General features: G+C 41.0%; 4 protein-coding genes across 7 annotated transcripts; 2 read left to right on the forward strand and 2 right to left on the reverse strand.

Annotated features, from left to right (window-relative positions):
• The first annotated feature begins 35,430 nt into the window (after window positions 1-35,430).
• On the forward strand, window positions 35,431-247,140 carry dnah5 (dynein, axonemal, heavy chain 5). Of its 2 annotated transcripts, XM_072283263.1 has the most exons (79): window positions 35,431-35,508; window positions 36,615-36,699; window positions 39,659-39,822; window positions 44,494-44,712; window positions 46,226-46,363; window positions 51,436-51,612; window positions 53,784-53,897; window positions 57,444-57,521; window positions 60,797-60,904; window positions 61,364-61,486; window positions 63,335-63,550; window positions 64,715-64,822; window positions 65,705-65,790; window positions 70,739-71,060; window positions 75,991-76,197; window positions 78,902-79,073; window positions 81,775-81,920; window positions 89,558-89,729; window positions 90,006-90,248; window positions 92,311-92,501; window positions 92,602-92,701; window positions 94,210-94,352; window positions 96,585-96,786; window positions 100,053-100,288; window positions 100,647-100,865; window positions 101,200-101,262; window positions 107,453-107,691; window positions 109,683-109,923; window positions 111,765-111,964; window positions 112,186-112,339; window positions 116,277-116,440; window positions 116,835-116,991; window positions 117,427-117,639; window positions 118,145-118,369; window positions 120,308-120,480; window positions 121,636-121,814; window positions 125,525-125,712; window positions 127,789-127,983; window positions 128,710-128,844; window positions 129,657-129,764; window positions 140,685-140,838; window positions 145,471-145,617; window positions 157,414-157,655; window positions 160,125-160,301; window positions 164,288-164,492; window positions 166,552-166,694; window positions 169,800-169,934; window positions 173,436-173,558; window positions 174,767-174,980; window positions 175,088-175,311; window positions 176,785-176,983; window positions 179,921-180,093; window positions 182,896-183,026; window positions 185,420-185,573; window positions 185,925-186,192; window positions 187,420-187,651; window positions 188,835-188,949; window positions 190,627-190,803; window positions 193,435-193,638; window positions 194,344-194,523; window positions 196,681-196,818; window positions 198,024-198,159; window positions 200,061-200,377; window positions 201,310-201,465; window positions 202,312-202,494; window positions 207,311-207,554; window positions 211,260-211,374; window positions 218,708-218,898; window positions 219,353-219,474; window positions 220,387-220,536; window positions 229,227-229,472; window positions 230,009-230,228; window positions 232,001-232,206; window positions 236,712-236,915; window positions 237,336-237,551; window positions 239,180-239,392; window positions 243,271-243,423; window positions 245,255-245,489; window positions 246,648-247,140. In XM_072283263.1, exons 2-79 carry the CDS (start codon window positions 36,663-36,665, stop codon window positions 246,797-246,799), a joined length of 13,749 nt encoding a protein of 4,582 aa, XP_072139364.1. In that variant the 5' UTR covers window positions 35,431-35,508; window positions 36,615-36,662; the 3' UTR covers window positions 246,800-247,140. The 2 variants fall into 2 exon arrangements, with proteins under 2 accessions (XP_072139364.1, XP_072139365.1); XM_072283264.1 differs by lacking the exon at window positions 57,444-57,521.
• Window positions 247,141-277,052: 29,912 nt separating this feature from the next.
• cfap90 (cilia and flagella associated protein 90) lies at window positions 277,053-285,540 on the forward strand. The gene is made up of 3 exons (XM_072283014.1): window positions 277,053-277,230; window positions 281,448-281,564; window positions 285,203-285,540. The coding sequence occupies exons 1-3, from the start codon at window positions 277,111-277,113 to the stop codon at window positions 285,359-285,361; spliced, it is 396 nt and encodes a 131-aa protein (XP_072139115.1). The 5' UTR covers window positions 277,053-277,110; the 3' UTR covers window positions 285,362-285,540.
• A 9,411-nt stretch (window positions 285,541-294,951) lies between these two features.
• On the reverse strand, window positions 294,952-802,131 carry LOC140212452 (adenylate cyclase type 2-like). Its single transcript, XM_072283265.1, has 26 exons — window positions 801,875-802,131; window positions 598,287-598,800; window positions 587,349-587,546; window positions 552,896-553,057; window positions 471,828-471,977; window positions 446,215-446,369; window positions 441,225-441,336; window positions 441,006-441,133; window positions 429,334-429,492; window positions 414,259-414,391; window positions 404,133-404,309; window positions 393,681-393,724; window positions 391,466-391,546; window positions 376,096-376,165; window positions 367,789-367,886; window positions 362,941-363,025; window positions 352,148-352,285; window positions 344,774-344,890; window positions 334,233-334,417; window positions 332,817-332,901; window positions 327,115-327,273; window positions 319,707-319,853; window positions 311,950-312,057; window positions 301,463-301,577; window positions 299,936-300,060; window positions 294,952-295,575 (listed from the first exon to the last, which is right to left on the reverse strand). Exons 2-26 carry the CDS (start codon window positions 598,482-598,484, stop codon window positions 295,423-295,425), a joined length of 3,282 nt encoding a protein of 1,093 aa, XP_072139366.1. The 5' UTR covers window positions 598,485-598,800; window positions 801,875-802,131; the 3' UTR covers window positions 294,952-295,422.
• Window positions 802,132-849,932: 47,801 nt separating this feature from the next.
• Window positions 849,933-889,120, reverse strand: tent4a (terminal nucleotidyltransferase 4A). 3 transcript variants are annotated; one of them, XM_072283267.1, is made up of 12 exons: window positions 889,002-889,120; window positions 887,524-887,570; window positions 885,279-885,399; window positions 885,084-885,191; window positions 881,120-881,248; window positions 876,547-876,760; window positions 870,721-870,847; window positions 867,476-867,579; window positions 857,398-857,576; window positions 857,020-857,178; window positions 854,819-854,884; window positions 849,933-853,622 (listed from the first exon to the last, which is right to left on the reverse strand). In XM_072283267.1, exons 1-12 carry the CDS (start codon window positions 889,089-889,091, stop codon window positions 853,446-853,448), a joined length of 1,521 nt encoding a protein of 506 aa, XP_072139368.1. In that variant the 5' UTR covers window positions 889,092-889,120; the 3' UTR covers window positions 849,933-853,445. The 3 variants fall into 3 exon arrangements, with proteins under 3 accessions (XP_072139368.1, XP_072139367.1, XP_072139369.1); XM_072283266.1 differs by having other exon boundaries at window positions 854,717-854,884; XM_072283268.1 differs by lacking the exon at window positions 857,020-857,178.
• Between the last annotated feature and the right edge of the window lie 41,528 nt (window positions 889,121-930,648).

Below are 930,648 nucleotides of genomic sequence, written 5' to 3' on the forward strand. Positions count from 1 at the left end.
TCTGCCATAATTCATTTAACTCAAGTGGATGTTAAACAGTCTTGCTCACTGATTTCTAGGTATGCCAATGCCTCAATGAATTTTACACACGGACACTGCTGTATGACCCGAACTTGTTCATCTGCTTATATGCTGATTTTAACGATATTAATGTTAGATGCTAAACTCTGCCAATGTTCTCTCTGCTACCCGGTGACCGGCTTTTGCATGTAGATGATTCGGTACGATTGCCGTAGGTAAAACCTTCAAAGAATCACTTGTTTTCAGAAACTCTAGAAAACTGCAAATACTTGAAAGCTGAAATTAAAATAATAGAAAACGGGCAGCAACCAACACACCTAAAATGCTGGAGGAATTCAGCAGGTCAGGCAGCATTTATGGAAAGGAATAAAGAGCTGATGTTTTGCCAAGACCCTTCAGTTCTAGTGCTCAGAAATGAGGACAACTTTGAGCAGGTTAGGCAGCATCTGTGGAAGAAGAAGCAGTGATGACTCTAAGTCCTTCCTCAGATCGGGATCTTATTTTTATTTTCCATTATTATGGCCTGACCTGTTGAATGTTTCCATCTTTTTCTGTTTGTGAGACCATAAGACGTAAACATAGGAGCAGAATTTTAGCTCGCTAAGTCTGCTCTGCCATTTCATCATGGCTAGTCCAATTTTCTTTTCAGCCTCAATCTCATGCCTTCTCCCCGTATCCCTTCATGCCCTGACCAATCTAGAATCTAGCAAACTCTGCCTTAAATGTACATAAAGGCTTGGCTTCCACAACTGTCTGTGGCAAAGAATTCCACAGATTTATCACTCTCTGGCTAGAGAAATTCCTCCTCCTCTCCACTCTAAAAGGAGATGTTTGGTCAGCAATTTAAGCTCTGGGTGGAATTAGAAGGGCCAGGTGCAGGCTGAGTTGAGGCTGTGGGGTCCAGTCCCCAGAATGTATCGAAGTGACTAAACCTGATGTTTGGTCAGTAGTTTAAGCTCTGGCAGAATCAGAAGGGTTGGGTGCAGGCTGAGTTGAGGCTGTGGGGTGCAGGCCCTAGAGCGTGTTGAAGTAATGGAACCCGATGTTTAGACGATGACTTAAATGCCTGGCTGAATCGGAAAGGTTGGGTACAGGCTGAAACGTGGCAGCGGGGTTCAGCTCCACAGCCAGAGCACATTGAAGTGACTGAACCTGAAGTTTGGATGACAATTTAGTCACTGGGCCAGATTGAAAGGACAGGGTGTCGGGGCCAGAGAGATGGTTTGCTGCTCTGCTTTGCACTAAAATCAGGGTCTGTGGATGGACTCTCTGTGGACTCACTGTGGCTCAGCAGAGGTTGTATTTCCTACATCAACTCAGGAAGTACAACCTGCCTCGGGAGCTGCTGATTCAATTCTATTCAGGAATTCTGTTCTCTCTTCATCCATCACTGTCTGGTTTGGATCAGCGACCAAACAAGACAAGAATAGACTCCAAAGAACCGTCAGGGCTGCGGAAAGGATTATTGGTGTGAAGCTGCCCTCGATCCAGGACTTATATGCATCTGGAGTCAGGAAGCGAGCAAGCAGCATCATTGTAGACCCATCACACCCTGGACATCACCTGTTCCAACTCCTTCCTTCTGGTAGGTGCTTTAGATCACTATATGCCAGGACAAATAGGTACAAGAACAGTTTCTTTCCGTATGCTGTCGGTCTTATGAACACTTGAATTTTAGTCTATTATAAACCAAGTCCACCTGTACATACACAGGTATACCTCATTGTATATAGAAACATAGAAAATAGGTGCAGGAGTAGGCCATTCGGCCCTTCGAGCCTGCACCGCCATTTATTATGATCATGGCTGATCATCCAACTCAGAACCCCGCCCCAGCCTTCCCTCCATACCCCCTGACCCCCGTAGCCGCAAGGGCCATATCTAACTCCCTCTTAAATATAGCCAATGAACTGGGCTCAACTGTTTCCTGTGGCAGAGAATTCCACAGGTTCACCACTCTCTGTGTGAAGAAGTTTTTCCTAATCTCCGTCCTAAAAGGCTTCCCCTCTATCCTCAAACTGTGGCCCCTCGTCCTGGACTTCCCCAACATCGGGAACAATCTTCCTGCATCTAGCCTGTCCAATTCCTTTAGGATCTTATACGTTTCAATCAGATCCCCCTTCAATCTTCTAAATTCCAATGAGTACAAGCCCAGTTCATCCAGTCTTTCTTCATATGAAAGTCCTGCCATCCCAGGAATCAATCTGGTGAACCTTCTTTGTACTCCCTCTATGACAAGGATGTCTTTCCTCAGATTAGGGGACCAAAACTGCACACAATACTCCAGGTGTGGTCTCACCACGGCCTTGTACAACTGCAGTAGTACCTCCCTGCTCCTGTATTCGAATCCTCTCGCTATAAATGCCAGCATACTATTCGCCTTTTTCACCGCCTGCTGTACCTGCATGCCCACTTTCAATGACTGGTGTATAATGACACCCAGGTCTCGTTGCATCTCCCCTTTTCCTAATCAGCCACCATTCAGATAATAATCTGTTTTCCTATTTTTGCCACCAAAGTGGATAACTTCACATTTATCCACATTAAATTCCATCTGCCATGAATTTGCCCACTCACCCAACCTATCCAAGTCACCCTGCATCCTCTTAGCATCCTCCTCACAGCTAACACTGCCACCCAGCTTCGTGTCATCTGCAAACTTGGAGATGCTGCATTTAATTCCCTCATCCAAGTCATTAATATATATTGTAAACAACTGGGGTCCCAGCACTGAGCCTTGCGGTACCCCACTAGTCACCGCCTGCCATTCTGAAAAGGTCCCGTTTATTCCCACTCTTTGCTTCCTGTCTGCTAACCAATTCTCCACCCACACCAATACCTTACCCCCAATACCGTGTGCTTTAAGTTTGCACACTAATCTCCTGTGTGGGACCTTGTCAAAAGCCTTTTGAAAATCCAAATATACCACATCCACTGGTTCTCCCCTATCCACTTACTAGTTACATCCTCAAAAAATTCTATGAGATTCGTCAGACATGATTTTTCTTTCACAAGTCCATGCTGACTTTGTCCGATCATTTCACCGCTTTCCAAATGTGCTGTTATCACATCCTTGATAACTGACTCCAGCAGTTTCCCCACCACCGACGTTAGGCTAACCGGTCTATAATTCCCCGGTTTCTCTCTCCCTCCTTTTTTAAAAAGTGGAGTTACATTAGCCACCCTCCAATCCTCAGGAACTAGTCCAGAATCTAACGAGTTTTGAAAAATTATCACTATTGCATCCACTATTTCTTGGGCTACTTCCTTAAGCACTCTAGGAAGCAGACCATCTGGCCCTGGGGATTTATCTGCCTTCAATCCCTTCAATTTACCTAACACCACTTCCCTACTAACATGTATTTCGCTCAGTTCCTCCATCTCACTGGACCCTCTGTCCCCTACTATTTCTGGAAGATTATTTATGTCCTCCTTAGTGAAGACAGAACCAAAGTAATTATTCAATTGGTCTGCCATGTCCTTGCTCCCCATAATCAATTCACCTGTTTCTGTCTGCAGGGGACCTACATTTGCCTTTACCAGTCTTTTCCTCTTTACATATCTATAAAAGCTTTTACAGTCCGTTTTTATGTTCCCTGCCAGTTTTCTCTCATAATCTTTTTTCTCCTTCCTAATTAAGCCCTTTGTCCTCCTCTGCTGAACTCTGAATTTCTCCCAGTCCTCAGGTGAGCCACTTTCTCTGGCTAATTTGTATGCTTCTTCCTTGGAATTGATACTATCCCTAATTTCTCTTGTCAGCCACGGGTGCACTACTTTCCTTGATTTATTCTTTTGCCAAACTGGGATGAACAATTGTTGTAGTTCATCCATGCAACCTTTAAATGCTTGCCATTGCATATCCACCGTCAATCCTTTAAGTGTCATTTGCCAGTCTATCTTAGCTAATTCACGTCTCATACCTTCAAAGTTACCCCTCTTTAAGTTCAGAACCTTTGTTTCTGAATTAACTATGTCACTCTCCATCTTAATGAAGAATTCCACCATATTATGGTCACTCTTACCCAAGGGGCCTCTCACGACAAGATTGCTAATTAACCCTTCCTCATTGCTCAAAACCCAGTCCAGAATAGCCTGCTCTCTAGTTGGTTCTTCGACATGTTGGTTCAAAAAACCATGCCACATACATTCCAAGAAATCCTCTTCCTCAGCACCTTTACCAATTTGGTTCACCCAATCTACATGTAGATTGAAATCACCCATTATAACTGCTGTTCCTTTATTGCACACATTTCTAATTTCCTGTTTAATACCATCTCCGACCTCACTACTACTGTTAGGTGGCCTGTACACAACTCCCACCAGCGTCTTCTGCCCCTTAGTGTTACGCAGCTCTACCCATATCGATTCCACATCTTCCCGGCTTATGTCCTTCCTTTCTATTGCGTTAATCTCTTCTTTAACCAGCAACGCCACCCCACCTCCCCTTCCTTCATGTCTATCCCTCCTGAATATTGAATATCCCTGAACGTTGAGCTCCCATCCCTGGTCACCCTGGAGCCATGTCTCTGTGATCCCAACTATATCATAATCATTAATAACAATCTGCATATAGTTCACGATTATTTGCACTATTGTTTTGTTTGCTTTTTGATTCTGTACAGCGAGAGCTCAGGGAAACCGGCATCAAATTCCCTGTATGTGTCACATACTTGGCGATAATAAAGGATTCTGATTCTGATTCTGACTTCAGTTCAGAATGATACTTGCTTGCATTTATTGTTTGCATGATTTGTTTTTTCTCTGCATATTTTTGGGTTTGTTTGGTTCGTGGCTGCCTGTTAGGAGACGAATCCCAAGGTTGTGTAAAGTATACATACTCTGATAATAAATGTACTTTGAACTTTGCTGCCACACAAAATAAAACACTTTTCATGATGTATGTGAGTGATGATAAACCATATTCTGATCTGGGTCTCTGTGGACTGAGAGTGGGAAGGGGCATGGAGAGGAGAATCATAGTTGGGAAAAGGGGAGATAGGAGGGAGTAGGAAGCACCAGAGCGACATTCTGTAATAATCAATAAACAAGTTGTTTGGAAAAACAAATGACCTTGCCTGGTGTCTCAGGGTAGGGTGTGTCTGCACATGATTCCAAAAGCCTATTTGACTATTTTTTCAAAATGTCTTGTTATTTTCAATGATTACTACATGGTTAATACATGTACAACCCTAGTCATTGTACATTCTTGTGCTTCTGTTAGAATTTTCTCCTCTATTAATATTTTTTCTCCAAAATGTTTCTGTATTAAGCTTCACTTGCCATATCTCCTTGTGCAGAACACCTTGAAAGTTAACTTGCAGGTTGAGTCAGTGGTGAGGAAGGCACATGCAATCTTAGCATTCATTTCAAGAAGTCTAGAATCCAAGAGCAGCAATATGATGTTGAGGCACTGCTGATGCCCACCTTGAGGATTGTGAACAGTTTGGGTCTCCCCTCTAAGAAAAGATGTACTGGCATTGGAAAAGGTTCTGAGGAGGTTCACAAGGATGATTCCAGGAATGAAAGGGTTATCATACAAGAAACGTTTGATGGCTCTGGTTCTGTACTCACTGGAATTTAGAAGGATGCTGGGGGGATCTCATTAAAACCTTTCGAATGTTGAAAGGCCTAGACAGAGTAGATGTGGAAAGGATGTTTCCCATGGTGGGGAGTTTCGGACAAGAGAGCACAGCCTCAGGATAGAGGGGTGTCCATTTAAAACAGAGATGTGGTGAAATTTCTTTAGTTGAAGGGTGGTGAATTTGTGGAATTTGTAACCACAGGCTATGGAGGCCAGGTTGTTGGGTGTATTTCAGGCAGAGATTGACAGGTTCTTGATTGGACACGGCATTAAAGTTTATGGGGAGAAGGCTGGGGAGTAAGGCTGAGGAGGGAAAAAAAGGCTCAGCCATGACTGAATGGTGGAGTAGACTCGATGGGCCAAATGGCCTAATTCTGCTCCTATGTCTTACGGTATTATGACCTCCACCCTTTCTGCAGTCTGATTCTTTCTGCCCATGTGGTTCTTCCTTCTGAGAACATTACAATATTTATCTTCCATTCATTCATTTCTGGTGCAGTTTTCAAACATTGGGGATGTACAGAGAATAGAATTGGTTTATTGTTGTCACATGTACCAGAATGCAGTGAAAAGCTTGTCTTGCATGCTGTTTATACAGATCCAATGATTACACGGTGTATTGAGCTGGAATCAGGTAAAGCAATAACCATGCGGAATAAAATGTAAAAGCTACCAAAAAAGAACAGTGCAGGTAAGCAAAGTGCAAGATCATAACAGGGTAGATTGTGAGGCCAAGAGTCAATTTTATCATACAAGAGGTTGCTTCAAGAGTCTGATAACAGTGGGTTGGAAGCTGTCCTTGGCCTGGTGGTACATGCTTTCAGGTGTTTGTATTTTCTGCCCGACAGGAAAGGGAAGAGAGAATATTCAGTGTGATAGGATCTTTATGCTCGTTGCATTTCTGAGGCAGTGAAATTGATTCGTGTGTGTATCTAGGGAGAGGAGGCTAAAGAGATATAAATAGATTAGATTATGAGGACACGCAGTTCTCTTTTATTGTCATTTAGTAATGCATGCCTTAAGAAATGATACAATATTCCTCCGGTGCGATATCACAAAACACAGGACAGACCAAGACTGAAAAAACTAACAAAACCACATAATTATAACATATAGTTACAACAGTGCAACAATACCATAACTTGATGAAGAACAGGCCATGGGCACAGTAAAAAGAGTTCAAAGTCTCTCGAAAGTCCCACATCTCACGCAGACGGGTGAAGGAAGAAAACTCTCCCTGCCATGCGTGACCACAGTCCGACTCTGAGCCGTCTGAAAACTTTGAGCCTCCGACACCGAGTACCGAGCACCATCTCTATCCGAACGATTTGACCTCAGTCTCAGTCGCCAGCAGCAGGCAAAGCCGGGGATATTGGGGCCTTCCCTCCGGAAGATTCTCGATCGCTCAGTAACAGCGGCAGTGAACCAGCGTTTCAGAAATTTCTCCAGATGTTCCTTTGTGCTTTCACGTCTGTTTCCATCAAATCAGAATTGTCCACGGCCCCTATTTAACGGATACAATATCATTTTCACCGGAGAGTTGCGCGCGCATGGCGTGCTGCTATCTTCTCCTCCTGCCTGGATATGATAATATTTACAAGGGGTTACTCTTGTGGATCCCATCGGCAGAGAAAAAAAGTCAGTTAAGCTTGTTCATGGGTATGTGGTGCAATATACTTAGTTTTATGAGACTGCATGCAGTCTCCTGTGTCGGGATACAGAGCCAGGAATTGGGCAGCAAGGTAGTGCAGTGGTTAGTGCAATGCTTTACAGTTACAGCGACCCTGGTTCAACTTCTGCGGCTGCCTGTAAGGAGTGTGTACATGTGTGGGTTTCCTCTGGGTGTTCTGGTTTCTCCCCACAGTCCAAAGACATAACAGTTGGTAGGTTGATTGGTCAGTGTAAATTGTCCCTGATTAGGCTAGGATTTAAATCAGGGAATTGCTGGGTGGCATGGCTTGAAGGGCCTATTTTGCACTGTATTTCAATAAATAAATTAATAAATCTCAAATTAATTACAATCCATTATATAATTATTATATTATTCAACATTGCACCCAATATTAACAAAAATTAAAAATGCCAGTAACCCTCAAGTCAGGTGGCACTTTTGAAGCAAATTAAAGATGACATTTCAGGTGTTTGTCGGAATGATGATTAGATAACAAATTATCATTACTTGAAAAGAAACAAGACAAGGGGAAAGAATAAAAATTACTTGACCGCGCATACAGGAAAAGAACCAGGAAGTTGTGCAAGAAGTGATCAAGAAGAAAAAGAAAGGTCCCGTAACAACACAGGTGAAAATCAAAGAAATGGAACTTCCAAATCACTTCGTGCAGCAGTTGTTCAGATAATTATGCATAATAGCAATGCTAATCTGGGTGTGCGGTGAGTTTGGCTGTGGAGTTACCAAAAATGAGAGAAACTGTGGTTAATCTTTAATTGATCCTGTTATAGTTACTATTCTATAGATTTGCTGAGTGTGCCCACAAGAAAATGAATCTCAGGGTGGTATATGGTGACATATATGTACCTTGATAATAAAATTTACTCTGTACTCTGAACTTTGAGTTGGCCTGAGGAATTCTCAAGGTACGGAATTTGTCTGTGACTCCTGTGTTGGACACCCAGCCCTTTTTATCGTCAGCCAAGTGAATTTTAACTTGCCAAACCCACTGATGCCTCATGCAATTAAAATGTGGGGGAGGGGGGAAAACTTTCTGCCAGAAATGAAAAGTGCAGAAATATTCATAGAAGTATTTACCTCTGGAGGAACAAATCATGATTGAATATGTAATGTCCCTGCGGAAACTTTAGTCGAAGCTTCTAGATTCCTAAATGAATTTGGCAAAAGTGATTATAGATTGTCAACAACAGGCAGGAGGTTCATTTTTTTAGAAAGAGTGACTGGTGCCCAGATAAGTTTTGTAGTGAGAATAGAGCTAGTAGGTATTGTAGATCTCAACCCATGAACCCGGAGAAAGGAAAATAAATAGATTACCTTACCAGGGCTGTCAAGGAAAGAATCACCTTTATATTGTCCAACTTCCATGCATGACACTGAAGTCCAGCTGATGTTGAAAATAAAGTAAAAGTTCACTGCACTTTATTTGGATTAATGTGATTTGGCAGGCTATTTCCTTTTAATCCAGGTGTAGAACTGCATGAAATTGCACGCATTTCTGTTACAAAAATCTTTACATGCAGTTAATCGTAATTGACAGTTTAAGGCTGTTGAAGAAATAGTGAGACCAGTTTAAATAAAGGTGTTCTCAGAATACACATTGCACTGGTGAGTAAAGTTGCACTTGTTATCCCTTCTATTGCAATTGCAGGTTTTTGCCAAAAACAAATAATTGCCACAGATCTTAAATTGCAATGGTGACTTCACTCCAAAAACATGTGCAAATCTCCCCATCCACTTATATTCCCTCTCACCTGGTTTTATCTATCACCTTATAGCTTGTATTTCTTCTTTCCCCCCCCCCAACCCCACTGCCACCACTTAATTCTACTTCCTTCCCAGTTCCGCTGAAGCGTTGTGATCCAAAGCATCAGCTCTTATTCCTACCTGACCTGCTGTTCCTCCAGCATTTTCCGTGTGTTACAGTGCAAATCTCTCTCTTCTTCCAGAATTAGCTGTAGTGATTATGTTCTACATGATTCATGCTTGCCAAATTGCATATATCATCTTTTTTATACCCTCTCATACTTTCATTCATGTATAGTTTCTCCCCTTTTGCCTGAACAATGTGTTAACAATATCTTCATTCTCGCGATTTTCAGGAAATAGATTCCTCAGAAGTTCTTTTAATTTTAGATCTACTTTATGTTTGGCACACATTTTTAACTATTTTCTCTCCTCCAACTCCTCAGCGCTTCAACCCTCTACTGTTCTAATCCCCAAACCAGAATGATCTCTTTGACCTTTATATAAAATCTCTTCATAATTTTATTTTTTTCCATATACAGTGGATTTCGGTTAATTAAGAGACAACTCTTTAAAAAAACAGAAACAAATGGAGAAAATAGCTGGGATTCCATTCATTTATTTGGACATCATGCAGCTTGTGGTAGGAGATGTTGCCGGACAATTTCTAATGATTGTCAGTTGTGTGCGTGATGCATTGTCATTAGGCACTACACTGTGCTTAGAGTGAACAGTTTTTAAATAGTGTCGCACGTGTTTGTGTTCAAAAAGCAGTGATTTTTTTTGTCGAGCTGTTGGCGAGTAATAAGCAGTGAGACGATTCAGAATTGTTTTGCTCACTGTAGTTTCAAGTATGCCAGAAATGGCCAGGAGTGAGAATGAAATGATTTCACTACTTCAACATTACTACATCACTACTACAACACAACACTACTACAAAAAATTTGAAAGTTTCAACAATCATCTTGAATGTTACAATGAAAATGAAGATTTGGAGGATGCAATCGTTGAAGATTTGGAGGATGCAATCGTTGAAAGCGTTGCTTGAAGGTAATCCATTATTTGCACTAGGTATCTGCACTGATTTTGTTCAATTTTAGTCAGTTTGTCTTTTTTTTGATACCTTTTTAACCATTTCTATGAAACTTCAGCTAATTGGGGTAGCCATTTAATTGGGTCAAAATGATCCTGATATGTCCCAATTGTAGTTGAAGCCTCTGAGAAACGAATTGATGTAATGTTTTAAAGATTTTTGCAGTACTTCTATTCAGTTATCAAGCCAATACAATTATTACTAAGAGTGCAGAGAAGTACATAGATTAAGATGCCATTTGAAAGTCAAATTAGCTGTTGCTTCTCATCAAGTGATTACCAGTTGTGATCAATTCTTTTCCAGCGAGGTTGTTGAATATCAGATGGTTTGGTACATTAAGCTAGATTACATTTATGTCTGCCTCATTGGGAGGCATTATGAAATGCCCAGATTAGCAATAATTGCTAGTCTGATTTAGTCACTAGTTCTTAGCTCCTGTTTCGCCGTGGTTTCAACATCATGGAAGAAATAATTTCCAGCGCTATGTTTTAATAAAGTTTTCTTAAAGCAGGAGCACAACTTTTGCAATCCCACAATATCCCAAAACCCTTTTCAGTTAATGAAATAATTAAGAAACAGGGCTCAGTGTTCTGAAATGGAGATTCTACAAACTTGCGGATATGGCCCAGTCCATCACGGATAAAGCCCTCCCCATCCTTTAGCACATCTACACAAAACTGTTGCAGGAAAGCAGCATCCATCATCAGGGGCTCTCAGCATTCAAGACGTGCTCTCTTCTTGCTGCTGACATCAGGAAGAAGATACAGGAACCTTAGGACTTGCACCGCAAAGTTCAGGAACAGTTAATACCCCTCAACCATCAGGATTATGAACCAAAGGGATTAACTTCACTCAATTTCACTTGCTTCATCATTAAAATGTTCCCACAGCCTTTGGACTGACTTTCAAGGAATCTTCATCTCATGTTCTTGTTAATTATTGCATATAGTTTTATTAAGTATGCCTGAAAGACACTGAATCTCAGGGTTGTATATGGTGACATATATGCACTTAGATAATAAATTTACTTTGAACATTGCTAATGAAAGATGATCTGTTCTTATGAAACTAAGAAAATCTGTAGCACAGAGGAGACTTGGTACATCACACCCAATTTAGTGAAGTAATTTTGGTAAACTTATAAATCATATTTTGTTATATTTTTGAAAAAGGTGACACTACATCCATTATCTATACCTGTGTGGGCAGACGGGGCACCCTTCTAATGTCAAACCGCAAAATTCACTCAGTTTTTTTGCCAAGTGTCAGCCTGGATTTGAATTCACCTCGGAGATGGACTTGAATCCAAGTTCCACTCCAGAGACTTGAGTAAGCGAGTAGAACATCTCTGGTTATAGCTGGGTTAGAGTTCAACCAGTAAATGATGGGTTCTATAGTGCAGTCACCTATGGACATGCTGCACAAAGTTATCAGATTTGCAAGTAGATGCTTTTGGATATGAAATGAGTCAAAGAGCCAACATGAATTCTCAACTCATGAACATTTTCATTATGCTTATGAGATCAAGCGTTTTAGAGAATTTATCCACAGTATTCAAATGCTTCAGGTACCCTTGACTCAAGATATGGTACTCAAAACTTTTGAAAGTAAAGCTTTATTTACTAAAGAGTTCTAATACAGGAAATTTGAAATGAGCAGCAAATGTAAGAGAGAATTGCAGATCCCCTAGTAAGTGAAAACAAAAGATAAATGAAAATTTACATTGAACTTTTCAATGGAATTTAATTTGCATGTTAACTTTAGTGCTGGAAATGCACTGTGTAATGGTCAAAAAGATTCTTCAAGCAAGATTATTTCACAGACACTTCACCACAAACAACATGTACTTTCACTGTTTGAAAAGACTGTTCTCAACCTATACTGTAGCTACATACAGGTGCTTCCAGCAGAGGGCACCAGATGCTAATGAAAGTCGAACAACTATGACACAGATCAAGATTATTTGCTGCATTCCGCTGGTTTGTTTTAATTTGATTTATCTTTTGGATCTGTGCTTCAGTGGCAAGACCAGAATTGCCCTTGAGAAGTTTGTAGTGAGCTACTGACTTGAACTGTTGCCATAATTCCTGTGGGGGTATTTTTACTGCACTGCTTTTTTTTTGGAAAACTCCTGGGAAAAGAGCCAGTGAAGTTGAACTATGGCAATACAAGAATTTAGAAAAGTGCAGCTGTCACTGGCCACTTCACCCATTTATCCTGCCCCACCATTCAAAATGATTATGGCTGATCTGCCCAGGGCATCACTCCTCTTCTGAACCAGCTCTGAGAGTCCTCGGTTCCCTGATCTTTCAAGAAAATAGTCGCTTCCTCTGTAAATGCCTCAATGATACAGCCTCCACAACCTTATGGGGTAAAGAATTCTGGAGATTCATCACTCTCCAAGAAGTTCATATGAACCTTAGTTTTAAATGACCATCTGTAACCTTGAACCATGTACTTCTATTTGAGCTTCTCCCACTAGTGATAACATTTGCAAATAGACAGGTTGTGTATGAATTTTAGAGGGAGATCCTGAATCTGGTATTCCCATATGCAAAGCCCTTTTGCTGGTGATTGAATTTGTGTTTGGAAGCTTTTCTTGGAGCAGTCTAGCAGAGCAACTACAATGTATGTTATAGACATTACACCCTGTAGCTGTTGTGTGTTGTTGGTACAGGAAATGAGTTTTCAGGGTGACTGGGGTGGATTAGTCAAGTGAGCTACTTTGTTCTGGATGGGGATTTGATCTTCTTGAGAACCGTTGGTGCTGCAGACAATGGAGAGTACACCAGCATGCTCCTGACTTCTACCTTTTAGAACATCTGGAACAAGGACTAGTTCAGGGACTTTTTACAAGAGAAATCTTTCTGATTCTCTTGTTCATTCATGCAGACTCTGACCACCCTCTGTGTGAAAATGTTTTTATTCATCCCCCTGCTACACCTTCTATCCAATTACTTTATATTGATGCTCCTCCCCCCGCTCCCAGTTTTTGATCCTTCAGTTGAGGGAAATGGGCCTCTTGTAATACCTTATTCTTCAACTAACTCTGCTCTCAGTTTATCTGATTCCTTTCAGCTATACGTTTCCAGTCTAGGTAATTCTGCACCCTGTCCTGTGCGAACAACATAACCTGTCGTGTGGTCATCAGTATGGTTCACATTACTGAGAGCAGCAGATTGGCTCAGCAATTAGCACTACTACTGCTGATGACCTGTAGAACATAATCTGTACCTGTACAAAATAACCAGTCAAGTGATTATCAGAACTGTTCACTGAACTTGAGGGCAGCATAGTAGTTCAGCAGTTAGCATTAATGCCATTAAGTTCCAGCAGTCTGAGTTTGACTCTCTCCTTAGATACCAATTCTGTGAAGTTTGTACGTTCCTCCTGAGTTTTCCACAGTTTCTTCCCACGTCCCAAAGGTGTTCTTGTAAGCTAATTGCCTCTTGTAAGTTACTACAAGGTGAAGGTTAATGGCAAAAAGAATCAAAGGGGAGTTGGTAAGCATATATGTGAGAGGAAAGAAGTCGAAGAAGCATTCTCTGGGTTCTCCACTTACTTTCCATGCCTAAAAGGTGTACTGCGAGATAAATTGACCCAAGTGTGTGGATGGGTAGCTGGAAAATCAGTGACTTTGATGGTCATGTTACAGGAAAATATATGAGGGAACAGGACTAATGAGATTGTTGTGATGGCCAGCATGGATTCGATGTGCAGAATGGCCCCCTCATCTGATGCTTCAGAACACGGAATTGAGTTGTTGCGTAACCAGAATTGTAAAAATTGTAATTTATTCAGGAATAACACCACTACTTTTATGTTTTAGTGAATAAAGACACCCTGTATAATTTGTAACCAGCTAATATACCTATTCTGCTAGTTTTGACAACATGTATACATATACACCAGCGATTTCATTTTCTTGTGAACAGTGAATTTTTACTTCTATAAATATGAAAAAGTAGAGGCATAGAGCACTACAGCTCAGAAACATGCCATTTGGCCCATCTAGTTTGTGGCAGCCTGGTATTCTGCCTAGCCCCATCTACTGCACCCAGAACACAGCCCTTCATAACCCTTCCAAACTTCTCTTAAATGTTGCAATTGAACCCACATCTACCACTTCCACTGGCAGTTCATTTCACATTTTCACCACCCTCTGTGAAGAAGTCCCCCTCAGATTCCCCTTGAATATTTCATCTTTCACCCTAACCCTATGACTTATAGTTCTAGTCGCACCCTACCTGTGGGGGAGAAGCCTGTAACCATTCATCCTATCCAAATCTGTATACCTCTGTAAGATCTCCCCTTATTCCTCTTCACTCTAGTGAATAAAGTCCTAACCTATTCATCCTTTCCCTATAACTCAGGTTTGTATTTACTTGTGTTCTTCAGTCGCAGCCATACCCCAAGGGTATAGAATCAAAGTTTTCCTGGTGCTTAATCAAAATCCTTTTATGGTGACCTTGTGTTCTAACAACAATTTCTAACTCAGTTGGTCAAATTTAACACTTGTCATCAGTAAGGCAACTTGAATTAATTAGCAATTTTTTTTTGCTTCAATAACCATTTGCAATTGGTGGAGATTCCTAATTAACCTTTGATTACGATAATGTTTACTGCACATACAATAAAGTCATAAAATGCTGGAAATACTAAAGCAGCTTCTTTGAGAAGATAAATATTTTAATTGGAGATTCTTTGTCAGAATAAATTATTGCTTATGATATTTTGATGCAGACGTTAGCCTTTTAATTTGAAAGCTGAGCCTTTTAGGCAGGTGGACACATTTGGAGAACCAGCCTTCTGTGTATCCCTATTTTGTGGTGGTTATCTGTGGTTTGAGGGCTTTTAAGGTAACTACCAGGAAAGGAGGCAAGAACTGGAGGGCAGTTGGTAGGCAGAGGTCCACAGAATTTCTTCTCTTGGCCATGTTTGACATGAAGCTGTGATGAAGAAGAAGAAAGCCCTTAACTCCGAGTGGAGTCATCGGGACGCTGTCATGACGGCATTTTTTTAGCAGGCTTTCTTATTTTTACGAAGCTGAGTTGCTAGCTCGACGCTCAACCCAGCACAGATGGAAAGCTTGCAAGGGAGCCGGCTGGATTCAAACTCAGGAGCCTTCACTCCGAAGTCCGGCGCTGATGCCACTACGCCAGCTGGCTCTGTGATATCCACTGTCAAATATTAAAGAATCCTATGTCCACTCCTATCTGTCTGCCAGCATTTCTCCACTTGTGATGGATCTGTCTTCCTGACTCTGCATATATGGGCTTAGCTAAAAGATACGAATTGGTTTTACCAAAAAGATGTTTAGCTTACCTGAGGAACAGTTTTCCATATTTAGAAGTAATTGCCAATTGTTTTCCACTGTTTCTGTTCTTGTGGAGAAATCTCTGTCCAGGTGAAAGAAACAAGTATAGGAACACTTTGTTCCTTAGTCTTGTGTCAGCAAACCTGAAGTGGAGCTTTAATTTGAACTCTTCTGTTTTTTGGTTCCATTTGCGAAAGCTGCAGAGTTGAATTTTATTCATCTTATAATTTATTGTTTAGTTTAATTACATTCACAATTGACATGAATTCTAATTCTAATTGGTTCTCTGGGGAATATAAGTAATGAGACCATACTGGTGCATATTGTAGATTTAAATGGGGAAAAAAATCCATTTTGCTTAATTTTGATGACATATTTGTTGCTTCTTATACAGATAGTCTAATCGCATACTGCAGTTTAGGTCATTTGCAGCCACAAATATTAATTGAACATCATGTTTTCAAATATAAATTATTGAAAGTACTACATTTTAAAATTTTATTTTATTTAGAGATGCACATTACACCATGTAACTAACTAACCTACTAAAGTGTACATCTTTGGGATGTGAGAGAAAATTGGAGCTCCCAGAGGAAACCCACGTGGTCATGGGAGAACGTACAAACTCCTTTCAGACAACAGCGGGAATTGAGCCCGGGTCGCTGGCATTGTAACGCATTATGCATTTTGCTTGATTGCTTAATGTAAGAATAGAAGTGGTAGAGGATAGAGATAATGAGGGTTATAAAAGAGGAGACATTTCTGTGCAACTTATAAAAAAAATTATACAGGTTTCCCCACCATCTGAAGATAGAGCGTTCCAATGAAATCAGAGGCAAAGGAATAGGCCATCGCTCATGATATCCTGATATGCGCTGACATTTACGTGCCGGGCGGCACCTAATTAATTAGCTTGTTTATTTCGGCTTTTTTCTTAAAGATGTGCTGGGTGCGTCCTGGCTACCGCTGCACTGCTGCATTCTTCGTGGCCCGGTATCGGTCCACGACCCGGATGTTGGAGTGGTGAGACACTGTGGTGTCATCTCATCGTCGTCTTGTTTCCATCAGGGCAGGCAGATCATCTTCTATGTCTGCCTGCCTCGATGTCGAAGGTTGAGGTTCATCGTCTGCTGTGGCTGATGTGGAAGGCTTGAAAAATTCTGACCAGTTTGTTTTTGATAAGTGCAACACTACCATTTTGAGAATACTGCAGATATATTAAAAATAATTTCCATAATAACTTCTGGAAATACTCAGCAAGTCGGGCGGCATCTGTTGAAAAGAAACAGATAATATTTTGGGTCAAAGATCTTTCATCAGAAGGGGAAAAGTGGAAAGGGGTCTGGAGGATGGATAGGAGTTTGAAAGAATGATGCTTGAGTGGTTGAGGTGATTCCAATATTGAAATTATGTTGATAGACTACTGAGAACAATAGGAAAGAGGGAAAACAAACCGAGGGAGACGTGAAAACTGGAATGCAGGTCAGAGGGGCTGGTGAGACCTAAAACCGAGGAAAGGTTGTAAATTCCAAGTAGGTCAAGCAGTGTTAGTGGAAAGAGAAAAATATATTACATATATATGTAAATAAAAATATATATCTGCTGAACGGATCCTGACCCGGATCTGGGCTATACCCTCCAAATATCCGGACCTGCCTCTCGGTTTTTTTGCACTACCTTACTTACCGTTTTTCTATTTTCTATTTATGAATTATAATTAAAATTTTTATTATTTACTATTTTGAACTATTTCTAATATTTTAAATATTTAATATTTGTAATCCAGGGAGTGTGAAGCGCAGAATCAAATATCGCTGTGATGATTTTACGTTGTAGTACCAATTGATTAGCGACAATAAAGTATAAAGTATTATCGATGAACTTATAGGAGAGAAAAAAACTGTCCAGCTTTTATTTTGTTTATTTAGAGATATATTTCTGAATAGGTCTTTCTGGCCCCTTAAGTCACACTGCTCAGCAACCCACTTACTTAACACTAGCCTAATCACAGGATAATTTATTCCAAATACAGATTGGCTGCTTGCTTTGTAGAGACTCCATTCAATGTGCCGTGCAGATCTTGATCTTCCACTTGCTTGCTAACCAGCCTGCCCATGGCCTCCTGTTCTCATTCACTGGGGCCCAATGTGAGCTTAAGGAACACCATGTGATCTTCTTCTTGGGCACTTTGTTGTCGTAAGAACTCCATACTGAATTCAACAATTTTGGGTAAATCTCTTTTCTTGATTTGTATCAGAATTGGCCAGATCTGCTGTAAGGTTATCCATCTGCAATATCAACTTGGGTTTTTCTCTCTTCAGGAATGCTGCCTGATCTGTTGGCATTTTCAATATCCTTTTGGTTGGAGTTTCAGCAGTGGCTTTTGTAGCTTTAATATATCTCTGTTTACTCTTTCTCTCTCACTGCTGTTATTAATCTGATCATCAGACAGCTGCGTAAAATTTGGCACCACCTGACCAACCATGGTGTCCTGTTGGAGCTATTCTTCATCACAGTTCTAGGAATCCAAAATGTTATCTGTTTCTAATTAACTGCTAAAAAATTTCTAGTTCAGTAATTTTATAAGCTTTTATTTTTTTGTTTTTTTAAAATAAGAGACTTTGAAATTGCACTTCAATATTTTTTCATTCAAATCTTCCATATAAATAATGAACTGATCCTTGGGTAAAACTGCTTATCTCTAATTTGTTGCGGTCTTAGTAATGTTGTTTTCTGTTTCTGAATTAGCATATCCTGGCTAATTTTTTTCCTTCTGGCATCAGTAACACTCAAACTGATTAGCATGGTGAAAATATAAAATAAATACTAATTTAACTGAAGTCATTGATGAAATATAAAGTTATGCATATATTTCTTCCTTTGTTTAAAGGAAACTTTTTTTTCAGCTAAGGGTATTGTAAATTATGACTAATTTTTAATCCAGTGAAACATCATTAGAAAATCACTTTTCAGCAATTGGAAATGAAGGGAGGGAGGTATTTATAGTTTGTTGCCATCATAAACATAACTAAACAATTTATTATGAAATGTTTGACAGCTTGGAGTTTGGAGCAGTGTGCATTGCCATGTCTGAATATAAAGCACTGGAAATAACTAATGTCTTTGAAAGCCATTGTTCTTGTTAGGCTTTGTTATGTTGATTGAAGAGCTACCATACTACATGATTCAGAATCTGAAAAAGGTAGTTTGAATTTTAAGGCATGGCCAGGTATGACTTCAGTTTTGGTGAGTCTGTGGCCATTGTCCTCAACTGATGGGGAATTTCATTATATATGGCATGAAACACTGAATGAAGTCTCAGAATGATGTTGAGAGCAGGTAGAAAACACCTCTGGAGACAGAGTATTACACGAGTGCTGAAGGTAGGTAAACTTCTTTCATTTGCCAAAACATTAGCATTTGACTGAAGTTTTTTTAAAGTTTACATTGTTGGGAAATGGATTTAAAATATAAGGATTCTAGGAAATAAGTTCGTACTGTATCTGTAGCCAGAATTTTAAAAAAATCTCCAATCACTTTATAACTAGATGTAAGAACAGTGCTTAAAGGTTAACAGCTTCATATTATTTAACTTCACTCTGGTGGGGGTGGGGTAGGGTGGGAGTTAAAATCGTAAAAAGAACAGATACCTTTGCTAAATTGCTGTAGAGCAGTGCAACTGTTTTTTCTTATTCTCGGGCTGGAGAGAGATTTTTAAACCTGCATTTTTAAGTGATTCTAATTATGGAATCTCATTGTGATTATGTGTGGTGAGTGCACTAAATTTAAGTCACATTAATTTAATTACCATCTACCTCCATGGAGTAGTTTTCAAATGGGTCTTTCTCTTTAAATAGTGTGGCTCAATTTGCTGACCTAACCCTAGATGACAGTTCTCACGCCCAAAAACATGTAAGTTGGTCGATGAATTGGCCACTGCAATTTCCCCTGGAAAATGGGAAGGTGGTAGAATATGGGATAACCAATGGGAATAAGGGGAGAACATGTTAGAGGGAAAATGGGATTTGCTCTGGGGAATGGGATATGTTTCAGAATCAGAATTAGGTTTATTATCACTGGCATGTGTCATGAAATTTGTTAACTTAGCAGCAGTGCAATGCAATACATAATATAGAAGAAAATAAATAAATCAATTACATTATATGTATATGGAATAGATTAAAATCATGCAAAAACTGAAATGATATATATTAAAAAAGTGAGGTAGTGTCCAAAACTTCCATGTCCATTTAGGAATCAGATGGCAGAGGGGAAGAAGCTGTTTTGGAATCGCTGAGTGTGTGCCTTCAGGCTTCTATACCTCCTACCTGAAGGTAACAGTGAGAAACGGGCATGCCCTGGATATTGGAAGCCCTTAATAATAGACGAAACCTTTCTGAAACATGGCTCCTTGAAGATGTCCTGGTTACTTTGTAGGCTAGTACCCAAGATGGAGCCGACTAAATTTACAACCCTCTACAGTTTCTTTCAGACCTGTGCAGTACCCCCCCTCCCTCCGCCATAACAGACAGTAATGATGTCTGTCAGAGTGCCCTCCACGGTACATCTTGGTGGCCTGAATGCCCTCCTGCTATGTTGTAAAGAAATATGAAAGGTGATGACTTGTTATTGCCACCCAATTTGTTGCCATTCCAGATCCTGTAATTGAACACTATTGATTCCCACTCTTGTTCACTTTATTGTAGCTTCAAATCTTATTCCCATCCCTCTAACTTCTTTAAATCCCCACCTGCATAGGTCAGACGCAAATCTGTTCACCCCTGCTCTGACTGCAGTGCAGAACGATCTGTATGTCACCTGCCCACTGGGAACTTCCTGTCCCTCTGCCTAGTTTGTATTGTCTGTATGTATGAACATATTTTTATAATTACTACTTATTAATGTTAATTCAGGACAAATTGACACAGTGACCAGGGATTTCCAAAGGTTTTCACCTTTTGCTGTTATTGCTTCTTGCCATGCATGGAAATCTACCACTCACATCTGTCATTTCTAACGAGACGATCTAATTTTGACATGTGGATTTATATTTGAATCAGTCAACATTTTGGGCAGAGTCCTGTTATCAGGACACTAGTCCAGTTCAGTAACCCAAATTGTTTTCTTTTTTAAAGAGAGAACTGTAGTTTCATGATTGCTAGTATTGGTGTTAGCATTTTCTTTAAATTCTAGATTTATACAACTACATGTTAAATTCCCATTTGAGGTTTGATTTGAACACACAATGCTCAATCAACAGTCCAGGCTTCTGGTTATTAGTCGAGTAATTTAACATCAATACTATTGTACTCATCAATAAGCCATCAAGACTCCTTAGTTCTATATTTTTATGTTTTTTATTTTCATTGTGATTTATTTGTGTGTGCAGCAGTTTAGCATTAACAACTAACTCAAAAGAGTGAACGGAGAGTGAATGATTTCTATGGGTAAATGTGGTACCCACATTCAAATTCAGATTCACTTGGTCTTATTTCAATGTTTGTTAAAAAGGATGATCTAATCAAATTGCCTCTATTTCTTTAAGCAACCAACAAATAGAATTGGCTATGCTAAACTGGAGTCTAATCACTAACATTTCCAAATAGTATCTGACATCTTTTCATGGAAGAGATTACTATTTTGTCTCAAATTTATGAGGCAGAAGTCAAAAGTTGGAAATAGTGCATGGGTTGACTCAAGGAAAGAAAATAATGGGTCACAGTATGATCTCACTTATTCATGTAAGAATACATAAAGACCTGCATGCACTTTTATTTGGTGTCCTTAATTTAAAGACCATTTTCTCTTTAGCTTGCTTTATCTACAAATTTACTTCCTGTACTTCATGTTCAAAGACACTCATGATACAGAAAGCAGGCATAGATTTGTACACTCAGTGGCCACTTGGTTAGTTACAGGAGTGGAACCCCATTTGGTCTTCTGCTGCTGTAGCCCATCCCCTCCAAGGTTCAATGTGCTGTGTGTTCGGAGATGCTCTTCTGCACATCACTTGTAACGTGTGGTTATTTGAGTTACTCTTGTCTTCCTGTCAATTTATTTAACAAGGTGTTTTGCCCACAGAATTGCTCACTAGAGGCTGTTGTGTGTGAAAATCCCTGAGATACACAACCATCCCATCTGGCACCAACAATCATTTCATGGTCAAAGTCACTTAGATCACATTAATTCTCCATTCTGATGTCTGGTTTGAAAAACAACTGAATTTCTCATCCATGTCTGCTTACTTGCATGTCCTGAGATGCTGCCACATGATTGGTTGATTAGATATTTGCATTAATATACAGGTGTACCTAATAAAGTGGCCATTGAGAGTTCACTGTGTTATTACCCTTGTTGCTCTATTATTATGTAGGAAAAATTTTGCTTTTCTATTTTCCCCATGAAAATAAGAAAAATTTGATCACTGTGTTCCAACACTGGACTCTTTATGCAGTTCATCTCTGGATTGGGATGTAAAATAAAAAATCTGGCTTTATAATAATGTCCTCACCTAATTTTTTCCTCAGTTAACAATTGTCCAACAGATTATCAATTAAATAATAGATTGCTGTTATAGGAGCCTATTATGGGCCGATCCCCTTTTGAATATCCTACCTTGCAACATTGACTTGACTTCAGAAATGCATCACTGACTCTGCAACACTTTGAGATGTTTTGAATGTGAGTTGAAAATATGCTAAATAAAATCGTCTGAAATGTTTATTCTTTTACTTTCATTTCCCCCAAAATCATTTCTCTGGTCATTCCCTCTAAAGACTCAAAAGAGTGAACGGAGAGTGAATGATTTCTATGGGTAAATGGGGTACCCACATTCAAATTCAGATTCACTTGGACTTATTTCAATTTTTGTTAAACAGGATGATCTAATCAAATTACCTCTACTGAGTCATAGAAGGATACAACACAGAAGCAGTACTTTTGCCATTGTGTCTGTTCACCATAAAGTGCAGTTTAAATATACATTGTACATGTATATTATACATGTGAGGCACACAGTAATGTAGTGGTTAGCACAACTCTTTACAGTACAAGTGACCCAGTTTCATTTCCCACTGCTGCCTGTAAGGAGATTGTATGTGACCGTGTGGGTTTTCCCTGGGTGCTCTGGTTTCCTCCCACTGTCCAAAGATGTACCGCTTGGTAGGTTAATTGGTCATTGTAAAAATTGACCCATGATTAGGCTAGGGTTAAATCGGGGGATTGCTGGGTGGCGTGGCTCGAAGGGCTGGAAGGACTTATTCTGCGCTGGATCTCAATAAACAAATGAAACTCAGTGCATTTTACTTTATTCTTGTTTGAGAGGGATTTTTTTCCCCTTTTTCCCTTATGAATACTTCAAAGCAGTACTTATTTTGAATACTTATTTAGTGCTATGTTTGTATATTTACTGCTTCACTAAACTGACAGCTGCAGCATAATGTACTTAGACAATATATTCTAAACTTGGACATGTACAATGTATGGTTAAAATGTGCATTATTTCTGTGCATCATTTATTCATGAGAAGCTTCTCAAGTATTTAGTGATTTGGTCTTTATTCAGAATATTTATCATTTAAATTCATAAAGATCTTTGTAGAGGATTAGTGAGTACTGTGGAATGTCTGTTTATGATGCATTGCTTTGTCCTCGAGTAACCTTAACAGCATTTCATTATAAACTGTTCAATGTTACAGTGGAATTAGAAATATCTAAAATGACAATGCAGCAAGGAAATTCAAAACGTCTTATTTCTTTATACCTTCTCTGAGGTAACCCTTTTAAACTAGATCACATTGCCAATTTTTAAATCTACATTCAAAGCGCAGATGACCTGTGCTACATTTTCTTTTGTCACAGTTACTGCACTCAGCAAGTCCAGGCTTGTTTGAGGTTTTGTGTATTTTGTCATTGTTGCCAAGCCTGTTTCAATGGTGATTAAAATGCTTATCACTAACAGGAGCAGAGGGCATGTTGTTCTCTGTGATGGGGGTTAAGACTGCATTTGCCCTTGGGACGTAGGAACTCTGTAGTTACTTTTTGTTGTGGATTCATACACATGTCTCAATGTTTTAGGTCAGGCAGCCCAATGTCAATGGTGGGGCAACACTGAAAGATACTAATACAAGACAAAAGTAATTGTTGCTTGGGAAAATATGGGTTAGTACATGTTAGCCTGTTGTACAAGCTGTTTAAAAGCAGATCATGGTGTAACTGCTGCTACAAAACAGCAATTTAATGACATATATCAGTGATAATAAACCTGATTCTGGTTCTGAACAGAGAGGGTAAAGCCTCTATGGGAAGAGAGGGCCATGATTAGAGGTTAGATGGTTAATATTAGGAACCATTGATATAAGAAACAATCAGCCTTCAAACTACTTCAGGAAAAGAAAATACTAAAAAATCTGCAGTTAATGGAAATATGAAATAAAAAATAAAATACTGGAATACTCAGCATCTGTGGAAAGAGAAAGATACTTAATGTTTTGAGTCTAGGGTCTTTCATTCTGAGAAATTTTTTGGTGTTTTCTGTTTTCTTTCACATGATTGGCCTTTACTAACCTGCTGGAATTTTTTTCTGATGATAAGAACCCTTGATGAGACACTGTGATATGAAGACCACTTTGCATGTCTCACGAGCCATCATTTTAACATCTTTCATTTCCCTGGTTCCCACTACCTCATCTTTGGAAGTCCAGGCCCAAGCACTTGCATTGTGCATCAAGAAGGCCTTCGGGCTCTCTGTTGCTTTGTAGAACATCATCCAGCCAGTTCCCCTCTAATTTCTCCGCTTCGCTTTGCAGAACTTGTTCTCACTCTGGACAACTTTTTCATTCCTTTTCCTTTCAGTAAATCACAGGGCACTCTCATGGACACTAGGTGCACCTGCTTTTTGTTGGCTACGTGGAGCAGCCTTTGTTCCAAACCTACTCTCGTATTAGTCCCTAAATCTTTCTGTGCTTCATCAACGACTGCATTGGCATGTTACCACCTGTACCTGTGTGGCACTTGTCAAACTCTTTTACTCCCCTGCTTAGTTCCATCCTGCCTTCAAATTCACTTGAGCTATTTGTGACACCTCTCTCCCTTTTCTTAATCTTTGTGACCATCTCAGGAGGCAAACTGATGCCACTGACTCCTGCAGCTACCTCAACTATATCTCCTCCTATATTTTCTCTTGTAAGGACACAATCCCTTTCTGTTAATTGCTCAATCTCAGTCAATATCTTCTTGAGATTAAGCTTTCTTTCCTCTCCTGAAAATTTAAGATTTCCTCCTTTTACAAGAAACATGGCTTCCTGACATCTGGCCTGACAAATCTGTCCAGAGTTCTTCGAGGAAGAACAAGCAAGGTGGACAAAACAGAGGCTGTGGATGTCATTTAGTTGGATTTTCAGAAGGCATTTGATAAGGTGCCACACATGAGCTGCTTAACAAGATAAAATCCTATGGCGTTACAGGAAAGATATAGCAGAATGGCTGACAAGCAGGGGGCGAGTGGGAATAAAAGGGGCCTTTTCTGGTTGGCTGTCAGTGGTAATGTGTTGTTCACTAGTCAGTATTGGTCAGTATTTCTCACATTGTTAGTGATTTGGATAATGGAATTGATGGCTTTGTGGTAAAGCTTGCAGATGATATAAAGATAGGTGGAGGGGTAGATAGTGTTGAGGAAGCAATGTGATTGCAGCAAGACTTAGAATAATTGGAAGAATGGACAAAAAGGTGGCAGATGAAATGCTGTGTTGGGAAATGTATGATAATGCATTTTGGGAAAAGGAACAATAGCGTGGACCATTATCGAAATGGGGAGAAGGTTCAAAGGTGCAGGGGGACTTGGGAATCCTTGTGCAAGACTTCCAGAAGGTTAATTTACATGTTGAGTCTATGGTAAAGAAGGCAAATGTAATGCTGGCATTTATTTAGAACATAAGAACATAAGAAATAGGAGCAGGAGTAGGCCATTTGCCCTGTCAAGCCTGCTTTGCCATTGAATAAGATCATGGCTGATCTGGCCATGGACTCATCCCCACCTACCTGCCTTTTCCCCCTAACCCTTAATTCCCCTACTATGCAAAAATATGTCCAACCTTGTCTTAAATATATTTACTGAGGTAGCCTCCACTGCTTCATTGGGCAGAGAATTCCACAGATTCACCACCTTCTGGGAAAAGCAGTTCCCCCTCATCTCCGCCCTAAATCTACTCCACCGAATCTTCAGGCTATTTCAAGGGGAATAGAATATAAAAAAAACAAGGAGATAAGACACTAGTCAGACACTTGGAGTATTGTCAACAGTTTTGGGCCCCATATCTCAGAAAGGATGTGTTGTCAGTGGAGAGAGTCCAGAGGAGGTTCACGATGATGATTCGGGGAATGAAGAGGTTAATACATGAGCATTTGGTAGCTTTGTGCCTGTACTCACTGGAATTTAGAAGAATACAGGGAGATATCATTGAAACCAACCAAATATTGAAAGAACCAGATAGGGTGGACGTGGAGAGGATGTTTCCTTTGGTGGGGGTATCCAAAACTAGAGGGCACAGCCTCAAAATTAAGGGGTGACCTTTTAGAACCGAGGTAAAGAGGATTTTTCTTAGCCAGAGAGCAGTGAATCTGCCACAGACTGTGGTGGAGACCAAGTCTGTGCATATATTTAAGGTGGAAGTTGATCGCTTCCTGATTGGTCATGGCATCAAAGGATATGGCGAGAAAGCAGGTGTATGGGGTTGAGTGGGATCTGGCATCAGCCATGATGGAATTGTGGAGCAGACTCAATGGGCTAAATGGCCTAATTCTGCTCCTATGTCTTATGGTCATATGGCCTTTCAGCCCCATAGTTGATGGAGCCTTTACCCCATTTCCTCCATTCCCTGCACTTCTACTCTCACCCCATTTACTCCCAGGTAGAATAGCAATAGAATGCCCTCAGTCCTTAACTTTCATCCCATCAGCCTCTGCATCCAGCACATTTTTTGACATTTCCATCAGCTTCAACATGATCCCATCACCTGTCACATCTTTCCCTCCCCACCTCTTTCTGATTTCCACAGAAACTTCTCTTCTCTGTGACTTGCAGGTTCACCCATCTTTCCCCTTCCTAAAGCACTTTCCCCTGCAACAGAAGGAGCTGTAACACCTTTCCCACCTCCATCCAGGTACCCTAAACAGCCCTTCCAAGTGAAGTGATTCACATGCACTTTCTCTGACCTTGTTGGTTGCATTCATTGCTCACGATGTGAGACCAAGTGCAGATGGGTTGCCTGCTCTGCAGAGCACGCGCACTCTGCAGTAGCTGTCTGGAATTCCCAGTTACAAGACGTTTAAATTTCCCTTTGCCATCGATCAAAAGCCTAACGGTCCTTAGCCTCCCCCACTAATGGGCAGAGGCAAACTGCAAACCAAATGTGTCTCATATTCTGACTGATGGTCTAACCCAACAGTGTTGTGAACATCTGAAATTGCCAATTTAAGATAACTCATTTCTCCTTTCTCCCTCTCTCTCTCCTTTTGATCTAAGTTTTCTCTCTCTCATACGCACACTTCTTTCCACTTGCCCCCAGTGCCCTCTATTGCCCAATTTCTTTCCTGTTACCAACACTTTCCTCCCCAGTTCCCTCTCCCTAATGTTCCCATCCATTCACCTTTCTTTCCTTATTTGGTTTCAGTCTTCACCTCATTTTTTATGATTCAATAATCTGCAGCCCTTTGTTGTCCCTGTCTATCAGCTCCCAATCTCTGTCACTCTTTCCAACCTTTCCTCTCCCACCTGACTCCATGTTCAGATTCAGAATTATTTATCATATGTACATGTTAGCATACAGTGAGATGTGCCAACCACCAACACACCTAAGAGTGTGCTGGGGACAGCCTTCAGGTATTGTCACGCATACTGGTGTCAACGTAGCATGACAGCAGTCTTCAGCAGACCAACAGAGAACACAACAAGCAACAAAACAACAACAGCAAAATAGGCCCCTTTCCTTCCTCCCACCCAGTGAAACACATAGACAGTCCTTCGACTCCAGCATAGGCCTCCAGGCCTTTGATCTCCGTGTGTAAATCAATCGCTCCTCACTTGATCCACCTATCAAGCTCTTGGCCCATACTTCCACTTGACCTATTTTATACTGGCTATTTCCCTTTTCATCTTTGCTGAATGTCTGTCCACAGATTTGAGTCTGGAGATCAAGAACGCTTCAAGAGGTGCAGGTATGATCTCCAGAAAGCCATCTCATGGGTGAAGTGGAGAATGTGGACTAGAATGGAATCAACAAGGGATGCTCAACAGCTGTGGCAGGGTTTGAATGCTGTAACCTCCGACAAAGTTAAATCTAGTGACATGGGGGACAGCTTCCAGATGAGCTCATTGCCTTCTATGCTGGCTTTGACCAGGAGGAACCATTGCGCACCCCCATGTCTCCTGATGATCCTTTGGTCTTGGTATCTAAAGATGACGTGAGGGTTGCCTTCAAGAGAGTGAAGCCAAGTAAAGCAGCTGGTCTGGATGGAGTACCTGGCCGAGCATCGAAGACCGATGCTGACCAACTGGCTGGTGTGTTTGTGGATATCTTCTACCTCTTGCTTGGTTAGTGTGTAGTACCCACCTGTTTCAAGCAGGTTTCAAACATACTGGTGCCCAAGCAGAGAGTGATAACCTGCCTGAATGACTATCGCGCAATGGTATTTACATCCACAGTGATGAAGTGTTTTGAGAGGCTGGTGTTGAAGCATATCAGCTCCTGTCTGAGTGGTGACTTGGATCCGGTCCAATTTGCCTACTAGTCCACAGCAGATGCTTATCTCATTGAATCTTCTCACAACCCTGGAATAGTTGGACAGCAATGTCAGTTATCGATTACAGCTCAGCATCTAATACCATTATTCCCTCAATAGTAATCAGTAAACTCCAAGACCTGGCCCTCAATACTCCCTTGTAAAATTGGATCCTTGATTTCCTAACTTGCAGACCACAGTCAGTTCAGATTGGCAAAAACATCTCCTCCACAATCTCCATCAGCACAGGTTCACCACAGGGCTGTGTGCTTCTCCCCCTACTCTACTTGCTTTACACCTATGACTGTGTGGCTAAGTATGGCTCCAACACCATATTCAACTTCACTGGTGACACCATTGTTGTGGGCCATATCAAAGGTGGAGATGACTCAGCATACAGGAGGATTGAAAATTTGGTGGAGTGGTGTCCTAACAACAACTTCTCACTCAATGTCAGCAAGACCAAGGAACTGATTGTAGATGTTAGGAGAGGGAATCCAGAGGTCCATGAGCCAGTACTCATCGGAGCATCAGAGGTGAAGAGGGTCTGTAACTTTAAATTCCTGGGTGTCACTGTCTCTGCGGACCTATCATAGACCCATCATATAAATGTAATTGCAAAGAAAGTGCCTCTACTTCCTTAGGAGTCTGTGGAAATTCGGCATGACATCAAAAACCTTGACAAATTTCTATAGATGTGTAGTGGAAAGTGTATCGACTGGCTGTATTACAGCCTGGTATGGGAACACCAATGCCTTTGAGCGGAAAATCCTACAAAAGTTAGTGGATTTGGCCCAGTACAGCATGGGTAAAGCCCTCCCAACCATTGAGGACATCTGCATGAAATGCTGTTGTAGGAAAGCAGCATCCATCATCAAAGTTCCTCACCACTTAGGCCATGCTCTTTTCTCTCAGCTGCTATCAGGTAGAAGGTACAAGTGCCTCAGAACTTGCACCACCAGGTTCAAGAACACTTCATACCCCTCAACCATTAGGCTCTTGAAAAAAGAGGATAACTGCACTCGTCCAAAATGCTGGAGGAACTCAGCAGACTAGGCAGCATCTAGGAAAAGAGTACTGTCAACCTTTCAGCTCGAAAAGTCAACTGTACTTTTCTCCTAGATGCTGCCTGATCTGCTGAGTTCCTCTAGCATTTTGTGTGTGTGTGTGTGTGTGTTGCTCAGGTTTCCAGCATCTGCAGATTTTCTCTTGTTTGTAACTGCACTCATCTGTTGAGATATTCTCACAACCAGTGATCTCACTTTAAGGACTCTTCATCCTGTTACTTCATACTCTCATTTTTATTGCTATTTATTTGGATTTGCATTTACACATTTTGTTGTCTTCTATGCTCTTACTCTTTTATTGATCTTGTTTACAGTTACTGTTCAGTAGATTTGGTGAATATGCCCACAGGAAGAAGAATCTCAGGGTTGTATGTACGTATGTACTGTGGTAATAAGTTTTTCTTTGAATGTTGAGATGCTGCCTGACCTGCGGAGTTTCTCCAGTAGCTTGTTTTTAGCTCAAGTTCAAGTTTATAATAATTGAATATTAGACATTGATGTTGAAATTTATCATCAACTTCTATGTGCCAAGACAGGCACATTCTATATCAGCAGAAATGCTTTTGAAGATCTCGAGCTCAAAATCAGTACTTCCATTGAATGTCTGGATATTGGGTTCAGGAATCATTAGGTGCAGCCTTGCAAACAAGGGTTGCTGTCTATAAGAGCAGCAGCTGCAGTATGATGTGGTAGGTAGCCTCAAAAGACCATGCTATTTATGCAAAGTATATTTAGTTCCACAATGTGTATACGTACTGTATATAGAGTTATCTATTCAATATTGGAACAGAGCAAATATGAACACCTTAAAGCACTCTGGTGAAATGTACAGGAAACGTCATTAGATCGATAGGGATTAAGTAAAATAGTTGGTAAGTTTTGCTTCAATGATGCCAGGCATCACAGTTGAAGTATTGCAGTTTTGAACACCTAATTTAAGGAGAAATACACTTGGATTGGTGGTAGTTTAGAGAAGGTTCCCTTGTTTTAATCCCAAGATAAAGGAGTTAACCGTGGTGAACAGTTGAATAGTTTGGAAGAGGCATGATGTCACTGAATTATGAATTATTTGTTTACTCAATTATTTATTATTAGTTTTATTTGCACAGTTTGTCTTCTGCAATTTGGCAGTCAGTCTTTGTGTGTAGTTTTTCATATTTCTTTGTTCTACTGTGTCTGCAAGAAAATGCATCTTTGGGTAGTATTTGGTGACATATATACTTGAATAATAAATTTTATTTTGCACTTTGAAATATATAAAACTTTGGCTTTGATAACATACAAACAATTATAGATTTCCCTCTGTGTATAATTTTTTCTGTATTTTAAAGGCTAGATTACTGTTTGCAGTGGTTATTTCTTTGGACAAAACTACGTAGTTGTGCTTGAAGTTCCACTTCATTGTTGTGGGTTTTTCCTGACTATTGTTTCTTATGGACAACACAAATACCAACAATGAGCAGTACTTGAGAAGTAAAGGTTAAACAATCAAAGCTTTGTTCTGACAACTTGTTAGTTTCTCTTTGTTACCAAGCACCAGTGTTATTACAACATACTTGCCTGCTCTTGTGAAAGGTTTAATGATGTACTGTTAATTTGTGAATCAGTGAACTGCTTAAGTGATCATTCTGGTTTATCTAAATCCACTTCCTGAATTCTAATTACATTATTGTTATTTCTGAGTGGTTCTGTTTGAAACTGAAAGGACCATAATTTGACCTGGTCATACAGTTAGGAGTGGTTCTTTTTATTTCTGCTGTTATTGGAAAACTTCTATTGAACAAAGAAAAAGAGAATTAAATTTGAACAAAGAATTAATGTAAAGTGTCAACCATTTGATATCTGTTATTAATTTACTGTGGTCCAAAAAGAAGGATTGATTTGATTAGTAAAAGTGCAAATTCAGTCCTGTAATAGTGTTAAATTCAGAGTGGTAAAAAGATGTAAGGTGGGCTTTGGCCCATTGAGGCCATACCTGTTCTTTGAAAGGGCAATCTGGCAAGTCTCAGTCCTCCATCCTTTCTGAAAGCCTTGACATTTATTTCCTTTTAGGTATTTACCCAACCACTACCTCCCCTCCCCCACCCCACACTTTTGAATGTTATTTTGAAGCTTCCTCAAATGTGTCGTTATTAATACATTCCAGACCTCAAGCACTCAACTGTTTATTCCCCTGATAATTTACAATGAGGAATATAAAAATAATATAATGGTGCAAAGAGAGAGCAAAATGGTGAGGTGGGGTTAATGGATTCATGGGTGATTCAGTAATCTGATAGTGGAGAGGAAGAAGCTGTTCCTGCACCATTGGATGTGTGCCTGCAAGCTCCAGTACCTTCTCTTGATAGTGGTACTTCATGTCCTGGATGGTGAGGGTCCTTAATGATGAAGATGCCTCAGTGGGCAGGCTAGTGCCCACAATAGAGTTGGCTGAGTTTACAACCCTCTGTAGCTTTTCCCGATCCTGTCCTTTGGCACCCCCGTAACCGACGGTGATGTTCTCTCCACCTCACATCTATAAAATCATATTGTGTCCCAGCATTCTTCCTCTCAATACTTCATATTTTCACACAATAAATTAAATCTGTTTCCTATTCACCCTTTCCACCAGTTTATCACACTTTTCTGAAGGAACTCTCCTACCTATTTGCACTCCCTTAACAGCAGAGCTCAACGTGGCAGATAAAATGGAATGCGATCTTTATGAAAATCTTCAGGAAAATGTAACCACTTTAATTAGCATCTCTTTTAATAATTTCATTATCTTCAAAACTAACAAATGAGCATTCTTCATGTAATAATTCCTGTTCTAAATAATGCTTGGTTAATTTTAGTGTAATTCATAAAACATATTTTCTAATTTTTATAATTCCAATTTTTAATTTTACTACATAAACAGCAAAATTGCTTGCAAATACTTTGGCATTCATGTAATTATCAGCATTCATATTATGCATGGATGTATTTAATGTATGTATAATATCTACACTTAATGCTGGCTGTTAGTGTAATGGTGACAGCACCAGACAAGAGGCACGGGTTTGAACCCGGCCGGCTCCTTGCACACTTTCCATTTGTGCTGAGTTGAGGGTCAAGCTAACAACTCAGCTTTGTCAAAACAGACAAATAGTATGGAAACAGCAAAAAATGCCACTCGATGCGCCACAAGGCATGAAAAAGGAACAACAAAATATATACACTTAGTGGTCACTATATTAGGTACAGCTGTACACCTGCTTGTTAATGCAAATATCTAATCTGTCAATCATGTGCATAAAAGCATGCAGACATGGGTCAAGAGGTTCAGTTGTTGTTCAGACCAAACATCAGAATGGGGAAGAAATGTGATCTGAGTGACATTGACCATAGAATGATTGTGGTGGCAGACCGGGTGGTTTGAGTATCTTAGAAACTGCTGATTTCCTGGAATTTTCATACACAACAGTCTCTAGAGTTTACAGAAAATGGTGTGGAAAACAAAAAAACATTCAATGAGAGAGGTCAGAGGAGAATTGCCAGACTTGGTCTCTGTCACCCCCTCTCTGTCACCCTCTCTCTGTCCCCACTATCACCCCTGACTATAACAACTTAAGGAACCCATTTGGTGATTATGCTGATGCTTGAACTGTTAATTTAGTCCTTAACATGACAGCAACTATGTATAAATTTTGTATATTTGGCAGTTAATATAAGGGCTGTATAATCACAACATAATTTGCTTTCTGTAAAACTTGCTATCTTAAAGAGATGATTCTGAGTTAATTAAATTAAGAGACACTTTATCTGTACTTTTGAACTGTTAGATCCATGTGTTTGGGGCATGCATTACAACAGCAGTCCCCAACCACCGGGCCACGGACCGGTACCGGAACGCAGAGCATGCGCTACCAGGCTGCGAGGAAACAATATGATTTGGCGATACGAGTCAGCTGCACCTTTCCTCATTCCCTGTCACGCCCACTGTTGAGCCATTACGCATGCGAGGTCATTACCCGCGCGTGATCCATTTCAGCGCGGGAAGGAGATCAACTCCTTGAGCTTGCAAATGACGGCGGGCTGAAAAGTATGTTTGACATAACATCTCTGCCGGCATTCTGGATCAAAGACAAGGCTAAATATCCTGAGATAGCCACGAAAGCACTGAAAATGTTGCTTCCATTTCCAACATATCTCTGCAGTGAATGCAACGAAAACTAAATTGCGGAATAGACTGGGCATAAGGAACCCCCTTCGAGTATCGCTGTCTCTCGTCACCCTTCTATAGGACCGTCTTGTTGCAGGAAAACAATCCCAGGGCTCCCACTGTTTCAGCGATATTGGTGTGTTGCAATGATTTTATATGTTCATACGGGGAAAATATGTGCTGCGTGTTTAATATCCAAACAATACTTAAAATGTTATGATGCTATTGACTGATATAACTATATAACAATTACAGCACGGAAACAGGCCATCATTGCCCTTCTAGTCCGTGCTGAACGCTACTCTCACCTAGTCTCACCGACCTGCACTCAGCCCATAACCCGCCATTCCTTTCCTGTCCATATACCAATCCAATTTTTCTTTAAATGATAATATCAAACCCGCCTCTACCACTTCTACTGGAAATTCGTTCAACACTTACTTCAAGCTCCCCTGTCCTCCCCTGATAATTGACTTATCACTATATTCACGCGAGGAAAATATGCGCTGTGTGTTTAATATTAAATTCGTTAGATAAACGCTTTTAGAAACGAAATTGAGTGTATTAGCTAATTATCATCTGTATTCCGGTCGTGATTAACACCCACCGCCCCCCCGAAAAGAATCGCCAAAAACGATTTGTGGAAAAAAATTGTACACGCATGTGCAAGTTACGCATGCGCACTGGTGCCCGCGCAAGGCTTCATAGTCATTGTAGTCTTTCTCGGGGTAAACCCAGCGTATTTGGCTGCTACTCTTGTCCGTTGGCATCCCCCCCACCCCGGTCGGCTGGTCCGCAAGAATATTGTCAATATGAAACCGGTCCGCAGTGCAAGAAAGGTTGGGGACCCCTGCATTACAATATGAGTAGATATCTGAACAATCAAGTCAAGTCAAGTCACTTTTTATTGTCATTTTGACCATAACTGCTGTTACAGTACACAGTAAAAACGAGACAACGTTTTTCAGGACCAGGGTGCTACATGAGACAATACAAAAACTACACTGAACTACGTAAAACAACACAAAAACTACACTAGACTACAGACCTATCCAGGACTGCATAAAGTGCACAAAACGGTGCAGGCATTACCATAAATAATAAACAAGACAATAGGCACAGTAGAGGGCAGTAGGTTGATGTCAGTCCAGGCTCTGAGTATTGAGGAGTCTGATGGCTTGGGGGAAAAAGCTGTTACATAGCCTGGTTGTAAGAGCCCGAATGCTTCGGTGCCTTTTGCCAGATGGCAGGAAGGAGAAGAGTTTGAATGAGGGGTGCATGGCATCTTTCACAATGGATGCAGCGTGTGGTGTAAATGTCTGTAATGGCGGGAAGAGAGATCCCACTGATCTTCTCAGCTGACCTCACTATCTGCTGCAGGGTCTTGCGATCCGAGATGGTGCAATTTCCAAACCAGGCAGTGATGCAGCTGCTCAGGATGCTCTCAATACAATCTCGGTAGAATGTGGTGAGGATCAAATTGCTGTAATCAAATAATTTAAATAATAATAACTTTAGAGCAGTTTTCTTACAGTAGTTCAAAGTTCTTTACAATAGGAAATGGCGCAAACATGAAAATAAAAAAGCCAAAATAAAAATAAACAGGAAAATTAAAGACAAAAAGATGTTAGTTAAATGTAGGGTTAAGTGAATTGGTTTTGAGGTGATGTTAACAGTGTCAACTGAGTCTGTATCCCTTATAGTTTTAGGTATTGAATTCCACTGTTTAGGAGTGTAATTCAAAAAAGCTGATCTGTCACATTTTGAGGGAAGTATAAAAAGACCTGAGAGTTCAAGCAGGATTATAAACAAAATAAGGAATAATATGATTGGATTAAAAGTGCATAATTCTTCATTGTTTGCTTTCAATTTCTCTAACTATAAAATGGCTTATCTTTGCAGCAAAAACTAAAAGAGGAAAGAGAAGCCAAACGGGCCCATCTGGATGGTAGACATGACTACGTATTGGGGGTTGTGTCCTTGTGCACTGGAATAGAGAAAGTTGAGGTGGAAGATGCCATTCTTGAGGGTTCCCAGGTGAGTGTATTACTAAAATTATGTCAACAAAAAATAGTTTTCAAGAAATTGCATTTAATTTTGCAGCAAAACTTGAAGCTAAAATGAAACAAGATACTGAAGGAATAGAAAGAAAGCAGGATAGAACTCAAGTCAGGTAAAATTAGGAGGGCCCAAAGGGGCCAGGAATTATCCTGGGCAAGTAGGTTAAAGAACATCCCAAGGCATTTTATGCTTGCATTAAAAAAATAGTTGAAGACAATAAGGAAAGTGTAGGGCCACTCGAGGATAAATGAGGGAACTTATGCTTGGAGCCAGAAAATGTGGACAAGGTACTAAATGAGTCCCTTCTATCAGTATTCACCAAGAATGCAGAGGTTAGTCTGGTGCATGCAAATGTGCTAGCTAGGGCGTTTTAAAATCAATATAATGACACTTCAAAAGTAATGTACAGTACTATGGAAAAGTTTTAGGTACATGTAAACAAAAATTCAGTGAAGATTCTTTCAAAAATAATGAAAGGAAACATTTCTAAATATCAAAAAATTACTATAAAGAGCAGTAAACAGTAAAAAAAAACTAAATTGTATTAATATTTGGTGTGACCATTCTTTGCCTTTAAAACTGCATCAATTCTCTTAGGTACACTGTCGTGCAGTTTTATAAGAAAATCATCAGGTAGGTTGCTCAAAGCATCTTGGGGAACTTGCCACAGTTCTTCTGCAGACTTTGTCTGTCTCACTTGCTTCTGTCTCTCTAGGTAATCCCAGACAGCCTTGACGATGTTGAGATCAGGGCTCTGTGGATACCATACCATAAAAAAAATCTAGGGTGCCTTGGATTTTTGCACAGTACTGTTCTGGTATTGAAGTGACATAGGCAGGGCAGTCATTTGAGGATATAAATACCAGTGCTTGCTTGTTTTTTTTTGATATGAATGAGACAAAGTGGATAGTTTACTGTGCTCTCTCTTACTAATGGAAATAAATATTGCTTTCAATTTAAAGTGTGCTCTTTATGAATTACTGAATATTTCCATGCATTAAAATTAAATGTGAGACAATTTTGTCCTCTACACTTCCATTTATAAATTTCGTCAATTATAATGATTCATTTTTATTTTGAAGATTGATCGTATAGATTCATTTTTTGCCATTGGAGGGCTTGCACACCTTATGTTTTATTATCAAGAAATGGAACCAAATGAAACAGGTAAGCAAAATGAGTAACTGAGTAAGTGAACTGATTGTACTTTTTTTTTTGTGCAGTTTATTCAAAGGCCATTGGTGAACAATTTGGATTTAATCAAAGTTCAAAGTATATTTTATTATCAAAGTACATGTTTGTCACCATATACATATCTGAGATTCTTTTCCTGTGGGCATACTCGGCAAATCTATAGAATAATAACTATAACAGGATCAATGAAAGATCAACCAGAGTGCTGTAGACAACAAACTGTGCAAATGCAAATATAAATAAATAGCAATAACTAATGAGAATATGAGATTATGAGATAAATAGTCCTTAAAGTGAGATCATTGGTTGTAGGGACATTTCAATGATGGGGCAAGTAATCAATTTTCTTTCATGTTAATGACGCTGTTTAAGACGTGTCACAGTTTCTTCCCCCAAGCCATTAGACTCCTCAATTCTCAGAGTCTAGTCTCACACACGCACACACGCACACACGCACACACTCTCCCTCTCCCTCTCCCTCTCCCTCTCCCTCTCCCTCTCCCTCTCCCTCTCCCTCTCCCTCTCCCTCTCCCTCTCCCTCTCCCTCTCCCTCTCCCTCTCCCTCTCCCTCTCCCTCTCCCTCTCCCTCTCCCTCTCCCTCTCCCTCTCCCTCTCCCTCTCCCTCTCCCTCTCCCTCTCCCTCTCCCTCTCCCTCTCCCTCTCCCTCTCCCTCTCCCTCTCCCTCTCCCTCTCCCTCTCCCTCTCCCTCTCCCTCTCCCTCTCCCTCTCCCTCTCCCTCTCCCTCTCCCTCTCCCTCTCCCTCTCCCTCTCCCTCTCCCTCTCCCTCTCCCCCCTCTCCCCCCTCTCCCCCCTCTCCCCCCTCTCCCCCCTCTCCCCCCTCTCCCCCCTCTCCCCCCTCTCCCCCCTCTCCCCCCTCTCCCCCCTCTCCCCCCTCTCCCCCCTCTCCCCCCTCTCCCCCCTCTCCCCCCTCTCCCCCCTCTCCCCCCTCTCCCCCCTCTCCCCCCTCTCCCCCCTCTCCCCCCTCTCCCCCCTCTCCCCCCTCTCCCCCCTCTCCCCCCTCTCCCCCCTCTCCCCCCTCTCCCCCCTCTCCCAACTGAACACCACTCCCTTTGCAATTTTTGCTCATTTCTTTCTCAATTCATGCTAAAACATTGTTTACATCTACATCATTTATTATTATATTATAATTTGTCCTTTACTGTGCTTATTGTCTTGTTTATTAATTATTGTACTGTCTTGCACTGTTTTGGGCACTTTATGTAGCTCCGTGTAGCTCTGAAGTCTAATGTAGTTTTGTGTTGTTTCATGTAGCACCATAGTCCTGGAGGAACGTTGTTTCGTTTTTACTGTGTACTGTGTCAGCAGTTATGGTTGAAATGACAATAAAAGCAACTTGAACTTGATAATTTTAAAAGGTCATGTAAATGATACTTTCTCAGGCTGATGCCTGTCACTTGGAATTGATTTCTCATGCCTTGCAATGGCTCTGATAGCACAGTTTTACACGTGCTTAATTAATTAACAGAAATTCTCCTAAATGGTGTGATGGAAATCTCCATTGCTGCCTATTGTAATGAGTGACCCCTTACATGAACTGCAGTCCACGTGCACTGATATTCCTGTGACGCCTTTGAGTACATGACCATTTTTCATTTGAAAGTCTTAATTGCCATATCAACAGACTATTTAACCAATAGAGAATTATTACGACAGCTCCAACCCAATTCATTCCTTACCTACCTTCTACAAACTTGTAGTTGTACGAACATACACATGTTAACTGCAGCCAAATGCATCAGCTTATGCCAATTCATGCCTTTTCAAGGCTGAAGCTGCTATGGCCAGTTGTATCACAAGAACACTGCTGCTGAAACAAACTAGTTTGCAAAGGTTAGAAATCAGACTTAAATTCTCAGTCATTGTGGCTTATCAAGTGGCATGATGAATGTGCTGAGTAATGAGAGTATTTTAAGAATTTCTAAAAATATTATATTTGTTATGTTAGCATATCTCATTAAACTATTCTTCTATTTTCTGTTTTGTTGCTCAGTATTTCATTCCAATTTTTATTACTAATCTGTGAAACTGAGTATGTATTATTTTAAATTATGTTATTGTGCTGGAGCAGCAATCTAAGAGTGCAAGTTGCAATATTTTGTTTAAACATCAAACTGAATCGTCACCAGAAAATGTGCGCGTGGATATTCCTAGATTTTCGTTGTCCATCTGAGAAAATAACCTGAGCTGGTATGGAACAGTCTGGATTTCACAGTTAGACAAGTTTTTAAAGGTTGTGTTATCATCCTGAGAGTCAGCAGAGAATCCTCAAAATTGTACTCAAGTCATACTGTTTCTTGCAGATTTTTTTTGTTGGGCAAACCAGAACACTGGCTCACATTGGAACTTTTTAAAAAAAAAAAATCCTAGAAATGTCACTTTTTCATTTGATAATGAATTTGCTTCACAAACATTAATGCATCATATCAATGGAATTACAATATTGGGATCAATGGGAATGAATTTTACCTCCAACTGCAAAGCATTAGCCCATTTTACATTCCAGTTTTATTTATTTCTTCGAGTTCAGTCCTAGTATCATTTTTAAAAGATAATTATTAGCCTAGGGAAGTTAATTGTATGGTCATCTTGAAATCAAAACAGCTTATTGGCAGTGCTTCCAAGTAGAGTTTGAGAGCTCCAGCCCTGACTTTCAATCTCATCTGATGTTCAAACTGCCCTCAGCTTTGGGGTAACAAACTGTATTGGAGATTTAATCACAGGGTAAATAATCAAATCCAAAGCAATATTACAAAAGCATTCTGAATTGAGATTCCGTACTAAATACTGAATAATAAAATTTTCAATCAGGGTCCAAATTTCCTGCTAATATGCAAACAGAACACGCACACTAAAATATGTTAAAATGTTGTGAATGAATGCACTTATTTTGCAAACTATATTTTTTTTGCAGTGCAAATGAACCTCTTTGGAGCAGGGACCAATCCTAATAAAGGGCGAAGCAAGAAACCAAAAATATTTGTAACGGAAGGGAAAGATGTGGCACTTACTGGTGTTTGTGTAATTTTTTTACGAGCTACTGCATCCAAAGCAATCACTATAGACAATGTACATAAGGTGAGCAGCTGAATTTATTCTGAAAGCACTTTGTTCAGATTTTATTATGCAACATTTTCACCGTTCCAGACCTTCATCCCATCCTGTTTCGGATCCATGTGCTATCCCTTACTCATGGGACAGACAAACAGTTCACCAATTTCAATCATCACTGCCCACTAGCCAGCTAACCAGAGGTTTTCAGAAGCTCTTTTGATTTTTTTTTTGCTGCTTTCTTGTGAAGATGTTGAATAATTCTACATAGTGCCTTCATGTGAAATAGCAGTGACTGATAACTCTGCACTGACATTAGTTTAAATGCAACTGTTTTTGTTTAGGATAAATTAGTACTTGCTTTCAAAACAAATGGGCGTAAACAGCAATATTTACTGTAGCCCAAGTCAAACATTTGAGAACTCCAGAGATTCCAGTATTGCTGCTGATGCCAGGCTGTTTGGCTAAACATAACTTTCTATTTACTAATCATACACTGTGAGAAGTATTCTTTAGGAGTCAATAAAAGTTACATTTGACAGCAATTAAACTGAGAATACAGGTTTCCCCCGCCATCCGAAGGTAGAGCGTTCCGATGAAACGGTTCGTAAGCCGGAATGTTGTAAAGCGAAGAAGCAATTACCATTTATTTATATGGGAAAATTTTGTGAGCTTTCACAGACCCAAAAATAACCTACCAAATCATGCCAAATAACACATAAAACCTAAAATAACAGTAACATATAGTAAAAGCAGGAATGGTATGATGAATACACAGCCTATATAAAGTAGAATTACTTTTCCACAATCATTGCCGGCACTGTTCTCCGTAGCGAAAATCTCACACAAGCTCTGTTGGCAAAAATACTCTCTCCAGTAACCTTTAAGCTATGAGGCTGCCAAATCATACCAAATAACACGTAAAAATACACTGCCGATATAAAGTAGAAATGATGTATGTACAGTGTAGTATCACTTACGGGAATCAGGTAGACAGCTTGCCGAGCACACTGATGATGGTGTGTTAGACTGAGTCATCAGAGTTTGGGTGGTGCAGTGGTCCCCACCCTCTGGGCCGCCGACCGATACTGATCCATGAAGCATGCAGGGGTACAGTGGTAGCTGGGAGGCACACAGCATATCTTTAAGAAAAAAGCTGAAATAAGCAAGCTAATTAATTAGGTGCCGCCTGGCACGTAAATGTCGGCCCAGATCAGAGGCGACGTAATCGGCAATCGCCTCTGATCTGGGCTGACAATTACATGCCGGGTGGCATCTAATTAATTAGCTTGCTTATTTCGGCTTTTTTCTTAAAGATGTGCTGTGTGCCTCCCGGCTACTGCTGCATTCTCTGCTAATCGGTATCTGTCCGCGGCCTGGGGGTTGGGGTGGTGGGACACTGAGGTGTCATCTCATTGTCGTCTGTTTCCATTAGGGCAGGCAGCTCATCTTCTCCTATGACTGCCCGCTTCGATGTCGAAGGTCCAGGTTTGTCGCCTGCTGTGGCTGATGTGGAAGGCTTGCTTGACTGCTTAGCCTTGCGCATTTTTCTATCGTACAGTTCTTTGTAAGCACTCAAACCATTTTGCAAATACTGTATGCCCTAAACCGATGTACCCTTTCAAAATTAAAGTCATACTTTATCATTGCAGCGAAAATCTCACGCAGTTGCTTCACGTTCAGTTCCTGGACGACTTCACTTTTGCTACTGAATTCGGTTTCAATTGTTATCCTTTCCTCTTCCAATTGTATCAGCTCTTCATCTATCAGTTCTTGGTCATGGGATGCCAAAACCTCTTCAACATCATGTTCGTCAGCTTCCACAAGCCAAACTCACTTTGTCCTTACTTCGTTTATCACGATCGAAACGCTTAATTATGTCTAGTTTTACGCCAAGTGTAACACCCTTATGAGCTCTTTTAGGCTTTTTCAATACCTTAGAACTCATCTTGCTAACGGATGCTCACAGGCACGTGTTTAAGCAATGCCGGCGAGAATGCAGTGCCGAATCCAGGGGAGGAGTGGCTGCTCGGGGCGTGTGCTGCCTTTTATTGCGCGCTGCCTTTCTTCGTAACAGTGAAAACACCTTCTGTTAGTGAAAACAGGGAACTAATGTAGGTCTTTCGTAACAGTGAGGTTTTGTAAAGTGAAAGTGGGGGACACCTGTACATTAAATACCCACACTATAATCAAAATAGAAAGAAGCTGAATTATTAAATCATTTGGTCTGAACTTAACAAATTTGTTTTTTTTTTTAATTCTTTTTTTTTTCCAAGTGAAAGGTAGTGAAATATGCTGAGGTGTTGCTGTGTAGTTGGGGTCACCCTATCCATAATCGAGGCAAAATTAGGATACTTAATCCAATAGTAGCGCTGTCATATCTGAAACTTGAGATTGAATGTCCAAGCCTCATCCAGATACTTGCCTACAGAGAAATGAATAAACAGTCAATGTTTCAGGCCTTCTTCAGGACGGAAAGGAAGGGGGAAGATGCCAGAATAAAAGGGGGAAGGAGGATAGCTAGAAGGTGATGGTGAAGCCAAGTAGGTGGGAAAGATAAAGGGCTGGAAATGAAGGAATGTGATAGGAGAGGAAGGAGAATGGGACCCAGGGGAAAGTTATAGGCAGGTGAGAAGAGGTAAGAGGCCATAGTGGGGAAGTAGAAGAAAAGGGAGGGATTTTTTTTTCCACTGGAAGGAGAAATCAATATTTATGCCATCAGGTTGGATGCTATGCAGATGGAATATAAGGTGTTGCTCCTCCGCCCTGAGTGAGGCCTCATCATGGCATGTGGAGGCCAAAGTCCAACATGTCAGAATGGGAATGGGAATCAGAATTAAAATATTGGGCCATCAGGAAGTTCTGGTTTTGGTGGATGGAGTGGAGATGCTCGACGTAGTGGTCCCCCAAAGCTCGAAGATGGGGTGAGCGCAGATGTCCGGGGAATGGAAGAGATGCAGGTGAGGACAGCATCAATGACATCCCCTCCATTTCCTGGGCATTGGCATTCACCCCATCTTCCTGTCGACTTAACAGTGACAGAGTTTCTCTTGTCTTTGCCTACCACCCCATGAGTCTCAGCATCCAACACATCATTCTTGGCAACTTCTGCAGTCCAAAGGGATCCTACCACCAAACACATCTTTCCCGCCACCCCTCACCCCCCCTCACAATTCTTGTCTTTCTGCAGGGATCACTCTCTCTGCAATTTCCTGTCTATTTGTCCCTCACCACTAATCCTCCAGGAACTTACCTCTGCAAGCAGCATGTGCTGCACCTGCCCATTCACCTCCATTCAGTGCCCGAAACAGTTCTTCTAGGTGACCTAACACTTCACTTGTGAACCTGTTGGGGTAATCTATTGTATCTGGTGCTCCCAGTGCGACCTCCTCTACATTGGTGAGACTTGTCATAAATTGGGGGGGGGGGGTGGGCGCCGCTTCTTCGAGCAGCTCCGCTCCGTCCCCCAAAAGTGGAAGTTCCTGGTGGCCCAGCATTTTAATTTCAATTCCCATTCCTGTTCCGACATGTCAGTTCATGGCCTCATCTTGTGCCACGGTGAGGACACCCTCAGGATGAAGGAGAAGCACCGTACACTCTTCTGGGTACCCTTCAACCTGATGGCATGAATATCAGTTTCTCTTTCCACTTTAAAAAAAAAAAAAAATTCCCTCCTCGTCCCATCTTCTATTCCCCACTTTGTCCTCTTACTACTTCTCATCTGCCTACCACCTCCCCTTGGTGCTGCTCCTCCGTCCTTTTCTCCCATGGTCCACTCTTCTCCGCTATCAGATTCCTTCCTCTCCAGCCCTTTACCTTTCCGACCCACTTGGCTTCACTTATCATCTAGCTATCCTTCTTCCCCTCACCCATCCCCTTTTTATTGTGATGTCTTCTTCCTCCCTTTTTCTGTCTCAATCTCGGCCTTTCATTTCCATGGATGCTGCTTGACCTGCTGAATTCTTTCAGCATTTTGTGTGTGTCACCATGGATTTCCAGTATCTGCGGAATCTCTTGTGTTTAAGACCTGATCAGGTTGACACTTTAGAAGCATTGCCTCTTGAGTCTCACATCCACTGGCTCAAATGGAATTAGAAGATCACAGTGCATAATTTGAAACATATTGCAGTACATCTGTCAATATTTATATATCCACTGCCTGATATCACTGCCAGATTTATCAACAAAGTATTCCAATCTCTGCTTTCAAGAGGTGCAATCTTTCTACCTCAGGTGTCATTCACCAGTTAAGATTTGTTTTCCTACATGGGGGTCATACAGGTTGCACAGTAGTGCAGCAGTGCTTCTGCCCTGTGAAACTTGGGACCCTAGTTCAGTCCTGATCTTTAGTGCTGTCTGTGTTTGCATCTTCCTGCATGGGTTTCCTTTGGGCACTCACCTCCTCCCATAACCCAAGGATCAGCTGGTAGGCTAATTAAAACTACCACTCGGTGTAGGTTAATGGGAAAAATGAATCAATGGAAGTTAATGAGCAAATGTGAGAGAAAAGATCTTGGAGGAATTCTGGGAAACAGGAGAGGGGAAATGGAACGAATAAGATTGCTTGGACTTGATAGGTTGAATGGTCTCCCATTTTGTTATAAACGTAATCAAAAACAATTACTCGGTAATATGTGGAAATAAAATGCAGACTGATATTAAACATATGATGCAATTGTTTTATTTTTAAAAATGCAGGAAGTAAATTTCAATGTTCTTGATGCTACTCATGTTGGGCTGTTGAAAGCTGTAGAACATCTCCTCTCAGAAGTATTTGTTCCTGCTTTGAAGAAAATGAATGGTGGCTGGGGAGAGCTAAGCAGTCCTCAGGCAAGCGGTGTACGTCAAGACTTCTTTAGTTCATTGGAAGGGTTTGTGAGTGCTTTGGCAAGTGCCCAGGAGAGCCTGATGGAAAAAGTAAGCTGTTACTGCAAAATTCCATTTCATTTTTTGATGTTACAAATTTCAATAAATCTTTATCCATATATTTTGACAGTTATATCATATCTGTACAAATCTGAATATACTTTAGGGAGGATACTTATTCTTTCCAAATTCACTCTATTATATTTCTAAAGTATCCCGCCAAGTGAATTTATCAGTTATAAAGACTGAAGTAAAAGTAGGAAAATTGAAGAGGAGGAAGAGTAATGTAGTTATGACGGATGAAATCACCTCAGTAATGAGATACTATTACAGGAGGTAAGCATCTAGTGATGACTTCATGGTAGAATTAAGAAGCAAAATAAAAATTAAATTAAAACTATAGTCGGTGTTGCACAGAGGTGCTTTGGTAAATGCCATAAAGTGATAAAATATTTCAATGTAGACATTAGGCTGGCATGTAACAAGGTAATTTAACATGAAACTAAGTTTAAATTTTACTTAGGTTATTGGAACTTTAATGTGGGTGGAACAATCAGACCAATCATGTCAGAAAAGTAGAGAATTCTTTAATGTGTTTGAGGTAATTTGGTTCAGTAATATGCCCTGGTGTTAATGATGGACTGGCCATTTTACATTTAATAATTTATTAAATCTCATTTAGTTATCCATCCAAAAGTATATGAATGTTTGTCTGGCAACTGAAATAATCTGAACATGCTGTATGTTGTGTTTGATTACTTTTCTTGAGTCACATGCAGATGACAAAGCTTCATGTTATGGAAAATTGAGATATGGATTATTTTCTAGAAGTGCAAACCCCTCCCCTCTATACACATGCACACCCAACCCTACAACACAGGGTTTGCCTCTAAGTTGTCTGTTTGCCACTTATTTTTTACAGTGGAGGAGGATAGCTTGCTGGCCTTGCCATTGAGAGTAAAATTGAGTTGGGAATGAAGAATTTGTATAATCAAATGTTACTACTTTTAAAATAATGCCGCTAAAGAATGAAAATGATAGTAGCTTCAATCTTTGGATTTTACAAAGAGAAGTTTTTGTTAATGACTACCCTATAATCATCTGAAGTTCCCTCAGACTGAAGACTGCACTGGTCATTTGACTGTTCAAGAAACTTGAGAAACAGAAATTAGGAATTACGTACAAACTTGGTAGAAATTATTAGTCTATGATTAATTATACAGTGACTGAACATCTTAAGATGTCAGTAGATCAGTGAGAGTGTGCGTAAATTTAGGAAACTTGTGTCATAGTCAAAGAGCTTTAATGAATTTTTTCAAGGAAGTTGAGAAAAGTGAGATTAACAATTAGATGATTGGCAAAAATTAGTCGAGATTTTGCATATCAAAAGTGCCAAATTGAGCTTCAGGAGCTTTACTAAAAAATAATTAAATTATTACTGGTAAGATAATGGGCAAAAGAATTTAATTTTGTTTTCATCTTTGACTGAGCATGTGTTAATCAATATTTATGCAATTAATTTCAATTGAATCTTATATATGTCACTATAAAATTATAATTACAGGTGAACTTGAAGGAATGTGAAACTTTTGACCTGAGGCTTCTCAAAGGCCCGATGGATTATTTGTCTGTAGTCAATAATACTGAAGCATTAGAAAAAATTGAATCCTGCATTAAAGTGTGGATCAAGCAAACTGAACAGGTAATATTAACTAGTTTTGTGTATACTTAAGAAAACTCTTGACATATTGGACAAAACTAACTGATCTCACGGGGGTTGTAAAATGGTGCACAATTATCATTTCAGTCAAAATACCAAGAGAGATGAATGACAAATGGGGAGTGTTGCCCAAAGTAGTTGTCACAGACAGAAGAACTGATGAAGATTTTGAACTTACTAAAAGTTTAAAGTAAATTTATTATCTAAGTACATGGTATGTGTAACCATATACTTAAGATTCACTTTCTTGTACATGAAGAGTAATGCAATGGGTGCAAATATATGCATAATTCACAACCACTGACATTTAGTTGGTATTCCCTTTAAGAGGTTGATCTGATATCATGTAACGACGTTAAGTTTTTTTCCCGTGCTTTATGTTATGTGTTTGAAGGATGTTAAAGGTGTTGTTACAGTTTCTTTAAAACTGAAAATACCTCTGCCATTTATTTGCAAAAACCTATAATGATAACCCCAATGCTCCAAGATGATTCCAGTATTATTCACCATGTCGGCCAACGCAGTTACTTTGAAATTGTTATAGTTTTGGACCAAAATGCCATTGCCTGGTTTGTACAAGTTGGGGCCTAATTCGTGCTGCAAGAAGTTTCCATGGGCAACACCTGATATTGCTACGTAATAGCAGTGCTCAGTAGTTCCATGACAGCAAGAGTGCTGAGTCTGATTGAACACCTGCCTGAACACGATAAATATTGGATGCTAAAAACTCACCTTTTACAGAATTTTGGACTATTGGAATTTGAGCGTGCCAAACAGTTGCTCTCCTTGCCTGGCCTAGGGGATGCCAGGCCTGCAGAGCTAATGGACCACATGCTGTCTCTCTTGGGAAATCACCATCCTTGTTTTGTTTTTAAAAAGCTCTTCATGCAGCAAATGCCTGATCAAGTTCACATAGCCCTCACTAATGCACCGGTGAAGGACTTTCAGGGGCTTGCTAAAATGGCTGATAGTCTACACTCAGCCAGGCAGAGATGCATAATTCCTCCTCCTTTCCCTGCCTCAGTAAGCCCCTTTGGCAGGGCCACCAACACGTGCACACCTGTAGCTGCAAAACAGACAACGCTAAGTCTCTGCTTTTACCACATTCGCTTTGGTACACTCCAAGAAGTGCTGACTGCCTTGCAGCTTCAATAATGCTGGTGCACCAGGGCATCAGAGGTCTGTGAACATTGTGGGTTCCAGCTGCCAGGGTTGTCTACTGTTTGTTAGAGACACTCTTTCAGGTGATGCATCTTGTGTGACACAGGTGCTTAAGTGAGTGTGCTGCCAGCATTGCCTATTGATCAGAAGTCAAAGAGCGATGAAACCTCACTGGAGGCTGCCAATGGCAGAAAGTCCATACTTGCGGGACATGATAGGTGATGCTCTGTTTCTGTGGATGATGTTAAACATAGAATTTCATCCTGGCTAAAGTAGCTAGACCTCTGCTCGGCGCAGATTTCCTATGTGCCCAAGGACGGGTAGTTAGTATTAATAACTGCCAGCTTCTGGATATCAAGGACTTTGGGTCATTACCCTGCTCACCCAGTAAGTTCCCCACAACGAAGCTGCCAAGCACATGCACCACAGCATGTCAGTTCACTCGACGGTTGGGCAAATTCCCAGACCTCACCAAGTCCACATTCTCCACGACATTCACAAGACATGGGGTCAAGCACCACATTTCCACAACTGGCCTATTGGTCCATGCCTGCACTTGGATCCAGAAAAGCTGGCAACTGCAAAGACGGAGTTAACCAACGTGGAAAGACTTGGCATTGTATGCAGGTCAAATAGCCTCTGGGCTTTGCCCCTCCACATGCTCCCCAGGTCTGATGGTTGTAGCTCATGTGGTGATTACTGACACCTTAACAAGGTTACCATCCCCCAATCATTACCTGGCCCCACACATCCAAGATCTTTTGGCACATTTAGCCGTAAAGTTAATTTTTTCTAAAGTTGACTTAGTTAGGGGCTACCATTAGGTGTCTGTGTGCTCGGAGGACATTCCCAAAATGGCTGTGATAACCCCGTTTGGCCTCCTTGAGCTTCTGCCATTTGGGCTGTAAAATATTCTTAGACCTTCCAAAGGGTGATGAACTCTGTAGTAAAAGATTTAGATTTTATTTTCTTCTGGAAAGTACTGCGTGATTGGAGAGCAGCCTGTGTTGAGTGCCAGTGGGTGAAAATTAGCTGTCATGTTCGGGCACCACTGGCACCTTTTGAGATCCCTGAGCGATGGTTTGACCATGTCAATGTGGACCTGGCTGGTCCTCTTCTCCCCTCCCATGGTTTAACACACCTTCTTACCATGGTGGGCCGCACTACCAGGTAGCCAGAGGTCGTTCCTCTAGCATCAATGATGGTCGCGAACATGACTTGGGCGTTCGTCAGCACTTGAGTTGTTTGGTTTGGCACCCTATCTAATATTTCTTCTGACCACGGTCCTCAATTCCGGATGAGCGTTTGGCATGATCATCTGCCGTGGGTCCTACTGCGGCCCAGAACTGCTCCAAAAGAGGACCTGCAGTTATCCGTGGCTGAGTTGGTGTGTGGTCAGCTGCTATGAGTGCCAAATGATTTTATTCCTGACACCGTGACAGCCAGGTTGGCCTCTCAACAGACATGACCATAAGTGTATCAACACACCCCTGGATGAGCCAGAGGCACTTGCTGTTATTCCACCCATGGAACACAGGACCTGAGCCAGGCGGCTCACCTGATCTCCGGACAGGCCCTCAATGCCAGTTTTGCTGAATTCTTGGGAGGGCTTGTGTAGGGTAATGTAATACGTGGAAAGGTATGTGTAATTCACAACCACCCATATTGAATTGGGGATCACTTTATCGTGATGACTTAATGACATGGTTTTTTACCGCTATGTTCCGTGTTTGGAGGACAATAAAGGAGTTGTTATGGTTTCTCTTAAAAATTAAAATGCCTCAGCAGTTTTATTTTTGAAAACCTACATAGGCATTCACAGTAGAGCAAAGAGATAATAGAATCAGTAAAAAAACTATGCACAAAGACTGACAAGCAACCAATGTGCAAAAGAAAACACACTGCAAATTCAAAAACCAAAATAATAATAATAATAAATAAGTAAATATATATGATCAAGATGATGAGATGTAGAACCCTTGAAAGTGAGTACGTAGGTTGTGTTCAGTGATCGGGTGAAATGAGTAGGTCACTCCCCTCACCCCTGATTCATTGGTTTAATGGGCATCAATACCGTAGATGCCTTCATGTGGCTTTTCTGCAGGGAATTGCAAGCCATCAGACACTGTTGTCAGTATATTTCAGATATTGACATAAGCATATTGCCTGATATCAGGTACATAAACATGTTGCAACATAGAAGTTAAAGGCAAGCTGGAGATCATTGCTTCTGAACTCCAGTGACTTCAGCAATGGTGGACTGATGCTCTGAATGGTGTGCAGGTGGATTTGAATCAGAATCACATGTTTGAAATTTGTTGTTTAGCAACTATAATGCAGTGCATTGCATAAAAATGTACTATGAGTTGCAATAAGAAATATGAAATATACAATCAGTGCAAAAAGAGAGCAAAATATTGAATGAGTGTTCATAGGTTCATGGACTGTTCAGAAATTTGATGGTGGAATGGAAGAATCTGTTCGTAAAACATTGAATGTGTGTCTCCAGGCTTCTGTACCTTCTCTCTGATGGTAGCAATGAGAAGGTGGCATGTCCTGGGTATTTGGGATCCTTAATGATGGATGCTGCCTTCTTAAGGCACTGCCTTTTGAAGATGTTCTTGATGGTGAGGAGGCTAGCACCCATGATGGAGCAGACTGAGTTTATGACCCTCTGCGGCTTTTACTAATCCTGTGCATTGGTGCCTCCATACGAGTCAGTGATGTAGCCCATTAGAATACTTTCCATGATACAGCTGTAGAAATTTGCTAGAGTCTTTGGTGACATACCAAATCCCCTCAAACTTCTAATGAAAAAGAGCTGCTGGCATGCCTTCTCTATAGTTGCGTTATTATGTCGGGTCCACGATAGATCTACAGAGATGTCGACATTCAGGAACTTGAAACTGTTCACCTTTTCACATCAAAGTTGCTGGTGAACGCAGCAGGCCAGGCAGCATCTCTAGGAAGAGGTGCAGTCGACGTTTCAGGCCGAGACCCTTCGTCAGGACTAACTGAAGGAGAACTGAACGTCGACTGCACCTCTTCCTAGAGATGCTGCCTGGCCTGCTGCGTTCACCAGCAACTTTGATGTGTGTTGCTTGAATTTCCAGCATCTGCAGAATTCCTGTTGTTCACCTTTTCACCTTTGCTTTTCCTCCTCCCACTCCCTCCAAAAAAAGCTTTCAACTAGTGTGGGTTGGCCACTGAATTACTTCACTTGACTGATGCTACTGATACTATGGGAAAAAGTGCAACGAGCAAGTTCTTCAGTTACTTTACATTAATGTGTGTTTTAGTTCATTTTTAAAATTATTTTAATCAACTTTAGTAGTTTTCTGACACTTCTGTTATAATATTCCTTTTTTAAAAAAAGTTTAGGAGTCTTTAATGATAGCAAGCTGTAAAGCCATCAGGGGCTTCCAGGGCATAGCTTTGAGGTGTGAAACATAACACTTCATTGTTCCTTCTGAAGTATGCTTCTCAGGTGTGCAGGAAATACCAGGCAAGATCCTGTTGGGAAGCATGGGACTGGTGTATACATCATAAGACATAGGAGCAGAATTGGTCCGTTCAGTCCATCGAGCCTGCACCATCTTTCTATCATGGCTGATTTATTTTCCCTCAACCCCATTCCCTTCCTTCTCCCCGTAAACTTTGTCATACTTGCTAATCAAAAACCTATCAACCCCCACTTTAAATATACCCATTAACTTCTCCTCCACAGCTGTCTATGACAATGAATTCCACAGATTCGCCACCCTCTGGCTAAAGAAATTCCTCCTCATCTCTGTTCTGTACTTTGGGCAAGATGCTGGCAAAGTGAAGATGATAAGCATTTTTAATAGAATATTGAATTTGCACTTTTCCATTCAACAATTCTGCAATGTTAGGTCCTTGCTGAAGGTGAACAACTGCGTAAGGAAGCTGATGACCTCGGGCCACGTGCTGAACTGGATCACTGGAGAAAGCGAATGTCAAAGTTCAATTATCTGCTGGACCAGCTAAAGGGTCAGAATGTCAAAGCAGTACTTGGAGTTCTTACAACAGCAAAATCTAAATTTCTTAAGGTGATGTACTCGTCTTTCATTTTGTTTAACTTTAATAAGAAATCACAGATTGAAAAGGTCGATAATAAATTCAGCGGAGGCCGTTGTAATGAAACTGAAATGAAGGGGACTCTCAATGAATTGGATTTAAGCCACTTCAGTCAGCTTCGCCACCAACAAATTGCAACACATCTGTACTTAGGAATCTCCATGCAAGAGACCAATAAGTTACCCTTTCTGCAATTTTTCTTAGAAAATGATTGATATTTTCTTACCTTTCTAATCAATCGCTGTTTCACAGTGTTGCTGCTAATGTGGAGGTACCACTGTTTAATAACAATGATAGAACATAGAACAGTACTGAACACGAACAGGCCCTATGGCCCATGTTGTTCTGAACTAATTAAATTAATAGTTAAATGCCTGACTAAAATATTTCCTTCTGCCTACACAAGACCATATCCCACCATTCCCCATTTATTCATATGCCTATTTAAGAGCCTTTTAAAAATGTCTCTATTGTATTTGCCTCCACAACCATCCCTGGCAGTGCAAGCCATGTACCCTCAACTCTCTGAAATTAAATTTTGCCCTGCACATCTTTATTGAACTTAATCCCTCGCACCTTAAGTGCGTGACTCTAGCATTAAATATTTCAACCCTGGGAATAGCATACTGGCTGTCTAGCTATTCCTTTCATAATCTTATAAGCTTCTATCAAGTCTCCCCATATCTCTGTGGCTTAATCAGAGTTTTATAGCACTGCAACATAACTTCCTGACTCCTGAACACAGTGCTTCGGCTGATAAAGGCAAGCATGCCATATGCCTTCATTACAACCCTATCAACTTGTGCAGCCACTGTCAAGGAGTTTTAAAATTGGAACCCAAGATCCCTTTGCATTTCAACACTGTTAAGGGTCTTTCCGTTAGTAGTATATTGCTCCTTTATATTTGATCCCCCAAAGTGCATCTCCTCACACTTGGCTGGATTAAACTCAATCTGAAATTTCTCCACCCATATCTTCAATTAATCTATATCTCCTCGCGTCCATTTATTTACTTACTTATTTAGAGATACAGTATGAAACAGGCAGTTCTGAACCACCAAGCCACACTGCTCAGCGACCCACTGATTTTAATCCTAGCCTAATCACAAGACAATTTACCATGACCAATTAACCCTACTGTGGTAGGAATCCAGAGCACCTGGAGGAAACCCACGCACACTTGAAAAGAAACGTATAAATTTGTTAAGAGGGCACCAGAATTGAACTTTGAACTCTGCCCCCGAGTTGTAAAAGCGTTGTGCTAATTTCTACAGTACTGTGGCACCTCCTGCTCAGCAATTATCTATCAATGTCACCGATCTTTGGATTGTCTGCAAATTTACTAAACTATCGATCAGCATCTTCATCCAATCACATACAGTATATACACAAAGAGGTCCCAATACAGATCCCTGCAGAATATCAGCCAGAATAAGTTCCATTGATCACTATCCTCTGTCTTCTACGGGCAAGCCAATTCCAAATCTAAACTGTGGATCCAATGCCTCTCCGTCTTCTGGATGAGCCCACAGTGTGTGGGACCTTGCCAAGGTGAATGATGCTATCCACTGCTAAATAAGTAACTTAAGAAGATGCAAGAATTTTCTTTTGAAGATCTTTCAATCTTTTGGTTAAAGATTAACTGAATTAGTTTGGCACAGCATTGCGGGTTGAAGGGCCTGTTCTTATTCTTTACTGTTCTAGGTTATATTTTCTGTTTTTGAGTGGTCCCCAATAATTTTAAAATGTGCTGTGTTGATTATTTGGTATGAGGCTTGAAAGAATTTGAAATGTCTGTGGCCCTAGAGCTGGGACCAAATTCTGTTTTTGTTATGTGTACGGTCTATTGTTAGAAACAGCTTACTGGCCTTATCCATTTGCAGGACTGAATGAAAACTGAACATTTTAATATTTTACAAATGTGACATACTGAGTTGGGACCCAGTATCCTCGAAATCACTGCTTTCTGTTCCTCTGCTTTTTTATCTATAGTCACATCTTGTGTTTCTGTTTATTTATCATTAAATGTTGCCAAGTTGCATTACATTTTCCTTCTTTTAATCATGATTTAATGACTTAACTCATCAGTGAATGATTTATCATTGTGGTTTTCATAATTGAAATCTGTGCATTATATTTATAGACGTGGCGAGATCTGGATACTCGCATCACTAATGCAGCTAATGAGGCTAAGGACAATGTGAAGTACCTTTACACACTAGAGAAATTCTGTGATCCATTATACAACAGTGATCCTGTAAGTAACAATGTTGGTTAAAGTCATGATTTATGTTGGTATACATCAAAAAAAAATCTACTTTTGTTTCTTCTGTCATCTAAGAGCCTGAACTGCCAAGATTGCACATCACTTTAATAGTAATAAACTTATTGTGTATTTGATTACAGTCAAAGGAAGCTGGGGAAAAAAACCATGTTTATTCACTGCTGAGATGCAATTCTGTTGCTTTGATGATTTCCCTTGTAACTTAGCTGAAGAGGAATTGATTTTCCGTAATCACTGTCGTTAAGTAGCAAGTGGCCACAGATTTCAAGTTTCATTTGTTGGTTGAGTTGTTCTTTTAGCATGAATGTCCTTTTGATGTAATAGCAGATTCCACCTATATTCATCCTGCCATTACCCCATTGCAGTGCATACAGTATTTATGTCACATCTGCTGAATGGTTGGTAATTTGGAAAAGCAGGCCAGATCTTGCTGGATCAGGATCAGCTCACGTCATATTATCTGATGATCTCTAAAACTTAATTCTTCTTTGCAGCGCAATGAACTTGAGGGAAAGTGGAGTAAAACGGGGGGAAAAAGCAGTACCAGTAATTTTAAAGAATTAGGAGACATAGGGAGAGTGGGTGAATTAGAGTCAAATCATGTATAGAAAGCAAAAAACAACACATTTCACTATGTTTTAATGTACATGCGACAAATAAAGCTCATCCTTAACCTCTCTTTAATTTTTAGTCAAAATAATGAGCAAAGCTGGACTGTGTGCTGTTAGTAGAACGAAATTAGATCAAGAGCAATGAGAAAAAGGGGCAAAAGAAGTTTTTAAAATTTTATAAACTTAAATCTTAACATTTCCTAAAACTCTCAAAAGTAATTTAGTGCAGTGGACTCCTGTTAGTCAGGACTAGTACATGTTGGCCCAATTAAGCAGCTGGCCCAATTAGCTGAAGTTTCATGGAAATAGTTAAAAAGGTATTTAAAAAAAAAAGGCAAACTGCCTTTTAACTGAGTAACCAATCATGTATTTAAATGAAATACAGTACAAATTAGAGCACAACCAATACCACAGCAGTACTATAGATCTGTGTATTAGCTCCTAATAGTTATCGATGGAGGAATTCATCTAGTGTACGCTGATGTGTTTCTTTAGAATAGAATAGAATAGAGTAGAATAGAATAGACTATCTTTATTGTCATTGTTGTGGAGCAATGAAACACAGTTTAGCAGCTCAACGTTTTGACTGTAAATGAACAAATCAGCGCAGATACCTGGTGGAGATAATGTCCTCATACAATGCTTTTGACGATTGCATTCTCGAAATCTTCATTTTCATTGTAAAATTCAGAAGGGTTGACAGGAGGATGAATACAGGACCCTGGTGGAGGACTTTGTCAAATGGTGCAAGCTGAATCATCTGCAGCTTAACATTAGTACGACAAAGGAGACAGTGATCGACTTTAGGAAGACTGAGCCTGCATTGCTCCCTGTTACTATTGATCAGTGGTCCCCAACCTCCGGGCCGCGGACTGTAGTAGTAGTAGTCATACTTTATTGATCCCGGGGGAAATTTGTTTTCGTTACAGTTGCACCATAAATAATAAATAGTAATAAAACCATAAGTAGTTAAATAGTAATATGTAAATTATGCCAGTAAATTATGAAATAAGTCCAGGACCAGCCTATCGGCTCAGGGTGTCTGACCCTCCAAGGGAGGAGTTGTAAAGTTTGATGGTCACAGGCAGGAATGACTTCCTATGATGCTCTGTGTTGCATCTTGGTGGAATGAGTCTCTGGCTGAATGTACTCCTTACATTGCCGCAAAGAATGCAGTGTATCAGGTGCCGCCCAGCACCTAATTAATCAGCTTGTTTATTTCAGCTTTTTTCTTAAACGTGTGCTGGGTGCGTTCCGGCTACTGCTGTACCGCTGCATTCTTCACGGCAATGTATCGGTCTGCAGCCCGGAGTTTGGGGACCACTGCGTATTGATGATGAGGACGTGGATGTGATGAGAACCTACAAGTATCTGGGGGAGCACCTGGGTGACAGACTTGAGTGGAGCACTAACACAGAGGCTGTGTAGAAGAAGGGCCAGAGTTGCCTGTACTTCCTGAGGAGACCAAGGTCCTTCAGGGTATGCAGGGATCTCCTTAACATGTTCTACCAGTCTGTTGTTGCCAGTACAATCTTCTGTGCGGTGGTGTGCTGGGGCAATGGCATCAACACGGGTGATGACAACAGGCTTAATAAACTGATTAGAAAGACTGGTTCTGTTTAGGAGTCAAGCTGGACACACGGGAGGCTGTGGTAGAACAAAGGACCCTATGGAAAATCCTGGCAATTCTGGACAATGTTTCTCTACCCTCTGCATGCCACCTTGGCTGAACAGAGGAGCACTCTTAGTAATAGACGAAGACAACTGTTAGTAATAGACAAGTGCTGTCTATTACTCTTAGTGTTAGACAAGTGCTGCTCCAAAGAGCACTATGAGGTCATTTTCAAGATTCAAGATACAAAAAACTTTATTGTCATTCTAACCATACATCAGTTCTGCAGGGCAGAATGAGACAGCGTTTCTCAGGGGCAGTGCAATCATAACATAACAAACGCAACACTAAATAATAAACATAACAATAAATAGTAAAACACAACAGCCACATGTCAGTTAAAATCAGTTATAAGTGTCCAGTGCAAGTTAAAAGTGTCCAAAGCAGAGTCAGGTGGAGCAGCTATTTAGCAGTCTGACTGCCTGTGGGAGGAAGCTGTTTAGTAGCCTTGTGGTTTTAGTTTTGATGCTCCTGTAACATTTGCCTGATGGCAGAAGAACAAACAGATCATGGAGGGGGTGTGAGGGGTCTTTAATGATGTACCGTGTCTTCTGGAGGCATTGACTCTGAAAGAGGTCTTGGACAGAAGGTAGGAAGACCCCAATAACCTTCTCTGCTCCCCTAACCACCCTCTGCAAGGCTTTTTTGTGAACAGCACTGCAGCTGGAGTACCAGGTTGTGATGCAAAAGGTCAGCACACTCTCAACCACGCCTCTGTAGAATGTAATTAAGATGTTAGTGGGGAGTGATGCTTGTTTAAGCTTCCTCAGAAAGTGCAATCTCTGCTGGACCCATTTCACAATCCCAGTGGTGTTCCTGGACCAGGTAAGATCGTCCGAGATCTGCACCCCAAGGAACTTGATGTTTTCCATTCTCTCCACTGTGGAGCCGCTGATGCTGAGGGATGTGTGCTCAGACTGAGACTGTCTGAAATCGACGATCATTTCCTTGGTTTTGGTGACATTAAGCATCAAGTTGTTATCCCTGCACCAGCTCTCTAGGTGTTTGACCTCCTCCCTGTACATAGTTTCATCATTTTTGCTGATGAGCCCCACCACTGTGGTATCACCTGCAAATTTAATGATCAGGTTCTCCTTGAATCTGGCTGCACAGTCATGTGTTAGCATTGTAAACAGCAATGGGCTAAGCACACAGCCTTGTGGGGACCTAGTGCTCAGTGTGATGGAGTCAGAGATGTTCCTGCCAACACGGACTGACTGTGGTCTCTCTGTCAAGAAATCCAGAACCCAGCGACACGTGGCAGTGCTAAGGCCAAGCAGCGACAGTTTCTCCACTAGTCTCTGCGGGATGAAGGTATTGAACGCTGAACTGAAATCAATGTACAAGATTCTGGCATAAGTGTCTTTGTTGTCCAAGTGAGAGAGAACTTTTACCCTTGGCCATTAGGCTCTATAATGAGTCAACCTACAGTTGTGCTAGAAAGTTTGTGAACCATGTAGGATTTTTTCTATTTCTGCATTCATGTGACCTAAAATGTGATCAGATCTTCATGCAAGTCCTAAAACTAGAACCCAATTAAATACGTAACACAAAAAAACATAATACTTTATTTATTGAGGAAAATTATCCAATATTACATGTATTTGTTGGAAAAAGTATGTGAACCTCTGGGGTAATGCCTTATACAAAAGCTACTTGGAGTCAGGTGCCCCAATCAATGAGATGAGGTTGGAGGTGTGGATTGTAGAGGTGCCTTGCTTCATAAAAAGGCGCACAAAGTCAGGTTACTGACAGAGACTGCTCTTCTTAAGAAAGATCTGTTTATGTGCACCATACCTTGATCAAAGAACCTTAGAAGAAGAATTGTAGAGATGCATGAAGCTGGAAAAGGCCACAAGAGCATTTCTAAGGACCTGAGTGTTCATCAGTCCACAGTAAGAGAAATTATCTACAAATGGAGGAAACTCAGTACTGTTGCTACTCTCCCTAGGAATGGGCATCCTGCAAAGATCACACCAAGAGCACAATGTGTAAAGCTGAAAGGAGGTGAAAAAGAACTCAAGGGTACAGCAAAAGGCCTCTCTTGAACTTGCTAAAGTCTCTGTTCATGTGTCCACTATAAGAAAAACACTGAAAAAGAATGGTGTTCATGGAAGGATACCACAGAGGAAACTACTGCTCTCTTTTTAAAAAAAACATTGCTGCACGTCTTAAGTTCACAAAATAACACCTGGATGTTCTACAACACTCTGGCACAATTTTCTATGGACAGATGAGACAGAAGTTGAACTTTTTGGCAGAAATACACATTGCTATGTTTGGAGGACAAAGGGCACTGCACACCAACACAAAATCCTCATCCCAACTGTGAAGCATGATGGAAGGAGCATCATGGTTTGGGGCTGCTTTGCTGCCTCGGAGCCTGGGCAGGTTGCAATTATTGAGGGAAAGATGAATTTAGAATTGTATCAAGACATTTTACGAGAGAATGTCAGGGTAGCTTAATAGAAGTTAGATAATGCAACAAGACAACGATCCAAAAGACAAGAGTAAATCAACAACAGAATAGATTAAAAAGAAGAAAATTTGTGTTTTAGAATGGACAAGTATTTTGAAAATCCTGACCTTAAATCTATAGAAATCTATAGAAATGTTGTGGAAAGACCTGAAGCAAGCAGTTTATGCAAGGGAGCCCACCAACATCCCAGAGTTACAGCAGTTCTGTAAGGAGGAATGGCCTAAAATTCCTCCAAGCCGATGTGCAGGACTGATCAACAGTTACCAGAAACGTTTGGTTGAAGTTATTGCTGTACAAGGGGGTCACACCAGTTACTGAAAGCAAAGGTTCACATACTTTTTCTGACAAATACATGTAATATTGGATCATTTTTCTCAATAAATGTAAAAGTATAATGTTTTTTGTGTTATGTAGTTAATTGTGTTCTCTTTATCTAATTTTAGGACTTGTGTGAAGATCTGATCACATTTTAGATTTTATTTATTTAGAAATAGAGAAAATTCTATAGGGTTCACAAACATTTTAGCACCACTGTATAACCGGGGAAGTGATGACCCCCTTCTGTTAGACTATTTGAGGTAACTTAATTTTATTCTTTCTTACTCCTAATATTTATATATCTGTGCACTTGTAATGCAACTGTAACACTGTAATTTCCTTTGGGATCAATAAAGTATCTCTTTGTTTATCTTTACCTTTCCCACTCACATGGCTTCACCTATCAGCTTCTAGCTAGCCACCTTCTCCTCCCCCCAACTTTTTATTCTGATGTCTTTCCCTTTCCATTTCAGTCCTGAAGGTCTCTGCTCAAAATGCCGACTGTTTCTTTAGATGTTGCCTGACCTGCTGAGTTCCTCCAGCATTTTGTGTGTGTTCTAATTTGTTTGACTGCGTATTTCTCACCAACGATCAGTGACACAAATAACTGCTTTTTGAACAGAAGTACATGCGACAGATGCTATTTAAAAACGTTCACTCTGAGTATGGTATAGCGTCTAGAGGTAACACAAGTACACACAACTAATGTTAGTTAGAAATTGTTCGGCAACAGCCTCCTGTCTCAAATAAACGACGGGAGTCCTGGCTGTTTTCTCAATCAGTTTTTGTTCTTTAAGAGTTGTTCCAGATAAGTAGCTGCCACAATTAACTGATAGTCCAATTAGCCAAAATCCACTGTGCATTTTTTCTGTTCTGTCACATGGATATTGATTGACATTACATTAACAGTTCTAATATTCAACTAATGCCTCGTGTATATGTTATAGTCCTAATTCTCATTGGGACAGTTAATAGGCAATTAGTGGGCAAGTTCTTAAAACTGATTTACAAATTTGAAATCTCATTTGTTTTAAGCCAATTATCAGGACAGGATGAGTTAAGCATGAACCTCTGAAGAGTTAGAACTTAAGATGTATTTTTTAAGATCCCAGATGATTTCCTGGCTTGTTGTGTATTTAATATTTCAGTAGTATTTGAATAATCTTGTAAATAAATTGTTTGATTAATCATTCTTTATATAATTCATTGTGGTTATATGCAAAAATGCATGAATTGCATACATCATGACACTACTACGTGACATGTGCATACCTCACTTAAAGTAAAAACGAAGATGGACGCACATTTTGGACTCCTGTGTTGTCATTTGAATTAGTTTAATGCTTTGAAGTTACAAAATTTAACAGGCTGACTTGCACAATAGAGCACCATAGCACAGCAACAGGCTCTTCAGCCCATCTAGTCTTTGCTGAACTGTTATTCTAACTAGTCCCATTACCTGTATCTGGACCATAGCCCTCCCATCCACGTGCTTATCTGAACTTCTGAATGTTGCTATTGAACTTGCATCCACCACTTCCACCAGTAGCTTGTTCCACATACACACACCGCCCTTTGAGTGAACCCTTTTGGTTTTTAAAGCTTTTTGGATTTAAAAAAAGATTATAGAATTCATTTCTTGAGGAAGTTTTGAGCTAATATTGGGAAAATGAGAGGAATTCTGATATGCCTGATATGTATTTTCAAATGATGATAATCTTACCAGTTGAGAAAATTGTTATTGCACTCTTTTCAGGACTTAAATTGACTTGTATTTTAAACTTTAATGTAGGTTTCCATGGTGGAAGCAATTCCAGGCTTGATCAATGCAATTCGAATGATTCATAGCATCTCCCGCTACTACAATACTTCAGAAAAGATTACCTCTTTATTTGTAAAGGTATTGTACTAAAATTATATTCTAGTCTGTTTTTGGTCTATTATTAATCCACCACAATGACTTTATCATTTCCTCTTGGAGTCAACTTCTGTACATACAATCGGTCTATGTACCGTATATAAACTAATCTTATGTATTTATATTAATTGCACTTGTATTGTCTTCCTTATGCTTAGTGTGTTTTTATACTGCGTCGGATCTGGAGTAACAATCATTTTATTCTCCTTTATACTTGTGTACTGATGAATGACACTAAACAATCTTAAATCTTGAATTAAGATTCTGTCAAATGAAAATGCAGAAAGAAGCCAACACTGATCACATATTCTCCAGTGGGCACATTACATATTTTTGTTTTCTATTAACTTGCATTTTGTACGTTACATCAAGACAATGAAACCTTGAAGAAAGTGAAAATTTTTCTTCTTGAGTTAAGATATTTTTGTTGCTGATTTTCAGGTGACCAATCAGATGATAACTGCCTGCAAAACATACATAACAAATAATGGAACTGTTACAATTTGGGATCAACCACAGGAAGTGGTAGTTAAAAAACTAAAGTCTGCAATTCACTTAAACCAGGTAACAACACTGTCCTAAAACAGCTGATTCTTTTAAAACTACTTTTTTTTTATGTATTATTGGATCAATGTAAGTTTGCACACAAGAGCTTTTTATTTTAACAAATTTGCTTTTTGAGCATGGGACTTTTGCCACTAGGTGTGCATAGCATGTCACTTAACAGTTTGGTGACAGTGTCTTTCTAGGCAGGTGATTCTGCAGGCTTGTATGATGCTAATGAAGAAGCCTATTTGAAGAACTATGACGTGCATGTATTGTAGATGGTATAATAATCATGTTGATTTGGTTGGTGGTGGGAATGCCAGTCAGGCAGGAGTTTTTATTTTGCCCTCAATAATATTGTTGGAACTGCACTCTTCCAGATAATGGTATGAGAACACCTCATCATGCTCTTACACTACAGACTTTATCTTAATAAATGTTCTTTTTAAGTTGCTGCATTAATATTTTTGCTGCAGTTTTGGTTCCTCTTTTCCAGTGGGGCTTATCAAGTGCAAATGTTTATGAATCATTTAAATATTTTAATCTGTCTTGTATTTAAATACATGTCATGTGTTAGGTATTTTTTATAAGTTGACTTTGTGTTCACATCAATTATTCTGAAGCGTTGCATGACGATTGCCATTTAAGTATGCCTAACTGTGCTTACTTTCAGTCGATGTTACTCTGGCACAAACTAGTGCGCTGACTGGCATGGAGAGCAGTATGTTTCACACAGTAAATGGGACAAACCTGCATTGGTTGCCATTGTTGAAACTGGTTTGGTATCTTGCAGGATCCAAACAGCTGGAGCTATGAAGTCTAATTCTGAGGCTATTAAATCCCCTGTGTTAACCTTTTCTGCTTTCATTTATATCCATGAATTCAATGAGATTACTTCAAATGAAAGCATTATATGCTGACTATCATGCTTGTTTGTCCTAATCCCACCTACCTGCATTAATTCCATACCCCACTAGGCTTTGCAGGTTCAAATACTACTCCAGATGTTTCTTAAATATTGTTACTGTTCTTGACTCCTTCATTTTTTCAATTTAAGTTTTAGCAAGGATTTCTCTTTTTAAGGTCATGTTATTATGGTGCATCCATTGCTTGTAGCAGTAGTAGTAGTAATAGTAGTCATACTTTATTGATCCCGGGGGAAATTGGTTTTCGTTACATTTGCACCATGAATAATATATAGTAATAGAACCATAAATAGTTAAATAGTAATATGTAAATTATGCCAGTAAATTATGAAATAAGTCCAGGACCAGCCTATTGGCTCAGGGTGTCTGACCCTCCGAGGGAGGAGTTGTAAAGTTTGATGGCCACAGGCAGGAATGACTTCCTATGATGCTCCGTGCTGCATCTCAGCTTATCTTTACTTTCTTCAATGGAAGTAGTCAAAGCTTCAGATGTTGAATTAAAGTACAGCAGTTAGGGTGACTCCTTAATCCCAGTAAGGCAACATACTCAGAGTGTGAGTTGAAAGTTTTAAACTTTGCAGTTTTCAGACATATTTCAAAACAGTAATTCCATTCCTAATAAAATAAAAAAAAGTGTTACCATAGTGCTTAATGCCATGAGTATTGTCTAGTGTGTGCTGTATCTATGAAAGTAAAATATTGGAGTTAACAAGGTCAAGGTCATAGTGAAAGAAGAGCTAGACATCCATGAATTGAGTACAAAAGCAATATTTTCTAAGTAGAAACTTCTGTTCAAGCACTGCATAGCCCAGATATTTGGATTTTGCTTATGTCACAGATTGCCAGATTGTAACAGGTACAGAATGATTTCCAAGCATGCTGATATAGTGCAGAAATCTAAGTTTCTGCCTTTCAAGATGGTGTATTTCATATTTTGCAGGAATATCAGCGCTGTTTTCATAAAATAAAACAAAAACTTGAAGAAAGCCCAGCAGAGCGACAGTTTGATTTCAGTGAAATGTACATCTTTGGCAAATTTGATACATTTCAAAGGCGCCTGAATAAGATTATCGGTATATTCAGGACTATATCTGCATACTCTGCTCTCCAGGATTCTAAGATTGAAGGACTGGAAGCTCTGTCCCACCAATTTCAGGTACTTTCTTGAAGCATTGTTTAGTGTAAAGAAATGCTTCCAGTCAATTTTTTTGCTGTGATAATTAATTATTTTCATTCTCAAATTGCAGTGAAAGGTGCAGTGCCTCTAGTTCATTATTGTTTTTAATCATACTGCCTAGAAAGTGGTTTGGGGAGTTGGGGGTAAAGTTTTATTTTGTCAAAGTTGATCAGGTTTTTCCCAGAATTGGAAGGTTGATAACCACCCACTTGAGGGCCAATGTTACAAGGAATCAAATCTGGTTGATTCTTTCAAACCAATGAATAATACATTGCCATGTTATAGAAGATAGAAGAGTACAGCACAGGAGCAGGCCATTCAGCTCACAATGTTGTGTCGATCTAGCTAAAAAGCAAATCAAAACCACCCAAGAACTGATCCCTCCTACCTACACCATGTCCATATCCCCCCATCTTCCTTACATCCATGTGCTTATTCAAACATCTCTTAATGGCCTCTAATGTATTTGCCTCCACCACCATACCAGGTAGTGCATTCCGGGCATTCCTGATATTCTGAATAAAAAAAATAAATACCCCTTACATCCCCCTTGAACCTACCTTCAATGCATGCCCTGTGTTATTAGACATTTCAACCCTGGGAAACAGATTCTCTCTGTCCACTCTTTTGATGCCTCTCCTAATCTTGTAAACCTCTGTCAGCTCCAGAGAAAACAGCCTAACTTTATCCAGCCTCTTGTGATAGCACATGCCCTCTAAACCAGGCAGCATCCTAGAAGAGGAAAACATATATAATTTGACTTTCTAAAAGAATCAGAAAGATTTCTAGAATATCTTTTTATACTTTAATCTTTGTGCACCTGTTTATTTGTCGAAATGGGGAGAGCACGGTTTTAATATGTTTTGTGTATCTTTAAAGATTTTAGCATTTGTAACTTGTTAAAATTGTGAAGCAGACTTCTTTATATGGATCTATTGAAGCATAGTTAGCTGATGGGAATGAATGGTAAGTATCTTTCGTTGTCTCAAAAGCGAGAGACTCTGTGAAAAATATAACTGATTGAGTCTTAAGTTCAAATGAAAAAATAGGGAAGTTACAGAATCCGGATATTAAAATTATATATTGGGGAATTTATTGACTTTGCAAACATGACCAATCCAGTAATGAGTGCTGTTTTTTCAGAGCATTGTTATGGTTTTGAAGAAAAAGCAATACAACTTCCTAGACCAGAGGAAAACTGATTTTGATCAAGATTATGATGATTTTTGTAAGCAAACTGATGATGTGCATGTAAGTATCGAAGGTGCTGTGAGGGAAGAAATAACCAACTGCTTTATAGAATGCCTGGCTATATATAGTAATCTAAAAATGAATTGCATAGTTTCTTCCAACATCTCTCAGGTCAGACAGACGTTTCTCAGACTGATTGTCTAGATTTTTGTATTTTTCTTTTCTAAGCCTAGTAAATATCATTTGTCATTTAATTTGAAATTAATCTTGAGGTTTGAAATGTTTAACTGCACTGTTACAATCTGAAGCACTCTCTGGAGTAATACACTTTATGGAGCATTACATCTTTTAAACTTCATTCAGTAATATTCATGTATCAGGTAGCAGCAGTTTTAATGGAATATTTATGAATATCTTTGACATTTGTTTTATAGAATGCTTGATCATGAAAGTACAGTATTTAGAAATTCACTCAGGATATCTGCTGAAAAAAAGTTAAAATGATTTAAAATAACTTTCAGAAGATTAAAAAAGCACAAATGTGTGCATTTAAACATGCACTTAAAACACAAACTAATCAAGCAAAAGTATATTTGTATATTTCTCCTGATAGCTAATTTTTCCCCTTTGATTTCACTGGGTCAAGCACATGAATATGACAGATCTTCAGTTGTTATATTTTCCATTCTGAAAGCTTGGAAATCAATATGATCCCTGTGAATTCCATAAAGAGTCTATCTGAACAGTGCGGAGGATTGACTGAATAGTGCAGCTCTCAATCTGGAATTGTCTAATTATGGGCTATCTGCTAGGATATCTGAAGTACCTTATTGTGATTGATTAAGTGCATTGTATATTGTTTTAAGACTAAAGTAAAAGTTTGGTTTTCAAATTGTCCACATCCATTATTGCAATCTGAATTTAAATGTTCTCCTTGCACAGAGCCAGCTCAAGGTATTTATAGAAAGCACAGTTGAAAAAATTAAGGGCACAGGACGAGCTCTGATACTACTGAAGAAGTTTGAAAGGTAATATAATTAGTTTTAAAGGTTGACTTGTTTCATGCCATCTTGGTTAAGAAAACACCAGTTTGCCTTCTATTTTGGTCTGAAAAGGGTGCCATGCATGGCCCAAAATATAGCTTTGAGTTTTATTAGTACTATTTGGAGAACTATTATGCCTAATTGGCATCTCGACCATTGTAAGAAAGTGAATTTTATACTTTGTATCTGGAGAGGAGCGTTTATGAGAAGGATGGCTCGAGCACATTGTATTAGGAATATTCCCTGAGCCACAGAAAAAATTAAAGCAAAAATATTTTTGAAAAGCACAACTAAACACATTCATTCCTGTGTATTTGCAACAAGGAATTTGATTATTTTTCCCCTATTTAGAACATTGAAAAAAATAGAACACTAAAATCAGAATTAGAATCAGGTTTAATATCATCGGCATATGTCATGAAATTTGTTAACAGCAGCAGCAGTACATGCAGTACATAATATAGAGAAAATTAATTAATCATTTACACACACACACACACACACATATATATATATATATATATATATATAAAATAGTTAAATCAGAAATAGTGCAAGGACAAATAGTAAAAATGAGGTAGTGTTCATGGATACAAAGTCCATTTAGGAATCAAATATCAAATGACAGAGGGACTAGATAGGGTGGATGTGGAGAGGATGTTTCCTTTGGTGGGCTATCCAGAACTGGAGGGCACAGCTTCAAAACTGAGGGATGATCTTTTAGAACAGAGGTAAGAAGGAATTTTTTTAGCCAGGCAGTAGTGAATCTGTGGAATGCTCTGCCACAGACTGTGGTGGATGCCAAGTCTGTGGGTGTATTTAAGGCAGAAGTTGATAGTTTCCTGATCGGTCAGGGCATCAAAGGATATGGCGAGAAGGCAAGTGTATGGCTTTGAGTAGAATCCGGGATCAGCCATGATGGAATGGCAGAGCAGAATTGATTGGCTGAATGGCCTCATTCTGCTCGTATGTCTTATGGGAAGAAACTGTTCCTGAATGCTGAGTGTGTGCCTTCAGGCTTCTGTATCATCTTCCTGATGGTAACAGTGAGAAAAGAGCAAGCCCGGGTGATGGGGGTCCTAAATGATGGACACCACCTTTCTGAGACACCACTCCTTGAGGATCTCTTGGATAAAACAGAGACTAGTACTCAAGCTGGAGCTAACTAATTTTATAACTTTCTGTAGGTTCTTTTGTTCCTGTGCAGTAGTACCCCCCCCCCCCCACCAGACAGTGATGCAGCCTGTCAGAATGCTCTCCACGGTACCTCTGTAGGAGTTTTTGAGTGTCTTAGGTGACAAACTAAATCTCCCCAAACTCTGAATGAAAACTAGCTGCTGTCTTGCCTTCTTTATAGCTGCATCGATATGTTGGGAGCTGGTTAGATCCTCAGAGATATTGACACCCAGGAGCTGAAATTGCTCACTTTCTCCACATCTGATTCCTCTGTGAGGGTTGGCTTGTGTTCCCTTGTCTTACCCTTTCTGAAGTTCACAGTCAACTCTTTGGTTTACTGACATTGAGTGCAAGGTTTTGCTGCAACACCATTCAACTAGCTGGTATATCTCCCTCCTGTACACCCTCTCATCTCTATCTGAGATTCTGTCAACAATGGTTGTATTGTCAGCAAATTTATAGATGGCATTTGAGCTATGCCTAGCCACACAGTCATGGGTCTAGAGAGAGCAGAGCAGTGGGCTAAGCACACATCCCTGAGATGCACCAGTGTTGATTGTCAGCGAGGAGTTTTTAATACTAATCCGCACAGACTGTGATTTCCCAGTTAGGAAGTTGAAGATCCAATTGCAGAGGGAGGTACAGAGGCCCAGGTTCCATAGCTTATTGATCAGGACTGTAGGAACAATGGTGTTAAATGCTGAGTTACAGTCAACGACCAGGATCCTGGACATAGGTGTTTGCATTGTCCAGGTGATCTAAGGCTGTGTGATGAACCATTGAGATTGCATCTGCCATAGACCTATTGTAGCAATAGGCAAATTACAGTGGGTCCAGGTCCTTGCTGAGGTAGGAGTTTATTTTGGCCATGACCAACCTCTCAAAGCATTTCATCACCGTTGATGTGAGTGCTACTGGATTATATTCATTAAGGCAGCTCACACTTCTCTTCTTGGGCACTGGCATAATTGTTGCCCTTTTGAAGCAGGTGGGAACTTCTGACCATGGCAATGAGAGGTTGAAAATGTCCTCAAATACACCCGCCAGTTGGTTGGCACAGGTGTTCAGGGCCTTACCAGGTACTCCATTGGGGCCTGCCGCCTTACCAGGACTGAAAGACAGCCTGACATCGGCCTCCGAGACAGATCACAGGGTCTCTGTGGCCACGTGAGTTTCCTCCCGCATTCCAAAGATGTATGGGGTATTAGTAGGTTATTGGTCACATGGGTGTAATTGTGTGGCTGGGCTCATTGAGTCAGAAAGGCCTGATAACCAAGTTGTATCTCTAAATAAATAAGACTTTGGTACCATAACGCTGTGTAAAGATTAAATTTATTTGTGACATGCACATGAAAACATACAGTGGAATGCACCATTTGTATCAATAACCAACACAGTCCGAGGAGGTGCTGGAGTCAGCCATGCTTCCAGCTCCAAAATAACATGCCCACAATTTACTAATCCTAACTCCACTTCAGATGAGGTGGAGTTCGTGAGGTGGAGTTCGTTAGGTGTGTTCAGGAAGACTTCCTGATGCAAAATGTAGATAAGCGAACTAGAGGAGAGGCTGTTCATGATCTGGTATTGGGAAATGAACCTGGTCAGGTGTCAGATCTCTCGGTGGGAGACCGTTTCAGAGGTAGTGATCACAACTCTGTCTCCTTTACCATAGTGCTGGAGAGGGACAGGAGCAGACAATTTGGGAAACATTTAATTGGGGTAGGGGGAAATATGAAGCTTTTAGGCAGGAACTTGGGAGATAAATTGGGAGCAAATGTTCACAGGGAAATGCATGGCAGAAATGTGGCAAATGTTCAGGGAACATTCGCATGGCATTCTGCATAGGTATGTTCCATTGAGGCAGGGAAAGGATGGTAGGGTGAAAGAACCATGTGTACAATGGATGTAGAAAATCTAGTTAGGAAGAAAAGAAAAGCTTATGAAAGCTTCAAGAAACTAAGTACTGTTCGAGCTCTAGAAAATTACAAGGGTGCCAGAAAGCAGCTCAGGAATGAAATTAGGAGAGCTAGAAGGGGCCATGAGAAGTCCTTGGTGAGCAAGATTAAAGAAAACCCCAAGGCATTTTACGAGTATGTGAAGAGCTAGAGGATGAGCCGTGTGAGAATAGGACCAAGAGAGTGAGAGTGGAAACATGTGCATGGAGCCAGAGGAGGTAGTGGAGATACTTAATGAATACTTTGCTTCAGTACTCACCAGTGAAAAGGACCTTGGCAAGTAATGAGACATGGGATCCAAGGAGACCTTGCTTTGTGGATCCAGAACTGGCTTGTCCACAGAAGGCAAAAGGTGGTTGTGCATGGTTCGTATTCTGCATGGAGGACAGTGACGAGTGGTGTTCTGCAGGGATCTGTTCTGGGACTCCTCCTCTTTGTGATTTTTATAAATGACCTGGATGAGTAAGTGGAAAGGTGGGTTAGTAAGTTTGCTGATGACACCAAAATTGAGGGTGTTGTGGATAGTCTGGAGGGTTGTCAGAGGTTACAGCTTGACATCGATAGGATGCAGAACTAGGCTAAGAAGTGGCAGATGGAGTTCAACCCAGTTAACTGTGAAGTGGTTCATTTCAGTAGGTAAAATTTGAAGACCGAATATAATATTAATGGTAAGACTCTTGGTAGTGTGGAGGATCAGCAAGATCTGGGGTCCACATCCATCGGGCACTTAAAGCTGCTGCACAGGTTGACTGTGTGTTTAAGAAGGCATATGGTGTGTTGGCATTCATCAACCATGGGATTGAGTTCAAGAGTTGTGAGGTAAAGTTACAGCTATATAAGGGCTTAGTTAGACCCCACTTGGAGTACTGTGTTCAGTTCTGGTCACCTCTTTACAGGAAGGATGTGGATACTATAGAGAGAGTGCAGAGGAGATTTACAAGGATGTTGCCTGGCGTACCTTATGACAATAGGTTGTATGAACTTGGCCTTTTCTCCTTGGAGCAACGGAAGATGAGAGGTGACCTGATAGAGCTATATAAAATGATGAGGGGCATTGATCGTGTGGATAGCCGGAGGCTTTTTCCCAGGGCTAAAATGGCTAACACGAGGGGCATAGTTTTAAGGTGCTTGGAAGTAGGTACAAGGGGGATGTCAGAGGTACGTTTTTCACACAGAGAGCAGTGGGTGCGTGGAATGCATTGCCAGCAAAGGTGGTAGAGGCAGATACAATAGGGTCTTTTGAGAGACTCTTAGGTACATGGAGCTTTGAAAAATAGAGGGCTATGTGGTAGGAAAATTCTAGGCGGTTTCTAGAGTAGGTTACATGGTTGGCAAACATTATGGGCTGAAGGGCCTGTAATATGCTATAGATTTTTATGTTTCTATATTTCTAACTAACCGTTATGTTTTTGGAGGAAACTGGAGCACCTGGAGGAAACCCACGTAGTGACAGGGAGAACATATAAACTTCTTACAGATAGCGATGGGAATTGAACCCCAATCACTGATCGCTGGCACTGGGTAAAGTCTTGCTCTAACTGCTACATTTGAGTGCTGCATAAGCTGTCAGAAGACCATGGGAGTGTTCCTGCTATCTGAGGCTTAGTTACGTACGGTATTCTAGAATGTTTTCTCTTCATGGATCAGCTATCAAGGCCTTGGGGGTTTTGGGGGGCCCGAAAGTTTCACATGGGTATGAATATAATCAGGGAAGGAAGGTTTGTGGGTTATGTGGACTTATTCAAGTTAGGGAACATGAATATCATTTTACTGGTTGATTTTTTTTTATGCCTTTTGTCTAGACTTGAAATATCAGATCTTGCTGTGGATGAAAAATACCAGAAGGTTCTCCAAAAATATGGACATGACATTGAGATGGTGTCTAAGTTGTACACCAGACAAAAAAATGATCCCCCTATTGCACGAGACATGCCACCTGTAGCAGGCAGGATTCTGTGGGCCCGACAGCTTTTCCACAAGATTCACGAACCGATGGAACTTTTTCAACAACAGCCAAGCATCCTGCAGACAGCAGATGCCAAGCGCGTTGTTCGCAACTATAACAAAGTGGCAAAAGTTTTGCTGGAGTTTGAGGTGCTGTATCATCGAGGCTGGCTGAGGCAGGTAATGAATGCTAGCGAGCAACAAAAGAAGCATATCTATTCTTTGAAAGTAATACTGATGTCTTCCTGAGCGATGTGGAAAATATGCTGTTTTAAATCTGCACATTTGCACATTGCTGAATACCATGCCTTGTGTGAGTTATATTGAAATGTAATTTCTGCAGTTGCTGGATATACATTGTGAAATCAAGGCATGGGATAAAGTCAAAATGGAAATGCTATTCTGTTCTGCAGGTGAACCTCTTCCACTTTATTTCCTAAGAAGGTTGAACAATAATTATAAATAAGAAGAGCAAAGTGCAATTTATTAGTTTATTTTCACTGTAGAACAGAGGTCCCCAACCTTTTTCGCACTGCGGACCGGTTTCATAGTGACAATATTCTTGTGGACTGGCTGACCGGTGGGGGGAGGGGGTGGTGTGGTAGGGTTGCCAACGAGCAAGAGTAGCAGTCAAATAAGTTGGGTTTACCCCGAGAAAGACTACAATGGCCATGAAGCCTTGCACGGGCACCAGTGCGCATGCGTGTACGTGCCGATTTTTTTCTACAAATTGTTTCTGGCGATTCTGTTCGGGGGGGGGTGTTAATCACAAACGCAATTTAGGTGGTAAGTGGCTAATACACTCAATTTGGTTTCTAAAAGGCTTTATCTAACGAATTTAATATTAAACACACAGCGCATATTTTCCTCGCATGAATATAGCAATAAGTCAATTATCAGGGGAGCTTGAAGTAAGTGTTGAACAAACTTCCAGTAGAAGTGGTAGAGGCAGGTTCGGTATTATCACTTAAAGAAAAATTGGATAGGTATATAGACAGGAAAGGAATGGAGGGTTACGGGCTGAGTGCAGGTCAGTGGGACTAGGTGAGAGTAGCGTTCGGCACAGACTAGAAGGGCAGAGATCGCCTGTTTCCGTGCTGTAATTGTTATATGGTTATATAAGTCAATAGCATCATAACATTTTAAGTAACTTTTGGATATTAAACACACAGCACATATTTTCCCCGTATGAACATATAAAATCATTGCAACACACCAATATCGCTGAATCAGTGGAAGCCCTGGACTTGTTTCCCTGCAACAAGACGGTCCTATCGAGGGGTGATGGGAGACAGCGATACTCGAAGGAAGTTCCTTATGTTCAGTCTATTCCGCAATTTAGTTTTCGTTGCATTCATTGCAGAGATATATTGGAAATGGAAGCAACGTTTTCAGTGCTTTCATGGCTATCTCAGGATATTTAGCCTTGACTTTGATCCAGAATGCTGGCAGAGATGTTACGTCAAACATGCTTTTCAGCCCGCCGTCATTTGCAAGCTCGAGGAGTTGATCTTCCCGCGCCGACAGGGATGACATATGTGTAATGACCTCGCATGTGTTCAAGCTCAACAGTGGGCGTGACAGGGAATGAGGAAAGGTGCAGCTGACTCATATCACCAAATCATATCATTTCCTCGTGGCCCGGTAGCGCATGCTTTGCTGCCTGGTACCGGTCCGTGGCCTGGTGGTTGGGGACCGCTGCTGTAGAATATGTTGTTGATTTCTTTGTGCCTTCTCCCTTTGTTCCTTCACCATCCTTGTTTTCCTGTCTCCACCTTTTCTGCAAGCATTGATCAGCGTTATAGGTCCCACATGCCTTCAGGCACCTCTTTTACAAACAGGGGGAAGTCTGCAGATGGTGGAAATCTGAAGCAACACACACGAAATGCCAGAGGAACTTGGTAGGTCAGGCAGTGTCAATGGAAAAGTGTAAACAGTCGACGTTTCGGGTCAAGACCCTTCTTTCGGACACAAGAGAGGGAAGATGCCAGAATAAAAAGGTAGGGGGAGGGGAAGGTGGAATAGCTCGAAGATGATAGGTGAAGCCAGGAGAGTAGGAAAAGTTAAAGAGCTGGAGAGGAAGGAATCTGATAGGTGAGGAAAGTGGACCATAGGAGAAAGGGGAGGAGAAGGGACCCAGTGGGAAGTGATAGTCAGGCTAGAAGAGGTAAAAGTCTAGAGTAGGGAATAGAAGAAGGGGGGGGATATTTTCATGGAAGGAGAAATCGATATTCATGACATCAGGTTGGGGGCTGCCCAGGTGAATTTACAAAAAACATTTTCAGAAAGCAAAATACTGCAGAGGTTAAAATAAAAAGAGAAAATGCTGGTCGTACAAACCAGCCACATCTGTGGACAGAGAAACAAGGTCAACATTTCAGGTGGATGACTTCTTGACTTTCATTTCGGTTGATTGACTGCATTATACACACTACTTAAAGCAAGGTGATGAATTCAGCCCAGTTGTTTATAATGAAACATCATCAATGAATAATGCTAAATGTTGCTGGACTTACTGAGTGATTCCAGCATTTTCTGGTCTTGTATTTAAAACTGTGTTTTGGCAATGAGTATGAAAAGAGGTCTTATTTGCCAAGTATTTCATTGGCTGACTTAATGCCCTTGAATGGAAAATCCTACAAAAAGTAGTGGATATGGCCCAGTATATCAGGGGTAAAGCCTTTCCCACTATTGAGCACATTTACATGAAACGCTGCTGCAGAAGAGCAGCTTCCATCATCAGGGATCCCTACCTTTGTTCCCTCTAAGCTGTGCACGTATGCGCGCGCACGTTTTTCAACCAGAGCACCAAGGAAATTAATGTGCGCACAAAAAGTTAGTTACCTAAGATAATGTAGTAATTAATAATTATACTTATTGAAAATAGTCTTTTAGCTAAATGTTTCTGTTAACTAGTTAGTCGGTTTTTCAAATACCACAACGCACGTCACTAATTTACGTCACCTCACCTTTTCTGTTCCAGTTTTTACAACTGCATCACGGCAGCAGCCATCTTTGGCGGACAGTGTTCATATCGTAAAGTTTACGAAGATCTGTTTCAAATCCTGTAGATAGTTTACTAAGTTTTTATTGAAAAAGATCAGTCAAATGACCCTGTGGCTAAATACTGTCACAAGAAATTGATAAACATCACATACAAAATAGGTTCACAGGTTTTATGTGATGTCTTTGATGAACTGGCTGCACTGTGCAAGATTCTGCAAAAGAGTGGCCTGACACTGATTGATTCACTTCAGTTTGCACGAGGCAAAATTAACAAGATGAGAAAGCAGTATCTGGGAGACAACGTTTCGTGGAGTGACAAAGTTAAAGTTTTGCTAAGCCAACAACATGAAGAAAACGTCACAGTAGATACAGGTTCACTGTTGACTTTCATAAATAGTCTTTGTGTTCATTTAGAAGAAAAGTTTCCTGAAGATGAGGTACAAGAATGGTCAGCTTTTGATTTCTCCACATTTCCAGATTGTGACTTCATTTGGCGATGAACAAGTTAATGCCTTATGTCTAAAATATCATGATTTTCTAACTGAAAATACTGTAATAGTTAGACAGTTTAATGATTTCAAATTTTCCGTGCAAGAAGAAATTAAATCCAAACTGATTTCAAACTTTGCTCAAATGGTGGCACTTGTACTTCAAAATGAACAGTTTTGCAACCTTGCACAGTTGATGGACATTGGGGGAACCTTTCTTGCGTCTAGTGCGGACTGTGAGCGAGATTTTAGCCTAATGAATCAACTCAAAAACAAGCTGAGAAACCATTTAGGTGAATGTTATTTGGTATGTTAATGAGAATCAAAAGCCCTCAATTGGATGGAAGTTCTATTAGTCTAGATAAGAGTTTATAAAGAATGGGTAAATGCCAAAGACAGGAGAGAGAAAAAAATAACTGAGTGACTTAAATATGTACGTTATTTTGTTGTTATTCTGTGCAGTTTTATGTCAAATATTTTTTAAACCTACGTAAACTGTCACAGGAAAAAAATTGGCACAACATAAGATTTTTGCGCATACTGACAACTAAAAATTAGAGGGAACATTGATCCCTGCCACCCAGGTCATGCTGTCTTCTCACTGCTGCTGTCAGGAAGAAAGTACGTGAGCCTCAGGACCCACACTACCGGAATCAGGAGCAGTTATTACCCCTCAACCATCAGGCTCTTGAACTAAAGTGGATCACTTCATGAGCCCCATCATTGAAATGTTCGCACAACTTATGGGCTCACTTTCAAGGACTCCATCCCACGTTGTTGATATTTATTGTTTGCTTATTTATTTATTATTATTATTTCTTTCTTTTAGTACTTGCACAGTTTGTTGTCTTCACACTGGCTAAATGCTCAAGTTGGTGTGGTCTTTCATTGATTCTGTTATGGTTACTATTGTTGATTTATTGATTATGCCTGTAAGAAAATTGATCTCAGGATTGTATATGATGACATATATGTACTTTGATAATAAATTTACTTTGAACTTTGAAAAACTTCTATGCTCATACTGTAATTCTCACAATATTCTTAGATACGGTAAAGAACTCAGTGGTATTCATAAATGAAAATGTAAAAAAAATGGGGATGTTGGAAGTCTGAAATAAAAATAAAATGTGCTGGAAACACTCAGCATATCAAGGAAAATCTTTGACCTGAAAAGTTAACTCTGTTTCTCTTTCTGCAGATGCTGCTTGACTCACTTGAGTATTTCAGTGATACTGGTAGCAGTTGTAGTGCTAGTCCTAACTTCTCTGATTAATGTTTGCTAATTTGACACTATAAATTGGGACTGCTAACCTTTAAGGTTCAGGCATTCGTTGGATAATCTCACTGCACCATTATGGAAAATTTGTAATTGTTATGGTAGCTCAACATGAAAAAACTACTTTCACAGTGAAAAGAATTAAACTCTTTGCCTGATGATTCAATGTAGCATTGGCTCAAAAAGGAAATATATCTAAATGAATTTGATTCCAGATCTAAAACACTGACAATTATATCTTGAAGGCTTTGCTTTGATAGAGTGAATGTTGAATTCTCCCAATGAGCAAAATGGCCTCTTCTTTAATTAATTACTTTTATTTGATTTCTTTCCTTAGATTGAAGTAGCAAAGGCGGGTTTGCAGGCATCATTGTTGGTGAAAGCCCCAGAGACAGGAGAACTGTTTGTGAACTTTGATTCTCAAATCCTAATTTTAATACGTGAAACAGAATGTATGGCCAAGATGGGCCTTGAAATTCCCCCCTTTGCCAGAGTTTTTCAGCAGAAACAAGATGTGCTTAAAAAGAACTATAACAGACTCCAGGTAATGTTTTGAAAGATTAGCTTTATTATTTGTCAGATACATCGAAATATACAGTGAAATGTGCTGTTTGCATCAATGACCAACACAGTCCAAGTTGTCTACAAGTGTTTCCATGTTCCAGCGCTAGCACAGCATGCCAACAACTTACTAGCCCAATGTGGGAGGAAGCTGGAGCACCCAGAGGAAACTCATGCTTTCATAGGGAGAAAGTACAAACTCCTTACAGACAGCGGGCGAGAACTGAACCTCAATCGTGGACCCTGCAAAGCTTTATGGTAGCTGCTACACTACCGTGTCACAGTAATGAGGTGTAGTAGAGAAATGGTTATCCTTAGCATTTACTCTGTTAAATCTATTTTCTGCGGGTAGTGAGAGACTTAAGAGGTGCACTGCACATGAGGAACTACCTTTTCTGCCCTTTTTCTTTATCCTAAATTAACAGATAGTGGATCCCAAACTGCAGATCCACTCTTTGGTTGGTTATGTGCTTCAGGTTTTTTTTTAAAAAAGGGAAGCATTGCAAGCACGAAAGAAGGACTGTAGCTTCTACTGCTTTGGAGTGAATAAGGGGAGGAGGGAAATTACAGTCTGTATCAGATTATTAAATGGAAAAATAAGTTCCTTCATATGTTTGAATTAAACATATCTGTGCATGCAAAAATATAATACTGCAGATATTAGAAATAGAGGGTCAGGGAGCATTTGTGGGGAAAGAAACAGTCAATGTTATTGACCTGAAATGCTAGTCCCTTTTCATATTTCTTTTGTCTCCTTCACATCTGTTCCCAGGATGCAGCTCTCCTTTCCTGGACATCAGAGATGTCCTCCTCTTCCAAAGAATGGGGTTTTCCTTCCTCCACCGTAGACACTGCCCTCACTTGCATCTCTTTCACTCCCTGGATCTGCTCTCACCCCACCTTCCTGCCACCCTAACAGTGATAGAGTTTCTCTTGTCCTTGGCTACCACTCCATGAGCCTCCACATCCAACACATCATCCTCTGCAACTTCCGCCATCTCCACAGGAATCCTACCACCAAGCACATCTTTGCCTCCCCCACACCGTCCACTTTCTGCAGGCATGCTCGCTCCATGATTCCCCTATCCATTCATTCCTCCCCACTCGTCTCTCACCCAGCACTTATCCCTGCAAGTGGCCAAGGTGCTACACCTGCACATTCATCTCCTCTCCCACCTCCATTCAGGGCCACAGGGAGTCCTTACAGGTGAGGCAACACTTCACCTGCAAATCTGCTGGAGCCATCTATTGCGTCCGGCGCTCCTGATGTGGCCTCTTCTACATTGGAAAGACCTGCCATAAATTGGGGGACGGCTTTGTTGAGAATCGCTGCTCCGTTTGCCTCAAACGGAACTTCTCAGTAACCAACTTTAATTCGGATTTCCATTCCCATTCCGACATTTCAGTCCATGGCCTCCTCTTGTGACAAGATGAGGCTGCCCTTGGGGTGGAGGAGCAACACCTTGTATTCCATCTGGGTATCCTCCAACCTGATGGCATGAATATCGATTTCTCCTTCCAGGTAAAAAAAAAAAGTTACACCCTCCCTCCCTTCTTCTTCTATTCCACTCTCTGCCCTCTTAATCTTCTTGCTTGCCTGTCATCTCCTCATGTTGCCGCTCCTCCTTCCCTTTCTCCTATGGTCCACACTCCTCTCCTATCAGAAGCCTTCCTCTCCAGACTTTACCTTTCTTATCCACCGAGCTTCACCTCCCAGCTGTCTTCCTTTCCCTCCCTTCACATTTTTATTCTTCCCCCCTCCCTCCCGGTTGTGAAGAATGCTCTCGGCCTGTAGCATCAACTGTTTATTCATTTCCATAGATGCTGCCTGACTTGTTAAGTTCCTCCAGCGTTTTGTGTGTTGCTAATTAAATACCTCTTCCCACAAATGCTGCCTTACCTCTTAGTTCCACCAGATATTTTTTATTCTAATTGCTTGCATGTGTTGGCAGGTTTCTTGTATACCTTATAGTTTACTGTTTAACTATTGTACTGGGTTTCCTTAGATTCCTAATATTTAGGTCTCAAAATGTCCCAGGGACTCAGTAATGCTCTTATCACACCAACATTGTACATTTAATTGCTACAACATCATACTCATTTACATAAATTAAGAGATTTCCCAGAAGATTTCTAAATTGTATATTATCCTAGTATAAGCAGGAGGAAGATTTCTTTGTTTTAGAATTTTCACTCAACATCATACCACCAACTTTAGTAAATCTAGGAAGAATAGACTCTAGATATTCTGAATAACAACTAAAGGCAGAAAGAAGGAGAATAAAATTAATTATTATGTACACTTTTCATTAATGATCATAGAATCTATCAAGTATAACTTTAGAATGTTGCGATTCAGCAGATGCTGGAAATCCTGAGCAACATGTACATAATGTTGGAGGAACTCAGCAGGTCAGGCAGCATCTTTGGAAGTGAATAAATAGTTGACATTTTGGGCAGAGACCCTTCTTCAGGACAGGAGGGGAAGGGGGAAGACCTGAGAATAAAAAGTTGGGGGTGAGGGGAAGGTGGACTAGCTAAAAGGTGATAGGTGAAACTAGGCTTCAATCGGTCAAAAATATCTTGCTTTGTAGATTGACTTTGTGTTTTGCTTGTACTAAATTGTAAATGTTCAAATTATTTACAATTTGCAAGATAAATCATGCTATTCTTTTGCATTTATTTAGATGATTTTATCAGAAAACAGAAGAATAAGATCAAAAATTCAAAGTTCTTTTGAGCGACTGATGGGTCCTCATTTAATCAAAGTGGATAATGCATTGCAGTCTGGCTTGACTTCTCTGAATTGGACTTCTCTGAATGTTGATAAATTCCTGAGCAGAGTTTCTGAAGCTTTAGGTAAGTTTATCTAGTATGTATGGGATTAGCAGATAGAAGCATGACTGATTTCCCAAATCTGTTTGCACAGTGGAATTTTCAATTATTTGATAAAAGGCAGGTTAATTATTTTATGATAGTCCTCAGAGCAATCATAATCTCCTTTAACTTAATTGGTCGGTCTCTCTTCACAATGTCCACCAGTCGCTCTCAACATCCATCGGAAATTCTCAGACAAACTGTAGTTGCTTAGCAGAAGTTGTAATGTTTCATGGCAACATTAGAACTTCCTTTTTCTTTTGCTGATTGTTCTGAAAGTGAGCCTGTGCAAAAGGTTGTCAGGAAGTACAATTGGATCAAGAAAATACAATAGGTTTAATTTTCATTTTAGATTCAACTCTTTGAAAAGATTATTTTTTATTTTAAAAAATTGTAAAGAATGTTTTGATTATCATTTGGGAAGTCTTAACTTTTTGTTCAGCTTGCTCAAATAAGGGATTTAGCTTATTAAAGTCAAAAGTGTAGTTGGGTAATGAAATTGCATTACACCTTAAGACGTGTTCTGAGGAACTTCAAAAGATACCAGCTTGATAGATTGTGCAATCTAAATAGAATGTGATCCAAAAAATATGTTCTTTGTCAATCAGTTTGCAAATTTGTTTTCTTAAACTTCCAAGTTCATGATCCACAGTTTAGAAGTAAACTCTAGAAAATGGGTTAATTGTAGTCCATGTGTATTGCTCCTTTCATTTTCTTATCACAAATTTGCCACTTAACAGGTATCACTTCCGAAATCGGCAAGGTGGAGCCCAGCTACAACCTCTGTTTTATTTGTTTTTATAGTGCTTTTCTTAGGATCATAGTGACATTTTGGGATACAGAGTGGAGAGCTAAGCGTCTGGTTTTGGTTTAGGGACAAGGTTGTGGGGGAATTGGAGGATAGGCTGGATTCTAAGTTTCTGCTCCATGTTTGAAGACCAGTAATGTGGACGTTGGATGTCTGCGAACTGAGCTGGGATGTCCAGCTGGATGTTGGGCTGGCAGACCAGCATTGACAAAGGCTGGTGGCCCCCCGGGATCAGCAAGTTGTCGACTATTTCTGGAGTTGAAATTCTGTGCCGGCAGGAGGAATGAAGTCCGACGACCCCCTGGGTTCATGAATTGGTGAGACCGCAGTTCGAGGCCTCCTGTTTGGTGACCAGCAGGTCCTGGGTTGATGCCAAAGATCGAGGCTAGAGGGACAAATCAGAAATCTGGAGGTTGAGGCCCATTGGCTGGAGCCCCAAATCTGTGAATCTCTGCGAGAAGGCCCAATGTCATTGAGTCTAAATCCTAGCCTGCTGGAAGCTGAAGAAGACATCCTACCCTGGAGTTAGACGTCTGCATATTTGCATGGATGGAGGGAGGAACAGGGCTTATTTGCTATTGTTGTTTTGTTGTTTGTTATGTTCTGTGTGTTCTGCGAGCATTATGGGCACGCTATGTTGGCACTGGAATGTGTAATGACACTTCTGGGCTGCCCCAGGTCTGTTGGTTGTTAACACAAGTGATGCATTTCTGTGTATGGGTTCGATAAATAAACTTAAATCTCGAATCTTGAAATATTCAGTTAATAGTACAGACGTCTCCAAACCTACTGTGAAACACCTGGATTAAAATATTTAAAAAATGATAATGTACCCACAAGGGTTTTCTTTATTTGTTTATTCCTGAATGTGGGTATCAGTGGCAATGCTGAAATCTTTAATTACTCCTGAACTAGAAGGCAATTAAGAGTCAACCATATTAGTGGGCATGGAGTCAGGTGTACTCCAGTTTAAATAAGGATGCCAAATTTCCTTCCAGGAATGACGTTAGTGAACTGGATAGGGTTTTTAAAAATTGGCTATTACTTACTTGAATTTCACCTCCTTAGCTGCCGTGGTATGTGTCGTGTTCCAGAAATCTGGCTGCTGGCTAGATAATTTAATAGCAACAACTACTGTACCCAGATGGAAATTCCCAGTTATGACAGATGGTTTTCATGTTTGAAAATACAACCCTTACAAATTCTGAAAAACTCAATATGTCCGATGATAATTGTGGAATAGTCGTTTCTTCACTTTATAACTTCAACTATATCTAAAACTTAGCATAAGTTGGTTAATGTATTAATAGATTGTGATGAAAGAATCACCATACATAGGGTACTTATTGGCTGGCTCTTGACATTTACATGATGTATATTAGTAAACTGCAAATAAAATATTCTAAACTCTTAATTATTTTCCTTCACACTTCTGTATACATGTATAATAAACTTTCCATTCTGAACATCAGTTAAAGAGTTTTTATTTTCATGCTCCCTCTGGACTTTATTTCACCAGAGCTGTCTAACAAGTCAATCACAGACATCAGTAGGAAAGTGGTTATTCCAGCTCGCTTGCTGATTTTCTTCCAAATAAGAAAACAACAGACGTGTATGTTAATGACAATAGAGATGAAGTATTTGAGCGCAAGGGAAGTGTTTCAGATTATGTGGCAGCAGGGATTCAGAACAGGTCTGAGAGCATCTCACTAAGGATTAAAATTAGCCTGTTAACTTGCATCAGTGGCAAGTTGGAGAACCAGTAAATTGAGGCATACACTGTATTAATAATGTTTGCTTTATTATAATCATCATTTATAGAATCTTTTGATAAGAACCACTTTTGTTTTCAATTTTGTGCTTGACATCCTGCAGAAGAACTTGAACTCTTACTGAATCGTGCAAATGATTTGATAGAATTTCGCATTGATGCAGTGCTTCAAGATATGAGCACCATACAGTTATGTAAATTACCTGAGGAAGATCCTATTACATGTGATGAATTTGTAGAGAAAACTAAGGTATGTGAAATACACTTATGAACACTCTTATCTTCAAATTCAAATTGAAGGTGGATTTAGTTGATAAATTTTTAAAAAATCGTGAATAATTACATGATTATGAAAATTGATTCTAGTTAATTCTGATCACATTATTATTAGATTATTAAATGATTACTTTTGGATGTTTCTCCAGATTTTATTTGAGGCATTGTTGACTTCTCTGCTGTTAAATTGGTTATTTGCTCTAGCTAGCTTGGTAATTTTTATGAAACCTAGTCAAGTCAGCTAATCATAGAGAAAGTGAGTGGTTCCTGACACAAAAGCGACTTTAACAATAGATTTCTCTCATTATCATTCTTTTTCCTATTATCAGGCTGTCCAAGAATCTGAAAATCCAGTTGAACCAGTTTATCAAAACTAGCTACTCAATGTTGCATTATGACGCATTAGATTCTAATTATTTTCAGCATAAAGTGGAGCAAAAAGGTTAAACAATAAAGAATATACTGTTGGATTGTCTATAGAATTGTTATTTTTCTTGTGGTTTAACTTTCTTATGCTTATTTATAATAATACCTATGTATATAGGTATTTTTATATAATCATCTAATACCTATATACATGTAATCAGCAATTTTTCTGGTGGTTACAATTGCCTCTATTTTTCTGGAAACTATTTGGTTTGAGTGGCAGGTATCATATTACTCGAATCTGTATATCTGATTAGTTAAGATTATCAACAGAATTTAATGTTATCAGTAATCTTACCTGATACAAGAAGACTTCCCCCCCCCCCCGTTCCCCCCCCTTTGTTCTTGCAATGCTTAACAAAATGATCGTAGCTACAAACTTTATGCCTCACTCTTGACTTCTAAAGAACCTTTTGGATCACAAAAGTATCAGGATCCAACAATACCTTCATTTCATCATTTTTTCAGAAATTTTAAAGAGTTCTTATTAATTGTTCTTAATTATTAAAAACCAAACAATGTCAGGTGCAAAAATCTGAAATTAAAGTAAATGCTGGAGATGTTTAGCAAATTGTCAGCATCTCTGCAGAAGGAACAAGTTTTAAAGTTGAGGTTAATGATCTGTTATCCGAAGATCAGACAATTAAACATTAAGTTCTTTTGTGTGTGTGTATATGTGTATATATATATATATATATATATATATATATATATACATACACATACACATACACATACACACACACACACACATACATACACACACACATACACACACACACACAGTAGCATGCAAAAGAAAAGTTTGGGCACCCCTGGTCAAAATTTCTGTTACTGTCAATAGCTAAGCGAGTAAAAGATGAACTGATTTCCAAAAGGCATAAACTTAAAGATGACACATTTCTTTAATATTTTAAGCAAGATTACTTTTTTATTTCCATTTTTTACAGTTTCAAAATAACAAAAAAGAAAAGGGCCCGAAGCAAGGGTTTGGGCATCCTGCATGGCAGTACTTAGTAACACCCCCTTTGGCAAGTATCACAGCTTGTAAGCGCTTTTTGTAGCTAGCTAAGAGTCTTTCATTTCTTGTTTGGGGGATTTTCGCCCATCCTTCCTTGCAAAAGGCTTCTAGTTCTGTGAAATTCTTGGGCCGTCTTGCATGCACTGCTCTTTTGAGGTCTATCCACAGATTCTCGATGATGTTTTGGTCAGTGGACAGTGAGGGCCATGGCAAAACCTTCAGCTTGCGCTTCTTGAGGTAGTCCATTGTGGATTTTGAGGTGGGTTTAGGTTCATTATCCTGTTGCAGAAGCCATCCTTTTTTCATCTCCAGCTTTTTAACAGACGGTGTGATGTTCTATTCAAAGGTTCAAAGGAACATCTAAATAAGTCTGATACATTTTGGAAACAAGTCCTGTGGACTGATGAAGTTAAAATAGAACTTTTTAGCTGCAATGAGTAAAGGTATGTTTGGAGAAAAAGGCTGCAGAATTTCATGAAAAGAACCCCTCTTCAACTGTTAAGCACGGGATGGATCGATCATGCTTTGGGCTTGTGTTGCAGCCAGTGGCACAGGGAACATTTACTGGTAGAGGGAAGAATGAATTCAATTAAATATCAGCAAATTCTGGAAGCAAACATCACACCGTCTGTAAAAAAAAAAGCTGAAGATGAAAAGAGGATGGCTTCTACAACAGAATAATGATCCTAAACACACCTCAAAATCCACAATGGACTACCTCAAGAAGTTGAGGAAAAGCTTTTTCACCCAGTGGAGGATATGTGGAATGCTCTGCCCCAGAAGGCAGTGGAGGCCAAGTCTCTGGATGTTTTCAAGAAAGAGATGGATAGAGCTCTTAAAGATAGCGGAATCAAAGGTTATGGGGATAAGGCAGGAACTGGATACTGATTGTGGATGATCAGCCATGATCACAGTGAATGGCAGTGCTGGCTTGAAGGGCCGAATGGCCTATTCCTGCACCTATTGTCTATTGAAGCGCAAGCTGAAGGTTTAGCCATGGCTCTCACAGTCCCCTGACCTAAACATCATCGAGAATCTGTGGATAGACCTCAAAAGAGCAGTGCATGCAAGACAGCCCAAGAATCTCACAGAACTGGAAGCCTTTTGCAAGGAAGGATGGGCGAAAATCCCCCAAACAAGAATTGAAAGACTCTTAGCTGGCTACAAAAAGCATTTACGAGCTGTGATACTTGCCAAGGGAGGTGTTACTAAATACTGACTAGCAGGGTGCCCAAACTTTTGCTTTGGGCCCTTTTCCTTTTTTGTTATTTTGAAACTGTAAAAGATGAAAATTAAAAAAATAAAAACTGCGCACCAAGGGTTGTCGCCCTCTACCTGGTTAACATATTAAGTATATTTCATGATCATACACAATCACATTTCCTTTTCTGGTTTCTAATGTGGACTGTGTTGACAACATGGAGTTTGTTATGGTTTGTCTGCAGATTTTAGAAATATTTTTATTGAAGAAATTATTGATTCACCATGTCGAGTTCCAAAGAAACAAAAGGCGTGAAGTGGAAAAGAACTACTAGTTATTTAAAGCACACTGAAAGCTTATGAGTGCAGGGTGTGCAGCTACAAGAAATATTTATGTGCAATACAGAAACTGGTGTTACCTGCATATACTGTCGCGATGCAAAAGTTGCTGGAAAATTTGCAAGTGGGAAGAAGTGGAGTGATATTTAGACAATTGACTTTTTAAAGAGTCATTTAGCAAGCAAATCACATATGGACTGTGTGCAAAAGTTCCAGTGAGAAAATCCTTTATTACCCGCTATGGGCTTGCAATGTTATGTTTTGTGACAGTGCAGATGAACGAGTGTAAAAACTTTCAAACCCAGAGGAGATCAAAGTTCTTATTGACAGTGTTTTGCTAGGTGTTAAAATGAATACCTCTATAAAAAATTCATTCTGTACATGTTGTTGTCACTGGGCAAAACACTGCACAGCACAAGATTTTTGCACACACTGGTCATTACAAATTAGAGGGAACATTGTTGGTGGGTTCACCATTGCAATCCCCAATCCTGGAAACAGTGCAGTGATGCTATTGACCTGTACTTAATTTTACTTTGTTTTAATGTTTTAAATTATTTGTTAGTATGTGAATTTGTTTTGTAAAATGCATTTATTTTAAAAATGTATCAAACCTGTTTGAATAATATATGAAAAATGTCTACCAGATTCATTTTACCTCATTTACTTTGAGCACACAGTTGATTAGGTTACTACATATTCGGTTCCACGCTGTCATTCGCATTAGAGAGGCTTAGCTGATAAAGAAGATGACAACAGTTAGTAAATAGTAGATTTGATGCAGCAAAATTCCCTTTTGCTAACTCGGTTATTCAAGCTTTTCATAGGGTACAAATCAGGGAACTATGTATCCCAGGAAAAAATATAGATAATATTAACTCTATTTCCTTGTATTTTGTGTTTTCCAAACTTGGGTCTTGGCCCGAAACGTCGACTGTGCTTCTTCCTATAGATGCTGTCTGGCCTGCTGCATTCTACCGGCATTTTGTGTGTGTTGCTTGAATTTCCAGCATCTGCAGATTTCCTCATGTTTGCGATAGTGAATAATGGTATTGTTAGAATTTAGTTTGTGTCGCGCTCATTCAGTGCAGAGTATTAATGGTTTGCCAGTTTAGAACTTTGAACAATAGAGCACTGGAATAGGTCCTATGCCCCACAATGTCTAGGGCGAGGGAGCTTGCCTTGAATCTCCTTTGACCTTTCCCCCTCTTGCCTTAAATCTATGTCCATCAGTATTAGATATTTACACACTGGGAAGAGTACTCTGACTATTTTAAACATTCTGTCAGGTCACCCCTAAGGTTAAGAGAAAATAATCCAGGTTTATCCAACCACTTCTTGTAGCTAATACCCTTTAATTCTGCCAACAACATGGTGTACATCTTCTGCACTCTCTCCAAGGCCTCCACAACCTTCTTGTAGTGTAGCACATAGTACTCCAAATGTGGTCTTCCTGAAGTTCCTGATGTCACGCTGCAACATGACTTGCCAACTTGTATACCTGTTGCTCCAACCAATAAAGCAAAGTCTGTTTTTGTGTTTTTGTTTTTTTTAGACGATTGTATCTATTTGTGTTGATACTTTCAGGGAAATATGGACTTGTACCCCAAGATCATCATTGCTTGTAAGGGTCCTGAAATCTACCATTTACTGCATTCAATCGCACAAAGTAAAACACCTCTCACTCATCTGGATTTATGCTCCATTTTCTCATTCTTCATCCATACTTCCAACTGACTTGTATTTCACTGTACCCTTTGACTACCTTCCTCACTGTTCAGAACTCTACCAATTGTATTATCTGCAGACTTACTGATGAACCAATTTACATTCAACTCATTTAGTCAAACAGAATTAAACTCTGACATCACTACACATTGCTTTCTATGGCCAGGTCAATTTTGAAATCAGTCTAGTAAGTCTCCATGGATTCCATGTATCTTAACCTTTTGGGCGTGAAGCGGTGAGTGAGTTTGTAAATCTGGCGAGAGCAGAGGATGTTGGGAATGGTGAGGGTGGTGGACCGTGGGAGGGGTGTGAGACAGGTGACAAAGAAGGAGTGCCGGGAGTGGGGGAGTGGCCTTTCATGAGTGATTTTGTGGGAAGCTTTATTCAAGTCCATGTAAACAAATCCACTGCCCTATCCTAATCAATCATTTTTCTCAGCTCCTCAAAAGAAAACTCAAATCAAGTTTTAAAGACGTGACCTGCCCTGCATGTCTATCCCTATCAAGTCTATGTTTTTCCATTTGTTACTAAAATCCTATCCCTAAGAATCTTCTCTAATAAATTCCCTAACACCAATGTAAGGCTCACCAGCCTATAATATCCTGGTTTGTCCCTATTGCCCTTAAACAAAGGAACAATATTTGCTACTTTCCAGACCTCTGGGATCTCCCTTGTGGTGAATGAAAATACAAAGATGTCTGTCAATCTTCTCTGCTCTGTCAAGGACTCTCACAACAACCTGGGGTAGTTCCACCAGGCCCTGGTGATAAATGCATCTTAATGTTCCACAAAAGACTGAACTCCTCCACTATGCTCTAGAATATCAATATACCTCTCTCTGCTCTCACTCTCCTATAAATTATTTAGTTTCTCTTCCATTTGCTCTGGCTTCAGGCATAACTGCTCTCTTTTGAGTGCTTCTAGTCCCTCCTTAGCAACCTTAAAAATGTTTTCAAAGGTTTCAAAGGTACATTTAATGTCAGAGAAATGTATACAATATACATCCTGAAATGATCTATCTTTGCAACTATCCACGAAAACAGAGGAGTGCCCCCAAAGAATTAAATGTTAGAACCCCAATATCCCCCTCAGCTCCTTTTCCTCCCATGCGTAAGCAACGATCCCCCTCCCCCCACCAGCAGGGAAAAAAAGCATCAGCACCCATCACTGAGCATTCAAGCATGCAGCAAAGACACAGACTTGCAGTACCCCAAAGACTACTTGATCACCCAGTATTCGACATACCACAGGCTCTCTCTTCCCCTAAGAAGGGAGAAGGAGATGTCTCCGCTTCACAGCAAGAGGGGAGACATAACAAACAACTAGCTGGTTTACAATGTTAAAAGACCATTGCATCACTTTTTCTGAGCTCTGTCCAAAGATCTCAGGTCTCTGGGTACACGGCCAGTGATCTTCCGACTCCCACGACACACCGATCTCCTGCTGGGACACCAACCTTCGATCCGCCCATCTCCAGAGCCATGAGATCTCGGACCTCCGAAGGCGAGCTAAGCTCTTAGGCTGCGTCCTTGGCATGTACAGTACCATACAGAAGTCTTAGACATGTACATATAGCTAGGATGCTTACTGTAAGACTTTTGCACAGTACTGTATTTGTCAATGTTAAGTGGAGAGCAAGGTTGTAAATCTGGTGGGAGCAAAGGATGTTGGGAATGGTGAGGATGTAGCAGGGGTGTGAGACAGGTGGCAAAAAAGGAGTTCTGGGGCAGAGGGGGTGGATGACATAGACGCAGGCAAACCCAGCCCTAGACACCAGGCAAGGGCATTTGATTCTAAACAATTACAGAATGTCACTCGGGTGCTTCCTGCTCCCTTCCCTCTCCGTTCTTCCCCTTTTGCCAACCTCTCCCTGTCCTTTTCCCATTCTCAGTCCACAATAGAGATCCATATCAGAATCAGGTTTATCAGCACTCACATATGTCATGAAATTTGCTTTTTTTGCGGCCACAGTACAGTGCAATCCATAAAATTACTACTGTACTGTGAAAAGTCTTAGGTACCCTAGCTTTATACTGACCGAGAACATTTGTGTCTTAAATATGTGGATCATGTCTAAAGACACATTTTAATAATATATTAAGATTTTTTGATGATATCTCTGTAACATTTCAGCTCAATGACTCCTCATCAGAATTAGAAGAGTCAGAAAACAAATAGGCATCTCAGAGAGGAAGAGTGAACAGAGGGAAACAGAATGTGTTTGGGTGGGGATCAAGGTTGGACAAGTGACACAATGATTTTGGTGCTTTCTGGTTAATAAAATAATGTGAGGAAAATAACAATAGCACAGATGGGAATTATGAAAGGCAGAACAGCCTTTGCAAACAGGAGAGATTGCAGATCCTGGAATCTGGAACAAAACAGAAAATGTTAGAAAGGTAACATCTGTGAAAAGAAAATCAGTTGTTATTTTAGGTCAAAGAACCTTTGTCTACGAAAGAAAAATAACTTGGATAAAATGAATTGGACAAAGGGAATATCTACAGTAAGTCAGGGCTAGAGCTGAAGGTACGAGTTGTTAATAGCGCACTTAGAGGGTGAAAAAGAAGTATGGTGAATTGCGGATAGCAGGGCAGGGAGTGCTAATGGAGAGGGGGAATAGAAACTGAGCCAATGTCACAGATAGATTACTCAGAGCAAAATTGGCTGGTTCTGATATTGATAAGAGTAAGCACATAATTGTAAGTTGGAGGATTCAATATTGAAGCTGCAAGGCTGTGACATGCAGCTTCATTTGATTTTTATGAATGCTCAGCAGATTTCCAGCAACTGCTGTGTTCTAGTAACATACAATTGGATATAGTACTATGAATGCTAGATTCCCAATTAAATACCTTTCACATGTTAGGTAACTTGGATGTATTTTGTTTTTCCAGGAACTGTGTGTGAAGGCTGCACAAGTGCTGCACAGTAAAAGTTCTTTAGTTGAGGAAGCAGCCAATGAACTTATAAACATGTTACTTGCTATTGAGTCTAGTAAAGAAGAGGAGCAAAAGTTCAAAGGGAGCAGTAGAAATGAACAGCGAAAAGAACTATGTGACTCTGAAGGTAAAAAACTGACATAACAGTGACATTGAATGTTGAAGACTTGCAAGTGGCGTCTTTTGCTTCTTTGACAATAATTGTGTCAGAATAGCGAAAGTTGATATATTTATTGTTATTCATATGCTGTATGAATATGGTTTATTGTAAGGCATATTTCAATATATAATTTTTCCTGCATTAACAAGGCATGAAATAGATAACACTCTTTTTATTTCAAATTTGCCTAATGTAAACCAGTGGGGAAGTAAAACTGTAGTAATCTATGTAATATCCTTCTAGCCAAAGAAAGGAACTGTGAGAAACATTCCTTCTCTCAGAATGGAAGCCACCAGGTGAGCAGCGATCTCCCATCTCCATTAACAAGAAGGAAAAAGAAAGACTTGGAGTCAATGGAAGAAGAAGCACAAGAATTGCTTTCTTATTTCAGCCACCGGAATGTTGACGCATTGCTGAAGGTCACCCGCAACACACTCGAGACAATTCGTAAACGCATTCATTCATCTTTTCTCCTATATTTCATGGGTATGAGTCAGTGCAATGCAAACATTGTGCAATTAGTATGATAAACAGTGCGCTGTTGATTTAATAGATGCTTGCATAGCAAGAAGGATTTCAGGCAGATTTTAAATGTGTGCTGATGTATTTCTGCAGAGCATTAATTACCGGCATATGTGAATTCAATGATTTAAAAAAAATGCTGATAGAATTTCAATAGAATTGTTGTGTTGATGCAAGGCAGAGAGTATTATTAAATTTCCTTATATGTTCTTGTAGTGGCTACTTGAAAAACAAACCCACTGAGAGACTGAATGAGGGAATTAACACTATATGACGCGCTTCCAAATAACTGAGTTCCAAGTTGATAAAACTACGTTCGATCCTTTATTATGAAATCAGCAAAGAAAAGCAATCAAAAATAGCGATAATGAAATTAACAACATTAATGAAGTTTGTGGAATTAGTGATATAATCTTAATAAGAGAAGTTAGTGGTCAATAAAAAAATATTCATCCCCTGCTCTGTCTATCTTTAACTAAACTAATGGCACAAAGGGTGAATATGTGATGATGCTCATTTACTTCACCCAGTCTGTGTCCTCTGAGAGGAGGACCCCCACAAAAGCCACAATGAATCTAAGGGAAAGATATCCCCGGGGTGCCCGAGAGGGGGGGAGGATGAGCACCCCAGTTGGATGGACACAACGTCATCAGACCCAGGCAATGAACAAACGACGATGAGGAAGCAGTGTGCATTTGGCAAAATCTGCAAGAACAATCGCGGCTTGAAGATCCACCAAGCGAGGATGAAGTGTTTGGCGGGAGCAGGAGCAGCACAATGTGCAGGTGTCCAACCTGATGAGACGAAGGAGGGGCCAGGCCCGGAGTCATCCCATAGTGCCCGGAACCTCCAAGTGTTGCAAACTAATCCCTCTAACAGGAGGCGGATTAAATGGCCTGCAGCTAACATGACTTCATTGTGGAAGCAGTTTGATGAAGATGTTAACCAAATTCTGGAGGCAATGGCGAAGGAAGGGGTTGATAGGAAGCTGATTCATAGCCCATTCTTTAGTTAGAGCCTTCAGCATTTTGGGCATCGAGGGAGAGAGGAAGAGGAGAGCCATCCGCAGTACCACCGATGCGGCAGAGAGGGCCTCAAGATGGCTGTGGCTCAAAAGAGGGGAGCCATGGAGTTGCAAGTAGCTAGCCATCTGGACACAAGCTGGGGTCTGATCAGCCCCGGCTGGGTCACCTGGAGGAGGTGGTATGATGTTGCAAGACCCGAAACACCCGATGATTCCAGGAACATCACTGAAGATGTGTCCAGAAGCATCAATAGATGTATGTACACAGCTACCATGCCCAATCCCATGTGACATTTTAAAACGCAAACAACAGAAATTCTGCAGATGCCCCACCTCCCCCTCGTACCCCATCGGTTATTTATTTTTACACACACATTCTTTCTCTCACTCTCCTTTTTCTCCCTCTGTCCCTCTGACTATACCCCTTGCTCATCCTCTAGGTTCCCCCCACTTGTCTTTCTACCCGGGCCTCCTGTCCCATGATCCTCTCATATCCCCTTTGCCAATCACCTGTCCAGCTCTTGGCTTCATCCCTCCCCCTCCTGTCTTCTCCTATCATTTTGGATCTCCCCCTCCCCCTTCCACTTTCAAATCTCTTACTAACTCTTCCTTCAGTTAGTCCTGACGAAGGGTCTTGGCCTGAAACGTCGACTGTACCTCTTCCTAGAGATGCTGCCTGGCCTGCTGCGTTCACCAGCAACTTTGATGTGTGTTCCATGTGACATTTTACTGTGATCCAAAATAAAACACACAACACAAATGCATTACAGGCAGGTAGAAAATAGATGATTGGCCCCTACACATTCATAATGTGCCAATTTAAAGACTGACGTAACAATTTTTCTGTCTTCACTCTCAGCTTGCAGCATCAATTGCAGAGTCATAGTGCAATTGTAGAAATAAAGTTAAATACCATTCAAAGGAGTTTATCAAATCTTAGGGAAGGGAAGGCTTTCTTAACAGTTCATCTTTTAAGTGTATTCTTGCATTTTTAATTTACAGAAAACGACCATTCCAGTAAGCAGAAGCAGTCGAGCCACCCAATCTTCAGAACTAATATTACACTGTCAATTCCTACTATAACCATGATACCTGCACTGGATGAGGTACAACAGGCTCTGACCAAAGCAGTGGAGTATATTGTTAGTGTCTCAAGAGGGGTTGGCCAATGGAGTAAGGAAAGAATTCCAAAGGTTTACTTTGATTATTAATTATTTTATGTTCTGCTAATTGAGCATTTTCTAAATTCCTTCATCATTTTATATTAATAACTGCCTCTTCTTACATGTGCAGAGAAAAATGAGTGAAAGGAAGATTCTAGTGGTAAGGCGTAGAAGCAGAGAGAGTGATTGGGAAGATGGAGTCCCAGAAACTGCAATCAGGAGTGTTCTTGGTAACGTTACAAATGCTCCAAATTATTCCTAAATGCATGCACTTATTTTAAAACACAGCATTTTCTCATATGTTTTTGAAGTAATTAACCAAGTCTGGCCCATAGCCTTTCACCCTATATTGTTTTGGTAAGCACTGGAGAATATCTGGATTTCTGTGAAGCACCAATATTTAAGTGAAAACTTAAGTCCTCAGTTTGGTCCATGTCAGATCCCGCAGTCGTCAGCTGCACTGAAATTAAAGGTTTTGGTGCATTTTCGATAATGTATTTGTTCACATTCTCCTTGAAAGCTAGTTTGGTGGTAGGGGAGGGTTGATTTTCAGGTTGGAAGCCCGTGGCCAATGATGTGCTGCAGGAATTGGTGCTGGGTCCACTGTTGTTTGACACCTATATTAACGACTTGGATGAGAACAGAGGTGGGATGATTAGTAAGGCTGCTGATGACACCAAAATTGGTGGTGGACTGGACAGTGGAGAAGGTTGTGTGAGGGTACAAAGGAATATACATCAATCAGCTGGGAAAGTGGACCAAGGAATGACAGATGAAATTTAACTCAGATGAGTGTAAAGTGATGCGTTTAGGGATGTTATACTAGGGCAGGAGATATGCAATTAACAACAGTACCCTGGGAGTGTTGTTGAACAGAGGACCTATGGGTACAAGTTGATAAATCCATGAAAATGTGAACACAGGTAGACAGGGTGGTGTGGTAGGCAAATGACATGCTTGTCTTTATTGGCCAAAGAATGGAGTTTAGGAGTTGGGATGTCGTGTTACAGTTGTACGTTTGGAGTATTGTGTGGATGTGATTAAGCTGGAGAGGGCACAGAAAAGTTTCACAAGGATGTTACCTAGGATGGATCGCTTGAGTTAACAGAAGTTGCTGTACAGGCAATGCCTGTTTTTTCCGGAGTAAAGAAGGCTGAGGAGTGACAAAATGGAAGTCTGTTAAAATTATAAGAGGCAGATAGAGTATACAGCTAATGTCTGAAAATAGTAGGCATAGGTTTAAGGTGAGAGGGAGAAGATTTAAAAGAAATGAGGTGTAGATTTTTCATTTAAGGAGTAGTTGGTGTCTGGAATGAGCTGCCAGAGGAGGTTGTGGAGACAGCATTTAGAGGCATTTTGACTGGAACTTGAATGAGAAAAGTATAGAGATACGTGAAATTAATACAGGCAAGTGGGTTTAGTATAGAAAGGTGCAACGAGTCAGCATAGATGCAGAGGGTCAATTGGCCTGTTTCTATATTGTTCTCTGTAACAACTAGTGCAACGAAATGTTGCTTTCTCAGCGTTCTTTGGTTAGAAATCAAGATGCTGCTGGGAAATGAGATTCTTTCCAAGCTGTAATATGGCTCATTATTAGATTTGAATCATCTTGTGTTATCTAAAACTCATAACTAGTAAACATATAGCCAACAGGAGTTTCCTCTTGGGTTATCTAAAAGTGGCAAAGAGAGCAGTTTCTTATACTGTATTCCTTCTGAGTCGTTGTCTTTTCTTTTAGACGGCAGCACCTCTGATATTTCTGCATCTTTGAACTCTTTACTTGCTTTACAACCGAAGAACTACCACAAATGTGTTTCTGAGAACAAGGAGATTATTAAACTTGGATCCGTGCTTAGTACAGCTATTAATTCTACTAAAAAGGTAACTTTGCTTGTAGAGGTGGCCAAAGTAGATAATTTAACACCATGCTTAATGTGTATCTTTGTAGAAAGTGGTACATCTTGTAACCTGGCTTAATATTAGATGTTCAGGTCAAAATACCAGATTTATTATTTTTGACTCTTCATTTCCTTTTGTGACCACTGGGAGGGTTAGAAAATAGATCATAGAACAGTACAGTGCTAAACAGGTCATTTGGCCCACTATGATGTGCCAAACCAGCTAAAAAGAAAATCAAAAGCACCCAAACACTAATCTCTCCTACCTACACCATGTCCATTTCCCTTCATCTTCCTTACATCCATGTGCCTATGCAAAAGTCTCTTAAAAGCCTCTAATGTATTTGCCTTTACCACCATACCAGGCAACACATTCCGGGCAACCACCACTCTTAGAGTAAAAAATCTTACCCCTCACATCCCCTTTGAACCTAACCCTTCTCCCTTTGGTATTAGACATTTCAACCCAGGGGAACAGATACTCTATGTCTATTCTATCTATGCCTCTCATAATCTTTTAAACCTCTGTCAAATCTCCCCTCAGCCTCTGGCCCTCTAAAGACAGCAACAGTTATTCATAGAATTAAATGTTCCTGGAGGAGAAATTATACAAGATTTAAAACATGACAGCAAATATTCAAAAAAATGCGTTGTTTTCATTATAAAGTTAGAAAATTCTTTGAATTATTTCTTCCAGATCTAATCCAGAGATTTAGGTGATTTTTAATGATTTTGGAATAGTGGGACAGTTTATCTAGCACAAATTTGTGTGATTAATGTGTTTTTGAAACTATTCAGGAAATGAACGCAGATGTTTCCAGTGTACTTAATTGATTCTGGCTCTGTGTTTGGGTGATATTTCACATGATGCATGAGGGAATAGTTTCTGGAGTGCATATTTCAGGTCAAACTACACACAGAGAGGAGTAAAGCAGATAAAAGGAATTAAATCAGAATACGCTGACTGGGAAAATGATGATGAGTGGGGAGACGTTTCTGAGGTTATTTAATAATCCCAGTCATGTGTTGCAATTTATCGTGAACTCACTTGATTTCCTTAAAGAGTTTAACAAAAAAGTGCCAGGAATTTTTTGAAAGTGAGCACAATTTTCTTTGTTTTTTTTTAGAAGGCAATGGTGGTTTGCACATTTTAACTAATGAAGGGCCTAAATCTTACCTTTTTTTCATTTTCTGGAAACTTATTTTTGTCTCATACAATTATTTATTCTAATTTAACATGCCAGTTATATAATTGCACATGAAGGAGAATATTGTGTGCTGGGTGATCACATTAATCAAACAAATTTTTAGAGGATTTGACAGGATAAATGTTGAGATGTTGCCTCCCTCAAGCTGGAGTGTCAAGAACTAGGCTGTTAAACATAAGGCAAATGTTTGACCCTTCAGAATCAGATGACAACAAATTTCAGTGAGAAAGTTGAGTTTTCAGAAATGTGAATTGTGGGAAGCTGTGGAATACTAAGTGTTATGAGACTGAAATCAATAGATATTTGTGATGATACCCAGCTTCACCAGTGCTTCTATCACGCAACAGAAATTTTGTCCAATTTAAAATTAGGATCAGCATAAAAAATGTATCACTGACATTTGTTATGAAATTTGTTATTTTGTGGCAGCGGCACAGTGTAAGACATAAAAATTACTATAAGTTACAATAAATAGATAAACAGTGCAAAAAAGGAACAGAGTGCATCAGTTCACGGACCTTTCAGAAATCTGATGACGGTGGGGAAAAGACTGTTCCTTTAAGTGTTGTGTGTGGGTCTTCAAGCTCCTGTACCTCCTCCGATGGTAATAATGAGAAGAGGGCATGTTCTGGATACCCTCTTTTTGATTCGACGACCATCTGGGACACATTTATGTTCTATTTGTCCCTGTGTAGACAATGAAGCTAAACTTAAAGTTTGAATTTGACCCCATATACACTCCATTACAAAAGTCCTACTTATACATATTTGCAAATGTACTGCTATGTAAGAAATTTTATTGATATCTTAGATGTATCTTTGGTAGCAGGCATAGAGATACACTGATGCAAAATTATTTAACTGCTTGGTATTTTACATCATTGCAAAAGCATAACTTGTAGAGTAACAATCTACAAAGGATTATGGTCTTCTTGTGATATTTTTTCATTATCTTAAACTTATTATTGAAAATGGCATGTTTGCTCTCTTTCTTGCCTTTTCTTTAGGAGGTTCTTACAGCTTTAGAAAAATTCAAGTGTTACCACCACATTTGGAAGAGAGAGAGGGAAGAAACAATTCAAGAGTTTGTGAAAAGAAGTCCCCTGCTGTCTGAGTTTGAGTCACAAATTCTTTACTACAGAGATTTGGAGTCAAAGATCAATTCTGAGCCAGAATACATTTGTGTTGGAGCATTGGCTCTTTACACTGGTAAAGTCATCAAAACTTAAAAAACCTATTCAATTGCACTAAATTTTATCATATTCTTTTTAAAAGGAAATGTTTTCTGATTATTTTATGTCTTATTTCATGTGATAAATTGAGAAGTAATGATCCTCAGTATATGAGGCGTTCTACCATGCTCCATTTTGTCTGTCCGTTTACTGGGAATGTGGCTTTACACATTTAGTTGGTTTCTGTGCATTGTGTCAAACTTATTACTGCTCAAAAGCTTTCTTATATTCGTTCGTTATGTGCTATGCCATACGATGTAGGTGATCATGGTCTTTCCATGACCATGATTGTTCTTGGCAAATTTTTCTTCAAGAGTGGTTTGCCATTGCCTTCTGGGCAGTGACTTTACAAGACAGGTGTCCCCAGCCATTACCAATACTCCTCAGAGATAGTCTGACGTCAGTGGTCGCATAACCAGGACTTATGATATGCGCAGCTGCTCATATGAGCATCCACCATCTCCTCCCAGGGCTTCATGTTACCCTGATTGGAGGGCTAAGCAGGTGTTACATCTAGCCCAGGGGTGACCTGCAGGCTAGCGGAGGGAAGGAGCATCTTACACCTTCTTTGGTAGAGACGTTTCTCCACCCCGCTACCCGCTCTTACATTACCCAGTGGCAAACATTCAACTGCGTGATTTACGATTGGGCCTCAAGCAGCCTGGAACATATGAATCAGTGCATCGGAAAATGTTTTACGGTCCATAACTCATATCTGTTCTCATGAAGAAGTTTGTAGATTGGCTTCCAGGAAAAAAATAGCTGCAATTTCTGAAGTTATTCTTGCTAAAATGGGTTTGCATCCTGTGATCAAATTAAAGTCTTTAAATTATTGGAACTCAAGCAAGGTGGAATGGAGAGCTTATGCAGTTAATGAGTTGAAAAAGATACCACACTCAAAGATTCTCTGCAGCTTATAAACTTCTGGAGCCAGTGACTCACTAACATCCTACTGAACTATGGTGCATAAAATCTGGCCTGCTGGTTGAATCCATCCGGCCCAGGCAATACAAGATGGGTTGATAAAGAAGATGTACAGAATGCTTGCCTTGTCAGTGAGGGCAATGCGTCTAAACGTTGGGAAGACGTGTTGCAGCTGAATTAAGCTTTGGTTAGACCACATTTGGAGTTTGTTGTGCAGTTCTGGTTGCAGTGTTATAGGATGGGTGTGGATGATTAGGATGGACAGAACCACTTCTACTCCGGGATGTTGCCTGGATAAGAGTATTATAAGGAGAGGTTGGACAGAGTTGTATTGTTTTCCCTTGGAGTAGTGGAGACTGAGGGACAATCTGATACAAATACCTAAAATCGTGAGAGGCATACATGGGGAAGATAGAGTCCTTTTCCCAGAATAGAGATGTCAAGCACTAGAGATGAGAGAGAGGTAGTTCAAAGGAGACGTGCGGGGCAATTTCTTTATATGGAGTTATTGGTGCTTGTAATGCATATTTAGAGGGGGAAGGACAATAGTGGAAGTAAAAGTTGGCATGATGCTATTACAGCTTGGGTCATTCGGAGCTTAGTTCTGGTGCTGTCTGTAAGGATTTGTATGTTCTCACCATAAACTGTGTGTGTTTCCTCCAGATGCTCTCACATTCTAAGGACGTACCAGTTAGTAGGTTAATAGGACATCGTAAGTTGCCTTGTGATTAGGCTAGTGTTAAATAGGTGGGTTGCTGGGCAATGCAGCTTGTTGGGTTCAGGAGGGCCTGTTCTGTGCTGTATCTCTAATTAAATAAAACAAAATGAAATAAATATGGTAGTGATCAAGAGGCATTTAGACAAGCACATGAACATTCAGGGAATGAAAGAGTAAGGGTCATGTTCAGGCTGATGGGATTAATTCAATTCTGCATTATGATTCATATAGACATGTGCTGAAAGGCTTGTTCCTCTGATATGCTGTTATATGCTTGGTGTATGAGCACTTAACTTCCCTGCAGTCCCATGAGGATTGCTTCTGTCTCATTTAGCCACAGTGGATGTCTAAGCAGTTTCTAGACATCGCCAGAACAGCCTCAGCTTCTCACATGAAGTACCAGGCATGAAGTACCAGAATGACTTGTGGACGGACTGGACTAGTAGATGGACCGTGGAGTCCGTAGCTGTAAGCTAAAAGTAGGACTCCACTCCTACACCATGCTGTCTGCTGAGAGTACACCTAATTTTGGGCCCAGGGCCTGAACCCAGATTTCATTTCATATCCAGATCAAAATACATATCATAAGGTATCCTTGAGATGTTGCCTGCTCATGCACCAACATTTTTAACAATTAACCACAAGAATAGCCTACAAATAATTGACAATGCATCCCTTTAGGCACCACTTTCAGGCTGGTGAGGTTTTCTCTGACGCTTTCCTTTGGTAATGACTGTGCAGCAGGTTAAAATTATTTATGAGGTTGCACATCTATTCAACGGCTTTTAGTAACATTGGATTGTAGAATGCTAAGCGATCATCAAAGGATTGTTTAGAAGAAAAGTTCTTGATGTGAATCACTGCTGGGCTTTCACTCATTTTGCAAATGTAGTAAGTGGTCACATTTTCCTTTGTAGTTGAATGGTTCAAAGTTGACCAGGTATTTTCAGGATGGTTAAAATCCGGGACCCTTCCTGTTGACCACTTACGATGACGTGGATGGTAATTTTGGCACTTATGCAAAGGCTGGGTCATCAAAAGGAGGTTTGTTTTGTGTTTGAAGAGTTTTATACATCTGTCATAATAGCTCTACGGTACTAAAGATTTTCGCTAATGAATTCTAGGTCAAATCAATATTGCACGTGGATTAGCATTCTGAGATCCTAACACTGTATAATCCTATACTACTGCCACTGAAACTAAATATAGTTCCACAATTAGTGAAGAAAAATTATTGGTATCTTCTGCCTGAAATTCCAGCCAAATCATGCCCTTTGTGGCTATAAAATGGGTGTTAGTGAGATCTTCCATGATCTTAGATTTCAAAATGTTTTAAAACATATTTTAGTGGTAATACATACACTAGGAAAAATAAAGGTAATACTTAAAAATGGTTTCTTGTTCCATATAGGGAGTAGCCTTTGAAGCTGCTCCATGAATATGTAGTGGGGGTAGGGACAAATGGGATGGAATTAGTTTTTGATTTTGGGGGGGTGATCTTTGACGAGTACAAATATAGGAAAACATATTCAATTTATCAGTGAAATATCAAAGTAATAGCAGCCTTTCCTAACAGGCTTAAAATTTGTCGTATTTTTCAGCTGATCTTAAATTGGCATTAACTTCAGAAACCAAAGCATGGATGTCTGCTTTTGGTCAACACTGCAGTACAAAGTATCGGACTGAGATGGAGAATATATTTGCATTCATAGAGGAAGCTGGCAAAAAACTGAATCGACCTATCATGGACTTGGATGATATCAGAATAGCCATGGCTGCACTCAAGGAGATAAGGGAGCAGCAGATTTCCATTGATTTCCAAGTGGGACCCATTGAGGTATCTTTTTTTTCTGGTTGCTTGGTTTCCATCATCGGTCTCTTTGCCTCAGCAACATGTGAAAGATGGTGCAAAATTAAAGATGTTAGGGAATATAAAATACGCAGAAGGATTTTCATGCAACAGTTACTTTTCCTTTGTTGGGAAACCATACTCTACAGCTGAAGTGAATTACGTAAATGTTCTGGTTTAGGCCAGTAGTTTGATAACTGGTGTATGGGCAACAATCCTGATACATACACTGGCCACTTTATTTGACACACCTGCTCCTTAATGCAAATATCTAATCAGCTAATCATATGGCTCTCCGTAACATAATTCAGCTGTGCCTTGAAATTCATTCTTGTTATTATCGTAGGAATCTTACGCATTGTTAAATAAACATGAGTTGCTTGTCGCCAAGGAAGAGATAGAGAAGGTGGACACTTTACGATACATTTGGGAAAAACTGTTGGTGCGTGCAAATGAGATTCAGAATGAACTAGTAGCCTTGCAACCAAATTTCAGAGGAGAGCTGATCAGCAATGTGAAGACATTCATTGAAGATTGTCATCAATTTTATGAAGATTATGAAAAGGTAGTAAACAAATCATTAGTGTGAGTAAATCACCACCAACTGTACTTAAATGATGGAGATATTGCTTCTGTGTTTAAATCTTACTTTAGTTTTACTTTCAAGTAATCTATTTTAAAAACTATTCAAGGTTAAACCAAATTAAATCATTAGAAATGTGGAGTAAAAAGAAGTATTATTCTTTGACAATAATTCTTAATATGTATGTGTTCTGTAAGGATTTCTTGTTTGCAAGCCTTTTGAAACTCTATCTACTATTGATTTTGTGAATATTTGATCCTTAGACTGTGAGTAAATTGAACCGTTAGTGTGTTTTTTTTCATTTACTGTGCTGCAGGAAGGTCCAATGGTCATGGGCTTGGCACCACAGGATGCCAGTGATAGGCTCATAATCTTTCAGGTACGTTCTCTGTGCGTGGCCACAAAGTCCTTGCTTCTGTGCAATTTTATATTCTGGTTCATTCTGATCTCTTCCTAAAGATTGTAGATCACAGTTAGTATCACAATTTAAACAATTTTCCTTTTTATCTAAAGAAATGCGGGACTTGCCGTTGAGAGATGCGAAGTGAGAGGTATTTGGTAAGGTGAACAGATCAGAGAATCAACACGTTTATCAGTGGTATCAGAAGCAGGTTTAATATCACTGGCATATGTCGTGAAATTTGTTGTTTTGCTATGGCAGTACATTGCAATACATAGTAATAAAAACTATAAATTACAATAAGTATATATAAAAGTAAATTAAGTAGTGCAAAAATAGAAGGGAAAAATACTGAGGTAGTTTTTATGCGTTCAATGTCCATTCAGAAATCTGATAGCAGAGAGGGAGAAATATTCGTGAAATGTTGAGTGTGTTTCTTCAGGCTCCTGTATTACCTCCTTAGTGTCAGCAATGAGTAGATGGTATGTCCTGGGTGACTGGTGTCCTTAATGATGTGGCCTTTTTGAGGCATCACCTTTTGCCCATGATGGAGCTGGCTGAGTTGACAACTTTCTGCAGCTTTTTCTGATCCTGTGCAGTGGTCCCTCCATAGCAGACGGTGATACAGCCAGTTGGATTGCTGGTTAGGGATAGATCCTCAGAGATGTTGAAACTGCTCATGCTTTCCACTTTTGATCCCTCATTGAGGACTGATGTGTGTTCCCTCGACTTGCCCTTTTTGTAGCACACAGTCAATACTTTGGTTTTACTGACGTTGAGTTTAAGGTTATTGCTGTGAAACCACTCAACCAGCTGATCTATCTTGCTCCTGCATGCCGCCTTGTCACCATCTGAAATTCTGCCAGCAAAAGTTGGGTTGTCACCAAATTTATAGATAGCTGAGCTGAGCTGTGCTTAACCACGCAGTCGTGGTTGTAGAGAAAGTAGAGCAGTGGGCTTGAGGTGTGGCAGTCTTGATTGTCAGTGAGGAGGAGATGTCATTTCTGATCCACACAGACTGTGGTCTCCCAGTGAGCCAAGTCAAGGATCCAGTTGCAGAGGAAGATTAAGAAGGCCCAGGTTTTGGAGCTTTTTATTAGAACTGAGGGTACGATTGTGCTGAATGCTGAGCTGTAGTCAATAAACTGCAGCCTGACGCAAGTCTTACTATTGTCCAGGTGATCTGAGGCCGGGCGGAGGGCCAGTGAGATTGCATCCACTGTAGACTTATTATGGCGATGGGCAAACCGCAGCGGATCAGAATCCTTGCTTTGGCAGAAGGTGATTTTAGCTATGACCAGCCTCTTGAAGCACTTCATCACAGTAGATGTGAGTGCCACTGGGTGATGGTCGTTGAGGCAGCTCACCCTGCCCTTCTTGGGCACTGGTATGATTGTCACTCTTTTGAAGCAGCTGGGAAAAATTAAGTGCAGCAGTGAGCGATGAAGATGCCTTGAATGCTCCTGCCAGTTTGTTGGCTTATTTTTCAGAGCCATAGCAGGTACACCATTAGGGCCTGGTGCCTTGTGAGGGTTTGCCCTCTTGAAAGATGTTGGCTTCTGAGACAGAGATCACAGGGTCACCGGATGCTGCAGGGATTTGCATAGATGTAGCTTTATTCTCCCGTTCAAAGTGAGCATAAAAGGCGTTGAGCTTATCTGGGAGCAAAGCAGTACTGCTATTTATGATGTTCAGTTTCACTTTGTAGGAAGTAATGGATTGCAGACCCTCCCAGAGCTGACGTGCGTCCAATTCTGTCTCTAGCTTCAATCAGACTTGGTTTTTCGCTCTAAAGATGCCCTTCTGTAGGTTGTACCTGTACTACTTATATAGTTCTGGATCTGATGCCACGGATCTGGCCATCAGCAGACTATGAATCTTCTGGTTCATTCACGGCTTTTAGTTTGGGTATGTCAGGTATCAACCCGCCTCAGAGTACTGAAATGTTACATTTATCCAGTTATGTTATATGGCTCAGAATGTTGGACAATATCTAGTAACATGAGGAAACAAATTGTAGCAGCAGAGATGTGGTTTTTGAGGAGGATGCAAAGAATATCATGGACGAAACTAATATCTAACGAGGATGTCATGAACAGAGCAAACACAAAAAGAGAAGTAATGTATGAGATCATGAAAAGGCAACGTAACTTCATTGGATATATGATTAGGAAAGAGGAGTTAGAATGCATGGTAATTATGGGAAAGACTGAAGGGAAGAAAGCAAGAGGAAGACAAAGACAAATGATGATGGAGACAGCAGCCAGAGAACTGGAAATGAATACCAATGAATTGATCCACTTGACCCGAAACAGGAGCGTGTGGGCCATGGCAGTCAAAGCTCAAACTGGGTGTGACACCTGATGATGTCAGGTATGTTCTTGAAGGGACACTCTTCTCCACACAGATTTTGATGAAGTCGGTGACAACTGTGGCGTATTCATTCAGACTTGAAGATGAATCCCTGAATGTTGTCCAGCCCACTGACTCAAAGCAATCTTGTAAGCGCTCCTCGCCTCCTTTGATTATACCACCTTGGTCCTCACCAGTGCTGTGATCTTTAGTCTCTGTCTATATGCTGGAAGTAGAAGTAAGGCCAGGTGATTGGACTTTCCAAAGCATGGCATGGGATGGCACAGTAAGCGTTCCAGATCATGGTATAACAGTGGTCATTTGTGTTGCCTGCTCTGGTTCCACTGGTGATATGTTGGTGGTATTTGTTCAGAGACTTCTTCACGCTGGCCTGGTTGAAATCTCCATAATGATAGGGAAGGCATCAGGGCGTGTAGTTTTGTGCCTGCTGATTACAGAGCTTAGCTCCTCCAGGGCCTGCCTGACACTGGCCTGAGGTGGAAGGTACACCACTACCATGATGAAGGCATAAAAACTCCCTCGGTAGATAAAATGGACGACATTTGACTATTTGATGTTTCAGGTCGGGTGAGCAGGATTGAGACCTGTTCTCCAATGAGTCCAACCTACTTAATCTTTCTTGTTAAGTTGACCTCTTTATCTCAGTATTCAACCCAGTGAACCTCCGCATTAGATCAGATCAGATTTAATTTATTTATTTATCACATGTACATCGCAACATGCCATGAAATGCGTTATTTACTTTAACAAACAACAAAGCCTAGGAATGTGTTGCTACGCATTCGAGCTCCAACACAGCATGCCCAGAATGCTTAGCAGAGAGACGCAGAACATAACAAAACGGAATACAACAAGCAACAAAGCAACAAGAACAAATCAAGCTCCTTTTACCCTCTCACCTCTTGTCTCTCCCTGCCTCTCCCCTTCAGTCTTTGGCCATTGGGCTTTGACTTCCAGACTAACCGATAACAGGACTCAGAACTCCAGACTCAAGCTCCAATGCAGACATATTCTTCATTAAGAATGCAGATCAAATCTGTATGCAGTATTCCAGCTAGAAACATAGAAACATAGAAAATAGGTGCAGGAGTAGGCCATTCGGCCCTTCGAGCCTGCACCACCATTCAGTATGATCATGGCTGATCATCTAACTCAGAACCCTGTACCAGCCTTCCCTCCATACCCCCTGATCCCTTTAGCCTCAAGGGCCATATCTAACTCCCTCTTAAATATAGCCAATGAACTGGCCTCAACTGTTTCCTGTGGCAGAGAATTCCACAGATTCACCACTCTCTGTGTGAAGAAGTTTTTCCTAATCTCGGTCCTAAAAGGCTTCCCCTTTATCCTCAAACTGTGACCCCTCGTTCTGGACTTCCCCAACATCGGGAACAATCTTCCTGCATCTAGCCTGTCCAATCCCTTTAGGATTTTATACGTTTCAATCAGATCCCTCCTCAATCTTCTAAATTCCAACGAGTATAAGCCTCGTTCATCCAGTCTTTCTTCATATGAAAGTCCTGCCATCCCAGGAATCAATCTGGTGAACCTTCTTTGTACTCCCGCTATGGCAAGGATGTCTTTCCTCAGATTAGGGGACCAAAACTGCACACAATACTCCAGGTGTGATCTCACCAAGGCCTTGTACAACTGCAGTAGTACCTCCCTGCTCCTGTACTTGAATCCTCTTGCTATAAATGCCAGCATACTATTTGCCTTTTTCACCGCCTGCTGTACCTGCATGCCCACTTTCAATGACTGGTGTATAATGACACCCAGGTCTCATTGCACCTCCCCTTCTCCTAATCGGCCACCATTCAGATAATAATCTGTTTTCCTGTTTTTGCCTCCAAAGTGGATAACTTCACATTTATCCACATTAAATTGCATCTGCCATGAATTTGCCCACTCACCTAACCTATCCAAGTCACCCTGCATTCACTTAGCATCCTCTTCACAGCTAACACTGCCGCCCAGCTTCGTGTCATCCGCAAACTTGGAGATGCTGCATTTAATTCCCTCATCCAAGTCATTAATATATATTGTAAACAACTGGGGTCCCAGCACTGAGCCTTGCGGTACCCCACTAGTCACTGCCTGCCTTTCTGTAAAAGGTCCTGTTTATTCCCACTCTTTGCTTCCTGTCTGCCAACTGATTCTCTATCCACATCAATACCTTACCCCCAATACCGTGTGCTTTAAGTTTGCACACTAACCTCCTGTGTGGGACCTTGTCAAAAGCCTTTTGAAAATCCAAATATACCACATCCGCTGGTTCTCCCCTATCCACTCTACTAGTTACATCCTCAAAAAATTCTGAGATTCGTCAGACATGATTTTCTTTTCACAAATCCATGCTGACTTTGTCCGATGATTTCACCGCTTTCCAAATGTGCTGTTATCACATCTTTGATAACTGACTCTAGCAGTTTCCCCACCAGCGATGTTAGGCTAACCGGTCTATAATTCCCTGGTTTCTCTCTTCCTTCTTTTTTAAAAAGTGGGGTTACATTAGCCACCCTCCAATCCTCAGGAACTAGTCCAGAATCTAAAGAGTGTTGAAAAATTATCACTAATGCATCCACTATTTCTTGGGCTACTTCCTTAAGCACTCTGGGATGCAGACCATCTGGCCCTGGGGATTTATCCGCCTTTAATCCCTTCAATTTTCCTAACACCACTTCCCTACTAACATATATTTCCCTCAGTTCCTCCATCTCACTGGACCCTCTGTCCCCTACTATTTCTGGAAGATTATTTATGTCCTCCTTAGTGAAGACAGAACCAAAGTAATTATTCAATTGGTCTGCCATAATCCTTTTTCCCCTTCCTAATTAAGCCGTTTGTCCTCCTCTGCTGAACTCTGAATTTCTCCCAGTCCTCAGGTGAGCCACTTTTTCTGGCTAATTTGTATGCTTCTTCTTTGGAATTGATACTATCCCTAATTTCCCTTGTCAGCCACGGGTGCACTACCTTCCTTGATTTATTCTTTTGCCAAACTGGGATGAACAATTGTTGTAGTTCATCCATGCGATCTTTAAATGCTTGCCATTGCATATCCACCGTCAACCCTTTAAGTGTCATTTGCCAGTCTATCTTAGCTAATTCACGTCTCATACCTTCAAAGTTACCCTTCTTTAAGTTCAGAACCTTTGTTTCTGAATTAACTATGTCACTCTCCATCTTAATGAAGGATTCCACCATATTATGGTCACTCTTACCCAAGGGGCCTCTCACGAAAAGATTGCTAATTAACCCTACCTCATTGCTCAATACCCAGGGTTCTCATAGCCTTGTAAACTTACCTTCATTTGTACTCCATATCCCTTGTACAAAAAAAAAATGTTCTGACTGCCTTCCTAATTACATGTTGGCCATGCATACTAACTTTTGTTTTTGGTGCTTTGCACTGAAATGAATTGTTATGGATTAAGCAGGATAAATAATAAAGTTAAAGGTTTATTGAAAACATACCCAAGTTGTTTATTAAAATACCACTTACCTAAGTGATAAATCTCATAGAGGTGAATGCACTTGAGTAAAATAGGAAAGTTAGTATGTTGGAACCAGCCTCACATAATAGACAAATTGTCTGGTTTAGAGCTGTCAATCCATGTTAAAGTTCAGCCTAAAATTTTCACAGCCCATTACGACTTTGGGTCTTGTTGACTCATAGTGAATTTCGGGTGCATTCTTTATTATTTTATGGCTTCGCTGCACAATCTATAATTTATACTTAATACTTGTGAGATTTATGTGCAGGTATGTACTTATGCATATGAATTAATTTTGCTGTCAGAATCAATTCGACAACCTATTTCGGAAGTACATCACGTACACAGGCGGTGAAGAGCTATTTGGTCTGCCTGTCACTGAATACCCTCAGTTGTTGGAAATAATGAAGCAACTGACTTTACTCCAGAAACTCTACAGCTTGTACAATAATGTGATCAATACCGTCAACGGTTACTATGACATCTTGTGGTCAGAGGTCAACATAGAGAAAATCAATAGTGAACTTATGGAATTTCAGATAAGGTAATGATTAAATCTTGAGGAGTTATTCTTTGTTAACATTAGTGATTGAAAAATGTCATTTTTATTTTAAATCTGGATGTGAAAATGGATGAAACTAGAATAATTCTATGGCCTTTAATACTCTGTATCCTTTATCTTCCAGAACTAATTATGCCCTGGGTTGTTTATTTTCACCTCCACAGTGTTGGCTAGCTGTACTTCAAACTCATGCCATTTGCTGCTGAAGCCCCCCTCCTTGCTTCAATCATTCCAGATAATTAAACCCCTGTTGTTTCAATTCTGGTGGCCTTACACCTTTTAAAATATTCAGTTGTCTTCTGTCAATGGTGTTTCTCATTCATCCCAGCCTTGTTGATTAAAATAGTTTCCACCCCTCCTGGGTTCATAGCCTTTATCCTTGTTTTGAAATAACAATATCCTTCCTTACTTAACTCCTCAATTTTTATCAACTCTTGCAGCTCCTCCTCCGTCCAAGTTCCTTGGTACTTTTTATTTTCCACCCTCCCAACCCTTTCCCTGCAGTCCTACACAACTGAATTCCTTTAAAAAATCTCCACCCTTTCCATCTTTACTTCTCCACTTTTTATTCTTGAAGACGGTCACAAAAGGAAATTTTGCGGGAAGAAGATGCCACTTTTATTAATTTTTCTTGGCTTGCCTCTCTTGACATGTAGACTATAAAATGCCTTGAGAGGTCATAAAGATATGAAGTGGCTATTGAATTATTGCAGGATCTACTAATATGTATGATGGAATTTATTTTGAGAATAAATCTGGAATACATGGAAAATTACTGGCAATTATATCACTACGTATTGGTAGCTTGTGTAGTGTGGAAGATGGATTCTCAGGAATGAGCACAAAAAGACCTTTTGTGGTAATTGTAGCATGATATACAAGGAGGTATGTAGCTCTGTCAGTGTGAATCCAGTGAAGCATTGATTCAGCACTCTGTGTGGCAAGACTGTCAGGTAAGCTTGTTACCATTGAGGTATCTCCTTGCTGGCGAGAGCTGTGCAGCCAATCAGAATCAGATTTATTATCACTAACATAAGTTATGAAGTTTGTTGTTTTGTGGCAGTAGTACAGTGCAATTACTCTAAGTTACAATAAATGATTAAGTAAATAAACGCTGCAAAAGATCTACATGAACATACATTATACCAATTATTATTCTGGATAGGAAGCTTTTTTTAACCTATTTCACTATGCAGTACTGTGCAAAAGTCTGAGACACATGTAACACAAAAGTAATGAAAAAAGTTTCCAAATATCAGAAAACTTGCTATAAAGAGCAGTAAACAGTAAAAAAAACACTAATTAATATTTGGTGTGACCACCCTTTGCTTTTAAGACTGCACGAATTCTCTTAGGTACGCTGTTGTGCAGTTTTATAAGAAAATCGGCTGGTAGGTTGTTGCAAGCATCTTGGAAAACTTGTCATAGTTTTTCTGCAGACTTTGGCTGTCTCATTTGCTTCTGTCTCTTCAGGTAATTCCAGGCAGCCTCAATGAAGTTGAGATCAGGGCTCTGTGGAGGCCATACCAACTGAAACCATGTTAACAATCTCAGGTGCCTAAGACTTTTGCGCAGTACTGTACATATTCTGAGGAAACTTTAGTGAGGTTTTCTCAGATTTTGATTGTTGCATGCTATTTTGCATTTCCCAGTTTGGGGTGAGTTGAGACAGATGGATGCACAAAAATCTGAGACAGGCTTCTAAGAAAGTTAAAATGTGCAATTCCACCCCCGCCCCACCTTCGTTAATTGCCTGATAAATGCACATCATTGACTCCAGAAAGACTGCCCAAAGAGAAAAGCACTCTATCCACCAAAGTTTGTGTCCATTGTTTGAATCATCAGTAAAAATATGAGGTACAGTACATATAGCATCACAGACGTTGGATGTAAGAAATAGGTTTATAATTATCACTTATCTCTGTATGTTGCATACCTTTTTAAAATGTGCATTGCAATTATTTCTTCTTCAGATGTCGGAAACTTCCTCGTGCTTTGAAAGAATGGCAAGCATTCCTGGATTTGAAGCAAACTATTGATGATTTTAGTGAATGCTGCCCACTGTTAGAGCACATGTCTAACAAAGCTATGATGCTACGGCATTGGAAGCGAATTGCAGAAACCACAGGGCATAACTTTGATATAGAAACTGAATCATTCAAGTTAAGAAATATTATGGAAGCATCAATACTGAAGTATAAAGAAGAAGTAGAGGTATTTGCTTATGTTAAACCGTGGAATGTTTTTGCTTGATGCATAGCCTTAAAATGAATAACTAATCACAATAATGTATTGCTTTCTTCAGATATAAACATTATTGATACTTAGCTAATTTATAGATTATAAACACAAAAAGGCCAGCTGGTGGCACAGTGACATCAGCACCGGACTCCGGAGCGAAGGTTCCAGAATCCAGTCGGGCCGCTCCCGGGCACGCTTTCCATCTGTGCCGAGTTGAGAGTCGAACTTGCAACTCGGCCTCGTAAAAAAAACTGCGCTGTGAGAAGGACGTGGGGGACCTCTCACAGAATCTTTCCTCCAAGACAACCACTTGAAAAAGTGGTCGCCGAGGCTCTGGCAGAGTATGGCACACAAAAAAAAACACAAAAGAATTTGCTGATGCTGGGAATCCAAAGCAACACACACGAAATGCTGGAGAAACTCCACAGGTCATACATCATCTATGGAAATGAATAAATAATTGTTGTTTTGGGCAGAGACCCTTCATCAGGACTGGAAAGGAATAGGGGAAGATGCCAGAATAAAAAGGTGGGGGGAGGGAAGGAGTACAGCTAGAAAGTGATGGGTGAAGCCATGTGGTTAGGAAAGGTAAAGGGCTGGAGAGGAAGGAATCTGATAGGAGAGAAGAGTGGACCGTGGGAGAAAGGGAAGAAGGAGGGGATGTAATTTATAGGTGTTTAAGATCTTGAATTGGAATTAGCTTTTAATATGCAAACAATATTGGGAAGTTGTATATTTGTTCAGTGGAAGTCTGTTTTCTCAATTTACATAATTATTTACTTCATTATCTTTTTTTATTGAGCCTTCAAGTTTTACAAAGGGAAAATGAATGTGTGCAATAATTATGGTTCTAGTCTAAAATTAATTAGAACTGGACTTTGCAATGTCAGTTCTTTAGCTTACATTAAACAAAGAATAAACTATTGTGCCAAAATTCTGAGAGCAGTGTCAGAGACATCAGAGAGACTGCAGATGCTGGAAATCATCAACAAAATACACAAAATTCTGGAGGAACTCAGCAAGCCAGGCAGCATCCATGGAGGGAACACAATAGTCAACATTCTGGGCCGAGACCTTTCATCAGGATCTCTGCTTAATGACGGGTCTCTGCTGGCAATGTTGTTTATTACCCTCCAGAGATGCTGCCTGACCGAATAAGTTCCTCCAGAATTTGTGTGTTGCTGTTCAGCTTGGATTGTGCCATGCCTTCCAAAACCTAAATGTTGCCTTGCACTCTTGGGCTTTCATTATGTGGCACAAGTGTCACTCATATATATTTAAAAAAATAACAGTGTCGGAAACACTGAGCAGTTCAGCCAATGTCCGTAGAAAAACAAACTGTTGGTATTTAAGGTTCAAGACCATTTATTACAGCCAGCAAAAGAGAAAATAAGGCAATTTTAACTTGCAGAGAGGTGGGGGAAATGGATAAACCAAAAGGAATCTCTTGAATTGAGTTGAGATTTCCTGGTAAGATGCTAAAGATACCATCTTGTTAATGAGGGAAGAAAGAAAGAGAAGAAAGGGATATGCTTTGTGACCTGCTGATTGTTTCCAGAATTTCTGCTTTTATTTCAGAATTCTGGCACCTGTGGTTCTTGGATTTTCATCACCATGATTAGAATTGTATCTGATATTTAAGCCATATCTGAACACTAAAACATTCATCATGTCATTATACATATTTGAATAAGAAGTTTTGGTTTCATGATCAATATTCTGTATAGAGTCTGCACTTATACCTTGCACACAGACACAGACCTTATTGTGAATATTATGATGGGGCAGTCTTTTGATTCCTTTGTTTATTGCAGGATATTTGCATCAGCGCAGTGAAAGAGAAAGATATTGAGCAGAAATTAAAACAGATTATAGCAGAATGGGATGGCAAAACATTCACTTTTGCCAGTTTCAAATCACGTGGTGAGCTTCTGCTGAGAGGGGACAGTACATCGGAAATTATTGCCAGTATGGAGGACAGTTTGATGGTCCTGGGTTCACTGATGAATAACAGGTTAGTTATGCACTTGTATCATAATTTCATTTGAGTTAATTACAGAGATATATTTTTACCAAATGATGTCACTTTCTTTAAAACGATGTATAATGAAGGCAAATCTTCCTGTTTAAATACAGTATTATTTAAAAAATCTGCAAAGGCCCATGTATGAATAGAATTGTACAAATGTAGTTCATTATGGGTAAACATTGTATTTTACTCTTGTTTCATGGCAGGTACAATACCCCTTTCAGGGCACAGATTCAGAAATGGGTTCACAATCTATCTAATTCAACTGATATTATTGAGAACTGGATGACTGTACAGAATCTGTGGATTTATTTGGAGGCAGTTTTTGTAGGTGGAGATATTGCTAAGCAACTCCCAAAGGTATGAAAGTAGCTGGTCTTAAATCCTAAAATATTTTTGGTTGAAGGCAATTGTTCGGATTTCTCTTTTCAATATGCAACACTACCTTTGTAAGCTGCCAAGTTAATGAAAGTATTTGATCTGATCTCCAAGGACTATTGGTCCTGGAATGTGGGTAAAAGATCAGAAACACAAGAAAATCTGCAGTTGCTGGAAATTCAAAGTAACACACAGAAAATGCTGTGAAGTCCTGCTGAAGGGTCTCGGCCCGAAACGCCGACTATTTACTCTTTTCCATAGTTGCTGCCTGGCCTGCTTGAGTTCCTCCAGCACTTTGTGTGTGTTTCTACAGGTAAAATATATCTGTTTTAATATAGATATAGATAGTATCAAAATGGGTAACTTATTTCAGTATTCCAGTACAGGTTTCCCCCGCCATCCGAAGGTAGAGCATTCCTATGAAACGGTAAGCCGAAATGTCGTAAAGCGAAGAAGCAATTACCGTTTATTTATATGGGAAAATTTTGTGAGCGTTCGCAGACCCAAAAATAACCTACCAAATCATGCCAAATAACACATAAAACCTAAAATAACAGTAACATATAGTAAAAGCAGGAATGATTTGATAAATACACAGCCTATATAAAGTAGAAGTACTTTTCCACAATCATTACTGAACTGTTCTCTGTAGTGAAAATCTCATGCAAGCGCCGTCGGCAGAATATCTCACGCAAGCGCTGTTGGCAAGAACACTCTCCCCGGTAACCTTTAAGCTATGAAGCTGCCAAATCATACCAAATAACATGTAAAAATACACAGCCTATATAAAAGTAGAAATAATGTATGTACAGTGTAGTATCACTTATGGGAATCGGGAAGACAGCTTGCCGAGCACACTGATGATGGTGTGTTAGACTGAGTCGTCGCAGGTTGGGTGGTGCAGTGGCCCCCACCCTCCAGGCCGCCGAACGATACATTGCCGCGAAGCATGCAGGAATGCAGCGGTAGCCGGGAGGTACACAGCACATCTTTAAGAAAAAAGCCGAAATAAACAAGCTAGTTAATTAGGTGCCGCCCGACACGTAATTGTCGGCCCAGATCAGTGCCGATTTCCGATTGTGTCGTCTCTGATCTGGGCCGACAATTACATGTCGGTGGCACCTAATTAATTAGCATGTTTATTTCGGCTTTTTTCTTAAAGATGTGCTGTGTGCCTCCCGGCTACCGTTGCATTCTCCGCGAATCAGTATCTGTCCGTGGCCTGGGGGTTGGGGTGGTGGGACACTGGGGTGTCATCTCGTTGTCTGTTTCCATTAGAACAGGCAGCTCAGCTTCTTCTATCTCTTCCTGCCTCGATGTCGAAGGTCGAGGTTCATCGTCTGCTGTGGCTGCTGTGGAAGACTCGCTTGACTGCTGAGCCTCGCGCATTTTTTCTATCACACAGTTCTTTAATAAGGACTCAAACCATCCTGCAAGTATCTCCTAAACCGACGTACCCTTTCAAAATTAAAGTCGTACTTTATCATTACTCATTCGGTTTCGATTGTTATCCTTTTCTCTTCCAATTGCATCTGCTCTTCATCTGTCAGTTCTTGGTGTTGGGATGCCAAAACCTCTTCAACATAATGTTCGTCAGCTTCCACAAGCCAAACTCATGTTGTCCTTACTTCATTCACCACGATCAAAACGCTTAATTATGTCTAGTTTTACCGTAAGTGTAACACCCTTACGAGCTCTTTCAGGCTTTTCCGATACCACAGAACTCATCTTGCAAACGGCTGCTCACAGGCACGTGTTAAAGCAATACAGTTCTGAATCCGGGGGAGAGCGGCTGCTCAGGGCGCACATTGCCTTTTATCGCGCTGAATTTTTTTTCGTAACAGTGAAAACACTTTCTGAAAGCGAAAATAGGGTACTAATGTAGGTCTTTTGTAACAGTGAGGTTTCGTAAAGCAAACGGTCGAAAAGCGGGGGACACCTGTACTTGTATACAAGAAGCATCTGATGGTCTTGTCAAGGAAAATAGTTTATTTGTCTATTGGCCTCTACTTTGTTTTTCTGCCGCTCTAGTTCACCTTCCCATTCCCATTTTGTCCTTTCCCTCTGAGCTATCATCGCACTTTTGTAAGCTTCAGGAGTAAGGTACCATCTCCAACTGGGCATGTTATCGTCAACAGGACTCATTTTTGAACTGTACATTTTCAGCTAGTTCACTCTTTCTGTTTGTCTCAGAACTGGCCCTTTTAGCTCGGCTGTTTATTTGTGTAGTTTGGACTGTGATCATGTCCCATATTAGCAACACATAATGCAGACAAAAAACCTAATCTGACTTCAACTGTGACATTAGCTTATCTGGTCTCACTTTATCAGAGATATGCCCTTCATTCTACCTATCCCACTGTTTTGTCTGCTACCTAAAAATAATCTATTCTTGAAGTTTGAAGTAAATTTTTTTTTTATCAAAGTATATGTATGAAACCATATACCAGGGGTGGCTAACCTTTTACATTCCATGCGTCAATTTTTTCATGCACGAGTTCAGATGCGCCATACAACTCTTGTACCCCCACAATTCTTGTAAAAATACGTTAATATAGAACTCATGCGTGAAATAATTGACGCATGGAATGTAAAAGGTTGGCCACCCCTGCCATATACAAACCAGAGATTTATTTTATTGCGGCCAGTAATGGTAAATAGAATCAATGAAAAACCACACCCAGCAGGGCAGACCACAACCAATGTGCAAAGTAAAAAAACAACAAATTGTGAAAATACAAAAAAGAAAGAGGAAAAAAATAGAAACAATAATATTAAATAAAATTGAGCCTGTAGGTTGTAGGAACATTTCAGTGATGGGGCAAATGAAATTATCTCCTTTGGTTCAAGAGCCTGATAGTTGAGGAAGTGTATCATAACTGAAATGTTAACTGTCTTGCTCTTGACAGATGCTGTCTGACCTGATGAATGTTAATACTAGCTTCCATTTTTGTTTATGCTTTCTAATGTCTGCATTTTAAAAATTTTTTTTCTCCTCAGGCTGTTCTTTGAGGAGAATTTATAATTGATCACTCGTGATCTTTAGTTATTCTCTGTGGCAGAGTAGGTCTCTACTCTGTCACGTTAATGTGCTACTTGATTGTCCTGGGTTCACTGATAAGTAACAAATTATGCACTCCTATCATAATGTAATTTCAAATGAGTTGGTTGTTAATTACAGAGAATTTTTTATCAGTTGATGTCGATTTCTTTCAAAGTGCAGTATAATGAAGATAAATCTTTCTGTTCAAATATAATTTATTTTTATAAAGACATCTGCAAAGGGCAGAAATTGATCTATGAGGTTGATGTCTACCATACTGATGGAAATTGAAAATGGTTGTTCTGTTTATGTGAGTTTAATCTGGACATGAAGCATTTTAATTTACCATTGGTGTGCACCACAGAGTGGTGCTGATACTTTTGCAAACATTCAGATGACTGTCTAAAGGTAGCTTAGGATGTTCTCAAAATATAGATGATCTCCCTTTGAAGAACCTCTAGAACTATATTGCTCACGTCCTGCTTACCTGTCACACAAAACAAAATTTTTCACTGTACCCTAGTACGTGACAGTGAGAAACCAAATTATCAATTTAATTTATCTAAGCTGCTTCATCATTTTTGGTAAGTAATAAGAGGCAGAAATAAAGTGTGTATAAAGCTTTAAAATCAGATGAGAAATAAGCAGCACTGAACTATGGTGTCAAGCATAGAAAGATCAAAAATGTTAAATTGCAATAATAAATATGAAGGGAGTACATTGGACAATTAGAAGGTTAGTTTCAATGATTTTATCTATCATGAACAAGAGAAGATAATGGAGATATACCAGTGACAGGGATAACGAGGCAGCAGATTTACTAGCTTGCTATTTTGTCATTGATTTTTTTCCATTGTCATTCTACTTTGACTCAAGGAAGCCAAACGTTTTTCAAACATTGATAAATCTTGGGTGAAGATCATGACTCTGGCTCATGAAACCCCAAATGTGGTGTATTGCTGTGTAGGTGATGAAACCATGGGGCAACTTTTACCACATTTACTGGAACAACTGGAAATCTGTCAGAAGTCTTTGACAGGGTAAGTCTTTAACATACTGAGCTACCATCGTCTAAGCTGTTATAGGCAGAACTGTTTCCATGATACTGATTCAGGCCAGATTTTTAATATTAAAGCCTGACTTAGTTCTTTAAAATGTCTGAAACACTTAAATTATGGTGCTTAGTTGTAATTTTTCAAGCTTAGTTTGGTTAGTGTGTCCATAGCTTTTGCTCTATGACACCAGTAACGTTATTTCACTTAAATTTTTGTTTTTAAAATCAAAACGCTTGCAAAGCGTTTCTATTGCTTTTCTGTGGTTGAGCTAAAATTTATTCAATTTTGATCCGCACATTTGGGCAAAGCAGTTGAAATGTTTTAGTTCTGGTTTCGTGTCACTTTGCTTATTGGTAATTGCTTTATCTTCCACTTACAGGTATCTTGAAAAGAAAAGGCTGCTTTTTCCTCGGTTCTTTTTTGTATCTGATCCAGCGCTCCTTGAAATCCTAGGTCAGGCTTCAGATTCCCACACCATTCAAGCACACCTGCTGAACGTCTTTGATAACATCAAAACAGTCCACTTCCATGACCGGGTAAGGTGAAAAATCAAGGAGCTAAAATTATATGTTCATGATTCAATGTAAAAAGAAATATTAAAGCTTAATTTCCTTTTTTTTGGTCATATTTGAGACAGTGTACATGGGAAGGTCAAGGAGCCTTATATCAAGTGTTCAATGGAGGCTCTTGAAGTCCTGTTTATTCGTCCAAATGAACTGAAAATTTAGCAGCCTCCAATTTGCATATGCATTCAGGTCTTAAGAAATTAGATCTTACACCTCACTGAGAAATGGAATTGAGCCTTAGGACAGTAGCTAAGCTCCAGTGATCAACACAATTTGAAATCCATTATTTCTGAACCATTACCTTACTAAGCTAATAGGACTTGTTGAGTTGAATTTAAATTAAGGCTTGGCATAGGATTATCTAGCAAGCTGGACATGATAGAGTCAGTTTGTCTTTATTAACAGGTCTATGACCATATTTTGGCTGTCTCTTCGCGTGAGGGGGAAATGATTGAACTGGACAAACCTGTTATGGCAGAAGGAAATGTAGAAATCTGGCTAAATGCTTTACTGTTGGAATCTCAGAAATCTCTCCATCTGGTCATCCGTTCTGCATCTATAAGCATTCAGGACACTGCCTTCCAACTGATTGAGTTCCTTAATTATTATCCAGCACAGGTATAGTGTACTTTTAATTAAAACATTGCACAATATTCTTTGTTTATTGCATTTGGAATATAGACTTGGTACCTGCACCATTTCAAGACATTTGTTAGTTTTTCCTTTCCTGCAGAATTTGCATTGGAAAAGTAATTTAAGCAAGAACCCATTGATATTTTGTAAGGATTTATTCCAATGTATTTGTTTTTATGTTGCGTTTTTACAATTCCCTTTTGGAAGTATTATTAGAAATTGGACACTATTTCTAAATATACAGGTTGAACAGCAAATTTACACTAAGTGCAGGCCGAATTTTGAGTCTCATAAGTTAGTTTTGTTATACATGAAAACAGGGTTTTACTCAAGGTAAGATTTTCTGTTGTTCTAAGAACAGTGGCTCATATTTAAATGTACGCTTAAAAGTAAGCTTACTGGCATATTTCTGACTTTAGAATTTTATATTATATAAAAATACTGTTGATGTCTGATTACAGCAATCTACAGATTTTATTTTTTTGTGAAGGTTGGGTTGCTTGGAATTCAAATGATTTGGACACGAGATTCCGAAGAAGCATTAACCAATGCCAAGTATGACCGAAAGATCATGCAACAGACCAACCAATCATTCTTAGAATTGCTGAATACCTTAATTGACATGACAACGAAGGACTTGAGCATTGTAGAGCGTGTGAAATATGAGACACTTATCACCGTACATGTGCACCAGCGAGATATCTTTGATGACCTGGTAGGAAATATGTTAAACGATGTGCCTCTCTATTAACTCATAATAATTACTCTTGTTTGGTTAAAGGTTTTGAAAAATGTGGAGTCATCAAAATCTTATGTGATGAGTCTTTAGACAGTGAAGGAGAACAAAAGAAATCAGCAGTGGTTGTCCAGTTTAATCTATTGTTTATTCTTTATTTTGGAAAGTGCATGCATTTGGAAATTGAATTATTTTGAGTATCAAAGCAATATAACTACGGTTTAAAACACTTTATTTCCCTCCATAGATGCTGCCTGACTTGCTGAGTTTCTCCAGTACTTCGCATATGATGCTCAAGATTTCCTGCATCTGCAGAATCTCTTGTGTTCAGAACAATTTGAAATAATATTCATAATATCTTACAATATATTTTTATAATCCAGCATATTACTAATTTATGAAGACAATGTTTTCTTGGGATCTGAAATGTTATTTTTATTGAAACATTAATCTGCATGTTTGATTCGTCATTCACTGGAAAATAATATAAATTCATCGTAGATGGTCTTGACCTCTTTGGCTCGATGGTGAAAATTGTACAAACAGAAATTGGTTATTAAGCTGTTTGAGTCTGCTTTGCTTATCCATAAGATATTGGCTGATGTACAATACAGCTCCCTATCTACTTCTTATCAACATTATAAGCACCATTATTAAACAACAATCAATTTAACTCACCCTTGAAGTTTTTGATTGCAATAGTATATACAGCTTATTCCTGTCCATTTGTCCAGTTTTAAATTACCCTTTCTATGGAAACATTGCTTGCAGTTGTTCCTTGTTTAATTGAATGCTTAAAAAAGAAGTTAAATTTTTCAAGATTTGAAAGCTTATAATATCCTCCACTAAATCTTTCTTGGAGTTTACGTCAAGAAGCTTTTAAACTGTTACTCGATTATTCTTAATAGAAAATCATTTGTATACTTTGAATGTTATTGAATGGCGGAGCAGGATTGACGAGCCAGATGGGCTGCTCCTGCTCCGATTTTTTGTATCCTTAAGTTCTTAAAAGTCCAAATTTGGTACTTTGTGAACTTTATTTGGTCACTTTGTGCATGTTGAGCCCCCACCGGAAATTTCAGTCCTGATGTAACACTCAGCTGAAGGAGTCCCTTGTCTGATTGAAAAGTTGAAGTTTATTGTCATCAGCTGTACGCATGTATACCGCTAGACAAAACAATGTTCCTTAGGGACCAATGTGCCAAACACAGTACATATATTACATATAGCACATAAAATAATATTAACTGATAAAAAAGGAATGCTGTAGATGTACAAGTTGACATAATACAGATATCTTATTAAATTTATTGTGACCAATACAGAAGAAAGCAGATCCTTGCAACAGGAATATGTCTTGCAGTTGGATTATTTAAGGATAACCATATGTCTGGGAGTTTGTTGGATAGTTACATGTTGACTGTTGAACTTAAGTTGCAGGACTGTGACAATATTGAAAGAACTCAATTGCGGAGTTGGTAAAAATACAATTTGAGGGTAATTACCTAAAAGTAGGAAGAATTGAGGGGCTTAGGAACATGGTGATTCATCTCAGGAGCCTTAGAGGAGGAAAGGAGGAACTAATCAGGCAGTCCAACCATAAGAGTCTTTGGGGAAGGATGTTCCAGTTCTTTGACGAGACTGCTAGTTGACTACAGCAGATGTGAAATACTCATGAACTGCCTCTCTTTCTTCATGTATATTTCTGGGGAAATCAGTGTAATTCATAGCTAATGCACACAGATAGTTCTTTCCTGAAAACTCTGTTCCAAATGTACTGAAGCAATCAAGAATGGCCCCATCATAGAGCATCATTTTAACACTATTTCAGTGACCCTTATTATTTTCTTCATTTAAGAGTTAAAGCTGCAGTAGTTAAGATCAATTTGTGGTTTCTGAAATATCTTTGTTTTGCAGTGTCGCCTGCACGTCAGAAGTTGTACCGATTTTGAATGGCTGAAACAATGCAGGTTTTATTTTAATGAGGACTCTGATAAAATGCTGATCGATATTACAGACGTTGGATTTGTATATCAGAATGAGTTCCTGGGCTGCACAGACAGATTGGTTATAACACCACTTACTGACAGGTGGGAAACTGGAAAGCTTCACACTGCTATGTTTATTAAGCTTATTTAATTCTTGACAGGTGGATGTTGTTGACAATATTTGCCTCCCTAATTCCCGTGGATAATGTGCTGGTAAGCTACTGACAGTCTGTTGGGCAAGAAGGTCCTAGATTTGGATTTAGTGACACTGAATCAACTGAGAAATTATTTTGGAATCATCAGGGAATTGGACTTGGTTGTTCTTGTGTTTGCTGTTCCCTTGTATCCTAATGGCAAATGATTCATGTCATGGAGGTCTGAAATAAAAGCGAGAAACCTTGGAGGTTAGATATCATTAGTGGAAAGAGAAACAGAGTTCTGCATTTAAGTCTGTTACCCTTTCACAGAATAAGAACCCTTCTTTAGGTTTCACCTTTTGGAGGTAGTGTCAGATGAACCTTGGTGAATTGTTGGACTGTTGGATAAACAGTCTGTCATCAATTGGCTTTACATATTGTAGATTTTCTTTAGTGATGTTTGATTTGTACTTTTCCTGCTGAGTACTTCCAGGTCTTTGTTTAATTTTAAAGATTCAAAGTACATCTACTATCGAAGTATGTATGCAGTATACAACCCTGAGATTCGCCTTCCCCATAGACAGCCATGTAACAAAGAAAACCACGGAACTTGTCCAAAGAATAAGCATCAACTCACCCCTCATGAGTATTCAGATGACACTTCATCCGTTTCAAAATAATGTTTCATAGCACACAGCAGCTTACTTTTAAGAACAATCATCTTTCACGTGGACATATGAAGTACTAATTAGGAAAAGTTATTGATTTCTGTTACTGTGCAAATGTTGCTAGATTTGCTGAATATTTGTGTTTTCATTTCAGATTTCCAACATCATCACTTTTTTTGCTTTACATGTAACTAATTTTGCGCCGAATAGGATCCCATAAGACAAGGAGCACTGTTGAATAGAACACTTTTAGTGGTGTCATGCTGAATTTTTGTCAATAAAACAGTATCTCAGTAGCTCATTGGATTGTAAATTGAGGTCATTTATTCAGCTCTTGATGAGAGATTGGATTTCACAAATCTCTGACTATTGTGTTCTTGTTAAGTTTCTGATGTGCTATTAAACAAGTTAATTCCTTTTATCACACACTTGTGTTATTTTGTTTCATTTAGATGTTACATAACTCTAGCTCAGGCACTTGGAATGAACATGGGAGGAGCACCTGCTGGACCAGCAGGGACAGGCAAGACTGAAACTACCAAAGACATGGGAAGGTGCCTTGGAAAATACGTGGTGGTCTTCAACTGCTCGGATCAAATGGATTTTAGGGGACTCGGCAGAATCTTTAAAGGTGGCAGAATAAATATAAATATTTACTTATATTATACGTATGCAATATTTGTTTATATTTATATGTTTATTTTTTGAATAGTCAACTTCTAAATGTTTCTCTTTTCCACCTGCTCCATCTTCACGTTTGTCCAAGGGCAGACAGGTGCTGTTCTCTAATTCGCCACTAGATGGTAGTCAAGCTACAAAATTTAGGTGTCAAGCTTCTCGGAAAGCCGACAGAATACAAGATCTCTAATTCATGCTCCAATCTGATGCCACATCTCCATTAACTATTGAGAATCCCTGCCCATGAATATTCAATGTGGAGAAGGAGCGTTCAGTTTGGTATTGAGAAGCTTGAGTCCATTCACCAGAAGCTCAGTGAATGCTCACCATCTCACCAGCTCACAGATGTGTCAGTCATCTCTAGCCACACCTTTTGGAAGAGCTTGGAATAACCTACATAACCATCCTTCATCCAAAAAATACTGATTAAGACGTAGAAAATCTTGCTATTTAATCTAGTCATTTACAAAGTAGAATGTTGCTGGTTCTGGATATCTGAAATAAAATCAGCAACAAAGACTGGAAATGCACGGCAAGTCAGGCAGCATATGTGGAGGGGCAATCATCAAGACAGTGACCTTTCTTCAGATGAAAGGTCGTTAACCTGAAACCTTTGTTGCTTTCTTCACAGCTGCTGTCTGATCTACTAAGTTTCTGTTTGTATGTTGGCCATTATTTATTGTTTTGGTCTTGATGCAGACAAGCATTTCTCTATTTTTGGGGCTTACTTACTGTTTTGAATAAAATTCAAGATGGTTTAATGTCATTTCCTGTACACAAGCGTAAGAAAAACGAAATATTGTTATTCCGGATCTGATGCCACACAAAAACAAACACAGAAGATAAAGAGCATGATAATAATAATAAAATCATACACAATACATAATGAATACATAAAATAGCTTATATACATAGATTGATGGTGTGTCCATAAAGTGACACTAGTGTTGATCAGCCTTACTGCTTGGCAAATGTAGCTGTTTTTGAGTCTGGCTGCCCTGGTGTGGATGCTATGTGACCTCCTCTCTGATGGAAGTGAGACAAGCAGTCCATGAGCAAGGTGTGGGGGATCCTTCATGATGTTACTGGATCTTTTCTAGCACCTTTCTGTATGTATATCCTTGTTGAAGGTAGGCTGGTACCAGTGATGCGTTGGGCAGTTTTGACTACTCATTAAAAAGCCTTCCTGACCACTGTAGTGCAGTTTCCGTACCAAACAGTGATGCAGATTGTTAGGATGCTCTCTACTATGCAACTGTAGAATGACTTGAGTATGGATGTGCAAAGATCAGCTCTTTTTAGCCGCCTCAGAAAGTAGAGGTGTTGGTGAGCTTTCTTGACTGTGTAAGATGTGTTCTGGGGCCATGAGAGGTTGTGTGTGATGTATATTCCCAGGAGTTTGAAACCGCTTGGAACTGGTGCGAGTTCTTCCAAAGTCATTGACCATCTCGTTTGTCTTGTCAACATTAAGGAATTGCTGATAAACCCCACCACTACTCTGTTATCGGCAGTCTTGACGATTTGATTGCTCAGGTAGTTGACAGTGCAATCATATGTGAGCAGGGTTTACAGCAACGGGCTTACCACAGGGTCCTGAGGGGTACCTGTATTGAGGTTGATGGGGAGGAGAGCAGTTGTGCATCCTGACTATCTTTTTTTAGGAAGTCCAACACCCAGTAGTGTGTTTAGACCGAGGAGTAGGAGTTTGTTCACCAAGGTCTGTGGGACAATAGTGTTGAATGCTGAACTGAAATCCTGAAACAACATTCTGGCATGTGTCCTTGTTTTCTAGTTATGTTAGGGCTAGGTGCCTGATTGATGCTGTGGCATCTGTTATAGAGTGGTTTTGTCAGTAAGCATATTGATGAATGTCCAATGTGGTAGGAATGGAGTTTTTGATACAGTATTTGCCATTACCAGTTGTTCAAAACACTTCATGATGATTGGTGTCACTACTACTGCAGGGGCGGGGTGGGGGTAGTCATTTAGTTCTGAAGGTGTAGAGTTCTTTGGGGATGGGGAAGATGGAGGCTGATTTAAAGCATGTGGGGACAGCAGCCTGGATGAGTGAAGTGTTGAAGATGGCCATGCACAAAAGTTGTTTTGAGCATCAGGGAAGAAGGCATAATTGGTATCATCAACGCTGTTTGACACTGTTTTTCCTTGCACAGTCAGTAATGCTGTTGTTGTTGCCCAGCCACTTATACCAGGGATCGTTATCAGACAGGAGTCTCTGAGTTTTTTCTGTGTATGCAGTCTTTGCCCTCTTGATGCTTAAGATGAAGTTTCATAATGGTGATAGGTGTCATACTATTACCTGAGGGAAAAAGAAGTTGATTTTGAATTTTATTTTTAGCATAAAGCATGCTGGAGTCTGCAAACGCTTAAATGTTATGCAAGCAACTTCTGAACAGTAAGCAGTCAATTTGAAAGCTTAAGATGTATTTTTCCTGTGCAAGTGAAATTGTGCAAACAGATTTTCCTTGGAACATTAGAGCAATAATGTGCATATGCTTGGAGCATGCATTGTGCCTTTAGGAAAGCGGTACGTATGATATTTATCTTGTATGTTAACTTGTCGTGTATTTTGTTTGCACCTGTTTTCAGGTGTAAAAAGAAATCTGCATTTGCATTCGTAGCCTGTAACTAGGTTAACAATTTTCACTGTGAGGTATTATACTAGATTAGATTATGAGGACACTCAGTCCTCGTTTATTGTCATTTAGAAATGCATGCATTAAGAAATGATACAATGTTCCTCCAGTATGATATCACAGAAACACAGGACAGACCAGACTAAAACTGACAAAAACCACATAATTATAACGTATAGTTACAACAGTGCAAAGCAGTACCGTAATTTGATAAAGAGCAGACCATGGGCATGGTAAAAAAAAAAGTCTCAAAGTCCTGATAGCCCCAACATCTCATGCAGACGGTAGAAGGGAGAAACTCTCCCTACCATGAGCCTCCAGCGCCGCAAACTTGCCGCTGCAGCATCCTGGAAGCACCCAACCATAGCCGACTCTGAGTCCGTCCGAAAACTTCAAGCCTCTGACACAGAGCACCATCTCTGCCGAGCGCTTCGACCCCGCCCCGGCCACCGAGCAACAAGCAAAGCCGAGGACTTGGGGCCTTCCCCCTGGAGTTTTCGGATCGCACAGTAGCAGCGGCAGCGAAACAGGCATTTCAGAAGTTTCACTAGATGTTCCTCCGTGCTCTCATGTCTGCCTCCATCAAATCAGAATTGTGCACGGCACCCTACTTGACAAATGACAGATATCATTCACCGGAGTGGCCACGCGTGCTGTGTCGTGCCGCCATCTTCTCTTCTCCTCCGTATAAATGGCCTTGTGAAAGGAAATGAATAATTTCATCTGTTGAGAAAGTGCATTAGCTATATTCAACACCTACTTGTGAATAGATTCCACAACCTATAAACTTATTTTCAAGAATTCTACAATTCAGGACCTCACTATTATTTATTTATTTATTTGCATAATTTGTCTTCTCTTGCAATTGTTAGTTTATCATTCTTTGTTTAAGTATAATTTTTTTCATAAATTCTATTCTATTTCTTTATTTTCCCATAAATGCCTGCAAGAAGATTAATGTCAAGGTGGTATGTGTACCTTTGACTACAATGAGTTGTTACTTTCATAGGCCTAGCACAGTCTGGATCCTGGGGTTGCTTTGATGAGTTTAACCGTATTGACCTACCAGTTCTGTCAGTGGCTGCGCAGCAGATCGCAATAGTTTTGATGTGCAAGAAGGAACGCAAGAAAAACTTCATATTTGCAGATGGAGATTCTGTGGAAATGAATCCTGAATTTGGCATATTCCTCACGATGGTAAGTGAAATTCAGTTTGTGAACAGCAAGAGTATGATAAAATGGTTTTTAAAAGCACTTGAGCAAGCAGTGCAATTAACGTAAACCAAAGTGTGCTTGCTCATTGCCTCATGATTCTAATTGAATATATTCAATACACAGTAATTAATCCATGTATGCAAGTGTGGCAGTCAAGGCCAGTCTTTGACCTGATGAAGGCTGTTGGCCCAAAATGTTGACTGTTTATTCCTTTCCGCAGATGCTGCCTGACCTGCTGAGTTTTTCCAGCATTTTGCTCTCACTGCTAGTATATCTCATTTTAACTAAAAGAGGACCAAAACTGTGCGTGATAACCCTGGGGTGGCTTCACCAATACCCCATGTAATTGTAACAATACTTCCTTATTTTGGATTTAAGCTCCTTGCCGTAAAGGCCAGTATGCCACTTGGCTACATAACTTTTTGAGTTATATGTCTGCTAAAATTTTGTACTTCGTGCACAAAACCCTCTGTACTTGAGACATAGCAAGCCTATGTCTTTGAAAATTTTCTGTTAGCAGTATTTTATTCATAATGTCCATTGAAAAAAAATCAGACCTTCAAACTAAGGAGCACTGCAAAAACATTCAGTCAGTGATGAAAAAGATTCTGGATGAATGTCTGTGGTGTAGTGTTTACTTGTGCTTGTTTTATTATTATTTTCATGAATCTCTGATCCAATATCACAAAAAGAATGTCTTGACCTGCGGTTGCCATGGCAGTTCTCTCCTGGGTCAGTTTCTTATATAGGCTTAATCTGTCGAAGACTGCTGTTTTACAGAAATAATGGTGTTATCAACCTTTTCTTTCAGGTTTCTCTGACTCTTAGCCCCCGAGTAACAAGCTTAAGCTCATCCTAATGCATCATGCTTCCATACTAACCTGAGGTTTTTTTTAATCTAACTGATCTCAGTCTGTGTATGTAAATTCATCTTTCCTGCTTGTTCTGGTTTGGTTTTAACCTTCACTTACACCCTTCAGTATGATATTATGTTACTGCTTTGGCCTGAATTACCTTCCAAAAGCTTTTGTCTCGGTATCAGTCTGGAATATCCAACCATTCATGCTGCTAACCTGATATTAACTCGTTCCTTCCTCTTCCCTGATTTCCAACCCTTTATTTGCTGTAGAACAATATGACTTTTTGGAGGATAGTAATGTATGATTTGACCTGAACAATATACTGTTAATAGTTGTATTTTAATTAGTGAATCTTTTAATAATAGTGGATTCAACTAATTGATCTAATTACTAAGGCAGTGGTAAGGTTTTTTGGCCAGCAGTACGTGTGCGTATTCATTTCCATAGATGCTGCCTGACTTTCCAAGTTCCTCTAACATTTTGTGTGTATTGGTGAGACCGTCATAAATTGGTGGACCGCTTCATTGAGTACCTCCACTTCATTTTGCCAAAAGCGGAACTTCCCAGTGGCCAAACATTTTAATTCCCATACCTGTTCATGTTCTAACATGTTGGTCTATGGCCTCCTCTAATGCTAAGATGAGGCCACCCTCAGGGTGGAGGAGCAACACCTTATATTCCATCAGGGTAGCGTCCAAGCTGATGGCATCAATATCAATTTCTCCTTCCAGTAAAAAAAAAGCCTCTCCTCCCTTTTTCTTCTATTCCCACTCTGGCCTCTTACCTTTTCTCATCAGCTTATCACCTCCCCCTGGATCCCCCCCCCCTTCCCTCTCTCCTATGGTCCATTCTCCCCTCCAATCAGATTTCTTCCTCTCCAACACTTTTATGTCCCCCTCCCCCCCACCTGGCTTTACCTATTGCCTCCTAGCTATGCTCTTTCCCCTCCCTCTATCTTTTTGTTCTGACATCTTTTCCCTGCCTTTCCAGTCCTGAAGAAGGGTCTTGGCCTGAAACATTGATGTTTATTCATTTCCATAGATGCTGCCTAATTTGCTGAGTTCATCCAGCATTTTGTATATGTTGCTTTGGCCATATAAATACTGGATAAGAATAATGAAAAGTATGTTTCTTGTTTGGATTGATCTAATATCAAGAGAGATTCTTGTGTTTCTGAAATATACTTTAAAATTTTTAGAACCCTGGTTATGCTGGGCGCCAAGAACTGCCTGAGAACCTGAAGATTAACTTCCGCTCTGTTGCAATGATGGTTCCAGATCGTCAGATAATTATTCGTGTCAAGCTTGCTAGTTGTGGATTTATTGACAACATAACTCTTGCCAGGAAGTTCTTCACCCTATACAAATTATGCGAGGAGCAACTCTCAAAACAGGTTTATGCACATCTGATCATATGCATGCACTTGTCAATAATATCCTCAATCAAAACAAAATTAAAGGGTTAAATTGCAGTTTATCACATTGTCCAATGACATTGTGTCTGTTTATGTGTACTACATTCTAATTTATTAACCACCGAGCAGCATCTGTTATAACGGCTGTGTATAACTTAACTTCAGCCTTCCACATCAGAATTGCTCATTAAAAACCTTGAGAGATTTTCAAGATGGATTTTCTTCTATTTCTGCCATCATCTACAAGATGATAGATGTGTATTGTTCAGTATTTACACTGCTGGAGCAATTACTCACAAAAAGTTGAATAAAATATTTTATTCTGTAGCTATAGTTTTAACTTAATCTATGATATATCTAGCATCTAAAAGCTGCAAGAATTGTTTTAAAGATGATATGATGGGTTTTGAAATCTGTGAAAAGTGTTTTTATTAACAGTTCTGGGAAAGCTTTTGAGTAGTTGCATAATTTAAATTCAGATTTTTATAATTTTAAAACTTACAAGAGTGAATTTCCGAATTCCAGGCACACAGCAGGGAATTGCTGCTGAAATGAGTGCAGACCAAGTAATATACAGTTTTGTAACTTTCTTATTGATCTACATTTCGTCAGCAAGCAGACTTTTGTTATAACACTGAATTAGTGAAGTTACTTTTTAAAAATAATATAACGTAAATAAATCTTTGCATAATTCACCCTTGCTAGGTACATTATGATTTTGGCCTACGTAACGTCCTGTCTGTGTTGCGAACACTCGGAGCGGCAAAACGAGCCAATCCCAAAGATACAGAGTCTACCATTGTTATGCGTGTACTTCGTGATATGAACCTGTCTAAACTTGTAAGTTTCAATTCGGTTTTGGTTTGTGAGAAAACAGATTAACTTCAACACACAACTTAAAGCTGACTTAGGATTTGTCTTGGTTAGAATTATATGATTTTCAGGAAATGTCAGTTCAAAAGAAATGCACAATTATTAAAGTGTTCTTAGATTTTGTTTATATACTGAATATTTGGATGGCAGAGTGGAGATGTGTCTCTACCAAAGGGGGAGTCAGGCGCTCCCTCCCTCCACTAGCCTACAGCTTAACCTTGTGCAGGGTGTAGCACCTGCTGAGCCCCCCAATCAGGGTGTCGTGAAACCATGGGAACAGATGGTAGATAGTTGTAGTGTATGAGCAACTGGAGCGTATCTCACAAGTCATGGTCATGTGACTACTGACGCCAGGCAGACAATATCTGAAGAGTACTGATAATGACTGGGGTCACCCATCTTGTGAAGACACTGCCCAGAAGAAGACAATGGCAAACCACTTCTCTAGAAAGGTTTGTCAATGATTGCCCATGTCATATAATATGGCACAGAAAGATGAGGATGACTGAATATTAAGATCTTAAATCTATTAATGCATTAAATTATATCACTTTCTAATATGGACATGATTACACAATATGTTTATAAATCCTCAATTAATTCAGATCAATAAATCTTAGTGCCAGCAATGTTTTCTTTTTAAAATTCCTTTATGACAGTAGTGAAGTTCTACATTGAAAAAAAATATATAGTTTGCTCTAAGTTACAACTATTTAATAGTTTACTCATTTCTTACATCCTTTAAATATGATTAAAGTGAAGAAATCATTATTTCTTAGATTGATGAAGATGAGCCGCTTTTCCTCAGTCTGATTGAGGATCTATTTCCTGGTATCCAGTTGGATAAAGCAGGATTACCAGAACTGGAGGCTGCCATTGACAAAAGGGTAAACTTTACAAACTCCTCATTATTTGGCTCATATTCAATGAGATGTGCCTTTATAATCATTACTTTTGAAAACGATGCATACCATTGACAGAACATCTGATTCTGCTGTGTCTGTGAATATGAAGTGTAAAAGACAAGAATATAAAGTGTAAAAGACAAGAATATAAAGATGAAAAAGATCGATTAGATGCGTATTTGAAGGTTGCCATCTCCAAAACAAAAGGATTTCATACCCATCCGAACCTCGTGACATTAGTATTTAAGAAAGGAAGGGAGGAGAGATGGTATAACAATCACTAATTTCTTCATAAATTAGTCATTCTGATGGCATGTCTAAAAATTCACTTTAATCAGTCATAGGTAGAACTCTCTTCTTGCATATTCCCAAGGCATCTCCACCATCTGCATAGCACAGCCAGGATTTGATAGATTGTTCTCCATTTGCGTACATGAGTATAGCTGTAACAATCAAGAATCTCAACACCACCCACAAGACAGCTTTCTTGCTCGCTAGGCAATACATCATCTTGAGCAGACTCGCTCTCCAGCACTGTCACATGGTGATTATAATCATAATTCGATGGAGCAGCTTACCCAGGTTTCTTCAACAGCAAGTATTAAGACAGCCATATCAGCTCTCTTGAACAACTAAATCTATGACACACATAGTGAAAATCGGAGCCCAAGCACTAATCCTTACACAACCCACATCTTTATAATCGTTACTTTTGAAAACAGTGCATACCATTGAAAGAATATCCGATTCTGCTGCGTCTATGAATATAAAATGTAAAAGAGAAGAATGTAAAGATGAAAAGATATAAAGGTCAAAGCTCAACACTTTGAGAAAGATCTTTTTACCCTGCTCATTGCCGTGTCCAGTTCTCAATCCATATCAGTATTTTTCTCCCAATTCTTTGGGTATTCTCACCTTCTTGACTCACATTTAACCTGTGCTAAATCTTGCTGAAAAACCCTGAAAATGTGTAAACAGCACATTCACTCATTCTCTCCACCTCATATTTATTTTGCTAGTCATATCCTCAAAGAATTCCAACAGATTAATAAAATTCATTTTCTTTACACAAACCTGTGCTGATTCCGTTCAATCCAATGATTCCTTTCTGGACATTCTATTATTACTAGAGAGTCCACTGTTTCCCCACCACTAATATTAAACTAATATAAGGAGAGGTTAGTATTCTCTCCCCTCTTTTTCAAATACCAAGAACATATTTTTTTTACTCTAATGCACAAGCCTTGAATCTACATAATTTTGAAAGATGAATACCACAGCATCCACTTTCTGTTGCTGCACCTTTCGAAACACTAGGATGTAAGAAATATTCACTTCCCTTGAAAGCTTTCATGTTTTATTGTTTGACAACATTGAAACACAGTGGATTTAATTTGGCTTTTTTAACACTGATCAACAAAGACTCTTTCTTGTCAAAATGAAAACAGATCTCTACAAAGTGATCTAAATTAATTACCAATATAAAACACAAAATAATTTATTGAATAAGTATTCACCACCTTCAAGTCAATATTTAGTAGATGCACCTTTGGCAGCAATTACAGCCTTGAGTCTGTGTGGATAGGTCTCTATCAGCTTTTCCCATCTGGACACTGCAATTTTTCCCCATTCTTCACAAAACTGCTCAAACTCTGTCAGATTGCATGGGGATCGTGAGTGAGCAGCCCTTTTGAAGTCCAGCCACAAATTCTCAATTAGATTGAGGTCTGGACTCTGACTTGGCCTGGCCACTCCAGGACATTAACTTTGTTGTTTTTAAGCCACTCCTGGGTAGTTTTGGCTTTATGACTGGGGTCATTGTCTTGCTGAAAAACAAATCTCCCAAGTTGCAGTCTCTTGCAGACTCCATCAGGTTTTCCTCCAGAATTTTGCTGCATTCATTTTACCCTCATTTTACAAGCCTTCCAGGTCCTGCTGCAGTGAAGCATCTCCACAGTATGATGCAGCCACCACCATGCTTCATGGTAGGGATGGTGTGTTTTTGATGATGTGCCGTGTTTGGCTTATGCCAAACATAGCACTTAATCTGATGGCCTAAAAGCTCAAACTTGGTTTCATCATACCATAGAACCTTCTTCCAGCTGACTTCAGAGTCTTCCACATGCCTTCTGGCAAACTCTATTTGAGATTTCATGTGAGTTTTTTTCAATTGTGGCTTTCTCTTTGCCACTGCCCCATAATAAATACTATGACTGGTGAAGCACCCGGACAACAGTTGTTATATGTGTAGTCTCTCCAATCTCAGCCACTGAAGCTTATAACACCTTCAGAGTTATTATAGGTGTCTTGGTAACCTCCCTCACTAGTCCCCTTCTTGCGCGGTCACTCAGTTTTTGAGGATGGTCTTCTATAGGCAGATTTACAGCTGTGCCATATTCTTTCCATTTCTTGATGATTGACTTAACTGTACTAAGGATATTCAGTGACTCGGAAATTTTCTTGAATCCATCTCCTAACTTGTGCTTTTCAATAACCTTTTCGCGGAGTCGCTTGGAGTGCCTTCATGGTGTAGCTTTTGCCAGGATACTGACTCACCAGCAGATGGGCCTTTCAGATACTGGTGTATTTTTACTGCAATCAATTGAAACACCTTCCCTGCACACAGTAATCTTCATTTAGCTAATTATGTGACTTCTAAAACCAATTGGAGCACCAGTGATGATTTGGTGTGTCATATTAAAGGAGGTGAATACTTATGCAATTAATTATTTTGTGTTTTGTATTTGAAATTAATTTAGATCACTTTATAGAGATCTGTTTTCACTTGAGCACAAAGAGTTTTTCTGTTGATCAGTGTCAAAAAAAGCCAAATTAAGTCCACTGTGATTTAATGTTGTAAAACAAGAAAACATGAAAATCTCCAAGGGGGGTTGAATACTTTTTATAGGCACTGTAGGTCAGCCTTCCCTAGGATTTATCAAAAGCAAAGCAAAAGCTTCTGGTACTAGTTTTTTAAAATTTATACTTATTACCATTTCTTCAATCTTGCAAGACCCTTGTTTCTATCATGGTTCTGATCATTTCTCTGAGGAAAGACAAAGTAATTGCTTAATGTCTCTGCTGCCATTTCCACATTTGTCCCCTCTAGTCTTTTATACATTTTTGTATGCTCCTGAACTTGTTCTTTTATGATTCTCGCTTATCTCTTCTCAAATTTTGTCTTGCGCTTTTACTGATTTCTTGGTCATTTCATGGTAAATAGTAGAATTCTTCTATACCTCATACCTATTGATTTTTCTGACAATTTTCAAACTTCTTCCTTTGATTTAATTCTGTCTTTAATTTCTCTTGTCTTCCGCCAATGAATTAATTTTCCTCTGGCATTTTTATGCCTGAGAGGATATCTTTACAATAATTTACACATTTCTTTTATACTCAAAGCCTGTTTGCCATAAGACTTTTCACTTTATTTTTTCTCTAATAAACCACAGACAAGCCTCCCCTCACATCTGCATACTTCCCTTTGTTAAGGTTTAGGATCATAGTTTCAGATTAACTGTAAACATGAGAAAATCTGCAGATGCTGGAAATCTGAAGTGGCACACACAAAATGCTGGGGGAGCTCAGCAGGTCAGGCAGCATCCATGGAAATAAATAAACAGTCGATATTTTGGGCCAAGGCCCTTCTTCAGGACTGGAAAGGAAGGAGAAGATGCCGGAATGAAAAAAGATGGGGGGGGGGATTGGACAGGAAGGAGGATAACTTGAAGGTGATAGGTGAAGTTGGGTGGGTGGAAAAGGTAAAGGGCTAGAGAGCAAGGAATTTGATAGGAGAGGAGAGTGGACCATAGGAGAAAGGAAAGGAGGAGGAATTCGGGGGATGTGATAGGCAGGTGAAGAAGAATCAGAATCAGATTTATTATCACCGACATGTGACGTGAAATTTGTTAACTTAGCAGCAGCAGTTCAATGCAATACATAATCTAGCAGAGAGAGAAAAAAAATAAAATAAAACATAATAAATAAACAAGTAAATCAATTACATATATTGAATTGATAATTAAAAAATGTGCAAAAACAGAAATACTGTATATTAAAAAAGTGAGGTGGTGTCCAAAGTTTCAAAGTCCATTTAGGAATCGGATGACAGAGGGGAAGAAGCTGAGTGTGTGCCTTCAGGCTTCTGTACCTCCTAGCTGATGGTAACAGTGAGAAAAGGGCATGCCCTGGGTGCTGGAGCTGTTTAATAATGGACACTGCCTTTCTGAGACACCACTCCCTAAAGATGTCCTGGGTACTTTGTAGGCTCATGCCCAAGATGGAGCTGACTTCTGCAGTTTCTTTCGGTGCTGTGCAGTAACCCCTTCATACCAGACAGTGATGCAGCCTGTCAGAATGCTCTCCACAGTACAACTATAGAAGTTTTTGAGTGTATTTGTTGACATGCCAAATCGCATCAAACTCTTAATAAAGTATAGCCGCTGTCTTGACTTCTTTATGACTGCATCAATATGTTGGGACCAGTTCAGATCCTTAGAGATCTTGACACCCAGGAACTTGAAATGCTCACTCTCTCCACTTCTGATCCCTCTGTGAGGATTGGTATGTGTTCCTTCGTCTTACCCTTCCTGAAGTCCACAATCAGCTCTTTCGTCTTACTGACGTTGAGTGCCAGGTTGTTGCTGCGACACCACTCCACTAGTTGGCATATCTCACTCCTGTATGCCCTCTCATCACCACCTGAGGTATAGATAGGGTGAGTGCATACAGTCTTTTCACCACAGATTGCTAGCTGTCATTAGTTTAGGGTGAAAGCTGAAATATCTAATGGGAATCTGAGGGATCCTGCTTCATTCAGAGGGTAGCGGAATGAGCTGCCAGTGGAAATGTTAGATGTAAGTTCAATTTTAACATTTTAATGATGCTTGGATGGGGTGTGGATGGCGATGATCTAGGTGCAGGTAGGTGTGGCTAGACTGAAGACCAGGCTAGCATGGATTAGATGGGCCAAAGGGCCTGTTTCTGTGCTGTAGTGCTTGATGACTATATGTCTGTATGCACTCCAGCCTATCTGTAAGATAGAACTGCATGTTTAAAAGCGATTTGAGAAACAGGTCATTAACAGGTGATGTGAATTAAAGTATTTTGTATGATTAAACTGATTTTAATCTACATTAATATTTTTTCCAAATTTTAAGGAAAAATTACAAAAGTGTGTTTAAAAATGCTATATATAGGCCTTTAAACTGAAAATAAAAACTAAATAAAGTAGAATAGGTTCAGTAAGAGGAAACAAAGGAAAAGACCAGGTGAGAGGTAATACTGTGGATAATGATAAGCCACCTATAAGAAGTGTGTGTGTAAAATGATAAGGGTTTATGGCAACTCATTTCAAAGTAGCCACTTAATCTGAATGCACAAAGCATTCATAACAAAATCGATTAATGGATGGCATGAACAGAGATAAATAGATATAATCTTACAGTCATTACAGGAACATAATGGGAAAATGACCAAAGCCGGAAAATGCATTTTCTATGGTATTTGACTGTTCGGAAAGATTAAGGAAATGGATAAAGAGCTGACTTAGCTTTGATAAGTCTGAAATGAGAAATAACCGAAAAAAGAATCACTGCTGGGATGGTGATTATACAGTTGGTCAGGGTATCAATGAATGCAGAGCTTGTAATAAAGGTATTGCTAAAAGCATGAGCAATGTTAATTTTAGTTTGAACAGTTAGCAAAGTTGTCTGAAGGACACCCCTAATGCCATGTTCCAGATCCAATGGAAGAATAAACAATTTTTACAAATGATCATATTTAACGGTACAGGATTAATTAGTAGAAGATTGTTGGGAGAGGTATGGTGGGCTCTGCTCCAGGTGCAGGTCAATGAGACTTGGCAGAATGCCCATTTGGCATGGACTAGTCAGGCTGAAAGGTCTGTTTCTATGCTGTAGTGCTCTATGACTTTCAGATCAGCTTGGAAAGAGTGATCATAACACAATAGAATTTAAAATTCAGTGTCAGAATGACCAAACCAAAATTGGGGCCTTACTCAAAATGTGATTTGACCAGAGTGAATTGAATTAAATTGACTTTATTACTTACATCCTTCATATACATGAGGAGTAAAAATCTTTACATCACGTCTCCATCTAGCTGTGCAATATGCAATTTATAGTAATCTATAATAAATAGTATGTACAACAGGACAGTCAATATAACATAGAAAAACAATTGTATCAGCATGAATTAATCAGTCTGATGGCCTGGTAGAAGAAGCTGTCCTGGCTTTTATGCTGTGGTACCGTTTCTCAGATGGTAGCAGCTGGAACAGTTTGTGGTTGGGGTGACTCAGACCCAGTGATCCTTCGAGCCCTTTTTACACACCTGCCTTGGTAAATGTCCTGAATAGTGGGAAGTTCACATACCAGGCAGTGATACAGCTAGTCAGGATGCTCTCAATTGTGCCCCTGTAGGAAGTTCTTAGGACTTGAGAACTTTTTCAACCATCTGAGGTGAAAGAGGCGCTGTTGTGCTTTTTTCACCACACAGTCGGTATGTGCAGACCACGTGAGATCCTTGGTGATGTGTATGCTGAGGAACTTAAAGCTGTTCACCTTCTCAATCCCAGATCCAATGATGTCAATAGGGGTTAGCCTGTCTCCAGTCCTCTTGTAGTCCACCACCAGCTCCTTTGCTTTTGCGACACTGAGGGACAGGTTGTTTTCATGACACCACTGTGTCAGGGTGATGACTTCTTCTCTGTAGGCTGCCTCGATATTGTTTGAGATTAGGCCAATCAATGTAGTATCAGTTGCAAATTTAATTAGCACATTGGAGCTGTGGGTGGTGACACAGTCATTGGTGTACAGAGAGTAAAGGAGGGAGCTTAGGACACAGCCCTGAGAGTCAGAGGGGAAGAGATGACGAAGCCCACTCTTACCACCTGCCAGCGATCTGACAGGAAGTCCAGGATCGAGCTGGACAAGGCAGGGTGAAGGCCGAGGTCTCTGAGCTTCTTGTCAAGCCTGGAGGGTATTATGGTGTTGAATGCTGAACTGTAGTTCAAGAACAGCATCCTCACATAAGCATCCTCCTTCTCCAGATGTGTTCTAGGACGGTGTGTAGAGCTGTGGCTATTGCATCATCTGTTGATTGGTTCTGTCGGTAGGCGAATTGTAAGGGGTCCAGTGTGGGTGACAGCATGCTGTAGATGTAGTCCTTGACCAGTCATTTGCATTTGCTTACTATTGAGGTGAGTGCAACAGGACGCCGGTCGTTTAGACATGTGACCTTGGATTGAAGATAAGCAATTGCAATATTTAAAGAAATATTTAATTATATATAAAGCGGAATACCATTGAGGAATAAAGACTGTCTAGGAAAGGGAATGCATCAGTGGCTAACTGAAGCACTTCTGGATAGTATTAGATTGAAAGGAAATGTTTCAATTGTTGCAATGAAAATTAGTAAGCTTGAGTAGAAAAAAAGTCTTGGATATTAGCGAAGAATGACCAAAAATTCTTTGAGGGAGAAAAAGATTATAACATTAGAAAAGCACTATTATTAAAGAAGGAAAAAAACCCATAAAATCATGGGCCAGTTGAACTGCCATCAGGAAGAAGGTACAGGAGCCTCAGGACTCACACCACCAGGTTAAGGAATGGTTATTACACTCACCCATCAGGCTCCTGCACCAGAGGGAACAACTTCACTCAATTTCACTTGCCCCGTCATTGAACTGTTCCCTCAACTCATGGACTCACTTTCAAGGGTCTTCATCTCATATTCTCAATATTCATTGTTTGTTTGTTTGTTTATGTATTTATTTCTCTTTTGTGTGCGCACAGTTTGTTGTCTTCTACACATTTGTTTTTGTCTGTCCTTTTGAGTGCGATCTTTCATTGGTTCCGTTGTGTCTTTTTGATGTATTGTGTTTGCCCGCAAGAAAACAAATCTAGGTGACATAGATGTACTTAGATCATTAATTTACTTTGAACTTAACTGTCATGGAGAAAATGCTGAAATTTATCATTGAGACAGTAGGAATAGGACATTTAAAATGTTTACATAGTGTCAAACAGTTTCACATTCATAAAACCATTAATTCTCATTGAGGATGTGACTTACATTTGGGTGGCATGGTAGATTAGAGGTTCACATGATGCTATTAGAGCAGTGACCCGGGTTAACTTCCATTGCTGTCTGTAAGGGGTTTGTATGTTCTCCCCAGGACCACATAGATTTTCTCTGGGTGCTCTGGTTTCCTCACACATTCTAAAGATTTATGGGTTACTCTGTTAACATGGGTATAATGGAGGGTATGGACTCATCGGTATGGAAGGGCCTGTTACTTTGCTGTATCTCTAAATAAAAATAAAAAATAAATATCAGGGTAGATAAAAAGGAACCAGTAGATATTATGCATTTGGAATAAGGGATCTGATATGGTGCTAAATCAATTCCCTACAATGTAAGGATTCATAGTATTGAGGATCATATAGTAATATGATTAGAAGATCGACTGACAGAAAAGGAAATTAATTTTGTTGTTTGGGGTTGGCTATCAATATGCATATCTGAGGCTGTGGCTGAAAGCTTCATGGATCATATGAGGAAATTGAAGGTTATGACAATTCAGAGGAAAATGGATTTTGCACAAGGATCAGGTCATCATTGGTTTTATTGAATAATCAATTCAGATTTATTTATTTATCTCATCTGTATTGAGACGTATAGTGAAATGCTTTGTTTGTATTAAAAACAACACGATCTAAAGATGTTTTTTTTTGGGGGGGGGCAGCCCACAAGTGTCGCCACAGATTCTCGTGACAACATAACAGCAGAACAACAAAAGCAACAACACCATAACAACAACAAAACAAAACAGCAAAACAAGCCCCTTTCCTCCCTCCCATCCAGGGCATCACTCACTCACCCAGACAGGCTTTCAAGGCCTTTGACCTTCCCAATAGACTTATAGAATTAGGGCTACGGTTATCAGGCTTTGACACCTGGACTTGCCTACTTTGCTTTCAAACTTCGGGCTTTGATCTTCGATATTAACCAAAGGGCTCTTTGATGACAGCATCCCATCATTTGTATCCGAATCTATCATCATCATAGGTGGGAAAGCAACTTCTGAAGAGGACATTGGAAATAGAAGGAGGGATATGACAGGTTGAGTGAGTAGACAAAAAGATGGCAGATGGGGTATAATATGAGGAATTGTGAAGGTAATCATTTTGATAGGAATAATTGAAAAAACAGATTTAAGAAAACAACATTTTTTTAGAGCAACACACACAAAGTGCTGGAGAAACTCAGCAGGCCAGGCAGCATCTATGGAAAAGAGCATAGATTCATTTATATTCATAATCAGAACCAGAATCCGGTTTATTATCGCCAGCATGTGTCCTGAAATTTTTTTAACTTGGCATCGGCAGTTCAATGCAATACATAATATAGAAGAAGAGAAAAAAAAATAAGTAAGTAAATCAATTATGGTATACGTATATTGAATAGATTAAAACTTGTGCAAAAACAGAAATAATATATATTAAAAAAGTGAGGTAGTGTTCACGGGTTCAATGTCCACTTAGGAATTGGATGGCAGAGGGGAAGAAGCTGTTCCTGAATCGCTGAGTGTGTGCCTTCAGGCTTCTATACCTCCTACCTGATTGTAACAGTGAGAAAAGAGCATTCCCTGGGTGCTGGATGTGCAGTAGCCCTCCCATACCAGACAGTGATGCAGCCTGTCAGAATGCTCTCCACGGTTCATCTATAGAAGTTTTTGAGTGTATTTGTTGACATGCCAAATCTCTTCTAACTCCTAATGAAGTATAGCTGCTGTCTTGCTTTCTTCATAACTGCATCGATACGTTGGAACTAGGTTAGATCCTCAGAGATCTTGACATCCAGGAACTTGAAGCTGGTCACTCTCTCCACTTCTGTTCCCTCTATGAGGATTGGTATGTGTTCCTTTGTCTTACCTTTCTGAAATCCACCATCAGCTCTCTTGTCTTACTGACATTGAGTGCCAGGTTGTTGCTGCGACACCACTTCACTAGTTGGCATATCTCACTCCTGTACACCCGTTCACCTCCATCTGAGATTCTACCAACAATGGTTGTATCATCAGCAAATTTATAGATGTAAACATAACACCATTAGCGTTTAAGAAATAAAGCAGTTATAGCAAGCAATTGAGATGGTATAAAGAATATTGTACCTTAAGGCACTTCCTCTTAAACATCCATTAAACATAAACAGCTGCCCAGGGCCTTGGTAAGATCAGATCTGGAGTATTACATAAAGTTTGGAATCCTAATTTTGGAAAGGATACACCTGGAGTGAGGGTATTTCTTCTCCATGGATGGAGAATTTAGATCTAGAAGGCATAGGATCAGCATGAAAGAAATAGAATGAGAACTTTTTCTTTAAGTCCCGTGAACATTTGAAACTCATTCCAAAATACAGTGGCCATTAAGCAAATGCAGGTCTGAGATTTTAGAATTATGGGTCAGTGGCCAAGACCACTGTTTAATAGTGGATCAGGTTAAAGGGGCCAAACGGTGTTATGCTGCTTAAATTTCTTATATTTTCATAAGCAGCTTGATTGAGCTGGTTCATGGCTGTTTTCAAACTTGGTGATATACAAATTAGCTGGAGCAGACAATTGTATTGACTTTATGGCAAAAAACACTTAAAGTTGAGCATACCTTTTTGATTGTTTTTGGCAACTCTACCCAATTGTGTAAATGTATTAATCTATATGGTTGCAGTGTTGGATTATTCACAATATTTCCACTCTTTATTATAACTTTAAAATAACTAAGTTGTTTTAAGTCTTCTGATCACAAAATTAAAAATGAAAGCTGTATATGTACTATTGTAAATTTTCAGTATCCTGAAATTATACTTGGTTGTATTTAGATTGAAGAAGGTGGACTTGTCCGTCATCCTCCATGGAAACTGAAAGTTATCCAGCTGTTTGAGACTCAGAGAGTAAGACATGGAATGATGACTTTAGGACCCAGTGGAGCTGGAAAAACCACTTGCATCCACACATTGATGAAAGCTATGACTGGTAAAGTGGAAACGTTTAATGTGTCAATTAAATCTTTGAGTGATTCTTAATTCTAGATAAAATGTATTTTACATATGCACTAAAATATTGGACTTGCTGAGGAGACTACTTTTGGACTGAAATATAAGATAAGAATCCTAAATTGTACCTGGTATAAACTTGTAAGAACTGCATTACATCAAAGATGTAAAATGGGCAGAATTACAAAGGGAACCATCTCAATGATACTCTGACTATTGCAATCAAGGTATTCTAACCTTGTAAAGATCTTTCATTAGTTCATTTATTAATTACTTCCAGCATTTATGGAAACGTTGGCTTCATAGTGGAGTCAGCAGTTAAGGCCCATTCCCAATTTTCCAAGAAAAGATCCTCCCACAATGCTGCCAGTTGAAAATTTTAGGATTTTGACCCAGTCAAAATGTAAGAGTCGTAATATACTTCCATTTGAGGAAAGACATAATTCTTGATAAGGAATTTGTAGTCTGGGGTGGTGAAACATGCCCAGGATGGCACACACAAATATTTTGTTGGCATATGGCATTCAGTGCTTCCCTTCGATTTTAAAAACCCCACCCATAATAAAAAGATACATAATGATTTTCTTTACTGCCAAATGAAACAGTGAATGATTTTTTACAACCTGAAGGCAGTGAGATATTTTCACAGGAAACTTCTCACGCCAACTTATTAGCAGCTGGACAGTTGCAAGAACATGTGTTTTTGGGTGATACGTTTTGATATCCTTGCAGACTTGGTGTACACATCACTATTTGAACACAGACCATAGAAATTTACAGCACATTACAGGCCCTTCGGCCCACAATGTTGTGCCGACCATGTAACCTACTCTAGAAACTGCCCAGAATTTTCCTAGTGCATAGTTCTCTATTTTTCTCAGCTCCATATACCCAAAAGGCTCTTAAAAGACCCTATTGTATCCACTTCCACCACTGCCACTGACAGTGCATTCCACGCACCCACGACTCTCTGAGTGAAAAACTTATCCCTGACATCCCCTCGGTACCTATTTCCAAGCACCTTAAAACTATGCCCCCTTGTGTCAACCATTTCAGTCCTGGCAAACAGCCCCTGGCTATCCACATGATCAATGCTCTTCATCATCTTGTACACCTCTATCAGATCACCTCTCATCCTCCATCCCTCCAAGGAGTAAAGGCCAGATACACTCAACCTATTCTCATAAGGTACGCCCTCCAAGCCAGGCAACATCCTTGTAAATCTCCTCTGCACTCTCTCTATAGTATCCACATCCTTCCTGTAGTGAAGTGACCAGAACTGAACACAGTAAGTGGGGTCTGACGAAGGTCTTGTATAGCTGTAACATGATCACATGGCTCTTGAACTCAATCCCATGGTTAATGAATGCCAACTCACCATATCCACAACACCCTCAACCTTTGTGTCATCAGCAAACTTACTAACCCACCCTTCTACTTCTTCATCCAGGTCATTTATAAAAATCACAAAGAGGAGGGGTCCCAGAACAGATCCCTGTGGAACACCACTGGTCACTGACCTCCATGCAGAATATGAACCATCGACAACCACCCTTTGCCTTCAGTGATCCACAAAGCAAGGTCTCCTTGGATCCCATGCCTCCTTACTTTCTGAATGAGCCTTGCATAAGGAATCTTATCAAATTCCTTACTGAAATCCATATACACTACATCCATTGCTCTACCTTCATCAATTTGTTTTGTTACATCCTCGAAAAATTCAACCAGGTTTGTAAAGCATGACCTGCCCTTGACAAAGCCATGCTGACTATCCCTAATCAGATTATATCTCTCCAAATGCTCATAAATCCTGCCTCTCAGGATCTTCTCCAACAACTTACCCACCACTGAAGTCAGATCCACTGGTCTATAATTTTCTAGGTTATCTCTACTCCCTTTCTTGAACAAGGGAACAACGTTTGCAACCCTCCAATCCTCCAGTACTTCTTCCGTCCCTATAGATGATTCAAAGATCATCACAAGAGGCTCAGCGATCTCCTCCATTGCTTCCCACACAGGCCTGGGGTATACCTCATCTGGTTCTGGTGACTTATTTAACTTAATGCTTTTCAAAGCTCCAGCACATCCTCTTTCTTTCAAAAGCTCCAGCACATCCTCTTCTTGGTTAGTAAACAATTAAAATCACAGTACAATTTAGTAATGATGTGATTTTTCTATTACCTGTTTAAAAGATTAATAATAATTTTAACAGGTTTTCTAAAGTGCTTCAGTTATTTTAATCTGTCTCTGTTATACTTCTACTAATACCAAAACAATAAGTACACGTAAATACGCAGCAGGGCTCATCCTTTTTCCTTAAGAAAAAGTCCATAATTATTGTTACTAGTTCATTAATCAGAGATAATCTCTGCACAAAATTACCATGACATGCAAGATAACTTTTTAGAAGATTATTGTCAATTCGGGCAAATTTCAAAAAGGTTCACCAGCCTTTTGTAGTCCATGGCGTTCTGAGGCACTTGCTCTCCTTGGCCTTCTGGGAGATACCTCTAGGTACGAGAGTACTACAGTTCTTGTTGAAAATGGCATAAGCTGCAATAACTGTGCCAGTAGAGGAATGAGAACTTTGGCTGGTAGAATGTTTTTATCCTGGCTGATGTCAAGCTGCTTGAATGCAGTTAGACCTGCACATTTCCAGGCATATAGAGTGCAACATATTCCTGATTGGTGTTTTGTAGATTATGGAAAGGCTTTGAGGCAACAGGACGTGTGCTTTCTCTGTCTTTCTGTAATAATTGGCAGAACTGATCTGGGCTCTACTTCTAAAATCCTGCCAGTTCTCAATAAACCTTTTCTCCCTTTTAATCTCAAACAAGTTCAATGATCCAGCCACAGCAGAGAATGGAACAAAGATTCATGACATCTTGGAGAAGCAATTTAAATTGCCCGTGCCTTGTTATGGTACTGTGCTCCCGATTTTAGATTCTACCATTAAAGAAAACACTTTCACAGTAACCTACCTTGTTAAGTCTCAGACATTCACGTTTATCAGTACGATGATGTTATACCTCTAAACTCCAAAAGCCACAAGTTGTTAACCTTGTTGTCTTAAATCAAATCACTGAATCCCAGGAATCACCCCTATGTATTATCTTTGAGTTGCCCCTAGTGAAAGTATCTCTTGTTAGATAGAGACTAAGAATGTACTCCAGGTATTGTGTTGTCAACAAACTGTGCAGTTCTGGAAGGCATCTTTGCAAGAAAAGCCTCCATTCCATTTGCTATCTTAGGTACTTGCACCTGCATGCTGAATCATGCATGACAGTCTGCAATTACATTATGTTGTTTCTGTCCATTCAAACAGTATTCTACTTTTCTATTCTTGATAATCTGCCTTGTATGCTTCTACATTATACACTATCTTCCAATTTTTTTTTCAATATTCTTTTGGAGACATTTTCCATCCTTGATTTTGTGTTTGTGTGTGAGTCTTGATCACCCTGGCACTTTACTGAATAAACCGCCAGTAGCTCATTGTGGAGCTGCAAGTGTTTTCTGGCAATTTCTAGCCCTCTGCAAACAACTACATTGAATCTCATAGCAAAAATAAATTGCAAATGCTATAAAAATGAAACAAAAGCACATAGAAAATTTATGTTCAATCCCTTCATCTCCCACTTCAAGCACTTTATAGTTTCCACATTCAATGGATCATTATCAGTAAATGGACAGGAAGCCCTGGGAATTTCAGAAGATAATACTTTTTTTCCTATTATGCAACATGTTTAAATTTTTGTGAGAATTTCAGAAGTCAGTCAGAATGAGGGATCAAATGCATGTTACTCCTTTTAATTATAAGCAATAGATTTTGAATTATGACCATACTAATGTAAGATATTACTTTTCCATTTGGTTGGAACATTTAAATGAAATTGACACTTTGATGTTGATGAGCCCTGCATGAGTTTTAATCCAAAAATATTAATGGAAGGGAAATGATATATGCAGCAGTATGAGCACAGCACAAATTGTTCATGTTTTGATTGCACAAAATTCTGCAATATGAGAATTATTTGTAAAATGAATGGCAAATGGAAGAATCCCTCTATCTCTCTTTGTGAGAGTGAGTGAGAGCATGTCGGCCCCCGAGATGGGGGGCTTAGAGGATCAACGCAGAACATTGTAAGATCAGAACTATGAGTCCACTCTCGTTATTGCAGGCACTCTCTCTCCTTCGCTGGTGAGAGGGAGCCTGTCTGAGATACCAAAGTGCTGGGTCATGGACTGTAATTTTGATGGACTCCAGATCAAGGTCTCTTTGGTGGGGGGTTTGCTATTGCTTACACGGTGGGGGATGGGGCGGTCAGTGCTTCTGCTGGCGCAAGTAGGGGGAGGGTACAGGTCAATACACCTACTACTGCTTATGTCATGGGACAAGAAGGGGGCTTTGGGGTTCTGATGTTTCCATCATTCATTCATTCATTCTTTTCTTGTTTCGTGGATGTCTGTGAAAAGTAAAAATTTCAGTTTGTATACTGTATACATTCTCTGATATTAAATTGAAGCATTTGAACTCTTAAAAAAAAGTGTACCCTGAATACTAGAATAGGAGTGTTATTTATGTTTGATCACTAATCGTCTCCTTTTACAGATTGTGGTCAACCACACCGCGAGATGAGAATGAATCCAAAAGCCATCACTGCATCACAGATGTTTGGTCGGCTGGATGTAGCTACAAATGACTGGACAGATGGTATATTTTCAACTTTATGGAGAAAAACTCTGAGAGCAAAGAAGGGTAAGAAAGCAATGATAGTACAGTAAGTGCAGGAGACAAAAACATTAATTCTTTTAAGCTCATGCACTTGTAATTCTCTGTGTCACTTGGTTCCTTGACAGCCCATTAATGGAAATAGCAGCTTACCTAACTCACAATATTACACATGATCAAATCTATGTATTTTTCATTTAGAAACTTGTTTTAAAATGTGGCCAGCAGTATGGATTGTCAACAAGCAATAGATACTTGTGGATTCGGAACCAAGATGTATCCGTATTATCCTCAGATGAGGGAGTATTATCAAAGAGACAAGAAATCCAGTTGTCCAGGCAGTCAAACACATATTTGATATCTCTGCATAGCTAAAATTTAAGAAGTCTTTGTGTTCTTGGAATTTTTTAAACTGCAAATTATGGGGCGGCATGGTAGCAAAGCAGTAACATATCACTTTGCAGCGCCAGTGATCACTGATCAGGGTTCAATTACACCCACTGCCTGTAAGGAGTTTGTAAGTTCTCCCCATGACAGTGTGGTTTTCTCCCCCATTGTCCAAAGATGTATGTTGAGAATCGATAAGATATGGGCGTGTTATATTGGCACTGGAAGTGTGGTGACATTTGCATGCTGCCCCCAGCTCAATCCTCACTGATTTGATTTGACACAAATGACGTATTTCACATATTTAATGTGCTTGTGACAAATAAAGCTAATTTTTATCTTCAAAGGAGAGGCAGGCAGAAGAGCTAAGCTACACCACATGGAGCTCGCTTGCTCAGAGAGATCCGTATTATGTTGCCTGAAGAGAAGCTTTGTTAGCTTGCCGATAGGAGATAGCTAGTGTGACCATGAGTGGTGCAGGCAGCCCACGGCTTTCTCTGCATGCAGTTTGGTGTATGTGATAATATGTTTGCATTGTCTGTGCAAATGTTTGGGCGCATTTAAAGTTTTAGACATACCTTATCATTCACACACACTCTGGAACTGGAGTTAACCTGAGCATGCCAAAGGAACAAAGGGATGTGCATGTCTGGGAGAGGCTTCTGTAGATTCTGAAGAGCTGCAGGATTCACAGAAAAAGGAGCATGTCTACTCGTTGGCCATTCTCCATAGAATATATTTATGCGATGAATTGCTTTTAATACTAGGTTTGTTAAAGAATATCCTATTCACACCTTTTAAAAGGATTCTGAATTATTGGTGATGAAGGTGTTGTGGTGTTGGCATTAATGTTTATTGCAAGCAGCATGAACAAAATTCAATTAATGTGAAGTGTTTCTGTAATTTTAAAAGCAGAGATGTATACTGAGGTTGGGTTCGATTGAGAGTGCTGCAAGGCAGCGAGGCAGTAAGAAACGTGGTATGGTGGATAAGTAGGCGATAATAGATAAAGATTATCTTGTTTGTGTCAAACCAGGCAGCCAGCTGAAAGTGTGGCATTTCTTTACTTTGCTCTATTAAACTAAGATAAGTTACACTTTCTGAATTAAGTGAGTCGAATCTTAACTGCTGTTTGAAATGTTGATTTTGCTGTGAAATAAAGATTATTGATTAGTTATCCTGTTTTCCTGTACTTAAGTGCTCCCTCTAAGTACAAATTAGAGATTGACGAAGTGCAAATGTAAAAGACATGAGTATCTTGATTAGGTTACGTGACAATTTCATAATAACCCTCCTCAGTAAACATAGTATTGCAATAAACATCATTCTGGATCAGTGCTTGTGAAATCAGTCAGTCCAGAGTTCAAGGAAGTTTCCATTGTTGATTTGAAATTGGAAAGCAACTAGTATTATTATCCATCATAGTGTGTCCTTTAAGGTGCTTGGGAGCGGGCCACAAATCATATTTGACAAACTTCCAAGATCTGCCACCTTCACCAGCTTGGACAATGGAAGCACCACTATCTTGTTTTACCTCAAAGAAGTGCACCATTCGGATGTACATTGCGGTTCTATCATTGTTGCTGGGTTAGAATTCTGCCACTCCCTATGTACTCCTGTAGAAGTATCACTATTTCACGTGGATTCAATTGATCAAGAAGAATTTCTCTCTGTCGCTTACCAGCCCCTCCCCTTCCTTTCTTCACTGCCAACTTGCTTCTTTAAGGGTAGCTATGAAAGTACAAAAAATGTTGGTCATGCACTCATATTCTAAAGTATAATTTTTAAATTCCATTTTTTCTGGATCAAAAAGAGAAGGTAGGCTAATTGGACGACTCTAGGATCACATAGTGTGGATACACCACAGACATGGATGGTCTTCTGACTAGTATAATTGGTTTCCTTGACACTATATCAAATTAAAATGAATGAAAACATGGTAGAAATCACAACAATAAATGCTGGATGGTTTCTCCAGTATGCAGTATAGAGTATACTTAATTGATTGATTCCAAGATTGAAAGTACATTTATTATCAAAGTACGTATACAGTACTCAACCCTGGGGTTTGTCCTTCTGCAGGCATCCACAAAACAAAGAAACACCATGGAACCCATTCAAAGAAAACATCAAACACCCAATGTGCAAATAAAACCAAATCACACAAACAGCAAAAAGCAAGCGAATAACACACAAAATATTAAACGTCAAACTGTAGAGTCCTGGAAACTCTAGGAGTGCTCAGTTTAGTTCAGCTTAGCACTGTGTAGAGTGCAGGCTGTGGAGCCAGCCCGTGCCAAAGCACCCCAATCAGATTGTGCAAAAGTAGCAAAAATAAACAGAAACGCAGGACCTTCGAAAATGGGTCCACAGCCATGAGCCGTGCCAATCAAACCTTGCAGTGTGAGGAAGACTCCTGTAACTTCCTCCAACAGCAGTGAGGGAGAGGGAGAGCAATCGTATGAGGCAGACAGCATGGAACACCTGCTCACCTTCCACTCTCATCCTCGACAATTTCAATCTTGCTCGACATCTTAATTGGTGAGGAATAGTGGACCCCATCATGGGTTTGCACTCCGCCTTTAGGCTGCACTTTCTGCTCTCAACCTTGCTGAATTTCTCCAGAGACAGCAAAAGCACCGGATCATTCAGTCGGCCCAAAAACACATAATCAGAATGTAAATTACAGGCTTCAATCACGCGCATTTTAGTAGTAGAAGCAAATTTAATGGAAGAAGTAGTTTTGTGAACTCTCCAGAATATTGCTATTGGTTGCTGGTGCTGTAAATAAAATCAGTCAGTAATTTATAGCAATGTGTTAACCTGGTTTGATAGGTGGTGGAATTACCTACTCATCTCCACTATTTATGGGAGTGACCACATGCAGTCTAGATTATCTCACTTCTATGAGAGGAATATTATTCTTTCATCTATAAGCTGTCATAATATTTTTATCTTGCTATATATTGATTTTTAAAGGTCAATTACTGGTATTTTGAAATATTGGAATCAAATTTCTGTATCATACTTTCAAACATCTTGTGTAAATGAAGGGAATGGAAATATCTTATATTGAGTCACCCTTTGCTCATTGATATTTCTTAAGTCTCGGAAGCCATGATGCTGTTGCCTTCTATGCACCAACACAGCTTTTCATTGATTGAGAGAAAGAGCATTTGCACATCAACACCTCCGGCCTAGCACAAAAACGTGGGCTATCAGGCAGCAATTATTCTTGTCCTCCTCTTTGTTTCTGAGATCTGGACTGCCTATAGACTGCCACCACCAAAGCGCTCATCATAAAATGCTCCAAATTCACTGGGAGAATATGCAAACCATTGTCGGTGTCTTTTCCCAGCCAACATCCCTAGCACTGGGGCTCTAGTTACACTCATTTGGCTTTGTTGGGAAAGCTACGTTTGTGTGCCCAATGCCATATGCCTGGAACACACGCTATTTTGAGTTCCAAAAATAGATGCCCTAGCACCATGCCATATGGACAGTGGAAATGTTCAAAGCTTCCTCTGAAGAAGTGCAGCATCTCAATTGACTCCTGTGAATCTTTACTCATGGCCACTGGGGAAAAAAGAGACAGAGCAAACAGGATGATGTTGGAAGTTTTGAGTTCATGCATAGGATGCACATATCAGCTGCAGAAGGAGTGCTCCACCTCAAACTACCCATCCGCTCCACAGGCACCCTCTGCCCATTTGTGGAAGAGACTATAATTCTCATATTAGCCTCATAATCAAAAAAAATGAGGTCAAAGCATCTCTCACCCCAATCATTGACATTAAAACAGCTAAACTGACCCTTTACTTGATCAATATTTTGTGGAACCTGCAAAACCAGCTCATTGTCATTTGCGTGTGCCGTGTCATATGACACAGGTGATCATGGTCTTCCGTCTGTCTTTAATATCTCCTTCATGCTGTTGTTCGTATTCTTTTCTCTATCCTTGGCCATGATTGTTCTTGGCAATTTTTTCTACAAAAGTGGTTTGCCATTGCCTTCTTCTGGACAATGTCTGTACAAGACGGGAGACCTAGCCATTATCAATATTCTCTAGAGATTGCCTGGTGTCAGTGGTTGCATAATCAGGACTTGTGATGTGCACCAGCTGCTCATATGACCACCCACCTCCTGCACCATGGCTTCACTTGATCATGATTGGGGGGCTAAGCAGGTGCTGCACCTTGCCCCAGGGTGACCTGCAGACTAGCGGAGGGAAGGAGGCCTTACACTTCCTTTGGTAGAGACATATCTCCACCCCACCACCCAGCAAAAGGAACTACAGTTCAAAAACTTTGTGGCAATATGGATATTGCGGGACATTCCGTAGAATTAAAAAAGTTCAATTTCTTTTGAACTTTAGGGCTAGTAATCAACTTTTGTCAATTCAAATCAATTTTTGAAGTGTATGTAATTGAAAAGAGTCATAGGACAGTACAGCACAGAAGCAGACCATTTGGCCCATCTAGTATGTGCTGAACCATTTAAGCTGCCTACTCCCATCAATCTGCACCCTGACCATAGCCCTTCATATGCCTACATGTACCTATCAATACTTCTCTTAAATGTTGAAATCGAGCTCGCATACACCACTTGTGCTGGCAGCTTGTTCCACACTCTCTCAACCCCCTGAATGAAGGAGTTTGCCCTTATGTTCCCCTTAAACTTTTCACATTTCACCCTTAACCTATGATATCTTTTTATAGTCCTACCCAACCTCAGTGGAAAAAGCCTGCTTGCATTTACCCTATCTATACCCCTCATAATTTTGTATATCTCCATCAAATGTCCCCTCAATCTTCTATGTTCCAAGGAATAGATACATTACAGTGTCACTGCAGCATTACAAGTACACAGATATACAAATATTACCTCAAACAGTCTAACAGGAGGGGGTCATCACTTCCTCGGCTATAGGTTGATTCATCATAGAGCCTAATGGCCAAGGGTAAGAATGACCTCATATAGTGCTGTTTGGAGCAGCACAATTATCTTGGTCTATACTAAAAGTGCTCCTCTGTTCAGCTAAGGTGGCATGCAGAAGGTGAGAAACATTGTCCAGAGTTCCCAGGATCTTCCGTGGAGTCCTTTGTTCTACCACAGCTTCCAGTTTGACTCCTATAACAGAGGCAGCCTTTCTAATCAGTTTATTGAGCCTATTGGCATCACCCGTGTTGATGTCATTGCCTTAGCACATACCGTAAATTCCGGTGTATAAGCTGAGAATTTGGCCCTAAATTTTGGTCCTAAAATTAGAGGGTGGGCTTATACAGAGGGTGCCAACTTTGGGAAAACGAATACACGGAAGACCGTCGTATTTATTGGCTGTTTTTGAGTTAAGTACAAAAGAAAATACAAACGCTTATGAAATCTACACAAAAGATCTACAAAACACGTTCTGTTTCTCAATTTACTTGTAAACACTGTTGTCGTCAAATGTTCAGAGCTTGAAGCTCTCACACTCTTCATTACCTGAATCTCCGAAAATCGCGTCCCATTCTTCGGCAGTCACCATATCACCATAAGGATTGTCAATTTCTTCTTCGATATTGTCATTTGCAGCTTTACTGGCTGCCAAATCTCCATCGTCTTCTTCCCAAAGCAAATGATTTTCAGTGCCATCCAAAGCATTGCTGATGCTGCACTTCTTGAAGGCCTTCACAACGCACTCGGCCTTCATTTCCTCCCACGATTGCACTACCCACTCGCAAACTGTAGCTAGAGATGCGGCCCTCATATTTCCCGCTGGAGTGAATGACTGATTTCCAGACATCATCCATTCATTTCACTGTCGCCGCATGAATTCTTTCAATGGTTTGTTTAAACTCACATCTAGTGGCTGGAGCACGGATGTCAAATCACCGGGGATGACTGCAATGTCTGTATTTTCAGCTTTCAGTGCTGTTTTTGTCTCACCTGACAAGTGCACTTTGAACATGTCCCAGACAAGTAGCCACTTTTCCTTCCTGAAACCTTCGGGACATCGACGCCACACCTCTTTAACCCGCTTCGTCCATCCAGCTGCGTTCTTGAACGTAAACAACAACACCCTGCGGGAATTTTTCTTTCTTTGAGAATGTTTTCCTCTTAAAAATCACAATTGGTGGTAGTTTGGTCCCATCAGCCATACATGTTAACACAACAGTAAAATGTTGCTTCTCGTGTTCAGTTGTTTTGACAAGGATTGTTTTCTCCCCCTTCTGATTGACAGTGTGGTTGCCAGCAAAATCAAAGAATATTGGTGTCTCGTCCATGTTACCAATCAGTGAGAGTGGGTAAGAATGTGCCTTTCGATGCTTGATTACAAACGATTGGAAGGCCGTAATCTTATTCTCAAGGTCGCTGGGCAACTTCTGAGCAATCTTTGTTTTTTGTTTCAACACAAGATCACGCCTATTCATAAATTGGGTGCACCAACTTTGCGTGGCTTTGCAATTTTCTCTGACCTCACGGTGTTTTACAGCCCATTTCAACGCTTGAACTCAAATAATTTCTCTGGTAAAAATGTATCTAGATGATCGCTGGTGATTCACCCACTCTCAAACTTTTTCTTCTAGTTCTGGCCACTGGCATGTTTTCCGGAGGTTTGCACATTTCGTCTTTGGCATTTCCCTCAGCGTGTCCTCTGCCTTTCTCTACTCTCTCACTTGTTTCTCGTTTACACTAAACTTCTTAGCAGCTGCAGAATTATTCGTTCCTTTAGCAAAATCAACAACCTTCAGCTTGAAGCCCGCATCATATCGCATTTGTTTTAATCTTGCATGGGGATCACAAACTCAATACTGAGTACACGTACTGATCCCACCACTCCGTGTTATGTTTTAATGAGATTACGATGGGCGCTAAATGGTTTCACAGGGGTTACATTTCAGAGGATTCTTTACCATTGGGAACCTAATCCAAAACTTCCCTCCCTGACTTATTTATTAAGAGTTCGCTTATAATGCTCTGCAATGTGTAGGCCTATTTTCTTAGCAGGTACTAGTTCACAAAATTTCCAGGTTCCGGATCCGGCAAAGCTGAGTACCGGCATGTGAGATCTTGTGTTCTTTTCTGATTAAATCAAAAACCTCTACAAAAGGGGTTGTCTTATACTCCGAGTCGGCTTATACACCGGAACTTACGGTAGAAGGTGTAGTGGCAACTACAGACTGGTAGAACATGTGAAGGAGAGGCCTGCATACTCCAAAGGACCTCAGTCGCCTCAGGAAGCAAGGGCGACTCTGGCCTGTCTTGTACCCAGCCTCTGTCTTGGTGCTCTACTCAAGTCTGTCATCCAGGTGTACCCCCAGGTACTTGTAGGTCCTCACCACATCCATGTCCTCACCAATAATAGTAACAGGGAGCAATGCAGGCTTAGTCTTCCTAAAGTCAATCACCATCTCTTTTGTCTTACTGATGTTGAACTGAAGATAATTCAGCTTGCACCATTTGACAAAGTCCTCTACCAGGACCCTGTATTCAACTTCCCATTCACCCAACTATTGCCAAGTCATCAGGGAATTTCTGCAGATGGCATGACTCAGTGTTGTATCTGAAGTCCAAGGTTTACAGGATAAAGAAGAAGGTAGCCAATACAGTCCCCTGCAGGGCCCCAGTGCTGCTCATAGCCATGTCTAACACACAGCTCTGAGCTGCACAAACTGTGGTCTGCCAGTCGGGTAATGCATTGTCCAGGGTACAGTGGAAGTGCCGTCCTGCATCGAACGGAGCTTTTCCCCCAGCAATGAGGTCTGTATGGTTTTGAGGGCGCTTGAGAAATCAAGAAACATGATCCTCACAGTGCTGCCCTGCTTATCCAAATGGGAGTAGGCTCTGTTCAGTAGGTAGATGACAGCATCGTTGACTGCAGTGTGCTCCTGGTAGGAAAACTGCAGGGATTGAGGGCTGATATGACTAGGGGTCAGAGGTGAGCCAGGAACAGCCTCTCTAGGGTCTTCATGATGTGTGAGGACGGGACCACAGGACGCTAATCATTCAAGACTTTCTGCTTACCCTTCTTGGGTACTGGAACCACACATAATGTTTTCCACACAGCTGAGATGCTTTCCAGGCTGAGACTCAGATTGAAAGTGCTCTGGAGATCGCCACACAGCTGCTCAGCACACTCTTTCAGGACTTTGGGATTCACACCATCCAGTCCCAATGCTCTGCCACGTCTGAGTTTCCCCAGTGCCCTCCTCACCTTCCCAGTAGTGAAGTAGGTAATAAAGTCCTAACCTATTCAATCTTTTCTTATAACTCAGGTCCTCCAGTTAGGATAGTCTGCAAGCAATTGGAAACAGCAGAATTCTGAGCAGAAAGACTCCTGTGAACATCAGGACAAATTGTATTGTGGAGCGGATAACCTCTGACTTCAGTGGGAGAAAGCTGTTGTTCACAGTAACTACTTGGAATTGTAGCTAGCTTTTTATCATTTAAATGTGATTCTTCTTCCGCACCTACCATGGAGAAATAATTATGCTTGTGATTTCTATTACTTTATAATCCTTAATTTGCTTCCATTTAATTGTTGGTTAAGAAATCTGTTTGGCAACTTAAACCTTCATCTGTGGTTAGGGGAAACATTTATTTGTAGCATCTTCCCATTAAGAGTATGATGAAGGCAAATTACACAGCCCTTTAGTTGAAATGTTCTTTGTTTAATTACTGGATTATTAACTAAATATTTGTCTTAAAGAAATAAAACCATTGAGTGTGCATCTTTAGCTTGCTGAAAATAGGAAAAATATATTGAGCCAGCATTATGCAATCCACCATTCTACAACAATTTATAAAATTAAATGTCTTTTCTGTCAGCATTATTACGAAGCTTTGTACTCAACACCTGCCCTGCCCATACCCCCCCACAACTCCTACATCTGTCCATGCTCCTCACCATTGTCTCTCAGTAAAATTAACCATATGGTAATTCTTACAAAAAAAATGGGCAATCTTGAAAGCCATGCATGATGATGCAAATTGCATCTTATCAGCATAGAAAATTGAGTAATCTCTGAGGTGTCCCTGTCTTTGACTGTTGCTAAATTTTTGTACTTTTGTTTCCTTTGTTACACTGTATAACATGCAAAATAAAGAGGAGAGAAGGGGACTTAGTTGTCAAGAGCTGTATGAGAGTAAGGGAAGAGGGTTTGTGGCTTGTCCGAAGGCTGGAAACAGTGTTTGCTAGCATTGTAATTTCAGAAATTGGGGAGGTTGTGTGAGGCATACTAGTTCCCACAGAAAGGAGAAAGTGGGGTGAGCTACTTGAGCGCTTACTTGGGTCAAGTTCCCAGAACAGAATATCGTCATCATAAGTTTGACTGATGCACCTATTGACGAGGCATGACCAGAAATGCCTCATTGAGTGTCCAGAGTGGTTATAATAACCATACAAGAAAGCAGTGAATTTTAGTTGAAGAGGCAAACAATGCCCGGCACCCATTTGTTGGACTGTTAAGTTTAATTATTGTGAATAGCTGTGAATCATGTTAGCATTGAAGCTAAAGATTATATCATAATTATAATTGTTACTGATGGTAGAAATAAATGTTGAGCTAAGCTAACTGTTTCATTTCGTGCAGGGATGAAAATGGGCAAAGCAAATTAATGAGTGTCTGATTCAAATGAGGAAAATAGAAACAGAAACTGCAGTAGATACTCAGCAGGTCTGATGGCACCCATGGAGAAGGAAGCAAAATTAAAGTTTCAGGTTCATAACTTTTCAGCAGATACCAGTCCATTTGCTACTTGCTCTCTCCGCAGGAGACAGCTAGCTTGCTGTTTAATCACAGTATTCTCTAGTTTTTGTTTTGAATGTCCAGCAAAGGTAGTATTTCACATTTATACAATGAGTGTGTGCTGAGCTGCTTGGTCTCACTGCATTTGACCTTGCTTGTATGGTGATTCTTCAGTATGTACTGAGAAACTGTATTCCTGTAATGCCGGAGCTGGGCATTAATTCAAGACCTGATTATCTGCTTTAATGGTTCAGGTGGAACCTTGTCAGAATGCAAAGGGCAAGGAATTCTGAGGCATCAGCAAACATTGTGCTATTACTGAATGAACAATATTTCGGGTTACTGGTAATTGGTTTTATGCTGTGGGTGTTACTTTGCAAGGTAGAAGAAATTTCTACTTTCTTGCCCATGAAGAAGTAGTTCTTTCCATATATGGAAATAGGAGACCTTTCTGAGAGCTAGGATACAATGCAATAGAAATACATGGGATCAGCATGTAAGTGCCATTACAAACTTTCTTAGAAGTTTGCACAGATTAAGCATGTCATTTGAAACTCTGACAAACTTATCGATCACAGTAGTTTCACCATGGCCTGGTATGGAAACACCAGTGCCAAAGAATGGAAAAGCTTACAAAAAGTAGTGGATACAGCCCAGTCTATCAAAGGAATAGCCCTCCCCACAACTGAGCACATCTACAAGGACTGCTGCAGTAAGAAAGATGGCAACCAACATCAAGGATCCCCACCATCCAAGCCATTCTTTCCTTGTGCTGCGATCGGGAAAGAGGTGCAGGAGCATTAGGTCCCAGTCTGTCAGGTTCAGGAGCAGTCATTACCCTTCAATCATTAGGCTCCTGCGCCAATGTGATAATTTCATTCATTTCAACACTGAACTGATCACTAAACACAACCTATGGACTCATTTTCAGGTGATCTACAGCCCATGTTCTAAGTATTATTTAAATATTATTATTTGCTTTTTTGTGTATTTGCAGTTCATTTTTTGCACATTGTTTGTTTGTTTGTCTTTGTTGTGGGAGTCTTTCTTGATTCCATGGCAGCTCAGAAAAGGAGACAACAGGCAAAGTGAAAGTCACAATTTCCAATCTCTCCATGGCTGCTTTCTTGGGCACCAGGTGGAAGCGGGACGGTCACCTTTTTCTCCTCTGGAGATGGCAATTAAATTCAACCAGAGGAACCAAACTTCAAGGACCTGCGTGTAGTTTCAAAAGCTGTTTAATGATCTAGTGTGTGGTAAAGGTCATTGAATATATTATCAAACCCCATCGCTCACTAATTGCACCACTAGTGTCCAGTCCACAAACTGCATTGATTAAACCCTGCTCAAGACTAAAGATTCCGGCACACCATTATTGCATTTCCAGCATCCATGAGTGACCTGCATGGAATATGACAGATGTCTTCAGATTCTAAAAATGACTTGTGCAAGCAATGTGCATAATCTGATCAAATCAGCTCCTGTAGCATCCATTCACTAATTGTAGCCCAATTCTGTAGCCTTGTGAAATAATTGTTAATTTAGAGAGCTTTGGAACTTTGGATTCATGGAAAGATTCATATAATCAAGGGGAGATCATAGTTCTGGTCTTTATTTTGGAAGTATACAGGATAATAAGCTATATTTTACTAAAATAGTACTGACCCACTGATCTTTATGTGTTAAATCCTATCTTGGACTTCAGGAGAACATATCTGGATTGTTTTGGATGGACCCGTTGATGCCATTTGGATTGAAAATTTAAACTCAGTGCTTGACGACAACAGAACTCTTACCCTGGCAAATGGTGATCGCATTCCCATGGCCGCACACTGTAAAATTGTATTTGAGCCACACAACATTGACAATGCATCACCTGCAACAGTTTCACGCAATGGCATGGTCTTCATGAGTTCATCCGTCTTGAACTTCACCCCTGTTCTTGAGGTATACAAATCATTTCCATTTTATTTTCTTTGACTGCAATTGAATTACAAAGTGTTATTTAATCATTAATTTTGTTGAAACTATTTTAGTCAGATATTTTCAGTATATTGAATTTTGCTATTGCTAATGTTGTTGGAAGATTTAGAGAAAAACATGAATGCTTTCTTCCATAGTTCCTAAAGATCTCCTGTCAAAGTTAATGCATTCCAGTGGGCTGTCCCCCACAGAAAGTCAATAATTCTACTTCGAACAAAGCTAATGTTCCAAGTTAAAATTGGTTGCATAACTGAAAATAAAGTTTGTATTTCTGTACAGGAATAACTTGAATTTTCAACCAACAAGGGATAAAAAAAAAAGGGGAAATTTAACACCATGTCCAGCTGAAGTTAATGGAAAGGTAAACCAGTGGCATGGATTGTACATTAGTGAGTGTACCGTACAGTGGCATGCAAAAGTTTGGGCACCTCTGGTCAAAATTTCTGTTACTGTGAATAGTTAAGTGAGTAGAAGATGAACTGATCTCCAAAAGGCATAAAATCAAAGATGAAACATTCTTTTCACCATCTTAAGCAAGATTAGTGTATTATTTTTGCTTTGTACAATTTTAGAGTGAAAAAAAGGAAAGGAGCCCCATGCAAAAGTTTGGGCACCCCAAAAGATTTGAGCTCTCAGATAACTTTTACTAAGGTCCCAGACCTTAATTAGCTTGTTAGGGCTATGGCTTGTTCACAGTCATCGTTAGGAAAGGCCAGGTAATGCAAATTTCAAAGCTTTATAAATACCCTGACTCCTCAAACCTTGTCCCAACAATCAGCAGCCATGGGCTCCTCTAAGCAGCTGTCCAGCACTCTGAAAATTAAAATAAATTACGCCCACAAAGCAGGAGAAGGCTATAAGAAGATAGCAAAGTGTTTTCAGGTAGCCGTTTCCTCAGTTCATAATGTAATTAAGAAATGGCAGTTAACAGGAATGGTGGAGGTCAAGTTGAGGTCTGGAAGACCAAGGAAACTTTGCGAGAGAACTGTTCGTAGGATTGCTAGAAAGGCAAATCAAAACCCCTGTTTGACTGCAAAAGACCTTCAGGAAGATTTAGCAGACTCTGGAGTGGTGGTGCACTGTTCTACTGTGCAGCGACACCTGCACAGTTATAACCTTCATGGAAGAGTCATCAGAAGAAAACCCTTCCTGCATCGTCACCACAAAATTCAGCATCAGAAGTTTGGAAAGGAACATCTAAACAAGCCTGATGCATTTTGGAAACAAGTCCTGTGGACTGATGAAGTTAAAATAGAACTTTTTGGCCGCAATGAGCAATGGTATGTTTGGAGGAAAAAAAAGGGTGCAGAATTTCATGAAAAGAACACCTCTCCAACTGTTAAGCACAGGGTGGATCAATCATGCTTTGGGCTTGTGTTGCAGCCAGTGGCATGGGGAACATTTCACTGGTAGAGGGAAGAATGAATTCAATTAAATACCAGCAAATTCTGGAAGCAAACATCACACCGTCTGTAAAAAAGCTGAAGGTGAAAAGAAGATGGCTTCTACAACAGGATAATGATCTAAACACACCTCAAAATCCACAATAGACTACCTCAAGAGGTACAAGCTGAAGGTTTTGCCATGGCCCTCACAGTCCCCTGACCTAAACATAATTGAAAATCTGTGGATAGACCTCAAAAGAGCAGTGCATGCAAGACGGCCCAAAAATCTCACAGAACTAGAAGCCTTTTGAAGGGAAGAATGAGCGAAAATCCCCCAAACAAGAATTGAAAGACGTAGCTGGCTACAGAAAGCGTTTATAAGCTGTGATACTTGCCAAAGGGGGTGTTACTAAGTACTGACCATGCAGGGTGCCCAAACTTTTGCTTCAGGTCCTTTTCCTTTTTTGTTATTTTGAAACTGTAAAAGATGGAAGTAAAAAAGTTTTCTTAAAATATTAAAGAAATGTGTCATCTTTAACTTTATGCTTTTTTGGAAATCAGTTCATCTTTTACTTGCTTAACTATTCACAGTAGCAGAAATTTTGACCGGGGTGCCCAAACTTCTGCATGCCACTATATAGCCTCCAGTATAATAAGGGACTACTTTATGTTTTAGTAACACGTTGTTGAATGCGCTATTAGGTGCATATTGAGCATGCGCTATTTGGTGCGTGTTGATCTGTACGTATGTGCCGAGTTCGGTTTCTGCCAGTAAAGAACCATGAAACTTAGCTTCCGTCTCCAGCGTTTTTTATTAATAGCATTGTTTTGTAACCAGACCACATACACAACACTGAAGAAATAGTTGATTAACTTTTCTGTAACTGCAGAAGTTCGAAGTTTCATTCAATGTGTCTCCATATGAATTTTGTGTCTGACTTCATAAAATAACTATGATGTGTTATGTTTACTTTTCCCACATATAATGTAGTTCATTTCTCAGTTGAGTGTAGCCTGATAAATTGCTTATATGGTTTGTTTGGCTTAGGGTTGGCTGAAGAAATGGTCTTTGCAGGCAGCTGAGATTCTACGAAAGTTATTTGCAGAATCCTTTGCAGAGCTCTATCGTTTTAGTATCCAGTCACTGGAATACAAGATGGAAATGCTAGAGGCTTTTGTCATTATGCAATGCATTAACATGCTTGACGGCCTTATTCCCCCAAAAGTGAGTAAATGATTCAAACTTTGCCGTAAGGCTCTATAAAATGCTACAAAAATTATATTCAGTGGTGATTCTTATTCTTGTTGATGATTATGTGTTTGAAGTGTGCATAAAGCATAGAAATTCAACCGTATATATTAATAACACTTTCTGCTGGGTTGGATTAATATGGCTGATACATTGCAAACTATTTGATAAACTTTGATAAACTTAAATCCTCCAGCTAATTCCCTGGTGGATTATTTGCCAAGTGGTTTCTGATCCATCCCAATAACATTACAAAACCCTACTGACTTTTTAAAAATCTTATCCTCACTTTATCTGCAGCCTTTGATGCAATTTATCACATTATCATCAACTAGCTCCTTTCCATTGTTCAGTGGGGTAGAATTTATCATACCACGGTCTATTTTCTGTCTATTACTTGAGAATAACTTGCAAGGGCTTTTTCCTTTTGCTGCTTTATTACATCTGAAGTCTACCACCAACCTATCCTAGGCCTGAAGGTCTCAGCTTAAAATGTTGACTGTTTTTTCCTCTCCATAGATGCTGTCTGACTTGCTGAGTTCCTCCACAATTTTTTGTTTGTTGCTTTGGAGTTCCAGGATCTGCAGAATTTCTTGTGTTTATTATTTTGTGTGTGTGTTGCTCTAGATTTCTAGCATCTGCAAAATCTCTTGTGCAAAATCTCTTGTGTTTATCCTAGGCCCTATTTTCTTAGGCTACGTCCACACTAAGCCAGATAATTTTGAAAATGCCGGTTTCAAGTAAAAACGACAGGTGTCCACACCAAGTGTTTTTCAAAATATCTCCATCCACATTGGAACAGATATTTGGGTGAAGTTCCTCCTACTGGGCATGCGCAGGACGCACAGAAAACAAGCGAAGAGGAAACGATATACTTGGTGCACGTTTGTCCAGTTACAGACTAGAAAAACTTTAAAGGAGTTGCTGTTGGCTCTCGCGCAGGAGGACTTAAAACTAAAAAGCAACAAATACTGGAGCGTATGGAGGCAACCGACAGGGAGTTCACGGACAGTATGACCCGGCTGACGACGAACATTGAAAAACTGGCTAACTCTGTTGCCTTAATAAAGCGCCTTGTTAAATGTATAAAACATATCTGCATCAGTGTTATCTTGTATTTCCAAGCAACGTTACATTAGGCTGTTACACATCATTTGTCAGAGCAGTACTTGCATAAATAGGTAAACCATCTTCATACAAGCAAGGACAGAAAACAGGGCAAAGTGAGTATACTTATTTATTCAGTAAGCTATGGGTCAAAGTATTTGGTGAGTACATTTCTAGCTCTTCTGGCTTCAGTCTTGTTACTGTCTGTTCTGAAATTGTTAGATTGTGTGGGAGGTTGTGTTCAAGAAAACAATGAAATGCCGCGCTGCCGCCATCTGTTCCGGCACGTCATCACAGCGTTTTTAAATAGTCAAAAAAGCTCACTTTACAATTTAACTCTCACGCCGTTCACACTGACTGTGCGTTATAACAGCAGTCTGGCAGTGCTTGCACAGTACCAAGCAGAAGCAGAAAAAACATTGTTGTTGTGGTGTTGTCATGACTATGTTTTTAAATATCTCAGTTTACCCCGTCCACACTACAACACGCAACAGTCGTTTTCAAATTTACACACTCTGGAGAGTGTTTTAGAAAAGCTCCATTTTCACGGGATGAAAACACTGTTTCAATGTGGACGGAGGGTCAAAACGAAGAGAAAAGGCTTCGTTTTCAAAATTATCTGGCGTAGTGTGGACGTAGCCTTAATCTGTTTGCTGTAGCCACTTCCTGGCACCATCATCTGTACACACACAGGTTCCACATTGTATGTTGACATTGACCAGTTCTACCTCACCAATAATGCCTGTGAGTTCTTACACTGATTCATCTCATTCCAGTTTTGGATGAGCAAGATTTTTCTCCAAATAGGCATCAAGAAGACTGAAGTACTTGACCTTGATCTCTATTACAAATTTGTTTTCTGAGACCCAATTCTATCACTCACTCTAGCAAATGTTTGTCGTACCTTTTGTTAGACCATAAGACACAGGAACAGAATTAGGCCATTTGGTCCATTGAGTCCACTTTGCAGTATTTGACTCTATGATATAAACAACCACGTTACTTTCAGTCACCAACACTGCCTGCTCTTGTTTCCTTGCCTCAGCTCAGGTGGTGCTGAAATTCTTATCTATGTCTTTACAATCTTTACTCAAATCCCTCTCCAAATGTATGAGCATATGAATCTAGTGTGGCACAGCAATGAGGAGAGGTGGCAATGCCTGATATGCTGCCTTTAAGATGAGCTGTTGAACTGATGCACTGTCTCCATTTAAGTGGATGTAAAATCTCCTGGTACCATTTCAAAGAAGAGCAGAGGACTTGCTGTCAACACCCTGTTATCCTGACTAGAATTTACTCCTCAATCTGTATGTCTGAAGACCCATTACATGGCCATTAACACACTATATGTGTTTTGGTTAGGTTTCATTACATTAATGCTTCTGCCTTAAAAGGACGTTGCTGTCAGATGTTTTTAAGAGCAGGTAGAAGATGAAACAAGCCATGAATATAAATGCAACACACATCAAAGTTGCTGGTGAACGCAGCAGGCCAGGCAGCATCTCTAGGAAGAGGGACAGTCGACGTTTCGGGCTGAGACCCTTCGTCAGGACAAAGTTGCTGGTGAACGCAGCAGGCCAGGTAGCAACTTTGATGTGTGTTGCTTGAATTTCCAGCATCTGCAGAATTCCTCGTGTTTACATGAATATAAATATTTTGATTCTTTTCTGGACTTGACTTTCTTCAACACTTTCACATCTTCTTAGTAAATTTGAGCTCAACCAAAACTCTTACCTGTTTCATAATTTGCACCAAATCACATTCACCTGGTAGTTCATTGATTGTTGATTTGATTGTTGATCTGGTCTGGTAAAACATTGATTTCAGATTTTCAACAATGGTTTCAAGTATGGCCTTTGTTTGTAAAATTTGAGCGACAAAAGTTAATCATAAACTAAGGAGAAACCCCAAAACAAGGTGTCTTCTTTTGTGTTATTTATCAGCTGTCTATTATTGTCCTTAGTACATTACAGTTTGATTGGAATCTTTCCAAATAGAGTGGAACTGATGTATTAATTAGACTGGATAATATTTGGAAATGAATCATGTGACCTGCTAGATCTAAGAAACCAGGGTTTTATTATGTCACGTCTCATTGGGAACTTGTACTGGACATTTGAGGCATTTGATACTAAGCATGAAGTGAAATTAACGCATTCAATTTACAAACTTCTAAGGTAATTGTTCTCCTGATTTAGGGTTTCAACTTGCACTTTCTGCCTCTGCAGATGCTGCCTGATCCGCTGAGTTCATCTGGTGTTCTGTTTTTGTTTTAGATTCCAGAATCTATAGGCTTTTTTTGTCTTTATTGTCCTGAGAAAATTGTCATGCCCAGGCTGAAGATGCAAATGAGATTGTGACAGAGGCAGGAATACTGTTTCCCTCTTTCAATGACTGTTTTGCACTAAATGAATGTACTGAATCATCTTGACTCAACAGGCAGTTAGTCAGTATGTGGTGTGAGCCAGATAAATAGCTTTGTGATTGCATTCACAGTCTGCATAAGACAGCTACTGCTGGAAGTATATTTATCACACCAAGAAAATTAATTTATTGGTTTATGGACTCATCTGAAGACTGAATCTCATTTTAATATGGCTGCTACAGATAAGAAAGCTATATAATATCATGTACTATACTCTACCAATACTATATCTATGTATAAAATCGTCAAGAAAAATTATGAAATAGTAGGTGAAAGGTGAGCATATCATTCTGAAGTTATGGTTGTGGAATGCCATTAAATCAAAATTGTAAATGTTTCTTTCGTAGCTGATGAGGTATAGACTTCACTATTTTATATACTGTAGAAGATGTTTTGTCTTAATATAGTTCCTAATTAAGATTTTTTTTAGGAGCAAGGTGGGGAAGTAACTCATGAACATTTGGAGAGATTATATGTCTTCTCTCTCATGTGGAGTGTTGGGGCCTTACTTGAACTAGAGGACAGAAGGAAAATGGAGCACTGGCTGCGAACTCACGAGACTATTCATTTAGATCTGCCGTCCATTCCGCCAGGGAGTGAGGACACAATGTTTGACTATGTTGTGGATTTTAATGGTTAGTATCAAAATAATCCAACAAGCAATAATTCCATTTAGAATGGCACACCATCTTGCAGTATTTTTCGTTTACTTTCATAGCAAGTTAACGTAGCTTAATCTTTAGTACATTTTTAAAAATCTAGGTAAATACATCAATAAATTTAAATATGCTTTTCTATTAAGCATCTTTTTTGAATAGTCCACTGTTGTTTGATTGCATTTCATTTGATAATCTGAGAAATAAGTTTTGGAGATCAAATCATGGATACGAGGACCAAAAATGTATGAAAGTTTTTGGTCCTCATGGTATGAAAACACAGATAGAAATTGCTTAAGAAATGCAAAGTACAAATGTGTCTTAAGCTCCAGTTTTTAACAGTGTGAACCAGACATCTTAACAATTTTAACTCTTGGGCCCCATTATAATGTAGTGTAACCCGTATCCAAACTTGCATTGAATTTTGAGATGACCAATGGGTGAGAGAAGGATTTATCAAGGCAAGGTATGTTTTTAAGAAGCCAAAGAAAAGATTAATAGCAGAAGACAAAAAAAAAAATGATGGTTGTTTCTGAAACATATAACCTGTATTCCAATCTCGTTCCATCCTGAACTGTATCGCAGAGCACATCTTAGATCAAGATTGAAATTGCGAAGATAGGGTCTAGATTTTAATCTGCTGATTATGACCCAATCACGGTTGAATTGGAAGTGGTTTATTATTGTCACATGTACAGATCTACAGTGAAAGTTTAACTTGCATATTATTTGTGCAGGTCAAATGCAAAAAAAAACAATGTGAAATAAATATTCTGAGCTAAAGATATAACTCAAAACATATAAGCCACTATACTGGCAATTGTACTGATTTATTACAGAAGTTCCCAACCTTTATTATGCTGTGGATCCCCACCATTTATGGTGGGTCTGTGGACCCCAGGTTGGGAATCCCTAGTTTATTGGTTAATTATTGTCATATGTTCAAGATACAGGGAAAAGCTTGTCTTGTATACTGTTCAAAAAGTTCAGACCATTACACAGTGCATTGAGGTATGCAAGGTAAAACAATAAAGAGCAAAAGCTACAGAGAAAGTGCAGTGCAGATTGACAGTAAGGTGCAAGATTATTTTCTTATATCTGGGTCTTGAGTTAAAATTACTGAATTGAATTCAGTCTGGCTTCATCCATAATTTAATGACAAAGCTTGTTAAGTCTGTTATGTTTGATTCACAGAGTTTGTTTGCTGATCATTAAACAATATAGGGAAAAAAAATTCTAATTATTCTTCCCAATGGTTCACAAAATATATTGTCCGTAATCTTAAAAGAGAAGAAACAATTTTGGAAGTTTAATTACCATTCCTGATGTTGTTTGTGAGAAAACTGGAAAAAATGACTACGATTTTGTTGTCACCTTGTGTTTCTGTGGTCATGAGTATGGACTTTACAATCTTTCAACAATATATAATAAGTACTATTATGTTCATTCTGGTATATGGCAGCTATAAATAAGTAATTAATCTTTGAAAAGCAGCAGAGATCAGATACAGTAGTTCATTTCTAATGTCTAATTGGACACCTTTTCAACAACTGAGCTTCTGTGTGTTATGATCCAAGTTGTGGATGAACAGTAGAAAATTTTGGAGATGGGTCTGAAGTTTACTGATCATTAGTTGCTGTGCAAGATATGAATAAATTAAAATTGTCTAGACTGCTAATTTCAAAGAATTGTTGTGCAGCATCCATTACCCCCTGCATCCAAGACATGCCCTCTTCTCACGACTACTATCAGGAAAAAGGTACAAGAGCTTGAAGACCCATACCTGACATTTGAGGAACAGCCTCTTCCCCCTTTGTCATCCAATTTATGAACGGTCCATGGACACTACTTCTCTATTTTGCTCTCTTTATGCACCACTTACTTTTTATTTCTTTAATATTCCTTATTTTAACTGATTTTTAAATTATATATTGCTTTGTACTGCTGTCATGAAGGAACAAATGTTGTGAAATATGTTAGTGATAATAAACCTGATTCTGATTCTCAATAACTAATGGGCTGTGTGTATGTTAAATAGGAAAATGGCTGCATTGGAATACAAGCATAGAAGAATACATTTATCCAACTGATTGCAGTCCACAATATTGCTCCATTCTTGTGCCTAATGTTGACAATGTGAGGACAGATTTTCTCATACACACAATTGCTAAGCAAGGAAAGGTAAGACAATTGCTCTTGACTTAATGCTTACTATTCCACAGAATTCGTAGAAAAGCAGCATTCATCATCAAAAATCAAAGATCCTCACCATGACCTTTTCTCGCCCCTGCCATCAGGTAGAAGGTGCCACAGGACTCTCACCACCAGGTTCAAAAATAGTTACTATCCCTCAACCATCAGGCTCTTGAACGAAAGAGGGTAACTACACTCATTCTATTTCTGGTGTTCCCACAACCAAGAATCTCACTTTAAGGACTCTATCTTGTTATTTCATGCTCTCGTTAGTTATTGCTATTTATTTATATTTGCATTTGCACAATTTATTGTTCTTTGATCCTGTTTACAGTCACTGTTCTATAGATTTGCTGAGTATGACCATGGGAAAAAGAATCTCAGGGTTGTATATGGTGACATGTATGATAATAAATTCTACTTTGAAGTTTGAACTTTCAGAATTTGATTGATGGCCTTTGAGGATGAACTTTGATTTGATTGATAACCAGAACCTGCTGTTTGTGGTCCCCATCCAGCCTTACCAATTTGTTCTGGATGTGGAGAGCTAAATGAGCTCACCCTCCATTACCTGAGAGGTGTCTTGCAGAGCAGGTTGGTCTTTGTAATGTGATCAGTTCTCAGATGTCATAACCAATGAATGGTTTACACCAGCCAGGATATGGGATCATAGTGCTCATATATTTGACATCATAGTGCTCCACCTTTGGGCTCAGTAATGTAGAGTAGTAGAGGGGGAAAATAGATGTATCAGCTTCTCTCAGCCTTTGATGTTGGCTACACGTATACAGAATTCCTGGAGGCACAAGTGACCACAGATGCTGGAAGCTGGAACAGCAAATAATGTGCTGGAGGAACTTAGCAGGTTAAGCAGTAGCTGTGGGAGGAAGGGAATTGTCAGGTTTTAGGTGGAAACCCTGCACCAGGTTTTGAACTGAAGCATCCATGATTCCACCCACCTCAAGAAGGTACAGCTTGACTTGTTGAGTTCCTCAGCCCTCCAGCTGATTGTTCATTGCAGAAATCCAGTTGTGGGCTGCAGATAACTGATAGTTCCTAGTGAAGCACGTCAAAGTCAAATAAAATTTACTAATTAAGTATGTGTTATACTGTATATAGAAGTACATATACTTCCTTGAGATTCATTTCCTTGCAGGCATTTACAGGAAAATAAAGCATTACAATAGAATTTATGAATAACTATGCATAACCAAGAAAGACTGACAAACTATCAATGTGCAAATGAAGGCAAATTGTGTAAATACAAAAATAAATAATACTGAGACCCCATGGGTTGTAGAGTCCTGGTTGTGGAATCAGTTCAGAGTTGTGGTGATTCAAATTAACCATGCTGGTTCAGGAGCCTAATGGTTGTAGGGTGATAGCTATTCCTGAACCTGGTGGTATGGGACCCAAGTTTCCTGTACCTCCTGCCCAATGATATTAGTGAGAAGAGAGCATAGCCTGGATCGTGGAGGTCCTTGATATGATAGGTGCTGCTTTCTTGTGGCAGCGCTCCATGTAAGTGTAGTCAATAGTGGGGAGGCTTTTCCTGTGATGGACCGAGCTATATCCACCACTTTCTGTAGACTAAGTTATTGGTGTTTCCATACTGGGCTAAAAGTGTACCATACTAGCTTAATCTGGCACTGCATTTTATACTGGGGAAATGCATTTGTAGCTGCTGTGTATATAAAAGTTTGCTTTCTCATTCCCAAGCTTGTAATTTGCGGCAAATTGCTTATATACATTAGTTGTGATTTTAAAACCGTATAACAATGTGATAGGGTGAAGCTACATCTCTACCAAAAGAGATGTAAGACACTTCTTCCCGCTGCCTTTCCAAGCCTACTGATCACCTTTGGGCAGGTGTAACACCTGCTTAATCATCTCACCAAACCCCCTCCCCCCCATCCATCCACCAATCAGTCATGTGAAGCCATGGGAACAGGTGGTGGATGGTCATATGAGCAACTGGTGCATATTGCATCCTAATTATGTGACCACTGACACCAGGCAGACAGCTCTCTGAAGATTATTCATAATTGCCGGGGTCACCCGTCTTGTAAAGATGGCATTGGCAAATCACTTCTGCAGAAAGGTTTGCCAAGAACAATCATGGTCATGAAGACCATGATCGCTCACATCATACGACACAACACATAATGGTGATGATGAGCAATGTGATGGTATTGGAAAGACCAGCATTTATTTCTGATCCTTAGCTGCTTTAAGATCAAAAGCCAATTTAATCAGCAGGCAAGGTTTGTTTGCGTTATAGAGAAAACAAAATGTACACCAATTTCTCCCAACAAAAGTACATGATTCTCCCAAAGGTGACAAGTGAATCCAATGAACCCTAATAGGGTGAGTCTTTTTTCTAGATTCACTGTTGATCTTGTGTTGAAAGTACGTCCCCAGAATTTTTGATTATAAGATATCAAAATTTCAATGCTTCAATGATGGAGAAAGAGTGCTTTTTGTTTCAGTAAGATTGTGTGTGTCTTGGGAACTGGAAGTAATTGTGTTTGCATGTACCTGATGTCCTTGCTGTCTCAGTGGTTGCTGTGTTAACTAACTTGAAGGTTACAATCACTTGCGACTGTGCTGGAGAGCGAATCTGTTTAAGATGCCGTTTGGCTTGATGACCAAACAAGCTGTCTGGTGGGCGATGTTGAGATTCTTGATTATAGCAACTGTACTCATCCATCCAAGTGCAGCATAATATATCAATGTTCTGACTTCACATTACAGATGGTGGAGGTACCTATAGAAGTTGTAAGACTGACAAATTTCTGATATGCTCCACAGGGTTAATTAAGATGAATTTTTATTCATTTTGCCACCAGAATGTTAAATTTTGAGAAGATTAGTGATTTATTGTGTACATCTACTGTTGTGAGGTTTGAAATGGTGTGCGTGTAGAATCCCATTGTTTTGCAGATGATAACTGTCTAACGCTTGCTGTAAATTTATGTAGACTGGGATGAAATCCAGGTCTTGCAAAAAGCAAACAAGGACTACTAATGTGTTTAAAAACATTGCTGACAATCTTACCAGATCTTCAGCTAAGTCTGCTTTCCTTTATCATAGGCTGTGTTGTTGATTGGTGAGCAAGGAACAGCTAAAACTGTGATCATCAAAAGCTACATGTCAAAATATGACCCTGAGTCCCACCTTGGCAAGAGTCTGAACTTCTCATCAGCAACTACTCCCTTAATGTTTCAGGTGAGATTTTATTTCAGATTTTATTACTTGGTGATGTAAGTAAAAAGTCAAATGGTTCTGTTGGTAGCTAAAGTGAAATAATCAGTAAACAGGTTATTGGGTGTAGTTTTGTATTTGTAATTGTAAACAAATGTACCACACAGAGTAATTTTTAACTTGTGTTGATATTATTAAATTCCTTTCAATAAATTATTCCAAGTTAGTCCTTTTCTTCATTGTCCCTTCTGTGCTCATTGTCTATATGTATAGAAATATGATCAGATAATAAGCCTACAAATCTCCGAAAGTATACTAGAAAGTGTGACAGGGTATAGCTCAAAGTAGCATTTATTTTTTTTGTCATATTCAAATAGAGGGCATCTTTGAGTTTGATATGAATCATTTTGGAACTTTAACTTTGCTGGGAGCTCGGTATAATCAGCTGTGGAAATCAAGGCAACAGATATAAAATGCTGAAGGAACTCAGCAGGCCAAGGCAGCATGATGAAAGGTCTTGGCCCAAAACGTCAACTGTTTACTCTTTTCCATCGATGCTGTCTGACCTCCTGAGTTCCTCCAGCATTTTGTGTGTGTGTATTGCTTTGGATTTCCAGCATCTGCTGATTTTCTCATGTTTGCGATTACTTTATTTGCGCCATCATTGAAATGTTACCAAAACCTACGGACTCGTTTTCACCTCACATTCTCGATATTTATTGCTTATTTATTTGTTATTATTTCTTTCTTTTCGTATTTGTACAGTTTGTTATCTTTTGGTGCAGACTTTCATTGATTTTGTTATGATTTTTATTCCAGTATGGTTTTATTGAGTATGCCCATAAGAACATGAATGCAGGGTCATATTTGGTGACATATATGTACTGTACTTTGATAATAAATTTACTTTGAACTTTGAAGGGATTAGGAGTTGCTTATCTCATGGAGAAGTATGATGATGAGATTTTAAGGAAGTGGGATAGTTCATGCCACAGAATGGAGAAAACATCTGAAAGTTAGATAACTTAAGAGCCAGAAAAGTTGTATGGACAACATTTTAATGGAGAAAGCTTGAGGAAATAGGAGTTAAGTTTCTCAGAACAATGAGAGAGCTCTTATGGAGATGAAAGAAAAACTGGAGAAGGATGTAAGTTCAAGCATATGGCAAGGGAACATTTGGAATCGTTATATTATTGTTACATGTACCGAGACAGAGTGAAATGCTTGTCTTGTGTACTGTTTATACAAATCAAATCATTACATGGGACATTGAGGCTGAATAAGTTAAATCACAATTACAGTACGTTATAGAGTGTAACAGCTATAGAGAACGTGCAGTGCAGGTATCGACAAGGTGCAAGATCATAATGAGCCAGATTGTGAATAGTAAGGTAGATTGTAAAGTCAAGAATCCATCTTGCTGTACTCGGAACAATGGAGAAGGTGAGACAAAGGGAATGCAAGCAGCAGATGCTGCTGAATGGACAGACTAAGTCTTGGTGACAAAGAACTGAACCTTCTACTGGAGGTGAGAATGGAAAACAGCATAAGAAAATAGCTAACGGTAGAGAAAGAAAACTCAGGGATATTTTTGCATTTCAATACTATACTGAAATTGTGAACAGTTTTGTCAAAAAGGATCCAGCTCTACTAACATTTGAAGAAATCCTGACAGTGAATGGCTAATTTCCATCATATTTTTTAAAAATCTCAATTCCTTATATTTCCTGGAACAGAGATGAAGTCCATTTGAGGGGCGAGTAATGGGGTCTTGGCATCTATGATAGAAACGAGAGCATGGCTGCACTTGTTGGTTGTTGCAGAAATATTTGTGATAAATGCAGAGTAAATGGCAGATTAGGGAATTGAAACTTTGAAAGAGCAGCTGTAAGTGGCTACACAATTTTGACATGTCCTCTCATTCTCTGTTCTTCACATCTCTGCAACCTGAACACATTATCCTCTCCGATATACCTCCATCACAGCTTAATGAACACCTACTGACTTGGTTCCACTCTTATCTGTCAACCCATTGGGAACAAATCACCTACAATAGTTTTCCTTCCTGCTGTTCAATCTTTATCTTGGTTTTTTGCTTGAGGATCTATCCTCATTCCCTTCATATTTTTCATCTAAATGCTGTTTTACTCATCCATATGACATATATTAATGGTTGGACAAAACTTCCTCTGGCAAAATATTGGTAAAGTTGAAATCATTATTCTTGGCCCATGTCATGAACTTTGTTCTGTAGTTTCAGTAGCTATCTGAGAATGAAACAGCTCATTTATAACCTTTGGGCACAAGGTGAATTTTCAGCCATATATCTGTGCCCAAAGGCTGCCTGTTTCCATCTAAATCTTCTTAGTAGGCCCTATCCAGACAGCAGATTATCTGCTGAGACATTTGTCCTTGTCTTTCCAGAATGACTAACTGCATAATTTGCTGGTGGTCATTCCATGTTTTTCTGTTTTGTAAACTTCTGGCCACCCAAAGGTGCGTTCCCCATGTTCAACTCATGACCCATTCACCATCCCTTCTGCTCGTCGCACACCTCATAACAATTTATGGCAGCTATTTGCTACTCATTCTGCTGGACTGAGTCCCTTGCATGAAAGGTAGGTGATACTCAGTCAGGTAATAAAGTGTATGCACATTTATTTTGAAAAGCGGCTCAAGCATCATGCTGCTGCAATTTGAAAGCGATGAATGTGTCTATGAGAAGAGATGTAAGAACTGCTATTGGATTACAGATAGTAGATTGCATACAGTATTACAAATAGAACTGCTATTCGATTACAAATATTAGATGGCATACAGTATTCTGTCAAAAAAAAATCTCATGGAAGTATCAAAAAACTAGAGAGAAGCTGCAGATGCTGGAAATCCAAGCACAAAACACACACACACACACACACACACACACACACACACACACACACCACATCCCCCCACCCCACCACCGGGGAACTCAGCAGGCCAGTCGATGTTTCAGCCCAAGACCCTTCGGCAGCACTGGAGAAAAAAGATGAGTAGATTTAAAAGATTGAGGAGGGGAGAGAGAAACACAAGGTGATAGGTGAAACCAGGAGCTGGGGGGAGGAATGGAGTAAAGAGCTGGGAGGTTGATTGGTGTAAGAGATATAAGGCTTGGAGAATGGGGAGTCTGGTAAGTGGGAACAGAGGCCATGGAAGAAAGAAAAATGGGGAGGAGCACCAGAGGGAGGTGATGGGCAGGCAAGGAGATGAGGTGAGTGAGGGAAAAGAGGATGGGGAAAGGTGAAGGAGAGGGCAAGGGTAGGGTGGGGGTGGAACCATACCTTTTAAATCTACTCCTCATTTTTTAATCTCCAGTCCTGCCAAAACGTCTCTGCCCAAAACGTCGATTGTACTTTTTTCCATGGATGTATCTTGACCTGCTGAGTTTCTCCAGCATTTTGTGTGTGTTACATGAAAGTATCTATTATAATTGCATAAAACATGTTAGAATTGCATGAATGAATCTCTATTAATTGTGTTATATAGCGCACAATTGAAAGTTATGTTGATAAACGAATGGGATCCACCTATGGTCCACCTGCTGGGAAGAAGATGACTGTCTTCATTGATGATATTAATATGCCTGTGATTAATGCCTGGGGAGATCAGGTAACTACTTAGAATTTCTTGCTGCTTAACCCTAACATAGTAAATTATGGTTAATCATCAATCTACAGAGTTGATGAGCCCAGGATTGCAGCCAGGAAGCATGAAAATGGTATCACCTGCTGAATTTAATTGCTGATAATGATATCTAGAAATGGGGAACAAGCAGGTGCGGTTGAAGAATCTTGGAATATACCAGCAAGGAGGGAGATGATTTTGGCATCTTTGTACTCTGAGGAGTTGTCACTAGATAATGTGGATGAAGTAAAGATCATAGAAATGATGAAGAGGTCCATAGAGACACTGCAGGTTAGGCAGCAACTATGGCTGTTCATTTCTCTGTGGAGTTCTTCCAGCATTTTGTGTGCATTGCATGAAAATGTCAGCAGTAGGTTTATCTGAAAGTATTCAAGCAGAATAGTAAAATGATCATTGGCTTTTTAATGAGGAGAAGTTACTGGATAGCATTAGAACACTTAACACATCAGTACCATTGACATGAGTATTTTTGTTACTTTAATGAAAATATTGTTGAATGTTTGGACTAATGAACATTTTGGGATAAATATGTGAAATGGATAGGCTATTTGGTTGTGGCTCCCACCACAATTCAAATTCTTGTCTCTCTCTAAAATTGCCAGTTATGTTTGCTTCATTGAATTCTCCTCTAACACTGATAGCCCTGTGATGATGGAGGCTGAAATTCATTACCTGAGTCTCTTTGGGCTTCATTAGTACAGGATGGGTATTCCTGAGGTTAGCCAATTAATTTAACAACTCTATTAAAATATGTCAGTGTTTCATTGCTTGGCAAGAAAAGTAATAGGCAACTTTCCTCAGGCACATTCGCATTGTGGAGCTTTACTGATGGGAGGGCCCATTGGGAGCTCGAGCACTGAGATCAATGCCTTGAAATGAGTAGATGCAAATCATGAAGGATTCAGACAGTGAACAGGTAAAGCTATCTGCAAATTTATAAACTCACTCTCATGCTTGAGAGGTGAATAAACCCGATGAGATAGAACTACTACAAGCCAAATCAAGTTGTTTGATAGTGAGTGTCTAAAAGTATTCATTTCCCTTGAATTTACATTCCTTAGCCTGAATGTACATGGTATCATAAGAAAAGACAACTCCAATATGTAATCTGCATTCCAGAAAGACTTTGCATTGAAGGGACTTCGATTCGCTTAGCATTTTTCTTATTTCAGGTCACCAATGAAATAGTGCGACAGCTAATGGAACAGGGTGGTTTTTACAACCTTGAAAAACCAGGTGAATTCACAAACATTCTGGATGTCCAGTTCCTTGCTGCAATGATCCACCCAGGAGGAGGCAGAAATGACATTCCCCAGCGCTTGAAGAGACATTTTTCAGTTTTTAATTGCACGTTGCCATCTAACTCCTCGATTGATAAGATTTTTGGTAAGAAAAATAGTTGGTGATTTATAAAGTACATTTCAAAGTCTGAAACATTGTTATGAAACCTAATAGCAGGAAATTTAAGTTTCTGATGTTCATCTTTTCTTCAGGTGTTATTGGAACTGGTCATTTCTGCCCTGAGCGGGGCTTCTGTGCTGAAGTGAGAGCTTTGGTAGCCAAGCTGGTACCAATGACTCGTAAACTCTGGCAGATGACAAAGGCGAAAATGTTGCCTACGCCAGCCAAGTTTCACTATATTTTTAACCTGAGAGACCTTTCACGAATTTGGCAGGGAATGTTGAATACCTGTTCTGAGGTTGTAAATGATGGAAGTGTGAGTACTGTTTCAAAGATATTTTTATTTAGCTGTGCTTATTAGAAAATTATGTGCCTGTACTCCTTGAAACCATAATGCATAATCAGAATCGGATTTGATATCACTGGCATATGTCGTAAAATTTGCTGTTTTGTGGCAGCAGAACATTGCAATGCATAATAAAAACTGTATTATACGGTAAGAAATAAATATATTAAGAGTTAAATGAAGTAAGTAGTGCAAAAGGAGGAAAAAAAAGTAGCAGTTCTGATGAAGGGTCTTGGCCCGAAATGTCGACTGTTTACTCTTTTCTGTAGATGCTGCTTGACCTGATGAGTTCCACCAGCATTTTGTGTGTTGCTTGGATATCCAGCACCTGCAGATTTTCACTTGTTTGTGAGACAGTGTTCATGGGTTCAACGTCCATTCAGAAATCTGATAGCAGAGGGGAAGAAGCTACCCTGATTGTTGAATGTGTGCGCTTACGCTCCAATACCTCCTCTCTAATAGTAACAATGAGAAAGGGGCATGTCCTGGGTGATGGGGGTCCTTTAATGATCAATGCTGCCTTTACTCAAGAAGTTAGCTACAGTACACTTTAAGTTCTGACAATCATTTTGGAAGGAGCCATCTTTGACCTTACAATTGAATGAACACATTTAAAACAGAACAAGGGGAGCGTTTTAAATCTATTCTCAAGCACGTTGTTTGTAGTCTCCTTAAACAAATCCGAATTACAAGATTATTGTACTTTTGTTTCAGAACTTCATTGATCAGGAGCGATTAAGGATTGTACACTAAGCAGTGTTATAAAGAAAATGGGATAGAGAGTGTTTAGACAGATGAGCTTTATTTGTCACATATATATTGAAACAGTGAAGTATGTCTTTTGCATCAACAACCAACACAGTCCGAGGATGTGATGGGGGCAGCCTACAAGTGTCGCCATGCTTCTGGCACCAACATAGCAGGCTCATGAGTTATTAACTCTGGCTTTAATCCATACTGTTTTGGACTGTGGGAGGAAGCCAGAGCATCCAGAGGAAACCCACGCGGTCACAGGGAGAATGTACTAAACTCCTTACAGACAGTGGCAGGGATTGAACCCCGATTGGTGATTGTTGGCGGTCTGAAGCATTGTGCAAACCACTACGGTACGTTGCTGCCCTAACTGTGCCTGACGCTGTCTGAAGCTATACTGAGGTATCACAAGTTGCAGACCTTTATGCCAGTGGCAATTCAGATTGCAGTGGGTGCTATTAAACCTCTTTTGCTCCAATGTAACATTCCGCCATACTGCCTTATTCTTGTACAACAAACATTGGAATTATGTAAATACAGAATGCGCTGTTTACATTTCCTTATTTTGAAATCATAGACTGTGTTCTTTGACTTCAGAAGTACTAATTCACAACCAAACCCTGCTAAGTTATTATTAAAAATCTATATTTTGAATAACTAATAAAATATTTGTTTCTACTCAATGTTCAGGTGGCACTAAAGTTGTGGAAGCATGAATGTAGATGTGTTATAGCTGATCGATTTACCACCTCAGAAGATGTAGCTTGGTTTGACAATGCATTAGCTAAAGTAGCTGAGATGGAGCTAAAAGAGAAAGCCCTAGCAACAGTTGGGGTTGGTGTCGATGCTTACTTTGTGGACTTCTTACGAGATCCACCAGAAGCCACAGGTAACCTATTCAATTCAAATAACCCATTGATTTGGACCAAATCCAGATGTGTTAATGGTTTGAAGAATCTGTTAAATTTCCTTGAATTTTTATTTTGCTGTTGTAAAATAATTCAACTTTTAACCCTATTATGGTATCAGTATGATGCTCTGGATTTTTTTCCCAAAGTCTCTATCATCTGTCATGTGAAGGACTCACAGTTGGAGTCTGAGGTAAAAACGGAATTTTCTTTTACCTTCAAGATATTACCAAAAATATACATTTGCAGTAATAGAAAAATCTGTTTCATGTTGAAGAAAAATGATTCAGGAAGTCTGCATCTGCTCCAATTTTGCTTCAGCAGAAGTCCAGAATCCAACTTTGCCATTCCCCAGACTTGTTCTCTTCTAGAGACCAGGGTTTTTCAACACTTGAAGCAAAGCTATCTTTGTAAAGATTTGGTATGTCAGGGCAGGTAAATTGCCTGATCACAGCTGAAGATACCAAAAAGAAAAATAAGTAAAATTAACATCTTCCCCCACCCACATACCAAAAAAAAATTGCATACAAAGATTCAACAGGGCAACAAAGTAAATAATTTGGAAGTCTTCAGGAGGTAAGGGCTCTTCTGTCAGACTTTCCATCTGTCAGTGGTAAACACAATGAATGACATGTCCACCAGATGCTCAAGGTAAGTCAAACTTCACTTGGCTTTAAATGCTCCTTATTGCATGTGTGCTTATCAGTTCATATCAACTTCAAGGTAAAGTCCCTCCTCTCCCAACTGTTCTCCACAAACCATGGCTGAGGTAAAAGAAAGAAAAAAAACAACTGCTAACGCCTGAAGCACCAGGTCAGAATCAAAATCAGGTTTACTATCATTGACATATGTCAGGAAATTTGTTGTTTTGCAGCAGTACCATAAAAATTACTATAGGTTACAAAAGAAATATACAAAAGGTGCAAAAAGTGAGCAAAATAGCGAGGTAGTGTTCATGGGTTCAGAAATCTGATGATGGAGCAGAAGAAATTGTTTCTAAAATGTTGACTGTGTGTCTTTAGGCTCCTGTACTTTCTTCCTGATAGTAGTTAATGAGAAGAAGCCATGTAATGGATGCTGATGGTCCTTAATGGTGGATGCTGCCTTCTTGAGGCACTGCTTCCTGAAGTTGTCATCCAATGGCAGGGAAGCTGGTGGCTGTGATGGAGCTGGCTGTGTCTTCAACCCTCGGCAGCTTTTATCAATCCCGTGCGTTGGAGCCTCCATACCAGGCTGTAATGCAACCAGTCAGAATGTTCTCCATGGTATATCTGTAGAAATTGTCGACCTGCTGAACCGTGTCTATGCCCACCTGGACAAGCCAGCGAGCACTGTGAGGGTCATGTTTTTTGACTTCTCCAGTGCGTTCAACACCAACCACCCTGCTCTGCTGGGGGAGAAGCTGACAGCGATGCAGGTGGATGCTTCCCTGGTGTCATGGATTCTCGATTACCTGACTAGCAGACCACAGTACGTGTGCTTGCAACACTGTGTGTCCGACAGAGTGATCAGCAGCACTGGGGCTCCACAGGGGACTGCCTTGTCTCCCTTTCTCTTCACCATTTACACCTCGGACTTCAACTACTGCACAGAGTCTTGTCATCTTCAGAAGTTTTCTGATGACTCTGCCATAGTTGGATGCATCAGCAAGGGAGATGAGGCTGAGTACAGGCTACGGTAGGAAACTTTGTCACATGGTGTGAGCAGAATTATCTGCAGCTTAGTATGAAAAAGACTAAGGAGCTGGTGGTAGACCTGAGGAGAGCTAAGATACCGGTGACCCCTGTTTCCATCCAGGAGGTCAGTGTGGACATGGTGGAGGATTACAAGTACCTGGGGATACGAATTGACAATAAACTGGACGGGTCAAAGAACACTGAGGCTGTCTACAAGAAGGGTCAGAGCCGTCCCTATTTCCTGAGGAGATTGAAGTCCTTTAACATCTGCCGGATGATGCTGAGGATGTTCTACGAGTCTGTGGTGGCCAGTGCTATCATGTTTGCTGTTGTGTGTGACACCAGCAGAATCAACAAACTCATTCGTAAGGCTAGTGATCTTGTGGGGATGGAACTGGACTCTCTCACAGTGGTGTCTGAAAAGAGGATGCTGTTTAAGTTGCATGCCATCTTGGACAATGTCTCCCATCCACTACATAATGTACTGGGTGGGCACAGGAGTACATTCAGCCAGAGACTCATTCCACCGAGATGCAACACAGGGCGTCATAGGAAGTCATTCCTGCCTGTGGCCATCAAACTTTGCAACTCCTCCCTTGGAGGGTCAGACACCCTGAGCCAATAGGCTGGTCCTGGACTTATTTCCTAATTTACTGGCATAATTTACATATTACTATTTAACTATTTATGGTTTTATTACTATTTATTGTTTATGGTGCAACTGTAACGAAAACCAATTTCCTCCAAGATCAATAAAGTATGACTATGACTCTGAAATTTGTTTGAGTCTCTGGTGACGTATCAAGTTTCCTCAAACTCTTAATGAAACAAAGCCAGTGACATGCCTTCTTCATGAGTACATCAATATGTTGGGCCCAGGATAGATCCTTTCAGGCAGCATCTGTGAAGAGAGAAACAAAATTAATGGTTCTTAGATAATATCATTGGCCTGAAATGTTAATTCCATTTTTTTCTGTGCACAGATGCGATCTAATCTGCCAAGTTCTTTCTGCCTTTTCTGTCTTTATACTGAGGCAGAGATGATAAAGGTCAGCCATTGAAGTTGTGGGACAATGTACCTCAGCACTTTGCACTCTCCAATGGTGTTAGGGGGCTAGCATGAGTTAAAAACATCAGATGAAACTTAATTTTTGTAGCTTAATGAGAAACAGTTCTATGATGTGAAATGGAAGATTGTATTTATGGATATGCATTAATGAAAACTAAATCTCTATGTTGAAGGAGATGAACCAGAAGATGCTGACTTTGATGTGCCAAAAGTCTATGAACTTGTTGGCAGTTTTGATGATTTAAAGATTCGGCTAAATATGTTTTTACAGCGGTACAATGAAAGCATCCGAGGAATGGGATTGGACATGGTTTTCTTTAAGGACGCCATAACTCACTTAGTTAAGGTAAAAAAAATCATTTGTGTGTAATTTTAATTCTCCATCCTATTCTCTGGCGGTTTCCCTCTCTACTTGGCCACAATTTTTTTTTTCAGTATTTTCTTTTCATAATTCAAACTATTTTACAATATTTTGCTTGTAGGTGGCTTTGTTTTGTGCCATTCTTAAAGAAACTAACCATACTTTGTAATTAGTGGAATTACTTCACCTCGCTTCACATCACTAGTGTAGCCAGCTGTCAGTCCATCATCAATCAGTATCAGAATAAAGTTTAATATCACTGGCATATGTTGTTTAATTTGTTGTCATGCGGCAGCAGTACACTGCAATACTTAATGATTAAAAACTGTAATTACAAGAAGTATATATTAAAGGAGTTAAATTAAATAAGTTGCACAAAAAGAGATAAGTGTTCATGGGCTCAGTGTCCATTCAGAAATCTGATGGCAGAGGGGAGGAAGTTATTCCTGAATCATTGAGTATATGCCTTCAGGCTCCTGTACCACCTTCCCAATGGTAGCAATGAGAAGAGGACATGCCTAGGTGATGTGGATCCATAAAGATGGATGCTGCCTCTTTGAGGCATCGCTCCTTGAAGATGTTCTGGATGCTGGGGAGGCTAGTGCCCACGATGGAGCTGACTGAGTTCACAACTTTCTGCAGAATCCCACTTATTTAGATCTTATCTTCTCAAGAATTACTTGCTAGATAAATTGTGTACTCCATGTAAAAACCCAATTGTCTGCATTTCAATGATAATATGCAAATTAATGCTAAAACTAATTTTTCTTTTGCTTATTTTGGGGACATTATTAGCAGTACTGTCTCTATTGTGTAGTGCAAAGTTGTAGTACAATTTCCTGAACCTTTTAAATATTTTCACTGCTCAAATGTTTATATATAGTAAATATATGTATATGATTAATCAACTATTGAAACACGTAGATAGAATTGAGGATGTTCCTAATAGTGGAGCATCTCGGACCAGAGGGCAAAACCTCAGATGAGGAGGAATTTCTATAGTTAGTAGGTGGTGAATCTGGAGTTGATTGCCACAGACAACCATGGTGGCCAAGTCATTTATATTTAAAATGTAGGTTGATAGGTTCTTGATTAGTTAAGGTGTCAAAGGTTATGGAGAGAAAACAGGAGAATGGGGTTGAGAGGGATAATAAATCAGCTGTGATCAAATAGCAAAGCAGACTTGATGGATTGAATGGCCTAATTCTGCTCCTATGTCTTGTGGTCTAATCAACTATGGATACTTATGCCTTAGGAACACAAGAATGTTCTGCCACAACTAACAGAGATCACCCAATTGTAAGTAGCTAAAAAATTATTCTCCAAAGTCCTGCTGAACCACTTCGTGCAAATGTTGTAAAGGGTTTCTGCCTAAGAATGGGAGTTCTTCAGGAAAGAATGTGGGGTCAAAGACATGGTATATGCATTAAGTCAACTTCAGAAAACAGTCCAAACTTAACATGACTTAGATTAATCTGAGAGGTACTTAATACAGCCAGCCAGCATACTTTTGAGCAGTAAAAAAGATGGTTCAGGAACAATGGTTTAGTAAATTTAGTAATTTAGTTCACTGTTGGAATAGTTGCTCGCATTGTGGATAACGCTGACTCACATGAATTGATCCCAGTTACTGATGCAGTCAAGCAAAGCTGTGGGTTATCCACATATCTCTTCGATATTATGGTTTCTGCCAAATTTGCTGTTTGTTCTGGCTCTGGCACCAGATTAATATACAACAACAGACTGAATGGCAGCATTATTATGTGCCGTATTGTATGACGTGGATAATCATATTCGTTCATGACCATGATTGTTCTTGGATATTTTTCAACAGTTTTGCCATTGCCTTCTTTTGGGAGTGTCTTTACAAGACTCTTTAATTTGGGGAGATCACAGGCGAAGCCAAGTTGCAGGAAGATAACTGAATTTTCAGTGACATCTGAGTGTAACGTTGACGTGGATTGGTTACAGTTTTATATCACTTCTGATTTCACTTTCCAGTCTTGTCTCAGTAATAAGACATTATTTTCATATTAAGGACAGATCCCTAATATGAGGATTAGGCTTACTTTGTCTTCCATTCAGTGCAGTGCTGTGCAAGATATTGGTACTTAAGTTAAATATTGAATCAAATACTCAAGTCAGTTGGATATAAATCATAACGTACACTCCTCTTAAATATCAAGGAAGTCCTTAAAAAGAGATTTCTGGCTGGTATTTTGTGAATGTAGTGGAATTAGATTATTTGAACAATAATCAATTGCCATTTAGAAACTGCTGCATGTGAGTTGGATTCCATTTTTCCCTGTAGTACTGCATTGCTTACAAAATATTTGGGATCATCCTGCAATGATGCAAATAATGCCTGAAATGGAAAACATTGGGTTTTCCCACGCTGACCTGTTGATCTATTTCTCCACTCCTTATGCCCATTCATAGAATCATTAAGTGTATCACGTAGAAAAGTGCTGCTTAACCCATCGAGCCAGTATGGCTCTTTTAAAACAATGTTCAGATTAGTATTCCTTCCCCTTCTTCTCTCACAGCCCTGAAATTCGGTCCTTTTAATGGTCAGTTGCCTTTGGGAATTATTGTAAAATTTACACCTTATTTGCAATAATGCGTATAAAGTACTTCATCGAGTACAATACAATTAGGGTTATTCGGTGGCTTTGTAAGCAATTCCTAAAAATATTGAGTTTACTATGTGCAGAAGTTCATCTAATACTTTTCTATCCATGATAAATATATTGGCTTATTAGCAAAATAACTTATTTTTATCACTAGATCTCGCGTATTATTTGTACACCTCGTGGGAACGCATTACTGGTTGGTGTAGGTGGATCTGGCAAGCAAAGTCTGACTAAACTGGCATCCTTCATTGCTGGATACAAGACATTCCAAATCACATTAACAAGGTAAGGCTTGACCATTTTTCATTTCTTTTTCAACGAGGATTAGTAAATTTACAATTTTAGGAGATAAGGCTTTGGTGACAATTTTTAAAAAATTTGCAAGTCTGTAACATTCTTTGATTTCTGCTCTCATTTTCAAGTCAAAAGACTGTAATGTATTTTGAATCATAAAAGGTAAAATGACACAACACCCCAACTCTTTTCGTTTTAAAGTAAATATTGGCACTCCTCGTCTTGTAAAAATTGAGAAGAATGTAATTTAAAATTGAATGAGACGACCTTCCACACTTGTACATCAAAAAGCAAATGTAATGTGAGCTACTGAAGGCTTCTGTTCCAACCTGGCAGTTACTTCATTGATCTATTTTGATTAAAAGCCATCAACCAGAAACATTAATTCAATTTTTTTCTCCACAATTGCTGCCTGAGCTGAGTATATTCAGTATTTTTTTTTGTTTTATTTAAGATGTTTCATCAACACAAGGTAATGTTCTGATGGCCAGATGGGAGTAAAAAGAGCTATGGCCTCCTGCCTCCTATCTATAACTTATAAATTGTAATGCAATTCTAATATCAGGTGTAGCCCCCTGGTAAGCCTCAGACTCGCTCAACTCGCTTTCGTCTAGAAGGAGCAGCCTTCGGCCCCGCCAAACTGGGTAATCAAGTTTGCGCAGATGCTGTGTGATGTACCCCACCACGCCAAATAACAGACAATACACCATATGCAATTAAATGATTACACTTTATAGATCTTACTGGAACTATGTAATTAATAGAGATAAAGTATAAAAGGCGCCAAACTTATCAAAGTTCAACCACTTCATGCACAACAGTTGGAGCTCAATTAACGGAGTATTCTTTCCACCATTTGATCCCCTCCGACCCCCTCGACCCACCGTCTGGGACCAACCACGGTGGCCGACCAGACGCTTCACACGAGTCTGTCTTCGTCTCCTCTCCTCGCCGAAAACCCTGGACCTTGGACTCCCGCTCGGGGTCCGTTCCACCGCCCAGCTTACAGCATCGTGTCTCCTCTCTTTGCCCCAATCTGCCTTCTCCCTCAAAGCCCACGAAAAACAATAGCTTACAGACACACAAGAAAGAATAACATCTATTCCAATTGGTTCACTCTTTCTCTTATCAATAATATAACCCAAACAAGCTGCGAAAAAGAAGCACTTTCTCAGCAGTTAACATAACAAAGAAGCCATTTTATTCTAACTTAACAAAGAAGCCATTTTCATTAGCCTTAACAGTAACATAAAAGAAGAAACCCCTTACACAAGTGTAAACATAAAAGTTATTTTAATATCCACTATACTCCACTGCATATATTAGAAACATAGAAACAGAAAACCTAGAGCACAGTACAGGTCCCTCAGCCCACAAAGCTGTGCAGAACATGTCCTTACCTGAGAAATTACCTAGGGTTACCCATAGCCCACTATTTTTCTGAACTCCATATACCTGTCCAGGAGTTTCTTAAAAGACCCTATCGTATCTGCCTCCACCACCATTGCCAGCAGCCCATTCCACGCACTCACCACTCTCTGTGTATAAAAAAAAAACTTACCCCAACATCTCTTCTGTACCTACTTCCAAGCACCTTAAAATTGTTCCCTCTCGTGCCAGCCATTTCAACCCTGGGAAAAAGCCTCTGACTATCCACACGATCAATGCCTCTCATCATCTTATACACCTCTATCAGGTCACCCCTCATCCTCTGTCGCTCCAAGGAGAAAAGGCCGACTGAACATTAAAGGTTCTGTCATGTATTCCTTTCTATGACTTAATAGATTTCCTTTGAATAAGCTAAATACATTCAGTACATACTCTAATTAGAGGAGATAAGTAAAAAATGGCCCCTAAATGTATTTCTGTATGTTCTTGGTCTTCTGTTGCTGTAACACATCAGTTTCAAAGTTCGATGTTCTGTGCACACAAAGATGCTTTGCTGCACACCACTGCTGTAATGAGTGGTTATTTGGTTACTGTTGCCTTCCTGTCAATTTGAACCAGTCTGGCCATTGTCCTCTGACCTCTCTCATTAACAAGTGTTTTCACCCTCAGAACTGCCACTCACTGGATTTTTTTTTTGTATTTTGCACCATTCACTGTAAGTTCTGGAGACTGTTGTGCGTGAAAATCCCAGATCAGCAGTTTCTGAGGTACTCAAACCACCCCATCTGGCACCAACAATCATTTCACGATCAAAGTAATTTAGATCACATTTCTTCCCCAGTTGGTTTGAACAAGAACTGAACCTCTTGACCACGTTGGCATGATTTTTTGCAGTGAGTTGCTGCCACATGATTGGCTGATTAGATATTTGCATTAATGAGTGTGTGTACCTAATAAAGTGGCCACTAAGTGTACTTTCTCCTTCCTTTTCTCAGGTCATATAACAGCTCTAACCTGATGGAGGATCTGAAGATTTTGTATAAATCAGCAGGTCATCAAGGGAAGGGAATCACCTTCATCCTTACAGATAATGAGATCAAAGATGAGTCTTTCCTTGAATATTTGAACAACGTTCTGTCATCTGGTGAGGTAAGTTAATCAGTTAGTGCTATCAACGCCTTGCCATATTTTTCAGGTCTGTAGAACTCTTATGATTATTTTTATTACCACTGTCGCAGTCCTTCTGGCGAAAAAACTTGTCATGTTTAAAATAAAATCTAGAAAGAAGCACCAGTTTCTTCCATCTGTGGTTCATAGGCTCTTTCATTAACTGGGCAGGGTAGGAATAGCTGACAGCATTCCCAATTCTTATCAACTTGGTGTGGGAATGAATCTTGGGTCTAACTGTTGGCAGATTGCATGCTCCACCACACTAACTTCCTGTTATTATTAGTTGCTGTCATGTTAACATTAGGTTTTCAAATGTTATTTTGATCTTAGATTTCTAACCTCTTTGCACGGGATGAACTAGATGAAGTTATATGTAATCTGATACCAGTAATGAAGAAGGAGTATCCTCGCAGGCCCCCAACTGTTGAAAACTTGTATGAATACTTCATGACTAGAGTTCGTCAGAATCTTCATGTAGTACTGTGCTTTTCACCAGTGGGAGAGAAATTCCGTAATCGAGCACTCAAGTTTCCAGCACTCATTTCAGGCTGCACCATTGACTGGTTCAGTCGTTGGCCCAAAGATGCCCTTGTTGCTGGTAGGTTGAAGCACATAATATCAGATTGACAAAGTTTCTAATGTTGCAGAATGCTGTTTGTTTAAAATTGCGAAGAATATATCAATCAAATATTTGATGAATAATATGGAACTGTGAAGGGAATTTTCTGATGGTTAACTTTTGGTTTGAGCACTGAAGGTGCTCAAGGTATTTTAAAGCAGATATTTAAATGTGCTAAAATCAGCCTTAAAGCAATTCAAAGAGGAGTTTGAGTAATACTCTCAGTGGTGTTTGTACAAATTGATATCTAACAGGCGACAATAACATTTGTCTATTTAAGTTGTAGATTTGTTTAATGAATTTTATCATTCTTGCTGTGTGTTGCTGCAGTAAATATATACAGTAATTATAGAATAAGCATGAGTACCAGTAACTCTGTGAGTGTTTTCATGCTCTCTGTAGTGATGTTTTTATCCTGGGGATTCCTCTTGTATTTAATGAATGATATCAAACATGGGACCGTGAGATAGTTGCTTTTGGTTAAGTGTTCTGAGGAATTTACTGGATAACTAAAGTCTTACTTTCTTGTTGTGTTAAAAATAATGTGTTCTGAAATAAACAAGTGGGTTTAAGATGAACCAAGTTAGTTTTAATCTAAAATAATCACAGTTTATATTTCTATGATGATAGCTATCAACAGCCAAATGTCTCAGGGAGATTCAAAAGAGCATCATTGGATACCTTTATTTCTTATAAAGATATACAATAAGATTTTGAAGGAATCTAGTGTGTAATCAACTTTTATATGTACTTGTTTATATTGTTTCACTTTTATAGTAAAATGATTCTTGAAGAACTGATTTTTCCTTTTTGTTAGTGTTGTGGTAGTTAATAGAGTATTTCTGTGTCACTCAGTTAACCACTCCCACATGGAAGGTGTTCACATATTGTACAAGCGAGGCTATCAATAAAGTTCAGTTGAATATTCTGCAAGGCTGGTGTGCTCTGCACTATCCCTCTATAATGAACACAACAGTTAGGTTTTACTATTAAATTAAATATTTATAGTAAAGTAAACTTTAATATTGAGAAGCCAGTACGTAGATATTGCAATTTTAATTCCTCGGCAGTAACCGAAGATTAAAGTGAAAATATGGCTACTTTCTTTTATGCAGAACAATTGTTCACTTTGTTTGTAGTATAAGTACAAACAATTTAATTCATTTCCCTTTTTATACATTAAATTGGTTGTTTTTTTTTCAACAGTTTCTGAGCACTTCCTATCTTCTTTTGAAATTGACTGCACCACTGAGGTCAAAAGGGAGGTGGTGCAATGCATGGGATTCTTCCAAGATGGAGTGGCTGAGAAATGTGTGGACTATTTCCAAAGATATCGCCGATCCACTCACGTGACACCAAAATCCTATCTCTCATTCATCCAGGGATACAAAGCAATCTACAAAGAGAAGCACACTGAGTTCCAAACGTTAGCAAATCGGTAGGAATTTAATGCAAACAACTTTTTTTACAGAAGTGAATTTACTCTTGCCAAAGGAAGTTACTAGTTAAACTGACATTTATTCTGACTTCCCTAAGTGCATCATTAGTCATTTCGCGGGTAATAGACAGAGGGGTAAACAGGATTGAGGATCAAGATGGGGAAGAGAGCTAAGTTCCATACTGTACCACAGTAAAGATATTGTATGGGCAGATGCATTTGTACCCTTTTTGCTGAAGAGAATAGCATGGATATCGTGTCAAGCTGTTGGATGGAGGTACAAAAGACCTTTTGTTTTAAGAATCAGAGTCAGGTTTATTATCACTGATGAATGACATAAAATTAGTTATTTTGCAATAGCAGTACAGGGCAATACATTTTAAACTATAAGCTGCAATAAGATGTATATAAAGAGTAGAGGAGAGCAAAAAGTGAGTTAGTGTTCATGGGTTCATAGTCCATTCAGAAATCCGATGCCTTTTATATAATGTTGAGTGTGGGTCCTTGGGCTCTCGTACCTCCTCCTCAATGGTAATGATGAAAAGAGGCCATGTTCTGGATGGTGAAAGCCCTTAAAGATGGATGCCACTTTCTTGCGGTACCACTTTTTGAAAATGTCCTCAATGGTGGGGAAGTCACTGCCCATAAAGGAACTGACTGAATTACAACCCTATGCAGCTTTTGATGATCCTGCACATTGGTGCCGCCGTACCAGGCGGTGATTTAAACAGAGTGCTCTCCATGGTGCGTCTGTACAAATTTGCTGAAGTCTTCAGTGACATACCATTTTTATAAGCATTGACTTAGCAAATCATGTGTAATCTTGGCTAAAACAACCTTTTTTTTCCCCCCCTGACTTATCTCCTGTCACTACCATATTAATTGCATACACGAAAATACCACTAATCCATAACCTATTACTCCTTCACCCTGACATCATTTCATATTTCACCATTAAATTATTAACCTTAAAGTAAAAGAAGCTGTATTGTTATACAATGAATATAGAATTATTAACATGATAAATTTACTATGTTACTTAGTAAAGCTTGGAAAAAGTGCAAAATGGGAAAGCATAATTAATTGAAACTTGGTGCTGAAATGGATTTACCTGATTTCATATTGTTTTCAGATAGCTACTCTGCCAAAGAATTTGTTGAACCGAAATTTATCTGTTCCACAGATTGAATACAGGCCTTCAGAAATTGAAGGAGGCATCAGAATCAGTGGCTGCTCTGAGTAAAGAACTGGAAGTGAAAGAGAGAGAGCTACAGGTAGCCAATGAAAAGGCCGATATGGTGTGTATTTTAACAAAATAATATTTCAGAAATCTTTTTGTTCTTAACTTGTTTACATAGTTAAAACTTTAGTCGTACATATTTAAAAGATTACATTTCCTTGTGACCAATTTAAAAAAATCTGGCTTTGAGAGATGTTGGCACAAATATTCCATAAAATGTGGGCAATTCTCTGGGTTTTGTGAGTTGCAGGAAGAAAAATTACTGGACACAGGTTTAGACGACGAGTCCATTTTCTCTTTTCCCCGATCCCCCCATCATCCAAATCCACTGAATTGTTCGGAAAGTGTAACCAGATAAAAATATGCTGAGTTTTCCCACACTGAATGAAACATTTTCAAAATAGGAACATATGTCAAACCTTAAAACACCAGTCTGTTGACATTGTTACAGACCTTAGCCTAAACCCACTAGTGAATCCTGACGAAGGGTCTTGGCCAGAAATGTCGACTGTACCTCTTCCTAGAGATGCTGCCTGGCCTGCTGCGTTCACCAGCAACTTCGATGTGTGTTGCTTGAATTTCCAGCATCTGCAGAATTCCTCGTGTCTACCTTTTAATAGTAGCACAGACATAAACCGTGTACCAGTGATGAGTTGAAACACATCCTGATTTATATTTTACATACATTCGAACTCTACATCGAATCTAACCCCTACTTTTACAGATGGTTTAGGAAGGGGTGTGTAGATCCTGTGTACTGTATGGATCACCTTGGAAATTATGATGTTAAACTAGAAATAAGATACAATCCCAGTAAAATGACATCGATTGTTCACTTGATTGTTTAATCATTTGTTTAAGTTCCTATATGTTAACCAATTAAGTGCAAATTGACCAGTGAAATACAGCTGCTTTTGCTTAACTAGTAGGTAAGAAGCATATATATCAAACACTGATTTTAAAACTAACCATTCAAACTGGTGAATGTTTTCAAAGCCTTCATGATTAAATCTGCAAAATGGACCAACCAAATTGATCTTGTCATTTAAAAAAAAGTCTGTGTTATTTACACATATTTCACACTTGCACAGATAAATACTGTATATCACAGAATACATTAAATATTTGCATAACTATTAAAATACATTTTCAAAGTGTTTAAGTATGCTTGTAAGAAACTTGTTGTTCACTGTCTTGTAGAGCTCTGTGTCAAAATGTGTCATGAGGTTTGTAACCTCCAATCTTCTTATGTACTGTAGAACTTCAGGACCTGAAATAGGAAGTTGTTTGCGATCTTGCAAGAGAAATGGAAAAATATCTCTTTAATTTATCCATGTTGCTGCACATAATCATCCGAGAACACTGTTGCTGCATGCACCATTTCTTCTGTAGGAAGAGGTACAGTCGCCGTTTCAGGCCGAGACCCTTCGTTAGTCCTGACGAAGGGTCTCGGCCTGAAACGTCGACTGTCCCTCTTCCTAGAGATGCTGCCTGGCCTGCTGCGTTCACCAGCAACTTTGATGTGAGTTGCTTGAATTTCCAGCATCTGCAGAATTCCCCGTGTTTGCACCATTTCTTCACCTGTTTGTATATTGTATGAAATGATCATGCAGAGATCAGCCATTGTCAAGCTGATCTAAACCAGAATTCATTCCCATTTTCAATATAGAGATTCAGTGTTTGTTTTGAGACTAGAATTGATAGCTTATGAATTTTTGTTTTGTGTGTTTTTCAGGTTTTAAAGGAGGTTACTGTGAAAGCTCAAGCTTCTGAGAAGGTAAAGGTAGAAGTTCAAAAGGTCAAGGATAAAGCTCAGGCCATAGTTGATAGTATATCAGCAGACAAGGCCATTGCAGAAGAGAAGCTGGAAGCTGCAAAACCTGCTCTGGAGGAGGCTGAGGCAGCTCTACAGGTAAATTAAGTCATTTATTTCTGCTGTCCTGATTTTTGAACCTTAATAAAGTGTCTTGACCTGAAACATCCACTGACTATTTCCCTCCATTGATGCTGCCTGACCCTCTGTGTTCCTTCTGTGGTTTGTGTATCGTTCCTTATTTCAAGCATCTAGACTCTTGCATCCTCGCTTATTTTCTTCTATTTTTGTTATCCTGGATCTCTGGGAAAGAGCATTTGCCTGATTAATGAACAGTTGAACAAAAATAGTTAAATAGTTGTACTTAAAAAGCATTGAAATTCATGGTGTTACTGAAGCAATCGGACTGTCATCTGAAAAAGTAGAGGTTATTTTGTCTATTTGCATCATTGGATGAAAACTGGGAACAAAGCACCAAAGGCTTTCTGCTAAGTTGTCCATTAGCAGTAAATGGCTGCCCATTTGAAATACAATCTGCAGGCTCAGTTTATAGCTCTTGGTGAAATTATATGTTGCTGGTGGGTAAAACATTGAGTTAACAAATGCACATAAATTTAGCAAAATCAGTATCTCTGTCTAGCAGTGGTCAAAGGCATTGTATACAGTATTCAATCCTTTGACTCTGCTCAACCAGTCAATAAGATGATGAATGATCTCTCACTGCCCCATATTCTTTGATTCCCTTGACAACCAAAAATCAATACTCTTGTTCTTGAGTTACTTAATGGATCAATAAAACAGTCCTTGGGTGATGGGGAATCATAAACTTGATTAAAGAGATTTCTCTTCTCAGTCTGAGATGACTGACCCTTTAATTCTGAAACATTTGTCCCTGGTTTTGGACTATCAGTTCAGGGAAAATGGTTAGACCAATCTTGCTAACTCTATATGTTGCACTGTGATCGTCACTCATTCTTTAAATTGGTAGGACAATAGAGCCAAACACTGAAGATTACAGTTATCCCTTGAGCTGCAATCTCAGAAAACAGTGGATGTGTGAAGCACATTTTTCTTTCCATATTCACTGGATACATTGCCTGGATTTGGGGGAAGTTCAGTAGTTCCATCTGTAGCTGTTCATTGCTGTTTCGTTTCCTGTACAGTATTTGCTGTTGGACTCTGCCTGAGGCTCACCACTGCTTATGGAGGGAATTCACTCAAAAAATCTGCACCACTTTTAACCTGGTGCAGTAAGTTCTTCAGCGGACCTGGGCCCCAGAGCATATCGCTGCGGCAGGGCCCGAGTCCTAGGGGGGACAATGACCCGCTGTTCAACTGCAGGCCCACAGAGATTGAAAAGGCAGGGGATTGAGACTGGAGACGAGAGTCGGGCTGATTCTGCTCGCTCTTCTGCGATGTTAACTCCTCTCTCCGCAGTGCTGAGACTGTCAGACTGCTCTGGCTGCTCCAGGCTTCATATCTGCGAGCTTCGTGGATGTTTGCCCTGCTATGTGATGAATTGATTTTCAGCATCTGCCGAATTTCTTGAGTTTATAGTGTTCAGCTCCGCAGAAGCCCTGTTGCAGCTGGAGGAACACTGAGTGCCAGGAACTCATGGGCCTGCTCTGGCTGCTCCGGGCTTTGTGTCTATGGATTCATTTCATTTGGAATGCTGTTGCTTGCTTTTATTGTTGGCATGATTTGTGTGTATTTCTCCTCTCTCTACGCATTGGGTGTCGGTCTCTAATCAAATTGAGTTCCTTCAGGTTTCTTGTTTTGTGGCTGCCTGTAAGCAAACAAATCTCAAGGTTGTATAATTTCTACATACTTTGATAATGTACTTTGAACTTTGAATTTTGACTGGAGCGAAGATAAATGATTGTATTTCAGGACAATTCTCATTTATATGTTTTTAAATTGTTTTTATTTTAATACTTTAGTTTTTAAAAATACTTCTATAGATGGAGTAGTTATATAATTCCATTTTTAGAATTTACATGGATCAGTTAACAATTCAGAGGTTGTGGATCTATGATTTTCCATGCATCAGTTCCAAACCCAGTTCTTCAAAATCTCTCAGTAGAGGCTAATCTTAATAGTTCCTACCTGGAACATGTACCCTATCACTCAGTGTTCCTCCTGCTGCAACAGGGCTTCTGCTGAGCTGAACGCTATAAACTCAAGAAATCCTACAGATGCTGAAAATCCAGAGCAACACGCACAAAATGCTGGAGGAACTCAGCAGGTCAGGCAGCATCCAGGGAAAGAAATAAACAGTTGGTGTTTCAAGCCGAGAACTTTCATCAAGACCAGAACATAATGAGCAAAACACTGCAGGGATGACTGACTTTGGAATTTGAAGACAATTTGATTACCCAGCAAATCCAATGAGTTCTTTAGCCGGAAGATATTGAATCTGTTAAATTTTGCTTTATTACTACATGCAGTTCCTGACATACTCTATACATTTTTTAACATTATCAGCAGTGCTAAATTTGAAAGAAATAGTTGGAAGATTGGTAAAACACAAATAATTTGCATCAATCTCAAGACACTGAGGAGCTTGTCTATCCATACTCCTTCAGATTGCATTGATTTATGATAAATAAGCAGTAAAATTTCAGACACAGCCTACAATGGCTCAGTAGTTCCAGAGTAGATTAAGTGCATTAGATGAAAATAATTTACGTTTTATGACGCCTGCTTTTGTTCTTGTGTTTACCTGCATAGACTATTAAGCCAGCTGATATCGCTACAGTGCGCACGCTGGGTAGACCACCTCATCTCATCATGCGCATCATGGACTGCGTACTGTTGCTCTTCCAGCGAAGAGTGAACACCGTCAAAATTGACGTCGAGAGGGCTTGCACAATACCTTCATGGCAAGAGTCTTTGAAGCTCATGACTGCAGGAAACTTTCTGCAAAATCTTCAGGTCAGCAAACTATTCAGAGTTATTTTCTTTCTTAGCTGAATAAAGCATACTATTTGTTTTCGAATTTTGTCAAAATAAAAAGTGCACGTAATTGATATGATTTTTTCAGAGCTACACTCATATGAGCATTCAATATCTATTTAGAAAATTGTAGGTTTAATTTTAGAAATTGCTAACTTAAGAGAGTATGTTTTGGCAATAGTTTTATTTAGAGTTTAATTACCTCTTTTGTTTAAAGTATGTGTTCTTAAAGCTAAATTGTTCTGCAGGTAGGAAGGCAGGGTAACTAGCATGTAAGCATTATCTTAAGTATTGCTGAATTCATATTAAGTGGATCAACAGAAACTATATTTTAACACTATACTTGCTCCATGCTTCAATACTTCTGTTACGGTTTCAAGTATCTAGTTAAAATATGTTAGCTGCCAAAACAGAAACTTGCATAAAAATGAGGCTAACTATACCAGTTTGAAGTTTTTGATGGCCCCTTTGTAATTTAAACTTTGCTAGTTCTTAAATGCATTTTTTACAAGAACATACAGTACAATGCAATATTACTCCCAAAGCATGTGACCAAACAGCAAAACTTGGTTTATAATTATGTAAAAAGATCATAGTAATGGTCTTTTAATAGATAGAATTAGACTTTTTCGCAGTTAACAGTGAACCTTGCTAATGTTTGTTTATGTTATTTTACCATCCTAGCAATTTCCTAAAGATACGATTAATGAGGAAGTCATTGATTTACTTCAGCCTTACTTTGAAATGACTGACTACAATATTGAAACAGCCAGGAGAGTCTGTGGCAACGTAGCAGGAATTTGCTCCTGGACAAAGGCTATGGCGTCCTTCTTTTCCATTAACAAAGAAGTTTTACCACTAAAGGTACTGTACATTAAGGTGAAAGTATTTAACATTATGCTAAACATTTCTGAAAGTTAGTTTCAAAGAAAAACTTTGCAGTAAAAGATTGCAGAAGCAGGATGAGAAAAACAAATGTATGATCCATGGGTACCTGCTGAATAGATTTAAGGTCAAACAGAACATTTCTGTCACATGTATCTATAATCTATCCCCATCAAATCTACTTAACCTATTCACAATATATCTTTGTATGGACTGAAGGTAGTAGGATCATCGTAGATCAGGATTATCAGTCAGCCTGAAAAAGGAAATGAACTGTAAACATGGTTATAGAAGAATATCTGGACCTCTTTTAGGTGGATGTAAACTTTAACACTGAATCATACGAGAGGTATTAGGAAATCTGACTTGAATGAAAATATGGCCCTTTGAAGAATTTTTGTGTGACAAGAATACACATAGATAAGATGTTAGCTGTCCTGTGTGATCAGCAGTTGGTCTGCCACCTGTCTTCAAGAGAGAGATAAGGAACACAATGAAACAGCATCCGGAGATGTGTAATGAAGGGACGGGAGAGAGAGCTGTCTGGAGCGGCTCCCCCTTTGAACCCTGAACTGTTTGAAGTGATGGACAGGCGATACCCCAGCAGGGGGATAAAAAGGGACAGGTTCGCTAAGGCAGGACACACACGACACCCGAGGTAACGAGACCCTGGAAGCGGTGCGCCTCTCACGAGTCGGTGGGAAGTACCGGACCTTAAACGCACAGGGTGGAAAGGTACGATCAGCGGGAACCCGGTGTGTGTCCGCCCTTGCTTGGGTGCCGGGTTCACTGCAGAGGATCGACTGCATCTGGGGGAGGGGTCACAGTCGGTGACCTCAGGTGACATCATAAAGGACCCGCCTGGGAGCTGCTGCTTGTGAGCAATATCGCCGGTCTGTGAGTGGAAGCTGTTTCCGAATGATCAGCCGTTCTCTCTCTCTCTCTCTCTCTCCCTCCCCCCACGTTGCCCATCGCCATGGCAACGATTACTGCGAACTGAACTAAGTTGGACTGAACTTTTGTGTCACTTTGAAATTTGGTCATTTACCCCTAGACAACGATAGAGCTTGATTGATGCTGTTATCTTAATTCTGTGCACATGTGTGTTTATCATTGCTGAACTGTTGCATTTATTATCCTTTCGATTACTGTGTTGCTTGTTTCTTTAATAAAACTTTCTTAGTTCTAGTAATCCAGACTCCAACTGAGTGATCCATTTCTGCTGGTTTGGCAACCCAGTTACGGGGTACGTAACATTTGATAAATGGAGAAGGAATTGGAAAGGGAGAGTAGCCTAGAGTGCAAAAGACAAAAAAAAATAGAACTTCTAAAATCTCTTCTGACAGTGATAAATGAAAAATTAGGAGCTTGGTGAAATGTGGGACAACAGTAAGGTGAGAAGGTGGTGGAGGTAAATCGCAGGAGGAGAACAAGGAGTGGAAGGAAGGTATCAGAAGACTTAAATTGTTGGAAAAAGTAAAGGACTTGGGGGAGTTTGTTTGGGAAGGTTTTGCAGAGAACATCTATGTTAAATTTAATACATCGAAGGACAAGAAATTGATATGAGTATGAGATTGAAGGTCGCAATGAAGTTTGTTGCAAAACAAGCTATAATAGGTGAGTTTAGATTATTTATTGTAGAAACAGCAGGAAGAGTTAAGTTGTTTGTAGTTATGCCAAAGGGCTGTTTCACAAGCAGAGGGAAGGTTAATCATGCTGCAGTAAATAAAGATGACTTCTAGAGCTAGCTCCAGGATTGTTCACCATGACAAAATTGTGATCTGTCTGTCTGATTGACTTGAGACTCTAACACAGATAGGGGCAAAAGACAAATTTTGTTGAGTCAAAAATCATCCCTTCTTTTATGCTGCAAGAAGTTGTGGCTATTAGTTAAGTAACAAAAGTATATAGATGCTTCTTTCTGTTATCAGTAAATAAGCAGAAGCTGTCCCTGCATCCTTGGATGATGCCATGCTGCAGACCCACTTATTTTGCAGATAAAATGCGGGCATTTATAATTTGCAGTTTGAAGCCATAGTTTAAGAATGTGTGTGTATATATATATATATATATATATATATATATATATATATATATATATATATTTTTTTTTTTTTTTTTTTTTTTTTGTCTTAGGCTAACTTGGCAATCCAGGAAAATCGGCTGGCTATAGCCATGTTAGATCTCCAGAAGGCACAAGCAGAGCTGGATGCCAAACAAGCAGAGCTGGATATTGTACAAGCAGCATACGACAAGGCCATGACAGAGAAGCAAGTGAGTGTTAAATGATAATAGCTTTTTTTTATTTTAACATACACTTAGTGTATTCCTTCAATTACAAGGAATAACTTCTCATCCCTAACTATATGTGAAAATATATAATGCTTTTAGGACTACTGATTAGACTGTACAAATTCTTTAAGCAGTATGAATCTACAGATGAAAGATTCTTATTATGCATGTCACAAAGCAACTAATTGAGAAAAAAATATGTTATCTATTGGCCAGTTTGGCTGTCTTGGGTAGATACCACATACACAGACAATAATCAATGTGGCAATAACACGAAAGTTAAGTACTCCTCATAGCCCACTATGTGAAGTATATTTTCAATTCTATTAAAGAAGGTTCTAGCAATGAATCTTGCCTATGTTCTCATCTAGTGAAAACTAACACCCAAGCTGAGAGCTTCCTATCACTGTCCAGTGCAAGGTAAACTGATATTCAGGAATAAATACTTACTTCAAAATTCAAACATAGGGAACAAAGTGGTGGATTCACCAAAAAATAACCCAGTTCTTGGTTGAAACTTGCACCCCATTCAGATGTTGCTAGGGTTGTAAAGGTACTCCACAAAGACCTAAATGTAACAACCTAACTTTATTGTGCTCATGTTGTCAAAAGATGTGCTGAATTCAGTGCAAATGTCTAGGAGATCTATTCAAACCTAAGGAATCAGTACCACTCCTTATTGAATGTTACTTAGACAAAGTGCAAAAGAAAGTCAGGGTAAAGAGTGTTTTTCAGATGGGACTTCAAGGTTAACAAGATGGCGCTGGTGATCATCGGTGACGTTCTGTGGATTGTGCCCACAAGAAAATGAATCTCAGGGTTGTATATGGTGACATATATGTTTTTTGATAATAAATTTACTTCGAATCTTGAAGGTCCACCACTGAGAATACCTCAGATGTACCATCTTTCTCTGTGTCCTGAAAGACATAGCTGTCACTCAGGCGTGCATCAAGTGAATATGAAGACATTATCTATTTTGACTTTACATAATAAGAATAATTTCACAATTCGGAGATTTGACAGATGAGATCTGAGGCACAATTTCAGATGAGTTTCTGGCTTTGAGCTTTAGTTGCACCTGAAAGTTACACGGTAATTAGTCTGTTTACAGGAGTCATATGCTATTTCATGATCATGTGTCCCTGATGTCCATTAAGTCTAGTTGAAATGCTTCTCCTTGTTAGGCACTGCTGGAGGATGCTGAACGATGCCGATGTAAGATGCAGACTGCTTCCAGTCTCATCAGTGGACTGGCAGGTGAAAAGGAACGGTGGACCGAGCAATGCAAGGAGTTTTCAGCACAAACCAAGCGGCTCGTGGGTAATTACAGTCTCTATTACTGAGTTCAGCAAGCCATTCCTGCCAGTGAGTTGTGTGATAACACAAGAGAATAGAATTGGCTGTTGCAGCATTGGAAATATTTTTATTACATTTCAATATTATGATTTAATTTAATTTACATGAATATAGGGTAATGTGATTGCAAGTGTGATTCTAATATGTATTTGGTATTATTTTATCTTTTTTTTGATTTATAATATATATCTTGTACTCTGTATTCTTATATGTAGAAACTAATAAAAATATTGAAAGAGGAAAATATTGAAAGGAAATATTTTAAAATTAGTAAAATGGATAAAGATATGAATGTTAAATAACAATAATTCTGAAATGTGGATGCAACGTGGATGATAGAATCATGAAAGGTTATTCATCATTAATATTTTTCTGACAAAAGAATTAAAGCAAGGAAATGTATTTTAATAATATGTGGAAGCTTTTATTTCAGTTGAATAGTAAAGTAATAGTTGCTTCAAATTCAGGCTTTATTTACATCAGTGTCACAGTTTTAAGACACATAACTGCATCTATGATTGGGTTTCACAACCATGCACCGATTTCTTTGGGGAAACTGGTTAACTAGAGTAAAAGAGGGGAAAAAAAAGTATTTAAGCAGCATTGATTTCCCACTTGCTTGTTGTGACTGCCTTTGATTTTCCTGGCTTTGAGCTTTTTTGTGGTCCAGGAATATTTCAATGCAGGCTAAGCCTTTGGCTGGTGTGTGGCAGGGCAGGGCTTTTGTTGCCTTTCTTTCAAGGACATGAATAACTCTGAACTAGGGAGGATTGGTGAGAGTGCAAAGAACTACTGAAGAAGCTTGATACTTGTACCTTTTAATTTGTGTGCTACATGAAGAACTCAGCAAACCTTTCCGTTATTGAAGGGTCTTTATACAAGCCGTACCTCCAGAGATTATCCTTCAGAATCAGGTTATTCATCACAATCTTAAACGAAGTGAAATCTGTGTTGCAGCAGCAGCACAACAATGACATAAAATTATTATAAATTATGAAATAGATAAATAGTTCAAAATCAAAGGAACAATGAAGTAATGATCATGGGCAGAGATCTTGCATGGGAGGCTAATAATAAGACTTTTGATCGAATTAACAGCCTATATCTACTCCAGATACAGGATTGTGTACATCATTTCAGATGCAGGAACAGTTGGTTCTGAAAATTAGCCACTGCACTTTAAAAATTCTTCATTGAATGTAAAGTACTTTGAGGATCCCCATGACCCAAATAGTCTCTAATAATGGAACCCTTCCTTCTTTTTCTATGAAGTACTTTAATCATTCTCAATTACTAATTCCAGAACTGTAATTTGCCTTCACCTCTAGGCTTTTGCAACTGTAATTCCTTTCACAGAAGCATTCAATAGCTGTTGCTTCCTTTACCTCTAATTGTATCCTCTATTACTGTATTACTAACTTAATTTGAGGCATTAAATAATTAAATTATAATTGAAAGCAACACACACAAAACGTTGAGGGATCTCAGAAAGTCAGGCAGCATCTATGGAAATGAATAAACGGTTGATCTTTCAAGCCGAGACCCTTCGCCGGGGCTGGAAAGGAAGGGGAGTAGACACCAGAATAAAAAGGCTGGGGGGTGGGAGGGGGGGGAAGGAGGATAGTTTGAAGGTGATAGGCGAAGCCAGATGGGTAGGAAAGATAAAGGGTTGGAGAGGAAGAGGAAGGAATCTGATAGGAGAGGAGACTGGACCATAGGAGAAAGGAAAGGAAGAGGGGTACCAGGGCAGGTGATAGGCAGGTGAGAAAAGGTAAGAGACTAGAGTGGGGAACAGAAGAGGGGAGGGGAGGGAATTTTAGTTTCAATTAAAATTGAACTGCTAATAACTAAGTTATTTTTTTTAGGTGATGTTTTATTGGCCACTGCATTTCTGTCATATTCTGGCCCCTTCAACCAAGAGTTCCGAAATTTATTACTGAAAGATTGGGAGAGAGAAATGAAAGCTCGCGGAATTCCCTTTGCCAACAACCTCAGTCTTACGGACATGCTAATTGACATCCCAACAATTGGAGAATGGAACTTGCAAGGTCTACCAAATGACGAGCTCTCGATACAGAATGGGATCATTGTTACTAAAGCAGCTCGTTATCCTTTACTGATTGATCCACAAAACCAGGGCAAGATATGGATAAAAAACAAAGAGATTACAAATGAACTTCAGGTACCAGATTGTTCCTTCAATTTCTTCAAACAGTTCACGTATCGTACAAGCTTTATCTTTCCATATCATTGAAAGGCATGTATTCTATATGTGTTTAGTGAATTGAGGCTTTAGAATATGTTATTTAACTTCAATTTAACAAATGTGCTAAGAGAAACAAACAGAGTAAAACATCACTGATTTTCTTTCAAAAACATTCTATTTTCCATAATGTGAACTATGTATATTTTTAGATGAGGATTTCAAAGTTATTTGAGTAGTCACGTTGATTACCCTCTTATTCCATTAAATTTAGCACATAAACAAAATGCATAAATATAATCAATAGGGTGATCTTGACCTTGTAATTAGTGATGGAACGTCAAAGACAACATAATTAAAATGATGTTGCAGTTGCATAAAACTTTGGTTAAGCTATATTGTGTTCATTACTGGTTACTGCACAGTAGGTAGATGTGGAGGATTTGGAGAGGGTGCAGAAGAGGTTCACCAGGATGTTGCCTGGAATGGAATGTATTAGCTATAAGGAGAGGTTGGATAAACTCAGATTGTTTTCTTGAGGGAGTATATAAAATTCTGAGCAGCATAGTTCGGATAAACAGTCTATTCTCCTGATTGGAAACATCAAATACAAGAGGGTATAGGTTTAAGGTGAGAGGAGGAAAGTTTAAAGGGAATGTGCACAGTAATCTTATTTTTACACAGTGTGATAGGTGCCTGGAAATCTCTGCCAGGGGAGGTGGTGGAAGGAGATATGGCAGCAATACTTACACAGGCATGTGATTGGGGTGGGAGTCAGTGTGGAATCGAGGGGTTCAGATTACGTTGGGATTAGTTTTGATTCCCATCATGTTCTGCAGACAATTCATATGCTTACTGTTCTATGTTAAAATATACCAGGTGTATTCTGAAGATTTTTAATACTTTTCCAGATCACTTCTCTAAATCACAAATACTTCCGAAATCACATGGAGGATGGGCTTTCTCTTGGAAGACCAGTGCTTATTGAAGATGTAGGAGAGGAATTGGACCCAGCACTTGACAATATCTTAGAGAAAAACTTCATTAAAACAGGCTCCACATACAAGGTAAAGTGATACTGATCGTTCAACTTTGCTATGTTAAGTAGAGCTGAATGGCGAAAATGTAGATTCAGAGTTGAATTGAATTCACTTCAACATTTTTTGGAATAAAGTTTAGATTTTCGTGAAACAGGTCTAAATAATATATGTGTACTTTTATGTTCTTCTTTTACTCCTTCTTTCAGCTGTACTTTTCAAAGCCATATGGACTCAATATGCCAAATAGCCTCTTTTTTTGGGAAGAGAATGTCAGAAATAAGAAAATGTTTTGTTTACCCTTGCTGTTTTTACTTTGTATTTTTACCCTTGCTGTTTTATACGGTGAATGTATCCCATGTCATTATGGTTGGTTGTGGATTTGAAAAACTGATCTATTCTGGTGCTTCCCAAGCCTTTCTTTCTTCCTAGTCTATTCGTGGAAATCTCCTTGTAGGATTCCTGCTAACAAATGCAAGCCTTTTTTGTCTCAGAAAAGTGAAGGTTGTGTCTTAGTAAAACAATAATCCCAGGTTTTTAAAAAATAATAGCTAACTCAGAGTGAAATAGACAGTTATTGCATGAGGTTGAGGGAAAGAGCAGCTTGTATGATGAAGGGAATTCCAACTTTGTGTTCATGTTTTCCAAGGTCATGTTTTATCTTCTCATTGTACTCACTGGATAACACAGAAGTTTACTCACTGAAAGCTGTCTCTAAGCCTCTCTCTGTGTGAAGCAGAAAGGCAGAGGGACACAGGAACAAGTTGAAAACCTGGCAGGTTTGTGCCCGCCCTTATTATCAGCCTGATAGCCACACTTGTTTGCTTGCTGTGTAATTCAAAACTTCACATTAAAGATCAATTTCTCTCTCATCAGGTGAAATTGGGTGATAAAGAAATTGATGTAATGAATGGATTTAGGCTCTACATCACCACACAGCTTCCAAATCCAGCGTACACACCTGAGATCAGCGCTTGCACCTCCATCATTGACTTTACCGTCACCATGAAGGGACTGGAGGACCAGTTACTGGGGAGGGTCATTCTAACTGAAAAACAGGTATATCTGTACGGCTCTGTTTTATTGCCCTAGGTTTCAGCATCTACAATCTCTTGTCAATTAAGAATTTGCACTGTTTATACTTGTTGGATCCTGTGTAACAGTGTTTTGAATGTATTCCTCCATTAATTATACATAAACTATATAATTATACTTAGACTATATTATTTTGATTTTATTTTTCACCGTTAATGTCAAATAATCATAATGTTGTTAAAATTTCAATTGCTTTAAATGATAGTTGTGAATGAGCCCAGGTTCTTGGCTTTCATGGCTTTGCTTTTAGATTATTTGGTCTAATAAGGAAAAGGGGGGAAAATATGATGAGACCACACATGGAGTATTGTGTTCGGTTCTGGTTGCCTTATTATAGGTGTAGAAGCTTTAGAGAGGGTGCAGAGGAAATTTACCAAGATGCTGCCTGGATTGGGGAGCATGTCTTGTGAAGAAAGATTGAGCGAGCTGGGGGTTTTCTCTTTGGAGTGAATGAGTTTGACAGATGGCTTGATAAAGGTGTACAAGATGATAAGAGGCACAGATAGCGTGGCAGCCAGTGCCTTTTTCCCAGGGTGGCAGTCCTTAATATGCAAGAGCATAATCTTAAATTGATTGGAGGAAAGTATTGAAGGGTGCTGAAGGTGGTATTTTTTTACTCAGATCTCTGATTGGACATTACCTCATTACTTTTTTGCATTACTTATTAATTTAACTATATATGTAATGCTCTGCTTCATATTTTACTGTTATGCTGTATGTATTTCATTTTGGCAGTTCTGTAAGAGCAGCTTGTTTTCAGCTTGCTCCATTTTCAGCCTGTTTGGGTTATTGTTGAAGATAAGAGTTGAGAAATGTGTACCATCCAATTAGGATGGTTGAATTAAGGGGAGGTTTCTCTGTTGAGGGATACCAAGGTTGGGCTTGGGGTTTTTAATCATCAGGAGATGAAGAAAGAAGACGCTGGAGAGAACTGGTCATAGCATACGATCTGGTGGGAGACCCGTTTGTTTGAGAGGGATTGCGAGTGACGTTCGGAAGGTGGTGTGGGCATTCACACTGACCAAGGGCCCAGGGCGTGAGTGACAGAGAAGTTCAAGATGAGCTCCAACTTCTGCACATTTGACTGTTTAATTAGAATGGGCCCTTTTCCTTCTGTTATTCTTTACGAACCCTTCAGTTAAGATTCATAGATATAATTCCTTTAATCGTATGCAGGGTGCTGTCTGTTATTTTGTGGCATTAATTTGTAACAGGGTAGCAAATTACACAGCATCCACACAAATCAGAGTCTCAATCTCACGTGTTTGGCGGGACTTGAGAGTGTCTTCTCTAGACTTGTGCAGCCAAGGAAACCGGGGTATTTCCTGTTTATATATATATATATATATATATATATATATATATATATATATATATTTACTGTAATTAGTTGACACGTGGCCAGGTGGTTAAGGCATTCGTCTAGTGATCTGAAGGTCGCTAGTTTGAATCTTGGCTGAGGCAGCGTGTTGTGTCCTTGAGCAAGACACTTAACCACACATTACTCTACGACGACACCAGTGCCAAGCCAATGCCCTTCCCTTGAACAACATCGGTGACGTGGAGAGGGAAGACTTGCAGCATGGGCAACAGCCGGTCTTCCATACAACCTCCTGGAAACCTTCCAAGATGAAAATCCATGGTCTCACGAGACTAATGGATGCCTATTACTGTAATTCACAATTTTTATTGTTATGTATTGCAATTCCACTGCTGCTGCGTAACAACAAATTTCATGACATATGCTGGTGATGTTAAACCTGTTTCTGATTCCTGATTTACATTAGGGACATTTAAGAGAGACTTCGATAGGTACATGGATGAAAGAAAAATGGAGGGCTATATAGGAGGGAAGGGTTAGCTTGATCTTGAGTGGTTATAAGGTCAGCACAACATGCTGTACTGTGTTGTATTGATCTACTGCCTGTTCTGTTTAAAATAGCCAATAATAAAAAATGGGTTTGAGAGCATAGTATGCAATGCATTGGTACTGATAGCTCTTTCACATAGCCTTTGCAGATATATTGTGCTCTAGTTTGTGAAGAGGATGAAAGGAGACCAGATTGATCGTAGCTAGTTGAGGGAGTGAGCAAGTAATAGAGATGTAGTTGTACCTGGATAACGGCGACGTTATTAACTTCATCGAAAACAAACAGAGGGCAGGGTATAATTTTAATGATAATAGATTAGAAATGCATTGTACACTAGAGCAAAGAATTCCAGTTATATAGGCCTTGGTGATACTTCATGGAGCAGATAGTGTGCAGTTTTAGTATCCTTACTAAGGATACTAAAGGAAAGGAAAAAGAGGGCAGCGAAGGTTCACCAGATTTGCTCTAGGAGTGACAGATTTGCTCTACATGAAGCAGTTGTGTCAAATAAGCCTATGTTCACCAGAGTTTTGAAGAATAAAGGTGATCTTACTAAAACATACAAACAAGGGGACACAGTCTCAGGAAGAGGGGTAAGATGTATAGGGCTGGGATCAGGAGAAATGATGCGCTTGTGGAATTGTCCATCTTTGGGGGTCAAGTCACTTTGGACACAGAAAGCGTTAGGGAATATGGAGAGAGTATACATATACAGTATGCCTTTTTGGTCATATTGAATGGCAGAACAAGTTCAGGTTGACCGGTTTGTTTTTCTCTGCTCTGCAATCACTTGACTGCAAATATTTGCAGGCACTCTAGTTTCACTGATGGCCGGTGCTACTTAAAAGAACTTTGCATCTCTTGTATGGCAGCAGAACTGTGACAGTTTTCAATTTGGGCTTAGAGCTATTGTATGGCTAGAAATCTAAGAGAGTACCCATAAAAGACTTTGGATAGTGTGCTTAACGTTTGATAGAAAAATGAAAAGGAAAGGAAATGTCTTCTTTCTTCAGGGAGGCATTATTCTCATTTGAATAATTTTAATGGTCTTGCATTCTTGACAGCTCTATGAATCTTATTTTAAGGAGGGACGTAACGAGAGGTGCCACATAGAATTTCTCATTTGCAGGAAGATGAAGCACCTATTGCCCATTACTAATTATTTTCCGAAATTGATGGTCAGCTACCTTCTTGAATTACAGCGGTCATGAAGATCATCTGTAGGATTGCTGGGTAGTATTCCAGGATTTTGTGCTGGTGAAGATGGAGGAATAGTGATTTACTGTATTCCCAAGTTGGAAGGTTTGTGACTTGGAGAGATATTTGCAGAGGAGGAAAAATTTTGCAAAGTAGGGTGATATTCCTTGTCACTTAGAAGCAGTGGGTTAAGTTGATGGGAGTTTTTAGAATATTAAGAAGCGATGTGGTAATATCCCTTGGTTGGGGAGTCAAAGATTTGGGATATCCTTTGAATAAGGGGTCCATGGACCCCAGGTTGGGAACACCTGCTTTAAGTATTAAAGCTGGCTTTACCTGGGGAGATATGGCTGGCTTTAAGCTGGAGGAAGCACTTCTACAAAGTGTAAATTCTCTTCTGTAATGTCAATTTGGTGATGGATCAGGTGTCAATTAAAAATGGAATTTTAGGAACCAATGGTCCCATGTAAAATGAAGTAATGATATGTAGAATTCAAATACAGGTCATCTCACTGAATGTTGGGTAGGATCAAATGGTTTACTTCTGTTCCAGTGTAACACTGATGAAAAGATGTGTAGCAGTTTTGGCTTTGCTGTCATTAATGGCACAAAGGAAGTATACTGAAAAAAATAGAAGTAAGAGAAAAGCGTATCATCCGTCTCTCATTCAAGTTATCAACAGCCTGAAACATGCAACTTTTTTCATGAAAATGATCAGCTACAGATAAAATTTCCAGATTAAAATAGCAATTTCTCTCTGGGATCCTAAAGTATCTTACATAACACATGTTCATCAGTATTAGATTGCAAATTTCAACAATGCATTCATAACTCAGTATCTTGTCTTGCAGCTCATCACCATATTATATAGGTTGTCTTCCGGTTTAATTGTTATACCTTTGAAGATTCTTCAAGTATTTTTCAAATTTTAAATAATTGTTTTGGAGCGACTTAATGAGTTTGCAATCTTAAATCAGCAGGAGATTCCTGCAACCCTTTACCAATTGGACCAAATTTGGCATTGTTTGATTGGAAGCAATGAATTGCTAACATCAAGGATCTCTTCATATGACTCCCGACTAGTCAGTTCTGACATGGTGCCTCCTCCTCCAGGTGTTGTTATGTGTGACTGACAGAGGTGCGCAGGACATTGCTGCTTTTTTTTCCAATTTCAATAATTAGTTCTATTTCTTGCCAAAACTCCAGACCAGATTAGTTTTGCAGATTACCTGTATTTTTATAGGATGGGAATGCGTAAACATGAGCTATGTTGTGTAGAAAGGTACAGTTACCATTTCCATCTCTGAATGAAGAACTTGCCGCACACGATTAATTTTTCTATTCAGTCCTGAGGTTAAATTAGTTACTACTTCTGTTTATCAGTGGTCATAAAAAAAGAGGCAGCTTATGAAGGTTTCATATTTAATCAGCGCTTCTTAAATCATTGGTCTACTTTCTACTGCAGGGGTTTCCAACCTGAGGTCCACAGACCCCTTGCTTAAAGGTATTGGTCTGTGGCATAAAAAAGGTTGGGAACCTCTGGTCTACTGTAACCACCATGAAAAATGGCTGAGAACTGCATTGTTGGCAAGCTGAATGAAAATGCATCTGTACTATTTGAGACATGTTCAGTTTTGAATGCTTTAGAGATTCCAGTTAATGCACATTATAATTGCGCAGTTTCAAGTATTGTATGATGTGATTAAAAACAGGAACTGGAAAAAGAACGAACAGATTTAATGGAAGATGTGACATTAAACAAGAGGAAAATGAAAGAATTGGAAGACAATCTATTGCATCGTTTGACGAGTATAAAAGGTTCCCTTGTGGAGGACCAAAGTCTTGTCACGGTCCTAAGCAGCACCAAAAAGACAGCCGAGGAGGTCACTCAAAAGCTACAGATAGCTGCGGATACAGAGATACAGATTAATGCTGCCCGTGAGGAATACAGACCAGGTGAGAACAGATGGTGATGGAGAAAGAATATTGGGCTGGGCTTTGATCTGAGTAGAGAATAAATGATGCCAGACGTTTGTTAACAGGCACTTGCATATTGACCCACTGTGTTGGCTTTTGCACTGTAATTTTTTTTTAGATTATGAAAACACTCAGTCCTCTTTTATTGTCATTTAGAAATGCATCCGTGCATTAAGAAATGATACAATGTTTCTCCGGAGTGCTATCACAGAAAACAAGACAGACCAAAGACTAACACATAATTATGACATATAGTTACAGCAGTGCAAAGCAATACCATAATTTGATAAAGAACAGACCATAGACACAGTAAAAAAAAGTCTCAAAGTCCCGAGTCGATCGACTCCTGAGTCCCCAACAGCAGGCGGCAAAAGGGAGAAACTCCCTGCCATAAACCTCCAGGCACCGTCAACTTGCCGATACTTGGAAGCAGCCGACCACAGCTGACCCTGAGTCCATCCATCTGAAAACTCCGAGCTTCCGAGCAGCCTCTCCGATACCGCCTCCCGAGCGCCATCCTCTGCTGAGTGCCTTCGACCTCTCCCTGGCTGCTGAAACACGCAACGCTGAGAATTTCGGGGCCTTCAGCTTCGGAGATTCTGGTTACCACACAGTAGCAGCCGCAGCAAAGCAGGCATTCCAATTGCAACCCAGCAGGAAACTGCAGTACCTTCACCTGAAAGTCAGGTACCTGTGTGAACAGTATAATTACAGCATGATCTGGAGTACAAAATCAAGAAAAAAATTGGATAAATCTAGAGGAAGAGAAAGGAAAATATCTTTCAGTTTAAATATACACTCTTTGGCCACTTTATTAGGTTTGCCTGTACACCTTGTTAATGCAAATACCTAATCAGCTCAGTGCCTAAGAGACATGGTCAAGAGGTTCAGTTGTTGTTCAGACCAAATATCAGAATGGGGAAGAAATTTGATCTAAGTGACTTTGACTGTGGAATTATTGTTGGTGCAAGACAAGATGGTTTGAGTATCACAGAACCCGGTGATCTCCTGGGATTTTCATGCATGACAGTCTCTGGAGTTTACAGAGAATGGTGAGAGAAACAAACAACATTAAGTCAGTGGCAGTTCTGAGTGAAAATATCTTACTAATGAAAGAAGTCTGTGGAGAATGGACAGACTGGTTCAGGCTGACAGAAAGGTAACCGTGACTCAAATAATTATGCATTGCAACAGTGGTGTGCAGAAGAGCATCTCTGAATGCACAACACAATGAACCTCGAAGTGGATAGGCTACAGCCACAGAAGATCACACCAGGTTCCACTTCTGTACTCAATAACGTGGCCACCGATAATGTGTAGCAAAGATGATGAATTTTTCAGCAGTGTGCAATTGAAGCTGCACAGTACGATCTTGGTATCCTTCCTTTATGAGAAACAGCAAGTAAACATGTAACTAGTGTGTTAGCATTTATGGCATTGAAATCGAAGTACAAATGTAAGGAAGTCTTGAGGGGATTTACAGGATTTTGTACAGTTTTGGTCTCTGTATGTAAAGAAGGATTAATCTGCCCTGGAGTCAGTCTTGAGATTGATTGCCAGAATGAGTGGTTTGGACTATGAAGAGAAACGTGATCCAGTGTACTAATGTTCACAATTTGGTGGAGAACTGCCTGTGAGCTGGTCTTTGTGAGTTAGTATGTATTTGATTTCAATATTTCTGTACACCGTTTCTGCCTGGCACCTTTAACCTTTTTCTTCATCATTGGACTCAACTAAATCCAGGAACTGTGCTCAATTATACTGCTCTGAGAGTCTGTGCATCCAGCCCCTCGGCTGAATGCCTTTCTTGATTGGTATACAAATGAAATTCTGACATGGATTGTAAAGGTTCTTATACGTAGTTTCCTTATTTTACAGAAAGTTAATATTTTCAAATAGTTTCAAGGTTCATTTATTATCAAAGTATTCAACTCTGAAATTCCTCAGTTCTCTTGGTAACCATGAAATCAAGAAAGAAAAGAAAGACAGCACAATCATCAACACACAAATCCCAATTCCCCACAAAAAAACGAATAAAAATGGAATAGGCACATCAATCCCCAGATCCCTCCTCCCGCACAAAACAGATTAGGTACATAGGCCCCCAAGATCCTCCTCCCGCACAAAAAAAAACAAATGGATCAGGTACATCGACCCCCAAATCCCTTTTCCTGCACAAAAAAAAACCCAAGAAGATCAGGCGAAAAAACACAGAATATAAAAGCTATAAGACTGAAAAAGTCTATAGTCCAAGTCCACGTCCAAGATGCAGAAAAAACCTGGGCAATACTCTTGGGGACGCAGCGGCACGCTCTCCCCTCTCCCCTCTCCAGTACAGAGCAACTGATCAAAAGGCAAACAGCTGGTGCTCACCCTCTGCACTCGCTTCGATGCTTCAATCTCCCTTGTTGCTTTAGTCGACAAACAATGGAAGCTATAATTGGTAAAACGGAGCCAAAGGTCGTTTGCGCTCCCGTCCTGCAGCCTGCCCGCCACGAAGTTCTCTCATGCTGCATTTGCCTCCCAGAATCCTCTGAGGCTTGCATTAAGATCACAGGTATCCTGTAAGTCAACTTATTATTTTTAAATATAAAAGTAATAATCCCTTTGAAGTATTTTTACATCTCTAATCATCTGTGGCATTAAACCCAGTTCAATGATCTTTGACAGCAGCAAGCTTGAAACAAAGGATAGGATTTGCCACTTTTGAATCTCTCCTTATAGATACTCAAAGTACATTTATTATCAAAGTATATATGCTGTATACAACCCTGAGATTGTATACTGATGCTCCAGCTCGGGACCTGGTTCCTTGAGGAAGCCTGACCAATTGTCCTGAGTTTCAAATAGGTCGAGACGAACTTGTGGGAGAGATTGACGAGGCAGATGTCGACAATCAGTTTCCGTTCTCTAAGGAGCTCTCGGATATAGGAAGAAGAATTGTTATTTTCTAGTATTTTCCTTGTAGTTTAACTTCCTTATGCTTGTAGTTTATATTGTCACCTACTGTATATACATGTAATTGTTCAGTAAAATTTCCAGTAATTTTAGTATAGCTGATTCTGTATTTTTATAGAAGCTTCTCAGTTTTTCTGCAGAAGGTGTTATGCCACTTAACCTGACTATCATATTGGTTGATTGTCATTGTTCCAGTCAAGATGGTGCTGAGCTGCGGTTTGTGTTGAAGTTGTGGCTCAGTTACTTTTAAGGACAATGGGAGTTAAGCTTAGATTAGGTTTTAGGGAAAGGATTGAGCTATGGTTTTGTATCCCAAGGTGTCTGTGCTTTTCAGCGCTCCTAAGGTCTCTGCCATTTACTCTACTGTCTATGTCCTAGTGGAATTTGACTTCCCAATGTGTATCATTTCATGGATTAAGTTCCAATTGGCATCATTCTGTCCAACTTTTCAACTGATCTACATCCCATGATATTAAATTAACTAGTTCTAATTTCCGAACCATTTTATCATTACTTCTCTATTCTTAAATAGTTTTGTGGGTAGATTTTGCAGGAACCAGCAAGTAAATAGTGTAAATGTTATTTGTCATATGTTTGCCTTGTCCTTGTGCATATTATTTCCATGACTTTTTGAACTGGAAATGTTCATAGTTGAGAGATCAAACTAGTGTGGTGACATCCAAGACCCATATTTAATAGAAGTGACTTTATTTTGTATTCTCCTAGTGGCGACCAGAGGAAGTATCCTGTATTTCTTGATTACAGAGATGAGCATGGTGAATGTTATGTATCAAACCTCTTTACGCCAGTTCCTGGGGCGCTTTGACCTGTCATTAGCCAGGTAATGAAACACTTGGAAAGAGATATTTTAAGTTGTACTGAAGTGTATTTCCTTTATATGTAAAGTTACAAATTTAAAAATAACATTTATTAAATATAATTTTATCAGTCAGTATTAATGAACTAAACACACAAAATGCTATGTTGTGCCATGCATATCCTTGGACTATGTCAGACTGCGTGATACAAATGGCACATTTCTCTCTGTTTTCAAGTCAAGTCAAGTCTCTTTTTATTGTCATTTCAACCATAACTGCTGGTACAGTACACAGTAAAAACGAGACAACATTTTTCAGGACCATGGTGCTACATGAAACAATACAAAAACTACGCTGAGCTACGTAAAACAACCCAAAAACTACACTAGACTACAAACCTACCCAGGAACTGCATGAAGTGCACAAAACAGTGCAGGCATTACAATAAATAATAAACAAGACAATAGGCACAGTAGAGGGCAGTAGGTTGGTGTCAGTCCGGGCTCTGGGTATTGAGGAGTCTGATGGCTTGGGGGAAGAAACTGTTAAATAGTCTGGTCGTGAGAGCCTGAATGCTTCAGTGTCTTTTGTCAGATTGCAGGAGGGAGAAGAGTTTGTAGGAGGGGTGTGCGGGATTCTTCATACTGCTGTTTGCTTTGCGGATGCAGCATGTGGTGTAAATGTCTGTAATGGCGGGAAGAGAGACCCCGATGATCTTCTCAGCTGACCTCACCATCCACTGCAGGGTCTTGCGATCCGAGACAGTACAATTTCCGAACCAGGCAGTGATGCAGCTGCTCAGGATGCTCTCAGTACAACCTCTAGAATATGGTGAGGATGGGGGGGGTGGGAGATAGACTTTTCTCAGGCATCGCAGAAAGTAGAGACACTGCTGGGCTTTCTTTGAATTGGAGCTGGTGTGGAGGGACCAGGTGAGATTCTCCGCCAGGTGAATACCAAGAAATTTGGTATACATGTGATATACATGTGACAAGTAAAGCTAATTTTTCTTTAAAATATTTAATCTAAATATCAGTGACTTGATTTATAAAAGAGTAGGATTTCTTATTGTGGAAGAAAAATACTGCTAATCTTGAAATGTGAAAATTCAATTATTTGGATTGGTTTGGATAGCAAAGAAGCAATCCTGTTCTTTGCTAAATGATCACTGTTGATAACAATAAAAGCATCATTTACTTTTTTGGAGCCTGAGAATTACTGTAATGTTATTTAGAAGAAAGCACTTTTATTAAATTACTTTATTAATACTTGCCAATTATTCTAAGGTAGATTATTCTGTCCATCAATATAGTATACAAAAGAACCTGACTATCAGCATGTATATTTAAACAAAAACCAAGCTTGTTCTAGTTTCCAGTTTTCATAAATTATAACTTTCCATTATTTGGATCCCATGGGGAAAACTACCTGCATATTATCAGATGTCATTCATCATTGGTTGATCGAGTGAAATGGTACGTGTCCTGTGGACAGATACAAAGGGTATTAATTGTGAGTATCTCTAATGATGTGATATAGGCTTAATTTCATTTTTACTGAGGCCGCCTCTGTCACCCAGAGCGCTTCATATTATCTTCATAGTCAAGATCAATAAACCTGTGCACATATCTTCAATTTGCTGATTAAATATGTCTGAAAGCCAACAGTTGTGACATTTTCCTCTGGAAATTCAATTGTTTCTGGCCGTCCCAGAGGACAAAATGAAATAGATTCAAAGGGTGATTTATTGTGACTGCATGGAGCCCTAAGCAAATGCATGGCGCTCTCATCAATGGTAATGAGAATTTTAAGACGTTTTAAATTTAAATCTCAAATACAGTGGATTCCGGTTAATTGGGGCAGCCATTTATCTGGGACAACTCTTAAAGAGTGAAAAACAATTGAGAAAATAGCTGGGATTCGTTTTGGTTATTAGGCACTCTGTGCTGTTTAATTGGGCCAGGAGACTGTTGCTGAACAGTTTCTAACTAGTGTCTTACGCATGCATTTCCTTGGTATTAGACACCATGCAAATAGTTTTTTAAATAGCGACAGTTGTGTGGGGTTTGCGTTCAAAAAGCGGTGATTTTCGTCACTAATAGTTGGCGCAAAATAGCAATAAGACAATTCAGAACTGTTTTGCTCACCATGGTTTCAAGAATTCAGGCTTGGAAATGCTAGGAATGGCCTGGAGTGAAAATGAAACAACTTCACTACTTTGACAAGTTAGGAACTATGGAGAATTTGAAGGTATTCATCTTGAATTTTATAATGAAAATGAAGATTTGGAGGATGAAGTTGTCGATATCATTGTATGAAGGCAGTCCATTGTCTACACTAGGTGCCTGCACTGATTTTGTCCATTTACAATCAATCAAAAGAATGTGGCAGTTAAATTCCTCTATCGATAGCTATTAGGAATGAATACACAGTTTTATAGTATAAAGTAGTATTGATAGTGTTCTAATTTGTTCAGTATTTCATTTAAATATATAATTTGTTACTCAGTTAAATGGTAGTTTAATCACAAATAAGAGAAAATCTGCAGATGTTGGAATCCAAAACAACACACACAAAATGCTGGAGGAACACAGCAGGCCAGTTGGCATCTATGGAAAAGAGTACAGTTGACATTTCAGGCCCGAAACCCGTCATCAGGTCTAGAAAAAAAGATGATTCAGAGTAAGAAAGTGGAGAGAGGGGAGGAAGAACCACAAGGTGATAGGTGAAACAGAGAGGGGGAGGGATGAAGTAAAGAGCAGGGAAAGTTGATTGATGAAAGATATACAGGGCTGGGGAATGGGGAGTCCGGCAGGAGAGGACAGAAGGCTATGGAAGAAAGAAAATGGAGGAGCACCAGAGGGAGGTGATAGGCAGATAAAGATATGAAGTGAGAGGGGGAAATGGGAATGAGGAATGTTGTAGGAGAAGGTGGGGGGCATTACCAGAAGTTAGAGACATCGGGGGGCACTACCAGAAGTTAGGGACATCGATGTTCATGCCATCAGGTTGGAGGCTACCCAATAGGAATATAAGGTGTTGCTTCTGCAACCCGAGTGAGGCTTCATTGCAACAGTAGAGGAGGCCATGGACTGACATGTTGGAATGAGAATGTGAAATGGAATTGAAATGGTTGGCCACTGGGAGATCCCGCTTTTTCTGGCAGATGGAGCATAGGTACTTGGCGAAGCGGTCTCCCAATCTGCGTCAGGTCTCACCGATATACAGGAGGCCACACTTCATAGATCCCTCACCCCGCACTTCCGATTTCAATCTCCTGCCTGAGATCCACAAACATGCCTGTCCAGGTCAACCCATTGTTTCCTCTTGCTTCTGTCCCACTGAACTTGTATCTGCATACCTCAACTCAGTTTTATTCCCCCTGGTTCAGTCCCTTCCTACCTACATGTGACACTTCACATGCTCTTGATCTTTTCAATGATTTAATTTTCCCTGGCCCCGATCATCTTATATTCACTATGGATGTCCAGTCCCTATGCACCTCCATTCCCCACTAGAAAGGCCTCAAAGCTCTCCGTTTCTTTCTGGGCACCAGACCCAACCAGTTCCCCTCTACCACCACTCTCCACTGTCTGGTGGAACTTGGCCTCACTCTTAATAATTTCTCCTTCGGCTCCTCCCACTTCCTTCTAACAAAAGGTGTAGCCATGGCACTCACATAGATCCCAGCTATGCCTGCCTGTTTGTTGGCTATGTAGAGCAGTCTATGTTTCAAGTCTACAATGGTATCACTCCCCAACTTTTTCTGCACTACATTGATGTCTACATTGGTGCTGCTTCCTGCACCCGTGCAGAGTTCATCGACTTCACCAATTTTGCCTCCAACTTCCATCCTGCCCTCAAATTTACCTGGTCCATTTCTGACACCTCCTTCCCGTTTCTCGATCTCACTGCCTCTGTCTCTGGAGACAGGTTATCTAATGATGTCTATTATAAACCCACTGACTCTCACAGACTCTATCTCTTTCACCCTGTTACTTGTAGAAACGCCAACCCCTTCTTTCAATTCTTCTCCCTCCGTCACATCTGCTCTCAGGATGAGGCTTTTCATTTCAGAATGAGGGAGGTGTCCTCCTCCTTCAAAGAAAGAGGCTTCCCTTCCTCCACCATCAACACTGGTCTCAACCACATCTCTCCATTACGCTCACTTCTGCCCTCACCCTGTCCTCCTGCCACCCTACCAGGGGTAGAGTTCCTCTTGTCCTCACCTATCACCCCACCACCTCTGCGTCCAGCACATAATTCTCCATAACTTTTGCCATCTCCAGTGGGATCCCACCACCAAACACATTTTTCCCTCCCCCAACCCCATTTTCTGCTTTCCACAGGGATTGTTCCCTACCCGACTCCCTTGTCCATTTGTCCCTCCCCACTGATCTCCCTCCTGGCACTTACTCTTGCAGGCAGAACAAGTGTTGCACCTGCCCCTACGCTTCCTCACTACCATTCAGGGCCCCATATAGTCCTTCTAGGCGAGGTGACACTTCACCTGTGAGTCTGTTGGGGTCATCTACTGTATCTGGTGCTTCCAGTGTGGCCTCCTGTATATCGGTGAGACCTGACATAGATTGGGAACCACTTCACCGAGCACCTATACTCTGTCCGGCAGAAAAAGTGGGATCTCCTGGTGGCCACCTATTTTAGTAACACTTACTATTCCTATTCTGACATATCTGTCCATGGCCTCATCTACTGTCGCAATGAGGCCTCACTCAGGTGGGAGAAGCAACACCTTATCTGTGTGGGTAGCTTCCAGCCTAATGGCACGAACATCGATTTCTTGAAGTTCCAGTAATGCCCTACTCTCTCCTTCACCATTCCCCATTCCTATTTCCCTCTCCTTATCTGCCTATCACCTTCCTTCGGTGCTCCTCCCCCTTTTCTTTCTTCCAAGGCCTTCTGTCCTCTTCTAACAGATTCCCCCTTCTCCAACCCTGTATCTCTTTCACCAGTCAACTTCCCAGCTCTTTATTTCATCCCTCCCCCTCCCGGTTTCACCTTTCACCTTGTGTTTCTCTCACCCCTACCCTCACCTTTTAAATCTACTCCTCAGCTTGTTTTCTCCAGTCCTGCCGAAGGGTCTCAGCCTGAAACATTAACTGTACTTTTAACCATAGATGCTGCCTGGCCTGCTGAGTTCCTCCAGCATTTTGTGTGTGTTAAATGGTAGTTTGGCTTTTTTACACTTTTTAACTATTTATATGGAACTCTGGGTAATTAGGGTAGCTGCTTAATTGGGTCAAAATGTACTGGTCCGGATGTGTCCCAATTAACCAGAATCCACTGTATATGATTTTAATATGTACAAATGTATGAGGAACTGAGCCAATAATACAGACAGGTGACTGACAGCAGAAGTGTCCAGTTCTGTTGCAGAGCAAGTGAGCTGCCTACAGTAATAGAACTTGCAATTGGGTTTCGAAAGCTGCCACACCACGCCCAAGCAGAACATAAGGGGCAGTTAATCAAGTGTACATGAGACCTCGATATAATAAGGGCAACAGGCCTTCCCTACCCCTGTCAGCATTTTGAAAAGACTGCTCCCTTCATGATTCCCTTGTCGGTTCTTACATCTGCAGCAACCACTCTTTGTCTTGTGGCACTTGCTGTGAGACTGCAGGAGATGCAAGGCCTTCTTTCTTACCTCTTTTCCCTCAATTCAATGCCCAGGACGGTCCTTTCAATTCACTTGCACTTGCACCACAGGGAGAAACTGGATGCCGACTGGGTGAGTACTTCACAGTGCACCTGTGTCCGGTCTGCAGATGCAGCACAGCGATTCCATTTGCCTGCCACTGCCTTTCTCTTCCACTCCCATGCCAATATATCTGATTATAACCTCCTGCACTGTCAGGAACCCAGCGTAAGCTTGAGGAGCTCGTCATATTGTAGCCTTTAAATTCTACAAATCAACATCACTTAATTTCTCAGTATTGCAATGACCAATTTCTGCAGTAAGCCATCCATCTGAGATATTGGCTCAGCCTTTCCCTGTCATCAACTCGCACAGCTGACTCTCATCTCATAGTTGTTGAATTCTCACTTTGTGGTTCCTCTTATTTTCACAGTGTCTGTTTCATCCTACTCCCTCAGTCTGTGTGTCTCTGTTTCACTCTGACTGTCTGTACTGTGTGTGTGTGTCTCTCCCTCTCTCTCTCATCAGAGATGTTAGATCATAGAACTTATGACCGTATGGGCCCTTTGGCCTATGATGATGTGTTGACATTTTAACCTTCTCCATTATCAATATAATAATACTTTATTGATCTCGAGAGGGAAATTCTTTCCAAATAACCATCCATTTTCTTTCATCCATAATCCTATCTAAAAGTCCCTTAAACCTTCTTAATATAACTGCCTCTACCACCAGCTCTAACAGCACTCCAGCCACTTATCACTATGTTTTTTAAAAAAAAACTACTTGTGGCATCTCCCCTAAACTGTCCTCCATTCACCTTAGCCACTGTCATTCACTCTATCTATGCCCCTTATCATCTTATACACCTTCATCAAGTCAATATTGCCTTTGTTCTTTCCATTCCTCCCAAGCCCTCACTGCAGGTTAAAACCAAATTTGACAACCAGAAGTATTAACTCTTTCCACAGAAGCTGATAGACCCGCTGAGTATTTTATGCATTTTCTGTTTTTATTTCACACTTTCAATATCTGCAGTTATTTATTTTTCAGTTTTTTTAAAGTTGTGATGTCATTTGGGTTGATCAGCAGTTCATGATTCCACAGACAAGAAATGGATTGATTGGTAATGTCTTTGAAGGAGGCCACCGGCCTTCATTATTTTAACTTCCTTCTCATTTACTTTGGGTTTTTTGAGCCTTAGCCCAGTAAGAAAGCAAATAAGGAAGACCGGTCCAGGTCAGTCATTCTACTTGCAGATACGACCTTCTTGTGGTAGCAATCCCTCTAGGGCTAATAAGCCTGCTTTTCCCTCCTAAATCCCTCTCGCACTGCAGCAATCATCCACCCTCCGTGATCTTCATCTGTTTGGAAATTCCCAATACCACCCACTCTCTCCCTTTCCGCTGGCCACACTCTCTTGCCATACACAAATCAGCTTCACACCCACTATCACACCCATACTTTGTGTGTGTGTGACCTGTTATCTCTCTCCCTGCTTCTCTTTCGATGCAGGACTCTCTCCACCTGTGATTCTGACTGTTGTATAAATATATTTGGAGAATAACTTTTGGTTTCTTCATTTCATGATAGGTTTTTTTGCATACAGAATTCTGAATGATTTGCATACATAATTACAGCATTGTAAGTGCATAAACAAAACTGAATGTTACTTTTTCAATTGAATATGTATCTTGCAGGTCTGTCAAGAATCCTATTACCAGTAAGAGAATAGCAAATATCATTGAGCATATGACCTATGAAATATATAAGTACGCAGCCCGTGGTCTATATGAGGAACACAAGTTTTTGTTCATTCTGCTGCTTACACTTAAGATTGACATGCAACGTCACAGACTGAAGCACGAAGAGTTCCTCACCCTTATTAAAGGTCAGAACATGAAACTTTCATTGCCTCACTATAAAAAGTAAAAGTAAACACTACCCACTGGGGCAGCCTACCAACCAACACCTTTTAACTTGCATTTGTTTTATCCAGTTTTGCTATGGGTATTCAATCTGTGACTATTACAACATGTTAATGATTTTCAGAAACAAATTGAACTAGCCAATTAAGAATAAGTGCTTTAGTGACAACTGAACTCAGTACTGACATGTTTTAGTTCAATGTAATGGTACAAATCATTTTTTAAAATGTACGGTTAATAGCTACATATCCCAGAGCAATAAGGTGCCAAAGCTATTAACATGTGTCAATTCCAGAATTGATTTAGTGCATAAAGTAAAATATATCCTAAACCTAAATTTATTTCATTATAAAGAGAGAAAAAATCATTTATTGATGGTATATTTGTTTAACCTGAATTTTGATTAATCTTACACAGGTGGTGCTTCATTGGACCTTAAGGCTTGCCCTCCAAAACCTGCAAGGTGGATTTTGGATATGACCTGGTTAAATCTGGTGGAACTGAGTAAACTTGGGCAATTTGCAGATATCTTAGACAAAGTATGTTAAGAACTGATAAAACTATGTGGAACTAGTTATCTTGTATGATAAAGCTGGGTTGAAGCAGACCTTCCTAACACTACAGTTGGATTACTCCACAGTGATTATGCTTTTGTGCACTGTAGTTCGCTCAGACGGGCTATGTCAAACTGACCGGTTGGTCTGTTTAGTGAATGTATGTGCTAAAATGCTAGTAGCAGATGCACAGATAAAGAACAACATGGGAAAGGTATCGGTCTTAAAGATTTTATTTTAAAGATAATAATCCATTTAGCTGAAAGAGCTAAATATCACTGAAGATGCATCAAGAAACTAAGGTAAAAAATGATTTAAAAATAAAAATTACTATCTATGCAAGACCTTTTCTATATCAAGATAAATAGCACTAATATATATTAGGAACCTATTGAAGATGAATGCAAACAATTATAATATGTACAAATGTGTACATTAAATAAATTATTTGCATCTATTTTAATGGTGGAGGCATTGAATACCAATAGTGTAAGAGGATTCATAAATAAAGTTGGAGTGAAAACATAGAGAGGGTAACGTATCCGGCTGCACACATTTTCTGATCTACTAAGGCCAGCTATTAAAACAAAAACTGCTTTTTGATAACAACAAGTGCAAAAACCAATGGAAACACATTATCTGGACATATCTGTTGATTGTGATCATCAGTGCAAATTGATTAAAATAGCAAAAGCAATTATCAATGCAAAAGATCACACAAACTTGAATAAAACTGCCAGTGTAATCATTCAGATTATCATGGTCAGTAGTGAGTGAAGGAAAATATGACTTGGATGTGCACTGGTGAGTTCAATAATCCTTTGTTTTGCAGTACAATTGATTTTTTTTTCCTGATTGCTTAACCTTATAATTTTATTTATCCACCAATCCTTGTAGATTGGGAGGAATGAGAAACAGTGGAAGAACTGGTTTGATAAAGAAGCCCCTGAAGAAGTTGTTCTGCCAAATGCTTATGACCAGTGCTTGGATTGCTTTCAACGTCTTCTCCTGATCAGATCTTGGTGTCCTGATAGAACCATTGCTCAGGTATACACTTGGATGCACTTGAACTGCAGGACTTAAAAGAAAAGAACTGCAAAGTTTAGAGATGACTTTTTAAAAAGCAAATAGTAGATAGTAAATAATGAACAGAAAATCAATTACATGAATTTAGAATTAACTGCATTTCTTGGTGTGCAAATAAGCTGATTAATTTTAACTTACTCTGAAACTGAAAATAATTTTAAGAAGTGTATAATATGATCAGCAATATGAAAAGATTATTCACTAGTTTCAGCTAAGAAAAACAGAACACGTAGTAATAGTGCTGCTTTGATATGTATCAGCTTTGATCCACATCAGCACTGAAGTTTTAATTATCAGAAGATTCCACATGCACTCCAGTGCTACTGTGTACATACATCTACTGATGCTTCTGGACACATCTTCAGTGATGTTCCTGGAATCATCGGGTGTTTTGGGTCTTTCAACATCATACACCCTCCTCCAGGTGACCCAGCCGGGGCTGATCAGACCCCAGCTTGTGTCCAGATGGCTAGCTACTTACGACTCCATGGCTCCCCTCTTTTGAGCCACAGCCATCTTGAGGCCCTCTCTGCCGCATCGGTGGTACTGCGGATGGCTTTCCTCTTCCTCTCTCCCTCGATGCTGAAATTGCTGAAGGCTCTAACTAAGGAACGGGCTGCAAATCCCCTACATCCAGCCTCCACTGGGAGACACCTCGCTCTCCATCCAGCCTGCTGACAGTTGCTGACCAGTCCTGCGTACTTGGAGAGCTTCCTTTCAAAGGCCTCTTCCAAGTGATCTTCCCATGGGACTGTCAGCTCCAGCAGCACCACTTGCTTAGTAGACTCAGACTTAGAATTAGCAGCAACCAATTGTGTGACTTAACCGAACCCAGTTAGCTGATGCGCCTTCCTGATTTCACTTTCTTAAAATCCACCTCTAATGCTTTATCAAAGTAAAGTTTGAAAGATAAATAGAAAGTTTGGACATGACTTTGAACATCCCTCATAATGCAACACTGGTCTTCATATCACTAAATCAAATATTAATAAAGGCATCCGTTAGTCTTGCGAGACCACGGATCTGCGCCTGGAAAGTCTTCACTCTCCAGGGCGCAGGCCTGGGCAAGGTTCTATGGAAGACCAGCAGTTGCCTATGCTGCAAGTCTCCCTTCTCCACGACACCAATGCTGTCCAAGGGAAGGGCATTAGGACCCATACAGCTTGGCACCAGTGTCATACCAGAACAATGTGTGATTAAGTGCCTTGCTCAAGGATACAACACGTTCCCTCGGCTGGGGCTCAAACTCACAACTTTCAGGTCGCTAGTCCAATGCCTTAACCACTTGGCCACGTGTCCAAAGCAAATATTAGGTTTACAATGTAATGAATTTCAAGTTCAGTTTATTGTCATTCAAACATACACACATTATACCGCCAACAAAACAATGTTCCTCCGGACCAAGGTGCACAACAGAGTACATATAAATCACACACACACAATATATAATGTAATATTACCACAAGTAAATGAACAAATAATAAGGTGCATTTACAAGTTACAAAGTTATAATGCTACGGGCACCTTATGTGTGATGAGACATTGGTGGTGGCAGGTAGTTCAGCAATCGCATGGTTTAGGTGATGAAGCTGTTTCCCGTCCTAACAGTTCTTGTCCTAATGCTATGCTATTTCCTGCCTAATGGTAGGGGGTCAAAGACATTGTTGGACAGACAGGAATGATCATTGAGCATGTTTGGGGTCTTCCATACGCAGCATTCTTAATAAATGTGGGTGGAAGAGAGACCCTAATGATCCTCATAGCAGTCGCCACAGTCCTTTGTATGGACTTGCAGTCAGATGCTTTGTATTTCCCCTTTTGGACGGCAATACTGTACAGCTGGTCAGAATACTTTTGATGATGCTCCTGTAAAGATTGGTTAGAATGGGGGAGGGTAGTTTCACTCACCTCAAACTCCTGAGGTCATGAAGACACTGCTGTTTTTTTTTTTGACAAAAGAGGTGGTGTTGAGGGACGAGGTGAGATTGCTATATTCACTCCCAGAAACTTGGTGCTCCAAACTCTCTCATGTATGTGCACAAATTTATTTCAAAGATGCAAAGAAAATAATGATGTATTAGGCTAACATTGGCAAAGCAAATTTGAGACATATGACAGGCGCCACAGTAGCACAGTGACTAGCATGAGCTATTACCAGTCATGGTGTTCTGGAGTTTGGAGTTCAATTCCAGCAGCATGCATAATGAGTTTATATCTTCTCCCTTTGAACTGCGTGGGTCGACTCTGGGTGCTCCAGTTTCCTCACAAGGACCAAAGATATACTAGTTAGCAAGTGATATGGTCATTGTATATTGTCCTGTGACTAAGCTGGGGTTAAACAAGTGGGTTGCTGGGTGGTGCAACTTGTAGGGCTGAGTGGGCCTGTTCCGCGCTGTATCTCTAAATAAATAAATGAAGTTCAATTATAGTGTCATTGTTCTATTTAGATTGTTCTGCCACTGTATTTGATTAATTGTACTTTATGAAGCATGTTTATGGATAAATAATATTCATTAAACACTGGAATTTAATTTGAAGTGTCTACTTCCATCGGGTGGGAGAAGGCCACAGCAAGCCTGCTGACCATGGGATTTAAGTAGCCAGAGATCCATTATCTTTGGGTTGTAATCTTTTTGAAGCAGCTCATTAATTGTGGAAACTTCAGGAACTCACCATTCTTCTGCATTTATGTTGAGCTGCCAGTTATGTATGTCCACTGATGAGAACAATTCAGTGCCAACAAGTTGGCTTCAGTTTCCACAATTCAGACACTGTCCTTAAACATGGTCTACATACTGCAAGGTGTCAGCTCTGCATGAGCATCTTTATTTTGTTGTGTCTGTCCTAGGGGAGACTTCCAGTGGTTTACTGTTGTTAAATTACCCTGATGCCTATATTAAAAATGGCTCCAAGTCACAGTTGTTACATTTCATCACAGCTGACCGTGGATGCACTCTCTCTCATCTTCCTGCCATGAGGTAGCTTCCATAAGGCTTAGGAGTAGAATTGGGCCATTTAGCCCATTGAGACTGTCCACTAACCGCTTGTGGGTGATGTATTTTCCCCCTCAACCCCAATTCTTCTGCTGTCTCACTGTAACTTTTGACACCTTTACTAATCAATCAAACTCCATTTTAAATATACCCAGTGACTTGGCCTTCACAGCCTTCTGAGGTGACATATTCCACAGATTCACCACCCTCTGGCTGAAAATATGCCTCCTCATCTCTGTTGTAAAGGTTCATACTTCTATTCTGAGGCTGTTCCTTCTGGTCCTGGATTCCTTCACTATTGGAAACATCCTCTCCACATTCACTCTATCTAGGTCTTTCAATGTTTGATAGGTTTCAATGAGATCCCTCCTCTTTCATCTACACTCCAGCAAATACTGTGACTTCAGCCTTTCGGTTGCAGTGGAGTGACCATGCAATGACTGGGCCAGTATCCTCTGCCAACTCCTCGTTGCTTGAGTTACTTTGACATTGTAGATGTCAACTGGCATTGGTTCAGTGGTTATATAAAGGTTTTTAATACTGGATCAGAATCAGATCACTGGCATGTGATGTGAAATTTGTTAACTTAGCAGCAGCAGTTCAATGCAATATATAATCTAGCAGAGAGAAAAAAATAAAATAATAATAATAATAATAAATAAAAAGTAAATCAATTACGTATATTGAATAGAAAAAAAGTGCAAAAACACAAATACTGTATATTTTTTTTAAAAAGTGAGGTGGTGTCCAAGGATTTAATGTCCATTTAGGAATCGGATGGCAGAAGGGAAGAAGCTGTTCCTGAATCACTGAGTGTGTGCCTTCAGGCTTCTGTACCTCCTACCTGAAGCAAGTGGGAATTTCCGCCTGTAGCACGCACTGCAGGGATTCACTCTCTTTAAAGACAGCCTAACATTGGCCTCTGAGACAGAGATCACAGGGTTATCAGGTGCAGCAGAGATCTTCAGAGCTGTAATTATATCCTCCCTTTCAAAGCATGCATAGAAGGCATTGAGTTCATCAGGTCGTGAAACATCGCTGCCATTCATGCAATTGGGTTTTGCTTTGTAGACCCTGCCAGAGATGACGTGCATCCGATATCGCCTCAAACCTCATTCGAAATTGTCTCTTCACCCTTGAAATAGCCCTCTACAAATCATACCTGGTGTTCTGGTACAGGCCTGGGTCGCCAGACTTGAATGCCACAGATCTAGCCTTCAGCAGATGACATACCTCCTGGTTCATCCACGGCTTTTGGTTTGGGAATGTACAGTAAGCCTTTGTGGGCACACACTCATCCACACAGGTTTTAATGAAGTCAGCAAGTTTAATCTATCATCTCATTATGTGCTATCATATGCCGTTGGCGATCATGATCTTTCCATGACCATAAGTGTTTTTGGTAAGTTTTTCTACAGGAGTGATTTACCATTCCCACCTTCTGGGCAGTGTCTTTACAGGGCAGGTGACCCCAACCATTAACAATACTCTTCAGAGATTGATCTACCTGACGTCGGTGGTTGCATAACCAGGACTTGTGATATGCACCCCTGTTCACATGGCCATCTACCACCTGCTCCCATGGCTTCACATGACCCTGATCAGGGGACTAAGCAAGTGTTACACCTTGCAAAATGTTGTCCTGCAGGTGTCCTTTGGTAGAGAGGTATTTCCACCCCAACACCCATTAATTCATCACCAGGTCAATTTTTCTTGCTTGAGCAGTAGACTCTCTTTGGAGAAAAAATAAATAGTGCTGAAGCTTTCTATGACAAAACAGTTGTGCAAATAAAAGAGACTAATCTTTTTTCTTGGTTGGGTTTGTGTAAACTTAGTCAGCAACTTAGTGCTTAGACAGCCTGGCAAATACTTTAGCATAATGTGCTTGATCTGGTGACAGTTCCTTTCTTGCGCTGCAATTGTTCAGTTGTCAGTGGAGATGAGTTGAAGGTGTTTAGATATTCACAGCAGTGTTAAAAATGATAGATGCCAAAATACAACTTTATTGCAGGATCCAGCAATTGTATTTATCTCTGATTTTTGAAATTGTATTCAAACTGCATCAATCATTTGGGCTGATTTGTAGTCCTTTAGACTTTCACTCAGCATTTGACGATTGTCAGTGTCGCATGTCTTAGAGATCAATAAAATTGACACTGATAATTTAGTTTCTTCTGCTATACTGGGTGAAATTTAGAGTCAGGCCATTTCCAAATGTCCTTCGTTGGAACCCAGCTGCTTTAGTGATGCAAGCATGTTGCCAGGAGGATCTGGGTTATAAGGAAAGGTTAAATAGGTTAGGAGAATGAGGGAAGATTTGACAGAGATATGTAAAATTATGAGGGGTGTAGGGAAATGCAAGTAGGCTTTTTTTTCCTCCCCCACTGAGGTTGGGTGAGATTAGAAATAGAGGTAATAGATTAGGGTTGAAAGGTAAAATATCTAAGGGGAACCTTTTCACTCAGAGGGTGGTGAAAGTGTGGAACAAGCTACCAGAGCAAACGGTGGATGTGGGTTTAATTTCAACTTTCAAGAGAAATTTGGATAAGTACAAGGATGAGAGGAGTATGGAGGGCTATGATCCAGATGACAGTTGCTGTGACTAGGTGGAGTTACAGTTCAGCATGGACTAGATAGGCCAAAGGTCCTGTTTCTATGCTGTAGTGCTTATGACTCACCTATTCTTCCAAAACTGAATGGAATTAATTTAGGATGGGAGTTGGTAAAACAATAGAAGGTGAATTGAAAGTGTTCAGAGAATGACAATGCTGCTGCGTCTCCTAATCCTGGGTATACAGGCTCTCATGAAGGAGTTGAATAGTTTCCGAAGGCAATGCTCATTGCTCTTCAGAATTTCCTTGAATGTTCAATGCATAATTTAAACCAAGCCTGTGGGCCATGCATGGCTTGATGTGCTTATTGACTTTTCCAACTGCAGACTGCTTTTCCACCTAATAATTCACAAAGATAACCCTTAATGTTTTTGTTGCATTTTTCATTTGAGCAAAGGGATTTCTTGAGCAAGCATCTAGCATTAAAATTATTGTAGGCTAATGTCAGATCCCTGAGGGCTGAGGAGTCCTGAAGTTGAGGTGTATAAAAATCATGAGTATGGTCTGTCTTTTTCCTCAGGAGAGTCTAAAATTAGAGAACATAACTTTTAGATGAGAGGGGAAAGATTTAAAAGGAATCCGAGAGGCAAGCTTTTCCACACAGTGGATATGTGGAATCAGATTCCAGAAGAAACTGTAGAGAAGGTCCCAATGACAATGTTTAAAAGATATTGAGACAGCTATGTGGATATAAAAGTTTTAGAGGAATGTGGGCCAAACACGGGGAAATGGAATAAGCTCAGGTGGACAACTTGGTCTTGATGGACAAATTGAGTCAAAGGGCCTGTTTCTGTGCTGTATGACTGATCATCAGAAAAAAGAATCATCAACTTTTATTCTAATGAAGCATCATTGATCTAGAATTTTAAACCTTTTTCTCTCCCCATAGATGCTGGCTTACCTGTTTTTCCTTGTTTTGTCATTGTCAGTGACAAACCTGCACCTTTTGCGTGGATTGGTTGGTACTCCAATCCTTTTTCCAGCTTTCCAAATCCTCCCTCTCCACTTACTGATCTTTACCATAGACCTCCTCTTTGCAAAAACATCAAATTTAAGTACTAGCAACACACATCAAAGTTGCTGGTGAACGCAGCAGGCCAGGCAGCATCTGTAGGAAGAGGTGCAGTCGACGTTTCAGGCCGAGATCCTTCGTCAGGACTAACTAAAGGAAGAGTGAGTAAGGGATTTGAAAGTTGGAGGGGGAGGGGGAGATCCAAAATGATAGGAGAAGACAGGAGGGGGAGGGATAGAGCCAAGAGCTGGACAGGTGATAGGCAAAAGGGGATACGAGAGGATCATGGGACAGGAGGTCCGGGAAGAAAGACAAGGATGGGGGGGGGGGACCCAGAGGATGGGCAAGGGGTATATTCAGAGGGACAGAGGGAGAAAAAGGAGAGTGAGAGAAAGAATGTGTGCATAAAAATAAGTAACAGATGGGGTACGAGGGGGAGGTGGGGCCTTAGCGGAAGTTAGAGAAGTCGATGTTCATGCCATCAGGTTGGAGGCTACCCAGACGGAATATAAAGTGTTGTTCCTCCAACCTGAGTGTGGCTTCATCTTTACAGTAGAGGAGGCCGTGGATAGACATGTCAGAATGGGAATGGGATGTGGAATTAAAATGTGTGGCCACTGGGAGATCCTGCTTTCTCTGGCGGACAGAGTGTAGATGTTCAGCAAAGCGGTCTCCCAGTCTGCGTCGGGTCTTGCCAATATATAAAAGGCCACATCGAGAGCACCGGACGCAGTATATCACCCCAGTCAACTCACAGGTGAAGTATTGCCTCACCTGGAAGGACTGTTTGGGGCCCTGAATGGTGGCCACACTCAGGCTGGAGGAACAACACCTTATATTCTGTCTGGGTAGCCTCCAACCTGATGGCATGAACATCGACTTCTCTAACTTCCGCTAAGGCCCCACCTCCCCCTCGTACCCCATCTGTTACTTATTTTTATGCACACATTCTTTCTCTCACTCTCCTTTTTCTCCCTCTGTCCCTCTGAATATACCTCTTGCCCATCCTCTGGGTCCCCCCCCCCTCTTGTCTTTCTTCCCGGACCTCCTGTCCCATGATCCTCTCGTATCCCCTTTTTCCAATCACCTGTCCAGCTCTTGGCTCTATCCCTCCCCCTCCTGTCTTCTCCTATCATTTTGGATCTCCCCCTCCCCCTCCCACTTTCAAATCCTTTACTCACTCTTCCTTCAGTTAGTCCTGACGAAGGGTCTCGGCCTGAAACGTCGACTGCACCTCTTCCTAGAGATGCTGCCTGGCCTGCTGCGTTCACCAGCAACTTTGATGTGTGTTGCTTGAATTTCCAGCATCTGCAGATTTCCTGTTGTTTGCATTTAAATTTAAGTACTATTACACCTGATGTATGTTCATCAATGTGATGTAAAATTCAGCCACAAAGTATTTAAGATGGTTGGGAATTGAATACTCCAAGTCCAAGTTCAAGTTTATTATAATCTGAATGTACAACCAAAAGAAACAGTGTTCCTCTGGACCACAGCACACCCGCAATGCATTTATCACACACAGCACATAAAACAAAATATTCCCACAAAAACATTGATAAAATATAATCCAAAAGGCATGTTAAGTGCACTGCATTGATAAACAGTTCTGTAAATACTCGGCCTAGTGATAAGACAGGACTCTCTCGATGGTTCTCCTGTAGAAAGTTTCAAAAATGACACCCTTGCCAGCATAATAAGTTATCTTCCCGGATGTAGCCTGAGCCATGTAAATGCCAGAATATTAACTGTTTACAGACAAAATGCAGCTCATAGACAAACACTTATACAATTATTGCTTATTGGCTTGGAAATTTTTTCCTTAAATGAAATTATGCAATTAAAAGCATTAACTCTAATAGCGAAAAGTTAAAATGCAATTATCAGGGCAAAACCAAATTATAGTTATTAGTTCAGATGAAGTGAAATGATTCAATAGCTTTATATCTATTTTCATTTATTTAATGAATGCTTTGTTATACTTGTAGCAAAAATTAAAATCAAAGAATCTTAATTTCCCCCTATGTTTTATAGGCTCGAAAGTACATCGTGGATGCAATGGGAGAAAAATATGCAGAAGGAGTCGTCCTGGACATGGAAGAGACTTGGGAGGAATCAGATAGATACACTCCACTAATCTGTTTTCTGTCAATGGGCTCAGATCCCACGGATTCCATTATAGCTTTGGGCAAAAGGGTCAAGATAGAGACTCGCTGTGTTTCAATGGGTCAGGGACAAGAAGTCCATGCTCGGAAACTACTTCATCAGTCCATGACCAATGTAAGAGGAAATTCCATGAGATAATTCTAAGTCTGAGTTATTGCACATAATTAGGAAAACAATTCCTTCCTTTCTCTCCTTGATCCCACCAATCCTCTCTCCAGTCCTTCTGATCATCCCTGTACCCAATCTCTCAACTGTCCCTCTAGCCTTGCTGATGCTCTCCATCAAGTATTCACTGAGTATCTCACAAAACTTGGAGGTTATAGTAACATAACTGTAAGCATTCTCCAGCAAATCACTGCTCCAAAAATTATTGGAAAAGTAACTTTGCCCTTGCTGACAGAATGGTCCAAGTTGACATTTCCATTAATACAGGTGTTCCCAATCTTTTTTTATGCCATGGACCCCTACTGTTAACCCGGGGGTCCATAGACCCCAGTTTGGGAACCTCTGCATTAAACATTTAACTAATTTCATAACAGCTTTGTTTCACCTGTCCATTGTACCTAGGTTTGTTTATCTTTTATTATTAACTGTCTATTTGTACATTTTTCTTTTAGGAGATATTAAAATATCATTGTTCTTTTATTTAGGGTGGTTGGGTTTTGCTCCAGAATTGTCACTTGGGTCTCGATTTCCTGGATGAGTTAATGGTCATCATGACTGAAACCAAAAATATCCATGAAACCTTCCAACTATGGATGACTACAGAGGCTCATAAGTTATTCCCAATTGCACTTCTTCAAATGTCAATTAAATTTACCAATGAGCCTCCACAGGGTCTACGAGCAGGTTTAAAAAGGACCTACTGTGGTAAGTCACCAAAATTAGTAGATGCATTTTAAAGCATGATCTACAATGATTTAAAATGTCCGTTGTGCCAGGTTTAAACTGTGAGTGGGTCCTGATGGGACTTGTCTGTGGAGCAGGAGATTGCTTGAGTTAATAGTAACAGCAAGGGCCAATAAAAAGAAGTAAGGTTTAAGCGGAGTGGCCATTGTTGGAGCAGGCTTGTGTTAGAGTGGTCAGGCTTTGGCTCAACAGGTTTGGGTGAGAACAGATAGGGGCTAGAAAAGCTTGAGAAGTTAGAGGTATAACAAGTGTAGGCAAAGTGGTAACTCAGCAGTGGAATGCTCCTCCTGCGAGATGTGGGATTTCAGGGTGCCTAATGGTGCCCCTGATGATTACATCTTCAGGAAGTGCACCCAACTTCAACTCCTGACTGACAAGGTCAAGGAACTGCAGCTGGAGCTGGATGCCTTGAGGATCATCTAGGAGGCTGAAAACTTCACTGCTGAGACTTTTACTGAGGTGGTCACACTCAGAGTGCAGGCTTCTGACAGTAGATGATGACCACCAAGAGAAGGTAAGGAAGTAAGCAGTCAGTGCAGGGTTCCCCTCTGGCCATTACCCTCAACAACAAGTATACCTCTTTGGATATGCTGCGGGAGGATGACCTATCGGGGCACAGCAACAGCAGCCAGACCAGTGGCACTGTGGCTGACTTTGAGGCTCAGTGGGGAAGGGTAGTCGGACCGAGGGTTAGTGATAGGAGATTCATTAGTTAGAGGAGTGGACAGTAGATTCTGTGGCCACGAAGGAGAAGCCAGGATGGTGTGTTGCCTCCCAGGTGCTGTGGTCCAGGATGTCTCAGAGTGGCTGCAGAAGATTCTCAAGAGGGAAGGTGAACAATGAGTAGCTGCAAGGGGGTAAGGTTTCATATTTAAGGATCATTGGGATCTCTTCTGGGCAAAATATGACATGCACGGAAGGATGGGTTACACCTGAATCCTTGTGGGTAGATTTGCTAGAGATGTTGGGGAGGTTTTAAACTTACTTGGCAGGGGGAGAGGAACTGGAGTGATAGGGCTGAGGAAGGGATAGCTGGTATACAATACAACTCAATGCAAACGAGGGAGTCCTTGTGCAGGATTCCTTAGAGGTTAACTTGTGGATTGAGTCAGTAGTAAGGAAGGCAAATGCAATGTTAACATTCAATTTGAGAGGACTAGAATTTAAGAGCGAGGATATTATGCTGAGGCTTTATAAGGCATTCGTCAGATGGCACTTGCAGTACAGTGAGCAGTTTTGGACCCTTTATCTAAGAAAAGATTTGCTGGCTTTGGAGAGAGTCCAGAAGACATACATGAGAGTGATTCCAGGAATGAAAGGATTAATATATGAGGACTGTTTAATGGCTCTGGGCCTGTACTCACTGGAGTTTAGAAGAATGAGGTGGATCACATTGGAACCTATCAGATATTGAAAGGCCTGAATAGAGTGGAAGTGGAGAGGATGCTTCCTATAATGGAGATTCTAGGACCAGAGGGTACAGTCTCAGAATAGAGGGATGTCACATTTGGGGTTGGCAGACTTCTTTTATTTATTGACTAACCTGCAGTCTATCTTTTGTGTTTGTTGCAATCACACAATATAAATGAATTTTCTAACTAAAATGGGCAAATTCACTTTGAATGACATCCACATTCTCTGTACCACTGTAGCCATACAAGCTCAGATTTGAATCACTGTTAGGGAATTATGTAGTTAATATTAAATCTCTTATCTGAGATATTAATTTACAGGAATTAGTCAGGATTTGCTGGATGTTAGCAGCATGACTCAGTGGAAGCCTTTGCTCTATGCAGTGGCTTTTTTACACTCAACCGTGCAAGAACGACGCAAGTATGGACCTTTGGGTTGGAATATTCCATATGAATTTAACCAGGCTGACTTTAATGCTACTGTGCAATTTGTTCAAAACCACCTGGATGACATGGATATCAAGAAGGTACAGGTGACAATTTTTATTTCTCAGTTGTGTTCTTATAATACAAAAAAGAACAAACTATTGCAAATTCCAAAAGATGAAAACTGACTTTGAATCTTTGTAACATACTTGCAGCAGTGAAATTACTGAAAAATAGTAGTATTAAAGAAAACTTGTATTGTTAATATTTCCCAAGCAAGGATTCTCATATGACTGCTTAATTAATACTCAAGTATACTTCAGGGTAGCGATTGGCATTGAATTGAAGCTTTACGCCCAAATCTGCCAAGAAGTCTTTGGGGAGGATGCAGCACACGTCTAGTGACCGAGAATTTCAACAGGGGTTTTTCCATGAAGTATCTGCAGAACCAATTGGTGAAAATGCTTTAATTTTGAAAATATTATCATACAACATTTTGTAGGAGGATCTGCAGTCATCTGCATGTATTAATGTCAGAATATTTGAAGATCCTCACAGAAATTTCTAGCCTACCTTATTTAGCTACCCATTTCATGCTATATTTCATTGATTTATTTGTAGTCACATTGAATATCATGGTATCACAGTGGATTCTGGTTAGTTGGGTGATCAGTTAATCAGGGCAGCTGCTTATTTGGGACAACTCTCAAAGAACAAAAACTAAATCACGAAAATAGCTGGGATTCCCTTTCTTTATTTAGGAAACTCTGCTGCTTAACCTTGGCAGGAGACTGTTGCCGAACAGTTTCTAACTAGCATCAGACACGTGAACTTTTTGGCTGTTAGACACTACACCATGCTCAGGGTGAACAGTTTTTAAATAGCGTCAGTTGCCTGTACTTCTGCTTTTTTTAAAAAAAAAGTGATTTTTGTCACTGATAGTTCATGAGAAATAAGCAGCCAGAGAATTCAGAACTGTTTCACTCACTGCAGTTTCATACATCAGGCTTGGAGATGCCAAAGATGGCTGGGCATGAAAATGAAATGATTTCACTACTTCAGCAAGTTAGGAACTATGAGGAATTTGAGGGATCGATAATCATCTTGAATGTTACAACATAAATTAAGATTAGGAGGATGCAATTGTTGAAAATTGTATGAAGACGGTCCATTTTCTAGGCATTTGCACTGATTTTTGTTCATTTACAGTCAATCAAAAAAACACTCTGCTCTCAGCTGTGGCTCCAAGGAGCTATTTGCATATGACAACAGACACACCCTGGTACACCGCTTCGGCAGGCAGGCTAAACCAGGTGAGGGTAGTCGACTGGCCTCGTACCCCTGTCCTAGCACATGAAGTCAGTTTTGGTGGACCGGTGGATGAGATCCAATGGCCAGGAAGGTGGTTCTGCCATGCTCTGTGGAGATGGAAGTGTATGATGTGTTACGTAACCGGCAACAATGAATATCAATCCAGACAGGTTATATAAAAAGAACCAAACCTTTATTAAACATGGATAAACAACAAAAAATGAAAACCTTAACCGGAAGTTAACTGCTATGCAGTCGTTCAACAAATTGTCACTCGGCACTGGTTCTGAAAGCGTTAAATGCGAAAACAGTTCTTAAAGCAGTTAAGTCAGATATAGTTCTTAAAATGGTAAATTCGAAAGTCCACCAGATTTATATGTTCAATTGGGAGAGACTTCTCTGGAGAAGGATTTCTTCACAGACGCGACTTTCCTGCTGGTTCTGTCAACAGGATTCACGATGCCGAAAATAAACAGTTTAATACAACTGACCTTAAATTCTTCTAGAGAGCAAATCCTGCATGAACTCCCTGCTCTTTTGGCAAGAGTTATCTTCGATGCAGGTCACTACTCCTCCAACGAAGACTCAATAAGGTCGATCCTTTGTTAAACTGCCGAACGATACCGACTCTTCTCAATCCTTCGGGTCCTGTACTTCGATAAAGTCTTCACTCTCCCGTACTACTGCTGGAATAAGGTACATCAACACATCTAGCAAAAATTGCCAATCCAGCACTATTGTACCTTGCAACAGAACATAACAACCATTTTAAAAATGAAACTGCGTCATAAAAACAAATACGCAACAGAAACGGAGACACAGTACATTCTAGCTGGAAATCTAAAAACTAACTGCGTCATCTGGGGTCTTCCCTTATATACCCGTGGTGCACATGTCATCATGTAACCTCACATTGGCGGGAAAATTACATCAGGTGACCTCCAAAAGACCATTACATCATTCTCACAAAAAAAAATCACAGATCTCCTTGAGGCATGTAACAGATGATACACAGAAAAAATCATGGCCAACCACTGCAACCAAAGAAGACCCCAGTTGTGATGATCTTTGTATTACTGGATCTGGGCTTTGAAGATCGGGAGAGTGGAACTGAATGAGTGCAACAGCGTTTTCACTTTAAAAACTGTCTCGCACAGTTTCCTGTCATAGTCTAATATGATGGACAACTACCAAACGAAATATTAGAAACTAATACAAAGTTTTATAGTACTCTAATAGTATAGATAGTGTTCTAATTTGTTCTGTATTCTATTTACATATATAATTCGTTACTCAGGTGGTAGATTGTCTTTTTTAAATACCTTTTTAACTATTTAATTATGCTAAAATGTACTTGTCTTGATGTGTCCCAATTAACTGGAATCCACTGTATATGTAAGGCATTTGGTAAGAGAATTTCCAAACCAATTAAGGCTTGAAAGGGTATAAAAATATTTGTGTAATACCTAGGACAATTTGAGAAAATTCCATAGAGAAAAGGAGAGTAAACCATATGCCTACATGTTCAAACATCATATGATCCAAGTAGTCTCTTGTTGGTTGCAAATGCCAATTGGATCTGATGGAGCAATGTGATATCTCAATAAATAAAGTATGCCCAACAGAAATCAGTTAATCAGTGTTTTTATGCTATTATCATGATCAAAAGTAAAGTTGTTGGATCCATATAATAAAGTGGCCATTTTATTAACTACCTCCTCTACCTAATAAAGTGGTAAATGAGTGTATGTTTTTGGTCTTCTGCTGCTGTAGCCTACCCGTTTCAAGGTTCGATGTGTTGGTCATTCAGTGATGCTCTTCTGCACACCACTGTTGTAACGCATAGTTATTTGAGTTACTGTCGCCTTCCTGTCAGATTGAACCAGTCTGGCCATTCCCCTCTGACCTCGCTTAGCAGCAACATTTTTGACTACCAAACTGCTATTCACCGCAACACACATCAAAGTTGCTGGTGAACGCAGCAGGCCAGGCAACATCTCTAGGAAGAGGTACAGTCGATGTTTCGGGCTGAGACCCTTCGTCAGGACTAACTGAAAGAAGAGCTGGTAAGAGATTTGGGAGGGGGAGGGGAGATCCAAAATGATAGGAGAAGACAGGAGGGGGAGGGATGGAGCCAAGAGCTGAACAGGTGATTGGCAAAATGGATATGAGAGGATCATGGGACAGGAGGCCTACGGAGAAAGAAAAGGGGGGGGGGAACCAGAGGAAGGGCAAGGGGTATAGTGAGAGGGACAGAGGGAGAAAAAGGAGAGAGAGAAAAAGAATGTGTGTATAAAAATAAATAACGGATAGGGTACGAGGGGGAGGCGGGGCATTAGAGGAAGTTTGAGAAGTCAGTGTTCATGCCATCAGGTTGGAGGCTACCCAGACAGAATATAAGGTGTTGTTCCTCCAACCTGAGCGTGGCTTCATCTTTATAGTAGAGGAGGCCGTAGATAGACATATCAGAATGGGAATGGGATCTGGAATTAAAATGTGTGGCCACTGGGAGATCCTGCTTTCTTGGCTGACAGAGCGTAGGTGTTCAGTGAAACGATCTCCCAGTCTGTGTCGGGTCTCGCCAATATATAGAAGGCCACATCGGGAGCACCGGACGCAGTATATCACCCCAGCCGACTCACAGGTGAAGTGTTGCCTCACCTGGAAGGACTGTCTAGGGCCCTGAATGGTGGTAAGGGAGGAAGTGTAAGGGCATGTGTAGCACTTGTTCTGCTTACAAGGATAAGTGCCAGGAGGGAGATCAGTGGGGAGGGATGGGGGGGGGGGAATGAATGGACAAGGGAGTCGTGTAGGGACGCTGCGGAAAGCAGAGGTGGGGGAGGGAAAGATGTGCTTAGTGGTGGGATCCTGTTGGAGGTGGCCTTGTGTTTGCTATTCACTGGATGTTTTTTGATTTTTGTACCGTTCTGTGTAAACCCTGGAGACTGTTATAAGTGAAAATCCCAGATAAGCAGTTTCCGAGATATTTAAACCACCTTGTCTGGCATCAACAATTATTCCATGGTCAAAGTCACTTAGATCGCATTTCCTCCCAATTCTGATGTTTGGTCTGGACAGCAACTGAACCTCTTGGCCATGTCTGCATGCTTTTCTGCATTGAGTTGCTGCCAGGCACAAGGGTTGATAAGATTTTTGCATTAGTGAGCAGGTGTACACGTATTCTTAATAAAGTGGCCACTGAGTGTATATTAGATTAAGTATAAAATTATATTGTGAAATTTACTTTTCATCGCTTGCTTCTTCTTCCCCTTCCATCCACCCACCAAACTACAAGGGTGTTTCGTGGACTACAGTGCGATATATGATTGGGGAGATCCAGTATGGTGGGAGAGTCACAGATGATTATGATAAACGACTGCTGAACACATTTGCCAAGGTCTGGTTCAGTGAAAATATCTTCACTTCAGACTTCTGCTTCTACAAGAGTTACAGTATTCCAAAGTGCACTTCAGTGGATCAATATCTACAGTATATTCAGGTTTGTAAACACACAATCCGTGCAAAGCTAAATGTAATCAGTAGTAAAGAAAGTAGTAGTTAGATAAAGCAGCTTTTCTGATTAATTCTTTTTTCTTTCTTAATCTTGTTTTAATTTTTTTTGAGTTCCAGATTTTTAGTATAGAGTAATTAATGCAGTACTGTCATCATACATTTGGAGATATTCTTTTTTATTGTAGCATTCTGACCATCATATGCAGACACTGGAACATGAGCCTTAACCAACTGGCTATTTCATGTCATATTTGCACTAATTAGTTCTCTGTTTGGAGATTTCCATTAAAGTTCTTAAACTGTGATCTTCTTGTACAACAATCTGCACTTACACTGCTGCAGTATATTACGTTATATGAGAAATTTATTTATTGAGGAATAATATCAAACCTATTGTACATTCCAGAGTCTGCCTACATATGACACACCTGAAGTGTTTGGTCTACATACCAATGCTGATATTACTTACCAGAGCAAACTTGCCAAGGGTGTCTTGGATACTATATTAAGCATCCAGCCAAAGGACAGCTCAAGTGGAGGGAGAGAAACAAGGGAAGCTGTGGTAGCCCGGTTGGCTGACGACATGCTGGAGAAGCTTCCTGTAGACTATGTACCATTTGAGGTAGGTAATAACCAGGTAAAGGGGGGGACACAGTTTATGGATTGATTTAAATCTGCTCACTTTAAGCTAATGCAAAAGCCATTAACTATTAACCTTGGATGTGAAACTTGGAATTCAGCAGTTCTGTTGTCACAAACTGCAAACAAGAGCATGGTTATTTAAAGAGTTTCCTCTGTTAAAAGTAGTTGTGGTTGGAAAAGTTGGGTGCAAGGCTGTATTGGTCTGATACTTGAGGACAGAGACCTAAAGCATTTGTACAGAAAGCACACTTTGGACTTCGTGCCCATAAGATCCGGAGCAGGGATGGTAAGAGTTGAGGATGGGTGGGGTGAAGATGATCCAGAGTAGATGAATGGATTACAGCAGAGAGCAGAGTTGCCATGAGGAGAAGACAGCAGATGGGTTGATAAATCTAGCTGATAAGGGAGCAGATGAGTTGAAAATCGAAAGGAGCTTAAAGGAATTTTGCAAATGAGCAGGAGACTAAAAAGGTGAGGAATACTTTATGGAGGATTCTGGGAGGAAAGAGAAAATCAGAACTAGCAGCAAGATGATAGGTGTATAATCAAAGTTTAGCTAGTTAAAAGTAAAAGACAGCTGTTAGGGTGATGACATTGTTAATAATAACGTGTTAAACCCACCTGCTAGAATCTTCTAAAAGCAAAAACTGCAGATGCTGTAAATCCGAACCAAAAATAGAAAACACTGGAAGTTCTCAGCAGATTGGGCTGCATCTCTACAGAAAGAACTAGAGTTAATTTATTAGGTTAGTGATCTTTCACCCGGACTGAACAAACCTTCTGTTTTGGACTTCTGACAATCAAGAACATGCCCTTAAAATAATACAAAAGTAGGTGTTAACTGGTGTCTAGGTTGCATTGCACCTATTTGTAAACGGCTTGCACAAGGTAAAAGACTGCCTAAGAGTCACTTTGTAAGATACTGAGCCTCAGGTCTACCTTTACACCCTATCACTATATGCTCTGATTCCTTCATTGTCTGAAAACTTATCAGTCCACGATTTGACTATACTCTTTGATTAAAACATCACTGGACGTCTGAGGTTGAGTATTCTAAAGACCTACATACTTTACATAATGAAGTCCCACTTTAGCTCAGTTCTAGTTATTACAGTTAAATGTATTTTGTGACTACGCCCCTAATAGTACTCTGTTAATCTGTATTTGGATTTTGCATGCCTCACTGGAAAAATACTTCTCATTTTTTCTAAATCCAGTGAATCTTTGTCAATCTTATTTTATAGAGCAAGGCTTCCCCCTTCACACACCTTCAATATAAATTTATAATGTACATACGGTATATGTTATCATATACTACCCTGAGATTCTCTTGCTGGCATTCACAATAGAACAAAAAATGCAATAGAATCAATGAGAAACTACACACAAAGACTGACCAACAAACTGCAGATACAAACAAGTAAATAATACTGAGAATACTGCTCATTCTATGCCAGAGTGATGACAAAACGGTACAGAATTGGCCAGGCACAGGGAGCACGAAGCACACGCTTCTCCAGATGTGATCTGGCAAAAGCCAGACCTTGTTAATTTTGACTATTGTACACACTTGATTTTGGCGATCTAACATATTGGGTTATTTGCCAGGTGAAAGAAAAACTGCAGAAGATGGGACCACTGCAACCAATGAATATCTTCCTTCGTCAAGAAATTGATAGAATGCAACGGGTAATTGCTTTGGTGCAAAGTACTTTAACTGACTTGAACCTTGCAATTGATGGAACGATCATTATGAGTGAAAATCTTCGAGATGCTTTAGACTGCATGTATGATGCTAGAATTCCAGCCCGATGGATGAAGGTAACAATGGGATGTTTTCATTAGAATACTGATATACAGAAAGTTTATTTATAATGTAATATTCTATAAAACTTAAAAGCCAATGCATTACTAGCGACTGTAATGTGCCAGACAATGTAGTGGCCAATTTTAACACAGCAATGTTCCACAAGAAAAATGATTAATAGAAAACATAAAACAGTACAGTATGGCTTCTTTGGCCCCTGATGTTGTGCCAACCTAATGTTTTAATGGAAGTCAAAGCTAAAGTAAAAGCAAAAGAGAGGATGTACAGCAATTTAAAAGTTAATGGTTAAGATAGAGGATTGGGAAGCTTTTAAAAACCTACAGAGAGCAACTAAAGGAATCATTAGGAGGCAAAAGATGAAATATGAAAGCAAGCTAATAAACAGTATCAAAGTGGATAGTAAAAGCTTTTCAAGTATGTAAACAATAAAAGAGAGATGAGAGTGGATACAGGACCGCTAGAAAATAACGCTGAAGAAATCATAATGTGGGACAAGGAGACGGCAGATGAACTAATTGAGTATTTTGCATCAGTCTTCACTGCGGAAGACACTAGCAGTGTGCCAGGTGTTCAAGGGTGTGAGGGAAGAGAAGTGAGTGCAGTTACTATTATAAGGGAGAAGGTGCTTAAAAAGCAGAATGACCCAAGGATACATAAGTCACCCAGACCAGATGAATTGCACCCTAGGGTTCTGAAAGAGGTAGCGGGAGAGAGTGTGGAGGCATTAGTAATGATCTTTCAAGAATCATTGGACTTTGGCAAGGGTCCAGAGGACTGGAAAATTGCAAATGTCACTCCAATCTTTAAGAAAGGAGGAAGGCAATTATAGAGCAGTTAGCCTGACTTTTGTGGTTGGGAAGATGTTGGAGTCAATTATTAAGGATGAGGTTATGGAGTACTTGGTGACAGAGGGCAAGATAGGACAAAGTCAGCATGGTTTCCTTAAGGGAAAATCTTGCCTGACAAACAAGTAGGATAGATGAAAGGAATGCAGTGAATGTTATATATTTGAACTTTCAGAAGGCTTTTGACAAGGTGCCACACATGAGGCTGCCTACCAAGTTAAGAGCCCATGGTATTACAGGAAAGTTATTGGCATAGTTAGAGTATTGACTGATTGGTATGAGGCAGCGAGTGGGAATAAAAGGATCCTTTTCTGGTTGGTTTCCAGTGGCTAGGTGTACTCTACAGCGGTCGGTGTTGGGACCGCTTCTTTTTATGCTGTATATCAATGATTTAGATGATGGAATAAATGGCTTTGTTGCCAAGTTTGCAGATGATACAAAGATTGGTGGAGGGGCAGATAGTGTTGAGGAAATAGGTAGGATGCAGAAGGTCTTAGACAAATTAGGAGAATGGGCAAGAAAGTGGCAAATGAAATACAATGTTGGAAAATGCATGGTCATGCACTTTGGTAGTAGAAATAAATATGCAGAGTATTTTCTAAACAAGGAGAAAATCCAAAAATCTGAAATGCAAAGTGACTTGGGAGACCTTGTGCAGAACACCCTAGAAGGTTAACTTGCAGTAGAGTCGATGGTGAGGAAGGTAAATGCAATATTAGCATTCATTTCAAGAGATCAAGAATACAAGAGCAGGGATGTGATGCTGAGGCTTTATAAGGCACTGGTGAGACCTCACCTTGAGTATTGTGAACAGTTCTGGGCTCCTCATATTAGAAAAGATGTCTTGGCATTGGTGAGGGTTCAGAGGAGGTTCACAAAGATGATTCCAGGAATGAAAAAGTTACCATGCAAGGAACATTAGGTAGCTCTGGGTCAGTACTCGCTGGAACTTAGAAGGATGGGGGTGATCTCATTGAAACCTTTTGAATGTTGAAAGGCCTGGACAGAATAGATGCAGAAAGAATGTTTTCCATGGTTGGTGAGTCTTAGACAAGAAGGCACAGCCTCTGGACAGAGGGACATTAATTTAAAACAGAGATGCGGAGAAATTTCTTTAGCCAGAGAGTGATGAATTTGTGGAATTTATTACCACAGGCAGCTGTGGAGGCCAGGTTGTTGGGTGCATTTAAAGCAGAGCTGAATAGGTTCTTGATTGGACACGGCATTGAAATTTACGGGGAAAAGGCTGGTGAAAGGGGCTGAGGAGAGGAAAAAAGGATCAGCCATGATTGAATGGCAGAGCAGACTCAATGGGCCAAATGGCCTGATTCTACTCCTTTGTCTTATGTTCTTATGAAAAGAGGCCCTACACACTGTCCAGGCCAGTCCCCAAGGAAACCTATATAAACCTACTTAACAATCAAACTAACCCTTCCCTCTTCCTCCATTTTTCTTACATGCATATGTCTATCTGAAAGTCTCTTAAATGTCCCTTTTGTATCAGACGCTACAACCAACTCCAGCAATGCATCCCAGGTACCTAGCATTTTCTATGTGGAAAAAAAACACGACCTCTGACATTTCCTTTCAACTTTCCTCCATTTACCTTAAATTAATGTTCTCTGGTATTGGTCATTGCAGTCCTGGGAAAACGGTGCCAGCTGAACACACAATTCCTCATAATTCTGAGAGACTCTTGAAAGCCAGCTTGCATCATCCTTTGCTCCAATGAGCAAAGCCATAGCTCACTCAAAAAGGCATGTTCTCCAATCTAGGCAGTCTCTGCATGGTCTCTAAAATTTCCACATCCTTCCTAGATTAAGGTCACCAGAACCAAATGCAGTATTCCTAGTGTGGTATAACCAGAGTTTATTGAGATGTAACATCTCATAGCTGTTGATCTCAAATCCCTTAACTAATGAAGGCCAATGCACCATATACATTCTAAACCACCCTATCAATCAGTGTGGCAACTTTGAAGGATCTATGGAAGTGGACCCGAAGTTCCCTGTGTTCCTCCACACTAAGAATTCTTCCATTAACCTTGTACTCTGTCTTCAAGTTTGATCCTTCAAAGATTATCACCTCACACTTTTCTGATTATACTCAATCAGCCATTTTCCTGCCCATTCCTGCATCCTGTCAATGTCCCATTGTAACATACAGCAACCTCCTACACTATCAACAACAGCACGAACCTCCCTGCTGTCTAAAAACTTAGTAACTCACCCTTCCACTTCCTCATCCAAGTCATTTATAAAGATCACAAAGAGCAGAGGTCCCAGAACAGATCCCTGCAGAATACCACTAATCATGGATCTCCAAACAGAATATACTCCTACTGTCACTCTCTGCCTTCTTCGGACAAGCCAATTCTAAGTCCGTGCAGCCAAGTTTCCCTGATACATTTTCTGCCTACTCTATTTATTGAGGCTGCCGTTCTGAGTTTTGTATATCTAGTCTCAGGCAATATTGATACCATTGAATCCCTTTAACTATTTACACAAGGGACTCTACAGATGCTGGAAATCCAGAGTGACACATACAGAATACTGTAGGAACTCCGTAAAGTCATACAGCATCTATGGAAACGAACAGAGAGTCAACATTTCTGGCTGAGACCCTTCATCAGCACCTTTAACTATTTAGCTGTCTTACATCAATCCTCATTGCTGGATATTTTCTCAGTGAAGCTGATGTTAAAAGACTTGGTGGTATTAATATTGTTTGAGATTACTTGCAGTGATTTCAAACTTGGAAAACTAACAGGTGCCCCTATTATTGGAATACTTGGAAAAATCATGTCATTCGGGTAGTTTTAAACTGGCTAAAGCTCTAACCCCAACCAGCTACATTTTTTTTCATACTACTATGATTTATTACAGGGATACTTCAGCAAAAATAAACTCCCTTTTAATTGTGCAACAGAATTTTTCAAATGCCAGACTACGCATAGTATACTATGCATATTTCATGAGAACAAGCTTTCATTGATGTAATTATGAAAATATTGTCTTGTTCTCCAGACATCCTGGGAATCGAGCACACTTGGTTTCTGGTTTACAGAATTATTGGAGAGAAATCGTCAGTTCCATTCCTGGATCTTTGAAGGACGACCAAACTGTTTTTGGATGACTGGCTTTTTTAATCCTCAGGGATTTTTAACAGCAATGAGACAGGTAATGCTTAGTAGCCATAGTAGATTACAGGTGGGGTTTTGTACAATTACCATCAACCACTAATTTGTTTCCATGATGTAATTTACATTCAGCTAAACTTTTCAATTGTTGTATAAAATGCTGGAGGAACTCAGCAGGCCAGGTAGCATCTATGGTAAAAAGTACAGTAGACCTTTAAGGCCCAGACCCTTTGGGTTTGAAAGGATGTTAACTTATTACTTAGTCAAAAGCCATCCTCCCATTTTCCCATCTACCACAACCTAGTTTATCGAGAACCTTGTTTCCCCTTTACTAAAGACAAAGTTCCAGTGTCTAAACCATTGGAATGACAGCAATGGTTCATTTATTTTCAATGCAAATAGAATAGTGACCCCTCCTCAACTATCACTCTCAAATTCTCTCTGATCAAATTAAGAACCTGGCCACAAAAGTTGTTGTCAGAAGTGGCTAGCCATAGTCATCAGCCGCAGAAGTCCTGTGTACCTTCTTTCTGACCCAAATCCGTTCAAGACTGAATGGCCTCAAGCCTTTCTCTATTTTGATTTCATTGTTGAATCAACTGAAAGTAGCAACCTTTGGCTCTACTAAATGAAGTTCCCACAGTGGCCAGTCACTTAAAAGTTTCACTTACTCAGTGATGCTAACAAGGTTGAACTTGCTCAAAATTGGACTCAACACAATCGCAGACTTGGTTGTCCTTCAGGCACTCTGCCCAATTTCATTGCCAAAGTGTTATTACAAAATTTAATACGATAAGGCTAATACTTCACAGTGCGCTTTGCTAAAGGATTGAAGATTGATTCTTAATGGCACGTATGTCCCAGAACAGTTAGTTAGGCACAATGTGTGTTTGCTTTCAGAGGCTGCTTCCTTTTGAGAAACAATTGGCAATGTATTTGATGAAAATGTACAAATAAATTGCTCATCAACTCTTTTTACCTCCAAAAAGGGAATACAGTGATGTACAATACAGACACTAGGATCAGTAAAAACACTTGCATAGAATTTCAGACTCAAAGGAATTATATTTTATTAAAGTCATTCAACCCTCCTGAAGCTATCACTGCTATACAGTCAGATTCCCTTTGATAGAGTACGTCCGTGCACACTTACATAAATGATTTGATTTATTAAAGAATCCAGAAGACTAGTACATGGTTGGATGATTAAGTTGCAGAAGAGGGTGTAACTAGAAATAGGATATCATTAAGAGCTTATGACCTCCTCTCAGATGGTAATAGTGAGGTGGGATTACATCTTAATAAGGGGTAAAAGATTGAAATTCAAGAGAATTTAATTTCGAATATGTAGTCACAGGTACATCAAAATATACAATGAAATGCATCATTTGTGTCAACGACCACAGTCTAAGGATGTCCTAGGGTCAGCCTGCCAGTGTTACCACAGTTCTGGTACCAACACAGCATGTCCACAACTTACACCCATACTTCTTTGGACTGTGGGAGGAAACCAGAGCACCCTGAGGAAACCCACGCAGTCATGGGGAAGATGTGCAAACTCCTTATGGATAATGGCAGAATTGAACCCAAGTCTCTGGCAGTATTGTGCTAATCAAATGCTAAATTATCCACCTACAGTATTTCTCTATTCATTTGCATTTACTGTTTTCCAAGTAACAGTGTAAATTATTCCTATTAATGACAGGAATAGGTAATATTGTATGCTTGTTTTATACTTTACTTTTCAACAATTTTGATATTAAAAGCAGGGTAAAATTCTTTGAGGATATTTGAAATAAAAAGTTTACTGATGTCATAAAAAGCAGTGATGAAATATTGACAGCAATTCTTCACTAAATTTTAACTAACAGGAAGTAACTCGTGCTCACAAGGGCTGGGCACTGGATAGCGTCGTTCTGTGCAATGAAGTCAGCAAATGGATGAAAGACGACATTACTACACCCCCTGCAGAGGGAGTTTACGTGTATGGGCTGTACCTGGAAGGAGCTGGATGGGACAGACGCAATTCAAAGCTCATTGAGTCCAAACCTAAAGTACTATTTGAGTTGATGCCAGTCATACATCTATCTGCTCAAAATAACCTAAGTAAGTACTACTGTAAATGATTGATATTTTAACCTTGGCTGTTACATCAGTGTTTAACTGATAGCTATGCATAGTCTAATTTTCTTTACCAGTGTGCAATTTGAAATTTTACGGTGACTTGTACTCACCTAGGGATGAATTGAAGGGAAAAGGTATCTTTGATCCTCTTTAGTGAGGTTCATGGTTTCTAAATGCAAGATGTGTAAGAAACAGATTTTGACCTAAGCAGATTAATGAGAACAGAGATAGCACCAAATCACAAACACAAGAGATGATAGAATAAAGGGGGCGGGCAGGGGGGAGCAGAAGGAGAATAGCTAGAAGATGATAGGTGAAGCCAGATATGTGGGAGAGGTAAAGGGCTGGCGCGAAAGGGCAAGTTCCTAGGAAGGATACGTGGCTGTGGTAGCAAGTCGAGATGGTTGGAAGAGTCAGAGGGCAGAAGTCGTCACAGGGGGAGCAGTGAGAAGGTGTCACGTGTTTGCAGCTTTATTGCATGCATATTTAAACCATCCCAATCCTACATTTTTAAAACTGCCCACCAAAAATCTTGCATCTCTTTGTTCTTCTCATTTGTTAATGCTTTATCATAAGACACTCATTTCCTTTACACTAAAGAGGAATATGTTTTTATAAATAGCCCATGTAATCACCAAGTAAAATGATTTGTTGATTTTGGATTTACAAAGGGGATACAAATGGATTTCACATACTAGGAATTTCTTTCTAGCATATGATAAAAAGCATTTGAGTCTGGACATTGGGCACCACGATAGCATTGCAGAGCTTGGAGTTCAATCAATTCCGTAAGGAGTCTCTGTACGTCCTCCCGGCAGAATGCTTGGGTTTTCCCGGAGTGCTCCAGCTCCCCCCCACAGCCCAGGGACACACCAAGTAGGTTAATTGGTCATTGTACATTGTCCCTTGAGCAGGTTAAGGTTTATCAAGTTAGTTTGGGGTGGCATGACAGGAAGGCCTACTGCACTCTATATCGCTAAAAAAAAATAAAATTTACACTTAAAATCTTCATTGATGTTGGAAATGGGGAGCACAGATATTTAAAAAAATTTCATGTAAGCAAGCAATAATACTATGAATATTCCAAGGCTGTGTTTGCCTTCGGCTTATCCAATTTGTACTATTTGTCTTGTCCTCAAGATCCAAAGGACCCCCGATTATATTCATGCCCAATCTACAAGAAGCCAGTAAGAACAGATATAAACTACACAGCTGTGGTAAATCTCCGAACGGTTCAACCCCCTGAAAATTGGATCTTACGTGGTGTAGCGCTCCTTTGTGATATCCAGTAAGACTGTTCCATGACTTAGCACACCAGCATTAGCATTTGATGTTGAAAGTGTTTCTGATTGGAAATGGATAATGTAATTTCTAGGCCACAGTGGAAGATTTTTTAACTTTTATCATGTATAATGGATGTTTATCTATTCAGATTTCTACTTTTATTTTGATTTAAAATGAATCTTTATTATCTGGTGCATTTTAAATTTTTTTAGCTTATTTACCTCTTCATGCATATAGATTTTAGAGGCTCCAATGAAGAAAAAGAATCAAGTCAAATTCTGTAATAAGCTAAAAAGTACCGGTTTTATAGAATAAGTAGTCTATTTTTATATGTTCTTAAGTCACAACTTCAATAAATGTCAAAAATATTATTTCACTATTTATGGCAAGAAGTTAGTTATTTGGTACTGTTTCTCTCACATTACAATTCCGCATTAATGTCAACTATGCATACTTACAATTTCTGGGTCCTTGCTGTGGCTGGAATGAGGCAAGATGTCTAAAATCATTTCTGTAAGCTACAAAGGGGAAAAAAAATGAAGAATGAAGCTGACTAATTCACTAACTCACATACATTCTGTTACTTCTCCATGCTAGGAAGTTGATCTTGCCTGAGAGCATCCAGTGACACCTACTCCCAAAACAATGTGATCTAAATTCTCCTGCAGTGCCCCGTTGCAATAGAACACTGCATGTGCAATACTGATGGAAATCACATCAGGGGCACAATGCCAATTCACACCTGGAAGGGTTCCATGGAACTTCTGGAGAATGGAAAACATGTTATAAATAATTATCACCTGACTGAGGGAATGAAAAAGCAATTTTCAGCTTCAAAGCACCAGAGGAAAGGAAAGCAATATAAATACAGTTTCTTTACAGGGATACAATTCAGAGGTGGCTTGGGGGTCAGAGTTGTTAATTCAAGTTATTTTGCAGACACCCAAGTAGAGCAAGCTTGGATGACAGCTGCAACTACATTGTTCACGGTGGCTCTTGTTGAATACGATTTTAAAATATTATCTCTTTACTCTTGTGGATGGAAAAGTTGCAATGGACGGAGTCCTTGTACCTAAACTGATATTTATCTTCTAATTAACATTTTAATTGGAGACAATTAATATTAGCATTTTTCTCCAAAATGCAATGAGAAATTAATTGAATTTCCCTGAGTAGAAATGCAATTATGACCAACTGCTGGTCAATTATCACCATGTGAAAATTCTGCTCAGTACTTCCAATTGTAAATCATTCATCAGTATCTAATGCAATTTCCAAGTCAGGCATAGATATATTGGTGTTTTAAAAAATGAAACATTACTAAAGTGAAAAATTAACCATGTACTGTTAAAGTTATGAGCTATTTCATTTGTTTCAAATACTACCTGGAAACAGTAAGCATTTGGTCCAAATTGAAGCATGAAAAATTTGCTAAAAATCCAAGAGTTTCAATTCTGCAAAAGAACAGCAAGCAAGAAGAAAAAACAAGGAAGAAGACTAGAACAGAAGAGAAAGGAGGCAAGTAAAGAGAAAGACGACAAAGTATTAGAGACCAGGAGCTCCCTCTTTATACTGCAAATTAGATAGGGCAGTCTTTCTGTGATCAGAGCAGTCCTGAAACAATGAAGACTGTCTTGATTTGTGCTGCCATGTCAGACTTACAGACAAAAACTACAGTACAGAACCAGCTGTACTACAGATTACTGAAAATTCACTGCACAGTTAAAAACAAGTGATTATACAAACATAAAAGCAAGCAATAAGTTAAACTAGAATAAAAACAATGATTTAAATAGCAATCTAGACCCTAATTCAGCAATTGCTAAGACAATAAATGCAAGAAAATCTGGAATAGAATAGAAATAAAATAATTAACTGACTGAATTTATGGTAAAAGATTTAAAAGATGGAGAAAATAGTTTATTAATTTTAAACAATTACTGTATATTATGCTGATTCTGTATTAATCTAGAACTGGCATGATTGTATTAGGAGCAATACCAAGGAATATTAATCTTTACATGCATTTATGATGTCAACACATCAGTAAAAACAAGCAAGTTTCTTTTATGGTGGATGACAAATACACCTTGGATCATGAAACTCTGAATTTAATCAGTTCTGTTTTCATAATCATTGACATATAATTAATGCAGCATTATTATTGTCACTGTATTAGTGTTTTTATTTTTTTTATTTAGAGATACTGCATGGTAACAGGCCCAATCAGCCTGTGCTGCCCAATATGAACCATGTGACCAATTAACCAACCAATTCATCTTTGGAACGTGGGAGGAAACTGGAAGAAATCCATACAGTTACAGGGACAACATGCAAACTCCTTACAGATAGTGAGAGAATTGAACCTGGGTCACTGGTGCTGTAATAGCATTATGCTAACCACTACACTCCTGTGCCATGCCACATTGAAATGGATCTCTTCTAGTTTCACTGCTGCACAAGATTAAAAGGACCATAATTTTTACCTTTGCACCTTCAAAGCTTGGCTTTATATAACAAAAAAGGAATTACTTATTTTGCATTTAAAAGTTCCGTACAATTTAATAGACGAATGGACGAGTTGCTTGGTAATCTTCTGGCAAGTTACTCACCCTTCTGAAACCACAATCATTTCCACCACCCATAAAGGCACAAGTCAGTAAGTGCAGTATTTGCTCATGCAGTTTGCATAAATGCCACTCTAACAACATTAAAGAAGCCACAGCTTTTAAACTTTGCAGATGACAAAACTTGGCAGGACTGTGAACTGCAAAGGAGATCAGTGGTAAATTACTGCAGAGCATAAACATGCTGCAAGGCAGTTGAAGATAAATGCTGAGGGAAATGAAAGGTGATACATTTTAGTGGCAGAAGTGAAGGAAAGGTGATGTGGAAAAGGGGTACTGTTCCAAAAATGGTGCAGGAGCAGAGAGAACATAGGTGCAGAAGCGGTCAAGGTAGCGGCAAAACCAAAATCAAAACAATTGTTGCTGCCGGTGACTGTACAAACTTGTTATATTTGTATGACCTGCCCAACACCCCCGCCCCAGCTTCTGTAATGGTTGCTCCAAAAGTCAAGGATATGTATTTCGATCCTTTATTCGCAAACCTACAATCCTGAAGCAATGAAACTTAAAGTGTACCCGAGTATAATTAAGCATTATTGAGTGGTCAGCAAAAGATGTGACCTCTGTCACATCCCAGATTCCAAACTGCCCAGAACAAAGTATGAAGACACAACTTATTCCATTTGCTTTTACCACATCCCCACTTGTGCAACTAGTAAACACACAACACAGAATATAATGCAGAGAATAGAACCATGGCTCCTAGAGTTGATAAGGCATGCACAGTTTTGGACTTTAAGTATAGAAACAAGCTCCTTACACTGAACCTTTGCAAAACACTGGTCCGGTCTCAGACAGAGTACTGTGTTCAATTCTGATCGTCTCATTATAGCAAGGATATGAAGGGATTAGAGAATGATAATGAAAAGATTTAGGAGAATAATTCCCGGGAGGATGGATTACTGTTTCATCTATAATTAGTGAGGCTGGGACCACAATTTTCTTTTTCAAGACAGGAAAGATATGACTGAGGTGAAAGCTGATGGAAATAAAATTAAGGCAACACACATCAAAGTTGCTGGTGAACGCAGCAGGCCAGGCAGCATCTGTAGGAAGAGGTGCAGTCGACGTTTCAGGCCGAGACCCTTCGTCAGGACCTGAATTTCCAGCATCTGCAGAATTCCTGTTGCTTGGAAATAAAATTGAAATGGTTATAATCTGTACAACTCTGTAGGAGTTCCTATGGTATATTCCCAAGAAAATTGTACAGACCATCACCATTTTATGGTGGAAATGTATTTATTTATTGAGATACAGTGTGGAATAAGCCTTTCCGGCCCTTTGAACCCTGCCATCAGCAATCCCTCAATTTAATCCTAATCACGGGAGAATTTACAATGACCAGCTAAACTGCCAATTGGTGCATCTTTGGATTGTGGGAGGAAACCAGAGCACCTGGAGGAAATACATACGGTTACGGGGAGAATGTACAAAACTCCTTACGGGCTGCAGTGGGAATTGAACCCAGGTCCCCTGTATTATAAAGCAACGTGCTAACCACTACACTACCTTGCCACCCTAAATTTGTTATTATTGGTGGAGGGTGTCAACTAGAGATTACAGGTAATACAATCAAGAGGATTAACTGTAAAATGAAGGGAACCTTCTTCAGCAGCATGCGGGTGGGATCAGGAATGGACAGCTGATAGATAGATAGATATGGCAAATGCATTTTCAATGTGGCCTTCTAAAGCAAACTGAATAAAAAAGCATTAGAAAGCCACAGGAAAGAGGCCATTAGGAGTTGGAGCTAATGCACTGCTCTGGTAGAGAGCAAGCACAAGCCAAGTGGGTTGAATGGATTCCTGTAAATATTCTCTGATTCCATGACTTAGTTGGCACCATTTCACCATAAGACCATAAGATATAGGAGCAGAATTAGGCCACTCGGCCCTTCGAGTAAACTCCGCCATTTCATCATGGCTGATCCATTTTTCCTTTCAGCCCCAATCTCCTGCCTTCTCCCCATATCCCTTCATGCCCTGACCAATCAAGAATCTATCAACCTCTGCCTTAAATAAGTAGGCTTTACATAAAGTCTTGGCCTCCACAGCTGTCTGTGGCAAAAGATTCCACAGATTCATAACTCTCTGGCTAAAGAAATTCCCCCTCATCTCTGTTCTAAAAGGACGCCCTTCTATTCTGAGGCCGTGTTCTCTGATCTTAGACTCTCCTATCATAGGAAACATCCTCTCCACATCCACCTTCTCAAGGCCTTTCACCATTTGATAGGTTTCATTCCTCAGACTTCCAGTGAATACAGGCCTTCAAATGCTCTTCATATGACCAGCCTTTCAAACATGGAATCATTTTTGTGAGCCTCCTTTGAACACTCTCCAGTACCAGCACATCCTTTCCAAGATGAGGAGCCCAAAAATGCTCATAATACAAGTGAGGCCTCACCAGTGCTTTATAAAGTCTCAACATTACATCCTTGCTTTTATATTCTATTCCTCTTGAAATGAATGCAAATATTGCATTTGCCTTACTCACCACAGACTCAACCTGCAAATTAACCTTTAGGGAATCCTGCACAAGGGCTCCTTCTCAAATTTCAGTGTGAATTCGTATTATTATTTTCCCCTAAGAATTCTTTTATCTTTAGCTCTCTAATCAATTCTGGTTCATTGCACAACACCAAATTTAGAATAGCTGAACTCCTAGTGGGCTCAACCACGAGCTGCTCTAAAAAGCTATCTTGTAGGCATTCTAGAAATTTCCCCTCTTGGAATCCAGCATCCACCTGATTTTCCCAATCTACCTGCATATTGAAATCCCCCATGACTATTGTAACACTGCCCTCTTGGCATGTATTTTCTATCTCCCATTGTAATTTGTAGACCACATCCTTACTTCTGTTTGGGGGTCTGTATACAACCCCCATTAGGGTATTTCTACCTTTGCAGTTCCTTAGCTCTATTCACAATGATTCAACACCTTCTGGCCCTATGCCATTTCTTTATAATGATTTGATTTCAGTTTTACCAATAGAGTGATGCTATCCCCTCTGCCTTCCTGCCAGTCCTTTCAATTCAATGGGTATCCTTGGACATTAAGCTCCCAAATATTCACTCCACTGCCAGACACACTGTGGTTACAGCAAATTATATCTACAAACCATTCTATAGTTATTTACCAAAGGTGGTCTAGCAGTACTGTGCAAGTGTAGTCTTGACCATTACATACAGTGCCTATAAAAAAAAATTCAACCCCCTTGGAAGTTTTCATGTTTTATAGTTTTACAACATTGAATCACAGTGAATTTAATTTGTCTTTTTTGACACTGATCAACAGAAAAAAAAAACATGTCTAAGTGAAAACAGATCTCTACCAAGTGATCTAATTTAATTACAAATATAAAACATAAAATAGTTGATTGGATAAGTATTCATGCCCTTCAAGTCAGTATTTAGTAGTCGCATCTTTGGCAGCAATTACAGCCTTGAACCTATAGGTCTTTATCAGATTTGCACATCTGGACACTGCAATTTTTCCACATTCTTCCTTACAAAACTACTTAAGTTCTGTCAGATTGCTTGGGGATCGTGAGTGAATAGCCCTTTTCAAGTCCAGCCACAAATTCTCAATTACATTGAGGTCTGGACTCTGACTTGACCACTCCAGGACATTAATTTTGTTGTTTTTAAGCCATTCGTGTGTTGCTTTGGCTTTATGCTTGAGATCATCGTCTTGCAGGAAAACAAATCTTCTCCCAAGTCACAGTTCTCTTGCAGACTACATCAGGTTTTCCTCCATGATTTCCCTGTATTTTGCTGCATTGATTTTACCATCTACCTTCACAAGCCTTCCAGGGCCTGCTGCAGTGAAGTATCCCCACAGCATGATGCAGCCACCACCATGTTACACGGCAGGGATGGTGTGTTTTTGATGAGGTACAGTGTTTGGCTTACACCAAACACAGCATTTAGACTGATGGCCGAGCCAAAATGCTCAGTTTTGGTTTCATCAGTCCATAGAACTTTCTTCCAGTTGACTTCCGAGTCTCCCACATGCTCTGGAAAACTAGATAAGATTTCATATGAGTTTTCTCTCAACAGTGGCTTTCTCTTTGCCACTCTCCCATAAAGCTGTAACTGGTGAAACACCCAGCAACAGTTGTTATATGTGCAGTCTCTCCTTTTCAGCCACTGAAGCTTGTAACTCCTCCAGAGTTCTCAAAGGTCTCTCGGTGGCCTCCCTCACTCATCCGCTTCTTGCATGGTCACTCAGTTTTTGATGTCGACCTGGTCTAGGCAGATTTACAGCTGTGCTATATTCTTTCCATTTCTTGATGATTGACTTAACTGCACTCCAAGGGAGTCAGTGACTTGGAAATTTTCTTGTATCCATCTCCTAACTTGTGCTTTTCAATAACCTTTTTGTGGAGTTGCTCGGAGTGTTCGTTTGTCTTCCTGGTGTAGTTTTAGACAGGATACTGACTCACCAGCAGTTGGACCTTCCAGATACAGGTAGATTCTTACTACAATCAATTGAAACACCTTGGCTGCACACAGGAATCCATAAACAGACATCTGTTGAACTAATTACGTAACTTCTAAAACCAATTGGTTGCACCCGTGATGATTTGGTGCATCATATTAAAGGGGGGTGAATACTTATGCAATCAATTATTTTATGTCTTATATTTATAATTAATTTAGATCACTTTGTAGAGATCTGTTGTCACTTTGACACGAAAGAGTCTTTTTCGGTGTCAAAAAAGCCAAATTAAATCCACTGGGATTCAATGTTGTAAAACAATAAAACGTGAAAACTTCCCGGGGGGGTGGGGGGTGAATACTTTTTATGGGCATTGTACATGTTTAACTTATGCAGTTTTGCATATAGCCAAGAGAGAGTTAAAAGTGAAAGTAGATGAATGCAATACAAAATAAATTCTAAGTAAATTTCTTATTAAAGTACATATATATCGTACACTATGCTAAGATTCATTATTTTGCAGGCATTCATAGTAAAACAAAGAAATGCAATGGAATCAGTGGAAAAACTACACAGAAAGACTGACAAGCAAAGAATATGAAAAACATGATAAACTGCAAATACACAAAAAACACTAAATAAGTCAGAGTCATAGAAAAATAGCACAGAAACAGGCCTTATGTAGTCTGTGCCAAACCATTTAATCTGCCTATTCCCTTTGACCTGCAACCAGACCATAGCCCTCCATACCCCTACCATCAAACTTCGCTTGAACATTGAAATCGAGCTCGCATGCACTTGTGCTGGCAGCTCATTCCACACTCATCAACTCTGAGTGAGGAAGCTTCCCCCATGTTCCCATTGAACCCTGAACCTTTCACCTTTCACCCTTGATTGGCAGTTGTAGTCCCATTCAACCTCAGCAGAAAAAGCCTGCTGTCATTTATCCCATCTATACCCCTCATAATTTTGTATCTGTATCAAATCTTCTCTCAATCTTCTACGCTCCAAGGTATAAACTCCTAAACTATTCAGTCTTTCCTTGTACCCAGACCAGGCAACATCCTAGTGAATTTTCTCGTTAACTTCATCAACTTTGCCTCTAACTTTCACCCTGCCCTCAAATTTATCTGGTCCATTTCCGGCACCTCCCTCCTCTTTCTCGAATTCTCTGTCTCTGGAGACAGCTCATCTACTGATGTCTATTATAAACCCACTGACTCACACAGTCTATACCTCTTCCTACCCTGTTACTAGTAAAAATGCCACCCCATTCTCTCAATTCCTCCATCTCTGCTGCATCTGCTCTTAGGATGAGGCTTTTCATTCCAAAACAAAGGAGATGTTTTCCTTCTTCAAAGAAAGGGGCTTTCTTTCCTCCACCATCAATGCTGCCTTCAACTGCATCTCTTCCATTTCATGCAGTCTGCTCTCACCCCATCCTCCCGCCACTCTACCAGGGATAGCATTCCTCTTATTCTCACCTACCACACCACCAGCCTCACCGTCCCTCACATAATTCTCCGTAACTTCCACCATCTCTAGTGAGATCCCACCAACAAGCACATCTTTCCCTCTCCCCCCACTACTTACTGCTTTCCGCTGTGATCCACTTTCCTATGTGATTCCCTTGTCCATTTGTTCCTCCCTCTGATCTCCCTCCTGGCACTTATCCTTGCAAGTGGAACAAGTGCTACACCTGCCCCTACACCTCCTTCATTACCATCCAGGGCCCCAAACAGTCCTTCCAGGTGAGGCAGCACTTCACCTGTGAGTCTGTTGGGGTCATCTACTCTTTCCAATGCTCCCAGTGTGGCCTCCTGTATAACGGTGAGACCCAACACAGATTGGGAGACCACTTTGCCGAGCATCTACGCTCCGTCTGCTAGAAAAAGCGGGGTCTCCCAGTGGCCACCCATCTTAATTCCGCTTCCCATTCCCATATGTCAATCCATGGCCTCCTCTATTATTGTGATGAGGCCACACTCAGGTTGGCATAAAAACACCTTGTATTCCGTCCGGGTAGCCTCCAATCTGATGGCATGAACAACAATTTCTTGAACTTCTAGTAATGGCCCCCTCCTTCACCATTCCCCATCCCCTTTTCCCCCCTCACCTTATCTCCTTGGCCTCCCATCGCTCCTCTCTGGTACTCCTTCCCCCTTTTCTTTCTTCCATGGCCTTCTGTCCTCTTCTATCAGACTCCTCCTTCTCCAACCATGTATCTCTTTCACCAATTAACTTCCCAGCTCTTTACTTCATCCCTCCCCCTCCTGGTTTCACCTTTCACCTTGTGTTTCTCTCCCCCTCCCCTCCACCACCTTTTAAATCTACTCCTCAGCTTTTCTCTCCAGTCCTGCTGAAGAGTCTCGGCCCAAAACGTTGACTATAATTTTTTCCCCATAGATGCTGCCTGGCCTGCTGAGTTCCTCCAGCATTTTGTGTGTGTGTTGTGATACTGAGAAGATGAGCTGTACAGTCCTTGAAAGTGCGTCTATAGGTTGGGTTCAGTGATCATGTGTTGTGACAAGTGAAGTTCAGTGTTGAGCTGAGTGGAGTTATCTGGTTCGGCAGCTTGACTGGAGAAGGGTAATCGTGCCTGAGCATGCTGGTGTGGGACCTAAGGTTCCTATAACTTCCTCCTGATGGCAGTAGTGAGAAGAGAGCATGGTCTAGATGGTGCTGCTCTTTGGTGGCGGATCAGTTATGTTAATACAGCTATAATATAGGAGACAAATGCCATAAATTGATAAAGCAAAGAAGTCATCAAGTGTTAATGACTTAGAACAAATGGAACTCTGCTTAATTCATGACAAGGAAAATATCCTGTCATTTGGGCACTGAAGCAAAGAAACTTTTACAAAATTTCAGTTACTATTGCTTTGATCTATTTATCAACCCTCAGGCAACAAGTGAAGAGATACACCACTGGCCTGAACTCTGAAATACTTGCCCTTCCGACTCAGTGAAATCCAACTCACTTCACTCAGTGGCCACTTTATTGGGTACCTCCTCTACCTAATAAAGTGGCCACTGCATGCATATTCGTGACCTTCTGCTGCTAGAACCCATCCACCTCAAGGTTCAATGTGTTATGCACCCAGAGATGCTCTTCTGCACACCACTGTTGTAACGCGTGGTTATTTGAGTTATTTTTACCTTCCTGTCAGTTTGAACCAGTCTGGCCATTCTCCTCTGACTTCTCTCATTAACAAGTTTTTTTCATCTCAGAACTGCCACTCACTGGATGTTTTGGTTTTTTTTTGCACCATTCTCTGTAAATTCTAGACATCGTTTTGTGTGAAAATCCCAGGAGATCAGCAGTTTCTGAGATACTCAAACCACCTTGTCTGGCATCAACAATCATCCCACCGTCAAAGTCACTCAGATCACGTTTCTTCCCCATTCTGCTGTTTGGTCTGAACAACAACCGATCCTCTTGACCATGTCTGTGCATGCTTCTATGCACTGAGCTGCTACGATATAATTGACTGACTAGATATTTGCATTAATGAGCAGGTATACCTGACAAGCTGAATGTATGTTCAAATATGAATGTAATGGTAAAGTTCCAAAATTTCACCACTGCAAATTCTCATTTGTTCTATGATGCTGTTTATTATATTCAGACTGATCAGTTCAATATTAAAAACTATATTTTGAATTATACAGATCAATTTGAAAGAAATATAATATTTGACCATTATTAAATCAATTAAGATTCTGTACATCCACTGAGCTATTGAAAAAAATTGACTCAAGAAAATGGAACTTGTCGATCATTGCCCATTATGCCACTGAGGAACTATGGGTGAATTTCAATGATCTTTACGTGGGTTTGCCATCAGGTACACAACTACAGCTGGCGAACTTGACAGGCTGTCTGGAAGTGAGCTACACCTTCCGATACAACACAGAACAGTACAGCAGGCCTTCAACTCACACTGACTGGACTAAACTATGCCAAATTAAACTAAACTCTTTGGCCTGCCTGCCATTCCTAACCCTGCATATTCCTGTATCTACCTGAAGGCCTCTCTCTGTATGGTGTACTACTATATCTGTTTCCACCATCTCTTCACCAGCTTATTTCATGCACCTACCACTGTGTAAAAATCTCTGCACAGCGCTCCTTTACACTTGCCCCTCTCTCATGTTAAATATATATCTTCTAGTGTTTGACATTTCTACTCCAGGAAAAAGATTGACTGACAACTCTATGTTTCTCATATTTTTAAAAATTAACTCCCACCAGGTCTACCTCACATCCTGACATTCCAGAGAAAACAATATCAATTTGTCTGAGCTCTCCTTATAAGCTCATGCTCTCTTATCCAGGTAGCATCCTGGTGAAACTCTCCTGTACACTTTTCAAGGTCTGCACATCCTGTAGTGGAGGAGCCCAAATTGCAAGCAATACTCCAAGTAAGCATAAACAATATTTTGTATACCTGGAAGATGACTTTCTTAGGCTACGACCACACTAGACCGGATAATTTTGAAAACGCTGGTTTCGAGTAAAAAACACAGGTGTCCACACAACACGTTTTTCAAAATATCTCTGTCTGCACCAGAACGGATACTTGGGCGAATCTACTCCTACTGGGCACGTGCCGACACAGCTACAGAAAACAAGCGAAGAGGAAACGGCGTAATATTTATGTTTCCTCGGCGGCGTTGTGCTATTTCCATAGAATAAAACTAGAGTACCAACAACAACAACACTGAAAGAAAGTTTTCAACAATGTCTTCAAGGAATACAAAAAAAGCCTCCGCTGGAAAAATCAGACCGGACTTCCTTATTTAGACAGACAATGAAGTTGAGCTGTTTCTGCGTATTACAAATGACTACAAAGTCAGCAAAGCAGTGGAGATGTTTAATTCCAAACAAACTATTAACGTAGACAATAAAGTAAATGACACACGCATGAAGCCGTCCTCTACCCAAGATCAACAAGAGAGTGGAATCTTCTGCAGCCAGAACTGCGCAGTATTTCTGACATTAATATTTTTAAAGATAGACTCAATCAAATCAAATTAGGAGATCTAGTCAAAAAAGCTCACTTTACAATTTAACTCTCACGCCATTCACACCGACTGTGTGTTATAACAGTCGTCTGGCAGTGCTTGCGCAGTACCAAGCAGAAGCAGAAAAAGCATTGTTGTTGTGGTGTTGTCATGACATTTTTAAATCTCTCCATTTACCCAGTCCACACTACAACGCGAAACAATCGTTTTCAAATTTACACACTCTGGAGAGTGTTTTCGAAAATCTCCATTTTCGGGGGATGAAAACGCCGTTTCAGTATGGACGAAGGGTCTAAATGAAGAGAAAAAGCTTCGTTTTCAAAATTATCCGGTGTAGTGTGGATGTAGACTTACTCCAAACAGAACAGCTCAATCAATGAAGGCAAGCATGTTCAACAGCATGCCTTCATTATCGCCATATCAGGGAGCTATGGACTTGGACTTCAAGATCCCTCTGTACATCAGTGCTGATAAGGATCCTGCCATTATCTGCATACTCGCCCCTTCAAAAGCAGTTTAGTATAATGCTTTACAGTGCCAACTGTAAGGTTTGGGTTCAATTCCGACCACTGTCTGTAAAGTGCTTGTGTGTTCTCCCCCATGACTGTGTGGATTTTCTCCAGGTGCTCACATTCCAAAAGACGTATGGGTTAGAGTTAGCAAGTTGTGGGCATGCTATACTGGCACTGGTAGCATGGTGAAATTTGTGGTCTGCTCCCAGCACATATGTGGACTATGTCGATCGTTGATGCATTTCACTGTATGTTTCAAAGTTCAAGTTCCAAGCACATTTATTATCAAAGTATGTATACTATATACAACCTTGAGATTCATCTCCTTCCAGGGAGCCACAAAACCAAGAAACCCAATAGAACCCACTCAAACAAAAGAGACCGTCAAACACCCAATGTGCAGAAGGAAAATCGTGCAAACAACAAAATCAAGTTATAAACGGAAGTTCACGAAAGTCAGCCCAGAGCCGTGAAGCCAGTTATCACAGCAGCCGATCCAGTAGTCCACTGGTTGCAGGCCACAGTTTCAGTTCAGTACAGAGTCGAGTTAACCTTGGGGAGCAGCGAGCTGAACTGACTTGTCCCTCACCTCCAGCCCGATACCCTTTCAATCTGGCCTGGCACTTAAATTGTCCAAACCTCGGGTTATTGCTTGCTTTTGGACCCACTTCACTACATTCTTGGGCTCGGGTCCCAATGCCTCGACTGGGCTGGTACCCAACCTTTCCAATTCGGCCCAGCACTTAAATCAATCAAACCTATATATTTTGATGTAGCTGTTACAAGTAAAGCTAATCTTTAATCAAATTGCAGCTTCTCACATGTGCCTAGATTAATCTTCATTTGCCATTTCCCTGCTGATTAGTATCTGTAGTTGATCTATTTCCTGAAGTATATCATTTGACAGTCCTCTTCTACATCTCCAACAATCTGCAAAATTACTGATATACCCATTTACATTTTCATCCCAATTTCAATCTGGTATATTTGGCTGTATGTTCATAACCCCTCAGGAGAAATGGGTTGACAATTAATTACTAGTTAGTTTCTTCCAGATACAACTGAATAACAGCTCATAGTATAACTAGATCCCACAGGCCTATCTCCCACATATAATGCAATTTTCCACCTTCTGTCCAACACTCCCTCTCTGCACGCTTCTCACCCAAGCTTCTGACATATCAAATTGTTGAAGTTTTCAGTTTTTCTAAGTATGAACAGCCAGAGCTAGGCAAGGCAGATAATTGCAAGAAACACATCATTTTGACTTTAATTTTTTTTTAATCCTTAACATCAAATAGTCATAATGTTGATAAGATTTCAATTTACTCAAAATAATAGTTGTGGATGAGCCCAGATTCTTGGCTTTTGTGACTTTGCTTTTTACATAGATCATTTGGTACAAGGAGAAAAATTGGTGGGGGGAGGGTGAAAATGTGGTTAGACCACTCTTGCTTGGAGCATTGTGTTGCGTTCTGGTTACCTCATAATAGGAAGGATGTGGAAGCTTTGGGGAGGATGCAGAAGAGATTTAGAAAGGATAAAAAATAAGTTACCTCAAACAGTCTAACAGGAGGGGGGATCATCACTTCCCCTGCTATAGTTTTGATTCATTATAGAGCCTAATGGCTGAGGGTAAGAATGACCTCGTACGTCTTATGAGGCTAGCTAGGGCCTTTCTCATTATACGGGAGGTGACTTGATACAGGTGTACAAGATGTTAAGAGGCATGGATAGAATGGACAGCCAGAAACTTTTTCTCAGGATGAAAATGGCCAATCAAGGACGGGCATAACTTTAAGGTGTTTGGAGGAAAGTGTAGGATGGATATCAGAGAGAAGTTTTTTTTTTTAAAAAAAACAGAGAGTGGAGGTGAGAGGATCACCGTCCATCTAACAATCTCTTTGATTCCCATACTATCAGGCAGGAGGTACATAGCATTAGAGCAAGGACTGAGGGCCGTTAGGATGAGAAACAGCTTCTTCCCCCATGCCACGGGACTACTCAACTCCCTGCCATCACTCAGGTCTCCTCACGTACGAAGTTCCAGTGGCATTATACTGTTTATTTTTTTAAACTTGTGATGCAAATGCACCTCATTGTTTGATAAAGTAATATTACCACAAATAAATTAAGTGTTGTGTGTGAGAGTTATATACACTTTGGTCTGGAAGAATGTTATTTCGTTTAGTTATGTATATGGTTTTTTTTGTCTTCTCCACTTCTTGTGGTGCATTGGTCAGCAAACTTGCTGTTTCTTTAGTATTTGTCTTTTTTTTTAAAAAATTAGGCCAGGTTACCAGCTCAACGCTCAACCCAGACGTGTGCAAGGAGCCGGCCAGATTCGAACGCGGGACCACTCACCTCAAAGTCCAGTGCAGAAGCTACTAGATCACTGGCCTGCCAATGTATACTGCTGAAATGAGAATAAACTTGAACCTGTGGGCTGAAGGGCCTGTACGGTGCTATGACTGAACAGTGGAACCGAATAGTATCAAAGATAAAAATGACAAGCTGTCAATTTTTTTTTTCCTGTAATTCACTTGAAGATTCAGGGTTGGCTTGATTATCACCAGACACCAAACTAACACAGATTGCCCATTTCTCCGTGACATCCTCTCACCTCTCTGATCCTGCATTCATACACGGCTAAGGCTATTGTTCTTTCAGAAACACTAAGAAAGGTCTAGAACACATGAGCAAGCATGTGATGCTGAGGCTTTATAAGGCACTGGTGAGACCTCACCTTGAGTATTGTGAACAGTTTTGGGCTCCTCATCTAAGAAAAGATGTGCTGGCATTGGAGAGGGTTCAGAGGAGGCTCACAAGGATGATTCCAGGAATGAAAAGGTTATCATACAAGAAACGTTGGATGGCTCTGGGTCTGTACTTACTGGAATTTAGAAGGATGAGGGATGATCTCATTGAAACTTTTCTAATGATAAAAGGCCTAGGTATGGGATGTGGAATGGGATGTTTCCCATGGTGGAGGAAGTCTAGGACAAGAGGGCACAGCCTCTGAATAGAGGGGGGGAAGGGTCCATTTAAAACAGATGCGGAGAAATTTCTTTAGCCAGAGGGTGGTGAACTTGTTACCACAGGCAGGCATGGAGGCCAGATCGCTGGGTGTATTTAAGGCAGAGCTTGATAGGTTCATGATTGAACATGGCATCAAAGGTTATGGGGAGTAGGCCAGGGAATGGAGTTGAGGAGGGGAAAAAAGGATTAGCCCTGATTGAATGGCGGAGCAGACTCGATGGGCCAAATGGCCTAATTCTGCTCCTATGTCTTACTTTAGAGCAAAGCTCCCCACCTTTTTATGCTACGGACCCTTACTGTTAATTGAGGGGTTCGTGGACCCCTGTTTGAAAGGTTGTTTGTCCCTGCAGCTCTTCAAGGAAAATAGATATCATTGAAGAATATCTAATTTCAATCAATTTAACCAATCTTCATCGTGGTTTGTATTCAACCGAGTTGTCAACCTGACTCTTCAACAGAGATCCAGCAGCTGAACTCAAAATAAATTATCTAACATATGCCCAGATATCCCACAGGCCATCTTCATGATGTACTATTAGTGTGATTAATCTCAACGGCTGTTGTCAGGGAATGGTTTTCATCTCCAAGTGAAGCACCCCGTGACTCAACCCTCTACCCTACCACATCAATCACCTGTAAGCACATTTGGCAGGCTGGCTCTGAACTTGGGGCAATGACACGCTCAACAAACCACTTTGCAAAAACAAACTTCCAGCATGCTCATTATTAATGCGTCTTTCCTTGTTATGCCAGTTGAACTGTATCAGAAGTTTCTCAAATTTCAAAGTATCCAAGCAAAGTGCAGCAGTACCCCCACAATCTCACCGCATCCTGTCTCTTCAAGGATTTTCAACCAATTATTGGCAAGGAGATTTGCCCATAACTTACTCCCCAGATCATCGATGCTGCTTTTCATCATCTCCAAGATATTCAATTGCAATTAGATGAGCTTATATTAACTACTTTGCCAGAGGCAAGTAAAACAATGCAAGGACAATATTAAAATATTTAAAAATTACTATTGTTGGAAACATGTCTGCAAAATTTTAATGATTAAATTCTATTATAACAATGTTCCAGAAAAGGGCCTCTTTTTTCCCCTCACTTTTGTCCTTCAAGTGACAGGAATTCATTCCATGGTGTAAAGGAGCAAAAAAGTAACAGGAACGTATTACCCCAGGGCATCATCTCCCTTGCATTGTTTTTCGAAGGTGTGGGCTATGATTGCTATTGCAAACTGATGCAGACATTGAAGCGACAGTACTACTACTCAGATCGTGCCCCGTGGTCAGCTCCAGTTGTTAGCCTGACATTGCATTGAGATGTCCGTGGAGGAATGCTGCCGACTGCCACATTCGTGGCTGCAGGAGCGTGAGTTGAGGGACGCGCTGAGGCTTGGCGCAGCCACCGTAATGGCTCAGTGGAGAAGGACCACAGAACTAGGCCCCCTCTGCTACTGGAGAGGGAGAGGCTGGGTTAATAATACCAGTATACCACCCCACAGGGCTACATGAGTGGCAGCCATGCTGTTGCTGTGTAGAATGTAATAGGATAGTATTAAAATAATTGACTAAGAATGTAAACAATGAAAAGACATTCATTGCAGTTTATTCTTGTAAATATTTTGCTATTATAAAGTTTATTTTGTTTAAAAATTAATCATAGAGTATTACTGCGCAATTACAGGCCATTTAAGTTGTGCTACTCTAAGATCAAACAAACCCTTCCCTCCTACACAGCCCTCCATTTTCCTATCATCCATGTGGCTATCTGAGTGTTTCTTAAATGTCTCCAATGTATCAGCCTGTCAGTGTTCCAGTGAATAAATAAAAGGTTCTGGTAAATGGTAGGCTCTCTTTGGATAGGAATTTGAGAAGTACCTGGCGATGCTGTGTGGATTCAGGTCAGGCCAGAGAGAGGCATGTACACAAAAAGTTTTCAGAAAAGTGAAAATATACTAAACGCACATCTGTTCTCTCTCTGTACTGTGTTGTGCTGCACTTTTATTATGTTTAGTATGGTAACTGGTCACGAGTGGGGGGGCGTGGTAAAAACAAAGGGCATATTCATGCTTTTTCAATGCATTACGTAGCTGGGGACGTACAGATGCCATGCCTTCTGCTGATTGATCAATTACACTCAACTTACAACTTGGTACTCTCAAGTTTCACTGCTACAAGATGGTATGCTTGCTAATTGCTAATAAAGGATCAAATACATATCCGACTTTGGAACCATCACTACTGGAGCAGAGGGCACAACATGCAAGTTGAACAAATCATGGGGCTGCCAGCTGCTGCAATTGTTGTGGTTAATATTGGCCACTACACCATATAAACAGTTTCCTTCCAAGATTATTAATTACATCAAACAATAAATATCAAGAAATGTACGTTGGCACATTACAGAAAACGACAGGCTCCCAATGCCTGTGGCTATGACATATTTTTGTTCACAGGTAAGAAGCATGCTGAAAGAAATATGGGTTGTGGTATAGAGGCTGGTTCAGAGTATGGCCAGGAGAGGACTGGGCCACCACGGTCCGACTGTGGACAAGAGTTACTGAATATCAAGTCACTGGCTGGGTCCAGGGGCTTGGAGGAGGGTTTATTTGGAGATGCCCTTGGAAGAGAGGGCAGAAATTGGGATGCTTAGGTTTGGGGGTGTAGGAACAGGAAGGCTGACGGATAGATGTAAAGCAACTCTAGTACATTGGTCAAACCTAGTTGTGGAACTGTTCAACAGCACATCCTCCAGGCTGAAAAAAAATGAACCCATTTCCCTAAACATGGAACATAGAACATTACAGCACAGTAGAGACCCTTTGGCCCAAGATGTTGTGCTGACCTTTTAACTTACTCCAAGATTAATCTAACTCTTCCTTCCCACACAGCCCTCCATTTTACTTTTATCCATGTGCCTCGGAATCTTAAATGTCCCTAATGTATCAGCCTCTACCACAAGCATGCTTCATGCACTACCACTCTGTTAAACCTGCTTCTGACATCCCTCCGATACTTTCCTCCAATCACCTTGAAATTATGCCCTGTCATATTAGCCATTTCTGCCTGCGAATTAGAAACAGAGATAGCTGGAAAAGTTTTGAAAAAGCGCAAGAAACGCTTTTTGTTGGGAATCTGACCAGGAAAATACTGGAAATGAGGCTAGAGTTGAAGGAAGAATTCACGAGGGTTTCCCTGGAAGAATCAAGGCAGGCAGGAATTAGTCAATACCACAGGGCTCCCTTGCATTCAAAGTACAAAACAGCACCCTTGGCATAATCTGTAGAAACAATGATGGGAAGATGTCTGTCACTGGCAGAGCCTTAACATTACTGGGCCAACTTCTTAATCTTGTGCATTCTGGAGAACAGGAACTCACATATTAGGCCGCTGTTCATCAACTAAACCTGTGTACATCCCATCCAAACTCATATCAATCTTCAAGACCTGGGCCTCTGGGCCTCCTTACCTCCCTCTATAGCTGGATACTTCAAATCAATGAGGCTTGGTAACATCTCCACCTTGCTGATCATCAATATAGGTGCCCTTCAAGGGCCCTGCCCTACTATACACGACTCTGTGGCTATGCAGAGTGCCAATGCAATATGTAAATTTGCCAAAGACCACTGTTATTGGATGAATCACAGGTAGTAATGCATCAGGTTTTCCCAATAAATTGCAATTAACTTGATTTTGATTAGCATGTAAATCAAATTCAAGGGCTCAGGTGCATGTTATATAACTAACAGGCTGACGAAATTGCTCCAAGTTCAAGTTCATGTTCATTGTCATTTAACCATATGCATGTATACTGCCAAACGAAATAACAATCCTCCAGACCAAGGTATACAACACAGTACATACAACTCACACATACCACAAAAGGCAATATTACCACGAATAAGCTAACAAATAAAATATATTCCAGAAGATTGCCATTTAGCATAAGGTGCATTTATGACACAAGTTAAAAAGTGAACAGTATAAAGCTACTGGCACTTCATACGGGATAAAGAGCTGGCTGGTGGCAGGGAGTTCAGTAGCCTCACGGCTGGGGGAAGAAGCTGTTTCCCATCCTAACTGTCCTTGTCCTAATGCTACAGTATCTCCTGCCCCATGTCAGGGGGTCAAAGAGATTGTTGGGATCACTGACAATGCTAAGGGCCCCTTTACCTAATTCTACCTTGTAAGTTATATATAAAAAACACAGAAACAAACTATTACTACTTTCAAAGGCAGTAATATAGTGACAACACCAGGGTGCTCCGAAGGAGCCATGTCAATGAATCAATGAGAGGTCAATATTCAGCCAAATCTGATCTGGAACAAATAGCAAAATAATCTTAGCTCCTTCATAGGAACACAGAGCAAGTTCCCACTCTGCCACTCTGGTCAATGACACAGACATGTGGGTTTAAGCCGACGACCATATACTTGACAAATTTAGTAATACACCTTTTGACCCGGACTGAAAGCCCACATTATTGTCGTCAGTTCAAACTACAACACTGAACGGACATCCTGACTTTTGCAATCAGGGACAAAACAACAGCCTCCACCCCCACCTCCCACAGGTGACATCAAAAGGAAGCTTCTCCCAAAGATTTATGGAAAGCAGGGTTGATTTCACATTTCCAAAATCATTTGCCTTGAGTATCTATTCAATGTCCCCTTAGTTTTCAGTCACTTCAATGTGATCTAACTGGCTGAGTAACTAATTGCAATAAAGAATTCTCACAGATACCAAGCCACAAAGGTGGCAATGTCATTTTTAACTAACATTTCAAGTGCTGTGTAGGTGTAGTGATGTACTGATGCTTATTAAGTGACCTTTATAACAAAATGGGCTTGCGTCAGAACTTTTCACTGATTTAGTTACTTTGCTATTTAGTCAGGGTGTAATTGGCTAATACCAGCGGACATAACTTTAAGGTGATTGGAGGAAAGTATGGGGTGGGGGGATGTCAGAGGTAAGTTTTTATACAGAGAGTGGTGGGTGTGTAGAACACCGTGCAAGGGGCGCTGGTAGAGGCAGACACATCGGGGCATTTAAAAGATTCACATGGATGAGAGAAAAATGGGGGGGCTATGCAGAAGGGAAGGGTTGGATTGATCTTAGGTTAAATGGTTGGCACAACATTATGGACCAAAGGGTCTGTACTGTGCTGTGATGTTCTATGGATTCTAGATACTGATATTCCAAAAGAACTATCTTTAGCTCAAGGTGATGGAAAATGGGGATTGTAAAAAACATGAAGAGGCTAAGCTGGAAGTTTTTACAGCTAGGTATAACTAAAAGCGATCTTGCCTGAAAGATCTCACACTCAAAAGACAAAAAAGCTGAAAAATCATCAAAGCTGAAGTCAGCCGTTTGCAGAAATGGGAAGCTAACATTTCAGGTCAAAGACCTACCGTCAGAACTTAGAAGTGTTAAACGTCAACCGTGAAAGGAAAGGGAATGCCTGTGACAGACTGCAGACCAAGAGTTGTAGAACTGCCAACTGAGATTGTTGTATGACAGGCCTTATGATGGTGTAGATGCGGATACTAAACATGGAACCATGGAGACTTCAAGCAGTGCAGATGCTGGAAATCTGAAATACAAATACAGAACACGGGAAACACTTGGGTCAGGCAGCATCTACAATGAGAGAGAAACAGATGAGAGAAAATCTGCAGATGCTGGAAATCCAAGCAACACACAAGTAAACGATGTCAGGAAGTCAAAACAACTGACAGGCATGATGGCAAAAGTAAAATGCTTTGACTAGATGGCGTCAGTGTTCATTGGTTGGCAGTTTATTAATAATGAGCTACCGACTTCCATTCTGTGTTTATTGTTATAATTTGTAACAGTGTTGTAACTTGGAACACTGACGAAGTAAATATGTTGAAAGCCCAAAATATTTCAAAGTAAAAGTTGTGGTATGTTTATTATTTAGAAAAATGATGAATTATATTCATGAACAATTAATTACAGGGTATTTCACAATTATATTAGCATGATTTCAAAATGATATTAGCATAATATAAAAGAAAATACCAGCTGGTTGGCAATAAAGGCTACGTGCACAAGAGCATCTCAGTTACTACAGGGCTGCGTACCTACACAGCTTAGAGGGAACTGTGACTACTGGTAAACTAATTTCTCCACAAGTCAGAAATGTCTGTTCTCTATGGCCACCCATATTGTATCACTCCATTACACTTGCCATAATTATTTATTTCCTCAAGTTAATCATGCTAACACTACTTATAATTAAGCTACAGGATATATACTGTATACAGTCATTAAAAACCATAAAACAACTTAATAAGTGTGTTAAAATGTGAGAATTTGCATGAAATCACAATTCTGCAAATCATATTTTCCATAACCCCAGGAGCCCTGTAATATATTTACAAACTTTATAGACTATAAAAATGCAATACTAGAAAATTAATAATGTTGTGAGCACAGTGCAAAATTTTTTGACTACTTACTTTTTAAAGGATTTTTATAAATTCAAACCATTTTGTTGTGCATTTTTGTAACAGTTTAAGTAACACAGAAAGCTTGCAGTATCGAATCAAAGTTCAAAGTAAATTTATTATCAATGTACGTGTATATCACCAGATGTAGGCTGAGTATCTCTTATCCAAAATTCCAAAATCTGAAGACCTCCGTAATCCAAATTTTTTTTGAGCACGACATGACATCATAAATAGAAAATTCCACAATATGCTGGATAGATCCCCAGGTGAAGCGCAGGTTTCTGCACAACACAGACAGTTCTGAGAAGTGATCCGACATATGTAATGAGCAAAAGTTAATGAAAAATAGAAAACCTTGTGTAAAGTGAAAAGTGAAGCTCTTGATCGTGACACAGTGACCGCATGCTGATCATGAAACAAGCAAAGGTCTATCATGATGGATTGAAAATTAAAGGTAATTGTGAGTATTCAGCAGGCTGGTTGCAGAAATATAAGACCAGGCTCAGCATTAAATTTTTAAAGCATCTGCTGATCACGAAAATCTAGCACCTGAACAAGTCTACAATGCTGATTGTTTTTATACCTTAAGTAAAACTTAAAAAATGTAAAATACAAATACAGTGTACTATAACCTTTTAATTAAAACATGGCATCATAGGTGGAGAATAAAAGCCTGCTCTGGTTTATTGTTGTTCAACAGCTGATTCGGGTGATTGTGGTTTAATTCCGGATGATGCTGTGTTGCTTTTGTTACCCTGCACACATTATATTTATGGTATGTAATAATTTTCACTAAGTATATACGTGTGATGAACAAGGCAAGAGAAAGACTGCTTCCCAGTAGCACATAAATTCAGAGCCAGATATATTGGCGATCCCAAGCTATCTTATTATATATTCCAAAATCAAAAAAAAATCTGAATTCTACAACACTTCCAGCCCCAAGCATTTTGAATAAGGTATTTTAAGATCTATTTTCCTGTAGGCATTCACAGTGGAACAAAGAGATATAATTTAATCAATGAAAATCTACACACAATGACGGACAATAGACAATAGGTGCAGGAGACCATTCAGCCCTTCAAGCCAGCACTGCCATTAACTGTGATCATGGCTGATCATCCACAATCAGTACCCCGTTCCTGCCTTCTCCCCATATCCCTTGACTCCGCTATCATTAAGAGCTCTATCTAACTCTATCTTGAAAGCATCCAGAGATTTGGCCTCCACTGCCTTCTGAAGCAGAGCATTCCACAGATCCACAACTCTCTGGGTGAAAACGTTTTTTCTCAACTCCGATCTAAATGGCCTACCCCTTATTCTCAAATCGTGGCCTATGGTTCTGGACTCCCCCAACATCGGGAACATGCTTCCTGCCTCTAGTGTATCCAATCCCGTAATAATCTTACATGCTTCAATTACATCCCCTCTCATTCTTCTAAATTCCAGTGTATACAAGCCCAGTCACTCCAATCTTTCAACATATGACAGTCCCGCCATCCCGGGAATTAACCGCTAGAATGTCCTTCCTCAAATTTGGAGAACAAAACTAGATAATACTCCAGGTATGGTCTCACCAGGGCCCTGTACAACTGCAGAAGGACCTCTTTGCTCCTATACTCAACTCCCCTTGTTATGAAGGCCAACATGCCATTAGCTTTCTTCACTGCCTGCTGTACCAGCATGCCTACTTTTAGTGACTAAAGAACAAGGACATCTAGATCTTGTTGTACTTCCCCTTTTCCTAACTTGACACCATTCAAATAGCAATCTGCCTTCCTGTTCATGCCACCAAAGTGGATAACCTCACATTTATCCACATTAAACTGCATCTGCCATGCATCTGTCCACTCACCCAACCTGTTCAAGACATCCTGCATTATCTCAACATCCTCCGCATATTTCACACTGCCACCCAGCTTTGTGTCATCTGCAAATTTGCTAATGTTACTTTTAATCCCTTCATCTAAATAATTAATGTATATTATAAATAGCTGCAGTCCCAGCACCGAGCCTTGCAGTACCCCAATAGTCACCGCCTGCCATTCTGAAAGGGACCCGTTAATTCCTACTCTTTGTTTCCTGTCTGCCAACTAATTTTCTATCCACGTCAGTACCCTACCGCCAATACCACATGCTCTAATTTTGCCCACTAATCTCCTATGTGGGACCTTATCAAGGGCTTTCTGAAAGTCCAGGTACACTACATCCACCAGCTCTCCCTTGTCCATTTTCAAAGTTACATCCTCAAAAAATTCCAGAGCATTCATGTCCAAAAGAAGACAATCTGTGCAAATACACAAAAATATAATTAATAAGTAAATATGTAATACTGAAGAACATGAACTGTGGAGTCCTTGAAATGGGTCCATAGTTTGTGGAATCAGTTCAGAGTTGAAGTGAGTGAAGTTTTCCACATTAGCACCTAATCAATGAAAATATAAGGGATAATAAAAATAGATTTTTCAAAATAAAGGAAGTTCATTTTATTCCAACACAATAGAATATCGAGGCTCCAAAAACATTAGCGATTTCCTATCCATATACATATTCTTCTAGTTACCTTCCACTTAGCAGCATAGGATCTTTGCAATCCAGCTGAGCAGACTGAGCGGTCACCAGCTTATCTGAAAAACAACACCTCCAAAGAAAAGAAAATTGCTCATTCAGTACGGGGCTACGTCCAGAACATGTACTGCACATCTCCCTCATTCTCTGCCTCTCTGTGTCAAGCTGAGAAACATAATCTTCAGGTCTCAAGTGCAAGATTGTAGGTTGACATTTAGTATTGAGACAGTGGCAATCATAAGGTTTGAAGATTCAGAAATTAATTTAAAATTATAGTCCTGCGTAATCGATGGCATAAATAGGCATTAAGGAACTATTAAGGGAATACACCAAATAAAATTATTCAGTTAATTTCACCATTAGCAACACAAAATACTAAGCAACTATTTGTACCTAAATTTTAATTGCAGCTGGGCTTTTAATTGCCTCTGACATTAATTAGTCTTTCCCTTACAAGTTTAGGTTTCTAATTGCATGAATATTGCTGAAATGGCAGGCTAATCATGTCACAGCTGGTAAAACAGAGCAACTGGGAACAGAAAGAACAGGGAAACTGGCAATATATCCTTCACTAATCAGACTGAAGGATTGTGAAATTAACAGGGCGAGGACCACAAATCAAGTTCGATGGAGTGTAAATTAAACTGGGTCAATTCAATCAGGTTAGCAGCGGGGCGGGGGGTGGTGGTGTGGTTGAGTTGAAAGAGAGACAAAGGGAAAATGATAATACATTGGATAAATGTTGAAATTTTAAGGAATAACACATGCAATTGATCATTTTTGGTGCGACTGAGACCAACTATCAGTAATTAATGCAGATCATACGTTTGTTATGTACAGTGTTATATGACTCTGTACGGGTGATGATAGTCTTTCCATGAACATGATTGTTCTTGGCAAATTTTTCTGCAGCCATTGCCATTGCCTTCTTCTGGGCAGTGTCTTTACAAGACGGGTGACGCCAGCCATGATCAATACTCTTCAGAGTTTGTCCGCCTGGTGTCAGTGGTCGCATAACCAGGACTTGAGATATGTACCAGCTGCCCATACGACCAACCAGCACCTGTTCTCATTACTTTATGTGATCCTAATCCGGTTGGTGGGGGACGAAGTAGGTGCTACACCTTGCTCAAGGGTGACCCGCAGGCTAGCAGAGGGAAGGAGTGCCTTACACCTCCTTTGGTAGAGACACATCTCCACCCCACCACCCATATTCCATATCAAATACTGAAAACAACACTTAGATGATAATGAGGGTGGCATGGGAACGCAGTGGTTAGTGAAACATGCCAGTGATCTGTGATTGCAGTCAAGTCCCACCCTGTCTGTAAGGAATCTGTACGTTCTCCCTATGTTTCCTCCAAGTTCCACAGACCTACGGGTAGGTGTTAGTAAGTTGTGGGCACACTATGTTGGCACCATAAGCACAGCAACACTTGCAAGCTGCCCCCTGCACATATTCGGACTAGGTTAGTCATTGACACAAACAACGTATTTCACTATACGTTTCCATGCACATGCGACAAATACAGTTAATCTTTATGAACAAGAACCATCTTTCGACTGCAAGTTTATGTTGTATCAATATACAAAAATGGCAACTTCATGTATGATGGCAAGGCAGCCCTTTGAGTAGTTTGTAGAATAAAATTTTGTTTTCAGATTGTAACAACTCGCGCAGTATTGAGATTTCAGTTGAACAGCCCTGGACACAAACGTGGGCACAATGGTACACAATCGACTTGAGCTATATATAAAACTCATGTTGCTTATTCATAACCAATTTGCCTTGGTGCTGAATAATGACAGCAGCTGGTACATATTATTGCACTGTGACCACATTGATTGGCAGAACAGAGAGACAAGAGGAGAACTCCCTTCTGCCTGCTCCATCAGGAAATCCGATGGGAGCAAGTCCTTTGTGTGGGTGGTCCTCAGACCCATGCTGAAAGGGCAGTGGGGAGATGGAAATGGACAGGTACATTGCACTTGCTCACAATGCTGCAAAAATAGTTCAATAACCTTAATTGTAACCAGATAAGTTATCTTCAAACCCACATTAACTGCACACTGCCAGCCTCAACACTGTTCATTGCATCACAGCCCATCACTCACTTACCACCAACTTTTAAAATCAGGGTTGAGTGCCAACATTCAGAAAGAACCGTAAAATTATATGCTTCTCAACACCACAACCTTGCGGAAGAGAGGGAGGAATATAAATTATAGTTAGGAAGATGCAGGCAGCTATTAATGAGGAATGGGGACATCAGAAGGGGTTTAGATTTTCTGTTGCAAAGACTCCAAGTTATTTGTTTTTCTAAAAGAAACATTGCACCCACAATTGATCTCAAGTATATCAGCAAGAGATTTACAACCACAAAATGCTGGAGGAACTCAGCAGGTCAGACAGTCTTCATTGAAATGAATAAACAGTTGACATTTCAGGCCGAGACCCCTTCAGGACTTGAGAGGAGGCTCAGCCTGAAACGGCGACTGTTTATTCATTTGCATAGAGGTTACCTGACCTGCAGAGTTCCTCCAGCATTCTGTGTGTTTCGCTTTGGATTCCTAGCATCTGCACTATCTCTTGTATTTATGGCAGTGGTAAAGTTTCTAGGTATGTGGATGAACACAAGGCTAACCTGGAAGGTGCATCTGAATACAATTCAAGAGAAGTGTAAAAAAGCTTAGCTGGGTGCGACTGGGGTGCAAGTAGGAGGTCACTTAAATGCATATTGCTCCAATCAGTTCTGCCTTTGTTTATGTATGTGTGGGTTATGGGTCAGCCTCACCAGCAGTCTTAAAGCCTCTAGATCAGGGATTCCCAGCCTGGGGTCTGTGGACCCCCCCCCCCCCAACCCCTTGGTTCTTGGTATAAAAGAGGTTGGGAACCCCTGCCCTAGACAGAGTTCAAGTTTGAGCATTGAGATGCTGTTGCGGTGCTATGAAATCATCCCCAATTTTGGCATTACTGATAGAAATGGGTGACATACAGTTACATTCATTCAGCTCACAGTTAGGAATGGTTCATTGTGTTCAGAGGACATAAAGGTGGTCATCTAATATTGGCAACATTGGAAGTGTGTTGAGTGAGTGCATTTGTAAGGTCTTCAGTTTTAGGTGGATGGGAGATGAATGGGCATAAAACCTTGGGTTGTCTGAGGGGGAATATGGTTTCAATGTACCTCTTCCTGTTGCTCGTCCATGCTTTTTCCCTTTGCTTATGGTTGATTTCCTCCAAAGGGGCCACAATGTTGTCGCTGGGTTTGGAGGCTTGCATGCCTTAATGACCTGGAGAACTATGTTGGCTGGAGTCAGGGCTTTATGCTTGGTAGGGTTACCCATGCCAACAGGTAGAGGCCACACTAAGAGATGTCCACTGGTCCTCTGGGTTCAGGGGTTCAGCTCTGTGCCAACAACATTCACTGGTGAAACAAAGTTGTTGCGGAAACAGCAATGAAGAATCCTTCTACACCTGATGTGCGACAGAATTCCTGAGATTTCACCTGGAACGTGCATGACCAACAGTAGTGAAAACTGAGAGGAAGCTACTGACACGATGAAGGAAGCCCTGAGCACCACCAGAGATGGAGGACCTTCATTGCTGCCCTAAACACCAGTGGCATAATGGACAGTAAGTAAGTGTGGCTGCTTTAAGCCTTCAAGAAAAGATGAAGTTGAAGATTGATTGTATATCAGTGGCACAGGAAGCTCAGCAATATATGCAAGCTAGATATTATGGTTTCTTACATATCTACAAAGATGGTTCAAGAGGATCAGTGAAAGGCCATTCAGATGTTTCTGTTTATCTTCCAAAGTTTCAGGTGATTATTAAGAAAAGATTATCAAAGTATTAGTATTCACATCTGAGATGGTTGCTATCATCTTAGCCTTGGAACAGGCTACAAATGTACTTCTGAAGATGTAACCCTGAAAATGTACTTCTATGCTTTGATTTATTCTCGATTTTGACATTTATAAAAACAGATACTTCAAACTGCAAACCAGGGATTCTTCTTGAGATTGGACAGCATCTGCTGAGGCTGCAGGGTCCAAGCTGTGTACACATTTCTTATCCTAACCCTGCCTATCTTGGGATTGAAGAAAACCAAGTGGCAGACATTCTAGTCTAGCAATCACTTAAAATGAAGGATGCAGTGCTGCCTTTGTTTTAAGGTGAAGTGAAAGCTATAAATAAAAAATCTATTTGATCACTGTGGCAACAAAGTTGGGACAAGGAAAGGAAGGGACAGCTTTTATACAAATGCAGAGGATGTTGGGAACTCTAGGAGATGGGTATAAAAAAGAAGAAAGATGTTATACTTGCACGTTTATGTATTGGATACACTAGGTGAATAATTTCTTGTTTAGTATTAGGATGCATGATAGGGCATTTGTAAAGAGTGAACTTATCATGAAACAGTGCAGCATATATTGTTTGAATGCAGTTACTAGGAGATGCAAAGGAAACATCCAATTGCAAAATTGAGGTCTTTGGATCAAATACAGTTTAACATGGAAAGTTTGCTAGGATATCACTGTCATTATAATGTATCTAATTGTGTATTTGACTTTCTAAACAGCTTCATGTTTTGATATTTTTTTTGGAAGGGGAAGGGGGAATTTCTCTCTTTGCTCCACACTGCACCTCGGTAGATGGCGGTAATGTGCCTTATATTCGTCTGCCAACCATGGAAGTTCAAAGTAAATTTATTAGGAAAGTACATACATATACAACCCTGAGATTCATTTTCCTGCGGGCATCCTCAATAAATCCACAATAGAATAATAACCATAATAGAATCTATGAAAGACCGCACAAACTTGGGTGTTCAACCAGCGTGTAAAAGACACCTTTAATTTTACAAGAAGATGATGAGGATGAATTTTTGTGTGCTTCATCTTTAAGCGCCCCCCACCCCCGCGCTGTTGCCATTAGTAAGGAGTTACAGGAGCCTCAGGTCCCATACATCAGGTTCGGGGACGATTATTACTTTCCCCACCAGGGTTCTGAACCAGCGTGGACAGCTTCACTCACCTCAACTCTGAAATGGTTCAAGGACTCCACAACGCACGCTCTCGGTATTTGTTTGTAGTTTGTCTTCTTCTGCACATTGGTTGTTTGTCAGTCTTCGGGTTTTTTTCACTGATTCTGTCCTGTTTCTCTGTTCTACTATGAACGCCTTTTCATATTTTACTCTGGAAGAACTTTGAAGAAAGTTTTAGATTCCCATTTATCCCCCCATGAGCAAAGGCCCCTTTCTGCAAGATAAACGCCACTGGGAAGTACATACACGTGGCTGCCGTGAACGTAAGATACAACACCCAGGTGGGGTCCCCGCTCCTAAAGGACCCATTGTGACGCCAGCGGGGGGAACGAGAGCCCCAGCCCAGTCACTGCGGGCTCAGCGCCGCGGCACGGCAGCTGCAGGCTCGGGAGGAGGAGGAGGAGGAGGAGGAGGAGGAGGAGGAGGAGGAGGAGGAGGAGGAGGAGGAGGGGGGGGGGGCGGAGGCAGGTGATCTGAGCGGCGCTGGGCCGCAAGTGGGTGCAGCTTGGTAACTTAGCAACGAGAAGACGCCGGAAACCGGGGCACGAAGCCTGCTTCCAGCCGGTAAATTGGAGGACATGACCGAAATCAGCAGACGCATCGGCAAGAACACACCGCTCTCTGCACTGTCCGCCTTCAGCTTCATCCCCGAGAGACGAGACCCCAATGAGATCACTTACTTTGGTAATCAGAAGAAAGTGAGTGCTAGTTCCGCTTCTATCTCTTACTAGACTTTTCTCAATGATCTCAACATTGGTCGACTGCTAACGATAAAGTACGAGTTTAGTAAGACACCCCAATTGCCCCTCCACCTCTCAATTTATCCCATTTCTGTCCGTAAGTTATTATTAAATCTACTTTCACCTCTGGAAATTCGTTCCGAATGTTACATTTCGTATGGTCTTGAGGCACAAGGGCAGCTGGGCACTCTTCCTCTCCCTCAGCGAATTCTTTCTTTTTAGATACTTATCCAGTGCGATACTAGAGTTGAATTTGCCTTCATTATTACCCTCTGGCAGTACATTTTCAGACCCTACTTGCTCATTGCAAGTTTAAAAAATTGCCTTTGTGCTTGTTCCGGCCAGTTACTTAAACATAAAACAGTACAGCAACAGGAATAGGCCATTCGGCCCAAAATGTCTGTGCTGACCACAATGCCGAGTTAAATAATTCCATCTGCCTGCACATGGTATATACCCCTCCACCTCTGCCTATTCATATCGTTCTTAATGTTCTGTGTCGTATGGTGTGGGCAATAATGGCCCTTCCATGACCATGATTGTTCCTGGCAATTTTTTTTACACAGAGGCGGTTTGCCATTGCCGCCTTCTGGGCAGTGTCTTTACAAGACTGGTGACCCCGGCCATTATCAATACTCTTCGGAGATTGTCAGCCTGGTGGTCAGCGGTCGCCTAATCAGGATTTGTGATATGCACTAGCTGCTCATACGACCATCCACCACCTGCTCCCGTGGCTTCATGTGACCCCGATCACCCGGCTAAACAGGTAGAACACTTTGCAAAATGGTGTCCTGCAGGCTGGCGGAGGGAAGCAGTGCCTCGCCCCTCCTTCAGTGAAGACACATTTCCACCCTGCCTCCTAACCTATTCATATGCCCATCTTAAATATCATTGTCCTATCTGCTTCCATCAATCCCCCACCCCCCCACCCCGGCAGGGCATCTTAAGATTGTATATACTTGTATTCAATGTTTTTGAGTTCTTGATCCTTCAGCTACAGGGAACAATTTCTTGGCATCCACTTTCTGCGCTCTTAATAATTATAACTGCCTGCATCAAATCCCCTTCTTTTGCAAGGAGAATCAATTCTATTTCTTTCAGTCTCTCCACTTAACCAAAGTCCCTCATCTCTGAAAGAACTGAAGTAAATTTCTTTTGCACCCTCTTCAAAACCATTATATCTTTCCTGAAACCTGAGATTCAGCTGGGAAATTGTGGTCCAGTTCTGGCTGAGCAAGTGTTTAATGAAAATTTATTGCGATTTCCTTGTGGTATTCTACACCTTTACCTAACCACTTTCTTGACATGCCTGCAACTTTGGAAAAAGAACTTTGCACATATATTCTTGAATTCTGTTTTTGAACACCTTTTCAAATTTTACCATCTACTTTATATTGATTTTTAAAAATATATTTGTTTTAAAATGTAATCATATTATTTATCACCTCTCTGCCCATTCTGCAAGCCTCAGTATCACAGATAGAAGCAGAGTCAGGCCATTTGGCCCATTGAGTCTGCTTCACCATTTCATCATGGCTGATCTATTTTGCATTTCAACACCATTCTCCTGCCTCCTCCCTGCAACCTTCCACGCCCTGTCTAATCAAGAACCTAATGACCTCCACCTTCAATATGTCTCCTTCAACTTGACCATTCTGTACTTTACAGTTCACGATATTTCAAGTTTGTGAATTCTGTTTATTTGGAGAGCACAAATCATTAGTGTTTGATTTTATACCTACTCTCTGGGGAACTCGTCTGTGCACTAAGCAAGCTTTTACTACTACTCTTGTTTTCTGTTATGTAGCCAATTATCCATCTTTCCAGTGACAGCCCCCTTTTAATCCATGAATTTATTAACAAATACATATATGTCACAATTTACTATTTTGAGATTCATTTTCTTGTGGGACTTCACAGTAAGTACAAAGAAACACAGTAGAGTCGGTGAAAACCGCACTGAACAAAGACGGGCAATGTGCAGAAGACAACAACCTGTGTAAATACTAAAAGAAAGGGGAAAAACAGAATCATAATAATAAATAAGCAATAGATTTTGAGAACATCAGTTGTCGGGTCTCTGAAAGGGAGTCCATAGATGGTGGGAACAATTCAATGTTGGGGTGAGTGAAGCTGAGTAAAGTTATCCCTTCTGGTTTAAGAGTCTGATAGTTGAGGGGTAATTACTGTTCCTAAACCTGGTGCTGTGGGTCTTGAGGCTCCTGTACCACCTCTGACAATGTTCCTTGTAGATGTGCTCAATGGTGGGAAGGGATGGACTGGACTGTATCCAGTACATTTTGTAATCTTAATGCGGCACCTTTACACCTTCTCTCGTGAACTTAGTTATTGGGTATATTTAAGTTGGTAGGTTCTTGATTAATCAGGGTGTCAGAAGTACAGGCAGGAGAATGGGGTTGAGAAGGACAATAGGTCAGCCATGAAGCAGACTTGATGGGCCAAATGGCTCAATTCTGCTCCTGAATCTTATGGAAATGTCTTTACCCCTGTATCATCAGAAAATAACTCTATGCTGGCTTTCTCCAAGCTATCACATTTGACCAAGTGACTGCTAATCCTGTCTCTGATCATTGCTCTGGAACTTTTCCCTGCTCTGAGGTTGAAGTAAACAGTGTATAGGTGTTGGGTTTATCCCTGCATCTTTCTTCATTAAACAATGGTCTAAAATTGGAAATTTTCAGTCCTTGGACACCACCACTAAATCTAGATGTTTGGAATATTGTGCCCAGAATTTCTGCCATTTCCTTCCTTACTTATCTCTTTTTTGGACCTGGCTGGTGGCGTAGTGGCATCAGTGCAGGACTGCGGGGTGGGAGGTCGCGAGATCGAAGCCAGCCGGTTCCCCTGCACACTTTCCATCCGTGCTGGGTTAAGAGCTGGTGATCTCTTTGAAAAACTCACCCGGCAGAAGGCAATGGCAAACCACCGCTGTAACTTGCCTCGTGTGCGATTCCCAACTGCGTCAGAGTGGCGTGGGAGGAAGTCGTCGGCTAACTGGAAAAATTCTGGATGCGACCTACCTTTCTTTTACTCATTTCCTTAACACTGCCTTCGTCATGAACTGAATCTCCCACATCAGAGAGCGGATGGAAGCACTTGGTCAATATGTTGAACTACTTTAGTGAAAATTCACCTTGGACCTACTAAACCAAAATGTTGACAGTCTAATCAACCTAAAGTACTGGCTAGCGAGGAGGATGAAATCACTTAAGGAGATACGGAGATTGTGGTGACTTTGGAGTTCCCAATATTTCGCTGGAGAAAGTTATACACCATATTGCGGTGGATCTGGAGTCTTGTGGGCCTTATTGGCTCTGTGCTTTCTTAAAATATATTAACGAAGTAGGTAGTTTTTACAGCTGTGGTTTCATTGTTCATAAGACATAGGACCACTCGGCCCATCAATTCTGCCCCACCATTCTATCACCCCTCTCAACCCCATTCTCCTGCCTTCTCCCTATAATCTTTGATGACCCAATTAATCATGAACCTATCAACCTCTGCTTTAAATATACCCAATAACTTGGCCTCCACAATTGTCTGTGACAATGAATTTCACAGACTCACTGTCGAAAGAAATTTCTCCTCATCTGTTCTAAAGGGATGTTGTATTCTGAAATTCTGCACTATGGTCCTAGACTCCTCCACTATAGGAAACATCCTCTTCACATACACTCTATATTCAATAGGTAATTATAACAGATGCTACTGTTTTCATTTCATTCTGTAATTGACTGAATTTAAATTTCCCAGCTATAATAGTGTGATATAATCTTTATTTTAGATCAGCGGTCCTGGTTTCTGAATTACCAGATTATTAATCAAACCCGGCATCAGATATCCCAAATTTCATTGAACATGTGGAAGCCTTGTCTGCTGCGTTCACCAGCAAATTTGATGTGTGTTTCATGTGAATCTTTTAGGTTTCAGCTGCACTTTTGATGGAGCTACGATAACACACAGCAGCAGCAGCAGCTTCGAGGGAATTCCAGCCCACATAAAGGCAGTTTATAGTGGAAGGGAGTAAGAAAACAAATACTTCCCTTCAACACCACAGCGACAAAGTCAGAGTATAAAGTAAATTGAAGTTCTTCTCTATTTATGACTGAACAAGGTCTTTCTATAGTTGTTAAGGTATTTTGTTTTCCTTTTAGGAAGTGTCGGTGCTGATTTATGATCAGGTTTTTAAAGTGCAACAAGGATATAATAATAAGATTCATCGCGATGACCGAGAATACAGCCACAGCCAAGGTCTTGATGTGAATGCAGAGGTGTGTTAAAGTTTTGCTCTGTTAAAATGGACACCACTATCACTGTGTTATTGTCCCTGGGTGAATTGGTGTTATCCAACCTTCAGGAAAATGGGCTTTCCAAATGATAGTGCCCAGAAGGAATGTTGTAAACAAGCATTTCTTTTCCCATTCTTTAATATTGTTATGGTAAACAATTGGTTGTTTAAAGAATCACAGCATTGTGCAGCACAGGAACAGGCTCTTTGAATCACTACCAAGTACTCTTCTGTACTAATTCCATTGACCAGTGCTCGATCATTAGTCTTCAAGTGTTCCCCTACGATGCTGTGCAAAAGTGTTAGGCACATACAGTATATGCAGCTAGTGTGCCTATATCGTTTGCACAGTACTGTATTTGGTTCCACCACTGTCTGTGAGGAATTTGTATGTTCTCCTCATGACTGCATGGGTTTCCTCCGGGTCCTCCAGTTTCCTCCCACATTCCAAAAGACGTACTGGTTGGTAGGTTAATTGGTCATTGTAAAAGGTCCCGTGACTAGGCTGGGATTAAATCGGGGGTTGCTGGCCAGTGTGGCTCAAAGAGCCAGAAAGGCCTATTACACACTGTATCTCAATAAAAATTTGTCAACTTGGAGTGCTAGGGGAGGGGTGTGGGACAGGTGGCAGAGATGGACTGCCAGGGGCAGGAGTTGCTGTGGGTGCAGACATACTCAGCCCTGAGACACCGGACGGTGTCATTTGATTCCAAACAAATGGTTTATTGATCATTACAGAATGCCTCCCTGGTGGTCTCCACTCCCTCCCCCCTCCCTTCCCCTTTCCCAACCGTGATTCCCCTCTTCCTGCTCTTTTCCACTATAGAGACCCATATCAGAATCAGGTTTATCATCACCCACATATGCTGCGAAATTTGTCTTTTTTTCACAGCAGCAGTACAGTTACTGTAAATTTACTACAGTATTGTGCAAAAGTCTTAGGCACTATATATATATATATATATATATATATATATATATATATATATATATCTAAGACTTTTGCTCAGAACTGAACTTACTTGAAAGTTTTCAGTCCCTGTCTTCACCAGCTACTGTGGCACAGTTATTCAGAATCTAACACTCGCAGGAAAAACACCCTCAGATCCCCTGTAAACCTCCTGCACTCTCCTACAGAACCTATGTCCAATGAGGAAGCGTTTCTTACCAACCACCTTACCATTGCCCCTCCTGTTTAATCGCATCAGCAACAACAATGAATACAAACAAAAATGCTCAATACTTAATAAAGTACTTATGCCAAATGGCTTGTAATAATTTTGGAAAATTCTTGTTAAATGTTTCCCTATCTAAACTATTCAAAATCAGGTGAGCGAGTGGCAGAATGGAGAAGAATTATGGAATCACTTTTAGACACCAACATGATTCTCCTATCACTACCCATTCTGAGTTTTTTTTATTAGTCTGGAATCCCTCGTTTTAGCACAGTAGCCCCTTGTTTGACCACTCTCCGAGAATGCCTGAATCCTCAGTGTTAATTGGGCCGGGTGAGTCACAATAAAATAAAAGCTCCAATGGTTGGGATCACCCATCTTGTAATGACACTGCCCAGAAGAAGGCAATGGCAAAGAACTCTCGATAGAAAAATTTGTCAAGAACAATCACGGTCACCAGGATAGCCTACAGCACATAATGATGATGACCATGGTTCTTGAAAATACTTAGCAAATCTATTTGTAGTTGTCAGTTCCTGTTAGGATAGTGCTTTTTTATTGAAGCACATGTTGCTCTTCAGTGAAGTTAAAATAGAAATAGCCCATGAGCACTATTCAAATATGGGTTCTTGTTGAGAGCCTTTCTTCTTTTCTTCCTCCCCCATCTCTGGGCTGTGAAGGAGGGAAGGGTTAGAGCAACACATCATGGGTCACAGGGTACTGTGCTGTACTGTTCTACGTCCTGTCTCCATCCTCCTTTGGAGCCGTCTTCATCCCTGGTGCTTTCTATTCTCACCACCATGGTCATGCCCATGAGCAGCTGCATTTTATTTTAGTTAGAGATACAGCCCAAAGGGACCACGCCGCCCAATTATACCCATATGACCAACTAACCTACTAACTCCTGCATCTCTGAAATGGTGAAGGAAACCAGAACACTCTGAAGAAGCCCACAGGTCATGGGGAGAACATATAAACTTCTTACTGCCAGTAGAGGAATTGAATCTGGATGCTGTAACTGTAATAGCCTTACTTAATCTGCTACACTGATGTGCTGCCCCTGGAAATTTTAAACTTTGGGCAAACCCACAACAGCTGGCCTGGAGAGACACACTCAATGAATCAGGAACAGCTTTTTCCCCTTTGCCATCAGACTTTTGAATGGATATTGAATCTACAAACACTACCTCACTTTTTTTTGTTAAATTGAATAATTAGTGCTTTATATATCTATTTCTTGCTGTAATTCACAATGTTTATTTTTGTATGTTAGAATGTACAAATTTCACAACATATGCTGTTGATAGTAAAACTGATTCTGATATCGCTGTTGTAGATTTTTAACGACCTCGAATTATTTTCAGGAAAGCATCTAGTATCACAGAAATAGCCTGTAACAGGAATTCAGCATTTGTTATTAATGTACTAGATTATTCGAATAAATAGCACTGGTGGTGTGTTTTTTTAAAGTGGCAGAATGGCAGCACTAAGTTAAAGTTAGTTTTGTTTTTGATGTATTGACTTGTTTATTTATCTTATGTACATCCAGCCATTTTTGCACTATTGTCAAGTGGCCATCAAGTCAAAATTTTCAAGCATAAAATTGGCAGCTCTGGAGGCCAAGTAATTGGACATATTTAAGGCAGAGGTTGATAGATTCTTGATTAGTCAGGGAAGGCAGGAGATTGTGGCTGAGAGGAAAATGGATCAGTCATGATGAAATGGTGGAACAGTCTCAATGGGCCAAATGGCCTCATGCTGCTCCTGTATCTTATGGCCACTAAATTATTAAAATACTTTAGAATAAACGATTGGCTATTTTGGACTTACATGATGCAAGTTTTTCACAAGCAAATTTCCAGGGCGATGAGTGGGAAGGGAAGTTGAGGGGTCAGGGTTGAAGTAGGAAGGTGGTGGCGATCCAAAATTTAAAAAGAGTGGGATACACGTGAAAGTATAAGGTAGCAGCATCTGGTTCAGTTTTTACTCCTGTCTCAGTGGTTGATCTTTCAGAATTGGAATGAATAGAATTGCTTCTACAAATAGAGGGATGATAACAGTTTGTTGTTCAGGTAGCGAGGATGAAACTTTCTTTTAATATACAGTTCAGAAAATAAATACATACTATCCTTTGTGAAATTTAGTCAGCCATGATAGATGTAGCAGTGATGTTCTTGTATTTCCCATCTTTCAGAGAAAATAATTTTATTTTGAGGAACTGTGTAATCTTTAAACAATGAGATAGGTTTACTGAGGCAACAAAGGGAATTAGATAAGAAATCAATGTTTCTGAATAAAATATGTAAATTGGGAGAAAATCTGAAATTGCATGAAATGACTAAACTTTCCCTTTTATTCTGCTTCACTGAACTATTCTAAGCACTTTTTGTTTAGGTGTCACAGTTTCAAACACTTTTCAGCAACATCTGCTTTGTGTGTCACGCAGGAGAAAGCTCGAACAGTTCCAGTCTTATCATCATCACTCTACGGTAAACATCCCCAACTCGAGCAAACCAGTCGTACTTTTGTCAGAGTTGCCCGAGTGCAAACAGAATTTTACAGAAGAAATGGCATTGCGAACAATCTGGAAGAAAATCAGGAATAAAAAGAAACACGGGAGTAACATCAGACTGATTATTGCTTCAGTGCAGCTGGAATTTTAAATAAATGTACATCTCTCTTTTTCATTGTAGAGAATTCCTAACTAAAAATTGGAACTTTACACTTGATTGGGAATGTTCTTCATGTATATTATTTGCATCTAATCTACATGGTGAAAAATGCTTTTTGCACTTTATCTGTTAATTGATCTGTAAGAAATTAGTCTCCCTGGTTATTAGCACTAAACATGGAGAGTAGTGTATGTAAGTGAATTTACTAAGCAGACTATATAATATATTACATAGTACTCATAATCAAAGGTAAAATTCTCCTCAATCGCTTTGGTTCCTTCTCAGCCCAGTTCAGGAAAACTGATAATCCGACATCTTTTGACTTTGGTTCTATTGTTGGATGATATTCAAGACCATTCAATGTTACTCTAATTGATAACCAAATGCACTTTTAATTGACTTTTTTTGAACATATTACATATGGGAATAATAGTCAGTGGCCACTTTATTAGATACAAATATCTAATTATGTGGCAGCAACTCAATGCATAAAAGCATGCAGACATGGTCAAGAGATTCACTCGTTGTTCAAACCAAACATCAGAATGGGGAAGAAATGTGATCTAAGTGACTTTGACCGTGGAATGAATGTTGGTGCCAGGTGGGGTGATTTGAGTATCTCAGAAACTGCAGATCTCCTCGCTTTTTTTGCGCACAACAGTCTCTAGAGTTTACAGAAAATGGTGCAATGTTTAAAAAACCCAGTGAGTGACAGTTCTATTTGTGAAATCACCTTGTTAATGACACAGGTTAGAGGAGAATGGTTGGACAAGTTCAGGTTGACAGGAAGGCAACAGTAAATCAAATAGACATGGGTTACAACAGTGCTGTGCAGAAGAACATTTCTGAATGTACGATGTGTTGAACCTCAACGTGGATAGGCTACAGCAGCACCAGGCCACGAGCCTAAACTCAGTGGCCATTTTATTAGGCACAGGGGGTACCTACTAAAGTGACCACTCAGTGTATGTCTTCCGGTGAGCGTGTTTTGGCTGCACCCCTGGCCCACGCTCCAGACCGTGGCCCCAGTTCTGGGCACGTGCTTGGACTCTGGACTTCCCCCTCACATTCTGGACTAGGGGCCAAACTCTCATGATTTGTGAGCAATCGGATGCCAGGTTATTAAAGTTTTCCTATATTCAAAATGGGCATCATCACTATGAAAAGACACAGGGAGCCACACACTGAGAGATGCAATTTAACCATTCTTCAAGCAAGAGAAAATCTGCAAATCCATGCAACACCTGCACAGTGCTGGTGGAACTCAGCAGGTCAGACAGCATTCACGGAAAAGAGTTATCAGTCAACGTTTTGAACCGAGCCCTTTCATCTATTTTTTCCATAGATCCTGCCTGAGCTGCTGAGTTCTTGCAGCATTTGGTGTGTGTTGCAGAGAGAAGAGGGGGGAAAGAGAGAGATATTGAGATTCCCTTTGGTGGTTTACCTTGCTTCTGCACTTAAGTTCTTCTCTCAGCACTTGACAGTTTCAGCAAGACAGCACTTCAGTACTGCACCAGAGTGCCAGTATTAATATTCAAATTTGTAAATGGTACACTGAATCTAGTCTGTTCTTTTGAAGGGTGCATATATTTTTAAAAACTTGTGTAATTATTCCAAAGAGAAACAGTAATTTCTCTGCAGTGCCAGTATTTATCCCTTAATTTAACCAGTGCCACTATTAGTGGTTTAAGGTGTGTCATCATCCCATTGAATGCAATATCTCACCTTGAAGAAATTGACTGGCAATTTTTCTGACTGTCAATTGTCTCGTGGCCTGGGGATTGTACCGTCACAAGGATTCGTGAGATTGGAGCCTCACAACTCTTTAGTCAAGGGAAGTCTTGAGCACAGAGGCCTCAGGATTCTAGGCACATTATCATCATCTTTTGCTCTTTTGACCTTTTTGCTTTCTAATCATCTAGTGTTACGACTTTAATAGAGTAAGAGACGTAGCAGGTGCTGTTCTAACAACATGGAGCAAACAACCCTAGTGACTCTCTACCTTCACTTTCTCAAAGTCACTGATGACATTGCCGTGTAGGATAAAGACTGAGCTAAGAATAACCATGCAAAGGTTGAAGGGACAGTGAGTTGCTCCTCTAGATTGCGCTGACATTCTAGGTTAGCTTGCACTAACCAACAATTCACACAGTGCTCTGGTAATCATTGTCAATATAAACTATCTCCATATGACTAAAGACACATTAAAAAAAACTAATTGAACTGGCCTCTAGAACAGGGGGTCCCTGCACCCCTTGCTTAATGGCATTGGTCCATGGCATAAGAAGGTTGGGAACCCCTGTTTTAGAACATTGAACAGTTTCTTTCCTTTGTTATACCTGAACGTTAAACATGAATTTTCCATCTTCCTTTCTCAAGGTGAATACTTACCTCCCCTTCGCCAATTCCTGAAAATATTTTTAGTAATTATCTAATAAAGTAACTGAAATTTAAAATGAAAATTAAGATACTAAAACTGTCAGTCTTGTATGCTGCTTCCTCCAGTCTACAGATGCTGATTTTAGTTGTTGAATTTAAATCTAGAGGCTCTTTATACCCCTCTGTACTCTCAGTGATTCATTAGCAGGTCAAATCTGCTCGCACGAACAAGGGCAATGATTTGAGGATTTCTGCCAATTCCACTCAGAAAAAATGAATGACTGAGTTGCAACCTTGGGGCCTCTTAATTAATATTCCATTGGACATTAACTGTTCTCTCACAATAGAATCAGGAAGGAAGAATATTTGCTCTTGTCATCATTGCATTCAAAAACAGAACCATGCTTGCTGGGTGACCTCACCTAAGCCCATTTGCTTGACATATTGCTTGGCAGTGAAGAAGATATTGAGGACTGGCCAGATTAGGGAAATGAGATGTAGAAGCAGTGTCTGAAAGACTGGGAGGTGGTGAACACTTTGCAAGAAAACTATATAAGTAGAAAGGGTTGTTGGAAAATGCTGACAAAAATGAAAACACTGCTTTGTGAATGTGATCCCTCAATTTTGTTTGGATTATTAGTTTAAATTTTATTCAACCCTACATGAATGGCCATGAATACAACCAAATGAGACAATAGACAATAGGTGCAGGAGTAGTCCATTCAGCCCTTCGAGCCAGCACCACCATTCACTGTGATCATGGCTGATCATCCACAATCAGTACCCTTTTCCTGCCTTCTCCCCATATCCCTTCACTCCGCTATCTTTAAGAGCTCTATCTAACTCTTTCTTGAAAGAATCCAGAGAATTGGCCTCCACTGCCTTCTGAGGCAGAGCATTCCACAGAACCACAACCCTCTGTGTGAAAAAGTTTTTCCTCAACTCCGTTCCAAATGGTCTACCCCTTATTCTTAAACTGTGGCCTCTGGTTCTGGACTCCCCCAACATCGGGAACACGTTTCCTGCCTCTAGTCTGTCCAATCTCTTAATAATCTTATATGTTTTAATCAGATCCCCTCTCATCCTTCTATATTTCAGTGTATACAAGCCCAGTCGCTCCAATCTTTCAACATATGACAGTCCCGCCATCCTGGGAATTAACCTCGTGAACCTACGCTGCACTCCCTCAATAGCAAGAATGTCCTTCCTCAAATTTGGAGACCAAAACTGCACACAGTACTCTGGGGTCAAGGTGCTAAACACAATACCGACAGTCACACAGCACATACAAGGTAGCGAGCACGTAAAAATATCAGTAAGATACAGCCATGGAAAAAAAAGTCCTCATCTGGGCCGTGAATGCCACAAAAATCTGCAGTAGACCACAGTAAGCTTGTCTTCTCCTGAGCGAATACTGGGGACGGGGGGGACGGGGGGGGGTAGCAGCATTCAACACCACCCCCAGTCAAGTGGACTGGTTCTAATGCCTCTCCCCTGGCAAGCTGTAAACAGGCACCGCCATGGCTTAAGGTCTGGTCCTCACACATACACGATAGCAAGTACAATATATCAGTAAAATACAACCATGCAAAAAATATATAATTGATGTGTATTTGAAATTATTGAAGTATAAAGAAAATGTTTACTCATTCTTCATACCTGATATATTCCAGTTTCTGCTCCTGATTATTAACCTTTAGTGGACAAATGAAATGGCAGAAATTTGGAGTTTTTTAATTGGTAAACTTCTGCGTAGCAATGAATTAAAAATGGTTCCATTCAGTTCTGGTAGGATGTATCGCAGGACTGGTAAAGATGGTGAGGTAGAATCAAAATCACCAGGAGGTCAGGTATCCCATCATGCAGTTCAACACTGTGTACTATGCAAAGCCCAAGATGGCAGCCGCAGCATTTTGGCGTTTCATCCTATGTTTGTTTCCTTTCTTCAATAATAGCAACTGATGATCCTCTCTAGATTACATATCTACTGGATGTGCTCTCCTGTATTTGACAAACAGTAGCATGCTATTGATGTCTGGGCATCTTTATGGAATTCTGACATTTACTTACAATTCAGCCCATCTGCACGCCGTGTGTTTTCTAAGAAACAGAGCAGCAGCTGGTGATGAGGCAGGCAGGCTGGTGCATTAGTCAGAGTCAGGAAAAGAGGAATATGCTCATTGCTCCCTGAAATACTTCTTTCTAATGTTCTAACATCGATAATTCTCATGGTTTTAAAATTCATTCACATTTTATGCTCTGCCATAAAATTATATCATGCAGGAATTGCCCAGCTCTTCTTAACTGGATGATGAAGGCTTGCTAACGGGGAACCTCAAGTAGTTAGAAGCGCTTGTCTGCACCCAACCATCTAAGTTTGTAACCTGGACAATGCAATTTCTTCCACTGGGATCCAGGCTGTAGTTCTACACCTGGTACAGCAGATGGAGGGCAACATGGGGCCTGGTGCAGTATATGAGGCCAGCAGTAGAGAAACGAACAATACTGGGGACCTGACTCACTGGCGGCCAAACCTGTTGTCCTTTGACATTCCCAATCACACAGAATCTGACAAAAATCAATAAATTTATATCTTTTAAACATTGTTAATCTTTTTTTAAAGTTACAAGTGAAAATAACATAGAATCATAAAGCCATTTAAAATAATTTAATTAAATAAAAAGATTTACTTACTTTTCTTCCAGCAGCTGATTATTTTTTTTCTACTGTGTAGTCATGCCTCACTCTACTTACACTAGGAGAATTAAGCATAGCTCAAAAGACAGATATACATAGCTTTATCCTGTATCTCATTAAGTGGCCACTGAGTGTATGTTTATGGTTAAGGCTGTTGTAGCCGTTCCACTTCAATGTTTGATGTGTTGTGCATCCAGAGATGCTCTTCTCCACACCATTGCTGAAACTCGTGATTATTTGAGCTACTGTCCTCTTCCTGTCAGATTGAACCAGCCTGGCCATTCTCCTCTGATCTCTCTCATTAACAAGGTATATTTGCCCACAGATCTAGCAAACATTGGATTTTTTTTTGCTTAGCACACTATTCTCTGTAAACTCTAGAGACTGTTGTGCATGAAAGTCCCACGAGATCAGCAGTTTCTTAGATCCTCCAAACATCCCATCTGGCACCAACAATCATTCCACGGTCAAAATCACTTAGATCAAATTTCTTCCCCATACTGATATTTGGTCTGAACTCTTGATAACTCCTGACTAGATGCATAAGAGCATAAGACATAGGAGCAGAATTAGGCTAGCCCATCAAGTCTGCTCCGCCATTCAATCATGGCTGATCCTTTTTTATAAAATCTCCTCCTCAACCCCAGTCCCTAGCCTTCTCCCCATATCCAATCAAGAACCTATGAAACTTTGCCTTCAATACACCCAACAAACTAGCTTCCACAGCTGTAAATTCCACAAATTCACCACCCTTTGGTTAAAGAAATTTCTCCGCATCTCTGTTTTGAAAGGGTGTCCCTCTACCCGAAGGCTGTGCCCTCTTGTCCTAGACTCTCCCACCTTGGGGAACGTCCTATCCACATCTACCCTGAGATCTACAAACAGATACCCCCTCATCTTTCTGAATTCCAGCGAGTACAGACCCAGAGCCATCAAACATTCCTCATATGATAACCCTTTCATTCCTGCAACCATCCTTATGAATGTCTTCTGGACCCTCTCCAATGCCAGCACATCCTTTCTAAGATGAGGGGCCCAAAACTGTTCACAATATTCAAGGTCAGGCCTTACCAGTGCCTTATAACACCTCAGCATCACATCCTTCCTCTTGTATTGTAGACCTCTTAAAATGAATGCCAACATGGCATTTGCCTTCCTCACCACTGACTCGAACCACAAGCCTGAACTGGTGCATACCTTAATGCATTGAGTTACTGCCACCACATGATTGGCTGATTAGGTACTTGCACTAATGAGCAAGAGTACAGGTGACCCTAATAAAGTGGCCACTTTAAAGTGGATAAGCAGATTTCCCAGCCCAGAGTGTAAACTTGCAGCCAGGCAGTCTTGTGCCCAGTGTCCTAGAAGGTGAACGTTGTGCTTGGGAATTACTGAGCTATGGGCATATCCATCTGCAGAACTGTACTGGAGCAAATTCCCTGCCAAGATCCAGTGTTTTATTCAAAGAGCCCAGATGGATGATGGCTGCTACTGGGAAACATAGTAAAGTTACAGGTAATTGAGAAGCAATCTTCATTAATGATACAAGTCTGCAGAAGAAAGCCATCTGCTGTGGGTTTCTAAGGCAAGAGCTATGGTACTGTGTCTGATGCCTTAGTCCTTGTACTTGACAGAGTATAATTCCTCAGGGGACCTCAAGCACAACCTCTATGTACTCCCAAAGGTAGCATATTATATTTTCTAAGCTGGAGACTTCATGTTCACTCTGTAAATACATAAATTTCCAATGGCAGATGTAAGATCAGCAGGCACTAGATCACAGTTAATTAGATATGAGTTCTGTTACTTACACCAGGAACTGCAAGGTAACTGAAGCTGAAGGATTGTTTATGATATCAGTTCAAAGAGCCACAGTTCACTGTTCATTGCTTTTACTGGAAGAATTCACAATGCTTACAATGAAGGGTCAGTTATTTTACTGAGAGAGTCTTCCATGATGAGGAAGCCCATAAGGTGAGGATTAGGCGAACACAGAGTTCTCCCAGTCCATGATCTTTCACCTATGATCCTCCACATCCAACCTATAAATCTCTGGTTGGACCACACTTAGAGTATTGTAGCAACACACATCAAAGATGCTGGTGAACGTAGCAGGCCCAGCAGCATCTCTAGGAAGAGGTACAGTCGACATTTCGGGCCGAGACCCTTTGTCAGGACTAACTGAAGGAAGAGTTAGTAAGAGATGTGTTCAATTCTGGTTGCCTCACTGTAGGAAGGATGTGTAAGTTTTAAAGAGAGTGCTGAGGAGAATAGATCAGCTGCACACTATGCCTGAGGAGCAGGTCAGAAGTTGGACATCCAACAGAAATTGACAGTCCGGACCCTCTCCACTGACAAATAAGGCACCAGTCAGGAATGTGTTGGACTATCTCGATTTGCCTAGATGGGTGCAGCAAGATAAACACTCCACCCTTTCCAGGACAAAGCAGCCTGCCATTCACAGTCATTCCTTCCATCACCAGCACACAGTGGCTCTATTATATACCGTCTACAAAATACACTACAGTTATCCAGCCAGGCTACACCGACAAACCCACAACCTCTACTACCAAGAAAGATAAAGACATTAGGAATATGTCACCAGCAGGCTCTGCTTGAAGTTGCACACCATCTTGACATAGAAATACACTCAGTGGCCATTTTTCTGGGTACCTCCTGGACCTAAGGAAGTGGCCAATCAGTGTACGTTTGTGGTCGTCTGTCGCTGTAGCCCATCCACTTCAAGGTGCGATGTGGTTTGCATTCAGAGGCGTACTTCTGCACACCACTGTTGTAACTGTAGTTATTTGAATTACTGTCACCTTCCCGTCAGCTTGAACCAGTTTAGCTATTTTCCTCTGACCTCTCTCATTAACAAGGCATTCTCACACATAGAACTGGATGTTTTTTTTTTGTTTTTTGTATCATTCTCTGTAAAACTCTAGAGACTATTGTGCGTGAAAATCCCAGGAGATCAGCAGTTTCTGAGGTACTCAAGCCACCCATCTGGTACCAACAATCATTCCATGGTCAAAGTCACTTCAAACACATTTCTTCCCCATTCTGATACCCGGTCTGAACAACAACCGAACCTCCTGACCACATCTGCATGCTTTTATGGAGTTGCTGCCATGTGATTGGCTGACCAGAAATTTGCATTTATGCATAGGTGTTCAGGTGTACCTAATAAAGTGGCCACTGAGTGAACAATGCTGTCTTTTCCTCATCCTTTCTTTGTTGGAAATACTGGAACTTCCTGACCACTGGAATTTGGGAGCAGATTCATCAGAAGGACTGCAATAATTCTCAAAGATGGTTGTCCAGTAAGTTCTCAAGGACAGTTAGGAATGGGCAATAAATGCCTGTCTCGCTGTGATGCCCAGATCCAAGCTGGATGAATTTAGATATTAATAGCTCTACATTTCCAAAACATAGGGAAATGATGTGCAACGAAGGATAGATCCCCACAAAAAACATAAATATACAGGGTGAGGGTTTGATAAACTGAGGAAACAATAAGTATATTTAGTAGTTCTTAAACGTGCAGAGATATTTATTTAGAGATACAACATGGAACAGGCCTTTCTGGCCAATGACCACACCACTCAGCAACCCTACTCTTTACTCTAGCCTGATCTCTGGACAATTTACAATGACCAATTAACCTTCTAACCAGTACTTCTTTGTACTGTGGTAGGAAACTGGAGCACCCAGAGGAAATCCAAATGATTCACGGGCAAAACATACTAATTTCTACAGACAGCGGCGGAATTGAACTCAAAACTCTGAAATGCCCTGAGCTGTAAAAGCCTTGTGCTAATGACTACACTATCAAGGCACAATGGTAAACCAAAGAAAAATTAAAAATGCAAACCTAAAAGTTAGTTAAAACACATAAGTGCATGTAAAAATTAAGAATTAAAATTTTAAAGAAAAATAATTTTAATTATAACTTACTCTGCCCCTGATCCATAGGTCTACAATCCTCCTTGTGGTCCTGCACCTTGCCAATGGCCTGAACTGCCTCAGGGTTTAAGCAATGATTTTTCCCAGTATAATGCTGGGAAGTCCCTGCAAGACTGGGCTCCAGTGCAGGAATCCGTAGGGATAGTTACCCACCGATGATTGATTTACTTTGACCCTCTCACTGGCATCACTCGTTTTGAGTTCCAATCCATCAGTGATCAGGTCTTGATTCCTCTGTATTGGTTCTAAGGTAACTTAGGGATACAGAGACCATTTACATACAGTTTGACATGCTGAGAGTGTTTACAGAAAGCAAGAACCAGTAATGAAAACCTGGTCACTAGCGGCCGAAGCTGTCGTCTACAGAGCAGGTAAATGAGGTCAACCTGAAAGCATCAGAGCACTTGTTTATTTTTCCATAGAGCAACAACAAATGACAGATTCTGGAAATAGAAGAACATACAAACGTTTAATAAGTTCTTATAAAACAATGTAACAATGCAAGACACATTTTAGAAACAGGTCCGTGTTAAGTAATTCATTTCCAAAAGCAAAAACCTGTAGATGCTGGAAATCCGAAATAAAAACCGAGAATATTAGAGCTGCTCAAGCAGCATGGATGGACAGAGAATCAGTTCATTGATTTGAACCATTAACTGATTCTCTCCTCACATATGCTGCCCGACCGGCTGAGTATTTCTAGCATTCTGTAAGTAATTCAATTAGTTTGCTCAGTTGAGGCGAATAAGCTATCCACAGCACACATGAATATTCTAAGTTGGATGAATTTAGATATTAATAGCTCTACATTTCCAAAACATAGGCAACTGATGTGCAGCTAAGGATAGAATCAAACCTATGTACAAGTGTTATTACTTGAGATCTCTCCTTCAAAGGCTTGTCTTACTCAGCTGCTTAACCTTTATCTTTTTGATGTCGAGTGTTCAGTATTTCAGGTCACCATATTTCCTTGCGATAGTGATCGAGTCATTTCCGTGTTTACAAAGTATGTTTTAAGTTCTCCTTTCCCTTTGACATTTATAATTCCCCTGCAGGTACAGTTGTAGCCGAGTGTTTGTAAGATGTTACTTGTTTCTTCTGTGGTCTGGGAATAGATAAAAATAGCGATGGAGACCAGTCATTACTGCAGTAATTTTCACTTTTTATTTATTTATCTGTTTGTTTTGTATTTAGAGATACAGTGGGGAATAAACCCTACCAGCCCTTTGAGCCGTGCTGCCACCAACACCCGATTTAACCCCAGCCTCGTTACAGGACAATTTACAATGACCAATTAACCGACCAATCAGTACATCTTCGGACTGTTGGGGGAGTCCGGAGCACCTGGAGAAAACCTACACATTCCACGGGAGGATGTACAGAGGAAGCCAGCATTGAACTCCAGACACCAACACCCTGAGCTGTAATAACATTGCACTAACCGCTACACTATCATATTGTGTAATGGTATTTTCTTGAGACTTCAGTCTCTAACACGGTATTGTCAAATATGTCAACAGAAATGGCATTTTATTCTTTAGGTTTCCTACCTAATTGTTTTTCACTTCCAGACAATTTTGGGCGATAAAAAGAGCTAAATGCAAAAACAAGTTAACTACCAGCTTTTAACCCAAGAGAATTACATTAAATTTGATCTGTTAATGTTTGCCTAGAGCCCACAATTAAATTGCAGAAGAGATGTATTTGCACCTGTGTGCAGTCCGCCACAAAAGGCAGGATTTCTCGTTGGCTGCCCTCTCAATTTGGCTTCCCATTCCCATTTTGACATGTTTGTCCAGAGCCTCCTCTACAATTACGATGAGGCCACACTCAGGTTGGAGGAGCAGCGAGTCATATTCTGTCTGGATAGCCTCCAACCTGATGGCATGTACATCAATTTCTGTAACTTTTGATAATTTATCCCCCCCTCCCCCATCTCTCTTTCCATTCCCCATTCTCATTCCACTCTTATCTCTTCTCTTCTCCTCAGTTGCCCATCATCTCCCTCTCGTGCCTCTCCTCCTTCCCTTTCTTCCATGGTCCACTGTCCTGTTCTATCAGATTCCTTCCTCTTCAGCCCTTCACCTCTTCTATCACCTCCCAGTTTCTTACTTCATCCTCGCTCACCCAACCTATCCACCTACCCAATCAGATTTCACCTATCACCTGCCAGCTTGTACTCGTTCCCCTCCTCCAACTTCCATAGTCTGGCTTCGTCCTTCTTCCCTCCCGGTTGTCGGCTCAAAACGTCGACTGTTTCTTCCCCTCCCTGGACCTGCTATGTAGCTCCAGCATTGTGAGTGAGTTTCTCGAGATTTCCAGCATCTGTAGGATTTCTTGTGTTTAGGTATCATAGAACCATAGAAATTTACAGCACATTACAGGCCCTTCGGCCCACAATGTTGTGCCGACCATGTAACCTACTCTAGAATTACCCTACCACGTAGCCCTCTATTTTTTTAAGCTTCATGTACCTATCTAAGACCCTATTGTATCCGCCTCTACCACTGTCACTGGCAGTGCATTCCACACACCCACCACTCTCCGTGTAAAAAAACTTACCTCTGACCTTTCCTTCAACTTTTGCAACATGTTTGATCGTAAGTGCAGCACATCAGCAATAATAGTTCTATTCTTGCCACTGAGGATATTCAGAAAGCCACTGTGTTTGCTGAGGCTGCCTCTCCATTTCATCTGTTCGCTGGTTCTAACAATAGTCTTCCTGCCCCATGGATACTAAGACCTCACAATTTAATATTATATTTCCAGAGTAATGTGTATATGGGACAGATACATTTATGAGGCAGTCCGCAGAAGGCATTTGTTTGCTTGACATTTTACATTCTGCCAGACCCAGCGGGTGAAATTGAATTACTTCCCATAATTGGCATTGAGATCCTGATTCACCACACCAGATGACTGGAGACATAGAGAAATCTGCGGCAACAAGTTCAGTGACGAGTGCTTTGGATAGTTGACGCTGACACCACTCATGAACGAGGAGCCCAAAATTTTAGAGACACAAAGTTATTTGAGCTCATCCTCAAAGGTCACCAGCCACATTGCAAGAGTTCAATGCCAAAGATACACTGACTTCAAGTACTAGAAGGAAGGCACAAGGAGAAAATAAATTCTCCAACTTAAATCTTTAAGTCAGAGCACACTGTATTCTATCCCACTGTTATCAGACTTTCGAATGGACCTCTTGTACGATAAGATGGACTCTTGACCTCATAATCAACCTTGTTATGATCGTAGAACATAGATAGTACAGGCCCTTCAGCCTATGATACTGTGCCAAACTTTTCACCCACTCTTAGATCAACCTAACCTTTCCCTCCAACACAGTCATCAATTTTCTTAATCATCTACATACCTATCAAAAAGTTTCTTAAGTGTCCCTAAAGTACCTGCCTCTACCACCAACCCTGGCAGTGCATTCCACAGACCGACCACTCTGTGTAAAAATAACCTACTTCTGACATCCCCACCACCCCCCCCCCCAAACTTTTCTCCACTCACCTTAAAATTATGCCACTGGTATTAGCCACTGCCACCCTGGGAAAAGGGGTGCCTGCTGCCTCTTATTGTGTTATGCTCCTCTCATCCTCTTTCGCTCCACAGAGAAAAGGCCTAGTTCGCTCAAACTTTCCACTATCTATCTTGAACTTTGTCCACCTGCACTGTACTTTATTCTGCATTGTCAATGTTTTACCTTGTTCTATCTCAATGCCTCGTGTAGTGAGTTGATCTGTATGAACAGAAAGCAAGATAAGCTTATCATTGTATCTTGGAACTTGTGACAGTAATACACCAGTACCGACATGGTGGTTGTCTTGTTTGGATTTATGTCTTTAGCTTGGAATGTATACTTCACATATGGTTTGTTTCTTTTTAAATTTGGCTTAGCGGCAACAGAAGCAAGGTAAGATCTGGGTCCGACGGTACTTGGGGAAATGGAGTGATGTTTACGGGCATCAGAGTTGAATGAATGATGTAAAGTCAGTCTGAGCAGGAAGGACCAATCTAGTTTGCCTCACCATTCTACCTTCTCCTCGTCATCCTGCTCTCCAGCAAATAAAAGCCACACAAAATGCTGGAGGAACTCAGCAGCCTCGGAGGAAAATGAACAGTCGATGATTCAGGCTGAGACCCTTCATCACACCCTTGTGGGGAAACTGCTGATGGTGATATTGCTGAACATTTGGAGCAATACAGTGTTAAATTCATTCAAAATGCTCATTACATCCCTTATATTCAGTTTCATCTTCATGAAATAGAAAACATTAAATTTCCTCTAACCCACTTGGAAGATCTAAGAACAAACAAAGGCAGACTGGTGGCAAAAAGCAAAAATAGTTCTGGGAATCGACATTCACGTACAGGTATGTCAGAATGACCTGGAAGCCTGAAAATAGATGGTGACTGTGCCTAATACATTTAATTTTACTTTGCAAGAACAGGAAGGTTGACAAACTTCAAGCTGTCACTTGGAGAATTCTCTGCCACTCTGAAGGCACATGCTGTCATGTAAAAGAGGGAACGTCGACTCAGACCATGAGAGGCCTGCGTCGGGCATTTTCATGCCTTACAAGGCGCAGATTGGAAGTCTGTGTGGGGTGCCACTCCTCGCACAGACTAGAGCAATGTGTGATTAAGTGCCTTGCTCAAGGGCACAAACACGCTGTCACAGCTGTCATTTAACTGGTGTAAAATACTGAAACATTTATTTATATATTGAGATACAGCGTGGAATAGGCCCTTTGGCCCTTCGAGCCACGCCGCCCAGCCATCCCCCAATTTTTAATCCTAGCCTAATCACAGGATAATTTACAATGACTAACTAACTGTACACCTTTGGACTGTGGGAGGAAACTGGAGCACCCAGAGGAAACCCACGTGGTCATGGGGAGAACGTACAAACTCCTTACAGACAGCAGCGGGAACTGAACCACGTCCTGTACTTTAAGGCATTGAGCTAATCACTACGCTAGTGTGCCATCAAACAGTTTGTGATTAAATTATCCAATAGACAATTAAATCGTCTGTATCTTCAGTTGTCATTATTGACCATGCCATTAGTATCTTTATCTCTATCTTAACTCAAGTTGATTTCATAGACCTACTATTTCCTGATAAACACTAGGGCACCATTATCAAGTACAATTTCCCACTTAGGGTATGACGTTAATGTACTTATTCCTTCCAGAAATATTACACGGAACAAATTTAAATAACTTTCTATTGTAGCCAACAATCAGTCTTCATGCCAGTATGGTTTGGTTATTTTTCTTATTTGAAACATTACATATATAGCTGGTTTCTGTTGTACTTTGAGGTTTAAAATTAGTTGCCACACCGATTTGTACAGCATGTACTGTTACACTAAATAGCAGCTATGAAAGAAATCACATTCATTCATCATACGTCTAGAAAAGAACCGGAAAGGGTTTTGATAAAGCTACCTGAATCTTGCCGAGAACTCCTGTGCTGTCCATCCTGCTGGCCACATTGACACTATTACCCCAAATATCATACTGTGGTTTCTGAGCTCCAATTACTCCAGCAATAACAGGACCATGGTTAATACCTGACAGAAAATTACACCATACAAAAATATTTTTAATCATTTTTACAAAAATTATGCAGCAAAGGTGTGGCAAGAGCAGAAAATGATCAGTTCACAAAAAAAATATTATACCATTATGGATGTCAGGATGAAGAGGATTTTTTTAAACTGCTCTGTAATTATATCACCAAAATAACATTGCTAGGTGATTTGGTAATATGATTCAACTTTTAGTGAATAAAAAAAGAAACTTGCTATTGCTTAAATTGATATTTTAAATTAAAAGTAGGTTAACCGGATAAAAATCAGAAATGCAATATATTCTGCAGCTGCTGGAAATCCAGAGTGGCACATACAAATTACTGGAGGAAATCAGTAGGTCAGGCAGCATTGATGGAAATGAATAAACAGTCAACATTTCAGACTGAGACCCCTCATCAGGACTGAAATGTCTTGGTCAAAACATCGACTGTTTATGTCTTTCTATAGATGCTGCCTGACCTGTTGAGTTCCTCTGGCATTTTGTATCTGTAAACTGGATAAAAATAAAACTTTTATCAACTTGGTAATATACTTCTTATAAAACACTGTCTTAAGGCAGTGCTGGACATTGGGAAGATCATTCTAATTCAAACAGGAAAAGTCTCCTGCACTGTCATTGGCAGAGATCAGAGCTTGGTTATTTCCCAAGCTGCTGGATTCAAATAATGATTATGCTGCAAGTTTTTGCTGCTCCTTCAGAACTAAATTATAATCAGATTGTCACCATTATAATCAGATTGTTACTGATTTCTATAACAAAAAAAAATGGCATTCAAGAAGGAGGTCCAAACTAGCTAGACCACTACTCCCTCTTTTGATGGTGACTTACAACTCAGATGTCTGTTTAAAATTCAGCAGGTCCTCTGAAACTATTAATACTTTTCAATATTTTCCTGCATTGTGATGCTGGCCTTTCTTTGCGGCAGATTAATAAAAACGTTCCAACACAAGAAAATGGGAAGACCTTTCCTAACCCATTTCCTGTGGTATTACCTTTCCAAGTGAGAACTGAAGTCTATACACCAGTGCTTACCTGACATAGTAAGTCACCAAAGTCCTAGCATTAGCAATTTCTTTATCTGATTAACTGGAGTTGAATTGTTACTTACGTAATATGAATGCAATATTTAAAACAGGTGGTGTAAGTATAGGCAACAACCAAATAGAGGCAGCATCATCTACAAATCCACAAAGATGAACAGGTTTGCATCAACGTTACAGCTTCAACTAATCGGATAGACCCATAAAATGCAAGTCCAAATTCTCTGTTACTGGATCTGCTCCCTTTTCAGCTGCCAAAGGTCTCAAATTAAATCTGCTGCACCGAAGAAGTAGGTTACACAGGGCATATCATGAAGAAAAGACTTTTTAAACTACGTACCAATGCGGAGCTTAAAGTCGTTGAAAGAATGCTTGTTTATCACATCAAGCTTTATCATGAGTGCAAAAGCAAACTCTAGCATGGTTCCAATATGTGTGTACTGTCTATCTGCCTCCTGCAAATTAAGAAAAACCATGCATCAGATCAAATTATATTGTATATTTCAAAATCATAGTATAACTGAAAAAATGAATTATTTTTAAAATGCTGAAAACATGAGAAAGCAACATGTTTGCTTAAAGACTAAAAATATGCACCAATGCATGTAACAAAGGGCTGCACAGTCCGCATAATCAATAATATCTGTACTGCTATGTTAAGGATCTACCAAAGCACATTGATTTACACAGTTTTTAAACTCAATTTAAAGTAGACTCTGTGGCCACTTTATTAGGTCGACCTATATGCCTGCTCATTAATGCAAATAACTAATCAGCCAATCATGTGGCAGCATCTCAATGCATAAAAACATGCAGACATAGTCCAGAGGTTCAGTTGTTGATCAGACCAAACATCAGAATGGGGAAGAAATGTCATATAAGTGACTTTGACCATAGAATGATCGTTGGTGCCAGATGGGGTAGTTTAAGGATCTCAAAAACTGCTGATATCCTGGGATTTTCATGCACAGAATTCTCTAGAGTTTACAGAAAATGGTGTGAAAAACAAAAGAAAATCCATTGAGCAGTAGTTCGGTGAGTGAAAAAGCTTTGTTATTGAAAGAAGTCAGAGGAGGATAGCTAGACCGGTTCAAGCTGACAGGAGGGTGACAGTAACTCAAGTAGCCATGCATTACAACAGTGGCATGCAGAGGAGCACCTTGGAATGTCCAGCAATTTGACGTGGATGGGCTTTAGTCGCAGAAGACGCCCAACGTACACTCTGTGGCCACTTTATTAGATACAGGACATCCCCGATAAAGTAGCCACAGAGTGTAATATAAATATGACAAAAATTTATTTAATTAAATTGATTTTCTTCTAAAAATGCTATTGCAGCAAGGAGAGGGGTTCCAATGAGTCCTTAATGACCACTGAATTCTTTGAAGCAGAACTGTAGACTTTAAATTTAGAAAGGTAAACACTTCCAAATATTTGCCCTTAAATTTATGCTTTAAAATTGATGTGATTGTGCTGCACGATTCTTAGCTCATTGAGTCACCACTTCACAGATCAAGAGCCCTGGGTTCATTCCCGATCCCCAGTGCTATCGGTTCCATAGCCTTTTGAAGGAGTCCTTGATGCTGGGGTTTACAACTTCCTGCAGCTTTTTTCCGATCCTGTGCGGCGGTGGCTCCGTACTAGTTGCCTCACTGTCTTGCACGGATGGGCCATTGCACAGGACTGGAGAAAGCTTCAGAGGGTTGCAAACGCAGCCAGTTGCATCATGGACACTGGCCTCCCCAGCATCCAGGACATCTTCCAAAGACGATGCTTCAAAAAAGCCGGCATTCATCATAATGACCTCCCTCGTCCAGGACATGCCCTCTTCTCATTGCTGCTATCAAGCAGGAGGGACAGGAACTTGAAGACAACATTTCCAGAACAGCTTCTGCCCTCCTGCCATCAGATTTCTGAATAGGCAATTAACACTTCCTCAATTCCTTCTCCCCTCTCTCTTTGCACTATTTAATTTATTTTTATACGTACTTCTCATTGTAATTTATAGTTTTTATTGTTATATATTGCAATGTACTTCTGTTGCAAAACAACAAATTTCATGACATATGCCAGTGATATTAAACCTGATTCTGGCTCTGACCTGTGCAGGGTCTGTGCAGACTCCCTGTGGCCATGTAGGTCTCCACTGGTGCTTCAGTTTCCTGGTACTCCACATCCCAAAGATGTGCGATTGGGTAGGTTTATTGGTCACCGTGAATTGTCCCTGGTGTGACGCAGGGCGTGGTGTGGAGGGTAAGAGGGAAAATTGATGTGAGTGCAGGAGGGTTGTATAAATGGATATTTGATGATCAGCATGGACTCAGTGGGTTAAAAGGCTTATTTCCATACAAAATGATTCCATATAAGAAATTAGATTAGATTATGAGGACACGCAGACCTCTTTTATTGTCATTTAGTAATGCTACAAAGAAATGATACAATGTTTTTCCAGAATGATATCACAGAAACACAAGACAAACCGACTGAAAAACTAACGAAAGCCACATAATTATAACATATAGTTACAACCGTGCAAAGTAATACCATAATTTGATGAAGAACAGACTATGGGCACGGTAAAAAGTCTCAAAGTCTCTTGAAAGTCCCAGCATCTCACGCAGATGGTAGAAGGAAGAAAAAAAACTCTTCCTGCCATAAGCTTCCAGTGCTGCAAACTTGCCGATGCAGCACCCTGGAAGCACCCGACCACAGCCGACTGTTGAGCCCATCCGAAAACTCCGAGCCTCCGACCAGCCCTCCAACACTGAGCACCATCTCTGCCGGGAGCTTCGACCCCGGCCCTGGCAACAGGCAATAGGCAAAGCCAAGGATTTGGGGCCTTCCCCTCTGGAGATTCTTGATCAAGTATGATCTATATAACAAAAGCTGCCCCCTCCCCCCAAAATAAATAGCTTTTCTGACTCCAGATAAAATGAGTGTACTGGTTCACACTGTTCGCTGGGTGAATAGCTGAATGGTGTGGTGGGCAATACTTCCTTATTCAGAACGTCTTGCAGAGATGATTTTAGAGAGCTTGTACTCATTCTGGCACCTATTCACTTCCTCCCACCGGTCCAACATTAATGTCCAGGGATGCTGTACGTTCTTTGTATCATGACAATTTCACCAGGGATATCAGTCCGACTTCTCTCAAGAAAATCTGCATTTTAGAAGAGTGCAGAAGTCCAACTCCAACATAACTCCTCCTTTGAAAATAGAAGAATCTGGCCAAGTCCCTGCTTCCCAAGCACTCCCATCTGCTCAACACTGACACCTACTTCTCAATGTTTTATAGTGTCAGCTGTAAAATCAGGGATCGATACCTACCGCTGTCTGTAAGGAGTTTATACATTCTCCCTGCAGCCACATGTGTAGGGATGGCACAGTACCACAGCACAACGCTTTACAGTACCGGTGACCCAGGTTCAACTCCCGCCACTGCCTGTAAAGAATTAGTCCGTTCTCCCTGTGATTGCCTGGGTTTCTTCCGGGTGCTCCGGTTTCCTCCCACAGTCCAAAGACGTATCAGTTGGTAGATTAATCACTCATTATAAATTGTTCCGTGTTTAGTCTGGGGTTAAGTGGGTCGATTGCTGGGCTGCACGGCTTCAGGGGCCGGAAGGGCCTATTCCACAATGTATCTCAATAAATACATAAATAAACAAACAAAAAAAACAAATAAATAATGTATTAGTATTTGCAAGTTGTGGGCTCTGTAAGCACGGTGACACTTGTGGGCAGTCCCCAGCACATCTCAGACTGTGTTAGTCGTTGACAATGCATTTCACGGTACGCTTTAATGATTCGATTAACATGTGACAGATAAAGTGAATCTTTATCTTAAACATGATCTTCCTCCTCTGGCACAAAAGCCCAGTCTTTATAAAAGCTCCACAATTGTTTATCTTCCTCCACTTTTCAGAGCAATTTAGAAAGGGTAATGAACGTGGCCTTGCTGGATCCTGAAAAGTGAGGACACTTTTTCAAATTTCCTCCCTTTATACAATTCCATTAACCACCATTATTCTGTGAACAGATAGCCTGTTGCAGGTGTGCAAAGATACCAAACTTGAACTACGAATCTAACCAATAATGGCTGATTGCTATCATTGTGAAGATGGTATAGGAGATATTGTGCATGGTTGTCCAAGTTGTATTGGGGGTTGAGTGCTCAAGCTTTGAGATTCCACATGTCGAAGTTAAAACAAGAATGAAATTCTCTGGGTAGAGCCTTGTCTACAATCAATGAAATAAATCTGCAAACTGATTAAAATAAAAACTCGTAGGAGTGAATCTCAGACTGGTCGGTATCATGGCTTAATTTTTCAGTTAGAATTGCATGGTGATTAAAAGGGTTAGCTTTATTTGTGACACGTACATTGTTTGCATCGAATCAAATCAGCGGGGATAATGCTGGCAGCCCGCAAGTGTCGCTCCACATCAGGCCCCACATTGCAGTAACCCTAACCCTACGTCCTTTTGGAATGTGGGAGAAAAGCAGAACACCCGGTGGAAACCCACATAGTCACAGTAAGAACGTACAAACTCCTTGCAGGAAGAGGTTGGAATTGGACACTGATCTTACAGCTAACACTATAAACTGATGTGCTAAGCTATATGGAATATTACCCCAACAACTTTGTGGTGCTCACTCATCACTTATGTCCTACACAATAAACTTTTGAGTCTTTAATTCAATTTCCTAATTAGGGACAGTGAAAATAAACCAATATTTCTTTACTGTAATAGCATTAATAATTGAATGCCTCTCCTACTATATTAAATCAATATTTCAAAACTTATTAATTAGGTTTGTAATAAAATATTAGGCTCTTAGTGGCTTCTCCCACCTACTAAAAATTCTCATTACAGTCATTGACAATGAATCTTAATACAGCTGCTGTTTGATTGAATGGCAAATATTTTTAGACCATAAAGCAGGGAAATATAAATTAGTAAACATCAACACTCATCCACAACTTATGAGTTAAAGTGGTGTTTCAGGAACACTTACTGGCTAGTACTGCAAAAAAAAAACCCAGGAAAACTGCTAATATGACATGCAAAATTTGACAAGAAACTTAAATAAGCTAACACCATTTTGATCTGTGAAGTGTTAGCTACAGCATCAATGCCACAACAATAGAAAAGTAGTATCATCTGTGATATGTTTCACAGCAAAAGCTTTTTGAAATGTTACTTTATGTGGCAAATCAAGGCAGGTATTAGAAAATCGTGATATTTACAGTCAGTGACCACTTTATTAGGGGGAAGAGTGTCTTCTGCTGACATAGCCATCCACTTCAAGGTTTGACATCTTGTACGTTCTGAGATGCTCTTCTGCACACCACTGTTGTAACACGTGATTATCTGAGTTACTTCTTCCCTGACAGCTTGAACCACTCTGGCCATTCTCTTCTGACTTCTCTCATTAACGAAGTGCTATCGCCTACAGAACTGCCACTCACTAGATGCTTAACAAGCAGGTGTACTGCTGCACCTAATGAAGTTGCCATTGAGTGCTGTTACTGAGAAAAGCTTTTATGAGTAAAGAATATTAATTACCTGCCAGATGCAAAGTAACCTCCAATAAATTTGAGGATTTTTTTTACAATATTAAATACAACGCACATTAGAAATAGAATTTCTACAAAGTAAAACTGTACAACCTTAAGTATTGAAAGTATGGCTTACACCCCTGTCAACATAGAAAAAAATGATGAGACAGTATATATTTGACTCATATATTTGATGCTTAAGGATGGTGTAAGGAGGACAGGTGGCCTAAAGCATGGTCGAATCTGTTTTGTGGAGAGTTTTCAATGAAGAAACGAAGTACAGTGAAGAATTAAAATGGCTATCAGTGAACAAGCAGGCGAGAGACCACCACAGCAGAATTAAGTCTGAAAAAGTGAATGTGGGGAAAGAGGAGGTTCAGATCAGGCGAACAGAGTCTTTTGGATGAGTGAGTGGGCTGGCAAAGGCACATCTTCCCAATCTCTGTATTCATTACACACATTAAAGATATGGGTGTACGATTGCATGGTTTATGTATTCGTATAACATTCACTATGGAAAACGGACATATTGAAATTGTATTTGATTTTATTTAGAGATTAAATATACTAATTCATCTATTAACCTACTAAGCTATACGTCTTAGGAATGTACACATTTCTGAGAATAAGAATTATAGATGTGTGTCAAAGCCACTCTCTGGTAAGGGCAGCTGGACCCAAATTAGATTGGTGCAGGAAACCAAATTTTAGAAGGACAGATGCTTATGGAGAATGGAAAATGATATTTTTTCCAGAATTTTTGTGGAAGATGACAGTATGTCAATCTGCTGGATTGCCATAGAGTGGTGTGTGTGTGTGTGTGTGTGTGTGCGTGGGGTGGGGGGGGGGGGTCCCAGGCTCTTTTATGCCACGGAGCCTTACTGTTATCTGAGGGGTCTGTGGAGCCCAGGTTGGGAACCCCTGCCATACAGTAACCCGTAAGTGAGGAAGAAGAAGGAACCAGACTGGGTTTGGAGGGGCTGACCTGGGTGCAGATCGTTTTGCTGCTTGCTACTCAAAGAGACTGGAGTTGGTGTGCGAAGGAGGCGTGCAGTGTAACAGTGACTGAATGCCTTGGACTTCTCTCTTGCGATCGCAAGACCCTGTTGGACATTGATAATGTAAAATGCCACAGGCCTGCTTCCCTTGTTGACAGCTGGCAAGGCAGCAGAATGACCTCGCTTGCAGAGAGGACTCAGCCTCAAGGCGCAGGCTTGCCTGCTACTGCAGTCCAAGTGAGGAGATACTGGAGGTGGTGTAACATGGCGTCCGTGCTCGGTTTGGGGCTGGCCTCTCCTGTCAGTGCTGTCCTCCAGTGGAATGACAGGCTGGATTGCCAGGAACTGTACCATCAATTTGTAGGACATGTCGCTCAGGGTCCTGGACTATATATGTGTCTATTTGCGTGACTTTTTTTTTCTCTCGCTATTCTGAAAGTGCTGTGTGTGTTTTACACCTTAGCCCCAGGGGAAGACTGTCTTGTTCATCTGTATCCATATATGGTTGAATGATAATTAAACTTGATTTGAAGGAGAATGTTTCCAATTAGATTCTTGAAAATTTTCAGTGGTAGTGTTCAAAGGCAAGAAGAGAAGCTACCATTTGGGATGTAGCAAGTGTGTGAGAGGATGTAGGGCAATATTGCCCCATATCCCATTTTCCCCAAAATCATTTGCTCTCAGCATCCACATTATTCCTTGTATTTATTCATTCTTTCAGAAAGCAAACAGATGTTTGGCAAAACATCAGTTTAAGATGAAAATCATGCATAAATATGTCACCTCTAATCAACCTAGCCTAAACAATGTTGTTATAAGTCAGGTTGAAAGGGAATGGCTATGTTCACTTATCTAATCATCGAATTCTCTGGGAATAATCTTTATTCACAGTGGATGATGTACAGCCATACCAATGAAAAACAAAATGGCAAGTCATGTCTGGCAAAGAGATCACTGTGGGGAAAACTATAAGCAGATATATCCGTTGACTGTATTTTTGAGATATATTAATCAACGGAAGAAAAATGAATAAAGCACCACATTAATTGCATTCAACTAGCTACAATGGCTGGTTTTAATTGGGAGCCTTTCACAAACACGATCAATCATATTCTATATTCCTAGTCTTACTTGTAATCAACATTTTAAATTGCTGCTGCAATTATCAAATTAATTCTCATCTACTGGATCTGAAAAGGCTCACTCTGAAAAATTTAGATGCTAAAGTGGTGTCCCTGTGCCCATTATCATTTTGTGTAATGGGCACAAGAACACCACTTCCAGTGTCACCATGGCGATGCATTTAATAACTAATACAGAACACAATAAACAGGTCTCATTCAACCTGTTCTGTAAATTCAAATTAACAGCATGTTACGCTAACAATGCTTTGGTTTGGGAAAAAAATCCAGAGATTCTAAAATGCTTTATAAGTTAGCTCTATCAGGATATTTGCAACTTTTGCAGTGCATTTAGCATAAAAACGATAACTTGCATGCTGGGTCGACAGCGGTTGGTAGTCAGTTCGGCGGCGTTCAGAAGACCGCTGATCGGTTGCTCTTCGTGGAAGGTCTGAGTTCAAGTGGCCGCTCTCCTTGGTTGTAGCGGGAGCATGTTTTCTAAATTCTGAGATATACGTGATTATTGGAGTACAGTTTATATCGCTCTCCTTGAGTTTTCCGTGTTTTCCTTGTTGTTGCTGATTGGCGGGTTGGGATCCAGGTGGGTGATGCGTCAGTGTTCTTGGGCAAGGGGAGGGGTGGGGAATTTGGGGTCTGATGTTCTTGCTTTTTTCTGTGTGGGGGTGGAGGTTCGGTGTTTTGGTGCTGTTGCCGCTGCTCTTTTTTGCAGAGGAGGAGGGGTTGGGGTTTGATGTCGTTATCACTGTTTCTTTTTGAGAGAGCGGGGTTGGGGACTTGGGGTTTCGGTGTTCTAGCTGCCGTTTTCTGGATGGGCAACCAGTTGGCTTTTGTGTGAGAGAGAGGGTCTGGTGCTCTGGCTGTGTCGCTTTTCGTGTGGGTGATTAGGTGATCTGTCAGTTTTTATATGTGAGGGAGTGGTTGGGGGCGGGGGGCTGGAGTTTGTGACTTTTGTTTCTTTTTCTTTTTTTTGTGGGGAGGGAGGTTGATGTCTTTTCTTTCAGCAATACCCATGGTTTTTTCTGTATTTCATGGCTATCTAAAGTAGACAAATATCAGAGTTGTATTGTACATGCATAACTTTACAATAAGATGCACCTTTGAATGGACTCCTTATATATTCTCACTTGGCATAAAGGGAAAAAGGATGTCGAGAGGTCTGTGCACAATATCTAGATAAACATCATGAGATATTAATAAAGGTCATATTTGCTTATAAAGTGCTTGAAAAGATCCTCTGACACAATTCTAAAACTACAGCAGGGGAGTTCTCTGCTTTACCCTCTCCAATATGTATTTTACCATTAACATGACCAAAAATGTTACGTTATCTAATTATTATCACTTGCTTGCCTCATTTCTTAATGTAATCAACTAGCCGTACACATAATTTTAGTACTTGGAACATCTTGGGATTGAATGCAAATTCAATTCAGGGAGTTGAGGTGGAAGGTTATAGGAATTTGCCTGAAAGTCATCCATGCATTTGATAAATAATGTGGCAGATTTATCTTACAACCATATTTCTGTTAAATTTCATACATTTATATTAATTTAAAATTGAATATTCCTTCATTCTAATGTGTGCCATTATATCGATCATAGTTGGAGTATCAGTAAATATAGCTGTGTGCAGACCCCAGTCAATTCAGATTGGCAACAACATCTCCTCCACAATCTCCATCAGCACAGGTGAACCACAAGGTTAGCCCCCTGCTCTACTCACTTTACACTTATGACTGTGAGGTTAAGCGCAGTTCCAAAGCCATATTTAAATTTGCTGATGACGCCACTGCCGTTAGCCAAATCTAAGGTGGTGATGAATCAGCATATAGGAGGGAGATTGAAACTCTGGCTGAGTGGTGCCACAACAACAACCTCTCACTCAATGCCAGCAAGACCAAGGAGCTGACTATTGACTTCATGAGGAAGAAACCGGAGGTCGATGAGCCAGCCCTCATCAGTGGATCAGAGATAGATAGGGTCAGCACCTTTAAGTTCCTTGGCGATGTCATTTCAAAGGATCTGTCCTGGGTTCAGTACGTAAGTGCCACTACAAAGCAGGCACGGCAGTGCCTCCAGTTTCTTAGAAGTTTGCAAAGATTTAGTATGTCATCTAAAATTTTGACAAGCTTCTATGGATGTATGGGGAAGAGTAGGCTGACTGGAAACACCGATGCCCTTGAACAGATAAGCCTACAAAAAGTAGTGGATACAGCCCAGTCTAACACAGGTAAAGCCCTCCCCACCATTGAGCACATTGACAAGGAGCAGTGTCGCAGGAAATCAGCATCCCTCAATAGGGACCCCCACCACCGAGGCCCTGCTCTCTTCTCACTGCTGCCATCTGGAAGGATATACAGGAGCCTCAGGACCCACGCCATCAGATTCAGGAACAGTTATTACCCCTAAACCATCAGCTCTTGGACCAGAGGGGACAACTACACTCAACTTTACTTTCACCAACACTGAAGTGTTCCCACAACCTATGGATCACTTTCAAGGACTCTTCATCTCATGTTCTCAAATTTATTGCTCAGTTATTTATTGTCATTTCCTTTTTTTCCTCTCTTTTTGTACTTGTACAGCCTTTTGTCCCTTAGTTGTTTGTCGGTCCTTTGTGTGAAATTTTTCATTGATTCTATTGTGTCTCTCTGTATTTACCGTTAATGACAGAAGTCAAAGGAAAATGGGCAGGCTGGTCAGGCTGACAAGAAGGCGACGGTAACTTAATTATCCATGCGTCACAACAGTAGTGTGCAGAAGAGGATCTCTGAACGTATGACACGTCGAGCCCTGAAATGGATAGGCTAAAACAGCAGAAAATCATAAACATATACTCAATAGCCATTTTATTATGTAGAGGAGGTACCTAATAATGTGGCCACTGAGTGTCAAACAGCCGTTATTGAATGGTAGAGCGGCCCCAATAGGCTGAATGGCCTAAACCTGCTCCTATATCTTACGGTCTCTCCCAAAACCAAATGCAAATGCATAAAACATTGAAATATTCTGTGCATGCTTTGTTTCTAAAACACGGAAATGCCCTTGTAAACCTGAAGCAGAACATTGACGGCTCAAAAAGTGTGTCACTAGAAAATAAATTTTAAGAAAGGGGAAAAATTGACTTACTTGGCTGTACTCCTGAACTGTTGCAGCACTTAAACCTGTTGCAGCCATATAGGTGCTCCCAATAGTTTTAATTTTCTCTACTCCACTGAACTTAGGCTTGGACAACAACTAGGAAGCAACAATATATACATTTTTGTGAAAGAGTTAAACGGTAAAATGTTTCCTCGCACAATCTGATCAACCATTCTAGATAGCACCCCCACCCCCTCTATCTATTACCCAATTAATGCACTGACCTGTGAACAATTTAAACTACCTTTTTATATAGCTGCTTACATTGTAAATGCAAGCTGCTATTTATGTATTCATACACAGCTTATTCCAAATCTATCTTTATATTTTGTAAATACTGTACTGTGCAAAAGTTTTAAGCACATATTATATATATCCAGGGTGTCTAAGACATTTCCACAGTACTGTATTTGACAACATGGAGCGGAGAACGAGTTTCTAAAACTGGCGAGAGCAGAGGATGTTGGGAATGGTGAGGGTAGAGCGCCATGGAAGGGATATGAGACAGGTAGCAGAGAAGGCGTGCTGGGGCAGTGGGGGGTTGGCACGGGTGGGGGGTTGGCACATCCAGCCCTGAGACACCAGGCAAGGTCACTTGATTCCAAACAATTGGTTTATTGATCATTACAGAATGTCTCTCTGGTTCTTCCTGCTCCCTCCCCTCTCCCTTCCCCTTTTCCCAAACATGATTCCACTCTCCCTGTCCCTGTCCCACTCTCAGTCCACAATAGAGACCCATATCAGAATCAGGTTTATCATCACTCACATATGATGATAGTGTGGGCACGTGGCCAAATGGTTAAGGCATTGGACTATTGACCTGAAGGTTGTGAGTTTGAGCCCCAGCCAAGGCAACGTGTTCTGTCCTTGAGCAAGGTACTTAATCACACATTGCTCTTCGACGACACTGGTGCCAAGCTGTATAGGTCCTAACGCCCTTCCCTTGGACAACATTGGTGTCGAGGAGAGGGGGGACTTGCAGCATGGGCAACTGCCAGTCTTCCATATAACCTTGCCCAGGCCCGTGCCCTGGAGAGTGAAGACTTTCCAGGTGCAGATCCATGGTCTCGCAAGACTAACAGATGACTAACTTTAGTTAGTCTAAAGTTAGTCAGAAGACTAACTTTACTTTATATGTCATAAAATTTCTTTTTATTTGCGGCAACAGCTCAGTGCAATACATGAAATTACTATGGTACTACGCAAAAGTTGGGCACACTAGCTATATATATGTACCTCAGACTTTTGCACAGTACAGTATTTATTCTTTACAATTGTTGAAAGTTGCTTTTTGTTGTATATCACATTAACACGCCACTGCAAATTCCTGATACCTGTAAGTGTATATAGCGAATAAAGTCAATCCTTGTGTATGACGAATAAAGTTAGTCAACCTTTGTTACAAAAGCTATCTCCCACTGTCAGTTAACTTTTAATTAACCTTTGCATGGACAAAACAAATGGAAAGCATTTGAAATGGGAAGCTGACTGAATGGTTGTAATTTGGGTTAGCTTGAAAAGATGTTCAAATACAGTATTTCTTTTGCAACACACACAAAATGCTGGAGGAGCTCAGTAGGTTAAGCTGCATCTATGAAAATGAATAAACAGTCGACATTTAGTGCTGAAATCCTTCTTCAGGACTGGAAAGGAAGGGGGAAGAAGCTGAATAAGAAGATGGGGGGAGGGGAGCATGATCTACAAGGTGGCAGGTGATAGCTGAAACTGGGACCAGGGAGGGGGCTGAAGTAAAGAGCTGGGAAGTTGATTGGTTGAAGGGCTGGAGAAAGGGGAATCTGATCTTTTTATTTGTTTTATTGCACAAGGTAATTGAACAGAGTTGTGTCAAACTGAGTGAATTTTAAGAAGAATGTAAGGTTTAAAATTGGGTGTTGAGTGGGAAGGTGGCACTGAGCATAATGTAGATTAAGGTACAGTATGTAAAGCATTATAGGTTAAAATGGAGTTTGTGGGCTGCAAGTGAGAACAGATTGAAGGAGATATCTCCATCTTGATTTTTAATGTGTGCTGTTGAGCTGAAGTGTAAGTTAGAAACCAATCCATGTGAGTGTGTGTAAAGTGGACTAAACTGAGCAAGCAGGAGCTGAGGAACTTTGTTCCGGATCTCATTTACACCTCACAGATAACGTGCAAGGTGGTAGCAGAGAGGTGCAGCTTGTAGAGCCATTGCCTCACAGGACCAGGAAGCATCTTGACCCTGGGTGCTGTGCGTTTGGGGTTTACACATTCTTCCTGTAATTGTGTGAGTTTCCTCTGGGTGCTCTGGTTTCCTCCCATGTTCCAAAGACATGTACGCCGGTGGGTTAGTTCTCTACAGTAAATTGCACCTAGCAAGTAGGACAGTGGTATAATCTGGAAGTTGCGTAGGAAAATGTGAGAATAAAAATAGGATTAATGTAACACTGATGTCAATGGGTAGATGACAGTCATCACAGACGTGGTGGAGTAAAGGGTCTGTTTCTGTGTTTTATCTGCCTTTGACTCTAGAACGAAGTTGGCATGCACAGAATCTGTTGCCCAGCTTCATTTGAGAATTATTGCAAGGATTAGTCTCCGCTGAACTTCCTTCTGATTCACCCGAGGTACCCAGGCAGGAAATTCAGCCGAATCTGATCTTATGCAATACATTTGTTAAATGAAGTGTTCACATTTAAACCTGGGGGAAGCAGCTAAAATGCAGACCATGGCACCGTGGAGCACAAGGTTGTCCAAGGGTAGGAGGGGAAGTAAGAATGTGATATTAAGTCATTAGGGGAAAGGATAGCATCCTTTGTAAAGAGAATCAAAAATCCCATACATTGTGAGTAATAGAGCGGTACTCTACAGAGCTGAATGGAGTTGGTGGACTGTTGGTGTGCTGGGAGAGAGGAAAGGGGCTTGCTTTGTTGTTTTTGTTGCTTATTGAGTTCCATTTTGTTGTGTTCTGTGTTGTTCTGCCAAACATTGTGGGCATGCTATGTCGGTGTTGGAATGTGTGGTGACACTTGTGGGCTACCCACAGCACTTCCTTAGGTTGGTTAACCCAAACACAACACATTTCACTCTATGTTTTAATATATGTATGTGTGATAATTAAATACGAATCTGACCCTGAAATAAGCCCTTCAGCCCACAATGGCCTTGCTGATATTTTGGCCTAGCTACACTAATGTCATTTGCCCTCATTAGGTCTGAATTGGTCTGCGATTTGCCTATTACACTGAATGCTTAAATGAGCCTTAAATGTAGTGATCGTATCTGATTCCATCTCCTCCTCTGGCAGCGTGGTCCAGTTATCAAATTACTGTTCTGGGAATGAAGGGGTTAACATGTGACAGGCGTTTTGGCCGCTTTGGGCCTGTGCTCACTGGAATTTAGAAGAATGTGGGGGGGATCTCATTGAAACCTGCCGAATGTTGAAAGAACTATATAGTGTGGATATGGAGAGGATGTTTCCTATGGTGGGGGTATCCAGAACTAGAGGGCACAGCCTCAAAATTGAGGGGTGACCTTTTAGAACAGAGGTAAGGAGGGATTTTTTTTTTAGCCAGAGGGTAGTGAATTTGTGGAATGCTCTGCCACAGACTGCGGTGAAGGCCAAGTATGTGGGTATATTTAAGGCGGAAGTTGATAGTTTCCTGATCAGTCAGGGCATCAAAGAATATGAAGAGAAGGCAGGTGTATGGGTTGAGTGCGATCCAGAATCAGCCACGTTGGAATGGCGGAGCAGAGTCGATGGGCTGAATGACCTATTCCGCTCCTACGTTTTATGGTTCTATGGTCCTACTATGCTTGGTATTATTACCCCCCAGATTACTTTTAAAATTCTCACTTTAAACCTTTGCCCTCCTGTTTTTGATACCCCTGTTATAGAGCTAAAGGTTTTACTATGGACCCTATTGACGTCAAGGCAACTACGACCCAAACCTTCAGTTTATTAATTTTGTATTAGTGCGAGTTTCTGCTTGAAGGAATATTGGAGGGTGAAGATCTAATTGTTATGTTCCAGAAGGCCTTTTTGTGGGCAACTCTTGGTTGGAGCCAATGAAGTGGAAGCTTTGATGTTTTCCTGAGTATGAGACCCAATTTTCCATGTAGGGTAGAATTCTCTCTTTTGGAAGTTTCAGAGGAATCTGGAAGAAGGAAGGGCAGGGGGATGGGGTGGGATTTGTCGGTGATTGAGATACACATTACTGGGGGTTGGTGTGAGTAGTAGGGATTGGGAAGAGTGATAGCAGTGGGTGTAATGTGAACTTTGATGAAGACCTTTACATAGGAACATGTCTGGTAACGGTAGAAATGTAAGAAACATCCTGGAAAAATCAGTGACTATGTTGCCACTTCAGCACAGCCCAGATGAGATGTGGCTATTCATTAAAACCAAAGTGCACCTCAACTTTCCTTTTTAAGGTCTGCTTCAGCCTTCTTTGCATGGTAGAATTTTGGGTGCGACCTCAAATGAGCATTGTACGCCATTTGATATCATTATACATTATGCATAAGCTGCTGTGGATGAATGAAGAGTTGTTGAAGTCTTTGGAATGCAGGAGGCTGAGGGGCTGCTCTGACAGACGTGTACAAGATTATGAGGGACATACATACGGTAACACCACAACCTTGCGGCACCAGCGCATGGACGTGCTGCCAATAATTGCAACACGCAGCCTTCTGCTCTGACCTGAAAATGCTTATCAAATCCAAAGGTTTGTCAAGTTCCATGCTGTGACCAACAACATTGGAAAGAGTGGGCAATTTATTAAAGGATGAGGTCTACATTAGCATCAATTATGTATAAAATATGAGATATAGGGGTCAATTTGAATGAATTTCAGGCACAGGCCCCACATGCAGAACTATACAGTAGCTTTCATGGCTGCAAGGCAATTAGTACTGAATACTATATATTCCAGGTTATTGGGAATATAGGAAAGATAAGAAACGTAGTAGAGGAAGAGGAGCAATGTTTGCAACGTGGAGATTTGGACACCCTCCTGAAAGAAGAGGATATAATGCAAGGTAGGTCAGCCACAGGGAACTGATGGGCATAACTAAGAAAAAAAGATTTAAGCAGGATGCTAAAATGAATGTGTTATGGCAGTTTTTAAATGATATTATGTAGTAAAGTATAAAATGGAACAGAATGAGTTCAATGGAGGATTTTTAATTTTATGTAGAGTGGGATAAGCAGAATAGTTCATGTCTGAGGGTGAATCCCTCATGTGGTCTGCATAGTTTCGTGTAATTAAAATGTTTCTGAAGCATGAGGGGTAAGGCCACGTTACTTTTTAGTAATGAGTAATGAGACTGATTTAACAACACATGACTATTAATTTAGTAACCATCCAAATCAGATCAAATTTAACCTCGCGCCTGAAAAAGAGAGAGCAACTCAGAACAGCTATTAAAATTCTTGGTTTAAACGTCGACATGGTGAGATAGAGACTCTCAGGAAAGTCTATCGGAAGATGGAAAAGAGGTTGGTGGAATGTGTTTAAAAAGTTTATTTTGATTAGAAATATGAGAGCTCAATGGGTTAAAGCTGCTGTAAGATGAACCAAGAGTATTTCAAGTCCTTGCAGCGGAGGCTGGGGGGATGGGGCTGTCTGACAGAAGTTCATAATATTAGAGGCACATATTTGCAAATATAGAGATATGGAAATTTTTACTCATACCTGAAGTATCTAAGACTAGAAGGCATCAGTTTAGGGTAAGAGGATAGAAGAACTTTTTTACCCATAGCATTTGGAATTTGGGTCACTTTACTTGTTTTCTTGTGTTTTAAGGAACGTACATTTTCTGCACATCATGTATTATTTCTTTAAATACCAGCCATTGACTGTCCATGGTCACACTTACAATATATTTCCTCGGGGAATTGCCATTAAGTCTTCCCCCATAGCTTTGTAGTTTCCTTTGTTTAGATTTAAGACTCTAGTTTTGATTGGACAACATCATTTTAAAAATTGACGTAACATTCCGTTATAACACTGTCAATTAATCTTTCTCATTGCACAAGACGTGATCTACAGCAGCCCTTTCCCCGATTCATTCCTGAACATATGTAGGTTCGAGGGATTCATACTCCACTCTACTACCCCTCACTGGATCAACATTTAAGTAAACGCTTGTAACACTGTTTGTTTCCTGATTTTTGTCAATATTACAACTGCTATTTGACGGCCTCCAATAATTTTATGAATTGCTTATTCCCTTTGCTGCTCCTCAGCTCATTGATTCTGATTCTGATTCAAGACTTGCCTTAACAAAATTCTCATAACTGTACGAATCTGTTTCCTTAATGTAATGCTACCAAGTCTCTCTTTCGTTGTTGCCTGTACTACCTAAATGTCAAATACCCTTCAGCATTTTCCTCCTAGTTAAGGTCACTTTGCAACTGCTTTTATGTAGTGACATAGAGTCATAGAGCACTACAGCGCAGAAACAGGCCATTTGGCCCATCTAGTCCATGCCAGAACGTCATTTAGATCATACTTGTTTGTTTCTACTTGTGCATTAATATCTCCATTTTGCTACAAATTTATGACAGAGATTAGCAAGAGGATTCGAGTACAGGAGCAGGGAGGTACTACTGCAGTTGTACAAGGCCTTGGTGAGACCACACCTGGAGTATTGTGTTCAGTTTTGGTCCCCTAATCTGAGGAAAGACATTCTTGCCATAGAGGGAGTACAAAGAAGGTTCACCAGATTGATTCCTGGGTTGGCAGAGCTTTCATATGATGAAAGACTGGATTGACTGGGCTTATACTCACTGGAATTTAGAAGATTGAGGGGGGATCTTATTGAAACGTATAAAATTCTAAAGGGATTGGACAGGCTAGATGTAAGAAGATTGTTCCCGATGTTGGGGAAGTCCAGAACGAGGGGTCACAGTTTGAGGATAAAGGGGAAGCCTTTTAGGACCAAGATGAGGAAAAGCTTCTTCACACTGAGATTGGTGAATCTGTGGAATTCTCTGCCACAGGAAACAGTTGAGGCCAGTTCATTGGCTATATTTAAGAGGAAGTTAGATATGGCCCTTGTGGCGAAAGGATCAGGGGGTATGGAGAGAAGGCTGGTACAGAGTTCTGAGTTGGATGATCAGCCATGATCATACTGAATGGCGGTGCAGGCTAGAAGGGCTGAATGGCCTACTCCTGCATTTTCTATGTTTCTAGATGAGGTAATATTTTCTGTCAAAGACTCATGGAATTTTAGGGACTTCTCCTCGAATGTCAGTGGAAGCTGACTCTGAATATTTTTTAAGGCACAGATAGATTTTCAATAAGCAAGGGGGTGAGAAGTTAGGGTATGAAGGTGGAGTGAGATTGAAATCAGATCAGCCCTGATATGTTGACTTGTAGAGCAAGACATGCCCTCTTCTTATTGCTACCATCAGGGAGGAAATACAGGAGCCTGAAGATGCACGCTCAATCATTCAGGAATAGTTCCTTCCCCTCTGCCATCAGATTTCTGAATGGGCATTAAACCCATGAACACCACCTCACTACATATTTAATTAACTTTTTATATATATATATATACTTCTTAATGTAATTCACAGTTTTTATTATTGTGTATTGTAATATACTGCTGCCGCATAACAAAAAATTTCATGACATATGCTAGTGATAGTAAACCTGATTCTGACTGAAGAACTAAATGGCCTAATCCTGCTCCTAATTTGCATATTTGAATTAATATTTTCATAACTATAGGAAAATCTGACTATGTTGTTGCATACTTACATCATCAAAGTCAGCAATGATTTCATTCAGTAATCGTAAACATTCCAACCCTTCTTTATTTACATCTGATTCAGTGTAGAATTCTTTGAAATCTGGGATAGATGCAAACATGACGCACACACACTCATATGATTGATGGTAAAGGTCCTGTCAAACAAATTCAAAATGTGACTTTGGAAAGACTCAAGGTTATCTTTTCTCTGCTGAAGCTTGACATCCAGTGTTCATTCAGTTTGCGCATTTACAAAGCCTGATAACATTGTAGAAATCTTCATATCGGTGTAAGAAATGAAAAGATATTTATGCTACTTTTTTCTCTCACGCCCACACAGTTTTTATTTCCTCAGGAACATACTTGACTAAACCTATTTTGCATTGCATGATATTGTAAAGAACGCCCTGCAATTCATTTGCAGATCTAATTGTTAAATTCTCTGTAATTCTTTGTAATTGTACTTTCAAGGACTCTACAACTCCTGTTCTCAGCATTATTTTTTTTTTGTATTTGCACAGATTGTCTTATCTTGCACATTAGTTGTTGATCAGTCTTTGTGTGTGGTTTTTCATTTATTCTATTTGTGCTTCTTTGTTTTACTGTGAATGCCAGCAAGAAAATGAAACTCAGTGTAGTATCTGGTGACAGATACATACTTTGATAATAAGTTTACTTTGAGCTTCTTGAACATTAAAATGCCCTTCATCGCTGTGCCTAATGGAGATTCAAATCCCTGTGGGAGGGTAGCTCACTACCCTAGGGAACATGAGTACAGATGTCAGTTTAGGAACAGTTTTGGTTCCCATATAATTACAAAATTTAGATCATCCTCCACCTAATGTTAGGGGTCAAGGCAGATTGTGGAGGACTGAAAGATCTCCCATTCCACTCGACCTCTACAATTAGTCTCTTGGACCTTAGCAAAGTGGCCAATTTTCAGAGCAGTTTGCAGAGGAATCTGGGTAGCTTTTGGATTTGAGACACTTGACTTGCCAACATCAAGCTCTTTAAGGCTTGTGGTAAGTGAGATACTCCCACACAGCATTATCAGTAGGTCCCTACTGCATATCAGAAGAAATTAGTCCCAAGACCAGAGTTTATCCACAAAACTACAGGAGAGGTCTATCAAAGTGGAAAGACATCAATGAGCACACACAAAAGGCTGGTGAAACGCAGCAGGCCAGGCAGCATCTCTAGGAAGAGGTACAGTCGACGTTTTGGGCCGAGACCCTTCGTCAGGACTAACTGAAAGAAGACATAGTAAGAGATTTGAAAGTGGGAGGGGGAGGGGGAGATCCAAAATGATAGGAGAAAACAGGAGGGGAAGGGTTGGAGCCAAGAGCTGGAAAGTTGATTGGCAAAAGGGATACGAGGTTGGAGAAGGGAGAGGATCATAGGATGGGAGGCCTAGGGAGAAAGAAAAGGGGAGGGGAGCACCAGAGGAAGATGGAGAGCAGGCAAGGAGTTATTGTGAGAGGGACAGAGGGAGAAAAGAGAGAGAGAGAGAAAAAATAAAAAGTAATAAATAAATAAGGGATGGGGTAAGAAGGGGAGGTGAGGCATTAACAGAAGTTAGAGAAGTCAATGTTCATGTCATCAGGTTGGAGGCTACCCAAACGGAATGTAAGGTGTTGTTCCTCCAGCCTGAGTGTGGCTTCATCTTGACGGTAGAGGAGGAGGACCCCTGTACATTAAGGGAGATATTGAGACATAATTTTATCATATGATTTTGTTAGGAATTCCAACACAGATTGAAAAGGGGAGTATTGGAACCCCCAGCAGAATTCATGGAACTATAGCATTATGAAGTCTAGTATTGGGGAATGACTTCGGTCCCAAAATACAAATACAGATTATAGTAGTTTACCAGCATCTGCAGATTTCCTCGTGTTTACATGTTATAGTAGTTTAGTGGATTAGCTACTCGGTTAGAATTCAGAAAGTTGAAACATCCACCCAGAGACATGAGCCTGAATCCCAATAAAGCAGCCAAGGGAATTTCAATTATAATTATAGGGAATTTTAATTTCAGAAATCTGAAATAAAAGGCTGGTGACAATGAAATTTCTGAATTGTCATGGAAACTTACCTCATCTACCAACATTCTTCAGGAAAGGAGATCTGTCATCCTTATCTAATCTGAACCATATATAATTCCTCATCCACAAATACGGTCAACTTTAACCGCCAATGTAGCCACATCCATTGAATAAAGCAAATACATTCATGGAAATGTTTATACAAAAACATTACATTCTTTGCTTTCCCAGTTTTTCCCAGAAGGCACCATCCAACCTATGATTATGTTAAACATTTCTGTCTGAACAGCACCAATCTAAACTAAAATTGGTGCAATCAAAAGAACGTGGACCATTTTGTCATTGACCTCAATAAAAAAAATAAGTACCATGCTGTAATTTCCATATGAAGGCAGTAATGATGCTGTGTGGATGTCAGTGCCTGCCATAGCAGCAATGTGGAGTATCTGCTGTGCTTCTTTTGAAATGGTTAATAATTGAGCCATGGATGAATGATCCCCTTAGACAATAATGGCCTGTGTGGGTAATAACCTCCATCTCACTAGATAAGTGGTTGCATTGTGAACGCACTCTGGAGGTACTTGAAAATCGCAATTTGCAGGGTTATTGATATCGATGGTACTTTCTGGCACCACATGCATAATAATATAAAAAGCCTTTCCACTAATAGCAACTCCTAACAACAAGAGAACAGGTGTAACAGCTCTTTGCACAAAAACAAAAGAATTAACATAAATAAATTCTAAAGCTTCTAAAACATAGAACTCCATGTTGCCTTTCTAACCCTTTTGGACTTTTTTCAATACATTGGCTCCTCAGTGAGTATCTGATCTTTATCACCCAAATTCATGGTAAGATTTATGACTTCTGCCTTTCCATTGTATACTTGATAACAAAGTGAATCTCAGGGTCATATATGGTCACATAGATGTACATTGATAATAAATTTCCTTTGAACTTAAAAAAAACAATCACTGCTTTCATGCTTTCCTAGGTTGGATCGTTAGTTGTTTAGGCTCAGGAAAAATTATTACTCCTCAATCATCAGCCTCTTGTACTAGGGGGAATAACTTCACTCTCTCCAACACTGAATTGCTTCCACAACCTATGGATACACTTTCAAGGGCTCTTCATCTCATGTTCTCGATATTTATTGCTTATTTTTTTATTATTATTTCTTTTTTTTCCTTGATGGCCTCCTGTGCTGCAGCAACAAGGCTCAATGCAAACTTTAAGAACAGCACCTCATTTGTGTCTGGGCACGCTGGAGCCTTTTGGGCTCAGTACTAAATTCTCCTCCATTAATTTAAGTCATATTTTCTTTCTCCTTATATCAGAACTCAGCATAAAACTGAACAGTCTTCACAACCTACAGAATCACTTCCAAGGACTCTACAATTCATGTTTTCAGTATTATTGATTTATTATTCCTTATTATTTGCACAGTTTGTCTTCTTTTGCATATTGGTTGTTTGGCAGTCTTTGTTATTTATAGTTTTTCGTAAATTCGATTGTATTTCTCTATTTTCTTGTAAATACCTGCAAGAAAATGAATCTCAAGGTAACAAGTACATGGTAACATATATGTATATTGATAATAAATTGACTTTGAACTTTGACCTATGAACTGCCTATTTTTGCCTGACATCACTTTGGCTCAGTTTTTGTCATGCTATTAGATTTGTCTGGCTTGCTGCGAACATCCAATGGCTTTGCTACTAGGAATATATATCAGGGACAAAGAAGCACAATGGGATGATAACTTCTACCCTAAATCACTTGTTCTTACCTATCAGAGGTGTTCTCTTCATTCTATCAAAGGGGACCAATATTCTCACAGGCAGGTTTGTTAGAGCTGTTGGGGACGTTTTAAACTAATTTGGCAGGGAGGTGGGAACCAGAGTGAAGGGGCTCAGGATAGGACAGATGGTAAGAAAGCAAAGATAGTGTGCAGTCAGATTGTCAGGAAGGGCAGCCAGCAGGGTGACTATCAGTGCAATAGGGAAGCAGAGACAGAAAGGGTAGCAAACACAGTACTGGAAGTGTTATATATCAATGCACAGAGTATAAGAAATAAGTTGGATGGTCTTGTTGCACTTTTACAGACTGTTGAGTATGATGTTGTGGCCGTCACTGAATCGTGGCTGAAGGATGTTTGTAGTTACGAGCTGAATGACCAAGGCTACACATTGTATCGGAGACTGAGGAAGGTAGGCAGACAGGGTGGTGTGGCTCTGCTGGTAAAGAATGGGATCAAATCATCAGAAAGATGTGGCATAGGTTTGGAAAATGCTGAATGCTTGGACATTGAATTAAGAAACTGCAAGGTTAAAAGGACCCTGATAGCTGTTATATACAGGACTCCCAACAGTAACTGGGATGTGGACCACAGATTACAACAGGAAATAGAAAAGGCGTGTCAAACGGGCAATGTTATGATAGTCATGGGAGATTTTAACGTGCAGGTAGATTGGGAAAATTAGGTTAGTAATGGATCTCAAGAGAGCGAATTTGTTGAATGCTTACAAGATAGCTTTTTAGGGGATCAGCTATGCTGGATTGGGTGTTATGTAATGGACCAGAGGTGATTAGAGAGCTTAAGGTAAAAGAACACTTAGAAGACAGTGATCACAATATGATTGAGTTCAACTTGAAATTTGATAAGGAGAAAGTAAAGTCTGACCAAGTGGTGCTTCTGTGGAGATAAGAAAATTACAGTTGTATGAGAGAGAAGCTGGCTGAAGTAAATTCGCTGCTGGTTGGATGACAGCAGAACAGCAATATCTTGAGCTTCTGGAAAAACTGAGGAAGGAGTAGGATAGATGTATTCCAAAACAAAGAGATACTCAAATGGCAAAATAGTATAACCATGGCTGACAAGGGAAGTCAAAGCAAGAGAGAGGGCACACAACAAAGCAAAAAATAAGCGAGAAGATAGAGGATTGGGAAGCTTTTAAAAACCTACAGAAAACAATTAAAATAATCAATGGGGAGGGAATAGATGAAATATGAAAGTAAGCCAGCAAACAATATCAAGGTGACAGAAAAAGCTTTTTCAAGTATATAAAAAAATAAAAGAGTGATGACAGTGGATACAGGACTGCTAGAAAATGAGACTGGGGAAATAATAATGGAGGACAAGGAGATAAACTAAACGAGTATTTTGCATCAGTTTTCACTGTGGAAGACACTAGCAGTGTGCCAGGTGCTGAAGGGTGTGAGGGAAGAGAAGTGAGTGCAGTTAATACTACAAGGGAGAAGGTGCTCAGAAAGCTGAAAGACCTAAAGGTACATAAGTCACTTGGACCAAATGAACTGCACCTTAGTGTTCTGAAGGAGGGAGCAGTAGAGATTGTGGAAGCATTAGTAATAATCATTTAAGAATCATTAGACTCTGGCAAGGGTCCAGAGGACTAGAAAAGTGCAAATGTCATTCCATTCTTTAAGAAAGGAGGGAGGCAGCAGAAAGGAAATTATAGATCAGTTTGCCTGACCTCAGTGGTTGGGAAGATGCTGGAGTCAATTGTTAAGAATGAGTTATGATATAGGACAATATTGCACAAAGTCAGCATGGCATCCTTAAGGGAAAATCTTGCTTGTTGGAATTCTTTGTGGAGATTACAAGTAAGATAGATAAAGGGGATGCAGTGGATGCTGTATATTTGGATTTTCAGAAGGCCTCTGACAAGGTGCTACACATGAGGGTGCTTGCCAAGTTAAGAGACCATGGTATTACAGGAAAGTGACCAGCATGGTTAGAGCATTAGCAGATTGGTAGGAGGCCGTGAAAAGGAATAAAAGGATCCTTTTAGAGGGAATAAAAGGATTCTATGTGGTAGGGAAATTCTAGGCAGTTTTGGAGCAGATTACATGGTTGGCACAACATTGTGGGCTGAAAGTCCTGTAATGTGCTGTAGGTTTCTATGTTTCTAGGTTTTCTGGTTGGCTGCCAGCGACTAGTGGTGTTCTGCAGGGGTTGGTGTTGGGACTGCTTCCTTAAGTTGTATATCTATGATTTAGATAATGGAATAGATGCCTTTTTCACCAAGTTTGCAGGTGATACAAAGATTGCTGAGGGGCAGGCAGTGTTGAGTAAACAGGAAGGCTGCAGAAGACAGATTAGGAAAATGGGCAAGAAAGTGGCAAATAAAATACAATGTTGGAAAATGCATGGTCATGCACTTTGGTAGATGAAATAAATGTGCAGACTATTTTCTAAATGGGGAGAAAATCCAAAAATCAGAGATGTAAAGGGACTTGAGAGTCCTTGTGCAGAACACCCTAAAGATTGAGTTGGTGGTGAGGAAGGCAAATGCAGTGTTAGCTTTCATTTCAAGAGGTATAGGATATAAGAGCAGGGATGTGATGCTGGGGCTTTATAAGGCACAGGTGGGGCCTCACCTTGAGTATTGTGAACAGCTTTGGGCTGCTTATCTAAGAAAAGATGTGCTGGCACTGTTGAGTCTTCAGAGGATGATTCTGGGAATGAAAAGGTTATCATATGAGGAATGTTTGATGGCTCTGGTCCTGTACTCGCTGGAATTTAGAAGGATGATGGAAAAATCTGAACGGAGTAGATGTGGAAAGGACATTTCCTATGGTAGGGGAGTCTAGGACAAGAGGGCACAACCTCAGCATAGAGGGGCATCCATTTAAAACAGAGATATGGAGAAATTTCTTTAGCCAGAGGTGGTGAAGTTGTTACCACAGGCAGCTGTGGAGACCAGGATATTGGGTGTACTTAAGGAAAGATGATAGGTTCTTGATTGGACACGGCATCAAAGGTTACAGGGGCTGTGGTGGGGGAGAGGCCAGGGAGTGAGGATGAGGAGGGGAGAAAAAGGATCAGCCATGATTGAATGGCGGAGCAGACTTGATGAGCCGAATGGCCTAATTCTGCTCTTATGTCTTATGGTCTTCCATCTTTTATTCCCCCAACTGCTGTGATTCTGCTAATTTTTCTTTTTCTCTCTCGTTCCTGATTCCGGAAAAGTGTTTTGAGTTTGGAATATTAACTGTTTCTCTTTCTACTGATGCTGACTGACCTGTTAAGTGTTTCCTTCAATTTCAGCTGCATTACATTTTCCTACTTCATTACTGAGTGAAGATCAAACTGGGTCTTTATCACAGTATGTATAGTTCATTCGTTCATTTATTTAATCACTGAGCTAAATAGTATTTGGAGCCAGCCTCTGGAATGTGTGGTGACACTTGCACATCTTCAAGTTGTGTTGGTTATTAAAGCAAACAACATATTTCACTCAATGTTTTGATGTACACGTGCTAAATAAAGAAATCTGAATCCAAAGTATTTTCCCAATATGCAGACTCACAGTGGGAGCCATTTTGTTCTTGTCTAAATCAGACCACTTACTTCATTTTTCCAATTCTGAGCCAAGAAATGTTCAGCCACGTGAGCAGGCAGCACATTTTCCAACAACACTCTGTTGAGGTTTTCCATGGTTTCTATCTCCTCACATTCTCTTTTGAATTTGTTCTTCCACAGGAAGTCTAACCTGCAGTAATATTCATTCTGTTACAAGAGGACACAGAGATAAAGAAACAATAGGCACTTATCATCTGACTGAATTACACAAGTTATTAAAAAGTTTCTGGGGTAAATGGAATGTACACAAACTTGCCACCAGAATGGGAAAACAGAGGTAATAAAAATCTAAAATAAAATACTGAACATGACAACTTCCATCCCTCTGGCATTTCTTATGTACAGGAAGGCACCAGAAAGTATTCTTGCACGAAGTACAAATGAACACCACAATTACCAAGCCTAGAGAAAGGCAATAAAATCAAGAATGTTTTGGGCTCTTCTGTAATGCCGAATGAGAAAGGGAGATCAATAAGGAACTGAGTAAACTGTACTGGTTAGCGCAGAAGATTGTCAATGGCACAATTTGGGTACTTTCATGCCTAAATAGATTGGATCAAAGATCACAAGTGTGGCCTCAGGATTCATACTATGGACATCATAACATAGGTTGCAGTTAGCTGGCTGGGACTGGTGTGAAATAAATTATGAAGACTACTTTGTAATGATGTTGTATGGCAGAAGTCGACTGGGTGGATGTTAAAGTGTGCTAACAGTGGGAGCTCTGTTTGGTTTATTAATTACAGATCAATGTCTTCAATCAGACCATAAAGATCAGCGAACAGAGGAGCAGAATTAGGACATTCATCCCATCAAGTCAGCACTCATTCCATCATGACTAATTTAATATCCCTTTAAACCCTATCTCTCCTGCCTTCTCTCCATAACATTTGACACCCTTACCATTCAAGAACCTATCAACCTCTGCTATTAATATACCCAATGCTATTTATTAACTTATCAAGAGATAAGCAGCAAATACAGAAAATCAGAGTTAAGATACAGATGGTAGAGTGGTTTTGAAGGACTGAGTGGCCAATGACACAGATAGATAGATAGATAGATATACTTTATTAATCCCGAGGGAAATTTGGTTTCGTTACAGCCGCACCAACCAAGAATAGAGCGTAAGTATAGCAATACAAAAAACCCCAACAATCAAACAACAAAATGCAAACTATGCCAGATGGAAAATAAGTCCAGGACCAGTCTATTGGCTCAGGGAGTCTGACCCTCCGCGGGAGGAGCTGCACATTCGATGGCCACAGGCAGGAACAACCTCCCATGCCGCCAGGTGTTGTATCACGATGGAATGTGGCCGAAGTCCAACAGTAAAAAGTTCAATATCCAGTCTGCAAACACGTTCCTTGATCGTAATATACCCCGGATTGCACCATCCGTTGTTAACCAGATCAGTAAGCATGTTTACTGCTGTCAGTGCACTTCCAGTCAGCCGGAACGGTATTATCCGCCGAACTCCCCTTCTCCAAAAGGCTCTGTTGTCTCGAGCCGGTCCTCTTTCCTCGGCTTTGTGATCCCCCTCTGCATCCTCTGTGTGTTTTCCTCCAGATTTCAGCAGGGGTGTCCGGGTGTCCGGGTGTCCAACTTGGCCTCCCCAACTGAATGTGGCTAAAGAAATTCCCTCTCATCTGTTTTAAAGGGATGTTCTTGTAATCTGACACTGTACACTATGATCCTAGATTTCCTCCACTATGGGAAACATCCTCTCCACATCCACCTGTCTGGGCCTTTCAACATTCGATATGTTTCAATGAGATTGTCTTTCATTCTTCTGAACTCCAGCAAGTGCAGACCCAGAGCCATCAAATGCTCCTCATACATTAACACTTACATTCCTGGAATAATTCTCGTGAACCCCTCTGGACACTTTCCAATGCCAACACATTTTTCTTAGATGAAAGGCCCAAAACTGTTCACATACTCCAAGTGCAGTCTGATCAATGGCTTATTAAGCCTTAACATTGCAGCCTTGCATTTATATTCTAGGGCTCTTGAAATGAATGATAACATTGCATTTAGCTTCCTTACAACTGTCTCAACCTGCAACCTTAACCACAATATATGTGCAATACCAGCACCAGTTTCATCTGACCCTCTTGTACCTAACTACAACGCGAGCTAGTTTCACCTTTGCTTTATTTCAGGGATGACTGGAGATGGAACAGAATGCACCAACATTATTAGATGTTTTACACTGAAATAACAGCATCTCTTCACATGTACCAACTAATTCCTAACTTTTAATATTACATTTAAAGATTCCTTCAGCGATTGAGAAAAGACAAAGTTTGTCCATGTAATGACATTTAAAAAATTAAATTTTAACTTAAATTTACATTTCATAAATTTAATAAAACTGATCGTTCAAAAATTGTTTCACAAAAGTTACTTTCAATTAAATATAACTTCATTCTGAGCTTTTAGTAGAAGCATTTGGAGTCATAGAGTACTAAAGCACAGAAAGAAGCCCTTCAGCCCATCTAGTTCATGTTACTCTGCCTAGTTCCCATAGACCATGTACTTATGCAGCCTTCTCTTAAATGTTGCAATCAAACTCACATCCGTCACTTCCCTCTGGCAGCTCGTAAATAAGGGTTTGCTTGGGATTTGAACCCTAAGTGAGTATCATTACCCTAGACCAACAAACCACCTTATGAGTTATGTTTGAAACAGTATGTATTTTCAAATAAACTCTTCTCAGGCTTCCAGCCGGGTACAGGTATCTATTTTAAATGATGTTTCGATATCTGAACCCAGCTGGAAGCTTGAGAGGAGTTTATTCATCATATAGGCCAGGAAAGCACTAGATTCCTTTTCAGTATGTAACTTACCCATCACCTGCAGTTTCAGACCATCAGCTTTGGGCTGGATAGGAGAGGCAGATTGACTTTCACTCTCCCTATCCTGGAGACATGCGGTAAGCTGAGGTGTAGTAAAGCCTCTTAGCAAGTAGGTCCTGCTGAGGAATAGCCCCAGGAATGTCCTGACCATATTTGATATAAGGGAAGGCTGGGGTTGGAGTTTGCCTTCTGCCAAAGTTGTCATGCCTTTAACATTTTTAAATGATTCTGATTTTGAGGCATTTAAAACTATTAAAAATATCGTAATTAAAAAGGAATATTTATAATTACAATATTTATATCACTGAGAAATGTTAAGAACAGGAAAATAAATAACTAACTAAATAAAAATAGCTTAGCTTGTCCCTTTCTTCTCATACCCAAATTGAGATTCACCACTCAAATGACACAAGGGAGATTCTGTAGTTGCTGGAATTTTGAGCAACACACACAAAATGCTGGAGGAACTCAGCAAATCAGGCAACATCTACAGCGGGGAATAAACAGTTGATGTTTTGGGCCGAGACCCTCATCTGCATTTTGTGTTTCTTGCCATTCATATGGTTTAGGACTTGAATACTCAACCCAGTCTGACTGGTGTAGGATAGGAGAGGCAAATAATAGGGCTCTACCAGATGCCTTCATTTTTATTTGGGACCAGCTGTTCCTTTTGGAATTGCTGGCCAAAAGCGAACAATTCAACTTGCATCTTGGCTTCCACTGAAGATTCGAGCAATGTGCCTATGACCAACACTGGCCTTCAGGTCCCTCTCCTCCATATTTCACTGATTTACTTCCTGTCAGCTGTTACCAAGTAGCAAATATATTACTTGTGATGGTGTTTGTACATTATTTCCCTTTTGGACTAAATAAGAGCTGGAAAGGCATTTTAGCAATGATTCAGAGCCTCTGTGTCATTACTAAAAGGCTATGTTCATAGGTTAAGAGGCAGGAGAAGGAAGATCTCGCACTTGCAACTCGCTACAACTAAATGATTGAACAATACACAGAGCTCCATTTACAACTCCCCTTCTCCGTGGATTGTCACCTTGTTGTGGTAGAGAAGCTTGTGTGGTCCTGTGATCCCGAGAGCAATGCCGTCTGGAGCTATGCTCCTGGTAGGGTCACCCATGGTGGTAAGGCCTTTGTCAGGTCCCTGACAAAGAACGATCCAATCAAGACCTCAATGGTGGAACAGGCAGACGAAGTTACTTCGAACTCAATGGCTGTGAAGGCGGATGAAGGCTGCAACAAATCCATCAGCTCCAATCGTCGTGGTTTCCATGCCATTGAAATCAGTTGGTTGATTTGTGAAGTATCGTGTGCTTCTTGGAGTGCAACATCAAGTACACGTTAAACAAATACACGCACAGGCGGCTTCACTCTGTGGGCCACTTCTTCAGAACGAAGACCATCATCCTCGACCTCGAGGGATAGCCACGATGATGATGATTTACAACCCGGTTAACACAAGGAGAAATCTGACTAAAAAGGGTAAGAATTGAAGCAACAATGTAGAAGTGGTTCTATGGCCCAAACTCTTATTTCAACTGGAAATTGATCCTCACAACATGATCATGGGATTAAACAAAATACTTCTGTAGCTTTTAAATCAGTTAAACCATATCTATTAAATGTGAATGAATTTTAAAGTATTTCAGCTTGAAAACCAGAAACATAGTCCACTGAGTAATCTTGCCAGGTTACTCCAGAAAATATTAATTACTTAAATGTCATTGAGGTCAATGTTGTCCAATATCATGATGTCTTTATGCATTATTAATAAGCTTTAGTTGTTTCTACATATCTCTGGGGCTCAATTACTTTCTGTCTGGTTCTGTTCCCTAGTTGGGCAGCCTTCCTTCGATTCTGTTGGGTTATTATTCTCTGGATTTATTGAGTATTCCCACAAGGAAATGAATCTCAGGGTTGTATATGGTGACATCTATGTACTTTGATAATAAGTTTACTGTGGTGCCAAAACCAAACCACAACGATTGCTGCTGCCTGCGACCCTGTGGACTTTATACTTGCATGACCTGCCCTCAGCTCCAATCATTGCTCCAAAAGTCGAATCCTTTATTCGATCCTTTATTAGCAATTAGCAAGCGTTCAATCTCGATGAGGTGGAACTTAAGCATACCCAAGTGTAAGCTAAGTGCAATTAGGCGGTATTGAGCGGTCGGCTGAAGGGACAACATCCGCTGGTCCAAAGCTACAAGCTGCCATGAAATAAGCAAGAATCCGTAACTTATTCCCCTCAGGTTTTCCACCTCCCCACTCATGTGACTAATTACCATGATACACATAATAAACATGGAACACAGAATACAATGCAGATAGAAAACCAATACATGGCTCCAGCATTCACTTCGAATGAATGATAAAATTAAGTAAATAAGTACATAGGGATTGGATAATTATGTTTGGGGGTAGGAGCAAACATGAACAAGTTAGGATATAAACACCTACAATGGTAGTTACATAGGCTTACATACAACATTTTGGACCAGAAGAAATGGTCCAGAAGAGATAAATGGAAATAATTATTAATCCACTATTATTACTATTTTTCTTAACAACTAATATCATTATTTAGCCTAATAGAGTAGAATTTCAACTGCACATAATTATCTATTTAAGCGTCTAATTTCTTTTTATATCATCAATGTGTACTTAGGATTGTATAAATAATTATAGTTTCATACATATATAAAAAAATGGAAAAGATTATACACGCGAAAAGAGTTCATGATACTTGTGAATTCCTTATCCAAATAAAATTAAAAAATTTAAGAAAAATTGCTATTCAGAGAACATTAGCCTCACCTGTCTGGCCAGGACAAGAAGAGTGACAAAGAAAATAAAAAAGGAGATAGATCCCATTGTCTTCAGGTCCTTCAGCACACCAGGCCTGACAAGGGAGAAGGAAATGCATGTCATGCAACAATTTATTAATGAAGTAAAGCTATGACACCAGATCACTTTAGAATAGTCAAAATTATCATTAAAAGTCATTACATTTTCTTATTTATTGATCTTTAAATCCCATTTCTTTAATTTGTACTTTTTCATTTCATTCTATCCCATTTATTATTCATTGCAAAATGTAATATCCGCTTCTTTCAAAAACATTAACATAAACTGATAGAAAATGTAAGTGTTCATTTTTTCCCCATTCACCACATACATTTTTATATTATCTCGTCCTGAATTGATTTCTTGATATTCATTGTAAATAACCATCTAAGATGTTTGCCATGCTCTGATTTTTGCCATGAATTTCTTTAGCTTCTCTGTCTATTGATTTTTCAGCTTGAAGCATGAGAAAACACACATAATTAAAAGAGCAGGCTGCAAAACACAAGTGGAATGAAATGCATCTAAAATAATGCCTTAATGGCTAAAAGGGGATTTATTATAATTTTTTAACCTTTTGAAAGGATGAATGGGAAAGGAATATTTATTCTGGTTGGAGAGACAGTGTCAAAGGGTCATGAATTTTAAAACCCTGATCGGTGTGAAATGAAAGTTGAGGGATTATTTAAGGGGAGAGTGATTGGAGCAATCTTTGCATTATAATGTAGTGCCTTGCCACGGGGCATACTTGAGGCTGACCTGAACAGAAAACTGGATAAACATATTAAGCATAGGAGGAATAAGGTATGAATGAGAACTAAAGCAGAAGATAACTTATGGGTAACACAAGAGATTCTGCAGATGCTGGAAATCCAAAGCAACACACACACAAAATGCTGAAGGAACTCAGCAGGCCAGGCAGCATCCATGGAAATGAATAAACAGTCAACATTTTTGGCCGAGACCCTTCAGCAGAACTGGAAAGGAAGTGGGAAGAAGCCAGAACAAGAAGAGGGGAAGAGCGGAAGGATTACGTGAGAAGGTAATAGGTGAAGCCAGGTGGGTGGTGGAGGAAGTAAGAAGCGGGAGGGTGATAGGTGGAAAAGGTGAAGGGCTGGAGAAGAAGGAATCTGATAGGACAAGAAAGTGGTCCGTGGGAGAAAGAGAAGGAGGAAGGGCACCAGGGGAGGTAATAGGAGAAGCAAGTGGGAAACCAGCTTGGGAGATGGAAGAAAAGAGAAGGGACAGGAGGGATAAATTATCAGAGATTAGATAATTTATGAATTGCTCTAGCAAAATCCCGGCAGACATGACAGGCCAAACAACTTTATGAACCGTAAATGTCTAAATGCTGAAAATCTGAAGGGAGAAATGTAAAGAAGTTACCTCTCTATCTGAATAGTGGTGTACAGCATTTTGCTATAATCGTCAAAGAGCAAGGCATGGGTTTGCAGAAGTATAACGTTGTAAACTACGACAGCAATCAGCATCAGCAGCATTTTTAGCTCGTAGTTTATTCGCAGGAACACAGAGCATGATATCAGTCCCAAAATACAGCTGTACAGGAAGTACTGTGGTAGAAAATAACGCAATTAAATTTATTGTAGTGAACTCTATTAAAATTAATGTAACTTTCTGAAACAAATTAAAAATTCATAATATTAGTCTTTTTTGCACAGTTAAGAAATCCTCGTGAAGTTGCAAATTATAGGATATCTGAATTTATTGTAGGCATGATTCAATGTAAAACATGCCTTATATAAAACTTCCAAACACAAGCTGAAAATCACGTCAAGAGCTCCCTGGAGAGAGTAATGCTGGCCCTGAAGGGACACTGGAATGATTCAATAGCTAATTTGGCTAGCAGGACTTTTTCCGAGCAGGTTTGATTAGGTAGTTAAAGTGATGAAAGAACTAGACTCTGAGTTGGTGACAAGACTATTAAATTAGTTGAGTTGCGGGGAACCCATATGTAAGTTATAGAAACATAGAACTTTTCGGTGTTTCTTTCATGGGAGATTGTTGTTCTGTAGAAATGGATGCTTACCTAGACAGTGAGTGGGGATTCAATGCAAGCATCCTAAAGGGAGTCGGAGGAGTTCCAAGTTATCAACGTGTGCAGAAAGTTGGTAGGATGCATTGGGGGAAACGGGAAGTAGTCACTTGCAGCGTGTGGATCTAGGTTTGTCTTACATTTTGGAGTAAAGGAAACATTTCTTCCTATATTTGTCTCTGCTTACTATCACTGCCCCCACCCTGTCACCCAACTCTGAAAATGAAAATTACCTAGACACTTCAAAAAATAAATCTAGCTTTGAGATTACGACCTCCAATGGGATCCCACCACGAAGCACATCTTTCCCTCTCCCCATCTCTCTGCTTTCCACAGGGATCGCTCCCTACGTGACTCCCTTGTCCATTCATCCCCCCCATCCCGCCCCCACTGATCTCCCTCCTGGCGCTTATCCTTGTAAGCGGAACAAGTGCTACACATGCCCTTACACTTCTTCCCTTACCACCATTCAGGGCCCCAGACAGTCCTTCCAGGTGAGGCAACACTTCACCTGTGAGTCGGCTGGGGTGATATACAGCGTCCGGTGCTCCCGATGTGGCCTTCTATATATTGGCAAGACCCAACGCAGACTGGGAGATCGTTTCGCTCAACACCTACGCTCTGTCCGCCAGAGAAAGCAGGATCTCCCAGTGGCCACACATTTTAATTCCACGTCCCATTCCCATTCTGATATGTCTATCCACGGCCTCCTCTACTGCCAAGATGAAGCCACACTCAGGTTGGAGGAACAACACCTTATATTCCGTCTGGGTAGCCTCCAACCTGATGGCATGAACAATGACTTCTCAAACTTCCGCTAATGCCCCACCTCCCCCTCATACCCCATCCGTTATTTATTTATATACACACATTCTTTTTCTCTCTCTCCTTTTTCTCCCTCTGTCCCTCTCACTATACCCCTTGCCCATTCTCTGGTTTTTCCCCCCCTCCCCCTTTTCCTTCTCCCTGGGCCTCCTGTCCCATGATCCTCTCATATCCCTTTTGCCAATCAACTGTCCAGCTCTTGGCTCCTTCCCTCCCCCTCCTGTCTTCTCCTATCATTTCGGATCTCCCCCTCCCCCTACCACTTTAAAATCTCTTACTAGCTCTTCTTTCAGTTAGTCCTGACGAAGGGTCTCGGTCTGAAACGTCGACTGTACCTCTTCCTAGAGATGCTGCCTGGCCTGCTGCGTTCACCAGCAACTTTTATGTGTGTTGTTTGAGATTACATGACTCCTGACTGAAGTGAACAAGGCAGTCAGGTTACCAACACAGCACAGCAGTTGTGTAGCTGGACAGTTTAAGTAGTTCAGCTGCTTCTTTCTTGTCTATATTTTGATAACCCGCTTGGTGGTGCAATAATATCAGCGCCGGACTCTGGAGCGAAGGTTCCCGAGTTCGAATCCAAGTCGGGTTGAGCGTCGAGCTAGCAACTCGGCCTCGTAAAAACAAGAATAACTTGTAACAGAAACACCGTCATGACAGTGCCTTGATAACTCCACTGCCGAATTAAGGGCTATTTTTCTTCTTCTTCATATTTTGATAAGCATGTCTTAATTTCGTAAGGCCTTTTCCATGAATATGCTTTAAACTGTTTTAAGAATTCTAAAATATATAATAGATTCCCAAATTAACTAATAGCAATTATTTTTCACTTGTCGTTCATATGAATGGGTGAAAAGTTTGTACAATATCAAAATGGCTTATGTTCTGCATTAGAATCAAAGTCAACAATCTGACTATAGCACTTGCTTATTGCTGTAACATTGTGAATATTAATCTATCAAATACCATCAGAGTTGAAAATATTAAAAATTTGCACTTAACTTCCACTTTCATTTGTTCTTAGGTTGTCATGGAGAAGGCAAGACAGCGGTTATACTTTATTAGGAGCTTGAAGAGATTTGGCATGTCAACAAGTGCACTCAAGAACTTCTATAGTTGTACCGAGGAGAGCATTCTGACAAGCTGCATCACTGTCTGGTATGGAGGGGCTACTGCACAGGACCGAAAGAAGCTGCAGAAGGTTGTAAATCTAGTCAGCTCCATCTTGGTCAATAGCCTACAAACTACCCAGGACATCTTCAGGGAGCAGTGTCTCAGAAAGGCAGCGTCCATTATTAAGGACCTCCAGCACCCAGGGCATGCCCTTTTCTCACTGTTACCATCAGGTAGGAGGTACAGAAGCCTGAAGGCACACACTCAGCGATTCAGGAACAGCTTCTTCCCCTCCGCCATCCAATTCCTAAATGAACATTGAATCTTTGGACACTACCTCACTTTTTTAATATACAGTATTTCTGTTTTTGCATATTTTAAAAAATCTATTCAATTATACGTAATTGACTTACTAGTTTATTTATTATTATGTTTTATTTTATTTATTTCTCTCTCTCTCTCTCTCTCTCTGCTAGATTATGTATTGCATTGAACTGCTGCTGCTAATTTAACAAATTTCACGTCACATGCCGGTGATAATAAACCTGATTCTGATTCTGATAGTTAATCCTAAAGCATTTCATTAGAAGTTGTTGACAATTCCAATTTTATTGGTTGATAATGCAAATAATTTACATGTGAAAAGTAAATCTGATTCTGATTCTGCTGACTCGTCCTTCGTTCATGAAAATTCCATTTTGATTCCAAGTATGGCCCATTAGAAAAGTATTCACTCAGCATAAAACTTCTGAAGTTTCACATTATCAGATCACTTTCCTCCTTCGATACAACAATCCTGAACAATCTGCATCACTAATAGTACTGCCATTTTACAGATCAATATGCCTTGTCTCTTTATGGATATAAAATCGATCTATGCATATGCAGTAAGCTACTTATGCATTTATATTTATTGTGTCTTTTATTATTGTGTTCTTTATCTTACTGTTTTTTTAATGCTGCATTGGATCTGGAGAAACAATTATTTCATTCTCCTTTACACTTTTGCACTGGCAATGACATTAAACAATCTTGAATCGTGCAACCAAATATGCATTAATTAATAAATAATATATTACATAATTATCAAGTAAGGAGTCAACACGTTCTGATAGAAGGCCATTAGTCTGTAATGTTAGGTCTTTTACTTTCTGCCCAGATGCTGCCTGGCTCTCAGAGTATTTCCATTGCTTCCCGTTTACATTCAGAAGCCAATGAGAGCCAGGTATTAAGAAGTGAATACAATAGCAGATAAGCCAGTGAACAGAAAGCTATATTCTAGAAAATGGGCCCAAGATTGAATATCTGTTAATACTGGAGAAATGGACTATAGTGTATTGCTACTCTCTTCAGAAAGAAGGTACAGGAGCCTCAGGACTCACACCGTAAACACAAGGAATTCTGCAGATGCTGGAAATTCAAGCAACACACATCAAAGTTGCTGGTGAACACAGCAGGCCAGACAGCATCTCTAGGAAGAGGTACAGTCGAAGTTTTGGGCCAAGACCCTTCATCAGGACTAACTGAAGGAAGGGCTAGTAAGAGATTTGAAAGTGGGAGGGGGAGTGAGAGATCCAAAATGATAGGAGAAGACAGGAGGGGGAGGGATGGAGCCAAGAGCTGGACAGGTATTGGCAAAAGGGATATGAGAGGATCATGGGACAGGAGACCCAGGGAGAAGGAAAAGGGGGAGGGGGGAAAAACCCAGATGATGGGCAAGGGGTATGGTCCCTGGACCTCCTGTCCCATGATCCCCTCATATCCCTTTTGCCAATCACCTGTCCAGCTTTTGGCTCCATCCTTCCCCCTCCTGCCTTCTCCTATCATTTTGGATCTCCCCTCCCCCTCCTCCTCCCCCTCCCCCTCCCACATTCAAATCTCTTACTATCTCTTCCTTCAGTTAGACCTGACGAAGGATCTCGGCCTGAAACGTTGACTGTACCTCTTCCTAGAGATGCTGCCTGGCCTGCTGCGTTCACCAGCAACTTTCATGTGTGTTGCAGGACTCACACCACCAGGTTTAGGAACAGTTATTACCCCTCAACCATCAGGTTCTTGAACCAGAGGGGATAATTTCACTCAACTTTACTTGCCCCATCAATGATATGTTAGCGCAACCAATGGACTCAACTTTCAAGGACTCCATCTCATGTTCTCAATACTTATTGTTTATGTATTTATTATTATTTTTTCTTTTAGTATTTGCACAGTTTATTGTCTTTTGCACAGTGGTTGAACAGCCAAGTTGGGTGGTCTTTCATTGATTCTGTTATGGTTATTATTCTATAGATTTATTGAGAATGCCTGCAAGAAAATGAATTGCAGGGTTGTATATATGCACATTGATAATAAATTTAATTTGAACTTTGAACTTGGCCAGTTGATGTGCCAGCACAAAAATGGGATTGAAAGGGAAAATAAATTAGCCATGATCGAATGATGGGGCAGACATGATGAGCCTAATTCTGCTCCTATGTCTAATGGTCAAACAGAACATTTGAAAAGGATTGCTGACAAGAATAAATTTACAAAGCAGAAAGCACGTCAATGAACTGGCACAGGGCTGGGAACCAGGTATGTGAATGGAGGTGTGGGTGTAATATTTATTAATTAATTATATATCAGTCATTAATTAATTTATATGCTTGTAAGCATGTCCAAAATTACTGAAAGGTCATGAGCTACAAATCCATACAAAGCACACACTGTTAAACAGACAACCTCACAGCAGTCACACCATTAAATCAACAAGAGGAGAGTAGCAATAAAGAATTAATGGAGCTGTGAGATTAGTAATATTTCAGTTCCAAAGCATGCATCAGAACAGGGGCATCTGGTTGCTTCTGTACATGATGAGAGAGCAGTTAGTAAAGCATTTGGGATCCAAGGATTTATAAATAAAAATGACTAAGTACGAAAGACAGGCATTTATGTTGAATTATAACAAAACACCAATCAAGTTATAACTTTAGTATTGCCTACAATTCTGATGGTATGTCAGGAAGGATGTGACGGTCCTAGCATGGTTGTTGTGGTGGTGGGGGTGGGGATAAAAACTTGCTAAATGATTTCAGATTGGTTCAGGGACTGGAGTTGTTCTCTCTGGATCAAAGAAGACTGGTAGGAGATTTGACTGAGCTGTGCCAAATCAGAATTGGTTTAGAAAGAAGCTGCTCCCATTAGCACCAAAGTCTGTCCATTTTTAGGCAATGGACAGAAGATGAAGAAAAATAGAAGTGAGAGAAGTGTGGGGAATGTCGGTTGAACAATGAAAGTTTGTAGCAGGGCTGGTTCCAGAATCAATTGCCCCTCACGTCTTACACTCTAATGGACTGTGAGGTAAACCTGTTTATCCCAGTTTCAAAATCAACTGGGATTTTCAAAAGGGTTGGGCAGGATGGAGGAAAATAATTAATAACTACTTAACAAAACTGAGAATGGGGTGGGAGAAAAGAAGGGAATAGGCTGTTCAAAGAAGAGCCAATGAATAGAAGAGCCTTTAGAATAATTCCAACAATTTTTCAATCAATAAATGATTACAACAGCGAGTGTAATAACAAGTCACATAATGGGTGCCCAGCGTATTCAAAATTCACATAGTCGCAAACACCACAAAATTATATTTTATTCAAATTAATGGAATAGTGGTATGAGTAATCAATCAATGCATTCAAATTAATGGAGTGGTGATCTGAGTAATCAGTCAGTCAGTATGGAAATGCATAATAATTCATAGTTAAACATAAATCGGGCCTCAGGCAGGCCATTAAATTTCTACTGGAAGATGGGCACAGCAACTGAATGGGATTTTTGGCTGAAATGAAGTTTTAGTTTTATGTCAATAACAACGCTGAGAAAATAAGAATTAACAAAGTAGAATGAGCAGTTCATTAATAAAGCACAGGGTAAAGTAGTAAACTAATCAATAAATTAAATTAGTAGTTATCAGTGAATTAGAACATTCTGCTGCCAGCAAAATCAAAGAAACAAATTAAAAAACAGTTTGCACAATAGAAAGGCATTCTGCTTGATCAGAGCCTTGAAGATGAAAATTAACCCATGAGATTAAGACCATAAAAACATACATGAGGCACAGGAGCAGAATTAGGCCATTCAGCCCATCGAGTCTGCTCTGCTATTCAATCATAGCTGACTTATTTTCCCTCTCAACCCCATTCTCATGCCTTCTCCCTGTATCCTCTGACACCCTTACTAATCAAGAATCTATCATTATCTGCTTTAAATATACTCGATGACTTGACCTACACAGCCATCTGTACCATGAAATACCATGTATAAAGAAAACAATAACCTAAACGTAAGTTACATAAAAGGATCGTTCACTTTTGCTTCCTTGTATGTCCTTTTCTTGGCTTTTATGCAGTCCTTAACTTCCCTCGTCAGCCACGGTGCTTGCTCCTGCCACTTGACAACTACCTCTTCTGCGGAACGTATCTATCCTGCGGCTTGTGAACTATTCCCAGAAACTTCAACCATCTCTGCTCTGCCATCATCCCTGCCAGTTTCCTTCCCCACTCCACCTGGGCAAGTTCCTCTCTCATGCCTCTGTAATCCCCTTTATTCCATTGCAATACTGATACATGTGACTGGCCTTCTCCCTCTCAATTTGCAGTATGAATTCAATCATATTATGATCACTGCCTCCAAGAGTTCATTTATGTTAAGTTCCCTAATAAGATCTGAGTTATTACACAACACCCAATGTAAGACAGCCTTTCCCCATGTAGGCTCAAGCACAAGCTGCTCTAAAAAGCCATCTCATAGGCAATCAACAAATTCCCTCTCTTGTGATCCAGGACCAACCTGATATTCCCAACCTCCTTCTATACTGAAGTCCCCCGTTACAATTGTGTCATTACCCTTATTACATGCCTTTTCCAGCTCCCTTTGCAATCTCAACCCCACATCTTGGCTGCTGTTTGGAGGCCTATATATTATTCCCATAATGGTTTTCTAACTCTTGCAATTTCTTAATTCCAGCCACAAAGATTCAACGTTCTTTGATCTTATGTCACCTCTTTCTAAAGATGTAATTCCATCTCTTACAAACAGAGCAACACCACCGCCTATGCCTTCCTGCCTGTCCTTTCAATACAAAGTATACCCTTTGGTGTTAAGCTCCCAACTATGGCCTTCTTTCAGCCACGATTCAGTGATGCCCACAACGTCATACCAACCAATCTCTAATCGTGCCACGAATTTGTCCACCTTATTCCGAATGCTACACACATTTAAATACACCCTCCATCTACTTGTAAACCTGCTGGCTCAACCTCAGCTCTATCATTCTGGTTCCCATCCCCCTGTCATATTATTTTAAACCATCTCCAACAGCTGTAGCAAACCTGCCCACAAGAATATTGGCCTTCCTTGGATTCAAATGCAACCCGTCCCTTTTGTACAGGTCCCATCTGCCCCAAAAGAGGTCCCAATTATCCAGAAATCTGAATCCCTGCCCTCTGTTCCAATTTCTCAGCTTCCTTCCTAACTCCCTGTATTCTTTTCTCGGGACCTCTCCCTTTTTCTTCTGATGTCATTGGTACCAATATGTACAACGACGTCTGACTGCTCACCCCCCCTTTTCAGGATATTGTGGATGCGTCCAGAAACATCTCCGACCCTGGGACCTGGGCGGCAGTATATTACTTTGAGATTCATTTTCTTGCAGACATTTACAGGCAGATAAAGAAATACAATTGCAGTTATGGAAAACTATGCCTAAACAAAGATTGAAAAACAACCAGTGTGCAAAACAAGACAAATCATGTAAGTAATGAATTAAAAAATCTTGTTCTGATTGTGAAGTACTACTCTCACCAGGCCTCTGTACCCTTGAGTCCAGCACTGTGGTTCAACTGACATAGAGAATTCCTTGACCCCAGAATGCTCATAACTAGCTCTGTCAAAGAGCAAAGCAGTTTTGTTTGCTGTGAAAATTGTTAACCCATTTATTAGTTGTAAACTGTATCTGACATTCAAAGACATTTAAGAACTATTTAAGCTGAAAAAAGTCACCTCAGACATGGAGAAATAAAGTTAATCAGAACGTAAAGATTGGCCTTATTTGTCACATACGCATTGAAACATCAACACAGACAGTGAAACACGTCGTTTTGTGTCAGTGACCAGCATAGCCTGAGAAACGTGCTGGAGGAAGCCCTCAGGTAGCACCACAATTCCAGCACCATAGTCATAGTCATACTCTATTGATCCCGGGGGGAATTGGTTTTCATTACAGTTGCACCATAAATAATTAAATAGTAATATGTAAATTACGACAGGAAATAAGTCCAGGACCAGCCTTTTGGCTCAGGGTGTCTGACCCGCCAAGGGAGGAGTTGTAAAGTTTGATGGCCACAGGCAGGAATGACTTCCTATGACGCTCTGTGCTGCATCTCGGTGGAATGAGTCTCTGGCTGAATGTACTCCTGTGCCCAACCAGTACATTATGTAGTGGATGGGAGACATTGTCCAAGATGGCATGCAACTTGGACAGCATCATCTTTTCAGACACCACCGTCAGAGAGTCCAGTTCCATCCCCACAACATCACTGGCCTTATGAATGTGTTTGTTGATTCTGTTGGTGTCTGCTGCCTTCAGCCTGCTACCCCAGCACACAACAGCAAACATGATCGCACTGGCCACCACAGACTCGTAGAACATCCTCAGCATCGTCCGACAGATGTTAAAGGACCTCAGTCTCCTCAGGAAATAGAGACGGCTCTGACCCTTCTTGTAGACAGCCTCAGTGTTCTTTGACCAGTCCAGTTTATTGTCAATTCGTATCCCCAGGTATTTGTAATCCTCCACCATGTCCACACTGACCGCCTGGATGAAGATAGGGGTCACCGGTGCCTTAGCTCTCCTCAGGTCTACCACCAGCTCCTTAGTCTTTTTCACATTAAGCTGCAGATAATTCTGCTCACACCATATGACAAAGTTGCCTACCGTAGCCCTGTACTCAGCCTCATCTCCCTTGCTGATGCATCCAACTATGGCAGAGTCATCAGAAAACTTCTGAAGATGACAAGACTCTGTGCAGCAGTTGAGCACAGAGTAAGCATAGCTTATTAACCCTCACCCTAACCCGTATGACTTTTAAATGCCCGGTAAAAACCCACGCAGTCTTGGGGAGAATGTACAACCTCCTTATTGACAGTGGTGGGATGGAACACTGATCAGTGTACGCTGCCATTATAAAGCATTGTGCTAACTGCTACACTACCATACCACCCCTAATATCTAAATATTACCTAATCTAAGGTGAAATAACTTTAAAAAGACCCCTGCTTTCCCTCCTTGCCTCCTTTTCCACAGGTCTATAGTCTGCATTGAAATCATTGAGATTTCAGTCCCTATACCAGGTCTGACCTGGTGTAGGACCTGAGAGATAAATTCGCCAGCATAAAGCTGAAGATTCCCAGCAAGACGCAGCGTAGCCATTGGGCTCAATTAACTCCTGCAATGGAGGGGACAGCTAGATGCAGAGCCATCTGTCAATCAGTAAATCCCAGGATTCTAATCTGGCGCATTGTCACCGAGCTGTAGGAAGTCAGTACATTGGTGCTGGGAATTTCTACTGCACTATATAATTTTACAAATGTCAGCTTTGGCAAGGAGATGATAAAATACTGACAATAAAAGTATGTTTTGTAAGTCCATGGGCATGACTCAATAAACAGACACAAACTGAAAAACAATTGTTAAACTCCAGTACTTTAAAATACTTCAAATGTTCATCTGCAATTTACATGAATAATTTAGAAATTATCAAATGATCGATTCTCAACAACATATGAAGAGTATTTTCGTATTTAAAATGTTATAATTACTGCAAAGATAAATGGTTTCAATAGATACTCAGTATAAAATGCAATTCATAATGAGTGAGCTGACAAGTGTAATTGTACTTACTGGCAAGAAAAAGTAGTCATTGTGCACGGACCACACAGCTTGTTCATTTATAAATTGCGAACTGCCATTTGTGCTGTTCACTGAGATGGGAGTTACCGCTGAGTTCTTCAGAAAAAACTGAAGGGAAAAAAATGGAAATGAGAAATAAACAGATGATGAAGATAAAAGTTTTTGTAGGTATTACCTCTCCAAAGACAACTGAAACGAGATACCTTATTTCAGTTCATGTATATTATTTTGCGACAATGTATGAAGTCACTGAATATCTTTAATGATCAAATAACCTTCAACTACTGATTCAGCAATTAATATGACATTTGTTAATGTGACCATTTTGTTTTTTCATTAACATTGGTTATGCATACAAACATATTTATAGCATACACCTGTATTTTTGTTTCTTTCAAACTGAGATCTGATACGCTTTTGAAGCACAAAGATAACAGCAGGTTGTCCGGGAGAAAATCTGGAATCTGTGAGTATAGAGGGATTTGGGAATACAGATCCATAACTCGTTGAAAGTGGCGTCACGTAGATAAGGTCGTAAAGAGAGGTTTTGGCACCTTGGCCTTCATAAAGTATTGAGCACAAGCGTCGGTGACGTTATGTTGAAGTTCTTCAAGATATTACTGAGACCAAATTTGGCACATCGTGTGCAGTTCTGGTCACCTAGCTGTAGGAAAGATTGAAGATTGAAGATTGAAAAAGCACAGGGAAAATTTACAAGATGTTGTTGGGACGTGAGTCCCTGAGTTATGAGGAAAGGTTAAATAGATTTAGGACTTTATTCCCTGCAGTGTAGAATTAGGTGAGATTTGATAAAGGTATACAAGTGTATGAGAGGTTCAGATAAGTAAGTGCAAGCAAGATCTTGCCACTGAGGTTGGGTGAGAGACTAGAACTAGAGGTCATAGGTTACGGGTGAAAAGTGGAATATTTAACGGGAATTTGAGAGGACTTTGCTCAGAGGGTGGAGTGAGTGTGGAACCTGTTGCCAGGGGTAATGGTGGATGTGGCGTTGATTTCAATATTTAAGAGAAGCTTGAATAAGTACGTGGACCAGAGGGGTATGGACGGCAGGTCAGTGTGACTGGGCAGAATTCAGCACAGGTTTGATGGGCCAAAGAGCCTGTCTCTTTGCAGTAATGTTCTATGTCTCATTGGCCGTCCAGCAGTTCTGTTAATCCTGGAGAATGGTGTGTGATGAGGAAGAAGCCAAATGTTCCATGCTCATCAGATTGACAAATTATTCTTAAAGGTTTTGTTAATATTACTGGTAGAAATATATTTTATTGTGAAAGATTGAAAGGTTAGAGGATATAAAAACTGAACTCAATATACACCCTGACTTTCAAAGAAACGGTTGTCAGTCCTGAATAATATGCTATTAAATATTCTGCTGATGCTGAGACTCGTGAGCAGATTTATGGTTGGACAAAAAAACAGGATACATTTGCACAGAAAGTGATTATTATTGACAACACTTCCCTGGGAATCTATGGAATAGCACAAGAGTTAGACTTCAGGTAAAGATAGTTCGCCAAGTTAATTAATCACATGAAGGCTTTGTCCACTTGTTGGTGATGAAATGAAGATTCGTACAGACAACAGGATTTCAGATGAGGAAAATAAAATATAGGCAGATTTGAGGCAGAATAGACTTCTGTTTCTTTTATATTTTTTTAATACTGATAATAATCCAATGAACTTGGGTTGGAGGAAAGTCAACCACATGCAGGACACACTGGTGGATCAGGGACGTGCAAGTGCTCACAGGCATCCTGGAATAACCCAAATGAGACTATGGCCATATTACAGTACTAGGGTGCTTCATACAAGGGCCCCTCTAATAAAACAACTTGGTTCAAAATTCACCTCAATGTTTCAAAGTGAGTGTTGCTCTGGAATAATATCATCAAGTGCATCACTGACTCTGAAACAATATCAGAGATGTAAGGATGAATTAAAACACAAGGTAGCTGAGCCACTTGACAGAGAAACATAAAGAGGAGCAATTTATTCTGGGTTAAATCAACTTTCAGCTGTATACCACTGAAAATGATCAGGCTCACCAATCCAATGTGAAGGTAGCACTTTACAGTGGAATGACATTTTTAGGTTCTACTGCAACTTCTCTGAAAATAATATCATTCACAAGTACATACGGGAAGATTGTGACCAGATTCTGACAATGGCTATTAAATGACAAATTGCCTTTTTGCTCCATTGGTGCCAGGCAATATTGTTCTCAAACGGGAAAGATCTTAACCACCTACCCTGGGTAGTGCTTTGCTCAACATGAACATCCAGGTGTCAGCATGGACACAGACCACAAATGCCTCATAAATACTGCAGCTAAGAGAACAAGTTAGCCTTCCTCCTTTGACAGGGCACAGGTCAGCTATGGTAACATTCAAGCTCATACCACCCAGGGCGAAAGAGTTCGTTCAATTGTACCTTTCCTCATCTACTGCATCAAGGCTGTAGAGTACACTGTGTATAAACCACACCACAGATGTTCACCCAGGATGCTCGGGCAGCATCTCCCAAACCTGTGGCCTCTACCACCAAGAAGGTCAAAGGCAGCAAGCACATAGAAACACCACCAAGTGGCATACACTCCTGATCTGGAAAAATGTCCCTACCTTGTTACAGATATCCCTTTGGTCCTGTCTGTGCCTTTGCAAGTACAACTGTTGTCTGTTTTTAAAATTTGTCCAATTTCTGAAGAAATGCTAATTCTGTTTCTCTTCCCGCTGATGCTGCTGGCCCTGGAGAGTGTTTCCAGCATTTTCTATTCTTGGTGAAAATATGTGCCCTTCCTTCATTGTCTTTGGGATGCAATGTCAACATTCACATTGAGAGGACTGGAATATAAATGCAAAGATGTAATGCTGGGAATTTATCAGGCGTTTGTCAGACCAGACTTGGAGTATTGTGAGCAGTTTTAGGGCATAGGAGGGAGTTCAGAGGCAATTCATGAGAATGATCCTGGAAATGAAAGGGTTAATGTATGAGGGGCATTGGATGGCTGTGGACGTGTGCTGACTGGAGTTTAGAAGAAAGAGGAGGGAACTCATTGAAGCCTATTGAAAATTGAAAACCCAAGATAGAGTGGATGTGGAGAGGATGTTCCCAATATTGGAGCAGACTAGGACCAAGGGACGTCCCTGTAGAATAGGGATGGGAGGGACTTCTTTAGTCTGAGGGTGGTGAATCTGTGGAATTCGTCACTATGGATGGATGTGGAAACCACGTCATTGAGTAGATTTAGAGCAGAGGTTGATAGGTTCTTGACTAGTAAGGGCATTGAAGGTGATGGTGAGAAGACAGGAGAATGGGGTTAAGGCGGATGATAAATCAGCCATTATGGAATGGTGGAGAGACTTGGGATGGGCTGAACAGCCTAATTCTGCTCCTATCTCTTGTGGACTCATGGGATCAAATATCAGAGCTCACTATCCAACAGCATTGTGGAGGTACCTACAACCAGCACGTTCTCAAGGAAAATTAGGAAAATTTAAATGCTCACAATCAATCCTGACCTTGGCAACAACGCTTGCAAGCCAAAATAAGTAAGCAACCACTTTCCAATGTGTCTATTTTCCAACATCTAGTATTACTTACAAAATAGAATGATAAAATATGCAAAATATGCTTAGTATTCAAACACATGTGGCTTATTGTACATTATAAAGTGGGGTATATTTAGTGATCACGAATAGGAAACCAATCATGTAACATGCAATAGCACTGTAATTATGTAACAGCATAATTGGATCTGTTACAGGGACAAATAATGCACTTTCCTACTTGGTGCTGTTATTCGTCTGAACTATTTGCCTTTTCAGTGAACAGCACCCACTCAATGGCCACTTTATTAGGTACGCCTGTACACCGGCTCGTTAATGCAAATACCTAATCAACCAATCATACGGCAGCATCTGAATGCCTAAAAGCATGCGGATATAGTCAAGAGGTTTAACTGTAGTTCAGACCAAACATCAGGATGGGGAAGAAATGTGATCTAAATGACTATGACTGTGGAATGATTGTTGGTGCCAGAACGGGTGATCTTCCAGGACTTTCACGCACACCAGTCTCTAGAGTTTACAGAGAGTGGTGAGAGAAATGAAAGAAAAAAAACAACCTGTATGTAGAAATTCTGTGAGTGAAAATGCTTTGTTAACAAGAGAAGTCAGAGGAGAATGGCCAGACTGGTTCAGGAAGGTGATAGTAACTCAAACAACCATGTGTTACAACAGTGGTGTGCAGAAGAGCATCTCTGAATGCACAACACATCAACCTTGAAGTGGATGGGCTACAGCTCAAGCAGACCATGAACATACACTGAGTGGCCACTTCATTATGTACAGGAGGTACCTAATAAAATGGCCACTGGGTGTGGCCATTTACTACACAGAAATATGCTCTTCCCTCCAGTATTGAAGCACATCTCTATTGTACCTCACTAATATACAGTATTTAGCAAACAGCATTATGCTAGTGCAGTATTGAACCACAGCCCTCTGAGTGATCTCTGTGGTTTGATTACTGAACCCATCTAAATCAGGTGCAACAGGATGACCTCCATAATCTACTGAAACAGAGCATTAAGTTTAGTGCCATAGAAAAGGTTAATGCACTTAGTTAAATGATCCATATAAATTGAAAGACAAGTTCACATAAAGTAAATCCTCTTTGATCCCAGTGTCAGTAGGAGGCAAACAACTTACTAGGCAGATGCTGCTCAAAACTTTCATTTTCAGAACCGCATGCTTTCTTAAAATTCCATGCAGGCATAATAAATTATTGTGTTTCATGGAGATGGAATCAGAATCAGGTTTATTATCACTGGCATATGTCGTGAAATGTGTTAACTTAGCGGCCGCAGTACAATGCAATACGTGATAATATAGAGAATAAATAAATAAATAAATTACAGTAAGTATATATACGTGCATTAATTAGTTAAATTAATAATAGTGCAAAAACAGAAATAATAGAAGTGAGGTAGTGTCCAAAGATTCAATGTCCATTTAGGAATTAGATGGCAGAGGGGAAGAAACTGTTCCTGAATCACTGAGTGTGTGTCTTCAGGCCTCTGTATCTCCTTCCTAATGGTAACAGTGAGAAGAGGGTATGTCCTGGGTGTTGGGGGTCCTTAATGATAGATGCTGCCTTTCTGAGTCACCGCTCCTTGAAGATGTCTTAGATATGACGGAGCCTAGTACCCAAGATGGAGCTGACTAATTTTACAACTTTCTGTAGTTTCTTTCGATCCTGTGTAGCTCCCGTCACCCCCCACCCCCCAAATACCAGACAGTGATACAACCTGTCAGACTGCTCTCCACAATACATCTGCAGAACTTTGAGTGTTTTAGATGACAAACCAAATCTCCTCAAACTCCTAATGAAATATAACTGTCTTGCCTTCCTTATAGCTGCATCGATATGTTGGGAACAGGTTAGATCATCAGAGATCTTGACAGCCAGGAACTTGAAATTGCTCACTCTCTCCACTTCTGATCCCTCTATGAAGATTGATTCATCATCCCTAGTCCTACCCTTTCTGAAGTCCACAATCAGCTCTTTGGTCTTACTGATGTTAACTTCAAGGATGTTGCTGTGACACCACTCAAAAGCTGGTATAGCTTGGTCCTGTATGCCCTCTCATCTCCATCTGAGCTTCTGCCAACAGCGGTTGTCTCATCAGCAAATTTATAGATGGTACTTGAGCCACGCAGTCATGGGTACAGAGGGAGTAGGGCAGTGGCCTAAGCACACATCCCTGAGGTGCGCCAGCGTTGATTATCAGCGAGGAGGAGATGCATTACCAAGCCACAGAGATTGTGGTGTTCCAGTTAGGAAGTCGAGGATCCAATTGCAGGGGGAGGTAAGGAGGCCCAGATTCTATAGCTTATCAATCAGGACTGTAGGAATGATGGTGTTAAACGCTCATGATGGACTGATGGTGAACATTTCAGCATATTAGAGTCACCAAACATAGTGTAATGAAATAAGAGAGTGAGGTCCTATTCTTTCTTTTATCAGTCAGTTTTCCAATCTCATTTGTATGAAGCACATGGGCAGTAACTACAAATGTGAGAGCAATCATCTGAGCCTTACCCTTACACAAACCCTGACTGCAAATTCAGTGGAGTTTCTGCCAGAAGTTTGGGATCAAACATTTGTATTTTTTTTACAGTTTGTAGACAATTTGTAACCCAAAAGATCCACGCCTGTTGCAAAGGAGCTCCCAACTGAACTATTCATACACAATCCAGTGATTTATGGATGGGTATGAGGTTTCTGCTTCTAACACCCTTCAAAAATCCGTCACCCTCCTACTCCCAATTTTTCCCTCTAATCATTCTATCAAGCACTTTAAGTCTATCCCTCCAAGTTTCTTGATCTGTTAGTCTTTCCTATGTATTTGGACATCTCTGTCATTTCCTTAAAAAGTTAAATCAATTTATACAGATAGGGGTGGCATGGTAGTGTAGTGGCTAGTGTAATGCCATTAACAGTACCAGCGATCAGGGTTCAATTCCTGCTGCTGCCTGTTTGGATGTTCTTGCTGTGACGATGTGGGTTTTCTCTGGGTGATTTAGCCACATTCCAAAGAAGTACCAGTTGGTCGGTATTGGTCACAAGGGTGTAATTGGGCACTGTGGGTTCATTGGGCTGGAAGGCCCCGTTACCATGCTCTACCTCTAAATAAATAAAACAAAATAAAAGCCCTTCCTGTTATATATTCTCCTTAGCCCTGATTACTAGTACATTCTATATGAGGGTTTATCCTCTCAGATACAATGGATTCCAATCATTTATCCACATGTTACCCTAACTGATCAGGACATGAAGGGGTATGGGGAGAAGGTAGGAGATTGGGCCTGAGAGGGAAGTGAATCAGCCATGATGAACTGGTAGGGCAGACTTGACGGCTAAATTTTGTTCCTATATCTTCTGATCTTAATACATTTACTACATTCGCACTATCCAATATTTCATACACAACTTCCAGAACCACATCACCGTCAATGCCTAGTTCCCTGAAGACAGCCACAATTTGTTTTGTTCGTGTATTTATTAAGAGTCTTTTCTTCAACCGTCATCTCCACATGTAGGTTTGCTTTTTGGTTTTAATCGGCGCTACTTTCCCTTGTTCAGAAAACAGTTTGCATTTCCTTTGATTTTACTTGAGAGTGCTTATTCATAATCCATTTGTAGTCTACTAATTTTCTTTTTAATTTTACACCAATGAATGGCCTATGATATTGGTTAGACATATATTTGATAATTAACAAAAAATGGTAAATTAAATCTCTGATAATTTGTTTTTTTAGTTTGATTATAAAGTGGCAAACTTACCATGTTAAATATAGCCATAACTAATATAACTGTGGTGGTAGTCATTGTGAGTGTAAGACGAGGCCAAGGTCTATTGGCAATTATCTCTGACGATTTCAAAATCCACATCAAGGAAGCTGAAGCCTTCTTGCTACATTGCTAGATGCAGGAAAAACAATAAATTAAACTTCTATATAGAAAATATCAAGACATGCTTGCAGAAAAATTAACAACTTTTGCACTGAGTGCTTTTTGCTGTCCTCATATGGTTGGGAGCCTTGGAAACAATTGTTTTTTTATTTCCCAGAAAAACAAGATTAAATGAGATTTAATAGCTCATGAAGTAAGAATCACCAACCCACTTTTATGCCTTTTAAATATCAGAATGCATTATTACAAAAACATGTGATGCAGAAAGACTCTAATGGATTAGAATTTCTTCCATAAATGTCAGCACTAATGAAGCAGTGTGTTGTGAGGTCTCATGTCATGGCTCAGTGAGGCTAGGACAGAAAGGTGTTCTCATGTGGGTGACATCCTCAACATAATTCACCTTAGAAGCAGCTGCACTGCACAGGCTATACAGTAAGTTTTGCGTCTAAGTAAGTTTTGGTCTCCCATAAAAGACTGTCCGCCCCTATATTTCTATAATATCACCTCTCATTCTCTCATGTTCCAAGGAATACAAGCCGAGCCTGGACCAGCCTCCCCCTATCGCTCATGCCCTGTAGTTCTGGCAACATCCTCATAAATCTTCTCTGCATTCTTTCCATTTTTAACCATGTCTTTCCTATAATAGGGTGAACGAAACCCAAAATCCTAATCAGGTTTATTGCCACTGACCTATGCCGCCGAATTTGTTGTTTTGTGGCAGTAGTACGGTGCAAGTGTGGCCTCACCAATGGTTACACAACTACAGCATAACGTTCCAACTCTCATATTCAATGACCTGACTGATGAGGGCCAGTGTCCTGTCTTTTTCACCACCCAGTCTACCCGTAAGACAACTTTCAATGGACTATGCACATGTACTCCTCAGTCCTATCTGTTCTATTACACCCCCTTCTGCCTTACCATAGTAAGTCCCACACTGGTTTGACTCACTGTATCTGTATTGAAATCCTTGGCCCACTTCCCTAACCGATCAAGGTATCCTTGTAATCTACGACAACTTTCTTTCCAATCAAAATCATTTCTATAAATAACCAATAACAAGCATAACAACCCCAACCCTGGAGGTACACCATTAGTTACCATCCTCCATCCTGAGAAATAGCCAACCTCTGAGCCAATCTTGAATCCACCCACCCAGCTCTCTCTGGTTTCCATGGGAACAGCCCACCATGCAGTACTGTGTTGAAGGTCTTGCTAAATTCCAAATAGACAAGATTCACAGCCTTACCCTCAAAATACTCTAAAAGGTTTGTCAAACATGACTTCCCGTGCACAAAGCTATGCTGATGGAGGACTCTCTCCATCGAGGCTGGCTGACCTGCTGAGTGCATCCAGTGCTTTGGCGTTAATCTAAATTTTACATCTACTGCCAGAGTACCTCTCATTTATAGTCCGATTTTTTGAGATCAAAAGAGTTTTGTTGTCTCGGTCCATATATATTTAGAAAATTAGCACTTGCTTCAAGGACACCAGAGAAGGAATTGCAGAAGCATACAGAAATTAGAAATGTGCAAAGTCAGGATCATCATTTATCCATGATGTTAGAAGCTCCCATGCTGGGTTAGGGGCTGGCCCTGCAGTGGGACTCCTGCCAGTGGGGCTCTCAGTGTTCACTCCCTGGAAGACAAGCTGGATTATGTTCATCAGTGGCTGTGGAAGATGAGGAACTGCTGCGTGTTTGTTCTTGCAGAAATGTGGCTCCAGGACTACATTCCAAGGACTATAAATCTTCAGGGACTTGTGCTGATATTATTTTGTGACTGTATATGCTATCATAACTATAAATGCCGCGTGTGACTATATGTACTGTGTTTTACAACTTGGCCCTGGAGAAACGCTGTTTCGTTTAGCTGTATATACGTGCATGATTGAATGACAATTACACTTGATCTCAAACTTGATATTTTCCAACTGTCACCCTTTTGCCATGCAAAATCGCAAAATATATACAAGCCACAAACAAGAGGAAATCTGCAGATGCTGGAAATCTGAGCAACACACACTGGAGGAACTCAGCAGGCCAGGCAGCATCTATGGAATAAAGTACAAATGTCGACGGTACTTTTTTCCATAGATGCTGCCCGGCCTGCTGAGTTCCTCCAGCATTTTGTGTGTGTTGCTCGCAAAATGTATACATTTATTTACAGATAGATCACCCAAATTTAAGTTCCATTCTGCACTTTACAAATTGCTTAGCTACACTATAAAGTGTAAATCATTGAAAAGGCACGTTAATAACAAGCTAAAAGAAGTATTGGCAAATCTGCTGTGTGTGTCTTATATCTAGCCCTTGTTGGAAAGAAAATAACTCACAGTGGATGTCCACTATACATTCCTTGCAAGTGCTAGATAAAACCTCAAGTAATATATTATGTAAAAAGAGACACACATCCAACAGAGATTTTGCTGTTCAATATTGCTTCTTCAAACAAGATAAAGATGAAAGATGGCAGAATAAAGATGATAGCAGAGAACAGGAGACCTGGCAGCTTTTGAGTCAATGGCCTTTCATTGAAACTGGGAATAGTTAAAGAAATAGTTCGAAGATGGGAGAATGAAGGGGAAGGGAAATGGATCAATGGGTGTTGACAGGGTGAACGGGTGAAGAGATTAAACAACAAAAAAGGTGACTGTATATGTATAAAGTAAGTGGTAATAGGGAATAGGGTTTTGAAGAAGGGTCTCAGCACAAAACATTGACTGTTTATTAATTTCCATAGATGCTGCCTGACCCCTGTTGAGTTCCTTCAGTATTTTTTGTGTGTTACTGTGGATTTCCAGCGTCTGCAGAATCTCTTGTGTCACAGAATAATTCTCTGGGAATATCAGAGAAATGTGCAAAGATTGCTGGGAATCTAATACAAAAGTCTGAGAATTGCTGAGGGCCAGACACCATCCTGATGAAGAACTGATTTACTTGGTCTGTCATGGCGGGTGTTGTGCAGCTCATCAAAGTCTGTAGACGTAACCCAATAATTCCAGTTACCTGTCACTTAGTTATCTGTCTCATTTCCCCTCCAGTTTTTCTTTTTGCCTTAAGCCTCCTGTGATGTCCCAGTGTGGCCCAATGTAAGTTGAGGTGTACATACAGTATAGTCCTAATGAAGGGTCTCAGCCTGAAATATCGACTGTTTACTCTTTTCCATAGATGATGTCTGACCTGCTGAGTTCCTCTGGCATTTTGTGTGTGTTACTTACACAAGAGATTCTGCAGATGCTGGAAATCTTGAGGAACACACACACACACACACAATGAGGGGATATGGAGGGGATAGATACTGCCTGATTTGCTGAGTTTATTCATTCATTTAGTGATACAGTCTTGAACAGGACCTTCCAGCCCAGTGAGGAGGCCTGCCCAGCAACGCACCCATTTAGAAAAGACGTGTTAGAAGGGCAATGTCATGATAATCGTTGGAGATTTTAACATGAAAGTGGATTGGGAAAACTAGGTCAATACTGGACCTCAAGAGAGAGAATTTGTAAAGTATCTGAACAATGGCTTTTTAGAACAGCTTGTTGTTGAGCCCATTAGGGGATCAGCTGTGCTGGACTGGGTGTTGTGCAATGATCTGGAGGTGATAAGAGAGCTTAAGGTTAAGGAACCCTTCGGGAACAGTGATCATAATATGATTGAATTCACTTTGAAATTTGAGAAGGAGAAACTAAATTCCAATGTGTCAGTATTTTAGTGGAATAAAGGAAATTGCAATGGCATGAGAGGGGAACTGGCCAAAGTTGACTGGAAAGCGACACTAGTAGGAAGGACAGCAGAGCAGCAATGGCTGGAGTTTCTGCAAAAAGTGAGGGAAGTGCAGAACAGATATATTCCAAATAAGAAGAAGTTTTCGAATGGAAGAAGGACACTACCGTGGCTGACAAGTGAAGTCAGAGCCAAAGTAAGAGCAAAAGAGAGAACATACAGGGAAGCCAAAGTTAGTGGGAAGATACAGGATTGGGAAGCTTTTAAAAACTTGCAGAAGGAACTAAGAAGGTCATTAAAAAAGAAAAGATGAATTATGAAAGGAAGCTGGTGACTAATATCAAAGAAGATACTAAAAACTTTTTTTTGAAGTATATAAAGGGTAAAAGAGAGTTGAGGGTAGATATATAGGACCAATAGAAAATGACGCTGGAAATATTGTAATGAGAGACGCAGAGATGGCAGAGGAATTGAATGCGTATTTTGCATCAGTCTTCACAGTGGAAGACATCTGCAGTATACTGGACATTCAACAGTATCAGGGAAGTGAAGATTGTGCAGTGAAAATTACGACTGAGGAGGTACTCAGGAAGCTTATTGGTCTGAGGGTGGATAAATCTCCTGGACCTGATGGAATGCATCCTTGGGTTCTGAAGGAAGTAGCTGGAGAGATTGCAGAGGCATTGACGATAATCTTTCAAGAATGGATAGATTCTGGCATTGCACTGGATGACTGGAACATTGCAAATGTTACTTTGCTATTTAAGAAGGGTGGAGGCAGCAGAAAGGAAACTATCGACCTGTTAGCCTGACATCAGTGGTTGGGAAATTGTTGGAATCAATTGTTAGGGGTGAGATTACGGAGTACCTGGAGGCACATAACAAGGTAGGCCAAAGCCAGCATGGTTTCCCGAAAGGAAAATTCTGCCTGACTAACCTACTGCAGTTTTTTGAGGAAATTACAAGCAGGGTAGACAAAGGAGATGCAGTAGATGTGGTGTACTTGGATTTTCAGAAGGCCTTTGACAAGGTGCTGCACATGAGGCTGTTTAGCAAGATAAGAGCCCACGGAATTACAGGGAAGTTACTAGCATGGGTGGAGCATTGGCTGATCGGCAGAAAACAGAGAGTGGGAATAAAGGGATCCTATTCTGGCCGGCTGCTGGTTACCAGTGGAGTGCCACAGGGGTCGGTGTTGGGACCACTGCTTCTTATGATGTTTGTCAATGATTTGGACTATGGGGTTAATGGATTTGTGGCTGAATTTGCTGATGATACAAAGATAGGTGGAGGAGCTGGTTGTGTTGAGAAAACAGAGAGCCTACAGAGAGACTTAGATAGTTTAGGGGAATGGGCAAAGAAGTGGCAAATGAAATAAAATGTTGGAAAGTGTATGGTCATGCACTTTGGTGGAAGAAATAAATGGGCAGACTATTATTTAAAATGCAGAGATGCAAAGGGACTTGGGAGTGTTTGTGCAGGATACCCTAAAGTTTAACCTCCAGGTTGAGTCGGTGGTGAAGAAGGTAAATGTAATGTTGGCATTCATTTCTAGAGGTATAGAATATAAGAGCAGGGATATGATGTTGAGGTCTAAAAGGTACTCGTGAGATCACACTTGGAGTATTGTGTGCAGTTTTGGGCTCCTTATTTTAGAAAGGATATACTGACATTGGAGAGGGTTCAGAGAAGATTCACGAGAATGATTCCGGGAATGAAAGGGTACCATATGAGGGACATCTGGCAGCTCTTGGGCTGTATTCCCTGGAGTTCAGGAGAATGGTGGGGGGTGGATCTCATAGAACCATTCCAGATGTTAAAAGGCCTGAACAGATTAGATATGGCAAAGTTATTTCCTATGGTAGGGGAGTCTAGGACAAGAGGGCATGACTTCAGGATTGAAGGACGTCCATTTAGAACAGAGGTGGGGAGAAATTACTTTAGTCAGTGGGTGGTAGATCTGCGGAATTTGTTGCCACGAATGGCTGTGGAGGCCAAGTCATTGGGTGGATTTAAGGCAGAGATAGATAGGTTCTCGATTAGCCAGGGCATGAAAGGGTATGGGGAGAAGGCAGGGGAGTGGGGATGACTGAAAGAATAGGATCAGCCCATGATTGAATGGTGGAGCAGACCCGATGGGCTGAATAGCCTACTTCTGCTCCTATATCTTATGGTCTTGTTTACAGTACTCTAATCATGGGACAACTTACAATGACCAATTAACCTAATAACTGGTACATCTTTGGACTATGGGAGGAAACTGGAGCACCCAGAGGAAACCCACGTGGTCGAGCGGAGAACATACAAACTCCTTACAGGTGGCGCTGGAATTGAACTCTGAACTCCAGAACATCCTGGGCTTTAATGGTGTCGTGGTAACCACTATGCTACTGTGGTGCCCCATTTTGTGTGTTTTATATACAAATCATTGGCACAGAATCAGATTTCTAAGACTCTTTGGCAATATTGCAGGAGCGCTTTCACCATGCACTGCAGCAGTAAAGGCCCTCAGGAACAGCTAACAATGGGCACTAAATGTGGTCTATCAAGATCATCTACATTAAGAAGCACCTCGAAACATGGTCACAGCGATTCAACAGCAGAGCCCAAACCTGTGATTTCTACCACCATGAAGGACAGGGACTGCAATGGCTGGGATCTCACAACCTGCAGGTTCCACTTCAAGTCACATACCACCAGGCTCAAGAACAGCTTCTACCCTGCACTTATAAGACTATTGAATGGTACCCTCGTTTAATAAGGTAGACTGTGGACCTCTCAATTAAACTTGTTATAATCTTCCACCTTATTGTCTACCTGCACTGAACTTTCTCTAGCAGCTACACTTTATTCTACATTCTGTTATTATTGAAAAAGAAACATTAGATGAGCTCTATTTGTCACATGCACATTGAAACATGTGACAAATGGAAACATGTGAAGCATGAAACCCACAAGGGAGGAGAAGATGGCGACGCGACGCAGCGTGCGCAGCCTCTCTGGTGAAGTGATATTATATTTGTTAAATAGGGGCCGTGCACCATTCTGATTTGATGGAGACAGACGTGAGAAGCACGGGGGAACATCTGGAGAAACTTCTGAAATGCCCGCTTCGCTGCTGCTGCTACTGTGCGATCCAGAATCCCCGGAGGGAAGGCCACAAATCCTCGGCTTTGCCTATTGCCTGTTGCCGGGGCCGGGGTCGAAGCGCTCGGCAGAGATGGTGCTCGGTGCTCGAAGCGCTCGGCAGAGATGGTGCTCGGTGTCGGAGGCTCAAAGTTTTCAGACGACTCAGAGTTGGACTGTGGTCGGGTGCTTCCAGGGTGCTGCATCGGCAAGTTTGCGGCACTGGACGTTCATGGCAGGGAGAGTTTTTCTTCCTTCTACCGTCTGCGTGAGATGATGGGACTTTCGAGAGACTTTGAACTTTTTTTACTGTGCCCATGGCCTGTTCTTCATCAAGTTACGGTATTGCTTGCACTGTTGTAACTATATCTTATAATTATGTGGCTTTTGTCAGTTTTTCAGTCTTGGTTTGTCTTGTGTTTCTGTGATATCACACTGGAGGAACATTGTATCATTTCTTAATGCATGCATTACTAAATGACAATAAAAGAGGACTGTGTGTCCTCATAATTTAATCTAATCTGAACATACAGTGAAGCGTGTTTGCTTCAACAACCAACACAGTTCAAGGATGTGCTGGGGGCAGCCAGCAAGTGTTGCCATGTTTCTGGTGCCAACACAGCATACCCACGACTTACTAACCCTAACCCGAATGTCTTTGGAATGTGGGAGCAAATTCTCGGAAGAAACCCACAAGGTAGCAGGAAGAACATACAAACTCCTTACAGGCAGTGGCAGAAATTGAAGCCCGAATGCTGGTGAGGTAGAGCGTTGTGTTTGCTGCTCTGCTACGCTTGACTGCCTCAATGCATTGTGTAATGATTTGATCTGGATGAACGGTTTGCAAGACAAGCTTTTCACTATATATCATTACATTTGACGATAATATACCAACTTGAAATCCATTTCCTTCCTGACGTGGAAATAGATCGTCAGACCTCGTCCCAAATCTGGAATTCCTACCGACTGGGAGAATGGAAAGACTTTCCCCAGAATAGACAATAGGCCATTCGGCCCTTCGAGCCAGCACCGCCATTCACTGTGATCATGGCTGATTATCCACAATCAGTATCCAGTTCCTGCCTTATCCCCATAACCTTTGATTCTGCTATCTTTAAGAGCTCTATCCATCTCTTTCTTGAAAGCATCCAGAGACTTGGCCTCCACAGCCTTCTGGGGCAGAGCATTCCATATATCCACCACTCTCTGAGTGAAAAGGTTTTTCCTCAACTCCGTTCTAAATGGCCTACCCCTTATTCTTAAACTGTGGCCTCTGATTCTGGACTCACCCATCAGCGGGAACATGCTTCCTGCCTCCAGCGTGTCCAATCCCTTAATAATCTTATATGTTTCAATAAGATCCCCTCTCAGCCTTCTAAATTCCAGAGTATACAAGCCCAGTCACTCCAATTTTTCAACATATGACAGTCCCGCCATCCAGGGAATTAACCTTGTGAACCTACGCTGTACTCCCTCAATAGCAAGAATGTCCTTCCTCAAATTTGGAGACCAAAACTGCACACAGTACTCCAGCTGTGGTCTCACCAGGGCCCTGTACAGCTGCAGAAGGACCTCTTTGCTCTGAAGGAATGCAGTGGTTCAGGAAGGCTGAACACCACTACCTTCTCAAGGGCAGTCAGAGATAAACAGTGGATGCTGACCTTGGCACTGATCCCAGGCTCTGCAAAAGTACATTGAAAAATTCTAGTTCTATACAATGAATGAAGCTATCTATGATTATCAAACACAAAATGTTGGAAGAACTCAGCAGGTCAGGCAGCATCTATAGAGAGGAATAAGCAGTCAATGTTTTGGGCCAAGACCCTTCATTACGATTAGATTGCTCTGGATTTCCAGCATCTGCAGAATCTCTTGTGTTTATTCAAACATCCAATTTAAAACTCTTTCTACTTAGGAAGGAACAAAATTTTTTGATCCTCCTCTTTTCAGTAGCCTCCGAATTTCATGTGTCATCCCACACCGTAGCAGGGACCCTTTTAAGGAAGTTAATGTTTAGATTTTGAGTGAGATCAGGATCCTCCCACAGCATTAACAGTTCGCTACCACTCTCTGTCAACTACCTTCTCAATGAGATCAGATCAAAGAATTTTTCAATTACAGTAAACACCCCATTCTCGTCTGTTCTGACTACTCATCTAAGAACTGTGACACTTGTGAAATCATCCTTCAACATAGTCAATTACTTCAGGGAAAGCAAACAGCAAAATTGTAAAAATAGAAAAAAAAAGGCACCAGCCGACATCTTGAAATAAACAGAACTATTTGTTTGCCTTTAATCATATTATGAATGCTGTTGGAAAAATTGATATTGTAGCAAATACTTGTATCACTTCATAAATAGCTTGGGTGACGCTAATTAAAAATCCTTTCTTGTGCCTTTTAAAATATACAAAATAGTGTTCTTTATTGCATCTAGATATCATGATTTTGTTTGGAGAAGGAATGGCTGGTCACATTGAAACCAATGCACAATAGAGCCTTGCTGTACCCAGATCCCTCATAAAAAATATACCGAACTGCCAGTTTAGTATATCAATCCTCCAGTGGAAAATTTTCTAATCCAGCCTCTGTAGGTCATACAACTTTGGAATGGTTTAAGATGGCCCACTTGTCTCTTTTGAATGTCGTCCTATTTATGTTGAATCAGATTTATTGGAAATGATTCCCCCATGTTTTATTTCCAAATTACTTGTGCATGACAGCTCTAATGTTGAAATTATAAATGTCATAAGTCTGTTTGAGCTGTGGACCAACTGTTCTCCTGGCAGAACTCAAGTGTGGTGCCCTCTTTATCAAGAAAAGGCCTTTGACACCCATCATGTAGGCTGAGTCATAAAAACCTGAGAACAATAGCGCAGCATGGCCAGCACCCATTGAACAGGACTGCACTTCAAACCAGCAGCCTGGGGGAAGGGTGTGAAAGCATGTTTCGTTTTGGGAAAAGAACAGCTTGGCTAAAATTGCCATATTTAACATTTATTTCAAGTTCAACTTTATTGCCATTCAACCACATACAGCTGAACAAAATATTCTTCTTAGGGGGCCAAGGTGCAAAAGATATAGTCACACACAACACACATGGTTAGGAACCAGCACACACTCACAAAATAGTATTAGCACAAGTCCCTGAGAGGCCTGGCCTGAAGATTAACCAGTTCATGGGATAGGTTGACATACAGTGGGAGATGTATATTTATGTAAGTCTGTATAATTGTCACGATCTGTGCTGGCAATATCAGAACCCAAGTGCGGAGGAATGAAAGACTCTGATGTAGTGATGGCAACTAGAGTTTATTCATAATAATTCCAAAAGAACATCGGGGGCTTGGCCGAGCGAAACCATGAGAAGTAACATTCTCAAAACTAGGACCCCGTGATTGTGCTACTGGGGAATCCAGTTAAATAATACAGGTAACCACAGAAACCCTGAGCCTATCAAAATAAACTTAACAAGCTTAAGTAGAAGGCACCAGGAGACCACATTACAAAGGGTATGTCACTGGAGAAAAACACAAGGAACTCTAAATGATTCATGACTATCGTTAAACAACAATGAACTAGTTCAGGTGTTCTGAAGATCTCAGCGCCCAATGCTCTCTGGCGCCCCACACAGGCCTAAAATACTCATTACAATAATGTTAATGGCACAATTATAATAAAACAAGCAGGGTGATGTGTCATGAACGACTTGTGGGTGGAAATCAAACACTTTCTGCCAGGAATCTCTCCATGTTACTTCACAAGAATAATTTATTGTTATCTTCACCTCAGCGACAAGATATAAACCTACCAGAAGCTGGCCAGCAAAACAGGTGAAGAGGATGAAAACGAGAACGAGGAAAGCAGTTCCAAAGGAAATCGCAAGAACAGGCGTCCTGGAACAAATCAAAACATTCTATTTAATAAATAGAATGCATTCTTGATGAATTACACACATCAACATTATCAGAATTAGCAAAGACATATTTCAGTTTTTGCCAGCTATCAAGTCTAAAAATATCACAAGTATATGAACTGCAGCTACTTTTGACATTTCCAGTGCTACATAACAAACCCAACAAGAGGCAATGAGACATTAAGAAATGAAATAAAATTGAGAAATACAACCTCTAATATTTTGCACAGCCGCCGCAGCGGGCACAACTCGAGAGCCCAGTGTGTTGAAGCAACTGTGTAGATTTTGCAGTCAAGAATGGAGTTTGAATTCACAGTGGTTTAACTCAGGGCTGAGATTGATAGGAAATGGGGTAGCATTACTTACTAAATCACTACACTGCAGTGATGTTATTTCCAAGTCTATTATTTTCCTTGTGTTTCTAATCTCAGCCACCTCGGGAAAATGATAACCCGAAATCCTGCCCATCAAAAGAGGGAAAACTTAGCAATAAAACACATCTAGTACCTTCAAGAAATTAATTCATTCATGCCCGGGTGGAGGCTGAACCTTGGATTGCACATAGCTTTTGTCATGATTAATCATGGCATTAATAAAAAAGATAAAGTGGATACAATCAGTTAGGTTCATTGACCCTGCTAACATGTACTGCAGAGTCAAATCTGTAACATAAAAGACTTTATTTGTTACATGAACCTTAGGTTAAGTGTTCTGCAAATTCGTGTATACAGAGATAAAATGATTGGTATGGTAGCCTATTATCTGGGATGGATTATTATCCAGCATCCTGAACTGTTGATCTGAAGGTGTGAGTATGAGTCCCACATCACAGTTACAAAGCGTAAACTCCTGTAACTAAACACACCAGGAATACTAAAAAAGTTCAGCAATGATAACAGTGAAACCACCAGAATGGTAATAAAATCTATCTGTTTACTAATATCCTTTAGGGAAAAAAAAAGATCTGAAATTTCTTTTTGGTCTCGCCTGTATGTGAGTCCAAACCTACTGATATGGCTGACTTCTGAAATGGGTCAGAAAGTTACTCATTTCAATGAGCAATAAATGCTGGTTCTCTTAGCAATATCCGTACCTGGTGAATGAATATAAATTGTAGAAAATATGTATTAATATACTGTATTACAGAATCAAATGCCTAGAAGTATACAAAACAGGAACAACATTATCAGTCAATTTTGATTATTGCTGAATGAAAACCGAAGTCAAAAGAAATCATGTATACAAGGTCACAAACTGGAGAAAATCTGCAGATGCTGGAAATCCAAAGTAACACACATAAAATGCTGGAGGAACTCAGCAGGTCAGACAGCATCTATGGAAAAGAGTAAACAGTCGATATTTCGGGCTGAAACCCTTCATTAGGACTATATATTTATAAATATTCAAATATTTATATGTACAAGGCAATAATGAAAATATAGTTTTGAAGCATCATTAAATACTTGCTTTCTGATTATTAAAAATGACAGTGTTGATGTTTTTTTAACTTGTAAAGAGTTTTATACTTCAACTTTGCACCTTTACAACTATTATAGAAATAATGTATTTCTCCATTATTATGTATCACTTGGCATGTGACCAAGTGGTTAAGGCGTCAGTCTAGTGATCTGAAGGTCGCTAGTTCGAGCCTCAGCTGAGGCAGCGTGTTGTGTCCTTGAGCAAGGCACTTAACCACATGTTGCTCTGCGACGACACCAGTGCCAAGCTGTATCGGCTCTAGTGCCCTTCCCTTGGACAACATCGGTGTCGTGGGGAGGGGAGACTTGCAGCATGGGCAACTGCTGGTCTTCCATACAACCTTGCCCAGGCCTGCGCCCTAGAAACCTTCCAAGGTGCAAATCCATGGTCTCGCGAGACTAACGGATGCCTATGTATCATAGATCAGTCTTATGCAGAAAATCACCTTGACCAGCCTCCAGGGTCAGTGGAAACAGAATGGTAATGATTAATCAGTCTATCAAAACTTTTACTGAAACCTCAATGGCTACCCTGGCTCTGGGGCTGTTTCCTGGAGTAATGTCGGGAGGTAATTCGTGATTTATTAATTAACTTTTCTTGTCAGCCCAGGTGGCAAAAACAAAATTTAGTCACTGGGAAAAGCTTAAAATAGTGGTAATTTTTACTCTGATTTGACTTTATATTCACAGTAACAGATGAAGTTGTCCTTTATTGTCACTGGTGTTGACATTGGGTTTATTTATTTATTTATTTATTTATTCATTCATTTAGAGATACAGCACATTTCAGGTCCTTCTGGCCCAACGAGCCATGCTACCCATGGGGTGGGGTGGGAGGGGGAGGTGGGGCATTATCAGAAGTTTGAGAAATCAATGTTCATGCCATCAGGTTGGAGGCTACTCAGATGGAATATAAGTTGTTGCACCTCCAACCTCAGTATGGCCTCGTCACGACAGTAGAGGAGGCCACGGACTGACATGTCGGAATGAGAATGTCTATGAAAGATGTATTAATAAGTAGGCATCATGCATTTAATTAAAATTACATTTATATTATTTAAATTACATATCTCATATATTTAACTGTAAAGGATAATTTGTTTCCAAACAGCAAAGGAAGAAGAAGAAGGTCCAGATTTCCCTTGACAACACTGAGATATGGGTCGGTGGGCCGAGGCAGAATCATAGTCCTGTGCTGTACTCTATGACTATGAGGGCAAAAGTCAATGTAGAAGCCAGCTTATTTCTATACACGGGTACAGGACGGGTGCAATGAAAAACTTACCTGCAACAGCATCACAGACAGAATAAAGTCCTGATATTTCCTGACATTAATGAGTGATTAAATTCAAACCTCCTCAGAAACCCGCAAGGATTTATTTAAACTAATGATAGAAAATAGAATAGATTTAATTTAGAGTCTAAACTTTAGACCACTTTCGATGAAGATTAAAATGCTTTTGGGCCATTGGTGATTATCATAACCACTTCTTCTCCAGACAAGTAGAGGCCAGAGATGATTCAGGAATAGATAGGCAAATATGTGATGCCTGCAAAGAGATGAAATAAGCATTGCTTCTACCTAAAGGTCTGGGAGGTCAGCACAGCAGCCTCCATTGTTACTGGACTTCAGATTTTGTGAGCCATTTGATTTTGCACACTGACTATCTGTGATGCCCATGGCTTGTGAAAGATGGAGGCAATGCATTTTAGAGCTAAGCCGACGAGTGAAAGGAAGAAGGAATAATTCATCTTTCAAGCTGCAGCTTCGCTCTTAGAGTTAGAATCAGAACCAGGGATTATTGTTACTGACATAAATCATGAAATTTGTTGTTTTGCAGCAGCAGAGCAGCACAAGACATAAAAAATTGCTTGAAGACTCATAAATAAATAAGCAAACAGAGAGACAAACAAATAAATTAAAAAATATATATAGATAGATACACGTGTGTTGTTCTGCCAAGCATTGTGGGCATGCTATATTAGCATCAGAATATGTGGCAACACTTGCAGGCTGTCCCCAGCACATCCTAGTTGTGTTGGTTGTTGTGACGGGGTCCTGAATCATCCCTATGAACTGTGTTTTTGAAGAGAGAGAGAGAGTTATTTAACACAAATGCCTTGTTGTTGTTAGAGAGAGAGAGAGAGACGAAGATGGCTTTGAGGTGGTGTTCTGGTTTCTCGGCAGCATGTTTACACTTTTGCAAGGACACTGGCAGCTTCCAAGTTCTTACAAAGAGAGAAGGGAGGAGCTACTTGATGGACAGCTGGTGTTCAGCACAGTGAGATAAATAGAAGGTCAGCTGATAGACCCACAGACACATGGTTTTGGACACTGAATGAGCTTTGTTGTGCCCACAGAAAAAGTGGGTTTTGGAGGATCGATCAATGGCTCTCACAGTGTGAAAAGGGTGTGACCGGTGGGGAGTTACTTGTGTGTCCAACCCTCACCTGGGTTGATAGTTCCACCACAGGAGAATGGTTCCCTTTGTTGTGGTCACAGCCGGTGACTTCTAAAGGATTTCAGAGGACAATGGAAAGATCAACGGCATCAGCTCACCTGAAGACTCAAATCTCTCCCTCTCTCTCTCTCCATCACTACTCAACTCAATACCACGAACTGAACTGAACTTTACCCATCATCGTAAGACTATTTACCCCTAGAATTGAAGAAGCTTGGTTTTCACATATTTCCACACTTACTTATATATAATCATTGCTAACCTGTTTTATATATCTGCATTTATATTACTATATTGCGTAGTTACTAATAAATACCATTAGTTAATAGCAATACCGGACTCCAAAGTGTTTTCCATTTCTGCTGGTTCTTTAATCTGTCACGGGGTACGTGACAGTTGTAAACACAAACAGCACATTTCACTGTATGTTTTGATGCACAAGCGATAAATAAAACTGAATCTGAATCTAAAAACAGCGAGGAAGAAGCCTTCTACATTGACACTGTCCTCTGTTGCCTGTCTTCTCCCACCATTCCATGAGCAAATAACTTGGAGAGTGATTTGATGCAGGGCCTAAAGGCGCCTTTCAAACGGGTCCGTCCTTAATGTGGGAGAACAAAATGGAGAGCCAGGAATTCACCTTCGTCTCGTTGCCATGGCAACCCTCATCTGTGCCTGTTGGAGGTGCTAGCACTCTCTCCCCTGTATCGGTGGAAAGGTCCTCCTGTCTCAGAGAAATGTGAAAGAATGGAGAAATGGCATTCTCATATTTCATGTACGTTAATACATTCGCGTACACTTACTTCGGCAAGACCAGAACCTGAACGATGAAGATGCAGGAAAATATGAGGCAAGCGCAGGTGACGTAGTACTTGAAGGCTGGAAGTGGAGTTGCTCGATACTGTAATAATTCACAAAAAATAAATTAATGAATGATCTGCTACAAATTTCCAACATTCACTTGACAGCAAGCTGATGTTTTTCAACTAGAATGGCACCCACATATCCATGGATGAACCTGGAGCATAAAAGAATTTGAAAAATATTTCCAAGCATCGGCAGTTGACCTGTATCAGCAGAATTGGAATGGTGGTAATTTGTCCTGTTAGTGTTTGTCCAACAAATGCCATGTAGGAGCTAATGGCAGGAAGTTTTCACTGATTATTAAGTATGTCTGTGCAGAATAAATAGATGGCTGTGTAATTTAGTTTTGTAAAATTTAATTTTAAATGCAAACATATGTACGTACAAGTGGAACATAAGTTTTAAATAATAAAAGAGAGGTCATACATATCTTTAAGAAACTATTGAGGGGTTAAATTGGATTTTATGTAGTCTATTAAATGCTATGCAACCAACTGAGCTTCGAAAACAGGGCTTGAAATGTCCATATGTATTTCTATTTACAAAGGGTTTGTGCAATGAACCTAACTAATTGCTAGCAGTATGCAGAGCAGTGAATGAAATTATTTATCAGCTTACAACACTGACAGAATTAGTTCTGCTATTTGCTAGTTCCACTTTCCAGCTAACAGCTTTTCTCAACCATGCGCAGTTGAACGTGACCCTGAAATCGGCGAAGCTGTTGCCTTACAGGTGGAATGGCAGCGGCTCAGGTGATGGTTTACAGCACCAGTGATCGTTGCGTTCCTGCCGCTCTCTGTAAGGAGATCGTACGTTCTCCCTGTGACCACATGGCTTTCTTCTAGGTATTTCCACATTCTGAAGTTGCACAGAATAGAAAGTTCTGGATGTGCTATGGTGGTACCGGAAGCTTGCAGGCTGTCACCAGCACATCCTTGGACTGTGTTGGACATTGACCCATATGATTAATACACATACATTGAAACATACAGTGAAATGCATCGTTACGTTAACGATCTGCGCAAACCAAGGATGTGTGGAGGGCAGCCTGCAAGTGTCTGCACACATTCATTTGACTTAAAAGTTTTCGACCATAAGACACAGGAGCCCACCGAGTCTGTTCTGCCATTCAATTATGGTTGATCCTTTTCTCCCCCCCTCAGCCCCACTCCCCGGAACCTTTGATGCCGTGTCCAATCAGAAGCCTGTCAATCTCTGCCTTAAATACACCCAACAACCTGGCCTCCACAAGTTCCACAAATTCGCCACCCTCCGGTTAAAAAAATTTCTCTGTATCTCAGTTTTAAATGGACGCCCCTCTATCCTGAGGCTGTGCCCTCTTGTCCTAGACTCCCCCACCATGGGAAACATCCTTTCCACATCTACTCTGTCTAGGCCTTTCAAGATTTGAAAGGTTTCAAAGAGATCCCTCCTCATCCTTCTATATTCCAGTGAGTACAGACCCAGAGCCATCAAATGTTCCTCGTATGATAACCCTTTCATTCCTGGAATCATCCCTGTAAACTTCCTCTGAACCCTCTCCAATGCCAGCTCATCTTTTCTTAGATAAGGAGCCCAGAACTGTTCACAATACTCAAGGTGAGTCCTCACCAGTGCCTTATAAAGCCTCAGCATCACATCCCTGCTCTTGTATTATAGACCTCTTGAAATGAATGCAAACATTGCATTTGCCTTCCTCACCACTGACTCAGCCTGCGAGTTAACCTTTAGGATGTTCTGCACATGGACTCCCAAGTCCTTTTGCATCTCAGATTTTTGGATTTTTTTCCCATTTAGAAAATAGTCTGCACAGTTATTTCTTCTACCAAAGTGCATGACCATGCATTTTCCAACATTGTATTTCATTTGCCACTTTCTTGCCCAGTCTCCTAATCTAAGTCCTTCTGAAGCTTGCCTGTTTCCTCAACACTTCCTGCATCTCCACCAACCTTCATATCCTCTGCAAACTTGGCAACAAAGCAATCTATTCCGTCATCTAAATCATTGATATACAGCGTAAAAAGAAGCTGTCCCATCACCAACCCCTGTGGAACACCTCTAGTCACTGGCAGCCAACCAGACAAGGATCTTTTTATGATTTTGATGTAGATGTTGAAAATCAAGCTAATGTCTTTAACTGAGGTGATCCAAACTATAAAGGGATTATAAATCTTTACAGATTAGGTGCTTGTTTTATTTTTGTCTTGCTGCTTGAGCAAATGTAAGTATTTTCATGTTTTTCTATTCCTATTTGAAGTTCAATACAACACACAGAAAATGCCAGAGGAAAGCTAATTTCAATGGATGCTGCCTGACCTGTTGAGTTTCTCCATCATTTTGTGTGTGTTGCTTTGAATTTCCAGCATCTGCAGAATCTCTTGTGTTTACGAAGTTCAATAGTCTGCAGGAAACGGTTAGGTTTGAAATGACTTATTTTGCCATACAAAGTAATGCACCTTACTGGAAGGAGGTGCCTCATGGAGTGCATGCTAGCATTTCCTTTGGCAATTGTAAATGAATGGCCAGGTGAGAGAGACCATGGGATGCAGAGTAAGAACACAAGAGATTCTGCAGATGCTGGAAATCCAAAGCAACACACATGAAATGCTGGAGGAACTCAGCAGGTCACGCTGCATCAAGGGAAATGGACAAAAAGTCAATATTTTGGACCAAGACTCTTCTTCAGAACTGGAAAGGAAGGAGGAAGATGCCAGAATAAAAAGGTTGGGGGGGGCGGGTATGGAAGCAGGATAGCTAGAAGCAGATGGGTGAAGCCAGGTGGTTAGGAAAGGTAAAGGGCAGGAGAGGATAAGCAGAGAGAACAGTTCCGAACGGTGGCAGGGGAGGGAAGGAGGGACGGTGGGGTGGTAGGCATGTGAGGTGGGGGAGGTGGTGACAGAGGTGAGAAGAAGATGTTCGGTGTGGAAAGGATGAGTGAGCCAGGGCTGCTCTCTTTGGAGTGAAGGAGGAGGAGAGACAACGACAGAGGTATATAGGATTATGAGAGGCATGGATAGTGGGGCCAGTAGCACCTTTTTCTCTGGCAGCAATGACTAATACCAGAAGACATCAGTTCAACATGGGTGGAGGAAACTTCAGAGAGGATGTCAGAGGAAGGAGTTTTACACAGAGAGTGGAAGGTTTCTGGAATGCAATGTCAGGGTGGTGGTAGAGGTTGATACAATAGGGACATTTAAGAGATCCTTAGATAGGCACATGGATGAAAGCAAAAACAGGGCTATGGGCTGTGTAGGAATTGAACCAGGAGTAGGCAAAAGGTCACAGGTTGAAGAGCTTGTACTATGCCACAACTGTTCTATGTTCTTTTCAAATATTTTTATTATTATTATCCAAAATTAACATAAGTACATCGAAGTAAGCAACACCTACAATGACTCAAGAAAAAAAACTTATTTTAAAGATTGAAAAAAATTTTGGTGATAAAAAAATAAACCCCTACTAAGCAAGAAAAGTGGGGAAAAAAAGAAACCCCATTAGGTGTTCAACCCCAGAGCCATGTGTCACACAAAAAGCTTCTAAAGATAAACATCAAACCGCCAGCAAGAAAAAAAAATGTACCAAAAATTTACAATTAGATCTGTTCTAATGGTCTATGTTCTAACATCCTTCAGCCTCTCAGCTGGACATATTTACCAGGAGAATAATAGCTTTAACTCAATTTCATCATTGGCTAAGGCTCAATATGATTTGCAATAATGGCTTGGAGTGAAAACTGTGAAATTGTGAAGTTATAACTGCAGGCTCCATACAGGCAAGCACATTTCTGTGTGTAAACAAGGAATCTAAGGTTTGATCTGGTGCTATGTGTTTGAAATCAGGGATGACATAAGAACGGAAGGAGTGAATATTGACTGATTGTTGATGGGTGCAATCAAATGAGCAGTGGAAGAGGCAAGCGGTGCAGTTGGTAGAAAATACCATTTGAAAATGGAGCTTTGCAAATTCATCTAAACTCACTTGACGTGTTCTTGTATCGTTTTCAAACTCCTTAATAAGATGCACTCCTGACTTTGTCCTTCATCATCATCATCACTCTGTGCAGTGTCGTATGACAGCATCAGAATGTGCCGTGTCATATGACATCATCATTGTGTGCCGTGTCGAATGACGTGGGCGATTATGGTCTTTCCATGACCATAATTATTCTTGGTAAATTTTTTTACAGAAATGTTTTGCCATTGTCTGCTTCCGGGCAGTGTCTTTGCAAGACGGGTGACCACAGCCATTATCAACATTCTTCAGAGCCTGGCATCAGTGGTCACAAAACCAGGACTTCTGATATAGGCGCTATACCTTGCCCAAGGGTGACCTGCAGGCTAGCAGAGGAAAGGAGTGCCCCACTCCTCCTTTGGTAGAGACGTATCTCCATCCCACCACCCCTTTAACCTCCACCGCCCTTTTTATTACTGCCTCCTTAGCTTGTGCTTCAAAGACCTTCTGCCCTCTTGTACATACAAGCCCTGGAAATGTTTCTGCATTCAGAAAGGCATATTAGACTAGTGACAGGTGATAGGCCCTGGTGCGCTTAAGTGTTAATCTTTCACGTTGAGTGATCACAAAGGCTGTCTCTCTGCTGGCATCACCATTGTGGCAGAAGTCAAAAGAGATTACAGGTGCTGGAATTCAGAATAAAAACCATAACACCTACGAGCAGATTTAGGCTATCTGGCCCAGCGAGTCTGCTCTGCCATTCCACTTTGACTGATTTCTTTTCCTTCTCAACCCCCATTCTCTTGCCTACTCACTGTAACCTTTGACAGCTTTACTAATCAAGAACAATCAAGAGTGGTAAGCGTAAAGGAGTTCTGTTCTGTTCTGGTTAACAATGGATGGTGCAATCCGGGTCATATTACGATCGAGGAACGTGTTTGTAGACCGGATATTGAACTTCTTGCTGTTGGACTCCGGCCATACTCCACCAAGATACAACACTGGGCATCACGGGAGGTTGTTCCTGCCTGTGGCCATCAAACTTTGCAGCTCCTCCGGTGGAGGGTCAGACACCCTGAGCCAATAGGCTGGTCCTGGACTTATTTCCATCTGGCATAGTTCGCATATTGTTGTTTGATTGTTTGTGGTTTTTGTATTGCTATATTTATGCTCTATTCTTGGTTGGTGCGGCTGTAACGAAACCCAATTTCCCTCGGGATGAATAAAGTATATCTGTCTATCTATATCAAGCTCTGCTTGAAGCATACCCAGTGGCTTGTCCTGCACAGCTGTCTCTAGCAATGAATTACACTCATTCACCACTATTTGGCTAAAGGAATTCCTCCTCATCACTGATCTAAAGGGACATCCTTGTACTCTGAGGCTATGTCTTCTGGTCCTAGACTCCCCCACTACTGGAAACATCCTCTCCACATCCACTCTTTCTGGGCCTTACAAGATTCAGTAGGTTTCAATGAGATTCCCCTTCATTCTTCTGAACTTGAGTACAGGCCCAGAGCCATCAAACACTCCTAATGCTTCGTACACTATGTAAACAAAAACACTAAGTAAATAAATGCTGTTAATAAATACAGAACGCTGGATGGACCTGGTGGATCAAGACCCTGCACTGGACTGAGAGGGAACTCGACAGAGAGCCAGCATGCAGCAGGACAGAGGGGGATGGGAAGGTGATAGGTGGAGCCAGATGGCAGGCGATGAGGTGGAGCCAATTTGTGGAGACTGGTGGTTGGGGGAGGTGGGGAGCGCAGCAGTGGAGGTGGGGATGGTTTGGAACAGATCTGGTTGGTGATCGGTGAAGCCAGATAGAGAGTGGGTGAATGGCAGACGGTGCCAATTTGTGGAGGCTAGGGAAGGGTGGCAGTGGTGGTGGTGGGGATGGATTGGAAGGGAGCTGGCCGGTGATCAGTGAAGCCAATTGGGGAGGGGATGACAGGCAGAGGTGAGGGAGTGGCTGGGGATGGTGTTGAGGATGGCTCGGAACAGAAGCTATATGAGTTATATCTTGTGACTCCAAAACATTAAATTAATTCAAAGAAAAACAAGAGGGCTGAAAGGTGCAAGCCTTAGTCTGTTCTTTACCAAAAGTGAGATGCACACGAATCACATGGAAATATCATGATATATGCAATTCACTTACCTTTACATATAACTGCAATGAATTATTCAAATGAACATGAATGCTTAATCAAACAATATATTTACAATATTACTCAAATACTGAAATAATAAATACACAGCAGTAAGGTGATAAGTAGAGTCAGACTGGGACGGGGTGTGTGGGAGGGGAGGGGGAGAATGAAGGGCCGGTCATGCCAGGTTGTAGAGGTGGGGTAGGTGGGGGTGATGGTTTGGAACAGAAGCTGGTAGGTGATAGGTGGAGCCATGATGGGCAAATGAAACCAGGTGAGGGGAGGGTGATAGGAGGGATGAACAAAGGGACATCATGGGTATGTGGGAAGAGAGCAATGTTGTGTGCGTTACCTGAAGTCCAGATAGGTGTTGGACGACAAGTATGGTTTGGCTCATTTATTTTTGTCACATGTGCCAAGATACAGTGAGGAACTTGCCCTGCACACTGTTTATACGGCTCAAATCATTGTACAGAGCATTGAGGTAGAATAAAACAATAACAATGCAGAATAAAGTGTAAAAGCTACAGAGGAGGTGCAGTGTAGGTAAACGATGAGGTGCAGGATCAGAAAGTGAAGATTGTGAAGCCAAGAGACCATCTTATCAAGCAAGAGCTCCATTGAAGAGTCTGAAAACACCACAACATGCGAGATGGTGGCTTTGGTTGGAGAGCAGGGAGAAACACATAGAATGTGGGATGACTGAGGGATGAGGCAAGGCTGAGGACAAGGGGATGGGTATCAGAGGAGTTATCATCAGTTTAGTGTACAGGACGGTGTCGAGACAGATTGAGTTAGGGGGTGAGGCGTGGCTGAGGACAAGGGGATGGGTATTGGGGGAGTTATCATCAATTTAGTGCACAGGAGGGTGTCGAGACAGATGGAGTTGGGGGGTGAGGGGTGGCTGAGGACAAGGGGATGGGTATCGGGGGAGTTATCATCACTTTAGTGTACAGGAGGGTGTCGAGACAGATGGAGTTGGGGGGTGAGGGGTGGCTGAGGACAAGGGGATGGGTATTCGGGAGTTATCATCAGTTTAGTGTACAGGAGGGTATCGAGACAGATGGAGTTGGCGGGTGAGGGGTGGCTGAGGACAAGGGGATGGGTATCAGGGGGAGTTATCAGTTTAGTGTACAGGAGGGTGTCGAGACATGGAGTTGGCGGGTGAGGGGTGGCTGAGGACGGGATGGGTATCGGGGGAGTTATCATCACTTTAGTGTACAGGAGGGTGTCGAGACAGATGGAGTTAGGGGGTGAGGCGTGGCTGAGGACAAGGGGATGGGTATTGGGGGAGTTATCATCAATTTAGTGTACAGGAGGGTGTTGAGACAGATGGAGTTGTGGGGTGAGGGGTGGCTGAGGACAAGGGGATGGGTATCGGGGGAGTTATCATCACTTTAGTGTACAGGAGGGTGTCGAGACAGATGGAGTTAGGGGGTGAGCCGAGGCTGGGGACAAGGGGATGGGTATCGGGGGAGTTATCATCAGTTTAGTGTACAGGAGGGTATCGAGACAGATGGAGTTGGCGGGTGAGGGGTGGCTGAGGACAAGGGGATGGGTATCAGGGGGAGTTATCAGTTTAGTGTACAGGAGGGTGTCGAGACAGATGGAGTTGGCGGGTGAGGGGTGGCTGAGGACGGGATGGGGATCGGGGGAGTTATCATCACTTTAGTGTACAGGAGGGTGTCGAGACAGATGGAGTTAGGGGGTGAGGGGTGGCTGAGGACAAGGGGATGGGTATCGGGGGAGTTATCATCAGTTTAGTGTACGGGGGGGGGGGTGGTTGAGACAGAGGTCAGTTGCTGGCAGGACCAGCAGGCTGGGTGGCACAGTGAGGGTGTGAAGGAGACTGAAATGAGTTGGGAAGGTGGTGAGAGCACTGGGGAAGTAGATAACTTACAGAGGACCTCCTCACCGGGGGAACTCAGACGCAGGTTTAACCCTCAAACCTGCTCAGGCTAGTTGTGCTTTGTTGAAGCAAGCCTAAAACCTCACTCTTATATATATTAACACACACAAACTGATGGAGGAACTCGGCAGGTCAGGCAGCACCTATGGAGAAGGATAAACAGTCGCCGTTGCAGGCCGAGACCCTCCATCAGGACCTGATGCGACACCGATGTGAAATAATGTGGTACCTACCTCCTTTTCCAATTCTTGATTGTGGAAGAAAAGTGAAATTCGCTGAATGTCGTCAGATTTTAGCCACTGTCTGCAAAAGCAAACGCATTTTTTTATGATGGCGAACAAACAAAACTGCAGATGCTGGAATCCGAAACAAAAAGAGAAAACCTGTACACACTACAGGTGGCAGAGCACCTGGTAACTCGGATCCGTAAACCCAAACAAAATGATCAAAGATCAGGAGTATCCCGTTGTCTTCTCTGCTATTCACCAAGAGCATGGTTGAATGGTTCGTCACCTCAACACTGCTTTCTCACCCATACTCGATAACACTTCACCCCTGAGATTACCATCTATTTATTCACCTTTCTCCATAAGTAAATGTTCAAAGATTTTGGTTTCACTGCCCAAAGAGTTCCAGACACATGGTGCCCTGAGAGATTTTTTTTTTTTGCTTCATATTTACCTTGAGTGGCATCTTTTTTATAACGGTGATAGTTACGGGCAGTGGCCACTTTATTAGGAGCATCTGCCTGCTGATGCAAATCTTTTCTTTACTTGTTTATTGAGATACAGCGTGGAATAGGTTCTTCTGGCCCTTTGAGCCACGCTGCCCAGCAGTCGCTGATTTCACCCTTGGCTAGTCACGGGACAATTTGCAATCAGCCGGGGTAGTTTGAGTATCTCAGAAGCTGCTGATCTCCCGGGATTTTCATGCACAGCGATCTCTAGAGTTTACATAGAGAATGGTGCGAAAAGCGAGAAACATCCGGTGAGCGGCTGTTCCGTGAGTGAAAACGCCTTGTTAATGAGAGAGGTTAGAGGAGAATGGCCAGACCAGTTCAAGCTGACAGGAAGGCGACAGTAACTCAAATAACCACATGTTACAACAGTGGTGTGCAGAAGATTGCCTCTGAATGCACAACATGCCGAAACTCAAAGCAGATGGGCTACAGCAGCAGAGGACCACAAATATATACTAAGTGGCCATTTAATTGGTACTGGAGGTATCCATTAAAATGGCCAGTGAGTGTATCAGACATCTCACCTCTCCCGGAAGTTCCAGGAGTCTCCCGCATATTAATAGTGGCTCCCTGATGCCCGCAAATTATATACAATGTCCCAGAAATTGATTTTTTTGAGAGTGAGCATGAGAGAACGCGCGAGAAAGCGAGCGTGAGTGAGAGTGAGAGAGAGCAAGAAAGCAAGCGCGAGAGTGAGCGCGAATGAGCGACTACGAGAGAGAGCGCGAGAGCGAGAAAGCAAGCGCGAGAGAGCAACCACGAGCGAGAGTGTTCCAAAAAAAGAAAATATGAAATGTACGTCACCCCAGATTACACTAAAGTGTACCCCTGCCTAATAGGGGTCAAAAATAATGACAGTGTTGCTCGCTGCACTGTTTGCAACAGTGACTTTTCTGTTGCCCATGGTGAGTTAAGACTGTGAAAGACATGTTGAGGTGAGTTTAACAGGTGTCATTCGTTCATTAGTATAGCTAACATTATTTAAACTAGCTCGCCAGCTGCTAAGGAGCTAATTTATTGCAGACATCCCACCTCTCCTGGAAGTCTCCCGCAAATTGATGGTGCTACCTCCCTGAAATGAGTTTTTGCAGGGTGGGATGCTTCAATCTGGTTCTCTTGCTCCTCTAAGTTCCAGTGGATGTACTTAATTATTCAACTGTTCACTCGACACAAGCTACTTCTTACAGGTATTAGTCCAGTAAGCATTCTTAAACTGCTTTTATATTCTACAGTGCCTTTAATAAAGAGAACAATACTGCATACAATGTCTTATATAAATAAAGTACAGTGCATTTTTTTTGTATTCATCTCTGTTTACAATAATTAACCAATAACATTTTGGATAAAAATACTGAAATGCAAGAGACACCTTGGTGCTTAAATTCATGACAGAATTTGAATTTGCTTTAATTGATTATTCTTGTAAAGTTGTACAGTCATACAAGAGTACAGCACAGAAACAGGCCCATGCCAAGCCATTCAGACTGCCTACACCCACAGACCTACACTTGGACCATACCCTTCACACCCCTACCATCTACGTACCTCTCCAAACTCCCCTTAAACCTTGAAATTGAGCCCACATACACCACTTCTGCCGGTAGCTTGTTCCACGCTCTCACAACCCTCTGAATGAAAAAGTTTCCCTTCATGTTCCCCTTAAACCTTTCACCCTTAACCCATGACCTCTAGTTGAAGCCTGGACCGGACGGCATCCCAGGGCGAGTACTCAGGATGTGCGCAGCACAACTGGCAGGTGTGTTTGCAGATATTTTTAATCTCTCCCTCTCCCAGTGTAGAGTGCCCTCCTGCTTCAAATTATCCACCATTGTCCCTGTACATAATAAGACCAAGGTGACATGCCTGAACGACTGGCGTCCTGTCGCACTCACCTCAATAATGAGCAAATGCTTTGAGAGGCTGGTCAAGGACTACATCTGCAGCTTGCTACCACCCAAACTGGACCCCCTACAATTCACCTACTGACACAACCGATCGACAGATGACGCAACAGTCACAGCTCTACACACCGTCCTTACACGTCTGGAGAAGAGGGATGCTTATGTGAGAATGCTGTTCTTGGACCACAGTTCAGCATTCAACACCATAGTTCCATCCAGGCTCAACAAGAAGTTCAGAGACCTCGGCCTTGACCCTGCCTTGTGCAGCCGGATTCTGAACTTCCTGTCAGATCACCAGCATGTTGTAAGAGTGGTCTCACTCACCTCCAACCCTCTGACTCTTAATACAGGAGCCCCTCAGGGCTGCGTACGGAGTCCTCTCCTTTACTCCCTGTATATCCATGACTGTATCACCACCCAGAGCTCCAATCTGCTAATTAAATTTGCCGATGACACTACATTCATTGGCCTATCTCAAACAATAACGAGGTGGCCTACAGGCAAGAAGTCATCTCTCTGACACAGTGGTGTCAAGAAAACAACCTCTCCCTCAATGTCGAAAAATCAAAGGAGCTGGTTGTGGATTACAGGAGGAATGGAGATAGGCTAATCCCTATTGACATCAATGGATCTGGGGTTGAGAGGGTAAACAGCTTCAAGTTCCTTGACATCCACATCACCAAGGACCTCATGTGGTCTGAACACACCAACTGTGTGATGAAAACAGCACAACAGCGCCTCTTTCACCTCAGACGGTTGAGGAAGTTTGGTATGGGCCCCCAAATCCTAAGAACTTTCTACAGGGGCACAATTGAGAGCATCCTGACTGGCTGCATCACTGCCCGGTATGGGAACTATACCTCCCTTAATCGCAGGACTCTGCAGAGAGTGGTGCGGACAGCCCAGTGCATCTGTAGTTGTGAGCTTCCCATGATTCAGGACATTTACAAGGACAGGTGTGTAAAAAGGGCCCTTAGGATCATTGGGGACCCAGACATCTTAACCACAATCTATTCCAGCTGCTACTATCCAGGAAACGGTATCGCAGCATAAAAGCCAGGACCAAACAGCTTTGGGATAGCTTCTTCCACCAGGCCATCAGACTGATTAACTCATGCTGATCTGAGTGTATTTCTATGTTACATTGGCTGTTCTATTTATTATAAATTACTATGATTGCACATTGCACATTTAGACGGAGAAGTAATGTAAAGATTTTTACTCCTCATGATGTGAAGGATGTAAGAAATAAAGTCAATTAAATTCACCCAACCTCAGTGGAAAAAGCCTACCTACATTTACCCTATATATTACCCTCATAATTTTGTATACCTCTATCAAATCTCCTCTTAGTCTTCTACGTTCCAAGGAATAAAGCTGTTACCTATTTAAGCTTTATTTCTAACTCAGGTCCTCCAGTCGCAGCAACATCCTTGTAAATTTTCTCTGTACTCTTTCAACCTTATTTACAACTTTCCTGTCTACATGAGCACGACATAAAAGCACTTAATGTTGTCTTGATTGTACCCATTATTGCATAAGGATAACTTAATACCACAAGACATAAGAAGAGAATTAGTGCATTTGGCTACTCAAGTCTGCTCCGCCATTTCATCATGGCTGATCCATTTTTCCTCTCAGCCCCAATCTCCTGCCTTCACCCCGTATCCCTTCATGCCCTGACCAATGAAGAATCTACAATCTCTGCCTCAAATATACATAAAGATTTGGCCTCCACAGCCGCTTGCAGCAACGAACTCCACATATTCACCATTCTCTGGCGAAAGAAATTCCTCCTCACTTCCGTGCTAAAAGGACGCTCCTCTATTCTGAGGCTGTATCCTCTGCTCCTAGACTCCCCCACCATAGGAAATACCCTCTCCACATCCACTCTATTAAGGCCCTTCAACATTCGATAGGTTTCAATTAGGTCACTCCTCATTCTTCTGAATTCTAGTGAGTGCAGGCCCAGAGTCATCAAATGCTCTTCATATGGTAAATCACTCAATTCCTGGAATCGTTTTCATGAACCACTTTTGAACCCATAGCAGTGTACGCTATTTTTTTAATATTTCTTATTATAATTTATAGTAATTTTTTATGTTTTGCTCTATACCGCTGATGAAATGCAGCAAATTTCATGATATATGATGGTGATAATAAACGTGATTCTGATTTTAATGTATCTCCGCTTCTCCGGTGCAAGGGTCAGGAACTCGTGACAGAGGCAGGAAAATGTGATAGAGTCTGCTCATTGAGATAGAAAATCTCCTGCGTGAGACCCCTTCTGTTTTTCAGAGGAATTAAATAGAGAGGCTCTAAGAGAGAGAGGTCCAGAGTTACAGTAAGTGATGCATCAAGACGGGAGGTGGTACAGCACGTAGATAAGATAAATCTTTTGACAGCTACATATGTGAAGCAATAAGCTTCCATCTCAAATTGCAGGCACCCCTCTGTATTGTGCCATGGTCTCAATTGAAGCCTCATGAGTAATTTTGCATTTGTTAATGATGATTTGCTTGAAATATTAGCCCTTCACAGCTACCGAATCAAAATACTAAGTAAATTTATTATCAAAGTACGTACAGTATGTGTGTGTGTCACCATATACTGCCTTGAGATTCATTTTCTTGCAGGCATTCACAGCAAAACAAAGAAACCTGATAGAATCAATGAAAGACTACACACGAAGACTGACAAGCAACAATTGTGCAAAAGAAAACAAACTATTATGCAAATACAAAAACAAACAAACAAATAAATAAAGAATGCTAAGAACATGATCTGTAGAATCCTTTAAAGTGAGTCCATAGGTTGTGGAATCAGTTCATAGAAACATAGAAAACCTACAGCACAATACAGGCCCTTCGGCCCACAAAGCTGTGCCGAGCATGTCCCTACCTTAGAACTACCTAGGTTTTACTCACAGCCCTCTATTTCTCTAAGCTCCATGTAGCCATTCAGGAATCTCTTAAAAGACCCTATCGTTTCCGCCTTCACCACTGCCGCCGGTGGCCCATTCCACGCACTCACCGCTCTCTGCGTAAAAAACTTACCCCTGACATCTCCTCTGTACCTACTTCCAAACTATGCCCTCTTGTGCTAGCCAGTTCAGCCCTGGGGAAAAGCCTCTGATGATCCACACGATCAATGCCTCGCATTATCTTGTACAACTCTATCAAGTCACCTCTCATCCTCCGTCGCTCCAAGGAGAAAAGGCCGAGTTCACTCAACCTATTCTCACAAGGCATGCTCCCCAAGTTTTCCACACTGAATCAGAGCTTGATGGCTGATGGTTAATAACTTCATGAACCTGGTGGCGTGGGACCTAAAGCAGCACCCTGTACCTCCTTCCTGACGGCAGCAACGAGAAGAGAGTGTGGCCTGGATGGTGGGGGGGGGGCATTGAAGATGGATGCTACGTTCTTGTGGCAGTGCTCCTTGTAGGTATGATCATTGATGGGAAGGGCTTTTCCTGGGATGAACTGGGCTGCATCTACCACTTTTTGAAGGCTTTTCCATTCTTGGGCACTGATATTTCCATACCAGGCTGTGATGCGATTAGGACATTCTCCACTGTGCATCTACAGAAGTTTGACAAAGTTTTTTTGATGACATGCTGAACTTATGCAGAGTTCTGTGAATGCCATGTAAAGTGCATTAGTCCCATCTGCTGTGGCCATACTTCCTATGAGTAACTCCCTACAGCAGCAGGACGAAAAACACTCACCGCAAACAGCAGCAGACTTTGAAGACTTTAGAAGGTGTTTGAGCAGCCTCCTGCAGTGTCTGAAGCACCTCCTGATGTCAGCAGTGTCATTTTAAAATTGCGAACACAGGCGGCAAGTGCCACAAAGTGCTCATGGTTGAACTGTGAGTGATCAATCAAAGTGTTAAGATGTGCCCAAAAGGCCCGATGTCTGCCACTGAAGCCAGAAATAGCTGTGGTGTCAATAGTTGTATGATTGATGTCAGGGAATGTTTGTCCTGCCAGGATGAACAATGCCCATAGCAAAATTAGTTTGTGCATTACTTTTAGTGTAAATGGACACTCTCTTTTTAACTCATGAACTGAATAGCTTTTACATGACCTTTGCACATAAAAAGGGACACAACTGGGTCTCTTTACTTAGCAGTTTTCTCTGAACCCTTTTGGTGCTTGAACGAATATCTTAACTGAAGGAAGAACAGTAAAATCACATATATTTTTTTGGCTCTTCAGTATGTCTTTATGTCTCCTGTCTGCCAGATAAGAAGGCCATGGCACTAAATATTCTGCAATGGTGCCATAGGATTGTACTTTGCTTACTTCAAGGAGGACTCCAGTAAGTTTTAGCTAAGCACCTCTGGAATCACTAGGATTGATTTGGGTCCCTGATTAGGTGAGGTTTGTTATGTTCTGTAGCTTCAAAATATTAAATTAAATCTAAGGAAAACAAGAGAGCCGAGAGATGCGAGTCTAAGTTCACCATTTCCTCTAAGCGAAGTGTGACATGTGCAAATCGCTTATTTATAATATAACCCCTAATATATTATTTAAATGAACAAGAATGCTTACTCAACCAAAAATATACAAGATTATTCAAATATTACTGAAATATTCAATTCACAACAAGGCCCACAGTCACTTAAAAGCCCAAATAAAGTATCTCCTCGAGGAGAAAAGGGACAAAACCACTAAAAGTTGAGCGAGGCATAAACACAGTTGTGCGGAAGAACACACGAAGAGATAAATAGTAGAGTTTATGAGATATCCAGGTAATTGTAAAGGAGAAAGGAGCATGGGCACAGGGAATTGAAAACATGAGAAAATCTGCAGCTACTGGAAATCCAAAGCACCACACACTGAATGCTGGAGGAATTCAGCAGATTAGGCAGAATCTATGGAAATGAATAAACAGTCGATATTTCAGGATGAGACCCTTCATCAGGGCTCATTAAAGTAATTAATCGGTCCTGAAGAAGGGTCTCTGCCCAAAACATAAAGTTTTTAATTCATTTCCATAGATGCTGCCTGGCCTGCTGAGTTTCCCCAGCATTGTGTGTGTGTTGCATATAAAATGAAAGATATAAGAGGGAAAAAGGCAAGGAGATAAATAGGTAAGTCCCAGGGATTGCATGATACAAATGTATAGGGAATTGGATGTTAGATTTGACTGTGATCGCAGCTGGCTGAAAAACAATTTAATCAGGCAGGACCATCTACTCAGTATTTAGATATGTCAGGATAAAACCTCCTGCTGATCCAAAAGGCAGAACAATTAAACCTTCCTGTCTAAAATATGTCCCAAGTGATTCAATTTTTAATTCTCAGGCTGTAGCACAGTCATTCCACTGAAACGTTGTCTGAGTACAACAGTTTGCTTTGAAGTTCTCATTCAGTTGCCTTGCTAATCAAATCAGACCTCAATTTTTTTTACACAGTACATGTAGCGGATGGAGGTGGCAGTGGGAAGAGGGTATTTAGCTGTTGTTTTATTTCTCTCTCCACTTCCGTTTCCTGTCATATGCACAAGTTTGTACATGTAGGTACAGGTGCAATGGAAAACTCATTTGTGCTGGGACAAGCACATCACATCAGATACACAAAATTCAAAAGGAAAACATAAATTGTACAAAAATTACACAAGGAAGAATACTATTAGAACACAAAATATAGTGCATTGTAGTGCAAAGTAGTCGTTGTGTTTCTGTGCTGAGGCTGTGCACATTGGTTCAAGAACTGAACTGTTGAAAAGAAGTAGCTGTTCTTGAACCTGGTGATGAGGGACTTCAGGCTTTTGTACTTCCTGCCAGATGATAGTTGCAAGGAGATGGCATTGCTGGGGTGGTGGGGGAATTTGATGATAGAGCCTGCTGGTTCAAGGTATTGTCTCATGTGAGACCATAAGACCATCAGACGTAGGACCAGAAATGGGCCATTTGACTGACTGAGCCTGCTCCGCCACTTCATCAAACTCCACCAGCTAGGCTCAGCTCATCACTCTGCAACTGGGTCCTGAATTTCTTGTCAGAGCGTTCACAAGCAGCGAGACTGGGCCCTCAGCTGTCCTCCACTACTATCCTGAACACTGGTACATCACAAGGTTGTGTATTGAGTCCCATACTCAGACATCCCACCCTGCAAAAACTCATTTCAGCGAGGTAGCACCATCAATTTGCAGGAGACTTCCCGGAGAGGTGGGATGTCTGCAATAGAGTAGCTCCTTAGCAGCTGGCGAGCTAGTTTAAATAACATTAGCTATGCTAATGAACAAATGACATCTGTTAAACTCACCTCAACATGTCTTTTACAGTCTTAACCCACCACGGGCAATAGAAAAGTCACTGTTGCAAACAGTGCAGCGAGCAACACTGTCATTATTTTGACCCCTATTAGGCAGGGGTACACTTTAGTGTAGTCTGGGGTGATGTACATTTTATATTTTCTTTTTGGAACACTCTGCCACTCTGACTTTTTTTGGAACTCTCTCGCTCTTGCTCTTGCTCTCGCTCTCTCTCTCGCTCTTGGTCTTGCTCTCGCTCTCTCTCTTTACGGACGCTCTCACTCGTGCTTGCTTTCTTGCTCTTGCGCTCGCTCTCTTGCTCTTTCTTGCGCGTTCTCTCACGCTCGCTCTCAAAAAAATCAATTTCTGGGACATTGTATATAATTTGCGGGCATCAGGGAGCCACAATTAATATGCGGGAGACTCCCGGAATTTCCGGGAAAGGTGGGATGTCTGCATACTCTACTCCCTCTTCACTTATGACTGTGTACCTGCATTTAACACCAATACCATCGCCAAATTCACAGGTGACACAACAGTGATCGGGTTTATCTCCAACAGGGACGAATCAGTGTACAGAGCAGAGGTTCAGAACTGAATGAGCTGGTGTTCAGAGAACAACCTGTCTCTTAATATTGCAAATACTAAGGAGCTAATTATCAATTTTGGAAAGTCACAGGATGACGAGTACGCTCCAGTCTACATTAACGGAAACATAGTGGAGACAGTGTCCAGTTTCAGGCTTCTGGGAATATATATCTCGGAAGACCTTACATGGTCCACTAACACCACAACAATAGTTAAGAAAGCACAGCAACGCTTGTTTTTCCTCAGGACGCTGAAGAAAGTTGGTCTACCTGAACAGATGCTGGTGACCCTTTACCGCTGCACCATAGACAGCATCTTAACATACTGCATCTCTGTGTGGTATCTCAGTTGTACAGCAGCTGATAGGAAAGCATTTCAGTGGGTCGTCTCTAGCGCACAGAAGATCATCGGGACACAGCTCCCAGCCCTGGAGGATACCTACAGCTCTGGCTGCCTAAGAAAAGCTACAAGCATCTGTAAGGACAATACACACCCATGCAATCATCTGTTTGAACTTCTTCCATCTGGCAGATGTTATAAGATTTTCTATGCCCGCACTTCCAGACTGAAAAAATAGCTTTTTCCCCAGAGCTATCATTGCTCTGAATCAATCAATCAAGCATCATCCATAACTTTGTTATATTGCTACTTTAATATTGGTTTTATGGCCGTCATGCCTCTGAGTTGTGGTTTTGTACTGCTGGACATTGCTTGTACCGGCTGGTTACCTGATTTTATTTATTGTTTATTTATTTATTTGTTGTTTTATAGCATTGAGTACGAGAGTTGCAAGCTCATTTTCGCTGTATTGGTGCATGACAAATTATACTATGCAATGACAATAAAGATATTTCAATTTCAATTTGAATCATGACTGAACCATTTCCCTCTCAATCCCTTTCTCCTGCCTTCTCCACATAACCTTTCATGCCCTAACTAATCAAGAACCTATCAACCTCCACCTTAAACACTCCCAATATCCTGGCCTCCTCAGCTGCCTATGGCAACAACATATGAAAACTCTTCCATTCACAGAATCATTCTTGTGAACCTGCTTTGAACCCTCTCCAACGTCAGCACGCCCCTTATTAGATAAGGGGCACAAAACTGCTCACAATATTCCATGTGTGGCCACACCAATACCTTATAAAGCCTCAGTATTACATCCTTGGAGGCACGGGAGTGTAGCACAACACTTTACAGTATAGGAGACCACAGTTCAATTCCCATTGCTGCCTGTAAGGCGTTTGTACGTTCTTCCTGTGCCCATGTAGGTTTCCTGCCACAGTCCAAAGGCGTAGTGGTTAATAGCATAATTGGTCATTGTAAATTGTCCCCTGACTAGTCTAGGATTAAATTCGAAGTTGCTGGGAAGGATTATTCCATGTCGCGTCTCAATAAATAAATAAATGAATATTCTAATCCTCTCAAAATGAATGCTAACTATGCATTTACCTTTCTCACCACTGAGTCAGCCTGCAAATGAACCTTTAGGGGATCCTGCACGAGTACTCCCAAGACCCTATGCACCTCGGATTTTTGTATTTTCTCTGTTTAGAAAGTACTCTACACTTCTATGTCTTCTACCAATATGCATGCACTTCCCAGCACTATATTCCATCTGCCACTTCTTTGCTCAATCTGCTAATCTGTCTAAGTCCTCCTGTAGCCTCTATACTTCCTCAACACTACCCACTCCTCCACCTATCTTTTGTCGCCTGCAAACTTGGCCACAAACCATCAATTCCGACATACAAATCATTGACGTAGAACTTAAAAAGGAGCAGTCTCAACACCGATCCCTGTGGAACGGCACTAGTCTCTGGCAGCAATCAGAAAAGGCTCCCTTTATTCCTACTCTTTGCCTCCTGCCAATCAGCCAATGCTCTATCCATATCTTTCCTGTAGACCATTGGCTTTTACCTTGCTAAGCAGCCTCATGTGCGGCACCTTGTCAAAGGCCTTCTTAAAATCCAAGTACATAATATCCACAGATTCTCCTTCGTCTACCCTATATAACTCAAAAGGCCTGTTTCTGTTCTGTAATGTTCTATATAACAATTACAGCACGGAAACAGGCCATCTCAGCCCTTCTAGTCCGTGCTGAACCCTTACTCTCACCTAGTCCCACCGACCTGCACTCAGCCCATAACCCTCCATTCCTTTTCTGTCCATATATCTATCCAATTTAACTTTAAACAACATCGAACCTGCCTCAACCACTTCTGCTGGAAGCTTGTTGCACACAGCTACCCCTCTCTGAGTAAAGAAGTTCCCCCTCGTGTTACCCCTAAACTTTTGCCCTTTAACTCTCATCTCATGTCCTCTTGTTTGAATCTCCCCCACTCTCAATGGAAGAAGCCTATCCACGTCAACTCTATTAATCCCCCTTATAATTTTAAATACTTCTATCAAGTCTCCCCTCAACCTTCTACGTTCCAAAGAATAAAGACCCAACTTGTTCAACCTTTCTCTGTAACTTAGGAGATGAAACCAGGTAACATTTTAGTAAACCTCCTCTGTTTGTTATTTCCTCAAAGAATTCCAACAGATTTGTCAGGCAAGATTTTCTCTTGAGGAAACCATGCTGACTGCAGCCTATTTTATCATGTACCTCCAAGTACCCCAAAACCTCATCCTTAAAAATAGGCTTTGACATTTTCCCAACCATTGAGGTCAGGCTAACTGGCCTATAATTTCCTTTCTTCTGCCTCTCCCTTCTTAAAATGTGGAGTGACATTTGCAATTTTCCAGTCCTCTGGAACCATGCCAGAATACTTCAATTCTTAAAATATCATTACTAATGCATTCACAATTTCTTCAACTACCTCTTTAGGAACTCTGGACTGTGGTCCATCTGGTCCAGGTGACTTATCTACCTTCAGACCTTTCAGCTTCTGAAGCACCATCTCCCCGGTAATAGCAACTGCACTCACCTCTACTCCTTGACACTCTCTAACTACTGGCATACTACGAGTGACTTCCACAATGAAGACTGATGCAAAATACTTAAACACGAGAAAATCTGCAGATGCTGAAAATTCAAGCAACACATACAAAATGCTGGTGGAACGCAGCAGTCCAGGCAGCATCTATAGGAAGAAGTACTGTCAACAAAGGGTCTCGGCCCCAAACGTTGACTGTATTTCTTCCTACAGATGCTGCCTGGCCTGCTGCGTTCCACCGCATTTTGCGTGTGTTGCAAAATACTTATTCAGTTTGTCTGCCATTTCCTTGTCCCACATCACTACCTCTCCAGCATTATTTTCCAGCATTCCGATATCTACTCTCGCCTCTCTTTCATTCCTTATATACCTGAAAACACTTTTGGTAACCTCTTTGATATTATTGGCTATCTTACCTTCATATTCCATCTCTTCCCTCCTTACGGGCTTTGTTTCATTGCCTTCTGTTGGTTTATAAAAGCTTTCCAATCCTCTTACTTCTCACTATTTTTTGCTCCATCTATATGCCCTCTCATTTGCTTTTATGTTGTTTTTGAATTCCCTTGTCAGTCACAGTTGCCTCATTCTGCCTTTAGAAAACTTCTTCGTTGGGACTTACCTATCCTGTGCCTTTTGAACTGCTCCCAGAAACTCCAGTCAGTACTGTTCTGCCATCATCCCTGCTTGTGTCCCCTTCTAATCAACTTTGGCCAGCTCCTCTCTCAAGCCTCTATAATCCCTTTACTCCACTGTAATAGGGATACATCTGACTTCAGCTTCTTCCTCTCCAATTGCAGGGTGAAGTCTATCATATTAGGATTACTGCCTCCTATGGGTTCCTTAAGCTCCCTAAATAAATCCAGTTCATTATACAATCTAGAAGAGCCTTACCCCTAATGGACTCAACAGCAAGCTGCTCACAAAGGTCATCTCATTGGCATTCCAACCTAATTTTCCCAATCTGCCTGCATATTGAAATCCCCCCTGACTACTGTAACATTTCCTTTTGACATGAGTTTTCTATCTCTCATTGTAATTTGTCCCCCACATCCAGCCTACTGATCAGTCCTGTATATAACTCCCATCAGGATTGTCTGTACCCCTTGCAGTTTCTTCTCTACCAACAATGATTCTACATCTTCCGATCCTACGTCACCTCTTTCTTAGGATTTGATTTGATTTTCTACCGTCAGAGCCACACCACCCCCCGCCGCCTACCTGCTTGTCCTTTCGATACAACACGTAAGCTCCCAAATATATTGTTCTTTCGCCACAATTCAGTGCCGCCCACGACGTCATACCTGCCAATCTCTAACCGTGCTGCAAGATCACCGACCTTATTCCGTATACCGCGTGCATTCAAATACGTATTTGTCACCCTTTTTGATTTTGTCCCGTTACGTCGCAACTCATCCCACCAACTGCAATTTTGCTCAATGTCCTTCCTGACCGTCTCACTACACAAGTCCTCTGCTTGTATACCAACTGCCCCACCCTCAGCCCTATTACTCCATTTCCCATCCCCCTACCAAATTAGTTTAAACCCCACCCAACTGTTCTAGCTAATCTGGCTGCAAGGATATTGGTCTCCCTCGGATTCAGGGGTAAACCATCCGTCTTGTACAGGTAAGGACTCCCTATGATGGAGAAGGATGTGCCTATGATGTATTGTGTGGAGTCTATTACTCTCTGCAGCTTCTTATGTTCCTGCGCATTTGCATAGCCGTACAAGACTGTGATGCAATCAGTCAGGACACTTTCAATGGTACAGGTTCAGAGACAAGCCAAACACTCCTAACCTTCTATGAAAGCAGAGAGGCTGGTATGCTGTTCTTGTGATTGCATCTTTATTTTTGTATTATAACAGGCAGCCTTTGACTGAAAGACCTGCTGAACTTGTGCAGCAAATCAGAGGGAAAGTGTGCATGGCTGCTGATACAATACCTGGAGAGGTCAGAGGTCCAGGGTCTGAGCGAGGTGAGGGATCAGCATATATGCTGTGGGAAGCGGAGGTGGCTCTGACAGATGAGATTTCATTGAGACTGGAAGTGAATGCATTGAGAGTTGTTTTAAGTCTTTCTACTTTACTCCAGAATCTGGCCCATTTCTGTGATGATAGTGGTTTAGTGGATCTTTGCCCTCCAGATCAGGGGATTCCAACCTGGGGTTTATCGACCCCTTGCTTAATGGTATTGGTCCATGGTATAAAAAAGGTAGGGAACCCTTGTTCTAGATCTACTTCACTGTTTCTCCAATCTCTGGCTGGTTGGTGGACATACAGTTGCACATGTATCTTTATGAATTAGAGTACTATCAAGTGGTTATTTTGCAGTTTGGCTAGATTTACTTTTATAATTTTGTCTATGTTATTCTCCAAAAGAAGAGTAGGGCTGAAGGGTTTGTTACTGCCCTGCATTGGTCCATGTGATGAGATAATAAAATCATTAAATTTGTTCAAGTTACAGAGACTAACCAACGTACCCTCTAATTTTTTTTTACAGCTGTGCGATCAACTACTTAACTGAATTGAATTGACCTTATTTCTTACATCCTTCACATACATGAGGAGTAAAAATCTTTACGTTACATCTCAATCTGAATGTACAATGTGCAAATTATAGTAATTTGTAATAAATAGCATGTACAGCAAGATACAGAACAGAACAGGCAATATAGCATAGAAATACAATTGTGTCACAGTGAATTAATCAGTCTGATGGCCTGGTAGAAGAAGCTGTCCTGGAGCCTGTTGGTCCTGGCTTTTATGCTGCGGTACCATTTCCCAGCTGGTAGCAGCTGGAACAGTTTGTGGTCGGGGTGGCTCGGGTCCCCGCTGATCCTTCAGGCCCTTTTTACACACCTGTCGCTGTAGATGTCCTGAATAGTGGGAAGTTCACAACTACTGCTCTGAGCAGGAAGTTTTACACACAGACTGATAACTGCATGGCACTTTAAATTAACATTATATTTTAAAAAAATACAGCTGTGTGGCAACAAAGGCTATATGTGCGATCGCGCACCCGTGCAGCTTAGAGGGAACAGTGATAACTGCCCCAAAAAGAATCATTAGGCAAATTGTGTGACATTATATTAAACTCTGATTTTAAGTTATATATTGTCTGCTTCCATTTTTATTCTGAAAGACTATATTAATGTAAACTTACTTTTGTGAATTAATTCCATCAATAGCTCGGATCATTCTTTCGTTTAATTCCTCCTCAAATCTTCTTTTTTGTGACTTTGTTCTGTAACAGTAAAATGAGTTAATCTTTCGATGTTTAGAGTAAAACACTTTATCCGCCAAGTGCGACATCATGAAATTGGGAGAAACCTCTGAGGATACGCATAATTTGCTTGACACAAGAATGCGTCAGGTTTTGCAAATAGTTAGTTGCTGGTCTTAAAACTGTGTTTCATAACAATAAGATGAAAAGCAGAGTGAAATTTTGGTACAAATCTTATGTACAGTATATACAGCCAAACTGTTACTTGTACATTGTGTTTCATTGCTTTTACATTTATATTTATCATGTGCATTTGTTTAGTCCTTATTGTGTATTTTTATGTTGCATTGGATCCAGAGTAACAATCATTTCACTCTCCTTTACACTCGTGGACTGACGAATGACAACAAACAATCTTGAACCGTGAAAACACATTTAAAACAGATTGAAAAACAGGTTCTAGGCTGTGATACCAGTTGGTCTTGGACTTCAAGAAGGACATGAACAGGGAGGAAGACTAACTTAAAGCACACGGTATTGGGGGTAAGGTATTGATGTGGATAGAGAGTTGGTTGGCAGACAGGAAGCAAAGAGTGGGAATAAACGGGACCTTTTCAGAATGGCAGGCAGTGACTAGTGGGGTACCGCAAGGCTCAGTGCTGGGACCCCAGCTGTTTACAATATATATTAATGACTTAGACGAGGGAGTTAAATGCAGCATCTCCAAGTTTGTGGATGACACGAAGCTGGGCGGCAGTGTTAGCTGTGAGGAGGATGCTAAGAGGATGCAGGGTGACTTGGATAGGTTAGGTGAGTGGGCAAATTCATGGCAGATGCAACTTAATGTGGATAAATGTGAGGTTATCCACTTTGGTGACAAAAACAGGAAAACAGATTATTATCTGAATGGTGGCCGATTAGGAAAAGGGGAGGTGCAATGAGACCTGGGTGTCATTGTACACCATTCATAGAAAGTGGGCATGCAGGTACAGCAGGCAGTGAAAAAGACGAATGGTATGCTGGCATTTATAGCGAGAGGATTTGAGTACAGGAGCAGGGAGGTACTATTGCAGTTGTACAAGGCCTTGGTGAGACCACACCTGGAGTATTGTGTGCAGTTTTCGTCCCCTAATCTGAGGAAAGACATTCTTGCCATAGAGGGAGTAAAAGGAAGGTTCACCAGATTGATTCCTGGGATGACAGGACTTTCATATGATGAAAGACTGGATCGACTAGGCTTATACTCGCTGAAATTTAGAAGGTTGAGGGGGGATCTTATTGAAATGTATAGAATTCTAAAGGGATTGGACAGGCTAGATGCAGGAAGATTGTTCCTGATGTTGGGCAAGTCCAGAACAAGGGGTCACAGTTTAAGGATAAAGGAGAAGCCTTTTAGGACCGAGATGAGGAAAAACTTCTTCACACAGAGAGTGGTGAATCTGTGGAATTCCCTGCCACAGGAAACAGTTGAGGCCAGTTCATTGGCTATATTTAAGAGGGAGTTAGATATGGCCCTTGTGGCTAAAGGGATCAAGGGGTATGGAGAGAAGGCAGGTATAAGGTTCTGAGTTGGATGATCAGCCATGATCCTACTGAATGGCGGTGCAGGCTCAAAGGGCCAAATAGCCTACTCTTGCACCTATTTTCTATGTTTATTTCTGTACCCCAAGCATCTGCTGGTTCAGGGGAATTTTCAGAGGCCAGCTGACTGCGAGATAAAGGTAAAACTAGCATCTTCATAGGCAGGGATAGAACTTAACGGCAGCCTAGTCCCTTAAAAAGAATTAAGGCATCAGAATTATTCGTAATTTACTTGTTTTGCATGTAATAACATACTAATCTCTTGGCATATTCATATTTTGATCAAAGCCATTTAAAAGCTTGGTAATTATATAAAATTCCTCGCTGTTCATTTAATGAAGGTGTTTTCACCTCTGCAATGGCTGTTATCAAAAATTCACAGCATTGTTAAATCATCCCAATGAAAATCTCAGCAACCTCAAATATAAGAACAAACATACTGTAGGCCAAGAGTTCCCAAACATTTTTTAATGCTATAGACCAATACCATTAAGCACAGGGTCCGTGGACCCCAGGTTGGCGACCTCTGCTGTAGGCTATCACAAGATGATGACGCAAAACTATCAACACTAACCTTTCTGTACATCGATGGAAATGGTATCGAACCATAGGCACGTCCTGCAAAAGCGGAAAAATATTTGATCGTTATTCCCTGGACCAAGGTGAAAATGATAACAAAACATGCCTCCACGTAAATTGGAGTTTATCCTCAATTGATATGCAAAGTAGCTTCTCTGTCATTCATTAAAACCCATTCAGTCACATCACCACAAACAGCAAACTTCAGAAAATTTGGCTTCAAGAATTTGTTAGGATAACTTGCATAACAGCACATTTGGAAAACGGTGAAATCATCGGACAAAGTCAGCATGGATTTGTGAAAGGAAAATCATGTCTGACGTATCTCATAGAATTTTTTGAGGATGTAACTAGTAGAGTGGATAGGGGAGAACCAGTGGATGTGGTATATTTGGATTTTCAAAAGGCTTTTGACAAGGTCCCACACAGGAGATTAGTGTGCAAACTTAAAGCACACGGTATTGGGGGTAAGGTATTGATGTGGATAGAGAATTGGTTAGCAGACAGGAAGCAAAGAGTGGGAATAAACGGGACCTTTTCAGAATGGCAGGCAGTGACTAGTGGGGTACCGCAAGGCTCAATGCTGGGACCCCAGTTGTTTACAATATATATTAATGACTTGGATGAGGGAATTAAATGCAGCATCTCCAAGTTTGCGGATGACACGAAGCTGGGCGGCAGTGTTAGCTGTGAGGAGGATGCTAAGAGGATGCAGGGTGACTTGGATAGGTTGGGTGAGTGGGCAAATTCATGGCAGATGCAATTTAATGTGGATAAATGTGAAGTTATCCACCTTGGTTGCAAAAATAGGAAAACAGATTATTATCTGAATGGTTGCTGATTAGGAAAAGGGGAGGTGCAACGAGACCTGGGTGTCATTATACACCAGTCATTGAAAGTGGGCATGCAGGTACAGCAGGCGGTGAAAAAGGCGAATGGTATGCTGGCATTTATAGCAAGAGGATTCGAGTACAGGAGCAGGGAGGTACTATTGCAGTTGTACAAGGCCTTGGTGAGACCACACCTGGAGTATTGTGTGCAGTTTTGGTCCCCTAATCTGAGGAAAGACATCCTTGCCATAGAGGGAGTACAAAGAAGGTTCACCAGATTGATTCCTGGGATGGCAGGACTTTCATATGAAGAAAGACTGGATGAACTAGGCTTGTACTCGTTGCAATTTAGATTGAGGGGGGATCTGATTGAAACGTATAAAATCCTAAAGGGATTGGACAGGCTAGATGCAGGAAGATTGTTCCCGATGTTGGGGAAGTCCAGAACGAGGGGTCACAGTTTGAGGATAAAGGGGAAGCCTTTTAGGACTGAGATTAGGAAAAACTTCTTCACACAGAGAGTGGTGAATCTGTGGAATTCTCTGCCACGGGAAACAGTTGAGGCTGGTTCATTGGCTATATTTAAGAGGGAGTTAGATATGGTCCTTGTGGCTACGGGGATCAGGGGGTATGGAGGGAAGGCTGGTGCAGGGTTCTGAGTTGGATGATCAGCCATGATCATAATAAATGGCGGTGCAGGCTCGAAGGGCTGAATGGCCTACTCCTGCACCTATTTTCTATGTTTCTATCTATGTGACCTGTGTGGCTCCTGACACCAGCTCCCTGCAATGATCACAGTTGCTGTGTCTTCGCTGTGAGAAATCATTGGATCGGTGTCCATAGCAACCTCAATAGTCATGGAGGTGAATGGGAGGGTCCATGTCTTTAGCCCAAGGGGTCGTATTCCCATCCATTAATGGCCCTCAGAAGCTGAGTGCCATTCCTATGAACAGATTGAGCCACTGCGAGGTTCAGGCTTGTTTGTTCACCCCTATTTGACAGTGTTAATTTATTTTCTTGATTTTGAAGTTGGACTTTGTTCTCCACCAAATTTCCAACCCACACTCTATGTTCTGCACAAAGTGCTAAGTGATGGGTTGATTAAAACAGAAATTTCCAATTCTACAACCACCCCGGAACGCCTTAAATGAAATCAGAAATTTCTTTTATGTGTGAAGTTTCTGTAGAGCCCACTCAGGTCCCATTGTTTCACAATGCAACATGCTGTTGCCAAAATACAACAAGCACACTAGTCAGCTCCAGTAGTTTTCTGATACCAGGGGGCTCAAATTCATCTCATCTAACATTATTTACAGCAATTCGGATAGGAAACAGAATTATTGAAGTTTGTGCAGGTATGATTATCATGGGATATTTTGTGCAGCGCATGGAACTGCACAGAAAATTCCAAATAAAAGAACACATAGACTAAATAGACCCAAACACAAGGAAATCTGCAGATGCTGGAAATTCAAGCAACACACACAAAATGCTGATGGAACGCAGCAGGCCAGGCAGCATCCATAGGAAGAAGCACAGCCCGAAACATCGACTGTACTTCTTCCTATGGATGCTGTCTGGCCTGCTGCGTTCCACCAGCATTTTGTGTGTGTTGGTTGACTAAATAGACCTTTGGTTTATCTGGTTAAATGGACTTCTGTATTTGAAGTCATCTCTACACTTTATAAATATAAAATTTATACAAGAGATAGAGCAATTCCAAAAAAATACAGGGATTGCAAGACATTACTTCCTACAAAGTGAAACCCAATAGCATGAATGGCAGCGATGCTTTGCTATCTGATGAACTCAGCACCTTCTATGCCCACTTTGAAAGGGAGTATACAACTATAGCTGTGTACAGCTGCGGCACCTGATGACCCTGTGATCTCTGTATCTGAGGTCAATGTTAAGCTGTCTTTAAAGAGAGTGAATCCTCGCAAGGCAGAAGGTCCCAATGGAGTACCTGGTAAGGCTCTGAAAACCTGTGCCAACCAACTGGCGGGAGTATTCAAGGACATTTTCAACCTCTCACTGCTATGCGCGGAAGTCCCCACTTACTTCAAAAAGGCAACAATTACACCAGTGCCTAAGAAGAATAATGTGAACTGCCTTAATGACTATCGCCCGGTAGCACTCACATCTACAGTGATGAAATGCATTGGGAGGTTGGTCATGACCAGAATGAACTCCTGCCTCAGTAAGGACCTGGGCCCATTTCAATTTGCTTATTGTCACAATAGGTCAACGGCAGATGCAATCTCAATGGCTTTTCACACGGCTTTAGACCACCTGGACAACACAAACATCTACGTCGGGACGCTGTTCATCGACTATAGCTCAGCATTTAATATCTTAATTCCCACAATCCTGATTGAGAAGTTGCAGAACCTGGGCCTCTGTACCTCCCTCTGCAACTGGATCCTCGACTTCCTAACCGGAAGACCACAATCTGTGTGGATTGGTGATAACATCTCCTCCTTGCTGACGATCAACACTGGTGCACCTCAGGGGTGTGTGCTTAGCCCACTGCTCTACTCTCTATATACCCATGACTGTGTGGCTAGGCATACCTCAAATCCATCTATAAATTTGCTGATGATACAACTATTGTTGGTAGAATCTCAGGTGGTGACAAGAGGGCGTACAGGAGTGAGATATGCCAACTAGTGGAGTAGTGTCGCAGCAACAACCTGGCACTCAACATCAGTAAGACAAAAGAACTGATTGTGGACTTCAGGAAGGGTAAGACGAAGGAACACATACCAATCCTCAGAGGGATCAGAAGTGGAGAGAGTGAGCAGTTTCAAGTTCCTGGGTGTCAAGATCTCTGAGGATCTAACCTGGTCCCAACATATCGATGCAGTTATAAAGAAGGCAAGACAGCCACTATACTTCATTAGGAGTTTGAAGAGATTTGGCATGTCAACAAATACACTCAAAAACTTCTATAGATGTACCGTGGAGGGCACTCTGACATGCTGCATCACTGTCTGGTATGGGTCGGGGGTCGGGGGGCGGTGGGTGGCTACTGCACAGGACTGAAAGAAGCTGCAGAGGATTGTAAATTTAATTGGCTCCATCTTGGGTACTAGCCTACGAAGTACCCAGGACATCTTCAAGGAACGGTGTCTCAGAAAGGCAGCGTCCATTATTAAGGACCTCCAGCACCCAGGGCATGCCCTTTTCTCGCTTTTTTTTGGTGCAGCTTTTAATCTATTCAATATACATATACTGTAATTGATTTAGTTATTTACTTATTATTTTTAATATTTTATTTTGTGTATTTTCTTCTATATTATGTATTGCATTGTACTGCTGCTGCTAAGTTAACAAATTTCGCGTCACATGCTGGTGATGATAAACCTGATTCTGATTCTGAAAATAATCATCAATATTAATATACCTTCTCAACAGACTAGCACTTAATTCCCTTGTGTTCTTTACAGGAGTTCTCTCCCGTACTCTCTGCTCCACTGTGGCATTTTGTCTAAACTTTGCCAGACTTCTAGCTCTGCCTTTGTTCACTTCTCTTATTAACCCAGCTCTTCCCCACTTCCAAGGAGGATAAACAAGGTAAGGGTATACACGAGCAAACGAGATTCTGCAGATGCTGAAAATCCAGAGCAACCAATTCCAAAGCAGTAAATCCAACTTTATACACAATCAATGGTGGGTAACTGAGAAGAGAAAATGATATCGAGATTCACAGTTCCCTGATTGCAGTAAAGCATGTAGATGAGGGGGTTAAGAAGGTGGCTCGTATCCACTCCTATTGCTGGTAAAAGCATAGCATACAAGAGCAGCAAAAAATTAGTTTGTCCTCAGCTACAGTACAGCATACAGTTCTAGTCACTACACTAAGGGAAAGACACAATGGGGTTTAGTGGATACAAATGATATTGCCAACTCTGGAGAGGTTTAGCTGTGAATAAAAATAGCCTTTGGTGGTATTAGTTCCTTTGAAAAACAGGAGACTGAGGAGTTTTTCCCTGAGTTATGTAAATCTATGATTGCTCAAGATTAGATGTATTCAGAGGCTTAATTCTCAGACATTTCTCTTAACAGAGGAATTAATAAACTTTTGGGGTGGGGGCATAAATTTAAGGAAAATGGCAGAAGATAGGGAAAGATATGGAAGAAGAATTTCACAAAAAAATGAGCCTAGAGTGAAGGTACATACAATATTATGAACTACAGAAGTATAATTCAATCATGGGTTTCAGCAGCCCTCGATGTGTTTCAGGACGGTCTTCTGATGCTGAAGGGTCATTAAACACCCCCAACCTCTCAAAGCCTACTCTGCAATTTTTGTTTGAAATGCTCAACCCATTTGAAATGTATGTGGGTGATGCCACAGGCAGCACACTTGGAAGAGGTGTTTCTCTAAATTAGCTATATTTTGGCTGATCTGGGCAAAATAGTTTCCTTCTGTGCTACAAATTTTTATGATTCTTTTGAATACATACTGAACATTACAGTAAAAGTGAATTATTTTTGACAAAGCTATTACGGCATCACATATGTATATAAATGGCATGGTGTTCAAGTGTTATGACCAAGATAAGTATTGCTATTGTGCGATTCTAGCTTTGGAATTGTCAACTTTGTTTTGGGATAGAACATGGCAAGACACTCCATTTCAGTGAAATGAGTCGTTTGTGTCAAATCAAGTCAGCAAGGATTATGCTGGGGGCAGCCTGCAAGTCGCAACTTGTTTCTGACACCAATATAGCATGTTGAAACTCACTAACCCTAATCTATACATCTTTAGAATGTTGATGTCAGGGTCAGTAACTGTCAGAGATTGCTAGGATTCTTCCTTTTGGCAAAACTACTATTTATATAGCAGAAAACCAAGAATGTTTCAGCAAACTTTCATCCAAGATGAATACTCTTCCCCCATGGCTTTTCTGCATTGTTAAACTTTTAATCGTGATTCTGTGCCACACAATTACCGTCAACTAATTCAGAGTCTGGAATATTATTGCAGAACAATTCTATCACAATAGCCTCTCACAGACTTCAGCCTTTTTGCACTTAATTGAAACTATTGTTATTACTGCTGCCGCAGATTATAGATTGTAGGGTAACTGGATTCAGCAGCACAAGAGGGTTCTCTGAAGCTGAAGGGCCCATTAAACACCCCCAGCCATCCATTGCTCACTCTGTAATTTTCAAACACATAAATAATGTTGACTGATCTGAGAAAGTGCTGAAGTTTCGGCAGCTCTACTGAAGAGCAAAAGCTAAAGGCTTAGGACGACAGAGCCTAACGGCGACTGCTTTGCTTGCATTTTCGGAAACAGCTTTACTTCTATCTTTAATATTTCTTTTTTCCCTTTTCAGGGTTCTTTTGAAGACTCTGACTGGAGATCTTGCCACCGAACATATCTCTACCTCTCACCACTACCCACCCTCCCCCCACCCCCGGCTCTCCGCACGTATTGCTCCCTCCATGACTCCCTTGTCCGCTCATCCCTCCCTGCAAGCGGCTGGAGTTCTACACCTGCCCATTGACCTCCTCCCTCGCCTCCATTCAGAGTCCCAAACAGTTCTTCAAGAAGAGGCACCACTTCACCTGCAAACCTGCTGGGGAGATCTATTGTGTCCAGTGTTCCTGATGCAGCCTCCAGTCCATTGGTGAGACCTGTTGGGGGCCACCTCGTTGAGCACCTCCACTCCATCCGTCAAAAGCGGAATTTCCTGGTGGCCAAACATTTCCAGTTCCCATTCCCGCTCTGACATGGCCTCCTCTTGTGCCAAGATGATCCTTCGACTCTTCCTAACACTGGGCCAATTCTGAATCCACCTTGCTAGCTCTCACTGTGATCTAACCTTCCAGACCAGCCTGCCATGGGCGACCTTGTCAGAAGCCTCATTAAAGCTTACAAAGACTACATACATTGCCCTACCTTCATCTATCTTAGTTACCTGTTGGTAAAACTCCAAAAGTTTATCAGACATGACCTCCTACACACAAAACCATGCTGACTATTCCTGATCAGGCCTTGACTATCCAAGTGATGTTAGATCCTGTCCCTCAGAACCCCATCCAGTGACTTCCCTACAGGATCACTGGCCTGTCACTTCTACTCTTCTTCTACAATGGAAAAACTTTAGCCAACCCCCCCCCCTTTCTTTTTCCTGACCAGAGCCTCGAAATCTCTCATCAGCCAGAGTTCCTCTTCTCATTCCTACCATCACAGAGAAGGTACAGGAGCCTGAAGGTCCACACTCAATGAGTTAGGAGCAGTTTCTTCCCCTCGTTCTTCCTGTTTCACTACCTTCCTTTTCCTCTTTTGCACTACGTATTTTTTATCGTAAGTAATAGTATTCTTTTTTATTTCTTGCACCGTACTGTTGTCACAAAACAACAAATTTCATGACTTATGTCAGTGAGAATAATGATTCTGTTTCTACCCTTCTGGTCAGGTCACTCGCCTGAGTGCTACTGGTACCATGTAACCCAGTACTACCTGTCGCATGGTTGGGTGGTCGGCGACTAAACCGGCTCCCCCACCAGGCTTGCCTGGGGAGGAGGGTGGCTAGAAACCCTGCAGGACGAAAAACAAGACCTGTCAAAGGGCGGATGAACCCTCTCGTAGGGTCAACGGCCATCTAGCAAATACGTGCCGTGAAGCGCGGAAAGGGCATCCCTTGCATCGAAGCTTGGTCTGGCCATTCACTGCAACAGAACTTCCCCCAGCCGTCTTGAACCCCACGATGTCGCTGGATCTGGGAGGGGATGTCGAGAGGGTGGGTCTGGACCTGTGCAACCCCCTACTCACCTAAAATCCACTCACGCACATGCTGTTCCTTTCTGAGGAGTGGGGTACCACCCCACTAACTGACTGAAAGGAACCATCATCATCCTATGGGATGGATAGCCAGAGAGAGAGATCTACCCTTCACCCTCACAGGAATATGCTGCCTGCTGGACTTCTGATCTCACCCTTTTAAAAGCCTCTCACCTGTTGTCAATTCTTTTGCCTTTAAATAGAGCTACCCAGTTGACCTCAGTCAGATCCTACCTAATGCTTTCAAAGATGACTTTACTTCGTTTCAGGACTTTAACCCGTGGACTGTTCCATCTTTTTTCCCTTAACTATTTTAAAGCTAAAGGAATTGTGGTCACTGGATCCAAAGTGATTCCCAACGGCCACTTCAGTTACACGGCCCAGCTCATTCCCTAAGGGCAAGTCCAGCATTTCTCCTTCTCAAGTGAGATCCCCTATATTATTGTGTGAGGAAACTGTCTTGGATGCATTGCACAGATTTTGTCCCAACCAGGCCCTTTGTAGTCTGGGTGGGCCAGTCTTCCACTAGCACAACCCTACTATTCTCACAACTACAAGCAACTTCTTCACACATCTGCTCCTTAAGTTCCTACTGACCATTGGTTCTATAATATAGACCTATCAAAGTGAACAAATTCTTCTTATTTCTAGTGTTGAAAAAAATACTTACTACTTACAGCGATGATTAGTGAGGCACAGAGAGATCTGTATATACTGACAAGTACCTTTATTGTTTAAACTAATAAGTATGTGAATTCATACACTAAATATCACTCGCTAGGTATCCCTGACTCTGCTGAATAGTCAAAGAACAGCAAAGGTATAACCCAGACAAGGGAGTTTACGCTGGCCAGGTGTTCCTCGTTGTCCCGATCCACTCGCCACGTGTTTCACACAGAGTTGCCTACACTTGTATCTGCGGTGGTTATTCTTCGAAGTTACTGCTACCAACACACACGAAGCATCAAATTTTATATCCATTCCTTATCAATTCAAATATCACATTCCAATGCCATTGGCTGTCCTTTAACACAGTGTTACTGGCTCTGCTCCAAGCCAGCATCCATTTATTGCCCCCTTCCCATCAAGCAACAGTCGATAATTTATGGCTCTTTGTTCTCAATCAGCAATGAGCTTGAATCACTTCAGGCAGGCATCAACCCCAACATTCACAAACTTGCATGTTATAGCCAACCGAAGAACATCTCACAAATAACTTCTTGTTTGGAAATGATCTCCAGTGCAGCAGATCACCTGAAGAATCACTGTGTCTTCTTTAAAACATTGATCAAGCCCAGCATGTCAAGCTCACAAAATGGAGGATAGAATGTCTTCACAAAATGGCAGCTTCCATCCACAAGCATGCGGCAAGAGCAAAGACAATTAGTCTGTCTGTTTCCACTGTCCTTGATACATTTAAATTCACTAATTTGTAGACTGTCATTCTTTCTGGCCAACACTAGTTAAATAGTTTTATTAGCTGATCCCTCAAAAATATCCTCTCTAAGCACTGCTGTTACACCCTCCGCATCTAAAGGAGAACATCCCCTCCACTCCTACCTGTTTCTCTGCTATGACTAACCATCAGTAACCAGAACCACTGAGCTACCAGTCCTGCAATTCTCAGAGCCACGCTTCTGTCATGGCGACAATATTCCAGTCCTTAAGGGCAACCCATACCCTCAGTTTGAACACCTTAACTGTTATAAGATTAGCTTCATTTGTCACATGTCCATCAAAACATCGAAACATACAATGAAATGCATCAAATCAAATCAGTGTGGATTGTGCTGGGCAGCCCACAAGTGTAGGAGAGGCTAAAACGAGAGGTTATAGAGTGGAAGTATTTAAAGGAGATCTGAGATATATGGAAGAAGCTGCCAGAGGAGGAGACAGGATGGGGTATAATCACAGCATTGAAAAAGCACTGGTGCAGGTATATGGAGAGGAAAGGAAAGGAAAAGAGAGATTTAGGCCAAATGCAGGAAAACCTGATTAGAACATAGAACATCAAACATTATAAAACAGTACAGGTCCTTTGGTCCACGATGTTCTGCCGACCTTTTAATCTACTCCAAGATCAATCTATCCCTTCTCTCCCATGTTGCCTTCCATTTTTCTATCATCCAGTTTCTTAAACATCTCCAATGTAAGTGCCTCTACCACCAGCCCTGGCAACACACTCCACGCATCTACCACACTGTGGGTTAAAAACCTACCTCTGTCATTACCCTTATACTTTACTTCCAACACCTTATGCCCCCTTGAATTGGCCATTCCACCTTGGGACAAACATCTCTGGCTGCCCACTCAATCAATGCCTCTTAGCATTTTGTACAGCTCTATCAAGTCACCTCTCTTTTCGTCCTCTGTCTCTTCAAGGACAAAAGCCCTGGGTGAGCTGGGCTTTAGGACACTTTTCCCGGGCTGTGCACCTCCCCCACTCTCTATAACAAATGTCCTGCCATTAATCACAGGTCCACAAAAGGATACTGCTCTAACATACTGGAACTTTTCCTGCCTCCACCCACAAACACTCTTTAAGTAATTGCATAAATTATCTGTGAGGCACAAAGAATACATATCTAAATAAATACGTTGTCCTTGCAACAAGTGTACGTTTCACTCCTCTCCATTTGGAAATTAAGAAATATTGGAATTCCTATCGGTTCATTCCACTATGCAACAAATTGCACAGTTGCAAAACAATCCTGCAAAGAGCAACTTATGGATTTCATATATTAGCGGCTATTTTGTGATTTGACTTTATACTGTCATTAGTTTCATTTTAGGAAGATTTCACAAATGCATCCTTACAACTGTATTGATCTTGCCATTTTCATTTGTCATACTGTCCCGATGATGTAAGTGTGCAAAGGGTTTGGCTGCTCCCCAAGATTCCAGGTATCTGGTCATTCTGACAGAAGCTCTCATCTTGGCTCCATCCGCTGTGTGTCGATGTCTAAAATGATGCTGTGGGCTACGTCTCTCTGCCTGTAAGGTTTAAAACAACGTGTGTTAAAGGCCAGCAATTCTGAAAGGTCTTGTTGTGCAGCATGCACATAGATACATAATGGTTGAGTGGAAGTTAACCATGATTCTTTAAGATTTGACCCATCTTAAAGCTCTTTGAAATTTGAAATGAATTTGTTAGTATTTATTAACAACTGCAAGGTTTATTTCTGTCCTTTCGAGTTATACATCACTTTAACTTACAGAAAAATGTGTACATGTAAGGATTGAGTCTACAAATAGTTGTAGGTGGTGAAGATTTGAAAAATCTCTCCAATAGTAACAGTATTTATTTATTGAGATACAGAGCAACATCGGCCTTTCAGAACCATAGAGCCACGCCACCCAGCAATCCCTGCTTTTGCCCCAGCCTAATCACCGAACAACTTACAGTGACCAACTAACCCACCAACCAGTAGGTCTTTGGAATGTGGGAGGAAACCGGAGGACCTGGAGGAAACTCATGCGATCATGGGGAGAACATAGAAACCCTTTACAGGCAGCGGTGGCAATTGAACCCGAGTAGCTGGAACTGTAAAGCGTCGTGCTGACCATTATGCTACCATTTCCTAATCACTGGTTCCTTACGTTTACTTCTACTGCAGTAAATACCTGTCCATCACAGGGATTCTTCAAATTCAAATACCTTTACAAAGCAATATAATAGCAATCTTTGCAAAAGTAATGGACGTCTATTATTTCAAATGCACCCACATTGCAAAGGACACTTTGTACACATTTTATTTATATCCTCCTTCTAAAATATTCCATCAATGATTTCTTGTATGTCTTGTGGTGACTTCCTGGCGTCAGGAATTTTGTTCATCGGATATAATGAAGGCCAGGTTGGAGCTGTATGCTAATACTTGATGTGATGGTTATCAATGCACCTTCCAATTAATGTTCTGTGAAGAGGTCCCATTGAAAAATTCACCAGAGTGATTCCTTCATCCCTGTGATAATTAAGGAACACACTGCAAAATATTGCACCAATTATAGAGCATTGTTAAAATTAAACAAAATTCTTTGATATGAATAAATACCCCCTTTTATGTTTGTGCTTAATGGAATCAGTGACAAGACTGCTTACTGAAGATCTGCTGTTTCCTGTAAGGTGCAAGCTGTGTAGATCTCTTGATAACAAGAGTGAGATTGCTGCATGAATTAGGCCAGCAAAAAGAAAATATAACAAAAGTAAAATGCTGTAAATGTTTCAACACCTGATACAGAAACAAAATGCTGAAAACATTCAGTTAGGCAGCATCTCAGCAAGAGCTGAATTTCTCTGAAAAAAAATATGCTGATATAAGATATTATATAAATTCGTAATGAGCAGAAAGACAACAAAGGAAACTATCAGGACTTTGGGAGACTGAGAAGGCAGCCTACAGATGGAGGCAGCAGACATGAGAAAGGATGTTAATAAGTACTTGGTGCCCTTCTTTAGCAGGAGACTTTGAAGAGGGATGGTGAACAGAAGGAAGTCATTAAATAACATGGGAGAAAATATTAAATGAATTAATATCTTTTAAAGTAGATGAACTGCAAGCCCTGAATGAACTGTATCTCAGGCTGTTAAGGCTATCAAGGGATGAAAAAGGATTTTCTGAATATCTTTGGCTTCAGAGGTAGTGGCAAAAAAAGGAAGAGTGCTGATGGAATGCAGGGGTTTGAAAGGGAATAAAGAATATATTGAGTATTTATAGCACAATCAATTCAGTACTGATGTCAGGGAGATTACTGAAATAAATTCTGAAAGATGGTATTAATTTTATTTATAACAGCATATATTAATGAAGGAGAGACTGTATGCATATATTATGCTTGATTAATATTACAATTTTAAAAGGCATCAAAGAAGGTAATGAGGATTTGAAATAGTTGAAAAGAATTTTATGGATTTTTGCAAACAGATATGCTGGTCTGATAAGAAAAAGTAAACCAAGGGATTTGAGAAGTATCACAACTTCTACCCAAAACTGACTCACTGCCAGTCAGTTACAAGGCAATGGTCTTAATGAATAGACTGCTGTTTGCAGTGAACTCCGTACTAGATCACTAGTTTTTTTGTCGTATGTATCAATGATATTGAACTAAATATAAGAATCATGAATAAGTCATTTGCAAAAAAATAGGAGATCTGGAAGAGTGATTGATAAAGGAGGAAAGCAGCGGCAGGCTTCAAAGATTTTGATAGACCTGGTGAGAGAGACAGAAAAGTAGAAAGCTGAATTCATTTCAGAGAAATCACAGGTCATGTATGCAGGGAGGGCAAACAAGCTAAGGAAATACATAATAAATGCTGGATACTGAGGAGTATAGAGGCAAAGGAGTTCTCTTCAGGAATACCTACAAACCACTGAAGATAGCGGGGCAATAATCTGGTGCACAGGAATAACATAGGTTACATGGTCAGGGAGATTATTCAATAACCATGCAAACCATCAGTTAGGTCACTGTTCACATTTCTGTCCACCTCATTGCAGCAAGGATCTAATGGCAATTGAGAGAGTACAGAAGACTTTTATAAAGATGTTGCTCGGGATAGAAAAGTTTAGTTATGAGACTGTGATGGTATGATGTAGACATGAGTGGAAACTCAATAGAGGTACAGTATATGAAAATTATGAGGGTAGACAGGGTAACAAATTAAGATCTATTCCCCTTAAAGTCAGTAACTAGGGGTCATAGATACAAGTGAAAATAAGAAATGGATGCAGGGTAAGCCATTTCTCCCCTCACACTGCCCTGTTATTTATAAAATCATGGCTTTTTTATGTCTGTTATTTTCTTGTAATAATCTTTTTTCCTTCAACTCCCTTAGTATCATTACTCAGTGAATGAATCTACAAGACCTTTTAGGTAGAAATGTTATGGGTGATGAAATTTCTTTTTGTTTCTATCATGAGTCCTGTGGCACCTGACTGCAGACACTCAGAAGAAACATTATAGTGGAATCTAGCCTTCTCATTAGGATTACAAATGTTTCAAGGATATTGCCTCCCATTCTTCCACATTTAAGAGAGTACAGGCACAGGCTGTTTAAGCTGTCCTCAAGTGACAATGCCATATATGAGAAATTATTCTGGTGTATCTTCCTTGCATTACCTCTATCCAAATATATTCTGAGGTACAGACACTGAACCTTTAAATAATAGGGGCAGTCCACCAAGGTACTATATAATTTAATTCACATGTCCTTACTCTAATACTTATATCTTTATCCAATAAATGCCAGCATTGCAGTATCTGTATTCTTAGTTGTTCGCCGCATCTGCAAAATAACATTTAGTGGTTCATGGAGAGAGACAGGCAGACAGAGACACATACATAAAGAGTGAGCGAGACAGAGAGAGGGAGAAGGGGAGAAAGGAAAAGAGAGAGAGAGAGAGAGAAAGAAGAGGGGAAGGAAAGCGGGAGGGAGGGGGAGAGAGAGAGAGGGGAGAGAGTGAAGGAGGGAGAATGAAAGGGAGAGGGGGGAGGGAAGGAGGCAAGGAGGGAGAATGAAGGGGGAGAGGGAAGGAGGCAAGGAGAGAGAGGAGAGGAGGAGAGAGGGAGGGAGGGAGAGACAATGAAAGGGAAAGAAGGAGAGGGGTAAGGGGCAGAGAGGAAGAGAGAGAGGGGGGGGACCTTTGAACAATTCATTTATACAAGAGCACATTTGAAAATATTCTGCCTTTTTATTTTAATATAAAATAGATGTTCTCATAATGTTCCACATGACATTTCACATGTAAAGTACTTGCCCAGGGGTTCCCACCCTTTTTTTTTGGCCACGGATCCCTACCATTATCTGAGGGATCTGTGGACCCAGGTTGGGAACCCCTGTAATTGTCCATTTGCCTCACATTGAAATCTCCCATAACTCACGTTTCCCCTGGTCTACATCATCACCAGCTTTGTACCATCAACAAACTTGTGTAGATATTTCATTCTTCCCCTCACTCAAATCATTGATATAGGTTGTGAAGAGCTGGAGCTCCCACTAGCTACAGCCTCTCAGCCCAGACTGTGCATGTCCATCCCTCTTCCTCCACAGATGCTGCCTGACCTGCTGAGTTTGTTTTTGCCCTTAATCTTCCTTTGCGTAATTCTGAAATTTTCCCAATCCTTAAGCTTACTGCCATTGTGGGATTTGGTAAATAAAACTGCAGAAGGGTTTTAAGTTTAAGGGAAACTGTAACAACTCTTTTATTTGTCCTTCAAACACAGAACATAAAGCCAGGTAAAAACTTCACGTCAGCTGAGCCTCTTAAAGTGAAGCCCAACTCAGCGTTGGTGGTTGTGAATTCTGCACGTTTCCACCCCTATACTATTTTGGCAACATTATAAAGCTTTCCATTTGATCTTCATCTTCCTTGTTGGTCACATTTGACCATTTTCCCCATTAGCTTTTATGTCTTAAAGGCACATGTATACATTGTAAAATGTGGATTAATTCTTTAAACGTTAGCCATTGCTTCCTGCTATAAGATCAATGTAATTTCCCAGTCTACCTCAGCCAATTCATGCCACATTCCTTCTCAGTTTACCTTGTTTACCTTTAAGACTCTTTATATTGAATCAGAACACTTTCAGTGCCTATATCCCCCATTATTTCAAGTTGTTATCATATTAAAAAGATAAAAGAGGAACTGGGGAAAATATACATCACTCCATGAGTTTGAATATTCACAGTAACATGCTGCCTGACAGGTGATCGAAGCAGTGAGTCTCAAAATACACCTACACAAACAAGGAACGTAGAACGTACGCTCAGTGGCTTCTTTAGTACCTAATGAAGCTGTTGTAGCCCATCCACTTCAAGGTTCGATATGTTGTGCATTCAGACATGCTCTGCTGCACATGTTCTGTTGTTATTTGAGCTACTGTCACCTTCCTGTCAGTTTGAGCCAGACTGCAATTCTCCTCTGATCTCTTTCAATAACAAGGCATTTTTGCCCACTGAACTGCTGCTCACTGGATGTTTCTTGTTTTTGGCACCATTCTCTGTAAGCTCCAGAGACCGCTATGTGTAAAAATCCCAGGCGATCAGCAGTTTCTGAGGTACTCAAACCACCCTGTCAGGCACCAACAACCATTCCACGGTCAAAGTCACTTAGATCACATTTCTTCCCCATCTAATGTTTGGTCTGAAAGGCAAACAAACCTCTTGACCATGTCTTCATGCTTTTATGCATTGAGTTGCTGCCATGTGATTAACTGATTAGATTAGTGAGCAGGTAAACAGGAGTTCCAAATAAAATAGCCACTGAGAGCTTATAACATAGAACATTACACCACAGTACAGGCCCATCGGCCCACAATGTCGTGCTGACCTTTCAATCTACTCTAAGGTCAATCTAACCTTTCCCTCCAGCACAGCTCTCCATTTTTCTATCATCCATGTGCCTATCTAAGAGTTTCTTAAACGCCCCTAATGTATCTGCCTCTACCATCACCCCTGAGAGAGTGTTCCACACACTCATTACATTCCAAGTTCCACGCACCTGAAGACTTGTAAGATATAAATGAATGAAAATAGGATTAGCTGGCACTGAGTTTTGTTAAAGGGGGCTTTGGAAAGTTAAGTGATGGAAGTCTGAAGTGAGTCAATTCTCTGTAGCCGGTAACTTGGAACAAGTGACATGTACACACAAAAGGATTTGCAGATGCTACAAATTCAGAGGAACACACAGAGAATGCAGGAAAAACTCAGCAGGTCAGGCAGCATCTACGGAGGAGGATAAACAGTCGACGTTTCAGGCTGGGACCCAGGAAAGGGGAAGACACCAGTATAACAATGGGGGGTGGAGGAGCACAAGCTGGCAAGTGATACATAGTTCTCCATTTAGCCTGCTGCTCTTGTGAAACACAACTGATTAGACCTGTCACCGGGGATCAATGACCTGTGCTTTGAAATGTAGGATTAGAGAATATCTCTGGGAAATATTTTCACAGTTACTGTAAAGCATGTTGTATGGCAACAGTGTCCATATCCACTGAAGCCACTCGGACTTGGTTTCTGTAATTAAGCTGACAAGCACATCAGTACAACTAATAACAAACAACAACTCACTGAAATGTACGACTAACATGGACATGTCAGTTAAGATAATACAGATGGGGATATGTAGAAAAGACTTAATTGACCGATTGGTTCCAGAAGAGCAGGCTATGCCATTTCTACAGGATGTAAAGCGATAAGGAAGCAACAGGCTTCTTTCTAAAGCAATTAGCCTCAGCAGGAATGAAGGAAGAGGTGATATGTTAGTGTACACGAGCAGTCAGCAGAAGAAATGTGGTTCCTGTTAACAAGCCTTTTAAGTACAGATGAACTCTAGAGAGAAGTGAAAATGATTGACTGAATCAAAGGGATGTTTTGTTAAATCAGATGCTGACCAGGAGCAGACATTTCATCCTGGGTTTGTCAAGAACTAATAGTTTGTGTATTGGTAAGAAGTGAGGTTGAGGCTTTGGGCCTGTTCTGGCTGCTCTGGGATTTGGGTCTATGGACTCACTTTTGTTCTGAATGCTGCTACTTGCTTTTATTGTTTGCATGATTTGTATTTTTTTTCTCTCTGTGTATTGGGTGTTTGTTAGTCTTTTTTTAGTGGGTTCTTTTGGGTTTCTTGTTTTGCCTGTAAGGAGACAAATCTCAAGGTTGTATAATTTATACATGCTTTGATAATAAATGCACTTTGAACTTTGGTCAAGAAAATGTTCAACTGTTTGTCTTTGATATGTAATCTCAGAATTGGATGACAGGGATCACACATAATTATACTTAGGGCATAATAACCATATCTTGGGTGTTGGATAGGACATGATTTTTGCTGGAAGTATGCTGAAATTGAACAAATTAAAATTACAATACTTATAGTTGTGAGAGTTCAGAAACACTCTACATCTTGATGGAGTGGTTTTTAAGTTCTCCTGGAACTTTGTATGTGTGGGAGTTCTTTGCTGATTCGCAAAAAAACTGATGAACAAAAGAATTTGAGTCTAATCTGGTTACCTCTAGGTGTTGAGTGATTCTGAATTCTCACAACCATTTAGGATTATAGCACTATAATTTTGCTTTACTCACTTTCAGTAAAGTTTCAGCAAAAATCGTGTTCTATCCAGACTCATGATGTGGACAGATACATATCTATTGGAGAGAGTTAGCATTCCCTAAATTAGCAAATTTCCCCACAATGGGCTTCTCTATTAGTTGGATTACTGATATGGTTATCAAAGTTTTTAATGCTAAAGTCCACAACAGTACACAACAAAACCAGCGACAAGGCAAATGAACTGTAATTATTAGATTTACTAATAAAATAACTAAAAATTAAACCTATTTTCATGGCATAAAGGAAGTTCAAAGATACATAACTAGAATTATTTTTAAGGACAGGTTACAATGGAAGGAATAATGTATGCTTTGTACAGCTAAATATAGAATGAGAAAAATCAATGAATAAATGATAAAGTTTTTTCTTCCGAGCTATTTAATTCTCCAGTTTTTTTTCTCTCAAAGTAATGTTGGCATTTAAGAAAAATGATAGCCGGCTCAACGTCTATGGTAATATCTAAGTGCTCTGGGGCAAATTCCTGCCAAAATGATTTCCCACTTTTTTCTTAGTAGACCGTTCATTGATTATGTGCTGTGTTGTAGTGACATGAACAAACATGATCTTTCCATGACCATGATTATTCTTGGCAAATTTTTCTACAGAACTGGTTTGCCATTGGCACCTCTTGAGCAATGTCTTCACCAGACAGGTGACCCCAGCCATTATCAATACTCTTCGGAGATTGTCTGCCTGGCGTCAGTGGTCGCATAACCAGGACTTGCGATGTGTGCCAGCCGCTCGTACGACCATCCACTACCTGTTCCCGTGGCTTCACCTGACTCTGATCCGGGGCGGGGGGTGGTGGGGGGTGGTATTAAGCAGGTGCTACACCTTTCCCAAGGGTGACCTGCAGGTTAGCGGAGGGAAGGAGTGCCTTACACCTCCTTTGGTAGAGATGTATCTCCACCCCACCACCCAATTCAGCAGACCATTCTTTCTAAATTCCTTCTTTGCTTCCGTGAAGGACGTTTCTTCCCCAAACACACGATGATGTTGTCAGTCATCATACCTTATAATTTGGTTAAAATGTTTAAATTCAAAAGTTGGACCTTAACATGAGACTTAAATTTTGCCTTTAATTCGGAATAAATGAGATTTGCACACATGCGGTTAAATCAACAAAACTAGAAACAAAAGACAAAGGTGCACTCAGCAATCCTTACTTAAAAAAAACCCCAAGGAAACAATTCCAGAACCTTCTCTGTTTGCCACTTAATTCTACGCCAAAGGTGAGTAAGTTAGGTCTATTGCATTAGGAGTCAGTAAGTTGACGATGCTGTGTTGTTATAATACTGAATAACTGGTCGGAAAAATTCACTTTATCAGTCTGGAGTCTTAAACTCTTAGGAGGAATTAATACTGGAGACTTAAAAAAAATAAATAGTTCCATCTAAACTTCACAAATTATTTTCTGGTCATTAAGTATAATTTATATTTCCTGGTTTAGATTTGTGTCCCTGCCATAGTCCATCAGCATGATTGGCTATATCACAAACATGAGAAAATCTGCAGATGCGGGACCTGATGGCGTGAACTTCTGATAATTGCTCCCCACTCCTCTCCTTCACCATTCCCCATTCCTGTTTCCCTTCTCTCACCTTATCTACTTACCTTCCCATCACATCCCTCTTTCCCTTTCTTCCATGGTCTTCTGTCCTTTCCTGTCAGATACCCCCTCCTCTAGCCCTTTATCTCTTTCACCAGTCAGCTTCCCAGCTCTTTACCTCACCTCCTCCTAGTTTCACCTATCACCTGCCACCTTGTACTTCTTCCTCCCTTCCTCCCACCTTCTTACTCTGACTTCTCCCCTTCCTTTCCAGTCTTGAAGAAGGGTCTCGGCCCAAAACGTCGACTGTTCACTTTTTTCCATAGATGCTGCCTGGCCTGCTGAGTTCCTCCAGCATTTTGTATGTGTAGCATGGTTGGCTGGAAAAGGCTTTCAGGATGAAGTGTGAAAAACAGGAAAACGTCACACTCAAAATTAAACTTTCGAGTCAATTCCAAATTACTACATCCAGTTTATAACACTGATTATTCTTGGTATTTGAGGTAGAAGTAATTCATCAAAGAACCACCAATACTATATGTAATAATTCATGAATTTCCAGGTGCATGGGATTCAAACAGGCCAACTAACCTTTGAAAACAAACACTGCAAGTTAGACTTTGAGGCCACATTGCCAAGTTCTGTCACAGTCCGGTCCGTGAAGTCTGTGTTCCGGTTCACGGTCCAGTCCATGGTTCCTTGTTCCGGGGTTTCTGGTTTTCTCCAGTTTCTGTTGTGGGCACAAGTTTCTTGTTCTAGGGTACTTCGAGGCTTGGGTATGGACTCCGAGCCAGAGACTGGGTAAGGACCCAAAACCTGGGACTTGACTCGGGCTCAGACTCCAGAACTAGGCCAGGACAAGACAAGGCTACAGGACTGGACATGGCTTGGGTGTGGAACTCCTGGGTAGGGCGAGACACAAGGACAGGTAAAGCCATATGGACAGGACTCAGATAGGACTGGACAAGGGCCTACAGGAGCACGGAGCCTTGGACTAGAAGAGACAGGAGCACAGAACACAGAGCCAGGAAAAAAACAAGGAGGAGAACAGAACAGTCCAGCAGGGAATCCCTGGTTTGCAGAGGTATTTATGTCTCAGCCCCAGAATGAGAAACATGAAACATGCCCACAACAGAAACTGGGGAAAAGCAGAAACCCTGGAACAAGGAACCATGGACCGGAACACGGATTTCACGGACCGGACTATGACAAGTTCATTGTTTACATGATGGAAATTTAAGGATATATACAGCAATGAGAAGAGGAGGTTAACCAATTGACCTACCTTTGGGTTAATCACCAGGTGGGTCCTGATGTTGTGCTCCTTTAGGTAGGGATCTCTGATATGCCCATTACCCTCCTCCACTTTATACACGCCATTCAAATGCTCCAATGTGATTGATGTAATATGCACACGACTAGCACAATCAAAAATAATATGTTAAAAAAGGGAACATTACACAGAATCCAGAAAAATATGTTAAATGACAAGAACTGCACGGTTGTTCAAACTTGGAAACTGAACAGGCACAGATCACAATTCCTAATCTCTGGTATATCTCAGTATTATTGTCTCAATCATATCAGAGTGCCACGAAAGTACATACAATGATGTTATTAACAGATAAAGTTCAACTCTACATCTTATGATGAAGAAATTACAGAACTACATCTGACAGTTGAAAGCAGCTGAAGCTGTAGACCGTGAAGAATAAGAGTAGGAAAGAACAGGCTCTTTGTTCATCACTGCGTTGATAGCTGACAACATACTCTTGAGCTTTCATTGCAGGCATAATCTCTGATCCTGTTCTTCTCCTTCCTTATACCATTTTAGTCATGCCTATACCATTCTCACCTGAGGCAGAAGATTATCTACCCAATTGTACCATAGGGCCTGCATTTGTAATACAGGCTGACACGTCATTGAAGTACTGAATGTAAAATCAAGGTTCAAATATTTCACTCAAGGCGGAGATATAAAAACTCCTGGTACCAAATGAAGAGAAAAAATAATATCCTTGAGCTTGTCGCCAATCAATATTGCCAAGCTTATTCCTGTTTTTGAAACCTTCATTTTAATGTGACCAACACATCATGATAGTAGTGGTTGTATTTTAAAAGTAATTCATCTGAACACTTCTTCTTGCTTTTTGTTCCAAACTTTTGCATAGTACCTCCTATCATTTTCATAACCCAATTCTATGAGTTTCATTTACAGTGTAATTCTAGTCATAGATGAAGATCTGTATCAGATTATTCCGCAAGATCTCAGCTCAAAATACTGTACATCAAACCTTCTTTTCTCGTTACCTCAGAGACTTAGCTAATGATTTACTTTGTCAAGACACAAGCATATTTTCTGCAAAATTGTGCTGATCATTCCTTTCATCCAGTTATTTTGACTCTCTAACTTATGGATGCTGTTTAAGTTTACTTGCATCTTTCCTGCTCCCAAAGCAAGCACCATGCGAGGAATAGTGTCGCACCATGTACAAAATCCCTGTCGAGTATGCAAGGGTGAATTATTTTGGGTAATGTGACGCAAAAACTTTTGTCGTATTGTTTTATTTTAGGCAAGGGGAAAACTGTTTTGCCTCTGAACTTCTAGGTAATCTTATCTCATTAATTTATACTCACAAAGAGGAAAATGATAATAAATATACCAAACCAATTTGTATGTAGTTTGCTTCACCAATCACAACTCTTCTTTTTACATCGAATATACCATATGTTCTTTATGTTAGTAAGCAAAATCATTATAAAAGTGTAAAGTCCTTCATGGGTTAATGAACCCTCTTCTCCTTTTCCAGTCAGTGGCACCCTCTCTCTCAGTCAGCACCTTGACGTTCAGTTCCTCCTCATCTCTACCCCATGCCAGTATTCCCATTGTTGCTCTGCATCAGCCCTCCTCTCAGCAACACACCTGATTTCTGTCTTTATTCACTTCTAATGAGAGATCATAGACTTGGAATGTTCGGTCGGATTCTCTCTCTACAAATATTTGTGGAGTATTTCTGACATTTTCTGTATATATTTCAGATTGCCACATCTGTAGCTTTTTGCTTTTGAATGCCACTCCTTCTGCCTGGGTCGTTTGGCGGCTCTTCTGAAGTTTGGAAATTACAACATTAAAAAAAGGTTATTTATTCCATCATGTCTATGGATACACAAATCCCCATAACCTATTGACTCACTTCATCTCCTGTTCTTGATATTTATTATTAATATTTTTTCTCTCTTTCTTCTGGGCATACTCAGTAAATCTAAGAACCATAATAGAATTAATAAAAGACTGCACCCAACAGGGCAAACAACCAATGTGTAAAAGACAACAAACCGGGCAAATATGAAAGAAAAAATAAATAATAATAATAAATAAATAAACAGGAAATATCATGAACGTGAGATGAAGAGTCGTTGAAAGTGATTCCATCGGTTGTGGGAACAGTTCAGTGATGGGGCAAGTTAAGTTATCCGAACAGATTGAAGAGTCTGGTGGTTGAGGGGTAATAAATGTTCCTGAATCTGGTGGTGCGGGTCCTAAAGCTTCCGTACCTTCTCAATGGCAGCAGCAAGAAGAGGGCATGTCCTGGGTGGTGGGGGTCCCTGACGATGGATGCTGCTTTCCTGCACCAATGCTCTGTGTGGATGTGTTCAATGGTGGGAGGGCTTTACTTGTGATGGACTGGGCCGTATCTACTACTTTTTGTCGGACTTTCCGTTCAAGGGATTTGGTGTTCCCATATTGGAACAGTGCACCTAAGAGGGTTTCTTAAAACAGGATGTGAATAACTAAAAGAGGGGCTTTACTGGACCTTGTTTAGGGAAATGAGCCTGGCCAAGTGATGAACCTTCCAGTGCAGGAACATTTAGGAGACAGTGATCATAATTTCCTGAAATTTAAGGCAACTATGAGTAAAAATAAGAATAGACCTTGTGGGAAAGTATTAAATTGGAAGAGGGAGTAGGCAGGAGCTAGGGAGAATTAATTGGGAATGGACATTTTGGGAGTAGAGATGCATGAAGACCTCTGCAAAGGCCACAGAGCAGGTAAATTCCAGTAAGATGGAAGGACAAGTATGGGAAGGTAAGTAAGGAAACCTTGGATTATGAGAAGGATGGTGAATTTAATAAAGAAGGAAGCACATGTAGGGTTTAGGAAGCTAAAATTGAAGTATATGAAGAAATCAGAAAAGAATTCAAGCGGGTTTTTTTGGAGAGCCAGGAGGGGCCATCAGAAAATCAAACAGAATTACAAGGCATTCAAAACAGACATCAAGCATAGGACATAGTCATAGTCATAGTCATACTTTATTGATCCCGGGGGGAACTGATTTTCATTACCTAAGACGATAACTAAGCAGAGGGTGGGACCACTAAAGGATAAAGAAGGGAACATGTGCTAGGAGGTGAGGAAATGAGGGTGAGGTCTGTAATGAGTACTTTGCATCAGTATTCACCAAGGCAAAGTGGTAGATGGTAACACCGGCGTGGAGCATACTGATATGCTAGGGCATTTTTAGGTACAGTAAAGAAAGATGTGTTATCTTGAAGAATGTTAAGGTAGATAAACCTCCAGTGCCTGTTGGGATACTGTATATAGAGAGATGTCAGTAATGAGCTTTCTGAGGCTTTGATCAAGATCTTTGTGTCCTCCCTAGTCATAGGCAAGATCCTGGATGGCTGGTGAGTGGCTAATATTGTTCCTTTGTTCAAGAGAAATAGGGATAGTCCTGGAAATTTTCAAACTGTGAGTCCCATGTCAGTGGCATGGAAGCTACTGTACTTGAAAGGATTATTAGGGATAGAACTTATGAACATTTGGAAAAGCAGGTTATGTCTTACTAACTTGATTAAGTTTTTCAAGGAGATGATGAAAGTAGGGCAATACCTGTAGCCTATGCAGATTTTGGTAAAGTGTTCAAAAAGATCCCTCATAATAGGCTCATCCAGAAGATTAAGGTGCAAAGGATCCATAGTGATCTGGCTGTTTGGATTCAGAACTGGCTTGTCTATAGAAGACAGTGGGTAGTGGTTAATGGGTCTTATTCTCGCATGATCAGACAGCTGGTATATTCTCCTAAAATGTCCACGTGCATTTAAGGTGAGGGGGGAGTTTTTCAAGGAGTTATGCGAGTTAACACTTTCTGACCCTATGTCACTCCTTTCTAATGATTTTACTTCAGTTTTTACCCACAGAGCAACAACAACACTGCATTCCGATATAATGTGGATTCTTGGACATTAAGCTCCCAGCTATAATCTTCTTTCAGCCATGATTCAGTGATGCCTACAACATCATACAAGCCAATCTGTAACTGTGCTACAAGTTCATCCACCTCAGTCTATATACAGCACGCTTTTAAATATTGGTCCTGTATTCTCCCTTTTCGATTTTGTCCACCTCATTCTGTTGACTGCAATTTTGTCCTATCATCATCCTCTCCTTGCTAGGAGTCTTACTGCACATTGCCTCCGTTTGTAAACCAACTACCTCATCCTCAGCACTATCACTTCGGTTCCCGTCGCCCTGCCAAATTAGTTTAAACCCACCTGAACAACTCTAGCCAACCTACCTGCAAAGATATTGGAACCCCTCAGGTTCAGGTGTAACCAGTCCCTGTTGTACAGGTCATACCTTCCCCACCTTAATATGAGCTTGCTGCCTTATATGTGCTATATGTGACCAGTGCTGCATGTGACTGTGTTACACCTTTGCCCCAGAAGAATTCTAGTTTATTTGGCTGTATTCATGAATATTCATGTATGGTTGAATGACAACTAAACCTGAATTTGAACCTGAAAACTGTTTAGCAGAATTTACTGCAAAGTCAATATGATTCCCTATTTCTTGCAACACTTATTAAATATAATTTTTTATACACTGTATACATTTTATTGTAATTTATATTATTTCTTGCATTACACTGCAATCTTGCCATGAAATAAGTTTCATGACATCTGTCTGTGATATGAGACCTAATTCTGATTCTATCATTATGATGTCAAAAATCACAAAAAAAGTATAAGTAAGTTATAAATTCATCCATTAACAAACAACAATTTTCACAGCAATTTAATATTGCAGGAGAGTTCATGAGGAATTTTAGTCAGAATGCTTGATTTTTCCCACCGCATCGCTCTCTGGGATTGTACCTGTCCTTTATCCTCACACCTGTATAAACAAGGTGAGGCTAATTACAAATGGCAGCCAGTCACACTCGAAGTCTGCAGCTGCCCAGCTGCCTGGCTTTCTCTGTTACTACTATAACATGACCTTTGTGTTTGACAGTTGATTTAGCACGCAGTACAATACAAAATCTGTTACACTGATGAGCTCTACTCATGGAGACCGGGGAAAAGAATTGGAGAAAATAGCAAGTCTCTTTTTAAACAGCTAGTTCAGCCTATTTAGATAAGGGCTGCGGGGGATATGAATGTTGTCTAGAGATATGATAATTCTCTCCAGGGCTTTTCTATTTCAAGGGAAAGGCAGGTGCCAAAGACATGCTGGCAAAGGCATATACACCATGGGAATTAGATATCTTCCTTTTAAACCCAAAAAGGACTACACCACACGAGTGCAATATCAGCTTCTTCATTATAACAATAACAATTAAATTAGTTTAATTTGCAAAAGCAGATCTTGTTAAGTGAAACAATTACAATTGTATTTCAAATGAATCCTTAGTAAGTTCATCGCCAGCATTTCTCAGAAGCTTCTGCTCACAACTGGCATAGAGCCTGGTCATAGAGAAGCCGAAAGCTGACAGCAGCAGGATGAATGAAGGTATGTGCCAAACTTAGCGTACACTCAAAGCCAGAAAAAGACTTCAGTGAGAACAAGGATAAATAATAACTTATTTTCAAAATGTGCTTTGCAGATACAGATTTAGAATTTTCATTATTGTTATATTTGAACTATGAGTAACCCTGACAACCTTTCAAAACAGGACAAATAACTTGGTTGCTGTTTGTTAATGGATGAATCCATATTTACTTACGTTACATTCAGTGACTTCTGAGGCTTATTAATAGAACAACAGGAGAACATTGGGCAAGCAATAAAATAATCAGCATAAGGCAATTTATCACAATTTATAACATTATGACAATAAAACTCATTTGTATCACCATAATGAAAATCTGTACACCGGCTTGTGCAACTTGCCAGTTTTGGCAGTGTTCCCTTTTGGCAGCAGATATATTGCCAATAGAATATTCCAGAATAACATTTACATCATATGCAGTCTCAAAGTTTCAAAAGGCATTTGAAGTAGAGACTTATTCTTATAGACTTCCCATGAACCAAATCTTCTTACATTCTGGTATTCAGTGAGGAGAAAGACATGGGCAAACACAAGAGATCCTGCAGATGCTGAAAATCTTAAGTCTCACACACACACACACCAGGAGGAACTCAGTGGGTCAGGCAGCATCTACGGAAGGGAATAAACAGTTGACATTTTAGGCCGAGACCCTTCATCAGCAAGATAGATTGTGCTTGAATTTGGGAGAGGTATATTGATATTGTAGGGCAAATCAATATTGAGGAGGAGGAGGTATTGGTTTTGTTAAAAATCCCTGGGGTGTAATGAGACTCGTCCCAGGATACTTAAGGAAGTGGTGGAATCAGATACGATAGTAACATGTAAGAGGCATGTAGACAATATATGAACAAGTAGGGAATACGAGATCAGTTTAGGTTGGTTTCCTGTTAGTGCAAATATGATGGGCTGAAGGGCCTGGCCTGTATGAACACTACTTCACCATTCCTCTTTCTCACTATTTATTTTTTATAGTAACTAATATTAATTTTTTATGTCTTGTACTGTACTCGTACCACAAAACAACAAATGTCATGATGCACGTCGGTGATAATAAACTGGATTTTGATATTAAGAGCTCACTTAGCATACGGGTCTAGAAAATTTGAAGCAAGCATAATGGAGCTAACAATCTGTGATTCTGAGGCCACAGGATAGATTAGAGGGTTGATTACAGGCTATTCAGAGAGATTTGATTGCTGAAGGGCTCCTCCAGTGAGAACTTCTGAATGCAAGATAATGTCACCGTATTGACCTACATATACGGCAAAGGGGCACCACCCCCATCCAACCATCCCTGACCCTCCAACCTTCATAACTCCTCTTCTCCCTCTTTCCTTTACTTGCTCAGATGTGAATCATGCTAATTTCACTCATTTTAGAATCAGACTTAATATCACTGACATATGTTGCGCCATACATTAAAATTCCATAAATTACAATAAGAAATAAGTATTAAAATTAAATTAAATAAGTAAATTAAAGAAAGCAAAAATAGTAAGCTAGTGTTCATGGGTTGGTTCATTGTCCATTCAGAAATCTGATGGGGGAGTGAAGAAGCTGTTCCATGTGTATGCTCTGACCTATTTCCCTTTTTATCATTCACTACAGTATTTTCTCAGGCCGACCCAAACATAATTTTCAAAATTCATGACAAAGAGCAGATAGTCAATGCTTCCTATTTCCTTGGGTCTGTACCTTTTTCTGAAAATCGGCCATGGGCTTGAATGGTTAGGTTACATTTTCCTTCTGCTTTGATGCGACCTAACTTGTAGAACTTCTGGATTTCCAGCATCTATGGTCCTTTTGTCTTCAGACCTTTAAATACAGTGGCTTCCGGTTAACTGGGACACATCAGGACCAGGATATTTTGGCCCAATAACACAGCTGCCCAATCAGCCAAAGTTTTATGGAGATAGTTAAAAAGGAATAAAAACTATGAACTACCATTTAACTGAGTACAAATTATGTATTTAAATGAAATGCAGAACAGACTAGAACACTCTCCAAACTAGAACAGTACCATAAAACTGAGTATTAGTTCTTAAAAGTTTTTGATGGAGAAATTCATTCAATGTACAGTGGTGTGTTCTTTTGATTGACTGTAAATAAATAAAATCAGTGTAGACACCTAGTGGGGATAATGGACTGCCTTCACACAATGCTCTTGACAATTGCAACTTCCAAATCTTCATTTTCATTGCAACATTCAAGTTGATTGTTGATACATTCAAATTGTTCATAATTCTTGTTGAAGTAGTGAAATAATTTCATTTTCACTCCGAGCCATTTACAGAATCTCCAAGCCTGAATACTGGAAAACACACTGAGCAAAATGTTTCTGAATTGCCTTACTGCTTATTTCTTGCCAAATATCAGTGACAAGAAACACTGTTTTTTGAACACAAGCACACGCAACCGATGAGCATGGTGTTATGTCTAATGGCCGCACAAGTGCACAAGACTGAAGCTTGTTAGAAACTGTTCAGCAAGTCTCCTATCCCAATTAAGCAGCATAGTGTCCCAAGTAAATAAAGGGAGTCCTGGCTGTTTTCACGATTAGTTTCTGTTCTTTAAGAGATGTCCCAAATAAATCGATGCACCGATTAACCCATGGCCCAATTAACCAGAATCTACTGTACTCGCCATGGGGCACAACAATGAACACAGCTAGAGAAAGGAGTGTTGTTTTGTCAGAAAAAGCTCACTTTGTTTCAGTTCCAGGCCTTGAAATGTATCACGACTGGTACAAACAAGAACGGCATTGTAACAAGTGGAAGATTTTGCTTCATGGGTACTTTGGAGCTCAATCCTCTATGGGAACAGCTGCATTTTTAGATGAATATTAATAGGGGTTCCACATTTAATGCAGCACAGTTTTGTGATAAGTCATTAATCAGATAATTAGGTCCTGCAACACTTGCAATAATGCATTATTTGACAGTAAGCCAAAATATGGGTAATAACTAGATGTCCTAATTGAGTGCTTTCCACTTCACTACATTTCCCTAATGATGCACTTAAATAACAATATTTTTAAATCTGTGATTGGGAATCTGCTGTTTTTTTCACCCAGATGCTACTGCACAACTTGTCACTGAGAAAACAGGCCGCTACTTTAGTACATTGCATGTACAACAGTACAGCCCAGGAGTAGGCCCTTTGACCTACAGTGTCTGAACAGACCATGATGCCAATTAAAACTAATCCCATCTGCATATTGTCTATATTCCTCTAGCCCCTGTCTATTCATATGCACGTATAAATGCCTCTTCGAAATTTCGATTGTATCTGCTCCCAGCACTTCCCCTGGCGGTGCATTCCAGGCAGCTTTCAGTCTCTGTTTATAAAGCTTGTATGTTTCCTTTAAACTTACCCCCTCTCACCTTTATGCTATGTCCTCTGGTATTTCTATACTAGGAGAAAGACTGTGGCCATCCGCCCTCTCTACATCTCTTATACGTTTGTAATTTTATATACGTTTGTATTTTCTTTATCAGGTTACCCTTCAGTCTCTGTCATTCTTGACAAGTCAGACCAAGATTGTCCACTCTCTCCTTGTCGTGAACACTCTCTGATGCAGGCAACACCCTGGGGACGCTCTGGTACATCCTCACCAAATCCTCCACATCCTTCCTGCAATATGGCGGCCAGAACCGGACATAATACTTCAAATGAGGCCTAACCAAACATTTATACAGCCGCAACTTGACTTCCTGACTGCTCAACCAGAGGTTATAGGTTAAGAGTAAATGGCCAAATGTGTAAAGGGGACCTGAGGGGAACTCAAGAGGGTGGTGCGAATGTGTGAATGAGTTGCCAGCAGAACTCAATGATGTGGGTTCAATGTCAATACTGAAGAGAAGCTTGGATATGTACATGGGTGGGAGGGATATGGAGGACCATGGTTCAGGTGCTGGTCAATGGGAGTAGGCAGATTAACCGTTTGGTATGGACTAGATTGGCCAAAGGGCCTGCTTCTGTATGTAATGCTCTATGGCTCTATAACCCTGAATGACAAAGGCAAGAATGCTGTATATTTTTTTTACCACCTTATCTCCTTGTGTTGCCACAAATTCTGCTTGGAACCTGCCATTAACTATACACTTGCCCTTTACATTTGGATCTCCCAAAGTATAATAACTCACATTTGTCTGCAATAAATCCATCTTCCATGTCTTTTCTCACTTTTCTAACAGAATCCTTTGACACCCTTCATAACCATTCACTAATCTGCCAATTTTTGTGTTACCTGCAATCTTACAGGTTGGCCGACCTCCATTTTCATCACAAAAAAACAAAGGTACCAGCGCTGAACTGAAGCGGTCTAATATTCTAGCAGGAAGGTTTGTTAATGCTGCACAGTGGGGTTTAAACTTGAATCACAAGGGCCAGCAAAGTTAGTGGAGGGGTTGTGGAGGCAGATATTGGTAAGACCTCAGATGAAGTTAGGAACCAAAAGGTTGAGCATGGAGTGACTAGTGTCCTGAGGTGCAAATATTTCAGTGCAAGAATTATCGTAGGAACGGTGGATAATAGTGCTGAAGATGAGGTAGATGGTTTACAAACAGAGACAATGGGTAGTGAAGAGGGGCTGTTGATAGGGAAAATTGCAGTCAACAGGATGAGTTGCAATGTAAAAGGTGGACAAAATTGAAAAGGGGTGAATATGGGACTGAAGCTGTTGTATTTGAATATGGAATAAGGTAGATGAACTTGCAGCACAGTTGCAAATAGAGGTATGATGTTGTAGGCATCACTGAGTCATGGCTGAAAGAAGATCATAGCTGGGAGCTTAATGTTCAAGGATACATATTGTATCAATAGGACATGCAGGAAGGCAGAGGGAGTGGCATTGCTCTGTTAGTAAAAAATGAAATCAAATCATTAGAAAGAGCTGATAGAGGGTCGGAAGGCGTTGCACCATTGTGAATAGAGCTACAGAACTGCAAGGGTAAAAGACTTTGATGGGAGTGTATACAGACCCCCAAACAGTAGTAAGGATGTGGCCTACAAATCACAATGGGAGATAGAAAATGCATACCAAAAGGGCAATGTTACAATAGTCATTGGGGATTTCAATATACGGGTAGATTTGGAAAATCAGGTTGGTGCTGGATTCCAGGAGGGGGAATTTCTACAGTACCTATGAAATGGCTTTTTAGAGCAGCTCATTGTTGAGCCCAATAGAGGATCAGTTATTCTGGATTGGGTGTTTGCAAAGAACTTGAATTGATTAGAGACCTTTGGGTAAAAGAACCATTGGGGCAAGTGATCATAATATGGTTGAACTCACCCTGAGATTTGAGAAGGAGAAGTTAAAGTCAGACGTATCAATATTACAGTGGAGTAAAGGGAATTATAGAGGCATGAAAGAGGAGTTGGCCAGAATTGATTGGAAAAGAACACTGGCAGGGATGACGGCAGAGCAACAATAGCTAGAATTTCAGGAAGCAATTCAGAAGGCATAGGACATATACATCCCAAAGAGGAAGAAGTATTATAAAGGCAAGATGACACAATTGTGGCTAACAAGAGGAGTCGAAGCCAACATAAAAGCCAAATAGAGGGCACGTAATAGACCAAAAGTTAATGAGAAGTTAGAAGATTGGGAAGCTTTTAAAAACCAACAAAAGGCAACTAAAAAAAGTTATAAAGAAGGTAAAGATGAAGTATGAAAGTAAGCTAGCCAATAATATTAAAAAGAATACCAAAAGTTTCTTCAGATAATATAATGTAAAAGAGAGGCAAGAGTGGATATCAGACTGCTGGAAAACAATGCTAGAGAGGTAGCAATGGGGGATAACGAAATGGCAGATGATCTGAATAAGTATTTTGCATCAGGCTTCACTGTGGAAGACACTGGCAGTATGGTGCAAGTTCCAGCTGTCAAGGTCATGAAGTGTGTGTAGTTACCATTACTAGAGAGAAGGTTCTTGGGAAACTGAAAAGTCTGAAGGTAGATAAGTCACCTGGACCAGATGGTGTACACCTCAGGTTTCTGAAAGAGGTGGCTGAAGAGATTGTGGAGGCATTAGTAATGATCTTTCAAAAATCACTAGATTCTGGAATGATTCCAGAAGACTGGAAAATTGCAAATGTCACCCCACTCTTCAAGAAGAGAGAGAGGCAGAAGAAAGGAAACTATAGGCCAGTTAGTCTGACCGCAGTGGTTGGGAAGATGTTGGAGTCAATTATTAATTTTGAGGTCTCAGGGGAGAATCAGTTGATGTTGAGTATTTGGATTTTCAGAAGGCCTTTGACAAGGTGCCATGCATGAAACTGGTTAACAATATGAGCCCATGGCAATACAGGAAAGATTCTAGCATGGATTTGGCAGCGGATGAGTGGCAGGAGGCAAAGAGTAGGAATAAAGGGAGCTTTTCTAGTTAGCTGCCGGTGACTAGTAGTGTTCCACAGGGGTCTGTGTAGAGACAAATTCTTTTTACATTATATGTCAATGATTTTGATAATGGAATTGATTGCTTTATTGCAAAGTTTTCAGACCATATGAAGATAGGTGGAGGGCAAGTACTTTTGCAGAAGTAGAGTGGCTACAGAAGGACGTAGGCAGATTAGGAGAATGGGCAAGGAAATGGCAGATGGAATACAATGTTGCAAAGTGTATGGTCATGATTTTGGCAGAAGAAATGAAAAGATTGACTATTTTCAAAATGAAGAGTAAATACAAAAAACTGAGGTGCAAAGGAACTTGGAAGTCATTGTGCACGGTTCCCTAAATGTTAATTTGCAGGTTGAGTCTTGGTGAGGAAGGCAAGTGTAATGTTAGCATTCATTTCAAGAGGACTAGTATATAAAAGCAAGGATGTAATGTTGAGACTTTATAAAACACTGGTGAGGCCTCACTTAGGGTATTGTGAGCAGTTTTGGGCCCTTTATCTTTAGTCAGAGAGTGGTGAATCTGTGTAATTCTTTGCCACAGTCAGCTGTGGAGGCCGTCTTTATGCATATTTAAGGCAGAGGTTGATAGATTCTTGATTGGTCATGATGAAATGGCAGAGATGACTTGATAGGCTAAATGGCCTAATCCTGCTCCTATATCTTATGGTCTTATGAACCTTGTGGTACTCCGCTGGTCAGTGGATACCAGTCAGAATCACGCCTCTCCTCCACTTCCTTCTATTTTCTATAGTCTAGCCAATTTTGAGTCCAATCCCATATGCTTTGATATTCTGTGTCGCATACCATGAAGGACCTAACTGAAAATGTTACTAAAGTCCATGCAGGCAACATTTACTGCCCTGCCCTTATTAAACATCTTTGTCACTTTCTCAAAAAAATTAATTGTTTATATGTCATGACCTATCTGCAAGGGCCATGCTGACTAGCCCTAGTAAATCAATGTATTTCCAGATGTGAAGAAGTCAAATCCCTGAGAATCATCTCCAATAATTTGCCTATCAGCGAGATAAGGCTCAGCGGCCTAGTTTCCTTGCTTTTCTCTACTGCTGTTGGCCATTATCCAATCTTTTGCAACCCCAACAGTGGCTAAAGAGGAGATAAAGATCCTTCTTAAGGCTCCAGGAACTTCCTGTCTGGCTTCTCTTTCCTGTCTCAATAACCTGGGAAAATGCCCACAGGTCCTGGTAACATCACCTTAGTGGTCTTCATGAGACATAACAACTCCTCCTTCTTGAGATCAACACGTCTAAAATATCAGTATATCTCCCCCGATCCTCCATATTCATCTCTTTGGTGAATATCGGTGTGAAGTACAGTACTGTGCAAACGTTTCAGGCACATAAATACAGCTAGGGGGCCTAAGACTTTTGCACAGTGCTGTGGTAGTCTTATGTATTGCACTGTTCTGATGCCTCAAAAGAAAGCAAATTTCATGACAGTTGAGTGAGGTAGAACCTTATTTGGATCTGGGTCTCTACTGTGGACCGAGAGTGGGAAGCGGGCAGCGAGGGGGGAATCATGGGTGGGAAAAGGGGAAAGGCAGAGGGGAGGGAGTGGGAAGCACCAGAGAAATATTCTGTAATGATCAATAAACCAATTGTTTGGAATCAAATGACCTTGCCCGATGGCTTAGGGCTGGATGTGTCTGCAGTTGCACCACTCTCCCTGCCCTGGCACTGCTTTTCTGCCACTAGTCACACACCCATCCCACGGTGCTCAGTGCTCGCCATTCCCACATCCTTTGCTCCCACCAGATTTACAAACTCACTCTCTGCTCCACATTGACAAATTCAGTACTGTGCAAAAGTCTTAGGCACCCTAGCTATCGATCATAGCTATATATAAAGTATATATGTGCTTAAGATTTTTGCCCAGTACTATCCACCTTCTCGGGCTCTAGGCATAAATTTCCTTCTTTGCCTTTGAGTGGTCATACCCTCTCTATTGTAATCTTTTTAAAAAATATTTTTAATGCCTTAGAGTTTTCTTTAGTCCTAAGGACATTACATGGCCCCTTTTAAGCCATCCTTATTCCCTGTTTCAGTTCTCGTCTACTTCCTTTATATTGTCAAGGGACCTGACCAATTTCAGCTTTCCGATCTGTTAGAAAAAACAACCTTTTCCCAACATAGCATTTCCCTACCATTGGCCCCCTCCCAGGTCCAGTCTCATCTTTATGAATATATTTCTCATGATTAGAATCTTTCTTCTTGATATTTGCCTGGAGGCTGAGTGAGAATACAGGCTTTTTTGGGTAAACAGATTTTTCTCCTTTGAACTTTGCAATGATACATATTAAGAAACTGGCTACTTATCCAATGGGAAGGAGAGTAGGCATCAAACTGCAGCAGGAAGCAGAGAAGAAGGGGCATGATGATGGTGCAGGAATGAAGGAATTGGGCTGGAGACTGGGGGGGTGGTTGGCTTTAAAGATTGGAAAATGTAGTGGTAGTTGAGGAAGAAGGAGGGCAGCAGCCCTTGGAGGGTGGAGTCAACTGAAAGAATCGAAGGAGAAGGGAAATGGAAAAAAATCAAATGTCAAAGAGACTGGAGTAGTCGGACAGGTGAGACTGGAAGGCATGAAGTTAAGGTTAGATTGATAGGTAGACTGGAAGGGTCAGAGATTGATATTAGCATTCTAGAAATGGTGGAATAAGTCCCTTATTTTTTCTCCCATTCTGTACAGCAACACGTCTTCCAATTTCAACATGTCCTCTTCAATGGAATTTAAATCATCTCTTGCAGAACCTATCCACTGCCTTCAATTTTAAACCATGATGAGAAATCTGGATTGCCGCGGATTGCCACAAGGAAAAATGGCATTGATATTGCAAAGCTGAAAGGGAAGTGTGGGACAGGAAGTACTGACAATAAGTTTCCCCTGGCTTTACTATATTTAAAGAATCAAGCTTTCTTCTGTACTGTGCATGACAATAATAAACCAATTCCAAAAACCAGGAGGGAAAGATGTTCAGGAAATGAATCTTGCATGAGGCAAATTTGGCTGTTAGTTTTCTATGTAAATAGATTATGAATAGGCATATGGAAAGATGTCAAATAGATTTAAATGCCAAATATTAAACATGGTAGACCATTCGATGCTTGCTTACCCTGGAACACCTCCTGCTTCCATGTGATTTGCAAGAGTGACATCATGTGACCAGACATCATATTGCCATTTCTGTAATCCGATGACTCCACATAGGACATTCCCGGAATGAACTCCCACACGCATGTTGATATCAACTCCTGTGGCATCCCTTACCTTCCTTAAAAGTACAAGATCAAAATGAGCATGAGAAACTTTAGTTCAAGTTTGAGAACAAATTGAAAATCAGCTTCCCGTTATCCATTTCAGAACTCTAATTTTTCAGTCAACGTGGGGTTGGCTTTCATTTTCACTGTGGCTTAAGAAAGGAAAGTGGCAGAGTGATGTTCCTCTACACCATGTTTATTCAGTCTTCCTACAATCTTCCTCATGAATACACTTACCTTAATTAATGTATCAGCCAAAAAATAACCCTCAAGATGATTCTGCAAACTTCCTTGGAAAGCTGTGATGGTTTTCAGCAGCTTTTATGCATAGGTATAAAAATGCATACATGTCTTGGGTTCTATCTTCAAGAGCATGTTTCATCTTTCTCTAATTTTGGACTAAATACATTCAGTCTACAATGAATGTTCCTTAATGTTGTTATAGTCGGGGGGGGGGTGGTAATGGGGACAAGCTCCCGCTACCTATTAAATGCTCCCAATGGTGTGCAGCTCAAATAGCCTCTGAGAACCAAACCCAGCTCCTGGCCTTCACATGTGGCTTAGCTATTATGCCTGGTGGACCATTTCTACTGACAGGAGAAGAGACAAAGGTGGTTTACTGGTGCATTAAAACCAGTCGCTTCGGGCAGATGAGGCTTGTCAGCCATGGTTGGAAAATGAAAAGTAATCTCAAACCTCTGCTGCCCTCCTCCTACACCCATTCATGGGGGAAGGCTTCGGGAGTAAACCCCAAGGGAAAAATGCCGACAGACAACTTCTGTGACGCTGCTAGTGCAAAACTGCATCGGCCTCTGCCATTCCTTTGGGTTAATCAGATGCGTGGAGAGGGGGAGCTTGCTACATGGGCAACAACTTGCTCTCCATATTGTACTGGCCAGGCTTGTGTATCTAGACAGCTAGAATGTAACGTCCATGGTCGACCCTGATCTACTACTACATGAATGAAGCAGTTAAAATTTACTTATTTGTTCTGCAGGTGTTTCGTAGAAATCATTATGATACACAATTAGACAACCACTGTTGAGGTAGAGTGATTTTCTCACTTCCAGATGAAATTGCTACTGGATGTCAAGTTTTCAAGAAAAGTAATGGGCTTTTTAAAACATTGTACTTCAATAGTTTATACTGGTTTATTCATGTGCAACACACTGAAGGTGCAGGAAGAACACAGCAGGCCAGGCAGCATCTAAGGAAAAGAGTAAGCAAGCGACATTCTGGGCCGAGACCCTTCTCAGCCCGAAACATCGACCGTACTCATTTCCATAGATGCTGCCTGGCCTGCTGAATTCCTGCAGCATTTTGTGTGTGTGTGTTGCTCTGGATTTCCAGCATCTGCAGATTCTCTCCAAGTGACCAGCAGTCTTTTCCCTAATTTTAAAATGACCTCAAGAGAACAAGGGACGCGATAGTATTCGATTTGATCAGTGATCCTCGATATGTCATGCTGTTCTGCAAATGATCCTTCGCTCATTTGATGTCAATGCCTCTCAAATTATTTGTTCTGTTGAAATGCTTAACATGTGAATAAAATGGAATAGTATAGCAAGAACTGCAAGATGAACAAGCGTCTTCAATGTAATGTGGTACAGCGAGTGTAGTGGAAAAAATATCGAGAGCCAGCCTGCTACAGATGGCAGAAGGTTGCCTCCATTACCACAAATAGCCTGCCACCGCTAACTGCTTTCAGGGTAAAGAGCAAGCAATGCAAATTATTATTGCCCTTCCATACACCTTCGTCAATTTGTACTAAATAGCAAAACTATGTGTCTTCACGACAGATGATTAGAGGGCAGTGGTACAATTACAGCAGAGATTTTATATGTCAAGAGCTCTGTTAACAGAAGGGACAACATAAAATCACTATAATATACAATCAGTATGATAGCTTTGATTCGCTGAATCATACAATACAGAGCATCACGACTGTGTCAGGTTGAAAAAAACCCTGCTCTTTTCTGCAAATTGTTCCTTTTCAACCACATTATTTCTTCAATCATAGTTTGAAAGTATTTTTGAATCTGCTCCTATCACTTTATCAGGGGTAGATGCATTAGATCACAATGTGAAATGCTTTTTATTGTCATTGTGGCCTCTTGTTCTTTTTCCTGCTGCGTCGGCCTGCGTTCATAATTTTGAGCATAATCTACTAAATTCCCACTTAACTTTCTCTGTACTGAAGAGAGACAGAAAAAAATGAACAGCTTCTGTAGTTGTTCCATCGAATAAAGTCTTGCTTCCCTTTCTCCGTTCCCTTTCTAAGGACTCCCTCGAGGTGCTGCCTGAGCTGGATGTAGTACGACAACTGGGGCCTAACAAGTGACAGACAAAGGGTACGCATACCACATTGGTTTCATAATCTACGCTTCCGTTCATAAACAAAAGAGTCACATATTATTTTTTTCACGTCTTTTCTCGTCTTCCTGTGACAGCCCAGAAGATTTGTATCCAGTCCTCCTGCATTTACACTCACTTTAATATTTAGGTCTTGGAGTTCATGTAGCTTAGCAAAAAGTTGTTTAAGCTTGTGCCTGTAAGTGACTTCCCAAACTTTGTTCTGAATCCTTTGAGCATATGACAAGAACTTACAGGAAGACTGCAAGACATTTGCAGTGACATTGACCATGTCTATGCTATCACATTTGCGGGACGTCCATTTAGAACAGAAATGAGGAAAAATTTCTTTCAACAGAGAGTCGTGAATCTTTGGAATTCTTTGCCACAGACAGCTGTGCAGGCCAAGTCATTGGCCATATTTTAGGTGGTGGTTGATCAGTTCTTGATTAATCAGGGCGTCGAAGGTTATGGGGTTACGGGGAGAAGGCAAGGAAATGGGGTTGAGAGGGATAATAAATCAGCATTGATGGAAGGACAGAGCAGGATTGATAGGGTGAATGGCTTAATTCTTCTTCTAAGCCTTATGGTCTTATGGTCTTCTGGTCCTCACTGTATAAAACCATAAGACCTAAGAACAGAATTAGGCCATTCGGTCCACCGAGTCTGCTCCATCAGTATAATTATGTCATTTGATAGGCAGCCATTTGATTTGATTATGCATTTTGCAGCCAGTATAATCAAAGACCCCACCCACCTCAGATATTCTTTCTCTCTCTGGTCCAGCAGAAGATACAAAGGCCCAAAAGCACGTATCACCATGCTCGAGGATAGCTTCTATCCCACTGTGATCAGATGCTTGAATGGTCCTCTTTTCTGATAATCCACCTTGTTATGATCTTGCAGAATTCTCAGATGGACTGGTAGGGTAGATTGAGAGAGGATATTTCCTCTGGCTTAGTGCTCAAAAGGTTAGTGTTGCAGTCAGAAAATAAGGGGTCGGTCGCTTAGAACTGAAATGAAGAGGAATGTCCTCGCTCAAGTGGTGGTGGAATCCTTGGAATTCTCTACCCTGGATGACAGTGCATTCAAAGCAGACATTGTTGATATTCATATTGAGAAGACTAGAATATAAAAGCAAAAATGTAATCCTGAGGCTATATAAGGCATTGGTCAGACCCCATTTGGAGTAGTGTGAGCAGCACTGACGAGGGCCCAGAGGAGGTTCACAAGAATGATTCCAAGAATGAAAAGGTTAACGTATGAGGAGGATTTGATGGCTCTCAGCCTGTACCCGCTGAAATTTAGAAGAATGGGGCAGATCTCATTGAACATTGAAAGGCCGAGATGGAGTGGATGTGGAGAGGATGTTTCCATAGCGGGGGAGTCCAGGAGCATAAGGCCCAAGCCTCAGAACAAAGAGACATTCACTTAGATGAGGATGAATTTCTTTAGCCAGAAGAAGGTGAATCTGTGGAATTCAATGCCACAGACAGCTGTGGAGGCCACGTCATTGGGCATATTTGAAGTGGCGTTCGATAGGTTCTTGATTAGTCCAGGTATCAAAGGTTACAGGGAGAATGCAAGAAAATGGTGTTGAGAGGGAAAATAAATCAGCCATGACACAATGGTGGAGCAGACTCGACGGGCTGACTGGCCTAACCCTGCTCCTATGTCTTATGGTCTTATTTCAGGATATCAAAGAATAAAAAGACATGTGGGTAGGGCAGGCTATTGGAGTTTGAGGTATCAACTTGTTGAATGGTTCATCAGGCTTAAAGATTAAAGATTAGCTTTACTTGTCATATCAAAACTTTGAAACATACAGTGAAATGCATCATTTGCTTTGTGCTGGGGGCAGCCTGCAAATGTTGCCACGCTTCCCTCACCAATGTAGCATGCCCACAACTCACTAACCCTAACCATATACCTTTGGACTGTGGGAGGAAACTGTAGCACCCGGAGGAAACCCATGCAGTCATGGAGAGAACGTACAAACTCCTTACAGACAGCAGCAGGAATCGAACCCCACTAATGCAGTTGTGCCTACTGCTACACCACCATGCTGCCCTCAGCTACCAGTGAAGGCAGATGTGAGTGAGAGCTATGGTGGTGGAGAATCTTCCCCTTCAGAGTCACAGGGCTCAGAGTAGGCCTGCCCAGGGCCTGTGCTTTGGGATTGATGGAAACGAATGATCATTGGAGGGTAGGAAGGGGCGAGAGGGCTTTGTTCGACCCGTTTGGAATATAAAAGGTAGAAGAAACTGAGCACGATTTAAGGTGGGATGAGAGGGAGTAGATTGGGGGCCCGTTCCGAGAGCGAGGAACGACCTGAGGTTTCAATGAATTAAGTGCCAGGCCAGATTGTAAAGGTCGGAGTGTTGGAGCCGGAGGCGTGGGACGAGCTGGTTCACCTTGCTGCTCATCTCTACGCTGAAACGAGGCTGCGGTCTGCAACTGCTCTGGGACCAGCTGCAGTGATGACTGGCTTCGTGGCTGTGGATTCACTTTTGTGAACTTCAGCTCTGAATGTTAGTTGCTTACCTTTATTGTTTGCGTGATTCGTTTTTTTTCTGGGTGTTGGACGGTCTTTTTTAAATGGGTTCTATTAGGTTTCTTTGCTTTGTGGCTGCCTGTAAGGAGGTGAATCTCAAGGTTGTATAATGTAGACATACTTTGTACTTTGGATGAGGGCACTACGACATCTTGGTGCTTTACATCTGACTAGCAGCTCCATAGCCCATACTTGCCTATACCCTTGCCGGTAACTGATTGAGAAGTTGAGCTCTGACAGACAAGATTAGGTCAGCAGCTGTCAACAACTCCCTGCAAGAGAGAAGGAAGGTTGTACATTCGCTGCTTTCCACTATTTTAGTGGTTGCTTCAATGGGCAACACAGTTTTAAGCCCTATAATTCCAAGAGGCCATACAATCAAATTACTCAAGGGTCATACTGTTGACACCAATGAACTCCTTTTACTCTGGAATTCCAGCAGTCCTGAACCATTTAGAAGGTGTGTCATTATTTTGTTATATAATGGTCAAGAAGGTAAACGTGGTGACACAGCCAACGCCTCATTTGCCGTCCACCAGATATGCAACTATTATGATTGTTGATTCATCAAGGAAAATAATGGCAGAGCAATCGACGGCAGTGTTGAATGCTGAAGGCACAGGATAAGTTAGCTGTAAGTGCTATTGCAGCTAATGGAATAGCAGTGTGAACTAGTACTGAAGAGATGCCTGTGTATCCTTAGTCATTGTTAAGTAAGTATCACAAGAGCTGTAGATTTATGGTATAGTGGAACTAATAAAGAGAGATGCAGCATCTGTCTGGATCAAGCATGCCTTCTTTAAACTTGCACCATTTCTGTTATATAGTGATAAAATTCTGGCATTTTAAGTACAGCCCTACGTTACCTTTGATATGACCTGCTGCTAGTAAACATAGAGCTTCCTGAGCTGAAAATTTTTAATGTGGATTTTTTTTCTCTCACTCTGCTTCAGTTACAATGCACTTACTCTAGATTTTGCAAGACAATTAGGGCTTTTTTCAAACAGGATTCTTTGACCCCTACAGTGAAAATTACAAAGATCTCTCTCAGGACCACAAATATGAATAACAACCAAATATTCAAGATTTCTTCTCTTTGCAATTATTCTGAAAAATTTCAGTTGTGAAAATTTGATCGGGGAATAAAGCAAGAAGTACAGAGAATAAAAGAACAAATCTAAGCACGTTCCACAGTATGTCACAGATAATCACTACTGTAGCGGGGGGAGGAATGGAAACCAAGCAAAATGATTCAACAACAAAAAAAGTAAAACATGAGAGAGAAAAACAGTTCTTTTCTGAGTTTAGTTAAGGAATTAATGTGTTCTCCATGTAACATCTCTTCCAAGCCTCAGCAGCATTCCGTGAAATTCTGAGGTAGTACCTGGAGTATGGTGGGTATTGAACTCAAGCCTTCTTGGTTAAAAGAAAAGCACAATTATTTACTCAATACAGCAGAGAAAGAAGGAATATAGAAATGAATCCTTGCCCAGTGGTTGTTATTGTTTCATTACATCTGTGCCTCAGTTGTGTATTGCCACAACAGATTTTTTTAAATAAGCCTACAAAAAAGAAACAACATACTTTTTTAATCCTCATTAGTAGAAATCAAAACTATCCTAATTCCAAGTTGAAAGTTCGAAGTCAATTTATTTTTAAAGTACATGTATTCACCATATGCAACCCTAAGATTCATTTTCTTGTGGGCATACTCAATAAATCAATATAATAACAGGCATAATAGAATCATAGAAAGTCCGCCCAGCTAGGCCGCTCAACCAGAGTGCAGAAGACAACAAATTGTGGAAATACAAAAAGAAGAAATAATAAAAATACATAAGTAGGCAATAAATATTGAGAACATGAGATGAAGAGTCTTTGAAATTGAGTCCATTGGTTGTGGGAACATTTCAATGATGGGGCCAGTGAAGTTGAATGAAGTTATCCCCTTTGGTTCAAGAATCTGATAGCTGAGGGGTACTAACTGTCCTGAACCTGGTGATGTGAGTCCTGAGGCTTTTTCCTGATGGCAGCAGTGAGAAAAAAGCATGTCCTGGTCAGTGGGGGTCCTGAGGCAGTGTTTCATGTAGATATGCTCAATGGAGGGGAGTCTGTGATGGACAGAGCCATATCCACTACTTCTTGTAGGATTTTCCAATCAAGGACAATGGTGTTTCCATAACAAGCTGTGATACAGCCACTCTCTGCTACTAATTTATAATACCATTGTAATTATACTTTTGTCATATTTTAAATACACTATTAAAATTATTTTTATCCATGGATGAGAGTTAAAAGCCCTATCCAGAGTTTATCTCTCTCAGAATCACAGCAATTGTGTTTTCTTCACTGGTACCTTGACAGTGCCTTCACACTGCCAGAGAGCTGCCACTCAGAATTTTCACACTACAGTCAAAATTGGACTGTTAGCCTTGAGACTATCAGATCAGGGGCTGAACAGATTGATGACAGGGAAGATCAGACTGAGAGGGGGAGGGTCATTTCTGGGTAGAGGTGGTAAGGAGGAAAGGAAAATGGATCAAGAAGGATTAAAGATTTGGCCTGGAAAATCATATGTTAAGGTAGTCTCCATCCTAATGACATGAACATTGATTTTTCTGACTTTCAATAATTTCTCCCCCCTCTCCCTTCCCCATTTTCTATACTTCCATTCCCTTCTCCTCACCTAGCCATCACCTGCCGCCGGGGCCCCTCCTCCTTCCCTTTCTCCCAAGGTTCATTGTCCTCTCATTTCAGATACCTTCTTCTTCAGCCATTTATCTTTTCCACTTGTCACCTCCCAGTTTCCTTAGTTCACCCCCACCTCCTCCTCCACCCTCCCACCTTCCTCCTCACCTGGCTTCACCTATCACCTTCTAGCTTGTGCTCCTTCCCCTCTCTCCCATCCCCACCCCTACCCAACCTTCTTATTCTGGTTTCTCCTCCATTCTTCACCATCCCTGATGAAGAATCTCATCCCCAAATGTTCATCCCTGACGTGTTGAGTTCCTCCAACGTTTTGTGTGCGTTGCTGAGTATTTGGTTGGTTTGGCATCAAAGTTGGGATTGCATTGGGCTACCCACACTAGTGCAACCAAGCCTTGAGAGAAATGACAACTCCCTTAGTGAGAGGTGGCATAGCGGTTAGAGCAATGATATTACAGCTTGAGGGATTTGGAGTTTTGGAGTTCAATTCTGGTACCACCTGTAAGGAGCTTGTACTTTCTCCCGTGACTGTATGGGTTTCTTCCGTGTTCTCCAGGTTCCTCACGTGGTCCAAAGACGTGTTGCTTAGTAGGTTAATTGGCCATTGTAAATAGTCCTGTGATTATGTTAGTATTAAATGGGTAGATTGCCAGGGGCCGGTTCTGCACTGCATCTCTAAGTAAAATTAAAATAAATGATAAAGGTGTTGTGTCCCTTAAATTTCAATAATTTCACCCATCAGTAAACAGCACAAATCATTTGTCACTACTGAAGTATCATGGCATGAAATTTCCATTAGAAATATACTCGAGCTTCCGTCCTAGTATGCTGTGGTCTGAGTTGTTGTTGCTCCTTTCTGCGCCTTGTGGCGCATCGGGCAGCAACCTTGTCGGTTTTCTTTTAGCATCTTTCTCTGTTTTAAATGAGGCCGAGTTGCTAGCTCGATGCTCAACCCAGCATGGATGGAAAGCGTATAAGAAACTGGATGGATTCTAACCTAGGACTGCTCGCCTCAAAGTGCGGCCTGGATGACTCTACACCACCGGCTGACAAGTGCGTGATAAAATACAATTAACATCATTATAATGGATTTCACTGGTTTTTGGCCCTAACTGAAAACCTAGTCTGAAGCTGCACCCAGATATGAGAATAGAGTAGGTTTTCTTAAGATAGGCTAAACATGCAAAGAACTATCTGACTTCATGTAACCTTTTTAAGTGTGGGATTTATTTGCAGTCATGTGAACCACCTGAAATGTTTCTGATTGATGTAAAGATTTCTGAATTACTATTATTAGTTCTGACAAAATGGATCGCTGATATTACACCAAAATCAAGGTTTGCTTTTAACAACCCATCATCAAATAAACACTGCAACAGTAACACCCACGACCACAATCCAGATCTGTAAGGTTCAATTTTAGTGGTAGGATATAGTTATTCACAGATGGAGGCTGATGTTAACATAATACCCAGATTCAGATACAGCATTAACACATAATTTATTGTTAGATGATCGTTAGATTTAATAATCAGGTGTCAAACAGTGAATCAGGAAGGAAAAGAAATGGAAGTACTCAGATTGTTTTTTGGCGAACAGAGTTGGAAAATAGAGGAACTGCACTAAATTTGTATCAGGGTTCAGTAACAAGGTTCAATCCCAACCTCGGGTGTTGTCTGTGTGGAATTTTCATCGTCTCCCTGTGACAACGTGGGTTTCCTCTCGGTGTTCTGGTTTCCTCCCGGATCTCAAAGATGTGCAGGTTGGTAGGTTGGAGGCTGTGTGAGTTTGCACCTCTTGCAGATTCTGGACTGGGGGGAGCAGTGATTGATGAGAATGTTGGCGGGAAGGGGAGGGAATGAAAACAGGACTGGTATAGGGTTAGTGTGATGGATGGTTGATGGTCTAATGGATTGAACAGCCAGGATTTTTTGCTGAAATGATCTATCCCATTCATGTCTGATCATATTTTTCACCAGAAAACTCTCTTCATATAGAATTGTTTGTTCGTTCATGTGCCATGTTGTATGAAGTGGGCCATCATGGTCTTTCCACGATCATGATTGTTCTTGGCAAATCTTTCCACAGAAGTAGTTTGGTATTGCCTTCTTCTGGACTGGGTCATTACAAGACGGGTGACCCCAGCCATTAACAATACTAAAACATAGAAACATAGAAAACCTACAGCACAATTCAGGCCCTTCGGCCCACAAAGTTGTGCCGAACATGTCCCTACCTTAGAAATTACTAGGCTTACCTATAGCCCTCTATTTTTCTAAGCTCCATGTACCTATCCAAAAGTCTCTTAAAAGACCCTATCGTATCCCTCTCCACCACCGTTGCCGGCAGCCCATTCCACGCACTCACCACTCTCTGAGTAAAAAAACTTACCCCTCTGTACCTTCTCCCCAGCACCTTAAACCTGTGTCCTCTTGTGCCAACCATTTCAGTCCTGGGAAAAAGCCCCTGACTATCCACACGATCAATGCCTCTCATCATCTTATACACCCCTATCAGGTCACCTCTCATTCTTCCTTGCTCCAAGGAGAAAAGGCCGCGTTCACTCAACCTGTTTTCATAAGGCATGCTCCCCAATCCAGGCAACGTCCTTGTAAATCTCCTCTGCACCCTTTCTATGGCATCCACATCCTTCCTGTAGTGAGGCGACCAGAACCGAGCACAGTTCTCCAAGTGGGGTCTGACCGGGGTCCTATATATCTGCAATATTACCTCTCGGCTCCTAAATTCAATTCTATGATTAATAAAGGCCAATACACCGTATGCTTTCTTAACCACAGCGTCAACCTGCGCAGCTGCTTTGAGCGTCCTATGGACTCGGACCCCAAGATCCCTCTGATCCTCCACATTGCCGAGAGTCTTACCATGAATACTATATTCTGCCATCATATTTGATCTACCAAAATGAACCACTTCACACTTATCTGGGTTATCACTCTTCAAAGATTTTCTGCCTGGCAATAGTAGTCGCATAACTAGGACTTGTGATAATGCATCAGCTACTCAAATAACCATGCACTACCTGCTCCTATGGCTTCATGTGACCCTGACTGGGGGGTGGGATGCGTGCGAAGCAGGTGCTACATCTTGCCTACGGAGACCTGCAGGCTCCCAGAGGGAAAGAGCGCCTTCCACTTCTTTTGGTAGAGATGTATCTCCACCCCTGCCACCTATGTAGAATTGTTACGCTTGTTTAGAAGTTAAACTCCCAAGCCTAATGAATAGTTATTTTAGCGTTTCTCCAGTACCTGACTTACTAAATTATTTATTGACTTATTTTATTTAGAGATTTAGTACTGAACGGGTGCTTCCTTTTCCATGCTGCTCAGCACATCTACTTAACCCTCGCCTAATCACGGGACAATTATCAATAACCAACTAACCTACTAACCGGTAAGTCTTTGGACTGTGGGAGAAAACCAGAGCACCTGGAAGAAATCCACACGGTCACAGGGAGAACAAACAAACTCCTTACAGACGACACCAGGATTGAACCCCGAGCTCCGGCGCCTTGAGCTAGAATAGCATTGGGCTAATGGCTATGCTACTGTGGTGCCTATTATCTTCTTGAAACTTTATGAGCCCATTTTCATATCTTGTATGTGTGGAAGATTGATTATACAATGATACATAGGTTGCAATAATTTGTAAAATATTATTTGCAGCTATGTGTATACTTGTTGGCGCTTTCATTTGCAGAAAGTACAAGTTACCACATTTGGGATGATTGTTTTAAAGTAATACATCCTCAGCACAAATGTAGATAAATTCTAATAACAGTTGGCACCTCAGTGTATAACAAGCAGCAAACATGTATCAAGTAGTAAAATATTGCTAGAAAATCAAGTTTAAATTATTTTTATTCCTAGCAGTGAAAAAGCTTAAGACATAACTCACTTTATGGCTTCACACATATCCAAGCCCATTTTCACACAGTTCTTAGCATGGTTTGGCAGGGATATTGGTAAACCAGAGACACAATAGTAGCAGTCTCCCAGAATCTTGATCCTCATGCAGTCATTTTCCTGAACAAAATCAAAGGTGAAGATTATTTCATAACGCCAACACGTGTTACTATTAGACAGAGTTTTGCTTGTAAATGCAGGTACAACTTACCTTTGCAATTTGATCAAACTTGCCAAATAATTCATTGAGTGTGTGCACAAGCTCCCCAGGAGAACATTCACTGGCCAGACGTGTAAACCCCACAATATCGGCATACAATATACTGCAGAAACATAAATGTTTAAAATATTTGAACTCCTATCATCATGTATAATAGTAGACAACAGCAAAATGTTCTGTACAGTGATGGAATAATCTTAAGATATTTAAGAGTACAGTTATACCTCACCTGGCAGGCACAAGTTAGACATTTCAAACTACAACACACACATACACACAAAATGCTGGAGGAGCTCAGCAGGCCAGGCAGCACCCATGAAAAAGTGTAAACAGATGATTTTTCGGGGCAAGACCCTTCATCGGGACTCCTTCACTGTTTTAACGCCACGAGAAAAGTTGCTTATTTGTTTCCATCACACTATTTCCCTATCCATGAAGATTCAGGGGGCGCAAATTCGACTGGGCATCAATGAAAGTCATGGCGCAATACAAGAGAATTCCTATAAGCCTGGTTTTCCGTGAACAACTTTGTCAACGAACATGTAAACCACAATTTTTATGAGTCGATGTAGGAAAAATTCCTGACCAGGAAGTTTGCTGCACAACCAATCAGCGATGAGATATCCACCCCATATCACAATTGAATTTCTGAAATGACATCCAATCAGCTGATTGAAAAATACGTTAAGCATTCAAATGCCAAGCACTCAAAGAAACACACCTCAATCTGACACTGTTTCCTCACATGGTGACAAAACGTTTGCAAGTAAATCACCAAGATCGGAGAATAGCTCAACCCAACCATCAACCACATTTTCCAAATTACTTCCAACACTATTTCCCATTGGCTGAAACACTCTTTTCACATGAAACAGCCATTCATGTGCTTTCACTTGCCTGGTATATTGTAGACACAAGAGACTGCAAGTGCGGAATCTAGAGCAACAAACAATTGGTCAGAGGAAATCAAAGGGTCAAGCAGTATCTGTGTGGGGGAAGCTATTTGTTGACATTTGAGGTTGAAACACAGCATCAAATGCAGCCTTTTTCTTACTCAGGTGCCAAATATGGGTTACGGATCTTTCTTTCAGGTATGTATAACCTGGACAACCTTGCAGCTTACTACTTTTAATTGTTCACCCTTTGGACAAAAGTAGTTTGTGATGTGACACTCGGAGGGTACTTATGCTTGATATATTTCCAAGACGAGATTATTGGGCAATTAACGTTGAAGTGTAATGATGATACAAATTTCAAGAGAAGAAATTTGACATGTCCCTATCAATGCCAATCTTTAGTGTAGAATCACATTCTATCTCAATGCATAGTGACCTGATATGGCAACTGGTCTACACGTGACTGCATTGCTATTGCTTTACCCCATTCTAGCTCGATGCACTATGTAAAGATTTAATCTGTATAAACCATATGCAGTATAAGCTTTTCACTGCATCTTGGTAAATGTGACAGTAATAAATGAAAACTAAAATCGAATTAAATATTGTGTCTTTCAAAGGTCTTCTACCAATGTGCCTCTGTCCCTCTGAAAATCACAATGAGACCTAGAAAATGTGGATTGTTTCCCGATTCATGATCCACAAACAATGGCAAAAATTATAAAATTACAAGTATCTCTGGTGTGCCAGTATATCATTCAACAGAGTATGAATAATGAAGAGTTCAAAGATTGAGACTAAGGTTCATGGTCGACAATGAAAGAGACCCCCATTCTCCTGTGTGCATTGGAGACATGGTCGTACTCAAATACTCACGTTGAAGTAAGGGAGAAGGAACACTAACGCCATCGTCTCCATTTCCATCAGCTGGACAGATGAAATAATATCCCTTCCCAGCACTAATGCTCTAGTCACATTTTGAAATTCAGGCTAATCACTGCGAGGTGAGTTGCCTGAATGCCACGTGCCACAAAACCGACTCCGGAAACAAACACCCTGAGCTCTGTTTTAGCAAGAGATTTCCGGACGAGCTGAGTAGACAGTGTGAGATTTGTGAACCAGTGAGCATGTTCTCCGGGTCTCCTGAGCCATTCTAACATAGATGTCATTAATTATCAGTCTGGGCAATCTACACCTTCAGTGGAAATGCACCTTGGAGCCTAGAAAAATCACAAAAACTGCACCTAACCAGTCCTTCAGTGCTTTCATATTCCAGGGATGTTTACCACTTCAGAATCATTGTAAACCTTTCAGGCTAAAAACAGACTTGTGAACTGATTTGATCCAGAAATTTTTATTTGTTTTCACAGGTCTCCCAAAATAGGATTTTAAGGGAATAAAACTTCAGGGGTGAGATTTTAAAACTGACGTTGAATTAGTGTGACAGAAAGAATGTGAAAGGGAGATAACAACGTAAATGGAAGATAACGATGCAGTAGCAGTAAAAGGAATTAAAGGCCAAATAAAAACAATGGTTTGGAGACAACACGCACAAAATGCTGGAGGCCTGCTGTGTGTTGCTTGGATTTCTAGCATCTGCAGGTTTTCTCTTGATAATGATTTAGAGGGATTGTTAAATGAAGTGAACTCAAGTCCTTCATCTCATCATTCCCTTGGGGGTGATTATGATTTAATTCTACTCCAGTCCCGGGTTACAGGACAGATTTTTACCATATGTGACACTGTAGGTTCCTGAAAAGATGGCCGGTCTGTTTGGGATGTTGTGTGCTCCTTTTCAGACGTTCAAAGCCGCGCCTGGTGATTTTACTTCATATCGTGAGCCAGGAATTCAAATGAGGAAACTTTGAGAATATTCTTGAAACATTTTTTTTCCATCAACCTGGAAGTCTCTGCGGTATCTTGATGTTATGGATTTCAAAAATGAGATTCTGGAAAACATGGGGCACTTAAGTGATGGCTGGTATTGATAAAATTCATCACACCTCCAATGCAGCAGCCAACTGAGTCAAATGGTTGCATCGTGGCCTGGTATGGGAACCCAATGCCCAGGAACAGAAGAGTCTACAAAAGTGGTGTTTACAGCCCAGTCCATCAGTGGCAGAGCCAGTGAGCGCAGTTACAAGGAGCCCTGCCACAGGGAAGCGGCTGCCAGCATCAACGACTCCCATCATTCAGACCTTGCTCTCTTCTTGCTGCTGCCATCAGTGAGCAGACACAGGAACCGTAGGTTCCACACCACCTGGTTCAGGATGAGTTATTACCCCTCAGCCGTCCGGCTCCCGAACCGGCTTCACTCACCTCAACTCTGAACTGACTCCACAGTCGAAGGACTCACTTCCAAGGGTGCCACAACTCATGTTCTCAGTGTTATTTATTTACTTATTGTTTATTTATCTACTTTCACAGTTTGGCTCTTTTTCAAATTGTTGTTGGTCAGTGCAACACTCACAACATGCTGGAGGAACTCAGCAGGTCGGGCAGCATCCGTGGAAAAGATCAGTCGACGTTTCGGGCCGGAACCCTTCATCAGGACTGTAGAGGGAAGGGGCAGAGGCCCTATAAAGAAGGTGGGGGGAGGGTGGGAAGGAGAAGGCTGGAAGGTTCCAGGTGAAAAACCAGTAAGGGGAAAGACAAAGGGGTGGAGGAGGGGAACCAGGAAGAGGATAGGCAGGAAAGGTGAAGAAGGAATAGGGGAAAATACAATGGGTAGTAGGAGGAGGCGGAACCAAGAGGGAGGTGATAGGCAGCTGGGGGAGGGGGCAGAGTGACATAGGGATAGGGGAAGGGAGGGGGAGGGAATTACCGGGAGGGGGAGGGAATTACTGGTAGGTGGAGAATTCTATGTTCATACCAAGGGGCTGGAGACTACCCAGATGGTATATGAGGTGTTGCTCCTCCAACCTGAGTTTAGCCTCATCATGGCAGTAGAGGAGGCCATGTATGGACATATCTGAATGGGAGTGGGAAGCAGAGTTAAAGTGGGTGGCTACTGGGAGATCCTGTCTGTTGTGGCGGACGGAGCGGAAGTGCTCGACAAAGCGGTCCCCCAATCTGCGTCGGGTTTCACCGATGTAGAGGAGGCCGCACCGGGAGCACCGGATGCAATAGATGACCCCAACAGACTCACAAGTGAAGTGTTGCCTGACTTGGAAGTACTGTTTGGGGCCCTGAATGGTGGCAAGAGAGGAGGTGTAGGGACAGGTGTAGCACTTGCGCTTACAAGGTCAGTCTTTGGTATTTACAGTTTTTTTTCATAAATTCTGTTTTTCTTTATTTTGAATGCCTGAAAAAAATGAATCTTGAGGTAGTACACGGTGATATATATGTACTTGAATAATAAATTTACTTTGAGCTTTGAAAAGAGCAGGATCTCAAACCTGACAACTAGCTCAGAGATTCTTGAGCAGCAATGATCCATGCTGTTCTATATGCTTCAAGAACATGGACAATGTACAATATCTCAAAGAAATAGCACCAAAACTCTCTGTAAAATCCTCCAGCAGGATATGGAACCAAAGCAAATCTAATCTAAGACCAACATCCCCACAAAAAACCTGGTCACATTCAACAGCTCCAGTGGAAAGGCCAGTTTGTTTTCAGGAGTGACATTAGAATTATAAAACTTGTAAAAGAGCAACACGTACAATTTAAAACTTGAAATAGTAGAAAAACATACATTGGGAAAGTTCTAATGCAAACAGTATAAAGGTATTCAAGACTAGCTATTTAATTAAGGCAAACATTCCACATTTTGTACAGGAACCTGACACTTGAGGATTTAGCTGGGCATCTCTAAGTACAACTGAATAGGTCAGCCAGCCCAGACAGCAGGAAAGCATTCTTCATTTATTGCATTAAATTAGATAAGAGGATGGAAAATAGTATTATAAAAGAATGATATTTTTGAAGATTATAACATAGTGCCTGATATGTAAGTATACATATCAAAGGTGAAAAACATGTAATAGCAACTGGATTGAAAATAATTTTATAAAGTACCCTTACAGAAACAGTGTCCAGATATTTTTTCTATTTTTTATGTTTTGAGAAGAAATGAGAAGTACCTCACATTTGTGTGCCTCTTCACATACAAATTGTGAAAGTTATTTGTATTTTCCAGCTGGCAGTGACCAGACTTGGGCCCTTGTAATCGCTGAATGATTTCGGCCTTCATCTCCATGGCAATATGTGCAGGAAGCAATGACAGTAGGAGACGTTCCTTTGAAAAGAGAATTACAAATTTAAATATTGTAATGACAAATTTACGCACATCTTGAATCTCCCTTTTGGCATAGAAATGATGTGAGCATGTATGACAAAAAAGAAAACTATGGGTCTCAGTGGACCTTAGACATTAACAACAATTTTAAATAATTCTTACACATTTGTTCATTTATTTCTCCTGCATTTCTGGGGATAATATGGTCATTTAAATTTATTCCTTTATGTCAGACAGATAACCTGGCAAAAACCTCAGTTCTAAACTGAGAGATCAAATTAATTTCTTTAATGGGCAGGGGATATTAAATGTGAAGGATAAAATTAAGTTCTTCTTTCATACCAGTCTGGACTTCAAACATTTTTGCTACAAGTCTAACAGAGCAGAATTTAGCAGCTGCTTTTCATCTTACTACTAAATTGTGTCAAGCATATCCCTACAATTTGAAAGATGTGGTATTAGCTTCTGTGCCTTAACATCAAAATAAGCTGATCTTCTTCATGTGGTTATTCGTGATACTTTATGTCCGGAGCTGGTTGATCTGACAGAGAAAATCAAAATCCTCCTATGTTAGTTCTCTACAACCATGGTTGTAATCTCGAATAAATTTTCCTGTCAACTACTTCTTACTTTAATGTTCAGTGAGCAGCAAGTACATTCAGTTGTCACTTTATTAGGTGTCTCCTGTACATAATAAAGTGGCCACGGAGCACATGTCCATGGTCTTACGCTGATGTAGCCCATCCACTTCAAGGATCAATGTGTTGTATGTTCAGACATGCTCTTCCGCACACCATTTTTGTAATGTGTGGTTACTTGAGTTACTGTCACCTTCCTGTCAGTTTGAGCCAGTCGGACCAGTCTCCTCTGACCTCTCTCATTAACAAGGCATTTTAATCCACAGAACTGCAGCTCACAAACGTACTTTGATTCTTGCACCATTCTCTGTAAACTCTAGAGACTATGTATGAAAATCCCGGGAGATCAGCAGGTTCTGAGATATTCAAACCACTCCATCTGGCACCAAGCATCATTCCACGGTCAAGGCCATTTACATCACATTTCTTCCCCATTTTAAAGCAACACACGCAAAATGCTGGAGGAACTCAGCAGGTCAAACAACATCTATGGAAATGAATAAATAGTCGGTGTTTCAGACTTCTTCTTTCAGGACTGGAAAGCAAGGGGGAAGGTGCCAGAATAAAAAGGTGGGGTGAGGGAAGGCAATACAAAGCATCAGAGGGTAGCAAAAATCACAGAAGGGGAGCAGTGAGAGAGGGTCTCACTGAACTCCCATCAAATGGGTAGACATAGACATACTTTATTGATCCCGAGGGAAATTGGGTTTCGTTACAGCTGCACCAACCAAGATTAGAGCATAAATATAGCAATACAAAAACCACAAACAATCAAACAACAATATGCAAACTATGCCAGATGGAAATAAGTCCAGGACCAGCCTATTGGCTCAGGGTGTCTGACCCTCCACTGGAGGAGCTGCAAAGTTCGATGGCCACAGGCAGGAACAACCTCCCATGATGCCCAGTGTTGTATCTCGGTGGAATATGGCCGGAGTCCAACAGCAAGAAGTTCAGTATCTGGGCTACAAATACGTTCCTCGATCGTAATATGACCAGGATTGTACCATCTGTTGTTAACCAGAACAGCGAGCCCCTCTCCTTTATGCTTACCACTCTCAGTGCACTTCCGGTCAGCCCGAACGGTGGAAGCCCTCCATGGAAACGTTTCGGTCGGGTATGTCCTCGTGATTTAACCTTCTTCAGGGTAGCCATCCCTCAAAGAGACTTCGCAGTGGAGCAGTAAATCATAAGTCTGACGTTTGGTCAGAACAACAACTGAACGACTTGACCATGCCTGCGTGCTTTTATGTACTGAGTTGCTGCTACATGATTGGCTGATTAGATATTCAACGTTAAAAGGAAATTTCATTTTCAAAGTGCATATATGTCACCATCTACAACCTTGAGATTCATTTTCCGGTGGGCATACTGAGCAAATCTATAGACTAGCAAATGTAACAGGATTAATGAAAAATCAAGCGGAGTGCAGAAGACGAAAAAACTGTGCAAAGCAAATATGCATAAATAGCAATAAACAATGAGAGCATATGATAACAAGATTAAAGTGAGAGCTTTGGTTGTGAGAACATCTCAATGGATGGGCAAGTGAGATATTTGCATTAACGAGCAGGTGTACAGATGTACCCAATAAAGTGGCCACTGAGTGTGTGTAGAACACAATAGATTAATTCCACTTATTCCGACCACTGTTAGAATAGTCTGGAAATTCTATGGGAGTGTTTTTTTTTGTAGTGGTTCAAACCTGCTAACTCATGGGCAAAATACACTGTTGTGATGATGAATCATTGTTGAGGTATTAGCAGATGCCGGAAAAGTTGCTTTAAGCAGGCCAAAGGAACAGTGGAACTGAGATAAAGGAAAGATTTGGAGAGTGGAAAACAAAGTACTAAATGCTCTCAGGCTCTCTGTTCAAAACTAGGTTGACACGAACACCCGCCAGTTATTATTAAGAAGGTCTCCATGCAGACCAAACGGCAGTCTTTAATGTACTTCCTTAACGCCTGTCCAAAATCGTTTAAAAACTATTTGCCAGGATGATGTCTGGAATGGAGTGAAAACAGACTGGGTATATTCTCATAGGAATGTAGGAGTCTAAGGTACAATGATCTATATAGAATTATGAGGGCCATAGACAGAGTCATAGAGTACTACAGCACAGAAACAGATGCTGTGGCCCATCTAGCCCATGCCAAAGTGTTATTTTGCTTAGTCCCATTGAGCTGCACAGGGACCATCCATGTACCTTTCCAAGATTCCTATTAAAGGCAATATAACTAAATTCACCCTGAAATTCGAGAAGGAAAAGCCAAAGTCAGATGTATCAGTATTACAGTGCAGTAAAGAGGATTACAGAGGCATGAGAGAGAAATTGGCCAGAATTGTATGGAAAGGAACACTGGCAGGGATGATGGCAGGACAGCAATGGCTGGAATTTCTGGAAGCAATTAGGAAAGCATAGGTTATATACATCCCAAAGAGGAAGAAATATACCAAAGGAAAGATGACACAACCTTAACCCGTGACCTCTAGTTGTAGTCCCACCCAACTTCAGTGGAAGAAATCTGCTTGCATTTACCCTATCTCTACACCCTTCATAGTTTTGTATACCTCTATCAAATCTCCTTTCAGTCTTCCACGTTCCAAGGAATAAAGTCCACATAGATTCAACCTTTCCCTATAACTCAGATCCTCAAGACCCAGCAACATCCCTGTAAATACTTTCTGCACTCTTTCATTCATATTAATATAAGATATGATAGACTTTTTCATAGGGCAGGGAAGTCTAGTGCTAGAGAGCACAGGTTTAAAATGAGAGGGAGTTTTCAGAAATTCTACTGTATTTCTTTATTTTCCTGTAAATGCCTGCAAGAAGTGAGTCTCAGAGTAGAATATAGTGGCACATAGGTACCTTGACTTTGAAATTTGAACTTTGACCCATTGTGACAAATGGGATGGATACAGGTAAACATCACAGTCAGCATGGGTGAGTCAGCTGGAAAGTGATTGGTTCTGTGCTGCACATTTCTAGGATTTTATGATTGATTAACTCAAATCTTAAAGACAAAAGTGCAGGAATATATTTAAATTGTTGGCTGTTATTGTTGAGCACATCTCCCCACTGTCAAACTGCGCAAATACAAAAATAAAATAAATAATACTGAGAACATGAGTTGTAGAATCCTTGAAAGTGAGTCCAAAGGTTGTGGAGTCAGTTCTAAGCTGAGGTGAGAGAAGTTATCCACACTGGAGCTTAATGGTTGAATGATAATAACTGTTCCTGGACCTGGTGGTGTAGGACCCGAGGCTCCTGGACCTCCCTCCTGATGGCCACAACAACAAGAGAGCATTGCCTGTATGGTGAGGGTCCTTGATATTGAATGCTTCTTTCTTGTGACAGCACTCCTTGTAGATGTGCTCAGAGGTGGGGACATGCAGTGTGCAGTATGTGCAGAGTACCAGGAACTTCAATAACTTCATGTGAGACAGGGTATACTCATGTTCAAATGGAAGATGCATGTCCAACCTTAGCTCTGCTTAATTAATATAAACTCGTCACTACTTTATTTGACATGTACTTCAAAGTACACACTCAGTGGCCACTTCATTAGGTACGCCTGTACAGCTGCTTGTTAATGCAAATATCTAATCAGCCAATCGTGTGGCAGCAACTCAATGCAGAAGAGCATGCAGACATGGTCAAGGGGTTCAGTTGCTGTTCAGACCAAACATCAGAATGGATAAGAAATGTGATCTAAATGATTTTGATTGTGTAATGATTATTGGTGGCAGACAGGGTGGTCTGAGTATCTCAGAAATGGATTTTCATGCACAGTAGTTTCCGGAGTTCACATAGAATGATGGGAGAGAAAATACGTCGGTGAGTGGCAGTTCTGTGGGTGAAAATGTCATGTTAATCAGAGAGGTCAAAGGAGAATGGCCAGACTGGTTCAAGCTGACAGGAACGCAAATAACCACACATTACAACAGTCGTGTGCAGAAGAGCATTGCTGAATGCACAACATATTGAACCTTGAAATGGATGGGCTACAGCAGCAGGAAACCACAAACATACACCCAGGGTCCAATTTATTAGGTACAGGAGGAACCTAATAAAGTGGCCACTGAGTGTATATTACTGGGGCCACAGCCACAAGCAGGACTGAAGAACTTAACGGTGGAGAATACCAATATTTTCATCTTCATTCATTTTCTTCACCCATCTCATCCACCCATGGAAGTTAAAAACTCCCAGCTCACATAAGCCAGCAGGAGAGTTCACACAAACCCCATTTCTAAGATGGTATTCAGCTGACTTTGCAGATCATGGCACATGCCAGTTGCTTTTTGCCTGCATTGGTTATCGCGTCACACCTAATAAAGAAGTGTCCTTGGAGCACTGGGCATTTCTCTGAGAACTCCTACAAATACTTCAAGTAGAAGAATATCACGGCTAATCCATTGCTTTCACTATTTTGAATTTATTGGCTTAATTTTACACTAATTTGCCTTTTATCATCGATTTGCTGCTTTATTTTACACATCATGAGGTTTCAATTTCACTGTAAGTCTCCAGGCATACTGCCAAAACATCAAAATCTCCTAGTATTGATTCCCTTTGGAAGCTACCAGAGAAGAGCGGTTCACACCAGAGGCACTTACTTGGAAATTACAAGCCTGCTGTGTCTGAATTTCTCTCTGCTAATTTAAATGGATGGGAAATCATGCTTGCAGACCCATCCATTCCTGAGCCACATTGCCTGCAAGCATTCTTCCTCACATGATGCAACTAACCTGCTAACCAAGCAAATAGTCTCAAATTTTCCTTTCAAGGCACTAAAAAAAATCCCGAAAACATGATGTTACCTAAGGCCAAGTGTTAACTGTTACAATTTACTTGTGCTGAATTTGTTCAAATCTTTTGTGTAAAGCAGGTACATGTAATTTAGTAATAATTTATAACTGACAAGACTGCAATTATCAGTAATACTTTCTATTTCATAAATATACTGTGATATTAACCACTCTACAATCTTTTTAGCATTGCTGTGTGACAAAAGAACCAGTTATCAGAAGATTGATGCCGATAAGAGGACAATGGGGAAACATGCAAGGTGCTAATAAGAGAGAGACGAGAGAGATTACCGAAAGGAGACACGGTTCCGAGTATTGTCAGAGACTGGTGGCTTTGAACCTGGAGCTGTTTGAAGTTTGATGGACAGACGATACCCCAGCAGGGGGATAAAAAGGGACAGGTTCGCTAAGGCAACAGACACACGACTCCATGAGGTAACGAGACTCTGGAAGCGGTGTGCCCCCACAAGTTGGTGGAAGTTTTGGAGGTCTGTCGCGGGACCAGCCATAGACGCACAGGGTAGAAAGATACGGTCGGGCGGGAACCTGATGTGTGTGTGTCCGCCCTTGCCTGGGTGCCAGGTTCACCGCAGTTCCCCCATTTGACGATACCGATGTGGATCGGTACTTTCTCCATTTCGAAAAAGTTGCTGCAAGTCAGGACTGGCCGAGGGATAAGTGGGCTGCTTTGCTTCAGAGTGTAATTAAAGGGAAAGCCAAACAAGCTTACTCGGCTTTGTCCGCGAAAGATGCCCAGAGGTATGAGGTGGTGAAAGAGGCCATCCTCAGGATTTATGAGTTGGTCCCGGAGGCATACCGGCAGAGGTTGCGGAATGCGAGGAAGCAGTGGGACCACACGGATTTAGAGTTTGCCCGTGAGATGCAGACATATTGTGAGCGTTGGTGCGCCTCGAAGGGGGTAAACGGGGATTATGACAGACTGCTACAGCAGTTTAAAGGTTGTGTCCCTGAAGGTATGAGACCCTACCTAGATGAGAAAGAGGCAGACACTTTAGCCGCAACTGCTAAGTTAGCGGATGAGTATGCGTTGACACATAAAACGAAGTTTGCCCCGAGTAAAGGCTACCAGAAGGGTAGTCGGGATGGCGGGGAGAGTCCGCCAGAAAAGTCAGGAAGTAAGCCGGGGACTAGTGAGAAGGATAAGGTAGACCGGGAGCAGTTTGGTAGGAAGTCTCCTGGGGTCGTATGTTATAATTGTGGGAAAGTCGGACACTTTGCGTCCAGGTGCTTTGCCCCAAAGAAGGAGACGGGAAAAGGAAAGGCGGCGTTTCCAACTGGCTGTATTGAGCTGGTAAGCAAACCGCTAGGAGAGGAGAGGGCTAAGTTCAGGAAGGGCGCGAGAGGTTTATCTCGACCGGATTGGTGTCGGTGAAGGAGGGGTTAAACCCAGTTCCAGTGCGGATCTGGAGAGACATGGGAGCGTGTCAGTCATTGATATTAAAGAGTATATTAGACTTTAGTTCAGAGACCGAGACTGGGAAAGTCAGCGTCATAAAAGGCATTGGGAAAGGGACTGAGGCAGTGCCTTTGCACCAGATACACCTACAAAGCCACTTGGTCTCTGGACCGGTCACGATAGGGGTGAGGCTCGAACTACCGATGAAAGGCGTGAAGATCTTCCTCGGTAATGACCTTGCCGGCGGGAAAGTGTATCCAGCAGTAAAATTGACAGGCCCGCCTGCCAGCATTGAGGCCCCGCCCATGGACTCACAGGGTTATCCCGTTTGCTCAGTGACTCGGCGTATGTCCAGAAAGACTGCCGAAGTAAATTTAGCTGAGACGTTTCTACCAGCCTTGTACCAGGGGGAGGTAGAAAGTGAAAAGAAGGAGCATAGTGAAACAGGAGAAAGTGAAGGAGGTGAGGCTGACTCAGCATTAGCAAGGAAGGACTTTGTACAGACGCAGGAGCAAGACGAGGAGCTGATGGTTTCGGCGGAGACAGCTCTCTCTGAAGCAGAATTAAAAAGGAAGCCAGTGGGCTATTATATGAAGGAGGGGGTGCGAAGGAAGAAAGGGAGACCAAGTACCGTGCCCGCAGATGAGGAATGGGGGGTGGTGCCAAAAATTTATGGGGATGAGATTCTTAACCTGGCCCACAAGATACCCCTCGGTGGACATTTTGGGGGGAGGAAAGCAGTCGGCAGAATCATAAAAGGGTTGTACTAGCTGCACAGGAGGAAGGATGTTGTTGACTATTGTAGACGTAAGTTAACACAGTTAGAGGCTATTAACATGTTAAAAGCTCACCACAATCAGAAAACAGATCTAACTGGTGATATCATGACAATTAATGAGGCTAGGGTGCCACCTGATAAGGGGAAAACCCATTTTGAAAAGTGTGGTGCTGACCAGATGGGAGACCTCTATTGTGTTGACCGATTTTGCTGTTGAGTTCTCTCCCCTAATCCCCGAACAAAGCAAACCGCTACCAGAGCTAATTAAGCGGCACGCCCACATAGGTCCAGATGTCCCGAGGCGATGCAAAGAGCTGGAACATGGAGCTGTTGCCACATCAGGTCAGCCTAGTGAGCAACATCCCTATAGGATGATTAATTCAGTGTCAAAAGGGCTAAAGAACGCAGAAGCGTATATTGGCGATGTAGTGGTCTGGAGTGACACGTGGGAGGAGCACATTATGGCGACAGAGGAGCTGTTTAAATGGCTGTCTGAACCCAGCCTGACAGTGAACCTCGCAAAAAGTGAGTTCTGCCGCGCGAAGGTCACTTATCTGGGATTTGTGGTAGGACAGGGGCAGCTGGCTCCGATGCAAGCTAGGGTGCGGGCTATCTCTGAAGTCCCCACCCCGACAGACAAGGGAGCCCTGAGAAGGTTCTTGGAGATGGTGGGGTACTATCGGAAGTTTTGCAGGAAAAAAAAACAACTTTGCGGATAGTACCCACCCTCTTACTAAGCCCTTGCCAAAGAATGCTAAGTTGGTATGGGACGACCCTTGTTATCTGTGTCCAGGGCGAAAACCACTGAGAAGTTACACTGATCACAATTCATTAGTGTTTTCAGCCACTATGAAGTTTGCTAAGTTGGAGCCTGGTTTTAGAGGATTATTAAAATAACACATATAAAAGGAACAGAAAATGTGATTGCTGACCGTCTGTCCAGGTGTTGACAACTTAAAGTTCTCTGTATTAGCCAAAGAGCTGATGAACATGTATATTTGTGTGTATCTAAGAATGTATTCCTGCCTATTATTTTTACCCCGGTAAAAATCCTTTGAAGGGTAGGGATGTGACAAAAGAACCAGTTATCAGAAGATTGATGCCGATAAGAGGACAATGGGGGAACATGCAAGGTGCTAATAAGAGAGAGACGAGAGAGATTACCGAAAGGAGACACGGTTCTGAGTATTGTCAGAGACTGGTGGCTTTGAACCCTGAACTGTTTGAAGTTTGATGGACAGGCGATACCCCAGCAGGGGGATAAAAAGGGACAGGTTCGCTAAGGCAACAGACACACGACTCCACGAGGTAACGAGACCCTGGAAGCGGTGTGCCCCTACAAGTTGGTGGGAGTTTTGGAGGTCTGGTCATGGGACCAGCCATAGACGCACACAGGGTGGAAAGATACGGTCGGGCGGGAACCTGGTGTGTGTGTCCGCCCTTGCCTGGGTGCCAGGTTCACCGCAGAGGAACGATTGTATCTGGAATGGAGGGGTCACAGTCGGTGACCTCAGAAGACATTACAAAGGGCTTACCCGAAAGCTAACTGCGAGGAATATCGAAGGTCTGTTTGGAATCCGTTTTGAATATTCATTCGCTTTCGCTCGCTCTCTCTCTCTTCTCCCCACCCCAACGGCACAACAGTGATTACTGCGAACTGAACTGAACTAAATTGAACTGAACTTTGTGTCACTTGAAACTGATCATTTACCCCTAGACTGCGATAGAGCTTGATTGATCCTATTATCCTAGTTCTGTGTACATGTGTGTTTTATCATTGCTAAGCTGTTGCATTTATATCCTTTTGATTAGAGTACTGTGTTGCTTATTTCTTTGATAAACCTTTCTTAGTTCCAGTAATCCAGACTCCAACTAAGTGGTCCATTTCTGCCGGTTTGGCAACCCAGTTACGGGGTATGTAACAGCTGCTAGAATTATAAATATTAGGTTAGATTAGATTAGATTCAACTTTATTGTCATTGTGTCGAGTACAGATACAAAGCCAATGAAATGCATTTAGCATCTGACCAGAAATGCAAAGAATAGTGTTATTTACAAAATAACTGCGAATAAAAAAAGTGCTACAGCACACAAATATAAAAGTACTGAGACAGTACAATACGGATGCAATACTGCTTAGCGCTGTGAATACGCCAAGCAATTCAGCATATGTTTCCTACTTTATGCTTTAGCAATGTGAAAAATAGCAAAATCTCGACTATCACTTTGATTATTAGTTCTCCTTCCAAGTACTTTGCTTGAATTTCTTCTCCTTTTTGTCAACTCTAGTTAAAGGTCACTGCACAGTGTGGAACTTTAAAAAAAAACAACAGAATGGCCATTTCTTCAAAGCTCAAAGTAAATTTATCATCCAAGTGCATATTTGTCACCATATACTACCTTGAAATTTATTTTCTTGCAGGCATTCAGAGCGGAAGGAAGAAATACAATGACTGCCAAACAACAAATGTGGAAAAGACAAACTACAAATACGAAAAAAAATACTGAGAACATGACTAACTAAAAGAGCTAGTAAGAGATTTGAGCTCTTCTTTCAGTTAGTCCTGATGAAGGGTCTCGGCCCGAAATGTCGACTGTACCTCTTCCTGTAGATACTGCCTGGCCTGCTGCATTCACCAGCAACTTTGATGTGTGTTGCTGAGAACATGGGTTGTAGTTTATAGTATTAAGTTGACATTTTATTATTTTCTAATTGGTTAATACCATTAGGAGAACAACTTAATTATTTTCTACTTTTTAATATTACATTGTTTTCAGGTGAAAGATGTAAATTATGTTACTTTCATTATGCAAATATTGTCCTCAGAACAAAACCATATTAAAAAACAAAAGTTGAAAATACTGTTTCAAAAGAGGTACAGTTGAGCACCAAGTAAAACCCCTAGTAAGAACACCTGGAGTAAAGTCCATTTATTTGACCACTAGTTTTCCTGTATTTTGAGCAATAAGGACACATGTGATGTAGACATCCTTGATGTTACTAGTATAACTGAAAAACTATTTTGTTTCAGATTCAATTTCTTAGGGTATATTTACACAGAAACTCGTGGATTTGGATAGTTTTTGCAGTACCTGCCAAGGAAGATCTCTTCATGTTACTTGTCTGGCAGAGTGCTTCATGCAATCAGGACGAGCAGTCTGAGATTGATTCAAGTAAGAGCAAGCTATTACTTTCAGTTACTCCTTCACAGACGATTCATTTGGATGATATGGATGGTAGAATCATCACCTATCTTTTTGGATATGTGTTACAATGGGATTGTTGCTTTAGAACCCAAATCCAGTCCCAACAAATTTCTACCCTTGTTGTCTGGTACCTTGATACACAATTGCAGGTTCTTCTAATAAAAATATGACAGGGTCACATTCCTTTATCCGAAATTCTGAAATCCAAAGAGCTCCGAAAACCGGTTTTTTTCGCCAACAGCTGACGTCACTCAGGTGTGACGTGGCAGCACTAGCAGAGGCCGCCAGACGTCAGTTGTGGCTCAGTGCTCATACTGGTTACACGTGCATTTGCTGTTCGCTGATATTTTGTGTTCACGGTTGACTTTGTGTTCAATTTCACTGTGAAAATGTCAAAAAAAAGCTGCAGATACCCCTATGGGTAACAATAAGAAAAAGGGAAGGAAGCATCTAACATTATCAATAACGCAGAAAGTGGAGTTATTGCAGAAGCTTGATCGTGGTGTGTCTGTGCGGCGCGTTACTGAAGAAAATAGTGTCGGAACTACCACTGTACATGATTTAAATAAACAGAAAGAAAAGTTACTGAAGTTTTATAGTGACAGTGACTGTGACATTCTACATTTATTCCAATATGTCATTTACCATGTGTTTGATTCGGTTCGTTTGAAGCTGTATATTTTAATGTTTTATTGAATGTTTTTGTTGGAAATCAATTTTTTTGTCATTATGCCCTATACAATACAGTATGACAACTATTTACATAGCATTTACATTGTATTTGGTATTATCAGTAATCTAGAGATGATTTAAAGTATACGGGAGGATGTGAGTAGGTTTGGTGTGCCACCGGGTCCTAAAGTCCACTGCGCTGAGACAGGTTAAATAAGGCACTCGAGCATACGTGATTTTTGGTATTGGGGTGGGGGGGGGGGGGGGTCTGAAATCCAAAAAATTCTGAATTCCGAAATGCAACTGGCCCCAAGGATTTCGGATAAAGGATTGTGGACCAAATTTCTAATTCATTTGCCATCTGTATCCAATTCACCCCTGTGGTTGCAATATGCACAGTTTTTTGCTGAGACTGGACCCAATGCAGGTGAAGTTATATCTATTTAGGTGGCTATGGCCATTGTGATTGGGAAATTTTGGGAAGAGGAATGCCTGGATAGCTGTTGTACATCACACAATTTAAAGTATAGAACAGATATTAAGATTTAATTACTCTATCCAGCTGATTAATCATGGGATGTTAAGATGACTTTTAGAACATAGAATCCATGTTGATGTCAGTACAGGTCCTTCAGCCCACAGTGTTATGTCGGCCTTTTAATCCAACCCCTCCCTCCTACATAGCCCTCCATTTTTCTATCATCCACTTGCCGGTCTAAGAGTTTCTTAAATGTCTCTAATGTATCTGCCACTCCCACCAGCCCTGGCAGGGCATTTAATGCATCCACCACTCTGTGTAAAATAACTTACCCCCCCCCCCAACTATACTTTCCTCCAATCACCTGAAAATTATTTCCTCTCGAATTAGTCATTCCCACCTAGGGTGAAAATTTCAGGCTACCCACTCAATCTGTCTCTCATCATCTTGTACACCTCTGTCAAGTTACCTCTCATCCTCTTTCGCTCCAAAGAGAAAAGCCCCAGCTTGCTCAACGTTTCCTCATTAAGACACGCACTTCAGGTATCCAGGTATCATCCTGCTAAATCTCTTCTGCACTCTTTCTAAAGCTTCCACATCCTTCCTATAATGAGGTGACCAGAACTGAACACAATATTGCAAGTGTGGTGTAACCAGGGTTTTATAGGGCTGCAATATTTCTGAAATCAATTTCAGTATTCAAGTTTATCTTCGTTGGGACAGCACAGTAGTGTAAAGCTATTTCAGCAGCAGCGACCCAGGTTCAGTTCCTCTGCTGTAAGGAATTTGTACAATCTCCCCATGACCGCGTGGGTTTCCTTTGGGTGCTCCAGCTTCCTCCCACGTTCCAAAGACATACGAATCAATGGGTTAATTGGTATAATAGGGGCGGATTGGCTTGTTACCCTGCTGTATCTCTAATCAAACAAATAAATCAACTAAATCAATAAATCATTGAAAAGAGCTTATGACTGCATTTTCATTTCTCTTTGAAGTACCATCAGTAAAATTCCTCAACCAACATCCTCATTTCGGGAAGCAAAACATACACAGAATTGTATTAGGCAAACAAGTGCTTGTAGAAGCAGCTGAAATGTTGGAATATATTTTATCCTGAAGCTATCCAGGCAGTGTTTGCTTCTTGCTGCTCAGTCAATGATGTTGCTCGCCAAGAAAGACTATGCTCACTCTACTGTGAAATGAACAATTGTCAATAAGAAACAAACAAAGCTGTTAAAGCTGGTATATTTTAAATCATACTAAAATGCTTTGATGCAGGAATGCATTATCATTTCCTGGGAACTTTGAGAAGGAAATAGAGTCTCCATTCATCCACACAAGAAGTTGCTGTTACCATATTGAATTGGATCTATGCTAGGCATCCCCGTGATTGACTGAAATAAACATTGGCATCAAATATAAAAACAGCAATGCTGTGTTGGAATTAAACTTCCTGGAAACTAGTGCCAAGAGTTCTGCAGTTTGCTCAATTTTAATTGAGCCTAGAAAAACATGACACCTATACTCAAGCTGTTGGTGGCTTTAGCAGAGCTAAAAGAGAATCTTCTAAAGTACCTCTCTTGAAAGCTTTGGTCTATTGGGGAATTTTGGACATCGTTTGTCAGCTGATCGTTGGGTTTTAAAAAGATTTTTTTTTAATTTGGAGAGAGGAAATTTTGAAAAAAAAAATTTGTAAGAAAATGGTACTACTCGGCAGGGAGAAATTATCTAGCTTAAGATCATTCACAAATAAAGATGTATTTGCTTAAGAATGAGTAACTTTCTATATTTTGGCAAAGGTTGAGTAGGTGAGGACTTTAATCCCTGGAGTGTAGGAGAATGAGGGGAGATTTGATAGAGGTATACAGCATATGAGGGGTATAGTTAGGAGAAATTCAAGTGGGCTTTATCCACTGAGGTTACGTGAGACTACAACTAGAGGTCATAGGTTAAGGCTGAAATGTGAAATATTCAAGTGGAATCTGAGGGGGAACTTCTGCACTCAGAGGGTGGTGAGAGTGTGGAACGAGCTGCCAGGGGAAGTGGTGGATGAGGGTTCAATTTCAACATTTAAGAGGAATTTGGATAAGTACATGGATGGGAAGGGTATGGAGGGCTATGGTTGGGTGCTGGTAGATGGGAGTAGGCAGAATAAAAGTTTGGCATCGATTGTTTCTGTGCTGTAGGGTTTCACGATTCTATGACACTATAATGTTAGATGATACCAATCTTGGTTGAAAGTTTTAATTCTGGTACCTGTACTGCATTTCCTGATATTTTACCATCTTGTGCCACCAGACTGGATATGGTTTGATTTGAAGGAACAAGCTTGCCAGCTCATTTTAGTTGACGAAATATTATTTCTTCTGATCCAACCTGGAATCATAAAATCAACAGCACAGAAGGAAATCCCGCTCCTGTGCCAGCTCTGTGAAAAAGACCCATTTATCCCTTGCCCTTTATACATTGCCTTGGAAATTAGTTGTGATCAAATTGACAACCACAGTTTGCTAGAATAATGATGACCATGCCCCCAGACCAACCTAAACCAGTCCTCAGACATGTACATTTCGGTACGCTTCCAGATTTTATCAGTGACTTTCAGTTTATACTTCAGTGCTTATATTTTTGAATTATAATCTTATAGACCATGATGAAAATGAAAGAAGTTAGAAATGAATATAAATATTAATAGAAAGAAGAATATTTTTTGCTTTCAGGTCATTTAGTAATTTTTTTCATTAAGACCTTTGTATTCTTCTTTTAGGCTCTGCATCTAATTAGGTACCAGCTTTTAAAATGAGATTTCTGCTTGGTAATGTATTAGAATATTCAGCCTCAAGAAGGGACGCATATATTTTTCAGCATGTAGCCCAAAGGAATCAATGGTGCATTGGACTATTGGAGTTACCCGTCACATTAACCAGGCCAACTGTGCTCAATGCCACCAAATGAATTGTCTACAATCAGCACAAATTTCAAATGGGGAGAAAGGGCTAAATTTGATCAGAATCTGAATTATTGTCACAGACATAAGCCGTGAAAGTTGTTGCTTCGTGGCAGTAGTGCAGTGCAAACATAACAGATTACTGAAAGTTACAATTTAAAAAAGTTAAGTAAATTAGTGCAAAAGAGGAATAGCGAGGTAGTGTTCATGGAGCATTCAGAAATCTGATGGCAGAGAGAAAGGAGCTCTTTCAAAAATGTTGAGTGTGGGTCTTCAGGCTCCTGTAGCTCCTCCTTAATTTAGTGATGGAAAGAGTCCCAAAATTGGGCATGGGAATCCTGTGCACAATTAAGTGAATTTTAGACAACTTTGCAATCTTCTTCCGACTGTCAATATCAACAATTGCAGCATCCAGCCAGTTAACTCACTGGCTGTATTAGTGGCCTTTACCATTAACAAAGGCTTAATACTTATCAAACTTCACTTTAAATATGCCAAACAACTTGGCCTTCACAGCCATCTGTGACATTGAATTCTGCAGATTCACTACCCTTGGCTAAAGAAATTCCTCCTTGTCTCTGTTCTAAAGAGACGTCCTTCTATTCTAAGATTGTACCCTCTGATCTTAGTCTCCCCTTTATAGGAAACATCCTCTCCAAGTCCACTCTATCTAGGCCTTTCAATAGTCGTTAAGTTTCAGTGAGATCCAACCCCCGCATTCTTCTAAACTCCAGTGAGTACAGGACTAGACCATCAAACACTTCTCATACATTAACCCTTTCATTTCTGTGATCATTCTTGTAAACCTCTTCTGGACCCTCTCCAATGCCAGTACCTCCTTTCTTAGATAAAACTGCTCACATTACTCCAAGTGTGATCTGACCAGTGCATTATAAAGCCTCAGGCATTACACCCTTGCATTCATATTCTAATCCTCTCAAAATGAATGCCAACATTCCATTTGGCTTCCTTAACATCAACTCAATCTGTAAGATAACCTTTAGGGAATTCTGCACAAGGATTTTTGCACTTCTGATTTTTGAGTTTTTTTCCCCGTTTAGGAAATGCCTTTACTCCTTCTACTAAGTGCATGACCATACATTCCTCTACACTATATTCTTTTCCCATTCTCCTAATCTGCTTAAGTCCTTCTGCAGACTCCCTGCTTCCTCAACGCTACCTGCCCCACCACTTAACTTTATATTTTCCACAAACTTGGCCGCTAAGCCATCAATTTTGTCATCGAAATGATTGACATATAGCGTGAAAAGAAGCGATGCCAACACCGACCCCCGCCGAACACCACCAGTCTTCGGCAGCCAACCAGAAAAGCCCCCCTTTATTCCCACTCTTTGCCTCCTGCCAGTTAATCAGTCTTCTAGCCATGCTAGCATTTTTCCTGTGATACCTTGGGCTCTTGTCTTGTTTTGCAGTCTCATGTGCAGCACTTTGTCAAAGGCCTTTTGATAATCCAAGGAAACGACAAACACTGACTCTCCTGGATATGGTTTGATTTGAAATCGATCATGCCTGTTATTTGCTAAAAGAATTCCAACTGATTTATCAGGCAAGATTTCTCCTTAAGGAAATCATGCTGACTTCAGCCTATTTTTTCATGTGCCTCCTTAGTAATATACTTCAATGTCTTCCCAAGCACTGGAGTCCGTCTAACTGGCCTACCATCTCCTGTCTTTTGCCTCCCTCCCTTCAAGTGACAGAAAGAATGAGGAGGGTGGTGGGTGGGTTGGGGAAGGGTGGGGAGTTGACGGGTGAAAGAGTTAAAGGGCTGAAGAAGAAAGACTCTGGAGAGGACAGTAGACTGTGGGTGAAGGGGACGGAGGAGGTGAACCAGAGCGGGGTGATGGGTAGGTGAGGAGAAGAAAAGGCATGAGAGAGGAACCAGAAGAAGGAGGATGAGAAATTACCAAAGGTTTGGGAAATTGATATCAGGTTGGAGGCCAATCAGACGGAATATGAGGGAAATTGAGGCTTCATATTTTGGAGCACTCCACTGCAGGATTAGGTGAAGGAGAAATATCCTTTATCCATTAGAGGGATATAGAATGCCCTCCAGGCCAATGTCTAAAAAATGGAATCAGTTAGCTCTGAAAATAAAGGCCAGCCGTTAAACCTGAAGCACTAGGTGTCATGCCACAGGATATTAACCTGTGATAGATATTCACTTTCTAGGGCCATCACTCACTGACTCCAGGAGGTGGCTGGAGCACCTTTTGCAAGTTCTGTGCACCTCCTGGAGGTTCAATATTCTCTCTTCTATAAAAAATTTAAATAAAAATCCAGACTTTGCGGTAATGGCATTTTCTGACCATATGGATGTTAATGGTGAATGTAAGGGAAAAGCATTTCATAAAAACAATATTGAATATGGTGAGGCAGAAGTGAATGAAAAGGAACAATTTGACCTCCTGGGTATTGTAGGCAGTTTATCCTCCTCCTTCTTCCCCAAACTATTTGCAGTCCCATTTTGAGGGAACAGAAGAGCCCGGGTGGCCACACAACCTCGACCGGGAAAAACACAGAAGCCCCTGAACATTTGGTGTACCTCCATCAATTTTCTATTTCCCACATGTTATCTAGCAGTTCGGGAATGCGTTGAATGTTGGGTAGGCAATATAATTTTAAACAGTGGAGCTAACGTTGTGTTGTGTGTGTTGCCGTGCAGCACCATTAAATAATTGGTCATGAAGCAGGAAAAATAACTTTTTATGGCTTTGTCAAAGTACCTTTTGGTGAAGTGGTTGCTCCACCTCAACTTCTAACCCAGAGAGATACTAAAACTCAGACTCCTTTCCTAATGTACCTAATATGAAACGGACCCCCCCCCCACCAAACCATTTTCTTTCCTCAACCTTTTAACTACTTTGCAATCCTTTCATCTCTTTATTCAAAGACGTTCACTGCTCACTGAGGATCCTCTTGTTCTCTTGCCATAGCATTATCAACTCACACTTTCAATAAATTGCAAGGGAACAGCTTTCATTTATAATGTGCATGAACAAGCCCAACTAACGGGCGCATTTGTGAGATGTCCTGTACCAGCAAAATCTGCCTATTTGATATGAATAGAACAAATTGAAGATGACAACTTTCTATTTATTATTGTTCACTTAGTGCCAACATTTATTACTCAGATAAACAGAATTCCTTTATAAGAGTTATGGGAAAACAGTGCACTGATAAAAAAGAGAAACTATGATATTGCTTCTGCCAAAATTTATTGTTTTGCAGCCATAAATCTTTCATAAAACGCTGCTATGTACAATTGAATTTCAGCACTGCACGCCCATTAATCACCCTGCAGTTTTTCATGCCTCCACTTTGATCTGTTGAAATCCAAACTGGTCTGAGGAACTTGACAGTAATAAGTTGAATATGGCAGGTTGTTTCATTAAACTCAACACAAAATTCACTCAGAGAAAGTATGCTTTCTTATTTACTGCCCGTTTTGCCATCGGCATTTAGGGCAGCAATGAAAGATCCTCCATCATTGGTGGTGTGTAGAGCTTCCTTCACTGTGTCAGTAGCTTTCACTACCAGTCCGGGATGGAGACTCAGGAATGCTGTCGCACTCAGATGTAGAAGGATTCTTCATTACCGTTTCCGTAATAATCGTCAGGGTTGTTAGCCCTGAGCTGAACCTCCAAACCTGGAGGACCGGTGGACCACTTTTAATCTGGCTTCTACCCTTGGTCCTGTTTGGCATGGGTGACCCTACCAAGAGCCAGAGCATAAAGCCCTGACTCCAGCCAAAACAGCTCTCTGGGTCATTGAGGCAGATAAGCCTCCAAACCACGACAAGGTTGTGGTCCTCTTGGAGAGAGAAAGTATGCTCCCCTGTTTAAATTATTCCACTTTGGGTTAGAACAACAAGTTTGCTACTGAAACTTCTTTGTTCAATCTGGATGATGTTCACACACTATTCATTTGATCATGTAGCCTCTCAAAGACACCTTCAAAATTGTGACCTTTCTTCTCTTAGGCACCCGTTAATCTTGTGAGACCATGGAATCGCACCTTGGAAGGTTTCCAGGGTGCAGGCCTGGGCAAGGTTGTATGGAAGACCGGCAGTTGCCCGTGCTGCAAGTCTCCCCTCTCCACGCCACCGATGTTGTCCAAGGGAAGGGCATTAGGACCCATACAGCTTGGCACCGGTGTCGTCACAGAGCAACGTGTGGTTAAGTGCCTTGCTCAAGGACACAACACGCTGCCTCAGCCAAGGCTCGAACTAGCGACCTTCAGATCACTAGACAAACACCTTAATCGCTTGGCTACGCGCCAACACCGTTATTAAATAAACCCTTACTAAATAAAACAAAATTGAAAATCAGAGAAATATTAAGGTTTGCATCCTTCAAAGATACCAGATAAAGAGCATCAATTGTGTACTTTCCAGGTGAAATTCACAAGAAACAATACCTCCTCCGGCAAGGTGAACTTTACCCACCTTGGGTATGGTGACCATCAATTACCTATCTAAACTAATCCCTTTGACCAGCATTTGGTCACAAGGATGAGAAGATCTGCAGATGCTGGAAATCCAAAGCAATACACACACTCAATGCTGGAGGAACTCAGCAGGCAGCATCTATGGAAAAGAGTAAAAGAGTTTCCCCTCTTTCTTCCCAGTCCTGATGAACATTCCCAGTCTGAAACGTTGATTGTTTACTTTTTCCCTTAGATGCTGCCTGTCCTGCTGAGTTCCTCCAGCATTTTGTGTGTGTTGAGCAGTGTTTGCTATATAGTTTATTATACTTGGGGGATTGAGGTTCTCATCCAGATATTTCTAAAATGTTGGGAGATTAAAGATTAGCATTACTCGTCGCATGTACATTGAAACATACAGTGAAATAACCTCATTACACACCCATCTGAATACTGTCTCTTGCCTTAGATTCTTCCTTAACAGCCAGCAGGCGACCACAACAATTAAAGCATTCCTTCCTTGATCCCCACTACTCTGATTGCAAGTTACTCTCTGTTATTTCCTTCATCCATGTTCTCCACTCTCATTTTCCATGTACCCTTAACACCATTCTATTCAGATTGGCAGATCTTCTAAACTGGAAACAAGAGACGAGCCCTGATTTATTCACATGATTTTGCCATTTAAAGAATGCGTAGTAGATGTTGTGTCCAAGTGCTGTCAGGAATGGAAAGGCAAGAATAGAGTCCCTGCAAGGATTTAAGCCGTTTGACTCCAAGTGTCACCCTTGCAGATGAAGCATGTAAGATTGCTTTTGCTTTCAAAAGCAAGCCATCTGTCTCAGTTGACTCATAACACTAAATGCCAATTCTTGCTGCTTTCCATATGAGACAGCTAGTTGGACAATAACCTCAGAAATCTAGATTTTGCTCTTCTACCATAACAGTGCAAATAGATAATCTCATGGCATGCCACTTTAACTATTCATAAGATAAATAAGATTTGAAATAAGGATTGTAAAAGTGGACTACTCCCCTCTTCCGCACTCCCCATTCTGGTTACCCTCCCATACTTTTTCATCTCCTCCCCTGTCCACATGAGCTGCCCATCACCTCCCCCTGGTTCTCCACCTCCTTCCTTTTGTTCTATGGTGCAGTGCCTCTCCTCTCAAATTCCTCCTTCTTCAGTCCTTTATCTATTCCGCCCATCACGTCTCAGCTTCTTACATCATCACCTTTCCCCCTCACCTATCATCTGCCAGCTTATACACTCCTACTTCCTCCCACTTTCTCATTCTGGCTTCAGCTCCCTTACTCCGTGGGCAAAGAGGAGAGTGATCTCCTTTTTCAATTCCACTCCATAGACGATGCCTGACCTTCTGAGTGCCTCCATCATCTTGTGTGTGTTGCTTGAAGCAAGACTGCACTTAGTATGAGGTAGCAGCTTTTTAGTGAACAACTTTGATGTTTTAATTATAAAGGTTGATAAACAATTAAAATCTTGATTCCTTTTTATAGCTTTCCTCTTTTAATAAAGTTCTCTGCGACAGTACTAAAGGACCAATTTACTTCAGCAACAGACGATGTACTGCATTCAGAAAAGTCATAGTCAATGGTTAATTTAACATTTTATTGATATAGAAAACTGAAGTTGTTCCTTTACAATAATTTGGAATACACTGGTACCTACATTTTGTACACTGGTTCTGAAATTTATTCCATTAAAATTGGTGGGAGTGAATTTTATGAACAAGGTAAATTGTACAGACAATTATCACACACAAATATTGCTGGTGAACGCAGCAGGCCAGGCAGTATCAATAGGAAGAGGTACAGTCGACATTTCGGGCCGAGACCTTTCGTCGGGACTAACTGAAAGAAGAGATAATAAGAGATTTGAAAGTGGGAGGGGGAGGGGGAGATCCGAAATGACAGGAGAAGACAGGAGGGGGAGGGATGGAGCTAAGAGCTGGAAAGTTGTTTGGCAAAGGGGATACCAGGCTGGAGAAGGGAGAGGATCATGGGACAGGAGGCCTAGGGAGAAAGAAAGGGGGAGGGGGAAGCCCAAAGGATGGGCAAGGAGTTATAGTGAGAGGGACAGAGGGAGAAAAAAGAGAGGGGAAAAAAGGGAAAAGAAAGAAAAAATAATAATAAATAAATAAGTAAGGGATGGGGTACAGTACGAAGGGGAGGTGGGGCATTAACGGAAGTTAGAGTAGTCAATGTTCATGCCATCAGGTTGGAGGCTACCCAGACGGAATATAAGGTATTGTTCCTCCAACCTGAGTGTGCTTTCATCTTGACAGTAGAGGAGGCAGTGGATCGACATATCAGAATGGGAATGGGATGTGGAATTAAAATGTGTGGCCACTGGGGGATCCTGCTTTCTCTGGCGGACAGAGCGTAGGTGTTCACCGAAACGGTCTCCCAGCCTGCGTCGGGTCTCGCCAATATATAGAAGACCATATCAGGAGCACCGGACGCAGTATATCACCCCAGCCGACTCACAAGTGAAGTGTCACCTCACCTGGAAGGACTGTCTGGGGCCCTGAAGATGAAGCCACACTCAGGTTGGAAGAACAACACCTTATATTCCGTCTGGGTAGCCTCCAACCTGATGGCATGAACACTGACTTCTCTAACTTCCATTAATGCCCCACCTTCCCTTCATACCCCATCTCTTATTTATTCCCCCCACCTTTTTGTCTTTCTTTTTTCTCCCTCTGTCCCTCTCACTATAACTCCTTGCCCATCCTATGGGCTTCACCCCCCCCCACCTTTCTCCCTAGGCCTCCCGTCCCATGATCCTCTCCCTTCTCCAGCCTGGTATCCCTTTTGCCAATCAACTTTTCAGCTCTTGGCTCCATCCCCCCCCCCGTCTTCTCCTATCACTTCGGATCTCCCCCTCCCATTCTCGAATCTCTTACTACCTCTTCTTTCAGTTAGTCCTGACGAAGGGTCTCGGCCCGAAACATCGACTGTACCTCTTCCTAGAGATGCTGCCTGACCTGCTGCGTTCACCAGCATTTTTTGTGTGTGTTGCTTGAATTCCAGCATCTGCAGATTTCCTCGTGTTTGCGTACAGACAATTATGTTTGAATACAATGAATGCAAAAGTACAAACGTTAAAACTTCTGACAAAAAAGCGCACATCTCCTGTTCTGCAATTTTACATCAACCATGCCTACTGATAATTGGGGTCTGACCACCCAACTTGATATCTCATTCAAGATCACTATCAAAATGAGATAGACTGAAGCATAGAATTAAAGACAGGGCTTCATTGTGCTGATCTCTGATCGTTACATGTGGCAGTCCTGCATCTTCACTCAGTTAGTGGGGCTGATTCCTGGTATCACCATGACCCTTCCACAATGTAACCTACAGACTGGCTGAGGGCTTACACCATCTGATCAGCTGAGTCATTTAACAACAGTTTGCAATTTTCATTTGAAAACTATTAAAAAAAGAAACACTTCTTTAAAAAAAAAGCATGAAACTGTTGTATTTAAGTCCCAGACTAGTAGGTTCAAGAACAGTTATTACCCTACTCCTGAACCAGCGTGGATAACTTCACTCGCCACAACTGTGAACTGATTCTACGATCTACCCTACAGCTCATGTTCTCAGTATTATTTTTTTATTAGCACAATTTGTCTTCTTTTGCACATTGGTTGTTTATAAGTCAGTGTTTATGTATAGTCATCTTTTATAAATTCTGTTGTATTTCTTTATTTTTTTGTAAATGCCTGCAAGAAAATGAATCTCAAGGTAGTATGTTGGTAATATTTACTCAGTGGTCACTTTGGTAGCTACAGGAGGGGAACTTGGTTCATTTTCTGCTGCTAAGTCCATCCACTTCAAGGTTTGGCATGTTGTGCATTCAGTGATGTTCTTCTGCACACCACTGTTGAAAGAAATGTTTTTTTCTGAGTTAATGTCACCTTCCTATTGGCCTGAACCTGTGTGTCCATTCTCCTCTGACCCCTCTCGTTAACAAAGCGTTCATGCCCACAGAACTGCCACTCATGGGATGTTCTTTGCTTTTTGCACTACTCTCTGTAAACTCTACAGACTGTTGTGTGTGAAAATTCCAAGAGGTCAGCGGTTTCTGAGATACTCAAACTACCCTGTCTGGCACCACAGAACATAGAAATCTATAGCACATTACAGATGCTTCAGCCCACAATGTGCTGACCATGTAACCTATTCTAGAAACCGCCTAGAATTTCCCTACCTCATAGCCCTCTATTTTTCTAAGCTCCATGTACCTATCTAAGAGTCTCTTAAAAGACCCTATTCTATCCGTCTCTACTACCTTTGCTGGCAGTGCATTCCAGACACTCACCACTCTGTGTGTAAAACTTACCTCTGACATCCCCCCCGTACCTACTTCCAGGCACTTTAAAATTATGCCTCCACGTGTTAGCCATTTCAGCCCTGGGAAAAGGCCTCTGACTATCCACATGATCAATGCCTCTCATCATCTTAGACACCTCTATCAGGTCACCTCTTATCCTCCATCATTCCAAGCAGAAAAGTCCAAGTTCACTCAACTTATTCTCATAAGACATGCTCTCCAATCCAGGCAATGTCCTTGTAAATCTCCTCTGCACTCCCTCTATAGTATCCACATCCTTTCTGTAATGAGGATGACCGGAACTGAACACAGTACTCCAAGTGGGGTCTAACTAAAGTCTTATATAGCTATAGCATTACCCCACAACTCTTGAACTCAATCAGGCAGTTGATGAAGACTAACATACCATACGCCTTCTTAACAATACTAAACAATCATTCCACAGTCAAAATCATTTAGACCATATTCCTTCACCATTCTGATGTTTAGTCTGAATAATAACTGAACCTCTTGACCATGTCTGTGTCCTTTTATGCATTGAGTTGCTATGATATGATTAGCTGATTAGATATTTGCAGTTGCAAACAACAAGCAACACACATCAAAGTTGCTGATGAACGCAGCAGGCCAGGCAGCATCTCTAGGAAGAGGTACAGTCGACGTTTCAGGCCGAGACCCTTCGTCAGGACTAACTGAAGGAAGAGTTAGTAAGAGATATTTGCAGTAATGGGCAGGTGCACAGGTGTACCTAATAAAGTGGCCACTAAGTGTACCTGTAATTAGATAATAAATTTTAATTAGATTTTGACTTTATTTAATTAATTTAAAATAAAGAAAAATAAATGACGAAGCTACCTAAATGAAGCTGAATGATTCCATTCAAATGAAAGTCTGTACTAGATTTATCAGGTATGGCTGATGTTAAGTCAAGAAGTCATAGAACATAGAACATAGAAAACCTACAGCACAATACAGACAAAGGGTCCTGACAAAGGGTCTCGGACCGAAACATTGACTGTTCGTTTCCACGGACGCTGCCGACCTGCTGAGTTCCTCCAGCATTTTGTGCGTGTTGTTTTGACCCCAGCATGTGCAGAATATTTTATGAGCACAATACAGGCCCTTCGGCCCACAAAACTGTGCCGAATGTGTCCTTACCTTAGAAATTACCTAGGCTTACCCATAGCCCTCTATTTTTCTAAGCTCCATGTACCTGTCCAGGAGTCTCTTAAAAGACCCTATCGTTTCCACCTCCACCACCACTGCTGGCAGCCCATTCCATGCACTCACCACTCTCCGTGTAAAAAACTTACCCTTGATATCTCCTCTGTACCTACTTCCAAGCACCTTAAAACTACGCCCTCTTGTGCTAGCCATTTCAGCCCTGGGAAAAAGCCTCTGACTATCCACACGATCAATGCCTCTCATCTTGTACACCTCTATCAGGTCACCTCTCATCCTCCGTTGCTCCAAGGAGAAAAGGCTAACTTCACTCAACCTGCTCTCGAAAGGCATACTCCCCAATCCAGGCAACATCCTTGTAAGTCTCCTCTGCATCCTTTCTGGTTTCCAGTAGTGAGGCAGATACAAATTATATGGTGGAGGTAACAAAAACACATTTGTTATCTCCACCCAAATTTCAAATTTTGAGGGAGATAAGTAATAGTATATTGAAAAGTCAGGTATGGAATATAAATAGTTACCTGTTGACGCTTTTCAAATTCCAGCTTGATACGTGACTTAATGCAGTTGCATGTGTCTTGATATGTCTGCTGTAGAGCGAGTTCCATCAGATGCTTGTGATAGGCTCCTGCCAGATTTCCACAGATGAAAATGATGACATTGGCCAAAATCTGGGAAATACAGTAAAATTTTTGTTAGCTTTCACTTGACATAAATATTTAAAGAGTCCATATTAAAGCTTCTCCTTCCAGTTTATAATTACACTTGCAGTAGAGTAAATTACGGAAAACTTAAAAGCAGAGTTCAAAGTACCAGATTAGTGGCTTTTCTGCCTTTTCCGGTCATTTGAGAGAATTTTCTGGTGGAAACATTGTGGTAGAAAAACAGAAATGGCAAGGCATGCCTTCATTCCCATAAGAGATACTGGCAATACTAATCTCTGTAGAAACTGTACATTAATGGGTTTCTGAAAGACCCTTCTGAGTTACATTTAAAACTCAAACTGGCATCTCACACAACAGAAGTTGTATGTGGGAACTCATCACCAGGAGCATTCATCATACGTGGTCTAGATCAGGGGTTCCCAACCTTTGTTACGCCATGGACTCCTACCATTAACCGAGAGGTCTGTGGACAGGTTGGGAACTCCTGTTCTCCATAAAAGCTCAGAAGGGCGAAGGAGGGGCAGTGATGATGCTCAGACTACAATAGAGGGATAATCTAAGTTTAAGGGACTAGACTTCAGAAATAGTTTGAATGGAAATAGAAAACAATAAAGGGAAGAAGTCACTTGTGGAAATGATGTACAGTAACCATATTATAGGCCAGAGTATAAAAATATAAAGGTAAAAATAATAACTCATTTTAATTCCACTTCCCATTCTCATTCCGATTTGTCCATCCATGGCCTCCTTCACTGTTGGGATAAGGCCACACTTAGGGTGGAAGAACAACACCTCAATATTCTGTTTGGGTATCCTCCAACCTGATGGCATGAACATCAATTTCTCAAACCTCCCAGTAATGCCTCCTCACCCTTCACTATTTCCCATCCCCTTGTCCCTCTCTCATGTTACCTCCTGGCCCGCCCATTGCCTCCCTCTGGTGCTCCTCCCACCGCCCCCCACAATTTTTTTTCTTTCTTCCATGGCCTTCTGTCTCTTTCACCAATCAACTTCCTAGCTCTTTGCTTCATCCCTCCCCCTCCAAGTTTCACCTATTGCCTGGCTTTTCCCTTCCCCCCCCCAACACCTTTCAAATCTACTCCATAGCTTTTTTTTCTCCAGTCCTGCCGAAGGGTTTTGACGCAGAACGGCGAACGTACATTTTTCCATAGATGCTGCCTGGCCTGCTGAGTTCCTCCAGCATTTTGTGTGAGTTGCTTGGATTTCCAGCATCTGCAGATTTTCTCTTGTTTGTTAAAATAATAGTAGTCCTTTTGCATGATAAAATGGACTTGACTTCATAATCTATTTTGTTCAGATTTCACGCTTTATCATTTACCTGCACTGCACTTTCTCTGCAACTTTTACACCTTATTCTCCATTGTTATTGTCTCACCTCGCTCTCACTCAACGCACTGTGTAAAGATTTTGATCTGCATGACCAGTCTGCAAGGCAGGCTGTTCACTGTATCTTGGTGCATGTGGTAACAATTCACCAATATTGATACTATTAATGGGAGTTTGTCAAAAGGGTCTAGTGATATTCTTCGGCAATTATAATCTATATATCAACTGGTATGGTAGCTTCAAACCTGCCAGAAATATAGTACATAGCTAGATTGAGTAGAGAGAGTATAATGAGAAAAAAATGTGAATTTGTCCATTTAGATTAGATTATGAGCACACTCAGTCCTCGTTTACTGTCATTTAAGAATGCATGCATTAAAAAATGATACAACGTTCCTCCAGAATGATATCACAAGAAAACACAGGACAAACCAAGACTAAAACTGACAAAACCACATAATTATAACATATAGTTACAACAGTGCAAAGCCACACCATAATTTGATAAAGAGCAGACCGTGGGCACGGTAAAAAATAGTCTCAAGGTCCCGATAGACTCTTCATCTCACGCAGGCGGCAGAAGGGAGGAACTCTCCCCGCCATGAACCTCCAAGCGCCGCCAACTTGCTGATGCAGCACCATTGGAAGCACCCAACCGCAGCGGACTCTGACTTTAAATAGTATGTTATCAAAATGAATTGCATTTACGGCGCTCTGAGATGCAGAACAAACTGGGTGTCTTCATGCTTGATTTGCAAAAGGGTCGTATGCAGGTAGAACAAAAAGTCCAGAGTGCTAATAGAATGTTGCTGTTTATTGTGAGGGGAATTGAATACAAAGGTTGAGAGGGTACTCTTCAGTATTTATTTATTGAGATACAGCATGAAACAGGTCCTTTGGGCTGCGCCACCCAGCAATCCCCTGGTTTAATCCTAGTATAATCATGGGGCAATTTACAATGACCACTTAACCTAATAACTGGTACATTTTTGGATTGTGGGAGGAAACCAGAGCACCCGGAGGAAACCCATGCGGTCATGGGGAGAACATACAAACTCCTTACAGGCACCAGTGGGAATAGAACCCACGTCGCTGGTGCTATAAACCATTGTGCTAACTAGTATATTATAGTGCCGCAACATGGGGTATTGGTAAAACAACGTTACTAGTCTCCTTATCTCAAGAATGAAGCCGTTTAGAGAGGTTTTACTACTTGGAATGGGTAGTTTGTCTTATGTGGAAAGGTTGGACAGGTTAGGCTTATACAGACTTAGCCTTCTGCCAGATCTCTTCCAATTTACTAAAAAATATTCAATACATGTAAGCTGCTGTTGACATCACTTCCTTTTCCTTTAGAAAACAGATTCAATTTATTTGGGAATTGTATTCCCTGAACTTTGATTAATTTATCTAATATTTCTCTTCTTTGTTTTATTACAGTAATATCATTCTTCTTTTCATCTATTGACATTATGTACATGATATACCTCTCTGTTAGTTACTGAAGCAATTATTTAATGTTTCTTCCATTTTGCTATGACTGCCATGATTTTATCTTAGCCATTCTCATAATCCAATCTCAACTTTCCTCTTTTTATTTATGTGCCTGCAGAATAATTCAATATTTTGTTTAATATTCCTTGGGTAATTTAATTACAAAATGTCTCCTTATGTTCCTAATTGGTTTTTGACTTCTCAAATTTCTTTTTATCTTCTTTTTGTAGTCTCTTATTCTGGACATAAATTTGGTGTATACCTCTTAACTTGATTTTTCTATTATACCTTGGAACATTGAGCTTGTATTTATTGGGATATATTTTCATTTAACTCTGTAAGATGCCATTTAAATCTTTCCCACTATTTGTTGTCCAATGCAACATGTATGCTGGCAGACCAAAGAGGAAAAAGACTATTTAAATCTTGTAATTAATAATCTGGTAAATGAGGGGTCATGAGGAAAAACTGTACATAATATGATGGACGTTCTTATAAAGACTGGAAGTGTTCTGAAATCAAGGCCTTAAGCTTAAACAAAGCAAACTAGGAAGGCATGAGGTGTAAGTGGGAAGTTGATTGGCAAAAGGGATACAAGGCTGGGGAAGGGGGAGCATCATAGGACGGAAGGCCTTGGAAGAAAGAAAAGGGGAGGGGAGCACCAGAGGAAGATGGAGAACAGGCAAGAAGTTATAGTGAGAGGGAAAGAGAGAGAAAAAAAAGTAAATAAATAAATTAGGGTCTCCTTGCCTGTTCTCCATCTTCTTCTGGTGCTCCCCTCCCCCTTTCTTTCTTTCTTCCAAGGCCTTCCATCCTATGATACTCCCCCTTCCCCAGCCTTGTATCCCTTTTGCCAATCAACTTCCCAGCTCTTGGCTTCATCCCTCCCCCTCCTGTCTTCTCCTACCATTTCAGGTCTCCCCCGCCCCCTCCCACTTTCAAATCTCTTACTACCTTTTTTTTTCCCCAATAGTCCTGACGAGGGTCTCGACCTGAAACGTCAACTCTACTTCTTCCTATGGATGCTGCCTGGCCTGCTGCGTTCCACCAGCATTTTGTGTGTGTTGCTTTCTCAGATAGGTTGCCTAAAAAAACTGTTGCACTCAGACCACTGCTTTTGTCACTTTCATACTTTCTCTGAGAAACATCGCCCTTCCTTGGTCCAACATGTTTTCAAACCTGAGACACAGGGGTTGTCACCAACACCTGTTTGCCCTCTGTTGGGCAATGTTTCATGGAGTTCAGCGTGGAGACAGTTGTGGCATCATCCAGAATCTCTCTTAATTCACTTTCAGATGGCTTCATTGCAGGGGATGTGGTGTGCAAATGGTGGATGGATTTCCAATCTGGTTGTAGTTGTCTCAGTAATCTTGCCCCCACAATGTTGGTCCTCCTGTTTTTACCACATACCAGCTCAATGTCATTCCCTCAGGAGTTATCTCTCCTCCAGTGTAAATTCTTAGTTAGATATCTGCAGGCTTCAGTCTAGTATCTTTGAAATGCCTCTCAAAGTCATTTTGTGGAATGACTGAAACAAGTGAATTAGTGTTTAATTCCATTTTAATTAATTTGTGATTCACTTCTGGTGTAATCCATATTGCTTGTCTATTGTTAATTTTACATTTTAAGTCTAATGGCAACACAGTCCTGTATCACTCTTAGCATTATCAAGTTTTTAATCAACATGTTCGGATTAGTGCTCCTTTTAAAGCTGAAACTTGACTTTTTCGCTTCCCTATGCAGTCTACTTATTTTTGTCTCCTCAACACACCCTTTCTTTGTGACATATTTTGTTACATTTTCTGTAAGTTTCACCTTTAAACCTGCATTTGTTTGGTGTATGTGAGCTCCTGCCACAACGGTAACACAATTTGTTCAGCCAGGCAGGTTCCTGAGTAGATGCTGCAATTTTGTTCACTCTCACCTTCATTACTGACTGCAACTCAATTGCAACTCAGTCTACGGTTTCTATTGAAACAGTGATTTCAATTGCCCTTTTAAATGTAAGTTGTCTCTCAGTTAGGTGCCAATTTTGAATGTTTTCTTGTAAGATTCCACAAACTCAATGACCTCAAGTCCATCGCCAAACTGATAATCCTCAGACATCTTCTTCAAATCAGCCAAGTACACCAAAATGGACTCCCTTTTGTTTTTGACTCTGCTTATGAAACCTAAAGCATTCTACAATCAACAATGAATTTGCTTCTCAGTGTTCCTGCACTACTTTGACACTATCAGCAAAGCTCATTTGGTTGGAACAGTCAAACTTCTAAGCAAATTGTACGACTTTAAACTCAATACACTTGATAAAATTGACATTTGCTTCTCATTAGCTATTTCATTTGCTTCAAAATTCTGTTTCAATAGCTCAGTATACATGAGCCAACTACCCGTTATGTAATCAAACTAGTCAATTTTTCCGACATAACCTGCTATTTCATCTTTCTTTTATGATTATTGGCACTCAGTACTCACTCCTTATGAACCAACCCATGAATTCTTCCGTTTTATGAATTAAAAAAAAATTCGACCATGTCTTCCCTTATGAAGAATATATGCTGTGTTTCTTTTTATTCAAGTTTAACAACTTGTACATGCTGGGCTATATATTTTACTCGACGTTCCTCACTGCATTTTTTTTCTGGTTTGTCCATCTCACTGCACTTCAACAGGTCGATAACCATCTCGGTTTTGTTTTAAAAGATACCTCATTGCCAATGTTATACTTTGTAAGTTCAAAACATTAAACAAGTTGAAAGGAAGACATAGGAGTTCGAAATGTTGGGTCTATATCAATATATATTAATGACTTGGATGAGGGAATTAAATGCAGCATCTCCAAGTTTGTGGATGACACGAAGATGGGCGGCAGTGTTAGCTATGAGGAGGATGCTAAGAGGATGCAGGGTGACTTGGATAGGTTAGGTGAGTGGGCAAATTCATGGCAGATGCAGTTTAATGTGGATAAATGTGAAGTTATCCACTTTGGTGGCAAAAACAGGAAAACAGATTATTATCTGAATGGTGGCCGATTAGGAAAAGGGGAGGTGCAACGAGACCTGGGTGTCATTATACACCAGTCATTGAAAGTGGGCATGCAGGTACAGCAGGTGGTGAAAAAGGCAAATGGTATGCTGGCATTTATAGGAAGAGGATTCGAGTACAGGAGCAGGGAGGTACTACTGCAGTTGTACAAGGCCTTGGTGAGAACACACCTGGAGTATTGTGTGCAGTTTTGGTCCCCTAATCTGAGGAAGGACATCCTTGCCATAGAGGGAGTACAAAGAAGGTTAACCAGATTGATTCCTGGGATGGCAGGACTTTCATATGATGAAAGACTGGATCAACTAGGCTTATACTCGTTGGAATTTAGAAGATTGAGGGGGGATCTGATTGAAACGTATAAAATCCTAAAGGGATTGGACAGGAATTGCAGGAAGATTGTTCCCAATGTTGGGGAAGTCCAGAACGAGGGGTCACAGTTTGAGGATAAAGGGGAAGCCTTTTAGGACGGAGATTAGGAAAAACTTCTTCACACAGAGAGTGGTGAATCTGTGGAATTCTCTGCCACAGGAAACAGTTGAGGCCAGTTGATTGGCTATATTTCAGAGGGAGTTAGATATGGCCCTTGTGGCTAAAGGGATCAGCGGGTATGGAGGGAAGGCTGGTACAGGGTTCTGAGTTGGATGATCAGCCATGATCATACTGAATGGCAGTGCAGGCTCGAAGGGCCGAATGGCCTACTCCTGCACCTATTTTCTATGTTTCTATGTTTCTAACTTCGGGTTTACTTTTAAGTGAGGCGTGCATATATCACGTAGTAGCATGATAACAGAAGCGATTCACGCATTTAGTTATATAATCCGTAATTAATTATTTAAATGAACAGGAATGCTTCATCAACACACACACACATACATATACGCACATATACAAGGTTACTCAAATATTATTGAAACATTAAACGTACAACATCAAGTGCTGCTGGGACTTAATAAGCAATGTAGACCCACTGGAAATATTCTGACCAATCTCCTCTTCGGGACTCAGACCAACCTGAAGGCAGCTTGTGCCTAAGGAATCGGATTACACCTATTTTCAGTCGATGAACCTTTTGAAATTAGTTCTGGAGCTAAATCAGTTCCTCCTCCTAAAACAAAAATCACCAAATGAGGGAAAATCAGGAAAAGGGAAGTGTTAAGAGAGACAGGGATCTACACAGTCCCCAAAGGGTCCACACTCACTTCAGCTTTGCTGCCAAAACTTTGCAATCAGTGAGTGTCTTCTTCCCCTTCAAGCATACTCTCCATGGCATTCAGACCATAAGATATAAGACATAGGCCGAGAATTAGGCCATTTGGCCTATCGAGTCTGCTTCATCATTCAAATATGGCTTATTTATTATTTCTTCTCAAACCTATTCTCCTGCCTTATGCCTGTAACCTTTGACAGCCTTACTAATCAAGAAGTAATGACTAATCAACCTCCACTTTAAATATACAAGAAGGGTCAGAGCCGTCTCTATTTCCTGAGGAGACTGAGGTCCTTTAACATCTGCCGGACGATGAGGAGGATGTTCTATGAGTCTGTGGTGGCCAGTGCTATCATGTTTGCAGTTGTGTGCTGGAGCAGCAGGCTGAGGGTGGCAGACACCAACAGAATCAATAAACTCATTCGTAAGGCCAGTGATGTTGTGGGGATGGAACTGGACTCTCTGACGGTGGTGTCTGAAAAGGGGATGCTGTCCAAGTTGCACGCCATCTTGGACAATGTCTCCCATCCACTACATAATGTACTAGGTGGGCACAGGAGTACATTCAGCCAGAGACTCATTCCACCAAGATGCAACACAGAGCGTCATAGGAAGTCATTCCTGCCTGTGGCCATCACTCTTTACAACTCCTCCCTTGGAGGGTCAGACACCCTGGGCCAATAGGTTGGTCCTGGACATTTCCTGGCATAATTTACATATTACTATCTATTTATGGTTTTATTACTACTTAATTATTAATGGTGCAACTGTAACGAAAACCAATTTCCCCCGGGATCAATAAAGTATGACTGTGACTATGACAATGACTATACCCTCGGCAGTCACTTGTGGGAATGAATTCCACAGATTCACTACAGCCTGGCTAAAGAAATTCCTCCTCATCTCTGTTCTAAAAGAATGTCATTTTTATTCTGAAGCTGTGCTCTCTGGTCCTAAGCTCTCCCACTATTGGAAACATCCACTCTATCTAGCCTTTCAATATTCAGTAGATTTCAATGACATTCCCCCTCATTCTTCTAAACTCCAGTGAGTACAGGCCCAGAGCTAGCAAACACTTTTCATACATTAAACAACAGCAGTAACACACACCAAGCCCACCATAGGAGGAAAAAGAGATTGCAGTGGAATGGCAAAAAGCTCAGAACATTGGAGACACCTCTCATATCATCAATTCACCTTCTCAAGCAACCACTTTTCCTGTTCCCCATAGCCAACTATCCTGGTTCCTTCTTCAATTGCCAACACTAGTGTTCCGAAGCCATCTAGGGTAAAAGTTTCTGTGTAGATTGAAATTGAAAGGACGGTTTACAACAGTCAGACTGCAGCTATAGACAGGAAATTGAAATGAAGCCCTGGTTATGGAAACCTGCTTACAAGGCCATCAACGCGGACAGGCATAAAGATGTTTAATTGGATAAGTATATGTCATAACTGATATTTGTAACGCTATTAAAATTCACAAAACAAAAGCAACTTCAAACATTTGGGGCATATGACATGCAGTAGTCAGCATGCAGAGATCAGTAGCACTAATCTGGCAGCTGATAACATTCAGCGTACTTTGCAATATCTCAGACTGAAAGGTAATTTATTTCATGCCAGCATACGCAAGAAAAAAAACCTTAACTGTCACTAGACATTGACTGAGGTTTATCAATTAAAAACAATAGTCTCAATGTGCTGGAGAATTCGATTGTGAAATAATTTGACTGATGCGATAACTGCTAATCTGGTGATGGCTCAGAAGTCGATTCTTATATGAGATTTCTTCGGTTCTGTTTGGCCTGCACTTGTAATAATTGTTAAGGCAATCTGGATGGGAAGCACTATAATTATAGGTGAGAAACACAAGCGAAATTTAATGGTAAAATGAGACAGAAAAGTCATGGCACGGTAGTGTAGTGGTTAGTAACGCTTTATAGTGCCAGCAAGCAGGGTTCAACTCCCATCGTTTTCTGTAAGGAGTTAGTACTTTCTCCTAATGACCATGCAAGTTTCCTCAAGGTACTCTGGCAGCCTCCCACATTCCAAAGATGTTTGGGTTTTGGATAGTAAGATGTGGGCATGTTATGTCGGCATCAGAAACATGGTGACACTTGTGGGCTGCCCCCATTTCATTCTTGGACTGTGTTGGTTGTTGATACAAATTCGACACGTTTCACTTCATGTTTCATTGTACATGTGACAAATAAAGCTAATCTAATCTAAGCCCCTCGGGGTCAATATCACAAATGACCTGACTTGGTCCAACCAAGCAGAGTGCACAGCCAAGAAGGCCCACCAGCACCTTTAACTCCTGAGAAAACTGAAGAAATTTGGCCTGTCCCCTAAAATCCTCACTAATTTTTATAGATGCACTGTAGAAAGCATTCTTCTAGGGTGCATCACAACCTGGTATGGAAGTTGTCCTGTCCAAGGCCGAAAGAAGCTGCAGAAGATCGTGGACACGGCGCAGCACATCATGCAAACCAATCTTCCGTCCTTGGACTCACTTTACACTGCACGCTGTTAGAGCAGTGCTGCCAGGATAATCAAGGACACAACCCACCCAGCAAACACACTTTTCGTCCCTCTTCCCTCTGGGAGAAGGCTGAGGAGCCTTAAGACTCGTATGGCCAGATTTGGGAACAGCTTCTTTCCAACTGTGATAAGATTGCTGAACGGATCCTGACCCGGATCTGGGCTGTACCTTCCAAATATCCGGACCTGCCTCTCAGTTTTTTTGCACTACCTTACTTTCCATTTTTCTATTTTCTATTTATGATCTATGATTTAAATTTTTAATATTTACTATCGATTTGTAACCTAGGGAGCAGGAAGCGCAGAATCAAATATTGCTGTGATGATTGTACGTTCTAGTATCAATTGTTTGGTGACAATAAAGTATAAAGTAATCTAATCTTCAATAACTGCTCAACTAACTCCAGAAGGCCCTCTTTATGCATGTGATCTTACACAACAGGACTTGGTGACAGCGGTAGCCAAAACTCATTCTCTGAGGCCTCCATTCATCAGGGTTGACCATGGATGTTGTGTCCCAGCTTTCTGGGTACACAAGCCAGGGCAGTACGATATGGAGAGCAAGCTGCTGCCCATGTAGCAAGCTCCCCCTCTCCACACATCTGATGAACCCAAAGGAACGGCAGAGACTGATACAGTTTGGTACCAGCAGCATCGCAGGAGTTGTCAGTCAACATTGAACTCAATGTAGGCCTGCCTTAGGGATTCCAGTTCCGGATTTCTCCCTCAGGGTTTACTCCCAAAGCCTTCCCCATGAGTGGGTATAGCTGCAGGGCAGCAGAGGCTTGAGATCAGAGTTTTCCTTCTCCTAGATGAGCTGCCAACCACAGCTGACGAGCCCCATCTGCCTGAAGCGACTGGTTTTTAAGGTGTCAATAACCCGCCTTTTCTCTGTCTCCTGCCAATAAAAACTGTTCCGCCAGGTTTAGTAGCTAAGCCACACATGAAGGCCAGGAGCTGGGCTTGGTAGTCGGAGGCTAGTTGAGGCACACACTATTGGGAACATTTAATAGGTAGTGGGAGCTCGTCTCCTTTCCCACCCCCAGCTAAAACAACCTTAAGGAAGCAAAAACTCACTGGCTAAGCAGAAAAGCATAAATTTGCATTGATCATATCCATTTGCAGGAAACAAATTTAATAGACTGAACCATGAGCCCTCTCCCTCTGAGACGTCATTAGTTCTTCCTTAAGCAATGTGATTAGGAGCAGGTTGTTGCCAAGAGAACATCAGGAGTGCAAACGTGGTTTGTGCCCAGAAGTATACAGGCCAGTCTCTTCATTGGTGCATTTTCAGCTGAAAATGATCATTAGCACAATCAGCTCCAGGTCAAAACAGTTTTAGATTCTTAAAAATATTGCTACACAATCCAATTTATGAACTACATTTTGCCTGTATTTTGTTTCCACTATGAAGTAGATTATCATCTATCTCTGTCCACACGGATTATGTTTCTTCCTGCTGAAGAATGTATCACATTTTTTTACAGCCTTTGTTTTTTTTCTGATATGTAAATGAATTGCTCTACAGACTTTTAATAGGAATTCCTTTCACTATTTCGAAATCGTCTTTATACATTTTGGTTCCATTACGCATAATCTACCCTATCAGAGCAAACTCTTGGGATGTTCAGAATCTGTAATTCATAATTCTATGTAAGCCCCAATAGTGCCTTTTCAGAAAATGATGCATCAAATGAAAGATTCATTAATGAAAACATAACTTGCATGTTCTTTCGAAGAAAGATGATACAAATATGCAAACATCCGGATCAGTATTGTAATTCATTCTATACAAAATGAGGAAATCTGAGACTACAAAGCAGAACGATATGAATACTTTATGAATATTTTTGCATGCATGAAAAACAAAGGCTTTAAATCAAGAACTGATGGCTGAACAGGTGATTTCATCTTCTAATTCTCAAATTACTTAGATAATAATGTTCTGAATTCTTACTACCAACAGGAAGCTTCACCTGCTGGCTGGCAATGTCATAAAATTGTGTGAGCGCTATTCACAATCTTTTATTTATTAAAAATAACTAGCAGCTTTCTTGGACTAGCACAACAGTGACTAAGTACATCTTCATAAAGTACATAAATAAAAACAGAAAATGCCAGAAACGCTCAGCAGGTAAGGCAGCACCCACGGAAAGCGAAACAGTTAATATTTTAGATTGGATATCCATCATCACAGTTCTGATAAGTAGTTCCAGACCTAGAATGTTAATTGATATTCTTTCCACAAATACTGCCTGACATAATGTTTCTAGAATTTTCTATTTATTTCAGATTTCCAGCATCCGCTTTTTTTCATTCTGATGTTCACAAAATACAGTTGTCTTAAATCATGATAAGGATTTGTAATTTGAATTTTATTCCTCCACACAGTTAAAGAGCTCAGCAAACTGTTGTTCCCTTATATCATCATTTCTATAATTACTTACTACCCATTATGCCATTGGAGTTTGGGACAGCAATGAAGCTCCTCCATCTCTGTCTGTCCATGCCGTCGCACACAGATATAGGAGGATTCCTCTTCTGTTTAGGTAACAATTTTTTTTACCAGTCAGGGCTGTTGGTCCTGAGCTGAACCCCTGAACCTGGAGGAGTGGTAGACCTCTCTTAATCCGGCCTCTTACCCTTGGACCTGTATGGCATGAGTGACCCTACCAAGAACTAAAGCACAAGGTCCCAACTCCAGCCAAAAAAGCTCTCTGAGTCATTGAGGCACACAAGCCTCCAAACCCAACGATAAGGTTTTGGTCCTCTTGGAGGACTTCTAATTAGTCTGGAATATATAACCAGTAACTGTACAATCATATCCATCCCTTGATGTTCACTCCAGTGGAAGAACTAAAGGAACATCAAAGGAATAGATCCAATAGCAATTTAGTATCTCTGGGTTTGTGACGATGTTCTGTCATAGTTGTGGGAGGGATCTCGTGAGCTAAGTCTTTTTTACGCTTGGTTTGATGGTGCCAATATTGAGCCCTTGAGGAGAGCCGTCAAAGCATCCTGCAGCTTGGTCATTTCTGAGGCTGAAGTATGCAGGTGTTTCCAACGAGTGGACAGTCACAAGGCTGCAGGACTGGACAGCATCCCAGGGCGAGTACTCAGGATGTGTACGGCACAACTGGCAGGTGTGTTTACAGACATTTTTAATCTCTCCCTCTCCCAGTGCAAAGTGCTCTCCTGGTTCAAAACATCCATCATTGTCCTTGTACCTAAAAAGACCAAGGTAACATGTCTGAACGACTGGCACCCTTTCGCACTCACCTTAATAATAAGCAAATGCTTTGAGGGACTGGTCAAGGACATGTACATCTACAGCATGCTACCACCCACACTGGACCCCCTACAATTTGTTTACCAACACAACCGATCAACAGCTGACGCAATAGCCACAGCTCTACACACCGTCCTTACACATCTGGAGAAGAGGGATGCTTAGGTGAGAATGTTGCTCTTGGACTACAGTTCAGCATTCAACACCATAATTCCCTCCAGGCTCGACAAGAAGCTCAGAGACCTCAGCCTTCACCTGGCCTTGTGCAGCTGGATCCTGGACCTCCTGTCAGATCGCCAGCAGGTGGTAAGAGTGGGCTTCCTCACCTCTGCCCATCTGACCCTCAGTACTGGAGCCCCTCAGGGCAGTGTATTAAGCCTCCTCCTTTATTCTCCGCATACCCACGACTCCAATCTGCTAATTAAATTTGCTGACAATTGATTGGCCTAATCCCAAATAATAATGAAGAAGTCATCACCCTGACATAGTGGTGCCAAGAAAACAACCTCTCCCTCAGTGTCACAAAAACAAAGGAGCTGGTTGTGGACTACAGGATGAATGGAGACAGGCTGGCATACACATCACCAAGGATCACATGTGGTCTGTCCATACCGGCTGTCTGGTGAAAAAAGCACAACAGTGCCTCTTTCACCTCAGACGTCTGAAGAAGTTTGGTATGGGCCCCCAAATCCTAAGAACTTTCTACAGGGGCACAATTGAGAGCATCCTGACTGGCTGCATCACTGCCTGGTATGGGAACTGTACCTCCCTCAATCACAGGACTCTGTGGAAAGTGATGCGGACAGCCTAGCGCGCCTGTAGATGTGAACTTCCCACTATTCGGGACATTTACAGAGGCAGGTGTGTGAAAAGGACCCAAAGGATCATTAAGACCCACCAGCTGCTACCATCCGGGAAACAGTACCGCAGTATAAAAGCCAGGACCAACAGGCTCCAGGACAGCTCCTTCCACCAGGCCATCAGCCTGATTAATTCACACTGATACAATTGTATTTCTATGCTATATTGACTGTCCTGTTGTACATACTATTTATTGCAAATTACTATAAATTGCACGTTATACATTCAGACCAAGACATAATGTAAAGATTTTTACTCCTATGTATATGAAGGATATAAGTGATAAAGTCAATTCAATTATGAACTGCCCTCATATCTCTCCATCTCCCTTACCCCATGGGAAATATTAGTGCTGATAATTTATTCAACCCCAAGCAGTTCAGTGTTCTTACTACATTGTGATTTCTGTCTTATGTAATTACACTTTTGGCAAACAAATCTGAATGCAGGATTAGTTAACTGTTGTCTTTAGAAATCTAAGCAGGTTTCCTTCTGTGTGGTTAGTAACAAAACAAATATTCCGTTACCTCACACAGACACAAGAGATTCTGAAGATGCTGGACATCTTGAGCAACTCACACAAAGTGCCAGAGGAACCACTGATGGCCCTTTCTCCAGCCTTCAACTTCCTCCACCTCTTGGATGTCCCACTCTGACTTTCTGCCTGCTCTGGATCTTTTCGTGTCTGACTTCCGACGGATCATCAACCATCTTGACTTTACTACTCCACTCACCTATTCCAACCATACCCCCCCCCGCCCTCTCTGATGCACTGCCCACTCTCTCCATGCCAATCTTAAACTCAACAGAGTCCTCTGAATGGACAGCCCTGCACTCTCTCCATGTCGATCTTAACCACACCAGATGAAACCCCTTGGCCCAAAATATCAACTGCTTATTTCCCTCCATAGATTCTGTTACCTCAACAGGTGAACAAGATTTCACTCTACTGTGTGTGTGTGTGTGTGTGTGTGTGTGTGTGTGTGTGTGTGTGTGTGTGTGTCTTCAACAAAACACCTGAAGTTATTAATCTCCAAATTATCTATCAACATAAAAGTTCAAGCCTCAATTTATAAACACAAGGGATTCTGCTTGAAATTTTGAGCAACACACACAAAATGCCGGAGCAACTCGGTAAGTCAGGTGGCATTGATGGAAATGAGTAAATAGTTGTTGCTTTGGGTGGAGATCCTCCATCACTAATGAATACAATTTACTGCTGTGTCTTTTGAATTCCTACTAAACAGTAATTGATAGTTCAAGCCTTTTTACTTATTTTGCAGTTAATTTAAGGTCTTAAGGTTGAGTTTTTTAGCTTTATCATATTGAAACGTGTTGGACTCTCCTCTTGTTGCAGAGGGGTGAAATATCTCTCCCTCCCTCGCTCGTGAGAGAGAGAGCCTGTCTGAGATGTCAGAGTGTTGGGATGGGCTGCAGTTTTTGGTGGAGTCTTGATCATGGTCTCTTTGGGGGCTTTTCCACTGCTGCATAGTGGGTAGTGGGGGTTGATGTTTTTTCTGGAGCAACTGGGGGGAAGGGGAGGTGGTAAGGTTGATACTTTAACTGTTGCTTGTGTGTGGGAGGAGGTACAGACATTTTTCTGTCATTCATTCTTTGGGGTTTTTTTCTGTTTCATGGATGTCTTTGAAGGGTAAGAGTTTCAGGTTGTATACTGTGTACATTCTCTGATATTACATTGAACCATGAACTATTGTCCTAGACCAAACTTCTGTTATCTTGTGGTACATTACACCCTATACACAGTTTATTTAGAATTTCAATTGAACATATCAAGCTCATAAATAAAGTGAAAGATTGTGTTTTCGTTGCTGGTATTCCACTGTTTGTGTATCCTAGTTGCGAGGAGTACATAATTAGTCTGGAGTGACAATATACACAATGTATTGAAGTTGCACATCAGCATGGCAAAATGGCTAAGTTCCCATGATGTAATTCTGCTCTGCTCTCTCTACACTCATGACTATGTGACAGGCACAGCCCAAATGCCATCTATAAATTCGCAAATGGCCCAACTGTTGTTGGCAGAATCTCAGACGGTGATGAGGTGGTGTACAGGCGTTAGGTAGATCAGCTGGTTGTGTGGTGTCACCATAACAACCTTGTGCTGAACGTCAGTAAGTCCAAGAAGTTAATTGTTGATTTCGAGAAGGTGAAGTAGGGAGAGCACGCACCCGTCCTCGTTGAGGGTTTAGCCGTGGAAAGGGTGGAGCAACTTCAACCTCCTGGGTGGCAGCATCTCAGAGGACCTATCCAGGGTCCAACATGCAAAGGAGGCGTGACAGCAGCTATACCTTGTTAGGAGTTTGAGGAGATTTGGGATGCCACCAAAGACCCTGAGGGTGGCCAGGGGGGGCTACAGCAAATTTCTACAGATGTACCTTGGAGGGCATTCTGACTGTTTGCATCACCGTCTGGTATGGAAGCTCCAATGCACAGGATTGAATAAAAGCTGCCGAGGGTGGCAGACTGGGCCAGCTCCATCATGGACACAACCCATCTCACCATGGAGGGCAGCTTCCAAAAGTGGTGCCTCAAGAAGGCAGCATCCATCATCAGGGAAGCTCACTATCCAGGACATGCACTCTACTCATGACTACCATCAGGGAAGAGCTACAGGAGCCTGAAGACATACGCTCAATGTTTTAGGAGCAGCTTCTTTCCCACTGCGATCAGATTTCTGAACGGTCCATGAACCCATGAACTTTACCTCACCATTTTTCTCCCCTTTTGCACTAGTAACTTATTTTTCAATAAATTTCTTATCGTAACTTCTAATTTTTTATGTATTGCACTGTACTGCTGCTGAAGAACAACAAGCATCATGACGTACGTTTTCTGGCTACTTTATCAGGTACCTCCTGTACTCCTGCTCGCTAATGCAAATATCTAAACAGCCAATCATGTGGCAGCAACTCTATGCATAAAATCATGCAGACAAGGTCAAGAGGTTCAGTTGTTGTTCAGACCAAAGATGAGAATGTCATGGTCCGGATCGGGTTCCCTTTAAACTTACTTTGTTTGTGCCATGATCCGGACTGTTGACTCCTTGTTTCCCTTTGGTTCCCTGTTTTCCCGTGTCCCTCACGCTTGGTGACTAGAGGCAATTTACTCTCAGCTGAACCGGCAGTTTATAAGTCCCCGGCTTTCAGCCGTTCTGCAAGAGAACGTTAACGAAGTCACCGAAGGTAGTGCGAGCCAATGTCATCTGGCCGGAGCCAACTAAGTTTCTTGCCGGAGGTTTCAAGTATCAAGTCCTGGCTCCAGAGGTTTCAAGTATCAACTCCTGGCTCTGGAGGTCCGTGTTCCGAGTCCAGGCTCCGAGGTCCATGTTCCAAGTCCTGTCTCCAAGGTCCGAGTCCCGGCTCCGAGGTCCGTGATCCGAGTCCTAGCCCAGACCCTTAGTCCTAGCCTAGTCCAAGGCCTGAGTCCTTGTCCATTACGCTATTCCCACTTTTGCTTTGCTCTCCTTGTAACAGCAATAAACTAAATTTAGTTAACCTCACAAGGTGTGTTTGTGTCCTGCATTTGGGTTCACCCTTGCTCCCCACCTTGTGACAGAGAATGGGGAAGAAATCTCATCTAAGTAACTTTTAACATGGAATGATCATTGGTGCCAGACGGGGTGGTTTGGGTACCTCAGAAACTGCTGATCTCCTGGGATTTCCACGCACAACAGTCTTTAGAGTTTACAGTGAATGGTGTGAAAAACAAAAAAAAAAATCCAGTGAGCAGCAGTTCTGTGGCCAAAAATGCCTTGAGAGGTCAGTGGATAAGGGCTAGCTTGGCCGAATCTGACAGGAAGACAACAGTAACCCAAGACAACCATGTGCCACGACAGCGGCGTGCAGAAGGGCACCTTCGAACACACATGTTGAACCATGAAGTGGATGGGCTACAGCAGCAAAAGAGCATGAAGATACACTCAGTGGCCACTTTATTAACGTAGACATTAATAAAGTCGACAGTGACAATAAACACGATGTGGATTTTCCTCTCACATGCATCTGCAAATTCCCCCCAAAAAAACTGACAGTGGCAGATGATTCTTTTTATTCCAAACAAAAACTCAGTTCAAGTAGATAATTAATTTGCAGGCACTTCAGTTGTCAAATAACTGATTTTCCTAGTACATTTAAAATTATGTAATTTCATGGCTGACTAGACTAAAGAAGTGTTCTCAAAATGACATGAGCAACCTGGTGATATCTTTGCGGCACTTATGAGTTTCTATGGTTTCAAGGGAATTTGCCAAAGGAGGGGGTGGGTTGAGTGGGGACAGGTAAATGAACCAAGGAGTACTCCCCATGGAAAGCAGTTCCATCACCACAGTGGGGTGGGGGGTGGGGGGGGGGGGAGGCCCTTGTTTCCTAAAAAGAGGCCATTTCAGATGGCCTGGAGTAGAGCCCCATCCTGAGAAAAGACGGAGAAACTGAGAGAAAGGGAAGGAATCCTGACAAGAGACAAGGCAGCAAGAACTCCAATCCAGGTGTCTGTGGATAAATGTGCTCACTCGATTTGGTTAAATAATTTTGACAACTTTGATTAATGGCTTTTTTCAGATCACCCATGCTGATGAACCTTATTGTTTCAGTTGTTTAACGTCTTTTCACTGATACATTTTGTGAATTTTGGTTCGTTCACACACCATATATGGATATGTGATTGTTAAATGCTTAGTTAAACCAAGCACAATTACTTTATCCTTTATAACTCACAATTATCTGGGTCTGGATATTGACACCAACATTTGGAATATGTCATTTCTCAAACCACTCATTCTCTGAAAGTTGTGACAAACTAAATGCAGACTAAATGAGCATATACATAAAACGTCAGGTTACATTTTAAACATAAACTAGACAGGATAAGTAAGAAATTATGTAATAATCCTTTTTTATATTATTGAATAGTCAGCCAATAAGCACTTTTACATTTTATTTAAGGATGAACAATTTATGTGGGGACACTGGATTGTTATTATTTCAAAGTTGAAAGTTCAAAGTAAATTTATTGTTAAAGTACACATATGTCACCAAATACTACCCTGAGATTCATTTTCTTAAGGGCATTCAGGGTAAAACAAATAAATACAATAGAATCAATGTGAAACTACAAACAATGGCTGTCAACCAATGTTCAAAAGTAGATGAACTGTGCAAATACAATAAAAGGTAAATAATAAACAAACAAACAAATAAATAACAAACTGACAACATAAAGTTGTAGAGTCTTTAAGAGTGAGTCCATAGTTTGTGCAGTCTCCAGAGTTTCTGGAAATCTTGAGGAAGCTCCAGATTTTTACAGCAAGGATCTTTACAGTGGTTTTTATAACCCTATAGCGCTTTCCTGAAGGGAGCTTTTGGATGCCGGCTTAGATAACGGATAATGCATAGAGGCCATTTAATCTGTTAGAATCTTTACAGTATTCTATAAAATTGTCTGTGGGAGGATATTTGGCCCAGCATGTTTGCACTGTTTTTTTGAGAAAGTGGTCTGATTCAACTATTCTATACCCCCCTCCCCCGATGATCTGGGAAATCAATGCTCTTCAAGTACATATCCAACCATTTTTTCAAAGCTCCTTTGGAACCTGAAACTACTACTCTTTCAAGTGGTGCATTACACATCTTAAAACCTCTTGTGGAACACATTACGACTTATGATCCTTTTATTTTAATTCTGTTATTCCCTACCAGAGAAAATATTTGCTCAGTTGTAGAACAACAGATTAAATGGCCTCTATGCATTGTCTGTTATCTAAACCAGCATCCAAAAGTTCCCTTCTGGAAAGCGCTATAGGGTTTTAAACACCAAAATTTCACATCATCTTAAAGGTTTCATCCCCAGGCGATTAATCTGATCAATTATTCTAGTTATTCCACCCGCCCCCCCCCCACTCCCCTCTACCTGTTGTCTCTGCCACTGCACTGTAAACACTTGAAACCACTTTTTGTAATGCTGTTTTCATTGTAAATAGATGCCGGTATTTACTTATAACATTTTATTCCATATTCATGCTTTAACATCTAACTTTATATTTTATATAATTCTTTATTCTTCATTATTGTCAAACATCGTTGCTTTTGTTGCACGTCACAGCAAATTATTGATACATGTAATTGTATATGGCCAATAAAGTTGATCCTTGATCCTTGATACAGTCATAATCACCACGCTGAAATGGGCCCAACTTGCTCATACCATGGCACCTTTCTAAACTAATCCTGTATTCCCCTACTCCTTTCCTGTCCATACCTGTTCAAATCCTTTATAAATGTGCCCGTTTCTACACTTCCTCCGGCAGCTTGTTCCATGTAACAACCACCCTCCATGTAGAAGAATGACTCTCAGATCTCTGTTAAGTTTTACTCCCTCATTTTAAACCAGTGCCTCCTCGTACTAGACCATAAGATATAGGAGCAGAATTAGGCCTTTCAGCCCATTGCGTCTGTTCCACCATTCCATCATGGCTGATCTGTTAACCCTCTCAGCCCCCTTCCCCCGTAATCTTAGATGCCCTTACTAATCAAGAAACTATCCACCTTCACTTTAAATATGCCCAGTGACTTGACCGCCACTGCCATCTGTGGCAATGAATTCCACAGATTCACTCCCCTCTGGCTAAAGAAATACACCTTCACCTCTGTTCTAAAGGGACGCTCCTCTATTTCTGAGGCGGCGCTGTCCGGTCCTAGACCACCCCGCTGAGGGAACATCCTCTCCACATCCAGTCTATGCAGGCCTTTCAATATTTGATTTCAATGAGATCCCGTCATTCTTCTGAACTCCAGCGAGTATAGGTCCAGAGCCAACAAGCGCACCCCTATCTGCAGAAAAGACACTGCCAATCTATCCATTGGCATTCCTCATAATTTCAAGTTCTATCATTTGCCACGGTAGGCTGTTTCTTCATATACATTTTTTCATAATCATTTTTGCTGTAGTATTTCAACCAAACAAACATAGTCATATAGTCATACTTTATTGATTCCAGGGGAAATTGGTTTTCGTTACAGTTGCACCATAAATAATTAAATAGTAATAAAACCATAAATAATTAAATAGTAATGTGTAAATTATGCCAGGAAATAAGTCCAGGACCAGCCTATTGGCTCAGGGTGTCTGACCCTCCAAGGGAGGAGTTGTAAAGTTTGATGGCCACAGGCAGGAATGACTTCCTATGACGCTCTGTGCTGCATCTCGGTGGAATGAGTCTCTGGCTGAATGTACTCCTGTGCCCAACCAGTACATTATGTAGTGGATGGGAGACATTGTCCAAGATGGCATGCAACTTGGACAGCATCATCTTTTCAGACACCACCGTCAGAGAGTCCAGTTCCATCTCCACAACATCACTGGCCTTACGAATAAGTTTGTTGATTCTGTTGGTGTCTGCTACCCTCAGCCTGCTGCCCCAGCACATAACAGCAAACATGATAGCACTGGCCACCACAGACTCGTAGAACATCCTTAGCATCGTCCGACAGATGTTAAAGGACCTCAGTCTCCTCAGGAAATAGAGACGGCTCTGACCCTTCTTGTAGACAGCCTCAGTGTTCTTTGACCAGTCCAGTTTATTGTCAATTCCTATCCCCTGGTATTTGTAATCCCCACCATGCCCACACTGACCCCCTGGATGGAAACAGGGGTCACCGGTGCCTTAGCTCTCCTCAGGTCTACCACCAGCTCCTTAGTCTTTTTCACATTAAGCTGCAGATAATTCTGCTCCCACCATGTGACAAAGTTTCCATCATTTTTAAAACACGAGACCTCTTGGGCAAAAACTAAGTTTGATATAATAGATAATTTTGGGTAGTTATTTGAAGAACTGCTACTTGAAAGTCCTTGTGACATCCATTAAAATACCATTGCTTCCCCACCCCTCCTCCTTATCCAGGCCTTTAACATGAAACAGTCACAAGAATTAGAGTTCTACTTTATTTCAGAATAAAGGTATTTAACTATATTTAAAACAACTGCTAAAATAGTGCAACAACTTGTGGATCTAATTTGCACGTCCTACATTAAATCATATTTAGGCAAACTGCTGTTGGAACTGAGAAACATTGACTGATAACAATTAATGAGCTACAAAATTGCATCAATACGTTATTTTTAAAAAGGGTTCGATATTGGAACTAATTTATCTGTGTTACGAAAATTCCACAGTTCAATTCATAAGAGTCTCTCTAAAACAGGCAAACTGCACAAGGGATTTGCATTATTGCTAGACAGCCAATTAATAACTGTAACGTTTTGTTATTGGTTCACTGGAGAACACAGAATCTCAGTCTAGCTCACTCGTTGAAGTATAAAGGTTTTCCCACCTTCCCCCTGGGGCGGTGGGAGGCTGGAGAGTCATTGCCCTTTGAAGTTCTTTGAACTCCTTACCTCTGCATCTTAGAGAAGGTTAAATGGTCAGCACAACATGGTGGGCCGAAGGGCCTGCATCATGCTGTAGTATTCTGTAGTTTGGTACTCCCTGACCTGCTGAGTTCCTCCAGCATTTTGTCTGTGTTGCCTTGGATTTCCAGCTTCGGCAGAATTTCTTGTGTTTATGATTCGTTGCTTCACTGCAAAGTCTCATCGAAGGATGCCTGCCCTGCTGAAGTCTAAATCTTCTCTTTGACAGTTCAGCGAGACGCTCTCTCACTGCTCCCCCCTCTGTGACCTCTGCTGCCCTATGACTCTTCAAGCATGGACTCACCCGGAATGGCCACCCTCTTGCCTTTTGTCACCTGCCTATCACCTTCCCCCGGTGCCCCTCCTCCTCCCCTATCGTCCACTCTCCTCTCCTATCTGATTCCATCTTCTCCAGCTCATTACCTTTCCTGCCCTCCTGGTTTCACATATCACCTTCCAGCTATCATCTTTCCCCCACCTCCACCTTTTTATTCTGGTGTCTAGTCCTGAAGAAGGATCTTGGCCCAGAATGTTGACTGTTTGTTCATCTCCATAGATGCTGCCTGACCTACCGAGTTCCTCCAGCATTTTGTGCATGTTGTAGTATTCCATGTTCTATGTTCCATGTTCTATCCAGACAGTCAATGTTACAAAACAATATTAACACTGCCAGTCAATGATCCTTCGAGGGGACCTGAAAGACTTAGAAATAATAGGGAAGAGGGCAAGGTGGAGATGAACAGTAAGGTGTCAGACCGGGGAGGTGGGGGTGAAGAGACAGGTTGTTAACTGTAACTGTTGGGGTTGGAAGAAGTGTAAATAATGACGGGAGAGGAGAGAAAATTATGTCTGCTGGGTGTAATCTTGTTGAAGGTGGCACAAATTATAATAATCCATTGAATGTGTAAGCTGATGGGATAGAAAGTGAAAACAATAGGAAACTCATCACTATCATCATCGTAAGTCGTGTTGTATGACACTTACAATCATGGTCAATGATCACGATTGTTCTTGGCAAATTTTTCTATGGAAGTGGTTTGCCATTGCTTTCTTCTGGGCAGTGTCTTGACAAGACAGGTGACCCCAGCCATTATCAATACTCTTGATTGGTTGCACATCCAGGACATGTGACATGCACCAGCTGCTCATACAATCATACATCAGCTGCTCCCATGGCTTCACATAACCCTGATCGGGAGGGACAAATGGGAAACTGTCCTTGTTTTGATGCTTTCCAGCGATCTCTTTTACAGCAGATTTTCAGCAACTGGAACACCTTTTGGATATGGGAGGAAATTGGGAAAAACCACGTAATCACAGAGAGAACATGCAAATCTGATGTTGGGATTGAAGTTAGAGTTCCTGTGAGTTGGCTGGGATGATATACTGCGTACGGTGCTCCCAATGCGGCCTTCGATATATTGGTGAGACCCAACGCAGGCTAGGAGACTGTTTCACTGAACACCTACACTCTGTCCGCCAGAGAAAGCAGGATCTCCCAGTGGCCACACATTTTAATTCCATGTCCCATTCCCATTCTGATATGTTTATCCACGGCCTCCTCTACTGTAAAGATGAAGCCACACTCAGATTGGAGGAACAACACCTTATATTCCGTCTGGGTAGCCTCCAACCTAATGGCATCAACATTGACTTCTCAAACTTCTACTAATGTCCCACCTCCCCCTCGTACCCCATCCGTTATTTATTTATATACACACATTCTTTTTCTCTCTCTCCTTTTTCTCCCTCTGTCCCTCTGACTATACCCCTTTCCCATCCTCTGGGCTTCCCCCTCCCCCTTTCTTTCTCCCTAGGCCTCCTGTCCCATGATCCTCTCATATCCCTTTTGTCAATCACCTGTCCAGCTCTTGGCTCCATCCCTCCCCCTCCTGTCTTCTCCTATCATTTCAGATCTCCCCCTCCCCCTCCCACTTTCAAATCTCTTACTAGCTCTTCTTTCAGTTAGTCCTGACAAAGGGTCTCGGCCCAAAACGTCAACTGTACCTCTTCCTAGAGATGCTGCCTGGCCTGCTGCGTTCACCAGCGACTTTTATGTGTGTTGCTTGAAATTTCAGCATCTGCAGATTTCCTGGTGATCACCTTCTCTCAGCTGGCCATGGTAACATATATGTCATTCACTTTCTCTGGAATTTTTCCATCCTATTATATCCCCCTGTTCTTCTCTCTACCCCTCCTTCTCCTCTCCAACTTAAAATAGGCTTCTAACTTTTTCAAGTTCTGATGTAAAATCATCATACTGAATCAACAATTCTGTTTCACTCTCAAAAGATATTACCTGCTATGTACTTTCAGCATTTACAGTTCTATTTCAGATTTCTGACGTCTTCAGATGTTTGCTTTTCTTTGGTGAGGCAAAGTGCTTGTCAGGGGCTTGAACGTGGACTAGAGAATTATAGAATGCAGAACATGGAACACTACAGCAGAGTGCAGGTCCTTCAGCGCACAATGTTGTGCCAATCTCTTAACCTAATCTAAGATCAATCTAATTCTTCCCTCCCACGTAGCCCTCCATTTTTCTATCATCCATGTGCCTATTGTGACCAAGTTATCAGGAGATTGATGCCGATAAGAGAGATAAGAGAGAGACAAATGGGGGAAACATTCAAAATGCTAATAAGAGAGAGACGGGAGTGATTAACCAAAAGGAGACACGGTTCCGAGTATTGTCAGAGACCGGTGGCTTTGAACCTGAACTGTTTGAAGTTTGATGGACAGGCGATACCCCAGCAGGGGGATAAAAGGAACAGGTTCGCTATGGCACGGGACACACCACGACACCACGAGATAATGAGACCCTGGAAGTGCGGTGTGCCCCCACATGTTGGTGGAAGTTTTTGGAGGTCTGGTCGCGGGACCAGCCATAGATGCACAGGGTGAGAAGGTATGATCGGCGGGAACCTGGTGTGTGTGTCCACCCTTGCCTGGGTGCCGGGTTCACTGCAGAAAAATGATTGTATCCGGAACGGAGGGGTCACAGTCGGTGACCTCAGAAGACCTTAAAAAGGGCTCGCGCCGAAAGCTAACTGCGAGGAATATCGAAGGTCTGTTGAATCCGATTTGAATATCAGCATTTGCTCTCTCTTTCTCTCTCTCCCCAATGGCACAACAGCGATTACTGCGAACTGAAACTGAACTGAACTCTGTGTCACTTGAGACTGATCATTTTACCTCTAGACTGCGATAGAGCTTGATTGATCCTATTATCCTAGTTCTGTGTACATGTGTGTTTATTCATTGCTAACCCGTTGCATTTATATCCTTACGTTTAGAGTACTGTGTTACTTATTTCTTTAATAAAACTTTCTTAGTTCCAGTAATCCAGACTCCAACTAAGTGGTCCATTTCTGCTGGTTTGGCAACCCAGTTATGGGGTACGTAACACTATCCAAGAGTGTCCCTAATGCATCTGCCTTTACCACCACTCCTGGCAGCATGTTTAACACACTCACCACTGAGATTCCCGCCTGTACTTTCTTCCAATCACCTTAAAATTAGGTGCAATTTGAATAAGCCATTTCTACTCTAATTTATCCACAGTACATCTGATTTACGCTGCTCCTATTTTCTCTGTGATTAACCTTATTCTTCAGAAATCAGAAAGGAATTAACAATATGAGGGTGGGTCAGTATGATCACCCAAGCTGGGTATGATGTCCTTCTCAGAGGTTGTCTATTGGTGGGTCGTCAGGTGGCTGTAGAGGCTGATTCAGGATCCACATATTCTGGTGTAGTGTGGAAAAGTGTAAGTGGTGCCTGTGGTCAGTGGTCAGGTTGTTTGGTTGTTCAGTCTCCCCTTTCACAGCTGCTGTTTGTTCTCTGCGGAACAGTGCAACTTATTCTCATGCAGCACAGCTCTCTCCTGAAGAGATTTCTTCCAGATGTATTGACTGAGTGCAATGCCTTCCCAGTTTTTTGATGGAATGCTGAATTTCTTCAGGCTGATTTTGATGTTAACTTTGAAACATTTCCTTCGCAAAACACAGGGACGCGAGAAAATAGGAACAGGAATAAACTACCAAGCCCCACAAGTCCTGACGAAGGGTTCCGGCCCGAAATGTCGACCGATCTTTTCCATGGATGCTGCCCGACCTGCTGAGTTCCTCCAGCGTGTTGTGAGTGTTGCTTTGACCCCAGCATCTGCAGATTATTTTGTGTTTAAGCCCCACAAGATTGCTTCTGCATCCAATATGATCATGCCATCTACTGGCTTTAGCTCTTCTTCTGCGCCATTTCCCCATAACCCTCAATTTTATTTACCTATCTCCACCTTTAATACACCGAATGACCAGGACTCATTCACCCTTTGGAGCAATGAATTCCAGAGCCCCCTTTGAGAGGCTTCAATGCATCTCAGTTTTAAATGACTAGGCATCTTATTTTGACTGCATCGGAAAGAAATCTGACACGAGTCTCCAGATCACTGTAGCTTTAGCGTACATTTTTATATGCAGAAACATTGTTAAGGCTGCAATCTTCTAGTAAGCAAAGCTAATAACGAGAGTCCTTGAAGATGCTCCTGCATTTTCAAAACAACATTCTCTATCACCTATTTTAACGTACCAAGCAGTAAACTGTAAACTGATATACATTTGTTTATAAGTGAATGTTATTCTGATCTGACTGTATCTCACAAATTTAAAAAAGAAATGTTACATAATTTTAATGTTTTACTGGTGAAACATTGCAGAGGGAGCACATTTGAATTCCTTTCATGCACCCCTGACTTCGTGATTTGCCAAGCTGCTCTTTATATCATTTTTAATATTCAAAAAAATATTCACTTCCTGAAAAACAGTACTCCAATTTTTTTAAGGGTTCATCTTTGGGGAAGGATGGTGGCTGGCAGTCATTAAAGATTCTGACAAAATTAAAAGGCAGTTTTTTGTTCATGAGGGGAACGTGGGAGTCATCGGCAAAGTTCTAATTGCCCTTGAATGGGTGGTAGGAAGCTGCCTTCTTGAGCTGCGACATTTTACGTGAAAGGTACGCCCACATGTTGTCAGCTATGGAGCTCCACAGCACCAACAAAGTATTGTTGCTGTTGACAATAAGCTAGGATGTTAGTAAGTTAGGGATGTGTCTGATTTGGACAGAATTGTGAGCCATGTTTGACTACTCCCCTTGTCTTTAAGGCTGCGCAGGTCAGAGTGTCGACAGCTGTCAAATTTTAGATGGTGCACTCGGGAGCCACACCACGCCTGTGGAAGAGCTATGTTAAAGATGGCAGGGCAGAGGGCGGGGGGCCATTGTTGACAGAATTGTGCAGCTGGTAGACCATTACCTCATAACCCCAGAAAACTGGTGTCATTCCTGACCTCCAGTATTGTCTGTGTGGAGTTGTACACTCTCCCTGCAAACACATAGGTTTCCTCCAGAGACTCTGTTTCCCTCCCACATCCCAATGAAGTGCGGGCTCGATTGGTTGAGTGGCCACTGTAATTTGGCCGTGGTGTGTAGGAGCTTGGCAGAATCTCAGGGGAGTTGATGGGAGTGTGGAGAGAATAAAATCAGATTGGCGTGAATGGATTGGCATGGACTCAATAAGTTGACGGGCACGTTTCTATGCTGTGCAACTACAGCTGTTATCGAGCAACACACACAAAATGCTGGAGGAACTCAGCATGTCAGGCAGCAGCTATTGAAATGAATAAACATTTCGGGCCAAGACCCTTCTTCAGGAGTGGAAAGGAAGGGGGAAGACGCTAGGAAAAGAAGGTGAGGGCAGGGCAAGGAGGATAGCTAGAAAGTGATAGGTGAAGCCAGGTGGGTAAAGAGCTGGAGAGGACAGAATCTGATTGGAGAGGACAGTGCACTGTAGGAGAAAGGAAAAGAGGTGGGGACCCAGGGGGAGGTGACAGGAAGGTGAGAAGAGGTAAGAGGCCTGAGTGGGGAATAGAAGAACGGGGGAAGGGGAGAGAATTTTTTTTACCGGAAGGAGAAATCGATATTCATGCCATCAGGTTGGATGCTACCCAGGATGGAATACAGTATAAGGTGTTGTTCCTTTACCCTGAGGGTGGCCTCATTGTGGCACAAGAGGAGGCCATGAACCAACATGTCAGGACGGGAACAGGAATTAGAAGTAAAATGTCTGACTACAGGGAAGTTATGCTTTTAGTGGATGGAGTGGAGATGCTTGACAAAGCAGTTCCCTAATTGCTCTAACCAAGCTGTCCTTTTGTCCTAGTGTTGAGTTTTCTGATCGCTGAACTCATCCTGGCTAATACACAGTTTATCTCCAATTCATAATGTACCCTGTAGATCGGAGAGGTTACAGAGAGGCAGGAGGGAGCCAAATTGCATGTACCACCAGGCTCAAAGACACCTTCTATCCCACTGTTATCAGACTCTTGAACGGATCTCATCCAATAAGAAGGGCCCTTGGTCTCACGATTGACCACAGTTTGATCTCAGACTTTGTCGTTAAGCTGCACTGCATTCTTTTGGTAGCTGGTTCACTTAATTCTGCATTGGTATTGTTTCACCTTTTCTAGCTCAATGCACTGCAACACACACAAAATGCTTGAAGAACTCAGCAGGTTGGGCAGCATCTATGAAGCTGCCGTTTTGGGTCAGGACCCTTGAGGCCAATTTCTACTTCTGCGTCGAATCGACGCCGTAGGTACGGTAGCCGCGTACCCTACGCCATAGCCTGACACGCACCTCCCCAAAAATGTAACTACGCTTTACATTTGTGATTGACACAGACCACAACAATTGTGATTGGTCCGCTTGGTAGCATTGCATTTCCTCCTACGCTGCAATAGCTTCCCGTTGGCTGACTGAAGGGCAGGGAAGCTTTACAGACCTCCGAAATTATGGAGGACCCTGTGCTTGATGCCAGTTTGTAGCTAGCTGCTACAGCCTGTTGGCTTCCACTTGAAGCTAAAACTCGAATGGTGATTGCCAGTCTCAGAGTATACTCTACGTACACTGATTCGAAATAAATGGTTGGAGATGATGAACCAAATCGTCAAATCTACCTGCCAACATCTGAAAATATTTGAAATACATTTCCTTGTCCATGTCTCTCAGTGGCCGTCTGGACAAGCACAGAAAATTCACCCTCCGTCAGTTTCAGTTGCCATTGTTTGAAGTTCGAGTTTCTTCGTGTTGAAACTCAACACGAAGAAACTCAATACAGTGGCATAGAAACCCCACTGCCAACTAGCGTTTTGGCGGTGAATTGCAGAGCAACACAGACACACCAACACACAAGAATAAATGCTCACAACGGCGTAGCCCACTTGCGTAGGCTATGGCGTAGGCTACTATGCAGAAGTATAAATCAGCTAGAAGTACTGGAAAGGAAGGGGGAAGAAGCCAGAATAAGAAGGAGGGATGAAGGGGAAGGAGTACAAGATGGAGGGGAAGGTAGGCAGGTGGGGGAGCGGCTATAAAGTAAGAAGTCGGGAGATGATAGGTGGAAATGGTGAAGAGATGAAGAAGTAGGAATCTGATTGGAGAGGAGAGTGGACTATGGGAGAAATGGAAGGTGGAGGGGCACAAAGATGGGCTGGTGAGGTGGGAGGAGAGCTAGAATGGGGCATGGAAAAGGAAAGAAATTGAGGGGAGGAGGGGAGGAGAAATCGATATTCATGCCATCATGTTGGAGGCTATCCAAATGGAAAATGAGCTGTTGCTCCTCCAATCTAAGAGTGGCTTCATTGTGGCAGTAGAGGAGGCTGTGGACCAACAAGTTGGAACAGGAATAGGAATAGGTAACGGCATTAAAATGGTTGGCCACTGGGAAATCCTCCCTGCTGTAGCTAGAGTGGTGGTGCTCGACAAAACAGTCCTCTGTTCTACATTGGGTCTCATCAAGGTAGAAGAGGTCACACGGGGGACACCATATAGAGTAGATGACCCCAACAGACTTGCATGCAATGTACTGCTTCATCTGGAAGGACTGTTTGAGGTCTGAATGGTTGTGAGGGATGAGGTGATTGGGCAGGTGTGGCACTTGTTCCACTTGCAGGGATCAGTGTAATACACCATGCAATGATTTGATCTGTATAAAAGAATGCAAGACAAGTTTTTCATTGTATCTTGGTACATGTGACAATAATAAACCAATGCCAATGTCAATGCCCATTCAGTTCAGCAAATATGAGATTTGTTCTCTGGCCTGCAGGCATAGTTACAGATCAGCGTTTATTTTATTTATTCTTTTTTCTTGGAAATTATAGCACTGATGTCAAGTATTTATTTCCCATCTAGTTGCCATTGAGAGGTGCTGGTAAGGTACCTTCTTGAAACACAGATCTCTGTCAAGTGAAGGTATTCATAAATGCTCTATTGGGTAAGGGGCCAGTAACAAACAGGGATCAAGGACTTATTTCCAAGTAACAATGATGTATGGTTTGGAGGGCAACTTGAAGATGGTGGCTCCTACGCTCTTGCTGCCAGTAAATCATAGAGCACAGAAAGGGGACTTTTGGCCCTGATTCTGAACTGAACATCAACTACCCATTTACACTGATTCTTCACAAACCCATTTTTATTCACCCATATTTCACCCCACCATTGAGCACATCTACATGGAGCACTGTTGCAGGAAAGCAGCCTCCATCAACAGGGACCCCCACCACGCAGGTCATGCTCCTTTCTCACTGATGCTATCAGGAAGAAGGTACAGGAGCCTCAGGACTCACACCACCAGGTTCAGGAACATTTATTATCCCTCAACCATCAGGCTCTTGAACCAAGGGGGTAACTTCACTCAACTTTACTTGCCCCATCCTTGAGCTGTTCCCACAACCAATGGACTCACTTTCAGCGACTCTCCATCTCATGTTCTTGATATTTATTTATTATTATTATTATTTCTTCTTTTTCTACTTGCTCAGTTTATTGTCTTCTGCACTCTGTTTGAATGCTAGAATCCTATAGATTTATTGAGTAGGCCCACAAGAAAATAAATCCCAGGTTTATATATGATGACATATATGTACTTTGATAATAAATTTACTTGTAACTATTCCCATTAACCCCCCCCCCCCACCAATTTTATCAGAATTAGAATCAGGTTTATAAATTAAATAGGTAGTGCCAGAGTCATCAAATGTTCCTCATACATTTACTCTTTCATTGCTGGAATTATTCTCGTGAACTTCCTCTGGGCCCTCTCCAATGCCAGTACATCTTAGATAAGGGGCCCAAAACTGCTAACAATACTCCGTGCAATCTGACCAATGCCTTATCAAGCCTGGCATTACATCCTTGCTCTTATATTCCAGTCCTCTCAAAATGAATGCTGATACTGCATTTGCCTGTGGTACCACTGACCCAACCTGCATGTAAACCTTCAAGGAACCCTGTGCAAGGGCCCCAAGTCCCTTTGTACCTCAGGTTTTTTGTATTTTCTCCATGTTTAGTGTCTGTTCCAAAATCTGATGGTGATTCTACCATTCTACTAAATTTATCATTCACCTAAATCCCAGGTGCAATATGCAGTGGCCAATTCTTTGGGACATGAGAAGAATCTATGAATGGAAGCTCACTTGATCATGGAGAGAAAATCCAAACTGCCCTCAGTCAGCACAGGATGTTAGGAATGAATCTAGTTCACCAGAGGAAAGGCCACCATGTCCAGGACTCTACGTGATTTTTCTTATCAATTTCAAAGCTGATCCAGCAATCCTTATGCTTTTGAATGTTGAGGAGGCAATGGGGGTTAATATGTTCTCTCTATTAGCCCAAGACCACATGTTGCACAGACAATAACCAACCTCATTATGTGAGGAACTGCAAATCAACACTACCCATTCATGAAGTGGCAGTGACATTTTAGAAATAATTCTGGGGGAATCAGGATGAAGCATCTGAGGATAATTACTAGCTACCCCCTGTTCCTGATAAGGTGGTCACTGTGTGTACGTCCATAGTCTTCTGCTGTTGTAGTCCATCCACTTCAAGTTTCAACATGTTGTGCATTCACAGATGTTCTTCTGCACGCTACTATAGTAATGTATGATTATTTGAGTTACTGTCACCTGTCTGTCAGCTTGAACCAGTCTGGCCATTCTCCTCTGACCTCCCTCATTAACAAGGCATTTTTGCCCACAGAACTGCTGCTCACTGGATGATTATTGTTTCTCCCACCATTCTCTGTAAGCTGCAGAGACCGTTGTGTGTGAAAATCCCAGGAGATCCGCAGTTTCTGAGATACTCAAACTACCCTGGCTGGCACCAAGAATGGTTCCACAGTCAAAGTCACTTAGATCACATTTCTTCCCCAATCTGATGTTTGGTCTGAACAACAACTGAATCTCTTGACCATGTCTGCATGCTTTTATGCACAGAGTTGCTGCCACATGATTGGCTGATAAGATATTTGCATTAACAAGCAGGTGTACAGGCCTATCTAATAAAGTGGCCGCTGAGTGTTATTGATCTACAATAGGAAAACACATCTTCCTTCAATTAGCTTTAAAGATTAAAGATGAGCTTCTTTTGTCACATGTACATTGAAATATACAGTAAAATGTGTGATTTGTCTCAACTAGTATCCCACTCTGAGGATACGCCACAGCTTGTAGGTATCACCATGTTTCCAGCACCAACGTGGCATGCCCACGACTTACTAACCCTAACCCATACGTCTTTGTGGAATGTGGGAGGAAACCAGAGCACCCAGAGAAAATCCACATGGTCACCGGGAGAACGTACAAGCTCCTTACAGACAGTGGCAGGAATTGATGCCCGATCATGGATCGCGGCGCTGTAAGGCGTAACAGAAACCGCTACCCTACTGTGCCCCCCTATATGATACCCTGATGACTGACTCCTCCATTCCCAGTGACTTCCTTGGGAACGAGAACAGCAGAATGCAGCCCTGACTTTGAGGATATCCATTATCATTCCACCTGCAGAGTGCAGTTCCTGGTTGGACAAAGGTTGCAATAAGGACAAGCACCTTGGCAGTAACCAAGCAGAACATTAATCAACAGATTATTGTTTAACAGGTGTTGCCTGAAATGCCTGCTGGCATCTCATTCCATGGCAAATTTGTAATTCACATGAAAACAAAACAGCATATGGAACAAGGGGAAAGCACCATTGCTGTAGTTACAGAACAGAATAGATTTTCTGACTCGGTATGGCTATTGGGAATTCTAGTAGGCAGGTCTGCATGCCCTGCAGAATTTTCCAATCCATTGATTCCACAACTTGGAGTTTCTGCCTGGTCTGCTACACATTTTGAATTGTGAAGGTCAATGCTTCCTTGCAGTTACCATATAATTTCCACTATTTCAAATTGCACAGTTTGTAATCAAATTATGTAACACTATATTTTGCTGAACCCAGAACTCAGACTACCAGAAGGTATCGCAAGAATGAGTTAGTTCTATTAGTTTATAAACTAATTTACACTCCATTACTATCAGGAAAATGAAGAAGGATAAAGAGCCAGAACTAATGTAGTGCGATACTATTTATGAGGTAAAATCAGAATGGAATATCATTAACACAAGAGATTCTGCAGATGCTGGACATCACAAAAAGCTGGAGGAACTCAGCAGGTCAGGCAACATCTAAGGAAAGGAATAACGTGTCGACACCCTGGGTTGAGACCCTTCATCGTGAGTGAAAAGGAAGAGGGAAGAAGCCAGAATAAGAATATTGGGGGGGGGGGGGAAGAGGAAGGAGTAGAAGATAGAAGGTAGCAGAATGACTGTGTTTCAAGAAGGTAACAGGATGAAGTGAGAAGCTGGGAGGTGATAGGTGGAAAAGGTAGAGTGCTGAAGGAAAAGGATCCAGATAGGAGAGGAGAGAGGACCATGGGAGACAGAGAAGGAGGAGGGGCACCAGAGAGAAGTGATAGGCAGGTGAGGAGAAGCGGTATAAGGGGAGCCAGAATGGGGAATGGAAAAAGAGAGAAGGGATGGGGAGAAATTACTGGAAGTTAGTGTAATCGACATAAAGGTTTAAGACTACTCAGACGGAATATGAAATATTCCTGACAAAGGGTTCCAACCCGAAACATTGATTGATCGTTTCCACGGATGCTGCCCGACCTGCTGAGTTCCTCCAGCGTGTTGTGAGTGTTGGAATATAAGATGTTGCTCCTCCAACCTGAGAGTGGCTTCATTGTGACAACAGAAGCAGCCACGGACCAACACGCTGTACCAGAAATGGGGAACGGAATTAAAATGGAATCCTGTGATCCTGCAATCTGCTCCTTTGTTCAAGGTGTTAACTGTTTAAAATCTGCATGGTAACATTGCACATTATCACTTAAGGCTTCCAAAGAAAATACAAAAGAGATTTGCTGATTGGATACAACACCACAATACTGAGATATTCATCACATTCTCATTACAAACCACGACCAAGAAAGAGGTTTATTCATTCTCACAGTTACAGACAGCTCCTTTCATTCTGTTGCAAATGCATTTTGCAGAATGGGTTGAGTATGGATTCAAGAAGTGCACTGAATTCTTTTTAATGTTTTTGGAGCTCAATAACAATAGCACAGATTATGTAATCAGTCCTGAGGTTACTGTTAGTACATTTAGTCAAAGCAGTCTCCATCAGTGAATACTTCCATCTGACTCATATCCTTCCCAGACTGCCTCTCACTTTCCCTTGTACTGACTCATTTCTTTCCCTCTTCCATCTGCTCTGTTATTACAAAAGGCACAAGAGCGGCTTGGATATAATTTAAAAGGTGCCTTTGGTCTCTCAACATTTTGCCCATGAGACAGTTTCTCAATGAATCTAATCATAGTGTCCAGCTGCAATTCACAAGACAGCTGATTTCATCTTCAGCAAATGTCTGCAGTAGGCATTTTTTAGGAGCCACAGTGAAAATGGTCAAAGTTCAAAGTAAATTTATTGTTGGAGTACATACATGTCATCATATACCATCCTGAGATTAATTTTCTTGCAGGCATTCACAGTAGAACAAAGAAATACAATAGGATCAATGAAAAACTACACACAAAGACTGACAAAAAATGAACATGCAGAAGAAGACTAAGTGTGCAAATACAAAAAAAACGTAAATAAATAATACTGACAGCATAAGTTGTGGAGTTCTTGACAGTAAGCAACGGATTGTGGAATCATCTCAAAGTAAACTTATTATTGAAGTACATATATGCCACCAGATACTACCCTGAGATTTAATTTCTTACAGGTATTCAATGTAGAAAATGAGATACAATAGAGTCAATGAAAAACTACACACAAAGACTGATAAATAACCAATGTGCAAAATAAGACAAACTGTGCAAATAAATAAACAAACAAACAAATAGATAGATAGATAATACTAAGAACTTGAGTTGTAAAGTCCTTGAAATTGAGTTCATAGGTTATGGAATTGGTTCAAAGTAAATTTATTACCAAAGAACACATAAATCACCATGTGATTTATTTTCTTGCAGGCATTCACAGTAGAACAGAGAAATACAACAGAAATAGTGAAAAACTACACATAAACAGAGACAAACAATCAACATGCAAAAGACAAAATGCACCAAATAAACAAACAATAGTAAGTAAGTAAATAAAAGACTGAATGAGTGAATGAATAATACTGAGAATGTAAGTTGTAGAGTACTTGAACATGAGACTGTAGGTTGTGGAATCAGTTCAGTATTGTGGTGAGTGAAGTTATCCACCCTGGTTCAGGAACCTGATGGTTGGAAGGTAATAATTTGCTGAACTTGCTGGTGTGGGACCTAAGGCTTTTGGACCTCCTTTCCTATGGCTGTAGCAAGAAGAGAGCATGGCCTGGATAGTAGGGATCCTTGATGATAGATGCTGCTTTCTTGTGGAAGCACTCCTAGTAGATGTGCTCAATGCTGGGGAAGGCTTTGCCTGCAATGAACTGGGCTGTTTTGACTACTTTTTGTCAGCTTTATTGTGACTTTTAGTAATATTGCTTTCACAGTACTCCAGTACTTTTGTAGGTTTACCAGGGGACGTACACTATTGGTAATCTAAATGTTTTGTTTTTGAAGCTCTAATGACTTCAGGCAGAATTCCATCACCCAGAGGTTGTGTGAGTGTAGAACAAGCTGCTGGTGTAATTGTGCAATTGCAGCAGAAACAGAAGTTTGGATAAGTACATAGGTGGGAGGGATATGGAGGGCTTTTTAGTTTTCTACTTCAACTAAATACTCAAATTCTTATTTTACCTTTAAAAATGGTCTCCATGAAAGATGTGTTAAATGTGAAATGTAGGCATCCTTGCATGTAATTAAAATTATATTGAAAAGAATGAAGGTGGATCTCATTGAAAATTACTGGACCTTGATGAAGTGGACATGGTGAGAATGTTTCCATTAGTAGGAGAGTCTAGGATCTGAGGGCATATTCTCAGAATAAAGGGATATGCCTTTAAACCTGATATGAGGAGGAGTTTTCATCCAAGAGCTGTGAATTTATGGGATTTGTTGTCACAGAGGTCTGAGGAGGTCATGTCATTGAGTGTACTAAGCCGAGGTTCACAGGTTGTTGATTGATAAGGGGGTTATGTAGAGAAGGAGAGAGAATGGGATTTTAAAAATTAGCCTTGATTAAATGGCAGAACAAACTCAAATGTCCTAACAACACACACAAAATGCTGGAGGAACTCAGCAAGCCAGGTAGCATCTATGGAAAAGAGCACAGTTGACATTTCAAGCTTTTTTTTTCCATAGATGCTGCCTGGCCTGTTGAGTTCCTCCAGCATTTTGTGTGTGTTGCTTGGGTTTCCAGCATCAGCAGATTTTCTCATTTGTCAAATGTCCCAATTCTGTTCCTACATCTTAATCAAATGATCTTATCAATCTTTGAATGCTAATGATATTGCTCATTGAGCTCTGGTACATGAAAATATGAATTCTCAGACATGAAGACTTACAAAGAAATTTAAATCCTGTCACTTCAGTGTTTCGATCCGGCCACAAGTGTTAGTACCATGAGTCTCATTTCACTAAAGACGGGTAATGAAAAGCATTCAGGTCTAGTCTGAGCTTTTGAACATCATCTCAGTTCACTTGTGGTAACAAAGCTACAGGGAGACTTAGAAAATTAGAACTTTAAATTAATGTGGGGAGGGATTTAGTGTTACTATTTTATTGCTACATTGGAATATGTCATTTTAGAACACTGTTTCCTTTTAAGATTATATATTCTAAGCATGATCAGTTAGACAATGAAGAAAACAGCTATTTTTCAGCAGTATAATCATTGCTACATAAGGAACAAAGAGTCACAATTTACTGACACCGATGAATTGGTGGTGTCCTCATTCTATTGAATTACATTGTATATAGCGCTGAGAGTAACATTTCCATTGAGGTGAATTCTTGCTTGTTTGTTTGGAGGATGGAAAGTATTGGGGAATTTTGTCGATATTCTGTGCATGTGATGTAAGAAATGACTTGGAAATATCACGGTTTCAGAGCAATGTGTACTGTGGGCTACATCACTAGTTAACAGTGAATTATGAGATGGAGGTAAAGAAGTATATCCTCCACTGTACTTCGAGATAATCATCTGCTCACATATTTCCAATCCCTCTAATCTTCACAATCCTTTTCAGTGAGGATGTAGCTCAGTGTGACACTACGTTCCTCACACAAAACAGGCTCTGAGTTCAATACACACCATGTACAAATGTGTATCACAGAAATTTAATACGTTTATTTCATCTTGGGGATATAGACAAGTCATTGGATAGTTAGGCATTTTTTACTTTTACAGAAATCAAATGCTCACTATAGCTTTCTAAAGAGATTTACTTCTTTATTCGTTTTTCTTAAAAAAGTTGTCAGAAGTGTAAAAGGGGCTGAGATGAAAAAGAGATGTCCCAGAGAATAATTAAAATGTGCCTTGGAGGAGAAGAACAGAGAATACTTAACATTGACCTTAGATGGTCAATAATAGCACAAGGATAACTCAAAAAAGTTCTGATACGGTGTTGAATGTGATACCAAAAGACACCTCTTCACGAAACTCACTTCTTAAACTATACATCTGTAAGCCTCAAATCACAGCAGGAATATATCAATTTTTGACGGGCATGGTTAGTTGACCTGTAATTATTGACATGAACTGAAATTCCACCTAAATCGCTGGAGAACAGCAGGGCTGTAATTTTCCAGCTTTATAATAACCTTCATTCCTTTGAAATCATAAAGTGAAAGGAAAATATGTATATACTATGTAATGATAAATGGTAATATATGAATATTGCAAACATCCAAATGTTATCCATATTATTCCTAATGAAAAAGGACAGGGGTTTGCTTACATACGTTCATTATAAAAATGTCCACGTACCAAAGTTATAATTGGGAAACAGTACTTAATAGTAAACAGAATTTGGCTTACGAACATGTACATTTTTTAATGCTATATGATGGAATTATAGCATAAAATCAGTTGTGTCATATGACTAGCCAGCTGGTGGCGCAGTGACATCAGCGCAGAACTCCGGAGCAAAGGTTCCCAAGTTCGAATCTGGTCGGGCTGCTCCCGGGCACGCTTTCCATCCGTGCTGGGTTGAGTGTTGAGCTTGCAACTCGGCCTCGTGAAAAAAAACTGCGCTGTGAGAAGGACATGGGGGACCACTCACAGAATCTTTCCCCCAAGACTTAAAAAAAAAAGAGGTCGCCAAGGCTCTGGCAGAGTATGGCACACAAAAAAAAATATGACTGGGAGTTCACAGTGCATAAAATAAATCTTCATTTTGTGCTTGCTTTTTGTCATCCATTTGAAATATACACAGCTAAAGTCAATCTTCATACAAGTTGGCCTTTGAGATTGGAAGATACTTGCCCTGTGAAACTAGTTTACAGGTATGAACACGGCACTCTGGGTCAAGCAGGCCTGAACACTGCAGACAAGGCCTTGCACCCATGCTATTTCACCAGGTGGATCACCAAGTTTTGTTTCTTTGCAGGATCTGGAGGTGAATGCTAAGTGTGCCGTAAGTTTGGAACAGATAATGGAAGGCTGAGGAACTGTTCCAGTGGACTAAATGATTGAGTAAGTGCAAAGATAGAGGGATAAGGGCTCCATTATCCAACCCACACTGCTATCTCAGTCTGTCAGAGAAACAAAACCTTCGAGATCAAGATTTTCTAAAATAATGGTCTGACGATCAAAGTCAAACATTGTTGTCTCGAATTTTCTGCCTGTAAATATCAACCTGAATGTCCTAATCTCTAGATTATTACTGATGCCAAAGAAATTATTTGCACAATTTGTCTTCTTTTGTATATTGGCTGTTGATCAGTCTTTAACTGTGTGTAGTTCATCATCGATTCTACTGCATTTCTTTATTTTTTTTCCTGTAAATGCCTGTAAGAAAATGAACCCCAACGTAATAAATACATAATTTGATGGTAAATTTACTTTGACGTTGACTTTGACTTTGATTAATTTCTAGAGGTGGAATCATCATTGATTCAAAATTGGCACATAGAAACTCTTGGACCTCTGTGCCACACATTGGCTGGTCTATATTTATCTCCTTTGTGCTTGTGTTCGTGATTTGCAATTTGGAAGAGCTACAAAGCTTCTCCAGGGAAAAAAAGAATGCACATCATATTCTGCAAATATTGTGATGCTTTCAATTCCAATAACAATGGAAAATAAACAAAGGGTAAAAATGTAATTACTAAGTAGCAAACAGACTGAGTGTTCACAAAGTATTATGATTACACTTATTGCAGTTAATTTAAATAACAGATATGCAGCTTCTTTGCCTAAGGCATAATTATGAATATACTTGTATTAGCTTTATTTAATATTCATGGTGCCACATGATTCAATGCCTAAAAATTATGCTCAATGATGATAATATTAAGTTATTGAGAGCAAATGAGAAATTTTGTAATAAGCTGAAAGACCAAAGCTTGCAGTAACTTAGTAACAAATACAATCTTCATACGTGCCTTCTTTAGATTCATTTTCTCATAACCCAGCCATGTTCAGAGACTAACACAGCCAAAGTACTGCCAAAATACACGCACAGTGGATTCTGGTTATTTGGGACACATGGGAACCAATACATTTTGGCCCAATTAAGCGGCTGTTCCAATTAGTTGAAGTTTTATGCAAGTAGTTAAAATGTATAAAAAAGACAAGCTACCATTTAACTGACAAGTTATGTATTTAAATGAAATACAGAACAAATTATAACATTACCAATATTACTCTAGTAATATAAAATTGTGTATTAGTTCCTAATAGTTTTCAATGGAGGAATTCATCCAGTGTATGCAATGAACAAAATCAATGCAGGCATCTAGTGCAGATTTTGGACTGCCTTCATACAATGTTTCCAATAACTGTACCCTCCAAATCATTGTTTTCATCGTAACGTTCAAGATGATTGTTGATACTTTCAAATTCTTCGTAGTTCCTAACTTGTTGGAGTAATGAAACGGCTTCATTTTCACTCCTGGCTATTTCTGGCATTTCCCAGCCTGAAAGCTTCAAACTGTAGTGAACAAATTAGCTCAGAATGGTTTTACTACTTATTTATCAGTGACAAAAATCACTGCTGTTTGAATGCAAACATGCGTAACTGATGCTATTTAAAAACTGTTCTGTCTAGCATGCTGTAGCATGCAAGGGCCCAACAAGTGTGCGTGACTGACGCTAATTAGAAAATGCATGGCAGCAGTCTCCAGCCCCAATTAAAGAGCTTAGAGTCCAAATATCCAAAAGGAATCCCAGCAATTTTCTTGATTAGTTTTTGTTCTTTAAGGGTTGTCCTAAATAAGCATCAGCATAATTACCGGATGGCCCAATAAACTGGAATTCACTGTATCCCCATACTTCACTCCTCCATTAAAGAACAAGCTCCAGCTGGAACCTATGATAGCAGCTGACAGAAGCTCAGATGACTCAACTTTCCTTTTAAAATATTTCTAACCATTCCAGTCCATGGCCCTATTGACTTTGGTCTAGTTCAGACAACTAAAGAGCTTGAAACTCCAAAGTCAATGGACTGGAATGGTTAGAAATATTTTAAAAGGAAAGTTGATATTTTGTATCAGAGGAAGAAATATGTAAAACTTCACTATCTAATGCATAGTCTTTAAAGCAAAAAAAGACAGCCCTTGTTAATGGGCAAACACGAGGAAATCTGCAGATGCTGGAATTTCAAGCCTATATGATGATTTGTGTTGGTTACCATATTGGTGTAGGCAAATACATGGACGTTCAAGGCACAGTATGAGTATAATGTTATGTTTTGTAACTTCAAAACATTAAACCAATTCATAGGAAGATGTGCATTAACTAACTTCATGTTTACATTAAGTGAGGTGCGCATGTATCACCCGGTGGTGTGATGACGTATGCAATTCACATATTTATACATATATCCTGTAATGAATTATTTGAATGAACAAGAACGCTTTATCAAACTATATATAAGGGGAGAGAGAGTGTAATCTTGTACATATGTGTGTATGTGTGTATGTGTGTGTGTGTGTGTGTGTGTGTGTGTGTGTGTGTGTGTGTGTGTGTGTGTATATGTGTGTGTGCGTGTATAAGATTACTCAAATATTCTTGAAATATTACATACACAACACATAAGAAGCTTGCAGAGAAGAGCAGGAGTAGACTGCAAAATCTTTTGTGTCTGTTCTGCCATTCAACAGAAGCATGGTTATCTTTCATCTCAGCACCATTTTCCAGAACTATTCTCATAGTTCAGATTGCCCAGAAATACACAATTCTTTTTTTTCAAACAAATAAAATGATTGAGCTTCCATGGTTCATTACACTCTGAGTGAGGAAAAGTTTCTTCAGCTCAGTCTTGATCACAAACTACGACTCCCCACCCCCTGCAACCCCAGTTCAAGATTCCTCAGCCAGGGGAACATCTCTCCCTTGCATCAAGTTTGAAGGATTTTAAAGTTTTGAAGATTACTAGCAATTATTGTAATGCATTACAGTGCCAGCTGCAAGATTTCCGTTCAAGTCCTGCTGCTGCCTATAAGGAGTTTCTACATTCTCCCAGTGACCATGTAGGTTTCCTCTGCGTGCTTTGGTTTCCTCCCACATTCCAAAAACGATGGATAGGATTAGTAAGTTGTTGGCATGCTGTGTTGGTGTCAACAGCATGGCTGTCCACAGCACATCTTTGGACGGTGTTGGTTCTTCACACATTTCACTGACTGTTTCGATGTACATTGACAAATAAGCCAATTTATCTTTAACCTATATAAACTCCTGTGCTTGCTTCATCTGCCAGACTCTGGCATGACGGAATGAGAGAAAACTGTCTGTCTTATAGGGGGTCTCTGTGACATCCCTCACAGAGTAGCTAGCAAGATGATGCTTTTTATCTGCAGTACCAATCCAGAAGCTGATAGACAAACATTAAGTCACAGGCCTCTTTAGAAGAACACCCAATGAAGCCCATGCTTTGAAACAGCAGTGACAACTGCTCAGATTGAGATAAATCAGCCACAAATCTCTTGAACGTGCACTGATTTTTATTGAATTAGTGACCGGAATCTCCTATGTCTTGTTTCTTGTCAATAGCTCTTTCTGCTCCTTATTCTCTCAGTTTGATCTGTAATATTTGGTCATTTCTGATTCTCTTGGCTTTGATCAATTCCTAGAGGTAGCCTACCAAGCCATTGTGGTCTGGTATGGGAAACACAAATGCCCAGGAATAGAGAAACCTGCAGAAAGTGGGGGATGCAGCCCAGCACATCACAGGCAAAGCCCTCCCCACCATTGAGCACACCTACAAGGAACACAGCCGCAACAAAGCAGCATCCATCATCAAGGGCACCCACCATACAGGCCATGCTCTCTTCTCACTACTGCCATCAAGAAGGAGGCACAGGATTCTTAAGTCCCACAACACCAGGTTCAGGAGCAGTTAACCTACGCCTCCTGGGCATCAAGCTTCGGGGATTCAGCTGACAGCTAACAAGTCTGACTGGTAAAACAAAATTGTTATGGAAACAGCAATGAAGAATCCTACATCTGAGTGCCAAGGATGGACAGAGATGGAGGACCTACTTTGCTGTCCTAAACGCCAACAGGTGTAACAGGCAGTAAGCATGAGCTTCTTGAGCCATTGTGGATAACTTCACTCACCTCAGCTTTCAATATTCCACAACTTTCGAGGACCCTACAACTCATGTTCTCAGTATTAATAAATTAAATATTTATTTATCTGTCTATCTACTTTTTTACTTAAATTTGCACTGTTTATCTTCTTTTGCACACTGTCAGTTGTCAGTTTTTGTTCTTGTGTAGTTTTCCATTAATTCTATTGTAATTCTTTGTTTTATTGTGAATGCCTGTAATAAAGTGCACTTGAGGGTAGTATATGGAGATACAGTATATACATACTTTGCTAATAAATTTACTTTGAACTTTGCTTTGCACAAATATTCCAATTAATAAAGAAACCCCTTCAGCAACAGCCTGAAAACATTCAGTGGAATATAGCAACTTCGGGCAGCCCTCCCATTGTTCCAGAAATGCATATAGTTGCAACAGTATCCAGAAGTAATGCACCATTTAACCTCTAAGTAGTTCATAATATTTATAAAATAGTGCTGACTGAGTTCTATGCCATGCTCAACTCTGCAGACCATTAATAAAGAATGTTAGCTTGAATGTAGCATTTGAAAATGACATGAGCGGCAAAAAACTTGCATTGTACATTTAGTTGAATTCATAATCTGCCTATTCTTATAGGATAACTGTAACCTATTGTTGGAATTGGAATTGGTTTATGATTGTCACACGTATCAAGGTACAGCGAAAAGTTTGTCATACAGATCAAATCATTACACAGTGCATTGGGCTAGAACAAGGCAAAACAATAACAGACTGCAGAATAAAGTGTAAAAAAAATTTTTTAAACACATTGTTAAAACTAATCAGTAAACTCCAAGACCTGGGCCTTTATACACCCTTGTGCAATTGGATCCTGGATTTCCTCACCTGTAGACCCCAGTCACTTCAGATTGGAAAAAACATCTCCTCCACAATCTCCATCACACATGAACACCACAGGGACGTGTGCTTAGACCACTGCTCTACTCATTTTACGTCTATGACAGTGTGGCTAAGTACAGATTAACATCATATTCAAGCTGGCTGTTGTGGGCCGTATCAAAGGTGGTGATAAATTATCATATAGGAGGGAGACTGAAAATTTGGCTGAGTGGTGTCATAACAACCCCTCACTCAATGTCAGCAAGACCAAGGAACTGGTTGTAGACTTCAGGAGAGGGGAAACAGAGGTCCATACGGCAGTCCTCATTGGACGATCAGAGGTGGAGTGTCGGTAACGTTAAATTCCGGCGACCCATCCTGAATTTATCATATAAGTGTAATTGCAAAGGTGGCACAACAGTGCCTCTACTTAGGAGCAGAGATTCATCATGACATCAAAAAATTTGACCAACTTCCATAGATGTGTACTGAAAAGTATCCTGACCTGGTATGGGAACACCAATGCCTCTGAATAGAAAATCCTACAGAAGGTAGTGGATTCGGCCCAGTACATCCTAGTAAAGCCCTCCCTACCATTGCGCACATCTGCATGAAATGCTGTCATAGGAAAGCAGCATCCATCATCAAAGATCCTCACCATCCAGGCCATGCTCTTTTCTCGCTGCTGCCATCAGATAGAAGGTACAAGAGCCTCAGGACTCACACTATCAGGCTCAAGAACAGTTGCTACCCCTCGACTATCAGGCTCTTGAACAAAAGAGGATAACTGCACTCACCTATTGAGAAGTTGCCACAACAAATGATGTCACTTTCAGGACCCTTTATCTTGTTATTTCATGCTCTTGTTACTTATTGACATTTATTTATTTCAGAGAGGAGGTACAGGAGCCTGAAGACACACACTCAATGTTTTAGAAACAGTCTCTTTCACTCCACTATTACATTTTTGAACCCATTAACACTGCCTCTCCATTCCTCTTTCCTACTATTTATTTAATTAGTGCAATTTATAGCAATTTATCATGACTACACTGTATTGCTGTCACAAAACAACAGATTTCAGGACTAGTGTCAGAGACAATAAACCTGATTCTGATTCTGAAATGGTTTATTTGACTAAAGTGTTAAGGGCCAATGGTAGGACAAAGTAAAAGTTAGGTTATAATGGTGAAAGATTAGCAGGTTGGAAAGAAGTTTGAAAATTAAATCACTTTGATGCTTGCAGTTTCAATTGTCATCTGTACAGACACGGGAATAAATGACTATTTATTGCTAATGGAGAAAAATTGAACTTGTTTTGCATGATAATGTAACAGTTCTTTCTCAGCGACAATGGGTAAACAGCCAGTTATAGAAAAGTTATTTCATAATTTTAACCAAAGCCCAATGCATATTTGAGTTTTAGTGATTTCTGTTGTTTATACATTCATTGGAACCAATATTAAAACCAAATCTATTAGCGTGGTAACTGCCCTGGACTCGCTCAAATAAAATCCTTGCTAGTTCTAGTAATAATTGTACTAAATAGAAGTTTGAAGTTCAAAATAAATTTATCATCAAAGTACATATACTATATAAAACCTTGAAATTCACTTTCTTCCAGGCAATCACAGTAAGATATAAGACCAGAGCACACAGCCTCAGAATAGAGGTGCATCCTTTGAGAATGGAGGTGAGGAGGAATTTCTTTTGCCAGAGTCGTGAATCTGTGGAATTCTTTGCTACAGGCTGCCGTGGAGGCCAAGTCTTTATGAATGTTTAAGGCAGAGGTTAATAGGTTCTTGATTGGTCAGGGCATGAAGGGATAGGGGGAGAAAGCAGGAGATTGGAGATGTGAGGAGAATTGGATCAGCCATGTTGAAATAGTGGAGCAGACTCGAAGGGCCAAACGGCCAAATTCCGCTCCTATAGCTTACGTTCTTATGGAAAGCAAAGAAATATAATAAAATCCCCAAAACACAACACATAACAAAGACTGACAAACATCCAATGTGCAAAAGAGGACAAATCACGTAAATAATAAACTACACAGAACATGAGCTGCTGGGTCTCCGAAACTGAGTCCACAGGCTGCAGAGTCTGTTCTGTGCTGAAGATATTGTATATTACTTCTGTAAATGAAAAACTGCTGTGTCAACAATGATTCCACTAAGGGGTGACCAATTCAACTTTTTACCATTGATGCCCTGCAATTTCTTTCTCTTTATGCCAGCCCACATTTTTTTAAAGGCACAATAGTGGAGCTATTGTCAAAATGAAAGAACAAAATAGATTTCAAATTGCAAACTGCAACAACGTGCCTTCGTAACTAAATAAATATTTTGCATCATAATTTATACTTTAATACAAAATAAATGAAGAACAAGAAGGATGATTCTCATTGACTACACGTTCTCATTCTGACATGTTGGCCCATGGCCTCCTCTATGGTCACAATGAGTCCACTCTCGGGTTGGAAGAGCAAAACCTTATATTCCATCTAGGTACCTCCAACCTGATGGCATGAACATTGATATCTCTAACATCAAGTCAAGTCTAGTCAAGTCACTTTTTATTGTCATTTCGACCATAACTGCTGGTACAGTACACAGTAAAAAGGAGACGTTTTTCAGGACCAGGGCGCTACATGAACAATACAAAAACTACACTGAACAACGTAAAACAACACAAAACTACACTAGACTACAGACCTACCCAGGACTGCATAAAGTGCACAAAACAGTGCAGGCTTTACAATAAATAATAAACAAGACAATAGGCACAGTAGAGGGCAGTAGGTTGGTGTCAGTCCAGGCTCTGGGTATTGAGGAGTCTGATGGCTTGGGGGAAAGAAACTGTTACATAGTCTGGTCGTGAGAGCCCAAATGCTTCAGTGCCTTTTGCCAGATGGCAGGAGGGAGAAGAGTTTGTATGAGGGGTGCGTGGGGTCCTTCATAATGCTGTTTGATTTACGGATGCAGCATGTGGTGTAAATGTCTGTAATGGCGGGAAGAGGGACCCCGATGATCTTCTCAGCTGACCTCACTATCCGCTGCAGGGTCTTGCGATCCAAGATGGTGCAATTTCCAAACCAGGCAGTGATGCAGCTGCTCAGGATGCTCTCAATACAACCTCTGTAGAATGTGGTGAGGATGGGGGGTGGGAGATGGACTTTTCTCGGCCTTTGCAGAAAGTAGAGACGCTGCTGGGCTTTCTTTGCTATGGAGCTGGTGTTGAGGGACGAGGTGAGATTCTCCGCCAGGTGAACACCAAGAAATTTGGCACTCTTAACGATCGCTACGGAGGAATCATTGATGTTCAGCGGAGTGGTCGCTCCATGTCCTCCTGAAGTCAACAACCATCTCCCGTGTTTGCATTTTTAAAAACCATCTCTTTTGTCTTGTTCACGTTCGGAGACAGGTTGTTGGCTCTGCACCAGTCCGTTAGCCACTGCACCTCCTCTCTGTATGCTGACTCACCATTCTTGCTGATGAGACCCACCACGGTCGCGTCATCGGCGAACTTGATGATGTGGTTCGAGCTGTGTGTTGCAGCACAGTCGTGGGTCAGCAGAGTGAACAGCAGTGGACTGAGCACACAGCCCTGGGGGGCCCCCGTGCTCAGTGTGATGGTGTTGGAGATGCTGCTTCCAATCCAGACTGACTGAGGTCTCCCAGTCAGGAGGTCTAGGATCCAGTTGCAGAGGGAGGTGTTCAGGCCCAGTAGGCTCAGCTTTCCAATCAGTTTCTCAGGAATGATTGTGTTGAATGCAGAACTGAAGTCTATGAACAGCATTCGAACGTACGTATCTTTTTTGTCCAGGTGGGTTAGGGCCAGGTGGAGGGTGATTTCATCCCCTTCTCCCTTCACTCATTTACCATTCTCCATTCTGCTCACCACCCCCCCCCCACCTTTACCCCTTCTCTTCAGCTATCCTTCACCTCCCGCTGATGCCCCCCCGCTTTCCTTTTCTTCCATGGTCCATTGTCCTCTCCAATCAGATTCCTTTTATCTTTCTTTTTCCACTTATCACCTACCAGCCTCCCATTTCATCAGCTCTACCTTGTTCCTTACCTGATTTCACCTATCACCTGCCACCTTGTACTTCTTTCCCTCCCCACTTTCTTATTCTGGCTCCTTCCCAGTTCCTTTCCAGTGCTGATGAAAGGTATTGACCTGAAACATCAACTGCTTATTCCTTTCCATAGCTGTTGCCCGAGCTGCTGAGTTCCTCCAGCATTTTGTGTGTATTGCCGAAGAACAAAGAAGGCTTTATGCATAAAAACGTTCAACACGGTTTTAAATAAAAACAGCGACACAACTAAAAGTGAATATATTAGTAAAGAATAAGTCAAAAAGATGAAAATTTAACAATATTTTAATAGTAAGAATGCACATGATGGTTGGATCAAAACTACATTACTCATATCAAGCCTGCTTCCCTAATATGAAATGTGTATTTGAGCACATCTGCTGTGGGTTGCACATTGATATTGAATGCTTTTGTGCATTGTCAACAGATTATAAATAATGAAATTGATATTCACAAAGCTTACAGTAAAATTTCTTCAATCCATTTGCAATAGCTTTGTTTTGCTTAGAGCTGAGGGAAGTAGTAAGACTTTGAAATTTATTTCAAGACTTTAGTAAATACACTATTGTGGAGGTAACAATTCTGCTGAAACTAGAAGGGCCCCAGATATGTAATTCCTATTATGTATGTGACTGGAGAGGAAGAAAAGTTTTCATTTGTTCCATGGATTAGAAGCTCTAGTTATCATCTGGACATTTTGCCTCATTGCTGTCTATGTGCCACGCTGGAAAACATATAAAAATGTTGACCAATTCCAGCACCAAGCTCACAATGAAGCTTTCCTTCCAAAAGAGTTTTATTTAACATATATAGAACAGCACAGTACAGGCTGTTCAGACCACCTTTCAACCTATTCCATGATCAACCCAACCCTTCCCTTCCCTCACACATAGTCCTCCATTTTTCTTTCATTCATGTGTCTATCTAAGCAACCATTAAAATATCCCAAATGCATTTGCCTCTACTGCCTCTGCTGGCAGCTCGTTCCACACACCCACCTCTCTCCGTGTGCTGGGTGTGTGGAACATGCCACTAGTGGTGACGGTGGAGGCAGTTACATTAGAGACCTTGAAGAGACTCTTAGGTAGGCACATAGATGATAGAAATTCATCCAAATGTCTTCCCCCCTATACTTTCCTCCAATCACCTTAAAGCCCTCGTATTAGCCATTTCTGCCCTGAGAAAAAGTCTCCGAAGGTCCACTCTATCTATGCCTCTTACCATTTTGAGTACCTTAGTTACCTCTAATTTGCCTTTGATCCAAAGGGCTTCTGACACCCAACATTTAAATTCAGAGGCAACAAATAGCCAGCAGTAAACTATCTTAGCAAAACTAGGATGTCACTGCAAATCAGCAACATATCGATGGAGAAGAAAAACTGACAAACAGTAAGAATTCTTCATTACCTAACTTTACTGTTATATCTGATGTAGATAGGGTGGTGAAGAAAGCTTTTGGTATGCTGGCCTTTATAAATCAGAGCATTGAGTATAGGAGTTGGGATGTAATGTTAAAATTGTACAAGGCATTGGTAAGGCCAAATTTGGAGTATTGTGTACAGTTCTGGTCACTGAATTATAGGAAAGATGTCAACAAAATAGAGAGAGTACAGAGAAAATTTACTAGAATGTTACCTGGGTTTCAGCACCTGAGTTACAAAGAAAGGTTGAACAAGTTAGGTCTTTATTCTTTGGTGCGTAGGGGTTGAGGGGGGACTTGATAGAGGTATTTAAAATTATGAGGGGGATAGATAGAGTTGACGTGGATAGGCTTTTTCCATTGAGAGCAGGGGAGATTCAAACAAGAGGACATGAGTTGAGAGTTAGGGGGCAAAAGTTTAGGGGTAACACCAGAGGGAACTTCTTTACTCAGAGAGTGGTGGCTGTGTGGAACGAGCTTCCAGTAGAAGTGGTAGAGGCAGGTTTGATATTGTCACTTAAAGAAAAATTGGATAGGTATATGGACAGGAAAGGAATGGAGGGTTATGGGCTGAGCGCAGGTCGGTGCGACTAGGTGAGAGTAAGCGTTTGGCACGGACCCTAAGGGCCGAGATGGCCTGTTTCCGTGCTGTAATTGTTATATGGTTATATGGTTATATTATTTCCACAAGTACTTTGTAAATTCCGTGGCCAGTTTATTGGGTATCTCCTGTATGATCTTGGTCATCTACTGCTTTAACCCATCCATTTTAAGGTTCAACATTTTAGGCATTCGGAGATGCTCTTCTGCACACCACTGTTTGTAACACGTGGTTATTGGAGTTCCTGTCAGCTTGAACCAGTCTGTCCATTCCCTTCTGACTTATCTCTTTAACAAGGCATCTTCATCCACAGAACTACTGCCTACTGGATTTTTATTTTGCTTTTTGCACCATTCTCTGTAAATTCTCGAGACTGTTGTGCGTGAAAATCCCAAGAGATTGGAAGTTCCTGAGATACAAAACTACTCCGTCTGTCAACAACAATCATCCAATGGTCAAAGTCACTTAGATCATACTTCTTCCTCATTCTGATGTGTGGTCTAAACAACAACTGAACCTCTTGACCATATCTGCATGCTTCTATACATTTAATTGATGCCATATGATTGGCTGATCAGATATTTGCATTAACAACAGGTGTACAGGTGTATCTAATAAAGTGGCCAGAGAGTGCATAAATTCAGATGCAACAAATAGCCAGCAGTATACTAGCTGAGCAAGGCTGGGATATAATCATTAATCAGCAACATATTCATGGAGAATGAAAAGTTGAATAACTGTAAGATTTTTTCATACCTAATTTTATTATTTCCACAAGTACTTGATTTTAAAGAAATTAAGAACCCAAGTGACAAACTTGTGTTTGCACAGTTAAAATATTTGGTTCCCAAATTAAAAGGCTAGAAGATGTGCATAGCTGTTAGAGTAATCAACAGGAATTCTGCAGATGCTGGAAATTCAAGCAACACACATCAAAGTTGCTGGTGAACGCAGCAGGCCAGGCAGCATCTCTAGGAAGAGGTAAAGTCGACGTTTCAGGCCAAGACCCTTCGTGAGTCCTGACGAAGGGTCTCGGCCTGAAACGTCGACTGTACCTCTTCTTAGAGATGCTGCCTGGCCTGCTGCATTCACCAGCAACTTTGATGTGTGTTGCTTGTCTGTTGGAGTAATATTATTTTACATCTGGATTGCTACATCCTGATGTAGGTGCCAGAATGTGTGTGTTGTGAGCAAGAAGGCTGATTCAATCAGAGACACACAGGATCATGGGAGGCCAGTTAATAAAAACTAGAAGCACATCCACTTTAAGGTAAAATCATCCCAAATGGATCAATTTTTAAGAAACTGAATTGTATGGACATTTGTGAGACAAATATTATTTTATAAACACTAATCCAGGCAGTAGTCTTACAGAAGTAATTCTTGGTGATATATTTTCACTGCTAAATAACAAAAAGTTCTCTGGGAGAGTCAGATTAATTTCATATTTGTGCCTTAACTATTCTTTGTTGGATTACTCTTGGTTATATAGGTAATCTTACAGATATCAACAGCTAAAAATTATTTTCATAACTAGCTGAATTTACTTAGCAGTGAAAATACATTGCTAAGATTTGTTCCTGCAAGACTAGTGCATTGTTCAATTTGAGAAAATAATTTAAAATTTGCTTCACACATATCCATGCAATTTACATCCACTTACACTGCAGCTTCTAAAAGTCTTATGATAAATTTGCTAGATTTGAACAGCATTCTTCCAAGACAAACACCTTGACGGTGAACATGTTTACTTGAGATTGTAATCTTTTAATTCAGAAGCAGTAGAGTTGAAAATGTTCTCAGACAATACTCATTTGCTCAGATAACCCTCATTTTCTGATGAACACTGAATATGCTGCAGTTACACAATAGCCTTGATGTTCAAGGACACAAACTCCTAATTTTAAAACTGTAGCAGTTTGCATAGTGCTTTACAGCGCCAGCTATAAGATCAGGGTCCGATTCCTGCCGCTCTCTGCAAGGATTTTGTACATTCTCTCCTCGTTGGTGCTCTGGTTTCCTCACACATCTCAAAGACGTATGGGTTATGGTTAACATGGTTTATGGTTACGGTTGATATGATGGCACCAGAAACATGGTAACACTTGTGGGCTGCCCAACACAATCCTCACTGATTTAATGTGATGCAAGCAACACATTTCAGTGCTTCAATGTATGTGTGACAAATAACTCTAATCCATAATCTTCATAACAAGAACATAAATCAATAAATTACATTTTTCCTGAGAGTTATCCTTCAACCTTTTATGAGCTGAAAGACATAATCCAGCTACAAAATCAGAGCAAATCCCTTGACCTTTAAATGTTCTCTGAAATGGTCCTGGAAGTCATTCAGTTGCTAAAGAGTTGTTCAAAACCCCTTTTCAAATATAATCAGTGATGGCTTAAAGGCAGATCCTGCTGGTGATGCCACCAAGCACGATCGAACAACAAAACGTTGCTGAAGGATTTTGTCCTAACTTCAAAACTTTGATCTTCAACCTCAAGTGTTATCCCTGTTTCTGTGAACAGAGGTGCTGCCTGACCTGCTGAGCACTTCCAGTGTTTTCAGTTCTTAGTCCACTTTGCTGAGGTTACCGTGGATATCAACTTTAATATGTTACAATCCTGTTAAGCAGGATCTGAAAATATTTACAGTGGCTTGCAGTTTGCTGCCCACTGCGTTATCTGGAAGGTGCCCATTGCCCGCTATTTATTTTTTGTACCCATTCTCTTAGACTGGAGGTGGAGGAAGCACATGGCTTTGCAAGGGTTAGAACCCACCTCATGCTAGATGCCATCGACTGCACAGATGTCACTTTGTGACTGATACAGACCAAATGTTATTCAGCCTTCAAACGGCTCTCAAATATCTACCTAGTCTGCAACTGTCAGCAGCATATCAAAGAGATCTGTGCCAATTGCTTTATAGCAATCTGTTGTCCTATTTACATTTAAGCCAAAAAAAAACAGATCTGAGGTTGGCAATCACGTCTTTAGTCATAAAATCTTACAGCACAGTAATAGCCCCCACAACCTCGCCACTGCCTGGAAGGAGTTCGTACGCTCTCTACGTAAATTGTCCTGTGATTAGGCTAGGATTAGTCAGAGGATTGTTGGGGATTGCTAGGCAGTGCCACTTGAAGTCCAGAAGGGCCATGTTGTATCCCAATAAAGAAATATAATAAAATACATCAAATTCATGCCAACAATAACGCCATAAGACATTGGAGTAGAATTAGGTCATTTGGCCCATTGAGTCTGCTCCGCCATTCAATCATGGCTGATCCTTTTATCTCCTCCTCATCCCCACTCCCTGACCTTCTCCCCATAACCTTTAATGCCATGACCAATCAAGAACCTATCAATCTCCACCTTAAATACACCCAACGACCTGGTTTCCACAGCTGTCTGTGGTAAGAAATTCCACAAATTCACCACCTTCTGGCTGAAGAAATTTTGCCTCATCTCTGTTTTAAATGGATGCCCCTCTATCCTGAGGCTGTGCCCTCTTGTCCTAGATGCCCCCAACACGGGAAACATCCTTTCCACATCTATTCTGTCTAGGCCTTTCAACATTCAAAAGGTTTCAATGAGATTCCCCCTCATCCTTCAAAATTCCAGTGAGTACAGGCTACAGCCATCAAACGTTCCTCATAGGATAACCTTTCCATTCTTGGAATCATCCTTGTGAACTTTCTCTGAATCCTCTCCAATGCCAGCACATCTTCACATCTTTTCTTAGATAAGGGGCCAAAACTGTTTACAATACTCAAGGTGAGGACTCAGCATCACATCCTTGCTCAGACCTGTTGAAATGAATGCTAACATTACATTTGCCTTCCTCACCACCAACTCAATCTGCAAGTTAACCTTTAGGGTGTTATGCACAAGGACTCACAAGTCCCCTTGCGTCTCAGATTTTTGGATTTTCTCCCCATTTAGAAAATAGTCTGCATATTTATTTCTTCTACCAAAGTGTATGACCATGCATTTCCAACATTGTATTTCATTTGCCTCTTTTTTTGCCCATTCTCCTAATTTGTCTAAGCCCTTCTGTATCCTACCTGTTTCCTCAACATTACCTGCTCCTCCACCAATCTTCTTATCATCTGCAAACTTGGCAACAAAGCCATCTATTCCATCAACTAAATTATTGATATACAGCATAAAAAGAAGTGGTCTCAACATTGGCCCCTGTGGAACATCACTAGTCATTAGCAGCCAACCAGAAAAGGGACCTTCTATTCCCACTCGCTATCTCCTACCAATCAGTCAATGCTCTAAACATGCTAGTAACTTTCCTGTAATACCATGGGCTCTCTTTTGTGGGCACGTGGCCAAATGGTTAAGACATTCGTCTAGTGATCTCAAGGTCGCTAGTCCGAGCCTCAGCTGTGGCAGCGTGTTGTGTCATTGAGCAAGGCACTTAATCACACATAGCTCTAGCATCTGTGCAAAGAGTGGTGCCCCACACAAACTTGCAGTCTGCGCCTTGTAAGGCATGAAAATGCCTGACGCAGGCCTCTCATGGTCCGAGTCGACGTTCCCCCTCCCCCTCTTAACTTGGTAAGCAGCCTCGTGTGTGGCACTTTGTCAAAGGCCTTCTGAAAATCCAAACATACAACATCCACTTTATCTATCCTACTTGTAATCTCCTCTAAGAATTCCAACAGGTTAGTTAGGCAAGATCTTCCCTTAAGAAAACCATGCTGATTTTGTCTGATCTTGTCCTGTCTCACCAAGAACTCCATAACCTTATCCTTAACAATGGACTCCAACATCTTCCCAACCACTAAGGTCAGGCTAACTGGTCTATAATTTCCTTTCTGCTGCCTCCCTCCTTCCTTAAAGAGTGGAGTGATATTTGCAATTTTCCAGTCCTCTGGAACCGCGCCAGAGTCCAATAATTCTTGAAAGATTATTACTGTACTAACGTTTCCAGAATCTCTACTGCTACCTCTTTCAGAACCCTAGGTTGCAGTTCATCTGGTCGAGTAACTTATGTACCCTTAGATCTTTCAGCTTTTTGAGCATCTTCTCCCTCGTAATAGTAACTGCAATCACTTCTCTTCCCTCACACCCTTCAACACCTGGCACACTGCTAGTATCTTCTACAGTGAAGACTGATACAAAATACTCAATTAGTTCATCTGCCATCTGCTTGTCCCCCATTATTATTTCTCCGGCCTCATTTTCTGGCAGTCCTATATCCACTCTCACCTCTCTTTTATTTTTTATATACTCAATAAAGTTTCTTCTATCCACCGTGATACCGTTTGCTAGCTTGCTTTCATATTTCATCTTCTCCCTCCGAATGATTCTTTTTGTTGCTTTCTATATGTTTCTAAAAGTTTACCAATCCTCTACCTTCCCACTAATTTTTGCTTTGCTGTATGTCCTCTCTTTTGCTTCTTCATTAGCTTTGACTTCCCTTGTCAACTATGGTTGTACTATTTTGCCATTTGAGTATTACCTTGTTTTTGGAATACTTCCTCCTACACCTTCCTCATTTTTCCCAGAAACTCACACCATTGCTGTTCTGCTGTCAGCAGCCCCTTCCAATTTACTTTAGTCAACTCCCTCTCACACCACTGTAATTTCCTTTACTCCATTAAAATACTGCTACATCAGTCTTTACTTTCTCCCTGTCAAGTTTCAAGTTCAACTGAATGATATTGTGATCACTGCCTCCTAAGGGTTCCTTTACCTTTAGCTCACTAATCTCCTCTGGTTCATTACATAATACCCAATCCAGCACAGCTGATCCCCTAGTAAGCTCCATGACAAACAGCTCTAAAAAGCCATCCCGTAGGCATTCCACAAATTCACTCTCTTGAGGTCCAATACCAGCCTGATTTTCCCAATCAAGCTGCATGTTAAAATCCCCCATGACTATCATAACATTGCCCTTTTGACATGTCTTTTCTATTTCCTGGTGTAATCTGTAGTCCACCTCCCAGCCATTGTTGGGAGTCCTGTATATAACCCATCAGGGTCCTTTCAACCGTGCAGTTTCTTAACTTAACCCACAAGGATTCAACATCTTCTGATCCTATGTCACATCTTTCTACTGATTTGATGCCATTCTTTACCAGCAGAGCCACACCAATCCCTCTGCCTACCTTCCTATCCCTCCGATACAACATGCAACCTTGGACATTCAGCTCCCAGCTACAACCGGCCACGATTCAGTGATCCACTTACACCAATCCTACATCAATTATTTTGAAATTCCATCATGTTCTTACTATTTCCTCCCAGGCTTCAGCATTCACTGAAATCCACACAGAGGCGAAATAATGTACCAACCTGCGCCTACTTGGGATATGGAAGGGAAGTAGAGCACCTAGCGGAAACTCATATAATCTCAGGGTGAAGGTGCAAACTCCACACAGACCAGCACCCAAGTTCAAGGCTGAAAGTAGGTCGCTGATGCTGTGAGACAGTCCTATGGTGCCATCCAACTCCGAAGTTCAACCAGAAATGACAAGAAACCCTCCATCAGGACAGGCATCACGTATAGAAAAAGAAACAAGATTAACAATTCATCTCAAGGACCCTTTGTTTAACTCTGGCTTGCTTGGTGCCACTGTCAGCTCCGACTCAGTAGTTTACTCGTTCAAGTTCCGCTCCAGATACGTGAATAGAAATGGCAGGTTGCACAACAGGATGTTCTTCTGAGGCACAGAATTGTACAGCTTGGGACTAGGCCACGCTGACACAATTCAATCAAGCGCCAACTCCGTAGTAATCCCATTGCCCAGCCCAAGGTCCATGGTCCTCTGTGTGATTCAAATTCTCCCGCAGACACCTCCTAAATGCTGTCAGCAATACAATCACTCACTCAGGAAGTGGCTTCCACATTCTTACCACTCTCTGGGTGAAGAGGACCTTCCTTTAATCCCCTCCAAATCCTTTCCCCCCAATCCAGGTCCTCTAGTTTTATTTGCCTCAGGTATGGAGAAACATTTCCTGCAGCCTCAAGCACAAAACGGTGGATATACTCAGCATCTATGAGGGGAATAAACAGTTGAAGTTTTGGGCCTTCATCGCATCTGGAGAGGAAAGGGGAAGGAGCCAGAATAAGAAGGTGGGGAGACGTGAAGGAGTACAAGTGGGCAAGTGACAGGTGAGACTAGGTGAGAGGGAAGATAGGTAGATAGGGGATAGGGATTGAATGAGAAGTTGAGAGGGGATTGGTGGAAGACCATAAGACCAAAAGACATTGAAACAGAATTAGGCCATTTGGCCCATTGAGTCTGCTCCATCATTTATTCATGGCTGATCCTCCTCAACCCCACTCCCCTGCCTTCTCCCCATAACTTTTCATGCCCTGACTTATCAGAATCTATCAACCTCCGCCTTAAATACATTCAATGACCTTGCCTCCACAGCCCCCTGTGACAATGGATTCCACAGATTCACCACCCTCTGGCTAAAGAAATTCCTCCTCATCACTGTTCTAAATGGACGTCCCTCTATTTTGAGGATGCGCCCTCTGGTTCTAGATCCTCCCACAACAGGAACTACCTTCCTACATCCACCCTCTCGAGGCCTTTCAACATTTGATTGATTTCAATGAGATGCCCCCTCATTCTTCTAAATTCCGATGAGTACAGGCCCAGAGCCTTCAAACTCAGAAGTTTACTAGTTCGAGTTCTGCTCTAGATACGTGAGTAGGAATGGCAGGTTGCACATCGGGATGTTCTTCCCCATATGAGGGGCTGAGGAACAAAGAATCTGATAGGAGAGGACAGTGGACCAGTGGATAAAGTGAAAGAGGAGGGGCACTAGAGGGAGGTGATGGGAGGCTAAGAAGAAGAGAGGGGTCTTGAGCCTGCTCTGTCTGTGCTACTCATTATCTACCTCAATCATGTCCCCTCTTAACCTCTACCACTCCAGAGAGAACAGGTCCAACTTGTTCAGTCTTTCTTCATTACTGGACTGCTCCATCCTGGTGAATCTGGTTGGTAACTCCTCGTATTATCACATCCTTCCTGCAGTATACTGGTGACCAGAACTGCACCCAGTACTCCAGCTGAGGTCTGACTAAGGTTTTAGAAAGTTGGAGCATAACCCCTTTACTTCTGTATTCAATGCTCCACTTACTGAAGTTCAGTATCCCAAATGCTGTCTTAACTAGGTTATCACGGAAATGGTTATCAGGATGCTGCCAGGACCGTTCTCACATCGCCACATAAACGGAAGTTACTTTGTGACTAAAGGGGTTCTTAGGATGGTGGTGAATATTGGTAGCTCAGGTTGAGGCATTTGATGTTGTGGTGTTCGTCGAGCTTGGCACTCAGGATAGCCTGAGCTATGGGGACGGGTTGGACAGACGAGGAGAATGAGGGGTAACCATCTCAAGGTCTATAAAATCATGAGGGGCACAGATGGGGTGGAGGTACAGTCACTTTCCCAGGATAAGAACGTGGGTTTGGAGTGCAAGGGGGAAGATTTGGATGGGACGTAAGGGGGATGACTTATTGGTGCGGAGGGTGGTGGGTGTGTGGAAAGATTTGCCAGAAAAAGTGGTTCAATAACAACACTTAAAGGATATTGGTACATGGGTAATGTTTAAACAAAATGTAGGCCAATGGGCCTAGCTTTAATGGACATATTGGTCAACACAAATGAGTTGGACCAAAAGTCGCATTTCTGTGCTCAATTGCTCAGAAACTCTTCTCCATCGCAAGAGGTTAGCTTTATTTTGCCAGCTGTACATCAGAACATAGAAGCATACAATGAAATGTGTCATTTACATCAAATCAAATCAGTGAGGATTGTGCTGGTGTCAGCTCGTCTAACCCTAACCGGTATATCTTTGAAATGTCGGAGGAAACCAACATACAAACTCCTTATAGACAGTGCTGGGAGCTGAACCCAAGTCAGTTAAAGAAATATTAAGACTTACAAGACTTTAAAAAATCCAAAAAAGAGAATTTCATGTAATAAAAATAGAATTTACTAAAAATACACAGCTGGCTGGGCATCTTCTGTGGAGAGAGAACAGTTAACGTTTCATGTTAATGGCCTTCCTCTCTCCATGGGTTCCCCCTAACTGGGGGAATTTCCCCCTAATTGTATCATTTCTTAATGCATGTATGCATTTCTAAATGGCAATAAAAGAGGACTGAGTGTTCTCATAACTGGCTAAGCATTTCCCACATTTTTTTTCATTTCAGGAAGAGAAAATCTGTAGATTTTTTTTGTTTGATTAAAGCATTCCTTGTATTCACCTCATGATAAAATTGTCACTTACCTTGAAAAATCTGAGACTCATTCAAGTAATTGGGTCTGAATTGTACAGAATTAATGATCTTGAACTACTGGAACAACTGTATGACAAAGCTACTTAAGGTTGGTGTTCAACTCAGATGACAAGCTTGGAGCAATCCAACCAATCAGAGGTGGAGCTGGTGATGACTCATCACAATGGCAGTGAAGGGGGAGGAAGGCTGCAGCAGCAAAGAGTGTCTGGTCATCTTGCATCCCGTTTCACTGGACCCTGACCCCGAACTGTCAAGCACAGATTTAGTTTCTATAGGTTACATGCTCGGCACAACATTGTGGGCCGAAGGGTCTGTAACGTGCCATAGACTTCTATGTCTATAACTGATGGCTGCCAATGCATCGGCCTCCACACGTTAAACTAAGTCACGCACAGGCCTTCTCCATTAAGGAATCCACCCTAACATCCGGAATTAAGTCCTGTGGTGATCAGCAAATAGCAAAGGGGACAGGATTATGTGGATTCCGGACTGGCCTCAGCACCTGCCTGAAGATCCACCAATAGGCATTCCCTCAGGAGAAGATCATACTCGATTCGAGCGATCGCACTACTACTACACTGTACAAAACACGAGGAGCATAACTGGCCTGGATCTGGGTCAGCCCAGAAATAAACCTGGAGCCCGAGATTGAACACTAACTATATGTGATGATATTAAGATCTCACTTCATCTGAGTGCTTTTCAGCAATTGTCTTGAATTATATTTCTGTCTATGTCAGTTCCCAATGTCCCTGTGAGGGGCAGATGAGTCAATCCTCTTGCTAGTTGCTTTGTACTCAATGAAAAGAAAGGGAGACAGCAGGCACCTTTAGGGAAACACGAGGCGCGGTGAGTTCAGCTTTGATCTTGGAGAGGAAAACAAAATTACTAGTAGTCAGAAATCAAAAGAATGCAGCTTATTGAATCAGACAGAGAAGGATGGCAGAGTAAAGAAAATGTGATTGAAAGTTCAAAACAAATCACAACAACCAGTGAGTAATCTATGAAGCTTGGCTAAAAGCGAAGTTGTGAATGTGTGAACTGTAGTTCACATTATGATGTGTTTTCTGGTTTATGTTGGCCCCTTTTTCTATCGATATTTCTGTTGAATCAGGGCAGCCTGCAGATAATTAACACTGAGCTGAACTGAATATAGACTTTTCAATTTTGTGTATTATATTCTGTGTTTTTGCTTGTTCGTTCTTGTTGCCATTTGCGGGGTTAGTTTTTTTTTGCACTTTGATGAGGTTGATATTTTTTCTTTGAACAGATTCCATGGGTTTCTTTGTTTTGTGGCGGTCTGTGGGAAGACAAATCTCAGGGTTGTATACTTTGCATCCTTTGACCATAAGACAAAGGAGCAGAATTAGGCTATTCAGCCCATCGAGTCTACTCCAAAAGGTCTTCAGTAAACTTATAATTTGAATGGTGATTAATAAGAAGAGTATTTGAAATCTGTTATTGGGATAACAGAGTGGATTAGGGTTTCAGCAATGAAGCTAGAGGAAAAAAAACTATTTGACCGATGTAGTCTTGATGACAGGGTGATATAAAATAAAGAGGACAAATTATCGTCAAACGGTACACTAAGGTATGAACTATCCTTCAGAACGACTAACATGTGATGGAATTAAATAACCTGGAGAGTATGGAGACGCAAGGGAGATACATGAGATGTCGGTGGAACTCAACAGGTCAGGCTGTATTTATGAGAGGAATTGCGCAGATGATGTTTCAGGCTGAGTCCTGGGTCTTGGTCCAAGAAGTTTATTTATGGTCCCAGTGTAGGCTGATGGGAGTAGGCAGTTTAAATGGTTCTGCATGGACCAGAGGGTTGAAGAGCCTATTTATGTGCTGTACTTTTCTATCACTCTATTTAATTAATTATTTAGAGATACAGAGCAGATCAAGTTGACTTTCTGTTTCTATAGATGCTGCCTGATCTGCTGAGTTCCTCCAGCACCTTTTGTGTATTGATCTGGAGGGTATGGATATTTGATCTTATTCTTCTTGGCTACATCTACCCCGTGTTAGTGAACTTTTGACTTCGAGGTAATGAACCTCACTTCTGAGACTGCAGGTGACTTAGACAATCCCATTGAAGGATAATTGGAGCTCTGGCTTTGTGCCTGTGCAAGGATGTTTGTCATTGCACCCGTGCATACAGTATGAATTATTGCTTTGCAGACCAAGTTCATTCATACACTAAGTGTAGTTAGTTGAGCTTCAGTGTCTGGCTTGTAGGAGCACTTTCAACTAGGATTAATCACCCTACACGCTGGTATAAAATATGCATGCTCATGGAAGGAGCATTTGCATTGTCAGACCATTAATCATGCAGCAACTTGTTCCAATATTTACACTATCAGAAACTGTTTTCATTGGCAGAGTGGTCGCTCACTGGATGACTTGAGGTGATTCATAACACAATGAAATATGAAAGAAAGGAAAACAATAGGTTTTCAGCAGGGTGCTGTGGTTTGTATTTTGGAATGTGTTGCCTGAAAGAGGAGTGGAAGCAAATTCTTTGGCATTATATAGTATGTACAGTATATATTATATATGCATTACAGGAACAGACAATTCAGCCCAGAAGAGTCATTGCCAGTTTCTGGGGTCCACATGAGTACCCTCCCACCTGTTGTCATCACATTTCTGCCTCTTCTATTCCAGTCCTCTTAATATATAAGCAAGCCATCTATTAATCCTTTGGTTTACTTTGTTTGATGTGCACTTGTCCACATTATTTTAATGACATACAGGACTGTGCAAAGGTATTAGGCATATTTGTTTAGCTAGGGCGCCCAAGACTTTTGCACAGTACTGTAGTCATTTTATGCATTGTACTGTACTGCTGCCGCAAAAAAAAATAAATTTCATGACATATGTGAGAGATAATAAACCTGATTTTGATGTGGGTCTCTGTTGTGGGCTGAGACTGGGAAGGGGGCAGGGAGAGACATTCAGGAGGAATAGACATGAAAGAAAAGGAGGTGGGGTGGCGTTGCTGGTTAAAAATGAGATTAACGCAATGGAAAGGAAGGACATGGGCCGGGAAGATGTGGAATCGATATGGGTAGAGCTGCGTAACACTAAGGGGCAGAAGACGCTGGTGGGAGTTGTGTACAGGCCACCTAACAGTAGTAGTGAGGTCGGAGATGGTATTAAACAGGAAATTAGAAATGTGTGCAATAAAGGAACAGCAGTTATAATGGGTGATTTCAATCTACATGTAGATTGGGTGAACCAAATTGGTAAAGGTGCTGAGGAAGAGGATTTCTTGGAATGTATACGGGATGGTTTTTTGAACCAACATGTCGAGGAACCAACTAGAGAGCAGGCTATTCTAGACTGGGTTTTGAGCAATGAGGAAGGGTTAATTAGCGATCTTGTTGTGAGAGGCCCCTTGGGTAAGAGTGACCATAATATGGTGGAATTCTTCATTAAGATGGAGAGTGACATAGTTAATTCAGAAACAAAGGTTCTGAACTTAAAGAGGGGTAACTTTGAAGGTATGAGACGTAAATTAGCTAAGACAGACTGGCAAATGACACTTAAAAGGTTGACGGTGGATATGCAATGGCAAGCATTTAAAGATTGCATGGATGAACTACAACAATTGTTCATCCCAGTTTGGCAAAAGAATAAATCAAGGAAGGTAGTGCACCCGTGGCTGACAAGAGAAATTAGGGATAGTATCAATTCCAAAGAAGAAGCATACAAATTAGCCAGAAAAAGTGGCTCACCTGAGGACTGGGAGAAATTCAGGGTTCAGCAGAGGAGGACAAAGGGCTTAATTAGGAAGGGGAAAAAAGATTATGAGAGAAAACTGGCAGGGAACATAAAAACTGACTGTAAAAGCTTTTATAGATATGTAAAAAGGAAAAGACTGGTAAAGACAAATGTAGGTCCCCTACAGACAGAAACAGGTGAATTGATTATGGGGAGCAAGGACATGGCAGACCAATTGAATAATTACTTTGGTTCTGTCTTCACTAAGGAGGACATAAATAATCTTCCAGAAATAGTAGGGGACAGAGGGTCCAGTGAGATGGAGGAACTGAGCAAAATACATGTTAGTAGGGAAGTGGTGTTAGGTAAATTGAAGGGATTAAAGGCAGATAAATACCCAGGGCCAGATGGTCTGCATCCCAGAGTGCTTAAGGAAGTAGCCCAAGAAATAGTGGATGCATTAGTGATAATTTTTCAAAACTCGTTAGATTCTGGACTAGTTCCTGAGGATTGGAGGGTGGCTAATGTAACCCCACTTTTTAAAAAAGGAGGGAGAGAGAAACCGGGGAATTATAGACCGGTTAGCCTAACGTCGGTGGTGGGGAAACTGCTGGAGTCAGTTATCAAAGATGTGATAACAGCACATTTGGAAAGCAGTGAAATCATCGGACAAAGTCAGCATGGATTTGTGAAAGGAAAATCATGTCTGACGAATCTCATAGAATTTTTTGAGGATGTAACTAGTAGAGTGGATAGGGGAGAACCAGGGGATGTGGTATATTTGGATTTTCAAAAGGCTTTTGACAAGGTCCCACACAGGAGATTAGTGTGCAAACTTAAAGCACATGGTATTGGGGGTAAGGTATTGATGTGGATAGAGAATTGGTTAGCAGACAGGAAGCAAAGAGTGGGAATAAACGGGACCTTTTCAGAATGGCAGGCAGTGACTAGTGGGGTACCGCAAGGCTCAGTGCTGGGACCCCAGTTGTTTACAATATATATTAATGACTTGGATGAGGGAATTAAATGCAGCATCTCCAAGTTTGCGGATGACACGAAGCTGGGCGGCAGTGTTAGCTGTGAGGAGGATGCTAAGAGGATGCAAGGTGACTTGGATAGGTTGGGTGAGTGGGCAAATTCATGGCAGATGCAATTTAATGTGGATAAATGTGAAGTTATCCACTTTGGTGGCAAAAATAGGAAAACAGATTAATATCTGAATGGTGGCCGATTAGGAAAAGGGGAGGTGCAACGAGACCTGGGTGTCATTATACACCAGTCATTGAAAGTGGGCATGCAGGTACAGCAGGCAGTGAAAAAGGCGAATGGTATGCTGGCATTTATAGCGAAAGGATTCGAGTACAGGAGCAGGGAGGTACTACTGCAGTTGTACAAGGCCTTGGTGAGAACACACCTGGAGTATTGTGTGCAGTTTTGGTCCCCTAATCTGAGGAAAGACATCCTTGCCATAGAGGGAGTACAAAGAAGTTTCACCAGATTGATTCCTGGGATGGCAGGACTTTCATATGAAAAAAGACTGGATGAACTAGGCTTGTACTCGTTGGAATTTAGAAGATTGAGGGGGGACCTGATTGAAACGTATAAAATCCTAAAGGGATTGGGCAGGCTAGATGCAGGAAGATTGTTCCCGATGTTGGGGAAGTCCAGAACAAGGGGTCACAGTTTGAGGATAAGGGGGAAGCCTTTTAGGACTGAGATTAGGAAAAACTTCTTCACACAGAGAGTGGTGAATCTGTGGAATTCTCTGCCACAGGAAACAGTTGAGGCCAGTTCATTGGCTATATTTAAGAGGTAGTTAGATATGGCCCTTGTGGCTACAGGGATCAGGGGGTATGGAGGGAAGGTTGGGGCGGGGTTCTGAGTTGGATGATCAGCCATGATCATAATAAGTGGCGGTGCAGGCTCTAAGGGCCAAATGGCCTACTCCTGCACCTATTTTCTATGTTTCTATGAGAGGGGAATCTGGCTGGGAAACAGGGAAGGGAGAGGGGAGAGAATGGGAGGCACCAAAGAGATGATTAATAAACCATTTGTTTAGAATCAAGTGACCTTGCCTGATGTCTCAGGGCTGAGGGTGTCTGCACCTGCGCAACCCCACCCCCATCCCTGGCACTCCTTCTCTGCCACCTGTCCCATACCCCTCCTGCGGCACTCGCCATTCCCAACATCCTTTGCTGCTGCTCTCCACTCCATTTTGACAAATACAGTCATCTACAAAAGTCTTATGCACCGGACCTATATATATGTGACTAAGACATCTGCAGAATACTGAATGTGTCAGGATTACCAAGAGCCATTGAACCTCACTGTTTTTAGAATTATATTACTTGGAAAGCACTTCTTTCTGCTGCAATTCCAAGTGGATTACCTCAAATGCTTTGATGCTGGAATGCATTTGTCACAGGCTTTCCCATTTCTTCAATCTATTTGCATGTTTTTGTAGTTGAACACTTCTATCCACAAGGCTTATAGCTTGCTGTGACAAAAAATCAAGTCATATACAGTGAATATGGATCCTGAAACACTATCAGAATCTGAATTTGTTCTTTTGAGCAGCAGTCCATTGCAAATCATACAAAACACTATAAACAACAATGAAAAATATCTGCAGAAATAATTAAGTAATGCAAAACCAGAGTAAGGTAGTCGGGTAGTGTTCATGGGTTCATTGTCCATTCAGAAATCTCATGGTGGAGGAGAAGAAGCTGTTCCTAAAATGTTGATTGTGTGCCTTCAGGCTCCCGTGCCTTGTTCCTGATGGTAGCAAAAAGCAGAGGGCATCTCCTGTATAGAAGGGGTGCATATTCATGGGGGTATGAATAATTACAGCTATCTGATGTGCGTATGTACTTCTCAGCCACTTTTTGAGACAGATCAATAAGTTGCTTTGGATTCCAAGAGGCTAAGGAAAGAGGTCCTCAGCTTAATAGAGGCCAAGGTGAGGCAACTGGAAGAGGCAGAAAATGAGATAAATACAAGGATTAGCCTGTAATCCCCCATGATTATCTTAACCTAATTGCTTGAGTGGTTGGCAAGTTAACTGTACACTATTTAAATAATATTGAATTAAACTTGGATACTTTAATTGAGCCTCGCCATTAGAAATATCTGTTGTAGTACGTTATTGGTTTATTAGAGCTATCTATAGATTCAAAATCATGATACTGTACAAGCCAGCTTTATTGTGACGTGACATTTGCCAAAATGCATTAAGCTGCTCCTTCTTAATAAACCAATGCAAAAAATTGAGCAATTCTGTTCACAGCCAGCACTGAATGCTAAAAAGAGCCAGCTGTCTTTTGCCTGTTGAAAAATTCTTGGTAATGACACAGGGTAATTATTTTCCAAAGGTATGATATAATATCACTGATTTTTGAAGTTATCTGGAGGAAGTGATGGCAATTGAAATGAAGGCTTATTGAAGCTGGCTAAGATTGTATTTAACCCAGCCCACTGTCTGCAACTAGCTGGGCCCAGCACAGAAGTCTAAGCCAGGTAACATCTACCACTTGGAACCAGGCTGCAAAGTTAGTGAGGTTTATCTCCTAATCTACGAACTATTAAAAGTAATTAAATAATTTGAAATAATAAAACATCTGAAATATTCCAAATTAACTTAATTAAAACATGAGTCAGTAAGAACAGCACTGGAATGGACAGTAAAGTTGTTATTTTTCTTGTAGTTTAACTTTCTTATATGTGTTTGTGTTTTTGTATAATCAGCTATATAGATATCAAGCAGTAGTAAATCAAGGCAGCTGGGCTTGCTGTATTGTCATGAAGACATTTTACCACTCATCCAAGAGGCTCCTTCAGTTCTGATCACAGTGTGTAGTTTTCCGGCTTGCAGACTGTGTGAATTGTTTGAAGGTACAGCAATCACATGACAATCGTTAAAGAGTTGTAGAGGTAATAACAGGGTTGTTAAGGTTGATTTATACTTCTGCGTCAACTCGACACTGTAGGTACGGTGTAGCCGCGAACCCTACGCAGAGCCTACGCGGATCCCTACGCCGTAGCCTGACGCGCACCTCTCCCAAAATGTAACTACGCGTCGCGGCAACGCAGACCGCAACAACTGTGATTGGTCCGCTTAGTAGCATCGCATTTCCTCCTACACTGCAATAGCTTCCCATTGGGTGACCGAAGGTCAGGGAAGGAACTCTGGCTGCAATGCTTTCCATAAAGCTTTATAGACCTCCGAAATTATGGAGGACACATTTTGTTTTCACAAAAAAAGAAGCTTGTTTTAAACTTGTTTACCCTGAGAAAGACTACCATGACCATGAAGCCTTGCACGGACAGGTGTCGCATGTGCGACGTGCCCGAATTGCAGAGTGACGCAGACACACCAATGCACAAGTATATTGCTCACAACGCACATAGGCCACTTGCGTAGGCTACGGTGTCCATTTGACTAAAAAGTATAAATCAGCCTTTAGTCTTATGTTTGCATGAATGGAGGTGTGAACTGTTGTGGAGATGCAAAGGTATAGATATTAGGATCGCGTTGTAAGTAGCCGTTAAGTGATGTCATAGCCCAACCCTCTGTTCAGGGATAGGTTTTCCAGTTTAACAAAGATGGCTTCTTTAACCTCTCTTTCAAATCACCTGTCCTCCCTGTCCAAAATGTGCACATTCTTATCATCAAAAGAAAGGCACTTGTCCTTTAGGTGTAGATTTACAGCCGAATCTTGACCTGAGGTGTTAGCCCTCCTAAAATGGGGATTATCAGAACAATACATCACTGCGCCGAGAATGTGCCCACCAACGTTACAGTTAAAGACGAGGAGCGCAAGTATTTGAGAGAAGCCTTGAAAGCTTGTGGCTTCTCTGACTGGGCTTTCATAAGACAGCAACAAAAAACCAGCAGGGACATTAATATGATTGTGTAAGGTAAGGAGCAAAGCAGACGGGAAAACATGGTCATCCCACATGTAGCTGGAGTTTCAGAGAAACTCAGCAGGATTTTCAACAAACACCAAATCCCTGTGTTTTTCAAACCTACAAACACACTCAGACAGAAACTCGTCCATACCAAGGATCCTACACAGGAGCAATAATATAAAGAGCAATATTGTATATGCTATCATATAAAGAGCAATATTGCATATGCTATCCAATACAATGAAAACTGCACAGATCTGTATATCGGTGAGACAAGACAACCACTTCACAAAAAGATGGACCAGTATGGGAGGGCTAACACTTCAGGTCAAGACTCGGCTGTGTATCTACACGTAAAGGACAAGGGATACTCCTTTGATGTAACAATGTGCACACATTTTGGACAGGGAAGACAGGTTGTTTGAAAGAGGGATTAAAGAAGGCATCTTTGACAAACTGGAAAACCCATTCCTGAACAGAGGGGTTGGGGTACAACACCACCTATCAGCTACTTACAATGCGGTCCTAGTATCTCTACCCTGGGGTCTCTACAACAGTTTATACCTCCATTTATGCAAAAATAAGACTATGACCCTTTCGTTACCTCTATGACTCTTAATGACTCTCATGTGACCTTCAAACAACTCACAAAGTCTGTAAGCCAGAAAACCACCTACCATGGCTCAGAACTGAAGAACCCTCTTGGATGAGTGGCAAAACGTCTTCTAGACAATACAGCCAGTCCAGTAGCCTTGATTTACAATGACCTGGAGGGCTGAGACCCTTCATAGACATTTATATAGATGTAATTGTTCAATGAGTTTTTTCAGTAGTCACAATTGCCTCCATATTTTTCTGTAAACTTCTTGGTTTCAGTGGTGAGTAACATATAACTTGAATCTGGCTCTCTTTCTTCAGTCAGAGAGTGGTGAGAAGGTGGAACCAGCTCCAGCAGAAGTGGTGGATGTGGGTTCAGTTTCAACACTTAGGAGAAATTGGACACAACATGGATTGGAGGGCTGTGGTCAGGGTGCTGGTAGATGGGAATAGGGAGAATAATAATTTGTCATGGACTAGATGGGCAGAAGGGCCTGTTTTCTAGGCTGTAGTAGTTTATGACAATAACTCTATATGACTGCCAGCTGGTGGCGTAGTGACATCAGCGCCAGACTTCGGAGCGAAGGCTCCTGAGTTTGAATCCAGCCAGCTCCCCTGGCACGCTTTCCATCCGTGCTGGGTTGAGCATCGAGCTAGCAACTTGACCTCATAAAAAAGAAATTTCCTGCTACAGAAACATCAACAGCAAAAAGTTGATGGCCTATGCTCTCTCATGAGTTTAAAGGCAATTTCTCTCTTCTTCTATATGACTGGTTAATGTTATCTTTGGAATTCATGTTATCAGTAGTTTGGTATAAAAATGCCACACTACTTTGAGTCTTTCTCTTCCACTGCTCTTCCCTTCGTCTGTTTTCTCTCTCTCTCTCTCTCTCTCTCTCTCTCTCTTTGTTTTCGCCATGCTTCTTCCCCTCTGTTTTCGCTCCTGTAACACTTAATCGTAAACACCATTCTTAATTTCTGAAGAACCTTTGGATTGCAAAAGCATCAGGATCCAACAACACTACGGTGAGAGAGTTAAAGAATTCTCACTCAAACAAACTCCACTATTAATGGTGCTGGGTTTCAGATGGTTGAGTGCTTCATGTTCCTGGGTTAAATATCACTTGGTCCAGCCATACGGTCCAAAAAAAGCACACCAGCACCTCTACTTCCTCAGAAAGCTAGGGAAATTTGGCATGTTCCCAATGATTTTTACAGATGCATGACAGAAATCTAGATGCATCACAGCTTGGTATGGCAACTCCTCTGCACAAGACTGCAAGGAATTGAAGAGAGTTGTGAATGTAGACCAGATCTATCAGGAAAACCAGCCTCCCCTCTATGGACTCGATCTTCACTTCCCGCTGCCTTGAGAAAGCAGCATCATCAAATACCCCTCCCACCCCGGTCATTCTCTCTTTCTCCTCTTCCGTCAGACAGAAGGTTCAAAAGCTTAGAGCACGTACCACCAGCTCAAAGTCCTGCTGCTGTAGGACTCTCGAATGTTGTCTGCACGATAAAGATGAACTCATGATCTCTCAGTCCATCTCAATATGGCCCTGGTACCTTATTGCCAGACTGCATGCACTTTCTCTGCAATTGTAGTAGTATTGGTATTGGGTTTGCTTTATTACTGTCACATGTACTGAGATACAGTGAAAAGCTTGTCTTGCATTTTCTTCACACAGATCAACTCATTACACAGTATTTTGGGGTAGAACAAGGTGAAACAATAACAGAATGCTGAATAAAGTGTAACCACCCCACAGAGTAAACATGCTTAATAAGCCAATGTGAAAGCCTAGCATAGTCCAGGTTGGTTGACTTCAGTTTCCTCATTCATCACCACCACCCTCGGGAGCTGACAAACAAAGCCACGGAAGGATTATTTTTGAGAATTTGCCTGCTGTGCTGCAAACATCACCTGCCCCAAATCTTGATGCCAGTAACTTACCGCTAATTTTTTTGAGCAGTTTACAAAAGGATTGAAGGAAAAATTGGACACTGCTAAAAATGAAGACTTGCAACTGGAGCTTGAATATAACCAAATAGAGCACTCGTAAACCTGCAGGTCCACAGGGTAAGCAAGGAGATTCTTTTGGAAACTAGTGGAGAATTTTCCTAAATCATCCTTGAAAACACAGTAGAAATAATTTTCCTGATGAAACCAGAGAGGATGGCTGATAGACTCCTTTCCAAACCTCAGTATCTCATGGAAATTCCCAACAGACAAAAAGACCATATCAAGATACCTAGAATCTAACATCATTGTGCAAGAATTGGAATTTTTCAAGAGGAAGCAGATATTATCTGTTTTCTTTAACATTCTTCATACTTGCATTTTCCAAGGGTTTTTCCATCTGCTAAGGCTCTAAGCAATGATTTTGATTTATTAAAGGTCTTCATTTATCGTCCATGGATTTGTGACCGGGCTGGGAAGATTTTCCTACCTTTTAGCTATACTGCTCTTGAAACAGTTGAGATGAGATCATGCAATTTCATTTCATGCTGGGTAAGATTCTTGATCTCTGCTCGGCAACAAATGTACAGTAGTTAATCATAATTTGGTCTATTGCTGCTGATTAGAGGAAACGAGGCAGAGATAGGTAACAAATTGTGCGCTCTCTGAGACACCGAGCGATAGCAGGCTGAATGTTCTGGATTGATCCTAGTATTTCTCACCAGCAATGGCAATAGGACTATTGCAAGCTTGCTCTTAGAAATTTGGGTTAATTACAAGATTGAATTGAAATTGTTGTTATGCGGCAACAATACATTACAATACATAATAATAAAACTGTAACTTACAGGAAGTATATATATTTTTTTCTTAATTAAATAAATAGTGCAAAAAAAGACAAAAAAATGCAGTGAGGTGGTGGTCATGGGTTCAATGTCCATTCACAAATCTGACTGCAGAGGAGAAGAAACTATTCCTGAATTATTGAGTGTGTGGTTTCAGTCTCTCGTACTTCCTCCCTGATGGGAGAAATGAGAAAAGGGTATGATGTCCTGAATGCTGGGGAGGCTAGTGCCCATAATGGAGTTGACTGAGTTTACAACTTTTTGCAGCTTATTTAGATCCGGGCAGTGACCCTTCCCTCTTCATATGAGACAGTTATGGGTTGCAGCCAGTTAGAATGCTCTCCATGGTACACCTTGAGTTGTGAGTTTATGTATTATCTACATCAGGCTGATGTTTATGACTACAGCTCAGAATCCAACCCAATGATACCTTCAGTTCTAATCAACAAGCTCCAAAATCTGGGCCTCTGCAATTGGACCCTTGAAATAAAATCACCTCCTTGCTACAATCAACAGTGGTGTACCTCAAGGATGCATGCTTAGTCCACTACTCTACTCTCTCTACACCCAATATTGTGTGGCTAGGCACAGTTCAAACACCACTGCCGCTATTGTTTCCAAAATTTCAGATGGTGATGAGGAAGCGTACAGGAGCGAGATAGATCACCTGGTTGAGTGGTGTCGCAATAACAAACTTATACTCAAAGTCAGTAAGACCAAGGAATTGATTGAGAACTCCAGGAAGGGGAAGTGGAGGGAATATACACCAGTCCTCATCGAGGGATCGGTAGTGGAAAGGGTGAGCAGTTTCAAGTTCCTGGGTGTCAACATCCCTGAGAATCCATCTTGGACTCAATATATTGATACAATTACAAAGAAGGGACAGCAGTCATTGTATTTCGTTAGGAGTTTGAGGAGAATTGGTATGTCAGCAAAGGCTCACAAATTCTATAGATGTACCGTGGAGAAAATTCTAACTGGTTGTATTACCGCCTGGTATGGAGGGGCCTCTGCACAGGATCAGAACAAGCTGCAGAAAATTGTAAGCTCATACAGCCCCATTATTGGCACTAGCCTCCCAACCTCCCAGCATTGAGGAACCCTCAAAGGCGATGCCTCAAAAAGGCAGCATCCATCATTAAGGACCCCCATTAGCTAGGTCATGCCCTCTTCTCATTGCTACCGTCAAGGAGGAGGTACAAGAGCCTGAAGAAACACACTCAACAATTCAGAAACAGCTTCATCTCTTGACCATCAGATTTCTGAATGGACAATCAACCACTGAACACGACCTCAATATTTTTTCCTCTTGTTTTGCACTACATTTAAAATTTTATATATGCACCTCCTGTTGTAATTTATATTTTTATTATTATGTATTGCAATGTAATGGTGCCACAAAATAACAAATTTCATGACATATACCAGTGATACTAAACCTGATTCTGAATTATCGTACAGTATAGAAGAGTATTGCACGAGAGCAGGCTCCTCAGCTACCAATTCTGTAATGACCATGATGCCAATCTTACTAACCCCATCTGACTGTACATAAGCCATGTCCCACTATTCTCTGACATGGGTCATAATCATACAGTTAAATCTTATACAATGTTAATAGTTCAACACCAACAAAGAGGAAAGTCAAGGTGAAAGTACCTGGGCCTCTGAACCTCTCTCTGCAACTGAATCCTTGATTTCAGTTTCATTTTATTGTCATTTAGGAATGCATGCACTAAAAAATGATACAACGTTCCTCCAGAATGATATCACAAGAAAACACAGGACAAACCAAAACTAAAACTGACAAAACCACATAATTATAACATATAGCTACAACAGTAATATAGCAATACCATAATTTGATAAAGAGCAGACCATAGGCACGGTAAAAAAAAGTCTCAAAGTCCCGATAGCCCCATCATCTCACGCAGGCGGTAGAAGTGAGAAACTCTCCCTGCCATGAACCTCCAAGCGCCTCAAACTTGCTGATGCGTTGGAAGCACCCGACCGCAGCGGACTCTAAGTCCGTCCGAAAACTTTGTGCCTCCGACCAGCCCCTCTGACACAGCCTCTCCAAGCACCATCCTCTGCCGAGCGCTTCAACCCCACCCCAGCAGCCGAGCAACAAGCAAAGCCGAGGACTCGGGGCCTTCTCCTCCGGAGATTCTGGATCACACAGTAGCAGCAGCAGCAAAGCAGGCATTTCAGAAGTTTCCCCGGGTGTTCCTCCGTGCTCTCACGTCCATCTCCATCATATCAGGATTGTGCACGGCACCCTACTTGAGAAATAACAGACATCACCACCGGAGTGGCCGCTGCGAGCTGCGTTGCGCCGCCATTTTCTCGCCTCCCGATTTCCTCACTGGCAGACCACAGTCTGTGCGGATCGAAAATAACATCTCCTCGCTGACGATCAACACTAGTGCAACTCAAGAATGTGCAACTCTACTCTCTCTAAAAGCAAAACAGTGGTTATATTTCAGCAGGAGTTTGAGGAGTCTAGTTATGTCACCAACGACACATATATTTCTACAGATGTACCGTGGAGAACATTCTGACTGGTTGCGTCACCATCTGGTTTGGAGGGGCCACCGCACAGGATCAGAAAAAGCTGCAGAAAGTCGTAAACTTAGCTAGCTCTGGTCTCCCCAGCATCGAGCACACCTTTAAAAAGCCATGCCTCAAAAAGGTATACTTATACACTTACTGTAAATTATAGGTTTTATTGTTATGTATTGCAAACACATAATAATAAAAAGGCGCAGGAGAAAATGAGAATACAAAATTAATGACAGGTGAAATGAGATATCACAACAACTAAATCAAATAAGGTTGCATGAACAAAAATAGCTTAAAAAACTGTTAGAAAAATAAGAATGAAAGGATTGTGCGTGCAGCAAAAACTAAATAGATGGGATTGAGATACAATAGCAGAATTCTGAGTAGAAGAACACAATCATTAATCAAAGGGAGAAATCAAACAACTTTCCTCTAATCCCTCTTAGAAAACAACTGAATCCACTGTGCTTGGAAGTTGCCCGATGAATTGGAAAAGGGCCAATGACCTTGAGAAAGCTTTTATCTTCTTTATGATGATATTCTTTGAGTTATTTCTGTAAGGTCTTTCTCTGTAGCTGTCCAAACGTGCAACAAAGACAAAACTTATTAAAAATGTATAATATGATTTGGAATATGAATAATCAGCCATATTTTTAGATAATAATATATGCCCATAAGATAAAGGAGCAGAATCAGGCCATTTGGCCCCTCATCAGTAGCCTGAAGCATTGACTATTCATTCCTCTTCATAGGTGCCCTCTGAACTGCTGAATTCCTCCAGCGTCTTGTGTTTGTTCTTCCGGATTTGCAGCATCTGCAGAATCTCTTGTGTTTATGATCAAAACAGATCTCAGGATTCACATGAGCAGTCTGGTAGACACTATGGAACCCAAGGAAAAGGAAAGGGAGGTGGAGAGAGAAACAGAGGGAGAAGTAGATGGAGAAGAAGACAGGGAAAAGGAGGAGACAGTATGAAGAGCCTCTTCTTGCCAAGAAATCAGCTAATAACTAGACCATCAGTTCCATGTTATAGATCACCCCTGTTGCTCTGTTGACCATCACTAAATTTGCATGTGCACACAAACAACTTCAAATCTGACACCTAATAAGAGTGTAAATATTTAATGACACAGACATAGCAGCAAGCCATATAATTGCTGAAATTTGCTCTGCAGTTTAATGAGAACGTGAATGACCAGGCGTTGGGCTCAAGTCTATTTTCCTGCCTGATCTCAATAATCCCTTACTCTATTACAGTTGAAGGAATTGTCTCATTTGGTCTTGAATTTACCCTCACAACTCTCTAGGGTAAGTCATGCCAAAGATTCATGATCCTCTGAGAGAAGAGATTCTTCTGTATGAAATGGGTCAAGACACTTCAGGTCCTGAAGAGTCTTGGGCCAAAACGTGGACTGTTTACTCTTTTCCATAGATGACGCCAGACCTGCTGAGTTCCTCCAGCATTTTGTGTGTATTGCTTGGATATCCAGCATCTGAAGATCTTCTTGTGTTTGTATCTCTCTTTTTAAGATAAAAACTTCATCTCAGGAATCAACTTTTTCTGAACTGCTTATAATGCTACATTTCTCCTTAAATATGGAGAGCAACGCTGTGCAGATACTCAAGGTGCAGTCTCACCAATGCCTTGCAGAGAATGAACTTTAAAAGTACAATTTGCACACAGCCCCATTGCAATCCATTCCTACATTGCTTCTCAGCTCTAGGAATTCTGTTTCCACCTTGACCTGATCTGATCTCTTTCTGGAACTTGCAACCTTCTCCTTGAGTTCTTGCCCGGTTTCTCCTGGATGTTCCAGTTTCATCTTGCACTTCAAGGACACGCTGGTTGATAGGCTAATTGACAATTGTATAACTAGCCTGATTGATTCGTAGGAGAACTGGGGATGCAAAAGGGATCGGGATATGAGAGAGTATGCATGATAGGGAATGTGATAGGTGGAATTGCAGTGAAATCTGGTATTGACTCAAAGAGCTGAATGCCTCCTTCTATGTTTGGTGAGAATTTGAGAATGGGAGTATATCAATTCATGATAGTTATTTCAAGACTAATCAACGTGTGTAATCCCCTTTGCCTGCTTTTGTCCATCTGCTTCTACCAGTGCTGTGCACATGGCTGCAGTATGGCTGGTGGAAGGCCGCTGTCCCAGTGTAGGAGTAGCCATGGCAAAGGTGCCAAGGCTTTGAATAGACCATGGGCTGCCCAACAGGCAACATGTGAACGGCATGAGTACAAATGCTGCTACACTAACTGACAAAAGCAGATTCAAAGTCAAAGTAAGTTTGTTATCAAACTACAAAAATGTCACCATATACAACCCTGGGGTTCATTTTCTTGCAGGCATTTACAGGAAAATAAAGAAAAACAACAAAATTTATGGAAAACAATACACAAACAAAGACTGACAAACAATCAATGTGGAAAATTGTGCAAATAAAACATAATGAGCTATAGAGCCCTTGAAAGTGAATCAATTGGTTGTGGAGTCAGTTCAGTGTCGAGGTGAGTGAAGTTATTAATGCTGGATCAAGAGCCCAATGGTTGAAGGGTAATTATTGATTCTAAATCTGGTAGTGTGGGACCTAAGGCTCCGGTACCTTCTGACCAGCAATAGCAAGGAAAGGCCAGGGCCTGGATGGTAGTGGTCCTGGTGATGAATACTGCTTTCTTGTGACAGCACTCATTAATGTGCTCAATAGCGGGGAGAGCTTTTCCTATGATAGACTGGGCTGTATCCACTACTTTCTGAAGACTTTTCCGGTCCTGTGTTTCTATTCCAGGCCATTATGCAACCAGTTGGGATAGTGTCCAATGTGCATCTGCTGAAGTCTGTCTAAGTTTCATGCAGCCACAGCCTCTGTCACTTAGAATCACAGAGTCCTACAAGCATTGAAACAAGCCCTTTGGTCAGTCTAGTCTGGGCCAACCTTGTCTTTGGTCTAATCTGCTCAAGGACCATAGACCTCCATATCCCTCTCATCCAAACTTCTCTTAAATGTGACAATTGTACCCCTATCTGCTATACAACTTCAGCAATCCTCCCATCTATGGGAGGATAGATGGCTGGACTGCTGTGACATATCCACACTTGAACAAGTATGCCGAGCAATGTTGGTAGCACTGATTTCAAGTTTTGATTGGTAGGGATTATTTTTAGTAGGTGACAGGAGTGATGGGCACAGAGCAACCTGTGACTGTATATAAGCACCTGTTGGGCGATGCAACATGATATTCACTGACCCCGAACATGTGAGGTCATTAAATGTCTTCCAACAATGCATTTATTTCCTTCACAGTTCTACCCGTTAACTTTTCTAGTCATCCTTCAAGGTGTGTCTGAAGTTTATCTTTGGACACAGACACAGAGGACATCCCTTCTCCATTCCACTTCTTTGACATGGGCTAGTTTGCCACTGAGATTTCAGCACAGATATTCTTCTGCAAAATAATTTCTCCCCATGGCAACAAGAGACTTTAAACTACAGATGTTGCAGCGCTGAAAACGAAAATGGTTTGAGACATAAATTATCAAGGCAGACTTTACAGAATAAATTGCTTCCAAGCTTCTGGATTTTCCCCTGATAAAATCAGCTTACAACATTCCAGCCATCGCTATATTATGGATAACTATATCAGAATAAAAAATTGGAATTAGAATCAGGATTAATATCACTGACATATGTCATGAAATTTGTTGTTTTACAGTAGCATACAGATATTATAAATTACAATAAGAAATATATATTTTTGAAAAAGTAAATTAAATAAGTAGTGCAAAAGAGAGCAAAAAATAGTGAGGTAGTGTTCGTGGGTTAGTTAATTTTCCATTCAGGAATCTGATGGCAGATGGGAAGAAGCTGTTCCTAAAACATTGAGTGTGTCTCTTCAGGCTGACGCTACCTGACAAGCATATTCAACATTATCTTTTTAATCCAGTCACCTCCTCCACTTTCTGCTCAGTCTGAATACATAATATAATTTTTATCAGACGAAAATAAAATGCTACTTACATCAAAGGGAATGAATCTGCTGCTCTGTATTAGTGCAACTTTATAGATACTCAGATAATTGTGGTCATACCAGAAGAATTTTTAAAAATCTAATCTTTAACAATCACTTATAAGCCAATTTTAATAAATTAGCACTCAATACATCCTGCTATAAATCTGGAATAACACCAGAATAAAACTCCAATGCATCACAGGAAAAAGTCAATACAGCAAGTTATCAGTGATTCTTTTAAAAAACAGAAGAAGTCTATTCCGTACCTCTGACTCCATAATGTCACAAACAGAGACATAGGCATTTATCAGATATATGTTAACCAGTTAAATCAGTTTTAATTGACCATCTGGTACTTCCAGGGATTGGTAACAGAGTCCTTATTTTATCAAATTTACAGATCAAATTAACAAAGTTATTCAAATATAAACTGCTTAGAGACAGCCGTTATTAATTCATCTGCATCACCAGTAAAGCTTTCATCCACAGGATCAGATGTCTGAGAATTACGGAAATGACAATACAATTTGACTTTTTCTACACATTGGAATAATATCTATGTATTACTGCGGCAGCTTTTTACCATACAATTAAAAAGCTCATTTGATCTTGAAAAATGCTGATAGCAGTAAGAATTGGATTTTGTCTTTACTTCTGCAGTAAACTGACGAATCTCTTTACCATATATTAATATCATTTTGACAGTCGCCCTTGTGAGTTACCCAGAAAGGTAATTAAGGCTAGATCAGTAAACCTTCAATTATAGGTGACTTGTGGCCCATTATAAATTTAAATAAACCTCAAGCAATACATCATCTGGATTCTGGTGAGTTAAGTAAGGTTGAAATATGTTAAATCCACTGTTCATCATTTATTCTTTGATAAGAATTTTAGATCTTAGAATTCAAACAGTTTATGAATAAAGAAGTTACAAGTCATAAATCATGATACACTTGGTGCAATTTCTACACATCCAAAAATGGCTGCCTTTTGCGTGGCACGGAGCAAGAGCCAGATGGCCTGCTGTTTCACAAGTTCGGAGCTTTTCCTTTGATCCTGACCTCCGGCACTGTCTGTGTGAGGTTGAAGGTCACGTGTTGTCTCTGTGACCAAGTGCATTTCCTTCAGTGCTCCGTTTTCTCCCACGTCACTGGCATGTGTGTTGGTATATGGATTGACGCTGGTGTGTACATGAGGGGTGGAATCCAAGAGAACACAGAACTATACAGCACAGTACAGGCCCTTCAGCCCACAATGTTCTGCGAGACCAGTACTTCTCCATACCACTCCATTTTTCTTTCATCTATATCCGAGAGTCTCTTAAATGCCTCTAATGCATCCATCGTGTCACGAGCCCGGCGGGTCTCTGCGACATACCATAGATCTTTGGGCTTCTTGGTTTCTCCAGCACCTGCATGTTCTAATTGTTATCTTAGAGCCATTAAGCCCTTGTGCTTTCAGTTTAATTTTGTCGTGAATTGTGACTGGCACAGGTTTCCAGCATGCTATGATAATGTAAAGGGGACTCCCGTTTAGTGCTGGGCAGAGCACCTGTGTGTTTGGGGAGAAGGATTTGTCTTGCAGCGTCGCTCGGTCATCCCCTCTGATGGTCTCTTGGAAGTCCTATGTCTAACCTCTTGTTTCTGTCTCTTCACAGAGAGTCCGCCATCCCTCTGCTCCTGGGTTGAGTCGTCACCAGCGCTCACCGTGGCACAATCTGTTGTATCTCCGCTCCTGGGCCCAGACCCGCCAGCGAACACCGTTGCGCACCTCTACCACCACCTCTGTCAGCACGTTCCCTTCACTTAACACTCTGTGTCAAAAAAATCCTACCATTGACTTCCCCCCTATAATTTCTTCCGAGGAGAGCTGATGGGAACGTATGGAGAATAAAGTGAGAGGATTGCATAATTATTTATCAATTATGCACATCCATACTCATGTCGCTCTGCAGATGCGCAATAGAGAGCGTCCTAATTAGCTGAGTATTTGCTTGGAAGGGAAACTGTACTGCAGAGGACAGGAAGACTCTACAATGGGTAGTCAAAACTGCCCAACACATCAACTGCACCAGCCTACCCACCATCAAAGATAGACATACAGGAAGGTCCCAGAAACGGCCCAGTAACATCATGGAGCTACACAGAAGCTGCTCATGGACTGTTTGTCCCACTCCCGTCTGGGAGGAGGCTACGTAGCATCCATGCGAGGACCACCAGACTCAAAAACTTTCCCCATGTAGTAAGACTGATCAACACCTCCACCCACTAGCTCCACCACTGCTTCATTATTTCCTGTCAGTCACCCTATGTACAGCCTAATGTCATTTTATGGATATACAACCAATCTATGCATATAAGCTACCTTATGTATTTATATTTATTGTGTTTTATTACTATTATTATTGTGTTCTTTATCTTGTTTGTGCTGCATCAGATCCGGAGTAACAGTTATTTCATTCTCCTTACACTCGTAGACAGGAAATGTCATTGAACAATCTTGAATTACAGTAGTTTAAATAGTCTCTCTTGCACTGGAAGTTTTTTTTTCAAAAATGCTGCGTTTTCTTTCTAAAGCACACAAAGAGCAATTTGGGTTTTCCAGACAGATGCATTATTCACAAAGTACAGCTACTGTTACACGTGTTCTTCTTTTTGCTTAGTACTTTAAAAAAAAATTCAAATGTTAGCTTGGAAATGCTTGTATGTTTCTTGTGCTCTAACCTTTGCAGCTATCCTACTGAGTACTCACCTGCCAGACCAAATGTTCCTTTATGACCGATGTGGCTGATAGGCAGACACTCAGCACAATGGTATGGGAGGAAGATGTCAACACACTGGCCACTACAGCATCTCGCATACGGAAGGGCAGCATCGTGTAGACCACAAAAATAATGAATAAGAAGAAGGATACCTGGAAACAAAACAATATATACAGTATAAAATTAAATATACGCCTAAAACATTGAAACAAAAATTTATAGATATAAGGTATGTAACGTTCTACGTATATATCAGTTACTTGCATATTGTATATTATAGGATTGCTTTTCTATTTATATCGATTGTGTTTTTCATTGTATTCTTTATGCTTATTGCGTTTTTTGATGCTATCTCAGATCTAGAGTAACAATCATTTTGTTCTCCTTTACACTTGTGAATTGAAGAATTTGAGTAGACCATCTGATTCAGAAGATTCAGCATGGTTTGCCTAAGACTTTGACAAACTGCTGTAGATGTGTGGTGGAGAGTATATTGATTGGCTGCATCACAGCCCGGTATGGAAACACCAGTGCCCTCGTATGGAAAATCCTACAAAAAGTAGCGGATACGCCCAGTTCATCACAGGTAAAGCCCTCCCAAGCATGGAGAAAGTTTACACGAAACGCTGCCGCAGGAAAGCAGCATCCATCATCAGGGACCACCACCACCCAGAACACGTCCTCTTCTCAATGTTGCCATCAGGAAGAAGGCACCGGAGACTCAGAACTCACACCACCAGTTCAGGAACAGTTATTACCCTTCAATCATCAGGCTCTTGAACCAAAGGGGATAACTTCACTCAACTTCACTTGCCCCATCCTTGAAATGTACCCATAGACTCACCTTCATCTCATGTTCTCGATATTTATTGTTCATTTATTTATTATTATTTCTTTCTTTTGTGTTTGCACAATTTGTGGTCTTTTGCACACTGATGAATGGCCATGTTGGCAAAGTCTTCCACTAATTCTATTATGGTTATTATTCTACGGATTTATTGAGTATGCCCACGAGACAATGAACCTCAGGGTTGTATATGGTGACATATATGCAATTTGATAATAAGTTTGCTTTGAGCTTTGAATCTTGAATCATCCATCTTAAAGATGCTACTTATTACAAGATCTGATTAAGGGTGAGTACTTGCACTGTGGTTACTGTGCTGGACCAGTGATCCATCAGGTCTCAACAAACTATCCACAGGTATGTGTTCAGTTCTCATCCAGTGTGTGGCGAACAAAAACATAATTAAATCGTTCTGGAATGAAAGTGAGTATCAATAATGATGGCTATAAAGCAATCAGACTGCAGTTAAAAAATCAGATGATTCTCTTTAGGGATGGAAATCTGCTGATCTTATCTAAACTTGCAGCAATGTGGTAGATTTCTAATTTCAGTCCAAAATGGCCTAGTCGGTTCAAGGTCAATAGGGCCAGACAGTAAATGCTGTGTGTGTGTATATGTATATATAGATTGATTGATTGATTTGATTGATTGAAATACAGTGCAGAATAGGTCCTTCCAGCTCTACAAGCTGCTCTGCCTGGCAACCTCCAATTTAAACCTACCTTAATTACAGGATAATTTTACCATAACATTCAACCTACCGGTATATCTTTGAACTGTGGGAGGAAAGTTCAAAGTTCAAAGTAAATTTATTATTTAAGTACATATATGTCACCTGCTAGAGATTAATTTTCTTGCATTCTTGCAGGCATACTCAATAAATCCATAGAATAATAATCAAATCAATGAAAGACCGCACCAACTTGGGTGTTCAATCAGTAAGCAAAAGACAATAAGCTATACATTACAAAGAGAAAGAAATAATAATAAATAAATAAGCAATAAATATTGAAAGCATGAGATAAAGAGTCCTTGAAAAGTAGTCCATTGGTTGTGGGTACATTTCAAGGATGGGGCAAGTGAAGTTGAGTGAAGTTACCCCCTTTGGTTCAAGAGCCTGATAGATGAATGGTAGCATCCGGTGAAAGCCAATGCGTTCCATGCGGAGGAAGTACAGACTCCTTACAGATAATGTCAGAATTCAAATTCAAACTCCAACGCCCCGAGCTGTATTAGCGTTGTACTAACCGTTATGCTACCATGGCGCCCAGATGGGCCAAATGGCCTCCTACGTTGCATGGCTATATGAAAGAGAGTATTGCGAATGATCAAACTAAAGCTGTCCTTTGGATGGAGCAAAGGTCCAACATGCCATCGTTCTCCACACTACTGCACTTTATTTTAGATACAAAGACATCAGAACTCCTCAGTACTTGTACAAAACCAGGAAGTGCTCTGTGCTCTAAGAACCTGCACACAAACTGTGTACTTTATACAGGAACTAATTATAATAAGCATATTTCTGCTCAGATAACAATCAAGACTTCAGATATGCTTCTTGGAATACAGATAATGTAGTATTTATATTTCTCATTAAACAGAGGTACAAATATTCATAAACAGAACATTTATTTGTCAGTGATATAATAAAAAATGTTTTCATTATTTAAATGATAATGAATTCTGTAGTCTCTTTGTTAGTGAATTTATTTTCCATATTTGACTACTTTATGACTTTGCCATATCCCAAATACCTATTAAGGTCACTGAATTGCTTATGGACTCCTAACAGGATCGTTAATAATTGGTTTTGTATGAGCCATGCCTTGCACTGCTTTAACAAAATCATAAATTGGTATTATAAACAGTTTTATATGACTGCCAAAACATCAATAAACCTGTGATTTTCAAAAATGAGTTATAAGTTGGATATATTGGCTGACTTTATTGGGAGAAACTTAAATGTTCATGACATTAATCTGATCAGCAGATTCAACTGATTAAGTTAAGGAACTATAGTTTCAGCTTAATCTCTTTCATTCTACCATGATATGTTGGTGTACACCTTCTGTTTAGATGCATAAAGATTTGATCTCTGCAGATTCAAAGTAATGAGTATCGATTACAATTTGATTCTCACTTTTTAACCATATGTTAAAACATGGGTTAGGATCTTTGATTTTACCAAAGAAAAATGGCTGGAGTCATTTTAGGGCAAAGGTGTTTATTAGGTGCATCAACAACCAATAAGCACATGAGAAAAGAGTTGGACAAGGGCACTTATACCTTTGGTGTGGTAACAGAGGGAAGAGGGAATGCCTCAGGTAACTGGGTTGCATAGTCACACACCACTGGTCTGTATTGGGACCTTGAAGCTGCTCTTCTCCAATGGGCCAACAATATTCATTGCAACATGCCTGAATGGTGTGGTAATTATTGGCTCGGTCAGATTTACAGAGAGCACTGTTTTTTTTGGCACTCTGGGTGACTATCGTCCAGTATCACTCACATCCATAGTGGTGAAGTGCTTTGAGTGGTTGGTCATGGCTAGCATCAACTCCTGACTCAGCAAGGACCTGGACCCACTGCAGTTTGCATATCACCACAATAGGTCTACGGTGGAGGCAATCTCATTGGCCTTGGATCACCAATCCCATTGGTCAGGATACTGTTCATTGACTACAGCTCAGCATTTAACACCATCTTTCCTTCAGTTCTGATCAAAAAGCTTCAGAATCTGGGTCTCTTTACCTTCCTAGGCAACTGGATCCTTTTCTTCCTAACCGGAAGACCACAATCTGTGCAGATTGAAAATAACATCTTCACCTCGCTGACAATCAATACTGGTGCACCTCAGGGATGTGTGCTTATCCCCCTGCTCGACTCTCTCTATACCCTTAACTGTGTGGCTAGGCACAGCTCAAATTTGCTGATGATACAACTATTGTCAGCAGAATCTCAGATGGTGAAGAGAGGGTGTATCGGAGCGAGATACACCAGTTAGTTGAGTGGTGTCACAGTAGCCAGCTCACACTCAATGTCAGTAAGACAAAAGAGCTGCTTGTGGACTTCAGAAAAGGTAAGATGAGGGAACACACACCAGTCCTCATAGAAGGATCCGAAGTGGAAAGAGTAACCAATTTCAAATTCCTGGGTGTCAAATATCTCTGATGACCTAACCTAGACCCAACAGCTATAAAGAAGGCAAGACGGTGGCTACATTTCATTAGGAGTTTGAGGAGATTTGGTATGTCATCAAAAACTTCTGAAAATTTCTACAGATGTACCGTGGAAAGCGTTCTAACTGGCTGCATCACCATCTGGTATGGGGGATCGAAGTAAGCTGCAGGGAGTTGCAAAATTACTCAGCTCCATCATGGGCACTGGCCTCTGTAGCATCCAGAACATCTTCAAGGAGCTGCACTTTAAAAAGCCAGCGTCCATCATTAAAGACCCCCATCAATACGGACATTCCCTCTTCTCATTGCTACCATCAGGAGGAAGGTACAGAAGTCTGAAGGCACACACTCAGTGATTCAGGAAGAGCTTCTTCCCCTCTGCCATCCGATTTCTGAATGGGCATTGAACCCATGAACACTACCTCACTACATTTTTATTTCCTGACATGCCGGTGATATTAAATCCGATTTTGAATCTGATGTGTAAGAGTGTAAGGAAGGAATGCAAGTGTGACATAAACACTTTATGTATGTACTGTAGTTCCTATCTCTATCGTTTATTAATTCATTTAGAGTTCGATTGCTTGGAAACGGGGCCTTTGACCACTGAGTCCTTGCTGACAATTTAAATGAATTATACGATTGTCCCATTTTATTCTCCCACACTCCTACCAACTCTCCTTGGAGGAAAGTATAGGATGGATGACAAAGGTGGGCTTCTTTATGATGTGTTTCTGGTTTCTGGTTGTTATTTTTGGGCAATTTTGATTGGGGTAGACTGCAGGTAATGAACTGAGCTGAAATGAACGTGGCTGGACTCTTCCAATTTTGTGTTTTATATTCCGTGTTTTTCACTTGTTTTTCTGTTGCCTTTTGTGCGGTTTGTTTTTTTTGTGCGCGGGGGGTGGGGTTGATGTATTTCTTTGAACAGTTTCTACGGTTTTTGTTTTTTTGTCTGTTTTTCTTTGTTTTGTGGATGTCAGTGGGAAGATGAATCTCAGGGTTGTATACTGCATACATACTTTGAACCTTTTCTTTCACAGAGAGTGGTAAGGGGAATGCACGGCCGTGGTAGAGGCAGTGACATTTAAGATAATCTAAGACTGACACAAGGGTGAAAGAAAGATGGAGGACTATGTGGGAGGAAAGCACTAGATTGATCTTGAATTAGGTTGAAAGTTCGGCACAGCATCGTGGGTCAAAGGGCCTGTACTGTGCTGTTCTATGTTCTCTGTTCTCCTGGGATCTACCGATTATGTACACATCAAAGGTAATCAATGCCAGCGATATGTAGGAGAAAACGGAGCACCTGAAGGGAATCCATATAGTCACAGAGAGAACGTGCAAACTTCACGCAGACAGTGCAAGGATCAAACCAGGAGCACTGAAGCCGTGAATCAGCAGGCCTACTCGTGTTGCATCGTGCCACCCAAAAGGCATCCTCTTATTTTCCTGTTGAATATATTCTGGCATAAAATTACTTTAATCTCCTTTCCCTCCAATTTAAATACGTGCAAGCATAAGACCACAAGGGTGTTCTTTACTTCTATATTTATTTTATTTGCAAGTGTTTAGTTCAAATTTTGACAATAAGCCACAGTGTTTTTTTTTACATTATAACTATATCCTTTTGAGTAGTAGCTGAGACAGACTGGGATCCTTCAGCAGAAACAGACAAGTACATATAAGATGCTGCTTGGAAAAATCCTTATACGTATATATCATAGGATGCAAGCTTGGGTGGAGGAGGCATATGCTCTGTCCCTTGGCAATCTTGCAACAAGATTCAGGATTCAAGTTCATTTGTTACATGTACATTGAAACATACAGTGAAATGCATCGTTTGCAATCATGAAGCAACACGCACGAGGGAGTACTGAGAGCGAACCAGAAGTGTTGCCACAAATTCCAGTGCCAACATAGCACGGCCACCATGATATGAAACTTCCCCTGTGTCTTGTGGGGCAATAAATAGCAGAACCAACAGCTGGCAGAGCGACCTTTCCAGTGTCAGGGGCTGGGTTGAGGAGCACCCTTCCACATCCATCCTACCTTACATGTCTGCAAGCCGCTTCTTGCATAACATTTGATACCCATTACCCTACTCTTCCTCTGCCTTTATCACCAGAGAATCACAGGACACACTACAATCAGAATCACAATCAGGTTTTTTATTTACTGACCTATGTCATGAAATGTGTTGTTTCATGGCAGTGGTACCATGCAAGACATAACAAATTAACATAAGTCACAATAAATAAATAGATAGATAGATAGATACATACGTAGATAAATAGATAGATGGATAATGCTAAAACAGAACAGTGACACACTGTTCATGGACCATTCAGAAATCTGATAGTGAAAGGATGTAGCGACGTGTCACACACAGAGCTAGAGATAACGACACGCAGTCTGTAAGTTGCACTCGAGACTAGTTTATTCAAACTTCGCGGCACTGGCTTTTACGCAGTTCCGTTCCCACCCTCTCCAGGCAGAAATGACGTCAGAGGTGCATTACAAAAGTCTCTCCCCGCGTGCGGGCTTTCTCCCCTTGCTGGTGAAGAAGGAGGCCCAGCGCCACTTTGGGGCTCTCCTCTCTGCCAACGCACGCGCCATTTTGTGAGCCGGTTCGCCTGCGTAGAAAGTGGGTCGCCACAGGGACAAGAAACTGCCCCTGAAGCATTGATTGTGGGTCTTCAGGCTCCTGGAACTCCTCCCTGATGGTTGTTGTGAGAAGATGACATGTCTTAGATGACAAGGGCCTTCAGTGAGGGAGATCTCAATGGCAATGATACTTCAATGAAGTACAGCAGGCTTCTTCATGCCCCATGTACATGGACCCAAACTTTTTAAATGAAGAGCACTCCAGAAAGGAAGGGAATCCGTGTAACACACACAAAATGCTGGAGGAACTCAGCAAGCGAGGCAGCATCTATTGAAAAGATTACGATCAACATTTTGGGCCAAGACGTCAACCGTACTCTTTTCCATAAATGCAGCCTGGTCTGCTGGATTCCTCCAGCATTTCTGTGTGTGCTTCTCAGATTTCCAGCATCTGCAGATTTTCTCTTGTTTGAGAAAGGGAGTCCAACGTCATTGCACCTCATACAACCAAATAAAAACTTAGGTAAAGCCACCGGGAGGACTGAACAGATTCAGCTGGTGAGGCCAGAAACAGGAAGATCATACTGTTTATCACGTGACTAAGGAGTTGGTGTCGGAGAGAGGGCAACAGATTTTTGGATCATTGGGCCCTCTTCCAGAGAAACTAGGACCTGTACAGAAGAGATGGTTTGCACCTGAACTGGAAGGGGACTAATCTTCCAGCCATTAGGCTTGCTAGTGTTACATGGTGGGGGAGCTTAAACTAGAATTGCAGTGACATGGGAACCAGAGCGCCAGAACAGATAGTGGAGAAGTTGTGGAGAGAGATGTTGTTGAGATCTCAAAGTCAGGAATCAAAAGGTTGTGCATGGTGCAACTGATGTCTTGAGCCGCATATATTTCAATGCAAAAAGTATTGTAGGAAAGGTGGATGAGAACGTGGAATGAGCTGCCAGCATGTAAATGGTGCATGCGAGCTCGATTTCAGAGTTTAAAAGAAGTTTGGGTAGGTAAATAATGGCAGGTGAATGGAAGGCTATGGTCCGGGAGCAGGCAAATGGGAGTAGGCAGTTTAAATAGTTCATCACAGATTAGATGGGCTGAAGGGTCTGTTTCTGTGATGTACTTTTCTATGACTCTAGAAGCACATCTTTCTTGTGAGAGTAACTGGGAAAGAGGGCTGAAAAAATTTGTGGGGGGTAAAATTCACACATCATTCTGTTCTGGAAGGATTGTGGTAAAATAGCAGTCATGAATGCAAACTGAAATGATTTTTGCATTATGTAGATTTCCTGTTAGCAAATGAGAAATGATAAGGCGTACAGGCCTCATTGCACTATCCACGCAGGAGCGCAACTTTCCTGTCATGACGTGGTAGGGTTCTCAATCCCAGGTATAATAGCACAGCTTTCAGCTGGACAATCCAAATCTAATCTTGCCCATTGTCATGATAGCAGCATGGCGGTTAGCGCGACACTATTACAGCTCGGGGCTTCGGAGTTCAGAGTTCAATTCTGGTGTCCTCTGTGAAATTTGTACGAACTTCCTGTGGGGGTGTGGGTTTCCTCTGTGCTCTCTGGTTTCTTCTCACATTCCAAAGATATACCGGTTAATTGGTCGTTATAAGTTGTTTCGTGATTAGATAGGTGGGTCGTTGGGCAGCACGGCTTGTTGAGCCAGAGGGGCCTGCTGGGTGCTGTATCTCTAAATAAATAAATCCCTCACTGTCCCACTGAACGGGGACAGTATCGTACTAGCTACAACTGTAGGAGAAGTATTGCACAAAGCATTCTGCTTTAAAGCTGTCAATAATGGGCATCATACTAGTGAATACTTCGTGCCATTGCGCATTAGTGAGTTTCTGTTCGGTTTAACTAAACTTTCCGACCGACTGCATACAAGTTGCCAGGTTGGAATCAACGTTTGGATAGGTGATGAGTTTGGCTTTGGAAAAATGGAGCACAACATAATGTAATGTACAGATGTATGTACGAAGTTTATCTTTTAAGTAATGTACATGCACAAGGCCAGAAACATTATGATGGTAAATGCTGTTTATAATGTCACAATCTCAAGAAGCCCTTGGAATTATCCTGTAAGTTTTAGATGGAATGATGCAGGGATCCTGGGTCTCCCTTCCTAACAGCATTCAGGGTAAACACACACCTCAAAGGCTGCAGTGGATCGAGAAAGCAGCTCATCACCACTTTCCCTGTGGCGTTTAGGGTCTGGAAATTAAATGCAGGCTCAACCTGTGAAGCCCACATCCTTCGAATGAATAGAACAAGTGCACAGGCTTTTCCACCTGTGCGTTGATTTTTGAAGCAGAGGACTTTTTTCTCGTTGGTGGGGTTTCAGATTCAGATTCACTTCTTTATCACATGTTAACCAAAACACACCGTGAAATGCGCCGTTGGCATTAAGAACCAACACAACCCAAGGATGGGTTGGGGATAGCTCACACATGTCACCTTAGGAACTTCTTGGTTGTGAGATCCCACATCAATGTTTGTGGTTAAGAGTATTGACAGAGAAGTCATCCTTCGTGATGACCACCATTAAACGCTGAAGTCATATGGTGGGTACCAGTGACAACTTCCTCATAATATATAGGAACGGAATTGTGAGTATATGTTATTGCTACATTTAATAAGGCAACCAATCCCAGTGGGCAAGATTACCCAGAATTTGGACAGGGATCTCCAAAAATGCTTGAAGAACTTCAATGAGTAGCAGTCTTCACGATCTCAATTCTTGCTTTGTTTCGACCTGTTATCTCCAAGGTGGTGATGCAGTGACATTGATTTGCCGAGGTCCAGGACTGAAACTTTCAGGCCCATGTGTAGGACACAGCTCACAGATTTTCTTGGGTTCTCAAGTCAGCTCTCAAGGAATCATGGCAAAATCAGAATTAGGTTTAATATCACTGGCATATGTCATGAAATTTATTGTTTCACAGTAGCAGTACATTGCAATACATAGTAATAAAAACACTATCAATTACAATAATATATTTTTAAAAAATAAATTAAACAAGTAGTTCAAAATGAGAACAAAAAAAAAGAAAGAAAAAATAGTGAGGTAGTGTACACGTGTTCATTGTCCATTCAGAAATCTGATGGCAGAGGGAATGAAGTTATTCCGAAAATATTGAGGCTCCTGTACCTCCTCCTTGTTGGTAGCAATGGGAAGAGGGCAAATCCTGGGTGATGGGGGGTGGGGTCATTCATAATGGATTGTTCTGCCTTTTTGAGGCAATGCCTTTGGAAGATGCCCTGGATGCTAGGGAGGCTAGTGCCCAAGATGGGGCTGGCTGAGTTTGCAACCTGCTGTAGCCTTTTCCTATCCTGTGCAGTGGCCCCTCCAAACTGGACAGTGATGCAACCAGTTAGAATGCTCTCCATGGGTCATCTACAGAAATTTGCAAGAGTCTTTAGAAACATATCAAGTCTCCCCAAACTGCTTATGAGGATGTAGCCGCTGTTGTTGTAATTGCATCAATATGTTGGACCCAGGATCGATCGTCAGAGACAGTGACACCCAGGAACTTGAAATGGCCCTGCGTTTCCACTGCTGATCCCTTGCATGTTACCACTTCTTCCCCTTCCTGAAGTCCACAATCAATTCACAGCAGCAGATGTGTAAAGCCTCTGTGTATAACACATTCAGTAACTGAGTTACAATGAAAGTCAGGTTCTTTTCAAACCTAAAATTATCTATTCCTATTGCTTCTCAATTTACTTTTTCATTTCACAAATTTCAATAGTATTTAAGAAGCAAATATTTTATGAAGGGCAGGGGGTTGATTGGTCCCATGTTCAAATTTATTTCAGGACATCGAGAAGGTATGAACAAGCTCCACTACTCATAAATGGTGGAGCAGTGGGAAGGGCCTCCAGCTTTAAGTTCTTGGGAGTGAACATCACAGAGGAACTCTCTTGGACCACTAATACCTCCCTGATAGTAGGGAAGGTACGGCATCACCTATACTATCTTAGGGGTTTAAAGAGAGCAAATCTGCCCCAAAAGCTGGTGGTAATCCTTTAGCAACACACACAAAATGCTGGCGGAACTCATCAGGTCAAGTAGCCTATACGGAAATAAATAGTTAGGCTGTGTTTTGGGCCAAGACCCCTTCTTCAGGACTTGAACTTTATCTGGGTGGCAGGGTGGAGATGCATCTCCACTGAAGGAGATGCAAGGTGCCCCTTCCCTCCACTAGCCTGCAGGTCACCCTCGGGCAAGGTGCAGCATCTGCTTGCCCCCCCCCCCACCCCGTTTAGGGTCACGTGAAGCCACAGAAGCAGGTTGTGGATGGCCGTTTGAGCAGCTGATGCACCATCACAAGTCCTGGGCGTGCAACCGTTGAAGCCAGACAGACAGTCTCTGAAAAGTATGGGTAGTGTCTGAGGTCACCCATTGTGTAAAGACACTGCCCAGATGAAGGCAACAGCAAACCAATTCTTTAGAAAAACTTTGCCAAGATCAATCACGGTTATGGAAAGACAATGATTGCCAATGTCATACGTCACGTTATGTAATGACAGCTACCAAACTTTTATCGATGTATATTTGAGAGCATAAGGACGCGCTGCAAGACAGTATCGTACACTAGCCGCAACAAAATTGACCAAAAAGCACTTCAGTGAGTGATCAGGACTGCACAGAACATCGCTGGGACACAGCATCCAGATATAGAAACCATCTACAGTTCATGATGTCTATGCCGGCTCGCAAAATCATGATGGACTCATCCCACTGCAATAATCACTTGTACAATCTCCAACCATCCAGCAGGAGATACAAAAACATCTCTGCATAGATATCCAGATCAAAAAGTGGCTTTTTCCCCAGGGTTGTCATGCAACTGAACAATGCCCTATCTTAGAGTTGTTTATTTTTAATTTGGTTGTAACTTAGATGTTGCTTTAAATAACTCAGGCATTATTTTAAATGTTGTCATTGTGTTTTTATGCTGTTTTTGTACTGAATAGAGAAGCACTGCAGTCTTGTTGTCCTCAACAATGACGAAGCTCTAATTTAACGTGACTTAAACCAAGAAGGTTAACATGATTATAAAGCCATTGTGCAAAATTGTTTCTTTTAACTACTTCTGACATACTGTCCAGAAAATTACTTAAAAGGCTGATAGAAAAGGTCACACTTCACTTATCCTCTGGTATACTTTATAGCCAGGAAATGCCTCATTTGATCTTTCTGCATTTTTCCCTTGGGCACTTGTGCATTTGTTTTCTGCCCTCTTATCTGCAGTCACAAACATTTCCAATACTGAAAAGGAAAATGAAAATGCAGGTGCAGGAATACTTAAGGCAAGTGAATTGTTGGCCCTTAACGCAAAGGGGATTGAGTAAAAGTCTGGAAATCTTTGCTGGTGATGTAGAAGATGTCAGTCTGTCTACAGTTGGAGGAGCTAATCATAAACACAAGAGATTCAGCAAAGCTGGAAATACAGAGAAACACTCACAAAATTCTGGAGGAATTCAGCAGGTTAGGCAGTATCTATTGAAAGGAATAAACAGTCAACATTTCAGAAGTCTCGATGAAGCATCGCAACCTGAAATATGGACAACTTATTCCTTTCCATGGATGCTGCCTGACTTGCTGAGTTTCTCCAGCATTTTTGATGTGGTACATTGGGAGGAATTGTGGACAGTTTTGGACTCCTCATTTGAGGAGAGAGAGAGTTGCATTTGAGAAAGTTGAGAGGTTTGCAAGGCTGCCTTTTGGGATGAGGGGTTGGCTTCTGTGGCAATCTTCAGCAGATTGGACCAATCGTCAGATTTTAGGAGAAAGAGAAGTTTTCGTATTGAAACTTAAGATTCAGAGATGGCTAGGCAAACTAGAAGCTTTCTTCCAGGGGAAACCAGAATCAGTGGCATAGTTTCAGAATAAAAACTGCAGATGTAGTAGAATTTCTGTTCCTAAGTTGTTAAAATTCCCATATCCATCATGTTTGTATGTTAAATAATTAAATATATAATCCATATTCCTCTAAGCTCCAATCTCTTTTAAGTGTTGTTACTGTATTGCCTCAAACACTTCTTCTGACAGCTCAATCCATATATGCACCACCTTCTCTGTAAAGAAGTTGCCCCTTAGGTACATTTTAAATTTTCATCTTCAATTTGTGTTGCCTAGTTTTTAGTTCCCCTTCCCTACAAACCAGACTGTGTGCATCCACTCTATCTATACCTTTCATGATTTACACACCTCTATAAGGTTGTCCCTTAACATTCCAACAAATAATATTCTAGCCTAGCCATCCTCTCAGGCCTTTGATTTCTGGCAATGTCCCTGCAAAGCTTTTCTGCACTTTTTCCAGTTTATTGATGTCTTTCCCATCTGTACACAATACTCCAAGCGGAATCTCATCAACGTACTATACTGCTGCAACATAACAAGCCAGCTCCTACGCTCGGTGTCCTGACTGATGAAGGCCAGCATGCTAGTTGACTTCTTCACCACCCTATCTACCTGCAATGTTGCTTTCAATCAATTACATATTTATACTCTCAGGTCCCCTCTGTTCCAAAACATTCCCCAGGCTCTGACCTTTCGATGTATAGACCTATTCCTTTCTCAGCTAGTTCCACCTATCACCTACTATCCTCTAGTTCACTCCTCCCTCACACTCCTATATACTCATTATCTTCCCTCTTAATCCTGATGCCTGGTCTCCACAACAAACATCAACCATCCCTTTTCCTCCACAGATGCTGCTCGATCTTCTTCCAGCAGATGACGTTTTGCTCCAGATTCCAGCATCTGCAGCTTCTTGAGTCTCTATGTTTTGAGTGTATATCCCAACAACCCGATAACAAAATTCGACTGTCTACTTTCCTGGACAATCAGTAGTCATTACAAGATGTCATTCACTGTGTGCAATGTCTTTATTATTATGAGGGAGAGAGGGGGGAGGGAGAGAGGGGGGAGGGAGAGAGAGAAATAGATAAATATTTATTTGGGGTAGATTACATAAAGACACCTCAATACTTGATTGAATAAATATACATATTCTTAAAAAGAATTAGTGGTATATTGTACATGGTACCGGACACATTGGTTATGGGAGAAATTATCTTTCCAGTTGTTTTCATGAGTCGCCTAATTTTAATGTTTAGCCAGAGGTTTAGACGTCTATATCTTGAGAGCAATTAACACTCGGTTTTAAGTTAGACTATGGTTTATGATCCTGGAAGGGATCTCAGATTGGTCAATAGAAATGGCCGTTGGTAGCAGATGAAAACTCACCATATTGGATGAATAATTAAACAAGGAAAATCATCTGCAAATTTGCAAAGTGTATTTTTGTGATAATTATGTCAAAAACCCAATTACGCACAATCAACTGTAAAACGGAATCAGCTCTAATGAACACCAGCACTCTGTTTATAAATGGAACAACATGCATAACGATGACAGTATGCTTCTACAACAGAGTAAGCGTTTCAAGTTTTATCGTCAACTTTGACATATAATTATTTTGAAAACAACATAAAAGCTCTTAAATCCTTTGGAATCTTAAACATAAAACACACTCTCTGGAGCCTGGATAACACCATCTTCAGTTCTGATCATATTAGTATATTTTTAGCAAATGTGATATTTGATTTTACAATACAAATTGCAATATGGATTACAGTATCTATTGTCTATCAACCGTGCTTTCTGTTGTTGTAGACTTCCACATACATCTAACTTAAACAATGATACACAGCAGGGAAGCAGGCTCGGGAAGCATCATAGCAGAGTACACAATGGCAAATCCTCAACAACTAATGTCTCCTGCAGCTAGAATCAATTGCACTATCTGTAATCTATTCACAGTCATTGCAGTGGATTTCTTCCTTAAGTGAGAAAAGATGACTGCCAAATGGGCTCTACCTACTTTAACATGAATGCCCTACGCAATATTGGCCGTTAACAATCATTGCTGATTTACTGCAACCACTTTAAGATCTGTATTATGTAGAGCTCCCTCCTACAGCATTGGAACATTGTTTCATGTAGAAAGTTCCTGAGACTGTCTCAGTATAAAGGAATAGGAAGAGATGCTGGACTGACAAAGTAGACACTTACATTCAATAAAATATGACCATAAGATATAAGAACAGAATTAGGCCATTCAGCCCATTGAATCTGCCCCAGCATTTGATCATGGCTGATTTATTTTCCCTCTCAACCTCATTCTCCTACCTTCTCCCTATAACCATGCTCTTGTTGTTCGACACTCAGTAACCACTTTATTAGGTACATCTGTACACCCAATTGTTAATGCAAATCTCTAATCAGCCAGTCATGTGGCAGCAACTCAATGCATTAAAGCATGCAGACATAGACAAGAGCTTCAGTTGTTGTTCCAACAAAGCATCAGAATGGGGAAAAATATGATCTAAGTGTATTTGACTGTGGTCTGACTGTTAGTGCCAGATGGGGTGGTTTGAGTATCTCAGAAACTGCTGATCTCCTGGGATTTTTATATACATCACCCTCTAGAGTTTACTCACAATGACGTGCAAAGCAAAATTCTGTGGGGGAAAATACCTTGTTAATGAGAGAGGTCAAAGGAGAATGACCAGATTGTTTCAAGCTGACAGGAAGGCAATAGTAACTCAAATGAACACATTTTACAGCATTGGTGTGTGCACAAGAGCATCTCTGAACACACAAAACATTGAACCTTGAAGTGGATAGGCTACAGCAGCAGAAGACCACTCATATGCACACAGTGGCCACTTTATTAGGTACGGGAGGTGCCTGATAAAGTGACCACTGAATGTATATTCCTGTATATTGGAGTGGAGTTCTGAGATGGTTGCAATTAATATAGTGGAGAGATCCTTAGCTCTTCAGAATACAAGATATTTTGGTGAAAATTATTATAACATTTGTATACAGTTTCTTCTATACAAGCATTCAAATATTAATTTAATATTTTGACTGCCTCTTGTAGGGCCAGAAAAGTGCTTAGAAATTCCAGCATATATTGCACGTGTTATTTTTAAACGCACTGGAGGAGAGAACTGATCTACTGGTATAATTGGTAAGTAAGAAAAAGTGTAAAATCGAATCACAGGTTGTTTGCAGGATTGCAGGAGGCAATAATCAGGAGAAGGGGAGATGTGGAATGGTTGTGGATCAATGGGAATTGGTTGTTAGCTGACCACATTTTTTAAATGAGGATCAAGTAAGTTCAGACGTCTCATTGACATTGCTGCATTGTGATGTTAATTCAATCTTTATTAAACAAGTATAATTCAATTTGAATAAACCACTGGCTTTTAATAATTCTCAACCTGAGCTCCCATCAATAATGGCAAAATTGTAAATATTGAACTTCCAAATCAAACATGTATAGATGTCTTCCATCTACCATACCAGGAAAGTCCATGGCAAAACTTCTGGGCCTCATTCTAAAACTAGAACTGCACTGGCAATTTGTGGTATTTTGGTAAAATGTACAGAAACTATTGAAAACATTCTCATATTAGCCAAGAAAATATGAAAACAAAGCTACCAACTTTTGCAGATAAATTTGCGGGTCTTATTTATTCCCTAAAACCAAAAGTCAATTGGTTCCTACTCCTCCTATAAAACCTGTTATTCATGTCCATGAATACTTTATGATCAATGACTGATTAAACAACAATCTGTGTATTCAAGCATATTCTAACTAAATGTATGAGGCAAATTTTCGTGGCTATCCCTCGAGGTCAAGGATGATGGTCTTCGTTCTGAAGAAGTGGCCCACAGAGCGAAGACGCCTGTGCGTGTATTTGTTTAACATGTACTTGATGTTGCACTCCAAGAAGCACACGATACTTCACAAATCAACCAACTGATTCCAATGGCATGGAAACCACGACGATTGGAGCTGATGGATTTGTTGCAGCCTTCATCCGCCTTCACAGCCGTTGAGTTCGAAGTAATTTCATCCGCCTGTTTCACCGTTGAGGTCCTGGTTGGATTGTTCTTTGTCAGGGACCTCACCCTCGACCTTACCGCCATGGGTGACCCTACCAGGAGCATAGTTCCAGACGGCATCGCTCTAGGGATCTCAGGACCACACAAGCTTCTCCACCGCGACAAGGTGACAATCCACGGATGAGGCAAATATCTTCTGCAAAAAATGCATCACGTATTTCCCCTAGTCAACTGGGATGCTCAAACAAACCTCATCTGCACAACCCCATTCATGTAAAAGTTATGATGGATAGAAACCTCATGTAATTAAGCATTGAATGGACTTTCATTTTTACGCAGTAAAAGGTACTTCAATTAATCATAATTTGTATAAACATACAATGTAACAGAAGGCACCTGACCGCAAGTCCCTACAAAGGATTGTGAAGGCTGCTGAGAGGATCACTGGGGTCTCTCTTCTACCCATCAGGAGCACGGCATACGCCAGACCCTTAGCATTGTCAATGATCCCTTCCATTCGTCCAACAATCTCTTTGACCCTCTAACATCATGTAGGAGGAAATATATAGCATTAGGACAAGATCTGTTAGGACGGGGAAAAAGCTTCTTTCCCAATGCTGTAAGACTACTAAACTTTCTGTCACCACTTCGGTCTCATCATGTATGAAGCGCCAGTAGCGTCATGCAGTTTACTTTTTAACTTGTTTTGATAATACACTTTATTCTCTGTTAATTTATTTGTGGTAATATTACTTTATATGTTTGTGAATTATATGTACTGTGTTGTGTACCTTTGGTCTGGAGGAACATTGTTTTGTTTGTCAGTATACATGTGTACGTTTTTTTGATTGTTTATTGAAAAAGATTTCAACATCAGTGAAACACCAGATGCATTGGATCAGCAGGAGTTGAATCACACAGTGCTACAGAATTTGTCTTGAAGGGGAGACCGACTACATCAAAAGCCAGGAAGAAATTATGCTGGCTGGAAAGGAATAATGTACTAGGATCACAGAAACAGAAGATGAAGATTGTCATTGCATCTTGCTTGCTTCTGATCTGATGAGCAAGGTGGAAGCCAAACTGCAGGGACTCAAACTGGAAATTTTAAGTGATGTAGCTTCAGGATATCAGAACAAAGGATGATGTAGAAAATGATGCACTTTGAGATAGTTACAGCAGATAAAAGGAGGGGAATATACTGAAACAAAATACCTCATAAACCATACAAGACTGGCCACTGAAGGTAATTGAATAGCTAGGGGATGGTGGGAAGGAGTAAGATTTGATTTCATGGACAATATTTGGCGAACATTCTGTAGAGGCAAAAATATCCCTAGTTCCAACTACTTGCTTTTACTGCTATCATCTCTATTCCACTTTAACAATTCTTGAAATGCACCCAAAATGGTTGTCTTTCTTTGTCAAACTCTTCTCCACGAATGTAGGTATATTATCCAGGAACAAAAGTAATTTTCACAAAATGCTGGAGCAACTCAGGTCAGGCAGCATCCATGGAAATGAATAAACAGTCAATGTTTAGGCTAAAACTCTTTTTCAGGATTGGAAGGAAAGGGGAAGATACCAGAATAACAAGGTGGGGAAGGGAAAGTAGGACAACTAGAAGGTGATAAGTGAAGTAAGGTGGTTTTGATATTGGTGGTTATTTAACTAGCGATAAACCAATGATATCCAAGAAAATTGCTTCTCAGTTCGTTTAGGACCATAGGACAAAGGAGCAGAAGTCGGCCATTCGGCCCATCAAGTCTGCTCCGTCATTTTATCATGAGCTGATCCAATCTCCCATTTAGTCCCACTCCCCTGCCTTTTCACCATAACCTTTGATGCCCTGGCTATTCAGATACCTATCAATCTCTGCCTTAAATACACCCAATGACTTGGCCTCCACTGCTGCCCATGGCAACAAATTCCACAGATTCACCACCCTCTGGCCAAAAATATTTCTCTGCATCTCCGTCCTGAATGGGCGCCCTTCAGTCCTTAAGTCATGTCCTCTCGTACTAGACTCCCCCACCATGGGAAACAACTTTGCCACATTCACTCTGTCTATGCCTTTCAACATTCGAAATGTTTCTTTGGGGTCCCCCTTCATTCTTCTAAACTCCAAGGAATACAGTCCAAGAGCGGACAAACGTTCCTCATATGTTAACCCTCTCATTCCCAGAATCATTCTAGTGAATCTTCTCTGTACCCTCTCCAACATCAGCACATCGTTTCTTAAATAAGGAGCCCAAAACTGCACACAGTACTCCAAGTGAGGTCTTACCAGTGCTTTATAAGGCCTCAACATCACATCCCTGCTCCTATATTCTATTCCTCTAGAAATGAATGCCAACATTGCATTCACCTTCTTCACCACCCACTCAACCTGGAGGTTAACCTTAGGGGTATCCTGCACGAGGACTCCCAAGTCCCATTGCATCTCAGAACTTTGAATTCTCTCCCCATTTAAATAATAGTCTGCCCATTTATTTCTTCTACCAAAGTGCGTAACCATACACTTTCCAACATTGTATTTCATTTGCCACTTCTTTGCCCATTCTCCCAATCTATCCAAGTCTCTCTGCAGACTCTGTTTCCTCAGCACTCCCGGCCTCTCCACCTATCTTCATATCATCAGCAAACTTAGCCACAAAGCCATCTATTCCATAATCCAAATCGTTGATGTACAATGTAAAAAGAAGTGGCCGCAACACGTCGATTAAGACCTGGCGCAGTAAGCGAGACTCCATTTGTTTCAGTGGGGATGCTAGGACTCCAGAAGCAAAGCAAAGGAATTGGTGCTTCAAGTGAAGTTGATGTCCTCAGCTGCTAACATTCAGTCTATTCCACCAGAACCTATGATGCTTTGGGAGAGGCCCCCTGCGTCCAGATTGGTAGAGAGTCAATTGACTTGTGGGTTGGTGGTATTGGTGCCAGGCCAGTAAGGCCTGTTCTGAAGTTTTCCAAAGTTCCATCAGTATGCTGACAGATAGGCCCACTCCCTGATATTCAGTAACATTCAAAATCTGTTCTAAAAAACCATCAAAATAATGGAAAAAATATTAGATATTAAAAATTAACATTTAAAACATTTATCCAAATTCAACTATAAAATTGTGTGAGTACATGTGCCTTACAAATGGTGGAATTCCTATGCACCTGATGTCCTTGTCCTTTCTGGAAGGAGAGACTGTGGATTTGGAAGATGTTGGCAGAGTAGCCTGGGAGGAAAATTTGCAGCAGGTAGAACACACCCTGGCCATCATGTGCAGAGGGTAGGGGTAATGAATGTTTCAGGTGCTGGACAGGCTGCTAGTCAAATGGGCCGGTTTGTTCTTCATATGGCAACTTTCTTTCTAAGAATTATTGGAGCTGCATTAATCCAGGCAAGTGGAGAGCATTACACACAAAATACTGGAGGAACTTACCAAGTCAGACAGCATCTGTGGAAATAAGCAGTTGACTTTTCAGGCTGAGACTCTCCATCAGGACAGAAAAGGAATGGAGAAGATGCCAGGATGTGAATGTGGTGGTGGGGGGTGGGGGGGTGGAAGGAGAACAAGCTAGAAGGTGATAGGTGAAGCTAGTTGGGTGAAGGAGAAGAGATGAGGTAAAAAACTGAGGGATAATACATGGAAAAGGCAAAGAGGTAGAGAAGAAAATGGAATCTGATAGGAGAGCAGAGTGGATCATGAGGGAAAGGGAAGGAGAAGGGGCACCAGTGGAAGGTGAAAGGCAACTGAGGACAAGAGGTAAAAAAAAGAGTGGGGAATTGAAGAAGAGGGAAGGGCAAGGGAAAAAAATAACAGAAACTGGAAAAGTCATGTCCATGCCCTGATTGGTACCATAAAGATGGTGGAAAGGTTTAAGGGTGTCAATAAATAACTCATTCATTTTAGAACACTCAGACTCTGATCTTATCTCATATCAACAGCATTTAAGTTTCTAGTCCCATTGAATTTAGAGTAGTTTAATCAAGGTGAATTATACAGTACAAATTTAACCTGCAACATGCAAGATTATACCAGGGGAAAAAGATTGAACACTTAAACCATATAATATTTTGGAAGCAATGGAATTGTTTAAAGAATTTCTGTCAATATAATGTTTTCCAATTTATTTTATATAGAAACATAGAAAACCTACTGCGTAATACAGGCCCTTTGGCCCACAATGCTGTGCTGAACATGTACTTACTTAGATATTACCTAAGGATACCCATAGCCCTCTATTTTTCTAAGCTCCATGTACCTATCCAGGAGTCTTTTAAAGGACCCTATTGTATCCGCCTCCACCACTGTTGCCGGCAGCCCATTCCACACACTCACTGCCCTCGCGTTAAAAACTTACCCGACATCTCCTCTGTACCTACTTCCAAGCACCTTAAAACTATGCCCTCTTGTGGTAACCATTTCAACCCTGGGAAAAAGCTTCTGACTATCCACACAATCAATGCCTCTCATCACCTTATACACCTCCATCAGGTCACCTCTCATCCTCCGTCGCTCCAAGGAGAAAAGGCTGAGTTCACTCAACCTATTCTCATAAGGCATGTTCCCCAATCCAGGCAACATCCTTGTAAATCTCCTCTGCACCTTTTCTATAGTTTCCACATCCTTCATGTAGTGAGGTGACCAGAACTGAGAACAGTACTCCAAGTGGGGCCTGACCAGGGTCCTATATAGCTATAACATTACCTCTGGGCTCTTAAACTCAGTCCCATGGTTGATGAAGGCCAATGCACCGTATGCTTTCTTAACCACAAAGTCAACCTGCACAGTAGCTTTGAGTGTCCCATGGACTCAGACCCCAAGATCCCTCTGATCCTCCACACTGCCAAGAGTCTTACCATTAACACTATATTCTGCCATCTATATTTTGATCTACCAAAATGAACCACTTCATACTTATCTGGGTTGAACTCCATCTGCCACATCTCAGTCAGTTTTGCATCCTATTGATGTCCTGCTGTAACCTCTGACAGCCCTCCACACTATCCACAACACCCTCAACCTTTGTGTCATCAGCAAATTTACTAACCCATCCCTCCACTTCCTCATCCAGGTCATTTGTAAAATTCACGAAGAGAAGGGGTTCCAGAACAGATTTCTGAGGCACACCACTGGTCACTGACCTCCATGCAGAATATGACCAATCTACAACCACTCTTTTCCTTCTGTGGGCAAGCCATTTCTGGATCCACAAAGCAAGGTCCCCTTGGATCCCATGCCCCCTTACTTTCTCAATATGCCTTGCATAGGGTACCTTCTCAAATGCCTTGCTGAAATCCATATACATTACATCTACTGCTCTACCTTCATCAATGTGTTTAGTCACATCCTCAAAAAATTCAATCAGGCTCATAAGGCACAACCTGCCTTTGACAAAGCCATGCAGACTATTCCTAATCAGATTATGCCTCTCCAAATGTTCATAAATCCTTCCTCTCAGGTTCTTTTCCATCAACTTACCAACCACTGAAGTAAAACTCACTGGTCTATAATTTCCTGGGCTATCTCTATTCCCTTTCTTGAATAATGGAACAACATCCACAACCCTCCAATCCTCCGGAACCTCTCCTGTCCTCATTGATGGTTGAAAGATCATCGCCAGAGGCTCAGCAATTTCCTCCCTTGCTTCTCACAGCAGCCTGGGGTACATCCCATCCAGTCCCAGTGACTTATCCAACTTGACACTTTCCAAAACCTCCAGCACATCCTCTTTCTTAATGTCTATATGCTCAAGCTTTTCAACATGCTGTAAGTCATCCCTACAGTTGTCAAGATCCTTTTCCGTAGTGAATACTGAAGCAAAGTATGCGTTGAGTATCTCTGCTATCTCCTCGGGTTCCATACACACTTTTCCATTGTCACACTTGATTGGTCTTATTCTCTCACATCTTATCCTCTTGCTCTTCACATACTTGTAGAATGCCTTGGAGTTTTCCTTAATCCTGCTCGCCAAGGCCTTCTCATGGCCCCTTCTGGCTCTCCTAATTTCATTCTTAAATTCCTTCCTGCTAGCCTTATAATCTTCCAGATCTCTAACATTACCTAGTTTTTTGAACCTTTTGTCAGCTTTTCTTCTTGACTAGATTTTCAACAGCCTTTGTACAGCACGGTTCCTGTACCCTACCATCCTTTCCTTGTCTCATTTCTGTTAGGTAAGACTTCTGTTAGGTAACTATTAAAGACTGGAAGTCTGGTTTCTACTTTTTGGCTTTCTCATGATATTTTCATCAAACACTTCATTTCACAAGTTCAATCCATTATTAACAATTGGTGGTAAGCAGCAAAGAGATGGAGATGTGTCTTAAAATAGGACAGGAAGGGAAAATGCAAAACTTTACATAATTAATGATTCTCCTCTGCTAAATTTTCAAAGGGTGTGGGGAGAGGAATGGAAAAGGTGATGCTGACTCATTTTAATAAGAGATCTCCTCAAGTGTGGTTCCTCCTTGCAATCAAATACTCAGTAAAATAATTATCTACTCTTCAGTGATGCAAAAGTTGTATGTTATCAGTGCAGCTCTTCGCCAAACCTTAATCTTTTAACTATTAGTATTTAAATTTACATTAAACTTCTTGCAATTTATACAATATAAAAATATTTATCTGATTATTTCTCTTTAAAACATGCAAAAGCACCAATAAAAACTTCTTGACTCAAAAGCAGTTATTGTCCTCAAGCCGTTAGGCTGATCAACACTTCCGTCCATTAACTATCCCCCATCACCATTACATACACATCACTTAACGCCACTTTATGTACATGGCATCAGTCTATATTCAGTGCCTTGAAAAAGTCATCAGCACCCACGACTATTTTACTGTCTCATTTTCTAAATGTAAAAGTTATTGAAGCAGGCTTTTTGAGCTAATATACAAAACATTGTGCATCATGTCAGATCAACAGAAAAATTCCAAAACCTGTCAACAATTTAACAAAAAATTAAAAATGGCCTGTTTCCATGCTGTAATTGTTATATGGTTATAAAATTGTGAGGCTGTATAAGTATTCATCCCCTTTGTAATTACTTCAGAAAATTAAATACCTCCTCTCTCTGCAAAGTCCAACAGTAAGGTAGATTTTCAACAGACCAAACCAAAATGAAGACAAAAGAACATTCAAGACAATTTGAGGAAATGATAATAGAGAAGCACAAACCCAGAGAAGGATACGAGACCTTCTCAAAGGCACTGAAAATACCTCGGAGCTCAGTGCAGTCCATTGTGGAAAAAATAAGAAACCACAGTCACACTGCCTAGGTCAGGCCACCCCTCTAAACTTAGTTGCCAGAGAAAAATGGCACTTGTAAGATAGGCTACTATGATGCCAACAGTCACTCTGAGAGAACTGCTGAAGTCAGTGTCTGCAACTGGAGGTGAAGTTCATGGCTCCACAATTTCTTAAGGCCTTGCACAAAAAGGCTATTTATGGAAGAGTGGCAAGGAAGAAGCCCTGGTTTTTTTAAAAAAAGCATACCTTGCCTGTAAGAACTTTGAAAAGCATCACTTAGAACATACTCTAAGATGTGGAAGAAGGCCTTGTGGTCAGATGAGACTAAAGTGGAACTTTTTTTTGCCTCAACACTAAGTGGTACATGTGGCGTAAATCTAATACCGCACATTAGCCAGGCAACACCATCCCTACTGTAAAACATGGTGGAGGTAGCACCAAGCTATAGGGATGCTTTTCAGCAGAAGGGACTGGAAGTCTGGTTACAATTGATGTAAAAATGAATGCTGTCAAATAAATTTAGATCCTGGATAAAAACTTGCTAGCTTCAGCCAGAAACCTTCAACTGGGGATAAATTCTGTCTTTCAGTAGGACAATGACCCAGAGCACACTGCCACAGCAAGCATGGAGTGGCCCCAAATGAAGAAAATTGATGTCATTTAGTGGCCCAGTCAGAGTTTGACCTTAACCTGATCAAACGTCTCTGGCAAGACATCAAGACTGCTGTCCACCACCTATTCCCCAACTGATCTTGCGTAACTGGTGCAATTTTGCAACGAGGAATGGGGAATCTTGCTCCAATCCATTGTACGAAGCTAATATCCAAAAAAGGCTGTAATAGTTGCAAGAAGCGGTTCAACTAAGTACTGAGCATGGGGGGTGGGGGGGGGCGGGTGAGTACTTTTGGATTGCTAATATTTCTGTATTTGAATTTTTTAGTTTTCATGCTTTACAATTTTCCCTGTTTTGGGGCTCTACTGTGGAAAAAAAGGAGCATGTGATTCACAAATAAAATTTCTCAGTTAAATTGATCAAAATCCCTGTTTGTAATACTCATATATGTGAACAAAATGTTGGGGTCTAAATACTTCTTCAAGGCACTGGATATAACAGTTACTTATGCATTGTGATTTATAGGATTGCTTTTATATATTTATTGGCTTTTTTATTGTGTTCTTTATGTTTATTGTGTTTTTTTATGCTGCATCGCATCCTGAGTAACAATCATTTTGCTCTCCTTCACACTGGTGTATTGAAAAATAACAGTAAACAAACTTTAATCTTGGGGAAGTCATGTAGCACTGGTCTTCGCTGTTAAACAAATCACAGGAAACTATAAAAGTTTAAATTTGCAGTATCTCGAGATCCTGTTAAAAACTCAGTCTCAAAACACTTCCTTCCCCCTCTCAGCTATGACGAAGAATATTTTCATCAAAAAAGATTGAGAAACGTACACACGTATACATATCCCAATAGATATTGACTGCTGTGAAACTTCCAGAGAAAAAATATTTCCAACCCAAGATATTTGCTAACATTATAAAACTAACAGTATTTCAATCGGGGGAAAATTTCAAATCATTTCATTAAACATTCCAATTATTAAATTATTAACCGGATTATGGCTGGGCGAAAGCATTTCTTCAAAACATTATTCCACACGAGAATTATTATCACTGTAACCTCTCAGGAGTAATCATTCTGTTTGTGTATACAAATAGTACTTTGTAATCAAATGGTACCTCTACTCTGAGCCAAATATATTTCAACGCGTACTCAGTCAAGAATTAAATTCCAGCTTTTTGTAGAAAACATTTTATCAAGTATCTTCTCGTGACAATAATTTTTATTATTACGTTTTTATTTAGGTCAATTTATAAATGATTTGCTGTTTCGAGTGAACTCTCTGCCCACTTAGACAACTGCTGTTGGATAAAATAAACAGAGCACTCTCCTGTATCGATCCCAATCTTTCCCAGATTGGATACAGTTGTTTGTTTCATATTCTTTAATCCTGTATCTCCAGCACGTCCCATAGCAGAAATGTAACACACCCCAATTATATTCCAGCCTCCTCCATTTGCTGGCAAATTAAACCTTTCCCTCACCTCTATTAATAGCTTTGTTACAATTACCCAGCCATATTTCTCATGTGACTGCTATATTGTTCAATGGCTCTATGACTCTACTGGAGTAAGTGATCTAATAATGCAGATTCCAAATGAAAAAGGATGGTGAGGAGATTAAATATTTTAATAATAAAAAAAAAGGCTGTCTTCCTCCCAATTAACAGCTGTCTAACCCAATCTGTGAAATGAAGGCAAATGAAATGTGTTAGTTCAGAGAAAGTAAATTTTCTGTTTTCTTGCTGAAACAGATTTCTTCACCACGCAGGGCTCAAATGTCCTGTTTCGGTACATAGAACATTACAGCATAGTGCAGGCCTTTTGGCCCACAATGTTGAGCCAACTGCTCCAAAATCAATCTAATCCTTCCCTCCTACACAGCTCTCTGTTGTTCTATCTTCAATTTTTTTATATTTAATTTCAAATTTAATTCCACATTCAAAAGCAACTCTTACCTTTTTAATGACTATATTGCTGTTCTGTTGCTCTAAACATGAAGCTTTTATATTTTTCCTGAATCATAGTGGTTTCCAGAGCAATTTTTTTTATTTGTTTAGGGATACTGCACGGTAACAGAGCCTTCCAGCCAATGAGCCTGTGCCACCCAATTACACCCATGTGACTAAATAATGTGGGAGGAAACCAGAGCAACTGGAGGAAACACAAGCAGTCATGGGAGAATGTATTAACTCTCTACAGACTGCGGCAGGAATTGAACCCAGGTCACTGGCACTGTACAGCATTATTTGTATTGCTAAGCTACCATACTGCCCCAGTGCTCTGACCTCCTCAGCAAGTTGGCAGATTAGAGTGATCTTATGCTTGCCTTGCAACACTCACAAAATGCCGGAAGAACTCAGCAGGCCTGGCAGCATCTATGGAAAAGAGCACAGTTGACGTTTTGGACCAAGACCCTTCAGCAAGACTAGAGAAAAACAAAGATGAGGAGTAGAGTTAAAAGGCAAGGGGCACCTCTGCTTGTCTTGTAGCTTTCATGTTTTCCCTCTCTCATGTTGCTTCCTGCCAGGTCAACAAGAATACTGAGACGGAATACAAACCCTGCGTCCTGGTGACAGAAGGACAACCTAGCCTTTAAGGTCAACAAAATGAAAGGGCTGTTTGTTGACCTAAGGCACGTAAACATAACCCGGCCCTCATCAACAGAACTTCTGCATTAGTGGTCTCCAGCTTCTAGTTCCTGGCCATCCAGCCAACAAGCAACCTCTTCTGGTCCCTCCACATCAAGAAGGCGCATCAGTGCATCTACATTCTTAGGGGTCTCAAAAGATGTAGCTTGTCCACGAGGACTCTCTCGGACTTCAGCAGGTGTGCTATAGAAAGTATCCTGATGGTTTGCATTTCAGTCAGGTATGGCAGTTGCTTTGCCCTGGACCAGCAGAGCACGCAGTATTGCCGAGGCTCGCCATATCCTTCCATCCAGTCCGTCCTCATGGTGGGTTGCTTCCGGAAGGCTGACAGTTGTTACATATGCGACAGCAGAGTGGTGCAGTGGAACGCTTTTACTGAGTCATCTTAGTAACGTACATGCTGTGTAACTTACCGCATGAGAGCTACGAATTGGGCCAGCATATACCTTGACTAACGTGACTCAGTAAAAGCGTTCTATCGTACAAATTCACTGTTGTTTTGCTCCACTCGTACATAGCAACAGTATTGACAAGGATGGCTGCCAACCCTGGCAATTCACTTTTCTCTCTACTACCTTCTTGGAGAATATCCAGGAGCTTGAAAGTCTGGGTAACCAGACTCAAGTCTTCCTCACTGCTGCCAGACACCTAAACCAATCGCTTCTTTCACATTCCCTTGGCTGGTGGTGCTGCCACATTCTCAAACCCTTGTTTATACCTCATCATTATCGTCACTTCAGGATTCTTTTTTTTATCTTTGCACCTCTGTATCATTCACCACTCTGTTGTTCCTGTGTTTCTTGTTGTTTTTAGTATTACTAGTGTAACGTTCCATTATATTGGCTCGTGTATGTCTAGGGGAAATCCCGCCCAGCACCTGCTTCAACACTGCCCTCAGGGTCAGTCGCCGCCCGAATCAATCACAAACATCAATCATCAGCCAGCACACCCAGTAAATTTTAACAAATACACTTTATAGATATTACTAATTCTATGACATTAATATGCATTTGATACAGAGAGGAAAGTAATGGGAAAAAAAAAGGCACCAACACTTATCAAAGTCCAAAGTCCAAGTTCTTCGTGCGCTACCATTGGAGCTCAATTCGACGTCAGACGACCACCCAAATTCCGTCGACTCAAGGCTCGGGACCACCCTGAGTGATCGACCGGAGCCTCTCCGCACGTCCGCCATCCTCTTCGTCTCTCCTCCGGCTCCCCGCCAAAAACCCAGTCCACAGTCATATCATACAGCATGGCATCCGAAAACAAAACGATACATAACCACCCATTGGCTAATAGAACCTTGTTATCATCATTTTAAAGTAAAACAAACTGTTAGCGCAAACTCTCCGCAGCGTTAAAACACAACAAAGCCGCATTCCCCAGATTAACATAACAAAATCGCCATTTTAAGTGTAACAAAAGAAAGACCCCGTACACTAGGTATTCTGAATGCTCTGTGGACTTCACACACAGGCAAGGAAATTCATTGCATCCCTGGTGGATACAAATATAAACGAATCTGAATCTAGCACATGCAACCTAATCCACTCTGTAAAGTTCTCCTCACAAATAAGCACGACTCGGTAGCGTAGTGGTTAGCACAACGCTTTACGGTACAGGCAACCGGGCTCAATTCCCACCTCAGTCTGTAAGGAGTTTGTACGTTCTCCCCGTGACCTCATGGGTTTCCTCCTGCAGTCCAAAGACCTACTGGTTGGGAGGCTAGTTGGTCATTGTAAATTGTCCTGGGATAAGGCTAGGATTAAATTAAGGGATTGCTGGGCAGTGTGGTTTGAAGTGCCGTATTGTATCTCAATAAATAAACAAACAAACAGACAAATATATATAAAAAAATAAGTGGATGAAACACCGAGGGATATGCCTAAAATGAGAAAGCTGTCCAATGGAGAAGTTAAATAACCCTCATGGAATGTTAACCTTCAGACAATGTCCCCAATTTCTCTGTCTTTGCAACTGTTTTATCTAGAAAAGGAACCTACCAGACTAATAGCACAGTGATACAGAGTTGTTACAGAATGTCACAATGATCATAGCAGAATCAGCTTCTCCTGGGACTGGAAATGGTTCATTTGTTGCTGTTGACATGTTTCTGGAGCTCCTTTTAATTGCTGTTTGCACATTTCATATCAAGGGGAAGACAAGTAACCTCTGGGTAATATGACTCACTGTCCTCTGCTAGACTGACATGAAGTAAGCCCATTTTATTAGGGAAAATATCAACTGTTAAGTGAGTTATTCCAATGATAATGACAGAATGACGGCTATTCATTGTTTGGAAATCCATATAGAAAGAACAAAGTCAATGAGTTATTTTTTCGATTCAGTGAAGTTTGTCAGCCATGAACAACCCTTTCCAAATCCTTGCTGGCTTTCTTTGAACAGTTGCAGTTCTACCTCCCCTGGGTGAAAATTGAATAGATATTTATCTTCTTGGTTAAGCTTGAGGAGAAATTTCTAAATCTTTGCCTAGTTTATACTTTAAAGTTTTTTTTAACCATCTAGAAAGCACCTGGAAAACAAACTAGCAAATACAATCTTAGCATTGATTTCAAGAGGACTAGAATGTAGAAGCAAGGATGTGATGTTGAGGCTTTATAAAACATTGCTCAGACCACACTTGGAGTATTGTAAGAAGTGTTGAGCCCGTTATTTAAGAAAGATGTGCTGACTTTGGAGAGGGTCCAGAGGAGGTTCACGAGAATAATCCCTGGAATAAAAGGGTTGAAATATGAGGAGAGTTTGATGGTTCTAGACCTGTACTAGCAGGATTTTAGAAAAATGAGGAGGGAAAACCTATCAAATACTGAAAGGTCTATGTTTCCTATAGTGGGGGAGTCTAAGACCAGAGGGCACAGCCTCAGAATACAACAGAATGAGGAGGAATTTCTTGAATCAAAAGCTGGTGAATCTGGGCAATTCATTGACACAGACGGCTGTGAAGGATAAGTCATGGGTATATTTAAAGAGGAGTTTGATAGGTACATAGGTTATGGGGAGAAGGCAGGAGGATGGGGTAAAGAAGAATAATAAATCAGCCATGATGGAATAGCGAAGCGGATTCATTGGGATGAATGGCTATAATTCTGCTCCTATGGTCTATGACTGCCATGCCCACAGCTATAGCAATAATATTCACACTGAAAAACCACAATTATAGGATGCCTTTACTTTAGATGCTGCACTTGCTCTCCGGAATTTGCTATAAAGTAATTGGACATGCAAGACACGTCAATGTAAAATTAGAAAATCCAGCAGTAACATTTTGTGCTTCATAGAGCTTCAGAATACTTCCGTGTCTCAAAGCTCATGAAAAGCCTTTCAAATTTACTTACATCTTGATTTGTTTTTAAAAAGTCCTGAAACAAGGTCAATCTGAAATAAGCAAATGAAGCTTCAGTTTTATATTTCATCTAAAGCACAGCACAATGTCATCCTCGCTGACTGTCCTGTTGGCTTTGACTGTGTGCTTGTCTCCCTTTGTAGTGACAGGTAGAAATAACCCAATGCATTGATCTAAGAAAACTGTTAAGATTAATATAACTCGAGTCTCTCCAAGATGAATATATACCAACATACTTTCAGTTGTGTTTCACCCAGTAACCACCCCACTGCTTTCTTTTTCAGAATCAGAATCTGAATCAGGTTTAATATCACCCATGAATGCCGTGAGATTTGTTAACTTAGCAGCAACAGTACAATATACCAAAAAACTGAATTACAGTAGGTATATATAAACAATAGTTAAATTTAATAAGTAGTGCAAAAACAGGATTTTTTTAAAAAGTAGTAAGGTAGAGTTCATGGATTCAATGTCCATTTAGAAATCAGATGTGACAAGGGAAGAAGCTGTTCCTGAATCGCTGAGTGTGTGCCTTCAGGCTCCTGTATCTCTTTCCTGATGGTAACAATGAGAAGAGGGCACATCCTGGGTGGTGGCGGTCCTTAAAGTTGGACGCTGTCTTTTTGAGGCACTGTTCCTTGAAGATGTCCTGGATACTACGACGGCTAGTACCCATGATGGAGCTGACTAAGTTTGCAACTCTGCAGCTTACTTCGATCCTGTGCAGCAGCCACACCCACCCCCATTCCCAGACAATGATACAGCCAGTCAGAATGCTATCCATGGTACATCTGTAGAAATTTGATTGTTTTAGGTGACAAAACAAATCTCCTTAAACTCCTAATGAAATATAGCCCCTGTCTCACTCAAACACGCAAAAGCACATTTCATTTAATCAATTGAAGATAAATTATATATTATATATATAATTATAATTATATATTATATATAACATATAATTATGTATTTGGTGGTTAGTATAATATTACCATTGTTACTATAATGTGGGTTAAAGTCTCCAGTCTTAATGCTTAATTTTGACCTGCAGTGATTGCACATGAAAAATCAAACTTAACGTAGATGCACATTTCCTACCATTAAAATGAAATGATTGGAGGACAGAAAGTGCTCATTCATTAAGGCTGTTTTAGCATCTAGGTTGAGTCTAGATCTTTTAAAGGAAATACTTCAACAACAGCTTTCTATTGAAACTAAGAGTTCACTAGTAAAGCACTTGAATTTTAATTCTTTTTAAAGGGCAGTTTGTTCCCGGTCTATTATGCAAATTCTCTGAAATGGAGTTTTCTGTCAGTTCTGAATGGTGAAAGTCTGCAAAGATGGAATTACATTGAGCAAAATCATAATGGCTAACGCCAGTGTGGTGCCCAAAGGAACTGCCAGTGCTCAAGTTCAAGTTCGATTGGTAGGTCAATTGGTCATTGTAAATTGTCCCTTGATTGCACTAGGATTAAATCAGGCAGTTTGGATCAAAGGGCTGAAAGAGCTGATTCCACGATGTTTCTTGATAAATAAAACAAGTAAATACATAAACAAAGTTCAAAATTATTGTCATCTGAGTGTACATACAGTATAAACCAAACAAATGAAACAACTTCTTCCAGACCATGGAGCACCCACAACACATGTATCACATGCAACACACAAAACAAAATATTACCACAAGTAAGTTAATAAAATATAATTCAAAATGTATGTAGTGTGCAGCCCAGGTAAACAGTAAACAGTAAATAGCTTGCTGTCCTCGTGGCAAGATTTCGGTGGTGGCAGTGTGTTTATTCGTCATTCAGCTATTTAAACAACAGTAATTCCCAGACTTGGGCTTTTTGATGTCATATACAGAGGAGAATAATTCGTATCGATCCAAGACTGTTCATCATGATTGGAAAGGAAGGGGGCAGAATCTTGAATTATTTGCCTCCAAAGATGCTGTCTAATCTGCTGAGTTCCTCCAGCCTTTTGTGTGTTATGCTCAGGATTTCCAGCATCTGCAGAATCTCTTGTGTTTCATAACTAGATTCCAGGTCATCGATCCTACCTTCCTCCCATGAGACGACCAACCTCCCACAATGAGCTAGGCTTAAGTTCCTTTCTCAACCCATCCAGTGCCCAAGGTCAAACCTTCCCATCAGCTTCCCAGATTTCCACTGCACACCATGTTATGGAAGGCTCTTGAGTGTACAAGACTTGTACAGTTGTGCAAAATATCTTTGGCCTCATGCACTAATGAGTCCTTCAGCAGCTGGTCCACAGGCAGAATGTTTACTGGCCATCATCAACTGTGTAGCTAACAGTGTTTTTGGAGACATTGAGCAATTTCTACGCAAACAATCACAAAGCAACAAATTCACAAGCTCAACTCAAATAACAATGACTCAGAGTACAGGAAGGAGATAGAGAGCTTAGTGACATGGTGTCATGGCAACAACCTTTCCCTCAATGTCAACAAAACAAAAGAGCACGTCACTGACTTCAGAAATGGTGGCTGTGCACATGCTCCTGTCTACATCATTGGTGTAGAGGTTGAGAGGCTTGAGTGATTCATGTTCCTAGATGTGAACATGTTCTGGTCCAACTATATTGATGTCATGGCCAAGAAAGCTCACCAATACTTCTACTTTCTCAGGCAGGCTAAAGAAATTCAGCATATCCCTGCTGATTCTTTTAATTGATCCACCACAGAAAGTATTCTGCCTGGATGCATAAAGGCTTCGTACAGCAACTGCTCTGCACGTGGCTGCGAGAAACTGCAGAGGGCAGCGGACACAACTCAGCACATCACAAAAGCCGGCTACCCCTCTGTGGACTTTGCCCGTAATCTCACTGCCTCAGTAAAGCAGTCAGCACAATCAAAGACTTCACACATCTCGGACATGCTCTCTTCTCCTCTCTCCCACCAGTCAGAAAAGACAACAGCCTGAAAGCGCGTACCACCAGGCTCAAAGATAGCTTCTATCCCACTGTTATCAGACCCTTGAACAGACCTCTTGTATGATAAGATGTACTCCTGGCCTCACAATCTACCTCGTTATGATCTTGTACTTTAACGTTTACCTGTTCTGCCCTTTTTAGGTATCTTTTACTCCTTATTCTGCATTATTATTGTTTTGTCTTATTGTAGCTCAATGCACTGTGCAATGATTTGATTTGTACAAACAGTATGCAAGACAAGATTTTCATTGTATCTTGGTAGATGTGACAAAAAGAAACCAATACCAATGCCAAATATCATGGCATTTAAAAATTTTTTTTTGGAGTCATAGAACATAGAACATGAGAGCACAGTACAGGCCCTTCAGCCCACAGTGTTGTGCCAACTCTTCTAACTACTCTGGTGTTGGCGTGTGGCCAAGTGGTTAAGGTGTCGGTCTAGTGATCTGAAGGTTGCTAGTTCGAGCCTCGGCTGAGGCAGCGTGTTGTGTCCTTGAGCAAGGCACTTAACCACACATTGCTCTGCGACGACACCGGTGCCAAGCCGTATCGGCCCTAGTGCCCTTCCCTTGGACAACATCGGTGGCATGGAGAGGGGAGACTTGCAGCTTGGGCAACTGCTGGTCTTCCATACAACCTTGCCCAGGCCTGCGCCCTGGAAACTTTCCAAGGAGCAAATCCATGGTCTCACGAGACTAACGGATGCCTATATATATATATCTAACTACTCTGAAATCATTTAATCCTTCTCTCCTACATATCCTTCCACTCTTCTATCTCCCATCTGCCTATCTAAGAGTGTATCAAATGTCCCTACCTGTTCCCTACTTAATGAGGAACCAGAAGGTGAGGTTCAATGTTGCAATTGTGCTAATCATATTTATTTTCTTTCAATTAGCGCTTACTAGGTGGTTATGATATACCCCTAACGATCATGTGTCAAAGAAGAAAAGCTCCAGTGTAAAATAGTCTATGTATAAATGTTACTGTTGACTGACAAAATCATATTCCATTGCATTTCAGCACTCTTACCTGATCCCATGGAGAAATGATACCACCAAAACACATGAAGAGGTAACCCATAGCAACCAGGCACACCCAAACTACAAGAGAAAACACGTGCAGTAGCTTCCGGAATACTGCCTCCATGCAGACCAGAACAAAAATTGTGAAGAATATAGCCAAAGCGGTTGGAACGGTTATTAGGAAAGCCACATGGTCTTCGATATCCTGGGATAAAAGAAATGAAAAATTGGTTAAAAATACTCTCACTGTATGTCTGGGATGATTTATGCATTTAGCAATATCAATTACGAGCAAAACTTGCAAAGACAAAGCATTTTCTTCAATCAGCTTCAAACATTTCTATCATCCACTGGTCCAAAATGTGTGCTATTAGCTTCATAAATTCAACTAATTCTATTTAATTATGGTATATGTGATACAAGTTAATACATTAGAAAAAAACTAACCCTCAATTTAAAACTTTTCATGTTTCACAAATATGGCTCGCCTACTGGGTACTTAGAGCAGTTTCTGTATTTGTTTTTGTCACACTTATTGCTGTGCTGTGGAACAAACATTATTGACTTACTTAAAATGCAATTAAAAGCCATATTTATAATGCCACAATTCAGAACAACTAATTAAATGGATATAAATTATGTTCTATCCGATGGAAGTTCTTACTTTTTTGCTGAAATATCTCTACTCAACATCCTCACTATTAAATGGCTAAAATATTCCCAATTGCGCAATGTACGTACAATTCGTTAACTGAGGTTTCAGTAACCCTTGTATTTTTGACTAGGTTATATAATTTTAATCATTAAAAAATGATTTGATCATAACCTATTTATTTAGTGTGCTTTAAAATAAATCTCAGGGTAGTAGATGGTGACATATACATACCTTGACAATAAATTTACTTTGAACTTATACTCCTCTCAGGAAGTCCTAACTTGATAAAGGCAGGTTGGAAAGCAAACAAAACTCCTATTTTTTTCACAAGCCTCGTGTTTTCAGTAGAAATATTAACTAAAAAGAGCTTCTCCTTATGGAATAATTGGAATTCTGCAATTTTGCATCCTCTAATTGTCAAAAGCTCATAATTTGTTTCCTTATACATTTATTTTGCCTTTCACTCTAAACCTATGGCTTCTAGTTCTAGTCTCACCCAACCTGAGAAAAGAAAGCCGGCCTGCATTCACCTTATCTATACTCCCCATAACTTTGTACACCTCTATAAGGTCTACCCTCATTCTCCTGCACACCTAGGAATAAAGACCTAACGTGTTCAACCTTTCCCTGTAACTCAGGTCCTCATGTCCTGGCAACATCCTTGTAAATTTTCTCTGCACTCTTTCAAGTGCCAGTTGTAGGATAGGAATTCAATCCCTGCAAAATTTGTTTCACATTCTTCCCGTGACTCCCTGTGTGGGTTTGTTCCAGGTGCTCCATTTCCTCTCCCATTCCAAAGATGTATGGTTAGGGTTAGTGAACTGTGGGCATTCTACGTTGGTGTGGGAAGCATGGCGAGACTTGCTGGCTGCCCAGCAAAACCCTCTGCAATTTGATTTGCGCAAATGATGTATTTCACTGTATGTTTCAGAATCAGGTCTATTATCATCGGCATGTGTTGTGAAGTTTGTTAACTTAGCAGCAGCAGTTCGATGTAGAACATAATATGGAAGAAAATAAATAAATAAAGTGCAGTATACGTATACTGTATTGAGTAGATTAAAAACCATGCAAAAAACAGAAATAGTATATATTAAAAAGTGAGGGTTCAATGTCCATTTAGGAATCAGATGGCAGAGGGGAAGAAGCTGTTCCTGAATTGCTGAGTGTGTGCCTTCAGGTTCTGTACCTCCTACCTGATGGTTACAGTGAGGAAAGGACATGCCCTGGGTGCTGGAGGTCCTTAATAATGGACGCTGCCTTTCTGAGACACTGCTCCTTGAAGACGTCCTGGGTACTTTGTAGGCCAGTACCCAAGATGGAGCCGACTAAATTTACAACCCTCTGCAACTTCTTTCGGTCCTGTGCAGTGCAGTGTAGTGTCTTGATGTATACATGACAAATAAACCTAATTTTTATCTTTAAGGATGTGCACAAGAGTCAGCACAATTCTGATGTCACTGTAACATGCCCACAATGTTCAACAGAACAACACAGCAACAGCAGCAATAAAACAATATCAGGAACAAGCCCCTTTCCCACCCACTCACACACAAACTACAGGCCTCCAACTCCAGGGCAGGCTGTCACTGGATAGGAACCCCAAGTGGATTGGGAATCCAGGAAAAGAAACGAGGGAAGGTTGCATGACGATCAGGCACAGAACTCTCGAGATTTGTATCAGCTGAGGATTCCCTCATCTGGGAGCAATTGCATGCTGGGAGTTCTCAACCAGTTAGCTCAATCTGACCCAATAAATTTGGATCATCGCTACATAGTGGTGTAAGTGCCCTTAAAATTGAGAAATAGTGTGCATGGAACATGACTGAATTTGTGGAGTACAATATGTATTTTCTAAATATCAGTGTCCTCAGGGTCTGGTGGAGAACATAGAAATGAATATTTTGGATATGTCAGTGGCAACAGCAAAAAAAAAATTGATGCTCCACATGGCGTATAAATAGTTGCTTGAATGAGCTATCTCCTTCTTGGAGTTTGCATGATGCTTCTCTGCTACATACTCCAGCAAGTTGCCACAGAAGGGTTTTGAAATGGACACATGGGCAGCCCACTTTGATAAAAATAATTTTTAGCACACTTGTTTCACCTAGGACAAACTCTTACCTTTACTCTGTGCATTTTAAATTATATTACACAACATGCACCAGTTACATAAACAGCATAGTCTGCTGCTGTTCTTAAATTCATCAGCCGGCAAAAATGTCATCCAGTGATCGCGACATGTAATTATCCACCAAGATGGCCAGAAAGCTACTTCCAAGCAATCCTCTGGTCGTGATTGCACCATCCGGTTAGAATCATTGGAAACCTTCTAAGGTTTCTGTCAATGTTAAGAGATACTAATTTCAGTTAATGCTAACATGTATCTCTTAAAGAAGATATGTACCTTTTGAAGACACTCTTCTTCTTCAGCCCTTTGCCTTTTCCACCTGTCACCATCTTCACACCCATCCACGTTCCCCCTCACCTAGCTTCACCTATCATCTGCCAGCTTGTACTCCTTCCCCGACTGTCTTATTCTGGTTCCTTCCCACTTCCTTTCCAGTCCTGATGAAGGGTCTCGGCCAAAATGTGTGCTGTTAATTCTCTGCATAGATGCTGCCTGACCTGCTGAGTGCCTTCAGCAATGTGTACGTGTTACTCTCGATTTCCAGCATCTGCTGAATCCCCTGTGCTTATGCAATGTGTCTGCAGCAGATGCGAGCTTGCATTCCAGAATTGAAAATGATCCTGGAAACTGGAGGATGGTGCAATATGAGAGAGAGCAAGATACACAGTATTTTGAACACTGCACAATAGGCTGGGTAATGGAAGTGGAAGGGAGAAATACACACTTTTAAGGCAGATGGAGCAGATGGCTCTGGGCATTAACAACGCGAAATCATGAGGAATAAATGCAATGCCACAAGAACTTCAATTATCTGACATAAGTGGTTAAAGTCAATGAATGCACATCAAAGATCATATCTTGCCAAAATATACTACTAGCCTCAAGCACTAGCTGATGCACTATGTACCCAGGACTCACCAAACAGAAATTTACTACCCATCCTATAAACAGATTAGACACAGTTAAAAAAATTCAAGCTATGGGTGGTTGAAGTATGTAATTCTTACTTCAAAAGCGTCGAAATGGTTGGTGTGGTGCGTCTAGCATGGTAGTGTAGTGGGTAGTGCTTGTCACTCTCACTTTCAGCTCCCACCACTGGCTAGCAGTCTTGCGAAAAGGAGAGCTGAATGTTTAAGTCTCTCCCTGCCAGTGCATAGCTCTCCAACTGCAAGCCTCATCTAATGCCATCTCGCTGGTGACACACAGAAACTGAACTCCTTTCAGACAAGCCAATCTACAGAGGACGGGGAGGAGGTCTGGCCCCTGTACACCCAGCACACAGGCCCACGGACATGAGGACGTACCATGGTGTTCGTGAACCAGTTCCCCAGGTATGGATAGATAGCCCCACTGCCTGGTGGGCAGCCTCAGGAGAGACGAAGGCTACAGGAGTAAACCCAGACAGACAATTCCAGCTACTCCTGTAGCAGAGCTGGTGCCAAACATATTGCTTGATAAGCTTTCCTTTAGACTACACTGGTGAGGCTGAGAGGGAGACCTCAGGATCTCTGTTCCTTCTGCCCAGGCTTGTAATGATGACCAGAGCAGAGAGCAGGAACAGAGAAGGTTATTGGGGTCTCCCTACCTTCTGTCCAAGACCTCTTTCAGAGTCGATGCCTCCAGAAGACACGGTACATCATTAAAGACCCCTCACACCTTCTCCATGAACTGTTTGTTCTTCTGCCATCAGGCAAACGTTACAGGAGCATCAAAACTAAAACCACAAGGCTACTAAACAGCTTCCTCCCACAGGCAGTCAGACTGCTAAATAGCTGCTCTACCTGACTCTGCTTTGGACACTTTTATCTTGCACTGGACACTTATAACTGATTTAACTGACATGTGGCTGTTGTGCTTTACTATTTATTGTGATGTTTATTATTTAGTGTTGCGTTTGTTATGTTATGATTGCACCGCCCCTGAGGAACGCTGTCTCATTCTGCCCTGCAGAGCTGATGTATGGTTAGAATGACAATAAAGTTTTTTGAATCTTGAATCTTGAATCATCACCCATTGTCCTTCAAGACAGATGGGTGACAACCATCTTACTTCAAACCTCACTGCGAAAACTCTCATCACGAACTCACCCCTGTAATTATAGACAACACAAAGATTGGTGGAGTTGTGGGGTCGCGTAGAAGGTCGTTGTTGGTTATAACGGGACATTGACAGGAAGCAGAGCTGGGCTGAGAAGTCAGAGATGGAGTTCAGCCCAGAGAAGTATGAAGTGAGTTATCTTGGAAAGTTGAATTTGAAGGCAGAATACCAGGTTAATGGCAGGATTCTTAGCAGCGTGGTGGAACAGAGGGACCTTGGGGTCCATGTCCACAGATCCCTCAAAGTTGTTGTGCATGCTGAGAGGGTGGTTAAGAAGCTGGATGCTGTGATGGCCTTCATTAGCCAGGGGGCTGAGTTCATAAGCCATGAGGAAATGTTGCAGCTCTGTAAAACCCTGGGAAGACCACACCTGGAAAATTGTGTTCACTGATGGTTGTCTCATTATAGGATGTAGAAGCTTTAGAGAGGGTGCAAAGGAGATTCACTAGGAAGTTGTCTGGATTAGAGAACATGTCTGATGAGCTTAGTGCTTTTCTGTTTGGAGTAAAGGAGGATGAGAAGTGACTCGATAGAGGTGTAGAAGTTGATAAAAGACATAGATCAAGTGGACAGCCAGACTTTTTTCTAAGGGCAGAAATGGCTAATATGAGGGGGACATAATTTTAAGGAGATTGAGGAAATTATAGGTGGGTGGGAAGTCAGAGTAAGTTTCTTTTACAGATTGGTGGTGCATGGAATGCCCTGCTGGGGGTGTTGATAGGGACAGATGCATCAGGGGCATTTAAGAAGCTCTTAGTTAGGCTCATGGATAATAGAAAAAAATCAGGGCTATGTGGGAGGTAAGGGTTAGATTCATCTTAGAGTAAGATAAAGTGCTAGCACAATATTGTGGGTTGAAGGGTCTGCACTGGGGTTCTATGTTCTATTTTCCTCTTTACAGATAGACCATGATCTGTCACCAACCAAGGCCACGCAGAGCAGAAAAAGGTGGTAATGATAATAAACAAAATCACTGGATTTAAAACTCCCTGCTGCTTGATATAGCACCCGGCAAAATCTAGAAAACATTGTAAAATCAGGATTCGTGCATGGCGCGGCGCTGGGCACAAGTGACTGGGAACCAGGCAAAGGGTGAAGAATAGTCCAGGCTTCAGTTTGTGGTAATGATGCTGTGGGACACACAGATAAATCTCTGACAGGGTAACTGTGCACAGATGCAGAGGACTGGATAATGACATGCCAGTCCTATTGGAACGAAAACCAGAAAGCCTGCATTCATCATTTCAAAAAAAAAATTCAAAGAGTATTTTGTACATAATTCAGAGTCCATTCTTTCCAATGTAGAAGTGGAGTTCAACTTTTCTTGTGAACTGTGTGCACACTATGAAAACATAGAGCAGTACAGGCTATTCGGCCCATGATGTTATGCTGATCTTGATGGCAGTTCATATCGAATGTTCTCTTTGTGTGTCATCTGCACCCCCCAATCTCTTCATATTCATGTATCTAAAAGCCTCCACCTGTGGACCTCTGTGCCTTGCAGTTTATATTTACTCAATGCGTGAAAGATGGGGCATGGAAGTCCCTCGCAGTTTTGATGTAGGGCAAAGTCAACACACAGTTCCCAAAAACAGTGATTTCATGTGGTCAGGATCAACCTGCACAAAAGTGAAGCTTGAAATCCTTGTAAAATCCCCCCATCTGCTGGTATCCTGCAGAAGAATTTTGAACAGTGTCACTAGCTCCAGGCAAAATTTTGGTGGTGTCATTCTCAGGGTCTGCTGAATCCTTATGACCAAAGTAAATGCACCCTTCTTGTCCAATACTTCATTGGCAGCATTGTGGTTTTTGCAGCCAAGCAAAAGGAGGCAAATAATGAAAAGCTACAAACATTGGGCTCACTTCCAGGGAAGGTGGGACCCATGCAGAAGAGGTGGCTTGTACCTTAACTGGAGGGGACTAATGGGAAGTGGGAAGGTTTGCTAATACTGCATGGGGCAGGGGGCTGGTTTAAACTAGAGTTGCAGGGGGATGGGAACCGGAGTGCCAGAACAAATAGTGGAGTGGTTGTGGAGACATGTTGTTAAGACCACAGGCAAAACCAGGAGTCAAAAGGTTGAGCAAGGTGGGACTAATGTTCGGCGCTGTATATATCTCAATGCAAGAATTGTAGAAAAGGCACAGATCAACACCTGTAATTATGATATTGTAGCCATTAGTGAGACTTGATTGCAGAAGGGGAGGACTGGCAGCTCAATATTCCAGGGTTCCATTGTTTTAGACATGATAGACCAGGAAGGATTAAAGGAAGAGGGGTGGTCAGAAAAAATGTCATGGCTGTGCTCTGTCAGGACAGAATGGAGAACTCATCTCGTGAGGCTTTATGGATGGAACTGAGGAATAAGAAAGGTATGACCACATAAAAAAGGCTATATTATAGACCGCCCAAGGGTCTGGGGGATTTAGAGGAACAAATTTGTAGAGAGAACGCAGACTGTTGCAAGAAACATAATGTTGTGATAGTACGTGATTTTAACTTTCCAAATATTGACTGGGACTCACATACTGTAAAAGGACTAGATAGGATAGAGTTTGTCAAATGTGTTGAGGAAAGCTGCCTTAAATCAGTACAAGAAGTCCCAATGAGAGAGTGTGTAGTACTTGATCTGCTTTAGGGAATGAGACAGGGCAGGTGACAGAAGTTAGTGTAGGGGAACACTTTGCATCTACTGATCACAATGCCGTTAGTTTCAAAGTAAATATGCCGGTTTGTGGATTGAGATATTAAACTGGAAAAAAACGCCAATTTTGATGGCATCAGAAAGGATCCGGCAAGTGTGGATTGGGACAGGCTGTTTTCTGGCAAAAGTGTACTTGGTAAGTGGGAGGCGTTCAAAAGTGAAATTTAGAGAGTACAAAGCTTGTATGTGGCTGTAAACTTGTCAGGATAACAGGTTTAGAGATATTGAGGCCCTGGTTAAGAAAAAAAGGAAGTGCATTGCAGGCATAGGCAGGTAGGAACAAATGAGGTACTTGAGGAGTACAGGAAATGCAAGAGAACACTTAAGAAGGAAATCAGGAGGGTCAAAAGGAGACATGAGTTTGCTTTAGCAGACAAGGTGAAGGAGAATCCTAAGGGTTTCTGCAGATATATTAAGAGCAAAAGGGTTCCAAGAGCCAAAACTGGTCCTCTGGAAGACCAGAATGGTAATTACGCGTGGAGCCAAAAGAGATGGGGGAGATCTTAAATGGATATTTTGCATCGTATTTACTCGGAAGATAGAGTCTACTGAAGTGAGGCAAAGCAGCTGCGAGGTCATGGACTCAATAAAGACGTCTGTTCTCTTGTGGCAAATTAGGGTGGACAAATCCCCAGTCCCTGACAAGGTGTTCCAATCGGACCCTACAGGAAACAAGTGCAAAACTTGCAGCAGCCTAGCAGAGATATTTAAATCATCCTTAGTGATAGGTGAGGTACCAGTGGATTCGAGGACAGCTAATGTTGTTTAAGAAAGGCCCTCAAAGTAAGCCAGAAAAATTATAGGCCAGTGAGCCTGACATCAATAGTGGGAAAGTTATTGGAAGATAGTTGAAGGGACCGGATAAGTGAGTATTAGGATAAACAAGTACTGATTAGGGATAGTCACCATAGCTTTGTGTGTTACAGGTCTTGCCTAACCAATCTTATAGAGTTTTCAAGGAAGTTACCAGGGAAGATAATGAAGGCAAGGCAGTGGATGTTGCCTAAATGGACTTCAGCAAGGTATTTGACAAGGTCCTGCATAGGAGTTTGGCAAGAAGGTTCAGTCATTTGGCATTCAAGATAGGGTAGTAAATTGGATTAGACATTGGCATTGTGAGAAGTCAGAGTATGGTAGTAGATAGATGCCTCTCTGAGTGGAGGTCTGTGACTACTGGAGTGCCACAGGGATCCGTGCTGGAACTGTTGATGTTTGTTATCTATATCAACGATCGGGATGATATTGTGGTTAACTGGATCAGCAAATTTGCGGATGACACCAAGATTAGGGGTGCAGTATCAAAGCTTGTAGTGGGATCTGTATCAGCTGGCAAAATAGGTTGTAAAATGGAAGACTGAATTTAATGCAGACAAGTGTGAGGAGTTGTACTTTGGTAGGACCAACCAGGGTAGATCTTACACAGTGAATGGTAGGGCAATGAGGAGTGTGGTAGAACCAAGGGATCTGTGAATAAAGGTCCATAATTCATTGAAAGTTGTGTTACAGGTAGATAGGGCTGTAAAGAAACTTTTTGGCATATTGGCCTTCATACATCAAAGTATTGAGTACAGGAGTTGGAATATTATCTTGAAGTTGTTTAAGATGTTGATGAGGTCTAATTTGGAGTATTGTGCGCAGTTCTGATCACCTACCTACAGGAAGGATGTCAATACAGTTGAAAGAGTACAGAGAAGATTTACAAGGATGCTGTCAGGTCTGGAGGACCTGAGTTAGAAGGAAAGAAAGCAAAGAACTTCATTCCCTGGAATGTAAAAGATTGAAGGGAGATTTGATAGAGGAATACTAAATTATGAGGGGTATAGATAGGGTAAATGCAAGCAGGATGTTTCTACTGAGATTGGGTGAGACTAGAACTAGAAGTCAAGGGCTAAGGGTGAAAGATTAAATGTGTAAGGTGATCTCTCTCTCTCTCTCCACCCCTCCCTTTCTCTCTCTCTCTTTCTTCCTCTCTCCCTCTCCCTCCATAAAGTCAGTGCAAAGCCAGGAGACTTCCACATCTTGAAAAAATTCTCTAAAGCTCAAAAATAAACTTAAAGAGTCTCACCAGAGAGGAAATCTACCTTACTTGAGATGGTTCATGACCACTTTAAGATCATGGGATGGAGTCCTGTCCTTAGGTGCACTGTTTGTTTTGATGTACATATGATAAATCAATCGGAATCTGAAATTGAATCAGTCCGCTGCTGAAGACATATTTTGACATAAGGGTTCATGAAAAGTCAAAGCTTGAACACCAAGTTCTAAAATGAACGGATTGCCAGTACTCAGTTGGTTATCTTGCTATCCTGTATCTGCATCGCCTTTTTTTAACCACGTGTAGCAAGGCTTCAGTGAGTGCAAGACAGTGTCTTCACGGATTTTCCCCAAAGATGACTGCTACCAGGCCTAATTTCAGCGCTTTTGTTTTGTAAGGACATTTTTTTCAGGCAGCAGTTTATCGTGCATCATAATACCCTTCCCTCCTTCATTGGAAACGGGAACAAATCAGTTGCCTGCATTGAGAAATATTAGTCTGGCATTAATCAGAGTTTACTTACGTCCAGAATTATTTGAAATAAAGAAAATTTGGCTGTGCATTTTGAGTACGATTCAACAAAGAATTCTTGGAGGAGGGTATGGGAACCACTGCTTTAGAAGAAACAATGATGGGGAAATTCAGTAATAAGCTTCTGAAATAAGCCATTGCTGAAAGTCTTAACAAAAGTGATAATCCATTCAACACAACAGCTTTTGAAACATAATAAATTTTCTAAAGTTTTTACGTCATTGCATTTCAGTTGGTAACAAAAGCAAAGATGTCCACATTGACGTGAACGTGAATATAACCAGTTCACGAATTTGGCAAATCATTTGTATCATTATTATGAGCACTGCTCTAAATTTATATTGCTTTGCTTTCAGTTCTTTCTATATAAAAGTATTATTTTATCAAAATTAGGGGTTTTTTTTTGCTTTATTCAGCATTTTGTGGAAATGTTTTTTCTCTCTTTTCAACACCAGTGGCAGTTGAAGAAACTTAGAGCTCTTCAGCAAGTGCTGGGACGTTGCATACCGCAGAGATGCTCTCTGCTCCCAGCACATTCTGACTGGCTTCCATCAGTTAACGACAGACTCCGTCCGCGCATTTACTACAAGCTGCTAATTGCAAAACCAGTCAATGCACTCATCCTCAATGCCATTTATTGAAGAAATTAACAGCAGTGGGAATGTGTGAAGGATGTAACAGCTACAGCTCGAATGCTAAATTAAAATCAATATGATGGCTACCTTTTATACTAATGCTGGAATGATGGAAATAGACATACTTCACTAAGAATTTCAGGTAATAAAGGATCTTACCAGCCCTGAAGCAAAGAAGACAGCGAGTAGTGATAAACAGGCTCCCATCACAATTAGAAGCAAGAAAACAATCAGCGGATGCTGTTGGCTCATGCAGTAATACGACTCGTAGAGCCAGTCGGTTGACTTCTGTTTAGCTGGGACATCGTCAGTTCTGTTAAGCAGATACCGTCTCCTCCTCATTGCGTCTTGCCACATTAATAAAAAATAATCAGCAGTCAAGCTTTTCAACTCTCAATTAACTGTTACAAAGTCAGCAAGGTGCAGCCGAGGGAGCCTATCCCGGCCATATCGCTGAAGCAACATGTTGAGCGGTGGCGATCGCGGAGCGGACTGCGAGCGAGACCGAGGTGCAGAGGAGAGGGTACAACTGACCTCAGTCAAAATGCATCATCCCGGAGAATGGGTCCCTTCCGATAATCGATGTGAAACGACAGTAGCAAACGGCTTTCAATTGACGAGCAACAGTCTCATTCTTTTGTGATCGGTGTCCCGCTCGACTGGATACAGTATCCTGGAAAAGACATCTGATGTTAGTTAACTCATTATGGCATAAGATATAACTACACGCATGAAACACGGTAAATAAAGTGAGCCGTGAACCTAATAAGCCATGAAGAGAATTCTTTCTTAGCCAGTAGAATAATTAAAGATATAATCCGATGAAATGAATGGCAGCTCATGTTTACCTCCAGTATGTTCGGAATTTTAGCAGTACGATCGGATGCAACTAAATAAGAGACATTTCATCGCACAAAATCATCGTGCGTGACACAGGCTGCACGTGTATAATAATAAAAAAGCATATGACATCTGCACAGGGGAAGTTTTACTTGTAACGGGGGATTGCGTGTTATTTCCACAGCTGCTGGAAGAATGTAAGTAGGCTGCAACTCATCCATCAGCAGCTCAGCTTTAATGTGCTTGCCAGCATTCACCCCTCTACTACGGGAGGTATCTTAGCACCTTTACGGGATACATACACTGGAGACCTTAAAGCCAAATATAACAGGAAAACAAAATGTATCAAATGAGTCATCTGTCAAATTCCACTCTCTATGCAGTTAATCTTTTCTACTAATCAATTACGTTATTCTGTTGGTGTGATCACATTAATCCTTCGATGCATTTTCCTGGAAATCCAGAAAGTAGTTTGACAAATAGAAAGACAATTATTTTGAAATAACTACTGAGAATTCTACCTTCCTAGAATACAAAATCCATTGCGTGTGATGGGAAGATCTGAAATATGTGCCATTCGTTTCTGTACTATTGCTTCAGCCATTGTGATTAATAACCTTATATTCTTCTCCTTTAGACTCCTCCCTTACCCTGCGCGCACTGCACCCCAACCCCCAGCTTCTCCTGTTTGTCCACACTGTCTCCAGGGTGAATTGCCCTCATTGTCCCCAGACTCATTTGCAAGCCACAGCAATGTTAGTACATCAAACATTACAGCATAGTACAGGCCCTTCGGCCCACAATATTGTGCTGACCTTTTAACCTAGGAGCAATATAATCTTTCACCCCATTTTTAAAAATCATCCATACCTATCTAAGTGTTTCTGAAATGTCCCTAATATATCTGACTCAACTACCACCCCGGCAGGGTATTCCACACACTCACCAGTCTCTGTGCAAAAATATTACCTCTGACATCCCACCTATACTTTCCTCCAATCACCTTAATTCTACGCCCTCTTGTATTAGCCATCTCCACCCTGGGTAAAAGTCTCTGGCTATCCATTCAATGTATACCTCTTATGATCTTGTACATCTCTATCAAGTCACCTCTCATCATCCTTCACTCCAAATAGAAAAGCCCTAACTCACTCAACCTATCCCCATCCAGGTAAGTCTCTCTAAATCCTCTACATCCTTCCTTTGTTGGGGCAACCAGTGCCTAACACAGTACTCCAAATGTTTTATAGAGCTGCAACATCACTTTGTGGCTTGAACTCAATTCCTCAACTAATGAAGGTCAATATACCATACACCTTCTTAACAACTCTATCAATGTTGGTAGGCATTTTCTAAAAGGTCATCATTCCCAAGTGAAACACATATTTTTGACAGCATAACCATGCTTGGAGTTACCGAATATTGATTTAAGAATAGAGAAGCACAACACTTGCCTGTTCTGGCTTCTTGCATGGCTTAAGTACACACTCAGGACAGGGATCGTATCCGATCATTGAGAAGGTGAAGATTTCTCACCTCTGCTCATGAACCCCAGACCACTGTCCCAGACCACTATCCCAGACAACTTTTTGCTTCCTTACTTCTGAGGGATATGAGCTAGGAGTAGTTGAGGGGTTGAGGAGGGAGAATTGGATTGCTTTAACAAAAAACACTCATCTATTGACAAATCCTATGATTTTAACATACTGTATGTGGCTTCTTGGGATCCAGTTAAGTCAAGCAGACTGGTATCACTCATCAAAGTCCTATTGCTGAGCTGTATTTAGTCAAGGTCAAGGCCAACAATACGAGGACTTCCAGTGAAATTCTGGTACACAATATGTGTAGGACCCCTGCTTCCTCCACTTCACCCGCCATCCCAGGAACGGATATGGCCTAGGCATGGAGGAGAGGAGATTCCTCCCTCCCACTTTTCTAGCTTTCCTGATAGAGGGCAGTACATTTCAGATTTCAGCGACTTGGTGCCTGTGGTGTTGCCCAAGGGTTAGCTGCGTAGAAGTTTCAGACAAAACAAAAATCTTCCCAGAAGCAATGAATGTGATTGATAGCAGAACAAAATTGCACTGAGACCAAGATATCAGCAGCTTCATTTTCTCAATAATCCAACAGACCAGGGGAGTATGTAGGTCTGCATGATCTGATGCAAGGGATTAAGCGTAGAATTCTTCAGCCACCATAAGATGCAAAGGAGGTTCAGTGTTGAAAACTGAAGAATTACGATTCCTATGTCTTAAATGCTTTTAAACGTTCTCAAAAAACAAGTTTTTAAAATCTATTCAAGACAATTAAAAATTCCCTTGTGAGAATGTCCAATCTTCACATTTACTCCTGTGAGCGTGTATGTGATGCTAAACATAGATGGAAATTGCAGAAATATCCCAAAGAGAAATCTGTCTGACAGAGTAAATGTACTGGGTTTTATGGTGTAATGGTTAACATATTTGCCTCACATGTGAACAGTTCCCAGTTCGGTCCTGGATAGAACCATAAATTTGGCGCCACGGTGTGTTAGAGTGAGTTTTTTTTAGGGTAGGTGATTTGTTTACACTTAACTGGCTTTGGCCACCAGACTTCTATTTGACTATTTGACAAGGTACTGTGGATTGAGTCCACAACAATGCGCTTCCTAAAAAGGTGTGAATACCAGATGCTTCTGGCGCCGTAGTTTGACCAGATGCTGTAGTTTTGAAGACAGTATTATCTATACATTATGAATATTAATTGTCTTCTATGTTAGCACGTACAATGCCAAATAAATGTATTGTGGATTAAATTGCATTCCTAAAGGCTGTGGATACCAACCCAGACAAGTTGGCATCGGAAGGACAGGATGAAGTTAGGTGCTGTGATATTTTGTATGTAGCTTCATAGGAAGCATTGCCTATGCATTGTCTATAACCTTTTAAGTAGCGATTGTCTTTGTGTTTAGCATATAAGTATCGAGCCCACATTGGGCTAGCAGAGCTTTCTACTGAAAGCGTCTCCGTCCGTGAGATGCCTGCTGTACCTTGTTGTGTCGAATAAAGAAGCTGCTTTGTATTTACCAGTGACTCTGTCTCTCCGGTGATTTTGTCCACGCTACAACATTGTGATGCAAAGCTGTTACAGCACAGGGCATTCGGGAGTCCAGAGTTCAATTCCAGCACTGTCCTGTAAGGAATCTCTGCCCGTGGAATGTGTGGGTTTTCCCTGGGTGCCCAGCTTCCTCCCACAGTCTAAAGATGCACGGTTTTGGTTACTTGGTAAGAGTAAATTGTTCCATGATTAGGTTAGGGTTGAACTGTGTTGTGGGGTTGCTGGAGTCGAATGGCTCAAAGAACCATAAAGGCCTAGTCCACACTGCGTCATTAAAATAAAATAGAAACTCCAACTTAAATAGAGTCGATAGAGTATCAGCTGTGATTTAATTGTTTGCATCATAATCTTTGGGACAGGAGAAGGTTGAGCATTGAAGCCCCATTCCAGAGCCTTGACCATAATAATCTAAATGTATGCTCGAATGTGCGAATGCTGCATTGATGAGGGTACAAAACACACAAAATTCTGGAGGAACTCAGCAGGTCAATCAGCATCCATGGAGAGGAACAATCAGTCCGCATTTCAGGCCGAGACCGACTTGATGAAGGATCTCAGCCCAATTCACTGACTGTTTATTCTTCTCCATAGATACTGCCTGACCTGCTGAGTTCCTTCAGCATTGTGTGGGTGTTGTCCTAGATTTCCTGCATCTGCAGAATTTCTTGTGTTTTGTTAAAGGTGCAATGTTTCAAATAAAATGTGAAACTGAGATCCGTCTGTATTCTCAGCTGGATGAGATAGTTTGTCTGGCCATTATCTGAAGAAGAATAGAAGAGATATTCATGATGTTCCACATGCTGTATACATATCCCTCTATCAATATCATTAAAATGAGAGTGTCTGTCACTATCACTTACCTTTACACATTGACTGCTGCATGTTTCCTTTCCAATGACAGCAACTATACTTTAATATGTATTTTATATTGCTTATCTTGAGATCCACTTACGGATAAATAATATAAGAAATATAAGCTTCTAGTCCAAACAGGTAGCGTTAAATGATGAATCTGTAGAAGTTTCAACTAACAGGAGTAAAACCCAGAATCAGAATCAGGTTTAATAACACCGGCATATGTCACGAAATCTGTTAACTTAGCGGCAGCAGCATAATCAATAGGAAAGGAAAGGTACGTCACATCCAGAGTTTCTCCGGTTAGCGGACAATTTCCCTCCACGCCTCTCTGACGTAGTGGGGAACCGCGTACGAGGCAAGTTACAGCAGTGGTTTGCCATTGCCTTCTGCCGGGTGAGTTTCCAAAGGGATCACCAGCTCGTAACCCAGCACAGATGGAAAGCGTGCAGGGGAGCCGGCTGGATTCGAACTCGGGACCTTCTGTCCCAAAGTCCGACGCTGATGCCACTACGCCACCAGCTGGGTCATAATGCAATATAGAAAAGATAAATATGAAAATCAATGACAGTAAGTATATATATGTATATTAAATAGTGCAAAAACAGAAATAATATTTTAAAGAAAGTGAAGTAGTGTTCATGGGTTCAATGTCCACCTAGGAATCGGACGGCAGAGAGGAAGAAGCTGTTCCTGATTTGCTGAGTGTGTGCCTTCAGGCTCCTGTACCTCCTTCCTGATAGTAACAATGGGAAGAGGGCATGTCCTGGGTGGTGGGGGCCCTTAATCATGGACACCGCCTTTTTGAGGCACAGATCCTTGAAGATGTCTTGGATATTACGGACACTAGTACCCAAGATGGAGCTGACTAATTTTACAACTTTCCGTAGCTCCTTTCAATTCTGTGCAGAAGGTGCTACCCTCCTTCCCCACCGCCCCCCACCCATACCAGACAGTGATGCCGCCTATCAGAATGCTCCCACGGTACATCTGTAGAAGTTTCTGAGAATTCTAGGTGACTAACCAAACCTCCTCAAGCTCCTAATAAAATATAACTGCTGTCTTGCCTTCTTTATAGCTACGTCGATATGTTGGGACCTTATACCTTACTCACAATTTAAGATATTAGAAAGGCATAAAGGGTACAAACTTGTCCTCAAATCTTTCCTCATGTTGTTACTATTTAATATTTTAGCAGTTTGTTGACAGTTGCTGTCACAATGGCGGGGGCATTGGGAGCAAGGGTGGACCCAAATGCAAGACACATCTTGTGAGGTTACTTAGATTTACTTTATCATTCGATACTAGGAGAGCTAAGCAGGAGCAGGAATAGCGAACTGGACAAGGACTCAGGACTACTACTAGGCTGGGACTAGGGGTCTGGGCTAGGACTCGGAATTGGATCCCAGAACTAGAGGGGACATGAAGAGGCTAAGGTATGGACTCCAAGCCAGAGATTGGCCAAGGACCCAGTACTTGGGTCTTGCCTCTGGCTCGAACCCCAGAACCAGGCAAGCACATGACATGGGCTAAGGAGAGGAGGAACATGGGAACACGGAGCCTCGGTCTCGGGAGAGCAGGTACATGTAACCATGGACACATACACAGAACACAAAGCCGGGACCCCTCCTTGGGCAAAGGACATAGGGCCGGGACTCACACATAGAACAGAGAGCCGGAACCCCTCCTTGGGTACAGGACATAGGGCCGGGACTCACACACAGAACAGAGAGCCAGGACCCCTCCTTGGGTACAGGACATAGGGCCGGGACTCATGACCCCCGCGGGGCAATGGCAAGATGGCCTGACTTACCCCACGGAGGCGAAGACAAGACAAGACAAACACCAAAGAACAACACAGTTCCTATCTAGCTCCAGCAATAGAACTAGACCGAGGTGCAGGCGAGGGCTACAGACGAGGGCTGGAGGTGAGAGGGGCAGAGAAGGGATTCAGACAAGGGGGTAGGACGGGAATCACAGACCGCCAGGGCCAGGACTTCACTAGGTACTCGGATGCCGCCAGGGCCAGGACTTGGACTTGGATGTGATACTTCGATGCTGACGGAGCCAGGACTTGGACGTGGTACTTGGATGCTGCTAGGACCAGGACTCGACTTAGTACTTGGATGCCACCGGAGTCAGGACTTGGACGTGGTTCTTGGATGCCACTGGAGCCAGGACGTGGTACTTGGAACCTCCGGGTAGAGGCGAGCTCTAGACTCCGCCCAGGAACAGTAGACAGTGGCTCCTGATTCTCTCCAGTGGGTTAACTGACGGACCCACCTTGATGAGGAAACTTTGCAGGCTCACTTCGGCCAGGTAACTGGACAGGGTTGCTCCGGTGAGGAAGGGCGAATTACCGGCACTCGCTTCGGCAGAGACTAGGCTTGCTCCAGCTAGATGGCATCAGCACACCGTACCTTTGATGACTTTGCAGATGCTCCCGTGCCAAACGGCTGAAAGCCGGAGACTATAAACTACCGGTTCAGCCCAGCGTTAATTGCCTCTAAGCACCAAAGCCGAGGGACATGGGAAAACAGGGAATCAATGGTCTGGATCATAACATAAACAAGGTAAATTTAAAGGGACCCTACCTGGACCATGACAATTTTAAGAAAAGATTGAATAGCTTATTTTTATGCTCCTGACATGGGGGAGGAGAAGATGGTGGCGCGGCGCAGTGCGCGTAGCCTCTCCAGTGAAATGATATCGTATTGTTAAATACGGGCCGTGCACAATTCTGATTTGATGGAGACAGCCGTGAGAAACACGGAGGAACATCTGGAGCAACTTCTGAAATGCCCGGTTCGCTGCCGCTGCTACTGTACGACCGAGAAATCTCCAGAGGGAAGGCCACAAAATCCTCGGCTTTGCCTGCTGCTGGTGGCCGGGGCTGGGGTCGAAGCGCTCGGCAGAGATGGTGCTCGGTGCTCGGTGTCGGAGGGCTGGTCAGAGCTCGAAGTTTTCGGACGACTCAGAGTCGGACTGTGGTCGGGCATGGCAGGGAGAGTTTTCTTCCTTCTCCCGTCTGTATGAGATGTGGGACCTTCAAGAGACTTTGAACTTTTTACCGTGCTAATGGCCTGTTCTTCATCAAGTTATGGCATTGCTTGCACTGCTGTAACTATATGCTATAATTATGTGGTTTTTGTCAGTTTTTCAGTCTTGGTTTGTCCTGTGTTTTTGTGATATCACACCGGAGGAATATTGTATCATTTCTTAACGCACGCATTACTAAATGACAATAAAAGAGGACTGCGTGTCCTCATAATCTAATCTAATCTAATCTAATGATTGGGAGGCAGGCATTGACTCGTTACTCCTGATAGGTGATTTTAAAAGGAGTCATTTGCGCCAACTCAAATCAGCAAAGATTTTGCTGGGGCAGCCTGAAAATGTCGCCGCGTTTCTGGTACCAATATAGCATGTCCACAATTTTTTACCTGTAACCCTAACTATAAGTGTTTGGAATGTGGAAGGAAACCCACACAGTCCCGGGAATAATATACAAACTCCTTACTCAAGGCATCTGGTTGGGTCGCTTCCAGCTCTGGCTTTTTCCTAACTGGTAGGAAATTTGCAGCCATCTTTTTGCTCATGAACTCAGTTACATGTTGAAAATAGATTCTAATGACTGAACCTTGAAAGCTTTCCATTAGAATGAAAATATTTCTTTTAATTTATTCATCCACAGGATGTGGACAACATCTGCTTTCATTCCCCTGTATTGAGGAAGTGGTGAAGAGTTAACAACATTAGAAACTCTAGAGTCACAAATAGGTCAGACTGGGTGTGCATGGCAGCCCCGCATTTCTCTGAAAGATATTACTGAGCCACTTGGATCTGCCAAAGCAGTAATCTGTGAGATGTTACTTCTGCAATTGTTGCTGTTATTTATCAGATCACTTTACTTAAACTGCCATGGTGAGATTCAGCTTTATGCTCCTGGCACAATGGTTCGGAAACCTGGTTGTTGCTGCAGGATTTGAACCATTCACGAACCTCAATGCATTGCTCTGGAACATAGAAAGCTAGGAATCTGAGAACGGATCATGTGGAGTTAAAGTGCAGATCCTCAGCCTAATTAAAATGGGAACTGAAGTTCACAAGGTAGAAACTTGGCCTTGGGTGCATGCTCTAAGCATGCAGACACAGGAGAAACTCGACAATTCACTTCTGATTTCTTGTACTAGAAAGGGCAATAAATTCAGGTAGAAGTAAGAACAGATTCTTAGCAAGAAGGCAAAAGTCTCAAAGGGAACATTTGCTTGGTATGTCAGTTCCGTCCTCGTTGAGTACTTTACATGTCAGCAAACCTCTTGGGGCTCTTCTCACCTTTGCTATTAGAGGATTTAAGGATGATCAGGGAGTTGGATACTCTTATGTGGAAGCCTGCTCTGAGAGTACTGGTCAATTGAAGTTTATGACTCTGCACAGTAGTCAGAAACAGACAATTTAATGTTAAGAGATGGCATTAAATCATTGGTGGCCAACACAAGGTATCTGATGAATTGGCTGTTAATCTATTCATAATCCTTTCCCATTTTTCACCTTCAGATTTGCCTCTTAGATGGATTAAGGAGAGTGAATTGTAGAAAGGAATCAGAATGCAGAGAGAATAGTTTCCCATACCAAATGTAGTACCCACTGCAAGAGCTGCTAATAATGTGGACCTAAGATGGTGATGACTCAGTATATAGGAGTGAGACTGAAACTCTGGCTGAATGGTGCTACAACAACCTCTCACTCAATGTCAGCAAGACCAAGGAGCGGACTATTGACTACAAGAGGAGGAAACCATTAGTCCACGAGCCAGTCCTCATCAGGGGATCAGATGTGGAGAGCTTTAAATTCCTCAGTGTTGTCACTTTACAGAGTCTCTCCTGGGTATATCATGCAAGGGCTATTACAAAGAAAGCATGGCAGCGCCTCTACTTTCTTTGAAGTTTGTGAAGATTCAGCATGTCATCTGAAACATCGACAAACTTTAACAGGTGTGAGACGAAGAGTACATTGGCTGCTGCATCACAGCCTGGTATGGAAACTCCAATGCCCTTGAATGAAAAAGCCCACAAAAGGTAATGATACAACCCAGTCGAACAGGGGTATAACTCTACCCAGCACTGAGCACATCTACACAGAGCACTGTTGCAGGAAAACAGCACCCATCTTCTAACACCCCCACCATCCAAGACATGTTCTCTTGTCCCTACTACCTGCCATCAGGAAAAAAGATACAGGAGCCTCAAACCCCACACCACCAAGCTCAGGAACAATTCAGAGTTCAGGAAACAGGTTCTGAGTCCTGAAGAAGGTCTTGGCCTGAAATGTCAACTGTTCACTCTTTTCTATAGATGCTGTTGAATTCCTCTAGTATTTTGTGTGGGTTGTTTTTTGATTTCCAGCATCTGCAAATTTCCTTGTGTTCAGGAACAATTATAACCCCCCAACCATCAGGCTCTTGAACCAGTGGGGATATCCTCACTCAACTTCCCTCACCCCATGAATGAATTGTTCCATCAACCTATGGGCCCACTTTCAAGGACTCTTCCCCTCATGTTCTCAATATTTATTGCATATTTATTTATTTATTTTTGCACATTAGTTGTTATCTGTCACAGCCTTTTGATGATTCTATTATATTTCTTGGTCTTTATCTGTAAGAAAATGAATCTCAGGATTGTATATGGTGGTATATATGTACTTTGATAATAAATTTACTTTGAACTTTGACAGTTTATCAATGAGACTGCCTACCACAGTATCAGCTAATGAACAAGTAGTAACAAAACCTGACTGCGTTTTCACACAGAAGGTTGCTACTGAGGCAATATTTTCTACTTTTACGTGCCAGTAATGTTGAAGCAATCCCAATGGTTTGTCAGAGTATATTCAATTTATATTCATTAATTTGTGTCTGCAATTAATATTTATTTAATACAACTTACTCCTTAAGTCAGATATAATTGCTTGTAAATTTTAGTACATTAAGTGAAGAAGAAGGCAAACATTTTATATTGCTGTAAACTTGTGTTGTGTCTGAGGCCTTCAGCACAGGCAAGCAGGCTTGTCTATTTTTCAAGACAAAAGTTCTTCCCACAGTGCACCAAAATGAGTATTGCCTGGGGTTTATTGTCGCTCTATGAGCTCTTTTAGTGATCTTTCCTCGGTTTTGATCTGGGCAAAGAATGAAGCATTTTTAACTGCATCATCCTGTAAGGATACAGTATGTTGTTCAATTGGATTACCAGGCAAATATATCTTCAGCAGAATTTGCAAAACAATGTAATCATTGATTTACTGTGTTTCTTCAGGTAACCAGAAAGAAAACAGTGAGTGACATAAGACATTTCAAAGGTGGAGAGTTAAAAATAGGACTTCAGATAAAGCACTCAGTTACTAAGAACCTGCTGACAGAATGGGAACAGAGGCGGATATCTCACTTGAAACAAGAAAATCAATAATAGTGTATCTGTTATAAAATGGTGAATGTTTAAATAAATTAGAATACCATTTTACAGCAAATCATTGAGCTGCGATTAGGACACATTATATAAAGGCAATAGGAACCTGTAGCCATTTCTGTAGTAACCTGACACTTATGTAACCATCCCTGAACACCCCAACCCTTCCCTCGCCTTTGACTCCTCTAACTCTCCCCCTACCCCACCTCCCGACTCCAGCTCCTTCCGTGTCTTCTCCATCCATTTCCCTCTCTGAGGCGGAACGTTCTGAGTTTGGTTTTATTGAAGTCCTGATTAACAGTCTTGCCACTAAACATCGACTGTATATTCCTCTCCACTGATACTGCCTGACTTGCTGAGATCCTCCAGCATTTTGTGCATGTTGCTTACCTAATTAGTTGCTCCAGCATTTCTGTTTTTGGTTCAGATTCTAGCATCTGTTGGTTTAGTTATGTTCCACTTATCAAGGCAGAAATAAATGTTATTAGCAATGTTGAATTTGCATTAGTTACTTTAATACTGATCTGTTTCCTCATGTTGGTTGCCAAGAACCAGTAAGCTGCTGGTGCCCCAATAAACCCCAATATTTGTGAGAGCCCAGGGTAGTTCGATCTCTGACTCTGCAATAGCAATACCAGTGACAGTACCATTATCAATATTCTGTGCAACTGATAACCTTGGGAATTCTCCTTCAACTGGAAATCCTCAAGTTTCCATCAAATATCCATGCACCCCGGCACTGTGCTGGTTGCAACCTTCTTCGCAGCAACCAAGCTGAAATGAAGTTTCTTGAGGATTTTTACAGAACTATTTTCACTGTAGACTATAGCCTTAAGACCACATATTTAATTACATCAGGTCTAATTAAGGTTTTAAATGAGTACAAATCCATAATTACTCTTTAGCAACATACACTCAGTGGCCACTCTATTAGGCACACCTGGACACCCCATTAATGCAAATATCACCCAATCATGTGGCAACAACTCAAAGCATAAAGCATGCAGACATGGTCACGAGGTTCAGTTGCCGTTCAGATCAAACATCAGAATGGGGAATAAATGTGATCTATGAGGGGAGATTGATAAGTTCATGGCCTAAGGGAGAAGGAGTCAATTTTAAAAAACCTAGCACATTTATTTTTCAACATAGTCCCCTCCTACATGTACACACTTAGTCCAGCGGTCGTGGAGCATACGGATCCTTTCTTTGTAGACAAAGTGGTCCACAGCAGGGGTGATTGATAAGTTTGTGGCCTAAGGTAGAAGGAGAGTTATTAACTTCAAACTTTCTGTATTTTCACTCAAAGAGTTGAACTGCACGCGCATGTAATGAGAGCGTCTTGGACCTCCAAGTGGCCCGTAGCAGGGGTGATTGATAAGTTCGTGGCCTAAGGTAGAAGGAGATTAGTTATACCGCTCTCGTTACATGCGCATGCAGTTCTACTCTTTGAGTGAAAATGCAGAAAGTTTGAAGTTAATAACTCATCTCCTTCTACCTTAGGCCACAAAATTATCAATCACCCCTACTGTGGACCACTTTCTGGAGGTCCAAGACACCGACTTCTACAAAGAAGGGATCTGTATGCTCCAAGACCACTGGTCTAAGTGTGTAAATGTAGGAAAAATAAATGCACTAGGTTTTCTAAAATTGACTCCTTCTACCTTAGGCCACGAACTTATCAATCACCCCTCGTAAGTGACTTTGACAGTGGAGTGATTGTTGGTGCCAGGCAGGGTGCTTTGAGTATCTGAGAAACTGCTGATCTCCTAGGATTGTTGTGCACAACAGTCTCCAGAGCTTATGGAGAATGGTGCGAAAAATGAAAAAAAACAGCCAGTGAATGGCAGTTTTGTGGGCAAAACCAGCTTGTTGATGAGAAAGGTCAGAGGAGAATGGCCAGACTAATTCAAGCTGACAGGAAGGCGAGAGGAACTCTAATAACTGCGCATTACAACAGTAGTGTGCAGAAGAGCATCTCTGAATGCACAACACATCAAACCTTTAAGTGCGCAAACACGAAAAAATCTGCAGATGCTGGAATTTCCAGCAACACACATAAAAGTTGCTGGTGAACACAGCAGACCGGGCAGCATCTCTAGGAAGAGGTACAGTCGACGTTTCGGGCCGAGACCCTTCGTCAGGACTAACTGAAGGAAGAGCTAGTAAGAGATTTGAAAGTGGGAGGGGGAAGGGGAGATCCGAAATGGTAGGAGAAGACAGGAGCTCTTCTTTCAGTTAGTCCTGACGAAGGGTCTCCACCCGAAACGTCGACTAAACCTTTAAGTGGATGGGCTACAGCAACAGAAGACCACACTAGGTTCCACTCCTATACCTAATAAAGTAGCCACTGAGTGTATATGATATAAAATCATTTTAACCATATCTATATGACCATTTCAAAACAGAGTTTTTAAAGTATATCAACAAAGATTTCTACTGTAATCATGTTCTGGATGTTATTTATGAACTTGTTTTTCTTTTGCACTCTGTGAGAATTCTTTAATAAGATTGGCTTTTCTTCCAGCTCGTTGATATTAAAAGGTGCTGGATGCCAGAGGCCCTGTTGTACTGATATCTGACAGCAGTGAGTGCTGGAAAGGTGGAAGTGCTTGCCAAAATCTCGAGCATTCAGTGGACAACATTGTTTGAGGTCAGCAAGAATCTTTGAAGCTTTGCCATTGACAACAAATGTTTTGTCCTAAGAATCGAATAGCTATGAAATTCCAGTTACTTATCTGATTAACGTTCCAAATTATGGTGGAAAATAAAATGCCAGAAGCACTCATGAAAATAAAACAAAAATCAAACGAAAATGTCTTAATTCCATTACTCATATTTGGATTAGTGAAGTTATTTTGGATTGTTTCATATAGAACAGGAATAATTTTCTTATTGCTGCTTATGAAAATCAGAAATTGTCACAAAGCTTTCTTTGCCAACCTATCATTCTTTAGAATTTTGTAGTAATATTCTGCATTTTACATATGTTAACACAGAAACATAGAAAATAGGTGCAGGAGTAGGCCATTTGGCCTTTCGAGCCTGTACCGCCATTCAGAACGATCATGGCTGATCATCCAACTCAGAACCTTGTACCTGCGTTCCCTCCATACCCCCTGATCCCTTTAGCCACAAGGGCCATACCTAACTCCCTCTTAAATATAGCCAACGAACTGGCCTCAACTGTTTACTGCGGCAGAGAATTCCACAGATTCACCACTCTCTGTGTGAAGAAGTTTTTCCTCATCTCGGTCCTAAAAGACTTCCCCTTTATCCTCAAACTGTGACCCCTCGTTCTGGACTTCCCCAACATCGGGAACAGTCTTCCTGCGTCTAGTCTGTCCAATCCCTTTGGAATTTTATATGTTTCAATCAGATCCCCCCTCAATCTTCTAAATTCCAGAGAGTATAAGCCTAGTCGATCCAGTCTTTCATCATATGAAAGTCCTGCCATCCCAGGAATCAATCTGGTGAACCTTCTTTGTACTCCCTCTATGGCAAGAGTGTCTTTCCTCAGGTTAGGGGACCAAAACTGCACACAATACTCCAGGTGTGGTCTCACCAAGGCCTTGTACAATTGCAGTAGTACCTCCCTGCTCCTGTACTCGAATCCTCTTGCTATGAATGCCAGCATACCATTCGCCTTTTTCATCGCCTGCTGTACCTGCATGCCCACTTTCAATGACTGGTGTACAACGACACCCAGGTCTCGTTGCACCTCCCCTTTTCCTAATCGACCACCATTCAGATAATAATCTGTTTTCCTGTTTTTGCCACCAAAGTGGATAACCTCACATTTATCCACATTAAATTGCATCTGCCATGAATTTGCCCACTCACCTAACATATCCAAGTCACCCTGCATCCTCTTAGCATCCTCCTCACAGCTAACACTGCCGTCCAGCTTCGTGTCATCCACAAACTTGGAGATGCTGCATTTAATTCTCTCGTCTAAGTCATTAATATGTACCCCACTAGTCACTTCCTGCCATTCTGAAAAGGTCCCGTTTATTCCCACTCTTTGCTTCCTGTCTGCTAACCAATTCTCTATCCACATCAATACCTTACCCCCAATACCGTGTGCTTTAAGTTTGCACACTAATCTCCTGTGTGGGACCTTGTCAAAAGTCTTTTGAAAATCCAAATATACCACATCCACTGGTTCTCCCCTATCCGCTCTACCAGTTAATAAAACAGAAAGCACATTCTGAAAGATGCTCCATGTGGTTCTGCTTAGAGAACATGAAACATTTTACTGTTGATGTGTTTGGAGGATTTAAGATGCTCTAACTAAGTGACAGAATGTCAAGTAATTGAAGAATGAAAGAATTGTAAGTAGAGGGAAGGGTGGCATATGTTCCCTCATTTCATTGTCGAGAGGTGGCACAGACATCAAGACTGGAAGTTGGAAGCCCCTCGTCTGCAAGTTTGAGAGTCCAGAGCCAAGAACCGGATTCTTGGAAGTGGCCTGCCCTGGAGATGGAGGCCTGTGTGTGTGTGAAGGTGGTGGGACTGTGGGAAAGGGGCTTGTTTTGCTGCTGTTATCTTGTTTTGCTCTGCTGTAGTTGCCGCTGCCTGCGTTGTTCTGTGCTGTTATTGTGTCCATACTGTGCTGGAGCCAGAATGTGTGGCACACATGTGATCTGCCCCCAGCACAGCCTTGTGCATGTTGCTTGTTAACGTAAACAATGCATATCGCTGTATGTTTCAATGTACAAGCAATAAATAAATCTGAATCTGAATTTAAAGGAAAACTAACAGAGATAGAGAGAGAGAGAGAATAAAGATCATAGACTCACAATAGCACAGACGAACATCATTGGAATCAGAATCTAAACCTGCTCCTTTGCAGCCAAATCCAGTCATTCCAGTGACCCTACTTTTTCCCTGTAACTCTGTAAATTCTTCTCCCTCATGCATCTCTCCAATTCATTTCTTGAGTGTTCTGGCTGATCTTATATGACACTTACATACACTGAGTTCCACATCTAAACCACTCACTGCTCACATCATAGCTATTTCCCTTCACATTAAATCTGTCTGCCCTGTCTTTGAACTCTTCCCTACTGGGACCTGTGACTTTTTACTTACCCTCTCTAAAACTGGCATGAGCTTGTATGCCTCTGTCAACTTATATCAAGTTTCCACCAAACTACCTGACTCCAGGTAAAGTAACACCAGCTTCTCCAGTCTAACCTTGCAGTTAAGAACCCTCAACTCTGGGACCATGCCATTAAATCTTTAACATCTATTTCTGGAACTGTCAAAAACACTTTCCCATTTTTCATTACCTTCATTGCACCGTTAATGGCTTAAAGGGCAGCATTTTCGGCTTGCTATATTGGCGCCAAAATGTGTTGCGACACTTGTGGGCTGCCCCCTCCCCCCAGTGCATCCATGGGTGTGCTGGCTGTTAACACAAATGACACATTTCACTGTATGTTTCAATATACATGTGATAAATACATCTGAATCTGAAGCTGAAGCTTAAAAATGGCAGCGTAGCAGCTGCCATGCCATGGAATGGATGTGGAGAGGTTATTTCCTATCGCAGGGGAGTCTAGCACCGGAGGACACAGCCTCAGAATAGAGATAAGGAAGGAGATGAGTTATACAGCTCTCGTTGCATGCACGTGCAGTTCAACTCTGAGTGAATATGCAGAAAGTTTGAAGTTAATAACTCATCTCCTTCTATCTTAGGCCACGAACCTATCAATCACCCCTGCTGTGGACCACTTTCTGGAGGTCCAAGACCCTGACTTCTACAAAGAAGGGATCCGTATGCTCCACAACCGCTGGACTAAGTGTGTAAATGTAGGAGGGGACTATGTTGAAAAGTAAACGCGTTAGGTTTTCTAAAATTGACTCCTTCTACCCTAGGCCACAAATTTGTCAATCACCCCTCATACATACTGTATGTGTTAACACATAGAACCCTAAGATTCCTTGTCTTGCAGGCATTCTCAATAAATCCATAATAGAATAATAACCATAACAGAATCAATGAAAGACTGCACCAACTTGGCATTCAACCATTGTGCAAGAGACAACAAACCGTGCAAATACAAAAATAAAGAAATAATGATAATACTAAATAAATAAGCAATACATATTGAGAACATGAGGTGAAGAGTCCTTTTAAAAGTCTGCAGGTTGTGTGAACATTTCAAAGATGGGATCAGACCTCCCCCACCCACCCTTACTGGCAATCAAACATAGTCTTGGTGCTTGCTTGTGATTTCTTATGGTGGGGCATTCTGCAAAATGTCTGCCACCCTATATCCTTCATCTTTCACTTTTTTTTCCCCCTGAACCTTGTATCTGGGAACACTTAGTGCCCAGCCCTGTGCTTTTGAGCCGTATTTTAATTATAGTGACTATATTATATCCGCAGAGTCTGTTTACATCTAGAGCGAATCAACCTTGTTCATCATAGTTAGTAAATTTACACGGATGCATTCCAAATCTAATCTGGCTCGTCTTTCTTCTTGGTGTGAGATTGTGATAAAACACTACAGTCTACAAATTCTATTGCATTGTGAATTATTTATGAGTACAATTCAATACAATTTTCATCAATAGCTTTTGTTAATGAATATTGAAGACTTAAGCACTACATTGTGAAGTCTGTCATTTTCTTTCTAGGTCATCGGTTCATAGTAATTCAAAGTTCAAAGCAAATTTATTATCAAAGTTTATATGTGTTACCATATTCTACCTTCAGATTCATTTCCTTGTAGGCATTTATAGGAAAAAAGAAAGATTAAAAAATTATAGAAATAGAGACATTTTACAAAAAAAAATCTATACTTAAACAGATGAGGACTAGCAAATAACCAATGTGCAAGATCTACAAATAAAATAATACTGAGAACATGGGTTTATTTATTTATGGTGCAAAGTAGGCCCTTCCAGCCTTTTGAGCTGCGTTGCCCAGCAATCCCCTACTTAACTCTCGCCTAATCACAGGACAATTTAAAATGACCAATTAACCTACCAACCAGTACGTCTTTGGAATGTGAGGGAAAACCGGAGCACCTGGAGGAAACTCACGTGGTCACAGGGAGAACTTGCAAACTCCTTACAGACAGCGGTGGGAAATGAACCTGGGTCGCTGGTACTGTAAGGCGTTGCGCTAACCGCTATGCTAGCACTTGCAACTGAGAAGATGAGAGGCACTGCACATTCACACTGTAAGCACCGGTAATGTCTTCCTCATGGAATCGAACATGCCGAATCAGATCCCAGATTTTGGAGTCTGGTGTTGGGAATCCATTTTTGATAACTCCTTCAATTATGTTACATAGTTCTCATGATGGATCTCTTTCAGAACTGCCAACCCTGATAACATTGGTCACTTAGCCCATGTTGCATCCTGATGGTAGGCCTGAACTTCGCTCCTCTTCCCAGTCCACCTGATTATAAGTGCCCCCCTTCCCACAGATTTTGCAGATCCTTGGGAAATGCATTCATCTGCCTGCCACCCAACATTCCATTACAAACCATAAAATATTTAAAATGGAAATACTGGCTGTGAAGATAACTGGAACAAGAAATTAATTGGCTCCAAAGTGCACAATTCCTCAGGAGCCAATGAAGTTCTGGGTCCAGGTACCTTCACAGACAAAAATTATGTTAGTTATATTTAATGTTATTTCTCAGTTGTAGGTGTAAGGTGTTAAACAGTTAATGGGAAAGTTGTTGGATTTATTGTGTATAGCTGCAAGAAAACAAAACTCAGGATCGTATATGGTGATGTATATGCACTTTGACAATAAGTATTTATATTGAGCGGCCTGGCATTTCAATATCTCCAGGTGCAGCCTGGAAGATGTGCACCCTGGGGCGTGGCCCTGTGAACGACCCGATTCCTCGCTGATCTCGCCCTCTGAAGCGTCACGAGAGACTGAAACCTCGAGAGAACAGGCGAGCGGTGGGGGAGAGAGGGGGCTTGTTGAGATGTCGAAGTGTTGGGACGGACAGTAGTTTCCGATGGACCCTAGATCACGGTCTCAGGGGGCTTTGCTTTTGCTTGCGTGGTGGGTGGCGGGGGTTGCTGCCTTTGTTCAAGCAAATGGGGGGGGTGGGGTTTGATGCTTTTGCTGCAGCTTGTGCGTGGGTGGGGGAGGGGAAGCTTTGGGACTCTAACGTTCTCCTGTCATTAATCCTGCGGAGTTTTCTTCTGTTTCAAGGAAGTCTGTGAAGAGTAAGAATTTCAGGTTGTATACTGTATACATTCTCTGATGTTAAATTGAACCAGCGAACCATTGAACTGTGAACTTTGAAAACGAGGTGTCAGAATGATACCTGCCATCCTGTGTGGGGAGTGCCCATCGCATGTATGCAGTGATGATTTATCAGAGGAGGGCACCATGCTTGAGTAATATCAGTAAGGGACAATGATGTCAATATGTAGAATCATAAAGGCAGCAGTGAAGTGTACGAATCTTGCATGTGCCCAGAAGATAATAATTATTCAGAAGAAATTACAATAGAAATTGAAGAGCTTGCATGTGAAAGATGAAACGATCCACATGTAGATTTATAAAGCTTTTTATGGACATTAATTCATAGCTATTCCCTAAAATTCAACAATAATCATTCACAGTAAACGGTATTCTTTTCAAATCCTTCGTGCCATTCCATCTACACGGTGTGGGTCTGGTATTAACAACCACAAGTACAAATAAGAGATCAAAAGAGTGGCTTGTTTTGTTGCTGAAGGTTGCATGGTGTTTCATTGAACTAGCAATAAACCCCGTGGTCTAAAAGACTACAAGCTTTGATTTACAATGTTTTGAAAACCTCTGAAATATTCTGATAATGTATCTTGTTTAGTTTTCTGTTTGATCTCTGATTTTTCAAAGGATGAGTGGGACAGATTGAAAACACTGCATTTTTGTATTGAATTGCAGGAAAATGATGTGTGTCATCAGGAAGAAGGTACGGGAGCTTCAGGACCCACACCACAAGGTTCGGGAACAGTATTACCCCTCAACCATCAGGAAACCAAAAGGGATAACTTAACTCAACTTCACTTGCCCCATCACTGAAATGTTCCCACAACCTATGGACTCACTTTCAAGGACTCTTTATCTCATGTTCTCAATATTAATTGCTTCTTTATTCATCATTATTATTTTTCTTTTTGTATTGAACAGTTTCTTCTTTTTTACACATTGATTGAAAAGAAGACAAATGGTCTTTTATTGATTCTATTATGATTATTATTCTTTTATGGATTTATTGAGTGTGCCTGCAAGAAAATGAATCTCAGTGTTGTATATGTTGACATATATGCACTTTGATAATAAATTTACTTTGATTTACTTGAGGACTACATACACATCAGCCAATTTCTCCATTACCCCTCAACACCCTTCAGTCCCCCATGTACTGCCATTTCATGCTTACACTCCACATCTCAATGTAAAACGTTCAAAGTAAATTTTATTATTAAAGTACATATACGTCACCATATACAACCCTGAGATTCATCTTCTTGTGGGCCTAATCAGTAAATCTATAAAATAGTAACTATAATAGGATCTATGAAAGATCAACCAGAGTGCAGAAGACAACAAACTTGTGCAAATGCAAATATAAATAAATAACAATAAATAATGGGAACATGAGATAATGAGATAAAGAGTCATAGAAAGTAAGATCGTTGGTTGTGGGAGCATTTCAATGATGGGGCAAGTGAGGTTGAGTAAAGTTACCTCCTTTTGTTTAAGCGTCTGATGGTTGAGGGGTAGTAACTGTTCCTCAACCTGGTGGTATGAGTGCTGAGGCTCTTGTGCCTTCCACCTTATGGTAGCAGCCAGTAAGAGAGCATGACCTGGGTACTGGGGATCTCTGATGATGGATGCTGCTTTCCCGCGACAATGTTTCATACAGATGTGCTCAATGCTTTGCCCATGATTTACTGGATGGAATCCACTACTTTCTGCAGGATTTTCCATTCAAGGGCATTGGTGTTTCCCCCACTAAGGTAGAACGTTCCTATGAAACCTTTTGTGCCGAAATGGTGTAAAACGCAGAAGCAATGACCATTAATTTATATAGGAAAAATTTTTGAGCGTTCCCAGACCCAAAAATAACCTACCAAATAACACATAAAACCCAAAATAACACTAACATATAGTAAAAGCTGGAATGATATGATAAATACACAGCCTATATAGGGTAGAAATAATGTATGTACAGTGTAGTTTCACTGAGCAGAATCGCCAAAAACGATTTGTAGAAAAAAATCGGCACATACACGCATGCACACACAGGTGCCCACGCAAGGCTTCATGGTCATGGTAGTCTTTCTTGGGGTAAACACAGTGAGAAAGTTGGCAACCCTCCTCCCCTCCCCCCACCCCACCGGTCGGCCGGTCCACAAGAATATTGTCAATATTAAACCGGTCCGCGGTGCTAAAAAGGGTTGGGGACCCCTGGCCTACGTGATGAGGGCAAACTCCCTGTGGACTTGCTTAAAGTTGTAATAGAATAAACATGATAATATAAGTACATATCTTAATGTCACATTTTCTGCATATACCTAACTTGGTTTACAGATCAGCCAAAATCACTAAACAAAGTATTACATACACCCTTGGAGGTCGACCGGGTGGGGGGGGGGGTGGATATGGGGTTGCGGGGGTCGGGGGTGCTACCTCCCTGAAATGAGTTTTTGCAGGGTGGGATGTCTGCACCTATAGAAGTTTGTCGAAGTTTTTTAGATGTCATGCCAAATCTCCGTAAACTCCTAAGGAAGTAGAGGTGCCACCATGCTTTCTATGAAATTGCACGTATGTGCTGGGTCCAGGACAGGCCCACTGAAATGGTAACACTCAGGAATTTAAAGTTGCTATAATCAGTTCCTCGGTATGGCTAATATTGAGTTATTGTTATGACACTACTCAGCCAGATTTTCAATCTCCCTCCTACGTGCTGATTCATCACCACCTATGATTCGGCCCATGACAGTGTTGTCACCTGCAAAGTTGAATATGGCATCAGAGCTTGTGCTTAGCCTCACAGTCATAAGTGTAAAGTGACTGACACCTCATACCAACACTGACACAGTCACTGTTCTACTGTGTTTTCATACGCCCTGCTGCTATTTAGAGGAGTTCCTCTTGCCGAGTCACTTTATCACTTTATCACTTTATCATTTCCTGTCAGTCACCTTATGTACAGATACTCCTGCAGTTGGTGTCACTTCAGTCTGTGTATATAAACTAATCTTATGTCTATACAACCACTCGCAGTTACTTGTACATGGTGTTGTGTAGGATTTATTTATACTTATTGTGTCTTTGTTTCTCATTGAGTTCTTTATGCTTATTGTGCTTTGTATTGTGCTGTATACATGTCATACATACACATCAGTTCTCCTTTACACGCGTGTACTGAAGAGTGACAATAAACAATCTTGAAATCTTGGAAGTCCATTTTACTTGAGACAGGAGGAATTTCACATGCTCTCTCGTTTACAATGAGTGCAAAATGTTCAATTGCATACCAAGGCAGGGGATGATGTATGAAGTGGCCATTGTTATTTCCAGGCTCCTTCACACCTCAGAGGGAAAATGCATTTGTTCTGTGAGTAGTTCTTTCAGAAGGTAATCTGGGCCGTGTGGGTTTGTGTGTGTTTTTTTTTGCATAGGAACACAATATGGAAGCAGGCAGGCTCCAAGGTGCCCAGGTGGAGAAGAGGTAGAGAAGCTCTAAACACATGCCCTCCAGACAGATGTTCAGAGGAACACGAGAGCAGACACACACAGCTGCGGTCAATCTCAGTAATCAGGCCACAACACCGTGATTCTGTACTGCAAAACATGCATCGATATCAATTATCTCAATCTGTAGCAAGGTGAGTAAATGGAATTTTAAATGTGCTATCCCTTGAACAATCTCTTACCATTTCCATTTTGCATACTCGTCAGCTTTCTACTGTAACAAAAACAGAAATGCTGGAAGAGCTCAGTCAAGCAGCTTCTATGGAAATAGAAACCCGTTAACATTTCGGGTCAAGCCCCTTCTTCAGAATGTCTACTTGAGACCGCCTCATCAAAATCCTCACCCGAGTTCTCTGCAGCAGAACCTACCAGTTCCCTAATATCAATTTCTACGAATGAAGTATCACTTAATAAGTTCACCGCACCTTCCCACACTTGGCCATGCTGCAAGCACTCTCCAGAGCTAGATCATCCAATTCATCACTACGACTCTCCAATAAACTATATCTGCAGAACAAGTTAATGAAGGAGGCATGAACTCGATGGAAGACAAGCACTGCATGGTGGTGTGCTGTACCGACCATTACTGGTCCATCTCGAACTATAATGGCACCCTCATATTTAGTCCCACTTGTCTTTTATCCCACAATCTTATCCGATGTATTTGCTGCAGATGGTGTGCACACACCTCTTTTATTTTCCCTTTACTCCCTGAGTGGTTTGGGTAACACTACTATAGCGTCACTGACCTGGTTTCAATTCAACTGCTGTCTGTAAGGAGGTTGTATGTTATCCTTGTTACTGCATGAGCTTCCCCCGCTGGGTGCTTCAGTTTCTCCCACATTCCAAAGAAATACAGGTTAGTAGGTTAATTGATCACATGGGTGTATTTGGGGGACACGGGTTCGTTGGGCTAGAAGGAAAGGCAGATGAAGAACTGCTCACTTTAATGCTCCCATCAACAGCTCATAGATTTAGAGGAGGGATCTGCATCGATGAGCTGCTATTGACGAGCTCCTTGGAGACAGGACACGACATGTACTTCTATACTTTATACTTTATTGTTGCCAAACAATTGATGCTAGAGTGTACAATCATCACAGCGATATTTGATTCTGCTCTTCGTGCTCCCTGGAGTACAAATCGATAATAAATATTAAAAATTTAAATTATGAATCATAAATAGAAAATAGAAAAGGGAAAGTAAGGTAGTGCAAAAAAACCGAGAGGCAGGTCCGGATATTTGGAGGGAATGGCCCAGATCCGGATCAGTACACTGTACACTGATGCCAACCTCTGGAAGGCGAGATCGACACATGTTCTACTGAGGACAGTTTAACAACGAATTTGATGAGGCGAACCTAGAGTAGAAGCTTGATGTGACAATGGAAATACCATAGGCTTGGTTGATCTACCAGTGCTGAATTTTTCCTTTGGTTTATTTTTTTGTCGCATGTACCAGGATATAATGAAAAGCTTGTTTGGCCTACTGTTCATACAGATTAGACTGTCAGACAGTGCACTGAGCTAGAATGGGTAAAACAGTAACAACGCAAAATAAAGTGTAAATGCTACCAACCCAGTGCAGGTAAACAATATCATAACAAAGTAGCTAGTGAGGTCAAGAATCGATCTTATTGTACAAAAGTTCCGTTTAAGAGTCTGATAACAGTGCAACAGAAACTGCCCTTGGCCCTAGTTGTGCGTGCTTTCATGCTTTTGTATATCCTGCCCGATCGGAGAGGGAAGGAGAGAGACTGAGCCGGCTGGCTGGGGTATTTGATTATGCTGGCTGCTTTACCGAGGCAGTAAGGAGTATAGACAGAGTCCATAGAGGGGAAGCCGGTTCCTGTGACGTGCTGAGCTATCTCCACAACTCTCTGCAGTTTCTTGTGCACAACAAGTCATTATCCTTCCAGAGAGAGTGCTTTCTGTGGTGCACTGATAAAAATTGGTAATAATCCATTTCCTGCCTAAACACCAACATTGTCTTAAAATGTGTTAGAAAAGGAGTGATGTAACAGGTCAGATGGACAAGATAATGAAAGCGATTAAAGTTAATGCTATTATAGACGCCCAGATGGAATGAATTTCCTGATGTTGTGCTACAGGAAATCGAACATTAGCTTTAAAGTGTAAGCCTGAATTGATGTAAAACACAGGAATGAATATAAATCGACTGTTATGTGCTTCTTTTGGCATTTTAATACTGTAAGGACTTTCAGACAATTGTGAAGGTAGAACAATGAGTCACAAGGATGTCATCTGGTATGAGAAAGTGGAATATGAAGAAATAGCTGCAAGTTTGGGATGTATTTCATTAGAACAGAGGTCATTAATGGTGAGCTGTGGTGCTGAGAACATCGCATAATCTGTTTTCAATGGCAAAGAGATAAAGAAGAAAAGAAAATGGGTTTAGCATTAAAAATAAAACTTGTAGGACAAAGAATGCTTTAGGAATTTCTGTTGATAATAATTGGCTACCTTAGCAAGGGATGTGGGTTAGAGGTATTATGATCACCCAACGAGTGCAGGATATACACTTGCACTATTTGATGGGTCAATAATGACCGATTTTATGTTGCCAACCATTTTCATATCTTTTACTAATTCTCTGAACAATAGTATTGTTTGCAGAGATTTAGTTGAGAACTAAGTATATTTATTAGTACACGAGTGATAATTCCATAATTCGTGCAGCCAGCGCTCATGGGAAGCACTTCCAGATATTGCAAACCCACAGCCTGTGAAATGCTTCCAATCATATTAATGTCATTCCTTGCTAAATAATTTCTGCCCAGTAAGTGGAACTAATTTGTCTCTGTTTGCATTTGTTCATGTGATCAAAATGCGTAAGTGACTGTCAGTCAAGGTTAAATAGAAATAAAGTGGCCACTTTATTAGGTACACCCAACGAGAGGTCAGAGGAGAATGGCCAGACTGGTTCAAGCTGACAGTAACTCATGTTCGAACAGTGGTGTGAAGAGGAACATTTCCGAATGCACAAGATTCGAGATTCAAGACTGTTTAATGTCATTTCCTGGACACAAGGGTACAGGAGAACAAAATTGTTGTTACTCCGGACCCGATGCAGCACAAAAAACACAAAAGATAATGAACACAATAATAATAATAATAATAAGAAGAAGAAGAAGATTAAAAGCACACAATAAATATCAATACATAAGATAGCTTATATACATAGATTGATGGAGGGCTATGTTCCCGGTGCAGGTCGATGGGAGTAGGCAGTTTAAATTGTTTGTTCCTGTGCTTTACTTTTCCATGACTACATGGCTGCCTGTCCATAAAGTGAGACTAGGCTGTTCATAAGGTGACGGACGGGAAATAATAAAGTAGTGGTGGAGTTAGTGGGTGGAGAGGTTGATCAGCCTTACTGCTTGGGGAAAATAACTGTGTTTGGGTCTGGTAGTCCTGGCGTGGAGGCTATGTAGCCTCCTCCTGGGTGTGAGTGGGACAAACAGTCCACAAGCAGGGTGAGTTGGATCCTTCATGGTGTTGCTGGCTCTTTTCCGGCACATTTCTCTATACACGCTGTGTCCTTGATGGTGGGGAGGCTGGTGCTGGTGGTGATGTGTTGGGCAGTTTTGACTACCTGCTGCAGAGTCTTCCTGCCCACTGCAGTACCGTGTCTGTACTTTGCCATCATGCAGCTGACCAGGATGCTCTCTAGTGTGGATGAGCAAAGCCCAGCTCTCTTCAGTCTCCTCAGAAAGTAGAGGTATTGATGAGCACTTGTCTGCTCCTGAATTACCTTGGGCTTCTGCTCCAACAGGTCTCAGCGTATTACATCTGAATTATATTGCCACTCTGTTTATGTAGCTCACAGCTTTGTGATCTAATTCATATGTAATTGTCTTTCAATCTGTTAATAAAAGGCTGGTTGCTTTATGATTAAATACCTTGGAAGAATACTTACTGTGTTTACATCGTGAGTGGAATGAAAAGCTGATCAATGGTGGCATGAAATAATCAGACTCACAACTGCCTCTGTTGCCATGAACATTTTTTTCAGAAAGTCACTTGGAAAAGGTGAAAGATAACATTAGAAAATGCTGAGTTTATAGCTGCTCTCACTCTCCTGCCCCCACCACCCAGGCCATGGGCTCAGCTTGCTTCTGCCACTGGGAAGGAGGTCCCGCACTACCAGACTCAGGAACAATTACAACCCCTCAATCATCAGGCTCCTGAACCAGTGCGGATAACTTCATTCACCTCAACACTGAACTGATTCCACAACCTATGGACTCACTTTTAAGGGCTCTACAACTCATGTTCTGAATATTTATTTATTTTTATTTTTATATTTGCACAATTTGTTGTCATTTGCTCATTGATTGATTATCCATAAGTTATTAAGTGCAGATTTTCATTGATTCTATTGTGTGCCTTTGTATTTATTAAACGTCCACAAGACAATGAATCTCAGGGCAGTATATGGTGACATATATGTACTTCGATAATAAACTCACTTTGAATTTTCCCTCTGGTTGATGACAGCTGGCTGCTGCAGTTTTACATTTAGCTCAGGGCAATGCATGGTCAAGTCCTCAGTATAAGCAACCCTGGGTTAAAATTTCACCATTACAATTGCTGCCTCAGTTAAGTTATTGATCAAAATAAAAACTTCTCTGAAATTATATTCCTGAATCAATTTCATACCATAAATATTTTAAACAAGAAGCATTCGAGTGTATACTTTAAAATCATCTCTTTCAAATGTTAAGTAGTATTGATTTTAACAATAATTTCCTGTTAAGATTTTGTTTTACCAGATTTAATCTTGAATCTGTGGACTCAAAATATTACTTTAGAGTCATAGTCAGAGAAAAGTACAGCACAAAATCAGGCCCTTCAGCCCATCTTGTCCATGCTGAACCATTTAAACTGCCTTCTTCCATCAACCTGCACCGGGACCATGGCCCTCCATACCCCTATCGTCCATGTACCTATATAAACTTCTCTTAAACATTGAAATCAAGCTCACATGCACTACTTGTGCTGGCAGCTCGTTCCACACTATCATGACCACCTGAGTGAAAATGTTTTCCCTCATGTTCCCCTTAATTTCAAGTGTTTGAAAGCTGGAGATAAACAAACTTTTGTATTGTGCCCTCATCCATTCATTTGATTGCCCTCTTAAACTTCAGCCGAAAGAATAACTTTTGCAAAAGGCAATTACATGAGGTTTGAGCACTATTATCATATAATATCACACAATGGCCAGACGAAAATATAGTACAGATATAACAAGGTGGTTTGCATTTGTACTTGACCATAAATAAAGGAATGCTGAATTAAACATTTTTCTTTGTAGCATGAAGTATTTATGTGCAGCAGAAATGAATTTCATTGTTTTCCTTCATGCTACCTTATGCAAGCATGGTAAAATTACTACCATCAGGGTGAAGATTACTAACATCAGCTAGGAGATTACTACCGTTAGGGAGGAAGTACAGGAGCTTGAAGATATGCACTCAATGCTTTAGGAACAGCTTCTTCCCCTCCGTCATCAGATTTCTTTATGGACATTGAATCTGTGAACTACCATGTCACACTACTATGAATCCATAAACACATTTTAATCCCCTTAAGAACTACTTATTTATGTTTCTATATTTCTTATTGTAACTTATCGTATTTTTTATGTATCGTTCTCTACCACTGCCACAAAACAATACATATCACAATATACAGTATATCAGTGACAATGAACCTGATTCTGAATCTGAAAATTATGATTTACACAACATGCTAAGTTAAAACCAATGCTGTAGTGGATATAATGCATTAGAGTACACAGAGGGCAGAGAAAATGCATGGATGTGCTTAATAATTCCTACCAAGTCTTCCATGCTAAAATTATGCTACATCTGTTTGACTAAAAAATTGTACGGTCAGATTTTATGGTCTTCTGGTTTTATTTTCATAGTACCCCATGCACAGCATCTGAAATATCTATCAGATTGTTCAGGTGCTTTTCATTGAGTTTGTTACATCTGATCTTTGAAACTCACAAGAAAGATGGAGTGGAGTGATTGCAAAAGTAAATTTTGAAGAGCTTACTTGTCATTGCAATCATGAATTCTGGCTGTGCCGAACGCATAGGTGTAATGTATGGACTGAAGCTGAGGATAAAGATGAAAAACAGGGCAGATGCACCACAGAGATTTCAGAGGATTTGGAGAAAAGAAGCTCATGCCTGAAGATCCTACCACCCAAACAAACACGTATATTCTAATTCCAATCTGATTAAGTGGTGCCACAACAACAACCTTTCACTGAATGTCAGCGAAACCAAAGAGCTGATTATCAACTGCAGGAGGAAGAAGCTGGTTGACATTGAGCCAGTCATCAATAGGGAAACAGAGGTGGAGAGGGTCAGCAGCTTTAAAATCCTTGGCATTGGTACATAAGAGGATCTGTCATGGGAGCAGCACATTAGAGACATCACAATGAAGGCACAACAGCGCCTTTACTTTCTTGGAAGTTTGTTGTACGTTCAACGTGTCAAAAAAACTTTGACAAACTTCTATAGATGCACATTGGGGAGTATCCTAAGTGGTTGTATCACAGCTCACTTTGGAAACATCAGCACCAATGCCCAGGAATGGAAAAGGTTGCAGAAAGTAGTGGATACACCCCTGCCTATTACAGGCAAACCACCCCCCCCCCCAATGAGTACTATTTACATGGAGTGTTGCCACAAGAATGCAACATCCATCATCAAAGACTCCAAACATCCAGACCATGTCCTCTTCTTACCACTAACGTTGGGCAGGAGGTATAAAGGCCTTAAGATCCACATCGCCAGGTTCAGGAACAGTTATTACCCTACAACGATCAATCTCCTGAACCGGTGTGGATAACTTCAATCACACTACTCTGAGCTGATTACATCACCTACAACCTCACTTTCAAGAACTCTTCACAACTCATGTATGATTATTTTTCCCCAGTTTGTCTTCTTTTGCACATTGTTGGTTTGTCAGTCTTTGTCTGCTTATGTAAAGTTTTTTATAAAATTCTGTTGTATTTTTTCCTGTAAATGCTTGCAAGAAATTAAATCTCAGGGTAGCATAAACGTACCTCGATAATGAATTTACTTTGAACTTTGAATTCTGTACTTCAAACCTATCCTTCAACTTCAAGCTGCCCAAGGAGATACAGTGCCTTTAAAAAATATTCAGCCCTCACAACTATTTTCATATTTTACTGTCTCATTTTCTAAATTTAAAATATATTGAAGCAGGGTGATTTTAGCTATTCTACAAAGCATTGTGCATCATGTCAAATAGAAAGAAAAATTCCAAATTCTGAAAAAGTTACTAAAAATTAAAATCCAAAATTGTGAGGCTAAAAAATTATTCATCCTTTTGTAATTACTATGTTAACTTTCCCCAGGAGCAATACAGTATTAACTCATCAACTCGCTCAATTTGTTGATGTAGAAAATTGGAGAATCATCTGTTTTCTATTAACTCATGAGAATAAATATCCCCTCACTCTGCAAGGTCTTTGGTAGGTTTTCAACGGACTAAACCAAAATGAAGATGAAAGATCAAAACAGGCCAGTGAAATGATAATAGAGAAGCACAAACCTGGGAAAAGGTACAGGACCATCTCAAAGGCACTGAACATACCTCAGAACTCAGCACAGTCCATCGTGAAAAAGTGGAAAATATGAAACCATAACCACACTGCCTAGGTCAGGCCCTTGTAAGAGAGGCTACTGTGACGCCAACAGTCTGAGTGAATTGCAGAAGTCAGTGGCTGCAAATGGAGATGAAGTTCATGGCTCCACAATCTCTAAGGACGTGCACAAAAAGGGTATTTATGGAAGAGTGGCAAGGAAGAAACCATGGTTTCAAAAAAAGCATATCCTTGCCCATGAAGACTTTGCAAAGCATCACTTAGAAGATATTGTAAAGAGGTGGAAGAAGGTCTTGTGGTCTCCTGAGACTAAAGTAGAACTTTTTGGCCTCAACACTAAGTAGTATGTGTGATGTAAATTTAATGTTATGCATCAGTCAGGTAACACCATCCCTACTGTACAGTATGGTAGAGGTAGCATCATGCTATGGGATGCTTTTCAGCAGCAGGGACTGGAAATCTGGTCAGGATTGATGGGAAGATGAATGCTGCTAAATATGGAGAGATCCTGATAAAAACCCGCTAGCCTCTGCCAGAAAGTTTAAACTGGGGAGGAAGTTTGTTTTTCAGCAGGACAGTGACCCGAAGCATACTGCCAGAGCAACTGTGGAGTGGCTTCAGACTAAGAAAACTGATGTCCTTGAGCGGCCCAGTCAGAGTCCTGATCTTAACCCAATTGAACATCTCTGGCAAGACCTCAAGCTTGCTGTCCACCTCCACTCCCCAACTAACCTGGCACAGCTTAAGCAACTTTGTAAGGAGGAATGGTTAAATCTTGCTCCATCATGTTATGCAAAGCTAATAGGGACCTCTCCAAAATGACTACTGTCTGTAATACCTGTGAGAGGCAGTTCAACTAAACATTGAGCACAAGGGCATGAATACTTTTGAACTGCTGATATTTCAGCATTTGAATATTTAGTTTTTCATGCATTACAATTTTCCCTGCTTTTTGGACTCTTCTGTGAAAAAAGGAGCATGTGATTCACAAATAAGAAATCTCTATTAAATTGATTGAAATCCCTGGTTGTAATACTCATTTATGTGAACAAAGGGTTGGGGGCCTGAATACTTTTACAAGGCATCGTACGTAGCAAGAGACTATTTATTTGTTTGTTTTTATTTGGTGTGTAACGGATGTCACTAATCCACTCCTTTCACAGAAAGACATTTAATTTTGTTTTTATTGGGTAGAGACCACAAAGACCATGAGACATGGGAGCAAAATTGGGCCATTCAACCCATCAAGTTTGCTGTGTTATGTGATCATGGCTGATTTATTATCCGTCTCAACACCATTCTCCTGCTTTCTCCCCACAACCTTTGATACTCTTACTAATGAAAAGCCTGCCAACCTCTGCTTGAAATATACCCAATGATTTGCCATCTACTGTCATCTGTGGCAATGAAATCCACAGATTTACCACCCTCTGGCTAAAGAAATTCCTCTTCATCTCTCTTCTACAGATATGTCCTTCTATTCAGAGGCAGTGTCCTCTGGGAACACAATCATTGTAGACCTGACGCTGTGAAAGGATTGTGTGTTTCCAGAAGGTTCAGAATGTGAAAGACTGCATGTGTATAGTGCTTTGAGCTTCTGATGTGAACCCAACACTCAAGATGAATTGTAAGATCGGTCATTCACTGATATCCAAATGGTCTTCAGAATGAGTTGAGATTTATCACAGTTAATGATATTTCTGAGAAGCTCGCACAGCTCATTTCTCAACACTCCATGATTCCTGACAAATTCAGCTGATGGGCATTGCTCAATTCTATTTGTAACTCATTGGAAAACATAACAGTTCATGACTCCATGCAGCAAAACCTGGACAATATTAAATGATGGGATTGTACTGGAGAGGGTACAGAAGAAATCCACTTGCAAGTTGCCTGGATTGGATTTTAGTGATGGGGTGAGGTTGAACGAGCTGGGCTTGCTTTCTCTGAATGAAAGGAGACAGTGACTTGATGGGGGTATATGAAATAAGAGAAGGCATAGACAGGGTAGATAGTCACCATCTTTACCCCATAGCAGGTATATCAACAACAAGAGAGCATGTGTTAAAGGTGAGAAGGAAAGAGATTGAAAAGGGATCTGATGGGAAAGTTTTTAAAGCAGAGAGTGGTGATACCTGGAACTCACATTCAGAGCAGGTGGTGAAACCAATTCATCACTATTTTTAAGAGAGATTTACAGAGGCATTTGAATAGGCAAGGCACAGAAAGATGTGGGATTAGTGTAGATGAGCAGAAAAGGTCAGCCTGGACACCTTGGGCCAAAGTCTCCATTACCGTGCTGTAATGTATGATTCCCATAATGGTGAGCCTATAATGAATTGAATTAAATTGAATTGAATTGAATTGACTTTATTACTTACATCCTTCATGTACACGAGGAGTAAAAATCTTTACACTGCGTCTCCATCTAAATGTGCAATCTGTAATTTATAGTAATTTGTAATAAATATTATGTACAACAGGATAGTCAATATAACATAGAAATACAGTTGTCTCGGCATGAATTAATTAGCCTGATGGCCTGGTGGAAGAAGCTGTCACAGAGCCTGTTGGTTTTATGTTGCGGTACCGTTTCCCGGATGGTAGCAGCTGAAACAGTTTTTGGTTGGGGTGACTCAGGTCCCCAATGATCCTTCTGGCCCTTTTTACCCACCTGTCTTTGTAAATGTCCTGAATAGTGGGAAGTTCACATCTACAGATGCGCTGGGCTGTCTACACCACTCTCTGCAGAGTCCTGTGATTGAGGGAAGTACAGTTCCCATACCAGGCAGTGATGCAGCCAGTCAGGATGCTCTCAATTGTGCCCCTATAGAAAGTTCTTAGGATCTGGGGGGCCATATCAAACTTCTTCAACCATCTGAGGTGAAAGAGGCGCTATTATGCCTTTTTCACGACACAGCCGGTATGTACAGACCACATGAGATCCTCAGGTAATGTTCAGGTATGACTTCTGGTAATGACTATCAACAAAGTGAATCAATCCAGCCATCTCTGAATACCCCACCCATAGATCTTCAGAAATCAGAAACCTAACTAGAAGGCCACATAAATACCATGATTACAAGAATAGGTCAAATGTTGAATAGGCTTCCTTGAGTGAATCAACTCCTGATACAAGTAAGGAACAAAGCAGAATACTCACTACTTACCTGGATGACCAACAATAGTCTAGAACTTCAACGACACCCAGAACAAAGAGATCTGCTTGATTAGGACCCCATCTAATGCCCTAAATATTAATTCTCTCCACCTGCAGTTTTTTCTTACAAAATTACCTAAATTGTTCTGACAAAACTTCAAAAATATAAGTTCTATCACTGGAAAGACAAGGCTAGCAAGTACATGGGAACATCACTGTCTTTGTGTTCTCTTGAGAAGAAACATTTTGCCTGACTTGAAAACATATCCTTTACCTTCAGTACGGCTAAATCTTGGAACTAACAGCATTAGGGGAATGTCTTCACCCGAATGTGTCCAGCAATCCAAAAATTTGACTCACATGAGCAATTAAGGGTGAACAATAAATGCTGGCCTTACGTAAATCTTTAAAATTAATAATAAACTCTTGGAGCCGTTGATGACATCAAAAGGACGTCAAGATATGTAAGTGTTTCTCTCTGGAATGAGGAAACTCATCTCTCTTCTCAAAATTGAATTTATCATGAACACTGGGAATCTTGTTTCAAAATTAAAGGTTATGTGCCCCTATATGTGAAGCCCACACTTAGGTATAATGCCTTCATATACTGGAGAAATCTTTTAAAGGTCTCGCATTCTGAATGATGCCACCATGTAACCATACCTGACTGTCACCTTGAATTGCCATGCACTCAAAATAGGTCATCCATGTGTCCAATGACCAGATTACATTATGTGCTCAGTCACATGTACAATTTGTGTACCTCTATTGTCCTGGCAATCACACCATAGTCTAGTGCACACTAAATGAGGTATTGCAACCTGATATGGCAGTCATATACAACTTCACTCCAATTCCAAGTTTGTCTTCAGCAAGTTGACTTCTCTTTAACCCCTCACTTGGTGGTACTTTGCGAGTTATTCCAAGGAACATCAGCTGGGCTCCTGCCATGATGTCCAATAGACGACATCAGGCACTAAGTCATTATATTTGCATTTGATTTCTCCAATCACATCGTCAACATGATACGCAATACTCTGGAATGATAGCGGATGATTGTTTCACTGCAATGAATTGTCTAGGTTCCTGGATAGTGGAAGGGAAGAGGTAAGAAAACAAGTATTGCCTGCCCTGCGGTGGGAAAATGCTGTGAGAAAAAGTAGCAATCTGTAGAGCTGGAAGAATGGACCAGGAAAGTGGGTTAATTAGAGTTTATCATAATGGCAACCCTTTCTGCACCGTTTCAGAGTTATTCCATTTTCCCATAATCATCCCTGTTATTCTCAACAACTTAAAACTAAATGAATTCCTCTCCTTCTGTTCTCTGATAAAGAGTCTTTGACATGAAACATCATTTCCCTATCATATTTGCTGCCTAACCTTTCCTCATTTTCTATTTTAATTACAGATTCCAAGCATCTGCTTTAAAAAAAAATTGATCAACTTGCAATTTATATTGGTCCTTAACAAATTTCCTAGTTCAGAGGTCATTCATTCACATGATGTAGGAATCATGATCCTTCCATGACCATAATTGTTCTTGGAAAAACATTTTCTACAGAAATGGTTTGCCATTTCCTTCTTTTGGGCAGTGCCTTTACAAGAGGAGTAACCCAGTCATTATCAATACTCTTCAGAGATTGTCTCTCTGGCGTCAGTGGTCGCATAACCAGAATTTGTGATATGCAACAGCTGCTCATATGATTATTCACCACTTGCACCCATGGCTTCACATGACCCTATTCATGGGCTAAGCAGGTGCCACACCTTGCCCAAGGGTGACCTGCAGGCTAGCGGAGGGGAGAAGTGCTTTACACCCTCCTTTGTTTGAGATGTATCTCCACCTGCCACCCTGGGTCAGAGATAGAGAAGTCAAAATTCAAATATGGCCGTGTGAAAGAGACAGCCAGCAGGAATTGACAGAACTAATGGATGGAAAGAGAATCTTTGGAACCTCTTCAAAATTTAACAGGAATTATCCCTATTATTCTGGCAAATATCTGTTTCACAACTAACATAACAAAACAGAACCAAAAACACAATATCACATCACTGAACCTCACCCAAGTGCACAAACCAGCTCTTACCTCTGTGAATAGACAACATTAAGATACTACTTTTGGCAACAGGCTTGCATCTTTCACACTGCCATGTTACGCTAACAATAGTTCGGCATGGACTAGATGGGCCACAGGGCCTGTTTCTGTGCTCTAGTGTTCCGTGACTGTATGACTAGTGAGAGAGCAAACGTACTTGTATGACGATGGTAGAAGTTGCAAACCTATGGGCATGTCGTCCGCTTTTGTCTGAGAAATTGCTAACAAATTACACAAATTCATGCCTGATTGTATGTCAAGCTTCCAGTTCTCTCAGCATATACGATAAGGCAGGGGTTCCCAAACATTTTAAGGCCATGGACCCTTACCATCAGCTGAGGGATCCGTGGACTCCAGGTTGGAAATCCCTGCTCTAAGGTAATAATATAAAGTTTTGATAAACTGACATTATTTACTGTCAAAATTTTGCAAGCTTGTCAATTTTTTTGTGCAGCTCACAAATTTGTTAGAACAAGTAAATGTTGTTGACACACCAAATGTTGGAGGAACTCAGCCAGTCAGGAATTTTGGGCCAAGACATTTCTTTCCCCTTCCTTTTCAGTCCTGATTGCTACTACTTTGCTCCATGATTTCGTGCAGTAATATTCCGGAAATTAACCTTCAATTGTTAGGGATTTAAGGCCAACTTTGAAGAATTGGTAGCTCGTCAATGACTGAATAGGTTCTTTTAGCCCTTCATACAATATAACAAAAGTAAAATTGATCAGTCTTGCTGCAAACAACACGTGTATCCCTCTGTCTCAGCAACGCTATCACATCAGTTGAATAGTACGTTAGTTGCTCATTCAATGTTTCATTTCCAATCATTTCAAAGAAAGAAATTTAGCTACGCGTCACAAATCAGGCAACTGTAATGTTCTCCCCACAAAGGCTGCTGTGATGAGAGAGACTCTGTTAACAGATATTTCCCTGTCTTTCTCATCATTTTCTTCAGTCTTGCCAATCAGAAGTAACAAACAGGAACACTTGCATCTCTCCTGATGTACAATATTTAACTACAGATAATCTCTAATAGACATTCTTCTGCTTTCAGAATTATATCATATAAGCTATTTATTATCAAAGTACATGTATGCCACCATGTACAATCCTGAGATTCATAGATTAATTTTCTTATGGGCATACTCAATAAATCCATAATAGAATTATAACCATAATAGAATCAGTGAAGGACCTCATCATCTTTGGCATTCAACTTGTGTATTATATAAGGCAATATTTCTAAAAGACAGAATCCATCAGTAAGGACCTCCGTCATCCAGGACATACCCTCTTCTCATTGCTGCCATCAGACGGAGGTATAGGAGCCTGAAGACACACACTCAACATTTTAGGAACAGCTTCTTGCCTTCCACCATCAGATATCTGAACAGTCCATGAGCCTACGAACACTTCCATGACATACAGAACACCAGTGATAATAAACCGGATCCTGATTCTGATTCAATAACATCATCAGGCTGGCTAAATTCAAGAAATTGCTACAAGATGCTCACAAGTTTCTAATGCCAGCTAACAAAATTGCTGCAGACAATACACTTTATGATCACATTGATCCATATTAGGAAATATGACAATGAAGATACAGCCGTCGTTACATGCAACTTTGTTACGGTGTGTGGATCTCAAGAGCTGGGGATGAGCAAGTTATGTAGGGGCTGAAGTAACCTACTTTTAACTCCCATGGAGATGGCAATCAATGTTGGACCCGCGACTGCATCTACTTTCACTTCAACTATTCAAAGGAACTTGGGCATTAGGAGAAATAACCCGAGGTGTACTAACTCCATGAACACACTTGTTTGGTAACTGTTTATTAAAAATACTGCAGAGGGTAGATTTTCTCCACATTAGCCTGGAGCTATGATGCTGAATCAAATAGATTCTTATCTATGTTTACCCATAATGAATGTGAACAGGAGTTTGAAAGTCCTATGAGAATTATGATGCAGAGGTAACATAGCAAACTCTATGATAATAATTTCCAGTTGTTATTTTGAGCTGGCATCAGATGAAATGACTGTTCTAAACATAGAGCCATATGTGCAAGAAATGCATCCTTGTCTCTTCACTGGTACCAGGGGAGATGGATTTCAGTATTTATTCCGAAGTTTAGTTTTAAAGAAGAATGGGGAAAAAAAGACATTCATTTAAATAGACAGTGGAGAAGGGATCGGATGGGACAACAATGCTTTCTAATAGATGCAACTCCTTCTTATGCGGTTCTTTAGGAATGAGGATGTTTCTACTTCCATCTGTGGGCTCAGTGGTAGTTAACAAGGCAACCGTGGGACCCATAGACACTTCCACAGTTGGGGTAAGAAGTGACTCATGGGATTGTTGAGCAATTTATGAGGTGGTGAGGATTAGAAAGGACCAGAGTAACAGACATATCTATAGAGAATCATTAATAGCACTGGGGTAGGCTATTCAGTCCATCAAATCAGTGTTAGGTCACTGCAGAACCAGTTGATCTCATCTGCTTGATTTCTTTCCTAACTCTTGCACAGTTATATCCCTGAGGTGTCAATCTGATTTCCTTTTGAAACCATTGCTTCTACCACCCTTGCAGAAAATGACTTCCAGGTCAATTATCATCTGGCCTGGAAGAAAAACTTCTTCAGAAGCTCCTTGCATTTCTAGCCCGAAACCACATTTTTATGTTCCCTAGCAACTGCACAAAATACTAGAGGAACTCAGCAGGTCAGGAGGCATCCATGGAGAAGAAAAACATTCGAAATTTCAGGCTTGATGAAGGGTCTTGGCCTGAAATGTCAATTGTTTATTCTCCACCATAGATGCTGCCTGACCTGTTGAATTCGTCCAGCATTTTAATTATTTATTGAGATACAATGTGGAATAAGTTGCGGCCCTTTGAGCCACGATGCCCAGCAACCTTCGATTTAATACTAGCCTAATCGTGGAATAATTTACAATGATCAATTAACCCACCAACCGTTACGTCTTCAGACTGTGTCATTGATTCGATTGTGTTTCTTTGTATTTAATCCAAAAAACATAGGAACAGAATTAGGCCATTGAGTCTGCTCTGCTAATCCGCCATGACTAATTTATTGTCCCTCTCAACCCCATTCTCCTGCCTTTTCCTTGCCTCCTTCGATGTCCTGACTAATCAACAACCTTTCAACCTTCACTTTAAATATACCCAATGACTTGGCCTCCACAGCCATCTGTGGCAATGTATTCCACAAATCAACCACCCTCTGGTAAGGAAATTCCTTCTCATCTCTGTTGAGTTGGATGTCCCTCTGTTCTGAGATGGTGCCCTCTGGTCTTCAGCTCCAAACTATAGGAAACATCCTCTCCACATCCACTCCATCTAGGCCTTTCAATATTCAATAGGTTTTAGTGAGATACTCCCCTTATTCTTCTGAATTCCAGTGAGTACAGGTCCAGAAGCTATCTAACGCTCCTCATATGTTAACCCTTTCGTTTCCAGAATAATTCTCGTGAACCTCCTCTGGACCCTTTCCAATACCAGCACATTTTTTTTCAGAAAAGGGGCCCAGAACTGCTCACATACTCTAGGTAGTTTGACCAATGCTTTATAAAGCCTCAGCATTACATCCTTGCTCTTATATTCTAGTGCTCAAAATGAATGCTAACATTACATTCGCCTTCCTTTCAACTGTGGATGCCCATAAGAAAATCAGCAAGTATTATTTGTGGCTCATTGCATTAAACTCATAGAGTCACAGAGCACTACAGCTCAGAAACACGCCCTTTGGCCAATTCAGTCTGTGTTGAACTGTTAATCTGCCTAGTCCCATCAATTCACTCCTGGACCAGAGCCCTCCATATCCCTCCCAGCTATGTACCGATCCAAGTTTCTCTTAAAAGTTGCAATAGATCCCACATCCACCAGTTCTGCTGACAGCTCGTTCCACACTCGCTTTAAAGAAGTAAAGAAGGGAACCCTCAGGCCCCACTTCGATATTTCACCTTTCACCCTTAACCATGAATTGTAGATCTAGTCTCACCCAACCTCAGTGGAAACAGCTTGCTTGCATGACTCTAGGTACAGTATACCCTTCATCATTTTGCACACCTCTATCAAATCTCCCCTCATTCTCCTTTGATCCAGGGAATAAAGCTATTTTAAAAAATCCTATTAAACCTTAAAATAAAGCTTAAAAATGATTCGGTCTTCCCCTGTAACTCATGTTCTCAAGTCCCGGCAACATCCTTGTAAATTTACTCTGTATTCTTGGGTGCTCTGTATTTTAGTGCAGACATAATCCTTAAATAAAAGCAGCAAGCCGGAGCTGGGTATCCAAAGACTCACAGGTAATCGTAAGGGAACATTTGGATGCAATTCTGTATATATTATTTGTTTGAATAGTGTGTGGTATGTTAGAGCCTTCAAAGTGATTTCTCTCAATGGTCATGGGTCACAAGTCCGACAACGTTTTCAGAAGTTACCAAGAAGGAAATAAAGGAAAATTCAAGAGACATGACCTGATTCAATTTGTACAAAAGTGTTTATGAGGTTCATAATTAGGGGCTTCTCGACTAGAGTGAAGCCTCCACTATCTGGAGCTAGACTGGAAATTGGCTGGAAAAGGGATAGGCAAAATTAGTATGTATGAATTTGGGTTTCTCTGGAGTCCAGATATCAGTGACAAACTGCAAATGTCAGATCAATTTGCCTTTACTAGTTTTAAATGGGTGGCAGGGTGGAGATACGTTTCTACCAAAGGAGTTCTAAGGCACTCCTTCCCTCCACTAGCCTGCAGATCATCCTTGGGCAAGGTGTAGCACCTGCTCAGCCACTCAATCAGGGTCACGTGAAGTGACGGGAGCAGGTGATGGATAGTCGTATAAACAGCTAGTGCATATCACAAGTCCTGGTTATGTGACCACTGACGCCAGGCAGGCAATCTCCGAAGAGTATTGATAATGGCTGGGGTCACTTGTCTTGTAAAGACACTGCCCAGAAGGTGGCAATGGCAAACATAAGAAAGACAGAATGGAAGACCATGATCGCCCACATCATATGACACAGCACATAATGAACGAACAAACTAGCTGGAGATCTTGACAGAACAGTTTGTCAACCTTCATTTGAAATGATTTGAACATTAGAACTTCTGACAATATTTACACCCCCAAGTGGCTCATGATGTGTTGACAGTTGGACTCAGGACTGAAAAGTTGCATTTAGTTTAGAATACAGCGTAATACATGTTAGAAGGAGAAATACTCACCATACAGAAAGATTTTAGGGATAAGCATTTCAGGAGTAAGAAAATCTCAGTTTTCTGCTGAGTGTTTACTTAATGGCAATGCCGCGAGGCAATAGCCAGAGTGAATAGAATGTTGATATGAACACAGGGGACAACTGATTGTAATTCAAAACATGTTCTGTTTTACAGAAGAAATTGTGCAGCACAGTAGGGGGTGCCTGTCCCATTGAATCTGCTTCAGTTCTTATAAAAAAACAACCAAGTTCGTCCCACACTCTGGCTCCTTGCCATATTCCTGCAGTTTTTTTTTCTGCTTTAAGTATTGACCCAATTCACTTTTGAAATCAACTATCATACTTGTTTCCATCACCAACAATCCCACCGGTCCATGTAGCACTTTTAAAAAGTTGTTTGTCCTGTCAGCTTCAGTTCCATCAACAATTACTTTAAGCTTGTGACTGCTGGATATCGACTTTGGAGTTACTGGAACCTTGTTTATGCAGTTTGTCAAAGTTCTAATTTACTTTAAACTCCACATATCTCCAGATATCCATCTATCATATAAAGGAAAAGAATCTTAGTTTTTTTATTCATTCTACATTGCTCCAATCTCAGAACCCTAGTGGCAGCACAGTACATCACTTCCAAATTTCCTCCAGCCTCCACACTTGAACTGAACACAACATTCCTGCAAGGATGAAAATATTACAGAATCTGAATCAAAACAAGTGTATTATCCCTGACATACAACACTGCAGAAGTCATAGGCACATAAATATATAGTTAGGAAGCCTAAGACTTTTACATAATAATGTAGTAATTTTATGTAAAATTTTTCACAAAAAAAAAACAAATTTCATGACATATGTGAGCGACGATAAACCTGATTCTGATGCGGGTCTCTACAGTGGACTGGTAGTGGGAAGGGGGCAGGGAGAGGGGAATCATGGTTGGAGAAAAGGGAAGGAAGAGAGGAGGAAGCAGGAAGCACCAGAGAGAGATTCTGTAATGATCAATAACACTAATTGTTTGGAATCAAATGACCTTGTCTGGTGACTCAGGGCTGGATGTGTCTGCATCCATGCCACACCCGCCCTTTGCAAACCATCTCTGTCATCTGTCCCACGTCCCTCATGCGGCGCTCCACCCTTGCCAATCCCAACATCCTTTGCTCCCGCCAGATTTACAAACCCGCTTTCCGCTCCTCAATGACATCTGAAGTACTGTGCAAAGTCTTAGACACCCTAGTTATATCTATGTGTGTCTGGGACTTTTGCACAGTGCTGCATGTCGTGAAATTTGCTGGTTTTGTTGGTACAATACAAGATGTAAAAAATTATTATGAGTTGCAAAGCTAAAGTAAGTAGTGCAGGAATAGAAGGGAATTGATGCATAAATGAACCATCCTGAAATTGGGCAGTGGACGGGAAGAAGCTGTTCCTAAAATGTTGAGTATATGTGTTCAGGGTCCTGTACATCCTCCCTGATGGTAGTAATGAGAAGAGGGATGGGGCTGGTTGCTGAGGGTCTTTAGTGATAGATACAGCCTTCTTGAGGAACTGCCTTTTGAAGATGTCCTTGATGATAGTGGGGGGGGGCGCGTTGTGCCCATGGTGAAGCTGGCTGAGTTTACTACCCTCTGCAACCTCTTTCAATCTTGTGCATTGGAGCCTCCAGACAAAGTGGTGATGTAACCAGTCAGAATGCTCTCTTTAAATGTGCTCCTTGCACAGAACATTCACTCAGGCTCACCTGGACTGCTGTGTCCTGTTTCAGACCCCTGTTATCATTTTTAGGACTTACTTTGGACCATTTGCCTCATTAAATCATAAATAAAGAAGGTTATTGAAAGTGTAACAATCTCATTAGATGAACATCCCACTTCACATTTTCAGGCTTCTTTCTGTGTCTTATTCACCAGTACTATACTGTACTGCACAAACAAGGTGTTGGTGCCTTTTGCTACACAATTAGCAATATAAGGGAATTGAACGACGAGCTGAAAGATTGCTCACATGGAACAAAATCAGCAGCCGGATACGTCTTTTTAAATTGCTTCCCTCAGGAGTTAACAGCAGACACCTCAAAGTGCAGAAGTGGGCATGGTACTCGCCCAGCATCTATCTAAATGTACCTAAAAGCAGATACACTATACCGTTTCTGTTAAACACTAGGCTGAGTGATCAATTGGGACACTAGGTTTATATAATATACCCAAGTCATTGGGTATATTTAAAGTGGAGGTTGAGAGGTTCTTGATTAGTGAAGATGTCAAAGGTTATGTGCTGAAGTCAGGAGAACGAGGTTGAGAGTGATAATAGTTCAGCCATGATGGAATGGCAGAGCAGACTTGACGGGCCAAATAGCCTAATTCTGCTATTTAGGATCTTATGGCCTTACAATATATTCTAATGATGGATAGTAATTTACTAATTCAAACAAGCTTAGTTTTGAAGTGCTTAAAATTCATAGTTTTTTTCTCCTGGTGGAACTAGAAATAGCTGCTGATGAGAATGCAGAAGAATAAGGAGCAGGGCCAGATGCTGATGATGAGCAGAGGTGCCAGACCTTTTGCTGGGCATTGGCAGGTTGATCTTCGAATGGATCAGCAACAAAGAACAGCCAGGTGATTTACCTATTACAGGGGTTCCCAGCCTGGGTCCCATGAACCCCTTGCTTATTGGTATTGGTCTGCGGCATAAAAAAGAGATTGAGAATCCCTGACGACTGACTTGTTACAGTCAATTTTAAAATATTTCCCGAAGTAGCAATAGCATATCTCTAAATCTACCCCCTTCAGACCCCGAGTGACAAATTTAACTGAAAATAAACTAAAATTAAATATAACCGATTTATCAGGTGGCATGGTAGTTTAGCAGCTCGCAGAACGTTTTAGAACACCAGCAATCGGAGTTCAATTCCTGCCACTGTCTGGAAGGAGTTTGTAACTTCTCCGCTTAACTGCGGGGGTCTCCTCTGGGCGCTCTGGTTTCCTCCCACGTTCCGTACGGCTGAGTAAGGGTTAGTAAGTTGTGGGCATGCTATGTTGCTGTTGGAATCATGGCGACACTTACAGGCTACCGGCAACTGTATACATCCTCAGACTGTATGTTTCAATGTTTTGATGTTCAGTACATGTGGCAAACAAAGCAACTTCCACTAGCCCAGATCCTCCTTGAAACTCCCTTCTGTCCCCTTTTCTGGATAGCAATCCTCCCTCTTTGTGCTGCAGTTTTCTTTCACCAGCCAGTTGTCACTTGCCGTCTATTTTTAGCTCATGCAGATGAAGCTCTGCAGATGAGTTCTGGGAATGAAGTGTTCCTGGGAATCCCAGGAGGGCTTGGTGGTGCTGTCTTCCTGCATCTCCCGGCAAACTCCAGCTAGTACCAATCCTTCAATTTCTATCTTAACATTGTTACAGTGGAATTTTATCTGGGGAGGGAAGAACCATTTCCCCCAAGGTAATGCCGTAACCTGTGTGGGTTATCAGCAGGAATTATTTCCGCAGCTGTTACAGTAGCAGAGCAGCTGTGGCTCCAAGGAATTAACCACCCTCGGGATTTTTGCTATTTTAAGACTGCCGGATCTAAGCAAAGCCTTTTTCCTCTATCTGGATGGTGCATATTCATTAAAGATGAATGCTGTGCCACACCTGATCATTGTTAGGCAAGCAGGACAAATGAGGAACCTGAAGAACACTTGAGAACTACTAACCACAACCTAATTAGGCTCACACCGAATACAGAGTGCAAAGGAGAAGACCATATTATGGGCATTAGTATGGGAATCGGGTAACTTCAGAAGGATGAGAGGAGGCTTAACTCAGATCCAATGGTGGGGAAATAAAGCACGAGATCAAACACTGAGTTAGCAATAAGAATTTTAAATATCAGACCAATTAGTTAATTAGATTCCTTTAGGATTAAATGTTGTGAGTGAAAGATTGAGGTGCAGTGGATAAATAGAATAAAGGAATATGGACGAATAAATTGAGTGAGTTAAAATAAATAAACAGGAAGTCAACGTTTAGATAATAAAACATACATTTCATAATGCAAGGGACTAGTAATTATGTAAAAAAATTTAAAAATAGAAAGGAAGGTTAGGTGGTTAGGAGGTAGATATAGAAGTCTGAAGCGAATATCTGAGGAAGCATTCAAAATGCAAGCAGGACTAGGCCACTGAGCCTCATGCCCACTCTCATATTTGATAAGGCTGTGGCTGACCTTTGACCTCTGACCTCGGCATCATTTTCTTGTGCTCATTCTGCAGCTCCTGATGTCCAAAAATCTTTCTCCATCTTCTTCATCATTGGCCACTTTATTGGGTACTCCTGTACAGCTGCTCATTAGTGCAAATATCTAATCAGCCAATCATGTGGCAGCAACTCAATGCATAAAAGCATGCAAACATGGTCCAGAGGCCTGGTTGTTGTTCAGACCAATCACTGGAATGGGGAAGAAATGTGATCTAAGTGACTTTGACCGTGGAATGATCGGTGTTGCCAGACAGGATGGTTTGAGTATCTCTGAAACTACTGATCTCCTGGAGTTTTCACGCACCACGGTCTCCAGAGTTTACAGAGAATGGTGCAAAAAACAAGAAATGTCCAGTGACACACATCAAAGTTGCTGGTGAACGCAGCAGGCCAGGCAGCATCTGTAGGAAGAGGTGCAGTCGACGTTTCAGGCCGAGACCCTTCGTCAGGACTAACTGAAGGAAGAGTGAGTAAGGGATTTGAAAGTTGGAGGGCGAGGGGGAGATCCAAAATGATAGGAGAAGACAGGAGCGGGAGGGATGGAGCCAAGAGCTGGACAGGTGATAGGCAAAAGGGGATACGAGAGGATCATGGGACAGGAGGCCCAGGGAGAAAGACAAGGAGGTGGGGGGGGGGGGGGAACCCAGAGGATGGGCAAGAGGTATATTCAGAGGGACAGAGGGAGAAAAAGGACAGAGGGAGAAAAAGAAAGAATGTGTGCATAAAAATAAGTAACAGATGGGGTACGAGGGGGAGGTGGGGCCTAGCGGAAGTTAGAGAAGTCGATGTTCACGCCATCAGGTTGGAGGCTACCCAGATGGAATATAAGGTGTTGTTCCTCCAACCTGAGTGTGGCTTCATCTTTACAGTAGAGGAGGCCGTGGATAGACATGTCAGAATGGGAATGGGATGCGGAATTAAAATGTGTGGCCACTGGGATATCCTGCTTTCCCTGGAGGACAGAGCGTAGATGTTCAGCAAAGCGGTCTCCCAGTCTGCGTCGGGTCTCGCCAATATATAAAAGGCCACATCGGGAGCACTGGACGCAGTATATCACCCCAGTCGACTCACAGGTGAAGTGTCGCCTCACCTGGAAGGACTGTTTGGGGCCCTGAATGGTGGTAAGGGAGGAAGTATAAGGGCATGTGTAGCACTTGTTCCGCTTACACGGATAAGTGCCAGGAGGGAGATCAGTGGGGAGGGATGGGGGGGACGAATGGACAAGGGAGTTGTGTAGGGAGCGATCCCTGCGGAATGCAGAGGGGGGGGAGGGAAAAATGTGCTTAGTGGTGGGATCCCGTTGGAGGTGGCGGAAGTTACGGAGAATAATATGTTGGACCCGGAGGCTGGTGGGGTGGTAGGTGAGGACCAGGGGAACCCTATTCCTAGTGGGGTGGCGGGAGGATGGAGTGAGAGCAGATGTACGTGAAATGGGGGAGATGCGTTTAAGAGCAGAGTTGATAGTGGAGGAAGGGAAGCCCCTTTCTTTAAAAAATGAAGACATCTCCCTCGTCCTAGAGTGAAAAGCCTCATCCTGAGAACAGATGCGGCGGAGACAGAGGAATTGCGAGAAGGGGATGGCATTTTTGCAAGAGACAGGGTGAGAAGAGGAATAGTCCAGATAGCTGTGAGAGTCAGTAGGCTTATAGTAGACATCAGTGGATAAGCTGTCTCCAGAGACAGAGACAGAAAGATCTAGAAAGGGGAGGGAAGTGTCGGAAATGGACCAGGTAAACTTGAGGGCAGGGTGAAAGTTGGAGGCAAAGTTAATAAAGTCAACGAGTTCTGCATGTGTGCAGGAAGCAGTGCCAATGCAGTCGTCGATGTAGCGAAGGAAAAGTGGGGGACAGATACCAGAATAGGCACGGAACATAGATTGTTCCACAAACCCAACAAAAAGGCAGGCATAGCTAGGACCCATACGGGTGCCCATAGCTACACCTTTAGTTTGGAGGAAGTGGGAGGAGCCAAAGGAGAAATTATTAAGAGTAAGGACTAATTCCGCTAGACGGAGCAGAGTGCTGGTAGAGGGTAACTGATTAGGTCTGGAATCCAAAAAGAAGCATAGAGCTTTGAGACCTTCCTGATTGGGGACGGAAGTATATAAGGACTGGATATCCATGGTGAAAATAAAGCGGTGAGGGCCAGGGAACTTAAAATCATCAAAAAGTTTAAGAGCGTGAGAAGTGTCACGAACATAGGTCGGAAGGGATTGAACAAGGGGTGATAAAACAGCGTCGAGGTATGCAGAAATGAGTTCGGTGGGGCAGGAGCAAGCTGAGGCAATAGGTCGGCCAGGACAGGCAGGTTTGTGGATCTTGGGTAGGAGGTAGAAACGGGAAGTGCGGGGTGTGGGAACTATAAGGTTGGTAGCAGTGGATGGGAGATCCCCTGAGTGGATAAAGTCGGTGATGGTGTGGGAGACAATGGCCTGGTTCTCCTTAGTGGGGTCACGATTGAGGGGTAAATAAGAGGAGGTATCCGCGAGTTGTTGCTGTGCCTCGGCCAGGTAGAGGTCAGTACGCCAGACTACAACAGCACCCCGCTTATCGGACTGTGCCTCGGCAAGGTAGAGGTCAGTATGCCAGACTACAACAGCACCCCCCTTATCGGGGGGTCCAGTGAACAGCTGTTCTGTGGGTAAAAACACGTTGTTAATGAGAAAGATCTGAGGAGAATGGCCAGGCTGGTTCAAGTTGACAGGAAGGCAATAGTAACTCAAGTAATCATGTGTTACAATAGTAGTGGGCAGAAGAATATCTCTGAATGCACAATGCATTGAACCTTGAAGTGGATGGGCTACAGCGACAGAAGCCCATGAACATACACTCCGTGGCCACTTCAGGAGACACCTAATAAAGTGGCCATTGGGTGCATTTGGCAACAGATTCTCCACATCCCTCTGGAATAGAGAATGCCAAAGGTTCAATTTGGGATGGATAAAGGAATTGCTGGCCCTTTGGTTTGAGTCTTTCATCCTAGATCTAGACTCATCGGCTATGGAAAATGTCACCTTTCCTGTAGCCTTTTGAGTTCTCATCTCTCGCTACCTTGTCAAAGTGTCAGAGACATCACTGCTCATTCTTCTAAGTGGGCCAGTCTGTTTACTATGTCCTCCACCGAATAGAACTGGTGAGCTTCCTTCTGTCACAGGTATATTCTTCCTTCGCAGGCGAGACTGGATTTGGGCACAGTCTGGCGATGCATATCATAGGCACTGTCCCAATTGGCACCGGGAAAATGTCACTTTTGCACCTAACTCCTCTTGCAAAGAAAACCAACATACTCTACGATTTCCAAACAGCTTGCTGCACAGGGAGTCCATTGCATCCAAGATCTCCTAATCCAGCATTCCCGGCCTTTTTTATGCCATGGACCAATACCATTAAGCAAGGCGTCTGTGGACCCTAGGTGGGAACCTCTGTCTAATCTGTGCCTCCTGTAGTGAATCAGGCTGGTGTGCAGGGCTGGTGTTTTCACCCCATATGGGACACCTCTGGTTGTCAATCTCTAAACCCCCTGCCGCATTGTATTCAAAGTGCCACCAGTTAATCTGTTCTGTACTTTGCAATATTTAATTTATGCATTTTACTTTGATTATTTATGCATAACTCATCTGTATATTTTATCTTTATTTTAATATTATTGTGTGTTATATGTGCGTTATGTGTACTACTGTGCTTTACACCCTGGTTCGTTTGACAGTAGGCATGTATATAGTTAAAATACAATAAACTAGACCTGACTTGACTGAACTTCACCCCCGAGCAGGGTATCCTAGACGTCTGTACTTCAGTTCCCGCAAGCCGTTCGGCATGGCAGTGATTTAAAGAGGCACAAGCATTGCCCTCTGGTCCGCTTGTGTTGATGTCCAATCACCTACACCCATTTCATCTCTCACCATTGACAAAATGTTTAAATTGAAATAGTTCAGCTGTTAACTTACCTAATCTAATATCCAACAAGGATATAAGACAAGGATCTAATTCCACATTTCCTAACCTGATATAATTACTAACAATGTTAACTATTTACCGGTTTAATTAATAGCATTGTGGTGAAGATAACTCATCAAATTCTAACAGCCATCACTTGGCAAAACTCCTTCATAAGCTCAGAACGGTATGGTTACACTACTGAGCATTCATGCCTTTGCAAGCAAACACCTAACTTGCTCACAACTATTTCCATTGTGTGTTGCTGAGAATTACTTCTGTTTTACAATAACAAAAGCCAAAAGATTGAACATGCTTCTTGCTTGCACTGTTTCTGAAAATGAAAAGTTCTGTGTACCTTGAACCAGTGCTCAAGGGTAAACGGAGTCTAATCACGTGAACATTTGAAGTAAATGTTTGTGGAAGATATGCATTAATAAACTGGGCTGTTTATGCGTCAGAATTACTTTAGCTTCATAGGTGAAATGTGTGCTTTTTTAGATTCAGAAATAGCCATTGATTTCAATGCAAGGTGCTTATTTATAACTGAGGAACAAAAAGATTCATTTAAAATAATTCTATTCTCAAGTGACAATTGTAGATGCTAAAAGTAGAATATTTCTTATCTGCAGGTGTTAAGATTGTTGTTGCTTGAGGTTTTGTTGCTTTTTAATTTATTCATTTGGTTTCATTTGTGGATCTACATCAGCTGCATCAGGAAGGATAATGTTTTTCCTGTTTGCTGCTGTTAAAGGTAACCTGGAAAGATAAGATGATCTGTCAGAAACAACTTTGATCTAAGTTTCAAATCTCTGTGATACCCAGGTGAGAATTTCAATCTAACCAGAAACAAACTAGATCATGTTGTTCTTAACTTCAACACCTGACAATAAGATCACTCGGAAGTAGCAGCTCAAGAACAAGTGACAATGTGGACTAATTATTATTCATAAACAAGCAATATAACACCCGTCTAAAGTTTTCGATACACAGTTTCAGATGTTTTGTTTTTTTTCTATGTAAAATGTCAAAGAAAGGAGAAAGGGTCTTAATATTGATCAGGAATAATCAAGTAAGCAGATCAGGAAGCAAAATGTGGTCCAAAAGCAAGAAGGGAAAACCAAAGGAAAGGGCCTCAATTTTGCAATGTATTGGCAGGGTCTGAATTTTCCAGTACATGGTGAAACTCAGAGCAATGTTGGGAGATCAGCTCAAGTCGAAACCTATCGCTAGTCCTGAAAAAATTCAATTTTAGGTATGGATCCCAAAGTTCCTCAGAATAAATGGAGCAGACCATACTTATCTGTAGCTGATCACTCTGTAGAATATTTTCAGCTACCTCCCACTCACTCTTTAGCTTAACTCCGATTTTTGTGTCTGAGCATTAAAACAGGGGAATCTGAGATTCCACTGAATCTGAGCAAAAATATAGAATCCTGTGCATCTGACCCTTGGATCCACCGTTAGGCTCACCTTTTGAACGCAGATATACTGAGTATTGTAGTGTGATGCTTTTCAGTCTAGCCCCTGGGATGGCTGATGCCAAAAAATACATCCACATTGATTTAAACAATATAATCAAAATATTTCTGGTGGCAATTTGTGACCTGGTGGCCTCTCCTTCTTCCCTTTCTCCCATGATCCACTCTCCTCTCCTATCAGGTTCCTTCTTCTTCAGCCCTTTACCTTTTCTACTTATCACCTCCCAGAGTGTTACTTCATCCACCTCCCCACACACCTATCTTCGCCCTTACCTGGTTTCACTTGTTACCTTCTAGTTTGTAAACACGCAGAATTCTGCAGATGCTGGAAATTCAAGCAACACACATCAAATTTGCTGGTGAACGCAGCAGGCCAGGCAGCATCTGTAGGAAGAGGTACAGTCGACTTTTCGGGCCGAGACCCTTCATCAGGACAAACCGAAAGAAGAGCTAGTAAGGCTCCATTCCTCCCCCTCCTGTCTTCTCCTATCATATCAGATCTCCCCCTCCCCCTCCCACTTTCAAATCTCTTACTAGCTCTTCCTTCAGTTAGTCCTGACGAAGGGTCTCGGCCCGAAACGTCGACTGTACCTCTTCCTAGAGATGCTGCCTGGCCTGCTGCATTCACCAGCAACTTTTATGTGTGTTGCATGAAATTCCAGCATCTGCAGATTTCCTCATGTTTGCGAGACAATTTACAATGACCAATTAACTTACCAACCAGTAGGTCTTTGGACTGTGGGAGGAAACCAAAGCACCCGAAGGAAACCCATGCAGTCGTACAAACTCCTTACAGGATCGGCAGGATTTGAACCCAGGTCACTGGTCCGGGTTCAGTAAAGCATTGTGCTAACCACTACGCTACTGGGCCGACCCAATTTGTATTGCGTTAATTTGAAATGTTAACTCTGTTTCTGCCACCACGGCTGTTGCTCGATCTCCAGTATTTTCTGTGTTCACTTCATAACACTAACTTGTTTATCTGATAAAAGTCTATGCCCATGGTCCGCTGCAGTTCATTTTTCCAATGTTTGTGCATGCACACATTAATAATTATCCATAATATGCAGCATTGACTGATGTGATAGGTTTGCAAGTGCAACTATTAGTCATTTACCAAAGAGCTCAATTATCTCCGAAGATGAAAATGCTTCAAAGTGCAGTTTGAGAATTTTGTTTTACAGGGGAGCATTTTCTGTTTAGTGCCATGATTACTCCACTGAACATATGAGTGCTTAAATGTGCAGCTTTCCTGTTGGCTATTTTCGAATGTGAAATAAGATGATTAATTATTTGTGCCTTTTAGGCATAATTACATGGTGGTTTATTTCAGTGTTGAAGAAATCAAGCCACATTATTGCTCAAATGGCAATCCATTTATAATTAACAATGATAGAAATTTTATTGAGCGCAAGTGAAGGATAACGCAAGTGGAAAGCAAGGTTAAAGGACGAAGCAGCTGAGAGCCAGTTCCAACCCATCAGGTCAAAGTCAACGTAAATGTATTATCAAGTACCCATATACTACCCTGAGATTCATTTTCTTGCAGGCATTCACAGTAGAACAAAGAAATAGAATAAATCAATAATCAATAAAAAGACACACACAAAGTAACCAATGTGCGAAAGAAGACAAAGTTGGAAATATGAAAGAAACAAATAATAATAATGATGATAGATAGATAAATAGATTGATAGATAGATAAGTAAGTAAATAAATAATACTGATTATGTGGGTTGTAGAGTCCTTGAAAATGAGTCCATAGGTTGTGAAATCAGTTCAGTGTTGAGGTGAGTGTAGTTACCCATGCTGGTTCAGCAGTCTGATGGTTGAAGGGTTATAACTGTTCCCGAACCTGGTGGTGTGGGACCTAAGGCACCTGTACCTCCTTCTGGATTGCATCAGCAAGAAGAGGGCATGGTCTGGATGGTGGGGGTCCTCGATGATAGATGCTGCTCTCTTGTGGCTGTGCTCCTTGTAAATGTGTTCAATGGTGGGTAGGGCTTTTCCTGTGATGGACTGGGCAGGTTGCATCAATGTGGGTAAAGAGACAAGAGTCCAGCTAGATGCAGATAAACATTTTAAAATTAAATTACGAGTCAAAAATATGTTAAAATATGATGGTGGAGGCAAAATGCATTTTATGAAAGTGCAAGAAATCACTTTTCCACCTGGTTTTGTATTCTTTCGAAATTGTTTTTATTTTCATAATGCTGTGAAACAAACACATACCATTTAGCCAGTCTTGAATATTTAACACCATCAGCCAAACTCCAAATCACGTCTACTTTGATCATGTTTATGGAATTATTAATAAATCCCAGAGCACAATTCTCACACAATCTTTCCAAGGTGGGAAATGAGGGCATGAAGGACGTTTTTTTTTAAATCTGCATTCCATGGTCTTAAAAGCTGTTTGTGCAGGGAAAGGAACCTGGGAACCCAGACTGCCCAAGGAACCCATACCAGACTGAATTCTCTTCTCCTCAACCGACCAAAGGTCATGCTGATGTTCTGAAGATATTGATGAATTAATAGGCGACTCCTCATTTGTGAGAAATGGTTGATGTTTTCTTGGATCTGATCATAGATACTGATTGCTGGTGATAGGCATACAGGAGAGGCAAGTTGGAAGGAAACCTTTATTTTGTAGAGGTATCCTCCTCGAAGGAGGATGAGAGGTGACTTGATAGAGGTCTACAAGATGATAAGAGGTATAGATCACGAGGACAGCCAGAAACTTCATCCCAGAGTTGAAACTACTAGTACAAATGGGTATAACTTTAAGGTGATTGGAGGAAAGTATGGGGGGGGGGGGTACCAGAAGTAGGTTTTTTTACACAAAGAGTGGTGAGTGCATGGAATGCACTGCCAATGGTGGTGGTAGAGGCAGATACTGTACATTAGGAACATTTAAGAGACTCTTAGAGAGGCACATGATTGATAAAAAAAAAACAATGGAGGACTATGTAGGAGATTGATCTTAGAGTTGGTTAAAAGGTCAGTGCAACATTGTGGGCCAAAAGGTCTGTACTGTGTAGTTATGTTCTATGTTAAGGGTAACATTTTTTTCACTCATAAGCTTCATCCAACCAAAAGGCATAACTAGTCGTGCCCTTCATTCTGCAACAGCTCCAAGGGAAGTATAGGAAGCAGTTTCTTCTACCCTTTTCTTTCACGACCTCATAAAATCCTTTCAATCTTTGACTCTGTCAATCAAGGTGGAATGTTTTGAAAACTCAAAATTAGCTGCACAATGAAATTTAGTTTCATTTCAGGCCTGCTCAATGATAAATGCAAATTATAGAACGTAGAACATAGAACAGTACAACACAGGAACAGGGCCTTCAGCAAAAATGCTGTGCCAAACTAATTAAATTCATAATCAGATGGCTAGCTAAACTAATCTCTCTGCCTACGCATTGTCCATATCCTTCCATTCCCTCTCATTCATATCAATCCAAACATCTCCTAGTGTTTCTACTTCTACCACCACCCCAGGCAGTGCAATCAAGGCAGCCACAACTCTCTGTGTAAGAAACCTGCCCCTCACATCTCCTTTGAAATTACCCCACTCACCTTAAATGCATGTTCTCTGGTAGGATCTTCAGCAAAGAATTAACATTGAAACCAATCTCTGCAGAATGATGCCAAGCATGGCTGTGTCATCATCTCAAGACTTCCGAATTTGCACTTTACCACCAAAAACGCTTCCCACTGGAGTGCAAATGATCAATAGTTTTTATTGCTAACTCTTCAGCCTATGTCACCTCCAATGCAGGACCAAAAGTGCTCAACTTCAATCCTCGAGCCACAGTGTGTGGATGATGTTTGCACATTTTGTGAGACCACTCTCTAAATCATCATTAACTTGATCTATTGTATTCATTTTAGTTCATTGAGCCTGTTAAAAAATATAAGTTGCAATTTCATTTTAATGGATCCTTTAATCGGAGATTGACTAGCAAGAGAGTCCATTCGATATCCATTCTGCTCTGTATTTTACTGCTATTCTGTGAACATTGAGTTTTAGTTCTGCAGTTTAAATCAGCTCTGAATGACTCAGATAGCAATTCTGACACTACACGTCTGCAAAGTAAAGTGAATGTAGAAGTAAAGGAACTGGCAGACTAGAGCCTGGAGCCTGTTGGGGATTATTGAGGAGTTATGGAACTATGTAAATACATCAGATTAATTCAAATGAGAACCATTCTTCAGTTCTTAAAGTAAATTGCAAGCAGCAATTATTTTGAAGTTAAAGGGACAGCTTTACAAATACACAATACTGTCTGTTAAGCACAGGCTGGCCCACAACAAGAGGTTGGCTAGTGATAGATATGGTTTGCAAACTGAAGTGTCCATGTGACGCTTAAACTCAATGCCGTCTGGCTCCCTTTGACTGTCAAAAGCAGGGAAGAATCTTCGTGAACTCCCACAGCCCCGAATGACCTTATGATTTCAGTCACCGAGACCAACATGAAAGCATCCTTCAGGAGCATGAACCCAGGGAAAGTATCCAGCCTAGACAGGATACCTGGCTGAGAACTAAAGATCTGTGCTGATTAACTGGCTGGAGTGTTCACTGATATCTTTAACCTCTTGCTTTGGCAGTCTGAGATATCCACCTACTTTCAGTAGTCTTCTCTTATACCAGTGCTGAAGAAGAGCATGGTAACCTGCCTCAATGACTATCGTCCAGTAGCACTTACATCCACTGTGATGAAGTGCTTTGAAAGGTTAGTGATGAAACATATCAACTCCTGCCTGAGAAGTGACTTGGATATGCTCCAATTTATCTACCAGCACAATAGGTACACAACAGATACCATTTCATTCGCTCCTCACTCAACCCTGGAACTTCTGGACAGCAAAGATCGATACATTAGGATGCTCTTTAATGACTACAGCTCAGCATTCAATACCATTGTCCCCTCAAAATTAATCAATAAGCTTCAAGACCTTGGCCTCAATACCTCCTTGTGTAATTGGATCCTCGATTTTCTCACGTGCAGATTGGCAAAAACATCTCCTCCACAATCCCTATCAGCACAGGTGCACCACAAGGCTGTGTGCTTAGCCTCCTGCTGTACTCACTTTATATTTAATACTGTGAGGCTAAGCACAATTCCAATGCCATATGTTTTGATGATTCTGCTTTCGTTGGCCAACACAAAGGATGCTGAATCAGCATATAGGAGGAAGATTGAAAACCTGGCTGAGTAGTGTCATAACAATTGCCTCTCACTCAATGGCGACAAGGCCACGAAGCTGATTATTGATTTCATGAGGAGGAGATCGTTGGTCCTTGAGCCAGTTCTCAACCAGGGATCAGAGGTGGAGATGGTCAATAACTGTAAATCTGTTCTGGGCCCAGCGTGTAAGTACACTTACAAAGAAAACACAGAAGTGTCTCTACTTGGAAGTTTGTGAAGATTAGGCATGACATCTAAAACTTGGACAAACCTCTCTGGATGTGTGGTGGAGAGTATATTGACCGGTTGCAACACAGCCTGGTATGGAACACCAGTTCCCTTGAACAGAAAAGCCTATAAAATCTATTGGTACAGCCCAGCCCATCACGGGTAAAGCCCTCCTCACCACTGAGCACATCTACATGAAGTGCTGTTGCAGGAAAGCAACATCCATCATCAAGGACCTGTGGTTCTGAGGTTTTAAGTTTTTTTGTACACATCAGTCGGTTTTGCTTGCTGGACATCAGCATATAATCTGCCACCAATAACCTCCTAAACAATCAATAGTTAACTTGCATTTTTTCCGTTCCACTTTCAGCTGCCTTGCCCCTGACATTTATTGCTTCGACTGCTGGGGCCAAACCTTCACACCAGCACAATATCATTGTGCAAAACACACATCAAAGTTGCTGGTGAACGCAAACAACAGGAATTCTGCAGATGCTGGAAATTCAAGCAACACACATCAAGGTTGCTGGTGAACGCAGCAGGCCAGGCAGCATCTGTAGGAAGAGGTGCAGTCGACGTTTCAGGCCGAGACCCTTCGTCAGGACTAACTGAAGGAAGAGTGAGTAAGGGATTTGAAAGTTGGAGGGCGAGGGGGAGATCCAAAATGATAGGAGAAGACAGGAGGGGGAGGGATAGAGCCAAGAGCTGGACAGGTGATAGGCAAAAGGGGATACGAGAGGATCATGTGACAGGAGGTCCGGGAAGAAAGACAAGAGGGGGGGGACCCAGAGGATAGGCAAGAGGTATATTCAGAGGGACAGAGGAAGAAAAAGGAGAGTGAGAGAAAGAATGTGTGCATAAAAATAAGTAACAGATGGGGTACGAGGGGGAGGTGGGGACTTAGCGGAAGTTAGAGAAGTCGATGTTCATGCCATCAGGTTGGAGGCTACCCAGACGGAATATAAGGTGTTGTTCCTCCAACCTGAGTGTGGCTTCACCTTTACAGTAGAGGAGGCCGTGGATAGACATGTCAGAATGGGAATGGGATGTTGAATTAAAATGTGTGGCCACTGGGAGATCCTGCTTTCTCTGGCAGACAGAGCGTAGATGTTCAGCAAAGCGGTCTCCCAGTCTGCGTCGGGTCCCGCCAATATATAAAAGGCCACATCGGGAGCACCGGACGCAGTATATCACCCCAGTCGACTCACAGGTGAAGTATTGCCTCACCTGGAAGGACTGTTTGGGGCCCTGAATGGTGGTAAGGGAGGAAGTGTAAGGGCATGTGTAGCACTTGTTCCGCTTACACGGATAAGTGCCAGGAGGGAGATCAGTGGGGAGGGATGGGGGGGGAGGAATGGACAAGGGAGTTGTGTAGGGAGCGATCCCTGCGGAATGCAGAGAGAGTGTGGGAGGGAAAGATGTGCTTAGTGGTGGGATCCCGTTGGAGGTGGCGGAAGTTATGGAGAATAATATGTTGGACCCGGAGGCTGGTGGGGTGGTAGGTGAGAACCAGGGGAACCCTATTCAAACAACTTTGATGTGTGTTGCTGGTGAACGCAGCAGGCCAGGCAGCATCTCTAGGAAGAGGTACAGTCGACGTTTCAGGCCCGAGACCCTTCGTCGGGACTGGTTGAAGGGTCTCGGCCTGAAACGTCGACTGTACCTCTTCCTAGAGATGCTGCCTGGCCTGCTGCGTTCACCAGCAACTTTGATGTGTGTTGCTTGAATTTCCAGCATCTGCAGAATTCCTGTTGCTTACAATATAATTGTTGTTTAATTTAACAAATTTACTCAGTTAATTTTATACCAGAGCTGTACTGATGTTTATTTGGCTTTAAATTATGTCTTTGGTAAATTATTTAATTAGTATTTCTAAACTCTAGTAATCTTGTACCACCATGTTAAATACATAATGCAGCTTACAATGTGGGGTTTCAATTCTGGAGCACAAAAACATATATTTTATTTTGTCATTATTAAAATCACTGCAATGATTCATGTAGAACCTGCAACGTAGGAACAGATATCAGCATCGGGAGAGGGAAAACTAGATGGTCATAACCTTTGCCAACGGGGCAAGGGGTTTCTAAGGAGGGTTGTACAGAGGAGGGAGATGGGAAACAGAGCAGATTCACCGGGGCTGAGAGAATTGCTCGGCTGAAGATAGAGGAACAGGTGATGGAGTCATTAAAGACACAGGAGATTATGAAGATGCTAGAAATCTTCAGCAACACCCAAAAAATGGGGGAGGATCTCAGCAGGTCAGGTGGCATCTATGGAGGGGAATAAACAGTCAATTTTTTAGGTCAAGACCATTCGTCAGGGGTCTTGGCCAAAAGCATCAACTGTTTATTCCTATCCATAGACATAGACGCTTCCTCCAGCATATTTATTTATTTACTTGCTTAGTGATACAGCACAGAGTAGGCCCTTTGAGCCTCGCCACCCAGAGACCCCCAACAAAGCCGATAAACCCTAATCACCGGACAATCTACAATGACCAATTAGCCTACCCGGTATGTCTTTGGACTGAGGGAGAAAAGTGAGGATCTATTCCACGGGGAGGGTGTACACAGCCTCCTCACAGATGGCACTGGAATTGAACTCTGAACGCAGGAACGCGCCGAGCTGTAGCAGCGTCGTTCAAACCGTGGCACCCATTCTGTGAGCATGAGCAAGACATCAGAGTTGGAGAAGGACAGATATCTCAGTGTGTAGAGAAGATAGAGAGCAGTGAGCTCACGGGAAGAGGAAGAGGAAGGCTTCCCCAGCCACTCCGTCTCTCCTCCCGATGAGACTGCACAGCTCCTGCTAAGTAACCATCCATCACCTTGCCATGCCATCAGGAGTAGCACGGTAGTGTAGTGATTAGCGCATCGGTTTACCGTGTCAGACATCACTGATCGGGGTTCGATTCTCGCCACCGTCTGTGAGGAGTTTGTATGCGCTCTGGTTTCCTCCCACATTCCAGACAAGTATGGTCAGTGAGTTATGGGCGTGCAGTGTTGGTGCCGGAAGCTCGGTGACTCTTGCAGCCTGCCCCCAGCACAATCCTCAGACTGGCTGTCGATGCAAAATGCCTCTGTGATGGAGAGTGTTTGGTAAACGCACTCGTTCCGTATGCACATTTTACACACCCAGACACACACACACACACACACACATACATACATACACACAAACACACACACTCACACACACAGACACACACACACACACAGACACACACAGACATATACACACATACACAGACACACACACACACTCACACACACAGACACACACACACACATACATACATACAAACACACACACTCACACACACAGACACACACACACACACACACACACACACACACATACATACATACACACAAACACACACACACACACACACACACATACATACATACACACAAACACACACACTCACACACACAGACACACACACATACACAGACACACACACAGACATATACACACATACACAGACACACACACACACTCACACACACAGACACACACACACACATACATACATACACACTCACACACACAGACACACACACACACACACACACACACACACACATACATACATACACACAAACACACACACTCACACACACAGACACACACACATACACAGACACACACACAGACATATACACACATACACAGACACACACACACACTCACACACACAGACACAGACATATACACAGACACACACACACAGACACAGACACACTCACACACAGACACACACACACACACACACACACATACACAGACATATACGTACACAAACACACACTCACACACAGAGACACACACAGACAGACACACACACGTACAGCCTTGTCATTCTGCTGTTATTGCATTGAGTGTGAACACTTCAATGTCTTCCCCCAGTATATTCTCATAATACTGGGGGAAGGGTTTCTGGTGCCTTTCCCATCATGCATGGTGGAATATTTCATTTCTTTAGTAATGGGGTTGTGTAAATATATTATTCCTATACCGTATTTAATGTAGATACTTCTGATTATTTTGTAATATGATTGTAACTACATTGTCGGATGCATTATATTCTGATTCACGTGTAGTCTTAAGTTAACTTCGTGGGTCATTAAAGATGGTATGTCATGCCTAAAAAATACGGGGATCAGTGGCTGAGAGAGACCGGGATGACACTAGTTCACATTGGATAAAATAGTACGGAGCAATTTGTTGTGTTTTCTGGTAGACATCTTTTTGTAAATATTACAGTTTTCTTTTTGCTAATTTTTGTAAGTATGATGCCCTGGTTAAGATTTCTACTGCTATGCAGTGAGGTATTTCATTTTAGCAGTTTTCTGTAAAAGTAGTGTGTCCTGCTGGTAAGAGTATTTTGGCTTTGGCTAAAGATAAGGAGCCACGTTGTCCAGCTTAGGAATGTTGTGTCAGCCAATCAGTGAGATGGCGTAGCATATTCCTGAGAGCTGGGCGGGAAGAGTTTTCTGAAGGACAGTAGTTTGGTTTGAGGTCTTTTGGTGGGAGGTGCGCAGAGAAGAGCACCGGGGAAGGATCCCATCCGAAGGGGAGACCCTATCGTGAGGCAGAGGATTCCAAGAAAGGGAGTTCTACTTGTGGTTGGTGAGGAGAATTGAGCACTCTGAGTAAAGCTATTCACAGCTACTACAGAAATGAGCTCCAATATTGGTGCGCACATTTAGACTGGCTTAAGTATAATGGGCCCTTTTATATTTTTCTTTCTCTTTCGCTGTTAACTGTTTGATAAAGTTCAAAGTTGGTAAATCTATTTTGTTTATAATTTTATGCTGGTGTACGATCTGTCGTTTCTGGGCTACCGATAACTGAGTACGGGCAGTATTTCCAAGCATTCGCTCAAATCGAGGTTCCTTTAATGGGAACATCACAAGGTTCCTGTTTGGTTGAATCCCAAATCATACCACCCTTAGATGTGTTTTGCTTATGAAAGGCCGCCTGCTCACTGCTGAGTCACGTGGCTGTTAGCAGAGTCAGCTGGCGAGTCGTGTTAGTGTACGAGCCTCAGTAAGAGAGTTGCATAAATTTGATTTTTGATGTACCTATTAAACACCCTCGCATGAAAGTGCTAAGTGACTCCAGGTATTCTTTTCTACGGTCATAATTCACACATCTAATAGCTACATTCCACTGGATGTAAGTGTGACAAATAAAGCTAATCTCCTTAACCTCTTTAAATCAGAGCTGCGTCAATGAAGAAATAAGACAGCATAGATTTCTTCACACAAAGGAAGTCAATAATGACCAATTTGATAAATGCAAATCTGAGACCAATATGTTGTTGAGTGCCGTGTATTACTAGCAGAGGTCATTGAAGGGATGAGAGGCCAATTCCTGTTTCATTCTTAAAAATTGGAAAGCCGGTCCAAACCACTACATGCATATCCACTTCCAGCATAACCCTAGATCTTGGTTTTGGAACTGCTCCAAAGGGCTGAGTTAAGTCATTCTGCTTATATTAGTCTCCATCATTCAGATACTTTTCAAACAATTCAACCAGTGTGACTCAATCACAATTTCCCGAAGCCAGCTGCAGAGCAGGGAGGGGAGTTAGGCACAGCAGGTAGGATGTTACCAGCAGAGACTGTGCACTCAGAGGAGCGAGAATGCTTTTCCCGCAAACACTGAAGGTGAGCCTTCAACCACAATCTCCTCCCACAATAGCTAAGTGAATGGTCACCCTCTTTATTGCAGGTAGGTGTGTCTGAAGCTAGAGATCTGAGGTGAGCATTTCACACTGAGGGTGGCGGGTAGATGGAATGAGTTGCCAGAAGAGTGGTACAGACGGGAAGAGTTACAACAGTTAAAGACCTTTGGATGGGTACTTGTGTAGGAAATGCTTAGAGCAGGAGTTCCCAGCCTAATTTATTAGCCGAGGGGTCTCTGGGTTTTGAGGTACATGGGCCAAGTGCAGGTGGCAATTGGTAAATAAAAATTATTTAGATGAGCATCCAATATCAGGATTGGCATGTCTTTTTTACAGTGTTACAAATCGAGGCGAGAAGACTGCAACTAGTGGGGCACTGTCTACGCCACCCCGAGCTACCTGCCAGCCTAGTCATCATATGGGAGCCCAAGCACGGGAGGATGAACACTGGGCGCCCTCCCAAGACTATGGTCAACACGCTCCTAGAAGACAGCGGCGCGGCTAATGTAGATGAACTGAACACACTGATGAGGGAGAGGGAGAAGTGGAGAGTCTGTCATCGTGCCTGACGCCGACCCCCCAGGCCTGAGTCGACGTAGTAGTAGTGTTATATCTAAACAAAAGTTGTGGTTACTATATTATGGTATTGTGTACTAACAACACAATACATAAGCATTCTTGCTGGTTTTTCTTTAGAGAAGACCAATTTGATTCACCAAGGTTAACAGAGACTACGTAATATTTCTTTATTGTGACACAGTGAAAATCTCAAATTGTCTAAGTTATTCCCTCAGGCAGGGTATAAATTCCAATATACCATCTGTGCCAGCTGTAGGGACTAATAGTAGAATATTTCAAATTCATGATCATTTTCTCTTCCCTTTTAAAAGATATTCAAAAAGGAAATATAGCAACTTATGATAGTGCAGTTTATGATATTTGTAAATGTGCCTTTTGCTCGAGACATTGTTTGCACATTACACCAAAACAAAAGCAAGATTATTTCAGTTCCACCATGGAGACAATATTAGCTTAGGACAGGAAAGCATCATATTCATGCCCTTTTCTCAGCAGAAGTGGTTGAGAGGTATGGAGATACGTTACTTTTAAAAATAACTTCTAAATTAAGGCACTCAATAAAAAAGTGGGATTCTTGAGGGAGTTAGATATGGCCCTTGTGGCTAAAGGGATCAGGGGATATGGAGAGAAGGCAGGTATAGGGTTCTGAGTTGGATGATCAGCCATGATCATACTGAATGGCGGTGCAGGCTCGAAGGGCCAAATGGCCTACTCCTGCACCTATTTTCTATGTTTCTATGTTTCAGACAAAATTCATAGCATCTTGGATACAAGTCAAAATCCAGCTAATTTATCTGGATGGACTGCTTCTGACAACAGAAGCTTGAACACCTGAACAGTCAAATAAATCATGTGGTTTTTTTTTGGAAAATACTAACTGAGCTCATTTCAAAGCTGTCCCAATTTCAAGTAAGCTTGTTCGGCAATTGGACCCGTCAGCTGCCTGTGCTGAATGTGTCCAGAATGAACTGACCTAATTTCAAGGTCCAGGGAAGCTCATGAGTTAGTTTGGCCCCCACTGAGCGCACCTGCAACTTCTCTGAGGGTCAACGCTTTGTCACGGTGGAGAGGCCTGTGAGTTTCCTGAGATCCTGAGAGCGATGCCGTCTGGAACTTAGCTCCTAGTAGGGTCACCCGTAGCGGTAAGTTCAAGGGGAGGTTCCAGACGAAGAGCGATCCAACCAACACCGCAGTGGTGGAGCTGGCGGAAGATGACGACAGCTCACAGCGGCAGTAAGGTGGGAGGAAGGCTGCAGCAGTGAAGGGTCCCAGGTTGTCTTGCATTCCACGCCACTGGACTCTGACCCCAATCTGTCAAGGACCTTCTGTCACTAAACATGCATCAGCCTCCCGGCATTAAATAAAGTCACACACAGGCATTCACCACTAAGGGAACACCCTTAAGGAGAACATCATACTCGACTTGAGTGATCGCACGCATCAAACAAGCAATGACAAGAAAACACTGTCCATCATCATCATCCAGACCATGCCTTCTTCCTGTTGCTGTTTTCAGGAGGGAAGGGAGGCAGAGAAGCCTTAGGTCCAACATCACCAGGCTTAGGAACAGTTATCACCCCACAACTATCAGACTCCTGAACCAATGTGGATAACCTCACTCACCTCCACTCTGAACTGATCACTGAACACAACCTATGGACTCACTTTCAAGACTCTACAACTCCTGTTCTCAGTATTATTTATATGTTTGTTTGTTTTTGTGTTTGCAAAGTTTGTCTTCTTTTGCACGTTGGTTGTTTGCCAGTCGTTGTGTCTAGTTTTTCATTGATTCCATTGTATGACTTTGCTCTACTGTGAATGTCTGCAAGAAAATGAATCTCAGGGTAGTATATGGTGACGTACACGAACTCAGATAATAAGTTCATCTTGAACTTTGAACTTGAAGAGTAGGCACGTGTTTGGGGAAGGGATTACTTCCAGCACAAGCACAGAAACAATGAGGAGGGGATCATACCTGGGAAGAAGTAACACAACAGGAAGGGGCAGCTTAATGCCCTTCCCACGGCATTGTAACCAGTTCCGAGGGAAGATCTATGGGATTTATGGGTTACTTATCAACAGGCCTCAGACCTATCTTCCCTCTAGGAAAATTGATCAGTGCAGTGAAAAGCAAAAGAGAGGAGATCTGGGAGAGATAAACAGCGTGAGGTAAAGTGTAGTCCAGAAATAGAAACACATGGAAAAAGTGTCTGTTTGCAAACGTCCATTGAATATTAAATAAAGAGTGTGAGTTTCAGACACAAGTTTCCACATAGGGTTATTATTGTGGTGCCATTGTAGAACCCTGGTTCAAACAATGAAAACACATAATATTCTTTGTTACCAAGCAGTAAGGACAGAAAAGGAAAGGAAAGAAAAATAGAATGTGGAACTGACAGAAGATACAGCTGGAGTTGCTCCAAAGGTTTGTTGTAGGACTTAATGAACCACACAGGAATTATTTGGTTGCTAGGAATGTGCTTTAGGTAATTGAAAGCCTTGGGAAGACAGAGGCAAATGTTCAGGCTAACGGCAGAAAAATGCAAGAACTTTACAACAGTCTTATGATCGACTTCAGTTCTTCCAATGTACGCTAGGATACCAGTAAAATAAGGGCAAAGGTGAAATAGATTTCTTGAAACATGCACAAGAACTTTCTTGGTTAGTGGGTTTCGTGCCCCATGGGGATGGTAACGTCTATAACCCTCATTCTACTTTAGGGCAAGAAGAACAAACTTCACTAAAAGTGCATTTGAGAAACAATTATTGCAATATCGTTAAGTTTAGAGGAGTTCTGAAAATAGATATGGAAGACTCAAATTTATAATATTTTCGAAGGAAGATTCGGACCAACATGAATATGTAGAAGCGATTTCGGTAATGGTTGAGATTTAAGCAATTATGTCCAGAAAACTTTGCATTTTCTTGAGTCTCCAGTAATAAATGAAAATGATCAATCCACCAGAGACATGGAATGAACCACAGACTGAAGACTAGTCCCCCAGATCACTGTGCAATAGCTCTGATTATAGCCAACAGCCTAAAAGTTCTCAAATTCTGCCAATTATCAGTTTCCAGTTATTAACAAAAACAGAAAATGCTCAGCTTTGCCGTTGCCTGTTCTGCCAAGTATATCCAAAATTTTCTGCTTTTAGGAACTCAGCAGGTCAGGCAGCAACTATGGAAAAGAATAAACAGCCAACATTTCTGATGAAGGGTCTCAACCTAAAATGTTCAACAGATGCTGCCTGACCTGCTGAGTTCCACCAGTATCTTCTGTGTTTTACTCTTGATTTCCAGCATCTGCAAAATCTCTTGTGTTTATATTTTCTGTTTTTTTTATTTCTGAATTCTTGCATATGCAGTTTTTTTAAAGTTTCATTCCCAGCTGCATAATGAGCCTGACAAATCATTTTAAATGAAGAAAGATGAAAAGGTAAAGGTGATTTTTTTGAAAGCCATGAAAATCATCAGTCCTGCTGGGATAAATTGCCATTTCCTTGGGGAATTAGGAGTGGAAACTGCAGCTACTTTGGCTGTAATGTTAGATTTCTCATTATATTTGCCAATATTCCATTCTCCTCATACTATTACGACTTGCGGATCAACTTGAGAATTACAGACTAATAAGTTGAATGTCAGTGGAAGAAAAATTTCTAGAGAGAGTAATCTTGATTAAATTAATTGGGACTTGGAAAAATATAATTAAACCCAGTACTGATTTCATAAATGAAAGTAGTGTTTGCCCTATTTGATTGAGATTATTGGAGTGGAAGAGGATAGAGTAGCTAATAATGTGTTTTACATCTTGAATCTTGCAGAAGTTGCAAATGTGCTCTCATCTGCATTCTATACTCATCTCATGCTAGTACTAAGACAGTGGCAGAGCATTATTTCAATCGTCCTGGGCCTTACAACCCCTCAGGTGAAATAGTGAGGCCCCCTAGCAACAAGACCATAAGACGATAAGATTCAGGAGCAGAATTAAGCCACTTGGCCCATCGAGTCTGCTTCATCAGCCCATTGAGCTTGCTCCATCATCAGTCCAAGTTCAAAACCTCAGCTGGCTCATCAGTGAGGTCTCTTGCCAAATAGACTTTGACAGGGGCCAATGCAATTTTACAATTTTTAAATCCTTCCCATGACAGAGGAAGCATATTAAAAGGTAATTATCAGGGGAATTAAGCCTCACTTGAGGGGAATTAAAATTATGAGGTGAATGAAATTGAACTGATTTAACAAGAACTTCGAAGATAATTGCATGCAATATTGAAAACTATAGAGAAGGAACAGAGTAATTAAATAGATCTTCCAACATTCAAGCAGTAACAATGAACCAAACGGCCTTTCGGCTCTATACATTCTATTGCTATGTACAGGGGAGTATTGCAACTGGTTGCATGTCCTGCTGTAGAAACACCAATGCCCAGGGACAGAAAAGTTTACAGAAAGTGGTGGATACTCTCCAGTCTATCTTAAGCAAAGCCCTCCCCACTATTGAGCACATTTATAAGGATCACATTTACAATTCTTCACTATTCTGTCTGACACTATTAACAAAAGTAAATCTGTAGTCGTCCATTTCCTGCAGAGAATCTGTATAACAGGTCCAAATGTCAAGACCACAATCTCAAACTAAATCAATTTGTGTCTAGCCATGGTGTCCAGTTAATCTCAGAATGAGTTTCCAATCTCACGTTTTCCTAGTTGCAAGTTGCACTTAATTCTGTTGTTTAACATTTCCCTCCTATCTTTGACCTTGGCCTTAACTATCACTAAAACCTTAATTCATCCCTCTGACGTGTTTACTTAAATTCTCTTTGGATATAACCATATAACCATTTAACAATTACAGAACGGAAACAGGCCATCTCGGCCCTTCTAGTCCATGCCGAACTCTTATTCTCATCTAGTCCCACCGACCTGCAGTCAGCCTCCATTCCTTGCCTCAACCACTTCTGCTGGAAGCTCGTTCCACACAGCTACCATTCTCTGAGTAAAGAAGTTCCCCCTCATGTTACTCCTAAACTTTTGCCCTTTAACTCTCAACTCATGATTAGTTGGCACTTTTGACAAATTGGTCATATGAGCTCAGTTGAAACATAACTGGAAAGATATTGAATAGAAATGTGAAGCTTTGATATTAATTCATGACACATCACAGAGGCCATTATATCCAACTGCCCTTACCAAATACACAGATCGTGCTCACTGACCTCCAGGAGACAACTTGACAATGCTACATTTTACTTAAACAGAAGTTCACCTTGAGAAACATTTCTGAAAGTACAAACATAGTAATTACTCAAGCACAGAAATATATCTTTACATTGCACAACATTCTTCGGACAAAACTCAAAAAACAGTAAATGCTTGAAATAAAGTTTACCTCTGATCTTCATCATAGATCTTCCTTACAATTTCATCTACCCTTAGTTTATCTTTTAAGAATCCATCATATGCTTCCTGTCTCTTTTGTTCATTTTCATCCACTTGCATTTCCAGCTCCTTCTGATATTTTAAGGCTTGTTCATGGCGCTTCTGTTCTTCCTTAGCTGCTTCTGCTGTGGCCCTTTCATGTTCTTTCTTCATTAATTTAGCAAGCTCAGCCTCTTGTTTAACCTTCTCAAGCCTCCATCTTTAAACCGTTGTAAACTTGACAGTATCTAACAATGTTTCTGTCTGTCCTATACTGCTACTAATATTCTCCAGGTCCTACTGGTTTTTCCGTTTTATTGAGTTGCAGATTCTACGGAACCGTTACCTTGACCTCACTGACATGTACTGGCCCATGCTCCTTCAACACCTTGTTTAACATTCTCATCCCAGTGTTTCAACCCCACCACTGTTTCACTTCTTCTTCTGCCTCACCTCTTTCAATCCATCTCCATAACCTTGTTAAGTCCTATAACATTCTGCAATACTTATTCCTCTCATCTATTCATGTACACATCTCTACTCCATTTCAGTCTCCCAACAGAGACGATGACTCCAGCCATCTATGTCCTACTCTATCTGTGTCTAGGCGCCTTTGTATCGCTAATCTGCTCGATATAACTTATGTTCACATCACACAATTAGGCTTCTTTTGTTTAGCATTTCTTTTTCCTTGGCTTGCATGCTTCTCTAAGTTCAAATTTCAAAATAAATTTATTAGCAAGGTATATATACCATACACAATCTTGAAATTCATTTTCTTGCAGGCACCCACAGGAAAATAAAGAAATACAATAGAATCCATGGGGGAAAAAAACATAATAAAGGTTCAGGTTCATAACAAAACCAGGTGTAGGAACAGTTAGCTCAACCATCACGCTCTTGAACTAAAGAAGATAACTTGCCCCTTCATTGAAATGTTTGCTGTTGTGTGCTGGGGCAGCAGGCTGAGGGTGGCAGACACCAACAGGATCAACAAACTCATTCGTAAGGCCAGTGATGTTGTGGGGATGGAACTGGACTCTCTAGCGGTGGTGTCTGAAAAGAGGATGCTATCCAAGTTGCATGCCATCTTGGACAATGTCTCCCATCCACTACTATAATGTTCTGGGTGGGCACAGGAGTACATTCAGCCAGAGACTCATTCCACCGAGATGCAACACAGAGCGTCATAGGGAGTCATTCCTGCCTGTGGCCATCAAACTTTACAACTCCTCCCTTGGAGGGTCAGACACCCTGAGCCAATAGGCTGGTCCTGGACTTATTTCCTGGCATAATTTACATATTATCATTTAATTATTTATGGTTTTATATTGCTATATTTATACTCTATTCTTGGTTGGTGCAACTGTAACGAAACCCAATTTCCCTTGGGATCAATAAAGTACGACTATGAATAACCTATGGACTCACTTTCAAGGATTCTTCATCTCATGTTTTTCATATTTATTGCTTATTTATTTATTATTATTATTTCTTTCTTTTTGTTATTGGGATTATTATTCTATTAAGGATTTATTGAGTATGCCGGCATGGACTTTAATAACGAATTTACCTGAACTTTAAACTGTTAGCAAACATCCAATGTGCAAAGAAAGGACAAATCATTCAAATAAATTTTAAAAAGTAAACAAATAATACTGAGATCATGAGATGCAGAGTCCCCAAAATTAGTTCCACAGGGTATGCAACTAGTTCAGCGCTGAGGTGGGTGAAATGATTCATTAGTATATTTTGTAATCGTAAAAATGCCTAGTAAGTATAAATCATTGTTACTGTTATTCTACATTTACTTTGGGGCCTGGCGTCTTCTTCTCTTATGGCACAGAAAATGGATTATTACGAAAGAAGATGCTTCCAGAAATTGGTCCATGTTCTTCTTGTGAAGCGGCCCAAAACTTTTATAGTGTCCAAGATATTCCTCCAAACTAAGTTTGTGAAGTCTTGTTGTTATGCCTTCTTTCAGCTGTAATATTTAATCTCATACATTACTCTCCAAGTTTTAATCTGATTAGCAGATTCACTGTGGCTTTTGGTAAATGGGCTGAGAAATAACTCTTCAGACTATTAATTGCAATTCCTAGATCAAATAGAAGAGAGGGCCTTTTATCACTTCTCACTTGCCCATCACCTCCCCCCTGATTCAAGGCCGGTGCCACCACCTGATGTGTTGTGGGAGTACACAGATGATCGAAAGCAGCAATCCAGCTGTGGGCTGTGTGCCCAGAGACCCAAGTTCTTCGGGCACAGAGTTCAAAAAAAGCAACAACACAGACTTTTAACACCATAAATCAGCAAGATGGTTTGTTATGTCTCCCCTCTCACTGTGAAACGGGGACATCTCTTTTTCCCTTATTAGGGTGAGGGAGAGCCTGTGGTATGTTGAATTACTGAGTAAATGAGTAGTCTTTGGGGTACTGCAAGTCTGTGTTTTTATTGATGCTTTGCTGCATGCTTGAGTGCTTGGTGAAGGTGAAGATGCTTTTTTGCTGGTCGGGGAGGTCGTTGCTTTGCTGGTGCTTATGCGTGGGTGGGGGAGCTGGGGGGGCTTTGGGGTTCTAACATTTAACTGTCATTCTTTCTTTGGGGCACTGTTTTCATGGATGTTTGTGAAGAAAAAGAATTTCAGGATGTATATTGTATACATTTCTCTGACATTAAATGTACCTACTGAAACCTATTGGTGTCTCTCCTTCCCTTTCTCCTATGGTCTCCTCTCCTCTCCTATCATATTCCTTCATCTCCATCCCTTTACCTTTCCCACCCACCCGACTTCACCTATCACCTTCTTTCCCTCCCCACACCTTTTTATTCTGGCATCTTCCCTCTTCCCCCTTCCTTTCCAGTCCTAGAGAAGGGTTTCAGACTGAAACATTGACTGTTTGTACATTTTATGGATGCTGCCCGACCTGCCCAGTTCCTCCAGCGTTTTCTGTACGTTGCTTTCCTACTTTCCTGGGCTCAAGCTAAAGAAGAAAGGTGATTGGTTTAGAATTTAATTGACAGCAGAGTGGTGCACTATTGACTCATTACATGTTCATTCATTTCTATTTGTCGTGGGCTTGTCACAGGTAATATCAGCAGAACACGAGGCTGTCTGAAAAGGATTGCATGCATCTCATCACGTGCCCCTGCCAAGCATGCCATGAAAGGATTTGGTAAGCTTGGGACACTGACTGAGTTTGTAGTTTGTGCAAATGAGAGGTAAGGAAGGGGTTTCAATGATCAGATATCTGGTATGGTTCCTCTAAATTTTTGTTCTTGATCTTTGAAAAAAGTCATTGCCGTACGAAAGGGAAAACAGAGCTGGTCCATAAAAAAATGTCATAGATCGATTCTCAGCGGCCACGATATTAGGTACCTCCAAAATCTAATCAAATGGCCACTGAGTGTACGTGCATGGTCTTCTGCTGCTGTAGCCTATCCACTTCACGGTTTGACATGTTGGGCACGTTCAGAGATGCTCTTCCGCACACCACTGTTGTGTCCCATGGTTATTCAAGTTACTGTCACCTTCCTGTCAGTTTGAACCAGTCTGGCCATTCTCCTCTGACCTCTCCCATTAACGAGGTGTTTTCACCCACAGAATTGCCACTCACTGGATTTTTTTTGTTTGTTTTCTGTAAACTCTAGAGACTGTTGTGAGTGAAAATCCCAGACCAACAGTTTTTGAGATACTCAAACTACCCCGTCTGGCACCAACAATCATTCCTTGGTCAAAGTCACTTAGATCACGTTTCTTCCCCATTCTAATGTTTGGTCGAATAACAACTGAACCTCTTGACTGTGTCTGAGTTACTGCCACGTAAGTGGCTGATTAGATATTTTCATTAACACGCAGGTGGGCAGGTGTGCTAACAAAGTGGCCAATGAGTGTGTATATCTCCATTGAACTAACTGAGTGAATTAAGTAGCCATTGGGATTGGCAGACTAATTGAGAAAATCACAAGAATTATAGTGGCAAAAATAATAAAGTCCAGCCTCCCTGTTGTTGCAATGTGTAAGGAATTAAAAAAATTACAGAAACAAAGAAACTAATGACTAGATTTTGATGTAACTGTGCATGAAAATAAATTGGAAATATACCTTCTCTCATCAGACAAAAATGAAAACATCGCATTCGCAGAAGAATCCATTTGGTCTCCATGACTGCATATTTGTTATATTGAAGTATCTGATTTCAATCAACATCATAATTTTATGCTGTTTACTCCATAGAATAATTATATATTGTTTGCTTCTGTTTTCTCATTTTCTAGGATCACTAGATGATTGGAGAGCCACACAAGAATGTAAGTATACTGCTGACATGGAGGTAACTGGCCATTGGTAATTACAACCTAATATTGCTGGCAAAATCATTATCTTTCAGTGTGGTCAACATGATTTGACCACTGGTAAAATTCAAGGTTATGCAACAGGCTTTTACTTGATAGGGTATTGAAGGACAGGTTGATAGACTGAAGGACCTGTTCTGTGTTTTATTACCACTTTAGCATAGAACAGTAGGAAGATTTAAATTAGGAAGAAATAGTTCCCTGATTTACATTTGCACTTTAGAGGATTTGATATATTTCTGAAGCTTGCAATAGTTCCTCCTTAAGGAAAAAGAGCTTATTGCCTTAGGCTTAGATTATTCTGAATGAATTCTACAAGAAGCTTGGAGAACAGTGAAGAGGTCATTGACAATTAACTTTCTCAAATCACCAGAAAGCTAATTGCTCTGTTTCAATTAGTAACTGCGATGGCAAGAAGGGTTTGTTTGGCAATGATTGCTTATCCTAAAAGCAGTATCTATAGAGGATCTTAATGAGACCACACCTGGAATAGTATGAACAGTTATTGTCTCCTTGTCTAATTAAGGACATACCCGCCACAGAAGGAGTGAGGAAGTATCACCAACCTGTTTCTTGGGATGATAAATTTGCTATATAAGAGATTGAGAAGGCTTGGCATGAATCCCCTAGTTTAGAACGTGAAAGGCGATCTCGTTAAAATTTATAAAATTCATACAAGACTTGACAGTCTGGATGCAGAGAACAACGCACACAAAATGCTGGAGGAATTCAGCAGGTGAGACAGCATCCATGGAGGGGAATAAACAGTCGAAGTTTTAGGGGGAGTCCCTTCATCCTGGATTGTCCTAATGAAGGATATTCGCACAAAATATCAACTGTTTATTCCCTTCCATCAAAGCTGCCTGACTTGCTGAGCTCCTCCAGCATTTGTATGTGTTCCTCAAGATTTTCTAGCATCTGCAGAATCTCCTTTGTTCATGAATGCAGGGAAGGCATGTTGAGGAGTCCAGAACCAAGGTTCATGGTCAAAGAAAAATAAGAGACAGACCACATAAAATTGAGATTTGCAGAAATTTATTTTATAAAAAAATGGTGAATCTTTACAATTCTCTATCCTGAGTAGCTCTGGGAATTACATTCAATAAGTTCATTCGAAACAGAGATTTAATAGATTTCGGAATACTGAAGGAAACATGGAGATTGTCAAGGAAGCTTCTTCAGTCAGAGGGTGGTGAGAGTGTGGAACGAGTTGCCAGCACAAGTGGTGCATGCCAGCTCAATTTTGACATTTAGGATGTTCTATGAGTTTATGGTGGCCAGTGCTATCATGTTTGCTGTTGTGTGCTGGGGTCGCAGGCTGAAGGTAGCAGACACCAACAGAATCAACAAACTCATTCGTAAGGCCAGTGATGTTGTGGGGATAGAACTGGTCTCTCTGACTGTGGTGTCTGAAAAGAGGATGCTGTCCAAGTTGCATGCCATCTTGGACAATGTCTCCTAGTTGGGCACAGGAGTACATTCAGCCAGAGACTCATTCCACCGAGATGCAACACAGAGCGTCATAGGAAGTCATTCCTGCCCGTGGCCATCAAACTTTACAACTCCTCCCTTGGAGGGTCAGACACCCTGGCCAACAGGCTGGACCTGGACATATTTCCTGGCATAATTTACATATTACTATTTAAATATTTATGGTTTTATTACTATTTATTATTTATGGTGCAACTGTAACGAAAACCAATTTCCCCCAGGATCAATAAAATATGACTATGACTATTAAGAGAAGTTTGGGTAGGTACATGGATAGTAAGGGTATGGAAGGTTGCAGTCCCGGTGCAGGTTAATGGGAGTAGGCAGTTTAAATGGATCAGCATGGACTAGACGGGCCAGAGGGCCTGGTTCTGTGCTGTACTTTTCTATGACTCTATGAATCCATGAAAATAGAGCTGAAGTGAAATATCAGGCATGATCTGAATAAAGAGCAGAGCATGTTTGAAGGTTAGTCCTGATGAAGGGTCTCAGCCTGAAACGTCGACTGTACCTCTTCCTAGAGATGCTGCCTGGGCTGCTGCGTTCACCAGCAACTTTGATGTGTGTTGCAGGTTTGAAGGTGCTGGGCTGTGCCTACTATTTTTCATGCTTTTACGTTCAAAATTCAACAACAGAATGACAGAGTAGACACAGAGGTAATATTTCCCCTGGCTGAGGTATCTATGGACCTTGGCCTTTTTGTGTGAAACTTGGGCGGGTGCTAAAGTAGTGGCTTCGAATAAAGGATTGGCTATTCGGGACAAGAGGACAGAAGATTTCTTCATCCAGTGGGTAGTGAATTTTGGAATTCATGAACCATGAGGAACACTCACAACATGCTGGAGGAACTCAGCAGGTCGGTCCTGACGAAGGTTTCCGGCCCAAAAAGTCGACCGATCTTTTCCACGGATGCTGCCCGACCTGCTGAGTTCCTCCAGCATGTTTTGAGTGTTGCTTTGACCCCAGCGTCTGCAGATTATTTTGTGCTTACGAACCATGAGGATCAGCCACTGAGTAAATTCAAAGCAGAGATTAAATGAATTTTGGATTTTAAGGAAACTGAAGGTTATGGGGTTGGTGCAGGAAAATAGAATTGAGAGAAAAGATCTGCCATAACCTTTGTGAATGGCATTACAGACACAAGAGACCAAATAGCCATAATCTGTTTTTATACTTTAATGTTCTTATTCGTTCTACAGAACGGATTTAAGTCATACCTTGGAGGAGAGTGTGTTGATCACCTTATAATGCAAGAGCAGGCACCACAATTAGAAACACAAAGGAGCTGGTTGTGGATTACAGGAGGAATGGAGATGGGCTAACCCCTATTGACATCAATGGATGTGGGGTTGAGAGGGTAAACAACTTCAAGTTCCTTGGCATCCACATCACCGAAGACCTCATGTGGTCTGAACACATCAGCTGTGTGGTGAAGAAGGCACACAGCGCCTCTTTCACCTCAGATGGTTGAGGAAGTTTGGTTGCTGGAATTGTGGCAACCTTTCAGCCTTCCCAACACAATCCCCATTGATTTGATTTGATGCAAACAACACACTTCATTGTGTGCTTCAACGCACACGAGACAAATAAAACTATCATCATCATCAGGAGTTGCAAGGTTGCTGTAAATAAATTTGTGCACCCAGCAGGACAGATTCTACAGGAGATACACCTAAATGGAATGAACAATCAACTGGCCAGTCATAACTGTGGGAGTTGGGCTGGTCCTACAGTGTAGTCCTTCACATTCCTCCACGAGATATTAGATATCTTGGTGGAAGTGACACCATTCAGTCATCTTGAGATCAGCTTGCCATGTTTTAGTCTGAATACAGGCTGCCAGCACGACTTTGGGTGTGAATGCACCGGGAAAGTAAAGACTCCAAATATGGGGATTGTCTGCAGATCCACTGATCTTTTCCTTTCTAACACACACACACAAATGCTGGAGGAACAGGGATGCTGGAGAACGTTGGAGAATCTCTTGTGATCAGATCCAGATCTCTGAACTTCATCAGGCACATAGCACTGTTAGTTATTATGGGAGATTGGCAGAACCCTAGAGACTTTTGATACTACAAACTTTACCAACTTTGCTCAAGTTATCTGACATGAAATCAGACAAGCAGATAGCAGTACCAAATTAACAGCCCAAAAACACAATGCAGCAATCAGTAAATTGAAACATAAGATTAAGTACAGAACTACCATAATTATCATCTGTTATCTTGTCAAGTAAGGCTCTGCTAAAAACATCAATTCACAAAAAAATTCCATAATTAAAAAATGTACCTTCAATGGCTTCAACATTTTTCTAAGCAGTGAAGTATTAATGTAGAAATGCAAAAAAATGATTTTCAAATGACAAAGTCTCTGGTTGATAATAATCAAATAATGTACCTTGGTGATGTTGCTGAGGTCAAACTATCACCCAAGGCAGTGAGGAGAGCTTACCAGCTTTCATGCTAATAGTATCTCTGGATTTGAACATCAAACCATAAGACATTTTGTGCTGTGCAAAAGTCTTAGGCACATATATATACTGTAGCTAGGGTGTCTAAGAGTTTGGCACAGTACTCTATTGGTCAACGTGGAGCGGAAATTAAGCTTGTAAATCTGGCGGGAGCAAAGTATGTTGGGAAAGGCAAGGGTGGAGTACTGTGGGAGGGGTGTGGGAGAGGTGGCAGAGAAGTGAGTGCCAGGGGTGGGGGTTGTTGTGTGTATAGACACACCAAGCCCTGAGACACCGGGCAGGTCACTTGATTCCAAACAATTGGTCTATTGACCATTACAAAATGTCTCTCTGGTGCTTCCTGCTCCCTCCTCTCTCCCTTCCCCTTTTCCCGACCATGATTTCCCTCTTCCTGCCTCCTTCCCACTCTCAGTCCACAATGGGGACTCATATCAGAATCGGATTTATCATCACTAACATATGTAATGAAATTGTTTTTTTTTGCAGCAGCAATGCACAGCAATACATAAAATTACTACAGTAGTGTGCAAAAGTCTTAGGCACCCTCGCTATATATATGAGTGCCTAAGACTTCTGCACAGCACTGCAGGAGCAGAATTAGGCCATAATGTCCATTGAGTTTTCTTTGCCATTCCATCATGACTGATTTATTATCCCTCTCAATCCCATTCTCCTGCCTTCTCCCCATTACCTTTAATGCTTTACTAAATCAAGAACCTATCACCTGTGCTTAAATACACCCTCCACCACCATCCATGACAACGATTCACCACCCTCTGGCTGAAGGAATTCCTCCTCATCTCTGGTCTAAAGGGACCTCTACTCTAGGTGCTAAACTCTCCCACTATAGGAAACATCCTCTCCACATCCACCTATCTATGCCTTTCAGTATTGAATAGGTTTTATTGAGATTTCTGCTCCTCCACCCCACCACCACCACCATTCTTCTAAACTCCAGCGAGTACAGGCCTAGAGCCATCAAACTCTCGTCATACGTTAACCCTTTCATTCCCAGGATCATCCCAGGAACATCTACCTGATCAGACAACAGAGATGGAGTTTAATATCTAATCCAAAAGTCAGCACAACACTTCATGGATACTGCTCAAGTCCCAGACACAGGTCTTGAATCTAGAACCTTCTGAGCAAAAGGCGCCGACTTAGTCAGAGTTTCAAGTGAATAGGCAGATGGCCTACATGCAGGATCAATGCCACATAATAAAATATTATCAGCTGATGAAGGCTTTAATTAAAATGGACTGATTACCCAATTTCCAAATGCAATCATGAACAGTTTAAATGAATGATTAATCTGACACTCGAGCTGACTAGCAAAGCTCATTTTCTACTCATATATAAGCATTTAATTTTTCATTCTGATTGTGATCTATCCTGGAAAGCCAATATGGTTGTGATAAGAAAACTTGCAAAGTCCGAAAATAGATTTAATTACCAGCTGAACAGATGATATGTTTACTGTCTGGAAAATGTCTGAGCAAGTTGCTATTCAATCAATGTGGGTGTTAATTACATATTACACATTCCTTCAAAGGAATATGATTTTTATTGAATTTAATCTAATAACAAATCTTTTCAATAACTAAATAAAAGACTTGATTTCTTGCCCTCATTATTTCTTTCTTTCATGTAGTGTTGTTATAATCAAACCAAAACTCTGCAGGTAGGAATTAGGAATGAAAGTTCCTCCTGTGCCTCATCTGACGAATCAGGCAGCAACTTTGCCATTTCTTGAGAGTTTTAATTTTATAAGGCCAAGTTGCTGGCTCAATGCTCAACCCAGCACAGGTGGAACTCGTGCAAGGAGCCACCTAGATTCAACCCCGTGACCTCTCATCCCAAAGTGTGAGTGCAGATGCCCCCACGTCACCAGCACAGTCTACAAATGACAGAATTAATTGACTTACTTATATTATTTATCAATTATTTGCTCTTTTAGGAGCAATTCCATTCCAACTTGCCATAACCCAGTATCACTTCTCCTCCCCAGACCCAGCTTTCCCCATTCTGCAATAACATCCCTTGGAAAAAGAATACAAAGCAGATAATGACTCGGTATCTGAGGCACATTTTATCATTCTGACAACCTTTGGCTTACAGTGACTGTTTAGCTTATGACTGGTAATCAACTCTCCAAGAGAAACATTCAGTAGCTGCTAGTTTGGTTTTGGCCATTACTGTGTGTGTTTATACTCCAAAGCTTTGAATCCTCATACCTCTAATCTTGAATTGACAGGAATACACAACATGAATTATGTTCTGATGATCAAATGCAATTTATTTCTTCATAAGCTCTGAGCAACGCTGCCATCATTCACACTGCATTGAAAATTTCCGTGCATCAATGTGAGGAAGCGTTTTGATTACCTTAACAATTCCCACCCAACCAACTATCTGTTATTAAAGGAGTAAAGGCTGAATAGATACCACAAACAAAACTTATTATCAAGACAGAAGAGATGGCAGACACTGGAACCAGGAACAAAACCAAAAGCCAGCTGTTGAAGGAACAGTGGACGGAACTGGGCAGGCAATGTTTCAGATTGACACCCCTCATTTGGACTGAGGGAGTAGAGAGGAGGTAACCATTGTGAAGGGTTGAGGGAGAAAGGTGCGGCAAGAGCTGGCAGGAGATAGATGGATCCTGGTGAGAAGGGTTTGATTGATAGAGTCAGGCGGTGTAGAAGGGGTGGAGAGAGTGACAGAGGCTGGGAAGTGGTAATTTATTTATTTGGAGATACAGGCTCTCTCAGCCCAATCAGAATACCCGGCCCAAATACACCAATGTGACCGATTAACCTACTAACCCGTATGTCTTTGAAATGTCAGAAAACCCAGGCAGTTGGAGGAAGAACGCACGAACTCCTTATGGATGATGGTGGGATTAGAACCCTGGTTGCTGGCACTGGAATCACATTATGCTAACCGCTACACTGCCATGCCACCCCAGGTACAGGTAGAGGCAACAATGGGCTGCAGATTACAGAATGTGGTAAGAACAGAAGGGGAAGGGTCCCATCTGCCCAGCACCTCCTTCATTTGGTCTCACTCTTCACTTTCTTTTTTTTTAAACTGCTGATACGTTCTTTAAATGATTTCAGAAAACCCAGCAATTAGTGAATGTATACGCAACTATTCTGTTGAATTCTATGATAACCTGACAGGCAGCCCCCTCCTGAGCACTAGCCTCCCCTCCACCAAGGGCATCTTCAGAAGGCTATGCCTCAAGGAGGCGGCATCCATTATTAAGGACCACCACCATCCCGGACATGGCCTTGTCTTAGTACTGACATCAAAGAGGAGGTACAGGATGCTGAAGGCACACATTCAACGTTTTGCAAACAGTTTCTTCTCTTCCGCCATCAGATTCCTGAATGGACCATGAACCCACAAACTCTGTCTCACTTTTTGCTTATTTACTTTTGTAACTGATAGTACTTTTGATCGTTTGCACTGCACTGTTGCCACAAAGGAGCAGGTTCCACAATCACAACATATGTCAGTGATAATAAACCAGATTCTGATTCCTCAGGATACAATGCATTTAACCAACTGAACCAAGGTAGAGCAATGCCTCTAGCCTAGATACCAACTCACCACCCTCTATCTCTTCTCTGTGTTCTTGCTCATGTGAAGTGGAAGTTACCGAGTGAAAACTCCAACACATTCTCTATTGAATCGCACAAGCATTAGAGTATTAGAGTGCTACCACGTGCTTTGGACTAGTATAACAGACATGTTAATGTTATAAGTTCCTAACAAGGTGCATGTCCCTAGAAATTGGATTAACTGGTGCCATGCTTTTCTGCACTACCTAATCCAATTTGTATGAGAACTAGGTGGTCTGGTACATGATTCACAGATTAGTGTGCACATTCAGCATGTAATGGGAATGCTGATAGAATTCTATTGTTTATTGCAAGAGGAAATGGATACAGAAGCAGGAAGATTATACTTCAGTTATATAAGGCTTTGGTGATTAGGTAGTGGGTAGTGGCTCCATATGTCACTATTACAGGGCATGATGACCCTGCCTTACTCGAGTCCCAGGCTCAGCTGGCTGTGGCTGACAGTACCCGGTATGGGCCCCTATCCAGGGTTACAGATCCCACTGCCTTGTGGGTATCTTTGGGAGAAGAGAAGGCTCAGGAGTAAAACCCTACACAAATCCGGAGTGGAGCCCCTAAGGCGGTTGGATGACGTATCACATCACCTCCCGGCAGCTCCTGCAGCCAAGCTGATGCCAAATGTACTGCTTCGCGTTCCTTTGGACCACATCCGCGAGGCCGAGAGGGGGATCTTGATGTCTGGACAGCCCAGGATCTCCATATTCATCGCCCAGGTCTGCGCCCCGGAAAATCAGTCACATCCATTTTCTACTTAGACAGATGGAGCCATCACTGGTGAGACCACAGAAGCAAACAGGAGTAGGAGCAGGCTACATCACTCTAGAAGTCTACCCCATCATTCAATATGATTACAGTATGGCTGACCTGCCCCAGGCCTCACCTCCTCTCTGTACCAGTCCCACATACCCCTCAATTCTCCAATTTTTCACAAATGTATCTACCTTCACTTTTAGTACCTCTAATGATCTATATCCTGTGGTGTACAATATTAGAAAGGTTCATCAACCTTTGAGAAAAGAAATAGCTTTCTACTTCAATTTTGAACGACGACTCCATCATCTTGCAAGCATGTCCCTCTTGTTCGAGGCTGTCCAACTACTGGAAATATCTTTACCCCACTGTGCATCTTTAGAATAATATAAATTTCAATAAGATTACCCCTCATTTTCCTCCACTCCAAAAAATGCAGCTTTAATGCTTTTTAGCCATTTGTGATGGGACAAACCTCATGTTTCAAGTATTAACCTAGTGAATCTCTTTTGGATTTCCTCTAATGCTATCACATCCTTTCTTAAATAAAAGGACCAAATCTGCGTACAGTCCACTTGCTGTGACATCATTAATGTCTTATAACATTATAACTGGGCTGGTCAAAAAACACTGAGGCTGTCTATAAGAAGGGTCAGAACTGTCTCTATTTCCTGAGGAGACTGAGACCCTTTAACATCTGCCAGACGATGCTGAGGATGTTCTACGAGTCTGTGGTGGCCAGTGCGATCATGTTTGTTGTTGTGTGCTGGGGCAGCAGGCTGAGGGTAGCAGACACCAGCAGAATCAACAAACTCATTTGTAAGGCCAGTGATGTTGTGGGGATGGAAATGGACTCTCTGACGGTGCTGTCCAAGTTGCATGCCATCTTGGACAATGCCTCCCATCCACTACATAATGTACCGGATGGGCACAGGGGTACATTCAGCCAGAGACTCATTCCACCGAGATGCAACACACGAACGTCATAGGAAGTCATTCCTGCCTGTGGCCATCAAATTTTACAACTCCTCCCTTGGGGGATCAGACACCCTGAGCCAATAGGCTGGTCCTGGACTTATTTACTGGCATAATTTACATATTACTATTTAACTATTTATGGTTTTATTACTATTTATTATTTATGGTGCAACTGTAACGAAAACCAGTTTCCCCCGGGATCAATAAAGTATGACTATAACAATATTTCTCTAATTTTACACTCCAACCCCTTAGCAATAAAGACATTTATCTTTTTATTTTAATTGTTTGCGGCAACTGCATGCTAGCTTTTGTGGTGAATTCACAAGAACTCCTGGACTCATCTGTCCTGTGTTCACCTGCAGTCACTCTACATTTAGAAAATGGCCTCCCTTTTGATTCTTCCGTCACCCTTAAATCTGTAAAAATAAAATGGAGTTTATGCTGTCAAGGTGGAGATCTCACAGACAAAACTGGAAGTGGTGAAATGCCTCATCAAAAGATGATCCACTGTCCTTTCAGCTTGAATCGAGCTTCATTGGAAGAGTGTAGGAGATTATGGACAGAGAAGCTAGTGTGAGGGTGGGATGATGAATTAAAATGGGCCTTAACTTTCACAGCATTTCAGCTCCATGTCGTCCGTGGAAAACAATTTCACGTTTTTTAACCTGGCAGCAACTTTGACCATTAGAAGTCAAGTGAATTCACACGTGTGAAAAAGTTTAGTATGCACCTAATACTGTCTGAAAAGCCCTGTTCTTATTAGTGGAGAGTTTAGTGGCCTGTTGACTGAGATTTATTTTGATACAAGTTTTCAGCTGCAGCAGTCTAACCAATTTGCTGCAGACGTGGAATACATCACGTGATATCTCATTGTACTGGAAACAATCGGTACTTTTTAATGACACCATCAGTTAGAATGTGCTCTATCAAAAATACACAGGAGGAACAATACTGAAAATAGGAAAATTGCACAGGCCACAATAGGAACAGAAAAAAAAAAGATAACAAAAAGCAATTATATGGATAAGAAATAATGAAAAGCTTTCTATTCCACTCTGCTTCCTGTACTCTTGTCCAAGTTCAGATGCCATTTCAAAAATCTAACTAATCAAAACAAGATGTTGCAGAACCCTATAATCTCGTCACTCCACTGCTATTGAATCTGTAAATCTGTTGCTGTGCAACATTACAATATACATTCAGTTATTGCAATGGTTTAGAAATCCAGGATTTCAGAATTGTCCTTCATGGTCCCTGGGTACGCACTTTCTTTATGAGCTACACGAATGAATTCTACCTGATGTTATATCTCAAAGTTGCTGCCTGGCCTGCTGCGTTCACCAGCAACTTTGATGTGTGTAGCTTGAATTTCCAGCATCTGCAGAATTCCTGTTGTTTGTGATATTATATCTTATAGTATTCACATCACATAAACATTCCAAAACATGGTTTGGTGGACACAATAAGCATAGAGAACATAGAACAGTACTGTAATGTATGGATCTATTTATTTTAGTGCAATGAACCCCCTCTTAACACTATGTATTGATCTGGTGTCTGCACATGCACTGTGTCTATGCATGTTCATTGTTCTCTCTTTCTCTCTCACTGCAATGTGAACACACCAGTTAAAGCCACCCCCTGCATGCATGCTTTTATTTAATGGATATGTAGTTGTGCAGAGACACAACAAATTGGCAATGAGAGTGAACCCGAATGTCAGAAAATATCACGAACTGCACTGACAGTTATGGCACAATTACCGGACAAATCAGCAAGGGTTAACGAGCATGAGAAAGCGTCATGGACACTAACAAAGATGTGAGTAGAGTGCATAGTGCACAGTGAAAGACGTGCTGAATTTAAAGTGAAAGTAATGTGGCAATGGCTTCAGTCGGGAAAGCTGACATATTTGTTAGTGCTAATGAAGGCTGAGAGTCGTATATCGAGAGGGTTGAACTGTATTGAAACATGAACAACATGATGGAGCAAAAGAAAGCCCCTACACTTCTTAGCTTAATGAGCCCAAGAATGTACAGTCTCTTACGCATCCTAGAAACCCCTGCAAAGCCAGCAAGCAAGATGTTCAGTGAAATGGTTAGAGTCTTACAAAATCACTTGAGCCCTAAACTGTTGGCAATAGCTGAGAGATTTAGATTTTACAAAAGGAACCAGTCAAACGGTGAAAGCCTTTCTGAATACATTGCAGAACTGCACAAACTTTCCCAGTACTGTGACTTTAGAGATGGACTTTCTGATGCATTAAGGGACAGGCTTGTATGTGGCATACATACATACATACAAAGCACTCAAAAGGGGCTACTGAGCAAAAGAGACATAACCTTAGAACAGGTATTGACCATTGCAATATCGTTAGAGACAGCAGCAAAGGATACAGCAGAACTGCAGGAAAGGAGGTTAGAATGTGAGATGTCCCTGAATGGGGCAAAAAGACAAAGATATTATCGATGTGGCAAATCCTCCCATGATGCAAATGACTGTTGGTTCAAAGAAAAAGTGTGCAGAAAGTGTCATAGACAAGCTCACATAGAGAGAATGTGCAAGGCAGACAAAAAGCACAACTGAATAAAAAGTCTCAAAAACACAAAACTAACCAAATGCATAAAGTTACCTAATGTAAAACAGAATCAGACATCACAGAGTCTGACAAAGATGAACTGTCATGCCTAGAACTGCATAGTATTACTGAAGCAGATCTAAATATAATATGAATCACAATGGATATGTCTGGTGTAAAACTGAAAATGGACTTGGATAGCTTTGTCCATAATTCCAGAGGCTGACTACAATAGACTGTTTTCTAAGATATCATTAGAAAAGATCTCAGTGATGCTAAAGACTTACACAGGTAAGAAACTGTCTCCCAAAGGCAAATTGGAAGTAAATATGGTATGTGGAGGCCAAACACAACAGTTAGAACTTCATGTTCTGAAAAGTGGAGGGCCAGCACTTTTCATACATGAATGGTTGAGAAAAATCCAACTAGACTGGCACTCAGTCAAAGCTCTCAGTGTGACGTCAACAGGCAATGGCAGCCCAAATGGTAACACTAACCAGAAACTGGCACAGCTGCTTAATGCTAATGAGGTGCTTGAGAAGGGAATTAGTAAACTCAAAGGCATGAAGGCCCAAAATGAACTGGACGAAGCAGTAACATCAAGATTCCATAAAGCACGTCCAGTGCCTTACGCACTAATCCTAAAGTTGATGCTGAACTTTAGAGATTGGTGGCATCTAGAATACCCTTCAAGGTTGCGTGGAGCGATTGGGCCACGCCCGTTGTCCCGATCAAGAAAGGGAAGGCCGGAGCTATTCGCATATGTGGGGATTTCAAGGTGAGTTTCAGTCTGGTAGATTAACTTGCCATAATCTTATCTGCAAATGGAGGTTAAGGATTCAAGCAGGAACCTCCTCACAATCAACACTCATAAGGAACTGTTCCACTATAATCACCTCATCTTTGGTGTCGCATCAGTTCCAGCAATTTGGCAAACAGCAATAGACCAGGTGCTCTAAGATATACCAGGAAAACAATGTCACCATGGTGACATCATCGTGAGCGGCAAAAAAGATGAAGAGCACCTCCATAACTTCAGTAAGGGGCTTACCAGGCTGAGTGAGTATGATCTGCGTGCAAAGAGAGAGAAATGTAAGTTTTTCAAGAATGAAATCTCATATTGTGGACATACCAGTGACAAGCAGGGCTTATATAAGTCGCAAGAGAAGATTGAAGCAGTGGTACAGACACCCATACCAGAAAATGTGTAACATCTTAGGTCATATTTGGGCCTTGTTATCTGCTACCACCAGTTTCTCCCAAACATTGCTACAGTGCTGCATCCATTGAATGCACTGTTACAGACAGGAGCAAAGTGGGAATGGTCAGAAAGATGTGAGAAAACATTCAAGGAAACAAAGAGACTAATAACATCCGATGAACTGCTCAACCATTATGACCCATCCCTGCCCATCACAGTGACGTGCAGTGTCCCCCCTTACGGCTGCAATTTTCTGCCTGTGGAGGTTAATGTCAATGTCTGGTTCATTTAAAACTTGAGTCAATTTTTATATGCCACTCTTCTTTACTTGGGCGGTCCCCTGCGACAAAGATGACTTAGTTTCCACTCCAGGTCTATGAGTCCTAAGGTGGCAGATGAAGCCAATGTGGGATCTATAACCTTGCTACAGAAGGGGTAGAAGACTCTTGATGGGGCAGGTGGGTTAGTCCATTTTCACTGGGCTTCCATATGGCCCCTAAGAGACTCAGGGTTCATAATGCCACCCTGAGTGCTCCTGCCTTCTGAGGGACCACTGAGTATGATTATAATGGACATCTTCATTCTGCTCCTTCTTCAGATGGATTTGTTCCCAGGATGAGACTTTCCTTTCTAGGACATCAAAGACATCTTTCTCCTTCAAAACATCTGTTCCCAGGATGAGGCTTTCTTCAAAGAATAGGGTTTGCCTTCCTCAATCATTGATGCAGTCCTAACTCGCGTCTCCTCCATTTCCCAGACATCCGCACTCACCCCATCTTCCCGCCACCTTTAACAGTGATTGAGTTCCTCTTATCCTCACCTACCATCCCATGAGCCTCCACATCCAAAACATCATTCTCTTCAAATTCCACTATCTTCAACAGGATCCTACCACCAAACACATCTTTACCTCCCCCCACCTCCACCACTCTCTGCATTCTGCAGGGATCACTCCCTCCATGATTCCCTGGTCTATTTGTTCCTCCCCACCAATCTCCTTCCTGGCACATATACCTGCAAGAGACAGATATGTTACACTTGGTCATTTACCTCCTACCTTACCTCCAATCAGGGTCCCAAACAACCCTTCCTGGTGAGGTAACACTTCACTATTCATGAATAGTGAGGAAGATTCTATAAGTGTACACGGAAAAAGCCAGGCTCCAAATGCATCATAATCATAATCAAAGTGGCAGAAACATGAAGTAATTACTTTGCTTCAGTCTTTGCCACGGACGCAGATCGTCTGTTCGCAGCACCAGAAAGTGAAACATGTAAAGATACTGTATGGTTTAAATTTAAAAGGCACTGATTATTAGTGACTGATAACTAGAATCAGAGCACATGGAGTTTGGGACAAGTGGGATCTAGGATCAACCTTATTCACTATATCAACTTGTGTGATTCCACCGACATGCAGCACAGAGCGTCATAGGAAGTCATTCCTGCCTGTGGCCATCAAACTTTACAACTCCTCCCTTGGAGGGTCAGACACCCTGAGCCAATAGGCTGGTCCTGGACTTATTTCCAGGCATAATTTACATATTACTATTTAATTATTTATGGTTTTATTACTATTTATTATTTATGGTGCAACTGTAACAAAAACCAATTTCCCCCGGGATCAATAAAGTATGACTATGACTATGACTATGTATTAGGAAATTGTGGCAATGTGGTGACATGACATGCATCAAAAAAACATTCAACAATTATACAGAATAAAGAACTACATAAAAATATAGTTAGAAGTACAGATATGAAATAAAATGTGCATAAATACTAACGTGTAGTTACAATGGAAACAACATTACAAAAAGGAGCACCACCTCGTATTCCATCTGGGTAGCCTCCAACCTGATGGCATGAACATCAATTTCTCCTTCCAGTAATTTTTTTTCCTTCCCCCTTCCCTCTTCAATTCCCCACTCTGGCCTCTTACCTCTTCTCACCTGCCTATCACCTCCCACTAGTGTCCTCCTTCTTCCCTTTCTCCCATGGTCCACCCTGCTCTCTTATTAGATTCCTTCCTCTCTGGCCCTTTATCTTTTCCATCCACCCAGCTTCACCTATCACCTTCTAGCTATCCTCCTTCTCCTCCCCACACCTTTTTATTCTGGGGTCTTCCTTCTTCCTTTCCAGTCTTGAAGAAGGGTCTCGACTGAAACTGTTTATTCATTTCCATAGATGCTGCCTAACCTACTGAGTTCCTCCAGGATTTTGTGTGTGTTCAGCTTCATTCTATGTCTGCTACATGATGGCATGCAACAACTAGTGATTCTATGCAACTTGTCCACACAGACCCAATCCCAGTACAGACTGGCCACTTTAATTCTTTTCTCAAATTATCCTGCTATTGTATTGTGCATCACCTCCAACAAGTTTTCTTCTGAAAGTGCAACTAATCCATAAGACGATTGGAGAACTGTTCAACCATCTGAAGCACGTGTACTCCGGAACCAAGGTCTTGCCAGCTTCACATCATTAAGCTACAATGCACGTGTGTTTATTCAGAGGCTGAGCTTCAAGTCATCACTGGCTCTTTCACTAAAACATATTACTTACAACACAGAACATGACAGCACAGTATGGGCCTTTTGGCCCATGATGTTGCACTGAGCTTTTAACCTACTCTAAGATCGATCTAACCCTTCCTCCTACATAACTCACCATTTTCTATCATCTATGTCCCAGCCAAGAGTCTCTTAAATACTCCTGATGTATTTGCCTCTACCACCATCCCTGGCTGGGCATTCAATACACCTACTACTCTCTCTGTAAAGAGCTTACCTCGGACATCCCTTCTATATTTTCCTCCAATCACCTTAAATTATGTCCAATTGTATGAGACATTTCTGCCCTGGGAAAAAGTCTCTGGGCTATCCACTCGAGCTATCCCTCTTATCACCTTGTACATCTCCATCAGGTCATCTCTCATCTTCCTTAACTCCAAAGAGAAAAACCCTAGCTCACTCAACCTATCTTCACAAGACATGCCCTCTACTCCAGACAGCATCTTGGTAAATCTCCTCTGCACTCTCTCCAAGGCCTCCACACCCTGAAAATTTATTTTCCTGATGGATTGAATCAGAATCAGATTTATTGTCACTAACATATGATGGAAAATCAGTTGTTTTGCAGTAGCACTACTGTGCTAGAACATACAAGTTTATAAATTACAAAAACAAACAGTGCTGAAAAAGTAGTAAGGTTGTTCATGCATTCATGGACGGTTCAGAAATCTGATGGCTGAAGGGAAGAAGGTGTTCCTAAATCATTGAGTGTGGGTCTTTATGCTTCTGTACCTTCCTCCTGATGGTGATAATGAGAAGAGGGTATATGCCAGATGGTGAGGATCCTTAATGATGGATGCCATCTTCCCGAGACAACATCTCTTGATGATTGAGAAGGTTACGTCCATGGTGGAGTTGGCTGAATCTACAATCCTCTGCCGCCTCCACTCTACATCTATCGAAATTTGCAAAAGTCTTTGGTGCCATAGCAAATCTGTTCAAACTCCTAATGAAGTAGAGCCTCTGGCATGCCGTCTTCATGATTTCTATCTTGATGAGTCCTATGTACGTTATTTATTTTGCTTACATGCAAAGATTTCTGTAGTTATGAGAACATATCAGTTAAACGAGTAAATTAAAATTATATTAAGAAGCTATTACAAGCTGATTGCTCTAAAAATTATATGTAAATGATCTGCAGAAACGACAGGTATTTTGGTTTTCAGTTCTGAAGTCTGTGGAAGAACACATCTTTTAATGTTGCAACGCTGTCAGTAATTGGCTCCTTGACATTTACTACAAAGACCACTGAAAGCATTGATGAATCAATGAATTGTAATCTGAAGTCTCTAAAACATGCAGACATAGAGGACAAATAAAAAGAGACTGACCTAGCATATATTCTAAACAAAATCACGAGGGGAAAGATTCAATACTGCTTGGTAATTATGATTTACTTCAACAATCAAGTTTAGCATTTATCCACCATTCAAACTTCCCTTCTAATCACACCCAGTGTGATTTTCTTCCTGTTTATTAACTATAATTGGATTTCTGTGGGCTTAGAATTCATGAGCAGAGGCGAAGAGATGATGCTTCTGGCTGAATTCTACTGAACTGTGCGATAGAAGCTGTGTTTGCGCATGGTGATACATATTCTTAAACTTCTGTATATTCTCCTTGACTAGACAGTGTGGGGGGTGGGGGAGACAAGATAATAACTCTCCAGCAATTCTTCACTGGACCCAAGTGAAGTATCAGATGGTAGGAGAGAGAACAGCAAACAAGGCAGCAGGGAAAAACCTCGCAACTGCAGACTTGTGAACCTAACGTCGATGAGAGGGAACATACCAGAAAAATACTACAGGAGAGGATTACCAATTATTTCATTCTCCTTTACACTTGTGCACTGGAAGTGACATTAAGCAATCTTGCATTTAATGATCACTTGGAATGGCCGAGACTAATCAGCGACAGGCAACAAAGCCCTCTCTTCTCTCTTCCCTTTTTCCAAACATGATTCCCCTCTTCCTGCCTCCTTCCCTCTTTCAGTCTTCCTCTCTCTCAATAGAGACCCACATCAGAGAGTGGTAATGCACTCCCAGAGAGTGGTAGAAGCTGAATTGCTACCTGCTGAGAACTTGAATCCTTTTGACATAGACAGCTATGGGCAATGTGATTAATGCTGAAAGATGTCCTATGATCGGTAAGGGTCAGATGAGCTGAATGGTCTATTTCCATGCAGCTACGAATCTATGACTCCAACTCCTTAACTTACTAACCTTCTGATTAGCAACTCAGTAATAATAAAAACCTCATCCTTTTTTTTAATCTCTCCATTACTTAACCCTGCCTACCCTACTCTTCAGCACCTTTTCAACTCTTTGACACTACTTTCTGGTCCTTTGTCTACAAAGACAAAGGGTAGCACATTGGCATAGTGGTTAACGTAATGCTGTACAGCACCAGAAATCAGAAGATCAGGTTTCAATTCTCGCCACTGGCTGTAAGGAGCTTGTACATTCTCCCCATAACTGTGTGGCTTTCCTCTAGGTGCTCTGGTTTCCTCCCACATTCCTAAAAGATATACAGGTCTGGGTTAGTAAGTTGCGGGCATGAAATGTTGGAACCCGAAGCATGGCGACACTGGCAGTCTCTACCTAGCGTATCACAAGGGAGGGAACGTCGACTCAAACCATGAGAGGCCTGCGTCGGGCATTTTCATGCCTCACAAGGCGCAGATTGGAAGTCTATGTGGGGCACCACTCCTTGCACAGACACCAGAGCAATGTGTGATTAAGTGCCTTGCTCAAGGACACAAACATGCTGTTACAGCTGAGGCTTGAACCAGCGACCTTGAGATCACTAGATGAACACCTGAACCACTTGGCCACGTGCCCAACACAAACAATAGTGCAAATGACGCACTTCAGTATATGGTTTGATGTTTGGCTGTACACATGACAAATAAAGCTAATCTTTATCTTTAGAAATCAGATAATGAAAAAAAAATGTTTGTTTTTATATACACTCCCTGGTTACTTTATTAGGTATGAACATAGAATTCTCCAACTTCCGGTAATTGCCTCCCCCTCCCTTCCTCTATCCCTATTTCACATCACCTCCCTCATAGTTCCGCCTCCTTCTACTACTACGCATTGTTCTCCTGCCAATCACCTCCCTGCCTCCCCTCCCCCACCCCTTTGTCTTTCAAATTACTGTTTTTTTTCAACTACCAGCATTCTTCAAACCCTCCCCAAAGTTCCTCCTTCAGTCCTGACGAAGGGTTTCGGCCCAAACCGTCAAATAATCTTTTCAACTGATGCTGACTGACCTGCTGAGTTCCTCCAGCGTATTCTGGGTGTTCCTTTGACAACAGCATCTACAGATTACTTTGTGTATACTTTATTAGGTACACCTGTATACCTGCCCGTTAATGCAAACATCTAGTCAGCCAATCATGTTGCAGCAACTCAATGCATAAAAGCATGCAGACATGGCCAAGAGATTCAGTTGACATTCAGAATGAACATTATAATTGTACGGGGTCTTTCTTTTTTTGTATGTTAAATTTAAAATGGCTTCTTTGTTATGTTATACTGGGGAATGCTGAGAAAGTCTCTAGCTAGACATTTGCTTGGGTTAATACAGACAGCAGGATGCTATTAGCCAATGGATGTTCATGTTATCGTTTCCTCCGATGATAATGCTGTATCATATGACTGTGGATGGGGTTTTTGGCGGGGAGTCGGAGGAGAGACGGGGAGGACGGCGGACGTGCGGAAAGGCTCCGGTCGATCACTCCGGGTGTTTCCGAGCCGTGAGTCGACAGGATCCGGGTGGTCGTCAGGAACCAATTGCGCTCCAACGGTTGCGCATGAAGAACTTGGACTTTGATAAGTCTTGGCGCCTTTTTTTCATTACTTCCTTTTCTGTATTGAATTTATATTAATGTCATAGAATTAGTAATATCTATAAAGTGTACTCGGTAAAATGTACTGGGTGTGCTGGCTGATGATTGATGTTTGGGATTGATTCGGGCGGCAACCGACTCAGTGGGAAGCGTTGAGGCAGGTGCTGGGTGGGATTTCCCCTAGACATATACGAGCCAATATAACTGAGTTTTACATAATGGAAAAGAAATGTTATCTAAGTGACTTTGACCTTAGAATGATTGTTGGTGCCAGATGGGATGGTTTGAATATCTCAGAATCTGTTGATCTTCTAGGATTTTCACACATGACAGTCTCTAGAATTTACAGAGAATGATGCAAAAAGCAAAAAACATCCAGTGAGCAGCAGTCCTGTGGGTGAAAACACCTTGTTAATGAGAGAGGTCAGAGGAGAATAGCCAGACTGGTTCAATCTGACAAGAAGGTGACAGTAACTCAAACAATTGCACGATACAATGGTGGTGTGCAGGAGAACATCTCTGAACATGCAGAAATTGCCAGACCTTGATGTGGTCAGCAGAAGATCACACCGAGTTCCACTCCTGTACCTAATGAAGAGGCCATTGAGTGTTTATGCAACTTGTACCCAAAGCAATTAATTCTGTGTGCATGAAGTGTTTCTGGCAGAAGTTCTACTCATCAGGATCTTGAACTTTGTCACGCTTCACCCTAGCATGTGTTCAATTTCCCCTTACTTTACATTTGGAATGACATCACTGATGTGCACAATGCTCATTAAGAACTTAACTACAAAAATGCGATCAAAAGGTTGCAATCTGTAACCTTTATTTTCCACTCATGAGAAAACAAATCATGCAGAAAGTCAGGAATAAGACAAATATTTCTGACATCCCGAATGAGACGTTATCTTAAAATGTAAAAATTCCGTGCCTGTCACTTAGAATTAAAGAAAATGTAATTAACCAACTGATTTAATTTCATCAGAGCAAAAGGCTTTGAACTATAGACTACTGAAAGATAAAACTGACAAAAATATACAGCTACCAGAATTCCAGAACATTATACTACATAAATCTTGGAAGAATCTATTGTATGCCTTGGGCTAGAAATTCATATGCACATAAAAATGTCCACTAAAATTATATAGCCTGGGAGAAGTGAGATATTCATCTCCAAGTCCCATGTGCTTGTATTTGTGTTGCCATTGGAAGCATAAATGCAATCCTTCTCAATGGTTCTCTTCCGGATTTTTACTGCAGACTACTATTATTGGGCGCCACGGTAGGGTAACGGTTAGCTCACCGCTATTACAACTCAGCGTGTTCCAGAGTTCGGAATTCAATTCCGGTGCCATCTGTAAGGAGCCTCTGTATGTCCTCCCCATCGCATGCATGGGTTTCCCCCAGGTGCTCTGGTTTCCTCCCATAGTCCAAAGACATAGCGGGTAGGTTAAGTGGTCATTGTAAATTGTCCCGTGATTAGGTTAGGGTTAATCAGGCTTGTCAGGGGTCGTTGGGGTGGTTATGGTTCGAAGGGCCGGAAAGGCCCACTCCGCGCTCTGTCGCTAAATATTCCTCTAGTGTTTAGTAGCTTGCCTTTTGTTCTTACCCCTTTACTAAGCACTTCATGTCTAATCAATCCAAATCACAATGTAAATTAGTTTTTAGTTAAACATTTAAAATAGATGTAGATTGACAAATTTGCTATTAAAAATATACTCTTCTCAGGCTTCCAGCAGGTATAAGTATTGATTTTAACCAACGTTTCGATGACAAACTCTGCCATCTTCATCAGGGATGATGCCTGGACATGTCCAGTCCAATGGCATTTATACCCCGTCATCCTTCCCTCCTGATTGATTAGTTCTCATCCAATCAGGTTTCCGCTGTTCCACCTTGTTTACAATCAAATTCCAGTTCTTACTTAGAATGAGACCTTCATCTTTGTTGAAATTCTTTTCCTCTAGTTTTACTTCAATGGCTTCCTTCACTAGGTGATCCCAAAAGCCATTGGCATGGCACAGTAGTTTTGTGCTGTCAAAGTCAATTCTTTGGCCATTGCGAATACAGTGTTCTGCTACCGCCAATTTCTCTGGGTAACCCAAACAGATACACCTCCTGTGCTCCTTGATGTGAGTTTCCACTTGAGTCCCGTCTGGCCGATACATGCTGCTCCACATTCTCAGGGAATCCTGTAAAAACCAGCCGTCCTGAGTGCCAGGTCATCTTTGACCCGCATAAGTTGTGATTTGAGCTTCCTTATGGGTTTGTGGATGGTATTAAACCGGTATTTCTTCAGGACCTTGCTGATCTTTCCAGAAATGGTGGAAATATATGGAAGACAGGCCGTAGCGATGAGTTCCTCCTCATTGTTAGGTTTCCTGGTTTTTCCGTTGGCCCTTTGAAGGGCCCGATTGATTTCCTTCTCCTTATAGCCACTCTGCTGGAACGTCATGCGTAATTAGCTTATTACCTCGTGAAGAATCTCCAGGTCTGAAATAGTTTTCACACGGCTAATCAAAGTAGAAAGAACCACTCTACATTGGGAAGCCTGATAGCGGCTGTTATTGTTGAGGTACAAGTCTGTATGAGGTGCTTTCTGATAGGCTACCGTCCAGTTTCCGTCATATTAGAATGTCCAAGAATAAGAGGCAACCATTCTCCGCTGTCTTCATCGTAAACTGAAGGTTTGGATGTATGCTGTTCAGATGGTCGTGGAACTGTTGGAGCGCCTGGAGTCTATGAGGACACATTAGGGAGGTATCATTGGTGTATCTGATGAAACGTTTGGGGCGTAAGGCCGATGAACTCAAAGCCCTCTCCTCAAAGTCCTCCATGTTGAAATTAGCAATAGCTGGTGACAAGGGTGATCCCATGGCCACTCCATCCATTTGTTCATAGTATTTCCCCTACAGAGGAAGTACGTTGATGTAAGGGTATGTTCAAAATGGTCAATGATATCCTTATGAAACTATGACCACATGAGGACGTGATTGGATGAAGACTAACCAATCAGGAGGGACTGATGACAGGGGTATAGATACCATCAGGCTAGAGATGCCCAGGTTAAGATCAATACCTGTAGCCAGCTGGAAGCCTGAGAAAAGTTTATTCATCATACACGCCAAGAAAGATCCAGATCCTTTAACAAATTTGCTATCAGGTAAAGCAATTGTAGATCAACTGGAGCTGTTCAATAAAAAACATAGAACAGTACAGAACAGGACAGACCATTTGGCCCATGATGTTGTGCCAACCTTTTATCATTCTCTAAGATCACTATCCTATCCTCCTACATTACTCTCCACTTATCTATCATCCATGTGCCTATCTAAAAGATTCTTAAATGTCCCTAATTTATCTGCCTCTACTACCACCGTTGGCAGGGCGTACCATGCACCGACCACTCCCTGTGTAAAGAACTTACTTCTGACATCCACATTATGAATCTAGCATAATGCAGGCCCTGTTCATGCCATTATCAGTGAGGAACTGCAATTGTCAGAAATATACAGTGGCGGACAAATGCAGAAGTAAGGGACAACCGAAATGTAAACAAACTGCAAAAAACTGTTAAAAGGTCGTAACGTATATAACAAAAAGGTTCACAAAAACTACAAAATAAACTTGAAAGCTACTTCAAAATCAGAGGAAACAATACCAACTACATTAAAAATAGATTAGGTACCTGTAGCAAATTAGGTCCTTTAAAATGCCTAACGTTAATAATGTTCATGAAAGTTAAAACAAAGCAAGAAACGTTTAATTTGGGCAGCACTGTAGCGTAGTGGTTAACACAATGCTCTACAGTACCAGTAACCCGGGTTCGATTCCTGGTGCTGTCTGTAAGGAGTTTGTACGTTGTCTCGTGACTGATTTTTCTCTGGGTGCTTTGGTTTCCTTCCACAGTCCAAGGACCTACCAGTTGGTAGGTCAATTGGTCATTGCAAATTGTCCCATGAGTGAGCTGGAGTTAAATCATGGTTTGCTGGGTGGTGCAGCTTGAAGGACTGGAAGGGCCTATTCCAGGCTGTACCACAATAAAATAAATAAATAATCATTATTTTATTTTCATTCCATGAAGAAAGCAGTACTCCTGTTGTCATATGGAAAAACGTGCTGAGATGCAGATAGTGTCTCACAAGAAAAAAACGCTATAAGATGGTATTAGCAACATAAAATAGGTACTAAACGCTCACTAATATTCCAGATCAGAGAGTTTTCAACCTAGGATTTAGTCAATTAGCTGAGTATGTTTTAAACATGCTATCAATATTCTTACAATGTTGCGGTTGTTACTTTAGATAGCAAAATTGTCCATGCCATTCTGCTACTGAGATAAGAGTAGGAAAAATCCCAGGAAATCATGGGCCAATTGTCCGAACAACTGTTGTCAAGGAAAAAAATCTGGAGTCCATAATTACGTCAAACTGACTGAATGCCTCAGACTCCTCAGCTGATCTGAGAGAATCAACAAGCATTTGCAAATTTCAGACCACGCTTGATAAACCATGTGGAAAATGTGACCAAAACAGTGATCAGGGAGAATTCTATAAACGTACTCTCAGATGGCATGTAGTAGTCTCCCTCTAAAGTAAAATGCTACCAAGATTTGAAGCTTGTGGGACCGAAGTCAAGTTGTTGACTGAGTGGCAGGAGACAGAGTAGCAATAATGGATAGGTAGGCAGCAACACAGGGGGAGGAGACAGCTGTTCCCATGGACCAGCTCCACCATGGGACCAGCTCCACCATGGGACCAGTCACCTGAACCAGCGCCGTGATTGAATAACTAGGACTGTGAATGGAGCCTAATACTAAGTAGTAAGTGGCGGTGGGGGGGTGTTGAAAAAGTATGGATAAGGTCAAAGAGAAGGAAAGTGCAGCAGAGATTACTGGAACCTTCAGAATAACAATATAAGAAAGGAAGTTTAGAAAGGGATAAGAATTTAACCTCAGGCAACATTGATACAAAATTGAGAAGAGGGGTGATGGGTAGAGCACCCGAAGATGGTATATCCCAATGCATGCAGTATACAAAACAAGGTAGATGAGTTTATTGCGTAGTTAGAAATTGGCACACGCGGCATTAAGGTCATCACAGAGTTGTGGCTGAAATAGGATCACAGCCAGGAGCTAAAAAAGCCGTGAGCTCACGCCCTATTGAGAGGACAGGCAGGTGGGCAGAGGGAATGGAGTGGCTCTGTTGGCAAAAATTGAAATCAAATACCTAGCAAGAAGTGACAGAGGATCAGAAGACATAGAATCCCGGTGGGTAGAGTTAAGAAGCTGTAATGGTATGAGGACCCAGGAGGTAGTTAACTACAGGTTTCTGAAAAGAAGCCAGGGTGTTGGGGGACAAGTTTCAACAGGAGTTAGAAAAGGCATGGAGAAATGCAATGTTACAGTGATCATGGGGGGGGGGGGGGAGTGTTCAAAATGCAGGTAAACTGGGAGAATCAGGTTGGCACTGAATCCCAAAATAGGAATCTGTAAAATGCTTTTTAGAATAGCTTTTGGTCCAGCATACTACAGAAAAGGCAATACTGGATTTTGCAAAATGCCGTGAGCCAGATTTGATCAGGAAACTAAAGAGAAGGTGCATGGGGAGCTGAAAGGTCTGAAGGTAGCTAAGTCACCTGGGCCAGATGGACCATACCCCAGGGTATAGCTCAAGAGATTGTGGAGGCATTAGTAATGGTTTTTCAAGAACCATTCAAGTCAGGAATGTTTCCAGGAGACTGGAAAATCAGAAATATCACTCCACTCTTTCAGAAGGGAGAGAAGCAAAAGTCAGGAAATCATAGGCCATTTATCCTGACTTCAGTGGTTGGGAAGATGATGGAGTTTTCAGGGTACTTGGAAGCACATTATAAAACAGACTGAATTCAGCGTGGTTTCCATAAGGGGAGATCTTGCCTGACAAATCTATTGGAATTCTTTGAGGAATGTAACAGGCAGGATAGACAAAGGAGAGTCAGTGGACATTGTTTACTTGGATTTTCAAAAGGCGGTTGACAAGGTGCTGTATATGGGCTGTTAAATAAGATAAAAGCCCATGGTATTACAGGAAAGGTGCTACCATGGGTGATAGTTTGCTTGTCTGGCAGGAGGCAAAGAGTGCGAATAACGGGGGCCTTTTCTGGTTGGCTGCTGATGACTAGTGGTGTTCCACAGGGGACAGCATTAGAACTGCTTCTTTTCATGTTATATGTTAATGATCTGGATGACAGAATTGATGACTTTGTGGCCATGTTTACAGATGATACAAAGATAGGTGGAGGAGCTGGTAATTTTGAGGAAGTAGTGAGTCTGCAGAGGGATGTGAACAGACAAGAAGAATGGACAAAGAAATGGCAGATGGAATACAGTGTCAGGAAGTGTATGGTCATGCACTTTGGTATAAGGAATAAAGGGAGAGATTATTATATAAATGGGGACAAAATCAAAAACCAGAGGTACAGAGGGACTTGGGAGGCCTAGTGCAGAATTCTCTAAAGGTTAACTTGCAGGTTGAGCTAGTTGTAAGGAAGGCAAATGCACTGTTAGCATTTATTTCAAGAGAACTAGAATACAAAGCAAGGATGTAATGCTGAGGTTTTATGAGGCTTTGGTCAGAGCACATTTGTATTGGAAGCAGCTAGGACTCATATCTAAGTAAATATGAGGAGTGGGTCCAGAGGAGGTTTACGAGAGTGATCTCAGGAATGAAAGGGTTAATGTCTGAGGAGTATTTGATGGCTTTGGACCTGGGACTGGAGTTTAGAAGAATGGGGGGCGGGAATCTCATTGAAACCTACCAAATACTGAAAGGCCTAGATAGAATGGATGTGGAGAGGATATTTCCAATCGCGAGGGAGGTCTAGGACCAGAGAGCTTAGAATCAGAAAAAGACATCCCTTTAGATCAGGGATGAGGAGGAATTTCTTTAGCCAGAAGTTGGTGAACCTGTGGAATTCATTGCCACAGATGACAGTGGAGGCCAAGTCTTTGGGTGTATTTAAAGTGGAGGTTGATAGATTCTTGTTTAGTAAGTGGCTCAAAGTTTATGGGAGAATGGGATTGAGATGGAAAAATAAATACGGCATGATAGAATGGAAGAGCAGACCCAATAGGCCAAATGGGCTCATTTTTCTCCTATGTCTTAAGAACCGTTCCTGTAAATGTCATATCAGCTTGCTGTTTCATTGCCTCAGTTAACTGAACTTTCATATGGTGGTTTCTACGGTTTTCTAATAATCATCTTGATAAAGAAAGCACACCAGTGGCTCTGCTTCATTAGGAGTTTGAGGAGATCCAGTAAGTCATTAAAGACTCCTGCAACTTTCTATAAACGTGGAGAGAATTCTGACAAATTCCAGCACTCCAATACACAGGACCCCGAGATGATAAAGAGTAGGCCATCTCCATCACAGACACAATTCTACCCAGTATTGAGGATATCTTCATGAAATGGTGCAAGGCAGCATCTATTATCAACAACCCTCACCACCTAGAGCTTGCCATTTTGTCATCACTGCTGTGAGGGAGGAGGTTGAGGAAGATGAAGACCCACACTCAATGATTCCAGATCAGCTTCTTCCTTCCTATCATTAAATTTCTGAATGATACATGAACACTATCTCTTTATTCTTATTTTTGCTCTATATATATTGTAATTTATAGTAATTTTAATGTCTTTGCATTGTGTTCTTGCCACAAAACAAATTTCACATCATCTAAGACAGCGATAATAAACCTGTTTCTGATTCTGAGTAAATTTAATCTATTAAGTCCTTCTGTATGATTGCAGTAGTGTCTGAGGCTTTACTCTTCAGCCTCATTACAAGGCTTGCTTATCTGGCAGCTTTCAATTTCCTCTAAAGGTTTGCACATAAAGCATTAACAAGTACTTCCTTATTACAAATGATGAAGACATGCTGTGCATATCAACATGGGTAGTTCTTTTTAATGGAATGATTTCCCTTATGCACTCCACCAGAAGCAGAAATTGGGAGATAAAAGCAATTTGTTTATGTTTTTTTCCCATTAAAATTACCAGGTAGAATAACGTATGGATCTGTGATGTTTTTTTTTCCCAGTGACCAAATCTCCAGCTGCAGGTAAAATATAGTAAGTTATTCTTGTAATGCTTTGAGTTCTGCTGTACGCAATTCCCATCCAGATTATCTTTGGTCAAATGATTAATGATGTCAAGCACGTCTGATATGACATCCTTGACTATTTTTCGTTATCACAAATCTAAAGGTCAACTTGTGTTAATGAAAAGATTTTCCATCAGGACTACATTTGAAAATGTGCTTCAGGACTTCAAAGAATGGAGAAAATTTTAATACTCGTGGCATTGCAAACTGACATTGGTGAATCATCTTTCTAGAAGTTGTCAAATAGATGGCAATCAGCTGACAATTAGGCAGGTTCAATCTCACGTAATTCTAAGGGCAGGTATGGTCATCTAACATCTGAACCGGGCAGTTCTGTAGGGTCGAGGTACAACTACATCTCTATCACAAGCAGGCAGATCCAATCCTCCCAGCCGCACATAAATGCACTCCCAAGTAAGTACGTTTTGGGTTTGTTTCCAGTTGGGCCATCAACTGAAACTATGTACCATGCGTGCCACTGAATTTGCACGACTCAGTCCTAACAATGCAATTAACAAGTCTTGTATGTCATATTATCAATGATCACCATCTGGCTCATGTGACCTCTGGCTGGGAACATACTGTCAACTGCATTAAATGAAGGGAAAAGAATGGTCCTGCATCTCACTTTCAGGTAATACCATACCTTTCATTCATATGTGGAAAACTTTCTGTACTCTGAAAATCACCTAGTTCAGCACTAGTTTCATTACTGTATTTAATTACCATGAATTGCTTAAGTATAAATTATTCTTCCCCTATGAACATAACTTCTAACTGCTTGACTTACTAGAGCCGCTTTTCACAACCTTTTTGCCCTGGAGGAACCCTGAAATAATCTTCAAGTTTCAGGAAGCCCCTGCATAAAAATTGTTATATCTAAACTCATGGTATGTTAGCATGATCAGTAAGTTCTAATCCAAAAATAATTGTCAATGCTCTTTTGAGTAGAGAATGAATTTTTAGCTAACCTTTCCTGAAAAAAAGGGTAGTTAAGCGTAGCTTACTTTTCTTGAAATTAATCTCTTTTCCTTTCATAAATTTTAAAAACTCATAAGGCAAACATAATAAATTTCTGTTAAATAACTGGCTTAAGCCAAAATGGGATTAATTTTTCTAAAGGTAGGCTCGATAGATTTAATTTAAATAAAGGTTGTGAAGTGATTTTATTTAATGCTATTTACAACATGAACATTTATTGACAATATTGAATAGTAAAGTTACTAAAAACCATAAGCCAAAGCAATGTGAATGAAAATATACCCTAAGACAAAACTTTGAAAACAGCTTTTTCTCACTAAGTGACATGATCAGGCTCAAATGATCCATGTGAAACCTGTGCTTGCTTTTGCTACACAAATACTCAACTCTGGGTTGAACTTGAGATAACCACACACGGATTTCACCTTCAACTGAAATGAGACAATCTCTGTCCTGGCTCTTGTTGCTTGTTAAACATGGAAAAGCTTGCTCACACATGTAATAAGTTGAAAACCACAGCAAAATGTTCATTGTTTTCTTATGAATGGCAGGATACTCTTCTTTCACAGAAATCCAGAACTTGTCCAGGAGCAGGTCAGTAAATCTCATCATGAGTGCATGATCAGACTGCAGTTCACAAAGTTCTTCCTCGTCTCTCAAAGTCAAGTTCTCAGGCTGAGTAGAAGATTCAGAGAAAGGGTCCCTCACCCAGTCCTACACTTGTGTTGAAGGGGACCAAAAATAATGTTCAGATTTGTTCTGCAGTTCTTCCAGGTGGTTTTCAATAAGACACAAGACTTTCTGATCCTTCCTCACTCTCAAGCACAAGAAGCAGTGGAAACATTTCAATATTTCCTTTTGCAACATGAGTTTTCCAAAGATCCAGTTTCCTTTTAAGTCCAAGAATCTTGTCACTTGAAGTTAAAACACTTTCCCCAGGGCCTTGCAGAGACTTGATCAAATGGTTCATATGATGAAAAATGACTGCTAAGTAGGCTAGTTTCTGCAGTCATTCTTCCCCTTCAAAGAATTCAGCAAATTCTGGCCTACTATTTTCTTGTAAGTTCTCTTGCAATTCACTTTCAGCTCAGGCACCCTGTTGAGAATTCTTCCTCTGCTAAGCCACTGGATTTCTGTATGGAGCAGGAGATTGGCAGGCTTTCAACACAGTTTTTTAAGCATTCTTGAGTGAACTGGTCTTTGTTCAATAAAGTAGCATCATCCAGAACTTATTTTCATTTCATCTCCAAGAGCTTTTGACGTCAGCACCTCTATGTGAAGAAAGCAGTGTGCTGTGACGTCAGGATTTTCTTTTTTTACAAAAGAAACTAAACCTCTCATGGAGCTGAGCATTGATGGGGATCAGTACAGATGCCAACACAGTTCCTCCAAGACAGATATTTTGTTTCCAGGTATGAAGACAAAACATTAAATATATCTTGGCCTTTGCTTGTTTCGGGCAGCTCTTTCCAACAGAATAAGTTTTCTTGAATTTCACCATCATTTACAAATCTTACAAATGCTACAACATGACGTTTATTGGTGAAATCTGTTGACTCATCATCCTAGATAGAGAAGCTGCTGTTTTTCAGTTTATCACTCAAAACCTCTTCAGCATCATGTGACATGCCATCAGTATATCGATTTATCGTACTGCTTGAGAGAAAAACCTTTTCAATTTCTCGTACTGCATCTTGTCCTAGCATTTTACCAACTATAATTTTCCATGCTGGCATTATTAGGTCCATTCTGGAAAACGCACTTCACACCTACCGCCCTCCCCTCCGTGGCAACGCAGCGGACGTATCAATTATCGATAGTGTCCTCTATCTCGGGTCAAAAACTGGGAATGGACTCAAGCAAATAAGCACGGTCCTACTGCGCACTGCCATACCGGGCTGAGAGACCTCTGACGAGATTGCTAATGGAGCTGCTGGGATCGCTGCTCAGCACTGCGAGCACTGGCATCGCGGGTTGCGTGAAGTTCAAAAAACGATGGCTTATTCTATTTTAATCACGAACTCTCGCAGAACTCCAGTTAAGCAACCCTGTGTTAGAGGATACAAGGAAAATACATTTCTCTGCAGAAAGGCGTGGTTGCTTTCAGTATACTGATGACTTTGCACACAGACACCTAAAATGGCATGTGTATGTACCACTAAACTGCTTCTGCCTCAGCTGTTCAATATCTTGGCTGGTTCCTTTGCTGGAGTGTGGTTGCCAGCCAGTTTGATTGTTAGCTGTTATCAGTCACCTTGCAGTTTCTCTGCTTCAGAAAGTGGGTGAAGGTCTAACTGTGATCCATCAAAATGTTCACGCTGAATTAAAGCTGGATACTAAATCCAGAAGGAAAGCAGCAAATCCCAAAGCAAGGTGAAAATCAATACAGGCAATAAAACAGTTACACATGGATGTCACTGATATATACCCATCCTTAGTCAGAGGAAATAGAAGCAAATACTGCTTCCTTAATGCCTTGCTAAAGACAGGTAGCTTAAATTACTATTCAGATAGTAAAAATTTTAATTAGTGAAATTAAAGAAAGAAAGGTCATCAATGATGCATTGAAAGTTTGTACTCAGAGTGGAGAATGGGAGTTTCCTCAGGAAAAATAAATCTCTGCTCAGAGGCATAGTGCAAGTGTTATATAACTTCTGAGCTACTTGATGGAATTTTATTTTAATTCTCATCAGAACTTCATCTTCACATGTCATGGTTCTGGTAATTGTAGTGCCTACTTCATGGCCAGCTTCTGCCCTAACTCCATCTACAAAACTGCAGATGGCAACACCGTAGTGGGCTACATTTCAAGTACAATGAGTCGGAGTGCAGGAAGGAGATAGTGATATGGTAAATGGCGTCATGGCAACCACCTTTCCCTCAGTGTCAGCAAAACAAAAGAGTTGCTCATTAACTTTAGGAAGGTGAGTAGTGGAATTGCTGCACACATTCTCATTTACATTAGTGGTGCTGAGTCAAGAAGGTTGAGAGCTTCAAGTTCTCAAGAGTGAAAACCACTAGAAATCTCACTTGGTCCAACCACATTGATGTCACGGCCAAGAAATCTCACCAGCACATCTACTTCCCCCTGAGACTAAAGAAATTTAACATGTCCCCTTTAACCCTCAGCAATTTTTATCCAATTGCCATGGAGATCATCCTGTCTGGATGCACCACTCTTGGTATGGCAACTGCTATGCCTATGGCTGCAAGGAACTGCAGCAATCTGTGGACACAGCTCAGCGTATCATGGAAAGCAGCCTACCTACCACGGACTCTATCTACACTCCTCATTGCCTCAGTAAATCAATCAGCATTATGAAAGACACCACCCTCCCCAGACATTCTTTCAGTACAGACAATGTCACCAGGCTCCATCTTCTACATTGGGACTACTGAATGGTTCCCTAGTTTGTTCAGGTGGACTCTAGACCTCACAATCTACAAAACTGTGCAAAAGTCTTAGGCACTTATATATAGCTGGGGAGCCTAAGGCTTTTGCACAGGACTGCATTTGTCAACGTGAAGCGGACAGCAGGTTTGTAAGTCTGGTGGGAACATAGGATGTTGGGAAGAGCGAGGGTGAAGCACCATGGGAGGGGTGTGGGACAGGTTAAAGAGGAGTGCCGGGGTCGGGGTGGTGCAGGTGCTGAGACACCAGGCAAGGTCATTTGATTCCAAACAATTGGATTAACGATCAACACACACAAAACGCTGGAGGAATTCAGCAGGCCAGGAAGCATCTATGGAGAAAAGTAGGGTCGACATCTTGGGCCGAAGTCTGCCTGGCCTGCTGAGTTCCTCCAGCATTTTGTGTCTAATGTGTGCGTTGCTCGAATTTCCAGCATCTGCAGATTTTCTCTTGTTTGGGAGTGGATTATTGATCATTACAGAATGTACCTCTGGTCCCTCCTGCTCCCTCTCCTCTCCCTTCTCCTTTTCCCAACCATAATTCCCCTCTCCTTGCCCCCTTCCTACTATCAGTCCATAATAGAGACCGATATCTGAACCTGGCTTATCGTCACTCACATATGTCGTGAAATTTGATATTTTTGTGGCAGCAGTACAGTGCAATACATAAAATTACTACAATACTGTGCAAAACTCTTAGGCACCCTAGCTATATATATGTGCCTAAAACTTTTGGAAAGCACTGTACTTTGTTATGACCATTACAATATACTGTGGCATGTTCACGTTATGGTCCACAATATTGCAATTTCTCTGTTACACTTTATTCTCCTCTGTTATTGTTTTACTTTGTACAACCTGAATATGTTGTGTAATGAATTGATCTGTATGAACGGTATACTAGACAAATTGCATCCAGTTGAAATGAAGTTGCATGCATACAGTTGAAACCTAAAATAAAAACTGAAAATGCTGGAAACACTCAGCAGTATGGGCAGGAAACACTTTGAAAATTCTGGCTTCCCCAATATTTCCTAACAGTTTGCCTGTGATTGCTGGCTCAAGACTAAGTTTGCTAATCAAACTGCACAGCACAGGTCCTTAATCAGCCTTCACAAAAGGCTCAGGCCTCATGGAGATGGTACTGGGTGGACTGTCCAATAGATCGGACTGCCTATACAAATCTATTGGCCTAATGCGCTAGGGAATATGCAATAATTATCTTATTCACTCTGGATTTATGCAGGTTGTACATGAAACCAATTCACATAAGTACATGAACGAAATGTTCCAACATATTTGTGTATTTAATGTATCTTCTGAAATTGATTCTAGTTTAATCTATATTGTTATATTTAATAGGAACATTAGAAGAGAACTCCATTAAAGGATATATACAACAAGCATTTTAAGTCAAACAGAATTGAATAAAACTTATATCTTAGAAAAAAATCAAAGTGCCTATTTTGTATGCATCAGTGCTTTTCACTTAAAGTATCATTTCAGAAACAACATGCATAATAGCAACACTTACTCTGGTTGTTTTACCACAATTTAAGATGAACTAACACCAACTCTTACCACCAATGAACCAAAAACATTATTTGAACCATCAATTTGGAGGGAACAAATTGACAGCTTCAGCCTTTCTGCAATCATCTACAACTACAGATATTGATGGAAAAAAAACCAAGGTAAATTCAATTATTGTTTTAAAAACAATTGTAAATTTGAAGATAAAAGGTTTTGTGTCAAGGTTAGTTACTTTAATCACTTAAAGGAAGAATTATCTCACTACTCCCAGTGCGCAAGAGACACTGGAATGATGAACATAGGGCATAGAATTCTACAGCACAGTACAGGCCCTTCGGCCCACAATGTAGTGCTGACCTTCTAACCTACTCCAAGATCAATCTAACCCTTCCCTCCCACATAGTCCTCCATTTTTATTTCATGCACGTACCTAGGGCAGCAGGTGGCGCAGTTGTTAGCACAACGCTTTACAGTACCAATGATCCGGGTTCAATTCACACCGTTTCCTGTGAGGAGCTTGTACGTTCTCCCCGTGACCGCGTGGGTTTCCTCCCGTGATCCAAAGGTGTACCGTTTGGTAGGTCAATTGGTCAGTGTAAACTGTCCCGTGATTAGGCTGGGATTTAATCAGAGGATTGTTGGGCAGCATGGCTCAAAGGGCTGGAAGGGCCTATTCTGCGCATATTTCAATAAATAAATAATTTAATAGAACTGGTAACAACTTGGAGCTCAATGCCATCAAGATAATGGAAGTAACGATTGACTTCCACTGACAACCCCCTACCTGCTTCCCCGTTGAAATTAATGGTCAGGCTGTGTCTGGGGTTTGAGTTATTCAAATTCCTGGGGACTACCATTGTCAATGCATTGAAGTGATACAAGCATCTTACATTCATTGCTAGGAAAGCCCAGAAGAGATTGTTCTTCCTATGCCAGCTAAGGAAATTTAACATCTCAGAGCACATCCTGATTTTAATTTTCACTCAGCCATCTCTGAGAATGTTATGACCACCTCTATCACGGTTTGGTTTCCCACCACCTCCTCCATCCCCATTCCAGGCTGCAGCAAATGGTCCACTCAGTGGAGAAGATCATTGTCAGCTACTGACATCACAAGACCTGTTCATCACCAGAGTGAAGAAAGGAGCTAGAAAAAAATCACTGCTGACCCCACCCACCCTAGCAGTCACTTTTCACCAAATGGCCATCAGGAAGACACTGCAAGTCCATCACCACCAGGACTACGTATCAGAATCAGAATCAGGTTTATTATCACCAGCATGGGTCGCGAAATTTGTTAACTTAGTTCAATGCAATACATAATATAGAAAAGAAAAGAAAAATCATAATAAATCAATCAATTACAGTATACATATATTGAATAGATTAAAATGAGCAAACAACAGAAATAGTGCATATTTAAAAAAATGAGGTAATGTTCTTCGCTTCGATGTCCATTTAGGAATCAGATGGCAGAGGGGAAGATGCTGTTCCTGAATCGCTGAGTGTGTGCCTTCAGGCTTCTGTACTTCTTACCTGATGGTAACAGTGAGAGAAGGCTACTGGAGGTCCTTAATAATGGACACTGCCTTTCTGAGACATCCTGGGTACTTTGTAGGCTAGTATCCAAGATGGAGCTGACTAGACTTACAACCTTCTGCAGCTTCTTTCGGTCCTGTGCAGTAGCCACACCCCCCCCATCCCCCCGCCATATCAGACAATGATGCAGCCTGTCAGAATGCTCTCCATGGTACATCTATAGATGTTTTTGAGTGTATTTGTTGACATGCCAAATCTCTTCAAACTCCTAATGAAGTATAGCCGCTGTCTTGCCTTCTTTATAACTACATCTATATATTGGGACCAAGTTAGATCCTCAGAGATCTTGACACCCAGGAACTTGAAACTGCTCACTCTCTTCACTTCTGACCCCTCTATGGGGATTGGTTTGTGTTCCTTCATCTTACCCTTCCTGAAGCCCACAATCAGCTCTTTCGTCTTACTGACATTCAGTGCCAAGTTGTTGCTGTGGCACCATTCCACTAGTTGGCATATCTCACTCCTGTATGCCTTCTCGTCACCACCTGAGATTCTACAATAATAGTCGTATCATCAGCAAATTTACAAATGGTGCTTGAGCTCTGCTTAGCCACACAGTCATGTGTATATAGAAAGTAGAGCAGTGGGCTAAGCACACATCCCCGGGGTTGATCATCAGCAAAGAAGATATGGTATCACCAATCCGCCCAGATTGTGGTCTTCCGGTTAGGAAGTCAAGGATCCAGTTGCAGAGGGAGGTACAGAGGCCCAGGTTCTGCAACTTCTCAATCAGGATTGTGGGAATGATGGTATTAAATGCTGAGCTTTAGCCGATGAACAGCATCCTGACATAGGTGTTTGTGTTGTCCAGGTGGTTTAAAGCCGTGTGGAGAGCCATTGACCTGTTGTGGCGATAGGCAAATTGTAGTGGGTGCAGGTCAGGAGTTCAGTCCAGTCATGACCAACCTCTCAAAGCATTTCATTACTGGAGATGTGATAGTCATTAAGGCAGTTCACATTATTCTTCTTAGGCACTGGTATAATTGTTGCCTTTTTGAAGCAAGTGGGAACTTCCGCCTGTGGCAGTGAGAGGTTGAAAATATCCTTGAATACTCTCGCTAGTTGGTTGGCACAGTTTTTCAGAGCCTTACCAGGTACTCCATCAGGACCTTCCGCTTGGCGAGGGTTCACTCTCTTTAAAGACAGCCTAACATTGGCCTTTGAGACAGAGATCACAGGGTCATCAGGTGCAGCAGGGATCTTCACAGCTGTAGTTGTGTTCTCCCTCTCAAAACGTGTATAGAAGACATTGAGTTCATCCGGTAGAAAAGCATCGCTGCCATTCATGCTATTGGGTTTTGCTTTGTAGGAAATAATTTCGTGCAAACCCTGCTAGAATTGCCGTGCATCCAATGTTGCCTCCAACCTCATTCGAGGTTGTCTCTTCGCCCTTGAACTAGCCCTCCGCAAATCGTTCCTGGTTTTCTGGTATAGTCCTGGTTTGCCAAACTTGAATGCCACAGATCTAGCCTTCAGCAGACGACGTACCTCCTGGTTCATCCAGGGCTTTTGGTTTGGGAATGTATGGTAAGTCTTTGTAGGCACACACTCATCCACACAGGTTTTAATGAAGTTGGTAACAACTGCAGCATACTCATCCAGGTTCGACTGTGAATCCCTGAATACAGTCCAGTCCACCGAATCAAAGCAGTCCTGTAGGCGCTCCTATGCTTCCCTCGTCTCTAAAGCTAGTCTCTTTCCTGTAGCTATCCAGCTTCTCAACAAAGCTCACTCAGGTGTAAAACCGTAGCTGCCCCTGTACAACATCAGTTAAATGGTCTTTCCTGCTCTCCTTGTTCTGTTGATAATTACTTAATCTGCTCATACGTTCACATTTATTTAAGTTTGATTATTGATATTTGTACATGTGACCGTTCTGCTAATTGTTGATTACTCATGAGTGTTTGCACTATTATCCTGTAAATTATTCATTGCTATTGTGTGGTCTGTTATGGTATTTTCCTGTGTTTTATGCTTGGCACCGAACTACAATCAATTCTGTTAAGTTTCATATGCTGGCAATAAAGTGATTCTGATTCTAGCTAAGGGTCTTTTAAATGCCCCTGATCTATCTGCCTCTACCATAACCCCGGGCAGGGTGCTCCATGCACTTGCCACTCTATGTGTAAAAAGACCTACCCCTGACATCCCCCCCTGTACATTCCTCCAATCATCGTCAAAGTATACCCTCTTGTATTAGCCATTTCCAATCTTGGAAAAACTCACTGTCTGTCCACTCTAACTATGCCTCTTATCATCACGCACACTTCCATTAAGTCACCTCTCACCCTCCTTCACTCCAAAGAGAAAAGCCCTAGCTCACTCAGCCTACCCGCATAAGACCTGCTCTCTAATCCCGGCAGCATCCTGGTAAATATCCTCTGCTCCCTCTCTAATGCTTCCATGTCCTTCCTATAATGAAGTGACCAGAACTGAACACAATTCTCCAAGTGCGGTCTAGTTATAGAGCTTTTATAGAGTTCCAGTGTGGGACTTCTTGAAGAATTTGTATCATACACTTACAAGTTTCTCCAAGTTTCCACACTCTGGAGCCTTTTGCTGTACACTGACAAAATGCCACAACCGTTCCTGTATAGCTGAGGTTACTGTGCTACAAGATAACTCTGTAAGAATTTGTTAGGTAGATAACGGTGAAGAGTTACGACAGATGGAAGTCAGACTCGTCGTTTCTTCATCTCAAAGGAGGAAGTTCCCGTGTTTCTATGTTGGATTCAACTTGTGAGCATCCATGTTTGTTTCAGTCCAAGAAGGACGTCCTTCAGCAGAGTAGGGGTGGCATGGTAGAGTAGTGGTTAGCGTAAGTCAGCAAACCCAGTTCAATTACACTGCTGTCTATAAGGAGTTTATTCATTTTCGCCGTGACTGTGTGGGTTTCTTCCTGGTACACTGGTTCCCTCCCACACTTCAAAAGTATTTGGAAGGTTAGTTGGTCACATGGGTGTAATTGGGTGACACGGTCTCATTAGGCTGGAAGGTCTGGTTACTGTGATGTATCTCTAAAAATTTATTAAGAGTTTAGGTTGAACTTTCTGATTACAAAGGAATTGAAAAACAAGTGGGTTCTACAATATGCAGATAATATTCTCCAGCAGGTATTATCCAAGCAGTGAAGATGAAAATTACCCCTAATATTTTCACAATTATACTTCTGTTGCAATAGAAGTATTTATTTCTTCGACACCTTTTTACACCATGCATTTACAACTAGTGCATTCTCTTCAATCTGTTTTTGAATGCAAAATGCAGAGCCATTATGCTATCACTGGTGACAGCTTAGAAATACTGAATTACCTCTTAACTACTTACCTGTCAGGTGTAACCGGACAAGATGCACAGTAAAAATCGGACTACTTTCTTAAATGTTCTTTGCAAACCTCAAGGAAGTTAAGGAATGAGAAGTTACACACCTATAAATCCCTATTTATAAAGATTCATCATCCATTATGTGCCACGTTGTATGACATGGGCGAACATGGTCTTGACCATGATCGTTCTTGGCAAATATTTCTACAGAAGTGGTTTGCCATTGCCTTCTTCTGGACACAAGATGGGTGACTTCAGCCATTATCAATACTCTTCAGAGATTGTCTGGTAGGTGTCAGTGGTCGCATAATCAGGACTTGTGATATGCACCAGTTGGTCAAACGACCATCCAGCACCTGCTCCCGTGGCTTCACATGACCCTTAACAGGGGCTAAGCAGGTGCTACACCTTGCCCAAGGGTGACCTGCAGGCTAGCGGAGGGAAAGAGCACCTTCCACCTCCTTTGGTAGAGACGTATCTCTACCCTACCACCCATTAGAAAGATGTCAATGAAATTCAAAACATAAAAAGTACAGAAATATATTTAATTCACCACATTTCCATGTTAAATCTCTCAGTTGTTAACATTATATCAAATGCATTTGATCTAGTTATTTAATATTTGCATCAAACAAAAATAACAGCACCTGCAAGATTGAGAAATGATTGTTTGATACAGACAACTAGACCATTTGGTACCTCCTTCAGCACTTCTGATATGAACACAAGAGGAAAAAATAACAAATTCTGATTTGTTGAAAGCTTAGAATGTCAAGAATATTAGAGATCTCATGGTTCAACAGCATTGTTATTGTTAGGATTTTCCACTCAAATAATAAATACAATGAACCGGTTACTTCTCCTTCATAAATCATAGATTACTTTATTTTTTAATTCAATAAATGTCTTTAATAAATTCCCAAAGCATCTTATATTCAAACTAATCAAGCAATTTTCAGTCTGAAGTTTTCTTTCTGCAACGGTTAGCATTATCTAACTTTTCTGAAACATTGAAAATAGAGCAACTACTTGGTTTGGCTTCCATTACCAAAATTAAATTTGGTCCTTCATAAAATTGTTAATTTCCAATAATTTTCCCAATTAACCAGGGTGTTGGAAAATGTGTAGCTCATGTGATTGATGGTTGGGTTGAGTTGTTCTGTGATCTTGGCAATCCTCATGTGGTGACAAAATGTTTGCAAATGGATTGCCGTGATCGGAGAACAACTCGACCTGACCATTGACGAGGTCCATTTCATAAAATTACACAGAATACACCACACAATCAGGACAGCCCAGTATTTATGCTTGTCAACAAATTGTTCCCACCTTTTCTTATCTACCTCTATCAGAATAATTCTCTATTTCCTTTATTTCCAGTGTACTTCAATCTACCCCAGTCATTCCCTCTCCTCTTCCATCATTTTGGACAGAAGATAGAAAAGCCTAACAGCACATACCATCAGGCTCAAGGACAGCTTCTATCCCACTGCTATAAGACTAGTAGGTAACATGGACACTTGACCTCACAGCTTCCACATCATGCCCTTGGACCTTATTATTTGCCTTACAGCACTTTCTCTGTAATTTTAACACTTGAACCTGCTTTCTGCATTGAGGTAGTACAAGGGGAAACAATAACACTGATACAATGAAATGATCTGTATGGATGGCATGCAAAACAAAGTTCTTCACTGTACCTCAGTTCATGTGACAACAAAAACTGATTCACCTTCTCCCTCAGATGCATATGTCCCCCCAAGACACTTCTCTGCTTTTAGTTTTAGGCTTTTTCTGCAAAAGCACGTGCAGCATTTTCTATAGGCATGGAACTTTTTTCTAATAATTCCCTCTCCCCCTTTTGATTTCTTGATGACTATAGTATTTCGATTACCTCTAGGCTTGGTTTTCCTATAAGCAGAAAAACTTGCTCTTTTATAAATTCAAAGGTATTTATTAGGATACCCTAAACTTCCTCCTTTTTTACACCAAGGTTCAATATGCTGATACATTTCTGGCAAAACCTCCTGCCAAGCCTGGCATGAAGAAGGAATGCTTCCATTTTTCAGAAATATTCAAATATATTCGAACTCAAACAAGCAATTATAAAACAATATAAAAATTTTGAAAGCTAAAATAGGAGTTAAAACCCTTTTTAACAACTAAAGGCATATGATAAAATGGCATTTAAAATAAATGCAAATTTTCTGCCAGCCATCTTCCCTACAAGGTCAATGTTCCTACACCCGGTTACACTACACTGTTCAGCAGGCAGATTCCTCAGCTTATGCATTGGGGCATTGTTGCAAGTTCACTGTTCAGGTTCAACTTGTGGCAGAGTCAGAAAATCACTGGCAAAGAACAGCCAACAAGATTAGAGCTGCTGTACTTGCAATCTTGATGGCAATTACTCACAAAATCTGGTCCTATGTACTCCAGGTTTCTGAGTAATTTTTTTATCATGTCATTATTTTCTTAGTTCTGGCATTGAGAAGACAGGCCATGAAATTCCCTGGTTGTGTTCCACCTCTTTCCTTAAATATAAGTCAAGCCAAGTGAAGTTTATTGTCATTTAACGACATACATATACATGTATATCATGTATATAGAAATGAGACAACATTTCTTCAAACTAGGATGTAAAGCATATAACACATGTAAATTTATGAAGGAAGGTAAGGATAAAATTGACAGAGGAATCACGCATAAATAACAAACTAAAGTGTATTAATATTAAATATTGTAAGGTACGGAACAAGTTAGCCAGAGACATTTCAAATATGATGCGGCTGTGAGTTCAGAAGCCTAATAGTCTGGGGGTGGAAACTGTTTCTCATCCTGACCGTTCTTGTTCTTATGCATCGGCGTCTCCTGCCTGATGGTAGAAAGTCAAAGAGGATGCTGGATGGCTGGGTGGGATCCTCAATAATACTAAGAGCCTTGCATATGTAGCGCTCCTGATAAATGTCCCCAGTGATCCTCTCAGCTGTTCTCATGGTCCTTCAGGTCTGATGCAGAAATGCTCCCATAACAGATGCAACTTGTCAGGATGCTCTTAATGATCCTCCTTCATCTTCTTCCAAGGAATTATACTCCTTCCATCTGGATTCTCCTAAAATATGCAGACTGCAGTCCATCCAGGCCAACGTTATAATCTTTTAGTTAAACATGTCTACTTATCATTCCTTAATATAAAAAGAGCTACATTATATCATCACCAATATATTAAAGACACAAAACAAAAATTTATAACAGGATTCTTTAGCCATCAATGATAAGAAGATTCTTTACAAGTTCAAGAATTCTGCATTGCACAGCAGTTGATGATAGTATCCTTAAAATGAATACAGAAATACATTTCCAAAGCTTGAGTAAAAAATGAAAACTATATACTTCTGTGATAAAATTATACAGTGTAAGAAAAGTCAGATAGTTCAACTTTTTCCGTTTATTGTAAATTGAAGAATGATACTTGAGATGTAATTTCTCTTTCGCTCAGTTAAATTAGTATATCAAAACTCTTCATGGATTTGTGCAGCTGCTTTGGTAAAGCTACTATATTTATTAATATTTCACATTTAATTTCCTGAAGATTTTACATTTTTATAACAGTTAAAATGTTTTTAGTTCAAACATTATTTTGCAGATTTCAATTTTAAAAAGAACTCACTTAGATGATTGTAGCTCCAACATTTAATGAGATCATGTAAAGCAAATCAGCCTGCCTTGTGCACCCATAGCATCATGTTAAACATTCATTCCATTCAGCAGTTGCACACCATCATCTGCAAGAGCACTCTGGTTACTTGCCAGGATTTATTCAACAGGACTTCCTAAATTCATGACATTCAACATCTGGAACGAGTAGGTGTGTGCCACAACTTAAACGTTTCCTTCTAAATCACATACTGTTCCAACTTAGAAATACACTGTTAGTCAAGGTCTACTCGAAGCAAATGTATTATCAAAGTATGCATATGTCACCACATACAACCTTGTGATTCTTTTTCTTGCAGGCATTCACAATAGAACAAAGAAATACAATAGAATCAATGAAAAACTTATCATTATCAGCATTGTCATTCTGTGCCACGTCATATGACCATGGGCAATCATAGACTCATGACCATGATTGTTCTTGGCAAATTTGTCTGTAGAAGTGGTTTTACATTGCCTTCTTCTGGGCAGCGTCTTGTACCAAGGCAGCTGACTCTATCAATTATCAATACTCTTCAGAGATTCAATCACAAACAAGAGAAAATCTGCAGATGCTGGAAATCGAAGTAACACACACAGAATGCTGGAGGAACTCAGCAGGCCAGGCAGCACCTATGGAAAAAAAAAGGACAGTCGATGTTTCGGCCCAAAATGTCGAATGTACTCTTGTCCATAGATGCCCCCTGTCCTGCTGCATTCTACCAGCATTTTGTGTGTGTTGCTTTTCAGAGATTGTCTGCCTGGCATCAGTGGTCGCATGATCAGGACATGGGATATGCACCACTGCTCATATGACTATCCAGCACCTGCTCCCATGGCTTCAAGTGACTCTGATCAGGGGGATAAGTAGTACTATACCTTGCCCAAGAGTGACTTGCAGGTTAGCAGAGGGAGGGGGTGATTTGTATCTCCTTTGGCAGAGATGCATCTGAAAAACTACACACGACAAACAGCCAATGGGCAAAAGAAGGCAAATCATGCAAATAATAAAAAATAAATAAATAATACAGTACATAGAACTTGACTTGCAGAGTTCAAGAAAGTGAGCCTACAGGTGTCAGAACCTAGTGGAGTCTGAAACTAAAGTATACTATTTCAAATACAAATCTAAATCCTGAAACTCCTACCCCATCCTGAATGCTAAAAAGAGGGCGTTTAGAGATGGAAATAGGGAGGAGCTGAGGGCAATACAGAGTGACCTGAAAGCCAGGATCAGGGAAGCTAAAGACAGGTACAGGAGGAAGCTTGAGTGGAAACTCCAGCAGAACATCATGAGAGAGGTCTGGAGGGGGATGAGGACCATCACTGGGTTCCGGCAAACTAGCAACAGAGGAGCGGAAGGCAGTGTGGACAGGGCCAATGAACTTAACCTGTTCTTTAACAGATTTGACAGTGTGGCCCCTGCCCATCCCACACATGAGCCATCTGTTGTCGGCCCCCAACCAACACATATGCCACTCTCCCCTCCTACCCCTCCTCACAGTCCCCCACCCTGCTCTCATGACTATACCCCTTCCCCACACGGAACCACCACGGTGAGCTTCACAGCCTTACAGGTGAGAAGACAGGCTGAAACGTCTCAACCCAAGCAAGGCTGCAGGACCGGATGGTGTCAGTACCAGGATGCTCAAAGCCTCTGCCCCTCAGTTATGTGGAGGAGTACGCCACGTATTCAACCTGAGCCTGAGGCTCCGGAGGGTTCCTGTATTGTGGAAGATGTCCTGCCTCGTCCCTGTGCCGAAGACGCCGTGCCCCAGCGGCCTCAATGACTACAGACCGGTGGCATTGACCTCCCACATCATGAAGACCCTGGAGAGACTTGTTCTGGAGCTGATCCAGCCTATGGTCAGGCCACACTTAGATCCCCTCCAGTTCACCTACCAGCCCCGACTAGGAGTTGAAGATGCCATCGTCTTCCTGCTGAACCGTGTCTACGCCCACCTGGACAAGCCAGTGAGCACTGTGAGGGTCATGTTTTTTGACTTCTCCAGTGCGTTCAACACCATCCGCCCTGCTCTGCTGGGGGAGAAGCTGACAGCGATGCAGGTGGATGCTTCCCTGGTATCATGGATTCTTGATTACCTGACTGGCAGACCAGTGTTGTGCTTGCAACACTGTGTGTCCGACAGAGTGATCAGCAGCACTGGGGCTCCACAGAGGACTGCCTTGTCTCCCTTTCTCTTCACCATTTACACCTCAGACTTCAACTACTGCACAGAGTCTTGTCATCTTCAGAAGTTTTCGGATGACTCTGCCATAGTTGGATGCATCAGCAAGGGAGATGAGGCTGAGTACAGGGCTACGGTAGGAAACTTTGTCACATGGTGTGAGCAGAATTATCTGCAGCTTAATGTGAAAAAGACTAAGGAGCTGGTGGTAGACCTGAGGAGAGCTAAGGTACCAGTGACCCCTGTTTCCATCCAGGGGGTCAGTGTAGACATGGTGGAGGATTACAAGTACCTGGGGATACGAATTGACAATAAACTGGACAGGTCAAAGAACACTGAGGCTGTCTACAAGAAGGGTCAGAGCCGTCTCTATTTCCTGAGGAGACTGAGGTCCTTTAACACCTGCCGGACGATGCTGAGGATGTTCTACGAGTCTGTGGTGGCCAGTGTTATCATGTTTGCTGTTGTGTGCTGGGGCAGCAGGCTGAGGGTAGCAGACACCAACAGAATCAACAAACTCATTCGTAAGGCCAGTGATGTTGTGGGGATGGAACTGGACTCTCTCACGGTGGTGCCTGAAAAGAGGATGCTGTCCAAGTTGCATGCCATCTTGGTCAATGTCTCCCATCCACTACATAATGTACTGGGCGGGCACAGGAGTACATTCAGCCAGAGACTCATTCCTCCAAGATGCAGTACTGAGTGTCATAGGAAGTCATTCCTGCCTGTGGCCATCAAACTTTACAACTCCTCCCTTGGAGGGTCAGACATCCTGAGCCAATAGGCTGGTCCTGGACTTATTTCATAATTTACTGGCATAATTTACATATTACTATTTAACTATTTATGGTTCTATTACTATTTATTATTTATGGAGCAACTGTGACGAAAACCAATTTCCCCTGGAATTAATAAAGTATGACTATGACAATCCTCTTCACCAAGAGTAGAAGATGGCTCACCACCTAGTTCCCTAGAGCACCTAGGATAGAGAAATAAATGCTGGTCGTATCAGTGATGCCTAAGTCTGGTACAGGACTTCGGAGAGAATTGGAACAGCAAATCTGCCTTCGTACGTGGCATTCAATAGTCAAGTTTCAATATTCAGCCGATGTGCACTGAAGTAATTGGATCAGGTTCAGCTGCATTTCTCAACAGCGTTAGACTGCTGACAGCTGTGGCTGCTGCATCATCAGTCTATTTGGAAAAATACTTTAAAGCGTATTTTAAGGAATAAATAACACCAACTACGTGGATTTGTGAGCAAAATGAAATTTTGGAAAATTCCGGAGAGATCCCGGTCAGTTCACATTGCATCTCGGCTTCTGGTCCCCTTTTACAATTTACAATTGAAATTAACTGGAGTACAAACGAGCAGGAGACTGGAGACAGCTGGACCATGTACTTCTATATTTACATCATTCTACAGATGTCGAGTGACAAAAGCTTGAAGTTAATATTTCTTTCTTTTCAAATCTTTTTATTGTTATATTATACCAAAGAAATAACATGAGTACATCGAAGCAACAACACTTACAATGTCTCAAAAAAAGACATTATCTTAAAGATTAAAAAAACAATTGTGATAACAGAGAAAACCTACTAAGCAGAAAAGAGAGAAAAAAAAGAACCCATTTGGTGTACAACCCCGGAGCCATGCGTCATACAAAAAGCTTCTAAAAATAAACATCAATCCGCCAGCAAGAAAAGAAAATATACTAAAAAAAAATTTACAATTAGATCGTGGAAAAATTCTATCAATCAGCTCAAATGATAATAATGAGCAAGTGAACCCCATCTTTACTCAAGATCAAATAAAGATTCAAAGGTTCTACTTCTAACTTTCTCCAAACTAAGACATAGCATCACTTGAGAGAACCATTGTGACAAAGTGGGAGCTGATGTATCCTTCCACTTCAGCAAAATGGTCCTCCTAGCTATCAATACACATGAGTATTTTGAGGAATTATTCCAAAAAGCACAGTTAATTTATTAGGTTGTAGATTAATTTTAAGTTAATATTTCAAAAGCTGAGCATCCGAACAAGCTACATCCCTGCGTGGTATGGAAACTGCACTGTGGCAGACAGGAAGGCTCTACAACAGGTAGTCAAAGCTGCCCAACACATCACCGGCACCAGCCTCCCTGCCATCAAGAACATGTGTTCAGAAAAGTGCTGGAAAAAGGCCGGTAAGATCATGAAGGATCCCACCCACCCTGCTCATGGACTGTTTGTCCCACTCCCATCAGGGAGGAGGCTACATAGCATCCATGCCAGGACCACCAGACTCAAAAATAGTTACTTTCCCCAAGCTGGTCAACATCTCCACTCACTAACCCACCATTCTACATCTCCAACTCCCACAACTCGATCATTTCCTGTCAGTCACCTCTTATACCCAACACTCCTGTGCATAGCATCACTTTATGGACATACAATCAATCTATGTATATAAGCTATCTTATGTATTTCTATTTACTCTGTTTTTTTTTACTGAGATGGTGTTTCTTGCCTTATTGTGTTTTTTTTTTGCGCTGCATCGGACCCAGACTCACAATAATTTAATTCTCCTTTACACTTGTGTACTGGAAATAACATTAAACAATCTTGAACAAAATTAAGCATTTTAATTTTCTCATGCTGTTTATCAAAACAAGTACATTTGGAATCAGTAAAAGTTCATGAAAGTGTAGCAAAGATGAGGCACGGGATAAACAATATAACGAAAGGTAAATTGGAAATGACGAGGAAGTGTTTGCCGTTCAACAGAAGTGTGATGCCACATATGTAAGATAAAGCTTTATTCTAAGCTGGAAAGAGAATTGCTTCAAGCCTTGGTGTGCTGTGGGAGGTGTGATTCTGAGCTACAATGCTCTGAACCCTTCTAAAATTATTCATCAACTTGGGACCAGACAGCCAAACTTAAAAAGAAAATTAAATTTCTTACAATGGAAATAAGATGAAGTGTTGGTTCAAGAAAAATTTCAGCAGACTGCAAAGATGACACATGAGGTGTATTCAAAGCATCATATATCCTGGCCTAAAAGACATTTCAGTTTGTAAAAAAAATGACTTACAAGAGCTACATAAATATGCATATTAATATCTATATTTGACATTTCAGTCACCGTGGTGAGAGACATGATCACAGCTTTTGAAAAGAAGCCTCTAATCTGGATCCAAGTCAGGAACAATTAATCTGACATGTTCCATCTTTGGCGCAGTCACTATTGATGGCAGCAAAGATGTCAATCTCACTCTCCAAGGGGAAAGTAGATCACCTCATCTAAAATCAGCGACCCAAAAATTCTGAGTATTTCTTCTCTGACTCTAATCCACAAAAAGGAAAGCAACAGATTTGTGACAGATTCTCATTTTGAAATTCAAAGACGTTGCTGCGGTTAATATTTGACTCAGGTCTTGGAAATGTCAAGTGACAAGAGACTGAAGTTAATATTTCAAAACCTGACATTATCAGCTTTCTGGATGAAAGTTAAAAACAGAACACTTGGAATTCACTGAACTTGCAGTCAGACCTTCATAAGGCATCACTTGGAGCATTGTGAGCAGTTTTGAATCCCTTATCTTAGAAAGGATGTGCTGACATTGCAAACACGAGAAAATCTGTAGATGCTGGAATTTCAAGCAACACACAGAAAAGTTGCTGGTGAACGCAGCAAGCCAGGCAGCATCTCTAGGAAGAGGTACAGTCGACATTTCGGGCCGAGACCCTTCGTCAGGACTAACTGAAGGAAGAGCTAGTAAGAGATTTGAAAGTGGGAGGGGTAGGGGGAGATCCAAAATGATAGGAGAAGACAGGAGGGGGAGGGATGGAGCCAAGAGCTGGACAGTTGATTGGCAAAAGGGATATGAGAGGATCATGGGACAGGAAGCCTAAGGAGAAAGAAAAGGGGGAGCGGGGAAAACCCAGAGGATGGGCAAGGGGTATAGTGAGAGGGACAGAGGGAGAAAAAGGAGAGGGAGAAAAAGAATGTGTGTATATAAATAAATAACGGATGGGGTACGAAGGGGAGGTAGGGCATTGACTTCTCAAACTTCCACTAATGCCCTACCTCCCCCTCGTACCCCATCTGTTAATTTTATCTAACATTTGTCCCAGTGTAAAAAGCTTAAGTTATCAGGACAGGTGTGAAAATTTCATTTTGAAGTGACAATATGAGTTAAGGTGAGTGGACTTATCCACACCGGTTCAGGATCCTGCTGGTTGTAAGGTAACTATTCCTGAACCTGGTGGTGTGAGACGTAAGGAAGAGAGCATGGCCTGGATGGTGGGGACATTTTCAAAGATTCACAACCACTTTGAGATTTTCTGCCTTATTTACCAAATAAGCGCTCACAAATAAAACAGATGGTCCGCAGACTCTGACTTGATGTTAATTGCTTCATTATACCGGCAATGCAATATAAAACTCATTCAAAGACAAAGATAAGCCAACTAAACTTTAAGCTTATAAGTCTCTCTTTGTCAAAATCTTAGGAAATTTTAATCTTAGGAATGAAGAATTTAGAGAAAAGGGCTTCGTTTTTTACGAAATCTGCAGGAGGAACCCAGGAGGCCAAACAACATCTGAGAGAGGAAGGGAATAATTGACATTTCAATGCAGGTTTTCAATCCAAAGCCTCAACAGTTCCTTTCCCTCCACAGATACCACTCGACTCCCTGAGTTCCTCCAGCAGATTATTTGTTGCTCCAGATTTCAGCAACTGCAGTCTCTTGAGTCTCCTTCCCCTTCGTATTTTTAATTTCGTATAAATTACTTAGTATAGTTTATAGAAAATGGGGCTTGTTCAATAATTAAAAGTGAATCACAATTGCTTAATTAAAATTATGAATTTAATTACTAGGTCAACTATAATGCTAAGCAATAATAGAGTACAAACATTTTGCATGGTACAACGGAAAACATTGTACTTTATAACCTCTAAAACTGTAATTTAAAAATCTTCTTCCATCGTTCCATTCCCTCCAGAGACTCCTCCCTTAATTTCTCTTTATTCTCCTCCAATCCTCTCACATTGCTCCAGTTCCAGTCCTTTCTGCATTTCCTGTGCTGTACCATGGCCAACTAACTAGCTTAATAGCATATTGATTGCTGGGGGGATGAGACACTGCAAGGTGACTGATAGCAGGGTAATTATACCTTAGCAAAATACAGAGGGCCGAGACTGCTCAGGAATACAAAGACTATGATTTGACTATTGAACCAGGCACATACATATTGGCAAAAGCTTTCTTCTAGTTCTGTGACACAACACAAGGCATCAGTGACACCGCCTCACTTTAACAGCAAAAGCTCCAGACGTAAAGTGGAAAGGAGACACAACTGGAGGGGCAAAAGTGAGTGACTGCCGTGTGAGTGAACTGGTACTGTAACAAGTGCCAGCAAAATGGCTTGTTAGAGGCCCCAGTGTTATGATGGCAGTAACGCTTCATAAGTAATAAAATTGTCATAGCCCCAGTCGTGGCCTGAAGTCCTTGCCATTTTTTATATCCAAAAATTTTTTTAATTCAGAATAAAACAAAACTTGCAAGAGCAAACCATGCAATGCCTTTTCATTCTTTACATTCATAGTCAATGCTCTATAACATTCCCACACACCAACAGCACAGCTGCCACTCATCTGCCCCCAGGGTGGTATATTACCACAATAACTGAGGGGCTTCCTCACCCAATCTGGCCCCTTCCTGTTCAGTAGCTAAAGAACCCTACACACAGCGTTCCTTTCCCCACTGAGCCCACTTTGTGGAACAGTTGAAAGTAAATATATGACCAAAGTTCATATATATTACCAAATACAACCCTGAGATCATTTTCTTGCGGGCATACTCAATAAATCCGATAACCATAACAGAATCAGTGAAAGACCGTATCAACAGGGCAGACAACCAATGAGCAAAAGACAACTAATTGTGCTAATACAAAAATAAATTAAAAATTAATAATAATAATAAATAAATATCAAGAACATGAGACGAAGAGTCCTTGATAGTGAGTCAATAGGGTATGGGAACAGTTTATTTGATGGGGCAAGTGAAGTTGAGGGAAGTTATCCCTTCTGGTTCAAGAGCCTGGTGGCAGAGGGGTAATAACTGTTCCTGAACCTGGTAGTGCAGGCTCTGAGGCTCCTGTATCTTCTTCCAGATGTCAGCAGTGAGAGGAGAGCATGGCCTAGATAGTGGGAATCCCTGATGATGGATGCTGCTTTCCTGCAACAACGTTTTGTGTAGATGTGCTCAATGGTGGGGAGGGCTTTACCCATGATAGGCTGGGTCATATCCAACACTTTTTGTAGGCTTTTCTGCACAAGGGCATTGGTGTGTCCATACTAGGCTGTGATCCAGCCAGTCAATAAACTCTGCACCATACACCTATAGAAGAAGCTTTAGATGACATTGCAAATCTTTGCAAACTTCTAAGTAAATGCGCTGCATGCTTCCTTTGTAATGGCACTTACGTTAATTGCCAATATGGCAGCAGGCTCTTAGCTTCTTGCTGCCACAGCTGCTGTGATAGTTTACTCAGCCATGGGCCTAGCTTCACCTCAAAGTCTACCCAGGAGAAAGACAAAGAGCATAGTAATGTGCAGTACCCAACTGAATACTTCCTGGATTCAAAGAGTCATTTCTCTGCAAACCAATGTCAAACCTGCCAGGTGCCCAACAGTCTTGGACAGGTCAGAATTCATAGCCCTTACTGACAAGCTGCTTCATCCAACCATATTTCTGTCAGACACAAGAAGCTATTACAAATAAAAGATCAACAGAAGTTTGATTAATAACACAAAGTGGAAGTGCATGCAGACTATTTGTTTGGTAAACTTTAAGCCAAGTTTTTTTGCATGCTGTAGAATTAACTCATAAAAAATAATTCACTAATGCATGCTTATTGCTATTAATTAACATCCCAATATAAAATAAGAGCTGAATCTATTCTAAGGGAATAAATACTATTTTCAAATGCACACAGTCATTTGATATAACTTTCCTCTGTGACTCATAACCTATTTCTGTATGACATTGTGGTTTAGTACAAGTTGATTTGAACAAAAATGATGATCTGAATTTCACTAGGTAATACCAGCAATTTCAATCAGAAATGCCACTACACAGCTGCTCAAACTGAAGTTCTGGATGCCACACCTAGGCTGTTGAAAGAAGCTCGAACCCTGAGAGTTTGCTCAGTTACTGGAGTGCAGAGGTGTAGAACAGCCTTGCTGGGATTTCCTGTGCAATGTGCCGGGGAAACAGCTTCTCAAATTGTGCACTCTCCCGAACTACACTCAGCAGTTCCCTGAGTGTATATTCGTGGTTCTCTGCTGCTGTAGCCCATCCACTTCAAGGTTCACAGTGTTGTGCGTTCAGAGATGCTCTTCTGCATGCCACTATTGTAATTGTAGCTATTTCCTGCCAGCTTCAACCAGTATGGTCATTCTCCTCAGACCTCTCTGATTAACAAGGCATTTTCACCCACAAAAATGATGCTTACTGGGTGTTGTTTTGTTTTGTGCCGTTCTCCGAGACTGTTGTGTGTGGAAATTCCAGGAGGTCAGCACATTCTGAAATAATGAGACAATAGACAATAGGTGCAGGAGCAGGCCATTCGGCCCTTCGAACCAGCCCCACCATTCACTGTGATCATGGCTAATCATCCACAATCAGTACTCTGCTCCTGCCTTCCCCCAATATTCCTTCACTCCGCTATCTTTAAGAGCACTATCTAACTCTTTCTTGAAAGAAAGCAGAGAAACCACCCTGTCGGGTACCAAAAAGTATCCCACAGTCAAAATCACCTCAATCACATTTCTTTCCGTTTGGTCTCAGTAACAACTGAACCTCTTGACCATGTCTGCATGCTTTTATACAATGAATTGCTGCCAAATGATTGGCTGATTAGATATCTGCATTAACAAGCAGGAATAAAGATGTGACTAATAAAGAAGGCATTGAGGGCAGGTTCAGGATCTGGAAAGAGGATTACAGGGCCTCAGATTTAGAAATAAAAAAGGATTTCTAACCCTCTTTAAAAACAATTGTACTTGTTACTTGAGCATTTTTACAAGTTAAAACTTTCCTTTTTAAACCTTGAGAAATTAATTTTCATTTCAAAGAACCACAGCACTAAATATTATCTTACACCGGTTTGCCCATCCTGCCAACGAACCTTGATCCATTCTATTCAATATCCAATGTTACTTTTTAGGTTTAGTGGCCTGTGGGGGGGGGCAGTGGATAAGAGGCTGTATTTCTGAGCATGGCAATTGTGCCAGCAAGATCTGGCCCTTAAGAAAAATTACTAACAGCAGAAGGTTCAACGTGTAATTATGTGGTCATGATTTGAATTACTTCCTGTCAGCTTGAACCAATCTGGTCATTCACCTTTCATCTCTCTGATTAACTGGTACTGCCACTCACTGACCAACTATCGGAGGTATTTGTCATCGGAGTTCTGGTTTAAGTTGACGCTACTGAAAGTGATCAACAGCTCACTGGTAATTCAAAAGCCAAGAAATTCAACTAAGCGTAACGTGTTCGAGACAGGGTCGCTGACTGTGATTGTGTCGCTGTTGGAGATGGAGTAGGAGGAAGCGCTTTGGAAAAGAGGAGTCGAGGCAGAGGAGCTCCAATGCCTGTCCACCTAACCCAGGTGCGAGGTTGGTTCACCCTAAGCCCAGAGCCGACTTGGAGAGATAGAGAACAGCTTCGGGCTGGGCGGTGAGGTCTAGGCCCAAAGTGTATCACTGTAGCAGAGCCTGAGTCCTAATGCAAGGCACGGTCTCCTGTTTGGACAATTTAAATGTCAGCCCAGATAGACTGAAAAGGCAAGGTGTCATGACCGGAGGCAAAGGTCAGGCCAATTCTGTTCACTCTCCTGTGATGTTCACTCCACTCTCTGTGGTACTCCACTCCACTCTCATGAGGCTGTGAGACTGCCTCATGTGCTGTGTTTCGTGTCTGTGAGCTTTGCAGGGATTTGCTCCACTAATATGATGAACTGAGGCTCAGGCTTTGGGCCTGCTGCAACTGCCCCAGGGATTTGGTTCTAAGGACGATTTGGTTCAGAGTGCTGTTGCCTGTTTTTATTGTTTGAAGAATTTGTGTTTTTTTTCTCTCTCTCTCTCTGAATGTTGGGTGTTGGTCTTTCTTTTTTTAAATTGGGTGCTTTCGGGTTTCTTGCTTTGTGGCTGCCTGTAAGCAGAGAAATCTCAAGGTTGTATAACTTATACATACTTCAATAATAAATGTACTTTGAATCTTATCTTTGTATATATTGCTAGAGACCTTCCTCTCCCATAACCTGGCTTAGCATGTTCATCAGAAAAAAAGTTATGGACAGCAAAAGTTCAAAGTTCAAAGTAAACTTATTTTTGAAGTATATATATGCAGAAGGCAACAAACTGTGCAAATACAGAAAGAAAGAAATGGTAATAATAAATAAATAAGCAATAAAGATTGAGAACATAAGATGAAGAGTCCATTGAAAGTAAGTCAATTGGTTGTGGGAACATTTCAATGACAGGGCAGGTGAAGTTGAGTGAAGTTATCCCTTTTGATTCAAGAGTCTGATGGTTGAGGGGTAATAACTGTTCCTGAACCTGGTGGAATGAACCCCGAGGCTCTTGTGCCTTCTTCCTGAAGGCAGCAGCAAGAAGAGAGCATGTCCTGGGTGGTGGGGTCCCTGATGGTGGATGCTGCTTTCCTGTAACAACACTCCACATAGATGTGCTCAACGTTGGGGAGGGTATTTACCCAAGATAAATGGAGCCATATCCACTACCTTTTGTAGGATTTGCCATTCAATGGCATTTGTATTTCCACCCCAGGCTGTGACACAGCCAGTCAATATTCTCTCCAATACACATCTATAGAAGTTTGTCAGTTTTAGATATCATGCCGAAAGGTCTAACAGGTGTAAAAAAAAGGAAAATACTGAAAATGTCATGTTAACTCTTCAAGCTCGCCCTATCAGAAATATTCCCCTTGTCCTATTCATCACTGGCCCACCCTCTCTGTGACTGAGTGCTCTGTCGGTTAGGGTCGAACAAGGACGTTGCATCCTTGCTGTCTAGATACACAAGTCTGGGCAGTACGATACAGAGAGCAAGCTGCCGCCCAAGTAGCAAGCTCCCCTCTCCACGCATCTGATGAGCCCAAAAGACCAGCAAAGACCGATACAGTTTGGTATCAGCAGCATCGCAGGAGTTGTCAGTCAATGTTGAACTCAACGTAGGAGTGTCTTAGAGACTCTAGCTCTGGATTTTTTCCTTGGGGTTTACTCCCGAAGCCTTCCCCATGAGTGGGTATAGTCACAAGGCAGCAGAGGTTTGAGATCAGAGTTTTCTTTCTCCTAGGTGAGCTGCCATTCACAGCTGATGAGCCCCAGCTGCCAAAGTGACAGGTCTTAAGGCACCAGTAACCCACCTTTGCCCCTTCTCCTGTCAGTAGAAACGGTTCCATCGGGCTTGGTAGCTAAGCCACACATGAAGGCCAGGAGCTCGACCTGGTTGTCAGGCTATTTAAGGCACATGCTTTTGGGAGCATTTACTAGGTAGTGGGACTTCCTCTCTGTAACTTCAAACTAATTTGTTTTCTCTCTTTCCCACTTCCATTAAAAAATTCTTCAACCAGAAACACTAACTCTGTGAACCCTTCAACAAATACACTGCAGAGGGTTTCCAGCATTATTGTTTGTTTCTATTTTAAATTTGCAGCATCTCCATTGTTTTCAGTTACTGGTGTATTTACAAACCCCGGATATAAACAGAAAGAGCAATGTAGATAAAAGGCTCATTTATCCACTACTTGTGCATCTACAATTCTCATGCGACTGGCAGAACTTCCCAAGACCATTAATCAATTTCACCATTTGAAAACCATAATACATGGGAGCAGAACTGGGCCATTCAACCCATTGAGTCTGTTCTGGTATTCCATCATGGCTGGTATCCTCTCCATGCCATCCTCTCCTCAAGTATTATTCAAAATAATTCTGATGGGACATGTTTAGTTTAGTTTAGTTATACAAGAGCACTGTAATTGCAAGCCAATTAGCAATAAAACCTCTTTGAAGATTTGGCATTTTATATGATTCTGAAGGCAGTTATTCCTTTGACATATGTTTGTTGTTTTTTTTACACTAATACTCTTTAGCTTTAAAACATAGAATTGCAGCGTAAATATTATTATTTAAAAGGGACAGGAGATCACATTTGGTTAGGCAATTTATCTAAAGAATATTAGTGTTTGATGTATAATAATGTTTTTTGAGAAATTCTCATGCAACTGCCATACTCATGCAATTCATTCCCCACCAATGCTCAATAGCCAATTATTATACAGTACTTTTAATAAAATTAAGAATTATCATAACTCCCACCAAGACCACACAAATAAAAAAAACACTTAACACCTCTCAGAAACATTAAGGATGACCAGCAAGTGAATCTTTCCCAATTTATTTTTAAATTAAACAGAATATAGAGGATCATTGTTTGAATTAATCAGATGGTCCCTGTTGTCTAATTCCCCTCTATAGACGTTACTTGGCTGGCTGAGTTTTCTGTTCTGCAGTTATTTTAGATTTTTAGTTATCTGCAAATATACTGCAAATTGCCTTTGTAGTAGAAGGAGCATGTTCCGGCTAATGTGCTGTTCAGTGACTGCAAGTCATAGCAGTTGATGTATTGTGTCTTATAATAACAAAATCAAAGAAGGTATGCCTTAAAACTTCAAGCATCCAGATAGAACCTCCTTTTGCAAAGTAACTAGCTTGAATAACATATTCATAAGTAAAAATAGACTCATAAATTTATACAAAATGCACTGATTAATCAATTGTTATTAACATTAGTACACTGAGTGAAGAGAAATAATGCATAGAGCAACATCTTTTACTTGCTGTCAGATCTAATATTTTGTTCATAGCTTTGAAGATGCTAATTTAATTTGAAGGTCAAGTTTACCAATTTGGTTCAGTACCCTGCACCTTTAGATTAATGTCAACGCGTAGGTCATTTCAATTGCTATTTATGCTCATTTTTTCTTTCCAAACTTTAATACTCAGAGGTACTTATCCATTAAAAAATATTAAAAAATATTAAAAGTTGTGCCAAAAACTGAACATAGAAAAAGCCTCAAATCTATTCTGCCAATCAACTAGATACAGCTAATTTGGTACATCACAGGTGGCAGGGTGGTGATACGTCTCTATCAATGGAGGTGTAAGGTACTCCTTCCCATCGGTAGCCTGCTGGTCACCCTTGGGCAAGGTGTAGCACCTGCTTAGCTCCCCCGATCAGGCTCACGTGAAGCCATGGGTGCAGGTGATGGATGGTCGTATGAGCAGCTGAGACATATCACAAGTTCTGGTTATGTGACCACTGACACCAGGCAGACTGTCTCTGAAGGGTATTGACAGTGGCTGGGGTCACCAATCTTGTAAAGACACTGTCCAGAAGAAGGCAATGGCAAACCACTTCTGTAGAAAAATTTGCCAAGAACAAACATAGACATGAGACGATGACCACCTATGCCGAATGAAAAAGCATATAACAATGATGATGAATTTGTGCATCAACTTAATTTGCTTCATTAGGGATGGTACAGTAATGTAGTGGTTAAAGTAATGCTTCACAGCACCAATGACTTGGTTTCAATTCCTGCTGCTGTCTGCAAGGAGTTTGTATGTTCTACTCGTGACCGCTTGGGTTTCCTCTGGGGTGCTCCAATTTCCGCCCAAGTTCCATAGACATCTGGGTTAGATTATGAAGACACACAGTCCTCTTTTATTGTCATTTAGTAATGCATGCATTAAGAAATGATACAATATTTCCTTTGGTATGATATCACAAAACACAGGACAGACCAAGGCTGGAAAAAGCTGACAAAACCACATAATTATAACATATAGTTACAACAGTGCAACACAGAAACATAGAAACATAGAAAATAGGTGCAGGAGTAGGCCATTTGGCCCTTCGAGCTTGCACCGCCATTCAGTATGATCATGGCTGATCATCCAACTCAGAACCCTGTACCTGCTTTCCCTCCATACTCCCGATCCCTTTAGCCACAAGGGCCATATCTAACTCCCTCTTAAATATAGCCAATGAACTGGCCTCAACTGTTTCCTGTGGCAGAGAATTCCACAGATTCGCCACTCTCTGTGTGAAGAAGTTCTTCCTAATCTCGGTCCTAAAAGGATTCCCCTTTATCCTCAAACTGTGACCCCTCATTCTGGACTTCCCCAACATCGGGAACAATCTTCCTGCATCTAGCCTGTCCAATCCTTTTAGGATTTTATACGTTTCAATAAGATCCCCCCTCAATCTTCTAAATTCCAACGAGTATAAGCCTAGTCGATCCAGTATTTCATCATATGAAAGTCCTGCCATCCCAGGAACAATACCATAACTTGATGAATAAGTCCATGAACTCAGTAAAAGTTCAAAGTCTCTCAAATGTCCCACATCTCACGCAGACGGGAGAAGGAAGAACTCTCCCTGCCATGCCAACCACAGTCTGACTCTGAGTCATCCAAAAACTTCGACCTCTGATCAGCTCTCCGACACCGAGTACTGAGCGCCATCTCTGTCCAAACAATTCGACCTCAACCTCGGTCGCCAACAGCAGGCAAAGCCGGGGATTTTGAGGCCTACCCTCCGAAAAGGTTCCCGACCACGCAGTAACGACAGCAGCGAACGAGCGTTTCAGAAATTTCTCCAGGTGTTCCTCTGTGCTTTCACGTCCATTCTCCATCAAATCAGAATTGTCCACGGCCCCTATTTAGCAGATACGATATCATTTTTCACCGGAGGGCTGCTCTCCTCCTCCTGCCTTCCCTGATTCAGGTTGGTAGGTTCATTAGACACATGGGGCAGTGTGGGCTCGTTGTGCTGGATTGACCTGTTACTGTGCTGTAACTCTAAGTAAAATGTACCCTTGTTTTCTCCAACTCATATCTTGACCAATCAAAAATCTATTTTCCAGCATTTTTAATTTTGATTTACATAATACAATTGCTTTAGCTGCTTGTGAAGAATTCTATGCTGGGAAATTAACATAAACATTGGATCAACAGAACTTTGAAGGGACAGGAGTTAATGAACTGAATCAGAATCACACAACAAAGAGAATTTCAGCATCACATTTCTGCTGATATTTCTCCCCATGTCTATACCAATACCATTTGCCCACAGTACTGCTAGATCCATGGGTGCAGGATCAAGTGCCTAGGAAGGAATGTCAAAAAGTGGATTAGCCCAGGCAGGAGTGACTGTCAAAACCCCCAGTCAGGCAGTTGAAAATCGAGAGGTAGAGTCAACGGAGATGAGACAGAGGCATGGTTCTGTGCCAGAAGCATATAAGTGAGTAATCACTTATAAAACCAATACAAATTTAGAACAGTAAGATTAGGGGACCCACCACCTCATGGAATAGTTGAGATGAAAGCTTTCTTTGCTTTAAGAGAAACCTACGTATGCAGGAAGGATTATAAGAATACATGGACAAGATTTGATAATGTATGGAACAGGTTGTGGGAGATACCTTCGTCCTGCTGTCAAAATGTAAAAAAAATGAAACTTTAGTAAAATAACCTACTTCCAGAAAGTAGACATGAAAACCCAGATTCAAATAATAAAATAGCTCTTGAGGATTTTACGTACAATTTGATTTGATGCAGACAACACATTTGACAAATAGAGCGAACTAATCTTTATCTTAAACTTTTCTTTATCTGATGTTTAAGTTTTGTTTATATATTAGTTGACAGTAATGCAGTTAAAAAGGTTGAATGAGATTAATCCAGGATCAATAGTCAAAGTATTGTGGTCAAGGAACAATACAAGGAGAGAAGAGCATAATGAAATTCAAATGAAGACAGAAAATTCTGGAAATATGCCTTGCTTTTTTCAGTGTTTTTGCCATATTGCTGTTCATCTCCAGGATATTGGGACATACTCCCCATTTCATGGAAACATGAATCATACAACTGACCAAACCATCCTGGGAGGTTCTCTGGATGGTAAACAGGCAGCTAAGGAAATGTCACGGAGATCAGTCAGATCAAGTGCGTGGTCCAGAGCGCAGCCAGCTGAACGTTGCACAATGTATTGTCACGTTCAGCTGGATGCTCTGTAGTTGAAACGCTTTCATGAGCGTGCAAACTCTAGGCTCATCTACTGAAGCTTACAAAGTCATACACGTGTAAGGGGAATTCAGCAGATAAGCCTGGAAAGGCCTAATACCTTCTCTAGAGCAACGAGCACACCCAGGGAAATGTTGGTGCCTTTCTGGAATTTGCACCATTGACTTTCCCAGTAACTTCACAAGGAGGATTCAGACGCGAGTCCAGTCACTGATCCCTTGTCACTGTGAAGGAAAAAAAATGATTTGATTTTACGCAAGTACGCATTACATTGTATGTTTTGATTTTTCACTATACATGTGACAAATAAAGCTAATCTCCCTCTTCTTAGTCCAGTCCAAGCGTAACAGAGTTTTTGACTGGCTCTAATGGAATTCATCCGAAACTTAATCAGTAATCATTGCCAGCGTGCATGGGGCTCACCTTGCTGTTTCCTCGCTTTGTACCACTTTCCATTTCTGCACTTTCCAAGATTTCTCCTGCAATTCTTGCCTTGCAAATTCTCTACCATAAAATGCTGACACTTCAGCAACCAACTTCCAAAACTTCCGATTGGCCCATGAGAGTATTAGTGAGGTAGGGGGAGGCAGAGTTGGAAGTTGGACAGGGGTTGGATTGGGTAGGGTGATGTTGGATTGGGCAGAGTTATGGGGAGAGGTTCAGCTCCTTTGATAAAAGGTGGGCATCAGTGCCATTATATTGAGTAGGAGAGATGGGGAGAGACAGATGTGTTTGGCAAAGTGAGGGAGCTGCAAATATTATTAGTGGAGCTGTAATGTAACTAAAGAAGGCCTACATGAAGCAGGACTTCGTCAGAGAACCTCATTTGTGAAGCACATTGTTGTAGTATACCAACAGTCTCAAAAAGCATGTCTCAGAGCATTATAGATTAACCTCCCAGGCCAAACACTGGAACGTGAATGACATGTGTCTCTGGTTGAGAAATTGAGAAATTAGCCATTCAAGTCCAGATGGATCTGATGGAATTTCCAGAGGGGCACAATTTGACCAGCAAAAGGTTGCATTTGTGTTCCATGCTGGATAAGCATGCTTTCATTCACTTAGTGCTAAAATGGTGATACGAGACTTGATTTCTAAACTACAGTATCTCTTCTTTAGACACATTAATTGTTGAATCTGCTATTTAGCAGTGCTGAGGATAGCAAATGGAATTCAGCCGTATGGTTGCAATGTTGGTGTTGGGTGTCAAGTTCCAACATGGGCACAAGCCTCCCCAGCATTGAGGACAACTTCAAAAGGTTATGCCTCAAAAGGGCGGCTTCCATCATTAAGGACCCAGGATGTGCCCTCTTCTTATTACTATCATTAGAGATGAGGTACAGGAACCTGAAGACACATACTCAGAGCTTTAGGAACAGTTTCCTTCTCTCTGCCATCAGATTTCTGAAATGAGCAATGACCCAACCCATGAATACTACCTCACTAGTTTTGCTTTCTTTATGCACTTATTTAATTTTTAATGTACAGTATACTTATTGTAATTTATACTATCTTCTATTGCACTGTACTGCCTTCACAAAACAACAAGCTTCACGACATTTGTCAGTGATATTAAACCTAATTCTGATTATTGGTGTAAGCAGAATAGTACTGGCCTTTTGAACACACTAAATGATAGGAATGTGACATCTACATAAATACAGCAGTTCCATGATTTGACAAGACTAGAGTTAAAAACTGTGGAGTTTGAGAGGTCAACAGCAGTGACTTGAAGTGCTTTCATTAGGAGATAAAAACAGAGGTTTATCAGAACTAGGTGAAGATGTCACACAACTGGAGGTAAAGTGCAGCGTTTGGTTGAGTGATACCTCCCATTTATGAGGGAGGGAATGTTTAATGATATTGGAAAATGCCGTATTGCAAAATCTCCAAATGTTAAATTTGATGTTTATAGAATGGGTAACAAGGAATACATTTCTGGCTTGCCTTTTGGTTTCTTACTTGGCAGCCATAAGAAAAATAAAATGTAATCAACAAAATGTTTTGATAAATAGAGTCCACAATCATTTTTGAAATTTAATTTGATGACAAGGGTTATTTCCATCTAAATAGCAACAACCCTAAATTTGCAGACAGGATAAACCAAATACAGCAGAAGCTGTCTGTACTTGTTCCATGAAATTAGTGAAAAACAATCAAATGAATTTTAGAATGAGAGAGTGATATATTCCCCAAGATTATCAAGTACAATGCGCCTTGCTACGTTTGTCTGGTGTTAAGAATGTTTACATTTTTTTACTTTAACAAAGCAATACTGGAGCTGTTCTAACAAGCAGAACAATGTAGTTATTATTCAGAGGCCAATGTCATCCATTTCACGGAACTGATGTGTGTGTTTTATGAAAGTAAAACAGTAAATGAATTTCAACAAGAAATAGACGTCTATAATTAACTTATCACAAACTTGTCTTTATACTCATCCAGTTATCTGCATGTTATTTTTAAGGGATCTGTGGGAACTATTTATCCCACTATCCCTTCTTATCATATAACCGTATGACCCCTGTGCTTGTCACCAAGAATTTGGACAATCTGTTTGACGACTTTTGTAAAATAAATTGCACTCGTTCTCTCTCCAACCAGCCCTCCAACCAGGACCTAAAGTTTCTAATATCCTAAATAAAGCTCCCAGCAGCTTTCCACATAAATCTCAAATTTCATATTTTAATTATGATTATCATTCCATTTAATTTGAGCTCATTTGAGAAAATGCAATGTCCCCTCAAACTCTGAGGAATCGCAGGGCTGAAAATGGAAGAGGAGCCTTGGGGTTGGCTTTGAAAGTCTTGAATCTATTCAATGGGAACTGGCAGAAGTCCAGCATAAATGGTGGAAGTAGCCCATCATCTCTCAAATATCTACCAGCCAATGCATCAAAGCACTGCCTGCCTAGTCTGTGGTAGACTGTGGATCCTTCATTTATCTCATCAGCCACCTCGGAACCCACAGGATTAGAATGAAAACACATCATCTCTAACACTGGTGTGCAGTACAAAGGAAGTTCATTTCATTTGAATATTCCCACCCACTAGGAATGCAATTATCTTATACACTAAGTAGGTACCTCCTGTGCTAAGTAAAGTGGCCACTGAATGTGTATGTTAATGGTCTTAGGTTGCTAAAGCCCATCTGTTTCAAGGTTTGATGTGTTGTTCATTCAGAGATATTCTTCTGAACACCACTATTATAACACACGGTTACTTGAGCTACTGTTGACTTCCTGACAATTTAAGCCAATCTGGCCATTCTCCTTTGACCTTTCTCATTAACAAGACACTTTTACCCACAGGACTGGATTTTTTTTTTCATTTTTCGCACCATTCTCTGTAAACTTTAGAGACTCATGTTCATAAAGTTCCCAGGGGATCAGCAGTTTCTGTGACACTCAAATGACCCCTTCTGGTACCAACAATCATTCTATAGTCAAAGTGATTTAGATCACATTTCTTCCCCATTCAGATGATTGGTCTGAACAACAACTGAACCTCTTGACCACGTCTGCATGTTTTAATGCATTGAGTTGCAGATTAGATATTTGCATTAACAGGTAGGTGTACAGGCATATTGAAAAAAGTAGCCATTGAGTGTATGTTATAAATATGGGTAAACTGGAATTCAGATTCTAAACCACTATTTTTCACTCTCAGATAGTTTGCTTTAGTATCCCTAGTTTTACATTTTTAATCAAGAACTTCATATGTGTAAAACATCAGTGAAATTTGTTAAACTGCAATATAAGTTTAATTGCAACATCTTGGTACCTATGTCTACAATATATTTACCTGATTTTCCTCCTGCTACTATGGTAGTGTAACAGTTAATACAACACTACTACAGTGCCAGCTATAAAACTGGGTTCAATTTCTGCCTCTGTCTGTGAGGGGTTTGTACATTCTCCCTGTGACTATGTGTTTCCTCCAGGTGCTCTGGTTTCCTCCCATATTCCACAGATGTATGGTTGGTATTAGTAGGTTGTGCGCATGCCATGTTGGCGCAAGGAGCATGGTGACACTTGCAGGCTTCCCAGCATATCCCTCGCTAATTTGATTTGATGCAAATGACGCATTTCACTGTATGTTTCAATGTATATGTTTCACTTTACACCGCATGCTGTCGGAGCAGTGCTGCCAGGACATGATCAAGGACATGACCCACCTAGCCAACACACTTCATCCATCTTCCCTCCGGGAGAAGGCTCAGGAGCTTGAAAACTTGTACGGCCAGATTTGGGAACAGCTTCTTTCCAACTGTGATAAGACTGCTGAACGGATCTTGACCCAGATCTGGGCCGTACCCTCCAAATATCCGGACCTGCTTCTCGGTCTTTTTGCGCTACCTTACTTTCCATTTTTCTATTTTCTATTTATGATTTATAATTTAAATGTTTAATATTTACTATTTTTTACTATTTTTAATATTTGTAATCCAGGGAGCGGGGAGTGCAGAGTCAAATATCGCTGTGATGATTGTACATTCTAGTATCAATTGTTTGGCGACAATAAAGTATAAAGTATATGTGACAAACAAACATTATCTTTAAATCTTCTATCTTTTTTTCTGCAGAAACTCATTTAATATGTGCAATTTATAGACAATAAAATAGGAAATAAAAATAGCAGAGGCAATTTCAAATATATTTGCTAATGTGTAATTAGAGATCTGTTTTTCAAAATTAAAGTATAGCAGCTAAACTAAGCAAGATAAGGGATATAAGCTTATAAAGTTAATAAAATAAATGATTATTCTTTTATGCTCATGCACTCCAGTTAAGGAGTTGATCGGGAAGCATCAAGAGGTTCGGCTCTTCTTGATTTTTTTTATATGTTCAAATTAAAATAATTATAATTGAAAGTTAATTAATTCATATTTCAAGCAATGTTTACATTCAAGGGAACTGTGTAAGTACAAAACATTGCCAGCAGTAGATTTGGTAACTGGTATTTTCAAAATAGCATTTTGCAAAATGTGAGACTTGTTGCAAACTTTACTTTTGATTAAACGAAGATAAATACTGGCTCAGGGATGGTGCAACAAATGATTCTTGAACTGGCAATATATAGCAAGTCTAGGCAAAATATTCAAGGCTGAGCTGTGAGTAAAGAAAAGTTAACTGAAATTAGTAACTCAAAAATTATTCAGCATTAGACCATTATTGGACAATTGTTTTTTTATTATGGATAGGAAGAATATAGTAGTAATGGGAGAAAAGATTCACCAAGATGTTGCCTGGAATGGAGGACTGTAGTCAATAATTTGTAGTTAATTAATAGATTGGATAATTGAGTTCATTCTCATTAGAACCTAGGAAGCTAAAAAATGGCCTTACTGAAGTTTTTTTAAATTTCATACTTAGACAGTTAGAATCTTTTTCCCAAAGAAGAGTGTCTAGAACTTGAAAGCACAGTTTTAAGATGAGAGAAGAGAAGTTTACCAGAGTAAACTTTTGCACACACCAAGGATGGTCATTATCTGTATCTACCACAACATTTTCTCAATATCTACTACTGGATTCTGTATTGTTTTAATTTGTACTACAGCACTACAAAAAAGTCTTCAGCACACCAGATTTTTTTAATATGGTTTCAGATGGTCTGGTCTTCACAGAGCCCTGATCTCAACATCATGAAGGCTGTCTGGGATTACTTGGAGAGACAGAAGTTAGCGAGACAGCCAAAGTCTGCAAAAGAACTGTGACAAGTTCTCCAAAGTGCTTAGAGCACCCTACCAGACGATTTTCTTATAAAACTTCGTGACAGTGTATCTAAAAGAATCGATGCGGTTTTAAAGGCAAAGGGTGATCACACCAAATATTGATTTGATTTAGTTTTTATTGTTTACTGCTCTTAATAGTATTTTTTGATACTTAGAAACTTTTCAATTCATTGTCTAAAGTGAAAATGCTTTCAAAAGTTAATCTTTTTACATGTGCCTAGGACTTCTGTGCAGTATGTATCTTAGTGCACCGTGTAATTAATTTATCTGTGTGAATAGTATGCAAGACAACCAAATGAAGGGTCTCCACCCGAAATATCGACTCTTTATTCCCTTTCATGGATGCTGCCTGACCCGTTGAGTTCCTCCAGCATTTTGTGTGTTAATCTGTATTTCCAGCCTCTGCAGAATCTCTTGTGTTTCCTTTTTACTGTACCTCGGTACATGAGACAATAATATACCAATTCAAATTGCAATGTTTAAAAGGCATTTGATAACATGGTTGATACATAGTGATCAGGTGGGATTTATCAGGGGGGCTGCCGCTCATCTGATAACATAAGGCATCTTGTGAATATTATGTGGTCGGTGGCTGATAATCAGTCACCTATAGCAGCTATCTCACAATACTGAAAAAACATTTGATCAAGTGGAATGGGGCTAACTGTTTAAGATTCTTCAGTTTTTTGGATTTGGAGCCATCTGTCTAAAATGGATTAGACTGTTATATAATAGCCCTGAAGCAGCAGTTCAAACTAGTTGTTACATTTCACCTTACTTCTCTCTAGGAAGGGGTACCTGACAGGGTTCCCTACTTTCCCCGATGTTGTTCTGTCTAGCTTTGGAGCCCCTGGCAGCAGCTATCAGAGAGAATGAGAACTTTATAGGGGTATCTGTGGGAGGACAGGTTCATAAACTGATGCTTTATGCGGATGATATTTTATTATTTGTGTCAGACTCTAGTCAATCGGTGCCATGTCTTTTTAACATTATAAAGTCTTACTCTAGATTCTCAGGTTATAAGGTTAATTGGACAAAATTGGAAGCACTACCGTTGACTGCATATTGCCCTGCGTCTGCTTTTTACCCAGGCCAATTTCACTGGCCAAAGAAGGGTATATGATATTTAGGTATTAATTTTCCCCCTCAACTGAAGGATTTATGTGGTAAACCATGTATACAGGTTGTAACTGGGTTACCTGTCTGGACATGCCCGTCTGCTGACTGCTCCTGTGGCTCCTCCCACAGACCCCTGAATAAAGGCGATTGTGTCACTGCTCCTCCCTCAGTCCAGGACAGACATACAGCATGGATGTTGGTCCATTTACTGTTAATAAAAGCCTTTCAGTATTTACTCTACTTCCAGTCTTTTGGAGTAATTGATAGAGCATCAATTTAGTAAGGGTAAATTTTGACCAATTATTGCAGAGAATTTCATGTGATATAGACAGGTGGTCATCATTGTACTTGTCAATGTCGGGAAAAGTAAATGCCTTGAATAGCATTCCAAAGATTAATTATCTGTTCCAATCATTATCAGATCAAATCCCATTAACATATTTTAATCAACTTGATAAAATAATTAAGGCTTTTATTTGGAATGGTGAACGCCCACGCTTAAACTTTAACAAATTACAATTGCCAGTTGAAAGTTGGGGGGGGGGGGGCTTAGGTTTGCCAAAGTTAGTATACTATTACCATGCCTCTTAAGCATTTAGCACATTGGTCTCTTCCTCTGGAGAGAGCCCCCCCTTGGTATCATATTGAGTGTTCTGCTCTTCCTCCCATCCCTCCATTACAATGTTTGTCTATCAAGTTACCTCCTGAGGCAAGGTCTCTCTCAATTATATTGCATATGCATTTGTTTTGGATTAAGAGAGCCAGATTATTTAAATTTAATCCATATTTGAATGAAGCCTCGAGTATCTGGATGAATCCAAAGTTGTATATTGGTAAGTCCCCTTTCTTCTGGAGGGAATGGCAAGGGAAAGGTATTAAATTAGGAGAGCTTTATAATGGTGACAGTTTAAAATCTTTTAATCAATTAACCTAACAGTACGATATCTCTAGGTCACACTTATGGAGATATCTTCAACTGTGTCATTTGCTACATACAACTGTTGGTTCTACACAGCAACTCCCACAAGATGCTACAATACTGTCTACTGTACTGGCTGCATATGGTAAAGGTCACAAAGCCTCAACTTATTATTGAGCTTTAACACAAATCTCCGGCGACAAATTTCTGTTGGGTCTTAAAAGAGCATGGGAAAAAGACCTGACTGTGACGTTTGGGACAGAGGAGTGGGACAAAATTTGCAAAAATGTCAAATCAATGTCAAGTGACCTGAGGGTGTGCCTTATTCAGTTTAAGATCCTACACCATTTCTGGACTCCAGCAAGGTTACATAGATTGAGGTTGAAAAACACCCCTGAGTGCTGATGCTGTGAGGTGGATAAAGGGGACTTAGTACATGCCATCTGGTCCTGTCCCAGAATTCAAGGATTTTGGATTATGATACATAATTATATTAGTGAAGTTTTGGGTATTCAACTCCCTTTCTGCCGCAGACTTCTTGTCTTGGGAGGCACACTTGGGTTACTTGGGGATAAACACTCTCAAAACTGGATCCAGACAAGTATAATGGTAGGAAGACAAATTATACTTAGAGGTTGGTGGAACTTGGGGGGACCATCATTTCAGGAGTGGGCCACAGAAATAGCCAAAGTGGCAGCTTTTGAATGCATGGTTTGCAAACAGTTTGATAGATTGGACATCTATACCAGACATCCCACCTCTCCCGGAAGTTCTGGGAGTCTCCCGCATATTAGTAGTGGCTCCCTGATGCCTGCAAATTATATACAATGTCCCAGAAATCAATTTTTTTGAGAGGGAGCGAGCAAGAGACAGGAAGTAAGAGAGAGCAACCACGAGAGAGAGAGAGAGCGAGAGAGCGCGAGAGTGATAGAGAACAAGAGCGCGCCATGGCAGAGTGTTCCAAAAAAAGAAAATATAAAACGTACATCATCCCAGACTACACTAAAGTGTACCCCTGCCTAACAGGGGTCAAAAATAATGACAGTGTTGCTCGCTGCACTGTTTGCAACAGTGACTTTTCTATTGCCCATGGTGGGTTAAGACTGTAAAAGACATGTTGAGGTGAGGTTAACAGGTGTCATTCGTTCATTAGCACAGCTAGCGTTATTTAAACTAGCTGGCTAGCTGCTAAGGAGCTAGACATTGCAGACATCCCACCTCTCCCGGAAGTTTTGGGAGTCTCCTGCAAAATTGATGGTGCTACCTCCCTGAAATGAGTTTTTGCAGGGTGGGATGTCTGTCTATACACAAAAATGGGGCAAATATTTAGGTTTCCTTGGGGGGGGGGAAATAGTGGTGAATGTGTGGTGAAGCATATTGCTTAATGGCAGTCTTTTATGTTATTAGAGGTCCAAATAGACACACATGGTTATTATATTGATATTTATTTCTGCCATGTTCATTTTTTATTTTATGGATAATTTTATGTTTTGTACGCTTTGATTTACACAATTTCAACACTGACTCAAGGGTTCGGGGAAAAATTTGTAAAAGAATTCAATAAAATTTAAATCATGAAAAAAGCCATTTGGATGAGTACTTAGATAAGAAAGGTATAGAGGATGCAGACCTAATGCAGGCATATGGGATTATGATTAATAGCCATCTTGGCTGGCATGCATGACTGGCCTCATTTCTATGCTGCATGATTGACCAATATCAAATCAAAAATACCTTCTCTTATACAAATGGATCTAATGTCTGTTCCTTTATATTGAAACACAATTATCCTTTTCTCAACTATCTTGCCGAGCCTGAACAAGTTCAAATGATGTCACATGCCTGATCTATTACACACAGCCTGTGCAGATGCAATTCTGAACGGCTAGCACGTCTGGATGAATTTGTGCTCCACCCTTTTATTTCAGACCCGACAGATCACGGTGAATCCATGCAGTATTATGTTACCAGCAGTTCCTGTGCATTTTTCTTTGTCATCTACACAGGCCTTGTTCAGGATAAAACAAATACTCTGCTTACTCATCAGCAATACTGGGGAGTTTGTATGTTCTCCCTGTCATCGTGTGGGTTGCCTCTAGGTGCTCCAGTTCTCTACCCATTTCAAAGATATACAATTTAAGGCTATGTTTGCACCAAAACCATGACACTTGCAGGCTCTCCCCAGCACAATCCTCACAGATCTGAATTGATGCCTCGATGTTTTGTCATTGATGTTTCAATGTACATGTGACAAATAAAGCTAATCTCTAGTTATCTCTTTAGAGTCACAATTCAAACACTGAACCCTTGTTTCCCTTAACATTGTCTCAACAGATGGTGTCCCAATTTTTGCTCCTGAATTGAGTCCACGTACACTATAGGTGCCAATAAGCAGTCATATTTAATCAGTTACATTTTAAACTTCAGGACATGATCAGCTAGGCTTCAGTTGCTATTGCATAACTTGTAGCCATGATTTATGTCCCCTCAGCTGAAAATAATTGCAAACGAAAGCGTCCCAGAAATCTAATTTCTAAATCATACAATGCAGGAAATCCAGTACAAATCTGGAAGAATCAAAATCAGGTTTAATATCACTGCCATATGTTGTGAAATTTGTTAACTTTGCTGCAGCATTATAATGCAGTACTTGATTATAGAGAGAAAAAAGTAAACTGAATTACAGTGTATATTATATGTATATAAATAATAGTTAAATTAAATTAGTACAGAAATAGGAAATAAAGAAGTAGTGAGGTAGTGTTCATGGGTTCAGTGTCTATTCAGAAATTGGATGGCAGATGGGAACAAGCTGCTTGCAAATTATTGAGTGTGTGTCTTCAGGCTTCTGTACCTCCTTCCTGATGTTAGCAATGAGACGAGGGCATGTCGAGGCTGGTGGAGGTCCTTAATGATGGACACCACCTTTCTGAGGCATTGCTCCTTGAAGATGTCCTGGATACTACGGAGGCTGGAGCCCGTGATGATCATGATGCTAGTGCTCATGAGCAGTTGGATGTGATATATCTTATGGTCTTTATTGTGGGATCACTTGTACCAGAAGAGAGACACAATGATCTTAATTTTCTTCTTAATTGAGAAACTGATGGCCATTAATTTTTTTACCAAGAACCATTTATTGTATGCTGGAGAAATGAATAACAAGCAGTGTAAAAGTAGAACAGGGTTTTGCAAGATAAAGTGCCTTGTAAAAGTACTCAGGCTCCAATCCTTTGTTCACATAAATGAGGATTATAATCATGGATTTTGATCAACTTAACCGAGAGTTTTTATTTCTGAACCACATACTCCTTTTTTTTCATGATGCACAATGTTTTTTGTAGATTCGCTCAATATATATACTTCAATATATTTTAAATTTAGAAAATGAGACAGTAAAATGTGAAAATAGTTTTGGGGGACTGAAAACTTTTTCAAGGTACTATATCTCTGATTCCTTAAGAGTCTAACTGATATTGTTTCCAGGCAGACTGTAAACAGCAGACAAGTCACCTAAAGTACAAGTTGCTTATGTGTGTACAGCCGGGGTGCTTTACTAGTTGTAAAACCTACAGGGAATTTTCAGGTATATGTGAATGGAATATGCAGTATGCATTACAGCTATTTGCATTAAATAGCAACCAAGCCAATGAATGCTCAAAGGGACACTGTAGATCAAGAGCACTTTCAATATACTGTACTTCCTAATATGGAGAAATATCGAAATTAAGCCGACTGCTGGGTGGACTATCTTTCAAGCCATTCATTAGTTCGAAACACCTTTGATCCTGCTGAATTTCCAGATGCTTATTAATGTTTAATGAGTGCTCAGCAGCTCGTGCTAATGAGCCTTAAAGCCCAAAATACTTTAGGCTTCTTGACATAAGCTTTGAAGAGTCAGTCCTGTCACATTACAGTCTTTTCAGTGACTGTAAATTGCTCTGTCATGCACTCTTAAAGAGTACTGCCGATATTGATTCCAACAGCACTGTGCATTATGTAAGTGTTACCAGTTAATCAGAAACCACTTACTTTGCAACTCTCCAGGGAAGAAACTTTCTGATGTTCTTTTCAATAATATGTAGAGGCTGATGCAAGAGGCTCAGCCAAACCGCTGAGAGGCAGTGGCTCTCGTAACTACTGTGCCACTACTTACTCTAGTAGTAATAATTCATGCTTCACAAAAATGGTTTCTCTTCCAGTTTCATTACAATAAACTGGTTTTAGTGATAGAGGGAGACTGCATAGAAACAGGCTCTTCAGCCCCAAGTTCATGCCAATCACCAGAAATCCAGTTTTTGTTTGTGAGCACCAATTGTTGTAGTCCCCACTTTATCATCAACTCTCCCAGAGTAGACAATTTGCCCACACATGGACAGTAACCAGTTTTTGCACCATTCCTCACATCCCTGGGACATAGAACATAGAAGAGGTCAGCAAAGGAACAGGCCATTTGGCCCACAGTGCTGTACCGATCTGGCTAAAAAGCAAATCAAAAACATCCTAACACTAATCCCTCCGACCTACACCGTGTCCCTATACCTCCATCTTCCTTACATCCATGTGCCTATCCAAACACCTCTTAAGGGCCTCTAACGTGCCTGTCCCTACCACTGAGAGGCCAGTATATTAGAGAGGAAACCCGGCAGAAACCCACAAGGTCATGGAGAAAATATGCAAATTCAACATAGTGAACACCGAAGGTCAGGATTGAACACGACTGTGAGGCAGTGGCTCTAGTAACTACTGTGCCAATACTTAAGAAACCTCTGCCAATCATCCTGAAAACTTCTATTCTTTTTAACTCTGTTCCAGTGAGAACAGTCCTAACATTGCCATCATCTCTTCAGGGCAAATCTCTCTTTCTAATAAAATCCCGGCAAAACACTAAATGACCAAACCATGATCTTATAACTATGCACTATTGTTTGAAGCTCTCCCACTAGTAGAGGTATTTAGGTATCTACCTTGTAATGCTACCTTGGGATCTTCCATGTTTCTGTATGATTACCCCTCATTCTTCTAAATGCCAAAGAAAAATTGTTTAATGTCCCTATCTGCTGGTGATATGACAACTCTCTTATCCAAGGGATACAGTATACCTATTCCATAAATGCTGCCTGACCTGCTGGATTCCTCCAGTTTTGTGTTTACGTCTCTCATCCTTGGAACTGGTCCAGTAAATCAGAAACACAAGTTTCTGCAGATGCTGGAAATCTTAAGCAGCACACACAAAATGCAGGAGGAACTCAACAGGTCAGGCAGCATCTGTGGAGAGCAATAAACATCAATGTTTCAAGTCAAGATCCTTCATCGGGCCGGGAAAGGATTGTGGAAGGTGCCAGAATAAGAAATTGAGGGGAGGGGAGGGGAAGGAATACATGCTGGCAGGTGATAGGTGAAACCAGGTGATGGGGAAGGTGGGTGGGTGTGGGAGAGGATTAAGGTAAGAAGGTGGGAGGTGATAGGTGGAAGTGAAAAGTGGCTGAAGTAGAAGAAATCCAACAGAAGAATTTGTCCAGTAAATCCCTTTTGGACTATCTTCACTGCTAATACATCTTTTCGTAGATGAGAGGAACAAATATGCCTGCAGGATAAACCCATGATCTCTCTTTTTTCAGATCATTATTGCTCGGGACACCCATATGTTTTAATGTTTTAAATGCCTTTAAATCAATTGTTACATTAACTAAACCCAACACATTTCAAAGCCTTAACTCTACAGAGCAGACCTTAAACAAAGACTTTAAAACCTTAAGACCTTAAAAGAATACACAAGAAAGTTTGTTACATACTTCCTTCATCATTTCACATCACAAAATCAGTTACCAATAAAATCCAATAAAAAATGTATTCCTTCAAATTCCTACGTAATTTCAGAATTCTATCTTATATGAGGATGTTGTACTTTGCAGCATCACTTGCTCTTGGGTGGTGTTTGCTAATTGGGATTCTGAGTCTTCATGCCATTGTTTAAGCACGGATTCCGAGTTTGAACTTCATTTTTTAAAAAAATCTCACTTCCAACATTGCTAGGAAGGATGCAGCAAATACACTAATTTTCAATTTAGCAGAAGCATTGTTAATTATTAATAAAATGTGCCCGAGGTTGCCAGTCTGAGAGAGGAAAATCCATTGAGATGCGTCAATAAAATAACTTCCAGAATAAAAGGCTTCCTAAAATGCTGAATTGCTAAATACTTCATTCAAAATGCTGGGGAAAATATCAAAAGCTCAAATATCCTGGGCTTGGTCATCCCAGTGAATTATATCAAGAACTATTAAAATATATTTTCCTCTTCTGAAATTTATGAGCTCATCTCTGCAATGCAGTTTAGCTTGCTTTGCCTGCAAAATCCGTCTGGGAGAAATAGGCACTGATTTTTTTTTACAGCCATAATGATGGGGGGAAATTCAGCATGTGCAGTAATTACACTGTAAAACCATTGAAAAGTTAAAAATAAAGACGGAAAGATATTCTGCTCCTATCGCACCTCCATGTGGTTCTAATGAAGCAAGAGTTTGCCTTAAAAGTGGGAGGAAATTGGGATAAGAAAGTTAGGAAATCACTGAAGTTCAAACAAGCAAGTCCAGCTGGGTCTATTGGCAATTATACTGGGACAATCACTGAAACACAATGGCAAATGAAGAACGAGAGAAATGATAAGCTTACTAAAGCTTGCGGGCTGTCCCCAGCACGTCCTTGCATCGTGTTGGTTTTCACATTTCACCGTATGTTATGATGTACATGTGTCAAATAAGTCAATCTCGATCTGAACCTGTGATTTCACCTCTGTGGCCCCCACTAGTCTCAATCACTCAATGGGAATGCAAGTGATTGACTTTCATTTAAATAACGTGAGTATTGTGCATGATGCTGTGAAAATCTAGACCCACGCTGTTTCAGAATGAGATATGCAGGACACATTTTCAGCAGGGGAGGCTGAGAACAAATGTCACACAGAGATCAACATGGGGACTCATTGTTCTCTGCCTGCTTCAGACTCTGGTGAGTCAAACAAAGAAGGGAAAGTTACAAAATGCACCAAGAACTTACACTCAGTGGCCACTTCATTAGGTACGCTGTACACCTGCTCGTAACGCAATTATCTAATCAGCCAATCATGTGGCAGCAACTCAAGGCATAAAAACACGCAGACATGGTCAGGAGATTCAGTTTTTGTTCAGACCAAACAACAGAATGGGGGAGAAATATGATCTAAGTGACTTTGACCATGGAGTAGTTGTTGGTGCCAGACGGGGATGGTTTGAATATCTCAGAAACTGCTGATCTCCTGGGATTTTCATGAACGACAGTCTCCAGAGGTTACAGAAAAAGGTGTGAAAAACAAAAACGTCCAGTTCTATGGGCAAAAATTAATGAGAGAGGAGAGAGGAGAATGATCAGACTGGTTCAAGATTATAGGAAGGTGAGAGTAACTCCAATAACCACACATTACCACAGTACAGCTCAGAAGAGCATCTCTGAATGCACAACACATCAAACCTTGAAGTGGATGAGCTTTAGTAGCAGGAGACTAGGATCACACACTCAGCAGCACCTTATTAGGTACAAGGGGCATCTAATAAAGTTGCCGCTGAGTGGAACTTTAGTGCAATGGCCAAGCAAATGAGTTAAAATGATATGCTGTGTGATTGAATTTATAATCCATCCTTTTCTTTGTAACAGTTTATGGTTACATCTTAGTTTTCCCAGTATAATCACCAATAGACCCATCAGATTTCAGCAAGTTGCATTGCCCTGTGTTTAGGCAGGGAAGAGAACTTGCAAGTATATAACATACTGGGGAGCATTCAAGAATAAGAAATAGAAAAAAAATTATTTCCAGTTCAAAGCACTTGATATTACTGCTTCTCCCAAGAGGGTTCAGTCTGCTGCCGGCTAGGTCTTCAACATTTGGAACTCAGGGATTGCCTGCAGAAGCCAAAAGACTTGCCACAAAGAAATACTGAGTGCCTTTTTAAGAAAAAGGCGCCGAGAAATTAGGTTCCACTATCCGTTTCTTTTTCAGTGTCTTGTATCTAAGTGTAAATTGGTTTACTATTGTCTCATGTACTGGGATACAGTGAAAACCTGCCTCACGTATCATTCATACAGATTAATTCATAACAACAGTATATTGAAGCAGTACAAAGTTAAACAATAAAAGAATGCAGAATAATGTGTACAGAAGATAGATATTTTATTGATCCCAAAGCAAATTACAGTGTCATAGTAGCATTACAAGTTCACAGATATACAAATATACAAATATTAGAAGAGAAGTAAGAAAGAATGAAAAATAAGTTACCTCAAACAGTCTAACAGGAGGGGGTCATCACTTCCCCAGCTACAGGTTGACTCATTATAGAGCCTAATGGCCGAGGGTAAGAACGACCTCATATAGCACTCTTTGGAGAAGCGCAGTTGGTCTTCATCTTTTACTAAAAGCGCTCCCTTGTTCAGCCAAGGTGGCATGCAGGGTTCAGAGGAAGTACAGTGCAGGTAGACAATATACTCAGTGGCCACTTTATTAGATACACCTGTACACCTGCTCGTTACTTCAAAGACCTAATCAACCAACCACCTGGCAGCAACTCAATGCAGAAAAGCACACAGATGTGGTCAAGAGGTTCAGTTGTTGTTCAGACAGACGCCAGAATAGGGAAGAAATGTGATCTAAGTAACTGATCATGGAGTGATTGTTGATGCCAGATGGGGTGGTTTGAGTATCTCAGAAACTGCTGATCTCCTGGGATTTTCAGGAACACCATCTCTAGAATTTATAGAGATGCAAAAAAGAACAAAAACACCAAATATCCAGTGGGCATCAGTTCTGGGGGCAAAAAATGTCTTGTTAATGAGAGAGGTCAGAGGAGAATGGACAGACTGGTTCAAGCAGACAGGCATTACAACAGTGCTGTGCAGAAGCGCACCTCTGAATGCACAACACATTGAACCTTGGAGTGGATGGGCTACAGCAGCTGAAGACCACGAATATAAACTCAGTGGCCACTTTGTTATGTACAGGAGTTACCTAACGAAAGTGGCCACTCTGTGTGTATTTGTTATGCTGCAGTTCTCTTAGATCAGGGGTTCCCAACCTGGCCTCCACGGACTCCACGGTTAATGGTAGGGATCGCGTCTTATAATAGCTAGCCCATGCTGATGAAGGGGCATTTCATAAAGATTTACTTAGCTGCGGAGTCTCCATAAACCACAAATTGAGTTTTGCCTGAAAATGTGACAGCGGATGGACTCCAGGAATTCGTGCTGAAAGAGCAGCCACAGTGACAGCACACGTAAAATGTTGGAGGAATTCAGCAGGTCAGGCAGCAACTATGAAGGCAAATAGCCCATCGACATCTCGGGGCAAGACCCTTCATCAGGACAGGCAGACATTCTGGTCCAGTAGTCAAAGTGATGGAGAGTTGACTGGATGCTTGAGCATTTACAACAGCCCAGCAAACCCAATATCTAACAGTCACATTTGATTCAATCACCTGAAACAGTCTTTGCAGGGAAGTCAATCTGTGGTAGTATCGCAGTTAGCGTAATACTAGTCCGGTGCCCACGGTCACCGATCACAGTTCAGTTCCCGCCGCTATTTTTAAGGAGTTGTACGTTCTCCCTGTGGCCATGTGGGTTTTCTCTGCGTGTTCCAGTTTCCTCTTAGTGAGCTGTGGGCATATTATTTTGGCGCCAGAAGTGTGGAAACACTTGCAGGCTGCTCAACATAATCCTCAATGATTTGATTTGACACAAATGATACACTTCACTGTGTGTTTTGATGTTGCAATGTACATATGACAAATAAAGCTAATCTTAATCTTTATATCTAGCATGTTTGAGAAAGGGCTTTGAAAGGGAAGTTTGAGTCTGGAAAGAAGTAGCTGAACAGAATTAAACAGCCATGTCCTTCTTTTGCATTGATTTTCATTCATGACAAGAAAAACATCAATCTGACTTTCCAAACTGGAACAGCATCATCCCATACAAAATCAATTCTCCAAAACTTAAAAGAGTATTTCCCCTCTGCACAAATCCATGGAAATCAACAGATTGATAACCCATTCTCTGCTACAGACACCATCCTTGCCAATACCAATATCAGAAATTGTTGCTGGAATTGTCAAGTGACAAGGGCCTGAAGTTAAAATCTCAAAGCCTGACTTTACATTTTAATATAACTTTCTGGATTAAAATCACTTTGCCACTTTCTCATTTCCAGTCAGTCACCAATGTACAGATATTCCTTATAAGCATTTAATTGGTCTGTGTATATAAGCTAATCTTATGTATGTAAGGTCACATTCAGACAGTTACTTGTCCATTGTGCTTTTATATTTACATTTATTGTATTTTTTTATGCTGCATTGGATCTAGGGTAACAATCACTTTGTTCTCCTTTACACTCCTGTACTGAAGAGTGACAGTAAACAATCCTGAAACTTGAAAACAGAGATCCGTGAACTTACAGCTCATGTTATTTACTTTGGTGACAGTGGATTTTCAACAATTGCTGCAACTAAGACAGACTGAAGAGTGGAAAGATGCTTCAAGTTTTCTTGCCTAACATTCATCTCCAGATTCAGGACTTGTGTTGACTTAGCAGACACAAAAATCTCATTTGGAATTGTTGAGTGAATCTTTTATTTCAGCTAAATTATCTGTGACTTTAAAAATATAGAATGATAGAGAGGGTGATTGCTCATGTTATCCTTAGAGTCATATCATTATACAGCATAAAAAAAGACCAGCTGACCATCATGCCTGTCCAGACTAATCCCTCTCGCCTGCATTAATTCCATATCCCTTTCTGCCCTACTCATGCAAGACCCTGTCCTGGAGTCTTTCAAATGAAGTTACCATTCTACCTCCAACAGCTCCTCCCAAATACCAATTTATCCCTTGTATAAAACATTTACCACTCAGATCACCTTTAAATCTTCTTCCTCGCACCTATGCCCTTTAGTTTTAGATACCGGAAGCAGATACCTCGGCCAGACATCATTTTCTATACCTTAGTCAGATCACCTCTTAGCCCCTGTTTCTCAAGGCAATATAGACTTAGCCTACCTATGTGTTAAACCTTCTGGACCAGCCTACCATGCAGGTCTTGATGAAGTCCATGCGAACAATGACTACCACTTTACCCTTATCAATCCTCTTGGTCCCATCTCTGAAAGTTCAAACTCATTCACAAGACATGATTTCCCACCCATAAAGCCATGCTGATTATCTCTTATCAGTCCTCAATTTTCCACGCGCAAATAAAATCCCATCCTTCCCATTAATTTTCCAACCAATTACGTTTTTTATAAAAATGATACTCAGCCATCTATTTTCCAAGCAGAACATAAGAAGTAAAATACTCTCACTTAATTGGAGTACAAGTCATAGAGTACAGAAACAGACCCTTCAACCCAACTGGCTCATGTCGATCTCATCTCAACTAGTTCCATTTGCTTCCATTTGGTCCATATCCCTCTAAGACAGGAGCTCCCAACCTGGCACCCACAGACCCCTCAGTTAACAACAAGAGAGACATTTTGTAATGATCAATAAGCCAATTATTTGGAATTAGATGACCCTGCCTGCTGTCTCAGGGCTGGGTGTGTCTGCATCCGTGACACCTCTTCCCCCCCACCCCGCCACCCCAGCATTCCTTCTCTGCCACCTGTCCTACACTGCTCCACCCTCACCATACCCAACAAACTTACAAATCTGCTCTCCAATCCACATTGACAAACACAGTGCTGTGCAAAAATCTTGGGCACCCTAGCTGGATATATACGTATGTGCCTAAGACTTTTACACAGTACTGTATGTCCTCTAGTTCTTGATTCCCTGATCCTGGGGAAAAGACTGTGTACATTCACCCTACCTATGCCTCTACACACATCAATAAGATGGCCTTTCATTCTCCATCACTCCAATGAATAATGTCCTAGCCTGCAAAACACCTCTCCATAACTCACCCCCTTGAGGGCTGCCAATTTACTTGAGAATTTCCTCTATACCCTTTCTAATTTAATAACATCTTTCCTATAACAGTGTGATCAAAATGGAACATAATATTCCAAATGCAACTTTACAAATATCTTGTACAACTACAACATAATATCCCAACTTCTATACTCAGTAGCCTGATTGATGAAGATCAGTGTGCCTAAAGCTCTTTTCACCACCCAGCCTATCAAGTGACTTCTACCAGAGACTTGTATTTTAAAATTAAATTTCCATGCTCATTTCACGTCAAAGGTTTCTCCCCAAATGTAAACTTTTAATTGAAAAACGTTTTGCATTTGTACACACAAGTCAAGCAGTAAATAGTAGTTCAAATCGCAGAAGAGGTCTAGTGCAATTTTGGATGGTTAGCTCCTGTCTCCTGACATCAAGAAATAGTGTTCTAGTCGGCCTCAGGAGGAGGAAGAAGAAGAAGAAGAAGACCCTTAACTCCGAGTGGCGTCATCGGGACACTATCATGACGGCGTTTTTTTAAGCAGGCTTTCTTATTTTTACGAGGCTAAATTGCTGGCTTGATGCTCAACCCAGCACGGATGGAAAATGTGCAAGGGAGCTGGCTGGATCCGAACTCAGGAGCCTTCACTCCGAAGTCCGGTGCTGATGCCACTACACCACCAGCCAGCTAGTCAGCCTCTGGAGTCAGCAAACAAATCTGAGAAGTGACATTTGCAAGTGGCTAAACAATGCAGCCATATTTCAAGAAGCAGTCCAAAAGCTACTGCTTCATTGCTGCAATGAGCAGCACAAAGAACAGCCAATTATTCTGAAGCTAACTTGCACTATCTGGACAAGAGTGTTGCCAGAATGCCCTGGGGAGAGAGAGACTACTGAATAAGTAATTGCTTTTGCAGTTGTGCTCTGAAACCAGATGCAGGTGAGGAAGAAATTTACTACACTAGTTTGTCAGTGGTAAACATACTGATGCTCTAAATAATTCAAGAATGCCATCTTACAAGGTATTTCTTTGTAAGGTTGGCACAATACAAGATCATCACCTCGACAACATGCATTAGACTTCCTGATAAACACAAGTATATTATGAAATATCTTTCTGTTCAGCAGTAAGTTACCAGAGTTGCCAGTTTCAGAATATTAACAAAACTGACTTTTTAAAAAAATGATTTTTCTGACTTTGTAATGTGAATTTTACTGTAGTACAAAATCTTATACTGTTGACATAGAAATACAATTATGAAGTATTTGAAATGAAAAAAGGTTAAATTCTTTTCATTTTCTTCAGTCACTTTGATTGCTGCATAAAGCACTAAAATAGAAACAAACAGAATTTAAATTTTTGGAACATCTCATGAATTACTCATCAGACAATAAAGACCATAACACTGTAACACTGAGCTATCAGGCTGATCAACACCTGCACTTATTAACCCAGCCCCACCATGACAAATGCATCACCCACAGTCACTTTATGTACATACAACCAGTCTATGTATATAACATTGTACATTGTGTTTAATAAGATTGATTTCATATTTATATTCATTTTTTTTTGCTTTTTGTGTTTTTATTGTATTCACTACACTTATTGTATTTTTTTAACGTTGCATTGTATCTGGAGTAACAATCATTTCACTCTCCTCCACACTCACGAGCTGAAAAGTGACTATAAACATTCTTAAATCTGAGTGCAGTTGACTATGGGTTTTTCACATGGCTCTACGTGTTAGTCCTAAGGATTTCACTTCACAACAATCTGAAAATGGAAAAAGAAATTGGGTGAGAAAATCTGCGTCACATGAAATGGGGCAATAAGATGTCACTGTGCAGGGATCCCACAGCAATTCCAACCAGTTTGATTGGAGCGTCATTTTTGTGTGCACTATTCCAGCCTTCGTACAGCTACACACATTAACTTTACAAAATGTCAGGAGGTGTGAGCAAAATGCAGATATACCCAGATGGCATTCCGCATTTTCAAATCTTGATTGGAATTGTGGTACCAGAGATGGGCGGATTGGCTGTAGAATAGAGCAATCACTGTCCCTCACTCTATCAAGTCAGATCGCACCCGCAAAATGCTGCTCTGCCAAACGAGATTGAACCTATCATACACACAAACTGCTGGCGGAACTCAGCAGGTCAGGCACCATCTATGGAGGGGAATAAACAGTCAACATTTTAGGCCAAGACCCTTCATCAACACCAGAATTAAACGGTAAGGGGTGGAGAAGGAGTATAGGTTTTCCAGCATCTGCAGAATCTCTGGCATTTTTGAATGTATCACTGTATTTTGTAACAGAATCCTCAGCAGAAGTTCAGGTTAAAAGCTTCCCCTTTAAGGAAAATCAATTTCCTTTCATTACGGCCTGTTTTTTGTTTCTATTTATGAGTTATGATCCTTCCTATTTGCAGATACAAAGTCCAATGTTACAGCAATGATGCCAAACATACACTGCTTGCCCATTGATACCATTACAACAGACTCACATAATTTATGCCTCAGCGAGCCATGAGCATGGACGCACACAATCTGATGTCTCATTACTTACAATGAGATATGCTGACTGCATTTTGCAATCAGTTTGCTACCTCAATTGAATCATTTGCTGAGCAAAACAATAAATGCTTTATGATTTATAGGTGACAAGAAACTATCATTTGAAACAAAAGCCAACTTGTTCTATGATTGTGATTCTTCATGCCTGATGAATTTGAGATATTTTTCCACAATAATGTTTATTCCACAGCACTGAGAAGCACATAATTGACTGATTGTGCTACAGAATAATTTGCAAAGACAGCCCAACTACATTTTTCCACTTTTACCAAAGTGAACGGATTATAATTAAGGTTATTATACAAGCAGCAAAACCTACTGCATTTAATCTGTATAAATTTCAGGTGCAAAAGCTTTAAATCAAAATAACAAGTGGATAGTAACAAGAAAAAATAGCTGGAAATTAGTAGCAAGTCTGAATACCACTATATAAAGAAGAGATTAAAATCTGCACCCGAATTGTTAATTTCCACTTCGAAAGTTACAAATATCTTACATATTTTGAAGGCCAACCTCCAAAACCCTGTTTACTGATGAGTATGAAAGAAAGAAAAGATTTATCTTTAACATCTGCAACGCTGAGAAGCTGGAAAATGTGGATAGCTTACCATAGAGCCACCTCTTAATGAAGGCAGATATTCAGACATCCCACCCTGCAAAAACTCATTTCAGGGAGGTATCACCACCATTTCAGGGAGGTAGCACCCCCACCCCCGTCGACCTCCAAGGGTGTATGTAATACTTTGTTTAGTGATTTTGTCTAATTTGTAAACCAAGTTGGGTATATGCAGCAAATGTGACATTAAAATATGTACTTATATTATATTATATTATCATGTTGTTCTATTACATCTTTAAGCAAGTCTACAGGGAGTTTGGCCTCATCACGTAGGACATCAATAGCGTAGCTCCTTAGCAGCTAGCCAGCTAGTTTAAATAACGTTAGCTGTGCTGTAATGACACCTGTTAAACTCACCTCAACATGTCTTTTACATTTTAACCCACCGTGGGCAATAGAAAAGTCATTATTGCAAACAGTGCAGCGAGCAACACTGTCATTATTTTTGAGGTCGACTGTAAAGCCCGCCCACAGAGAAAACTGATAGGTCTACTTAGCAGGGGTCCCCAACATTTTTTGCACCGCAGACCGGCCGACCCGGTGGGGGAGGGGGTGTTAATCACGGCCGGAATATAGGTGATAAGTCAACAGCATCATAACATTTTAAGTAACATTTGGATATTAAACACACAGTGCATATTTTCCGCGTATGAACATATAAACTCATTGCAACACACCAATATCGCTGAATCAGTGGGAGCCCTGGGCTTGTTTTCCTGCAACAAGACGGCCCCATCGAGGGGTGATGGGAGACAGCGATACTCGAAAGGGGTTCCTTATGTCCAGCCTGTTCCGCAGTTTAGTTTTTGTTGCATTCATTGCAGAAAACTCCGCTTCGCAGCAATATGATGTTGGAAATGGAAGCAACGTTTTCAGTGCTTTCTTGGCTATCTCAGGATACTTAGCCTTGACTTTGATCCAGAAAGCCAGCAGCGATGTTATGTCAAACATACTTTTCAGCCCGCCGTCATTTGCAAGCTCAAGGAGTTGATCTCCTTCCCGCCCTGACAGGGATAACGCGCGCATAATGACCTCGCATGCGTTCAAGCTCAATAGTGGCCGTGACAGGGAAAGAGGAAAGGTGCAGCTGACTCCTATCGTTTCATATCTCCAAATCATATTGTTTCCTCACGGCCCGGTGGTTGGGGACCACTCTTAGCACGAAGAGAGACCAATCAGGATGCTCGCTGTCCCTCTCCCTCTCAAAAAAATCTATTTCCAGGCGTCAGGGAGCCACTGTCGATATACGGGAGACTCTCGGATCGTCCGGGAGACGTGGGACTTCTGGATATTGATGATGAAGTTCACCACTGCCTCCAATGTGCAAGCATATCTGTCGGCTGTTTGAGGAGAGGAACATTCAAGGATCAAAGCCTCAGATACAGCACTAAATTCAGGATCTATCAGGCAAGTGTTGTCCCTGTTCTTCTTCACTCTTCACAGACATAGACCACACATGCAAAATACTTGAGGAACTTAGCAGTTATGACAACATCCATAGAGGGGAATGTTTTGGGCTGGGTTCCTTCCATAAGACATAGGAGCAGAATTAGGCCATTTTTTGCAACTCTGCTCTGCTACTCAGTCATGGCTGATTTACTATCCCTCTTAACCTCGTTCTCCTCACTTCTCCCTATAACATTCGATACACTTACTAATAAACTCCATATCAACCACTGCTTTAAATATACCCAATGACTTGGCCTCCACAGCCATCTGTGGCAATGATTTCCATAGATTCATCACCTTCTGGCTAAAGAAATCCTCCTCACCTCAATTCTAAAGTGATATGCTTCTATTCTGAAGCTGTACCTCTCGTCATAACTCTGCCAGAGCTGGAAACATCCACTGCACGTCCACTCTATCTAGGTCTTTCAATCACCACTTGGCCTGAAGTGTCGACTGTTTATTTCCCTGACTTGTTTAATCGCTGCAGCATTTTTTGCATGTTGCCCAAGATTTCCAGTACCTGCAGAATCTCTTGTGCCAAAGGAATAGTCTACCTGCAACAAGCAGCTGAGAAAGCACCACTAACCCTGCCTGCAAATCCATCGGCAGGATAATCAACTCTACATTCGCACATTCTCTCAGGCTCTAAACAGACAAAGTCAATTCTAAAATGAGTCACATTGCTTTCATGCCCAGAACTATACTCCTGAAACAGTTACTCTATTCTCATGTCATTCATGGCAAGATAGTACTAAAAGGAGAGGGTAAATGATTCAAATGTTTGCTCAAAGTCTAGAAACATAGAAAACCTACGGCATAATACAGGCCCTTCAGCCCACAAAGCTGTGCCGAACATATCCTTATCTTAGAAATTGCGTAGGGTTACTCATAGCCTCTATTTTTCTAAGCTCCATGTACCTATCCAGGAGTCTCTTAAAAGACCCTATCGTATCCACCTCCACCACCATCACCGGCAGCCCATTCTACGCACTCACCACTCTCTGTGTAAAAAACTTACCCCTGGCATCTCCTCTGTACCACCTGCCAAGCACCTTAAAACTGCACCCTCTCGTGCTAGGCATTTAAGCCCTGGGAAAAAGCCTCTGACTACCCACACAATCAATGCCTCTCTCTTTCTTTGAGAAAATGTGATATCTCCACTGACTCACAGGAATGCTTGGCCCATGACCACTCAAGGTGGAGAAGACCATAAGACCATAGAACATAGGAGCAGAATTTGGCCCATCGAGTCTGCTCCGCCATTTCATCATAGTTGATCCAATTTTCCTCTCAGCCCCAGTCTCCTACCTTCTCCCCTTATCTTTTCATGCCCTGACCTATCAAGAATCTATCAACCTCTGCCTTAAATATCCATAAAGGCTTGGCCTCCACAGCTGCCTGTGGCAAAGAATTCCATAGATTTGCAGAAGGAGCAAACGAAAACACACTATGATCTGATGATTTCTTCAGTGAGAGCATGCAGAAGCCAGCAAAAATAAAAAATAGTGGAAAGTACATATGACCTCCCAATACTATCCACCTGCCTCCTGAGGTTTGTGTCACATACCTCCTGCTTTACCCGAAGCAGTGGGTTAAATTTATTCCTCTGTCCACAAATGGTGCCTGAATTCCTAAGTCTAATCAAATATTACTCCAGTTGTGGTTTAAAAAAAAAATTAGTACAAAAATATGGTGCAAACATTTGTTACAGGAAATCCGAAATAAAAACTCTACCTGTTTTGAAAGAATACAATCATCTATTGCTTGTCTTGTGGTGATGTTAAATGGGTTTCAAACTGGTTAATAATGATTTGTTTTTCATTAATAACAGACAATTACAAAGCATCTGCTGGTGTTCGCACAGATCTTACAATAATGATGTTAGGTACAGATGGATAGAATATTTACGGAAATAAATAACACCTCAGAAACAATTTGTCTACCTTTCAACAAATTACGGAAGGACATCATGTCTCATGATTTTTACAGGAAGTATCTTATGATCTGGCAAGCTTAATAAAAAATAATAACTCTAAAAATAAAAGACTTTCCCTGTTTCTTGAGAATTTTTGTGACAAATGGAGGTAGAAACGGATCTATATTAAAGTCTTATTTCAATACTCATGAAAATTGTAATTAAGTATATCCAGTTTATCAAAACCAAATGTAACGATCCTGTGATTACAAAGTACTCTAAATCCAATTTCATGCAATGTGTTCCTGTATTCATAAATAACCAGCATTTTGCACAGCAAACATCATCAGGGAACCCAACCACCCCAGGAAATGCTCTCTTCTTACTGCTGCCATTAGGAAGAAGGCATAAGAGCCTCAGGACTCACACCACTAGGTTCAGGAACAGTTATTACCCCTCAACTATGTTGACCAGAAGGGATAACTTCACTTGCCCCCATCAGTGAAATGTTCCCACGACCTATGGACTCACTTTCAAGGACTCTTTAACGCATGTTCTTGATATTTATTGCTCATTTATTTATTCTTATTAATTTTTTTTTGTATTTGCACAGTTTCTTGTCTTCTGCGCTCTGGCTGAACACCCTGGTTAGGCAGTCTTTCATTGTTATGGTTATTATTCTTTAGATTTATTGAATATGCCTGCAAGAAAATGCATCTGGCAGTTGTATATTGTGACATATCTGTACTTGGATAATAAAATTTAAAAGTTCAAAGGTTAATTTTATTATCAACGTATGTATGCAGAAATCTGTCATTTTTCCACATCGCCATAGAACACAGAACACTATATAAGTAGTTGACAGAAAGACATCAATCCCTCCCCCAATGAAAAGAAAAGGAAGCAAATCTTGCAAACTCCAAACACCCCCAACCCCTCCCTTGAATAAAAACTAACAGATGACCCAAACCCCCAGCCTGCCAATCTGCAACAAGAAAGATTGGATGTGAACATGAGAAAAACATAGAACTGAAAGAGGCCAATGTGAACTACAGTCCAGTCTATAAATCTCAGAATTTTGTTAACATCTCCGAGAGCATTGGTACCCAAAGGCCCCTGCAACAGCAGTGACTCGAATTAGCAGCCCCTCCGAGGAAAGCGACTCAAACTAGCAGCCTCTCCGAAAAACACCCGCTCTCCTCCGCATTTGCCTCAATATCTCAATCTACCTCGACGTTTTAATCGGTGAGAAATATAGTCAATCATGGCCCCTCGTCTCATCTCTGGGCTTTTCCTCATGGGAGCTCATGCTTGCATTTCTCTCCTGGAGTTTTCTCAAGGGCAGCAGAGCACCAGCTCACTCGATCAAAATGCAGACTGTAAGTCACAGGCTCCAACAGTTCCAAAAACCAAACTAAGAGAAAAAGAATAAGTGGAAGCTGTAGAAAAGCTGAAATGATTGACTGTCTGGAAGATGTCGCCTGAGGAATCACTGTTTGCTGGCGCCATTTACTTTGAACTTTGCTTAAATTTTCTATGGGATTAGTTCTGCCAATTTTAGAACATCAAACAGTACAACATAGTACAGGCTCTTCGACCCATGATGTTGTGCCAACCTTTGAACTTACTCTAAAATCAATCTGACCCTTCCCTCCTGTAAAGCCCTCCATTTTTCTGTCATCCTTGTGCCTAAGAGTCTCTTAAATGTTCCTAATGTAGCTACCTCAACCACCATCCCATACACCTATCACTCTATGTGTAAAAAATTACCTCAGATATCCCACTCTATTTTCCTCCAATCACCTTAAGATTATGCACGTTAAACTTTTATAGCAATATTATTGGATTGACTTTATTTCTTACATCCTTCACGTACATGAGGAGTAAAAATCTTTACGTTATGTCTCCATCTAAATGTGCAATGTGCAATCGTGGTAATTTATAACCATTTATGATAAATAGAACAGTCAATGTAACATAGAAACACCCTCAAATCTGCGTGAGTTAATCAGTCTGATGGCCTAGTGGAAGAAGCTGTCTCGGAGTCTGTTGGTCCTGGCTTTTATGCTGCGGTACTGTTTCCCAGATAGTAGCAGCTGGAATAGTTTGTGGTTGGGGTGACTCATGTCCCCAAAGATCCTACAGGCCCTTTATAAATTACACATAACCGCAAAATTTTATCTGCACTACTATTTCACAACCATGAAACAAAATGCTTCGTTTATTCAAGTTTCAACATAGGAGTTGTTTGAACCAATCTCATTTGCTAGGGACACACATCAAAGTTGCTGGTGAATGCAGCAGGCCAGGCAGCATCTCTAGGAAGAGGTACAGTCTACGTTTCAGGCCGAGACCCTTCGTCAGGACTAACTGAAGGAAGAGTGAGTAAGAGATTTGAAAGTGAGAGGGAGAGGGGGAGATCCAAAATGATAGGAGAAGACAAGAGGGGGAGGGATGGAGCCAAGAGCTGGATAAGTGATTGGCAAAAGGGATATGAGAGGATCATGGGACAGGAGGTCCGGGAAGAAAGACAGGTGGGGGGGGGGGGACCCAGAGAATGGGCAAGGGGTATATTCAGAGGGACAGAGGGAGAAAAAGGAGAGTGAGAGAAAGAATGTGTGTATATAAATAAATAACAGATGGGGTACGAGGGGGAGGTGGGGCATTAGCGGAAGTTAGAGAAGTCGATGTTCATGCCATCAGGTGGGAGGCTACCCAGACGGAATATAAGGTGTTGTTCCTCCAACCTGTGTGTGGCTTCATCTTTACAGTAGAGGAGGCCATGGATAGACATATCAGAATGGGAATAGGACGTGGAATTAAAATGTGTGGCCACTGGGAGATCCTGCTTTCTCTGGCGGACAGAGCGTAGGTGTTCAGCAAAGCGGTCTCCCAGTCTGCATCAGGTGTCACCAATATATAAAAGGCCACATCGGGAGCACCGGACGTACTCCATCTGTTACTTAAAATTTCAATGGACCACGCAGGTCAACTTCTGGGACTGTCTGATATTACACGGTCAAGTTCAAACTTCGAATTTAAATTCAAGTTTATTGTCATATCTACAAGTACATGGATGGACAACGAAAAACTTACTTCCAGCAACATCATGGGCACATTGTATCATATAAATCACATTCACAAGAAAAACACAAACATGAATTATTCATAATTAGCAGGGATCAGAGTACGTTACTAGTAAAATCTGGATGAGTCCTACCACAAGAATGAGCGCTATCATCTGTGCCCTTTTGAGTTACATTAAAGGCAAGCACCTAAGTGTGCCAATAATGACCTGAATAAGATCTTGCCTTTTCAACTAATTATACAGTTGGGACGCTGTGGACCTGATCGTGGGATGGGGGGGGGAGTAACTAATACCCTTTCAGAAAGGTTTCCTAGTGCTGCATGGGGTAGCTGGGGTTCAAACTAGAGCGCATTCCATTTTTCTACTTCTTGGCTTTGTCTGCGGTTCCCTGTTAGCACATTAGCACAACCACACCCCTTTTTACTAATTAATGCCTTACTATTCTTTCCCCTAATCAGGAGATTGTTCTGGAAGACAAGGTGAAGGAGAATCCCAAGGACATCTGTAGATATATTAAGAACAAAAGCAGCCTCCCACAGAGTCCGAAGGAAAGCCTTATCAGCCCTGGGGATTGTTTAACCTTATTTTGTCTCAAGACAGCATGGACTGTATACAGATTACGAAGGAGGAGGTAGTTGCTTTCTTGAGGCAAGCTAGGTGGATAAATCCCCAGGGCTTGACCAAGTGTTCCCTCACGCCCTGTGGGGGGCTTGTGCAGGAATTGTGCTGTTTATTGCTGAGACCAATTACGTAACCTTTTATGTATTTATCGATTTAGAGACACAGGGCAGAACAAGCCCTTCTGGCCCAACAAGCCATGCTATGCTGCCCAGTAGCCCACCTATTTAACACTTGTTTGACCATAAGACAAGTTACAATGACCAAGTAACCTACTCATCATTTCGCTGTTGGAACGTGGGAGGAAGGCAGAGCATCGGGAGAAAACCCACTCATTCTACAGCGAGAACATATAAACTCCTGAGAGAACTAGCTCCAAAGTCCGATGCTCCACATTGCAATAACGTTGCTCTAACCACTGCGCCACCGTGGTGCCCCCCCATCTTGTTATAATGATTCTTGTATATAAGAAACAACAAGATGCAGACCATCATATCAGTCCAAAAGACATTATATAACAAAAGCAACGTAGAGCCAGATAGCTGCAAATTACAGACGATGGAGAGTTGTCAAGGGACTAAGCCTTATTTAATGCATTCCACATCTTAAACAGAGGCAGTGATACAATACACTTTTCCTACAGAAAAAGACTCAAAACCACACGCAGCACTATAAATGAAGTCTAAACCAGAAGCTCAATGCCTCCAACAATACAACTGTTTTAATATTTGAAGTCAATTGTAACCAAACACTTCTGCCTGAAAATTCTTGAAGGATGTAACAATAGAACATCTTGGAAAAGATTAATCAGATTGAGGAGGGTTAATATGCATTAATGAAGAGAAATTCATTTTCACTAATCTGTTGATCCTTTGAAGATGTGGCTAGAGTAGGTAATGGGGAACTAGTGGATACGATGCATTTGGTTTTAAATAAAGGTGTTGATAAGGTCCTATCAACAAGCTTAGAGCACAAGGGACTGGCTGTAACGTCCTGGCATTGAGTGAGAATTGGTAATGAGGCCGAGCACAGGAATGAATGCGTCATTCTCAGGCTGACCAGTGGGACAGTGCAGGGATCCAGCTTTTAATGCTATAAATTAGCAAATTGGTTGAGAGGATAGAATGCTGTGTGTTATGTTTTGTAACTTTAAACTTCAGTCTAATTCAAAGAAAGACATGGAGTCCAAAATGCAAGTCTAACTTCGCCTTTACTTTAAGCGGGGTGCTCGCATATCACGTGGTAGCATGATGACGTATACAATTAACATATTTTTACATATAACTGGTAATTAATTATTTTAATGCACAAGAATGCTCAATTAAATAATTTAGTCCCACTGCCCCGCCTTCTCACCATAACCTTTGATGCCCTGGCTACTCAGATACCTATCAATCTCTGCCTTAAATACACCCAATGACTTGGCCTCCACTGCTGCCCGTGGCAACAAATTCCATAGATACACCACCCTCTGACTAAAAAAATGTTTTCGCATTTCTGTTCTGAAAGGGCGCCCTTCAATCCTGAAGTCATGCCCTCTCGTACTAGACTCCCCCATCATGGGAAACAACTTTGCCACATCCACTCTGTCCATGCCTTTTAACATTTGAAATGTTTCTATGAGGTCTCCCCTCATTCTTCTAAACTCCAAGGAATACAGTCCAAGAGCGGACAAACGTTCCTCATATGTTAACCCTCTCATTCCCGGAATCATTCTAGTGAATCTTCTCTGTACCCTCTCCAACGTCAGCACATCCTTTCTTAAATAAGGAGACCAGAACTGCCAATAGTACTCCAAGTGAGGTCTCACCAGCGCCTTATAGAGCCTCAACATCACATCCCTGCTCCTATACTCTATTCCTCTAGAAATGAATGCCAATATTGCATTCACCTTCTTCACTACCGACTCAACCTGGAGGTTAACTTTAAGGGAATCCTGTACGAGGACTCCCAAGTCCCGTTGCATCTCAGAACTTTGAATTCTTTCCCCATTTAAATAATAGTCTGCCCGTTTATTTTTTCTGCCAAAGTGCATAACCATACACTTTCCAACATTGTACTTCATTTGCCACTTCTTCCAATCTATCCAAGTCTCTCTGCAGACTCTCCATTTCCTCAGCACTACCAGCCCCTCCACCTATCTTCGTATCATCAGCAAACTTAGCCACAAAGCCGTCTATTCCATAATCCAAATCGTTGATGTACAATGTAAAAAGAAGGTGCCCCAACACTGATCCCTGTGGAACACCACTGGTAACCAGCAGCCAACCAGAATAGGATCCCTTTATTCCCACTCTCTGTTTCCTGCCAATCAGCCAATGCTGTATCCACGTATGTAACTTTCCTGTAATTCCATGGACTCTTATCTTGTTAAGCAGCCTCATGTGTGGCACCTTGTCAAAGGCCTTCTCAAAATCCAAATATACAACATCCACTGCATCTCCCTTGTCTAGCCTGCTGGTAATTTCCTCAAAAAATTGTAATAGGTTTGTCAGGCAGGATTTTCCTTTAAGGAATCCATGCTGAGTTCTGCCTATCTTGTCATATGCCTCCAGGTACTCTGTAACCTCATCCTTGACAATCGACTCCAACAACTTCCCAACCACCGACGTCAAGCTAACAGGTCTATAATTTCCTTTTTGCTTCCTTGCTCCCTTCTTAAATAGCGGAGTGACATTTGCAATCTTCCAGTCTTCCGGAACCATGCCAGAATCTATCGACTTTTGAAAGATCATCGCTAATGCCTCCGCAATCTCCACAGCTACTTCCTTCAGAACACGAGGGTGCATTCCATCTGGTCCAGGAGATTTATCGACCTTTAGCCTATTCAGCTTCCTGAGTACTTTCTCTGTCGTAATTGTGACTGCGCACGCTTCTCTTCCCGGCCACCCTTGAGTGTCCGGTATCCTGCTGTCTTCCTCAGTGAAGACTGATGCAAAATACTTGTTCAGTTTCTCTGCCATCTCCTCATCTCCAATTACAATTTCTCCAGTGTCATTTTCTATCGGTCCTATATCTACTCTCACCTGTCTTTTACTCTTTATATACTTGAAAAAGCTTTTAGTATCCTCTTTGATATTATTTGCTAGTTTCCTTTCATAGTTAATCTTTTCTCCCTTAATGACTTTCTTGGTTTCCTTTTGTAAGGTTTTAAAGACTTCCCAATCCTCTGTCTTCCCACTAATTTTTGCTTCCTTGTATACTCTCTCCTTAGCTTTAACTTTGGCTTTGACTTCTCTGGTCAACCATGGTGGCATCCTTTTTCCACTCAAAAATTTCTTCTTTTTTGGAATATACCTGTCTTGCACATTCCTCATCTCTCGCATAAACTCCAACCACTGCTGCTCTGCCGTCTTTCCCGCCAGTGTCTCTTTCCAGTCAACTTTGGCCAGTTCCTCTCTCATGCCACTGTAGTTTCCTTTACTCCACTGAAACACCAGCACATCAGATTTCGGCTTCTCTTTTTCTAATTTCACAGTGAACCCAATCATGTTATGATCACTGCCTCCTAAGGGTTCTTTCACTTCAATCTCTCCAATCACCTCCGGTTCATTACACAATACCCAATCCAGTACAGCTGATCCCCTAGTGGACTCAACAACAAGCTGTTCTAAAAAGCCATCTCGCGGATATTCTACAAATTCTCTCTCTTGAGATCCAGTGCCGACCTGATTTTTCCAATCTACTCGCATGTTAAAATCCCCCACAATTATCATAACACTGCCCTTCTGACAAGCCTTTTCTATTTCCAGTTGTAATTTGTAGTCCACATCCCTGCAGCTGTTTGGAGGCCTATAAATAACTGCCATCAGGGTCCTCTTACCCCTGCTATTCCTTAGCTCAACCCATAAAGATTCTGCACCTTCCGATCCTATATCACCTCTTTCTAATGATTTAATATCATTTCTTACCAATAAAGCCACGCCTCCCCCTCTGCCTACCTTCCTATCATTCCGATACACCATGTATCCTTGGATGTTCAGCTCCCAGAGACATGCATCCTTTAGCCAGGTCTCAGTGATGGCCACAATATCATACCTGCCAATCTGTAGCTGTACAACAAGATCATCCACCTTATTTCTTATGCTGCGTGCATTTAAGTACAACACCTTAAGACCAGTATTTGATACTTTTTGCTTTGATTTCACTGCAACTTTATTGCACTGCAACTCATCCCAATGGCTATACATTTGCCCCATCACCTGCCTGTCTTTCCTGACATCTTTACTGCTCACTATCTTAGATTTATTTCTGTTTTCCCCTTCCTCCGCTCTATCATTCCAGTTCCCATCCCCCTGCCAAATTAGTTTAAACCCTCCCTAACAGCTCTATTAAACTTTCCCACCAGGATATTGGTCCCCTTCAGGTTCAGGTGTAAACTGTCCTTTTTGAACAGGTCATACTTCCCCCAGAAGAGATCCCAATTATCCAAGAATCTAAAGCCCTGCCCCCTACACCAGTCTCTCAGCCAGGCATTCATCTGCCTGATCCGACTACTCTTGCCCTCGCTAGCACGTGGCACAGGTAGCAATCCCGAGATTACTACCCTGGAGGTCCTGCTTCTCAGCTTCCTTCCTAACTCCTGGAAATCTCTCTTATACAAGATTACTCAAATATTACTGAAATATTAAATACACAACACCGTGTTTCTAAATTTGTTGACAATGCTGAACTCGGTGGGTTTGTGAGCAGACAGGAAGACATACATCAAGGTGAAATGCACAGGTGAGCCCATGGAATAATGTGGTAATTGCACACATAATGGAAAAGCAGAGTATTCGTTAAATTAATAGAGTCTGGATAATGTTGATGCTGAAAGAAGTGTAGACAATGTGGATGTGCTTGGACACTGAAGGCCAACACATGGATGGCAAAGCTGTTGTGGGATGAAGTCAAGGACACTCATGTGGAGGGTAGATCTCTAATTCAGGAGATCTCTGAAACTTTCATTCTAGTGGTCATTGACTGTATCTGTGTCCCTGTGGAGCTCACCTCTAGCGTTAACCACTATCAGCTTGATGAGAATGACCAGGAAATTGAGAGGCGAGCTAACAACAAACATACATATTCCTGGTTTGGAAACTCCACCCTTTTCTTGAGGAGAAAAGAAACAGCTCAACTGGTACCTGAAGGCAGAGATTTGGGAGAGGACCCATGACTGGAAGACCAGATGGTAGCTGCAGAAGGCATAAGAAAATTAGTACCCTGTTAATACCAATTACATTCATGTATTCTTCAATATCAGCCTCCAGAAGATCCACCACACTTTTTGGCCAAGAAGGATCTCCAATCATGCCCTACTCCTTCAGTGTCATCAGGAGAACATGGCCACAATCAACATAAGACAACATTGGAGATGGATTGGGCATGTGATGAGAAGAGAGGCCAACATCATTAAGACAGCACTTCACTGGACCCCTGAAGGGTAAAGGAAACGCGGGAGACCAAAGACAACTTGGCGCCATACCACAGAGGCAGAAATGAGGACCCTGCACCACACCTCGGGCAGAACAGAGAAGATGGCCAAGGACAGACAAAGATGGAGGACCTTTACTGCTGTCCTAAACGCAGGAGGCATAACAGGCAGTAACTAACTATTTTTCAATACTGTAAAAATCATCTATGGTCCAAGCATCCTGAACTCCACCCTACATCAAAAGCACATCATAATTTGAATCTTTCAGTCTAAATTCAGGCACCATTCTACAGCATGGGACTTCAGCGCTTATTCTGGACTGACATTTCAATGCAATACTATATTTTTATTTTTACACACATTTCAAAAAGGAACTGAAGGGAAATTAAATGAAAGCTAGCTCAGAGAAAATATATTACTAAACAGGACATAACTCTTCAGGTCCGACACATTTGATAGATCCAGGATACGTTAACTTTTTTTTATACACATGCTGAATAAAATATAGGTTTTACATTGACGTGGAGAGAATACGTTGAAAATGAGAATACCAAAGAGTTGATCAATCCTAACCGCAAATTATCACAGAAAATGAAAAGGCTGGAGTAAGTGCCTGTATCAATCTTCTGTCAGTGTTCTGAGGGAAAAGAGGCATTGCTAGACGGCCTGTCAAACAGTTTGATTATCTTGCTATAAAGAAGTGTCAGCTTATCAGCAGGTTGAAGAATCACTGTAGATGGGTCAATAATAGATCCCAGCAGGACCAGCTGGGCTTGGAACTAGTCAGATGCATTTGCCAACGGAACAATTGGGTTCAAGTGAGGTCACTTTGCACTGATCAGACCCAACACTGCATACAGGTTGGATAACTCACTTACTTCTGAAGAGCATACTATACTCAAGACCACAACACTCACACAGTAATGACAAAGCTGAGCATGGAAGGTGTTGGGCTCAGGCTAGGTCCAGAATGTCCCTTGCCAAGTGGGGTCAGGTCCAGGCTAGGCTCCAATCTTTCAAACTTCTGATCAATAATCTAAGGCCATGGATTCATATGTTAGAAAACAGCTGAATAAAAAATATGACGACCTAAAACATGATGGGGTTCCATGTTGCTTTTTCCTTATACTACCTCAATGTAATGAAACGATCGGTATGAAAAGCATGCAAAACCAGCTTTTCACTCTACCTGTACATATGACAATAATAAACCAATTTACCAATTTAAGTGTACCCGTGTAGCATTTTTAGTCAGCAAGGCACAATGTGTAAAGTTGGTTCATTCTGTGCTGCACATTTATAAAATTCCAAGAACAAAAATCCGGATGGTCAGGAAGAAAGAGGCTTGTCTTGCACTTGTTTTGCTGAACATTCTGGGCATGCTATGTTGCCTCTGGAATATGTGGCAATACTTGCAGGCTGCCGCCAGCACAGCCTCAGATTGTGTTGGTTGTTAATACAAACGATGTGTTACATTTAACTCTGTGTTTCGATGTGCATGTGATAAATAAACGACTCCTGATTTGAACCTGAGTTCTTTAATGTAACCAGCCCTGTGGAAAGCTGACAGGGCCAGAGTAGCTTCCCACTTATGAATAGTACTTTTTACTTTCTGTCAACTTTACTTGTGGGGGCAGTGGAGGGAAACTCAACTGGAAGCAACCAGACTAAATCTCCTCAATATTATACTGCATAGGCAAACTACCCCACAATAAAAACCCTCAGCACTACTATAAGGTGAATATTTTTGTATTTTTATCAAGAAGCATATGGAGCCAAACTGCCTCCCTCTGTATTATAACAATTGTATATTAAGAAAATTAAAGTATTCTTAAGTTCCTTAAGGTTGTTATAGGCAGGGGTGGCAATGGAAATAAGCTTCCACCACCTATTAAATGCTCCCAAATGTGTGCTCCTCAAATAGCCTCTGACAACTAAGTCCATCTCCTGGTCTTCAAGAGTGGCTTAGCTACGAAGTCCAGTGGAACCATTTCTACTGACAGAAGAAGGGGCAAGGGTGAATTACTGGCACTTTAAAAACAGTTGCTTTGGGTGGATGAGGCTTATCAGCAATAGTTGGCAGCTCATCTAGGTGAAGGAAAACTCTGATCTCAAGCCTCTGCTGCCTTGTGGTGATACCGACTCATGAGGAAGGCTTTGGGAGTAAACCCCAAGGGAAAAATCCGGAGCTGGAGTCCCTACAGTAGTTCTATGTTGAGAGCAACACTGACCGGTAACTCCTGCCAGGCTGCTGGTGCCAAACTGTATCAGTTTGCTGTTCCTTTGGGTTCATCAGGTGCATGGAGAGGGGGAGCTTGCTATATTGGCAACAAATTGCTCTGCATATTGTACTGCCCTAGCTTACAGCTAAGGCACAACATCCATTGTTGACGCTGACCAATGGGTCTTACATCAATGCAATTCATCTACATGAATAAGGTATTTGCAAATAAAACATCAATGTGATAAAACACAGAAAGGAAATTTCCCACTTCCTACAGTTGCAGTCATTAGAACTTTATAACCAAAATAAAGAAATATTGGTTGCTTGTTGTATCCATGCAGTATAACTAATATTCTAAAATATTGCAAAACACTTAACAGGTGTCTTGCAAGATGGCTTTTGACACTGATCAATGGAGAGATATTAGTGTAGATAGCCAAAAATTAGACCAAGGAGGTGAGTTTTAAGAAGTATATTAAAAGAAGGGAGGAGGGATTGAGAAATAGCTTATGGAGCTATTGCTAGAGCCAAGGCACCTCAAAACAAGGCACTTACAATAGGTCATGGGTCACAAGAAGTGGTCACTTCCAGAGAGCTCGGGGGGACTGAAAAGGTCAGAGCACATTAAAGAAATAGAGATGGGTGAATTCATGGATGGACTTGGAAACAAATTTACATGTTTGCATATTTATATATTCATATTTAAATATTTGCATATTAGAATAGGTGCCAAAGTAGGTCAGCATTGGCTAGAGACCTGAACAATCAGGTTTATCCCTCAACAGCTGGCAAGGAAAGGAATGGAGCCAGTGGCTGAGGAACTGATTCAAGGAAACTGCTGATCATCCGGTGCATCAAAATGTGAGACAGTGAAGTGGGTCAAGAGATATGTGGAGACTAGTGCCGTGTTTTTAGATGTTGTGGCCCAAATGGCAAGGTGAAGATATGTCTCTATGGAAGGAGGTGTGAGGAGCTCCTTCCCTCCACGAGCATGCAGGTCTCCTTTGGCATGGTGTAGAACCTGCTTATCCCCCTCAATCAGGGTCACGTGAAGCAAGAGGAGCAGGTGGTGGATGGTCGACAGGTCCTGGCTATGTGACCACTGATGCCAGGCAGACAATCTCTGGAGAGTTTTGATAATGGTTGGAGTCACCCATCTTGTAAAGACAGAAGAATGCAGTGGCAAACCACTTCTTTGGAAAAAATTTGCCAAGAACAATCATGGTCATGGAAAGACCATGGTCGTCCATGCCATACGACACAACGCATAACAAACGAATCAGCCGCAGCATGAAGTGACATGGGAGGTAACCAAGGACAGAGTTTGTGGAGTCTCCAGAAGTGCGTGCAAAAGGTTGCCAAAACGCTGAAGGTGATGTTCTGACCAGAGCTGAGTGGATAGGAATAGAACTAGGAACACTTGACATCATGTTGTGTTCACCAATTCTGCCAAAATCTGGTGTGCTTATGTTGTCCAATTATGTGTGTACTACAAAGAAAGCAAACTAACAACAGTAACACAAGGTGCCAATGTTTCTAAATTTCAGAGAAAACTGGAGTTATTCTGCATATTTTAAAACTTTACCAAATCCATATTATTGCACACACGTAGTCCAAATTTATTGACTTGGATTTTCCTGAGGAAGTCCTGACAGTTCTACATGGAAATCTGAGTATTTCCCTCTGCAAAGCACAGGAAGCTCTGAGATCCCATGCGGAAGGTATGCAAGTCAACTCCCTTCTTAGTCGGCACTAGATCAAACTATTCTCCGAAACTAGGCAAGTGTATCATTTGTCAGCAACTTGTTTGGTCTTCAGCCGGATTTAACAACATGCACTTCTACAGCAAATACTGTTTTAAATACTTTGATATTTTTTAAGATATTGGTTTTTGAATGACAAAATGTCCATCTAGACACAGAACGAGAATGATGTATTATAACTAAACAGCCCTCTACAGTAATTTAATGCCTTCTTTTCTGGCCTCAATCCTTAATGAACTCCTTCTGTTCAACTGTTTATATGGAGATCCAGTGACATAATTCAATCTCAGCAGTCAGATTAATATGGACAGATGGTATGCTACTGTCCAATTTAATGGATAACGCCCGGGGCTTTTAAAGGATTATTTAGTGCAAGTTTAAAAATTATTCAGTACATTAATATGTAAAATGGAGCATAAATTTACAGGACTATGGAGGAAGAAAGATAGCTGTAGAGAATAAAACAGAAACAAAGAAGTAAGGAGCACCATGCAGAGATTACACCACTCCCCCCCCCACCTAAAAAAAAATGATCAGCAGCTAATCCACTCATAATTTAATCTCAAAAGATATCTCTGAATTGAGATTTCTGAGAAAAAGCCAGGTAGGAAAACATAAACAGGAGAAAATCTGCAGATGCTGGAAATCCAGAGCAACACACACAGAATCGTGGAGGAACTCAGCAGGTCATGCAGCATCAATGGAAAAGAGTACATTGTCAATGTTTTGGGCTGAGGCTCTTCATCAGGATGTAATTATTCTCTGCAATAAATAGATCCAGAATTCAATCTTTGGTTGACTTCTATAGAATTAGTGTTTCCATTGTTGCTGTGTAGAGAGGGCAACAACAAGAATTTGAAACAAGCGAAGTGTAACTTCAACCAAAACTTCAAAAATTCAAGAATAGCACTTATGTGAAAAGCTACATTAATTGGAAAGCTAAAATGTTTGAAATAAGCAACTGGGCAAGCAAAAAATTATGGAAACCCTCAGCATCTGTGAAAAAATAAACCATTAATATTCCATTTTCCTCAGATGCTGCCTGGCCTACTAAGTGTTTTCAGCATTTTCCATTTTCCATTTCAAACTTCCAGCACCTGTAAACTCAATTTGATATGCAGCATTTGTGGAGAAAGAATTGTGGCTAACAGCCCATTACAAAGATGTACTGGGAAATTTGCGAGGGGCAGCTGGGTTAAAGACGTATATCGCTGAATATATCCAGAATATCTTTCAGTGCATATATCAGTGGCTGAAAGATATGGAGATCCCAGCTGATACGGCTGAAGTTCTCAACGAGGTGACCCTCCAGTCTGCCTCAGATCTCACTGATGTAGAGAAGATGACACCGGGAGAACTGATTTCAATAAACAACATTGATGGATTCATATGTGGAGGTCTGCCTCACTTGGAAGGACTGTTTAGGGCCCTGAATTGCAGCAAGGGAGGAGTGTAGGGCTCCTTCCCTCTATCTCCCTTACCAGCCGGGTTCTCCTGATGGCCAGCCACTTTATTTCCATTTCCCATTCCCACACTGACTTTCTGTTCACGGCCTGCTCTACTACCAGGTTGAGGGTTGACGCTGATTATAATCAAACCGATCAGAGGAGCAACACCTCATAATCCGCCATTTCCGCCTCCAACCTGTTCGCAGGAACATCGATTTCTCTAACTTCCAGTCACCACTCTGTTCCTTTTCACCTTTATCCCACTGGCCCCATAATCCCATCTCTTCCCCCTCCTCCACCATCTTCATCTACCCAACACCCTCACATTCCTCCCATCAGTTTCTCTCCCCACCTCCTTCTTCCTATGGATGCTGTCTGGCCTGCTGCGTTCTGCCAGCATTTTGTGTGTGGTCATTCCCTTTATTCTATGGTTCACTGTCCTGCCTGATCAGATTCTGTCTTCTTCAGCCTTTTGTCTCCACTTTCCACCTCCCAGCTTCTTACATTATTTCCATTCTCCCCCTTCCTTCACCAGCATTCATCTATCACCTGCCAGCTCTTGCTCCATCCCTCCCCCACATCTTTTTACACTGCTATTGCCCCTCTCTCCTTCCAGCACTGATGAAGAGTCTCGACTCCAAATGTTGACTGTCATTCCTCTCCATAGAAGCTGATTCACTCATTGGGTTCCACCACATTTTTGTGTGTTCTTATAATCTCAAAGACAGCACTGAAATGAAAAGAAATTTTTCATTCAATAGATTTCTATCCAAGTGGACATAGGAGCAGAATTAGGCCATTTGGTTCATTGAGTCTGCCCTAGCGTTCCATCATGGCTGATTAATTATCCCACTCAACTTTTTTCTCCTGCCTTTTCTCCGTAACTTTTTACACCATTACTAATCAAGAACCTATTAACCTCTGCTTTAAATATACCCAACAACTTTGCCTCCACGGCTGCAGATTCACCACTCTCTGGCTAAAGAAATTCCTCCTCATCTCTGTTCTGAAGGGGTGTTCTTCTGAGGCTGTGCCCTCTAGTCCTAGACTCCCCTTCTATAGGAAGCACCCTCTCTATGTCCACTCTATCTAGGCCTTTCTGACTTAGCCTCTAAGTTTAAAGCTGAGGAGCCTTTTCTGAACATTTGCATCATTGTTATTGCATGTGAGAGGAGGAAGGGGGATTAGATGTCCTGTTAATTTCCCAATGTGAACACCTTGATAATAACCAAGCTCTAAAATAATGGCCAACCTATAATAGTTCCTGAATCGACCAAATACTTCCCTGCAGATTTTCCTGGTATGGGAATAAAAGCGAAGAAAATTTAATCACTAATGCCTCAGTTCTCAAAAGGAATTTTCATCAACAAAGCCAATATTGGCTGATTGTACTTAGGAGTCTCTCTCTCAATAAGAGACAAATAAACAATATTACTGGCATATTAAAAGTTATTTCACATATTTATAAAGTTAAATTGTGATTTCCTCTGGGAGAACTTATAAGAAAATATGAGTTTAAGTCCGACCCAATTTTAGTCAATTCCAAAAAAGAACAGGAGAACCAATAAAATTTAAAATATTTTAAACCATTTTGAAACTACCCAATTTAAACCATTTAACTTCTGAATCAGAGAGGTTGCTTGAAATTATTAACCACCATCAGGTCTCCAAAAGGGTCTTTGCACTCACTGTTAATTGCCAAGTTCAACCTTCTGTGGTGAGTATAATGGTAATTATTGAGCAAAAGCACCAGGGAAGCCAAGGCTGTATTATTAATACATTTAATCTACACTTGAGCCCGTAATCATTTAAACTGTTTTCATATAATTAAAGGTTCCAAGAAATTGTGTTTCAGGGCTTTACTTTTAAAGTCAACTGAGAAATGTAAAAGACAAGTCTAAATTTTACACATGGAAATAAACTGTTTTGCAGTTCTCAAATGTAAAATTGAAAAAGATTACTTACATGACTCATAGATTTACCTAGGAAAATAATTATGCCCCAGTTTCAAAAAACACCATTATCATCTCATCCACTATAAGTAATCAGAACATCATGGATTACCATCATCTCATAGTTTTCAAACAACTGACCATGGGCTAAGTATTGACATTTCTCAGGTTGGTATCCTTCTGATCACTGATGGATCATTTTTTGATCACATAGGCATGATTTTAGTTATAGAGTCACAGAGTCAAAGAGCACTACAGCACAGAAACAGGCCCTTCAGCCCATCTAGTCTGTGCCAAACTGTTATTCTGCCTAGTCTAATCAACCTTTGCCTGGAACATAGCCCTCCATACCCCTGATTGTGCCTATTCAGACTTCTCATAAATGGTGCCATGCAATTTTCTGATTCTTATAAATCTACAATGCCATATGTTCAAGAACACTCCAATGAGAAAACTCCCCATCAGTACTGGACAGTAAATTTGACCTCAGTTTATCCCTGGTAAATAAAATTCATTACCAATTTCGTATATTTACACTTCAGAAAAATATGGCATGCAGATATTTCCCTCCCACTACCGCTGCAAAAAGCTTGGAAGGGCATTCCACTGGTAATGCTCAAAGCTGCAGGAATTGCAACTTCCATGGTGGGAACATTTGCAGGTTGTACTACAGCACAGTAGAACTGAAGAAACTCCTCACATCGGAAAATCCTGCCACACATTTCACAAAGTACGCCCAGCAAGAAGGCTCAGACACGGGGGAATGAACTTTGTAAACACTTCAGCTGTCATGTATTCATTTGGAGATGCAACACAGTAACAGGTCCTTCCTGTTGGTCATATTCATATAGTTAAAATGATGATTTTACCAAAATTTTTATATTTATTTCAGAATATCCTTGTTTTTTTGACTAGGAAGTTTTTTTGATCAGATTGATTCTATTATTTTATCTTTCATTCGGAATAATAAAAGACAAAGAATTAGTAAATGTCACTTACAAAAATTGAAAAAGGATGGAGGTCTTGTTTTGCCTAATCTAAGAATGTATTATTGGGCTGTTAATGTGCAATACATGTCTTTTTGGTTATATTGGGTTGATAAGAGTGATCGGCCAATTTGGGTAGACCTGAAACTGGAAGTTGTAAAACAGTTTTATTTAACCTCGTTATTGGGAGCTGCTTTACCTATACAATTAGCTAAAGTTGCTCATTTAAACCTATATCCTGTGATGAAGTATTCTTTACAAATTTGGCTCCAGTTCTGCAATTTTTTAATCTTAAAAAATTTAAACTTTGTAGTTTAATTTATCGAAATTACTTTTTTAAGCCTTGTTTGAGTCATCCAATTATTTTACTTTGGAAAAATAAAGGTATTAATTCTTTTTTGGATTTATTTAAAGAAGATAGATTGATGTCTTTTGAACAATTAATTGATAAATATTCTCTTTCATACTCACACTTTTTGCAATACCTTCAAGTTAGACATTTTTTTACAAAAATATTTAAGTAATTTTCCTTACATATTGGAGGCTGACCTGTTAGATACTATTATGAGTATGAATCCTTTGATCAAGGGTTCTATTGGAAGAATTTATAATTTATTATTACAATGGGATAAGCATCCTTTATCTAAGATTAAACAGGATTGGGAAAAGGAACTCAATTTGACTTTTATGACAGAGGATTGGATGCGGATTTTGAAGTTGGTTAACTCTTCTTCAATTTGTGCTAGCCATTCGTTAATTCAATTTAAAATTGTACATCGTTATCATTTGATGAAGGTGAGACTTTCTAAAATCTTTTCTAATATTGATAGTTATTGTGATAGATGTAAAACTGAGATAGCTACACTGACACATATGTTTTGGTCTTGTTCTGTATTGGAACTGTTCTGGAAGTCAGTTTTTTCAACAATTTCTAAAGCACTTAAATTAATCTAGAACCTAATAAATTAACTGTGCTTTTTGGAATAATTCCTCAAAATATTCATGGTATTTCTGTGTCTGACCAACATGTTATTGCATTTGTTACATTGATAGCTAGGAGGGCCATTTTGCTGAAGTGGAAGGATACATCAGCTCCCACTTTGTCACAATGGTTCTCTCAAGTGATGTTGTGTCTTAGTTTGGAGAAAATTAGAAGTCAAACCTTTGAACCTTTATTTGATTTTGAGAAAAGGTGGGGCTTATTTGCTCATTATTATCATTTGAGCTAATTGATAGATTTTTTCCACAATTCAATTGTAAACTTTTTGGTATATTGTCTTTTCTTGCTGGTGGTTTGATGTTTATTTTTAGAAGCTTTTTGTATGATGCATGGCTCTGGGGTTGTACACCTAATGGTTTTTTTCCCTCACTTTTTCTGCTTAGTAGGGTTTTTTTGTTATCACAAATTTTTTTTCAATCTTTAAGATAATGTCTTTTTTGAGACATTGTAAGTGTTGTTACTTCAATGTACTCGTGTTATTTCTTTTGTATAATATAACATTAAAAAAGAAAGAACAGGTCTTTCCATCCCAATTACACCCACGTGACCAATTAGCCTACTAACCTGTACACCTTTAGAATGCACGAGGAAACCGGAGCACTCGGAGGAAACACAGGCAGGAGAAAGAACGTGCAAAATCTTTACAGACAGCACCCGGAGTTGAACCCAGATCACTGGCACTGTAGTAACATTATGCTAAACACTATATTACTATGCTGCCTCACTGTGCTTTGTAAATTGACCTTTTTCTCCACAACCCTCTTAAGGGTGATCCATTTTTGTGGTGGTGATCAATGTTCCTAAATTGCACATAGATCCTGGCCAACTCTCCAAACTTAACTTTCTGCCAAGGATAAGCAGAATCTTCAAATCAAGCTCAGATTTCAATCACCCTAGTACATAAACCTTAACTATACAAATATGAAGCTGCTTGCCTTCAGAGGAAGGGTAATATAAACAGGTAAAACAAAAGCCAGTTGTTTAGACATTATTATACTGATATTCCCACTTCATTCATAATTTTATGGTGGTTTCATTGAATTAATGGAAACAGAATTGCTACATATATCGTGTATTGTGAGGATCTGATTACGGTGCACTCATCTCAACCCCACCCCCTCCCCCATGCCCTCATCTTCACCATCACAGTGCAGTTATAATCAAATTTCTGTGGAGATTATCCCAATCATCCATTGTAGCATTATCAGAAGAATTAAAGCAGATATAACCCGAAGCAGGTTGGGGGACCACTTCGCCAAGCACCTCCACCGTCGGCCACAACAGACAGGATCTCCTGGTAGCCATCCACTTCAACTCTGCTTCCCACTCCCATTCAGTTATGTCCATACATGGCCTCCTCTACTGCCATGATGAGGCTAAGCTCAGGTTGGAGGAGCAACACCTCACATACCGTCTAGGTAGTCTCCAGCCCCTTGGTATGAACATAGAATTCTCCAACTTCCGGTAATCCCTTCCCCCTCCCTTCCTCTATCCCCATGTCACTCTGCCCCCTCCCCCAGTTGCCTATCACCTCCCTCATGGTTCCGCCTCCTTCTACTACCCATTGTGTTTTCCCCTATTCCTTCTTCACCTTTCCTGCCTATCACCTCCCTGCTTCCCCTCCCCTACCCCTTTATCTTTCCCCTTACTGGCTTTTCACCTGGAACCTTCCAGCCTTCTCCTTCCCACCCTCCCCCCACCTTCTTTATCGGGCCTCTGCCCCTTCCCTCCACAGTCCTGATGAAGGGTTCCAGCCCGAAATGTCGACCGCTCTTTTCCACGGATGCTGCCCGACCTGCTGAGTCCCTCCAGCGTGTTGTGAGTGTTGATATATTGCATAAATTTGATGTGAAGTTTATGACAGGTGATCAAAAGAATCCTACAGGAAGATAATATGGAAAAAAGGACTTAGCATGGTTACTCCCGGTTCCAAATTAATAACTAATGAATGACCCAGGTCAGTGGTAATTCACGCTGCTATCAATGATTACCAACAGTGTCCTCTTATTACTTTCAAACATTGTCTGTTACACAAACTTCATTCGATACTCCTTGTCCATTAATCTGGTGAGAAACTTTTCTGTGTACTTCTCAGGCTTGTCAGTAATCAATAATAGTTATGCCAGAAATGCAAGAGTGTCAGGAGGCAGAAGTGAGTGTAGTTGCTATTACTGAGGAGAAGGTGCTTGGGGAGCTGGAAGGTCAAAAGATAGATAAGTCACCTGGAACAGGTGGACTACACCCTAGGATTCTGAAAGAGGTAGCTGAAGGGGTTGTAGAGGCAATAATAGTGATAAGACCATAAGATCATAAAATATATGGCCAGGATTAGGCTATTTGGCCCATGGACCTGCTCCACCATTTCATCATGGCTGATCCATTTTCCTTCTCAGCCCCAATCTCCTGCCTTTTCCCCGTATCCCTTCATGCCCTGACTAATCAAGATTCTATCAATCTCTGCTTTAACTATACCCAGTGATAGCCTCCACAGCTGCCTGTGGCAAAGAATTTCACAGATTCAGCAGTTTCTGACTAAAGAAAATTTCTCCTCATCTCCATTCTAAAAGGAAGCCTTTCTATTCTGAGGCTGTGTCCTGTGGTCTTAGACTCCCCACCATAGGAAACATCCTCTTCACATCCATTCCATCAAGGCCTTTTAACATTCAATAGGTTTCAATGAGGTCACCCCTTATTCTTCTGAACTTCAGTAAGTAGAGGCCCAGAGCCATCAAACACTCCTCATATGACAAGCCTTTCAACCATTGTCTAGTCTGCAGGGCTTAGGCAGGTTACAAGAATGAGCCCAAAACTGCTCAAAATACTCCAAGTGAGGCTTCACCTGTGCTTTATAAAGTCTCAACATTACATCCTTGCATTCTCCAGTCCTCTCAAAATGAAAGCTATCATCACATTTGCCTTTCTCACCACCAGCTCAAGCTGCAAATTAACCTTTAGGGAATTCTGCACAAGGATTCCATCATCATCGGTTTGATCTTTCAAGAATCACTAGATTCTGGAATGGTTACAGAGGACTGGGAAATTGCAAATGTCCCTCTACTCTTTAAGAAGGGAATGAGGCAAAAGACTGGAAATTATGGGCCAGTTAGCCTGACTCAGTGATTGAGAAGATGTCCATTGTTAAGTATGTGTTTTGGGGGTACTTAGAAGCACGTGATAAAATAAGCCAAAGTCAGCATGGTTTTCTTGAGGAGAAACCTCGTCTGATAAATCTCTTGGAATTCTTTGAAGAAATAACAGTCAGGATAGACAAAGGAGAGGCAGTGAATGTTTACCTGGATTTTCAGGAGGATTTAGACAAGGTGCCACACATAAGTCTGCTTAACAAGATGAGAATCCATTACAGGAAAGATATTAACATGGATAGAATATTGGCTGACTGGCAGGAGGCAAAGCAAGGGGTCTGTGTTAGGACTGCTTATTTTCACATTAAATGTCAGTGAAGAAATTGATGGTTTTGTGGCCAAGTTTGTTAACGATATGAAGATAGGTAGAGGGACAGGTAGTGCTGAGGAACTAGGTAATCTGCAGGATTTAGGTCACAAGAATGGGCAAAGATGCTGCAGATGGAATATTCACTATGTAGCGGGGAAGTTTATGGTCATGCACTTTGGTAGAAGGAATAATGGCGTAGATTATTTTCTAAACAGGAAGCAAATTCAGAAATTCAGGGGTGCAAAGGGACTTGGGAGTCCTTGTGCAGGGTTTCTTAAAGATGAACTAACAGGTTGAGTTGGTGCTGAGGAGGGCAAATGCAATATTAGTATTCACTTCGAGAGGATTAGACTTGGTGTATTTCCAGTAGGTTCAGGCCCCTTATCTATGAAAGTTTGTGCTGGCATAGGACAGGGTACAGAGGACGTTCACGAGAATGATCCCAGGGTTGAAAGCGTTAATGTACAAGGAAAGTTTGATGGCGCGGGGTCTGTACTTGCTGGAATTTAGAAGAATGAGGGGATATATCATTGAACTCTATCAAATATTGAAAGCCCTAGGTAGAGAGCGCATGGACCAGAGGGGACAGCCTCAGATTAGGATGTCCCTTTAGAACTTAGATGAGGAGAAATTTCTTTAGCCAGAAGGTGTTGAATCCGTGAAAGTAATTGCCACAGACAGCTATGGAGGCCAAGTCACTGGGTATACTTAAACCAGAGTTTGATGGTTTCATGATTAGTAAAGGTGTCAAAGGTTACAGGAAGAAGGGTCAAAGGTTACGGGAAGAAGGCAGCAGAATGGGGTTGAGAGGATCATAAATCAGTCATGATGGAACGGCAGAACAGACTCAGTGGGTCGAATGGCTTATCTCTGCTCCTGTGTCTCACAGTCTTATGATCTAATCAAACGTACAATCTAAATATAGTTTTTAAAAAATCCTCTTTCTGGCAGTCCCTCAGGATCCTGGATACCTTCTGAGGATTCCAAAGTGAAATCACACATTCCTGACACATGGGCAATCTTTTGTGTGGTGATATAATCAGAGTGAGAAGCAGATTCTGATTTATTTATCACATTTGCATAGGAACATACGGTGAAGTGCATTATTTGCGTTAACAGCCAACATGCCCAAAGATGTGTTGGGAGCAGTCTGCATGTGTCGCTACATGCTCTGGCACCAACATAGCGTACCCACAATGCTCTGTAGGACAACACAGGCAGCAACAGGCACAACAGAACAAAACAGACAACAGCAGCAAAATGATTGCCTTTCTATTTCTCCCACACACACAGACAGGCCCACCAGCTCCTGGACACCGCATTTCTGGGCCTTTAGCCCTTGGCCTTGGACTCTCGGTTGTTGGTCCTCCAACCTCCGTCCCTGGCCCAGACTTGCAGGCTTAACCCCTTGGGCCTCTACCTCTGGACTCACTGATTCTGGTCTTTGACTTTTGGGTTCTCTACTTTGGCCTTTGGCCTTGCCCCCCCCCCCCACACTTTGCTGGCCTCTAAGCCTTGACCTCAAGACTCGCCCATCATGGGTTTGACCTTCAGGCCTCGACCGAGTCAACCTCTGGGGTCACAGACCTCCTACTGTGAAGCGCTTTGGGCTTTTACTTCAGAACTCGCACGGACCTCTGATCTCGGAGGCCTGGTGGGCCCGTGCAACTCCCACTCACACAGGCCTCCAACTCAGGATTCACTGACCTGCGGGTAGCTGTCCCCGTCAGCGCCTGGCAACCTGACTTCCGGGATCTCGGAGCTGTGACGGCAGACTGTTCCAACCTGGACTCCAAACACAGGCTCCTGCCCCTGATCTCTAACACTCCCTCATCCCTGTTCCCAATTATTGCATTTTCACTTTGTCACTGTCTACCTTTCTCAATAATTTGAGATGTAAGAGTTAAAAAGGACAATTTAGGTCTCCCAGGAGACGCGGTTTAGTTTCCTGTCAAGTGAAGCTGGTCATTAAGAGTCATGGCAGCTGCCTGTACAGCGGGCATTCAATTGTAAAATCAATTTTCAGTGACCATCCCTTCTAGAACCTCCTGCAGGTTGCAGTATTATTCCCAGAGTATCACTGGGTGCCTGTATTTTAGGTAGTCATGAGATAAATATAAAGGTAGCAGGAAAATTTTAGATTTACATTTTCTGGTCATCACCTCTCTGCAGAAGCACATTGCCCGGAAATTGAAAATTTGCTCTATTCGCAGGGAGATTACTGAGTTTGAACAGACAGCTATATGGACATAGAGAGCCTGCCTCTCGTGCAGCCTAACATGCCTTGCGCCCAGTTTGCATTCACTTCCCGATCTTCCACATAACAAGAGATTGAAGCACACATCCACTATGAAATCACAAAGGAAGAAACTGAACATTAACACAGAAAACTGAACTGGAGCTTGCATCACGCACGAAACGCTGGAGGAACTCAGCAGGCCAGGAAGCACCTATGGGAAAAACTGAACAGTCGACGTTTTGGGCCGAAACCCTTCAGGCAGCTTGCATGTGCGCAATGATAGATTTCATTTTATACGTGCCATTTTTCCAGTGAAACTCTGCTATGGGTGATCCCAAGCCCAGCTGTGAAAGGAGGAGGACTGGGCATGGGCGAGAAACCCCACCCTGTGAAAATGCCCAGAGCTACAGAAACACTAACAAAAGCTTCACAGGCTTCATCCCTGGGAGAGGAAGGATGCACCATGAAGATGGGCTATACCTGGGTACTGGCCCAGGACAGAGGACTCTGGGGAGCTGCTGTCGGTGGCCTGTGCCCCAGTAAGGGTGATGGGCTTAAAGAGAAGAATCCAAACGCAAGATGTTCCAACTAAAAGTGCATATTACTCCTTACTGGTATCATATTGGCAGAACAGTTAAATCCCTGCAAAGAACAGGGAAAGAACATGTGCATGATAACGAATAGTTACAAAAGTTAAATTTGTACCAATTGTCTGCCTCCTATGGTAACCAAAATATTATACCTTCTCTTAAAATGGCCATTAAAATCTAATTTGACGACATTGATTTTTAGTGCAATTGGTTGTACCTGGAGTGGGTGAAGATCTGCAAAGTGGGGAATAAGTGCAAATATAACCTTGTCCATTTCAGGAGGGAAAATAAAGAGCAAATTATCTAGCTGCAGGGGGAATGCAGAGCTCAGAGAGGCACAGGAATCTGGATATCCCAGTGCTTAATTTGTGAGAAAGTGCACTCAGAGGCCATTTTGTTGGGCACAGGAGTGGAACCCTGTGTAGTTTTCTGCTGCGGTAGCCCATCCAGGTCAAGGATCGACATGTTGTGCATTCAGAGATGCTCTTCTCCCCACCACTGCTGTAACGTGTGGTTACGTGAGTTACTGGGGCCTTCTAGTCAGCGTGAACCACTCTGGCCATTCTCCTCAGACCTCTCTCATCAACAAGCCATTTTCGGCCACAGAACTACTGCTGGCTGGATGATTTTGTTTCTTGCACGATTCACTGTAAAACTCTGGAGACTGCCGTGTGTGAAAATCCCAGGAGATCAGCAGTTTCTGGGATACTCAATCAACCCTGACTGACTCCAACAATCATTCCATGGTCAAAGTCAATGACAAAAAGAACATGCAACAATTATACAATATAAAGAATTATATAAAAATAAAGTTAAAGTACATACATGGCATAAAATGTACATAAATACATAAATACTAACATATATTTACAATGTAAACAACATTATAAAAAGGAACAGCACCTCATATTCCAGCAACACACATCAAAGTTGCTGGTGAACGCAGCAGGCCAGGCAGCATCTGTAGGAAGAGGTACAGTCGACGTTTCAGGCCGAGACCCTTCGTCAGGACTAACTGAAGGAAGAGTGAGTAAGGGATTTGAAAGTTGGAGGGGGAGGGGGAGATCCAAAATGATAGGAGAAGACAGGAGGGGGAGGGATGGAGCCAAGAGCTGGACAGGTGATAGGCAAAAGGGGATACGAGAGGATCATGGGACAGGAGGCCCAGGGAGAAAGACAAGGGAGGGGGGGACCCAGAGGATGGGCAAGGGGTATATTCAGAGGGACAGAGGGAGAAAAAGGAGAGTGAGAGAAAGAATGTGTGCATAAAAATAAGTAACAGATGGGGTACAAGGGGGAGGTGGGGCCTTAGCGGAAGTTAGAGAAGTCGATGCTCATGCCATCAGGTTGGAGGCTACCCAGACAGAATATAAGGTGTTGTTCCTCCAACCTGAGTGTGGCTTCATCTTGACAGTAGAGGAGGCCGTGGATAGACATGTCAGAATGGGAATGGGATGTGGAATTAAAATGTGTGGCCACTGGGAGATCCTGCTTTCTCTGGCGGACAGAGCGTAGATGTTCAGCTAAACGATCTCCCAGTCTGCGTCGGGTCTCGCCAATATATAAAAGGCCACATCGAGAGCACTGGACGCAGTATATCACCCCAGCCGACTCACAGGTGAAGTGTCGCCTCACCTGGAAGGACTGTCTGGGGCCCTGAATGGTGGTAAGGGAGGAAGTGTAAGGGCATGTATAGCACTTGTTCCGCTTACAAGGATAAGTGCCAGGAGGGAGATCAGTGGGGAGGGATGGGGGGGAACGAATGGACAAGGGAGTCGCGTAGGGAGCGATCCCTGCGGAAAGCAGAGGGGGGGGGAGGGAAAGATGTGCTTAGTGGTGGGATCCCGTTGGAGGTGGCGGAAGTTACGGAGAATAATATGTTGGACCCGGAGGCTGGTGGGGTGGTAGGTGAGGACCAGGGGAACCCTATTCCTAGTGGGGTAGCGGGAGGATGGAGTGAGAGCAGATGTACGTGAAATGGGGGAGATGCGTTTAAGAGCAGAGTTGATAGTGGAGGAAGGGAAGCCCCTTTCTTTAAAAAAGGAGGACATCTCCCTCGTCCTAGGATGAAAAGCCTCATCCTGAGAGCAGATGCGGCGGAGACGGAGGAATTGCGAGAAGGGGATGGCGTTTTTGCAAGAGACAGGGTGAGAAGAGGAATAGTCCAGATAGCTGTGAGAGTCAGTAGGCTTATAGTAGACATCAGTGGATAAGCTGTCTCCAGAGACAGAGACAGAAAGATCTAGAAAGGGGAGGGAGGTGTCGGAAATGGACCAGGTAAACTTGAGAGCAGGGTGAAAGTTGGAGGCAAAGTTAATAAAGTCAACGAGCTCTGCATGCGTGCAGGAAGCAGCACCAATGCAGTCGTCGATGTAGCGAAGGAAAAGTGGGGGACAGATACCAGAATAGGCACAGAACATAGATTGTTCCACAAATCCAACAAAAAGGCAGGCATAGCTAGGACCCATACGGGTGCCCATAGCTACACCTTTAGTTTGGAGGAAGTGGGAGGAGCCAAAGGAGAAATTATTAAGAGTAAGGACTAATTCCGCTAGACGGAGCAGAGTGGTGGTAGAGGGGAACTGATTAGGTCTGGAATCCAAAAAGAAGCGTAGAACTTTGAGACCTTCTTGATGGAGGATGGAAGTATATAGGGACTGGACATCCATGGTGAAAATAAAGCGGTGGGGGCCAGGGAACTTAAAATCATCAAAAAGTTTAAGAGCGTGAGAAGTGTCACGAACATAGGTAGGAAGGGATTGAATAAGGGTGGATAAAACCGGCATCCTCTGGGTTTCCCCCCCCGGCTCTGTCTTTCTTCCCGGACCTCCCGTCCCATGATCCTCTCGTATCCCTTTTGCCTATCACCTGTCCAGCTCTTGGCTCCATCCCTCCCCCTCCTGTCTTCCCCTATCATTTTGGATCTCCCTCTCCCCCTCCAACTTTCAAATCTCTTACTCACTCTTCCTTCAGTTAGTCCTGACGAAGGGTCTCGGCCTGAAATGTCGACTGTACCTCTTCCTAGAGATGCTGCCTGGCCTGCTGCGTTCACCAGCAACTTTGATGTGTGTTGCTTGAATTTCCAGCATCTGCAGAATTCCTGTTGTTCACCTCATATTCCATCTCAGTAGCCTCTGACATGACAGCATGAAAATTGATTTCTCCTTCTGGTAATGTTTGTCCCTCCCCCTCCCCTCTTCAATTCCCCACTCTGACATCTTACCTCTTCTCACCTGCCCATCACCTCCACCTGCAGCCCCTCCTTCTTCCCTTTCTCCTATGGTCCACTCTCCTCTCCTATCAGATTCCTCCCTCTCCAGCCCTTTACCTGTCCTACCCACCTGGCTCCACCTATCATATTATTTTGTGTCCACCTATCACCTTCTAGCACCTTCGAGCTTACCACCCCACCAGCCTCCGGGTCCAACATATTATTCTCCATAACTTCCGCCACCTCCAATGGGATCCCACCACTAAGCACATCTTTCCCTCCCCCACTCTCTCTGCATTCCACAGGGATCGCTCCCTACACAACTCCCTTGTCCATTCATCCCCCCCATCCCTCCCCACTGATCTCCCTCCTGGCACTTATCCGTGTAAGCGGAACAAGTGCTACACATGCCCTTACACTTCCTCCCTTACCACCATTCAGGGCCCCAGACAGTCCTTCCAGGTGAGGCGACACTCACCTGTGAGTCGGCTGGGGTGATATACTGTGTCCGGTGCTCCCGATGTGGCCTTCTATATATTGGCGAGACCCGACGCAGACTGGGAGACCGCTTTGCTGAACACCTACGCTCTGTCCGCCAGAGAAAGCAGGATCTCCCAGTGGCCACACATTTTAATTCCACGTCCCATTCCCATTCTGACATGTCTATCCACAGCCTCCTCTACTGTAAAGATGAAGCCACACTCAGGTTGGAGGAACAACACCTTATATTCCGTCTGGGTAGCCTCCTACCTGATGGCATGAACGTTGACTTCTCTAACTGCCGCTAATGCCCCACCTCCCCCTCGTACCCCATCCGTTATTTATTTTTATACACATATTCTTTCTCTCTCTCTCTCCTTTTTCTCTCTCTGTCCCTCTGGCTATACCCCTTGCCCATCCTCTGGGTTTTTCCCCCCTCCCCCTTTTCCTTCTCCCTGGGCCTCCTGTCCCATGATCCTCTCATATCCCTTTTGCCAATCACCTGTCCAGCTCTTGGCTCCATCCCTCCCCCTCCTGTCTTCTCCTATCATTTCGGATCTCCCCTCCCCTCCCCTCCCACTTTCAAATTCCTTACTAACTCTTCCTTCAGTTAGTCCTGACGAAGGGTCTCGGCCTGAAACGTCGACTGTACCTCTTCCTAGAAATGCTGCCTGGCCTGCTGCGTTCACCAGCAACTTTGATGTGGGTCACATTTTAGCCATCCTCTTCCCCCTCCCCCCACCTTTTCAGTCTGGCATCTTCCTCCTTCCTTTCCTGTCCTGATGAAGGGTCTCGGCCTGAAACATCGACTGTTTATTCACTTCCATGGATGCTGTCTGACCTGCTGAGATCCCCCAGCATTTTGTGTGTATTGCATTATAAAAAGTGGTTTAGAGTGTTTACAGTGCATGCAGTGGCTGAGGTAACAGATAGAGAGGGGCAGGGGGACTAACTATAAAATGGTTGATCAAATTAATTGTCTGGGCCATATCTAGATGGCTGCATAGAGAAGAGGATAATGAATACGTGCAGAATGTGGCAGCACAGTCACTGCATTCAGCATGACTTTATTAATAAAACAGGCTCAGAGTTGAACAAAATTCCTAATTTTGCAAATGACAATACTTGGGGTGGAAGTATCAGGAGTACTGCTGAGGGAGGCAACAAGAGTACTGCTGAGCAAGACAGCTCAAATTAGGTTATTACTGACAAATTATCATGTCACCATACCCAAGATAGTCCTGCATTACTAAAGATAACAATCTAATAATAAATAAGCAAAGTCCTCTTCGAGTACTGGTCGTAATTGGCTGGCATACAGCACAGTTTATTAAGGCCATACAAGGATGTTGCCAGGACTTGAGGAGCTGAGTTATAGGGAAGGGTTAAATAAGTTAGGGCTTTTATTTCCTTGAGCAGGGGGTCCCATCCTTTGTTATGCCATGGACCAATACCATTAAGGAAGAGGTTCACGGACTCCAGGCTGGGAAATCCTACCCTAGAGCATAGGAGAATGAGGGGAGATTTCATACGGGTTTACAAAATTATCAGGGAAAATGTAAGCAGGATTATGCTGCTGAGGTCATGGGTTAAGGGTGAAAGGTGAACATGAGGGGGGATCTTCTTCTCTCAGAGATTGGTGAGGGGGTGCCAGGAGAAATGTTGGATGTGGGTTCGATTTCAACATTTAAGAGAAATTTGGATAGGTAGATGGAGTGAAGGTTGTGGAGGGCTATGATCCGGGTGCAGGTCATTGGGACTAAGCAGAATAATAGTTAGCATTGACTAGATGGGCAGAAGAGCCTACTTCTACGCTGTATTGTTCTATGACTACGATTCTATTAAAAAAGGCAAATGCTTTGCCTAGTGTGTTTATACCAAGTAGGATTTCAAAAATAAAACACATCATCTTTTATTTGGTGTTTATAATTAGAATGGGAAATGAGGGGTGGGAAAAGCAAATCTTTTTGAACTGACATGGTCCAAAATTAGTTTGGGAATCTCTATTCTAAAATAATAGAATTAAAAAGTGGGGAAGAGTTATGCTAATTCCTTGGTATGACATTGAACTCTAGTCACCATTGTGTTAAAAAATGTGGTTGCAATATTTTTTTTAAGGAAGATCCAAACCTTCAAGATAATACTGATCAGGAAAGGTTGAACAGAGAAGGTTGAATAGAGGAGGCAGGAATTAACTATGAGCATGGAACTTTGAAATATTGGAAACATTCTGCAAACGGAGTGCTTCAGTTTTGGGGGAAGAACAAAGCCGAAAGAAATCAATATAAATTCAAAAAAAAAGAGTCGAAGGCCACGAGAAGCACAACAAAAGAAAGGATCCGAAGATACAGCATATGACAGGAGAAATTAAAGAACAGCAGCAAGTCTAAAGAACAGCCATGCAAAGTTGCGAGGAAAAGAGCTGAGCCTGAAGACTGGAGGCACAAGAGAGGCTGCAGATGCTGCAGTCAGAAGCAAAAACCCAAACAAGCTGCTGCTGGAGCTCAGATGGTGAGGCAGCATCAGTGGAGGCAAAGAAATGGTTGATGTTCTAGGTCCAGACCCTGCATCAAGACTGATTCAGGTCTCAATCCAAACGTCAGCCAAGAAGCTGCTCTACCACCCCAAGCTCCTTCAGCAGTTCGTTTCAAGCCCATGAGTTGGGTGTATTTTGGAATTCAAAGGACAACCGAGAAATTGATAAAGAAAAAATTGAATTGGAGAATAAACTTGCAAGAAACACAGAAGTATGTCATGAAAACTATAATACTTATGTAAACATGGAAAGACAAACACGGGGAAATGTGGATCCATTACAGAGATGGAAGAATTTATAATGGGTATAAGGAAATGGCAAATGGAGTTAAACAAATACTTTATGTTAATCTTTGTGGAAGTAGGAAAAGGACTGCCCAGAAGTACTGAAGAAACTAAAGTCTGGTATAAGTGAGATACTGAAAGAAGTCAGTGTTAATAAACATATACTCCAAGAGAAACTAATAAACTTGGAAGTTGATAAATCTTTAAAAAATTACACTCTGTATTCCAGTGTTTTAACAAGGGTTAAAGTGGAAATGAACGCTTGGGTCATCAACTATCAAAATATCTATCTTATGTTACATACCCTGTGGGTATCTTGTGACTGTCTTATGAGCATGATGTAATGGTCTTGTGGCGGTCACATGATGTAATTTTCCCACCAGTGTGAGGTCACATGATGACCTGTTCTCAACAGGTATAAAGGAGACCCCTGGTGTGACGCAGTTAGTTTCAGTGAGTTGTTGTTTGCTTCGTTAGTTACTCTGTTATTCTATGTATTAGTCTCATGACGCAGTTTCGTTTTAAAGAGGAGTTCTACTTTCTATTGTAAGGTAAAATAGTTGTGCCGGCAGTTTCACCAATCGCTGCCAGCTTTGTTGATGTATCTGTGATTTACCTTTACAGTAGTATTGGAGAGTGAAGACCTTATTAAAGGACGGGAACCTGAAGGATCGGAATAAAGTTGGAGTCGTTTGGCGGTTTTATAGAGGATCGACTTTATCGAGCATTAATTCAGAAATGGTGACCTGTATCTGAGATAACTCCTGCAAGAGCAGGGAAGTTTGTGCAGTGTCCCCTCGCCAGGAAAAGGTCAGTTCCTTTAAGCCATATTATTTCCTTCATCGTGAATCCTTTGGAGAATAAGCAGTAACGTCACGTCTTCGAAGAAATCCATTTCCAGAGAAGTCTCTCTTTATTGACTGTATAAATCACTTGGACTTTCGAATTTACCATTTTAAGACTGGGTTCGAATTTACCACTTTAAGAACTGTTTTCGCATTTACCCTTTTAAGAACTGTTCCAGAGTGGCCGTACAGCGGTTAACTTCCGGTTAAGTTAGTCGTTTGAATACTTATCGCTATTGTTGAGCAGAGATTAATAAGTGTTTGTTTTTATGAAACCTGCCTCAATTGATAATTCATTGTTGCCGATCACTTATAGATATTGATAGCTCTATAAAGCCCCAGTTAGAACTCACTTGCAATATTGTGATCATTTCTGGTTGCCTCACTATAGGAAGGATGTGGAACCTTAGAGAGGGTGCAGAACGGATTTACCAGGATTCTGTCTGGATTATTGAGCATGCCTTATGAAGATATGTTAAGCGAGCTAGGGCTTTTCCCATTGGAACTAAGGAGGATGATAGAGGCGTACAAGTTGATAAGAGGCATCGATATAGATAGAGTGGACAGCCAGAGATAATTCCCAGGTCACAAAAGGCTAACATAAGGAGGTATAATTTTAAAGTGATAGAAGAAAGTATAGGGGACATATTAGAGGTAAGTATCTTACACAGAGGGTGGTAGGTGCATGGAATGTGCTGCCAGGAGTGGTGGTAGATATATTAGGGACATTTAGGAAAATGGAGGGCTGTGTGGGAGGGAAGGGTTAGTTTGATCTTGGAGGAGGTTAAAGTGTTGGCCAAAGGGTCTATACTGTGCTCTACTGTTCTCTGTTCTGCAAATTTGGAGTGCAGCAAACATGACCTCATTATTTAAGAGAACGGAGAACCATCAACCTGTTCACCTGGCATCTATAGTCAGTGAAAAAGTTGGGATCTATAAACAGGAAGGCGATAGCAAGCCAGATATAATAGCAATACAATAACTGAGCAGAGATTGATGCAAGGGAAGTAATCTAATAAAGTCTCTTGTAGAGTGGGTAAGGGAGAACTAATGAACGTGGAGCACTTGGAATTTACGAAGGCGTTTGACAAGGCTGTATACCTGAAGTTGCAGAACAAAATCAGAACATGTGGAATTGGAACTAACATGCGAGTGCTGTTTAAGATAAGGCTAAAAAGAATTGGCAGGTCTTCTCAGACTGGCAGATTAGGGAGTTACCACAAGGATCGGAGTATGGGCATGAAGTATTCACAGGTAATGTATATCAATAATTTGGCTTTAGGGACCAAATACTGTAGAATATTCTCAAGTTTGCCGATGAGATGAAACTAAATTGGAATGTGAAAAGTAAAGAATCCGCAAAGAGATTTCAAGGAGTTGCAGAGGAGTTAACTGATGGAGCGAGTAAATGGCAGGTAGAGTACAGTATGAAAAAAAATGCAACGATGCCCACTATGAATACAAATCAGATAGATTAGAAAATGGTAATGTTCAAAACTCACTGAAAACTGATGGTAATTAGGAAGGCAAGCAGTACATTGGCTAACAACACAAGAGGGATTGAGTAGAAGAGTACAGTGGCATCACATCAATTGCATAGGGCTTTGGTGCCAACACACATGGGATAGCTTCTACAGTCTTGGTCTGCCCACCCAAATAAGGATGCACTAGCTATGAAAGAAATGCAGTGGAAGTTCTCCACATTGATTCCTAGGAAGGCAGACTTGTCATATGAGGAAAGACTGAGTAGGCTGGACCTTCATCGTCTAATATTTAGAAAAATAAGATACGTTTCTCATTCAAACATGCAACAAGAGGGATCAGTAAGATAGACTTGGGAAGGTATTTCTTCTGGCTGACCAATGTAGAACTGAGGGATCACCAAGTCTCAACAATAAATGAAAGTGTATTTAGAAGTGAAATGAGGTGAGGTTTCTGAGTGAAATCTATTCATTCAGTGGGCGTTTCATTTTTTGGAGTCCTTGACACAAAAAGCCACAGAGACCAAGTGTGCAGAGATCTAAGGAATTCTGGAAATTAAGTGGTTCAAGAAAATAGGGTAGGAAAATGCTACTGAGGTGGAAGATCAGCCTAGATTCTGTCGAATGGCACAGCAAACTTGAGTTGCCACATAGCCTGCTCTTGCTCCTGCTTTCTTTATTGATGTGTTTATATTATTTATTTAGAGATACAACACAGTAACAGATCATTCTGGCCGACCAAGCTCATGCCACCCAATGGCACTCAGGGGATAAATTAACCTATGAACCTATACGTCCCTGGAAAGTGGGAGGAACTGGAACTCCTGGAGGAATCCACACAGTCACTGTCTGTAAGAACATACAACTCCTTACTGACCGCAGCGAAACAGAGCCTGAGCTGCTGGCGCTGTAATGGCATTATGCTAACCGCCATGCTGCCATGCCATTCTAAAGAAAACAAGTGCTGGCATATTCTGGCTAGGCCCATGACTTCAAAGTTCAAAGTATGTAAGTGCTATGATACATTACCTTAAGCTTCAGTTTCCTGAAGCCATTCACAGGAAGATAGAGAAACACAATAGAACCAATGAAAAACCACACACAAAGACTGACAAACAAACAATGCACAAAAGACAAATGTGCAAATAACAAAAAAAAGGTAAATAAGTAATACTGAAATAATCCTGAGAACATGAGTTGTGAGAGTAAAGCTTATTCTGTGAAGTCTCTCAAGAAGTAATTGGGGTGGAGAAAGTGCACATGCATTTGTCTTTACCCACAAGGAGTAAAACAATACTTTTTCTCTCTTAATATTCCAACAAAATTAGTCCTTCCATATTTACTCATTAAATAGCTGTCATGAAACAAAATCTTGTACTCCTTTAAATAAGCAATATAAATTTCTGTTGTCACCTGGAATAAAATGATTGCCGTCCTTTGCTTGATTGTGAAACATTCAACAAACTAGGCAGTGAATCTTTGAATCTTAGGTTATGTACAAGATTTGTCTCATTTCAAATGCAAATGAAGGCAACTGAGAAACCATGCTGTGTCAACATAATCTGAAGCTTCTCCTAACAGCAGGCAGATGTAAAATGTATCTGTTTTAAGTGGTAACTTCATTCTACATCATGCTCTATTTATTCATTACAACTAAAAAGACATCTCAGCAATAATGTTTTTGTACAATATTTAAAAACTCTGTTTTACAGAATAAGAATTCTACCTCCTTTACATTGGGGAGAGATAGGAACAGACAAGTTAGAAAAGCATTTAATTGGAGTAAAGGGAATCTGAGGCAATCAGGCAGGAAATTGGAAGCTTAAATTGGGTACAGATGTTCTCAGGGAAATGAACGGAAGAAATGTGGCAAATGTTCAGGGGATATTTGTGTGGAGTTCTGCATAGGTACATTCCAATGAGACAAGGAAGTTATGGTAGGGTACAGGAACCATGGTGTACAAAGGCTGTAATAAATCTAGTCAAGAAGAAAAGAAAAGCTTACAAAAGGTTCAGGGAGTTAGGCAATGTTAGGGATCTAGAAGATTATAAGGCTAACAGGAAGGAGCTTAAAAAGGAAATTAGGAGAGTCAGAAGGGGCCATGAGAAAGCCTTGGCGGGCAGGATTAAGGAAAACCCCAAGGCATTCTACAGGTATGTGTCGAGCAAGAGGATAAGACGTGAAAGAATAGGACCTATCAGGTGTGACAGTGGGAAAGTGTGTATGGAACCGGAGGAAATAGCAGGGGTACTTAATGAATACATTACTCTAGCATTCACTATGGAAAAGGATCTTGGTGATTGTAGTGCTGACTTGCAGCAGACTGAAAAGCTTGAGCATGTAGATATTAAGAAAGAGGATGTGCTAGAGCTTTTGGAAAGCATTAAGTTGGATAAGTCACCTGGACCAGATGAGGTGTACCCCAGGCTACCGTGAGAGGCGAGGGAGGAGATCGCTGAGCCTCTGTTGATGATCTTTGCATCATCAATGGGGACGGGAGAGGTTCCAGAGGATTGGAGGGTTGCGGATGTTGTTTCTTTATTCAAGAAAGGGAATAGAGATAGCCCAGGAAATTATAGACCAGTGAGTCTGACTTCAGTGGTTGGTACGTTGATGGAGAAGATCCTAAGAGACAGGATTTATGAACATTTGGAGAGGTATAATATCATTAGGAATAGTCAGCATGGCTTTGTCAAGGGCAGTTCGTGCCTTACGAGCCTGATTGAATTTTTTTTGAGGATGTGACTAAACACATTGATGAAGGAAGAGCAGTAGATGTAGTGTTTATGGATTTCAGCAAGGCATTTGATAAGGTAACCCATGCAAGGTTTATTGAGAAAGTAAGGAGGCATGGGATCCAAGGGGACATTGCTTTGTGGATCCAGAACTGGCTGCCCACAGAAGGCAAAGAGTGGTTGTAGATGGGTCATAGTCATAGGCATACTTTATTGATCCCGGGGGAAACTGGTTTTCGTTACAGTTGCACCATAAATAATAATAAAACCATAAATAGTGAAATAGTAATATGTAAATTATGCCAAGAAATAAGTCCAGGACCAGCCTATTGGCTCAGGGTGTCTGACCCTCCAAGGGAGGAGTTGTAAAGTTTGATAGCCACAGGCAGGAATGACTTCCTATGACGCTCTGTGTTGCATCTCAGTGGATTATATTCTGCATGGAGGTCAATGACCAGTGGTGTGCCTCAGGGATCTGTTCTGTGACCCTTATTCTTCGTGATTTTTATAAATGACCTGGATGAGGAAGTGGAAGGATGGGTTAGTAAGTTTGCTGATGACACAAAGGTTAGAGGTGTTGTGGATAGTGTGGAGGGCTGTCAGAGGTTACAGTGGGATGTTGATAGAATGCAAAACTGGGCTGAGAAGTGGCAGCTGGAGTTCAACCCAGATAAGTGTGAAGTGGTTCATCTTGGTAGGTCAAATATGATGGCAGTGTGAAGGATCAGAGGGATCTTGGGGTCCGAGTCCATTTGACGCTCAAAGCAGCTGCGCAGGTTGACACTGGTTAAGAAAGCATACGGTGTATTGGCCTTCATTAATCGTGGAATTGAATTTAGGAGCCAAGAGGTAATGTTACAGCTATATAGGACCCTGGTCAGACCCCACTTGGAGTACTATGCTCAGTTTTGGTCGCCTCACTACAGGAAGGATGTGGAAACCACAGAAAGGGTGCAGAGGAGGTTTACAAGGATGTTGCCTGGATTGGGGAGCATGCCTTATGAAAACAGGTTCAGTGAACTCGGCCTTTTCTCCTTGGAGCAGCAGAGGATGAGAGGTGACCTGATAGAGGTGTATAAGATGATGACAGGCATTGATTGTGTGGATAGTCAGAGGCTTTTTCCCAGGGCAGAAATGGTTGCCTCAAGGCGGCACAGGTTTAAGGTGCTGGGGAGTAGGTACTGAGGAGATGTCAGGGGTTAGTTGTTTTTTTAAAACATAGGGAGTGGTGAGTGTGTGGAATGGGCTGCTGGCAATGGTGATGGAGGCAGATACGATAGGGTCTTTTAAGAGACTTTTGGATAGGTGCATGGAGCTTTGAAAAATAGAGGGTTATGGGGAAATCTAGTAATTTCTAAGGTAAGGAAGATGTTTGGCACAACCTTGTGGGCCGAAGAGCCTGTATTGTGCTGTAGCTTTTCTATGTTTTCTAGGAATGTGGTAGAATCTTGAGAGTATCTTTCTTTTTAAATCTTTTTTATTGAATTAGTACACAAAAGGTAAACCATATGGGCACTAATACACTGTTGCAATATAACTTTACAAGAGATATTAATACACAAAAAAAATTAGTACAAACAGTGCAGTTTAGATATGAGAGTATCATTATGATTTGTGCAACAGTTCACTCTGAAGAAAAGGGAGTGTAAAACTGCTAAGGGAGCCTTGCATTTCTACTCTGTTTCCAATTCAACTTAATGATCTTTGCAGCATAACTATTACATTTCTAAAATAAAGAAATAGGATTGTTGATTGGAAAGTGTGGGCTGCTGCTAGCAGGAAGGAGGTGCTGAAACCTCAGGATTCACATCAGCAGGTTCAGGAACAGTTATTACCCTCAAGCATCAGGCTCTTGAACCAGAGGGGATAACCTCACGGCACTTGCCCCATCATTGAAATGTTCCCACAACCTAAGGACTCACTTTCAAGGATTCTTCATGTGCTATCGCTATTTACTGCTTATTTATTTAATTATTGTTATTTCTTCTTTTTGTATTTGCACAGTTTGTTGTCTTCTGCACTCCAGTTGAATGCCCTAGTTGAGCAGTCTTTCGTTGATTCTGTTTTGGTTATTATTCTATAGATTTATTGAGTACACCCACAAGAAAATAAATCTCAGGGCAATGATTCTCAGGAGGAGAAGAGAAGCAGCACACCACGCGAGCGCAGCCCTCTGGTGAAAAATGATATTGTATCTGTTAAATAGGGCCGTGGACAATTCTGATTTGATGGAGATGGACGTGAAAGCACAGAGGAACATTGGGAAAAATTTCTGAAAAGCTTGTTCGCTGCTGTTGTTACTGCTTGGTCAGGAATCTTTCGGAGGGAAGGCCTCAAAATCCCTGGCTTTGCCTGCTGTTGGTGACCGAGATTGAGCTTGAATCATTCGGACAGAGATGGCGCTCAGTACTCGGTGGTGTCGGAGAGCTGAGCAGAGCTCGAAGTTTTCGGATGACTCAGAGTCGGACTGTGGTCGGGTATGGCAGGGAGAGTTTTTCTTCCTTCTCTCCGTCCGCGTGAGATGTGGGATATTTGAGAGACTTTGAACTTTTTATTGTGGTCATGGACTTCTTCATCAAGTTATGGTATTGTTGCACTTGTAACTATGTGTTATAATTATGTGGTTTTGTTAGTTTTTTTTTCAAGTCTTGGTCTGTCCTGTGTTTTGTGATATCACAGCGGAGGATATATTGTATCATTTCTTAATGCCTGCATTACTAAATGACAATAAAAGAGGACTGTGTCTTCATAATCTATGGTGATGTAGATGTACATTATAATAAAATTTATTTTGAACCTTTAAACCAAGTGGCAGCAAGTTATACCAAGAATTTGTAACATAATAATAAAATCCTTTATTTTGAACATTGCATTTGGTAATATTTCTTACCTCCTGCTTTTCTATGCAAAATGGATTATGCAAAATCAATTACTTTTGACTGTGCATCTCATGTGCTGTGTTTGATATTTCAACCACTTGAAAGAAACCATACATTTGCTTGAATTGTTACACATGTTCCATTAAACTCTGAATGAAATTGGTACTTAAAAGCACTAACACCTACACATTAAATATCAGCTCTCAAAACTGTCAATAACAAGTGTAAGGAGATCCAAAACTGAACTGTTTAATCCCAAGTACTATGTACTGCTAAGGACATATATACATAGACAATTTAAATAATTATTGCAGTTCATAGATGTTACTGATATTATTTTCAAAAACAGAATTGAAAATAGTAACTTAATTATTCATGTAGTGTGAAGATTTGACACATTCAGTTTGAGTTTGGTACAAGGATTATTTTTTAAGCAGGGTCTGTGGGTATTCAAATACTTTCACAATCAGAAAATTTATTTATTTAGAGATACAGCACAGTAACTGGCCTTTCTGGTCCAAATGCAACCTTGTGACCAATTAACCTACCAACCCCTACAGTGCATCTACAGAATATGGGAGGAAACCAGACAAAACCCATGCAGTCAAGGGGAGAATGTACAGTGCAAACTCCTTACAGACAGTGGCAGGAATTGAACCCAGGTCACCGTATGCCGCTAACAGCTACACTACCCCAGCACTCTAGAAGGAAAGTTTGGCAGCAGAGCAAGGCAGCAGTACAGCAGCTCCCCTGAGCCTAGCACAGTCCTGACCTCTGGTTCCTTCTGTGCACCATTCGAACCATCTTCGTGCAACCGTGTGGGTTTCCTCTGTTTTCCCACACCCTTCCCAAAGGTGTTAAAATTGGTTGGTAAATGCCTATTGAAATTTTCCTCACATGTGACAGAAACTGGAGGAAAACTGATGGAATTTGAGGAGCACAAAATGGCATTTGTGGAAACAGTTGCCTAGTGGCTAGTGTGTGCTTAATGGGTTGAGTCCATGCAGTGTGACTATGATTCTACTCAGGCAATATTTGATTAGGCTTTCCTTTGATTCAATATTTGTCTAAATTTCCTTCAAGATAACTTCAATATTCACTTCCAGTGGAAAAATTAGCATGAAGAAAGCTGCTGAAAAATGTCACCTCACTCTTCATGGTAATTTCCTACAATCCTTTCTGAAAGAGAAGAAATAATCTTTTCATATGTGATGTTCAGAGACCTTATTAAATCCCCTTCTCAACTTCCTTGGTTCTAGTTGAAAGTCTCAATATTTCCAGTTTCCCTTCAACTATGTACCCTCTCATTTCTTGATTATCCTGGTCTATAGTTGCTGTTCCTCTCTGTGCCTTCTGGCGCATCGCGCGGCAACCTTTCCGTTTATTGAGCATTTTGTCAGGTTGTTGTTGTTTTTTTTTATTAATAGGAGTGCTGAGTTGCTAGCTCGGCCCTCAACTCTGCAAGGAGCCGGCTGGATTCATGCCCAGGACCTCTCGCCTCGGAGTCTGGTGCAGATGCCGCTACACCACTGGCTGGCTTCTCTTGGTCTGAATGAGCACTTAAATCTGTACACACAGCCAGGGTAAAAAACTGAGCACAGAACTTTAGAAAACATTAGCTTGGATATGGCTAGAGTCTGCATACACAGCTTTGGTTGCCATATGACTGAAGAAAGTATGCTAATATGGGGAAATAATAGAAGAAATTGAACTTTAATTATTAGACCAAGCTGATTGATGTCCTTGTAATGAAAGAAGCTGAGCTTTGTTTAATGTCTATAAAACTATGAGAGGATTAAACAGATCTATTTTTCTTTGAAAAGGTCAATAACCACAAGATAAAGATTTGCAGTAATTGGTAAGAGGATCAGAGGGAATGTCACCCAGATTGTGGTTGGATTCTTGAACTCACTACCTTGATACAGTTAAAAAGTCCTTGAAAGTACAACTCTAACTTACAAAACCCAGAGCCTGGGGATAGCTTTGTTTTAGTGCATCAATTTCTATGAGTCTTTGCTTCTTACCTCACAAGCATGCAAGTAATCAAGTCGATCTCATTTACTGTGAACGGCACCATTATACTTGCACAGATGTACATCATTGATGGGTTTGCTCCAGAGTGGATAAAGGCAATGAGAGAATGGGGGAAAACAAAACAGAAAGGAAGCAAGCACAATGTTCATAGTTGTGACACATAAAATGAGCTTGTGGTAAACTCAGATCTAAAAATTCATGACACAGTAATCTTAATGGGCATAGACAAGTTCACACAAGTCCATAAAAGCTCTTGAATTTGCCATTTCAATTTGCTTTATTTTCCCTGCTGACAGTCAACACTGGTGCACCTCAAGGATGCATGTTTAGCCCACTGCTCTACTCTCCCTACTCTCACAACTGTGTGACTAGGGATAGCTCAAATGCCATTTATAAATTCACTAGGGACACCACCGTTGCTAGCAGAATCTCAGGTGATAAGGAGGAAGCATATGGGAGCAAGATAGATCATAGATCAGTTGGGGTAATTGAGTGGAGTCGTAACAACAACCTTGCACTCAACATCAGGGGCAGACCGGAGAATATACCCTAATCCTCTTTTAGGGGTCAGCAGTGGAAAGGATGAGCAAGTTCGTGAAAGCCACTATCTCAGAGGATCTATCCTGGGGCCAACACATAGATGCAATCACAAAGGCACGTCAGTGGCTATACTTCACCAGGAATCTGAGAGGATTTGGAATGAAGCCAAAGATTCTTGGAATTCTCTACCGTGGAGAATATTCTGACTAGTTGCATCACCATCTGTCGCGGAAGCGCCAGTGCACAGGATCCAGAGGCTGCAGAGGCTTGTCGACCCAGAAAGCTCCATCACGGTCCCCACCATCTTCAAAAGACCCAGCCTCAAGAAGGCAGCATCCATCATTAAGGACCATCAGCACCCAGAACGTTTCCTCTTTTCATTAGTGCCAACAGGGAGAAGGTTTAGCAACCTGAAGACCCACACTCAAATATTTTAAGAACAGCTTCTCCCCTCTGCCATCGATTTCTAAACAGTTCATGAAGTCATGAACACGAAGTCACTATTTCTTTGACACAAGAGGTACCGCAGATGCTGGATATCTAGAGCAATACACACAATGTGTTGGAAGAGCCCAGCAGGTCAGGCAGCATCTATGGATGGGAATAGTCTGTCAATATTTTGGGCTGAGACCCTTCATCAGGACCCAGACTTGCTGACCTGCTGAGCTCCCACAGCACACTGTGCATATAAGTCACTATTTCTCCTTTGCACTATGTATTTATTACAGGACTGACAAAGGGTCTTAGCCCAAAACATCAACTGTACCTCTTCCTAGAGATGCTGCCTGGTCTGCTGTGTTCACCAGCAAATTTGATGTGTGTTGCTCATACAAACAAGCAGTGCTTGTTAATGAATATAGAACAGCATCCAATACCTATTCCTTCTTTCATCCTACAAGTCCAGTATTAAAACACTATTGATCACACACAAACATACAGGAGGGCAAATGACTCAGGAATACTTGAAACTACATTCCCATTGAGAAAGTATGTGTATTGTAGTGTCACATGTAGGAAGAGTAAACAACTGCACAAATATTGATCCTCAGCTAACAGCTGAGGCTTTGGCATAAAAACTTTGATTGTCAATAGATACAGGTGTTTAAGGAATTACGGGTTAAATATTTGAGTAGCTCTAGTACTACTGAATGGCAGAAGAGGTTGCTAGGCTACAGGACAGTCTGTTGCTCCCATGGATGAATAGAAGAGATTTTCTTACTAGTTCACAGATTTCGGATGAAAGAAAACAATTCATGAAGTGTTAGTAGACCAATATTTATTTCAATGAATATTGAAAGCCAGCCCTAGATAAGTCTTTGAAGCTTCCTAGAGTAGGCGGGTCTAGGACCAGAAGGCAGTCTCAAAATACAGGGACGTCCATTTATTTACAACAAAGATGAAGAGCTAGTTCTTTTGCCAGAGGGCGGTGATTCGGTGGAATTCATTAGCTGTGAAGGCCAAGTCATTGGGTATACTTAAAGAGGAGGTTGATTTGTTTTTGATTAGTAAGGATGTCGAAGGTTATGGGCATTAGGAAGGAGAATGAAGTTGAGCCGGAAAATAAATCATCCATGAGGGAATGCCGGAGCAGTCTCCCGATGGGTCAAATGGCCGAATTCTGCCCCTTTGTCATATGGTTTTATAGCAAAATGGAACAATTAGGTAAATAATTACCCATCCTGGTAGAAAATCGGTGAAGTTAGCAGCCAGCAGTGTGTAGAGAGAAATTATACTCAGATTCACATGTGAGTATCCGCGCTTCCGGAGAAGAAACTATTGGGTGCGAACTAAATTTGTTACTTGCTGTCATATTATTTAAATCCGTTTCACCAAACCCAGCCCAGTCACTCTGCAGAATACCAGCTTCGTAAGTTCGACAGAGCTCTTTTCGCTTGAAATTTAGTTCGGAATCTAGATTTGCATTTATGAACGAGTCAGTGTACAATGAATCTTTCCATACAAAGAAACACGAAGCCATTTATCACAACAACCATCTACAGTACTGTGCAAAAGTCTTAGGCACGTGTAAAAAGATTCTGTAGGGTGAAGATGCTTTCAAAAATAATTAAATGAAGAGTATCTAAATATCAATAAAACTATAAAGAATCGTAAACAGTCAAAACTAAATCAAAATTCGGCGTTATCACTCTTTCCCTTTAAAACTGCATCAATCGTCTTCGTGCAGTTTAATGAGAAAATCTTGGAGAACTTGCCACAGTTCTTCTGCAGACTTTGGCTGTCTCACTTGCTTCTGTCTCCCTAGGTAATCCCAAGCAGCCTCGATGATGTTGGGATCAGGAGGCCATACCATCTGAAACGACATTTTAAAAAAAAAACCTGGCGTACCTAAGACTTTTGCAGACCACTGTATATCCTCAGCAATTCTGAATTAAGAGCTTCTCCGGCGGCTGAAGATGCGGCTATCAGCTTTGTTGATTTAGTTTCTGCTTACATGAAATTCATTGGACAAAGCGTTGCTTGAGCTTTCCTAGACACAAAAGACTCTGCAGATACTGGAAATCTTCTGCGCAACACATTCAAAATGCTGGAGGAACTCAGCAGGTCAGGCTGAGGGGAATAGACATTTCGGGCTGAAGCCCTTCACCCAGTTCAGGAAAGGAATAGGTGCTGCCTGACTTGCAGAGTTCTACCAGCATTTTCTGAGCGCCGTTTGGGTTTTCCCGACGGAGATCAGCGCGCCACGGTGCAGCTGCTGTCTCACGGCTCCAGCGTCCCGAGTTCGATGCCAACCTCAGACGCTCTCCGCGTGGAATTTGTACGCTTTCCCTGAGTCCCCTACAGGAAGCTAGGATTGAATTACCGGGCCGAATCGCCTCCATTGGCATTGTTAGAAGATAGGTTGGGAGGAATGTGGGAACGGGTACGAATGGGAATGTGTGGAGTGGGTGTAGATAGGACCGTGATGCGGACAGGTAGAAGAGAAATAGGAAGGGTCTTCTGGGTGGGAGGTTTATAGGGGAAGGGGAATGCGGTGGAAGAGATGAAATTCAAACAGGATGGTGGGTGAGCAGAGAGGGACCGAAGGAAAGAAGATGGGAGGGAGGGATAGGGGTAAAATTAACGCGCTTATGAGGGAACGGGGAGAGAAAAAAAGGGTGGGTGGGCTGTGAGGGCCGAAGGAGGAAGGGAAGGTGGAGAGGAGAAAGGGGAGAAGAGGGGAGGAAGGGAGGGCAGATCGGTCAGTGAACTTCTCTGAACTGGTTTAAATCTATCTAACGCGGAGTCAATCGAAGTCAGCTCCGAGTCCCGTGAAAAAGAGTTGGTCAGATTGTAGAATCCCGAGCTAGGAAATTGGTGACAATGAACAAATCAAAAAAAAAACCCGTCCAGCTATAGATAAATGAGAGCACATAGGTTCCGAACTAAAATCTCAACCTTCATGCACCAGCCTTTCGGTACTTCCCGAGCGCTAACATCCACCGAGGGTTGCGATGGTTCCGTGCAACCTACAGAGCAGCTGCTCCGGGAACGCAAGGTGCCCGGGACTCACTCCCAACCCGGGACACCCTTGGGTGTCCCCTCTTCGGCAATCCGCCGAACTGCTCATTCTGTTTTACACTGGGTGGTGGGGGTATCAACTGTGACAGGGGCAAACGTTACTGACTGACATCAAAGTATCAGCACCCCACAACCAGGAGAGAAATCGTTCGTTGTAACTTCCCATAAAGACTGTAGTTAGCAGTAAATGTCTCAGCCGATACTAATCCCTAGCCTAGAGAAAACATGGCACTACTCACGGGCTGTCTTCCGACTGAATGCGTTATGTGCTGGGCTGTGCAGACCAGCTGCAGTGTGTTTGTGCCGCTCGTATCCAGGCTGAAGGCATGTCGTCCAGCTGCCAGCCCGTCCTCTGCGCTTCTCCGTGACAACTAAACACCCTCCGCGTCTCCGCTATCCATGTCCTGCTTGATCAAGTATGTAGCTCTCGAAACCGGAGGCGCACAGAGCCCAGGTTGCGTGTGGTGCCAGAAGCTGCCGGCTCGCCTCCCGCACGGTGAGAGCTTTGGCGGTTCAGCTGGGAGCACTGACTGACTGACTGGCTCGCTCCCTCCCTCTCTCTTTTTCTTTCTTTCTTTCTCTCTCCCTCTCCCTCTCTCAGATTTGGGAATAGCGACATCCACACCCCGGCATTGACTGTTAGTACAGGCGGCTCTTCGGACACAGTAGGGGAGGAACTCACTCAATAGTCACCAACTGTCCCCGAGCTCACTAGGTCAGCTACTGATTGTAACCGCACCCGGCCATCAACTGATTCGAATCAACCCTGATCATCAACTGACTCTAAATGCACCTGGTCACCAACTGAGTCAGAACTCACCTGGTCATCAACTGAACCCGAACTCACCTGGTCATCAACTGACTCTAACCATCTGATCACCAGCTGACTTTGTCCATCAATAGATCCTGTCCATACCTATTCATCAACAGACTAACCGCTCCCGGACATCAGCTGATTCTATCCACCATCTGACCCTGACCGCACCAGGTGACTGAACCTGTTCATCAGCTGACCTTGACCGCCCTGGTTATGGACTGATAAACAAAGTTTAATGTTCAAAGTGGATTTATTATCAAAGCACATATATGTCACCATATACAACCCTGAAATTTGTTTTTGCAGGCATACACAGTAGATGCAAGAAACACAATAAAATCAATAAAAGACTACACCCACCAGAATGGACAAACAACCAATATGCAAAAGATAACAAATTGCAAATACAAACGTTAAAAAGTAAATAATAATAAATAAGCAATAAGGGTTGAGAACATGAGATGAAGAATCCTTGAAAGTGAGCCCACAGGGTTTGGGAACCGTTCAGTGATAGGGCAAGTGAAGTTGAATGAAGTTAACCCCTCTGGTTCAAGAGCCTGATGGTTGAGAGGTAATAATTGCTCCTGAACCTGGTGGTGTGGGTGCTGAGGTGCCTGTACCTTCTTCCTGATGGCAGCAGCAAGAGCTTGGCCGAGGTGGTGGGGGTCCCTGATGATGGACACTGTCTTCCTGCAACACTTCTACGTGCTTTCTTCATAATGGCACTTACATGCTGGGCCCAGATACTGTCGAGCAACTGACTTCAGCCAGACTTGGACATTGGCTGACCCTGCCAACCAACTGACCCTAACCACACCTGGTTATTGACTGACCCTGTCAACCAGCTGACCCTGACTGCACCTGGTCATGGACTGACCCTGACTGACCCTGGCACTAACTGACCCTGTCAACCAGCTGACCCTGACTGCTCCTGGTCATGGACTGACCCTGACTGACCCTGTCACTAACTGACCCTGACTGACCTTGTCAACCAGCTGATCCTGACTGCTCCTGGACGTCGACTGACTCTGTCACCAACTGACCCTAACTTCTCCTGGTCATGGACTGACACTGTCCACTGACTGACCCTGACTACTCTTGGTCATGCACTCACCCTGTCACCAACTGACCCTGACTGACCCTGGACATCGACTGGCCCTGACTGACCCTGTCACCAACTGACCCTGACTGCTCCTGGATATTGACTGACCCTGTCACTAACTGACCCTGACTCCTCCTGGACATTGACTGACCCTGTCACCAACTGACCCTGACTCCTCCTGGACATTGACTGACCCTGTCACCAACTGACCCTGACTCCTCCTGGACATTGACTGACCCTGTCACCAACTGACCCTGACTCCTCCTGGACATTGACTGACCCTGTCACCAACTGACCCTGACTGCTCCTGGACATTGACTGACACTGTCCACCGACTGACCCTGACTGCTCCTGGTCATGGACTGACACTGTCCACCAACTGACCCTTATCACAACAGGCCATTGAGTGACCTTGGCTACACCCAGCACCCACTGACCCTGGTCCCGCTGGCAAATGGGTGAGAAAGCAATGGGGAGTTGGATCACATCAGGTTAATGTGGTTCCTCATCCATGTCGTGTGTAATTTGCCCAATTCTTAATCCTCTGCCAAATCACTGATTACATTTCCCAAAGCTGTTCATAAACCCTGTTGTTGACTCATCCCCCTCTTTAGTGAGATCAGGTTGTCAGGAGCTTTGCAGCTGACAGTTTTTGTAAACAATCACTGGCACTATACATGCTCAGCTCTGTTTACTGCCGATAAATAGCATCTTGTCTGTTGAAATGCAGTTGTGCTTGGGAGTGTCACAGTTGGTAACAGAGTTGCATGATGATCGAGTGTAACCAAACATTTGCAGCTTTTCTAACATAAACAGATACAGGCTTTGTGGAAAGGGATTTTGCAAAATGTTTCCATCGTTTATAAAAATCAGATCAAATTCACAATGAAACACAATACATTGGTTGCTGTAATACTGTAGCTTTGGCTGTGCTTGTCATACAGTAAGCAACTGCACGTGGGAAAGTATAACCCTTCTCTGAGCAGACTTCACGGCTCAAATGCCAATGTCCAAGATTGTTTAGTGTCATCTCCTGTACACAAGTGTGGGGCGAACGAAATAATTGTTACTTAGGATCTGATGCAGTGCAAAAACACCACTAAAGATAAAGAACATAATAATAATAACAAAAACACACAATAAGTATAAATATATAAGATAGCTTGTATACATAATTTGATTGTATATCCATAAAGTGATGCTAAATTGTACATAAGGTAAATGATGGGAAATAATAAAGGTGTGGTGGGTTAGTGGGTGGAGGTGTTGATCAGTCTTGGGGAAAGTAACTGTTTTCAAGTCTGGTGGTCCTGGTGTACATGCTACATAGCCTCCTCCATGGTGGAAGAGGGACAGACAGTCCATGAGCACTGCACAGGACCGAAAGAAGCTGCAGAAGGTTGTAAATCTAGTCAGCTCTATCTTGGGTACAAGCCTACAATGTACCCAGGACACCTTTAGGGAGCAGTGCCTCAGAAAGGCAGCGCCCATTATTAAGGACCTCCAGCACCCAGGGCATGCCCTTTTCTCACTGTTACCATCAGGTAGGAGATACAGAAGCCTGAAGGCACACACTCAGCGATTCAGGAACAGCTTCTTCCCCTCCGCCATCCAATTCCTAAATGGACATTGAATCCTTGGACACTACCTCACTTTTTTTAAATATAACTTAATTCTGTTTTTTGCACGTTTTTTAAATCTATTCAATATACGGATACAGTAATTGATTTTCTTGTTTATTATTATTTTTTTTTCTTTCTGTGCTAGATTATGTATTGCATTGAACTGCTGCTGCTAAGTTAACAAATCCCACGTCAGGTGCTGGTGATAATAAAGCTGATTCCGATATTTCTGGCCCTTTTCTAGCACCTTTCTGTATACATGTCCTTGATGGCGGGCAGGCGGGTGCCAGTGATGCGTTGGGTAGATTTGATTACCCGTTGCGGAGTCTTCCTGCCCACTGCAGTGCGGTTTCTGTACAACGCAGGGATGCAGCTTGTTAGGATGCTCTCTACTATGCATCTGTAGAATGGCATGAGTATGGATGTACGTAGTCCAGCTCCTTTCAACCTTCTCAGAAAGCAGAGGCCGGCACTGGTGAGCTTTCTTGACGGTGTAGGATGTGTTCTGGGACCATGAGAAGTTGTGAGGAATGTGCACTCCCGGGACTTTGAAACTGCTTGCTGTTTTTACTACTTTGTTTTCTGGCAATGGTGTACCTGGTCAGCGGGAGGCATTCAAAAGTGAAATTTTGAGAGTACAAAGCTCGTGTGTGCCTGTCAGAATAAAAGGTAAAGATAAAAGATGCAGGGAACCTTGGTTTTCAAGAGATATTGAAGCCCTGCTTAAGAAAAAGGAGGTGTATACTGTAACAGAAATAAATGAGGTACTTGAGGAGTATAGGAAATGCAAGAGAACACTTCAGAAGGAAATCAGGAGGACTAAAAGAAGGCATGAGGTTGCCATAGCAGACAAGGTGAAAGAGAATCCTACACTATATTAAGAGCAAAAGGATACCCAAGGACAAAATTGCTCCTCTGGGAGATCAGAGTAGTAATCTGTGGAGATGGAAGGGATGGGGGAAGACCTTATCTGGAATTTTTGTGTTCGTATTTACTCGGGAGATGAACACAGCATCTGTAGATGTGAGGCAGAGCGGCAGTGAGGTCATGGACCCTGTACAGATTACAGAGGAGGAGGTGTTTGCTGAATTGAGGCAAATTAGGGTGGATAAATCCCTAGGGCTTGATAAGGTCTTCCCTTGGACCCTGTGGGAGGCTTGTGTAGAAATTGCAGAGGGCCTAGCGGAGATATTCAAAACATCGTTAGCCATGGTTGAGGTGTTGGAGGATTGAAGGATGTTGTTCCATTGGTTAAGAAAGGTTCTATAAATTAACTAGGAAATTATAGGCCAGTGAGCCTGACATCAGTGGCGGAAAAGTTTTTGGATGGAATTCTAAGGGACCAGACATGTAAGTATTTGGATATACAGAATCTTATAGAGTTTTTCAAGGAAGTTACCAGGAAAGTTGACAAGGCAGTGGATGTTGTCTACATTGATTTTAACAAAGCTTTTGTCAGGGTCCCCCATGGGAGGCTGGTCAGGAAGTTTCAGGCACTTGACATTCAAGATGAGGCATTGAATTCGACATCGGCTTCATGGAAGAAGCCAGAGAGTGGTTATCGAAGGTTGGTATTCTGACTGGAGGCTTGTGACTAGTGATGTGCTGCTGGGGTCAGTACTGGGTCCATTGTGGCTTGTCATCTGTATCGATGATCTGGTTGATAGTGTGGTAAACTAGATCAGCAAATTGGCAGCTGAGACCAAAATTGGGAGTGCAGTGGACAGCGAAGGAGATTATCAAAGCTTGCAGTGGGATTTGGACCAGCTGGAAAAATGAGTTATAGGGAAAGGTTGAATAGGGTAGACTTTATTCTCCAGAACATAGAAGATAGAGGGGAGATTTGATAGAGATATACAAAATTAGGGGTTTAGATAGATTAAACTGAAGTAGAGTTTTCCTCAAAGTTGAGAGAGACTACAACTAGAGGTCATGGGTTAAGTGTGAAAAGTGAAATGTTTAAAGGGATCTTCTTTGCTCAGAGGGTGGTGAAAGTGTGGAATGTGTTGTCAGCACAAGTGATGGATGCATGGTCAATTTCAACATTTAAGAGAAATTGGGATGGGTACATGGATGAGAGAGGTGTGGAGGGCTATGGTCCAGATGCAGGTCAATGGGTCTATGTAAATTAATGGTTGGCAGTGACTAGATGGGCTGAAGGACCTGTCTCTGTACTGTAGTATTCCATGACTCTCGGACTCCAAGTGAGGAGGGAGTAAGAAAGCTCATTGGGCACTAGATAAAGCAGACCGGATACTGCAGAGGGCTTAAGCCTAGAGATAATAGATAGGAAGGCAAGCAAGGCTATGCAGAGAAACACGAGAGCACAAGCCATTCACAACCAGACCATTCTGTTGGCTTAGGTTTGAATGAATCAGAAATTTGGTGAATACCAGCTTACATTTGCAAAGATTCAATTGAAACAATATTAGTAGTTTTACATGACTTTCCTAATGAGAGTTTGCTACCAGTTTAACAATGCTTTGTTGTGTCTTTATACAGTTTCTTTATGCCCATTCTATTGTTTAAGGATCTTAAACGTGTTGTTTATCTGCCAAATAACTAATGAGGTCATTTTACAATTTTACCAAATGAAGGAATGAGTCAGAAAGAAGTCAATGCCAGAAAGGAGTCAATGCGGAGAACATTGCAGGTAAGGCAATTCATTAAAGAGGTGAATCCAATGAGATTAGGGGGAATAAGATCATGCCAAGGCTGTATTGTTGACTTCCTTTCAATTCCAATTCATGCAGTACAGATTTTAGATTACTCATGGTTAGTATAGCTTGCCACAGGAAAACAGCAAAAGATCAGAGGTGGAGAGGGTCAGCAACTTTCAATTCCTCAGAGTTACCATTTCAGTGGATCTGTTCTGGGTCCAGCACGTAAGTACAATTACAAAGAGAGTACGTCAGTGCCTCTACTTTCTTAGGAATTCACGAAGATTCAGCATAACATCTGAAACTACAAATTTCTATAGATGTGTGTGGGAGAGTATATTGACTGGCTACATCAGAGCCTGGTAATGGAAACACCAACACCCTTGAACAGAAAATCCTGCAATAAGTAGTAGATACTGCGCAGTCCATCATGGATAAAGCCCAACTCACCATTGACTACATCCACACGGAGCACTGTTGCAGGAAAGCAGTATCCATCATCAGGGACTTTACCATCCAGGGCTCTTCTCGCTACTGCCTTCAGGAAGAGGGTGTAGTACAGGAACCTCATGATGCACACCACCAGGTTCAGCTACAGTTACTACCCCTCAAAAATCAGGCTCTTGAACCAGAGGTGATAACTTCACTTGCCCCATCACTGAAATATTTCCTCAACCTATGGACCATTTCGTGCTTATTTATTTATTATCATTATTTCTTTCTTTTTGTATTTGCACAGTCTGCTGTCTTGTACATTGGTTCAATGCCCAGCTGGTGCAGTCTTTCATTGATTCTGTTATGGTTATTATTTTATTATGGATTTACTGAGTATGCCCATAAGAGAATGAATCTCAGGGTTGTATATAGTGACATTTATGTACCTTGAAAATAAACCTGAAGCCACAAAATGCTGAAGTAACTCAACAGATCAGGCAGTCTCTAGAGTGAAATACAGAGCCAACTTTTCTGGCTGAGACCCTTCATCAGGATTGGAAAGGAAAGGGAAAGAAGTCTGAAAAAGAAGGTGGAGTGGGGGAGAGAGGAAGGAGTAGAAACTGTCAGGTGATGATTAAGCCAGTCGAGGGGGAAGATGTGTGGGTGGAGCAAGTGAGAAATTCGGAGATGATAGGTGGAAGAAGTAAAGTGCTGAAGGAGAATCTGAGAGGATAAGACAGTGGACCAGGAGAGAAAGGGAAGAAGGAGGGACATCAAGGAAGATGAAGATCAAAGAAAGGTATGAGGGGAGTCAGAATGGGGTGTGGAAAAAGTGAGAAAGGGGAGAGGGGATAAATTGTGCAAAGTTAGAGAAATCAATGTTCAGGCCCTCAGATTAGAAGCTACCCAGAAGGAATATGAAGTATTGTTCCTCCAACTTGAGGGTGGCCTCCTGTTCATAGTTATGGTCCTAGAGATACATATGGATGAATTTTAGCTCCAGGACTTTGGTTATCCAGCCCACTTGGCTCAAAGTGGGGATAAAATGCTGCCTTCAGTTACTCAAATAATTCACAGCTGGGAACATGAGAGGATCTGCAGATGCTGGAAATGCAAAGCAACACACACAAAATGAGGAGAAGAGGAGGAATTTCTTTAGCCAGAGAGTGGTGAATCTGTGGAAATTTTTGCACCAGGCTGCAGTGGAGGCCGAGTCTTTATGTATATTTAAGGCAAAGGTTGGTTTATTCTTTATTAGTCAAGGCATGAAGAGATACAAGAAGAAAGCAAGAGACTGGGGCAGAGAGGAGAATTGGATCGGCCGTGATGAAATGGCGGAGTAGATTCAATAGGGCAGATGGCCTAATTCTGCTTCTATATCTTATCGTCTTATGGTCTAAAATGCTGGTGGAACGCACCAGGCCCGGCAGCACCCATGGAAAATAATACTTATGAAGGGTCTTGGCCCGAAACGTCTGTTGAGTTCCTCCAGCAGTTTGTGTGTGTCACAGTTGGGAACAACTTCTCCTTCAGTGGTTGCTAGACATGCTTCCACTCCAATTTGGTGGATTCAGAGATGACCAAGAGGAGCAGCGTGGGGCACTCTCTCAGAAATGAAACAGGACTTGCCAGGTGGGGCAGGTAAGTGGGTTACTTAGGAAGTAGTTCAGTCCTTCCAACATTTACACTGGGCTTCTATGTGCTCCTGCCACATAATTTAAAGATATGCTGGGTGAGTATAGTCAAAGTATTAGGCATTAAGGAACATAGAACAGTACATCACAGTATTAGCCTTTCAACCTACTCCAAGATCAATCTAATGCCTCTTCTCACATACCACCCCATTTTTTCTTGTGCCTATCTAACAGCCTCTTAAATTACTCAAGTGACTCCATCTCTACCATCTCCCCTGGCAACACATTCCAGACCCCCACAACATGCTGGGGTGTGAGGAATACTCATTTCCTCCCATGTTCCAAAGATGTATGGATTTGTAAGGGATAATAAGCTGTGAGCATGCTACGTTGGTGTCAGAAGCATAAGGACACTTGCGGGCTGCCCCCAGCACATAGTCAGGCTACGTTGGTTATTGTCACAGATGACACATTCCACTGCGTGTTTTGATGTATCATCACATCTAAAGATATATTGAAAGGTTTAGAATCTTTAAAAGTAGATAACTTACCAGACTGAGAGAAAGTTCATTCCAGGCTGCTGAAAGAAGCAAGGAAGGAATAATCAGGGCTCCATCATGTTCCGATCCTTCTGGCTGTAGGCTTGGCGCCGAGGACAGAATGACTGTTAACATGGTACCATTGTTTAGTAATAAAGAAAGGGATACATGAACAAATTACAGACCAGATCACCCAACGTCATCGGAAATGTATTGGAAGCAATTCTGAGGGATATTGTGGAATTTTTAAGGAAAAGTCAAGCCTGCTTAAAAATTGAATTTTCTGAGGCTAATCAGAAGGGTCAATGGGGGACATATTTAATGATGTACAGGCATGTAGCATTGTGGGAAATCGAAAACGGCGGACAGGTCAACAAAAAAATCTTCCATGATATCCAAGAAAAATGCTGAGGTGGACACAAAACCCTGAGGAAACAAAGTGTACAGAGAAAGAGTGAGATAAACTTTCACTTTCTGTTTGTAATGTTTTAATAACAATATTGTCCACAGCGATCTTTAAAATGACTAAAACTCCAGAAGCCAGAAAGATATTTTTCAATATCCAGAAGTGGCTCTTGGCATGACATATATTTCTGCTGAGAAAGATAACACCCTTCTATGCAATAATGTAAACTGTAATGTCTGTTGATGAAAAATTTAATTCAGTTAAAGTCAAAATCAGCTCCTGGGAGTGCATATCTCACACAACCTCTCATGGTGCCAAAACACATCATACACAATCAGGAAAGCTCACTAATGCCTCTACTTTCTGAAGAGGTTGAAGAGAGCTGGGCTACCTACATCTATACTCACGCTATTTTACAGATGTGCAGTACAGAGCATCTTAACAAACGACATCTCTGCTTGGGATGGAAATTGCCCTGCAGTGGACAGATAGGTCAGGCATGGCTCAAATGGCGTCGATAAATTTGCTGATGATAGAACCACTGTTGGCCGTATCTCAGCTGGTGACGAGTGGGCGTACAGGAGTGCGATATACCAGCTAAATAAGAGGTGGCGCAGCAACAACTTTGCACTCAATGTCACTAAGATCAAAGATTGTGGACTTCAGAAAGGATAAGACGAGGGAACACACACCAGTGCTTGTAAAGGGATCAGAGGTGGAAAGAGTGAGCAATTTTAAGTTCCTGGTTGTCAATATCTCTGAGGATCTAACCTGGACCCAACACATCGATGCAGCTATAAAGAAAGCAAAACAGTGGATATATTTTATTAGGAGTTTGAGGAGATTTGGTATGTCACCAAAAACACTCAGGAATTTCTGCAGATGTACTGTGGAGAGCATTTTAACTGGTTGCATCACTGTCTAGTATGGAGAGCGGGCTCAAAGTATGAGAGGGCGGATCAAAATACACGGCAGAGAGTTGTAAAATTAGTCATCTCCATCTTGGGCACTGGTCTCCATAGTATCCAGGAGATCATCAAGGAGCGGTGTTTCAGAAAGGACCCCCAGAACCCAGGACATGCCTTGTTCTCATTGCTACCATCAGGAAGGAGGTGCAGAAGCTTAAAGGCACAGACTCAATGATTGAGGAATAGCTCCTTCCCCTCTACCAGATTTTTTTTCTCTCTATTATCATGTATTGCATTGTATTGCTGCTGCAAATTTAACAAATTTCACAACATACACCAGTTATTTTAAACCTGATTCTAATTCTGAGTCAAAACTGCCCAATGCATCACTGGCATCAGCCTGCCCGCCATCAAGGACATATATATATATATAGGTATAAAGGTGCTGGTAGAGGGCCTATAACATCATGAAGGATCCTACCCATCCTGCCTATGGTTGTCCCAGTCCCATCATGGAGGAGGCTTCGTAGCATCCACGCCAGGACCATCATACTCAAAAGCAGTTACTTTCCCCAAGCAGTAAGCATGGTCAGCACTTCCACCCATGACTATTACTTTATCATTTTCTGTCAGAGTCACCTTATGTACAGACACCTATGTGGTTAGCATCACTTTATGGACATAGAATCAATCTGCGTATATAAGCTATCTTACATATTTATATTTATTGTATTTTTATTGTGTTCCGTATCACGATTCATTTTTTTCTTGAGCTGCACAGGATCTCAAGAAGCAATTACTTCATTCTCCTTTACACCTGTGTACTGGAGATGACATTAAACAATCTCCAATCTGAATCACCAGCATATGTCATGAAATTTATTGTTTTGCGGCAGCAGTACAGTGTGATACATAATAAAAAATGATAAATTACAATAAGAAATATATATAGATAAAAAACTTAATTTAAATACCTAGTGCAAAAAGAGAGCACAAAAAATAGTGAGGTAGTGTACATGGGTTCATTGATTGTTCAGACATCAGATGGCAGAGGGGAAGAAGCTAATAATCACAACTATTAAAAAGGTTGAAATACAGCAAAGACTGTAAAATTCCAGAGAATAAGCTCCTCTCGGGCTTTCAGCTAGGTGCAGGTATCGATTATAACCAGTGTTTTGATGACAAACTCTGCCACCTTCTTCAGGGATGATGCCTGGTCATGTCCAGTCCAGTGGCATTTATACTCCCGTAGTCCGACCCTCCAGATTGATTAGTCCTCATCCAATCAGGTTTCAGCTCTCCCACCTTGTTTACAATTGAATTCCAGTTCTCATTTAGAGTGAGACCTTCTTCTTTGTTAAAGTTCTTCTCCTCTAGTTTTATTTCAATGGCTTCCTTTAACAGGCGGTCCCAAAAGCCATTGGCACGACACATTCTCCGAGGAGACTTCTCCCATTTTAACCACACCTTTGGTCATGCGCCTCCAAGAGGGCCACAACCTTGTCGTGGTTTGGAGGCTTGCGTGCCTCAATGACCCAGAGAGCTGTGATGGCTGGAGTCAGGGCTTTATGCTTTAGCCCTTGGTAGGGTCACCCATGCTAAACAGGTCGGAAGGTAGAGGCCAGACAAAGAGCGGGCCACTGGTCCTTCAGGTTCGGGCGGTTGGGGGGGGGGGGTGGTTCAGCTCAGGGCTAACAACCCTGACTGACAAAACAAAACTATTATGGAAGAATCCTTCAACGTTGAGTGTGATGGTTTTCCTCACTCTCCAGTGGGAACTTGCATGGCTGACAGTTGTGAAGACTGAGAGGAAGCTACTGACATGACGAAGGAAGCCCTGAACACCACCAGAGATGGAGGACCTTCATTACTGCCCTAAACGCCAACAGCGTAACGGGCAGTAAGTATGCCAGTTTAGTAATGCAAGCGTATTGGCTAACCCATTGGATTAAGAGAGATTAAAGACACAAGATTAGCTTTATTTGTACTGTAAGATTAGCAATATTTCAACATCGAAATATTGAAACATACTGTGAAATGAGTCTTTTGTGACAACAACTAACACAGTCCAAACATGTGGTGTAGGCAGCCCACAAGCGTCACCGTGCTTCTGGTACCATAATGGGATGTCCGCACCTCACCAACCCTAATCCAAGCAACACACACAAAATTTTGGGGGAACTCAGCAGTCCAGGCAGCATCTATGGAAAAGAGCACAGTTGACGTTTCGGGCCAAGACCCTTCATCAGGACTGGAGAAAAAAAGATGAGGAGTCAGAGTAAGAAGACGGGGGCAGGGTGAGCTAATTTTCCCCTAATCCAAACATCTTTGGAATATGAGAGGAAACAGGAGCACCTGGAGGAAATCCACACAGTTATGGGCGAAGGTTTCAAATTCCGTACAGCCGCTGGTGGGAAATGTACCCATGTCACTAGTGCTGTAAAGTGCTACACTAACTGCTACACTACTGTGCCGAATATTAGTAAATAATGTTAATAATAAGCGTGGCGTCTTCCATTCAAGGTCAGTCAGATCTCCAAAATGGGACTGGGATAGACACCTGAGAGGAAAATAATTTAAGGTGATGGGGAAAAAAATGATATAATGGGTCTGAATATATTGCTCCAGACAGGACCAGCATAAAATTGATGGGCTGAATTGTCTCTTTATGTAGCATAATCAATTGAAGTATAAGGTGCTGAGAATGTAGTTTGGAAAATTAAATAGCAAATTAATAAACAGGAATTCTAAGGCTGTAATCCCTGCTTTACTTCCAGATTCACATGCTTCTGAATATTGGAAAAAGATTTTGAGGCAATGTGGCTAAACAGTTAGTGTTAGTGAAAGGGATCTGAATTTCTGAATAACTGGGACCAGTCCTGGGAAAGGTGAGATCTATAACAACACGAGGTAATGTTGCAGCTTTATAAAACACTGGTTAGACCACACTTTAAGTATGGTGCTCAGTTCTCAATGCCTCATTATAGGAAGGATGTGAGAATGCAGAGGGGATTTACCAGTATGCTGTGCTGCCTGGATTAGAGAGCATGTCTTATGTAGAAAGGTTGAACATGTTAGGGCTTTTATTCTCTTAGAAGCGAAGGAAGATGAGGGGTGACCTGATAGAGGTGTACAAGATGATTAGGGACATTGTCGGAGAGGTCAGCCAGTGCCTTCATTTCCCCAGGGTGGAAATGGCTAATACAAGGGGGCATAATTTTAAGGTGATTGGAGGTAAGTGTAGGGGGAATGTCAGAGGTAGTTTTTTTTTAAACACAGAGAGTGGCGGGTGCATGGAATGTACTGCCAGGGGTGGTGGTAGAGGCAGATACATTAGAGGCATTTAAGAGACTCTTAGACAGGCAATGGATGAAAGAAAAATGGAGGGCTCTGTCGGAGGGAAGAGTTAGATTGAGCTTGGTGAGGGTTAAAAGATCAGCACAACACCATGAGTGAATGCGTCTGTACTATACTGTAATGTTCTATATAAGCCAGGATGAACATGAAACAAAGCAGGCTTAGCTATCCTTGTCAGGAGCTTTGATAATTCTTTTGTAGCAGATTTAAAGTAATCTGACAGAGGAATCAGGGGCACAGAATAAAGATACTGTTGGAGATGAATAGCTAGTTATAAAAGGAAAGCTCAGTAGGTTTCTCAGTCCAGTAGGCATATTTGTGCATAGACTTGATATGGCACTTGGGAAGAATATAAGTCTAGATTGCATCTATTTTGATGCAAAGAGCCTGACAAGTAAAACAGATGAACTGAGAGTGTTGATTAGCACATGGGAATGAGATATTGTTGCTAGATGTGGTTAAAAGATAGGCGGGATTGGAAACTCAGCACTTCAGGGTGTAGAATCTAAAAGTGTAATGGGGTGGGAAATGTAAAAGATGGGATGGCCGTGCAATATTGATCAGGAGACCATCACTGCTGTAAGTAGGGAGGATGGGAAAATTTTTTTGCCCTTGTAAATGTTCACTGTACTCTTTCAACCTTATTTACATCTTTCCTGTTGGTAGGTGAACAAAATTGCACACTTTACTCCAAATTAGGCCTCACCAATGTGTTATACAGCTTCAGCATAACATCCCATTTCCAGTACTCAGTACTTTAATTTATCAAGGCCAATGTGCCAAATGGTTTCTTTACAACGCTATTTAACTGTGACACGACTTTCAATGAAAGATGGACCTGTATTCCCAGATCGCTTCACCTTGTCTGCTAGGGCAATTCCATGCTTCCTTTAAGCCCTCCTGATTTCTTTCTTAAGTACTCTCTTGAATTTCCTATACTCCATAGCCACCTCCTTTGTTCCTTCTTGCCTATACCTGCAATACGCCTTTTTTTTTCTTAGCCAGGGCCTCAATATCTCTTGAAAACCAAGGTTTCCTACATCTGTTATCTTTACCTTTTATTCTGACAGGCACATACATGCTTTGTACTCTCAAAATTTCACTTCTGAAGGCCTCCCACTTACCAGGTACACCTTTGCCAGAAAACAACCTGTCTCCATGTACATTTGCCAGATCCTTTCTGATACCACCAAAAATAGCCTTTCTCCAATTTAGAATCTCAACTGGTGGACTAGACCTATCTTTTTGCTTTTTTACTTTGAAACCAATGGCACTGTGATCACTAGATGCAAAGTGCTCTTCCTCTTCTGTCACCTGCTCTGTCTCATTCCATAATGGCAGATCCAGTATCACATGCTTGTTTGAACTTCTACATGCCGATGAAGAAAACTTTCCTGAACACATTTGACAAACTCTATCCCATCTAGTCCTTTTACAGTATGGGATCCCCAGTCAATATGTGGAAAGTTAAAATCACCTACTATAACAACCTTATTTTTCTTGCAGCAGTCTGTGATCTCTCTACAAATTTGTTCTTCTAAATCCCTCGGACTGTTGGGTGGTCTGTAATATAGCCCCATTAACGTGGTCATACCGTTCTTACTTCTCAGTTCCACTCGTAACGCCTCACTAGCAGAGTTCTCCAGTCTATCCCAACTGAGCATTGCTAAGACATTTCACCTGGCAAGTATTGCCACCCCTCCTCCTTTAACCGCTCCCGCTCTGTCGCGTCTATATCAATGGAACCCCAGAATATTGAGCTGCCAGTCCTGCCCCTCCTGCACCAAGTCTCACTAGTGGTCACAACATCGTAATTGTAGGTGTTGATCCATGCCCTGAGCTCATGCAAATTTCCTGCGATGTTTCTTGCTTTGAAATAGACATAGCTCAGGACATTAGTCACACCATGATTAACCTTTTCATTCCTGACTTTGTCTGAAGTCTTTAACAACATCTGTCTCCACAACCTCTCCAATATCTGTTCTGAAACTCTAGTTTCCATTCCTCTGCAGCTGTAGTATAACACCTCCCCCCACCCCCAGCCCAACACGTGTCTGCAGCACCAGCAAGTGTTGCCGCTAGCATATTGGCCTCCTTCCAGTTCGGGTGCAAACCGTCTCGTTCAAGATGTCTCTGCTGTACAGGTCCTACCTTCCCTGGAAGAGAGCCCAATGACCCAAAAGGCTTATGTCCTCCCTCTCACACTAACTTCTTAGCCACATGTTAAATTCTATAATCTTCCTATTTCTGGCCTCACTAGCATGTGGCACACGTAACAGTCTTGAAATCACAACCCTGGAGGTCCTGCCCTTTAACTTATCATCTAATTCCTTGAACTCACTTTGCAGAATTTTGTCACTCATCCTGCCCATGTCATTGCTACCTGCATGGACCATGATCTCTGCCTCTTCACCCGCCCACTTAAGAATGCTGAGGACTCAATCCCAGATGTCCCGGACCCAGGCACCCATGACGTAACATACCAGCCAGGAATCTTGTTCTCACCCACAGAACCTCCTTTCTGTTCCCTGAATAAACTAATCCCCTATCACCATAGTACGCCTCTTCTCCCCCAATTCCCTTCTGAGCCACAGAGCCAGATTTAGTGCCAGAGACCTGAATGCTGTGACTTTCCCTTGCTGGATCATCCCTCCCAACAGGATCCAAAGTGGTTCAGGGTTACCTGTTGTTTAGGTTTATCCACTTTAGGGGTACTCTGCACAGGTGGTTTAGCCCCTTTCTCCTTCCTGACTGTCATCTAGCTTCCTGTGTCCTGCACCTTGGGTGCAACTTCCTCTCTATATGTCCTATCTATCACCCCCTCAGCCTGCTGAATGCTCCGGAGTTCATCCAGTTCCAGCTCCAGCTTCTTAAAGCGGTGCGTTCGAAGCTGCAGCTGGATGCCCTTTTTGCAGGTGTGTTCATTGGGGATTGCTTTCCCACGGTCCCGCAGAGGAGCATTCGACTATCCTGCCTGGATATCATAAGTATCATATCTAAATATTCTCATTCTTCTGCTCAATAGAATTTCATATGATTCTTTTCTGTGAAGAAAAGATGTAGAATATTCATTGAGAACTGTACGTATGAATTCTCCTTCCATAAATAGTTTTTTTCACTGTAAGCCTGTCTGACTGCACATTTGCATTTGATCTGCAAGGGACACCAATGTACTAAGATTAGCTTGTCGCTCCCTTTGCATTTTTACTGAATTCAGCACATTGTAATAAGACTAAAACCACTTGGCATTCTAATCAAACTAGTCAAAGTCCCCAATCAACGCAGTTCTCTTTCTGAACATCTGAAGCCATGTTTCAAAACTTGAAAAATGTTTGTTAGCAGAGCTGGCGTTTCCTAATAACAGGATCATACTTTTCAATCAACATCCCAGAGAACACTTTCAGAGTGCCTCTCCTGCTGAGAGGAGGGACCCAGAAATGGTGGGATGGAGGTTTCAATTCAAGCTCCCTTCAACCTTTATTCTGGGCCCCATCAGGTGACATCATATGTACTCCTATAAAGTGGGGTATCTTCACGTAATTACCCGTTGATATTGGTATGTATGTTATTGTCATATGAACCAAACGAAAAGCTTTTCTTGCATACAGATCAAATCATTACACAGTGCATTGAGTAGAATAAGGTAAAACAATAACAATACAGAATTAAGGAGTGGTACAGTAGCATAGTGCAACGTTATTACAGTGCCAGTGACACAGGTTCAATTCCCGCTGTTGTCTGTAAGGAGTTTGTACATTCTTCCCGTGACCGTGTGGGTTTCCTCTGGGTGCTCCGGTTTCCTCCCACATTCCAACTATGTGCAAATTAGTAGATTAATTGGTCACATGGGTGTAATTGGGCAGTATAGGTGCATTAGGCCAAAATGGTCTGTCAGCATGTTGTATTTCGAAATACATTAAAAATACATAGACCAAAATAAGGCCATAAGACATGGGAGCAGAATTGGGCCATTTGACCCATCGAGGCTGCTCTGCCATTCAATCATGGCTGATTCTTTTTTCCCCTCCTCAGCCCCACTCCCCGGCCTTCTCCCCGTAACCTTTGATGCCATGGTCACTCAAGAAACTATCAAGCTCTGCCTTAGACATTCCCAACAACCCGGCCTCCACAGCTGCCTCTGCATCTCTGTTTTAAATAGATGTCCCTCTATCCTGAGGCTGTGCCCTCTAGTCCTAGGTTCACCAACCATGGGAAATACCTTTTCCACATCCACTCTGACTAGGCCTTTCAACATTCGAAGGGTTTCAATGAGATCCCCCCTCATCCTTCTAAATTCCAGCAAGTACAGGCCCAACACCATCAAGCGTTCCTCATATGATAACCCTTTCATTCCCGGAATCATCCTTGAGAACCTCCTCTGAACCCTCTCCAATGCCAGTATATCTTTTCTTAAGTAAGGAGCCCAGAACTGTTCACAATACTCAAGGTGAGGCCTCACCAGTGCCTTATAAAGCCTCAGCATCACATCCCTGCTCTTGTATTCTCGACCTCTTGAAATGAATGCTAACATTGCATTTGCCTTCCCAACCACCAATTCAACCTGCAAGTTAACCTTTAGGATGTTCTGCACAAGGACTCCCAAGTCCACTTGCATCTCTGATTTTTGGATTTTCTTCCTGTTTAGAAAATAGTCTGCATATTTATTTCTTCTACCAAAGTTCATGACCATGCATTTTCCAACATTGTATTTCATTGCCACTTTCTTGCCTATTCTCCTAACCTAAGTCCTTCTGCAGCCTTCTTGTTTCCTCAACACCACCTGATCCTCCACCAATCTTTGTATCTTCTGCAAACTTGGCAACAAAGCCATCTATTCCATCATCTAACTCATTTATATACAGCATAAAAAGAAGTGGTCCCAAGACTGACCCCTGCGGATCACCACTAGCCAATGGCAGCTAACCAGAAAAGGAAAAGGATCGTTTTATTCCCACTTGCTGCCTCCTACCAATCATCCAATGCTCTAAACATGCTAGTAACTTTCCTGTAATACCATGGGCTCTTAACTTGGTTAGCAGCCTCATATGCGAACTTTGTCAAAGGCCTTCTGAAAGTCCAAATATACAACATCCACTACATCCCCTTTATCTATCCTACTTGTAATCTCCTCTAAGAATTCCAACAGGTTAGTTAGGCAAGATCTTCCCTTAAGAACTTAAAGAAGGGTAACTTTGAAGGTATGAGACGTGAATTAGCTAAGATAGACTGGCAAATGATACTTAAAGGGTTGACGGTGGATATGCAATGGCAAGCATTTAAAGATTACATGGATGAACTACAACAATTGTTCATCCCAGTTTGGCAAAAGAATAAACCAGGGAAGGTAGTGCACCTGTGGCTGACAAGGGAAATTAGGGATAGTATCAATTCCAAAGAAGAAACATACAAATTAGCCAGAAAAAGTGGCACACCTGAGGACTGGGAGAAATTCAGAGTTCAGCAGAGGAGGACAAAGGGCTTAATTAGGAATGGGAAAAAAGATTATGAGAGAAAGCTGGCAGGGAACATAAAAACTGACTGTAAAAGCTTTTATAGATATGTGAAAAGAAAAAAATTGGTTAAGACAAATGTAGGTCCCTTACAGTCAGAAACAGGTGAATTGATCATGGGGAACAAGGACATGGCAGACCAATTGAATAACTACTTTGGTTCTGTCTTCACTAAGGAGGACATAAATAATCTTCTGGAAATAATAGGGGACCGAACCTCTAGTGAGATGGAGGAACTGAGGGAAATACATGTTAGTAGGGAAGTGGTGTTAGGTAAATTGAAGGGATTAAAGGCAGATAAATCCCCAGGGCCAGATGGTTTGCATCCCAGAGTGCTTAAGGAAGTAGCCCAAGAAATAGTGGATGCATTAGTGATGATTTTTCAAAACTCTTTAGATTCTGGACTAGTTCCTGAGGATTGGAGGGTGGCTAATGTAACCTCACTTTTTAAAAAAGGAGGGAGAGAGAAACCAGGGAATTATAGACCGGTTAGCCTAACATTGGTGGTGGGGAAACTGCTAGAGTCAGTTATCAAAGATGTGCTAACAGCACATTTGGAATGCGGTGAAATCATTGGACAAAGTCAGCATGGATTTGTGAAAGGAAAATCATGTCTGACGAATCTTACAGAATTTTTTGACAATGTAACTAGTAGAGTGGATAGGGGAGAACCAGTGGATGTAGTATATTTGGATTTTCAAAAGGCTTTTGACAAGGTCCCACACAGGAGATTAGTGTGCAAACTTAAAGCACACGGTATTGGGGGTATGGTATTGATGTGGATAGAGAATTGGTTGGCAGCCAGGAAGCAAAGAGTGGGAATAAACGGGACCTTTTCAGAATGGCAGGCAGTGACTGGTGGGGTATCGCAAGGCTCAGTGCTGGGACCCCAGTTGTTTACTATATATATAGTGGCAAGAACAGGAAAACAGATTATTATCTGAATGGTGGCCGATTAGGAAAAGGGGAGGTGCAACGAGACCTGGGTGTCATTATACACCAGTCATTGAAAGTGGGCATGCAGGTACAGCAGGCGGTGAAAAAGGCAAATGGTATGCTGGCATTCATAGCAGGAGGATTTGAGTACAGGAGCAGGGAGGTACTCCTGCAGTTGTACAAGGCCTTCCTGAGACCACACCTGGAGTATTGGGTGCAGTTTTGGTCCCCTAATCTGAGGAAAGACATTCTTGCCATAGAAGGATTACAAAGAAATTTCACCAGATTGATTCCTGGGATGGCAGGATTTTCATATGATGAAAGACTGAATCGACTAGGCCTATACTCTCTGGAATTTAGAAGATTGAGGGGGGATCTGATTGAAACGTATAAAATTCTAAAGGGATTGGACAACCTAGACGTAGGAAGATTGTTCCCGATGTTGGGGAAGTCCAGAACGAGGGGTCACAGTTTGAGGATAAGGGGGAAGCCTTTTAGGACTGAGATTAGGAAAAACTTCTTCACACAGAGAGTGGTGAATCTGTGGAATTTTCTGCCACAGGAAACAGTTGAGGCCAGTTCATTGGCTATATTTAAGAGGAAGTTAGATATGGCCCTTGTGGCTAGGGGGATCAGGGGGTATGGAGGGAAGGCAGGTACAGGGTTCTGAGTTGGATGATCAGCCATGATCATATTGAATGCCGGTGCAGGCTCGAAGGGCCGAATGGCCTACTCCTGCACCTATTTTCTATGTTTCTACATATCTGCCATCATAAGCAATCCTGAGATTCACTTTCTTGCAGGCATACATAATAAATCCAAGAAGCACAATTAAATAGTTGAAAGACGGCACGCCACAGGACGGACAAAGAACTAATGTGGAAAAGACAACAAACTGTGCAAATATAAAAGGGGAAAAATTAATAATAGGTAAATAAATAAACAATAAATATTGAGAACATGAGATGAAGTGGTACATGGGAGTCTGATTTCAACATTCAAGAGAAGTTTGCATAGGCACATGGATAGTAGGGGTATGGATGGTTATGGTCCAGGTGTAGGCCAATGGGAGTAGGCAGTTTAAATGGGTTGACATGAAGTAGATGGACCAAAATTCTTTGCTGTACTTTTCTATGGCTCCATGAATCTAAGAATCCTTGAACGTGAGTCCACCGCTTCTGAGAACAGTTTAGAGATGGGGTGAGTGAAACTGTGTGAAGTTATCCCTCGTTTCAAGAGCCTGATAGTTGAGGGGTAATAACTGTTCCTGAACCTGGTGGCGTGTACTCTGATGCTGCTGTACCTTCTTCCTTTTGGCAGCGTCAAGAAGAGAGCATGCCTTGGAGGGTGGGGGTCCTTGATGATTGTTGCTGCTTTCCTTCGACATTTCTCCGTGTAGATGTGCTCAAAGATGGGGAGAGCTTTACCCCTGAAGGACTGGGCTATATCTGCTACGTTTTATAGGCTTTTCCATTCAAGGGCATTGGTGTTTCCATACCAGGCCATGATGCAAATCTACTCTCTATGGAGGTTTGTCAAAATTTTAGAGGCCCTGCTGAATTTTGCAAACTTGTAAGGAAGTAGAGACATTGATGTGCTTTCTTCGCAATTGTACCTACTTGCTGAACCAAAGACAAATCCTCCAAAATGATTACACAGGGGAATTTAAAATTGCTGACCCTCTCACCTCTGATCCCCTGATGAGGACTGACTCATGGACCTCTGATTTCCCCCTCCTGAAATCAATGATCAGCTCCTTGGTCTTGCTCACATTGAGTGAGAGGTTGTTGTTGTAGCATCACTCAGCCAGAGTTTCAGTCTCCCCCCCTACGTGCTGATTGATCACCACCTTTGATTCGGCCCACGATAGTGGTGTCATCAGCAATCTTAAATATGGCCCCAGAGCTGTGCTTGACCTCACAGTCATAATTATAAAGCTAGCAGAGCAGGGGGTCTGAAGGGCCAGTCTGAACTGGCTGGCACCCGCAAGTGAGGAAATCGAGAATGCAATTGCACAAGGAGGTATTGAGGAAAGGGCCTTGAAGCTTATTGATTAGTTTTGAAAGAATGATAGTTTTGAATGCTGCACAAAGACAAGAAAATGTGCAGATGCTGGAAATCCAAGCAACAGACACAAAATGCTGGAGGAACTCAGCAGGCCAGGTAGCATCTATGGAAAAGAGTGAACAGTCATCACTTTGGGCCAAGACTCTCCGTCAGCTGCTGTTTATTCTTTTCCATAGATGCTGTTGAGTACCTCCAGCACCTTGTGTGTGTTGGTTGTCGTGAATGCTGAGCTGTTTTCAACCAAGAACATCCTGATGTATACATCTTTCCTGTCCAGATGTTTCAGGGTTGATTGCAAAGCCAATGAAGTGGCACCTGATGTGGACCTGTTATGATGGTAGGCAAACTGGAGCAAATCCAAGTCACTTCTCAAGCAAAGGTTGACATGTTTCACTATCCGTCCCCCTAAACAACTCATCACAGTGGATAATAGACATTGAGGCAGGTTGCCACATTCTTCTGAGAGACACCGGTATCATTGAAGCCTGATTGAAGCAGGTGGGTACCTCAGACTGCTGAAGCGAGAGGTTAAAGATATCAGGGAATGCTGTGGCTGTTTGATCAGTACTGCTGTTTAAGGTACCCCACCTGGGCCAGATGTGGGTTCACCCTCCTGAAAAAAGCTCTCACGTCAGCCTTTGAGAGTGAAATCACAGGGTCATCAGGGGCTGTGGGAGTTTGTGAAACTTCCTCCACGTTTTGATGGTCAAACCGAGCATAAGAGTGTTGGGCTCACCTGGGAGCGAAGCCGTGTTATCACCCATACCGCTTGGTTTCCCTTAGTAAGGGGTGATAGCATTCAAGCCCTGCCACAGCTATTGAACATCCTTCAGTGATTCAAGTTTGGTCCAGGATTGCCACTTTCTGGAGATCATACCTGGACCTCTTGTATCTTGCTTGGTCACCAGACCTGAATACCTGTGATCTGGCCTTCAGAAGAATGTGGATCACATGGTTCATCCAGGGTTTCTGGTTGGGGAAGACTCTGAATGATGTTGTGGGGACACCCTTGTCCACGACTGTTTTTATAAAGTCCATGACAACCGTGGTGTATTCACTCAGATCCTCTGATGAGTCCTTGAACATGGCCCAGTCTACCAACTTGAAGCAATCCCATTGTCTCCTATGACCACCTCTTTGTTGTCTTTATCTCTAGAGCTTGGCACTTCAGCCTCTGCCTGAATGCAGGTAGGAGAAGGAAAGCCAAATGATCAGATCTCTCAAAATGTGGTGTAGGCATGGAACAGTAGGCATTCTAATTCTAATTGCAGTGGTCAAATGTGTTGGGACCCCTGGTGCTGCAGGTTATACGCTGATGATAATTGGGCAGAAATTTCTTCAACCCTGCCTGAATGAAGTTCTCGACTATGACTTGAAATGCTTTGGAGTGTGCTGTTTCTTGGCTGGTGATGGCAGCAATCAATATCGCGAGTGTCTCCTGACTTGCGTCAGCTCTTGGCGGAATGTCAATTGCTGTCATGATCATGGAGGAGAACTCTTTTGGTAAGTAGAACGGACGGTACTTAACCAGTAGATCTTTCAGGTCAGGGGAACAAGAGTGCAACAAGACTGCTGTGCCCGAGCACCACAAAGAGTTTATCATAAAACAAAAACCCTCACCTTTTGCCTTCCCTGAATCAGCAATCCAATCCATCCTGCGTACTGAGAAGCCTTCATGTGTTATTGACATATCTAGAGTGTCTGGAGTAAGCCATAGCTCAGTGAAACACAGAACACAGCAATTCCTCATTTCCCTCCAATATAGCAATCTTGCCCTTAGGTCTTCAAACCTGTTCCTCAGTGACTGTACATTTGCGAACAAGGTGCTGGGGAGGGGGATTTTCATTCCTTGGCATTTCAGCCTGGATTGTAGACCTACCCTCCTCCCTCTCTTCCGGCCATGTCCACTTGAAGGTGCCATATCTGTGTGCTTGAGAGTTAAGTCATCCGATTCCTTCAGAACATCATTAAATCATTAGTTCATGCACTAGGATACAGTGAAAAGCTTGTCTTGCACCTGTTTAAACAAATCAAATCATTACTCAGTACATCGATCTGGAATAAGGTAAAACAATAACAATGCAGAACAAAGAAGAGGCACGGCAGGTAGCCGTTAGCATAAATCTGTTACAGCCCCTGCGACCCGGGTTCAGTTCTGCCGCTGTCTGTAAAGAGTTTGTAAATCCAACCTGGGTTTCCTCTGAGTGCTCTAGTTTCCTCCCACATTTCAAAGACATATGGCTTAGTAAGTTAATTGGGCATTAGTAAGAAAGGCGAATGCGATCTTAGCATTTATTTTGAGAGAACTAGAGTATAAAAGCAAGGATTTCATGCTGAGGCTTTTAAAGGCATTGGTCAGCCAGCACTTGGAACATGGAAAGCACTGTTGGACTCTTTATCTGAGAAAATATGTGCTGGCATTGGAGAAAGTCTAGGCGAGGTTCGATCCCAGGACTGAAAGTGTTAATGTATGAAGAGCATTTGATGGCTCTGGGCCTGTACTCACTGGAGTTTAGAAGAATGAGGAGGATCTCATTGAAACCTATTGGATATTAAAAGGGCTGAATAGAGCGAAATTGGAGATGGTGCTTCCTATAGTGGGGGAGTGTAGGACCAGAGGCTACAGCCTGGGATTATAAGTACACCCCTTTAGAACAGAGATTAGGAGGAATTTCTTTAGCCAGGGGGTGGTGAATCTGTGGATTTCATTGCCATCGACAGCTGTGGAGGCCGAGTCATTGGGTAGATTTAAAGTAGAAGTTGATAGATTGTTGATTAGTAAGGGTGTCATAAGTTACAGGGGCAAGACAGGAGGATGTGTTTGAGGAGGATATTCAATCAGCCATGATTGAATGGCCTAATTATGATCCTGTGACTTATGGTGTTATGGTCACATGGATGTAATTGGGGAGCAAGGGCTTGTCAGGCACATTACCCAGCTGCATTTCTAAATCTAAAAATCTAAATCTTAGAATGTAAAAGCTACTGAAAGTGCAGTACAGGGAAGTGAAGAAGTGGAAGATCATATATACAAGAGGTCCATTAAATATTCTGATAACAGCAGGATAGAAGCTGTCCTTGAGCCTGGTGATATGTGTCTTGTATCTTCTGCCCGATGGGAGTGGGGGGGGGGAGGGGAGAGGTATTGTCTGGGGTGGGTGTGTTTTTTGATTACGCTGGCTGCTTTACTGAGGCAGCGGGACGTACATACCGAGTTGATGGAGGGAAGGCTGGTTCATGCGTTGTGCTGAGCTGTGTCCACAACTCTCTGCTATTTCTTGCGGTCACGTGCAGAGCAGTTGCCATATCAAGCTCTTATGCATCCAGGCAGAATGGTCTCTGTGGTTCAGCTGATAACTCAGTGCTCTTCCTTATTGAGAATTTCTTGGAAGAAACGTCGGGGATAATAAAGGCACAGAGTTTGCTCTAGGCTGGATGTCTATTATCAGTAATTCAGAGAAAGTATCACAGAGCAATGGCTAAATTCTGAAGGACACAGCACATGGCAGGTGGATTGTAAAATGTGATAGAAAAGCCAATGTGATCTGCTCACAGATCTACCTACTGCAAACTGCCTGTGTCCATGGTAGCAGCGCTGGAACTGACAAGTGCAGAGAAGTTATCCTTCCTCTACACTGGGGATATTGTGTACTAAATGGGGTGGATTATGAACAAATCTGGCAAAAATTGGGGATTCAGAAGGTGCTGTTGAACATCAGCTGCGTTATAATTTTTTTCACCAATAATCCATTACAGTGTATCATTTATTCCATTAAAGATTAGCTTTATTTGTCACACATACACCGAAACATACGGTGAAATGCATCACTAGCACTTAATCAAATTGGGAAGTGCTGCCACATTTCAGGTGCCAACATGCCAACATAGCATGCCCACAACTCACTAACGCTAACCTGTACATCCTTAGAATGTGGAGCACCCAGAGGAAAACCACACGGTGACGGGGAGAACACACAAACTCTTTACAGGCAGCGGTGGGTATCGAACTCTGACCTTACAGGTGGCGCTGTAATAGTGTTACACCAGTGATTCCCAACAGGAATGGTACCACCTCCCCACCCCCCATGGGGGCAGTTACATGTCCTAAGGGGGCGTTAGGGGAAATATAAGTCATTAGAGGGTGTTCAAGATTCCTGGGGGGTGGTGAGTGGGACCCTAACTTGAGGCGTGAGACCTGGCTGACCGTTAGTAGAGCAGGCGCTTCCAAAAAAAGGATGAGGCACTGGAACACAGGAAGAACCACAGCTCTGCAGGCGGTGAGCACTTGTCGTCACGGCGCATCTGAAACTCAGCAATCTCATCAGGCCTTTTCAACCAGACAGACATTATTGGGGATGCATAGATTAGCAACCAGAGTGCCCAACATTTCCCCTTGACTCACAGCACGGAATGAGTTCATGCAATTTAACAGTTGGTCAGTGAAGTGCACTCTCTCAACTTTCTCTGCAGATCTACGGAAAAAAGGTCGTGCAAGGATATAGTGCTGGCCGTAACCAAACGGTGAAATAGAACCAATCAGTGAACCTGCCAACCCTAAGGATTCCTCTCGAGGTGTTCAAAGTGACCTTGGCTTCATATGTGCAGTAAGAACCATCTTTGGAGGATTGTGAGACTTCATGTGATTGGTCAGTCGTGCTAACTGGGATAGTATAAAGGCAGTTTGCTGAACACCGGCTCTATCCCGACTAACGTTCAGATTCCAATCTGAATCCTTGTCAACATAATCTTTGTTGCTGTGATCGTCACCTTCCCCTCACCATTTCATTACGTGCCGCTACCGTTGTTCCATCCCTGTCAACTCGCCGTCATCATTAACATCCGATAGGCATTCCTGGTTTGTGTTAACGTTTTATTTTAATTTTGCCCTACTAATGATAGATAAATACATATGGTGCAATCTCTATGAGTCTAAAGGTAGTGAAGCCTTGAATTCTAATCCTGCTAAGAAAGAGGAACTACGGAAAATGCGTCAATACAATGTTACATACCTGGAGTATGGTTTTATTCCATTCCTGTCAGATCAGCAATGCCCCATGTGTCTTATTTGTAATACTGTACTGTTTAAAGAAGCCATGAAGCCATCAAGATTGCAAGAACATTTCCATAAAAGTCACCCTGAAAAGGCTACTTTATGGTATTACTCTGTTCCAGAAGATGAAAGAAACATTTGTCAAGTGTCGCACACTCACGTCATTTGCCAAGAAAGCTAAAAATGACCTCGATAATGGTCTTGTTGCTTCTTATAACATTTCCAAAGTGATAGCAAGGTGTGGAAAATCTCATACAATTGGTGAAAGATAATAATGCCTGCTGTATCAGAAGTATCAGTATTTTACAATCAATTCCTCTGAGTAATAACTCTGTAGGCCATCGTATTGATGAAGTGAGTGAAAACATTGAGTATCAGCTATACACAGAGATACAAAAACGAGAATTTGGAATACAACTCAATGAATCAACTGTGCGAGACAATGTGGCATTGCTAAGGCATATGTATATTTTATCAAAAATGGAAAAGTTTGTGAGGATATTGTCTTCTGTAAAAAGTTAAAAACAAATGTTGGAGAATCAATCCACAACAAGCTCAAAATGAATATTGAGGATAAAAGTACTCCAATTGGGAACATGTTTTCTTGTACAACAGATGGAGCACCATATATGACAGGTCACCACGCTGACTTAGTGGCATTCATGAAAAAATAAATTCCAAGTTTGTTTGCAATCTATTGTGTAATTCGTCGTCAATATCTCATAGCCAATGCCCTCAGGCGGTGACATTTTTTCAAGCGTGACTCTTGTAGTATCTGCTGTCAACAAAATTAAAGCTCATCCATATATAATAGCAGAATATTTTGCCAGTAATGCCAAGATAATGGTGAAGAGTTTGAATGCTTGCTTCTTCACACTTAAGTGCATTGGCTGTGAAAAGGCTGCTGCTTAAACTGTTTCCTTGATCTTTTTGACATTATGGTTGAATTTTTGCTCAAAGTTGACAAGAGCAAGTTGACAAAATGAACATTCTAAATATGAAACTGTGGGTGAGAATTTCAATTTAATCCTGGCAAAAAGTGCAGTGCCCACTTTTATTGGAAAATTGGAAATATACAAGCAAAACATTGTGAGAAAAATGCTCTCGCAGTTTCCCTGCATGGAAAGAATGGCACTCTCTTTCACAGATGGTGATTTGCAAGGGTACTGCTTACACTAGCAGTCACTGAAGAAGAATGATCTGGAAACTCCAGACTGGGTAATTAACCCATTTCTTTGCAAGGCAGAAGAACAATTGCAGCGAAGTACATAAGCACAAAAAAGAGAAACCAGTTGGATATTGTTATGTGTGGAGACTTGAGGCTTTTGCTGTAACATCTTAAACCAGATATTTCAACTCTTGCTGAAAACCATCATGGTCAAGAATCACATTAATATTGAAGCTGATGTACAGAGCATAGGCACAGTGTAAGACAAATAAAAATTTAATGCAGAATAATTTTTCTCATGTTAGCATAGGATAGACATGCTTTTACACTGTGAGGTCGCTGGAAAAATAAGAAGAGTGTTGCCAAGTATGAAGTGCTTTAAAGGGGCATTGAGCTAAAAAAGGTTGGGAAGCACTGTGTGACACTAACCAGTTTGCTATCGCATGTAACACCTGTGTAGTGCTGGTCCTATCTCATGTGATTGGTCACCGCACTCTTTATGAGAAAAATCAAATTACATAATACTATACGAGGTGCTAGTAGGCCATCAGAAACTTTAGGTATCAAAAGGAGACAGTCAATAGAAAACACATACTTCTGGAGGTAAATTTTGTTTATAAAAAATATATGCAAAATATTTACACGAGTAAGAACAATTCAAAATTCCAACATTCTGTTTAGGATCCAAATCTCAGATATCAACAAAAAACAAATTCCTTTTTAGTGAGAATCAATGATATCCATTAGAATAACCTTTGTTACTCCAGTTTCTCTAATTAATTAGATCTAGTGTTATTCCCTATTTAAAGGTTTACAGACTAACCTTTCCTTTTTATTTATCCCTATTAGTTGGAAAACTAATTGAATTCCTATTTTTAAGTATTATAGTTAACTTCAGTTTCAGTTCAAGTCAGTATTTCTACAAATTCAAAAATTATATATCCATACATCTTAACTCCTTTCACAGTTGTCCAACATCACGATTTTTAAACAAAGTAAATCTTATTCAGTAACTTATTAAAGTCTTTGCAAAAATCATTAGTTCTTGCAGAAAATCAAATTCAGATCCTTCGAATGAAAATAAACTCATAAATCCAAACATATTAAATCCTCTGCGTCATTAAACTTCTGGTTCTCATGCTGGTTCTTTGACCTTTGGTGGCTTGCTATCTTGTTTCTTGGTTTGTTGGATGAACTAGTTGATCGTCCACAGAAAGTTGATTCACAAACTGATATAAAAAAAGCCTAACCAAATCCCTTGGTGTGATTTAACAGAACTAATTGCCGGTTATATGGTAGAGATCCTGGACACTCATCTCTGCCAATATTGTCTCGTTACAGCTGCTGCTTGTTATAGCTGTAGCTTCAATAGATCTTTTATCGCTATCATCTCTCCTCCAGGGGTTTCACCCTAAGGTTTTCAAGTTGGTAGGGTAAAGATACTCACCACTAATTCCACTTTTAAGTTTATATCTTTAGTTTCTAATAGTTTCTCTCTGCATCAGCCACACCTCGTTCTTGCATCGCTTTCTCCTCCCCCAAGTCTTTTTTAAAAAAAATTTGGTAAACCTTGTTTTCATCCATCAACAGGTGGAGCTTTTTAACATTTCACCTTTGGGTTTATATAACCTGGGTTACATGTGCCACCCTATCAAACCAGGATGATAAAATAAGAGTTGAATTAGGAGAACAGACATTGAAAAATGAGATGCAAATCCAGTGAAACTACATCACACAAGTACATACTTCAGCATCCGAAAAACAAAACTGCACTGTAATCAAATCTAAATATCACAATCAGAATCGGGTTTAATGTCACTGGCATATGTCATGAAATTTGTTGTTTTGTGGCATCAGCACATTGCAACAGAATAATAAAAAGTATAAATTACAATAAGAAATATATATTTAAAATTAAATTTAATAGGTAGTGCAAAAAAGAGAGCAAAACAAGAAAACAAAATAGTGAGCTAGTGTACATGGGTTCATTGTCCATTCAGAAAACTGATGGCAAAGTGGAAGAAGCTCTTCCTGAAACATTGAATGCTTGTCTTCATGTTCTTGATGGTAGTGAGGAGAAGAGGGCATGCCTGGATGATGGGGAGGTTACTCAATGATAGATGTTGCCTTTTGAAGATGACCTGGATACAGGGAGGTTAGTGCCCATGATGGAACTGGCAGAGTTTGCAGCTTTTTCCAACTCCATGCAGCAATCCCTCCATACCAGTCTGAATGCTTTCACACTACATCTGGAGAAATTTGTAATCTTACAGCCAACAGATTAGATTCAGCATTAATTTTTGGTGATGAGCAAATAACCAGTAATGGGAGGAGGAAGTCCAAAGAACAAATGAGCAAGTACAAAAGACAAGGGTATGCTTAGTTCAATGGTCTTCAGAACAAGGTGATTCTTTTCAAACTCCTCCTGAGACAAGTCTCCAGTCCACATGATCACAAAAATGGGGGAACTTACCTACACTTCCCCATGGAAGACCCATTGCCAGTCAATGGGCTTAAATAAGCCAAGGCATTTTCAACCAGCCACCAGTACTGACAGCTGTCCCTGTGCCACAACACTCTTCATGTATTAAGGAGATAAAGATTTAAAGATCAGCTTTATTTGTCACACGTACAAAGAAATGCGTTCTTTGAGTCAACAACCAACACCGTCTGAGACTGTGGTGAGGGCAGCCTTTAACTGTCGCAATGTTTCCAGTGCTAACATAGCATGCCTATAACTTACTAACTTGTACGTCTTTGGAATGTAGGAGCAAACCTGAGCACCAGGGGGAAATCTACACAGTCATGGGGAGAACATACAAACTCCTTACAGATAGTGGTGAGAGCTGAACCCCAGTCACTGGCGCTGTAAGGTGTTAGGCTACCTTGCTGCCTATACCGTGGATTCTTCATGATGACCAGTGGGACAGGTTGGGATATCCGATTGCTGAACCTTCAGCCAGGTTAAAGCATAGCAGTAAAATGAATTGGAAGCATCAATTAAAAAGAAATGGGAAATAGAGCTTATTTGTTAATTAAGCTACCTTCATTTTTCCAGTGCATTTTTGAACGTCTTACAAAGTTACGTAATCTTTCTAAATTGTTTAATGATATTTTTTCATACATCCCAGAGGTTCTGAAGGTCAAAGACAATATTGCAGAGATGAGGTTGTTGTCTTCACATTGAGGAAACTGCAAATAGATAGATTCACACCAGTGAATAGATAAATGGGGTAGATTCAGAACGGATCTAGTAGCTTTTGAACTTGGCATCCACCAAATGATGTAGAGCATCGCCAAATTGGAATTTTATTTTCCATTTTCTGACATATCATAGAGGGTATCCTCCTAATTTCACTAACAATGAAATCTATAGCAATCATTGAATCTGAAGCTGAAACGTCACCAGTTGTTAAAGCAATTCTGTGCCTTTGGTGAAAGAGGACCTGTACAGAAATGGGTCACAGACTGTTTAACACATGGCTAAGGAGTTGGGTTAGGAGGGAGGGCATATGATTTTTGGATCATTGCGCTCTCTTCCAGCGAACTGGGACCTCTACAGAAGGGACAGTTTACACCTGAAATGGAAGGGGATTAGTACCCTGGTGAGAAGATTAGTTAGGACTGCACAGTGGGGATTAAACCAGAGTGCTAGAACTGTTAGTGGTGAGGTTGTGGAGACAACTATTGTTACATCCTCAGACAAAGCAAATAATCATAAAGGTTGAATATGGTGCGACTAACATCCTAAACTGCAACTATTTCAATGCAAGAAATAGTATAGGAAAGTCAGGTGAGATTAGGGCATGGATCAATACCTGGAATTGTGATATTGTAAGTCATTAGTGAGAATTAGTTGCAGGAGGGGCAGGACTGGCAGCTCAATATTCCGGTTCTGTTAGGAGCAGAACAGGAACGATTAAAGGAAGAGGGGTGGCGTTATTAGTCAGGTAAAATGTCATGGCAGTATTCTGTCAGGACAGACTGGAGAATTCATCCAGTGAGGTGATATGGGTGGAACTGAGAAATAAGAAAGGTAAGACCATGTAAATGGGTTTAAATTACAAACCACCCAAAAATCTGAGGGATTGAAGAGAACAAATTTGTAGAGAGATCACTGATTGTAGCAAGAAACATAATCTTGTTATAGTAAGTGATTTTAACTTTCCACATATTGAGTGGGGCTCCTATACTGTGAAAGGACTAGATGGGATAAAGTTTGTCAAGTGTGCTCAGGAAGGTTTCCTTAATCCGTACATAGAAGTCCTAATGAGAGAGCGTGTGAAGCTTGATCTGATATTAGGGAATGAGACATGGCAGGTGACAGACGTTAGTGTAGGGGAGCACTCTGAAACTAATGGCATTGTGATCACTGAATGCAAAGTAAATATGCAAAAAGACAAGTCTGGCCTGTGGGATGAGATTCCAAATTGGAGAAAGGGCAATTTTGATGGTATCAGAAAGGATCTGCCAAGTGTGGATTGGGATTGGCTGTTTTCTGGTAAAAGGTGTACTTGGCAAATGAGTGGCCTTCAAATGTGAAATTTTAAGAGTACAAAGCTTGTATGTGCCTATCAGAATAAAAGGGTATGCAACAGGTGTAGGGAACTTTGGTTTTCAAGAGATATTGAGGCCCTGGTTAAGAATAAAAAGAGGTGCTTTGAAAGTCTTGGCAGGTAGGAACAAATGAGGTGCTTATGGAGTATACGAAATGCAAGAGAATACTTAAGGAAGAAATCAGGAGGGCTAAAAGAACATATGAGTTTGTCCTAGCAGACAAGGTGAAAGAGAATCTCAAGAGATTTTACAGATACGTTACAAGCAAAAGGTTTGCAAACAACAAAATTGGTCCTCTGGAATATCAGAATGGTAATCCATGTGTGGAACCAAAAGAAATGGGGGAGATCTTAAATTAATCTTTTGCATTTGTATTTACTCAGGAGATGGACACTGAGTCTATAGAAGAGAGACAAAGAGTCATCAACTTAATGGATCCTATCTTGATTACAGAGGAGGAGGTGTTTGCTGTCCTGAGGCAGACTAGGGTGGATAAATCCCCAGGGCTTGATAAAGTGTTCCCTTGGACCTGGTGGGATGGAAGTGCGGAAATTCCCATGACCCCAAGATATTTAAATCATCCTTAGCAGCAGGAGATTATGAGAGGATTGGAAGGTAGCCAATGTCATTCCACTGTTTAAGAGAGGCTCTAAAAATATCCCAGGAAAATGTCGGCAAGTGAGTCTGACATCAGTAGTGGAAAAGTTATTGGAAGGAATTGAAAGGGGCCGGATATGTGAATATTTGGATGGATAGAATTTATCCAGACAAGTGCAAGGTGTTGTACTTCGGTAGGACCAACCAGGGTAGGTGTTGCACAGTGAATGGTAGGACACTGAGGAGTGCTGTAGAACAAAGGGATCTGGGAATGTAGATCCATCATTCATTGAAAGTGGTGTCATAGGTTGATAGGGTCATAAAATTTTTGGCACATTGGCCTTCATAAATCAATGTACTGACTACAGGAGATGAAATGATATGCTGAAGTTGTACAAGCTGTTGGTGAGGTCAAATTTGGAGTATTGTGTGCAGTTTTAGTCACCTCCCTCAAGGAAAAATGCAAAAAAGGTTGAAAGAGCACAGAGAAAATTTACAAGGATATTTTTGGGTGTGAATGACCCAAGTTATAAGGAAAGATTGAATAGGTTAAGACTTAATTCCTTGGAACATAGAAGATTGAGAGGAGATTTAATTGAGGTATACACAATTATGAGGGGTATAGAAAGGCATTTTCTACTGAGGTTGGGTGGGACTTCAACTAGAGGTCATGGGTTAAGGGTGAAAAGTGAAAAGTTTAAGGGGAACGAGGGGAAACGTCTCCACTCAGAGGGCTATGAGTGTGCATATGAGCTCAATTTCAACGTTTAAGAGAAGTTTGGATAGGTACATGGATGGTAGGGGTACGGAGGGCTATAGGTAGTTTAAATGGTTCAGTGCGGAGTTGATGGGCTGAAGAGCCTGTTTCTGTGCTGTGCTTTTCTGTGACTCTAAATCCACTCCATTCAAGCTTTTGAATATTCAGCAGGATTCAGTGAGATCCCCTTCATCCTTCTAAATTCCAAATTACAGTGAGTACAGCAATTTTGAGGAAATGCATGTGGCCTAACACTCGTCACAAATCATGAGAAAGCTAGCCATCCCAAGGATGTTATCAGTAATAAACCCATTATGTCTGAAAATATCCAAATAGGTTCTACGGTTACTCTAAAAGTTGCATATATTGGATTGGTTCAAACTGACATTCTAGTTTTTCATTAATTTAGTGCAGCAGTACAAAGATTGATTGTCAAATGGCTGACATACTTCCATACTGGCCAAGCTTATTTATTCCTGTTTACTTCTGCCTTAATAGTCCTAAAGTAATTCTTTAAAAGCAAGATGGATGACTTGCAGCATTTAATTTCCTTTCCAGGGAATATTATGATAGGTTCTAATCAACAAATTTAATTTAATTCCCTCATATGATGTGAACAACATTGACAGAATGGGCATTTTAATTGCCTTTGAACTGAGCGGCCTGAGCAGTTTTAAAAAGTAGTCAGCCATAATCTATAATGCTGTAGGTACAGATGGAGATAGCAGCCAGACTGCATAAGAACAGCACATTTTCATTTCTAACAGCAGATCCTCAGTGGCTTGTAAAACCCCAAGACACAAGAGCAGAATTACACCATTTGGCCAATTGTATCTACCCTATCTTTCCACCATGGCTGATCTATTTTCCAGTGCAACCTTATTCTCCCGCCTTCTTGCTGCAATCTTTGATATCCTTATTAATGAAGAACCCATCAACCTGTTTTACTATACCCAATGCCTTGATCTGATGCTAGCATTTTAATTCCTAAGTTTATAACTAAGTTTAAATTCCCCAAAGGCATTAAACTCTTGCCTCTGGACTACTGCAATTGGCCTTTGGTTTACTAGTCATATTTCCTTTTTATATAAAAGGCAGCTTTTCTTAACCTAAAGTCTACAGTAGCTCTCAGACCTATTACTCTGCTTTGTCCTCTCCATTACTACTCAAGAAACATCAGTTGAAGAAATATTTGTAGTAAAGATCACCACATTAAATATCGATTTGGTAATGTTCAGTCTTTTATATAATCTAGTTTGCTATTACTTAAGCACACACAAAAGTATTTTATGCATGTTTGTACATAATATCAGCTCTGATAGATACTTTATTGATTCCAAAGGAAATTAGTGTCACAGTAGCATTACAAGTGCACAGATATACAAATATTAGAAGAGAGTAGGAAAGAATAAAAAATAAGTTACCTCAAGCAGTCTAACAGGAGGGGGTCATCACTTCCCCAGCTATACATTGACTCATTATATTGCCTAATGTCCGAGAGTGAGAGTGACCTCATATAGCGCTCTACTATCCTCATAGGATCCTACGTGGTTTGTGCAACATTTCATAGTACAAGTGACCTACGTTCAATTCCCACCACTACGTGCAAGGAACTTGTACTCTCTCCCAGTGACCACATGGGTTTCCTCTGAGTGCTCCAGTTTCCTCCCACACTCCAAAGATTTACAGGTTGCTAGGTTAATTGGCCATTGCAAATTATCCTGTAATCAGGCAAGGATTAAATCTGGGGATTGTTGAGTAACATGGCTTCAAGGACCAGAGGGACCTATTCCGTGCAGTATCTCCATCAATAAATACATTAACGAATAAATTTAAGTAGTCAATAGGATAGGGTTCCAAATGACACGGTTTACTTTGATGAAATCACTTCAAACTATAACTCCCTGTCCCGACTGCACACAAATATAGCGTGGATGCACTGGACTGACATTTCCATACATTTTAAAGACAAGCCACACTGGAGATCTGGAAGAATTTTAGATGTTTAGTTTCACCAACCACAATACAAAGCACCAAATACTATCAGCAATCAATACAGTTGTGTTTTTAACCAGGCAGACTCTCAGTGTAGCCTCCAGCCTGATGGAAAGCATGTTTGAAATGTGAAGGAACAAGAAATCACATAGCAAACTGCACGTGGTTTTGCACAAAACTCAGAAACCATAGTTTTCAGTATGGAAGTGGTCCATCTATCTTCATTCCAGCACTTGCAAAATAGGGACTTGATTCAAAACTGTTTAATTCAAGATTGTTTAATGTCATTTCCAGTGCACAAGTGTAAAGGAGAATGAAACAATTGTTATTTTGGATCTGATGGGGCAGAAAAAAAACATAATAAAATGAACAAATTTAAATACGTAAGATAGCTTATATACATTGACTGTATTCCATAAGGTGACTGACAGGAAGTGATAATGGGCAAAGGCGTTGATCAACTTTATTGTTTGGAGAATGCAACTGTTTTTGAGTCTGGTAGTCCCAGCATAGATGCTACGTGGTCTCCTCCCTGATGGGATTTCCACAAACAGTCTATGAATGGGGTGGGTGGGATCCTTCGTGATGTTGCTGGCCTTTTCCCAGCACCTTTCTGTATACATGTCCTTGAAGGTGGGTAGGCTGGTGCCAGTGATGCATTGGGCAGTTTTGACTACCCATTGTTGGGAGCTTTGACAGCATTGTCACATCTTTCCAGTGCAAGAAAAGGTGGATTCTGTTGATAATGTATTTGTCAACAAAACAACTGGCTTTTACATTGTCTGGGACAAGAAACACATTGTACTGTTGATCATCAAACAAGTTAATGCATTTAGGGTGGGAAGTACTCTATATCTTCCCATTTTCTAGATCAACTTTGTTTAAACATCAAAATGCATGGAATGAAAATATAATCTTAAAGAAAATAGTATTAATTGGAAATTCAGCACCATTTCCTTGAACAGATTGCTTTGAAATACAATAAAGATTATTTGTCTGACTCATTTCCAAATGCTCACATTTAACTTTTGATGGATTATAAAAACGCATCTTATCAAGAGGTTGTAGCTTCTGTTTAGCAATCACAATGTGCAGAGAATTTGTTAAGTCATTTATGCATTTTTGGGCAGGGGTTTCCAACCACTTTAATACCACGAACCTCTACCATTAACCGAGGTGTCTGTGGATCCCAGGTTGGGAACCTCTGTTTTTGGTGTTATCCACATTTATTAATCATATATTGCAAGAATGTGCTTGTACGGTCTTATGGTGCAAGTGTGCAGTTCAAGTGAAGAAACTTGGGACAAAACTTTCACCACACCCATTTACTTTATAGTTCCAGTGTCAGCTGCAAAGTGGATTATTCTCTCTATTATATAAATTTACTTTAATTTTTTTTACATTAATGACTATTTAATTGTACATCGTGGTTGTCATAAAGGCGTTTTTCCCCAGATTCTACTTTGACACTATTCGGTTAGTCTCTCATGCAATAATTCAATGGTTTTGCTCACACACATTGCATATTACTACAGCTCCCTCCAGTGGAATGTGTTGAATAGCTAATTAAGTTGCAATAAACCTAACTTACTGTTTAACATTTTTAGCATAACTTCAGATATTTTGTTTGGATTTGTTATTACTTTCTCGAGATAGCCAAGGATTTAAATAGCAAAATGTGTGAAAACGGTTCCAATTTTGTGTTTTGTGATGACCCAAGCAGGTTTCACCTGGTTCAGAGCGCAACTGATGCACGCGCTGTCATTATTGTATTTATCTGCTCTGCTGCTGTCCTTGGCTTTCACCGCTGATAGCCAGTCACCAACAACTGAAGCCATTCTAATTTTGTGAAGGCAGGTGCTTTATGCACATCATTCCAAAAGAATTAGGAACTTTGCCAGAATTTTTGCCCCACCCTAGCAAGGGTATTGTCTTTGGTGAGGTTACAGATCAGGTTTATCAGGGTGCTGCCTGGTTTAGATGGCATGTGCTGTCATGAGAAGCTGAACAAACTTGGGTTGTTTCTCTGGAGCAGCAGAAGCTGTGCTGAGATCTGAGAGGTTTAAAAGATTATGAGAGGCAGAGGTAGATAGACAGGGTGTATGTGTTTCCCAGGGTAGAAATGTTCCAGCACCAGAGGACATCTATTGAAGGTGGGGGGGGGGAGAGGGCAAGAGGGCAGGGGAGGGCAATGAGATGGCAGGTTCATAGGAGATGCAAGTTTTTTTTTAAAAGAACTCAGTGGTGGATGCCTAGAATATGCTGCCTGGTGTGGTAGATGCAAATACAATAGAGGTTTTTAAGAGGCGTTTAAGTTGATACATAAATGAGAAAGATGGAGGGATTGTGCAAGTTGGAGAGATTAGTTTTTGTTTTTTTTCCCCATTTAGTTTTTATCTGTTTCAGCATAACATTGTGGACAGTGGGAAGAACCAGCAACTGAGATCCAAAATCCTTAGGCACGTCTCTGACATGATCCTGTAAGCGCTTTGGTGCCCTCGCACATCGAGTCCAGATCAATAATGACATCATTAATTCCCAAATTCCATTCACTATGCACTAGCTGCAATTACTGACTAAGCAATATACCCACAAAAAAATCTCAACATAGCTCTCAATTTAATGTCCACTAATTTAGCAAAACTTACCAGTAATTCAGAACTCAAAACAATCTCAGAGTTTGCATACAATCAACTGTGGAATGCTGAAACAAGTTTTGCAGTACATCGTAAACACATGCATTTGCATATTCTCTCTGTTACCACATAGGTTTCTTCCGGGTGCTCTAGTCATGCAGGTTAGGGTGCAGTCTGCAAGTGTTGCCACATTCCTGGTGCTAACAAATGCTATGTTAGCACCAGAAACATGGCAACGCTTGCAGGCTGCCCCCAGTACACCCTCAGACAGTGTTGGCCATCGATGCAAAGGACACATCTCATGAGGTTTTGATGTACACGTGACAAATAAGACTAATCTTAGATGCTGGAGATCTGAAGGAACCCAGGTCAGGCAGCATCTGTGGAGAGGAATAAACAGGGTCTTGGCCTGAATCGTTTACTGTTTCTTCCCCACCATTGATTCTGCCTGACTTGTTCTTCCCCCACCAGCATTTTGTATTGCTCAAGTTTGCAGTATTTACTTTTTCCTCTCTTGCAGGGCATGGCAGCACATAATTGGCATCAGTAGCAGAATGCAGCTGAGGGATGAGAATGACTCTACAGCCTACCCCATGAATAATACAATGCTGGATGCAGGAATGATAGGAGTTTGTGGGAACAATCATACCTCACCATCCTTCCTTCAGATTTAAAAGCTGCAAAAGGTGACGCATTCAGTTCATTGGTTGCCCACTCTATTCAGTATGTACTCTATTCATTGTTGTAACAGGAGTGGAAAATAACAAAATTGGCAGAACCAGCATGCAGTTACAAATGGAAATTTATTTATGAGTGTTGTATGGAAGTTCTATAAGGTTGTAACCAGTAGTTTGAGTAAAGTTATATTAAAAGTTTAGTAACACAGGTGGCTGGTGAAAGTTAGAGAATATGGAATTAGGAGTAATGTACAAAGACTGAGAATTATTACTGGACAGAAAGCAAAGAATGGGAATAAATGGAGCATTCTCAGATTGGTCCACTAACTTGAGACATTGTAAGATTTGGTGCTCCAGCCCCAGCTTTTCACAATCCATATCCACAGTTAGGCTGAAGGAGTCAGTTGTCATATTTCCAAGATTGCTGATTATGCTAAACTAGATGAGATTAAGAGATAAATACTAGAAAATCTGCAAATGTTGGAAATCCAAAGCAACACATCCAAATACTGGAGGAACTCAGCAGGTCAGGCGGTGTCTACGGAAATGAATAAAGTCAGTGTTTCAGGCAGAGACCTTTCATGCTTCCTCATACCACAATAGATCGTCAGATTGGAGGAGGGTGTGTAGTGGTGTGCCTCAGGGATCTGTACTGGAAGGGAAGAGGGGGAAGATGCCAGAATAAAAAAGATGGGGGTGGGCAGGGGAGTGAGATAGCTAGGTGATAGGTAAAGCCAGGTGAGTAAGAAAGGTAAAGGGCTGGAGAGGAAGGAATCCGATTGGAGAGGAAAGTGGGCCATAGGAGAAAGGGAGGGGAGGAGGAGCACCAGGGGAGGTGATAGGCAGGTGAGATGAGGTAAGAGGCCAGAGTGGGGAATAGAAGGGAGGGGAGGGATTTCTTTTAAACCAGAAGGAGAAATAGGTATTCATGCCATTAGGTTGGAGGCTACCCAAAGGGAATACAGGGTGTTGTTCCTCCACCGAGGGTGGCCTTATTGTATAACCATGTAACAATTACAGCACAGAAACAGGCCATCTCAGCCCTTTTAGTCCGTGCTGAACTCTTACTCACCTAGTCCCACCAACCTGCACTCAGCCCATAAGCCTCCATTCCTTTCCTATCCATATATCTGTCCAATTTAACCTTAAATGACAACATTGAACCTGCCTCAACCACTTCTGCTGGAAGCTCGTTCCACACGGCAACCACTCTCTGAGTAAAGGTTCCCCCTCATGTTACCCCGAAACCTTTGCCCTTTAACTCTCAACTCATGTCCTCTTGTTTGAATCTCCCCCACTCTCAATGGAAAAAGCCTATCCACGTCAACTCTATCAATCCCCCTCAAAATTTTAAACACCTCTATCAAGTCCCCCCTCAACCTTCTACGCTCCAAAGAATAAAGACCTAACTTGTTTAACCTTTCTCTGTAACTTAGAAGACAAAACCCAGGCAACATTTTAGTAAACCTCCTCTGTACTCCCTCAATTTCACTGACATCTTTCCTATAATTTGGAGACCAGAACTGTACACAATACTCCAAATTTGGCTTTACCAATGCCTTATACAATTTCAACATTATATTCCAACTCCTATACTCAATGCTCTGATTAATAAAGGCCAACATACCAAAAGCTTTCTTCACCCCCCTATCCACATGAGATTCCACCTTCAGGGAACTATGCACCATTATTCCTAGATCTCTCTGTTCTACAGCATTCTTCAATGCCCTATTTACCATGTATGTCCTATTTTGATTAGTCGTACCAAAATGTAGCACCTCACATTTTTCAGCATTAAACTCCATCTGCCATCTTTCAGCCCACTCTTCTAACTGGCCTAAATCTCTCTGCAAGCTTTGAAAACCTACTTCATTATCCGCAAGTCCACCTATCTTAGTATTATCTGCATACTTACTAATCCAATTTACCATCCCATCATCCAGATCATTAATATATATGACAAGCAACATTAGACTCAGTACAGATCCCTGAGGCACACCGCTACACACCCTCCGCCAATCTGACATCTATTGTGGAATGAGGAGGCGTGGATGGACATGCCGGAACAAGAATCAAGTTAAAACATAGGGTCATTGGGAAGTTCCGCTTTTGGCAGTTGGAACAGAGCTGCCCGCTGAAGCGATCCCTCAATTTAAGACTGGCTTCACCATTGTAGAGGCCTTATTGGAAGAACTAGATACAATAGACAATCCCAACAGAGTAATGGGTGAACTGTTTGGGGCCCTGATTAGAGGTGAGGTAGTAGGTGAGTAGGTGAATGGGAAGATATAGCACTAGGGCTGCTTGCAGTGCTAAACACTGGGAGGGATCAATGGACAAGAGAATCAGATCCCTGTGGAAAGGGGGGGGGGTGGAGGGGAGGTAAAAATGTGTCTAGTGGTAGGATTCTTTGGAAATGGCAGTAGTTGCAGAGATTGATGTGTTGGATGCAAAAGCTCATGGGGTGATAGGAAAGGACAAGAGAAACTCTATCACTGTTAAGGCAGCAAGAAAATGAGGTGAGAGCAGATGTCTAGGAAACAGAAGATGCAGGTGAGTGCAGCATCAGTGGTGGAGGGAAGGAAACCCTGTTTTTTGAAGGAGGAGGACATCTGATGTCCTGGAAAGGAAGCCACATCCTCGGAACAGATGCAGCAGACACAGAGGAACTGAGAAAAGGGAATGTAATTTTTTTAAAAAAACAAGAGAGTGGGAAGAGGTATAGTCAAGATTGTGTGGGAATCAGTATGTTAATAAAAAGGTACATCTTTGGATCCTGGGAGGAAACGGGAGCAGCTAGTGGAAACTTGGGCAGTCAGCACTATTACCATTTTCAGTGATTTTATTCAGAAAAGATTTCTGAACACACGACTGAACATCTGCAGCCCTTTATATTGTTACTCAGTGGTCCATGAATAATACAACTATCTAATCTTCCATTTAACAAATGCTCTCCTTTCATGTTGTGTAACAAAGTGAGTAACCTCAATTTACCCCATCTTCTGTTTTCTCATCAGTTTAGTCAACTCACCTATATCCTCATGATGCCTCTCCTCCATACCCTTAATTCCTCATGCTCGATCTCCTCACTACCTTTCCCTGGCCCTCACTGCCTTATTTTCGCCATGGACGGTCACTCTCTATACATTTATATCCTCGATCCAGAGATGAAGATACAGATCGAGAAAGGGGAGACAGGTGTCAGAAATAGGCCAAGTGAATTTAAGGGCAGGGTGGAAGTAGGGGGCAAAGTTGATAAAATTGATGAGATCAGCACGGGTGCATGAAGCCGCACCAATGCTGCTGCCAATATAGCACGAGGAATTGGGGAGCAGTACTGGGGAAGGCTTGGAACATGGACTATTCTATGTAGCCAACTAAAAGACAGGAATAGCTGGACCCATGGTTACCTGGAGTCTGAAGAAAGTGAGAGTCACTGAAGGAGAAATTGTTGAGGGTGAGGATCAGTTCTGGCAGATGGAGGATAGTGTTGGAGGGGAATTGGTTGGTTGTTTTATTCAGAAAGCAGGAAAATCTAAGGCCTTCTTGATCAGGGATATAAATGTATAGGGATGGTCAAAATAAGGCAGTGAGGGCCGGGGAGTTGAAAGGTAGTGAGATCGAGCATGAGGAATTAGGGGTATGGAGGACAGCAACTGATAGAGGACTCTTCTGTTTTCTCTACGGAGGGTTCCTTACTACTGGAACAGTTGTCCATTCCAGCAAGTGTATTGCTTGTAGCCAACTAGGAGCAGACTGTAGCCTTCTAGGAATAAAGCTGCGTATCAAGAGCAGAGGTCTGGTAACAGGACAGAAGCAGCTTCCAGCGTGATGATGCCTCATCTGGAGGCAGCAATGGAACTGTGCAATCCAGTTTACACTAGGTAGCTCACAACAATTAAGAGAAGTTTTGCACTAGCACGGTAGCAGTCATATTGGGATGGTGCATGGTTGTTTTAAACCCAACAAACCAATTTGGAAAGCTACTACTTAGGGAGAAAATAGGATTCAGCAGACTGGTTCCTTTAATCTTAGTCTGAATGTTTTATTTATTAAAGTATTTGCTGCTGAGGACTGATTTGTCTACTTCAGTGAAATGTGCAGAAGTTGAAAGGACAAGAACTTTGGAAGCTTCCAAACCTGTATATTTACCTATTTCACTTCAAGGTCCATGCTTAAGGGGGAAAACGAATCTTTCTCAAATTGTAGGTATTAACAACTTCCTTACAGAGCATAGTCCAGTGCAGAGCAGTCTGGGATATTTGGCACAGGTAAGCTGTAGCTGGATCTCTGCCTGCAGGTCACCATTGATTAAGAAAGCCTTAGTTTACACACGCATTCTTTTTCAGAACTGGGAGATAAGAGCATGGATCCTCATACATTTCAGGAATGAAAGATTTATGGATCTGAGCCATTCTCTGCTTTCCTCTGCAGAAGCAACTATAGCTGATAGGGAATATTGAATGAAATATGGGCAACTCAGTGACAGCTAAATCACTATTGCATTGATTGACAGCATCACACAAACTCCAAATGCTAAACATATGCAATATAAAACATTTTGCATAATTGCTAGATAAAGTTAGCTGCTTGTCAGAAAAAAAAAATCAGGGATCCAATTTGAACTTCAGTTAGAAAATATCATAATACATCCATCTCAAGTACAGTAAGGGTTGAGTTTTGATTTAGAGTGACTTCCACATCAGCTTTTCAACACCGTTCAAAGCAGAGCTATTTTGATGCAAAAGTGTTGCTGCAACAAAAATCTGTCAGAAAATCTTACAGACTGCAGTGACCAGATTAATTTGTTTCAGTGCTGTTGATCGGCAGGTAAATAAAAGACAGCATCTCTAACACAGCAGCATTCCTTTACTTTTCATCAGAATGTCATTTTACATTATTCAAGGTAAACTCGTTCCCAAAAACTGGACAAAACTGCCATATCTAGAGATCCTTGACTATCAAAGTATATAGCAGAAAGGTAAATGAGACACTAGGAGCTAAATATAGAAGTCTAGATGAACATAGAATGTCTGTAAATAAAGGGACTTTAGAAAAAGTACTATTATAAAGTACTGCCAAAGTAAAAAAAAATCAAAAATGATTTGAGTACACACAAGCAAGAAGGTAGAGTAAGGCCTTTTAGATGTTAAAATGGTCCACTGAAGAGCAAGTGCACATGGGCAAAGTTCTTAACAAACGGCTTTGCCATGATTGGGAGAATATGCAATAAATTGAATTCAATTCAGAAGTCACAAACAAGAGAAAATCTGCAGATGCTGGAAATCTGAGAACACACACAAAAAACCACTGGAGGAACTCAGCAGGCCAGGCAGCATCTATCAAAACCTTCAAGGCTTTCGGCACAAAACGTCGACTGTACTTTTTTCCATAGATACTGTCTGGCCTGCTGAGTTCCGCCAACATTTTGTGTGTTAATCCAGAAGTGCAAGTTTGAGATTTAGAAAAGCATAATAAGGCAAAGCAATATATAATAAATGGGAGGGTGCTGAGTGCCAAGAGAAATTTTAAATAAGCCCAAGTGCTTAAAAGTTAGACAGGTGAATAAGATGGCCAAAAAGAACGTTTTCATTTGTAGCCAAGTCACATAATATAAAAATAAGGTTACTCTGAATCTGCTTACAATAATCATTAAAGCATTTCTGAAGTACCGAGGCAGTATTCTGATCACCACGAGGTAAGGTACAATTGCAGTCTTGGGGATAGACCACATTTACAATGATGTTATTGAGCTTGGGAAATGGCAGCTTGGAAGAAAGATGGAACAAGTTTAGGCCATTTCCTTTGGAAGTGAACAGAATGCTTCAGAAATCAAAAATTAAGGAGCCAAGACTGTAAATTTCCACAATTGGGCAAGCAAAAGCCAGAGGGCTTAGATGTTAAATTACATAGAATGTCTGGAAGGCTTAGATGGGAAATGAGACAAGGATTTATCTTCACCCTCTCCCTACCCAGAGATGTGGTGGAAGCAGAAACATTTATGTACTTGAAGAGCCACGATCTGCAGATCCAAAACCAATGGTGGAAGGTGCAATTAGACTGGATTATTTATCTCTGCCAGAGTCACAAAACATCAAATGGCCTCCATTTAAGTTCAAGTCTTAGATGAGCACACAGAACAAATGTCCTGATGGAATTCAGTACAAACATGAGATTATTTATGTTTGAGTTCCATTTATATTTCACATGAAATAAAGAGTGAGGGCCACTGAAATCTGAGTGTACACTGATAATAATTACCAAAATATGGTGGCCAGTCACATTTGCTCCAATGAAGAAATCTATGAAGAAATAACTAATAATCAGAGCCTGTTAATTCAGACATTAGAAAGTATTAGTTTTCCATTAACCATGGCAGAAATTAGAATCTTGCAAAGAGCAATGGATTGGCAACTCAATGCTACACCACTGTTATTTGAAAGCCACATTTGTATGGCCTATATAAACATGATACAGGTTAGTCATAATTTCACACGATGACTGAGCAGACTGAAATGCCTACACACTCACATGTGAATTCAATGGAGTGGGCAAGAACCAGTATACCCGAGGCCACACATCTTTTGGTCATCTATCCTATTTGGCTTACATCTAATATTTGCTACTTCCTTATACATTTACCCATGGTGGGGGGGGGGGGGGCGTTGGAATCCCTCACCATTCCTTTCAATATACCGTTCTTTACATTTATTTGCTGGACTGTGCTTGCTTTCTAAGCCCAACTCTCCAACCCAAGGAGCAGACTGGAGCATATGTGACACGCGACCCATGGTTCTGAACAAACTGTATGTATTTACAATAGCAGGACTCTAATTTAATCACAATTTTGGGTAGATTGATGTTTTCATTTTCTGCCATTTCCTAATATATTAAAGGCACAAAAATCCATAACTTAAATCTTAACCACAATCTTTGCAGTTGCAGTTCTATAATGTGTTCACCTGGATGAAAACCGCAGCTCTGGTTTCTTCTTCAGTAGTCATAGATCTATCAAGTTATTCACTTCGTCCTTTAGGTGAATGGCTGCTCAAAGAACAATCCACAATGTCTGATAGTACAACAACTCTACTCCATTCAATACCAAAGTGTTTGTACTTGAAGTTGACAAAAGCAAGGCACAATTTTTTAAGCTTTCAAAGTGGAGAGAGTGGGTGAAAAATGCCACGATTTACTGAGGTAACAGACAAGTAGTAAATAGAGAAAATGCAGGAAATAAGCAGACAAGGTAGAATTGGAAGAGAAAGGGGTGTTATGGCCTTTCATCATATTTGCAAACAGATGAACAACGTTGCTTACAAAACCTAAGTTTACAGGGCAGTGGAAAATAAATGAATAGGTCCAGAAAAGGTGGAAACCAAGAAAGATCATATGGCAAAGAGTTCCTAAGGGGGCAGTAATGAAAAGAGGTGGTCACCACTGGCAGGTTGATACAATGTTCTAAAGACAAACTTAGCTAAAATGGCTACAACCCACAACAAAATTAATCTGCCATCTTGGGACCAGAGAGAGGGACAAAACAATTTCGATCATTCCAATCACACCTCTGGCAATAGTAAGCCAATGAACCTTAAAAAAGTCACGTGAAGCATCATGACTAAAATACTCAAGGTACTAGTGCTAATCACAGAATATTAGTGAAATTGAACCAAACCAATGTTGGTGGAACAATTGGAAGTATTCAAACTCAGGAATGAGTTTGAATTTTGTGATTTAGCCATCAAGAGGAAAGGAATGTTGGAGATGAAACAACGGTATGTAGGATGAAGAGGGCAAGGTTGAGTTTTGAGGGAGAAGTTTAAAAATGGCAGATTTGGTGCAGGAAACAACAACTGATTGAAAGGTCAAGAGAACTTGCAAGCATTGGGACCAGGCAATAAAATGGGAATAGAGTAAGAGTGGTATGTTGTTACTGTGGTTAGTGTTGCTGCTTCACAGCATCAGTGAAATTAGCTTTATCCCAGCTTCAGGCATTCGTTATCTGCTTGGACTTTCATCTTGCAACACTACCTCCCACATCTCAAAGATATGTTAATTGTCTACATCTTAACCAAATGGCAAAACTGAATCAAAGGAGAGTTCGTTGGCATATGAGAATATTGTATGGGTAGAGGAAAATGAGTAGGAATGAGACAAATAGGATGACTTCCCTTTGAGTCAGCATGGACTGAATAGTCTCCTGTTTTGCACTGAGTGCTGCTTTGAGGAAGTTCAAATAAGGAAAGAGGTTAAGAATTCCAAAAGAGCATGAGTGGATGTAGCAGGGAAAGATGAGAGTGAGGTTTAGGCTGGAACAATATTGGCTGTCTAGCCTGACAGGTTGGGAAAGAAGGGAATGGGAATAGTATCAGAAGCAATAGTTTTGCACAGGCTTTGAAGTCTAGCCAGATGAAAAAGGTGAAGAGTTCAACCGTTAAATGCCATATCTTGTTCAAGGAAACATCTTCAGGACTGAGTGGAAAATAGGAAAGGGTGAAGCGAATGTTACATTGTGTGGGACAGAATCAAGTTAGTAATGATTTAACCAAGAATGTGCTCTGTAAAAAAAAGCATGAGATGGCAGAAGTAATAACCTTGAAGGCAAAATTTTGATGTAACACACAAAATGCTGGGGGAACTCAGGATGTCAGGCAGCATCTAAAAGGAATAAACAGTTGATATATCGGACCAAGACTCTTCATTAGGTGTGCATTTTCAGCTTAGCATTCGTTCTAAAACTAATCACGACCAATTCTAAAATCCATCAATGCAAATTAGTTGGAAAAGATAAAGTGCACAAGAATTGTGACTTGGCCCACACTCGCACATACTCAAATGTAGTTGTACAATAGATCAAATACAATTGTTTCAGTAAGTTTATTAAAAATAATCAAAGAATAGAAAACTATACATAAAAAATATGTTGAATTTTCACTTGCCGTAACAAGTTGCCCCAGTAGAGTCCTAAACACGATTCTTTTTTTGTACGCAAGAACGTACAGCCCCACAGTGGTAATCTGGCTAATTCATTGTTCACCATGACACGACTTGAACATGATACAGATGGTTATCTAGCACCACAAAATACACAGCATTTTCAGATGTTAATTGCATAAACCGAATATGTACAAAGTAATGTGTTTCTGCCATTGCTGAAGCTTATATAGCTAGATGTTATAATCAATAGAAAATCATTTCAGCACAATTTCACCCTTCATCATTTGAGCTTTGGTTTGAGCTGTACTGTTTGGTGGGATCACCAGTATGAATAACTGATACCTTGTACAGTAATTTCATAAAAATAATTTGTTCTCATCATTTTTGTAACTGGTAGAGTTTAATTGCTACAGAAGCTAATTCTGATAATTTAGCCCTCTCAGATTCAGTCCAGTGGAATTACAAAACAATTGTAGAAAACGTGAAATTTTCTGACAATAATAAACAGTTAAGAAAATCTGAAACTAAGTGACAATTTAGGATTTAGTGTTATACAAGATGCTACAAAGTCAGCAAAGGTAGCATCAATGTCAACTGGAAACAAATTCACTTAAATTTAAGAGTTTAAATACACTGAGCCAATTAAAAACAAGATCACTTTACTATGGCTGAAACTTGGTGAAATGAATGTCCTATAAATATATAATCAAAAATTTCCTTATTTACAAGGAAATAAAACTCAAGTCACAGTTGTTTCTTTTTTAAACGGGCACTTTGTGGAAAATCAAAGCATATGGTTCAGATATCCTAACAATGCTTGTTATGATTTTGTGCAAAATACACCACCCTGATTTCATTACTTTTTATTTCAGATTAGAAAACTTAGCAATATCTGTTCACCCTGTGTCCAATTTTAAGTCACAATTATATTAATAAATTATCGACAGGAATCGCAATTCTGAAAGCAATCATGAGAAACTAAAGCCTTCTAACTGTACAGCAAAGATGTCCCAGTTTCACTAACCAAAGGTACAGAGAAACCCAAATGCTGAGACCTAGATGACCTGCATTAATGAAAAGCAGTTTCAAAACAGTGGCATAGGGAAACACCTGTCACTATGTGGAATGATATGCAGCATCTAGAATACATTACAGGCAAAATATTGCCCCAAAATTTGTTTGTGCATTGGAATGTCTAGCTACGAAACTTTCATTTTGGCTTTACATTATACCTATCATTCTACACAGCAAGAATGAATAGAAATTATTGATACATAATCTATAATTGAACAAATTAATTCTCTGCACTGCATTATTCTACAATGCTCTTTATGAATTGAAATATTTTGACTCACTATCATGCTAATTACACTGGAGTGGAGGCACAAACACCTGTATTTGGAAGTTTCCATGATTATTATAATATCCACTTTCATGAGGGCAGTTTGACAAATTTATAAACAAAATGTTGGAAACACTCAGCACATCAAGAAGCATCTCAGGAGAGAGAAACCGCATTAACATTTCAGGTAAAAGACCCTAGAACAGACCCTAGTTTTCTGTTTTCCACAGGTGCTGGTCGACCTGACTGTTTCCAACCATTTGCTTTTATTTCAGATATCTGGCATCTGCAGTGTTTTTTCTAAATTTTCAACTGGCAAATTTGAATGTTACATCAACAAAATTTCTACAAATTTCACCCTCCTGTAAAATGAATTTTACAGATAATTATTTTCATGAAATTAGTTTGTACAAAGTGTGGACTTTACTGGAATGTTGTAGTATAAAAAGCACACCAGCTAAACAAGTCAACAGCATGCAACAGAAAATCATGGCAGTGAGCTCGCAGTATCACACAATGATATAGAAGTAACATTATGAAACGTCCTTGTATACCGTTGCTGAGAAAAGACTAAGCTTGAAAATTTTCCAAGTGTTTTCTTTCGAATTCCTGAATGTCATGGCAATATTATCTCCAAACAAAACCACCTCCACAAATGGACTTCATCCACCTATTAGTGTTTAGTTGGGTCGGCACCTCTTCATTTCGTGTTTAAATTTCAACTTAATTCAGGCAATACAGAAGGCAGATCAAATCCCTCAGGGCAACTGTGGTACATTCTTTAAAACATAGGGCTAGGCAGGCTGTAGTTTTTCTCTCTTCCAAAAAGGTAACAAAACAGTGGTTGTCATGAAAAAAATCTTGCATAGTCTAACTGTATGCATGAGTAATATTCATTAAGTGCCAGCATTACAGTTCAGTTAAAATCTTTGTTGTCCATTGCAATACTGCATCAAAACACTTCCTACAAATGCATACAGTAGAAGTACTTTTTTGCTCCTAATAGAACATATGCATACTGGTATACAGATTCTTTAATAGAATCAACATAATTCCTTCCACCACATTCTGTTAGCTGGGAACATCATTCATAAATGCCATTTGGACCCCAACATTAACAGGTTATGTTTTTATGACTAGCATGACTTTAAACACTGAACAAAGTTCTCCGAGTTCGGACAAAATTTGAGTATGCTTCTTCAGTGTTGTTAAGACTTGCGTTTCTGGCTCTTATTCAAATCAGAAGTTATAGATTCAAGGTGACTATAAACAGACCCTGAGAAAACGCAGCCTAAAACACAAATAATGACCAAAGCAGAAGAAAAAATGATTCCAGTTGCGCTAACTTTCCTTAAAACTTCTGGTTAGTACTGAGCATTATATAATGAATCAAGGAGCCAGAACTACTCAACAAAATCCCTTACAGTGTTAGCACACTCAGCTTAAATATCAAACCTGCCAAACTAAGAATCCTCTACAAACTTAGAATATGCAACCTGGGAAAGGATTTGTAAACTTCAAAAATGTTTCCCTCCTCCACTTAAATATAACTTAAACATGTGATAATAACATCATATGAAAATTAAATAAAAACTTCTGAAAACAGTTATTGCACGAATGATACAATTTGTTCAATATGTACAGAGTAAAAAGTTCTGATATATGTATGAAACCATGACTAAGAAGCGGCAAAACTAATTGCCATGAAAACGTCCATCTAGATCAGCTACTAGAATGACCCTCGGGTTAAAGGATTCCTTAAGTTTGCCTCTGCCATGAAGAAATGCAGGAAATGCTCATCAACTGCAGAGTTTTGTGGTGAAAGCATCAAGCTCTTGCAGGTCTATCACCAGAGCCGTTCCAGCAGCGACTTGGGAACTATGGAAAGCAAAACCTCCATATCCAATAAGGCTTCACAAATACTTAGCACAAGATGATATGTTCTGTAAGATGGAGTTCAACCATCATAATCGGACACATGCAAACAGCCAGTTGCAGATATTAACCAATACCCACTAACTGCAAGTAAATGCTGGTCTTTATTTCCAGTCTGATGTTGAAATCAGTTTTAAGAAGACCGAGGATGATTTCCAATGGCACACCCCTACCGACTTAAACTAACAGTTATGGTATCCCTTGTCTGTCTTCTCCTTTTAGAGATGGTGCGATTATATTGGTTATGCCCTCTGTGAATGACTGGCTGCTTCATACCGCCAACTGAATTATGACTAGAGCCTTGATTATGGAGTCCCTTCACCGAATACTTTGGCCCACTGTGCTGCTGTGATGTTATAAAAGACAAAAAGGGAAACAAAGTCAATAAATAGGAATCCTGATCTCCAAGAGACCAATTAAAACCATTAAAATATCAGGAAAACAGACATTCATTTTAAACATTGTAGTTATCTTCAGAAATTTAAATGTAAAATGTTATTGCAGATCACTAGTTCCTCAGACTTCACCCAAGTGTTCCTGTTAGCAGTCAGTGAGAAAGATTACTACTCTTGGGAGCATCACCAATCAGGAAAAGGGATTGAAAAGTTATCTTCTGTTCATATGCACAATTGAAATACCACACTGTTCTTGTTTTCCAAGATTTAAATAATGCAGTCTAGAGACCAAACTCAAAACTTTGCACAGTTTAAACAGATCAAATTACAATGTTAAAACAGCATTCAAGAATTCAACACATTCACCTGTAATTCCTCCTTGCATTAACGCCAAAATTTAGCCAAGTGCTAATTCAACTGTTTCAAAGCTTATGAAATGGGTTTTTTTTTTATAAAACCTATTCGGACAATTTTAGAAGGAACACAGTCTTAACTTCCCAAATGTAACCCATTTAAATCCTGATGGCTTACGTTATTCCTTACTTGTTCCTTTGACCTGTTCAAAAATCAGTTTTATTCCCCTCTGAACAGGACTGTGTAGTTACTTGGCTAATTTCCCCCCAAAAAATCATAAATCCAAATATTTAATATGGTCCAACATGCATATATAAATACTGAATAAAAATAATGAATTCCTCTCCCACCCATTTGCCCTGCCTTTGACTGACAAGGTGTACTAATTACTTTTCATTTTAGATTTCCCATTTTAGACATCATCCTTCAGCTATTGGGAAACAAGGTCTGACCTCTAGTGTTTTTCCATATGCATATATGTAGCATCAAAAGTTGCTCAAAGCCTTTATTAAAGTTTAAGACAATTATTCTCTAATTATTAATTGTACAGAACATTACTACCCCAAGTCAAAATTATCCTGCAAGTATCACCATTTAAGAAATTTGCAAATTGTGCATTCTAAAAGTATAAGTTCAGTCTGGTACTAGTACTGCAGTGGTTGATTTTTATTTTCACTTCACTGGTTCCTACCTCGTGATGCATATATAGACTTGACAGAAGGCTAGAGAATGCAGTAGGGGGGATAGGAAATACAGCAGTGACAGGATTCAATGGTGCTCCTTCAATACCAACCTGCCTGGAAGGAAGTGCAGGGTGTGTGGAAACACCAATACTGGCTGGTGAGACAGCAATCCTAGCCTGTACATGGTAGAAAATTGACAAAATTAATTACCTGGCTACTTTAAAAAAGAAATTAAAATCTGCTAATGAAATTACTTGCATTAAAGCTTCATTGCTCTTCTTATTTATAATCTTAAATGACATTTTAATTCTAAAACACATACAAAATATTATCAGTAACGCAATCTATTAAACAAATAATTGCAGCGTGTTTTAAATTGTTTAAAACTTCCATTGAGTCAAAATCATAAATAGGAACATTCCTTCCTATATTAAACATATGCAGTGATTTAAATGTATAGCATAGATACATCAAAAGGAAACAAAAGCCTAGTGTAAAAGGAGAGATTGTGTTATCCTGTGTGTTAGACAAAGGATGACATGAAAGTCTTAAGTGGTATGTAAATACTGGTATCAAATGGTTCCACAAAATGGCCTTTTCTATAATGCATTTCCATTTAATTTTAAGTAGCTGTCTTGAAAAGTTTACACAAATATTGAACTAAAGCTCTTATTCATGACAATGGCAAAAATTACAACGTGGAATAGAAGGCAGAAGCTAAATTCTGTTAGTTCAGTGCAACTTTTTAGGTCACAGAAAGTTTATATTGCATGTGTCTCCAAATATGGAATTGCATATTAACAGGCACAAATTTCATACAAACTTTTCCACAACCTTTGCAAAGAGGTATTAAAGGCAAAGTGATAATTACTTGGGAGAAAACAGACTGTGAAAGTAGTGGGATTTAAGAATTGAATGGTCTGAGCCATCTAAGGTTTTAGATTATTATAGCATCACTTTGTTCCTCTGAAGGATCAGTGAATAAACCATCTCAGCCATCACAGTACAGACACAATTATGACAAAAAGTCCAGATCATTTTTCTGTGCTGAATTAACTGTTCTTAAATAAAACAATAGCCAATGAGTTATAATGGGCCTCAAGACAATGAAGCTTAGGTCATTCATCAACTCCAATCCTTTCCAAAAAGAAGTCTACTATTCCTGGCCTTCTTGGACACTGGTCCCACGATGTGTGACTGGCTCTGTAGACTTTCCAATTTCACTTGTGTTAAGCACAACTTCAACTGCAGTCAAAGTAGCTCAATCATCAAATATTGAAATACGAGGTTTTATAAAATGGAGCAAGGTTTATCCGCAATTCCTTGTTGAAACGCTGCATGAATCCTAGGTGCATGAATACATCTTACAAATTATAAATTCAGACCAACATTTTTTCTCAAAGTTCTTTACCACAGTACAGGGTTTGACATAAAACCTTATTAAAACTAGATAAACAGAATAACTGAAAATTAATAAATGTCCCATTTCTAACATAGGACTTGTACCGATTTTTAGATAGATATGCTTGGCTTTCCATTAAAGTAATCTTCCACCCCAGAATTTTGCTGTGAGTTTTTCTTCCCTTCCTTGCATCCACCTTACCTCCTCCACTTGGGATGAATATATTCAGTCATAACTAGCTGCTTCTCAACCATGGAGCTACAGCAGACACATTTACCACACCAAGAGAGTATTAACCATTAAGAAATGAGTAATTATGCACAAGTCATTTTTAGAACACAATTGAGCAATGAAGTGGCTAGTCTGGATGTGAAAGTATTGCAGTATTTTAAGTTATGTAAATTTTTATTGAGAAACAGAATGGATGCTTCCTTCTAAAACTAGTTTCATTTAATAGGCATTTTGTCTTTCAAGTCTTCATTATCAAAGTGGGTATTCAAGTTCAGAATGTTATCCATCAATAATTCAATTAAAACAGTTACTAGAAAAGTACTCTGTGGTGCAGAACCCAGGAAATTAATTATTTTTGTTAAACTTACATTGCGAAATGCGCAAGTAGAGCTTCCATAGAATTAGTAAATACTTTACAAAATTCAAGATGGAGATCATGATGTTAGGATTCTCTTGTAATAAAGAGAGCAATGGTAACAAGAATAGAGAACACAACTGTTTTACAAAGTCTCTAGAACTACTGGTAAACCCTAACGAGCAATGGACTAAAACTTATTTTGATGGCCTGTCAACTGAAAGATTGGCCACCCTGGATTACATTTGCTTATGCTCAAGACCTGCTGACTTTGAAAGTTGAAAAGGGAGATTGAAGTACTCAAAGGACAACAACTTTCTCACCTGAGTATTTGAAGTCACTATCAATGCACCTGTTATATTTGGCTGTGGTTTCCCACTTGGGATGGGCAGTGTAGGTGCTAAAGTTGCCATCAAAGGAGCTAATGCAGGGATGCCAAAGTGGTGAAGGTTTGGAGTTGTGCATGGTGTAGAATCAGAATCCTGTCAAAAGCACCATTAAAAACACTTTCATAGTGCTATTGCAACTGATGTCAATATATTAGATTTACTATAAACTGGCTTCACAAGATCAATTTCAAAATAGTAACTTAACAACCTATTATTCCAAATAATTAATAAATGTATTTTAGCTGTAATTTTGAGTACAATATTGGACATGAACTACTAAAGCTATTCATTTTGCTGGATGACCATACTTACTATATCACTTCCAGACAGTGAAGCAGCTGATGAAGAGGAGGCAGATGAGAGCTGCTGCGGGCTGGACAATGACATAGGCGATGCTTGGCTATATGGAGATTCAGAATCTCGGCCCTGTTGGTGTTCTCTGTTGATATTACTAGTAGTCTTATCCACTGGTTCAATCTTAACACCATTATCTGATTTGGGAAGAACAAGGAGACATATAGAAATACACAAGAATCAGTTTGAACGTTATCTTATCACTGTCTTGTTTGACATGAAATTTGTCATTTTGCAGCAACAGTACAGTGCAAAGACAAAAGGCTACAAGTTACAAAATAAATAGTCAAAAAAAATAGTGAGGCAAGGTTCATCTAATGGCAGAGGGAAGAAGCCTTTTCTGAATTGAGTGTGGGTCTTCAGGCTCCTGTCCTCCTTGCTGGTGGCAATAATGAGAAGAGGGCATGTCCCAGATGGTGAGGGACCTTAATGATGGATGTCACCTGCTGAGGCAGTGTCTCTTAAAGATGTCCTTGATGGCATGGAGGTTTGTGCCTATGATGGAACAAGCTGAGTCTACAACCAGGATCTCTGCATTAGATCTTCCATACCAGGCTGTGATGCAACTAGTCAGAATGCTCTCCAAAGTACATCTACAGAAATTTGAAAGATGACATATCAAATCTCCCCAAACTTCCAATGAAGTAGAGCCAATGTCAGAGAGAAAATGACAGCCAAATGTAGCTATGTGAACTAGTCTCATTTGCTTGTGTTTGGCCCAAATCCCCCAAAACCTTCCCTACGCAGGTCTTTCAAGTGTAATTGTACTCACCTTGAATGTTTCCTTTGGAAGCTTGCTCCACATACTACTACCATCTGTGAAAAGGTTACCCCTCAGTCCTCTTAAATTTTTTTCCCCTTTAACCTACTCCCCTGAGCAATAGACTCCCTCATCTTGGGAGTAAGACTGGCCATTCTCATTATCTTAGCCCCTCATGATTATATATACAGTACCTCTATGAATTCACCCCTCAACCTCTCTCACCGCAGGGAAAAGTCCCAGCCTATCAGGACTTCCCTTGAATGTCATGCCCTACAGTCCTGGTTAAGCATCTGTGAGAATCTTTTCTGTACCCTCTCTAGTTTAGTATCGGCCTTCCAATAACTGGGTGACCAGAAATGCACACAAATATCTTAAATACAGTCTCATTAACATCTTGTACAAATGTTACACAGCATTCCAACTCTATGTGCTCAATGCTGTGAGCAAGGAAGACAAGCACACCAAACTCAGTCCTCACCAATGTCGACTTGTGCCCCCACATTCAGTGAACTATATAGTTCTACTCCTAGGTCTCTGTTTACAACAACTTCTAGGATCCAGCCATTTACTAAGCAAATCCTGCCCTGACTTCACCTCCTAAAATGCAGTACTTTATTTACATTGTGTTAAATTCCAATTCACCTTCTTTGGTCTACTTTCCCAGTAAATCTAGATGCTGCTGTAATCTTAGATAACCTTAATTGTACACTATACCACTGATTTCACTGTCATCCAAACTTATTAAGCATACCACCTATATTCACATTAATGTTGTTAATACAAACAGTAGCACCAATCCTTGCAGCACTACTAGACACAGGCCTCTAAGGAAAAAAAAAAACACTACTCGGACTCCTCTTCACTCCAATTCATCAACTCCAAGGGTCTACTACCCTTGACTCCAATTTTATATCCAACAGTCTAGCTCACACTGCATCCCATATGAACTAATTCTTCTAGACCAGCCTACTATGTTAAAGCATTGCTGAAGTCCACATAGACAATGTCTATTGCCTTACACCCTTCCATAGGATTAACAAACCTGTAAATTGGTGAATGGGAGGTAGGAAAAGTGGGAGTGGCCATTTTCAGAACAGGTGTCACTGAGGTCAAAGTGCTGTGGTTGAGGTCAAAGTACAGAGACTTTGACAAGTGAGGTTTCACGGAGAAGGATGGGTGGCAATATACAGTTAGGCAAGGTAAGATAGTTCTTCATTTCCAACAGTAGTTTGGATTAATAATACTATTTAGGACTGCCTCCCAGGTGCCAGGGATAGGGGTTGCTCAGAGTGGGGTAAAGAACATTTTGAAAGAGGGCGAGCAGCCAGAGCCATGGCCCATATCAATTCTGATGCTAATATCAATATTAATTCAAAAAGATTCAAAAGATTCAAAAAAACTTTGTCATTCCAACCGTACATCAGCTCTGTAGGGCAGAATGAGACAGCGTTTCTCAGGGGCAGTGCAATCATAACATAACAAACGCAACACTAAATAATAAACATCACAATAAATAGTAAAACACAACAGCCACATGTCAGTTAAAATCAGCTATAAGTGTCCAGTGCAAGTTAAAAGTGTCCAAAGCAGAATCAGGTGGAGCAGCTATTTAGCAGTCTGACTGCCTGTGGGCGGAAGCTGTTTAGTAGCCTTGTGGTTTTAGTTTTGATGCTCCTGTAACGTTTGCCTGATGGCAGAAGAACAAACAGTTCATGGAGAGGGTGTGAGGGGTCTTTAATGATGTACCGGGTCTTCTGGAGGCATCGACTCTGAAAGAGATCTTGGACAGAAGGTAGGGAGACCCCAATAACCTTCTCTGCTCCCCTAACCACCCTCTGCAAGGTTTTTTTGTCGACAGCACTGCAGCTGGAGTACCAGGTTGTGTTGCAAAAGGTCAGCACACTCTCAACCACGCCTCTGTAGAATGTAGTTAAGATGTTAGTGGGGAATGATGCTTGTTTAAGCTTCCTCAGAAAGTGCAATCTCTGCTGGGCCCGTTTCACAATCCCAGTGGTGTTCCTGGACCAGGTGAGATTGTCTAAGATCTGCACCCCAAGGAACTTGATGTTTTCTACTCTCTCCACCGTGGAGCCGCTGATGCTGAGGGGTGTGTGCTCAGGCAGAGACAGTCTGAAATCGACGATCATCTCCTTGGTTTTGGTGACATTAAGCATCAAGTTGTTATCCCTGCACCAGCTCTCTAGGTGTTTGACCTCCTCCCTGTACATGGTTTCATCATTTTTGCTGATGAGCCCCACCACTGTGGTATCATCTGCAAATTTAATGATCAGGTTCTCCTTGAATCTGGCTGCACAGTCATGTGTTAGCAGTGTAAACAGCAATGGGCTAAGCACACAGCCTTGTGGGGATCCAGTGCTCAGTGTGATGGAGTCAGAGATGTTCCTGCCAACACGGACTGACTGTGGTCTCTCTGTCAAGAAATCCAGAATCCAGCGACACATGGCAGTGCTAAGGCCAAGCAGCGACAGTTTCTCCACTAGTCTCTGCGGGATGATGGTATTGAACGCTGAACTGAATCAATGTATAGGATTCTGGCATAAGTGTCTTTGTTGTCCAAGTGAGAGAGAACTGTGTGCAGTGTGGTGTATACTGCGTCCTCCATAGAGTGAATTGGATGATAAGCAAACTGTAGAGGATCCAGCGATGAGGGGAGGCTGGCTGTGATATGAGGCTTGACAAGCCGTTCAAAACATTTCATCACTATGGGGGTCAGGGCAACGGGACGGTAATCATTCAGATAGGCTACAACTGATTTCTTTGCTACAGGGATGATTGTGGAGGTTTTGAAGCATCTGGCGACAATGGCTTGACTAAGGGAGATGTTGAAAATGTCTGTCAGGACATCTGCTAATACATCAGCACATTCCTTGAGCACACGTCCAGGGATGTTGTCCGGACCTCCCACTTTTCGTGGGTTAACCCTGGCAAGGGTCCTCCATGTTTGCTCTGGATCAATGATTGGAGCCGGCTGGTCAGATGGTAAAAAGGGACTGGCTCTCCCCCTTGCTGTAGTGTTTGATGCTTCGAAGCGGGAAAAGAAATTGTTAAGCCTGTCTGGTAGACAAGTGTCGCTGTCATCAGTTTTCTGCCTGATCTTGTAGTCTGTCAGAGCTTTAATTCCCTGCCACATCTGTCTGGTGTCACCTGTGTCACAGAAGTGTCCATGTATTTTGCCCACGTAGGCCCTTTTCGCTTTCCTGATCCCCAGTGAAAGCACAGACCTGGCTGAGCGAAGCGCACTCCTGTCCCCCGATCTGTAGGCTGTGTCACGGGCGTTCAGTAGTGAACGCACCTCTGTTGTCATCCATGGCTTTTTATAACCACATGCGGTGAAGGTTTTCATCACAGTGACATACTCCGAGCAACATAACACAAATATGGTTGTGCAAAAGAAATTTAGAATTTAGAAATGCCAAAGTTACCTGCCATTTTTGCAGCATGAATGTAGGCTTGAAGGTGCAGGATGGCTGCGGCATGGCGTGTATGGGCCGAATCAAGACAATGGGGCCAGGGCCCGAGAGTGAGGAATAAGCCAATGTTTGGCCATTGCTGGAGCAGCCTTGGAGATGATTTGATGCAGTAGAGTCAAGGTGATGTGGTCCAGCCCTGGGCCCAAGAGTGAGGAGAGACTCAGGGTTTGATTGATTTAAGTGCCAGGCTGAATTGGAAAGGTAGGGTATGGGCCAAATCAAGGCAGTGGGGTCTGGGCCCAAAAGCATATCGAGGCAGCAGTGTCTGAGTCAGAGAGTGAGGATCAACCCATGGTGTGGCTGTTTTAAGCACCGGGACAGATTGAAAAGGTCAGTGCCAGAACCAGAGGCAAGGGATAGGGTATGCCAGTTCAGCTCGCTGCTCCGCGAGGTTTACTTGTCTCCCCACTGAGCTGAGGCTGTGGCCTGCAGCTAACAAAATACTGGATTGGCTACAGACTTCTGTGAACTTCACTTGTTTGTCTGCTCTTGTTGTTTGCAAAATGTATTTTTTCATGCATATTGGGTGTTAGATAGTCTGTTTATTTAAGTGGGTTCTATTGTATCTCTGTTTTGTAGCTGGAGACAAACCTCAAGGTTGTAGAAAGTTATACATGCTTTAATAACAGAAGAACTTTGAGAGTTTGGTTGTAAACTGAAAACCAGATCACATGGGTTGTAATGGTGGAATTAATTCTGTGCCACATGTTAAACAAAAATAGGAAAGTAGGACAGAAGAATGTGTAACGAAAGAGCTGGTCCCAGGGATTTGGTTTTGGGGTGGTGGGGGGGGGGGCAGGGGAGAGAAGAAGAGAGATTGGGCTTCTGGTTTCTTTTATATAAATGATTAGGATGTCCGAGGCAGAGGGAAGTATTAATTTAGCTTGCACCTGAGCAGGGATATCAGGGAAGGCCAAAAGGATGTGGAGCAACAAACAAATGCTGGAAAAACTGTCAGGCAGCATCTGTGGTGGGAAATCTGAGTTTCAGTTGAGACCCTTCGTCTGGATCTAGATAAGGATGTGGAGGCTGGAGAATTAAGGATTAAACTAATACTCTGGAATCTGTCTGTATCATGATGTAGTGGTATTGATGTTGGTGTACTTTAAGACCCTAGGGCCTGACAGAATCTACCCCAGGATCCAAGGGAAACAAGCAAAGAAATTACTGTGATTCTGATAGCGATTCTTGAACTTTGTTAGCCATGGGTGAAGGCCCCTTGTTGAAAAAGAGGAAAGAACAGCTGGGATAAGCCTGGAAACAAGCTGGTGAGCCTTACATAAGTAACAGTGAAGTTGCTGGAAGACTGAGACTGGGGTTATGTTCACTTGTAAAAGGCAGGCAGTAATCAGGAGTAAGCATAGTTTTCTGCAAGGAAATTAAAACTGACTGAGATTTTAATGAATTAAGAAACTGATGAATACAGAGTGGCAAATATGGTCTACAATGGACTTCGGTTATTGACAAGGTCACAGATGGAAGGTAAACTAGTCCAGAAGGTTAAAGTTCAAGGGATCAGAGACATGTTGACAAACTGTATCCACAGTTGGCAGAACTATAGTGGATAGGCATTTCTCCAAATGCAGTTCAAGTTTAGTTGTCATACAGCCACACATGAATACCCAAACAAAACAGTGTTCCTCTGGGGCCAAGGTGCAAAACACAATACCAACAGTCATACACAGCACAGGACACATAACACACTAGATAGCAGTAAGCATACAGTCACACAAAAATTATAATATAGCTCAAGTCGCTGGTGTCATGTCCTGTAGATTGATGGTGCCTGGATGTTGTTGGCAAGAACAAGCCAACATGTTACAAACAAATCCCCTTGCCTCCTGCACCGACAGGAGGGGCCAGTCCCCAAACATCATGGACTCTAGCACACCTGCTGCACCTCTCCCACACCTCCTTCAGCATCTTCCCCCGGGTAGCTGCAACAGGTGACCCCTGTGGCTTGAGGTCTAGTCCACACTGAAACTGAGGCCACGCAGCTTTCCTGTCATTGGTATCGCCAGTATTCTACATTACCAACCTCCAATGGGGTTTTGCGATCACAAGAAAAATGTCCAAGACAATCACTCACTCTGCAGACTTGGACATCATCTTGCAGTTGATGGCAACACAATCCACAAAGTTCATCTCCATCGCTATTGAGCAACTCTTAGATGGGGTAGACTTGGAGTACTTGATGTTGTTTATAACCACAGACAAAGCATGAACAATTGCACCTTTGGTTGGACCCAGAGTGGATACAGTGAAATACAGATCAGCTGAAAGTTGGGCAGAACTTAGATGAAATTTAATCTAGACTAGTGCACGATGATGCAATTGGGGAGTAAAAGGCAGAAATCTTTGGAGTACGACAGAGAAACTTTGCGATGCAAATCCACAGCTCCCAGAATAAGGTGATAAATGTGGGTGGGGTAGTGAAAACTATGAAGTTTAACTTCACGGGTGATGTTGAGTAAAAAATTGGGATATCATGTTTCACCTTACAAACCACTGGCTATACTCCACTTTGAGTATTGTGTACAGCTCTGGTCGCCACATCACAGAAAGGATATCATAGCAATATAGAGAGCAGTTAGATTTACAAGGATGTTGCTTGCAATGGAGGGCTGTGGTTATAAGGAGAGACTGGGTTTATTCTTACTGGAACATAGGAGGCTGAATGGTGACCTTAAAGGGTTTCTAAGTCTTTTCATCACAAACCAGGGAAACCTACACAGTTCCAAAGTGGGAGAGGAAATAATTTAAGGAATTCCAAGGAAGTTTAGAGAGGAAATTTAAAAGAGAAGGATCCCCCTCCCCACCCACACAGAGGTTAGTGGTTATCCAGAACAAGCTGCCAAGACAGGTGTTCATACAATTACAACATCTAAAGGCAATTGCACAGGTTCTCCGATAGGAAATTCGAAAGGATGCAGGTGTAAGGCAGGCAAGTGGGATTAACGTTGATAGACATTACACTATGCATGGATCGTGTTGGTCAAAAGAGTCCATTTCTGTGCTGTACAATTCAATCATTTTGACCAGGATACACACCAACACACCGTAGCTAGGATGATGAACAGAGTGCTGATCAAGTTATTCAAGTTGCTCTCAAGTTCTCAAGCAGAGTATTTGGTGGAAGGTGCTTGGAGAAATCAGGGGGCAGATCTCTTGTTACAAGATACCAACCTTCTGCCCTTCCATATAGCAGAATTTACCTAGCGAGTTTAGAGTTATCCAGAACATTTTCCAAGTCTGGAAGTGGTGAATGTAGAGGGCTGAGACAGAAATATTGAATGTCAAGTACTCGGTGATCATTGCCTGAAACTTGTGTTACAGATTTTATTTTCTACTCATCAGCACAAATGAATGATGCTTAGGTCTTGCTGCATGCAGGATCTGAATATCATGAATTCATTAAAAAGTTTTATGCTTATAATGGAAAGAACATCCTGAAGCAGTTGAAGATCGTTGGGCCTAAGGCACTTCACCAAGAAAAACTAAACACTAGAGATGTTGAGATACTGTAAAAGCAGAGTAACACACAAAATGCTGGAGGAACTCAGCAGGAAAGGCAGCATCGAAGGAATTGAAGATTTGCCATTTCTCGGTGCTGAACATCAACTCTTTATTCCTTTCCATAGATGCTGCCCGACCTGCTGAGTTCCTCCAGCATGTTGTGTGTTACTAAGGAAGACCCACAGCTATTGGGTAGTGCTGAGATAATTGAGCACTATGAACCATGGTCAATGACGCAGATTAGAACCAAAAGCAGTGAGTAAGAGGACTGCATTTATACACCTGCTGCTTCACCACTAATTTGGCCCTTGGTAGAAAGCCCAAAACAATTCCTGATGAAATTGATCTTTTCTAGGCAGAGCACAATGCAATTTGCCCATTCTTGGGAACTGTATCAACAAGCCACAAAAATTAAAGCAGGTAATTCCATTAATCTTACTACGTGTCAGAATAGCCAAGTTCTCTTCAGATGAATAAAACAGGCAGAGCCTCAACAATTAATAAAAAACATTAGTGTCTATCATTGACAGAAGACGCAATACATTTAACTACAACTAGAGGTCTCCTTACTATTCTTAAATGAGCAACTATTTATTCTGAAACCATGCCCCTAATTTTGCTATACAAAAAGAAAATCTCATTATTTACACAGGCAAACCCAATCAGAATCTTATTGTTAAAGGTCATTCTTCTTGTAATAAAATCCAATATTCCATTGGCTCAATTATTCACTCACCGGTTTGTTAACCATATTTCATCTAAAATGATACCTAGACCCCTCTGGACAGAAGCACTCATCACATTACATTCTATCAGCAAATCTTTAGTCAATTCGATTACCTGTCTTTCACTTACAGAAATTTTATAATGCCCTGCTTCTTTGACCATCTTCAAATTTTCAGAAAATTCTGTCTTTTTGTGCAGGCTATAATACAGGCCAACTCATCAAGGCCCCCAAGCTGATCCCTATAGTTACAATTTGTCAACTTAATGATTTTTCTTTTCGTTACCCAATGCTCTATCCACGCTAAAACATATTGACTCCAGTTCATAAATACTTGAAAAGCTGGTATTGTCCAGTATGTCATGCCTAATCCAACATCTGAAATCCCTCAATCATTAGAACCATGCTATTAAAACATTCTCCAAGACTCTGATGTTTATCTGACCACCAGAATTGGACATTGCTCCATTTGAAGCCTAAATAATGTTCAGTACTGTTTTAATATAACTTCAGACTTTGCTTTCAATGCATTTGAGTGGTATTACTAGAATTCCAGATGCTTTACTCCCAAATTGCTCTTGCCACACACTCAAGTCTCTGTTCCTGCAGACCCTGTGCTTGTCAGTCTATATGGCCTTCCCTTATACTTTTGGTCAAAGTATATCGCTGCACATTGCTCTATTCATTTTCATCCACTTCTCTGCTCATTCATCTAGCTTGCCCTTTCTTGGACACTTACCATCCTTCCCACTGTTTACATCTCAATCAAGTGGATGCCATCCACAAATCTGGAAAACCTTAACCTATATGCCACATGGTGATCAATATTAGCACTATGTCCAAGTATCAATCACTGGGAAACAGCAGTGATATATATCCTCCTGTCTGAACAATCATTTACTATTACTCTCTGGTGTAACCATAAACACCATCTCGTTATTTCTCTGTTTGGCACAAATTATTCTGAACTTAAAAGTAATTTGTGTCTTGATACTGTACTGCTGCCACAAAACAAATTTCATGATACCCAAGACAGTGATAATAAACCTGACCGTTTCCTGACTTTAAGGTAGTTTCTCAAGCATGACTAATATCATAGACCACATTTTTGAGTGATGATTTATTAAACAACTTCTCAAACTACATCCCTTCAGATTTTTCCTAATGTCCACGCTTTCTTGATTTCTAAAAGCTTTCCTACTACACATTTAGCTTGTATCAACTGTATTTTAGCATGACAATATTTCTGTTCTAGCTGTTACATCCCAAAATAACAAATTAAACTTACAATATTAATTGTACTTGCATGTTGAAAATACAAGGTGAATGGGCTCCATTTAAAATAAAATTGACCCTAATTAAATGTAGTAAAAATGCAAAACATTTTACGTGAAAGGTGATATGACTTAGGCCAAGTCCTACCAGGTGAAGAGAAAGAAGCTTTGTTAGATCCAAAGTAGGTTTACTTGACTATGATGTTATTAAAGAATGAGATTTATACTTTAATTCTACATCAATTCAGCGCAGGAAAGCATTACGTACCAGAATCAGATGATCCCACAATCTTCACCGCACCCCACTTCTTCCTGATCCACTCCCTGTAATCTATTACCTCTTGGGTCACTTTAATGATTCTTCCAAGAGTGCTGCAAAAAAAAAAAATACAAAGCAAATGTAACACCCCGGGAAAGGTTTCACTAGTAACGTAATGGTCTTTCTGTAGAAGCAGTGGTTGGGATATGGTTAGAGATAACGGGTGCTTTAGAGAATGTGAACCATCCAATGAAGGACTTGTGTTTTCGAGTTGTGTGCCTGGCACTGGGGTGAGCTGGGTCTTTTGTTCAGCGGGAGATGAAGATGCCGGAGAGAAGAGGTCTTGACCTGGAGCGGGGCCACGATTCAACGAAGCCTAGGGAGATCGAAGGAGGATTGGCGAAGGGGAAACTGAACTCCAACTTGTGCACATTAGGCTGCTTTATTAAAATGGGCCCTTTTTTTTTTGGCTTTTTCTTTACCCCTGTAGTCAAACTAGGAATTATAAAGTTAAATCGTTTAATTGTATGCGGTGTACCATCTGTTATTTTGTGGTATTTATTTGTGACAGGGTAACGAATCACGCAGCATCCACACAAACAGGGGGTTTTGGGATGGGCCCGTACCTCAATCTCACACATTTGGCAGGGCCGGAGGTTGTCTTCCCTAGACTTAGGTAGCCAATGGAACCAGGGTGTTTCACAAATAAAATCCCTCATTATCCAATTTACTACTGTAATAGACATTTTTAACCTCTCCCTGCTTTAAATTCTAGTTCCATGCTGCTTTAAGGAAGAACACCATCATTCCAATACCCTGATTTCGCCAAGACAGAAAGGAGGTAAACAGACTCCTGTCTACATCAACAGTGCTGAAGTTGAGAGCTTCAAGTTAACAGGAGTGATCACCGATAATCTGCCCTGGTCCAACCACATGGATGTCACAGCCAAGAAAGCTCTGTCAACTCTTACCAATTTTTACAGAAAGCATCCTATTTAGGTGTATCATAGCTTCAACTGCTCTGCTCTTGACTGCACAAAACTGAAGAGTAGTGGAGACTGCTCAACACTTCAAAGAAACCAGCCTCTGCTCTAAGGACTTTGTCTATACTTATCATTGCTTCAGTAAAGCAGTCAGTATAATCAAAGATCCCACCCACTCTGGACATTCATTTATGGAGCTGCAGTGCAGTACAGGCCCTTCAGGCCTTTCGAGCCTCGCCACCCAGCAATTCCAATTTAATCACAGAACAATTTAGAATGACTGATTAACCTAACTGTTAGAACTTTCGACTGTGACAGAAAACCAGAGCACCGGGAGGAAACCCATGCAGTCATGGAAGGAACGCACAAACTCCTTACAAACAGTGGCAGAAATTGAACCCAGGTTGCTAATACTGTGAAGTGTTGTCCTAAGCACTATGCTACTGTGCCTTGATAACCATATTTCATCTAAAATGATACCTAGACCTCTCTGGACAGAAGCACTCATCACATTATATTCCATCAGCCAAATTTTAGTCAAGTCGATTACCTGTCTTTCATTTACAGAAATTTTATAATACCTTGCTTCTTTGCCCATCTTCAAAAGAATTTCTTTTCTCCCTTTGGGCAAAGAATACAAAGCATACACCACCAGGCTCAAGGACAGCCTCCATCTCTTGAATGGACCTCCTGTACAATTATGGTTTCTTGACCTCAATCTACCTCACTGTGATCTTGCACTTATTGTTCACCTGCACTCTCTGTAATTTTTACACTTTAGTCTGCATTATTGTTTTACCTTGTTTACCTCAGTGCACTGTAAAATGATTTAAGCTGCATGAACAGTATGCAAGATAAGCTTTTCACTGCATCTTGGTACATTGTGTAGATCCCTCCTGCTTCAAAATACCCACCATTGCCCCTGTACCAAAGAAAACCAAGATAACATGTCTCAATGATTGGTGTCCTGTTGCACTCACCTCACGAGCAAATGTTTTGAGAGGCTGTTCAGGAACTACATGTGCAGCATGCTACCACCTACACTGAACCCCCTACAATTCAGCTACCAACACAACCAATCCACAGACGATGCCATAGCCATAGCTCTACACACCATCCTCACTCACCTGGAAAAGAGGGATACTTGTGTTAGGATGCTGTTCTTGGACTACAGTTCAGCATTCAATACCATAATACCCCCCAGTCTCAACAAGAAACTCAGAGACCTTCGCCTGTACCCTGCGTTGTGCTGCTGGATCCTGGACTTCCTGTCAGATCGCTGGCAGGTGGTAAGGTTGAGCTCCCTCACCTCTGCCCCTCAACATTGGAACACCCCAGGGCTTTATCCTGAAGCTCCTCCTCTACTCCCTTTACACCCATAACTGTGTTGCCAAGCACAGCTCCAATCTGATCAAATTTGCAGATGACGCAATACTGATAGGCCTCATTTCCAACAATCATGAGACAGCCTACAGAGAAGTCAGTGTCCTAGCACAGTGATGCCAAAAAAAAAAACCTTTCCCTCAATGTCAAAAAAAGGCTGATTGTGGATTATGGGAGCAACGGAAACAGTCTAGCCCCTATTGATATCAATGGGACTGTAGTCGAGAGGGCGAGTAGTTTCAAGTTCCTCGGAGTACACATCACCAAGGATTTCATTTGGACTGTACATACCTGCTACGTGGTGGGGAAAAAAAGCACAACAGCGCCTCAGCATAAGTAGCTCAGCATGAGTCCCCAAACCCTCAGACTTTCTACAGGGGCACCATTGAGAGCATCCTGCCTGTCTGTGTCATTGCCTGGTATGGGAACTGTACTACCGTCAATCACAGGGCATTGGAGAGAGTGGTGCGGACAGTCCAGCACATCTGTGGATGTGAACTTTCCTCTATTAAGGACATTTACAGCAGGTGTTTAAAAAGCACCCAGACGATCATCATTGATTCCAGCCACCCCAACCACAAACTGTTTCAGCTGCTACCATATGGCAAAGGGTACCGCAGCATTAAGGCCAGGACCAACAGGATCCGGGACAGCTTTTCACCAGGCCATTACATTGATCTGATTGCATATCTGATTGTGTATCTGACTGTACATGCATGTATACAAAACAATTATGTATACAATCTTAGCGCTTAGGCAATATCCTCCCACATTGTTGCTTATATTGCTTGTATATTGCAATGGAGACGCAACAAAGATTCTTACTCCCTTGGATGCAAGAAATTAAATGAATACAATATGATACATTTGACAATAATAAACCAATACCTCTCAGAATCTTTGTTTGGGTAAGATCTTGCCAGTGGTGACACGGCGTGACTTAGGACAATGTACGCATAATCGAAGACCTGCTTGACTTGCATGGCTCCATATGAACTCCTCCCTACATCATTTCCTACCAGGAGGTAGCAAAATTCAAAATTATTCATCAATAGCTTTGAGTGCTGAACATGAACCATTATTGAAAAAAAATTGTGATCATACAGAGTTCAAACATAATTTAAATTCTGAATAATCATTACAGTCTTAAACAGCCATTGCAAAGGTTTTGTAAGTGTAGCGTATTCAGATTAACCAGTACATTTGGGCCCAATTAAGCAGCTGTCACAATCAGCTAGTTTCATGGAAATAGCTAAAAAGGTATTAAAAAAAAAAGACAAACTACCGTTTAACTGAGGAAGAAATTATATATTTAAATGGAATACAAAACAAAATAGAACACTACCAATACTACTGCAGTACTATAAAACTGAATTAGTTCCAAATAGTTATTGGAGGAATTCATCACACTGCCATGTTATTTTCATTGAATGTAATTGAACAAAATCAATGCAGACATATAGTATAGATATTGGACTGCCTTCAAAACTCTTTTTTTTTGACAGCGGCATCCTCCAAACCTTCATTTTCATTGTAACATTCAAGATGATTGCCGATACCTTCAAAGTTCCTAAAGTAGTAAAAACATTTAATTTTCACTCTCAGCCATTTGTGGAATCTCCAGTGCTTGGAACTTCAGTGAGTAACAGTTCTGAGTTGTCTCACTACTTATTTCTTGCCAACTATCTATGACAAAAATTGGTGCTTTCTGAACACAAACACACACAATCTCACTAGTTAAAAACTGTTTGCTCGAAGCACATTACCAACACTAGTTATAAACTGTTCAAGTCCCCTGTTCCCAATTAAGTGGCATAGTGTCCCCAATAAATGAAGGGAATCATAGCTATTTTCTTGATAGCTTTTGTTCTCCTGGAGTCATCCCAAATAAGCGACTGCCCTGATTAACCAATGACCCAATTAACCAGTATTGGTATTTTTGCAAAATAAACAACTGCCCAGATTAGGCATAGGCAGTGGTGTGGCTCTAGTGGCAAGAGATGGAATTACATCTTTAGAAAAAGGTGACATAAGGTCAGATAATGTTGAATCTTTGTGGGTGGAGTTAAGAAATAGCAAGGGTGAAAAAAAAAACCATTATGTGAATCATATAAGCTTTCAAATTGTAGCCAAGATGTGGGGTTGAGATTGGGAGCTGGAAAAGGCATGCAATAAGGCTAATGACAATTGTAATGGGGGACTTCAAAATTCAAGGGGATTGGGAAAAATCAGGTTGGTTTCGGATTGCAAGAGGGGGAATTTGTTGAATGCCTACAAGATGGCTTTTTAGAGCAGCTTATGCTTGAGTCTACTCCGGGAAAAGGCCATCTTAGATTGGGTATTGTCTAATAACCCAGATATTACTAAGGAGTTTAACATAAAGGAACCCTTAGGAGACAACAATAATAATAATGATATGATTGAATTCATACGGCAATTGAGAGGGAGAAACACAAGTCACATGTCAGTATTGCAATGGAATAAAGGGAATTACAGAGGTATGAAGGAGGAGATTGTCCAGGTGGATTGGAGGAGAATACTGCTGGGGATGACAGCAGAGCAGAGATGGCAGAAGTTTCTGAGAATAGTCCACAAGGCGCAGGATAGTTATGTCCCACAGAGGAAGAAATTCTCAAATGGCAGGAGAAGGCAATCGTGGCTGACAAAGGAAGTTAAGAACTGCATGAAGGCCAAGGAAAGAACAAATAAAGTAGCAAAAGTGAGTGGGAAGTTGGACAATTTGGGAAGCCTTTAAAATCCAACAAAAGGCAACTAAAAAAAATACAAGCCAAAATATTAAATAGGAGGGCAAACTAGCCAATAATATAAAGCAGGATACCAAAAGTTTTTTCAGTTATATAAAGAATAAAATGGAGGTGAGAGTTGATATTGAACAACTAGAAATGATACTGGTGTCGTAGTAATAGGGGACAAAGAAATGGCAGATGAACTTAATGGCTACTTTTCATCTATTCTTCACTGTGGAAGAGACTAGTAGTGTGCCAGAGGTCCATGAGTGTCAGGAAGCAAGAGTGAGTGCCATCGCTATTACAAAGGAAAAAGTGCTAGGCAAACTGAAAGGTCTTAAGGTGGATAAGTCACCTGGACCAGATGAACTACATCCCAGAGTGCTGAGAGAGGTTGCTGAAGAGACAATGGATGCATTGGTCATGATCTTTCAAGAATCACCTGATTCTGGCATGGTCCCAGAGGACTGGAAGATTATAAATGTCATTCCACTCCAAGGGAAGAAGGCAAAAGAAAGGAAATTATAGGCCACTTAGTCTAACCTCAATGGTTGAGAAAATGTTGGAGTCTATTATTACGGATAAGGTTTCAGGGTACTTGGAGACTAATGATAAAAGAAGCCAAAGTTAGCATAGTTTCTTGTAAAGGGAAATCTTGCCTGACAAATCTGTTAGTTCTTCAAGGAAGTAACAAGCAGAGTGGACAAAGGAGAGGCAGTAGATGTCACCTACTTGGATTTTCAGAAGGCGATTGATAAGGTGCCACACAAGGCTGCTTAACAAGATAAAATCCTATGATACTGGCTTGAATCGCAGAACAGCTGACAAGCAGGAGGCAGCGAGTGGAAATAAAAGTGTACTTTTCTGGTTGGCTGCCGGTGACTAGTGGTGTTCCTCAGGGTTCAGTATTGGGACTGTTGCTTTTCACATTGTTTGTCAATGATTTAGATAATGGAATTGATTGCTTTGTGGCAAAGTTTGCAATGATACGAAAATGGGTGGAGGCGTAGGTAGTGCTGAGGAAGCAATGCGATTGCAGCAGCATTTGGACAAATTGGAAGAACAGGCAAAAAAGTGGCAGATGGAATACAGTGTTGGGAAATGTATGAAAAAGCATTTTGGTAATAGTGTGGCCTATTATCTAAATGGGAGGAAGGTTCAAACATCAGAGATGCAGAGAGACTTAGCAGTCCTCGTGCAAGACTCCCAGAAGGTTAATTTACAAGTTAAGCCAGTATAAAGGAGGCAAATGCAATGTTGACATTTATTTCAAAAGGAATAGAATACAAAAGCAAGGTGATAATGCTTTATAAGACACTAGTCAGGACACACATGGAGCACTGTCAGCAGTTTTCAGGCCAATATCTCAGAAAGGATATGCTGTCATTGGAGAGTCCAGAGGGGGTTCATGAGGATGATTCCAGGAATGAAGAGGTTAAGATATGATGAGTGTTTGGCAGCTTTGGGCCTGTACTCACTGGAATTTAGAAGAATATAGGGGGATCTCACTGAATCCTACTGTATGTTGAAAGGACTAGATAGGGTGCATGTGGACAGAATATTTCCTATGGTGGGGGTATCCCGAACTAGAGGGAACAACCTTAAAATTGAGGGGGCGACCTTTTTTTTTAGCTGGAGAGCAGTGAATCTGTGGAATACTCTGCCACAGACTACTGTGGAGGTCAAGTCTGTGGGTATATTTAAGACGGAAGTTGATCGTTTTCTGACCAGTCAGGGCATCAAAGGATATGGCGAGAAGGCAGGTGTATGGGGTTCAGTGGAATCCGGAATCAGCCATGATGGAATGGCGGAGCAGACTCGATGGATTGAATGGCTTAATTCTGCTCCTGTGTCTTATGGTTAAATTCAAGATTTATTTCACACCCTTTAGGTCATGATGAGAGTACCGCCACAAAAATGCACAACTTCCATTGCAACTAAAAAATATTCCTGCATCCAAGGATGGACATCGCCCAAAGGAATCAATATCAAAGAGCGGCTTATACTTTGATACGTTCATTTTGAGGCAATGTAATTAATTCCACTAAATAATTTCTTGAAGAAAGCAAAATAAGTGCAACAGCTATTTTAGAACATTTTAATTGATCAGGCAATCATCCAATGCATAAAATGTATATTATGCAAAAGAGCTCCCCTGTATTTGGCAGTGACACAGCCTGCACCAAGATTTCCTTCATTTGCATATTTATAGGTTTGGTTTGCACGTTTTCATGAAGGAACTAAAAGCAATGTTTTTTTGTGCATAGCTGATTGAGGGGCAGATGATCCTTAAGGTTCTATTGATTTAAACATGTACTGTACATCAGTTGGTGCCCTACCGCTGAGTTGTTGCACGTTGGTATCCATCATGACTCTGAATGGCAGAATCCACTCAATGATTCAGGAAACAGCTCTTCAGCTGCCGTCATACACAAGATCCCTGCCTTAACTTCTTCATTTGCACTTCTCAGCTAGATTTCCTCTTCTCAAAGGAGAAGGTAGGCTTCTCAGAGTACATACAGCATATATACACCATATACAACCCCTGAGATTCATTTTCTTGCAGGCATTCACAGTAAATACAAGAAAAACCATAGAATCACTGAAGGACTGAAACCTACAAGACAGACAGACAACCAACATGCAAATGCAACAAACAGTGTAGATAGAAGCTAAATAAATGAGCAGTAAATATAGAGAATGTGAGACAAAGAGTCCTTAAAGGTGAGTCTATAGGTTGTGGGAACAGTTCAGAGATGGGGGTGAGTGAAGTTCAGTTCAGTTTAGTTATCCCCTCTGGTTCAGGAACCTGATGGTGAAGGGGTAATAACTGTTGCTGAACCTGATGGCGGGTGCCCTGAGATTCTTGCATCTTCCTTCTGATGGCAGCAGCAGAGTATGGCCTGGATGGTGGGAGTCCTTGATCGTGTTGCTGCATTGCTGCGACTGCACTCCGTGTTTCAGTGCACAATGGTGGAGAGGACTTTACCCATGATGAACTGGACCATTACCACTTTTTGTAGGCTTTTCCATTCAGGAGCACTGGTGGTTCCACATCAGGCCATGATATAAACAATCAATATACCTCTCCACCACACATCTACAGAAGTTTTACATGACATGCTGAATCTTCACAAACTCATAAGGAAGTCGAGGCACAGCTGTGCTTTCTTCATAATAGCACTGCTGTCACATTTACAGCCTCTGAGGTACTTGGTATATCTTCTTCCCTTAGATAGGTAATGAGATACTCAATAAGCGCTCCACTGGTCAAGGCCATACTGTTTACCCCTGGTATCAAAACTGCCACTTCACGGAGGTTCATAACAAGATGAGGAAAGGATCAAAAGTCCTGTCAAAATCCTCTTAAAAGTTCAATATCTCCTCAGTCTCTTGAGAATTCTTGGTTTGACTACTCATCTGCGATATTAAGAACTTCAGTCCAATTATCAAAAAGACAGAGAAAGTTGTGTAAGTGGTGTGAGAGGCATACCACAAACTACCCACCCTCACGCTCCATCAGGCACTACATGCCCCATTGGTGGAATCATTTGCATTTCCACAATGGCTTCAGTCACCTCAGAACCACAAAAACATTAACTTGTTTTCTGAAGGATTGCTCTAAGAGCAAGACATTATATTAATTTAATAAGAGTAGAAAATGTTGGGAGCTTTCAACAGGTCAAGAAGCATCTGCGTCAAGAGAAATAGTGATAACACTTCAGGTTGAAGACTCAACTGTTTGAAAGGTCTCTGACTTGCAATGCTAGTCAGTTCTTTTCTCACAGATGTTGCCTGACCTGTTGAAATTTTCCAATATTTCCTGCTTTTATACCATATTTCTAACATCTGCTGTTTTTTCATTTATAATACAATGACGAAATTATCTTGCATTGCTCCAAGCCAGTTACCTGGTTAAAGATGCAAGGCACTCAAGCAAAATGCATTCTTAATCACTTTGAATTACCTGGAACCAGAGGATCTTCAATACATAACATGGATGGTCTGTACCCATTGGTCATGTTCTTCATGATTTCATCTTTGGCAACGTACGCACCTCCACTTCTTATTCTAATACCAGTTTTCAAGTAATTAAAATGTCTCCCGTACAGTTCAAAGAATTCCACCAGAAGAACTCCGAGATTTACAGTAGGCCTTCTGGCATCAATCCTTGGATGTAACTGAAATATTCAAGATTCAGAGATCAGCTTGAAAGTATCCACCTTTCCAAAGTGGCAAACCCACCAGCTTTCATAGCTGAGTATTTTAAAACATGAAGAATGCAGGACCAGATATTGCCAGCCAATAAATCTAGCTGAGTGACCAACTATGGTGTAACCATATTTGCACATAACCGATCGGAATGCCTACTCTGCTGGCCGAAAGACATCTTAAATGCCAATGAAACAGTTTGGACGGAAGCATGGCATCCGGTGTTCTGAGACGACCCTTGTCTTGAAACCCTTCAAACCTTTCACAGCTGTTTACAACCTCCTTCCCAGCTTTTCTTTGTTTTAAACAGCAGGTGGGTTTTCACATCAAGACTAAATTTAAAAACTTAACAAGGTTAATTAAAAATCTGTAAATTTGCAATAAGCTACCCCCTTACCTCCCTAATTATAATGAACATCCTCTTTGCACTAAACTTGTGCACTGAAGATAATCTGAACCTCATCTGAGAAGAGAAACCCCATCAATGCCAAAGTCTTAGGCACACACAGTGCTTATATATCAGGTGTATTTACCTCCCTTTAAGTTTGTTTATTGTTTTACAACACTGAATCACAGTGGATTTAATTTGGCTTTGGTTTGACACTGATCAACAGAGAAAGACTCGCTTGTGTCAAAGTGAAAACAGTAATATACAAATTAATTGATTGCATAAGTATTCCCCCGCCTTTAATATGACACACCAAATCATCAGTAGTGAAGCCAATTGGTTTTAGAAGTCACAATTAGTTGAATGGAGATCACTGTGTGCAGTCAAGGTGTTTCAATTGAATGTAGTAAAAATACATGTGTATCTGGAACTGCTAGCAAGTCAGTACCCTGGCAAAGACTGCACCATGAAAACAAAAGTACACTCCAAGCAACTCCACGAAAAGGTTCTTAAAAAGCACAAGTCAGGAGATGGATAGAAGAAAATTTCCAGGTCACTGTATATCCTTTGGAGTACAGTTATGTCAATCATCGAGAAATGGAAAGAATATGGCACAGCTGTTAATCTGCCTAAGCAAGCCGTCCTCAAAAACTGAGTGACCATGCAAGGGGACTAGTGTGGGAGGCCAACAAGAGGTCAATGACAACTTTGCAGGAGTTGCTGGCTTTAGTGACTGAGATGGGAGAGTGGCAAAAAGAAAGCCACTGTTTAAAAAAAAACTCACTTGAAATCGCGGCTACTTTGCAAGAAGGCACGTGGGAGACCGAGTTAGCTGGAAGAAGGTCCTATGGTCTGATGAAACCAAAATTGAGTTTTTGGCTATCAGAGTCAATGCTATGCTTGGTGTAAACACACCATCCCTACTGTGAAGCATGGTGGTGGCTGTATCATGCTGTGGGGATGCTTCATTGCAGCAGGCCCTGGAAAGCTTGTGAAGGTAGAGGGTAAAATGAATGCAGCAAAATACAGGAAAACCCTGGAGGAAAATCTGATGCGGTCTGCAAGAGAACTGCGACTTGGGAGAAGATTTATTTTCCAGCAAGACAATGACCCCCAAGTATAAAGCCAAATTACACACTAGTGGCTTAAAAGCAACAAAGTTAATGTGCTGGAGTGGCCAATTCAAAAGTCTAGTTCACTCAATCTGACAGAGTTTGAGCAGTGTTGTAAAGAAGAATAGGGAAAAATTGCAGTATCCAGATGTGCAAATCTGATACAGGCCTATCGACACAGACTCAAGGCTGTAATTGCTGCCAAAGGTGCAAACTAAATACTAAATATTGACAAAGGGAATGAGTAATTATGCAATTTTGTAATAAATTGTAATAATTGTAATAAATTTAGACCAATTTGTATAAATTAGTTTTCACTTTAACACAAAAGTGACTTTTCTGTTGATTAGTGTCAAAAAAGCCAAATTAAATCCACTGCGATTCAATGTTGTAAAACTATAAAACATGAAAACTTCCAAGAGGGATGAATACTTTCTATAGGCACTGTACATAGCTAGGGTGCCTACGACTTTTGCTCAGTACTGTTGTAGTGTTATGTATGCATTGCACTACTGCCGCACAAAAAAAACATGACATATTTGGGTGATGATAAACCTGATTCGGATATGGGTCTCTATTGTGGACAGAGTGGGAAGGAGGTAGGAAGAGGGAAATCACTGTTGGGAAAAGCGGAAAGGAGAGGGGTGGGAATGGGAAGCACCAGAGTGATGTTCTATAACAATTAATAAACCAATTGTTTGGAAACAAATAGCCTTGCCTGAAGTCTCAGAGTGAAGTGTATCTGCACCCATGCCACCCTCCACTGTTGGCACTCCTCCTCTGCCATATGTCCCACACCCTTCCTGTGGTGATCACCATTCCCAACATCCTTTGCTCCAGCCAGATTTACAAACACTTTCTGCTCCACGTTGACAAATACAGTACTGTGCAAAGGCACCCTAACTATATACAGCGCCTATAAGTAGTATTCAACCCCCAACCCTGGAAATTTTCATGTTTTACTGCTTTACAACATTAAATGATAGTGGATGTAATTTGGCATTTTTACCACTGATCAACAGGAAAAAAAACTGGTTTCAAAGTGAAAACAAATTTCTACAGATTGATCTAAAATTATTACAATTATTAAACACAAAATAATTGATTACATAATTTACTCAGCCCCTTCAAGTCAGTATTTAGTAGATGCATCGTTGGCAGCAATTACAGCCTTGAGTCTGTGTGAATAGGTCTATCAGCTTTGCACATCTGGACACTGCAATTTTTCCCCATTCTTCTTTACAAAACTGCTTAAGCTCTGTCAGACTGCATGGGGATCATGAGTGAACAGTGCTTTTGAAGTCCAGCCGCAAATTCTCAATTGGATTGAAGCCTGGACTCTGACTTAGCCACTCTAGGACTTCAACTTTGTTGGTTTTAAGCCATTCCTATGAAGTTTGGCTTTATGCTTTGGGGTCATTATCTTGCTGGAAAACAACTCTTCTCCCAAGTGAGTTTTGTTGCTGACAATAGGTGAAGGAGTAGGCCATTCAGCCCTTCGAGCCAGCACCACCATTCACTGTGATCATGGCTGATCATCCACAATCAGTACCCTTTAAGAGCTCTATCTAACTCTTTCTTGAAAGAATCCAGAGAATTGACTGCACCAGGTTTTCCTCCAGGAGTTCCCTGTACTTTGCTGCATTCATTTTACCTTCCACCTTCACAAGCCTTCCAGAGCCTGCTGCAGTGAAGCATCCCTACAACATGATGCAGCCACCACCATGCTTCATGGTAGGGATGGTGTGTTTTTGATAATGTGCAGTGCTTGGCTTATGCCAAACATAGTGTTTAGTCTGATGGTCAGAAAGCCAATTTTTGTTTCATCAGACCATGGAACCTTCTTCCAGCTGACTTCGGTTGCCCCACATGCCTTCTGGCAAACTCTAGCCGAGATTTCATGCGAGGTTTTCTCCCCCAATGGCTTTCTCTTTGACACTCACCCATACAGCTGCAACTGGAGAAACACCTAACAATTGTCTCTTCGATCTCAGCCACTGAAGCTTATAACATCTCCAGAGTTGTGATAGCTCTCTTGGTAGCTTCCCTCACTAGTCCTCTTCTTGCACGGTACTCAGTTTTTGAGGCTAGCCTGCTCTAGGCAAATTTACACTGTGTCATATTCTTTCCATTTCTTGATGACTGACTAACTATACACCAAGGGATATTCAGTGACTTGGAAATTTTCTTGTATCCATCTCCTGACTTATGCCTTTCAGTAACTTTTTTGTGGAGTTGATTGGAGTTTTCTTTTATCTTCATGGTGTAGTTTTTACCAGCAGTTGGATCCTCCAGATGCAGGTGTATTTTTACTACAATCAATTGAAACACCTTGACTGCCCACAGGTATCAAAAAATGGATCTCTATTTAACTAATTACGTGACTTCTGAAACCAATTGGTTGCACTGATGATGATTTGGTGTGTCATACTAAAAGAGGTGAAGACTTAAGTAATCAATTATTTTGTGCTTTGTATTTGTAATTAATTTAGATCACTTTGTAGGGACCTGTTCTCACTTTGACATGAAAGAGTCCTTTTCTGATGATCAGTGTCTAAAAAGCCAACTTAAATCCACTGAAATTCAACGTGGTAAAACAATAAAACATGAAAACTTCCGGGGGTGTGGGGACAATACTTTTTAAAGGTACTGTATATGTGCCTAAGACATTTGCACAGTACTGTACATCCAGGACTTGAACATTTGACAAAATATGAACACAACACATAAATGTGTTGCCATACAAATAAACCCCTCTGGCTCCAAGTTGTACAATTAACATTTGTCAACAAAATTTAGCCTTCATCTTAAACTTAAGAAATGTTTACCTGTAGGAAACTAATAGCCATTAAAATCAGGCTGTAAGAACTAATTCCTCCAGTAAAGACTTCATTCAAATCCCTCTGAAGAAGAAATTGTTTTAAGACCAGTATTAAGTAAGGTAACACTGGGTAACCCTGAGAAGAAAAATAAACATATCTGTGTTAATTTGAAATAAAACAAAAATTGTCAAGGATTAAAGCTAAAATATCGAAAATGATCCAGAATCAGAAATCTGATCAATTGATTTAAAATGCTATAAGACATTCAGAACATCACATATACACAAAATTGAACAGTGTAAGCATCCAATAATAGAATATTTGTTACCTGTGATGGCGGTTTCCAATTTAGTAGGTCAAATATACTAAAGGGAATATACAGGTCAACAAAACAGTTGCATGGAGTAATAGTATTATTGATTGCTTAATGGTAAACTGAGTTGCTGCACCACTGAAATGAGCTTAAATTATATCTCAGTTGGCACATCTTTTATGCCAGAAGTTGGCACACTGCAGTTTCAATACAAGACTGGGCCCTCATTGAAAATGTTTACCTATTATAAATGTGTTGTTTCAATTATTTCAAAACAGATATTTCTTTCTATAATTACATTTTAAGACTCTAAGATTTTTTTTTTGGTGAAGCAGTTACAAGTAACCTCCCAGAAAATGCTGGAAATTGGGCGAGATGACAGAGACTCAGACAAGAATACAGAAAAATTCCAAACATGAGGGATATGAAAGCACGCAAATTGTCAGAAGATGTCTTGATGAACTTCATGGCAAGATCTCCAAAGATGGGGCTAGTGAGATAGCTGAAGCATTGGATTTACTTTTCTTAATAATCTTTTTTTTCAATGAAGGATCTATTATATTGAAAAAATATTAAGTGCCACTCCTTTATTCAATCATGGTAGAGAGATGGAAGCATGCAACAAGCCAGTTACCTTAATGTCTATCAGACATTATAACATATCTAACATTTATCCTGTCAATAAAAAGTGATATAGCAAAGTGCTTAGGAATACAAAGAGCAGTTAGAAAAAGATTCATTTGTCATCTAGGCCCATCATATCAAACTAGCTTTCCTTCAACAGATGTTGGATGCCAAATCACAAACACCTAACTCAATCATCAGTTAAATAGATGGTTTCAGCTAAGGACAAACTATAGATAAACTGGTTTGTGTACAGCCTCAATAATTAAGTAATAACATTCTGAACAAATGCAGAAAATAACTGACTGTTAAAGTCAGAGCAGACTTGAAATAAACTATAGTGTTTTATGGGCTTAGCTTTAGATACAAGCTTTCAATGTATAGTAAATAACACATTTTATTACACATACACAAATATAAGAGGTTTACAAATGGTCACAGTTTTAAGAGAAATTCACTGAAAACAAAGCAGTGCATTTTAAGCGCTAGTTTCAAGCAACTCTGCAGTCAGTCTCACATGGGAAAAGCCTGTTAACGTGGGAAGAAATTCAACAATTAGATTAAAGGCAAAACTAACAAGGCCTGGCATATTAGGTGAACAGAACACACCAGTTTCACCAGTTAGTTATTCGTCATCTCTGAAATCTGTGCAAGCCATACTAGTTTGGTCATAAAACTTAAATGTCTTCTGGAAGTTTAAAATACAATTAAAACATTGTTTCTTTGCAGTAGGTAGTTAGAGTATATTGTCTTCAGGATGCTGAATGCAATTCCCCTTCCTCCACTACTTCAGTGAAAGCATTGATGGCTTGGGGTGCAGCCTCTAATTGCATGCAAATGTAAACGTTTATTGCGGCTTTAATACTGAGATTTGGGTGACATCGATTCTGCAGCAAACTGTTGCCAAGTTTAAGATCAGTTCCATTCTGCAAGACATTTGTTGACGGTGAAGTGCAGCACAGTAATGAGAAAACCTGAAGTGCTGAGACAATGACGCCGCCTTGCTTAACATCAGTCTGCATTGATGTGAACCTCGAAAGACTCATTTTTAGGATTATGGCATAAATGTCATATTGGGAAGATTGAAGGGAAACCAATTTCTATGGGTAGCTGAAATGGAGGCCATAACTCCATATTGCCACCCAGTTGACTGTGTAAAAGACTTCAGTGAATTTCACAAAATTCACGTAGTGACTAGAGCTGCTGTCTGACTTTCTTGGAACTGTTGCCTGATTTAAGGCAACCACACTCTGCCGCAGGCTAGTCTGAACCCATGCTGCAATTTAGGGAACAGTGCTTCAGTCACTAGAGGGAGCAATTCAGAAGGAACTTGGCCATGACTTCCCTGTGGCAGACAGCAGGACGGACTTCTCTGTAGTTCCCAGAGGTTAAATTTTCTTTCTTGATTATTGCAATTGTGGCACGAGATCCCCTGATGATTCTTCCTTTTCGTCAAGATTTAGGACGATGAGATAATGGTGGAGAACCACTATCACAAATCCAAAGTGCTTTAGAACTTCAAAAGGGATGCCATCTAGTCTTGAAAGTTTATTTACTTGAACTTGGCATAGAGGTTTAATTTGTAGATCAGAACAGGTGGCAAGTTTGTTGACTGGAGGATGGAGTCAAAAGGGCTCACAGCAGTGACAGAATCCTGGCTGAAGAGATTTGGTGCAGCAACCATTAACTGCCACTGTCCTTAGCAAGTTCATCTCTACCTCAGCTCTTAGCTGGGTGTGGCCTTGGATGACTGGGCTCTAACTGGCTTTAACAGCTCTGATAAATTCATGTATAATTCTGTTGTCAAAATGCTGAGCCTCTTGTGTTTCAGTCACCAATCATACTTTAGAAGTTTCTGCTGTCCCTTTGTTTTGTTTCCTTTGAGGAGCTTCCAATCCAGGAACACTTCGCAATTAACAGGGATTCCTCAGTTTTATGACCATTCCCAACTAATCAAGCCTGGGTGAAGCTAAGAATCCCTTCACAAGAGTCAATTACATTCAACTTCAGAACAGTTTGTACCATGGGCACCCCTTGGTTCTCATGGTGGCAAGTTTGACAACTATTCTGAAAAGTGATGTCTGAAATCCTCTGTAGAGTCCTTGAGAGCTTCAGCACTGTCCTACATGTGGTAACCTTTTAGATGATGCCACTCTTGTCAACAGGCTGATGAAGATAACAGAGTGGATTAGGCAAAAATCAGTTCAGCAGTAATTGATACCTGTCAAATGAACATCTTTGCTTTCCTTCCCTCAAGCAATTTTATAATCTAACTGCAGTCTTCCTCCAATCAGAGATGTTGCACTACTAAGATCCTGTACTTGTTAAAGCATTTTTATCAGAAGGACTGCTTTGAACTACACTTACACTCCTTCGTTACTGATCTTTCATTGCCAAAAGGCATCTTTTCCCAACCCAGATGAAGTTGACCAGGAGGACCAGTTAATTGTCCGCTGGTATACAGAACAGGATATTTCATGATCAGACCTTCTTGGGGGATTAAGCAATAATGGGTTCATGACAAAATGGGTCAAAATTGTTAATTCTAAGAATTTTCCCGAGATGCCACCTAGCTCATTCTCAATGGAAAAGCTCATCAAGAAGACAGTGTTTTCCTGCAGAAGATGGTTGTTGTGTCTCACCAGGAGGCAGCAACTTCAAAGTTCCTGGCCAACGATAGCAGAATGACGCTCCTATGAGTCATTGCTGGGCCTGTGCATGAGGATCCTGACACTACAAGCCTAGAACTTCATATCATGGAATAAAAAATGCCAGTATATGTTTTCTCTGAATTTAGGACAGCTACATTTTCTTGAAAGAGCAAAGTTTTAACTGAATGGCAAGAATAGTCCAGAACAAATGGGAGACAAAAGTTTTCATGCAAGTATCAATATTTACACATTGAACATCACCAGCAGGTACAGATGTATTTGTGTCATTACTGTCAATCATGTGGGCACACAGACAATATGCAAATTGTTTTACTATTGTCACATGTCCTAACATGCAGTCAAATACAATTGTCATAATTACCTTAATAAAGTCTTTGATAAATTGAGCTGCCTTCACACCAGTTTCAACATTGAAACTGATATCTACTTTGACTTCTGTCTCCTGGTCAGTCAGTTTTATAATTGGCACCTGTAAAATTAAGAACATTTATTCAACTCATGAAACACACTGAAAGAAATAGTTTTAAAAGTAAAAACAGACATTCAAGTAACCTACTGTAGCTTTGTCAAGTACTTTAATAGAATATGGTTCAGCAATGTTCCGTCTTCGTAGTGCTTGCTCTAATAGCTGTAAAGGTGGGTTCTTCCATTTCCCAAAAACTACAAGGTCTATGTCACTGCAAAGTAAGAGAATTAAAAAAAATGACACTAGTAAATTCTAGATAAGAGTAAACTTCTGTAGAGATAAGCCAGCTATAAACCATAAACATATTGCTATAATTTTTATTTTAAAAAATTAACTGGATCATCTACTCAGAATTCCATCATTTTTATTAAAAACAATTTTACTTAAAACCATCAGAGCACTGAACAAATGTGCATGCCTTTGCTTTGTTGCTTGCAAGATCAATCTTTTACAATTATCAAATTAAAGTGACAGCAAAAGTTACAGCTTTAAATACAAGCTTTAGAAATGTAAATACGTCTGTCATTCAGAGGAGTCCCATGAAATCTTATTTCCACTATTTAAAATAGATTTTTACACTTGATTTATAGAAAACCCTTTCCTTTAATAATATTTTCCTCTCTCTCAAACCTGAGGATCTTTGTTCTTAAATGTTCTCAGCCTTGGTATTTTTAATAAAGTCCACATTATTTTCTGCAGCTTTATAGCATGGATATAATCTACACATAAAAACAGTTCTGCCTGAGAAAATTAGGAGCCAAATTTGCTCCACCGTTCAGTAGGATCAAGGCTGTTCTGATAACAATCTTGAATCCGTATTTCCATACTCCTGAAACCATTCACAATTTGCTTGTCAAAATGTACATCCTTCTGCCTTGGATGTATTCACAAGTCTACACTTCCACCTTTTTCCAAAACACACAATATTTAGGTAAGAAAACCTCATTTGTCTTAAATGAGTAACTACTAGTTCAATATTTTTACATACCAGGAAAGATCCTCTCATTCAATTTGTCAATTGCTTTCAGGATCTCACATGCTTCAATGAAATCCACTCTTGCTGTTCCACATTCCAGCAACAACTGTAGCTTGTTTAGCTTTTCTCATAAGCCAACCCACTCATTTCAAGTGTCAGTTCTGCTAATCTGAACTACATTGAATAAGCATCTAAATTCTTAGGTGAAACACAGCATTTCAAATGTGATGTCACCAATGCCCTGTACTTATTCTTAACCTCCTTACTTTCATGTTCATTTGTGAGTGATTTGTATTATCTTCCATAAGCTCATTTTACCACCGTATGATTATTCCTCAGTTGTGCAGTCAAGTGAACAGGTACATGATCTATTGTTGAACTACTACGTACGCTTTATACAAGCAGCCAGACTTAAACTTACTCCTGAACTTCATTTCATGAAGGCATTACTAAAAAACGAGCTCAATAGAACTCAGTTTCACGTTGCTACATATGAATGCAAGCTTTACTGTCTCATACTTCTCGCTGAAAAACCAAATTCAAATCAATATGCCAATGTGTATCAGTACACCCCAATTGAACAAAGGAAACTTACACCTTCAAGGCAAACTAATTTCATAAGTATAAAAGCTAAGGCAATGCATTTTAAAGTTAGAGTTAGTCAGCATGGAAGCAGACTCAGGACTAGCTCAGGCGGACGTCATGAGTGAGTTGACCCAATTTTAGTATGACTATGCAATTTATTTCTTTTACTTCTTACCTTGTATGCATAATCTATAATCACATCTTTATTGAATATATTTTAGCAAACACTTTACAGCAGAGTGAAAATGACTGAAGAAATTAAAGTACAATACATCATATGACAATATCCACAATAAATCACTAATTAGTGTTTATGCAACCCTGTAATTACCAGCTGTGATTCAGAAGAAAGCCAATCCTTTCCAATACAGACATGATAGTACTCTGAGGTACACTTTAACACTAAACTGCACTATCAGATGACAAGTTTGAAAGTGAAACTCCCAGTATCAAGCAAAGGAAAGGGATGTCCTTGTTCTCCTTGGTGATCTTGCCAGCATCTCTAATATTTAACTCTTAACATCACTAAAGTTACTTGGTCATGAGCTTGTCATGCACAAGACTGCTGCTTTATAACAGAGACCATGCTTCATAACACAAGGACTTTATTGATTTTGAAAAAATGTTGGGATGTTCTGAGGTAGTCAGTTATGAAAAATATTTTATAAATACATGGCACTTCTTTAACCTTGGTATTAAATAAGCTATGTTAAAACAATTCAATAGAAAACATGTTACAAAACCATTTGCTATAATAGATTTTTTATTGCATACCTGGTTGGGAGATAGAGACCTGTACTGAAACTTCCAAAAATCTGAACCTGTAGAAGAGACATGCATGCATTAGTTTAAAATTACTTTTAATTCCCTGCACTAAATTACTACAAAGTTTTTCATTATAATTTTGCCTTGTTTTTATAGAATGTACAATGCCCAAATTGTTTGATTTTTGACTAGTTATTTTAAAAGGGAACATTAATCATTTTGTCAAAACAATGTTGTAGGTACTAAACATATAAACTTTTCGAAATTAGCATACATTGTTATATTGATCAGAAACTACATTTAACTTCAGTTTAATTTCTTAAAGTAGTGCAGCTCTCCAAATGATTATAACTGATAAAGCAGGGGGTAACTTATGTCAATAAATAAATTTGCATTCTCCTGAAAAATGCTCACCAATGAAAACAAGCTTAAATTTAAACAATGAAGCAATGAAGAAAGCAGTCAAGTTAGTAAGCCACAGAGAAAACAACCAGCACATAGCGATCAATGGTGTATCATAATATCCTTCTTCAAGTACTAAAAACTTAACTGCATGAACAGTAAGGTAAGCAAAATTAAGGTTCTGCCCTATAAGACAGTCTTGTCAATTAAAAATTGTGACTGTGTTCCAATTTTAATTGCTGTTTTAAATAGTAATAATTTACAAGTTTAACATTTTGAAATAATAATTAAATAATTTAACCATTTAAAAATTGCTTTTGACAGTCTTGCCTACAGATTATGCCAATTTTTTGTGACTTATTTGCCCACCAAAATAGATTTCCAACACATTTGCAGATGGGGCTTATTCTGCCACCCGAGCCCAGCAATAAGAGGCTTTGAAAAGGAAGACAAGTGTGAACAGCAATGAATCGGTGGTGAGCTATCAGCTTGTCAGTGACCAAAAAAATCTGGACCAAATTCATTTTGTTGACAATTGTAATTTATACATTTAGGGAAAAAAATGTCAGTGTATTGGTGTTAACCACCGATATCTACTATTTTCTAACAATGACAGCCCTTGAGACATGAATTTACAAACAAAAAATGTTTTTCAATTTTACATTCCTCAAAATCCCTAGAAAATTATTTAGTATAAAGATACAGCATTTTCTCCTGAGTTTATTGCTTGGGATCATTTGGATAAGCTACAAGTCAAGAAATCAATCTAAAGTATTCGCAACGCAATGTTTTCAGCAATCTCAATACAAAAATATCAAACAGCAATTTATTTTGATGCCTTAACTATACTCAAGTCAGTCTTTACATATTCACGCATCTCTGCACACATAGGTATTTAAGCCAAGTACACCAAAAATGCTGGTTAGATTAAATTCTTTTTTCCTATTCAAGACCAGATTTCTATTTGTCAATAAGGATACAATTTTAAATAAAATCTCTTATAAATTTGGAACCCCTCTCAATGTAATTAAGGAAAACGTTAATAAATTCAGCGGACAAGTAGTGCCGTATACGGTAATACTCACATCAGCTGTAGGCCAGAGCTCCTTGATAACAGATTCTATTCGTTTTACTACTTCTTTACGCATGGCTTCCTCTTCGGGGCGTGGTGACATGAAATTGTAGAAGTCTAAGACTTCTTCATGAAGTCTAAAAATGAAGCAAATTTAACTTAGCATTCCATAAAGAAATTCCACATCCAACCTGTGTAGTACCTTTCCTTTCAACTTTACAAAGCTTTTCATTACATTATAAATAACTTTCACCACACTAAGCAAAATTTCAGTATAAGTCCCTAACTTATAACTTAGGGAGTTATAAGTTTGCATCAACCAGGCTGAAAAATTCCAACCATTTACAAAACTTTCGGGAACATCATATTTTTATCACTTGAATGGTAATTTGCCACACAAATTGCGCACTTCTGTCACAGCAGTATTGCAGCAAGTAGATTAGCATTTTCTAAGCTGGTTAACAATCACAAACTAAGTCCTCTGTTTAGCATGCTGAGAGGTTTGACAACTTCAAATAGTAAAATTTTTGTTATCTGCTCATGATGAAACAGCCTCAATAATTCTCACCATTTCCACTTTCAACTTTAGTGCTACAGCAATTTTTTTAAAAAACACACTGTTGAGTTACCAACATCCTCTCCCCCCCCCCCCCCCCACCATCCCTCCACCCCTGGCCTGGTTTATTATGTACCTGTTAGACAATTTTTGTTCATTTTAGTTTGCATTGCTAGAGTGTTTCCTTCCTCTGGGCCATCAACTTGTATAATTTCCAAGCAATGTAGATGAAATTCTAGTGTAATCCTTGTTGATGCTATGTAAATTAATGCTACAATGCAACATCTTTCAAATCCCTTTATTCCTTTAACCAAAACAGTGTCTAAAACAAACCCCATCTAACGTCACTGTTCACTTTCTCACCTAACCTCGTACACATGGAGGGTGAACCAGGTGAGGAAATTATCAAAAATGTAAAACTACAAAAAACTAAGTAACATTCACTCTTACTGGCATCCAAACATGACGAGGATGACAGCAGAGCAGAGATAGCCAAAGTTTCTGAGAATAGAGCACAAGGTGCAGGATAGATATGCCCCACAGAGGAAAAAGTTCCCAAATGGCAGGGATAGGCAACCATGGCTGGCAACCATGGCTGACAAGGGAAGTTAAGGATTGCATAAAAGCAAAGGAAAGGACATGTAAGGTGCAAAAGTGAGTGGGAAAGTTGGACGATTTGGGAAGCTTTTAAAATCCAACAAAAGGCAACTAAAAAAATACAAGCGAAAATATTAAATAGGAGGGCAAACTAGCCAATAATATAAAGCAGGATACCAAAAGTTTTTTCAATTATATAAGGAATAAAATGGAGGTGAGAGTTGATATTGAACAACTAGAAATGATGCTGGTGAGGTAGTAATAGGGGACAAAGAAATGGCAGATGAAATTAATGGCTACTTTTCATCTATTCTTCACTGTGGAAGAGACTGGCAGTGTGCCAGAGGTCCATGAGTGTCAGGAAGCAAGAGTGAGTGCCATTGCTATTACAAAGGAAAAAGTGCTAGGCAAACTGAAAGGTCTTAAGGTGGATAAGTCACCTGATCCAAATGGACTACATCTGAGAGTCCTGAGAGAGATTGCTGAAGAGAGAACAGATACATTGATCATGATCTTTCAGGAATCACCTGATTCTGGCATGGCCCTGGAGGACTGGAAGATTGCAAATGTCATTGCACTCTTTAAGGAAGGAAGGAAAGCAAAAGAAAGGAAATTATAGGCCACAGTTTTTGTCTTAAGTTTTCTTCTTTAATTAATTGTAAGTAGTCAAGGTTTTTGCTTCTGTAGTTTTTTAAGTTTTACTTTTACATGACATACTACTGGGTTATGGTCACTATTACAGTCTACACCTGGATATGTTTTGCATTGAGTCACTGAGTTTCTACATCTTTGGTTTATAGTAATAAAGTCAACTTAAACTTAAGACAAAAATTTACAATTGAAGTAAGGAATAGACTTCAAAGTCTAGAAATAGAATCTATTGGAAGATGATAGCAATCATGTAGAAATGAAGTTTAACTCTCTAAAGGATGCTTTGGTAGAATCAGCAAAGTCAGTGATTCCTAAAAAAGAAAAAAGCACAAAGAATAAATGGATGACAGATAAAATCAAAAATCTAATGGAAGAAAGGAGATGGAAGAAAGCAAATCCTATAGAATATAAGTCCTTAGATAAAAAAGTTAAAAGCTTATGTCAAAAAGCCAAAGGAGAATGGTTAAACCAGGAATGTGAGGAAATAGAAAGAATCCCTATTACTGATCCTAAAAAAGGTTACATCAACAAATCAAGAATGTCACTGGCAAAAAGCTTCAGATGGATGTTTGAAAGCAAAGGATGGTACCATTATCATGGGAAAAGATGAGATTATGAACAGCTGAACTGAGTACATTCAGGAATTGTCTGAAGACAATCGAGGCGAAAAACCAGAAATTAAGAAAAAGATTGAAGGTCCAAGTATTTTAAAATCTGAAGTTCGTAATGCAATAAATAAGATGAAGAAAGGAAAGGCAGCAGGTCCTGATGAATTAGTAATAGAACAAATTGTCACCCTTGAAGATTATGGAATTGAAAAACTTTCTGATTTAATCAATGACATTTATGAGACTGGAATAATACCAGAAGATTCATTTTTTTAAAAAAATCAGTATTTATCACTCTTCCTAGGAAACCTGGAGCAATAGAATGTGAATTACATAGGACCATAAGTTTAAAGAGTCATATCACCAAGATACTTCTAAGAATTTTGATGACAAGAGCTAAAGGTAAGATACAAGCTGAAAAAGGTAAAGAACAATGTGGTTTTCTGAAAGACAAAGGAACAAGAAATGCAATATTGATGTTAAGGATACGATCAGAATGAGCTATTCAAGCGCAAAAAAATTTGTTTTATCGACTACACAAAAGCATTTGATAAAGTGAAGCACAATAAGTTACTTGAAATGTTACAAGAAACTCTAGATCTAGTTTCGAAAGACCTCTGCCTAATCAGAAATCTGTACTGGGAACAAACTGCCGCTGTTAAGAATAGATGGAGAAGTGAGTCAGTTTACGAAAATCAAGAGAGGTGTTAGACAAGGGTGTGTTTTCTCCCCTGATTTATTTAATGTGTACAGTGAAACAATATTACAAAAAATAAGACATCTTGGGAATCAAAGTTGATGAAAACATCAATAATTTCAGATATGTGGATGACTCTTAATTGCAAGCACAGAGGAAGAACTACAATACTTAATTGATATAGTTGTTGAAGAAAGTGCAAAAATGGGTCTATCAATTGCAAAAAGACAATGTATGGCGATATCCAAATAGAAGGAGAATCCTATCTGCAGGCTGAGAATAAACAGGTAAGACATAAAACAAGTACAGAACTTTTGCTACTTAGGAAGCTGGGTGACATCAGATGGCAGGTGTCACATGGACATCAAAAGAAGAATAGGGATGGCAAAAGACACCTTTACTAGAATGAAAAGTATACTGACCAACACTAAACTAGGCATGACAAACCGCCTCAGAGTACTGAAATGTTACGTTTATCCAGTTATGTTATATGGCTCAGAATGCTGGACAATGAATTGAAGCAGCAGAGATGTGGTTTTTGAGGAGGATGTAAAGAATATCATGGATGAAACAAATATCTAACAAGGATGTCATGAACAGAGCAAACACAAAAAGAGAAATAATGTATGAGATCATGAAAAGGCAACGTAACTTCATTGGACATGTGATTAGGAAAGAGGAGTTAGAATGCATGGCAATTATGGGAAAGATTGAAGGGAAGAAAGCAAGAGGAAGGCAAAAACAATTATGATGGAGACAGCAGTCAGAGAACTGGAAATGAATGCCAATGAATTGATCCAGTTGACCCGAAACAGGAGTGTGTGGGACATGGCAGTCAAAGCTCAAACTGGGCACTGCACCTAATGATGATGATGCCTAACAGATCTGTTAGAGTTCTTCAAGGAAGTAAAAAGTAGGGCGGACAAAGGAGAGGCAGTTGATGTCATTTACTTGAATTTTCAGAAGGTATTTGCCACAAGAGGCTGCTTAACAACATAAAATCCTATGGCGTTACAGGAAAGATACTGCCATGGAAAGAGGAATGGCTGACAGACAGGAGGCAGCAAGTGGAATAAAAGGGGCCTTTTCTGGTTGGCTGCCAGTGACTAATAGCATTCCTCAGGGAGTCAATATTGGGACTGCTACTTTTCACACTGTTTGTCAATGATTTGGATAATGGAATTGATGACTTTGTGGCAAAAAGTTTGTAGATGATACAAAGATAGGTGGAGGCATAGGTAGTGCTGAGGAAGCAAACGATTGCAGCAGGACTAAGACAAAGGGCAAAAAAATGGCAGATAATATAGTGTTGGAAAATATATGATAATGCATTTTGGTAAAAGGAACAATAGTGCAGACTATTATCTAAATGGGGAGAATGTCCAAACATCAGAGGTGCAGAGGGACTTAGAAGTCCTCATGCACCAGAAGGTTAATTTACAGGGTGAGTCTCTGGTAAAGAAGGCAAATGCACTGTTGGCATTTATTTCAAGGGGAATAGAATATAAAAGCAGGGAGATATTGCTGAGCCATTATAAGACATTAGTCAAGTCACATTTGGAGTACTGTCAACAGCTTTAGGCCCCGTATCTCAGAAAGGATGTATTGTCATTGGACAGAGTCCAGAGGAGGTTCACAAGAATGACTCCAGGAATGAAGTGGTTAACATATAAGCAGCATTTGACAGCTTTAGGCCTGTACTCACTGGAATTTAGAAGAATGTGTGGAGATCACATTGAAACCTACTGAACATTGAAAAGACTAGATAGGGTGGATGTAGACAGGATGTTTCCTATGGTTGGGGTATCCAGAACTAGAGGGCACAGCCTCAAAATTGAGAGCGACCTTTTAGAGCAGAGGTAAGGAGGAAATTTTTTTAGCCAGAGAGCAGTGAATCTGTGGAATGCTTTGCCATAGACTGCGGTGGAGGCCAAATCCATGAGTATATTTAAGGCAAAGGTTGATCATTTCCTGATTGGTCAGGGCATCAAAAAAATCTGGTGAGAAGGCAGGTGTATGGGGTTGAGTGGGATCTGGGATCAGCCATGATGGAATGGCCTAATCCGGCTCCTATGTCTTATGGTCTTAAATCTTAAGGGTTAAAATGTCAGAATCAGAATAAGGTTTTGCTTAAAAAAAATTAAAAGGCAGCAATTTTTAAATCAAGCATCAATAGCTTAGAGCATAAACTTCAGTGTGAATACTACTATAAAAGCCGAATGGCAAGGTACAATTACTCAATTGGAACAATTTAAGGATTTTATCTGAAACATGTACATTCAAGCACATTTTCCTGGGGGAAGAAATTGCAAGTAAAACATGCCTCAACTGTGAAACTCAAACACATTTTCCTTACTTTATCTTAACAGCTCGTACAGAAATTCCAATTACATCTCGAAAGGCAATTTATCAAGTTATAGCAATCCTACATCTATGTTATACCTGATTAACATGCAATGTAGTTGTAATTAGAATAGATACATGGCTGTTAAAACTCATCCCATTCTTGGAATGAATCATCATCAGAAAACATCAAGTGTTTCTCTCCCCACAGGTATAGTTTGACCCAAGTATTTTCAACATTTTATTCTTGGCAATCTGAAAACACACTTATTAGTGTGAGGAAATAGTATATATTGAAAGGCACCAAATTCCACCTAGTGTGATTAAAATTATTCAAGGAATATAGGTTTCACAAACTGAACTGGCATTTAATTGCCCAACCCTAGACACTTGTTGAAAAAAGTGGCAAGATGCTTTCTTCAAACTCTAGTCCTTCACGCATGGGTTTGCCCACGATGCTCTTAGGATGAGAGAGTCAATATTTTGACCCAGAGATGTAAGACTGGTGATACATTTCCAAAACAATATGGAAGCCAGGTATTTCCACTGAAGAATATTGGTAAGCGATGAAGTAACAAATCAAGAAAATTCATGCCGATGGAAGATTGAGATTTTCATAAATAGTGGGAAAACTATTCTTCGCTCTATAATCACACTTCAATTTAGATGCCACTGTATTTGTACACATTGAAAAAAAAATCACATACAGCCCTCAAAATAACTCATTGTTTAATGTATTGAGAGCCAAGATAACCAAGATAGACTTGCCAGATGGCTACTTTCTAGGTTTTATATTGATCCTGGCAGAGGCTTTCCCCCAGATTTGAAAAGGCTACTGTCCTTCTCATGCTGTCCCCATTTTACAATGGACTATAGCCAATTGGAAACACTTCAGAGTCACAAGTCGCCAAAACAATGGTTAATTCAGGAACACACTTTCAACATTACATCTCAGATTGGTTGGGGTTCATAATCCTTTTCTTGTGCACTCAAACATTTCTTGATACCATGTACAATGAATTCCACTGGCCTCAGGGTTCTTGCTCCAGCACTTCGGAATAAAAAATGGTTGCATATTGAGCCAGGTCTCTGGCAGTGCCTGCTAGATTTCTGATCACTGAGAATGAGGTTGAGTTATGGGAGGTAATATGTTCATATATCTCTACTCAATGAGTTCTTCAATTATTCATCACTATTCATGGTTGGATGTGGCAGAATTGCAAAAGCTTTGTTTTTTTGTGAAATTCTGTATTACTTCACTATCTGAATTTGTTGTAAACTTGTAAACTTAGATCTATAATTTCACCATTTGATCTCATTTTAGGTACATCTGTGAGTTCCCTGCAATGCTTTCTCTATACTCGTTGAATGAGGATTGGTTCCTCAGGTTTTTGATATGAAAAGTTATACACCATGTGAGTATATATGCATAGTGTACAACTTATTCCCTTACTCAAATTCATTCCCTTGTACACTTTGCCTAAAATATCAGTCTAAATTAATTGTGAAGTTTTAAAAAGTCAAATTTTAATTACACATTCAAAAATTTTCACCTGTTCATTCACTTTTCAGTGTAATTGATCCTTTATTACCACATGCCCACAATACTTAACCTGTTATTTAAATTTTTAAACAAGCACATACTCCATCCCTATTCCTTCCTCACCAACTACTCTAATGGCATTCGGATGTTTAAATCTTACTCATTCTTCTGTGAACACAAAAAATGCTTTATTATTGCTACATGTATCAAATCTCAATGGCTCTCCACACGGCTTTAGACCACCTGGACAACATAAACACCTACGTCAGGATGCTGTTCATTAACTATAGCTCAGCATTTAATACCATCATTGCCACAATCCTGATTGAGAAGTTGCAGAACCTGGGCCTCTGTACCTCCCCCTGCAATTGGATCTTCGACTTCCTAACCAGAAGACCACAGTCCATGCAGATTGGTGATAACATATCCTCCTCGCTGACAATCAACACTGGCGCACCTCAGGGGTGTGTGCTTAGCCCACTGTTCTACTCTTTATATACACATGACAGAGTGGCTAGGCAAAGCTCAAGTACCATCTATAAATTTGCTGGCGATACAACCATTGTTGGTAGAATCTCAGGTGACGAGAGGGCATACAGGAGTGAGATATGCCAACTGGTGGAGTGGTGCCGCAGCAACAACCTGGCACTCAACGTCAGTAAGACGAAAGAGCTGATTGTGGACTTCGGGAAGGGTAAGACGAAGGAACATGTATCAAACCTCAGAGGGATCAGATGTGGAGAGAGAGAGAGCAGCTTCAAGTTCCTGGGTGTCAAGATCTGAGGATCTAACCTGGTCCCAACATATCAATGTAGTTATAAAGAAAGCAAGACAGCGACTATACTTCATTAGGAGTTTGAAGTGATTTGGCATGTCAACAAATACACTCAAAAATTTCTAAAGTTGTACCGTAGACAGCCTTCTGACAGGCTGCATCACTGTCTGGTATGGAGGGGCTACTGCACAGGACCGAAAGAAGCTGCAGAAGGTTGTAAATCTAGCCCGCTCCATCTTGAGCACTAGCCTACAAAGTACCCAGGACATCTTTAGGGAACGGTGTCTCAGAAAGGCAGCGTGCATTATTAAGGGCCTCTAGCACTCAGGGCATGCCTTCTTCTCACTGTTACCATCAGATAGGAGGTACAGAAGCCTGAAGGCATACACTCAGCGATTCTGCAACAGCTTCTTCCCCTCTGCCATCCGATTCCTATACGGACACTGAAGCTTTGGACACTTTCACTTTTTAAAAAAAAACAGTATTTCTGTTTTTGCACAATTAAAAAAATCTATTCAATATATGTAATTGATTTACTTGTTTATTTATTATGATTCGGTTTTATTTTATTATTAATTTTTTTTCTCTCTGCTAGATTATGTATTGCATTGAACTGCTGCTGCTGCTAAGTTAACAAATTTCATGTCACATGCCAGTGATAATAAACCCAATTCTGATTCTTGTCCTGCATACTGGTCCATGCAGACCACTTCATTTCAACAGTGCATTCAGATAGTGCAAGGTAAAATAATGGAGTGCAGATAAAATGTGTTACAGTTACAGAGAAAGTTACAGAGAAAATAAGGTACAAGCCATAACAAGGTAGACGGCAGTCAAGAGTCCATCCTATTGTACCATTCAATAGTCTTTTCAAAGTCAGATAGAAAATGTCCTGGCACTTTCAGGCTTCTCTATCTTCAGCCCGATGAACGTCTGGGATGGGTGAGGTCTCTGATTATGATGGCTGCTTTAGTAAGGCAGCAAGAAATGTAGACAGAGTCCATGGAAGGTAGGTTGGTTTCTGTGATGGGTTAAGCTGCATCCGTAATTCTGCAGTTTCTTATAAGGCAGAGCTTTAGTCAATAAACAATAGTTCAATGTTGATGCCTTTACTGTTTAAATGCTTCACAAATGAGTATAAGGCCAGAAAAATGGTATCTGCTGTAGACCTGTTTTGGTGGTAGCCGAATTACTGGATCAAGGTTCTCTGGAAGGCTTAAGTTAATGTGTCATGACCATCCTCTCAATGCACTTCATGAGGGTGGATGTCAGCCGTGTATTAAACTACCATATTTAATTCTTTGAAATATTCTGTCCTCTTGATCCCTGTTCTATTACAGATATTTCACTCAATATTACCTCAGTAGTTTATTTCTTTTTTTAAAAAAGCAGTTCCTTCCTATTTTAAAAATCTTTTGTTTTGATTACTGGTCTATACAACTTTATGTGACTATACCTCATGTGAGTCTGAACCGCCATTACTAAATTTACCTTAAAGTAATGACAGCTGCTATTGAGCTAAGTCTTCTCCCAATTCCTGCTGTATAACAATATGGACAACACTCAAAATATTGTTCACATATGGCTAGATTTGTCTGATTACAAAAAAAAACTTGAGCTGACATAAGACCCTTTTTACAGATTATCTTGTAACTTCTTGGTTAACATTCAAAATTCTTAAGCTGAAAGGAGCACATGAACGCACAATCACACTAAGGCCCTGTATAATTATAACAAGACAAACGTATTTCATTTACTGAAAATCTCTACCAATAAAGGTCAACATACCATGTGTCTTAACTTTTGGCTGTAGCTGCATATTTTCTTTTTGTAACTAATAGAGAAGGATACTCAAATCCTGATGTTTATCAACATTTAAATAATTATCTGCCTTTATTTATTCTTTCATGCTTATCCATATTATTTCACATATACTCTATATTTGTTATTCAAGTAACATGATTAAATTGCTTAAAGGAGGGCCCAAACCTTTTAACTTTAGATTTGTTTGTTCAAAATATACATAATGACCAATCACATACAACCAATCACACTTCCACTTGGAGAACAGTTGCTTTATGATATCACAGAAATTTAGAGAAGAACGATATGGTCACTTGCCACTTCTTATGGAAGCTTTCCAATCCAATTTACAGCAGTCAAGCTATATTCAACTTTTTTGTTCGGTAATTGAGAGGGTTGATGGCAGCAGCTCATGTGGCTAGAAATTTTCTTAAGGGATTTGATAAAGTACCATGTCACTGATTTACCAGCAATACTCATGGATAGAGGCAAGGCTGCCCTGAGACAAAAGGAATATTATCCAGCATCTGCAGAATCTTGTGTTTAGAATATTAACTGTTGTCTTTCATACTAAACAGATAAGAACACAGTCATGTCCTAAAAGGGCCACTTGTCAAAAGAAAATTAGCCTAAGCAGAACCATGCAGAAAAATAACATCTCATTTTATAAGCCAAAGGAAAGAACTAGCTCAAGTTGTGTGATCAGTTTTCAATGCAATATTGTGAAAAACATGAATATCTTAGTAAATGCATAGGTCCTCCAATTACAAGAGGGTTCTACTCCTGCACACTGTTCATAACGTGGACAATTTGCTGGACAGAAATGAGGCTGTCAGTCAAGTTCCCAAGTAGAAGATGCCTGCAGCACTACAGGAGCTGGCAATTCTATCCCACTAGCCTTGCAAATGCTCACTGTACACAAATTGTAGATTCAGAACCTGGAGAGATTTTATAAAATTACTAAAATAACAATTAGGAATGGTAGCCCTCAGTTATACTGGGGGGGGGGGGGGAGACAGAAGGAGGAGGAGGAGAGCTGAACTATAAGAACTTAGGTTACCCACTTTTGCAACCAAAAATTGATAGGGATATTCCAAATTGTGGAATTTTGAAATGAGTACTTTAAACGAACTGCTATAATCTTCAATGCACTAGACAAAAAAAAAGGCAAAAGCAATTCAAGAGCAACTCTCAAGAGTAACCTTAGTAAATACTTGGAGAGGAAAAGATTACCAGATTAATTTTGTGCACTGTGATCAATTATCCCTGGTTCTCTAATCCTTAAGACTACTTTGACGCTTAGTGTTAGAGATAGACTAAGATCGACTGTTAAGGTACAAAAGTTTTTAAAAAATGCTATAAATTGACCAATATAACATGATACAATTTAAAAGCCTTGATTACTTAGATAATTCTCTCTCTCAAAATGGACATAGAGCAATATTTAGGTCAGCATGGTTGCATTTCTAACTATGGGAGATCTAATGTGTGGGATCATCTAAACCAGTACACTGCATGAAACACCTTTTTGCAGCACTGAAGATATTCAATCTTTACAATTTAAAAAAAATGCTGTCCCCCCAAAAAAATTAAAGATTCAAATTAAATATGGCAAATACAGCTAAAATCCAGAGAACTTTTTGTATATCAAGAATCACATTTTTACAAAAATGACTAGAAGGCCAAAGCTTCGTGTACATCTTAAGTAGGCTAAATCAAGTATACAATATAGTTTACTGCTCTACTCTCTCTACACCCACGACTATGAGACTAAGTGTTTGAGCAGAGCCATCTATAAATTTGCAGACGACACATTGATTTTTGGCAGAATTTCAGATGGTGGCTAGGCGGCGTACAGGAGCAAGACAGATCTGCTGGTTGAGTGGTGTTGCAACAACCTTCAACTCAGCGTCAGTAAGACCAAAGAATCGATCGTGGACTTCAGAAAGCGGAAGTCAAGGGAACACATCAGTCTTTATTGAGAGATCAGCTGTGGAAAAAAGGAGCAGTTTCAAGTTCCTCAGTGTCAACATCCCTGAAGATCTATCCTGTCACCAACATATTGAGGCAATTACAAAGTCACAACAGCGGCTATATTACATCAGGAGTTTGAAGAGAAATAGTATGTCACCAAAAACACTCGCATATTTCTACAGATGTACTGTGGAGAGCATTCTAACTAGTTGCATCACTGTCTGGTACGGAAGCGTCACTCTACAGGATCGGAAAAAGCTGCAGAAACTTGTAAATTCAGCCAGCCCATCATGGGCACTAGCCTCCCCAGCATCCAGGTAACCTGCAAAAGGCAATGCCTCAAAAGAGCGGCATCATTAAGGAGCACCATCACCCCAGATATGCCCTCTTCTCATCGTCCCCATCAGGGCACAGGATCATGAAGACAATGTTTCAGGAACAGCTTCTTCCCTCCACCATCAGATTTTTGAATGGACAATGAACCCAGGAACACTACCTCACTATTTTTCGGGGGTTTTTTTGCACTTGTCAATTAATGTTTATATATACTTACTATAATTCATAGTTTTTAAATTATGTATTGCAATGTACTGCTGTCAGAAAACAACAAATTTCACAACATATGCCCGCGATAAATTAGATTCTGATTCAGTTATAACCACTCACTGTATTAAAGTTATTCCTCTCTGTGCCTTGTGGCACATCAGGCAGCAACCTTGCCGTTTCTTTAGCATTTGTCTGTTTTTCCTACGAAGACAAGTTGCTAACTCGATGCTCAACCCAGCACAGACTGAACACATGCAGGGAGTCAGCCGGATTTGAACCCAGGACCACTCACCCGAAGCCCGGTGCTGATGCCACTACACCACCAAATGGTCAAGTATTACTTTTCATCAATTTTCCTGAATTGGAGAACATAGTTCAACTATACAAGCCCTCCAACTCACCAAGTCTATACCAATCATGATGCCAAACTAAGCTAATTCCATCTGCTTTCATGTGGTCTGTCTATTCCTTACCTGTTCATGTATCTGTGTAAATGACATTGAAACATTGTTATTGTATCTGCTTCTACCATCTCCCCTGGCAGACTGTTGCCAGTTTAAAACTACTTGCCTTGCAAATCCCCTTTGAACCTTAAACCTGTGCCTGGGAAAAAGACCAGCTATCATCTTTACCTCCACCTCTCAATTTCAGATTCAGTTGCAAGAAAAAATTTGTGAATCCTTTGCAATTACCTGGTTTTCTGCATTACTCAAAATGTGGTCGGATCCTCATCTAATACACAATAATAGATTAACACAATCTGCCTAAACTAATAACACAAACAATTGTACTTCTCAATACTGAGTAAACCATTTGAACAATCACAGTCTAGGTTCAAAAAAAGTATGTAAACCTCTCGACAATGCTTCTACAAAAGTTACTTGGAGTCAGGTTTTCCAATCAATGAGATGAGATTGGTGGTGTGGGTTGTAGAGGTGCCCACAGTAAGAGAAACTGTCTACAAATGGAGGAAATACAGTACTGTTGCTACTTTTTCCTGGAGTGAGCGGCCTGCAAAGATCACATCAAGAGCACAATGCGCATTGCTGAAGGAGGTGAAAAAGAACCCAAAAGACCTGCAGAAATCTCTGGAACTTGCTAAAGTCTCTGTTCATGTGTACACTATAAGAAAAACACTGAAGAATGGTGTTCATGGAAGGATGTCACAGAGGAAACCATTGCTCTCCAAAAAAAAAACAACACATGGCTGCATGTCTCAAGTTTGCAAAAGTTGAATTTTCTGGCAGAAATGCACACCGCTATGTTTGGAGGAAAAAGGGTAATACACACTAACACCAAAATCTCATCCCAACTGTGAAGCACGGCGGAAGGAGCATCATAATTTGGGGCTGCTTTACTACCTCAGGGCTAGACAACTTGCAAATGTTTAAGGGACAATGAACTCAAAATTGTATCAAGATATTTTACAGGAGAACGTCAAGGTAGCAGTCTGTCACCTGAAGCTTAATAGAAGTTGGATGATGCAACAAGACAAACATCTGAAACACAAGAGTAAATCAACAACAGAAAGTTTAAAAAAGAGAATGTGTTTTGGAATGGCCTAGTCAGAGTCCAGACCTTAACCCAATTGAGATGCTAAGGCATGACCTGTAGAGGGCTGTTCATGCAAGGTATCCCAGAAATACTGATGAACAGGATCAGTCTAAAATTTCTCCTCCCCATTTGCAAGTCTGATCAGCAGCTACAGGAAACATTTGGTAGAGGTTATTGCTGAAGTAGGTTCTACTAGTTATTAAATACAAGGCGCACATACTTTTTCCAGCCTGGACTGTGAACGATTAAACAATGTATTCCATAAAGACATGAAAAGTACAATTGCTTGTGTTTTATTAGCTTAGGCAGATTGTGTTTGTCTATTATTGTGACTTAGATGAAGATCAGACCACATTTTATGAGCAATTAATGCAGAAAACCAGGTAATTGTGAAGGATTCACAATCTTTTTCTTGCAGCTGTATATATCTACCAGGCCAATTCTCAGCCTCTGACACACCACAGAAAACAATCCAAGTTTGTCCTACCTCTCCTTATTCATAATGCTTTCCTATCCAGACTGCACCCTAGTCAATTCAATCTCTCTGAAGTGAGATCCACTTTAAATGAAAGATACACACATAAGAGTTGCTGGTGAATGCAGCAGGCCAGGCAGCATCTCTAGGAAGAGGTACAGTCGACGTTTCGGGCCGAGACCCTTCGTCAGGACTAACTGAAAGAAGAGCTAGTAAGAGATTAAATGAAAGATAGTTGGAACCAAAGGAGGGAAAAAACCTTTTTCCAACTGCAGAACTGAAGGATTAATATTGGTTACCACAGACATACAAGTACAAGAACAGGCCACAGTGCCCCTCATCTTTTGTCCCCCAGTTTAGTCAAGGTTCAATAAAGTATATCATTTAGCTTTCAGATTTATCACACGTACATTGAAACATAGTGAAATGTGTTGTTTGCAAAAACGAACAACACACCCAAAGATGCACTGGGACCAGCCCACAAGTACTGCCACACATTCCGGAGCCAACACAGCATGCCCACCATCCATGCTCAGCAGAACACAGAACATACCAAGTGACAGAGAAACAACAGCAAAACAAGCTCCGTTCCTCCCTCCCACCCATGCACACAAACATAATCCTTTTACCCAGGCCACCAACCTCGAGCAGAGTATTTGCAGACATTGAGCCTTCAACTTCCCAATCGGATGCTCAGGAGATTTAAAGAATCTGGGCTCTGGTCTGACTTCTGGACTTCCAACTGATCTTCGGGTCTCGAACCGGATCTTGGATCAACCTTTAAGCCTTGATCTTTGGCATCGACCAGGACTCACTGTCAATGACGAATGAGAACCTAAACTCCAAGTCTTGATCTCTGCATTCACCAATGACAGGACTAACACCAAGCCACCAGTCCCATGAATTCACGCACCTGGAGGGTGGTCACCATTGTTCATGCCTCCTGCCTGCATGAAACTCCAATCCCAGAGCACGCCAACATCTCCTGATTCGACATTTGACCACAAGCACATCGCAGGCCTTCGAATGCAGAGTGGAGGCTTAGATACCGGCTTGTCCTCTAATTGCTCCTGGTCCCTAAACACTAACCTGACCCTTAAATCCCCCATCTGTCCCCCAAAAACATCCCTACAAACCTTTTTTTAAAAAATCTACAAAAGACCATCAAATCTGAATTGTGACCTCAATGGAGACCGCAGCTCTGTCTGTACTGTCTTGACTAGGTTTTCAACAAGCTGGTCTCAGCCCTTTAAAGTCTAACCAGCACCAGACTTCAAGAAATAGCTCAACTCAAATATATTTAGCAACTACCACAGATGCCTCAATCACCTCTGTGCTTCTCCACATTGATTTCTCTTTCAAAAAAAAAACAATGAAGCCTGAAGTTATAGAGCATACCCAAGCTTGAATCTTCCCTGCCCAAGAGCTTGGTAGTGTTTACACTTGTCAATTATGAATAGGGAAAGAGGGAGGTGACTAAGTCTGACTATAATTGAGTTCTCTCTAAACTACACTGTTCTCTTTCTACACAGCTTGGAGATCACAAGCACTCCTGCCCATGAAATGATGTTCTCATCAAAATAGCGACTTTCCACATAAACAAGATAATGTGTTCATTACCACATTAACTGGAACAAATCAAAGATAGATCATGCATTCTGGTGAACCAACACATTCTTGCTTTCATTAAATGTGAAATGCTGATTTTCCACTAGATGTGACTGAATGGCTGGAAGCACGGTACGAGAGGTCAATACCCACAAACTGAAACTAGCCCAACAAGCAATCAAATCGACTAGACTCTAAAATATGACAAACTGAAGAGCCAACTGCCAGCCTATCAATAAGAAAACAATAGAAAGGAGCTAACAATAGTTATCACCAATTATCTGCTCACTACTGCTTTGGGTACTGCTCCAAAACCATTTGGCTTCTGATCTTTCAGCCTCGTTTTTAAAACAAAATGTCCATTTTCATCACATTTTGCCCCAGAAATTTCTTTGCTGCTTTTCAACCACTGCTGAAACAATGTGGTGCATCAGCATAACATTTTGTTAAAAATCCATAAAAGGCTACAACGTTCTAATGTGAGTTTCACAGTGCAATATTGTCAGCTGCCGCAACAGTTTCAGTAAGTTTTTTGTTGATCTACTGCTGGCACATGGCCTTGCAGCTATTACTACGGAAGCCATTCCTTAAAGGACTACAAGCATAATTCAAGGAACACATTACTAGCCAGAGGAAATGTTCCTGCTTAAAGAATGTTATAATGATGAGAATGGTAGAGTGCTCATAGGGGCTCAACAGGATCTGAACAGGCTAAAGGAAAACATAACATGCAGGAGGAAGTTTCTTTGGACAGAGAAATTAAAGAGTCCTCAAGGGCAGGAATCAGACATTCTTGATACAGAAAAATGCTACACAAAAGCACTATGAGTACCTACAGAGTACCTCCACTCATTGGGCTCTCAAGTATACAACTTGGATAAACAAATGCCACACATTGGCAATACTAACAGCCTGGAATGATTTGAGATATTATGAAAGTAAGAATAGCCCATCTTACAAAGCAAAGTAGTTCAGGTACATACAAAGCTGAATTTTAAAATCACAGCTCAGCAAGGATCACAGAGAAGCACAAGTTGTATAATATTTTAAAAACTATTGCTCTTTATTCCAAATACAGACAATGAAAGAGCATCCAGTTTTCTTGGGCAGAAAACTCCAAAGGATCACTAGTACTCCGGGTAAAGCAATTTCTTATCATCTGTCCAGAACTGCCATTTCCTTACTTTAAGAGACCCCAGCCAAGGCAAACACTTTTACCATACCAAACTCCACAGAAATTATGTTTCAATAAAATCTGAATATTCCACTTTGTCTGCTCAAGTGCATTTTGCCTAATTGCCTAACTGCACCTGCACATTTTACGAACTGTGTACAGGCATATTCAGGTCCTTCTGAACAACATTTTGAACGTCATTTAAAAATCACTTCCATTTTCGACCAAAATGGGTGATTTCACATTCGGCCATTATACCATCACTTAGCCTGTTCCTATCTCCACAACAGCTCAGCACATTCTTTTTGTAATCCACTGCCACCCAAGTATATTGCATTTTATCCCCTCATCCACAACAGTTATCTAGATCACAAATAGCTGCTAACATAACATAGGTAAAAATACGATCACCAAAAATGTTTTTTTATATGACCTGGTCTTCCCCTATTTTTTTTTTAATCCCACCATCCATCCTTCCCGCCATCTTTTTTTATATATAAATCACCTTCATTCTTTTTTTCCAGTTCTGAAGAGAACCTGACCCGAAATACGAATGGTTTCATTTTCCATAGGTGGCATTCCCAGCATCACCTTGGTTTCAGATTTAGCATTCTGACCTGCTTTTCAGTTTTACATGTTCCTGTTTTCTCTCCCTCTCTAGTCCAGATTGTCCTGCAAGTATTGGAATCACCTCAGCAACCTAGCCTCCATCAGAAATATTCTGTGTTATACCTATTCCCTTATCTTCTTTGCAACTTTGAGCTAACTTTTCTGTCAGTTCTTAAGTTTCAACTTAGATTTAAACAGTTTCCCCTTCCATAGATGTTGCTAGACCGCTAGTTATTCCCAATGTCTTGTTTATAAAATGTCTTTTACTTGCAGTGACAAAGATTTTATTTTATTGACAGATACAAATGACCAACTTAACAAATCACTTGGACAGTTATACACTTAGCCACAATGACTCAACTGGATGGTGGAAGAGGGAATGTACAGAAGCAAAAATACGGCAGGGGAAATAAATTAAAAGGTAAAATTCGATTGCTCACTCTGGTGATCATTATTTGCTTGGGAAGAGAACAAAGATTTTTTTTTAAGTTTTGCTTCTAAGATGATAAAAATTTGTCATCAGAATACCGAAAAAAATAAAATCCACCTTAACACTTCAACTTCCCAAAGCACCTCATTATTCATTTATCAAAACAACAAAAAAAGGCATGGGATCAATTACTTTACTGTATTTTAGGGCTAGCAGATTGAGGAATAAAGTAAATATGGGAAAACTCAGGTCAACTTTACATAATAAATATAGTAGGTTCTTTCTCATGTAGCTGATTCTGAAGACATCTGACATTCAGGCACTCCCCTTTTAACTTCATATTCCTGTGGACTAATCCGAAAGTCGAAGTGCTGAGTGACATCTTCAGCCATCACTGGACTCGACATGGAATTCAACTACAGAACCTCAACTTGCTGGGTAAATCTCTCTCTGATCCTATGCTCAGCAGGCCCAGTATTAAGAGACCCCATTCATTCGATCTTTCAATTACAAATGAGGAGAAAGTTATATTCTCCCATTTGTTTTACGTTTCGTGTTTTAAATTAACGTTAATTACATTTAAGGCATCAAATGAATTATTCTTTAAAAGAATTTTGGTAGTTTAACCAACTGTCTTTGAATATGAAAAATATAAACAAAACATCCAAGCAATGAAAACATGAAAGATCTACATTCAGACATGTGTAATGTCCTGACAGCCTGAGACATTTCAGGGTCGGACACGGCTTTCATACGAGTGTACTCTTGTACTCTGCTGCCCAAATCTTGAGTGCAGATGGATAGAGCTGGTCAAGCTGAGACAAGTATGGATGAGCTAAGTTCAGCTCAACTCAATCCAATACCCTTCTGGTTTGAAAAGGAATCCTTAGCTTAAGTATTCTAGCTCAGCAGTCCCCTACCACCAGGCCGCAGACCGGTACCGGGCCGCAAAGCATGTGCTACTGGGTTGCAAGGAAACCTTTTCTCGTTCCAGGTCACACCCACTGTTGAGCCATTACGCACGCGAGGTCATTACCCGTGCGTCATCCATGTCAATGTGGGAAAAAGATCAACTCCCTGAGCTTGCAAGTGATGGTGGGCTGAAAAGTATGTTTTGACATAACATCTCTGCCAGCATTCTGGATCAAAGTCAAGGCTAAATATCCTGAGATAGCCATGAAAGCACTGAAAACATTGCTTCCATTTCCAACATATCTCTGCAGTGAATGCAACGAAAACTAAATTGCAGAATAGACTGGACATAAGGAACCCCCTTCGACTATCGCTGTCTCCCATCACCCTTCGATAGGACCATCTCGTTGCAGGGAAACATGCCCAGGGCTCCCACTGATTCAGCGATATCGGTGTGTTGCAATGATTTTATATGTTCATAAGGGGAAAATATATGCTGTGTTTAATATCCAACGTTACTTAAAATGTTATGATGCTATTGACTTATAAGTGACTTATATAACCATATAACAATTACAGCACGGAAACAGGCCATCTCTACCCTTCTAGTCCATGCCGAACGCTACTCTCACCTAGTCCCACCGACCTGCACTCAGCCCACAACCCTCCATTCCTTTCCTGTCCATATACCTATCCAATTCTCCTCTAAATTATAATATCAAACCTGCCTCTACCACTTCTACTGGAAGTTCATTCAACACTTGCTTCAAGCTCCCCTGTCCTCCCCTGATAATTGACTTATCACTATATTCATGCGAGGAAAATATGTGGTGTGTTTAATATTAAATTCGTTAGATAAACCCTTTTAAAAACAAAATTGAGTGTATTAGCCACTTATCACCTATATTCCGGTCGTGATTAACACCGCCCCCCCCCGAACAGAATCACCAAAAACGATTTGTAGAAAACAAAATCAGCACATACACGCATGCGCACACAGGTGCCCGCGCAAGGCTTCAAGGTCATGATAGTCTTTCTCGGGGTAAACACAACGTATTTGACTGCTACTCTTGCCCGTTGGCAACCCTACCCCCCGCCCCTCCGGGGTCGGCCGGTCCGCAAGAGTATTGTCAATATTAAACCGGTCCGCAGTGCAAAAAAGGTTGGGAACCCCTGTTCTAGCTGATAAAATATTTCTACCCTAGTAGCTTCTGAATATATCTGCATAATTAGACACTTAAATTGAAGTTCTCTACTAACCTAAGATACAATACTATCAACTAATCCAAGTTCAATTCTGTGTCAGTCTCAAATATTCAGTTCAACTCTACAACACTTTCAAGTGCTGCCACTAATCTGATAATAATGGACATCACTGATTCAGGGCCCCTCCTCAGAGCTTGTTATTCAATAAATAACATCCAACAGGAGGAACTCACAATAGCAAGCTAACTAGTAGTCAATACCACCAGAGACAGCATTATTTTTTTTTATAAAATGATTGTGAGACTCTTACCAATGTACTCAAAGTTTCCAGGCTTAGACAATGGAATTTGTGTACATATTCATATCAAGGTAACATATTTCAAGTGATATTTTTTTTTACAAGTGGTGAATTCTTAACATCAATTCAAAGGTGTAGTCTAGTTGATGCAATTAAATGAATACAGTTGAAGTCAGAAGTTTACATATACGTTAGCCAAATACATTTAATCTCAGTGTTTCACAATTCCTGACATTTAATCCTGGAAAACATTCACCATCTTAGGTCAGTTCGGATCACAACTTTATTTTAAGAATGTGAAATGTCAGAATAATAATAGAGAGAATGATTTATTTCAGTTTTGATTTCTTTCATCACTTTCCCAGTGGGTCAGAAGTTTACATACACTTTGTTAGTATTTGGTAGCATTGCCTTTAAATTGTTAAACTTGGGTCAAACGCTTTGGGTAGCCTTCCACAAGCTTCTCACAGTAAGTTACTGGAATTTTGTTCCATTCCTCCAGACAGAACTGGTGTAACTGAGTCAGGTTTGTAGACCTCCTTGCTCGCACACGCTTTTTCAGTTCCACCCACAAATTTTCTATCAGATTGAGGTCAGAAAATGATGTCAAGTCTGGTTCATCCTTGGGAGCAATTTCCAAACGCCTGAAGGTACCACGTTCATCTGTACAAACAATAGTACGCAAGTATAAACACCATGGGACCACGCAGCCGTCATACCGCTCAGGAAGGAGATGCATTCTGTCTCCTCGGGATAAACGTACTTTGGCATGAAAAGTGCAAATGAATCCCAGAACAACAGCAAAGGACCTTGTGAAGATGCTGGAGGAAACAGGGAGACAAGTACCTATATCCACAATAAAACGAGTCCTATATCGCCATAACCTGAAAGGCTGCTCAGCAAGGAAGAAGCCACTGCTCCAAAACCGCCATAAAAAAAAAAAAGCCAGACTACAGTTTGCAAGTGCACATGGGGACAAAGATCTTACTTTTTGGAGAAATGTCCTCTGGTCTGATGAAACAAAAATTGAACTGTTTGGCCATAATGACCATCGTTACGTTTGGAGGAAAAAGGGTGAGGCTTGCAAGCCGAAGAACACCATCCCAACCGCGAAGCATGGGGGTGGCAGCATCATGTTGTGGGGGTGCTTTGCTGCAGGAGGGACTGGTGCACTTCACAAAATAGATGGCATCATGAGGAAGGAAAATTATGTGGACATATTGAAGCAACATCTCAAGACATCAGCCAGGAAGTTAAAGCTCGGTCGCAAATGGGTCTTCCAAATGGACAATGAAACCCCAAGCATACCTCCAAAGTTGTGGCAAAATTGCTTAACGACAACAAAGTCAAGGTACTGGAGTGGCCATCACAAAGCCCTGACCTCAATCCGATAGAAAATTTGTGGGCAGAGCTGAAAAAGCGTATGCGAGCAAGGAGGCCTACAAACCTGAGTCAGTTACACCAGTTCTGTCTGGAGGAATGGAACAAAATTCCAGCAACTTACTGTGAGAAGCTTGTGGAAGGCTACCTAAAACGTTTGACCCAAGTTAAACAATTTAAAGGCAATGCTACCAAATACTAACAAAGTGTATGTAAACTTCTGACCCACTGGGAAAGTGATGAAAGAAATCAAAGCTGAAATAAGTCATTCTCTCTACTATTATTCTGACATTTCACATTCTAAAAATAAAGTTGTGATCCTAATTGACCTAAGACAGGGAATGTTTTCTAGGATTAAATGTCAGGAATTGTGAAAAACTGAGATTAAATGTATTTGGCTAAGGTGTATGTAAACTTCTGACTTCAACTGTAGATCCTTGATTTTAAAATTATGCACCTGTGATTTAGCAATTCAAACCTGTATTTGGCATGTATTTCTCAGAATTATGATTCAGATTTATTTACCACATGCACATCAAAATATACAGTGAAATGCTTTGCACCCAGTTTTAATCACTTCAGATCTTGTCACAGACTTGATAACTCTGCTTGCCCATTACTTTGAATTATTTCATCCATGCCTTGACTTGTTATAAAGTATTCAAAAAATAAAATCAAATCAAATGCACAACGTAGTTGAATCGTGTTGCAACAAGGAGTGTTAAGACAACTAAAACAAACTAGGTTCTGTGTGGAACATTTTATGATCCAAGGCATTTTTAGGATGGGGGAATTGTTTTACTCCAAAGTAGTGATATCAGTATAAAAATTGCCAACCAGTAGTGTCATAAAACACTGTTCTAATGGTAGACTTGAGTTCAAACAAGGGAGCAGGGATGTTAGCCAATTTTTCAATATCCAAGATGCAAAATTAATAGATTCCCACAGCAGACATTCTCTCATTGATATGAATGGGATGGAAACATTTAATGGAAGTAATTCAACTTCCCATTTATAGGTGGGTCTAATTTTGTCAACTACATGACAAAACTGCCCATTTGATACAAAGCGAAATTGAGATGTTAACATCTCCACCTTGCTAATAATCAACACTGGTGGACCTCAAAGATGTGTGCTCAGCTGACCGCTCTACTCTCTCTACACCCATGACTATGTGGCTAGACAAAGCTCAAATGTAATCTATAAATTTGCTGACAACACAACTATTGTTGGCAGAATTTCAGATGGTGATGAGATGGCATATAGGAGCAAGATAGATCAGCTGGTTGAATGGTGTCACAGCAACAACCTCACACTTAATGTCTGAAAGACCAAAGAGTTGTGGACTTCAGAAAGATTAAGACAAGGAAACACAAAGATACTTGCAAAATTCTACAGATGTATTGTGGAGAGCATTCTAACTAGCTGCATCATTGTCTGGTATGGGGGGGGGGAGAGAGAAGAGGACTTCTACACAAGATCAAAATAAGCTGCTTAAAGTTATGAACTCAGTCAGTTCCATCATGGGCACTAGCCTCTCCAGCATTCAGGACATTTTAAGAAGCAATGCCTCTAAAAGGCAGCATCCATTATTAAGGACCCCCATCACCCAGGACGCAACTTCTCATTGCTACCATCAGAGAGGTGGTACAGGAACCTGAAGGCACACACTCAATTTAGGAATAGCTTCTTCCCCCTGCCATCACATTTCTGAATGGACATTGAAACCATGAACAGTACCTCTCTAATTTTGTCTTATTGTTTTTATGTATTGCAATACACTGCTGCCGCATAGCAACAAATTTCATAACATATGCCGGTGATATTAAACCTGATTCAGATCTTCAGAGACTTTGCAGCCTTTTTGTTTTCACTTGGAGAATTGTTTAACGTTGATCTCGACCCTGCTCCCACCCGTCAGTATTAAAACTGTCAGCTCCATGTACTTGGCCAAAAATAAAGACTCCAGCTGTCTCACTGCCTGATCTTGCCACCAAGCCCAACAGCAACATACCAGAGGATGAATCAAGATGCATTTGGCACACAACCCTTCCTTCACTTCACCTCTGCAGTGATGGATTCAAGAGAAATAGTTAATTTTATTTCAAAGGGGATGCCAACCCTGTTCACTTATTTTATGCTATTTCCAGGTTTGCAATTACAAATTGCAACCTTCATAAAAGCCAGTTTTATAACATAGTTTCAGATATAATGGGCATCATAGTGGGTATAAAACTTCAGCAAATGTTAGTTTTAATTATGACACAAATAGCTTCCAAGACTTTGAACTTAACACCCAGACACCCACATTATAGAGGGTGTACTGTTAGTTTGCTTTTCCTAATACAACAATTTGTCAAATCAGGATATTAAAGTCATTGATAATACCTGGAAGTGCCCTTGCAGACTGAGCACACTTCTGCCCTTGGTGACGGAGAGTCAGTCTATCCAGCCCACTCCTCAAAAAGGGGACGACTGACTCCCTGTGACCGAGGGCCGAAATGGGTTCCAGGCTACAAGTTTGCTCCAGGCATCAAAATTTAAAATTTTTATTTCAAGCCCAGTGATTGCATCAAATGAAGTTACCCAAATCCAAGGACTAAAATAATATTCAGGTTCTTTTCAGTTATAGCACTTGATAAATTACGCAGTCACCGGGACAGCATAACAAAACTAAATAGTCTGCATGACAGTACAGTTATGGAAATGCGGATCAATTTATAAGGATTCCACATTAAAAGAAAAGCAAACACACAGATTAGGGGATATTTTGGGATTGACTGAACAGCTATGCAAAATAAGAGTTTACAAAATACTTTGATATCCTGACGAAAGGCATAGTCAGACTGTAGTTAAACGCAAGAGATTCAGCAGATGCTGGAAATCCAGAATAACATCCAAAATGCTGGAGGAACTCAGGTCAGACAGCATCTTTAGAAAGAAATAAAGATTTGACACTTTGAGATGAGACACCATCAGGATTGATGAAAAGTCTTGGTCTGAAACTTCAACTATTTCATTCTTTCTATAGATCAGTGGTTCCCAAACTTTTCCAGGTTACCTTCCCCTTGAAGAAAGCATGGTGGCACCTCTATTTTCTTAGAAGTTTGAAAAGATTTGGCATATCATCTAAAACTTTGATAAACTTTAAAAGATGTACAGTGGAGAGATTATACTGACTGGCTGCATCACGGATGGTATGGAAATACCAATGCCCATACAAATAGTGGATGTAGTCCAGTCCATCATGAGTAAATCCCCCGCCTCACCACTGAGCACATCAAGCGGTATCATAAGAAAGAAGCATCCGTCACCAAGGACTCCCACCATCCAGGCTATGCTCTTGTCTCACTGCTGCAATCAGGGAGGTACAGGAGCCTCAGAATCCACACCACCGGGTTCGGAAACAGTTATTACCCTTCAACCATCAGGCTTTTGAACCAAAAGAGATACTTTCCTCAACTTCAGTCAACCCAACACTGAACTGTACCCATTTAACTTATAGACACTTTAAAGGATGTTTCATCTCATGTTCGATATTTATTGTTTATTTACTTCTTATATTTTATAGTTGCAGTTTGTTATATTTTTCACATGGATTGTTTACTCATATGTTTTTTTTCTACTGATTCTATAATGTTTTTGTTATGGTAAATGCCCACAGGAAAATGTATTTCAGGGTTGTATATGGGGACTTGTATACTCTGTTAATAAATTTACTTCAAACTTTTTGGCTCTCAGACCACATTCCCAGCACCCTCTCTCTTTCTGGATATTACACAAAACCTATAAAAAATTTTGATTTACGATGCACAGTGAGAAAATAGGAACTGCAAAGTCAAAGCAGTGATAAATAATTGCAAAAGTTATCCAAATCCATTTAAAGCTACAATTTATTTAACTACAGTAAAACAATTTTCATTAATTTTAGTGCATACATTAATAGATCAACTATTCCCTACATTGTTACTTTTTCACCTTTCACTGAGATGGATGGGCTTAGTGCAGTCTCAGATCCACATTCAGTAATTAGCAGCTGGTTTCATTGCTTTGAAAGTTAGGCGACTGCACTTCAAACTGCTCTCCAGTAATTATGATGTTGAAATGGCAATAAAGAACATCTTGATACAGTGCAGGAGAGTGTTCAAACATTTCTTTCTGCAATCAAAAGTCTTAATATGATTTTTTGAACCTTGGCTTCAGCTCAGTTATTTTGTAGCGAGATTAGTTCTTTCTCCATCCTTCCTGTTAATTCCTCTAAGTGTTCAGGAATGGATTTAGTACCCAATCTGGAACTTGAATGAGAGAAGATCCTGAAATCTCACGACATATCTTTAAGCATGCCAGTCACCCACTTGGTCAGTGTATCTGAAAGTCAGCTGGTTTTCTTTCTTCTTCTTCCAACCCAGAGCGGCTCAGAAATTGGAAAAGATCATGATGGCCATTGTTGCACTTAAATAGTTTCAACTTGGACAAAAATGTGGAGCAACTGATTTGACTTCAAGATTCACATCATTTCCTTGCAATTGAAGATGATTTCATTAAACCTTGCAAATAATTCTGACAAATAAGCAATGTCATGTCTAATATTCTTGAGTTGATTACTAATGAAGTATGAGTTTTTGAAGAATTTTATCAGTTTCAAAAAGCGCATAAAAGCATTTCAGAGTTTCCTTCTGAGAGTCATCTGACTTGTGTGCAACAAGCATTTATTCATCATTCTCAATACAAAGCAATCAAAATAGTTGAGAATTGAGAGCAAAGGACTTGATTTTATTTATCACTGTGACATCAGTATTTTAATGATTCGTGCAGCCAATCACTTGGGTTTTTTGGACAAGACGTTGCCTGTGAGTTACTTAATGAATGATAGATGTTAGGTACAGCATTTCTCAAGTAATATCCTCATGGTGCACAAGCAAGAATGTTGAGTAGAATTGTCCTTCTCTTTGAAAAATTGCTCAACAATCCAAATATCCATCCCCTCCCCTTTGCAAATAACAAGTCAAACTATGTTTCCATCTTTTATGAAGTGAATATAACCAAGCAAAGATTTATTGCCTGACAAAGTTGACTCATCCAACTGCTCAGAAAATTCATTGTCATAAGTATGTTGCGCATTGTGTCTTCCACATTTTCAGACATTTCATCTATTCGTTTTTGAACAGAGTTTTCACTGAGCGGAATTGCTTTAATTATTTGTTTTGGTGACTTCTGCAAAACTGTACTCAGAATCTCCCTTACTGCTGGCAATAATCAGTTCTTCTCCAATTGTACGGGGTTTTCCAGATTTAGCAATGAAATATTGTGTGAAGCAGGCAAACCATTACTGTTTTGCTGTAATGTGCTGACAAGCATGTTTTAAGTGTTTTCTGTTTCAGAAAGTTTTCACAAAGTGACTGAAAATAAGCAAAGTTCTTGTTTGTGCTATCAGAGTGTATTCTCCTCAAATACTCAAGGAGCCTGGATGGTTTCATTGCCTCATTTGAAAAATTTTCCACACAGACACATTGGTAGCTGTTAGTTATTTGGTGCTGGTACAAATCCATACTTCAGGTACCCTACACTATACTTTTTCATTTGGTCTGCATCTGGTTTACACCTATTGTTGAAATCCAACCTCAAGTACTGCGATCAATAAAGGGGATCATTCTGGAGAATGAGGAGTTTATAGATAGGAGCTTCAGGGAGGTAGTTATGCCAAAGGAGCAGCGCACAGGTAATTGGGTTACCGTCAGGCAAAGGAAGGGGAAAGGGCAGGCAGAGCAGGGTTCCCCTGTGGCCATTCCCCTCAACAACAAGTATACTAATTTGGATACTGTTGGGGGGAGGGGGGGGGGGAATGACTTACTTGGGACAAGCTGCGGCAGCCGGATCTCTGGCACTGAGTCTGGTTTTGCAGTGCAGAAGGGAGGGAGGGTGGACGAAGAGGAGAGTGGTAGTGACAAGGTTCCATATGGTAGGCTTATTCAGAAAGTCAGAAGGCATGGGATCCAGGGAAGTTTGGCCAGGTGGATTCAGAATCAGCTTGCCTGCAGAAAGCAAAGGGTCATTGTGGAGGAGTACATTCGGATTGGAGGGTTGTGACTAGTGGTGTCCCACAAGGATCGGTTCTGGGACCTCTACTTTTCATGATTTTTATTAATGACCTGGATGTGGGGGTAGAAGGGTAGGTTGGCAAATTTGCAGACGACATAAAGGTTGGTGGTGTTGTGGATAGTGTAGAGGGTTGTCGTAGATTGCAGAGAGACATTGATAAGATGCACAAGTGGGCTGAGAAGTGGCAGATGGAGTTCAACCCGGAGAAGTGTGAGGTGGTACACTTTGGAAGGACAAACTCCAAGGCAGAGTACAAAATAAATGGTAGGATACTTGGTAGTGTGTCTACTGAGTCCTTATGGGTGGAGCTGAGAAACAGGAAAGGTATGGCCACATTAGTGGGATTGTATTACAGACCACCCAATAGTCAACGAGACTTGGAAGAGCAAATCTGCAGAGAGATAGCAGGCAACTGCAGGAAACAAAGTTGTGGTGGTAGGGGATTTTAATTTTCCATACATTGATTGGGACTCCCATACTGTTAGGGGTCTAGATGGTTTAGAGTTTGTAAAATGTGTTCAGGAAAGTTTTCTAAATCAGTATATAGAGGGACCAACTAGAGGGGATGCAATATTGGATCTCCTGTTAGGAAACGAATTAGGGCAAGTGACAGAAGTCTGTGTAGGGGAGCACTTTGGTTCCAGTGATCATAACACCATTAGTTTCAATTTGATCATGGACAAGGATAGATCTGGTCCTAGGGTTGAGGTTCTGAACTGGAAGGCGGCCAAATTTGAAGAAATGAGAAAGGATCTAAAAAGCGTGGATTGGGACAGGTTGTTCTCTGGCAAAGATGTGATTGGTAGGTGGGAAGCCTTCAAAGGGGAAATTTTGAGAGTGCAGAGTTTGTATGTTCCTGTCAGGATTAAAGGCAAATTGAATAGGAATAAGGAACCTTGGTTCTCAAGGGATATTGCAACTCTGATAAAGAAGAAGACGGAGTTGTATGAAATGTATAGGAAATAGGGGGTAAATCAGGTGCTTGAGGAGTATAAGAAGTGCAAGAAAATACTTAAGAAAGAAATCAGGAGGGCAAGAAGACGACATGAGGTTGCCTTGGCAGTCAAAGTGAAGGATAATCCAAAGAGCTTTTACAAGTATATTAAGAGCAAAAGGATTGTAAGGGATAAAATTGGTCCTCTTGAAGATCAGAGTGGTCGGCTTTGTGCGGAACCAAAGGAAATGGGGGAGATCTTAAATAGGTTTTTTGCATCTGTATTTACTAAGGAAGCTGGCATGAAATCTATGGAATTGAGGGAATCAAGTAGTGAGACCATGGAAACTGTACAGATTGAAAAGGAGGAGGTGCTCGCTGTCTTGAGGAAAATTAAAGTGGATAAATCCCCGGGACCTGACAGAGTGTTCCCTTGGACCTCGAAGGAGACTAGTGTTGAAATTGTGGGGGCCCTGCAGAAATATTTAAAATGTCGCTGTCTACGGGTGAAGTGCCAGAGGATTGGAGAGTGGCTCATGTTGTTCCGTTGTTTAAAAAAGGATCGAAAAGTAATCCGGGAAATTATAGCCCGGTGAGTTTAACGTCAGTAGTAGGTAAGTTATTGGAGGGAGTACTAAGAGACAGAATCTACAAGCATTTGGATAGACAGGGGCTTATTAGGGAGAATCAACATGGCTTTGTGCATGGTAGGTCATGTTTGACCAATCTGTTGGAGTTTTTCGAGGAGGTTACCAGGAAAGTGGATGAAGGGAAGGCAGTGGATATTGTCTACATGGACTTCAGTAAGGCCTTTGACAAGGTCCCGCATGGGAGGTTAGTTAGGAAAATTCAGTCGCTAGGTATACATGGAGAGGTGGTAAATTGGATTAGACACTGGCTCGATGGAAGAAGCCAGACAGTAGTGGTAGAGAATTGCTTCTCTGAGTGGAGGCCTGTGACTAGTGGTGTGCCACAGGGATCACTGCTGGGTCCATTGTTATTTGTCATCTATATCAATGATCTGGATGATAATGTGGTAAATTGGATCAGCAAGTTTGCTGATGATACAAAGATTGGAGGTGTAGTAGACAGTGAGGAAGGTTTTCAGAGCCTGCAGAGGAACTTGGACCAGCTGGAAAAATGGCAGATGGAGTTTAACACTGACAAGTGTGAGGTATTGCACGTTGGAAGGACAAACCAACGTAGAACATACAGGGTTAATGGTAAGGCACTGAGGAGTGCAGTGGAACAGAGGGATCTGGGAATACAGATACAAAATTCCTTAAAAGTGTCGTCATAGGTAGATAGGGAGCTTTTGGTACATTGGCCTTTATTAATCGAAGTATTGAGTATAAGAGCTGGAATGTTATGATGAGGTTGTATAAGGCATTGGTGAGGCCGAATCCAGAGTATTGTGTTCAGTTTTGGTCACCAAATTACAGGAAGGATATAAATAAGGTTGAAAGAGTGCAGAGAAGGTTTACAAGGATGTTGCCGGGACTTGAGAAACTCAGTTACAGAGAAAGGTTGAATAGGTTAGGATTTTACTCCCTGGAGCGTAGAAGAATGAGGGGAGATTTGATAGAGGTATATAAAATTATGATGGGTATAGATAGAGTGAATGCAAGCAGGCTTTTTCCACTGAGGCAAGGGGAGAAAAAACCAGAGGACATGGGTTAAGGGTGAGGGGGGAAAAGTTTAAAGGGAACATTGGGGGGGGGCTTCTTCACACAGAGAGTGGTGGGAGTATGGAATGAGCTGCCAGACGAGGTGGTAAATGCAGGTTCTTTTTTAACATTTAAGAATAAATTGGACAGATACATGGATGGGAGGTGTATGGAGGGATATGGTCCATGTGCAGGTCAGTGGGACTAGGCAGAAAATGGTTCGGCACAGCCAAGAAAGGCCAAAGGGCCTGTTTCTGTGCTGTAGTTTCTATGGTTCTATGGTATGGAGGAGCAGAGGGATCTGGGGGTACATGTCTACAGATCCTTGAAAGTTGCCTCACAGGTAGATAGGGTAGTCAAGAAAGCTTATGGGGTGTTAGCCTTCATAAGTCGAGGGATAGAGTTTAAGAGTCGCGAGGTAATGATGCAGCTCTATAAAACTCTGGTTAGGCTGCACTTGGAGTATTGTGTCCAGTTCTAGTCGCCTCACTATAGGAAGGATGTGGAAACACTGGAAAGGGTACAGAGGAGATTTACCAGGATGCTGCCTGGTTTAGAGAGTATGGATTTTGATCAGAGATTAAGGGAGCTAGGGCTTTACTCTTTGGAGAGGAGGAGGATGAGAGGAGACATGATAGAGGTATACAAGATATTAAGAGGAATAGATAGAGTGGACAACCAGCGTCTCTTCCCCAGGGCACCACTGCTCAATACAAGAGGACATGACTTTAAGGTAAGGGTGGGAAGTTCAAGGGGGATATTAGAGGAAGGTTTTTACTCAGAGAGTGGTTGGTGCATGGAATGCACTGCCTGAGTCAGAGGTGGAGGCAGATACACTAGTGAAATTTAAGAGACTACTAGACAGGTATATGGAGAAATTTAAAGTAGGGGGTTATATGGGAGGCAGGGTTTAAGGGTCAGCACAGCATTGTGGACCAAAGGGCCTGTACTGTGCTGTACTATTCTATGTTCTATATGTTCTATGATAGGGGACTCAATAGTTAGAGGTACAGACAGGAGGTTCTGCGGTCATGATGAGACTCCTGGATGGTTTGTTGCCTCCAGGGTGCCAGAGTCAATGATGTCTCTGATTGCATGCACAGCATTCTGAAGTGGGAGGGTGATCAGCCAGATGTCATGGTACACATCAGTATCAATGACATAGGAAGAAAGAGTGAGGAGGTCCTGAAGAGTGAGTGTAGGGAGCTTGGTAGGAAGTTAAAAAGTAGACCTCGAGGGTGGTAATCTCAGGATTGCTGCCTGTGCCACGTGCCAGTGAAGGTAAGAATAGGATGCTCTGGCAGATGAACACGTGGCTGAGGAACTGGTGTAGGGGGCAGGGTTTCAGATTTCAGGATCATTGAGACCTCTTCTGGGGCAGGTGGGACTTGTACAAGAGAGACAGGTTACACCTGAACTACAAGGTGATCAATATCCTTGCAGGGAGGTTTGTTAGTGCTGTTGGGGACGGTTTAAACTAGATTTGCAGTGGGATGGGAACCAGAGTGCCAGAGCAGATAGTGGAGTGGGGGTGAAAATAAATGATGTTAAAAGTTCATGCAAAGTCACAAATAGAAGGGTTGCGGGTGGTGGTAATAATCTTCTGAGGTGTGTCTATTTCAATGCAAGGAGTATTATGGGGAAGGCAGACGAGCTGAGGGCATGGATTGACACATGGAATTATGACATTAAAGCCATTAGTGAAACTTGGCTACAGGAGGGGCAGGACTGGCAGCTTAAAGTTCCAGGGTTCAGATGTTTCAGGCGTGATAGAGGCAGAGGAATGAAGGGTGGGGGGGGGGGCGGGTTGGCATTGCTAGTCAGGGAAAATGTTACAGCAGTGCTCCAGCAGGACAGATTAGAGGGCTTGTCTACCGAGGCCATATGGGTGGAGCTGAGAAACAGGAAAGGTGACCACATTAATGGGGTTGTATTATAGACCACCCAATAGTCAGTGAGAATTGGGGGACCAAATCTGCGGAGAGATAGCAGACAACTGCAGGAAACAAAGTTGTGATAGTAGGGGAATTTAGTTTTCTACCTATTGATTGGGACTCCCATACTGTTAAAGGTCTAGATGGGTTAGAGTTTGTAAAATGTGTTCAGGAAAGTTTTCTAAATCAATATATAGAGGTACCAACTAGAGAGAATGCAATATTAGATCTCCTATTAGGAAACGAGTTAGGACAGGTGACGGAAGAGTGTGTAGGGGAACACTTTGGTTCCAGAAAGAAAGGGGGAGGGCAGCCCAGAGGAAGATGGAGAGCAGGCAAGGAGTGCTCCCCTCCCCCTTTCTTTCTCCCTAGGCCTCCCATCCCATGATCCTCCCCATTCTCCAGCTCTGTATCCCTTTTGCCAATCAACTTTCTAGCTCTTAGCTTCATCCCTCCTCCTCCTGTCTTCTCCTATCATTTCGGATCTCCCCCCTCCCCCTCTCAAATCTCTTACTACCTCTTCTTTCAGTTCGTCCTGCTGAAGGGTCTCGGCCCGAAACGTCGACTGTACTTCTTCCTATAGATACTGCCTGGCCTGCTGAGCTCCACCAGCATTGTGTGTTGCTTGAATTTCCAGCATTCGCAGAATTTCTCGTGTTTGCGTTATTAGGTTCTTTGTGAGAAAGTAGGTGTACATTAGCTAAACATGCATGCCCACCATTTCTTTTCCCCAAGGTTCTCATCTAAATATTAACGAGCAAAAAAGCAAATACAGTTATGGCCTCAAGACACAGATTTCAAATACAGCACTGTTTACTGTTTAGCTACATCTTCATGCATCCTACTGAGTGAAAACCTGGCACCTACATGTCATTACAACCCCAGCTCTAACATTTTTACTGAATGACCAATCCATTCAAGCACAGTTTGCTTTATCCATGGCAAAGGGCTAGAAGTATCAGCTCAAGCAGGGCGCTACACAGATCAACTACATTATTAACAATTGCGTCAACCAGGCCAACAGCTACTATCCTACTAAAGCCAAATGAACAAATTCAAGGTCAGTATTTTTAATCTCCACCTGATCAAAAGGCAAAAGTTAAAAGTTAAAGCTAAACATAACTGAAATGGTGGAGGATCTCAACAGGCCAAGCAGCATCTATGGAAAAGAGTAAACAGTCAATGTCCCGGGGCGAGACCCTTCGTCACGACTGGGGATAAAAAGATGAGGTCAGAGTAAGAAGACGGGGAGTGGGGAGCGGGGTGGAAGTAGTACAAGGTGGTATGTGACAGGTGAAATGGGGGGGTGGGGTGAAGTAAAGAGCTGGGAAGATGCTTGGTGAAAGATAAAGGGCTGAAAAACTGGGGATCTGCCAGGAGAGGGTAGAAGACCAGAGAAGAAAGGGAAGGGGAACAGTACTAAAGGGAGGTGATGGACAGCTAAGGAGATAAGGTGCGAGGGAAACAGAATGGGGAATGGTGGGGGAGGGGGAGGGGGGGAAGGGAGGCAATTACCAAAAGTTCAAGAAATCTGTGTTCATGCCAGCAGGTTGGAAGCTAACCCAGCCAGAATACAACTTGCTGCTCTTTCAACCCGAGTGTGGGCTCTTCGCAGAAGAAGAGGAGCCCATCGCCTGACATGGCAGAATGGGAATAGGAAGTAGAATTGAATTGGGTGGCCACTGAGAATTCCACTTTTTCTTGCGGACAGAGCACAGGTGCTTGGTGAAGCAGTTTCCCAATCCATGTCGGATCTCACCGATATACAGAAAACCACCTGGATACAGTAAATGACCCCAACAGACTCACAGGTGAAGTGTCGTTTCACCTGTAAGGACTGTTTGGGGCCCTGAATGATAGTGAGGGAGGAGATATAGGGGTAGGTGTGGCATGTGCTCTGCTTGCAAGGGCAAGTATCAGAAAGGAGATCAATGGGAGGGGATGAATGGACAAGTGAGTTGCATAGGGAGCAATCCCTGCAGAAAGCAAAACTGACCTCTCTCTACACAACGCCCTTGTCCATTCGTCCCTTCCAATGCTCAGATTCAATGTTCAATCCCTTCCTTGCAAGCAGAATAAGTGCCACACCTACTCCTACACCTCCTCCCTCACTACCATTCAGGCCCCAAACAGACCTTCCAGATGAGACGACACATCACCTGTAAGTCTGTTGGGGTCATCTATTGTATCTAATGCTCACTGTGTGGCCTCCTGTACAACTGTGAGACCTAACTCAGACTGGGAAGACTGCTTCGCCGAGCATCTATGCTCCGTCTGCCAGAAAAAGCAGGATCTGCAGGTGGACACTCATTTCAATTCTACTTCTCATACTGACATGTCAATCCACGGGCTCCTCTTCTGCTGCAACGAGGCCATGCTCAGGTTGGAGGAATAATACCTTGTATTCCATCTGGGTAGCCTCCAACCTAATGGCATAAGCATCGATTTCTCAAACTTTTGGTAATTGCTCTCCCCCCTCACTGTACCCCATTCTGTTTCCCTCACACCTTATCTCCTTAACTTCCCACACCTCCCTCTGGTGCTGCTCCCCATTCCCTTTCTTCCATGGTCTTCTATGCTCCATCAGATTCCCTTCTCCAACCCTTTATCTCTTTCACCAATCAACTTTAAGCTCTTTCCTTCACCCTCTCCTGGTTTCACCCATCACCTACCACCTTTTTCCTCCCCTCCCTCCCACCTTCTTACTGACTTCTCATCTACTTTTCCCAGTCTTGATGAAGGGCCTTAGCCGAAAACTTCAACTGTGCTCTTTTCCATAGATGCTGCCTGGTCTCCAACATTTGGATTATGAGAGAAAACTGGCAGGAAACATAAAAACGGACTGTAAAAGCTTTTATAGATATGTAAAAAGGAAAAGACTGGTAAAGACAAATGTAGGTCCCCTGCAGACAGAAACAGGAGAATTGATTATGGGGAGCAAGGACATGGCAGACCAATTGAGTAATTACTTTGGTTCTGTCTTCACTAAGGAGGACATAAATAATCTTCCAGAAATAGTAGGGGACAGAGGGTCCAGTGAGATGGAGGAACTGAGCAAAATACATGTTAGTAGGGAAGTGGTGTTAGGTAAATTGAAGGGATTGAAGGCAGATAAATCCCCAGGGCCAGATGGTCTGCATCCCAGGGTGCTTAAGGAAGTAGCCCAAGAAATAGTGGATGAATTAGTGATAATTTTTCAAAACTCGTTAGATTCTGGACTAGTTCCTGAGGATTGGAGGGTGGCTAATGTAACTCCACTTTTTAAAAAAGGAGGGAGAGAGAAACCGGGGAATTATAGACCGGTTAGCCTAACGTCGGTGGTGGGGAAACTGCTGGAGTCAGTTATCAAGGATGTGATAACAGCACATTTGGAAAGCGGTGAAATGATCGGACAAAGTCAGCATGGATTTGTGAAAGGAAAATCATGTCTGACGAATCTCATAGAATTTTTTGAGGATGTAACTAGTAGAGTGGATAGGGGAGAACCAGTGGATGTGGTATATTTGGATTTTCAGAAGGCTTTTGACAAGGTCCCACACAGGAGATTAGTGTGCAAACTTAAAGCACACGGTATTGGGGGTAAGGTATTGGTGTGGGTGGAGAATTGGTTAGCAGACAGGAAGCAAAGAGTGGGAATAAACGGGACCTTTTCAGAATGGCAGGCGGTGAATAGTGGGGTACCGCAAGGCTCAGTGCTGGGACCCCAGTTGTTTACAATATATATTAATGACTTGGATGAGGGAATTAAATGCAGCATCTCCAAGTTTGCGGATGACACGAAGCTGGGTGGCAGTGTTAGCTGTGAGGAGGATGCTAAGAGGATGCAGGGTGACTTGGATAGGTTGGGTGAGTGGGCAAATTCAAGGCAGATGCAATTTAATGTGGATAAATGTGAAGTTATCCACTTTGGTGGCAAAAATAGGAAAACAGATTATTATCTGAATGGTGGCAGATTAGGAAAAGGGGAGGTGCAATGAGACCTGGGTGTCATTATACACCAGTCATTGAAAGTGGGCATGCAGGTACAGCAGGCGGTGAAAAAGGCGAATGGTATGCTGGCATTTATAGCGAGAGGATTCGAGTACAGGAGCAGGGAGGTACTACTGCAGTTGTACAAGGCCTTGGTGAGATCGCACCTGGAGTATTGTGTGCAGTTTTGGTCCCCTAATTTGAGGAAAGACATCCTTGCCATAGAGGGAGTACAAAGAAGGTTCACCAGATTGATTCCTGGGATGGCAGGACTTTCATATGAAGAAAGACTGGATAAACTGGGCTTGTACTCGTTGGAATTTAGAAGATTGAGGGGGGATCTGATTGAAACGTATAAGATCCTAAAGGGATTGGACAGGCTAGATGCAGGAAGATTGTTCCCGATGTTGGGGAAGTCCAGAACGAGGGGCCACAGTTTGAGGATAGAGGGGAAGACTTTTAGGACCGAGATTAGGAAAAACTTCTTCACACAGAGAGTGGTGAATCTGTGGAATTCTCTGCCACAGGAAACAGTTGAGGCCAGTTCATTGGCTATATTTAAGAGGGAGTTAGATATGGCCCTTGTGGCTACGGGGGTCAGGGGGTATGGAGGGAAGGCTGGGGCGGGGTTCTGAGTTGGATGATCAGCCATGATTATAATAAATGGCGGTGCAGGCTCGAAGGGCCGAATGGCCTACTCCTGCACCTATTTTCTATGTTTCTATTTTGTACATGTTGCTTGTATTTCCAGCATCTGCAGATTTTCTCATGTTTGTATTCTGTAACTGAAATGGTGCTCATTTCACTCAATACACAAATCCTGATTACCTCAGGAAAAGTTTGGACCTCTCATTCACTTCTAAAAGTAATACTAGGATGATGAGGGCAATGAGGAATGAGTCACTGAAGCAACATCTGGAAGTTTGGAAACTGAAAGTGTGGGTACATCGATGCACAATTCAAACCCTACACTCCGACTGTTCCTTCTTCACTAAGAATGCTCAGCTGGAATGGGAACACTGCGCAGAAAAGAAAAGAAACCAAGCTGTTGAACAGTAGTTAAAGAACTTTTACAGGCTGCCAAATGACAATGAATGTCAATAGCAAGTACATTCTTAATTGGACAGCATCCTCAAACATCAAAAATGCTGTTGTGAACGAAGGAGAAATTAAATGGTAAACAAAGTTGCTAGACATACTCAACATGGTCACACCACCACACACAAAAAAAATCACCTTATGTCACACAGGAACTTCATCACAACAGACATCCCACACTCCCACTGCAACCATCTGTGAGTTGAAGGAACACAGTATCCTCCTGCAGGAAAAGAAGAGAAACGACCCACAAAGTACAAATTGCTGCTGCTCTCAAACTAGCTAGTCAAGAATCAATACGGGACTATAAGAAACAAGGGTTGCAATTACAGTGAGAGCCAACCATAGAGCTGCTTGAGAACAGTGCATGAATGTTTCAAGATCATGCAATGCCAACTCATGAACTTTATGGTAAGATACAACTTTAGTGAATGGACAAACGATTAAGGGATGGCAAGGCAGCTTTCTTACTGATCAAGCATGTGGTAGCCTGGCTAATTTACCTTGAAACTTGTTTGAACCTTGTCCTGGCAGCAGATAAATCTAAACACAATTAATAAAACTGGCATTAATAAAACCACCAGGAAACTGGTAAATTGTTATAAGGAACAACTGGTCCACTGAAATATTGCAATCTTTAGTGGGACTATACCAAGAGACTCCAAAATTGTAGTAAGACAGCACACAACTTGATTTAAGGACGATTAGTGAATGAATAAAACACAGCTATTGCCAGTAAAATCAACTTATTCTGAACCAGTAAAACTAAGTATTTTAAAAACAAGAATTATTCCAACAGCTTCCCTCCTTCCATCTAATTCTGGGGAAATTGGAAAGAGAGCAAGATTTATTATAATATCTGAAATGTGGTTTGAGTGGAGTCTTGTACAATGATCCTTTTGTGGTGCGTTTTACATTAGGCTACAGGAGTCACACACATTTCTTCAGTACAGCTTTAGAAATAGCCCAAGATGTGTACTTTCAGAGCCTCAGGTAGTAAAACAATGTGACAATATTCTTTAAAAATTCAGAAGTTCACAGTAAGAAATGCTCGCTATAGGTCCTGACTATTCAGGGTTCTATTCTTGTAAAGAGTCTGTAACCTGAACACATACAAACATAAAATGCAGGAGGAATGTCAAGCAGTATCTATGGAGGGAAACGAACAGTTGACAGCTTGGGCCAAGACCTTTCACCAGGACTGGAAGGGGTCAGGAACCAGAATAAAATTACGAGGGGAGAAAGACAAGCTGACAGGTAATATGTGAATTCAGATGAAGGGAAAGGTAGGTGGCCCTGCCCTCATTACCTGCCCATCACCTCCTTCCCCTTACTTCATGGTCTACTGTCCTCCTTCTTCAGCCCTTTACCTTTTCTACCCATCAGCTCATAGCATCTCACATCAGTCCCCTTCATTCCCCACCCAACAAACTTGCACCTCCAATCCGGACTCACCCACCACCTCTCACCAGCTTGTGCTCCTCCCCATCCCACCACCTTTTTATTCTGACTCCTGTCCTTTTCAGTCCTAATGAAGGTTTTCAGACAGAAAGGCCACCTGGTCATTTCCCTCCAGAGATGCTGACTTGCTGGGTTCCGCCAGTATTTTGTGCATGTTACTTCCAACATCTGCAGGATCTCTATGTCTCCATACACCCGAACAAGTTTGCAAATCAGGAATGCAGCTGCAAACAGTGTTCCCACACAGCAGAAAATGCTGCAGCCCAGCCAGAGTGGGCGAATCCATACAATCTGTCTCCTAAACACTCGTTCATATGCAGAAATTGCAGATAAGTTGGTTACTCATATGGTGGGCAGGACATCTATTGCCTAGCCCTTTTTATCTAGCTACATTTGCCAACTTTTGATATATTTCCAAGAAACAAGCTAATTCTGTCATCCAGATTCACAGCATTATTTACTGTTTTCAAGTACTTAGATACACTGGCACAAATCTATCATACTGCCAATCCCCATATTAGAATGCTATTCAGCCAAAAATATCAGGTGAATGATCTACCTCAGCATACTCAATTCCTGTTATTACCCAAGTCCATCAGCAGTTCAATCAATTTACTACAAGTTGTTGTGTGAAGACCTGAATGGCAAGGCTTGGGAAGGATGTCATTACTATGGAAAAAGTGCAGACAATATTCACAAGGATGTTACCATGACTGGACAACTTGAGTTTATAAGGAGAGGCTATTTTCTGTCCCTGCACTGTAAGGGGGCAGGGATAAAAGTTCAAAGTACATTTATTATCAATGTATACTTTATATAACCCTGAGATTCATCTTACAGGCAGCCACAAAATTTAAGAAACCTAATAGGACCCATTAAAACAAAGGAAGACTGTCGAACACCCAATGTGCAGAGAAACAACAGGCAAATTGTGCAAACAATACAAGTAAGCAAATAGCATTTAAAACTGAAGTTCACAAAAGTGATAGTTGCAGGCCACAGTCACTGTTCAGTGCATAGATGAGTAAACCTTGCAGAACAGCTATTTACAGAGGTATATCAAATCATGAACAGTGATAAGCTGGATGCTTACAGTCATTTTCCCCCAAAGTATGAGTGTGCAAAGTATGAGAAGAACATCAATGCAAGTCCATTGATGGAATCTGAAAACTGCCAGTTCTTTTAAAATGAAAAGATCCCAAACCTGCCTTAAATCTCTTTCTAAAGATACTGCTTTACCTGAGCATCACTGCAATTTTTTCTTTATTTGAGAGCTCATATGTTAACTTTACATCACAAATTATTTTCTCTGCAGTAACCTTTGACACAACACCACATCAAATGCCTTCTGGAAAACTCTACTGAAGTCCCTTTTTTCACTGATGACTTCCTCAAAAGGATGCCAATAAAAGAGTCAAACACAGAACCACCTTCATAAAACAATGCTAACCTTGTCCAATTGCCTTGAATGTTTCTAGATATCCAGCCATACTATCAATTGTAGCTGAAAACTAAATATTCTCCAACAGATGTTAAGTTTTCATTTTCCTGCTTCCCTATTTGAATAAAGTTGCATATTGGGGACATTAAATGGGAAATTAGAAAATGAGAATTATTGGAAAAGTAAAATCAATGCAACTTTCTCAGTAGCAACTTTTAAGCTACTCAGATAAAGTGTGCTCACACTTAGCAGCCTGCAGGAATTTGATCAGTAGTGATTATAATTTCTAGAATAGATTCCTCTTTACTTCCCCCCCCCCCATTCACAATTTTGTGGGCTGCTTGTATTCTCAGTAATGAATATTGATACAAAACCACCAGTTTAATTCAATTGTCAATTCCTTATTTTCCAACATTAATTTCTATCCCACTCACTTGACCAGAATCAGACTATTTTTAAACATCCATATTAACCCACCTTTTTATGTTTCTTGCTAATTTCATTTTACATTCCATTTCCTTCAGTTTTAAATGTTTAGTTTAAAATATGCCACCTCTTTCAGTCTAATTTTGCCCACTTACTCCAAGTTTGATACCATCTTTAATTTTTAAGTTACCCAGTGTCTGGTTATTCCTTCTTAGAATTTGTTGTATCTCATTGTAATGTATCAGCTCTGCTTTGGAAGATCCTCTTAAATCTATAAGATTTTGATTGACCAAGATATCCTAATTTGTTAGTTCAATGGCTATTATTGAAGGTTTTAACATACCTTGAACACATTCTTCTCCCTCAAATTGAATGCAAAATTCAATCATTTAATGATTACTTTTACCTACAGAAACCCGAGATATCTTTATTCCATCTTGTTCTTGGTTGCTATTAGAACATGCTGTTCTATCTGGAAAACATAATTGACTTCTCACCTAGGTTATCTTTGAACATCTGATTTTTCCAGTTCATGGAAATTAATCCCCAGAAATACCTTTATGACAAGTTTCCATTATTTCTTTATTTCATACTTTGAATATCCAAAATGCTATGCACTCTTGTGCTTTTAATTCTAACCATTTGTTTTTTGTAATCTCTAGCCTTAGATTTACTTTTAGGAGTTGCAGTCCCTATTACTTCCCATCATATCCTATTTCCCATAATAAAACCTTCCTCTAACCTTGCCTCTAATTTCATTTGCTACATAATCCCAACTTTGATCCCTTGCATCCACCATTTAGTTTATAATCATCACAACTTTTCCAGTTGTGATCTACTGGAATAATGGCCCCATCACAGTTCAGGGCAAATAAAAACAGTACAATTCTCC

Source organism: Mobula birostris, chromosome 19, assembly GCF_030028105.1.
Source record: "Mobula birostris isolate sMobBir1 chromosome 19, sMobBir1.hap1, whole genome shotgun sequence".
Taxonomy (NCBI): domain Eukaryota; kingdom Metazoa; phylum Chordata; class Chondrichthyes; order Myliobatiformes; family Myliobatidae; genus Mobula; species Mobula birostris.

Coding starts and splice junctions, on each gene's coding strand:
- dnah5 (XM_072283263.1), top strand. CDS start 36,663: ATGTTTTATTATCAAGAAATGGAACCAAATGAAACAG. Junction 118,370..120,307: donor GAGATATCTTTGATGACCTG/GTAGGAAATATG, acceptor TTTGTTTTGCAG/TGTCGCCTGCACGTCAGAAG. Junction 236,916..237,335: donor AATATCTACAGTATATTCAG/GTTTGTAAACAC, acceptor TGTACATTCCAG/AGTCTGCCTACATATGACAC.
- cfap90 (XM_072283014.1), top strand. CDS start 277,111: ATGACCGAAATCAGCAGACGCATCGGCAAGAACACACCGCTCTCTGCA. Junction 277,231..281,447: donor ACTTTGGTAATCAGAAGAAA/GTGAGTGCTAGT, acceptor TTTTCCTTTTAG/GAAGTGTCGGTGCTGATTTA. Junction 281,565..285,202: donor GTCTTGATGTGAATGCAGAG/GTGTGTTAAAGT, acceptor TGTGTCACGCAG/GAGAAAGCTCGAACAGTTCC.
- LOC140212452 (XM_072283265.1), bottom strand. CDS start 598,484: ATGTGGCAAGACGCAATGAGGAGGAGACGGTATCTGCTTAACAGAACT. Junction 404,310..414,258: donor ACCTGGTGATTAACCCAAAG/GTAGGTCAATTG, acceptor TAAACCTTACAG/GCAGAGAGACGTAGCCCACA. Junction 376,166..391,465: donor GATGGAATTAATTCACAAAA/GTAAGTTTACAT, acceptor TTGCTTTTGCAG/ACAGTGGCTAAAATCTGACG.
- tent4a (XM_072283266.1), bottom strand. CDS start 889,091: ATGTCACCACGCCCCGAAGAGGAAGCCATGCGTAAAGAAGTAGTAAAA. Junction 887,571..889,001: donor AGCTCTGGCCTACAGCTGAT/GTGAGTATTACC, acceptor TCTCTTCTACAG/GTTCAGATTTTTGGAAGTTT. Junction 876,761..881,119: donor TGGCTATTAGTTTCCTACAG/GTAAACATTTCT, acceptor TGAATATTTCAG/TTACATCCAAGGATTGATGC.